Raw genomic sequence first — 1,153,433 nt, forward strand, 5'->3', positions numbered from 1 at the left:
AACTGGCTCCAGCAATTCACAATTACAAGTTCAGACTTTTCTATGCCAGCACTGGTTCCCATGGAAGTTTCTGCTCTGGAAGTTGTGATTCTCTGTATTTACCTGTTGGTCTTCCCAATTTTGGGGAAGCAATTTGCCCTGTGCCATCACTTCTCTTATAGAGCTAAGAAGAGTTGTTGATTTTTCACTGCTTTTTTTTTTTTTTTCTTGAGACAAGAATCTTGCTCTGTCACCCAGGCTGGAGTGCAATGGTGCAATCTCAGCTCTCTACAACCTCCACCTCCTAGGCTCAAGCGATTCTCATGCCTCAGCCTCCCGAGTAGCTGGGACCACAGGTGTGCACCACCATGCCTGGCTAATTTGATTTTTCAGTTTGTTCAGCTTTTTACTCATTAGGACAGAGTGGCAAGTTCCAAATTTCTTACACGTTGAACCAGAAACAGTTTTGTTAGTTTTTAAGGATTCACTTTAAGTCTTTTCCTCCAGGGAGCCTTCCCCAACTTTCAGGTCTGCATTAGGGACCCCTATGATGTGCTCCTGTAGATGCTTTTTGTTTCCCATAGCTTTTATACTTACATATTGTGATTGTCAATTCACTTGTCAGATTCCCCTTTTAGACTGTTGGTTCTGTGTGGAAAGAATGGTTTGCCTTACTCATTCCTGTATTCTCGGCACCATCCATCAATGCCTGACATATAATAGGTATTGAATAAATATGTGTTGGGTGAATAAATGAATGAATGGAACAGCTTATTCTCTATAATTACAAATAAATTAGAAGCAGCTGTTAAATATAATTCATTCATTCAATCAATCAGTATTTACTAAGGGCCTATCATGTGCCAGGCACTAGGTTAAGAAACTGATGATGAAAAAGCCACAGAAATATGGAAACATGTTTGTAACACAATCTAATGAAAAAAAAAAAAACCCAGAATACATGTATGTACACCATAATTTAAGCTCTTTAAAATATGTAGGAGGCAGGCTGGTATTGCACAGTGGTTTTAAGATTTTCTATTTTTAGTTAAAGTCTCTTTCTTCAAATGAAATCTTAGAAGGCCAATGTATAAAAGATAAAAAGCAAGATTTTCTGCTTGATGCAGGGGCAGAGGCCAGAGCCTACCTACCCTTTTCCTAGTCTGCTCTCCTGTCTGTCCTCTGTGCTACTGCCACCTTCCCAAGCCAGAAGGAAGCCACTGTGGCACCTTCACAGAGGATTATTTGAAAATCCCCAAAATAGACTTCTGGTTAAACATTGCAGTTTAAAAACCTGTGTTTTTCTTTTATCTCTTTCAAAATGCTACTAAAATGACAGCAAAGAAGCCAAAAAGGCCCAAGTCCACAAGACAGAAAGAATAGGTGAAAAGTCCATGTCATCTCATTTTTGGAGATGGACATGGACAGGGGATGAAACTGCAATATCAGCAGATGGGGAGCTTAAGAAGGAAGCTAGTTCATGGCACAGCACCCCGAAAGGCCCCAGAATTGGAGGCACCAGATTCTTCTGAAAGAAAAGGTAAGAGGCGGAGCTGAAAACAGAAGGTTTATGGAAAGTCTTTGGAGAAAGTAGTCAGACCTCTGGATTCCTTCCTCATCTCTCAGCAGCCTCTCTCCTGTCCTGGCAGAAACCAGGTTTACTCTCTTGGGAAACTCAACCACAAGAGGATCTGGGGACACAGACCAGCGAAGGATGGTAGAGATGCCTCACTGAACTAGGAGAATTAAATGATTGGCTTAGGATTGGGAACGCGACCTGAACTGGATCAGTTGAGGCCATCCTTGGCATTTTTAAATTCTGAAGCTGGAAGTGTGGGAGGATAGTGTGTGTATCCTGCAGGTGTTGAGGTCCTTGTTCTAGTCCTTGAGATTCCTGGCTCCGACTGTTTCCTGTAACTCTTTAATTCTATGAAATACCCAGTATTCTTCTATTTTATTCTGCTCAGGCTGCATTAACAAAGTATTACAGACTGGGTGGCTAAAAATGGGAATTTAATTCCTTGTGACTTTGGAGACTAGAAATCTGAGATCCAGGTGTCATGGGGGTTGGTTTCACTCTGGAAACTCTCTTCTTGCTTGCACGTAGGCCTCCTCTCTGCGCCTTCACTTGGCCTTGCCTCTGTGTGTGTCTTTGTCCTAATCTCACTTTCTTACAGGGACGCCAATTAGATTAGATTGGGATCCATCCGAATGACCTCAATTTACCCTGATTAGCTCTTTAAAGGCCCTATGCCAAATATGGTTATATTTGGAGGTTCTGGGAGTTAGGACTTCAACACATGAATTGTGGGGGGACAAAATTCAACCCATAAGGCCTTCTACTATTGCCAGCAAATAAATAGTTTTTGAGATAACTTAAGAGATTTTAAATTTAGTTTCTGGTGCTTGCACTCAAAGAGTTCTGACTTATACTATTCACTTGCCTCTTGGATATTGCCTTTTGTCCATTATAGTTGTCATTAACTGTTATTTGAATCTGCATTACCATTCACCTTTTCCTATGTTTCTGTTCCTTAAGATGGGAGGTAGATCATAGTTTGCATAGCCCATGGAGTCAGATGACCAAAGTAGTAAAGTTCTGTTTGCTGGCTGCCTGATCTTGGTGAAGTTCTCTGTGCCTCAATTTCCTTATCTGTAAACTGGGGATGGTGATAACAACAGATATTCACAGAGTTGTTGTGAAGATTAAATGTCTTAATGAATGTAAAGCACTTACACCAACCTGGCTTATGGCAAGTGTTACGTAAGTTCATGCTATCATTTATTCATTCAGTAGTCTCTATAGGGAATAGCCATGTGCCATGGACGTGGTAGATACTTAGTAAATATTCATTCTCTCTTGTTAATGTATGTGTTATAGTAAGTGATTCTCAAAGTTATCTTCAAATTCTTATTACTCTGTATATTGTTATCTGCCAGTGTAATGATATCTAAAGCATATATCTTAAATACTTTAAACAATCTGATACAACAAACAAAGACAGAGTCATTTTCTTCTACATTGGAAGCTGTGCTGTGTAGGATGAGAGACTGTGGCGGAAGTAGGGATTGCAGGCTTCTGGTCCTGGCTATACCCTCACACTGTGAGACTCTGAACAAGTCTATACTCTCTGGGCTCTGCCTCCTTTATTTATACACCAAGACTGGACTATGTAAGCTTTAGGCTCTTTAGTGTTTTATATCACTTATCTTTGAAAGACCATCTTAGGTGAGCTGCTCAGAGTCTTTAAAAGCTACATTTCCCCCTCCTTTCTTACTTTAAATATAATGGTAATTAAAATGTTTTGGAATTATATATTAGATGCATTTCTGGGCATCAGTTACAAGAATGAGAAAGAAATTATTAACAGTTGGCAAAGATTAGTATCAGTTATAGTATCTTGCTATAAGTTGAGAATTTTATTTTCTAATGAGTAACCTCTCCTCCCCCATACAAAAAACTAGTGTGCTAATAAAAGAATTAAAAAATGGGATTTTATTTGATTGGATTTTAACTTCTTGGCCATTTTTAATATTTTTGGAGTAGCCTTTTGAGTCCTGACCTTCTAAGTCAATTTGTTAGTCTGCAACTGTATTGTCTCTGGCACGGCTGGGAAGTGGTTGGGGGCGGGGGGTAGGTGGGTGCAAGAAAAGTAAAATATATGATGTTCACTCTCGACAAGCCTATTTTGTGCTGTGAACACCCACACTTGCACACAATACTCAAACATATTAACACATGTGCATGCACTCTCCAATATGTGCAAAGTAACATCACATTCCTTCTTTCATTCAACAAAAATGTGTTGATTGCTCACTCTGTTCCTGGGGATCTGTGTGAACCAAGACAAAGTTGACACTGTAGTTAGATACATCTCTCTGAATAAAAGAGTAAGTTTAAGGTAGAGTGAGGGTTAATTCTCTGTTTATAAGCCTCATGGGTGAATTCACACTGAGCAGCAGGGGGCAGTGTTCTCAGACAGGGCAGCTCTCCTGAGGATCTGCAAGGAAGCAGGGTGTGCCTTGTGTGACTGGTGTTATCGAGCAGATCATTTTTTAACACCCCACTACTCCATACAGCATTATTTTTGGTAATAACAATGAAATGAATAAAAAGAAAAATGGACTGAAAAGAAACATGGTGAGATTTTTATTTTATTGAACTTCGTATATGTAATCATTCCAATAAAAATGAAAAATAAAATAATAAAATACATTTTATAGTATCAAAAAAGGGGAAAGTAGTGGACTAATACTTTTAATTACATTAATGTTTTTCAAACAAAAAAGAAAATACACATACCTACATACTAGACTGCCATAAAAATGAATAACATTACAGTGCAATAGTAATTACCTAAGAAAAAGAACAATAAAAAAGACATCAATTTCAATTTTTAAAGATATTATTCAAAGGTGTGAAATATTGCACGTGTGAAATAAACTTGCAGTTGCCAAAAAAAAATTACACCTTGTGGTTTACGCTGCATTATTATTTTAAATTTTAATTATAAATAAAAACTCCAAGTGAGTTTTCATGAGAGCACTAAATTGAATGAGAGAGAATTGAGGTAGCCCAAGTTCTGTCACAATCGCTCTACTGCCATTGCTTATTCCAGATCTAGTGTTTAAATGCAGAAGCAGATAGCCCCACATGGGTTGGAGCATGAAGTGTATCCAAAGCAAGCACAAATATGAATGATTCTGAACCATCTGGAACTTAACTCTCAAACAAGAGTGTGTAGATAAGTCCATTTATGTCAAATCTTCTCTGAGTTAACTCCCACATAGGAGTTATTACTAAAGGAGAAAATGTGTTTCTTAAGAGATAAGCAATAACGTTGCTGATTTTATTTATTACAAAATTGAATAATAACCACAGAAATTTTTTAGACTGCAGACCAACAAAAGATTTAGCGGGAAGGGGGAGAGCATTTGACCATTGTGTAGTATTGCCAATGTGTGAATATAGTAAAAGCAAATCAGCTTTTAGTCCATTTAATTATTGTTTTAAAATTCTCTATAGAAAATGTGTCTCCTTATTGCCTGAGGCTACTTCTATTACTACTGTTGGTTTACCAATGCCATCGGCAATTGGAAACAATGATATAGGGACTGGACTGTAAATTAAAGCCATATGTATTTAACACTAGTGGGCCCAGCTCTACGTGGGAACCTCATGAAGCCCCAGTTGACATTCCAGATCTTGAAGCAGAGTGAAGAGTCTGTTCAAAGCTGCCTTGCATAGGTTCTGAAATGGCTGCATAAGCTGATTAATAGATAGCCAGTCATTTTATAAAATAAGAGGTAGGGTGTGCATGTTTATGTGAGGGTGTGTGCATGTGTACACGTAGGGTAAAGTCAAGAAAGGTGGTGAAAAGCACTAAGAATAACCATAAGATGAATTTGTGCCCTCTCCTGGAAACAATGGGAAATTTTGGGTTTAAAAGTAACGTGGATTTAAATAGCCTCTCCAAGTTTAAAATACCTCAAAGCATTTAATTCTTCCTTTTAGTTTCCCTGTGAGTTTGCTGAGATGTCTATTACTAGTTCAACAATGAGGCAATTGTGATAGGGATACTCAATGGTACTTTACCCCAGGATGAATGTATGGACCAATAGATGAGTTCTAGACATATTTATAAGAAAAGAAAAGAACCAAACTTAGTGACAAACAACCATTTAAAGCTACTATTTAGAAGTGTTCACTTATAGAGACTGTACTTACAGATATTCACCAAAGAAAAATCTGCGTGTGCACCAGGAGACATGTTATGAAAATGTTCTGACAGTTTGAGGTTATTGATCCTCAGCTATGGTTTTCTGCTCAATGCTACTAATGACCCTCCAAAAAGATCACCTTCTTTTGAGTGCAGAGAGGTGGTTTTGGTCTTTGTTGTGGAGAAGCTCTTGGAACTCTCTCACTGCAGAAACCATGCTGTTGTCGTGTTCCTTCTGCTTAGCCAGCTGGGCCTACTGCCCGCTGCTCCAGGTGTCCAGGTCTTCCATGGCACAGCTCAGGATCACACTACCTCATGCCTCACACCGCCGGCCTCTTCCCTCCTACCCTGGGCCCTCCTTGTCACCAGGTGCAAGACACAACAGGACCACTGGGGGCACACTGGCTTGATAGGGCCTCGAGACGCCAGGCTGCAGGCAGAAAGGAAATGTCCCTGGCTTGTGCATGCTCACTGACTCACCTTGTGTTTTGAGACTCATTCAAGAGGACAGGAAACAATGCTAGAAGCTAAGACCCAGTGAAACAAAAAAAAATTTTGTTTTTGTTTTTGTTTTTTGAGACGGAATCTCACTCTGTCACCTAGGCTGGAGCGCAGAGGCAGGATCTTGGCTCACTGCAACCTCTGCCTCCCAGGTTCAGTTTCTTGTGCCTCAGCATCCCAAGTAGCTGGGATTACAGGCGCCACCCTCACGCCCAGCTAATTTTTGTATTTTTAGTAGAGATGGAGTTTCGCTGTGTTGGCCAGGCTGGTCTCCAACTCCTGGCCTCAAGTGATCTGCCCACCTTGGCCTCCCAAAGTGCTGGGATTACAGGCGTCGGCCACCGCGCCCAGCCCCAGTGAAGCAAATTTTAACTACTGAGAGGCAGATGATAGGCAATAACCCACGGATAAATTCTTGCTCTTCTTCTCTCCCAAAGGATTCTTCTGAGAAATGTTTCCATGTGGGCCTCTCTGGAAACTTCCAGGTGACAGAGCAACCAATAGTGCTTTCTATGAAGCAAGGCCAGCTCAATAAAAAGACATCTTCTCTTTACTTTCCTGCCTTCCTGTCCCATTGGCCTGCCCCCGTTCACTCCTGCTCCCTTGGGTTTGCATCCCTCTAGTGAAGCTTTAGAATGTAAATTTTGCCTCAGACTATAACTTCTAGGAAAACTAGACTCAGACAAAGAATGTTTACTGCAGTAAAATTGTCACAATGCTCATTGTTTTATGATCACAAAATAAGTAATTAAACTATCAGAACAAAGAAAAAGAAGAAAAAATAGACAAAAAAGTACTTTCAAAACTGGAAACTAGAATTAAAGCAAACACAGACTCAGTGCAAAGAATAGATTTCACTTCCATTCTTTCTCTGCTGCTCATTTGCTAGCTGTCTCATACACATTATATTTTAAATGTACAATATTGTGAAAAAGTTGAGCTCCTTAAGAAATGCTTAAATATATGGATGCCAATGGTTAGTCTACAAAAGAAAAAGTAATATTCAGAAGAGTAGTGGTTTTTTCAGATATAACTTTAATATATTTCATTATATAAAATTGGCTTGAGTTTCAGAAGGTCGGCTAAGACTTCTGGAGTCAGGCTGACCTGGGATGAAAAGCCCAGCTCTAGCCATCACATAGAAGTTACCAAGTCTCTTTAAGCTTCAGTTTTTCTCCTCTTTTAATAAAGATGGGATAGTACATAAGTCATAGGGTTATTATAGGTTTTAAATGAGATAGTATCTGATCCCCAGTGCTCAATAAACATTATTATTATGACCCATAATAGTGCCAGTGAGGAAAACTAATTCTTTGTGAGCAATAATTGGTGTTGAGCAAAGCTGTATTAATGCTAGTTATCTTGGGAAAGATGAATTCTAGTTGGAACTTTTGCAATAGAAAACAGGATGTGATTTTTTCATCATTTTAAGAATGTGGGGTGTGTGTGTGTGTGTGTGTGTGTGTGTGTGTGTGAACTCATTCAACCCATTTTATGGAGCACCTACCTTGGGCCCAACAATTTTTCTAGGCACAAGGTTAGATGGAAGTCAAGGTAGAGTAGGTCCCTGTCCTCAAAGATTTTCTGTTCATGGAAAACAGCTTATTATTGTTTTTTGTTTTCTTTTGCAAAAGGAGCAGTTCAGCACTTGTCAGGGAGATAAGAGGTCAACACTGCAGGATGGAGTGAAAACCTAAGGTTTGTATTTTTGATACACAAAGTGCTCTTTTGGAGGAAACAAAAAAATGTCGAGTTTCTAGCAAGGTATGGAAACAGGACAGAAGGAGACCAGAGTCGAAGCACCAGAGGGCATAGATGTGGAAAGTGGTCCTAGTTAGGAGCTGTTGCCCAGGAAATGTTGAGGGCACAAGCTGTAAGCAGGACCACAGTGAAGACAGCTAGTGTCAAAAGCCCTGCCAAACCAGTCCTTCACAAGGGCTGTCCAGCCTTCAGCATGGGGGACTCAGCATGGCAGGCCTGTATCTAGTAAAATTTCTGTCTTCCCAGTGGTGACAATCGGCTCCTTCCGCACCTGTAACAGCAAATTTGCTTCTGCCACTGTCTGATTGCCTGGTGCTCACACTTCACTTCCCTGTCAAGCCAGGTCATCATAAGATCAGAGAGGACTGCACTTCTCCCTAGCAATTACCAGTTCTGTGAAACTGATTACTCCAAACTGTATGTACAGACTTAGCAATGAGGAAAGGCTTTGCCAGATCATCTTTTAAAACTAAACGTCAACTTCGACGTGCTCGCTGTGCTCCAACCACACCTGTCTTTTTCCTTGTTCCTCAATGGTGTCATGTTTCTGTTACAGGGTCTTAGCATATGCTATTCCTTCTGCCTGGAGTGCGCATCCCCCAACCATCACATGACTGGCCACACTGCTCAGACTTTAGCCTAGATGTCACCTCTTCAGAGAATCCTTCTCTGACCACCCTATTTAATGTTGATCACTCCACCTGCAGCCCAAACACCAGCTAATAAATTCCCTCCTACTCCTCCATCGTTTCTTTAATTTTTATGCCTCATGTGAAAAGTATCAAGTCAATCACATACTTCAGTTCATGGTATAATATTATTACATTTCTTTCATGGATATTTTCCCCATTCATCCCTGGTTTCCATTTCCATTACCTCTCCTTTCACATATTCATTCACTATAAGGCATTACGTATATATCCTTGTCTAAAAATGTAATATTGTCAAATGTAAGTTATTATTTGGTATATTATATGTTTCACAAATAGTATTGTGCAATAGACCTTGCTCTAGTTATTATGTTTTGTATTCACCAGTGTGTTCTAAAGACCCATCTGTATCTGTTATATATGTATGTACACTTGGTTCATTGCTTCTAACTGATCCTTGGTATCCTGTAGTGTGCATTCATCCCTGCTCTGGATACAGTCAGCTCCCAAATTCCATAAACAACTCCTCTGTAAGTAACCTCCTTTTGACGGGAGGTAGAATTGCTCAGGGTCCAGATGCTCCCATTGTTATCTGTTCCTCACCCTGGCCCGGCTGTGACACTGCCCTGATATTATCCCATCACCTCCGTGTAGCAGATATTTTGTCTTAAGGTGGTGCCAGGCCAGGCGATTATCTGCCAAGGACAGTGGTTGGAGAGAGGAAACAGCCTGCAGCTCTGCCTGCACCATGTCCTAACAATGACTTTCTCTGCTCAGCCTATGGTTTACCTACAGCAGGTCACAGCCACCCTTTCTCTCTGCCCAGGGGTTTCTTATGGTTTTTACCTAGATTTACATCGACTTGCAGATCAGTACATTCCTCTCTTGCTTCTGAGGCAACATCAGGGTTGGAATTTGTGGAGGTCCTTATAGTCTTCATAATGCTAATCACTACCTGAAATTATCATCTTTTTAATTGGTTTACTTGCTTATTGTCTGTCTCCCTCACTGTAAGACTGTAAATGCCACATGAGCAAGGACCTTATCTGAACACCTTCCTAGGTTTGGGGATATCCCACCACATGCATTCCACTGAGGGGCAGAGATGCCTTCCACTGTAGAAACAGCTAGGACCATATAGTCACAGCCCCAGCCAGCTTCACAGCTAAGGCACAGGCATTCCTTCTCTATTTGGCCATCAGACCGACCTGTGAATCCCAAGCTGGAGAAATGAAGTCACCAAGGCAGTGGAGAATTCACTGGTGGGGGCAGCTGTAGTGGCAGCAGTAGTGCCTATGGCAACAGTTTCAGGAGTAGCAGTTGGTATCCTGCCTTCAAAGAGAGAATGTAGGACCACCAGCAGCACCGCCTTTACCAGACTGGTACTAGGACCTAATTTTGGAAGTGGTTCTTCCTATTGAGCCTTTGGGCTACCTAATATCCTTTCAACAAATTTGTCATTTCCTAAATCAGTCAGAATCAACTTTTAGTGCGTAAACTGAGAACCCTCAGTAGAACTATTAGCCACAATGTCCCCTTTTATTATCTAAGTCCATTTGAGCTGAGCTTTCTGTAACTTGAAGACAGAAGCTCCCTAACTCAGGGGTCCTCAGCTCCCAGGCCACACAGCGGGAGGTGAGCAGTGGGCTGGCAAGCAGGGGAGGCTTCATCTGTATTTATAGCCACTCCCCATCGCTCACATCACCGCCTGAGCTCTGCTTCCTTCAGATCAGCGGTGGCGTTACATTCTCATAGGAGTGGGAACCCTATTGTGAACTGTGAATGTGAAGGATCTAGGTTGTGTGCTCCTTATGATAATCAATGCCTGATGATCTGTCACTGTCTCCCATCACCCACAGACGGGACCGTCTAGTTGCAGGAAAACAAGTTCAGGGTTCCCACTGATTCTACATTATGGTGAGTTGTATAACTATTTCATTATATATTACGATGTAATAATAATAGGAATAAAGTGCACAATAAATGTGATGTGCTTGAATCATCCCCAAACCATCCCCCACCCTTATCCTGTCCATGGAAAAATTGTCTTCTATGAAACCAGTCCCTGGTGCCAAAAAGGTTGGGACAACTGCCCTAACTGATGTAAGAGTATGGGCAATAAGTGTTTTCAGTGCACTGAGTGATTAAAGATTGTTGGGGCAGGGTGTGTGCACAGTTGAACTTAGCTCAGTGCATCCACTGGCAAGGAGGTGGTAGCAGGAAATAGGCAGGTGGTGACTTCAGTAACAGAGAGGACTGTAGGGCTGACCTAAGCTTAGTAGCCTGGCTTCTCCGGGAGCTGAGGGTGAGCATCATGCCCGCTCCATCTCCCTCTTTGTTGTGGATAAGGCAGGTAGGAAGAATGACAGATTGCCTTACCCTTTCTAATTGTTGTGTGCTCTCCATACCCCACCCAATCCTACTTCAATATTGTCACCTAAGGATTCACAAACCCACCCTTGTGCGAGTCCAGCCGTCTGTGTTCTAGACTGTCAAGGACCATATCTGATTCTGAGATGCTCAGGAAGGTGTGCTCCCCATTGGCCCTTGTCCAGACTAGTTCACTTGCTGAGTATCCCCAGGGCACAGGGACAATCATTTGGGGTTGTGGCTTTGTTCATAGGGTCATCAAGACAGCGAGGATATGAGGCAGAATCACCACACAAGGTAAGAGTACATTTAGAAATTCTCTTGAATAAATAATACTGGCTTTATCACTATGCTTATTTCTGCGTTTCTACTTGCTCTTAGATTTTGGCTTGGTAATTTCTTACTATCTTGTTAGCTCTTTGATGCCTCTAGTTTTGTTTTTATTTTTGATATTGTTGTTTTCTTTTCTTTTTTTCTTTTTTTTTGAGATGGAGTCTTGCTCTGTCACCCAGGCTGGAGGGCAGTGTCACAATCTCAGCTCACTGCAGCCTCCGCCTCCCGGGTTCAAGTGATTCTCTTGCCTCAGCCTCCCGAGTAGCTGGGATTACAGGTGCCCACAACCATGTCAGGCTACTTTTTGTATTTTTAGTAGAGACAGGGTTTCATCACGTTGGCCAGGCTGGTCTCAAACTCCTGACCTCAGGTGATCCACCTGCCTTGGCCTCTCAAAGTGCTGTGTTTATAGGCGTGAGCCACTGCATCCAGCTGTTGTTTTTTTTTTCTGATTTAGCCCCTTTTTTCGTTATTTGCAGTGGGAGAATGGTCCAAAATATCTTGGTTGCCATATTGTCAGAAATGGAAATCTTCTATTGATTTTCAAATTTCATCATTCTTATTTTTCATTCTTATTTAATTCTTCATTTAATTGGTTCTTTAAATCTCTTTGACATTTTAAGATAATTTCTCATTTCCTGCCTATATTTTCAAGGTTGTTTGATATTTCTCTAAAATTGTTAAACATAGTATTTTGTATTTTGTATATGATATGTCCAATATCGAAAACACCCATCCTGCCACTACAAGAAAAGTTTTGCCCAAGAATGAACCAACGTAGAGAAAAACAGAGCTAAGACAACCAAGGCTAACTGCTGATTTAAGTCCCTAGATCCAGCTATTCTTGAAGCCTTCTCAGTTACATAAACCAATAATACTTAAATACTTTTTTTACTTAAACTATTTTGTGTTTCCATTACTTACAACCAAAATAGTCCTGATTAATACATAGAATAACGTGAATTTTTATTTTTATTCTGATTTTTATTCTGACTTTATAAAAAAGAACTTTTACAATTATACATTATGCTTGGATAAATGCATGTGTAAATATTTGTTTGGGGTGGAGGATGTACACTGAAATTGAGAGGTGACAGCGTGCTGGCAGTCCTCACAGCCCTCGCTCGCTCTCGGCGCCTCCTCTGCCCGGGCTACCACTTTGGCGGCACTTGAGGAGCCCTTCAGCCCACCGCTGCACTGTGGGAGCCCCTTTCTGGGCTGGCCAAGGCCGGAGCCCAGTCCCTCAGCTTGCAGGGAGGTGTGGAGGGAGAGGCGCGAGCGGGAACAGGGGTTGTGTGCGGCGCTTGCGGGCCAGCTGGAGGTCTGGGTGGGCGTGAGCTTGGCGGGCCCGCACTCGGAGCAGCCGGCCGGCCCTGCCGGCCCCCGGCAATGAGGGACTTAGCACCCGGGCCAGCGGCTGCGGAGTGTGTACTGGGTCCCCCAGCAGTGCCAGCCCACCGGCGCTGCGCTCGATTTGTCGCCGGGCCTTAGCTGCCTTCCCTCGGGGCAGGCCTGGGGACTACAGCCCGCCATGCCTGAGCCTTCCCCCGCCTCCGTGGGTTCCTGTGCAGTCCGAGCCTCAGCGACGAGTGCCGCCCCCTGGTCCACTGGCACCCAGTCCCATCGACCACCCAAGGGCTGAGGAGTGTGAGCGCACTGCGCGGGACTGACAGGCAGCTCCACCTGCACCCCCGGTGCGGGATCCGCTAGGTGAAGCCAGCTGGGCTCCTAAGTCTGGTGAGGACGTGGAGAGTCTTTATATCCAGCTCAGGGATTGTAAACACACCAATTGGCACTCTGTATCTAGCTCAAGGTTTGTAAACACACCAATCAGCACCCTGTGTTTAACTCAAGGTTTGTGAGTGCACCAATTGACACTCTGTACTACCTGCTCTGGTGGGGCCTTGGAGAACCTTTATGTCTAGCTCAGGGATTGTAAGCACACCAATCGGCACTCTATCTAGCTCAAGGTTTGTAAACACACCAATCAGCACCCTGTGTTTAGCTCAAGGTTTGTGAGTGCACCAATTGACACTCTGTATCTAGCTGCTCTGGTGGGGCCTTGGAGAACCTTTATGTCTAGCTCAGGGATTGTAAATACACCAATCGGCACTCTGTATCTAGCTCAAGGTTTGTAAACACACCAATCAGCACCCTGTGTTTAGCTCAAGGTTTGTGAATGCACCAATGGACACTGTATCTAGCTGCTCTGGTGGGGCCTTGGAGAACCTGTGTGTGGAAACTCTGTATCTAACTAATCTGATGGGGATGTGGAGAACCTTTGTGTCTAGCTCAGGGATTGTAAACGCACCAATCAGTGCCCTGTCAAAACAGGCCACTCGGCTCTACCAATCAGCAGGATGTGGGTGGGGCCAGATAAGAGAATAAAAGCAGGCTGCCCGAGCCAGCATCGGCAACCCGCTGGGGTCCCGTTCCACACTGTGGAAGCCTTGTTGTTTGCTCTTTGCAATAAATCTTGCTACTGCTCACTTTTCGGGTCCATGCTGCTTTTATGAGGTGTAACACTCACCACGAAGATCTGCAGCTGCACTCCTGAACCCAGCGAGACCACGAGCCCACCGGGAGGAACGAACAACTCCAAACGCGCTGTCTTAAGAGTTGTAACACTCACGGTGAAGGTCTGCAGCTTCACTCCTGAGCCAGCGAGACTACAAACCCACCAGAAGAAAGAAACTCCGAACACATCCGAACATCAGAAGGAACAAACTCCAGACGCGCCACCTTAAGAGCTGTAACGCTCACCGCGAGGGTCCGCGGCTTCATTGTTGAAGTCAGTGAGACCAAGAACCCACCAATTCCGGACACAAAATGTTAACATTAGGTTTCTGCGGAGGATGAGTTGGAAGGGATGAAGGAGACATTAATATATTTTTCTGGCAGGGCACGGTGGCTCACGCCTGTAATCCCAGCATTTTGGAAGGTGGAGGCGGGTGGATCACCTGAAGTCGGGAGTTCGAGACCAGCCTGACTAACACGGAGAAACTCTGTCTCTATTAAAACATACAAAAATTAGCTGGGTGTGGTGGCAGGCTCCTGTAATCCCAGCTACTTGGGAGGCTGAGGCAGGAGAATCGCCTGAACCTGGGAGGCGGTGGTTGCAGTGAGCTGAGATCGCGCCATTGCACTCCAGCCTGGGCAACAAGAGTGAAACTCCGTCTCAAAAAAAAAGAAAAAAAAATTTTTCTTTGTCACCTATGCAATGTTTGACCGGCAAGTGCTTGTATCTTTTGTAATTGTTTAAATCCCTCAAAATTTTAAATGAGTATTGCGTATATTTTGTGTTTTTCCAAATATAAGATTTTATAAAGAACAGAATGATGTTAAGCGACCCAGGGGCAGTGGGGGGGAGCGTAAGTTTGAAACTAGAAAAAATTTTGAACAAAATAATCATGATTGTTAGCTGATGAAAAACTAGAAAACATTTTCTGAGTAAATTCTTGATTTCAGAAATTAATTTATATTGCTCTTAATATCTTACCCTTGAATATAAATGATTAATGCCCTTTAAAATGTCCTTTTTTCTAGCTAGCCTGATGTACATATGACATTAATCCAATAGACTTAGGTATAAGATACAGGGGGTTTTCCTGAATGATTCAAGTATATCCCCATTCATATTAAGAAAACAAAGTACTGGCCGAGCGTGATGGCTCACGCCTGTAATCCCAGCACTTTGGGAGGCCGAGGCCAGCAGATCACCTGAGGTCAGGATCACCAAGGACCAGCCTGTCCAATATGGTGAAACCCTGTCTCTACTAAAAATACAAACCTAGCCGAGCATGGTGGTGGGCGCCTGTAATGCCAGCTACTTGGGAGGCCTAGGCAGGAGAATCGCTTGAACCCAGGAGGCAGAGGTTGCAGTGAGCCGAGACTGTGCCATTGCACTCCAGCCTGGGCAAAAAGAGCAAAACTCCAAGTGTCTGAACTGCCTAAATGATCTCATAATTTCATGAAAACATAATTTAGATACATACGTGTACAATATTTACATTTGCATTATTTAGTAAGATGGGCTTTTTTCCCCTGCTGGAGGCTGGGGAATGAGATTAATGGGAACACTGGTGACAGAGTGCAGGGGAAAACACACACTGCCAACTCTTGCCTTGGAGTGGCATTTCTCAGTCTTAACCTCACAGTATATTCCAAACCCGTAAAAGGTCATTTGCCTTCTCTCACAAGCCTTTAATTCACTTGAGAGATGGGCTTAGACAAAGATAAAGCCCCTGTGAATTGGTAGCCTGGCTTTGGGAAAAGACTTACACAGTAACTAAGGTGTTGGATAAACAGATGCTAACAATTTACTTACAGATCTCATAACTATGATTATTGTATTGATCATTTATTCATAGCACATAATAGCTGCCTTGAATTTCCTGTTAACAGAAAAAGGATCAGTTTCAACATAATTAAAAGTTGGAAATTATTTCCTTAAATTTGGGTATATCAGATTATTAGATTGTTTTGTTTTTGTAAATCCATGTTTATAGGTAGAAATGGTCATGTCTTTGTGTAATTTATAGAAAAAATGTATTTTAGCAGAATAGCATTTTTAACGTACCGTGTATTAAATATTATCCATTAAATCCTTCAAAATGAAAATTTTGACAAATGATAGTGAGTTAAAGAAGTAAACAGCACACCCTGAAAAGGCATGGTAATATGTAAATAATTTTTATCTTATAACATCCATTCCATAAGAGAGCATAATTAATTTTATTGATTTACAGTACAGTCAACGTTCTTGTAATGTAAAATTTAGCAGGTAGCTTAGACATTACATTTTAAACTCAGAATCATCATCAATCTTTTATTTAGACCTGATAAGCTTCTGGGGTTGCTCCAACAGTGGAATCTTAATATGGTTCTCTCACATAGAATAATTCACCTTCGGAATATTATGTCCTCTTTTCCAAATATGTAAACAAATGTATTACTTATTGTAGTGGAAATAACATACAACTACATTTTTTTCCACTTTGCATTGCAGTAAGGATTGTGTTACTTTGACTAACAGATTATACTTTTTTCTCAGCTTTATTAACTCCAGCCAAGTCCTTAATTTTCATGAATAGAACTGAAAATGCTGTTCTTTTAATCTTCTGAGTTGAATTCTGGGTCATGCAAAGATTAAGTGAAGTGACTCCAAACCTAAAATCCTATAATTATGGAATGTCTGTTTAGATTGGTGCTTGGTCTTCTTTTTCCCTCTTCTAGATTGGGAAGAGAGCTTTCTGAACTGCAAATTAGGAAGGCCTTGGCTTGTTTGTCTGTGGTAAAGCAAACAGATTTGAAGAGGCCATCTATTTAGCTACCATTTGTTTTGTTTAATCTGAGATTAGGCCTAGGTTTACAAAAGAAATCTACTAAATTTAGAGTAAACAGAATTATTTAAGGCAGCATTGCTTGATGGTATTTTCTTCTTATAGCCTCTTCTGAGTGGTTTGTGATTAAGGGATAAAAAAGTGACTATTTTAAGCTCTGAAAAATGTGAGGACACAGTTTTGGAGGAAATAGAAGGTACATTGATCAAATAATTTACTAGGGAACTTCAAAATGGTAGTGTATGATCTTTAAATGATTTTTAAAAAAACTTGTAATAATTCCTCTGAAGATCTACTGGCTGTTTTTAACCACTGACCATCACCTAAGGGAAGACCATGTGACTCGTTACTATAATGGCCTGCATAAAAAACAAAAACAAAATAAAAAACCCTCAGGGAAGAGAAGACTTATAACTATGACCTCATTTCTAACTGGACTGTGGTGGAAAGGAAACTAGTCATAGCTGAAACTAGGGGCCAGGAGGGCTGCTTGCCTGTCCTGGCAACCTGTAGTTGGCAAAACTTTAACTCTACATATAAAGAGACCATTTTTTACAGCGAGTTTGGGGTAAATTGTGTAAAGTCTCAAAGGGACCTAATACAGGACATTTCCTAGATTCCGAATTTGACACTTTAAGGAAGACTGCGATAGGTAATGTGACCTTCCACCTTACAGATAGTATTATTCATTAATGAAGGGTATTTAGTTTTGTTTCTATAACTCCAATAAATTTAAGAAATGTCTTGGTGGTCCCTGAAAGTGGAAAAACATATTTATGATGCCATATTTTCCTTCCTGCTGCTTTGTCTGCTTGGAGAGCCTGCCCGGAGCAACCAGGTAAGTTGAAAGGAGTAAGGACTTGGGGCCAGGCAGCCAGAGAGACGTGTGTTCACATTTCAGCATTCACATTCATGAATTCAGTAGTTCAGTAGTTCACTAGTTCAGTCAGAGGCTGGATGAGTGTGAGCGTCAAACTTATGCTCCCTGTTTCCCCAGATGTTAAGTGGAATCAATAATGATTACATTGAGGAGATGTGAAGATAATGAAGTAACATATGCAGAGTGCCTAGTTCATAGTAGATGCTTCAAAATGATGCTTTCCTTCCTCTTTCCCTTCTATCTGCCATCCTTCAGATGGACTCAACGACTCTCTTACCGTCCAGCTCTCAAGTCCCTTCTCTTGTGAAAATGGAAAAGTTGAACTACAGTTGAGATATTATTCCCAGGTGTTCTTTGGAACACAGGGGATTTCTCCAAAAGACACAGAACAAATTGCCTCCAAACAGCCAAGATTCCAGCAGAAGCTGGAGTAGCAGACTACTTGGATCTTCAAAGTACCTGGCCCTGAGTCAATTAAGGAAGATCATTTCTTCTCTTTTGTACAATCCTATGATGAGAGCTGCAGAGTGAACTGACTAAGAGCTTCTGCCTTCATCATTGACCTCCCAATCCTAATAATATGTTCACTGGCCAAACTTCCTAGTCGATTTGTCTTTTGGATATAATGTTCCTCCTACTGTTTGCCTGATTGAGAAATCTGCTACAGAACATGACCAGTTAGCATTCCCACCAACCCCAGTGCTACACTGACTGTCTTTCGATGGACTTTGCTCCTGGCTGCCTCTCTGAGGTCCCAGACCTTCAGAGTGACTTTCACAGCTCTGCCTAACTTTCTGTCATACTTCTATCAAGAGAGACAGCTAAATCAATATTTTTAATGTGCTTTGCTGCCAGAATTTGATGATCTGTCACAGTTCTTGCCCAATACACCCCATCATTATTGTTAAAATGTTTTTAGCTTTGTTTGTAGAATTGCTTTAACTGGTTTCATCTCTGGGAGCTACACTTCGAAATATAACTTTAGCAACATTTTACTATACTTTTTCACAACCCAGAGCAGTACTATTTCATGCTTAGTGGTTAATCTAATTCCATAAATCTTTTGCAACTATCCTCTATTCTTTTTCTTGTTATTTTTACCTGGGAAGGTTTTTACTGATAATCATCCTATCCTGAGTCATCCCACAAACCAATCTGTCTCACTAATCATTGCTTCTAACCTACAGACCAAGCATAACTTCTGCTAAATGATCTTTGATAAGATGCTATGACTCTATAAAGTCTTTGATATTCATGTCTAAATTTAATCACTTGTAGATTTTCATAGAATCAATCTTTTACTTGTACAATTGGGAGTATTTATAAGTTGTTTATCTTAAACAGTTCTTCTATCATGCTTTTCACGTTAAATAAAGCAACCCCCTTCAAATCAATTTTCTGTCATTTCTACGATGTTATTATTTCATGGTATGGGTCAGGGGTCTACAAACTTTTTCTGTTAAGACCTAGATAGTAAATATTTTAAGCTTTTCAGGCCATACAATCTCTATTGCAACTACTCAGCTCTGCCATTGTAGCACTAAAGCAGCTATAGACAATACATAAATGAGTGAGCATGGCTGTGAGCCAATATAACTTTATTTATGAATGCTGAAATTTGAATGTCAAGTAATTTTCATGTGTCATAAAGTATTACTCTTCTTTTTTTTTAACCACTTAAAAATGTAAAAACTATTCTTAGCGTGTGGGCTGTACAAAAGCCGGCAGAGGGCCAGATTTGCCTGGGAGTTACAGTCTTCTGACTACAGTATACTTTATGGCCAGGAGCAGATTCAGGTTTTGTGGGGACTGAGCTCTTTACAATTAGGGGGCCCTCTTTAAGAAAAGGAATGCAAGGCTGGGCGCAATGGCTCACGCCTGTAATCCCAGCACTTTGGGAGGCCAAGGTGGGCGGATCACAAGGTCAGGAGATCGAGACCATCCTGGCAAAACAGGGTGAAACCCCGTCTCTAGTAAAAATACAAAAAAATTAGCTGGGCGTGGTGGAGGGTGCCTGTAGTCCCAGCTCCTCGGGAGGCTGAGGCAGGAGAATGGCGTGAATCCGGGAGGCTGAGCTCGCAGTGAGCCGAGATCGTGCCACTGCACTCCAGCCTGGGTGACAGAGCGAGACTCTATCTCAAAAAAAAAAAAAAAAAAAAAAAAAAGAAAAGAAAAGGAATACAAAATTACAAATATAAAATTAGATACAGTGCTTTGGAAGAGATCCATGCAAGTGAAAGGCCCTGAAAATTGAGCCTCTTTGGCATCCTGGTGAATCTACTTCTAGTAACACTTGGACAATTTTGCTGCAAGGGTTCCCTGAACTGGCTGATCATTGGAGTAACCAAGAGAGCTTTTCTAACTACAGGTTCCAAAGCCCTAACAGGTTGCCTGAATTAGAATCTCTGAGGACAGAGCCTGGCAATCAGCTGTCTTATAAAGCTCCCCAGGTAATTGTACTGTGAACCCAGTCTTGGCAACCACTATTTTAGTAACCATTTTATAACATCAAACAAATTCATTTGAACTGGTATCACAAACACACTTATTGCCTTAGTTGTGTTGTTTACCCAGAAATAGGTATTAACTATTGTTATTGACCCATAGCCCAAATGTTTATTTATCAAGAATACCCTATTGTTCAATGACCTCAACACAGAATATATAGATACCTTATGCTAGGCCATCTATCCCCTTGCTTTTTAATAAGAGTCAACACATATATAATAAGTTGGCTCTTTACCATTTGGGCTCATTTTAATATTTTTATGTATTAAATTTTATTTTAAAAACTATTGGTAATTTTTTAAAATCTTAGATCTTTGAGTTAGCATACAATTCAGACAATCCATAAAGTAAGTAAATGGCTGTTGAAGAACATCTGACACTTATGAAACCACAGTTGGGAGAGTCAAGTTTATAAACTTAGACATAAAGGTAGCAGTTGAGTCACTTGTTATTGCCTGATTAATCATCAAATGTATAGAAGACTCTTTTCATATCCCTGTATTATGCGACCTTTGTACTGTTCAAATTTAATATTATTCCCACAATACTGAGATATCTTCTTGGTCAAAATTGAGTAGTTCTGTCTATAGAGTAGGTAGCATCTATTTTTGGCAAGATAAATATGAAACAATGTTACTTTTAGTAAACAAATGCCTTGTCATTGCCAGCAATAAAGCTCTAGTGTCAACCGAAAGTTTCATTTGAAGGGTTGAGGAAAACCTATCCCAACTTTTTCAAATTACCTTTTTTAATAAGGACTTGAGAATTTCATATCCCAGAAAACATGCAAATATCAATTCTTCTAATTTTGTTCACTTATCGGAAGGCAAAACTACTTACTTTCCTGACTCAGAAGCACAAACAGAAAGCAAACCATACTTCCTGATACATTGATTTTAACTGTTACTGGGGCAGTATTGACATAAATAGAAAATGAAGCCGCTTTTTCCATTGTTTGGAGGTTTCATTTTTAGAAACTAGGACAATATTACATCAAACTTGTTTCCTCCAACAAGGACTCCCACATCTAGTAATGTATTCATTTGTTCATTCATTAGTTCATGCAAATATTAAATAAGTGCCTATAATGTGCCACATACTGTGCTGGGTGCTGAGGATCTAACTCTGCAGCCTGAGAACTTAGAGTCTAATGAGGAGAGGGAAACAATAAGCAATAGAATTTCACGTGGTGATATATGGTGTGTAGAAAGTAAAACAGGGTGAAGCCAGGTGAATGTACATGTATGTGGGCATGAAGCGGGCAGGGGCAACAGCAGCTATTTTTTTCTTCTTTCTGTTTTAGAGATAGGGGTCTCACTATATCCCCAGCCTGGTCTCAAATTCTTGGGCTCAAGGCCTCTAGTAGCTGGGACTACAGGAAGGAGCCACAGCTCCTGGAGAAGGGGAACCTACTTTAGATAAGTGGTCAAAGGTGGTGGTGACATTTGAGTTGAGATCCAAATGGTGGAAAGGAGCTGGGCATTCATATGAAATGGGAGAGTTCTCTGATCCACCTGCAGGATGTGCAGCAGGGTTGTGGCTCGCCTGTTTGGTTACTGCCACTGCTCAAACCCCTGACAGGAATGGCAGCATGCAGACAGGCAGGTGCAGGAGCCAGGGGAAGTGCTTTGGGCTCTGGCCCTGTGGTAGCGTCTAGGGGTGGGTGCCTGTGCTCCCGGTGTTACAATGCTCTTTCAGCCTTGCTGTCCGTGGACAGCTTAAGTGTTAACCAGCTCAATGGACCCTCTGCCTTTTTGCAAGGGCAAAAGGCCGGGGTGACAGCTTTCTATATCCCGAGCTCTTGCCCAGCAACCCGGAAGAATCTGGTCACACACAGGCTTGAAGGATGAATGTAGGGTTTTATTGAGTGGTGGAGGTGGCTCTCAGTAGGATGGATGGAGAGGTGGAAGGGGGATGGAGTGGGAAGACGATTGTCTCCTGGAGTTTGGCCATTCAGCAGTCGAACTCCTCTCTGACCACTCCCAGCTGAGCTCTTGGCATTCAGATGTTCCTCCTCTTCTTTTTCTCTGCCATGCCATTCGTCTGCTCGTCTCCCCATCTCCTTGTTGGCTGGTCTGCTTCTGGAGCCCGGGGTTTGGGGTTTCTATGGGTACAGGACTGGGGAGCATCGTGGGCCAAAAGGTAACTTTTGGTGCACAAAAACAGAAATGCCTGTTCCTACTTAGGGCTGAGAGTCTCCAGGCTTAAGGGTAGGGCCTTTGCTGGGGAACCATTCTCTTCTACCCCGTATTTCCCTGTCTCTTGTCCGTATCACAGAGATCTTAGGGAAGAGATATTTAGAGCTGTGCTGTGTAGCACAGGGGAGACTGAAGCTCTTGAAATGTGGCTAATGTCACATGTTGAAGTGATATTTTGGATATAGTTGCTTAAAGAAAACATTACTAAAATCAATTAAACACCTAACAATCGGCAGTATCTTCGCTGGATTCATTACCAACATTTCTAGCACTCAATCTAAGTATAAGCACTACAACCCTGTCACTATCTCACGCTTGAAACAAATTGACATGGTTAACACCTATAATTCCACTAATTCAATTCATCCAATTGTTTTTACACTTTTAATGTGGCTTTAGAAAATTAAAGAAATACATACATGGTTTACATTGTATTTCTATTGGACATCACTGGTCTAGAGAGAAAATCTTAATCCAGTTCTTGCACACAGGTCCCTCGGATCCTCATGGGTTGGGTGTGTTATGAGTTTCACCTAGGCCGGGCACAGTGGTTCTTGTCTGTAATCCTAGCACTTTGGGAGGCTGAGGTGGGAGAATTCTCTGAGACCAGGAGTTCAAGACCAGCCTGGGTAACAAAGTGAGATCCCCGTTTCTACAAAAATTAAAGAGTTTGAGCTAATAAAACACTAGCTACAATGTACTGAACAGTTATGATGTGCCAGGTGTGGGGCAAAATTGCTTTACATCCATTCATTGTATCCTCATACTGTTACTGGAAAGGGGTCCAGATCCAGACCCCAAGAGAGGGTTCTTGAATCTCATACAAGAAAGAATTCAGGGTAAGTCCATACAGTAAAGTGAAAGCAAGTTTATTAAGAAAGTAGAGGAATAAAAGAATGGCTACTCCATCGGCAGAGCAGCCCTTAGGGCTGCTGGTTGCCCATTTTTATGGTTATTTATTGATTTTATGCTAAACGGTGGGGGGACCGTTATTCTGCCTCCCTTTTTTAGACCATATAGGGTAACTTCCTGACTTTGCCATGGCATTTGTAAACTGTCATGGCACTGGTGGGAGTGCAGCAGTGAGGACGACCAGAGGTCACTCCCATTGCCACCTTGGTTTTGGTGGGTTTTAACTGGCTTGTTTGTCAACCAGTTTTATCAGCAAAGTCTTTATGACCTGTATCCTGTGCTGACCTCCCGTCTCATCCTGTGACTTAGAATGGCTAACCTCCCGGGAATGCAGCCCGGTAGGTGTCAGCCTTATTTCGCCCAGCCTCCTCTATTCAAGATGGAGTTGCTCTGGTTCAAACGCCTCTGACAATACCACTATGAAGTAAGAAATACTTCCCGCTCTATTTTACAGATGAGGAAATGGAGGATGAGAGGCAGAGTAGGTTGCCTAAGGTGATACGAGGATGAAATAACGGCGCAAGAAGTCGAACCCAGTCCAGATCTGCCCATGCAAGACACAAGAAGCCGCAGGAGGAGGAAGGGGCAGGCGGGAACTTAGAGCACCTTGGCGTGCCCAGCCCGGCGCCTATTCCCTCTCCTCTGCGCCGCTGGAGGCCTCGAGTTCGTGTCCTCTCGACGCCTGCCTGGCTGCCCCCTCCGAGGCCGCAGCGCCCTGCCATGCCGGCCTCCCGGCGCTCTCCCTGAGACTCAAGCCGACTCCCAGGCCGACCCCGCCGCCTGCGCCTCCTGCCCGCGACCGAGGAGCTCAGGTACTGCCCCAGGGGATGCTGCCTCGCCCGACAGACGCCCCGACCCCTGCCACGCCTCCTGCGCCTGGAAAGCACGACATCCCGCGGGCTGCATATGTGAGCCTGCATCGGCCTGCGGGAGTCCAGCCCGAGCCATTTTCCTGCCTGTCCCCACTCCTGACAGCCCGTGCCCAGTTCCCCTCAGCTCTCTCATGGTTCTCCAAGGGTCCTTTCTGGGAACCCTTACAGCTTGGAGATCGTCTCACGGTGACCAGGGTGTTTCTGAGTTGTGTGTGTGTGTGTGTGTATGACCACTGGAATGTCAGAATCCCCCATCCCCACCTTGGAGGTCCCGCTTTTTCTTCCCTGCTGTTAAGGAACTTCAGACTGCCCCTCCACAAGGTTGCCTGCCTGGGCAGTCATCCAACTCCGTGTCCACCGCAAGGACAGTGGGGACAGTGCACCAAGACACAAGGACCAGGCTGGACCCTAAGATGCTCCGAACACCTGGGCAGCTGTTCCAGATACACCGTCCCATTTTTCAGGATGGCACTTGTTTCCTGTTAGAGATTTCTTACGGGAGATTGTGAATAATCACCAGTGCTTTTAGTGGCAGCCAAGTGACACTGAAGCTTGGCAGATGTCTGTCAAAACCAGTTACGGGACTGGACAGCGAGGACCAGGAGAAAAAGGTTTATTTTTTTAAAAAGGTACTCTGGTATTCGTATGACAAGACCCATTTTTTCATGCCCAAGAACAAGGGGAGAACCTCATCTTCGCCATACTTGAGTCTGACTCAGTGTGGCTGTGACTCATCCTTCTAGGACAGCTCCCCTGCCACAATAGCGCAAATGATGGCCTGGGAACTAAAATGACTTTGTCAAACTGTTGAATGGAGAGAAGGTGGTAGAGTCACCACCTGATGCCAAGAACACCCCCACCCCCGAGCTTTTCCTTTTTTTTTTTGAGACCGAGTTTCGCTCTTGTTGCCCAGGCTGGAGTGCAATGGCGCCATCTCAGCTCACTGCAACCTCCACCTCCCAGGTTCAAGTGATTCTCCTGCCTCAGCCTCCTGAGTAGCTGAGATTACAGGCATACGCCACCATGCCCGGCTAATTTTTTTGTATTTTTAGTAGAGACGGGGTTTCTCCATGTTGGTCAGGCAGGTCTTGAACTCCTGACATCAGGTGGTCCGCCTGCCTCGGCCTCCCAAAGTGCTGGGATTACAGGCGTGAGCCACCGCGCCCGGCCAGCTTTTCCTTTTAAGCTGTTCTCTTTAAGCTCATTGTAGCCGGGTTTCATGGCGAGGCACCACGATTTATACCACTGGCCCTGGATCCCCTTACGTGTTTATGTGACAAATTGGCACCCGTATATTAACAAGCTTTACATTTGGCAAGACGTAGGTAACACCAGAAATCAAAGTGAGGGGCTTCTGGCAGGATTTCACATCTGCTAGCTTTTATATTTGATGCTTTCTCTAGGAGCTTGGCAAAAAGAAAACACCAAAATCAAAAGTAAAAAAATCAAATCAAAACAAAAAATCAAACCAAAATAAAGATAACAACAGGTGAGAACTGGGACATGATCTTCTTATAGTTGGCTTATTACACGTGTCTGTAGAATTATTTATTTCCTTAAACCTATTTCCTTTTGTACTTTATGACATTTCTGTGTAACTAAAGTAAGAATCTGAGAGAACTCTAAACTGATATTTATAGATCCTACCCTCAAAACAGATAGATAGTGAGGTAGGGATGAACTGATGCAGTCAACCACTGCATTAATAAGAGCTGGAGTAAAAACTAGGCCATTAGCTTCACTCAGGTCATCCTGAAGAAGTAAAGTAACTCTTAGAGAATTACATTTTGTACTAATAAATGTCCACTTCTGCCTACCTTTCAGTTTTCCACATATATTTTTACAACTGCAAAGGATCAAGATAGAGAGAATGGACATTATGGGAGCAGGCAGGATGTGAAACCTCTTATTAATCCTATGGCTTAAAATTTATTTATAAATTGCAAAGTTAATCAGTTTCCTTAAATCTTCCATTTCTTTTAGGAATTTTTTCAGCTCTTAAGAAAAAAGTTTTTGGAGGTCAGAAACTGATAGTGGACTTCTGAGAAACGGAAGACAGAAAGAAATTATAAGTAATTCAAAAGTCTTGTCTCTATGTGGAATATCATTTCCTTTCAAACTGCAGAGTTTGAGTGGGTGTTTGTTAATATCCTTCTGTTCCCCTCTCCCTTTCTTCTTTTTATATTCCCATTAAGTGTAGGTTACACCTTTTGTAATTGCCCCCATGGTTCTTGAATATTCTCTTCTGATTTTTTTTCTAGTCTTTTTTTCTTTGTTTTTCAGTTTTAGAAGTTTCTAGTGACATAGCCTCAAGCTCACTGACTCTTTACTCAGCAGGGTCTAGCCTAGTAATGAGCCCATCAAAGCATTCTTCATGTCTGTCACAATGTTCTTGATTTCTAGCATTTATGCTTGATTCTTTCTCAGAACTTTCATCTCTTTGTACATTATCTGTTGCTTCTTGCATATTGTTTATTTTTCCATTAGAACTTTTAGCATAATTATTTTAAATTCCCAACCTGATAATTCCAACATCCCTGTCATATCTGAGCCTGTTCTCATGCTTGCTCTGTTTCTTCAAACTGTGTTTTTTGCCTTTTGGTAAGCCTTGTAATTTTTTGTTGGAAACTAGTCATGATGTATAGGGAACAAAAGAACTTGGTACTGGTTCTTGCAGAAATTTCTTCTTGTGGGTTCCTGCTCTGTTAAATTGTGATTCTCTGTGTCTACCTGTTTGTCTCTCCAATTTTTGGGGGCAGCAGTTTGCTCTCTGACTTCATGTCTCTGACGGACCCAAGAAGAGTTGTTGATTTTTCAGTTCAGCTTTTTACTTGTTAAGATGGAGTGACAACTTCCAATCTCCTTACATCCCATACTGGAAACTCTAAGTCCTCAGTCAATATTCTTTCATTACAGGAAATGGGAACCTTCCGATGAACTTAAGGTGGGAAAAAGGAACAAAAAATAAAGAAATAATGTATTGAAAGGCTATGGGGTAGCTCAGAGAATTATATGAAGACCTGTGCAGGCAAGTCATGGAGAATAAAGAATTGAGAGAAACTCTGGGCTTGCAGGGCTACCTTGGATTGCAGTCCCACCAAGCTTCAGTAGGAGGGATTATTCCTCAAAGGAAATTCAGGGCACTGCTAGCAGAAGCAGAGGGATGCATTACAGGGATAAATACCTTTGTCCAGGGAAAGAGGAAACCAAGCAGCGCTGAGATCCTGACTCACTCTGGCCATTCCCCACTGGAATGGAGGACCACAGTTAATTTTTTAGATCAAAGACTTACAGGATTCTCACCCAGTGTTAGAATTCTGAATATTCTGTAGTGAACTTTTGGTTATTAGGGGTTGAATTTATATATGAACATTATATAGATGACATTGATACGTGAGAATACCACTTACTGTTCATAGGATTTATTTTATTTTAGTTATTTTTATTTTTTAATTTTTTATAAAGATGGGGTCTTGCTATGTTGTGCAGGCTGGTGTCAAACTCCTAGCCTCAAGTGACCCGCCTGCTTGGCCTCCCAAAGTGCTGGGATTACAGGCATGAACTACTGAACCCAGCCTGGATTTATTTGAGACTTTTTCACTTGACATATATTCTAAGTATCCATATTGTGTCTCCCTTTACCCATTTTAAGTAAACATTATGGAAAAAAATTCCTAGGTAATTATTTTCCTAGTGTTTCTTTTTTTGCTTTGAAATAGAATCAAACTCTCTGAAGTAGCTGTCTGATTCAGAACCTGCTTTGTTTTGCCAAGGAAAATTAAAGATAAAAAATTCAAGGCCCAGTAGACTACTTGCCAATGATTGATTTGGGGAATAAAGAGTATTCCTGATCACCATCCTTTTCTGCTTACCTGATATATCAGTTTGGGGTCAATTGCAGACAACAGAATCTACTCAAGCTAGTTGGTGCTAAAGGGGATTTATTAGTACGCATTGGTTGGCTTACAAACTCACTAGAAGAATTACAGGAGTAGACTCAAGGTTTTCTGAACAAGAATTAGAATGTCTCTAAATTGAGCAGGAAAGCTGACAGAAAGTGGCAGAACCAGGAAGCCACTGACCAAAGTCCTTCAACTATACCGGTATACATGCTCTGTGTTCACTCTTTGAGAAAATTGATGTCAGGCATGAAAGTCAGCAGAGGAGATTGTAAAAGAGTAGTACAAAAGTCACAGAGGCCAAAGGAAGAGTGTTTCAAAGAGAACAGGATGGGAAACGGGTTCTGAGAAATGTCTATCCATCAACAAGGAGGCCGATGGAAATCTTAGAAGAATCATTCTAGTGAGCTTAATGAAGCCAGAATGCAGTGGGTAAAGGAGTGAGTGGGAGGTACAAAAACAAAGGCGATGTGCACCACTCTTTCAAAAAAGCCTGGCTGTGAAAAAGAAGAGGGGGGGTGTTGTTAGAGTGTGACATAGTGGGGAGAGGGTGACTTTCTCATTTTAGAAGGTGGGAGAGACTAGTAGTACATTTTTAAATTCTTGTAGGAGGAATCCTATTGAGTAGAAGTAGTTGATGAACATACAGGAGAACAATGTGTAATGGATAGAGTGTGGTTCTTGAAAAGGTGGAAAGTGGTAAGATCAGAGTTGAGGAGAGGGTGGGAGTGGTAGGGTCAGATATTTGAAATATCTGCAATAAAGAATGGGAGAGAGCAGTTCAGGCATCACATTGGGGTCACTGGGTAGCTTTGAGTCCTAATACAGCATATCTGTACTTAAAAAATGAAGTATCACAAATATCTAATAGGTAGATTCTAAAATGTGGGACTGGCTCAGTCATGGTGGGATGGGAGCTGTGCAAATCCTGTTATATATGGCTGAGAAGTTAGCAAATTTTATGGATCTGTTAAGATACTTCTGATTACAAGGCATAAATATAACTTAAACTCAATTGTAAAATGAAGGAAATGTATTGGCTCACATGGAAAAGTCCAAAGGTGTGTGGGCCTCAAGCACAGTTTGATCAAGGCTTCCTTTGTGAGTTACTTTGGCCCCACTCTATGTTTTGGCTTTCTTCTTATCTTGTCTTCCCTCAGGATTACACTGTGACTGCTAGTAGCAGCCAGGGCTGAGGACTCCAGGAAAAAACAAGAAGAGTGGGGAGGGACAGGAAAAATTACCTGCCTTCTGCTGCTTTTTGTTCCAATCCAATCTTCCACGATTTGTCCCCTTGGCAGGACCTAACAAAAAGCCAGAGGGCAAGAGAGCTGAGAATCAGCTCCAATACAGAGCAGATGAAGGGAAGTATGGGAACGTGAATCTAAAAGCAAACAAGCAGATATTTGGCACAGGCTCAAGAGATACTAGACAGCCCAAATGGAGTGGCCCTCTTAGGAGTGGCTCTGGAGCAAGGTAGACAGAGATCCTCCCAGCACACAGAACCTGAAGAACTCATTCCACTACCAGCTTGTGGAGGCCTTGTCCATCCTAGGCCACAGGAGGTGATGGCTGCCGTATACTGGTGGCACAGTACGCCATTAGAAATGGTATGCTATTCGGGGTGGGAGTTTGCCTCTCAGCTAGCCAATTCTCCACCTTTCTACAGTGAGTTGGGGGTGGCTGAATGTCTTGTTTAGCCACACCCTGACCTGAATGAAGGGAATTCCCTTCATTCACATGGAGAACCTGAGTGCTGGAAGTTTGCTGCTGTTCTAAGTGAAGGCAGCTTTGGGTTGTCTTTGGGAAAAGGGACAACAGCGCTTCAATGGTACAAATAAAAGTCGTATTACATTAAAGAAAGCATATATAAAAAAGGAGAGTCTGTGCTAGCCAGCTAGGGGCTGGGCTGTGGTTGCTATTGTTTTAGGCTGTTAGCATGGTTCTCTTCCCTCCTTCTCCACATGCTCCGGAGCTTTAACAGGGACCCCACACTGGTAAGACACTTGGCTTGGAAAGCACTTTACACAGTGCACATGGCTCAAACCGCCGGTCTCCCATGATCTTTGTCCACACACTCCTCAGGAGTGGGGATTATAGTGGAATGCCTGTGGACCAGACAGCCAATGGGTTGGATGAAGTAGACAGCTGTTGTTTTTGTCTGTCCATCATCCCTTCCTGTGGGAACTAACCTCTACCCTCCATGTGGTTCTAGAAAGGGCTCAAATCACAGGCACCCATACCTTGTCTCTAGAGGAGTCCATGTGACCTCAGGTAGGCCAATCTGATACTCTTTTCCAGGAATTTGAATTGGGGACAGACACAACAAGGCCAGGAGAAAGCTGACCATGGCTCATCTGGTGGCAGAGCCCTGGAGAGGCAGGAGTTTCTTACCAGAATCTCCAGCACTGCCCTGCTCCCTTCCTTCCTGAGGCCTGGGTGGTCAGCTATGTGCACTCCCCAGTGTTCCTCCTATAAACCTTTTCTTCCTTCATGAGAGTTTTCTGTTCCTGATAACCAAAAACCTCTGAAACAATAATCAACATGACTTAAAGACTTAGCCATCACCACAAAGTTTAAGAGTTGAAGTTGGATCTCCCTTGCTGGGATTATTTAGGACAGAGATACTGTAAGTTCACACACATCACCAAGGTTCTGGGACAAGATGTGTTGCACAGAAGCCCATGGACCCTATATGCTTTTGAAAAACAGAAAGGTAGAAGAAAACATTTCATAACCTGGGTTATATAAGTATTTTCTTAGAAGATATGGCTTCAAACTAACACATGAATTTTCTTTTTAATTTATCTAATATTATAAAAATGTAATATACTAAGGGTGCTTCTTCAGGATAAACTTGTACTCTTGCCTTCTGTCTGCTGAATTTTATGAAAAGGGTAATGTTTTTTCTTATCTTGTTTATTGGTGTTATGAATATTTTGCTGTTAATTTAGGAATACCCTGTTGCTGAAAGATAACTGTTGGACATGCACAGATGTGTATGATCCTAAACACTGTGCTTACAAATAATTTATTCTTATTTCATACATTTGTTTTTCAGCAAAAATGCATAGTTACATTATTTACACAGAATTTCATATTCAAGACTGTAGGGAACAAATGTCTCAGGAAACCAAAATCATAGCAAATCATACAACAGAAATGTGTCACTTTTTTTTTTCAGCTACATGCATAGAACTGGCCAAAGTGATACCTATTTCTATAGACTATTTTATCACATAATGGAGAATTAAGATTAAGTAATGCTTTTCTGTTAGAATACATTATTGATCTGAAACCACATGTTAGTCCATGCCTGGAAGCTCACATATCCTGAGAATGCCTCTCTTGCTAGCTAAATACAGTTCTTTAGGATGTAGGTAAGGACCGGAGTAAGGGTAGCCTAAAAAGAATGAATCTGGCAAGCAATGGGAAAAATTTCTTTATGCGCGCATCATTTTTACTCCCTTCTTTCTCTATCATCACCCTTAAATGAACTTAAAAACAAAAACAAAAAACAGACACATGAAGGTCTCTATTTGATCACTGTTAACTCTTCCCTCTGCCTCTGACCTGAGGAAAAAATGAGTATGGCCCTTCAAGTATAATGCCCTTTACTGCAAAAGGGGACCTGCTTGTTGTACCTTCTTGCAAATCCAAGAACAGTCACCGTATTTAAAACCTTAGTTTGGAAATGGGTGAACCTCATAAGGCAGATGGTTGGAGAAGGCCTAAATACACATGGAATCCTTTTAGAAATCTTTTCTCTTCAAGCTGGGTATGTGGAAAGTGAAGTTTCAAGGGTAGTGAAAAGGGCCTGGGAGACGGCTGAAATGAAGAGAGTTCAGAGCGACCACATGGTCTATACAAATTTAAAAAAAAAAACCAAAAAAAAAAACAACCAGCCACAGAATCCTCCCCCAGCCCTGAAACACAGAAAGCCTTTTCCTGGTCCATATAGTGATGGCATGGGGATTATTCTTCTTTCTACTCTGAAGAAACAAGGGACAGAGTTCCAAGGCTGTACATTTTATTGGCTATGTTATTCCCCATGCTTATAAACTCATCAAAGTGAAAGGTGCCTCACCTCTTTATTGCCTTGGTACTCAGCTGATTGGCTAGAATAATTTTGTTCATAGCCTCCAAAAAGAAAACCAGCCTGTTTGAAAAGTAGACCTTCTGTGCTAGGTTTTGCTGGAAGAGGGAATTTAATAAAGTTTCTAACCAGAATTTTTAAAAAGACTTTTAAATTTAGCCATGAGACACACCTAAAACCTATCTCATGTGTTTTCTTCTTTTTTAAAAAATGATTTGTATCCTTCTTTAAACTATACATTATTTACATTTTTAAAGACCTACTAGGTCTTTATCATTTGGGTAAGAGCTCAAGGTGATTAAACTCCCCGGATAAAGATGAGTCTTTCCAAAAAGCTCTGGTTCTCACCTATGTGCTAAGGCCTGTTTTTTACAAACAAATATCTATTAGAAACTTTACAAATATAAAATTAAAATACTTTTTAAAAAAATTTTCCCATGAATTTTATTTTTTGCATCCAGCATATTAAAAACAGATTATGCTTTCCAACTAGAGATGGAACTAAGAAGAAATGAAATTGTGTCTCCATGCTTTATCTAGAAACAAGAGTTTATTTACACAGTGTCCTTCTTCAATATCATGGTGCTGGGAGAAGCAGGGCCATCTTTACAGCATGGCCAAATGACCACCTGAAGACCCCCCATTCTGCCTTGAGTGCTTATTGCGTATTTTGGGTGGAGGTATAAGGCAGGAGGGAAAGGTGGCCTGTCACTTTTACACATTGGAGAATAATTTTGCACATTCAAGACATTTTCCTTGAGAAATGCCATGTTTGGAATAGCTTTCCAGAGACTGATTGAGAACAAAAGCATTAAAGCAAGTGCATTACATTTAGAAGCACAATACGTTGGGAAACATTCTCAAAAGCTCAAAGAACAGGCTGTTTTTCCATTGAGCTAAATAGTAAATAAGTGTGCATACTGTTGCATATAGGTATATGTTCAGAGCTTTCAAAAGTCACATCCTGCCACAATTAACAGCTAAATGAGCATTCTTGGCCCCTGGCCTATAAATAAACACTCTAATTCTGCAACTTGCTCATAGATTCTTAAGAAGCCATTCTAGAACAAAAATGCCTACAAACTGGTTAGAAATCTGCAAACCAGAAGTGCAATACAGTTATCCTTTTTTAAATGACAACAACAGAAATCTGTATTAGCTTTTGGAAGAGTGACTAAGAAGAACTGACATCCATTTTCACAATTAAGAAATAATTATTCACAATATTGAAGAAGCCAAATCTTCAATAAGAAAACATGGGGCCTCTCACAAAAGAATACAGTAGTGCTCAGCTTCAACCACTGAATGCTTCCTTTTTCAGTTTGTCTAGGCTTGTTCGCTTTGTGTCAGGTGATATATGTCAGAGAATATTGGCAATCCTTCAGGAAAATGATTCAAAAGGTGATGTACAATTGGCTGGTGCTATCCCGTAATGCCTTTTTGCCTCTGTCCTAATTTTATGGAAACAAATTAAGGGCTTTAAGCCAGGAGATAAATGTACCACTCAAAATATACCTGGATACTCGTGCTCAGGTCAAATGCTACAAGATGTGGTTAAGCTGACAAACAGAATTCCTTGCCTGTCTACTCGAACACTAACACCCTGGGAGTTCACATGCTTTTCTAAGGACAAAATTTAAAACTCAGGCTAACTGCACAGTTGAACTTGCTGCCCCATTCTGACTGTTTGACTCTAAGCCTCTTTGTTCTCCCCTTCCCATGTGTTCTTCCTATCTTTTTTACATCTGACACTTTTTAATGATTTCCTCCAGATTAATGTTTTCTAAGACATCTTTCATAAGTTACAACACAAAGATCCTAAAAGGCTAGAGAGCACTAGTTAATCTCAGTTAATTTTGGAGATCTAACCATTTACCTTCTTATGTATGTGATTGGTTGGTTTGTTTGTTTTATTACACTATAAAATTCAGACACTTAAAGACATCTCAATTTAGGCACTTTGGATGATCCACTTTTCATAATAGTATGAATACTATCAATCTTCCAATAGTTATCGTTATTAGTGTTTTCATAATATTAGTGATAAGTTTTTCAATTCTGTACATATGCCGACTATCCCCTCACCTGGATTGTACATTACATTTTCAAGTTATTTTTAACAATAGGCCGAGGAGCACACAGAAAAAGAAAAAAGAAAGAAATTGATTGCTGAGGAAGTCAGCATGTGAACAGAAATAAGATTCTATGGATTGCACCTATGCTAGCAGAAACAGAGACCCGAACTCAGGGACTTACAGCGTTCTACCTACAGCCAAGGTCAGACTTTGGTTCCTGGCCAGAGAGACTTTCTGGGGCTTCTCTCTTCCACCAGAAGACAAAAGGGTAATGGCTGTAATAATACGGACGGGTCCTTGCCCAATGTCTTACACACAGCAGGTGCTCAAAGATCACGAAAGGTATGATATGAGTGCATGAATGAACAGCTCAAAGAATGCTGACAGAGTGAAGTCAGCAGTGGTAAACTTCAACTGTTGAAGAACAAGATGGTAACAATGATTTTAAGTGGCTGATAATATTTTGTTTGAGATATTTTGATCTAATTTCAAAGACAGCCATATCTTACTTTGCTCAATTTTAAAGTTAGTCAATAAGGGACTGTATCTATATCTCTTTTTCCAATTAGTGTCTGTGTGCTTGGCCAGGCATCATAGCCATGCAAACTAGTAAACACAGTTGAGCAGACAATGGTCTCCGCATTCTAATGCCAGTTTGAAAACTTAATCCTGTCACCTTGCACCAACCTTAAAGCCTTGAAATGGAGATAACTCCCACCATACCTGTCTCCTATTATAGCTTTGTGCAAATTAAGTAATTAAAGTTATGAAGAGATTTAAAGATAAAAATTCCCGTTTATTATTGCTGTTAGTCCTCGGAGTTGGCACCAAATCAGGAAAAAATGATATAAATCACCTCTGTCCCAAAATTTTGCATTCTTAGAAATGATTCCTATGAAGTATCACTATAAATTAGGCTAAATTGTTTTTTGACTGCAAGCACTTACAAGCTGGATTTATGAATGGAAACATATGAAGGCCACTCTGTCCAGCTATGTAGCCCCATACTTTCTCCCTGGGCTATTTATAGAAAGTGTATGGCTAGTGGAAAAGTTCACATTTATTTTTACAAGCCAGTCATGACATGACTGAGGAACTCATTTCCTCTCTCTGGGAAGGTCATCCTCTTCACCTGAGCTGCAAGAACGGCAGGGAAGAAAGGAACCCCATTAGCCAACTAAGTCAGTCTGAGTCAGCCCCAGAGACCAACCCACGGGGTGACAGGCACCGAAGTCAAACACCTTCACTTTCCAGGCATGACTCTATGGCGCTGCTCCTTGAGATGTCATCCAGATCATGACTAACAAGTAAAAATGAAACATATTACATAATATGCTTCAAAATTCTACTGCCAAAATAGGTTGCACATAGATAATGGACTGAATTCTTATTTATAATTTGTCCTACATTTCAAACAGCTGAACACAATAAAGTAAAACTGAATTTTAATGTGGCAAAATGGAAAGTGTGAAAAATATTTTAAAATATATATTGTTCTGATTGCCACATTACCTTGAAATATGTAATAAATCTGGATAGTTCCATGCAAATGGGGAGATTCAAAGTAAATATTTGCTTCTAAAACATCAAGAAATTTAATAAATTTAGCAAATGAACTGTATAGTTTAACAAATCATCCCTGGCTTTAACTAGTGTATATGGTACCTATTTGCAAACATGAAGTGAAGCCAAACAAGTTTTCAACTAGAATGTCCTCTTGTCATTATTATATGTGGTCTACAAAATCTAAGACAGAATGGGAAAGAACAGTGGACGAAGGAAAAGGCAAAGGGAAGAGGAAAGTGAATCCTCATTCTCTCTGGGACATACTGGGTGCTGAAACCTGCGTGGCAAAAAGTGTGTCATCTCACTGTACTCATGCAGCATAATCACCTGAAAAATGATATGGGTATAATTTTATCCTTAAGTGGCCTCTCCTTAAGGTCAAAGACACAGGACAAGAAGAGAATTCTGTCTGTGGACCTGGAAGAACAACAAAAAATTAAAATGACAAATTTGGTGTTTTAGTCATTGTACTCAAACTCATTACTCCTTGCTAGAAGTCTTCCTCCTGAAAGTTCCTTCTGAAATTGAGGTCCCATTTTACAAAGAAACTACATAATACGCTTCACCCTGTTTCTCTAGCTTCTAAACCAATGTTCTTTGGGGCTCTAGAAGAAACAACGACATGCAAATAAATTTGCATGTGGAAATATCCTGATTTCCACAGTTGTCCTTGAATGCATGTACTGAATTAAGTTACAGCTGAGGAATAACATCTGTGGTAAGCACAAATTAGCCTCTGTAACCTAACAGGAATCTCCTTGCACTTCACAAATGATGAGACACTGACACTCGTCAACAACTGTGCAAAGTGTATTTACAATCTCAATAAGAGATTCTAAATAAAATATAGACATACATAAATTTAACTTCTATGTGCAAAGTAACACATACAAGGATACCGGTTCCTCCAGGGAATTGTGCTGAGCTTCTCTGTTTACACAGAAGTGATTAAAAGCATAAACAAAACCAGCAATTGTTTTAGAAGCGCCAGCCTACCAGTGCTGAGGTAAGTGTTCATCTACCTCATGTGTGTGATCTGTTATATCATAAAATCAAGATGCACCTGTGGGACATGATCATCCTGCCCAAGACCTTCAACCAGGCGGTGGAGATCAAGCCCAAGATGATCCACCACTACCTGGGCAAGCTCTCCATCACCTACATGCCAGTGAAGTACAGCTGGCTGGGTATGAGGGCCACCCACTCCTCCATGCTGAGCCAGTAAAGGCACACATGTCTCCAAACAAAACAAAACAAAAAAACTCCCATTCAATGACTTATTTGGCTTCTAACAAAATGACCTACCGGGAAGTGTGATAAGTATTTAAACAAGTCATCTCAGTGGTTTGTGTTAATCTAGAGTGGCCATCTCAATTACAGGTTAGCATTTGTAAGAAATGTCTAAATAACATTGGCTAATCTGTTTGTTAGAAAGGATCTCAGGGACATGTTCACGAATGTTTCAAGGATTTAGGGTGACTGCCAATCATTTCCATAGTCTGGAACCAAATCAAACTTCAGCGTTTATCTAGGCAAGTGTAATCTTATCTAACTCAAAATTTTCAGTGACAACTCAATAATGTGCTCCTGCCTTTCATAATAAAACTGCCTCGTTTATTCTTGGATATTATATTTTTAATTTTAAGCAAGGATGGATGGCATCAGTCTAGAACTTCTTCCATGGCTGCATTAGGAACACATCTACATTAGAGGGTTGGCTCTTTGTCCTTGTTGGGAACCCAAATGCTCTACATGCTCCTGTAAGCTATTCCCAATCCCACCAAAAATTTGAAACCAACACCATCTTCTGCCCTCCTGGATGGACCATGAAACCTTGATTTGCAGTCAGGTAAGAAAAGCTTATTCTTACTACTCTCCCCGTGTAAGAAACTGTGTTTGAGGACCAGTCATTTGGACTTTGCTTCAAAAGGCACATTTATTCCAGTGGCAATTTAAATAAGTAGAGAAGGAAAGAAAAAGATTAAAATCAAAACAAACTAACAAAAACCAGGATGGGTTTTGTGGAATACATTAAAGTAAACAAAAATCTGGGGTCTATACAAACCACTCGAGCTCCTCACCAATAGTTTAACCAGAGTCCCTAAGGTAGAATTCACAGTTGTATCATGACACAGGCCTTCAGAAAACACTGTTTAAGAAAGTAGTTGAGAACACTCAGAACAGCTTCCCCTGATGTCCAGTTCAAGTGTATGCAATGCAGAAGGCTGTGAAATTCAAAACTATGTGACAAAGAAAATTCAGTGCGTATCACAGGCTTTGATAAATTATGAAAAATCAATGTATATATTACTATTTAAATAACATCTGAAAAACATTTTGAAATAATTAACTTGTGTTCACATTCCATGCATTTTCTAGCAGGTTAAGCCCTGGGTTTGCGTCTTTGTGCCTGTTTCCTACAAAGCTCCATTCTTTTGACAAATCCAAGCATTCCTCAGACTGAAACAGAAGTTCCCAAGGATTCTATTTACCCTCTTTACTGTGTACCTGACCTCATAGGGGCTACTCCTTATTACCAATGGCACAGATGATTGGAAAAGCAAACTCTTTGGGGCTTTATTTGGGATTTTACTCACTGCCTTTGAGAAATCCCTGGATGTCAAAGACATCACCTGAATTTTTTCCAGGGGCAAGAACAAGTGACTATCTCCCTCCCGCTTGACCACCCCTGCCAACCTCCCTACTTCAAAGCCTCCGGTGGGTTGGGATCCCTTTGTAGCAGTGAACTTTTTCCCTATGGTTTTGCAGCACCTTCCTTGAGCAAATAAGAAAACACAACGAAATCTGAAAACAAACCAACAATAGCAACAACAGAAACTCCAAACAGATGGGCGAACCAGTAGTCTCCTCCAAGGCGGAGGCTCACTTTTTACTGCAGAATTCGGCGCTGTTTAGAAACTTCCTGATGACCAGCCCCAGGCAGACCACCAGCAGCAGCATGTAGCCCACAGTACCCGAGAAAGTGGGTGCGGCAGGCGGCGCCTGGAGGAACTGGCGCAGGCCCTCTTCTACGTAGTACACCTGGTCGTAGATGCTGAGGAAGGTGAAGATGTGGAAGAGCTGGTGGCTGTGGCCGATGATGTCGAAAAGACCCGGCTGGATGCGCTCGGGGATCTTGCTCACGTTGAAGAAGGCGGCCACCACCAGCCAGAAGTAGCGGCGGTAGAAGTGCACAAAGAGTGTGGGGTTCTCCCCACGCAGGTCGAAGAGCCAGCTCTCGAGCATAATGGGGCAGGCCATGCTGAGCGGCATGACGAAGACGAAGGTGCGCAGCGCGAACGGGTAGGTACACCAGTCGGTACGGCTCTTGCAGCAGGCCACAGTGCAAGCCACCGCCAGCACGAAGGCCACGGGCAGCACCAGGGCGCGGTAGGCGGCGATAAGGCACGTGCAGTCCACGTGCCAGCCCAGGCGCTGCTGCAAATACGGAGTCATGACTCTGGCATCCAGCAAGCTGAGGCCTGGCAACAGGTAGTAGTAGTAAGCCACCGTGCTGCCGAAGCCGTAGTAGCTGATGGACGCGTAGTCCAGGTAGAAGAAGGCGGCGCGCAGGCGCAGCGACAGGCAGCTAAACACGTGCGCCGTGCAGCTCATGGCGAAGGTCAGCAGCACTCCCGACGCGTAGCACCACAGCGGTAGCAGCCACGGGTGGTGGAAGGGCACGTCGCCGCCGCTCAGGAAGAACAGACGGCAGAACTTGCTCAGGAACAGCAGCAGCGGGATGAAATGCGTCCAGAAGTTGAGCGTCTCGTTGGTAGGCTTCAGCACCGAGGCTAGGCACTCCTGGGCCGTGCACGGCAGACGCCGGTAGCCCGACAGGATGAAGCACTCCACGAAGTCATCGGGCACCTCGTCCCAGCGCAGCAGCGGCTTGGCAGACGCTGGGGGGTCCCGGGAGGCGGCAGAGTGGGAGTTCCGGACGGCCCCCGAAGCTCCCGGGGCCAGGGCCGGAGGGCCTTTTGTGCCTGCGCCCCGGGGCTGCAGGCGCCGCGGCATGGTGCCCGGGGCTCGGCTAGGGCGCGCGCAGGCGACCTCTGGCGCCGGCTCCCGGGCGCTGGGCAGCCCCCGCCGGCCGCCGTCGGAGCCTTTGTGCCCACGCCGGGGGCGTCGCTGCAGGTTTAGGAGAAGACCCGTACCTCCGAGCAGCCGCTCCTAAAAATTAAATAAATCAATAAGAGAATCAATTAATAGGCAGCGCTGCGACCGCCAGGAGCGCGGAGCGCGCGAGGCTCAGCGGCTTCCTCGCCAAGCCCCTGCTACCGGCGCGCGGCCGCCCGCGCTGCGGCAGCGGCGGCGGCGGCGGCGCGGCTGACTGCAGCGGCAGCGCGGCGGCGGTGGTGACTGGGCATCGCGCGGTGCGGGTGCCTCCGCCGCCGCCCCCGGAGCGGGAGGCGGGGATGTGCGAGCCGAGGCGCGGAGGGAGGGACGGGCGCACCGAGGAAGGGCGGGGGCCTCCCAGGCTAGGGTTTCGCGGCCGCTTCGGGGGATAGAGTTGTCCCCTGTCTCGAGTTCCGTACCATCCCCCTCCTCGGGCCGCCGCAGCCCGGGCTGCCCCGTTAATGATTGATGCGGGGGCCGCAGGCTGGTCGGCAACGCGGCGGCGCGCGCGCCGAGGACCAGAGTCGGCCCTGGGGTTCGAAACCCGACAGCCACGCGGGCGTTCTGGAGGACACTGGGGAGCCGCGTTCGCGGGGGGCGGGGAGCTGCGGCTGCGTGGGGAGGGGAGGGCGCCGGAGCCGGGCAGGGCGGAGAGATGCGCCAGCGGTAATCTCCGGAGGTGGCCGGGGAGGGGGGTACTCCGGAAGTCGGGGGGCTTTAAGCCCGCGTCCGGATCGGGGCCGTGTCATTGTCAGCTACCTGGGGATGCGCCTCTCGCTCCCTCTCTTGTCTTTGCGTGTGTGTGTGTGTCGGCCTGTCTACGCACTACACGAAGCCTTAGTTGGTCTTCTTTCGTCTAGTGGACGCACCTAGGTGCTTCACCATTCTCCCGTTTCCCTCGCCCTTGTCCTGTCCGAAAGAACCGTCCGCAAGCTGCCCTGTGGTCGCGCTCACCAGCCCTTCGAGCCGCAGCTAACCCATCTTCTTGTTCTTGTGTCTTTAACTAGGACTTCTATTTGGAACTGAGTCCGACAGCTCAGGACTGGCTGCTCAGACTCCACAATTTAATGAAAAATCTGAGATGATGACTCAGAAAACCTCTAACGATCTGAGGAATATATTAAGGGATTCCAAAGTCAAAGGCTGATCATGGAGGGCATTGATGAGGGGAGACTTCAGGTAGGAGGTGCATTCTAGCAGGAACTGAAGAGAATGAAGTCCAGTTGGTAGAAACGGAGGGGGTGGCTTGGATAAGTCTTATGTGTAATTAATCAGAAATACCTGGCAGGCTAAGTTGGGTGGCCAGAGACTAGAAGAAAGGAACACCGGAAGAATGAAAACGGTTGTGATGCACTGCAGTGTGAAAATATGCCCTTGAGACTTAAAGAAAGGGGCTTAAGGCCGGGCGCGGTGGCTCACGCCTGTACTCCCAGCACACAGATCACGAGGTCAAGAGATTGAGACCATCCTGGCCCACACGGTGAAACTCCGTCTCTACTAAAAATACAAAAAATTATCTGGGAGTAGTGGCGCACGCCTGTAGTCCCAGCTACTCGGGAGGCTGAGGCAGGAGAATCGCTTGAACCCAGGAGGCGGAGATTGCAGTGAGCCGAGATCGCGCCACTGTACTCCAGCCTGGCGACAGAGCAAGACTCCGTCTCAAAAAAAAAAAGAAAGAAAAGAAAGGCTACTTTCATCACTACTGCACATCCTCTAAGTAGGTTAAGGAAGATTTACTTAGCAGAGCCTCAAGATGGATTTAAGTTATGGATAAGAATTATTTATAACTAGGATATCATTCAGTATTATAAGTGTCTGCAGTTACTTAAGGATGCTAGAAACAGTCTCTAGAAGTTTCAGCCTTCTCTCTGAAGTATATTTTCCAGTAGTAACTGATTTAGCAAACTCTTACACAATTAGATCAAAGGTGCACTTCAGTCTTCTGCCTTTCTGCACTGCCACACATTCCTGTCTAGTGTTTTTTTGTTTTTTTTTTTTTTAGGTGTGGATTTTTAAGAAGTGAGATTTTGTTGTAGTTATTTAGCTAGTGTCTTATTTTAGTGTTTTCTGGTTTTCCACTGTTTGTAGCTTGTTTTAAATTGAAATCTAATTTCCTTTTATATCTGGACTGAGGACCCATGGCTATTTGTAAAATGGATTAAATTTAGGCGTTTAAATCAAGTGTAGGAATGATAAACTTGAATCCAGGGCAGGCCGAACATTTTTTTTTTTCATATTCCCTTGTTACTCCACAAACAACCAGAGCTGTCACGTGTAAAAAATGTTGATCCTATAATAATTCTTATATTTACCACACTCTTAGTTGCATAATCAGCTCGCTTACATAATCTAGAAAAATATAATAGTTCACTTCAAGAAAAACAATGGAATTGACTGTAAATGGGTATGCAAAAACTTGAGTTAGATAAAACATTTATCTTTATGACAAAGAATGGTGAGATTGACTCTAATAAAATATGTTCTTTTAAAAAATCAGTATTTTGTAAAGTAAAAAAAAAAAATGTATCATGTTAAGTCTTTCAAAAAGTCTTTGGGATATCTGCCTTTGTCCTTTCTCATACATCCCCTACCCTGCTTGAGGCACAAAACCAGTTGAGGCCATGGAGTGAGTGGTGTTCATGAAAGTTCACTGGTGCAGAGCCCAGACAGCTGTCCTTGCTATACCTTGACAAAGCTCTGTAAAAAGGAACTAAGGAAACAGCAAAACTGACCTAACTTATAAAGTAAAACAGCAATATGGCTTTTCCTTAATTGCTACCAATCTATAGAATTAATTTCTCTTACTTTTTAAATTGAGATATAAAAATGTGGCCCCCAAATCCTGCACAGGCTGAGTTTTGTAGTTTGTTTTAACTCCAGCAAACTGTCTCGTCAGTGGGAACCATGCTCACATCCTCTGGACTTGGCTAAACAGAAGCAATGAGCAGGGTGCCATTCCCTGAAGGTGCATTGGGAGATAAGGCATATCTAAGGTAACCAGGACTGACTGCAAAGTTTTTGACAGACAAGAATCACCAAGTTACACTGGAAAGCCACTGCTGGCATTTAGAGGCAAATGCCAGCTAGTTCTATCAATTGAAATTAAATCAAGACCACAAATGTGGTGTTGGTAGTTCAGTGGAGGCTCTGTACATCCAGGTGTTGAGGGGTCCTGGCTGCAAAATGCAGTCATGTGTCATGTGTTGGAACTGTAGCAAAAGGGATGAATGCTCTTTTCAGTCTGGTTTGCTTTGGTAATGTTCTTATAGACCAAGTACACGTTTTTGTTTCTTTCTACAGGAATAACATTAAGTATATGTAAAAATGCCACTGCAAACTTGATGTTGTTTAGTAAGGGCAATTAGCTATCTGTAAAACCAGCAGAAAAATATGCTGTGTTATTGGCTAATAATATACCTATTTTTAGAGGAAATATTTTTTCTAGTCTAATTTTTAGCCAAAAAACAACCAACTAAAGAAAGAAATAAAAAGAAAAGAAGAAAGGAAAGGAGAGAAAGAAAAGGAAGGAAGGAGAGAGAGAAGGAAGGAAGGAGAGAGAGAAAGGAAAGAAAAAAGGAAGGGAAGGAAGGAAGGAAGAAACAAAAGCACAGCATTATGGACCTAGCGCTTAATTGTACCCAAGACTCTGTATTAAGAGAACTCTGTAGGGTTCAGTCCCTCTCCTCAGAATATATAGTTTAGGCTGGGCACGATGGCTCACGCCTGTAATCCCAGCACTTTGGGAGGCCAAGGCAGGTGGATCACTTGAGGTCAGCAGTATGGGATCAGCCTGGCCAACATGGCGAAACCCTGTCTCCACTAAAAATACAAAAATTAGCCGGGCATGGTGATGCATACCTGTAGTCCCAGCTATTTGGGAGGCTAAGGCAGGAGAATCACTTGAACGTTGGAGGCAGGGGCTGCAGTGAGCTGTGATTGTGCCACTGCACTTCAGCCTGGGCAACAGAGCAAGACTCTGTCTCAAAAAAAAAAAAAAAAATATATATATATAGTTTAAACAAAGTGCTTCCCTTTTCCCCAAATGGAAAACAGCCATGATCTGACAGGTCAGATATAGTCACTACCAAGTCATAGAATCTGAGCTTCCTGATTGTGGAAAATCTTATGGCATCAGGTGTAACTGTAGCAACCTCTAGTGACAAGTGCAATCAGAAAGCCAGGTAGAGGGCTGGGAGAGAGCAGTGGGAGACTAAGTTATCTGGCACTGTTCCTGCCTGCTACTGACTGGGTGACAGGCATGTCTCTCTGTTTTTTTTGTTTTTTGTTTTTTGAGGTGGAGTCTTGCCCTGTCACCCAGGCTGGAGTGCAGTGGTATGATCTTGGCTCACTGCAACCTCTGCCCCCTGGGTTCAAGCAATTCTCCTACCTCAGCCTTGCTAGTAGGTGTGATTACAGCTGCATGCCACCATGCCCGGCTAATTTTTTTATTTTTAGTAGAGATGGGGTTTTACCATGTTGGCCAGGATGGTCTCGAACTCCTGACCTCAAGTGATCCGCCCACCTTGGCCTCCCAAAGTGCTGGGATTACAGGCGTGAGCCACCGTGCCCAGCTGACAGTCATCTGTTTTGAAGAAAAGCTAAAGGAAACTTGAGGATGCTTTTTGTTTTGTGGGGCGGGGGGCTTGGTTTTTTTGGTCTTCTAAGGCTTTATGGAGGGAGTGACAATGCGACACTCCCCTCCCTCAGCAAATTTAACTATTTTCTTCCTGGGGCCTCTAGAGTGGTTTCATGAGACTAATGAAGGGGAAGAATAAAATATTACTTCTGCTTAAATAGATGTCATCCTTTTCCATGCGCACGCTCTGTGAGGGTTTTATGATGCACTAATATGTAGTCTATAAAGATAATGTATAAATAATATGTTGGGACACGAGGGTGAACCAAAACACTTCACCTGATAAGAATGTGCGACCCAAACTGCTGATCTACTCTCGATAGTCCATTGCTCTTTGTCCAGCCTGCTTCCATCCCCTCTCCCAGATCCAAGATGGATGCCCCTTCCTGCCATTCAGATGGCTGGAAAGGGTGTTTGGGGTCACCATCTGTAAGCCAACAGTCCCCAACCTCTGACCAGACCTGCCCAAGTGCCCAGGCGTTCAGCCCCTTCCACAGCTTCCTTGACCTAGGATGGTGGTCTCTGCTCTGGAGCTGTTTTTCCCAGGTCTGCCCTTCCTGTTTCCTGATTGGAGCCTATATTGTTTTCCTACAAAGGTCTTGTATTAACTTACTATATTGAACGTAATTCAGAGTTACCTTTTGGGGAGGAGACTTGTTTTATCACAGGCTGTTGCTTGCTTTTGATAGAGCCTTTTGGATAGCTTCCATTTAACTTGAGAAACACGTATACAAGTGTGTGAGTTAGATTACTGAGTTCCTTCTCCCCATTATTTATCAACAGTTCTCCTTGAAACAAGATATTTGCACATAGTAAGCACTTAACACATTGTGGCTGGGAAGTCTTTTCAGTACTGTAAGCTTTTAAAAGGTTAGAACTTAGAGTCCTAGAATCTTAGAGTAGGACTGCCACTTAATTGTTAAAGTCATCTAGTCCAACTCTCTTCCCATTCGTGATAATTGTTTTGGTTTATTGATAATGTACCGTATTCAGGTATTGTGATAGGCGTTTTATATATACTTAAGTCTTAGAACATTCTTTGAAAGGTGAATGCACTAATCCCACTTTCAGGCAAAAAACACAGAGGCTTCAAGAAATTAAGCAGCTTGGGTGGCAGAACTGTAGTCAAACTTTATTCATTCCAAACCCCTTACTCTTTTCTTCATAGGATGCTGCCTCCTGAGAAGCTGTTGTGTGTAGCCAGCCTTGACCATCTCAAGTAAAGAGACTTACTGTCTTACACAGCCTTTCCTTCTATCTTAAGATGTTTTCATTGTTGTTAGAAAACTTTGTAAATAATTAAATGAACATAACTGATAAGAAAAACACCCTATTGCATCTTGGCCCAAAGCTCAGCCATAAGTGTTATTGAGTTGAACCAATAATATCTGGTTAGAAAGTCCCCAGAAATAATGATGCCAAATTAGGCATGTGTACCGTATATGTGGAATGTGACGGCTGGACATTGATTAGGCACATTTATTAAAAGAACATCTTCCTCCAAACAAATAACAGCTGTGAATCCCCAGGGGGTTGCCATACCCTAGATCACTGCAAAGAGGCAAATAGAAGATTCTGTGATTTCCTAGATGATCTTTGCACTTAGCACAATGATATTGATTATAGTAATTGATTAATACACAAAGGAAAACATTCTGCTATGATATCATTGCCTACTTAACATCAAGGAGAAGGCATCTCAGTCACTGTGCTCTGTTTGGCTCTTAGTTAAACTCACTTGCTGCTCGTTCCCTTTAGTTTTTTAATATAATGATTTTCCTTTTCATTGAGATTCAATATCTGTTGAAAATATTTATGAACTTGATTATCTAGGTGCCAATCACTAAACCAATTGAAGGGTATCATATCCTATATATATAGATTTTTAAAGAGTATGTTTCAGTAACCTTACATCATATGCCCCTTTCATGTGAAAACCACTAGACTTTGGGTTGCTGATGAGTCTCCTCAGTGCACTTGTCATTTCTACCCAGTTAACAAGGAACATTTTTTTCTAGGAACATATTTACTCTCATGGGCACCCACTGGCGTGGCATGAGTCCTTTGTACCTTGTGTTCTGAGAATTCCATGGTCTAAATGCATTAATGTTGTTTCATTCTTGGTCCCTGCCTTGCTCCTCCAACCTCCTTCCCTCTCCGCACCAATCTCAACTCTAGACGCCCCATTCTCATACACGCTTAACTTCCTGTCTGGAGGTAGTACTGGGTAGGAATTAGTGAGTAAATCTGTAGTGAGCATTCAGGAGACAGTCTCCAGGTTTTGTTTTGTTTTGTTTTGTTTTGTTTTAGATGGAATCTCACTTTGTCACTCAGGCTGGAATGCAGTGGCTCACTGCAACCTCCGCCTCCCATGCCGAAGCAATTCTCCTGCCTCAGCCTTCCCAGTAGCTGGGGATCACAGGCACCCACCATAAGCAACCCAGCTTTTTATTTAACAAGCAGTAGTAAACACCAATTGTGTCCAAAGCTGATACTAGAAGCTCAGGGCGTGGAAGAGCAGAGAAGTGAATTGGAGCGTAACAAAGTTAAGTCAGACTCGCACCTGTTCTCAGCTGCAGGGAAATGGATCCACAATGTTTAAATGCAACCATTTTGTGATTTTTTTTATTTGGTGCAGGCAGCCATTTTGAAACTAGGAACATTTTAATGCTGCACTAAACACCATTAAGCTTATGATGTTTTTATTTTTAGGTAATGTGCTAGACAGACACTTGCACCCCATCCCTGACCTTAGCCCCACCAGGGGTCAGGGCTGGGGTGAGGGTAAAGCACCCTCTGGCAAGCAAACCATGTAGAACTAAGAGTCACAAGTCAACCACACTTGTTCATCTCTTGGAGAACCATCAGTCCTGGATAATTCGTTTGTCTGTCCCTTGGCTTGCCTCTCACATTCTCTGATTTCTCCTTTACGGCAACAACGCCTACGCTCACTTACTTGTAATTAACACATAGGTTTGGCTGCTGGAGAATGGAATGGCCACTCTTGCATTTTGGAGGCTTCCTGATTATACCAACCTTGTTTAATGGGGTGTATGTGGGGAGGGAAGGAGAATGGGAATGGAACAACTCTGTGGGCTACAATTCCATTCCATATTCCCAGCTCCAGAGTGCAATGGAAATCTTCACTTAACATTTCTAACAGGCGCCTCAGCAGTGTACATACCTTATATCTATTGTCTTCAAACTCTTTTATAATAACCACTTAGAGGGACACAAGCTGACCCAGGTCTGATAGATGTAAACACAACACCACACAATACTTTGTTTCCTCAAATTATCAAAACAATTTTCGGGCTGGGTGTGGTGACCCACGCCTGTAATCCCAACACTTTGGGAGGCTGAAGTGGGAACACAGCAAGCCTGGGCAACATAGTTGTAGATGACCCCATCTCCAGAAAAAAATGTAAAAGCCAGGTGTGGTGGCACACATCTGTAGTCCCAGCTGTACAGGAGGCTGAGGTGGGAGAATCACTGGAGCCTGGAGGTCAAGGCTGCAGCAAGTCATGATTGCTCCAGAGGCTGCAGTGAGCCACGACTGCGTCACTACACTCCAGCCTGAGCGATGGAGTGAGACCCTGTCTCACAAAAAGAAAAAAAATTCAAATATCAAGCAATTGAACAATTACTTTCAGAGTAATTGTCAGCAATAGATTTATAAAGCATTTTAAACAATTCATAAAGTAGAAAATGAAAGTCTCTTATAAAGAAAGGGATTAGGAATGGAGAAGGGGCGAGGAAAATCTGTTTTACTTGCAATTTTTTGGTCATTTAAAAAATGTCTGTGTTTTTACACACATGCTGGGCTCTTTTGACTTGGCTGCACAGAATGCCTGCCTCAGGAGAGACTAGCATGGGTACAAATACTGTAAAGGAAGGGATACAAAAGGAAGGAGGAGAAAATTTATGTATGAGACAGGCATGGAAATAGCCAGTCGTAAGTTTCCAAATTGGAATGTTGTCGTCATTAGGGCTGATGTGGTTTTGAAATTCTACTTCAGCCTCATAGTTGATGGCAGAGAACTGTCCTAATGGGGGATGGAGGGAGAGCCCAGCGAAGGAGCTGCCTTTGAATTCTGTCCTGTATGACTGAAAGTGGTTAGTTCAGATAAGAAAAGGCTTTTTAAAGACTGAGATTGCTAATTACCACTCTCCCTTATTCTATCCTCTCTCCTCTCCACCAGCCTTCCTGCTGCTCCTCTTACTCCCAAGCATGTGCCACTAGGAGAGGCTTCCTGTGGCCGTGCACAGGCTGTCCCCTGTACAGCGGCCCAGCTGAGGGGGCAGAGTGAGGCTGATAGGCAAACCACGCTCTGCTGGCCATGCTTTAAGCCCAGGCCTGGGCTGTCTGCTCAGAAGAAGGGGCGCCTTTTCTTGATTCAGTGGTGGGCTGACAGCTGCCCCAGGGCCCTTGCACTTGCTGTTTCTCTCTGCCTGCTTCTGCCTCGGAGGCTTTCCTTCCTCCCAGATCTTCCCCTTCATTCAGTTCTCTGCTCAGTCTCTACACCTCTCAGAAAGCTTTGCTGCTCACTATGTCCTAAACTGACAGCCCCCTCACCTTGCCTCACTCTCTGCCTCCACACCCTGCTCAGTTTTCTTCTTATTTTCATGATCTGAGTTTGTGTAATATGTGCTGTAATATACAGCTACTCATTTCTTTCTTTCCTTTGGAAATATATGTTCTATGAGGGCAAGGCCTTTGCTTGCTGCTCCATCTTCAGCATCTAGCAGAGTGCCTGGCACATAGTAGGCACTTAGTAAACATCTGTGGAATTATTAAAAGATCCCCCTTACTGCAAGCTTTCTAAGCCCAGAGTTAGGCTCAGCTCACACTATGTGTATTGACCCTGCTGGCAGAATCTTCTCTAATTAACTGACCTCCACAACCCAGAAATGCTAAACCAAAAATAGAAAACACAAAAGCTGTTGGCTGTGAACCTCGGTGACTAGGGCAGTGGTTTCTGCACTTCAGAATCAATCACTTAGGTGGGGACCTTACAAACAAAACAAAAATGATGTGTGCTGCATCCCCCATCCCCACTCCTCTGAGTCTCTGGAATGAGGCATGTTGATTTGCTGGACTAGTAATTTATCCAGAAAGAAACAACATATAACATGGGCTATTATGATAGAAAAGAGTTTCAGTGCTTTGATTTGAATTTTAAAGGTCAATTCTAACAAAGTAGTTTGTATCAAAAAGAATTCCTCAAATCTCTTCTATTAATAGCATCAGTTAGCACCCCTGCAGCTCAGCAGAGTCTGTTTAGGATTCTGTCTCACCATGTTTTCACCTTAACTGAAATAGAAGCAAATGTCAGTGCAGATATAGGGCCATACAGGTATCAAACATTTACACTCTTTGCCTGTGGCCTGAACTTTTGGAACTTAACAGATCCTTCTCCTGAAAGCCTTCTTTTAAAATGCTTAGAGTTTTGGGGAAAAAAAAGCCATAACAGCTTTTAAGACCACTGCACACTAATTTTCGACCCACTGGTGAGAGTGCAGTTGCAGAGAGAAACTCTAGTTTACACAGGCCCATGCCTACTCCTGGCACTAACGCTTGGGATGGCCCGTCTCACTGGCACACACATAGTCCCATGGCTGGCCCTGTTTGGGAAGAAGAACAGAGAGAACAGCCAAGCCTCGGGGCTGCGCCAGGTTTGTTGCAGGCCTTCTCCACATGCCCTCCCTTGAACCTGGCAGCTCCTGTAGGTGCCAAGTGACCTGACAGTCTCCCAGGGAGTGTGGAGTCTAGCCCAGTGCTGGCTGCAGACACTTAGGAAGGAAAAGAGCTCTGGGAAATGTGGGTACATGAGAGGTGGAGGAAGACTGGAGTTCAGCATCAATAACCAATGGGTGGAAGTTGAACTTCAAATGGCATCCCGCTTGATTGAGGATGGATTTCATTTTACCTAATGTGCTCAATAAGACCCTTAGGAAAGGATAGTCTTGTATTTTTAAGAGAGGTGGTTAGATATCTGTGTATGATGACACAGGAAGGTTGACCTAGTGGTAGTTCCTGCGGAAAGAACAATTTATGCCTTATTGCCTCACCTTTTCAGGGGGCTCTTATTGCAAATGTAATGCTTCCTCTCATTTGCATTCAGTGTATTTTCTTTTGGTGCAAAAACTATGTCTGGATGTATTTCATCCTTTCATCCCTTTCCACAAATTCAGAGCTCCCCTAACCCTGTCCCAGGAGGACCTCCTTACTGCTAATCCTGTGCCCGTGGTGACAGCCAGTAACATTCCCACGCTTTCTGCACATCATGTGGAAAAGTACGTTACAGAGCTTGAAATTGCTACCTGAGAGCTGTATACATCAGAAAGGATTTTCTTTCCATGTGTGTAAGGAGTCCTGTGCTTGTTTCTTCATGTGACAGCTGGGGAAGAATTGACTATGGTGGCCACCCTTGATACTTTCTCCTCTTCACCCCTTGAATGGATAATTGCCCAGAATTGTGCCATACGGGGATCTGTGACAGCCTAGCAGTGGTCCCTGGGGTGAAATGGGAAAGGAGGGCCTTTGGGGGCCCTTTTGCCCATTTCCTCAGCCCAGAGAATTGAAGAGTCTTGCTCAAGGTCAGACAGCTAGGCTTCTGACTCCCAGCCCAGTGATTTCGCTGAGGCTTCACAGGGTGCACAGTGAGAGGTGGTTGAAAGAGCCCCAGCTTTGAGTCAGATGGGCCTGGGCTTGAAGTCTAACTTTGTCATACACCAGCTGTGTGACCTTGGGCAAGTTGTTTAACCTCGCTGATCTGTAAAGAGAAACCGTACTGCTTTCCTGCAAGGTTGTTGTGAAGATTGATGTATAGAAAGTGCCGGACAGGCTGGGCGTGGTGGCTCATGCCCGTAATCCCAGCACTTTGGGAGGCCAAGGTGGGCGGATGACTTGACACCAGGAGTTTGGGACCAGCTTGTCCAACATGGTGAAACCCAGTCTCTGCTAAAAATACAAAAATTAACCAGGTGGTGGCACTTGCCTGTAGTCCCAGCTATTTGGGAGTCTGAGGCACGAGAACCGCTTGAACCCGGGAGGTGGAAGTTGCAGTGAGCCGAGATGACGCCACTGCACTGCAGCCTGGGCAACAGGGTGACATTGTCTCAAAAGGTCTCAAAAAGAAAGAAAAAAGTGCCAAAGAATAGGTGTCAATAAAAGCCATTTCTATGCTGCCTTTACTCAATGATATCCAGCCAGGATATAATAAAACACTGGCTTTAACAGGGTACAACTTTCAATGGTGTTTATTTTTTAATAGGGATCCTTGAAAACGAAAAGCCATTGAGATTTAAAAGGATGAATTTTAGTAATGGGGTGGATACCTGGGTATAATCCAGTTACAGCTCCACCTGAAGGTGTGTGGCAGAACACAAAAGAGACACCTTGGTAGTGTTGCAGGCAAGGAGTCAGCCTCAGGTGTGGAGGGTGGCCATATCTAATGGGAAACACGGAGTGCATAGCAACCAGAAACCCAAAGTTGAGATGCATGCTTGGTCGCAATAAATGACATCAGGGTGGTCTATGAGGAGGTGATGGGGCCTCAGAACCTGATCTCATATTCAGGACTTGGAGTAGCTGTAGCAGAGGACAGACGGACAAATTCCAACATGAAGTCCACTGCTTCCGCGCTGCCCTTTTAAGTCTAGCAATAATACCTTTTATATATTGAAATGTCAGTTGCCGTTTCTTATTTTCATAAGAGGGTGTTTTTTTTTTTTTTAATTATTTTTTACCAGGCACAGTGACTCATGCCTGTAATCCCAGTACTTTGGGAGGCCGAGGCAGGCGGATCACTTGAGGTGAGGAGTTCCAGACCAACCTGGCCAACTTGGTGAAATCTCATCTCTGTTAAAAATAGAAAAATTAGCCAGGTGTGGTGGCGTGCACCTGTAATCCTAGCTACTTAGGAGGCTGAGGCACGAGAGTCGCTTGATAGCAGGAGGTGGAGCTTGCAGTGAGCTGAGATCGTGCCACTGCACTCCAGACTGGGTGACAGAGGGAGACTCTGTCTCAAAAAAAAAAAAAAAAGAATTTTTAGGGGAAAAAAGCTAATAAACTCTAAGCCCATTGACAATATTCTAAATTCTGTTCCAATTATTCTTAACATACCTACAGATGTTTCATGTAATTGTAATCCATGTGTGAATTCCATCTTATGTTCTGTTTTAAATATAGATATTTCCATGAAATACCATTGTATACATCCTTTACATTTTTAATACCTTTAGGATGTTTACTACAGATCACATTATAGTTCTCCATTGGAAGTATTTGGGATGCTAAGAATTTATCATGATGACAAGTTACATTATTATGAAAATATCTTTGGATTTTTTTTTCTTTCAGGTTGTTTCCTTGACATAAATTCTCCCAAATAGAATTATGAGATCAAATATATGGACAGTTTGGTGGCTCCTGTTATAATTAACAAATTTCTTTTTGGAAAAAAAAAAGACTGAGATGTTTTTCCTTACTGCACTGTCAACTCAAAGCCAGAGTAGGTCTCGTACTCCCTATTCCAGAGAGATTCATCAGATATGCATGGGCCTCTGCCCTGGACCCTGAATACACTATCTGTGTGCATCAAGGTTATAGCAAGGCCTGCCTTGAGGCAGAGGCAAGCATCCGTGCTAGGCAAGCTGACTCATGCTGGCCTCAGCCCAAGGCTGACCTCAGCCCCAGAGAGAAGGCAGAGAGGAAATGCTCCTTCTCTTTCTGCTTGGAAAACGTGTGCCCTGTATAGTAGTAGAGGGGAGCGGATGTAGAATTGGACTGGAAAAGGAATTTTCTTTGTGTAGCGTTAGCAATTACTGAATATACTGTTAGTTTTTTTATGAGAAAAGACTATTTGTTCAGACGTACACATAATCAGATTTAGAGATAACCAATTGTGCTCTATTTTGTCATTCCAAAGGAAATCAAATGAGTCAGTCACAATTTTTGTGCAGCACTAACCTCATCCCACTAGTTTATAAGTTCCATGAGGGCAGGGACCTGTCCTGGTTGCACTACCATTCTATCCCCAGCACCTGGTACAGTGCCTGGTGTGTGTGCAATACATATTTGTTAAATTAATAAATGAATGAATGCATTCCTAGAAACAGGAAACTTCAATAAATGAAACAACCTAGTTCTTTCTCTCCAGGGGACTTTCAATCCAAGCTATACATACAGCTGTTTAAAACATAGTTAACAGTGACAACCCAACTTTTGACAATAAAGTGAACATCAGCCACCTGAGTAAAACTAAGCCCATGAATTCTCTTTTGAAATTAAACTTAATCAATATTTTCTGGGAAATTACAGGATTGTTTCTTGAATTCACCTGGTGCACTTGTCCCAGCTGAAGGAATGGAGACCTGATGAGTCAGTGATGAATCCAGGGCTCTATCTCCAAATGGTCATCCATGAATTAATCATTAGACAGCAGGCAGTGCTCCACCCATGTTAACTTTCCATTTTCAAGATTATGTTTCACATAACAATGAAAATAATTTTTCTTCTAAAAATTCTCTTAAAATATGAAACTGTCGTATGAATAGGATATATTTCTATTTCTAACTGGTTGTTGTTAGTGGGTAGAAAAGCTGTTTTTTGATATGTATCATATATCTAGCCATTTTTTCAAATTTTTTCATTTTTTTTGGTTGACTCTCTTGGGTTTTCTAATTAGACTCTCATTTTTTTTTTAACACACTGCTGGATTTAATTTGCTAATATTTTATTTAAAATTGTTTACTTCTATCTTTTTAAAATTTAATTTATTTGAATTATAGAAAGTAGAGATGGAGTTTTGCTATGTTGCCCAGGCTGGTCTTGAACTCCTGGGCTCAAGCATTCCTCCCACTTCAGCCTCCCAAAGTGCTGGGATTAAAGGCATGAGCCACGGCACCCGGCCTACTTTGATCTTTATAAGTAAGATAGTTTTATAATTTTTGTATTGTATATTTTGTGGTAGGTTTTGGTATTAAGGACATGGCAAAATCATACAGTGAACTAAAGAGCTTTCTTTTTCCGTGGTCTGGAATGGTTTGAGAAGCATAGGAATGATCATATAGTGCTTATCAAGAATTGTAGTGTTCTATAACATTAGGAAATACATCAACACAATCTAGAATATTACCAAGTGATAATGTGATTATGGCAATAGATGAAAAATAAAACAAAATAAGTAGATTTTCAAATAAAAATTCCAAGTATAAAAACAGAAGAAAACTACTGAAACCTATTAAAGACTATGAATTACAATCAGCAACATCATATGATGGAATGAAAAATTAAAATCAAGGATTAAAATCCCCCATTAAAATCAAGGACAAAGCTGGAATATCCACAGTCACCACTATTACTCAATATTTTCTGAAGGCTTTAATGTAATAAGACTTCCTTTCCATAAATTTAACAACTGGTGTAATTATTGGAAAAAAGGATAAACTTTTTGCATTATACCTGGAAAATGTAAAAGACTTCACTAAAAGCATGAGAACAATTAGAGATTTTAACTCAATTGCTGAATACAAGATAAATATGCCCAAATTTTTAGTTTTCTTTTATATTAGCAATTGTCTAAATAGATATGGTGGGAAATAACCCATTCACAATAGTGACAAAATTATGAAATAACTTAGAACAAATTCAATGATAAAGGTACAAGAATTGTATTAAAAGAAATGTTAATATTTTATTAAAGAACCTAAATAAATAGAACATTACACCATACTCACGGAAAGAGAGATTTAATACATACATAATAATTCTTAACAAATTAACAAACACATTTAACAAAATCCAAGTCAAGACATGCAGATATATTTTCTTTGGACCTGGACAAATGATTTAAGTGTTTGTATGGAATAAAAATATGCAAAGGTTTATTGGATAAATTTAGAAGAGTAGTGAGGGAGCTCCTGCCTTACTGGAGAGAGAATAACACTTACTATAAAGCTACTAAAATCAAAACAATATAATTGCAACTCAACTGCAATAGAATCCAGAGACAGACTGATTATATTTGAGAACTTGTATCATTGATGTAGTTTGGATATTCATTCCCATATTTGATCCCAATATTGGAGATGAGGCCTACTGGGAGATGTTTTGGGTCACAGGGGCAGATCCCTCATGAATGGTTTGGTGTTGTCTTCACAGTAATGAGTGAGTTCTTGCTCTGTTCGTTCCTGTAAGAAATGATTGTTAGAAAGAAGCTGGCACCTACCCCCTTCTCTCTTGCTTTCTGTCTCACCATGTGATATCTGCACATATTGGTTCCCCTTCCCTTGCCACCATGAGCAAAAGCTTCCTGAAGCCCTTGCCAGAAGTAGATGCTGGTGCCATGCTTCTTGTATAGCCTGCAGAACTGTGAGCCAAATAAATCTCTTTTCTTTATGGATTACCAAGCCTCAGGTATTCCTTTATAGCAACACACATGGACTAAGACAGTCATGAAGTTTGTGTTTCAATCAAGTGGAAAAGGATGTTTATTAAATGCTGTTGACATAATTAGCTGTTTGTATGAATAGTTAGAAGAGTAAGGTCCAGAGTGAGATTGCTTGGGCTCCCATCTGAGTTTTGTATCTTAGTAGCTTGAGAGTAGATGTATAATCTCAGTTTGGTGGAGACTTAGTCCACAGCAAGTGGACTAACAAACAGGCTTTCCTCAGCATTGCTGGTGAGAGTGTGACCTGCCACAATCCTTGGGAAAGCTAAATCAGTGGGTAAATCAATAAAATTAAACTTGCACCTTCCTTTTGACCCAGCAGTTCCACTTTTGAAAATCCAGAAATAAAAAATACCAACAATTAAAGGGTGGATGCATAAAGAAATTTGTTGCAATGTTTTTTGTTGTTGTTGCACCTTTTTTTTTTTTGTAGACCACATGCTCAGGAAAAAAAACCCACAAAATAATCTGAAGGGTTATTTATTTATTTATTTTTTGAGACATAATTTCATTCTTGTTGCCCAGGCTGGAGTGCAATGGCACGATCTCAGCTCACTGGAACCTCTGCCTCCCGGGTTCAAGTGATTCTCCTGCCTCAGCCTCCCGAGTAGCTGGGATTACAGGCACCCGCCACCATGCCTGGCTAATTTTTGTATTGAAAGATTCTTAAATAAGGAAATGGATGAACAAGTTATGGAATATTATACAACTCTACTAAAGAATAAATTACGCATATATGTGTTGACCTCGAGTGACAAAAACCAGTTCCAGAATAATGACATAACCGTTAACATTTATTGAGCAATTACACCATGCTAAGCCATTTAGATGTGATGTCCTTGTAAAACACTGTTGCAAGGGTTCTCTCTCAGCCTTCTCTGCATCCTCCTCCTGGGTATATCCTGGGCTTTGGCTTTTTCTGCTTTGTTTTATCTGTCTTCCAGAAATGTACTGTCCATTGGTTGCCTTCTCTTCTGTTCTCTTTGATGTTTTAAATTTATCCACCCCTACCACTTTTAAAAATATCAGAAATATCTACACAGTGATGGTGTCTGGAACAGCAGGGGGCAAATGTGTATGTTTGGTTCACTCTCTTGAGCCAGAAGGCTTTAATTTCATGTTGTTAAATAAGAAACAGGGAAAAAAAAAACAGCCCTACATATGCATGCATTGATTTATATAGATTTGTATGAGGAAAGAGGAAGATACCAGAGGTAAACATGAGAGTTAACATTTGATTTGACACATAGGAAACCATTGTCCTAGAGTGGAAAGCCCTGATGATTTTGTAAATGACATTGTTTCACTTACAATTGTGGATAAAACCTGAATCAACAGGCACTCTGTCTTTTGTCATCATACTACTTTGTCAGTTTTGAATTATATACTCACAAAGAAGGCAGGGTCCCATAACTGCTAAAAACAAGTTATCTTAATTAAGGCATTCAAGCCAGATGAAGTCTTTTAACATCCCAATAGCTCAGACTAAATCATATTGTTTTAGGACTTGTCAGCTAGGGCTGCCATAACAAAGTACCATATGACTGGGTGGCTTAAACAACTGGCATTTATTTTCTCACAGTTCTAGGGCAGAGAAGTCCCAGGTCAAGGTCTGGTAGGGTTGGTTTCCAAGGAGGGTTCTCTCCCTGGCTTGCAGACAGCTACCTTTTCACATGGCAGAGAGAAGGAGCTCTGGGGTCTCTTCCTCATCTTATAAGGGCACCAGCTCTACTGCATCAGAGCCCTACTCATATGACCTCATTTAACCTTTATCACTTCCTCTCAAGCTCTGTTTTCAAATACAGCCACATGGGGATTAGAGCTTCATCACAGGAATTTTGTGGGGGACATCATTCAGTCCATAACAACTATTCCTCAGATTTTTATTTTAAATTTAAAAAAGATCTATCGAAAAAAGCCTGTAAGAAAAGGAAAAAGAAGTTACATTTATGTACACCTTGGTGAAATATACTGAGAGCATAAGGAGATTTTAAAACTCCCTTAGTCCTCTAAACATGTATATGTTTGTAAAGTTATTTTTGTTGCTTTTCTGCTAGCCAGTGGAATAAGCTCATTAAAAGTCAGTGGAGCAGCATGTCCCGTTATCAGCACACTAAACCACAGGATTAACGAATATTCTAGCAAAAGCAATCACATTTATTAATGTCCCCATGGAGCTGTGGTCTGAAACAAAAAACTTAACCATAATAATTTGGTATCCATTAATCAAATAAATTAATTCTTCCATCTACTGTTCCTAGTCTACTTCAAATTTCCCGATAATAAAAGGGGGGAAAAGGGAAAAGAAATAATTTTATTTTTAAAAAGAATAATATTGGGAAAAGAATAAACCCAAAGGAGTGTAAACAATTAATTTGCATTAGTTGGCAACTCATGATTCTGGCAAAACCACATGCAAAGAGCTAATGAGCCCGTTGACTCCATTGATAACCACATTCTGTAGTTGGAGGAGGTAGTAGGAATTTAGAATCAAAATGATTGCCTGGAATGGCCGACAGGGGTACATGAAGACAGATGGTAAATAAAGGGGAAGGTTTTTTCCATTCATTCACCCAATATAATTATCTCCTTTTTACCAGTGCTAGGTGCTTTTCAAAAATGATCTCATTTAATCCTCTCACTAACCCTTACAGATGAAGAAATCGGATGAGAGGGAGAGGAGAGGAGGGAGGGCTGGGTTGGGGGGAAGGGAGAAAAAGAGAGAGGGACACACACACACACACACACACACACACACACACACACACACACGGAAAAAGAGAGGGAGACACACACACACACACACACACACACACACACACACACACACACACACACACACACACACACACACACACACACACACACACACACACACACGGAGAGAGAGAGAGACTGACCTGACCAAAGGAACACAGCTTGCAAGTCGGGGAACAAAGTTAGAAATGCAGAACAATCTGACTTTGAAGCCTCTATTCTCTATTCCCTGTCACACTGTAGGTGGACTGTTGTTTATACCTGCAATTACTTGCTTAATCTCTGTATCCCTTCTTAGAGAGTAAGAGGGCAGAGGCTGTGTCTGTCTTGTTGATTCTTGTGTCCATCACTGCACTCTGCAGACTCCTCTCAGTGGTCTCTGTTGGGAGCAGGACACTTCCTGTTACATTTACTTCCCATTTGGTGCAATCTGCTAAGGATTTATTCGTTTCACCTCAGCCAGGCCGCTGATGCCTGTTCTCAGATTGCCTGGTCTCCTGCCTTCACCCCTTCACCTTAAACCATCTTCCGTGCAGCAGCCAGTGGTCTTCTAAAATGTAAATCAGATAATTCTGACCTTAGAATAAACTGCAAAACCTTACCATGGCCTCCATGCCCTATTCCAACCCCTGCCCCCACATCTGCCCGGAAGACTCTGACCTCCCCATCACTACTCCCTGGCTCCAGCCACAAAGGCTCCCTCACACGTCTCTCTCTGAGCTCTGTTCCACCTGAGGGCCTTTCCACCAGCTGCTTCCTTTGCTCTCTTCATTTTCTTTAATTATTCAAGAGAAATACATGCACAAGGAAGCACATATAAGCATATGTAGCATTGCTTGTAATAAAACAGTTGAAAACAACCTTATGTCTTGCATCAGCAGGAGGGGCCTATACACTATGGGGTGTATTCTCTGTACTTAAGAATATTATGCAGCAGTTAAAAAGACCAAGATAGGCCAGGCACTGTGGCTCACGTCTGTAATCCCAGCACCTTGAGAAGCCGAGGCAGGAGGATCACTTGAGGCCAGAAGTGTGAGACCAGCCTGGGCAACATAGTAAGACACATCCCTATGAAAAAACTTAAAAATTAGCTGAGTGTGGTGGCATGCGCCTGTAGTCCAGCTACTGGAGATGCTGAGATGAGGATTGCTTGAGCTCAGGACTTTGAGTCTGCAGTGAGCTGTGATTACACTACTGCACTCCAGCCTGGGTGACAGAGCGAGACTCCATCTCTAAAACAAACAAAAAAGACCAAGATATGCACTGATGGAGTATAAATCGGCACAGCTCCTGTGGAAGGCAGTTTGGCAAAATCTATCAAAATTAGCTATTCAAATACCCTTTGACTGTGCAGTTTCCCTTTGGGGACTTTATGCTGCAGACATATTTACACACATGGAAAGTAACGTAGGTACCAGGGTCTTTATTATAGCACTGATTGTAATAGTAAACATTGAAAACAAACCAATACTCCATTGACAGGGCTCTGGTTAAATTATAGTATAGCCATCCAGGGGAATACCATGCCTCTGTAAAAAGGACAAAGATGCTCTAATAGATGTTCTGAAAGATGTGGAAAGGCACTTCAAGCTTCAGAACAGTGCCATAAAATATGCATAAACTGTGTGCCGAATGGGGAAAAATAACCTATATTCATATTTGATGGAAATGCATGAAGAATAATTATTTGTCATAAGAAACAAACAACGGTGGTTACCTAGGAAACTAGTATGAGAACTGTGTAGACAAGGGACAGGAATAGGGAGGGAAACTTTTCATTGCACATCTTTTTATTCTTTTTTGGGTTTTAACCATATAAATGTATTACCCGTTCCCCCCATATGCATATAACGAGGAAGAGGTGGGTCTGCATATACTGACATGAAAAGGTCTGCAAGAGATATTGCTCAGAAAAACAAGCAAGTAGCAGAACAGTGTGCACATGCTCATCCATGTCTAGAAAAACAAGGCGGGTGGCCTCAGGAGAAGGGCTTGAGAGGGGGGCCTGAAATGGTGGGGGGGTGGGATGGCCAAGAGGGACTTTCCCTTTAGCTGCATGGTTCATTTTTTTTTCCCAAGAAGAATGTAGTGTGCGCTACTCGTTAATTACTTATAAATAAAGGAATAAAAAAGCTTTCTGGGATTGGTATTGTCTGGCGATGACCAGATCAAGGGTCAGGTTCTGGGAGTTGGTGACCGAAATGGAATGAAAGTGAGGTTGGAGTTCAGGAGGTACAAGAAATGTTCAGACAGGCTGTTAACTAGATGTACACAGATGTTCAAAAGCTGGGATGTGGGGTGCTGGGAGCTGGGGTAAGACACTGAGGGGTAGCTCTGAAGGCTACAAGGAATGAGGGGGAGCCTCTAGAATTCTTTATCAACGGAGGCAGCTCCATGACTTCTAGAAGGGATGGCTGGAGGTTCTAGAGCTGATCTGCATGGCAGGAGAGAGGACTTTTAACTGATAGTGCAAGAGAAATAGTTCAGACCTGGACTGTCCAATGTAGTGGCCACTGGCCACGTGTGGCTATTGAGTATTTGAAATGTGGCTAGTGCAACTGAGGAACTTAATTTTTAATTAAATTTAATTTAAATAGCTACATGTTTAGTTATGTTTCTCATAGTCTCAGATCTAGACTGAAGTGCCTGAGGAACTTGGGACTGGTAATACGGGGTGTGGAAGAATAAGTGGTCTCCACTAGAAATGCCAAAAGATTGTAGAGTGACTTAGGAGAGTGCCAGGATCCTATTCACGAGGAAAAGTGCTCCTGGGACAGACTGAATGTATGAGGGCAGAAGATATTTATGTGGAGACAAGGATCTGACATTTCCATCCTTGCAGAAAGTTCAGTTAGACAGTGCAGGTCTAGCCACATGCTGCTGCTGAGCCCTTGAAATGTGGCCAGTCTGAACTGAGATGTGCTGTGAGTGTAAATAAATACACACTGGATTACAAAGACTTGATATAAAAAGAGTGTAAAGTATCTCAATAATTTTTAATACTGATTACAAGTTGAAATGTTTTAGATATAGTGTATCTATATATTTTATTTATATTACAACTGTTTCTACTTTTTAAAATATAGCTACTAGAAACTTAAAATTACGTGTGGCTCATGTCATATTCCTTTTGGACAGAGCTGATCTAAAAAAGTTCAGGGAAAAGGTCGAGAGGGGCACCAGGTCAAAGAAGGGCTGAGGATTATGAGGATAAAAGGCATTTTGGAAATAATGGCCTCACATTGGTACATTTTGGTCCCAGGTGGTATTTGGCCTTATCTCAGCTTGATGGGGAGAACTGTCATGGGCTCTGCCAAGGGACTGGGGTTCCAGCCCAGAAAGTGGTAGTACGGGCCTGGTCAGGTAGAGGGGTGGAGGAGTGATGCAGAGGGCCTTGTTAGGAGGATAGTTCAGGACTTTCCCAGGTTCTCTTTTCTCTCATTAAAATGTACTTCTCCCTCTGGTCTTAACTTGGCTAATAATACCTTAACATTTTACCCCTTTTTATAGTAAAGTTTGGCCTGATTAAGACAAGCCCTTCTCTTAAACACATGAAAAGGTGCTCTACTCACTTATAATAAGAGAAACACAAAGCAAAATATAAGGACATACCATTCTTCACCTAGCAGATTGGCCAAGATAAAAAAAAAAAAAAAAATCAGGTTCAAACGATGTGGGGCAAGGTATGGAAAGACAAGGGGTTGGGAATTTGATTGGCACAACCTTTATGGAAGACAAATTGGCAGTGTCTGTGACAACTTTGTGCATATCCTCTGACTAAATTCCAGTATTTATCCTACAGAAATACACATCGCAAAATGATATATGTAAAAGGACGTCCACTGCAGTAGTGTTTACAAAAGTAAGAGACTGGAGTCAACTTAAATGTCAATTTATAGAGATTGATTAAATAAATTATGGGTATCATTTCAATCAAATTATAAAATAATGTAACTTTGATAGCAGACAACTGGTAACAATAATAAGACAGGTCTCTATGTCAGATGTAGAAGGATCTCTAAATTATTGATAAGTTTAGAAAAAGAAAGTAACAACCATGTATGTAGCATACTGCCATTTCTGTGGGGGCGAAAAACTCAATATATTTGCTGACGTATATATTCACAAATGTATCGATTTTTTTTGGAAGGATGTATAAGAAATCAGCAACAGTGGTAACTTCCAAGGAGGGCAAATGCATTGTAGGGAGAAGGCCGACTCTATCTCTCACTGTATACTATTTTGTACCTTTTTAATTTTATGATATAAATATATTACCCACCAAATAAAATGAAACAAGACATTTTAAAACTTTTTATGTATGAATTTCCCCTTATGACAACTCCATAAAGTGTCTTTGCCTGCACTTCACGATACAGCTCTTCCTGCTGCTGCAACTGTTTTTGCTTCCTAGAGACTCGGAATTACTCTCTTTCCACTTAGTAACTGAAAAAAAAATTGTATTCATTTATTTGATTGTCAAGTACAGTATCGGGATTTACCAGTTTTTAGGTTTCAAGAATTATTTTTTTCCCTCTACTTTGTCTTTTTCTTCATACTTAAATGTTTATCATTAAGTTCATGAAAGTTTTTTTCTAAAATATTTACATTTAAAAAGCAGATTTCGGCTGGGCATGGTGGCTCACGCCTGTATTCCAGCACTTTGGGAGGCCTAGGCGGGTGGATCACATGAGGTCTGGAGTTCGAGACCAGCCTGGCCAACATGGTGAAATCCCATCTCTACTAGAAACACAAAAAAGTAGGTGGGCGTGGTGGTGGGCGCCTGTAATCCCAGCTACTTGGGAGGCTGAGGCAGGCAGGAGAATCACTTGAACCCAGGGCAGGGGGAGCTGGGGGGAGGCGGAGGTTGCAGTGAGCCAACATCGTGCCATTGCACTCCAGCCTGAGCAATAAGAGCAAAACTCTGTCTCAAAAGAAAAAAAAAAGCACATTTCTCTTATTCTTTGACGGTCTCTTGTAATATACATTTCAGTTACACGAAATTGAAAGACAACCAAATGCAATGTGCCCTCTAGTGGTTAAAGAAAATGATATACAATCCACCTCTCCTGAGCCAAATACACAGATCAAATGTAATTTTTCAAAGCCTACATTCAGTTATGTGGATAACTTTATTGGTTATTTCAATGTGGCTTTTGTCCTCATATGAAAACATGGCATATCAAAAAAATTGTTCATCTTATAAAATAATCATTTTTCTCTATTTGCAAAAACAAAAAAGTATTGACCTATTTGCCTGTTTGTTGAATAAACAATATATTAAAATAGACCAAAGAATGGGGAGTGAAAAGTAAATTTCCTCCCATCCCTGACCCTCAGAAGCTAAAGATGGCTTCCCTAGTGGCAAGCACAGTTGCCAGTTTTTAAATAAATATATTGTGTATATGCATAAACAAATACACGTTTTATTGGTTATCTACTGCTACGTAGCAGATTACCCAGAACTTAGTGGCTCAAAACAACAAACATTTATTATCTCACATTTTCTGTGGGTGAGGAATGCAGCAGCTTAGCTAGGCCCCCAGCGCTGGGGATTTCCCAAGGATGTAGTCAAGCTGTCAGCTGGTGCTGCAGTCAGCTCATGTCTCAGCTCGGGAGGATCTGCTGTCAGGCTCTCTCAAGGGGTTCTTGGCAGGATTTAGTTCCTCACACGTTGTTGGGCTGAGGGCCTCATTTCTTCACTGGCTTTTGGCCTGAGGCTTCCCTCAGTTTCTTGTTACACGGTCCTCTCCATAGGACACCTCGCAGCATGACAGTTGCTTCATCGAGTGAATAAGAGAGAAGAGCCAGAAAAGGCAAGCAAGACTAGAAGCCAAAGTTTCTTGGTAACCTAATTTCGGAAGTGATATCCTATCACATTTGCTGTGTTCTGTTTGTTAGAAGCAAATTCTTGGGTTGAACCATATTTAAGGGGAGAGGATTAAATAAGGGCACGGGCACCAGGAATAGGAGATCACTGGGGGCCATCTTAGAAGCTGCCTGCCACACGGTTGTATATGATATATCTATAGATGCCTTAAAAAAAAAACTTAAGGTTCTGTGCCTTGCTTTTGTCATGTGATAGTGTATCTTGGAGCAATTTCTAAGTCAGTACAGAAAGATCTCCCTCATTCTTCTAACAGTGGCATAGCATTTCAGCCCCCACCTCTACAGAGAGCATTCTTCAGGCATGCCATACCAAACCTTCTTAAGAGTCCCATATTGAGAAAATTTTTGCAATCTACTCATCTGACAAAGGGCTAATATCCAGAATCTACAATGAACTCAAACAAATTTACAAGAAAAAAACAACCCCATCAAAAAGTGGCCAAAGGATATGAACAGACACTTCTCAAAGAAGACATTTATGCAGCCAAAAGACACATGAAAAAATGCTCATCATCACTGGCCATCAGAGAAATGCAAATCAAAACCACAATGAGATACCATCTCACACCAGTTAGAATGGCGATCATTAAAAAGTCAGGAAACAACAGGTGCTGGAGAGGATGTGGAGAAATAAGAACACTTTTACACTGTTGGTGGGACTGTAAACTAGTTCAACCATTGTGGAAGTCAGTGTGGCGATTCCTCAGGGATCTAGAACTAGAAATACCATTTGACCCAGCCATTCCATTACTGGGTATATACCCAAAGGATTATAAAATATGCTGCTATAAAGACACATGCATACGTATGTTTATTGTGGCACTATTCACAATAGCAAAGACTTGGAACCAAGCCAAATGTCCAACAATGATAGACTGGATTAAGAAAATGTGGCTCATATACACCATGGAATACTATGCAGCCATAAAAAATGATGAGTTCATGTCCTTTGTAGGGACGTGGTTGAAGCTGGAAACCATCATTCTCAGCAAACTGTCGCAAGGACAAAAAAACAAACACCGCATGTTCTCACTCATAGGTGGGAATTGAACAATGAGAACACATGGACACAGGAAGGGGAACATCACACACTGGCGCCTGTTGTGGGGTGGGAAGAGGGGGGAGGGGTTAGCATTAGGAGATATACCTAATGTTAAATGAAGAGTTAATGGTGCAGCACACCAACATGGCACATGTATACATATGTAACAAACCTGCACGTTGTGCACATGTACCCTAAAAACTTAAAGTATAATAAAAAATAGAATAAAATAAAAAGAAAGAAAAAAAGTGATTGCCGTTTTGCCATTACTTTCAATGGGAAAACCGCAATCACTTCTGCACCAGGGTAATGTCCCTTTATCACGACAGTTTTGAAATAAGCTGAGAATAATTTTGATTTTATTTTTACAAAAAGACAAGTAGAGCCTTGCGGATGCTTGATGACAATAATCTTTGAATATTAGTAATGTCAATATTAGTTGACATTAATAACGTGTTCAATGCCACATTTTTGAGTACATTTTCATTGGTTTCTAAGAAGAAACAGGTTACAGATTTAATGATCTTTGTACATGAAAGGGAAAAATTTATTGCTTGTTAGAATTATAATAATTTTAATTTAAAAAGTCCCATATTGATGGATATTAAGGGCATTTTTGGTCTTTTGCTTCACACCTTCTTTACCTATGTGAGAGTGCATCTAGAAGGTAAACTTCCTACAAGTAGAATTGCTGGGTTAAAGGGTATGAGCACTTCACATTTTGACAGCTATGGCCAAATAGACATTCAAGGGAGGTTGTACCAATTTATTTTCCACCTATGAAGTATAAGAATTGTCTGCTTACTCACAGTTTCTTTTTTAATTTATTTTTTATTTTTTATTTTTTTTTAGACTGAGTTTTGCTCTTGTCGCCCAAAATGGAGTGCAATGGCACGATCTTGGCTCACTGCAACCCCTGCCTCCTGGGTTCAAGCGATTCTCCTGCCTCAGCCTCCCAAGTACCTGGGACTATAGGCATGTGCCACCACGCCCGGCTAATTTTTGTATTTTTAGTAGAGACGGGGTTTCACCATGTTGGTCAGGCTGATCTTGAACTCCTGACCTAGTGATCCACCCGCCTCAGCCTCCCAAAGTGCTGGGATTACAGGCGTGAGCCACTGCGCCCGGCCCACCCACAGCCTCTTGAAGCATTTTACCACAAGTTTTAATGAAAAAGGAAAAGATAAATCACAGGAGAAAAACTAAAATTCAAAGTTCAGTAAACTGGACAAATTGGAGTAATTAATTCTTAGTAACCAGAAATGGAACAAGGTTCTGATATCTGCATAATTTTGAACTGGATTTATCAGGGTATTTTCCTAGTTTAATATACAAATGAGAGGAGGGACCCTTTAGTTTAGGCCCAAGTTTGCCTGGTGATCTTTTGTGGCTCCTGTCCCTACAATCTTAGATAATGTTTCCCCCTCTGAGAGTTGTGTGGCTTTCTTAACAGCATTCAATAGATAGCATATCAAATGCCAACTTCATCTGGAGGATATGGCACTAATAGATAGTGATATGGTTTGGCTTTGTGTCCCCACCCAAATCTCATCTTGAATTGTACCCAGAGGGACCTGGTGGGAGGTGACTGGGTTATGGGGAAGCTTTTCCCCATGCTGTTCTCATGATGGTGTGGGAGTTCTCACAAGAGCTGATGACTTTAAAAGTGTTTGGAAATTCCCCCTTTGCAGCATTAATCTCTCGCCTGGCGCCATGTAAGTTGTGCCTGCTTCCCCTTTTGCCATGATTGTAAGTTTCCTGAGGCCTCCCCAGCCATGTGGAACTATGATTCAATTAAACCTCTTTCCTTTATAAATTACCCAGTGTCATGGAAGTTATTTATAGCAGTGTGAAAACAGACTAAACCAGATAGCAAAGCAAGTTTACACTGATTAATTACTTACTTTTGAAACTTTACAACTGTGGCCACTTTTGACTTTTTTTTTTTAATAAAGATCATTTATAATTCTAACCACTTAGAAATAAGAAAATTAACTATGAGGTCAAAGAAGAAATTACATGTGCAATCACAGATTATTTATAAAACAAAACTAATGAGAACACTAGACATGACAGACGAAGACTTTAAAATCGTTATTATAAATACGTTAAGCAAAGACTTTAAAATCGTTATTATAAATATGTTAAGTAAATTAGGGGAAATGATGAACCAAATGGGTGAAAATATGGAGAAATCAACATAAAAATGTAATCTCTTTTTAAAGTTTATATAAACTTATGGGATACACCTGCAATTTGGTTACATGCATAGATTGTGTAGTGGTCTAGTCAGGGCTCTTAGGGTGGGTATCCATCACCCGAGTTACGTGTATCGTACCCGTTAAGTAATTTCTCATCCATCCCCTCATCCTTCCGAGTCTTTTTTGTCTCTCATTCCACTCTGTACATCCGTGTGCACGTGTTTTAGCACCCACTTAGGGATGCTCTCTCAACATTTTAGTGGGAGGCTTCTTGTAGCACAAAACGGTGCCTAAGGACATATTTCCTGGAGGACGTTTTGACCCTTGTCACATCACTCCACATCAGCTGCCACTGACTTTTTTTTTTAACTGATGTTTCTCAGTCATTAGAAAAACAGAGAATGTTGGGGGTAAAAAGAAGTCTTATAAGTCACACATAGCTTAAATGCTGCAGCTTTTCCCCAAATTCTGGAATCCTTTCTAAATCAGTCAGCATCTGTCTATGTGTCTTCACACACAAATACTCATTTCATTAAGGTAGATTGTTCTCTTGTTAAACAAGGAAAAAGCTTTAGAGTTTAAACAATTATTTTGTACATTGGGTTGAAATAAAAATCTGTTGCTTTGTGCCTCTTTCCAAAGCTTTCTTCTCTGCTTAAGTGGTCACAAGGAAAAAGTCTTTGTTCCTTGTCAACAGCTCCCATAGCTTCCTCAGGTCTGCTCTTCTCCAGGAGGATTCTTTTTTCTTTTTTTTCGAGACAGGGTCTTGCTCTGTTGCCCAGGATGGAGTGCAGTGCTGTGATCATAGCTCACTGCAGCCTCAGACTCCTGGGCTTAAGTAATCCATGAGGACGATTTTAATTGGCATCATTCCTTTTTCCCAAAAAATAATTTTAAGATGTACCACGGCTGGGCGCGGTGGCTCACGCCTGTAATCCCAGCACTTTGGGAGGCCGAGGTGGGCGGATCACGAGGTCAGGAGATCGAGACCATCCTGGCTAACACGGTGAAACCCCATCTCTACTAAAGATACAAAAAATTAGCCGGGCGTGGTGTCGAGCTCCTGTAGTCCCAGCTACTCGGGAGGCTGAGGCAGGAAAATGGCGTGAACCCAGGAGGCGGAGCTTGCAGTGAGCCAAGATCGCACCGCTGCACTCCAGCCTGGGCGACAAAGCGAGACTGGACAGGACAGGACAGGACAGGACAGGACAGGACAGGACCACCACAACCCTAATTCCTCTCCTCTGAAGATATTGAAATGGGAAAAGTTTCCTTGTCCCCCTTGCAAGGCGTGTGACGGGGGAGTGGCTCGCTTCTTCAGTGCCCCGCTGCTCACATCTCTAGGGGAGCATACAGACGGGCAGGTTGCGGGGCTCTGACCCCATGGTAGCGTCTAGGGGTGGATATTTACAGCTCCTGAAGCTCCAATGTGCTACCGTGTGCTTTTTTAGTTTTGCCGCCTATAGGCGGCTTGTGTTAACCAGTTCAATTAGCCCCTCTACCTTGTTGCAAGGACAGAGGGCTTTCTGTATCCTGGGTTCTTGTCTTGGTGTACCAAAATAATCAGATCACACCTGGGCTTAGAGAATGAGTGCAAGGTTTTATTGAGTGGAGGTAACTCTCAGCAGAAGGGGGAAGTTATAAGGGGGATGGAGTGGGAAGGTTTTCCCCTGGAGTCAGGCTGCTCTGTGGCCTGGGCTCTCCTCCGACTGCCCCAGCCAAACTCCAAGCCATTCTGCTTCTACCAGTTGGTGGCATGCCAGTTCCAGTGGATGTGTTCCTCTCAAAGTCCAGCTGCCCGTGTGTTCCTCCACTGATGTGCTTCTCTCGACGTCCAGCCGCCTGTATGTCTTCCTGCTAGGGTCTTGGGGGTTTTTATAAGCACAGGATGGGGGCATGGTGGGGCCAAGGTGGTCTTGGGAAATGGAACATTTGGACAGGAAAACTAAAATGCCTGTCCTCACCTGGGTCCATGGGCACAGGCCCGGGGGTGGAGCCCTCACCAGGGACCTGCCCTTCCCTTCCCAGCACTTCCCTGCCCCCCTTCCATATCAATATTCCTGCTCTAAGATTTAAAAAGATGTCAAGCATGAAGACTCCTTTAAGGGCAGTCTTTCTGCTGATCCCCACATGATAGTAGGTGTATTTTTAGGACAACTGATTCAGAGCATGCATAATGACAAGAGCTGCTTTAAGTTCAAAAATGTTTTGACAACATTCATAGGACTATGTATTCACAATAGCCAAAGCTAGAAGCAACTCAAGTGCCCGTGGACAGATGAATGGATAAACACTGTGGTATGGACATATAATGGAATATTACTCAGACTTAAAAAGGAAGGAAATTCTGACACATGCTACAACATGGATGAACTTTGAAGACGTTATGCTGAGTGAAATAAGCTAATCACAAAGGGACAGATACTGTATGAATCCATTTATATAACGTACCTAGACTAGTCAAGTTCATAGAGACAGAAAGTAGAATGGAGGTTGCCAGGGACCAAGGGGAGAGAGGAAAGGGAAGTTACTGTACAGAGTTTGGATTTGGAAGGAGAAAAAGTTCTGGAGATCGGTGGTAGCAATGGTTGCACAACAATGTGAACGTACTTAAAGCCACTGAACTGTACACTTACAACTGCTAAAATGGTGAATTTTAAGTTATGTGTATTTATCACAATGAGAAATTATAATAGCCTATCAATCACAGCAGCATCTCCAAACATTTGAAAAGTAGTTGTATATGTATCTGAAATCTATTATTCATACAATCGACAGTTTTGCCCCACCTTCGAAATCTTCACTCATTCCACAGCGAGCCTCTGAGGGCCATTTGGACTTTCTTTGGGCACACTTGATTAGACCAAGAATGAGCAGTTAGCTCCAGTTGGACTATTCAGAACCTTGTCCTAAGAATGTGGAATTTGATTTTAGAAACTTGTTGTTAGTCTCTGTGTAGGGGTAAAGGTGAGGTAATATGGTTGGGAGCTATAGGGCAGTCATCTTTTTCCATGTTCATTTTTTATTCAACAAATATTTATTTTTTGTCTACTCCTGTGCTAGGCATTGTGTAGGGTGCTGGGATTCAGTGGCATCCCTGCCCTCCTGAAACAGAGCAAGCCTGACTGTAGGGAGATGATCTCTAAAGTTATTTCTCATATTTTTGTTAGACCTGATATTTTGCATACTGTTTTCTAGTAAATGAACAGCACAGTATGGCATGATTTTTAAAAATTACCTTTAACTTCCTCTCTATTTTTTAGCACGTTTTTCAGCACCAGGACAAGCGTCATTGCTCAAGGAGAGCTTGGTTGACAACAACAGGAAATTAGAAGGAGTCTGAATTGTAACAAATGTGGCAAGAGCACCAAGATCACTCTGTGTGTGTTCACAGAAAATGTACCAAAGGTGGGTGTTTTGTTTACCAGTGGCAGCAGCGCCACCACGTGGCAAAATAGTAAATGATGTTTGTAATTTCTATGCCTGCCTGCATAGAAATTACTCAATTCTTGAAGGAAAAAAAAAAAAAAAGCAAAAATTGGGCATGAAAGGGGATCTGTATTATTTCACAATTGATACTTGAGGGGAGACTTTTAAGTCTGTTTCAAATTAGCATAATTGGAATCTTCTTAAAGTGAGGCAACACTGTGCTAAGGTCTTCATCCTGCCCTCTCAGAAGTTAACCCCAGAGGTGAAATCTTGAGAGCTGGACAGACACTCCCAGTGGTTCTACAGTATCCTTCATCAGGTCTTTCCTGACTTCTCCCAAACCAATCTTCTCCTGTGCTTCCATAAAACTGTTTCTGGTGCTGATTTCATTCCTTAACAAATATTCATTGAGTACCTGCATGGTGCTTACTCTGTTCTAGGTATTGCAGATGCAGCAGTGAACAAATCAAACTAAAATTTCAGCCTGTACTTCTTAGCATCTTATTGTGATATATCTGGGAGTCTTTTATGCCCTGCAAGCCCTTTGACAAGAGGGACCCGTCTTATCCCATCCTCATTAGGAACCACACCTTCTACCCATTGAATTCCCAAGTAACAATTTCAGAACTCAATGGATTAAAGATGACTATATTTATTAGGACCATTCCTAAGTCAGTTCTCTGGTGAGATCAAAGCTGTGTCCTTTCAGCCAAGGACAAAATACAGAAACAGAAAGTTCATTATAGATCCTATGGTAAACTGAATAATGGCCCTCCAAAGATGTCCACACCCTAATCCCCAGGAGCTGCAAATATATTGCCTAACATGGCAAAGGGACTTTGCAGCTGTGATTAAGGCTCTTGAGATGGGAGATTATCCTGGATTGTCATAGTAGAGCCAATGTAATCAAAGGGTCCTTATAAGAGGGAGGGAGCAGAGTTGGAGAAGAGATAAGGGTGGAGGCAAGTGTCAGAGAGAAGATGCTGATGGAGGAGAGGGCCACAGACCAAGGAATGCAGGTGAATTCTAGAAGCTGGGAAGGGGAAAGAAAAGGATTATTCTTTAGAGACTCCAAAATAAGCACAGGCCTGGTGGTACATTTTATATTTCTGACCCCCAGAGCTATAAGATAATACATCTGTGTTGCTATAAGCCACTAACTTTGTGGCAATTTGCTACAGCAGCAATAGGAAACTATACAGATTTCTACCTGTCCTCCTCCTAATCTGCGTTCCACACTGCTCATTTTCACTGGTGTGCAGAGTGGGACATTTCTACTTTGTTCCCTTATTTTCCCAAGTCAGGGAGATGTCCTGGTTTGTGTTGACACAAGCCTCTAACAATGGTTCTCTAACAGGGCTGTGTGACTGTTGGCATTCTTTGGTGTATCCTCACAGTCCCTGAGTTTTCTTAGGAGAGTTTTAAATTCTATTCAGTTCCACAGTTAGCTAAAAAAAAATTAATGTATAATTCAATGTACAACCCAAAAAGTTATCCTCATCCTCATAAGAATACTAAAAGCATCTCATTAGAGTCAGAAACGAGACAAGCATGTTCGGCCGGGTGCAGTGGCTCATGCCTGTAATCCCAGCACTTTGGGAGGCCAAGGCGGGCGGATCACGAGGTCAGAAGATTGAGATCATCCTGGCTAACACGGTGAAACCCCGTTTCTACTAAAAATACAAAAAATTAGCTGGGCGTGGTGGCGGGCGCCTGTAGTCCCAGCTACTTGGAAGGCTGAGGCAAGAGAATGGCGTGAACCCGGGAGGCGGAGCTGGCAGTGAGCTGAGATCGCGCCACCGCACTCCAGCCTGGGCAACAGAGAGAGACTCCATCTCAATAAAAAAAAAAAAAAAGACAAGCATGTTCATCAGCACCACTCTTAACATTATTCTGGGGGTACTGGCTAATGTAATTATACAAGAAAAAAGTATAAAAATGGGAAAGGAGGAGGCAAACTGGTAATTATTTGCAAATATGATTGTATACCTGAAAGTTCAAGGGAATAAACTGAAAACCTATGTAAATAATAAAAGAATTCAGTAAACACATTACACAACATTAATATATCAATAAACAGTTTATTTAGGACATACATAAATACAAAAACTTACTATATTCACAGTAACAACAGAAAAGACAAAATACCTAACAATTAAAGTAACAGGAAATAATGCAAAGTTAATGTGAAGGAAATGGAACAAAACTTGAAAAAGAAGAAAGGTATGCAATGTTGTTTTGGTAGAATCTTATCACTATAGCAATGTCAAAATAAAGCCTTATGTATTTTAAGACCACTGTTACTAACAACTTTTGTTATTAACAGATGAAATTGATAAGGGAAAGTCTTCTTTCATTTTCTTTTCATAACTTCATTCTCCACCCCGCCTTTAATATTACCTGGCCTTGTCTCATGAGTTTCAGTAAATATGGGGATATGTACGCTTCGCACTGGCCAAAGCCAGGTCACAAGTTAAGTGAGGCCTTATCTTTGGTGGTCCAAGTCAAGCCCACCTTTGGGTTGCCTGGCCATGGCAAGAGAGAGCTCCCCAGATTTGCCGTGTGCTGCTTCTCATGACCTGCCACAGGCAGCTTGAGTCCTCCTTTATCACACACACACACACACACGCACACACTCAGGAACGCTCATTTCCATTTCCACAGTACGCCATCTGGACTCTCCTAGATTTTATTAACCTTGTTGATAAAATAATTCCTACACAGTAAAGGTTTCCTTCTCACTAGGATCATAGTTAAAATGGCAATTTCTATTATCTTCAAGATGGCGCCTGTGTATTCTTGGGCTATATACTTTTTGACATCATTTTTTAAAAAATGCCACTGCTAATTATTATTATTATTATTTTTTGTAGAGACGGAGTCTCGCTTTGTTGCCCAGGCTGGAGTGCAGTGGCGCGATCTCAGCTCACTGCAACCTCTGCCTCCTGGGTTCAAGCAATTCTCCTGCCTCAGCCTCCTGAGTAGCTGGGACTACAGGTGCACGCCACCACGCCCAGCTAATTTCTTTTCTATTTTAGTAGAGAAGGGGTTTCACCATGTTGCCCACGCTGGTCTCGAATTCCTGAGCTCAGGCAATCCGCCTGCCTTGGCCTCCCAAAGTGCTAGGATTACAGGCGTGAGCCACTACGCCTGGCTGCCACTGCTAATTATTATTGTCAAAGGAATCTGTATATAATAAGTGAGTCAGGTAATTTTTTTTTGTGCGTGTGTGTAAGGGGGAGCAGCTGCTGTTGCTACTAAAACCTTAATTCATAACACTTATGTTGTGGGGTGGGTGTGGGGCAGGCAGTCAAGTTCATCAGAAGGAATTTTCCATTCCACACTGACCACACCTCCGTAAAGGCTGTTTCCTAATTATTCCTAGAAGCAGCTAGGATCTGTCTTAGCAGAAGACACTACGTCTGATTTTTAGTTGTCTCTCCTTTTATCTTCTTTCTTCAGAGCCTAGCACATGCTAGAAACTCAATAAATGCCAAAGAAGCAAATGGAATGTTCCTTTTACCAACCTATATCCTGAAACCCAGAGAGCAGGGAAAAGCTGTTTAAAAACTGTCTAGAATGAAAATGCCACCAAGTAGGAGCAGTCCATTGGCACAATACAGGGGGCTGTAGCTTTGGGCAATCATTTTTTAAGGTCTTTATCTTTCAGCATGCACAGGTTCCACAGCTGTTTGTATTGTTAAATACTCGCTCCACTCCACTTTTTTCCTCCTTGAAGAAATCAAAACATTTTTGGTGGAGAGGTCTAAAAATTATTGTGAGCCCTAGGCACTGTCTCCTGTACCTTACTAAGTCAGTTCTGGTTTGTGCCTGGGGGAACTGGTTGGTAATGTTTTGATCATCACCCCAGGTAAGAATTACACTGTACATCAGAAGTAGAAAACTGAAATGCCTGCAAGCAGGCTGGGTATGGGGAATTTGTCCACCGTGTATGATGAGTGGGTGGCTAAACTGGTGTGCATAGCCCCCTTCCCTAGAAGTCGCTGCAGGCCACTTCACCTAGGGTGGCACTAGGGATTGTCCCCTAGTGTTGCCAGACTTCCCCATTTTTCAAGAAAGGCTAGAAACCCTGAGTTTTATGTTTTAAAACTCTGTTTTAAAATGCTAGCTCAAATTTCAAAGAAAAATTCTCCCTGAATGAACCAAACAAAACATCTCAGTATTGTATATGGCACTACTTTGTAATTTCTCTTGAACGTATGTGCTGCAGGGAGAAGCCTTAAAAACAAATGGCAGGTGTGGGCACCAGAGAATCAACACATCAGGAAGAGAAAAATGGCATGGTTTTAGTGTAATTGTAAAAAGGTAATACTAGTTGCAGTAAATTGCATGATTCATACTGTTTATGTGTAGTCCCTTAGCACTAATCTAATTATTCAGATTCCATAAAATTCCATTTGGATTATTTTCATGCTATTTCACTTTCCTGAATTTGTAATTTGAGTAATAGGGCCAGAATTTCATGCGTCAAGAACTCTTACTCATAATTGTCATGTTCAATTTTTTTTTTTTTTTTTCCTGATACAGGGTCACTCTGTTGTCCAGACTGGAGTGCAATGGCAAGATTCCCAGTGCTCTGGTGGTCCTCCCACCTCAGCCTCCTATCTGGGACTACAGATGCATGCCACCACATCTGGCTGATTTTTAAATATTTTTTTGTAGAAATAAGGTTTTGCCATGTTGCCCAGGCTGGTTTCGAACTCATGGGCTCAAGCCATCTGCCTGCCTTGATCTGCCCGCATTGGCCTCCCAAAGTGCTAGGATTACAGGCCTGAGCCACTGTACCTGGCAATGATTTTGAATTTTTAAAAGCGTACTTAACCCTTAATAAAGGCCCGTATTATTTCTAGTCACATCACATTTGTCTGACTTGCTTTGGGGCTTACAATATAAAAAAGAAGAGAGGAAAGAAGTCTGCATTCTTTTGTTTTTGACTCTTTAGGAGTATTTAGTAAAAATTATTTTAAAAATAAGTAGGACTTTGGGGATTTGACTGAAAAGCTGCACATATTCACTTTCTAGTGACAAAATCAGCCTGTGGCATTGTTAGAACACCACAAGGCATACCCAGTCCCACTTCTCCTCTTCATTTCAGCTGATGATTTCACTTTCTAATCCTATACTGTAAACAGTTAAGATCTAGCCCGGGCGCGGTGGCTCACGCCTGTAATCCCAGCACTTTGGGAGGCGAAGGTGGGTGGATCACGAGGTCAGGAGATCGAGACCATCCTGATTAACATGGTGAAACCCCGTCTCTACTGAAAATACAAAAAATTACCCGGGCGTGGTGGCAGGCGCCTATAGTCCCAGCTACTTGGGAGGCTGTGGCAGGAGAATGGTGTGAACCCAGGAGGCGGAACTTGCAGTGAGCCCAGATCGCGCCACTGCACTCCAGCCTAGGTGACAGAGTGAGACATCTCAAAACAAACAAACAAACAAACAAAACAAAAAACCCTGTTAAGATCTAGCGTGCTGAGCTCTTCAAAGTGGTAAAGTATAGGTTCCTTGGAAACAGAAGGGTCTCTGATTTAGGATTGGTGGGGAGGGAGGACTGTAAGCCTTCCTGGAGGAAGGGACATCTTCACCCAGAGTAGAATTGGATTAGACTTCAATGAGAGGGCAGGGCAAGGTTGAGGGAAGAGGCCCAGAACTGAAAAAGTATGACAGAATCCAGCAGTAGAAGTAAATTTAATTGGGTTGGAGGGTGCAAGTCATTCTAATTTCATGTGCAGCACTTGTCACTTTCAGATCATTTCTTGTTTACTGTCTGTTCTTCTACCCTCATACCCTCACACAGAATAGGAGGCCTGGCCTGCTGATTCCTTGGTGGCTGGCATATATGTCTGTTAATCTTTCCTGAGGCCCAGCCGCATGTCAGATCCTGTTCTAAGTGCTTCCCTCGCTCCCCACCTCCGCCACTCAACAAAATTCTACTTCTTCAGAGCTGGTTCAAATGCTTTCTTCTCTATGACCACCCCCCTGCCCCGCCCCGTCTCTTTTCCTCACTCCTGCTCTCAGAATTAATTACTTCATTCAGAGGTCCCTCAGCTATTGATCCTTCCTTGCAGCATCAATTTAATTATGCATAGTGTTAGTTTCCGGTTTCCTTGTCTCCTCCATTTCTCATTAAGTTTTAAATCATATGAAGACAGTGCATGTTTATCCGTCTCTGTAAGCCCTACAACACTTTGGGCAGGCTTTTACACACAAAACGGGGCTCAAAAATATTTTGAATAAATGAATTAGGGAGAGGTCCACAAACGCCCTCCACTCCCACCCCAGTCCTCAGAGCAGTACTTTAAAATAAAAATCTGACCATTTCAACCTTGTTAAAGGCCGATCTTCATTCTGAGAACAGAATTCTAACTCCTAAGCACGACGGTGACCTCAAGGGCTCTGTGTGAACCTGCACCAGCACCCCTGTCCAACCACGTCCCTCCCCACACCTGGTCTAATAAAACGACTGCTTTAGGTGACCTGCACGATCGGCTGTACTGATTCATGCCACAGGCTTTTACCTCAACTACTCCCTCTGTCTGGAATGTCCTTTCTTTCCTTGCCTGGCCTGATTCAGGCATGGCCTTCTCAAGCAAGCTTTCCGTCTTTGAATCTAGGCCTTGATTAAGAACTTTCAAAAAAAGTACTAAGTACAGAAAAGTTTAATATGGTGCTCCCCCATTTATGTGATTAAAAATGAAAACGATAGTAAAGCGTAAAATGTAATCTTTAAAATGTCACACAACTTTACATGCACGCTAGATTTAGAATACCGGCTGTATTTACGATTTTCTCTTATTGACTGCCTCCACGCGCACCCACTCTGCAGACGCCCTAAAGAGTGTCTATCGGATCACCCTCAGGTTGGGTCAAACGCTCCTCTTCTCGGCTTTTCGGGAGCAACCCTATCTCAACATTCACCATCTTAAGATGAGCAGACTGCAAGTTTGCCTCTCCCACCAGCATGGGAGCTGCCGAAGCGGCGAGAACAGCGTTTCCGTCCATCGAGCGCCAAGTCACCAGTCAGCTCCAGTCCTATTTTGAATTGAAGTAAAAGCTCCTCCCTAGATGGCCAGTGCACGTCTTTAAAAAGCGGCTCCTTTCCCACAAAGGAAATACGACTGGTTCGCATCTATGAAGGGTTGGCGTTGGGATAAGAGAGTTAAATATCAGCGGGCCCTGGACAAGGAGATTCTCTGAATTCCCGGACCCAATAACGCGACCAACCACCGTGACTCCCAGGAAAACTAGCGGGGTGAGCACTGCTGAGGAAATTACTGACACCGGAAGTCACGTGAGCGGCTGCCCCTAAGGTCGCTATCTCGACAGTCGACTTTTCAGCCTTGCAGGCACCTCTGGCGGGCTTCACTGAGATCCGCTCTTTCGGTGCTCGACTCGCCCGTGCTGCTGCCGCCGCCGAAGGAGGGGCAAAGCTCAAGATGGCGGACAAAACGCCAGGCGGATCTCAGAAGGCCAGTTCAAAGGTAATTTCTGACAAAATTTCGTAAGTCAGCGGATCTACCACTGTCGTCTGGGGCCCACAGACGCTTCTGGCCTGTGAGAGGCGATTGGGATTGGGGTCTGCGTTCTAGTCGCGACGGTAGGCCCGGGCTCCGCCGCACCGTGGTGCGCAGGTTGAGAGGCCTGGTATCTCCCCATAGTCCCAGCCGGGATTCAGCTCGAGACTGGCGTGCCCAGGGGGTGGAGGCGTGAATGCTTCGGCCCGCGCTTGGCATTGGAGTGAAATCAGGAATTCAGATTGAGGTCCGAAGCCGTGAAAACGCTCTCCTGTATCTCAGCTTCCTGCGCCGTGAGGCCGCCAGACAGCGCCTGGGAGAGAGGCGGGAATCGCTTCCCGGTGCTTAAGTGTCTGCTGCTTTTTTCTCGGTTTTGGATCTCACTAACTTCCGGCCTCCCTCAGTTTCCCTCCAAGGAATGAATAACCTCTAGGGTCGCCAGCTGTGAGGGGAGGACCACTAGGGCAAAGACGCGGAGTGGGAAATGCAGAGGCGGGAGCAGCTCTCCTTTGCAGTGCTGCATAGCCAAGGTTAATGTACGCTCTACACGTGGTCTTTACCTTAAGGGGAAGTAAAAAGCACTTTTGAGGGTAGAGGACTCGCGGTCTCATTCTTCATGTTGAAGAAACAGTGAAAAGAGAAGCTCCGTAGACTTGTAAGCTACATACGATTAGTAAATTGCATTTGTGTTTACAGGGAACCCTGGGCACGTATTGTGAAACCAGTGAGCTGTGGTAGTAGTTAAGCATTAGTACGGTTGGGTTCTTAGTTGCCATCTTGGGCGGGACATTTAATCGTTTTTTGCTTTGGGTTTCTGGTCTCGAATATACTAAAAGTAATTGGTACTGCCACGAGGTAGTTAAACTTTCCGATGCTCATGCAAGAAGGTGTATAACACTTTCAGGTGCTAGGGACTGTTACATCTTAAAGAGTGTGTGACTATAAATCGGCTGTTAAATTTACAGTAGGAGAGAAGCTTTCGTTTACAGTTCTGAGAAACATCACAACTCGTTTTCTACTTGCTTTCTCTAATCCGACTATTGATGCTATTTGGTGAATGATGTACACCAAAATAATTAGTTCATAATTAATAATGGTCCTAACAGACATCCTTTAGTTACATAGAAACTTTGATAAGGGGCCAGTTTCGGTTGCTTTACAAGGTATTGTGTCAGTTTTTTTTTTCCCTCCTCAGTACATTTTCTAGTCTCCCTCTCTTTGGGGGCGAGCTCTACCAACTCTTCTCAACAGATTTCTGACAAGAACGTACCGTTAGGGAGCTATTACTAAAGCTAGCTACGTTCATAACAAGTCGTGCGTAAGCCTCACAATTTTTGTTTCTTCTCAAAGTAATATTTTAAGTATTTCCTACTTGAGATCTTGGATACATTGAAAACATTTCAATGTCTGTTCAGGCTTCCTTCTAAAATAGTGCTTCTCATGATTGTTAATGTATGGCTGTTCTCTATATATAAATTACTGGATTATCCAGTAATCTTTTCTGTTTATATTGCCTTAGATTATAATCTCTTGATGCTGTTAACAGATTTGTTACTGGTGTCTGTGAAAGGAATCAGAATATCTTAACTAATTTGGAGGCTGCATAATGTAGTGGGAAGATTATGAATTTTGTTAACAAGAGATTTGGGTTCAAATCCTGAGTTGGTAATTAATTATATTTACGATAATATTAAGGCAGATTGCTTAAACTCTGGAGCCTCAATTCCCTCATTTGTAATGTAGATATAATTCTTTTATTACAAGGTTGATATAAGGATCAAATGAGATAATGTCTATAAAGTACATAATAAATCTTAGTTTCTTTCCCCTCTCCTTTTTTGTTTTTAGAAGAAATAAAAAGTTCTTAGCTTTCAAAATGTCAGGATAAATTTTAATCCTGTGATTTGGAATCCAAGTCATCAGCTATCATAATGACTGCCCAGATAGCTGCTTTTTATTTCTTTTATTTCTTTCTTTCTTTTCTTTTTTTTTTTTTTTTGTTGTTGTTGTGAGAGAGTCTCGCTCTGTCGCCGAGGCTGGAGTGCTGGAGTGCTGGAGTGCAGTGGCACAATCTCGGTTCATTGCAACCTCTGCCTCCCGGGTTCAAGTGATTCTCCTGCCTCAGCCTCCCGAGTAGCTGGGACTACAGGCGCCCACCAGTACGCCCGGCTAATTTTTTGTATTTTAGTAGAGACGGGGTTTCACCATGTTGGCCAGGATGGTCTCGGTCTCTTGACCTCGTGATCCACCCGCCTCAGCCTCCCAAAGTGATGGGATTACAGGCGTGAGCCACCGTGCCCCGCCCTGCTTCCCTGCTTTTTATTTCTAACACATAATTTATTAGAGAAATCGTAAGATCGTTTTGGCTAATACTACAGTATTTGGAATTTCTAGCCTTTGATATCTGGTTTGATTTCCTTTCCTCTGGAAAGAACAGATGAGTGGCTTACATTTTACAATACAAATAGAGTGAACAAATACTTCTGTTTCATGGTTCGTCGTTTTCTTTGGTAGTTACATTCCCATTAATATGGATAGGGATGCTTATTATATTTCTAGACGTTGGGAAAATGTTAATTATAAAATGTACAATATGGCAAAATTATTAACATTTCTTAATTATAAAAAGATTAAATTAGATAACACCTCTACAGGTCTTCTAGTTGGTTTCTTTTCTTTTTTTTTTGAGAGGGAGTCTTGCCTTGTCGCCCAGGCTGGAGTGCAGTGGTGCAATCTCAGCTCACTGCAACCTCTGCCTCCTGGGTTCAAGCAATTCTTCTGCCTCAGCCTCCCGAGTAGCTGGGACTACAGGCGCCTGGACAATTTTTGTATTTTTAGTAGAGATGGAGTTTCATCTGTTGGCCAGGCTGGTCTGAAACTCTTGACCTTGTGATCCCCCCGCCTCGGCCTCCCAAAGTGCAGGGATTACAGGCGTGAGCCACCGTGCCTGGCTTCTAGTTTTAAAATGATACTTTATGTATGCGTACTTGAATGACTTACCTTTATTCATAATTGTCCCTAATGAAGAGACCCCTTTGCACTTTAATTTTCTGTGTAATTTTGTTGTGCTTTGCATTTTAGAGCCTGGCAGATGTAGACATTTAACAAATGTTCTAGAAATGAGCTACAATTTTCCTGTGCATTTGTTTGTTTATCACTAGTCTAAAATATTGCTTGGTTGGGGAGGGGTGTTGATGTTATGTGTAGTAGCTTTCATTTTGAGAGGAGAGAGAGCGAGCCTGTAATTGTTTACTTATAAAATTGTTAAGCATATTTCCTTAGAATTTAATGTATAAAAAATTACTATTTTTGACTGTCAGTTGTTTGCTTACTCAGCAAAATTAGGATATGAAGAAAACGTAGTATTTTCTTTCCTGCTGCAATCTCCTGTGCTGGTAATATTGCTAATGTAATGGAATTGTGTGCCCTGCTATTTCACTCTGTGACTATGGCTTTTTTTTTTTTTTTTGGCCATATTGCCAAAAATTGAGTTAGGTGAATGGATAAAACAGAAAATACTACAGGCTTCCTTGGACATCCAGTGCTGAATCGCTTTGGGAACTGTTTTGATTGACTGCCTTTGCTGATTAACAAAAAGTATCACTTTTAAGAAATAAGTAAAATGAGGACCTGTTCAAGGCTTATGAACCTTAGGTATTTATTACTGCCAGTTTTCGTTTCTTGTGGTACCTGAAAGTTTATGAAAAAAGTCCAAACAAAATACAAACCTTGAAAATTAGGCTTTTAAACAGTTTGCCAATTTTAAACTGAATCTTTATTATGGTTTATGGATGTAACCTTGTCTTAAAATGTAAGGTAGTTTTTTTTGGTAGAAGGTTTTGTTTTGGTCTGGAAGGTAGAACTGAACTTCCTTCCATTTTCTCGATTGATACTTTTTTCGAAACTTGAACCTGCAGCACTGGTGCTAGAATATGCCTGTTGGTATGGTTTTAAAAATAATTCCTATCTTTCTGGATTGAATTGTTTTCTGAAAGTCCAGTTTTTATTTTCACTTTTTGTTTTTTATTTCTGAAGCTTTGTTTTCCTTGGAAAGTAAACCTAAGAAAGATACCCATTTGCCTTACTGGGTATCATTGAGAGAAGAGCTCATTTAGTATGCAAGTTGGAGGTATCTACCCCTCTACCCTCCACCCTTTTTTACAAGGAGCCATCATTTTTGGAATAAAAAGAAAAACTTGCTACAAGATATTAAAATCAAAAATAGTAATATTACAAACTATTTGCCTCATTCTAGTATAGGTAGTTTTAACATTTTATTGCACATCAGCTGTGAGCTGGATATTTTGCTGAAATAACGTTTTTGAAAGCAAGATACATTTGTCAGTAGCACTTGAGGCTAACGGTAATGTTAGACATCTATTCCTTAAGTTTTTTCACAAGGCCCTTCCTCAGTTTAGATAAACTATAGGTTATTCAGAGTGTACTTACAACTTTTCATATAGTATTGGTAGTGTTTTGAATAATTTAAAAAATCATCTTAGGTTTGTTATTTAACTTTATTTATATAGTGCTTGTATTAATGATTTTGTGAATTTTTTTTAAAGATGGATACCTTGATTTGGCTTGGGTAGTGTGGTATTAAGCTAGGTAGCTGTTGTTAATGAGTGGACAGCATAATATGTTGATAGTGTGGAGTGTAATTTTGTTTGGTGGTAGATACTTGTTCTGACAAGTCAAGTATATTGAGACTCTGTCGCTTGCCAGATCTTGTGCTTGATGTTGAGTTAGAAAATGTTAAATAAGAATGTACCCATTTTTAGCGGCCAGGCACAGTGCCTCCCGCCTGTAATCCCAGCACTTTGGGAGGCCAAGGCGGGTGGATCACCTGAGGTCTTGAGTTCAAGACCAGCCTGACCAACATGGAGAAACCCCATCTCTGCTGAAAATACAAAATTAGCTGGGCATGGTGGCACATGCTACTCGGGAGGCTGAGGCAGGAGAATCGCTTGAACCTGGGAGGCGGAGGTTGCAGAGAGCCGAAATCACGCCATTGCACTCCAGCCTGGGCAAAAAGAGTGAAACTCCGTCTCAAAAAAAAGAATGTACCCATTTTTGAGGAGCATGCTGTGTAGTAGAAGAGAGTCAGCACAGTACGATTAAGGTGTTGTTATGCTTCGTATAGGAGAGATGGTTAAACTTGTGGAGATGAAAGTTGCTTCTCTTAGAGGGTGAGAGGAGAAACGTGGGAGATAAGGAGACAGATGCAAGAATGGAGAGCTCACTAGGCGGAATGGTAGTGTTGGAGGAATGTTGCTGCGGATAGCTTGCTAATTTGGAAACTCAGATGTGGGGCTTTCACTTGAAGTAAAATTGGAGCAGCCAGAAGAAAATTAGTTTTGTTCTCAGCCAGCAAGCTATAGGGCAATAGGTAGTGTAGTTGGCTTCACTTTTATCCCTTTAGCAGCCATCAGAATGATCTTTTTTCCTTTTGGATTTTCTTGCTGTCCCTCCCCACATTTGTACTGTCTGCTTCTCTGCCCTAAAATAAATTTCTCTTGTGTATCCTACTTTATTGTGTCAAACTTCCCTTAGTCTGCCTTTTCACTTCTTCCTTTTGTGTTTTTTTCTTTTCTTTTCTTTTTTTTTTTCTCCCAGAGACGGGTTCTTGCTATGTTGCCCAGGCTGGTCTTGAACTCCTGGCCTCGAGCAGTCGTCCCACCTCAGCCTCCCTAGTAGCTGAGATTACAGGCATGAGCCACTCCCTCCAGCAGCTTTTGGGTCCTTTCAAGAGATTTTTTTTTTTTTTTTGAGACGGAGTCTCGCTCTGTCGCCCAGGCCTACAGTAGCGCCATCTCGGCTCACTGCAAGCTCCGCCTCCCGGGTTCACACCATTCTCCTGCCTCAGCCTCCCGAGTAGCGGGGACTACAGGTGCCCGCCACCACGCCCGGCCAATTTTTTGTATTTTTAGTAGAGACAGGGTTTCGCTGTGTTAGCCAGGATGGTCTTGATCCTTGATCTCCTGACTTCGTGATCCGCCTGCCTTGGCCTCCCAAAGTGCTGAGATTACAGGCGTGAGCCACCGTGCCCGGCCGACCTCAAGAGATCTTTAGGCATCATTGGTTTGTGTTCTTCAGTTAAAAATAAGCCAAACTCAAGACAAATAATACAGTTCAGTTCCACGTTAGGAAGAGGGAGAAGCTCAGCTTCTGAAGTACTGCTATATTTACTGTTTACCTTGACTGTTGTCTTTAGAAGTTGATTATTTTAAAAATTGTGTTAACTACTGTTTAAACTGTTCGTAAGCCTTAAAAAGTTCCGTGCTGAATGCTATGTAGCTGTAGGTATGTATCAGTGGAAAATGTCTGGTTTGCAGTAAATGTGATTAGTGACATCTTAAGCTAACTGAAATCAGCTGGTGCATTGTGCTACACCGGTGCATTGTGCTACACCGGTGCATTGTGCTACACCATGCTGTTACTGCTCTGTTTGCAAATTTATCAAATTGTGTAATTTTGAAAGCTGACAAAATTGTTACTTTTGAACTGATTATTTTTGTATTAGAGATTAATTTGGTGAATGGTTATGCAAGTGAGATCCTTGAAGATTATAGAGCTTCATCTTTCGATGACTTGGAGTCAGGGAAGAGTTAACTATATGGAAATAGGCAGAATGTCTAGGTTCTTGTATCTTTTGTTTTTAAATCCTAGAAATGATGATTTGGATGTGGTGGCATCAAAGACTAAAGAAAGGGTAGTGCTTTCTTAGTTATTCTTTTGGATGCTTATTCTTTCTGGGTGAACTTTAGAATTGTTTTGGCAATTCTCTTGCCCCCTTGCAAATATTTCCCTTTGGAATTTAGAGCTGTTGAATGAAATTGTATTAAATATGTAAAGAAATTTAGGTGTCATTGACATTATCTTAATATTGAATTTTCCCATCCAGTAATATGAATCTTTTGAAAAGGTGGCTTGAGTAACTGGATTTTTCCCGAAGTTTTTGTTTTCTTCACAAGGGTTATATACATTTCTTAAATTGGTTTCTAGATGTTTTTATATTTTTTGTTGCTTTTATGATTAGGATGTTTTTGTTGCTTAGCAAGTTAATACTGGTGTATTGGAAGACAGTTGACTTTTTTTTGTTATTGTTTGTTTTTGACATGGAGTCTCTGTCGCCTAGGCTGTAGTGCAGTGGCGCGATCTCAGCTCACTGCAAGCTCTGCCTCCCGGGTTTACACCATTCTCCTGCCTCAGCGAGTGGCTGGGACTACAGGCGCCCGGCTAATTTTTGTATTTTTAGTAGAGACGGGGTTTCACCAGGTTTGGCCAGGATGGTCTCCATCTCTTGATCCACCCGCCTCGACCTCCCAAAGTGCTCGGATTACAAGCATGAGCCACTGCACCTGGCCCAGGCAGTTGATTTTTTTCAGTCCCTTCAGCCTCTTGCCTGAACTTGTTTTTCTTTTGTAAGAGTAGTTATTTATTCTTTTGGATTTTTAAATTTCTAGATATTTGTAAATTGATGCATTTCAAGGTATGTTTCAGAGTGTGTTTCATAGTTAATAAATACTAAAAATTTTCTTCTTTTATATCACCTTGACATTTAAGAAAGATTAGCTGCTAGAAGAAAATGAAGGTGGACACAAAAGTTGGGGACAGAAAAACCATGGACAGAAAGAGTGAGATGGGGCCGGGTGCGGTCGCTCATGTCTGTAATCCTAGCACTTTCAGAGGCTGAGGCGGGCAGATCACCTGAGGTCGGGAGTTCAAGACCAGCCTGGCCAACGTGGTAAAACTCCGTCTCTACTAAAAATACAAAAATTAGCCAGGCATGGTGGTGCGTGCCTGTACTCCCAGCTACCCAGGAGGCTGAGGGAGGAGAATTACTGGAACCCGGGAGGGAGAGGCTGCAGTGAGCTGAGGTCGCGCCACTGTACTCCAGCCTGGGAGACAGAGTGAGACTCTGTCTCAAGAAAAAAAAAAAAAAGAACGAAAGAAAGAATGAGATGGGAGGGGTCCCAGTGCTTGGTTGTCCTGTTGTCCTGGGCTGATTTTTGCCTATGCTAATGCGCAATACAGTGGCGTTCAGAGGAGTAAATTGATTCAGTGTAAAAATCTTACCAGCTGTTCTTAGCCTTATGTTTGGACAATGTAAATAAAATAATACTGTATGGATCTTTGCTCTTTTTTAAATAACATGAATCTTCAGTTTTCTCTTAAACTAATATTTTACCTTGTACTTTATATGACATCTGGACTGGGAGTTGGGGTCAGGTGAGATATTTGTGGTCTCAATATTCTTGATTTCATTTGAACACTTAACACTTAAATATATAAATAAAAACAAGTAAAATTTCACTACCATACACCCACAAAAATAAAAACAGCTCAGTGACAGTTATATTTTGGATCCCCAAGTAAAAATTCTTGGAGAATCTTTCTTTCAGAAAGATAGCATACATTATTCAGTTAATAGCCCTACAACTTGTCATCTTTGTCTTTACATGTGTAGTGACAACAAGTTATTGCATACCATGTATAATCTGATAGGTAGATCACTTAAGAAAAGTTGAAGTTAAGAACAGTTGACGTCACTGGAAGATATATGAACTCTTTCTCATGCCACCAGGCAGCCTGTGACATGCTATAGAATCGTCTCCCTTAAAACGAGTTGTAAATGGTGACTTTTTGGGGATTTGATAATATTTTCTTGAACTTTCTGCAGAATTTGTACCTTTTAATAGACAGCAAGGATTTATATGTGGATTTCTTTATGTGGCTTTGGGTGGTTAGAGAAAAGAAGAGAGTTCTCGTGCTGTGGACCAAGAAGTTGCTGGGCAGTGCTGTGGCAGTAAACGGTGCATCTATGATTAGGAAGAGCTTTTGCATAAAACTTCTGTGTAAAAATGGTGGTTAGGTTTCCAGTGTATACTATAAAGAAGTAATTGTGCCTCATATATATCCCACTAGTGTTTATTATATTTTTGGAAATATGCAGGCTGAATTTTAAAGAAATGACTTACACATTTACTTTGTATCACAATCTTTTCATAAGTCAGAGACTGCCTTTGCTCAGTTTTATTAGCTGAGGAGAAATTGCCAGAAGTTAGGAAACTCTAAGTTTGTATAACAGGAGAGACATGTTTTGTTAGTATAAGACATTTTTAAATTATTGACTTTTATTTTTGATACTTGTAGACGAGATCATCAGATGTTCATTCATCTGGATCTTCGGATGCACATGTGAGTAGAAGGCAATCTTTGTCTTTTTTCCTTTAAAATTTAATTTCTCCTCATATGTATCCCTGTATCGATGATTTTACTTGACAAATAAATACGATTATATTGTATGTGCTTTTTTTTTTTACTCTTTTTTTCTAGGCGCCTTCCTTTTTTTTTTTTAATGTTCTACTTGCATAACTTAGCCTTCTCAAGCAATGTTAGAAACCTAGTATGTGTATTTCCTTATGATTTTTATTGTGTAAAAATCTGTACATACATAGGTATCTATACTTATACTTTGACTATGGAATTGCATTATACACATGCCTTTCTCACTGCACAAAACATATGTTGGAAATCCCTGCAGGTAAACTGTTACAGCTCTAATCTGTTCTTTCTTAAGGCATCATAATGTTCTGTGGTGGGGAGGTGCAGTTGTTTGTTATTTCTTTGTTGATGGGCATATATTTTTTGTTTAAAGCTTTCGAGTAACATTTTGGATAGATAATACTACAATAAGTATTTTTCTTATATACGTTATTACAGCAGTGTTCAAAGTGTAGTGTGAAGACCCCTGGGAATCACTGAGAATCTCTGAGAAGGGTCTGTGAATTCAAAACTATTTTGTAATACTGAGGCATTATTTATGCCTTTTTCACCATTTTGGCATTTGCACTAATGCAAATACAGCTGGAGGTGCAAAAGCATTCAGTGGGAAACTGTTGGCACTTCAGCACAGATCAAGGCAGTGACACCAGAATATACTTGTAGTCATTCTTCTCCACCAGGCACAATAATTTCACTTAAGAAACCAGCATAATTAGAAATAATTTTTACTGCTTGATGAAGCAGTAAAAGTTACTACTATTTTACTACTTCATCAAGCACTAAAAATTATTACTATTGTCTTCATCTTTTGTATAGTTCGTCTTAATATGCTGTGTGATAAAATAAGAAGTACGTACAACAATTATGCTTACCAAAATGTGATGTTTGTTTGAGTTGAGAAATGAAACTAGCTGCTTTTTTCATGAAACACCAGTTTTACTTGGGAGTGACTGACAGGCAAACTATGGTGAATCAGACTTGGGGATTTTGGCAGACATTTTCTTGAAAATGAAGGTAATGAACCTGTTACTTCAAGGAAAACAACTGTTACCAATATAAAATTCAAGCTTGTGAGTTAGAGTTATTGAAAACTTTCCCTGTCCTTAAGAACTTTTTTGATGAAATCAATGGTGATATTAAGGGATGTGATATTTTGATAATGTACAATGAAATTTGTCAATATCTGGCATGGCTTATTCCTAGTTTTCAGTGCTGTATATGTATGTATGTGTGGTTTGTTTTTTTCTCTTGTTTTACTTTTCCTGAAGATGGATGCATCTGGACCCTCAGATAGTGATATGCCAAGTCGGACACGACCTAAGAGCCCAAGAAAACATAATTATAGGAATGAAAGTGCCCGTGAAAGCCTTTGTGATTCTCCTCATCAGAATCTCTCAAGAGTGAGTATAGATAAGATAAGGTAAAGATAAGAAAGGATAGTTAATGATTTTAATCTGTCTTTGATTGAATTTAGTGGTCGAATATTTGGTTTTGTATGTGTTTCATCTTATTCTATTTGAAAATAGCATTCTTTTTGTATTTGGGATAACAGTAAACTCGTTTATGTAGGGACATCTTTTTAGCTCAAGTGTGAGATATTTCATTTTAGAGTTTTAAATTTTATTCGAAAAACAAAGTAATGTTTGGATTTAAAATGGCTAATTGTCAAGTTTATCTTTCCCCACTTAAACATTTATTGAACCAAGTGCGAAATACCAGTTACTGGAAATGCACAGATTATTGAAACACTATTCTTGTTCCCAGAGAGCTTATAGTCTCACTCTGAAAGCAAACAGGAGCAGGTGCTATTCACTCTAATATTAGAGTGCAGTGCCCGGGGTAATACAGGAACACAGAGAAGGAGCTTCTTCACTTTTAGATCTGTAAAGTGCTCTCAGGCTCTTTTAGACTTTTATTCTATGTCAAGTAATATTTTCTTGTGGTTAAATTTGTAACATAACACAGTCATCACCAGCCAGTATTAACCACTGATAACAAATTATTTTTCTTGTTTAATATTTCTAGGCATAAATATATTTTTACTTTGCCTAGATTTATAAGAACCCGTTTTAAAATATCCTGTTTTTAGTTACAAATTTTTTTTCATTTCTGCAAGAATTCTGTAAACAAACTTTTAAATGATTGCTTATATTGTTTATTTGAATAAATACTCCATAGTTTCCTTAGCCACATCTCTCTTGGGTATCTGAATTTAGCTCTTAGGGTATAAATAAAATTTGAGCATGGTAATTTTTCATTGGGTTTCATTTAATTCATATATAATTTTGCCACTTGTTTAAACTTTTGAAGTTGAAACCAAAGAGACTGAATGATGGCAAAACGATTTTCTTTCTATTTTGAGAAAATATATTTTGAATCCTCTCCTGAAACCCAATATTGACTTTTAGGTTATAAACTGCTTTATTTTTCTCAAAGGGATTTTAATATAAATTTAAAATAGCAGCAGTGTTACTCTTCTATTCTGCATCTCCCAAAGGCAAGCCTATTTAATGACTAGGGAATTTAAAGTCTTAATTTTGTAATTGGTTAGCTTCTCATTTTAGTAGGAGAGAGAGAAACCTTCAGATTTCAGTATTTTAGGTTGTATTTAATAAACATTTCCTACCTTTTAAGTTTATAAATCAAATGAGTAACTGATTGAACGAAAAGGTCTACAGACAATATATTCAGGCTATAATTTCAGAAGGAAGTTACTTCTAAGTTACATAAATGAAGACTTCATTAAAATAGTGTTTTCTTATATTTAAAATTGATATAGTTTTACTTGAGCTGAAACTTTAAATATTGTAGGTGATATTTTAATCCCAGCAAATAATGAAATTATGTTCATAAATATCAGTATTATTGATGAAGAATGAGGTAATGTACCAAATTATAAAAAATAAGTGATTTATAATATGTAACATAAGGGTGGTAGATGGTAAATTCCTGCCCTGGGACCATGGAAATGTTTGCCTCCCTTTGCCTACTTGAGGATCTGTCTTCTGTCATTGCAACTTTTCCCCAGAAACATCTGTACTTTCCCCCTCAAATGCTTTTATTCTTGTTCTAAGCGTTAGTGTCTGTCTCTTCTGTTTTTACCTTTTTTTAACATGACTTTTGCATGTTTTTGACCTTGAGCTAGTGAATGAAGACATTCTTTGATGAATACTTAACATCAGAGTCAAGTAAGATAGGCACCTGATGTGTAGAGTAGCCCCAGCTTTTCTTTACAATGAAATTTTAAAAAAGGGACTTAGTTATCAGTTGATGTGTATTAAAGTTTTAGATAGCATTAAGAATGTATATGTAAAGGTATGCTTTTTATTTCTTAGCCTCTTCTGGAAAACAAACTTAAAGCATTCAGTATTGGAAAAATGAGTACAGCTAAGCGAACTTTAAGTAAAAAGGAACAGGAAGAATTAAAGAAAAAGGTAATGTTGAAAATGTATTTTGAATTATCCTTGGAAACGAATGTGTCTGAGGGGTTAGTAAGTGTATTAGAGGAATGTTTCCTGAAGGTTCTTAACCTCTAGGATATTCTCAGCTCCGCCTCAGTCAAATCTGTAATACAACATATATTCCTAGGAGTCGAGCTTCTATCCTTGTTCCCTCACCCTATTTCTTTTTTCTTTGTTGTAGTTTTGGCTATTTTCTAATCTATTCTTTTTGTATAAGTAAAGTGTGTGTGTGTGTGTGTGTGTGTGTGTATACACATTGTACCCATTCCCCTTAGATTAATGATAGCATGCTTTATACAGTACACTTTTTTCCAACTTGCTTTTTTAACTTAACATTGTATCTCAGAAATTACCTCAAGTATATAGAAATACTCCTTATTCTTTTGCTATGGCTGTGTAGATATGCAATCATTTATTCAACTAAAATTCTATCGAGGGCATTTATGTTTTGTTCTCTTACCATTACAAGTAATGCTGTTACGGATAATGTTATGCATATGTTTGGTTTTTTTGCTAGTGTTATTTTTGGGTTATATTCTTATAGGTGAGATTTGGGATATATTCTTATAAGTGAGATTACTGGGTTGAATGATAAATGCATAAATGTAGTTTTTCTATATTTGTCATTGTCAAATTGCTCTCTGTAGGGGCAGTGACATGTTGCACTCCTGTCAGTAGTGTATGAATGAATGTTTCCCCATAGCACTGCCAGTAGAGGACTTTTGCCAATCTCCTACATGAAAAATGGTATCTCAGTGTAGTTTTACATTTGGATTTCTCTCATGAGTAAAGTTTAACAGTTTTGCTTGTGTTTGTTTCTGTGAACTGTCTGCTCATATCTAAACCATTTTTTTCTATAAGTTATATTAACACTTTGTTATACAAGGTACAATTTTTTTTCTCACTTTGTTAATTGTCTTTTTATTTTGCTGCTGGTGTTTTTCTCCATGCAGAAACTATTGTTGTACAATCAGATTTATCAGTCTTTCCCTATGATTTCTGGTTTTTCAGTTTTTTCCATTACCAGCTTATTAAGGAATTTCCTCATGTTTTCCTCTACTACTGAATGGTTTCTTTTTTAAGAATATTAAATCAGATTATTTTGTAGTTTATTCTGGTATGTGGTGTCAAGAATAGATTCATTTTTGTCTTTTTTCAAATAATTATTCAGTTATCTTAGTATCATTTATTGAAAAGTTTATCTATTTCCCGTTGATTTGAGATGCTCCTTTTATTGAATACTAAATTTCCACATGCTATTCGATTTTATTCTGTATTTTCTGTTATGTTCCATTGGCCTTTCTTCTGTTCATACATGTTTTGGGGACATTTAGAATAATTGAAAATATCAAGATTCTTCTGAGCTTTCCTTAATGCCACTTGTCAGTATATATTGCTGCGTAAGCTTCTAATACTCATGTTTTTGGTGATTTGAAAAATATTTATATTCACTGAATTAAATCATCATGCCTTGGAAACTTGGTAAACATTACTAGCAAAATACGTTTTCATATAGTCAGTTGTCATACAATTTGATGCTTGAGTTATCTCTAGACAAATTTACTAATTAATCTATACTTGGGCTCTTTTCTAGTTCTGCAAGTTGCCGGTAGAGGAGCAAAGCCTCTCTTGGTTTCATTAATTAATATTTAATATCTACTAAAGATTAGATGTTATTACTTGTTAGGACTGCTTAACCTGGGAAGGGAGGGTTTTCGTCCATATTATTCCTTGATGAATTTAGCCCTGTGTACATTGACAGTTTTTGTATTGTGTAATATTAATATTTTCATGTGTATTTAGGAGGATGAAAAGGCAGCTGCTGAGATTTATGAGGAGTTTCTTGCTGCTTTTGAAGGAAGTGATGGTAATAAAGTGAAAACATTTGTGCGAGGAGGTGTTGTTAATGCAGCTAAAGGTAAGTTTATGAAGTGTAACTGCTAATAAAGCATAACTGTATTACAGTTTTTGAGCAAGCCCCATCTTGGTTGAATGACTGCAGGTAGATAATTATGGAAGAAAGTTTGGTTGCTTTTGAATTTTACATTTTCTATCAGCACCCTCTAGTGGTTATATTAATTAGCAAAATAAATGGCCAAGTGTCAATGAGATGCTGAAGACAGATAGCTTTTAAACATATTTAGTCCCTTTCAGGTTTTAAGACAGCAGAGCACTTGTCACAAATTTTAATATGTGTCATAGTTTTGCTATGAAATGATTAAATTAGCATTATTGAGGTGATATTTGAATTTAATTTCATATTTGTTAATAGTGATGCATCTTAATACCAAAAGCATTTTACTAATTTTTACTTGTTTTTAAATAAAAAAGTAAAGAAAAATACTGCTAAATTAGTTTTGAAACTTAATATTTTAAATTTCAGAAGAACATGAAACAGATGAAAAAAGAGGTAAAATCTATAAGCCATCTTCAAGATTTGCAGATCAAAAAAATCCTCCAAATCAGTCTTCCAATGAAAGACCACCATCTCTTCTTGTGATAGAAACCAAAAAACCTGTAAGTCATACTTAAGTAATTGACCATTTATGTTCAGAGATGACACTGCCAGTGATACTTCCACTGTAAGCAAGACTTTGGCTTTTTTTCATTTTTGGTGGGGGCAGGGGTGGTAGATGTTAAGTTTTGATGCTTTCTAACCCAGTAATTTACTTAGATGAGAGATAATGAATTGGGACACATAGGTGATATTCTTTTTATGCTTTTTGAGCAGTGAACATTTGCTATTTATGCTCATAATATATTGCAAGTCAAAAATTGACTATATTGCAAGTCAAAAATGGACTATATTTGACTTGCAATGGGGTTGTCTTTTTAAGCATTTCTGAACTGAGGTATTTAAATTATTAGTATGTGTAGTGTATATTTCCCAGAACATTTTTGGAACATTTTGGGAATTACTGTCAGAATTAGTGACACAAAATATTCTCAGTGTTAGAAAAAAATTTTTTTTCTTTGAGGGTTTAGTTTTTATGGGAGATGGTAGACAGATGTGGGTCATGTCATTTGGAACCAAATGTGGTGAATAAATACGATTGCATTGAATAGTAAGCCTGGTTTTTTTTGTGTGGCTTAAAAAATATCTCTAAAAGCAATGAAAAAAAAACCCCAGCTTTATTGAGATATAATTCACATACAATACAATAAAATTTACCTTTTTTTTTTTTTTTTTTTTTTTTGGAGACAGTCTCTCTGTCGCCCAGGCTAGAGTGCAGTAGTGTGATTACGGCTCCTGCAGCCTCAACCTCATAGGCTCAGGTGGTCCTCCCACCTCAGCCTCCTGAGTAGCTGGGACTACAGGCAATGTAGTCCCATGCCCAGCTAATTTTTTGATATTTTTTTGTGAAAATGGGGTTTTGCCATTTTGCCCAGGCTGGTCTCAAACTCCTGGACTCAAGCGATTTGCCCACTTTGGCCTCCCAAAGTGCTGGGATTACAGACACCTGGCTAAAATTTATCCTTTTAAAGTATACAGTTGACTAGGTGCAGTGGCTTATGCCTGTAATCCTAGCACTTTGGGAAGCTGAGGCTGGAGGATTGCTTGAGCCCAGGAGTTTGAGACCAGCCTGGGCAACATAGCAAGACTCCCATCTTTACCAAAAAAAAAAAAAAAAATTATTTAAATAAAGTGTACAATTGAGTGGTTTTAAGTATGTTGAAAGTTGTGCAACAATCACCACTCTAATTTCAGAATATTTTTATCACCCTAAAAAGGAATCCCTACCCGTTATCAGTCACTCCCATTTTTTTTTTTTTTTCTATTAACTTCAGTCCCTGACAACCTACTAATCTACTTTCTGTCTCTTGATTTGTCTATTCTGGACATTTTTTATGGATGGTATTATATAACGTGGTCTTTTGTATCTGGCTTCATTACTTAGCATAATGCTTCAAGGTGCATCTTTGTTGTGGCATGAATCAGTACTTCATTCCTTTTTGTGGTTGAATAATACTCCATGTTATGGACATACCATATATTGTTTATCCATGCATTACTTAGTAGATGGACATTTGGATTGTTTCCACTTTTCTGCTGTTAGAAATAATGCTGCTGTAAACATTCATGTGTGGGCTTTTTTTGTGTGAACTTATGTTTTCAGTTCTCTTGGATACATGTATATACACACACCGAGAAGTGGAATTGCTGGGTCACATGGTAACTATGTTTAGCCTTTTGAGAAACTGCCAGTTTTTCCAAAGTGGTTGTATCACTTTACAGTCCCACCAGTAATGTATGAGGGTTCCAGTTTTCTCACATCGTACACTAACACTTTGAGAGCAGCCTGACCAACATGGAGAAACCCCGTCTCTACTAAAAATACAAAATTAGCCGGGCATGGTGGTGCATGCCTGTAATCCCAGCTACTCGGGAGGCTGAGGCAGGAGAATCACTTGAACTCGCGAGGCAGAGGTTGTGGTGAGCCAAGATCACGGCATTGCACTCCAGCCTGGGCAACAAGAGCGAAACTCCATCTCAAAAACAAACAAAACTGTTTTGTTTGAAAAGTTTATTTTAGTCATTTTAGTGTGTGTGAAGTTGTACTTCATTGTGGTTTTGATTTGCATGTACTTGATTATATTGAGCATCTTTTCATGTGTTTATTATTGTCCATTTATAGGTTTCTTTTGGAGAAATGTCTGTTCAGATACTTGGCCCACTTTTTAATTGGGTTATTTGTATTTTTGTTGTTGAATTGTAAGAGTATTTTACATCTTCTTGAGTCAAGGTTCTTATCAGCTATATGATTTGGAAATGTTTTCTGTTCTCTGGGTTGTCTTTGCATTTTCTTGATGGAAGCATGGAGGTTTTAAACTTTAATGGAGTCCAATTTATCAGTTTTTTTTCTTTTGTTTACGCTTTTGGTGTCATATCTAAGAAACCATCACTAATTCAAGATTATGAAGATTCATTCCTGTGGTTTTTCTCCCAAAAGTTTTATAGTTTTAGCTCTTACATTTATGTCCATGAACCATTTTGAGTTAATTTTTGTACATTTAGTATATGGTGTACAGTAGAAGTCCAACTTCATTTTTCTGTATGTAGATATTCAGTTGTCCAAGCACCATTTGTTGAAAAGATTATTCTTGCCTGTTAAATTATGTTGGCACTTCTAAAAGAAGGATTCCAAAAGTAGATTAAGAAGCAGTTTTAAAAGAGGATTCCAAAGATGTTACTTACTGTTCCAGTAACTCATGTCCTCCAGAGGTGATTTTTGAAGAATGCATATTTTTGGCAGTTACTTTCCATGGCAGTTCAGTTACTTCATGTTCATTAATTTCCCTGACTACTAGTTGTCATTTTAATTGTTTAATTGTATTAATAATTTGATTGTTATTTTGAAGGAAGGGGAAGGGAGGTTCAATTATAAGAAAAGCATTCTTTCTTTTTAATTTAAATAATTAGAACATATAATTTGTACTGAAATGATGTAAAAAGGCTCTTATTATTGAATCATTAGTTTTGCTTATCCTTTTGTTTGAAGTATAACTTGTCATATCCTTTATAGCCACTTAAAAAAGGAGAGAAAGAAAAGAAAAAAAGCAATTTGGAACTCTTCAAAGAAGAATTAAAGCAGTAAGTTTTATAGTGTGGAGAATAACTATCATAGGTGTATTGAGCTGATACATAAACAGATGCAAGTATAAGGAATATACTGTACCAGTTAGTTATTACTAACCAGTTTGCTATGAGATTGTTTTAGATATTATAATATTTGGTGGGCTATCTTTGAAAATAAATTAGCAGTTAGTCCAGCACCTGGGTTGCTTGCATTATGAAGATTCAGTTCAATTGATTTATTTAATGTCCAGAGTCCTGTTTGCAGTGGAAACAGTATACTCACTGGGATGGGAGTGAGGGGCAGTTAGACTTAGCAAGAAACAAATTCAGTGGTTTTAGTGTTTAATTTCCTCCTCACCTTTAAAGTAGGCTTTGTGTCCCATTGGTAGTATGATATATCAGAAATTTGCTCGTGGTTGTATTATAGCTGAGGGACCCTCTAATCTCGGTTATCAGTACCAGTATTTAATTACAGATATTTCTAGTTATTTGATGATAGTAATTTGATAAGCGCTATTCTGAAATGTGAATGAACAGATTTTGGCTCATTATAAGTGATTGTAAATATTTTCAACAGAATTCAAGAGGAACGTGATGAGAGACATAAAACAAAAGGCAGATTAAGTCGATTTGAACCTCCTCAGTCAGATTCTGATGGTCAGCGTCGTTCTAGTAAGTGGCATTTATTTTAATGTGTATGCTTGTGATTAATTACAGTAGTTGCCACCTTATCCATGGGGGGTTACATTCCAAGGCTCACCAGTGGATGTCTGAAACCGTGGATATATACTATCCTTTTCCTTACACATTCATAGCTGTGGTAAACATTAATTTGTAAATTAGGCACAGTAAGAGAGTAACAACAATAAGTAATAGAACAATTATAACAATATACTGAAATAAAAGTTATGTGCAATCCCAACACTTTGGGAGGCCGAGGTGAGCGGATTACCTAAGGTCAGGAGTTTGAGACCAGCCTGGCCAACATGGTGAAACCCTGTCTGTACTAAAAATACAAAATGAGCCGGGCATGGTGGTGCATGCCTGTAATCCCAGCTACTCAGGAGGCTGAGGCAGAAGGATTGCTTGAACCTGGGAGGCGGAGGTTGCAGTGAGCCAAGATCGTGCCATTGCACTCCAGCCTAGGCAACAGAGCAAGAGTCTGTCTCAAAAAACAAACAAACAAACAAAAATAACAGAGTTATGTGAATGTGGTCTCTCTTTTTGTCTCTCAGAAATACCTTACTGTAACAAACTGGGGGAAACAAAGGTGAGGGTAAGGGGGGACTACTGTATTATAAAAACTAATAATTGTTTTCTTTTCTCCCCTTTAAGTGGACGCGCCTTCAAGAAGAAATAGATCATCTGGTGGTAATACAGTTTTTTGCTCTTCTAATCGATAAATTTTCCAAACTTTATATTTTGCAGGTTATAATTCTTTTTTTCTTTCTGCCCTAGTTCTTGATGATTACGCACCTGGCTCACATGATGTAGGAGATCCAAGCACTACTAATTTATACCTTGGAAACATTAATCCACAGGTAATATTAAGTAAGATGAATGTTGATTGATATGCTTTATGCTTTTGGAAGAAAGCTACTTTGTTAGTCAAAAAAAAATCAAGATTCTGAAGCTGACAAATCTGATGGAATTGGATAGTCTTTAGAGTTGTCTTACTGGTATGGCCCAGGTTGTCTTGCCACATATTCTTGTTTCCTCTCTCAGTAACTAGATTGAACTCTGGATTTGAAATGTTTTACTAGGTGCTGATTTTATTATTAAATCAGGGTGTGACCATTGATGAATAATATTATTTTGAGACTATCCACTTCTGATGCATACTTGTTTCCTTGTGGAGTCCCTTTTTCTTCTCATAGTAGTAAACTACTCTTTGTGGTTTGTCTTTTATATTTTAATTTTTTTCCTGCATTGGTGCTGTTAATTATGGGGAATGTAGTAACGGTAGTATATAATATGCTATTATTAAAAATTATATTTTGCATATTTACTGTTACCTGTTTTCTCTGCATTTGATTACATGAGTAGTTGATTGTTAGAACAGATGATTAGATACTTTTTTTCTTCATTGTCAATACATATTTCCTCTTTAATTTAAGTGTACTAACCATGCCTGCTTGAAAAATGTTACTAAATGCCTAAACAAAACATCACTATAAAACATCTTACTTAGATCCAGGACCTTAAAACAAAGGAAGATAGGGAGTAAAAATGATTTTGATTTCTCCATCCACTGAACTTCCCCACCCTGGCATCTTAAATAAACCAGAATATTTATAGTATGAAATGATTTAAGAATGCCCACGCGGGATTTTACTTGTGTAGAGTTCCTGGTACTTAAATGGAAAGTTGAAGCGTGTCGCTATATTGCTTTTTATTTTGTAAAAACTACTTTGTTTTCTGAAAATAATTTTTTCTTTTCTCTTTTTTGCATAATAAAAATCTTTTACCCTTTTTAATAGATGAATGAAGAAATGCTGTGCCAAGAATTTGGAAGATTTGGACCGTTAGCCAGTGTGAAAATCATGTGGCCTAGAACTGATGAAGAAAGAGCCAGAGAGAGAAATTGCGGCTTTGTGGCCTTTATGAATAGAAGAGATGCTGAAAGAGCTTTAAAAAATTTGAATGGTAAGAACATTTTTATTATCCATTTATACAATTCAGATATTTCTTTGGTTTGGAAAAGTATTTATAAAAACTAGGAAGGATTGGACCTGAAATGGAGAGGTTAAAATGAAAATTATTTCAACTCACCAGAAAGATTTTATTTGGAAACTTCTGAGAGTTAACAAAATGACCTTTCATTTCTTTCTTGTAGGAAAAATGATTATGTCTTTTGAAATGAAGTTAGGTTGGGGTAAAGCTGTACCTATTCCTCCACATCCAATATACATTCCGCCTTCTATGATGGAACATACGCTTCCCCCACCTCCATCCGGACTGCCTTTTAATGCACAGCCTAGAGAGCGGTTAAAAAACCCTAATGCTCCTATGTTACCGCCACCTAAAAACAAAGAGGATTTTGAGAAGGTAATTTAAAAAATGGACATAAGGCCGCATCTAATTTGTAAATACTAAAGCTGTGGTAGTATTTCTTTTCAACAATTTTATAGAAAATGTGTGTGTAATTCTGTTTGGCAACTTTTAAAGAAATAAGTAGATGTGTTCCCTGCCTTAGCCCATGGAAACCCTATATTTGAAATACTAGGTCATATTTTTATTTGTGGCTACCATTCCTTTTTTGACCACTTGTTAAGTTTTTTTTCCTTTGTCCAGTGTTGTATCCAGATTTGCTTAAGTGTAGTAACTAAATTTACTTTGTTCTGAGAAAGTGATACTTTGTATTTGGTTAAGTGACGTTTCAATTAGAAAGACTTCCTAAGTAGTTATTGTTTGGATGGCAGCTAGGTCTGAGGTATTAGAATATTTGAGAAGATTTATGTGGTTTTTAAAAAATAGTTAATCTAGTAAAAGCAAAGGGTGAGTATTTTCTTTTTAGTAAACAAAACCAACTTAATTTCAAGTTATAAGAATTTGTTGGTTCTATGATGAATTAATTACACTTAAAATGACAGGGCTGGTTTTAAAGGCTTGGGAACAAAGTAGTGAACTGTATGGTCAGAGGCAAACAGTTAATTATTTCACAAATTAAAATCTTTATCTGATAATTCTCAGTGTAGTACCTATTTCAGTGCATTGATGTGCATTCTGGCAGGAATGTTCTGATTCTTTGCATTTGGTGAACATTTATTGTTCACTGAACACATCCATTTGCATTTATGTAATTGCTTAGTGTATAATGACTTCAAATGCAGTGATTGCCTGCAAAACTTGTGATTAGATATGTAGTATTTTCAATGCATATGTATATTTTTGCTTGTTACTTGTTAACAATACTCACATATTCTATGTTTATTATCTGATGTGACTTCATATACAGACTCTGTCGCAAGCCATAGTCAAAGTGGTTATCCCAACAGAAAGGTACATGTTTTTCTTTATTATTACTGATCTAAATATAGACAATATCCCCTTCTGAATTTAAAAAGAAATGGTGTTGAGGAAAAGGTAGTATCTTGACTGAGCAATGGTTCCTTCCCAGTACTTTTTGGGGGGGATGTGTGAAATTTAACTAACTTTTGTATACTTTGCAATTTTATGTCAATATCTTTTTTTGTTTTTATTGTTGTCACTGTAGGGAATGTTTATAGTTTGACTAGTTAGAATGTATTTATTAGCTCTGATTTGGAGTCAGACAATAGACCATTGTCATGGGAAAATAGATGTTTTAAATGTATCGTAAATTTCAGATAACATTACAGTTTGACCCAATCGGTTGTTATTTTTTTCTGTTTTCTGAATTATCTGCATTTAATATATAATCTTGGTTTGAGTTCTCCTTACTGAAGGCATAGCTTTGTTTTTTGTTTTTTCAATTGATTTTAAGAAGAAATTCCTATTATTGTCATGAACACTGGACATACTAGAAACTTTCTTTTCATGATAACAAAGGTATTTGGAATTCTTTTATTTTCCTTTCTTCCTTTTTTTCTCTTTCAACACACTATTAAAGCAGAAGAATTCATGCTGTAGGTATGCTCTTGCTCAGTCAAGCTAAGCCTTTTCCCAAACACAGGAACACAACACTGGTTGAATAATAAATGAACACAAAAGAATACCAAATTCTCTTTGACATTGGCCTTGGTGAGCAACACCAGCTGAACTGTCTGCGGCAGCGGGGGACCAGGAAAACATCATGGGATGGATTGGGAAAGTATACAGTTTTTGACCAGACATTGGTACGATCGACTCCAATAAATGTGGTTTTATTATAACTGAGAGACAATTTTTTGTTTTTGTTTTTTTTTTGGTTATTGTTGCCCAGAATAAGATAATTACATTTTAAAATTAAATAATGCACTTTAAATATATCATCTTTTTGTACTACACTGTTTTATTCTAATAGAAAAGTCACCATTTTTAAAATAAACACAATCCTTAAGGAAGAAGAATGTGATTACAGTTCTTTAGTAATCTCGACATCAAGTTAATAACAATTAATTGTCAGATTTTGATTTTAAACATGAAACATTTTAAAAATACGTATAAACTTTTAATTTTCTAAAAATAGATTTATCAGTTACAAGCCTATTTAAAACTATAGTGGGTTTTTCACCACTGATAAAAGCATTCACAGGATAGTATTTTTGTAGCATTCAAAAAAAGCACATATCTAGTGGTAGCTTTACATGTATGTGGCTCAGCTTATTTCTAAACAAAATTTTGAGTGTGCGTTTTGCCGAAAGTCTTCACTCACCGTTAGGATGAATCCTTTGTTTTTAAACTTGCTAAACAATTTTCCTCTATCTTAAATGCTAAAGTCAAGTTGCTTTTGACTTAATTCACACAAGTTTCTGGATGTATAACATTTGTCCACCTAGTAATTAGTCTTATACATAAAATTTCCCTTAGCTTTAATTTGGCTCCTATCAGTGGGGAGTTTTGGAATTGAATCATAACTTTACATTATCTCCCTTCCTTCAAAATAATGTCATTAACCATATGAATGCTGAAGAACTGCATATTTGCAGAGCAATTACTTCTGTGAAAGAGAAATAATTTTTAAATCGAAAATTAAACAATGTTTTTAGTTTTTTGTTTTGACAATTTGAGGTTGAATTAGTAGTTTTAAATGCATGATTTCCCCTTTGTAAAGATTTAAACTGTGATACAATTTTTTTTTACTTCCTTTAGGCTTAAATTTTTTTCACTATGGAGAGATTTCATTTTAAGTAGGTTTGTTTGAAAGCTATGAGAAAATAATTATAGTCACCATGAGATAGATTATTTTATTGTTCATGTACTCTGAAATAGGGCATTATAGAGCCACAAAAGTCTGTCTTGTTCTATAACTATATATTTATTTACATTCTAGCAGTTATATGAACGTAATTTGAGCTGGGAATGCTAAAGGTGTAATTTAGTGTGTGCCTTGTACCAAGAGCCAATATCCTTTTGCTTTTCCCGATTGTTATTTGCCGACTGTGTATGCTGGGGGACTGGTGAAATGAGAAATCAAAAGCAGCTTATAAATAAGCTGAGTCATTTTTGCCCGACACCATAATCACTGTCCAAAATTGTGTTTGGAGTCTAATAAAATATCACATGATTTTAGGACCCAGCTTCAGATAAAGACTTCCTGTGAGTTCAGTCAGTAAAATGACTATACTAAAAAATTACTCACATATGTTTATTTTTGGTAAAATATTGGAAAATAATTGTTACAGAAAATGGGAACGGCATCTCACCGTGTACCCCATTTTGCAATATTTTGGAAAGAGTAGTACTCCATTCACTTAAGGCTTTGGCAACATAATTTCTTCATTGATTGATAGTGTACAGGCATATCAATCTCTTGTTTTGGAGGGAAGAAAGATATATACAGGCAGAATTATCTATTTCATGAATTGTGAACTAGTTTGAAGTGTGGTCCAAAGGGATGTTGCCTCATTAAAGGTCAGATTTAATAAAAACTCCATCTGGTATGTGTACCAGAAAAACACAGGAGTTGGATGGATTTTTTATTAAATCAGGCCTTAAACTTGTTAAATAGTTTTCATTTTTATAAATTATAGTCATGGTTATAACATTTCAGTAGCACCATAAAAGTGCTTGGTTTAGGAATTTTTTTTTTAAACTGAGATAGTGTGTAAATTTCTAGATGGCTGTAATAACATGCAGGCTTTAAGTTACTGATTTTATATATCAATATTTGCAGCTTTCCAATTAGTTGTGATTTATAATTTAATGTTTTACTTTTGGAAAATAAGTGACATTTAGAAAATTAAATATTACTATGAGGCTGTATTGTGGTTTCCTACCCTCCCTCACCTTTCCATCCCCTCCCACTTCCCTACTCCCGCTGCCCCACACCCTCTTAATGCACAAGGCATTAACATATGCTCCAGGTTACTTTTTTGGTATTAAATTCGGTGTTAGTCAGCAGAATAATCATTTTCTGCACAATTATAGTAACTTAGGTCAAGTGTAGTTTTATATAGTGGTAGGTCTGAATCCATTTTCTTTAACTGTGTTGTTGTTGTAGGAATTTGCTCGCCCTGATACATCGAATGATAGAGTTTGTTGTACGTGAAGGGCCAATGTTTGAAGCTATGATTATGAACAGAGAAATCAACAATCCTATGTTCAGGTGTGCATTTTTTAAAAATTGTGAAATATATGTAACATAAAATTTCCCATTTTAACTATTTTTAAGTATACAGTTCAGTGTCATTAAGTACATTCACATTGTTGTGCAACCATCACCACCATCCATCTCCAGAACTTTTTTCATCTTCCAAAATGGAAATTCTTTACCTGTGTAGCGGTAACTCCTCAGTCTTCTAGCCTGTTAGCCCTGGCAACTGCCATTCTATTTTCTGTCTCTTAGTAATTTCATTACTCAAGGTAAACTCACATGAGTATAATCATACAATATTTGTCCTTTTGTGACTGGCTTATTTCATTTAGCATAATGTCCTCAGGATTCATCTGTATTATAGCATGTATCGGGATTTCCTTTTTTAAGGCCAAATAATGTTCCATTATATGTATTTACTATATTTTATCTTCAGGCATGCAGTTTAAAACTACTTTTAATTTATTAGAATTAAAAATATTTCCAAGAATAAAGTTGTAAAAGTATGGGATTAGTTCTGCAATGGGATGGGAAGGCAGTTTTAGTAATCAGTAGAATGTATTGAGGCCAATTTTCCATCAGATTTTGATTTGGTTAATTAAATAGTATTGTTTTTAGCATTCTCTAGGAGGAAAATACATTTCATTATGCTTTTCAATGAAGGAATCATAAGTGAGATACAGTTGAACAAATGAGTTTTAAAATAAATTGCTTATCCTCTGAATCGTTGTGGTACTCTTAGACACTAGTTTAACACTTAAGTAGTGTAAAATCACTGCTTTTAATTATATATTGGGAAAATCTCTCCATTGCCAGACACAGTATCTGCCATGTAAGTGTTCAATGAAAATGATCATAAGACGCATGATGCATGCCTTCTGAGTATTAATGTCAGTCACTAAGGCAGTCTAGGGCTGCAGTAAGGGAATGGGGATAGGTAGTGGGTGGTAGTAGGTGAGATTCTCTTTAGGGATCTTTGTTTTTGTTTTATTTAGAACTAAATAGTCAAATAGTAGTTCTCATTTATTTATATTTAATTGAAGATAGCTCTTTGTTAAAGAATATGATGTTTAATGTTTGTTTGTTTTGTTTAGGTTCTTATTTGAAAACCAGACACCAGCCCATGTTTACTATAGGTGGAAGCTTTATTCTATTCTGCAGGCAAGTAGAATCAATTACTTTGTTAATTTTGACTCTGAGTAATTAGACCTTTATAATAACTCTAAATGTTTGTTAGGGAGATTCTCCAACTAAATGGCGGACGGAAGATTTTCGTATGTTCAAAAATGGATCTTTTTGGAGGCCACCACCATTAAATCCGTACTTGCATGGAATGTCAGAAGAGCAAGAAACAGAAGCTTTTGTAGAGGAACCTAGTAAAAAGGGAGCACTTAAGGAAGAGTAAGATATTTTTCCTTTCTATTATATATTCAGAAAAGTAACTGTAATGGTTGCTTTAATTAATGGTCTTATTAAGATGTTAACCCTAAAATAAATTGTTTTCACTTGTGAATGTTTAAAATAGTAACATCTTTCATCATGTGCTTTATAATTTTAAACATCTTAACAAGTATAGGTGTGTGTCCTCTTGTCCTTGACTTTTCCCCGGTAAAATTAGTGATGATCTCTTAAACATGATTGACTTCTTTCTTTAGCATTGGAGTACTTCAGATTCTTACAGAAATTATTGGGGGATCCCTAGAATTCTTGCTTCTCTGAATGCAACATAAAGAAGAAAAACTATTGTGTGGCTAGTGGGATCAGATTGTGGCTATGCAAAGCCTCTTCATGATAACTTTCACACTTGATTTGCAGTGTGTGGTGAGCTGTGAGATGGCCACCATGGAAGGATGTGTTGTTATTAGTCTCACTTAACAATTGTACAGTGCAGCTAGCTGGTTTCAGAAGCAAAAACATACTTATTAAATGTTAAGAGGACATCCTGTATACCTCATGGGAAAACATTGGCTAAAAGCATTTTTAGAATATAGAATTAAATACAGACATACCTAGTTTTATTGTGCTTTGACTTACTGTGCTCTGCAGATACAGTGTGTTTTATAAATTGAAGGTTTGTGGCAACCCTAAGTCAAACAAATCTGTTGTCATTATTTTTCGAACAGCATGTGCTTACTTCATGTCTCTGTCACATTTTCATAATTCTCACAATAGCTCAAACTTTTTCATTATTATTATATCTGTTATGGGGATCAGTGTTCTTTGTTTTGGGGCACCACAAACTATGGTCATATAAGAAGATGAACTTATCAAAAAAGGTGTGTTCTGACTGTTCAGTGACTAGCTGTTTTCCCATCTTTCCCTCCCTTTAGGCCTCCCTATTTCCTGAGACACAACACTATTGAAATTAGGCCAATTAATAATCCCACAATGGCCTCTTGAGTATTCAGGTGAAAGGAAGAGTCTCACTTCTCTCACATTAAATCAAAAGCTAGACTGATTAAGCTTAGTTAGGAAGGCATGTCAAAAGATGAGGTTGGCTGAAAGCTAGGCCTCTTGCACCAAACAGTGAGCCAAGTTATCAATGCAAAGGAAGAGTTTTTAAAGGAAATTAAAAGTGCCACTCCAGTGAACACATGAATGATGAGGAAGCAAAACAGCCTTATTACTGATAGAAAGTTTTGGTGGTGTGGATAGAAGATCAGACCAGCCATAGCATTCCCTTATGCCAAAGCCTAATCCTGAGCAAGGCCCACTCTCTTCAATTCTGTGGAAACAGAGGTGAGGATGCTCCAGAAGAAAAATTTGGAGCTAGCAGTGATTGGTTTATGAGGTTTAAGGAAAGAAGCCATCTTCATAATATAAAAGTTCAACGTGAAGCAGCAAGTGCTGATGTAGATGCTGTAGCAAATTATCCAGAAGATCTGAGGGCACTGATGAAGGTGGCTACAGTAAATCACATTTTCAGTGTAGACAAAGCAGCCTTTTATTGTGAGAAAATGTAATTTAGCACTTTTATAGCTAGAGAGGGGAAGTCACTGCCTGAGTTAAAAGCTTCAAAGGACAGGCTGACTCTCTTATTAGGGGTTAATGCAGCTGGTGACTTAAAGTTGAAGCCAGTGCTCATTTACCATTCCAAAAATTCTAGGACCGTTAAGAAATATGCTAAATCAACTCTGCCTGTGCTCTATAAATGGAACAACAAAGCCTGGATGACAGCATATCTGTTTACAGCATGGTTTACTGAATATTTTAAGCCCACTATTGAGACCTGCTCAATAAAATAATTTTTTTCAAAATATTACTGCTCATTGACAATGTACCTGATCACTGAAGATCTCTGATGGAGATGTGCAAAGAGATTAAGTTGTTTTCGTGCCTATTAACACATTATCCATTCTGTATCCCATTGATCAAGGAGTAATTTTGACCTTTTAGTCTTATTATTTAAGAAATATATTTCATAAGGCTGTAGCTGCCATAGGTAGTGATTCCTCCAATGGGTCTGGGAAAAAGTCAGAAACCTTTTGGAAAGCATTTATCATTCCAAATGCCATTAAGAACATTTGTCGGCCAGGTGTGGTGGCTCACACCTGTAATCCCAGCACTATGGGAGGCTGAGGCAGGAGGATAGCATGAGGCCAGGAGTTCAAGACCAGCATGAGCAATATAGTGAGACCCCATCTCTATTAAAAAGAAATTTTAAAAATCTTAAAAATCCGTTTCAGTTTTTTTGCCTATAAAATAAAATCAACATTAACAGGAGCTTGGAAGAAGTTAGTCCCTCATGGATGACTTTGAGGGATTTAAGACTTCAGTAGAGGAAGTAACTCCAGATATGGTAGAAATAGCAAGGGAACTAGAATTAGAAGTAGAGCTCAAAGATGGGACTGAATTGCTGTGATCTCATGATAAAACTTTAATAAATGAGGAGTTGCTTCTTAGGGATGAGCAAATTAAGTGGTTTCTTGAGACGGAATCTATTTCTGATGAAGCTGTGAACATTGTTGAAATGAAAGGATCTAGAATATATATAAACTTAGTTGATAAAGTAGTGCAGGGTTTGAGAGGATTGACTACAGTTTGGAAAGACATTCTCCTCTGGGTAAAATGTTAACAAATAACAACTCATGCTGCAGAGAAATCCCCTGTGATGAGAAATGTCAGTTGATGCGGTAAACTTCATTGTTGTTTAAGAAATTGCTGCAGCCACCCCAACCTTCAGCTACCACCACCCTGATCAGTTAGCAGCCATCAACATTGAGGCAAAACCTTCCACCTGCAAAAATACTATGACGCACTGAGAGTTCAGATGATTGTTAGCATTTTTAACAAAGTATTTTTAAAGTAATGTATACATTATTTTTTTAGACATACTGCTATTGCATACTTAATAGACTACAATATGGCATAAACATAACTTTTACATGCTCTGGGAAGTCAAAAAACTTATGTGATTGGCTATATTGCGATATTTGCTTTATTGCAGTAGTCTGTAACCGAATCCACAGTCTCTTTGAGATATGCCTGTATGTACTTCACTGCAGTCTATAAATCTTAATACTTGTTGCATTGTCTGTGAGAGCATTTGGCAATGGAGTGTGATACTGTTTGAGTATATTTGCTTCTGAAGATGTATGTTCATAATCACTGTAATCTAGGATCTGCAAACTCAGCTCATAGGCTAAATATGACTGCCTCCTGTTTTCGAAAATAAAGTTTTATTGGAATACAGTCAATTCCCTTCCCTACATGTTGTCTGGCTGCTTTGGTGCTATGCCAGCAGGGGGATAGAGATCATATGGCCTGCAAAGCCTAAAATATAATCTTTTTTTTTCCCCCCGGAGATGGAGTGTTGCTCTGTCACCCAGGCTGGCATGCAGTGGCACGATCTTGGCTCACTGCAACCTCTGCCTCCCAGGTTCAAGCAATTCTTCTGCCTCAGCCTCCCGAGTAGCTGGGAGTACAGGTGCCTGCCACTGCACTCGGCTAATTTTTATATTTTTAATACAGACAGGGTTTCACCATGTTGGCCAGGATGGTCTCGATCTCTTGACCTCGTGATCCGCCCACCTTGGCCTCCCAGAGTGCTAGGATTACAGGCATGAGCCACCGCACCCAGCCAGTCTTTTCCTTTACAGAAAAAATTAGCCTGTCATAATCCCAGGCAGAAGTGTTAAAGTAATAGACTTCCTTCAAAGAAGGGGAGTAAAGAACATGAAAGTTCTTCAGTATCATGGGATGGTAAGACTGGGGTGCTCTTAAAGACTTTTGAAGAAATGCCTATGATTTTAAATTTACTTAATTTGTAAGCTGAAAACATAATTGGAATCTTATTCTGCAGAGTATTCTTATATAAATTCTTCAAAAAATTGTAACAATTTTGGGGGACACAACACAAATCAGACTGAATATATTACAGTCTTCAGAATTATTTTATGTGAGTAGGTTTTAAAGAAAATAGTTTGTGAGCAAAAGCTACAATGGCATTTGAAATTGCATCCAAATATTTATAAGTTAAAACAATTTATGTCCAGACAGAGGGATAAATTGGAAGAAATCTTGCGGGGATTAACTCCAAGGAAAAATGATATTGGAGATGCAATGGTTTTCTGTCTTAATAATGCTGAAGCTGCTGAAGAAATAGTGGATTGCATTACTGAGTCGTTGTCCATCTTAAAGACACCCCTTCCTAAAAAGGTATGGGAATGAATTTTAAGAAGAGGGGAGATAGTTGACGTCTTTTGGGATTAGAATTGGTTTCCTTTTTTGCACAAAGCACTTGACTGATGAAAGTTTTCCCATGTAGTCTTATGTTATTTCTGCTTGAAAATTTAGGTTCATTAACATTCAAGTTAACAAACAAGTTGAAACGTAAATGCATCAACAAATTTCATCTCTGCCAAAGTCATAGTTGTGGTGATACTGAGCTTCATATAACTCTTCTAATTAGTAGCCATAATTAAATTATAGCTAAACATTAGCCTTATATTAACCTATTTTGTGTTATCTTTTGATATTATAGATTGCCAGATTGTATTTGGTTTCTGATGTTTTGTACAACTCTTCAGCCAAAGTTGCTAATGCTTCATATTATAGAAAATTGTAAGTATAATGATATAACTGATATTCCTGAAATAAAGTATTTAAGGGTAAGGAGTTCAGAAAAGAGGATTGTTTTGTTAACATCCTCCAAGAATAAGAAGTACAGTCAGCCCTCCATGTCTGTGGGTCCCTTATCCATGAATTCAGCCAACCACGAATTGAAAATATTTGAGAAGAAAAATTGTATCTGTACCGAACCTGTACAGACTTTTTTCCTTGTCATTTTCCAAACATAGTATGAAAACTCTACATAGCATTTACATTGTATTAGGTATTGTAAGTAACCTAGAGATGATTTAACAGATGGGAGGATGAGGATAGGTTACAGGTGAATATTATGCCATTTTCAATCAGGAACTTGAGCATCTGTGGATTTTGGTGTCCATGGGAGGTCTTGGAACCAGTCCCCCCATGGATACTGAGGGAAGACTAATTTGAATTTCTTAATGGTTTGTAGAATTTTTTTAAAAATTGGCTTACACTTAAGCTAAATTACCAATTTTTTGGAAAGATTTTATATCACTTTCTTAGTTATTGACAGTAGAACAAATAGGTATTAAAGAGAACTTTATTTTTATTGCATATCTAGCTATTCATATAATAAATAGAAACAGTATATATACTGGCAAACATAAGAGACCAAAGACATACTATTAACTATAGAATCTGCATTCTTTTCTGATCCTCAGCGTATTGATTTTAGTTCATTGTTAATGTTTCCTAAGGCAAAAGGAAGTTATGTTGCTGTATTATAATTAATGTATAACTCAGCTGGGCACAGTGGCTCACGCCTGTAATCTCAGCACTTTGGAAGGCCAAGAAGGGCTGATTACCCGAGGTCAGAAGTTCGAGACCACCCTGGCCAATGTGGTGAAATCCTATTTCTAGTAAAAATACAAAGATTAGCTGGGCGTGGTGGTGTGCCCCTGTAATCCGAGCTACTTGGGAAGCTGAGGCAGGAGAATTGCTTGAACCTGGGAGGCGGAGGTTGCAGTGAGCCGAATGGCACTATTGTCCTCTAGCTTGGGTGACAAGCAAAACTCCGTCTCAAAAAAAAAAAAAAGTATAACTTTTCCTCTGTTCCCCAGAGCTATCTTTCTGTGTTTATTTTATGAATTAGGCAAAGGGAAGCTTTTCCCTAGGAAGTTGCTCTGAAAAGAAATTTAGAGAGCTGGATCCTACTCTTAGGTCTGCTATTAGTTTTTTTTTTGCCTTGGACGAGTCACTTTTCTAAGTTTTCTGTTTTATAAAATAAAGAAATTGGACGAGATGGTTTAGCATATCCTAGATATAATGTTTCTTGCTTATAAAGGGAACTAGTAGGGACTGTTGGGGAGTTTGTAGGAGAAAAATTCAGAGTAATAAGAGTTAAAGCAATTCAGTTACGGTTTTAGAGTTTAAACACCTAGTTTTTGACTTTTAATAATTTCTTGATTTGTAAGTATTTTAAGTTCAGGAGGGGTTTTCATTGGCTGGCATGCTGAAGGGGAAAGGAATTTTGAACAGATTTTATTTTAAAGAATGTGTTATTTGAATTTCAGTTTTGAGACAAAGTTATGTCAGATATTTTCAGACCTCAATGCCACCTATCGTACAATTCAAGGCCATTTACAGTCTGAAAACTTTAAGGTACGTTTATTGTTTTACTGTTTTTGCCCTAGTGTTTTAAATGGGTGGAGGGAGGGCATTGAAGGGCTAGAAAAGTACATAAGACAAGTATGAGACATAAATTTAAAACTTAGATGTTACAGAAGTTACTGTTTTAAAATTCTGTCGTTTTTGTTTTTATCAAAAAAATCAAAAATTTAAAAGATACTATTTTGTCAGGTGTTTAATTTTAGTTTTAAGTATTGTTTAAAGATTATAAATGTTAGTCTTTTTTCATAAAACATCCAGAAGAATCACTTGTTTTGTAAGGGTATATACTATTTGTCTGGATTAAAGACATACATTTTAATCATGTTTAGAAAGTCTATTCTGTTACCAATTTTTTTTATAACCTTTTAAGCTCTAGACCAGTGTTAAGAAAAGCCAAGTGGAGTACTTCACTTACAATTGAATAAGTAAATATACTTTCATGGGAAGAAGACTTTTTTAAGAAAAATTTTTAGTTTGGGAAGATGCCCAGTGACCCCACCATTTAGTTCATTCAGACAACTCCCATTTTAAAAGTTTTTGACCTTAAATTTTGACCATAAGTTAGAATTTAAAGAAAAGTTTCAGGAAGATACAGAGTAAAGTATTAGCCAGAATTAGGAAGTACTTTATTGGACCATAAGGGATTCAGGTCAAAACTTGGCTACTTTGGTTTCCAGTTTTCAGAAGTTTCTATGTAAGTGTTTCTGGAATGTGGCTCATGGGTAGTACTAATGGTATGGGAGCTGACCTTAGGTGGTAAAGAGCAAATAGTTACTGTTTATTTTTCATTATATTTATTTTTAGGGGTTTTTTTCCTTTTAATTAGAAGGTGACATTGATTTTTTTCTTTAAAAAAATATGGTAATGATATATAGTTATTTTCTTTAAAAAATGTCAGTTTAAAGGCAAATTTAGCAAATCTTAATGATCATTCTCATGAACTGAAATTTGAGACATATAGCCCAAAATAAAAGTTTGTTGTCTGTTTCCTATTTCTTTAGCAACGGGTAATGACTTGCTTCAGAGCATGGGAAGATTGGGCAATTTATCCAGAACCATTTTTGATCAAACTACAAAATATTTTCTTAGGACTTGTAAATATTATTGAAGAAAAGGAAACAGAGGTAGGCAGTCTGTATTTGTCTGGTTGTTTTTAAAATTCGTTTCTGGGGTGGAGGTTTCTTGGAGTTGTGCTGTGTTACATATGTGAGGTACATTTCTTTGTGAAAAATATCTATTGCTTACCATTAAGTAGTGGATTTTTATTGCTGGAACCCAGGAGTCAAAATTACATATAACAGGAATTCTCTCTCTTGTGTCCTTATGTGAAAATTGGTGAGTAGTTTTTTTATTTAATGATATAAGAGTTATGATATATTGTTAATAGAAAAAACAAGTTAATAGAGCAATATGTATAGCATGACTTTATTTTGTTAAAGATAGCTATATAAGTAAAATATGTGCATGAAAAGATGCATCACATGGTAGCAGATATACATCACCATTCTGTTTTTTTTTTTTTTTAACCTCCTAAATAATTACTGAATCCTTAATGTTTAATTCTGCCATGCTAGTCAAGCTATTATGTTTTCACTTTCACTCCTGCAGGATCTTCCTAATTGGCCTTACTGTTGCAACCCACATGGTCCTTGTTTCAGTTTCTTAAATGTGTGTTTCCACCTACCATTGGCCTTTGTACATGTCCTTCCCTCTTTCTGGGACTTATCTTCAGCTGAGATCCTTCAGATCTCAGCTCAAACATAACCTTAGAGAGCCTTCTCTGACCTCTTTTAGTGAAACTTAGTATGCTAATAGTATGATATGCCCTTTTGCTGTAGCAGTTACCATAGTTACAGATAAATATATATTGTTGTGATGATCTGATTTCCTGGTTCCCCCCACCCCCAAAAAAAAACAACAACAAAAACCTTTACCAGGCTTTATAACGGGGACCAAACTTGTTTTTGCTCATCATTGCCTCACATGGTACCCAGCACCAGTGAGCACTTGGTAAATATTAGATAAATGCACAACTAACTGCTTCTTTAGCAAACTGGATGATAGAATATGTTCTTACATTGTACCTCGGATTATGGGTATCCAGGTATGTTGGCTTGTACTGGATTACAAATTAATCTTATGAGCAATGTGACTTCAGTAAGCAAAGGAAAATGTTATAATAGTACACATTTCCATAGGATGTTCCAGATGACCTTGATGGTGCCCCCATCGAGGAAGAGCTTGATGGTGCACCTCTGGAAGATGTAGATGGAATTCCTATTGATGCTACTCCCATCGATGATCTTGATGGAGTCCCTATAAAAAGTCTTGATGATGATCTTGATGGAGTGCCTTGTAAGTTCAAATTTCAAACTGATTAAATCTAGCTAATACGTTTGGTGACCAAAACTCTAATTTCCATACATGCTGATATGGAAAAAGGTTATAGTTTCTCATGAACATATCAAGTTATTAACTTTTCTATTTCTGATGTTTTCAAAATTCATATACCCAGTAATACCTTTATTTGTATGCTATGTATATAAAAGGCCAAGAAGAAGCATTTTTTTCTGGTCACATTTCTTTGCTGGGACAATCAGCCTCCTATAATAGTAGCAAGTTTCTCTTTTTGTCTTGTCAGGAAATTATAGGCAAAATCTTGTGCTCAATTATGCATAATCCTAGGTACCTGGTTTTATCAGTTTTTATTAGTTTTTCTAACTTACAACTTCAGTTTTCCTAGCTGCCTAAAATCATGTTGAAAATAGGAACTGTAGACAGCTCTTTGGTACATTTGAATTATATGTTTAAATATTGAATAATGTATGCAGTTTTATATTTTAGAGATTAGGTAAAGGTATTAAAGATTTGTTTTACTTCTCAACTTCTTCACTTGCTTAATATATTACTAACCTGTATTTTCTGAATTGATACATATATACTGTTAAGTATGTATATACTGTTAAAAATATTGCCCTCAGATGCAGAGAATTGGTTTAGTCATAGTCCTTGTTCTTAGTATTACTGTTTGTCCATCTGTGTCCTTATTTTACTTTGCTTGTGAATAATATGGTGAATACCCATGAACGTAATACTTCGGGTCATCTGCTAGTCGTCAGGGTTAATGACTTATCTTTCCCTAATAGTGGATGCAACTGAAGACTCAAAGAAGAATGAGCCTATATTTAAAGTTGCCCCATCAAAATGGGAAGCTGTGGATGAATCTGAATTGGAAGCACAGGGTGAGTAAAAGTAAAATAAATATTTTTTAAATTAAGTACTTGTACGTTAATTATTGGTGTGCTTGTATATATGTTTTCCTTTTATGTTTTATAACACGTTTTAACCTTAATACTCAATGTTATCATGTTTTGTGTCTAATGTACACTTTTATTATGATTGGTGTTGCTGTTACAATTTTCTTAGGTCCTTCAGTTTGGAAGCTTTGAGAGTAATGAGATATCCCTGAAAACCTTTCAGGTTAAGGCATTTTAGTAGCAAATGTAGATGGGAAGCTGTACCTACGTAGAAATCTACATAGAGGTCAGTTTCATAGAAACCAAGCTTTGACCCTCCCATAATGCTAGACTGATTAGATGCCATTTAGACCTGTCTTTCACACTTACTTAGACCTGTATCCTAGTGCTAATAATCTGTAATTGTTGCTATTTGTAGGTTCTAATGAAATAAATCTTAATATTCAACACAGAAATAAGGATGACATTATTCGTCACTTCATGAATTTGAATTATATAGTAGGTGTGAGGAAAGAGATTTGGCATATAGAAATAGCTATTTAGAGAATTGATAAACAAAGATTAAGAAAACTTCTGTAATATAAACTTTTCAATTCTGAAGCTTGAGCTTCCACTGTACTACTGAAAAAATGCTAGTTTACCTCATGGAATTACATCCTCCTTTTCCTTCCATTCAGCTGTTACAACTTCTAAATGGGAATTATTTGACCAGCATGAAGAATCAGAAGAAGAAGAAAATCAAAAGTAAGAATCTAAGTTTTGAATATACTGTTTCTTGTTCATATACACTCCCCTTTTCATTAAGAGATATAGTTGAAATAATAGTGAAGTGGAAAACTTCACTCTTAAAAAAATTTGGGAGAGGATCATTTTTAGTTCTCCATTGGTTTTCCAGTGAATAAAGAGCTTTTGTTTTCTGGTCTTGATGGATCTGGTTTCATTTTGCTTTTGAGCTTTCTACGCCAGGTTATATTCTCACTTTGTAGTTACTAATTGGTCAACTGCATTTTTTTCAAACCTTTGCCATCAAATATTGTTTTGGGCTCCACAAAAAGTGGTTTTTAAAATGTGAATAGGAAAGGTTATACTCCTTTTGGATTGTACATTCTAAGGAAAAGATTGCATTATGGCCATTGTGTTATTTAAATATAAACCTTTCAGAAGAACTAAGAATGAATACAAAGGAAAAAAATCTTTTCTTTTGAAATATAGGGAAATAATAATTTTGATTTTGCTGTTTGATAATCACCCCAAAATTGTTTTCGTATTTGACACTGTGTGATTGTAGGAATCTCTGCTCTCAGATTCTCCTGCAAGTCTGTATTGGTAGTTTTTAGGAAGTGCTTGACACTTTTTAAAATCATTGCAAAGGGAGTTTATTTTTATTTATTTTTATTTATTTATTTTTTTTAATGAGTAGGAAGAGATGGTATCACAAACACAAAGCACAGGTTACTGTCTTTAAAAATTTTGCGTTCTTCTATTGTTCTCCAATGGAAGTGGGAACAAAGAGAAAACCCCTGTGTGTCCTTGCACAATATGGGCATTTGTGTGGATTTAATAAATGGGCATTTGGATTGTTGGGAAAATGTGATCAATCAGCAGGCTATAGAAACACAGTTAGATACGGTGGTGAAAACTTGTCTACAATGATGTTTTTCCAGAAATGTTGGTGTGATTAGAACAAGTCAGCAGTGATGATGACAAAATATTTACATAATGTAGATGTGGCTTGCTAATGGAAATACCTATCTGAGGCTGTTTAGGAATACACGAATTGAGAACAGTTTAGTTCAGTTTGCTTTAAAACAGTGGTTTTCTGAACCCTTTTTATGTTCGTGATCCTATGATTAGTAACATCTTACCATTTTAGAATCACTGCTTTAAAAGTAGTATATGTACTCATAGAATAATTATTTAATTTAGGGAGAAGGAAGGGTAGAAAAGCCATTGAACTGAAAAAAGTATTGTTCTATTAGTTTTATTTCTAAAGGTATTAGTTTTTTTGGCATAAAACTGATATTTGTGTTAATGTTTGGAATATGAGTACATTTTAGCATTGATGTTGGAATACTCATTCATTGATGGAAGCCTGGATCACTAGAAGTATAATTTTAGATTTTTCATTTTTCTTAGGAATTTCAGGTAAATCATGATAATGTAAAAATAACGAAGTACAAAGCAAGGAAAAAAAGCTTTTGCGTAGCTTGTGATCCTTGAAATTTTCTCATGCCTCACTACTACTCTCTAGTGGCTGAATCCTAAATGCCTTTTTACTTAAGGCTGATGTTGTAACTAGTAATAATTATATTTTGTGGCAATATTGTGATTCGTGGCAGAAATGTGATTTTTAAAGCATGTTTTGGAGAAAAGTTACAAAAAGCAACTTCATTTGTATTGAATACTGTGTGGATTTAGAATCTTGAATTTGCATGTCTTTTTAAAAAAAGAACAAGAGGAAGAAACTGTGATAAGATTTGAACCTCGAATTGTGGCTAAAAGCTAAGGCCAAAACCAGTTTAGAAAAACTGCTTAAGCCTTGAAAAAATTATAATAGCAATTTAAAGTATTTACATATTTTAAATCATGAATAGAGCTCATTTAAAAAGTCTTAAGTAATATGGTTAAATGTTTAATGTTCAGCCATCTAGACCCTTTCTATGTGTATAAAAACATGCATAACTATTAAACATAAATGATGTATATACGATTCTGTGACACGTTTTTCATTCAATGTCATTGGTATTATGCCATTTTAATCTGTTTACCTGTTCTGTATTCATCTATGATTGAAAGCAAACATTTTGGTAAACATACAAGGATATTTACCAAAGAATATTTGAAATTGCAAAAAAAAAATCAGAAAAAATTTTACAGGCTAGATTTGGTTAAGTAATCAATATCTGCTGTATTATTGTTTCATAGTAACTGTGACTCAGTTTAACAGTCACATCCTTATTGAGCCTTCTAGAATAATTCTTCAGTAAACATCCCTGTTTACATAGACACACATACACTTCAATCTAAAAGCATCTGAAACACTTGTATAATTTTGCATACCATAAAACAGGAAATTCTTGTGTTTTAAAAAATTTAACTAAGAACTGTATTTAGGAAATTTATGACAAATTAATGAGAAATATTAAGTAAAACTTTTTTTTCAAGAAGAGTATTTTTAAACTGTTGGTTTGGACTTTTTTTTTCCTTAGCTAATATTGTATTGAGTTGTACCTGTATGGTGATATTAATGATTTGTGTGGTTCTGAAGATGAAGTTAGTAAAATATTTTAGTAATGTCTAGAAAGGACCTTTGGTTGAGAAATTTAAAATCTAGTATCAGAGTTTTCTCAGTACCATATCTTTTCTGATTCTGAATTGACAGCCTTTCTTTTTATCTGCGTGGTGTAAATTTTTCTCTCATACAATGAAGGTCTTATTACATAAGACTTTAATTAAATTTTATTTGGAAAGAATTTGATTATAACTGTTTTTACATTATTAAGAACAATTCTACATGTATATTAAAAGGAATCTTTCTGCTCATCGTAGAATGTCCTTAGTACCCAAATACCAACATAGAAGGGCTTGCGAGGTTCAAGTATTAAAGGCAAAACAGCGTTTGTTCTAGGTTATGCCAGTAATGTTATCACAGTCAACATTGTTTGTAAGGAATTTTGTTTGTATATATATAAACATTCTGAGTTTGTTTGTATATGGGTATCTTGTTTTGCCCAGATTTATTTGCCAATAATATACACACACACACAACCCAGTCCCAGAATGTAAAGTATTATTTTTTTTTTTTAAACCATTCGTTCTTTGTGCTTCAAGAACATTTGGTTAATCCTGTACTAGCATTGATGACCAGCTTTACACATAGTTGCCTGTTTGTGTTTCCACTAGACTGCTTCTGGAAGGACAGGAGAATTTTTCTTCTGTGTATCCTAAGTGACTTACTCATGATAGTCTCTCAGGTTTTTATTTTCTTGTCTGACCCGGAACCAGTGCAACTTTCAGAATCAGCTAAAATGTGAATACCAGTATTTGCTAATATATAAAATGCATACATTGCTTTATTATTAAGGTTATGTGCTAATCAGATAAGGTCTTTACCAGCTGTATTGATTATTTCATAGTAACTCTGTGACTCAAGCTCATGTATTTTCTAGATTGATTATAGGCTCTGCTGAAGTTACTAAAGGCACACATACAGCTTTTTTTATTTTTTTTTAAATTTTCATTTTAAAAGTTTTTGGGGTACAGGTGGTTTTGGGTTACATGGATATATTATTTAGTGGTGATTACTGAGATTTTGGTGCACCTATCACCTGAACAATGTACACTGTACCCAATATATAGTCTTTTATCCCTCATCCCCCTCCCATCCTTCCATGTCCCAGAAGTCCATTGTATTATTCTTATGCCTTTACATCCTTATAGCTTAACTTTCACTTATAAATGAGAACATAGAATATTTGTGAATATTGTTGCTCACAATATGAGTGAAATAACTCAGGAATGGAAAACATAAAGCTTCTTGAAATCACTGTGAACTGTGAAGTATGCAGAAACTTGATTATTCATTTCATTTAACTGCTGCAAGGAAAGTTTGTTGCAAATGGAAGGCACACAGATAACAACATAAGCAGAATTTATTAAAGTATGCTTATGTTGAAGCTCACACATATTCTGTGGAGGAAAGAAGTGTTTTATAAAATTGTCTATAAAATATTGATCAAATATTTTGCAAAAGATGCTTGAGGTATGAATTGTCCTATTATGTTTTAGCTATGTTATCTAAGCTCTAAGACAATGAAAAATAAAATAGGTGGACTGTAAAATATGGTACTCTCTTGCTGCCTTGACATACAATGTATTCTGCTTGTTTCTAAAGTCAAGAAGAAGAAAGTGAAGATGAAGAAGATACTCAAAGTTCCAAATCTGAAGAGCATCATTTGTACTCTAATCCAATCAAAGAAGAAATGACTGAGTCTAAATTCTCTAAGTACTCTGAAATGAGTGAGGAAAAACGAGCCAAACTTCGTGAAATTGAGGTTGGTGTTGCAGTGAAACTTAAATTACACTTTATTGGCTTTTCACTTTCTCCACCAAACTAAGTTGCCTCTTTGCTTTGTACCTTAGTATGTACTGTTCCCTCTCTCTGCTTAGAACTCTTCATACCAGGTGACTTTTCTTCAGGCCTCTTAGTTCAACCATCTATTCACTCACAGTAGCCTTTTCTTACCCTTTTGGACTTACTTGCTTCTTCCTATTTATTTCTGTGTGATTTTGTATGTATTATGGGGTATGTATGTGAATGTGTATTTTGTTTGTTTGCTTACTTGCTTGCTTGCTTATTTAATGTCTGTCTTCCCCATTAGGCTGCACTTTCCATGAAGGGAAAATACCATGTCTGTTTTCTCTTCATCATTGTATCTCTAATACATGGCACATAGGAGATCCTCTGAAGAAATGGATTCTAATGTATAGATTATATGTATATACATATGTAATACATTATGTGTTATGTACTGTAAGAAATCATTTTTTTTTTTTTTTTTTGAGACGGAGTCTCGCACTGTCACCCAGGCTGGAGTGCGGTGGCGCGATCTCGGCTCACTGCAAGCTCTGCCTCCTGGGTTCACACCATTCGCCTGCCTCAGCCTCCGGAGTAGCCACCATGCCTGGCTCATTTTTTTGTATTTTTTTTTTAGTAGAGACAGGGATTCACCGTGTTAGCCAGGGTGGTCTTGATCTCCTGACCTAATGATCCACCCACCTCGGCCTCCCAAAGTGCTGGGATTACAGGCGTCAGCCACCACACCTGGCGAGAAATCCATTTCATTTTGAGTGTTCATAGTATGTAACTAGCAAAAAGTAAAATGTTTTCTGGCATATTCTGTTATGTTTACATTTTATTAGGCTCATTTTTAATATCTGTACCATATGAAGGAGAATAGACATTGAGTGGGTCTTAATACTAAAAGATGGGGAAATGTATAGAAGAGCCCAGACTATCTCAGGCAGACATTTCCCTCCCTTTCCCTTTTCCCCTCTCCCCTCTCCTTTTTTTTTTTTTTTTTTTTCCTTTTGAGACAGGGTTTCTTTCTGTTGACCAGGCTGGAGTGCAGTTGTGTGACCATAGCTCACTGCAACATCAAACTACCAGGCTCAAGAGATTCTCCCATGTCAGCCTCTGGAGTAGCTGGGACTACAGATGTGCACCACCAAGCCTGACTAATTTTTTTTTTTTTGAATAGAGATGAGGTCTCACCTGTTGTCCAGGCTGGTCTCACCCTCTCCTTTTTAAATGCCTTTTGTTTTGTCCAAGGCTATTCAGACATCTCAGAGAAGGGCTTTGTAATGCCTTCAAGGGGATGAAATATTCCCAGTAAATGCTAGCAGTAGTTTAGCAATCAGTCTCAAACCTCTAAAGAGTGTATGAGAGTGAATTTTCATACTGTATGCATTCATTGAACAGTATTTTTGAATGCCTACTGTAGGTCAGTACTGTCTCCCTTACTAACTTATGATACCTATCACATTAGTTACCTCATTGTCACTTCTCCACATAGTCACTGTTGGGCTGATACAAGTTCTTGCCCACCTCTTTGTCAGACATCACCAAACTGAAAGTAAACAGACAGCATTTTGTTTTAACCTTATGTAGAGTCAGCGTGGTGTCATTTTTAAGTAGAGATGAAGGATTTTCAGAGTTGATTAGTTGATTTATTTTTTCCTGGGATGTATTCATATACATTTTAAATATGATTTTTAGGGGAATAAGATGTGTGTCAGTGAACACACTCACCTGTGCACCTTTTCAACCTACACATGCTCCTCTTTTACTTCTCTCACCTTATAAGAAGCTCTGCCTTGGCCAGGCGCGGTGGCTCATGCCTGTAATCCCAGCACTTTGGGAGACTGAGGCAGGTGAATCACGAGGTCAGGAGATCGAGACTATCCTGGCTAACACGGTGAAACCCTGTCTCTACTAAAAATACAAAAAAAAATTTGCCGGGCGTGGTGGCGGGCACCCGTAGTCCCAGCTACTGGAGAGGCTGAGGCAGGAGAATGGTGTGGACCCGGGAGGCGGAGCTTGCAGTGAGCCGAGATCACGCCACTGCACTGCAGCCTGGGTGACAGACTGAGACTCCGTCAAAAAAAAAAAAAAAAAAAAAAAAAAAAAGCTCTGCCTTTCTGACCTGATGAAAACTGCTGGAGTAGAAACAGACTTGAGTTAAATAAAAATATATTTTCTTGATAATACAAGCTATTCCCTCATATAAATGCCCCAACTGTTTAGAATATTCTATTTCCTTATTAACTTAAAGAGAGGAAAGCATGTAACTTAGCTTGTTAACTTAGGTGGTTTTTACAAACCTTATTCTTTCCACCTTGTATATGTATATATGCGATACACATGCATACACATTGCACACATATATGCATACATTTCCATACCTCATGTGCTCTTTTGTAATCTGGCCTGTCCTTTATGTATTCAGTGATTATTTCTCCTGCTTTCATAGTGACTGCCTCTCACAACTTAGTTGTCTTTCTGGGATTTGGACCATGAACTAAGTCCTGATTTTAAAATGTGTATCTTGGCTTCATCTTAGAATTATCTAATCTTCTGTATTTCCTCTGAGAGATTTAGTCATATGGAATAAAGTTCCACAGCAGGTGGCAAACTTGGACTAGAACTCGGAGCTCATGAGCTTTATCCCAGGGCTTTTCACAACTAGCTGTCTTCTCTGCCCCTAAATTTGGATATCCATTTTGAGATTTAGAATCCAGTGAGTACTAACCCTTTTATTGGAGAACCATTAAATAAAGAATAAAGTTCTAAATTAGTGTCTCCAATTAGTTCTATTATATTCTATAGTATATATACTGTAATTTTGCATCCCCACGTGTGTCCTAATAAAGATACCTATAGCTGAACATTTTTTAGCATGGAATAAATAAAAACCAAATGATTCGTGTTATAAAATACTAACATCCTTTGTAAAAACACAAAAATCTTGTAGCTATATGATGCTGTGGTGGCCAGAAGCCAGTTCTTAATCTTTCAGATACCACTGAGAGCAGTGCCTAGGCTGGAGTTACCTTTTCTTATTCTACTGTTGTCCCCATTTCTACCAACAAGGTTGGAAGAGTAGAATAGTGGGTGGGGAACCAAGTGGAGGGTCTTCTGTCTTGTTGGAAGAGAGGGATCACTTTCTGTCCTGGTCCCTGAGGAAAGAGTGAACAGTTGAGTTGGAAGGTGATACCTGTCTGTTGCCTGAAGGCAATAAGGGATGGATGGTTAACAAGCCATTGCATGGGCCACTTCCTTTTGTGTTGAGACCCTTGATCATCTGTTTTCTGTGTGTCTTGGACTTGTGCTTGAGCATCAGTTAGACTATATCAGCAGGAACTATAAGTAGGGATTGTATAGTGATTTTTAAAATGATTATCTTAGGAATCCCTTCTCTCCCCTAAGTAACATTTGGGTCTGTTGTTTGACTCTTTCTAACCCAAACTGATTTACTACAAATATATTCTGTGGAAGAGTCATCTTGGTCACGAGAGGCTTCACACAGTGATGAACTTAGCTATTTATGTTGCCCACCCCACCCCCTTGCTTTCTCAGCCTTACATCTTATCTTTTTAAATGCAGTCATGATTAAAACACACGAAAAATGTAGACTTTTAGAGAGCTTTGAAAGAAGAGAAGGAGAGAATATCAAAGCTCTGATTATAAAAGACCCTGATTATAGAAGTAAAAATATGTCTGAAATCCCACACTTTGGGAGGCCGAGGTGGGCGGATTACTTGAAGTCAGGAGTTTGAGACCAGCCTGGCCAACATGGTGAAACCCTGTCAGTACTAAAAATACAAAAATTAGGCATGGAGGCTGAGGCAGGAGAATCGCTTGAACCTGGGAGACTGGGAGGCAGAGGTTGCAGTGCGCCAAGGTTGCAGTGTGCCTGGGTGACAGCGTGAGACACCGTCTCAAAAAATAATTAATTAAAAAAAAAGTGAAAATAGATGGAAAAAGGACAAAATTGGAGAATGCATAAGAAACATTCATGAAGTCAAAAATAGTGAAAATGCCACTTGGGGCCGGGCATGGCGGCTCACGCCTGTAATCCCAGCACTTTGGGAGGCCAAGCTGATGCATCACCTGAGGTCAGCAGTTCGAGACCAACCTGGCCAACATGGCGAAACCCTGTCTCTGCTACAAAAAAAAAAAAAAAAAAAAAAAGATTCAAAAATTAGGCTTGGTGGCGTGCGCCTGTAATCCCAGCTACTTGGGAAGCTGAGGCAGGAGAATTGCTTGAACCTGGGAGGTGGAGGTTGCAGTGAGCCGAGATTGTGCCACTACACTCTCCAGTCTGGGCGACAGAGTAAGACTCCATCTCAAAAAAAAAAAAAAGAAAGAAAGAAAATACCACTTGGAATGGGGAGAAATGGTAAAGACTAATTTATAATAAAGGGGGGTAAAAAGCAAATGAAGTCTTGTTTTTGAAGTATAAATAAAATGCTATAGCAGCATTTAGTCCGTTTAAAGGATATATCAATGTCTGAATAAAATAGGATAAAATGTTAGCATTTACAGTAATTTCATGGGACAAGAATGCTTCCTCTTTCTCTTTGAGTGGAACAATATTGAGCAGATTGGCAGCCCAGTGGTATCATCCAAGATCCATGTGCTTTCTACCACTTGGAGGATCTTCCAGGTCCTCATACTTTTCACCTTATTTGTCCTCCCGTAGAATTCAAGAAGAAGGTATTTTCACCCTTGTAAATTTTTTGGATAATTTAAGCTCCTTTAAGCCTTAGGGTAGTTTTTATTTTAACCACTTTGTGAAATTTTTATTTTTAAATTCAAAATAAATCATGAATTTATTCTTTTTACTATTTTTATGTAGTACAAAATTTTAAGATACTTATATCTCCAGAATAAAAAGTAAAATTAAGCTCACTTATTGCAGGTTTTTCCTCTCCCTGTAACTGATTTTACTAGTTTTTTCAGATCTTTATCCATTGCCAATATATAAGTATATGTATTTGTTTGTGTGGAGGTGTATTAGCCAGAAATCTCTGGGTAAACATGTAGGTGGTCTGTTTTTACAAACAATGCTGCAATGAATATCTTGTAAAATACCTTTGTGCACTTATATAGGTAATAAGAGATGGAAGTTTTTCTGGTCTGGTTTTTTTTTTTTTTTTTTTATTTTAGACGGAGATTTGCTCTTGTTGCCCAGGCACGGAGTGCAATGGTGCCATCTTGGCTCACCGCAACCTCCGCCCACCGGGTTCAAGCGATCCTCCTACCTCAGCCTCCTGAGTAGTTGGGATTATAGGCATGTGCCACCATGCCTGGCTAATTTTGTATTTTTAGTAGAGATGGGGTTTCTCCACGTTGGTCAGGCTGGTCTCGATCTCCTGACCTCAGGTGATCCGCCCACCTCAGCCTCCCAAAGTGCTGGGACTACAGGCATGAGCCACTGCGCCCGGCCTGGTCTGTTTTAATCAGTATTTGCTCTTACTGTCTTATAAAGTACCCTCCAAATATGATTTAACCTTTTCTTTGTGTTTTGATGTCTGGTGATTGCACTGTGAGTGAAACCTTCAGACTGTGTGCAGCTTTGTGTGTTTGGTCTTATGTGAGCTGAACCAGAATGCCACAGCCTTCCCACCTCCCATCCCTGCCTCTTTTTTAAAGATGTTTATCTGCATGCTGACTGTCATATGCTGGCAGTGTGCGTGTCTTTAGCAACCTTGCTTTTCTAATTTGGGGAACCAGATACCAAATTTGTTATAATTGTGTTGAGAGAATAAGTGAGTTCTTACAGCCATGAAGCATGGTTCACAGTTTTTGAGTCCTCTCATGCCCAGAGAGGGCTCCCATCTGGTCAGCTGATTTTTACCTAGTTGGACTTGTCTGACAAGTGGCCTTCAGGTGAGGTTATATTTTGACTGAGTACTAATTAGTTACTACTTTGCTATAGAAAAGAAGCAAAACAGTGCTTGAGAATCTAGAATGATGAAAATCCTTATTTTTAAAATGTTTTTTTTTTCACAGCTCAAAGTTATGAAGTTTCAGGATGAATTGGAATCTGGGAAAAGACCTAAAAAACCAGGCCAGAGTTTTCAGGAGCAAGTAGAACACTACAGAGATAAACTTCTTCAACGAGTAAGGAATAAGTATACCCAATAATACACATGTTTTGAAGTTATTTATTTGACTTCCTAGAATACTGGTATACCTAAAGATGATTTCAAATTATATCCTTTGTATAAATTTTGAATACTAGTGGCAATCAGAAACATTTGAAATTTGATATTTTAAAAGTATTTTGATTGGAAAGGAGCTTAAAGGCAGCAGCACAGTATTTTATTCTGAGTATTACCTGTGGACAAGAAGATTAATTCTGCTAAGAGCATGCTTTCAAAACTGGAAAACCCTTCAGGACAAGTCACATTTTGTGACAGTGAGACACCAACAACCCTGAGAGGTGGTACAGAAAGAAAAAGATGGAGGCAGGGTTTGGGAAATTCTGGTGTTGAGAAGTTTATTTCATTTCTTATGGTTTCCAAGGAGGGACAGCAAGTGGTAGAATACCTCATTGATGAGCTCTGAGTGTTTGAGGGACTTTATATTCTCGTGCATCACAAAATTTATAGGCATGTGCAGAGAATTTTAGAACCAGAAACCCCAGGAATTTTGTTGAGACTGTCGTTGCAAAAAGAAAAGAAAAAGAAAAAGAAAAACCAATAATAATGAGATTATATAGAAAGTGAAGTAGGAAAGAGCCATAAAAAGGGAACTTACAATCACTATAAAGCTGTTAATGTACAAAACTGGTGTTGGGGAACAGTCTGGTAAAGCACCTGTGGTGCTGCTCAGACCTGTGGAATGCTAGTTTTGCTCTCTGCTGTGTACTCCTAGGCAAGTCACTGCAGCCTGCTTTTTCTCTGAAACTGGGTTGATATTCCCAATTTTGTAAGATTATGAGTTAGATAATAGCTAATATTATTACTGTTACTCTTCATTATAAGTATTTTAGCTATACGGTTCCTATAAAATAGGCATCTCAATCAGGAAATCATTTTCATTTTCATTATCAATCAAGAAAATGCATGCTACAGATCACCAGAGGGAGTCAGTCTGCTCAGCACCACTGTTTAAAAGTTGCACTCTATATATTTGGAAAAAAGATAAATGAGATTTTGTAAAAGATGCTACTTATGGCTGGGCGCAGTTGCTCACGCCTGTAATCCCAGCACTTTGGGAGGCCGAGGTGGGCAAATCACCTGAGGTCAGGAGTTTGAGACCAGCCTGACCAGCATGGATAAACCCCGTCTCTACTAAAAATACAAAATTATCTGGGTGTGGTGGCACATGCCTGTAATCCTAGCTACTCAGGAGGCTGAGGCAGGAGAATCACTTGAACCCGGGAGGTGGAGGTTGCGGTGAGCTGAGATCGTGCTATTATACTCTAGCCTGGGCAACAAGAGTGAAAAACTCTGTCTGAAAAAAAAATAATAATAAGATGCTACTTACCTATACCCCATAGGAGATTACACCATGAGATGCTCACTGTTACGATGGTAGCAAGCACAAAATACATAATATTTGTGTTACCACTTTAGTCTCCTTTGCACTCTAGGATTATAATTGGAGAGAAGGAATGTGGTCCTTGCCTGATTCTGTAAATAGTTGTATTAGACCACAGCCATGCACATTGACTTAGGTATTTTGTAGGGTGGCTTTCACTCTGCTGTGGCAGAGTTGAGTAGTTGTGACAGAGACTGTATGTGGCCCACAAAGCAGAGAGCATTTACTGTCTGGCTCTGTACAAAAAGTGTTGCCAACATCTGGTATAGGTTCTTTTCACCTTTTAAAAATCAGAAGAATCAGCTGTCACATAGCTTGCTTGATGCATATGAATCATAGAGAAATTAAATTCCTTTTAGTGAAGAACTAAGTCAGTTGTGTGGATTTATGGTCTGTAGCCACTCCTTTAATTATATACCAAAATCAGAATTTCAAATGAGAAGTGGCAGTTGTGGCATCTGGGGATAAGCAAATATGTTGTTTTTTTGTTTTGTTTTTTGGTTTTTTTTTTTTGGTTGATTGTAGAGTCATGTATGTAGTCAGTTTGTATTTAGGATTTAAAATTTGCAGTGTAATTGGTACTTGTTTCCCACTAATAAAATTTCGATGGAAGATTATTGTGAATAACCATTTTCTTTTTCCAGCCTTTTTTCTTTGGTAAGAGCTCTTTTTGATTAAATCAACTTGTTTATAGTTAGAGGGATCACTTTTACTGACTATTTTATTGTAACTTATGATGGAAAGGGCAGTACATTGTTAGCTTTTTCTGATTTGAATTTTTCGGCAGGTGGGACAGTGGGGGAAGAGCTCTGACTCTAGAGCTTGGTCTCAAATTCTGACCTGACTCTCCTGTGTGACCACGCACATGGTACTTAATCTTTCTGAGTCTCAATTTTCATCTCTAGAATGAGGATAATAGTAATTTTCTTAGGGATGCTTTAAATGATTACATGAAATGGTCTGTGGAAAGTTGTTTAGTATGTTGTTTGGCCTGTGGTAAGCACTCAGTAAATGTTTAGCTGCTGTTGCTAGGATTAGTTTTATTCAGTATAAGCAAACGAAATGACTAGTTTCCCTGAAGAGGTAGATTTTTTTTTTTTTTAATAGTATTGTACCTTAAGTAGTAATTTAAAAAATTATTTCCTGTAAGAGAAAATATTCTTCTATAAATGAAATTAACCCACATTGATATTTTTAAACAACTTAATATTTTCTATAAAAAATAACAGGAGAAAGAGAAAGAGTTAGAAAGAGAACGAGAAAGAGACAAGAAAGATAAAGAAAAATTGGAATCTCGCTCCAAAGACAAGAAGGAAAAAGATGAGTGTACTCCGACAAGGAAGGAAAGGTATAACATTTCTCATATTTAATGCATATACTGGTTTCAGGATTTGCAGTGGTGTTTTATAATATTTTCATCATTGATGCCAGCAAACTGGAAGTGTTTGTTCATGATAAACTTTTTTGGGTCCTGCTTGCAGAAGGCAGAAATAGCGGAGAAATGGGGCATTTAGTTGGCACTTGACTTAGTTAACCGGGTCTTCATCCCTTCACATGGTTTATATGGTATCCTTAGCCTTAGTTCAGTGCAAGAATTCAATTACAGTATTAGATATCAAACCTGAGGTTTAAGTAACAAAACAACTTGCTAGATCTTCCTTGTTGCATCCAATTTTAGCATTTTTTCTAGTATCTGTGCTGAGGCTGCTACTTGTAAACTTGAGTCTTAGTCTTATCTTGAAAGGATATTGTATACATAGGCCATAGCTCACTTTAAGTCTTCATTCTAATCAAAAGCATTTCTCTTTCAGTTTTTATGTCTTACTCTCACGGTTCTTAAATCTCTGATTGAGTAAAGAAAATTGTTTCCCTTAACTGAACTGAGGTTTTCCTAATAAAAAGACCAAGCCATTGCAAATAAAAGTCTAGCTTAGTCACTCTACAGACAGTTACAAATAACAGGTTATGCCAATTGGTTAAAAGTCTGTCACTTTTTTGTCTTTTATTACTATTTTGACATAATTTTAGATTTATAGGAAAGTTGCAAGAATAGTATAATTGATAGTTACCCTTCACCCACATTACCCAAATGTTAAAGTATTTCTACTTTTGCTTTATTCTTCCTCTTCTGTCCCACCTCCAACCATTTAAGAATAATTTGCCAACATGATGCCCAATTCTCTTAACCACATTCATTTAACCACAATAAAAATATCAGTTTAGAAAATTAACATTTTTAAAAACTGATATTTAATCCAGAGACCTTAATTAGATTTTGCCGGTTGTTTCAATAACCTCTTATTGCAAAGAGAAAATCCAATTTAGTTGAATTCAGTTGTTGTCTCTTGACAACCTATCTTTAACACTTACTTGTTCTTGTTACAAAAGACTTTGAGTATTGTTAAAAGTAACATTACATGGTTAGAATAAAAGAGTAAGCTGGTAGCAATTAATAGCTAATTTAGTAAAGGAAAATGAATACCTGATCCTTTGCTCATTTATGGAATGTTTTGGGGGCTTTGTTCCATAGGAAGAGGCGACACAGTACATCCCCCAGCCCATCTCGCAGTAGCAGTGGTAGACGAGTGAAATCCCCATCACCAAAATCGGAGCGATCAGAGCGTTCAGAAAGATCTCATAAAGAGAGCTCACGGTCCAGGTCATCTCACAAAGATTCTCCTAGAGATGTTAGCAAAAAAGCCAAAAGGTAAATGCAAGTCATTTTTGCTAATATTTCAGATACCAGTTTCCTTGTCATTTCATCAGCTTTTGAAAATAATTTGGTTGGCATACATTTTTTTTTAAAGGATTTTAGAAAACCAAAGAGATACACTTTCATTTTTGGTTATTCCTCCTAACCTCCTCATCCCAATCTCTTTGATGACTGAAGTGAAGGCTTCCAACAAGTGAGGACCAGCTAAGAATTTTAAACATCATATCTAATGTTTTCTGTGGAATAGGGTTAGCTGCTTTACTTTTCGTTCTGTTCTTTAGTTTCTATAGAATATTATTTGATTTTTGTCAAAGCTGAAAGAAACACACATTTTTCCCCCATAGCAATATTATTAGCAAGTTCTTGGGTAGAAATTTTTGGAAATACGTATCATAAATACCATTTTTTCAGTATGTATTTTAGTATTTTGTGTACTTTTTTTTTCCTTTAGTTCCAGAAAAATGGTTCAGAAATGTTTTGTTTATCTGGTGATACACAGAGGAATTTTTCTGAGAGCTAAAACTGCTTTGTATGCTAATACTTTATTATTGTAACTATTTTTAGTAAAATCTTTACAGAATAGATACGTTTCTCCTTTTCTAAATGGCACCTGTATATATATATGTATGTGTTATATATGTATGTATATGTACATGTATCTTTATTGGTTTGAGTACTCCTTCATGAACAGCACTTACAAAATTATGTCTTAAATGATGCCCTTGAATGATACTGCAGTAGTTGTTTGCTTCAGGATGATAAACTTCAAAGCTGCTGTGTTTTTTAAATTTTGTGAATGATCTTACGTGCAACTTTGAACTTTATCTTGTAGATTAAAGGTTCAAATTTGGGGGTTATCAGTCACTTGGGGAGCTTGTTAAAAATGCAGATTCTTAGTTCCATCCTTCAGAGATTTTGATTCAGTAGAGCAGTGATAAGGCACAGAAATCCGTCTTTACAAACAAGCGCTCTACTGATGATCATTGATGCAGTGCATAGTAAGTACAAAATAATCCGTGTGTGTGTGTGTACAATAGAGTTTAAATTTTAGAAGTTCGTAGTCTTATTGCAGTGATTTTTCCTGTGCTCTGTTAAAGATCATTTTCGATAGTTTAAGGATAAACAGTTTTGATCACATGAGTACTTTATCAACTGGGATTTTTTTGTTTGTTTCCTTAGATCACCATCTGGTTCAAGGACACCTAAAAGGTCTAGGCGATCACGGTCTAGATCCCCTAAAAAATCAGGAAAGAAGTCCAGATCCCAGTCCAGATCTCCACACAGGTCTCATAAAAAGTCAAAGAAAAACAAACACTGACATAAATTTTTAAGATGCTGTCACTTATTGGAAATGCGATTTGTTTTGTGCCTGAATGGTCTGTTTTTTAAAAAAACAAAAAATCAAATGAAAGAGCATTCCTGGGGTTTTTTGTTTGTTTGTTTGTGTATGCATGTGTAAACTCATGAGCAACTGCATCTGTAGATCTGTCATTGTTTTATATTGTGTAAATTACTTTCATTGTGGCTATTTCTCAAGATGAAATTTTTATTGTTCTAAAGGATTTCATCAGAAATGTGTATAATGGATCTGCTGACAGTAGTAGTATTTTGTTTTAGGATGTTGTGACTTAGCAAAAATAATACAGATGTCTTCCCCCCTTTTGTAGCTTTGACAATTTGAATTAGATTTCAAATAAAATCTGAACAGAAAACTATAATGTTGTTTTTTTGCCCCACTGGTGATATTAAGTCCCTTAAAGTCCTACTGAGTTTCACACTACTGTTGTGTTTCTTATACCTGATGCACTTTATAAGCCCCAGTGTTCAAGTAGCTTAAGTTTTATATTTACTAAGATGACTCTCCAAATTAAGGGACCTGAGACTCCTATTTGGTGGTTTGCTAACCATTTTCTTTGATAAGTTTCTCTTGGGTAATACTAATACCCAGATATCAAAGACTAGGTAGATATGGCATGGCGTTTTGTTAGTGGAATGCCTGGATAAAACATTTTTTCACAGAAGCAATATGATTTCCATACATCCAACCCATGTTCTGAGCAACTACTTACTTTTAGGGGGAAATTAAATATCTTTTCATTTCCTCTTCTATTATGAAAGAAGTTTATTTGTAAAACAAATTTTCTAACAAGGTTTGGCCATAGAATTCTCTTGTATGATCGTTGACCTTTTATAATCTTCTGTAGGCTATCTTTCAAACACTGGCATCAGAATATTTTTTATAAGTTTGTGTTTAAACAGCTTAGTTGGTCCCCCCGCCCCCCCCAAGAGACTTGGGTTTAGTTATAGCTTTAAGTAAAATTTAAAAATAAAATGTTTTTCAGGAAACTTCGTATCTAATGGTTTGTAAATTCAAGGTGCAAAAAGTTGATTTAAACCATCTGCAGAGTTGAACTCTATTATGAAAATAAATTTGCTACGGTATGAGGAAGAAATAAAACTTGTGTACTGTTGGTGGTCATAATACTGCTATAAATATAATAAAGGGTTATGTAGAATTGAACTGACACTATTATTTGTGAATCTTGATTTCAGTTTTTTATGTAGGCACTTCATACAGTGGTTTGATGGGTTTTTTTTTCCTGCCTAAAAGAGAAGGTAGAAAACTATCCTAACAATGGATTATTTTGATTTAGCTTGCTTTTTAAAAAAATCTTTTCAACTTGTTTTACTTAATCTTGCCTAGTCACAAAATAAGATGTGCTGTACCCGTGGTTTGGAGAGTAGCTATATTAGCTGAGCAGTGAGATATACTATTTGCAAACGGTGCACACCTACAGTAGCTTTGGAAATGAGCCAATCACTGTTTTACTTAATGGTTCTTCTCAGCATGCAAATATTGCTTGAAAGTTATTTCCTTATTCACTGTTTTGTTAGTCCATGTTGTTAGGAGACATTAATTCCTAAAAATTTATTCAGAATAATTAAAAGTGAACATTTGGTGCTGATACTCAAAAACCTACAAATGTAGCCATTTAAAAAGTAACATGTTTTTCTCCCCTGCTCATTGCCTGGGAGAATGGAATTTTATATAACTACCTTCGTTTGCAAAAATAACGGTAGTGTCGAGTTGGTGGTGATTTTGGCATTCCATCTTACACTGGTTTCTAGTATAGGCTTAGAAATAATTGGTCAGGTAATAATCTTTCCAGTCAAGTTGCAAGGGATGCTTATTTCTCTTTAAAAAAAGACATCCTGCAGGATTGAGTAGAAAATTTTAGGCCAGTTTTGGGTGCTTATTTGTAATATTTTTCCTACTGCATTGGAGTTTAGCAGTTCTTTTTTTCTGGATCCAGATACAAGTGTCATGGTTTATCTTACAGTGGGTGAAACTGACTTTCTTTTGGTTGGGTGGATGAGGATTTCTTAGGCCTGATAGGATATACTGTGAAGTTTGTTAATGTACATACTAGATTGTATTGAATTTTTTTTCTTGAATTGCAAATAGTATTATTAGATAGGTTATTTCCAGTTTTACTTCATGACAGATTACCTAGAGTAAACCTACTTAATACTCCCATGGATTCTATGAAAGTTTAATGGGATCAGAAATTGGTGACTTATAAGGGGGAAGATATTCTACCATATTTTTATAATAGCTTATTATTCATGTTTCTTGTCTGAAGGACACTCAAGTTACAGAGCAAAATTTCTGTAGGTTGACTAGAATGTTCATAAGCATGGTCTTCCAGTTGCAGGAAAGATCATCTTCTATCTGTGGACACTTACTGTCCTTTGCCACAGCTACATGCCAGAGTTGTTTTCCACAGTTCTTATAAAGGGCATGACTTAGGCTCTTTACCGTCCAACTTAATGTTTATACACAGGGATTGTTTACTAGGTGAATGACATTTAACTCCCCTCTCTTCTGTAGGTGAGAGAAAATAAGTAAGTCTTGATCTGTTTCTTACCAAAGAGAGACAGACCTATGATGGAAAATGATCATGTCTCTGAATTTTTTCTTTAACATTATAGTTCCTTATTACAGATAGTAAGCATATGGGAATTTCTGAGCTATAACATGTTGAGAAGTTAGAAATTAAAACTAACACGACAAAAGGCCCTGAATCAAAAGATGCTTTTATTTGGCTCAGAATGTTTTTGGCTTTTCTGCTAAAGGTGGCAGAAATTACTCTACACAGACCTGATTTTTCTTTATTGCAGACCATTCTTGTGGGTTTACCCTGAGACTTTTATCCCAATTAGTGAATCTTGGAGGGAATACTTGCTTATTTATGACTTATGTATTTCCCCCCAAACTTTAATATTCTTGAGCACTTGAAAATACTTCTGAGAAATTTTAACCGTGATTAAATTTAGGTTTATTAGAAATATTCTGTACACATTTGCCTCCATGGTGGCATAAGTTCTGAAAAATTATATGACCGTGACAATAGTTTATCATCATCATTATTGTTATTCAAAATAAGGGTAAATAAATCTCTGTATTGCCAAAGTGACTTAAACTGTTCTGATGACCACATAGTGTGATTTCTTTAGCAGAGAAAGTTGGTTTTAAAAATAAGTAGTACCACTTTTCTAAGACTGTACAGTTTAAAAATAAGGTTTTTTTGTTTGTTTTCCTCTTCTATTGAGTTTTAGTGAAAAGCCTAATTACAGAAAATTGTGCAGATACTAGTGAAGATACTAGTATAAGTTTAAAGGAACATGTGACTGTAAAATCTCACATTTACAAAGTGCTTGATCTCTTCATATTTCGCACGCATGTTTTAGAATAGATTTTAGGGAGTGTTTAATTCATTATCCTTTTGACTTTTAAAATTTTTGTTACCAACTTCCTAGGACTTAGATAATATATAAATAAGTACAAATCCCAGGGGAAGTGTTGTGATGATAGACTAAAAGGTGGGAATGTGCTGCTGTTCCGTGAGCCTTGTTCCATTGTTGAAAATTTGATGCCTCAGTGTTTATTCAGTACCACCTCATGGAGCTTCAATGTAAATGGATTATATGTATAATTGGTAATTTGTATAGTTTTGTAGATTGTAGATTAAATGCACTCATCATGTCACATGTAATTGTGCTTGGAGTATTTGTGTTTTATTCTTTTACTTCAACGGGTTCTTGTCTGTTACATCTCTGGTGATTTGAAATATCAGGAAAGACAGTTTGTCAGAAATGAGAATAATATAGTTGAAATCGGTTGGGCTAAAATATTCTACAGCAAGACAATTTCTTTTGGGTGAACTGATTCTATAATTTACTTACTTTTAATGTAAGGATTAGGTTTATTGTTGAGCTGCTTTCCAGATCAGACTGTCACTTTATAGTTTTTCTACATAAAGATTATATAGTTGCAAACAAAGGTTGTGAAATTTCCCTTTTGTTGTTTTTGACTTTTAATTAATAAAAGTACATTGTTTTCATAGCAAACTTAGACTGTCCATGTAATTTTCTCCATATTGTTTTTCCGATGCAAGCCCAGTTAATAATTAGTTTTTCAGCAGCTTTCTCTCAAGTGAAATAAGTGATGTGACATGTTTATCAGTTATGGCTAAAATGTTACATTTTACATGTTTAAACTATAATCATATGTTTTCATGCTAGATGGTTCTCTTGGTTAGGAAAGTTCATTTCCTTATTGGTTCCCTTTTTTAAAAGTTATTTTATTCTGTTTAATTGAGGAAAATTTTAAACATTCTACAAAAGCAAAATAGTACAGTGAACCTTACATACCATCAACATGCAGATAACCACTTACATGTATCTCTAAATACTTTGTTTTTAAAACATACCTTCGGTGTCATTGTCACATTAACAAATCATTGGGTCCTTTTAAAAAATGGCATTTAGTTATTTTAACTGTGAGAAGATGCTCATAACAAAATTTACCTCTTAACAAAGTGGTGTTAGGTATACTCATATGATTATGCAATTTCCAGAACTTTTTTTGTCTTGCAAAATTGAAACTCTGTACCCATTAAACAACTAATTTCCCTCTTCCTCCCCTGTCTCTCAGTATCATCATTCTACTTTCTGTTTCTGAATTTGACTACTCTAGATACAACATATAAGTGAAATCATACAGTATTTGTCTTTTTTTGTGACTGTTTTATTTCACTTAGCATAATATCCTTGAGGTTCATCCATATTATAGCATGTATATTGTTTCGTTTACAAAGCCCACTTTTTCTTTAAGTTTCCATATTATGGAATTTGAAAATGATTTAGCCCAAATGGTTCATTAGTATTTTCTATTTTGAGTAAAAACTTCAAAAGAGAACATGTAATACCAAGTGTATATGCCAACTGCTCCACTTTATTTTTTAACCATTTTCACTACTTTTTGTGCTCTCTGTTCTCTTTAATGGTTACATATGATGTACTTTGATATCAACACTTCATAGCATGGGGTAAAAAATATACTTTTGAAGCAAACTGATTTTGAAATTTTAGTGGATTAGTACTATTGATGACCATACTTGAATGCTTTTTTAGTTTTATTTATTGCCTGATGAAAAGAAAACTTAAAATTTTGACATGTAGTAAACTCGCTGATTATTCATTTTGCCACAGAGAAAGGAAAAATAGCTTTTTTGATTTTTTTCAAGTTATTTTCTCTCATCCTTAGGAAACATAGTGTGTCAAACTGTTTTAGAATAAATAACTTACTTTTGATTTTCAAACGAGATGTGGCATGGCACAATGGCAAAGGAAGAGGAAAGGCCTGGGCCGTGGAGTCATATTTGGATTTGTGTATCAGCCATTTCCTTTTATCACCTAGAAGGAGGGGATATTAACCTTGAATGGTTATTGAAAGGATGAAATCACATGTACATAACTGGCACAGGGTTGTCATACAGTGGGCACTTAAATAAATATTCATTAATCCTGAGAACTAATGGTGGGAACGTCTTATAACTAAAACAAGATAAAGAATAGCACTATAATTCCATAGCACTGATACCTTTACAAGATTTCCTTATACTTGATTTGTATGTATTCAGTTAACAGATTTTATAAATAAAGTTGGTGATATGTTGGCATATTTATTGCATATGGAATACCACTTCCTAATCTGCTTTCCCAGTGTTTTAGATGACATTTAATTCTTGATCTCTTATGAGAAAAACTATTAAATGGATTTTAAAATATACTTTTTATTAGTTGTCATTTATTATTGTGAATCCCCCTAACCAAAGTTCCTGGAAGGAGGAATCCCATAAAGGAAAATCTAAATGTGAACAGCTGAAATAGGGGATATGTGGAAAAAGCCTGGAGAATAATATAAAGTGTGATGAAGCACTGGATTCTTTGTCAAAGTTCAAAGTAAAAGAAAAACCTGTACAATTATCAGAGCAGAGCAGCAGTATGCAGTTTTCACAAAATGGGTGGACAGAAAACAATCCTGTAAGAGAATTAAGAAGAGGGCTAGTATTGCGAGTACAATTGAACTCCTGTGTTTTGTGTATATTTGCAAGTTACAGTTTGTATTTTCAGATTATTCAAGAATAAGAAATGTACCCTAAAATTACTTTTAGAATAGAGTTCAAACCATACGGAATTTGGAAAGGAAATTACAGTTTAAATTCAATTCAGAAATTAACTGCTTTGTAGTAATGTCCTCAGGACACGTCAAGTTCTTTGGAGTTCTCACAACTGCACAAACGTAAATCTGGAAGAGCACAACTTTGATTAGAAATACTATTTCGTCCTCCAAATAGCTGAAACATTTGTCTTTGGAAAGAATAAGCACCTTGCTATATAGTTTGGCTACCTAGGCCTCTAAATATTCTTATTACATGAGGGTGGTATTAGATGATTGATATGGTTTCGATGTTTATTCCCTCCAAATCTCATGTTAAAATGTAATATTCCCAGTGTTGGAGGTGGGGCCTGGTGGGAGGTGTTTGGATCATTGAGGCAGATCCCTCATGATTGGCTTGGTGTGGTAGTTCACATGAGGTCTGGGGGGAGCGTGGCACCTCCCCCGTCTCTCTTGTTCCTGCTGTTCCCATACAGTATGCCTGTTCTCCCTTTACCTTCCACCGTAACTGTAAGCTTCCTGAGGCCCTCACCAGAAGCAGATGTCAGCACCATGCTTCCCATACAGCATGCAAAACCGTGAACCAAAATAAACCTCATTCTTCATAATTTGCTTAGCCTTGGGTATTTCTTTAGAGCAACGCAAAATGACCTAATAAAATTGTTTTTGTTTCAGCGTATTTTGTTTTATTGCACTGTGCAATAGCTACTGGATGTGAGGGGTTTATTAAAAACATTTAGAAAAATGCTTTTCAGATGGCTTTTGGCCGTGCTAACATTTTAATAAAGGATCTGTCATATCCTTCTAGAAACGTAAGCAGTCTCTCTCACAGGATGTAGAAAGGTATCAAAAGCCAAAAAACATTCTAAGTAGCTATTTTATATTTTCTAATCACAATAACATTTAGCTAACATGAACTTAAACTGTAAATTTCAAAGTTACATATTATGTATAGCTTAGATATTTCACAGGATGCTTATCCTCAACTTCAGATACATCCTATCTGAAGAACGTGTTCTCCCCAGAAAAATATGTAGCATGTCTAATTCTGTGCCAAATACTATATATGTGTAAGTTCCACAAAGCAAAAATATCAAGTATTTCTCAAGAGACATTTACATCTAAAAATACTGTTTTAATTCTGAATTGATTGCCCTGAAGGCATGTGTAATTTGGCTTAAATATTAGGTAGGTTAGAGAAAGTCTTTAAGCAGGGAATGATCTTTGTACTTCTTTGTTTTCATGACTGACATGACCTGGAACTTGTAAAAACTCAGAATATTCTTTACTTGCATGTATTTTGTGATAAAAGTATTATTTATCTTGTCTATATTATATAATAAAACCATGACTAATTATGAAGAGAGAACAGTTTGGTGTTAAAGAATTACTGTCCACTGTATGTTTCAGAGCCTATAATGCCATTCATAAGTTGCAGAACTCAACTGTCTAGATCAGTTTAGTGTATTTCTAGAATAGTTTATCTTAAAATATTCTTCATGATGAACAATCAGTGTATATACTGATATTGTCCTCCCAGTGAGTGATTCTCTTCAAGTGCCATAGTGAAATTCACAATATTAGCTACACAGATCACCACTTCGTAGCTTTCTTTGTATCTCATATGTCCATATATAACTTAGATTATAGGGAAAAAGCCTTCAAGCTATTTTAGTGCCCAAGTGTACTCATACCTACCCTTCTTTATTCGACACTTGGGCCCTTTGTCAAGTGTCCTTGCATAGCACCCACTTGATGTATCCTTGCATAGCACCCACTGGGCATCCAAGGACCCTTGAGGGCCTTGCAAAGCTTATGACTTATGACTGTATGGAAGATGGTTTACCTCTGGCGAGACAGACCCTTTTGATGAAAATAGAGGAGGATGTAATAAACTTTTGAAGAAAATAGAGGACTTGCCCTGGCCTACTTGCTTCTTCTGATTGCCTTGCAATGCATTTATTCTCCACTTTCTCTGCAACCTTTAGTTCTTTCCTTGCAGAAAGTGTTGGAGACAAGGTAAACGTGATCAGCTGCCTGGTCTTGTGTAAGGTGGTATTTTCTCTCTGTTAAATTTGTACAGATTCTTATGTTTGACTGAAACACTGCCCAATGCAAAAAGAAAGACTGGGGCAAAGAGATGAAATATTAGATATAATTACTTTCATAATCTTATATGTAAATAAATCTAGTTGCCAAACCTCAGGATCTTTGAGTTCCTCGGTTATTTTTTGTGGAATATGATTTCCGTAGATTAATTTTGGACCTTGATCATCTTTAATGAATCTAGATGAGCTCATACAGAGCTTGAAAAGACAAAGTTCACAAAAGCAGAGTGCCTCTTTGAAAACCTGGCTTTTTGTGTTGCGTGGCCCAGCCGGACTTGCCCGACCATAGAACAAAATACCTGGACTCCAGAGATCCAAAGACTCCCTTCAGCCTTCAACCATTGGAAGGCAATCACTTCCCAGCTGTGTGGTCTCAGTCAGGATGTTTAACCAAGGCCTTTTGAGCCCATTTCCTCATTTGCAGCATGAGTGTGCCATCTACTTTACAGGATTCTTCAACAAGTTGAGCATCTACTATGCACCAGGCACTGGGGAAATACAGTGATGAATAGAACAGACAAGGTCCTTACTATCTTGGGACTTACATACAAATGGGAGGAATCAGACAAAAATTTGAACAAGATAATTTCAGATGGTAAAATGTACTGAAAAACAGGGTGGTAGGATAGAAAGTGAGGGAGGGGTACCTTTCTTAGATAGGATGGTCAAGGAGAAACACTGGTGGTGAGGTTGAGTAAGAAGGTAGAGCTGGCTGTGTGAAGATAGGGCACCAAGTGTTCCAGGCCGAAGGTGCTGGAAGTTAGCATGTTTAGAGGGAGACCATGTTGGCGTGTTGAGAAATGGAAAGCAGTCAGTGGAGTTCAAGTGCAGTGAGGAAAGGACGGTGTGCTATGAGATGAGGTTAGGTAGGGCTTGACAGGTTTAAGCAAGGGAGTGAGTGACTTGATGTAGTTTCAAAAGACACTTCAGCTGCTGTGCAGAGACAGAATGGGAGAAGGACAAGAGAAACAGGGAAATGAGTTAGGAGGTTCTTGGCTGTGAAGATTCAATGGGATTATATAACTACAGTATCTAGCATGCCCCAAGCACATAGCAGCTCTCTAATAAATAATTTAACTCCTCATTTCCTTGGATCTTGTGATTCCTTTCCCTGCAACAGGTTGTATTCACCCTAAGATTAGCTTCACTTCAGTGCTGTTATACAGAAATCAAACCAGTAGATGATCAGGACATAGCACTCCTGTTGCTCTTAGGCTGGTATAGGAGGAAATTATAAATTGTGTTGACTACAGAAGCATTAAAGAATGCTTCTGTAGTCACTGGCACAACTACCTACTGCACTGTAGAGTGTTAATAGATGTTACTTGGAAAAAGGAGTTGTGTGATAAACTAAATTGGGAAATCCTGGGCTAAATTGGCTTTTTTATAGCAGTACTTCTCAGAACCTTGAGTATGTACTGTGTATCCCCAGGCGGGAGACATTACGTATTTTCCAAACGTAACTGAACTCAGAGGTCTAAGGTTCCACAAACATTCTTTCGAAAACACTTTAGAACTGGGATTGGGCAACTTTGTTTTTCAGAGCCTGATGATGTAATTAATGGGTTGGTTAGGTGTGTCAGGGTCTTTTGGTACAAACAACAGAGACCATCTGTAGCTAAATCAGGAAAAAAAGTTCAGTGGAAGCCTATGGAGACTCAGAGAATTGACAGTGCATCTGGAAAGCCAGATGTAGGAATCAGCAGGACAGGAGACAGTGGCAGGACAAGGAAGCCAGAATCACAGATGGGGGCAGTCTGGCCAGGCTTCAACCTTCAGCCTCTCTACCCATCTGCTGGAGGTTCCAGTTCTAGGAAGGGGGCACTTGATGGACCTAGCCTTTCATGTTATAAACTTTTACAAAATGTAACTTTAATGACTACAAATGATCATTTACTGTAGGTTACTTTGCCAAGACCCTGTTGTTAGAAGTTGGTTTGTTTCCATTTTTTTCTTTTCTAAGTAATGCCGTGATGAACATCACTATGCATAACATTTTTGTTTTCATTCATTTAAAAATTATTGGAATTGTTGGGTCAAAGAATATAAACATTTCAAAGCTCATGTGATGCATGTTGCCAACTTGCCTTCCAAAAATGTACTATTTTTGACTTCTTCTAATGTTGGGGAATGGGTGCTTTGCTGCACCTTTGCCAGCACTGGGAATTTATGACATGACATTTTAAAAAGTAATTCAAATTGGATGCAATTACTTGCTCCCAGCTGGGAAGATTTCTGGGATCTATAAAACAGGGAAATTTTGGCAGGCTATAAAGATGACTGAAGTAACTGGTCGAGTCATCTGAAGAAATCTGTGGGTCTAAAGCAATCCCACCTGCCTCTTATGCCATACTGTGTGGCAGCCTTGTCCCTAGATCACAGATTGCTTTTGACCACTGAGATAGAAGGCCAAAGACTCCCAGTATGAATCTATTGTAACTGAGTTTTTTTAAATAAGTCTCTATGCTATTTTTAGAAAAGAAATTGTATAATATAAACTTAAATGTAAGTCTTTGGGTATCTTCAGCTGTTTTCAGTTTTTATGTGTAATTTTGCCAGGTTAGTGTTTGTTTGCTGAGCATGTGGTCGTGGGGAAACTTCTCCTCCCCTGTGACTCTTGAGCTGGAATGCTGTGGGATCCTCCTGCACTGGAAGTTAATCCGAAACTGGACCTTAATGTTCTTGTCCTCTAAATCTTATCTTGTGAATCATACTTCTCCTAAGCTTCCCACTCCCATCATCATGGGTGATGAGACACCACCTCCTATCTTCTGGGCCAAGGAGGAGCCAGGGCTTTTGATGTGGGTTTGCCCCTTTCCCAACAAGGGTCAGGTTAGGAGTGAACCTCCCTTAAGCCTCTACTCCATCACCAAAGGTCAAGAAGAGAGACCTTCACTAATTAAAAACTGGTCATGAGAAAACCACAGACACCTAGCCCTCCCTCCTCTCCTTTCCCTTCTCACAGCTTCTCAGAACCTCTCCTATATCATTTCCTACATTCGACCAAGAATAACCCAGTCCTTCATCGACCAGGGCATGCCAGTTATCACGAGAAGCCCAGACTCACAGGTTACCCCTCACCTCTGACATTCTCATGTCCTGTTCTTAGCAAAATTCTTCATATCTTCATCCTCCTTTCTGAATGTTCCTATTACCTTCTGGTGTGATATCTGAAGTTTGGAGGACAACTGGGGAAGGTTTGTGACCTCCATGTATAATCTCGTTTGGAAGTTTTAAGTTTGAGTTCCCATGTGCAGGTGCAGCTAAAAGGCTCCCTCCCTTTCCGTAGTAGACATTGAGGTCTTCATGGATCAGGTAACCCCATGCGCCTACGATTTCAAGGGTGATGAAAGATCCTAGACAACTTCCAGGGCATTTTCTGGACAAAAGCGTTTAAACTGGGTCAAAGCATCATGTTACCCAACAGGAATACATTCAGGAACCAATGCATTTGCATTCAAAAGGCAGCCTCTTATCTCGAGAATGACCCTGGATCAGAGTCAGGCAACTTGGCTTCTTGCATGAACTGGCTGTATGAGCTTGGGCAATTTACTGTCCTTTGTACCTCAGTTTCCTTCAGTCAAATCACTGTTTCCCAGACACCAGTCCACCGACCAGCTACATCAGAATCTTATGGGGTGCTCTCAGAACTCAGACTGCCAGTCCCTACCTCTGAGATTTTGGTTCAGCAGGTCAGGGCCTAGGACCTGATGTATATATATATTTTCTTTTAATTATAGAAAATTCAAACATATACAAAAGTAGAAAGACTAGTATAACATGACATTCACAGCCACTTTAATTTGTACTAAAATTCCATACATAATTTTAATTGTACATATTTTTGTATGTTTCTGTATAAGACATGGACTTTAGTGGCTACTTAATATCATGAAAAATCCTGGGTGTTCTGAAATCCGCAATTGTCTTACAAGGTTTTTTTTGTGTGTTTTTGTTTTTGTTTTTGTTTCAGTTTGCTTGAAGTCTTTCAAATGAAGTTCATGTATTATGATTGGTTAATATATCTCTTAAGTGACTTTTAAGCTATTGATGTCCTTCAGTTTCATTTTTTCCCCTTTAAACTTGTTACAGAGACTTGGTGGTTTGTCCACGAGACTTTCCCACAGTCTGGATTCTGCTGAACACCACACCTACCGCCCGCCTCCCCAAGTTTATTTTCTGTAGATCAGTAATTTAATCAGAGGTTTGATCAGATTTAGTTCAAAAATTTTGGCATGTCTACTTCATATATGATACGCACTTCTTTCAGGGCCACATAATGTCTGTTTGTGTCTGTTTGTGACATTTGCAGTCATTGATCATCATTGCCCGAGTTCTCCAATTCATTAGGGTCACAACTGGTGATTCCTAAATTTATCATTTCTTTTTCACTTATAACTTGAGATAATATAGAGAAACTTCCTCACCTACTATTGACTTACTCCACAGTACAGTTCATATAAGAAAGGCAGCCTCAATGCTTGATTTTTTCCTTTTTTTTCCAGTTTTCAATGTCACTTTCATGCTGGGACATTATTACCATTCTCTAAAGTGACCACTAAAGTTTTCTTATTATTTTTAGTATTATTATAACCTCATGGATTTTAATGTATTTGATGTGCTTTATCCATCACAATTCTTTTTTTTTTTTGAGACGGAGTTTCTCTTTTGTTTCCCGGGCTGGAAGGCAGTGGTGCAATCTTGGCTCACTGCAACCTCTGCCTCCCGGGTTCAAGTGATTCTGCTGCCTCAGGCTCTCGAATAGTTGGGATTACAGGCATGTGCCACCAAGCCCGGCTAATTTTGTATTTTTAGTAGAGACGGGTTTTCTCCGTGTCAGTCAGGCTGCTCTTGAACTCCCAACCTCAGTTGATCCACCCGCCTTGGCCTTCCAAAGTACTGGGATTACAGGTGTGAGCCACCGCATCTGGCAATCCATCACAACTTTTATCCTTAGAATTCCCCTCTTTGGCCAATGAGAGCCTCTTCAAGTTGGCTCCTGAAGTCCCTTTGACACATGACATTACTCTTTCATAGCTTGTTTTCTGAAATGACAAATTCTCCAGCCTCATCTTGTACATTTTTTACTCCACACCTACAACAACCATTTCTCCAAGGAGCTTTCGGGAAATCATATTATTTAAAGACTCTTCAGGTAATTCTGATGTGCAGCCACATTTGGGAACTGCTAGGCAGCTGAGGTTCCTTCCAACTCCAAAACACTGTTTTGTTTTTTCCTCTTGCTAATTAAAGTAGCAAACATATATTTGAAATGATTGTTAAACACTAATATGAAATAAAAAAATACTTCAATGACATATTCTTTTCCTTTGTGCATTGTGCTTTAAATGTGTACAATGTTTTAAATGCAATTTGACCAAATGTATTATGCTTTAAATATTTTTATACATTTTGACCCAGAAATTCTACTTTTAGAAATCTGGTCTAAGGAAATTTTTTTTTTTTTTTTTTTTGAGGCGGGGTCTCACACTCTTGCCCAGGCTGGAGTGCAGTGGCACACACAGTTCACTGCAGCCTCGACCTCCCCTGGCTGAGATGATTCTCCCACCTCAGCATCCCGAGTAATTGGAACTACAGACACATACCATCACGCCCGGCTAATTTTTGTATTTGTTTTGTTTGTTTGTAGAGACAGGGTCTCCCTATGTTGCCCAGGCTGGTCTTGAACTACTGGGCTCAAGCAATCCTCCCACCTCAGCCTCCCAAAGTGCTAGGATTATAGGCGTGAGCCACCACACCTGGCAGAAAACAATTTTTAAAATACAGAAAAAGAGACAGGCATCAGAGCTTATTTGCAAATTGTAAAACATTAGACATAGCTCTAACATCCAAAAATCGGGAGCAGTTTGTAAGACCGCTAAGAATTTACTGGAAGGAATATTATGAGGCCATTAAATGATGCCTGGGAGGACTATGCAGCCGTTGCAAAATTGTATTTATGATATGTTAAAATATGCATACGAATAAAGTTTAAGATGGAATATATCAAAATGATAGTAGTAGGTTAGTAGACTTTACAGATAGATTACTCCCTACACTCTGTCCTCTTCCACAATTTTTGCAAAAATTACTTAAAACCTGCATTTTAAGATTCTGTAAGTCTAATATTACATGATTAACTGACTTACAGTTCTTTGTCATTTAGAAAGAACAGGGCTTAGGAAAGGAGGGGGCACAGAGTATAAGTCACAGCCCAAAGTTTGGGGCAATACCTGGGGAGTATTGGGACTGAAGGAGGAAGCACTGGGCTGAGAAAGGCCAGTGGGCATGACAGCGGACACGACTCTGCCTTCCCTGCAGTTTTGCCTGAGCGTGTGTCTTTGTTATGCTCATCGACTCATCAGCTACGAGCAGGGCTTGGAATCTCTGAAAGTTCCTTAGTCTCTCTCTTGGACATCCCAGGCATTTCCCCACTGGGGAGTACTGTGGATTCGTTTTCACACCAAGAAAATCAACAAATGCAGCTTGCTGGGGATGACTGTCCAGCCTGGCATGCTAAGGAATTTGGTAACCAAGGGAATCAATAACAATTTGTTTGGGCTTGTACTTTTAATGATCTAGACTTTGAACAAGCTCCTTTGGATTGTATTTATTGGTATATGAGGCAACTTTTCTCAAATCCTTTCTCACATCTGGAAGCCTTTCCCTGGCTTTCTCTCTCTTGACAGGAGGTGGTGCCTGAGGTGAAGCTGAGTGGGAGGAAGGAGAGAAGCCCTGGCCGGGACTGCTAGCACCCATCCAAGCCCCTTTGACCCCCATCTGCTGGCGTCTACTCCACTTATCACCCTAGCATTTCACCCTCACGGGAGAGATGATGCTTGAGGGGTAAGGACAGAGAGGCAGACAGCAGCCACATTACAGAGGACTTGGAATGCAGGCTGAGAATTTTGGACTTTCTTCTGTAAGAGCCACAGGAGCTTTTAAGCAAAGGAGTGATGTGGTCTGGCATATAATTTAGGAGAACCACTCTGGTGCACACTGGGGAAGACGTTGGCGTGAGGAGAAACCAGCGTGAAGGCCGCCAAAGCTAGGCCGGGTAAAAGGCCGTAGGTAGTAATATGGTAGAACGGTAGTAATATCCCAGCATGAAAGTGACAGAGCTGGCTGCAGCAGAAAGGATGGGATTGATTCATCCATGGAGGAAAAGGCTGCTGTTAGTTACCAAATTCTGTTGTCTTTTCCTCCTTGGCATGTGGCTGGACCACTTGTCCTATACCTGCTGTAACAACCACAAACTTAATGGCTTGAAACAACATACATTTGTTTTCTTATAGTTCTGGAGGTCAGAAGTCTGAAAGTGCTGGCAGTGCTGCTTTCTCATGGGGGCTTCAGGAGAGAATCCTTTTCTTTGCCGTTTCCACCTTCAAGAGACCACTTGTATTCCCTGGATTGTAGCTCCTTCTGCTTTCAAGGACAGTCACTCCAACCTGTTTCTATCTTCATGTTTCCTTGTTTTTGATTTGTTTTGTTTGGCCCTCTTTGCCCACCTGTATAACCCAGTATCACCTCATATTAAGACTGTCACGCGCGTTCGTGTGAAGAGGTCACCAAACAGGCTTTGTGTGAGCAATAAAGCTTTTTAATCACCTGGGTGCAGGCAGGCGGAGTCCGAAAAGAGTCAGCGAAGGGAGATAGGGGTGGGGCCGTTTTACAGGATTTGGGCGGGTAGTGGAAAATTACAGTCAAAGGGAGTTGTTCTCTTGAGGGCAGGGGCGAGGGTCACAGGTGCTCAATGGGGGAGGTTCTGAGCCAGGAGAAGGAATTTCACAAGGTTAGTCACTCAGTTAAGGTGGGGCAGAAACAAATCACAATGGTGGAATGTCATCAGTTAAGGCAGGAACCGGCCATTTTCACTTCTTTTGTGATTCTTCACTTGCTTCAGGCCATCTGGATGTATACGTGCAGGTCACAGGGGATATGATGGTTTAGCTTGGGCTCAGAGGTCTGACAAAGACTCTGACCTTAATCACTCCTGCAAAGTCTCTTTGGTACTTAAGGCAACATGCTCACAGGTTCACATAGGGATGAGGACATGGACATTTTTGAGAGCCCTTATTTTGTCTACTACACCACTGTTCCCAGTCTGGCCAGAGGAATGGGACCTCTTTTTCAGGACTGGCCCACAAAACCTCCCTTGTCCTCCGTGGTCTTTCCTTTTCTCTGTGCTGAGGACCCAGAGGGGAAGCAGAGCCAAAAAAAAATGGAGGCACCTGGGGCCCTGGATGACCAAGCAGAAGGCTAGTCATTCATAACTGGACATTTTCACTTTACAGTTTATACACTCTAAATTTTTAACATTCTTATTATCTCTTATATTATTAAGTATGTGTAGAATTTAAAAATACCGCTGAGGAACATACACACTGGGCCTAGTTCAGTGGAGAATAAGCCTCTGTGTTAAGCCGCTGTTTAGTCAAGATAAAGATAGGCTTGGAGTCTCCGTTGGAACCCTTTGCCTTTGAGGTGTCGGGTGGGCATCCCAGTCCATATCCAAAGTCCAAATGTGAAAGTAAGAATACATCTGTTACCTCAGAGTGAAAAAATTAATAAGGCAATAGATCTAAAAGAAATTTCATAAATGTTTCTCCTTTCTATTTTTAAATTAAGTTTTCATAGGAGCCGATTTCTGGGGAGAACAACATATTTTAGATGCAACAAATTCATCTGCAGTCAGGCTTAGATCAGGTACCCAAGAGGCTTCGCGGCAGTGGGGGTGGAAAATGGCAGGGATGAGACCATGATGGTGTAAGTGGGGAAGGGCTGGAGGAACAGGGCAGGGGTTTAGGGCAGCCCTCACTGGTGGTCCATGTTTCTGGAGGAAAACAGCTTTGGTTAAGGTCTGAAGTATTTTTCAATTCTACACATACTCAGAAATAATATGAGGTAATAAGAATGTTTAAAATGTAGAGTGCATAAACTGTAAAGTGACAATTCCCAGTGGCGATGGCTAACAATTTTTTGTTTAAGTCTCCTGAATTGTTTTTCTATTCATGTACTCAATACACACATGCCCACCCGCCTCAACGTTTTCAACTTGCCTTTGATACTTACGAGATCTTGGGTATACTTCCTGATCATTACCTATAAATCTGCCTGATTCTTTAATTACTATTGAGAGACATTTAAGCTGTTGTTATTTTTATTTTTTCTTATTACAAGCACCATAAGAGTGAATAGGCTTTGAGCACTGGGAGAGCACCTCGGGGAATCTATCCACTGACGAATAAATCTCTTGGAGTGAAATTGCTGCATCAAAGAGTAGGAACATTTTACAATTTTAACAGCTATTTAACAATTCCTCTAAAACTATCATACCAATGCCCCTTTCTTGAGGGGCAGAAGCTGTAGAGTCAAGGAAGGGCTTGGAGCAGAGGGAGGATGGATTCTTGTTTGAAAACCTGAGGGAGACAGGAGGCTGGGGTCCAGAAAGAATCAGAACTCACTGCTCTGAATTGCCGGGGCCCAGGGGCCAAGCCCTGGGGAGAAGGGCCATGCTTGATCTAATGCTCCACTGTCACTGTATTGAAATTCTTAATTTTTTAAAGAGAGGCCCCACGTTTTCATTTTACACTGGGTCTCACAAATTACCTCGCTGATCTCCGCTGGAGGAAAACCGGGGCGGGGCTAGTGAGTACTTGTCCTTGTGGTGAGGGAGGAGCTGCATGGACCGCAGTTGGCCTGAAGTCTTGGGAGAGTTGGACTCCTAAGGAGGAGGCGCTCAGTGCACCCAGCTGGGGTCTGAGGGCCATAGACTCAAGGAGCAGCTGGACTGGGGGCCAATAGGAACCTTTGTATATTGGCTCCCTTAGAGTATCCTAAAACAGTGCCCCAGTGGTTCTAGAGCGTGGTCCCCAAACCAGCGGCATCAGCATCCCCAGAAACTGGTTAGAAATGCAGATTCTCAGCCAGGCACAGTGGCTCACGCCTGTAATCCCAGCACTTTGGGAGGCCGAGGTGGGCGGATCATGAGGTCAGGAGATCGAGACCATCCTGGCTAACATGGTATGAAACCCCATCTCTACTAAAGATACAAAAAATTAGCCGGGCGTGGTGGCGGGCACCTGTAGTCCCAGCTACTTAGGAGGCTGAGGCAGGAGAATGGCTTGAACCGGGAGGCGGAGCTTGCAGTGAGCCGAGATCGGGCCACTGCACTCCAGCCTGGGCAACAGAGCGAGACTTCATCTAAAAAAAAAAAAAAAAAAGAAATGCAGATTCTCAGGCCCATAGACCTACAGAACCAGACATTCTGGCAGGGCCCAGCAATCTGAGTTTCAACAAGCAAGCCCTCTGGATGATTTTGACAGGTGCTCAAGCTTCAGAGCCACTGTCTAAACCAACCCTGAATCCAAGAGAGACCTCTCAGGGTTGGTTTCTAGAAGAGCAACAGTCTTCTGGCCTCTCAAGGCAGAAGTGAGCCCTATGAGAAGACACTAAGGAGTCTGACTTTTCTCTTGCCCAGACCAAGGCTTCTGAAGGAAAAACTTTGGACCATTACAAGCCTCCTGAGAATGTTAACTTGCTTTTTCTCCCCCTCCATCATGAATGTAATCTACAGGGCTAATAAAATGTCACATAGGCCTCATTTCTGTGGGTCCCCTGGTGGATACAAGATATAGTCTATAATAAGTTCTCCCCACATAGGGGGATAAAGAAAAGCCATGGAAAGACGAATATTCTAAAAGACTTTTTAATGATGTGAATTCTGCTTTCAAGAACCTAAAAGCCGCCGTGTTAGCTAATAGCTTTATGATCATATTTTAGACTCCTGGAAGTTAGACACATCTAAGGTAAATATCTTTGTCAGGAAAGGGGCCTCGTGGGATGAACAGAATATGAGAATATTAGAATTCTAAAGGGCAGCTAGAGATGGTAATAAAGTTGTGTCTCATCTAGGAATAATTTTGAAAAATGCTAACACAAATTGTAGAAACTCTCTGAAGAGTTAGTTCTTCGTGCTTTGGCCCAGTGGAATGAGTTATGAATGCACTGTATAGAATAGAAATTACAGAGCCACACTGGGTGTGGGGGCTGAGCCAAGGTCTGCACCATCCCCCACCACTTCCCCACTAGCTAGGCAGAGCAGATGCCATTTGAACTTGCTGTGGCTGAAGCTCAGGGGGTTGCACACATCTATTTATTTATTTTTGTTTATTTTTTATTTATTTATTTTTTAATTGAGATGGAGTCTCGCTCTGTCACCCAGGCTGGAGTGCAGTGGCGCGATCTTGGCTCACTGCAACCTCTGCCGCCTGGGTTCAAGTGATTCTTGTGCCTCAGCCTCCCAAATAGGTTGGACTACAGGCGCGTGCCACCATGCCCAGCTATTTTTTTTTTTTTTTGTATTTTTAGTAGAGACAAGGTTTTGCCATGTTGGCCAGTCTAGTCTCAAACTCCTGACCACCCGCCTTGGCCTCCCAAAGTGCTGGGATTACAGGCGTGAGCTACCACGCCCAGCCACACACATTTAGAAACTGTGCAAACGAAGTGTCCATCTCTGGTTGAGTGGAGGCCTTTCACTGTGCCCTGGGTTAAGGGCATGGCAGGCTGAGGGCAAACCTGGGGTGCCCAACTTCCCCACCCTGGGAGCTGGGGCACCACAGGCCCCTTACAGTCCTGAAGGGGAGCCATTTCTCACTGGACATTTCTGCGCTGTGGGGATTGGTAGGAGCTGGACCTTCCTCACTGCCTGTCTTCTTTCCTTGGAATTCTACAAGCACTTTGTGAGCTCATCTGAACCAAGGCCCTCCCTCCAGGTGTGTGGGAGGATGGACAAACTTAGCCCACAGAGTTGGAGAACAGTCTTCCTTTCCCTGCTCTCTGTTCCCCGTAAGAGGTGCCTGGTTTGTGGAGACAGAGGTCTGGAGATCTCTCTTACGTGTGCCCAGATTCTTATATTCTCTCAGCAGCACTTTCCTCTAAAAGGAATCTCTGGGTTTGCTATAGGCTGGCTGGCTGCAGCCACACCTGTGCCTGTTGGAAACATGTGCAGGCAGGTGGGTGACAGATTGATTCACAGAATTTTCTCTAAGCTGCAGGTGTGAAAAGAAGATGAATTCAGGGTATCATAACTGATGAAAAGCCTGCATGGATAGAATCGACTTTCCAAGTCATTGACACCAGCAGGAAAACATTAACTGGTCAGAGCAGATTGTTGGGTCAAATGCCCCAGAGCCCCTGGGGGCTCTTTTCCTTCTCCTTGGTGTCAGCCCATTGGCAATCTCTTGTTCATCTTCTCCAACACATTTGCGGTGAGACGGGACATGATACTGTTGGACAGATTTGCACATGAAAGTATGTGATATTCTCTAAAGTTTGTGGGCATCTTCTCGACCTTGTAAGATTAAAAAGAAAGTCTTTTTTTTTTTTAAGACAGAGTCTCAATCTGCCACGCAGGCTGGAGTACAGTGGTGCAATCATGGCTCACTGCAGTCTTGTCCTCCTGGGCTCAAGCGATCTCCCTCCTCAGCCTCCCAAGTAACTGGGACTGCAGGTGTGTGTCATGATGCCTGGCTAATTGGAAAAGTTTTTTTTTTTTTTGGTAGAAATAGAGTCTCAGTATGTTGCCCAGCCTTAAAAAGAGAGTCATAATAAATTAGCCAGGCGTGGTGGCGGGTGCCTGTAGTCCCAGCTACTCGGGAGGCTGAGGCAGGAGAATGGCGTGAACCTGGGAGGCGCAGCTTGCAGTGAGCCAAGATCACGCCACTGCACTCCAGTCTGGGTGACAGAGCAAGACTCCATCTCAAAAAAAAAAAAAAAAGAAAAGAGTCATAATGAAAGAATATTCTCCAGATACAGTGCACTTATTTCTTTTTAAAATTTTCCCTCTTACATGATCTTTTCTTTCAAGAAAGGGCCTCTGATGTTGGGTTTCCCTGTGTCTGCTGCTTTTCCTCCTTCTGAGATCATTCTTTGTGACGTGATCACCATGTCCCTCACCTCTACCTCAAGATGCTGTGATTGGAGGTTGCAGGTGGTGAGAAGGAAACAACTTGCACGGATGAATTCTTGAGACCTGGGCCCTGTATTTATCTCAGTGGCTTCAATACAGGGCAGGGAAGCTCACAGAAGTTGTGACACACAGGTGTAATTATGGCTAAGTGGAATGCTTTTCAAAGCTTCAGATGGCATTGTTGGGTTTGTGAATAAACTCTTTTCTGCTCCCAGGTGGCTCCCGTTAGCAGAGAAATTCAAGCAGGCTGTCGTGTAGGCTGAATTCCCACCTACTGCATGGAGAAACTGGAACATGGACATGGAACAGCATTTCTGCATGGAATCTTTTTTTTTCTTCTCTGGCTTTGAAATTTGCATTTCTTTTAGTAAAATAAGCTGGTTCAGAAACATGTACACACCCTTGTTTTGTCCATGTCACTTAACAATTCCAAAGGATTTTGCATTTTTACAGGTTTTATTTTTTTTTTTCCAAGAATTCAGTGAAATAGAGCTAGTGTTAGCAGCTCCATATTTTAGTTGGGAAACTGAGGCACATTCTAGGCCTGGCATCTTATCTAAGCACAGTCTCTCTCCACTGTGTGAATCACAGTTTAGTGCTGTCCAAATCAGGGTTCTTCGTTGCATGCAACAGAAACTGACTCATGCTGACTGAGAGAAAGAGAATTGCCGGGCAGATCTGGGAATTGCTAGGAAGGCAGGCGAGCCAGGCTTGGAGAATGGTGGAAGCAGAGGCACTGCAGCACGGACACTCAGCTGCCACTGCTGCCACTCTCAGATCAGATTCTCGTCTGCTCCTGTCCCTGCATGGCTGACTAGCCAGATGGAGGGCACAGGCTGGGCCTGGGTGCAGAGGAGTCCAGGAATGCAGTGTTGGCTCCTCTTTGGCATCTCCAGTGGGATGTGGACTCTGCTCTCCTATTGGGGAAATTTCCAAATATGGGAAACTGATTTGGTTACTGATGTATGCTCAAATCTTTTGCCCATTTCTTTCTAGGGTTGATAACTTATTAACAAAAATTTTTTTTCTAAAAAATCCTTCTGTAACATCTATCTTTAGGAATTTCTGGGAAACAAAAGCAAAAGGAGTGGAGAGCTAGCTTATCCCCAAGCCATAAATTTAACATTATATACATTTCTCAGACTAAAATATTTATGGTCAGCTGTATGTTACACAGGGTTATTTGGAAAATTTTGGTGTGTAGAATTAATAAGGAGCCCTAGGATGCCTTGATCTCTCATTTTCTAGCTGTCAGGCACAATCCCAGAGGTGAAGGAAAAATAATTAAACAATGGAAGAAAAAAAATCTCATTTGCTATGTTTTGATTTTCAGAAAAGATAATGTTCTAAAAGCCATAACCTCAGGAAACTAAGAAACAGTTTCTTATTTTGAATCAATTATTTTCATCTGTTAGTTTTTCTGTAATTATAATACAAACATTTAACTGAGAGTGCATTGATCTGGTAGAGTTTCGTACCACTTGCTTTAAATTGCACAGTCCCGTTCTTCCTACCACATCAGTTAAAATGTATTGAACATTCATTGCAACCTATCATTAAGGAGATGTATAAAGACCCAATCTTGAAGTGTTTAGCAATTAGGTAAAGTGGGTTGGTTCCCCATGAGAGTGCTGCATTTAGCTACCACGTTTCACAGAGGAGCAGGGCTGTTTAACTTCCCTGCCTATAAAGAAGACAGGCAAGGACCTCACCACTTGATTTCTGGCTTGATAATCTAGTCAAGATATTTCACACTTTCCTAATGTTCACATGTTGGATTTCCCTGCTGCCTGGGCCCACCACCATTCTATATTCTGTTTTCTTCCTTACCCATTCCCTATCCAAACTCCACACCTACCTGACAGCCACTGGGCAGTGGCCTCTGTCAGCACATTTTATGAGAAAGGGGAAGCAGCTATCTAGTCCTTAGAGCCTCAGAAGACCAGTGTTAGCCAAATGCGAAACAAGGGAAAACTTGGAAAGCTTGCAGATCAAGACAACAAAATCCAAAGATGCCTAGGGGGAGTCCAGGCTTCTGGCTGGAGTAGAATTTGCTAAAGTTAGAACAATTCTATGGTCCACTCTTGAGTAAATGCCTCCATTAGTTCAGTGATAGGCTTTCTTGTGGAAATCATGTAGACTTGCATCTGCGAACCCAGTGACCAGTGTTGTGTGAAGAATTGGTTTCTGTGATCATTAAGATCTGTTTGTTAAGATGTGAGTTTGTGGAACTGTTGTATTGAAAGAGTAGGAATCCTGAGGACTCATAAAAACAAACAAACAAACAAAAAACTCCACACATTTTCACTTTGGGAGGCTGAGGCTGGAGGATCACTTGAGCTTAGGAGTTTGATATCAGCCTGGGCAACCTAGTACGACCCCTTGTCCACAAAAAAATTTAAAAAATTAGCCGGGCATGGTGGTATGTGCCTCTAGTTCCAGCTACTTGGGAGGCTGAGGAAGAAGGATCACTTGAGCCCAGGAGGTCAAGACTGCAGTGAGCCAAGATCGTGCCACTGCACTCCAACCTGGGTGACAGAGTAAGACCCTGTCTCAAAATAAAAACAAAAAACCCCATATATTTTCTTCTCTTGACCCTCAACCCTCTACAAGTGCTCTCTTTTCCCACTTCTCCCCATAGAAGGAGGGACAGGAAAACATTCACATCTCAACACTAGCATTCCTCAACCTCAGCTCTTTAATACCCTCAAGGTGGTATTGGGCTGACTGAGATTCCTGATCTCTTCTTTTGCAAGTCTTGTGTGAGGGATCTATACCAACCTGTGAAATGTGGGAGTGCTTGACACCTATTGACTCCAATGGAGCTTTGACCAAAACTGACCCATTTCATCCTGTTGGGTCTGTGCATGCAAATTGTCATCTTCACCACCATCATCATCATCACTACATTGCCCAACTTGTTTTGTATCATATTTAATCAAAATTCCAAAAGCAGAAAACATTGCATAAGAGAAAGTGGGTAGAGTTTCGGAAGTAGTGATGCAAAAAATAAAAAACAAGTATGGATATATAAAATTGGAATAAGGCTAAAAACTACACACTTAACATCAGTGGGCCAAAATTTGGTTCTGAGCTTTTGAGTCAAACCAGGAGGAGTACAACTGGTCTTAGAATGTGAGCCAGAAGGAATATTTTTGGAGTTCAGGTAATCAGTAGATTGTGATGATGACAGCATTTCTCATGTATTTAAATTGAATTTGCTTTTAAAAGCTAGACAATTATAATGCTATTAATTTCCTCTATTGCTCACCCTTCCGTCTAAAAAGCTCCAACATTAAATAAATGAACATAAAAATCCCCCCAAAAAAACCAAATCTGCCCAAGACACAAAATTATTTCCACCTTACATGTGAAGTTGTGAACTATTCTACCCATGAACGTTGTTACAGAGGCCATTTTCAGAAAGAGGAAACAAGAGTCCTCTCGTGGTGAACAGCAGTTTTTTAATGGTGCAGTATCCATTCCATAATCGCACCCAAGGGGTGGGCACGGGATCCAAGCAGGCTGATGGGAATTCCCTTGCTGGAATTTGAATCGTAGAGTGATGCAGAGACAGAAAACGCCCAGCTGTCATTCATCCAGTTCCTGCACCTCGGTGAGCTGGAGTCCAGTCTCTGAGGACCCCCCACCCCTGGCCAGACCTACTGACCCTGTCCTTCGTGAGCTTGGACCTTCTTCCTTCTTCCCTCTCCTGTGAGACTACCAGCCTCCCCCTGCCCTCCTCAGTCTCCTATAACATATTTTTTTACTTACGATAATCAGAGACTCAGTTCCTGTTTCTTGCAACCCAAGTATTCTGACTGGTGTGCTTTCAATACGGTTTCAGAGTGAAATACAGTCAGTGGGATGGTTTTAGGTGGCACACAAGGAACATTTGCATTTTTCAGTTATGTAATTATTTTAATGCACATTGCGAAAAACTATAAACAGCACATCAAACCCACAATGTCATGGGTATTATTGCTTAGAATGACTTCAATACATTTATTTAAGTCGAAAAGTGAGTCATTTAAAAGCAAAACGCTACGTGATAGTACAGGTGTCCCTGGCTATGGGGGAGAAACAGTCTCAAATGTGCTGTGCAAATAGCTTGCAGAGGCCATGAGGATGTCACATTTTTGTAAGAGAGTGAGCGCTAGATCTGAGTTTTGAGGAGTTCCCTCTACCATCGTGGGACACGGTGAGAGATGAGTGATTGGGGAGGTCAGAGCTGGGGGGGAACCTCCTGCCATGGCCCAGAGAGAGGGACCAGGCATGGACTGGAGAGAAACAGATGGCTGCCCTGAGCCCCACAGATGACCCTTCATCGTCCTCCTCCTTGGCTGGCGGGCATAAAGCAGATCAACCAAGGTCCAGGGGAGGAGGCGCGCTTCCAGAGCCCTCCTGGGGTTTCTTTTCTTTCTCCCTTTTCCCTTCTTCCTTCCCCATTTCCTTCCCTTATCATTGAGTGTCCCCTAACCACCCCCCTTCCCCCACCTCAGGCCTGTCTGGCTTCGCTGGCTGAGCGGCCCTTGTGGTGGTTATGGCAGGTGTGAGGCTTTAGAGGCCACCCTGCCCTCAACAAGGGGATGGCTGTGGGGCATCATCCCAATTCTGCAGCCTCTCTTCTGAAGCTCAGGCCATCAGGAGGGAGCCCTCAGGCTTCTCTCTGATGTTTCTTCCATTTGTCAACCTTTCAGCTCCTCAGCTCAGGTCACAGACAAGGTGGAGGAGCCCCCAGCACGTTTAGGCAGGCTCTTTCCCTGCCACCCCTCACCACCCCCCACCATACACTAACCTGGAGGTCTCCTGGGTACTTTGCCAAGTCAGGGAATGGGAAGGGTCTGACCTTGTGGCTTCAAGCTAGAACTCTCCCCCACCTACTCGACTCTGGTCCCTGAGCCAGCTGCCCATCCTTCCAGGGCACAATGGATGCAAACCCCACAATACCCAGTGGCTTCTTTAGCACAGACATTGTTCTGTCTATATCAAGACCCCAGAACCATGTCCGTGCTAAAGAAGCCACTGGTTTTATTGTGGGGCTTTATCTTTTTTTTTTGAGACCGAGTCTTGCTCTGTCACCCAGGCTGGAGTACAGTGGCATGATCTTGGCTCACTGCAACCTCTGCCTCCCAGGTTCAAGTGATTCTCCTGCCTCAGCCTCCTGAGTAGCTGGGATTACAGGCACCCATCACCATGCCCAGCTAATTTTTTGTATTTGTAGTAGAGATGGGGTTTTACCATTTGGTCAGGCTGGTCTGGAACTCCTGACCTCAAGTGATCTGCCCACCTCGGCCTCCCAAAGTGTTGGAATTACAAGCGTGAGCCACCGCGCCCGGCCTGTGGGGCTCTATCTTAATTCTGCCTTTAAGGACCTAATAAATCACTTTACCTCTAGTTCCTGAGCTATACAATTAGTGGGCTGTGTTATCTGAGCTCTGTGTCACTTATTTATGGCTGCTAACAAACCACCCCACATCTTAGTGGCTTAAAGCAACACTGGTTTATGATTTCACAATCCTGTGGGTTGACTGGGCTGTCGTTAGCGGGTCTCAACAGGTGGGTCAGCCAGGGCTGGGCTCATCTGGGACACCTGGGACTTTCTCACCTGGGTCTTTCATCCTGGGCTTCTTCCTGTCATGGTGGCCACAGGTGTTCCGAGGGGATGAGGTTGGACCTGCAAGGCCTGTGAAGGTGTAGGCTCTGAGGCTGCACAACTTCACTTCCACTGCATTCTCTTGGTCAAAGCAGCAGACAAGGCCGCTCGGACACAAAGAGTGGAGAGGTGAGCTACACCCTTTGATAGCCATCGGAGTGGCTGTAAACCCTCGCCCTGCCCCATGGGGTTCCAGTGGGTGTTGATGAGGTGCCTTTCATGGAATCTTTTTTTTTTATTTGAGATAGAGCCTCGCTCTGTCGCCCAGGCTGGAGTGCAGTGGCACGATGTCTGCTCACTGCAAGCTCCGCCTTCCGGGTTCTCTCCCTTCTGCCTCAGCCTCCCGAGTAGCTGGGACTACAGGCGCCCACCTCCATGCCCGGCTAATGTTTTTTGTATTTTTAGTAGAGACGGGGTTTCACTGTGTTAGCCAGGATGGTCTCCATCTCCTGGCCTCGTGATCCGCCCGCCTCGGCCTCTCAAAGTGCTGGAATTACAGGCATGAGCCACCGCGCTCGGCCCATGGAATCTTTTTTTATCCCAGCTGACTGCCTAATGCTTAAGTGTCCGACCATGACCAGGTGTCCCACACACAGAAAACGTGTTTATCCTGGCAGACGCCTTTGTTGCTCTTGTCCCATCTGTGTCCAGTTCATTCCTACCAAGACAGCCACTCTCTAGGAGAGCCCCGACCAGGAAAGAAGTTAGGTTCAGGTGCATCTGACAGGGGAGACACAGAGGAGGCCTCTCAACAAAACACGTGAGTTAACAGAAGCAGAGCATTCCACAGCCCAGAGAAGAGGGAGGCGCACCTCTCAGGACCGATAGGAAGTGGGGAGCCATCTGGGACATGGGAAGCCCACGGCGGGCGGGGAGCGAAAGAGTGCGGGTGACCTGCGAGCCTGTGTCTTTTTTTGGGGTCCAGGGCATTACCCAGGTGGGAGTTCCAATTGGTGGGTTCAGAGCAGGCAGGCTCTGGACTCCCTGGTGGGTTCAGAGCAGGCAGGCTCTGGACTCCCTGGAGTCCTGCTGTGCCTAGAGGAGGCCACTGGGGCGTATCTCCGCAGTGCATGTGTTGTGTCTGGTCAGTGGAGCCAGTCAAGTAGGTTGTATCTAGTTGTCCCACGGGGAGGCAGTCACCAGGAGGGGGGTTGTATGAGCCAGATATCTGAACTGACCACATTGAGGAAATGGGAGGAGGCAGAGAACTGGAAACTGTAGAAGGTGACTAAGCCCTGCTTCTGGTATGGGAAATTGCTTAAAGCTATATTCAAAATGGACGCTGAAGCAACACAAAATTATAGAATTCACTCAAATAGCAAGACAACTCATTTCTTTTTTTGAGACAGGGTCTTGTTCTGTTGCCCAGGCTGGAGTGCAGTGATACAGTTCACTGCAGCCTTGACCTCCTGGGCTCAAACAATCCTCCTACCTCTGCCTCATGAGTAGCTGGGACCACAGGCATGCGCCACCACTCCTGGATAATTTTTAAAAAGCTTTTTGTAGAGAGAGTCTCTCTGTGTTGTCCAGGCTGGTCTCAAACTCCTGGCCTCAAGCAATCCTCCTGCCTCAGCCTCCCAAAGTATTGGGATTACAGGTGTGAGCCACTGCACCTGGCCAAGACAACTCATTTTTTTCCTGCTCCATGAAGATGCCAGGGTTATAGTAGAGATACCAGGAGAGACACAGTTTCCAATGATTTCATCAAAAGAAACATGAAACGGGCCTTGGGGACATTCAGTGTTGTTAAGATCCTAGAAGCCACAGGGGTTTAGAATTTTCTTAGAGCTTCTCTCTGCTCTCCAGTCTCTCATTCAATCCCAATCATCATCATCATTAATGAGAATCAATATTATCATCATCACTGAGCACCTGAAGAGCTTACCACTCAGAAAAGAGAAAGAGGATAAAGCACTGCACATGTTTTTCCTTAGTAGCGGCATGAACTATCAGGGGCAACAGTCATTGTTTTGGAGACTTATGCTTGTAGTCGAACTGTGCTAATTGTGTATATATTTTAGAGTTCTCACACAGCTACTCTTTTTTTTTCTCTTAAGAAAAAAAAAAGAAATATCTGAGACTTTATTTTGACCTTTCACATCCAGCTGAAGAAGGTACTTTAAAGATAAGTGGGTTTTGCAATCTGGTGAAGGCCATGAATCTATTCAATTCAGTGAGTTCCTATCAACTGCATCTGAAAAGCATTGGTGAAGACCACAATACTAAAAATCAATTTTTTTAATTTTAAAAAATTCCATAAGAAACATGTACTTATGGTAAAATGATAAGTTTCAAACATATAAAAACATGAAAAATGGAAATTAAAAATCTCTGCTCTCAACTATTATAGCAGGGCCTCCAGAGGCAGCCACTGATCATAGATTTTGTCCTGAATTTTTCTGGTGCTTGCTGTCCTAAATCGAGGTAACATGCTTGTACCTCTACTTCATGATTTATCAACTTTAAGTGGAACCCTTTTACTTTTCTCTATCAAGAAAGATGTTAGCTCACTTCATACTACTGCTCTGTTGCCTGTTATTTTGCCTAATTCTTCTGGGGACTGTCAGCCAGGGGAATTCCTGTAGATTACCAACCCACTCTTCCTTTCATCTCTTCTGTCTCTCTTTTTGACCTCTTCTCCACCCCTCAGTTTATGGTTGGTATATTTACAATGCCATGGTTTACCACAACTGCATTCTGTTTATGTAATTATAACCAAGGCAGTCATCTTGTCTTTAGGTTAATTCTAAAAGCTGAAAACCTATTAACAGTATTTGCAATGATGTCATTATGTAGGTATTGGCCACTGTGGAGCCAACTATGATTTGAACCTTGTAGTAGAGATGTAATCCTTTTTTTAAAAAATTTTTTTGCTTGTTAAAGAGAAATTTTTCAAGCATGACAGCCTAATGCATTTTGCCTTAAATTCTCCCGGTTTCCTTCACTTCTATGAGATCATATTCAATGGCCACTCTTTGATTTACATAATATATAATATATTTTATTTCATTTAATTTTGCTTGCTTAGTTCTTTCATATGGAGGATGTAGGTGATAAATCCTTTGGTACTCGTTTGCCTGGAAATGTCTCTATTTTACTCTAATATTTGCCAGGGCATAAAATTTTAGGTAGAAAATGACTTTTCATTGGACGATTAAATACATCACATGATTGTCTTCCAGAGCCCAGTGCTGCTTTAAAAAAACCGGATTTTTGTTCCAGTTTGATAATCTGATTTTTTTTTTTTTCTGGAAGCTTTTAAGATTTTCTTTTTATCCTTGGAGTCAGGAAATGTTAACAGGATGTATCTAGATGAGGGTATTTCTGTTTTTTTTAAAATCTTGTTTGGAACTTGATGAACCCTTTCAATCTGAAAACTCTTATCTTTCTTCACATGAAAGTTCAGTGGCAACTTCTTTTATTTATTTATTTATTTATTTTTTGAGACAGAGTTTCGCTCTTGTTTCCCAGGCTGGAGTGCAATGTCACGATCTCAGCTCACCACAACCTCTGCCTCCCGGGTTGAAGCGATTCTCCTGCCTCAGCCTCCGGAGTTGCTGGGATTACAGGCATGTGCCACCACTCCCGGCTAATGTTGTATTTTTAGTAGAGATGGTGTTTCTCCACATTGGTTAGGCTGGTCTCAAACTCCCAACCTCAGGTGATCTGCCCGCCTTGGCCTCCCAAAGTGCTGGGATTACAGGCATGAGCCACCGCGCCCGGCTGCAACTTCTTTTATTATCATTTTGATTATTTCTTCTCTTCAGATATAATTGTACACTTTTACTAGAATTACTATTAGATAGATGTAAAACTTTCTGAATATATTTTCCATGACTCCAATTTTCTGCCATATGTTTTCTTTATTTTTCTTAGAGACTGGGATCTTGCTATGTTGCCCAGGCTGTACTCGAACTCCTGGACTCAAGCAATTTTCCCACCTCAGCTTCTGGAGTGGCTGGGACAATAGGTACATACCACCATGCTCGACATATTTTTTTCTCTCTTTCTCCCTTCCCCTCTCCCTTCCCTCTTTCTTTCTCTTTTCCCTCCCCTTCCCTCCCCTCCCCTCCCCTTTCCTTCTTTATATTTGGGAGACTTTAACTCTGGCTTTAAAATGAACAACTAGGTCTTCAGTCCTTTCCATTATTCCCTTTTTAAAAAATTACTTTTGTGGTCCTATTTTCAAATTGCTATGCTCTCTTTTCTTTTTTCTGATTGATCATTTTCCACACACCTAGTAGCTGACATGAATTTGCCTTTCGGATGTGGAGGTCTGAGTTTTCCTGAAATTGGAGGCTTGTGCTTTTGTGTGAGCGGATGGGGCATGTGGAAGGCCAGCCTTCTGGTATATTGACAAGCCAGGCAGGTGGCCAGGAGCCCCCCTTGCCAGCAGCAAGCCTCACTCCACTATGGAGAGCTTCAGTGTTGCCAGCTGCCATCTGCTTGTCCCAAATGCCTTCTCTGCATTCCGATGATTTGCTCCAGAGCAGTCCTGTGTACCTGGCAGAACAAATCTCCACCCTACACTTCACTCTGCTGTCTGGCACTGCCTTTTTCTCTTCTCCTTTATCCTGGGTCTCACCATTTTTGGGGAGTCCTCAAAGTTTCATGTCTGCTGTTGCTGCTGCCTCTCCTCATGGCTGGGAAAGGAGATAAGTTCACAGGCATCCTTGGTCCTCCATAAGGAGCCAGAAGGCTGGTAAGTTTTTATCTTGTGTTGTTCAAAATTCTGCTATAAAATCCCCCCTCATGAAACACTTTCCCACAAAGAGCCTATCAAGTTTATCTGTGTGCTGTATCTCTAAGGTAGCGAATACGCCTTGGCGTCTGGATGCCCAATTAGCGGGAAGAAGATGCAACTCCTGCACATTCTTTGGTTAATTAGAACTGCTATGAAATCATTCATTTGATGACCATCCTAATGAATCTAATAAAAGCCTCTTCTGAAGCCGTCTATTCTTTGTACCTTAAGTACTGTACCTTGCTCAGCTACGTTGGCACCAGAGCTAACAGACTCATTATCTTCCAAAGTCTGATGTCTGTTTTCAGGCTCCACTGGTTTCATTAGATACAAAATAAAATCACTACCTATTAAAATTGCATTAAAGCACTAACTTAAACTGACAAAAGCTTAGAAACATTGAGCCTGAGCTGTTGTTTGGCCTTCTGGATGTGGGAAATTCCTGCCTTTTGCAGACTGAGTGGATCAGGCCAGCCCAGACTTTATGGCCTAAATTTTCTGTTTCCCTGGGCTTAAATGGGAGCTAGCAGTGCCAGCTGCCAATGAAATGACTTGGTTTCTCATCAAGCAGTGATTCAACTATGTTTTAATGGTTCAGTGATTATTCTCTGATTTTCAGAATCAAATGAGGTGAATGAAAAGATGGGAAGAGAGACAGTTTTTACACGGCCACTGTAGCTTCTTCAGAAAAGATCACAAAAGGAGAAATTGATGGTTTGGGGCTACCGATAAACAGGCTGGTAGAGGGGTTATGCTTCTAGCATCACATGGAATCAGTGTTACTTTCTGCACAGATTTAAAAAACAAAAAACTTGGTGGTGGTTCACACCCGTAGTCCCAGCACTTTGGGAGACTGAGGCAGGAGGATCGCTTGAGGCCAGGAGTTCAAGACCAGTGTAGGCAACAGAGTGAGACCTCATTTCTACAAAAAATTTAAAAAATTACTTGGGTTTGGTGGGTGCACACCTGTGGTCCCATCTATTCAGGAGGCGAAGGTGGGAGGATCGCTTGAGCCCAGGAGTTTGAGGCTACAGTGAAGCATGATTGCACCACCACACCCCAGCCTGGGTGACAGAGTGAAACCCTACCCCCACCAAAAATAATAAAAAACAAAAAACAAACAAATGAACAGAACAATTTTGGTTCTTGTAAAAAAAAAATAGGAAGAGAAGGTTAAGTATCCATAGTTTTCCAAAACCAGTATGTAACCCCACTGTATGCAGGGGCATGAGGCACAGTGGGTGTCTATGGCATGCTTTGGAAGTATGCAGCTGGCAGCTGCAGAGGGAGAAAGGCATTGGCTGAGAAGAGAACTGTGTTCCTGGCCCAGGTCTTGTGACCTTCAGCTAGTCATTCTATGGACTTTAGGTTCCTTATCTATAAAATGGGCCTGTTGTACTATATGATTACTCTTATCAGCCAACTCAGAGAGTGTGTGTGTGCACGCATGGTCATGCCTGTGTGAGTGTGTGTATGTTTGTGGTTTTTAAAAGCTTACCTCCAAACAAAATTGCCCCTCCTCAAATTGAGTATCACTGTTCTAAGCCATTCTTCCTGATACAAGCTAGTAAATGTTCCCTTCAGATCTCACATTAGGAATTTTGTTCTGATTACCTTAAAGACTCTTTGTAGCTCCAGCAGCCTCTCAATCTGTGCTTAGGAGGATGAAATGGTCTGTGCTCACAGGCTTTGGAAGATAGAAAACTGCCTCTCTTCCTCCCTTCTCCCTACGCTTCCTCATCCCCTGATCTCCACTGGAATCTATCAGCTGAATTCTGAGTTTGTGTCCCCGAGGCAGGAATCTGGGAGGTGATAGGACACTGTCCCTCACAGCAGCTTTCTGTGAGCCATAGCATTCTAGAGAAGTCATGCAGTTGAAGAATATAATTCAAAAATAGGTAAACTGATAGCAAAGCCACTGGTTATTGACCACTCGTTGTGTGTCAGGCACTGTGCTAATTCCTTACATATACATTTCTTAAACCCTTATGATAACCTAGTAAACATAATGATCCCATATTATAGATGAGAACACAGACTCCGACAGGCTAAGTAATTTTCCCAAGGCCTCAGAGCTCCTAAGTGGCTGAGCCAGGATTGAAGGCAGAGCTCCTTGCCATCTGGCTGAAGAGGCATTGTGGAGCAGACTGTTTTTCAAAATATAGGTTATAATCCATTAATACACCATGAAAATAATTCAGGGCTTAAGAATAGCATTAAAAATAGAGTAGAATGGAAAATATCAGAGTGCATCTTACACAATATGTAAATATTGTTTTGTGAAATTTTGTTGTGTGTGTATGTACAGTGTTGTGACATAAAATCAACTTCTTACTGTGGGTGGTCATAAACATTTTCTTTTATAATAGAGTTTGCGAAACTCCAGTCTGGAGAAGTTAATTAATGAGATGGAATGAAAAGGGCAAGGTGTGGGGTGTTTGGGTATTTCCCCTGCAGAAATTGACCTTTTTTTTTTTTAGTTTTGTAGTTTTGTCATTTCGAATACCCTTTTTACATCTTTCAGTCTCTTTTCCTTATGGTTCCTTCTTGTTCTGAAATTCTATGACCCTTTGAGAAGCACAGGCAATTAATTTGTGTTTTGGCAGGGTAGAGAATGACAGAGTCACTGGGCACTGGGAAGCTTTGCAGGGTACTTTTCCCTGAGCGGAGAGGAGGAGGCTGGTTTCTCTGTGCAGAGGGAGATAATACTCTATGTTTTGCTCCTTTCACTCAACAGTGTAATAGCAAAATTTATTCATGTATTTTTTTATACTCTAGTTCAGGGGTTCCCAGCCTCTGGGCTGCAAACTGGTACTGGTCTGAGGCCTGTTAGGAACTGGGCTGCACAGCAGGAGGTGAGCAGTGGGTGAGCGAGCAGTACTGCCTGAGCTCTGCCTCCTGTCAGGTCAGCGGCAGCATTAGATTCTCATAGGAATGCCAACCCTATTGTGAGCTGTGCATTCGAGGGTTCTAGGTTGCACACTCCTTATGAGAATCTAATGCCTGATGATCTGAGATGGGACAGTTTCATCTTGAAACCAACCTTGTCCTCATCTGTGGAAAAATTGTCTTCCATGAAACCAGTCCCTGGTGCCAAAAAGGTTGGAGACTGCTGCTCTAGTTCATTCTTTTTCATTTTATATTCCATCATTTGACTATACAATGTATTTATTTTTGCTCTTTGGGTTTTATAAACAATGTAGTTTTGAAGGTTCTTTCCTAAGCCTTCTGGTGCACATGTCCACAGATTCTCTAATGAATACGCCCAGTGAATAAGGAATAGTGAATGACCCAGAATTGCTTGGTTTTAGGGTATCAAAATTCTCAAGTTTGCTAGGAAATGCCAAAACCATTTTTTCCAAAGTAGCAATAATTTATGATTTTCACCAGCAGCGTATAAGAGTTCTTATTCTCACTAACAGTTGGCACTGCCAGATTTTTTACATTTTTGGCGGTGATGTGTAGTAGCTCTTTGTGGTTTTTGTTTTCATTTTTACTTTTTGGGGGATGAAGTTTTGCTCTTATCGCTCAGGCTGGAGTACAGTGGTGTGATCTCAGCTCACTGCAAGCTCCGCCTCCTGGGTTCAAGCAATTCTCCTGCTTCAGCCTCCTGAGTAGCTGGGATTATAGGCATCCGCCACCACACCCAGCTAATTTTTGTAGTTTTAGTAGAGATGGGGGTTTCACCATGTTGGCCAGGCTGGTCTCGAACTCCTGAACTCAGGTGATCCACTCACCTTGGCCTCCCAAAGTGCTGGGATTACAGGCGTGAGCCACTGCGTCTGGCCCTCTTTGTTGTTTTAAATTGTACCTCCCTGATTACTAATATGATGGAGAAACTTTTCATGTGTATTGGCAGTTTCATCTTCTTCCTTTGTGAAGAGCTTATTCAAATCTTTTACATATTTTCCTATTAGGTTACCTGCCTTTTTCTTATTGATCTGTGGAATTCTTTGTGTAAGGTGGGTCCATTGTTACTTACATGTGTTGCAGTGTCTTCTCTCATTTCATAGTTTATCTTTCCACTAGTTCTTTTTTTTTTTTTTTAGAGATGGAGTCTCACTATGTTGGCCAGGCTGGTCTTGAACTCTGTCCTACTTAGGCTGTCTCTGTCCTACCCTTTTGCAGTGCCCACTTTGCCACAACTTAGGGTCCACATATATTATGGCAGCAGTGGCCTATTTGGAGCAGTTGCTGCAAAGACGCTGGCTGCAGCAGTGGAGGCACAGCCAGGGCTGCATGCTTAGCAGAGCCAACAGGAGCCCTGCTCTCTTTCAAGTTGGTGGGGCAGGAACTCTGTATTCCTAGGTGCAACTGTAGCCACCCAGCTGTGGCTGCAGACTCAGGCATCCCTGTGCTCTTGGGGGCCTGGGAAGACCCCTGGTGCTTCTGCAGGCTTGGAAGTACCTGCTCCCACTGCCTGGCCTCTCCCCACTCCTGGCGCCTGCTCCAGTTTCGGAGCAAAGCTGTGGCTGAGCCTGGGTGCTGTCATGACCCGGCTGGGTGTGCAGGTGCTTGGGGTGGCACTGACATGCCAGCCTCCTGCTACCTCGGCCCCTTCTGGACTTTGGGTGCTGACGATCATGGAAGGGAGGCTGAGGTGGGGCTAAGGGCAGCCTGGCATGGGCCTGCAGGTGCCCCTCAGCATGAACGGCCTGGGTGCTCTGCATGGTGGCCGGAAGCAGACACGCTCCTGGGTGGAAAGGGGCAGGTCCCCAGTGAAACCCCACCTTCAAGCCAGGGATGGCCTGAAGTCTGGGGGCCAGGCTGCCAGTTCCGTGGACTGGAGTGAGAATGTATGGTGTTTTTTCTGGGCCTGCCCATGGCCACCCATGGACCAATCAGCACATACTTCCTCCCCTCTGAAGCCTGTAACAACCCTGGACTCAGCCAGGCTCGAGCAGATGACAGGACAACCTGCCTGTAGAGAAGAGATACCCACTGTGGGTCTCCTTTCCACTGAGGGCTGCAGAGACAATGGGATGACCTGTCTGCAGATAGGAGCTGCCTATTCTGGGTCTCCCCTCTTCTGAGGGCTGCAGAGCTATTGGGATGTCCTGCCTGCAGATAGGAGCTACCCACTTTGAGTATCTTGAGAGCTCTACTGTTGCTCAATAAAACACCTCTTCGCCTTGCTCACCCTCCAGTTTTCTGTGTATCTCATTCTTCCTGGACAAGGGACAAGAGCTTGGGACCCACCAAATGGCGGGCCTGAAAGAGCTACAACACAAGCAGGGATGAAACACCCCCCCCTGCTTGCCCTATTGTGGGCAACAAGAAAAAGAGAAGATAGGAGAGAAGTGCTGCAGCCCTTTGGGGAGCCCAGACCTAGAGCTCCCCAAGCTAGGGGTGTGACACCCTCTTTGGAGCTCTGTGGTTCCTGGTGTCTCCAAGCTTCTGGGCACCACCACGTTACCCAGTGCCCACAGTGGAAGCTGCTTGCAGTATGCCTGGTCCAGCTGTAGCCCTGCAGGGAGCCGGTACCCATGCCAGTGCTTGGAGCTGCCCACCCCGCCACAGCTGGCAGGCCAGGCTGTGTGCAGTAGCCAGACTGCATACTTGCTCACTCACACACCCATTGCTGCCCTGTGCCTGGCTTGCCCTTGGCAGATGTGGGCTCTGGGCTGGTAGTGCAAGCTGAGCACAGCCCACCAGGCTAAGTGGGTGGAATGAGCCAAGTGGGCCCAAGGAAAACTCAGACAAAGGCGCCACTGGCCACAGAGGTTTCCTGCTGGCAAAGTGACACCCCAAGGATCCTGAGACATATACATGAGTCTGTGATAGAGCTGCCTGGTTTATTCTAGTCCATGGTCAATTTTTTTGTTTCTGCACTAAAGTCATATTTTCTTAATTATGAGAGCTTTATACTAAGTCTTGATATCTAAAAAGTAAGTTCTACTTTTTTTCTTTTGAGATTCTCTTGGCTTTTCTTTGTCCTTCATGTTATATATCCATTAACTTTTATAGTCAATGGTGTGTTGATCTAAATAGGCAAGTTTTTCATTAGTGGAAGCAGAACATTCTTAGTAAAAAACTTTTAAAGATTTTGGTTGTCATAACAAATGGCCCTCTGGCATAGGTGATACCAATGTGCACTCCATAAGCAAGTTGTAATAATATTTGAAATGGAAAATGACTATATCAGACTATAGATGTGTTTTGTGATTTAATTTGGGGAAAAATATCTACTTCATGCCTCTAGTATTTCTCAAAAAACATGTTGAATATGAGTCTTATTAGGTTTTGCCTGTTTGGTGAGTAAAAATGCCAAGCCTCATGAGAAGCAGAACGTATTTTCTCTTTTATTGTAACTGCATGTACAATACCTGCTATGGACTGAATCGTGTCCCCTCCAAATTTATATGTTGAAGTGCTAACCTCCAATGTGGTAGTATTTGGAGATAGGGCCTCTGGGAGGTAATTAGTGTTAGCTAAGATCATGAGGGTGGGCCCCCATGATGGAATTAATGGCTTTATAAGGAGGGAGGCAGGGAGAGAGAGATAGATGGATCGATTGACTGACAGAGACTGATCAATTTATCAATCAAGAGAGATCTCTTTACCACCTGAGGACAGAGAAGGTGGCTGCCTACAAGCTGCAGAAAGGACTCTTATCAGGAGCTGAATCAGTGAGCAGCCTGATCTTCTTGGACTTCACAGCCTTCAGAACTGTGAGAAATAAGTGCCTGTTGTTGAAGCCACCTAGCTCATGGTATTTTGTTAGAGCAGCTCAAGCAGACTAATATAGTACCCATGTGACTCTGAATTTAGAAAATAATTGATTATAAGTTATTCTGAAAAGAAGGTCTATATACACTTAAAAGCAAAGCAAAGTAAGAGTTTTTAAAAGTCTTAACAAAAGCAAACTCTATGCATATGTAGTTTATATAAGCATTTCAAAAGAATTCTCGGTTTTGGGTGCATAGAGATTGCTATCATATTTTGCAATGCTCATGAGCCAGGAATGGAAATATTTAACCTTAAGTTAATAAGAAAATAACATGAAAAAGTTGTTTAGTGAGCTGGAGTCAGAGCTCCAGGTTGAGTGAAACTGCTTTAGGTTTCATAGCTGTAACCACAAACCTTCAGGTACAGAGAAGCTAGTGACTGCAGGATTAATATTAGACATACAACCCTAAACCAAAACCCAAACTGAAAAGCCAACTAGTAGCTCCAATAAACAGTGTGGTTCATGACCTAGTGTAAACCAAAAGGATGATTTGGCATGCAAGATGGGAAGTGTAATAAACAAACAAAAAATCCACTTCAGCCTCCATAAATGACCAAACTGACCGCAATCAAATCACATACAAATCAGGTGCTGTCTACTTGAATTGTGTAATTGGAACGCAGCACATGGGAGAAGGAAATCATAGGGTAGAATTTGTGTTGTGCTAGGGAGACACTGAACTGAACCGCTAGAGGTTAATGGAGCAGTTAAACTAAGAAAAGGTACAAAATTGATTTTACAGCCAGGATGTTTGTACATTCCTTCATTCATTCCCTCAACAAATATTTGTTCAGAGCACTCCATATGCAAAGCACTCATACTAAGTCCTGAAGTGGTTTTAAAGATGTACATGATGGTACTAGAAAATGTTCACATTGATTTGTTATGCAGCAATACGTCTACCTTTGAATCAGAATAGCTCCCATAATGCACTACCCTTGTCTTTGAGAAACTTTAAATATCTGGGGCAGAGTTCTTAAAGACTAAGAACCCTACTACTTACTCATGAGGTAATTTTTAGGAGAATGAGAAAATGATTTTCAATTTTAGTTTGGGGCATTCTGTCTTTAATGCTTTCTAAAAGCTAATCTCCCCCTCCTTTAAAAAAAATAAGGAACATGTCTAAGCCTTTTATAGGCCATAATCAAACTATAATTTTATAACTTTTTTGTTTTATTTTTTGGTTACTTTTCATTTCTGGAACATGTTAATGGTTTCAACTTACTGTGGTGGTATATAATTTTTATTTAAAATAAACATAAATTAGGTCTTGAACAGTGAGTCAGATGAAAGAAAATATTAAACAATAGGACAAGTGGAATCTGCTTATGGTGAAGGAGAATAAAAGTGGTAGAGCAACGAATGAGGTTTAGGAACCCATACGAAAGGAAATAAGATAAGCACATGCATCTCTATAATATCAGCTAACTCAGCGGTTCAAACATGAGCTCCGGAAGGAGTTCTGGGCATTAGCTTTTGCTTTTTCCTGTAGTAATTCTGTAAGTCTCCCTGGAAGAGGCTTTCTTTGGATGGAGATTGGCATGGGACCAATGGACTTTCCAAATCGGGGAAAAGACCATGAAAGGCTGAGTCGAGGTGTGTGCTGCTGCCACGGACGGTGATTCCTCAACTTAAGTGTGCACCAGAATCAGCTGGAGGGTGTTTCCAAAAGGCTGTCAGTATCCAGCCTTAGACATAGTGATTTATGGGAGGAGGGGAGTGTTTAAATTTCACTTTAAGAAGGTCTTTAGACCACTTGAAAGAGACTGTGACTCTGGAGAATAAACACAGAACTCGAGGGCAGAAAGAAGCTCCTGATTGTGGACTCAGCATTCCTTTTGCTGTCATTGGCTTGCAGTACCATTGGACTAGGTCAGTTTATGTATCTCAGTTGTTTATGTATGTTATTTGGAATGTTTATGTATCTCTAATGTTGCCCATGAGGCTTACCTGCTTATTTGCTACCAACCAGGTGGCATTTCTGTGGGAGAAATGGGGAGGAGAATGATTGGATGTGGGAGGATAGAGAGGAGATCTTCTTTTCTTAGCTTTCTGTTCTCTGAGCAGTGTTTAGGCATTCAGTAGTCCTTGGGAGACACTGAAATAAAGTTGCTAAAATTCTGCTGGACCTAGTTATTTATGGGCAAAATTAGTACCACATGTTCAGTTTTCTTAAAATTTCCATCCTTCTCTTGTGGGAGATATAAGGACTAGTATCTGCAAGTTGCTTTGAAAGTAAACCATGCAAGCTGATGACATTATCCACCTTCCTTTGACAGCAAGAATCAGTGATGTGGGAGGTCTTGTAGGTAAATCAAGACTTTGAATCAGGAGGAACCATGGGATTAGACTAAATGTGAGCCCAAATAAACACAGTGCATATTCAGCACTTTGCCATAAATAACCAGATGGATAATATTCTATTGGGGGATTGCAGTGTGGGTTATTTAAAAGGATGTAAAAGATCGCTGACCCAGGCTGGGACCATGGGAAAGCTGTGGGTACATCTGCAACTATTGAGCACATATTTCTAAGGGTTTCCAGTACAACATAAGTAAACAATTGCCTTCTTGAGTGAAATGGGAGCTTCATAAGGGCCGTAAACACCAAACTGATGGTCATGATGGCTGGCCAAATCCAGCTGTTTAAGAAACAATGCCATTCAGCCAAAACATAACAACTGCCACCACCTTTCTTAGGTTCCTCTCCAACACAGCACTCTATGCAGAAGGGCCACATTTGAGAAATGGATACCCAAGAGCCGTGATCTGGTGACACCAGCAAAAATGCTCCAAATATGTAAAGATGTTGTGGCTTCCACATTATTGTGGACAGAGCTAAACAAGCCAGAGATCCAAAAGCTTCCAGAGCAGTGCCATGCATGTTAACTGAGAAGAATTAATTTTCACCAGCAGGAGAGCGCTTCCTTCTGTCATCAGTGACTACTATCCCTGCTTCGTTGGTGCTGCCATTCTGCCAAGCACAACACCACATGTCATGATGTCGTACATCAAATTTGCATTCTTCAGGCACAGAGTCCAGGCAGTGGCAATGGCTATATACATTTGCGCGGCTCACTATAATGAGTATACAATGATGAACTATAATGACAGGTCAAAATCACACCAGTCTCCTTGTTCTAGGCAGATGAGATACTGAGGATAAAAGAAACAAAATATCCATCATTAAAATAATGATGGGAAAAAAATCTGGGTGCACCCAGGTGCTTGTCATAAAAATCAAAACAGTATCTCACTACAATAAATTCCTGATTTCTTATGTTGCATAAAAATTTCATCAAGCCAATTAGATCCTGAAATAAATGACAAATGGAACATTGGCTGGAGATTAAGAAAACAACATTTTCATAGAAAGGCTAGGGGTTTAGGTTATTTGTTGAATTGGAATTTGACCTGTGGCATTACAATGCAGATTGTCTCCAAAAACTGTAAGTGGGGCATGGATTTGCAGAAGAGACTTTTCTGCATAATAAGTTGTGTTCTAACAATAAAATTGTGCATAAAAATTGACAGCTAACAAGGCAAAGCAAAGAAACAGTGCACGAAATCAACAAAACATTTTGTGCTCTAGAAATGGATGTGGCAGAAACTGTACTTGAGCTGAAAGGTTGTTCCTTTGAAGTAAGTAGAACTACATGTAATGTTATGACTGAGAAAAGAGAAACCTATAGAATGATGAAGATATATCGTCTGAAAACTAATGAGATGTTATATTTTGAACCAAAATTGCATCTAACTTTTCAGCATGTAATTAGGCAAGATCTGAGCCAAAGTGTAAAGAGTTGACATAAAATTTTGCGAATACGGCTGGGTGCGGTGGCTTACGCCTGTAATCCCAGCACTTTGGGAGACTGAGGCAGGCGAATCACCTGAGGTCAGGAGTTCAAGACCAGCCTGGCCAACATGGTGAAACCTCGTCTCTACTAAAAATACAAAAATGAGTTGGGCGTGGTGGTGCGTACCTCTAGTCCCAGGTACTCGGGAGGCTGAGGCAGGAGAATCACTTGAACCTGGGAGGCGGAGGTTGCAGTGAGCCGGGATCCCATCACTGCAGTCCAGCTTGGGTGACAGAGCAAGACTCTGTCTCCAAAAAAACAAACAAACAAAAAACGTTGGGAATTCAGAATTCAGCAACTGTGATAGAAGATGAAAGGGGGGAAGAGACTAATAATAGAACTGAGAAGATGAGGAATGAAACCAACTAGATTGAGAGCTACTTTCTTTATTCAGTGTTTTCCTCTGTTGGGTTTTTAATCCTGTGATGCCAAATGATATCTGTATGAAATTGTACATTCCACTTCACTCACCAGTACACCATAGAAATTACACACATAGGCAGAGAGATCACCTGTGGAAAATTCCATGTCTCTGCATAAGAGTTTATAAGTTACAAGGATAAGAGATAACATTGCCTAGAAGAGAATTTGCTTCTGTGTGTGGCAATGTGCACTGTGAGACTCATGATGTGCCCAGAGCACTTGTCTTTCTTCATAGAGAACCAGTGTCACAATGTGTTGCTACCGTAATGAAGTGTGGCTATAATTTCTTTTTCTTTCTGGCTAATGCAAGCAAAGCAGCTATTTCTGCTGCTTTTGGTACATGTGGGGGTTTAAGGTGGTGGGCTAATTTTGGGGAATTTTTAAGCATTATTTTACTTATTTTTACAGGCCCTCATACAGTTGTACAGGTTATATCTGGCAACAAATCACCAGTGTTGCAGTGAATGCCACTGAAATCCATCCTGCATCTGCCCTCTGGCTGTGTACCCTGGTGAGGAGCTGCATAGGAGAGGAGGGAGACACATCTCTCTCCCTTTTAAAGTATTATGAAGTAATTTATTATTTTATATTATTATAATGTCATTATTATTATTATTATTAAGATTGAATTTCACTCTGTTGCCCAGGCTGGAGTGCAGTGTTGTGATCTTGGGTCACTGCAACCTCCGCCTCCCAGGTCCAAGCGATTCTTCCACCTCAGCCCCCTGAGTAGCTGGGACTATAGGTGCCTGCCATCACACCTGGCTAATTTTTTGTATTTTTGGTAGAGACAGGGTTTCACCATGTTGGCCAGGCTGGTCTCAAACTCTTGACCTCAAGTGATCCACCTGACTTGGCCTCCCCAAGTGTTGAGATTACAGGTGTGAGCCACCGTGCCCAGTCCATTCTTTTTTAATTTGAAGTTTTATTTTAGATTCAGGGGGTACATGTAGGTTTGTTACATGGATGCATTGTGTGATGCTGAGCTTTGGGGTATGAATGATCCCATCACCCAGGTAGTGAGCATAGTAACCAATAGGTAGTTTTTCAACTCTTTTCTCCCTCTTTCTCTCCCCTCATAGTAGTCCCTAGTATCTACTGTTGCCATCTTTATGTCTATATGTGCCCAGTATTTAGCTTCCACTTGTGAGAGCATCAGTATTTGGTTTTCTCTTCTTACATTAATTCACTTAAGATAATGGCTTCCAGCTGCTTCCATATTGCTGGAAAAGACATGATTGTGTTATTTTTATGGCTGTGTAGTGTTCCATGGTGTACATGCACCACATTTTCTTTAATCAATCCACTGTTGATAGGTTCCTAGGTTGATTCCTTGTCTTTGCTTAGTGCTTTCATGAAACATATGAGTGCATGTGTCTTTTTGGTAGAATGGTTTATTTTCCTTAGGATATATACCAAGTGATAGGATTGCTGGGTCACATGGTAGTTCTGTTTTAAGTTGCTCGAGAAAGCTCCAAACTGCTTTCCAGAGTGGCTGAACTAATTTACACTCTCACTGAGAGTGGCAGGAGGCAGCCAAATGCTTAGGCAGAGAGGATTGGGTCTCTGGTGAAACCCCACCTCCAAGCCAAAGGCATTTTAAAGCCTGAAAGCCAAGCTACAGGTTAAATCCTTGGACCAGATTGAGAACTTGTCTTCTTATTTGGCGTACTTTCTTCTAGTTGATCTTCACCCTTAACCTATTTTACATATACCTAGCCTTTCCTAATTGGTGTTCTACACAATCATGCCCAAATTTGAGTGGTGCCTTCACTTTAACCATTCTTTTTGCATACTCAAAACCAATCAGCACATACTTCCCACTCTGAGTCCATAAAAAGCCCCAGACCCAGCCACACTGGGGACTTTCCTGCCTTTGTGTAGGGGGCCCACCCCTACATCCCCTCTCTGCTGAAAGCTGTTTCATCACTTAATAAAATTCTCTGCTGCTGGCATTTTGGGAGGCTGAGGTGGGCAGATCATGAGGTCAGGAGTTAAAGACCAGCCTGGCCAACATGGTGAAACTCCCTCTCTACTAAAAAAAAATACAAAAAATTAGCTGGGCATCATGGCAGTTGCCTGTAATCCCAGCTACTTGGGAGGCTGAGGCAGGAGAATTGCTTGAACCCGGGAGGCAGAGGTTGCAGTGAACTGAGATTGTGCCACTGCACTCCAGCCTCAGCAACAGTGTGAGACTCCATCTCAAAAATAAATAAATAAATAAATAAATAAATAAATAAAAATAAATAAAATTCTCTGCTCTCCTCACCCTTCAATGTGGAGCATATTCTCATTCTTCTTGGGTGTGGTGCAAGAGCTTGGGAATCACTGAACGTGGGTACAAGCTATAACACAGGTGAGCTGAGGCATGCCAGAGTGGCCAAACAGGGCCCAGATGGGAGGTCCCTGGCTTGCAAAGTGGCCAAGAAGAAAAATCCTACATTATTTTGGGGGCTTGTCTGGGATACCTGAAGAGCGAGTAAATGTGGACCTAGACTCTTCACTTTTTTCTGAGGCTTCTTGTCCTCAGACTTTTTTTCTGAAGGCAGATGAAATGCTGAACCTCTGGTGAGCCCATTAAGAATGAATGGCCTGGCTACAGAGGACAAGGTGCTGGAGAGGACCCCAACCCCCCAGCCCATTGCTCTCGGGGATTTGGGAATGTTGGCCTCATTCCAATCTAGCAGTCTTTTCTGTGGTATTTGTCTTCTGGGGGTTGTCACAGTGCCTATTTCTTCTTTTAAAATGTTAAGGGTGTTGCATATTGCAGAGATATTACTAGGTAGAATGAGCATTTGGCCCAGCCATCAGATATGCAATTCAGAACAATGTGGTTTCTGCCTGGCAAGGAGGGTACAGTGATTAAGAGTTTTTCCCCTGCTGAAGGAACCCAGTTTCATAGATCAAGAGGCTTTTTTCCCCAGGCACCTTCCCCCCTGCACTTAAGCTTTTTTTTTTTCTTTTCTCCACCATGTTAGGAGTTCACATAGCCCTGCAAATACAGGGAGCTTTTCTGTGTGAGAGGTTTTTTCCCTTTTGAAAGGTGTCTTACTAGGCCAGGACCCAGTTCATGGGACTCCCTAACTTAATGAGTCTATGCATCCTCCTGAGACACCTTTTTGTCCCAAACTCAATTCCAAGCTTCAGGTTGAAGCCCTAGAAAGAAAAGCTGGATCTGAGGGATCCAGAGGCAGACAACAACAGAAGTCAAGGGGAACAGCACAGGTGAGCATGACTAATTCCTGCTGATTAGGTGCCCCCCTCCATTTCATGGATAGAGGTCATGCTAGTATCCATGGCATAAATGAGGTCTGGGAAACTCAAAGGTTACCGACAGCATGGGGTACAGGTAGTGTGTGGGTGAGTGTGGATAATTCCTACCACCTGGGCCTCCTGTTAACATGGGTGAAAGCTGCATTGGCACCCATGGGCGGCACCCTGCTGAGGTCACTAGGACTTGGGATATAAGGATGGAAGAAAGAAGGGGAATGTCTTTTCTTTCTAACCCTCACATACCCTGGTATTTGCTGGCAAGAGAAAGGAACTAAGGGACAGTTTTCCCCCCCGCCTTTTCAAATGGCTAAGCAATCATCTTCAGTCTGTATTTCTCTCAAATGCCCCCTGAATCACTGGGACTCCTTTGCAAAAAAGAACTTTTATTTTTTTTCCTTTTCTTCCTCTGTCCTCTCTTTGTGGATAGGTAATCGTGTCCCTGTACCACAGGACACTCCCCTCGGATGCCTTCCCCAAACAGGGAAAAGCTAATTTCCCCAAACTTTAAACTGCTTGGCTTAAAATTGAACTTGGGGGAAGGGAACCCAGAAACCTGACATGCCAGCAAAGAGTAAAGGTTTTTTTAACCAGTCGGACTTCTGACCTTTCTCTCCCTGTGCAAACTGGTAAAGGAATGGTAAAGATCACTGTAAAGTTTTGAAAAAAACTAGAAGAGGTCTCCATCTTGTTTTATATCCTTGGGAGCTTGACCTTGTAACCATGTGGCAGTACTTTCTTTTGGTCTCTGCCATTTTACAATGGGAATGAGTACTTTCTAGTTAATATCTCCCCTCCAAGAACAACTTCTAACTTCCTTTCTTAAATCTTCCTTTGTCTGAGCTACCTTTAAAGATTTCAGATTTTGTGAAAACTGCTTACCACCTATTTGAAAATACCTTGTATGCTCACAGTTAAGTCATAACCTTAGTTGAGGCTTGTTGGTTTCACCTGTGAGGTTACTTTTGGTAAAATTCAAAAGCCAGAAATATTGGCCACTTGGCTAAAGTTGGGTAACAAAGGATTTAAAAGTATTTTCTTAAAGAATGTTATGGTTAAAAACCAGCATAACTAAAAGTAGATATCCAAGCTATAGGTATATTTAAAATACCTTTTTAAATACATTTTTTAATACATTTAAAAAAATACATTTTTTTTTTCTTTTATTGGATCTTGTGTTGCTGGAAAATGTTTTTTCTCCTCTCTTGACTGAATTATTTTTCTCCATTTTGTCTTGCCACTCAATGCACACATAAGAGGCCCTAAGGTAACTTCTGAGAGCATGGGACTCCTTGGGAAAAACAGAGAAGGTGCCATGGACTCTGTTTAGGAAAAAAGACCTCTGTTTTCCTCATGAAACCCCAGGAATTAAAAGCAGATATATCCCTCTCAAAATCTGTTTTTGTCATCCAGCTATGCCTGTTTATTAGGCCCTAGAAACTGCATGTTTTTCTAGCCCTGTTTGTTTAAGAGCTCCACCCTGAAGCCAGTAATCCAATTAGGAGATTGGTAAATGAAAAATCCTACAACTACTGGATCTTCTTCTGTCTGCCTGTGTAATTATATATGTGTTGTATGTGTGATGTTTATAAAAAAGAGCTCTAACTGATCGGCCTAAAGAAAAATAAGCACTTAGATCAATTTTTTTTGAAGAAACAAAAGCTGTAATGCCTTTTAGTTAATGTGACTTTCATATCTGATAAATAAAAACAGCTTTAAAGATAATTGGTAAAATACAAATGTCTTCAAAATGTAAATATATGGTGTAGATTATGCAGGTCAGACATGAGGTTTGCTAAATGTTTGAAGGTTATAAACAGCTTCTTTGGCTTTTGAAAATTTGTTCAACTTGCCTGCTTTACAGTTTGGTAAGGCCTGGGGACATATGACGTTAACTATGCCCCTAACTATGCTGGGAAGTGTCAGACCTTAGCTGCACCTAGCACATAATTAAAATAACTTACCAGGTTTTACATTAAAATTAAAAATTAATAAGAGTTACCATTATAACATGTAACTGAGACTACTGAAAATAGATTTACATGCAAGGTGTGTAAGAAAAGTAAAACATGTTTTTAGTAAAAATTATAAGAAGGCATGAAAATGTAAATTTTTGTGTAGTTTAAAGGGTTAAAAGATTGTTTTAAATTAAATAAGATAAAGCTAAAGGCTTAACCAAGTTGTGGAAGGTTTGTAAAAATTAATCTTGTAAGAGAAACTCTGTGCCTGAACATATTGACTAAATTCAAGAGGATATTATATGGTTTTTCCATAAATTGAGCATTGAAATAAAAGCACAACAAGATTTTCTTAAGGAACTAATCTGCTCTTTAACAAAAATTTATAAAGGGTTATAAAAGGTCTATAAGAATCTCACCTCGTGACCAAACTAGTTAAGATTGGATAGAGTTATTTATAAGGTTTCATTAAAAAATTGTGGTTGACATTAATAGTAGACTAATGCAAGGGTGAAATTAGATTTTCTCTCTTTTGAACAAGATTTTCATGTAATAGTAAAGGATAATGAAAGGTTTTTGCCTTTTAAAAAATTCTTGAGTCATCATTTTGGCTAAATGACTTGTGGTAACCTGGAATTTTATTTCAAACTATCAAGTGTTTTGAACATTTAGCATGTTTGATAGGCCTCCCAAAATCAAATTTCAGCTTCAAAATTGTGTTTTCTAAATCCTTACTTTTGGATGCTACAGAGGGCCCCTGGAGCATCCAAAAGAGAGGTAAACAGGATTATTTGACATATTTATTTGGGATTGCCAAAATAAAAATAACGTTTAACCTTCAGTTTATATTTCAGTGAATAATATTAATATATGTCCCAAAATTGTATAGGATTTCTAAAATTCTAATATCTGAGTATATGTTATCAATCAAGATTAAGGTTATATTATTGCAAACCACAGAAATAAGCAAATTCCTTTGTCAATCATATTTTTGACTGTGACTACCCAAAGACATTTTGTCATTCACAGACAATTGTTGCTTTGCTTTGATCCTCTTCAAACTATGGTTTATAATCAGCTATAGGACTTTGACAGGTGATCTCAAATGCAGGTTTCTGATAGCTTTGGATATTGTAACATTGGAATAGAGGAAAACATACAGGACTCATGAAGAGCTGAAATGTTCATGAATATCAAGCCAACAAGAGGTAACCGAATGGACTGAATTAACATAAAACTGAAGTAATCTTTTTAAACTTTTTTGCTTAAAACATTGCTGATCTTTGTTTTGTTTTTCAGAGCCAAGGAAACTTTTCTTTTGAGCTACCTACAGCTTTTAACAATTGAGTAAGTTATACTCCTGTGAACAAAATTTAAGGCATATTTGTTTCTCTCTGCCTGGTTTCTCTAGAATTTGGAAACTGTGAATATTCTTAACTTATGGCAACATAGCTATTTGCATCAGTGCAATCAATAAGAATCCATTTTGTTTTGCAGCAGGATGCAACTGGAGAAACTGGTTGTTTTTACCAAGGCTTGGACTGGAAAGGGCATGCTTCCCTTAAAAAAATCAAGCTTGACTTGCAGAGCCAATAAAAGCCCATTGGGAAAACCGGCCTCATACCTTGTCTACCTAGTCCCTATACAGGGTTCCTAACCTGTGGTGAGTAAAGAATGTCACTTCCTAACAGGCCCAGGAGCCCCATGTCATCTTGGAACCTCAAGAAGAGAGGAATTTAGGCTGGGTGCAGTGGCTCATGCTTGTAATCTCAGCAGTTTGGGAGGCTGAGGTGGGTGGATCACTTGAGGCCAGGAGTTTGAGACCAGCCTGGCCCAAATGGTGAAGTCCCATCTCTACTAAAAATACAAAAAAATTAGCTGGGCATGGTGGCACTTGCCTGTAGTCCCAGCTACTCAGGAGACTGAGGCAGGAGAATCGCTTGAACCCAGGAGGCGGAGAGTGCGGTGAGCCGAGATTGTACCACTACACTCCAGCCTGGGTAACAGAGTGAAACTCCATCTCAAAAAAAAAAAAGAGGAATTTACCCAACTCATAGGAATTTGAGGGTACAAACCCATGGCTGGGCTCAGCTTTAAAAGGTCTTATCTGAGATTCCTGAACAGAGTTCCATCAAAGCCATTTTTTTTTTTTTTTTTGAGACAGAGTCTTGCTCTGTCACCCAAGTTGGAGTGCAGTGGTGTGATCTTGGCTCACTACAACCTCTGCCTCCCGGGTTCAAGTGATTTTCCTGCCTCAGCCTCCCAAGTAGCTGGGATTACAGGTGCCCACCACCATGCCTAGCTAATTTTTTTTGTATTTTTAGTAGAGACGGGGTTTCACTATGTTGATCAGGCTGGTCTTGAACTCCTGACCTCAGGTGATCCACCCACCTCGGCCTCCCAAAGTGCTGGGATTACAGGCGTGAGCCACCGTGCCTGGCCCCATCAAAGCCAATTTTAAAAGCCTATGTGAAAAATAATTATTCTTGCTGCACTTGATGCAAATAATCAGGCCAAGTATAAGACTAAAGCTTATTTTGCGAACAATTCAGTCCTATCATTTTTTTTTTTAACTAAAATGACAACTGGAGAGGGAAAAATTATTTTTTAAAAGTTATCATATACTTGTTATTAAATTCTAGTCTTATTAGTTAAATTTTTGCCTACATTTTAGTCTAACTCTGCTTATTTCTGTGAACCAACCAGTGATCTCTGGCTGCAGCTCAGAAGAAACAGAAGGGAGGGGTAATATAAAAATCTGGATCAGCATTCTAGTTCTGGGCAATTATCCTGCAAATCCTGTCAGGTGATAGGTGTAAATAGGGTGTGGTACAAGAGCTCAGGAATGGCCCAATGCAGGCACAAGCTATAACACAGGTGAGCTGGGGCATGCCAGTGTGGCCAAGTGGGGCCTGGGAGGGGTATTGGTGGCCGGAGGTCCCTGGCTTGCAAAGTGACTGAGAGGAAAAAATCCTACATCACTGCCAATAAGCGTTCCCTTTTCTCTGAAGCCTTGCCAGCATCTGTTATTTTTTGCCTTTTTAATAATAGCCATTCTGGACCTGTCTCTCTAATTTTCACAAGTGCACTGCATGGGCTAGCAGTTGCTCCAGAAGAAGCCTTTACTATGCACCTGATAACCTCATGCAACAGAAAAGGCAGGGGGGCTCAGTTCACCCACCTGGACAACACTGAGTTATTTATTGTGGAGGTTTACTCAACATTAAATACTATAGTGGCTGCTACCATGCTTCCCGAACTTGAATGTGGACCAATCACTCAGAGGTCTTGTTAAAATGCAGATTCTGACACAGGAGGTCTAGGCCCTGAGATTCCTCAGTTCTAGCAAGCTCTCAGGTGACTCCAATTCAGCTGATCCACTGACCACACTTTGGATAGCAAGGCCAAGTGGATGTCAAGACCAATGAAACTCACACGTGAACTGGCTGCGAAGGGCCTCTTCCTCTCTGCTTATCACTGAAATCTCCTCTCCATCTTTCTTCCCTTACAAACCTCAACCAGAACCCTCCCTGCCTCGCAAAAGGACCTCACCAAACCAAGTCCCCAATGTCCTTATCAAGAAAGGGGTAAAGAAAGTGATACAGCATCCTGTTTGTAGATCCTGAATTCTCCTTTTAACTGGCTTTATCTCCTCCCCAGGAAAAAGAGGCTCTTAACCCTGGGCTTTCCCTGGGGGTTGGGGCAGAATTATTATTTCCTAACCAGTCAGTGCCGTGCCATGACATGGTCTTTATTTCTGAGCTCTCTCCAGGTTTGCCTAGCCATTCTATGAGACAGCTATTAGCTCTGTATTACAGATGGGGAAAACTGAGGCCTGAAGAAATTACATATTTTTTCCAAGAACATAGACCCAGAAAGTAAACCTGTAGGGAATTAAATCTAGGGGTGATTCCAAATTCTCTACCAGAGCTGATCTTGTTTCTAAATTTCAAGGAACTTAATTTTTTTCTGCCAATAAAGAGGTTTTCCAATTGGCAACCTTTTAAATCAGATTCTGCAGTACCTGATGTAGAAGTGACATTGAAGGCATGGGGGTATTACAGTAGACATTGCTTTATTTGTTTAAACAGAATTCTATTACTGAAGAGCCATATGAATGTCTCTTGGAGTTTCTACTAATGTGACATTTTCTCTGCTTCCTCATGACAGTTGACTTTGGTGACTGGTTACTTATTTTATTTTTTTTGAGATGGAGTCTTGCTCTATCACCCAGGCTGGAGTGTAGTGGCATGATCTCGGTTCACTGCAACCTCCGCCTCCCGGGTTCAAGTGATTCTCCTGCCTCAGCCTCCCAAGTAACTGGGAATTACAGGCACCTGCCACCACACCCATCTAATTTTTGTATTTTCAGCAGAGACGGGGTTTCACCATGTTGGCCAGGCTTGTCTCAAACTCCTGATCTCAGGTGATCTGCCCGCCTCGGCCTCCCGAAGTGCTGGGATTACAGATGTGAGCTACCGTGCCCGGGCTGGTTACTTATTTTTAAAGCATTTCTGATCATCTACTAAAACCTCAGTGTCAAAGCTTTTCCAGGATTTCAAATGTTGTATTTCAGAATACAGCAAGGCTCATCTCTCCTGAGCCATTAGGACCAGGTGGTACTTTCACCAGGTGCCTCTAAGCACCCAGTCATCAGGGGCAGGCCCCCATGGAGAGAACAGGCTTGTTCTAGGGAGGAATTCCCAGAAGCTGGAGCTCCAGACAGAGGTGAGGGGCAGTGGTCAAAGCAAGGCACACTGGACCTAGCTGACTTCAGTCCTATCTGGTGGGTTCATAACTCATGAATCATGGGAAACTGAGGGGAGAGCCCAAGGGAAAATTGAAATAATTTTCAAAATGCTTCAAGACCACTTTCTAATTGAGGGTAGCAAAAGATGCAGCTTCTCCTGTTGGGAAGGTTTGGCAGGGAGCTGTGGAAAGAGGTGACAGAAACTAAGTCTCTTGTTTCTCTGCAGGAGTTTCTCCAAGAAGCCTCTTCCTAGAAGCTCGTCATCCCTACTTTGGCGTGAAAATAGCTTTGCAAAACCTGCTCAGATGAGTCAGCAGGCCAGACCTCCAGAGTGGTGGATGTAGTCCACACAAAATTGCCTTTAGTGAACTGAACATTGATGTTATACCATTTGATTGCATTGATTTGGTTTATAAGAACAAGCACATCCCTAGCTGACTCTACAGTAGTTTTTATTGTAGAGGTATATGGAAGGACATAGTCTACTTTCTATAACACATAATTCTTTTATAAGGGGCCAGAGTAAGTCAGTCAATAAATATGCATTGAGCACTTATATGCCAGACACTGTGCTATTCCCTTTATTGGGAATAAAGCAGTGAATAAAGAAATCACATGAGTGAAGCTCACATTATTGAAGGAAGATAAGATTTTTTTCTTGAGTCCCTGTGTCAGGCAAAGTTGTGATTCTCTTAAGCGATTTTACAATTTTCCTTTTTTTTTTTTTTTTTAATACAGGGTCTCACTCTGTCACCCAGGCTGGAGACCAGTGGTGAGATTTGGCTCACTGCAACTTCTGCCTCCCACCTCAAGTGGTTCAAGCGATTCTCCCACTTCAGCCTCCCAACTAGCTGGGGTTACAGGCATTACCACCACGCCTGGCTAACTTTTGTATATTTTGGTAGAGACAGGGTTTCACCATGTTGGCCAGGCTGGTCTCGAATTCCTGACCTCAAGTGATCTGCCTGCCTTAGCCTCCCAAAATGTTGGGATTACAGATGTTAGCCACCACGCCTAGCTAATTTTCCTTTTTTACTATGATTACTGGGAAACTCAAAGCTGTTTTGTTGTTGTTGTTTGCCTCTAGCAAATGCAAAACCTTATGGAATGAATTGTTACACAGACCATACCCCTGGATTTATGTTATTTTCCTTTTAATCATTTTTTTTGTTTTTTTCTTTGTGAACTACCTCACAAACCTACTATCTTTAAAAAAAAAAAAAAAAAAGATAGAGGGGGCTATAACTAAATAATAGTAAAAGAACCCAGAAAGTCTTTGGGACAGAAATCAAGAGATAGTGATAATGATAATTAGATGTGTTTTTGGAAGTAAATCCAATGAGAAGAGTACACTCGTTATTGTAAAGGCAATCCTGGCTGTCAGGGATCACAAGGGAGCAGCCCAGCCAGTGATGGTGACAATCAAGCCCAAGGAAAGATGTGAATGATGAGGGCACTGATGTTGATGTGGGGCAGAGACCAAGTTCCTTAGGATGACTGGCTCTCTAGAAACCAGAATTTAAAAGTGGGGATTCAAAGAGAAAGCCCTGTTGTAAGGACAGATGGAGAAGAAGGCACAGGGACAAAAGCATGAATGAAACCAAATCTGTAATTAGGCAGTGAGCCAGCCTGTCAATTAGAGTTTTTTTTTTTTTGTTTTTTTTTTGAGACAGAGTCTTGCTCTGTCACCCAGGCTGGTGTACAGTGGCACAATCTTGGCTTACTGCAACTTCTGCCTCCCAGGTTCAAGCGATTCTCCTGCCTCAGGCTCCCAAGTAACTGGGATTACAGGTGCATGCCACCACATCTGGCTAATTTTTTGTATTTTTAGCAAAGAAGGGGTTTCACTGTGTTGGCCAGGCTGGTCTTGAACTCCTGACCTCAAGTGATCCACCTGCCTTGGCCTCTCAAAGTGCTGAGATTACAGGCGTGAGCCACTGCACCCAGCCAGAAATTTTTGATTGTAAATAACAGAAATGGATGGTGAGTAACATAAGCAGGAGGCGAAAGGGATTTGGGGAAGCATTTGGGGTAGCTCACAGACTCTAAAGAAAGAACAAACAATAGCCTTAAAAAGGGTAGGGTCCCTTCTGAGAGATAATGAGCTATTGCTTTAGGGCTCCGCTGTTGGCCCAAGAGAGCAGCAACCATTTTCCTTCTTATGAATCTTTCTGCTAAAGATTCAGATTGCTTGGCACATCGTGGGAACTCAATACATATAGGATGACTGAATGAGTGACTGAGTGAATGAATGCAACTTTCATGGAGAGAACATCTAATTGGTTGAGCTTGGGTCATGTACCTGCCCCTTGGGAGGAGGGGAGGAGTACTTTGACTGAAGGTCCCACCAAATGCACGTACAATGGGGTGCGTTGGTTCAGACACTGTTACCACAGAAAAGAAGAATGGATGTGGGTCAGGCAGAACCCAATAGGATGCCTACCACAGGGAACAGAGCAATGGCTGGTGGTAGAGAAGTCAGTGGTTATAGCTGTGGTGGCGGCATCTCCTGGTCCAGCTAGCTAGCTCCTGTCCTCTAATATCTGGAAGGAAAAAACTGCAAGAAGAAGCCACAGGCTTTGTTACCAATCTTCCAGGCTGGGGTGAGACCCGGGAAGTAGACAGCTGGGCTAGGTCTCAAAGGTGAAGATGCAGAAAGACTGAGGAACTCCAAGTGGAGTCTGGGGAGGAGAGAGTGGTGCTCAAAGACAACACCAGAGTGACACATTTAGAAATTAGCTACGTATGTTCTTAGAGAAGCAAACCTGTGTGTCCTTCTCCCATAACATCCATTTTGTGCTTCTTCTTTTTCTTATTCCCCGTTCCTGCCCCCTGCCACCACCTCCTCCTTTTTTTTGAGACAGGGTCTTGCTGTATCACTCAGGCTGGAGTGCGTTGGCACCTACATGGCTCACTTCAGCCTTGAACTCATGGGCTGAAGTGAGCCTCCCACCTCAGCCTTCGAGTACCTAGGACTACAGGCCTGTGCCACTATGCCCAGCTAATTTTTAAATATTTTTTTGTAGATATGGGGGTAAGGGGTAGTGGGAGGGTTTTGGGGGGGTGGGTCTCTCTATGTTGCCCAGGCTGGTCTCAAACTCCTGGGCTCAAGTGATCCTCCTGCCTTGGTCTCCCGAAGTGCTGGGATTACAGGAGTGGGCCACTGTGCCCAATCTGTGCTTCTTAACAAATTGCTTTTTAAAGTCTATGTTAGGGAAACCCCTTCAGGTTTTGTAAACCAGGCATACCCCAGTCAGGCAGACAGCATAATCGCATTCACTGGGCTAGACCTCATCCCCACTCAGGGCTTCTGCACTTGCAGTATCGTCTGCATGCAACTCTCATCCCTCAGTTTTCATCTGGCTGCATCCTCATTCTTTGCAAGGTTCACCTCCCCTTTGCAAACCTCACTTTCCCAATTTAAAAATAGCTGCTTCCAGTCACTCTCCATCACATTAATATTTTATTTCTTCTATAGTACTTACCATTCTCTAAAATAATCTTATTTGTTTAAATGTGTGTGCACTGAATATCTCCCACTCTAGAGTGTAAACGTCGTGAAGGTAGGGTCTAGGCCTGTCTGCTTCACTTTTGCATCTCACATAGCTAGACCAGCACCTGGTACATTACAGGTGCTTAAATATTTATTGTCATCCTTATATTTCTGGGATAAACCCAAATTGGTTCTAGTTTATTGTCCTTTTTTCCCCACTTGAGTGGATTTGTTTTGCTTATATTTTATTTGAGTTTTATGTATATATTAATCAGAGAACGGTACCAATTTCTTCTCTGAAATCCCTCTGTAGTTATTATTCCCTTTGAATGAGTTGGGGGAAATATTCCCTCTTGTTCTCTTCTCTGATAAAGACTGAAACAATCTAGTTCTTGAAAGTTTGGTGGAACCCTCCTTTAAATCCCTCTGGTAATACTGTTGTTTTAATTTATAAGTACTGTTTTTCTTCTTTTTCTTTCTTTTCCTTCCTTTTCTTTTTTTTTGGGACAGAGTCTCATTCTGTTGCCCAGGCTGGAGTGCAGTGGTGCGATCTTGGCTCACTGCAACCTCTGCCTCCTGGGTTCAAGCAATTCTCCTGCCTCAGCCTCCTGAGTAGCTGCGACTACAGGTGCGCACCACCACACCAGGCTAATTTTTGTATTTTTAGCGGAGACAGGGTTTCAGCCTGGTCTCAAACTCCTGACCTCGGGTGATCTGCCCAACTTGGCCTCCCAAAGTGCTGAGATTACAGGTGTGAGCCACCATGCCCAATCTCTTTTTCTTTTTTTGAGACTGGGTCTCACTCTGTTGCCCAGGTTGGAGTGCAGTGACACCATTATGGCTCACTGCAGCCTTCACCTCCTGGGGTCTGGTGATTCTCCCATCTCAGTCTCCTGAGTTGCTGGGACTACAGGCATGCACTGCCACACTCGGCTAATTTTTTTGTAGTTTTTGTAGAGATGGGGTTTTGCCATGTTGGTCCCAAGCTCCTAGGCTCAAGTGATATGCCCACCTCAGCCTCCCAAAGTGTTGGGATTACAGGCGTGAGCCACCGTGCTCGGCCATAAGTAGTCTTATTTCTTTTTGACATTGTTAAGCAAGGTTTTTTTTCTTCCTGTTAGAACTTTATCATTTCATCTAAGTTTCTAAACTAAGTAGAGTGGTTACTCTTGGAGGTTTTTGGGCTGTGTAATGGGTTCATGCATATTCATTATATTAAAACATACGACATTTAAAAGGGCCACTCTTGGACTAACAATGGCAGCATATCTTAAATTAAGGATTATGAATAGCGTGAATCTATAATCTCAAGTTCTACTGAAAATGCATATTTGTTCAAAATATGAGGGAGTGAATCTATCTTGGTGTCCAGGGGCAAACATTTTCCAAAGGTAAATCTTCTAGGATTCACACAGATAGGCCCAAATGGGAACTGTTCAGGTAACCTAGACTTGCATCTTTCCCCAGTTCAGACACCGGAAGAAGGTCCTTGAAGATCTCTGTCATTTTCCACAGTCTGGGTACTGGGCCTACAGCACCCCAGAAGTTTAGGCCAGGATTAATCCTGGACATATGGCCAGGATTAAGCAAAAGCCACAGCAAGTTTCTTTCACTCGCATCGGTGTGAAGAGACCACCAAACAGGCTTTGTGTGAGCAATAAAGCTTTTTAATCACCTGGGTGCAGGCGGGCTGAGTCCGAAAAGAGAGTCAGTGAAGGGAGATAGGCGTGGGGCCGTTTTATAGCATTTGGGTAGGTAAAGGAAAATTACAGTCAAAGGGGGTTGTTCTCTGGTGGGCAGGGGTGGGGGTGGGGGGGTCACAAGGCGCTCAGTGGGGGAGCTTTTTGAGCCAGGATGAGCCAGGAGAAGGAATTTCACAAGGTAATGTCATGAGTTAAGGCAAGGATCTGCCATTTTCACTTCTTTTGTAGTGGAATGTCATCAGTTAAGGCAAGGACCAGCCATCTGGATGTGTACATGCAGGTCACAGGGGATATGATGGCTTAGCTTTGGCTCAGAGGCCTGACAGTTTCCAATAGAACATAACAGGCAGCAGAGAAGACAGAGACTGAAGGAGCATCCTGGGGGAGACGGAATTGTGACAAACTAAACCAGTGAGCCAAAATTAAGGCTAGCCCTGTGGCATGACTGGCTCTTGTGCAAGTGACATTATTATGTGACGTATTATATGTCTGGGTCATTACTATGCTAAAATAAGTAGATTAAAATGAATGGAATTTCCAAACAAATGCGGGAAGGAAGGCATTATGAAGTTTTCAGATGTCATTAGCTATAACAAAGTTCAGAATTAATCATGACACCATGCAAAATGGGAAAATATTTGCAAGCAAGGAGAGGGTGGAGATGTCAGAACCCGTAAATTCACGCCAGCTGAGCACTCACTGTGGGGGCACTTGGCAAATGGATTTACTATTTTGCCAACACCAGTAAAGTGTTACAAAATTGCAAACAAAATTATTTCTATGCAAACAATTGTTTTTAAAAAGGGTCCCTACATCGACTAATGCAATTCAGTTTTTTTCTGGGTAAGCACAAAGCCAGAAACTAAATGAAAAATATTAGAAATTATTTTTTTTGGAATCATGTTGAACATTAAAATTGAGATTTACTTTCCTCCCCAATTCCCTCTCTCTCCCATCAGTCTTTTCATGCACCAATGTCATTTTAGTTTTCGTGGGAAAAGAGGTGCTGAAAAAGGGGCAGGGGCATTTGAGAGAGCAGGTGAAGGGAGGATGGGGGATCCAGAAAAGGAAAAGATGGGGAGTCGCTCAATTAAACTCTGCTACCTTCATCTGTTAACAGGGATTCTTGCCTGTCTCGACCCACTTCCAGAGGCAATGCCATATTATTTGAGAAAGCTGGATATAAAATTTGAGCTCTACTGTCCCTGTCCCAGTCCCCCTCCCCAGGAGAAAAAATAAGCTGAACTGTACTCGTGACATTATGGGTTTTTCTGGAAAACAAAGATAAATCAAGTTCTTTGAACATTTTTCTCCCCTGAAACTAAGTCCGTAAAAAGAGAGTTAAAAACCCATGGAAAGCGAGTTAAGTCACTTTTCAACTCTTTGTACTCAGGGGATTCTGTAAGACTCACGGAAGAATAATGGCGCGAACAGCAATATTTTAATGTTAGAACGGTCCTCTGAAAAGTCTGCCCGAAATGCTACAAAGATAATTGTGCAGTAACTTCTAAAAACTCTATTGGGACAGGAGGCAACAAAACTCCTCCAGATCGGCGAGCGCTCTGTTTATCCGAGGGCGCTGAGCCTCAGGCCCCACAGATTCCCTTTCCGGCACTTGGAGGCCTGAACTCAGGTATAACCTTCCGCGTGCGCGCTCTGATACTCAACCACCGTTCAGTCTTTGGAGTCTGTTACAACTGTCCCCATTCTACAGATGAAGTTGAGGCTACAGCTTAGTGTTCTTGGGGAGGGAGGGAGGGAGTTGGGGAGAGAGAGAGACGCTTTTCCTCATAACCTTAAACAAAAGTACTTAAACCTAAAGCAAATGAAAAATGATTTTCTTTCAACAACGGTGTTTCCTTTGGGGTCAAGTTCTTTGATCTCATCTATAAAACCAAGAAGCGAGACAAGTATTTTTCTGTAAATTAGAACGGGGCCTTCCCCTCCCCCATCACCCCAATTCCAGAGGACGTCAATCACAGTGGACGCAGCAACGCGAGCGGAAATGCGGAGAGCATCGGCGTGGGGCACAATGAAACAAGAGCAGCCCCGGCCAGAGGTTCAGTAAAGCGGAAAGACGGCCCCGCCCGCACACCCCTCCGGAAAACTGAAGCGTCTCCTCTGACCCCCAAGGTCAGAAAGATTTATTACTTCCTTCGAGAGGGAGCAGCCACAGACCCGCCAGAGAGGGCGGGCAGGGTGTCGGAAGCCAGAGAACGGCGCTCCGCGTCCTCCCACCGCTCCAGGGCGCGGAGGTGTCCTCAGTGTCCGGAAAGGTTGGCAGTGTCGGCCCCGAGGGAAGCGTGGACCGGACGGCCGACAGGGGATTTCTGCCCAAACTTTATCACCAACTCTTCCTGAGAGCAAAAACATGAGGCCGAGTCCGGCAGAATCCAACTCTCTGGCAGCTCTCGGCACCGACGAGCTCCAAATCCCGCGTTCGCATCCCGGCGCTTTGCGCGCAGAGAGCTAAGCCTTCGGACCCGTGGACTGCAGCCCCCGCGCGTCACGGTAAAGCGGGTCGCATCTCCAGCCCCCGAGGCAGCGACGGTGGGAGCCGGCTCGGCGTTGGGGGCGGGGGCGGGGCCGGCGAAGGGGGAGGGCTGCGCGGCGGAGGGGAGGAGCCGCGGCGACAGACGGCGGCGCGCACCAACCGGGCGCCGGCTGGCAGGAGCCGCGCAGAGGCTGGCCCGAGCGCGTTGCGGGCGCCCGGCGTAAGGGGAGTCGGGTAGCAGCATCCTCCCGGGCGCCGCTTTCGCGCGGCGGCGGCGGCGGCGGCGGCAGCGGCGGCGGGGTCTTTCTTTGCTTAGATACCTCGTTGGCCAGAAGCGCTGGTACCGGGGGCGGGGCGGGGCGGGCAGTGCTGCACACCTGGGTTTCCTTGCCTAGAGCTGTGTGTTCAGGGTCCTTTGGGCCAGTCGGAGGCTGCGGAGCGGCGGGGGTTGCCTGCGCTGTCCGCCCGGGCATCCTCCCGGTGATGGAAGCAGCCGCCGCCGCCGCTGCGGGGTCGCGCTGTGCCCCATCCACCGCTGCCAGAGAGGTGGGAAAATTCGCCGCACGGAGGCCGAAAGCGAGAGGGGCTGCGCCGCTATGCCGGGAGCTGTGTCCCATATAAGCCGCCCCCAGCCATCGCCCCCAGCCGGCTTCGTTCCCCTGAGCGAGGCAGGAAGCTGCGGTCCGGAGAGAGCGAAGGAGACGTCGCTGGAGCCGGGAGGCGCCAGGTTCGGCGGAGCGCGGAGCGGGGCTCTGGGCCGCGTGAAAGTTTTTCTTCCCGAGCTGCAGGGCGCCTGCTGTCCGGAAACTGCCCGGGGATAAGTCGGCCAACTCACCCGACCCCTCGAAGGTGCGGGGAACCCCAGCGGAAGCGAGAGGGAGCGAAATCGAGGAACGAGTGACAGCCGGACAGTCCGCCGGGCGGTGATCCGGGGCCACTCCCGGGCGCGCCCTCGGCTCCAGGTGAGCGGAGGAACCCGGCAGAACCAAGGGTGGGCGTTACTTAGGAGGAGGAGGCTGGGAGGGAGATTGGGGCGCATCCGCTCACCTCGCTTCCCCTCGCAGGTCGTTCCCGGAGCCGCTGCCATGGGAGAGCCAGCCTTGGGCGCTGGGGACCAGCCGCCGCGCCCGCCTCGGAGTCGCGGCCCGAGTCCCGGCGCCAGCAGCCAGCCCGCTGCGTCCCCTTCCCGGGCTGCAGGGCTGCCTCCGCCGCGCCGCCGGCCCGGATTGTGCCTGTGATGAGCCGCAGCCCGCCGCGAGCTCTGCCTCCGGGCGCGCTCCCTCGGCTGCTCCAGGCTGCGCCTGCAGCCGCGCCGCGTGCCCTGCTCCCGCAGTGGCCCCGGCGCCCAGGACGCCGCTGGCCCGCGTCCCCTCTCGGAATGAAGGTGTTCCGTAGGAAGGCGCTGGTGTTGTGCGCGGGCTATGCACTGCTGCTGGTGCTCACTATGCTCAACCTCCTGGATTACAAGTGGCACAAGGAGCCGCTGCAGCAGTGCAACTCTGACGGGCCGCTGGGTGCGGCAGCGGGGGCAGCCGGAGGCCCCTGGGGGCGCCCAGGGCCGCCTCCGGCCGGGCCGCCCCGTGCTCGTGCCCGTTTGGACCTCCGCACTCCTTACCGCCCTCCCGCTGCCGCCGTCGGGGCGGCTCCTGCAGCCGCGGCAGGGATGGTGGGGGTTGCGGCCCCTCCAGGCAATGGCACTCGGGGCACCGGGGGCGTCGGGGACAAGCGGCAGCTGGTGTACGTGTTCACCACGTGGCGCTCTGGCTCGTCGTTCTTCGGCGAGCTATTCAACCAGAATCCCGAGGTGTTCTTTCTCTACGAGCCAGTGTGGCATGTATGGCAAAAACTGTATCCAGGGGACGCCGTTTCCCTGCAGGGGGCAGCGCGGGACATGCTGAGCGCTCTTTACCGCTGCGACCTCTCTGTCTTCCAGTTGTATAGCCCCGCGGGCAGCGGGGGGCGCAACCTCACCACGCTGGGCATCTTCGGCGCAGCCACCAACAAGGTGGTGTGCTCGTCACCACTCTGCCCCGCCTACCGCAAGGAGGTCGTGGGGTTGGTGGATGACCGCGTGTGCAAGAAGTGCCCGCCACAGCGCCTGGCGCGTTTCGAGGAGGAGTGCCGCAAGTACCGCACACTAGTCATAAAGGGTGTGCGCGTCTTCGACGTGGCGGTGTTGGCGCCACTGCTTCGAGACCCGGCCCTGGACCTCAAGGTCATCCACTTGGTGCGTGATCCCCGAGCGGTGGCGAGTTCACGGATCCGCTCGCGCCACGGTCTTATCCGTGAGAGCCTACAGGTGGTGCGCAGCCGAGACCCGCGAGCTCACCGCATGCCTTTCTTGGAGGCCGCGGGCCACAAGCTTGGCGCCAAGAAGGAGGGCATGGGTGGCCCTGCAGACTACCACGCTCTGGGCGCTATGGAGGTCATCTGCAATAGTATGGCTAAGACGCTGCAGACAGCCCTGCAGCCCCCTGACTGGCTGCAGGGCCACTACCTGGTGGTGCGGTACGAGGACCTGGTGGGAGACCCCGTCAAGACACTACGGAGAGTGTACGATTTTGTGGGACTGTTGGTGAGCCCCGAAATGGAGCAGTTTGCCCTGAACATGACCAGTGGCTCGGGCTCCTCCTCCAAGCCTTTCGTAGTATCTGCACGCAATGCCACGCAGGCCGCCAATGCCTGGCGGACCGCCCTCACCTTCCAGCAGATCAAACAGGTGGAGGAGTTTTGCTACCAGCCCATGGCCGTCCTGGGCTATGAGCGGGTCAACAGCCCTGAGGAGGTCAAAGATCTCAGCAAGACCCTGCTTCGGAAGCCCCGTCTCTGAAAGGGGTTCCCAGGAGACCTGATTCCCTGTGGTGATACCTATAAAGAGGATCGTAGTGTGTTTAAATAAACACGGTCCAGACTCAAACGGAGGAAGCCCACATATTCTATTATAGATATATAAATAATCACACACACACTTGCTGTCAATGTGTTGAGTCAGTGCATTTCAAGGAATAGCCACAAAATACACACACACCCCTCAGAAAAGGCAAGACTTGAACGTTCTGACCAGGTGCCCCTCTTCTTCTCTCCTTTGCCTTCTCTTGTCCTCTTTCTCCTATTTCTTACCCCGTCCTCCACCTGCCTTCCATTTTGAAGTGGGATGTTAATGAAATCAAGTTCCAGTAACCCAAATCTTGTTTACAAAATTTTCGTGGTATCTGTGAACATGTAAGAGTAATTTGGATGTGGGGGTGGGGGTGGAGAAAGGGGAAGTGGTCCAGAAACAAAAAGCCCCATTGGGCATGATAAGCCGAGGAGGCATTCTTCTAAACTAGACTTTTGTGTAAAAAGCAAAGGTTACATGTGAGTATTAATAAAGAAGATAATAAATAATATTCTTTTTTATATTTGCCTCCATTACTTTGGATTCACCTGTGTTACTTGTCCTCAGCTTCAGATAGAATCTCCTTCCCTTCCCTCGTTTCCATTTTTCCAGTCTCTTTCCTGAAAGGCAGCTAAACTGGGTGGGAGCAATTTTTGCCTCCTTGGTAATAACCTGGGGGATGTTTTCTCACATGTAAATCTCAGCCTGTTAGGTGTCCAGGAATGAAACACATCTTTGAATTCTAAAGGCAGAAACCAAACAGGGCAGTGGAAGAAAAAGCACACTACTTCAACTTTGAACACAGGAAGAAGCAACTCCTTCAGGACTTGAAGGCATTTGGTTTTTCATTCCTCTTCAGTTAAAATGGGGAACCTTGAAGCAGAGACCAATGTTTTGGTCCTGAGGTTGGTTCAGAAAAAGGATTTTTAAAAAAAGTGTGTAATTTTTAAAAGTTCTGATGATTAGAACACAGACCTCAGGAAAGTAGCGTGAACATATTGCTGGCGATGGTAGCAGCTTCTTTGGTTTAGCAAAGTGACAGAAGTATCTGTTTGGAGTGTTTTTCTGACCCTGACACGGTATGTGGAGGTGGATGAAAGCAGCGAAGTTTCATCTGAGAACCGTAAGGGTTTTCCCTTTTCTTCCTTGCTTCCCATTTAAATTAGTGCAGGAGAGAATATTAATTTATAATGCTTTACTTGGGATGCCTGTGGAATATGTTGCTTTTCTTTATCATGTTTCCTAAAAGCAAATTTGCAAAGAAAGTAACATGCTGCAGACAGTATAAGGCTTCAGCCAAGAGCTTCTTTTAGATATGATAATGAATTGTGGTAAAGAGGAAATGAAAATGAACTAGTGTGTAGGATTTTGAAATTTGGTATTTTCCAAGGAGAAAACCGTTACATTTTCCTGTAGTAGTTATGATGTTGTGTCCTGAACCCATTTGGTACTGAAACATTCTGCGGAATGTTATACTATGAGAAGAAATTATGAAGCCCAAATGGGAACAAGAGACAGTGTAGTTGTATATTACAGTAAATACAGTACAAGCTCACTATCATCATGTTTTATTTTACTATGATTTTTTATGGGATCTCTGAAAGCCAACATGTATAGGTTAAATGCTGAGAATTTTATTTTAGGGAAAAGATGATAAAAATAATCTGTACGTGGGGAATATTTTAACACATGATGGTTCTTAAGTATAATTACCATTGCAATATGAAATCTAGCTACACTGGTAAGAATTCCAAGGTAAAGAAGCATAAAGGTTTAAAAAGGGGTGTATTTAGAACTGGATTTTATAACACAATCCAGAATGCTTATTTCTTAATTTACTAAAATAGTTTTTAGTATTGTGTTTCTGAAGCCAGATTACAGCTATAATACATTGATCATGTTTTCCATATTTTTGTGATAGTGCCTATGCTGAATTAGCTTCACCAGCAGTAGAATATTTGTAATAGATTTAAGAATAAAGTTAAGTGAACAAAATAAATATTAATGTTGGATGGCTATAGATGAAACAGATTTAACAGGAAATTAAGAGAGCAGCATTAAAAAGCAACCACTCTGAATAAAATAACCATTTATAAACAAATTTTGTGTGGCATTAGAATCAGCTCTTACAATCGCAGTGAAATTCATGCCTAGTTGTTGAGTGAAGGATTTTCAAGCAGTTGAATTCATTCTTCTTTCAGCTTATCTAAGGACTTGGACTGTGTTAAAGTAGAATTATGATGTTTTGGATCTTGTATTTAAAACAATATTAGATGCTAGATAGAGCCTTTGCAGCTGGCAGAGCATTTGTGGCCTCTGCTCAGATGAAATTTTAAGCTAAACACCAACAGATCCTCTGCTTGCTCTGTTTGAACAGGGTTTCCGTTCGTAATCTTGTTTTGTAGCAGCTGCATTCTCTCCACTCTGCCACTCCTGTGCTCTGTAGTTTGAAAAGGTGAATTGTTGCTCCTGGAGATTTGTACCTAGCTGCCTTCTAGGAAAGTGAGACAGGTGTTGTTCCCACTAAGGGCTGAGCTAGTCATATCAGTGACATTCAGCTTCCAAAGGTTCAAGAAGGAGAGAGAAGCATTTTTGGCATTAACAAGCTTCTGTCAACCCCTAGTGCAAGCAGACCTGTGCTATGACAAATTGCAACAGAGCCTGTGACCATTCTTGAGGCAGCAAATATGAAAGAGATCCTTTCACATTTCCCAAGCTGGCAATATGTCCGTCAGCAAGAGAAAATATTCTTTAGAGCAGGTTGTCAGGGTGATGTTCATTTTCAAATTCTGCTCAATGATAGCACTCCTTACCCCTTGACTTTGGAATGCCTTTGTTAATGAGGAAGCTGTATTTATAAAACAAAGTTTACACAGTGTGTTTAGTCAACAAATTTGAGTTTGGAACAAGGCAGAGGCACAGGCTGGGGGCTTAAATTTCAAGGAGCTCAGAGCCACTCAAAGACCTCATTCAGACTGACAGTGGATACCTTGCAGGCAGGGGCCAGAGCAAATCTATACCCTTCAGTGTCCACCACATAGTACATGATAAATATTTATTAAATAAGTGAATGAAATATGCAACTATCAAATTTTGAAAATACTTGGAGAGAGTGGAAGAATGTATTACCTGTGTGGAGAAAATGCCAGCCTGTTCAGTAAAGTTTGCTGAAGGAAATAAGCCATAGGCTCTATCTAGATGTGGGGAGTGAGCAATAGGAATATCTTCAAGATTTCCAGGGCAACTGTTTATAGACAATTTCCCAGTGATGAATTAGAGAAAAAATGCAGAATTTCTAAATTTGGAGAGGTAAATGTTTCGAAGTAAGGAATTTGATTGTTACTGTTTTCCCAGTTGCATGAACACCATAAGGGCGGGGATCAGAACAAACCTGCAGAGCAAATGTTGTCCAGGGGTCTAAGGGAGGGCTAAAAAGCTGTTTATTTTTGCAGAAGTCATGTGGCACTTATTGTTTTGAGTGCTGTGAATGTGTAGTTTGATGGACTGTGATGGAGCAAATGTTGTCCAGGGGTCTAAGGGAGGGCTAAAAAGCGTTTTTTTTTTTTTTTTTTTTTTTTTGCAGAAGACATGTGGCACTTATTGTTTTGAGTGCTGTGAATGTGTAGTTTGATGGACTGTGATGTGTTAGGTTGGTGCAAGCGTGATTGTGGTTTTTGTCATTGAAAGTAATGGTAAAAACTGCAATTACATTTGCACCCACCTAATAGATTTTCTGCAGGTGTAGGGATGGTTACTTTCAGGAAGTTTGTCCTATTGTGGGTGCTGAACGAGACAATGGCTGCCTGTTCCCATACATTCCCTGCTTGGCCACAGCCAGTTCTGTCCAGGATTTCTGTTGCACACAGTGCAGTTGCAGCTGGATTATGTGATTGGTTTGAAATTAATGTGAATTTGGGGGAGGCTATTAAATTAATATTCCCTAGGTCTTGAAACCCAGACTCTAGAGATGACTCTAGGAAGAGCAAGAGGGAAATGAAAAGTGTGTCTCATCATGTAGGCATGGTAAATAAGGACAAGGTGTCACTTTACCATCCTCCCCCCAACTTTCTTTCTGCCCTACACACAACACACATGCACACACACATACAACTGAGTTTTTGCATCGTCTTGAAGAGATCTGAATGAGAGAATGTTCCAATCCCAGCTAACAGATATGTGGTGAGGCACACTTTTGATGTCAGGCTTCTGGAGAGTGAGTGGTTGGCCAATTGTTATATTAGAAAGCCTGACAGTTCTGCGTCAGGATCCAATGGGGATAGGTAGAAAATGACAATCACAATTTGAGGAATGACTTGAGGTGTGTGATGGGATGTCCTGAGGTAAATGCACAGTTTATAGACCCCTTTTGTCCTTCACCTTGAGGAAACCCTTTTCAAATCTGTCACAGCTAAGAAAACAATTCATTCAGATACTTTCCCTGCTTTCTGGACATTCAGTTGCTACTTTTGCAGTTCAAGTATGAGCCACTGAGCTGCTCAGGTACAGGCTTTGGTACAAGTATTTAATAATTGAAATTACAGGGCTTGGCTTTTGTTACATCTGATGCAATTCTGCACATCCTTAATCAAATTATGCTAAGAAAATGTTAAACTTTGCATAACACGTTAAGTTTATAGAATTGGAAACTGTATTAACCAGTGTTTGGGGTAGGGGGTTCTGGTATTGTTTCTAAATGAAGGAGCTTTGAAGGAGCAGGAGCCTGTCTGTACACATGGTAACAGGATGATAAAGGATGGCCAAGGATAAACCTTAACTTTTGGTCAAACCAGTTATCTGTAATCAAATGTCAAAAGTATTTTTGGGCTGCTTAAACTTTTAGGTTGGTAATAGTCACCCTACCAAGTGAATGGCAATGAAAATGATCACTGGGGCTAAAAGCTGTACTCAGAACCAGTCTGTAATGGCTCCCACCCCAGGTGTAAAGACAGGGCTTGGTAGAAATTCACCTTGAAGCAGTTAGTGTTCTAGACAGGATCAACTACATAATTTGCAGGGCTCAGTGCAAAATGAAAATGCAATGCTGTTGTTGAAAAAACAATTAAGCCTTTCAAGATGGCAGCAGCAGAGAATGAAACCAAGTTTGGGGTCCTTCTGAGTGGGGGGCCATGTGTAACTGTGCAGGTTGTATATCCCTGAAGCTGGTCCTGTTTCCAGATGCAGAGGATGAAATGCCTGGCTATAGGAGACAGCAAATAATGGTGTCCTACAAGTTCTCGGAAAATGAGTGCAAAGGTATGAGTTATTGTGGGTAACTATAATGAAAGCAAAGACAAGCCAGTGCACTTTGCATGATGGAATTCCAAAGAGGTCAGTGCATACATGACAAACAATCCTTGATGATTGCAGCAAGAGATTGACAATGCCCCCTCAATCACTGGTTGGGCTTGAGAACACTCAGAACTGATCTGGCTGGAGGCTGAGAGAGCATGTGTTGTTCCTGGGATTCCTCTCACAAGAACAGATCAGATGTCTTGCATGAGGATGAAGAACATGGTGTCCTTGTCCTCTGGCTGTTCCCTTCCTTCTGTAACTTTTGTAGGGCTCTCCCTTGATTTGCGTAGTATATAATAGAGAAATTTCGTCTGTGCATGGAAAAGCAAAAGGTCAAGTCACAATAAGCTCAAGGAGTAAATGTACAAGATGTGCTAAACAAACTGATATACCTCTTTATTATGTTAAGTATAGTCAGCTAAGATTTTTTTATTATAGGCTTGATATGTCCCATTTTCCTCTGAATAACTTCTTCACACTCTCTACTGCACCCCCTGCCTCCCATTTCTTCTCCACTTTGTGACTCTCATTATTAAGACCCTGGATCTTTTTGAAACTTTTATTCATCAGCCCTGCTCCAAGATGCAGAAATGCCTTTCTGTCCTCTTATTCCCCCGACTGCCTCCTGCATAGATCTGTCAGTGTGTGCTGCTACAGATTGGAATTGTTTGTTTATAGGCCCATTTCCTCTCATGTCCTGGACTTCATATGTATGGGGCAGACAGGAGCTGAAAAAGCAAGGCAAATTAATATAGACAAAAAGGAATACCAAATAATGCCCATGGAAGGCCTCAAATGTTTTTCCACATTAATGTTTGAAAGAGAAACAAACAAATTGAAGGCCCCAAACGAAAGGTAACAACTGAATTACAGTACAACACATTTTTTGAGTTGAGTAGGAAAACGTATTACTGTAATGTTGGCTGAGGCTGTATTTATTTTTGACATGTAGAGGTCATGGCCAGTATGATCATCTTTTAACCACTTCAGGAACTGAAAAATTTTTAAGAAACAATGTAGAAGTCTAAATATTACATTTCCATTTTCAGATGTCCCAGTTGCTCTGGCAAGCTCCCAGTCTTTCTATGAATGAACTAGCTCCTGGGAGGAATTAAAATCTTTCATTTCTCATATTGGTGCTCAGTATTTTTACATGAAGGATGGTGTTACATTATTCCTCTCTAAAGGAAAATAGGAATGAAAACACATCTTCTTTCTGAGATAATAACATTCATATCAATTGTTTTTAGTCCTGTTATTTAACCAGACCTACTTGCTGGTGAGACCAGTATTCTCCCAAGGATGTGAGTTCTGAGTTCACATTATTTAGGTTAAATCTTTACTTCACATAGTTTCTCATTTATATTTTCACATTTCCCAAGTGACTTCATGTGCTGTGCTCTTTATAACTTTCTATCACCATTTTCATTTCACTTTCAAATGCCCTAAATAGCAAGAATGATGATGTGCCAGGCACTGTGCAAAGCATTTTATAAGTGTGATTCCATTGGATTCTCATCACGATTCTATGAAATAGGTATCATTATGATCCCCGTTTTATAGAAGGGAATATAGAAGGTTCAGATGGGTAATTTTCCTAAGGTCACACAGCTAGTGCATGGCAAAGTCTCTTTCTTTTTGCTTGGTACATCAGAGACTACCCTGTTTCCATTTAAGGGATACCAACAAAATAGCAAACCCTTTTTGTCCCAGTCAGTGCTTTCTGAGAAACTTGTCCTATGGCATTATGCCTTCAGACAAGGAGCAGGTGTTATCGGTATCTTTAGAGATGCATTTTTGTGCAGCAGAAAAAAAAAATTGTTAGTTTAAGTGCCTTTGGCCAAAATTCCTCTTAGAATGACTTTTGTTTAGCAAAACACTGTCCTAGGCTGTTTTAGTGATGGAAACAAGCTCTGTAAAGAACCCAAACAGGAAATTTGGGGGTTGTGGGAAAGAGCTTGAAAGAAGAGGGGAAGAGGTAAAGGGTGGAATAACAGGGAACAAACAAGACAGGATACTGGAGCCCAAGAGGGGAGATCACAGTGGCTCTCCCCAGAAGAGAAGTGAATGGCCAATGACTGGAAGAGCCAGGGCCCACGGTGGAATTGTTTGCTCAACTGTGCTGCCGTATAGTCACCTTGGTTGCCCCAAACCTCCAGTAAAGGTTTCCACATGCCTAGCCTTTAGTGAGTGGTGCTTTGAAAGTTGAAGGGATCAAGGTAGTGACAAATGGGATGACGTGGGGCAAAAACATGCCAGTTCCTACAAGGAGGTGAAAGGTAGGCGAATGCAAATTCACAGAAAGGAAATCTGGAGGTAGAGTTGGTCCATGGAAGTGTTGGTTTACCCCAAGAGGTGTCTGGGAGGGAGAAAAGTTTCTTCCCAACTGTGAGATGATGATTCTAGGCAATCTTGTTTAAATTTTACAGGACAAGGTGGCCTCATCAAAGCTTAAGGAGCAGGGTGTGTCCAGGAGGCTAATATATGGCTTGCAACTCTAAAGGCTACACAGGCAGGACTCAGTGAACAGGTGGAGATGTAGCAAAGTTAGGACATGTTGGCATGCCATAAAAGCTGTATGATAGTGTCAGCTCAGTCATTTACAAGTGTGGAAACTGAGGTGCAGAAAGGCTGAATGATGTACTCAGTGTCCCATTCCTAGTTAGAGAAAGAGCACAAACTAGAAATTACAGCCTCTGATTCCCAGTCCGGAGCTCTTTGACATGCTCTCACCCTGAGACTTTTTATTTCCTTGGTTCCTACCAGTCTTTTGGTCATTCCAGTATTTATCAATGTCTTTACAGAATGTCTGGGGATCAGAGAAGAAGTGCCCTTTGGGATTCTCCTCAAACTTTAGTAGAAGATGAGGTTGAAACTAAAGCAGACAGCTGAATAGGGTGGTCTGAGAGTGTTAGTTCAGGTTTTTTGGTGCAAAACGGACTCAACTAGATTAAGAAAATCAGGAAATTAGCTGGAAAAGATGGCAAAGCCCACACATTTGGAAGAACAGTTGAAGAACCAGGTGGGATACTCTGGTTTCCTCCCTCCCTCCCCAATCCCTCCATCCCTGCCTTCCCTCTTCCTTCCATGTTTCTTTCCCCTTCCTCCTTCCCTCTCTTTGTTTGTTGTATTTCACACATTTAGAATTCAAAGTCCTGGAAGAGACAGTTGGATCAGCTGAGGGCTGGGTCAGGTGTTCGTGCCTTGGCACCTGAGCAAGCTACCTTGACTGATAGTCCCACCAATCTGCACACAATGTGGGCAAGTGATTTTTCACAAGAAAATCAGGCTGCAATTATCAAAAGTAGGGGAAGCGCATGCCAGGTGGTCTTAACCAATAAATGTCTTCTGTATTCATTAATATACTTTATTATTATTCTTCTGCTACCTTGACTAATTGGGGATTATTTTCTTTACAGTCCACTACATACAAGCTTTTTCACTCTGCATTCCTGTGTTAAAATGTGGGCAGAGATGTGCCTCAGTAGTTAATTGGGCCACCATGCTTGTTGGATATAAATAAGACCATTCACTTACTTAGTCTTAAGTAATGCAGATAAATGGGACACCAGATGGAATTCATGTAGTGAAATTCATGCAGATACTGTATTTTATGATATGCCTTCTTTCAGGGTTTAATGATCCTGCCGCCTTATACTTTTATAATGCTTCATGAGTTTACCAAGTAGAGCAGATATTGCTGATTTCCCACCCACTGCCCATTCTCCCCTTCTTTCTTATTCGTAGAACCTTGATTTTGTTCAGGGAGGCAATATGCTCAGCTAAAAATATTTCCCAGTTTCCCTTGTAGGTAGGAATGATCATGTGACAGCCAATGAGATGTAAATGGAAGTCTGCTGGGGATATCTGGGTAAGTTTTATATATCTGATATAGGCAGAGCTTTTTCTTGCCCGTTTTGTCCTTTTTCTTTACTTTTTATTTTCTGGCTGGTCTGCAGATTGAGTATGGAAGTGGGGCCTCTACCTTGTGACTGAGAGGGAGCCAGGGGGTAAAAGCTGCTTGCAGAAAGAGGAGCCAGGGATATTGATGACATCATGAAGCCACTTCATCAGCGTGGACCACTGGTCTCCAGAATATCTATGATGTGGGAACAATAAACACTTACTTGTTTAAGCTGTTGCTGCCGACTTTGTTACTCACAGCCAAGTACAGTCCTAATGGATACAGCAAATATTCTCATTAATATTTTATTAGATCATTTGAAACTTATGATTACTGGGCAGAAATAGGATTATGATCTTTCTCTTATAGAAGAAGCTGAAACTCAGAAGCTAAGTGACTTGCTCAAGGTCACAAAATATGGTACGTATCAGATTTGATGCCCTATTTAGTGCTCTTTCTACTCAGCCAGTGGTTCTCAGCTGGGTGTGGGACGGTCCCTGCAATCTGGTTGGGGGAAAGATTGGGAGACAGCCTTTGAAATTTTTTTTTTCAATGACTAGGGAATGGGACTGGCATTTAGTGGGCTGGAAGCAATAATGCTGAATGTTCTGCCTTGCTGAGGACAGTCCCACATAATGAATTGTCCTGCTCCAAATGTTAATAGTGGTCCCCTTGAGAAATACCGAGCTAAATTAAGCCAAAGAAAATTACACACTGACTCAGAACTGAGAATAAGGCTGTCTCATAATGATACTCAATAAATGTTAATAAATGATATCACCAAGGTTGTCATCAGAATCATCATTGCTATTTTGGACATTTGTGGCTATAATGAATTTAAAGGTTGCATGATTTTTTTTTCTAGCTACATTCTGCTGCTTTTATTCAGGTGTGGAGAAGATGGATAATTGGATGATGGGTAATGCATGGAGAAAAAGTAGGAGAAATATTGAACTGGAACTCTATGAGATCAGATAGTTGAAATATATATATGGTTATGGTATGATAGAATGCAGAAATGTAGTGGGTAAGAATTCTTGAAACCTACATTTCTGGGGTGGTGAGGTTGTCACTGATCAAGAACAAGAGTAGCTGTGTTGAATCAGAGCACGAAGATGATAAGAAGCTGAAAGGCCAGGATGTCAAATGGGTTCCTAAAATGGATATTGAAATCATGAGTAATGGTAGAAAGGGTCATGGTGGAGAGGAAGTCATTGATCTGGGCACTCAAATCTTGCAGTTGTGCTTGCTTTTGAAGATGGCACTGTCCTCTCCTACAACTCATTTGGTCTTTTCTTGTTCCAGTGCGTAAACCAGCTCATTATTCCATCTGTTTGTTCAATGCCTGTGGAAGCTTCTATTCTAGCCCACACCAATGTCTCCTTTCTCTTTGCACAAATTAGCACTCAGCTGCACAGTCTTTTATATTGGCCTCAAATTATTAGATGTGTGTCAGTCTGGTCAATATGGCAATTTAATCACCTTGGGAGCAATTAAACCACAGTTTTCACTTCTTATCTCCTGCACAGGAAGTAGTGAATGAACTATTTCTGAAGTGACTGATTTGCACCATGGTGGAGGTAGGGGTGGAGGAGGGTTGACTTAAAAGCCCCCAAGAAACCAATAAGCAGTCCTTTCCAGACTGGCACTGTGTGCACTTTGCCATTTTGCCCTGTATCTGGGGACACACACACACACACACACACACACACACACACGCACATTGATAGTGTTTATCAGGTACCGGTGTCTTTCTCCATGCCCTCATTGCCCCCTGCTCATGCTTCTAAAACACCTCTTAGCACTGACTGTGGGACAGTGGCTGCCCAGCATCCAAACCCTGATTTTCTTTTGGAAATCTGTCTCCTGCTTCTTTGGTGCATGTAGTTCTGTTGGAGCTAACTCCACACACAACTCTAGCATTTGCCATGCTGACTTTCCCAAGACTAAAATGATTGGCTAAGGACGGAGCACATGACCCAATTAGAGCCAATGAGATATCTTGATATTTTTGCTAAGATTTCGGGATTAGGCAGGCATTCTTACTTAAAGAGGAGAAGACATAAGGACTGGTATCCATGGTGCCTCTAGAAGACAGTCAAATTGTGGGAAGCAGAGCCAAAAGATACGGAGAGAGAAACCACAGACTGGTGGACAAACGGAAGCTAGGTTCTGGTGAAGTCATTTTAGCCCTGCTAAAATGGGTCTGAAGTCAGCCTTACCCTTGGTTTGCAATTAGAGGAGCCAGTTACGTTTCCTTTTTGTTTGAGCCACTGTAGATTGGATGTTTTCTTCTTTATAGTGCAAAGAATCTCAACAAGTGCAGAATTTACCCAGTGTGTTATAAGCTGTTTCTCCTATTACAGGACAAGCTCCTGTAAGGCAGGGCTCTTGTCTTATCTGTGTGCTTCCAGCAGAAGGCACAGTGTCTAGCACGCGGGATGCCTCCAAACCGTGTTTATTTCACTGTGTATGGAATGGTCTCACTTTACAGCATTGCTCTTCAAAGTGGGGTCCTTGGACCAGCAGTATCAGCCCCTCTCTAGACTGCCAGATCATAATCTGCATTTATTTATTTATTTATTTTTAGAGATGGGGTCTCACTCTGTCACCTAGGCCGGAGTTCAGTGGCACGATCATAGCTCACTATAGCCTCGAACCCCTGGGCTCAAGCGATCCTCCCATCTACATTTTAATAAGATCCTCAGGTGATTCCTGTGCTTTTGGGAAGGATTGCTCTAGAGACTTATAGTCAACTGCATTTTGCAAACATCTGGCCTGGAGTGGTTGTGCTGGCATAAAGAGTACCGCCTCAGTTCAGTAATTCGGGCTGCATTTCAAGACTCTACCAGTAGGTATCTTGTCCACAGGATTCCATAAATGTACGGATAAGATGCTCAGAAAGCCAGGTGTGGCATCTGCAGTAGTCCAGTCCCACAGAGTGAGGGGGGCGAAAGACCCCCACAGCTTCACCAGGGTTGCCTGGATCCCTTGATGGCACCATGTCCTGGCAGCCTGCCAAAGGACTGAGCATTTGTTTACTTATGAATATGTTAACAACCCACTAGATTCTTCGTTGTGGGAGCCTGGAGAAGGCTAAATGAAACCTGAATTCTGTCACAGTCTAGGGAATAATACATGTTAAAATGAATTCTGGGCTTCCATCCTGCAGCATTTTAGCCATGTGGCTAGGTCCAGAATTCGATTCTTAGAGTCTTTTCAAGTATATGATATTAGGAGGGATGAAGGCAAACAAGCGTTGTATAAATCACATAAAAAGACTAATATTTCCATTTCTGAGCTTGTGTTTGGGTGATGAGAAAGTTTGGTTTGTCAGACACCCTACAAATTACATTATGTATAAATGACAATGTAAATCTATTCATTTCTTTTCTGATTTCCGCTTATCCCCTTTAGTAAGAATATATTTCTTACCCTAAGAGTTTTACACCCAGCTATAACACATTAATTTTGAGTGAATTTAGAAAAACAGGGTCTCATCTAAGGAACATACATGCATGTTTCCATACATACGCATATTGACATAAATGATTTGCACAACTTTTAATAATGTGAGACAGAAAGAATGAGTCACTTCTTTCTGTAACTTAAGAATTTGCTTAAGAATGCATGTTAGGAAGCTTCAAGCTGGGGGCAGGAGAGGAACACATTCATATCCCTTGTAGCTGTGGTTTGCTCTCCTGGAAGTGGGAGTGATGACTAATAGCATTGTCTCTATGGGGAGGTGGTCCTGGCATTGCCATTGGCAGTTGCCCTTCCAGGCTTTTCAAACCATCTGCAATAACTTCTGTCTTCTGGTCATTACTTCTTCCAGTCCCCATTCTACAGACTGTGGGTCAGTTCTCTAAGTTACAGTAATGTTATGATTCCCCTTCTCCCTGCCAAAGTATCAGAGGACTTCCAGGAGGTCTTAATTGCTTATAGATGGTTACCTCACCACTCTGATGAAAATATTCTGGTTGTGGTAACTTGCATTTTAATATCCAACATATTACTCTTTCTTTGTTTCTTTGTGGCAGGTTAAGTACTTCATTTATATAATTTTTGACAGCCAGCATGGTCTATAACTCCAGTAAATGGCAGAGAACAGAGCTACCACATACTAAACAGAACACATTGTGAAACACACTAGACTTGGGGTATCCTGGAGGAGCACACATTGGGCAAGAGTAATCTCTACAGTTAGCCACCCTGGCTCTCACCACTGAGTGTGGGGAAAAATCCACAGAGCATGGCAATAGATGGTTAGCTATCCATTATATCTAGCTCTCTAGATACACACACACTCATGTGTGCACAAACGTGCATGTGTGTGTGTATTTGTAAGGAGGCTGTCTCATAGACAAATAGCATTTTAACATATCAGAGCTGTGCAAGGTGAGGCTAAACAGGGGTCGAGTGCACTTAATGGTCAGTCGGTGCAGATGAATGCGTTTTGCTCAGGGAGAAGTACCAACCCTTTTAGATTAGCTAAGATGATGGTTTGTTCACTTTTTTTTTTTTTTTTGAGATGGAGTCTCGCTCTTGTCACCCAGGCTGAAGTGCAATGAAGCAATCTCGGCTCACTGCATCCTCCACCTCCTAGGTTCAAGCGATTCTCCTGCCTCAGCCTCCCGAGTAGCTGAGATTACAGGTGCCTGCCACCAGGGCTGGCTAATTTTGTATTTTTAGTAGAGACGGGGTTTCACCATGTTGGCCAGGCTGGTCTCGAACTCCCAACCTCAAGTGAACCGCCTCCCTCGGCCTCCCAAAGTGCTGGGATTACAGGCATGAGCCACTGTGTCCAGTGGTTTGTTCACTTTTAAAAAGCAACTTTATATTGGCAATGAATGAGTAGCAAATATTTCCTTCCTTTGACATCCAGAGGATGATTGTTTGCAATCTTGATGTAGTGCCCTGTTCTAGCCACTGTGCTGTGCATATATTTAGTCCTCACAGTGACCCTCTAACATAGCCACTACTCATATCCTTGTCTACAGATGATGCACAGAGAGGAGTAAACTGCTTAAGGTCACACAGCTAGTAATTGGTATAGCCAGTCCATTTCATCCCAGAGCCCATGCTCTTACTGTTCACCTTTAAATTTCCCTGTTAAAGAGGTTAGGCCAGGCACAGTGGTTTATACCTGTAATCCCAGCATTTTGGGAGGCCAAGGCGGGAGGATCACTGGAGGTCAGGAGTTTAAGACCAGCCTGGCCAACTAAGTGAGCCCTCATCTCTACCAAAAAAAAAAAAAAAAAGGAGGCCGAGGTGGGAGGATCACTTAGGCCTAGGAATTTGCTGCTGCAGTGAGCTTGATCACTACTGCACTCCAGCCTGGGTGGCAGAGTGAGACCCTGAATCTATAAAGAAAAAAGAAAAAGAGTTTACAGTTGTTCTTATTTTAGATTGAGATGGCTACATTGCCTGCTGTCAAGTTAAAAACCTACAATAGGTCTGGTTATTTGCCAAGAAGAAAACATCAGAAAACTCCTTCTCACATGTGGATAATTACTGAAGAATCTTTGTTTTCCTTTTTTTTTCAGTTTTTTTCAAGGGTACTTCAAGTTATCTAACCCAAATACCCAATTAGGATATAATTTTTTATTTGAATAATTATCATGTATCATCTATATTCTGAAACCAGTGAGCAATGTTAATAGATATGTCCTATCTAGGGGCATGGGGAAAGCAACTATTTCCATTTTGGTGCAATTTAGAATTAGCTGACATGGAATGATTAGGAAGACTATGTGCTTATTTTCTTAATCAGAAGTACAGCCATGGGACCTCAGTGACCCCATTGTTAATAAAGATGCACACTTAACACTTAGTCAAACATGGATATCATTTTTTAGAGATCAGGTCCTCAAGGCATTATGAAGACATACTGTGATGTTCAGAGTAGGTTGGGGAAAATTCCCTCAAAAAACTCCAAGCCTGTCATCTTCCACAGTATTATGTACTTAAAAATAAAGACTTTGCTTGTGTGTTTGTGTGACAACTATTACTATTTCATGTGATAACTCTGTGCTCACTGTCAAAGGAGACAGCCACAGAGCACAGAGGTTGTGCATCTCCCAGAAAGTACACTGAGTCTCACTGGCCTGTTGAACAGCCAGTAAGAGACAAGAAGTGAGGGAGGTGTCGATGGATAGAGGTGTTACCAGCTGGTGACATCGCGGTCTAGTATGGGCCAAGGAACAAGAACGATCTGTGGGCTTTTTAATGTCCTTATGAAAGAGTTCTTGGGTGCCCCTTAACTTTTCCTAAGTATTCAGAGAAAACACTGTATCTTTTTCTTTTCTTTCTTTCTTTCTTTTTTTTTTTTTTGAGACACAGTCTGACTCTGTTGCTAGGCTGGAGTGCGGTGGCATGATCTCAGCTCACTGCAACCTCCGCCTCCCTGGTTCAAGCAATTCTCCTGCCTCAGGCTCCCGAGTAGCTGGGATTACAGGCATGCACCACCATGCCCAGCTAATTTTGTGTTTTTAGTAGAGACGGGGTTTCTCCATATTGGTCAGGCTGGTTTCGAACTCCTGACCTCAGGTGATCTCCTACCTCAGCCTCCCGAAGTGTTGGGATTACAGGTGTGAGCCGCTGCGCCCGGCTCAATGGCCTCTCTTCCAGATGGTGCTCTCTGATGAGAAGACACTGTCATGATGTACCAACTACTCACTCTGAACCCTGTTTTGTAACCTTTATGTAGTTGGCAAGAAAATTAAATGAGAGGAAACTCCTGACGTTGCCCAACACCTAGAATGCCTGGTGTTCTAATATTGAAAGAACTCTACCTTCCCCTCACAAACAAGAGCGAACCCTCAATCCCCAAACTTTTGTTTAAAATTCTGTTTTGGAAGTGAAGAAAATAGCATTAAGCAAAGAAACGAGGGTAAAACAGAAATTCTAAGCCCAGTAATAGAGCTAGGATTAGATTTCGGATTAGATTGCCTTTAATAGAGCAACTTAGCACATGATTACTTCTCTTTATTCTTCCATATGGGCTTGATATTTTTCTCTCTCTGCCCCTTTGTGGAACTTTGGGTAAGGAAAACAACCTAAAACCATATCCTTCACTCTCCTTACTCAAATAAACGAAAACAAACCTCAAATCCACAAACATAAATTTAAGACTTTGATTTGGAACTAAAGGAAATGGTATTAAGCAAAAAAAAAAAAAAAAGTGTTTTGGTTGAAATGCTCTTTCTCCTTGGCTCACACAGTTTTGCCTAAGGCTCACGGGGCACCAAAAGATAAATTAATCTGGAAAAAAAAATCAAAGGCTTTTAACATTAAATGGGCTTTTCATGTTCATAAGCCATCTGTGCTGTGACTTCAACCGGCAGAGTCCTGATGCTGCCACACCAACTCTCTTTGCTCAGGAAGTGCATAGGTGCCGTCCTGAGTCCAGAGACAGCTCCTGGTCTGGCTGATTTCCTTGCGGGAGGTGTCAGTGATGGGTCTCTGTTGTGCTCCAGCTCAGCCAGGCAGAAACATAAGTCAAGAGCAGGAAAAGCATTCCCAGGCCCACCACATCTGAGGTCCTTTCTCTCATAAGCAGTGGGTCTGATTTCACAGGTACCTTCTCTATTACCTGCCTGGGTCTGGCGTAGAGTGTTCATGTTTATGCTGAGAATATTCTTCCATTGGGCAAAGCTTCAGTAGCTTGGAAATTCAAATATAGATTCTCAAAAGTATGTACTTGATAATTCAGCAGAAATTTAAAGAGCTGTAATGTGCAAGGGACACAGACATAGTCTCTGCCCTTTTGGAATGTATGTTGCAGTAGGAGAGATAGACTAACAGTTCGGGGACAGTGTGACAAATGCCACTGTAAGACAAGTTCAAGGAGGGAGAAGGAGCTAATCCCTACTGGGTGGTGGGGGAGGGATACTCAAAGAGGCTTCACAGAGAAAGTAACATCTCTCCTGCGGCCTGAAGGTGAAACCAGAATTCTCTTAAGTGGTGGGGTTGGGGCCCAGGTAGGGTACCAGACAGAAGGAGCAGTGAGTGCAAAGACCTGGGAGAAGTCCAGTAGGGCTGGCATATAGAATGTGAGTGATCAAGCTGGAGAGATTGGCAGGATTCCTGGTGCCTTCTGAATCACGTTCTCCCCTTCATCTATAGTCACAGGACCAGCAAGTTTTAGAGAGGCATGCGACTGCCCAGAATAAAGACTATACTTCCCAGCCTCCCTTGAAACTGGATGTGGTCCATGTCCAAGTTCTGGCTAGTGAGAAGAAAACAGCAGTTATGTGTATAGTCTCAGGGCTGTGTCCTTAAAGGGCGTGTCCTTCCTCCTTGTCTTTTCCGCTTCCTGCTGACCGGAATGTGGATGAGGTCAGGAGCCTCTGGGAATGGCCCCACCCCAAGACAGGAGCTGGGTCCTGATACTGGAGGCATCTTACAGTCATGGACTACTCACGTTCAGATGGTTCTGTGAGAGAAGAATAAACTGCCTTATTTAAGTTACTGGTAATTTGGATCTCTGTTATAACAGCTAGATCTCTGTCCTAAATAATTCACGAGGTCAGCTGGGGCCAGATATTTTTTCCTTCCATTTGAATAGTGTGCTTGTTGAGTGCCCACTCTGTGAAGGCATTGTGTGAGGGGCTGGGGTTACAGTGGTGACCGCGCTAGACAGAGTGCCTCTGGTGAAGCTCTCTAAGCAAAAAAAAAAAAAAAGGTGATGATGAAGAAGATGACGATTAGAGTAGCCAACGTTTGTCAAAAGTTTTCTCTGTGCCAGAAAAGTACCTTACACATGATTTCAGGTAATCCTCACAATAGCCTTATGACTTAACTGCTATTATTTGCCCTGGTTTAGAAATGAAGAATGAAGAGGTTAAGTAACTTGTCCAAAGCCCCAAGGCTGTTCTCTATTTTGAGACCAGTTGCAAATAGGGTGGAGTTGAAGCATCTGTGGGTGATATAGTTTGGCTCTGTATCCCCACCCAAAGCTCACCTCCAAATATAATCCCCAGGTATGGAGGACGGACCTGGAGAGAGGTGATTGGATCATGGGGTTGGTTTCCTCCATGCTGTTCTCATGATAAGTGAGTCAGTTCTCACGAGATCTGATGGCTTTAAAAATGGCAGTGTTCCCTGCTCTAACTCTCTCTTCCCTGTCACCAGGGAATAAAGACATACCTTGCTTCACCTTTGCCTTCAGCCATGATTGTAAGTTTCCCGAGGCGTCCCTAGCCATGCGGAACTGTGAGTCCATTAAACCTCTTTTGTTTATCAATTATCCAGTCTCAGGTGGTAGTCTTTATAGCACTGTGAAAACTGACTAGTGATCAAAGGTATGGAGTAAGGTTGTCAGGTTAGTGCAGGCACTAGGTTTTATCTGAACCCTTGAACTCTCAAGTCACTGCTGTCCCCTATTTGTGGCTGACTTCTTAGCTCTATGATGGACCATACAGTCTGATCTCTCCACAGCTGGTTCTAATAACATCCTGCCCCTAACCGCCAACTCCAGGCATAACCTCAGCCAGAACCACTAAAAACATTTTCTTTATTTTTTAATGCTTGATTTTAAAATAATTTCAGACTTACAAAAAGTTGTAAGAATAGTAAAAACAATTCTCATATACCTTTCAACCAAGATCCTCCAAATGTTAACATTTCATACAACTACAGTAAAACTATAAAAAAAAATTGATGTAATACTATTGTATAATCTGGAGATCTTATTCACATTTCTCCAATTGTCCCTCTAGTATCTTTTTTCTGGTCCAGGTTTCAATTCAGGATAACGTGTCACATTTATTTGTTATGTCTCTTTAGTTTCTTTTAATACGTGACAACCTGCTCCTCAGTCTTTGCCTTTCATGACCTTGACACTTTTGAGAGTACTGGCCAATTATTTTGTGGAATATCCCTTAATTAGAGTTTGTCTAATGCTTCATAATTATTAAATTCAGGTTATGCATTTTGACAAGAACATCACAGAAGTGATGTTGTGTCCTTCTTTGTGCAACATATGAGGAGGCACATGAGATTGATTTATTCTATAACTGGCAATATTAACTCTGATAACTTGGTTAAGGTGGTGTCTCACAAGGTTCTCCACTGGAAAGTTACTATTTTCCCCTTTGTAATTAAATAAGTATTTTATGGGGAGATACTTTGAGACCATGTAAATATCTTGTTTTTCATACTTGTACCCATTAGTTTTAGCATCCACTGATAGTTCTTGCCTGGAACAATTATTACTGTGGTATTTGTCAAATGATAATTTTCTATTTCCATCATTTCTTCTATACTTATTAATTAAAATTCTACTGCAAGGATTAGTTTTCCTTTCTCTCTCATTTATTTGTTTATTCAATTATTTATATAAATATGGATTAATGTATTTTATTTTATTCTATCCTATCTAATATAATCACCAATTGCTATGATTATTTCTTTTATTGTTGAAATTGTCCTGAGAGACAGGACTAGCTGGATTTCCTAGGCGGACTAAGAATTCCTAAGCCTAGCTGGAGAAGGTGACCGCACCCACCTTTAAACGCGGGGCTTGTAACTCAGCTCACACCCAACCAATTAGGTAGTAAAGAGGGCTCACTAAAATACCAATTAGGCTAAAAGCAGGAGGTAAAGAAATAGTCAAATTATCTATCACCTGAGAGCATAGGGGGAGGGACAGTGATCGGGATATAAACCCAAGGCATTCAAGCTGGCAGTGGCAACCCTCTTTGGGTCCCCTCCCGTTGTATGGGAGCTCTGTTTTCACTCTATTAAATCTTGCAACTGCACACTCTCCTGGTCTGTGTTTGTTCCGGCTGAAGCTGAGCTTTTGCTCGCCATCCACCACTGCTGAACGCCGCCCTTGCAGATCTGCTGCTGACTTCCACCCCTCCGGATCCGGCAAGGTGCCCGCTGTGCTCCTGATCCAGTGAGGTGCCCATTGTGGCTCCCGATCAGGCTAGAGGCTCGCCATTGTTCCTGCATGGCTAAGTGCCCGGGTTCGTCCTAATCGAGCTGAACACTAGTTGCTAGGCTCCACGGTTCTCTTCCGTGACTCACGGCTTCTAATAGAGCTATTAACACTCACTCTGTGGCCCAAGGTTCCATTTCTTGGAATCTGTGAGGCCAAGAACCCCAGGTCAGAGAACAAAAGGCTTGCCGCCATCTTGGGAGCTGCCCGCCGCATCTTGGGAGCTCTAAGAACAAAGACCCACCCATAACAGTCCCAGATTTGGCCAGTTGGTTCCTGTGCATTTTGACATGCCTCATCATTTTTCGAGCATTTCTTATTTTTAGAAGCATAATATGGTCCAAGGTTATCTTTTACTTTCCTTTCTTTGTCTTGAAATCAGCCATTATTCCAAGGAGCCAAATTCCTTTTTATTGGAGAAGGGTATTTAGAAATTAACATCTGGATGCTGTATCTGGTCATTCAACCAGAACAATTATTTCAATACAAGAGGGTTTTGTTAGGTGTTGCTGTTTTACATTTTTCATTCTTTCTTCTCAGTTATCTCTTTAGTATCAACTTATTTTTATGGCCTGTAAAGTATCAAGGCATAAACTACTATTCTAATAGAAATTTCAGTATATATATATTTTTTTGCTTACCGTGTTTTAGCAAACATTTATTAAATATTTACTGTTCTAACAATTCATCTATTTACTTGTGAGTACCAACATTTATTGCTGCCACTGCTGAAAAGAGAACAGATTATGGATAATATAACTCTGATTATATACTTGTATGTTTTGGTGTGAATGTATCTATTCAGTTCCTTATCAACTGGTTAGCTTAGTCCATTTTCTTAAGCCACTGGGCAGTTTAGTGGAGCAAAAATCAGCTTGGCTAGCTGTTTGGCATTGTTAGAGCTTAACTAACTATACTTTTTCATTTTTTAAACCATGGTGCTGTTGTGTACATACAGTTTTAGTTAAAAATTCAACTTCCTAGTTGGTAATACATCTGCCAAGATGGTTGAATCATATCAAATCTCAGCAGAGCTGATATGCTGAAACATCCATTTCCCTGAGGGATATCATGGAGTTATATGCATAGTCAACAGGTAATTTATGAACTCTAAGGCCAAATCTTCCAGTGCAAAAGCTAATCTGTTCCATTTTGGTGAAGGGTGTCTCTATTTCATTTTCTATGGATTCCTCATCAAAATCACTCTATACATCAAACAGAAGTACAGTGAGAAACCCTTGGAACATGATTCAATCATGTTGATTTAGTCAACAACTTCCCCAGGGGTAATGCAGTTAGAGTAATCGTATAAATCAAAACATCTAATTCTTCTTATCTAGAATGTCAAAGACTTTTCTACATTGTGTTTGATGTAGTTGGTGCAAATGATAAAGAAGGCAAAATGCAAGATTTCAAGAGAGATGTTAGGAGGAATTCTATATATTTTCATAACAATGCATTTTCTTTGGCGTTGCTGTTGCCTCCAGCTAGTTCCTCAAAAGGTGAGCAGTTTCTGAAATGATCAAACTTGGGTTGTTATAATAAAAGTAGTTACTGTTCAAGAGATACATCTGAATTGGATGTATACCAGACTTTACAATGGCACTGTCCTTCCAAAGGGAAGGACATCTACAACAGGCTTGGAAAAGACACACAGATATCTCTATTACTTCTTGTGCATTTTGAATGACTCTTTCAACAGAACCATGCTTCTTATGTAGTTCTGTCCTTATAATTGAAAAAAATAAGACCCATTCAAGTCTTCTTCTCTAGCCTCTCAAGACATAACATGATACCATTTGGAAGCCAGTTGGGAGCATCATGTCTTCACCCAAGCCCCTCATGTAGAAGTCAACTTCCCTCATCCCAGCCCATGGAGACTCATCTTCTTATTGGCTCCTGCTGCCCAAACTGGTAGTCCTCAGCTCCAATTTCCCTTTGTAGATTAAGGTACTGTTGCCAGCATAAGAGGTATGGGGCAGGGGAAAACTTGTGACTGACCCAGATCAGCCTACTTGGCAATAGGGTGTGTGATTCCTCAGTATTTCTTAAAAACAAATGACCTGATGTTTGCCAGACACCTTCTCAGAACTCCTTACTGCCCCCCTCCCCACATGTGCTTCTACTTTGATTCTATGTGTGGTTGCTGCTTGTAATTGTCCTGGAGAGTTCAAAAGGGGGTTCTGTAGATCAGTTCTTGCACCTAGAAACCAGCACTTATATTTCCCTCCTCTCTTGGGATTCTGTGTCCATATGATCCCCTAGCAGGACGTCCATTTCTTCAGTAAGGTGGCCATTTTCTGTAGGAGAAACATGCCCATGTTCTGCCCTGAAGTACTAGACCATCTGTTGGGGAAATGCTGCCATGAGAAGATCTGATGTGCCATGGACCTACTTTAGTGGTGAAGGAAAGGAATATGGCACAGGCTCACCTCAGGGCCTTTGCAAGCCCTCTGCCTAGAATGCTTTTTACTGAGATCTCTGCATGGCTGTTTCCCTTTTGCCACACATGTCTCTGCTTAAACATCCTCTCCTCTGAGAGCCTTCTCTGACTACATGGGTCCTCTCTTTTCCAACCCCAGTTTTATTTTCTTCACTGTACTTACCATTATCTGATATTTTGTTGGCTCATTTGTTTACTTGACACATGTGGCTAGAATGGGAGCCCCTTTAGAGCAGGGACCTTGCCCGTTTTGGTCACTAGCATTCCCAGGCTCAGTATAGGAATAACAAATCTGTCTTAGAACAAGTCTGCAATGCCTGTGTCAATTAATATCAACTTTACCTAGAAGAAACAAGTCTAGGCTGGGTGAAGTGGCTCATGCCTATAATCCCGGCACTTGGGGAGGCCAAAAGGGAAGAATTGCTTGAGGCCAGGAGTTTGAGACCAACCTGGGCAACATAATGAGACCCCTATCCCCCCCACAAAAAAAAAAAAAATTAGCCAGGCATGGTGGCATGTGCCTGGAGGTGTGTGCCTATAATCCCAGTTACCCTGGAGGCTGAGGTGAGAGGATTGCTTAAGCCCAGGAGGTGGCAGCTGCAGTGAGCCATGATGGTACCACTTTACTCCAGCCTGGGTTACACAGTGAGACCCTGTCTCAAAAAACAAACAACAAAAAAATCCCTAGGTGCTTCTTTATTGGCATGCCGTGGTTTCATATATGTCTCCAAATTGTAAATCTGTCCATTCTTATAGCTGTTTGTCTTCTGGAATCTCATTATCATGATCACCTTCTCTAGAGGTTAGAAAAGATGGATTTTGGTGGCAAGTGAAGAGTCATTTGCCTCTTGTAAGTAATTCTATAATGCAGGAGTGCAGATAGGGTTTGCCTTACTACGAAATTCCAGGGCTGGCTGCTGCTTCTGAGGGGACAAGGGGAGTCTGTGCTACTCGGCTGCCTCATCATTCAAGCTGGACTGAGGCCTGCCGTCTGACATCTCTCTCTCCCCACCCTAATTAATATCATGAAAGGGCCATGTTTATGCAAAACCACATGCCAAGAGGCCTTTTGCTCCTAATTTGAACTATTAAAATGCCATTAAGAATTGCACAGTATTGTTTTCCTTCATTATTTCTTGTTGAAGAACAACCATGTGGAAAGGAATGCATTTTGTTTCCATGCAAGTGGGGCTCGTTTTTCAGGATGGTTTACAGTGCCCATTGGTAGAATTTATAGACCCCAACTCAACCCCCTTACCCAGAGATGGAGTTAGCAGATACAATTTCTGACAGCAAAAATAAGTACAATCAATACAAACATACCAAGGCATTTATTTTAGACATTTGGCTGAATAAATCATCATGGCCACCATGCCGGAGATTTCAATCACCTTCATTTCAACCATGGAACATTTTGGAGCCTGTGATATTTCTATTCTATTTGCTTGTTCCTTTTCAATAAAGCATCAGCATTTACTGTACTGTGGCAAGTACCTCATCAGAGGTTACATCTGCTGCCCGGATGCAAGGCTGGTTATCCAAAGACTCGTTCATATGTCACGGGAAACTTTTCATGAACATAGAGTCTACCCACAAGGCTTGTTATTTTTGAAATTTTGGGCCAATTTACATTTTTTGGAGATTAAAACACACACAGTTTGATCTCAGCTTTGACCTTTTAAATTGCTACAAGTTAATCTTTGACTAAAAGCATGGAGAGCGGGAATAATTATATTTTGTGAAAGAAGCAGGTTATGTGCACAGAGGGTGACCGCAGTTATGGTAATGTGTCTCTTAGACAACGTTTTGATGCTAGAAATGGCATAAACAAAGAAAAACAGTATTTTCATGCATTTTTATTGAAAAACTGTACTTAGATTCTGGATGGCTGCTTTGCAAACAAGCTGCTCCTGGGTATTTTCCTTGGCCTGGCCTTCCTCCGTGTGAGTGATGGTGTTCCTCAGCAAATACTGCCCAGGGCTGCTGTGGCAGGCAAGGATGCATCCCAGCTCTCGCTCTCCGCATGATTCATTTAGGGAGCCAGTGTGGTTCGTTAGATCTGAAGTCAGAGTCCCTTTAGGCAATGTCTTGCTGACCTTTGAAGAAAGAGCAATTTTTGGCTTCTCTGCCCTGTTAACTCCCCACAGCTGGGTGGAAGTTGCTCCTCTGGGACCCTCCAGCTGGAAGGGACAGAAATAATGGCTGAGCTTGCTCAGTGCCACCACTGTGCTCAAGGTTTTGTTTCCATCACTCCTCAGGCCCTGATGCCCACTCCTGAGGCATGACCAGTTACCCTCATTTTATTGTTAGGGGAACTGAAGGTATTCACTTGGTAGGTGGCAGAGGTGGGAGTTGGTCCCAGGTCTGTCTGACCCAGAGCCCACGGCAGGTTCTGCCATTGTGACGGCAGCCTGTCCTCTAAGGGACCCAGAATGTCCTTTAATCCCACCATCTGTTCGATTGAGGAAATGAGCAGAAATTCTGGAAATCTCTAAGCCCCTTATGTCCAGGGGAATAAATTCTACAAAGAGAGTCTGATGTTTTCTCCCTGGAGATAAGAACCACCAAGGTATCACATAATGAAATCTCATGAGTTGTGACTATGAAGTAAATCAGCTTTTTTTTTTTTTTTAAAACACATGTTGCTGTGGCATCCCCCAAAGTCACACCTGAGCTGATCGGCTTATTCCAATGGTGCTGCCAATGCCCACCATGTGTCTTCTCTTATTCCTTCCTTCATGTCCTGTGCTGGACCATGGAGCTTCTCTTAGAAATGGAGGAAAGAGCACAGGCTTGGTGTCATAAGATGATGGCTCAAACATGGGCTCCACAGATGACTAAATAAATGACCTCAGGCAATTTACTTAAACTCTGAGTCGTCACTTCCTCTAAATTGGAGATAATTATACTCTTGTCATCGTCTCCAATGATGGCCCAGTCTTAATCCTTTGAGGGTGGGTTTGATGTTTTGGAAGAGAGCTAAAAACCCTTTGCAGAAAAGAGCTGTTGGATGAGGTGAGAGGACTGTCTGCGAGAAGTTGGGCTGATAAGATGTGACCACTGAGTCACGATGTTCCTTTCCTCTTGAGATTTGCGAAGTGACTCTGTAATCTCAGTACTTTGGGAGGCCAAGGTGGGAGGACTGCTTGAGGCCAGGCATTTGAGAGCAGCCTGGGCAACATAGCGAGACCTAATCTCTACAAAAAAATAAAAAAGTTAATTAGGCATGGTGGTGTGTGCCTGTAATTCCAGCTACTTGGGAGGCTGAGGTGGGAGGATTGTTTGACCCTGAGAGGCTGGGACTGCAGTGAGCCATGTTTGCACCACTGCACTCCAGCCTGGGTGACACAGTGGGACCCTGTCTCCAAACAAACACACAAGGTCAGGCACAGTGGCTCATACCTGTAATCCCAGCACTTTGGGAGGCTGAGGTAGGTGGATCACTTTGAGGTCAGGAATTCGAGACTAGCCTGGCCAACATGGTGAAACCCTGTCTCTACTGAAAATACAAAAATTAGCCAGGTATGGTGGTGGGCGCCTGTAATCCCAGCTACTCGGGAGGCTGAGGATTTTATTTTCTTTAAGTCCATGGTTGAACGTTTATTGCCTCTTAAGTTTTCTTTTCTTTATGAGGACCTCAGCACTGGATAGGTACTTAATTTATCTACGATATGGTGAAACTTGGTGAATGGGAACACTGACTCCCACTTACTCCTTGTGGTACAACCTTAGACAGTTCATAAAAATTCTTGATGCTTTTTTCTCATTTCAAAAATGGGAAAAATGTTACCTTCCTTGCAGGGTAAATGATTAAAAATAATGCATGGAAAGCATTCAGCACACTGCTGGCATGAAGTAGGTACTCAATGAACAGTAACTAATGGGACCTGGCAAAATTAGATCTGTTGTTATTGAAATTCCTTGAGCAAAAAAGGTAATCATTTTTCATAGTTGGCTTTAAAATGTATGTTATTTCCAACAAACTATAACTTTTGCAAGAAATTAAGGACTTTAATGCATTTTAGAATCTTTATCAGTGCCTGTTTTGTGCCCAATTATTGAAGCTTTGAAGGAGATCTGAGGTCAGGACAAGTGGTAGGAAAGTGAGGTCAGAGAAAGGAGAAAAAGATTAATAGGTAAACAGAACTGCAGAACTGGAGAACTATAGTAAGTTCCTATGTTAATGTGTCAGGAAGAGTAGACTGCTACAATTCAACCCATTATGTTGTGGAAACTTCCACAATATGGATGCAGAATAACACAGTGGCTAACATCACAGCTCTGGAGCCACTGTCTGAATTTGAACCCCAGCTCTGTGATTTACTGTGCAATCTTAACCTTTTTAAGCCTCAATGTTTTCATGTGAAAAATAGGATGACAGCATTTGACTTATATGATTGCTGTAAGGTTTAAATGAATTAAAATGTCAAAGCATTTTAAATCATGCCTAGTAATAACTCAACAAATGTTTGCTTAAAAAATCATTGAACTGACATTCATTTAGCATCTTCTGTATGCCAGGCACTGCTCTGGGCACAGGAGAGTACTGGCAGAGCACCTGCTGTCATCGAGATTTTAGACACGTAAGAAATACATGTATAGAAGCACCATGAAGGAAAATAAAGAAGGACAAGGAAGCATCGAATGTGTTAGGGAAGGTGGCCAGGGATGGCCTTCTGAGAAAGTGACATTTAACTTGATGTATGATAAATGCTGGGTGATCTTAGAGCCTATATCAACAGTTGGAGGTGGAGAAAGACTAACTTTAATAGCATTTCAGACCTGTGATACAGTCCTGTGGCCAGGAACTCCAAGAGTTATTGTGTTGTTCCATAACCATTCCTTTGAATGGAACTGGAAATTGGGTAATTATGGGATCAAATAATCACAAGTGGTAGGCTATGGGCAGCTGAGGAGAAAACTTAAATTAGCTGCACATCCCACATTTTAAGGAGCGTTATTTGCCTGTTCTCCGCACCAAATAATTCCAACTCTGCTTAGATCCATTTTATAGATTTGAAAAACTGAACTACTGACAAATCTAACCCACATACAAACGTATGAGCATTATACATTTGTATAATACATTAACATAAAGTGCCTGTGTTCTTCACACAGCTGTCCTGTAGATAACAACACTTGCACTGAATGGCAGGCTCGTTGTTTTGGCTGCTGCTTGTAGTTGTGTGTGGTATGGTCAGCTCAGCTGTTGTGGTGGTCTTGCCAGTTGTCTCTCCAATATATATTTTCACTTTAGTAATAGAATGGTGATTTTGTTAAGGATTGGCAGTATGTCCAGCTAAAAGGGTACACCTCTCAGACTCCTTCATAGCTAAGAGTAGCCATGCGACAACATTCTGATCACTGAGTTGTAAGTAGAATGCTTCTAAGGGATTTTTGGAAAATTATTTGCATTCTGAATACAAATGTTATGCCTTTCAATTTCTTTCTTTTCTTCTTGCCTGGATGTAGATGTGATGACTGAAGGTGCAGCAGCTATTTTGGAAACATGAAGCAGTAAGCATGAGGATGGAGGCCTAAAATACAAGGCTTGTGGTGCAGAAAGAAGAGCAGAGCTGGAGCCCTGCTGTCAGTGTTGTCTCCGAGCTGTTGCTAAGACTGCTGAACCCCAGACTGCTGCTTGCATAAGACCAATACATATACATTCTTATCTATTTAAGGCCCTAGAAGTCAGGTTTTCTGTTATTTGTAGCAGAATACATTTCTAACTGATACAAATAGTTTCTGTAACAATGGGTTAGTGAATGCATATACATTTCTCCTTTTTGAAATGGGCACTAGATTTTATGTGAAAACAGAGGATGTATGAGCAGATAATGAAAATAATATACAGTCTAGTTCTCTGTAGAATTGGCCTTTCTAGCTACAGCTTTGTCTTAAATTATGGCATCTAGTCTCCTATATCTTTTGTTTCTTAAAAAGTTTAAACTGAAGCAATCTATTGTGAGGAAGCAGCAGATGGGCCACTTGTGTCTCTAGATCTGGCTGGGCTTAGTTCTGCTTTTACTTGGCCTGATTTCTTGTCCTGCCTTTTTTTCTTTCTTGGTCACACCCTTCAGTTTCTTCCTGGCTCTATTCGTCATACAAATCAAATACTGCTCTCTCTGTAACTGTAAGTTCAGAGCAGTTCTTGCTCCATCATTTTGGCCAAAAGTGACTTGACTTAAAGCTGTCAAAATGACCAGAGAGAGACCATCCGCAGTACTATTTGCTTGTTCTTGGCCCTTTAGAAAAAAGTTCTTGATCAATGCATCCCAAGGTAATTGTTGTTTCTCACACCATCTCCCCTGGCTTCAGTCCTCAGTTTACTGGAGGAAGAAAAGGGGCAGGGTTTTAGGCAGTTGGAACCAGGAGTTGGATGCTCCCCTGTGCATCCCTCGGTGTAGCTTGGCAAGAGCAATGGAAACAGCACACGCACATCCTTTAGCCATCAGTGAACAAGAACTCTATGTCTGCCAAGATGTGATGGAGCCTTCAGGCTCCTCTTTGCTGTGTCCACATCTGCTAGAGATTTCCCAGAGAAAAGAAATTTGGATATTTCTTCACCCAAAGTGGTGATGGTCTTATGGAGAGAGCATGGGTGAAATGGAGAAGTGAATATGGTAGTCATGAACTGCTCTTGCACCTGGGAAATAATCTCCCTCTGAGTTCTTCCTTTTCTAATAAACATAAAACCACATTGTAAATCAAGAAGTGCCAGTACTGCATACCTGCAAATACCAAAAGTGGTAAAAATGTTAAAATGAAATGGACCTTTCTGAAGCCCTGCCGCCGTCCTGTGTGCTCTGGCAACCACTGCCTGCTGCAGGAGAGATCACCAGCTAAACTCCTTGTTGTGAAAAAGAGATCTTTTTTCCCCTAGTCTCCAGTTTCCTTTTCCTCACCGCTTTGTCCTTGTGTTATTTATGGGACAAGGCCCAGGAGTGAGTTGCTGAGGTACTTTTCTGCATATGCTTCATAAGTTTTATGAACCTCCATTGAATTTGCTTTTTTGTCTCCCCAGTCTAGGCTGAATAACTTCTTTCTGGAATAGAACCCATCAGCCAGCTGAAGGCAGTGAATATGAAACCCCAGTCCTCCAGCCAGCCAGCCTAGAGCCTTCTCAGTCATTGATTTACTTCATTTCCTGACACGAGGGGGCACCTGAAATTGGGCACCCTGCTTCAGCTGAGGCAAGTGGAAGAGGGCATCTGTTGTCTCCTCTGCTTCTCAGCTCATAAATGCTACTGCTCACTCCCTCTTCAGAAGTCAGGCGGCCTCTTCTCTGGGGAGCATCCCTCCCTTACACACTTTGCAAAGTGCTAAGCTAACTCGAAGCGCTCAAAAATCAGAAGCAAATCCATTTGCTAAACCCAGGCAAACGGAAAGGCAGGTTGGGGCTCTTGTTTACGAATCAGGCAAAATATGGAGTTGAACTACTCAAGTGTGGTTGCCGTTTGTCACTGAGCACTCTTCTTATTTAATGGAAATGTTACATTGTTGGGAGAGTTTTAGAGAGAGGTAGGTCCCAGAGACCCTTGATAAAACCAAAGAGAGGGACAGATACATCTTATTCTTTACTCTTTATTTGCTTGGAAAATAAGATGCTTACGTTAAGATTTGGAATTTTCAGGGAGTCATGCAAGGGTGCAGGGTCTGCTGGAGGTTAGTTGCAGAAGGCAAAGCCGTGTGGCATTGGCTCTGCTGGTGATGACCTCATAACACCCTGCGTGGGAACTTGGCTGTGCTCATGGCGGCCCAGCTTCCCATTCTCTGCCTGTTTTCAAAGCCCAGATCTTCAGTCTTGCAAACAATTTCAAAAGTGTGCACATCCTTTCAGTGTACCCCCTTTGGCACAGCCTGCAACCTTATCTGGCACACCAAAAAAAAAATTAAATACCCTCCTCCCTCCTGCCTCAGTCCTCTAGAGCAAAATCATGAGAAACTGGCCTGTTGTTCCATTTCAGCCATCATCTTACCTGAGATGGACACTGGTTCATTTCTCATGTGATAGGAATGTCACTACTCCTCCAGCCCCATCATGATCTGAATTCAGTGCTGGTTTGTTTTCTTTAATGCATTTGAGGGAGGAGTTTGAAGGAAGTGACCAGTTACTGATGTTTTTACCACACAAGTAATACATGAATGCATGCTTCTCATGAAAGATTCCAACAAGGCAGGAATATTCAGGGGAAAACATTATAGACTCCTCCACTGCAGGCCCCCATCACTCTTGCTTTACTCCAAGGGGCAAGCACTGTGAACACTGCTTTGCATTTGTGTAGTCCGTACATGTTTAAAACACATAAATGGGAATACTATGAATTTTGCTTTGTGACTTGTTTTTTCAATGAACAATTTGGGATAACTTTCCATAAAGGTTCAATATAGTCTTCTAAAGACTGCATAATATTTTTATAGTATATTTTATTTAATCTCTTCCATTTGAGAGTTCTTAATTTTTCATTAGTAGAAAAAATATTCCCATGAACACCTTGTATATTTATGTTCATATGTCAATTTTTTTTCTAGAATACATTTTTCTAAAAATTGAGTTTTTTCTAAGATGCAATTACTGAATCAAATATAATACATGTTTACAGTTTTGATAGATGTCATCCAACAGCTTTCCAAAAAGTCTTCACCAATTTACAATCCCTCTAACAGAATGGCCTAGAGCTCAGTCCTGCAGCCCTTTCAATGACTTTATAGGCATTTAACATTTCTGCTTAAAATTGGCAAAGTGGTTTTGGTTTCCTGCAACAGAACTCTGCTCAAGATACCGTGCTATGATCTCATGATTCCTTTGCTTAAAACACTTCTGTGACTACCAAACACAGATCAAACTAAAGCATTATATGCTTACCTTGAGCTCCATCTTTACTTAAGGATCCATCACAGCTGCTCTTGCCTCTGCCATCAAGAATGACTCAGCCGCCTGCTGGGTATGAGGGCTCACGCCTGTAATCCCAGCACTTTGGGAAGTTGAGGCAGGTGGATCATTTGAGCTAGGAGTTCAAGACCAGCCTGGGCAACATGGCGAAACCCTGTCTCTACAAAAATACAAAAATTAGCCAGGCATGGTGGCACATGCTTACAGTCCCAGCGAATTAGGAGGCTGAGGTAGGAGGATTGCTTGAGCCTGGGAGGTCGAGGTTGCAGTGAGCTATGATGGTGCTGCAGCACTCCAGCCTGGGTGATGGAGCGAGACCTGGTTTAAAAAAAAAGAAAAAAGAATCCCTCAGCCTGCCTTTCAGGTTTTCCAGAATTTGGCTCCATTCTCCGTTAGTCAGTATGGTTCCCCTGGTTCCTCACATCTATTCCATGCTCCAAATGAGTGTGTCTCCCACTGATCTGCTGTATCTGCAATGTGGAACTATCTGGTACCCACCCAGATATACTTGTATCTTCAGGTCTCTGCCTTTTCCTGTCCTAGGCTCAATTGCCTCTCTCAGCCCCAACCTTTTCCTTTTTCTCTTTTTTCCTTTTTTTTTTTGAGATGGGGTCTTGCTCTGTTGCCCAGGCTGGAGTACAGTGGCGTGATCTCGGCTCACTGTAGCCTCTGCATCCTGGGTTCAAGTGATTCTCCTGCCTCAGCCTCCTGAGTAGCTGGGATTACAGGTGTCCACCACCAGGCCTGGCTAATTTTTTGTATTTTTTAGTAGAGACGGGGTTTCACCATGTTGGCTAGGCTGGTCTCGAATGCCTGACCTCAGGCGATCCACCCACCTCGGCCTCCCAAAGTGTTGGGATTACAGGTGTGAGCCACTGCACCCGACCACCCCCAACATTTTCTTATCTGTGCACGCCAAGCTCAGTACAGTCCCACTCCTTTGAAGGCTGCCCCGGGAATGCCAGCTCACATTTCTCCACTTTTGTGTGTGCTGTGCTCTGCTGCACACTGTCCCACTCGCTACTGGATCTTAGCACTTGCCTGTAATAGAATGTAAAGCTATTATTTGATAATTATTTAACATATGTGTACATTTTGTCCTAATTTAGAATGTAAGGCCTTTACGTGAAAGGTACCATATCTCGTTTTCCCTTTGTAGTCTTAAATGTTTAAAACAAGAGAAAAGAAAGGATATTTATTGAATACTTGCCATGGATTAAGTGCTTTTTTAACCATGACCTTATTTAATATTCACAACAATCCTAGAAAGATATTTTCGTATTTCAGAGATATTAAACAACTTTCCCCTGAGAAATCCCCAAAACTGAAATTGAGAATTGACTCAGTCCAGTGTCATAGTGCTTCTTAAATGTGATGTCTGGCCGGTTGCCCTCTAGGACTTTATATACCAGAGTGGCAGAGGTGGTGGACACTTACTATGGGTAATTAACTAATGAAAAGTGAAAGTATGCCTTCTTTTCCTAGAAAGGAATTTCAGGACTCCCAATGTATTTACTCTGTATGCTTTTATTTTCCTTCAGATATTAAAAAAACTTATTTTGAGATCATTTTTGATTTACAGAGGAGTTGCAAAAATAGTGCGGAGTTCCCATATACTCTTTACCAAGCTTCCTCTAGCATTAAAATCTTATATAACTACCATATAATTATGAAAACTAAGAGACGAACACTGGTATAATACTATTAACTAAACTATAGGCTATATTAGAATTTTCCCAGTATTTTTTTTTTTTTACTAAGTGTCTATTTCTATTTCAAAATCCAATGCATCATACTCAGTCACTCTCACCACTTCTATTTAGCACAGTACTAGAAGTCCTAGAGCAATTAGGCAAGCTGGAACAACTAGGCAAGAAAAAGAAATGAAAGGCATTCAAATTGGAAAGGAAGAAGTAAAATTATCTCTGTTCACAGATGACATAAACTTACAGGTAGAAAATTCTAAAGATTGCACAAATAAACTGTTAAGTAATAAATGAATTGTGCAAACTTGCAGGTTACAAAATCACCACACCAAGAAAACAGCTGCATTTTTATAGATTAGCAATGAATGATCTGAAAGGACCGTTTACATTAACATCAAAGAGAATAAAATAGTAGGAATACACTTAACCAAGAGGATAAAAGATTTGAACACTAAAAACTACAAAACATTGTTGAAAGAAATCAAAGAAGATGTAAATAAATGGAAAGATATCCCATGTTAATTAATTGGAAGACTTAATATTGTTAAGATGCCCATACTACCCAAAGTGATCTATGGATTCAAAACAATCCCTATCAAAATCTCAATGGCACTTTCTTTACAGAAATAAAAAAATTCCAAAATTTATATAGAACCACAAAAGACCATGAGTAGCCAAGTCAATCTTGAAAAAGAACAATAAAGCTGGAGGTATCAGCTTTTGGAAATATTTCCTGATATTTTAAAATCAGGAAATACTCCTTATGCCACACACAAAATTTTGAAATCATGAAATACTTCTTACACCCTGCACAAAAATTAACTCAAAATGGATCAAAGACTTAAACATAAGAGCTAAAACTATACAACTCTTAGAAGAAAACACACAAGAAAAGCTTAGTGACTGGATTTAGCAATGATTTCTTGGATATTATGCCATAAAATAGATAAATTGGACTTCATCAAAATTAATATTTTGTGCATCAAAGGATACTATCGAGAAGGTAAAGGCAACCCACAAAATGGGAGAAAACTTTTGTAAATCATATACTGGTAAGAGATTAATATCCAGGATATTTAAAGAACTCCAAAAACTTAGTAAAAACCACCACAACAAAGCAATTCAATTAAACATGAGCAAATGACTTGATATTGATATTTCTTCAAGGGAGACATACAAATGGCCAAGAAGTACATGAAAAAAGACTCAACATCAGAAATCATTAGGGAAATGCAAATTGAAACCTCAATGAGGTACCACATCACGCCTCTTAGGATGGCTATTATCCTCAAAACAGAAAACAAGTGTTGGTGAGGATATGGAGAAATTAGAACCCTTGTGTATTGCCCTAGGGAGTGTAAAGTGGTGCAGTCACTGTGGAAGACAATATGGCAGTCCCTAAAAAAAGTGAAATGTAAAACTACCATATGATCCAGTAATTCCACTTTTATGTATATACCCCAAAGAATCAAAAGCAGAGACTTGGTCAGACATTTGTACTGTAAAGTCCATAGCAACATTATTCACAATAGCCAAAAGGTGGTGGAAGAAGCTCAAATGCCTATTAATGGATGAATGCATTAAAAAAAATGTGGCATATGCATACAATGGAATATTATACAACCTTAAAGAATGAAGTTTTTATGCATGCTGCAACATGGATGAACCTTGAAAACATTATGCAAAGTGAAATAAGCCAGACACAAAAGGATAAATGTTATGTGATCCCACTTATATAAAGTATCTGGAATAGTCAAGTTCATAGAGGAATGAAAGTATACTGGTGGTTACTAGGAGCTGGATGGAGGGGACAATGGGGAGTTATTGTTCAAAGGGCATGAACATTTCAGTTCGGAAGGATAGAAAAATTCTGGAGGTAGATGGTGATGGTTGCATAACGATGTGAATGTACTTAATATCACTAAATTGTACACCTAAAAAGGATTAAGATGGTAAGTTTTATGTTATGTATATTTTACCAGAATAAAATAAAATAGCCATAAGTTCACACTGCTACCTCTGGCTCCATTCCAGCCCCACAGGGTTTATTCTAGCCATCTCCCTTTCTTTATTGATAACTTCTTTCTCTAACAGAAAGAAACTTGGTTTTCATTATCTTTAATATATTTACTTATAGTGTTCAACAGTAGCACACATACAAAGTAGTTTCAGAATTGCTAACTTAGCACGCTTGTGAGAAACAAATTTACCAACTGGAGTACAATATTTATGTACATTCTTTTTGCCTTTAGCCTTATAGTGTCCAGTCAAGATACTGTTTTGCAAAGCGACTTAGCTCAGATCCTTTCTTCCTCACCTTCTTCAATGCAGTCATGTCATTCATTTGTAATTCAGTTAAGTTCATTTGTCACGGTGCTTACTGGACAGCCAATGAGATTATGCATTTGGAGTGCCTAATGCACTACCTGGCATGGAGCAGGGCCTTAAGAAATACGAGCTGAACCTGAATTTGTGGCACTGATTAGTGCTGTCCATCAGCCTCATTACTTTGGCTCCATGAAATGTCAAAAGAGCTTTGACCAGGTTTCAAGTATCTGTGACTCAGAACTAAGGTAACTGGCCCAAGGATCAAGTCAGAAGTGCTGCCCTCATTAGCATCATGTTCTAGACAGCTGAGCCACTTATCACAGGACAACAAATCTGGGGGTTTACATGGTGAATAACAGTGAAAGATGTGAATCACGCAAGGGACAGAAGATTTCAGGGGTGTAGAACTGTGCAGAAACCCAATGCAATCAGAGCTGATTCCCTCATGTCCTTGTCTCCTGAAAGAGCCTGCAGTTCTCCACACATTAGCTCTTCCACATTAGTCACCTCTTGATTTCTGTAGTGGATTCTGATGCAGTTCACTAGTGCCAAATGATGCATCTCCCTGGTCACTTGAGATTCAGTTAGGATTTTTTTTGGTTGCAGACAACAGGAACCAATCCTAGCTAACCTAAGAGAAAAAGAAATGTGCTGCAGGCTATGAGGTAGCTCACAGAATTGAAGGAGCAGCTGTTGGATCTTGTCTCAGGACAACAGTGACTGGGCAAACCCCAGGAAGCACAGTAACAGGAACCAGCCATCACTGTGTCCAGGGCATGGCTGCTAGGATGAGTCAAGTCCAGAAACTTCTTTATGTGTCTCTCCCCTCAAGATTCAATTCTTGAGGGTGTCCCTTGGCCATAGCCTGGGTCACATGCTCATCTTTGGTGGGAAGGCAGAACACCTTGAATAGAGAATCCCCAGTGGGAGCAGGTGGTAAACCCCAAACAGCAGATGTTCACTACACTCTATGAGGTACTCATCTTCCTCCCATTTAATGTGAGAAATAAGTTAATTTATCAATAAAACAACAAAGCAATAGACTCCCCTTTTCCATGTTTCCTACAAGTATTCCAATCCTCACTGCCAGGGCTGTTATGAGCAGGTGGGGTTGGCTTTGCCGTTGTCTGAGGGGTGCTCTGGGCCATCCTTCAGGGCAGTACAAAACCTATGGTCAGGACAGGTCCCTCAGACATCTATCCCACCTCTTTTCAGCCAGCCCTTTGCTATAGGGCTTGGGTGTTGGTTTGAAGCACTAGGATTTTCCCAATTTCACATTTTATGAAAACCTCAAATAACATCCAACTGGAAATTAGGATGGGTATGAGAGTCAGTTTAATCCAATACCAAGCTTAAGAGCATGAGCTTTGTAAGTAGAATGACTGGAGTTCAAATCCTGATGTGACCACACACCAGCTGTATGTTCTTTGATGTTATTTAACTTCTTTAGGGCTCAGTTGCCTAATCTGTAAAATATGGAGAGGGTCTAGCAGAGTCAGAGGCAGGAGCAATGGGTTTAGATACTTGGATTGATTCTCTGGTGCACACTCATTAGCTATATGATCGTGGGCAAGCTACTTAGTGTCTTTTCATCTTTTCCTTGTCAGTAAAATGGGATAATGGTAGTACCTTCTTCCAAGATTTGATCTGAGAACTAAATGAAATAATGTGCATAAGTTGCCAGTGTTGTTATTAACACTGAGTTTTCTGGAGGATTACATGAGCTCCTGTATGTGAGGTGCTTGTCGTAAGTCCTTCCTTGCTAGGGCAAGACCTTAGTAAATGGTGGCCACTGATATTGTGTGGCTTCATAGCTGTTTGTGAATTTCCTGTTTTTCCTTACATTGGTAAGGACAAACAAAATTACACTGGTCTGGGTAATTGAGTTGCTGTGCATGTACATATATATTTTAAGCAAATTGTTTCATATCAGGTAGGAGATTCCCCATTGCTGTTGTTTTCTTCAGATAATTCTAAAAGATTACAAAGACCTGAGGAGACTTTTAGAAAAATGTTTATAGACTGATTTGATTTGACAATCAAACTGCTTCTTGAGTTTCTGAAACGGTGAGACTTGTCCTTCCCTGCAAGACTCTTTTCGTTTTTACAAGGTAGAGCTGAGAATGTATTCTCATAATTTAGATGAAGGAAAAAACAGGCAGCCCTTTTTTGAAAAAGTCCGAGTTATTTGTCCCTGGTTTCCCAACAGATTTGCTGAATTCTCCACTTAACTTTGCTTGTGGAAACAGAAATTCTTGACTGTGTCCTGATACTAGGGGTCACCCACAGATCCCACGAACAGGATTTGGAAGCTCACCTTCTCATTGGCTGTGGAATCAGGAGGGTTTCTCTTCATAGAACCTGGATTTCATACCTATGTCACACACTCTGCCATTTGGCTTTTTAATTCCTTCTGAGTTGCCGGATGCTGCTGTCCGTCCTCACCCCTGTGTTTCTCTATAGGATACCTAACCTCTCCCCGGGGGACTTCAGTCTCTCACAACCGCCCCATGATTTCCTGCTGATGGTGTCCTTGGGAGGGAAACTGCTCTAAAGGGACAAGCTGTTTTGCAGAATTACTTTAACTTCTCAGTCACTGTGTTACCCCCTCGGTGGGCCCCAGGCCTGTGGCTTTCCGGGCTCCCAGACATTCCTGTCCTCCAAGGGCTCTGCTTCTCAGCTGCATTTCCTGGGGTCCTTTGAGCTTCCAGTGTGGACCTCCCCGCCCACAGCTCAGCTCTATAAACTTACATCTTCTGGGGAGATTTGCTTTTTAATTATTCAGAACGACATCTTCAGGACTCCTTAGAAGCTGCCTTGTCTAACAGTGCTTCATGATTCACTCCTCAGTTTCTTTTGTAATTCCTGTGTGTCCAGTAGCTCATACACATTTCGTATTTATGACAAAGCTATGGTTTTCTGGCAAATTTAGTTTACAAAGCAGCTCACACACAGTCTCCACTGACCCTCATAAGACAGGTGTGAAGCAGGCTGAGCAGAGCTGTGGCTTAGGTGAGGGTTCAGATTCCAAATATAGTATATAAGGTGAAAATGGCACATGTCCAGAATTACCTTGGAAAATACTGAAATCATCTCTAAAATGTAACATCCTTGGTTAGGGTATAAAACTCTGTGTGGTCATATGTATATATAATTGTGTGTATATATATATATATTTTTTTTTTTTTTTTTTGAGACAGAGTTTCGCTCTTGTCACCCAGGCTGGAGTGCAATGGCGTGATATTGGCTCACTGCACCCTCTACCTCTTGGATTCAAATGATTCTCCTGCCTCAGCTTCCCAAGTAGCTGGGATTACAGGTGCCCACCACCATCCCCAGCTAATTTTTGTATTTTTAGTAGAGATGGGGTTTCACCATATTGATCAGGCTGATCTCGATCTCCTAAATTCAAGTGATCCACCTGCCTTGGCCTCCCAAAGTGTTGGGATTACAGGTGTGAGCCACTGCACCCAGCCATATATTGTTAAATATAGCAGAGAATCAAAGTACTTATGTACTTTGATTATACCATTTTAATTGTTAAAATTATTATTATTATTGCTTAACCCACGTAGTTGGAATTGTCTAAGAAGGGCATGATGTGCGTCTCCTAGGTAACAACCCCTTTTTGAAGGAGGAACCTGGAGTGTGGATGGCTTAAGGGACCAGTGCACAGCTCTGCAATGTGGAGTGGAGCCTTGAACTCATGCCTTCTGACTCTGATCCTGGTGTTCTTTTTTTCTTCTCTTGCTGCCTCACTGTAGCTGAAGGGGATTTAACTATTATTTTCAAACATTCCTTTTACTCAACGATTCATTGTCCATTTCCTTACTTTCCAAGTTTTACATAGGGAAATTCTCCCACTAAAATGCCGCCGATTTTTCAAAAGAAGTCCAGTGTTAGACTTCGGTCCTGAATGCCTCTAAATAGTAAACTGTCTATGAGCTTCAGGAAATGTTGTGTTGGTGAAAACCCATCTCTACTAAAAATACAAAATATTAGTCAGGTGGCATGTGCCTGTAGTCCCAGCTACTCGGGAGGTTGAAGCCGGAGAATCGCTTGAACCTGGGAGGTGGAGGTTGCAGTGAGTAGAGATCGCGCCACTGCATTCCAGCCTGGGCTCCATCTCAAAAAAAAAGAAAAAAAAAGAAAGAAAAGTAAATGTTGTGTTGTGGGGGAAAAGTCATTGTATTTGTCAAAATATAACTTTAGTTTCGCTTATGAACTATTTGGCAGTTTGAAAGCTTCTTGAAATTCATTCCCTTGGGTTTCAAAAATCCACCATTGTTCTGCTAATCTGTAGTATCACCTGGCTACCCAAACAGCTGGGGGCATAAACCCATCTGAACACTTGGGGACTGGGGCAATGAAGGGACTGTCCTCTTGTCTTTGGAAATCCTTTGCTGCGTCTCTGCCTGAGAGAGCAGCAACTGTGTTCATTTCTGGGTGAACTGAGTCTGGATCTGGTGAGACTTAACCTAAAAGTTAAAGTACCTTGAACAGGGTAGGAGGGGCACAAGACTCACTGTTCAAATGAACACTCACTTTCCCATTCAGAAAAAGAATATATTGAGCACCTACTATGTACTCAGCACTGTGCTTGGTGATAAGGGAAGACATAAATTTAAAACCTGGCTTTGCTAACTTCAAAACAATATTGTTGAAAAGAGGAGAAAAAGTTTTGGGAGTTGACATAGGAATCAATTAGAAAATGATGCAAGTCGCTATAATGACCACCATCACTGTAGCTAAATGCAAAGTCTGAGTGGAACTGGAATTTAGAAAAATGAGATAGAGGAAGATGAGATATGTTAGGGAAGTCCTCCTGGGTCTTTGAAGGCTGAAGGCTATATAGTATAATGTCTAACAGTAAGACTTGAGTATGAATCACATGCCTCATTTTAGAAGTTGTGTGACATTTGTAAGTCACTTCATCTTTCTGAGCTTCAGTTTTTCAGTATCTAAAACAGGGAAAAGACACTACAGGGTTGCTGTAAAGATTAAGTAGGAAAGCATGGATTGATGGAGGTGCCAAGTTAGTTCAATGGGAGAAAATATGGTCTTTTCAACAAATGGTGCTGTGCATTTTATTGTGTGTAAATTATTCCTAAATAAAAAAAGACAGCATGGGAAAGTACACAGTACATGGTACCTCCTCATTAATGGTGGCTGTGTAATACAGGCATGAACAACAACACTAGGCATTTTAGTTTTGACCTCCTACCCCATTAAGCCAGTGGCTCCGTCAACCATCTCTTTTGCCTGTCAGGGTCCTATGGGACTCACACAGGACTCTTGCCAGATACCGTGATGTTCTTATTCTCTTACCTCCAATGATGCACTTTGCCCAGACAGTCTTTCTAGATAATTGTTCAGGAATCAAATCTTTCTCTCTCATATAGATATATATGCAGATAATATGGATGTTCCTACCTTCCTTCCTTCCTTCCTTCCTTCTCTCCCTCCCTTTTTCCTGTTTATCTATCATCTTTATCCTATCTCATTCCAAAGCCAGTTTAATGTGGCTTATAAAAATATGCCAGCCTTTAGACAAATTAGTATAGGAAGCAAATATAAAACCAAAACCACAAAGAAGGAGACACCAGTTGGTCCTGAACCCTTGCTATAGGCAGGCAATGGATTTGGCTCTGAGCTTCCGAGCCATAGCAACAAAAAAAGGAAATATGATTAGTTGCTAAACAGACCACAGAGCAGATTCGCTTTATCCCAAAGCAGCATCTTGAACTGGTATCTGTTATTCAGAGCTCCAGGTTTCCAGTTTGTTTGCCTGAGTGGTGGATTAGTGTAAGGAGAGAAGAAACCGTAGGTTTTTTTGTTTGGCTCAGTTTTCCTGGCAGGGACACACTAAGAGTTTCCTTCTGGAAGTGAATGGTGCTGGGGTTCTCCCTCCAGCAGAGACAGGATTATTTGTATTCTGAGCCTCTGTTGTCATCCGCTGTGTGGATTAGCTACCTCACTGCACAGTTCATCCTCATGCTGTTTTTCTGAGATCTCAGTTTTGATGTTGACACCTTTCCTTGAGTTATATTCTGGCAAGATAAGCTTGTCACTGAATGGCCGATCCCAGCAGAGGTCTTTTTCATTCTTCTTGGCTGTTTTTCTTTGATTATGGTAGACGTACTTATTCCCTTCCTCTTCTCAGAATTATTTTAGACTTTGAAACCTCCTCTTAGGGTTTTAACTGGTGCTATCAAGCACATAGATGGAGGCACATTTTAGATCGAGAGCCCTTTCCTAGTGACCCTTTTAAGAGTCAGCTTCCTAAGTGTAGGCGGTTGCTGGTCTTAAAATATATTATAGATCCATCTTCTGCTTGCCTTAAAGAGTCACTTCCCTTAAGAGTCTGCCATTTGGTAGCTGGAAATGAGATTTTCAGAGAGTTCAGTGGAATTAAATCTTGACTTCCAAGAAGGGGCAGCTCGTAGTATTAAGTATGCTGAGGATCAAGCCTGGGTTTTGGGGGAAATGGATTCCGGACTAACTTCTGGATGTTAGGCAGTAAGAGAAACTTTCTGGCCCTGGTTTCCTTATAGTGCAATGGAGGAAGTAATTTCAGAAGATTGATGTGAAGGCCAAACAAGATGTAACACTTGACAGTCCTTTGAAAATCCCAGGGTTTTAAATTATAAGTATGTAAGGGAGAAGACAAGAGAGAAATATTTTCTAAATTTGAGCACCAGCGTTGAATTTATAGTAAAAATGCAAAACATTTACTCGAGACCTATGTGAAGTAAGTGTGTGTGTGTGCGCGCGCGTGTGTGTGTGTGTGTGAAGATTTTTGGGGCCAGAATTGTTCCTTTAATCTTTCTTTCTCTAAATACTGAACTTCTTCCTTTTGACACTGATATCAGGGCATTTCAAACATGTCTCTTTTCTTGCCTCCCTTGAGTAATATGTTTCACATAATGAGAGTTTCATAACTCCTGTTTTCCTCTTTGCGTTGGCTACCAGCAAACTCAGAGCTGTATCTATTGCTTACTCTAAAAAACCATGATACCCAAGATGCTTGAAACATTTCCTTTTTGCATCTTCTTTTTCCTGTCCTTCTGATTTTTTTGTTGTTGGTTTTGCATTTGAATGGCCTTATTGAATATATCTCTTGTTATAAGTTGTTGCAGATCTTTTTTGGAAATATAAATACTTTATATAAATTAAGTTGGAAGTGTAAATAATGTCAACACATAATAGCACATTATAAACACTGTCCTGTGGGCAAAATGAGTTCTAATTCAACATCGCTCGTCTTGTTTCAGTGGCTGAGAAGAGCTCTCTTGAATTCTAAGGCAGCTGTAGCAATCAATGGCTCCCACTGAAGGAACTGGGTGCCAGGTGTGAGGCAGCAGGCACTTGAAAATTCTCTAGATTTGTAGAGAAGGACAAATTTGGGCCAGTTCCTTACTAGCAGCTCAGAATGGTCTCCTCAAGCAGATTTCCTTGTCTCCTTTTGTAAACATGTGTATAGTAAATGCTTGGCACTGAGACAAGTACTTCTAAAACTTCATAATGCATGTAAATCACCTGGGGATCTTGTTAAAATGCAGATTCTGATTCATTATTTCTGGAGTGGGGCCTGAGAATCTGCATTTCTAACAAGTTCCCAGGTGATGCTCTTGCTGCTGGTCTGTGGCCCATGCTTTGAGTAGCAAGGACCTAGAAGTCACTCAGCTCAATCTGTTGAATGGAAGAATCTGACTTGTTCATGAGTCATACTTCCCAGTTTCAGAAGTGGTCATGTCAGTGGATCTGCCTTCTCTTAAAAATCTTAATTCTTCATAGTTCCTAATTTCTAACTATCTTCCAAGCATTTTCTGCTAAAAATTTATTATCTCTTCTACCTCGCAATGAGCTTCCTCCTTTCTTTCTTTTTCTCCGGATCCACACCATATTCTGAAGTCCATTCCCAAAGAGGATATGCTGTGAGCTGTAGTAGCACTAGATAGGAGTCCAATCTCTCTAGTCTTAGAGATCGACTGGCTTGTACTTTCTCATAGACCTGGGGGGGTCTCACAAGGCCTTGCACCTATTGGGTGCTTCCTAGATGTTTATTGACTGATTGGTAGACCTGTGATTCTAAATGTTTTAGATATAGTCATGTACTGCAAAACAATATTTCAGTCAACAATGGACCATATATATAACGGTTCTCATAAGATTATAATGGAGCTGAAAAATTCTATTGCCTAGTGATGTTGTGGCCATCCTAGGGCCACAGTGCAATGCATTACTCACATGTTTGCGGTGATGCTTGTGTAAACAAACCTACTGTACTACTAGTCCTATAAAAGTATAGCCTATACAATTACGTCCAGTACATAATGCCTGACAATGATAATCAACAACTATATTACTGGTTTCTGTACTTACTATGCTATACTTGTAATCATTGTTTTAGAGTGTAGTTTTACTTATAAAAGAAAGGTTAACTGTAAAACAGCCTCAGGTCGGTCCTTCATGAGGAATTTCGGAAGGCATTATTATCACAGGAGATGACAGCTCCATGCATGTTATTGCCTGTGAAGACCTTCCAGTGGGACAAGATGTGGAGGTGGAAGGCAGTGATATAGAAGATCCTGACCCTCTGTAGGCCTAGGATCATGTGTATGTTTGTCTTAGTTTTTAACAAACAAGTTTAAAAAGTAAAAAAAAAAAAAAAAATTTGAAGTAGAAAAAAACCTATAGAATCAGGATATAAAGAAAGAAAGAAAACAGCTGTACAATGTGTTTGTGTTTTAAGCTAAGTGTTATTACAAAAGAGTAAACAAGTTAAAAAAATGGAAAAGTTTATAAAACAAAAAATTTACAGTAAGCTAAGGTTAACTTATTATTGAAGAAGGAAAAATATTTTGTATAAATTTCATGTAGCCCAAGTGTATAGTGTTTCTAAAGTCTACAGTAGTGTACAGCCATGTCCTAGGTCTTCACATTCACTCACCACTCCTTCACTGATCCACTCAGAGCAACTTTCAGCCCTGTAAGCTCCACTCTGCCCTACACAGGTGTGTACACCATTTTTAATCTTTTACACTGTATTTTTACTGTGTCTTTTCTATGTTTAGATATTGTTAGATACACAAATAGCATTGTGTTACAGTTGCCTACAGTATTCAGCACAGTAACATGCTGTGCAGATTTGTAGCTCAGGAGCAATAGGCTATATGGTATAGCCTAGGTGTGCAGTAGGCTCTACCATCTAGGCTTGTATAAGTACACTCTATGATGTTTGCCCAGTGATGAAATAGCTTAATGCTGCATTTCTCAGAATATATCCCCATCATTAAGCAACACATGACTGTAATTGAGAGGAGTCCAGGAAATTGGCAAAAATTGGTGGCCCTCCATCAACCTCCCTGGCTTGCAGAAGCACAGGTTAATGTATATTGCAGCTGCCCCAATCTTCTAATAATTTGCTGTGAAGATTAAGACCCTAATCTTCAAGAGACCAAGAGGTGAAGATGGGTATTTGTGTTCAAGCACTAGTGAATTTGAGGCCAACTTTCAGACAATGCCCATAATGCTGGTCATCACACATGGGGCCATGGAGACCAAAGGTATTCACAACCCAAGGACCGTGGCTGGAAAATGCTACAAAGTGTGCTGTGGGGTTGCACGTGTGAAGCCACTGGTACCACCCCCATGCCACATGCTCTTTGCTGTTGCCTTTTCCCACTGTCTTGTTCTCCATCGTTTTCCTTCCTGCCTCAGTCAGAGAAGTGAATCAGGGATGTCAGGTGCAATGAGCCAGATTTCTTCCCTGCCCACATGATACGAGATTTAGTAATACACAGTATTGCTTAATACTGACATCCTAGAACTTATATATCCCTATAAATGGACCTCTCTTCCATTATTCCAGTTAGTCACACTGGCATATGATTATAATTGCCTGAGCAAAGGAAGGGCTCCATATATGTAGCAAAGCATCGCTTGTGAGGTGTGTCAAAAGAAACTTGTTATTAGTCATGCTTCAAACATCCAAGTTTGTGAATAATATATTTTAAAACATAAATTAGAGCAGATTCAGATTTCTGTATAATAATTTCATTCTCTTTGACTTGCATTTGACATGATTTTATGAATGAAAGGGAGAGAAATGGTTTATTATAAGTAGTGGGTGGTAATCTGTGTATATAACAGATGTTGAATGACACTTTTGCTATCTTGAAATATTCAGTTAAAGCCACAAAGCCAATAATGATTGGATAAGAAGCTCCTAGGGAATTGCTGCTTGATAGGTCCCTGTAACATCTAAGAGGTGACCAAACTAGCCCTGTGATCTTTAGCTCAACAAATACCTCCAACTTGTGCAAAGAGAAGATAAAGATTCAAGGGGCATGATCAAGGAAATGAATCATACACTCTGGGGGAGAAGGCTTTGGTTCTTCCTCCTAAGCCTAGGGTGGGAGCTTCCCGAGGCCACCAAACGGGGTCGTAAGAGCACCAGTCAGGAAGCTTGTGTGCCCACTTTGCACCATTATCCTTTTCCCTGCTGTAACCTGGAGGAGGGACGGCTGAAGGTGGAGATGCTGTAAAGGGGCAGTGGAAGTGCAGACCACTCTCCATCTCCATGCGGGTCAGGGCAAGGCTGGGTGGGATGGGTTGGGTGTTGAGGGTGAGGAGGCTGAGTATTGAATCCCATGGGATGGATCCATGGGGTGGATATTTTGATTGAGACTGGACTGGGCCTGAGAGTGAGTCTTGATGACGAGAATGAAGCTTGTTTGTTGAACTGACAGTGATTGGAATGTTTTGGGATTTGTGAAGTTGTGGTCCAGGGGCAGAGAAGGGAAATGTGACAGGGCAGGTCTGAAGGCAGTGACTGGGAGAAAATAATGAACCCTGATTGATTCAGACCATCTGATAAGCTGGTTGTCCTCATGACCCTGGGTGCACCGTGGAGTACATTCTGTCGGGGCCCCTCATCTGTGCTGGGTGTCTTAGAGGAAAATGGGCTGAGAACCTTTGGGCTATACCTTCTTCACGTCCCCTCAATGAGCCTCAAGAAATGCCATCTTGGTGTTCAAGGAGTGGTCTGAGGAGTGGTTGGAAGCCCCTGTCCCTAGAAATGTCCCTTATTCTCTCATTTGACACCTCTCTCACTGGATTAGCAGAGACATTTTGCTTTTAGGAAGTTTTCATTTGAAATATAAATATTTCCATTTATATTGAAATAGTCACTGAGGCTGTATCAGTCAGTGACTTTGCAGGGTTGTTTGATGGGATTTAGTCTATACCCCTGCTCAGAAACATTGCTGGCTCCCCGGTACCTATGTAATCCACTCTGCACCATCTAGCCTGGCAGGCAGGGCCTTCTGGGAACTGGCCCCACTGTCTTCTCACTGGTCTCCTCCTAATTTCTCCACCCTGCCCTAGACATCAATGTATCCAGCTCTTCTGGAGTCCATGTGCTCTCTGGAGCGTGCAGCTCACTCTCCCCATCTATTGCCATCATGCCTTTCTCCCCAGTGCCACCTTAGAAGAGTCTACTCACTGGGCTGGGTTCTGAGGCCATCTCCTACCATCTTCTGAGGCTATCTTCCTTGAGCCTCCTAACTGATTTTTTTTCTCCCTTAATATCCTTAATGCAGAAACCAGCCCCTGTCTTGATAAGATGACATTACATATCAGGAGTTGGAAAAAGAGAGGCGGAATTTAGCAATAAGACAGCTCAGGAAGGTTTTACTGGACAAACTCTGGGACTTCTTTCAAATATATGTTATCAACAACCCCTTCCCCTATTTTTTATTTTTAGGTCTAACGTTCACCTTTCCCTCTCATATTGAGTCTCATGAGATCTTCCCTGAGAGTTGTGAGGGCGCCCCTGCTGCTGACCCACGAGGTCCTCCCTCACAAGGCTTGTGTGTTCAGGAACTGGCTGATGAAAGCTTGCCTCCTTCTTCCTGCCCCGCAGACCTTCATAAACCACAAGGCTTTAAAAAAAATTCTGACACCTGTAGGTTTAAGCTTTACACCATCCTGTAGCTTTGTCCGTGTACAATTCTAGCATACTGCCAGCCTTAGAATTTTCAGTCGGGTCCCCCTATAGATTGTATACTTCTTGGCAGTTCCTTCCCTTTTTCATTGGGTTCACAGATTCTACTCCATGCAGGGTAATTTGTGCTTTGTAGGTGCTTAATAAACGTGGTGAGTGACAACCCATGATATCTGAACTTACAGAGAAAACATTCCAGAGGGAGATAAATGAGGATGAAAGGAGGCTGTTGGCAGAGGTGAGGAACTAAGGGCTCTGCAGACCAGCTTCCATGATGCCGCCATTTGGCCTGAGATTGGCCTGGAATCAGCTGCACTATCCCTCTTCACATAAGGCTATAGACTTTGGGGAAAGAGAATCTTTCTCTGTGCTTTACCTCTGTACATGTTCAGGCAGCTGTGTATGTGTCTGTGCGTGTGTAATATTGGAACAGGCAGCACAGATGAGGGCTTGGCAGAGAGAGAAACTGTAGCTTTGACCTCTTACTACAAAGTGTGATGAAGAAGCCTTGAATTTTCAAAGGATTCAACTGTGTCAAATACCAGGTCTGTGGTATAACATTCTTCCTTGGCTGGGTGGCAAAATGTAACATAAATGCTACACCCAGAGCAAAGGGGTAAAAAAGACACACTAGTGTTTCCAGGGTTAAATTCTCCCTCCACAGAGCCTTCCAGATTCACAGAGTCCACTCAAGTCTCTCCTTTGTAGAAGATCCTACAGCATTTAATACTGGATGCTGCTCAGTTTAGCCCTCGATGATAGTGTCTTGCTATTTTTGGTTAGTTTCTTTAAAAATATAACTTCTGTCTTCCATTTACTTAAATCTCTTCCACGGCTTCTTTGCTTCTTGTTACATGAAGCAGTGCTGAACACAGAGGAGGAACTCGGTAACTGTTAATTGTTTTGCTCTCTAATTAGGCCCACGATAGAGTAGATACTATTGGGTGCTGGTTTTTAGGGGTGTAGGAAAGGAATCTGGGGAGTCATCTTCAAAGATCAAATGCACAAATCTTAACAGAAGCTGCCTCTCTCTAGTGGCCTCAGGGACTTGAAGCAAGATCAACTGACTTAAAGAAATAAACCACAAGTAGTTAAGAAACACAAAAGTTCAAATTGCATCCGGTGTAACTCTGTGAGAAAATTTCTCCAGCAGAAGGAAGTCTGTTATTCTTGACCTGAACTTTAGTATTCTGCAATAATGTGGGGCTGCAAAAATGCTCCTAATCTCTGACAAAGTTAGGTTCTTATCCATATATCATAAGTGAAATGAGAGGAATTGACTGATAACAGAGAAAAAATTTCCCCACTTGGCACATACAGACAGTGTATGTATATGTGTATATATATATAGATATTTAAATCAAAGTAATTGGTTAATGTAATGGAAATTTAATCTCAGTTTTAAGTGGTGTTTCTTCTTTATCTGATGTGCATTATTTTAAAAACACAGCAGAGACATAGCCTTTAACCACCTCCCCCACGCCTCTGACATTATTCATAGTGAAGTTTTCAACTAGCAGACTTGGAAAGTGCTTTTTAACTACAGCTCATATCATTAGTGTTTCTGCTGTATAAGCAGAAAAAATTGGGATGCAACTTAAGCAAAAGGCTTCAGGACAACATAAAATACAAAGGGTAATAGATCTGTTTCTCAAACAGTTTTCCTGTGTAATGCGCATCCTAATGATTTTTTTTAATTAAAATGTTTTCACAGGTCTCAGAATGAGTAATCTGAGACTATTTTGTTGGGATAATCTGTATTTCCTGAGATGTGTTAACTTCAGGGTCACTGGTCTTTATTCAGTTCTTGCTCTGCCAGGCCACAGGCTGCCTCATTCTCTCCTTTGCCCTCACAGCTTGGTGTCAGCTCCTAATTTTGCATCTGGGCTCTAAACTGGACTTTCCAGCTTCCTGATGGACATTTCAGAAATGTTCTATTGATGTTTCTAACGCAACAAGCCTCATGATATTATCCTTGTGTTAACATCATTGTGACATCCTCCACACACCCAAGTCAACTTGGACTTATTTTTCTGTCTCCTACAAGCAATGGCTGCTAAATCCTGTTGATTCTGGCTTTGAAATGTCTAGAGAATACCCTCTCATGTATTCACTTCTATTTTTGTTGCCCTAGTTCAGGCCGTACTCTCTCTTGCTTGCCTGGACCATGACAAGTAGCTGTCTAGTTGGTCTCATGGGCTGCTATCGATTTCCTCTCAAGAGTACCCTTGAAGTTGCCCCAGAGTGCTCTTCCTAAAGAGTGACTTGGTGATGTCCCTTTCCTACTGAAAACACTTTTGGTGAGTCCCAACTGCCTACCGAATCTGTTTCCAACCTTACTCTTCAGCCTCATTTTCTGCAACTCCCTGTCATCTCCCCACACTGAACCCCAAGAGACAACACACGATTGCTCGATGAGATGAATTTCATTCCTTTGTGCTGTTGCTTGGGTTGTTTCATGCCTAGAAACTTTAGCAAGACAACATGCAAATATTCTGCAGCTTCTCTGTGCCACCTCACACCTGCCTGCTCCAAGTGTCATTCTTCCTTTGCAGTTAAAAAAAAAAATCCCTTTTGGCAGGCTTTATGCAGAATTTGTTTACATTTCTGTCTCTCTTACACATGAAACTTGAACTGCTAGACAACAGAGATAATGCAATTTATATCTTTGTTTCTTTAAAGACTCAAGTTGGTGATAGATGCTTATTAAGTGCCCAATGAATTCTTGTTGAATAAATCAATTGTTGCCTTCTTTGTGAATCTTTATCCAATTCTCTGAAGCAAACATTATTTTGTATTTAAGTTTTCTCTCTTTGTATTTGGTTTCCAGCAGATTTCCATGATGTGTGTTGGCATGTTTTTCTTTCTGTTTATCTTCATGGGGATTGAAGGGCTTCTTGAATCTGTGGCTTGATGTTTGCTTGTCAGCTTTGAAAAATTCTTGGTCATTATCACATATTGCTTTGCCTTCTGTCTTTCCCTCCTCTTTTGGACTCTAATTCCATATATGTTAAATTTTTCTACTAGGTGCCATAGGTCTCCTATATTTTTTTCTATCTTTTTTCTCTGTGCTTCATTCTGAGTAATTTCCATTGTTTTATCTTCCAAATTGCTAGTCCCTTTTCCAGCTGTGTCTAATCTTCTGTTAAATCTATTTATTGAGTTCTTACTTTATAATATCAGTTTAGATTTTGCATTTGATTTCTTTTTTGTAGATTCTAATTTTCTGGTTACTTTTTTTTCAATCTATCTATTTTTATCAACTTATCAATCATAGGCATTTTAAGGTATTATATAACTCCTTGGATTTCTAGAGAGTCTATTTCTATAATCTTTAAAAAAATTTCTTGGTCATATCTCTTGATATGTTTGTTAACATTTTATCGAATGCCAAATGTATATAAAAATAGCAGAGATTATGAATGATACTTTCTTTTTCCAGGGAAAATTTAAAAACTATTCCAGCACTGTAACACTGCTGATAGTCCTGCCCAGTTTCTTATAGTCTCAGAAGCCACTATATGCCTCTCTATAGGTGCTTCTTATGAATCAGTAAATGCCTCAAGGGGAAAAATGTTTGCCCACATGGTTGGGTTCATTTCTCTGCTTCCTTTCTCTCCTGGATCTTGACCCTTTAAGTCCTGATTGTCTTGCTGGCCCTGGACTCCTAGCCCTGTTAGGTGGTGAAAGCTCTGTTCTGCTGGTTTTTTTTTTTGTTGTTTGTTTGTTTTTGCTTCTTAGCAGCTGCTTTCTACTTGGCTTCTCAGTCCTTCCACACATGCTGCATATGAATCAGAAAATGCTCTGAAGAGAAAAGTAGTGATTTGGGCTCACCTCAGTGAGTTTCTCTTTACTCTGGACTCCTGGCCCTGAAAATCCTGGATTCCTTGAGTTTCCAATGTCTTCAAAACAGGTTGTTTTTGTTTTTGTTTGTTTGTTTTCCATTTTATCACACCTTTGTGGTTTGTTCACTGGGATGGTTGCACTGCCATAAAGTAGTTTGCCATGGCTAGATGTGGGAGTCTGTGTGTTCTTCTATTATGATACTTTGTTCTACTATAAATTTCCAGGTGTGTTTCTTTCTTTCATTTGTGAGTTCTGTGAGAGCAAGGACAGTAATTTATTTCATTTATCTCTTGTAAAATGCCAACTCATTCATTAATTCACTCAACATAGGTTTTGAGCACCTACTATGTTGCCAAGTGCTGAGGACAGAGCAGTGAAGAAGATAGACAAAGTCTCAGCTGTCATAGGGCGCATGTCCCAGCATGGGACAGGGCACACAAATAAACAAATAGCAAGAATATCAAATAGTAAAAGGTGTTGTGTACAGGATTAAATTCAAATGCTGAGGGAGAAGGTGGGTGGCTACTTAAGGCCTTCTCTAAATGGGTAACCATTAAGTTGAGGTCTGAATGACAAGAAAAAGTCAGCCATGAGGAGATCTAGGGAATTTCCAGGCAGAGAGAGGAGCAAAGGTGAGGGACCAGGGAGTTTCCTAAAGTGGATTAAATTTGTGGGATTCTAAATTAAAAATTTTAACATAAGCTTCTTTTTTTTAACCTCTGAGACTATACATATATGTAGGCAAATATCCTATTTTTGTTTAAAAATGAGAATAATTAGGATTTACAGAAAATTGTTGTATTTTTATCAGAGCTCTGTTATCAGTTAAGGTCTTAGCAAAAACCAATCCAATTCACATAGTTCAAGAGACCGCAAAGAAGAGGCTCCTTAAGGGGTGTAGACAGGATTAAGAGAACGAGCAGGGTTGCTGAGGCACCCAGAGACTAGCAACAGTGGGAGTCATTACCACCCCAGGCCTAAAGGGATGAAGAACATTGCAAAGTGTTTTACTCCAGTCTAGTGGGAGCTGAAGTCAGGGAGGGATGTAGTTGCTACCAGAAAACATGCTGCAGGGCAGGATGGGAGCAGGAAGGCAACATCTTCTCTTCTCTTTCCTCCTGCCTCACCTTGAGGGGTCTTTCTTGGCCAAACCCAACGAAGGGCCAGCTGGCAGTGGAGCCAGGTTGATGTGGTCCAGTGGAGGCAGTCTCCAAGGCTGCACAGAGGGGCAAGAATGGGCCTGGGGAGAGGCACAAACCAACCACACCCTCAGGTGCATTTTTGAGATGACAAGCAAGAATGAATTTGGAAAGTTTATAGGCTTCTTTTGTAGCTTCAGCCTTACTAGGACTTACATGTTATAAAGTGCCTTTCCTACATCGAGAATAGGGGGTCTGAAGGGTTTTCAGTCATTCATTATGTCTTTAAGGACAGAAATTTTTTTTGAGGAAACTTGCAATTAGCTTGGGAGACTATGAGGACATGAGAATATATGGAATTTTGAAGGAAAGTTTTAAGGCAGAGTCTGGCATTTGTGCTAGTAGGAGGAAGAGACCCAGCGAGAGACTGGGGACAAAGCTTTAAGTCAGAGAGAGGTCAGAGAAGAAGGTGCCTGCAGTGGAACATGAAATCCTCAGCTTAAATTCACCGATACCCAAAAAGAGTCCTTTAAATCTGGCCATACACTGAAAATCTGTCTGCTAACAAAGGGTTCATGATATCCAAGCAAATACGGTATATGACCCAGAAATAGCTATTTTTTCAATTCAGCAATTTAAAATAGCAAAATCTTGAAATTTTATTGCCCAGGATATACAAAAGTACTCATACACACTTGTCTGCATACCCACCTACACAAAATGTCAATGTGTCCCTAGGCCTGGAGACCATGTGTGATTAGGCTAAGTTATGTTTAGTTCCTATCTAATATTTTCCCCTAAAATATTCCAAACTGAACAATCTCTCATTTCTACATTTGAATATTGTATAACTTGCCAGTGAATATTTTTTTTGTTACTTTTAAATTTCCATTGTTTCTTTTTCACATGGAAAATAGGACAGTTCTTAGATGGGGAAAGGCAACAGGATAAATCTGTGGTTCAAAGGATATAAGCACTATTTTATTACTGAAAACTTGAAATGACTTATTATGTGTCATGTTATTCTTCTCAAAAGCCTCGTTAGTATTTACCATTTTAAGAACTTTATACATTTTTAACTCATTAAGTCTCACAGAAACAATGTGAAGCAGGTACTAATGTTATTATTGTCATTATAGGCATGGAAAGCTGAGAGCTGTGGCACAGGGAGGTGAAATAACCAGCACAAAACCATACAGTTGACAAGCAAGGAAGCCAGGATTCAAATCCAGGAAGTCTGGCTCCAGAGTCTGTGGGCTAAACCACTATGCCTAGCACTCAATGGAGACTTGAGTTTATGATAATCTCGCTGCTGTAGGGTTCAGATTTGCATATTATGAAATGAAATGTTTATAAATGTTCCAACCAACGTTTTCTTTTTTATTTTTTTCTTCTTCAACTTTTATTTTAAACTCAGGGGTACATGTGTAGGATGTACAGGTTTGTTACATACGTAAATGTGTGCCATGGTGGTTTGCTGCACAGATCATCCCATCACCTAGATATTAAGCCTAGAATCCATTAGCTATTCTTCCTGATGCTCTCTCTCCCCCACCCCCTCCCCTGACAGGCCCTGGTGTGTGTTGTTCCCCTCCCCATGTGTCCATGTGTTCTCATCATTGTGCTCCCACTTATAAGTGAGAACATGCAGTGTTTGGTTTGGCTTTCTGTTCCTGTGTTAGTTTGCTAAGGATAATGGCCTCCAACTCCATCCATGTCCCTGCAAAGGACATGATCTCATTCTTTTTTATGGCTGCATAGTATTCCATGGTGTATATATACCACATTTTCTTTATCCAATCTATCATTGATGAGCATTTAGGTTGAGTCCACGTCTTTGCTATTGTGAATAGTGCTGCAATGAGCATACACATGCATGTATCTTTATAAAAGAATGATTTATATTCCTTTGGGTATATGCCCAGTAATGGGATTGCTGGGTCAAATGGTATTTCTGCCTTTAGGTCTTTGAGGAATTGCCACACTGTCTTTGACAGTGGTGGAACTAATTTACATTTCTACCAACAGTGTGAAAACACTTCTTTTTCTCTGCAACCTCCCCAGCATCTGTTGTTTTTTGACTTTTTAATAATAGTAATTCTGACTGGTGTGAGATGGTATGTGATTGTGGTTTTGATTTGCATTTCTCTAATGATCAGTGATGCTGAGCTTTTTTTCACATTTGTTGGCTGCATGTATGTCTTTTTTTTTTGAGACGAAGTCTAGCTCTGTCACCCAGGCTGGAGTGCAGTGGTGTTATCTCGGCTCACTGCAACCACTGCCTCCTGGGTTCAAGCAATTCTCTGCCTCAGCCTCCCGAGTAGCTGGGATCACAGGCACCCACCACCATGCCTGGCTGACTTTTGTATTTTTAGTAGAGACAGGGTTTCACCATCTTGGCCAGGCTGGTCTTGAACTCCTGACCTCAGGTAATCTGCCTGCCTCGGCCTCCCAAAGTGCTGGGATTACAGACTTGAGCCACCATGCCCGGCGTATGTCTTCTTTTGAGAAGTGTCTGTTCGTGTCTTTTGCTCATTTTTTAATGGGGTTGTTTGTTTCTTATAAATTTATTTAAGTTCCGTGTGGACTCTGGATATTAGACCTTTGTCAGATGGATATATTGCAAAATTTTCTCTCATTCTGTAGGTTGCCTGTTCACTCTGATAATAGTTTCTTTTGCTGTGCAGAAGCTCCTTAGCTTAATTAGACCCCATGTGTCAATTTCTGCTTTTGTTGCAACTGCTTTTGGCAATGCATTTGTCATGAAATCTTTGCCCCTCTCTATGTCCTGAATGGTATTGCCTAGGTTTTCTTCTAGAGTTTTTGTGGTTTTGAGTTTTACATTTAAGTCTTTAATCCATCTTGAGTTAATTTTTATATATGGTGTAAGGAAGTAGTCCAGTTTCAATTTTCTGCATATGACTAGCCAACACTCCCAGCACCATTTCTTAAATAGGGAGTCTTTCCCCATTGCTTGTTTTTGTTAAGTTTGTAGAAGATCAGATGGTTGTAGGTGTGCAGTCTTATTTCTGGATTCTCTGTTCTGTTCCATTGGTCTATGTGTCTGTTCTTGTACCAGTGTCATGCTGTTCTTGTTATTGTAGCCTTGTAGTGTAGTTTGAAGTCAGGTGGCATGATGCCTCCAGGTTTCTTCTTTTTGCTTAGGATTTTCTTGGCTATTTGGGCTCTTTTTTGATTCCATATGAATTTGAAAATAGTTTTTTTCTAATTCTGTGAAGAATGTCAGTGGTAGTTTAATGGGAATAGCACTGAATCTGTAAATTACTTTGGGCAGTATGGCCATTTTCACATATTGATTCTACTTATCCATGAGCATGGAAGGTTTTTCCATCTGTGTCCTCTCTGATTTCTTTGAGCAGTGGTTTGTAATTCTCCTTAAAGATGTCCTTAACTTCCCTTGTTAGCTGTATTCCTAGGTATTTTATTCTTTTTGTAGCAATTGTGAATGTGTTTATTCATGATTTGGCTCTGTGTTTTCCTATTGTTGGTGTAAAATGCTAGCAATTTTTGCACATTGATTTTATATCCTGAGACATTGCTGAAGTTGCTTATCAGCTTAAGAAACTTTTGGGCTGAGATGATGGGATTTTCTAGATATAGGATCATGTCATCTGCAAACAAAGATAATGTGACTTCCTCTTTTGCGATTTGAATACACTTTATTTATTTCTCTTGCCTGATTGCCCTGGCCAGAACTTCCAATACTATACTGAATAGGAGTGGTGAGGGAGGGCATCCTTGTCTTGTGCTGGTTTACAAGGGGAATGCTTCCAGCTTTTGCCCATTCAGTATGATGTTGGCTGTGGGTTTTTCATACATAGTTCTTATTATTTTGAGGTATGTTCCTTTAATACCTAGTTTATTGAGAGTTTTTAGTATGAAGGGTTGTTGGATTTTATCTAAGGCCTTTTCTGCATCTATTGAGATAATCATGTGGTTTTCTTTTTAGTTCTCCAACTAACATTTTCAAAAGTGCCCATGGTGCAAGTCTTCAGTTTCAAAATATTGGTGAATATTGTGAAGAGTATCATAAGAGAATCTATTACTCTTTCTTTGGGTCAATAAAAGGGAAAGATCTAACCTAGCCTTTCTGAAAATATGTTCCCTGAAAAACTGGCCCTGCAGGATATTCCCTCTAAAAAAAGGTTTCCATCATCAAATAACTTTGGAGAATATCACATGCTATATCCATATATTTGAGAGTCATAACACATATTTAAAGCACCAAGGCTAGGTGCAGTGGCTAACACCTGTAATCCTAGCAGTTTGGGAGGTTGAGGTGGGAGGATTGCTTGAGCCCAGGAGTTCGAGACCAGTCTAGGTAACATGGCCAAACCTCGTCTCTACAAAAAATGTACACACACACACACACACACACACACACACACACACACAAATTAACCAGGCCTGCTGGTGTGTGCCTGTAGTCCTAGTTACTGAGAAGACTAAGATGGCAGGATCACTTGAGCCTGGGGAGCCCAAGGCTTCAGTGAGCCACGATCACTGGATTTTACCACTGCACTCCAGCCTGGGTAACAGAGTAAGATCTTGTTTCAAAAAAAAAAGAAGTACAGAAAAGTACTTAAGTGAAGACACATATTTAGCTTTTTTTCAACCTAGAAGTTAAGTTGATAAACTCTAAAAATAATTCCAAATAATTATTTTTCACAAAGCACTTGTTAACATCCTATAGACAAATGTTGTACAATTTTGACCTGGTTCTTTAAAGTGAAATCATAGGCTCTGAGATTTCTAGAAGGCAAGTGGAAAGTGCTGAAAACAAAAACAAAAACAAAAAACAACTAACAAGGCAAACAAGGCTATAGACTGTCATCTTTCTGTCTATGGTGTCTAAATTCACCTTTTAAGCTTTACCGTAATCTACTCAATGCATACTTCACACCATTGAATTCTGTTGCCTTGTTGGATTTCCTTCCGATCTTAGGGAACTTGCAAAGTGAGTTTAGAAATACGGTGTTGAGCCTTACTTGCTCTCACGGTGTGTGCTGTGGATGTCTCCTCATATAGCTCTGCTTTGTTTGACATTTTAGAGTGATTTCTGAATGCTCAAAAAGGGCAGATTCTAAATCCAGATCTGGTAAGAAATGCTGTTACTTATCTGAGAAGAACAGCCATGGGGTGTACACACATACGTGAAAAGGAGATCTTTCGAAAACACAGAAATACGTGAGGGAAGGAGTGAGGGAGGGGGAGAAAGAGAGAGAGAGAGAGGGAGAGAGGGAAACAAAGGGAGACAGAAAGAGACAGAGAGGGAGAGACAGAATGAGAGAGAGATAGAGACAGAAAGAGAGAGAGACAGAAAGACGGGAGAAGACAGAGAGGAGTTCAAGGTTGATGTGGGGGTTTATTATTTATTGAAAGCTTTGTAGTCATCGTCATCACTCCATGTGCTAATTTATCTATATCTGGGCTGGGGTTCCCAACCACATTCTATGAATATGGTTAAGCACATTGCATTTCTTCTTCCCCATCATACCACTCTCTCTCAGTACCAGTCAGGTTTGGTTGATTGTATTTCTGGACAACTGGTTCTGGCTCTGGTATTGGGACTCTGGCTCTGTTCTCTCTTCCCACCTCTTCCAAGGTGGCCCTCTGCCCTCTTCACTCCCAGTCTTTTGGTCCCTGCTGGACAAGTTAACAGTCCCAAGAGCAACAAGAGAGAACAACTTTGGCTTCTCACAGCCAGTTATTGCTCATGTTTCTCTCTCCCTCAGCTGGGCTCCCAAGGCCCAGGTCTAACAGAAACCACTGTTGCATGGACCCTCAGTGCTGTGCTTCAATTTTTCCATTAGACTTGGCCTGCTCTGTTGGGGAGGAAATTGCTCTCTGGAAGTAAAGTTGTGACCTGTGCAAAATGAATTCACTCTTCCACGGCACCAGAGGACCATTTAGTAAATTACTTTCATTGCACAGAATACTACCCTGGTGTCCTGGAAGATGGAATTGGTGTCACACGGGTGAGCTATTTTTTCCCCGAGAAAAAGTGTTCTTATACAAAGGGCTCTGGCGTGTCGGCAGAGCCCAAGTCCTGTGAGTGGGTAGACTGAGGGAGGTGTGGCTGAGGGTCTGCTGGGACAGGGCAAGCCTGCCTGAGATATGCTGCTTGTAATGGGGTTGTGTTTTGTCCCTGAAGGTTCTAGAAAGGGATCAGGAGGGTTCTGTGGATACTCTAAAACTGAATTCCTGATCACAGTTTGCTACAATTGCTATCATTAACATCAATTAACAACAACAACAACAACAACAACTGTTTATTTAGCTCCTATCATGTTCTGGCACAATGGAAGGTAGTTCACACATATCATGTCACTTAATTTAGCAACAACAGAATGAGACAGTTTTTTTTTTAATGTCACCATTTTATCAATGAAGAAATGTGACTTTAGAGAGTTCAAGTTCCATGTTTAAGGTAATACACACAGGCCACTGCTATGGATTGAATCTTTGTGTACCCCCAAAGTGATGATATTAGGAGGTAGAGCTTTTGGGAGATAAGTAGGTCATGAAGGCAGAGCCTTGATGAATGGGATTGGTGCCTTCACAAGAAGAGATGTAGAGCTTGCTTGCTCTCTCCCTGCTCTCCACCAGGTGAAGGCACAAAAAGAAGATGGCCATCTTCAAACAGGGAAGAGGGCCTTCACCAGATGCCAGATCTACTGGGCCTTGATCTTGGACTTTTGGTCTCTGGAACTGTGGGAAATAAATACCCAGCATAAGGCATTGTGTTATAGCAGTCTGAATGAATGATGACAGACATGATGGAATGAGCATTCAAATTTATTCATTATTCAACAAATACTTATGTTCTAGATATAGTTCTAGATGCTGGGGAGAGCAGAAAATAAACCCTTTAAAAAAGGAGTGCAGTGTATCAGGTGATGGGAAGTGTAATAGAGAAAAATAAAGCAAGGTAAGGAGGTAGAAAGCATCTGTGTGGATGACACTTCTATTTTATGTGGAACAGGCAAGGGAAATCCTCTCTAACAGGTGATATTTAAGTATAGAGATAAAGGGAGTACATAGGAAGTGTATACATATTCCAGAGACAAGGAAACAGTAGGTACCAGAGCCCTGTGGTAGGAGGGTGCTTGTCATGGTCAGGGACATCAGGAGATGAGTGTAACTGGAGCAGAGAGGATGAAAGAAAAGGGATAGGAGATGAGGAGATAGGTGGCCAGCTCATGCAAGGACTTATAGGGTATTGTGAGGACTTTGATACTTACTCTGAGTGATATTGAAACCTCTGGAAAGTTCTAGCAGAGGCCTGGTATTGATTTACCTTACATTGTAAAAAGCTGATGTGTTGAGTATAGATGGTTAGGATGCAGGGCAGGAGCTATTGCATTGTAATAGCTATTGTAACAGTCCAAGCAAGAGGCAGTGCTGAATGAGACCAGGGTGGTGGCACTCAATGTGAGGAGAAGTGTAAGAAGGCAGAGGCTACAGGATTTGCTGATGAATGGGAAAGGAGAGGAGTTGAGAGTGATGCCAAGGTGTTTGGCCTGGGAAACTGGAGGATGCCACTGTCATGTATTGAGTGAGGTAGGAAAGACTGCAGAGGAACAGGTTTTGGTGGAGAGAACCTGGGAATGGCAGATAAAGAGTTCAGTTGGACAAATTAAGTTGGAGATGCCTGCTAGACACCCAGGTGGCAAGACTGAGTAGGCAGGTGTATGTATGAGCCTGGAGTTCAGAGAAGAGGTCTGAGCTGGAGATAACAAATTCAAGATCTGCAATGTATTTTAAACCACGAGCCAGATGAGATCACAAGGGAGTGAGTAGAAATAGAGAAGAGAAGAGGTCCAAGGTGAGAGCTCCAAGCTAGGGACATGAGAGGGACATGAATACACAAGCCAAGGGGAGAAGAACCAAGGAAGGGTAGTGTCCTGGCAACCAAGGGCAAAGGTATATTGAGGAGGAGGGTGGGATCTTCTGTGTTTAATGTTGTTAATAGGTCCAGTCAGATGAGGACTGGGAACTGACCATGGGATTTATTCATTGAACAACCAGTAAATACACTCAATGCAGAAAATATGGGGTAAGTGTTGGATCAATATGCTTGAGTAGGCAGGAAAGGAGGAGACAATCATGTGTCCCAGAGGAGAAGGTGATCTTGGAAATCTGGATGGCTCATCCACTGCAGCAGAAGGAAGGCAGAAAATATGGGTTTGGAGTGGGTATTGATTGGGAGTTATGAGTACGTGGAAATTCTGTGATTGATCCTACTTCCTTAAGGAAATTGTAAGCCAGGTCATCAACAGAGAAGGAGGATAGGGAGGAGGTGCTGGAAGTTGGGAGAGAGAAAAGAGAGGAGAAACACAGGAGAGTGGGAGAGTGAGTGGCCCCAGGAAAAACAGCAGGGATGGCCTGGCCCCAAGGCCTGTACATAATGGTCTTGACTTTAAAGTGAGACCCACAGCACGGTTGTGTGTTTTTCTCCAGCCACTACCAGGACAAATAGTGGATGGTATGGCTGATGGCATGCCATTCAAAGCTGGGGGTTTTTAGGAAGAAGGGAGATGGCAATGAAGAGCAACCTCCAGGCCCCATGATATGAAAATTGTGTGAGAGAAAAAAGCCATCAGTTGTGAGGGCTGGAAGGGAAAATGTGTCCTCAGAAGACAGCCAGTTCTGGTTGGAGTAGGGAGGTGACAGGAAGGCTCAGAAAAGATATTGAGATTCAGAACTTTGTTAATGTGCAGTGAGTCACAGAGGACACAGTGGGAGAGTTCCAGGAGCTGGGGAGGAGTGGGAGAGAGAATCAGATTAGGGGATGCCTGGAAAGCGAGCTGGGTTGTAAGGAGTGACCTGGAGTCATGTGTCTTATGGATACAGACAGGGATGAGAGGTATGAGGGATTAATCCAGATGGTCTCTAAGGCAGCTAACAATGTTAAGACTGACAGTGTTGGGGGTGGTAGGGGATGGAAAGGTGTGTGGGATCTTTCCTGAAATACTCAGAGCTCTGGGGCCCCCACTTGTTTCCTGTTAGTGAAGGTGGGGACATATGAAGCTGTTGACTTCCTTTTTCATTCCTGCAAATGGAAGAGATGAACTAGGAGCCAGAGTTTGTGCTTTGCGCTAGGAACACAAGCTGGATCAGTGGGCTCCTGCCGTATTCCATGATGAGACTAGACTGTCGTATGTGGGTGACCTGGACAGGATAAATCATACCATCTGGGCCAGGCAGACTGGCTCATGTCTGTAATCCTGGCACTTTGGGAGGCCAAGGCGGGAGGATTGCTTGAGCCCAAGGGTTTGAGACAAGCCTGGGCAACATAGTGAGACCCATTTCTACCAAAAAATTTTAAAAAATTAGCTGAGAATGTGGGTATATGCCTGTAGTCCCAGCTACTCAGGAGGCTGAGGTGGGAGGACTGCTTGAGCCTGGGAGGTGGAGGCTGCAGTGAGCTATGGTTGTGCTACTGCACTCTGCCCTGGGTGACAGAGTGAGAGAAGCACCACCCCCCTCAAAAAATATAATCTCATCTGGGCACTGTCTCTCTGCATTTGTTGACTCTGCTTTCTTCTAAGTTGTCTGCATTTTCAGGCAGATTCTCTCCATACCATGATGAAGATGGACCTAGAAATACCAGCCTTACATCCATTCATATAACCACCTCTTAAGAAAGAAACCTTTTCCCAGTGAGTCTCTAGCAAGATACCTTGAGCTCCTCTCTCTGGCATGGCTTGGTTCATTGCTGACTCAATCACTCTGGTCAAGATGTGGGGCTGCAATTTTCCAGGTAGATCCTCATTCTTGGAATTAGTTTATAAGAATGAGAGTGTAGGGGGGTGGGTCCCCAAAGGAAAAAATTAAAAGGTCTTGTACCAGATTTATTTGGAAGAAATCTGAGTGAAGAGATGGAGGACATGAGGACAGTGTTTTCAGCCTCCCTCTGTTATCCTGAGTAATTCTACATTGGCCCAGTCTTGCATATATGTTCAGCCAAACAAAAGCCCTGCAGTTAGTCAGGCCCACCCATGGGATATGGGCACCTGGTTGAGCCCATAGCCAGCTATGTTATCTTTGCTATGGGCTATGTGTACTAAGAGGAAGTAAAGCCTTTTTATTCCTATAAAACACTGTGTGCTGGTCAAGCCATGTACCTGGGAGGCTGCATTAGCCAGAAATAAGTGTCTTTTCTTGATTTGCATTAAAGCAATGTAAAGGCTAGTAATGGTCCTTTTTCTTACTATGGAAGATGTCGACACCTGGTACCCTTTAATTGCTCAGGGCCAGGTGACCCAGCTTCTATACCCCTGGAAGAGAATACTCACCCTTTGGGTTTCCATAAATGGATCACTGTTGAATGCTCCAATTCTTCACCTTTACAGATAGAGATAGATAGGAAAAATACCCCTTTACCACCACCACCTCCCAGGTACCTTTTGAAGCTTACCCAGGGAAGTGAGTTGTCCAGCAGAATAGCCCTGAAGTGGCTCCTGCCCATCCTCCCTACCCACATACCATGTTTCATCACAAGAATGGACACAGCTCGTCCCAGATCCTCCCACATTTCCCCTTGGGAGACTTTCTAGACCAACCCCATGTGGGTCATTAAGATTTTTTCCTTAATCCTTAATCCCCACTAGATAACCCAACACTGCACATTCCCTTATCCTCACACTGCTCTGCACATCCTAAAGTCTGACCTTCTTCCATTCCTTTTCATCTGTCCAAACCCCTCCACTATATTCTTAGGAGCTCATGGTCTGTCACCCGCAGATGCGAAATCTCATCTCTTTCCCTGAATGTCCCCTTTACCTTCTCACTCCAACTGCAACCTTGCTCTCCCCAAGGACACTGCCTCCCTGCAACCCTTTCAGGTAGACACCTTTGATTTTATATCTCATGGACCTTAAAGCATGGAAAAAGGGTAAGTCTCTTCCTTACTGTCCTTTGCTGCTTCTAATTAATCATTTCTCTTACTTTCAACTTCAAAGACCTCAGCCCCTTTGAAGCACATCATCAGATGTTACCACCTGCTACCCCACCTGGCTGTCATTCACTGACCTTAGTCCTTGGTGCCTCCGGCACTTGCTTGCTGCCTTTATCTCTACTGCCAATGATAATGAGAGTTGGCATTAGCCAAGTGCTTTCTCTTCTCCTGAAACTCTTCTAAGCACTCTGAAAGCATTATTTTATTTAATTCCTACAATGCCATGAGATATTTGCTATCATCCTCATTTTATAGATGTGTAAACTGAGGTGTAGGGGGATAATTTGCCTAACAGCACACACCATTAGTGACAGGGTCAGGGTTGGAAACAGTCTGACCCCACGGCATGTATACTGAAACACTACATTAAGCTGCTTCCTTGTCGGTGTTCCTGGCAACATTAACATCTATGCAGTTGACACCCTGGCCTCTCTGTCCCTTGACCTCCTGGTTTCTCTGCCCTATTACAGCCACCCAACCCTGTGGTCATACCCATGATCTTTTCATCAGTTACAACAGCACCATCTCAAAATACCAACTTCATGTTTTCTCCTCCTTGGTGTCACCTCCTGTCTTTATAATTCTTCAATTGTAGTCCTCCCACTTCAGAAATTTCCCAGCCTTATTGAAAATCTCAAATCCAACAATTCCATTGACCCTGCCACTATTTCACTTATATCAACAGCCCTGGAACTCTTCATTTCCTTTTAGTGGATGATGGCATCCGAGCGGCGGGAATATTTCCCGATCCAGTTATACATTGCTATGTAGCAAATCACCCTGAGGGTGATTCAAAACAACAATGGTTTTATTTGCTCACAACTCTATGGGTCAGAAATTTGAGCAAGGCTTGGCTGGATGGTTCTTTTTTCTCTGCATGGCATCGGCTGTGGTGTTTTATGAGGTTGTAGTCAGATGGTGACTGAGGTTGAAGCATCCAAGATGGTTTCACTTACTTGTCTGGAACCTTTGTGGTGATGGCTGGGATATGTCTCTCTCTGTTGTTCTCTTCCTACAGGGCTGCCTCCAGGTGCCTAGCCGGGGCTTCTTTACATGGCACCTGGGCCGCAAGAGTGAGTATTCTAATTAGCAAAGGTAGAAGCTGCAGACTGCTTAAGGTCCTTCTCCAGAAGTTACCCAGCATCACTTCTGCTGCATTCTATTTGTCAAAACAAGATGCATGGTGAGCCCAGGTCTGAAGAGAGGTGAAATATACTCCACCCAAAGACTGTACTGCAGAAAAGCATGTGGAATGATGAGGATTGTTGTGCAGCCATCTTTGGAAACCTAATTTAATAGTGACACAGCACTATGATTTCTCCTTGCAAGCACCATATCTCCCTTATCCTCTCCCCTTTCCTACTTACATGGCAATATTCCCGACCTGGTCAATCCCAAATATCAGTAGGCTCCATGTCTGCAATGGAGAAGCTGAATATTTCCGGAGAAAAATCACACAACTTCCTTAAGTATTCTGACTTTTACATTATTACCAAATAGTCTCTGAAGACTGCTAGACAATCTTATCAGTTTCCTGGATGTTCACTTTCCATTTTACATCTTGTCTCCCTCCTTAAATCCTGAATAGCACTCCACTCCTCTAGCCTACAGTAGTTAACTAGGTAACTAACCCACTCCTCTAGTTAAGCCTACACTGGGGTTAACTTTGTCTCACTATTTATAGAGAAATAGATACAATCAGATTAGAAGTACCTCATTTTTGTACCATTATGTCCATCAATTTACATGACTGCATTTGCAAACTTTGCCTTGTTCTGCTGAAGTGGAAAAATAATTTCTGATACCATCCAAGGCAAACCCTCCCACTTGAACATGGTATCCTCCATCTTTTCTCATCTCATCAAAAATTTCATTCCTACAAATATCTCTTTTCTCTCCAATATCATCAGTTTGTCTCTATGTAATGGATCATTCTCATTGGCATACAAACAGGCTTAATATCACCACCTTAAACGAAACAAATGAGTCAAAATAAAACCCCTCTTTGACTCCGTGTCCCCCCTCAGCTACCAGGCCATTTCTCTGCTTCTCTTCATACAACTCCTCCAAAGAATTATCTATACTTCCTGATTCTAATTCCTTACCTCCTGTTCCCTTTTCAAGGCTTTCCAGTTGAGCTTCTGTCCCCACCACTGTGGAAACTGCTCTTATCCTACTGAAGCCTATGGTCAGCTCTGTGTGTTCACGTTACTTGACCTTTCAGCAGTATCCAACAAAGCTGACCTTCTTGAAGCATATTCTCTTGTATTCAGTGGCACAGCAACTGGCCTGGTTGACTTCCTACCTCATCAGCCACTCCATCATAGTCTTTGCTGATTTCCCATCCTCTTCTGGGTCTTTGAATGTTGCAGTCTCCCTGGTTTCTCTCTGGGCATGTCTTCTTGTTGATGCACTCTCATCTTGGTGATCACATCTAATCCCATGGCCTTAAATGAAATCCTTCCTCTGATGATTCCTAAATTATATCTCTAGTTAGAGCTTTTCTCCTGAATCCCAGACTTGCATATTCTGCTGCTTATTTCATGTCTCCTTTTGAATGTCTAACAGGCATTTTAAATTCAACATGGCTAAAACAGAACAATGGGTTTTAGCTCCTACTTGTACCCTAAATTGCTGCCTCTCACCTTTTCATTTGAGCAGAGGGCCCCACCATTCATGTAGTATCCTTCAAAAATCTAGCAGCCACAGTTGATTCCTTGCTGTTCTCAACACTCTGCATCTGTCCATCCATTCTCAAGTCATTTTTTTCTACCTCCAAATATATTCTAAATTTGACTGTTTTTCCATCTCCACTGCTATTGCCCTAGTCCAAACCACCACAATACCTGGCTGTCCACCCTACTTTCTCTTTCACTGGTTACAACTTACTCTGTTACTAATTGGGAAAGACATTAGAAGGTGGTTAAAATCACAGCATGTGGCATAAGACTGCCTGATTCAAATGACAAACTTATTAAAGTGAGAGTCAACTTATTGAAGTGACTATCACACCATAGCACTCTCTTACTTAAAACCCTTTAATTACTTTGCATTGCAATTGAACAAAATAAAATTATTAATCATGGCTTTAAAGACCCAATAACATCTGGCTCCCTGCCAAACTTTCTGGATTCCACTATTGCCTCCCCCTTACCCACTCCATTTCAGCCAACTGGCTTTCTTTTGAGCAAGTTGGAGTTTAAACACTCCAAGTTCCTTCTGGTCTCACGACTTTGAATGTGACACTTTTGCAAAGTTTTGAGTGGCTACTTTCTCTTCATTCACATCTCAGTTCAAATGTCACCTCCTCCCAGAGTCCTCTTTTGGTCACTCTGGATAAACTGAATTCCACATGCCCCCTTTTGTAGACAACTCTATATAACATTACCCAGTATTCTTCATAGCAATTACTATCTGAAATTAGTTTACTCAATGATATAGTTTGGCTGTGTCCCCACCCAAATCTCATCTTGAATTGTAGCTTCCATAATTCCCACATGTTGTGGGAGGGACCTGGTGGGAGATAATTGAATCTTGGGGTTGTTTTCCCCCATGCTGTTCTCATGGTAGTGAATAAGTCTCACAAGATCTGATGGTTTTATAAGGGGAGCCCCCTTTCGCTTGGCTCTCATTTCTCTCTTTGCCTACCACCATGTAAGATGTGCCTTTCACCTTCTGCCATGATTGTGAGGCCTCCCCAGCCATGTGGAACTGTGAGCCCATTAAACCTCCTTTTCTTTATAAATTACCCAGTTTTGGGTATGTCTTTATCAGCAGTGTGAAAATAGACGAATACATTCATCAAATTGTTTCCATGTTTACTGTTAGTCTCACTGACCAGAATGTTACCTTTTTGAAACTAATGACTGAATTTTGTTAATTCTCAGAACCTCGACAAGGCTGGGCACATAGTAGGTACTCCATAAATATTTATTGAGTGACTGAACTAGTGCCTTTGATTTTTTGAATACTGTAAGTTTCAATTCAAGAGCATGAGAAAAATCTCAAATAGCATCAAGGCATAAAATAAAAAGTAAAATTATACTTTTGTCTGCTTTCAGGACCTCCTTTACCAGGTCCTACTTCCTAGAACTAAGTTGGCTTTTGAAGTTATAGAATTTAGCACTTTACATTACCCCTCTCTTCTCCTGACATTAAAAATCTTATGTTATTGTTTAAAATGTCTTCTTTGGGTTACTTTTATAATCATAAACAGCATGCTTAAACCACTACTTCTTGGATACCTATTATGTAAGAAGAGAACATGTATGCCTCCTACACTTCTTTCTACTCTTCTCTGGCCCCTCCTCCTCAGCTTTGATCATTACTTTTACATGATCAAGGTTTATTACATTTATATTCCAATCTGTAACTATAATTAAGTCTTCTGTGCTTTGATGATAGGTTAGTTTCTTAAAATTGAATACCATTAAATAGCAATTGGAAATTATGATTATGTAAATATTATTCAGTGGAGAACCAAGTAGTTTGATTAAACTTGTAGAGAAGGAAAAATAATCCTAAATCACCAAACCCGTGGCACTGAAAGGCAAAAACTTCAATCTTCAAGGTCAAATGGATTTTCTGTTTTCAGCTTCATATTCCTTCTTCGTTTGCTCAAAATCATACAGCATTTTAATTTGCTTTGACTTGACATACAACATTTCTTGACAGCTTTGTTTTATTTTTCAAAATCTTGAATTGTCTCTCTTTTCTTGTTGGTACAAAAAATGCAATAATAAAAACCAACCTTTATAGAGAAGTTACTGAGAACCAGACACTAAATATTTTACATGCATTATTTCATTTAATAGCCACAATGACTTTATGAATTATAAATTATTATTATTATTTTTGAGGCAAAGTCTCGCTTTGTTGACCAGGCTAGCATGGAGTGGCACGATCTTGGCTCATTGCAACCTCCTGAGTTCAAGCGATTCTCCTGCCTCAGCCTCCCAAGTAGCTGGTTCTACAGGCATGTGCCACCATGCTCGGCTAATTGTTTTTTTTTTTTTGTATTTTTAGTAGAGACGGGGTTTCACCATGTTGGTCAGGCTGGTCTTGAACTCCTCCCTCGAGTTCCAAAGGTGGATCGAGTTGATCTGCCTGCCTCAGCCTTCCAAAGTACTGGGATTGCAGGCGTGAGCCATGGCACCTGACCCCAGGTATAAATTATTTTATACACATTTTTCGAATAAGGAAACTGAGCCACAGAAAATTTAAGTAATTGCCCAAGGTCACATATGTAGTTTGTGATTTGATTCAGGCAGTATGATTCTGGAGGCTGAGATTTTCACCACACTGGGATATCTTTACTTGATTAGTAAGCTTATCAAGCATCTTAGTTATACTATTATTGAAGTAAATATACAATTATTACTTCAATAATAGTATAGTAAGTATACTATTATTGAAGACCTTTTTAAGGGAGGCTTCTGACTTCCTGTTTAAATTTGTACTTCCGGTTTTGATACTGATGCATGGCTGTCATTGTGAGATTTTATTTTATTACACTTCTAGTTGGGCCCATGTCTTTCTCTTTCTTCCATTTTATTTAACTTTTAACTGACATCAAATGACAAATAAGTTTTTCAGAAAGGGTAACTGGGAAGTAAAATTTCCAAGTGCTTGCATGTTTAAAAAGTCATTGTATTGTCCTCACACCTGATAGATAGTATGGCTAGCTATAGAATTCAGGTTGAAAATGAATGTCTATCAGAACTCAACCAGCATTGCTTCATCTTCTAACATCCAGTATGATTGATGAAAAGTCTGATGCCAGTTCTTTTGCATATATATATGCACACATATATATTAATACACACACAAGCACACACGCATACACATATATATGCAAAAGAGGTATGTATCTTGTTAATTCCCAGAGCCTAGACAAGGCAGGGCACATAGTAGGTACTCCATAAATATTTATTGAGTATATATATATATATATACACACACACATATATATATGGCAAATATATATACCCCTCTGGAAGTTTTACTTCTTCTGTTTATTGTTGATATTTCAAAATCTCATGAGAATATATTTAGGTGTAGGCCTTTGTGTTCAGTAATTGCAGCATCCAAGACGGGCTTGCTGCTGCTTTAGGAGTTTTTTTTTTTTTTCCTATGGGTGTTTTATTTCCTTTCTTCCAACTCCTTTTTTTTCTCATCTTTTGGAACTCCTGTTGGGTTGGTATTAGAATTCCTGGATTGAGTTAGAGCTATGATACAGTTCGGATATTTGTCCCCACCCAAATCTCATGTTGAATTGTAATTCCCCAATGTTGGAGGTGGGGCCTGATGGGAGGTGTTTGGGTCATGGAGGCGGATCCCTTGTGGCTAGGTGCTGTCGTCCCAGTAGTGAGTAAGTTCTCACAAGATCTGGTTGTTTAAAGTATGTGACACCTCTCCCACTTTCTCTTGTTCCTGCTTTCACGATGTGACATGCCTGCTTCCACTTTGCCTTCAGCCATGAGTAAAAGCTCCTGAGGCTTCCCCAGAAGCTGAGCAAAGGCAGACACCATTTGTTATAGTCTGCAGATTTGTGAGCCAATTAAATCTGTTTTCTTTATAAATTATGCAGTCTCAGGTATTTCTTTATAGCAATGCAATAATGGCCTTACACAATCTATCATATCATTTAAGTTTTTCTCTTCCTTTAAAAAAATTTCTTCTTCTTGTTTTTTTTATTTTTAATCTGTAATCTTTCTTTGACTTTGTCTTCTAGCTCTTATATAGTTTTTTTTTATTTTTAATTTTTGTGCGTACATAGATGATATATTTATGGTGACATACTTATTTATATATGTTTGTGGGTACATAGGTGATATATTTATGGGGTACATGTGATATTTTGACATAGACATACAATGTGTAATAATCACATCAGGGTATATGGGGTATCTAGCATGTCAATAATTTATCCCTTCTTTGTGTTACAACAATCCAATTATATTCTTTTAGTTATTCTAAAATGTATAATGAATTATTGTTGGCTGTAGTCACCCTGTTGTGCTATCAAATACTAGATCTTATTCATTCTATCTAACTATATTTTTGTACCCATGGTTTTTATTTTGACAGTTATTTTTTAATTTGCAAAACATTGTATTTGTTCTCTGTCCTGTATTGAAGTGTTTGGTTCTGTTTTGATGGTTGTAGTTTCTTTTCAGTCTGTACATGCATCCTTGGTAATCAGTCATTCTTTTTGCCTTAGAGATTCACTTACAAGCTGTTGATTTCCCTTAAATGTTTGTTAAGCCTTGGCGGCTTGTTCCTTTTTTTAAAAAAAGGATTAGATTGATTAATATGGACCACTAAGGCAGTTTTAAAGTTTTCTTCTGTAGCTGAGTTGATCCATTTTCACAGCAAATCTCAGCATACTTCCCTTCTTAAAAAATGCCAAAATAGGATGGACGTTATTATGCAGAACCACTACTTATGTGAAAAAGTCAGTATTCTCAAGACGCTGTGGTTTCAGCATTTTTGCCCCCTCCAAAATTCATGCTGAAATTTAATCCTAAATGCAACAGTATGAAGTAGTTGTGACCTTTAATAGGTGATTAGGCCACAAGGGCTCCCCTCTGGTGAAGGGGAGTCGGTGCCTTTACAAAAGGGCTTGATGGAGGGAGTTTGTCCCTTTCTGCCCTTCTGCTTTCTGCCATGTGAGGACACAGCATTCCTCCCCTCTGGAGACCACAGCATTCAAGACACCATTTTGGAAGCAGAGACAGGATCCTCAGTTAAACATCAAATTTGCCTCTTTGCTCTTGGACTTCCCACCCTCCAGAGCTGGGAGAAATATATTTGTTCTTTATAAATTCCTCAGTCTGAGTCTCAATTTATAAATTACCCAGTTTTTATAGCAGCACAAGCAGAGTAAGACTTACAAGGGAAATATTCAACATTTTTATAGGACAGAGCTCTGGCTTTATGTGGAGGCCAATCGCGTGGCTGACATGTTCACTAATAAACGTGTAAGTGAGAGATGTAGGAACTCTGGTTTGGCTGTTTTGTATTCTGCCCTTTAATTAATCACTCTGATTACAGCCCCCAGATACATTTTTGCTCCCTGAACCTTTCACTCTGAGCTTGGAGATTCTCTGCATCTCCTCCAGGAAAAATGGTTCCAACTTCTGCTTGAGCCTTATTTTCTTTGCACTCTGAGATTCAGTTTTCTATGCACCATTAGCTTATTCCCTAATAGAGTCACATCTACTTTTGGCTTATATGATTTCATTAAATTCTCTGGGCTATATGTATTTGGGGGCCAGTTTCACATTTTATCTTAGTGAATTAGAATAAAGTGAGTATCATGGGAAGACTTTAGGGAAAAGACATCATGGAAAGTCAACATATGGCTTGAGGAGAAGATGTGAAGGGGAGTCTGTCTTATAGATGATAGTTCTCCCATGGGTTAGTGAGGCTGATTGTAAAGATTGTATACATGAAGTACCCTAGAGCAAGTTTGTCCAACCTGCGGCCCATGGGGGCTTTGAATGCAGCCCATCACAAATTCATAAACTTTCTTAAAACATTATGAGATTTTTTTTGCAATTTTTTTTAGCTCATCAGCTATAATTAGTGTTACTGTATTTTATGTGTGGCCCCAGACAATTGTTCGTCTTAAAATATGGCCCAGGAAAGCCAAAAGATTGGACAGCCCTGCCCTAGAGGTTTTTTAATGGTGATAAATTTTATTTTATTTTCCCCCACAAACACCAGCAACATGAACTATCCCCGCCAGCTGCTGAGTATCTCATAGAGTTATTCCCCAGCCATCACCATTACCAGTCCAGCAGACCTCCAGGACTCACAGCGTAGAACAATTGTTTGTATCTATATTGACTAGAGAAGGGGCCGGGCATGCTATTCTGGGACCAGCTCTGGTGTCTTTCTAACTTGGTATTCTGTGTTTATTTTATAGTAACACAGTTTTTCTCCTGTAAATATTAGTTTATTGTGAAAATTTGAAAAATTCAGAAGAGCTAAAATATTAAATATCATTCAATATTTCTCCACTCAGAAAAAGGTTAATATTTCACTGCATCTTTCTGATTTTTTGAGAAGAAATAGGTAGCATACAATATATAGTTTTTATTTGACTAAAAACTTTATAGCTCATGTCTTTAAATATTCTTCAAAAACATGATCCTTTATGGTTACATGATATTTATCACATGGCTATTTATAGTTTATTTAACTGTTCTCTACTTTTGATGTTTGAATTATTCCTGAAGTTTTTCTATTATGAATAATACTATGAGGAATTTCTTATTCACAAAGCTTTTTTGGTACATTTATTAGTTCATTGAATTAATTCTTAAAATGGCAGATATAGGCTAAAGTGTTTCAATACATTTTGAAGCTTTTGATACATAATGGCAAATTGCCCATCTGTTGAGAGTGTATTACTGGATACCCTTTTTGTTAGTGTGTAAGAATCCCCCTTTGCCTGAACTAGCATCTGAACTTTATTATCTTAAAAGAAAAGGGCCGGGAAAAAAGATTTTCCATTAGCATGATAGGAGGAAATATTTTTCAATGTTTCCCCATGCATTTTTTTAATTCTTAGTGAGATTAAACATCTATCTACTTCATTTGCATTTCTTCTTTGGTGATTTTTCCCTGTTCAGATCTTTTGCCCATTTTTTCTGTTAGCGTGCTTCTCCTTTACTAATTTATTTGTAAGGCTTTTACAGATGAATAATATTGACTCTTCTGTTTTATATATACAAAATAGCTACAGATATACATGTATTAATAAGTATAAACAATGTTCAAGTCTATGATTTTGTTTAGAATTTTAGAAAATTGATCAGTTTAACATTTTTTTGCCTAAATACTTTGTATTATGGATTTATTTGCTTTGGCATTTTTGACAGTTAAATCTTTAAAACATCTGTAATTTACCTTTGTGCAAGTGTGGTGCAGAGATTTAACTTTATTATCTTAACAAATGGCCAGTTGTACCAACATCATCCACTGAATTATATTTTATTTACCCACCAAACTGAAATGTTATTTTTGAAATATAACTGAGCATTAAGATCTGCCTCAGTGATATCAGTATTTTCTAACCTATGCACCTGCTTCCTCCTAAAGCAGTACTATACTCTAATTAATGTATTTTTATAATTTATTTATAAAAATTATTAATTTATAATGTATTTTTATAATTTATTCTTATATGTGGTAGACTTGCCTTTTCCAAAAACTTGAAAGCAATTAGTGACTGCTTATTCTTTTGCATAAACTTCAGAATAATTTAACTGTACTCTTTCCTATCCCTAATCTATGGAACCTACTGAATTAAGCCTGTAAATTTATTTGAAGAAAACTAACATGTTTATACTGCTCAGGCTTCTCCGTCCAACATGGTCTATCTTTTCATTTATTCAGATAGTTAACTTGTTTTTATATAATTAGCAAAATATTTGCAATGTAATATGTTAAATAAAGCCATAGAATAATACAGCAATGTGGTTTGGCCCAAGCAGTCCTGGACTAGAAATCAGAAAACCTGAATTTTTGCCCCAGCTTTACAAACACCAACTGGCTGTGTGAACTTGGACAGGAAGTATTGTTGGGCTTTTGTGTTTTCACCTGTAATATGAGGAAGGCTTGATTAAGTTCTCTAAGATTTCTTCCAGCAACAACAGTCTGTGATTCTATGAATCATGATGCAAAATTTGTATAGCATGTGTCCCCCAAAGGAGGAGTAATGTTACCATAGTTCACTGCACCAATGTCACAAGCATCTGCAGAAACTTGATTGGACATATTTACTCCTTAGATGAAATTCACCAAGAAACAGAACTGTGTATATGATGGACATAATTGCATTTCTTATATTCAGCTTTCAGTGCTGTAATAAAAACAAATTTAAAACCACTCAGCAATGCCATTGTTGCAGTTCCAAAGCTAGGGTGAGATATGAGCTCTCAATGGGGAGGAGGTGGGTCTCATGTAGGAGGCATGAGCTGTTACCATTTTGCAAAGCTCCAGGGAAGCAAAATAAAAGAAACACAATGGCTTTGAAGGTCTCTGCCAAACTCTTCTTAAGAGCAGTAGAATTAGGAGGAAAATGTAGCCTCTAAGAACATAACCAAGAATTTAACACTCCCCCTTGGAGCCTACAAAACAAAAATATAATCATCTTCATCTCATGATTAAAAAAGAAAACAGGAAGCACAGTGGCTTTGCTCGATCTCTTTAATTGGATTATAAAGCTGAGATGGAAATTCTTTTGCAGTGAAGTGGCCAAAACGTTATGGCCAGGACAGAATAACTCAAAGCAGAGCTTCAGGTCCACCCAGGACTTTTCATTCCTGGAAAAATTGGGTTTAATTTCTACATCGTAAATGGTTTTAACCTGCAAAACTTTTCCTACTGCTTTTTTGAAACAATTCAATTTCACGAACAATGGAGGCTTGAACTCAGCTTGGTTGTGGCCATTAATAGCTCTCATTTGGATAAATATTTTTGGAAGCTCTTTTTTTCTCTTATAAAAAATGAACTGGTGATGCATAAGCAAATACTCAAAGAAGGGTTTAATATATTGATATATTAAACACAGATAGAAACACAGGACACACTGATGGAATGTATTAATGGACGTAAGCCATAAAAATGTTTTCAATTTCTTTTGGTGTTAAGATATGGCATAAGAAACTAGTCAATTTCTGGAGTCTCTTGAGGCAATTTGCATATAGAATGTTTATTGCAGGATGGCAGATGTGACTTTGAATAAGTGGAGCCAGTTCTGAATTTTGCCTCCCATCTCTGTCCAGGCTACTGGCATCTGGAGGATGTGGCTATGCTGCATTAAGAAAAATGATTCACGCGATTGAGAAACAGTATTAGGTCTTCCTCACGGAATTTATATAATTTTAATTTAAGTTGTAGCAAATTGATGTACAGTGCTGAAGGTTTCTGTGAGATGAGCCCCCTTGAGGAACTCTTTCAAAATCAAGAGAAATATTTGGTTTTCTTCCAGCCCCAGAAACCTTTGATTTTTTTTTTTTTAAAGATGGTATAACATAAATTCACTCTGTTTGTGTACATTGAGATCTTTTCCCATTTTATTGTGAAAGATAGCTTACTGTGAAGCCTCATTTACAGCCAGATTCTAGGAAAGCATTTAATTATATGCCAAGGGATGAAGTGAGGGTTTATGTGGGTAAAAGAGTGACGAAGATCCTATGAAAAGCGATAAGGATTGAAAGAGGTTCATTTGCAAAATTATAAAACCAAACAGATAATTTTCTTTGACTTCATTCCTACCTAAGAAAGATGTAGTGTGAACCAAACTTCCTGTAAACAGAACAATTGTTCTCTCTAGGGATCCTGGGAAAGGGGAGGAGGAGTAGAGAGAGCTCCACAGGTTACAGTTCATTTCGGACTTTTCATTGTAAATGCAATGGTGGCAGTGGACAAGGTGCACTTTCTCTTCCAGCTGCTTTCGCGGCTATGCCCTAATGCTGCACGTGCCCACCAGCCTCTGCTGTGCTGGTCACTTTTCCAGCCACCCTCCATGGGTTCCTAGTGTTTCTCAAGAGCAAATGTTACCTCCTCAGGGAGGCCTTCCATGACCTGGTCATGTAAATGAGATGTACCAGTTGTATACGCTTATGACATTTTGTGGGTGTTTCCTTTTCACCCCCCCCACTGTCTGTAAATGCGCATTTATTTGTGTGCTTAATTGGCTTCTCTGGCCAGGCTCTACATCCCAGTCAGGGTTCACTGATGCCTTTCCAGCACCTGAAACTGGCCTGCCATAGAGAAGGTGCCAGTAAATCCTTGGGGACAAATGAGTAAGCTTCGTGGTTTTCCAAGGAAGACTGGTTCTATCTCCCTGCCTTGTCCAGGCAGAATTCGCCACCAGCTTAATTCCCATCTGTCTCCTTTTGACTTTCTCTTTTCCTTTCTCTGCCTTTCTTTTCTTTCCCATGTTCATTTGTAACAACTTTATTGGTTTCCTTGTTTTTTCTCCCATGTTGCTCTAGAAGAAAACAGATGGGTAGAGGATTTCAGATGAATACTGAATATCACATCCCCATTGATGAGATCATTTCAGAATTTTCTAAAATTATTCTTCACGGTCACATGGCCAGGGAGAAAAATATGCCTGGGTTTTTGAGAGTCGGGATGCTGCTGCCTGGCTTAAATCATTATTAAAGAGACAAAGGCTCACCAGGATAAAACTGCTGGAAAGTTTTCTCTAGCAGTAGAGTACATTCAATAAATAGTCCTCACCTGGAGGAACGTGGGGTGAGAGCTCCTTCTTTTGTGTGTGTGTATAATTATTTGTCACTTTATCTAAATGTCATATCTGGGAGAGATTATCTTTCTTTAGACATTTACAATAGCATCTACTATGGGACTGCCAACAGATTGCTTGGCCTGGGAAAGACTTTTTAACAGTGCAATGTTAATAGCATGAGATTTTCCCCTCTTCCCTTTATAAAAATGTGGGCAAATGTGTCAGAAGGGCAATGCCATGCCTTGAGCGTAAGAAAGGCATTCCAGGTATTATTGCCTGTTTGCTGTGTTTGATTATCTCCATCCTTACTCTCTGGAAAATGAAGTGCATGTGGATTTGGCTCTTCCAGATAAGCAATCTGATCATTGTCAGGGTTAAGCTCATCAGTTGGCTACAACTCATTAGAAGCTGAGTTGTTGGATTCACAGAGCAAGCAAACACAGTCATAGTACCTGGAAACTAAATATCCTCTCTTCCCAGTGATGTCCATAGCTGTTTGGCTGTAGGTCAACTCTCTCCCCACCTATATCTCAGCTCGAGAAAGGCTGCCCTGGTGGAAAGCTGCAGCAAGTCTCAGCATCTCAGTGCAGGCAGGGAGGTCTGTCAGTAACCTAGCAACGTGACAACAACGGCATCCTCGTGCTGTTCAGCTTTCAAATAATGAAATGAGAGTCGCAACATTTTGCATTTAAACAGCACAGTTTCCAAGGATCTTAATGTCAGTTGTGAGTAGAGGAAAGAAATCACAAGAACCTGCTCCTCCAGGGCTGGCCGACTCCATTATACAGACAGGTAAGCAGAAGCAAACAGGGCACAGAGGGCCATACAACGTGAGCAGAATTAGTGAGGAGGTATACAGAAAGAACTTCTAACTGCTAGAAAAAACTAAAGGAAAAGAGCTGTAAGCTAGCCCATTTTTTCTCATTAAACTTTACAACTCTAGAGAGCAGAGATTGTGTTCTTCATCTATTTTGAAAAGTATTAACCTTACTGATTGTTAAATTATAGATGAATTCAGTGGGTAGGTGGTCTATCTTACAGCCTAGCTACTGAACAGGGAATTAGCTATAGGAGTCTGCAAGACATTACTAATTTTCTAAGTGTGTGATTATTCCGTGATCATTTTCTGAAAATGTAACTAATTTCTGATCCAAAGGTAGATACTGTTGTTTGTCTACTCCTTTGATAACAGTGGTGGTTTTAAGAAATGATCACAAATTTTTTGATACTCTTTCCATGGAGGCATAGGGTCTTTATACTCTCTCCTGGAGTGTGGGTAGGCTTAGGACTGATTCATCCAATAGCTTAGGACTGACTCATCTAATAGAAGTGATGCTATATAGCTTCCTAGGCTGAATTATAAAAGAGGATCCATCTTCTTCCTTGTTCAGTGGAACACTCATATTTGGAGCATAGGGAAGCCATATAAAAAGTCTGATTATCATGAGGCTACCTTGCTGTTTGGAAGTCCAAGCCACACAGTGAGGGCATGTGTGGGTGCTCCAGTTAACCATCCCAGCTGAGCTCAGCCTTTGAGTAATTCCCACTCAGGTACCAGACATGTGAGTGAAAGAGCCTCCAATTATTCTGCACCCCACTAGCCATTTTAATCTCCTGATCTGAAGCCCCAGATGTCATAAAACAGATGCCAGCCACCCTGCTATGGCCTTGCCAAATGATCTATGAGCATAATTAAATTGTTGTTGTTTTATGCCACTTAATTTAAGGAATTTTCTTAAGCAACAATAACAACTGGGACACCAACAGAACCCCAATTTTTCACTCTTCTCTGCATGCTTATGTCCTGGATAAGGGGCTGTGGCCCTTTCTCAAATCCTGAGGGCGAAAGTTTATTTGTCTAAGGCAATATGGTCATTTTATTTGCTAAAGCAGTATGGTCATTTCATTTCTTTTATAATGTGTTTATATTGGGTATCAACAGGTGATGCAATTCTGGCCAATAAGATGAGTGGAGAAATTGACTGGGGCTGCTTTGGGAAAATTCCCCTTAGTCTCAATAAGATTTGCAAGATGGGATAGATTTCAGTGCTACCTTTGAATGTTATTGTTTGCACATAATGTTTATACCTGTGGTACCCATCTTAGGGCTGTCAGGGGAGCCACCAGGCTAGGGGACAGGTTAAAGAGAAGAATGGAGAAGCTATGTCCTTGATGATGTTCAACACTAAGGATGCTCAATCTTGGAACTACCTCCACCTTTGAACTTCTTGCTACATAATATAATATTCTAATTGTTTAATCCTTTTTGCAGACGGTTTAAAGAGATTCAGCCAAAGCTTCATAACTGATCATAGAGGTTTCAGAGCATAGGTTCTGGTCCCAGAGATCTAGGTTTAAATTTTGGTTCTGCCACTTATTAGCTATGAAATTTTGAGTTGTTCTGTCTCTATTTCTTCACCTACAAAATTAGGATAAGACTGTTTTCACTGTGAAATTCTTATAAAGATAAAATAATTTATTTAGTAAGTACTTACTCAGTGCCTGCTATGTACCAGGCATCATTCTTGGCACTGGGGGAAATATCTTTGAGTGAGACAAGCTTCCAACCCTCCTGGTGCCTAGATTTGTGTAAGGGAGACATAAAAAATGAGTAAGTGAACAAGAGAATCTTAGATAGTGCCAAGTGCTATAAAGATTAAGCGAAGTGAGGTATGCAAAATGCTTAGCATGGGCCTGGCACACAGCAAGCAAGCAGTAATGTAACTTAGTTGGGGCTGCTATAACAAAATGCCATAGACTGAGTAGCTTAAACAAAAAAATGCATTTATTTCCCATGGTTCTGGAGGCTGGGAAGTCCAAAATCAAGGCACTGGCAGATTTGGTGTTTGTTGAGGGTCTGCTTCCTGGTTTATAGATAGCTATTTTCTTGTTGTGCCCTCACATAGTGGAAAGACAGTGAGAGAGCTCTCTGGGGTCTCTTACAGAGACACTAATCCCATCCATTAGGTCTCTATCCTCATGATCTAATCACCTCACAAAGGTCCCATCTCCTAATACTATCACATAGGAGGTTAGGATTTCAACATACAAACTTTGAGGGGACACAGATATTCAGCCCATACATTCTGCCCCTAGCTCCCCAAATTCATGTTCTTCTTGCATGCAAAATACATTCATTCCATTGCAACAGTTCCAAAAATCTTAACTCATTCCAGAGACAACACTAAAGTCTAAAGTCCAAAGTCTCATCTAAATATTGTTTAAATCAGATATAGGTGAGACTCAAAGTACAATTCATCCTGAGGCAAAATTCCTCTCCAGCTTCAAACCTGTGAAACCAGACCAATTATGTGCTTCCCAAATACAATGATAGGACCAATGTAGGCTATTCCATTCTGAAAGGGAGAAATAGGACAGAACAAAGTGGTCATAGGTCCTACGTAACCTGACAGGGAAAACAACATGAAACCTTAGAGTTTGAGAATAATCCTCTCTGGCCCCATGTTCTACCCTCTGGACCCATAGGGTGGTGGTCCTGCCTCCGTGGGTATCCCTCGTTGGGGTTGGGAGGGCGATCACAGGCCCCTGGCTCTCCAGGGCTTGGGTCTCAAGATATAAAGGGGTCTATTATTTTTATTGTTAAAGTTAATACTATTCAAGTCATCATTATGGAAAGCGAGTGACAAAGAAGGCATGAGTGAAGTTTGATTTTGGCCTAAGGGTTGTAGAAAAATGAAGCATGTTCCCCCTGTTTCCACCCATTAGGATTAAGTAGTTGAGGCCTGTCCTCCGCAATGCACTGGTCTGAAATTTTACTGCTTAGGATCATGGAACTGGCTCTTTCTTTGGTTCTGTTCCACCTCAAATAAGCTGGGGAGAGGTGTGTGGCTATCACTGGGTGTGGCAGAGCCAAAGAAGGAGCTAATTCATGATTCTAAGCATGTGAGGCCTTGGCTTGTTATGAGACTATTTGAGCCTTTGCAGCAGCAGTAGTTCTAAATATTCTAAATACCTAGAAATTGGAAAATAATGACAAAAATAACTCAGGGTGAATTTTTTTTTATTATACTTTAAGTTTTAGGGTACATGTACACAATGTGCAGGTTAGTTACATATGTATACATGTGCCATGCTGGTGTGCTGCACCCATTAACTCGTCATTTAGCATTAGGTATATCTCTTAATGCTATCCCTCCCCGCTCCCCCCACTCCACAACAGTCCCCAGAGTGTGATGTTCCCCTTCCTGTGTCCATGTGTTCTCATTGTTCAATTCCCATCTATGAGTGAGAACATGCAGTGTTTGGTTTTTTGTCCTTGCGATAGTTTACTGAGAATGACGGTTTCCAATTTCATCCATGTCCCTACAAAGGACATGAACTCATCATTTTTTATGGCTGCATAGTATTCCATGGTGTATTTGTGCCACATTTTCTTAATCCAGTCTATCATTGTTGGACATTTGGGTTGGTTCCAAGTCTTTACTATTGTGAATAGTGCCGCAATAAACATACGTGTGCATGTGTCTTTATAGCAGCATGATTTATAGTCCTTTGGGTATATACCCAGTAATGGGATGGCTGGGTCAAATGGTATTTCTAGTTCTAGATCCCTGAGGAATCGCCACACTGACTTCCACAATGGTTGAACTAGTTTACAGTTCCACCAACAGTGTAAAAGTGTTCCTATTTCTCCACATCCTCTCCGGCACCTGTTGTTTCCTGACTTTTTAATGATTGCCATTCTGACTGGTGCGAGATGGTATCTCATTGTGGTTTTGATTTGCATTTCTCTGATGGCCAGTGATGATGAGCATTTTTTCATGTGTCTTTTGGCAGCATAAATGTCTTCTTTTGAGAAGTGTCTGTTCATATCCTTTGCCCACTTTTTGATGGGGTTGTTTGTTTTTTTCTTGTAAATTTGTTTGAGTTCATTGTAGATTCTGGATATTAGCCCTTTGTCAGATGAGTAGGTTGCGAAAATTTTCTTCCATTTTGTAGGTTGCCAGTTCACTCTGAAGGTAGTTTCTTTTGCTGTGCAGAAGCTCTTGAGTTTAATTAGATCCCATTTGTGAATTTTGGCTTTTGTTGCCATTGCTTTTGGTGTTTTAGACATGAAGTCCTTGCCCATGCCTATGTACTGAATGGTATTGCCTAGGTTTTCTTCTAGGGTTTTTATGGTTTTAGGTCTAACGTTTAAGTCTTTAATCCATCTTGAATTAATTTTTGTATAAGGTGTAAGGAAGGGATCCAGTTTCAGCTTTCTACATATGGCTAGCCAGTTTTCCCAGCACCATTTATTAAATAGGGAATCCTTTCTCCATTGCTTGTTTTTCTCAGGTTTGTCAAAGATCAGATAGTTGTAGATATGCGGCATTATTCTGAGGGCTCTGTTCTGTTCCATTGATCTATATCTCTGTTTTGGTACCAGTACCATGCTGTTTTGGTTACTGTAGCCTTGTAGTATAGTTTGAAGTCAGGTAGCGTGATGCCTCCAGCTTTGTTCTTTTGGCTTAGGATTGACTTGGCAATGCGGGCTCTTTTTTGGTTCCATATGAACTTTAAAGTAGTTTTTTCCAATTCTGTGAAGAAAGTCATTGGTAGCTTGATGGGGATGGCATTGAATCTATAAATTACCTTGGGCAGTATGGCCATTTTCATGACATTGATTCTTCCTACCCATGAGCATGGAATGTTCTTCCATTTGTTTGTATCCTCTTTTATTTCATTGAGCAGTGGTTTGTAGTTCTCCTTGAAGAGGTCCTTCACATCCCTTGTAAGTTGGATTCCTAAGTATTTTATTCTCTTTGAAGCAATTGTGAATGGGAGTTCACTCATGATTTGGCTCTCTGCTTGTCTGTTATTGGCGTATAAGAATGCTTGTGATTTTTGTCCATTGATTTTGTATCCTGAGACTTTGCTGAAGTTGCTTATCAGCTTAAGGAGATTTTGGGCTGAGACAGTGGGGTTTTCTAGATATACAATCATGTCGTCTGCAAACAGGGACAATTTGACTTCCTCTTTTCCTAATTGAATACCTTTTATTTCCTTCTCCTGCCTGATTGACCTGGCCAGAACTTCCAACACTATGTTGAATAGGAGTGGTGAGAGAGGGCATCCCTGTCTTGTGCCAGTTTTCAAAGGGAATGCTTCCAGTTTTTGCCCATTCAGTATGATATTGGCTGTGGGTTTGTCATAGATAGCTCTTATTATTTTGAGATACATCCCATCAATACCTAATTTATTGAGAGTTTTTAGCATGAAGGGTTGTTGAATTTTGTCAAAGGCCTTTTCTGCATCTATTGAGATAATCATGTGGTTTTTGTCTTTGGTTCTGTTTATATGCTGGATTACATTTATTGATTTGCGTATATTGAAACAGCCTTGCATCCCAGGGATGAAGCCCACTTGATCATAGTGGATAAGCTTTTTGATGTGCTGCTGGATTCGGTTTGCCAGTATTTTATTGAGGATTTTTGCATTAATGTTCATCAAGGATATTGGTCTAAAATTCTCTTTTTGGTTGTGTCTCTGCTCGGCTTTGGTATCAGGATGATGCTGGCCTCATAAAATGAGTTAGGGAGGATTCCCTCTTTTTCTATTGATTGGAATAGTTTCAGAAGGAATGGTACCAGTTCCTCCTTGTACCTCTGGTAGAATTCGGCTGTGACTCCATCTGGTCCTGGACTCTTTTTGGTTGGTAAGCTATTGATTATTGCCACAATTTCAGCTCCTGTTATTGGTCTATTCAGAGATTCAACTTCTTCCTGGTTTAGTCTTGGGAGGGTGTATGTGTCGAGGAATTTATCCATTTCTTCTAGATTTTCTAGTTTATTTTCATAGAGGTGTATGTAATATTCTCTGATGGTAGTTTGTATTTCTGTGGGATCGGTGGTGATATCCCCTTTATCATTTTTTATTGCGTCTATTTGATTCTTCTCTCTTTTTTTCTTTATTAATCTTGCTAGCGGTCTATCAATTTTGTTGATCCTTTCAAAAAACCAGCTCCTGGATTCATTAATTTTTTGAAGGGTTTTTTTTGGTCTCTATTTCCTTCAATTCTGCTCTGATTTTAGTTATTTCTTGCCTTCTGCTAGCTTTTGAATGTGTTTGCTCTTGTTTTTCTAGTTCTTTTAATTGTGATGTTAGGGTGCCAATTTTGGATCTTTCCTGCTTTCTCTTGTGGGCATTTAGTGCTATAAATTTCCCTCTACACACTGCTTTGAATGTGTCCCAGAGATTCTGGTATGTTGTGTCTTTGTTCTCATTGGTTTCAAAGAACATCTTTATTTCTGCCTTCATTTTGGTATGTACCCAGTAGTCATTCAGGAGCAGGTTGTTCAGTTTCCACGTAGTTGAGCAGTTTTGAGTGAGTTTCTTAATCCTGAGTTCTAGTTTGATTGCACTGTGGTCTGAGAGACAGTTTGTTATAATTTCTGTTCTTTTACATTTGCTGAGGAGTGCTTTACTTCCAACTATGTGGTCAGTTTTGGAATAGTGTGGTGTGGTGCTGAATAAAATGTATATTCTGTTGATTTGGGGTGGAGAGTTCTGTAGATGTCTATTAGGTCCGCTTGGTGCAGAGCTGAGTTCAATTCCTAGGTACCCTTGTTAACTTTCTGTCTCGTTGATCTGTCTAATGTTGACAGTGGGGTGTTAAAGTCTCCCATTATTATTGTGTGGGAGTCTAAGTCTCTTTGTAGGTCACTCAGGACTTGGTTTATGAATCTGGGTGCTCCTGTATTGGGTGCATATATATTTAGGATAGTTATCTCTTCTTGTTGAATTGATCCCTTTACCATTATGTAATGACCTTCTTTGTCTCTTTTGATCTTTGTTGGTTTAAAGTCTGTTTTATTAGAGACTATGATTGCAACCCCTGCCTTTTTTTGTTCTCCATTTGCTTGGTAGATCTTCCTGCATCCTTTTATTTTGAGCCTATGTGTTTCTCTGCACGTGAGATGGGTTTCCTGAATACAGCACACTGATGGGTCTTGACTCTTTATCCAGTTTGCCAGTCTGTGTCTTTTAATTGGAGCATTTAGTCCATTTACATTTAAAGTTAATATTGTTATGGGTGAATTTGATCCTGTCATTATGATGTTAGCTGGTTATTTTGCTCGTTAGTTGATGCAGTTTCTTCCTAGTCTCGATGATCTTTACATTTTGGCATGATTTTGCAGTGGCTGGTACCGGTTGTGCCTTTCCATGTTTAGTGCTTCCTTCAGGAGCTCTTTTACACCAAAAACCCATCTGTACATTACCATCATCAAAGACCAAAAGTAGATAAAACCACAAAGATGGGGAAAAAACAGAGCAGAAATACTGGAAACTCTAAAAAGCAGAGCGCCTCTCCTCCTCCAAAAGAATGCAGTTCCTCACCAGCAACGGAACAAAGCTGGATGGAGAATGACTTTGACGAGTTGAGAGAAGAAGGCTTCAGATGATCAAACTACTCCGAGCTACAGGAGGAAATTCAAACCAAAGGCAAAGATGTTGAAAACTTTGAAAAAACTTTAGATGAATGTATAACTAGAATGACCAATCAGAGAAGTGCTTAAAGGAGCTGATGGAGCTGAAAGCCAAGGCTCGAGAACTATGTGAAGAATGCAGAAGCCTCAGGAGCCGAGGCGATCAACTGGAAGAAAGGGTATCAGCGATGGAAGATGAAATGAATGAAATGAAGCGAGAAGGGAAGTTTAGAGAAAAAAGAATAAAAAGAAATGAACAAAGCCTCCAAGAAATATGGGGCTGTGTGAAAAGACCAAATCTGCATCTGATTGGTGTACCTGAAAGTGACGGGGAGAATGGAACCAAGTTGGAAAACACTCTGCAGGATATTATCCAGGAGAACTTCCCCAATCTAGCAAGGCAGGCCAACATTCAGATTCAGGAAATACAGAGAACACCACAAAGATACTCCTCGAGAAGAGCAACTCCAAGACACATAATTGTCAGATTCACCAAAGTTGAAATGAAGGAAGAAATGTTAAGGGTAGCCAGAGAGAAAGGTCGGGTTACTCACAAAGGGAAGCCCATCAGACTAACAGCGGATCTCTCGGCAGAAACTCTACAAGCCAGAAGAGAGTGGGGGCCAATATTCAACATTCTTAAAGAAAAGAATTTTCAACCCAGAATTTTATATCCAGCCAAACTAAGTTTCATAAGTGAAGGAGAAATAAAATCCTTTACAGACAAGCAAATGCTGAGAGATTTTGTCACCATCAGTGTGAATTTTTGTAGGAAGGTATGAGGAAGGCGTTTATAAAGTATCTTTAAATTGTAGTGATGTCCAGGACAGGTTAATGTTTGAAATGCCTTGACCCCCAGCTAAAAGTGGTAGAGAAAATTCTTTTGTCAAACGGTCCACTTCTAATCTTCATCACTGACAGAGCCTGGACCACCTTTTTTCCTTTTTTTTTTTTTTTTTTTTGCACTGTCTTATTTATTTCTCTAGTAATGTCTCCAACAACGCTTTTCAGGTTTACTTTTTTTCCCCTGATATTCTCAGCTTGTGAGTGATAAATAGTGCTTAAGAACAATTTTGATATCCACATGCTTCCAGCTGAGAGACTTAGTTGAGGGGTTTCTTTGCCTGTGTGTTTTGAAGCATTGCCTATGCCGTGGTGCTGGTTATGCTGAAGAATAGCTCCTTCTCGCATTTCAATTCTCTGAACTGGGTTGGAATTCAGTCTGGCTGGCTTGCTGGGCAGCCCTTTAGACTGGGCTGAGGTCTTCAGGCTGCTTCAAGCCCATGGACTAAAAAAACCAACAACAACAACCCCCTCCCCGCAAAAAACAAGTAATGTCTGCCCGGCCCTGGCTGCTGGGCTCTTGAGAACTGCAGCTGTGTGGCCAGTCTGTCATGAGTGATAGGATATGGCTACTGAACTGTGCAAAGTCTCATCTCCAAAACTGCACACACAACCATTTTTTTTGGTGTGTGCTCTTGATTCTGCTCACTGGGGCATTTCCTTGGAGCTCAAGATGTGCATTTTTTAAAAAGGGGATTGCCTTTTCCAAGGGCTTTTTGCAGCTTTGCAAAGAAAACCTGCTGAGTCACCAGGGGTGGCCAAATACTGTGGTCAGAGCTGACATTTGATGGTGATTTGATGGAGGAGGCCAACTAAAATTCAATTGTTAAGGCCTTTGAGAAGGAGTGAGTGGGTTCTTCCTAAAGAGGAGTAGGTAAGTAGTTGCCTTCTGGGACCCTATCTTTCAACCCATCTTTATCACTTCCCTCTTTTGGTTATCAAGAAAATAAATGGGCTCATGAATCAGAGAGATTTAACCTGAATTTGCCATTTATACTGTTTGACCTTGGACAAGTTACTTAACCTCTCTGAGTCTGCTGTTTTTCTTTTTTTTGAAAAATAGAAATGAAATAATACTTAACTCATGAGGTTGTTGGAGGATTCGATGAGCTCACTGCATGGCACAGTGCTCAATAAATGCCTCATTTTAGTTGTCTTCTTTGAAAATGCAAGTGTCACATTAAGGATTCCCCTAATACAATGAGTACTCCCTGTCTTAGTCTGTATGGGTTGCTATAACAAAGTACTATAGACTGGGTGACTTACACACAACTGAAACTTTTATCACACAGTTCTGGAGGCCGGAAAACTGAGATTGGGGTACCAGCATGGTCAGGTTCTGGTGAGGGTCCCTTTACAGGTTGCAGACTGCTGACTTCTTGCTGTGTCCTCACATGGTGGAAGGAGCAAGAGGTCTCTTTGGGGCCTTTTTTTATAAGGGCACTAATCCCATTCATGAGAGCTCCATCTTGATGACCTAATCACCTTTTAAAGGCCCATCCTCCTAATACTATCACCCTGGAGGCTGGGATTTCAACATGTACATTTTGGGGAGACATGTAACACTCTTTTGTCATCTACTGATAATTAAGACAAGGATTGACAGGAGTTGGGTAGAATTCCTAATTAGGTAGAATTAGGGTCCAAGGGGAGAAACAGGATCTTGCAGGGTGATAATACCAAACTGGTAATGGTACCAAAACACTGATTTTCTCATCTTACACCTTTCCCTGGGGTCAGGCCCTCTAGAGGAAACTACTATATATATTTAAATAAATATATATATTTAAGAGTTCTAAGGTACATACTTTTTTTCAGTTTAAAATCTCTGAATTTATGGCATTCATAATTAAAATATTTAAATGGTATGTGAAATAATGCATCTTATAATTGATAGCATCTTAGTTTTCATAAATATGTAATACTTTTAATAAACAACAATAGTTTCGGGAATCTGGGGCCTTCATTGGGATTCCTTAGACCTGCACTATCTAGCCACTGGCCACACATGTGTTATGAGCACTTGAAACGTGGCTACTTCAAATTGTGATGTGCTGCAGTGCAATATGCTCACCAGCTTCTGAAGACTTTAGTATGGGAAGAGTAATGTTAGTCTATCTCATTAATATTTCTTTCATTAATTACATGTTGAAATGATAATATTTTGGATATATTGGATTAAATAAACTATATTATTAAAATTTATTTTACGTGGCTTTTAAAAAATTTTTACTTTTTTAGGGTGGCTTCTATTAATGCTTCACGTGCAGCTCACGTTACATTTCTCTTGAATGGTGCAGCCTTTGAACACAGATGCCAAAGATTATCTGCAGTCACTGCGTAGGAACTGGAAGGACTCCCACCCCAAATTTGGTTTAGATGTCAAGGCTGATATACTGCACACATATCAATAGTGTAAAAAAAGGTTAGTTTCTTATATAATGAGGCTTTCTGGAGAGAGCAGGATAGATCCCAAGCAGGTCCCAAATGGCTTGAGAGCAAGGAAAGAAGACTAGCTTGGGTTTTTATGGTGATTAGGGGATGGGGCCAGGGTGAGGGTTCTGACATCTAGCAGGTGCTTGCATTGCTTGAAACTCCAAGGGAGCACCTGGGCTTTCTTATCAGATTTCTCAGATGGGGTACAGAAGGGGAAGAGGGAGGGGGAGGCTTAAAAGCTGTCAGTTTTGAGGGCTGATAATAAGTAAGTCTTATTATATTATCTAACCCTGTGCCTTCATTTTACCCATGAGGACTCAGAAACAGAGAGGGGATGTGACTTGCCCAAGGTCACACAGCTAGCTAGTGCAGTGCTGGTGCTGGAATCCAGGCCTCTGGAGACCAGAGATTTACCCTCTCCTCCACAGCACTGCATGGAAAGCCACTGGGAAGACAAGAAGATTGTTTCTCCAGGGGCTGCTTGCCATATTTTGTGAATCTGTTGAGAAGGAGAAAGTGCCGAAGGATGATGGTCAGGCATAGAGCAGCCACCAGGGTCTCTCTCTTGCTAGGCAGTCTTGGGTCAACTTCGCTGATATGGCTGACAACGTGGCTCAAGAAAGTGACTTGAAACTTAAATACTAACTCAACATAAAATGAAAAGGAAGTTAAGAGTCTGAAAAAAACGAAAACCAAAAACAAAAACAAACTTGTGAGAACAGAGTGGGCATTGTGCACTCACTTCTTTTGACATTAAAGTGGCTTTGACTCGAGCCAGGAAGCTCACACACCTACATCTTGCTTGAGGATTAAGACTTCCAAGAGAGGTTATTAGTCCAGGGACAGAGGTCCCTCATTGCAGGAGCAGAGCTTAAATGCTTTACAAAGAAAAGGAAATAAACTCATTGGAATTTGTTTTGATCCTTCCAGGAGAGTTGTTTTGAGAGTACAGTGTGCATTTTGGAAGCCCTGACTGCTTGAAAACACACTTGAGAAGGAATCGGTTTTAAAACCCGAATCTTTGCCTGGCTCTTGGCTTCTCTCAAGTGTTGGTAGGTTAGTGTTTTCTGTTTATTGTACCACACAAAAATAAATCTGGATTTGTTTTGTTTTTCTGATTTTTTTCTACCCTGGAAGTAAAACAGATTTCTCAGTGAAAGTGACTTCGGATAAAGTCTCAAATAATTAATTGCTGGTTCCAGCTGACAGTCGCTGGAACACTGGAACACACTCTCTCCGCTGCCTTCCAGGAAGAACAAGGATGGAAAGAGTTGACTGAGAACAAGATACAGCTTCCTTTACCATGGCCCACCGAGAGAATTTCATAAATACCTGCACGTAGGTTCACAATTGTCTCGTGAATGGAACACAATGGACTTAGAAAAGTAAAATCCATGGACAATACCCAATTATATAGATTTAGTTTTGAACTGTCTTTTATTTGGTACTGTCTTTTGAATCTGGGGGATTTTATGGTTAAAATAATACCAACATATATCAAGTACAGATTCCATGCCAAGCCTGTGTAAGGGAGTTTCACATTGGTGATACTATCTCTATTGATTCTCTTACTTACTATCTGAGATGGGGGCGGCGGTTGTGTTTGGAGGGGAGCACTCACTACTACCTAGCTGTGTCAGTTTTAGCATTGCTGTAAAGGATTACCTGAGGCTGGGTAATTTATGAAGAAAAGAGGTTTAATTGGCTCACAGTTCTGCAGGCTGTACAGGGAGCATGGTGCTGCCATCTGCTTCTGGGGAGGACCTCAGGAAGCTTCCACTCATGTCAGAAGGAGAAAGGAGCAGGCACATCACCTGGCAAGACCAGGTGCAAGAGGTTGGGGGGAGAGTGCAACACTCTTTATTTAATTAAATTAATTAATTAATTAATTTTTATTTTTTGAGATGGACTCTCGCTCTGTCGCCCAGGCTGGAGTGCAGTGGTGCGATCTCGGCTCACTGCAAGCTCTGCCTCCTGGGTTCACGCCATTCTCCTGCCTCAGCCTCCCGAGTAGCTGGGACTACAGGTGCCCGCCATCACGCCTGGCTAATTTTTTGTATTTTTAGTAGAGACGGGGTTTCACCATGTTAGCCAGGATGGTCTTGATCTTCTGATCTCCTGGTCTGCCCGCCTCAGCCTCCCAAAGTGCTGGGATTACAGGTGTGAGCCACTGCACCTGGCCGCCACACTCTTTAATCAACTAGAACTTGCTTGAACCCAGAGCAAGATCTCACTCGTTACCTTGGGGACGGTGCTAACCTATTCCTGAGGGATCTGCCCCATGATCCAATGCCTCTCACTAGGTGCCACCTCCAACATTGAAATTTGGACAGGACAAACATCCAAACTATATCATTAGCTTTCCTTTGATGCTCAATTTATTAACTTTTTGGATTTAATGAAACAATAAGCATTTCTTTAATTATTAAATAACTAATATTCCTCTAAATAAACACACTACTTAACAACTGATCTGCCAAAACTTAGGAGTTTGAGATGTTTTTCCCCAAACATTTAAACGTAGATTAGCAATTTATTAAATTAAACCCCTTTCAACAGTTAATTTTCACAAGTCCGATGTATCCCATTCTGTCAAACACTCTAAACACCCTTAAGAAAGAGATAAAACATGCAGTGATTGAAGATCTTATTCTTACGCTTACACCATGGACTTAAATGTTTTATTATTTTTATCCTACTTGTGTCCTTAATTTCACTTTTATTCTCATACCTTCTCAGAGTAGCAGTAATTTTACCCAACTAACTTAGACGGGAGATTTAGGGATGCACCAGCTGATTCTTTGTCTGGACAGAGGAGCTTTTGGTTTTTAAGTTCAAAATGGTTTAAACTATAGCCCTGGTTAGTGGCCCTAGCTGGATCCACTTTTTAAAAAATTTGTTTCTTTTAGTAGTCATGAGATTTTAGGTTTTTGAGGCTTTTAGGTTTTTGATACTCGACTTTCTCACTGTCCTGAATTGTCGTTATGTTGGCTGGGTCTTTAAGTATTATTGGAAACACAGTTATACTTCCTAGTATCTCATTATTATTAATAAGTCCACTTAGAGGATTAAGCTTGCGTAGTAAATTATCTAGGCTATACAGTGGATGCTACATGTGCCTTTCAGCTCTGATCCTCAGGACTGAGGCACTTATTCCCTCAGTGGCCAGGCCCATTGCCTGCTAACCACTCATAGCACAGTCGTTTCCTGAAATTGTCCTAGGATAAAGAGAGCTGCCTTGCCCCAGTGACAAGTTGAAGTGGGGGTACAAATGCCGATCCCCTGGCTTCAGTATGGGACATCTCTGAAGAGCCATTTCAGTTTCAGAGTTCTCTATGGGATCAGCTCAGGGGTCTATTCCCACTGCATCAACGTTCAGCTTTCCTCTCTGCTCCATCACTGGCTTACAGGAGCTGTTCCCAAGAGGACACACAAGGAAACCTCTATCTCAGAGTTTGCTTTGAGGGAACGCGCCTATGAAAGTTGGTGCCAGGTATAATTTTAAGAAGCAAAATCCAAACTAGGATTTTGAAGCTGGACCACTGACTGCATCTGCATGGGAGACTCCAAGCAAGACCTACAGAAGACTGATTTAGTTAAGTCCCTATTAAACTGTAGAATTATGCCAAATAACAAAATACCTGCTGTTTTAAGCCATCACATTTTGGAGTGATTTGTTATTCAGTGTCAGATAACTTAAACAGTTATAAGTAAAAAACAACACAGCATTCTGGGGAGAATGGCAGACATTATTATAACTGATAAAGATCTTAATCATCTCAAAGGGCAGAACATTGAGTGGTACATATGATTGTAAACTTTTATGGAAGGAGAAGTGGTTCAAGGTGATACTATGAATGCACTAACAGGCAGTGGTAAATGGCTTGGCTTTTTAGTCAGAGGTCTGAAAGAAGAAATATTGGAAGAATGGGGATAAAGAGGTCCAGGAAAGAGGCACATAAATGGACCTATCGGAATGGTCACAAAGTGTGAGCATCTCTGTAATGCATGTTGATGCCAGCCAGAGGGTATCCCATGGAAGAAGCACTAAACAACCAAGAAGACAGAATGACGTGGTCAGTTGTCATTGGCCATCCTTTTTACTATTTACCTTAGGGCTGATACAATGCTGTTACAGTGAGTATATCCACAAGGATGGAGTGGCTGTGGTCACTGAAATAGAGGCTTACATATGGGCCCAATGACAGGTATTCCCACTTACCATGGCTGATCTAGCTACTGTCACTACTGAATGTGCTACCCTCCTGCAACAGAGACCAACACTAAGTTCCAATATTGCCCCATCCCTTGACGGCAAGTTGCCTACATTGGGCTCCTTCCACTGTAGAAGAGGTGGAAGTAATTAATTTTAAGCAGAATCTACACATATTCCAGGTACAGGCTTGCCTTTCCCACAGGACTCAGCCAGCATCACTATCCAAACAAAACTGAGTGTTTTGTTCACTCAAATGGGATCTGACATAACAATTCACTGGACTGAGGAGCTGGCTTTATAGCAAAGAGAGTATGAGAGTGGGCACATGACCATAGGACCTACTAGTCCCATTATGTACTGCATCCTCCAGAAGCTTTTAGCCTGATAGAACATCAAAATAGCCTTTTGATGGTACTGCTGAGGTGCTAGCTTAGAGCAGATACCCTAAAAGGATAGGGTGACATCCTCAAGGATAGAGTATATGCCCTAAATCAACAGTCATTATATGATGCTATTTCCCTAATAGGTAGAGTACATGAGTCTGAGAAGTCAAGGGTACATATAGTGGTGGTACAGTTTACTGTCACTTTCCGTGGCCCATTTGAGGAATTTTTGCTTCCATCTCTACTCTAGGTCTACAGTTCCTGAATTTATCCACTAGGCAACACTGTATAAGTCTCATTAAACTTTAAACTATGAGTGGCACCTAGTCGCTTTGGAATCCTTATACCAGGAGACCAGCAAGTAAGGAAAAAGAGTCACTATTTTTGCAGAGTTAATTTACCATAATAACCAGGAGGAAGGACTAGTGTTTCACAATGGGGCAGGAAAGAATACGTTTGGCATCCAAGAAATTGAGTTGGGTGACTCTTGTCTGGCTAATTTTGAGGGTAAGTGGTCAGGTGCAGCTTGATGGCCTAAAAAGAGCATGGTAACCAGGAATTTAGATCTGTCAGGAACAGGGAACTCAAGATTGGCAGCGTTGCTAGCTGATGGTGTGGGACATCTAGAATAGGAAGCTGAGGTATCAGTTGAAAGGTTGAGTATCAGTTACTGCCAAGGTAACAGCCCTCCCAGTTTGCCCCAGACTGTCCTGGTTTTATGACTGAAAATCTTGCATCCCAGGAAACCTCTATGTTCTAGTTGCAGACTGGAGACCAGCTGCAGTGGTGGGACCTGTTAAGTTCGCCCCACTAACCTTTCCCTTGAAAACTTTCCCAGGAAAAGAGACCAACTGGAATCCTGGAGGAGTTGCTTCTAAATGGGATAGACTTACAAATATGAAGGGAGTGGATTTGAATGGTACAAGGAGTGGAGCGTAGGGAACGCTGTAGTGCACCCAGATCCTTCCTTCCCTATCAAGGAACTCATTCCCCAGAAAAGTTGCCTGCTTATGGCTCATAGATAAGTCCCTCTTCAAGAATTTCCCTCAGTCAAAGGGAAGCTGCCTTGCCCAAGGTCATGATCCAGGATAAAGCCTGATTTAGTAACTGGTCAATGCAGGGGTAGGAAAGCCTGGCCTATTGCTTCACCTTGGGCCACTTGGAGGGCCATCCCAACTTTATGATTCCCCACGGGATTGCCTATGGCCTTTCTTGCAATTGTATTTCATTTCAACTTCTTTCTCTGTCCTGTTTCTTTCACTGTCTTATGGGAATTGTTCCCAAGAACACTCCACAGTAAACCTCCTGCCTGCCATCTCCATCTCAGAGTTCATTTCCTGGGAAAGCTAGTCTGCAACATGCCATTTCATCATCTTGTTGCACCTGGCTGAACCCTTTGCAATGGGTCACTGTATGTAACCACCATAGTTAACAGATGTGATATATAACAGAGACTCCCCGTGTCTCTGGTTATGATGCACGGCCACTAATTTTTCCATAATTTTTTGGCTTACCGACAACTTTTTTTATGTTCACTATTTCCTGCCAACCCACATTAAGGAAAAAATGCATATATAGTTGCCTTATAATCTCCGGAACACATTAAAAACACTCAAAACAATACTTTGGTTTTATACTTGTAATAAATCAATACAGATTAAGCATAATTTATTATGTTCACATTTCTTTTCCATTACAATTGCCATTTTGAATAATTTATATTAACATTTTTGTTTTGAGTGTTATTGAGAATTCATGGCCTTTCATGTACACACAAAAACTTATTTGATTTAGCTATAAAGTGTGATATCAATCTGAGCTCAAATTATCACAAGTTCACCAGTCAGAGTCTCTTCACACAGGTACCATTTACTTTTAATACTGACCGTAACACTCTTTAAAGCTTCCTTACTTATTCCAGACTCATCTGAATTTTCCTTTTCACAAGATATGGAATCTTCTACCCTCAAAGGATCCTGATTCTTCTTATAGACCAAGATTTGAGTGCTAGGGGTAATATCTGAGTTGCTGATTGGCAGGATGCAGTTGCTGCTATTGGACCACTTTCAGAAATGACAACATCGGAGAAGATAAATTTGTGATCTCAAATTGATGTTACCAATTTGAGACTTCATGTTGTTTTACCTTCTTTACTCATGGTTCCATTGATCACTAAGACTTTCTATCATATTTACAGCCTTATTTAATTTTTATGACAATTCTCTGAGGTAGGCATTGTTATCTCATTTACAGATGAGGAAAACGAGGCCTATAAGTTTAAGTGACTTGTCTAAGGCCAGAGGAACAAGTGGCTGAGCAGAATTGAATCCTAGCTTTTCCAAGTCATACTTTCTTGTAGAACTATACTTTTATTCACAGGGCTGAAGTCCCAGAAGCCAGGTTTCCACTTCCAGACCCTGCCTCTCTGGCCAGAGTTGATTGAACCAAGAGTGGATACCTGACCCAAGCTGGACCAACTAGATTTTTTTCTTCCAAAAACTCGGAATTAAGAATATGACCTAGTCAGCCTGGGCTGGTCTTTTGAAGAGAGAGGATGGAGTCTTGGGAGTTGATATTGTTACCTTCTGCTCATACGTGTATAGAGACGCATCTAGGCTGGCCTGCAGAAAGAAAACGAGAAGCAGATTGCCAGATAGATCTCCTCTTTTTGGCTTCCATCCTTCCCTTATTCCACCTTCCTTTTGGCTCCTGAGATACTCCTATATCTTCCTAAACTTCTTTTTTTTTTTTTTTTTTTTCCCCATATTGAAGTCAATTTGAGTTACTTTTCATTACTTACAACCAATGAGACTTAACCAAGACAGAGGTCCTCTTGTCTGGTCATGTTTCTGGTGCTCAAGTGTTGCTGCACAACCTTTTCTCCCCCTCTCCCTCCTCCCTTCCTTCATCATTTCTCCCTTCTTTCCTTCCCCTTTCCTCTTTTAATTTTTTTTCTTCCAAGACTGCATTATAATTATGCATTCAGATTACAGAGAATCCCTGTTCTAACCCAAAGCCATTTTCCTGCCAGGAATCCCAGAGCTACAAACTCTCAGCTTCAGAGGGAAAGTGAAACTGAAGAGTTTATCTCCCAGAATATAGCTTATAATCTGTTGTCTGAAGAAAATAAGCAAAGTCATTGTTCTTCCCTAAAGGCAGCCTCCTCTTAGTTAAGTAAGTATGTCTAGTTCTATTTATGTGAGCGTCTGCAGCTCCTTTCACTGAGAAGGAAATAACAAGCACCTAGAAGACAAGAGAAAACAAGACAGGATTGTGGCCTTTTACATGTGTTTTGTCATCCTTCTTCAAGAGTCTTTAATATAGAAGAAGAGAGATTTGACAGTCCCTCCACCTGTTAGTGAAGAAGAGTTAAAATGCAGTAGGTTTGTTTAAATGTATTTGATAAATTCCCACTCAATATCAATATTCTTACTTGCTGTGGCAAAGGGAAAACAAACAAAAAAAACCGGGAAATAACCCAGATTTTTGGAAATAGGTGAATGGCTGGGCAAACTATGATACAGCTGCACTTTAGAAAGCCGAGCAGTTATTAAAAAGAATGATTTACAGCAACATGTATTATAGGAGGTGCTCTATCTGGGGCAAAGCCTGCTAGTTACACCTCACCTCCTAGCTCCTCATTAGTCCACCCCTTTCAATGATTTTTCACTGGGCACATAGCTGCTAGGAAAAAAAGATTATACTTCCCAGTTTCCCTTGCAGCCAGGTATAGCCATGTGATCAGTTAATGAGATATGAGGGAAAGTGAGATGAGCAACTTCTCTGCTGTTTTTAAAAGGAGGTGGAGAGTGGGGTGGGATGCCCTTTCTTCCCCCTTTCCTCCTCCGTCTTATTTCCTGGAACCTGGCTGTGATGGAAAACTAACTTAGGCCATGTGGATGAGGGGTACTGCTTGGAGAAGGTGAACAATAAAACAGAAAGAGCTTGGATTCTTCAAATATGGCAGAGAGTTCCAGAAAGTCCCTGGACTTCTGTTAAGTCAGGCAGAAATAGACTCCTTTTTTAGAAAAAAAATTAATTTTAATTCTAATTTTATTTTTAGAAAAAATTTCTGTGTTGTTCATTTGAATCTCTGTTACCTGGAACCAAAGCCAGAGTCTAATTAATACCTTATCTAAGTAGAAATAGTAATTTAGTTGTACAGTAATGTGTGTAGTATAGTATCTTTAAAAATATCTGTGAAACAAACAATCCACCTTGTACATATGCATATGTGCCCATAAACATTGAAATGATCATGAAAATGGTGGGAAAGTATATGGCCAAGTTTCTAACTTGGATGCCCTTAGGGGTGGGGAGGGAGGAGGGTGTTCCCGTTTTTCTTTAACATTTTTCTTGTTGTTGTTTCACTTGTTATAATAATAAAATCTCTTTTTAATTTACAGAAAAACATTATTTCAAGTCTTCTTGAAATAGGAGCAGCTAACATGCAATTGCTTATTTAAACCATGCAGTTGAAGGCTTTTGAGGCAGAGAAGCCCAGCATGTTCTGCTGTGGTAGGGAGCTGCATCTGTCCTAGAGCTTCCTATCTGTGGGGTCATTCTCTCAAACTTGCTTCTAGATAGAGGTCTTGCTGGCTCTTTTATGTGGTTGGGTAAGTGCTATTGGGGGAAGACTGATTATTTTGCATTTAAAAAGAAGAACTATTGTGTTTTTCACAAAATTGTCTCTAGATTTGCTTCCACTGTGGAGTGATTATGGGAAGAGGTGGAGAGAATGAGTGAGGGGAATAATTAAGCTGCGGGAAGGCATCTGTCTAGTGATTCCCAGCCAGCTGGCCACATGGCCCAAACTCAAGGTGAGAAGCTCAGGGTGTGTCACACAGCCCTGCATTTACTGCCCATGATAAATACAACAACATCACCCACAGGGTGCAGAGACAGTTACATATTTGTTGATATGGCCTCGGTTGGAAATGAAAATTTGGAAATCATAGGCATCTTCCAGGTCAGTAAGCAGCAATAAAAGCTTTCAAATGCCTTTTCTAAGTTTTGTTAGAATTGTATGTGTGTTTGTGTGTGTGTGTGTGTGTGTGTGTGTGAGTGTAGAGAGAGAGAGAAAGAGTATATTTCAGACTTTTAAAGTGTCAGACTCAGTTCATCTCTCCTAGATCCCAGAAAGGCCCAGAAAGGAAAGGCCTGGGTGCATTAATGGAGATTCTCTACAGATGCAAATTTCCCCCACAAAAGACAGTTTTGCAAGACCACTTCAGTCTGCTGGCAGCCGTTTCAAAATATGTCAAAGAAATATATTTTGGGGTAAAGTATTTTGATTTCTTTCAGTTCCCACTTTGAACTTAAAATAAGTTTCACATATTAAATGCCAACCTGATAGCTTTGGAGAAATTTGGGTTAGAGGTCATTAGATAGAGACAAAGGAATGGAAACACAAATTGAGATAAACAAAAAAAGAGCAGGTTTTTTTTTTGTTTTGTTTTGTTTTGAGACGGAGTCTTGCTCTGTTGCCCAGGCTGGAGTGCAGTGGCATGATCTTGGCTCACTGCAACCTCCACCTCCCAGTTCAAGCGATTCTCCTGCCTCAGCCTCCCAAGTAGCTGGGATTACAGGCACCTGTCACCACACCCAGCTAATTTTTGTATTTTTAGTAGAGACGGGGTTTCACCATGTTGGCCAGGCTGGTCTCGAACTCCTGACCTCAGGTGATCCACCTGCCTTGGCCTCCCAAAGTGCTGGGATCTACAGGCGTGAGCCACTACACTTGGCCAAAAGACCAAATTTTAATATATCATCCCACATCTTCTTTAGCTGGTCTCTTAGTCCTGAGAATAGATCACTTCAGTTAAACAGTTGAGTCCCATTCCAGGAGGTGGCATTGAGCAGATGAGCGAGGCCTCTATACATGATGCTGGCAAACAGATCTTTAATAAGAGACATTTCTATAGAAACAAATGTTAATGTCTGGAGAAATCTACAGACTAGTTTTTCTAGAGTCTCTGAAGCATCTTCAGATTACAGTGGCAATCTAACAGATTCTTTTTGGATTGTAGTTTGGAATTAGGCATTCAAGTGAACTTTCTGAGAAGTCCATATATTATTAGGCAAGAAAGTTGTTTGTATATAAGTTGCTGTTATTTCTCCTGAAGTTCAAGTTGTCTAGCTTCAGTCTGAGGGTCTTTAAGAAAGCATAGTTTTAATTTCTAGTGATTCTAAAGGACTATATTTTGACAATGGTTAAAACTGCATTATAGGAGCATAGGAGCTAATTAATTTTCCTCCCACTTTATCAAGGAAAGGGAAACCAATGGCTTCCTTTGGCATTTCGTTCCTTCATAAACTAGGAAAAAAAAAAACCCTTGGTTTCTCTTTTCTTCATAAAGTAGAAAAAAAGACAGTAAGAGTGAAGGGTGTGGCTCTAACACATTTGGAGAGGTATCTCTTTTAGGACAAACAGAAGGCTATCAAAAAAGTATTAAATGAATTTGAACTGGCATCCTTAATTTTACATTGGTAGAGGTTGTCTGCCATAATAAAAAGAATATGCATTTTAGGATCAGGTAGATCTGGGTCCAAATAGTTAATTTCCAAGTTACATTAGTGTAATAGGATGTAGAAATAAAACTTTTTTTTTTGCTATTAGTTTCAGCTAGACCCTCTAGACCATGAAATAACTTACATTACAAAGTGAGGTATAAGACTGCCATGCAGGGCTTGAAAAAGGAGGTGTTTAAAACCACTTTTGGATTTCTTATCCTCTTCAGCCATCAAGGTTATAAAAGGGTTAAATAGAGATTAGAAGAAGATTTTTGTTGGGAAAGTTGAAGCATTTTTCTTTTAACTCCAGCCTAGGGAGAAGGTCTTCAATGGGGCAACCAGTGGGCTTGACATGTGGCCCAGTGGACAGGCACCTGAGTCATGTTTGAGACATCAGAAAGGCAGGAGACTATTGTTGCTTTGCTTCTCTGAGAGAGGAGTGAAAAGATATTGCTGCAAAGGGGATGACTTCACTCCCCAAGTTGACTGGGCAGAGAATATACATTTCCTTTTTTTGTTCATGAAAGAAAATGTTCTACTGATATGCTTCCTTTTGACCAGATGTTGCACAGGTGTGTGAGAAAACTGATGAGGGGTTCTCTTAAATAGCAACCAAGAACACTGCCTGGAAGGGCAAGTTGAACCCAGCAGAGAGTGCTGCTGTGTACTGCTGGACTCAGTCTCACGGGAGAAACCCAGTACAGTGGGGGGCGGGGTGTCTCTGAAGAACCCAAAAAATGCCCCTCAAAACAAAGAATCAGTTGTATGTAGCTATTAATCCTAGAAAGCACTGACATCAATCACACTAATGTGGCCTTTGGGGTTTACTACTAAAAGAGACTCATAGGACCCCAAATGACAATACCTATGGATCTATATTCTATTATAGGAAAAGGATAAAATATAGCATCATCATTAAAGCAAGGATGTACATCTCGGGCAAAGGCTACCTCCCAGCAAGGGGTCTGGATACACCAAGGGCAAGCTCCAATCGTCTTCCCTCTGTCAGGCCACGGCAGGCTGCACTTGCTCTCTCAGATCAGGAACTACTGATGTGTTCATGGAATACCTAGTAACCAGGGAGCCCAAAGTGGAGTTTCAGCTGGGGTTTCTTATACCCTGCTGATGATATAGGTATATTTTTGCTATGCAAGCAATGGCAGAGGCTTTGGGGCAGGGGGCGGTACAGTCTTACCAAGACTAGGTCCAAATAATCAATCTTACTGCTGTCAATAAATAATGCTGACAAGCTGATAAAAAGCACCCAAAAGCTCCTTGGACATGTGGTTATAAAGTGACATTATTAATCAGTTGTTGACCAGAATTGTGCCATGCTGGTAAAATTCTTCTGAGTAAAACAGCTCAGGTTTACTCCACACCTGCTGGGGTTAACCTTCATAACATACTAACTCATGACGGTATCTGTCTAGTAAGAACATTTCTTCCCTTTACTTCTTGCTGCTCTCTAAGCCAAAATGGGGTGGAAGTAGCCTAGAGAACAGAGAAGGAGACTAGAAACTCCAAATGGAGAAAGAGAAAAAGAGTTGACCATGTCTATTTTTTTTTTCTCAAAGCATATCTGACTTGGGGGGCAGGAAGATTTAATTCTAAATGAAGTTAAATCTTGTGACTATTGCATAGGGCTAGAAATAAAACTTTTTTTTTTTTAACTAAACTGGAACTGATTTTATTATCACAAGTAGTTGGAAACTTTTAAAATTGATGAATGACCATAAAACCACAAGACTTGCCTTAAATTTCATCTAGAGGGCAGGGGAAAAATTACCTTGACAAAATGGGTTTGAATGGGTAGGAGGAGAAAATGATCAAGTCATTTGTTGATTATATCACATGAGTTTTATTCTTTTAATATATTGTTTATAAGATATATTGAAGATAAAATTGGAGCAGTGTTAAGGAATGTTCAAGCAAAATTAGAGATGTTAAAAACAAGTAAGTAAATAGATAAATAAAACTTCCCCCTTCCTACTCCCAAACCTAACTATAAACAAGCATTGGAATCTTTTTGCTTTCTTAATAAAGCAAAATGTTTATATACATCATTTGGTCTTAGGGTGAAGGATAAGGGATTAAGGTACAAGTTTCATGAGCTTAAGAGCTGATTAGCGGGATTAAGAGATATCTTGCACAGCTGAGAAGATTGCAGGGTTGAGCTGTGAAAGACGTTCTTCTAGGCCATTAAGGCAGGCAACCAGAAGCAAAATGTCAACTACTTTTTTTCCAGCTCCCTTACAGTTAGTTTGGGACTATGTGACTGGGTTCTGGCCATCAGATGCAGGCAGAAGTGGTGTGAGTCACAGACCTTGGTTTTTAAAAGCCTGCTGGGTGGACCCTCCAGATTCCTCTTTATCTGCCACTGAGACCTTTAAAGGTCATGCTTTTAGATGGAGTAGCTACAAGACAGAGGAAGTTCTGATCTGTATAGGGCTTTGCAAGAGCACGTTGAGCCACAGAAATGTTGGGTTAAACACAGGTTAAACTATCCCAACTATTTCATGGGAAAAGAACAATGAAGAAAAGGAGAAGGAACATGACACAGTTTTCACAAACAAAAGTCGAAAGGTAGAATCAATATTTCTTTTAGATCAATAGTTGATGGAGAGAAAAGGAAATAGGGAAAGAGAGGAGAAAAGACATTAAATAACTCTACTTTGTGGTTGTATTAAAAATCTTTTAAGGAAGAAAAACATACATATGCATATATATATGCATAGAATTTTCACAAGCGGAATATGTCATATAACCAGCACATGAGTCAAAAAGCTATAGCCTTACCAGGATCTCAGAAGCTCCCTTCATGACCCCTTTCAGTCACAGCCCCACAGAAACACCCACCATCCTGACCTCCAACCGCTATGGCTGCAGGTTGACCTTTGCTTGACCATGTGGTTAAAAAAGAATATCACTCTCCAGCTCCACTAAAGTTTCTGTATTACCCAGAAACCAAGCTTCTTGAAATTTCTTACTTTTTCTTGTTTTTTTTTATTACTAGTAGAGAAACAAGTAAAGACAATGAGGAATTAAATGAAACAATGATCACACTGATTTTGATTCTTAGTAAATTCTCTTTTAGTTTGTTTTAATTTTATTTTCTTTGAATAAATCTTATACATTTTTGTGTGTCCATAAGAATTTATAAAATTAGTTATACATATTTCCACAAAAGACGTCTTATTACATTTAAAGTTAGAGATTTTATGAGGCAAGTTGTATGGTCATAATCCGATACAATTATAAACAAACAAATACTGGAAAGTAACCAAAATAGCACTACCTGGAGAATAAAAATAAATAGATAATACTTGGTCCAGTCGGAAATAAAAATGGAATTTACAATCTATTTAAAAGCAGTAAAAATAATACTTTATACAAAAACTTTAATGATCACTGCAAAAGCTAGTCTCATAAAAAATTTATAGCCTTAAATATCTTTACTATTATAGAAGAAAGACTACAACTAAACATATTCCCTATCTTAAAAATAGCAAAAATATAAAGTAAACCAAGAAGTGAGGATTACCATATCCCATCAATTCAAGGTCTGCTTTATTTTTTATTCTGACATCTCTGAAATCAGGATGTGTCCTCAATTTCTGTTGGCCACGTAGCAGTGTGACCTTGTTGTTATTGCCTATGCTTGTAAGAACCTGGCTGTCTTTCCTGGTGACGTGATTGAAATTCCTTGGCATGTCAGTCAAAAAACCATTTAAGCACTGTTTGGGGAGGGAGTATGAGTACTGGTTGATGTCTGCAATATTTTGAATGACACTTCCAGAAGGAGATAACTAGCACTGAAACTTATAGAGTATCAACAGTTTAGAATAAATCTTGGATGCAACAGCAGAACACTTTTAAGAAATACTACATCACCAGCACAGAGGACAATATTATGTTCAAAATATGAACACTGAAGATTGAATCCACAATGATTTAAAAAAGCTGGACTCTCAAGGAGAAGACATTTTAGAAATACCTTAAGCAAAATTATTTTTTCCTTTTATGGAGGCACAAAAGACATGATTAAAATTCATGCCTAAATACATCTAAAAGAGCTCTTCTAATAAACACAAATAAACATTTTAAATGATAAGAAGGCCTTATGTTCTAGATTATGTGAAAGCACTTTGTCTTTCTAAGTGATATCCAAAATAATGATGAAATGTGATAATATAGCCAAAAGCCACAGTTAAAGAAATAGAATACTAAAAGAGTGGGATGCATTAATAAATGTGAAAACTAGTTTTTTGAAAAAGTTAGGCTCTTCGTGAGCCTAGTTAAGAAAAAAGTGTGAGAGCAAAAACAGACAAGACTAGGAGCAAGAAGACAGAGCTACAGATAAGGCAAATATTAAAACTGTAAGAGCATATGACATGCCGCTCATTGGCAGTCTATTTGAAAATCAAGAACGTGGACTGGCACACTTTTTCTGTTGGTGGGTCAGGTGGTAAATATATTAACATTTGTGAGCCAAGACGTAAAATCAAAGCCATTACGTGGGCATTTAAATAACCATTTAAAATGTAATCATTAAACAATGTATAAATCATTCTTAGTTCAGTGGCTGTAGAAAAACAGGTGGTAGGCCTAGGCTTGGCCCATGGGCTACTGTTTGCTAACTTGATCCAGAGAAAAACAATGATTTCCAGATAATTACCATTTCCAAAAATAACTCAAGAAGAGGTAGAAAATTTGAACAGAACAATTACTGTGGAAGAAATCAGAAAGGCACTTAAAGATTGCCTAGTAAAAACACACCGGGATCAGATGATTTTACAGCTGAATAATATCTAATCTTTAAAGAAAAAATAATGCCAGTGTTACTCCAGATCACAGAAAACGATTAAAGATCATAGAAAAAAGATGAAAATCTCCCAAACTTATTTAATGAAGCCTTTGAATTAACATTATATCAAAACGAGTTGTTGCAAAAACAGTACACAAAATATATAGACCAATGTTGCTTACGGATAAAGCTAAAAAAAGTAAAAAGGAAATATTAGCAAAAAGAATACAGCAAAGTATCAAATGGATGGTACATTATAACTAAGAAGGGAAGGCAAGAGTGATTGGATATCAATAATTGATCATATCAACAAATTGAGAAAAACCATATGACCAGAGCAATCAGTGCTGAAAGGCATTTGATCAACAAAAACAACAATAAGAACAGTCCATAGCAGTTATTTATACCAAGAAACTCTAAATGGCAATAAAGAAAAAGACTTTTTGAAAACAAAATAGAAAATACCATTCTAAGTACTGAAATGCTAAAAGCCAGTCAATTAAATTCAGAAATGAGACAGTGGTGCCAACTATTATCTTTATTATTCAATATTGTTTTGGAGGTCCTGGTGAATATACTAAGGCAAAATGAAATAATACACACAAGCATGGCAGAAAAAGAGCTAAACTGATCATATGATTTTACACCTAGAAAAATAAACTCTAGTTCTAAATGTTTCTAGAACAATTAAGAGAATTTGAGAATGTTGGATACAAGCTTTTCTTTATTCTAGAAATAAGAACCTAGAAATAGAAAAGGGAAAACATTTCACTTACAATGCCAACAAAGATGGCATTTTAAAATACGGATAAGAAAGTTCAAAACCTATGTGACATAAATGATAATATAAAAATGGAAGACTATAAATTAACATCTGAATAAATGGAAAAACTTATGTTCTTAGATGCGAGGAGTTAATACTATACAAAATCAATTATGTCAATATTAATATAGAAACGCCATGGGGGGTGGGTAATTGATGATGATGATCTTAAACTTCATATTAAGGAATTTTTCATCATGGAAGAAAAATGCCTGTGAACAGCCAGTAAAAGTGCAGAAGGAAGCATGATGTAGAGGCACCTGCTTTACTAAGTATTAAAACACTAAGAGCCACCGTAATAAATCGATATGATATAGGCACAGGGATAGCTCTATAGATTAGAACACAGATGGACAATTCAGAAACAGATCCCCAACTGTTATATTATAGTAATAAAACAGCACCAGACTGCCCATGACAAGAGTTCTCTGAGATATTCAGCCTTCTGCTTGAATAAAGGGAACCTGAATATCCAAAATCCTGATTTTACCTGGGATATTAATGGTTTCCTTATTTTTTTAACCCCCAAAATATCTATAATATAACTTTATTACAGATCTCAAACTTCTATGAAAATTCTCTATACTAAAATGTGCTGTTTCAATTCAGTAGAGGAAGAATGGTTTATTTAATAAATCATGTGAGTGCAACAGACTATTCATCTGGAGGAAAATTCAAAGTGATTCATGTCTAGTATCATTTATAAAAATAAATTCCAAATAGATGAAAGGAATGAGACTTGTAGGGTCTGTTTAACCTGGTGGACGTCATATCTTGAAAGTCAGCTTTGACTCCCATGTCTCAAGTTATCCTGTCCCAAATCCTCACAGGCAGAAAGAAGGGAAGCTGGCAGGGCAACAAGTGTGGCCAGTCAGAACTGCTTTGCTGTGAAGAGCTTGGAAGTGAAGGGCTTCAACATGAAGGAGACAAGGAGACTGGATATTGAGTAGGCGACTGGCGGTGTCTGCTAAAGAAAGCCAGTTGCGGAGAGAGAGAAAGAAAGTCTCTATTGGTATATTTTGGGGGATTGGCTGGGATCAATTGCTGTTACTACGAGACAGCATGGCTTACACTTGCTTTGATTTGCTTTGGCTCCTAGCCAGCCCTTTACTGTGGTACCTGCAGCTGTCCCTGGAAGGACAGGAACACAAACTTCTATCTTAGGGACAGTGGGGAAAAAAGTCCAAATATATTGTCTAGGAATCTCCCCAACTTTCTAAGTACGGCTCTTTGGCAGGAAAGAAAAAAACATAATTACAGCTGCCTCTTCATACTTATGTATTTTCAAAAAAGAGATGAAAGCTAGAAAACGAAGCAGAAAGGCCAACTGCTTCCTTCACCTACTCTTAAGAGACCTTAGCCCTGTTATCAGAGACAGGTGCTGGGGTTCGGACTCATTTCCCAGCAGCCTGTGGAGGAGGACCCTCAGGGAGGGAGTGCTGGGAAGGGAGAAGCTGAGGCCGGGGATGGCCTGAGATACGTCCAATTCCCTGTGCTTCTGTTGTCTGGCCGTGTGGGACAGTCAGGCCCAGGAGTCACCTGAGAGAAGCCGCGGACGTGTGGAGGATGGCTGTGCGGCAGGGCCCAGGAGGCCTGTTCACTGCCCCTCGGGCCTGGTGCTGGCTGGGGCTGCTGGGAGAAGAGCTGGCCTGAGCTGCGGCCCCCCCGAGGGAGGAAGTGGCACTTTTCCAAGCTGGCTAGGGAGTTGGGGGACATTGAGCTCCCACCGCAAAGCATCAAGCATCGCTGCAGCCATGATACCCATCGGAAGGAGTAAAAGGTGCTGGGGGGAAGAGGCAGCCATAAGAACACCCTGCCTTAGAATCTAGATAACCCTGCCCCCGGAGAGAGAGACGTTTATTTAAAGGCGAGGTGAGTGAGGACAAAGACAGAGCATTATCTAGACCTTTCAAGGCCGCTCTTTGGAGTTCTCTGACAGCCAGCTCTGAGTGGGGCTGTGTCCCTGGGTTGTGACAGAGGCATGGCACTAACAGCACAGTCCCATCTCTCTGGCTCTTGCCAACCACTCCCGTTGGCTGAGCTTCCCCAGCATGACATCCTCAGGGTGGCTGCCCCTCAGGAAGAGTGCCTGAAAGAAGAAGTGTGGCTTTGGGGTCAGACAGCCCTGGGCTTGAATCCTAACTGGCTCATTCATTCACGAGCTACCTGACCTTGGGCAGGTGGCAAAGCACTTGAGGCTTAGTTTCCTTGTTGTTGATATAGAAATGACAAGCCCTCAGAAAGCTGTCAGAAAGATTACACAAAATAATGAAATGGGCCAGGTGTGGTGGCTCAGGCCTGTGATCCCAGCACTTTGTGAGACGGAGGCAGGCAAATCGCCTGAGGTCAGGAGTTTGAGATCAACCTGTCCAATATGGCAAAACTCTGTCTCTACTAAAAATACAAAAATTAGCCAGGTGTTGTGGTGCATGCTTGTAATCCCAGCTACTTGGGAGGCTGAGGTGGGAGGATCGCCTGAGCCTGGTAAGTGGAGCCTGCCGTGACTTGAGATCGCACCACTGCATTCCAGTCTGGGTGACAGAGTGAGACTCCATCTCAAAAAAAAAAAAAAGAAAATAAAGAAAAGAAAAGATAATGAAATAGCCCTGGGCACAGAATTTGGCACAAAGTAGGCCTTGCATCCATGTGAATTTTCTTCATTCTCTGAGGAAGCAAGCGCAGCTCCCAGGAGCCCATGTGGTCCACTTCCCTTCAGTCAGGCTCACCTGGCCCAACCTCAGGCCGGTGGGTGAGTATGGCTTGTTGAGCTCTCTTTTAATTTACTCTTTCATTACACTGGTGTCTGCTACTTTAACTGTTTTACTGTTTATTCCTTTTCCCAGAATAGTGCCTGGCACATAGTAGGTGCTCAATCAGTATTGCTGAATGAATGAATTCATTAGTTTCTTTTATCCTTAGACTACTTTGAGTAAAACCCTAAAAAAATCCATAATTTTCACCTGAACAGTTACTGTCACCTGGACAGTCATCCCCTTTTTTCAGTTCAAAGTTTTTCACAAAGAACTGCCACATTCTAAAGCCAGTGCCAGGCTTCAGAACTCACATCACCTTATATATGTATTATCACCTTATATATGTATTAATACACATATAAAGACTGCATCAAAAAGAAATATACTTAGATGTAAAATAAGACAAAAATTCTGTATTCTTTAGAAATGACTGGCTACTGGAAATTTACTTAATTGGCCACTTGTTAGTATTTCTTGGCAATCATTACAACTTGCTCTGGAGTTTTGGCAAGGTGAGCAAATCTAACTTTAAAATGGTTTTTAGATGTAATGAAATTTGTATAAAAACTAAACTGAACAACTAATGAGGTTAAAATAATATATTTTGACAAGAAACATTTATTAATTTATATTTTCCTAGTTTATTTTCACATTTGGGAGCCAGTGGTTTTATATTGTGGCCTCAGACATTTTCGTAGGTCCCTGAAGAACTCACATGACGTGGGCATTGCACCTAGAGTGCTTTGATGGATAGAATAGTCTCATAGAATTGTAGATGCAGTATGTTCATAATTTATTCTTACATAGAGTGGTTCTAGGTGTTAAGGACATCTGAGGACACTCTTCTAGCTCTGGCCTCTTCTCCACTGAGTCCTGATTCTCTTTTTATGTCCTACCCCCACCTACCATTTTTTAGTTTTCACCCTCTATATTGAAACTGTCTAATACATCAAAGGTGCAGTTCTCAGTTAATCAGACATACCCATTTGCATTACTAAGTCATTCATTTTTGTATTCCCTTAAGAAGGCAGGTTAGTGAATGTGAGCCGAAGGTCAGAAACAGTGGATGAATTCTTTGCGTCACTCAAGGGCATCTTCCCTTTCCAGGTAACCTGGCTGTCCCACGTGGCCTCTGGTAAAGGTGCTTTTGTCTGGAAATCCCCTGGGTGTCTCTCCTCCTCACTTGGCACTGGCTTCTCATCTCTCCAGTTCAGAGAGCAGATGGCAGAATGAGATTGGAAAGGAGTGGTCGAAGGGCAGATATTTGAGACCTGTTTACTAACTTCCTTAGTAGATTTTTGCTACTCAGACTATGGTCTGAGGCTAAAGAACCCCTGTACCACCTGGAAGCTTGTTAGAAAAGCAGAATCTCAGGCCTCGCCCCAGAGCTGCCAAGTTGAAAGCTGCATTTTAACAAGATTTCCAGGTGGATTTGTATGCAGATTAAGGTTGGAGAAGCCCCTTACTAGTTAACATCACCTGGCTATACCTTAGGCACCTCAAACGTCTACTGATATGAATCTGACCCAATCATCTGCCCCCACAGCTTGTCCCCCCTCCTCAGTTTCCTCTCTTCTTCTGAATATCTGGGGTGCCTTAAACATAATTCTATCATAGAATTTGTTTATTGTATGTTATGTTACACTTTTACTGCTTTCTCCCGATTAGATTATAACCTTCTTGAAGACAGGAATTATCTCTATTAATTTTCTGCCACCAGTGGCTTGCACTGAGCCTGAAATAAGTTTTTGCTTCTCTAGACCTCAGTTTTCCTAAGTATAGGGGCTGGGCTTCATCTCAAAGACTCCTTCCAATCTTAAATTCTGTGATTCTATAGAGCGCCTGAAAAAAATCAGAACTTTAAGGTTAAGAAGCACCTTGGAAGTCACCCAACTCAACACCTTCCTCCACCCCTGTCTTGCCCCACAGGACCCTCATTAAAGTGTAAGGCCTTTTGGCAACATCCACATCAAATGATTGTCCAACTTAAGCTTGGACATCCTAGTGATAGAGAATTTAGTACCTTTGTAACCGATATATTCAATTTTCAGAAGGCTCTACATTTTTAGAAATGTGTTCCTGTATTTGTGAGGCTACATTGTCAAACTGAAAGGGAATGGATATTGAAATAGAATAAAATTCCACAAGAGCCACTTACCAAGTGTGAGTTGAGTGGGGCAGAGACTAAGGTGACCCCAGGGCTTTTGCCCCTGGTGTTCATGCCTTTGTATTATATAATCCTTTTCCTTTGAGTTTAGATTAAGTCCTATGACTTCCTTCTAACCCATAGAATATGGCAAAGGTAATGGATTGTTAATCCACTACCTTGTGATTACATTATATTACGTGGCAAAGATGATGCCATTCCCATAATTATGTTACATTATATAAGTCTCCATGTCCCTGCTGTATTGTCTTGTTATCTCCAGTGGTGGCTTTAAAGAAGCAAGCTGTCATAACTTCTATAGCCACAGGGAATAAATTCCACCATCAGCCTGAGAGAGCTTGGAAATAGTCCTTTCCCCAGGCAAGCCTCCAGATGAAAACCATCTCTGACTGACACCTTGATTACAGCTTTGCAGAGGGCCCACTTAAGCCATTTCTGGCCTTTTGACCCACAGAAACTGTGTAATCATATATGTGTGTTGTTTTAAGCTGCTAAATTTGTGTAATTTGTTACACAGCAGAGAAAATGAATACACTGCATAATTTTAGGCATGGTTCTTAACTTCACTGACTTTCTGTAAACCAGAGATGATAATATCTACTACCTAGAGTTGCTGTAAGGATTGGAGACAATTTGGTGGCTGATAGTAGAAAATAAATGGCAACTTTTCTGCTTGTTGTTATTGTTATTTTCTCCTTGCATCTCCTGAGCCTCAGAGCCAATGTCATGAAGGAGTTGTCTCCATAAGCCATCTCTACTTTCTTGCCACTCAATCACTGGTCAGCCTTCTCCCCTCTAGTCTTGTCTGTACCACTACATTGAAACAGCTCTTGTCAAGGATACCAGCAACCTCTAGTTTATATATTCAATGCTACTTTACTCTGTCATCAATTTACTTATCTTTCAAATGATTTTGCTGTAGCTGACAGACCACTCCTTGAAACATCTGGTGACTTCCATGATAGCATGCACTTATGGTTTTTCGCTTTGCTGTTCTTTCTTTCTTCTTTTTCTTCTCTTTTTATTAACTGTCTTTGGCTAAAATCCCACCTCTACCCAGTCTCTCGGTTCCACAGGACTTGGTGTTAAACCATCTTTTTCTTACATATTCTTGCCTTATATGAATTCATCCATTTTTAAAATCCATGTGTTTAAATAGCATCCATAAGTTAATGGATCCCAAGTTTGTAGGTTCTTTTCAGTACACTCTTCTGAGCTCTAGACTCATATATCTAACTGCCATCTGGACTCCTCCATTTGGCTATTTCACAAGCATCTTAAATTAACATATCTAAAATGGAATACTCCATTCTCCACACTCCCAGACCTTTTCATTCAGCCTTCTTCTTCATCTTGATAAATGGTACCACCTTCTCCCAACTTGTTTCAACCAGAGATTAGGGAATCACCCTTGATTTCTTGCTTTCACTCATCCTCCCTGCCCTTGTCGGCAAGTCCTATATTATAACTAAAAAATATGTCATGAAAGTGTCCTTTTTTCTCCATCTCTACTGCCACCACTGCAGTTCCTGGAACAGTGGACATCCCCCAAAGAACTAATTTTCAGACCACAGCCAGTGAACTTTTAAAAATTTAATTTGAATTATATTATTCGACTTTTTAGAAACTTTTAATGGCATGGCTTTCCTTTGTATTTAAAATAAAATTCAAATTTTTAGATGGCTTAAAGCTCTCTACTATGTGGGCCCCCTCACCATTTTCCTGTTCTTTCTTTTCCTCCATGTCCTCATTCAGCCATGCACTCTGGCTGCTTTAGTGTGGCCCAAATGTCAAATGTCAAATTTCCACCCCAGTCCTGTTTAATGTGTCCTTCCGCATACACAATAGTTCATTGTTTGATTGCCAGTATATAGAACAATATTTTTAGGATCTTATAAATTTCATTGAACCTCAATACCTATTATTGCAAACACATACTTAACTGAGTTGAAAGGATGACAATATAAACAGCGGTGACCACATTTGCCACTCAGAGGCAATGACAACCATACCATAATTTCCTTGATTCTAAGGCCAGTTTCTTTCTACCTCAGGGCCTTTTAACCTGCTGTTACGTCCTCTGAAATGTCCTTCTCCCTGTTCTCTGAATAGCATCTTTTCATTGTTTAGGTCTAGGTTGAAATATAACTGTCTCAGAAATGTCATTTATTTTTCTTTTCTTTTCTTTTTTTTTTTTTTTTTTTTGAGACGGAGTCTCACTCTTGTCACCCAGGCTGGAGTGCAGTGGTGTGATTTTGGCTCACTGCAACCTCCGCCTCCTGGGTTCAAGCAATTCTCCTGCCTCAGCCTCCCGAGCAACTGGGATTACAGGTGCCCGCCACCACGCCTAGCTAATTTTTGTATTTTTAGTAGAGATGGGGTTTCACCATGTTGCCAGACTGGTCTCAAACTCCTGACCTCAGGTGATCTGCCCACCTTGGCCTCCCAAAGTGCTGGGATTACAGGTGTGAGCCACCGTGCCCGGCCTAGAAATGTCATTTCTTATTGTGTGATTTACTTTAGAATTCCTTCCCTCTTCTCTCTTACAGCACCTTATTTTATTTCCTGTACACATTACAGTTTGTAAGAATTTATTTGCTTGTTTGCTTGTCTTCCATCTGCCCCACCAGATTATGGGTTTCATGAGGGCAGGTTCTGACTGTTAGGTCAGTAAAACTTTGTTGATAGAATGTATGAATTACTAGGTTGGTGCAAAAGTAATTGTGGTTTTTGCCATTACTCTAATACAAGACTGTATTCTAGTTTTACACGTTGGAGCCATTCAGAAACAATGTCATCCCTCTTATACAGGCTGCTCCTTCAATTCCTGGAAGAGACTCTGCTCCCCTATCCCAAACAAAAGTTCTTTTTCCCGTGAGATAAAATATTTTCAACCCTCTCTTTCTCACATGATTTTGATATTACTTTATCATTCTGGCAATTTATTCAACGAATGTATTCAATAAAATTACAAATATCAGATTGTTCTTTTGGAAAGGTTCCAGTTGTATTTTGTCAATGTTTTTCTTAATATGTGACTCCCTCATCCCTCAAGAAATGTGAGGTCCATAGAGTTGAACAAACTCTAGTAGATGTTGACTGTCCAGCTCAGTTCAGAGTTGACCATGCTTTCATATTCTTTACTTTAACGTCCATATTTTATTCATTCATCCCAAGTGGGAGTTTCACAAAGTCTAGATGAGAAGGTGGCTTCATAGCAGTAGTGGGGACATGGGACTGTATCAATTATGGGTCTTTGGGTGCAAGCAACACAAAACTCAATTACTAACAATGGGCTGAACAATAAAGATGCTTAGTGTCTCCCATAACCAGAAGCTAAGGCTTTAGGCTTGGTTAAAAAGTGGCTGAGTGATGTCATCAAGGACCCAGGACCCCCCTCTTTTCCTTCTCTGCCATCTTTAGTGTGTGACTTGGTTCTTCAGGTAGCCTCCCTCATAGTTTCAAGTTGGCTAAAGTAGCTCCAGGCATCACCAAGCCCAGAGTCTGTAGAAAAGAGGTTTCTTCTCATGCATGTTTTTTTTCTTTTTTTAAAGATCCCAGAAATCTTCCCCACCCTCTCACTCTCATCCCTTCTCATCTCATTGCTCAGAACTAGGTTACAGGCCCACTTCTAAAAAACCAGTGGGAAAGAGAAGAGATTGAGATCACCATGATGGGATCAATTTATGAAGATCCTCTGAGAAAGGCCAAGTCTCTTCTGAAGCACAAGACCCCTAAGCCTTGAATCAATTCAAAGTTCTGTTAGCAAGAAAGACAGGGTAGGGGATGGCAACCAACCACATCTGCTACAGGGTGGTGATGCCTTTTGGTGCTCGGAAGCTAGCTCTATCTCAAAGTTAGCAAGTGGCTACTATCTCATGAAATGAGAGCCACCCTTTTACAAATTCTCAAGCACTTTAAAGGGAGTTATGTGTTTTCCTGGGTGTGAAAGTTGTGGTCGTACTACATTTCGTGAAACCTAAGAAACTATCTAGATGTACTACTAGTTTATGAACCTCTAAGATTAAAAAGTTATTTTAAATTCTGACATAATATCTTAACAGTAGTTGCATGACTCTTGAGTCTGTAACACTGGCCCCTTACTCCTTGGAAATTTCTTTCCTCTCTTGTGAGAGACCTGGCAATTACTCTTACCTTCCGTTGCATTGCTTGGTGTGGAGCATATGTAACTGCTTCATTTTTTGTGGATTTTTTGTTTTATTAGGTGTTATGAAAACATTTGTTGTTGCTTTGTGAGAAAGTATGAAATTGCGTTTGTTCCTATAACAACAACAATTTGCCTCACAAATGTAAAATTTACATCCCAGCCCTGTTCGTCTTTCTGCATACACAATAGCTCATTGTTTGAATGCCAACATGTAGGATAACATTTTGAGGAACTTTTAAACATCACTGAACCCCAACACCCATTTTGCAACCACATATTTAACTCAGTTGAAACTATGACAATATGAACAGCAGTGACCAAGTTTGCCACTCAGAGGCAATGACAACCATACCATGATTGCCTTGATTCTGAGGCATATTGTGATTTTAAAGATGTTAAAATGTGGGCAGAGAAGCTTGTTGTAGAATTGATAAAATATGGTACATCTGACAAGCTTGCGAGTCTGTGGCTTAATGAAAACTATTGATGGCTCCATGTCCCTCATTAACGCCTGAGAGAGCATGAGCACTGCAGCATGTGGAAAATGCAGAAGGCAGGTCACTCGTGGCATGAGTGGTTCTAATTAGATCAGCGAGATGTGGAGCAAGGCTCTTTGCTGAGCTGGTTGTTCAACATGAGTGGTCACCACCAGTGCTTATAATTTTCTTATTGCTAATTGGACACATGCTTGTGTCTCTGTCACTTTCTGCATTTGTTTTCAGCTTCACTACACTCTTCATCAAGGCAATAATATTGTGCTAGAAAGGAAGGAGTATGTGTTCATATGTATGTGTGTGGGAGAGTGAGAGAGAGAAAATGAGACACACATATACACAGAGAATGAGAAAATGAGACCCACACAAACAGAGAGAAATATTGGTCAGTCTTGTGTTTAGTGAAGAGAAGAAAAACACTCACCTTAAAAAAAATAAAAAAAAAACAATTCCTGAGCTGATTGGCTCCATGAGCTGATTGGCTCCAGTCAGCCATGTGAAATGAAGGAGGAAAACACAAATCCTTTGTGGGATTCTGTGGAAGGCTGCATCAGCACGGTTGCCCTCAAGGACCCCCTTTCTGAGATGAGGTCAGGCTCCTGCCGAGCCTGTGTCTGAACACTGCAAGCTGTGGAAAACAAAACCAGGCCCAAGCCCAGACCTCCCTGCTGAGATACAGATTTCCAGGGAAAAAAAAAAAAAAAAAAAAAAGAAAAGGAAAAAACATGTGAGAACCATCTTGTCTGATGTCAAGGAATTGAAAAGGCACTTTCTTTTTTGATGATTCGCTGAAGAAAATAAGCCCTTTTGGCAAAGTTCCACCCTGCCTTTAAAGTTTATTGTTCTTTGGCATCTTGGTCCCTGGACCACCCATTCTGCATGAGTCTTTCCTATGTGGCATGAAGTAGACTAAAATATCATCTTGCACTTGTCACATCTAGAAAGGAAGAATTGTACTGACTGACATCTGTTCTCCACGTTGTCCTTTCCCCCCGCCCCACAACACAGGCAGGCTGTGGCCAAGGCAGTTTCTGATGTGATCTTAGTGAACCATGTCTTTTTTCTTGTTTCTCCTAGCCCTCAAATCATTAAGTTTGTTATTTTAAAGTTTGATTTTTAAAATTATACCACTTTTCTTGGCAAAGAGCAGAGAAAAAGAAAAATTCTTTTTTGCAAGTAGTATGTGGTATTGAACCACCACACATTAGTTAAGATTTTGTACTCTGCTGAGTGATAAAATGAAGTTTAAAACCTGGCTCCTTCACTTTAGGCCAGTTAATGCATCACTTTGGTCTAGTTTGTTAAGTTCTATAAATCTCAGTTTTACTTATCTGAAAAATGGGGATAATAATGGAGGAACCCTACTCCAACCTTTTTTTGAGGATTAAATGAGGATCACTCATGCACAGCCATGCACTGCCTGGCACCTGAAAAATGTTTAATAAATGCTAGCCAGCACTGGCACATTGAAATGTTTGCTGGGCTTTAAGTTCCTTATTAGTCTTTAGACATTTCATCACTGTCAACCCATATATTCCCAGAAAGAGGATTCTGGCCTTGACTATGTTTCCATCCCATAAACATGCCTTCCATGGGCAGTTGCATCTACCTCCAGCCCGTAGATGCTTCTCTTCCCAGCCCCAGATTGACAAATTCACTTGCTGATGAAACCCAGCTTACAACTAATACTAAAATGGAACTCACTGATCTTGCCCCAGATGCGCTTTTCCTCTGAGGTTTCTCTATTTCCATCACTTACCAGTCATTTAAGGCAGAACTTGGGCCTTGCCCAGTCCCGCTTCCATTGAGTCTCCATGTGCCGTGTCCCTCTGAGTGTCCCCTGCCCCTCTGCTCTACCCTCCTCACTCCTGTCTTGGAGACCCTCGATTTCCTTGATTACAGTTTTGCTGTAGTGAACATTTTTTTTTGTTTTTCGAGACGGAGTCTCGCTCTGTCGCCCAGGCTGGACTGCAGTGGTGCGATCTCGGCTCACTGCAAGCTCCGCCTCCTGGGTTCACGCCATTCTCCTGCCCCAGCCTCCCCAGTAGCTGGGACTACAGGCACCTGCCACCATGCCCGGCTAATTTTTTGTATTTTTAGTAGAGACGGGGTTTCACCATGATAGCCAGGATGGTCTCGATCTCCAGACCTCAGGATCCGCCCGCCTCGGCCTCCCAAAGTGCTGGGATTACAGGCGTGAGCCACCACGCCCGGCCTGTAATGAACATTTTTAACTGGCCTCTCATTTCCATTTTCTCCATCTTCCAATCCATCCCTCACTCCGTGGCTCTATTCATCACACGATGCTTCAAACCTCCAGTGGCTCCACATTACCTTCAGGGTAAAATCTGAACTCTGTAATAGGCCTGCAAAACCCTTCCTGATTTGGTCCGCCCCTTTAGCTTCGCCCATCTCTCATTTTAAATTCTTCATACTGCAGCCATATTGGAATGCTTGGAAGCTCTTCCCAATCAAAGGACATCCCTTAATATTGTATAAATGCTCCCTTTAGAATGCACTTTCCCAGTTTTTGGGGGGATGGTATTCGTTTCTTCAGTGTTCGGCTCAGTTGATACTTGTGTACAGCCTTTCCTGACCCTCACATCTGTGTTAGGTTTCCCTCTCATTGCATTCTAGGCATTCCTTAATCACAACTCTTACCATACTCCTGGAATGAAGGGAATTTGTTGTTTTTTTTAAGCTGTGTATCCATCATACTTTTCTTCAGTCTGGCACACAATAGAAAAGAAATATTTGTTTCCTGAAAGAGTGAACGGAAGAAGGAAGGAAAGAGGGCATAAGATGTTAATCATTGTTTTGATGGGACTAAGTCTAAGAGTTAGATTGTCTTCTAAGGTACAATGTCTATACATTGATACTTGACACAGGGGTCTTTAAATTATGAAATGAATTGCCTTTGCTCCGTCTCCGTTACCTGCACATGAAGAGCACCCCAGTTGCTCATTATACTCCTGAGAATCAAAATAACATTGCTCACTAGGGCTAGGTCCTTAGGCCTAGAAGGAATTAACCAGCTTGCTTCCCAGGTTCTGTCCTTCTGATAATGGAGCTCACATAAAGAGTTTAAGTCCACTGGGTGCAGTGGCTCACGCCTGTAATCCCAGCACTTTGGGAGGCTGAGGCAGGCGGATCACTTGAGGTCAGGAGTTCAAGACCAACCTGGTCAACATGGTGAAACCCTCTCTCTACTAAAAATACAAAAAAAAAAAAAAAAAAAAATTAGCCAGGCGTGATGGCAGGCGCCTGTAATCTCACCTACTTGGGAGGCTGAGGCAGAAGAATCACTTGAACCCTGGAGGCGGAGGTTGCCGTGAACCGAGATTGTGCTACTGCACTCCAGCCTGGGCAACAAGAGTGAAACTCCATCTCACAGAAAAAAAAAAAAAAAAAGAGTTTAAGTCCACCTTCTCAGCTACTTGTCTTAGGAGTACTGAAGACTCTGAAAGAATAAATGCCAAGATGCATTGGTATGTCAACCTTGACTCTAGTCTTTCTCACTGTATATTATTGTTTAGTTTTTTTTTTTTTTTTTTTTTCCGAGACAGAGTCTTACTCTGTCACCAGGCTGGAGTGCAATGGTGTGATCTCGGCTCACTGCAACCTCCGCCTCCTGGGTTAAAGCGATTCTCCTGCCTCAGCCTCCCGAGTAGCTGGCGCTACAGGGACATGCCACCACGCCCAGCTAATTTTTGTATTTTTAGTAGAGACAGGGTTTCACCACGTTGGCCAGGATGCTGTCGACCTCTTGACCTTGTGATCCACCCGCCTCGGCCTCCCAAAGTGCTGGGATTACAGGTGTGAGCCACTGCACCTGGCCTATTGTTTAGTTTTTATGTGCTAGTTTTCATTGTCAAGTGGCTTTGCAATGGTTAATACCATCTCCTCCACTTCAGTTTTATTATTATTTCCTGTTTCTCTGTAACAAAAAAAGAAATTTTGACAACACACAAATACATCTGTAGATCTGGGTGCTCTTTGAAAACTTGTGGGTTTTTACACTTTTTAACAGATTAAGACTTCTGAATCTTCAATTTACCCCGAACATAATTCAGTTCTGAGTATCTCTGGATTAGCTTACTTTTCAAAGTATTTATCTTCAGTGCACTGAGGGAGCCTTATATTCTCTACCTAGTTTGTTGCATTTCCAGAATTTTTGTACCTTGTTTCTTTAAGTAACAGAATTAAAGCAATGGGGAGGGAGGTAAAGGTAGCATTTATTAGGAGGACTTGCCCCTCTCTTCCATTAACTTCTGCTGACTGCTTTTTCATTCAGTTATTATAGGCCAAAAGTTAGTTTTAGATAATGGTGAATGCCTCTTGTTTCTTTAAAGGATCTCTTAAGTACTACGAAGGCCATGCTCATTCCTTAAGTTAGTAAACTTGGCAAGGGAGGGTACTAGATGTATCCAAGGGCATATAGCAAATGAGCATCCAAGTCTGAGAAGAGTGAACATGTTGACATGTTGTCACTGCAAGATTTTGCTGATTGTACCCAGATGGTCTGATCTTTTATACTTTTTGTGACAAACTTCCTCTATCGGTCATTGTCCTTCTTTATGACTGGACAGAGTTGGTTTTTTTTTTTTTTTTTTTTTTTTCTCATGAGCACAGAAATTTGACCTCCTTTAAAGCTGACTCAAGATCCTTTAATTCATAAACTTGTACTCCTTACATACTCAAGACACGGTAAATGGGACTCACAGCTCCTCAGACTTTTTTCTCAGGTGACACCGGCCTGAAGATGAATCATAAATGCCGACTTGGACTCAATGTCCCGAGATCCCCAACATCTTCTCCTAGTAGTTCTCAACTCCTCTGCACACTTGAAAGAAAATTCTGGAACTTAGGCCCAAAATCCAAAGATGTGTGTTTAATTGGTTTGGGGCGAAGCCCAGGCCTGGTTATTTTAGAAAACTTCCTTGAATGATTTTCATGTGTGGCCAGGGTTAAGCATATTTTTGGCTATCTTGCCAATTTGGTGCAAAACCACTTCATCCTGAAAAGCAGGCTATGTAGAGCCATGGCCAAACAGGTCAGAACTTTGCTCTATTTTTAATTTAAGCCACATTTATTTTACACTGCAGATGCCAAAGCAGAATCCTTGGCTTATCCTTGGGAATTACAGATTGATGATATAACTCCTCTGTAAGGAGACAGACAACGCAAACAGAATCACTCAAAAGTCTTCTAAAGCAAGGGATTGTTCAAATTGGGTGGAATTTGAACAGAACAAGCTGGCATGCCTTGGGAGTGAGTAAAATTATGTTTCTTGAACCTGTCAGAAGTCCTTGAAATAAAGCAGTAGATAAAAGGAACTAATGGTTATAATTTATTTAGTCTTTCCTGAGGCCCTTGGTTGTTCAAAAGAAGGGGACTCAGTAACCATGGAAGTAGCTGGAGAGCTACTAGGGATTAAGGGCTGATTAGGAGATGGGATGCCTTGAGTCAGGAACAAGTGACCATTTTCAATGTGGTCAGGTTCAGTGGGGGCCCACACAATAAACTGATCAACAAACTGATTTTTAAGATTCTTTTCTTGTTTTTATTATCCATTTTCAGAGCATCCTTTGAGAAACAAGGTGACTCAAGCACGGAGGTTATCAGCTCTCTGATCTCCTTCTGCCCACCTGTCTCAGCTCATATCCTTCATTTCACCCCTGCTTGTCCATGACAGAGCAGCAAGGTCAAATGTCTGTTCGTCTGGCTTAACCCAGACCTTGATTCACATTCTGAGAATGTAAGCTCTTCTAAAGTGCTCTTTATAGCACGCTGTTCTTTATAAAAAAAACCATGGACATTGTAGGAACTGTTTTGAAAGGCTGATGGGTTGTGGTAATCCACTTAATAACAGGCAGACAAAGCAAGAACTGTAACCTGAAGAGCTGCTTAGAAATTACATGTCTCTCCTCCCACCTCCAGGGCCTGCTACATTGGCCTGGAGACCTCATGTTGCCAGGCTGACCCAGGCCCCATGTATCTTAGGTCTTCTGGAAGATTTTGCTTCCCCAGCATCTGCTTCTACTTCTTTTAATCCTAGCACTGTTTTGGCAAACTCCTCATCCCCCAACTCTCAATCCATGGAATTCAAGTGGGAGCTGATACTACTTCCTCTTCCCCTCAACATATATATCTGAGCTCCAAGGGTGTGCATGTTCCTTGGCCTGGCTAAAGCATGCTACATTCCTTTGGCTAAGTGACTGGTCTAGGGATGGTTACCTGTTTCAAAATGGTTCAGTGAATTTTGGCCTACAGATCTTGTTGGAACTATTGAGAAAGAGGCTCTCTCTGTGCTAAGCTGGTGATCAGCGACCACCCTGAGGGAGACTGCTTCTTGACAAAGAGAAAGAGAACAGAGGAAAGCAAAGTAAAGAGATGGAGCAAGACAATTCTTGACATCTTTTAAATACCTGGATCCAGTCATATTTACCAGATATGCTTACCGGATTTTTCTGTTATATGAGTCAACAAATCTCTCACTCCACCTTTTTCTTGTTAAGCTTGATAAAGCTGTGTTTCTGTCACTCATAGGATCTTTCAATAAGAGGCCCTTAGTAGATACCTTCTTGTACACCTTAGTGTCCTGTCCCATTGGAAACAGTTTTCCCTGTCTCCTTAGGGGCAGGCTAAGGGCAGGGGTACACGTTGAGATACTCTGAAAAATGAGTCTATGCCTCTGAACCAGCAGGAGAGGGATAGGGTGGGGTGGAGGGTTGTCTCAGGTGAAAGGTTGATTTTGACAGCAGTTTCCTGGAGCTGATGGTTCTCCCTTTTTGATAACCTCAACAGAGTAATTGTGAGCATGCAGGGAAAGAGGGGATTGGGAATGAATCCTTACGAGCATCTTCTAAGTGTCAGATACTGTGTCAGGTGCTTAACATAAGGTATCTCACTCAGTTCTTACAACAATCTTGTGTATATCATTGTCCCATTTTCACAGGTCAGAAAAACATATCAATAACAATAGCTACTATTCACTGAATGCTATGCTCCAACATTATTTATAATTCTACTTTATCCATTACAGTAATAATAATCTGCAAGATATACTATAGATATATTTTAAAATATAGATTATTATCTATATTTTATAGGTGATGAAACTAATGTTCAGAAGAGTTAAGTAAGTTGTTCATGGCCACGTGACCAAAGAGGACAAGTCTGTATTCAAAGAGACCTCATTTGGAAGCCAAGCTTGATGTGAAACAGATTTTGACTTACAGTCTTGTGACAGGTGTGGCTGGAGAGATATTCAGGCTAATGAGGGCCTCTCAGCATGCCTGAATTCGGAACGGGAGGCACAGTCAACGGGACTGTCATGTGTGGCACTGACCCTCAGTGCCACCTTGGACCTCGGTATGGTGACCACCAGCTTTAGTTAGGACCTTTGGTCAGGTTACTTGCCAAATAAGATCTAAAGGAATTCCCTACCCAGAGCTCTATAAAAACAACAAGAAGAAATAATTAAGAACACCGTGGAGAACACAGCTTTCATTTCAGTTTATATATTGTAAAATAAAGCCACAAAGATCCTAAACATGCTAGGTGCTCTTTATATTTGAGAATCTGGTGTCAATTACTCATTAAAATGTCAAGTTGGCTGGTATTGGGAGGTGTCTGTTGGGCCCTATTAGTATTCTCTCCTTACATGGTGCCAGTCCTGGGAATTGTGTTGGTCCATGTGAATGTCCTGTGGTGACCTGAGTGCCACACTAACCCAGGCCAGCCCACTTCACATGTGTTATCTTCTTCCTGAGGCAGGGTTGGTATCTAAATTACAAAGACTTCTCTTGTCTTTGAGAATGCAGCCACTCAGAGCTCAGCCTTTAAGGATTAGCAATTGTATTTCAGTTGTGCAATTTACTCCTGTTCCCACCCATGGCTGTGACACTTGTGGTGGGCTGAATAATGGCTCCCAAAGATGGCCACATCTAAATCCCTGGAGCCTGTGAATATGTTACCTTACACACTGAAAGGCACTTTGCAAGTGTGATTAAGGCTATTGAGGTGGGACTATTAGGCTGAGCATCCAGGTGGGTCCAATGTAACCACAGAGTCCGTATAGAGCAGGGATCAGGTGATCCCAGTTAGTAGCAGGAAACGTGATGACGGACGCAAGAGGTTGGAATGAAGCGAGGAAAATGTTCTGCGCCAAGGAATGCTGCTAGCCTCCAGAAGCAGATAAAGGCAAGGAAACAGACTCTTCCCTCAGATCCTCCGGAAGGAACCAGCTTGCCTACACCTGGGCTTTAGGTCAGTGAGACTGATTTTGGACTTCTGACTCCTAGCACTGTAAGGTAATAAACTTGTGTTGTTTAAGTACATAGCACACAAGGTAATAAACTTGTGTTGTTTAAGTACACAACACAAGTTTATTACCTTATAGTAATTTGTTACAGTAGCCATAGGAAACTAAAACAATGCTTCAGACCAAAGCTTAGGTGCTGGAGGAATTTTTTTCCTCCAGCAAACGCCTTCTGCAACCACCTGCCGCAGTGTTTTAATTACACATTTGTGAAGACATACAACTGACTTCCCTTGTTTCAGGTGGATGGGCCTCATGCTTCCCTCTGGCTCTAAGGAGGGAAATAATAACTTTTGGTTTGTGTGCATCCTCAGAAATCCTTCCCTTTTCTTACAAGGCCTTTACTCTCCTTTTGCTGCTTGAGTTGTGCTAGTCACCACTTCCCCGACCACAGCAGGTGCAGCTAAAAACTGTCCGCTTGCTTGTTCGCTGGGTTTTACTGTGATAGAAGGGTTCTCGTCAGTTGACGAATTCAACGTTAACCATTTAATTCACACTTACATGTTGCAATGTGAAGATATCCGTAGAAGGATAGCCAATGGGTCACTGAGTGTCTTGAAGGGGGGACAAATTTATCAGAGGGCTGCCTCAGCCAGACAGGAGGGTGACTTGACTTGGAATGTGACTTGGGTATTGGAGCCAATTAAACTCAGAAGAGACTGATTATGCTGCATTTTATGTCTGCAATTGGACATATTTAATGCAAGTGACTAACATGAATACTTGCCGTTTGGGAGCCTTCTTCCCTTTAGTAGGGGAAGAAGAATTATTGGAAGGTTGCTTAGTAGCTATGAAGTCAGGGCAAAGGGAAGTACTAATATAGAAGACAGTCTTAGAGATATTTAACTCAGGACAGCTGTTTTCAGATGGAGGCACTCTTTTTTAAAAAATGAAATGTTCAGTGAAGACCTGTATGTGGGAGTTATCAAGGGAGAGCTGCTCTGGGTGCTGCAGGGGTGGGAGTTCCAGAACAGCCACAGGGTTCCTCCTCCTCACATGCAGTGGCTTCTGAGTGGCCTGATGGTTCAGTCCTGCACCATGGCGGAATAGACGTCGTTGGTGTTATGGAGCTGGACAGGCCCTGTCGACTGTGGGCTCTTTGGGCTTCCCTCTTTGTGCTCCAGGCTACCCGCTCCCCTTGGTGTTCCACAGTCTGTTCTTAAACTGGGTACAGTGAAATTGATTCAGATTTATTTTGTTAAATTACAATCACATTTGAGTTTTGTTTCTCTGAAATTACACCCTGGCCCCCTTGATTGGAGTTTTCAACATTCCCAATCTTTTCAGTCACACGTTTACAATCTTTTGGTTTATTTCCACAGATGGCTGAACTCATGCATTATGCATGGGTGTTGCTGGTGGTGTCTCAGAGGGAAAATTCATTTCTGAGTGTTTTCTGGGTACCACAGTCACTGCCATGTTTTATGCACATGTGTGGTGATGGTCCCCATTGGGGGCGACGCCTACTCTCCTAACAGGAAAACCACCCATCAGCCTAGCAAGAATGGGGGGCCGGGGCGGGGGGGAACAGAGAAAACATGTTTCATGTTTCACATTTTCCTCAAATTCCTGAATGAGGAGGGATTCTAAATGTTGAAATTAGATAGTGTCAGCATCAAACTCAGCTTCAAAACTTCAGAAACTCAAGTTGTGATTCTCTTTGTGGCAGTGCAAAATCCTCACATTTCTCACAAAGCTACATGAGAAGTACAATCTGAACGTTCTGGTACAATGAGTACCAGCGTCTATCTTCCATGCTTGCACTAACTCAGTTCTGCTTAACTTCATACCCATGTTCTTTACTCCAATCAGTTGCTATTTCAGCTATAGTTGGTTGTGACTTCTTTCTTGTAATTGTGTTTAATGGAAAATGATGTTGAAGCAGTAATTTTCTTTTTGCCAAGTGTCCCTCAGGGGCTGCCCATGTATTACAGCTTCTGGTCTCCCTCTTTGCTCCTTCTTCCTTTGGCCCATGACCAGCTCTTCCCATACCTGGTTCAGAATTCCTATGAATGGTGGAAGAGAAACCACCTGTGTCCCAGAGGAGGAACAGTTAGGCTGGTACATACCTATTTGTGTGTGTGTGTGTGTGTGTGTGCGTGTGTGCACACGTGCGTGCATACTTTGGTTACATACCATATGGTTTAAACTGTTGTCCTGTCTCCCAGGGAATCAGTATTTGTTCAGAGACCATCAGACCTACCCCTCTCCCCACAGAGAGCTCTCTGCAATCTTATGCAACTGTGCTACCTGCCTTCAGCACTTGAACTTGACCTGCTAATGCTGCCCTCCAGAATATCAGCCCAGCATGGGAGATGCGTCAATGGGCTAATTACATACCATAGAGGAAAGTTTACCCCGCAGAGCAGGAACTCTTTTGAGGTTAAAGCCACCATAAGTGCTTGTGAAATGCTGACGCCTGGAGAGAAAGAGCTAGTAATTCCCCTGTCATTTCCAGGCCACCAGAGAAAGCCAAATCTAGCTGGTGTTGGAGAAGCTGTCATTGTAACAAGTGTGATGACTAGAGGTCATCTTAATTGAGCTGCTAAATGGAGTTGTGTGTATTTTTTTTCCTTTTTAATGTAGAAGGGTCATTGTTTTTATGGCTGTACTTGTTTCATCTTTCTTATACATGGCTTGGCTTATTGGCACAGCTGAGTGTTGTGGACTGAAAATTATTAGGAGTATTTTTTTACCTTCAAGTGGAAAGCTGCCTGTACTTCTTCCTAGGCTATCTGTTAAAGGTACTTAGTATAATGTGACTTGTGGTAGGTGAGAGAATGAATTGGATTTGCTTGTAGCTTCTTGGCATGTGTTTCTCAATGTTAGCGCTATATGAGCTACCTACCAGGAATTTGGTATACTTGTGGACCACTATTATCAAGGAAAAAAGGATTCACTACTACTTCATCGTAAAATTGAAACTGCATTTAAAATGCAAACCATAATAGTGTTGTGCCAGTAAGAAACATGATACAGTTGATGATCTTTCACCGATATGTCCATGCCCTGTTTGGTGGAGAGTGAGAACCACAGATGAGTTTTTCTATCTGGTCCATTGCTATTCCTAGTTTATACTTCTCCTAAATTTGAAAATCTTAACTCGTAATTATATCTTTGGTAATGAAGGGACATGGAGGATGGCCCTGTCAGATTGTTCTGAGTATCTGAAAAGTGCATGACCTCCAAATTCCAGAGGACTTTCTATAGTCTTGGTGCCCACCAGCCCTGACTATCCTACTGTAGAAATCTGGATGTTTCAACAAGGAAGGTAAGGTAATGGTGAATGGATCCCTCATTTATTCTTTGGTTGTATTTATAACTTTTCTTCCAGTTCTATCATAACATTTAGATGTGGCTTTGAAATATGCTCATTAATAAACCATATATTTCTCTCTCTCAGAAGACAAGAAAATAGTTTTAGAGAATAGCCACTTCCAGGGATGGAGTTGTCTGCAATTTGTTTTTTAAAACTCAATATGTCTTATCCCTGACGTTAAAAATATGGTATCTCAGCTCTTGAAGTGATAGGTTCAGGACACCGAATGTAAACTGTTGTATGTAATGTGAGTAATGCAGTCGAAATAACTAGCTTTTAAAAAAATGATCTCTTGGCATCCAGTGTCATGAAGTAAAAAGTTATATCTTGTCACCCGCTTAAACTGTGAGCCCCTTTCCCCTTGACATTTAGATCATTTTGGTGAGTCAATGCCCAGAAGATCTTCACATGGCATGCTGAAAAACTCTACACTCAGGGGCCATGATTTTGTGTGATAAGCAACTTTAATGTTAAATCAAGATCATGGCTTAAGATGCCATCTACAAGCCAATGATTCCCATGAAAAGAAAATTTCAGTTGTAGCCTTCTGCTCCCAAGGAGGCTGAGAGGTGGAGCAGGGAGGAGGAGCACTCATCCCCATTGAGATGGCCTTAGGGGACCCAGCCTAGATCACAGAACTCCAAGTGACACACAGACACATGAGCTAAATAAATTCTTACTGTTCGTGTTGCTGAGATTTTGTAATTGTTACGTAGTTGACCCAGATACCTTATTTCTATTACTAACTCTGGAGTGGGTTTTCATGCAGCAGCCGGAATGAGCCTTTTAGTCATATTTTGTCAGTTACTTATTGCCCCCCGTGATTGGCTGAAATTGGTTCTCATTTCACTATGAATAAAAGCAAGGACTTTACCAGAACCTACCTGAACTGCCCCTTCCCCCTACTGGCTTCCACTCTGACCTCATCCTTCACAGCTCTCCCCACTGCATGCTCTGCTCTGGCCATGCTCTTTCCTTGCTGTCCTTGAATGTTCCAGACAAGTCCAGACACATCTCCATGGTTCACTCTCTCATCTTTAAGTCTTTGCTCAAATGCCATCTTCTCATAGAGGTCTAAACTGATTGTCCTATTTCAAATGCCAACCTCCATACCACTTCCCATCCTATATTTTCTTACACTGCTCTATCCCCCCCCCCAGCCCCACTGTGGTGCTATCACTTGGTAATATACCATATAACTTACTTTATTAGTCTGTTTCCACACTGCTATAAAGAACTACTGGAGACTGGGTAATTTATGAAGAACAGAGGTTTAGTTAACTCATGGTTCTGCAGGCTTAACAGGAAGCATGGCTGGGGGGGCTGCAGGAAACTGACAATCACGGTGGAAGGCGAAGGCAAAGCAAGTGTGTCTTGCCATGGCGGCAGGAATGGCAGCGGGTAGGGTGGGATGGGACCCCTGCCCCTTCACACTTTTAAACTATCAGATTTCCTGAGAACTCACTATCATGAAACCAGCATGGGGAAAACTGCCCCCATGATTCAGTCACCTCCCACCAGGTCCTTCCCTTGACACACGGGGATTACAATTCAAGATGAAATTTGGGTGGGAACACAGAGCAAAACCATATCACTTAGCTACATCGTTGTTAAAGTCTGTCATCTTTTGCTAGAATGTAAGCTTTATGTGTGCAGGAACAGTGCCTTATTAAATATACCTCTTGACCTTTATTTAGTCAATAAATATTGGTGACCACTGAGGTTCTCTCTGACTAAAGCAGGGTGTGGAAACACATTTTCATTTGCCCAGCAAAGACCTTCCTGGCCACCCTAATAGTATCTTGTCAGGATGATCCCAACACATCTTTCCTGGTCTGTCTCATCAGCACAGAACAATCATCTTCAAAATGGAAAGACTTTTCTTCATGCCTGTAATCCCAGCACTTTGGGAGGCCAAGGTGGGCAGATCACCAAAGGTCAGGAGTTCAAGACCAGCCTGGCCAATATGGTGAAACCCCATCTCTACTAAAAATACAAAAATTAGCCAGGTATGGTGGTCTGTAGTCCCAGCTACTTGGGAGGCTGAGGCAGAAGAAGGTTGCAGGGAGGTGGAGGTTGCAGAGAGCTGAGATCTTGCCACTTTACTCCAGCCGGGGCAACAGAGTGAGACTCTGTCTGAAAAACAAAACAAAACAAAGCCTTTTCTGTAGCAAGGTAATATGGTTTGGCTGTGTCCCCACCCAAATCTTAACAGGAATTGTATCTCCCAGAATTCCCACGTGCTGTTGGAAGGACTCAGGGGGAGGTAATTGAATCACAGGGACCGGTCTTTCCCATGCTATTCTTGTGGTAGTGAATAAGTCTTATGAAATCTGATGGGTTTATCAGGGGTTTCTGCTTTTGCTTCTTTCTCATTTTCTCTTGCTGCTGCCATGTAAGAAGTGCCTTTTGCCTCCCACCATGATTCTGAGGCATCCCCAGCCATGTGGATCTGTGAGTCCAATTAAACCTCTTTTTTCTTCCCAGTCTCGGGTATGTCTTTATCAGCAGCATGGAAATGGACTAATACACAAGGGCTTTCAGTAACAAAGGACAAAATGTTATTGTGCATTTTTACTTCACTTATTTATCTCACATAAGCTAAGAGCTGATTTATACTCGGTGGTTTTGTCCACCTGAAAAGTGAAATACTAACTTGCAAACAAACATGATCCAAAAGGCTTTTCAGCTTGAAAATTGTGTCCTGGAGTTCACTTTTGTTTCCCCCCTCTAAGCATAATCTTTTAACTGGTTCAATAGACTTTTTGGCAAAATTCTGGCTTGGCCCATTTTTGCTGTTATACAACTTTGAATAATGCTCCTATGGCTTAGGGCTCTTCAACTGTGGGCCAAATTTGTCAATTAATATTGGAAAGTATATTAGTTCATTCTCACACTGCTATAAAGAATGCCTGAGATTTGGTAATTTATAAAGAAAAGAGGTTTAATTGGCTCCTGGTTCTGCAGGCCGTACAGGAGATATGATGGATTCTGAGGAGACCTCAGGAAACTTTAAATCATGGTGGAAGGTGAAGGGGAAGCGGGCATTTCTCACATGGCAAGAGTAGGAGGGAGAAAGAGAGGGGGGAGGTGTCACATGCTTTTAAACAACCAGATCTCATGAGAACTGTCATGAGAACAGCACCAAAGGGGGAAAACTGCCTCCATGATCCAATCACCTCACACTAGGTTCTGCCTCCAACATTGAGGATTATAATACAATTCAACATGAGATTTGGGTGGGGACATAGTATTATGTTGTACTTGCTCTAGAAAAATTCTAGAGTCTTACCAGAGTAGGTAAGAGAAGATTCCCTCTGTGCTGTAAAGATGAAGGCAAAGCTTTACTAACCTCATGCCCACTTCTGGCAAGTTTCATAACAGAGGGTGTCCTGTAGGGGAGAGGGGTGTACTGACAATCATGGAGTTCCAGATACTTCACTTTTGTAGTTGCTTATGTGCAGTTGACCTCCTTGTACATTCCCCTGCCTGGCCACCAGAATGACAGCCTATGCTCTCACTGGAGTCTTGCTTACTATACTCATCTAACATTCTAAATTGTAGTATTTACACTACTGTTGCCATCTCTACTTTTATGTGCTAGTGAACTACATTTGAGTCATGGACCCATTTTTATTATCGTCAGTACTAACAACCAAAATGCATATTTGACAAATGTAAACAATGATGTCGAAATAAGGTGAAAGTATATTGATCAAGATGAGCTCTGCCCTGTTAACTGAAAGATTAGCTGGAACAAACTGACGAACACCATCCTGATAATACATGGACAAATTTTAAAAATAGAAGGACTGACTGGGCAAGGTAATCCCAGCTCTTTGCAGGGTCAGGCAAAGAGGATTGCTTGAGACCAGGAGTTCAAGACCAGCCTGGGTAACATAGCGAGACCCCCATCTCTAAAAAAAAAAAAAAAAAAAAATTTAAGGTTGCTGGGCATGATAGTGTGTACCTGTAGTCCCAGCTACTTGGGAGGCTGAGGTGGGAGGATCGCTTGAGCCCAGGAGTTTGGGGCTTCAGTGAGCTCTGATCATTTCACTGCACTCCAGCCTGGGTGACAGAGTGAGACTTCCTTCTCCTAAAATACATATAAAATAGAGGTTTCTGTGAAAATCACAGTTAATACTACATTTCAAATGAATGACATGACTAGATGAAATAGTTCTGTTGCTTTATCTCTGAGACTGTCAAATTGCCTGTAGACCCTTGACAGTTAACCAAGCCTGATAAATACTGCTCCGGCCTTGGGGTACTGGAAGCGTAGTCCAGGGACCAGCAGATCAGCATCACCTGGGAGCTGGCTACAAATGCATACCCTCCAGTCTCACCCAGGGGTTCTGAATCTGTATTTTAACAGGATCCTCGGGGCATTCAAGACTCAAAGATTGAGAAGTGCTGCTTTAGACATCCTTTTCTGATTATGATGGATAACAGGAGGGCTGACTTACTCTCTTAATAAAGAAAAGCAGCAGGTCTTTAAGGATGGCAGTAAACACCAACTTAATTGGCAAATCCTAATTGAATCAATAATCATCTCTTCATTTCTAGCTGGTGCAGACTATGGGGTGGGGCCGGGAGACCGAAGGGGGTTCCTGGTCAAGATTTCACCAGAAAAAGGGTGCCCTTTGGAGACCCATAGCCAAGGATAACTGAGCCAGGATTGAGCCAAATTCTGATGCCGTCCTCATCTTTGGATCTGGTGTTAATGAAAAGGAGACAATTGAAAGTAATGTGGTAGATGACGTTGCATGGTCACGGGGGCTTGAAGGGAGCAGTTTTTTTTTCTTCTTTTGTTCAGGCAGCAGCTGTGGCTCCCTAAAATGATATCCCAAATACGTTGCATGCCAGGGATTTAGAACTTGATGATTCACAGGTTTTGTGAGTTGGTGCTTTTATAGCCAGATAGTGGTGTCGGCAATGCATGTAGTTACAGCCTGAGGGTTCAGAACCAGAATATACACGATAGCAGCATCTTCATCACTTTGTAGCTACTTTTTAGCCGATATGCTCCTTATTGTCCCAGCAAACATGACAAGACCTCTGCAGTCACAGCTTGCTCATGCTCTTCCTTTTTCCTACCAGTCCTACCTAGCTTTTGAAATCTTTATAGCCTATCCCAACTACTGGTTCCTCTAGGAAGCCTTTGATTTTCTGTAACAGATATGTCTCTCTCCTGAAAAGTCTCTCTAATTTAGTGGCTGTCAAACTGGCTGCACATTTTAAAATCACCTGGGAAGCTTAAAAAAAAAAAAAAAAATTTAGGCCACAGCCCAAGCCAGTTAAGTCAGTCTCTGAGTGTGGGGCCTAGGCATGAGTAGTTTCTAAAGTGCTCCAGGTGAGTCCAATGTACAACTGATGCAGGATTTTTTGCTCCTTAGTTCAGCTAAATCTGGGGTCTTGTCTCACGACCAGAAAAATTAGGCACACAGACACATTGAAGGGTGAGGAGGGCAGAATTTATTAAGGGAAAAGGACGCTCTCAGCAAAGAGAGGAGTTCTCCAAGCAGATTTCCCCCTCACAATTGAATACCAGGGCTCCCACTTGTGAGCTGAAGAGGCCAGGCTCCTCCCTTGCCTAAGGTGCAAATTCCTGGTGGCTCCACACCATCCTTCCAGTGTGCATGTGGGCCCTTAGTCTGAGCCACTCCACATTGATTTATTTCCCTTACTGCGCATGTGTTAAGGGATGGAGTTTTTCACCATGGGCATGTTTAGGTAAGCCCCCTGTGAACAATGACCTGGGCAGGTGGGAGGTTCTCCAGGGACCCTCCCCTATCTTCCTAGGCATTTGGCTATCTTCTGCCTCTATCACAACCAGGGTGGTGAACCAGTACCATAATCCTTTTCCTTTTGAGCTTCCTTGTAACCCTAATTTGCTATGATTTACATAATTTTTACTTGATCCCTATGCCCACACTGAACTCCCAGAAGTCAGGAGTAGATCTTTCTCCCCTGAGTCCCCTGCAGCCTCTAGCACATTGCTGAGTGCGCTTGTACACTGCTTCTCCTTCCTATCATTCACCCCACTGTGGGACCCTCATCAGGGGCTGTGTGGTTCTTGCTGCTCCCATCACCTCCATTTCTGGATTCAGGGATTAGGGGTAGGCAAAGTCAGATGTGGGTATGCTGGAGAGCCTAATGCTTCTAGGAAATTTATTAAGCAAAGTATTTTACTTTGCTAGAAAAAGTGTGCTTAATGGTATGCATAGCTACAGACTTCTTTTTGTCTGTCCAGGAACTTTTTGTTGGAATTATCTACTGCTACATAACAAACTACCCCCAAATTTAGTGGCTTAAGACAATGGTAAACATTTATTTCATGTAGTTTCCGTGGCTCAGGGATCTGGGGGCTACTTAACTGGGTGACCCTGGCTCAGGGTCTTTCATAAAGATGCAGTTACAAGATCAAATAGGGCTATAGTCATCTAAAGGCCAGACTGGGTGGAGGACTCACTTCCAAGGTGTCTCACTCACATGGCTGACAAGTTGCTGCTAGCTGTTGGTGAAAGGCCTCAATTTCCTGCCACATGAACTCCACGTGACTACTTGAATGGTTTCTCCCAGAGTGAAGATCCAAGAAAGCAAGGCGGAAGCTGAAATGTGTTTTATAATCATGAACCATTATCTCCATGTATCCTGTTAGCTACACAGGTTAACGTGGGAGGGAGCAACACAAAGGACTTGATGTTTGCTCACTGCAGGAGCCACGGATGAAAGGGTTCTGCTTGATCCTCCACAGGATGGGCATGTGCTGTAGGCTGGCAGGCCAAGTAACTGCCTCTGGGTGAATATGACTGGTACAGAGGAGGGCAAGTGACCCAAGCTGGCCAATCACTGTAGTCCTAGGATTTTGCTAGGGCAATAGGGAGAAAGCTACCCCATGGTCTCATAGTTTGGGGATTATTAACTCTAAGAATAATGAAAGCTCGGAGCTGCTCGTGGACATCTTTGCCATTGCATTGAACATTTTGAGAATGAAGCCAAAATGGAGAACAGAGAGAGGCACAGCATCTTAATGACCTGGTTAGGGTCTATAAAGACCCAATTCAGCTGTACCAAAGCTAACTTCCTAAACTTGTAACTTATGCAAGCAAAGAATTTCTTCAGTTAGACTGATTTTGATTTCTGCCTCTTAGTATTAAATGAGTCTTGGCTAACCCAGTCCTGGAGGTCTGGGGCCTCCTTGCTCACTCTATGCCACTGTCCTCTCTTCTGTGTGTGGCCATTCTTCAGACTCTGGTCTGACCACTGTAAACTCCATAAACCTAGGGTACATCTACCTAGTTCCCTGCCCCAATGCTGGGGCATTAAGGGTTCTTAGTGCATATTGACAGACTTGTGGTAAATTTTGTTGCAGCCTCGTATGGTGGGGAAAAAATTGTGGTCTTTGGAGCTATACAGTCCTGGGTATAAAACCTCCTCTGTCATTAATCAGCTGTGATCTTAGGCCAAGTGCTTAATGTTTCTCCCAGGTTGTGTACATAAAGAAGGGCTTATAATCTGATGTTCCCAGGGTGGTTGTGAGGATGAAATGAGATCATATGTGGAAAAGTGAGGCCCATATCAAAGGCTCAACTAATATTTTTTTCTCTTATCATTTTTCATTTCCCTTTCTAGAGATAGCTGAATGCTACCTAGCCAGGACTTAATTCAATTCTGCTTAATCAGCATATTCTGAACACTTGCTGTCTGCTAGATGACTAGATAATGGGGTGTCAGGAAGAGTGACTTGATGATTTTGCTTAACTGAGCACTGCCTGTAGACCAAGCATGGGATTGATGAGTTTCACAGTATGACTCTGTATTGCTTTTGCCCACATTACGAAGTAGGGGGCATTTGAATCTTGTTCCTTATGTTACGATCTTGTTGAGGTGCTCTTCTCCCACTGACCAGTTCCCAGTGGGGAGTGGGGCATGCAGGAGGATGCAGCTAGGCAAAGACACTGGCCACTGTAGTGTTGCCTTCAGATAGTCCAGTCCCTCCTTTACCTATAGGCTTGCTTATTGGAGCTCCCCTTTCTTCCCCACTCATTGCTAAAACTAATCAATCTGTGTGATGAGGTGGGACATCATGTCTGCAAATTAATGTACTTTCTGGACTCTGTTATTGCTCCTCTGTCCCATCTTCATTTATCCCATTAATGATGCCAGCATCAGCAATTCCTAACCTTGATTATCAGCAGTACATTTTAAGGGTTTAATAAATGTTTGTTGAACAGAATGAATGACAGGTTGATGACAATATTTGAGAGGCATCTGGAAACTTCCAAATTAAATAGGCAAACATCTTCCTTGAACTGCCTGTACACCTAGCCTAACAGCTGCCCTGCCATGAATAATGAATGTACCTGAATGCTTCAAATGCTTCAAGTACTCCAAGATTTTGATTCAGGGCCATCCTTATGAACATCAGTTCTCCTTGAAAGTGCTATTGATAGAGAAGGGGCAGGAGACTGGATCAAACTATAAGTAAATAAATATACAGCATGGAATGTGGTTTTAAGAAACAAATTCCTGGAATGTTCCTTTCAAAAACACTTGAATCCATCAAATCTACTTGTTTTATTTTTGTGAACATTCTTTTTACAGTCTTCACCCTGCCCTAACTGAAGGGTGGGAGAGGGAGAGATTTATTGCAAGGAATTGGTGGCTTATGTGATTGTGAGGACTAATGAGGCAAGTTTGGTATCTGTAGGGCACGCCATCAGAAAGGGCAGGCTGGAACTCTCTGGCATGAGCTGAAGCTGCTGTCCAGAGATGGAATTTCTCTTTCTTCCCAGAAATGTCCATTCTGTTCTCACAGCCTTTTAACTGATTGAATCAGGTCTATCCAGATTATCTGGCATAATCTTAAAGCGAACTATTTATGAACATTAATCTTATCTACAAAGTATACCTCCACAGCAACACCCAGATGAGTGTTTGGTTGAATAGCTGGGGACTATATCTTAGCCAAATTGACATATAAAAATGGCCACGATAGGCCACTCTTGTCAACTTGGCATGCATATACGTCTCATTAAATCACATTTAATCTCCAAATAAAGACAATAACAAAGTCATACTTCCTCTTAATGCTACAAGTATCCTGCGTGCAACTGAAAACACATTAACCTTTTCTCCAAAAGAGAATCAAAATTCTTGCATAATTTTCATTTTCTTTGGATTTTCTATAACTTATTACTGTGATATAACTATTAATATATCTTACGTTAGATGATGGCATAAGAGAGGGAAGAAAACAAAAATATTTGCATAACATTTATATTCGTAAAAAATAAGAAATAACTGTTAAAGTCCTCATTTCTGCAACTGGTCATGTTGCTGTAGCTGGTGTTTATAATTACCTTTTTCCACTCCCTATTCCATATTCTATTTGCACTTAGCTAGTTGTGGTTCTTGGGCTCACAGACAAACCCAAAACTTCTATCTAGCCAGCAACTTCCAGATAATGGGGAACAGAAGACCAGTGAATTCTTGAGCATGAGCCTGTTTTTGTACTTCATTTGCTGTGAAGTGAGTTCCTTGATCAGAAGCAATGCTGTGTGGAATACCATGATGGTGGATAAGACATTCCGTAAGTCCGTGGATGGTAGTTTTGGCAGAAGCATTGCTTTCAAGGGAAGGCAAATCAATATCCAAGCAAGTAACTGTTCCAATAAGAACACAGTGCTGCTGGGTGCTGTGGCTCACGCCTGTAATCCCAGCACCTTGGGAGGCTGAGGCAGGCAGATCACGAGGTCAGAAGATCGAGACCATCCTGGCTAACATGGTGAAACCTCGTCTCTACTAAAAATACAAAAAAATTAGCTGGGCGTGGTGGCACTTGCCTGTTGTCCCAGCTACTCGGGAGGCTGAGGCAGGAGAATTGCTTGAAGCCAGGAGGCCAAGGTTGTAGTGAGCCGAGATCGCGCCGCTGCACTCCAGCCTGGGCGACAGAGCGATACTCCATCTCAAAAACAAACAAACAAAACAGTGCTGTCCTTTCCATGATAAAAAGTGGTCTGGTATAATCAGCCCACATCAGATCACCTGGGTGAATGATGCCATATTAGGGATTTGGTGTTGGTCTCTGCTACTGGCGAAATGGGCACTCAGCAGTGGTTGTGGCCAGGTTGGCCTTGGTGAGTGAAAGTCCATGTTGCTGAGCCCATGCAGAACCTCCATCCCTCTACCACCATGGCTATTTTGTTCATGAGATCACTGGGCAAGCCAGTGGCTGGGGAAAGAGACTGAATGGTATACACAGAAGGGGTCACTCTTTTTGCTTGACTATTAAAATCCACCTCTGCCAAGGTCATTATTTCATGAGCATTCACATGGGACACAAATATCTTTACAATCTTTGTACATTCAGAGAGGTCTATTCACATACCTTTTTCTCAGACTTCCTTGTCTCCATTTTCCAGTCATGATCTTTAACTCTTGACCAGCCAAAGCACTGGCCACAGCCTATAAATTAGTATAGACTCTTACGTCTGTTTCTCCTTCCAAACAAAATGAACAACCAGGTGCACTGTGCACTGGGATTCCTCTTGAGTGCTGTCCTTTAGGAATGTTCCAGAAAGACTGTAGTGCTGTGGTTTTCCACTTTTGGGTGGTACCCGCATATGCAGAACTATTTGTAGGTCAGATTTGAGTTTTCTTTTCCTCAGGCAACTGCTCCTGTGGAACTCCCCGTGAGGCTATATGTGCAGGCTGGGAGAGAAAAGGTAAAAAATAATAGCAGAAAGACTATGGACATTTGGGCTACTTCCTCATGTAAATTATACATGCTTTCATGTAAATTACACATGCCTGTAAGAGCCTGATCTCTTATATATACCATTTCCATTTAATTATGGAGTACTGCTGTATAGGCTCATCTTTATGTCTTGGTGGGTCAGATAACATCCTGTTCATTACGGGCAGTTCAGATCACATGGCAACTTTGTGATCCATGGTTAAGTATTCATTCTCTACTAAGGCCAAGTAGCAGGCCATGAGTTGCTTCTCAAAAGGGGAATAGTTATCTGTAAAGGCTGGTAGCACTTTGCTCCCACATTCTAAGGCTCTGTACTATGATTTATCTAAAGTGACTGAGTGCTGGGTGCAATGGCTCATGCCTGTAATCCCAGCACTTTGGGAGGCCGAGGCGGGTGGATCACTTGAGGTCAGGAGTTTGGGACCAGCCTGGCCAACATGATGAAACCCCATCTCTACTAAAAATACAAAAATTACAAAAATTAGCCAGGTGTGGTGGCAGATGCCTGTAATCCCAGCTACTCTGGAGGCTGAGGCAGGAGATTCGCCTAGACCTCGGAGGCTGAGGTGGCAGTGAGCCAAGATTATGCCATTTCACTCCAGCCTGGGTGGCAGAGTGAGACTATCTCAAAAAAAAAAAAAAAAAAAAAAAGGTGCCCTACCACAGACTTTCAACAGCATCTCAATTTCTACTCCACTTTCAAGTACCATCAGATCTGCTGGATCATGTCCAAATGTTAGAGCAGTTTGCACTGCACCCTGGATCTGTTGCAGAGCCTTCTTTTGTTCTGGGCCCCACTCAAAACTAGAAAGATTTCAGGTCACTTTGTGTATTGGTTTTCTAGGACAGTCACAAAAAATTACCATGAACTAGGTAGCTTAAAACAATAGAAACTTAATCTCTCGTCTTAGAGGCCATAGTCTGAAATGAAGGTGTTTGCAGGTTGCTTCCTTCTGGAGGCTTTGAGGGAAAATCTGTTCCATGCCCCTCTTGTAGCTTCTGGTGGGTTGTAGCAATCTTTGGTGTTCATGGGCTTATAGCTGCATTATTCCAACTCTTCTTTAATTGTCACATGGCCTTCTTTCCTGTGTGTGTGTGTGTGTGTGTGTGTGTGTGTGTGTGTGTGTGTGTGTCTTTCTGTCTCCTTGTAAGGATACCAGTAGTTTAATTTAGGGTCCATTCTAATCCATTACAACCTCATCTTATCTTGATTCCATCTTCAAAAGCTTTAATTACAAGTAATATCACATTCATAGGTACCATATTTTTTTGGGGGGGTGGGGGGACACAACCCACAACCTTGGTAAATGAGTGGGAGTAGCAAATGAAGAATATGTTGCCTCAAATTTAAAGCCACTATGCATCATGCCTTTTCTGGTTATAGGAGGGCAGATGCCCCAGCTTATTCTTCACCTTAGAGGGGACATCTCAACATGCCCATACCACTGGTAATTTCACTGGGGTTGAAGGCCCCTTCATTTTTGTCAGAATTGTTTCCCAACCTCTGACATGCAAATAAATATCTTCTGGTATGTCTAGAGTAATTGCTGCTACTTCTCGTGAGGTCCAAGTAACATCAATGTAATGGACCAGGCATGATGGTTTGAAGGGAAAAGTGATCAGGGTCCCTAAGGACTAAATTATGACCTAGGGCTGGAAAGTTGATATATACCTCTGAAGCAGGGGAGTGAAAGTGTATTGCTGGTTTTGCTAGCTGAAAGCAAACTGTTTGGGTGGTTTTTACTAACAGGTATCGAGGAAAAATGCATTTGCCAGATTAATAGCTGCATGCCAGGTACCAGAGGATACGATGATAATTTGCTCAAGCTGGCCATTGCAGCTGGGAAGTAGTGTTACAGGTAGAGGCATGAGTGGGACAGGAGAGGGCTCTCCCCGTACCCACTAGAAATGTTGGGTGATGATGTGACATTTATCACATCGCCTCTCTAAAAATGATAATTCTGCAGCCAGGGAGAGACGATCTCCTGATGGTCCACACCTGTTAACATTAAAAGTGTTAATTGAATGCAGGCTCCAGGGAGAAACAACTCCTGGGCATGTGTGTTAAGAGACAAAAATGAGTAAAGTATGATCTTCCAGGGGCTTGCTCCACCTGAAAAAGGAAGAAAGCCTCAGATGGGCATGCGTCTAACTCCCTAAACACATTGCACGTGCTCACTTCCCAAGGGTAAGGAGGGCTCTGCACACGCAGGCTGCCCACCCTAAGGGAAGAATCATGGGAAAGACGTGAGCTTATAAAAGTCCTAGGATCAGGATTAAACGGGGCACTTGACCTTCTTCTTTAACCTTCACATGCCCACTTGTAACTTCCTTTTTCTCCCGTTCTAAGACCTTTTTAAATAAATGTCTATTCCTGCTCTGGAACTTGCCTTGGTCTCTTTTTCTGCGGTATGGCCCTCTGTTAAATTCATTCTTTTGAGGAGGCAAGGACTGAAGTTTTTACAGCCCCTTATAGATAGGTCACTGGTAACTTGGGGTTACTCAGATCTTTTCCACTGGTGACAGTAGGGCAGGTGTGCAAGGCCACAGGCACAACAACAGCAGAAATAAACATTTCTGATTTCCTCCAATCTGTTCTCTCAATTCCTGTTTAGTGAGTGAAATCATCAATCATCATCTAGACCTTAAACTTGGGGTAATTCTGGGCCCTTCCATCTTCCTTAACTTCCATATTCAATCAGTTACCAACTTTGTAGATTTAATTCTGAAACTTATCTAGAACCTGTCTTCTCCATCCTACCTGATACTGCCTTAGTTGCATCTCTTGTCACCTCTTTCTTGGGATATTGCACTGCCGCTGGTCTTACTAGCACCCCTTCTCCTGACAACCCATGTAGTTATATCTTCCTTGCCTAAAAGATTTCAGTAGCTCTCCATTCTTACAGGATTGTGGCCCAGACTCGTGTGGCTTATAGATCCTCTAAGATGTCAGGCTGCTTCCTTCAACTGGAAGGCCTTCACTGTACTCTAGTGATCCAGCTCCACCTCCTGCCCCACAGACCAGCACCAATCATGTCTCCTTATCTTTCAGAAACTCCTGTCTTTCAAGACTTCACTCAAATGTGACTACTTTGAAGTGTTTCTTGACCATGCCTCCTCCTCCTTTCCCCTCTCCCATCTTGAAGGCAGGACAGCCCTCAGAATAGACATCTTCTTTCATGGGTCCTCCTTATTTAGACAGAATTCAGCAACAGTGTCCATATTAATCATTTACATTTTTCATAACTTTAAATTTATTTTAATAAGCAGAGAACACATGCATATAGTATTGTTGTAGAAAATTAAAGTAATACAGATAAACCAAAAAGCATTCCTGATCTAGTTTTCCTAATCCTACACTGTTTGCTAATTAGACTATTATTCCAGGCTGTTTTTTCACTAACACATCTTGGAAATATTGCCATGTAAGTGCATGCATATAGACCCATTTCTGTACACAGTATAATTGCCGCAGAGTATTCCCTAGTATTGGTGCTCTGTCATTTACTTAACTCTTCTTCTATTAATGAATATTTTTTTTCCTCCTAGTTATTTAAGCTGACAGGAGTTTCATCTCATTTCCGTCTGGTGTGTCATAATTCTCCTCCTTCTCTCCTAGTGTTTTGCAGTAACAAACAGTGCCACAATGAATATTGTTTTGTACACCTTCTTACGTATAAATGCCAAGGACTTATTTTCTGGAGATACCTAAAAGTAGAAATTCCGGATAGAAGATGTACATATTTAATTCTACATATTCTTGGCACATTTTTGTACTTGGTAGTTTTTTCTCTTCTCATACGTTGGTAAGAGTTCTTTGTATATTCTGAGGAATAATCCTCAGTCTGGTATACAACACAAAGTGTGTATAAATATTTTTCTCCAATCTTGCTTTAAAATTTGGTTTATTGTGTCTTTTGTCCTGTTTCATATTTTTATGTAGTGAATTTATTGTTTACGGTTTGCATCTGTCTTAGGAAGACTGTCCATATGCCAAGATTTACACATTTTTTGTTTGTTTAGCTGTTTATATTACTTAGAATTTAGTTTTGTATATGTTAGAGATTATTAACTACTTTTCTTTATTTTTCTAAATTGATAGTCAGTTGGCCCATTAATTCCTACCCCAAATTGAAATGCCATTTTTATTAACTAAGTTTCTAAATATAGAAATTCATGGGTCTGTTTCTGTACCTTGTATTAGGTTTTTCTTGATCTTGTTTCTTATTTCTTGGTCAATACTACACTGTTCTAGTTATTAGAGCTTTATCATATATTTTGCTATCTAATAAGAAATCGTTCTTTTTTTAGCTGTCTTCTACTAGATGTTTGATGGATGGGACTGAGTCATTTGTCTGAATTTCAAGACTTTTTATATAGTTCGCATCTGTGTATGTTAGATGATATAAATAAATAAACAACCCAGAAGCTATTGGTGCTGCCCTTTGTATTTTCAGGATCTCCAAAAGTTTATGATAAAAATAACAGCTTTTCAGGTTTTTACTCCTTTGATAGCTTAGTACTTGGAATGAGTTATTTCATAGGAATCTTATTTATTCAGAACCAAATTAAATAATGCATATGTGATGTACAAAGCTCAAAAGGTACAAAAGAGAAAAGTCAGGTCCCCTAGTTCTTAAAAGGCAATGATATTACCAGTTCCTTATTTAACCTGCTAGAATGGTCGCGCATTATTCATCCCGTTCTGCAACTTGGTGTTTTCATTTAACAATAACATCTTGGAAATCATTCCATATCAGCACATATGCTGTTTTATAAAATGGCTGTGCTATCATTTACTTAACCTGATGGCAATTCATTTGTTTTAGTAGAATACCTTTCATATGTATACTTTCTGGCACATCTAGAATAAAAGTTCTGCACATGAAATTGTTGGGTCAAAGGGTATTTAAAATTTCAGCTTTGATTTATATTAAATTGTCCTCTAAAAAATTCCTTGAAAGGTCATGAATGAAGACCGTGATGTCACTTGCTACCAGGCTTCAGACTTGCTCAGACATGCCCAAGTACCACAGGGAACACCATAGAGGCCGTAGCTGGGAGCCCGGTAGAGGAAGTGAGTAGTGGAAGTATGTGTGCATACACCCATGAATGTGTGTATGATGTACATGATAGGAAGTTCAGGGAAGACCTGTAAGTCAGTGAATTAGAGTCCTGCTTAAAGCTCTAGTAATGAGTAGAAGCATTAGTGGTTTGCATAAGGCTCTTTTGCCTTTATTATTCATTAAAACTGGCAGTAAATAATAGGTTTGAATTTCACAGTCCTGATGCTAATCAAAGCACAGAGCATTTCTTAACATCATAAATTATTACCCTTACAATAGGAGCATAAAGGGAATTTGGTTTTATTAATTGCTAACTGGGACACTAGCCTCTGTTTGGCTCTTGGACTGATATAGAGGGAAGAGGGCTGGTAATCACATCACGAAACTGGAACCAGTGTTACAGGTTGGGTGGGGCACAGTTTACTCAATCTTATATCGTACCTACCTGAAGTCAGCTGGGATACCTGAACCAGCCCAGATTAAATAGGCAGTCATTGTCCACATTAGCAACAGCTCATGATGTTCAGAGGGAAAGAGATTTTTGTTTCTAAGTAGGAAGAGGGCTTTGCCTGTGGGTCAGGAGGCTATTTTTGCTACACCATCTTAGCAAGTTGGTGCTAGTTTTAGATTGTGTACCCTCCCCTCCCCACTTGATCTCATTTCCATCTGGTATGTCATATTTCTCTTCCTTCTCTCCACTCCTGCCCCCTACTAAGGTTTGCCTTTTTTGGGTGGATCTTTTCTTTCCTTGGTGTCTTTCTCCACACAAAGAGAAAGAAAACGCCAAGTTTGCCTCCCGTCCTTTTAGCATGATAGGGACAGAAAAAAAGATGAACATTTTATCTTTTTGCCTTTCTTTTCTTTCTCCTCTAGTATCTCCTTCCCCTATTTTTGTAGCTTTTGTGAACCCTGGTCATCCCTAGTGGGAAAGGCGGCATCTGTGCCCCTCTGCTTGACTCAGGTTTCCCTTCTCTGGGACGCCTCCCCAGCCCATCCCTGCTCTCTTCATTCCTTCAGTGACTTGTCTTGCTAGCCTGTTAGCTGTTTCTGGCCCACAGGATCCCTGCATCTCCCATACATTAGCTTTCAGTGCCCGCTTCAGCTGGCACTCTGCGTACAAGAGCTTAGAACCACCAAGCCACCTGGAAAGAGAAAATGACTTTAAATAAAGCATTAGCCAAACACAATCATACTTTATAACAAAAATTTATTAGGATTAAGTCAAATTAGAAAACTTCATGTTCCACCACTTGTCATATTTACCTGAAATGACAAAGTTTTACTTAGCTTGAGTATAAAACAACTTGTGCCCCAGAGATTCCATTTGGAAAGCAAAATTTGATGCACATAGCAGTGTGCCTGATACCACCACAGTGAATATTTAAGGCCTAACAGTGGTCAGCAAAGCATACATTACTTTTAAGCTTTGGGTCCAAGCAAGATGTCATTCCCTACCTCCTTCAAAAGCAGACTCATCATAGCCTGGGCACCTAGGCCTGGGACCTATTTTTTGGAGTCTAATATGAACATCTGGATTTCAAGAGGGGCTATGCTTGAGGTATCTTCATGGCTTAAAAGGCACAGGTCATGCAGCTGAATTAAAAGCTGTCGTGTTGGTCTCTGGAATGTAGGCCATGAGCCACGCCTTGTAAGGGGGAGTCCTGAGGCCCTGTCCTTGGCTCCTCAGTGAAACCCACACATCATTGGCTCTGTTCCTCTCGCCCTGCTCCTGCACTGCTCACCAGCTGTGAATGCTGGAATTGGAGGACAGGTTGGGGCTCCTGCACAGTCTGCTACCAGGTAGAGAGCAACACGGGCTGCAGAATCCTACCTTCCAGCATATGGGGGGGACCTGCTGCACAGCCAAGAAGTGACTCACATGCAGGCAAGGATGGGAAGGCTTGTTCTTCAGGCACAATGTGGTATGGGGAGAAGAAACCTGGTTTTCTTGGAATGGTCCTACCAAGCTTGAAAGTGGTGCTGCATTTAGTGCAGGGCACACCCAGTCATAGGCAACCCCTTTGAGCGATGGGAGAAGTAGCATAAGAAGGATGCCAACAAGAACAATAGGTTCTTCAACTCAGCGTGGGCTCTGGGAAACCATCAGCAGTGGGTACAGAACACTTCTCTGGGCTCTGCCCTGGGGTCACTGAGAGCAAATAGGAGTCAAGTCCTCAAAATAAGAAACTTATCACTTACTAAATAGCTGTACATTCCCTTCAGCTTAGGAGCAAAATGTTTACTCTCAGAAGCTTTCTTTTCTTATTTTTAAACTCTCCCTAATGGAGGGAATAAAATCCAGAATAGAAGTGAAGGGCCTGGAGAGCTGCATACACAGCAGAAACGCCCTGAAGACCCAGCACAGCTGTCCCATCCTCCAGCAGCTAGACTCCTGATACCCCCATCCCCACCCCAGTCAATCCAGTAATCAAAATGGCTGCTGTCAAAAAACTAAATTCATTTGCATAATAGAGAGGGATAATAAAATCTCATTTCTTCAGGCACCAGAGGATCCATGTGACAAGGCTTTGATTCTCTCCAATTTATGCTCTTAATACGTTTTCCAGCCTCTCCCCTATACTGCCTCATCAGCTTGGCTTGTATTCCTCAGTGAGCCTTGCATTACTTGTGATTACATCTGTACTCTTCATGCCAATTAAATCAACTGGGATTGACCCAAAGTTTGCTCAAGCTTGAGTTCGTAGCCTCCCAGGCCGAGGTCTCCCTCATAAATGTTTTCCTTGCCTGGTGTCTGGGGTGAAGCTTTCTGGTCCAGACCTAGCCTTGCAGGAGGACTGCAGGGTGAGGAGGCTTGCTCCTGGTAATTTATGGCTAGTTCATCGTGGTTTACAATGCATTCCACATCATCCTCTTTTAGCTGTTCCTGGTTGGGAAAAGAGAGAGAGGTGTCACTTCATGATGAAGGCAGAAAACAATAGCAGTACTACAATTTTTTTTTTTTTTAAACAGAATGCATGTTTTTCTTTCTGTAACTGCCCTGTCTGGCCTTGGCTGATGTTTCTGCTGCAGGCATGGTACAGCCTTTCCCTGAGTCAGCATTGAATATCTGATGCTGTACAGCCATAAGGGGTCTCTAAGCCTGAGGTAAGAGGTGTTAAAGTGCATGCTACTTACATTCCTCTTTGAGTTAAGGATGTTTCCACCACTGGTATTAACTAGGGTTGACAGGAATTAGGAGTTAGCATAATCCTATGATCTCAGAATAGGGGAAGATTCTCGTGTTGGTTTTGTAACATTCCTGCCTATCCAAAAATCCTTGAAACACAGTTATTGCCACTTTTTTTTTTTTGAGACAGAGTCTCACTCTGTAATCCAGGCTGGAGTGCAGTGTTGTGATCTCAGCTTACTTCAACCTCTGGTCTCTGGGGTTCAAGTGATTCCCCTGCTTCAGCCTCGCGAGTAGCTGGGATTACAGGCATGTGCCACCACCACATCTGGCTAATTTTTGTATTTTTAGTAGAGACGGGGTTTTGCCATGTTGGCCAGGCTGGTCTTGAACTCCTGACTGCAAGTGATCCATCCACTTTGGTCTCCTAAAGTGCTGGGATTACAGGCGTCAGCCACCACGCCTGGCGTCCTGTTACATTTTACCTTAAAAGTGTGTCTTCTCAGCATATTTCTTGGGATGAGTATCACAAGTCTAGAAATGGCTGGAAGTCATCATAGTGGATAATGCCAGAAGCTAACTGGATCTGGCTAATAATAATTTTTCCCATACAGAGGTTCCCTTGAAAGAATTAAGATCCCAACTCTTCTTCCATTGGCTTTGGGAAGGCCATACTAAACTACTTGTAGAATGGGTCCTTGCAGGGGGATTTTTAGGGCAGTGGTTTCCAACTTTCGCCTGTCACAGGATCACATGGAGGGCTTGTTAAAATACAGATCATTGTTCAAGCTTAGGGTTTCTGAGGTGGGGCCTGAGAGTGTGCATTTCTAGCAAGTTCCCAAGTGAGGCTGCTGGTTTGGAGACTACTGTTTGAGAACCACTGCCTTAGGCTTCTGTGCCCTGAACACACCTGAGATGAGTTTTTGTCTGTGTACAGGGCTAGCCAGCTGGACACTTCTAAGGGCACTTGCAACCCTAAGACTGCGCTCTTCTCCAATTCCCTGACTTTTGATTTGTTAGTAATGATTCTAAGTGCCTCTCAGCATTTTTCATTCCACTCCCTTGAGCCGTAAAGCACAGGCCTAATATTCAAAACCTCAAAACACAGCAGTTTGTGAGGATGCTTCTTTTATATTTTCTAAGGTCATTTTATGGTTAAAAATATTGGTAACTATAAAAAAGAATAAGCCAACATCAGCAACAATTGACAAGAGAAATGATTCTTAGTGCAGTGAATTTTTAAAAAATGCTTCCTCCTCAGGTCGGGCTTGGTGGCTCACACCTGTAATCCCAGCACTTTGGGAGGCCGAGGCAGGTGGATCACGAGGTCAGGAGATTGAGACCATCCTGGGTAACGTGGTGAAACCCCATCTCTACTAAAAATACAAAAAATTAGCCTGGCGTGGTGGCGGGCGCCTGTAGTCCCAGATACTCGGGAGGCTGAGCCAGGAGAATGGCGTGAACCCGGGAGGCGGAGCTTGCAGTGAGCCGAGATCACACCACTGCACTCCAGCCTGGGCAACAGAGCAAGACTCCGTCTCAAAAAAAAAAAAAAAGGAAACCAAAACAAAAGCTTCCTCCTCAATCCTGCAAGTAGCAGGCTTTTTGAGGTTCCCGGGCTCATCGATATTCACCAAGTCTGTCCCACAAGGGATATTCCTTCACCCTAGAGGCCTGAGATTTACTTACCCCATAGGCTTGAGGACTGGTAAGCAGCTTGGAAATTGGACCACACCATTCAGGTAATGTTGTAGTCAGTGGAGGACCAGAGTGGGTTAAAATTGGTTTCAGATATCTGGGAGGCCTGTTAAGGAATACTTGTCAAAAGGAGTTAGGATTTAGGAATCTTACACAGTACAAACCTTTGTATGCTGAGACAGCTATGTTTGCCTTTAAATCCCCTACTCCCTCACTTACGAAGAAATTTGCCCTGCAAAAATTGCTGTTTATAATCTTTGTTACACATACTTTTCCAGCCTTCCTGATAGCCTTTAATCATGAAGAAATGGTGAATGGCCCATGCTGCATCAGAAGTGTAAATGTGCTCTTCCCATCCTATCCCCAACTCAATGTCTCATTTGCTTAGAGAATGCATTCTTAAGAATTACCTTAAATGATAACATAAAAGATTATATTTTATTTATTTATTTATTTACTATTATTATACTTTAGGTATATCTCCCAATGCTATCCCTCCCCCCTCCCCCCACCCCACAACAGTCCCCAGAGTGTGATGTTCCCCTTCCTGTGTCCATGTGTTCTCATTGTTCAATTCCCACCTATGAGTGAGAATATGCGGTGTTTGGTTTTTTGTTCTTGCGATAGTTTACTGAGAACGATGATTTCCAATTTCATCCATGTCCCTACAAAGGACATGAACTCATCATTTTTTATGGCTGCATAGTATTCCACGGTGTATTTGTGCCACATTTTCTTAATCCAGTCTATCATTGTTGGACATTTGGGTTGGTTCCAAGTCTTTGCTATTGTGAATAATGCTGCAATAAACATACGTGTGCATGTGTCTTTATAGCAGCATGATTTACAGTCCTTTGGGTATATACCCAGTAATGGGATGGCTGGGTCAAATGGTATTTCTAGTTCTAGATCCCTGAGGAATCGCCACACTGACTTCCACAATGGTTGAACTAGTTTACAGTCCCACCAACAGTGTAAAAGTGTTCCTATTTCTCCACATCCTCTCCAGCACCTGTTGTTTCCTGATTTTTTAATGATTGCCATTCTAACTGGTGTGAGATGTATCTCATTGTGGTTTTGATTTGCATTTCTCTGATGGCCAGTGATGGTGAGCATTTTTTCATGTGTTTTTTGGCTGCATAAATGTCTTCTTTTGAGAAGTGTCTGTTCATGTCCTTTGCCCACTTTTTGATGGGGTTGTTTGTTTTTTTCTTGTAAATTTGTTTGAGTTCATTGTAGATTCTGGATATTAGCCCTTTGTCATATGTAGGTTGTGAAAATTTTCTCCCATTTGGTAGGTTGCCTGTTCACTCTGATGGTAGTTTCTTTTGCTGTGCAGAAGCTCTTGAGTTTAATTAGATCCCATTTGTCAATTTTGGCTTTTGTTGCCATTGCTTTTGGTGTTTTAGACATGAAGTCCTTGCCCATGCCTATGTCCTGAATGGTAATGCTTAGGTTTTCTTCTAGGGTTTTTATGGTTTTAGGTCTAACGTTTAAGTCTTTAATCCATCTTGAATTGATTTTTGTATAAGGTGTAAGGAAGGGATCCAGTTTCAGCTTTGTACATATGGCTAGCCAGTTTTCCCAGCACCATTTATTAAATAGGGAATCCTTTTCCCATCCTTGTTTTTGTCAGGTTTGTCAAAGATCAGATAGTTGTAGATATGTGGCATTATTTCTGAGGGCTCTGTTCTGTTCCATTGGTCTATATCTCTGTTTTGGTACCAGTACCATGCTGTTTTGGTTACTGTAGCCTTGTAGTATAGTTTGAAGTCAGGTAGTGTGATGCCTCCAGCTTTGTTCTTTTGGCTTAGGATTGACTTGGCGATGCGGGCTCTTTTTTGGTTCCATATGAACTTTAAAATAGTTTTTTCCAATTCTGTGAAGAAAGTCATTGGTAGCTTGATGGGGATGGCATTGAATCTGTAAATTACCTTGGGCAGTATGGCCATTTTCACAATATTGATTCTTCCTACCCATGAGCATGGAATGTTCTTCCATTTGTTTGTATCCTCTTTTATTTCCTTGAGCAGTGGTTTGTAGTTCTCCTTGAAGAGGTCCTTCACATCCCTTGTAAGTTGGATTCCTAGGTATTTTATTCTCTTTGAAGCAATTGTGAATGGGAGTTCACTCATGATTTGGCTCTCTGTTTGTCTGTTGTTGGTGTATAAGAATGCTTGTGATTTTTGTACATTGATTTTGTATCCTGAGACTTTGCTGAAGTTGCTTATCAGCTTAAGGAGATTTTGGGCTGAGACAATGGGGTTTTCTAGATATACCATCATGTCGTCTGCAAACAGGGACAATTTGACTTCCTTTTTTCCTAATTGAATACCCATTATTTCCTTCTCCTGCCTAATTGCCCTGGCCAGAACTTCCAACACTATGTTGAATAGGAGTGGTGAGAGAGGGCATCCCTGTCTTGTGCCAGTTTTCAAAGGGAATGCTTCCAGTTTTTGTCCATTCAGTATGATATTGGCTGTGGGTTTGTCATAGATAGCTCTTATTGAGATACATCCCATCAATACCTAATTTATTGAGAGTTTTTAGCATGAAGGTTGTTGAATTTTGTCAAAGGCCTTTTCTGCATCTATTGAGAAAATCATGTGGTTTTTGTCTTTGGTTCTGTTTGTATGCTGGATTACATTTATTGATTTGTGTATATTGAACCAGCCTTGCATCCCAGGGATGAAGCCCACTTGATCATGGTGGATAAGCTTTTTGATGTGCTGCTGGATTTGGTTTGCCAGTATTTTATTGAGGATTTTTGCATCAATGTTCATCAAGGATATTGGTCTAAAATTCTCTTTTTTGGTTGTGTCTCTCCCTGGCTTTGGTATCAGGATGATGCTGGCCTCATAAAATGAGTTAGGGAGGATTCCCTCTTTTTCTATTGATTGGAATAGTTTCAGAAGGAATGGTACCAGTTCCTCCTTGCACCTCTGGCAGAATTCAGCTGTGAATCCATCTGGTCCTGGACTCTTTTTGGTTGGTAAGCTATTGATTATTGCCACAATTTCAGCTCCTGTTATTGGTCTATTCAGAGATTCAACTTCTTCCTGGTTTAGTCTTGGGAGAGTGTATGTGTCGAGGAATTTATCCATTTCTTCTAGATTTTCTAGTTTATTTGCATAGAGGTGTTTGTAATATTCTCTGATGGTAGTTTGTATTTCTGTGGGATCGGTGGTGATATCCCCTTTATCATTTTTTATTGCATCTATTTGATTCTTCTCTCTTTTTTTCTTTATTAGTCTTGCTAGCGGTCTATCAATTTTGTTGATCCTTTCAAAAAACCAGCTCCTGGATTCATTAATTTTTTGAAGGGTTTTTTGTGTCTCTATTTCCTTCAGTTCTGCTCTGATTTTAGTTATTTCTTGCCTTCTGCTTGCTTTTGAATGTGTTTGCTCTTGCTTTTCTAGTTCTTTTAATTGTGATGTTAGGGTGTCAATTTTGGATCTTTCCTGCTTTCTCTTGTGGGCATTTAGTGCTATAAATTTCCCTCTACACACTGCTTTGAATGCATCCCAGAGATTCTGGTATGTTGTGTCTTGGTTCTCGTTGGTTTCAAAGAACATCTTTATTTCTGCCTTCATTTCGTTATGTACCCAGTAGTCATTCAGGAGCAGGTTGTTCAGTTTCCATGTAGTTGAGCAGTTTTGAGTGAGATTCTTAATCCTGAGTTCTAGCTTGATTGCACTGTGATCTGAGAGATAGTTTGTTATAATTTCTGTTCTTTTACATTTGCTAAGGAGAGCTTTACTTCCAACTATGTGGTCAATTTTGGAGTAGGTGTGGTGTGGTGCTGAAAAAAAATGTATATTCTGTTGATTTGGGGTGGAGAGTTCTGTAGATGTCTATTAGGTCTGCTTGGTGCAGAGCTGAGTTCAATTCCTGGGTATCCTTGTTGACTTTCCGTCTCGTTGATCTGTCTAATGTTGACAGTGGGGTGTTAAAGTCTCCCATTATTAATGTGTGGGAGTCTAAGTCTCTGTGTAGGTCATTCAGGACTTGCTTTATGAATCTGGGTGCTCCTGTATTGGGTGCATATGTATTTAGGATAGTTAGCTCTTCTTGTTGAATTGATCCCTTTACCATTATGTAATGGCCTTCTTTGTCTCTTTGATCTTTGTTGGTTTACAGTCTATTTTATCAGAGACTAGGATTGCAACCCCTGCCTTTTTTTGCTTTCCATTTGCTTGGTAGATCTTCCTCCATCCTTTTATTTTGAGCCTATCTGCACGTGAGATGGGTTTCCTGAATACAGCACACTGATGGGTCTTGACTCTTTATCCAATTTGCCAGTCTGTGTCTTTTAATTGGAGCATTTAGTCCATTCACATTTAAAGTTAATATTGTTATGTGTGAATTTGATCCTGTCATTATGATGTCAGCTGGTTATTTTGCTCGTTAGTTGATGCAGTCTCTTCCTAGTCTTGATAGTCTTTACATTTTGGCATGATTTTGCAGTGGCTGGTACTGGTTGTGCCTTTCCATGTTTAGTGCTTCCTTCAGGAGCTCTTTTAGGGCAGGCCTGGTGGTGACAAAATCTCTCAGCATTTGCTTGTCTGTAAAGGATTTTATTTCTCCTTCACTTATGAAACTTAGTTTGGCTGGATATGAAATTCTGGGTTGAAAATTCTTTTCTTTAAGAATGTTGAATATTGGCCCCCACTCTCTTCTGGCTTGTAGAGTTTCTGCCGAGAGATCTGCTGTTAGTCTGATGGGCTTCCCTTTGGGGGTAACCCGACCTTTCTCTCTGGCTGCCCTTAACATTTTTTCCTTCATTTCAACTTTGGTGAATCTGACAATTATGTGTCTTGGAGTTGCTATTCTCAAGGAGTATCTTTGTGGCGTTCTCTGTATTTCCTGAATCTGAATGTTGGCCTGCCTTGCTAGATTGGGGAAGTTCTCCTGGATAATATCCTGCAGAGTGTTTTCCAACTTGGTTCCATTCTCCCCGTCACTTTCAGGTACACCAATCAGACGTAGATTTGGTATTTTCACATAGTCCCATATTTCTTGGAGGCTTTGCTCGTTTCTTTTTATTCTTTTTTCTCTAAACTTCCCTTCTCGCTTCATTTCATTCATTTCATCTTCCATCACTGATACCCTTTCTTCCATTTGATCGCATCAGCTTCTGAGGCTTCTGCATTCTTCACGTAGTTCTCGAGCCTTGGTTTTCAGCTCCATCAGCTCCTTTAAGCACTTCTCTGTATTGGTTATTCTAGTTATACATTCTTCTAAATTTTTTTCAAAGTTTTCAACTTTGACTTTGGTTTGAATATCCTCCCGTAGCTTGGAGTAATTTGATCGTCTGAAGCCTTCTTCTCTCAGCTCGTCAAAGTCATTCTCCGTCCAGCTTTGTTCCATTGCTGGTGAGGAACTGCGTTCCTTTGGAGGAGGAGAGGTGCTCTGCTTTTTAGAGTTTCCAGTTTTTCTGCTCTGTTTTTTCCCCATCTTTGTGGTTTTATCTACTTTTGGTCTTTGATGATGGTGATGTACAGATGGGTTTTTGGTGTGGACGTCCTTTCTGTTTGTTAGTTTTCCTTCTAACAGACAGGACCCTCAGCTGCAGGTCTGTTGGAGTACCCGGCCTTGTGAGGTGTCAGTCTGCCCCTGCTGGGGGGTGCCTCCCAGTTAGGCCGCTCAGGGGTCAGGGGTCAGGGACCCACTTGAGGAGGCAGTCTGCCTGTTCTCAGATCTCTAGCTGCGTGCTGGGAGAACCACTTCTCTCTTCAAAGCTGTCAGACAGGGACATTTAAGTCTGCAGAGGTTACTGCTGTCTTTTTGTTTGTCTGTGCCCTGCCCCCAGAGGTGGAGCCTACAGAGGCAGGCAGGCCTCCTTGACCTGTGGTGGGCTCCACTCAGTTCAGCCACTCAGTGGGCTTCCCGGCTGCTTTGTTTACCTAAGCAAGCCTGGGCAATGGCGGGCGCCCCTCCCCCAGTCTCGCTGCTGCCTTGCAGTTTGATCTCAGAGTACTGTGCTAGCAATCAGCGAGACTCCATGGGCGTAGGACCCTCCGAGCCAGGTGCGGGATATAATCTCCTGGTGCGCCATTTTTTAAGCCTGTTGGAAAAGCGCAGTATTCGGGTGGGAGTGACCCGATTTTCCAGGTGCCATCTGTCACCCCTTTCTTTGACCAGGAAAGGGAACTGCCTGACCCCTTGCGCTTCCCGAGTGAGGCAATGCCTCACCCTTCTTCGGCTCGTGCACGGTGCGCGCACCCACTGACCTGCGCCCACTGTCTGGCACTCCCTAGTGAGATGAACCCGGTACCTCAGATGGAAATGCAGAAATCACCCGTCTTCTGCATCGCTCACGCTGGGAGCTGTAGACCGGAGCTGTTCCTATTCAGCCATCTTGGCTCCTCCGTCCCAAGATTGTATTTTCTTAAAACTGTACACACACATAGCTTAAACTGCCAGTAAGTTTTACAAAGATGCAAGAGGTATTTTATAAAATGTTCAGTTATTTTAGAGCTAGGTAGTAAACATAGATTGTTTTCTAAAATACTTACTTTTTCACTATTCAACAGTCACTTTATATTTCATACATCAATGGATTTCTATATAAAATTATGTAAATAAGTTGGTGCTCGGTTTATTCTATTGTCTAGCCCTTGTCTTTCTCATCTCTTCATTCCAAAGTGCTCTAACAAGTTAAGAGAAAAACTTGTTCATCTAGAGCCATTGTTTCCCTCCAATCTATCAATAATGAAATCCCCAGAGCGGCCTCAGGTTGCCTTATTTTAGTTTTTTGCTCAAAGGAAAGCAGTGGAATTATTTCACCATTCCATCAGAAATGACTTTTAAGCTTTATATTACTTCCTCTGCTGGAGAATATTTCATTTCATCAACTTTCCAAAAAGCTATAGTAAATAGGGAAAGGGAAAAAATGGAGAGGAGTTATCATTGGTTGGACCATGAAGATCCGCAGCTGTGCTCAGGCACTCAGGGCATGAGATGATCTTGGAGATGGCTCTAGTGGAATCCATCCATAGCTGGATAATTCACATGCCATTCTCATGATGCCCTGAGCATGTGGGCATAGAGGGAAGATACAGCCCAGTGGAGGCCAAAGAATCTGGTACTTCTGGCTTGATGCATTTGTCACCAAAGCAGGCCATGCACCTGAATGAAGCCTTGTTAAGATGCGAGGAGAGTGACTGGGAAGATGTTAGGAGGGCCTGCAATTCCAATTGCAAAGAGAAAAGTTGATCCCTCCTTTCAGATGGGCAGCTGTTGTGCCCAGCTAGGCGAAGATATTAAAGTTCAGAGCCTGGTATTTGGTGTAATATCTTGTAAATATATCTACAAATCTGAAAAGCTCTAGATGTTCTTTTAATTTTCATTAGTGTTATTTCTTTCATTTTACGTATGAAGGAATTGAGGTCTAGAGATATAATTTTAAATAATCCAAAGGCTCCCTCTGCTATTTGAATCCTCCAATATCACCCCTAGAAGACAATTCTCTGGGGAGGGTCATGGTTTGCAACCAGCTGGGTTTTCTGGAGAGCAAAGCACAAGATCTTGCCCCTGCTGGGGAGGTGGAGGCTCAGGCTGGGGTATGTGATCTTTCTAGGGTTTATAGTAGGTATGGGTCAATAAAAATGTCTTTATGGAGGCGAGGTGGACAAGATTTATGTACAACAGGAGTACAAATTAAAAAAAAATCCAGCCAATTTCATTTCCAGGTGGAAACATGGAAAAGTGACAGTAAGTAAGCAACATTTTTAGTGATGTCATGTTAAAAGAAAAAAAAAAAAAGTTTGTCAAGGCTCTGAGCTTGAAAGAGGCCTGAGCAACTTCTCCTGAGGGGCTCAGCATACTGAAAAAGCCAAAATAATGTTACAAAAGTAAAATATATGTTTAGGATTGTGTAATGAACACCCTTAAAAAATCTTGATGAGGTTATCTCTTTAAATCTATGCATAGTAGTGCTCCTTTATTATGGTTTCACTTTTTATGGTTTTAGTTACCCATGGTCAACCACAGTCCAAAATAATTAAATGGAAAATCCAGAAATAATTCACAAGTTTTAAATTGTGTGCCATTCTGAGTTGAGTGATATCTCACGCTGTCCATTCCATCCCACATGGGACATGAATCATCCTTCTGTGCAGCGTACACATACTGTCTACACTACTTGCCCGCTAGATACTTAGTAGCCATTGTGGTTATCAGATCGAAAAAGCATAGTGTATACAGAGTTGAGCATATGTGAGGTTTCAGGCATCCATGGGGGTTTGGGAACATATCCCCAGCAGATAAGGGGGTACTACTATATAATGCTATTGGAGTAAATGCTTAAAGGCTAAATGTGTAGCTTTTAGTGAGTATGAGGACTAAACCGAACAGTATCACTTGGCTCCCTCTGTGCAGGCTCCAGGATTTTGACTCAGACCCAGGCATAAATGCCAGCCCTGTCACTTTACTGACCATATGGCCTAGTTACTTATCCTCTGAGCCTCAGGCTTTGTTGTGAATATTGACTGAAAGAGCATATGTAGAAATGGTTTTAAACCTCGATATGCTATAAAAATGCTACTTACTTAAAAAACTGTCTGAGTAATGTTTTCTGGAGAAACTGGTGTCTCATTGTTCGATAATGACGGGAAAACGATACCGAAGGTAGAGATAAGAGCTTTGTGCTCCAGTCATTTGGTGTAGCACCCAGATTCATGGACTACTAAGTGGATGGAAAATTTAAAGTGGTTCTATCCCCCTAAACAGCTATTTTTGTTAAAATTTATTGTACAGGGGGCTAGCGTGAGGTGGTGAGTGAGAGGTGGGTAGAATTAGTTGATGTAAGACTCTCCTGGGAATTACGTGGCATTATTTTGCGTGAACTGGTATCCCAGTAGCTGTGAGTCAACTGAGGCATACTCTCTGTGACTGTGAATGGGATACACAGAGCCCAGTCTGCAGCCATAGCAAATGTGGAGCAGAGTCTGTTCTCCAGCATCTTGGTTTGCCCAGTGCTTGCTATATAGTATGTGCACAATGGATGTTTGGATTTAGAATATAGGAAAATATTCAGGGGTGTATGAGAGATGGAAGTAGATTCAGAGGAATGGTGCCAGGGAAGAATGAAGGGGCAGGTTACAGCCAACAAATGAGTTTTCTGAGTGCTAGAAACCTAAGAAAGGGGAAATCAAAGTTGGACTACTTGGGCCTGAGTTATCAGGCAGAGGGGACCTTAGGAAGAGTGGTAGTGGCATAAAATAAGGTGATTTAGAAAACTGTTTTCTTTCACTCACTCATTCATTTGTTCCATCATAGACTCACAGGTTTTCGTTTCATGTGCCAAGCTAGTGAAGAACAGAGACAAGGCACCCATACAAGGAAAGGAAACATTATGTTACAGAATGGAAAATTCCCTTTTCTCCAAACTGTGGTCTCCTGAAGGCAGTCCCCTTCACCTGGATACAGTGTGGCACTTCTTAGATACTTACGAAATAGTTGAATTAATGAAGGCAACAGGCTCAGAGAAGGTAAATAAATGGTTTGATGGAAACTGCTGATTAGTTTACAGCAGAGCTAGGCCTGAATTCAGGGACTCTTCTACCACACTGAGGTATCCTTCTTCTGTTATGAAGACACTGAGTAACGGGACTTGCCTAATTGGATAATCAATTTGGAATTGGGGACTTCCTGAGTTCTTCATTGCTGAACAATGTCTGGAAAGTGGCTGGATCTCCAGGGTTACCTGAATTATTAAAAGGTAAGAAAACTCTATCTATTAAAAAAACCCAACTGCAGATTTTGCAAAATGTGTTATTTTTCTCATCAGCTTCCAGAATGGGGAGGGAGGTTCCCCATTGGGTATTTTTAATATGACTAGTTTTGCTTCTCTAATAAGCTAGAAATGCATTGAGACAAAAAATGTTCAGCTCTGGGGGAAAAATCAATGACTTTTCTCATCTTTAAAGGGCATAAGTTTGAGAATAGAAGTATGGTTCAGGAGATGTAAGTAAAAGCTGGAACTCTACCCAGAATTTAACTTGCGTGAAATAGGAAAGACAGTTAGCAAGTGCATTTTCTCCTTTGGTCTGGGCTAACGGCAGGTCCAGAGCTAAATTTGGTGTTTAACTGAATAACATCCAAAATACCTGGTGACATTGATTGATCTTTTGTTGTTGTTTACTTTAAATCATCATGTTTTGTCCATTGTATGTTGCTAAAACCAATGGGCGCACAGCTTGCATGTGCTTGCTGTATGGCTTGTATGATGTGGCTTTGCATAGGTTGGTGAGAAGAAAAACCCCAAAGATCCAGCTCCACAAACGAGCACCTGCTCCTTTGAAGGACTAAGCTCCATTGCACCTATGTGGACTGAATGTCTGCATCTCCCCACACTCTAACATAGCTAGGGTTGTGTTGAAGCCCTAGCCTCCAGTGTGATATTTGGAGATGGGGCCTTTGGGAGCTAATCAGGGTGGGGCTCTTATGATGGAATTAATACCCTTATAAGAAGAGATGCCCGGGAGTTTGTTCTCTCTCTCCCTCTTCCCACCTTCCACAAAGAAGAGGTCATGTGAGACCATAGCAAGAAGGCAGCTATCTGCAAGCTAGGGAGACAGCCCTCACCAAGACCTGACCACTCTATTCTTCCAGCCTCCAAAACTGAGAAAATTTCTATTGTTTTTCACCCAATCTATGGTATTTCATTATAGCAGCCCAAGTAGACTAAGACATCACTTATCTTGGGCCCTTTTTAAAAATCTTTACTTTTAGAACCCTGTGGAGCTGTGTTCTATTTTTCTCCGAACTTGCCTCATCATGAAAATCATCCAGAACATTTGTTAAAAATTCAGATTTTAAAGACCTCTCTTGGAGATTCTGATTCAGCAGATCTGGGAAGTAAACTAAGACACTGAATTTTTAGCAATCATCCCAGGTGACTGATCAAGTGAATTTGGAACACAGTGGTCTCTCTGGAATATTGCCCTCCCACATGAGATTCAAATCTTAAATAGTAGACAATGTTCTTTTTGTCTCCCTATGTCCGTAAGCCATCATTTTTAGGGTGAGGACAGGTATAAGGTAAGCCACAATCCCATTTGTCTCTGAACCCAGACCTATATAATGGTCTCTGCCAGTTGTTGCATCTTGTCTGAGGGCTGGGATAGATACTTGACTCAAAAAAATGAATACTCAATGTTATACTTGGGAGTGGACTAACAAATGATCATATCTCAGCTTGTGGAAGAAGACTTTTTGCCTACTGGGAGCATTTGCAAATGTTTATAGACTTGATCAATGGTCTTGTTATAAGGATAAAATGCTTGTCAGCACACAGCTGTGTGAAGAAGGAAAGCACATTTATCTCCATATAGGATTTTCAGGAATACTCTACCCTACACCCTTTCATTTATATAGCATTTCCATATGTCTTATTTTCTCTTTACACTTGTAAGTGGGTACTATAGTCCCATTTTACAGATCAAGAAATGTGTAAACAGATGGCTTTTCTATTCCCTTCTATTCTTACTACGATCTGGACACTAAAGATTGCTATATACTGTGGGGTGCTGGCAAATGGTTTAACAATTGACTCTCTGTTGGGGAAGAAAGGCTGGATTTGTAGCATTTCCCAATTTCCATGGTGTATAAATACTCTCACCATGGCTGATTTCAAGCTACTGACACAAAGTTACTGATCATGGAGTAGAAAAAAGTGTACAGACTGTTGGTGTGAACTTGCTTCACCATGCCACTGGTTATAGATCTCATGAGTTCTTATGGATATTTCCAATTCAAGTATTTCTGTTTTTCAAGGACACAAAGAATAAAATAAGAATATTCCACAATGATTCATTGGCTTTCTCCTAGATCACAGACACAGCAATCTCAGAATAATACTGATAATGCCACCATAATAATTATCTAAAACATTAAAATATTTTTGCCATATCCTTGCATTCTGACCTCCCATTTACAAAACTCCTGCAGTATAACTATAGATAGTTGTCATATATTTATATTGTCTGGACATATAGCCATACAGACTATTGTTTCCCTCTTAACTATCATTTAGTCCTAGCTAAATGATCAGGTGACTGCTGATCTTATGCCTACCTCAAGGCCTTTTGTCAATTTCTCTCTAGTCATCTTGATTGTCTGAAGCTTGTTCTTCAGTAGAGTTCTCAGCAAGCGTTCATGGGAACAATATACTGAGGTCTTATATGTTGATAATAGTTCGTGCCTATTTTGAAAGTCATTTTGCTGGAAATCAAAGCGTTGGCTTATACTTGGAGCACAATAAATATATTTTATTTCTTTTGACATGCAAAGTTGTTCCTGAAAAGTTTAATGAACTTGTGGAAACTTTCTTTCTACCACAAATCACATGCTTCCCCCTGCCCCCCAAGATGGCCAAAGGACTTTTTCTTTAAATTCATTAATTTTATTAAAACTTATCTAATATTGGTTGTTCTAGGTTGATGTCTCAGGTACATTGTGTGCTCTTTCAATGTATAGTTCCAAGGGTGTTATTTCAAGATCGTTTTTAAGAGCATTCTATTTCCTTGCTTTGCGTTTCTTCTTTAGGGACTCCTGTTCTCTAGATGTTCAATTTCTTAATCTTCAATATGTGTCACTTTCTCTTGAATTATTTTTATTTTTTTTTTCTTCCCCTTCACCTGGTATTTCACTTAAGATATTATCAATTGTGTTTATTCACTTTTGTATTCCTTCTAATTTAGACTTGATTTATTAAATGATTTTTTCTATTTCTAGAGTTTGTTTTTCTAATTCTTTCATGTCTTGTATCATTTTCTTAGTCTCTTAACTTGTTTGATGTAATATGTTATAATTTGGATCTATTTTATGAGCATGTCTTTCTGGCATGTTTTCATTGTTTGTAGGAACATTATTCTATTCCACACCCTCATTTTTCTTATAATAGCTCTGTTATAGGAACTGACCTCTATTCGTTTCTGTTGTTCACTTTTATGTGAAATTCATTTTCCTAAGAGAATGAGGCAGGATTGAGAAAACTTTCTAAGCTTCAGAGTTCTCTCTTCGGTTGTTTTTTCACAGTGTGAAGTATGGCGGTTTGCATGATGAGCTTTCCTGCTGTTTCCCTCCCCAGCTGATCTAGACCTAGTCTGTCTCTCCCTTGTCTCTACTGACCCTATCCTGCTCAATTCTAATTCCTCCAGGCAGTTTCTCCTCAGTATAGGGCCCTGTCCTAGGAGGGAGCCCATGTGGATCCATTTTGAAAGCTCTCAGGGGCCTTGACGACTCCAGCCCCTGTCTACCTTACTGAGACCATCTAGTTACTACTGTTAGAGAATGTGATAGCCCCAACTCCAGTTCTAAGGATGTTTTCAAAAACATTCCAACTATACTTTTCAGGGAATACCGTTGACTAATTAGAGGTTCTCTTGTGTTCAGGTCCATCCGACGCCACTCCATTGCTCCCTTTTTCCTGCTGCATATACTTGTGGTATTGATGGTTTGTCTCTGCCCACTTGTAATTTTAGATTTGCTATAAATATGTCTCTGGGTTTTTGGTTTTGTTATTTAATTGTTCTGCCTGTTTCTATGTAGGGATTTGGAGGGATTGAAATACTGTGCTTGTGATGTCAGTGCCATCTTCTAGGAACTGCATTTTATCTGATCTTCTATCTTTGTTGATTAGTAAAGTGTCTAGCATATTACCAAGGAATAGGAGAAACATGATCTAGTTAGATTCTGATATTGTTTTCTGTAGGGGCTGCTTAAGCTGACTAGGAACTGTCCACGAGTCAAACAATGTAGCTTAGAATTATCAAAATGAACTTCCTATATCACAACCAGGTGAGTCAGATGATATACTGAAACCATGGTTCTTAACCTTCCCTGGCTGTGGACTTTTGTTTAAAAAAAAAAAAACCTCCAAAAAACTGCCTACATGCATATTATTTGCATACAATTTCAAATAACATTTCAGAGAGTTTTCAGATGCCTTGAAACCCATCCATAACCCCCTAGAGAACTGAGTTAGGAAACTCTGGTCTGGTCAGGGATGATTAAGTATTAAAAGGCTGATAAAGTGGTATGCTTACTATCTTAGTTGTATTGGGAGTTAGTTGGTTTTAGCAATGATATCTATAGCATCTACCTATCAAATGTTAAGATAACTCTATTTGGCTCCTCAGAGCCAGCCAGACAATCAAGGGACAGAGAAAGGGCAGTGGAGTTGGTTGGAAAAGTTAAAGGAAAGAAAGTGGTTCTAGGATACCAAAGCAACCAGCTTAAGTAGGGCAAATGGACACAAGATAAACAAGGGCCCATATTGGAATCATAAGGCTGGAGGAAACCTGAGAGTTCATCTGATCTATATCCTTGGATCTTAATACACAAGAAAGTTGAAACCCAGTGTTTGCCTAAGTGTAGTCGCCTGACCATCTGCATCAGAATTTCCTCTTGTGCTTGTTAAAATACCATTCCTGGGGCCTTGAAGCTAATATCCTTGGGTAGGACCTAGTAATCTGCATTTCAACAATGCTCTGAAAACCACTGGAGCAGAATGGTATCTGGTCTCTTGAAAGGCTCTGAGTTTGGAAGTGTCGCATCTATGAACTGCATAGTGCCATGGTAACAATATAAATTTTACCACTATTAGGTCTTTAAAACTTTTCCCTTTGGACACACAGATCAACAGATTTCCAGGGATCTTTGCCACCTACCAGATACAGATAAAATCTATTTGTGCCATATGGATAGTGCTACATTTGGCTCAAGTAGTTTTGAAAGAAAACATTTCTGGAGAAGAACGCTGCTGCCACTTGCATAGAGTGAGCCTTGGCTTTTAGTGGCTTTCTGGTTAGAGGAAGTGCCACCAGACCTAGATGCCCTCTGTTAGCTCGTGGTGATTTTGACAACAGGCCTTTGAAGGTCACTTTGCTGACAATTTGTTGGAGAAATGGACTCTGAGAAGTAACTGTGCTCCTCCGTTCCAAGTCTTCTCTCTGGTTTGGGGAAAAATTTCAACTTGATTTCTGCCCCCAACACTGACTGGATGTGGTCCTATAAGCACTAGAGTTTTAGCTAGTTACCCCAGAACTCACACTTAAGATGAGGGTGGCAGCTCATCCCATACTCCCTGGGACTGGGTCCCCCGCTTGGCTCCCAAAATGGAGTGTGTGCCTGAGAATGATGGTATCCAGCTTCATCCATGTCCGTGCAAAGGACATGAACTCATGGGCAAGGATCCCAGGGGGGTGCATAATCATCTCCTGCCTCTGAAAAGATAGGAACCATTATGTCTGCACCAGCAACTGCAGTGTAGGCCCCACAGGTTCGGATTCTCAGAGCACTAAGTCAAAGAGGAAACTACCTTCAGTGCTTACAAGGGGAGGAAGACGGCGAACACAAAACGCAAAGGGCTGGGGGTCTAGCTGCTGTGACTGCTGCTCAGTTTGAGCCAAAGTCTTCAAAGCTTTATGCCTAGATTTTTCTCATTACTAAGGAGATGCTAGATGCCGTGTTAGATCTGGTTTGGTAATTATTTGGAGATTGTAATTATTTTGTGTATTAGTTTCATAGGGCTGCCATAACAAAGTACACAAACTGAGTGGCTTAAAACTGCAAATTTGTTTTCTCAGTTCTAGAGGCTAAATCCAATATTTCTGAAGGCTCTGAGGCCAGCAATCCTTGGTGTTCCCTGGCTTGTAGATGCATCACTCCAATCTCTACTTCTGTCTTCACAGGGTGTTCTATGTCTTGACATGATCACCTTCTTACAAGCAAACCAGTGATGTCAGCTTAGGGGTCCACCCTATTCCAGCACGACCTTGTCTTAATTACATCTATAAGTGAACCTATTTGCAAATAAGGTTGCATTTGAGGTACTGGGGGTTAGGACTTCAACATGCTTTTGTTGGAAGAAACAGTTCAGCTCAGAACACCTTGCTACTTCTAAGTGATCCCAAGTTTTCTGTATTTTTTTTTTTTTATCGTAGCAGTTAAAAGACAAGCTGAGTTTGAAGCATAGCTCTGTATTTATTATCTACAAGTAGGCAAACTTCCTGAGCTCTTTGACCACATAAAATGGAACTAACTAACAGGAGTGGCCTCATACAGGAGAAGATATACTTTCTAGCACAGTTCTGGGCACATAATAAGCATTCTATAAACGTTAGCTAACATTTTTTCACTGTGTCCCTTGAGTTACAGGTTTCAGAGATATATATCAACCATCCCAAGTCAATTTACTAACATAACACCTTCCACATGCCCTGCAGAGTTCATAACATTTCTTCTTCTGGCTTCTGGAGCCCTAGGAAAAATATTGCCAAGTTTTTCCCTGAAGGTTTGCTTCTCTTCTTGGAGCAGTGTCCCACATAGAGGTACCAGGGAGGCACTGCTCATTGTTTCATGACTGATGTCACAGTTTCACAGCAGAATTTCAACTGAGAACTTACACAATTAGGGTCCTGCCATAGGAATGACCCATGTTTCCACACAAGTGAGGTGTTTACTTAGAAGGTGGGTGTCTTCATGTTGGGCATCAGACTTTTAATTTTTTTTAATTACACTTTAAGTTCTGGGATTCATGTGCAGAACGTGCAGGTTACGTAGGTATACACGTGCCATGATGGTTTGCTGCATCCATCAACCCATTACCTACATTAGGTATTTCTCCTAATGCTATCCCTCCCCTAAATCCCCCACCACTCAACGGGCCCCAGTGTGTGATATTCCCCTCCCTGGGTCCATGTGTTCTCATTGTTCAGCTCCCACTTATGAGTGAGAACATGTGGTGTTTGGTTTTCTGTTCCTATGTTGGTTCGCTGAGAATGATGCTATTCAGCTTCATCCATGTCCCTGCAAAGGACATGAACTCATCCTTTTTTATGGCTGCATAGTATTTCATGGTATATATGGGGCATTAGATTTTTAATGTCACCTTAGAGCAGCCTTTGTTTTTATTTAAGAAAAAAAACAGGGTCTTGCTCTGTCACTAGGCTGGAGTCCAGTGACAATCATGGCTCACGGCAGCCTCAACCTCCTGGGCTCAAGCAATCCTCCCCGCTCAGCCTGTCGAGTAGCTGGGACTACAGGCATGTGCCATGATACCCAGTGAATTTTTAATTTTTTTTGTAGGGACAGGCTTTTGTCATGTTGCCCAGGCTGGTCTTAAACTCCTGTGCTCAAGCAATTCTCCCGCCTCGGCCTCCCAAGGTGCTGGGATTATAGGCATGAGTCACCAGGCCCTGCCTAGAACTTCCCTTTCTTATGTTTGTTTCTCCGGTCCCTGGGTGTTCTTGAGGCCACCTTCTAACTTTCCCAAACTCTATGGACTCCTGGCCATTTAGCAAATTCATTAGAATGCATGCCCTGCAGCTCTTTTAGGGAACAAAATGAATACACACACACTTCCCACCCCAGCAATGTTGACTGTAACCCACTGAGTTTGTTATAGGAATCCAGGTATGTAACACTGGGTTATTTTTGAGCTATGGAATGAAGACTGTTCAGGAGACTTCAGAAACTTATTTTCTTTGAGCAGACACAAGGAGAGCCCTTTATTTTTATAGGGTCACATGTCACAAATCTCTTCTCTTTCTAGACATACTTTTTTCCTCAGATGTAGTCCCTTTCAAGCCTCTTTTAAACATCTGGCCTCTACCTAGAACTACATTTTTTTTTTTTTTTTGAGGTGGAGTTTCACTTGATTTTGCCCAGGCTGGAGAGTGCAGTGGTGCCATCTTGGCTCATCGCAACCTCTGCCCCCAGGTTCAAGCGATTCTCCTGCCTCAGCCTCCCCAGTAGCTAGAATTACAGGCACCCGCTGCCATGCCTGGCTAATTTTTGTATTTTTTTAGTACACACAGGGTTTCGCTATGTTGGCCAGGCTGATCTCGAACTCCTGATCTCAGGTGACCTGCCTGCCTTGGCCTCCCAAAGTGCTAGAATTACAGGCGTGAGCTACTGCGCCTAGCCAGAAATACATTTCACAATTGCTACTTAGTACATGCCTCAACATTTTCTCAACCACATACATATAACTCTAAAATATTTCTGTGATGCACTTAGATATATTCTGTTCCATTCCATTTGTCTTCTACTCTGTTTATACTGGACATTGCTAGCTAGTACCTGCTAATATCCAGCTCTCTTCTTTCAGGTGCCTGAAGTAGGTGCGCCTCTAGGACTAATTCTGGCCAATGTGCTATGGTTATAAAGGGATAGCATCACTTCTACACTGAAACACAGGAAGCCAGCAGGCTGACCCTCTCCCTGTTACAGTGACCCAGGGAGGCCTCCGGTGAAGGTGGTAAAGCCACTGATCAGAGCTGTTTGGATCACTGAGTTGCTATATGGAGGACATTTGCCCTAGAGAATCACCACATCCTTAGCAGCCTTTGAGAGAAAATAAAACTTTGCTTGATGAGCCACTAAGAGTTTAGAAATGTTTACCACAGTGTAGTCTAACCTATTCTAATACAGTATTCTGAGTTACCTAAATGATTCCATGACCCATTATGGGTAGTCACATACAGTTTGAAAATCATTCTCCCACAGAACTGGCCACATCTGTAGCTCCAAATGGAGATAGGGAGCACCACAGAAGATGGAGAGCACACACTAGCACTGCCTTCCCTCAGGGTCCCAACTCTTTGGGATGAGTTGACTTGAGGACTACACAGTGTGTGACTACAGAGAGTTAGATTGCAAATGCTTTGGCAGGGGAGGCACCAGGGACTAGTCCAAAACTGAGTGGTGGACTTTAGATCAAGATTCAGGCCTCATGGATCCTGTGTTTTGTCAATAGGCCTATGTGCCTTGAGAATCCAGACTACAAGTGCATCCTACTTTTTATTAAAAGAAACTGCAGTACAAAGGCATGATTGCTACTACTTTGCTCAAGTGGTTGAGATCAGAGGCCTCCATCGTGGTTACGTCCTTGGCTAGATATTAGAACTGCACTGTCCTCCACTGATCCTGCCCCACTTACCTTTCCTATCTTATTCCCCACACCGTTTCACAAACTTTAGTTTCTGATAAAGGGGAATCAGGCTCAATGTCACTTATGTTTCACTATCTCTCTGGGCCCTTGCAAATGCTGTTCCCTCCATTTGGACAGCTTTTCCTTTCACCTCAGCACTTGGAAATCCTAAATCCATTCAGTATAGCTCTACTGTCATTGCCTGTGAAGTCCCATTGATCTTTTAGTTACCACTCTCTTAGGACTTGTCACTCTCTCTTACATTCTAATTATTCAAGTACAGTTCTCTTCCTATTGCACTTTGAACCAGAGTTGCTTCTCTTACCTTTATTCATGGTGGGGTTCCACATCAGCAATAACCACAACACATACCCCCAAACCCACAACCCACTCAGAAAAATAAGATTTACTAAGGTTGACCTGGAAGGCCTTTCTAGACTATTGAGTTTCCAATACCCACCAAATACTTTACAGACTTTTATCTTTGCATGTTTTGTTTCTATTACCAGAAATGTCCTTCTTCACTTTGTCTTTCTGGGAAGCCCCATTTATGCTTGAAGCCTGTTGCATAGATTGCTACTTACCTACTCAATATCCAGTCTGCCTCTCCTCCTTACGATATAAGCCTGAATCTATGGAAGTGTTCTATTTCCTCAGAATGGGTGGCCAATGAAATAGAAGTTCTTGAGTGGAATTCTAGAGAAGCCTCCAGAGCATCAATTTTGCCCTTTCTGCCTTCCTGTCTGGAACTGTAATGGACTCTCTGGAGCTCCAGCAGCCATTTTGGGCCCAAGAAGCAAACTTGAGGATAGAAGCCGTATAAAAAGATAAAGAAGAAAGATAGGACTGTGGTGGCATCATGGAGCTCCGTTAACCATACATAGATTGTCTAATACCAGACTTCTTTTAGTGAGATTAAACACCACTATTTTCATTAATCCATGGTTATTTGGATTTTTCTGCTACACATAGACATAATCCTAATGGATACTGGATCCATGACCCAATTCAAATAGTACCTCTTCTTTGTCACTATTCCTGTACCCCAAACACAGGATTTCTTCACTGGAGTTTCCACAGACCTTTCTGTTTCCATTGATTATATCAGAATTAATTTGACTATCTCCTCTCTTGTTAGACTGTGAGCTCCTTGAGGGAGGGGCAAGTCTCTCCTCTTTGTTTCCACAAATGCTTAATGCCCAGTAGGCAGAAATGAGTCTCCTCAATGTTTGTTGAATTGAGACTTGAAAGGGATTTAGGGCTTTATGTTAACATACAAATTCTTCTGGGAAAGGTATTATCTGGAACCTCCACCGTATTTTGGACTTAGTTGGTAGTAATATAGTCAGGAAATGGCACAAGACGGTGGCCTTAGGGACAGGGTGTAGGAGGTGGGTGGGCACTGAGCTGGACACTGGAAGGAAAGGTGGGAAAAACAGCAGCCATGGATCTCAGCCTGTCTGGATTTCCCTAGGGCAGTTCTTGTTTGCCCTTATACTTTCCTGTATATACAATCTCACTCCCCCTGGAAAGCCCTAGAGGAGACTGCCTGCACTAGAAATGCTTTACATTGCCCTCCGGCCTCACTGAGAGGCAAAGCTGCTCTCCTGAGACTGGGTATCACAGATAACTGGCTCCTCAGGCATATCTGTGAGTCTCTCCTGCAAGCCCCAACCCTGTCCCCTTGGTCCTCCCAAACCACTTTGGAAGGGTGCGTCACTCTTGAGTTGCAAGATTAAATGAATGTGTGTTTGGATAAGATGCTTTCAGGCCCAAGATCAAAGCCTTCACTGGCTGAGGTCTAGACCCCTTTCAGCGTGAGTATAAAGCCTCCCTTTGGGGTGAATTATGGGTGCAAACGGAAAGTCCTGCCCATATCCACCGTATCAACACATCTTCTCAGGAGTAGAGCTCAGATGGCTCCTTGAAAACTGGCATGCTGAGAAAATGGAAAGATGTACTTTCTATTAAAACCACTCAAGTTTTATTGGCACGAACAAGTATGATCCTTTGGTTAAATAAAACCACTAGAGAGCAAATTAAACCATGACTCATGATATGATAATTCTCTCCTTGTAAAAATAATGTTTTGGTAGTTTGTTGTGTGTCCACTTTAATAAATAGTTCCAGGACCTTTTTTTTTTAATTTGGTAAGGCACAGATCTGGATTTAAGCCAAACCCATGGCAGGAACTGTCCTGCTTGCCTTGCCACAGAAAAGCAAGAGAAAGCATTGAGTCGTTATACTATTTCACCCTCCTAAATCAAACCTTCCATTTACTACAATTATTTACCATTGCTTTGTAATGTGAACAGACAGCTGAGTGGAGCTGGAAGTCTATTCATTCTTTAAAGTGACATAAAGTGGCACTTGGAGTCCCAAATGATAATTGTTCTTTTCTCCTTGTTAATATCCAACTGCTGTTAGGAGTTCTGTGAAAGAAGATTCATTTAATGCCAGCTCCAGAAATTTCTGTGGGATTTGGCCCTTTCTATTTTTGTTTTTTTTTGAAACCCAATTTGAAATCACCCTCAGGAATTGGGAAGGCTGAATTGATTGTGACCTTCAGCCAGAATTCGTCTCTAAATATTTTAGCAGGATGGAGAATTTTCCCTCATTTATATCCTACTACTACCGTAGTGGCCATGGGTGGGAAGTATTCTAAAATATAATACCAGTTTCTAAAATATCATTTCTTTGTAGACATTTCTAACTCAACCTGAGTCTTAGGAAACTAGAATTTGGAAAGGCAACTGGATCTTATGAGATTTCCACTCCAACCTAATAGTACCTCAGTGGCTAGACATTCTCCTAATCATTTAAATACTTTTTCGAAAAACTTTTAGTCTTATGGGAACCAGCCTGCAATGCTGGGAGGGTCCCTGCTATTCAGCCATGTGTTCAGGGGCTTCCCCTACCCCACAATGAAGTCGTTGTTTATGGGTAATCTTCCAAGCCCAGCAATACTTATGACAAAATGATACAGACAGCTCTATATGAAGTTTCAAATACCTTTGATATTCCTATTGATATATCACAAATGGGGCTAGGGAAGGTAAATATGTGCTGATATCAATGGTTCTTTCCATACTATGGATGAGGTCCTGCTGTTCTTGTCCCCAAAGTCTATTCAACTCTCTGATGTTCTGGCTTAGAACTATACTATATATTTTTAAATCTAGGATACATGTGCAGAACGTCAGGTTTGTCACATAGGTACACACATGCCATGGTGGTTTGCTGCACCCATCACCCTGTCTTTTACATTAGGTATCTCTCCTAATGCTATCCCTCTCCTAGCCCCCCACACCCCAACAGGCCCTGGTGTGTGATGTTCCCCGCCCTGTGTCCATGTGTTCTCATTAGAACTACACTATTAGTGGTGTCTAGCATTTGTATTGGAAGCTCTGTGCTAAGTACTTTACATGAAAAATCTCCTTTAATCCTAGGAGATAGTTTTATCATTATTTTATGGGTCTGGAAACTGAGGCACGGGGAGGCAAAGGAGCCAGCCATGGCTACATAAGTATGAAGTGGTGAAGCCAGGATGTGAACATAGGCTGCAGCACTGTAGTCTAACATGCCCCCTCTTTAACTCTGGAGTTCAGTGCAGCGTGATCCCTTCCCTAGGCTTGAAAAGAGTTTACAGAGGCTCCTCTGAGAAAAGACCCCCACTTTTCTGCATTCTCTGAGGATGCTTCAGCAGTATCATACTTGAGGCTGTCAACCCAGTTGACAATAACTTGGGAGCTCAGTGGCATGATTCACGGGGCTCAGATTGGTTGGGAGCAGAACTAGCTGCAATTTGTTAGTGAAGATTTTCTATGGCGGGGAGGGGTTATTAGAGACTTCCATTTGCGACGGTGGCATGTTAATATTTTTGCCACAAGTGTCCAGGTTGTTTTAAGGAAAAAGAAGAGAAGAGGACCATGGAACAGGAGCTGAGATCTCTTTCTCCCCGCTTTCTATTAAAGTTTTGAGGAGGTTCTATTCACGAGCTGGGGTGTTTTGAGCATTTTAGTAATTAGAATACAGTTGAGGAAGTATGGGATGTGGTTTATAAACCAGAGCCTAGGAAAGGCTGGAATATCAGGGTTAGTAATATGCCCAGAGCTGAAAGATTCTCTTCTCTTTCAACCAAAAAAAGGGAGGTCATGGAAAAGGTGATGGTTTTAGAGGCTGGGAAATTTTCATATTCCATATATCATCTGCTGACTGAATGCTAGTTATTTTCCCCTAATTGGGCTTCCTTTTTCTGTTGCTGATTTTAAGAGTGCTTTCAAAGGAGGGTATATGTGTGCTCTGGAGGCAGTAGTGGTAGGAAGGGGTGGGGGTCTCAATAAACCTTCCCAGGACCTACTTGAGAGCTTTGGTAAAGCCTTGGGCCGGTGCACACAGACCTGATGGGCATACAGGCTGTGACCTTCCTGCAGATTTGGAGAAGGCCAAGCCAAGCATTTCAGAGCTCCTTCTATTGGCTTTGCAGGGTCACAGGAGCCTGATGCCATTCAGAGCTCTTGGAATAAATCTGACATTTTGAAAGGAGTCCAAGGCATTCTCAGTACAGGCAGAGGCCAGGGTCTCCCAGATCATTCTTGTTTACTGCCTGGTGACATTCCTTCCAAATCCCAACGTGCCTTTCAGCTGGGGCCTCACAGAATGTTCTTGCTCAGACTAAAGTTGCCATTGTTTTGTGCTGTGGGGCTATGTTCTTTTCTATTGATTCTTCCCAGTTTAGGGATGTGGCTCTAGATCTAAGCGGAGCTGGAAAGCAATCACACCAGATTTCAATGCCCGCAGATAACCATCAGAATGCCATCTTCTGGTGCTTTCCCCAGGAAGCAAATAAATCAGATTAACAACAAACTTTTTAGCATAATACTTCCTAGTGTCTGACAGACTGTGAAACTGGTACCAGTGCAGGTCACCTTTGGGTCATGAAAGCCCATGTCATTAGGAATCTTAAAGCAAGATGAGGCTCCACTAGTTCTGGACCTCAGGAGGTGTGCGTCAGCAAAACTCTCCATGTCTCAGACCCTTCTCTGTCTCGGTACCTTGGTTACCATTATCCCTACCTACCTCTTCCTCAGTAATTCAGAACTCAAAGGTTGGATTATCTGAGACACTTTCCCTCCTCCTTCCTTCTGGTCCCACTTGTGTGTGTGGAGCAGGGTGCAGAATAACTGCTGGCAAGTGGGGAAGGCCCAAGAATGCTCAGCAAGACAGCTCAAGATCTGCACTGACTGGGAGGAGGTAGCAAAAGCTGATAACATTTCCTATTTTGTAGTTTGACCTTTGGCTTGGCAAGTTCACATCCTGGGTAAAGGTTTTGCTTTGCCAGTTTAGAAACTCACTAATAAAGCAAACTGATTTATTTGATGACTCGAAATAGTCTATTATGGGGTAGACATCAAAAAGTGCTATGGACAAGAAGGGGAAAAAAAAACACCCAAATTCCTTTACCCCATCTTTATACTCTGGAAGTTGCCATTCCACTGCTTGCCTTCGCTAGCTTCTCTTGTGATTCTGTCTCATTTGTATGATTCACAGGTTACTGAAGCTGAAAGAACCTGGAGCAGATCGTCCATTGTTCTGAGTTATTCTAGCAAATTCTGTTTCTTTGCCCACACAATGAAGGAGCTGACTATATAACTGTTCCCTTAGGGTTTGGAATAATTCCCAGTGCTGCTGTTCATGAAGTCCAGTACAATTGCTTTCCCATTTTCTGCTCAGCACCTTGTCCTTCAGTGCTAATGGAATAACAGTGAGTTCATAGAATTGTTACACCTACAGACCTTCTCACTGTAATTAGGAACGGCCTGGGTGAAGAGGAGCATTCACATGAAGTGAACTGCAAAGGGGATTTTAGAGATTAAAAAATTTCCCAGAGATAAGCAATTTGATTTTTCAAGAAGGGCTCAAATTACACCAACTGCTTACTTTCAGTATAACTAGGATGGTATTCTCCAGTAGATTCTTGTCTGTAGAAGAAAAAAAAGTCTTCCTGGAAAAAAAATTTAGGCTTTTGATCAATTTGTTTTTATTCAGAAAAGCTGAAGTGGAATTAATTTTAAATGTGGAGAACTGGTCATTGCTTCTACTGCTGACAATACCACAATAGGAAAAAATGGAACATTTCCTTCTGAACGGAATTGTAGTGAATTGAGAACTAAAGAGCTTATGGAAAATAGCCTTCAAATGATTATTTTTGTTTGCTTAAATGCTTGATTATGATGATTGTAATTTCAGCTATACATAGAGTATGGGAAAAAAAAAGCTAAGCCTGGGCTCCAGTTATTAAAAAAAAAAAACAAAAACCAAAGAACATATCACATTATAAAATCCAAATGCCCACAGGTTTCTTGGGACTGCTAAGTATAAATACACAGCTCAGGTTCTACTTGTTTGCATTTTTGGGCCCAAGAGTTCTTTTAGGATCTCTTTAAAAGACCGCCCTTGGCCCTGGGTCACTTTAACAACTTAGAAAGGAAACCTGAATTTTCTTGCTTTGTATACAAAGGCTGGTCCTCTGAATTACAAAAGGAAGACTTTAGGGGGCAAATAATACATCTTCAGCTGGCTCAGGTTCTAGACATTGGGCTCATTCTGGTCACTGACCCAGCTGGTTGTAGGTGCGATGATTTCATGATTGCTATAGAGAGCAGATGCCTCCTCCTACAGCACCATCTACCAAGCAGAGCCCTATTGGCAGTGATGGTCCACAAAGACATTTTTCTTCTTTGCTTGGAAAGAGTAGGATCATTACAGAAATGTGGTCACTTTAATTTCTCAGACCATGATCAAGATGAATAATATTAATAAAACTTGAGGCCAAGGACATACAGCTAAAAATGGTCAGATAGAAGACTAGAGGACTTCAAATGACATTGGAAGATCCAAGGACTATCAAAGCAAGTTAAAGCTCTAATACCCTCTTACCTAAGACAAAACAGATCCCATTGCCCCCCGCTTCCAGCCTGTAAAATGACCCCGGTATGTCTGGTGCACAGGGAAGCAGTGGCAAGTGAACAGACATGGCTGGTGGTTGACTTAGGGAGCTGGTGAATGACTGAGAGCATCCACTGACAGACTTTAAACCCATTTTAGCCTGAGGCAGGACTGAGACCACCTGATGACAGCTGAGCTGTCAGTGGTAGGGATGACGGGAGGCCAAGGGCTCTGTAATTAGCGTGGGTGGGAGGGATGCTTACAGGGCCCTTGTCTACACCAGCTCTGTTGTGGGGCTAAACAGAGGAGCTTAGCATTGGAGGCTCAATTCACTGCCTCCCAAACAACAGCAGCCAGTGATTCATCGTGCCAGTAACAAGGCTGCTCCGGTACAGTTTGACTTGGCTTTTTGTTTCATTTAGTTTCAAGAATGTTTCTGAACCATTATTTTTTTAAATGTCCCTTTGTCTTTACCCTTCCAGCCCTGAAGCTCTGGCAAAGACTAAGGACTCTCAGAGATGCAGCAAGAGCACTTTATATTTGTCCTGTCCAAAATGAAGCTCACTGTATCGCTTTCTCCCAGATCTGTTTCTCCCTCTCATGCCCACTGTCTCATTGAAAATGTCATCATCCACTTTCATGCTCAAGCATGGGCGCTAACTCCAACTCTTTCCTCTCCCTTCCGCACAACAGTCAATCCATCCATCAACAAGTTTTGTCTACTCCATCTGCCAAAGACCTCCCCCATCCATCTACCCATCTGTCCATCCATCCATTCATCCATCTACTCCCTTTATCCCACAGCTGCTGCCAGCACCCCTCCCTTAGGTGGCTGCAACCACCTTCTCACTGGTCCAGGGGCTCTGCTGATGGGGCCAGCTCCCTGCTCCACCTCCCCTCCCATTCATAGCCAGAGAGGTTCTTCTGCAGTGCTGACCAGATCATGGGACTCCCTGCTTACAACACCATCAAAAGCTTCCTGTGGCCCTTAGAAGGAGTGTAAACTCCTTACCCTGAGACATGTCTCCTTCATAACTGCATGTGTTGACTCCTCTCTCTGCTCATCATTTGTACTTGCTACTTCTTCCATCTGAGTGTGGACTTCACCACTGTCCCTAGCTATCTTGTCCTCAGTAATTCAGAACTCAAGGGTCAGATGCTCTGAGAAACCTTCCCTGACCCTCCCTCCTCTGGTCTTCTACAGCCTGCACCCATTATAACTCAGGGGGAGGAGGGAAACCATGTAATCTATTGTCAAAACTAGGACAGAGTTAAAGGGGGCATCTGTACATACTGTACATAAATAATAGGCATAAAATGGGATGGTCCAAGGCAAACCAGGATGTGTGGTCACTCCCTAATCATGGCATTTGTCACACCTGCCAGGCCTCCCCTACCTCACTTGGCAGACTGCAAGTTCCTTGATGACAGGGCATGCCCGGTTTTTAATATAGTTGCTTCCATAGTTTATGTTCAATATATATTTGCTAAATAAGTGAGCACAAGGATGAATGTGGCTGAAACAACAGGAATCTGGTCACGCATTCCCAGACTCGAGTCTGATGGGAAGCTATGTGTCTGTAAATGCTGCCTGCAGGCCTCCGTGTCTCACAGAGCTAGGCCTTTTCTATTTTCTCTCTGATACGCTGTCAGCCATCACACATAGCATAGAAAAGGGATACATCAGATTGCCTTGCTAACACGCCCCAAATTCTGAATTCCAAAGCACATCTGGCTGAAATAAAGCAGAAGAGTGGGTCCCAAAGTGTGCTCCATGGCAGACAACTACATTAATAGATGTTAAATGGGTTCTGGGCCCAAATAAGTTATGAAAATTAAGCATCTTTCATTATTGCTGAGACCTTTCTAAACACTGTGAAATAAACACTGTTCCTTAAATTTAGATCCAGCACCTATTCCCTGTATCTCCCAGACTTCATGTACTATGGAACCTACTTTGAGCATCAGTAAAATCATTTTGCCCGGACACCTCTATGTAGTCTTTCAAAGGTAGGGCCGTGCTTTATCTCTTCCCAGTGCCTAGCAAAAGGACCTGACACACAGTTGATGCTCAAAAATGTTTGTTGCATATGGCCTGGAATGATGTACGTTTAACTGAGGGTGGAAGTGCTTGGGATTGGGTGAAGCCACGCAACTCTGCCAGGCCAGCACTGCAGATGGCTTAGGAATAGGGAGGATTCTGACTGCCCAAAATGACATGGAGAATAGGGAAGTTGATAAAGCTCATCCTTCACATGCCGTCACCCTCCCTTTGAGCAGCACCCTCCTTGTCATCATCCCCTGTTCTGTCCCCACCTTCCCAGTGTCCACTCCTAGCTGATTTGGCTGTCAGTTTCTGCTCGTCAAAGTGCTAAGCTGATGAGACTTAGCCTCATCTAGCCACATTTCCCTTAGATGGTCCTGCTGACTAAAACCTTTCTGGCCTCCAAGGAGAAGAGCTCAGGTGGTGGAAGGCCAGGAGGCAGAGTTTATTCTGCCCAAGATACCCTCACATCATCTCTCACTCTACCCACTTGTGAGGCTGGCCTTAATCATACGCCAAAGCCATGTGTTCTCTCTCTCCACCCGAAGGGGGACAGTCAGGGGGCCTCTCAGGTCAGCACTCAGAAAGGAGCAGGAAAAGGCTATTGGGCTGAAGACATCAGGAAAGGACAAACACGACTTAAAATACCTAGTAATGGAGGGGAAAAAGATAACAATCAGAACTTAAATCCAGCTCCCATGGACCAGGTTTAAAAAGTCTGTCTTGAAAGATTTTTTGCAGCATCACTTTACTTTTAGTTTTTCTGTCTGAGGTGCCATTCCTTTTTCCAAATTGATTACATGTTACAGAATGACAAAATTCCATAAAGGTACAAGTGGAATCTCCTCCTTTTCCAATGTCCCTTTTCTGTTTTAAAAAGAGGAGCAAAGTCAGGAAATGCCACAGTGAAATTTTGCAGCTGAGCCAATACAAGTTTTAAATAAGTCCAGCTGGAGGGGCTCTCGCCCTACACCTCTGCTGTAAGCCAGTGGGGATAGGCCCGAGAGGAATCCCCCTTATAGCCCTGTGCTCCGAAAAAGAAGAGCCATTCTCTGGGCTTGTCCTGGTCTAACCTGCTACTCCAGCTGGATGAGTGGCCATGAGCCAGGAGCTTTAGAACCAGCAGAAGCCTCTCCATTGAGCTTGTGGGATGAGGACACAGAGCCAGAGGCCTTATATTTGGCATAGAAGCCCCTCACTGGGTGCTGACATGGTGCTTGGCTACCATGGGACAAATAATGATAATGTGTGTAGCCTCATGTTACTTCAGGTCAGGTTTGACCTCCAAGCAATTCCAGTTCCAGTCAGATTTGGCATGAAATGAATTATGAAACACTTTTGGTTTTCAGGACTGTTCGGATTTCTGAACTACAGATAACAGCTTGTGGACTTACACTACTATTTCCATTGGACAGATGAATAAATTGAGTATCAGAAGAGTTAGGGAATTTGCCTTGGTTCATACAGCTGAAATCTGAACCCAAATCGGCCTAGTTTCAGAGCCCATGTTTTTTTCACGATGTCCTATATCCTGTTACCTCTTGACCACACTGAGGTCCTCTACTCTCCTGAGTAGAGGCTGAGCAGCCCCTGTAGCTGGAGGTTGTCCTAGAGCTATAAAACGAGGTGTGTGGATTAGACAATCCCTTCCTATGATAATAGGAAGGTCCCTCATAATAATATGAGGTCCCTTCCCAACCTCATTTCCATAATGCAATGCAAACATGTATTATACTCTCTAAGATGGGCTCACAGCTGTGTGGACACGTAGGAAGAGAGAGATGACCCTTTAAGGATCTCTTGCAAAATGTAGGACCCTGGTGCCTTTTGGACCAAGTGGCATATATGATCCCTGATCCCTCTGCACCTTGATGACACTGTTCTGGCTGTAGCATAGGTGGTCTTAACTGAGACACATGCCTGGGGCTGGTTAATGCTGCCGCTGCTGGGGGAAATAAGAAAGACACTAATTACACTAAGGCTCTTATTTCTCTTTTACTGGGGCGTTGGGGCAGGGCAGTAAGGAGAGAGGGTTGTCCTTTAAATTAGAGCATGTGTAGGTATAAATCTCTCTCCCATCTATCTTTATTTTGGAGTGTGTTTAAGGTTACGCATTATATGCATTCCTCTCCCTATATACCTCTATGCTTATATCAATTCATACATAAAATATACAGCTGCTCAGCTGAAATGTATCACTTGTCTGCAAGATTCCTCCTGCAGGTTAATATCTCCTGCCAGGGGAGCTGCCCCGGTTTTCAGTGACTTTCAATGACCTACTTGTATGCATTGGTTCAGGCAGGGCTTAATAAGTGGCCTGGCAGATATGTGCGTCTGCATGTATTCTTCATTCTTACTTTATTTTAGTATTATATGGCTTTCTTCGGCCAAAAATCAATATTGTATACATAAAGTTAGCTTTGCAATCATACCTTTTCCTATGAAACCTGATATGAACAGAAATTTTTGGAAATGGCTGGGCAGGAGAGACTAATTCATACTGTTTATCATTCCATGGCTGTTTTGATATTGTCATAATTGGTATTTTCCCTATAATTGCCCTCAGTATTGCCAGTACTTATAGGAGAGAGAACTTTCAAAATGAAATACACCTGAGGACTGGGTATTATTGTGGAAGTTCACTTTCTGTTGAATACGATCTGAGATTGAGTTTGGAGACTGAATTTTAGCATGTTACTGTCAATCACAGCTTATCTGGGTCTTATTTGGCCTGGAATTGGAAATTCTTGAATAATGTGACACTCAAGCATTGGGTAGTCTCAGAACCAAAAGCTGGTTTAATCACTATGATCAAATTTTAAAATAAGAATTCTACAGTATTTACTAATACTGAAGAATCCCATCTTTTAGCAAAAGTCAATGTTTTGAATGTCTCTGTAACCCTTGCAGAAAGTATTCATTGTTAAAACCAAGCATTGAATTAGGAACCAGCGTTAAAAAGATAAATCTCATACACATCTATAAAAACAAATAGAACAAATACAATGAGATAATAAAAAATAAATTCATGTAAAATGTTGTAGAATATACTGAGCCCTAAGTCAAGCACTTGGTGCACTGAGAATAATTCTTTTTCTTATAAATTACAAAAAATTGGATAAAAAAATCAATGGACTATTATTTAGGTTCCATTTAATCTAGGTGCTTTAATAATGTCTTTCTGGCCAAATACAGTATTGATTTTTTATTGTTGTGGGATTCACTTAACCTCAAATAAAACTAAACAAAACTAAACCCAAATCGCCTACTGTTTCTTGCAATTATTGTTTACAGCACGAAAGCACACACTGAATTTAGGCAACTGAGGGAGGAAGGAGGAGCGATTTAGGAGCCTTGGTTTCTGTCTGCTTTCAACTGACAACAACACCTTTAGTAGGGCAAGGCTAAAGTCCTTACAGTGCATTTTCAAATCTTGACAAGGCAAGGCAAGGCACTCAATACGTATGCAACAAGGCAGCACAGAAATCTATTAAAAGAGCCTACTTCAGACAAAATGAGAAGTTCCAGTTTCTATTTTACATTAACTTGGTGAGGAAATCAACTGGATCCTAAATTAGCTATCCAAATAATGCAAGAAAATACATTTATAGACAAAGGAGGGCCTGGAAGGGTAGAGGGTAGGCAGTGGCAACCGCTAGGGGTTTGAGCCAGCTCCCTCTGATAGGCCTTGTGTATGATAACTTCTAATAATTGCCCCTTTTATGTCTTACTTTCACTGAAATTCCCAAGTCAGTGTTGCCATTTTGCAGATGAAAGAACTGAGTGGTTAAGTTACTTGCTTAAGGTCACACAGCTCAGGACTGGGATTCCAACCTTGATGTGTCAAAATGCAGGTTCTTTCTACACATAGCCCAGGCAATAAATAGGATTATGTGTAAAATAACATTATCATGAGGATTAATATTTATAATTTCAATTAATGTTTATGACATAAAATTTTTATCTGCAAAATGAAAAGCCTGATCAGAAGATCATTGAGTGTCCTAAATGATCTTATTTAATGATTTGGCATTAGTGATTTAGAAAAAGCTGCTGCTACCTCTGGCATGCCCATGAGCTGAATCTGGTTTGCAGATTAGTTTTGTTTTTCCTGCCTGATGTTTAAGACTGTTTTGACCAAAAGTTAAAATAAACAGGGGAGTTTATGTAAAAATCTGACTTCCAGTTTTTCCTGACGGATCAACTGAGACTGCACTCTTAAAAGGTAAGAGTCAGTTCTGAGTAGCAACAGTTCACTTTAGATGTCTGCAGTTCTCCCCTTTGCCATGGTTCCCATCAATCCTTACTACACTCTGTTACTTGTTTCTTTTCTCTTTCTCAAAGTTATTTGCACGCCTTCCTTGCCCTGTAGGCATTTTGAGGTGGCTTTCCTGATGCGGACAGCAGTAAAAGCTACTAGAAGAGACTTGCATTCAAGAACCTGCCCTTCCAGTAATCAGGTCTATGATCTTGGGCTAGCTCATTAACCACTCTGAACCTGATTCCTCTTTTGTTATTAATACATGGGAACAATGAATGGTGTGGAGATGATTAAATAGTCCATGAGGTTATACTCAGTAGATGTTAACTGACTCTAAGACATTCTTAGAAAAACATTTCTTAAAGAAAGGTTGCCCCTATCGCGAACCCACAGAGGATGTCATTAACTGACAATGAACCTTCAACCTCTCATATCCATTTTCATAGCTAACCTTTATCATCACCTACACCCTCTTGTAGGTCATTTCTCCCTTCTTTCCTTCCCTCTCTTTCACTTGGCTGAGTGACTTTTAATTGTGCTTTCAGACCATTTCCAATATACCTGTAATTACGTGGCAACATCTTTACATAATACACAAGTGAGCAGAAGTATGCAAAGTCTCCTGCTCTCCCCTTAACAGCCTTTCACACAGCTGCTCATGGCACCCCTCCCTTTCAGAAATGAGGCCCCCATACTTTCTGGTATTGTGGATCTTTCCTGCTTCCTTTTCTTATCACTCCTGTTTAAAGTGCCTGCAATAGTTAATAATGCGGCATTGCCCATCAGAGCTGGATAACTTTTTTCTTGAATTAATTATTTTGGTAAGAATTCTTAACAGGAGGCCTACCCTCTTCACAAATCTTAAGTGCCTAATAATAGTATTGTTAACTGTAGACACAACGATGAATGATGAGTAGATTTCCTAGATACTATTCATCTTGTATAACTGAAGCTATACCAATTAAACAGCAACTTCCCATTTCTCCCTCCCCAGCCTCTGGAAACCACTATTCTCTCTTTTTCTGTGAGTTTAATTATTTTGGATACCTCATGTAAGTGGAACCATGCAGTATTTTTCCTTTTGTGAGTGGCTTATTTGACTTAGTGTAATGTCCTCCAGGTTCATTCTTGTTGCCCCATATGGGAAGATTTTCTTTTTTTTTAAGGCTGAATAATATTGCATTGTATGTATATGCCACATTTTCTTTATCCATTCATCCACTGATGGACACAGGTCAATTTTATGCTTTGGCTATTGTGAATAATGCTGCAATGAACGTGGGATGCAAATATCTTTTGGAGATTCTGCTTTCAATTCTTTTGGGTATATACCCAGAAGTGGGATTGCTAGATCATATAGTAGTTCTGTTTTCCATAGCATCCGCACCATTTTACATTCTCACCAACACTGTACAAGGGTTACAATTTTTCCACATTCTTACCAACACTGGTTATCTTTCTCTCTTTTTTATAATAGCCATCCTAACTGCTGTGAGGTGATATCTTATTGTGGTTTTGATATGACTTTCCCTGATTATTAGTGATGTTGAACATTTTTTTATATACCTATTGGTTATCTGTACGTCTTCTTTGAGAAATATCAAGTCCTTTGCCCATTTTTAAATTGGGTGTTTTTTGGCTATTGAGTTGTAGGAGTTCCTTATATATTTTGTATATCAGCCCTTTATCAGATACATAGTTTGCAAATATTTTCTTCCATTCTACAGGTTGTCTTTTCCCTCTGATTGTTTCCTTTAAGTGCAGAAGCCTTTGACTGTGATATAGTCCCACTTGTCTATTTTTACTTTTGTTGCTTTTACTTTTGGTGTCATATCTAAGAAAGCACTCTCTAAACAAATGTCATGAAAATATCTCCCTATGTTTTTTCCTAGGAGTTTTACAGTTTCAGGTCTTACATTTAAATCTTTATTTTGAGTTGATTTTTGTGTGTGTGTGGTGTAGGGATCTGACTTCATTGCTTCACATGTGGATATCAAGCTTTCCCAGTGCCATTCATTAAAGAGTGTCTTCTTTCCCCATTGTGGGTTTTGGCACAATTGTCAGAGATTAGTTGACTGTATATACATGGTTTTCTTGTGTGAAAACATATAGGCCAACAGAGCAGAAGCTCTCTATTTTGGTCCATTTGTTTGTCTATTTTTATGCCAGCATCACACTGTCTTAATTGCTCTAGCTTTGTAGTATAATTTGAAATCAGGAAGTGTGATGTCTCCAGTTTTTTTCTTTTTCCTCCAGATAGCTTTGGCTATTCTTGGTCTTTTGTGGTTCCATATGAATTTTGGGATTTCCTTTTCTGTTTTTGTAAAAAATGCCATTGGAATTTTACTTTCCCAGTATGGACATATTAGCAATATTAAGTCTTCTAATTCATGAACACAACATGTGTTTCCACTTGTGTCTTTTAATTTCTTTCATCAACGTTTTATATAGTTTTCAATGTATAAATCTTTCACCTACTTGTTTAAGTTTATGCCTAAGTATTTTTTGATGCCATTATAAATGAAATTGTCTTAATTTTCTTTTTGTCTAGTTTGTTGTATAGAAACACAACTGATTTTTATATCCTGTAACTTTATTGAATTCCTTCTTGACTTTAAGAGTCAGCCATGATTGTGATGTATGTGTCTGGAAAAGGCAGTGGGAATAGACCTTGGAATCCTAGTAGTGACAAGTAAATGGTAACCGTTGGGTTGGATGCAGGTTTTCAAGGAATCTCAGGCCTGACTTAAGCTCAAACACGAGGAAAAAAAATCACCCATGGAAGCCCTTACAGAAAAACTGAGTTGCATTTTGTCAATGCAAAGAATGGCTTTTTTCTTGCATGAATGAGAAAGGCTAAGACAAGATTTTTACTTTCCGTGTTGAGTTCTATATTAGGTTTAGCCATTTGGAACTAGTGGAAGGGCTTCCCCCCATGTTGATGTTCAGGTTAGCCACTGTGTGTCCATTCTGTGGATGAAGATGGTGATTGGGAATTGGGTGTTTAGAGGTTGTACTGGGGCAAACAGACAGGGAAGGAAGCCCATGTAGATCTGCAACCTAGCCCATGTAGAACCTCAACCAGGTGTCCATCTCTGCCTATGATTGAGTGAGCCAGTGACCGTTTTTGTTCTCCTTGTTGGATCATAGTCCAGAGCCTTGATGCATTTAGTGGCATGAACACAAGCTCTTACTGGGGAGGATGTGGCTCACTAGTACTGTCTTCATTTCCCAAGTCTGAGGTGTGGCAAATACACTCCCTAGTCTTCTAAAAACCAAAGCTCAAGGCTGCTCAGTAGGGCATTGGCAATGCTAGACCTGCTGCCTTGAAACAGATGCTGCTGGTTAAGAATAGATTTCTAAGTGTTTCAGGATGCTCAAGTATAGCTGAACTATTTCACTTTTCATGGCTGGTCTATTCTTATACTTTGAGAGCAGCTTCCACAGTGAAGTGAGAACACAGAACATAACAGCACAGGACCTTTCCCAAAGACAAAGAAGATTATTGAGTTAGGCGTCCCTGGGGCTTTGAGTAGGCAGATCTCTTATGAAAGCTTGCTCTGGGATTTCTGGAATCCACTCATTCTAGATAGTATGTGTCTTAAACTTTTTACCATTTCTGCTGGAGGGGAAAGAATGTAGGTGTACAGGCTATGGAACAAATCCTGAGGCCACCATTGACACTCTGTGATCTTATTCAAGTCACTTCATCTTCCTGGGTCTTAGTTTCCTCACTTCTCAGAGATCATTGTATTAAATGCAGTGATGGGTGAACAAGGTATGTACGCCTGTATTATTGTATGCTTGGTTCCTGGCATACAGTGGGTGCTCAAGAAATGTCAGTTCTCCTTTCTCTTTCTGATGCTCACATTTTTACTGCCCAAGCAGAAAGTGGGTTGAAAATGTGGAAAGAGCATTTAAAATTTTATCTGTTAGCCATCATTTACTTTCTTCTTCCCAGAACATTACAGCTCTTTCCTAAAGGGTAAAAAAAAAGGCCCTAAGAAGATTAAAACCAGCATGTAAATTTCAGCTTATTTCAAAGCTAAGCCCCTTAAGAAACCTTTATTTGCAGAGCAGCTCTGTACAGGAGCTCTGAGCAAGCGCAGGGCCATCTGGGGCTACTTGCTTTAACGGACTGGTTCTCAAACTGGCAACCATCAGATTCACTTGGAGGGCTTGTTAAAAAGCTTGTTGGGGGGACCTACACTTTTTTTTTTTTTTTTTTTTTTTTTAAGACGGAGTCTTGCTCTGTCGACCAGATTGGAGTGCAGTGGCGTTATCTCGGCTCACTGCAACCTCCGCCTCCTGGGTTCATGCCATTCTCCTGCCTCAGCCTCCCCAGTAGCTGGGATTACAGGTGCCTGCCACCTCATCTGGCTAATTTTTTGTATTTTTAGTAGAGACAGGGTTTCACCGTGTTAGCCAGGATGGTCTCGATCTCCTGACCTCTTGATCCGCCTGCCTCGGCCTCCCAAAGTGCTGGGATTACAGGCGTGAGCCACCACACCCAGCCACACATTTTTATTTGTTACAAGTTTCCAGATGATACAAAGCTCCTGGTTATGGGCCCATACTTTGGAACCACTGCTTAGTGGGAGGAGGCATGCAGGCAGTTGGGACCCCTGGGTTCTGAGCCTTATCCTGGCTTTAAAGAGCTAGATGACCTCAGGTAGGTCACTTAAACTTTAGAAGACACAGTTTCTCTTTTGTCCAACAATTGGCAAAATGTGTGATTTGGAAAAAGCAAAATTTAGAGCAGAGATCGCTAATCTTTTCTCTATAGTGGCTGGCCATCCCAGACTCTATTTGAGGGCTGAGGGGAACAAATGTCTTGGCATTTGTCGCCCATTTGGAATGTTTGGCACACAGGTTGAGAAAGTCTGACTGAGTGGTTAAAAGCATGTGCTTTTAAGTCCTGGAAGCGTTAGTGTAAGTCCTCACTTTGCCTCTCCCGGTGGTATTTTAGCTGTTTTACCTAGGTCTGAGCCTCAGTTTGGTCATCTGTGAAAAGGACAGAGTATTTGCACCTATATCACAGGGTTGTGGTGACTATCAAGAGATAATGCATGTAGAGCACTTGACATGCATATTAATTCTTATTAGCTGTTTTTATTTCTACTTCTAAAATTCTGTAATTTGCCCTCCTGCCCATTCTGCACCTCACTGGAAGAAGGAGATAAACCTCTTCAGTGTTTGGAAATGTATCAACTTTTTTAGGGGGAGTGAGGAGTGCTTTAAAAGAGGGCTTCTCAATGTTTAAAATGCATTCAGATGCCTGGGGATGTTGTTATAATAAAATGCAGATTCTGATTCAGTAGGCCTGGGGTGGGGCCTGAGATTCTGCATTTCTAAACAGCTCTCAGGTGATGCCTATGCTCCTGATCCACAGAGCTATGCTTTGAGTAAGGCTATGCTTTGAGCAATGGCTCTTAAACTCTATTGTACATCAGAATCTTTGGAGGGAACTTTTAAAAGCCCAGGCCATACCCAAAACTAAATCACAATCTCTGGGGTGGCATACAAACATTAGAGTTGAAGCTTCCCAGATGATTCCAATGTGTACAGTTTGAGTACCATAGTACTGATTCTCAAAGTTGGCTGCATATTGAAGTTTTTATTTTATTATTATTATACTTTAAGTTTTAGGGTACATGTGCACATATTGAAGTTTTAAAAAATAATGATGCTTTCATCTCACTGCTAGAGTCTGATTTGGTACAGGGTGAGGCCTGAGCATCAGGTTTTTAAAAAGTTTCTCAGCAGCCAAGTTGGAGTACCACTCTTTAAAGCACTCTTTAGTAAAACACGGGGAAAAGTTGAATTGATTTGTGTTCCAGAAGCTGGAAGTAATTAATTTCCCTTCAAATAGGTCCCCTTTTCCCTAGGAGATTTGTACTGAAATATGGTCAAAATAAGAACCTTTTAAACCTTTATTTTAAAGGCAAAAACCTGTTTAACATCTGCATTCAGGAAGCTGTGTTGTCCAGTAGCTCAGGAATAGGCCCAGGAGAAACAGCATTCAGCCCCTTATCCTCTCCACTACCACCTTCACTGTAACCTTGGGAAATCTTTTCATGTTTATGTTTCCGTATTTTCTCATTTGCAAAACTTGGCTAATCCTACAGAATGGCCACAGGATGTGTGTATGGTCAGATGCAGCTTTAAAATCACTCCTGCTTCCCATCTCCCAAATTGTTCTGATTTGCTTACTAAACTTTGACATTTGTGCAAAATGCATACTTTGTAAGTCTTAGAAGACTATAGTTTAAATATTACCAATTTCCATCTCTCTCCCTCTTTTAATAGTACCAACTGCTTCCTCTTCTATTCACACAAAGTTTAGGCTTAATGCACCCCACAGCTGCAGAGAAATCAGCAAAAGGGCGGAAATGATTTTTTAAAAGCCGTGGCACGAAGATTGGCCTTGCAGGATTAGCCTTTTTCTTGGCCCTGTAGTGGAAAAGTCCATCTATACTTGAGGGTGGAGGTCATGCGGACAAAAAGCGTTCAGTAGGCAAGAGTGGAATGGAATAGCTGGGCATTAGGGCCATCCTCTGCAGAAGATGAGACAGAGGCATTCTCCAGCAGCAGTCCTTAAACTTTGGTGTGTATCAGAATCACCTGGGGATCTAGTGGAGCCCACAGAGACTCAGGTCTTTGAAGTAGCATAGGGCACAGTCCCTGTGTTTTTGCAAGTTTCCCTAGTGATTCCGACACTGACCGAAGTGTGAGAACCACTGTCCTAGAGTGTTCTGCCTTCCCTTGGTGTTTTTCAGTTAGTGTCTTCCCAACCACATTTCTAAACCCACCCAAAGCTAAAAGCTTTCTTTTTCTGGTATGCAAAATACTAGTTGTATATGTTAATTTTTAAGCCACTCTTAATGTCAGTGGAGGTGTTTTTTATAAAACCAGGAGGGGCCAACCCTCGCAGAACTGCAGAGTGGAAATAAAAGAGGTTCAGAATCCTCATTATCTCACCTTGCTCTCCGTCACCCTAGGAAGAGTGAGAGGGCTGGGGAGAGAGGTGTTGCTAGCTGCTGGCTTCGTATATCTTTACCTGGCACCTCTGCTAGGGGCTTTAAGACAGTGTTGTCCCACCTTTGTCACAGCGGGCCAGGAACCTTTTGCAACTCTGGATTGTGATGCAGAGGATGAGGAGCACGTTGCCTTGAGCATTAAAGCTATGGTAGGTGGGGGATGCTGGAGGCGTCAGCCCGCATTTCCTCTGGATGATTGCCCTAGTATATACAGGCAATAGGCTTATACATCTTTTCTTCACTAGCACTCAGCATACTGCCCAGAATACAGTAGGTGCTTAATGAATGCTTGTCTAAAAAGATGGAAAATCGGGTAGCAGAGAAGAACCAAAAGATGCCAGAAAATAGAAAGAAAAAAACATTGAAGGTGAAAATGAAGTGTTTGTATTAATAAATATTAAGAGCAATGAATTAAAGGGCTGAAAAAGCCCAAGAAAGGAGATGCAGGAAAGGCTGGGAGTCCTGAGTGAGGTTTGTGTGGAGTGGGAAGGAGGAGAGGGCCCCTGAAACAGCCAGATAAGAAGTGAAAAATAGCAGGAGGGAAGGAAATAAGAGCAGTGATGGAGGGCAAGAGGAAAGCAGTAAAGAGCCAGGAAGATGGAGACAGGGAGAGCTGGCAGAAAGGACAGATCCTCCAACCAGCCAGCAGGTTTGGTCTTATTCCTTACTGGGAACAGACAGAATGACTGCATTTGACGAGGAGTGACTCAGGCTCAAGACAGGCAGAACTGGAGGATAAAGCCAGACGGGTACAAGTGAAGTGGGTCACTGTCAAGAATCATCACGTTTTCTGGAATTCAATGTTTTCAAATTGCATAATCCTCCTTGTTCTCAATTATCCTCCACAAGAGTGTGGAGTCCCTCCCACGTTACAAGTCCATCTCAGTTAAGCCCCAGACATGCACTTCTAATACCACGGAGGACTTCTTGGCAGGCTTCCCTGCCCGCCCTCTCCACATCCTGCCCTTCCCCTGAAGAGGGACAACTGGCTCTCCAGGCATTTCCCTTCCGGACTTCCAGTGTGACACACACATTCTGGCTGCTTTCCTGTCCCCAAAGACTCTTACTCCTCCAGGGCCACTGCCAGCCTAGTCACAGCCTTTGTACAAATTAGAGAGGCCCACCTGGATCATGGGCAGATGAGAACAAGGCACAGAGTCTGAGACTCAAAGAAGTAGCTGTGTGTTTGTGTTGGGGCTGGGGAGGGGTGTGTAGAGGAGTGTTGAGGGAAAGTTTCAAATGGAAAGTAATATCTGAGCTGAGTTTCCAAAGAGGAACAAATGTTTTTCCTGTTCCAGGTGGGGTTTTTTCTTTTCCTTTTTTTTTTTTTTTGAGGGAAGGAGGCAAGGCCTCCTAGGGGGCTGGAACAGCATATGCAAAGGAGCAGAGGTGTGAAACAGCATGATATCCAACATTGCTGGTGTGTTCTTGCATGAGAGGCAGCAAGAGGAGGACTAAGTGATGAGAATGAGGTTAGACTAGGTAGGAAGGGCCAGGTGTCTGGTTTTAAGCAAGGGAAAGACACAGTGAGACTTGCATTTGAGGATGATTACTTTGGAAAGATATTATTTGCTTTTTACATATGAGCATACTAAACCTCAGAGAGGTATTTATAAGTGACCTGCTTCATGTGACACAGTTAATAGCGGAACTAGAACTTGACTCCACCTTGTGCTAAACCAGGGTCTCCTTACCTACACTTCAGGTCTGGATGACCTCTGAGATTTCCCTTGCAGAACTTGCCAGGCCCATTTGACTCCTCCCAAAAGCCAAAAAAGACTTAGATTCAGGCCAGCAGAGACACTGCCCTTGGTCCCCTAAAAAAGATGACTTAAAACATCTGTTTTCTCCATTTCTTAACAGAGGAACTTTATTCATTCCAAATTAGTCTTTAGAATGCAAAACCAAAATACTCCACTGGACATTTACTGGCATGGATTTCCAGAAAACATATTTATACTGAATGGGGGAAAGAGGATGAAGAGGTCTTTTAGACCTTTGTGGGAAGATGGCAACTAGAGTCACTTCTTAGTCACCCACTGGAATGGTGGATAAGTCAAATTGTATCCATTGTTTTGGGTCTCTTCCTGTCACATAACTTCATAATAGGTCTGCTTATGATAAAAATGGAATTATTTCAGTATTTCTCCTTTTTCTGCCTCTCATACATAGGTGAGATTTCTCCTAGATAGATGGCCTCAGGGAGAAGAGAGGTCAAAAGAGCCATTAAAATCCAAACTCTGGTTGTCTGAGCCATCCAAGAAACACCCACCTTAATGGCTGTGCCTAGGCGCATATGTTTGACTCCAGAAGAAACAAACACTCTGGTTAGACATGGGATGTATTCCCCTGTTAAGACAAGGAACTGAAAGAGGAATTCAAAGCCTCTTGATAAGTTTGAGCTTTACAAGAGAGGCACTTTGGAATAAGAGGGGATGTTATTGCCTTGTTCAGACATGGCTTCATCTTGGCAGCATTCAGGCCTTGGGTTAAGAACTTGGTTTCGAGTTGACAGACTTGATAAAAGTCCAGCCATGGCTGGCACATAAACGAGACACCCAAGATCTATCTTCAGAAAAGCCAATACATTTCTATTATCACTGCTGATAAGGCTGATTCTCTTTGAAGTTTAATAATGACTCTTCCAAAAATGTTCCCTCAGACATTCAAAATCCATCTTGTATTAGTTTTTCTAAAGGCTGGTTTAACACCCTCCCATTCCTATTACGACTTAAGTCCAGTGGTATTAAATGCTTCAGTCTTGACACATGGCTCTGTTTACACCTGCAAGCCCAGGTGACGAGCACCACCACCCTTAGGGCTCAGCACCCCCATACACTTTTCTGCAGACTAGCTCCTCCTGCTGGTGTTTATAACTCAGGGTCAACAATTAATTTGGGTCTATGAATAATAACTCTGGAGAGTACTTTTATATTCTGATATCTGATCCTGAACCAGATATCAACATTATTATTAATTTCTGGGATTGAGAAAATGATTCCCTTCCATCTACTAAGGGAGTGATAAGGCAAAATCACAACTTCTATATCAATATCTGTTTGCTCAAGAATCTTAAATGCCAACTGATATGGGGCATTTGGGTAGGCTGAGAAAGGGAGGGTTGAGGGCAACTCTTCGAGAAGCTGTATTAAGCATTTCTTCGTTATGTTCTAGCAGGTGACTCGTGTTCCCTCCTCTTAACCCCCTCACTGAATCGCAGTCACTTGGTTAGACAGCTGCTGCTGATGGGAATGGACATGCTGAGTGCTAAGCCCTTGATGTTCATTACCTCATTCATTCATTCTTGACAGTGATAGAAGGTAGATGATACCGTTTCATAGCTGAGGAACAGGCACAGAGAAGGAAATGTCCCAGAGTCACACAGTTCATAAGTGGTGGCAACTAGGACTTGAGGATTTGAACTAAGTCTCTTTGACCTTAAAGTCTCAAAGGCAATATTGTTGCTTTGGTAAAAATTCACAACCACTGGGGTTTCAACGTCCTTATACAGGGACGCTGAGGTGGAAGTGAGTTGACAGGAAGAGAGAGTCTAGAGAAGAGGCTGCCTATGAAAATACAAATACTATCATGTCGAACGGTCTCAAGGAAGTCTTTTGGCAGATTTGACAGATCTGTTTAATGAAGATCAATTCTATTTAAAGCCCCTCATCAAAACTAACTGCCCATCACCTCATTAAAAAAGAAATGACTGAAGATAACAAGGAGTGTGTCTTTGGCCAGAAGTGGGCTGGCTGGAAACACGGCTTGAGTTACAGAACTGTCTCCTCAGCTTCTTTCCTGGCTTGTCTCAATTTCTCAGCTGTCAAGTGATGGAAAAGAACGCTTGCTATTCATCAAATTTATATTTATTTGCCAATGGACAAAACGGTCTAACAATTTCCTTGTGGGATATTCTAATTGACAGTTTAAGCAGATTATGAACATTTGATTTTTTTCCCCCTTGTATGACCTGAAAAATCATAAAAATGGAATTTCTTTAAAAAAAACCCTCTAAAATGTGAGACTGACAAATATGAACATTATTCTCCTTATTGCTCTAATCTAGCCTTTCTTCCTGGACTGGTACAATGCTAATGCACCATCAGGGAGGCAGTGGGGAACACAATGGGGTCACTGGACAGGAAAGCAGAGGTTGGTTGGCAGAAGGTTGAGGCCTCCCCAGAGGACCTGGCCCTTTCTGCCCTTATTCTCAAATCCACACACCTTCCTGCCACCACAGGCTTGCCTCATAGAAAGCACTGAAAGCCAGGGTAGATGCCTGTACTGTGAACCTGTCTGCTTTCAGTTTTCCACCTACTGTCTTAACCAAAGGTAACATTTGAATGTATCCTCTAGAACTGCTGGGAAAATTAAATGAGATAATGCATGCAAAGTGTTAAGTACTGTGCCTGGCATGTAGTAAGCACTTGAGTTTATTCTTATATCTTTAAAAACATGTCTTGCCTGTAAGCTCCATGAAGGCTAGGAAAATGTTCTTTTTGATGAATCACCAGGGCCTGGCACAGTGATAGGTACATGACACAAGCTCAATAAATGCCTGTTAAACAAATACATAAAACCTGATCCAGGTCAGCAGCACCTTCTGCTTGGAATCCTGCCATCACCTGTTCTCCCCACTTGCCCTCTTGTCCCTCAACACATTCTCCACATTTCAGTCAGAGTGATGGTTCTAAAAAATAAATATGCCTATGGCTTCCTTAGCAGAAAATGCAACTCTAGAATATGGCAAACTCACTCCTACACTCTCTGGTATTTTCTCTTCTCAGCCCCGTCTTTCCCTGTTCTAGGCTTTTCTCAAACATGCTTTTCTCTTCTTTCTTTCCTCCTGGCCTGTACACATGCTATTTCCTTACTGTAGTTTGTATATGCATCCTTCAGGTCTCAGTGAAAATCTCACTTTCTCAGGGAGGTCCTCCCCATTCTCCGTCCAAGACACATTGCTCTGTTTTTCTCTCTGTGTCCTTCTCTATGAAACTTATGGTGCCATAGTTTGTCTGTTCTTTCTAGTAGAGGGTCAGCTCAGTGATTGCCTGGTTTAGGCTCTGCAGAGAAGATGATGTACAACTCATCCCAATACTGTATTCGGTGCCTCTATGTTGGCAGATTGACATTAACTATGGGGGCAATGTTTATACCATGGAAACTGGCATATGCTACAAAGCAGTTTTTACTTTTTCTCCAAATAGCTGGTTGTTAAACACCTACCAGCACACCATTGGTTAATCCCATGAGAGCAGGAGGTATCTCTAATCTGTCCCACAGTGACTGGCTTATAATAGACCTCTGTAAATATTTATGGATTTAAACAGAAATTGACATGGCCATACTGAATTCTGCACATATGATCTCTTGACAATGATCTTAATGCAGTTCTTATTTTTCAAATGAGTACATTTAGGCTCGCAAAGTGTAGTAACTTGCCTAGGTCACAGAGTAAGCTGTAGATGCCTTGAGCCTGCACGCTGGGTCTTTGCCTCTGCCTATTGCCTTCTGCTGTTGTCTGTCTGCACCCACATTGTCTCTAGCCTGGCTTGGGTCTCTGAACAGGCCCTGCAGCCTCTCTGTTCCCAGGCTGACTGGTCCCTCTGGCCTCTGTTTCCTGGTCCTCAGCCTTGCAATGATAGCCAGTTGGCTGCTCACCCACTTTCTGCCTGGATCAAGGTCTCCCGCCTGACCTCTGGGTGAGCCCTGCCTTTAAGGACCTACATGCAACCCACTAGGCACAGGACATGGAAAATAGATAAGAATGAGAAGCCTCCAGCCCCCTGCCTGTGACTCAGCAGTAGGCTAACCAAATCAACCCAGTTTGCTAGGAACTTTCCTGACTTTACCACTGAAAGGGGATTCCCAGGATTCTCTACAATCCTGGAAAAACCTGGATGGTTGATCACTCTGCTTTGCCATGTGACCCATGAGTACACAGGCATGAGGCCATCAGAAGAAGGGAAATCCCAAAGGGGTTTTGAAACCACAGCATCCACTTAACCACTATGGTAGCTGAGCAGTGTGTCTGCCTCCACCTTTACCCTGACCACTGATTCTGTTTCTGTATCTCCATTTTGGTGAGTGGCTGGGACCAAGAATGAGCAATTTAACTTTTCTAGGCCTCTGTTGACACGTATATAAAATGGAGATGAGAATCAGCTACATAATTTGTAGGGGTCAGTGAAAAATGAAAATGGGGACCCCTTGTTTAAAAATTAAGGATTTCAGCCAGGCGTGGTGGCTCACGCCTGTAATCCTAGCACTTTGGGAGGCTGAGGTGGGCGGATCACAAGGTCAGGAGATCAAGACCATCCTGGCCAGCATGGTGAAACCCCGTCTCTACTAAAAATACAAAAAATTAGCTGGGCATGGTGGCGGGCACCTGTAGTCCCAGCTACTTGGGAGGCTGAGGCAGGAGAATGGCATGAACACGGGAGGTGGAGCTTGCAGTGAGCCGGGATCGTGCCACTGCACTCCAGCCTGGGCAACAGAGCGAGACTCTGTCTCAAAAAAAAAAAAAAATTAAGGATTTCAAGATGGTGGCCACAGAGCATTAAACAAAGCATGGGGCCCTTCTGAATGGGGGTCTCTATGTAACTGCTCAAGACTCATGACTGTGAAGCTTGCCCTGGTGATAATAATACCCATAATTGAGTTCTGGGGATTAAATGGCCAAATCATCAATAGCACTGAGCACAGTGCCTGGCCCAGGGTAAACGTTCAGTATACTGGTGGTGGTGATTATTTCTGAGGTTTGGCCTGGCTTCCCCTGGCTTGCTTGGCCTCTTCCAGAAAGACACCTGAATTTTTACCTTGACACCGAAGTGTATCTGGTGATCTTTTGTAAGTGACTTCAGCTTCTCTTAGGCTCAGTTCCGCTCCCTCCCCCCCCCCCCAATAAAACATGGAGATTGCAGGAAATCTCTAAAGAGCTTACCAGCTCTAAATCTATTTTGGCCAACTCCGTGACATTTATACACATGAGCAAGGTCTTAATGTTCTTTTCAAAGCAGCTTCTTCCTCCCTAGGCTTGCTAAGATTCTATTTGGACCTCAAGTTCCATTCATATCAAAGAATCTCTACTTCCAACCCTGAATACACAAATCAAGGATTCTTAGATTATTTCTAAAGTTCCTCTAATTCAAAGGTAAACCCTCTTTACACATGAGCAGTCTGAGGCTTGGGAAGGTGGAATGACTTGCCTAGGGCCATATAATGGGATAGGCAGATAGTAGGAATCAAAGCCAGGTCCTCCACAGTATTAAATTATTTCTTTCCTGGCTAAGGAAACACCACAGGGTACCTTTATGATTTTGCTTTGCAATTATTCTTTGAGTAATTTCTCATAAAAATAAACAGAAAAGCAAAAAAAAAAAGTTACTTTTCATTTGGGGTCACCAGATGATTTTTTCCAAGTATGTCTCCATTTTTCTCAAACCCTGGACACCTGAGTCAGGCTTGGTTTCATGATTTCTCAGTAGTTTTTATTTAGCAAGGATAAGGGTTTCCTCTCTTCCTAGTTGAGTGTAGGATTTCCAGACCCTTTCTTCTCATGTTTCTGTACTCTAGGGTGAATTTGCAGATGTTCCTTTAAAGGGGCATTTTCTTAACCTTTTGTTTCCCTGTATCTCAAGTGGTCTTGTGGGGATATCTAGTCATTCCCTTAAAAGAAAAGGTTGGAAAGAAGGAAGAAATGTTCTCAGCCATTTCCTGGGTCTGGTCCACGTGAATTCCCACTAGGCCTCTCCATGGGGCATCTGGTTATGTGCCTGGTGGTTGGAAATTTTGAGCTTTTCCCAGGGGTGAGAGTTAGAGGGAAAAAAAAGTCTCTGTCCCTTGAAATCCTGTTGCTTCCTAAAATCGTGCCCACCCTCGTCTATGTTGCTGTTTTCACTCATGGAGCTCTGACTAGGCAATGGATCTGGCTCACTTTTTAAGTGATTTATTTTTTAATGTAAGTTTGCACTTTTCACATGAACTGGCTCAGGACCAGCCAAAACATGTGTTGCTTACTTGGGAGTAAGACTGTGATTTTATAATTTTTAGGCTTGCTCTTAGTTTAAGCCAGCCTTCCCCTGCTGCAGTGCTGCTGAACTGACAGAGGCTTCAGAGTCAACTGGAAAGGACTTTTTGGTGCTCCCCTCATCATTCATTGGCATCTAGAGCAACATGCCATTTTCTCCATTTTCAAGCAGCTTAGAAAGGAAGACTAAAGGCTCACATTTGAAAGGACTACGATTTTCCAACCAGTTTGAGCCTGCCTGCAAGTGAGGTTTGTAAACTAAGAACAGTTTCCAGTGCACACTTTCTTCCTTCTCCATAAGCCTGGGTAATAATCTCCTTTCTAGAAGAAAGTCACGTAAATCTGGGGCTGCTATGAATTTTCAACTGGTGTCAGACCAACATGAGAGCTAAAATGCTCGAAGCGAAATGCAGGGGTGGTGTGGCCTTTACAAAACAAAACCAGAAAGTCTTAGATTCTAAATTTGGGCTTTTTTTTTTTATTTTGATATAAGTTTGTACCAATTTTAGAAATGGAGACTTTCTGCTTCCTGCCCATTTGCCTACACAAGAGAGGCACTCTACTCGTAGAACTTTTGAGCAATCATTGAATAGGGTGTGTAGGTAGATGGAGCATACACTAGAGGGACTAAGAAAATATCCTGTGTGTGCAGAGAGGGCAGTGATGAGAACTGTGGTAACCAGAAAAGATGATGTTTATGGGGCCTCTCCCATGCTCATGAGATTATATTAACACTAATAAGCATAGGTGGTCATAATTTTTGTCAACAGAGAATCAGAAGGAAAATTTAAGTTCTAGAAAGATATTCTGGGTCTAAAATCATTCAGAGCTAAGAGTCAAACTGGATTGTTTATTTGGGAGGATGTCTGAAGTCCTCAGGCCTCTCATTTTGGAGATCAGGAAGTGGATGCCCAGAAAGGTCAAGTTACCCAAGGTTGCAAAAGGGAAGAACTCTGTAAACAACTTGATTTCCAGGGAACCTTTCCCATCCACTTCAACCAAGACTAAAACTGGCTTCTCAGCCCACACAGTCAATGGGAGATGGTGGTCTTTTCTTTAAAAGCAAGTCCATTGTGTATCAGTCGGCCCTTGCTCAATGGCTCTTGACTTGTCTACCACAACCAGGCCTCCTCTTAGCTGCCCAGCATCTTTCTATTGGGTAAGAGTGTTTATACTTTAGCAATAAAGAAAGGATTTGTATAAGATTTCACAGTTGGCCAGACTTCTCATACACATCATTCTCATGTGTCCCTAACATCTGTTTTGTGAGGTATGTGGTTCCCATTTTAACAGATAAGGAAATTAAAAGCATAGGAAGGAATGACTTAAGCACATACAATTAAGTGGCAGATGTGGGGCTTGAACCCAGAATTCTTATTTCAATTCAAAATTCTTTTTGCAATATGATAATGCAAGTTGTCCAGGTCATGAGAAATTCTTCTCTAGGAGCCAGGTAAAAGCAGATTTCCTTCCTGGGCAGGTTGGGTGCTTCTACTCTAAGTAACTACACTTTTTATCTTGCAGAACAAAACAGCAGTAATGGGGAGAATTAGGACCAGGTACAGTTGTATTAGAAGCAGGTGATATGTCAGGTCTCATTACATAAAATAACAGTATTGTGAAAAAGTCTGTCCTCTCTGTAAGAGCATGTTTTCTCAAGATGCACGTCTAATTATGCTGACAAGGGCAGGGAGAAGAACTATGTTCTGAATGTTCTTTTGTCTCTATGTGTGATTCTCACATACTTTGCTCTCATGTGTACTGAAATCAACCTAAGCATTATGAGAATGAAAAGTGAGGACTGTTATTCCATATTTTAGTTTCTCTGAGAACTTCCTAAGGTGCAGCCTTAGAAAATATTTTGAAAATCCATTACACTTCCCTATCCAATGGGGAAAAGATTAAATGGGTTAGATTTTTGTGAGATAGAAACATTCTATTTGTCTATTAGGCAGAGAAACAAAGCATTAAGCTCAGATTTTTATGGAGAACAAAACCTGGATGCTGAGAATTTTGTCTGTTACATCTTTTTTAGGTTACAGGGATTCAAAACACTGCAGGAAAATAATCAGTTGCCCTCTCACACTGTCAGAGGATATGGCATAACCTACTTCTGTCATTTACTGAACAAGAACTGGTGTGTGAGGTGGATGGTTAAAAATGTATTGCCACAAGGCTCAATCCAATAGCAAGTCAAAAGGAGTGGGAATAAACTTTGGTGGAAAAACAAGTGGTTTTTAAATGGTTGACCCTCAATTGCAATGTCACAAAAGCACCTCTACCAAAGGTCTGGCCTTGCTATTAATGCAAGCATGAGAACTTATATGGAAAGAGCTTGATCTGCTCAAACATTAATCCTTGACTATCTCTGAACCTGTCCCAGAGGAGAGAAGGAGGGTGAGTGGCTTGATGACATACGCCAGAGCAGTGGGCATGGCCCTTCCAAGTGGGACACTGGCTTACCAGGCCAGAGGGTGAGATGGGATCCAGTGAAGCCATCTGTTCCATCATCCTGCTTTTCTTTCTAGTAGCTGAAAACTTACCCTGGTTTACACAGCTGACAGAGAAGTAATTTTCTACACCTTCCTTCAGGCAACTCTCTCCTAGGGTAGCATCCCCAGCCTTCTCATTTTCAAAGCTGAGTCCCTCATGTCACAGTGTCTGGCCACCACCTTTTCATCCTTCAGTACAGCTGATTACTATTTTCTAATCATGTCAGTCATTTGAAGACTGAAGTCATCCCCAGGTTTTGTCTCTTACACCTCTGACCATTGCTTAGGCCAAGATGGCATCCCAGCTCTAACCCTCGCTTTATGTCGCCAATGTAAATTCCCCAATCTTCCATCCCCAAGAACATGCTCTTCTTTAGATAGACACTTTCTCTCCTTTCAAATATCCTCCTTCAGGTCACTCTTTGGGCAAGAAAGCTAACTAATTCCTCTTAGGAGACCTCGAAGCTATAATATTACATAAGAACAGAACATAGGCTGAGGAAGTTAAAAAAAAACTCAACAAAAATACCTATAATTAATTTATCTTTACTGTGGAAAACAACTACCATGCCAGGGACTCCCACTCATACCATCAAATTAACCCTCATGGAGTCCTTCAAGGTAGGTTTGGCTGTGGCCACTTCCGTGGTTGAGAATGTAGAGCCTGAGTCTGCTGTGGGTGGAGGAACTGCAGTTCAGTGTCTTGCAGATTCTAAAGCTGTGCTCAGACACACAGACACTCACAGAAGGCAGGGACCCAGTGATGGGGAAGAGTTGCATGCTGCAGATTAAATCATGTCCCTGCCTTATTTTACTTTATTTTTTATCCTTCTATAGCCATAGGAACATAGCTTTACAAGTAATTCACAAAACACACCCAGGACCAGCCAGTTTTGGGATTGGTAGAGTCATCTAAGTTATAGCCCTGCTCCTTCCTGGCAGCCACAATGGCCAGAAACATTACCTTACCCTACCCAATTACCTTACCCTACCAATTACATTACCTTACCCTACCCTACCCTTACCCTACCCAATCCCATCACCTCCTCACAGCCTTTTTGGTCATAAGATTTCTTTATGATCCCTTGCCAGAATATCAACAGTTCTATTTGCTCCCTGAATCCTCCCTAAATATTGCAAGTTTTATTCCCATTTTGCATATAGAAATACCATGTCCCGAGAGCAGTGGATGACTGAAAGTTCACAATGTTTTGACCTCTTGGCTTTGGAAAACACTCAGGTCTCCCTGCTTCCACCATTCTGGCTAGAGGCCAGGCAGCATCTTCCTCTCTGCCTAGATGCTGCTGGGGAATGGCCCTGGTTGGGGTGACAGCTTTGCAAATGGGCCTGCCACTCATGGAAAGCACACAGCAGGGAGGCTGATGGGGAGTATATTCCACCTCAATTTCACAATGGGCAGAACTCATTTCTAGGAAGTGATCAGGACAGGCGCAGGCATGGCTGACCATGCCCCCCATAGCTGCCTCTCTGTGGGACTGCGGATGTGAGGGCATGGGCCGGGTGGAGAGGGAGTTCAGCAACCCTCCTCTGGGTTCCCACTGTGCCTGTGCCCACCTCCATCCTACTTAACTCTCTGTATTGTGATTTTAAGCCTCTGTCTCCCCCATTGGACTGTGGGATCCATGAGAATAGGTTCTACATTTTCTCTTTTCCATCTCTAGCAGATGGCAGTTTGCTAGCACATTACTAACTGTTCAGTAAATGTGTATTGGATCAGTGGAAGGAAAAACATTAATACCTTATGTGGATCACGTTCCTTGCTGCTAGGATCACAAACTGCTGTATCTCATCAAATGTCAGGGTCCTGTGTTCCTTCCTGCTCACAGTCCTCCCTCCACACTGTGCTGACCCTTCTCCCTCTGACCTGTCCCACAGAGGGGGGTAAGGAAGCTGGCAGACAGAGCCATACCGAGTAGGTTTAAGGGAGGGACGAGGATGGTTCGAATTATAGTTTTCTAGGGCTTGAAAGGGGATTGTGTGAGTGACACAGAACAGCTGTTTCCACTTAAAATTGATTAGCAAGTATCGCTACAAATGAACTCAGAATTTAAAACAAAGCTCCATGGAAACGAATCATTCTAAATCATTCTAAACTGGCTGAAGTAAAAAGTTTCTCCAGCTGATGACTAAAAAGTTCTCCTTTGGCCCTGCTTCTCCCCACTGGCCAGCCCTCTTCGAGGTTACACAGCAGAGATGGAATGAATCCCAATTCTTCCCTGCTGGCTGCTTGTCACGAATTTTAACTGGCCCCAAGCAAATGCCCTGGCGCTGTCTGAAAAGCTGGAGGTAAAAATATCACATGAGACAGAGGCAGCTGGGTTAGCCTGGCTCTGCTTTGGGGCAAGAGCCACACTCTTGGTGATTAACCTCAGAGCCGCCCTTGAGCCTCTTAGAATTAGCCCATCACTGCACTCAATAGTGAGTAACTGATGGGCTGGTGGACAGTGCTATTTCCATTAGCCCTGCAACACCTGGGAAGTTAAACATAAAATACTGTTTGGTTTTTGAAATGTTCTCATTAGAGAGTTGAGTCTAATTCACAGAAACAAATAACCCTAAGGTGTGATAGTCAAGGAAATTACAGAATCCTTAATGGCATACAATTGGGCAGTCTTAGAATGTCTGATACAGGAGGTAAACCAAACAAAGAATATCAGTTTTTGAGGATAAATTTAAAGTGCCTCAGCTATAAGCCCCAGTAAAGACAAGTTGTAGTATATCTTCTGGTCATCTAACTAATGGAAGTCACATTTTATTCCCATTATACTGGACACACATTAGCAAGCTCTGATCTCTCTAAAATTAGATCTTTGCAGAGATAGAGTTGGCTCATCCTGACAGGGCTGATGGGTGGTGAGGGCCTCTAACAGCAACATGTTCCATCTGGGCAGATATTGTTCAGCTGAGCTTTATAAAGTGTTCTTTGTGCTTCAAGAGGTGATGTACTACTATGTGGCATGACCAAACAAAACTCAGTGGCCTACTTATTTTTCCACTTCTGCTTCCGACACAGAATAAGTTCATAGCTGGTCCTAGCCAACCATCCCTACCCTCCCAACAAGAACTGGAAGATGCCATTTAGTCACTTTCCTACATTTAAAAACATGTGTCAAGATCATGGCTCAGGAACCATAGATAATCAAGACCCAGGGGGTTGTATGTTCTTTGGTCAAAGAGATTGAATGATACTCACTCAGAGGCTGTACCAATTTTAGGTTTTTACATTATCTTCTTTAATTGGAAGAACTCCCACTTGGGCAGAGTTAAAATAAACCCAATGTTTAATGCTTCCCTGGGGTAAAGCTAAAATGTGTATTAATTGTGGAATGGTGGCACGAACACAATCCCATGGCCCTATGCTGTGAAGAGCAGAGAAAGAAACATGGCCTGATTTGGAGACAAAGGTCTCCAAATGTCAGATGGGAAGGATCTTTAGCTGGTGAAAAGAGGAAGCAGAGCGGGGAGATGGTGACACCCAAGTCCTCTTGCCCAAAGTTACATCTATAAGGTTCTGTGATAATGTGTCTGGGTTTCTGAGTAGACAAGTTGTATTATACTTGGCTGACGCAGCCAGAATTGATGGACTTTAGGGATGGGGAGTTGGAGGGCTTGGAGCTTAAGATACGCAGAAGAAACGGCCCAGGCAGAAACATTTCCCACATCTTTAGCCATTAGAAACCACCTGTCACTCATGAGATAAATTTGGCCACATGGGCAAAGGGGGTTGCTGGTTTTCCTTCATTTTTGTTATGAATCCATCCAACATTTAAAATATGTCAAGGAGTTTGCCATCAGTGAAGACACAAATGTAATTATGGCATAGTCTCTGCCCTCAAACTTGCTCCTATTTTGGGGAAGACCGAAATTAAACAGGCAGCTTTGATTTCTTGTGCTCAGTGCGCTGAGAGGGACTGGATGGGAAGCTCTGGGAGCATATAGGATTGGCAGATATTACAAACTTGGTGGCAAGAGGATCTCTGCTATATTGTGGTGCTTCCCAGAAGAGTTGGTTACAACCAGCAAATGATATTCTATGCAGTGAATTGCCTTGGGGATATACCTTTAGGATGGCACTGACAATGATGTATCACAATGATGTTAAGAAGATACCTTCTTGACCCCATATCAGGCACATAAATATGAAGTAATGCACCCTGGGCATTGGATAAACTCTGACCTTCTGACATGGTCCAAAAATACAACTCTGGGGAAAACTAGGCCTGCTAGGAATCAGTAGGATATAATCAGGGAATGAGAAGGAAAAACATATTGACAATATTAAGAGCAAATTCATACTGAGCACTTAAGACGTTTTACCAGGGTTACTGCATTTGATTCTGTCAAAAAGCCACCGAGGAAGGAGCTATTATTTCCATTTCGTAGATGAGTAACTGAGGCTCAGAGAGGTCAAGTAGCTTGCACATTATCACAGATACTATGTGGTGGGCGCAGGAGTCAATCTTAATTCTGATCCTTGGGTTGCAGTGAGGATTAAATAAGTTAATACTCCCAAAGTGCTAGGAACAGGGCCTGAAATACAGTCAGCACTCAGTAATTGTTAACGATGATTACTAACACAGATAAATCTCTGTCACAGACCTCCTCCGAGAGAAAAACAAATGATCTCCCCACCAAGAACCAATCTAATGTCAACCCCTCAGTGATTAAAAACACTAATTATCTGTCTGAAAAGGAGGAAAAAAATGAGCCAAGAACTTGCCAGCTCCCTCTGTCCAACTAGCCATCAGGTCCACCGAGAAATGAGAACATGGTCACTGTGGCCAGGGCAGCCCTCCTCAGAGACAAGCTCCTGCCCGAGGAGCTACTGCTCCTGCACAACAGGACAACAGCCCTCCCAGGAGCCCACAGCAAAGGAGAACTCCTGCCTCATTGCCCCTCACTTTCCTCTCAGGTTGGACGTCTCAGTGTTACTGAGATTAAAATACTTTCCTCAGTCAAAATCCTCCTGATTCCCACAGCAGCAGGAGGGTGTGAGATCTTTATGCGGGCTGAAAGATGAGATTTGGTGAATTACACTTTCCATCCTTTTTTTTCTCCCCCAGAAGATGTAGATCCTCTGGCTACAGGGATAAGCAGACACCTATTTTCTTTCTTTTAAAGAAAGCAGTGTCTACAAATTTCCTTAGTATTTCTCAGGTTTGAAATGTTCTATGTTCCATTTTCTTTTTTTTTTTTTTTTTTTTTTTGAGACAGAGTCTCGCTCTGTCACCCAGGCTGGAGTGCAGTGGAGTGATCTCGGCTCACTGCAAGCTCTGCCTCCCAGGTTCACGCTATTCTCCTGCTTCAGCCTCCCAAGTAGCTGAGTCTACAGGCACCTGCCACCACGCCTGGCTAATTTTTTGTATTTTTAGTAGAGACGGGGTTTCACCGTGTTAGCCAGGATGGTCTCGGTCTCCTGACCTCATGATCCGCCCACCTCGGCCTCCCAAAGTGCTGGGATTACAGGCGTGAGCCATCGTGCCCGGCCTCATTTTCTTCCTTCTCTCCCCATCCCAATCTCTTTAGAGGCCTTTGCATCCCAATGGGATTCTAGTAGATTGTTATAACCACCAGTGGTGGGGCTGGATGTTGATGTAGTCTTTTTATTTTTACTATTTCTCAAGCTACTTTCAAGAACTACACCTCAGGTTGTTTCATCATTGACTAATAAATGTTCTTAAATACATTTTACCCTTCTCTCAGTAAATCAAGGCTAGAATATTTCGACAGGAAAATGAGAAATAAACAACTGAAAACGATATTAGGAAGAAGCTGTCATTCCTGCAATCTTTAAAATAAAATAGATAAGCAAGTATTTTTGTGTTATTTCTTTGAAGAACTCAAAGTAACATTCAATTAACCCTGTGAAATAAATATGAGAGAAATATTAGGTGCATTTTTCTCATGAGAAAAACAGAGAAGAAAAGTGATTTGCTTGTTCACAACACACAATGTAGTTAAGCAGAGCTTGTAACTACATACAGACCTCACAATTAGCCAGGAAATGTAATAGCTAACCATCGGGAAGCATGAAGTGGCCCAAATAAGACAAAGCAACCCATCTGTCACAAATGGCTGCTATTTGTGGGGTATGAACTTGCCGGAGTCCTCACCAGTTCTCCCTGACATGGAGTGGGGTCTCAGTGGCCATTCCTAGTCCTTTACTCAACCTGCGATACCCAGTTCTGCTACCTGCCTGAAGGTATAAGACCCCCTGTCTACACAAATGTAGATGTTGCCTGAATCCTGGAGACTTGTTGCATGGGACAGAGGCGAGGCAAAGAGGGTTAGTGATGAGAGATGTTAAAATTAACTGAAGATCTCTTGGGAGAGATGGGCTTGAGCTTGGCCACACAAGATGTGTCGTCAAGGTGGAGAGGAAAGTAAAAAGGCGTCAGAGAAGGCCACTAGCTCTAGGTCTTTGGGCAAGTTTCTTATCTTGACCTTGATTTCTTATAACAAATAACTTTGACTTATAATAAATGACTGTCAAACTAAAAACAAACCACCTACTATCTAAAGATAACAGAAATTGCCACAAACTTGGCTTCTTGAAGTGGCAGCTAATACAATAAATATGGGAGCTCATTCATTGCAGATCCAATCAATAACTGGGTGCTAGTCTAATAACCAGGTCCCTGGTACCTGACTCGACAAAGTCCTTCAAAGCAGTTTGAGAATGAAAGCCAAAAAGAGACTATGGTCCTCAAGGTGCACCCCGAACAGCCAGGACACAGGCTTCCTGAGTTCTCTCCTGGGGAGTCCTATAAATGTCCTTTTTGACCTTGGCAAACCACTTTGGCTGCTGCCTCATGTTTTCTATCTGCAAACAGTAGCTAATGAGTGAAACCTTCCCACGGGGTGTGGGGTGGATTAATTAGTGAATGTCTGTCATTTGCTTTGAAGACCAGAGCTCTACCTAATGTAAAATGAGAAGTCAATTCCCTGAGAAAAAGAGGCTGCCTCACAGGACAGTGGCTGCTCTCCATCTGAAGGGATAAGATCTTCCCCGCGTTTTCATCTGTCAGAAGAAAGGGTTTTGTTTAATTAGCAGGCAATGTTTTTCTGGAACCAGCCTCTGAATTAGCAAAGAGGCTGCAACTCCTAGTGTATTATTATCATTTGTCTTTTCCGCTGCTGACATTTGCAGTCTGTTGCAAGTCACAAATTCCTAAAGGATAGACGTACTGCGGGGAAAGCTAAGTGGGGAAGGTGACAAGCCACTAAGGATGTCTGCTGAAATTGAAATTTAAAACCTCGCAAGAAACATCTGCAAGCTTATCTGGGCAAAATGGTAGCAGAGAAAGTCGAGGTCTGGCGGGACTAGGGGTAAATGCCTTCCCATTTTGTGTTTCTATTTTCCTGTCTCTGAAATAGGGATGACAGTCTTCGGCTTTTTGTTCCCTTGGAATGTTATATGGGCTGGTGCTGTCACCTGTGTCCACTGCTTCAAGATTTTTGCCACAGCTTGCCCTATAAACATGAATTGTTTTTCCATAGGAGATAGATCCCACTTAGTTCCCTGCCACCTGGATGGTGTCTTTGGAGTGGCAGAGATGACAGTTTTTAACCACTGTCTAAAGTTATTTTGCTTGTTTGCTTATTGATAGGCTGCCACTCTCTACTGCACCAATGGTTCCACGAGGGCAGGCCCTTCATCCATCTTACTATCATATCCTCAGTGCCTGGAACTGGCCTGGTGCATAGTAGTTGCTCAATGAATACTGTTTGAGTGAATTACTGCCTGTCCTCTGCACACTACTGTTCCAATGACATCAGATTCCTGTTTAGAAGAGGAGGAAGTTTCCATATCCAAAGCATTGTGGGTTGAATTATGTGTTAGTCTTCTTGTGTTGCTATAAAGAAATATCTGAGGCTGGGTGATTTATAAAGAAAAGAGGTTTAGTTGGCTCATGGTTCTGCAGGCTGTCCAGGAGGCATGGCATTGCCAGCTTCTGGTGAGGCCTCAGGGAACTTTAACTCATGGCAGAAGGTGAAGTGGGAACAGGCACAGCACACGGTGGAGGGTAAGGTGCCACACTCTTTTAAATAACCAGATCGCATATGAACTACCAGAGGCAGAACTCGAACTTGCTTATCACCAAGGGGATGGCACTAAGCCATTCATGAGGGATCTGCCCCCATGATCAAATCCCCTCCCATCAGGCCCCACTTCCAACATTGGGAATCGCATTTCAACATGATTTTGGAGGGAAAAACAATCATATGCCCCCAAAAGATATGTTCAAGCCTTAACCCCGATACCTGTAAATGTGACCTTATTTGGAAGGAAGATCTTTTGCAGATATAATTAAGATGATATGAGGTCATAGCATGGGTCCCTAACTCCAATATAACTGGGGCCTCTAAAAGAAGAGAGAAATTTGTACATAGAGACACAGACACACAGAGGAGAATGCCATGTGAAGACAAAGGAAGGGATTGGAGTGGTCATCCATAAGCTGAGGGATACTAAGGATTGCCAGCAATCGTCACGGGCTAGAAGAGGCAAGGAAAGATTCTTCCCTAGAGCTATTGGAGGGAGCATGGACCTGCTGACACCATCATTTCAAACATCTAGCCTTTAGAACTGTCAGAGAATACATTTCTGTTGTTTTAAGCCACCCAGTTTGTGGTACTTTGTTATATCAACCCTAGGAAACTAATGCCTGAAGGTTTTCACAGTCTAACAAGAAACCCTTTGGGGAATGAAACAGGAAGTCCTGCTCACCGTTGCTTAGAAGCTCCGTTTACTATGACCTCCACTGCAGAGCAAGGCAGTGTGTTTTTAATCACAGCAGATTTGTCATAGTGGTAACAGATTGTGGATAGGAAGGGAGGGAAACAGGTAGAATTATTGAAGCTTTCCCTTTGTGCCAAGGAACCTCCTGACCCTTGCTGGTCTGTCTGGTCTTCAAGTATGGCCACCTGAGGTCCTTCCCACATTTCTCCCAGGGTTAGCTTTACTTGGCATGTTCACCCCCATGAATACTACCAGCTCTTCATTGGCTGCCTTTCGTTTTGAGGCTTTGTGTTCTACTTTGTGTGGTCTGTATTCTGTTTCTCGTGAAACCACTGCAGCCTGAGTGACAGTTATGTTTTAAGGTATTTTTTCTCATACTTAATGGTTATATTATCAGTAAGGTCCAAATAGTCAGCTGAAATGGCACATCCATTGCTCTGAATTATACTTCCTTTTCTAACTAAGGAATATTTAAGAATTCAATTCACATATAGAGGGAATATCAATGGTTCTTGGTTCTGATTTTTAGCTCCTTAAGGAAGACTCTATTCACTCCAGAGTAGTGATTCTCAAACTTGTTTAGGCTATAGACAAGTTTGGGAGTCTGAGGATGTTATAGAGTCTCTTCCCAGATAAGTGAACATCCACACAACATCTGGATGAGACCTTGTGTCCCAAGTTAGGAACCCTTGTTCCACCCTAACTGGATCATCTTTTCCTTCATCCCAGCTTGGCAAAAAGGGAAGCCACCTGGCCCTTCCAATGACTTCTCAGGAGAAGGGCTAGTTGTTGGAAGACAGTGGAGTCCCGACCTTTTGGTTGCTCTCATCTCTTTTTTCTTTTTTTAGATAATTCACCAGTGTGATTATTAATCTTATGTATTAACTTGACAGGGACATGAGGTACCCAGATATTTGGTCAAATATTTTTCTGGGTGTGTCTGTGAGGGTGTTTCTGGATGAGATTAACATTTAAATCAGTAGACTGAGCAAAGCAGATGACCATAATGTGGGTAGACCTCACCAGTTGAAGGCCAGACTAGAACAAAGAGACTGAGTAAGAGAGTCTTCAATCTCTCTGGCTTAGAATTGAGGCATCAGTCTTCTGCCTTTGGACTGGAACTCATACTATTGGCTCACCTGGTTCTCAGAACTTTAGATTCAGACTGAATAACACCATTGGCTCTCCTGGATCTTCAGCTTACCAAGTGTGGATCTTGGGACTTCTCAGTCTCCACAACTACTGCATGAGCCCATGCCTTATAATAAATGTATGTATGTATCTATCTAATCTCATTGGTTCTGTTTCTCTGGAGAAATTTGACTAATACAACCAGGGGAAGAGGCAACAGGATCTACACCTCGTTTTTCCTTTGAACTAGTTCTTCCTCAGTGGTTCTTGGTATTTTTTTGTGTATGTGTCCAAACCAGAAACTCCTAGGAATATTTCTGGTGTATTAACTAGTATAACATAGGATGCTTACAGATCTTAAGAAAAAGTCTACCAGACTAGGGAGTCTGACATGGTCTTCACACAACTGTAATCATAAGAGGTGGTTTTGTTTTACTTATGGCCAACTGATCTTTGATAAAGCCAATAAGAACTAACATTGGGGAAAAGACACCAAAGGACACGAATAGACATTTCTCCAAAAAAAAAACAAAACAAAAAAACAAATGGCCAGTAGGTGTATGAAGAAATGCTCACCATCACTAATCATCAGAGAAATGCAAATCAAAACTACAATGAGATATCTTATTCCAGGCAGAGTGGCTGTTATTAAATAGACAAAAATAACAAATGTTGGTGAGGATGTGGAGAAACGGGAACTCTTATATACCGTTGATGGGAATGTAAACTAGAACAGCCACTGTGGAAATTGCATAACAATTTCTGAAAAAACTGAAAATAGAATTACCATTGGATCCAGCAATCCCACTACTGGGAATCTACCCAAAGTAGAAGAAATCAATATATTAGAAGAATACCTGTTTATTGCAGCACTATTGACAATAGCAGAGATACAGAATCAACCTAAGTGTTCATCAGTGAATGAATGGATAAAATAAATGTGGTGTATATATACACAATGGAATACAATTCAGCCATAAGAAGAATAAAACCATGTCATTTGCAGCAACATGGATATAACTGGGGGTCATCACCGTAAGTGTAATAAGCCAGCCACAGAAAGACAGATACTGCATGTTCTTACTCATATATTGGAGCTTAAAAGATTGATTACATGGAGGTAGAGAGTGTAAAAGACAGATAACAGATACTGGGAAGGGTGAGTGTGGGGAGGGGGAAGATGAAGAGAAGTGACTTAAAGGGTACAAAGATACAGTGAGATAGAAGGAATAAATTCAATGTTTGATAGCAGAGTAGGGTGACTATACTTAACAAAAATATATCGTACTCAAGTGATGAACACCTAAACATATTGACTTGATCGGTACACATTATATACATGTAACAAAATTTTAAATGTACTCTATATTTGCACAAATAAAACCTAAAAAAAGATAAGTTATGTTTGCTTTTTTCCCTCAACATACAGCTCCATTTATAATACATATGCACCCTGAGGATACTGATATTTAAAAAATGGATTCTTGAAACTGGCTTATGTTAGTCTTTGGTTTGTCAGTTTAAGAAAAAGGTTACCTAATTTTCCAATTATTTAGTTGGTCGTATATACTTTGTCCCAATGTATACATTTTCTTTTCCACTATATTTGTCAGTCTGCTCTTGGTGGTAGAGGTGACAATCCAGGTGGAAGTTATGTCCCCCTGAGAAGAGGCAGCTGCTTTTCGCTATTATCAGAATCACCACTCTCCTTTACTTGACCTAAAGTACCTGCTCTATTGGGAGGGGGTAGAGGGAGGGGCAGAACGGCACCAGCCTTCCTTGAACAAGAGCCGCTGAATTAGTGGGAGCAAGGTGGGGTCATTGCACTGCTCCCTAGGCAGTGGGTGAGCCTTGTCTAAGTCCAGAAACCTCTCCCTCTCCATTCCCACAGCACATCCTGGATCCTGAAGCTCCAACCACAAGCCTGGTGGGGAACCACTCTTGTGTCACACCAATCTGGTTTTCAGTTGCAGCCAGGGACCTTCCTCTTACTAGTGTGTGACCTAGGACAAGTTCCTTAATCTCTGGAAGCAGCGTGTGCCTAGGGCTGAGTGAGGATGACAGTAAATGGAAAGCACTCGAAGGCAGTGCCAACGAACTGTGGATGCTTAGTAAATAGTAGCTGCTGGCTGGGTGCAGTGGCTCATGCCTGTAATCCCAGCACTTTGGGAGGCTGAGGTGGGCAGATCGTTTGAGCCCAGGAATTTGAGATCAGCCTGGGCAACATGGCGAAACCCCATATCTACAAAAAATACAAAAATTTAGGTGAGTATGGTGGCATGCACCTGTGGTTCCAGCTACTTGGGAGGCTGAGGCAGGAAGATCACCTGAGCCCAGGAAGACAAGGTTGCAGTGAGCCATGATTGCACCACTATACTCCAGCCTGGGCGATAGAGGAAACCCTATTTTTTAAAAAAAACAGTAGCTTATTTCCTAGCAATCTGCACTAAAACTCTCATGGCAGCCTCTTAAAGGGCCTCCTTTCTCTTCTGCCTCTCCCACCTTGTACACTAATGTCAGCTTAATCTTTTAAAAATAATGTCAGTTTCCTGAACAAACATTTTCCATGGAAAAATATTTAATAATGTCCCAAATCCTTTACTCTGGCTGGTAAGATTGTGGATGCCTAATATTTTCTTCTTTGTTTCTATCTCTTCTTATTAACCAGAAAAAAAAAACAAAACTTCCACACTTTTCCTTTTTCCATAGTAGTGAGAACAGTTCTGAGATCACTTTCTGGTGGCCCTCCTTGAATTTGCCTTTATTGGCTGTGTAACCATGTCACTTACCCTCCCTCAATCCCAGATTCTCCACACCTGTAAAATACAGTTCATACAAGGACTGAATGAGAAAATGCATGTGAAACACCCAACACAGTCCTTAAGCAATGGAAGCTTGGGTACTGAGAAGTGCCTGTAATACTGGCCTTGTTAAGTATTTGTTAATAGCTCAGTGGAACATAATCAACTACTTCTCTCTCATTTCCTAACCCTCTATAACCTAAAACCTTACCCTTGGCCTCAGTTCAGACAGAGTTCACTGTCAGATTGGGTTTTACTTTGGTAGGGTCGGCCTGGCTGTCCTCGTGTTTTCATCTGTCTCTGACTGCATGCTTCCAAGGCCATGGCACTGTCTTCCATACCACATGGGCAAATCCAGGAGTAAAGGCTTCCTAAATTTTGTTAAGGGTGAGAGTGCTGTGCATAGGAGAAACTGACAGCCAGAGACACTCTTGGAAGGCCGTGGCCAGTTCCACAGGACATGTCCACTTGGGCTGTATGGGGTTTTCAAACCTTTGGACCTCATGCTGGTCAGTACTATGAGCAACAGCCTCAAAAGGGATAGCTGTGGACTATCTATTGGTGCCTTGTCAGTTACTGTTTAAAGCAAGTCCTGCAGACCTGGTCTCTGCCTCTAGGATCAGCTCAGGGCAAACAGAGGAGTGGATCAGATATCACTTGTGCATCTTCTGGAATGTACAGACGTGCCCTCAATAAAGAGTTAGGCATCATAATATGTCCTGGTTCAGTATATTGTTTGCATCTGTTTTTTAATGGTTGAAACTCTAATATCACTTGGTATTGGTTTTCTATTCATGCATGCAAGTGCTCTGCGAAAACTTTATGTATTCATTTGTATGTGAATATTTGTAAAAACTCAATAAAAAGTTATTAGCAATAATGTAAAGAAAAAGTATAAAAATCTTGGATGTGCAGTAAAAGGAGATTTTGACTATTTTCAGACCCACACTAGATCTCAAGGCATCAGGATTCCTTGAGGCATCAAGGTCACCATTGTCTCTTGCCTAATACAACAGCCTGCTAAGTGGTCTCCCAGACACTACACTTGCTTTCCTGCAATTCTCCACACAGCAACCAGAGTGATCTGTAAAATAGTCAAATTAGGTCACATTATTCCCTTCCTTAAAACTCTTTGATGGACACTTAGTTCACTTAGAATAAAATCTCCCCTTAGCCTTGCCTGCCAGCCCTGCGTGATCTGTCTGCCTCATTGCTTTCTTCAGCCTTCCTTCCTCCCTCCTGTCTCCCTCTCACCATTCTTCAGCCACACTGGCCTTCTTTCTGTTTCCTTCAATGCACTCAGTTCCCCTCTATAACGTGCCCCCTCCCCCCGGGCCTTTGCATGTGCTGGTCCTTCTGCATGGGATGGTCTTCTCTCAGCTGCTCATGAGGGTGGCTCCTTCTCATTTTCACTTTTAGAAAGCCCTTCCCCAACTACCTTCTCTAATGTAATTCCCCACTCCATGGCTATTCTCCATTGTGGCAAATAATGATCATACTGTGTAATTATTCTACTTGCTTAATTTGAGTTTTGTTGTCTCCCCCCAGTACATTGTTAGATTGTAAACTGCACGGTAACAAGGGCTGTACCTTCTATCCCCAGCATCTAGTACAGTGCCTGGCACTTAGTAGGCACTAAATAAATATTTGTCAAATCAATGAAGTGTTATATCTTTGTGTACTTAAAATTAGTGGTCACTGGAGTCTATCAGGGGACCACTTTCTCTTGCCTTGTGCATGTATCTTCTCCTCAGTGGTAATGATCTCCTTTTATCTGTCAGTAGATGGAGTATATACACTCAAAGATAAGCCTTCTTAGGATAATTCCAGTTGAAATAGCTCATAAATGGTCCCTGCAAGTATTCTGAGAGTACAGCCAGGAGACGGAAACATAGTCCTCTAGAGTTTCAACTAGAACTAACTTGTAGAACCTCTTTCAAACAGGAAAGAAAGAGGAAGGAAGTCTAAATTCTCCAAAAATGGCAAATGATAAAGCCAAGTGAAGGCTACACTTCCTCTCTTAAAAAATCACTACCTCCCACAATTAGAGAAAAAAAAAATCTGATAAAAGTAGACTTGTGGAGGTGGAACAGAGTTGGAGTGAATGAATGGTAAAGGAACTTTCCTCTTAAATATGGGAAAGAAGAAAAGGAAAATAAACGTAGACACTGGACCAGATAGTCCAAAAAGGAATCCGTTAGCACATACCATATGGAACAATATGAGTTTTAATTCAAGAGGAAAAGGAGACAGATTTTGGCAGTGTTACTTTTCCAGCTCCTTTTACTACCAGCAGATTGATTCCATTTCTTGTGCCCTGAGGCTTTTCCTGTTTCCTGTCATTTGAACTTAGAAGCATTTTCCTCTACCCACTCCTACTCTTAGCCCTCTCCCCCCTTCCCTATTTTTTGTTCTTCCACAAACATCTTCCATCTATGGCCACCTACTGGAGATACAGAAATATCTCCTAAGATTGTTCTTATTCTACATGCTTGGGGGTAATATTCTAAATGTAACAGGATTAACAGACATTCTGACTTCAAAATCTTGACGAATGCATTCTCATACTGTTCAGCAATGTGGTACTAGGTGCAGATTTTCCAGGCTAAGGGAAAAAATCATGAGATCATTTTTATGAAGGGCAGTACAAATTCTTTCAAATTCATTGAGCACTAACTAGTCTAATTCCTCTTTTATGTTCCACTAGAAGTTGCAAACTTAGATTTTCTAAACAGCTTGCAACCCATGTCAACAGGGCATTTTTCTATATGGACATTTTTTTCTGTATGCACAAGTACTATCTATTTTCTCTGCTTACATTTGTTTGATAAAGAATAGATCTCTATAAATCAGAATCTGAGTTTTCTTTAAATGAACAATTACATATGATACTATAATGGTAGATACATGTCATTATAAATTTGTCAAAACCCATGGAATGCATAACACAACCTCAATGCAAACTATGGACTTTGGTTAATAATGTGTCAATATTGATGTTAATAACAGAGGAAACTATGTGTGGGATGTATGGAGTATATGGCAACTCTACTTTCTGCTCAATTTTTCTGTAAATGTAAAACTGCTCCAAAATGTAAGGTCTATTAATTTTTAAAAATATGAAAGTTTATGATGCCTTGGTTTTCAGATATTTGATGATATCAAAGATTGTTTTACTGAACTACTGTGAATAGCCTGAAAACACAGCAACAGTGAACCATAAAGAGGCATGTAAACTTCCACTATCTTAATGAGATGCTGATGTAACACTGAAGCCTGTTTTAGACATGAAGTCCTTGCCCATGCCTATGTCCTGAATGGTAATGCCTAGGTTTTCTTCTAGGGTTTTTATGGTTTTAGGTCTAATGTTTTAGTCTTTAATCCATCTTGAATTAATTTTTGTATAAGGTGTAAGGAAGGGATCCAGTTTCAGGACTATAAATCATGCTGCTGTAAAGACACATGCACACGTATGTTTATTGCGACACTATTCACAATAGCAAAGACTTGGAACCAACCCAAATGTCCAACAACGATAGACTGGATTAAGAAAGTGTGGCACGTATACACCATGGAATACTATGCAACCATAAAAAATGATGAGTTCATGTCCTTTGTAGGGACATGGATGAAATTGGAAATCATCATTCTCAGTAAACTATCGCAAGACCAAAAAACCAAACACCGCATCTTCTTACTCATAGGTGGGAATTGAACAATGAGAACACATGGACACAAGAAGGGGAACATCACACTCTGGGGACTGTTGTGGGCTGGGGGGAGGGGGGAGGGATAGCTTTAGGAGATATACCTAATGCTAAATGACGAGTTAATGGGTGGATTACATACATACCAGCATGGCACATGTATATATATGTAACTAACCTGCACATTGTGCACATGTACCCTAAAACTTAAAGTATAATAATAATAAAAACAACAACAACAACAACAACACTGAAGCCCGGATAACCCTAACTGTGTTTGACACATTCCCTTCTCCATCTTCCCAATTCAAAACCCTACATGGTATTCAAAGCCCAGTGCAATGCCATCCCCTTTATCAGAACCTCCAACCCTCCACCTGGAAGTAATTTCTGTTACTCCTACACCCTGGTGGTAATTTGCTTGAACTTTTCCAGCCTTCACATGTTGTACACAGGCCTCTCTTGTTTTACCACAAGATGTCTTTAGCTGCTAGAAGATGTTTGGATTATTCTCCTTGATTAGCTTGATCATTCCCCCTAATATTTGCTTTGTTATGGACCCCAGGGGTTGTATGTTGGTAACAATGCCTGGATCATTCCTCTCTAATAACACTGTTCTTGCCTATCTGCAAGTCTGAATGTTTTGTGATGTTTCATATTCTGCTGTCAGTTTTGCTTGACCACATCTGACCCATTTAGGGATCTTGCCAGAGTCCTGAACATATAACTTATTGCCTACTTGTGCCCTGAACTTTCCACTCGAGTTGACCTTTGCAAGCAGTACTTGCTCTAAAAGGATATCAAAGTCAAATGACCAACTTTTAACAATCTAACTACATAAGAACAGGGAGATGTTTCCCAGCCTTAGCGCAGCCATAACCCAAACAACACATTGCTCCATAATGCTCACAATAAATCCTGTATATTGCATAAAGGATGTTTCCCATTAAGGGCAACCTTATAGCTCTGGCAATGTTTTTTGTCCGTTGAAGGTGAAGGTGTGTACGTGTTTGGGGTAGAGGTGGCGGTAGGGGAGTTAGTTGATGGGTGAGTAAAGAAAACAGATGAGATTCTGAGACCAGGGGCTGACCAGAGTACTTAGTAGAACAACATGGCCAAAATGAAAAAATAAAGTTGTAGAACCTGTACAGGAAATTCTCCTTTGCATTGGCAGCATCAGATCCCTGTTGACATGAAATTTCAAATAATTGGTTAGCAAAACAATTTTGATTTCCCATTGAGTTCTTGGGGAGGGGGTGTAAATAACATTGGTGAAGCTGGGCTCCCCGACTCTGTCATCCTCCCATATGGCAGGTGTGCAGGCCACCTTGGCCTCCTGCACGTGCTGCTCCTCATGGGCAGCTGCAGTCCGCCCATCGTCCCTGGGGCTGATGGAGACGTGCTCGCCTCTCTGGTAGAGGGAGCTTCACTTCTGTTCCATTCATCTCCCTAGCTGCTCAGCAGTTCCTCCTTTTGGAGGCTGCTGTTCTTCTCCTCTTCCGGGTCTGGGGCATCCCAGCGGCAGGACCTGGGAGCCCAGGCCCCCAGGCCACGTGAGCCTCATGCTCCGGTGCACAGCAGCCCCGCTCCTCCTGCCCAGCCATCAGCGCTCACTTTCCTCCCAGCTTTTGTTCCGCACCTTTCCTCCCTACAGGTTCTGGCACTGCGCCTTGCTGCTGACTTGTATTTTTTTCTCCATGATACAGGAGGGAGGGTAATTAGGAGGAAATCCTGAGAATCTTCAAAATACTGGAAAAAAAAAAAAAAGAAAATGCTGGCAGTGCTATTCATGGAAAGTGGAATTTGGCCTGGCTGTGACCTCCCCCATGCCTGGCTTAGACTCCCTGGTGGAGAAGACAGATGGTGAGGTGAGGAAAGCTGTGTGACCTGATCACTGACGGCCAAAGCAATCGGCAGGAGCAGTGAAGAGCAGATCATTTTAAAGCAAACATGGACTTTAGGGCAGGAGAGTAGAAGGATAAATCTTTATATATTGGAAGCCAAGGCATTTCTGAATGGAATGAGCTTAGCAGTTTTATTTTAAATTCAGCTCCAAGAGGTAGACAGTGGACTTGCCCAGCATCAAATCTCACATTCAACACTGGGGACAGCTAGCTCAGAATCTGAAAGGGACAGTCATGGTCCCTTCCTAAGGAAATCTTCCCAGCAGTTAACTAATCCGATCTGAATTGTGGAATAAATGGTGCTTTGAAATATGTTTCTCATTAATCTTCATTTAAATGTAGACAGCTAAGCGGTTTGGATGTTATTTTGAGAGTGTCTCTTTAACCAAAAATTTATTATTAATGGCAAATATTTTAGGGCATGGTTAGCTGAATTTTCCTGGGTGTCAGACACATACTGTTTCCTGAAAATCATAAAATATCCTCCTTCTGTTCCTAACAGAAGTGACATATCCTATTGTCTTGTTTCCACAATGCTTAACTGTGTTATAACAAATGTCAATAGTGAATTAACTATCCCTTTGAATGTTTCAAATGTGACTTTTAATTAAGCATATTAACCTGATATATCACCATTTGAGCAGCAACTGAAATAAGATTACATGAATTTTAAACTTTTGGATGCCCGCAGAACATGAAAAGCACTTTATGAGGCTTGCATTAATGCATATTTCATTATAATGTAATTCTATATTATATATTCCATTTATGCATAGAGCCAAAATAGTTTCCGCTCTGTAGTGACACTGATTTAAATGAGTAAATCACAAGGAATCGAGAAATCTTAACTCTTTGTGAATCTCAGCATTATCATGCATATAAAGAAAGTCTTTGTGGGCAGAATCTTACCTTTAGTTAATAGAATACAGCATTTTTTATTCAAGTGGGATGGGGTAAGAGAGGATGGATGAACTATTTCTTCTGTATTACATTAACTAATTAGAGACAATCCTGAGCATTCCCTGAGCATTTTTCATTTACTCCACATATAGCAGCTGATCAGTTTTGCCACACAGAGCAGTCAATAAGGCTGAACTACACATGAGAGGGTTATGAGGGGCTGGTGGGCTGCCTTACCCACATGGGTAAGGAGAACATGTGCAATATTAATGCATAAAGAAACTCTGGGAGCTAGATGCATGCTACTCTGCAGGGCTGCTTTAAAGTATCCTGTGTAATATTACTAATAGACCTTTTACAATTTTTATAGCTTCCCGAGTTATTTTTGAGTCAGTGCTAGCATTCAATTATTTCCTGTTGAATAGGGAACAAAACAGGCCTAAAGACTGAAAGGAAAAGCTGCTGTGGGGAACGGTCTCTCCAGATGGAAGTTTTCTGGCAGATTGTGATTTGTGACTCAGAATGAGCCCAGATTACTGTGCCATATGGGTGGCAGCAGTGCCTGTAGACACTATTCAGTTACTCAGTAGGCTCCTCCTGAACTCCTACTATGCATTGGTTACTCGCTGGGCACTGGGAAACAAAGATGAGTAAGCAATAGTATCTGCCACCAAGGAGTCCATTCATTTATTCATTCATTCATTTAACCAACATTTACTGAGCATCAGTGATGTGCATTGTATATTAGGGGAGTTGAGCATGTAAACATAGAGTAAATTACCATATGGTGTGACAAAATCAGTTATAGAAAAAAATGCTATGCAGCTTAGAGGTGGAGAGAGAGAGAAATTATATTTGGGACAGTCAGGAATCCTCACAGAAAATGTGACATTCAACATGAATCTTGAAGTAGGATTAGGAAATTATTGAGAAGAAAGAAGGACAAGGTCATTCCAGACAAAGAGAACAGCATGAGCAAAGTCATGGAGTTAAGGTTTCATGCTTGGGAGGAAAAATAAGAAAATAAGAAATAGATTGTAGATATAGTTTTTGGCTCATAGGGAGGAAATGCAACTAGAGAAATAACTTATGCGGGATCTTTTATGTCATGTTAGAATTTGGCATTATTCTGAATGTTGGGAATGGAAAATTCCAGGGCTCCCTCCTGTCTATCCTCATGGCAGATATCCCTAATCTGGCATGAATGGTATTCTTTCCTGCTGAGCTCAGGCCGACCCTTTGAATCTTTCTCTATGTAGGGTTCTAAAAAACTTCAACCAACTTACTGGAATTGGTACAAAGAAGAAGTATATTCACCATCTTGGTTACAGGCAAAGGAAGCAAAGGTTTTTAAATAGGGAAATGACAAGTGTGTGCTGTCATTCTCCATCCTGATTTGATTATTGGGAAGACCATTTGAACCAGTGCACTGGAGAATGAATTAGAGTGGAGAGAATCTTGAATCAGGAAAACCAATAGGAAACTGTTTAATAGTTCAAGTCATTAGTTCTCAACTTGATGGCCCACTAAAACATTTGAGATGCTTGTTACAAATGTCAATACCTAGGTTCCACCCTTGACCAATTAATCCAGAATTTAAAACAAAACAAAAGCCAAGTGGTTCATTTGTGCCCAAGGGTTGAGATCCACTTGTCTGCAAATCCGATCATGAAAACATTTATTTATTAGACAGAAGAGGTTTTATCTCTTTTAATGTATACTTGGAGAGGCGAGTGGATGACTTCAGGAAGATGGGAAATGATTTGCTTCCATTGGGCCTTTACTCATATAGTACTACTCATAATGGTTGCTTTCTTGATTGTCATCTATATCTCTGCTGACTTATCTATAGATATTTAATCCACCATATCAATCATCTGCATATGTATTTTTTATCCCCAATTTACAGATAAGGTAACAAAGTGTCAGAGACTTAAAGTAACTTGCTTAATGTCATAAGGTAATTGATGCCAACTACAACTGCCAATACATCTACTGTAGTTTTTTAAGGGGAAGTCTGATGAGAATGTGAACGTTTCTCTCTGGTTCAAAACAAGGTCATCCTTACCCATCAGGAACTGTGCATTTCATGTTCTGATTGGCTCAAATCCTCACTGTATGCACATTGCACAATTGTCCTGCCTAAGTGTGCTTTCATGCTTGTGATTTCTGTGAACAAACGGTACCAAGAACCACCAAATCAGAGACATGTAGGCTCACTTTAAATATCCTTTTAAAAACATCCATACAAATTGGATTTCTTTCCCTAATTGTTATTTAGCAAGCAAATAATGCTCCATGGCTGCCTAATTATTTGGATTGTTTCAGAACTAGTAAGTAGAAAACTAGTACTAGCAATAGTATTCACAGTAAACACTAGGTTCTTACTTTGTCTGAAACTTCTATTCTAGAGTCTCTCTATACAACCAAGGCAGCTCTCATAGCCAGCACCCATGCTATGCATTTAATTCAACAATGTGGGTCTCATTTATAAGCCAGCAGGCTGCTTCCTGACCTGGGGGATAGACCACGAAGGTTTGGCATTAGGAGGGGCATGCTACTGCAACGAGGTGAGCCGCATGGCTGGCCTAGCAACAAAGAATGCCAAGAACAGAATGCACAAGAGTGAAGAATTCCTAATTTTGAATCCAGTGCTTTCAACTACCAGATTGTATTAATTCCTAGAAATGAAACAAAGAGGTGCTTTATTTACTGTATTTATTATGGTTTACTCTTTTGGCAAAATCTTATGCATTATGTTAGCTTCTTCTCTTTTACTTATCATTGGAAGGAGACTCTAGAACCTTGTCTTTCCAGCTGTTTTTTGTGGAGCTGCAGGATTTCTTAGCAGATGAGGGAAACTTCAGTGGATGTCATGGGGAAGTGAAGGTGAAGTTGCACTCAGCTCTACAATTTCCATCCCAACTTCGACTAGAATAGTTTTGCTTTTATTAATTTTGTATTTGAAAAAATAATCTGCTAAAATTGGTACAAAGAGCACTGCACTAGACATAAGAAATCTCTGGGTAAAACATTTGTATATGCCAATCAATTGGACTTCTTGTTGTTTTTAATAATTTGAAAATCCAAAATCCAATTTTTGATCCTGTACATGTCTGGAAAAAGTGGCAGGAACATAGCTGAAAAGAGTTGTTATAAAGCCCATGAACTTGTCTCTTAGGAGATGTCTGGATCCGCCTATAGGTGCTCAGTCCTGGCCAGTGGAATTAAAATGGGTTTTAAAGATAAGGTTTCTGATTTTACAATCCTGGTCATTAGATTTCAAGAAAGAGCATATATTAGCAGACGGCTGCTGGAAGCGGACATGCTGAAAAGTGATAGATACCACAAGGGAAGATGTGAGTTAAGACTTAGTCACCCACTGCACTGGAGGGACTATCTCATAGTGAGTAGGAGTGTGGACTCTGAAGTCTGACGGATTTTGGTACATGACCCAATTTGGACCCTTACTTGCTTTGTGATTTTGAGCCTCAGTGTTCTCTTCTGTAAAACGGGCTTAGTAGCAACCCTTACCTCATAATGTTATTGTGTGTATTAAATGAAATCATTCATGTAAGGTATGTATCAGTTTCTGGAAGACAATAAAGGCTCATTAATAATATTCTGATTATAAAGTGACCTGAGTCATTTTTTTTTAGAAGCCAAAAATTGTTGAGGAAAACAGAGTATTATAACTATATATATTAGCTAACTCATAATGATAGCCCCAACTCATAAAGATATGCCAAGCTATGCCTAATGAGAAGACTATGTAATGCATTTCAGAAAACTTTCCAAATAAAATCATGTTTAAAGTAACAAATTTTAAGAAACAAGGCAAGATGCTCATTTTGCCATTGCTATTCAACATAGTACTGGAAGTCCTAGCCAGAGATAATAGGCATGAAAAAAAAATAGCACCCATATTGGAAAGGAAGAAGTACAATGATCTCTGTTCACAGATGACATAATCTTATATATGGAAAACCCTAAAGATTCCACAAAAAATCTGTTAGAGCTAATAAATGAATTCAGAAAAGTTGCAGGATTCAAGATCAACACAAAAAATCAGCTGTGTTTCTATACCCTAACAATGAACACTCTTAAAAGGAAATTAAGAAAACATTCCCATTTACAATAACATCATACAGAATAAAATACTTAGAAATAAACATAACCAAGGAGGAGACTTGTACATTGAAAAGTACAAAACACTGATGAAAGAAGTTAAAGCAGGTGCAAATAAATGGACATTCCATGTTTGTGGCTCAGAAGACTCAATATTGTTAAAATGTTTATACTGCCCAAAATGATGTATAGATTCAATAACATTCTGGTCAAAATCCCAATGGCATTTTTTACAGAAATAGAAAAAGATTCTAAAATTCATGTGAATCTCAAGGAACCCTGACTATCAAAACATTCTTGAAAAAGAAGAACAAAGCTAAAGGTTTCATAATTCTTGATTTCAAAACATATTACAAGGCTATAGTTTTCAAAACTATGTGGTACTGGCATAAAAACAGACATTTAGACCAATGGAACAAAATAGAGCACCTAGAAATAAGCTCTTGTATGAGCAAATGATCTTTGATGAGTCAGGATCACACAATGGGGAAAGGATAGTCTCTTCAACAAATGGTGTTGGAAAACTGAATATCCATATGCAAAAGAACTAATTTGGACCTTTGTCTTATGCCATATAGAAAAATCAACTCAAAAATGAATCCAGGACCTAAGTATAAGATCTAAAACTATAAAGCTTTTGGAAGAAAACATAGAGGAAAGCCTTTATGATATTGGACTCAAATGATTTCTTGGATATAGCACCAAAAGCACAGACAATAAATGCAAAAATAGACAAATGGTACTACATCTTCTACATAAATTTAAAAACTTACGCACATCAAATGAAACAGACAACAAAAAAGGCAACCAATGGAATGGAAGAAAATATTTGCAAACCACTGATAATGGAGTAATATTCAGACTATGTTAAAACTTCTACAATTCAACAATAACAAAATAACCTTATTGAAAAATGGGCAAAGGGCTTGAATAGACATTTCTTCAAAGAAGATATACAAGTTAACAAGTATATGAAAAGATGCTCAATATCTCTAATCATTAGGAGACTACATAATGAGATATCACCTCATATCCATTAGGATGGCTACTATCATAAAAACAGAAAATAAGTGTTGATGAGGACAAGGAGAAATTGGAATCTTTGTGCACTGTTGGTGAGAATGTAAAATGGTGCAGCTGCTATGGAAAACAGTACGTATGTTCCTCAAAAAATTAAAAATAGAACCACCATATGATTTAGCAATCCCACTTCTGGGTATATATCCAAAAGAATTGAAAGCAGGAGCTGCAAGAGATATTTGCACACCGGTGTTCACTGCAGCATTATTCACAATAGCCAAGAGGTGGAAGTAGCCCATATGCTCATCAATGAGTAAATGGATAAAGAAAATGTGGTATGTATAATACATAAAATAGGATATTCTTCAGCTTTAAAAAGGACAGAAATCCTGTCACATGCTACAACATAGATGAAGCTTAAGGACATTATGCTAAATGAAATCAGCCAGTCTCAAAAAGACAAATACTGCATAATAACCACTTATATGAGCTATTTAAGGCAGTTGAATTAACTGAAACGGAAAGCAGGATGGTGGTTGCCAGGGGTTGGGTTAGGGTAGGGGGAAATGGAGAATTGTTCAATGGGTATAGAGTTTCAGTTTTGCAGGATAAAAAATTTCTAGAGATCGGTTGTACAACAATGTGAATATAGTTGACACTATTGAACTGTATACTTAAAAATGCGAAGGTGGTAATTTTTATGTGCTTTTTACTACATTAATATTTAAAATTTTTTTTTAAAATACAGAAAATCTTAAAGTATTAGCTTCAGTTATCTGGAAAATTGACACAAGGAGCTCATTGTTATGGCAGGGTCCATGGTTTGCTACACAGTTCCTTTTATTTATAAAACTCCAAATTATTCCAAATTGGATGACTAAACTATAGCTACCCTATATATTTTAAAGGAAACTATTTATGGATAGTATGGGAGAGAATATTATAATTTTATGAATAAATACTTGAGTCCCTACCATAAGCAAGGAGCTATTAAATTGCTTGCTCAATACCAAGTATATAACTGGCTTTTCTCTCCCTTGAGTTGAATTTTCAGCCTCAGAGAGATCAGAAGCTTCCCTCCTTCCACCCCCCACCCTCATTCAGAACTGGCCACTGTGGATTTTCCGAGGCATTTATAGCCTTCTCTAAATTGTATTTTGTCATGTGTACTCTACCTGTATGTCACCTGATAGGAAACATCAGCTGAAATCAGTGACGAAACTGCCTACTTCCAAAGAGTTAAGGATAACTCCTTCACTCCTCTTGCTTGTTCCTTGACTGGATCTGATCATTCACATGTCCCCTGATGCAATCAGGCTCTACTTGAATCTGGCAGAGCAGCTCCTTCACAGGACTGTGGACTTTCCCAGAGCTTTCCTGATGACCTGCTGTAGCAGAATCCCCTGGGACGCTGGGGAAACATACGGCTCCCTTGGCCCTAACCCCAGGCTGCCAGAATCCCAATCTTTAGTGCCAATGAAGTGAACTCTAAACAAGTGCCCCAGGGGATTCTGAACTGCTTCCACCCTTGGAAACCTCCACTTTAGAAGCAGCTTGGCAAACCTTGATGAAGGTTCTCGGGGGATCTAAAGACAGGGAAGGGGATTCTGTAGCCTATGGTGACTTTGGCCTTGTACCCAGATCCCTTTCTTCCTAGACTTGTGTCCTTTGTTGATGGAAGAGCATCCGCCTGGGTTCTTCTTGTCAGAGCTGGAGTGGCACCAGTCATGGTCCCACGATGGAAAGTAACATGCTTTTAGCTATTCTGTCCTTGAGGAAAAAGATAAAAGAAGAAAGGAGGGATCCCTGAATGCTAATTAAGTGACTTTTGTGTATAAGAGATGCACGTGCATGTCTCTTTAAATTAAAAGCCCTATTAAAACATATACTCACATATCTCTGGAGAGATACAGAATGTGTACTTCTTATACCAGGCTGAAAAACTGGCTCTGTTATCATAGTGGTCTCAGGGAGTTTCAAGAAACAAAAGAGCTCTCATCGTGATTGCAATGTCAAAGTGTTATGGCCATCAACCCAGTTGTGCCTAAATACATTTTAAGAGGATTCATTATAAGTAAAAATAAACTGTGTTTTCTGTAATATTTCAGCTTGCAAAAGGAATGTGACAAAGAGAAGGACATTGTAAATATTTTTGGCCTTATTTGGTCTTGGTATTTCTCCATGTCAGACTGAAAATCCTGACAAGCAGACAGAGCAATGTTATATTTAACAAACACCTTGGTGAAACCCATGGAGAGAAAGAGGGAGGGAGAAAAGCAGTAAGCGAGAGAGCTAGACAGCTCGGTTTAATCATTTATTTCCGATTAAATCATTCCCAACCAAAATTGTATGTACAGATCTTGGGACATAAATACATATACTTAAAAGGCATTCTTTAAAAATAATGCTACACCTGAATGCACCCCAATGGCCTTACAGGTGCTTGTTTTCACTCACAGCAACCACTGGGTAGAGGAAAAGAATCAGAATGGTCCAGGGCAAATCAATCATCTTTATGTTAAAAACAACTGAAAGCAGCCGGGGGATTACATATCCAGGCTTCAAAAGTATTACCAGAGTTATGAATGTGAGAATGGTGCCTGACACGTTCTCCCATTTTAAATATTAGAAAATGGAAATATGAAAAAGTTACTTGCCCAAGTCACTCAGTTTTTAAGTGAAAGAGCTGGGGGTTTGAACCCATGTGTTTTGAATCCATGTTCCTCAACGTCACACCACCTTTAACTTATTACATAAAAGAATACTATGTGAACTGAAAAATTCTTCACTTCTGTTCTCTGATAAGCATTCCTGGCTTATTTATTAGTAAATTACAGCAAAAGAGTGGTTGAGAAAGCTGGGACCCTTCAGATGCCATAATTTAAATCTTATTGCTGGCTCCTACACAAGGCACTGTGTCAGCTGACAGCTTGAGGGATGGAATTTTGGTTTCTCTGTGCCACCACCTGCCACCAGTGGTGGCAATCAACATCAATAATTATTTGTGAGTCTCCTGGAATTCTGCTTTGCTCTATCTCACAATATTCTCATTAGAGCTTCCTCCTGGTGTGGAGGTTCATCGCGTGGCCCCTTGGACAGGGCCCCTGAGCCTCCCTCCCTGCTAGTATGTATTGTCTGTCATCTTTTTCTTTCATAATTAATTGCAATTTGCACAGCTGCATATGAGGTGAGTGGCTGGAGGGAAGAAATGCAGCTTCCGGCTCTCTTGCTTACCTACCCAGCTCAAGCCTTGGTTGAGGATTTTCTCTGCTTGAATCCCAGGCTGCTCATTTCTCATGCAGTAGATAGCATTCCTTTTCCCTGCTATCTTCTTTATGTTACATTCCCCCCTTCTACACTGGCATACTATGTTGTTCCTTAACATAAATACTCTTCAGATTCTTTTCCCTGATGTTCTTAAGGCTTCCCATCACATTGTGTTGCCACGTCATTTAAAAATGTTGCAGTAGCTGGTGAACAATAGTTAATAACTAAAAGAGCAGACTGTTGAGAGCTGTACTCTGGAATACTCAATAATTACATCTACTCTGATAGTTTCTTTTCCTGTTCCAAAGCTGAGCTTGGTTGTATTCAGTTCTGATCATTAGGTTCATGTTAACAACTGTTGCTCAATTCACTGTTTTTCAAAATAATTATTAGTACAACTCTGGGAGTGACAACTGCTTCTGTAAAAGGATGCTGCTGCCTGAATGATGGGGTGTGCTACATACAATTATGGCTTCCAAAAGGTATTAACTGACATAAAAAAATCAACCAAGTCAAAGACTAATGCATAGGAGAGATCTCAAAAGCACTAAGAACACAACATGAGAACTTTTTGCATCGTGACATTGTAAACACAATAATAAGTGACTTGGAATCACGGTTGATTAAACTAATGTTAGAAGCCCTCAGTACTATTATACCATGCTTCATCTCCTGAGCACCCTGTGCTTTGTTGTCAGCCAACAAACTATAATTTCATGCCTGACTGGCCTAATACAGTCTTAGGTTCCAGATTCTGTGCACAACCTCACCAGACCACAGAAGTTAAAGGAAAAGCAAATAAATAAATAAAACAGTAGGTGGAGATCAAGAGACAATGCTCAACACCAACCTTAAATAAGGCAAGTCTCTCACAGGAATACTTTGGGATTTTACTATCATATAACTGAAGGACTGTTTTGATTACCTGCTGATTCAACATTAACTAGACATTTATTAGAGCACCTGCTTTGTGCCAGGCACAGTGGTAGGCCTGGAGGCTATAGTGGGAAAAATAAAACAGGTACTAATGAGTAGTTGGAATTTCTTAATGGAAAACAAGATGATTCTCCATTGCAACCACTCTATAGCTAGTGGAGGCTTTGAAGAGACTCTTAGAGAGGTTTCAGTTCAGATCTTTCCTGGGGCTCAATTTTGTACCGTCTTCAAGATTTCTCTTGGAAAAGGGCATTAACTCCTCACCCTATCTTAGATGCAATCATATTGAATTTTTGCCCTTACCATATTCATCAGTTTACATTTCTGAATATACTCATAAAAGGTCTCCTGGTCAGGTCTTATCTCCACTCAGTAAAGATTCTCTTAACATCCAGAAATCTATCTCCAGGCACCCTTTTGTGTGCTCTTTCTAGAATGACAATGTAAATGAGTTGGTACCAGAAATGTGAAAAAGATTGGAAATTTATTGAAATTTGCTAGTCATTAGTGCAAAAGGCTTTATTCACTTCCACATATTTTCTGCAGTTAGGATTACCTGAACTTTATCACTTTTGCTGGTAGCAGAATAATTAAGCTGAATTGGACACTTAATTCTAAGAAAGTTCTAAAGAAATCCTTAAAATTTTTAAGACTGTCCCTCTCACTATCCTTTAGGCTGAAAGTCTGTCCAAATGTCTTTTGGCACTTATATGGAATATAATAAATTCTTTTCTCTGGATGTATCTCAGGATAGCATTAATTTGGTGTGATCGGGAGGTGAATTTCTTTAGGATCTTTTTCACTGTTCATGTGCTGCTTTTGCAGTTCCTTTGGAGTAGTGGGGGCTTAAGGGGGCTTAGCTTTCATAAACTTTTGGTCTTGAGAATATATACCTGAGATGGGGTCAGTTTGGGAGCCTCCAATGCCTGTCAATTTGGGAACTCCAGAGTAGGATTTTATAAAAATAATCATCCATTCATAACTGTATTGAGTTACAAGGGAGGGCAGGAGAGTCATCCCAGGTCATAGTTGTACAATGTAAATTTAGACCAAGGGATGAAACGTGTTGGAGAACATCCTGCAATAATCATTATTGGGTATCTGTGAATTTAACACACTTTTCAGAAGGGGACAAGTTGCTTGCCATGGTAGGAAAAGCTGTGCCAAATATTTGAGGAGAAATGTGGAGAGGAATAACATTAGCTTCAGATACCAAATTGCAAATTAAACTTCCCGAGGATTTCCTGAACCCTGTTCAAATAAATTAAAATTTTGTTTACCAAAATGACTCCAATATGCAAATACAGAACACAGTGTTATATAGGTGCTAGGGATTGAAATTTTTTACAATCATATAATTTATTATAATACTTAATATTATGATAAGACCATTAATTTATCATATTTTCCCTGTAGTGTTTACTCACATGGACAGGGATAGATCCAGATTTCATGAAATCTGAAGGTTACCTAATTTTGGAGGCTAGTCTTAATAAAAAGAATGCACACTTTTGAATATCAACACTGGTCCCTTACAAAGGACCCATGCAGTTGAAGAGCCCTGAAAGCTGAGTTTCATTGATTCCGGGTGAAACTACCTCTGGATGTGGAGCTGTGTTATGGGAATACCGCATCACAGGCAGGACCGAGCTCTGCTGCCACCTCAGTAGGAGGCAAAGGTGGAAACGTGGAAACTATGGTTGTAAGGTTCATACTTTCCTGACCATCATAGAAGCTGCTTGTTGGGTCCCTTAGGAAGGGATCTCTCAATGAAACAAACACTAGAGCTTCTTATTTTTTTTGAGACAGTGTCTAACTCTGTCACCGAGGCTGGAGTGCAGTGGCACCATCTTGGCTCACTACAACCTCTGCTTCCTGGATTCAAGTGATTCTCCTACCTCAGCTTCCTAAGTAGCTAGGATTACAAGGCATGTGCTACCATACCCAGCTAATTTTTGTATTTTTAGTAGAGACAGGGTTTCGCCATATTGGCCAGGCTGGTCTTGAACTGCTGACCCCAAGTGATCCATCCTTATGACCAGCAGACCCTGATCTAAGAAGCTAGATGATTCCTCATGAGGTCACTTGTAAACCTTACTGCTGATGTATTTCGGTTTATTATTGGACTATCTTAGATTTTAAACACCCCACCCAATGCCACCATCTATGTAGCAACTAGAGCAGGACTCACAAATAAAATAACCTTCAAGGCCAAACAGCTTCCAATAGCCAGATTTGTCAAGATTAACTTAAGGTTTTAAAATCAGGCAATGCTTGTAGACACAAACCCCTGTGGGCACCATAAAATATCACCTTATTTCAAAAGACTGATAAAACTGAAAATGATCTGAAAAATTCCTATTGAGTGATCTATTTAATCACTCAGGTGGGGTATGGTGTATCTGGTGCATGTTCAACCTCAGGTGCATGTGCATGCAAATATACATGCGCCACCGCTTTTAAACATGTATCTCTCTTTGAAAAGATCATTCCTTCTTTCTTATCCGTATGTGAACAAATTGTCAAAACAACCTCAAATGCTAGATGATATAATCCTCAAATGCTAGTAATATAAAAATGACTGTAATAATACAAGTGATATCATTGCTATCCATAGCACCACACTTTTACTGTTTCTCAAATCTACAACTATCCTATTTTCTAGTGTTTATTTCTTTATTCACTGAAATGACTGATACGGGCAGTTTAGACACCCAGAGGAGGAGATAATGGTTTTGATTGTGCTAGATGGTTTGACTCTGCCGAGTGTATCCTATAGAGTTAATACCAATAGAGGTCATGGATATTTTTTTCCCCACTTCTTTTCCTCTTTATTGTTAAGGAGACTATTTGTGTGTGAGTGTATGACAGGAAATGTTTTGATTTTTTTGTAGTGGCAAGAACAGGAGGGCATTCTTTTAAACATCTTTTCTTTTTCTAGGCAAAGTGTGGGAATGGAGGATGAGAGATAGTCAATTTTCAGAATAAGATGTTCTCCCAAGATGTAAAGAGGGGAAAAAAAGTAATTTTCAACAGCTAGGCAAGAACTGCCACAAGCAGTAGTTGAAAAAAATCAATGGCATGGTTTCATAATGTAGTCTTGGATTCAGCAAGAAAATACTACAGAGAGAAAACTGCAGGAGTCCCTATTTTGTCCCCTCAAAATGAATTAAATGGTCTAGTGGAAGCTAAAGGACTCTGAAGGTGGTGAGTCTACCACTGATTCTTCAGATGGTGTCAAAGATGATTCCTGGTTAGGTATAAAAAGCAGCACTTTTGTCTGCTATTCATACAGTAAAAATGACAGAGAATATACACCTAGAATATTTACCTAGTACTGCTGCCTTGGAAACATGGTTCTAGGTCTCATGAGTTTCCCAACAAGGAGTCTTTGTGCTCTTGAGACCTCAACAATGTACTGAGCTGACTACCTCAGCAATATTCTATCTAAACTAACACCCGGGTATAGTGATCAATGGTCTAACCAGCTTGCAAGTTATGGCTGAAATAGTGGTTTACCTATCAAATCCTTGTAACTCCCAGAATAATTATGATTCCATCTTTTGGGCTGGCAATTATTTAAATAAAAGATTATTTACAAAGGAAACAGCAGGGAGAAGAATCATGTAAATTAGATTCATTAAGTGGACAGATTCACTTACAGTTCATTTTGGAATAATTTATGCCAATTTTCTCTGATGTCATCTGTTGTTCAGGTTAACAATTAGCTCATTATTAACTGACAAAGGTTACTTTGTATATTGGCAGAGGAAGGCATATTATTTGGGAAAGCTTCTATGACTACTGAGCTTTCATATGGGTGCAAGAGTTTATTTGCAAAAATCCAGCTTTTATTTTCTCAAACAATTCAATATCCTGATGCATTTATCTCTGTATTCTCAGGAGGCTTTGCAGAGGAATATATTTCTCTTTGCTAGTGTATAAGCAGTCAAGACTAAAAGAGAATAGGGCAAAATATTCATTCCAACTCTGTATTACTCTCTGCTTTGAACTAAAGATAATATTTTCTAATATATTAAGAGACACCTCTTCTACAGGCCAAGTTACAGATCTCTTAAAAATCCAATATGATGATGCCCATTTGCAACATTTTATGATGAGAAAATTAACTTTAAAACTCTTTTATAACTCTACCAAATGTAAGAAATATATGTCCCTAAGAAGGTAAAGCATTAGTCCATTTGGACCTTTTGAAATTCTTTGCTGTTTCTTGCAGTCTTTTATCTGTCTCAGCTCTGTGTAGTTTAGTGACTCTGACCTTGAGGAGGTAACAGAAATGGTGCCTACTATTAATGTGGTTTTTCTTTTAAAAAACAAAATGTTTCCTGGCATGTAATTGTTTTTTTCAAAAAAGACTTGACCCTGTGCAGTATTTTACACTTACATCATTTCCCCATTTATAATTCTTTCTTGTTTTAGTGTGTTGGAGGGAAAAAAAAAGTGTTATGTAGTTCTTTAAAAACATTCAACCAAATAATAATAACCAATCGTAACATTCTGAAGTATTTATTGTGAATGTAAACTCTGAGAGCAGTAAAACCGGTAAAAGATGATTTCCATAATAACTGGATGAGGGAGAACCCAGGAAAAATCTTGAGCTTTTTGCTTGCATAACAGAATGAAGGAAATGCTAAACATGGATTAGGTTTGGAAGAGAATTCCTGAGTTTGGTTTTGGATATAATGACTGTGTCTTTGAGTCATACAAGAGGAAATATCAAATAAGTTCCATCTATATGACTGAAGTATAAATTTGAGTATAAATTCGTTTTTGTTTCCCTGTTATTGTAATCCAAGTATATAGGTGGAATCACCTAGCAATAGAAGACAGAAAAAAGAAGGGGGCCTTGGATAGAAACTTTATTAATTCCAGCATTTAATGGAAAAGAAAGATGAACCTGAAAATGGCCAGAAAAGTAGGGGGAAATTCAGAGTATTGAGTTAGGGGAGATAAGGGGAAGAGTATTACAAGGAGGAAGCAATCAACAGTATCATATATGTTGCTAAAAAGACACATCAGAGGAGAACTGAAAAATATCCATCTGGTTTAGCAATATGGTGGTCGTTGCTGACCCAAGAAGCTGCTTTAGTAAAGTTGTTGAGATGGAAACCAGATAAGTGGGTTGAGGAATGAGTAGAAGGAGAGCAAATGGGCTGGGTGCAGTTGAGGGTAAAAATGATGAGAGAGGTAAAGCAGGATAGTTGGGTAGTATGGGTCTATCTGAAGTTGTTGATCAATAATAAATAAGGGAACCAGTCTCTGCAGGTGTGTAAATCTCTCCAACAGGGCTCATCTATGCAGATATAGTGTCCCCAAAAGCAACATGTTGGCTTTATCTCTGCTTAGAGTTTTTTCCAGATGGGTATAACAAAAAGATAATGGAATCCAGACTGTTTGCAAGGGTGATATGGAAATAATGGAGAATGGATTCCAATCTGAACAAGTAGGAAGGTGGAGAAAGGACAGACATTAGTGAACTGGAGTCCCTATCAGGTCAAAGAAGGATCTCATTTATTCATATGCCACCCTAATACAGCTTGTCTATAGAAGGAGGAAAATAAATGTCCTTTTTAAAGCTACTAAATGCAAAGTTTTTTTTTTTTTTTTTAATTAAGCTAAAGGGAAAAGAGACCTAGGTCCAGTTTTAACAATCCCCTCTTCCCTAGACTTCGTAGGAGGGCCCAAGCACAGACAAACCCAGCCTTATATATATATTCTTACCTGAATATAGATCTCTCCCAATATGCCAGTTGAAACTTTCTCAGCATAAAAAACCTATGGAAAAAATACTTTTGCCTTTTCACTTGGCTAAAAGAAGATTATTCTATAAAAAGAACTATAGTCCAGATGATTAAACAATGGAGGGAGAGGATGAAAACCAAAACTTTACTCAAATGGAAATCTCCTTAAATTTTCCCATTATTCTTAATGAAATAAAGGCTGAGCTAACTGCTAGAGAAAACTGATTCTTGATGTTGCAGAAAATAAATAAACTTAAAAATAATCATTCTAAAGTCATTTCTTTTTCTGTAGTATGTGTATTTTCTGTTCTATTTTAATATTATCTTATTTTTATAAAATCTTCGGTTAGGCCAGGTGCAGTGGCTCATGCCTGTAATCCCAGCACTTTGGGAGGCTGAGGCGGGGGGATCACTTGAGGTCAGGAGTTCGAGACCAGCTTGGCCAACATGGTGAAACCCCATCTCTACTCAAAATACAAAAAAATAGCTAGCTGGGCGTAGTGGTGGGCACCTGTAATCCCAGCTACTCGGGAGGGTGAGGCACAAGAATCATTTGAACCTGGGAGGCAGAGGTTGCAGTGAGCCGAGAGAGTGCCATTGCACTCCAGCCTGGGCAACAAGAGTGAAACTCTGTCTCAAAAAAACAAAAACCAAAAATTTGGTTAAAATTAAAAGGGAAAGAAATAAAATACTAACTATATAGAAAATGAGAGAAGAAATAGTGAGGAAGAACTTTATATTCAAACTCTACAAAATTTTTCAGATGACTTGTCAATTTTCTTTATCAAATAATAAATATGCTCAAGAACAAGTCTAACTTTTCTCTATTTTTCAGACAGAAAAAGAGAAGCAGATGAAAGGAAATAGAATTTTCTATTTTGTCCTCACCACCTAAGCCTCAAATAAAAAGCATCTAACAATTCAACGATCTTAACTTGGACCTGGTAGGAGACATACACTGAAGCAGTGGCTAGAACTCCAAAATATACCAATCTGTGAGGCTATGAGATGACAGGTCAAATTTTTCTCAGAAGAAACATCCTAGCTATATTTCATCGTTGAATGTGGCCATGTATTGGCCCAGTAATCTTCACAAGCATCACAACCAATTACTTAGGGCTTTAATAAAGAAGGGACCTTATGTAGAGTTTAATCACATGGCAGTTGTGGGAAAGAAGCAGAAATAGTTTTGTTTGTTTGCATTAACAAATAGATGATGAGAAAGATAAAAGGGGAAATCAAGAAGATAACCCAAAGGAAACAGATAAATGGAGGAATAAAAATGAAATTCTATCTTCCCCCAAACAGAATCTGCCATAAGAAAATGCAGGCGTTTTTGGCTAAACCAGAAATTAGATGGGAACTACATCTCTTTAAGGTCCAGAGTTATAAAGCACAGGGTAAGGAAAGGGCAGCCGGAGAGGGGAATCCTGTGCCCTGGGTATTAGTCCTAGCTTTGCTGATCCTCAGTTTCCTTACCTGTAAGGAGAGAGAAATGCTTCTTGCCCTTTGCTATAACAAAAAGACCACCAATGTTGTCCCCTGCCCAGACTCATCCACAGTTGTTATGATAGACTTGGGACATCTATCTTTTCAACCCTCTCTTCCAAATACTTGATATGTATTTTACAGATCTGTGAGTGAGCAGCTATTTCTAATTCTGTTTTGAAAGGATTATTCCAAAACCAAGATGATGAAGGGGATGCCGTTAGAAAAATATATTTGTAAGGTGACAATCAATTTAAATTATCTCATAAAAAGATGAGTTCATGGCATATCATAAGTGAGGTAAGATTGCTTCCTTGTTTCTATCAGAAATAGGGTAAAACCAGCTCAGTCGAAAGCTGGATAAGAAGTTAAGCAGCTATTTTTTTTTTTTTTAAGAGGGAATCTCACTCTGTCGCCAGGCTGGAGTGCAGTGGTACGATCTCCCGCTCACTGCAACCTCCACCTCCCAGGTTCAAGCGATTCTCCTGCTTCAGCCTCCCGGGTAGCTGGGACTACAGGCCCAGCTAATTTTTGTATTTTTAGTAAAGACAGGGTTTCACCATGTTGGCCAGGATGGTCTCAATCTCGACCTTGTGATCCACCCGCCTCAGCCTCCCAAAGTGCTAGGATTACAGGCGTGAGCCACTGAGCCCGGCCCGAAGTTAAGCTGCTATTGATGGCAGTCTGTTGGACTTTATTCCATTTATTTCTTTCATTTTCATGTAAGTTTTCTGTGATTGAATCACAGGAAGTTAATATGCCAATTATTTACTTCCTGGGAGTCTAGGAAAGCACCTTTATTTACTATATGCCATCAAACAGAGCTATTACATTTTGTTGAATTTGTAAGGATAAAAACCATGACAAGTGCACCATATTTCTAGAAAATAGATTCCAAGTGTATAACAGAGGGCTAGGCATCTCTTTATTTCATATAAAACCATGAGTGAATATATACTCCTTTTTTTTATAAAAGTGTCTTTTGTTTGGCCAATAAAAAGCCAAATTCTTACAGAATACTTTGTTACAAGCACTTCCATTGTGCAATATAGTTTTGGTTGGAAAGGCTAAAATTGAACTCTACTTCCCAAGCCTATTAAAAAACATGGAGAATACCATATGAGAATCACGAGTTGTCAAGGTCTTAGGAGTTCATGAAATTGTGTCTAGAACGCTTTGGGTACAGGGCAGTTGCTGTTGTGGTTAAAAAACAAGGAGGGGCATTTCTTTTGCTTTACAAACGAAACTGAAGCTTAGAGAGATTGGTTCAAGCTCATGCAGCCTGCAAAGCCTGGGCTCAAAATCAGAACTTCTGACTCCTAATCTTGCTGCTTTGTGACTGCTGGGATTCCCAAGAATCCCCTGATCTTGGGGCAGGAGGAAGCCAGCTGCCCCCGGAGGAGGAAGCCAGCTGCCCCCAGTCTCTGCTGACTACAGCCATGGGGACCTATTCTCTCCTCAGTCTCCAACTCTCTGCCCCCAGCTACTGGCAGATGGGAGTAACACACATGTAGCAGTCCCATCTTTGCCTGTTTATTCTTTGTGAGGGACACTTAGCATTTTCAGACCATCACTGAGCTGGAACAAAGTAATTTCACCTGAAGAGCCTGTAGCTGGGCTTAAAGGTGCTTACCTGAAAGGAGAGAGGTGGTGATAATCTTCTTGCTCCTAAAGAGGTGGGTCCTGCCAGGTCAGCCCTGGAAGCTCTTTTCTTTGGACAGAACCAGGACGAGCCTCATCCCACAGAACTAGGGAAAAGCTTCAGCATGTGGTTGTGAAGGAGGGTGGGGCCCATCACCTCATGTCCTTTAATAATAATGACAAGAGCAGCCCTTTATCAAGGACCTAGTTTTTCTAGGCCCTATGCTATGTATGTTAAGTATAATAGTGTGAATCTCACAAACATCCTGCAAGATAGATATTATTATCATTGTCATTGTCCCCATTTTACAGATTATGAAATCAAAGTTCAGAGAGTTCAAGTAATTTTCCCAGTGTCACACAGCTAGTAGGTGACAAAGATCTGAACCTAGCTATTTGACTCATGCTCTGTGCTGTTCCAAGCGAGTGAGTCTGAACTTGATTGGTAGGATGTGGTATATCAATGTTGTATTCATAACATAAGTTAACCTGGGGGTTAAGTGAAGTCTACAGACAGAAGACAAGTTGATGAGACTGAATTAGCACAAAATACTAAAATAAGTATTCTGCCTATTTTTGAGTGGGATATTAATTGTAGAACATCCCCCTATGAGAGAGCCACTCAGAGAAAAATAAGTTCACTCAGAGGTTTAGAGAACTCCATCTGCAAGGCAAGGCTGGGCAAGTGGCTTGTTTATCTTAAAGAACTGGCTCAGTACGTAAATGGAGCAGGTTCATATAAATATGATTCTACCTGGAGATAGGGAATCAACCACACACATTGTCTCCCCACAAGAGTAGTCTTTTTGCCTTCCTTGTTTCTTTGACTGGCATAAGCAGACTTATAGTCATGAGGGCTGGAACCCCACAGTCACCTGGCGCTCCTACTTCCTCACAACTGGCACCTGCCTGGCCCTTTCTCTCTGCAGTCCTGGTACCCCCAATAATGTGGCATCAGATTCTACGGATTTGAGGCCAGAGTTTTCTGGCATCTATACTTTTCCTTTCTACTCCCATTGCAACTACCATAATTGAGGCCCCTGTGACTTCTCCCTAATCACTGCTGTTAGATCTTTCTAAAACAAGACTATGTCACTCTTATGTCTACAAATCATCTGATTCCTCATTATTTACTGAGTCAAATCCAGACACCTTCACCTGATACTCAAAATCTTTTCAGATTTCCCTGAACACATCTTGTTAGTCTCTCCTCCCTGGCCAATCTTATATGTGCCGAGCTACAATCCTCACTTAACCCCAAGCACACACAATAGTTTTCCACATTTACACACCTTTACTTGTGACCTTTGCTTTGTCTAGAAAAAGAAAACATGTATGTTGTGTTTGTTTGGTACTTTCTAGTGTTCAAAGTGGTTTCATTCACCTTTTTCCATTTGAAATTTACAGTTACTCTGTGGGGCAGATATGATTATACTCATCTTACAGATTAGAAAATAGTGGCTCAGGGCAGGCCTGGAACCTAGAGTTCCATAGCTGAGGGGCGGAGGGATGACTAGCGGCCAGATCTTCAAACTCATTGCTCTGTCCACGGCTCCATGTTGCTCCTCTCTCCCCATAATCTGGCCTTTACTCCAGCTCCCTCCAGTTGCTACTAGTCAAATTCCATCTTTTTCTCAAAGTTCAGCTCGAATCTACCAACAACTGTTAACTTTTCCAAAATAAACCCAGAATTGAGGGCTCTCTCTCTTTTGTGTTCTCACAGCTCCTTGCTCAACTTGCTGGGCACTTAAAGCAATTAGGGGAAAGGCCTGAGAGTTCCTACACAAGAATTTTATACCAGCAGTGATCAAGGTTTTAAAACCTTTCTGATTATGACCCCATTAAGGCATACATGTTATATCACAACCCAGTGTGCATGCACACACCCCTGAAACAAGTTTTATGAAATAAAATTTACTTCTAATTCCTCAATGCACTGTGATATTTTCTCTAGTCTATTTATTAAGAAGTGCTGGTTAGGAACCCACTAAATTGCTTGTGAGAACCACTAATGAGTTATGATCAGCAGTTTGAAAAACCCTGATTTAAATATTATTATGTCCCTTCTAAATGACCGAGACAACATTTTCAAAGGTTTGCAAAAGACTGAGCTAGCAAGGAAGATAGGTACGTTCATCAGGGATTTAATCTGTAGTTCCCAACGGGAACACAAACAGTTCTTACAAAGGCTAGGCTGGGAAGGAAGGGCCTCAGCTGGAGAGCATCAACTTCTGTTTGTTGGAAGGTCAAGGAGAGGGATTCTTGGTGAATAGTTGATGGTGGAGGGGAGTACCCATTCCACAGTGGGATAGCTTCCAAAGAGTGGGATTTGTAGAAGCCAAAGATTGAGGTGAGGAAGAATTCTCAATAAGGCATATCTGTGGACTGAGAAGAGACTTATGTGCTCATCATAACCTTGAATATAGCAGGAAATCAGCTAGAATTTAAAAATAATAAAAATGTAATAAAATTCTTTGTTTATATCTGCAAAATGAGTCTGAAGGCCTTCAGGCCTATAAACCTGTCACTGAATTTAGTATCATTTTAACTTTATGAAGCACTTGATGTTTGCAAAGTGCTTGTACAATTACCAATTACCATAATGTTCATCTTCTGAATATTTCAGATCAGAGAAGGCCTGAGGACTTTAGACTAAGAAAAGGGGGAAAAAAAGGAAAAAAAGTTGGCCAATCCAGTTAAATACCAGGCTTCTGAGCTTGTACTGCTAGAGTTGTTTACCATGTGGGGCACCTGCCTAGGGGTACTCTGGGGACTTCTCTTCCTTCAGCACCCAGAGCCTGCAGTGCACACAGCCCGCCTTGGTCAGCCACCCCTCATGACTGACACCTACTTGCTGCTCTTGGGCATTCCAGGCATAATTCTGTGTCTACATGAACCAGGGGAAGGAACGGCAAAGGGCTTCGCACCTGTAACCCAAGGGCTAGTCCATAGCGAGGGATGTGGGAAGAGGTGTTTGCAGTTGCTGGGAAGGGGCGGTGAGGAAATAAAGCTGCTACAGTCTTTCCTGTTTGAGGTATTAAACACATGTTAAAGGATTAAGGAAAGATTTGCTTAGCAGCCTGCATGAGCTAGAAATCAGTTCTGGCCATGTTTATAGGCGACAGGTCAGTGAAACCTAATACACTGGTAGATTTCAAGGAATTCCAAGGAAATGGCTTCAAGGGATGTCAAAGGCAATGGTTTCAGGATGTGTCTGTTTCCTTTGGAAAAAGGTTAGCTCTCTGATGCTTCTTCCCCTACATTTAAAAGGCCACAGTGCCAGTCACTACTGGTGAGAGGCTGCTCCAGGAAGCTGAGAGTGGCTCGGGGGCTGGTGGCATTCTAGTTTATCGGTTTAAGAACAAAAACAACTTTTTGTTTGAAAACGAATTGCAATTCAGATATTTTTGTTAGATTAGTTAAAACCTTTTGTTAGATTAGTTGAAATTCTCCAGTTTCTGACTATGGACAGGAAACTGAAATACTAGAAGACAAGCTTAGAGACTGATCTGGCTTTTTAGCTAAAAAACATTCTAGTAGACTCTGGCCCTAACAATTACACCACAGGATAATTTTCAGTAGTGGAAATTTAAGAATCAATATCTTAATGAAATGATACTTTTATATATTAACTCATTTTTATTGGGAACACACACTGAATGCTCTAAAATAGTTTCCAAAGTAGAACGAAACATTTTGTCTACATTTTTATCCACACAGAAAACTGGTGGGTATTTTGCGGGGCAACTGTCCTGGATCATGGATTATTTTCAGTTTATTCATCTCCCTGTCAGAACAGCTTCCATACAGCCACCAGTTCTCTGCGTTATAACAAACAGGACTCTGTGGCTCCGTGCTTAAAGTGCTGCATTGGTTTCCTGCTGTCAATAAATAAAATCCATTTTCTTAACCGGGACACATGCGGTCCTACACAATCTGTGCACATGATAATTCCCTGGTTTCACTTCCCACTAGTTGCCCTGAACTTTTCACCATTTTCTGAACAGTCTGCACCCTGTTCAGGCTTTTGGCTGAGCTGTTACCTTGCCACAAAGTCCTTCACACTCTCAGCCCTGCTCCTTACAGATTCTTACTCTTTTATCACCCACTTCCAAAGTCACTTCAGTGTGGCTTCCTGGCTTCTCCAAAGCTGTTTAGTTGGCTATACCCCTCTCTCTGGCTTCCATAGCACTTGCTGTGTTCTGAATGTTTGTGTACCCCCAAATTCACACATTGAAGCCTGACTCCCCAGGTGATCACATTAAGAGGTGGAGCCTTTGGGAGGTGATTAGGTAATGAGAGTTCTGCCCTCATAAATGGGATTAGTGCCCTTATCAAAGAGGCCTAAGAGAGCTTGTTTACTTTCTTCCACCACATGAGGATAGAGCAAGAAAGTGAATTCTGTGATCAGGAAACGGGTCCTCACCAGACATGGACATTGCTGGGACCTTCACCTTGGACTTCCCAGCTTCCAGAACTGTGAGAAATGAAATTCTATTGTTTATAAGCTACCAGTCTAATGTATTTTGTTATAGCAGCCTGAACAAACTAAAAAAACACTTTTTTGCTCAGAACTTTGTGATAGCTCTCAGCATTGGTGGCTGGTGGCACTAATCTACCTCATTAGGATGCTGGCATCTTAAGGGCAATCACCATTTCTTTCTTTATCTCTGTGGCTTAGGAGAAGGCAGAAGACTTTTTTCCCCCTAGGAAGAAGTATTAAAATTCAATTTAGTTAAAATAATTGAATAAAATATAATAGAATAATTATTTTTCTGGAGGAAGAAATATGAAAACCAAACCCAAGCCTCACAGCAGTAAGATCTGTGACAGAAAGGAAACTTTAAAGGATACTTTAGCCTGTACCACATCACTCTACCTTTAGCCATCTGAGTAACCAAAAAAGTATAAAATATTAACAAGAGAATTCTGATTACACTAGGCATTGGGAATAAGGGTTTCACGCTTGACTTCAAAGGCTTATTCACTGTCCCTCGAGACCACCTCTTTTCTCTCTCCTGTAATTCTGTACTTTTCTGGTGGGTTATTCAGGCTCTCTCGCATCTACTCATGCCACACTCATCACAGGACCTTCCCCATGTTACTCCCTATTCTTGGAAAGCTCTTCCTCCCTTCTCATTGTTTAATTTCATGTTAGGAAATCCCCATTCCTCCATGGACCGTTTCTCACATGACTGGAAGAATAGCATTTATTTCTTCAACAAGCTTTTCCTCTATTAACCACCAGCATAATAATCTCTTTGCCTGCTCTTTCTCATGAGTTGGTTTGACATACATTGAGAATCATCACCATCTACCTTGTGAAGTGAACCTTAATTAGGGAAGAGACATGTCTGCCCAACCCTCTGTGTGATGTCTATCATAGCTTTACATGCAGACAAACGCTGGATAACTGCAGTCTGCGAGCTAGACCCAGGACTGTGTCTCACTGGCAGGTGGTAATATGTGAAGCTGGCAGCCATGGCCCATGCTGATAATGTGTCTCTGGTAGCTCATGAGCTTGTTGGCAGCCTGCAAATATCTTGGCTCCTACAGTTGAAAAGGAGTGACCAAGTAACGATTAAAGAACATTTAAACATTATACTCTTTTTTCATGGGAAAGAAATATTAAAACTAAATTCAATACTGGCAGCATTAAGGTAATACATATGTTTTTGTAAGTCCTATCATCTTTCGTTTCTCCTTTTTTCCTAATAAAATGATTCAGTACTGACCTAGAAATCTTCAGTATAACATCACACTGCTAATAACAAAACACCATGGCTTCACCTGAAAGGTGCAATTGAAAGATTTCCTTTATCACAGTAAGGTACAAGAGGAATAATTATCATCAAAGGCTTGTATTGCTTTCATTGTGGAAGAGAAAAATTGCTGCACTTCTCTATCAAGTCAAAATTGCTATCTGTAGTATAATTTCCAGAAAAATAACTGAGATGATGGACTATAAGTTAGAAAAGTCATAAATGAAACAACTGCATGTGCAGAACAGAGGACACAAAAGAAGAGCTTAACACCCAGCTCCATCAATTTACTCAAAATCAAAGAAGAAGAATTATGTCTGATTTATAGCCCAAGTGAAACCTTTCCTTTATGGAAACTAAAGACTTTGAAATGGTATTAAAATACAGCTGTTGCAACAAAAAATTATTACAAGTATATAAAATAATGGAAATTTTAGTCACTCAGATAATAAATGACAATATTATACACATTACATGATGCCTGTCTTTAAGACATGTGGCTATCTGTAGGTAGAAATAATAATAATACATGTAATGAGCACTGTTCTAAGTGTTTTGTGTTAATTCATTTAATTATCAAAACAAAGCTATGAGGTAGGGACTTCCGTTATCCCCATTTTTCAGATGAGTGATGGAGACACAGAATGGTTAAATAACTTTCCTAAAATTACATAACTCTTAAGTAGATAGGCTATAATAGCAAATCAATAACTTCTGGCCACAGACCAAGACTTTCTTCCATTTGATAAAAACCAATAGTGGAATGTCTGTGTGTTTCTTTACACCGTAAGTGTGTTCCTGAAAAGATCTCCATATGTCAGAAATTTAAAAACAGAACCATATTGGAATGATAGCTCTGTGGGAATTTCTTTACAGGTGCATCGTGAGTGCCCAGGATGGTGCCTGGCATGTGGTAGACTTGATAAACGTGATAAGTGAGTGAATAAATGGATGAGGAAAGTCTAATATGGTGCTTTGCACTGAGAAAATAATAAATGTATTGAATTTGATTTAAAGGAATTTATTTTATCCATTCTACAAGGGGAGGAGTGACCTTCTGATTTCTTATTTGTGTAAATCTAGATCTTCATATCATTTGTTTAAAGTGAAGTTGAAATATGAAAGCATTTTCATTTAATAGAAATATTATTAAAACTTTTCCAGGGAAAAAAGCAAAACAAAGCAGAGATGCCAAAGCTTATGTAGAATCCCAGGATCATTGTACAAAAATCAGTTACCATCTTGGGATCCACAATATTTTATAATCACAGTGGGGAATCCATTGTGTTTAGGTAACAATTCATAAAGTCATACGTGTAGTCACTTGTCAGGTCTCCAGAAGGGTTTTATACCAACTACAGAATATTGCAATGTATTTAGGTCATAGGGTCTTGAGAAAACTGCACTATTTAACTGTTTTAAATGTGTTGGTTCTGAGAGGCCAGTGAATCAGTTGCCATCAGTAGGAAGCTGTTTTAATAACTAGCCAACTTTACTGATGGATTCAGCCAAAACAGAGGATAGTATGTATCATTCCTATTATGTGGAAGAAGAAATTATGGAAGATCCAAGTTGTTACCTGCACAAAAGACTGCACGTGTTTCCAGATACTGTTAAAATTCCCCTGTGTTGATTCCTCCCCAAAAGTCATAAGAACACAGGAGTCCAGGAAGAAGCTGATGTTTTCTCCCAGGATTTTTTAAGAGATAGGATCTCACTTTGTTGCCCAAGCTGCAGGGCAGTGGCAAAATCATAGCTCTTTGCAGCCTTGAACTCCGGGGCTGAAGTGATCCTCCTGCTTCAGACTTCCTAGTAGGTAGGACTACAGGTACATGCTACCATGCTGAGTTAATTTTTCTTTTGTAGAGATGGGGTCTTGCTATGTTGCCCAGGGTGGTCTCAAACTCTTGGGCTCAATCGATACTCCTGCTTCCAACCCCTAAGGTGTTGGGATTACAGGGTTGAGCCACTGAACCCAGCCTCTTTCAGGAAGCTTTAATTCCACTTCACTTAGGTGCTAAGTCAAAGACTTTCTATGAGATTTTTCTACAGCAGCACCTGTAAGGATATGGATGACCAAAAGCCAACCTAAATACCCCAAAATAATAATAGTATTCTAGGTGTTATTAACCAGGGGATGGGAGTGATGGCTGCATTGCAGCCAATGCGAGCTGGGCTCCTCCCTACAGCCAGCTTCCCAAGAGCAGCAGTTATAATGCCATGTGCATATTCATGTGCAGATGCCATCAGAGAATGTGTTTAGGAAGAGCCTTTAGGAAGCTGATTGCTTATGTTTACTTCAAATATTTTGAAATTTTGTTGCTTTCTGAAACTACTTGTGGAGTTATCTTTACATTTTGCAAGTGAGAGCTACCAATGATTTTAATTTATGGCTCTCCTGAAGAGTTCATCCCCCCATGAAATTCTGATGATGCCAATGTCTTCCTTTCCTATGCTAGGGACAACCTGTGATTTCAAAGGACTGCGACCATGAGGTACAAAGCAAGACTTGGTGAGGGTCAACCATGCCTACCCTCAGTACCTAGTATATTGCCTCCACATAGTGGGCAATCAAGAAATTATCCATTGAACAAAAGATTACTTACATCCTTTGCTATCTCTCCTGCTTGCTACTGAAAGTAAAACACACCTCTCCTTCAGACAGGTGAGGCTTTTGCTGAACCACCAAAGAAGCTATCAGACTAAAACAACCAATTATACACTAGGAACACTTATGAAAATGGCATAATTCATGGGTGTTTCAGCCAGTCAGGATGGGAAAAAACTGCAGTACAGGATCATCATTTAAAATGGAAATTGCCGTTCACAATATTCATACCTATGACTTAAAATAAGCATGACTGTGTGGGATATAAAAAATTCTGTCAAGTTTTAGGAGGGGAAGGTTTTTCTTTTCTTTTCTTTTTTTTTTAGTTAAGACTAAAATGCCATTACATTTAAATCTATTAAATACGTGGTTTCCAAGTATCATTTTGAATGCCCCTGACATTTATATTTACATTTCCTGAAGTGGATTCTCAGTCTGCCTTAGCCTGTACAAGATGGGGTCTGGTACCTGCCACTTTCCTTGCCAGACTCTTTAGAATGGGAAATGCAAGCATTTTCAGCATCCACATATCCTGCTGTGGGCTTTTCATTTTGTTGGCAATATCTCAGTGCACTCTTCATTCCAACCAGTTATGGGAAGGAAATCTCCATCCACGTGGCTTTATGTAATTCTGTTACTGTGTCAACTTGCCAATCCATTGTTCTTTGCACTTTCTTTACACTTATAAAATGTTGGCAACCACATAATAAGTCCTTATTTTCAGTTGATGTTGACATATAGGAAGTGCTAAAAATGATGTTAGGTTGCCCTTTTTATTTTGGAAAGGTCATTCTTATCCTGTGTCATTCACATTTGTGGGGCTAATTTATACACATGTTTAAGGGGAGAGATGGTAAATGAGAGAATGGAAAGAGACTCTAGAAAGGAGACAGTCAAGCAACATCATTAGTCACCTATGAATAAGGCAACATGAGATTCTCATACCAGCTGTAACACTGCGAATCCGTGCAAATAATTTTATCTGATGTCTTAAAATATGAATAAGGGGGCATCAATTTCTTCTTACTTCCTCATTATGAGAGATTGCTAAGTGAGGATGATAGGTGGCTTTACAATTTTGAGTTTGTTACTAATAAAATCAACATGATTGGTGAGATAAGACATATGTATTCAACGTCACTCAGACAGAGAATGGCTTCTAAGGCAGTCAGGCTTGAATGTGCCAGATCGTTGTACTAATAAAACCTAACAAAGGATGGACCAACCACAGGAAGGAGGTCGGCTCAAGCAATAGGGATTTAAGTCTTCCTGTCTAGGGAGTGAGACACTCAGGCTGGGTGTCTACACAGGGTAGCCTGGATGAAAACATTAATATTATCCACTCTGTCTTGCTCTGCTTTCAGACTCACTTAGCAGCCTTCTGATAATTAATTGGATTTTTCTGCTACATCAATGCCTGAAATGAAGGTGCCCTGGATAGAAAATATTGCTTGCTTGCTTAATTGATTCATTCATTCCTTCAACAAATATTTATTGAGTGTCCACTCCCTGCCAGGCATTGTTCTATGCCCTGAGGACATACCAGGGAATGAAAACAGACCCAATTTCTGTCTATGGAAGGCACATATCCTGGTTGGAGGCAACTATTAAAACAAAGTCCATTCTGTGTTGGGTGGTGGTGAAGTGTTATGGTAAAAAAAAAAAATAAAGCAGGAAGGAGTGAGAGAGTTAGCTCCTTTTAGACATTTAGATACAGAGCCAGGGAGGTCTCACCGACGAGTTGAATGAAAGAGGTAAAGGAAGGAAGCAAGCAAATGCCTGAGAGAAGAGCCAGTGCAAGGGCCTGGGTGCAGAAGGGTGCTTGGTGTGCCTGAGGAAGGACAGGGTAGCTGGAGCAGAGTGAGTCGGCGGGAAAGAGTAGGATAGGAGGGGAGCTACGGACCAGACTGTGACTTGAGCCTTCTTATGGCTGAAGAGTATCTCCCCCTGCCCATACCTCCCACTCCACGTTGGGGATATGGCAATTTAGGAATTTGGTGTCTGGTTTGTACTTCTGCCTCCTTTGAGCTTGGCTACAGTGAGTCCATCTCCTAACAGACTGAACCACTCTTGGAGTCTCTGAATATTTAACTTTCTGCCCCTGAAGAGTTGAGGATCTGATTCAGAAGCTGGGGATTCCTTCATGGTGGTGCTCTCTGTGTGACCAACAAAAACCTGTAACCTTGTTATCGCACCGATATAGTACCAATAAATGTTCAAGATGTGAGCTCTGGACTGTATCATGTAAGGAGTCCTAATTATTCATTGTTTTAATGGTGACTTTATGAACATACTGAGACATGAGGATTTACAGGTAGAGTAAGAGATATCATAGACATAGAATTGTTAATAACCAAGTTTGTTTAGGTGTCTTGATGGACTTTAGGGTGAGACTAATCTGGGCTTGAATCATGAAATTGACACTTACTAGCTATGGAAACAAAGTTATTTAAGTTATGTGGGAATTTGTTTCCTCCACATCAAAGAGGGTGGTTGTAAGAATTAAATAAAACAAAAATAGTAGTTAAATGAAGAGAATTAAATGAAATAACATTCCTCCCTGCTCAGTAACATTAGTTCCATTTCTCACCTCTGCATTTCTCAATTTCTTCTTTGTACTCCATAATTTGGAATTGCTGCCCACGTTGAATCATAATGAACCTTAATTAATCATCAGTTTTGGCATCATAGGCTTCTTTCCAACAGGGGAGCCCCTGTTGCAGCAGAGGCCAACCCAATCACTAGTACACTTGTGTTGTTATATCTCTAGACCCTCCCAGCCTCCTACAGAGCTGGGGAGGTGGAATGAAGTAATAAATGTAAAGCACTGAACACAGTGCTTGACATTATTCATCCTCATTGAATGTTAAGTTTTATAATTTTTATTCTGTAGTTTTTGGAAAACTTTTAGGGGAAGGTATGTATGTACCACTTATGCTATGAAAAAGAAAAAACAAAACTATGTGAGTGGCTGGTTTTATTGATAACAGTGGTAAATTAAGAGGGGTTTTCTACCTTTGAGTCTGAATATTAGGCATTAATTGAATATAAATTCGGTGATGTGATTGTTAGTTTTATGGGTCAACCTGGCTAGACTACTCAGTTATTCATTTAAACCCTAACTTAGGTGTCATTGTTGACACCTAAGGTATTTTGTAGATGTGGTTAATATCTGCGATTGACACTAAGTAAAGGAGTTTATCCTCAATACGGTGTGTGGGTCTCATGCAATCAGTTGCATGGACTTAACGGCAAAACTTAGGCTTTTCTGAGGAAGAAAGAATTCTGCCTAAGGACTGCAGTATTAGCTCTTGCCTGAATTTCCAGACAGAGAGCCTGCTCTGCAAATTTTGGACTTGCCAGCCCCCACAACTGTATAAACCAATTCCCTGAAATAAATATATATGTACATGATATGTAAAGTACTTCTGCTGATTCTATTTATTTGGAGAACCCTGACTGATATAGGTGTGTATGAAGTTCTATATTCTTCTTTTCCTTTTGTCTAATTATTTGTGATACCTCATTTGCATGATGCAATTTTACTGAAATGAAACTTTAACAGCTCCAAACTACATAGCCAATTTCTTTCAGCCTCGTGACAATTTCTTTTTGGTCCAGGCCAGCAACCTGATCTCAGGATGAGGGGCCAATCTCTACATTGGTGGTGGCTGGCATAGCCTAACTTATGAAGTTCACAGGACACATTGCCTGGGTTCTGGGTGGACAATAGAATGAACATAAATGCCAAATGGATAATTTGCTGTAAAATAACAGATATATTAAGAGGCCACATAGTTGAAACTGTTTGCTTGCTACTCTCTAGGTATAAATTCAGAGCATAGCTAAGATACAAAAACTTCATTGTCTAAGTGAATATATATTTGTGTAGTGATGGCAGCATAGCAATTTCTAGAATGAATGTGCAGGAGGATAAATTACCATGAGAAGAGATATGACTGAGAGTGTAAATCTGCTTTTATTTTTGCTAGTCTGTCTATAATCATATGGAAATAAACCCCTGATGAAAGTGAGACAAAAACTATGACATCATCTGAATTTAGTGTCACTGCCTTAAGCTAAAAATTTTGATGGACTCCAACTTTTCTTTTCTTGTCTTCAAGTTTTTTTTTCACTTTATTTCTTTTCTTCATTGTAAAGCTTTCCTCATAGCATTGTCAGAATTTGAACAAAAGCATCTTTTATCTCATTTCTGATTTACCATGTTCTTTCTGTACATCTCATTGTGTTTACTCTTTAGTCAAATTTTTATAATTTTGAACAAACTGGGTTATCAGATACTTATAAGCAATGGCAGAGGCAAATTCGGCTTCCAAAGAGAGATCAACCAGGAGCAAAAACCAGCAATATCTTTCTAAGAACTAGTTTCCCTTAGAGAGACCAGAAAGTCTTCAGGTAGTTACTGAGATACCAGAACCTTTAAGAAATAATTAATGGCCAAGATGGACTTCTCTCAAGATTGTGGTAACCTACATTTGTCCGCAAAACTGAAGACTGAGCAAGAAAGGATATCTGGCCATAGATAACAGAGCTATGAAAAAACAAAACTCTAACCTCAAAAACCCTCTATCTTCCACATCACCATTTCATAATTCTTGGAATGCTCTACTTTTGCAAAATTGCTTTTTAATTCTCACATTGTTTTACTTTTGCTCATCTCTGCAATCTTCAATTGGTTTCTCTTCACTTCTTTCTTAATTTTTGCTGTCTATTTTCCAGTCATTCCTCTAATTTGCTTTCCTTTCCTTCCTGCATTTCTCTTGCCTCCTCTCCCCTGTCCATTTTTGCCTCTTTTTCTTCCCTATTCTATTCTATTGAATTTCCTTTCCCTATTCTTAATTCTTCCTCCTCTCCCACTGATCTGTTGTGGCTTTAATCATTTTTGCTTAGGCACTTAAAATCATCCAGTGACTGACATTTTCTCACTGAAAGGAGAGGGATTTGTGACTGGAAAACTAGCTACAAAGACCCAACACATTCAATTTACAGTGCCGTTCTTTCCTTACTTCCTTGGAGCTTTTGCCTGGGATTAGAGACAGACGGCTTACTGCAGCTCACAATGGCAAAACACTTCAGACCTGACTTAGCCCCATGAATCACATGGCAAGGTATATCTGAGCTACTATGTTTACAGTGATTGCTAGATTTTTAAAATTGCCCTTCACTGGAAAAAGCTTATTCAAGTCTGCCTGGAAAACAAAGCAGTGCTATTTTATGATGAACTCTGTCATGAACTGGACTCATCTCCTTGGCCCATTTATTTTTGTTCCCTGTCCCCACCCCTTCATTTTTTACAGCATGAAACAAAAACACACAAATGGGTTCCTAGGAGAAGGGTGCAGGAGCTTTGGCTGGGTTACCCTGGCCAGAGGCTGCTGAGACTGTTCATACAATGCCCTCAATCAAGCAGGCCTATTTGACCAGAAGTAAGAGCTTTACAAAGGGAAGAACAGCAAAAAAAGCTTCTTCAGGACTATATGATTTTATCAACTGGCATTATTGTCAGGAAAACCTTAGATAAATTTGACTCTGACAAGTTTCACTTTAGCTCTCTGAAACACTTAAGTATGGACTACCCTGCTTTTTATTTTATAAAATCATTCCTTTTTATAAGTTTGGTTGTGAATTCACTTTACCTTTTGGTGTTTCTTGAAGAACAGGAGTGCACACTTCAATGATTAAGAGCTTAAAAGTAATTCTCTGCCTGCAGCAGGATCTGTGAGATCGTTATTATCAAAGGATACTTGTGGTCGAAGCCATACCACATTCTGAAGAGCCGAGCACTCTCTGCTTTCGTCATGTTTTTATCCAAGTTATTTGCTTCCTGGGGAGAAACAATAGAAAAAGGCATTGGGTAAATAGTCAAAAAGATTTTAATATAAAAATACATGTCAAACCAAATTAAACTTAACTACATTAAAAAAAAACCTTTCTAAGTATAGGCATTTTCATCTAAATGGTGAAGCAGTTGCCAGGCAAGTTAGCTCATACATCTTGCTATGTGGATGAGACCCTTTTGGAGTATTTCAACATTTACTTTTCTTAATAATCCCGACTTTATTAAATAGCTAAGAAATGCTATTTTGACATCAATAAAAATGACATTTCTGTCATAGTGCTGTTGTGGGAATTTTACAGTTTACTTCTGTGAAATTTGGATGATATTTATTTATGGATTACCAAAAGGTCAAGGCTAAAGTGAGGATAATAGTCTAATAAGTGTTATGCTACATTTTATTCGTTTTGTTTGATAGATTATTACCAAAGGCTATTGGTTGATTTTTGACATATTTCTGCCTGGATTATGAACAGTTTTGAAATAGATATTCCTGATGAGAAGATTGCAACAATCGAATGTGCTTGTCTATCTCTTTTTTTCTTTCTCACAAGGGCCATAAAGGGTGAGAGGATGATAAAGAATTAAAGGCAAAAGAGGAAGAGAAAGTGTTTGATGGGTGTTTTTGTGAGAGAAGAGGATGAAATGTGAAAAAAAAAAAAAGGAAAGAAAGTGAATTTCTTTTTGTGAGCTTTAGAGACGGATAATAAAATGTAAGGAGGGTATCCAGTGGCATTTTTACTGTATTCCATTTTGTGTGTTAAGAGAATTTCAATCAGTTATAATTATCCTCATCATTAAAAGCATTTATATATCTTAATGTGGGCTTTGTTGCTATGTCCGGACCCCTAGTTTTCATGCCCAAATTGTGTCATGAGTTGCAGTCCAGTAGTAATATGAATAGTCTTCTGAGGATATAATGACCCACGGAAGACAATGGAAGTCGACTGGACGCTCCACAGCCAGCCCTTAGATGAGCTCATATTGATTTGCTTTTACTTTTTTTTTGTCCTTTTCTAGCCAGTGCCATCATTGGTTAATGATAAATAGCTGGACACAAAAGGCTGTGTTCTACCCATGAAACATATGTGTACCAGTAGATGCTGCTGTTCTACCCCCGACAAATGAAATGGAACTACAAGAAAGCAAAGTATGCTTCACTTTTAGTCAGCCATTTATCCTTTGTTTAAAATGGCTGAAGCAGAGACTCACAATGAAATTAAAACCCAAACTTTTCATTGTCTTTTTCACTGATTGTCTTAAGATCTCTGATTTTTCAAGCCTTGCATTTTTCCAAACAGTGTCCCCTAGAGTATCACTGTTCACTTGATGTTGATGGAAATTCTGTGCTAATCATTCAGGAAAGGATGGGGTCTACAGTGTTAAATAGGTTTCTTAAATGGAGGACTTCTCATTCATTGCAGCACTATTCACAATAGCAAAGACATAGAATTAACCTAAATTCCATCAATGGTAAACAGGATAAAGAAAATGTGGTACATATATACCCTGGAATAACATGGACTCATAAAAAGGAATGAGATTATGTCTTTTGCAGGAACATGGATGGAGCTGGAGGCTATTATCCTTATTAAACTAATGCAGGAAGAGAAAACCAAATACCACATGTTCTTACTTATAAGTGGAAGCTAAATGATGAGAACACATGGACACAAGGTGGAAACAATACACACTGGGGCCTACCTGAGGGTGGAAGGAGGGAGAGGTCAGAAAAAATAACTATTGGTACTAGACTTAGTATCTGGGAAATGAAACTGTATCACAACCCCTGTGACACAAGTTTACCTATATAACAAACCTGCACGTGTATACTTGAACCTAAAATAAAAGTTAAAAAAGAAAGGAAAATGTAGAACTTCTCAGTCTTTCATTTATAAATGAGCATTGCAAATCTTCAACAGAAAGTGTGTCTCAAAGTTACTTGGCTGTGGAATCCATTCCCATTCCCAGTCCCTACTGTGGGACACTGATGATCTTTTCCTGGACATTAGAGTTCCACAGGTCTCTGTTTTCTGATAGGGCTGGAGTGCCATGCCTTGTTATCTATAGTCAGAATTTACGCATATTTCCTCAAGAAAGGAAACCAGGGTGTCTGGTTCAATTTCTATCCTTCCCTATACCTTTCTCAAAGCATTTCTACCCCAGCAAAGGTATCAGATTTGCCAAATCAGTGTTGTACACAATGTTTCCTTCGTCATCCTCAAACATCTGCAAATTGTTTCTGAGCCACTGTTTCTCAACAGCATATTGGGGTTCATCTGGCAAAGCAAAACTGCTCATGTTGAGCTAAACTAGTTATGAAAAGCTTGGGGCCAAGGGTGGGGAATTTCCTTTTTTCCCCACCGTTTCCTTGAAGAATAAGGATACATAGATTTTTATCCATCAACAATCATAGGTAATTTTTGATAGTGGATAATATCTACTGATGACTAGAAAGTCATTTAAAAAGCTGATAAAAAGGAATGAGAGCAAATTCCCATTTTTTGTTTGTTTTTAATGTAAGGGTGGGCAGTGTTGTGGTGAGCTATACTGGCAATCAGGGGCTGGGATTCTGGCACCCAGTCTGCAGCACTGCAGCTGAATGATGTTCCCAATAATGATGGTCCCAAGCTATTCAATGCCCATTAACTCCCAGGCAGAATGCTAGTCACATTGTCCAGTCATTAATTTTTTCAGTCATTATTTTTTCAATTCTCTATCCAGGTAGGTTGCATTGTACCTATTTTGCACATAGGGATTTTAGGGAGTCCTAGAGAAGGAAAGAAGTGAGTGCAAAGTCACACAACTAGAAGGTAACAATTGGAATTTTAGTCTAGGACTGCCGAACTCCAAAGAGAATGTTTTTCTGCAAGTGTCTAATTCAGCCTTTAATTCAAAAGCACAGACATTCTATTAATAGACTATGTAACTTCGTTGGGCTGCAGTTTCCTTGTCTGTAAAATGAATTGAGGAAATTGGACTGGCTGATCTCTTAGGTCCTAATCATATGGAAAAGACTTTTTATTAATGACGACGGTAATAGCTATACTTTTGAACATTTACTATATGCCAGACACTATTCTAAGTACTTTTCATATATTAACACTTCAGATTCTTATAATTATTTGATGAAGTGTGGTCTCTTATTATTCCTATTTTACAGATGAGGGAACTGATGTAACTGGGATACAGATAGGTTTTCAAGAATACTGAGGCCCCTAAGCAGGCAAGATTCCTCTTATCTAGATGGGGCCCCAGGATACAAGTGGAGAGCAAACTAGTGCAAAAGGGGAAGTCAGAGCAATGGAATGCTCCTCCTGCAGGCTGAGATACAGCAGGTATACATACCCCAAAACATAATGAAAATTTAGGGCTCCCCTCAGCTGGGTGAACTGCCAATGGCTTTGAAAATGTCCCCATAGAAACTTAACTTTAGTGTTAGGAATTTCTTTAGACTTCTAGATACTGGTTTCAAGGGTTTCCCAAGGTCTTAGAAATCCTCTCTTTTTCTCCTTTTCCTCTCCTTTTTATTTCCTGAGGGGAATATATCAGAACTCATACGCACTTCTGAAAGAGCTTATACTGTATTTTTGGCAAACCCTCCAGGGATATTTATGGTTAGCTGATGGGAGCAACATACATTAGGTAGTATTTTGGAAAAATATTAACGCATGCAATCTCTTTCTTAAAAACTTCATTTTATGTGGGTGACTGGAGATGTCATTCATTTCAATACTTTGCGAGGAATAAACTTGGATCTAATTAGAATAAAACATCTGTGAAATATGTTTTCCCAGGTGGGGAAAATACCACTGATGACCCAGCATTGACATTTATACTGATCCTAGATAAAATGTTCAGAATATGTCTTAAATATCTTTTGGCCCAGTTCTGGATCCATTCGTTTATTTCTCTGAAGTTATTGATGACTTAATAACTTGGTTATGAAAGGCCATCAATAAATGAGTAGAAATAAATGAATTAGTCTAGTGTGTGCTCTGCTTGTGCACTGAGGATTGAAGATAAATGTGCTAAGGGAAGGCCGGCCTTTGAAATCACCCCAGAACAGGGAAGGTATCTGATGAGGCAGCACAGAGAGCCAGCCCACAGGAGGGTCCAGATGGGCAGCGGACAGCAGGTAGCATCAATCTATCTGGATTCTTCTGAAGCAGAGATCAGGTCACACCTCAAGGACAATAGATGTCGGCAGTCATCACAAGTCGAATCTGGAACTTGATGGTATTTTTCTTATCATTAGCAATATTTTTTCTCTTTCGAGGATCTTTATTCCAGAGGAGATGTGGTGTGCATGTTAGAACAAGCATAGGTTCCAGAAACTGACGACCAAGATTTGAGTTTAGTTACAATATTTTAGTAATAATACTATTACTATAACGCCAACTCTGAGCCTCATGTTTCACAGCTATAAATGGGAACTGGTGAGTCAAGCATGTTGAATCTCAACTTTTATTTAACTAGATACTCTAAGCAGCAGAATGTTTGATACATGGGGATTTTCTGGCTCTTTTATTAACCTCTTTTTTTTCTGGGAAAATTTTAAAAATGGGTTATTTGATATCTTTTTTTCCTTAAATAAGGCAACAGACCAGAGGTTGGGAAGTAACAGAATAGCAGGCAGTGGGTAGTTTTCTTTTAGGTGTTCCCCTGATATTTAACACCCTCTAGAGAGGGAGCAACAGAAAAATTATGATGGTACTCTGTTTTGTGCTTATTTGAACCCCTGAGAGAAAACAAAAGGGTCTGGCAAGAAATCTGTGAAAAACAGACACCAAAGCAAGAAGGGATTGTTTATTGTATTAACTTTGATGAAAAAGAACTAGGCAAATGTAAATACATTCCTCTGTCAATATTCAAATAGGAGGACTTTGATAAGTGAACTGGATGAACTCTGCTTTGGGATAATCATATGGGATTTCTCCTCATTTCAGGGGGATTCAGTGGATTAAGTGAGAGAGGGAGGATTTTCCTTTCTGTTTCTCAAGATTTCATATTTCAATATTAATGTCAGTGGAAGTTGCACCAACTGATAACAAAGACAAATAATTATCATAATAAATCTGCAGAGCTCTTTATGGGCTCCAAGGCACTTTTTAAGGTAGTACATGTGAATAGAATTTGTTATCAATACGTTTGCCCTACTGTCTCCTTCCAAATTGGAGTATATTTGTGTAACAATTTCAAATGCGTTGCCTTGATTTTCTAATTACCAAGGAGAGGATCAGATTCCATGCTTCTAAAGAGAAAGAATTCTGGGTTCTGAAGAGGGAACACAGTATATAATCAAGGGGCAAATAGAAATATTTTTTTCAAATTTACATTTTAAAAGGTGAATCATTAATTCTTAGCATCTGCATAGAAAGCACTTTATAAAAATATTCTCACCTTCCCAATGCCCAGTTAAATTCATAAATGTTACCAGGAAGATAGAGTCAGAAAATACATGCCTAGAGAGAAAAAAGCTGAGACAACTAGCCACAGATGGATAAAACTGTTAAGATGACACAGAGATCTCACAGGTAGACTACCAGATGGGCTTGGCTCATGCTTTAGCTACAAAGAAAGGGCTTGGTCCAGGTAACTTTGTCTGTATAGTAGATCCAAGTTAATCCAGAGGTAAATAAATTCTTTGGTTCAGGAAAATATAATATGATATTGTGGTGGTCTTAAAGTGTATATCTATGCATTCTTTGATATTTTTTCCTTTCAAACATGGAACTTACCTAGAGGTAGAAAGTAGAATTGTGGTTACCAGAGGCTGGGAAGGGTAGTTGGGAGGGGAGGATAGAGAGAGGTTAACAGGTACAAAATTACAGCTAGATAGGAAGAATAAGTTCTAGTGTTCTGCAGCACTGTGGGGTGAATATAGTTAACAATAATTCATTGCATAATTTCAAATAGCTAGAAGAGAGGATTTTAAATGTTCCTAATACAAAGAAATGAGAAATATTTGAGGTAATGGCTATGCTAATTACCTTGACTTGATCATTACACATTGTATACATGTATCAAATTATCATTCTGTACCCTGTAAGTATGTACAATTATTACATGCCAATTAAAAATTTTAAAATTAAAAAAAAAATCTCTTTGAAGGGAAAAAAATATGGGGCCCAATTTCTCTTCCTGTTGGGTGTGGGTCATACTTAATGGCTCATTTTTAATAAACAGAATATAGCAGAAATGATGGTGTGTCATATCCAAGAGTAGGTCATAAAAAGGCATTGTGGCTTTCTTTTTTGCTGTCTCTCTTGGACCACGTGCTCTGAGAAAAGTTGGCTGCCCTGTTGTGAGGACGCTCAAGAAGCTCTGTGGAGAGATCCATGTGGAAAGGAATTAAATATGCCTGCCAATGGCCAGTAAGGAACAGAGGCCTTCTGCCAACATGGAAGCGAATCCTCTAGACCCAGTGCAGCCTTCAGATGATTCTAACTTTAGCTGACGACTGCAACCTCATGAAAGACCTTGCATCAGAAACACTCAGTTAAGTTGCTTTCCAATTCCTGATTCATAGAAACTTTGAGATAATAAATGTGGGTTGTTTTAAGCCACTATATTTTAGGATAATTTTTTATGCAGCAATAGAAAATTAATACAATGATATACTGGAATAATAAATTCCAGATGTGAAAGGTATTGAAATAACGATTTGGAAAGAGATAATAAAATGTTGAGGCCTACATTTGCATAGCTCTTTACAGTTTATGAAGTGTTTTCCTAAAAGTAACATTTGTGGTATAGAAGACATATGTTCCCTCTTAAAAGTATATCAAAAACTATCCTGGGTCCAATATACCCATCTTACAGATTGAAGATTAAATACAAAGACAAAAAAATGGTGGACCAACTTAGAGAGAGGAGGAAGTTCACAGCATCTCACTGTACTTGCTTCATTGTATTCTTAACTAATGCCTGACACATATCATAATTCAGTTGGTGTGATAACTCTTTTATATACATGTACACAAGCATATGCATGCGTGCGCACATACACACACACACCCTAACAAATAATTTTCCTGGAACAAGAAGATCCTGGTTCATGCTAATAACAAAACCCAGAACCACTACTGCCATAGTAAAGATAAGAGTCTCACGTGTAGATTTGTGATTCCATTATTTAGTATTTTGTATGTGTCTAAAAACAAAGGAAAACAATGTGTCTCCCTACAAAACCACTTCACATCACTTTCACAATGGCTAGCCATGACAGAATAACTGGATCATAAACATACGATAGGATTCAGGCATTGGATAATTGGCAGCAAAGGACTGTGATCCTTGAAAGAAGGGAAGAAATGAGGTGAGCCCTCTACTCTCCTTGACTTGCTGCCTCTAAGTCATTCCCTTGAAGGTAAGGAGATAAAGTTCAAGCAGAGAACAGCAGTCTCACTGAGTTGAAGAGCTAGAGATGGGAGTTAGGGTACCGCTGGAGTGGCTGTGTACAGAGAGGAGGAAACCACCCAGAGAGGACACCCAGAAGTCTGTGGAGATGTTTCCCTTATGTCCTTGGTTGAACACTAACCTGTACATGCACAGGCTGAGGTTCACAAAGGCTTGCAGGGAGAAACTCTCGTGAAATTGAGAAATAAATGGAGAGATTAAGATCACATAGTGCTAGGAAACACTGCAGTTTGGTCCAGCTAAAGCCAGAAGTCAGCATTCTATTGAGACTTCAGAAAAAAGCATGCTTTATGAGTAAGGACAATGTTCTAGAATAATGACCATGCCCTAAAACCGAGGATGAAATGAAAATGTATCAAGGAAGGCAAGCATAGAACTAAGGCTTACAAGATTTTAATGGCTTGACTGAATAAAATTCAGCAACCTTTATAGAATACTCCACACTCCATTCAATGTAATATTCATAATGCCTAGCATATCATAACAACTGCTAGACATGGGAGGAAGCAGGAAAGCATGACCTGCAGCCAGAAGAAAGGTAACCTATAGAAACAGAACTTGAAATGACTCAGATGCTGGAATTAACAGGCAATGGCATTAAAATACTCTAAAAAATATGCTAGGGAATTTAAAGACAGACAATGAAAACACAAGTGAAGATTTCAGAAGGATGTAAAATGTATTAAAAGAACAAAATGGAGACTCTAGAATCAAGCAAGAGAAGGAAATAAAGGGCATCCAAATTGGAAAAGAAGAAGTCCAGCTGTAACTGTTCACTGAAGATATGATTGTACACCTAGAAAACCCTAAAGACCTCTCCAAAAGACAACTGGATTTGATAAAGTAATTCAGTAAAGTCTCAGGTTACAAAATCAATATACACAAATCAGTAGCACTGCTGTATACCAACCGTGACCAAGCTGAGAATCAAATGAAGAACTCAATCCCTGTTACAACAGCTTCAAAGAGAGATAAAATACCTAGGAATATACTTAACCAAGGAGGTGAAAGATCTCTATGAGTAGAACTACAAAAACACTGCTGAAAGAAATCATAGATCCAAATAAATGGAAACATATCACATGGTTATGGATTAGAAGAATCAATATCATGAAAGTGACCATACTGCCTAAAGCAGTCTACAGATCCAATGCAGTTCCTATCAAAATAACTATCATTTTTCACAGAATTAGAAAAAACAATTCTAAAATTCATATGGAACAAAAAGAGCCTGAATAGCAAAAGCAATCCTAAGCAAAAAGAACAAATCTGGAGGCATCACATTACTGGACTTCCAATTATACTACCAAGGCTATAGTTAGCAAAACAGCACGGTACTGGTATAAAAGTAGATACATAGACCAATGGAATGGTCTAAATGGTGCTAGGAAAATTGGATAGCCACATGTAGAAGAATGAAAGTGAACCTCTCTCTCACCTTATTAAAAAAACTGAAGATGGATTAAAGACATAAATCTAAGACCTGAAACCATAAAAATTCTAGAAGATAACCTAGGAAAAACTCTTCTGGACACTGACCTAGGCAAAGAATTCATGACTAAGACCCTAAAAGCAAATGCAACTAAAACAAAAATAAATGGGACCTAATTAACCTAAAAAACTTATGTGTAGCAAAATAAATTATCAATAGAGCAAACTACAGAATGGGATAAAATATTTGCAAACTATGCATCTGACAAGAAACTAGTATCCAGAATCTATAAGGAACTCAAACGGATCAAGAAAAATAACAATCCCATCAAAAGGTGGACAAATGACATGAATAAACGTTTCTCAAAAGAAGAAATACAAATGGCAAAAAAATATGGAAAAATGTTCAACAATACTATTCATCAGGGAAACGCAAATTAAAGCCACAATGAGAAGCTACTTTACTCCTGCAAGAATGGCCATTATTAAAAAGTCAAAAAACCATAGTTGTTGGCATGAATGTGATGAAAAGGGAATGCTTATACACTACTGATGGGAATGTAAATTAATACAATCTCTATGGAAAACAGTATGGAGGTTTCTTAAAGAACTAAAAGTAGATTTACCATTTAATCCAGCAATTCCACTACTGGGTATCTACCCAAAGGAAAATAAGTCAATATATCAAAAAGACACCTGCACACATATATTTATTGCAATACAATTCACAACTGTAAAGATATGGCACCAACCTAAGTACCCATTGGCCAATGAGTGGCTAAAGCAAATGTGGTATATATATATATCACTGAACATTTCTCAGCCATAAAAAAGAATGAAATAATGTCTTTTGCAGCAACTCAGATGGAGAGACCATTATTCTAAGTGAAATAACTCAGGAATGGTAAACCAAATAACTTTTGTTCTTACCTATAAATGTAAGCTAAGCTATGGGTATGTAAAGGCACACAGAGTGACATAATGAAATTGAGAGACTTAGAAGAGGGAGGTTGAGAAGAGCTAAGGATTAAAAAACTACACATTGGGTACCATGTATACCACTCCAGTGATGGGTGCACTAAAATCTCAGACTTCACCACTATATAATTCATCCATGTAACCAAAAACCATTGTATTCCCAAAGCCACTGAAATAGTAAAAAAAAAAAAAAAAAAAAAAAAAAAAGCCATTAAAAATTCCTAGAACCAAGAAGTACAATATTTGGAATTAAAAATTTACTAGATCAGCTTAAGGGCAGATTGGATACTAAGAAGAAAGTGTCAGTGAACTTGAAAAGAGATCAATAAAAATTACGCAATTTGTAGAACATAGAGAAACAAGATTAAAACAGACTAATACCCAAGTGATATGAGAAAAAAATATTAAGTAGCCTAATGTATATAAGATTGGAGGGATACAAAGAGGGCAGTAGGAACATGGAGAACAAAAATTTTTCGAAAAGCAATAGTTGAATATTTCCCGAATTTGATGAAAAATATCAACCAAGAGTTCTAAGAAATTCAGTGAACCCAAATTAGGATAAATTCTGAGAAAACTAGGCATATAAGAATCAAACTTCTAAAAACTAGAGATAGAGAGAAAAATCTTAAAAGCAACCAGGGAAAGACAGAGCATATTATGTTCCAGGAAATTAAAAAAAATTCAACTGACTTTTATCAGAAAAAATGGAGGCCAGAGGCCGGGCGTGGTGGCTCACACCTGTAATCCCAGCACTTTGGGAGGCCAAGGCGGGCGGATCACGAGGTCAGGAGATCGAGACCATCCTGGCTAACACGGTGAAACCCCGTCTCTACTAAAAATACAAACAATTAGCCGGGCGTGGTGGCGGGTGCCTGTAGTCCCAGCTACTCGGGAGGCTGCGGCAGGAGAATGGCGTGAACCCGGGAGGCGGAGCTTGCAGTGAGCTCAGATAGCACCACTGCACTCCAGCCTGGGAGACAGCGAGAATCCGTCTCAAAAAAAAAAAAAAAAAAAAGGAGGCCAGAACACAACAGAATGTGATTTTCAAAGCGTTGACTTTCAAAGAAGACAACCATCAAACCAGAATTCTATATCCGGTGAAAAGCATATTAAGCACTATTTGACAGATAAAGAAACAGGAAAATTCCTAATTATAATTGGAGGTTTTATGTTAAATTTTAAAGTTATTTTTTAAAACAATTTTTTGTGGGTACATAGTAGGTATATATATTTATGGGGTACATGATATGTTTTGATACAGGCATACAATGTGAAATAAGCACATTATGGAGAATGGGGTATCCATCTTCTTACATTTATCCTTTGAATTGCACACAATCCAGTTACATTCTTTAAATTATTTTAAAATATACAATTAAGTTATTATTGACTATAGTCACTTTATTTTGCTATCAAATAGTAGGTCTTATTCATCTTTTCTATTTTTTGTACGCATTAACCATCCCTACCTTTCCCACTCCCCCAAACACCTACTACTCTTTCCAGACACTTCTAACCATCCTTCTACTCTCTAGATCCATAAGTTCAATTGTTCAATTGGGGGTTTCATCAGTAACTGATAAAATAAGTAGACAAAAAAACAAGTTGACATAACTTACACTTACTGAGCTATGCCAACTGGATTCTGCAGTTGTTTGGTATAGTATTGAAACAGTTGCAAGAATACATATTCAAGTATACATGGAATATTCGCCAAGATATATCAATTGGAACCATAAAATAAGTATCATACATTTCAAAAGTCTGAAATTGTACAGATTACTATAAGGTCCAAACTGTTTACATTGGCCCATGTGACTTAAATGGCAGACTAATTGCTTTAGAGGTGCCATTTTTTCATCCCTGTATCTATGGCCTTTTCCATGTAAATCTGCATTCTTTTGACCAAATAGGAGTCATTTATTCATATACCTGTTTTTTAGGATGACCTCGTAATTTTCTCTGGTCAACAGAATGTAGCAGCAGTGCCAATGTATCACTTCTGATGCTCGGCCTCAAGAAACCTTGCCTGTTTTTGCTTACATTCTTGCCCACTGTCATGGCCAGGAGAAAGACATACTCAGGGTAGCCCACTGGTCCCAGATGAGATGAGAATCATGTGGTGCACAGCTGAGGCACTTAAGTCATCCCTATTAAGGTTATCCTAGATCAGCTGACAGCTCTCCAACTCCAGACACATGAGCAAGCCTAGCTAAGATCAGCAGTTATCTAGCAAATTGTAGCTGACCCTAGATACATGAACAAGTCCACTGTAGAACAACTGAACTCCACAGACTTGTGAGATAAGTATTTATTGTTCATGCCTCTGAGATTTTGCTTGTTATGCAGCATTATGTGGCAATAGATAACTGATCCTGCCTATTTCTCTGACTCATAGCTTATAGTACTCTTGGTGGCTCACTGTAGCTCTACTTGCACCTTTGCTATTTCTTGAACAGGTAGGCATGTTCCTGCCTCAGGGCCTTTGTCTTGTCTAGTATGTTCTTCCTTTAGACATCTGCATGAATAAGAGCTAAAGACTGGTGGGCAACTCAACCCTTGCTGGGAGGAAGTAACAAGCAGAGAATGATGCAGGTTGGCCCTCTCCTCTTGGGAGACAGTAGTGCCTGCTGCACTGTGAGTGAAGGATGACACACTTTGCAGTAGGAAAAGACCTCCTAGACAATGGACCCATACTCACAGCTTACTGGGTTTGGGTGAAGGGAAAGATTCCAAGGATGAGGAATATACTCTAGCCTCTTGAAATGAGAATATGCTTGATACTCTCGATAGGGTTGGGAAATGAGGCTGGCCAGGAGTTAACAGGGAAAGGATTACTCAAATGTTAACTGACAGGCTATTCTTACTGGGAAGAAAGAACACGTTTATAGATTGGATGTGGTGCAATGGTGAGAATGAAACAGCTTTGGCCTTTAGTTCTGGTTCAGCGCATCACTGGTTTGTTGTCTTGGGAAAATTAATTCTTTGAACTCCAATGTCATCATTTGTAAAATGGGAGTGATATAGGTATCTTGATTGGTCAAGGTAAAGATTAAATGTGATTATGTATATATACACATAGGTACATAATCACTTAATATATAAAAATGCTCATTAAAGTATAGCTGCCACCTTCCACTTCTTCTTCCTTGTTATCGTTCCTACTTTCTAGAACATGTGCTTGCCGGAACTACCGCTAAGATAAAAATATAGAATTTAGTCCTATGCAGTAAAAAGTTAGTAGGGAGAGGACATAATTTTGAGTCTAAAAGCCATAAGTAAGTATAGCCAAAATAAATTCAATGTTGGCCAAGGGAAAACCCAAGATATTTTCTCTGAAATGTTTATTTTATTTTTCTCAAAATGCCATTAGTTACAATGACATTGGAATGATATAACATTACAAAAACTCTCACCTGGGTCACATCAAATTTTGAGACTCATATTCTATTTCTGAAATATTTGTAGAAGTGTAGTGTGAAATTTACATTCTATGAGACCAACTCCAACAGTATAGGAGCAGTAAATGCAGAAAGTATGGAAAAATGTTGATAATTGTTAAGTTTGGGGGATGGGTATGTTAAGATTCATTATTCTCTTATCTTTGTGTTTATTAGGAACATTTGAAAATATTCACAAAGAAAAATTTTATTTAATGACCATGATGACCCCACTATCTGCTAAATTAATCTCTTCCCTTCTTGAACCTACTTATATTTCCAACTCTTGCAACTCCGGATGGCCCTGAATAAGAACTATCAATTGCGCAGAAGAACAAATACTTTTATTATTCACCCATGACCTCTTCCAGGCTTCAAAGGTATTCCAGGTTACGGTTTTCTGGGAGTTAGCAAACAAGTCTTCATTCGCTTTACACCTTTCAGATTTTTACAGATACTTTGTTGTGTCCCTTCTTAGTTCTAGTCTTTCTGATGGAAAAATCCTAATCCTTTTAATCCCTGTTGCTCTGGCAGCAGGTCCCTCTGTCAGTTATTGAAGTTGCCCTTCTTCAGACCTTTCTCAGCTCTGCTGACTTTCATGTGCTGCAGTGACCAGAACTGATCCACCCAGGTTACACACAAGAATAAAGGACAACCAAAACCAGAATTTCAATGAAGGGACTTTCAGAAACAAAAGAAAATTGGAAGGTAACATCCAGAAACCATAAAGTAACAAGCATAGTGTTAGAAAATGAAATTGTATGAAAAAAGATGAAAATTATCCTCATCACAACAGCTGGCAGAGTGGAATGGGGAGAATTTTTTTTTTAATGGGCTAATTCTATTACTTCCAAGCTCCAAACCAAACCATCAAGGGTGTCTATCACATTAGAAAAAAACTCAAACCTAACACCATGGCCAATGGTCTGGCCCCTGCCGCTGTCTGTTTCTCCCACTTTTTCTCCATCCTCTCCCACCTTGCTTACTCAGCTCCAGCCGTGCTGGCCTTCCTGCTGCTTTTGTGCACACCATAACCCACTGCGACTCCAATGCCTCCATACTTGCTGTAGCCTCTGCAAGACCACCTCTCCTCAACCCCTTCTCACATGGATTGTTTCCTCCACATGTCATCTGGCCTCTGATCAAATGCCACTTCTACCCTGACCAAGTAGCCTCCTCCCCTGTTCTCTATCCTCTGACCTGCTTTACTGTGATCATGCTTTGAATGTATAGAATGTAGTTTACCTTTTTCTTATCAGTGTCCCCCATTAGAGTATATACTCTGGGAGGAAGACAGCTTTGAATTGGTAACTCCTGAATCCTCACCTCTAGGTTAGTGCCATAGGAGTGGGTACCAAGAATTACTTGTATGAATAAATGAATGAATACATGCATGCATACAAGTTAAGAGTGGAAGCTCTGGAACCAAACTGTTCAGGTTCAAATTCCACCTCTCCCTTCTGTGTGTTCTTGGGCAAGTTTTGTCTCTGTGTACAATTTCCCTATTTGTAAAATGCAGATAATTATAGTACCCACTCAGGGTTATCTTGGAAATTAAGTGAGCAAATGCATATAAGGTGTTTAGAGCAGTGTTAAGAATAATAGCTAGTGCCCAACGAACATGGGAATGAGTACAATCAAATGGCAAAAGGGAAAAAGAGAAGCAATACTGGCAGCCTTTCTTGAGTAGCAGGAGTTTTCTATTAAAAGACTGAAGGCAAGTGTGGTGCTCCAGTGACTCTCACCTACTCTGAAAAGGTGTGCTTTCAAGTACAAGGAATCAATCACAAGGGAAACTTCCTGTTGTGTGGGAGGCTACCTAAGGGTTTTGTTTTTCACGTTTAAGAGGCATAAAATTCACAACTGCAATATCTTCCAGTTCTCAAATTAGCACGTTTGCATGAAGTATGCATCCAGAGTGTAATATCTGCATATGGAACATGCTCTCTAAAGCTTTTGTGCCTGGTACAAATAATTGTGTAACACCATTCACATTCTAAAGGTATTGTATGGCAAAAAGGAAAGTTGTGACATTACTAGTTAGCCACAGCTACAAGTTCACATTCCCAAAAGTTATTTTACTTTCCACAACAGAGAACAAAGAAAAAATTTAAAAACATATTAATAGATATAATTTTAAATTTATACAATTATATAGTTTATTCTTGATTTTGAGAGTGTATAATCAGTAACAGCTATAACTACCTGCAAAATTTTTAGCTTTTGGTAAGTAAGAAGGGTTTTTGTGTATGTGTTAAGGCTGCCCATTACAAAGATTAACCTATTTGTTAATGCAAACCCAGTTTAATAAATGCAAATCAAGGGGAAACATACAATCCTCCTAAGAATTGGGGTTATGTTATATAATCCAACAGAGCAAGAGATGTTGATAATAAGACAGGTGTTGTCGGGCAAAATGAGAGCAGAGAGGTTCTTGACAGTTTGAGAAGTACCAAAAAACAGTCCAGGTTCAGCGGCAGCTGTGCGGACACTACAGCTTGTTACCTCCCATCAGAGCCCACTGTTTCCTTTACTTGATACTGAAGATAAGAATTATCCCAATGTGTGGAGAAAACCTCTTTCTGAAACGTAAGTTCTTTGGTAATCAAACATTATCATGAATAAGGACTCTTACAGTATACTTCTTAAAAATAAAATCATTTGTAGGTAGCAGCAGTTCAGGAGGAGCCATGTCAATGATAATGCTACTTACTTAACATTTAGATAGTGCTTTATGTGTCCTCTACAGGAGGCCCCAAGTGAGAAATGTCTTTAAAAACATAGTGATGTTTCATATCACTTGAGGAGAGGGTATTATTTTTCCTTCTAATGATGTGAATTTAATATATTACCAATTATTATTTCTTTATTTCCCTTTTGGCCATCAAAAAGCTTACTTATGGTTTGACTACAGTAAGTCTATAAGGCCTTATGATCTGCTTATCCATGATTCTTTTTACCCCTCTGGTTTTGACTATCTGGCTCTTATTAATATTTTTTACTGATTTTTAAAATTCTATAAAAATATTTTACTATTATATGTGGTGGTTTAAGCTGCCTCCAATCATTCATAAAATGAGATGGGTTTAGCTTAATTAAGTTGGGTCATTTTCATAAACCCAATTTCCCTTGATTATCATAAATAACATCCTGGAGAGGCAGACGTTATTATCATTTACATTTTATAGAGAGGGAAACTGAGACCCAAAGGTGTAAACACCTTGCCCAAGACCCAAATATCACAGAGTTTTCACTGTTCTATGTTATGCTATCCTATTTCTCTAATAAAAAAGTGACTTTAATTGCTATAATATCTTCAGGTAAGAGTTATTACTGATTTAACAATGATGAACTTTGTTTTAAAGTGTCACATGAATGAGATAAAATAAAATACATTTAAATTGGAAAGGATTTAGGCTAGCAGGAAATTTTTACCAATAACAACGGTATATGTGATTGTAGAATATTAGGCAGTTAGAAGAAGACAGAGAATTTTATTTGATGAATTTTATAATTGTGTCTTTTCTTCTTTCTTTTAAAAAAAGGTATACAAGAAGGACAAAATTTAGATAAAAGTTTTGCTTGAAGGTAGGAGAATGAATTATTTGACCTACACAAGATGAAAATGCTTTTTAAAAATCAGCCACCACCAGACATTACTGACTATTCATTATATCCCACCAGAGTAAGGAGATGGGCTTTGATCTCCTTTCTAAGGTTACCAGGCTGGCTCTAATCCCAGTGCTTTGGGCACCCCTGCTGTGCTCCATCCTGCAGTTAGGTGTGTTTCCTGGACAATGGAGTCTGTGGAAACTGCCTGGCCTTGGAACACATGTGACAAAAAACCTCAAAGTACATGAGAGCCAGGATCATCACCAACTTAATTTCCCAGCCTTTTCCACAGAGCACAGGTTCCTTTCTTTTTCGCATCTGTGTGTGCCAGGAAAGCAGCGTCTTGCCCAGGAAAACTCACCAGTTGTGCCTCATTGATGGCATTATTGGAAAAACAAGCATGAAATAAAAGAGAGAGGGATTCCCTTAGAATACAAATACGCTCATAACACAATTCATTAAGCAATATCACTTATTTATGATATTCTCCTATTATATCTATGTCTGCCTACTTCTAATTTCAGCAAAAAGGTGTAAAATTTCCCTATATTTGCTTATTTGTGACAAGTACTGAGTGTAAAATGACTAGTGCAAAACTGACAATGATAGATTCTACTTTGACGTTAGGTTCAAATTCAGTTTGGAGAATGCATTTCCCCTACTTGAGGTGATATGGTTTTGCTGTGTTCCACCCAAACCTCATCTTGAATTCTAATTCCCACAATTCCCATGTGTTGTGGGAGGAACCTGGTGGGAGGTAGTTGAATTATGGGCATGGGTCTTTCCCATGCTGTTCTTGTGAGAGTGAATGGGTCTCACTAGATCTGATGCTTTTAAAAACAGTTTCCCTGCACAAGCTCTCTCTTTGACTGCCACCATCCACGTAAGAAGTGACTTGCTCTTCCTTGCCTTCTGCCCTGATTGTGAGGCCTCCCCAGCCATGTGGAACTGTAAGTCCATTAAACCTTTTTCCTGTATAAATTACCCAGTCTTGGGTATGTCTTCATCAGCATTGTGAAAACGAACTAATATATGAGGGAAGAGCTCATTGTTCTAAACAATTACCCCAAAGGATTTTCAGGTCTCTGTAGATAATTGTTGCTCAATTAAGTCAAGGATGGATCACCTAGACAGTTTTTTGGGCCTCAGACCCGATACATGAGAAGCTATCCAGGAGAAATAAGTCAATTTGTTGTTTGTGCAACATGCATTGGACATACTTTGTGTAAATTTCACTGAGTCAGCTAGCTAGCAAGTTGCTGGGTAGGGATTTGAACTATGAAGTACCTCATTCCAAGAGCCATCATGGTATTGCTTGTACTTTGTAAAGTTTCCAGGCTTCCTGCTGCCATAGAGAGGCTTGCAAGTACATGCTAGTTCTAAGCATTCATATGCTAGAAGTTAACACCCTGAATTCCCTTGTATTTTATTGTAATCTCATTTGTTTTATCAGCAGAGGAAGCTCCGTTTAGAAATAGCTCCTTGGTCACATGCTGGACAAACATGGAACAGCCTATGGAACAGAACAATCATATCTCTATATAATGTGCATTGGTTTCTTTGACTTGCCTGGTGTTGTGAGGAGGGGTCTTCCTTCAGATTTTCATCCAGGTCCACGCCAACTCTGTTAAAGAAAACCAAAAACTGGTCAATCCCCTGCTGCAGAAGGAATGAGACAGTCTTGTGTGTCAGATGACCTAACCCAAACACAATGTGAATCTGAGAAAAGATTTGGCAGAAAACTATCCTACCTCTTCTTGAATCAAAAGAACCTCAGATTTATACCAAAATAAGAACTTGAACAGCTGGGACTCAGGATGCTGGAGAAATTAAGCATCAACAGCAGCTCTTCACTACTGTCTTTCCTGGCAAGGTAAGCATCCCTAAGAACCTAGGACAGCAACCATCAGGAAAAAGACCTCCATAGCCCCAAAAACACACACTCTGGAAAGAAGGCAACCTGGTACCTCTGCAACCACCCATTGACCAAAATGCCCTGGGAATTTGTGTGCCCAGCCTGGAGCAGGGTTTCTTGAGGCAGAGTAAACGGAAGATTTTTCTAGAGACTCCCCATAGGGAGGATTCAGACTGTGGAGCCTGAGGCATATACAATTTGGGGGCTCTCTCTTTAAGGAAAATAATGCGAAAATATAAACACAAAATTGGGAGTGAAAGTGACTCTTCAGAAGGATAAGTTACAAAAAAATTACATATGTTTTTAAAGCTGGCAAATGCAATAGGCCTCTCAAAGCCCAGGAAAAATACAAAACATTTTAATTAATTAGCTGTCTGACACTCTGCTAAAATAACTTTCTTCTGGAATTTTTGCCTACTGACTTTGCTACTCTCTTTATATGATAATGATTTTGTATTAGAGAATAAACAGATAAGGCAGTCTTTCCTCTAGCAAGACTGATCAAAATTGTTGATAGTTGGAAGGCATTAAAGCACTCTTTCTCACACACAGACACGCTTGCTATGTTTCTCACTGCTACAGGGTAATGCCCTGCAAATGCAAGATTTCTGATAAATTTTATTTTATGCAATTCCCATGAGCAATGCACAGTGTACTTATCAGTGTACATGCTTTGTCATTGAATATATTCCTGAATTTCCATTTTGATGAGTCATCAATGAAAACTGCATTTTATACATCTCGTGATTAGAAGAATTTTCAACAGAGTCCCCAGTCTGGCTCAATCCATCTCAAACCTTGTTTTTCCTCCACTACCCACAGACTTCTGATGCCAGGCACCATAGGACACATTTATATTTAATTCAGCCTTGTGCAATATTCCTGTAAGCCATTCCTACTCCAGGGTGGACAGCAGTGTCTTAGCCATGCATAGAAGTGACTGCAGCCCACACAAATGTATCGCATTCAATCTAAACTAAATGCACTCTCAATTCAGCTTCCCCTTAGTTGGATCCCCCAAATGCCCACAGCTATTCCAATACCATTTGATCAGAGGAGAAGTATGAGGAAAAGGAAGCTGTAGTGGAAAGAAACAGCAGTTGAACCCAACTGTGTTGAAACTATATATTTTTTTGCAAATCTTACAAAAATATAAGACCATGGGAACACAGTACTGGGGATCTTCCCACGGCCTTGGAGGGCCAGACCAAGTGAGGGGCCTTGAAACTCAAACTTTCTCTGTTTCCAGAGAGTGTCCCTCTGTCTGCTTCAGCTGGACTGGGTGGGAGTGCTGGGGAGAGGTCTGGCCCAAGCTGCACCAGAGCCCTTCCTGTGAATCCACATTTGCTAGACATTTAGGGACTTTTCTTCAACTCTTGTTCCTCATAAACACCTCCCTAATCATCTTCCAGTCCTGCTGTTGGGGTGGGGGAAGCAAGGCCATGTGAGAAGCCTCCAGTCAAGCAAATGTGTAACTCCTTATAAAGAGAACAGTAACGGTAAAGTCCCACCTGTTTAAAATACCTCTGATTCTTCACAGGTAAGTGTCTTCTGGACATGAATAGCCCCATCTCTCTAACCAAGGGGACAAATTAATAGCTATTTATTTTGTGCTGAATTTTTTGCCTTTAGGTCACTGGGAAGAGCCTCTGGAGGGGAGGAATCTTTGATTCATGGGGTAGAAAAACTAGCTATTTGATTTATGTCATCTGAGAAGGAACAAGAAGGGGAAGGGGAGGAGAGAGGGAAAGGATGTCAGTGAGGAGAAAGGAGAGGGGAAGGGATGAGGGGAGAACAGCAGTGTAGAGAGGGGTGGGGGTGGCCTGCCCCTGGTAGTGGGACCCAGGTGTGGAGGCTCCCAGCCCCTTTCTCTCATGGGGCCAGGCCACTCTCACAGCTCTGTGGTGGATCAGAGCCCTCCAGCAGGTGCTGGCTGCTCCCTAGAGGCTTCATCGCTGGATAAGCCCAGATCTCAGGGAGGAAGCTGCTGGGCACCCAGGTTGACCGTGAACTGAACTGAGGATCATGGGGCTCCCACCACTGTATCTGCTTAGGGCCTTTTTCTAGGTCTTTGTCTAGAAACCCGGAGAGGACAGAAATAGAATTTTATAAGAAGCCCAACATTTAACGTTTGAGGCAGCACTGAGGCCTTTCACTAAAGTGGAAGCTTTTCTTTGCAGCAGCAATCAGAGCAGACATTCCCGCACAGCTAGATGGTGCAGAGGAAGTGGATGAAATTCTTTCATTTGATGGGGACTCAGTGGAAGGCATCTCAGAGACCTGACTGGGAAGAAGACTGCACCTCCTCCCACATCTCATTTCAGGGCAGGTCCAGAGCAGGACAAATGCCACAAGTGGCTTGAGGAAAGAGAACCTCCATGAAAGGTGCTTCCCTCCTGGGGAAGCCAGGGTGAACATGGTCCTTGCCCACACAGGGCATATGATTTGGGAGGTTCAATGAGGATAATATAAAAAATGTACCACAGCTTAAGCGCCATGAAGGAAACAATGCCTTCTTTCGCTTGTGATATTAGCTACTTTTGATGAAAATCTGGCTAATATATGTTTCTTGGCTACCTGCCTCCTTAAATAGGGTGTAAGGGGGACATTCTAATCTTAACTGGAGGACTCGGCATTGCAACTGGTCCCATAAAGTCTGACACTTGCTGCATTATAATGATTTCCGAGATGTGTATGAACCTTTTTATGATCACGTTAAATGGTCCCTGACTACTGTCTTTTTTTTTTTTTTTAATTATTGTATCTGCCAGTTAGATTGCCTTTATTTTTCCTGGCTGTGACAATATGTTGACATATTGTCCCTATGACCCCCACCCCTTTAATTTACTGTAGGACTAACCCTGATAGTCAAATTTATTTTTATTTTCATTTTCTATCTATCTATCGAATTCAAATATTATAGAAGGGCTTACAATCACACACAATTGTTCTTATAATACCTTTGCACCCCCTCAGACCAACTCCCATTGCCTTGGAGGGCAATTTTCTGCCTTTTCTCCATTGTGATATATAAGCTGACATAGACATGCATGGCACCTTCACACAGCATCCCAAGGGGTATGCAAACATGCCAACTACATCTGTATCTCTTACTCTCCTCTTCAAGAAAGCAAGTCAGAATATGGAACTGACATTATTTTAGGGCTAACAACGTATCCACTCACTTTAAACAAATTTTTACAGCTCTTTTTAATGCATGAGCATCCACTTTTGTGCACAAAAGATCATTTATACGTAACGAGTTTTTGAGAGATTAGAAAGAAGACATAATATCGTCCCAGTTTGTGGTGTTACATGTATATAGCAGTCCCCCAGGTGAGATCACAGTATGAAGTCCAACCTCCTTAGGTGACATCCAAGGGTCTTTAGCACCTCTCCCTCAATGTTAAGCTAGCCACCCTTTCTGCTCATCTGATCTGGACAGTGTCCTGGGTCCGGTAACTGGACTTGTCCTTGTTTCTGAGCCCCGGTACCAAATACAGTCCCTGAGCTCTGGCCATACAATAATCTGCCAATTTCTCTCCCATGGACTGGACCCCCTCTCTCCAAACTCCAGGCTGGTATTTTGGGCCATGCTGGCCACCACTGAACTTGTACAATACCCTGCCTTCTTTCCTGAACTTCAAGCACTGTCCTCACTTCTGTCTGATCACCACCTTGGCCCATCTACCACGATGCCCTTCCTAGGTCTCAGATCTCCCATCACTAGAAGTTACTGAGACTTGGAGTGAAGTAGCTGTACTCCTCCAACTCTGCTGTCTGCTCCCAAACAGAATTCCTTCTGGGCACCGGAGATCACTTTGCTCTGTCTTTGGTGACCCTGGCTCACCCTTTGCTCACCTGTCTGTTTATACCCAGCCATGCAGGGCAAGCTCTACAGTATACATCAGCCCTAGCTGGAATCTGATGATGACTTCATGATTACCCTGTAGTTGTTCAAGGGTCAGTGAAACCCAGCTGTCAAGAAAGTTGTTTGGAGCCAGACTACCTGGGTTGAAAAATGTGGCTCTGCCTCTCACTTGCTCTGTGACCTGTGTCACTCACTCTGTCTCCATCTTGGTTTCCTCACCAGTACAATGGAGATAATTAGAGAACTCATTTCACAGGGTTGTGGTGAGGATTAAATAGGAAAATAGCTTAGGACCTGTTATATAGTAAGTTTTTAAGAATGTTAGCAGCTATTTTTGATATTATTATTTTTCAGTACTGATCAGTGGGGCCAGAGCTCAGTTACTTATTACTTTCAGAGACAAGCCCTCCTAGTCCTTGTTTCTGCACTGGGCAACCTTTGAATATATAGCAACAACCACAGTTGAGCCACAAGGAGCAGCCAGTGTACAGCAACGATTTCTGGTCTCATAGCAAAACATTGTTTCTGTTTAAAGAGGGCCAAGCTTCCCGGGTTTTGATTTTTTTAAAATTTATTTCTTTTGTTTTTGAGACACAGTCTCATTCTGTCACCCAGGCTGGAGTATAGCGATATGTTCTTGGTTCACTGCAACCTCCACCTCCTGGGTTCAAGTGATTCTTTTGCCTTAGCCTCCCGAGTAGCTGGGATTACAGGTGTATGCCACCACACCCAGCTAATTTTTGTATTTTCAGTAGAGATGGGGTTTTGCCATGTTGCCCAGGCTGGTCTCAAACTCCTGGGCTCAAGTGATCCATCCACCTTGGCTTCCCAAAGTGCTGGGATTACAGGTGTGAGCCACTGTGCCTCGCCTGGTTTGGAATTATTTGTAATTTATTGGTAGACTAGTTAGGGTAATAAGGCAACAAAGAAGGAAAAGAAGGTGTCTGAAGAGCAAGGAGAAAAAAGGAAGAGGGAAGAGCTGAGCAGAAAGCAAGCAAAGAAAAGGAAGGTGAAAAGGAAAGAAAAATACATTTTTATAAAGAATAGGTGCCCGTGGTGGATAAATAACTGTAAAGGTGCATGCAACCTTAGAAAAGGTAAGCTGAGGATGGAGGGAAAATATAGAAAATATAGAGAAATAAATATAGAAAAAAATAGGGAAATTAAGAACCAGCAAAGAATTAGAAAGCAACTAAAAAAGCCTGGTTAAAATTTTATATGATGTTTTGCATTCCTGATGCACCTTTTAATTTTAAGCAAGTTGAATGCTGCCTCTATGGTATTCAAATGGAAATGAAGGCAAGCTTTGCACATATTCCCAGCTGTGCCCTCATACATCTCACTCCGGATTCCTCATTTATAATGAGCATCAAGCTCCCTTTTCTGAGCAAAACACATCTCTTGTGTACCATAATGCACCCTCCCTTCCTATTGCACTTCCATTCTTTGGTGAGTTTTATTAGACATATTAAAATCTCAGGATGCTCTTATACCCAACCACAGTTAAAAAAAAAAAATGCCCCAAAGTTGGGTTTTTCTCAGAGGGAAAGCAAGGTAACTAACAAAAGGCTCACTTTTCCCACGAAAGCTAACAAATTCCATTCTGATTCTTACCACTTAGCACCTCCGAAAAGCCACTGAAATACTACTAGGGCTTAGTTTCATTGTGTGAATTCCAATAGTCTTAGGTGCAGTTTTGATTCTTTTGAGCTCCCTGGTGACAGGGGCTGGGTGGTGGGGAAGATACATTATTTCCTCTAAGACCTGCTTTTGATGGCAAAGTGTAAAAAATGACATTTTCAGTAAGGGAAGAGTGGCTGGATATTGAGCACATAAATACAGCTTGACAATGGAGGAGTCTGAAAGATACCCACTGAGGTTTGGGGACTATTGTGTAGCCATGAGAATATCACTTGGGGGCCAACATCTGCTACTGCACCCTGTATTATTGGACTAAATAATCCTGGAGCTTGTGTAAGACCAACATTAATACAATTAATAATTCAAATATTTTAATTTTGTTTTGGGAAACAAGAAAATAAACTAAAGTAAGTGAAAAAACTCAGTTCATTTTGTTATTTAAGTGTGGCACAGTAGTTAAGAATTTGGATCCTGGAATCAGGTTGCATGGATTCAAATTTCACTTCCATTATTTGCTACTTGTATAATTTTGAGACAAATTAGTTAACCTTTGCAAATCTCAGTTTTCCCAACTATAAGTGGGGATAAGCATGTATCTATTTCATTAAGGATGAAATGAGTTAATAAAATATATAAAATATTGGCTGCCATCTAGGAAGCACTCATGAAATATTAGTTGATGCTCTCCTTGTTAGTGCTGTTATTATTAGAGAAATGTATGTACCCTACATTGAGTCATAGACACAATATAGGTTAAAGACAAGGGTGGCTTTTCCATAAATGACAGATGCTAGGATATAAAGGTCAATGATAGGATTCCTGCCATCAATGACCCAAGATCTAATGGGAAAAACAGATTGGAAGCAAAGAACCACAGTATGGTGTGATAAGCATTGTACATTAATTATTTGAACACACCAACAAAGAGCCCAATCAAGATGAGCTATGGAGCAATTAGGTACGTTTCACAGAGGAGATGGACACTGAAAAGTGAGAATGAGTTTAATGGTAAGAGAAAAGGTTAGGGGAGGGGACTCCAGGCACGGCATGGGCAAAGGCATAGTGGAACAAAGTAGGTTGGAACATCATGAATAGTTTTGTGTGGCTAGACTGTGAGGGTCATGAACACAGAGGTGGACAGAGTTGCTTTGGATGACACTAGAAAGTAAATTAAGGCCAAATTATGAAGAATCTTGAGTGCTATGCTTATGTTTTTGTTTCTCTGTAGGCAGTAGGGGGTGAAATAATTACATTTATGTTTTAGAAAGATCACTGGAGGTATACATTGTGATATTAAACTGGTGGTTGTCTTCAGGTTGGGATAGAAAAGAAAAAAAAAGAAACTGGAGGCATGGAGGTCATTTAGTAGTCTACTGCAATGGTCCAACCAAGAGTTCATTAGGGTCTAACTAAGTTAGCAGTGGTGGAAAAGAAGAGAGAGATTTCAGAGACGTATACATGAAGGGGTGGTGAGGGCCATTGTGCATGACAGGCTCACTGTGGGAAGAAGTGGAAAGTATTGAGGTGTTTGAGTTTCTACTCTGGACACTTGAATGGTTCACCCTACCATTAGCCATATTAAAGAAGGAGAAGCATGTGCATGGGAATTTCCCCCAAGGGACATCCTGTTAAAAGATAAAACCGAAACTCAGGGTCAGTAAGATCAGATCTGAGCACTTCTATTGTGACTGAAGCAAAGTCAGCTCTCTACATTGTTATTAACTTAAGAAAAATAGCAACCCCCTCAGAGTTTTGTCTAGTTGCTTGTTTGAAGTGGAGATTCTGACCAAAAGGTAAAGTCTAAGAATAAGGAAGGGATAATGAGTTCTTCAAGGTTAAGATCAATGGACTGGGAATATTCATGGAAGCTGGAGAAGGGTGTGGCATGTCAAGTACATAAAGACAGTTTGGACATCTTATTTAAGGGGTTAGAGGGAGAAGAAGGAAGAAAGGGGGGTTCTATAATTTGGGGACATGAAGTATGTGATATGATTGTGAGCCCCTCCATAGGAGATGAAGATGCAGAGCTGGGATGCTGCTGAGAGCAGTGGTGCCCCTCTGGGTTTCCACCACTGCATGGACACACTGTCATTGACTGGTACTCATATGCTTTGCTAGGTCCATTTTTCTACTCCTGGGACTTGTCTCATTACCAAATTGAAAACAGCTGGGTCAAGGATTCATGCAACATTCCTGTCCTGGTATTCCAAGGTTGCCCATATGCCATTTACTTTTCTCCTAGAGATTATGGAGATGGAATGGATTTCATGAAACTCTATCAGGCTGATCAGACTAAAGAAGGGTGCGGTCTATCTTTAACTCTTGACTGAAAGTTGACTGAAAGTACTAGGTACAGCTAAGAAGAGGCACAGAGCATGAACATTAGGAGTTAGTCATTCTGAATGTCTGTTCCTATCACTTACTTGTGTGACTGTAGGCAGGAAACTGTACCTCAGTTTCCTTTTCCACAAAACGGAGATAGGAATGGTAAATATGTCATAGGCTGTTGTGGGATAATACATGTAAGGGGTGAATTGTTCCAAGATGGCCGAATAAGAACAGCTCCAGTCTACAGCTCCCAGCGTGAGCAATGCAGAAGATGGGTGATTTCTGCATTTCCAACTGAGGTACCAGGTTCATCTCACTGAGGCTTGTCCGACAGTGGGTGCAGGACACTGGGTGCAGCCCACCAAGTGTGAGCCGAAGCAGGGCGAGGCATCACCTCACCTGGGAAGTGCAAGGGGTCAGGGAATTCCATTTCCTAGTCAAGGGAAGCTGTGACAGACAGCACCTGGAAAATTGGGTCACTCCCACCCTAATACTAAGCTTTTCCAATGGTCTTAGCAAACGGCACACCAGGAGATTATATCCTGTGTCTGGCTCAGAGGGTCCCACACCCACAGAGCCTCGCTCATTGCTAGCACAGCAGTTTGAGATTGAACTGCAAGGCAGCAGCAAGGCTGGGGGAGGGGTGCCCACCATTGCTGACGCTTGAGTAGGTAAACAAAGCGGCCAGGAAGCTTGAACTAGGTGGAGCCCACCGCAGCTCAAGGAGGCCTGCCTGCCTGCCTCTGTAGACTCCACCTCCGGAGGCAGGGCATAGCCAAAAAAAGGCAGCAGAATCCTCTGCAGACTTAAATGTCCCTGTCTGACAGCTTTGAAGAGAGTAGTGGTTCTCCCAGCATGGAGTTTGAGATCTGAGAACAGACAGATTGCCTCCTCAAGTGGGTCTCTGACCCCTGAGTAGCCTAACTGGGAGGCACCCCCCCCAAGTAGGGGCAGACTGACACTTCACATGGCTGGGTACCCCTCTGAGATGAAGCTTCCAGAGGAACGATCAGGCAGCACCTTTTGCTGTTCAGCAATATTTGCTGTTCTGCAGCCTCCGCTGCTGATACCCAGGCAAACAGAGTCTGCAGTGGACCTCCAGCAAACTCCAACAGACTTGCAGCTGAGGGTCCTGACTGTTAGAAGGAAAACTAAAAAACAGAAAGGACATCCACACCAAAACCCCATCTGTACATCACCATCATCAAAGACCAAAGGTAGATAAAACAGCAAAGACGGGGAAAAAACAGAGCAGAAAAGCTGAAAATTCTAAAAATCAGAGCGCCTCTCCCCCTCCAAAGGAACGCAGCTCTCGCCAGCAATGGAACAAAGCTGGATGGAAAATGACTTTGACGAGTTGAGAGAAGGCTTCAAATGATCAAACTTCTCTGAGCTAAAGGAGGAAGTTCAAACCTATGACAAAGAAGGTAAAAACTTTGAAAAAAGATTAGACGAATGGCTAACTAGAATAACCAGTGTAGAGAAGTCCTTAAATGACCTGATGGAGCTGAAAACCATGGCACGAGAACTATGGGATGAATGCACAAGCTTCAGTAGCCGATTTGATCAACTGGAAGAAAAGGTATCAGTGATTGAAGATCAGATGAATGAAATGAAGTGAGAAGTTTAGAGAAAAAAGAGTAAAAAGAAACAAACAAAGCCTCCAAGAAATATGGGACTATGTGAAAAGACCAAATCTATGTCTAATTGGTGTATCTGAAAGTGACGGGGAGAATGGAACCAAGTTGGAAACCACTCTGCAGGATATTATCCAGGAGAACTTCCCCAACCTAGCAAGGCAGGCCAACATTCAAATTCAAGAAATACAGAGAATGCCGCAAAGATACTCCTCCAGAAGAGCAATTCCAAGATACATAATTGTTAGATTCACCAAAGTTGAAATGAAGGAAAAAATGTTAAGGGCAGCCAGAGAGAAAGGTCGGGTTACCCAAAAAGGGAAGCCCATCAGACTAACAGCTGATCTCTCGGCAGAAACTCTACAAGCCAGAAAAGAGTGGCGGCCAATATTCAACATTCTTAAAGAAAAGAATTTTCAACCCAGAATTTCATATCCAGCCAAACTAAGCTTCATAAGTGAAGGAGAAATAAAATCCTTTACAGACAAGCAAATGATGAGAGATTTTGTCACCACCAGGCCTGCCCTACAAGAGCTCCTGAAGGAGGCACTAAACATGGAAAGGAACAACCAGTACCAGCCACTGCAAAAACATGCCAAATTGTAAAGACCATCGAGGCTAGGAAGAAACTGCATCAACTAACGAGCAAAATAACCAGCTAACATCATAATGACAGGATCAAATTCACACATAACAATATTAACTTTAAATGTAAATGGGCTAAACGCTCCAATTTAAAGACACAGACTGGCAAATTGCATAAAGACTCAAGACCAATCAGTGTGCTGTATTCAGGAGACCCATCTCACATGCAGAGACACACACAGGCTCAAAGGGATGGAAGAAGATCTACCAAGCAAACGGAAAACAAAGGCAGGGGTTGCAATCCTAGTCTCTGATAAAACAGACTTTAAACCAACAAAGATCAAAAGAGACAAAGAAGGCCACTACATAACGGTAAAGGGATCAACTCAACAAGAAGAGCTAACTATCCTAAATATACATACACCCAATACAGGAACACCCAGATTCATAAAGCAAGTCCTTAGAGACCTACAAAGAGACTTAGACTCCCACACAATAATAATGGGAGACTTTAACACCCCACTGTCAACATTAGACAGATCGAGACAGAAAGTTAACAAGGACATCCAGGAATTGAACTCAGCTCTGCACCAAGCAGACCTAATAGACATCTACAGAACTCTCCACCCCAAAATCAACAGAATATACATTCTTCTCAGCACCACACCACACCTATTCCAAAATTGACCACTTAGTTGGAAGTAAAGCACTCCTCAGCAAATGTAAAAGAACAGAAATGATAACAAACTGTCTCTCAGACCACAGTGCAATCAAACTAGAACTCAGGATTAAGAAACTCACTCAAAACTACTCAACTACATGGAAACTGAATAACCTGCTCCTGAATGACTACTGGGTACATAACGAAATGAAGGCAGAAATAAAGATGTTCTTTGAAACCAACCAGAACAAAGACACAACATACTGGAATCTCTGGGACACATTCAAAGCAGTGTGTAGAGGGAAATTTATAGCACTAAATGCCTACAAGAAAAAGCAGGAAAGATCTAAAATTGACACCCTAACATCACAATTAAAAGAACTAGAAAACCAAGAGCAAACACATTCAAAAGCTAGCAGAAGGCAAGAAATAACTAAGATCAGAGCAGAAATGAAGGAAATAGAGACATAAAAAACCCTTCAAAAAAATCAACAAATACAGGAGCTGGTTTTTTGAAAAGATCAACAAAATTGATAGACCACTAGCAAGACTAATAAAGAAGAAAAAAGAGAAGAATCAAATAGATGCAATAAAAAATGATAAAGGGGATATCACCACCGATCCCACAGAAATACAAACTACCATCAGAGAATACTATAAACACCTCTATGCAAATAAACTAGAAAATCTAGAAGAAATGGATAAATTCCTCGACACATACACCCTCCCAAGACTAAACCAGGAGGAAGTTGAATCTCTGAATAGACCAATAACAGGCTCTGAAATTGAGGCAATAATTAATAGCTTACCAACCAAAAAAAGTCCAGGACCAGATGGATTTCCAGCCGAATTCTACCAGAGGTACAAGGAGGAGCTGGTACCATTCCTTCTGAAACTATTCCAGTCAATAGAAAAAAGAGGGAATCCTCCCTAACTCATTTTATGAGGCCAGCATCATCCTGATACCAAAGCCTGGCAGAGACACAACAAAAAAAGAGAATTTTAGACCAATATCCCTGATGAACATCAATGCAAAAATCCTCAATAAAATACTGGCAGACTGAATCCAGCAGCACATCAAAAAGCTTATCCACCATGATCAAGTGGGCTTCATCCCTGGGATGCAAGGCTGGTTCAACATATGAAAATCAATAAATGTAATCCAGCATATAAACAGAACCAATGACAAAAACCATATGATTATCCCAATAGATGCAGAAAAGGCCTTTGACAAAATTCAACAACTCTTCATGCTAAAAACTTTCAATAAATTAGGTATTGATGGGACGTATCTCAAAATAATAAGAGCTATCTATGACAAACCCACAGCCAATATCATACTGAATGGGCAAAAACTGGAAGCATTCCCTTTGAAAACTGACACAAGACAGGGATGCCCTTTCTCACCACTCTTATTCAACATAGTGTTGGAAGTTCTGGTCAGGGCAATTAGGCAGGAGGAGGAAATAAAGGGTATTCAGTTAGGAAAAGAGGAAGTCAAATTGTCCCTGTTTGTAGATGACGTGATGGTATATCTAGAAAACCCCACTGTCTCAGCCCAAAATCTCCTTAAGCTGATAAGCAACTTCAGCAAAGTCTCAGGATATAAAATCAATGTGCAAAAATCACAAGCATTCTTATACACCAATAACAGACAAACAGAGAGCCAAATCATGAGTGAACTCCCATTCACAATTGCTTCAAAGAGAATAAAATACCAGGAATCCAACTTACAAGGGATGTGAAGGACCTCTTCAAGGAGAACTACAAACCACTGCTCAATGAAATAAAAGAGGATACAAACAAATGGGAGAACATTCCATGCTCATGGATAGGAAGAATCAATATCGTGAAAATGGCCATAGTGACCAAGGTAATTTATAGATTCAATGCCATCCCCATCAAGCTACCAATGAGTTTCTTCACAGAATTGGAAAAAACTACTTTAAAGTTCATACGGAACCAAAAAAGAGCCCGCATTGCCAAGTCAATCCTAAGCCAAAAGAACAAAGCTGGAGGCATCATGCTACCTGACTTCAAACTATACTACAAGGCTACAGTAACCAAAACAGCATGGTACTGGTACCAAAACAGAGATATAGATCAATGGAACAGAACAGAGCCCTCAGAAATAAACCACACATCGACAGCCATCTGATCTTTGACAAACCTGACAAAAACAAGGAATGGGGAAAGGATTCCCTATTTAATAAATGGTGCTGGGAAAACTGGCTGGCCATACATAGAAAGCTGAAACTGGATCCCTTCCTTACACCTTATACAAAAATTAATTCAAGATGGATTAAAGACTTACATGTTAGACATAAAACCATAAAAACCCTAGAAGAAAACCTAGGCAATACCATTCAGGACATAGGCATGGGCAAGGACTTCATGTCTAAAACACCAAAAGCAATGGCAACAAAAGCCAACATTGACAAATGGGATCTAATTAAATTAAAGAGCTTCTGCACAGCAAAAGAAACTACATCAGAGTGAACAGGCAATCTACAGAATGGGAGAAAATTTTTGCAATCTACTCATCTGACAAAGGGCTAATATCCAGAATCTACAAAGAACTCCAACAAATTTACAAGAAAAAAACAAACAACCCCATCAACAAGTGGGCAAAGGATATGAACAGACACTTCTCAAAAGAACACATTTATGCAGCCAACAGACATATGAAAAAATGCTCATCATCACTGGCTATCAGAGAAATGCAAATCAAAACCACAATGAGATACCATCTCACACCAGTTAGAATGGCAAACATTAAAAAGTCAGGAAACAACAAGTGCTGGAGAGGATGTGGAGAAATAGGAACACTTTTACACTGTTGGTGGGACTGTAAAGTAGTTCAACCATTGTGGAAGTCAGTGTGGCGATTCCTCAGGGATCTAGAACTAGAAATACCATTTGACTCAGCCATCCCATTACTGGGTATATACCCAAAGGAGTATAAATCATGCTGCTCTAAAGACACATGCACACGTATGTTTATTACGGCACTATTCACAATAGGAAAGACTTGGAACCAACCCAAATGTCCAACAATGATAGACTGGATTAAGAAAATGTGGCACATATACACCATGGAATACTATGCAGCCATAAAAAATGATGAGTTCATGTCCTTCGTAGGGACATGGATGAAGCTGGAAACCATTCTCAGCAAACTATCGCAAGGACAAAAAACCAAACACTGCATGTTCTCACTCATAGGTGGGAATTGAACAATGAGAACACATGGACACAGGAAGGGGAACATCATACACCGGGGCCTGTCGTGGGGTGGGGGGCTGGGGGAGGATAACATTAGCAGATATACCTAATGCAAATGACGAGTTAATGGGTGCAGCACACGAACATGGCACATGTATACATATGTAACAAACCTGCACGTTGTGTACATGTACACTAGACTTTGAAGTATAATAATAAAATTCATCTAAGGGGCTTGGCACAGGATCTAGCCCCTAGAAAATGCTTAGAAGCAGTAGCTGTTGTTCCTGTTGTGGTAGTGGTATGAATAGATATTGTTGTCTTTGCTACTTAGGCCTCCTGAATAAAAGATTTAACTGTGAAGATTTCCACAAAACAGTTCTGTTTTACCTTACCTCACCTGTGATTTTTCTTGTGATTTCTGATTCCAGTGGAGGCTTATTTATGATGGAGGTTTTGGACTTCAGAGTGGGGAGGTTCTGGCTGCAGAGATAAAATGTGTGGCCAGTGTTTACATGTATCTGACAATTTAGATATACATTTTGGAGTGTATAAGTATGCTGAAAACATTATGTTCTTTGAAAAATAAACATGAATAAGCAAGTACATGTTCCAGACACAAATGCAGATCTACATCCTGTACTTTATGTTTGGCACAACTTCCCTTGAGTTTGAAGTACTTAGTTCTGCCAAGATGTAAGCTAATTTCAGGCTACAGATAAGAGTCCATTAGAAACTAGATTGAAAATGAATACATAGACTAATTTCTTTTGACCTAAGCTGCAAGCATACTGACACACCCTTTGGTAGGAAGACAGATGTAATAGCTTATCAAGGCATCTGGCCTTTCTTCCCTAAGGCTTCACTCTGGGTTCCCTGCCTGGGCAATTAGGGATTTATCAGAGTCAAATGCACATCCCCAGAAAAGCTATCCTTTCAAGTGGATTCGCTTTTTAAAATTCTAGTGTTACCGGGTGGGGAGTCTTCTCAATGTCAGACTGAACAAGTTATATGGGAAAAAAGAGGGGCATTTTATTACGGGATATGAAGTAGTTGTAAGAGCTTTATATGTTGGTATGAAACCATAAATGGTTGAAAAACAAATCCCAGACTGTCAGGGGTCTGAGTGAGAAGTGGAAAACCTAAAACCTGAAAACCATTGTGGTTATTTCACAGTTAAATAAACAGAATGATATAATGCCAGAAGTGCATCTCCTTCCCTCACTTTTCACTGTCCCAAGCTATGAGGAACTCTAGGCAGAATTGTGGCCTAATCCCAGCTTGCCATTAAAGACCATGCTTGGTGTGCACCATGGGTCAGCAGTGAGATCTCAGGGTGAGTCTCCACATTGCTGCTCTTTGATGTGCTCAGGCTTCACTGGGAAACCTGGAAGGTAAGGAGCCTTAATGGGAATGCATTCTCTTGATGCAAGGAGCATATTCTCCCCATGAACATCATTTACAAAATCACAAGTATACTTTGACAATAAGGGGGGAATTCATGGAACATATATTTAATATATTTAAAGAACTGTAAAACTCCTCTATGCAACAATCCAGAAGAACATTTAACCCAGCCAAAGCAAATATTTTTGTGGAGTGATATCTTGGAAAGAATCCTTAGAAGGCAACAACAAAGTTTTGCAAAATTGATGGATATGTACCTACGACACAACTCATTCAAAACATAAAATTCTAATGGTTAATTCTGAACTGCCCCCCCGACCCCCTTACCACCACATTGGCTTTGATTATTAATAGGGAAAGATGGTTTATAAGATGTTTTGAGAAGGCTTCCTCCCAAGTCATGATTTTCGCTAACCGCCAATGCCTAGACTTCCTTAGCACAGGATAAAGCTCTTCAGTCCTCGTTGAGGATTAGGCCTTACAAGGCAAGGACTTGGGAGAGGTAATATTTGAGCTTGTATTCATACAAGATACAAGTGAATCAGACTTATTCCTGAGAGCAGAAAGAGATGGGAACAAAAGCCTAGGGCCAACAAAGGTATCTCCACCATGAAGCATGGAAGGCAGGCAGCAGGTGAAAAGGGTGTTGGAGACACAACATTATCATACTAACAGCTAATATGTAGAATCTACACTAGGTAATATTCATGTACTATATAAAACATATAGAGTTTGGGAAGAGGATCTGAAGTTATTGTAACACCATGTATTTTAGTAATTAAAAGCAAAAGAGATTTATAACCCTTTTCTTTATATTAACCATTAAAAAGCACTTGCAATTGGTTACTTTAATAATTTTGCACGAGTAAATCTGTTGCTTCAGGCTATCTATCACCAACATCCTGCAGACAGTACAGAATTATTAACCATGTGCACTGAAAACACGAAAAAATAGCCAAAGAAGATTGTTTCACCAACACTAATATATCACTAAAATTAAAATTAAAACAGCTTTGGGATATATAACAGTTGCCAAAACTATTGTTTAAGCCCACAATTGGAAGCAGATTTGATCTACAATCTCTACAAATAACTGAAATCTTATTTTCACTTGGAGCAGTTAACACTCTGTAAGACCATATTATATTATAGACCCTATAAAGACCAGATGCTATTAATAATAAATTCACAGATTTGTTGTATACACACACACACATATATATGTACATGCACGTATATATCTATATTTCACTTCTATTTTTACTTTTTAAGTGAAAAAACTTCTTCCCTAGTCTCAGAAGAGAATCAAGTCAAAAATACGTCTTAATAATGCATTATCTTGTTTTTTGCTAAAAATGAATAAATATCTTAATTTTAAAAGGAAAGCTGACAGAAAGACAATGGGTAAGCTAGGAAGCTGGTACTGCATGACACATAAAAAGAGTAGAAAATTTTAGTTTCTTGCTGAGATGGATTAAAGTAAATCACTAGAAAAATAATGTTTTTCTCTGGTCAAATCTGGTATTAACCATTGGGCTGAAGTGCATGCTTGTGTGCATGACTATGTTAAAAAGAAATTAAATATTTAAAATTTTAAAAGGGGAAGAATTCATGGTTAACACTAGAATTATATTGAAAACTACACCTTGATTTTGGAATCAGTGGTTTAAAATCAGGAAAGTGAATGAAAATTGGCAACAATACTATTGGGAAGAAGTTGTCTTAGAGCAGAAGAGAAAGGCAAAGAGGAAAAGAGTAGCAAGAATATGTTGTAAAACAGGTTCTGAAATTATTATGAAGACTACGGAAAGTGCACAGCATGGAAACAGAATTAGCATCAATTTGGCAGAAAATAAAATAATTAAAGTTAATTGGATGCTTGTGGCTACCGTAACATTCAGGCTGTTTTGGCCTATCATTCTAGGAGATCATGATGACAGCTTAAACAACTGTTGTATATGAACTGATATTTTTCCTGACACCACACTATCCACATCCTAAAAGCAGGAGAGGTAGACTATTTCATTCATTCTCTCCTTCACTCACTAACTCACGCACTCATTCATTCGTGAAATACCAGTTGAAAATATATCAAGACCATTAGTATATGCTAGATATTGTGGTAGACATGAAAAATTTGTTACACTCATATATATCTTCAAAGTACGTACAGTGAGTTTCATCAAACCTAGATGTAGTTAATGATAAGGCATACTATTACTTTACGTACATCTAAGAAGAAAAACGCTGTTAATTATATTTGTGACACCATTGATTATGAGACACATCTTGACTTCAAAAATGCTAAAGTGTGAAAAAACGTGCAGCTAGAATAAATGGATACCCACACAAAATAATAAAAATCCAGGGTTCAATAATAATGTCAAGCTATTACACATACTAGCCTCTGGATATTTCATGTATGGCTAGTATGTTATTTGCTGTCATTGGGGAAAAATTCAAAAGAGTATTTTGAAATCTTTCAAACAAAATGTTCTTTTTATGCTTACAAATTAAAAGATAATTCATGCTCTACTACTCAGCCGTAAAAAAGGAAGGAATTAATGGCATCCACAGGAACGTGGATGGAACTGGAAACTATTATTTCCAGGAAATAATAGTTTGGAATGGAAAACCAAACATTGTATGTTCTCACTCATAAGTGGGAACTAAGCTATGAGGACAAAAAACATATGAATGATACATTGGACATTGGGGATTCAAGGGAAAGGCTGGGAGGTGGGTGAGGGATAAAAGACTACAAATTGGGTCCAGTATATACTACTCAGGTGATGGGTGCACCAAAATCTCACAAATCACCACAAAAGAACTTACTCAAGTAAGCAAATACCACCTGTTTCCCAAAAACCTACGGAAATAAACAATTAAAAAAACTTTTGACTGAATTAATGCCAAAAGAAAAAAAAACATAATTCATTCCCTTTTAAAATTCTGTGTCAAGCAACTTTTAGTCACTGGGTGGAATCAGAGCCAGGAGTAGAGTTAGGCAAGGGAGACATCCTGTCTCTCAGGATCATGCAAGTGCTGAGCATTTGTATGAGCCCGAGAGTGAGTGCTTCCTTAGATTTTGCATCCTGGGTACCTTGTTTGCCTCACCCAGTCCTGATCCTGGGTGAAGTAACAACTTTGCAATTGTTTTTAATATTTTACCCTTGGATCTTCTGGACTGCTGACTTTTTCATTTTTCCCTCTACATCTACTCTACCCCCTTTTCTCTACATTATCCTGGGCTCTGGAATGCAGACCAATGTCGATGGCATCAATTGGGTCATCGTGCTCTTTGGTCTTCAATTGGTTTAGCCAATAGGAAGCACTGGCAGGATATTGGAAGGAGAGAGGAGAGTGAGACAGGGTATCTATTTCTTCCTTCCTGCCAGGTCACCAGGCTTGTCTGTGTTCTTCTATCAAAGCCTCAGCTCCTTAATCCCTCTCTATCTACCCTACCCAGCCACCCTCTCTGGGTTCTGGTAAATATTCCCATTTGGGTATAGGGTGGTAACTGCTCTCCATTGATTCCAGTCCTGGGGTACTGCACTATTCCTTGTTTTCTAAAACCAGCTCATGTAATAGTTCCTTGCTAAGTTCCTTTAATTTACTCAGCTTGAATGTGCCATTGTTTTTCCTACCTGGCAACAGACTAGTGTAGAAAGCTATTCATATTAGTAAGCATGCAGCAGTAAAAAGGTTTCACTTAAACTGGAAACTACGTTTTCAGGGACTTGAAATTTCTTAAGAAATCCATAAATATAAGAAACAAATCTTAAACATAGCTTTGTTTCCAGCCTTAATGTTAGAATTGTGTCTTTAAATATTTCTCTTAGGTACCTGAATATTCACATACAACTTGACATAGACTGTTCCTATTCCTAGGCTAGATCAGGTTTTCAGAAGAAATTCACGTACAGGTTGTGGCATCTGGCAATGGCAGATGTCAGGAGTGCAGATCATATCATAAGATATAGTAGGACCTACACAGGAGGAATGAAAGTGCTCCTGAACAGAATCCACTTATGATGCCTTAAATCAAAATATGCTTTATTAAATGCTCCAACTTAAACCTATGAATTCCATACAGATGTTAAGAGTTCTCAGAAGCCTTTCTAGAAGCTGAAATTCTACCCTAGTGAGGTACATCTCACCATCTCAGATGGAGAAATCTAGATTCTACTGGCTTTCCTGATGATTACCTTGGTGAAACAGTTCATTTTCAAGGTGAAAACACCAGTCTCAGAACTGTAAGTGGAAGGAAGCTCAGATGATCGCACCCTACCATGTCATTTTAAAGATAAGAATGCTGAGACCCACAAAGATTAGCTAATTTGAGAGAAGTTACATTGGTAGTAAGCAACAGAAGAATTAAACAGTTTTTTTAAAAAATTTTAATTTGGCATGCTGCCTACCTTAATGAATAAAAAGGAAGAAATTATAAAAATTTAAAAATCCTTTGGCATGAATAGACTTTTATGAGAAGATTTAAGTGTAGAAATTATTGGAATATACTTATTGCTTGAGATGTCCATTTATAACAATGCAGAGTGAACTTGAAATATGCAAATATTATTGTTGTGTAGTAGAATGTGGCATTTCTCAAACTCTAGCAATTTACTTAGCACTTTTTTTTTTTTTTTTTGGTAGAACTGAAAGATACTTTCTTTAATGTTTTTAACTTTTCTGTCAGTTTTTGCTTCATGTATCCTGGGACCTTGTTGTTGAGTGCATCTATGTTTATAATTGTTATATACTCCAAATGAATTAACCCTTTCATTATTATAAAGTGTTCCTTTTTGTCTCTCCATATGTCATAAGTCTATTTGTCTGATATTAGTATACTACTCCAGATCTCTTGTGGTTATTGTTTGCATGGTATATCTTTTCCCATCCCCTTTCCCTTCAGGATATTTGTATCTTTGAATCTAGGTGAAATTAGTTTTTTTTTTAAATTCAGTCTGACAGTGTCTGCCTTTTGATTACATTGTTTAGTTCATTCACATTTAATGTTATTGATATAGTTGGATTTACTTCTTCCATTTTGCTGTTTGTATCATATGTTTGTTGATTTAAAAAATCATATTTTTTGTTATTTTCTTAGTGGTTGCTCTAGGGGTTACAATATACATCTCAACTTCTTAGACTCTGCTTTGGATTTATAATAACTCGATTCCAGTAAGATGTAGAACATTTGCTCCACTCTTACTTCCTGAACCAGAAATAAGATTTAACAATAACCTTTGTGCTGTCATATATGTTACATCTATATATGTTATAAACACAATTCAGTTTGTTAATTTTTTAAAAAGATGCAAGATGGCTATAAAGTAAGAGTGAAAAAAGTATATTTACAAAGTGTTTCTATTAATCTTATTTACCACTTCTGTTACTCTTTATTTCTTCCTGTGGATTTGAGTTACTGTCTCATGCCACTTCCTTATTCCACTATAGCTTCCTTTCCTTGCTCCTTATTTGTGTTATTATTGTCAAATACATATCTTTATAGCCTATAGACACAATTGAATTTTATATTGTTTTTAGTTTTAAAAAGAAAAGAGATACAATATGTAATTATGCTGTTTTTTATAGTTAACACATAGTTACGTTTGCTAGCACTTTTTTTTTTCCACGTGGATTTAAATTGTAGTCTGGTGTCATTTCCTTTCATTAAAAAAAACTTCCTTAGTAATTATTGTCAGGCAGGTATGCTAACAACAAATTCAGTCTTTATTTGGAAATGTGACTTTGTCTTCCTTTCTGAAAGATAGTTTTGCTGGATATTGGCTTCTTGTTGATAGTTTTTTCTTCAAGCACTTTATGTTATCTCACTGCTTTGTGGACTTCATTAATTCAGATAAGAAGTCAGATATTCCTATTATTGGAGTTCTCTTGTGTGTGATGAATAACTTCTCTTATTGCATCCAAGATTTTCACTTTGTCTTTCAACATTTTGAGTATAATGTATCTTGATATGGCTTTCTTTTTGTTTTCCCTACTTGTAATTCATTGAACTTCTTGAAGGTGTGGGTTGATTTTTAAAAATCATATTTGGGAGGTTTTCAGCCATTATTTCTTGGATTATTTTTTTCTGCCCTTTCTCTTCTCCTTCCAAAACTTCCATTACACACATGTTGGTGTTCCAAATGGTATCTCAGAGGTCTCTAATTATCTGCTCATTTTTTCTTCTTGTTTTATTTTGTTCTTCTGATTATATACTTTCTAATGATGTGCCATCAAGTTCACTGACTGTTTCTTTTTCTAGCTCAAATATATAGTTGAGCCCTTTTAGGAAATTTTTCATTTGTTATTATACTTTCACCTCAAGAATTTTTAATTTTTTGTATAATTTTTCTTTTTTCTTTTTTTTTGGAGACAGAGTCTCACTCTGTCACCCAGGCTAGAGCGCAGTGGCGTGATCTGAGCTCACTGCAACTTCTGCCTCCTGGGTTTGAGTGATTCTCCTGCCTCAGCCTCCCGAGTAGCTGGGATTACAGGTGCCTGCCACCACACTTGGCTAATTTTTTTGTATTTTTAGTAGAGACAGGTTCTCACCATGTTGGCTAGGCTGGTCTCAAACTCCTGACCTCAGGTGATCTGCCTGCCTCGGCCTCCCATTCGATAAATTAGCATTATCATTCTTTTACTTCTTTAAACATGGCTTTTGTTAGTTCTTTAAACATATTTCTAATAGCTGCTTTGAAGTCTTTGTTTTCGAAGTTCCACATCTGTGCCCCCTCAAAAGCAGTTTGCATTCCCCTAGCCCGCCCCACACATACTCTTTTTTTCCCTCTTTATTCCTGTACAAGGGCTGCACTGTTCTGCTTCTTTCCATGTATACATATTGTTTTGGTCAAAAACAGGACATTTTAGGTAATACACTGTAGCAACTTTGGATTCTCATTAGCCTCCTCCCCCACACCCAGGGCATGTTGATAATTCCTGGTTTTGTTAATTTATTTAATGGCTTACCTAGACAAATTGTTGGAAGTCTATTTTCCTTGCCTTGTGCAGCCTCTGATGGTTACTGCTCAGTTTTCTTTCTCCTTTGTTTTTAAGTCTTTCTAAAAGATGTCCCTGGGTCAGTGTAGCTTAATGTTCAGTTCGTGTTATTTTGGTCATAAGTTATGCTTAAGCCTCTTAAGTCAGAAAGTCTTTTCCTCTTGCTGATGGATCTTTGTGTGGCTTGGGGAATGCTTTCAAAACAGCCCCACTTTCATCCAGGCACTAGTAGCTCTCAGGGGTATCCAAGGGGGTGTAACCTAGCACCATGTATACAGCCTTTGGACCCCCAGGCATGAATGTGATCCCAGAAGGCCTTTTTTGTCTGTCTTTTTCCCTGTTTTATCTGTTGAACTTTGGCTGGTCTGCCTTTTTGTTTGTTGCTAGTTGTTTCAAGTGCTATTGGTCTCCACTTCATTGCTTGCCACTGAGATATCTATTCATTTCAAAAAACCTGAAGGCATAAGTTCCTCCCTGCTCCATTCCAAGTAAAGTCAACTCTCTTGGCAGGGCTGTGGAGCCGTAGACCTCCCATTTCACCTCTTTTGGGGTGATAATATCTACCCTACAAGCAAGCAGTTGGGGAGAGGATGGTGGGTCCCATCTTCTTGGCTGGGCCTACTTTTGTGAATACTCTACCCTCTGAGCAGAAGCTGGGAGGGGAGGTGATAGCCCCACAGTCTTCTCAGTTTTTACCTCCTGAAATGGCGCCTCTGTCTATAAGTAGAAGCTGAAAAGGTGGTGATTGGGTCCCCAATATTCTCAGCCTGCTGCATGTCGGGTAGAACCTCTATCATATAGGTGGGAAAAGGAAGCTTTTTTTTTTAAAACCGCATACACTCAGAGCATCTGCAACACATTGCTGAGGGTGGGATGGGAAACACTAATGGTCTGCCTCTCCCAGGGTGAAACCAGAGCTCTCTGACGGGGAACTGGAGGAGTTCCTGTATTCTTGGTTGTATTCACTGGGAATAGTGTTTTCATAACATTGAAAGAGCAGTGGAGGGAGAAGAGCATATTCTGGCACAAATGTCACAAACTTGACATTCTAACTAAAATCAAATCGATTTTCTTGAACAAATGCTTCTGGATTCTCTACATACCTTTAGATCAATTTCTAGAGACTTCAAACGTTTTATTTTATAATTTTCACTGGTTTAAATGCCCTTTTTGTTGAGGAGAATGTCTGCCAAGCTCCCCACAGAGGCATTCTGGAAGTCTTGCTTAATTGATGTTTTACAAGCTTAGTTTTATTTTAAAAGCAATAATGTCTATGAAATCATGGTTTGATATGCTAGCTAATGTGTTAATACCTCTTAACCCTCAGTGTACTATAGGATCCATTGGGCCTATTTTAGTTTTGGGGTTTCTCTTTTGAGTAGTTCTACTTGTAAGTAAGTATTGATATTTTATGACTTTTTAGATTATTTCCCATAAATCTTTCAAAACACATAGAGAAAGCTTACTTATTTAAAACAGAGAATAATACTCATTTTGTTTTGTAATTCACATAGATCCATTGGACCATTTTTGAAATCTAAGATACATTACAGGATCACTAAGATTTTATTTTTCCTGTATCTTTTTTTTTTGAGATGGAGTCTCACTCTTGTCGCCCAAGCTGGAGAGCAATGGCGCAATCTCGACTCACTGCAACCTCCGCCTCCCAGGTTCAAGCGATTCTCCTGTCCCAGCCTCCCGAGTAGCTGGGATTACAGGTGCTCACCTTTGTATTTTTAGTAGAGACGGGGTTTCACCATGTTGGTCAAGTTGGTCTTGAACTCCTGACCTCAGGTTTTTCCTGTATCTTAAAAAGTATGCTATTTCTTCATTCTAGGAATTATTTAATCATTACTCATTATTCCCAATGATGCTAAAAAAGACCAAATTAGGCTGGGCATGGTGGCTCACGCCTGTAATCCCAGCACTTTGGGAGGCCAAGGCTGGGAGATCACCTAAGGTCAGGAGTTCGAGACCAGCCTGGCCAACATGGCAAAACCTTGTCTCTACTAAAAACACAAAAGTTAGCCAGGCATGGTGGCACATGCCTTTAACCCCAGCTACTTGGGAGGCTGAGGCAGGAGAATTGCTTGAACCTGGGAGGTAGAGGTTGCAGTGAGCCAAGGTCGTGCCACTGCACTCCAGCCTGGGCAACAGAGTGAAACTCCATCTCGAGAAAAAAAAAAAAAAAAGAAAAGAAAACATACCAAATTAATATGAAAATAAAAAGATTAATGGTACTACCTAGATATAATAGTGAAATGAACCATCTTTATTATCCTTCAGTTTTATTATGTTGCCTAAAGTATCACATCAACTGTCAAAAGGATAAAACAGAAAATACTCTCTTCGTAGTCTACTTTTAGCTTTCACAGAACACAATTGAGAATTCAGATCTCATTTCTCATTTCTTACCTATATGGCAAAAATAACAACATTTACAAAAATCCATTTCAAAATTATTAGACATATGAGGAGACAAATGCAAAGATACAGCAGGACTCTATACTGTAAGGATGATAGTCAAATTGATTGGCAAAATCTTAGGCTATGATACTGCAGCTGACAATATCCTAGGTGATTTTTTTTGAACTCAAGAATCTATACATCTGTAATACAATTCTAAGAAAAAAAAAGGAGGAAATATGCCATTCTTATCCAGTTATTGAACAAAAACTTTATGTAACATTTTGTAATATCCCACGTTTTTAAAAGAACATATCCATTATCCTTTTATTTTTATGATGTTTTGTGCACTTGTCTATCTTGAACCAGGGCCTATGGGTTCTCTTAATTTCAGAGAATTGCAAGTTGAGGCTGACAAGGATCTTTAGAATCAGAGTCAGGGCCTAAAAATCCTAGAGCTCATTTCAAAGTCCATTCTAGTTCATGACTCAAGTTCCTCCCATGGAAAAGTGTTGGTCAGGATAGGGAAGGAGTTTAAATAATGTCATGATCAAAATTAACTAAAGAAATGTGCTTCTGAAATTTTAATATGCATACTCATCACCTGAGGATCTTGTTAGGATAAAGACTTTGAATCAGTAGGTATATTAGCAGCTTGAGCTACTGTAACAAATTACCATAGACTGGAAATGGATGGTTGAAACAGAAATTTGTTTCTCGTAGTTCTGAGGATTGGGAAGCCCAGGATCAAGATGCTGGCCAATTAAGTTCCTGGGCAGGGGTGGGGGGGGTGGAGCCAAGATGGCCGAATAGGAACAGCTCTAGTCTACAGCTCCCAGTGTGAGCGACGCAGAAGACGGGTGATTTCTGCATTTCCAACTGACTGAGGTACCGGGTTCATCTCACTGGGGAGTGCTGGACAGTGGGTGCAGGACAGTGGGTGCAGCGCACTGTGCGTGAGCTGAAGCAGGGCAAGACATCGCCTCACCCGGGAAACACAAGAGGTCAGAGAATTCCCTTTCCTAGTCAAAGAAAGGGGTGACAGACGGCATCTGGAAAATCGGGTCACACCCACCCTAATACTGCCCTTTTCCAACAGCTTAACACATGGCACACCAGGAGATTATATCCCGCACCTGGCTTGGAGGGTCCTACGCCCACGGAGCCTCGCTCATTGCTAGCATAGTAGTCTGAGATCAAACTGCAAGGCGGCAGTGAGGCTGGGGGAGGGGCACCCACCATTGCCCAGGCATGAGTAGGTTAACAAAGTGGCAGGGAAGCTTGAACTGGGTGGAGCCCAACACAGCTCAATGAGGCCTGCCTGCCTCTGTAGGATCCACCTCTGGGGGCAGGGCATAGACAAACAAAAGACAGCAATAACCTCTGCAGACTTAAATGTCCCTGTCTGACAGCTTTGAAGAGAGTAGTAGTTCTCCCAGCACGCAGCTGGAGATCTGAGAACGGGCAGACTGCCTCCTCAGGTGGGTTCCTGACCCCTGAGTAGCCTAACTGGGAGGCACCCCCCTGTAGGGGCAGACTGACACCTCACACGGCTGGGTACTCCTCTGAGACAAAACTTCCAGGGGAATGATCAGGCAGCAGCATTTGTGCTTCACCAATATCCGCTGTTCTGCAGCCACCGTTGCTGATACCCAGGAAAACAGGGTGTGGAGTGGACCTCCAGCAAACTCTAACAGACCTGCAGCTGAGGGTCCTGACTGTTAGAAGGAAAACTAACAAACAGAAAGGACATCCACACCAAAAACCCATCTGTACGTCACCATCATCAAAGACCAAAGGTAGATAAAACCACAAAGATGGGGAAAAAACAGAGCAGAAAAACTGGAAACTCTAAAAATCAGAGCGCCTCTTCTCCTCCAAAGGAACGCAGCTCCTCACCAGCAATGGAACAAAGCTGGACAGAGAATGACTTTGATGAATTGAGAGAAGAAGGCTTCAGACGATCAAACTACTCCAAGCTAAAGGAGGAAGTTTGAACCCATGGCAAAAAAGTTAAAAACCTTGAAAAAAAATAGACGAATGGCTAACTAGAATAACCAATGCAGAGAAGTCCGTAAACGACCTGCTGGAGCTGAAAACCAAGGCACAAGAACTACATGACGAATGCACAAGTCTCAGTAGCCGATTCGAACAACTGGAAGAAAGGGTATCAGTGACGAAAGATCAAATGAATGAAATGAAGCAAGAAGTTTAGAGAAAAAAGAGTAAAAAGAAATGAACAAAGCCTCCAAGAAATATGGGACTATGTGAAAAGATCAAATCTACGTCTGATTGGTGTACCTGAAAGTGACGGGGAGAAAGGAACCAAGTTGGAAAACACTCTGCAGGATATTATCCAGGACAACTTCCCCAATCTAGCAAGGCAGGCCAACATTCAGATTCAGGAAATACAGAGAACGCCACAAAAGTACTCCTTGAGAAGAGCAACTCTAAGACACATAATTGTCAGATTCACCAAAGTTGAAATGAAGGAAGAAATGTTAAGGGCAGCCAGAGAGAAAGGTCGGGTTACCCACAAAGGGAAGCCCATCAGACTAACAGCGGATCTCTCCGCAGAAACGCTACAAGCCAGAAAAGAGTGGGGGCCAATATTCAACATTCTTAAAGAAAAGAATTTTCAACCCAGAATTTCACATCCAGCCAAACTAAGCTTCATTAGTGAAGGAGAAATAAAATCCTTTACAGACACGCAAATGCTGAGAGATTTTGTCACTACCAGGCCTGCCTTACAAGAGCTCCTGAAGGAAGCACTAAACATGGAAAGGAACAACCAGTACCAGCCACTGCAAAAACATGCCAAATTGTAAAGACCATCGAGGCTAGGAAGAAACTGCATCAACTAACGAGCAAAATAACCAGCTAACATCATAATGACAGGATCAAATTCACACATAACAATATTAACCTTAAATGTAAATGGGCTAAATGCTCCAATTAAAAGGCACAGACTGGCAAATTGGATAAAGAGTCAAGACGCATCAATGTGCTGTATTCAGAAAATGCATCTCACGTGCAGAGACACACATAGGCTCAAAATAAAGGGATGGAGGAAGATCTACCAAGCAAATGGAAAACAAAAAAAGGCAGGGGTTGCAATCCTAGTCTCTGATAAAACAGACTTTAAACCAACAAAGATCAAAAGAGACAAAGGAGGCCATTACATAATGGTAAAGGGATCAATTCAACAAGAAGAACTAACTATCCTAAATATATATGCACCCAATGCAGGAGCACCCAGATACATAAAGCAAGTCCTTAGTGACCTATAAAGAGACTTAGACTCCCACACAATAATAATGGGACACTTTAACACCCCACTGTCAACATTAGAGAGATCGAGACAGAAAGTTAACAAAGATAGCCAGGAATTGAACTCAGCTCTGCACCAAGCAGACCTAATAGACATCTACAGAACTCTCCACCCCAAATCAACAGAATATACATTCTTCTCAGCACCACACCACACCTATTCCAAAATTGACCACATAGTTGGAAGTAAAGCATTCCTCAGCAAATGTAAAAAAACAGAAATTATAACAAACTGTCTCTCAGACCACAGTGCAATCAAACTAGAACTCAGGATTAAGAAACTCACTCAAAACTGCTCAACTACATGGAAACTGAATAACCTGCTCCTGAATGACTACTGGGTACATAACAAAATGAAGGCAGAAATAAAGATGTTCTTTGAAACCAAAGAGAACAAAGACGCAACATACCAGAATCTCTGGGACATATTCAAAGCAGTGTATAGAGGGAAATTTATAGCACTAAATGCCCACAAGAGAAAGAAGGAAAGATCTAAAATTGACACCCTAACATCACAATTAAAAGAACTAGAGAAGCAAGAGCAAACATACTCAAAAGCTAGCAGAAGGCAATAAATAAGATCAGAGCAGAACTGAAGGAGATAGTGACACAAAAAACCCTTCAAAAAATCAATGAATCCAGGAGCTCGTTTTTTGAAAAGATAACAAAATTGATAGACTGCTAGCAAGACTAATAAAGAAGAAAAGAGAAGAATCAAATAGACACAATAAAAAATGATAAAGGGGATATCACCACCGATCCCATGGAAATACAAACTACCATCAGACAATACTATAAACACTTCTGTGCAAATAAACTAGAAAATCTAGAAGAAATGGATAAATTCCTGGACACATACACTCTCCCAAGACTAAACCAGGAAGAAGTTGAATCTCTGAATGGACCAATAACAGGCTCTGAAATTGAGGCAATAATTAATAGCTTACCAACCAAAAAAAGTCCAGGACCAGATGGATTCCCAGCCGAATTCTACCAGAGGTACTTGGAGGAGCTGGTACCATTCCTTCTGAAACTATTCCAATCAATAGAAAAAGAGGGAATCCTCCCTAACTCATTTTATGAGGCCAGCATCATCCTGATACCAAAGCCTGGCAGAGACACAACAAAAAAAAGAGAATTTTAGACCAATATCCCTGATGAACATCAATGCAAAAATCCTCAATAAAATACTGGCAAAACAAATCCAGCAACATATCAAAAAGCTTATCCACCATGATCAAGCGGGCTTCATCCCTGAGATGCAAGGCTGGTTCAACATATGAAAATCAATAAACGTAATCCAGCATATAAACAGAACCAAAGACAAAAACCACATGATTATCTTGACAGATGCAGAAAAGGCCTTTGACAAAATTCAACAGCTCTTCATGCTAAAAACTCTCAATAAATTCGATATTGATGGGACGCATCTGAAAATAATAAGAGCTATCTATGACAAACCCATAGCCAGTATCATACTGAATGGACAAAAACTGGAAGCATTCCCTTTGAAAAATGGCACAAGACAGGGATGCCCTCTCTCACCACTCCTATTCAACATAGTGTTGGAAGTTCTGGCCAGGTCAATCAGGCAGGAGACGGAAATAAAGGGTATTCAATTAGGAAAAGAGGAAGTCAAATTGTCCCTGTTTGCAGATGACATGATTGTATATCTAGAAAACCCCATTGTCTCAGCCCAAAATCTCCTTAAGCTGATAAGCAATTTCAGCAAAATCTCAGAATACAAAATCAATGTGCAAAAATCACAAGCATTCTTATACACCAATAACAGACAAACAGAGAGCCAAATCATGAGTGAACTCCCATTTACAATTGCTTCAAAGAGAATAAAATACCTGGGAATCCAACTTACAAGGGATGTGAAGGACCTCTTCAAGGAGAACTACAAACCAGTGGTCAATGAAATAAAAAAGGATACAAACAAATGGAAGAACATTTCATGCTCATGGGTAGGAAGAATCAATATTGTGAAAATGACCATACTGTCCAAGGTAATTTATAGATTCAATGCCATCCCCATCAAGCTACCAATGAGTTTCTTCACAGAATTGGAAAAAACTACTTTAAAATTGATATGGAACCAAAAGAGAGCCCACATTGCCAAGTCAATCCTAAGCCAAAAGAACAAAGCTGGAGGCATCATGCTACCTGACTTCAAACTATACTACAAGGCTGCAGTAACCAAAACAGCATGGTACTGGTACCAAAAGTGAGATATAGACCAATGGAACAGAACAGAGCCCTCAGAAATAATGCCACATATCTACAACTATCTGATCTTTGACAAACCTGACAAAAACAAGGATGGGGAAAGGATTCCCTATTTAATAAATGGTGCTGGGAAAACTGGCTGGCCATACATAGAAAGCTGAAACTGGATCCCTTCCTTACACCTTATACAAAAATTAATTCAAGATGGATTAAAGACTTAAACGTTAGACCTAAAACCATAAAATCCCTAGAAGAAAACCTAGGCAATACCTTTCAGGACATAGGCATGGGCAAGGACTTCATGTCTAAAACACCAAAAGCTATGGCAACTAAAGCGAAAATTGACAAGTGGGATCTAATTAAACTAAAGAGCTTCTGCACAGCAAAAGAAACTACATCAGAGTGAATAGGCAACCTACAGAATGGGAGAAAATTTTTGCAATCTACTCATCTGACAAAGGGCTAATATCCAGAATCTACAAAGAGCTCAAACAAATTTACAAGAAAAAAAACAAACAACCCCATCAAAAAGTGGGCAAAGGATATGAACAGACACTTCTCAAAAGACGACTTTTATAAAGCCAAAAAACACATGAAAAAATGCTCGTCATCACTGGCCATCAGAGAAATGCAAATCAAAACCACAATGAGATACCATCTCACACCAGTTAGAATGGCAATCATTAAAAAGTTAGGAAACAACAGGTGCTGGAGGGGATGTGGAGAAATAGGAACACTTTTACACTGTTGGTGGATCTGTAAACTAGTTCAACCATTGTGGAAGTCAGTGTGGCGATTCCTCAGGGATCTAGAACTAGAAATACCATTTGACCCAGCCATCCCATTACTGGGTATGCACCCAAAGGATTATAAATCATGCTGCTATAAAGACACATGCACACATATGTTTATTGCGGCACTATTCACAATAGTAAAGACTTGGAACCAACCCAAATGTCCAACAATGATAGACTGGATTAAGAAAATGTGGCACATATACACTATGGAATACTATGCGGCCATAAAAAATGATGAGTTCATGTCCTGTAGGAGATATACCTAATGCTAAATGATGAGTTAATGGGTGCAGCATACCAACATGGCACATGTATACATATGTAACAAACTTGCACGTTGTGCACATGTACGCTAAAACTTAAAGTATAATAATAAAAGAAAAAAAAAAGTTCCTAGGGAGGGCTTTTCTTGTGGGTTGCAGATGGTGGCCTTCTCATTGTGTGCTCACCTGACTTTTTTTCTTTGAGCACACATGCTCAGAGAGACAGCACTCTCTTATAAGGACACTAATTCTATCAGATCGGAGCCCAGTGTTTATGCTTTCATTTAATCGAATTACCTGTTTATAAGCCCTATCTTTACAGTTACATTGGGCATTAGAATCTGGCTGGGGGATGTGATTCAGTCCATAGTAGTAGGTACTGTTGGGGTCTGAGATTCATTCTGCATTTCTAACAAACTCTTAGGTGATGTGGATGCTGGTGGTCTTTGGACCACATTTTGCGTATTGGGGCTCTGAAGCCAAAGGCCCCAGGTTCTGCTATAGGACAGAGTGAGGGTATTCAATGATGATGAGCAGGACAACTCACAGCTAGCAATGTTCATAAGGCCTGTTCAGAAATAATGCTGCTATTAGCACTATATAATATTTATATGTAAGATGTCACCAAAGAAAGCATGAAGACGTGAAGAGAATCCCACAATGGTAGCCAATTATTCAAGAAATAACCCCAGGTGAAACCGCCTCGAGCAGGGTGTCTTTCAGATACCTGAACCTTTTCTAAACTATGCGAAATTTTCCAGATTAAATGTTCCACCCCTCCAAATCTGAAAGTCTATTTCCAAAATCCCCTTCTTTGGCACATTATTAAAAGTATGTCTTCAGCTAATGCAAAGAGACAAAAACACGAGTATCATAACAAGAGAGTAATGTTAGTACACAGAAGGAAAATAAAACCTCACCTAAATTTCCAAATTGGTACTTTTATTCACTCTAAAGAGGTATGTGCAGCTTAAAAAAAAAAAATCAAGAATCGGGCCATTTTGCCATCATTTTATCTGGACTGCCAATGAGCATCACTAGCCAGGAAACATGGGAACTGACTTTACAAAAGATCTGCATAAAAATAAAAGGAAAAGGAAAAGACAAAAGAACCCCTGCCGGGACCGCATTTTGACAATTTCTTGCAAGAGAGGCTAGTTAATTCTGGGCTCAGAAATACCAGTTTTCTCTAGTGATTATGTCAGTGGTTCTCAGAACTGCTTTGGATATCTGCACCTTTCTTTTCCTGGAGCATGAATTGGGCTTGTTTGGATGTGAGATCAGGCCATAGTGCCCATATTCAGTTACCATCACTGGTATTAACTCAAAATAAAGCTCTGGAGGCTTCAATTGTAAATAGTGTAATATCCTTTTATTTATTCTGATTGAAATATGGCAGGCATGAAAATAGTTATCTGATCTTCCATGGCTTGAACATGAGACAATCCTTTTTGGGATAATACACAGACATTTTCAGGCACAGGTGACACAGCAAGAAGGAGTAACTTGAGGTCTCCATATTGTAAGCACCTCTGAGAGTCTAGAATGAATGATGGCTTAGCCGCTCAGTCCTTTGTTTCCACAGCCTTAAATAGTACACTAGAAAAGCTTAAAATCTGCTGCCAGTATTCAATGTTTCCATTTCATTCTGCTTAAACCTTACCAAGGGCTAAGTTAACAAGGCACAAATCAGTGGTAGAGGATTAAGCAAATATACTTTGCCTGAAGCTATCCTTCTGCATCAAAGAGAAAGTCAAGATGGTCTAAGTAGAAGCACAGGATAGAAGTGATTCTTTCCAGCATTTTCTCTGCCTGGCTCTGTTTTCGAAGTGAATATTATTATTGAGCTGCTGCTTTTCCTAGAAGCTATGCAGGAAGATTAACTTGGATAGAAGCAATAACGTTTGTTAGCAGATTTGTTTAAAAGAGTTATCTTAATATTAAGAGATCTTGACCAGCAATTCTTTTGATTCCCAAAATCGAAATTTCTTGGTGATGTGTTGCTGGGGTTCTGGGCTGCAGGAACAGCAGGAGAAGGAGGACAATGAAAACTTAAATTGAGCTGAAGTGCTACAGTTGAATTTAATAGTCATTGAACAGCAACTGAGATTGTGTTTAACTACTTCAGGGACACGTCTCTTGAGAAGTTCATTTGTTTCCTAAGTAGGGCATTTGAGTTGAATAATAAAGCCCATTTGAAAAAAGGCGGACTTTGTTTGTCTCTTTCTACCCCTAACTCCCTGTCCCAATATCCTAGGATAGCCCCTCTGAATTGTAGTAGAGGAGAGGGTTGAAGAGGATAGAGCCTTCTCTCTCACTTCAGGGCCTGCACTGGACTTCTCCATGATCAGCCTAAATTAAACAGTTTTTTACTTATTTGTTGCCTTGAGATGCTAAATGCAGCCCTGTACTGGTGACACAAAAATCTGGGGTAAGCAGGGCTATAATAGATTTATAGTGAGTATGGCACCTCTTACAGCCCCCTGCCTGCTTCAGGCATCTCTAACTCCCTGTATTCAAAATTCAACTTGTCTGACCTCTCAAACTTGGTCTTTCTTCTCCATTCTCTTATGTGTTAATAATATCACCTTCCACCTCATTACCCAAGCCCAAATTCTTACTCATCTTCGACTTCTCTTACTTCCTATTTTCTACTTCCAGATGTCAGGATCATTTCACTTCCAAAACAGCTTCTGAATCCAGCTCTTCATTTTGATCCTGCTGCTTCTGTATCTCAGGACTTTATTATATTGCTGCAGAATTATTTCTACCCTTTATCATAGGGCATTGCTGCCAGAATTGTCTTCTTTTGCACTTTGCTATTCTTCTTCTAATTCCTTAAGTGGGATACATAAATTTTGTTTATTATCAGTCTTTTTTTACTTTCATTTTAATTTTTCTAATATACTAAAAGTATTTAACACTAATATACTAAAAGTATATACACTTTGGTATGAATGTTTTCTTTTTTCTTACTGACTACATAACGTTAAATTTTAGTGAGGATTTGCCTATTATTCAAGAGATAATTGAAAATAATGTTTCTTAATTTGCAAGTAATTAAACCTTTTTTGGTAAACATTTGTTGTTGATGACTTACAATACAACTGGATTATAATTAGAGAATAGGGCCTGTAATCTCACTCTTTTGTCTTTCCAGCTGAATAATACTTTGGCTGGATGTAGAATTTTAGAATTATGTTTTTAACAATCCTTATAAATTTATTAAGAATTTCTTTATGTCTACAGGTGTCATTTCAGTGTTCTCTACATTCTAGCGTTTTAGATAATAAGTAAGTAACCTGTTCTATCAGAAGGTCTGTAAGATTTTTTTTCCGTCTTTGAAGTGTGGGAATTTCACCAAAGTATGTCTAAGGTTTGTTTGTTTTTCCTCTTAATTCATCCTCCAAGGCTCAGTGGGCCTTTTAATCTGAAGGACCAAATATTTCTTTAGCTTGGGTCCTACATTCAATTTTTCCTTCTGCTTTTGGCTTACCACTTTCCTTCCACCTGCTACTTCATATCTTCTGCATTCCCATGGTTAATGTGGTAGATCCTCTGAATTTGTTCTCCAAGTCTCTTTTATTTTTCCATGATTTCTACTTTTAAGGGCTAGTTCTGTGTCTTGAGGTATTTAACTTGATCTTCCAGAACACGAACTCTATTCTCAGCAGTGAGCATTCATTTTTTCAATTTGTCGACTGAATTTAAAAAATTCAGAAATATCATTCTTAGTTCTAGGAAGCCCTTCCTGTGCTCTAATTACTTTGTTCTAATTACTTTTATTAATGTCTTTTCTCTTTCCATTAGTTCTGCTATAAATAAAGCTGCCATCCCTGGTTGCTCAGCCAGGTCTCTCTTCCCCTGGTTACAAGAGTCCTCTTAAGTTGGTTGCAATTTTTAATTGGTTTTTTCATTGCCTATTCATTTTTATGTGCTCCCTCAATACCTGTACAGGTCTGCCTGTTGGGGTATTCTATCAGACAGGGCAGGGGTACAGAGGCAGGAGGTATGCCAGTAACTATTCTTGTGGGCCAGTGAACAACAAGCAGGCAAACTGTTGCCCTTCTGCTAAGGCACTGATTGAATCCTTCCAAACTGGGACCGATACTGCCTATCAGGGAAGTCCCATTTCAGTCCAGGAGGGCCAGTAGTCAGTATGACTTGGTAACCTCATCAAATTTCACACCCTGTAGTCAGGAGAGACATAGTCCCCTACTAAGGGGACAGACAGATGAGCTCCTTCAGGGAACCACAAAATCTAAGACCTTCTCTTTGAAGAAGGGTGAGACTCCTCCTCTGCTGCTGGCTGCCAGGTGTTGCAAGACAATGGAACCAGAAGTCCTGAACTTGCTCTCCCTGACAGGTCCTCTGGACTCTCTAACCTCACTTTTGTTGACCCCATTGAAGGAAGTGAAAAGGAGAGGCGGCAAGGGCTGTGCTTTGTCTCTGGCAGCCATCTTCTCAGAATCCATGTTATCTCCTAAAGTGCAGGCGTGATGACCCCAACACCCTCAGTGGCCCTGCACCTTCTACAGCACAGCATCCGAACACTAATGCTTTTGAGCTATGCCCTCCCCCTGGCTGGAGTTATCAGACCAGGCTCCTTCTCCTGTGTTTGCCATCATGCTAAGCTCCTCACTTTCCCCAGACCCACACTGCAGATCCCTCAGACTCTCTCTGTAGACAGTCCCCCACATCTGGAAGTCCCATCACTTTCCCTGTCTCTGACTTTTGGAATTCTTTTCACTCTCTAATCCAGGTGCCACTTTTTACAGGAAGCATCAGTTGGAATTTATTCCTCCCTCTTTAGCGCCATCAGAGTTCTTGTTTGTTCCTTAGTGGCAGCACATAATCAGTCTTTTCTTAGATTTTCTGTGCACCCATCTCCCTCTTCCACCCCAAACTCTAAATAACGTGAAGGCAGGTTCCAGGTCTGGATCTTTCTTCTCTCTTCCCACGGTGTCTTACATGAAATGGGTGCCCAGGCTTTGTAGCAGGAATTGACAATGGCAAGCAGTTACACTGGAAATCAGTAGACCAATTCTGATTTTTTCTTACTCTAGGTGGGAGAAAGGGCCAGGAAGCTGTGGCTGAAGTTTTAAACAGAAGAACTGATCCTGAGCATCTGGGGATGTGTGGGCTTTCCCTTACAGAAAAGGCCTCTGAATCCTAAAGGAGGAACTTCCAATTATTTTCCCCCACCTCATGGTGATGTTATTGAACAGAGAGCAACAGTGTGTGGAATAACAGGGACTGTGGTCCTCTGTAGCTGCTGAATTTCATGGAGTGCCTCCTTCTCAATTGCCTGGGAGTGTGAAGGCAGTAAAGCAGAAGATGGCTGACCTAGGAAAGACCCAGCCCAGAGGTGTGTGCTTTTACAAAGACTCGTCACAATGGACCAAGGAAGATGAACTGTGAGGGGGAAATGCCTCTGACACTTCAGGAAGTTTGAAAAGATGCATTATGCTGAGAGGTACAGTCCTGGGGGATGCTCAAGAGTTGGGGGTTGCCGTTTCAAAGGAGGCTCATTATACTAAAACAAGACTCACCCACTCATTCCCGATTAGATTCGCACCTCAGAGAGATACGCTGGAAACGGTGGGGCAGTGGGAGCCACTGCACAAGAGCAGACCTGTGGGAGAAGGGGAGGCAGCTAGGGGAAAGAGGAACCACAGCTTTAAATAACCCTAGAGAACTCTTCACCTGTCACCAGACCTCTATGTGACTCAGGAATGAGCAAAGGAGAGGCTGCTAGCTCTGTCCTTGACCTCGTCTCAACCATGGCTCTCCCTGTGAGCCCCTTGAAGTAGTTGTTCTCCTGTACCATTTTCTTGCTCTTGCTCTGGAAGCCATATTGCAGGCACCAAAATATAGAGATCAGTATTATTAACTGTGTATGTGTGTGTACGTGTGTGCACATGCATGCACATGCATGTGTGTTATAGTAAAGGTGTGTTAGCATGCTCTAAGCAGCCTTCCCTGGGTGAAAATATACTGGCTCTTTCTGGTGAGGAGCCTGTGGCCCCCTTTAAAAATCCCATTAAACACACTGTCACCTCAAATAGACCATTTAAAGGCAAAGGCCAGTGCCTTGCCCAGGGCTAGATACATAGCAGGCTCTTGAAAAATGTGCTGAAAGTGAAATAGTCAGTGTTTGGTGGAAAGGCAGGAATTCAGTCTGATTTTTTCTTTTCAGCTTTCACATGAGTTATCAATTGCATTTCAATTCCTCTTTCCCTTTTCACAATTCCTGTCACATGTGTATGTGTGTAGGTGCACATGCATTTGTGTGTATATTTGTACATGTGTGCATCTGTATAGAAGTCTGTGTGTATGTATCTTATGAGTGTATGTCTATCTGTCAATATGTGTATATGTCTGCATATCTATATGTGTGTATCTGTATGTTTTCGTTGTGTGTGGTTCTGTATGTATGTGTATACAAGCAAATCTTGTTTTATTAAGTTTTGTTTTCTCGTACCTTGCAGATATTGCATTTTTAACAAACTGCAAGTTTGTGGCAACTGTATGTTGAGCAAATCTACTGGCACAATATTTCCAGTAGAATGTGCTGTTTTCAGGTCTCTGTGTTACACTTTGATGCTTTTAGTGATATTTCAAACATTTCATCATTATCATATCTGTTATGGTGATCTGTGTCCAGTGATCTTTGATGTTACTGTTTTGTAATTGTTCTGGGACACCATAGACATTGCCCATGAAAGATAACAAACTTAATGGATAAATGATAAATGTGTGTGTGTTCTGACTGCTCCACTTGCTGGCTGTTTCCCTATCTCTCTCTACCCTCAGGCCAGCCTATTCCCTGAGACAGCAGTATTGAAATTAAACCAATTAACATCACTACCATGGCCTCTAAGTGTTTAAGTGAAAGGAAGAGTCACATGTCTCTCACTTTAAATCAAAAGCTAGAAATGATTAAGCTTAGCGAGGAAGGCATATTGAAAGCCAAGGTAGGCTGAGAGCTAGTCCTCTTACACCAAACAGCCAAATTGTGAATGCAAACGAAAAGTTCTTGAAGGAAGTTAAAGGTGCTACTCCAGGAAACATATTGATGGCAAGAAAGTGAAACAGCCTTATTACTGAAAGGAAGGAAGTTTAAGCTGTCTGGATAGAAGATGAAAACAGCCACACCATTCCTTTGAGCCAAAGCCCAACCCAGAGGAGGGCCCTAACTCTCTTCAATTCTGTGAAGATTGAGAGGGGTGAGGAAACTGCAGAAGAAAAGTTTGAAGCTAGCAGAAGCTGGTTCATAAGGTTTAAGGAAAGGAACTATCTCTTTAATATAAAAGTTAAAGGTAAAGCAGCAAGTTATCCAGAAGATCTAGTTAAAATCATTGATGAAGGTGGCTACACTAAATAACAGATTGTCAATGTAGACAAAATGGTCTTACGCTGGAAAAAGATGCCACATAGGACTTTCATAGCTAGAGAAGAGAAGCCAAAGCCTGGCTTAAAAGCTTTAAAGGACAGGCTGACTCTCTTGTGAGGGGCTAATGCAGACAGTGTCTTTAAGTTGATGCTGATGGTCATTTGCCATTCTGAAAATCCTAGGGCCATTAAGAGTTATGCTAAATTGACTCTGCCTATGCTATATAAATGGAACAACAAAGCCTGATGATGCCACATCTGTTTACAGCATGATTTACTGAACATTTTAAGCCCACTATTGAGACCTACTGCTCAGAAAAAGATTCCTTTCAAAACATTGTTACTCATTGACAATGCACCTAGTCGCCTAAGAGCTCTGATAGGGATGTAAAAGGAGATTGATGATGTTTTTGTGGCTAATACAACATCAGCCAATGAATTAACGAATAATTTCAACTTTCAAGTCTTATTATATAAGAAATATATTTCATAAGGCTATAGCTGCCATAGGTAGTGATTCCTCTATCACTATCTGGGCAAAGCAAATTGAAGATTCCTCTGTCTCTATTTGGGCAAAGCAAATTGAAGATTCCTCTGTCTCTATTTGGGCAAAGCAAATTGAAGACCTGGAAAGAATGCAGCATTCTGGATGCCATTAAGAACATTCATGATTCATGGAAGGAGGTCAAAACATCAACATTAATAGGCGTTTGGAAGGAGTTGACTCCAACCCTCATGGATGACTCCTGGAGGGGATTGGGGGGGTGGGGCTCAAGGGTTCAGTGCAGGAAGTAACACAGATGTGGTAGAAATAACAAGAGAACTAGAATTAGAAATGGAGCCTGAAGATGTGACCAAATTGCTGCAATCCCATGAGAAAACTTGAATAGATTAGGAATTGCTCATTTTGGATGAGAAAAAATGTTTTGCTGAGATGGAATCTACTCCTGGTGAAGATGCCATGAACATGGTTGAAATAACAAAAAAGGGTTTAGTATATTATGCAAACTTGATTGATAAAGCAGTGGCAGGGTTTGAGAGGGCTCCAATTTGGAAAGAAGTTCTATATGGATAAAATTCTATCAGGCAGCACTGCACGCTACAGAGAAATGTTTTGTGAAAGGGAGAGTCAATTGATATGGCAAACCTCATGATTGTCTTATTTATAGATATTGCCACAGCCTCCCTAGCCTTCAGCAACCACCACCTCGATTAGTCAGCAGCCATCAACATTGAAGCAAGACCTTCCACCAGCAAAAAGATTACTACTACTTACTGAAGGATTAGATGATTAGCATTTTTTAGCAACAAAGTTTTTTTTTAAGGTCTAGATATATATATTTTTAGACATACTGCTATTGCATACCAAATAAAACACAGCATTGTGTAAACCTAACTTTCATATGCACTGGGAAAATAAAAATGTTGTGTGACTGGGTTTATTGTGATATTCACTTTATTACAGTGGTTTGGAACTGAACCCACAATATCTCTGAGGTATGCTTGTACATCTGTATGTATATTTGTATATGTGCACACATTACATGTCTATATCTGTATATATATGTGTATGTGTACATATGTGTGTATATGTCTACACACATTCACACGTATATACATATCAGATATCCACTATGAGTGGGAAATCAAATCATTTCATCATAGGGGCTAGACTGAAAAGAGTCTAAATGCCATCTTGCTTGAGTTTATTCCCCGAGTCTTGCAGCATTGCTGGAGGAGGATGGGGAAAAGATAAAGAAGAGGTAGTTATTTTGGTGGGATGGGGTATAGGAGAACATATTGGTATACTGACGTTTGCCAATTAGTCTAAAGGGAGATACTGATGGTATAGGAGAGAAGGAAGGGATAGCTAAGGAAAGGGAGTGAGAAGGGAGAGAATCCATTGCTCAGGGGAGGAGTCTGCCTTCGACAGGAGAATGGGCGAGTCTTCTACTGGGTTAGGAAGCTCTTTCCAAGTTGGGTGACACTGCTTCACTGCTCTCAGGACAGAAACTGTACTGGCAGACTTTGAAATGCCCCTCCTATGGACTGAAATTTGCCTTCCCCCCAAAGTTTACGTGTTGAATTCCCAACCCCCAACATGCCTGTATTTTGGGATAGAACTTTTAGGACACAGTTAGGGTTAAATTAGTTCATAATGGTAGGGTCCTAATTTGGTAGGACTGGCGTCCTTATAAGAGAGAGGGAGGGGAAGAGAGGGAAAGGGAGAATGGAGCGGGGGGAGAGGGAGGGAGGAGGGGGGGAGAGGGAGGGAGGAGGGGGAGAAAGGGATGGATGGAGGGAGGGAGAAAGGGATGGATGGAGGGAGGGAGAAAGGGATGGATGGAGGAAGGGAGAAAGGGATAGATGGAGAGAGAGAGGGAGAGATCAGCCCCTGTCTCTCCACATGGAAGCACCAAGAAAAGGCCATGTGAGGACAGTGAGAAGGTAGCTGTCAGCAAGCCAGGAGGAGAGCCCACACCAGGAACAGACTGCACCAGCACTTTGATATTGGTCATCTCTGACTCCAGAACTGTAAGTGTGTCTGTTGTTTAAGGCACCTTGGTCTACGGTATTTTGTTCTGGAAGTCCGAGAAGACTAAGGCATTCTTCAATAACTCCCCCAATATGGCCATGGAACTATGGAAGAGCATCCTTCAAGGCCTACAGAGCCTCTAAGGAGTATCAGGATTCTGTAGTTCTTGCTTTCCAGTTCAAAAAGCCTCATTCCATGCACTTCCTGTGATCTGCTGCCATCCCATTCTACTTGGGTACTCAATCCCTCCATGTAGTGCATGTAGAAAGCAGACCTAGCAAGAGAGTCTGTTCTGAGCACCAAAAAGTTGGCATACAAATCTATGTCAAAAGTTGGCATACAAATCTCTGGACCAGATGCCCAGATTATCACTTACTAGTTTTGTGACTAGTGAGTGATAATCTGGGCATCTGGTCCAGAGATTGAATTCTTAACTCCATACAGCCTTACCATGAAGACTAGGTAGCAGATGTGGGAGGAAGAAATAAGGAATCATAACCTTAAAGCAGATTAAACTCTCTGTGCCTTAGTTGTCTTATTTGTAAGGTGGGGACAGTAATATTATCTTTTTAGGCTTGTTGTAAAGAATAAGAAAGTTAATGTATATGTGGTAAACAGCTCTTTTTTGCTGCCCCTCTCCCTCAAGTTCAACGCAGGTGATCCGAGGCAGTTTCTGGAGCAGAAGCAAGGACATCTGAGGTCTAAACATGAGCTTTTAAAAGAAATTACTTCTTGATTGTAACAGGAGAAGGAGATGAGAACAAGTGAAGCTGGGTGGCAGGTTTGATGGTGGAAGGTGAGGGGGGTTATGCCTGTTGGTTTCTGTATTCTTAAGTCAGTGTGAAACAAAGTCCTCAGCTGATGAAGAGCATGGAGAAGTGGCTGTGGTTGGTTTGTAAAGGATGCAGAAGGAATAAATTATATGTCTAAGGGAGGGGAAAAATGAACCTTCTAGAGAAACCTAGTAAGCTTGCTGAGCAATATTGAGTGCCAATTTCAGTCTTGAGATCATGAATTTAAAGTGAAAACAGAGGCTTGATTGTGTGAATTTCTTCCAACATCCAGCAGCCCAGGTGCTGGCAGGGAGAAGGCATGGAGTTGCTTTCTGATTGATTGTCCTCATTTGCAGGGAAGTGTGCCCACTGTATACTGAAGTCTGCTTTTATACACAATGATTGTGCCAATTTTTCATAATGCATTATGTTAATAATGAAGGGAAATATACTAGAGTTCTCACCTTGCTGCAGCTTCATTTTCATTTTCTTGTCCCTTTCCCTTGATACTACATGTGTAAATTATCAGTTTATGGTAATTTAATTTGTGGAATGCTTTGGACCAAGAACCCATTTTCTTAGTTTATGTGACTTTGGTTACTATATTTTCTTTTCATTACCCTATTAGGGTCTTAATCTCTGCCAAAGCAACAAAAGCACAAGATGGTAAAGAACGCTGATACTTACAAAGCACTTACTATGTGCCAGGCACCGCTCTAAGCACCTCACATAGAGAAACTCACTTATTTCTCACAACAATCCCATTTTGCAGGGAGGGCACAGACAGCTTAAGTAACTTGCAAGGGGTCACACAGAGAGTATCAGAGCTAGAATTCAACCCAGGCAGCCTTGCCCTAAAGTTATGCTCAGTACCTCTATGTTTCTCTAAGTCACTCTTGAAAATAAGGTAAAACATTTGTGTTTCTTTAAAATATTAACTTCCTAGAAAAATTTGTAATAGGCCCCATCTACCTCTAACTGTGCTATCTCCTTCTGTTTGTATCAGTTTACGTTTATCTCCCTCTTCCCCACGTCACTAAGGATAAAAATTACCAGTACCATCCATCCAGCCAGCTAGCCAGCATGTATTTATGAAGGCCTACCCTGTGTTAGAGTGGGTGAGATGAAGTTGACCAAAACACTCTCCTTATATCCCCAGAACTCACAGTCTAACTGGGGATCCAGATAAATGAACAGGCAAGTCACAACAAAGGATGCAGGTAAACCCCCACAGGCACAAGGCCCTATGAAAAACAAGATACAAAAAGGGAAAGAACAGGTTGATGATGCTGAATTTATTTCAGCCTCTGTGGGAGTCCTTTTAGTCTCTGAGCAGATGCCAACTCATCAGATTGTGTTGGAGAAATACTGTGGCAACAAGATGCCAAGGACTGTGGTCATTTTGTTCTTGCATTTCCCGAACACAGGGAGTATGGAATGCTGGGAACTAAAAGTGATATTCTGAGGTCACTTTTAGCAATTTTGTCTCTTTGTCTAAATGGGCCATGGCCAGAGTTCCATGAATAAACTGGACAGGGTCATGTCCTAGGTGTGTTTCTGGCCATGACGGGTAATGTGACAGTGGGCTGAATAGAAAGAAGGCAGATTTCTGGAGTCCCTTGCACATTGGGTCCAATCTGCACCCAGACATTTACTGGCTGTGTGGCCTTGGAGAAGACATTTAAGCTTTCTAAATGGCAGTGTTCTAATTTATGAAATGAAGCAAGTAATATCTTTCTTTAGGGATGTAGTAAGGATTAACAATGAGTTTGTAAAGTTCTTAGTACAATAGGCATCCAATCAAGTGAAGCCATCAATATTTATTATTACACTTAAGCATGACAGTTAAAACTCTATGGCAAAATTTTCTTAAAAAGATCCTTTCTTGCCAGAGCAGTCATCTACCATCCTAGTTCTACCTCATCTTGGGAATATCAGAAAGGGTGAAAATGCCATCAATATGCAACTTATACACAATTGCTATCTTTTGAAGATTATCACTGGGCTGTACTTAAGAAGTGACATGATCATTTTAACTTGTGTTAGGCTGTTAACCTATACAATTACAGTTTATTATTACTATTATTATTATGTAATATTCTGGTGAGAAGAAAGGTGAGGGAAATCAATATTTGATTGTTTCTATCTACAAGGCATTGTGCCAAGTGGTTTTACATATATTTAAATATCATAGTTGCCCTGGGAGCTTGGTGGTAGCATTATTCACATCTTAAAGATCAAGAAACAAAGCTCAAATCAGGCAAGAGAAAGAAATAAAGGGCAGCTGAATACAAAAAGAAAAAGTCAAATTATCTCTCTTTACTGAGGATATGATTCTATCATCAGCAAAGAAAATCCTTAAGACTCTGCCAAAAGGCTCCTAGACCTGATAAACAATTTTGGTAAAATTTCAGAATACAAAATCAATGTACAAAAATTAATACATTTCTATACACCAATAATGTCTAAGCTAAGAGCCAAATCTAGAACGCAATCCCATTTACAACAGCTAGACATAGATTAAAATACCTAGGAATACATCTAACCAAGGAAGTGAGGTGAGAGATCTCTACAAGAACTACAAAACACTACTGAAAGAAATCAGAGATGGCACAAATGGAAAAATATTCCCTGCTAATGGATTGGGAGAATATTAAAATGGCCGAAGCAATCTACAGATTCAATGCTATTCCTATCAGACTACCAATGTCATTTTTCATAGAATTAGGAAAAACTATTTTAAAATTCATATGGAACCAAAAAAGAGCCCAAATAGCTAAAGCAATCCTAGGCAAAAAGAACAAAGTTGAAGACATCACTTATCTTACATCAAACTCTAAGGCTACAGTAAGCAAAACAGCATGGTACTGGTACAAAAGCAGACACATAGACCAAGGGAACAGAACAGAGAACTCAGAAATAAAGCCACACACTTACAACTAAAGTCAACAAAAATAAATAACGGGGAAAGGACCCTCTATTTAATAAATGATGCTGGGATAACTGACTAGCTACATGCAAAAGAATGAAAGTAGATCATACTTTTCACTACAAAAATTAATCTAAGATGAATTAAAAAATTAAGTGTAAAACTTCAAACTATAAAAACCCTAGAAAGAAACCCAGGAAATACCATTCTGGACATTGGCCTTGGCAAAGAATTTATGACGAAGCCCTTAAAACCAAGTGCAACAAAAACAAAAATTGACAAGCAGAACTTAAACTAAAGAGCTTTTGCACAGCAAACGAAACTATCAACATGGTAAACAGACCACCCTCAGAATAGGAGAAGATATTTGCAAACTATACATTCAACAAAGGTCTAATACAAGAATCTATAGGGAACTTAAACAACCAAACAAGCAAAAAATGAATAGTCCCACTAAAAAGTGGACAAAAGACATGAACAGAAACTTTTCAAGAGAAGACACTCAAGTGGACAATAAACATATGAAAAAATGCTGAACATCACTAATCAGAAAACGCAAATCAAAACCACAATGTGATATTATCTCATGCCAGTCAGAATGGCTATGATTAAAAAGACAAACAAAAACAAAAACAAAACAGATGCTGGCAAGGGTGCAGAGAAAAGGGAACTCATACACTGTGGATGGGAATGTAAATTAGTTCAGTCACTGTGGACAGCAGTTTGGAGATTTCTCAAAGAACTTAAGACAGAACTACCAAATGGTTAACCCAGCAATCCTGTTACTAGGTATATATCCAAAGGAAAATAAATTGTTCTACCAAAAAGACACATTCACTTTTATGTTCATCGCAGCACTATTCACAAGAGCAAAGACATGGAATCAACCCAGGTGCCCATTAATGGTGGATTGGATAAATAAAATGTGGTACATATACACTATAGAATATTATGCAGCCATAAAAAACGAAATTGCATCTTTTGCAGCAACATGGATGCAGCTGGAGGCCATCATCCTTAGTGAGTTAACATAGGAACAGAAAACCAAATACCACATGTTCTTGCTTATAAGTGGGAGCTAAACACTGGATACAGATAGACATAAAGATGGGAACAATAGACACTGGAAACTACTAGAGGAAGGAGGGAGGAGGGAAGAAAGGGCTTAAAAGCTACCTATTGGGTCCTATGCTCATAACCTGGATGATGGGATAATTCATACCCCAAACTTCACCTATACTCATGTAACAGACCTGCATGTGTAACCCTGAATCTAAAATAAAAGTTGACATTATTTAAAAAAAGGAAACAAGGCTCAGAGCAGTTGTGTCACTGTTCAAGGTCATATAGCCAGTGAGTATCAGAGCCAGTGTGGCCCTGGCCCTGTGCTCTGTCCCTATACAGCCTTCTGAAACAGGTATTATTGTTAGAGCTATTTACAGATGAAAAATGGCAAATCCAGAGTAGTTCAAGACTTGTTTAAGGTCATAGACATATTGGAGAGGAGATCCATGACCCAGTCCCTGCAGTCATCAACTTTTTCCTTGAGCCTCCTAGTGGCAGGCAATATAGTAGAATGGTTAAGAACACAGGCTATTAGGTTTTTCACTGCCAGAGAAGGGAGTTAAAAATATGGAAAGGAAAAGACTAGAATGAACCCTGTGGTACTGAACTGGAATCGAAGGTATTAGAACACACACACAAATATACATGTAGAAATGAACACATATGTAAATCTCTACTTACCCCCACACACGTGTACACACACCCACATGTACACATACACATATGTACACACACACGCACATGTGTACACACAGAGTTCCTAATTCTTTTCACCAAAAGGGTCATCCATGAAGCAGCAGTGAGCACACCTAGCACCAGATCTTGGCTTCTAAACACAATTCTTCATGTAAAGGAACCAGGGATCCTCAACAAAATGGTTGACTCCAAGGTCTGGAGCAAGTAAGGTACAAGATGAGCCCAAAACATCTTATTGCACCAATTAACAATAAAAAGGCTTTAAAATGATGAGAACATGTTAAGGGCAGAGCAGATGGATTAAAGGGGCTCCTAGTGGCCAAATTAAAGACAATTTGAACATCAAAATAAATAATGGTAGTTACAAATGAAAGTCCATTGAATAAAATGGAAAAGCATGAGTCCATGCTGATACAAATGAATAAATGAATGACTTGAAAGTTGATGAGGACTGAGATATTTATATAGCTTCAAAGTTCCTTTCTACAAAATACTTATTAATTATGGGGGGTAGAAAGAGTAACTTTACAGCAGAGAAACCTGGTTGACACCATCTTAATTAAGTGATCAAAATGCAGGTCACTAGTAACAGGACATGTCCAAATCACGTGCCAACTGATGGCATGTGACAAGAAGAATGCAGCACTGCTTCTGTTTTTCCTGTCAGCAATGTACAGTCTGAATGTAATCATGAGGAAGTATCAGAAACACCCAGAATAAGGGATGTCTACAAAGTATCTGACCTGTAATCCTTAAAAATATCAAGGTCATGAAAGTTAATGAAAGATTTAGGAACTGTTCCAGATTAAAGGGGACTAAAGGGACACAAGTAAATGTAACACATGATTCTGAACTTCAGCCTTTTGATTTAAAGGGCTGAGTGAACATGTAAAACCTGAATGATTCTGGTGGTTGCATTGTGGTTATGTAGGATTCTGGTTTGTTATAATTAGATGTTAGTGTATTTGAAAGTGATGAAGGATCAAGTGAACAACTTACTGTGAAAAATTCAAGAAAAAAGGACATTATACTTGAAACCTTTTTTTTTTTTTTTTTTTTTTTGAGACAGAGTCTCACTCTGTCACCCAGGCTGGAGTGCAGTGGCGCGATCTCAGCTCACTGCAAGCTCTGCCTCCCGGGTTCACGCCATTCTCCTGCCTCAGCCTCCTGAGTAGCTGGGGAGTAGCTGGGACTACAGGTGCCCGCCACCACGCCCGGCTAATTTTTTGTGTTTTTAGTAGAGACGGGGTTTCACTGTGTTAGCCAGGATGGTCTCAATCTCCTAACCTCGTGATCCACTTTCCTCGGCCTCCCAAAGTGCTGGGTGATCCATCTGCCTCGGCCTCCCAAAGTGTTGGGATTACAGGCGTGAGCCACTGCGCCTGGCCTGAAACCTTTTAAAGTTTGATATTTTTCACAATAAAAAGTCATCTTCCTAAGAATCAAAAATCTCAAAACAAAAGCAAGAAAGAATACAGATGCTGCAAACAGGGAGAGGAGTGAAGTGGTTAAAAACACAGGCGCTGGGTTTTAATTTTAGCTTTGCCACTTACTAGCTATATGAACCTAGGCCTACGTTATCTGTATCTCAATTTCCTGGTCTGTAAAATAGAGATGACAATAATAGCACCAACCTAGGGTCCTTGTGAATTTAATGAATTGGCAACCACACAGTACTTAATAGCATGAGTTCTATAATCAGTGCTGAATACTGTTTGTTGTTTTTATTAGATGAAGGCAAAATATGATTCTATGTGATCCATTTTCCCCTCAGGGCATTTGCCAGGGAGAACAGTCTGTCGTGCCCCTTCTGACTTGTTTGGAAGAGTATACTTCAGCTAAAAACACTTGTCATGTGGTCAATCCAATTATTCAGGTAGAGGGTTATATATATCCATTTAATAAATGGAGGAAGTTTAAAATTAACAGATATGTTTATAATCTTTTGGTGTACACTTAGTTTTGATGTGGGGACCAATAAGGCTTAGCTTTTTTTTTTTTTTTTAACTATAATCGTCATATCAGGACAAAATATTGTATTTGGAATAACCTGGGCATCAGGATGAAGAAAAAGTGATCACATTGACAAGATGTCTGTTAAGCTTTAAAAATATATATGTATGGTTTATTATAAAGAATTAAAGTATATCCACACCAAGAATGGCTGTCAGTTAAAAATGAACATTTTTAAATGGCAATTAAAACAATGTACTGGCTGGAATGGAAATAAAGACAGCACTTTGATGTTGACTCTTTAAATTTATTCCTTTTCTGCTCTTTGGGTACTTAATGTCAAACAAAAAATGAAATATAAGGGGCTGTTTGAGTTTGAGAATGGGTAGTGAGGCTAATATTTTGCAAGTCCTTTTTGATGCACATTTTTCTGGTCCATCTCCACTAATCAAATTCAGTTTCAAGAACTCAGAGTTCTTTTCCAGTTAGCTTCGGTTGACATGAGAACAGATAGCCTCTGACAAGGCCTTTTTACTCTCTCATTTGACAGTCTTAAAATGTTACTTTAAAACATTTTAGAAGGTTCACAATGACTGTTGCTAACATGACAAGATATGCTCCACCTACCCCATAGAAAAGGGTGAAAAACTCCATCTGGAACTGAACTCTGACCTTGACCCAGGGATCCATCCTTCTTGACTATGCACCTGCTCCACACTAAAGAGCCACAATGGCTTTTTTTTTTTTTTTCCTAAAAAGACAGAATTTTTGATGTACCTTCAAGATTCCATTTATATCAGTGACATAATGGTGTCAGCTCTTTGAAGGAAGAAAGAAGAACAGGCAGAAACTAGTATTATATCGTTAAGTGCCCAAGAATCAATTACATCCTTGCTGAGACAAGAGGCAATTTTCCCATTTAAACTTCACAGATGTACGGACTGGCAAATTATTGTTGGGTTGTTGCTTCTTTTATTATAATTAACAATTAAAAAACCCATGTTATAATGTAATTAGCTGTTTACTGGCTCTTACTGGCACAGGTTGTAAAAGAGACTTTACTTTCAAGGATATGAACTACTAAAAAAGTATTTTAATCAACCCGTTTATATTCAGTCACTAGTATAGAACTATTTTGGCCCCTCACAATTAAACCACTGGAAATTTCCAGGCTCATTTGGATTTATAAGAAACACCTTATGGAAACCTATTGTTTCCTTTCTTAAAACACCCAGCTCAGAGTTTATTGATTCTCCATTTCTGGAAAATGTAGTAGCAATTTTTCTAGCCTTTTTGTCCTCCCTTTTGTTCTTGTTCATCCCTAAATAATTAAAAAATATCAATTTAGGCTCATATTCTTAATGTTTTTCAAATATACCTGCATGCAGCATGCAAAAAAAACATTTTTGCTCAGGGTCAAGTAGGCATTGTTTGATCACCCAATGCCATGTTGGAAAAAGGAACTAGAAATGGGAATTATTTAGGTTAATAGACAACTGTTCATAATTATGAGAGCTAACATTTACTATGCACCAGGCACTGTTTTAAGTACTATACTTGCTGTTCACATATTAACTCATTTAATCCTCACAAGGACCCTCTGAGATCATTTCTGTTATAATCAACAGTTTACAACAGAGGAAATGGAGCTGCCCAGAGGCTGAGTAACTAGGCCATGGCTATATAACTTGTAAGTGGCAGAGCTGGGATTCAGACCTGGGCGGCTGACCCCAGAGCCCACACTTACAGCCGCTACAGTCTACTGGTATCTACAAGGCATTATTGTGACTGTTAAAGCAAGGCCCAATCAATGTTTGTTTTTAAAAAACAACTCATGAAAACAAAGTAAAAGTTTAAAAAGCAACCTCTTTGTATGCTGACTATCAGCACTGATGGGATTACTGAGGAGTGTTTCACTTGCTTATTCTGTGCCAGGCTAAAGCATGACATAGGTTAAAATGCCCAGAATATATCCATGGAAATGATGGCAAAACTTATGCTTGTGTAAAGCATTCATGCACATAACAGATCACTGAAGTTGCCCATATTGCCTTATGTGGTCTCAGACTCTAAATCTACGAAATGATACCACTATATTTTTGCCACATAATTAAAACCATATAGATATAAATATTTGAGCTACTTTCCACATATTTAAAAACTATTCTGAAATCATCTTCCTGTTGCATCAGGGCATCTCATGTAGAGAAGCAAGGGATCTCTAATAATTAGCAAGTAACCTACTTCTTACTTGTATCCTACCCTTTTACAAAGTAGGACTTGAGGCAACTCACAAGAAAAGATTTTGAACAAGGACAAGCATTATATGCAATTTTTAAAAAAATCATGGGATGTGGGGCATATAGAAAATGGTGGTTTCAGAAAACTTAAGACTGGACATAGATACTACAACTGAGCTGGCATTTCATCCTTAAATGGCCACAAGGCAATGGCGTGATGTTGGTGAAATGTGCCTTAGGTTCTGATAGTTCATCTTTTATCCTTGTTCCCTACCAGGCTGCTAGCACTTAATGCTGATATTTTTCTCAGTCATGTCTGCTGGGGTTGCTTCCCTCAGGGTCTCTTACTTGGCTGTCAGCTTATCTTTCAGAAACCACAACTTGGTATCTGCTCAAGAAACTACCCCTTCCCCATGCAGAAGAATAAAACTGGACTCCTGTCTCTATCCATATATACAAATCAACTCGAAATGAACTAAAGACTTAAATGCAGGACCCAGATTATGAAATTACTAGAGCAAAACATAGGAGAAATGCTTCATGAAATTGAGCTGGGCAAGGATTTTTAAAAATAAGAAAGCACAGACAACAAAACTAAAATTAGACAAATAGGATTACATCAAGCCCAAAAGCTTCTGCACAATGAAGGAAACAAAGTGAAGAGACAACCTAGAGACTGGGAGGAAGTATTTGCAAACTATACATCTGACAAGGGGTTAATATCCACAGTACGCGGGGAATTCAGAACACTCAATAGCAAAAAATAATCTGATTAAAAATGGATAAAAGACCTGAATAGACATTCTGAATAGACATTTTTCAGAAGAAAATATACAAATATTCAACAGACATATGAAAAAATACTGAACATGCCTAATCAGAGAAATGCAAATCAAAACCATGATGAGATATCACCTCACCCCAGTTAGAATGCTGTTATGAAAAAGACCTCCCCACCCCAGAAAAAATGCTGGCAAGGATGTAGAGTAAAAGGAATTCCTTATACATTGTTGGTAGAAATGTAAATTAGTACAGCCATTATGGAAAATAGTGTGAAGGTATCTCAAAACACTTAAAAGTACTATATGATCCAGCAACCCCATTAGTGGGTGTGTACCAAATGAAATGAAATCAATGTCGAAGAGACATCTGCACACCCATGTTTTCAGTGTACTTCACAATAGTCAAGGTATGAAATCAACCTAAATGCCCATCTACAGATGAATGGACAAAGATACACACACACACATACACACACACACAAATATTAACCATAAAACAGAATGAAATCCTGTTATTAGTGGCAACACGGATGAACCTGGAGGACATTACATTAAGGTAAAGAAGCCAGACACTATGTGATCTCACTCACATGTGGAGTCCAAACAGTTGATTTCCTACAGGTAGAGAGTAGTGTCCACTAGAGGCTGCAGAGGGGTGGGGATGGGCATCAGGAGAGGCTGGTCAATAGGTACAAATGTTAGAGTGAGGAAGTTTTGGTGCTCTATTACACAGTAGGGTGACTACAGCATGTAAAGGTGAAGTGTACATTTCATGATAACTAGAAGATTTTCAGTGTCATCACCACAATGATAAATGGTGAAAGTGATATGGTAATTATCCTGATTTTATCATGATACTATGTATACATGCGTTGAAATATCACATTGTGCCCCATAAATATGCATAATTATGTATCAATTATAAATTAAAAAGAAATTACCCCTCCCAGGAGAGCTTAGAGTAGATGAGAGCACTTGAAAAGGTATTACAAATATTTATTGTTAGTCTAAATGGGACATTTAACAGAGGAATTTCTTTAGCAACTGAATCAAATGGTAAATCAGGCAGCTATGGTAGGCTGTGAGGATGTTTGGATGAGGTACGGGGTAAGAGTCCAACTTGAGATGTCATAATATGACTGTGTGAAAGCAGCTTTTGCCTGACAATAGGAAGAGAAAAGGAGGGGAGAAGGTAGAACAGATAAAAGGCAGAGCCCGACGGAGTCTATTTGTAAGGAGAAGAGTGGAAGGAGAAGTCCATCCCTGCTACCTTTCTAGCCACAGTTCAGGCAGTTCATTTTTACATACACTTAGTGAACCAGACATGTCTCTGCTTTCAGCAAGCCCACAGTCTAGTGGATGATACCAAGAGGCAGCTTCTCTCCATCACTCTGCACATCAGATACCTGCTTGCAGAGGTCTGAGAAGAGGGGAGTGCACACCCAGATGGAAATCACCCCTCCACAGGGAGAGGCTGAGCGTGTGTGGAGTCCCAGTCCTCAGAGCATGTGTAGGATGAGGCTTCTGCATCAATGCCACGCATGACAGCAGCTAAGCGCTAGTAACACCAGAAGTCAGTACACAGTCAATTTGTGTTCTCTCACTTGGCCATATAGACCAGCAAAGCAAGGAGGGCCTTAGAGGTCATATCTTTCAAATTTGTTACTTTACAGATGAAGAAACTGAAGCCCAAAAGATGTACTGATTCACTGGATCATGAATGGCAGAGCTAGAAACTGAAACCAGCCACTCTGGTGCCCTGTCCATTCCAAGTTTAGGCTCAAGCCACAGCGGCTTGACAGCCATTAGAATAAGAACGCATCTAGGGGAGAGCGCATTTTCAGTCTTATCAGTTGTTTACACTTCAAAGTTAATGACTTCATCAGAACCTTTTGGACAACAGATTTGGAAAGAGGGTGAAGAGAGATGGGCACCTGGGATCAAGGAAAACAAGTTGTGACCACCAAAATCAAGCTTTCCTGACTCCCGGTGGGGCTCATTAATGCACAGCCACAAGTTCTGCCCCCATCCCCCAGCCTGTGTGTCTTAATGCTTTATCACTTGGGAGGGGAGGATAGAAACCTCTTTTGACAAAGCAGAAGTGACTGCCAGAGTCTCAAGGAAATTCTGAGGGTTACATACAATCACACACACATTTCTCTTATGGAGAGGCAGATTCCACGGCTGGCATAGGGCCTGATCCCTACTGTTGAATCAGTGATGTTCACAGGCAGGCAGGAAAGGCAGGACTTGGAGGCCCTAGCTAGTCTACCTGGGGCCCTGTGGAAGGGGCAGGGCAGTGATAGCCATAGTGGGGAGTGGGTGCTTCAGTAGCTGTTCTTTTGCTGAGCCCAGCTCTGAGAGGGGGAAGCCAACGAAGCTGCATGTGGCCCTCTGGGGGAAGCATCATCTTCACTCACATTGGATAGATTAAGAATTTGTGTTGGCACTGTTGGTTAGCTGACATGCCACATCCACCACCCTTTCTGCTGAGCCACCTTCCAGGTGGGCATGGTCATGTGACCCCGTTGGGCTAGGCAGACTCAAGCTGAAGTCTGTTGGGTAGGGTTTCTAGATTTGCTTTCCTGATTTAAAAAAGGGAGAGCTAGATTCATCTGACATGCTTCTGTCTTCCTTTTTCCTTCCCACAACATGGATACACAGCAGCACTCTTTAGAACCAGCACAAGCCATTACAACAAGGATGACAAAAAGAGCCTCATCACTGATTTTATCCACTAGTTTTGGACTGCTTCCTCTAGGTTTCTTAATACATGAGAAAAATAAGAACCTATTTGTTTAGGCCACATAGTTGGGCATTTTCTTGGCTTTATAACAGGCATCAGTCCTGGTGGTACTCAAGGCCTTTCGCAATCTGGTGCCCCTAAATCTTTCCCATCTCACCTCCTGCCATCTGCCTCCCTTCTCTAAATCCCTTTCCTTCAATTCACAAGTCACAGCCCTGGGAAGCCTTCCCTGGAAGAACTAGTTGCACGCAGTGCTTTGAGCTCCAGCTTCGTTTATGCCACTATAGCACATAGAACCAGGAGTTATTTGTTGATTTTCCCAGATTCCTGCAGTCATCTCTTAATTCAATTCTCAGCCCCTACCTTTGCCTCCCTGTAGAATACAGTGTATTCTCAAGACAGCAGAAGAGTTCCTTCAAATCGCCAGTTAGGTCACAGCCCTTGTTGCAAAATCCTCCAGTAGCTGCCCCCACTCTTTTTTTTTTTTTTTTTTTGCGATGGAGTCTTGCTCTGTCACCCAGGCTGGAGTACAGTGGCGCAATCTTGGCTCACTGCAAGCTCCGCCTCCCAGGTTCAGGCCATTCTCCTGCCTCAGCCTCCTGAGTGGCTGGACTGCAGGCACCCGCCACCATGCCCGGCTAATTTTTTGTATTTTTAATAGAGATAAGCTTTCACCATGTTAGCCAGGATGGTCTTGATCTCCCGACCTCGTGACCCAATTCTTAAAGTGAAAGGCCAAGTCCTTACAATGGCTTATAAGGCCCTGTATGATCTTCCCACCCCTCTCACTTCTCTAAACTCAGCCCCTCCTACTCTCCTACATGCTCACCCTTCAGCCACACTGGCCCACTTGATGTTCCTCCAATTTGCCAGGTACATCTCACCTTAAAGTCTTTGCATAAGCTATTGCCACTGCTAAAGTGCTCTTCCTCCTCCCAGTCTTTACTCAAGAGATAACTTCTCAGTGAGGCCTACCTGGACTACCTAATTCAAATCACAGCCCAATCCCATCCCTATAACCCAGCCTCCATTCTCTCTTCCTCTGCTCTATTTTTTTTCTGTACCACTTATCACCTGATATACTATATAATTTGCCCATTTGTTAAGCTAATTTCTCATGGTTTATTTTCTCTTGCCAGAATGAAAACACCCTGAGCACAGGCATTTTTGTTTATTTCAAATGCTCAGAACAGTGCTTGGCACATATGTATTTGTTAAGTGTGTGAATAAATTGATTTGTATAAGACTACTACACACCGAGTAATTACTATGTGCTAAACTCTCTCAGCTCCTGATGATGTAGTGGGAACAGGCCCTGGAAAGGTTCTCAGTGCAGTGAAGTGTTTGCCCATTCCAGTTACCTCAATTAGACTAGGCTCATTAATAGGCACAGGGCAAGTATTATCAAATACAGGAAGAATGAGAACTGCAACATTGATTTCTGAAAAACTATCTCATTACAATCACATTCCTACTTCATGCAGAAAAGGAAAACTGGAACAGTTCCAGGTTTTGGAGAGCTTTACCGAGAAAAGGTTGTTAAAACAAGCAGGCTGCCCTGGAATCAGTATTTGAAGGGCTCGCTGGCCCTTCATGGTGGCCACCTGGCTGATCTTGCCCACATTATTTTTTTGAGACGGAGTCTCACTCTGTTGCCAGGCTGGAGTGCAGTGGTGTGATCTTGGCTCACTGCAACCTCCACCTCCCAGGTTCAAGTGATTCTCCTGCCTCAGACTCCCAAGTAGCTCGGACTACAGGTATACACCCCCGACACCCGGCTAATTTTTGAATTTTTAGTAGAGATAGGGTTTCACCTTGTTAGCTAGGATGGTCTCAATCTCCTGACCTCATGATCCCCCCACCTTGGCCTTCCAAAGTGCTGGGATTACAGGCATGAGCTACTGCGCCCGGCCTCTGGCCCGCATTTTATTCCAACTGAAGGCATTTCTTACCTTTGGACTCAAAATATGCTCTGATTAGACCAGCAGCACCTATCAGCCCTGGTGGTGTTTCAAAGAACTTTCCTTCATTTGAACTTAACAATGAAAGGGAGGTTAGCCTTAACAATGAAAGGTTATTTAGATATATCTTTTTGGCCAACCAACCCTTTTATGCAAATCTAACTGCACTTGATGACAGAAATCAATCTTGATAAGTTTGCTCTTGACTTCATGGAAGGGTGGACAGTTCATGTAACAAAGTTTTCTTTAGTTTCCTGACGTGTTTCAGGGCAACAAGACATCCTATTGACTTCGAAGCTTTTTAAAAGAGATGGTTGCTGGGTCCTTTTGGGAGAGTTTATCCCATAAACGGAATGAAGATTTATTTTTATTCAAAAAATTGTGAATATTTTTTGTGTTTTGACTCTGCTTATCTCTTCAATGGAAAAGTACTTTGTAACTGATAAGCATTTCAGCAGATCAAGGAGATTCATTACCCTGGAAGTTTTTCATTTTCAGATAGAAATGAGTAGAAATTATCCAATTTCTCTTTTTATAACAACGTCCAATACATTTAGTGTTCAATTTCACACTGTCCCTTGATTTATAGGGTTTGCCAGATTAATCGAGATCAGATGATATTATAAAAGGTGGGGGGGGGTGGGGGGGGGTGTTCTGTTAACCCTTTAAGCCCAGGAGGCAGGCATACAGAACACCACAGGAAATACACTGACTCTGAAACATACTCCAGAAAGCAATTAACTTATGTTCTATTTACTTGGGGTTCCATCTTGTCCTACCCAGCTCCAAATCTTGAGGAAATATGCAGATTCCTGACAGCAGCAGTGTCTTTCAGAAAGGAGTCTCAGAAAACTATTAGAACCAACTGGAAAGTAAGCTGGAAGGTGCATATGAAACCTTTAGAATTCTGATGGTTTTGAAGTATAGATAACCTATATCTATACCTTTGCATGCCAGGTTTTCATAGAGGATGACTTGTCTTTCACGGTCTACCTCTAGGGGGCGCTGTGCTTTGGATGAAACTTTCCTGGCTCTGTCACCTACCTCTTAACTTCATCTCTCCGGGTCTCAGTGTCCTTATCTTTAAAATGGACACAATAAGATGAAAAGTAAAGTATATGGCACATAGTAGCACTGTATAATAATACCCCCCAAACACTAAATTTCCCTTAATTTAGGCAATGTTTACAGCTCATTTCAAGTCCTAGCATCTTTCTCAAGGTGGCTGTGGAACTAAAGTGTGCAATGGTATGCAGACATGTGAATACAGTTCTGTCTGCAAATATATTGAAAATCATTCAGTGACAGAAACTAGGTGTTAAATTGTGTTCCTTTGGTTTCCTATATAATGTAACTGCTTCATAGATATTTAGTGATGAATAACTTAAAAAAGAGGGGCAGAAGGAAAAAAAAGAAACCTCATGGGTTATCCTTTTTGCTTATTTGATAATTTCCTGTTTAGATTTAATTATGCTGGCAACTCCTGCAGTTCCTCTGGGCTGAAGAAGTCCTCATGGAAGAGCAACCTGTAATTTTCCTTTCCAGCGTTCGATTGCAAATTCTAAGCACCATAGCCCCTTCATGCCAGCTTCAGCCAGTCTGAGGGCACAGGCTGGAAAAAAAGAATCCTTTCCACTCCTTATTTCTCCAGAATCTGCCTATGCTGCCTCTGAAACACCTCCTCCCCATCCCCCCCATCTCACAGCTACTGCCCTAGGTCACCTTATCTCACCTGGATTCAGTCCCATAAATGCCTCTTTCCACCCTGGTCCATGCTAACCTCTGCTGCTGGATCAGTTTGATTCAGGTATAGCTACCCTGACTGCGGAACTAAATCCCTCAGCCTAGTCCCCATCGTCCTCCATGACCTCTCTATAGTCAGCTCTCTCGACCTCACCTCCTTCTTTTCATGTCTCCCTGACTTTATCCTAACCAAGCTCATGTGGTCCACCCCTCGAGCCCCTTCTGACCTCCCTGCCGCCGCTCATTTTAACCTATTCCCTGGTTGCCCAAATTGACCTTGTCTGCAGCCCAGGCCCTGATTTCTCTCAGGCAGGGCTCCCACGCCCCGCCGTCATCAAGCTTTTCCATCCGTCAGCTGGGGGAAAATGGCTTCTGCTGGCATCCCTTGACCTTATCAAGACCTCTTTTAAAGTATTTATCCTTCTCAATTTTGTCTTATATTTTATAAAATATTATCTAATATTTTATATTATAAAAAGTTGTATTTTCAGATGCCTTTTCTCTTCTACCTGACTATACTGTAAGCATCTTGTGGCCAGAACTCATGACTGGTTTGTCTTTGAATTTTAAAGAAGTTTCTTTTGCACTATAAACCCAATTCACCTGATTCTCTGAATTGGAGGAAAGGCATCAGTCGACAGTGAGAGCCCTTGGGTCCAATGGCCTTGTGTTTCTTAGTGAAGTAGGTAACAAAGTCAAAATTTTCAAGTAAACAAGCTTCAAATACTTAAGAAAAGTAATTTAGTTCTTCAAAACTATTAAAATGTGGCTTATATATTTTCACTTCCAGTTATAGTTCTATGGCAAACTTTACTATTCAAAAAATTAGACTCATTACAGAAAATTGGGAAATGCAGAAAAGTGGGAGCAAGGAAAAATGTCTTCACCTTGAATCCAACACATTTCCTGACACGTTAGACTTTCACTACGTTATCTCGAAGGTATGAATCAACGAGATCAAATTTTTTGGGTGATATGGGGCCTTGGAATGAGAGGAATGTAGGCTGGGGTGTGTTTCAGAAGCAGCAGTTCAGTAGCAGGATTTGTGGGGTGATAGGAAGCCCACTGAGACCTGTCCCCAAAGCCCCCTAGCTTAGTGCCACACAGCCTGAAACAGTACATAAGTGTCCTTCTCTCCACTCTGCTCTGCCAACTCAGTAATACACCTGGAGCGTTAACATAGTTACACACAAAACAGGATTGCTACCCTCCCTGCAGGGGCTGGCTGGGCCAGTGACAGAACTAGGAGAAACCATGTAGAAAGGAAAATTACAGACACAACAATCCTTTACCCAGCTTTTCTCTCTAACCAGTCCCATGGGCCCAACCCATGTTTCTCCACCCTTCCTCATCCTCAGAGCAGGCCTTTCCTTCCACCCTTCTGCTCTTCTCTTGCTCCGAGTTCCATCAAATCAGCCCTCACAGTACCTGTCCGGACACCAGGGCTGGGGGTGCCCACTGGCACAGGGAGAAGTGGGTTCGAACCTCCATGAGACTTCCACATGTGACCTCGTCTTGCAAGCACTGGGCAGTGGTCCAGTCCTACTGCTGGCAGGGTCACCACATGGCCTCCTTCCCACAGGCAGGCCCCCTCTCCTGCCCTAACAGGCTAATGAGCCAGACCGTTGACGGTGAAAATTTATGATGAGAGCACTTAGTGTTAGCACTAGGAGGCCCTGTTGCTCATCACTGCTCACAAAACATTTTGAGGCCTTCAGCTGGAAAGTGCTATAATTGCAAAACAGCCTCAGCCAGATCTTGTTCAGTCCATCAGAAACTGATAGGTGAGTTATTGTTCTGTTCTAATGAGTCCCTTCCAATTCAGTCAGATGATTTGTGAAAATCAGATCAGAGGCAAAGTCTTGCCTTCTTCCTGGTACAGATGGAAGAAGAAACTGAAAGTGAGGCTGTCCTGGATTTTGGTGTAATACAGCAAAATAAAACATTGCCTTGTTACGGACTGTAATTTGTGACTAATTAGGTATAAATGCATTCTGGCTGGCCAGCTACAATCTAGAGGTCAGCTGGTGTGTTTCCTAATGGACCAGCAAGAGAGAAGGCAAATGCTCATCACAGGGAAATAAGCATCCTCAGCTGGGATGAGTCGGCTGTATCTTTGTCAGCACCGCCACTCTGCCTGGGTGGGGTCTTCCTGAAGCCCTCCTTCTCTGAGTTAACTCTTACTTTTCTTTGATGTGTCCACTCAGAAGTCACTTTCTTCTCAAGGCCTTCCCTCACTCCCTGGATTATGTATAACCAGGCATTGAGCTAGATTTCCCTGTTACATCTCAAACCATTGTGCACCATTCATGTAAAGCTCTTATTGGAGTATTAACATCTCACATTTTTGTGAAGAGTTGATTCAACCTATTTCCCCCACCAGACATGGCCCTTCATGTCAGCAGGACTAGGTCTACTTGAGTTCCCCACTATTGTCCCAGCCACAGTGGCTGCCACATAGCAGGAGCTCCATACATTTTGAATGAATGAATCACAGACAGCACTGGAAGAGACACTGAAACTTCCAGAAGTGACACGATTGGCCCAAAGATACAGTGCTCCTATGGCAAATTGTATTTTCTTGATTCCTAGTCCCACATTCCTTCCTCTGTTCGTTTGCAAGCCCTCTCCCCTCAGAATGAAGGTTGCTCCCAGAACAGCCCTGGTCCTTGGCCAGACAAGCTCAGATCTCACAACAGTCGTCAGTGGACACAGGATGGCTGGAGGAAGTGGCGCCCAGCAAGGGCCCTGTCACACCCAGCTCCCTCAGACTATTACTGCATCCTGCTTCCTTTGAGGCACGATACTGTATTGCACTAAAGATCTAAGACTTTAGCTCAGAAAACAGCTGATATCTACTAGAAGAACGTTAGAGGCCCGAGGCTGCTCAACAGGCAGGAAAGTAGGTCAACTTAAATTCTATACGCAGGGGGAGAGCTACAGTTAAATGACGGGAGACATGTTATGATCCTACCGTTAGGGTCTTGGGAAAGAATAATTCCCCACCCCCAGTCACTAAACTGGCAGTAGAAACAATTAAAGACCTTAGTTACCCAGGAACATCTATTTTGTTCAGAGAGGAAAAATAGCGCTTATGAGTGTTCATGAAATGATTTCAATCAAGAGCAAGACTATAAACTTAACAGCATGAATGGTATAGAAAGATAGAGCCAGGTGCACCAGGAAACACATTGTCTTTAAGTTAAATGGCTAGGCTCTCTCATACGGTCACTAGAAAATTATAGAGGGGAGTTGTTAGCTTGGCATTTCCTTTTTCAATAGTAAATCAATGAATCCTTCATTTTTACTAAATTGTTTTCCTGCCCTCCAGGGAAAATATGACACAAGCATAATGCAGATGCGGAAAGGAAAGGCCAGGCTGGGACAAAACATTTAATTAAATCCCCTTTTATAAAACAACTTTCCTTCAGCTTGAAAAATGGATGAAACAAAATGTGCTTATAGAGGCAAAACAATTAACCAGGTCCATAACAGTTTATAACTAGCATGGATCAATCACTGGTGGTAGTTCATCCTATTGCCTGTCGTGTGTGTCAGAGCGGTTGGTAGGGGAGGTGGTGGGGAGCTCAGCCTCAAAATGGGGGCCCCAACTCTCCACTCCCCTCACAGAGCAGCAGAGGCTTATGTGGGAGTTGGCAGTGCCCAGAGTTCTGTGTTTAAGGAACAGTGTGGAGACAGTTTCCATCAAGGATCTCCCTGACGTGTGTGTGTGTGTTGTGTGTGTGTGTGTATGTGTGTGTTTGTGTGTGTGTGGTGGAAGCTGGAAAAGGAGTGTAGGGGAAGCCTTCTCCCCCTTCCAGCCTGAGAAATCTAGTCCAGTCATTCCCAAACCTGTGCCTGAGATTCACCATCATCCGGGGAGGTTTTTAAAAACACAGATGCCCTATCCCATCCCAGACAGTGGAATCAGAGTGTCCCAGGGCAGATCAGAATATTCTACTTTGCAAAGCTCTCAGTCTGGAAAGACTCACAGGGTGTGGGGCTCTCTGCTCCATCCAGTGCCTGCTTTGGCAGCAAAGGAAACCAAGTTTGGGGATTGCTCAAGCCACATGGTTCTTGAGTGGGGAGTGGACCCAAGTTACCAGCGACTGGCCCAGGGGACCTCAGCTGCCTATGCTGCCTCCAGAGCCACACCCCACCAACTCCAGGAATGTCAGTGCCCAAGAGGACTCAAGGTCTTCGTGGATCCGAGAGCCTAGGGCTTTTGCTGCAATAATATGCTGCTTCCTGTGTTCTTACTAAGGTCTGCTCATTTGCTGATTTGGTCATTTATTCATTTCTTTAATTCTTCAGCATTAAACTTGTGTGCTTGTCTACTTCATGCCCAGCTGCAGGTGATGAGGTTATAAAGATAAATGAGCAGTGTCTGTACCCTGGAGAATCATACAGCTTACCAAGAGTGACAGCCTATAATATATGACAATTCTAGGCACTAATTGCATTCTAGGCACCATTCTGGGCCTTTTACCTGGGTTAACTCAGTTAATCCTCCTCAGTGACCATGTGCAGTAGGTGCTATTGCTCTCATTTTGAAGATGATGAAGCAGATGTGCAGAAAGGTGAAGTAACTTGCCTGAAGTCACACAGCTAAGAAGGGGAGGACCCAGGATTAGCACTCTGGTGGTTAGACTGCCTCTGAGCCGATCTTAGCCTTGAGCCTATGCTGCCTCTGGCTCAGCTCACTGTACTTTCAGAGTTCAGTGGGGCACAGGGAGCAAGGGCTCAGTTCTCAGAGGGATGAGGAAAGGACCTTGGAGGAGAAGTCACCACACTGAGCACAAGGTTGAAGGCAGGGTAAGAAGAAGAAGTGGGACAAGAAGAGCATCCTGAGCCATGGGGGCTTTGGGAGCAAAGACCTGGAGGCACCTCGCTGTGGGTTACCTGTCACATCTGGCTTGAGAGGTCACAGAGCCTTCACACATGTGACTTATCCCTTTAGTTAGGGGCCAGACTCCTAGGACTATGTCATTCTTCCCTGTATCCCCCCAACTCCCCTCATTCTCCAGAGCACCCAACGAATGAAAAGAGAGATGCAAAGAACGCAAGGACCTGGGCTCTGAGAGGAGGCTGGAGTAGCCTCTTAAGGGCTCTGGCAGGTGGCAAGGAGGTGTTCAGTGGAATGTGTGGCCATGAGGATAAAACAGAAGTTAGTCACGTCAGAGGCGGAGATGGCCCTTCTAAAGCTCAGGCACCAACCTCTGGGCCTTAAAATCAAGCCCTCAGCAGTTTTACTGCTTCAGGAGTTCAGAGACTGCCCTGGTGCTGAATTCAGCCTGCCTCTGACATTGTTGGTTTTCCAGAGCAGCAGAATTAACCAACGCATACTACATTGTTTTCATGCTTACTTAAGCCGCATTCAAACTGTGCTTACAGCAGGAAAGGGACAGTTAAGAAGGAGTGAATGGTGCAGAAAACACGAGGAACATATGCTGATGGTGGCTGAGAATTTATGTGACTTTTGTTTGCCCCTCTCTTCTGCAGGGAGACCCACCTAGGGATTTTACAAGTGCTGAAAACACAGCAATTTATAATGTTTCCTGTGGGAATTCAACAAAGTCCTTTAAGGCATTTGAATGGTATCTTTAATCTCCACTGTGCTAATGCTGCTTGAGTTCTGGGAGGTTTCCCTTTTGCTTATCATTGGCAGAGTAAGGGGAAACGCCCTATTCACTGGGTGCTCTGGAGAATGAGAAGAGTGGGGGATACAGGGAAGACTAACGTGGTTCAAGGAGTTTGGCCCCTAACTAGGGGGACAAGTCATATACGTGAAGGCTCCGTGACTTCACAAGGCAGAGAAGAGATACAGGTCATCCACAGTGAGGTGCCTCCAGGTCTTTGCTCTCAAAGCCCGCATGGCTCACAATGCTTTTCATGTTCCACAGGGTATCCCACCGGGTAAATGAAGCTGTATATGAAACGAGCTGTAGGAACCTGTCTGTGTTAGCCAAAGGCCACAGCAAGCCTTTGCTTACCAATGCAGGTCTTTACTGAATGTAGCGATACTCTCTTTGATGTAAAATTCCAAAATGATAAACAGCTGGGTGGTAGAAAGCCACTTGAAGAGTATACACCCCAAAGGAGCTTTGCTGGTAAAACTGAAGCTGTTTAAATATATTCATGGACAAGAGGCTTTAAAGCAAGCCTGGCATAACTTTGGGGCATTGTTATTCTACAGAGCTTGGTCTAGAACTACAGATTTAAAGATGCTGTTCTTGAGAATTCTATTTACTGACTTGAGGCCAACTTTATTTTGTGACATCAGGAAGTTTGTCCATTTTCTGTGCTGTGCCCTTTCAGACAGGCTTACTCTCCTCCAGGATCTTACTGTGCTGACATATTCTTGTTAATCCAGTTTTTTTCTTTTATCATTCTCACCTTTCCATCCTTCCTCCCTTTCATCAAAACTTACCCATTCTAAGTTGCATTTTCTCAGGGCCCTACTTTTTGTTTGCCAAAGTGGTAAACAGTAGCTGAGAATCTCATGAGTATTCATGAGTAAATGGAATGAGCTAGAATTCCTCTTGACTCTTTCCTCAACTCCTTCCTCCACTTTGTGGTAGAATATCTGCTTAACAGATATTCTAGGTACTCTTTGGAACTTTAAAGGTCATTTCAGGCATGTGAAAAAGGGTGTGGAGCTATGCCAGGGAGGGTGGGAAGTGTACTTATGAATAATGTGGGATCCTCACAGAAAACCTCAGATAAACACTTTTAACACAAACTAATATTCCTACTGCATCAGATACCTTAGCATGTAATTATAGTCACTTTCTTACTATTTTAGTAAGATTTTAGGTGTTATGGCCGTGAGGTAAGAACCAGATGCCGGATACAGTTCATTTTAGCTACCCCCAAGTGTTATGGGCCCGGAGCGAGGAGAGTAGCACTCTTGTGCGGGATATTGATTTCACGGAGGATGGTGAGTAAAGGACCACTAACTGAGGGGGGGCATCCGTGGGGGCGAGAAGGGATTTAGTAGGAATGTGCTACATAAAGTGAATGATGTTATGTACTATGTACTTTAAGGCTTTTTGGGTCTGTTGGTATGCGGTGGGAGGTGCAGTTGATGTGAAGAGAGGTGGAGAATGTGTTTGAGGGGTGGGGGATTGGGGTGCTTGCTTGTAAGCGTGTGGGTAAGGACTGGATGTGGGTTTGGCTTGGTATGTACTATGGACGTTCAAGTAATTATAGTGCTAGATAATATTCATGTTGGCTAGCAGAGACATTGGTCTCCCTACTTTTATCAAGAACCCAAGAGTTAGTCAAAGGCATCTTGGCAGTTAAACATATGCATCCTTCAAGCATTTAGGACAACCTAAGACTATGATTGCTAATTTCACATGAGCCAGTATCTACACTTTTTTTTTCCCAGAAGAAAACCTTGTTATCTTTCAATGCAGCGTTACATTGAAGTGATCAATGTGTTCTCTGGATGGGCTGTGGTTTCTGTTTTCTATGCCAGCCTCCTTGTGGGCCCTTCTCTCAGAGTTCCCCATCTCCGCCCTGTACTATCAATTTGGCCATATGTAAAGTGTCCTTTAAAATACCCTCTAGGCAGTGTGTCATTTACTCATCCATCCACCCATCCATCCATCCATCCATCCATCCATCCATCCATCCATCCATCTATCCACTCATCCATCCATCTCTACTTATCCATCCATCCAGCCACCTACCCACTTAACCACCCATCCCCTAATTACCCATCCATCCTTCTACCAACCTGACCACTCATCCCCTTATTACCCATTGATCCTTCCACCCACCCATCAGCCCAACCACCCATCCCCTAACTACCCATCCATCCACCCACCCACTCATCAATCCAACCATTCTGGGTGGTTTGGCCTTACTGAAATAGGAGAGGGAGACAGGTTGCTGAGGAAGGTGACTGCACAGTGGAGCTCCACCCTTTAAGATCAATGTAGAGCAAAATGAGTATAAAGTAACAATTTTATACAAACAAGACGGGCTTCCTACAAAACAGTTTCTGAAAGGACTCATATACTGTTACAGAGCAGCATCTCAGTGGAGATATGCCCTCATGTCAATAAAACAGACAATATATTTTCAGCTCCGAAGTTCAGAATGCTTACCAAGCTCTCACATGTTTAAAAACTGGACAATTATAGCATTGTTGGCTTTTGTAAATTGCTTGCTACCTATGTAAATTCTAACTTTAAACTCACATGGGCTGGGCACGGTGGCTCATGCCTGTAATCCCAGCACTTTGGGAGGCTGAGGCGGGTAGATCACCTGAGGTAGGAGTTCAAGACCAGCCTGGCCAACACGGGGAAACCACGTCTCTACTAAAAATATAAAAATTAGCCGGGTGTGGTAGTGGGTGCCTGTAATCCCAGCTACTTGGGAGGCTGAGGGAGGGAGAATTGCTTGAACCCGCAAGGCAGAGGTTGCAGTGAGCTGAGATTGTGCTACTGCACTCCAGCCTGGGTGACAGAGTGAAATTCCATCTCAATAAGTAAATAAATAAACTCACATGTTGCAAGTAAGCGTTATTAGCACTAGAAAGTGAAATGGGACCACTGAGTTCAGTTAGTAGAGACTAACAAAGGCTTGCTTAGGCATAAAACAAGATGGGAGAGGACATGATGTTGTGTAAGAAAACTGCCAGCCCATGGGGCCCAGGGGGGTGGGAGCTAGGGATGAATGACAAAGATTTTCCTACTAAGTTGGAAGAATGTTCTCTGAGGTTATGGTCCTTTGATTGTTTCTAGTACTTAAGCATAATCAACTGCCATTTGAGCTGTGTAAAGTATGACTAACGACTCCATTTACAGCCTCTGGGAAAGAGGATTCAAAAGAGGCTTTTGAATCCTCTGTAGCCTGCTCTGGCTAAAGAGACACATTAAGGTATGGTATAAAACAAGCCACCCCTGTAGGGGAACAGATTAGGGCTTTGGGGGGTGGGGGCTGGGGGCCAGAATATTACATTTGAGATACAAAATTACATTGAGAGGCAAGGTTTAAAATCATTTATCTCATCACGTTTTCCATTTGTGACTTCTTAAAGCCACGACAAAGGCCCTCCCACTCCTCGCCCATGTGCCTGCTATACTGATAAGGTGAATAGTTATTTTTTTTTTTAAAGGTTTTCAGCATAATAGTGTTTTAAGACGTAATCTAATTTGCTGCTCCTTTAATTGCTGTTTTGTAATGTTTTATCTATTTTAATTACTGTTTTAATGTGCTGTTTGTACCCTGAGGTGCTTCTGTGAAGGGTACCATTTTAAGAAATGAAGAACTAGATACACAAATAAATCCACAGGTAAGGGATCATATTAGTCTACCCTGTGTTTAAATGAGCATTTTTAATTTGCCTGGTATTGAGTGTTGACTAGCAATAGTCTCTTTTTCATGTGTAAGGACAGAGGTATGATGTCTAAGGTCCAACACAAAGCATACATAGAGCTGGGAATAAAAGGCAATATTCTCAAGGGCGGTCCTAATTCCCAATAACTAGAATTTATGCTATCATGTTTAAGTTTGATCTTATGTTCCCAACAATTCTTTAAAAGTAGCAATAGCTCTAATGAAGGCAAAAGTATATATTTTCCACTTAACTCTAATAGCAATTGAATTGTAGTTTTCTTGGCCAGAAAACAAATTCAATAGACCCAGTTCTTAACCTGAGTCATGTTACCCTTAGTCACATACACGACACGATTGCATTCCTTGGCTTACTAAAGCAGGAAATGGACCAGTGGCTTGGGGTTTCCTGACTGGATAAGTAGGTGGTGTAATGACTTAACATCCCTTCACTCCCCCATGGCCACGCCCAGATTTTTATTTCCGTATTTAAGCACAAGCAAGGTCAAAACAATAGATGAAATTTAATAAAACAGTAGTAGTGACGCCTAAATGTTTTTACTGACTTCCTAAAAATGCTTTGGAATCAGCTTCAACTGCATTTATAAATGAAGAAGGAAATGAAGCTCAACACCCCAGCTATGAAATTGTTTGGTCCTAAATTGGCCAGATGCCTAGATTTCCTTTACGTAAACAGGGTCAAATATGAGGCCAGCCAATTGTAAACTAAGATTCTAGCCTCCTATATTCTCATAGTCGAAGATGTCAATGAAGTTGCCAGGTTTCCACAAAGTTGAAATGCAACCTCTTACTATCATGAAGCCCAGGCAGATGCAACCAGCCCAGGTAATGGCATAGCAGCCTAGGCCACTTGGAACAAATGTGGTTCGTGGAGTGCAAAAGAAATAACTTTATCATGCCTCACCTTTCCCTAACACACACATACACATTTATTTTTTCAGACTCTGGAGCAGGGTCCTTGACTTTTTATTAGTCTCAGATAGTTTATTTTTAAGTCCTCAGGTTACTTCTAATCACATAAATAGTCTCAGCTTAGTAATATGTAATAATAACTATCCCTAAATTTCAGCTGGAGTGAGTCTTCCTCCCCCATCAGCTTGGGCCTGCCACCCGGGGTGAAGGGGCAATCTTCTTATTTTCCTTCTCTTCCTTACCCCATTCCTAGTTGCTAGCTTGACTTCTCCAAGGTAAGGGGACAGTGGAAAAGGAAGAGGTAAATGGGAAAGAAAGGTTTCATTCGATTGGCATGACTGTGGCATATTTCCCTTTGGCTGTGGTGGATGTTGGAAGCTGGCCCATGTGGGCATTTGTGAGGTCTCTTCAGGGGCCTATCTACCCCTGGGCCCTCTGATCTGCAGTTTCCTGATATGGACTGTGTGTCCATCTACCACTGCCTTGGCCCCTGAACATCTAACTCCATAGCCCCGGTTTTCTTCTGCTGTGATCTTCTCACCCCTGCAGGTAACATTCTAGGTCAGAATCTAAGCCACCTCCACAGAGGCTCTCTCCATTACATCACACACGTCAATCAATAGGAAACACACTCTTTAGATACATTCTTGGTGGGAATGTAGGAACTTCTCAAGCTGTGGCTCACTCTGCTGTTGTAGACCACTTCAGCTAGTTTTTGACACTTTAGATTTCTCAGATGTGAGTCAGTTAGTGAGTATATCACTGGGTTCCCCAGTCCTTTGAGGACATGCATGGAACTTGTCAATGGTCTCACTGAAGCCATATCTCATGGGCTTAAGATGAGGACAAACAACTTATTATCCCTTTCTCATAGGAGATGTGATTCACAGGTTTACTTTGACCAATGGAATGTGAGTAGACATGATACAGGCCATGTCTCAGCAGAAGCTCTTGGAAACTTTGGGAGTTTCAACCCTTTGGCTCCTTTCCTCTTCTACAAGAGAATAGTGTGCTACAGATGGGACTGCTCCTTTAGCCTGGGTCTAAGAATGAGAAAACAGATGGCACAGAGCTCCAAACAGAGTCAAGACGAACTGAGCTGCAGATGAGCCCAGCAGAGTCAAGCAGATCTGTAGCTGACACCATACCTTTATGGAATTTGAACAAAACACTGATCTTTATGGTTGTAAACCATTGTGATATTAGGACTAGTTCCTGCAGCAAAAACTGGCATATACACTAGCCAATAGGTGGCCAGGGAGGTATGAGATTAATTAGGTGGAGTGTGTCTTAGAATCCAAGTGAAGAAAGTGTTTCAAGTAAGATCAATTATGTTAAAAGTTTTTGATTGTACAATAAAATGCAAAGTGAAGCTTGACCATTGGACTTAGCAATGCTGAGGGGAGTATCAAGACTAACAAGAACAGCTTTGGTAGAATGATGGGGCTACAGACTGCTCAGAGTAAGTTTAAGAAAGAGTGAGAAGAAAGGATTGGTAGACACTGTGAATTACAGCTCTTTTGAAGGATTTTGCTGTAAAGGACAGCAGAGAATGGGGCTGTAGCTGGAGAGAAATGTTTTATTTTTAAAAATAAAAGTAATTAATCTGGGTTTTTAAATTATCCAGTGAAAAGGACAAAATAATGATGTGAGGGAAACAAGAGACAAATATTGGAGTAATGTCTTCCAATAAGTAGAGAGGATATGATTAACAGGCAAGTAGAAGGGTGGGCCCTAACTGGAGTGAGGCCAGTTTGTCGGTTGTAATACGGTGGAAAGTGGAGTTTAAGGGCACTGATGCAGGAGGTAGATACACTGGGGACCTCGTGGAAGTTATCTTCTGATTGTTTCTATTCTCTTATGAATTGGAAAGATGATCTGCTTAAAGAGAAGGCTGGGGAAGGGTGATGGGGGCTTGAGGAGAGAAAGTTGGAACCTGTTGCCCAGCAGACTGGGAAGGTGAATGGGTTAGGGCACTTCGGGATGATTGATGAGCAGCTCCTAAAGGCCCTGAATGCCTACTGGGTGCCAGGCACTGTGCTAACAGCTGAGAGACAGAGGGAAGAGGTCCAGACCTCACTTTTACCCTCAGGAGTCTCACAGTCTGAGGTGGAAAGTTGTCATTCAGATCCATTAGTGAACCATGAGTTACTTCTGGGAATGGGGTGGGAGTACAAAGCAGGAAAGTACCTTGGCTGGGCCAGGAGGCTGCTGATGGGTGAAAAGTTCTCAGAAGAGATGAGTGACTTTTAATGTGAGGCATGGAAGAAGAAATAGGTGGTGTGGCACATTTGGGGGAAATTAAAGTGCTTCAATATGGCTGAGATATAAGGTAGGTGTGTATGTGTATGTGTGTGTGTGCATGCACACATATGTGCACACAATCATATGTGTATGTACTCACATGCATGTTTAGAAGAGGGTTATATGTGTGACAAAGTGATTCCCAGAGACACATGTGTTGAAAGCCATGATCAATATTCTGCCTTCCTGTTTCCCTGTGACATGCACCACGTACTTGAAACTACCACCTTATCCCCCTCTAAGCCTCATCTATTGCAAATATACCTGGAGGAAGCCGAAGTTATAAAGTTGTTATTTATTTTTACAGCATGCATTGGGAGCTATGAGACACACTGCATAACCCAATGAGAAATTAATTATGAAGACAAAAACACAGGCCAGATTTCCATTTCACCCTGGTGCCCTACTGGGTTACGCAGACTGAGAATTTGGCTCAGTGACTGAAAAAATTCCTAGCCAAATGTTTGTGTTGAGAACTGGAAGCAAAAATATTAAGTAAAACACAAAACATCAAAAACAATACTATTATATCATTAATTTTACAAAATACATTTACTCCTATAGTCTTGTGTTTCTTTTGTTGCCAGTAGAATAATTTTCTCTCTGAAAACCATTGCCTTAAAGTTAACCTTGAAAAAGTAAAACAGGGCAAGTTGTTTTTTGCAAATGACTTGTATCACTATTTGAAATGGTTTCCAGTTAGTATTCCCTAATGGTGTTCCTGCTAACTTCCTACTAAAATCCTTCTCAAGGCCCAGAAAAGGCAAACAATTCCGATACTACTGAAAACCCTATGCAATGGACAAGCTTGTGTAGACTATCACAGGAGTTTTCAATACTCATAATGCTGACAATGGTTATTTTGAGAAAAGCAACCAGGAGAACAGAGCATTCTTGTCTGTCTAAAGATGGCAGAAACATACTTTGTTCATAGCCCCACTGTCTACCCCAATTTAAAGAACACGTGCTTGTATCAACCAAAAAACCTATGACAACACATCATAGGGCAGGAATGAAAGGTGAATTAGGGATGTAGTGTCAGCTACACAAAGGCAGGGATTTCTATGTTCTATTTCTGTCTTTTGTTCTATGCTTTATTCATTGGCTGGCACACAGTAGAAGCTTAATTAATATTTGCTGAATAAATGTGAATGAATGAAGGAAAGAATGGGGGATGGAAGATGGCATTTTCAAAGACATATTGCATTCTGTAGGACAAAGTGTCCCATTAGTAAAATGGTAGCCATGGGTGGAGATCCCAGGAGTAGAATGTGCTCCATTGGCCAGACAGCCTGGAAACTAAGTGGTAAGGACAGCAGAAAATTCTGTGCAAATAGGGCATAGCTTGAAAGATGAATGTTTGCTAGATCCTGGGCCCTGGGTAATAAATGTTGCAAATTGACCTCTAGCCATGGCTCCAAGAAAAGAATGTGATGAACAACCAGATGGGCATTGAGGGGAGCCGGGCATAATCCACACACCTGTCCATTGGCAAATACTGAGTCTGGAAAGATTTCTCTATAGTCAAGTACTAGCAAAGACAAGAAAATTAACAGAAAGCTTATCAAGATGTTTTACTGAATGAGGAAAAAGGAACATCTTCCTGCAGACCCAGAAAAAATGAGCTTCTGGAATCAGGACAAAGTTTTAGAAAACTGTTAGGCATCCTCAAAAGCATGCAATTATCCTGGACTAATAAGAAACCAATTGGAAAACCACCAAGGAAAGAATAGATTACATTGCTGGTGTTTAAGTTAACTCAACCTTACTGGAAAGCAATTTAGCAAAATGTATTTTGAACTTTAAAACATATTCTACCCTTTGACTTTCTAATTCCATTTTTAAGAATCTATCCTAAGAAACAAATTAGAGATGTAATAATTTTACACGAATAAAATAATCACAGTATCATTTATAATAGTCTAAGATTATTCTAGTATAATATGCTTTAATACAAATGTAAATAATTTTGAATTAAAATTTATTTTATATATAATTATAATATATATTATATGTAACATAATATATAAATTACATATAATTTATATATTCTATATTATAAAATATGATATATAATGTATTATATATTATATACATATTTATTATATAATATATATTATATTATATACATATTTATTATATAATATATATTATATTATATACATATTTATTATATAATATATATTATATTATATACATATTTATTATATAATATATATTATATAATATAATATAATATATAATTATATAATATAATATAGTATATAATTATATAATATAATATAATATAATATATAACATATTATATAATATAAATATAATATATAACTATATTATATAATATAAATATATAAATAATAATATAAATATAATATATAAATTACATATAATTTATATATTATAATATAAAAATATTCTAGTCTAATATGCTTTCATACAAATTTAAATAAATAATTTTAATATTATTTTGTTATTCAGTTCTTGAAAACATAAACTCAAAAGATAGCTAATAAGATTAGAAAGTGGTCATGCTATTTTTAAGTCAAAAAATAGAATATCTGAATTTTATAAAGCCAATAAAAAATGACTTTAGAAAAACATACTCAAGAGTTAATAATAATTATTCCTGTGCGAAAGGACTTCAGGTGAATTTTATTTTTTAAAATAATTTTCTAGTTTTCTCATTTTAGTTAACAAGCATGTATTAATTATTTTACACTCATAAAAATTAAACACTGCTCAAATGCCTCCTATCGGTTAATGAAAAGTAAAGATTACTGTTTGAAACATACACATGCCATCCTCCTTGCCTTTGAGAATCCCACTGAAATGACAAAAGTGCTATACAAAATTGAATAGACCCATGGTGACAGTGAATTAAAAAAGGGTAGGCTTATTCTGATGGCTAGGTCAGAATAAACTGCAGCCCACACGGACACAGGCTGCAGTGGAGGCAGCATAGCCAGAGGGGTAGGTGAAGAAATCCACAGCAGGTTGTGATGGCCATCACATGGGCTCAGCAAACCCACTCCCAGCACTGCAGCTGAGCTCTCTCAACAAAGAGAATGGTTTACCTTAGGGGGACTCATGTGTGGGTGCTATGCCGGAGAAGAAGAGAGAAAGGAGGCCTGAGGGGACATGAAGTGACCCCTAATGTTCAAATTGCATCCTGTAGACAATCAAAGAAAAGCAGACAGTGCCACCAAGAAGAAAACTGTTGGAGATGCTTTTGAATCATCTCCAAACACGGGGCAGCTTCATTACTGGCCAACTACAATCTCTACTGCAAATCTAGCACTGGGAAGAGTGTTATTAAAAAAAAAAAAAAAAAAAAAAAGAGGAAAAGAAGAGCTAATTTTCATCCAAACATTCCTGTAGTGTTTTTGCAAAACAGCTAGCTGTACTGAGTACAATGAAATCTGCATTAAAGCACATTTTGCCTCTAATGGGCAATTCCCTGTCTTGAGCAGTTTCTTCCAAGTGACCCTTTTTGGTAGAATCCAGCACTTATTTTTAAAAACTTTAGTTAAAATCTCATATTTTGGTTACACAATTAATCTTCAGGGTAGATGCAAAATGGGTGTTTTATTGCAACTCTTTGGATTTTACACAGTCATTTTTTAAAACAGTTTCATTAATGTTTAAAATGCATACTACTAAGTAAAAGACTGTAATATATTAAAACATAAGGCTTTATGTTTTAAAGGAGAAGTTAAGCATCCCAGGGAGTTAAATAATGTAATCAAAACACTGAAATCTGTTTCAAAGCAATACTAGTTCACCGATAACCAAAAAAAAAGGAGAAAAGGGGAAGTTTCCCCTGCTTAATGCTTATAAAAAGAACTTTTCTATATTGCTTTCACACTACATTATAGGTTTCCACATTACCAGGACTAGAGAATGAAAGAAGGGTATGAACATATATGGAGGATATGACCATTTTAAGTTTTACTTTTGGGATAAGACATATCAGACTAACGCAAAGGCAAATTTGAGTATTTCCTCTCATAACATGATATGCTTGGCAAACATATACATACAACTAGTAATATATATGATTAATAATATAGAAATGTAAGGCCTTGATTACAAAAAATTATACTGGGAAATTTAATGTACTTCTTTCAGAATCTGACACATCTAGTAAAAATACAGGTAAAGATACAGACAATTTGAATAACGTAATCAAGAAACTCAATTTAATAAAAAACTGAATCATCCTAAATGTAATAGTTGAATCGGATGATGATTATTGATGGATGCTAAAAACAGTGGGTAAAAGATTGTTAGAAACAGGATATTTATACTGTCCTTAAGTATCCTCCCACAGATTAAAAACTAATTACAAAGGTAAAAATATACCTTTGCAACTGAGGTTAACACTGTCACCACATGAACAAACTTAGCATTACCAATGGTGGAACAACCTGACCTCATGTGCCCATTAGCACACAACAGTATCGATGAATATTCTTGCCAAAAATATTCAACCTGAATTTCAAGCCTTGACCTAATTTCTAGTTTACAGGAAATATAGCACCGAAAAGAATACATTAATTGTTGCTGTGAGAAAAAAAGCAAGTCCAGGGTGTGGAATAGTGTATGAAACAACTGACCTGGTTTCTTCTGAAAAAACAAAAAAGAAGGAAAAACTGATTAAAAAGACTGAAAAAAAAAAAAAGACCAAATGCAATACATTATCTTGATTGGATCCTGAATTTTAAAATATCCTATAAGTTTTTGAATAACTGGAAAAATTTAAATATGTACTGATAATACTGTCAATTGTTAAAAAAGTTTCTAGGTACAATAATGGTACTTTGGTTATCTAAGAGAATGTCCTTATTTCTAGGTGCAACGATGGTACTTTGGTTCTCTAAGAGAATGTCCTTATTTCTAGGTGCAATAGCGGTACTTTGGTTATCTAAGAGAATGTCCTTATTTCTAGGTGCAATAATGGTACTTTGGTTATCTAAGAGAATGTCCTTATTTCTAGGTGCAATAACGGTACTTTGGTTATCTAAGAGAATGTCCTTATTTCTAGGTGCAATAATGGTACTTTGGTTATCTAAGAGAATGTCCTTATTTCTAGGTGCAATAACGGTACTTTGGTTATCTAAGAGAATGTCCTTATTCTTAGAAGATGCATGCTTTAATATTTAGATAAAAAGCATGTGATGACTATTTTCACATTCAAATGGTTCAGTGAAAAATAAAGCAACAAATTAAAAACCATTCACATATAACTATATTTAATATATATGCATATTATGTATATATATGGAAAGGCAAGAATGCAAAATGAGCAATTTATTAATAATGGGTGAAACTAGGTTAAGGGCATATAGATATTTATTTTACTATTAGGTTGAACCATATGAAATTGGCCAATACTTGACCATTTTTTAGCTACAAATGACAATTTTACCTTGAATACACAAATTAACATAGGAGACACTAGAAAGGTGACAGAAGACATACCATTAAAAATGACTGAAGGAACCGGAGGGCTTCACAGTTGACTTTGATATAGGTTTTGAAGACTAGATTATTTCTATATTATGTTATTTCAGAATATGAAAAAATGGAAAAGCCTTTAGTTCACGTTATGAATATAGAATATCCCTAATAATACCTAAACCCAGTAAAGATAGCTCCCTCCCCACAAAGGGAAAAAGAAAACTATAAGACTAATTCCAATTATTATTACACATACAAAATTTTAGGGAAAAATAGTTATCTTGAGAATGTAAGGATAATTCAGTATCAGGACGTCTATTAACATATTTCATCATACTAATAAATTAAAAGAAGAAAAAAACTGTATGATTATCTCAACATATTCTGAAAGTGCTCTCTCTATATAAATAATTCACTGACATTTCTAATCAAAGCTATAAGTTAAAATAGGATTATTTTATGAGTGCTGAGCACTGCTCAAAGGACATTAACATGTATCTTTTCCCATTTAATCTTTATACATATAATCTCCAGAGATAGATGCTGTTATTACCCCCATTCTACTTTCTACAGTAAATGCCTAGGAGAGAGAATGCTGGGTGCTATGGTTTGAATGTTTTTTGTCCCCTCCAAATTTCACATTGAAATTTAATTCCCAATGCAACAGTATTAGGAGTTGCAGCCTTTGGAAAGTGAATGAGATTGGGTGCTCATATGAAAGGGTTTGAAGGAGGAAGTTTGTTCCTCTTGCTCTTCCACCTTCTGCCATGTGAGGACACAGTGTGTTTGTCCCCTCCAGAGAAGGCAGCATCAAGGTGCCATCCTGGAAGCAGAGAGCCACCCTCACCAGACAACTAAACCTGCTAGCACCTTTATCTTGGACTTTCCAGCTTCTAGAACTGGGAGAAAATACATTTCTGTTCTTCATAGGTTTTCCAGTCTTAGGTATTCTGTTATAGCAGCACAAAACAAACTAAGACACTGGGTCATATAGTAATTGTATTTTTACCTTTATAATACACTGCTAAGGTGATTTACAGATTGGCTGTATTATTTTAGATTCCTCCCAGCAATGTGTTCTCTCTAAGTGTGTAGCTTTGTATTTTCATTCTCTGAATAGTGTTTTGGCAAAGTAAAGTATTTTCATGAGTTTTTCTTTTATGGATGATGTTCTTCATATAATATCTAAGAATCCTTTGCCTAATGCAAAGTCATAAATATTTTCTCTTATGTTTTTTCTAGAAGTTTTATAGTTTTATATTTTGATCTATGATCCATTTTGAGTCAATTTCTTTGTAAGTTCTGAGGTTTAAGTCAAGGTTCATTTTTTGGCCTATGGATATTGTATTAGGTTTCTATTGCTGTGTAACAAACTACCAAACCTTAGCAGCATAAAACAACACCTATTAGCTCCCAGTTCTGTAGGTCTGATCTCTGGCATAATGTGACTGGATTTTCTGATTAGGATATCACAAGGCTGAAATGAAGGTACTGGCTAGGCTAGGTTCTCGTCTGGAGGCTCTGGAGGAAAATCTTTCTAATCTTATTCTTCTTGTGGGCAGAATTCATTTCCTTGAGGTGTAAACTATGGCTCCCTTTTCCTTTCTGGCTGTCAGCCAGGAATTATTCCCAGCTCCCAGAAGCTTCCAAAATTCCTTGCCATGTAGCCACTTCCATCTTTAAGCCATGATGGTGCATCAAATCCTCCTGAATGTATGAGTTCCTCTTCAAAGACTGGCCAGAGAAAACTTTCTTCTTATAAAGAGGTTCATGTGATTAAGTCAGCCTCACAAGATAATCTTCCTATTTCAAAGTCTACTGTGCCATATTAAAATAATCCATCATATTTGCAGTTCCAAGGATTATGCAAGGCATGTATATCAGGGTGGGGAGGGGCAGAAAATGCTGGGAGTCATCTTAGAATTCTACCTACCACAGACAGACACTTACTCTAATACCATTTGCTGAAAATACTATCCCTATGCCATTGAATTGTTTGTTAACCTTTACAAAAATCAATAAGCCATAGTTGTGTAGGTCTACTTACGGACTTTTTCTTCTGTTTAGTTAATTTATATGTCTATCCCTTTGCCAATATCACATTTTTTGGTTACAGAAACGTTAAAGTGAGTCTTAAAATCAAGCAATCTGAGTTTTCCAACTTTATTCTTTTTGAAAATTGTTTCAGCTATTCTAGTTACTTTGCATTTCTTTCTAAATTTAAAAATCAGTTTGCCTGTATCTACAAAATGTCCTGCTGCGATTTTGATTAGAATTGTATGAAATCTCTGGATCAATTTACAGAAAATTGATGTCTTAACTATATTTAGTCTTCTAATTCATAAACACAGCATGCCTCTCCATTAATTTAGTGCCTTCTCGGTTTCTGTTATTGGTATTATTTTGTTTTCAACATACAGATACTGCATATGGTTTGTTAGGTTTATTCCCAAGTATTTACATTTTTGGAACTATTAGAAGTGGTATTGACTTTATTAGTTTCTGTTTCCAATTGCTCATTTGGAATTAGATATGCACTTGATTTTTGAGTACTGACCATGTATCCTACAACCTAAAATCACTTATTTCTAGAAGTTTTTTTTTTTTTGTAGGTTTCTTTGTTCTATATAAACAATTATAAAGGCTGAAAATTGGGCACTTTTATTTTTCTCTTTCTACACTGTATGTATCTTATTTATTTTTCTTGTTTTATTGCACTGGCTAAGATTACCAGGACAATATTGAATTAGAGTTTCTTCCTAAAATTAGGAATATTTGTCTCATTCTTAATGTTAGGGAGAAAGCATTTGGCCTTTCACTATTAAATATGATGTTAGGTGTAAGTTTTTTCAGATGTCTCTTATTAGTTTAAGGAAGTTTTCTGTTATTCCTGGTTTGCTAAGTTTTTTTTTTAAAATCATGAATAAAAATTAATTTTTATTAAATGCTTTTTCTGCATCTATTGATATGATCATGTTTTTCTTTTATCTGCTAATATACATTTCAGTGATTGATATTTACCTACTAAACCAGACTTGCATTCCTGGGATCAGTCCCACTTAGTTGTAATGTGTAGCCTTTTCAAGTATTGCTGGACTTGATATTCTAGTATTCTGTGCAAGATTTTTGCATCTATGTTTATAAAAGAGATTGGACTATAGTTTTACTTTATTGTGATGATGTTTTACTTTTGTATTAGGGTAATTCTGGCCTCTTAAAATGAGTTGGAAGATATTGTTCTGCTTCTGTTTCTTGGAAAAGATTGTTTAGAATTAGTGTTGTATCTTCTTTCAAAGAATTTGCCAGTGAAACCATCTGGGCTTGTAGTTTATTTTTTGGAAGGTTTTAAACTCTAAATTCTATTTTTTTTTTTTTTGAGATGGAGTCTCACTCTGTCACCCAGGCTGGAGTACAGTGGCACGATATCGGCTCACTGCAACCTCTGCCTCCTGGGTTCAAGTGATTCTCCTGCCTCAGCCTCCCGAGTAGCTGAGATTACAGGCACCCACCACCACGCCTGACTAATTTTTGTATTTTTAGTAGAGACGGAATTTCACCATCTTGGCCAGGCTGGTCTTGAACTCCTGACCTCGTGATCCACCCACCTTGGCCTCCCAAAGTGCTGGGATTACCGGCGTGAGCCACTGCGCCTGGCCAATTCTATATCTTTAATAGATACAGGATGATTCAGTTTGTATATTTCTTCTTGAATGGGTTTTGGTAGTTTGTCAAGAATTGTTACATTTAATCTATTTTGTTGAACATATGTGCAGAGAAAATTGTTTGTAGTATTCCCTTATCATCATTTTAATGGCTGTGAAATCTGTCATGATATTCTCCTTTCTTGCTCTGTTGCCAAGGCTGGAGTGCAGTGGTGTGATCATGGCTCACTGCAGCCTATCTTCCAGGCTCAAATGATCCTCTTGCCTCAGCCTCCTGAGTAGCTGGGACTATAGGCACGTACCACCATGCCTGGCTAATTTTATTTTTTGCACAGATGGGGGTCTCCCTATGTTGCTCCGACTACTCTCAATCTCCTGGGCTCAAGCAATTCTCCTGCCTTGGCCTCCCCCAAAATGCTGGGATAACAGACATAAGCCACCTGGCCTGGCCCCTCCTTTCATTTCTAATATTGATGATATGAGTCTTTTTCTTTTTGTCAGTGTCACTAGAAGTATATCAATTTTATTGCTCTTTTCAAAGAACCAGGTTTTGGTCATTGATTTTTCTCTGTTGTTTCTCTATTACCAAGTCTATTGATTTCTGCTCAAATTTCTTTTTATCTTTCCCCTTTCTTGTTTTGGGTTTAGTTCACTCTCTCAATGTTCTAATCCTGGAAGATTAGATTGTTCATTTGAAAACTTTCTTCTCTTCTAATATAGGTGTTCAGTGCCATACATTTATTTCTGAGTGCTGCTTTAGCTGTATTCTACAAATTTTGAGATTATATTTTCATTTACTTCAAAATATTTTCTAATTTCTCTTGAGATTTTATCTTTGACTCATGGATTAGTTAGAATTGCATTAATTTTCAATTATTTGGAGATTTTTCAGTTATTTTTATATTTATTTCTCATTCAATTCCATTATGATCAGAGAACAAACACTGTATGTTATCATTTCTCTTAAATTAGAAAAGGTTTTATGACCTATGCTATTGCCTATTTTGCTGTAATTGTAAGCACTCGAAAAGAATGTGTATTATGCTGCTGTTGGGTAGAGTGTTCTATAAATGTCAATTAAATGCAGCTGGTTGTTAGAATAGTTCTTCTGTACCCTTGCAGATTTTCTATCTACTTGTTACATTAGTTACTCAGGGACAAGTACTGACGTTTGCAACTATAAGTGTTAATTTGTCTCTCTTCCCTTTCAGATTTATCAGTTTTTGCTTTATGTATTTTAAAGCTATATTCTTAGGTGCATACACATTTTATATAGTTCTGTCTTCTTGGAAAATAAACTCTTTTATCATTATGTAATTCCCTCTTTAATCCCTGGAAAATTTTCTTGCTCTCAAGACCATTTGATTTAATATAGCCACTCCAGCTTCATTTTGATTGGTGTTTGCATGGTACATCTTTTTTCATTCTTTTACACTTAACCTATCTATATCATTATATTCAAAGTATGTTTCTTATAGATAGCATATAGCTGAGTCTTCTTTTTAATATGCCTTGACAATCTCTTTTAACTGATGTCTTTAGGCAATTTAGATTTAATGTAATTATTGTTATATTTGTATTTAGATCTACCATTTTATTACCTGTTTCCAGTTTGTTTTCTCTATTTTTCTCCTCTGTTTTCCTCTCCTGCCTTCCTTGAAGTTATTTGAATTGATTTGTTTTCCATTTTAATTTGCCTATTGAACTTTTGACTATATCTCATTGTGTATGTGTTTTAGTGGTTGATCTAGAAATTACAGTATGAGTATATAATTTTTTACAATATATTTTGAATTAATAGTTTACCACTTCAAGTGGAATGTAGAAAACTTACCACTTACAGGTCCCTATACTCACTTTCCTTTTTGAGAACCCCATAAGACAATGTTAAAATTTTTCCTTCAATAACCATATATATATTTAAAACCTTAAGAAAATATATTAAACAGGTATTTACTATTTCTATTGCTCCTCCTTCATTCCTGCTGTTCCAAGATTCCCTCCAATACCATTTTCCTTCTATATGAATACATTCCTTTGGCATTCTTTTTTTAAAGAGCAGATCTGCTGGTGAAAAATGTCATACTTTTGTTCAGATTAGATAATTTCTTATAATCTTCAAGTTCACGGAATCTTTCATCTGCCATCCTTTATTTTGTTTTTAAGCTAATTAAGTGAATATTTTGTTTTGGTCATTGCATTTTCCATTCTAAATTTTTTATTTATTTATGTATCTTCTATTTCTCTACAGTTTTCTTTTTCATTTTTCCATTTGTTTCCATTGTGTATGCTCTTACTTCTTGGGGCATGGTTACAGTAGCTGCTTTAAAGTCTTGGTTCATTAATTCCAATATATGTGTTCATACTGGGTTAGTATCTTGTGAAATATTAAGATTTTTCCTGGATCTTGTGACACATTAAGATTTTTCTGGGTATTCATATGCTAAAAAAAATTCTAGAAATTTGGATACTATGCTAGATAACTCTGGATCTGGAATGTTAAGTGACACAGGATTTTCCTGGGGAGAATGTTGAGATTTTGTTTTACCAGGCAATCAAACCAGATTTGGTCCAGAACGAAAGTTCTTATCTGCCTTCTGTTGCCAGTTGTTCCAATGTCAGTTAAGTTTGAAAGTCTTTGCAGTTGCCTTTAGATTTTTCCTGCATATGTGACATCCAGTGTCCAGTTGGGGAGCTGGGTAATGTTCTGACTTATAGTTCATTTCTCATTGTCTTTGGTGTGTGCTGTTTAGGCTCAGACACATGCCTATACAGCCTGATTTTGGGCTCTAAAATTTATAGACAACTTTATAGGGTCGCTTTCTCAAACTCCCTTCTCTCTACAATCTTCTCTACATTTTCTAGCTTCCCAAAGCCCCTTTTCCTGGTCCTCTGGCTAAAAACTCAGAGTTTTAATTTTCCCACAGTGCTGCATATTTTCTATGATTTTCCCATAATATTGCACCTGTTTGCAAGGCTAATCGGTGAGAGGATTAAGAGAAAAAAAAATACAATGGGAATTCTACCCCATGATCTTAGGACCAAAGTTCTTCTGGTTGATATTTTAGGTGCCTTTTTAACTGTTGCTGCCATCGTCACCTGCCACCTTATGATTGCTGGGATTGGGGAAAAGAGAATGAAGAAAACAACAACAAATCCAAGGCATATGTCCACTCTTCTGACCCACAAATGTCCCCTTTCCTTCATCTTGTTCCAGAAACAAAGAATTTCTCTTGTAGCTCTCTCTCTCTTTCTTATTTTATAATTCTGGTGTTAAATTGTCTTTGAGTCCAGGCCAAGAGGTTCCAGAGAGGAAACAAAATGAAAACTCACCACCAGTTCAATAGTACTCTGAATTCTGGTTTATTCCCTGAATATGCCCGCTACCACTTACTTTTTAGAATCCTTGTATAACTGCTACTTGCATTTTGTTCAGTGTTTTTAGCTGCATTCAGAAGGAGAGAAAGTGGGTGGAGTAAGTGTGCTTACTCCATTTTGATCAGAACTGGTACCCTTCTCCACAGCCTTTGAATAACAAGTTCCATCTACTGCATTCAAAATCACTTTTTTTTTTTTTCAAACGTTGGCTGTTACCTAAAGTACAAATACATCTATTACTTAAAGTAAGGACACCATATTGGATAATGCTTTATGATAATAGGCTAATAAATCTTCTTTAATAGACCAGAATGTCCATTGTTTGGTAAACTTAGTAAATGAGAGAAGCTTATTGATGTTGATATTCTCAAGAGCACCTTCAGAGAAGACGACTAAGAACATGGCTTGTGGAGGATAGCTGGCAGTTGTGGAGTTAAAGACTGTTATCTCTGGCCCTGAGACAATTTGGCACGCAGAAATAAAGCGTATTAAAGAACGCAGATGGCACTGAAAGCAAATTTAGGAAATGCTAATTCATAACAATTGTTAAAAACCTAGAATATTTTTAGGTTAAAAACAAGTTACTACAGTTATCCAATATCTCTAATGTAACAAGTCAAACTGATTGATTTAAGCAATAAATATTTAGATTTATGAAATGTATTGTAGAAGAACATAAATAAAATAGAACATACTTTTAAAAGGCAGTATCAGGTATGGAATATGTAGTATAAATCTACATTCAAATGAGTAAACTGGTTTTCCATGTTTCATGAGAGAGCATATTTCTCAGGTCTGTGGATTGATATAAATTGATACAAAGTATACAAATTTGCACAAAATCACTACAAAATATAATACAATCAATACAGCTTGATGAAATATTACAAATTAAATATCTAAGAAGTTCCCAAGCAAAGATTATTATGTTAAGAAGGAGATAGAAGCATGTTTTAGAAATAATCTTTTTGAGCTATTGGATAATATAATCCTTTTTGTGAGCATTTTTCTTTAAGACGTTTATCATTTTAAATGCAGAAATAGGAGTTGCCTGTAAAATTGGTGAGTCTAATTACTATGGAAAATGGACTAAACCTTCCAGAGACTATTTCTATTTCCCATGTATACCATGCTTTCATAAATATAATTAATTAATAATAGTTTATATGTGTATGTGTGTCAGGGGGACAATAAAATAGTATTTGGGTAAGAAAAGGCTCATAGGTATCTTCTGGGTACTGTTATAGCAATATTTGTTGAGCACTTATTGTGTGCCCTAAATTCTGTACACACAGAATACTTAATCCTTATAATGTTCGAAAGTGGTAGATATCATTATTCCAATTTTACAAATTAAGAAATTTGAGGCATAAAGACATTAAATTTATTGCTCAAAATCCTACAGCTTTAAGAGAGGGAGGCACAGTTAGCACCTGCTCAGTCTAACTCCAGAGTATATGTGTGTATTGATAGACTACATTAACATAACAATGAAGCAAACTGTTAAACCCACATGAAACTTTGAATGCTAGAAAGGAAACCAAACAGAACACAATCAATATTAAGATAACTTAATTATATATATTCCTCCATTGTATTAAATTAACATTTCCTCACCTCAGTAATAAAGGAAGTCTGTATGTAAGCAGATATATTTAACTCTGCTATTATTTAAGACTTAAAAATATTACTAAGGACAGTTCTCTTTTTATCTTTGTATACATATTTGTGATGGCTGTTATCTTAAAACTTTGTAGCCAATGGGTATAAACAATAAATAAATCATTTGAGGATGGCTTTTGGTCATAAACCAAAAATTGAATTTAAATATTTAACTAAAATATTGATTGTGGGCTGGTGTGGTGGCTCATGCCTGTAATGCCAGCACTTTGGAAGGCTGGGGTTGGAGGATTGCTTGAGCTCAGGAGTTTGAGATCAGCTTGGGCAATGTAATGAGACCTCATCTCTGCTAAAAATAATTTTAAAAAGATTAGCTGGGCATGGTGGTGCACACCTGTAGTCTCAGCTAATTGAGAGGCTGAGGCAGGAGGATCGCTTGAGCCCAGGAGATCAAGGCTGTGGGGAGCTATGATTGAGCCACTGCACTCCACCCTGGGTGACAGAGCAAGACACTCTTAAAAAAAAAAAATTAATAGTAGAAGCATTGCACTATCTAAAAGTTACTCACTCTGCAATAGACGTAAGTCAATGTATGCAAACAAATTTTTTTATTGATTTGGGGAAGAGGCTGACGGCAGGATAGTTTGGGATCCTGAATAGGGTTGCGAGATGAGCGTGAGGGTAACAAATTCCTATAAGTCCTGTAATTCTAAATTCCTGTAATTGAGGAAGACAATCTTCTCCACTTGGCTACTTTGGACTAACCTCATTTTATTTACCCGTAACTGTCCCAGGTCAAAAAGAAAACCTGCACTGAAGAATTTCTGTGTTGTATGAGCCAGTCAGCCCAATCACTTGCGATGCATGAAGATTTCCTGTGTTTGTTTTTAACAGGCATGTCTTGGTTTAAAAAGTACATCTCTTTCTTCAAATAATTTGTTAATCAGGGTAGATTGCAGGCATTGAGAATAAGCTCATTTATTCAGGGTGCCAGAAGAATGCACTAGTTGGGTGTGCAGGCCCTAGGCTTAGGCTCCCCAGATTGGAGCCTGGTTCTGCAGCCCGGCGGTGGTGTAACCGTGGGCCACGGTGGCAGCTGTCAACCACCCTAGGAAGCGGCTACTATCATCATCCCCATTTTATAGATTAGAAGCTGAGTCACAAGGAGGTTATATACTTTGCATTTTATTATCTGATATCTGGCACAGAGTAAGCACTCAATATAAGTCAGTTATTATTGTTAGAGTGTTTAGAGGTCAAAATTTGGAAGCTGTAAAGGTTATCTTGTCGAGGGCACTTTTCTAATGTCAGCTGGGAGACAAGTTCTGTGTTAGTCTGGCATTCAAGGCCTTCCACACTGTGATTCAGATATTGTGAAGAGATGGGTCCTACATTCTCATTTGGGGAGTGCAGGAAAGGTTTGCACTGTGGTATGGGCTCCATTCTCATGAGCTATTTGCTGAAAGTTTCTTGGCTCCATGTGGTGCTCTACCCTAAGCCAAGAATGGGGTTACCACCTCGAAGCTTATTATCTGGTGCCGCTGCCAGAGAGCTCTGCCCTGTGGTCTTTAATGTTTGTTTGTAAGCATGTACAACCATTTGGTCGATAATCTTGTTTACTGGCTTTTGTAGGGCAGAGCCTAACACCTTTGGTCTTTTTTGTTTCCTGGCTAACAGCAGAGCTAGTCCTTGGAGACTCCTGTTGGGTTTTCCTCACCGCCAGTATTAATGTAGTCCACCGCCAGTATTAATGTAGTCCACAGAAAAGACTCTGGAGGAGTCTTTTCCTTTTCTCCAGAATTTTAAAAAGCAAAGGTTTGATTTATTTTCAATGCTGCATTACAAACATTTTATGATTATTTTTAAAAAGAAAAATACAACATCTCCAGGACAAGAAATTTGAATGGTGCTTATGACAAGACTCAATCAATGGAAAATTTGTTTCATATATAAAGATCATTATTTGTTTCTCTAAACATAGGATCATTACCGTTTTAAAGTCAGTTCCATCAAAGTGCAATTCATATTAATACTATCAATTTTTGCCTTATATAAAACATTTTCTTTGCATCCTACTGTGGTAGTTTGCGGCTGGATGGCAAATTTTATGGGGATTAAAAAAAAACTAATTCAAGTACATATCACATAATTTCAGAGAAAAAAATGTAGACTCAAGAAGGGAAGGCCACGTAAAGTAGATAAACAAATCACATTCCATTTGAGGGTGTTTGGGTTCATTCAATATCACATTTGTCTTCGCGTCTCTTGGGTTTCTCCATTTATGTCATTTTATTAAAGCTCCAATTTACTTACTTCGTGGTGTTTTTGGAGAAGAGTCTGACAAGAAAGTTGGTTAACGAGATGTAGCTCTGTAAACAAGCAAAGCCTTGCTAAATAGAGTCTAAATGATGGGTGACTATGAGTTTAAAGCCATAATGGAATTGAGAATTTCTTTGACAACATTATAAACCACGGTAGGAAAGTGGAGCATATGATGGTATCACTGCAAGTTAGTGTGTATTTGTACACACACAGTGACATAGTTTTATTCTTTAATGTTTATTCTATTATATCCTATTTCCTGCCCACTGATCGGTGCACAGTGACTCTTCCTCTTTAAGTGAGCCCCTCCTCCCTTTAGTATAGGTGCTAAGGAATCTACACTGCAGGCTCAGGTGTGCCTGGCCCTTGGCAACCGCAGCCACATCTGACAGTATCAATATTAGCTCCATCTCTACTAGGGGTAGGAAGTCTAAACCAGTGGTTCTCAAAATGTGGCCCTGGGACCAGCAACAGAGGCATTTCCTGGATGTGGTAGAAATACAAACTCTCAGGCCTTGACCAAGACCTACTGGATGAGAAACTTGGGGTGGGGCTTAGCAATCTGGGTTTTAATGAGCCCTCTAGGTGGTTCTGATGTTCATTCAAGTTTGAGAGCCATTGGTCTTAACTTTTTCTGCCCTGTATCTATCTGTCTGGGTTTACTTCCTGGGTGCCCACAAATCTATGAACTTCAGTTTTTCCCCTTTAGTTTTCTCATGAATGGGTCTCTGGTCTCTCTGGGTTTCTGTCCTGATGTCAGATTTATACTCTAGTTCCCAGCTGAGATCATCACCTTGCTCACTAGACTGGAACCCTGTCAGCTCAATTCCCTAAACACATCACAGTCCTGCCTTTACCCATCTCCCTCCTGACTGGTGGCCAAGTCTGGCACTGAATTGGTTGAGCCATTTGGAGCCAGTTCCTGCTGGGGCATTGCCATGACCTGGCTGCCTCATGCTGTGCCCCCTGGCAGACTGCCATAACACTGGCCAGGCTGACTACCAGGCACTTCACCCCTGGACACCATGGTTCACACCAGTATCTTTCCTTTCTTACTAGGCCTTGTCCTATAACCTGGATAACTGTCCTAACCTGTTTAAAGCCCCACTATAATACTCCCCTCTGTCTGTTGAACCAGATATTAAGGGGCTGCATAAGTTATGACACCTATTTGAAGTCAGTGGATGCTTTTGGAAAACACTTTAAGAGAGTTAGGTAAATACTTTAGGATAAAACATGTTACTGATTTGGGAACAACTTCTTTTGGGGTAAAAAAAGAAATAGTAGAAAACAAATTATATTTTATTGCTTTAAGGAAATTCTGACATCACTACTTTATGTTCTGAATATTTGAACTCACCTAATAGTGTATTCAGTACTTGTATTTTGTGGGGACCAGCATCCTCTAACTTGGTTTCCAGCATCCTCTAACTTGGTTTCCAAGCCCTAATTTTTCCATGCAAGGATCTACCCTATTGAATTTTGTTTTCCAGAAACCTAAACACACCACTGTCTTACTAACAGTTCACAGGAGACTCAGTGCTATAGAGTTTAATGCAATCTGTGTACTCATCCATGGGAGCCTACAGGTAACCACCACTGTGAAAGAAATTGCAAGTCACATTTATGTGCTTAGGAAGTAATTCAAGAAGCATTTCAAAACACTCGCTATTCACCTTTAGTCAAAGCCTTTTTATGTGTTTAGCAATATTCACAGTACTTCAGGAAGTCCTTTTTTTCCTTGAATTTGGTTCAATGCATAACCAGTTGGCCTGGTTTGAGCATAAGCTTTCTTATACTAAACTTGTGAGACCTGCAGTAAATGGTTAATGAAAGTGTTTACATTTGTGGTTGTATTCATTTAACTTTTCATGAATTATGTATTCAATCCTACTATGTGCCAGGCACTATACTAGGTGCTGTAATAACAGACTCTTGACTGTAAGAATCTTCTTGGAAGTCCTTTTCTAGTCAGATGGATCTTTACATGTTGAATGCAGTAGGTATAAATCTGTCTTATAGATAATGGGTAGGAATCAGGAAGGGACTGCATGATCATCAAAATGTATAGATTTGAGAAATAAAATGTGATTTGCCTAAAGCACTATTGTTACTTTCTGGGATATGAAAATGAGGACCCAGCTCACAAGAACATTAAACAAAGACAGCCACACTTTAAAATAGATTTACCCCTTTTCACAATTGACACCAGCTACCCGTTTTTGTCAAATTGTCTGCTCCTTCCATACTTCAGGTTTATAGCAATCATCTTCCAGAACTGCTTACTGGAGGGCCACTGACTGAAGCCTTTATCCCCTTTTCCTGTATGAAAGTGTCTAACTTGTGTCTATAGCATCCCTCTGGCTAAGCATATGGCTCACTAAGCAAGTATGTTTAAGCATTTCCTATGTCCCTGTTTCTGTTGTAAGTGCTGTGAGGAATTAAAAAACAATAAATTCACTTTATCCTTTGTATTATAGATTTTTCTGTATCAATCCTACTGGATTGTATCTTGAGGACAAGACCTGTGTCTTATTTTTGTAAACTCCATAGTATACTGCATTGTACTGAATACAGATTGTTGAATGGAAGAATTGATAGATGAATAAATAAATTTCTAGGGACAGACTATAAACAGACATCATCCTAGGATTTGGAAGCCTCCTGGAAAAGTCAATGCGGTTGGTACTATGTCATATTGTTTCACCTTATGAGTGAAGGTCAACTTGACTGCTGGGAAAGTTAGGGTAGGACCTGCCACTGTACTATTGACTAAGTCAGCAATACCGGAAATTGAACAGCGCAGCCATGCCTCATAATGATTTCCTTTGCTAGACGGTGTCACTCACCTGATCTGAAGCCAAGTCAGCATGGGGGTTGTTCCTCCTCCAAATACCCAGACAGTGAAGAACACGAGGAGCAGCGTGGTGGTAAACATCATTTGTTTGGGCTGAGATTCTGTGTTCCGAATAGCTAAGGCAAATGCGATCGCTCCTCGCAAACCTTGCAGGAAAAGCCAAAGGAGAAAATAAACACCTTGCAGGTGTCTTTTTCATTTCAATGGATTCATCTTTACAATTTGCTGACACAATTTTTAAAATCTTTTTATTTTGAGATAATTATAGATTCATAAAGAGTTGTAAGAAATAATACAGAAAGACACTGTGTACTATTTCTTCAGTTTCCCCTCAATGATATCATGCAAAACTATAGCTCAATATCTCAATCAGAATATTGACATTGATCCAGTCAAGACAAAGAACATTTGTGGCTGGGTGCAGTGGCTCACACTTGTAATCTCAGCACTTTGGGAAGTTGAAGTGGGAAAATCACATGAAGTCAGGCATTCGAGACCAGCCTGGGCAACAAAGCAAGACCCTGTCTCTGCAAGTTTTTTTTTTTTTTTAATTAGCCAGGCATGGTGGCATGTGTCTTTAGTCCCAGCTACTCGAAAGGATCACTTAAGCCCACAAGTTCAAGGCTGCAATGAGCTAGGATTATGCCATCAGTCTGGGTGACAGAGTAAGACCCTGGCTCTAAAGAGAGAGAGAGAGATAGAGAGAGAGAGAGAGAGAAACATTTCCATCACCACAAGGATCCTTCACATTGCCCTTTTATAACCACACCTACTTCCCTCCCACATACTCATTCCTTAATTCCTGACAACCAGTAATCTATTCTCTGTTAGGATGATTTTTGTCATTTCAAGACAGTTATATAAATGGAACCATGCAGTATATAGTCTCTTGGAATTGCCTTTTTTTAACCCAGCATAATTTGCTGGATAATTATTCAGGTTGCTGAATTATTGATAGTTGTTCTTTTTATTACTAAGTAATATTCCACAGTCTGGATGTTCTACAGTTTATTTAACCACACATCTATTGAAGGGTATCTGAGTTGTTTTCAGTTTTTGGTTATTACAAGAAAGGATGCTAAAATTCACATACAGATTATTGTGTGAACATAAGTTTTCATTTCTGTGAGATATATGCCCAGGAGTACAATCACTAGGTAGTACAGTATTTGCATGTTTAGGTTTTTAATAAATTACTCAATTGTTTTCCAGAGTGGCTGTAACATTTTACATTCCTACCAGCAACATATAAGTCACCCAATTTTTCTGCCTCCTTGGCAGATTTGGTGTTGTCACTATTGTTCATTTTAGTCATTCTGATAAGTATGTGGTGATAGTTTATTGTGGTTTTAATTTGCATTTTCCTAACAGCAAAATGGTGTTGAGTATTTTAAAATGTATTTGTTTGTTATCTATATACCCTCTTGGATGAAATGGCCCTTCATGTCTTTTTCTTATTTTTAAAAATTGGATTGTTGAATTTTTTATTGTTGAGTTTTGAGAGTTCTTAACAATTCTACATAATAGTCCTTTGTTGGATGTATGGTTTGCAAATTGACAATCCCACTCTGTAGCTTGTCTTTTCATCCTCTTAAAAGAGTCTTTTGCAGAGAAAAGTTCTGAATTTTGATGAGGTCTAATTTGTTGATTTTGCTTTTTATAAATTGTGCTTTTGGAGTCATGTCTAAAAACTCTTTGCCTAGCCTTAGATCCCAAAGGGTTTTCCCTATTTTTTTCTGAAAGTGTTATAGTTTTACATTTAGGTCCATGATCACTTTGAATTTCTGTATAAGGTAAGAGGTTTAGGTTGAGGTTCATTTTTTCACCTGTGGATATTTAACTTCTTCATTGACTTGCTTTTGGAACTCCATCAAAAGCCAGCTGGGTATATTTGTGTGGGTCTATTTCTCAGTTCTCTACTTTGTTCCATTGATCTATGTGTCTGTCCTTCTTCTAATAGCACACTGTTGTAATTATTGTAGCTATATAATAAGCCTTAACATTGGGTAGAGTGATTCTGCCCACCTTATTTTTCGTTTTCACAATTGTTTTAGCTATTCTAGTTATTTTGCATTTCCATAAAATTTTAGAATAATATTGGCTGTATATACAAAAGAAACTTTCTGGGAACAATTACTTTTTAAAAATCAAATGTGTCAGACAACAAAGAAAACTAAGCTTATGGACCACTGAAAATTAAATAATTAAATGACATTTAAAATTACTCCAGAATGATTACATAGTTTTACAAAATCTATAATCTAAACTAGTATATTAAAACCTGTTTTTACTTATTTTACTTTTTGTTTTGTAATAATAGGCTAACTGCATTTTATGAATCCATATTAAATATATTTGCAAGAGGTATTAAAGATGAAGGGCTGGGCATGGTGGTTCACACCTGTAATCCCAGCACTTTGGGAGGCCGAGGTGGGTGGATCATGAGGTCAGGAGTTTGAGACCAGCCTGGCCAACATGGTAAAACCCCATCTCTACTAAAAATACAAAAATTAGCTGGGCGTAGTGGCACACACCTATAGTACCAACTACTTGGGAGGTTGAAGCAGGAGAATTGCTTGAACCTGGGAGGTGGAGGTTGCAGTGAGCCGAGATCGTGCCATTGCACTGCAGCCTGCATGACAGAGTGAGACTTCATCTCAAACAAACAAACAAACAAACAAAAAACAAATACTAGAACTTGAAATCGAAATGTGATGACACTAATAAAAATAGAAATATAGACTTGGAAGAAGAGTAAATAAAAGCACAACTAGTAAAGGAAAGGAGCTAAAATGAAAGGTCTCTCTTGGGTAACACACGACATGCAAGACATTTATAGTCCCTGTTATATTGTGCAATAGGACAAATAAAGATTTATAATGACAGCTAGTATAAGCCAAAGAGGTAGTGATTTGGTTATTTTTGTTGAAAGGTTTGAATCATACATATACAATCTCGATGATCCACTTTTTATAATATTTATTACAGCATCTAGGTTTCTAAATTTCTGAATCTGTATTCGTACATTAAAGGAATTTTAAAAAGTAGACACAGGGCAGAATGAGAAAAACTATAACCATCCTGGTTTTTGTTTCTAGGTTCTCAACTTAGAATATAATGCTCCTTTCTTATCTCCATGCTGAGACTATTCAAGAGACAAGTGGCATAACACAAGATCCACAGGATTCGACTAGAAAGACTTAATACGTTTTGCCTGAAACAAGGAAATCTCCGAAAGAGAGAAGAACATGCACTCTGATTATAAAATACCTTCAAGGAACAAAATGTAATGGAGGAAGGAAATTATTCTAAATCTCCATGTAGACATGGAAATGGCCTATAGATAAGGAAGATAACATTTGAAGTAGATATTAATAAAAAAGTTCTTACATGTCAGAAATTCTGAACACTCTTGAGATGGTTGTACTCAAGAAGAAAAGTCCCCACCAGAAGTATTTGTGTGTTCACACCCAGCTGGGGATAAGAGTGCGGATATTAATAACCCTTAAAACTGGTGACTATTTTAATAGTGTTCTCAACAGGAAATACAAATGGGATCATTAAGGAATGAGAACTCAAGGAAACAGTCGTACAATAGACTTCTGTATCTGAGGAGAGAATTTATAGGTCATGGTAAAGCTCCTAGCAGTGTTTAATCACAGTACAAGATTGGAGCTAGAAAGTGAACTTTCCGGCTGGGGGAGGGGGTGGCTCACACCTGTAATCTCAGCACTTTGGGAGGATGAGGCGGGTGGTGGATTACCTGAGGTCAGGAGTTCGAGACCAGCCTGGCCAACACAGTAAAACCCTGCCTCTACTAAAAATACAAAAAATTAGCTGGGTGTGATGGTGGATGCCTGTAATCCCAGCCACTATGGAGGCTGAGGCAGGAGAATCGCTTGAATCTGGGAGGCAGAGGTTTCAGTGAGCTGGGATTGCGCCATTGTACTCCAGCCTGGGCAACAAGAGCGAAATTCTGGCTCAAAAAAAAAAAAAAAAAAGAAAAAGAAAGTGAACTTTCAAATTTCTCGTTTCCTCAAGCTCATAGTGATAGAAATGTCCATAAAGCAGCACCATGGCAAAGTATGTAATGTTAGAAATATTAGACAATGAGTTGCTAAGTATTAATAGTTCTTATTGATATAAATATTTTTTAACTTTGTGTCTTTGTGACAAAGACGAGAAACTAGAATAAAAATTAAAACTTGCAATAACATGCCTACTATCAACTATTTCATGCTGGATATTAAGGGCAAGGAGGTAAGCAATCATTAATCTTACTAAGAATGTTTAATAATGTATTGTTATTATGTTAAACTAGGGTAACTAGGCTCTTAAATCTAAATTATCTATACATGAGCAATTCTTGGTTTAAAAATATACTCAAATATATGTTATGCTGAGTTCTGAAAAAATCTGTACCTATATATAGAACACTCCATATTTACAGGAGATGCAATGTAGAGATTTCAGAAACAAATGGAAAAGTACAGCCACTATCTCGTGGCAGGTTGAGAAACACTGTTAATTGGGGCCAAACCCCAAGATGTTGAAAAGAGGATGCCTTCTCAATGTTATAACCACCTAAAAAAACATAGATACAGGGTGTTTTTAGAGATGGGATCATCTGTCCATAGCCCTGGTAACATGTGGCACACACACCACTGAGGCACTGGAAGCACGGGGCTGAGAATGGTGAGGCTTCCGGGTGGACAAAGTGAAGCTAATATAGAACTCCAGACGAGGTGGACTATTGTCTATGTCCTACTCATCCTTTATGACTCTGAAGTTGCTTATCACACATTTGGAGCCTAGATAAATGTGAAACCAATGCTTCATTCATTGGTTCATTTAATGTGTATGTATTGATTACCTCCTATGTGGAGGCTCTGGGCATACTGATCCTATCTTCTTAACGCTATGGTTTTGGGCAATAGAGGATTTTAGGATTGAAATAGATTATTAGGGTACCAGCAAAATACTAAAAATGAAAAATGAATATTGACTTAGGATTTTCTTTTTAGCCAAACATTATTTCCTAAAACACAAACCATTTCTCTTAAAAACTCAAGAAATCTAGAACTTGTCAAAACTTGTGTTTTGTATTGTTTTATGGATACTCTGAGTTTGAGTCTTTGGGTTTTATCTTTCTTTTTCTCTTTGTTTTGGCCAACTAATCAAAATAATTTTATACTTTTGAGGGTTGACAGAATATACCATTTCATTTTAGATGGGTTTACTTTGCAGAGATTTTGACATATTTCATATGCCCAGTTGGAAATTTAGCATCACCTTGGGGAATAAAGGAATTACCTGCAATTAAATGCGGTTTCATTTAAAATTGGCCTCTAAGGGATTCTTATGTTAATTATGTTGATGTTCTATTCATAACAATAGAAAACTATTGAACCAAGGAAAGCTTTCTAGCAAGCACTCCTGCTGCAGAAAATGTGCAGCTTCCTGTTTATCTTCAAAGGGCAAAAGTGAAGCTTTTAATCAATTACAAATTTGCAAATGTGTTCTGAATAGGTGAAGGTCAGACATAACTAAACTTAAATCACAGGAATATAAATATCTCTTAGGGCATCTTGATTTAAGGTGCAAAGCAATAAACTAAAAGCATTTCCTGAGCACTCACTATATGCTAAGCTTTATCCCAGACACAGTACAAGAATGACAGAGTTTGGCTGCTCTGTTCCAGTGTTCATGGTCCTACAAACATGACTCTTTTAAAAGGTAAACTGTAAGAAGGTGTATTAGAGATGCAAAAGAGGATACTCTGAAAGTATAGTTTGATGAGGAAAAAGATTGCTATACCTCATGAGGGCCCAAATCGTGACCATCGTCATGAACTGATGTGCAGCATTTAAGGCACTGAAATAAATGGTGAGGCAAAAGAGACCTTTGCGTACATAATTTTCTACGCCCAAATCTTTTTTTCTCATCTAAATTTTCTCAGTTCTTTCTCCTATAACCCTTACCAAAACTTCACTGAATTCCAAGTGGTCTTCAGAGCTCAAATGAGACACTGTTTTCTCCACAAAGCCTCCTCTGACATCTGGGTCTGGGTTAGGCTGGGTTATATTCCTAACACAGTCCATGTTTGCCCTATCAGAGCCCTTATTACTGTACCTTGCAATTGGCCAGTTCTGTTGAGCTGTGACATCTAAAGCAATACTAAGCACACAGTAGGCACTCAATAAAGATTTGTCCAACAAATCAATGAATGGATGAATTTTCTGATTCTTCAATAATGTCAGGTTACATACGGAAAAGTGATTGATACCGCCTAGATTAATGTAATGGTTTTGGAATAGTTTCTACAAGTTCAGTTTCTGCCTTTTTATTATTTATTGAGATCCTTTAAAACCTTATTTTGAGAGTCAAGAGTTCTGGTATCTGCCCTCAGGCCTGCCCCACAGGCCGCATGCCCATAAGCAGGTTACCTCATCTAGATTTCTGTTACCTCATCTCCAAATAGAGGTTTACAACTAGACTTGTGTTTTCACTAGAAGTGCACATCAGAATCACGTGGAACTTAAAAATATATGTAGTCACTCACGCCAGCATCCCGACTAGAGATTCTGATGCAGCAGAGGACGAGGTATAAGACAGCCCAGCTCCTCTCATTTCCCAATGCACCACCTTGGCCCAAGACCCATCTCACAACCTGCCTGTGCCCCGAACCATTCTCTGGTTTTGGCCTCAAGCATCTATTCTCTTCTTCTTCCAGTCCATCTTGTTGATGTTCCTTAGAACAGCTTCCTCAAAACCTAGCTTTATGAGGTCACAATTCAACTCAGCAAGCATAACCCAGTAGCTTCCCACAGCCCAGAGATACCTTTCACTCAGGACCCCACCCTACTTTTCCTGTTTACTTCCTCTTCTCCATTGAGAACTTCCATAAGCAAGGCAGGTTTCTCTCCTCCCATAAATGACTGTTATCCTCACCTCTGTGCCATGGCCTCACCATTAATTCCTTGCTTCAGCGCTGGATTTCTGCCTTTCCTTTGTGCTTCTCCAAACTTCACCCATTTGAATGATCTTTCTTCCCTCATCCCACTCCTATGAAGTTTTCCTGGAATACTTTAGTCCACTTTGTTCTCTCTTTCTTAGAAATCTAATGAAACATACTGCCCATGCCACTTGCATTATTAAATCATAGTCTGAAATGAATCAGTACTTTAATGTGGTCTTTTTCTCCAACTCCCAATTTTTTAGAAGTTTGGAGTTATATCTTCCTTACATAGTTCTTATGTCTTTCATAATACCCAGAACACAAAACTCTGTGAATGCTTTCAAATTGAACTACTGTAGTGGTTTCAGGTCCTCTAGATATGGGATGGTGATATTAATATATTCATTCACTGATTAATTCATTCAGGCTCCAGGTGATAGTGGCAAACAAGACCTTAATTTAAAGGTGCTTCTAGATTAATTATGTCAGGTGGTACGAAGAAAACCAAAGTAGGGTAAGGGGATAGAGAGTATTTATATGTGAGGGGAGGGATGTTAGCATGGTTAGGAAAGCCTCTCTGGTTAGGTGACATTTGAGCAGAGAACCTAATAGAGGGAGAAGCCATCTGGGTATCTGGAGGAAAATCATTCTAGGCTTTGGGAATAGTAGGTGCAAAATCCTGAGGCAGGCCTATGCCTGGTGTGCTTAAGCTGTGGCAAGGAGGCTGGTGTGATGGGAGCAGGATAAACAGGGTGGAGCTGGGAGGCAGTGGAAGGAGATAATGCCAGAGAGGTGACATAGCCAAATCATACTGGGCTTTTGAATAGCAAGGCTTTTGAATTTTATTTTGAGATAGTAAACTTTAGGAAGGTTTTAATGCAAGATAGTGATAGGATCTGTTCTATGCTTAAAAACTCTGACTCTGATAGGAAAACAGGCTGCTGATAGGAGGCCAGTGAGGAGGCTGCCTTGTTAGTCCAGGCAAGAAGTGAATGCAGATCAGACCACTGATGATAGCATGGCAGGTGCTGAATGTATGTCAAAGGTTGATATTTGTTGATGGGTCAGATGAGGGGTATGAGAGGAGAACTCAGCCCTGGAAGAATTGGGAAAGCCCAGGGAAAGAGCATGTTTGGGTGTATAAGGGCGATCAAGGGTTGTGTTCCCACTTTATTACGTCTGAGCTGCCTATTAGTCTTCCAAGCAGAGAGGCTGAGTGAGTGATTAGATATGAGTGCGGAGTTCAGCGGAAAGGTTAGGATCTTTTACTGAAGAGAGTGGAAAGATATGAGGATAGCTGGAAGCTTGTAAAATGTAGGAAGATGAAGTTTATTTTGAAACAGGTTTGTTCTTGCCTTGAGACCTTTGTACTTGCAGCTTCTCCCACCTGCAGTGCTCCCCTGAGTCATCCCTTGGCTGTGCCCATCATCTCAGTCCTCAGAAAGGCTGCCCTGACCATCAGACCTAAGTGCTCTCACCTTCACCCAGGTTTCTTGTTTTTTTTTTTTGAGACAGTCTTGCTCTGTTGCCCAGGCTGGAGTGCAGTGGCACGATCTCAGCTCACTGTAACCTCCGCCTCCTGGGTTCAAGTGATTCCCTTGCCTCAGCCTCCTGAGTAGCTGGGACTACAGGCACACACTATCACGCCTGGCTCATTTTTGTGTGTGTGTGTGTTTTAGTAGAGACAGGGTTTCACCATGTTGGTCAGGATGGTTTCGATCTCCTGACTTCGTGATCTACCCGCCTCGGCCTCCCAAAGTGCTGGGATTACAGGCGTGAGCCACTGAGCCTGGCCGTTTGTTTTTCACTGCACTGATCACCATCAGAAATGACCTTGTTTATATTCTGGTCTTTAAGATCTGTCTCTCTATGCTGGAAAGTACGCTTGGTAAGAGCTGACCTCTGGTTTGCTGCCTCTGCTGTGGCATTTCCAGAGCTAGACGGTGCCTCTCATAGGGTAGGTGCTCTGCAAGCATTGGATGAATGCATAAGTGAATGGATAAGAGGAGGTCATTTTTGTGTTTAAAAGTACAATTAGAGGCCGGGCGCAGTGGCTCACGCCTGTAATCCCAGCACTTTGGGAGGCCAAGGCGGGTGGATCACAATGTCAGGAGATCGAGACCATCCTGGCTAACACAGTGAAACCCTGTTTCTACTACAAATACAAAAAATTAGCTGGGTGTGGTGGCAGACACCTGTAGTCCCAGGTACTCGGGAGGCTGAGGCAGGAGAATGGCGTGAACCTGGGAGGCAGAGCTTGCAGTGAGCCGAGGTTGCGCCACTGCACTCCAGCCTGGGTGACAGAGCGAGACTCCATCTCAAAAAAAAAAAAAAAAAAGTACAATTGGAACCCAAAAGAAAATGAGCAGTAGATGGACAGGGATGCAGAACTGTCCCTGATAAATGGATCTATCCTTTAAAAGAAAAGTCCTTTAGATGCATTATTTTGCTGCCTGTCTTTCCATTTGGGACATAATCCATTGCAATTCCTTTTTTTCCCCTTTCACTTCAAATACTCTGAAGAAGTTGATTTAAAAGATTTAATACAGTCTTCTTATTAATCTGTTAAATCAGACCCTGGTTTGGGTCTAGAATTGAATTACATTTCATTTTTACCCCTACTGGAATCCTGTGACTTTGCAAAGGGTACCTACTTTAAGCAAAAATGCCAGTCTGATTTCAAAATGTTCCAGGATAATGCAATCTTGCTACGTGGTTCCATTTTCAGTTCAACATCATTTTATCACATGGAAGTGAAGCCAACAGATTGTTTTCAGTGGGATAATTTTCTGCATTCAAAAATAAATTGAGTTCTTCTGGAAACTAAGCCTGTGTTAGACAAGTAGAGCTTTCCCTCATCTCTCTTCCTGAATTTGAATCATTTAAACTTAAGGCTACTAAGAAGAAATGTGATATAACTTCTGTGTATTTTTATGTAAAGAGAAGTTTGTTTTTAGAAGCTCTGGGTAGCCAGAAAGGGTAGTTGTAAATAGGATTAGCTCTGTCACAACTCTGAAGTCAACAAGCATAGATGCCTCTGGCTTTGGAAGTTTGTTTTTACGTGGGTAAGATGGATGTAATAGTAAACTGCGGAATAATCAGAATAATCCTCATTACTAGCTGAAATCTTCAACAGAGAGTTACAAGAGAAAGGCTAACATAGATCAGAAGAAAGTCAACATTCTGGGAGTAGTACCCAACTTACTTATGGGCAGCTTGTGTTCCAAAGATCAATTTATCAATTTTCTGTTTAGGTCAGTGTTTTCTTTTAACTGGAGTGATTTTGATTCCTAGGGAATATATGGCACTGTCTGGAGATAGTTCTCATTGTCCACAAAGTAGGAGGGAGGAGTGGGGAGGCAAAGGTGCTACTATTATCCAGTTGGTAGAAGCCAGGGATGCTGTTAAACATTCTGCAGTGTTCAAGACAGTCTCCACAACAAAGAATTATCTGCCCCAAATGTCCATAGTTGCTGGGGTTGAGGAAACCTAGCATAGGTTTCCAATTTGGATCTGGAATTGCTTTTTCCCATGTGACATTATAAATAATGAAAATATTCCTACTGCAGAGGGCTATTTTGGCAAATATGGCTATCTATCCACCAAAATCTATTCTTATATAGTCTATGACGTACTGTTATAACTGCATAAACTATATTTTCTATAGCAGCTCTTGCAGCTAGGTACAGCCACGTGACTGGTTCTGACCAGTAAAATGAGAGCAGAAACGGTGTGAGTCACTTCTGGTCCAAGGCTTTTAAGCAGCAGCTTCTTATCCTCGGCTTTCTTTCGCCTTTCACCAGCTGCATATAAATCATGAAGTGGTTCATAAACATTAGCTATATCAAAATCACCTGAAGGGCTTCTTCAACAGCCCCCTCCGCCCCCTCCCACCACCCAGATTTCAGGGCTCTATTCTGAGAGTGTCTGACTCAGGAGGTTCGTGGTAGGTCTGAGAAGCTGCATTTCTGACAAGCTGCCAGGTGATGCCAAGACTGCTGCTCCATGGACCACACTTCTAGAATCCTTGTCTTAGGGAGTTCTGAAGTCGTAAGATGGAAGCAGCCTTGTTATATTTGAATCACCGTCTGTAGGAGAGGCATCCCCCCAACCCCACCCAGTTCCATGTTAACATCAACCCTGGCTTGTGACATGAGCCAGAAAGCAATGGCTACTGTGATTAAACTGTTGAATTTTGGGAGTCTGTGTGTCACAGAAGCTTACATTATCCTATGGTTCTGCATCTTCCTATGCTATGTGTCTCTGTAGAATTACAGAATATTTTTCAACAGCTGAGGAAGTAGATGCTGGGAGAGCACTTATCCTAGGTTATCCCTATTGACTCACCTGTGACAAAGCTCAAAAATCATAGAGCAAGAATGTGAGTTCTAAGGACAGTTGAAGAAAATCTCCTTCGGCTTCCCTAGGCAAAGGGTCAATCCCAGGCAATCTGTTCAGCGGGTGTTCAGCCTCTTGCCCACTCCCTAACTTTCTGTGTCTTTCTCTTGCTTTATCTCTGCCCCTTTCTCCAGCATCACTGGCACTTGGGGCCTTCATCTGGCTCCAAGTTCTCCCCAAGCTACCCTAATCTAAAGTAATGTTTTTGACTCTCCAGTGGAAACTTCCATCTCCTTGGGCAGCCAGAATGAGCTTCATGCCAGGAAGAAGGCAATTGGAAGAAATCTGTTAAGGAAGGATAGCTCACAATCCTTCCTGAGAGGAGTGCATTTTAAATACTTGTTAACACACATGCTTTCACTTCGACTTGTGGCATTTAAAACAGCTTCAAGAAAGTACAGTGAAATGTTTCAGCCACTGTAGGAAAGGTGGTGCGAGTGACCAGGTTTCTCTAAAAGGAGGGGAAGCCTGTGAATGACAGGCAGGGCACACACTTGCCCTGGGGTCTCCTCCTTCCCTCACATGGAACCCCCGGTCCTTGAAGGTGCTTCTGGAGCAGTCTTCCAGGCAGAGTCAGCAGGATGCTGGGAGGTGGGGCTGGGATCCTGCCCTGCTCACAGAGGCTTGGTCAGTCTGGGAAGGACTTGGCTGACAAAGCAGCATTTGAACCTCTCCAATATATCAGAACTAATGAGGAAAATTGTTAAATTCCTTAATGACCCTATGGATGGATACTTAGCACAAGGCATTTTAAAGTGTAACTGCTTCTTGCTCATTTGCACATATAATTTATTTGAGTCAATCTTACTGACTTCTTTTGAACTCTATCCACAAAACCTGAGGGCAGAATTAGAGGGATTTGTGCCTGGCACAGAGAGACTAATTTTTTGAACATGGTTTGCTTGTGTTAATAGTTTTCTAAGGTTTTGTCTACCCAATGCCAACATCAGCAAGCAATTAATAAATAAATTCAGGCAGAATACAGGGAAAATAATGTAGTCCATTTGTTTGCCTCTGTGGACATGTTAATTTGGTTAAAACTATCAGATATTTGTGATATCTGTGACACTTTGGATATCCTAAAAATCTAAATGTACACAGAAGGCTCCTGAACACAGGGAGAGGTGACACACATTCTGGACTGTCTTCTTTTATTACTCAGTTCTCTCAGAGGCTGGCATGTTCCTGTTGTCTGCACCACCTCAATACATAGGACGGTCTGATTATCCACAAGATCTCGCTAGTTTTTCACACTCAATAAATGTCTAAGTAGATTGTGACAATTTATATGTGTGAACTTGTTGGGGGTGGGGGAACAATATATTTTACTCACAGTAACTGGTATTTTGAGTCACAACATTTTTTATTTTTTATCTTTATTTTTAGAGACAGGGTCTCACTCTTGCCCAGGCTGGAGTGCAGTGTGTGATCATAGTTCACTGCAGCCTCCCACTCCTGGGCTCAAGTGGTCTTCCCAACCTCAGCCTCCTGAGTAGCTGGGAGCACAGGTGAGCACCACCTCCCTGCCTAATTAAAAAAAATTTTTTTTTTGGAGAGATGGGGTCTTGTTATGTTGCCCAGGCTGGTCTCAAACTCCTGGCCTCAAGCAATCCTCCCGCTTTAGCCTCCTGAAGTGCTGGGATTATAGGTGTGAGCCAACATGCCAGGCTTGAGTTACATGTTTTGTTTCATGTATTGATGCCAGGAGTAAGTCACTGCTGGAACTAAAAGTAAAATATCAATGATTGTCCTTAAATGGAGGGAGGAGAGCAGGAGCCATGGGCCTTTGTCTTCTACAGGGATGTCACTAGCCCTTAGCTTTTACCTCAGGCTGTCCTCAGCAGTGATTTGACAGTCCAACCTTCTTTGGAATAAAACTCTCAGTCTCTGAAAGAATGTTTTCATGACACCAGGTGTGAGATTGAGTCCTATCTCCATGAAAGCACTAAAGGCTGTCTTGTCATCTCTGGTGGTTAAAGAAAGTAAAAGAAACTCCCATTGTGAGTATCTCCTAGGTGGCAGTCCCTGTGCCAGGCATATTTTAAATATAGATTCTAGTTTGGTTTTCAACATTGACCATTTAAGGTAAGTATTAATATCCCCATTTTACAGCCTAGGGCACTGAGATTTGAACGGGATTAATCACACAGTTCCAGGTGGATGAGCCAGCTTCAAAGCCTGAATTCACTATACTTCATCAAAACAGTAGTTCCCATCTAAAAAATATTGTGGTGTGCCAAATAGCAAAACCTAACTGAATGGTTAAAGATGCAAGAGCAGGTAATTTTTATTGTAAATTTATTCTGGAGCGAAGTGAAGAATGATAATGCTTGGACTTAATAACGGGAGAAAACAAGTGTATGGGGCAGGCCACAGTTCTAAGCTATTTCTCAGATATTCTGAATTGATCATAATCACATAACCTTTTCTCAGCATTGGAGACTGTGAGGACTTAATGGGATCTGCAATTCATATGGGTCTACTATACTTGTCTGCTTCGTCACAGCAATGCTGCTTGTGGTTATTCATTATCCAAGATGACTTTTCCTTGTGATTGCTTGACACAGTTGTTAAAACATTTTTTTTGTGGCTCATTTCCTGCATAAGCTGGTTAACCCTATCCCATCTGGAGATCTCAGAAGACCTACTCCCATTGCTTTGCTCACTAATGCCTGCCCCAAGCTGCATGGGGCACCACCTGGGAGAGATGGGGCTTGATGGAAGTTCATCTTCTTAAATGGAGAAAGTCCTGACCTCTGCCCCATTAGCTTATTAGTGGCCTTGTACTGGTGAGGAAGAGGCAGTGGCATAATTAAAGACACAAATATGCCTAGGGTAGGAAGGAGATGTAGCATGGGAAGTAAGAGAACACCGGACTCTAGGCAAAGGGGCTGCAAAGAGGTAAGCTTGGACAAAGGATTCCTGAGAGCACGATGGTGTCAAATGGGCTAAATCAAGGGAGGGAAGGAAAGAAAAGTCCAGCTTTTAGAGGAGCCCAGACTCTCAGCTAACTCTTGTAGATATATTTAAAGAAATCTTTTTTCCTAAGCTGAAGTTGAGTTTAGCCTGATTCTTGACTGAGTGAACTGTAATACTTTAGTTGGGTATATCATTCATTCACCTATTTATATACCAAATATTTGTAGAAGCCTACTCACCTTCAAGTAGCGTGCTGGGTGCTTAGGTGTAGAGATAAGCATTTTGGATTCACTAAGCTTCCAGTCTAGAGGGAGTACAGGCAGGCAAACTAAAAATCATGGTACAGCATGATGACTACTAGGGGAGGAGAAGTATTGGGTGCTATGGAAACAGATGAGAATGATACAAACCCAGACCAGAGAAGTTACAAAGGCTTCTTATCAGAAGGGATGTCTAAACTGAGATCCAAAGAATAAAACAAATAAAGTAAGTGAGGGTGGGTGGATGTGGAAAGGGTTCCAGGCATAAGGACAGCCTGAGCGAACAGGGAGGAAGACCTTAGCATGCTGAAGGAACCACAAGAAATTCAATAACTAGATAAGCAGCATTATGCTGATCAGATGGCAAATGGAAGAACAAGAGGCAAGGCTGGCATCTAGGAGGGTCTAAAGCCAAACAGCATGAGATGGGAGAAATGTATTGAAGAGAGAGGTTCAGAAGAAAAACCATGAATTGAGATTATGTTCTGAAACATGCTTCTCAAACTTTCACGTGCACATGAATTACCTGGGGATCTGTTAGAATGCAGATTTGGATCCAGGGCTTCTACTAAGCTTCTAAGGGATGCCAAAGCTGCTGGCCTAAGGACCACACTTTTGGATATCAAGGACCAAGAAAGCATGGAAGTGTCCCCTTTACATGGGGACTGGTAATTACTGTGGGATGGTCCTGCTAGCTTAATGGAGTTCCATTAGCCTGGAAGTCATAGACATAGATTCTTATTTCTAGGCACTGCTGAAACAACGACCTTGGTTCTTCACTTGAGTTCCATTTATGTTTCCTTTCTGGCTGTCATTGATGTCTGCTGGATAAGGTCACTTTGGGATCAAAGTGTCAAATTGGATTCTCACCATGGCTTGATCAGTTGGTCACCCAAAAGACACTGGGAAAGGTGGTCTACACCTTGGCAGGGGCTTTTAAAACCTGTGCTTCTATAGAACACTGGGGTTCCATGAGCTGCAGAACAGTGCTCCACAAAACTTGAGTAGCAATGGCAGCCTTTTCACAATTGAGAGGGGAAAAAAATACATGTTCTTGAAAAAATTTTCTTAAAGTTTGTCTTCCATGCCTTTTTCTTAATCCTTTGATGTCAGCAGCTATTTGAATGTGAATGAATGCTAGTGCACAACAAAATGAGTCAGGAACATTAATAGCACAGCCTGGCAACAGTTGGTGCTGTTGTTTCATGGTTATGTGAGCTCATGGATGAAGCTTTGTATAAATCCATGTACTGTGGTGACATTTTACTGGTTAAAACTTTTCATAGTTGTTGTGATAGGACATATTGGGGTTTCAATGCCTTCTCAAAAGTGCAGCAGAAGTCAATGAATTTGAGAAACAGTGTTTGCTGACATATCATCTGGCTCCTACAACCTTCCCAGGTGCTTTCCTAAACTCCCTCCCTGTTAGATAAGCTCAGCAGCTCTGCACCCTGGTTTTTTAGCTCAGTAGTTCACAGTACCCAAGTCACAGTGGTTTCAGGAAGGCTGCCAGGGCTAAGTTGGGCTTGGCATTTCCCCTCCTTCCAGCAACTCCTGGTTATTATTTAGTTTTAAATTAAATAAAAATTGCAGCACATAGATTTGAATTAAAACAAGTGGACTGATCTTTGTAATATGCACCACATCAATAGGAAAGCTAATTTGTGCAAAGCACATCTCCTCCTTTAATTTAAACAACAGAGTGCTGCCTTTTTGGTTTCAAGTGAACTGAGAGCTGAGGTGGGGCTGTTCACTCGTGGCATTAACTAGGGCTATGCTCAAGAGCAACAGCAACAGTTTCAGGGGAGCTTAGCATTCCTCTTAAGCCCTTTGTGCTGAGTGTCGCATGATATAGCAGAGCAGTTATGGCCTCCTGGCCTTGAATTTAAAGAAGGTCTTAAAAATGTCTCAGGGTAAGCTCCCCTAATCTTAACTGCATTGGAGATACCAAGATCAGAATTTGCATTATTAAATACTTCTCAAGACAGAGGAGACAGATTCCTGACCTTGACACCCATGTGGCATTTTCATGTTCCAAGGCGTCATGTGTGTAGACGATTAGTCTACAGAAAATAAATCAGGTGAGATTCATGCTAGGTGAGAAATTCAGTGTGGACCCTGACAGTCACTTCATTCAGTTTCATTGGTTTTAGAGGTAATAGGTGGAGGTGGGGGTGGAGTGTGGCAGTTGGGTCATCCATGAACAATGTGAGCTTTACTCAAAAACATTACTGAACTGGATCCATCTACACAGCTTCAAGCTCTTGCTTCAATGCTCACTAAAGGCCTTTCTCACCACCATGAGATGAGTCAGAAGTAGCTAAATCTTTCTTAAACTGTCACCTCCAGGTGCATCCTGATTTGGAGGCAGGTCTGCCTCAGGTTTTGTGGGGCCTGAAGCTTATAAATTTTGAGGCCTTTTTTAAAGAAAAATAATACAAAATATCTTACTTATGCAAACTTTATATGCTCATCAGAACACACTGGTAGGGCTCCTCTCAGGATCTTGGACAGGGCAATGTGAAAGGGATCCTAAAGCTTAAGTTTATTAACTTCACAGAGAATCCACTTCTGCTTGGAAAGCTTCTCTGCCCAGTGCCACAAAGGAATTAAGAAGTTGAGGGTAAAGATAATGGACAAGCATTTATCATATGGGTAGATGTCACTGACCAAGACAGAAATTTTAGATTCTTATTTGGTCTTTGAACCCCTGAGGTGTGCTGCCTTACTGAATCAAACTTGAGCCAAGCCCAGCTTTCTCTTAAGGGCAGGGCCCTCATCTTTGTCTTGTTCACACAAATACCTACCCAAGAAAGTGCATCAAGAAATGTCTGCTGAATGAATGACTATCTGGATGACTGTGAATGAGGAAATATAGAAATAAATTCACACTCCTTTTTTAGACCGAGTGTCATTGTTTACCTTCTCCAAAGAACTCTTTGCAAAATGTTTTGAGCTATGTGAAGAAAGGCTTCATCTAAACTTATTCATGAAGCAGGCCAACTAGATTGTGTCAGAGGGCTACTAAAGTCATTCTCTCATTGGATGAAAAAATACTCTAGTCATAATTAAGAAACATTAAACTATATTTATAATCAAATATTCTTTAAGGGGATTGGCTTTTTTCTTCTGGTTGAGTGGGTTTTGCTCTCACACACCCAGAAAAGGCTAGACAGTGTGTTGTTTGATCTATTTTGTTAACCTTCTCCTCTGGCTTATGTTACCTTAAGTTGACCTTTCAAGTGCTTTGTCTTCTGGAAAATATATTTAAAACTTTAGGACCTAAGTAATGTATAGCTATCAGAAGTCATGCAGAAAATCAAAGCTGAGTCTGGAGCATTCTCTTTTGAAGGAAAATACCACCCTGCGTGTAATGACCTCACCTGATACGTCACCTGATACCTGATGGGGGTCAATGGGTGCAGTGTAGATCCTGAGCCTAGGGCTGGGAGCAGGTGTCGTCCACATATTGTCTTTGTTGTGAACTGGATGGGGGTCAGGTTTGCATGAGGGACACGTTAGTCATGCTGGGGTTGGCCTGGATTAGAAATGACCTGATTTAGATTTAACTTTTGTTCTCATAACTTTGAAGGTAAATCTGAGGTTGTGTCATGTAGATGAGAAGTTTCTAAGCTCAAAGTCGAGATGCCTGGGTTCAACTCAGGGTTAAGAGATTGTGAGCAAGATACACAAACTCCCCATGTCTCATTGTTATTATTTTTTAATCTGTAAAAAGAGACCAATAATGGGATGCTGGGAACATGGCAGAGTAGGAAGTACCAGAAATTTGTTTCCCTACCTAGACAACTATTATACTGGCAGAATTTATATGATGTAACTGTTTTGGAATTCTGGAGTATATTGAAGGATTGCAACTTCTAGGAGAAGGCTTGGGAAGTAATTGTGGTTAATTTTGGTCAATTATAGTTCTTAGCACAGTAGCAAGTGTTCCAACCTTCACCCTTCAGCTCTGTGGCAGGCAGCTGTGCCAAGTGTTCCTGGAGCAGCTTGCAAACAGTTTGCAGAAGTCAGGGTGAGCAAAAAGGACTCTGTTCTCCAAATATCAAAAATCTGTGTTCTGATCACTAATGCTGGTTCTGATCAAAGAGATGCAGACATAATCACCGCCATTGTTGTTGCACCTTCCTTTATTGGGAAGCTCCTTCCCTTGGCTGAAGTGACTGTCAGGAGATTTAAAGGGCCAGCACCCTTTTAATTCTTTCACCTTTGATTTTCTTTTTCTCCTTTTGGAGGCCTGACATTAAAGATTAGGTCATTAAAAAATAACTACATATACAGAGAAATTAGGAAATGACTTTGCAAGCCCAAGGAAAGGCATGGGCTTAGAAAGGACCTGAGGAGACCTTATGTTTATATCCCAGGCTGATTCCCAGAACAGAGACAGTCTACAACAACAAAATCAACAACAATAAACAAACAAACAAACAAACACCCAAATCCAGCAAACCCTGGGAAAGGGGAAATTTGCTTTCCAGAGTTACCATAATATTAGACTCAAATGTCAAGTTTTTAACAAAAAATCACAAGGTGTACAGAGAAACAGGAAAGTATGGCCATTCAAAGTAAAAAAAATAACAGAAACTATCCCTGAAAAAGACCTGATGACAGATATACTAGACAAAGACTTTCAAGCAGACTTCAAAACAACTATCTTAAAGATGCTTGAAGAGCTAAAAAGAATATGTTGAGAAAGTTAAAAAAAAGATATATGAACAAAAAGGAAATATCGATAAAGAGATAGACATGAATATAAACACCCAAGAAGCTTCATGAACTCCAAGTAGATGAACTCAAAGAGATGTGGACTGAAACACTTTCAAACTTTTTAAAGAATGTTGAAAGTACCAAGAGAGAAGGGACTCACACACATAAGGGATCCTTAACAAGATTATCAGCAGATTTCTCCTCAGAAACTTTGGAGGTCAGAAGGCAGTAGGCTGATATAGTCAAAGCACTAAAAGAAGAAAAGAAAAAACAAAAACAGAAACCACTTGTCAACCAAGATTTCTATATGTGGCAAAACTGTCCTTCAAAAGTGAGGGAGAAATTAAGGCATTCCCAAGTAAACAAAAGTTGGGAAGGTTTCATTATCATTGAACCTATCCTTCAAGAAATCCCTCAAGAGAGTCCTGTAGGGTGAAATGAAATAATACTAAGTAGTAACTTGAGCCATATGAAGAAACAGAGAACTCAGTAAAGGTAAATCCATGGACAATTAAAAAGCTAGTATTACTGCATGGTTTGTAACTTCACTTTTTATTTTCTATGTGATTTAAGAGATGAATACATTAAAAAATTATCAGTATAAGAGCTGATATTATTATAACTTTGGTTTATAACTCCACAGTTTGTTTTCTACATAATTTAAGAGACTAATGCATATTAAAGAATTATTAGTTTGTATTTTTGGGAACACAATGTATAAAGATATAATTCTGTAACATCAACAGCCAAAAGGGGTGGGGACAGAGTTGTAAAGGAGGCAGAGTTATTGTATGTTTTTCATGTTAAGCTGGGGTAAATTTAAATTAGAATGTTATAGCTTTAGGATCTTAAGTGTAATCTCCATGGTAACCACAAAGAAAATAGCTATAGAATATATACAAAAGAAAGTGAGAAAGGAATTTAAACATTTCACTGCAAAGAATCAACTAAACACAAAAGGCGGTAGTGCAGTAAATGAGGGACAAGAATGCTGTAAGGTATATAGAAAATATATTTCAAAATGACAGAACCTCTTTCTTACCAGTAATTACTTTAAATGTAAATGTATTAAACACTCTAATCAAAAGACAAGTTTGGCAGAATGGATGAAAACACATGATCCAGCTATATGCTGTCTAAGGAGACTGATTTTAGGTCCAATGACACAAACAGATGAGAGGAAAGGGCTAGAAAAAGATATTCCATGCAAATACTGACCAAAAAACAGAAGGGAGTAGCTATGCTAATATCAGACAAAATAGATTTTAAGTTAAAAACATTTACAGAAGACAAAGATTAATAAAAGTTTCAGTACTGCAAGAAGATATAACAATTATAAACAATTATAAACATTTACATACCTAATGACAGACCACCATAATATATGAAGGAAAAACTGACAAAATTTAATGGAGAAATAGACAATTCTACAATAATAGTTGGAGACTTAAATATACCACTCTCAATAATGAACATAATAGCCAGACAGAATATAAGTAAGGGAATAGAAAACAGTATCATAAACCAACTAGATCTAACAGACATATACAGAACAATCTACCCAACGACAACAACATACACAGTCGTCTCAAGTGCCCATGAGACATTTCCCAGGATAGATCATACATTAGGCTACACATTAAGACTTCCTAATAGATTTAAAAAGATAGGACAACAGTGGAAGTTAGAAATCAATAACAGATGTAAAACTGGAAAATTCATGCATATATGGAAATTAAATAACATACTTTTAAATAATCAATGGATCAAGAATAAAATCAGAAGAAAAATTAGAAAATACTAAGAGGTGAATGAAAAGAAAACACAACATATCAAACTTATAAGACATAGTGAAAACAGTGCTAAGAATTACTTTAAACACTTACATTAAAAAACAAGAACAATCTCAAATCAAGAACCCAACAACCTAACTTCACAACTTAAATAAACAAGAAAAAGAAAAACAAATTAAATCCAGAGCTAGAGGAAAGGAAATAATAAAGATTAGAGATAAATAAAATAGAGAATAGAAAAATAATAGAAAAAATAAATGAAACAAAAAATGGTTCTTTGGAAAGATCAATAAAATTGACAAACCTTTAGATGGACTAAGAAAAAAGAGAGAAGACTCAAGTTACTAAAATTAGAAATAATAGTGGTGATTTTACTACCAATTCTAGAGAAATAACAAGAATTAGAGAATAACGAGAATAAGAGAGCACTATGAACAATTTTATGCTAACAAATTGAATAATCTATATGAAATGGATACCTTCCTAGAAATACAAAGCTTACCAAGATTAAAGCATGAAGAAATGAAAAATCTGAATTAGACCTACAACTAGTAAGAAGATTCAATCAGTAATCAAAAATCTCCTCAAAAAGAAAAGCTCCGGACTTCATGGTTTCACAGGTGATTGCTGCCAAACATTTAAAGAGAAACTAATACCAATCCTTCACAAACTTTTCCAAAAACCTGAAGAGGAGGAAGCAATTCTTATCTCATTCCATAAAGCCAGCATTACTCTGATATCAAAGTCAGAGAAAGACATAATAAGAAAACCACAGACTGCTATTCCTTATGAACATAAATGCAAAATTCTCAACAAAATACTAGCAAATTGAATTCAGTAGCATATTAAAAGAACTATACACCATGACCAAGTGAGATTTGTTCCTGGAATGCAATGTTGTGTACAACACGCAAAAATCAGTGAGTGTAATACACCACATTAACAGCATGAAGGAGAAAAGTACATGATCATCTCAATTGGTGCAGAAACATCATTTGATAAAATTTAACATTTCATGATAAAAAAAAACAACCAACTAGGAATAGAAGGAAACTATCTTAACATAATAAAAGCTGTATATAAAATAAAAGCAAATATCATACTCAATGGTGAAAGACTAAAGTCTTTTACTCTAAAGTCAGGAATAAGACAAAAATGCCCACTTTGACCACTTCTATTTAACATTATACTAGAAATTCTAGCCAGAGCAATTAATCATGAGAAAGAAATTAAGGTATTCAAACTGAAAAAGAAGGAAAATTATCTCTGTTTACAGATAATATAATTTTATATGTAGAATTTCCTAAAGATTTCACAAAAAACCTGTTAAAGCTAATAAATGAATTAAGCAAAGTAGCAAGACATAAAGTCAACATGAAAAATCAATTGCATTTTTATACCCTCACAGTGAACAATCTAAAATTAAAATTATGAAAATAATTCCATTCACAATAGCATCAAAAATAATAAAATACTTAGGAATTAACTTAACCAAGGAGGTGAAAGACTTGTACAGTGAAGACTACGAAACATTACTGAAATAAATTAAAGAAGAACTAAATAAAGGGAAACATCCTATGCTTATGGATTAGGAGACTTAATATTGTTAAGATGTTAATACAACCCAAAGTAATCTGCAAATTCAATGCAGTCCCTATCAAAATCCCAATGACATTTTAAAAGAAATAGTAAAACCTATCCTCAAATTAATACAGATATTTAAGAGGCCCCAAATAACCAAAACAATCTTGAAAAAGTACAAAGCAGAAAGACCCATATTTCCAAATTTCAAAACTTACAATAAAGCTACAGTAATCAAAGCAATGTCATATATAAAAATTAACTCAAATGGATAAAAAACTTAAATGTAAGGCCTAAAACTATAAAACTCTTAGAAAAAGAATAAGACAAAAATGTCACAACATTAGATTTGGCAATAATTTCTTAGCTAGGACTCTAAAAGCACAGGCAACAAAAGAAAAAATAGACAAATTAAATTTCTTGAAAATTTTTAAAAATATTGTGCATCAAAATACAATGTAAATAGAGTAAAAAAGGCAGCTCATGGAATGGAAGAAGATATTTGCAAATGATATGCCTGATAAAGGATCAGTATTCAGGAAATAGAAAACTCCTATAACTCAATGACAAAAGACCCCATTTAAAAAATAGCTTAAGACTTGAATAGAAGTTTCTCCAAAGAAAATACACAAATGGCTAGTAAGCTCATGAAAAAATGCTTAGCATCACTATTAATGAAGGAAATGCAAATCAAAAGAGCAATGAGCTATTACTTCATATCCATTAGGATGACTACCATAAGAAAAAGAAACAGAAAATAATTTTTGGCCAGAATGTAGAGAAATAAGAACATTTGGGCACTTGGTAGCAATATAAAATGGTAAAGTTACATTAAAACACAGTATGGCAGCTTCTCAAAACATTCAAAATAGAATTACTATATGATCCAGCAATTCTACTTCTGGGTAGATATTGAAAAGAATTCACAGACAGGTTTTGAAGAGGTGTCTGTGTGCCCATGTTTACGGCAGCATTGTTCACAATAGCTAACATGTGAAAGGAACCCAAGTGTCCATTGATAGATGAATAGATAAGTAAAATGTGATATATACATGCAATGAGTATTATTCAGCCTTTTTAAAAGGAAGGAAATTTTATAATATGCTATAATATGGATGAACCTTGAGGATGTCATGCTAAGTGAAATAAACCAATCACAAAAAGACAAATACTATATGATTCCACTTATATGAGGCTCCTACAGTGGTCAAAATCAAAGAGACAGAAAGAATGGTGGCTGCCAAGAATTGGGAGGAGGGGGAATGAACTGTTCAATGGCTACAGAGTTTCAGTTTTACAAGATGAAAAGAATTATGGAGGTGGACAGTGGTGATGGTTGCACATTTTGAATGTATTTAATAACACTGAACTGTATTCTTAAAATGGTTATGATGGGAAATTTTATGTTACGTGTATTTTACCACAATAAAAAAATGAAAAAAAACAGAGAACAATAATGGCTATCCTATCTTGCTGTGGCTATGAGTCTCAAAACAGTGCCAATGAAAGGGCTCAGGAAGGTGTAAAGTGACTTTTGAGTGTGGTATCAATTATTCCTTTACATAAATATGTAACATTACTATCTCCTCATTTGAAAGCTAAGAAGACAGCTTTTTAGTGAAAAATCCAATGTTCTTTCCACCATGTAAAAAAGTACTATCAATATTAACTTTTAATAAAAATGACATTAGAAATATAAAGAAGAAACTCAATCTCTTTGTTGTTCAGATTCATTTCAATGTGAAAAGTGTACGAAAAAAACTCCAGTCACATACATAAAATAAGTGCACCTCGGCCCAAGATGATTGTGCCCTTGAGTTCAAGCTGCTAAGCTCTAACTAACAGTGCCAATGCCAGCAGATGATATGGATGCTCAATATGGAAGACACTGGGTGGCATTCTCTGGACATCAGAGTCATATGTAGGTAGGTGTCCTGAAAATTTCGCATGCTGTCTTTTTAATGATGGGAACTGGCTGATTGGCATTCTCATGAATTAAACGAATAATTTCAACCCCATTAATATGATAGGGTTATTGTTTTTCTTCCAGAGGGTAAGGATGCTTTAGAATAGGGCCAGATAGTAATATTTTAGGTTTTATGAACTATATGATTATATATAGTTCACAACTCTGCCACTGTAGTGCAAAAACAGCCATAGACAGTAAGTAAACAAATGGGTTGGGATGAGTTCCAACTTAATAATATTAATAAAATAGCCATGGACCAGTTTTGATTCAAGAGCCATAGTTTGCTGACTCCTGGTTTTGGAATATCATGGAAATAAATTCTGGACCTCCTCACATCCCCTGGCTGTACACATCATATTATTGGCCTCTACCAGGTTTTAACGCAGCTCCAATCCTACCGTTAAACAAACTTAGAAGGTAAAGCCTGGAGAAACCATCAAGCCAGGTGGCCATTTGGGCAGACACTTCACAACCTAACATGATTATCTAAGGCCTTACATTTTTCTCAAAGCATTGTTTGTCAAATAAAGCAATGTTTAAAATGTAATATTGAAGCTTTGAAAATAAGCTGCTATTCTCCAGAGTAAAGTTACTGATGTTTTGATGGGAAAGAAGGAAAAGTGCTTTCCAATTTCCAGAAATGTTTTGAAAAAATGCAACCCAATGCTGGCTTCCCATTTATGAGTGCTCAAGTTTACCTTTTGCTTTCTCATAATAAAAGTCAACTCATTGCCAAAGTTTATTACTGTTCTAAGTCAAAAATCACCTACCACTCAGCCGGGCGCGGTGGCTCAAGCCTGTAATCCCAGCGCTTTGGGAGGCCGAGGAGGGTGGATCACAAGGTCAGGAGATCGAGACCATCCTGGCTAACACGGTGAAACCCCCGTCTCTACTAAAAATACAAAAAATTAGCCGGGCGTGGTGGTGGGTGCCTGTAGTCCCAGCTACTCAGGAGGCTGAGGCAGGAGAATGACATGAACCCGGGAGGCAGAGCTTGTAGTGAGCCGAGATCACGCCACTGCCCTCCAGCCTGGGCGACAGAGCGAGACTCCGTCTCAAAAAAAAAAAAAAAAAAAAAAAAAAAAAAAATCACCTACCACTCCAACTTCTCACCTTCCTTATGACTCTCTCTCTCTTACCCTAACATGTCTGGAAATGTAAGGAAGTACGGTCAGAGGCCTTCAGTAGGGCAAATTTAATTTTGTATCTCCGTTTGTCTGTATTTGAATCAATGACTCACTCTCAGCATGGGAGCTGCTCCTTTTACTGTATGGACCAGGCTGGAATGGCACTGAAGGCAAAACAAGCCTTTTACTGCTTTCAGAAATGTCGATTTTGAGACACTTGGTTGGGTTTAGGTGGAATCTCACAGACCTGGGTTCAAGAATACTTTCGTTCTTGACCAAGTTTCATAACCTTTTTGAGATCCTGAACCTCAGTTTCTTCATCTACAAAATGTGTTAATATTTGCTTCACAGGATTAATTAAAAAATAGTGAGTGGCAAATAGCAAGTGCTAATAAATGTTCATTTCTCTCACTTTTTCTATATGCTCCTATGTACCCTACATTCTATTTGTTCATGCTGATAGCAGGTTTTATTGTAAACTCTCATGTATCCCCCAATAACTGCCACTGAGTACATTGTAAGTGTACAGCTACATAGGAATCACATAAGGATCTCTGCAAAAGGTCTTTGAACAGGGAAAGACTGAAGGTAGGAAAACTAACTGACTAAAGATAAACCATAATCTCCAGAGTTTTTCAAGGTCAGAAAATTCATTTGGTTTATTTTCTTTTGGAAAGGAGCCTTGAGGTATGGTTTAAGCAATTAGAACACAAATGTCTTGAGAACAGAGACCTTGTCAGTTTCATCAATCAGTGCCCAGAACTCATCTCAGGCACCTGGTGAGTGCTCAGTTATTATGCCTTTTCTCAACTAACAACTGAGCCTACTTAGGTCTGATTTGCTTTTGTATTAACCGTGAGGAGTTTCTGGAGCTTTGCATAAGGAAGGAGCAGGGATTTTATGGAGAAGGAACACTGGATAAGGGGCATTGGATAAGAGTGGCACCATTTACACACTATTTACCCTGAGCATGCAATTTATGAAATTATAATTCAAATTCCCCAGTATGAAAAATTGATCTGAAATGGGCCAGAGGAAAGTCCAATGTCCATTCTAGGCCAGTTTCTGACCAGATATACCTTGAAGCCATACCAACAAGATTCCCTCTAACTTCATTTCCCACTTGGAAAGAGAAATCCTGCTGTTGCTCAGCACTTACGGAGAATCAGCATAGTGTTAGGTACAATGGGGTAAAGAGAAGTTGTTTCCCCAAAAGGGTTCTAAATTTTCTCATGGTTTTTCATGTTCTGTAAAAGTGTGAGAAAACCAGCAGCACTAACACATAAGATAGTTCACATACCTGAAAACATCATCATGTGCTGAAAGTTCCAGGGGATCTTCTGTTTTCGGCCTAGATTCAGGAGGAAGGAGAGGGGATATATGTTGCAGGCTCTGGCAACAAAAATTGCTAGCTGTAGATAAGCACAGGGAAACATTGAGGAAAGTGTTGCTGCAATGATGGTTTGAATCCTTGAGCTTAAATATTATGTCCTCAAGCTTCTCTACATGATGACCCCAAAACCAGAAATAAACATGTCAATTCACATTTGTCCAACTTGCTTCCAAAATTTATATTTCAAAGTCAAGTTCTTCCCAGAAATAATAGAGAACTCTGCCTTTCTTTGATACTTGCTTTAAAATTGTTAGCCCAATACCAATTCAATCACTGTAAATTTTCTAATCACATTTATATTGCTGATGACTGACTATCCTCAATTCTGCTGTAAAATGTGAGGCAGAGACCATTCAGATGCTGTGGCATTATCTTCCCAAATGGCACTTTAGAAAGGATAAATGTGCTTCTGTTCATGTTTACCATCTTCCTTCTTATCAGTTTATATTTCCTATATCTAGCAAGGAAGATATTTGCATATCTTTTTCTTTGGTGAATTAATTTTGAGAGGAATTACCTGTCTAATTACATAATACAACTGTTGCTTTATGTGGCAATTTACTAAAATAAAAGTTTATAAGTAAAAGTCTTTGAAAATATTGGTGCTCTTCATCTTTCCCTTTTTGTTGTCTTTGACTCCTTCCCCGATGGGCTATTCTAGTTTGTCCTCAATGGGACAGAGTTATTTGGCAAGAGGTAACTTCCTTTTAAAATCCAGGTTTTGGATGAAATTTTAGGGTTCAGCTGAATGCTCAATGAAAAGAGACTAAGAAGCAAATGCAGATGTTTAATTGGAACACAGTTTATAGAGAGGGATTGCCTCTGCTGGCTGTTCGGATTATCTGTGATCCAAGGTGGCATCTGCCCATCTTCCAAGTGGGAAGAAGGACAACAGTTGCTGACTGTCTTTGGGGACATTCCTAATGGCTCAACATCCTTTCAGATAGATATCCATTCCCACTGGAAATACCTCCTGTCCCAGGCCTAGAGCTAGGAAAACCCCCTGCATTAAAAGTGAGGTCTAGATTTTATCTGTCTTCATAGGAAAGGAAGGGTGCTATCTTATTCAGATGAACCTATATTTGAACAATGCTTATGATGTTGAAAGCACATGCATCATGCTAATTTCATTTGATCATCTATCCTATTTTTGAAGTCCTTATTGGAAAAGAGATTTTACCATCTTGCAATGAAAACATTTCCAAAGCTGAATAATCCTGGATGCTTCCTGATATACTCTAATGCAGATTAAGTCTGTTTCTCTATAAAGAATACACAGACATAATTTTTATGTAAATGATTCATAATTATAGTTAAACATATTTTGAATGCTTGAAAAATATATTTTCCTTTAATTTCCCCCTTTATTTCCACAGTTCTTTCCAAAGTTCTTATCTTAAACCATAATTATTTAATGGAGGTCCTAATTTCTTAGGATGTTTTCCTCCCCTAACTAGAAATCACATATCCACCTTGTGTCTAAGCCTCGTAGTGGACTTTAGGAAACTGCTTTAATGATTTAACAGAATAATCCATAAAAGTAAGTCATTTGTTATCTTCTCTAATCACCCCATGTTCTGTATTTCAAAGGATACAAAGGCTCCAAGTATAAAAAGAGCATTAAAGATGTGATTCTGGAACGTGAACAGTGCCAGGCCCATGTAACAGAAGATGACATTCTCCGCCAAAAAGTTCATAAATTCAAACAACTGAAACAAAACATAAAACAAAAAACCATTAATTATAACTCAGGTTTGAGTGCACTTACTCTCTTGTAACTGTATTTGACAACTGACTGGGTCTCCTTTATCTGGAAGGCTACCCCTTTGGCCTTGTGCTTAGCCTCTAAAGGAGGATGGAGGCCCTGGCTCTTGACCCAGGGACAGATGCCACAGCCACATCAGCATCCCATTCTTTCCAACTGTAAGGCTGCCAGAGACACCCCCGGGTAATATTAACCAGCATGATCCTTCCATGGAACAATTCCTACTAAGATGACAAAATAGTCCCTGTAAAAGAAACTGAAGCTAAGTGATTTGCTGAAGGTATACTGTAGTAAATGACACAAAGATTGTTTAACCTCTGTGCACATTACCCAGTAGATCCACTTGACTTCCCAGGTACTGAACAACTGTTTTTTTTTTAAGCTTAAACTAAATTACCCTTTTCAGGCAGGCAGGAGGGACAAAGTTGGAAAACTTGGAAACCTGAAATAAGGATGAATGTCAATTATATTTTAACATTAGAGTGATTGGTATATTTCAAATCCAGACAATGGGACTCATTAAATTGACTGATGTAGGTATATCCATTAAATGTCTATAATTTCTAGCTGCTAAAAAGAAAATGATTAATCCCAGGGATCGGTTTATGCAGCAAGAACACAATAGATACATCAAATTCAGTCAGAAGAATAGAGTAATAACATGCTATGATGAGGGATGTTCTCAAGAGTTATTCTTAGACCATTAACTAAACAATTTAAGTTGAACATGAAAAACGTTCTCCAACTTTCAGATTAAAAGTAAAAGGGAAATGTGTCCAGGGGCTACAACAAAGGCAGATTTGGAAGACTTTATTTTATGTTCCAGACTTCTCATTTGGAAGTTTCTGAGACTCGATTCCTGGACCTACGTAAATAACCATGTTAGGTAAATATCTCTGGAGGCATTTCTCTTGAATTTTTAAGGACTCATTATTTTTTCATGTAATGTGTTTACAGCCCCACAAATAATGCCTAATACTGTTCACTGACAATTGACAGAAAGAAAAGTAGAATCTTGTCAGAAACATTATTTAAAACCAGTAATAGAAAGAAAGGATTAAAAAAGAAACAGCCCTTTGGTACAAGACAGTTTTCTCTGCAGGGGCAGCCATCATCAATTATCCTGAGTGCTTGCTTTACATTCCAGGCTGGCTCATGGAAACAAACACTGTCACCAAAATAACCAGAGAAAATTTGAAAACAACAGGAAAAATGTAGGGGACAGGGAATATTTTTCTGCCTCATTATATCTTTACTTTTTCAAAAAGTGAGATTTGGCTATTGTCTTAATCTCCTCAGGCTGGTGAAATGAATTACCATATACTGAATGGCTTAAACAACAGAAGTTTATTTCTCATAGTTCTGGAGACTGGGAAATCCAAAATCAAGGTGCCAGCTGATTTGGTGCTGATGAGAGTCCTCTTCCTGTTTTGCCAAAGGCCATCTACTTGCTATGTCCTCACACCGAGGAGAGAGAGATCATCACTTTTGTGTTTCTTCTTATAAGGGCACTAATCCAATTTCTAAGGGTTCTATTATCACGATCTAACTCCGTCACAAGGGCCTCACCTCCAAATATCATCACAATGGGGATTAGAGCTTCAACATATGAATTTTTAGAGAACAAAAACATTCTGTCCTTAGTAGCTATTTAGTTTTTTAACATCAATAAACAAATGTCAAGGTTAAATTCGTAGTGCCTCTCTTTCTTTTATCCCCATCCCAACTGTATTTTACCTAATATTTTGCCACCTGGACTCTATTCAGCCTGTCTTTAATGGCCTTACCCCAATTTCCCTCTGGGGGCCCACTTCATTCCCTACTCTCAGCCCATGTGTTCATGCCTCCCTAGCTCAAATATGGAGCATATAATTTAGGACTAAACCACTCAAATCGGTGCATTTCTTTAGGCAGCATGTTTGGCTCAGAAATGAGTGTGACATGTTTGGGCCCAAGAAAATTCCGTTTGAATTCAACAAATTTAATGCAGGGAATGCTAAGACAAAGGCCCCCACCTTTTCACAGGATGAGAAATCAGAAAGATGCTGGCCAGGAAGCTGTTGGCAGCCATTTTGGGATAACAGAGGAAATGGCTGCCTGAAAGAGAAGCCAGTTCCTGATAACAGTATTTAATCTTCTGTATTCAATCTCTCCCAAAACAAAATTTACTCTTGGATTTTGGCATTGAAGAGATCACGAAATCACTTTTTGATTTGAAATAGGGTTCTATCATTACTCTTTTACAGTCCTGTTTTAGTTAAATGAACAAAACAAAACACTTTTTCACTCTAAACAGATTATAAACAAAAGGGCGTGGGGTCAAATTTTTGTCTCTTTTCAGATAATAAGAAAGTCTGTTACCTTTGTCCCTCTCACCTCCACCATCCAATTTTAATCTATTCATCATCTTAATGAAAGAGGAGAAGTATATAGGAAAAGTCATTTTGTTTTGATTTTTTCTATTTGTTATTGAGATGTGATGGGAATCTTTGCTCTACATTTTACATGGAGGCCCATAATTTTAAATATTTGTTTTAGTGATTTGCTTCCTTTGAATAACCTAGGATTTTAACTTGATTTACTCACTCAACTTATTGAAATCTAACATTTCCCAGCATTACAAGTAACTGTGTACATACACATAGTACAAAAGTTTTGTTTTGCATTAAGGTCCGTTTTTGAACCTGCTCTTTGTTCTTGTTATCTATTCTGCTGTCAATACTACACTTTTTAAAATCAATGTGGATCCATAATACATTATAATATTTCATAGTCTAGACTGTCCTCACACCCTACATTATTCAGAATTTTCCAGGTTATTTTTGCATGTTTAAAGAAGTGTTGCAGCCTGGCCAACATGGTGAAACTCCGTCTCTACTAAAAATACAAAAATTAGCCAGGGATGGTGGTGTGTGCCTGTGGTTCCAGCTACTTGTGAGGCTGAGTCAGGAGAATAACTTGAACCCGGGAGGTGGATGCTGCAGTGAGCCAAGATCACACCACTGCACTCCAGCCTGGGCAATAGAGTGAGACTCTGTCTCAAAAAAATAAATAAATAAGAAAGAATGAAAGAGAGAAGGAAAGAAAAAAAAGAAACGTTTTTCTTGAGTTTAATCACCCAGGAAAGTGCATATATCATATGTTTATAATTTAAGATTAAAAAAAAAATATTAACACCATCCCAGAATCACTCTTCTCTCTCACAATATCTCTTTCCATGGTTTAACTACTATTAGCACCTCTACCACCACAAATTTGCTTTTCTTGTCTTTCAGTTTTATATGAATGGAATTGGACAATACATACCCTTGCATTTGTCATCTTTGACTCAGCAATATGTTTGTGAGATTCTTCATATTGTATTTAGTTCACTTAAAAATTATATTAATGTATTACAATGTACTTATTCATGCTACTATTAATAGACACTTGGGTATTTTCTAGTTTGGGGCTATGATAAATTTTGCTGCTAAAAATACATGTTTGCCTTTCTGTAGAATTGTTGGGACATAGTGCCATGCAGTTTCCCAAAGCGGTGGTATCACTTTGCACTCCAGTCAGCAATTCTAGTAGCTTTACATCTTGCCAACACATTTTACTGATGTTTTCTGAAATGACACTTTTGCCTCTTGATATTGCCACTTGAACTTAGGAATCAACTTTTCAATTTCCACAAAACTTACCTATTGGCATTTTAGTTGGAATAGTATTAATTTATAGACAAATTTGGATAAAATGCACTTCTTTTTAATATTGAAGTTTGGATCCATCATATATCCTTATAATTATTTTGGCTTTCTTAAATTTTTATATAAAGATTTTTCACATCTTTGTTTAGATTTATTCCTAGATATTTGATGTTTCTTGTTATTATTGCAAATAGTACCTTTTTCAAAGTTCCTTTTCTAATGTTCATTGCTAGATTCACATATACAATTGATTTTTAAAATTGACCTAGTATTCAGGGCCTTATTAAATTTAGTTAATAATTCTCACAGTTTATTGGTAGTTTCTTTTTGATGTCCACAGTCATGTTGCTTTCAAATAAGGATAGGTTTTCTTTCCTTTCCAGTCATCATACATTTTGCATCTTTTTGTTTGTTTCATTACACTTCTTATGACCTCCAGCACAGTACAAAATACAAGTGAGATATGGGCATCTTTGTTTTTTATCCAATCTCAAAATGAACATTTTCAGTATTTCCCTATCAAATTTATAGAAATTCTGAACAGATTAAAGAAGTTCCCTTTTGTTCTTAAGTGTTGGTTTTTATAAAATGTTTTTCCTTTACTTATTAAGATGATCATGTGGGATCTAATTAAACTAAAGAGTTTCTGCACAGCAAAAGAAACTACCATCAGAGTGAACAGGCAACCTACAAAATGGGAAAAAATTTTCGCAACCTACTCATCTGACAAAGGGCTAATATCCAGAATCTACAATGAACTCAAACAAATTTACAAGAAAAAAACAAACAACCCCATCAAAAAGTGGGCAAAGGATATGAACAGACACTTCTCAAAAGAACACATTTATGCAGCCAAAAGACACATGAAAAAATGCTCATCATCACTGGCCATCAGAGAAATGCAAATCAAAACCACAATGAGATACCATCTCACACCAGTTAGAATGGCGATCATTAAAAAGTCAGGAAACAACAGGTGCTGGAGAGGATGTGGAGAAATAGGAACACTTTTACACTGTTGGTGGGACCGTAAACTAGTTCAACCATTGTGGAAGTCAGTGTGGCGATTCCTCAGGGATCTAGAACTAGAAATACCATTTGACCCAGCAATCCCATTACTGGGTATATACCCAAAGGATTATAAATCATGCTGCTATAAAGACACATGCACGCGTATGTTTATTGTGGCACTATTCACAATAGCAAAGACTTGGAACCAACCCAAATGTCCAACAACGATAGACTGGATTAAGAAAATGTGGCACATATACACCATGGAATACTATGCAACCATAAAAAATGATGAGTTCATGTCCTTTGTAGGGACATGGATAAAACTGGAAATCATCATTCTCAGTAAACTATCGCAAGGACAAAAAACCAAACACCGCATGTTCTCACTCATAGATGGGAATTGAACAATGAGAACACATGGACACAGGAAGGGGAACATCACACTCTGGGGACTGTTGTGGGGTGGGGGGAGGGGGGAGGGATAGCATTAGGAGATATATCTAATGCTAAATGGCAAGTTAATGGGTGCAGCACACCAGCATGGCACATGTATACATATGTAACTAGCCTGCACATTGTGCACATGTACCCTAAAACTTAAAGTATAATAATAATAATAAAAAAAGATGATCATATGATATTTGTTTTTTCACTTTTAAAATGTTGTTAATTACATTAATTGATTTTTGAATGCTAAAACAGTCTTGCATTCCTGCAATAAACCTTACTTGGTCATTATATATTAACCTTTTTTATATACCACTGGATTTAATTTGCTAAGATTGTGTTTAGGATTTTTGTGTCCGTATATTTTATACAGTTTTACCAGGTTGTATTGTTAAAGTTACTCAGGTATCACAAAACAGATTCCTGTTCTCTTCCTTAAATGCTTAGGAAAATTCTGGGCTTGGATTTTTCTTTGTAGGAAGATTTTTAATTACAGATACAAATATTTTAATAAACATGGGTTTAGTCAAATGTTCTATTTACTTTTGGATCAGTTTTAGAAAGTTATGTTTTTCAAAGAATTTGTCATTCCATCTACATTTTTGTATTTATTGGCATACAGTTGTTCTTAATATCCTCAATATTTGTGTCTGTATTTATATCTTTCCCCATGTTATTAGGAAATTGTGTTACTTTTTTTATTCTTGATGAATCTTGTAAGGTAAGTTATTAATTTTATGAGTGTTTTCAAGAAGCAACTTTGGCTTTGTCGATTTTTCTGTATGGCACCCTCCCTTCCCATTTTATTAATTTCTCTCTTTATTATTTCCTGCCTTCAACATAGCTTAGTTTAACCTGTTTTTATTTGGTATCTTGATCCTTCAAGTCCTGGATGTCATGGCTGCTCATGTCAGACACCTGCTTTTTTGTGTATGACACAGCTTTTCTGGTTGCTTTCTGGAAGAGAGCTGTCCTGACATCTGCAGTCTTTCCTAGCTAGCTCTTCTTGTATGTATATTTTTCCACGTGAAAACCAATTTTTGTCAGTCCCTCCTACCTCCCAACAATTTTATGGTATTTTATTTTATGGTATTTATAATGTTATAGTATATATAAGGTACCATAAATATCATAAATTTATAAAATACCATCAATACTACAATTTTATGGTATTTATAAAATATCATAAATGCAATAAAATTTGCATTTTATTGTACCACAATAAAAATATATACAATTTAGAACAAAATAAGAGTTTTATAATATTTGGGAAAAAAGATAGATTGTTTGGAAAGATTTACAGTGAAAGTTGACCACTTTGGGTAAAAATAACCAGAAACCAAAGATGGATTCTAGCTCACTCCTTATACTCAAATTACAGAAAAATAATCAATTTAAAGGAGAAAACAAAACCTACTTATGAATTATTCAATAAGTCATCAGTAATTTTGTACAAAATTTTTCAATCAGGAAATTTTATAAGAATTGTTTGTATTAGTAAAAACCTGGAAACAAATATCCATAATATAAGAAATAGTTAAATAAATTATAGTATAATACATTCATGTAACAGCCTATATTTTAGGGAGTTCTATATGAACTAGTATAAAAAGATATCTAAGATCTATTGTCAAATAATAAACAATTAAAGAAATAAAGGATAAATCTAGCTGAATATTAACATGTACATATCCACGTAACTTTCACTCACTTTATGGGCATTTGCATAATTTTAATTATAATGAGGATAATTTTAATTATGCAGATGCCCATAGAGTGAAAGTTATATAAAATTTCTTAGATAAAATTCCTGACATGAGTCGTCCTCTGAAGAAGGGTATACGTTAATTTTTCTTTTTAAGCATACTAAAAATCTGCCTTCAGAAAGAATGAAGCAATTTGCATCTCTACAAATGGTGCAGAGGGTGCCCTTTTCCCCATATTCTTGCCAAAGTAGTTTTTATCAGTTTTTAAAAACCTTTGACAATATGATAGAATCACTTATTTTAAATTGTAGATGGTTGTTGGCATTTAAAAAAGGCTTCTTTCATAGCAATGCAACAGTACTGATTAGCACTCCTTTGTCTATTTATATCATGTAACAACATTTCTTTGAATGAACAGTCTTCATAATAATTTCCTTCTTGGGGCATTTAATGAGAATCTGTGGGCAAATTCAATTTTGTTTCATATACCAAAATCTCCTGAAGACATGTTTCAAAGGGAGAATCTATACAGCCAGGCCAGCTGACAGAACCAATTTGACCGTTAGGACTTTATTGCCTGAGTCTGGCCCGAAGGAGTAGGCGGTCACTGAGAGAATAAACTTATTGGTCAATTTTGGATAAAATTTTAAAAAATGAAAAAAATCTTCCACCCCAAAGCCAATAATAATAATCACAATAACAACACATTTCAAACTAGTCAATTCAGTGTTCAATATAAATAACGTCAAATCTACTTCCTCCCCACTCAGGGTCAGTAAAAAATAACTTGACTCAACTTTTTATTTATCCGGTACAGTAAACATTTATTTTGTTTCCATTACTTCACAGTTTGTGAGCATTTGGAGAGGACCCAAATTAAAAGTAATCTTTGCTTAGCGGGGCTTTTGTTCAAGGGGCAGGGAGGAAGCAAGTTAATAGTGCAAACAAGACTGGGGAAGTATTTAAACTGTGTAAGAGGACAATCTGTGTTTAAAAACTCTGAAAGTTCATGGTAACCATTCATATGTTAATTAAGCGACTTAATCTAGTTAGCAAACCATGTTCTCTGAAGACTTATTGGATACTATGCTTTTTATTGAGTTACTGTATTTACTAGAAAGTAAAAAAAAAGTCATATCTATTTTATAAAATATGTTTATCACTAATTCTGATTGACCTTTTTCTTCTATCCACACAAAAAAATGTAATTTTACCATATTATTATGGTTCATAGGGAAATATTACAGCAGTTCAATATACCTGGCTAATACTAATTAAATTCACATGAATTCCTCAACATAGCTTTTATGAGGCTCGACATAATCTACTGACTTTCATCTACTTGTCCATGAAATGCACTGAAATTCATTGAAACCGAGATGTTAAATAACCTCAAAACTGCAATGAAAATTAAATGAAATGGTTATTTTCTTTAGAATTTTATCTCAGAATTAATCTTGGCTTATATTTTCATTTTACTTGTAAAATTTGTCTTTATTCCTAACTGGGAGCTTTCTATACAGAATATCTCAGATTTCATTTTTATATGCTATTAAGTATATCTATAGCTATTTTGAACAAAGCTGGCATATAGGTGAATAATTTTTATTCCTGCATTGGGGAATTTGCAAATAAACATTACAATAAATGTTATTAAAATGATAAACTTTTGCTTCTAGGATTTAATTTAATTAATATATTGGGCTGAGTATGGGGACTCTATTGATGGTGCAGGACAAAGTGGGGCTTTCTAGGCCCCTCCCATTCTTCAGGGGGTGTGGCATGGAAACTGTGTCTAGAAGGGGAGATTCTCAGTGTGGTTGGGGGGTACTAAGTGGGGCAGGGACTGCACAGCAGCTGAGGGCCTCTCTTTTACTCTCATGCTGTCACTGGGGCTGGTGGTCTAGGAGGCCATGTGGACCATAAGGCCTACCACCCTGTTGCTGTAGCCAAATTCATGGTCATATCAGGAAATGAGCTTAACAAAGTGGTCATTGAGAGCAATGCCAGTCCCAGCATCAAAAGTGGAAGAATGAGTGTCACTGTTAAAGTCAGAGGAGAAAACCTGGTGCTCAGGATGCCCAGAATGCCCTTGAGGGGGCCCTCCAAAGCCTGCTTCACCACCTTCATGATGTCATCATATTTGGCACAGGTCTCTCCAGATGGCAGGTCAGGTCTGTGACTGATGTTGGCAGTGGGAACATTGAAGGATATGCCAATGAGCTTCCTGGTTCAGCTCAGGGATGACCTTGCCCATGCCTTGGCAGTGCCAGGAGATGCAGGGATGGTGTTCTGGAGAGTCCTGCAGCCATCACACCATGATCTCCCAGAGTGGCCACCCACAGTCTTCCAGGTGGCATTGATGGCATGGACATGGTCATGAGTCCTTCTATGATGCTAAAGTTGTCATGGATGGCCTTGGCTGGGAGGCTAAGCAGTTGGTGACACAGGAAGCATTGCTGATGACTGTGAAGTTGTTTTTGCACTTCTCATGATTTACGTCCATCATGAACATGAGGACATCAGAGGAGGGGGGAGAGATGATGACTCTTGTGGCTTCCTCGTCTAAGTGAGCCCCAGCCTTCTCCATGGTAATTAATACACTGGTGAACTCCACAACACAATCAGTGCCAGCATCGCCCCATTTGATTGGGGTAGGATCTCGCTCCTGGAAGATGGTTATGGGATTTCTACTGAAGACAAGCTTCCCGTTCTCAGCCTTGATGGTACTGTGGAACTTACTGCCAAGGCATGGGTGGAATCATACTGAAACATGTAGGCCATGTAGTTGAGGACAGTGAGGGGGTTGTTGATGGCAGCAATATCCTCTTTGCTAGAGTTAAAAGCAGTACCGGTGACCAGGTGCCCAATACAGCCAAATCCATTTACTCCGGCCTTCACCTTCACCATGGTGTCTCAGGGATGTGGTTGGGGCTGCACGAGAAGATGTGGCTGTCTATTGAATGGGAGGGGAAAAGAGCTGCTCCTCAGATTTTAATTTTCACTCAGTTCCAAGTACTCAGGAAATCTGTTTAAGGTGAACCCAATAATTCTCATGAGCTGTAGAGGTGGCACAGGAGATGAATTATAATAATGACCTTTACCACCAGAACATAAGGATTCTGAAGGCTTTTTTGCCTATTAAGGCCATGGTTCCCAAATGAGGCTTCCTCTACAAAGTTGAAGATTTACAGTTACATACAGGTAAAGTACAATCTTTGGAGATCCTTCTATATCTAAAGCATTATAGTAATATCAATATTACTACTTCTAAAATAGTAACAATGCTAATGAAATTCCTATTTTTTTAGGACCTAAATTGTACTAAGAAATGTATTAAAAGCTTTTACATACTTTAACAATTTTTAAAAACCTTTATGTTATAAAGTCAACAAAACTCAAGAATTGGCAATAATATTCCCATTTTACCATTGGGAAAACTACATTCAAAGGCATTAATGCACTTGCATTAACACGATAAAGGGAAGAGGTCAGTTGTCCTGAGTTTTGTCCAAGGCTCACACCATTTGTGCCAGACTAGGCAGCCTCCCCATTGTATAAGATTCAGGCTCCGGAGTGGCAAGATGTTTGAATATTTGTAACACTTTCAAGTTTGCAAAGCATATTTTCATACATACATCTTGTTTGATCATCGGAACAAGTCAGTGGTTGGCAGGGAAGATAACAATGACTCTGCCCATATTTTTCCCAGGTTAAAAAAAAAACTTAAAAGGTAAATTTCTTTGTACCCAGTTAGTGGAAGCAACAGTGTGTGGCTCGAGGCGGGGGATACTTATCCTCTCCCAAATATCTATCACCACTCACCCATCCAAGCCAACCCCTCCTACACTCATTCTCTCTCCCTGCCCCCAAAAAGCAAAACCAAAGCTCTTGCCATGTATTTGAAGTTTTAAGACAAATCCCTTTCCACATAACCCTCTTTTCAACCCAATTTCTTCTTCAGAGAAATTCTGTTTTGCCCTGTGCCCTACAGTAACATGATAATGATTATATATAGCTTTATATATGCATATAAGTTATACATATAGATTATGTGTATGCCTAGAGTAAGACAAATGTCATCCAGTTTGGCAGGCTGGGCCCCAAATCCGACATCATTTTCTTCAGGTTGTTTAGGACTATCCAGTCCCTGTAGTAGAGGAGGTACACCACTTACGTGTTCAGAGAGCTGCTCTTTATCATATATTTCTTTGTTTGAGAACTTTGGGGTTCCCTATGCACTCCTACTTGGTACCCAGCCCTCTCCTGTCTCTTATATTTCATTGTCTTCTTTTAAACTTAATCTTTCTTTTTAAAAACATGAGAATTTCAAAAGCACAGCCTATACAAACACAACAAAACACATTTTAGGAAGATGAATAGGCATCATTAAGTAAGTAAAGTTAATATAGGACATAAATGTAGTTACAGCTACAAGGAATTGAGCTTCATTAAACTGAATAAATACTGAATAAATATTGTAGCTAGATTTCCTTGAAACCCTCAAGCTTATAACTTAAGGGGAAGGCCATTTTCTCTGAATTTGCTTAATTACTTTAGCCAGTAAATACTGATAATAGTATTCATATTTCTGGAAGTTTTCCACTTTGGACTCTTCCCTTTGAAAAAAATTTTGCTATTAAAGTCATTACAGGATTTTGTAAGGTTGCATTTAAGTTAATATACCATTAAGTTAAGAGTAGCTTTTCATGTTGGCACCTTCACAGAGTACTTATCATGATACTGCTCAGAGATATTGGTCATGAAATAGATTGGCCTTAGATCCATTTTGATGAATTTAAACACAGGTACACATATGCACACAGAATTTAAACCATGAGACTTCAAGAGTAGAATTACTTTGTAATGTATATAGTCCAAACATCCATCCAATGCTTGATTGCTCCTATATGCTTGTTGAGGGGCTGCTCAACCTGGAACTGAACATTGCCAAAGGCAGAAACCTTACTACTTCCTAAGGAAGTGAATGGCATTTTTGGACCTATGTAAGTGTTAGAAATCCTTCCTTATGTTCAGCTAAAATTTGGCTATTACTTTCAACCACTTCTCCTATTTCTTTGGTTCACAGAAAAATGAGTCACATAGGGTATCATTTTATTTTATATTGCTTGGCTCTAACAGCAGAGAGGGGATTTTTATCAGAATAGTTGCAGCAGTAGGCAATTCCACAGTTTAGGCAGCAACTGCCACTTTTCATTCAACAGTCTTATTAGTTTTCAAAGTAAACATTTTGCTGCTGTGAGTTTGTGGCTGACATATGAGGTCTTGAGTCTAGAATATCTGCAAAGGCTGGGGGACTCTTTTGGAGAACACTTATTTGAATGTAATGCTGGTTACATTCAAATAAGTGTCCTCCAAAAGATTTTCTCAGTAAATCTAATAGTACTGGTCCTTTGAAAAAACAAAAGTTGTAGAATAACACAATTAGTTTCTCTGTGGTTTTGCCAATAAGTACTAACTAAAGAAAATTGCCTAGTTGAAACAATATATTTTCTGTGCAGAAATTAAAATTGTGTCTTTAAAAAATCCCTTAATGAATAAGCCAAGAAAAACATTGATATTAATATTAAGTACTGGTATGGAAAATTCACACATTATCACATTTTTCAAAGGTTAACAGTCCCTTTTCTTTAACTTTTTTTATTTAGCTATTCCTGACCTCCTTCCTTATTCATCTTGTGCATATTATCTTAAGATTTTATTTTTTTAGAGCAATTTTAGGTTCATAGCAAAATTGAGAGGAAGGTACGGAGATACCCCATATACCTCCTATCCTGACACATGTACAGCCTCTCTCATTATTATTATCATTATTATTATTATTATTTTATTTTTATTTTTTGAGACGGAGTCTCACTCTGTCGCCCAGGCTGGAGTGCAGTGGTGCGATCTCGGCTCACTGCAAGCTCTGCCTCCTGGGTTCATGCCATTCTCCTGCTTCAGCCTCCCGAGTAGCTGGGACTACAGGCGCCCGCCACCGCACCCAGCTAATTTTTTGTATTTTTTAGCAGAAACAGGGTTTCATCATGTTAGCCAGGATGGTCTCAATCTCCTGACCTCGTGATCCGCCTGCCTCAGCCTCCCAAAGTGCTGGGATTACAGGCGTGAGCCACTGCCCCTGGCCCAGCCTCTCTCATTATTAATATCCCTCATTAGAGTTGTGCATTTGTTACAATTAATGAATCTATGTTGAAGCACATTATTAGCCAAAGCCCATAGTTTACTTAAATGTTTTTACTCTAGGTGTTAAACATTACTTGTGTATCTTTTTGTCTTTGTAATTAGCCTATGCTAAACTCTTAGGTGGGAGTATGAATACATGTCTTAGTTCTGGCTTCTATAATAAATATACCATAGACTGAGTGGCTTAAACAACAAACACCCATTTATCACAGTTCTGGAGGTTAGGTAGTCCAACATTAAGGTGGCTGCAGATCTGGTGTTGAGAGCCCATTTCCTAGTTTGCAGATGGCTCTTTGGTTGTATCTTCATATGCTGGAGAGCAGAGAGAATGAGCAAGCAAGCTCTCGTGTCTCTTCTAATAATGGCATGAATCCCACTAGTGAGGGCTCCACCCTCATGACCTAATTACCTGCCAAAGGCCCCAACTCCAAATACTATTAAATTGGGGGTTAGGTTTCAACACGGGGGATACAAACATGCAGTCATAGCAACACATGAAAAAAGGAAAGATTTCTAATTATGTTTTTTAAAGTGTCTGAATTGAATACCAAAATCCTAGCCATTGCCAGTCAGATGAGTAACAACTGTTTAAGACATGACTGAGGATATGCCACGCCATCCACTATGAGAACCATGTGCTCTTTCTAAATTAACATTTACCACTGGCAACAAACAGAATATTAAGTCCCAGATATCTAGAGATGTGTTTGATTTCTTCATGCCAACCCAATTCCTTGATAAAAGTATTGCAAACTAAAATACGTAGGATTGAGAACATTATTCAGTGATGTTTCATGATCAGCCATTACACAGTGGAATGCATTAGAGCATCAGGACAAACACAAAACACTAGAATCAAACCAGTATTCATTCAAGCAGGCTTTGTCACCGCCAGTGCTGCACCTGTCTGAAATAACACTTAGTTTCATAACCAGCTCAAAGATTTCAAGAGCTTACTTGTTTTATGTTATGTTATTCTCAATAAACATTTTCATTATGTTAGTGTATATTGAGATTCCTTTGAAAAACTTTCTGAATTCGGTAGTTTTATATATTCTACTGTAATGGTACAACAGTAATCAGAACTTCTCAGAAAAATTTCTTTTACCACATTTCCCCCATCTCCAATTTATGAGGAAAAAGAATAAGAGGACTAATTAAACTGATTTACTATTTAACCTGACCAAACTCATTGCTCAACTTTTCCTTTTGCTTTTGGGTCATCTTTTGGGTAAGATACAAAAGTAAATATTTTACAGCTTAGAAGGTGAAGAGGCACAGATGCTTTTCTTGTGTATTTCAGTAAGATTTTTAATGTAATAAATGGAGGACATAGCACTCAACTTTATACTATGTGTAAACAGTGATATTAAAACTCTTAATTTTTGTTCTACAGGTGGTTATAAATTTACTTGATTTAACTAACAGAAAATAAAAAGCTACAACAAACAGTTAAAAATCATTGTCATTAGGCAGATGACTTTGAATTCAATTTCCGATCTATGGCAGAGTGGACTATGGAAAGGCATGCAATAGAAAGCTTGAAGCTTAGAGTAGAACATTTATTCTTTGGGACATGATAAGAAATTGGAGAGTGTAAAAGAGGCTTTATAAATCAGAGAAATCAATGAAAATGAAAGACAAAAAATATATGACATTTGGATAATGTCATTCAATTGGAGAATAGACTCAGATAATTTTTATAAAGGCATGGTTATAAATAAATCAATAGCTGATGAAAATTATGTTTGCTTGACTTGTTCCTTTGTAATGGATAGTTAAAATATAGTGACTGTAGATTGTCAGTGTTTATTAAACTCTAGAAAATTCTTATTTTACACCGATTAAATTTTTTGAGCTTTCTTTTGATGAGATTTATAAAGCTCCCCTCTGTAAAGCCTCTGTGTTGAAGCTACTGCACACCCTTGACAATATAGGCAAAATGCCAAAAATTATAAATTATTACAGTGTAAGAGTGTATTTCTTTTTGTATCCAAGGAATAAAGTTATATTTCATATAAAGACCATGCATGCATGCATAAAACAGCTCTGAATGAGAACTTTAGCTCTGACTTATTTCTGTGGTTTGGGGTCAATTTTGTTTTTGTTCCAATCTGTTTAGTTCCTTCAAAGTTACCCTACAAAGATCCCTGAGAAAGTGCTCTTGTATATGTGTATTTATGATGATTTTCAAAAATTAGTTTATCTGCAAAAAAATTATATACATATATATGGAGAAAGACTGTACTAGAGATATGTGCTAGAAGCTCTTAGTCTCCACTCTCTAGATTAATCCTCTATTTGTTCTGTAAAACATACTGTCTAATGTCCTCTACACACTAAATGCTGACGCTTAGTAAGTTGCTCTCCAGTGTGCCCAGGTAACTTCTGCTTCCACCACATGAATTTTATGCTTAACAAGAACCATGCTTGTTCCAAAATTTGTTTATGCCTACTTTAAATTGATATTTGTAATTGCATAATTTGTATAGATTAAATGTGAATATGAAAGAAAGTTGATGTTTTTCAAAAAACTAAGTTAAATATGCAGAAAGACTTGATGGAATTAAGTTGCTTAGAAAATATTACTAAATTAGTAGTGAGCAGGACAATTGTAAAATGTTGCAAAAATGTATATCCAAATACAGATGGATTCTTATATTTGCCAATGTCTTTAATCTCAAAACTAAAGCAACCGAAAAACTAGAAATTCTGGTTGATATATTTGTGGTGTACTTTGTGAAAGAAAGGCAACTAAGAACTGTAATATTCAAAGAAAAAACATTGTCTTTATTAAAAGATTGGAAATTAATATAAAATTTATAAGTGAAAATTAAATACCTGAGATATTTGTGTCATTTTATAGAATGATTCTTTGCTTTAGATGACTTTTCCATTAATTGGCTGGTTCCAATCCTGTGTTGGATAAAAGCACCTAGGCTCTGAGTGTCTATTATTTCTCTACTTCAATTTTTGAAAAATATTGAAAAAATTTCAAATTTAATTTTTTCATCCGATTCTTATTACATCTTCTTGTACCTGCTTCATATTACTATCATTCTCCTTTATCTCTTTAAGGATACTAATTATGCCCATTTTAAATTCTTGGTCCATATGTTCCAGTAATTTTGCTTCATGTTTATGTTCTATGTTCAGCTTTTGGTCTGCTTTCTACTGGTTGTATGCATTGAGCATCTTGCTGTTTTGGCCTGTGAGTCACATTTTCCTGGGGTCAAACTTGTTAGGTAAGGTGTATGTGGAAAGGCCCATATACACACTGGAATATCCCCTCAGTAATTTTCAGAAGGAAAAGGGTAAGCTCCAGGGTGGAGAAAAGCTTTAACACAACCAAAGTTTTGACCATCAATGTCTGCCTGTTCACTTCTCCAAGAAATTCCTCTCAGGAATTTGACTTTAAATCTTTAGAATGAAGCAACACTGAAAAGACACGTTTTCTTCAGATCCTCCATCTTCCATTAGCCCAGAGAATTTGGGGGTGCAGAAGATCGAGAAAAGAATGCCCATGGGCAATTCTCGCACTTTCATCAAGTTGTTTAGCCCCAGACACCACAATGGATGCCTTGGGCTGGTGGAGTGGGGGTGGGTGGATGATCACCCCAAAACAATGAGGTAAAGAGGGGAAGGCAGAAGTTAAAATCTTTGCCTGAACCTCTCTCCCTACTTCTGTTTCTGGCTACTGTCCAAGCTATGGCCATCCTTTCCCTTGCCCCCACAACCTTTAAGACAACCTTGGCCTTTCCAGGTGTTCTCCTAGTTAATTATTACTTCTTCAGCTCCCAGCTTCCTCTCAATTATGCAGTCCCTCCAGGTTTAATTGGGGAGGAAGGAGCCAGCAGCTGAAGCTATTTGCTATCTCGTCAGCACTGATTTTTGTATTCTTTTTTGAAGTTGGAATTGCTGATTGAGAATGATAAATGGTATTGAGGTGTTCTCTACAGGGAAATATGCTCAGTTTAATTTGAGTCAAATTACAGCCCGTGTTAGGAGTACTAAGCCAAGGCTCAGTGGCCTACAAGGCAGACCACTTGTGCAGTATTAACTCTACAATGTATTATCCCAGCAATACTGGAGGACCTGGTCCAGGCATAACTGGGGGTATGATGTAGTCTGTGGCCTAAGCCCTCAGCCTCTCTGTGAAGTGGCACACCCTCCTTTCCTTGGATGAAGAAATCATTCATTTCAGATTTCTTGGGACTGACCTATTTTCAGACACTTTGCTCTTTTATCTGCATCTATACATAATTGTGTCTTTCCACCATTTGTTCTATATTTGGTCTAGAAAATAATAGTCATTCTACCCAAAGACATATCATTTCTTATACGCCTTATACTTCAGATGCTGAATACCCTGGAATTTCACCTTCTGGTAAATCAAACTGAATACTCCAAAAAAGGGTAAAGTCACAAAACAGGCAATTTCTCAAACAACATGTATGGATAGCCCAAAAACTTGTCTGTAAGCTGAGCAAGAGCACCAACCATATTTGTTGTGTTTGTCACTGAACCTCAACTCACAGCAGAGAACTTAGCATATCATAATGCTCCATAAATATCTGCTGAATGAATAAAATTAATAAAAGGCAACTCTCAGGAATTGCTTGGTGGCACTGAAAGTTTGTATAATCATCCTGAACAGAGATTAGGAATATGTAATAAAACTTTATAGGATCTAAAACCTTGAACTGAGCAATGACACTTACTAGAATTTATCCTAAGGAAATAATGTAACAAGTAGACATAGATTTACATTTAGGATGTTAACTACTTAAAATGAAAAGGGTGGAAAACCACCAAAACATTTATCAAAAAGAGAATACTTAAACTACAGGCATACTAGAGGAGATACTGTGGGTTTGGTTCCAGACCACTGCAATAAAGCAAATACAGCAATAAAATGAGTCATACACACTTTTTGGTTTCACAGTGTATATAAAAGTTATGTTTACACTATACTGTAGTCTATTAAGTGTACAATAACATTATGTCTAAAAAACAATGTACATGGCTGGGCGCGGTGGCTCATGCCTGTAATCCCAGCACTTTGGGAGGCCAAGGCGGGTGGATCACGAGGTCAGGAGTTCAAGACCAGCCTGGCCAAGATGGTGAAACCCTGTCTCTATTAAAAATACAAAAATTAGCTGGTCGTGGTGGTGGGCACCTGTAATCCCAGCTACTAGGAAGACTGAGGCAGAGAATTGCTTGAACCCAGGAGGCAAAGGTTGTGGTGAGCCAAGATCGTGCCACTGTACTCCAGCCTGGGTGACAGAGCAAGACTCTGTCTCAAAAAACAAACAAACAAAACAAACAAAAGAAATGTACATGTCTTCATTAAAAATGCTTTATTACTAAAAAATGCTAACAATCACCTGAGTCTTCAGCGAATCATAATCTTTTTCCTAGTGGTGGGTCTTACCTAGATGTTAATGGCTCCTGACTGATAGGGCTGGTGGTTGCTGAAGGCTGGAGTGGCTTTGGCAACTTCTAAAAATAAGGCAACAATGAAGTTTGCTAAATTGAATGACTCTCCTTTCGTGAAAGATTTTTCTGTAGCATGTGATGCTATTTGATAGAATTTTACCCACAATAGAACTTCTTTCCAAATTAGAGTCAATCCTCTCAAACTCTACGGCTGCTTTATCAACCAAGTTTATGTGATATTCTAAATCTTTTGTTGTCATTTCAGCAATGTTCACAGCATCTTCACGATGGATTTCCTTGAAAATCCATCTCAAGAAGCCACTTTCGTTGCTCATCCGTAAGAAACAACTCCTCATCTGTTCAGTTTTATCATGAGATTGCAGCAATTCAGGCTGTTTTTAATTCTAGTTCTCTTGCTATTCCTACCACATGTGAAGTTACTTCCCCCACTGAAGTCTTGTATCCCTCAAAATCATCCATGAGGGTTGGAATCAACTTCTTCCAAACCCCTGTTAATGTTGATATTTTGACCTCCTTTCATAAATCATAAATGTTCTTAATAGCATTTAGAATGGTGAATCCTACCCGGAAGGTTTTAGATATACTTGCCCAGATCCATCAGAGGAATCACTTTCCATGGCAGCTATAGCCTTGCAAAATGTATTTCTTAAATAAGAAAGTCAAAATTACTCCTTGATCCATAGGCTGCAGAATGGATATTTGTTAGCAGTCATGAAAACAACATTCACCTCTTTGCACATACCTATCAGAGCTCTTGGGTGACCAGGTGCATTGTCAATGAGCAGCAATTTTTTTTAGCTTATTTTTTATTTATTATACTTTAAGTTCTAGGGTACATGTGCACAACGTGCAGCTTTGTTACATATGTATACATGCGCCATGTTGGTGTGCTGCACCCATTAACTCGTCATTTACTTTAGATATATCTCCTAATGCTATCCCTCCCCCCATCCCCACTCCACTACAGGCCCCGGTGTGTGATGTTCCCCTTCCTGTGTCCAAGTGTTCTCATTGTTCAATTCCTACCTATGAGTGAGAACATGTGGTGTTTGGTTTTTTGTCCTTGCGATAGTTTGCTGAGAATGATGGTTTCCAGCTTCATCCATGTCCCTACAAAGGACATGAACTCATCCTTAAAAAGAGCAGCAATATTTTGAAAGGAACCTTTTTTTTTTTTTTTTTTTCTGAGCAGTAGATCTCAATGATGGTTTCTTCAAAGAAACCATGCTGTACACAGATGTGCTGTCATCCAGGCTTTTTTGGTCCATATAAGAGCACAGGCAGAGTAGATTTAGCATAATTCTTAAGGGCTCTAGGATTTTCAGAATAGCAAATGAGTATTGTCTTCAACTTAAGTAATCAGCTACATTAATCCCTAACAAGAAGGTCAGCGTGTCTTTTGAAACTTTCAAACCAGGCATTGATTTCTCTCCAGCTATGAAAGTCCTCCATGGCATTTTTGTTCAATAGAGGCTGTTTTATTTACACTGGAAATCTGTTGTTTAGTGTAGCCACCTTCATCAATTAGCTAGATCTTCTGGATAACTTGCTACAGCTTCTACATCAGCACTTGCTGCTTCACCTTGCACTTTTATGTTATGGAGACAGCTTCTTTCTTCAAACCTCATGAACCAACCTTGCTAGCTTCAATCCTTTTCTCCACAGCTTCCTTGCCTCTTAGCCTTCACAGAATTGAAGGGAGGGTCTTGCTCTACATTAGGCTTTTGGCTTAAGGGAATGTTGTAGCTGGTTTTATCCTCTATCCAGACCACTAAAACTTTTTCTATATCAGCAGTAAGACTGTTTTGCTTTTTTTGTTATCGTTTGTGTGTTCACTGGAGTATCATTTTAAATTTATTTAAAAAACTTTTCCTTTGCATCAATAAATTGGCTGTTTGGTGCAAGAGGCCTAGCTTTCGGCCTGTCCTGCCTTTTGACATGCCTTCCTCACTAAGCTTAATCATTTCTAGCCTTTGATTTCAACCCAGACATGTGCAACTCTTCCTTTCACTTAAACACTTAGAGGCTATTTTAAGGTGATTGGTTAGCCTAATTTCAGTGTTGTTGTGAATAGGGAGGCCAGAGAGGAGCAAGAGAGATGGGGGAATGACCAGTTGGTGGAGCAATCAAAACACAGACAACTATTAAGTTTGCCATCTTATATGAACATGGTTCATAAAGCCCCTAAATAATTACAATAGTGACATCAAAGGTCGTGGATAACAGCTCATCATAACACATATAATGAAAAAGCTTAAGATAGTGTGAGAATTACCAAAAGGTGACACAGAGACATAAAATGAGCACGTGCTGCTGGAAAGATGAGTGAGAGGCTTGCTCCAAGCAGAGTTGCCACAAAATTTCAATTTGTAAAAATTGCAGTATCTGTAAAGCACAATAAAGAGAAGCACAATAAAATGAAGTATGACTGTCTACAAAAGGTATTACACTTCTGAAGGCTCATCAGCATATACGATGTTTTCTACAGTTTTTTTCCCACTAGATACTGTATCACATAGAGGAAGTTCTTCCCTTTTATACCTTGCCAAACATTTTTAAATTAATATGTCTTGAATGTTTTCTATTAAATGCGTTTTCTGTATCTGCTGAGGGATTATTTTCTCTTCATTTGTTAATGTAGTAAACTATACTCACAGTTTTCTAATATTATTCTTATATTCCTGGGATAAATGCAGGTTAGTCATATGTATTTTTTTACATTGATGAATTTGGCTTGTTGATTGTTCACAACCTTTACATCTCTGTTTATGAGATTGGCATATATTTTTCATTTTTGTTACTGACATAAACTGATTTTCATTTCTGGAGTATTATCCTAGCCTCATGAAATGATTTGAGGTGCATTTCTCTTTTGTCTTTTCTCTTTCACAGTTTGTCTAAAATTGGAGTGATCTATTCCTTGAAAGTTAGGTAGAACTCACCTAGGAAAAATTCTGGGCCTTGTGTTTTTGGGTGAACAGATTTTTAGCTACTGACTCAATTTCTTGAATGATTGCAGGGCTATTTAGGGTTTTTTTCTTCCTTCAGATAGTTTAGTCAGTTATACATTTCTAGGAAATTGTCCATTTAAGTTTTCTGATGTATTTGCATAAATTGTACACGACATGTTCTTACTTTTTAATCTCCACAGCACCTCCAGTCATGCTCTTCTCTTATAGCATTGCTTATTTTTGCTTTCTCTCTCTCTGACTTATCAAAATTGTGTATTTTATGTCTTTTCAATGAAACAACTTTTGACTTGGTTAATCCTCTTTATTTCAGTTTTGCTATCTATTTCTTTTTATTTCAGCTTTTATCTTTATTTTTTGCTAAATTCTGCATTCTTTGGATTTGTTCTGTATGTTCTTTTTCTAACCTCTCACACTGGTACCTTAACTCATTAAATTTAAGTCTCTTGTGCCTTTTAACATAAACATTAAAGGATATAAATGCCTTAATTTCAATTAAATGCTGCATTTAATTAGCTGCATCTGGAAAATTCGGGTATGCAGCTTTTGTCGTATTTATTTTATAAAATTAATTACAATCAAGCAAATACATAAATCTGCTTTTAAAAATTGGAGCATTACTGATGATAGAGTCTCTTTTGATTACCATTTGCTTCCTGCCTCTCCTACCCTATGTAAAATATTTTTATTGAGAGAGGTATATTTATTAAAGTAATAGTGTATTTTCATGTGTTTTAAAATAAGTATCATTCTGAAAATATGCTGAGGAGTAAATTTGCTGGTCATAGGTTTGTACATGATTACTTTTAATAGATACTACAAAATTGTCCTTTAAATGAGTATATAATTTTTCATTTTCTTGGGTAGTGTGTTAGAATATCTGCTTTCCTAAAACCTTACCAATTCCTAATCTGATCAACTTAAAATTTATTTCAGTCCTATGAATATTATCTTATAATCATTTTAATTTGTAGTCCCTGATTAATAGTGAGTTTGAGCAATTTCTGTTTATTGAGTAATTGAAATTCTTGTTTAATAAATAGCCTGCCAATTTCTTTAACTATTTTTTTTTTCCTTCAGCAAGGGCTTTATTTATCAGAAGGGCATTACGCTTGACCTCCAAATTTAGCTGACAATTTACTGATGAGATTCATAACCTTTGGGTTGCTCTGGTATTTTGACATATTTGCTGGGTTCTGAGCCACATCCTGGAAGGCCACCATAACTTCTGGATCCTGCATGGCTGCAAGAACCTCTGGATCACTAAGAATTTCATTGAGTCCAGGCATTCCAGCCATTCCAGGCATTCCTCCAGGAAAATTACCAGGCATTCCCCCAGGAAAGCCACCTGGAAAAGAGCCATACTGAGCTCCTGACTGTCGTCTGGCTTCTTCCTCCCTCTGGGCTCTCTCATGCTCTTCTTGAGCCTTCTTAACTCGTTCTAGTCTTTCTTTGATCGCTCGCTCTTTACGTTTTCACTCATACTTTCTCCAATATTCTTCAATTTTCTGTGCCCTAGGTTGAACTTCTTTCAGCATTGCACTAGCATCTTCATCATAATCCAATTTACAGGCAAGGGCAAGATCATGGGCTGCTTCTTCCCAGTGGCCTAGAAGTCTGTGTGCTTTCCCCCACCACTTGTAAGGCTGAGCTGAATCAGGATTTATTTCAATGGCTCGGTCACAGTCTTGGATGGCAGCACTTGGTTTCTGTAATTTGACGAAGACACTGGCCCTCATGGCATACAAAATGGCCAAGCGAGGATTCGGCTTGATGGCATCTGTGAATAAGTCAATGGCTTTCTGGAGTTCACCATCATTTAGGGCTTCAATAGCAGCCACTTCTTTATCATTTGCCTGATCCATCATCTCCTCCATTATCTCTGCATTTTCATCTCCCGTTTCTTAAGGAGCATCAGTGTCTGGTTCAATCACACCTTCTTTATCAATTTCTAGATCACTTTCTTCACTTGATGGTTCGTCTGCCTTTAAGTCTTCCTCCACCTTCTTAATATCAGGTTTTTCTTCCTTGGTATTTTCTTCTGATTTCGCTTTCTGAGTAGCAGGTGGTACTTTACCTCCCATGCTCTCTACCCACTCCCTCAGGAAGCGCATTTCCTCGGTGTGCAGAACGCTCGGATCCTGCTCACACATTTTCACAAAGGCCCGAAGCTTGTTCACTTTGTGAGGGTCCATGGTAGGGAGGTGGTGGGCGAAGCTGGGGGGCTGCAGCCCGGTTCCAGGCCCAGGCGCTGGCTTGGCGTGACCACACAGAAGGGGCTCTTTAACTATTTTCTTTAGATTTTTGTGTAATATTATTTGTTATCTATTGAATACATATTATGGAATGTTTATAACTGTGAAATATAAAAAAAATACAACAAATATCTATATGCTCCTCATACAGTCAAAGAGAAATAACATGACCTCTATATTTCAGAATTGCTCTTTACTCCTCTGGGATTCTATCCCATCGTGTCCACTGCTGCAGTAATTACTATCCTAAATTTTGTGTCCCTGATTACCTTGCTTTTCACTATACTTTTATTGCATATCTTAGTAGCACAGAACAATGTATTATTTGGTTTTTTGTTTTTCAAATTTACATAAGTGAAATAACGCTGCATATATTGCTCAAAATTTAGTTCTTGAGATTCACCCACATGGTTTGGCTATAGTTATGATTAACTCATTTTCCTTGCTATATGGTATAAATAAGTGGAAATGTGTTTCCACATATCTATTCTATTGTTGATGGACATTTTGATTGTGTCCAGTTCTTTGCTATAACAAACAGTGGAACAGTGGAACTTTGACTATTCTTGTACTTGTCTCCTGATGTGCATAGGAAGCACTTAACTAGATGGTATTTACTAGGGGTGGAATTCCTGTGTCACAACAACACTTCTACCTGTAGTACGTAAACAAATGTTCCAGTTGCTCCACATCCTTGCCCAAACTTGACATTTGTTGATTTATTTATTCATCCAACAAAAAGCAACTGAGGACCTACTGTGTGCCAGCTACTGTTGTAGGTGCTGGAGGTGCAGTAGTGAACAAAACTGACAAGAAAACCTGCCTTTTTGGAACATAAATTATGAGGAAGAGCCAATAAACAAGTCAAATAACTTAAAGATCTAGTATACTAGATAGTTACAAGAGCTAAGGTAGAAAAAGAAAGCATAAAGGGAGATAAAATGTTGAGGTAGGTGTTGAAATTTTAGGTAGTGTACAACAAAAGTATCACTGAAAGGAGGCTTATTTGGCTTTTTCTTTCCCTAAAATAATAAAACAGTGAGAGAGCAAGCCAGGTGGACATTTGGAAGAGGGACACTCTAGTTACAGTGAAGAGCAAGATAAAGACCCTGAGAAACATCAAGGAACCTAGAAAGGTTGGAGCAAGAAGTAGAATGGAAGAAGAGGAGATCAGTGTGGGAATCAGGAACCAGGTGACCTAGGAACCTACAAGACTTAATGATGATTCTGGCTTTTAGTTTGGAAGAAGAGAAGGCACTAGAGGGTTTTGAGGAATAAAGTGACATGATCTGATAATGCTTTAACAACATCATTCTAGCTACTCTATTAAGATAGGGCAAGAGAGGGTCAGGGCTGAAGTAGAAAGGCTTGTTAGAAGGTTATTGTCATAGTCCAAGTGGAAGATGTTAGTGGCCTGGACCAGCGTGGGGGCAATGGGGCTAGTTAGAAGAGACACAACTCTGTATATATTTTGAAAGTAGAGAGAGGTGAGAGGATTTTTTGAAGGACCAAAGTTGAGATGTAAGAGAAATAAATCAAATAAGACATCTGCATTTTTGGCCTGAACAAATGGAAGAATAGAATTGCTCCTAATGAGGAAGTTAATGCTTGAATAGGCTTTTGGGTGAGTGAATAGGGAGGAAAGGGGGAGCCAATTTTGGATGTGTGAAGTTTAAGATGCATAACAGATATAGAAGGCAAATGGATATGCAAGACTACAGATTAGGAGAGGACTCCAGGCTGGAGATGTATATTTGGAAACTATCAGTAAATAAGTGGTATTTAAATTCATGAGTCTAAATCAGATCATCTAGAAAATGAGTATAGATAGAAAACAGAAGTCGTCTCAGGGCTTCCCATAGTCATAATTGCTAATATAGTGCTATGGACTGATGTTTGTGTCTCCCTCAAATTCATATGTTGAAGCACTCACTAATCCCTACTGTGATGGTATTCATTTGTGGGAGGAAGTAATTAAGTTTGAATGAGATCATGAGACAAAGCCCTTATTATGAGATTAGTGTCCTAATAAGAATAGACTTGAGAGAGAGACCTCTCCTCTGTCCATCATGTGAGGATATAGCAACAAGGTAGCCACCTGCAAACCAGGAAGTGAGTCCTCACCAGATATAAATCTACCAGCACTTGGATCTTGGATTTAGAGTATAGAAATGTAAGACGTAACTGTTGTTTAAACTACCCAGTGGTATTCTGTTATAGCAGCCCAAACTGGTAAAGATAGTTAACAAATAGATCGTATAACATGCCAGGTCCTGTTATAATACTTTACACACAAACACATAACTCATTTAATTATCACAATAATTCCATTAGGTAGGAAGAATCATTAGCCTCACTTTATAGATGAGAAAACAAAAGCCCAAAGAAGTGCAGTGACTTTCCCAAAAGCACAAAACTAGTATGTGGATCACGGATCTGAACCCAGCTAGTCTGACTCCAGTCTGTGCTCTTAACCTTGTACTATATAGTTCATTTTTCCTGATCTAGTAGTTGTGGTTTAATTTGAACTCCCCACAGGACCACTGATGTTGAATATTTTATGATATACTGATGGACGTTAAGATTTCCTTTCCTGTGAAACACCTGCTCATTTATTTTGCTGATTTTTAAATTAATGGGTAGCTTATCTCCTATCGAACTGAAGTAATTCTTTATTCTGGACACTGATCCTTTGATAGTTATATGTCAAATGGCAAATTTTTCTCCTGTTTGTGACTAGAATTTATATCGTTTTAAGTTCTTTAATTCTTTAAATTAAAATAACTTTGATGAACAAAAGTTCTTTATTTTAAGGTAGTCAAATTGACCAGTCTTTTATAATGTTTTGTGCTTTAGAATTCTTTCCAAACTGAAATGATAGAGACTCTCTTCTAAACATTTTATGAGTTTTGTTTCTCATATTTAAATCTTTAATCAAATCTAGGTAAATAAATGAAAATGAATCTAATGCTTATAGAGTCAAGATAGTAGCTACCCTTTTTCAGGGAGAAGGAAGGGGTCACTAAAAGGGGCATGAAGGGGGCTTCTGAGGTGGCTGGTAATGTTATACTTTGTGATTTGGATGCTGGTTACACAGTTGAGTTCAGTTTGTAAGAATTCAATAAGTTCCATACATATATGCACTTTTCTTCACGTGTAATTCAATAACAAGTTTAAAAAGTAAAATCTGACAGTCTTTCCCTTTTGATGCATGAGTTTAATTCATTTACAATTTTGTTTACTATTGATATATTTGAATTTATTTCTACCACATGCTTTCAAATTACTCTGCCTTTTTCTGCACTTTTATATTTCTTGCTGTTTCCATTTCCTGCCTTATTTTGTATTGATTAATTTTTTTCTTTTTTATGTCTCCTCTGTGTAGAAAGTTATATATTCTATTATGATACATGTATTTTCCTTGGGTGGATTACTCTTAATACCCCTTATAAGTACTCAAATTCTTTCAATCTGTTTGCTCTTTATTTTAATAATTCGTTTCTTGTGTTTTTGTTTTCATCTTTCATTTCTTTAAGTATATATATACAAATTTTATAATCTTTAGTTATTATATTATATAAAAATCTTGAGGTCTAATTTTGTTGTTTGCCACTCTGCTGTCTCTCAATGATTTGTTTCCTTGCAGATTTTAGATTTTTGGATTGTGAACTCGTGTTGGTGGGGCTTTAGTGAAGGTGACATCTTTGTGCTCTTGGCTGAGACTGTGGTCTTCCAAATATGCTTTTTGACTTTGTTTTAGCCAGTTGTTCCAAGAGTACTTCCAACCTAAGATTATGTTTTAAATTGATTTTTCAGTTTGTGTCTCTCGACCTCATAGCAATATAAACTTAAACCACAAACCTCATAGTCAAACTTGAGGTTTAAATTTCTTAGGAATACATCTTTCTCCATCTAAAACACACCAATACTTTCTGAGATATTGTAGATACAGTTGCTCACATTTAAGAACTATTTACCAACAAATATATCCCAAAAATCAAACTTGAAAAGAGTTTAAAACCATTATTTGTATCCCTTTAATTCAATCCCTATTTATTTCTAAATATTAGTTGACTAACTTGTGCCAAGATACACAATTCTTGTCTTCAAGGATTTATGGTCTTTTTGCACAGAAATGGCCAAAATCTAATATGGCCACCACAACTTCTCCTTCCTATACTCATGATAGGCATTTAGTTGGTCCCAGCTCTTTTTCCATTGATTCTAGAAACTGTCACAGACTGCACCTTCACAACATACTATCACTTTATATGAGTTGTCACTTGGCATCCCCTATCATCTCATCTTCCCTGATCTAGGAGCAAGATCTGTAGCATTTATATTCCCACCAAATATAAATAAACCAGCTTCCAAGATCACAAAATACTGGGCATTTTCAGGGTGGCAGGAAAACAGCCAGACCTACTAAAGGCTTCCCTTTGCACCTTAACATCAGCCCTTGTATCAACCTATACTAAGACGCAACCTTGCCACCTCATGCCATTATAATCAGTACACTAGAAAAGTATAAAAATATAAAAACTGTAAAAGGAAATATGCTAAAAATTCCAATAAAACACACCCTAAATCATTACCCTGAAAAAGAGAGAAAGGTTAATAGAAAGAAGAGACAGAGTCTGCTAAGTATCTCATTAGGCCCACTGCCTGCTTCTCATTACATGCACCTTCTGATTCTCATTAGGCCTTCATGATTTTATTTGGGTCCCAGGTCATTGCTTATTTTCATATGGGGACTACATAACAAGGTCTCTTCCAGTCCCAGAATCCCATGGGGAGAAAAAGAGAAAATGTCAATAATTAACAAGCTGTCAGGGAGAGAGAGCTTTAGCACTTCCAGAATCATATAAAAATTCCTAGTCCATTTGTCTTGGGAGTGACTAACAAAAGGCAGCATTGAACTTTTTTGAATGAATTATTATTATTATTATTATTTTTACAAAACAATGCTTAGGTTTGCTTTCAAAGTGTATGATTTTATAAGGCAGGAAAAAATCAACTTGTACATTGAAATGAAAAATCTGTATAGAAATAGCTTTTTGTCTTTTATAAAACTCCAAAACCCTGAAGAAATTCATATTTTTGTTAATTTCAGAAAAAAATCAATAAGTAAAAACAATTATATAATTAGTTTTATCAAAACTCCAAGCTAATCATAGTAATCACTCCTCCTCATAACTTGTACCTGTTAAGATCTCTTATATTTAGTGTTAAGTCATATAAAGAAAGTGTTGAGGTGGGAAGGCACAGCATGAATCCCAGCTCTTCGGTTGCATGCTGTGTGAACTTGTGAACTTGAAGTCCCAAAGTCATTTTATGTAAAATTGGAGAATTTAATACCTACTGTGCAAACTTGTTATATATTTCCCTTTCTGGCAAACATGAAAGGATCAATGAAGGGTAATCATTATCATTATATTTTTCCACAATCCTCTTAATGTCCAGCCCATAGGGATTCCCAATTATTAATTGTTGGAAGACAATAAATCATGACAACATTGTGAATATTCTCTATACCTAAGGTAAGTAGGTGATAAAAATGTAATAAAATATTGATGGTACATACATTTTTTTTAATTCCTCCATATAAGCTATATAAAAAGAAGAAAGAGTTGAATATAAATGTCTCTTCCACCTAAGTCAAACAATGATATCTAATGGTACTGTTATTTTCTGACATGCTGAAAGAACAGGATTCTTGGGTCCTTTCTGAATGTAGACTTTAATGCCTTAGTAGGTCAGATAGAAGACAGAAAGGAAGACCAGAATGTAGAGGGAAGATCAAGAAAGGGTTGGGTGTTTCAGAGAAACCAAGTGAAGAGAGGGGTTTTGAAGAATGCTGCTGTTATCTACAATGAAAAATGCTACACTGAAGATAAAAAAAAAAAAAAAACCTAAAAAAACTAAGAGAGATCTAAGAGCCTGAAGATACAAATACAAGAGGTGGGGAATGGAGAGGATGACCCAACTCACTGAGATCCAAGACCCTGCTGAGATAGAAGAGGAAAGGGATAGGGGCTGAACTGAGATGGGAGATCAAGATTAATAGACTTCTTATCCAACTGATGGCCTCAGTTGTCTCTGTCAAGCTGAGGGCAAGATGGTCAGTGAATATGACCAGGGAGAGATGAGAATAGAGAATATGCAGAAAAAGAAACAGATCAGCTTTAATAAACAGAGAAGATCTGCCATGACTACATTTTCTTTTTTATAGGTCAAGGGCCATTTGAAAATGTTTGACATTACTAAAATCAGCTTATGCATATTTTTTTGAAATGAGGCCCTATAATTTAATCTACACTAAATCATTCGGACTTTCCAGAGCCCCTAACATTATGACTAATTTGTTTAGTTAGATTTCTTAAGAGTCCACATCTCTATCAAGATGAAGCTATTATTTGAATATGGTTTGTCCCCACTAAAACTTATGTTGAGACTTGGTTTCCAGTGAGACAGTGTTGAAAGGTAGTGACTTTACGAAGTGATTAAAATGGATTAATGTCTGTTTTTCAAGACTGAATTAGTTCTCATGAGAATAGGTTGTAATAAAGTGAGGCTGCTTCTCCTGTTTTGCCTCTTTGTACATGTCTATTTCTCCTTCTGTTTTTCTGCCATGTTATGATGCCATAGCACGAAGCCTGCATCAGAAGCTAGCCAAAGATGACTGCCTGATCTTGGCCCTCCCAGCCTCTAGAATCATGAGCTAAAAAAGTCTTTCCCTTATAAATTATTCAGTCTCAAGTATTCTGTTATTGCAATGAAAAATGGACTAGGACAAAGAAAAAACATATTGAATGCTATATAGATGTCAAAAGAAATAGCGAGCCTAGGCAAAATATGGGTTACCTATGTAAAAAATGCTAACCAAAGGAGGATGAAGTTAATTTAAGAACTAGTTCTTATCTTTTTTAGACTTATGTTAAATGTTATTTCTCCTTTTTTATAAATTATCATTTAAATTAATACAGATCAACTATGAAAAGACCTCATTGTGAACAGTGAGGACAAAGCTTCTGTAAGCATTGATTATATGCCAAATGATATCCCTGTGTGAGGTAGATACTATTTGATCCATTTTGTAGATGAAGCCTCTGTGACTTAGGAAAGTTAAGTGACATATTCAAGATCACACAGCAACTAAGTGGCAAGTGCAGACTCTAATCTGGCTCTGTCAGCCTAGTAACTGATACTTTCTCTAGAAAGTGGAGGTAGCATATGAGTCTCATCTTCCCAATCATCCCACAAGCTGCCCTTTGCTCCATGTGTCTCCTGGGGAAGTATTTCATCATTTACTCTGGAAATAGCATTCAAATGTCATCACAACCTTGCAGCATATTTCTGAGTCTGTGAGTACCAAGGAACATGTTGTCCCTTTCAAACATGCCCCTTCACTTAGATAATGTCAGTGAGTTTTTGTGGAATCTGATTTAAATGTATGCATAAACAGGAAAGAATGAAATAATCAAAATCCACAGGCTGTGAGAGAAGAAAAGTAAATGATATCTAGTCACATTTATTTGACCAATAATGACAAAAGAAAAAAGAGAAATTAAAATTAATGGGGAAATTATTAGTTATAACTGTCAAGCAGACAGTGCAGGATACAAAATTGTACATATACAGTTTATTCTTGATAAATGAAAATAGCTACAAAAGACTGGAAGGAAAAAAAAGTCAAAATATTAGCAGTTACAGTGGTTGCCTTTAGGCAACAGAATTTTCCTTGAGTCTTATTATTCTGTTTTACATTTATCAATATATTATGCAATAATGCCATTTTTATAAACAAAAAGATATAACTAAATCAAAGCCATCACTGAAAGCTTTTGGCCAGTGGCTGTGATGTCTGGGTCTTTTAAATCCATAGGGGAAGCTAAACCCTCAAACCACAGTCACATCTTCTTGTTTGGGGAAGATAGTGGGCAAAGCAGATGCCTAGAAGCACCAAAAGGAAGTCTTGAGGGTTTGTTTTCTCCTTCCAAAGAAGGGAGCCATCTGCATCTCTGCACATGGAAGTTTCAATTCATGTGTGTCACAGCCATGAGGACATGAATGGCTGCCCAGGAATGCTTAGGGGCAGGCTGCTCTGTGGGCATTTGGTAATACAAGAAAAGAGGTGGTAATAGCCCAGCAATTCCAGCTATTTTTAATGCAACTCCAAGCTAATATACTTACTTCCTACATTTTAGCATCTATGCCAGGTTTAAAGAAACAGACCTGCCCATAATTTAAGAGAAGAAAGGCCGCCTCCTGCCCCCCACATTGTCCCTCCCATCGTCCTTCACAGTGCTGCTGCATCCTGCCTCCTCACAGCAGAGTTCACCTCGAGCAACCAATTCCATTTTAAGGAGACAGAGAACAATTTATTCAGCTTCAATTTGCTGAGAGGAAAAACCTCCTATTCTCTAATATTAATTCTTGAAGCCGATTCAAAAACAATTTTCGTTCCTTGCCAGGGTTTGAGGCTTTGAAAGATATTAATGTAGACAGTCTTTGAAATACTAGGAGTTTGCAGTCATTGTGAGGATCCTGAAGTTAGCAAGCATAAAAGGAAGTCTTAGGGCAAAGTGTATGTTATTCTGTGCGTTGAAATATATATCAAGCTTCTTGTGGGGTAAGGGGCTTGGGCACCCCTGGGGAACTATGGACTATATATAGATAAGTGTGACATTCGTTTAAAGCAGATCTGCCCTGTAAGAAGGATTAGGGTTACTGGAGAGCTCTTTTCTTATTTTAAAGTAAGTTTTTTACATCTGTAGTTCTGAAACACCCTCTATGCAATTTTAGACATATACGACTTGTCTAATCCACAAGCCTATAGAGAATAGTGATGAGATGATAGCACATTTCGGTGCCTGCATTTCTCTCTCAAAGATTCAATATTTTCATTTTAGCTTTTTATTTTTACCATTTTTCACAGATAGCAGGTAATGTATCTCCACTGGTCTTCTTCAAGCTTTACGGTAAGATTTATAAACTTTAGCATTTTAACTGAACACACTAGTCATATTGAAGCACACTAGGCTCTAATACGGTTAAAGTGTTTTATTGACATGTGACAAAACTTGACAACTTGTGTTTTTTATTATTAGAATTTTCTAATGGTTCAGGAGAGTAAAAATTAGATAACAGTAGCACAAGGCTGAAGGAACGTCATTAGGTTGAGTTTGTTTTATCACTTAATTGACTAGTTGTCTTTGTGCCACACAGTACGTGCTTAGTGGCATTGTGTCAAAATTTGTCAGGTCTCATATAAGGAAGATATTCCTATAGATTCCCTGCTCCAGTCCATCTTATATTTTATCTTTCTAAAACACAGATGTGCTCATGCCATTGCTTGTAAATCTTGGTTGGCTCCTTCCTGTCTACCGAATAAAAGCCAAACTGCTTAGCACCATATTCAAGACTCAAGACTCTTCAAGACTTAGCAATAGGTCCACATCCCTCCCAATGTTTAACCCTTCTTCCCTCAGTGCCTCAGCAGTGGGGCACAACCAAAGGGTTATGAGGACCACAGAGAAGACTGCTTTGCAGGAAGCAGTGGTCCAGGTAGAGGTAAGGGGCAGGATTAGTAGGACAGAGCATGGCACTTGATGTCAAGAACTGGGTAGTGTGCACTTGGAACAAGGTAAGAGGCATTGTCACCAGGCTAGGCTGGATCGTGGTACAGCCAAGGCTAATTGGCTGTAACTGAAAGTAGATCTTTGGAGAGTAGGAGTTGGAGGAGAAGGAAGAACACTCAAAGCCAGAGAGAAATGGAGAAAATCATTTCCATGTCTTTTCCTCCAGGAACCACTTCCATAGGCAGGCTTTGCAGGAATGACAGTTACTCAATGAAGAGAAAAGTGGATATCCCTCTTTTAGACTTATTTTGGGCTCAGATTCCTGTGTTCAGCTCTTTGCTCCACCACTGTAGGCTCTGTGACCTCAGTCAGGTTACTTCACTTTTCTGTGCCTCCTTTTAGCGGCCAGCAAAATGGAGGTAAGAATTATTGTCGGAATTAAGAATTATTAGAAGAATTCAGAATTATTGGAAAGATTAAACCAATTAACTCAGTTGTCTGTACATGATAGGCCCTCAATAAATCTTACCTAGTATTATGATGAGTTTAGAAATTTTTTCCTTTACACATTTAGGAAATAAGAAAGTACAGAAAGCAGAATTTGACTGCAGTGTGATAAGTGGGTGATCAACAAATCTAAGTTTGCTGTGATCTTTTCCCGTTTTAGCACTGAAAGTCCTATATCCTGGTAGTGGTTGGTCACCCTATAACCCTATGAACAACTCTGTGAGGGTGGGAACTCTTTGCAAACAGAACATCAAGCTGCTTAGCACCATAAAAACAGCTGAATCACACAAAATTACCTTTTCTATAAGGTCTAAACTATCAAATAGCAGCAATTTCATATGGTCTGATCAAGTAAAAAGTCCTAGAGAAGGCAAAGGAGAATAAGCCACCTTCTATACATTAACTTATGCCTGGGTATTTTTGTCCTTCTAGCTCAAAAGTGAAAAAAAAAAAGTATGACAAATATGTCTTAAGCACTTACTTTGTGCCAGGCATCAGACTATCTGATAGGTCAGGAGCTTATTATCTTTACTTTGATTGATCTTCATGACTTATAAGAGAACCAACAATATGAAACAGTGGAAATGTGAAGCCATCAAGAGCATTAACTCTAAAGAGAAGGAAATAAGTCTGAAGGAGAACATGTGTATCTTATAGATGAGAGGGACAGTGCTGGTACCATGTGGGAGGAGACAGATCTGCAGATGAGGAGGGTGTTACCCTGTGCCAACAACAGCGGGGTGAGCTAAGGTGCTTGAGGGTAGAGATGCAGTCAAGCCTCTCGAGCAAAAAATGCAGCAGCTAATTTCAGAGTGGGAAATGGCCCTCTGGGAGGAAGTCAACATCTTATGATCAGAACCGCAATACTGAGATAGCTAAGAAAACACAAATTCAACTTTTAAAATGTTTTTATAAACACACAGGAGAGAGAAAAAGTCCAAGTTCACTTTGGCTTTTGGAAAAGACCCGAGGATTTCTTAATTCATCTGAAGCATTTTGGCCTGAGTTCTATTAAAACATTTTTAATTCTTTGATATGTAATCCTCTCTAGGGGTGTGGATAAAACAAGGCATTATGAAGTTTTGTTTAGGGAATGTCATCCCATGAAAGTATTTGCCAGTGGATTTTGGAAGGATTCAACACTGTTTTGTTGGATGGTTTTATATACCAGGTGAACTGAACACATGAGAGCAGGGATTTTCACTCAAGAAAACTTGAGAAGAACTGTAACAAAGGGAAGAGAATAGAGGTAATAGTTTTCAATTCCAAGGACTCAGTAACCCATCAATGATTACTGGCTTCTAGGGAGAGAGTTAGATACCAGAGTATTTTGTTAAATGTTTTATATTTATATAAATGTATATAGTACTCATTCATATTTTATAAAGTCATTGATATGTACACCGAAAAGAGAAGAATTGAAAAATGGAAGACTAGGAAGATTGGACACTGTATCTGATGCTGTATTTCCAGTAAATTTAGCAAATAAAAAGTCTATCAAAGGAGTGCCCTATTTTGTTTCTGAATTTCAGATGAGCAGAACAGAAGCCACTCCTATGACTCTAGGAGGGAAGAATGAGAATGAGGAAACTGGGGTTGTGCTTGCCTGGAGTCTAACCCGTGCACCACCTGTTATTAGAACCCTGGGAAAGCAGCCTACCATCCAGTTTTAGGTTTGGCTTGTTGAAGCCTGCATTTATTGAGTTTGTAGCATGCACTGCACTGAGGGAAGGGAAGGGATACCTGCCTTTGAGTTTAGAGAGCTGTGGCTAACAAGTGGCTATAAGCAAATGAATTATCATGCGTAATAAAATATTCAACTGATAATTACTAAGTTAGTAATAGAGTTCGGCTGTGTCCCCACACAAATCTCATCTTGTATTGAAGCTCCCATGATTCCCACATATTGTGGGAGGGACCCGGTGAGAGATAATTGAATCATGGGGGCTGTTTCCCCCATACTGTTCTCCTGGTAGTGAATAAGTCTCATGAGAGCTGATGGTTTTATAAAGGGAAAGCCCTTTTGCTTGGCTCTCATTTTCTCTCCTGCTTGCCACAGTGTAAGACTTGCCTTTTGCCTTCTGCCATGATTGTGAGGCCTCCCTAGCCACGTGGAGCTGTGAGTCCATTAAACCTCTTTTCCTTTATTATAAATTACCCAGTGTTGGGTATGTCTTTATCAGCAGTGTGAAAACACACTAATACAGTTACTAAGGAAAAACCTTGACCAAATGGAAAAGTGTGCACGCTTTATCTCAAGTCCATCAGAAATCTGAAAAACAAAACAAAACAAAACAAAACAAAAACACTATTCAAATAGTTTTTGCAACATGAAGAAAAAGGAGACAAAATCAGACAACTGATAAGGGTTGGATCTGGCTTCTCACTGTTCTGTCAAGATGGGAGTTTCTGATTTTAACCAGTGTCATATTGGTGGCTACTATAACTGAATTCATGGAAAAATTGCCATAATGTGATTCAGGATTTGCCTCTGTCAACTTATCTCCTTTTAGCATTTTATGTTTTATTTCATAGAATAAAATAATCCCATTATAGATAAGAAGCTTGAACTGCGAGATATAATTATGAGTCCTAATTCCAGCACTCAGAAAAAACACAACAAAATAACTGAAACAAAACCTAACATGCATATAGTGCTCATTATGAGCCACAAACACTCTGTAAAAACTAATGCATGAAAACTAATTTAATCTTTACAACACTATTCATTCAACAACAGCTATTTGGTGAGTACTTTTATAGATTCTGGTGCCATGAAGTAGAAGCTATCATTATCCCCATTTATGAGTGAATTCGATACATCAACTCATGCCTCCACTTGAGCATTTTGGCCTTACTTAGCTCTTGAGATTTCAGATGCTCCCCTGGCAAGGAAAGCAAACCACATCCCCAAATTTCCTTTATCCTGGTCTTCATTTATAAGCCTCTAGAGACCCTGGTGAATACAGTTGACTTTTATTTATTTGAGTTCATCTCAAAACAGTGGTAGGGCATCTTTTCATGTCTTTGGAGATACGGATTCACATGAGGGAGAGAAGAAGCTAAAACCATGAGCCATCACAGAGTACATCTTCCTGCTGGAAGCAGCATTAAATCAAATAAGACATAATGTATAGGAAGTTTGTCTTAAAAACCTTTAGGAAGAAGGCAGTTTACACAAATCTTCACTGAGTTCCTTCTCATTTCCTCTTTCTTGTTGTATAATACAATATGTGGGTGTAAATTAAGAGAAACATTAGGAAAAATAAGACCAAATAATCTAGGTAATTGTTATTTCACATGTATGCATCTCATTTTAATGAAAGAGAACAATATCATGGCCCATGACATAGTAAGTTTAAAAAGCTAAAAACAAAAAAATAAGGTAAAAAGTAAACGGAAATAAACTTACATGTAGGGACGGTTCTCAAAGTATGACTTATTGACCTCTGGGACTCCCTGAGACTCTTACAGGTAGTTCATGAAGTTAACATGATTTTCAGACTGTTACTAAGACATCCTTTGATTTGTTCATTCTCATTCTATACTGAGGATACAATGGAGGTTTCCAGAGGCTACATAATGCGTGATAATCACAATGGATTGAATGCAGAAGCAAATCTGAGAATCCAGCTGCCTTCCATTAAACCAGAAATAAAAGAAATTTGCAAAAATAGAAAGTGTGATTTATGTTAACATGCAATGTATTTATCATTATTTTAAAATAAATTACTAAATATTTCTAAAATCTTCATTTTAAGTGTCTAATATGATAAACATTGATACATGTAATCAGTGGTATGCTGCCAAATGTTTAACAACTGGCTCTCTGGGGAGACAGGGAGAGCCCTGATTTGTAGTGCAAGCTGATTCCATGATGTAAATATTCCCACGATGGCAGATTCCAAGCTACCACTGAACCTGGAGTAGAGAGCTGGTTCCAGCTGGCTCCAGCACACTACTGGATATAATTCATACAAACAAAAACTCTTTGGGGCCTCAATAGTTTCTAGAAGTGTAAAGAGGGCCTGTTATCAAAAAGCTTGACAACCAGCAATTATAGTATAATCACTTTTTTTGTTTAAAAATATCAATGGATATACACTTCTAAAAAGATATACACCAATCGCTAATACAGCAGTTACTGCTTGAGTGGGGAAACTTAAATTTTACTTTACAAGCTTTTGTACCACTTGAATTTTTATAAAAATCATGAAACTCGAATATAAAAAGGAAAAAAAACCCTCATTTTAAGGTTCAGAACTTGCTCAGAGACCTCTGGTCCTCAGTTTTCAAATGGTAAAATGTAGCTGACATGGGCTAGTTTGAGTAATGGGATTCCTTCCAGCCCTATAACTCTATGATTTAATGATATTTCCACTCATTCTGGTTCATATCTCACTTAGATAATCACTTTAGGGATGCTAGGGCCCTTCAGTCCCTCAAATGACCCAGGATCTCTCCTGTGATGAGGCCTCTGCCTGCAATGCTCTCATTCTTGCCAACGCCTTTTGCCTGTTCACACCTAATTATTCTTTAGGTCTCAGCTGAAGAGTCTCTTGTCAAGGACTTCTCTGTTGGGGTCCTTTGTTATGTAGCCCCAGAGAACCATGTTACTCCCCTCAGAGAACTTAATCCCATGTTGTGTGGGCCCCAAGGGGAGCAAGGCCCATGGAGGTTTTCACTAACTGCCCATGTGGGCCCAGGCCTGTACAGAGAACACTGCAACTCATTTATTCACCCACAAATAAAAAGTGATGACCTACATGTGCTGGGCACATTTCTAGACACTGCAATATAGCTGTGAACAAACCAGACCAAGTCCCTGCTCTCATGGGGCTGACATTCCCTGGCTCACAGCGATCTGGGGCCTTGCTCCACGACATACCACAAATGCATGAGCAGACTCAGGCTGAGAACCCAGGTCTTCCACATCTAGTGCTTGTCCCCCCACTTGCCTTAATTCCCAGATGCTGAGGTTCTATGAAGACTGACCTCAAGACACACAGGATAATTCAATATTTGTATCCTTTGACTTCTGGTAGGCATTGGGCCAGGTATTAATAATTCCAAAAGTCATAGATCCAAAGCAGAAGAGGCTTCAAAAAAGATGAAGACACAAAAATTTGGAAAAATGCAGTAAGTGAGGCCACACAGATGAAGTAGTCAGACACATGAGCATACCATATGCGAAACACAGCAAAGCTGACCTTTGTTGTGTTACTGATGCATAACCATAAAAAAACCCTACATCTTTAGATATCACATATCAGAATCATTTGGAGGTAAGGGTATTTTTAAAAATGTGTCTGAGAAAGAGAGAGAAAGAATTTAAATAGGCCATTGTTGCAAATGCCTCTGTCAGGGAAAGGTCTTTGTAGTTAAAGTGAAATGGCATTTCTTTGTTAATGAGGTGAACATTTATGAAGAGCTCTATGCTCATTTTTCAGAAAATAATAATGTAGGTATCTCCTACGATGCAATATATTTCTAGGTTTAGTCCACCTAACCTGCTGTCTAAAATATAATGCAATTTCCAACATAAGCATCCATGAATAAATTGAGTCATATCTTGCAAGTTGGAATAATTTACAAAGCTATGGCAAATGCTTTTATTAAAGATTTCATATGGTAAAAAGAGGGTATAATAATAACCTTGCCCAGATTTCACTTAACAAACAGTTTATGGGAAGAAAGCCCACACTTTATACATGGAAAATTAATCCAGTTATTAGATGATACTTTGAAACTCAAGACCAGTTTATAGTAATTATAGTAATTAAAAGATAATAATGTTTTATGAATCAGGCAAATCTGGAAGTCAAAGGAATATAAAAAAGGATGTTTTGGTGCTTTCTGAAATTTGAAAATAAATTTGAAAATGATTTTAAATAATGTGTAACTTCTATCCAGCAAAGCTACAAATCAAATCAATTCTCTGTTCACCTAGGTCAAAGTTAAAAAAAGTGTGACCATGAAGTTTGATGGCCTGTACAATGTGAATATTTTATACTGGTTTCCTCAAAATGGCTGCCCAGAAGTCTGACATTCATTCCTGTGCTAATTGCTCTCTCCTGGAGCTCACTGCATTAGATGCCTCACCCAGAGCTCTGGAACTGCTACTCTCCAGGGTCAGGCAATGATGCTGCTTGGATACAGATGGTGGGAGTTTTTTAGCAGGCAGACCACTGGCTGATGTTAAGCTTCAGGGCATTTTGATACACAAGGTTTGGGTTTACTCCCAGGAAGTGTCAGAAGGGCAGAGCTGGGGTCCTGGCACCTACCTGAGCCCCATGTGCTGACCAACATGGCAGATTTAATAATTCCTTAATGACCCAAGTGGGTGCTAGGCTTGACATCTGGAAACTCTGGTCAACCAGGTGGGATGCTGAATAGCGGGATCAAAAAGATGTATTTGGATAAATACATTCAGTTTGGCTTGAGATTTTCTTTAAATTGCAACACTTATTGAAGTCACTGGGAAACTATACACCTAACATTTTGCTTTAGAAAAAACCTTAAAAACAGTCACTTTTTTGTACTCTGTGGCATAAGCTGAAGCTTTTGATGCAATTTAAAATCAAGCATTTTTTTTTCCCAAATAGAATTCCAAGGTTGAGGCCTTAAAAAAGTGATAGAAAAAGTAACTTTGATCACATGAACCATATACATGTTTGGGTGGACAACAGAAATTAAACCATTCTTCTTTTAAAAGGAGATCTGATAGCTAATTCCTATATGTTACCACTTAAATCATAATCCTTGATTAAAGAAAACATTCAGGAAAGAATAACTTAAAAGCACTGAGAAGGCATGTTCAAGTTGAAGTAAAATTAAGCTACTGAAGAATAGACAGACTGGAGCAAGTCTTAAAGACAGGTTAAAACATTTTAGATTTCTTTCTTGAAAGTTGGAATATTTTCTATATCACAAAATCCACCAGTATGTAATGTTTCTGAACAGAAAGATACATGTTAAAAGCTAAAAATGAGTCAGGTCATATCTTTTTGCTTTCTGACAAAGATATCAGAGCAGTATATTTTAATGTCCAGTTGAACATTATCAGTAAATTTACATTCTTTATTTTTTGTTTGTTTAACTTTGGAAAACATTGTGTAACTTGCTTAAAATTAAGTAGTAAAATGAGCTTTTGGAAATAGGATTTTCTTTATCTATTACCAACTTGTTTAATATGTTCCTTATGGTGATAAGAGATTTTAGAATACTTTTGACTTAAGATACAAAGGTGCTTTTCATTGGGGGAGGGATTTGGTGAGTAGAATAAGGTATTCTAAGATGGTTAGTAGAATAAGGTATTCTAAGATGAATGCTCCTGAGAATGTTAAATATTCTACAATTCATAACCAAATATATATAATAATATTTTCACATAGATTATAACTTTAAATACACATTGGATTCTTCTTTACATATTTACTCCATTATATATAAAATGTTCCACCCACACATAGTCCTGAAAATTATCAAAGTGTACCTTAGCCATAGTTTCTAAGAAATAGACAAGATGAGTTTTCTCCTAATTCACACATGGTAGAGAATGCTAATTAGAAACACAGCTGATGAGATTTCATTACAGTCTCTTAAACCTCCAGAGAATTGACACTGAGAAGATACTACTCATCGGGGTGCCAAATAATTGTAGGTGGGGAAAAAGTGAAGAAATTTTACTCTTTTCTAGAATTATCTATGGCATAATAGAATAGATAGCAAAGGTTCCTATAGATTCCATACCTAGTAATTTTCCAGATGTTTCATGAAATGCATCATATATAAATTACTATATGAAACGGAAACTGGAAAGTGAGAGGTAAGCTGGAAGTTACTTTTGACTCAATAGAGATGAAAGAAAAGTAGCTGGGTGAGGTGGGTAAAGAACTGGACTTGGAATCAGTTCCAGACCCATTTTCCCACCCATGTTTACTTGTGTAGACCCATGTAAATTACTTATTCTCTCTGCATCCCAGCTTCCTCCTCAGTAAAATAGTTGCCAATAATAGCCCACTGGTTATTGTGAGGGTCAAAGGTACTAATTTTCACTAACTGGCACCTATTAGTCCATAAATATTAACCAAATTTGTATTTTACTAAGTTAAAAATCAAAGAAGTGAAAGAAGATTCCCATTTTTTAATGTAGCCTAACAGTTTTACATGCTGCGATTACTACAATGAATCTGTGCATCTTAAAGTGAAACCTCCATTTGTGAGCTTCAGGCAGGCAAGCAAGTCACTGTAGAAGGGAGCTTGACAATTGTTCTTTTTGGTTTTGACTGTGGGACTGCCTTCCCATATCTAAGAACTGTGGGAATACTTATTTGGGTAATGTCTTAGAAACACCCTGCCTGTGAATATAAATGTACTTATACAAATAGCCAAATCTTGATAGTTCTAAGTCTCCACCTACTCACACAGAATATAAAATCCCTTGCAGAGTTTTCTTTTCTCTTAAATATTTACAGGACTCCCCAAAGGGATCTTCATGAGTGACATTACTGTGCCCTAGGTCACTGGTTCTCAAGCACTGCTGCATATTAGAACCATCTGGGAAGCTGGAAACAATCCTGCTGCCCACGCTGCACCTCCTGCCAATTACATCAGAATCTCTGGGGGAGCCACTGGCCAGCAAGATTTTTTAAACTCTCTAGAGTCCCAAGTCCCAAGCCTATCAGCCTGTGGTTTCCCCTTGAACTCACTTGGACAGTTTGGCTCTGATCTGCTGAATCCAAAACCACACCTGCGAAATGACAGCATCTGGTGTCCAGCATCTGTTGTCTTTCTAGATGCTCAACTCTGGCCACTCTTTAGAATCACTTAGGTAGTGTTTAAAATACTGCAGCTGAGGTCCCACTCCAGACTAAATAAATTAGAAATCCTGGGCATGGAGCCTGGGTATCTGGGATTTGTAAAAAATTCTAACATGCACCCAGGATTGAGCATTACTGCTCTGGGAGTTTCCAAGAGGAGGGAGCTGGGTGACATGTGTTGTCAGAGCCCAGAGCTGACCATCCCTCAGCTGCCTGCACCAACCTGCCCTTGCTGGGTTCCAACTGCAGCCTGTGCTCCCTCCCCACTGCTGCCCACTCTGCTGCCACCTGCCACCTGCAATTTCAGGACTGCCTCACTCCTTAGGGTATCTGCTATGTTTTCTGCCTCTGGCAGCTTAAGCTCCATATTTGACTGTCTGTCTTGGCTACTTATTTCTCTTCAATTAGCAGGAAGGTACTTCATTTTTATGTGTTCAGTTCTTTCAGAGATGGTCCCTTAGAGTTGAGCATCCACTCAAATTCTTTCAAGTTTACATCTCAGTATTCTGGGGATGGGGTGGGCTCCAGCGGGGCCACTTGTATTCCTAGGGAAACAATTTGCTCCCCCTGAAATTTTACCATTTAGTGCTCCCTTTCTCAGAGTGCAAGCATGCCAGCAGGCAGGCGGGTTGGGAGGGCCAAGTTCATTCTCACAGTGTCCTACAAGAGGATACTGGCCCTCAGGCTACATCAAACTCCTTTCCATTTATAGGAATTTTCCTCTTAAAGGTTTAGTTATCCTTTCCTGTGTCTGACTTGTTTCATTAGCCCCTGTTCACATATATATCACTACATGTCTAAATCCCAATTATGGATGAAATTCAAATTCCTTCTTTTGGGTTGCCTAGGCCTTAGGTCCATGAACATTCTGGAACCTATAATAAAGTGTTTTCTACCTAGAACATAGGGAATATCCTTAAAGAGTGATGTTGCCTTATTCTACATGCCAGTATATCCAAGTCCTACAAACAGCCCAGAAATTACATGAAACATTTGGCAGGGTCAAATGAGGAAAAACATGTTCCCTTAAAATCAGACTATTTTTTTCCCTGGAAGGTTAGATTGTCTCAAACTCTTTTAGTCTCTAGTATGCTTGGATGAAGCAAAAGATCCCTATAGACCTCAACTTGGTACTATAAAAGCAAGCCAAAACCCAAACAATAAATCAGTACAAAGGGGAAGAATAGTAGTGTTTTCCCTAGGGGATACTGCAAATTATTAATTTATGCCAGAAATGAATATAGGCAGTGTCGTAATAATGGATCACTATGACACCAGCCTGCAGACCACCATTTAAGAACACCTGAATAAGGACATAAAAAGTTAAAACATAATTTCTTTTGTGGCCCTAGGGAAGACCTCGGCACTACTCACAGAACTTCACATTAACCATCCAGAAACCTGCTGTGTCAGAATTCAGAATACTGAAACTCTGCCAGGACTCACTCCAAGTGCTAGCTCTGATCTCTGTGTGCCTGTCTGTTTCTAGTTGGCCAAGAGATCTTCTATCCCGGCTCTATGTTATAGGCCCCCATACTATCCTCAGAGCAACATCTTCAGAAAGAGAAAGCAAGTCAAGGGCTGGGGTATGAAGCAATTGTCCTGGAAACCCCAAATCACACTTTCTCCAGATGTGAGTCTCAATGATCATGTTTTCACAGATCTCTAGGGGAAAAGAACTGTGTGAATTGATATACTTACAATGACTAAGGCAAGGTTAGACATTCTTTCCCAACAGAAGCATTCCTTTATTTTTCAACAGGGATCTTTTCCCTTCTTGTTTGTTCTCAAAAATTTAATTTGAACAAAGCAAGGCACAGCACAAACAGGGAAAAGAAACCTGTTTTAAAGCAGAGATTTTTTTTTAACAGTTAGAACCAGTGGAAAAATACAACAGTAATAGTTTGTTACCTAGGTGTTCACTGTTGAGGCAGGTCCATCATAACAGTTATTTATTCTCCCTTAAGAAGAGATTGGTCACAGCTGATTCCAATCAAGTTCTTTTTCAATGTAACCCAGAGCAATTGTATTAAGTGACTCTCCTAAAACCAAACTCTTGTTCTCACTTATTAGATTTCCCTCTCGGGTACTTTATTCAGAGTTATATATCATATCTCCACTGATAGGATTCTTTGGATTTTTGAGCTGTGCCTCCAGAAGCAATTCAATTTCTTTTCTGAAGGAATTGCACAAAGACTTAACGTTTTATTAAATACATTTGCTGCATCTTTCAAGATCATTAAGGAAATGGCATCCTTAAATTTGGCAACATTCTGTAACAAACACATGCTCAGGCACACATATTCAGCCTTGATGTTTTCTGCATTGCATCAATAAAATTTAATTAAAATAAGTAGAAAAATTACAGTAATTTCCATTTATCATTCTAAAATGCCATTATGAGACTGAAGCCCTTCATACTTACACCTATCAAACAGGATGATAAAACTGTAATGGGCTATTAAAGGGGGTTATGCCATTGCCATCCTTAGAAATTTTAAGGTAATAATGGGCAACCATCTGTCTTGAGTGTCATCAAAGCAGGTACCAGGCCAGCTGATCTCCTAAATTCCATTCAGATAAAATTTTCCATTATGCATTGAATCAGATCCATACATAGAAGGACATGAAATGTATATGTTGGTATCCAAGCTTTGATGATGGTAGTTTTTGTTTTCTAAAAGTGAAAACTTAAGAGAGAGAGAGAGTGAGAGTGACAGCGTGCAAGCGAGCACTATCTTTTTAAGGAGTTGGGGCTCTACGTAGTGAGAAAGAATACAAAACCATGATTTGGGGGAAAATATAATAAAGAAAATTAATATTTAGAAAAGGCTAAATGAGGTAAGTATACTTTCTTAGGGCTTGGTGGGGATGAGAAAGAAAAATTAAGGGAAGATTTTGGAAACTTGTTAGTAAGACATTTAAAGGTAAATTAGTATGTGCCACCAAGACATTGCCTACTGGGTAGAGATAGTCTTGGGAGGTGACTCTGATACAGAGCCTTTTATGACGGTGATGAAGAAGCAGAATAAAACAACATTAACATTATTCAAGTACTCTTAGTTATGTAGAATGCTGATGAATCCTGAATAAAGCAAGCCAGCAGAGGCAAAACGGAATAATATATCTGTCATAAGGTAAATAGGTGAACAGGATAGATGATGAGACAGCACCAACACTTTGGTGAAAAAAGAAAAGACTATTCTTGGCTCTACCTATTAAGGCCCTCTCAGGGTTGTAGTAAAGCAGGGAAATAAAAAATGGAGGAGAGTGGTGATCTGCAGGAACGGAGTTCCCTTCATCATCCTTTATTAAGGGGACAGGGAAGAAAAACAGAAAGCCCAAGGAGAGGAAGAAGAATGGATTAGTGATAAAAGGAGAAAACAGTAGAATACATAAATAAATTGAAAATGATCAGGATCATATGTAAAGTTTCATAAATTTAATAAAAGGGGAAAATACATGCGTGTACTTTTCTATAAGAAAAGGTCTATAATCAAATATATACAAAGGACATTAAAAACAACGAGTTGTGATGCACTACTCTATTCTTTGTGTGGCCTTAACTTCTCTAAGACTATGAAATCTGATTAATAATAGTATTCACCTTGTAGGTTTTATGTGAATATTCATAAGGATAACTTATATGAAACATATATGTTCAGTGCCTGACACATTATAGTGTTCAACAATTGTTGATACTAAAATTTTTAAAAACCTGGATAGGATAGATAGTTTACTAAGAAAATGGATATGGCCAAAACTGAATGAAGAAGCAGAAAACCTAAATATTCAACCATATACAAAATTAAAAGCCCTATCAAACCCTATCAAACAATTACTTCCAAAAATGGCATTGGGTCTCCTGGTACTTTAAAATGTCCACAAATTATTTGACACCCCTTCCCCCACCACCACTTCAAAATGTAAATGAATTAATCCCCTCCCATCGCACATGGTCCAATTTTAGGGAATCGATTCTAACAAATAGAATATGGCAGAAATTACAATAAATAACTTTAGAGACTAGTTAATCAGAACCATTGCTTCTGTCTTTTTGCTCTCTCTGGTTTCACTTGCTCTGGGCAAAGTAAGCTTTCATATCACGAGGACACCCAAGCAGACCTATGGAGGACACGGGTGGAAGAACTGAGGTCTTCTGCCAACAACCATGTAAATGAGGCTCTTGGAGAGAATTCTCCAGCCCCAGCCAAGTCTTGAGACAAGGAAGCCCTGACCAACAATTTGTCAGCAACCTCACGAGACCCTGAGCCAAAGCCACCCAGCAAAGCTGATACTCCTGGATTCCAGGACTTCACAAACTATACGAAATAATAATACAAGTTTATTGTTTAAAGCTGCTAAATTTGGGAGTAATTTGTTACACAGCAATATATAACAAATATACCATATGTTTTTAGAGGCAGGTGCTGTGTATTTTTAATTTACAGTGCATATCCCTTGAGCAATGACCCATGTACAGGTTGACCCTGGGTTGGAAAACTGGCCCAAGCCCTTGAAGTCATTGAATTTCCCTGGGTTTCAGTTTCCTCTAATAAAATTCTGGGTTCAAAAGTTTATCTTTATAGTTTCCCTTAGCTCTGAACTTCTTTGATTTCATGACTTAAAATTTCCAACTGCAATTATATGCTATGATAAACAGATGTGTGGGTGAGAGATTAGGACAGATTTAATTGAGAAGTTATAGTCCAACTACAGCTTTGTCAGATAAAAAAATTCACATAAAACATTTTCAAGGAGAAGCACGGATGTCTTACTTATCTTTATTTCTCCCTGGGTCCCAGTACCCAGGACATAGAAGGTGCCCACTATTGAAGGTGCCAAATATTTATCTGTGGCTCCTACTATAATACATGTTGGTTGTGGAGTAAAATCTTCTCAAGTAGGGAAATAATTCTTTCTGGGCACTGAAAGTACAATGTGTTCTTCCCATGGTGTGGGAGCTCCACTATCATTAGCATTTAAAAGGAAACGCGTATTAGCTGAACTACTAAATGTCCTTTATACCATATAATGAATTTCATTGAAAAGAATCACCAGCTTAGCTAAGGAGAAATTTAAACACTTTGCCATCATTTATAAATTCAACCCTTCTAGGACGGTATTTTTAAAGATATTTTGAATGAAGGAGAGAAGAAAAGTGGTAGAAATCTTGACAAAAGAAATGTAATTAGAGTAATAAAAAAAGGCAATTCTATGCTTTATGAAGATATCTTTGATCTTCTCAGAAGCCAGGGAGGCAGGGGCATTGTTGCCCATGACATTCTCTCTCCACTGTGCCTTGGAACAGGTAACTGGGATGGAACGTGACTGCTTTTGTTAAAAGAAATAGAAAAAAATGCACAGAACCAAATCAAAAACCCACTGTAATGCAAATCAATAAGGCATGGACACACTGCAGGAAACACGCAAGCAATGGAATTGTACTTCATCTTTCTTTCAATATCTCAAGATTACTCTAGACATTTGCCTTATGCATGCAACTCATTAAATTTAAATTAATGCATCATATCAGAATTAAATAAAACCATTAATTAGCATATATTCTCTATTTTTTATCTTGGAATGTTAATGGTCATAATTCATTCACTCATTAATTTATTTATTAATTCAGAAAGAATTTATCTAGCTCCTAAGTTCAAGGCAAAATCAGACGGTAAATTTCCATAAACTTTTCATATAAACCACAATATCCTAAGAGGTTAAACAGGACAAAAATATGTCTGGAGTCACAGAAGGTTAAGATAAATTTAGATGTTATCTATGTACACAGTTTACTAAAAAGAAGTGTGGTGAGTGTTAAGATTGATGTCGTGGAAGTCACTTACCATGTTTTCTCATAACTAACCCTTAAAACCACTAATAGAGACAAAAATACTATGAATTGTCCAGTTTTTCCTCAATGATGCTATCACGGTTATCTTTGTAAGGCAGAAATCTGATTATTATCATTATCTCTATGCCTAAAAGTCTTAACCAAGTATTACCCTTATAGGATAGAGTTCTTCCAAGGGGAGCACACTGAGACACTAAAAGATTCATCTAGTTTTACTTCTCCATTTTCTTTCTCAGCTGTCTTCCACACACTTTCCTTCAGTGCCCCTGAACCTATACCAGCAGCCCACCCCTACCTACTTCTCTGAGGCAACCTGGGACCTAGTCACAGTGTGTTACATCTTTGTTTCTGGGACTTGTCAAGCTTTTTTTTGTTTTTTTCAATTTTTATTTTAGATTGAAGGACTACACGTGTACTTTTGTTACATGGTGTATTGCATGATGCTGAAGTTAGGGGTAGTCCTGTCACACAGGTAGTGAGCATAGTACACAATAGTTGTATTGTCAACCCTTACTCTTTCCCTCCCTGCCTTCTAGTAGCTCTTAGTGTCTACTGTTGCCATCTTTACGTCCATGAGTGCCCAGTGTTTATCTCCCACTTACAAATGAGAACATGTGGTATTTGGTTTTCTGTTCCTGTGTTAATTTGCTTAGGTTAATGGCCTCCAGCTGTATCCATGTTGCTGCAAAGGACATGATTTCATTCTTCATTATGGATGTGTAGTATTCTGTGGTGTATACGTACCACATTTTCTTTATCCAATCCACTGTTGATGGGCACCTAGATTGATTCCATGTCTTTCTTATTATGAATAGTGCTGCAGAACATATGAATGCATGGTTTTTCATAGACTAATTAATTTTCCTTTGGATATATACCCAGTAATGAAATTGCTAGGTCAAATGGTAGTCCTGTTTTAAGTTCTTTGAAAAATCTCTAAACTGCTTTCCATGGTGGCTGAACTAATTTACATTCCCATCAGCAGTGTATGAGTTCTCTTTTCTCTACAGCCTCACTAGCATCTGCTTTTTTAAAAGAACAGCCATTCTGACTGGTATGAGATAATATCTCATTATGGTTTTGATTTGCACTTCTCTGATAATTAGTGATGTTGAGAATTTTCTCATATGTTTCTTGACCACTTGTATGTTTTCTTTTGAGAAGTGTCTGTTCATGTCCTTTGGTCCTTTGTCCAATTTTCTTTTTCTTTTTTTTTTTTTTGAGACGGAGTCTCGCTCTGTCGCCCAGGCTGGAGTGCAGTGGTGCGATTTTGGTTCACCGCAAGCTCTGCCTCCCGGATTCACGCCATTCTGTCTCAGCCTCCCAAGTAGCTGGGACTATAGGCGCCCGCCACCACGATCGGCTAATTTTTTGTATTTTTAGTGGAGAAGGGGTTTCACCGTGTTAGCCAGGATGGTCTCGATCTCCTGACCTCGTGATCTGCCCGCCTCAGCCTCCCGAAGAGCCCTTTGCCCAATTTTTATGGGGTTGTTTTTTTGCTCATTTAGTTGTTTAAGTTTCTTATAGGTTCTAGTATTAGATCTTTGTCTAACGCACAGTGTGTGAATATTTTCTCCCATTATGTAGGTTGTCTGTTTACTTTGTTGATAGTTTCTTTTGCTGTGCAGAAGCTCTTCAGCTTAATTAGGTCCCACTTGTCAGTTTTTTTGTTGCAATTGCTTTTGAGGACTTAGTCACAAATCCTTTCCCAAAACTGATGTCCAGAATAATATTTTCTAGGTTTTCTTGTAGGGATTTTATAGTTTAAGGTCCTACATTTAAATCTTTAAGCCATCTTAAGTTAGTTTTTGTATATGATGAAAGGTAGGGGTCCAGTTTCATTCTTCCGCATGTGGCAAGTCAGCTCTCCCAGCACCATTTATTGAACAGGGATTCACTTCCCCATTGCTTTTTTTTGTTGCCTGTGTCAAAGACCAGATGGGTGTAGGTGTGTAGCTTTATTTCCGGGTTCTCTATTCTGTTTTATTGCCCTATGTGTCCATTTTTGTACTGGTACAATACTGTTTTGGTTACTGTAGCCTTATAGTATAGTTTCAATTTGGGTAACTTCATGCCTCCAGCTTTGTTCTTTTTGTTTAGGATTGCTTTCAAGCTCTTTCTTAGTTTTATATTTTTGCATACTCTATTCTTTTTTATTTTATCCTCCATGAAATCTGCGTGACAATATCCTAATTAACTCTACACCCAAACTCCAAAATACCCAACCCAAAAACCAGCTTCTCATGAAAACCTTGCCTCCAGTAAGCAATTCAGTTCTCTGGTTTCCATGACATGTTGTGCATCCCTCTATGTTAATATCTGCCACATGTGGTTGTTTGTGCATGTGAGTGCATACATGCATATGCATATGTATGTTTGTGTGCACGTGTATGTCTTCTGCTATATTAGGACCTCCAAAGGACAAGAACCATGTGGTATTTGCCCTTGTCTCCCTGGCTTCCAGCATGGTGCCGGCCATGCAACTACTATAGTTCTTAGAACACAGTTAGTCCATATTTGAATTAAAAAGCTGTGAGGTTCTTCAGTCATATCCTGAGATGCTGAGTTGTAGCAATATAAGGTTTCTACTCTCTACCCTAAGGATGCAGGCAGTCTTAGGAAAAGCCATCACAACCACTCACCTAGGAGCTGAGAGTTTTTCTGGGAAGAATCATTCAGCCCTCAGTATGAAACTTTTTACTCCAATATGAACCAGGGACTTTGGTTTTTGATTGCCTCATCCTTGGATTTGCTTTGACAGCTTATTGAAATGGTGTACCCAGTGATTTGGCCTCAAGTTAAATGGCAAACTCTAATTCCTCCTCTCATCTGTATGCATTGCAGTCTTTAATCAAGTGACCCCTACTTAATTGTAGTCTAAGAGAAAGAACCAGACACATACGTTATGCTCCATGTCAAGTAAAAGAATATTAGATCTAGAGCATGATCCTTAAAACCCAGTCATTTAGTTCAATCATTCATTTTACAGATGGAAAACGTAAAGCTCATGTGTGTTAAATTAATTATCTGAGGCCCTACCATGAGTACTAGAGGATGGGGGCAAGACCCAGTTTTCTAGACTTACAGCCAAGTGTTCTTTCCACTATATCTTGCTGCTCCCATATTCCAGATCCTTTATTTGAATTTTCAGAGTCATGCACAGAACATATAATTTGGCTCCCATTGTCTTCTTTTATTGGAAATTTAAATTTGGATTTGCATTGCTGCTTTTCCATTCAATGGCGATAAACACTATAAATATCATCTGGGGGGAATGGAAATAAAATAAGCATCTGGAAAGAATGTGCTATAATGAAGACGTCATTGTTTGCCCATAAATGCTAGACAAAGAATCTGGCTTTTCAAAAGCAAATACATGAAAACATCTATGTCCATCCCAACTTGTATTTGTATAAAAAATAAAAATGTACTGAAATAGGTAGATTTTCAAAAAGAGCAGAATCAAATACTATATAAAAATAAATGACTAATTATCTGAATTGGCTGAAAGTATAATAAATATGGCCAATCGTTCATTTGTTTTTCCTTCCACCCATTCAAGGTTTACTGAATAAATGACGCCCCACAATTGGTACTATCCCATCTACTAACCAAATGATATTTAGTGAGGCAAAATAGTTTGAACCACAAAGTAAAACATCTGAGTTTGAAATCTGCTACTTATAAGCCTAGAAAAAACTCTAATACATCACTTTTTTCTTTACTGTTTCATCTCCTCAACATAAACAAGCACTGTTATTTCTCCTACCTTAAAAATAAAAAGATTTTCTTTGGTCCTACTTCTTCCTCCAGCGATCACCTCATTTCTCTGCTGCCCTTCAGCAAAACTCCATTGAAGGACTTGTTGATACAGGAGGTTTCCAATTTCTTTCCTCTTATTCTACCTTGAACCCATTCTATTCAGGTTTTCTGCCAACATTGTTCTTATCATTGTCATCAATGATGTCCATTTTCTTCATCTTACTTGAAATTTCAGCAGCATTTGGTATAATTCATTATGCTCTTTGAGACACTCTTCTTTTGACTTCTAGGACGCCATACTTTCCTTTTCTTTTCCCTAATGTCTATTACCTTTCAGGCTCATTTGCTGATTTTGGATTTCTTAACATTGGAGTACCTTAGATTGGTCTTTGGACCTCTTCTCTATCACTGTCTTAGAGATTTCATCCACTCTCATGTTCTCAGTATCATCTCCATATGATATGCAATTATCATCTCTATATGTTAGTCATATGCTGATGACTCTCAAAATTGTATTTTTCTCCTAGACCTCTCTTCTGAACTCCAAAATTCTATGTCCAACTGGCTACACAACAGCTCCACTTTGACTAATACACATCCCAAACTTAACAAGTCAACCCTGGGCTCATAATTTCCCCCCAAACCTGTTACTCTTACAGTCTTCCCTAGCTAATACTGGATACTTCTACTCTTTTAAAACGTACGTACATGCCTGTACTTAAAGGTCTCAAGTGTTTTCCCACCTCATTTGGGCTCTCCATGACCTGTCTCTCCTCACTGCTCTGCTATTTCTCTCATACTCTTCCTTGCTCACTCCATACCAGCCACATTGGTTCTCCTGCCCCAGGGGCCCTCTGTATCTGTCATTCCCAATTTCTCTACAGCTCTGTCCCAAATGTCCACATGGCTCCCTCTTTCACTTTTTTCAAATATCACCTTGCTGAGGCCTTTTCTGGACACCCAGTCTAATATTACAACCCTGCCTTCCCATCATATACTCCTAGCTACCCTTCCCTGCTTTATTATTGGCCTTATGTCTTACCATGAGTACACTATATACTTTGCTTATTTATTTTGACTACTATGAAGCTCCTCAACTAGAAATTCTTTTTTTGTTCACTGTTGTATCCCTGGTACCTTGAGCAATGGCTGGCATAAAGTAGGCTCTCAAAAAAAATTTGTTCAATGCATGAATGGAATCAGCGATAATAAGAGTTACCTCTTAGGTAGAAAGGTAAGTAGAAAGTAAATGAGATAAGTAGTTTGTACATGTTAATGCACAGTAAATGGTAATTATTTACATTCATTTCATATACCCATGTGTATCTGTTGGAAATAATTTTTGGTGCCAACCATGTGAAGGGAAGGAGAAATTCTAATTAAAAGGGATGCTATGGAAGTACATGGTTTTGCAAGTTAGTCTCAGGCAAGGTAAATACAGCCGATGGGAACACCCTGGAGTTTGGCCCAGATAGCAAGCTCCCAGACCTGCCTGGGGGCGGCGGGGGTGGTGAGGGAATGTGAGAGGAAAGGGGTAGTAGGAGGAAGGCTGGAAATCATCTGAGTGGGTTCATGGGGTCTGTACGTAGTCTTCTGGATGAGACCTCCAGGCTACACTGTACGTAGCCCTGGGTGAGACCTCCAGGCTACACTGCTGTGTGCTGATGTCCATCTTGAGTATCCCTAGCACTGCTCAGCTCCCAGGGTAAGAGACAGGGCTTACAGTATCTGTCTGTCTCTAGGACTTGATGTGCACACCCTAAAGCAACAAAGAACTCCAAGTCCAGGGAAATGAATTGCTGCATACGTTCATGTACTCTTTAATAGGATGCTTTGGTATTCAAAATACAAATCCTTATGTTGGGTAACAGCGTCACAGTGCCTCTATCATACTGCTTTTTGCCTAACACATAGTGATGTTACATGTGTTTTCATAGGTTGAAGCAAAAATGAAGTTCCTACATCTACAGGGTCATTATCATGGACAAAACATACCTTAAAATGAAAAAATACAACTTTAAAAAGGCACTCTAATTCTTCAAGCTATAAAGAATGCATAATTCTCTAAAGCCTTTGTATCCATATATAGCTATTTGATTAACTGGTATAGACACAGTTGAATAGAACTATTTTGTAAATCATGTCATCTTTGAATTTTATAACTCAAAGTTGATTTACATGGATTTCCGTGAGTTTACTAATTGGCTTCCTACACTCTCATTAAACAGTCCTGGCAACAGAGGCAAAGCAGCTGTGTAACTGCTACCTTCCCATTGACAGTGTGAACACAACATGGGGATATGTAGAGCAAGATACTGTAACCACGTAACATCATATAATACTTCCCAAACCTTTCCCAGTTTCAGAGAGGACACAGTGGCAACCTCTTTAGTACATGCCTCAGCATTTCTCTACAACTTGTAATTTGTTTCCCATGAGAATTTGAACTCTGCTTGTTACACTAGTGCAGAACCTGTAGTGTGGCTAAGAGCCTCTGATTGCACTCTTTCAAAGTGGGGACCTCAGACTCTGTTTACTAGAGTATGGGATATGCATGTGTATATGCATGCATAGATATGCAAGTATGTATAAATATGTACATATGCTGTGTATGTACATATTATAAGAAAAAAATAAGCAGAAAATGACAGATCCTGATAGAAAAGAAGTGAAGAAAGGGATGAAAATGAAGTGGAAGGGAATTAGCATTTATTAAGCTTCTGCTATGATCCAGGCACCCCCAAAAAAGGCAGTATGGGGAACCAAGATGGGGATATGCAGTTACCTAGATGTTAAGGAAAGAACTTGTAACATTCTCCTTCCTTAAAAAAGAATGCTGTAAAAATGAGTGCTGGCAACCTGTCAGGGAGGGCTTGTCAAGCCATTCAGAGGGAGAAAAGAAGGGCACTGATTTTGGCTTTGTCTCCCCTAGATGCTGGTCTGCTGTCTTGCCATGAGATGAGTTATCTTTGAAGTTCTGCTGAGCAGTCTAGATAGAATGACTTAAAAGTGCAAGTCCCTAAACAGGGTTCAGCTTCCCAGAATACAAATATGCTCAGAGAACCAAAAGAGGTTAGGAAAAAAACAGCCCAAGACATTTCCCTTTAAGCCCTAGAGAAAGCTAGTAGTATTCAAAATTAAAAGGATTTTGAAAGACTATATGTTGGAGGTTTCTGGATATTGATATCAGTTTTTGTTTTGGGGGCTTTTTTCTTTTGTTTCACTCAGGGGGCCTCAAGATTTCTTTAATTGCATCTTGTGATTCCTCTGAGGCATTTGAGGTGATAGGCAGAGGGGAAGGGTGACCTCGCAGAGTCCCTGGGCAGGTAGAGGTAGAGTCAAGCTTGGGATGTGACAAAGAGGGATGAAGGTGATAGCTCATTCTGGAGAGCTTCAAAGTAAGCTTTCAGGAAATCCTGTTTAGGAATTTCTGGTCAATTACAGGTTTTGCTTTGGTTGCTTTTGCTTTCTCTACTCCCACTGCCCTAATATCACATCAGATGTCCTCAGCATCACCATGTTTATTAAAAGAGACCTCTCTACCTCCACTTGCATGTTGGGCTAGATTGCATCATTCAGTCCAATTCTCCATTATTGCCTATGTCCACATTCTTTGCCATACAACTTTGCAGTGCTCTCCCACTGTGGTCAGGGATTGGCTTGGCCTCTGGACTCTGGACTATGCCATATAATTTTCCTTGGCCAATGAGATATTTAGGAGATATGATACAGCACAGTATGGAAACGGACCTTCTTCAACACTGGGGCTTTCTTTTCTATCAGGAGAAGAATGACAAACATGTGGCACTAGCAAAGCCCACCAGTCAAGCCTACTTTAGAATAGAGCCCCCAACAAACCAACAGACATATACATAAGCTCAGCTGGTACAAGCAGATGCACCCAGTCCAACCCCGATCAAAATGGCTGAAGCTTGCAGGTGTGTGATCAATAAATGATTATTGTTGGATGACACTAGGGTTATGTGGTTGTTACACAGCAAAAGCTAACTGATACAAGTGCTGTTTGGTCCATGTTCCTCGTGTCTGCCAGAGTCATATTCCTAAAATGGAACTACAATGATCTTAAAATCATTTTGCCTAGGACCCTTCAATGACTTCTTGTTATGGGCTGAACTGTGTTCCTCCAAAATTCGTATGTTGAAGTCCTAAACCCCAGTAGTTCAAAGTGTGACTTTATTTGGAAACGGAGTCATTGAAAATGTAATCAGCTAAGATGAGGTCATACTAGAGTATGGTAGCCCCTAACTCAATATGACCCGTGTCCTTATAAAAAGAGGAAATTTGGTGGTAGACATGCACGCAGGGAGAATGCTATGTGAACATGAAGGCAGAGATTGGGATGGATGTGTCTAGAAGCCAAAGGACACTAAAGAGTCAAGAAATCTTCCAGAGGCTAAGAGAGAGAGAGATAGAACAGATTCTCCTCCACAGCCCTCAAAAGGAGCTATCCTGCCAATACCTTAATCTCAGACTCTGGCCTCCAGAACTCCAAGACAATACATTCCCGTTATGTCAGCCACTCCCCGTTACCTATAGGTTATAGTCTAAAGTCCTTCACAAGATACATAAGTCATTTCATGAGTTGGTCTCTGCTCTCACTGTATCCCACTTGCTTCAGCCTTGCCCCATTCACAAGCCATGCTGAACTATTTACAGAGCTTCCACTGGCTGCTCAAGAGATATTGTTCATGCTGATCCCTTGACCTCAAATGCCCTTGTGGCTACCTTCTACCCTCTAGTAGACCCCAGATCTTTACTTAGTTAACTTCTATTTATATTTCAAGCTCCAGGTTGGGCATCATCTCTGGAAACTTTCTCCTGACTTTCTCAATCCTAACTGTAGGGTGATGTCCTACTAAAGCTCCTTATGCACACTATAGAGGTATTTCTATGACAACACTTATAAAATTGTGGCAAGTTGTTTGTTACACATCTGTGTCCTCATAAACAGTCTTGACAATGAACCTCTTGAAGGCAGGGCCATAAAGTATCTGTTCTTGTATTCCTAGTAGCTAGCATGGTGCTTGGCACAGAGTGGCTGTGCAGCAAATGTCTGTGGAAAGAATCTGTGTGTGTTTATGTGGAAATATCCAAACAGATGTGTTCTTGGCATAAGGGAGATATATTCTGCTTGTGTGACAACTGGCAGTTGAGTTTGCTTGGCATTAAAAGCACCCAATTAAAGACCAAACTTCACTTCCTTCTTTTTCTTCATTTCCTTCTTTCTCTATAACTACCCAATCTCACATGCTTTATAATGCTTTTAGAGGTAAGTGACTGTGAATTATTACCAACTGTATGCCTTTCATCTTTAAGACTGGCAGTCTAAGTTCAACATCTCTCAGGAGGGAGATACTATTATAACTATATTTTTGCTTACCAAGAGAATTGTTAATGGTTATCCTGGAGGGAAAAAAATCTATAAATATCCAACTCGTAATGAAGACTTAAGCTTACATTCTTCCTTTACTAATGAAACTCTTTCTGACTATACTGCCAGAATCGCTACATAACCATTTCACTGAGAAAAGAGACCAAGTCTGTAGTAAATTTTTTCTTTTACCTGTTTAGTTCTTATTTTGGAATCCGAAGACAGATTGTTGTAGGTATAATGTGCTTGTGTGACTCCACAGAACAGAACAGCAACTATGCCTGAAATTAAAAAAACAGATCAGTCAAAACTAATTTTCTTTTCCATCCAAGTCAAAGGTTAGGGCTATTCCAGTTGGAAAATAGACTTGGTGTCAGTAGAGTTAAAACTGCTAGTAGTTACCATGATAATGAAACCTAGGTAAATCTTGCACTTGCTTTAAACAGGGTTTAAACAGGGTCCTGAAGGATTAAACCTAAAGAAAAACATTAAGAAGTGGATTCTAAATAAACATGAGAAATAGATTCTTCCTGGAGACAAACGAGTCCCTGTTCATGAGCTAGAAAAGTTATATTTGAAAACATGAACAAAAGACTCCATAGTAAACCCTGGGTTTTTCATGGCCAGTGCCAACTACTTTGCTGGATTTTATACTAAACACTGGCATATTTTCTGAAAGATATTTGCTTTCCGCTGTATACTTTGGGTAGCCTGAAGAGGTTCCTGTCATACCATAATTTAGTATTAAAAGTCATGAGTGACAAACCTAAGACATCCACAAGGGTTTTGCTGCCCTTGCCAACGCTCCTACTTGCCAAGCAAGAGAGAGGAGACCTTGTTTGCTCCTGTGCCTCTTTGGAAAGGCTGGGTGCTCTGTCCTGCTGCCGAACACACCCAAGGCATTCACTCCTTGAAAGTAAACTGGTCTGTTCTTGTGTGATTCCTACCAACAGTGGACCTTCAGTTGCTTCTTGGCATCTGCAGGGTTTATTTCTTAAACCACATATCAGCTTTAAATGTGACATGAAGTCACACATACACTAGATGCTTTCTGGAGACAGAGGAATAGCGACCATGAGACCGACATGCTATCTGTCCCTAGGCTCTGTTATTCTCTGTGTTATTGTCCCTGGGCTGCAGTGGGGAAGCAGTGGGAGCTTGCACTGTACTTTGGATTAAAGATTAGCTCAATTATGGGAAATTGGGCATAGAGGAGGGCTTTGGGAAAAATGCAAGATATAAGTATTCCTCGACTCAGACCAAGGGGATTGAATTGAATTTTAAGCAGCAAAATCTTTCCAACTAAAAACACTCATAAATTAAATGCTGATGATTCTTAAGAGTATAGAGATATGTGAACTGAATACTGACATTTCAAATGAATCTGCAACAAAGAATTTTAAAGAACTGAGCTTTTAAAAAGATATGTAGACTATATGCTTCTACTTACATGTTGGTTATTTTTCAGGTCAGCATTGGATAAAACATTGCTAACACATATTTACATAAATGTGTAAAGTCTACATGACTTATTGCCTTTTAACATTATGCTTCAAAATTTTAGATAAAAGAATAAAACAAGTAGGAAATTTTACCATGAAATATCTGTTCAGTAGGCAATTCACCAGATTTTTGGTAACTTCTCAGTTTCTTAGCATCTCTTCAGAAATTCTAAGGCAAAAATGCTTATAAAATATTTTACTCTTCACAGAATTTCTGTTTTAAAAAGCAACATATACCAGGGAAACTTTTAGTATGCTGAAGCACTAAGTACTTCACAGCACAAGGAGGATTGCCCTGTATACTGTTTCGGCGTAAATCATTTCTCTTTATTTAAAAATGTGACCTATGTCTGTCTAGTGTGTAGTCTATTGGGGGTTTTCTGGGTGAGGTTTTGCTGACCTGTTCACTGTTGTGGAACTGTTTTGACTAGATATTGATCTGTAGAGAAGTAGTGAATAAAAGGGCAGGTGTGTCTGTGTATGGATAGCAAATAAATTCATTGTAAGAACAAGAATAGGTAACAAAGAAGTGTTACAAAGGATAAGGAAGTGACTAAGATTGTCTGAATACCTACTGTGGGCCAAGAACAGTGCTTGTTTAATTTATATCTTCTTATTTACTGACCGAGTTACTATCTCACAACAGGCTCACAATGATTAATAGCTTCTGCCACTGCCGCCTTCTTTTTAGTAATAGCATCCATTCTTTATGCTGCCCAGGGGGAAACTTTGGGACCACCCTAAGTGCACCTCTCACTGCAAATCAGCAATTTTGTTTACTTGTCCTTCAAAATGCACCTTGAACCCAAACACTTCTCAACATCTCCATCCCTAGCCTCTCTTTCCAAGCCCCCATAACCTTTGGCCTGGATTACAACAATAGCTTCCTAACTGGCCTCCCTGCCTCCCATGGTAGCCCCTAGCAATAACGCTTCTTTAAAAACTAGTCAGACCGTGTCAGGCCTTTGCTCAAAACTTTGTAATGGATTCCTGTGGCTTAAAAGGTCCTGTAAGATCTGTTCCTGCCCCTTCCCCACTCCCCACAACTTGCTGACCTCTTCTCTGACCACTCCCCTCCTCCTTACCTTTCAATATCCTATCTAAATGTGTTCTGCCAGGGGCCCTTGCACTTTCTTCCAGGTCCCACTCTTTGGAAAGCTCTGCAGATATCCACATGGCTCCTTCCCTCCTTCAGATATCTGTTTAGATGTTACATGAGCAGACAGGTCTTCTCCATCCACTCTGTACAAATTGTTCAGTCTCATCATTCTCTACTTGCTTTATTTTTTCCTATATTATATATTGCTACTTGATATTTTATATATTTATGTGTTTATTTTCTGCCTTCCTGCACGATATGGTTTCGCTGTGTCCCCACCCAAATCTCATCTTGTTGTAGTTCTCATAATTCCCACATGTTGTGGGAGGGACCTGGTAGGAGATAATTGAATCATGGGGGGCAGCTTCCCTCATACTGTTCTCTTGGTAGTGAATAAGTCTCACGAGATCTGACAATTTTATAAGAGGTTTCCCCTTTCACTTGGCTCTCATATCTCTCTTGTCTGCTGCCATGTAAGATGTGCCTTTCACCTTCCACCCTGATTGTGAGGCCTCCCCAGCTACGTGGAACTTTGAGTCCATTAAACCTCTTTTTCTTTATAAATTATCCAGTCTTGAACATATCTTTATCAGCAGCATGAAAATAGACGAATACACTGTAACACAAGGCAAAGCTCATTGAAGGCAGACGGATTCCTTGATTCCTAATGATTAGAGCAGTACCAGGCACATGGTAGGCACTCCGTATTTGTTGAATAAATAAGTGAACATTCCCATTTCTATTGAACAAGTAAGACACTAAAGTAATTTACTCAAGATCACCTCTAAAGTGACACAGCTGAGATCAAATAGTCCATAGCCTCCCTGTGCATTTCTGCCTATATTGGACCATCTGTGAATGTTTTAAGGTGATCTTAAGCTGTCTAAAAAACATTTCTGATATCCCATGAACTAGCCAGAGATTTTATGAAAAAGATTACATATCTGAACTAGCTGGGCTTATCATTGGAGAATATTTTCCCTAGTGGCTGCATTGGTTATCATTTCCTTGCCTCCAGTAGAAAACTAACAGGCTATGTTGTTGCTAAATACCTTTTGAGTCTTGTGTGGATGGATATGTCATATAAACAACAAACAATGGAGAATGAGCCCACATGACCAGAGGCTTGGTGTTGTAATTAAAATAAAACAACAAAATTGATCTGACCCTTAGTATTAGCATACACAATCATAATTCCATAGCTTAGTAATTAATCAAATCACACAAATTACTGTAATTAGTATGACTCTTACAAGCCAAACACATTTTGAAAATGTCTCATCTAAATACATCTATTATCTATACAATTCTCCACCACAGAAACAAATTCAAAGTTGACTGTGTTCTACCTTATGAAAGAACATTTTAATTATCACTATGTTTTTATATACTCATGCCTGTGAGCCCTAATTGTGCTACTGTTATGTGAGGTCCTAGATAGTTCTCTTAAATTCTATGAACCTCAGATTCTTGTGTGTAAGAAAGAGGGTGAGGGGGACCCTCAAGGGACCAAGAAGTGCTTTTTGTGCCTAAGTCATCAAACTAGTGTCTCAGCTCCAAACCCACCCATCATTACTGGCTCTGTGATCCTGGCACTGGGGCGCTACAAACCATGCTTTCCTTGCCAGTGCTGTTGGATCCTGCCAGTATGAAGTGCCAGAAGGTGACTAGAATCCAGTGGAGGAGAGAAGGGCTTGCTCCTTCCTATTTACCTGCTCTTCCTTCTAGCTTCATCTCAGCAATGACACACCTCAGAGAGGGCAGCCAGGCAGTGTCCTTAGAATTCTGGATCCTAGCCCAGTGGTTCCCTCTTAGGAGCTTCTAGATTCATTTCCCTTTACTGCTTCTACTCCTAGGGTTCACATTTGCTTCCTGTAAGTATTACCTCTCTGTTACCTTTGTGCACACTTTGTACCTTTTGCGATCTCTACCAACTCTCTACCCAATTTCCTGAATTAAATTCTGTCAATAGTCAGATTGTTTTCTTTTTTTCTGAGTCAATCCTCGTTGATATTCTCTTGTGGGTATCTTCTCTTTCTAAACTTTGATGGTTCTTGGAAACCACAGTTTTCCATTTGAAAATAAAATCCAACTCATATCTTCCCTGTCATAACTGAGACAATGAGGAACACTAGGGGCAGGCAAGACCCTGTGCCAAGCCCAAGAGAACTGGGTCTCATCCTCTTTTCAATCGTACCTATGGTTGGAACTGGTATTTTTAAAAAGTGATGTGATTATATGGTTTGGCTGTGTCCCCACTCACATCTCATCTTGAATTGTGGTTCTCATAATCCCCATGTGTCAGGGGAGGAACCCAGTGGGAAGTGATTGGAGCATGGGGGTGGTTTCCCCCATGCTGTTCTCATGATAGTGAGTGAGTTCTCACTAGATCTGATGGTTTTATATGTGTCTGGCATTTCCCCTGCTTGCACTCATTCTCTCTCTTGCCAGCCTGTGAAGATGTGCCTTCCACCAGAATTGTAAGTTTCCTGAAGCCTCCTCAGCCATGCAGAACTGTGAGTCAATTAAACCTCTTCTTTATAAATTACCCAGTCTCCGGTATTTCTTCATAGCAATGTGAGAAGGGACGAATACAGTAAATTGGCACCGAGTGGGGTGGGGTGTTGCTATAAGGATATCCAAAAATGTCAACGCAACTTTGGAAGTGGGTAACAGGCAGAGGTTGGAACAGTTTGGAGGGCTCAAAAGAAGACAGGAAAATGTGGGAAAGTTCAGAACTTCCTAGAGACTTGGGGGACTCAGAAGACAGGAAGATATGGGAAAGTATGGAATTTCCTAGAGACTTGTTGAATGGCTTTGACTAAAATGCTGTAGTGATATGGACAATGAAGTCCAGGCTGAGTTGGTCTCAGATGAGGAACTTGTTGGGAACTGGAGCAATGGTGACTCTTGCTATGCTTTAGCAAAGAGATTGGTGGCATTTTTGCCCCTGCCCTAGAGATCTGTGGAAATTTGAACTTGAGAGAGATAATTTAGGGTATCTGGTGGAAGAAATTTCTAAGCAGCAAAGCATTCAAGAGAACTCAAAGCAGAAAACACTGGAAAATTTGCAGCCTGACAATGCAATAGAAAAAAATAAAACCATTTTCTGGGGAGAAATTCAAGACCACTGCAAAAATTTACATAAGTAATGAGAACCAAATGTTAATCACCAAAACAATGGGGAAAATGTCTCCAGGGCATGTCAGACACCTTTACAGCAGCCCCTCCCATCACAGGCCTGGAGGCCTAGGAGAAAAAAATGGTTTCATGGGCCTGGCCTAGGGCCCCCCTGCTATGTGCAGCCTCAGGACATGGTGCCCTGTGTCCCAACTGCTTTAGCTCCAGCTTCTACATGGTGTGGAGCCTGTGGGTATACAGAAGTTAATAATTGAGATTTGGGAACCTCTGCCTAGATTTCAGAGGATGTATGGAAATGCCTGGATGTACAGGCAGAAGTTTGCTACAGTGGTGGAGCCCTCATGGAGAACCTCTGCTAGGGTAGTATGGAAGGAAAATGTTGAATTGGAACCCACACAGTCTCCACTAGGGCACTCCCTAGTGGAGCTGTGGGAAGACGACCACTGTCCTCTAGACCCCAGAATGGTAGATCCACTGACAGCTTGCACTGTGCACCTGGAAAAGCAACAGACACTCAATACCAGCCCATGAAAGCAGCTGAGACAGGGTTGTACCCTACAAAGCCACAGGGTCAGAACTGCCTAAGGCTGTGGGAGCCCAAGTCTTACATCAGCATGACCTGGATGTGAAATGTGGAGTCAAAGGAGATCATTTTGGAATTTCAAGGTTTAATGACTGACGTAATGGATTTTAGAGTTGCATGGGGCCTGTACCTCCTTTGTTTTGGCCAATTTCTCCTATTTGGAATGCAATGCCTGTACCCTCATTGTATCTCAGAAGTAACTAACTTGCTTTTGATTTTACAAGCTCATAGGCAGAAGGGACTTGCCTTGTCTCAGATGAAACTTTGGACTTGGACTTTTGGGTTAATGCTGGAATAAGTTAAGACTTTGGGGGACTGTTGGAAGGGCATGATTGTGTTTTGAAATGTGAGAACATGAGATTTGGGAGGGGGGGCAGGGGCAGAATGTTATGGTTTGGCTGTGTCCCCACCCAAATCTAATCTTGAATTATAGTTCCCATAATCTCCATGTGTCACGGGAGGGTCCTGGTGGGAAGTAATTGGATCACAGGGACAGTTTTCCCCATGCTGTCCTCATGATAGTGAGTTCTCACTAGATCTGATGATTTTATAAGATTCAGGTATTTCCTCTTCTTGCACTCTTTCTCTCTCCTGCCGCCCTGAGAAGAGGTGCCTTCCCGTGTGATTGTAAGTTTCCTGAGGCCTCCCCAGCCATGTGGAACTGTGAGTCAATTACATCTCTTCTCTTTACAAATTACCCAGTCTTGGGTATTTCTTCATAGCAGTGTGAGGATGGATAATACACAGCCTTTATATTGGAACAAGTGGTTTGGAGAGAGAAATATGTTAGACCTAGAACTATTAATGAGGCATAGCCCAGACTTGGATTTATGTCTTCCAATTCCCAATCCCATAATCCTTCCAAAACACAAGCACTATCCTATGGTTAAGTAGCTACCTCAACGTGTAAGAAGTTCCCATCATATGTTTGAGCTGAAAGATTATCTGCCAGCATTGTTGTAGAAAGGATTCTTTTCTTAAAGTCTGGATTTCCTCCAATTCTGAAGGCCTGTCATTTTCCTACGTATTACTTCATTAATCCACCAGGATGAACCCTTCAATTCAGTCTTTTTTTTTTTTTTAAGGTCAAGGAAATAACACTGGTTCCAAATGAAACCTTTAGGCATTTTGAATAGAGGCCAATTTTCTCAATAAGTGAAGACAAGATAAACTTATAGCCTTTCAAAATTGTTTCAATTTCAAACAAGTCTTCTAAAGTAAAATTTAAAAATATATATCTTCTACTCATAAGAACTTATTTTTTTCAAATAAGCTATGAGGTTTAAAGAGAAACTCCAAAAGTCTTCTCTATGTAGAAAAGGATGTTTTTAAATCTCTAGAACACAAACCTTCAGATCAAAGGGCATTGAAAATAGTGACTTCTGATGACTTTGCCCAAGTGACAGAGGCAGTTCACCCCACAAAGGAACCCACTCCCTCTCTCCTTCTCTCTTACTGCTGTTTCTTACCACTTTGCCTTGCCTGTTCTTGTTACTCCCAGGCATTGCTTAATTTACAGCTTATATCACTGTCCTCTCCACATATCAGAAGCTACTTGACCGCACCTGGAAGTGCAACTGTGGCCCAAGAATCCACAAGGCAATGATTTCAGGACTCTGTCCAGTGTTCCATGAATATTAATGTACATCTGAATCAGCAAATCACCTGGGGAACTTGTTAAAATGCAGATTCTCCTTCAGTAGGTTTGGGGTAGAGCCCCCAATTCTGCATTTTTATACTATTAGGGGATGTCCATGATGCTGGTCCTTGGACCACACTTTGAGGAGCAAGTCTCTCCCTAACGGTCTGGGTCGAGGTATCAACTCACCCTTGCTAAGAGTTGGCTCTGAACTTGTATGTCCCCAAAAGATATTTTTCCCTTATTCTTGACCTCTTAGCATTTTGGAACAATTATAAGACATCTTCAAAGGAGTAGCACAATTTTTGTTACCCCTTGTTTTGGCTTATAAATATCTTTTGCTAACTTCAAAAAAATGTTTTAAAATTATATTTTTGTGTTTTATTCTTTGGTTTTCTTTTCCTAGCTTTCCAGAATTGACATGGTTCTGTGAAGTCATTTTAGTTTCACAGAGTAATTATTATCAAGAAAATCTGAGAGGTTTTAAAATTTTTTTACTTTACTTTATTTCCTTTTCATCCCAACAATATTGGAATATGAAAAAATTACATAAAATAAAATTGATAATATACTTTACCACCAAAAAGTTGAATAAAACTTTTTCCTTCAAAAAAAAGGAAACAAATAAATCACATCTTTTGATCACAATGTTATAAGGCTGTCATATTTTTTATCACAATGTTATAAGACTGAAAATTAACAAAAAAGCATAGGCTAAATAAATGTATCCACTGGAGACTTTCAAATGCATTTTTCTAATTAAAATTTGAGTTGAGACCAAACACAGTGGCTCACGCCTGTAATCCCAGCACTTTGGGAGGCTGAGGCAGGCTGATCACCTGAGGTCAGGAGTTCGAGACCAGCTTGGTCAAAATGGCAAAACCCTGTCTCTACTAAAAATACAAAAATTAGCCGGGCGTGGTGGTGTGCGCCTGTAATCCCAGCTACTTGGGAGGTTGAGGCAGGAGAATTGTTTGAACCCAGGAGGTGCAAGTTGCAGTGAGCTGAGATTGTGCCATTGTACTCCAGCCTGGGCAATAAGAGTGAAACTCCATCTAAAAATAAATAAGTAAATAAATTGACTTGAAGGTGAAATCAAATGTGAAATTTTAGATTATTTAGAAACAGGATAACAATAAGTTTATACCACATACCCTATCAAAACCAATGGGATAAAAACCAAATAATTATTTAGTGGAAAATTGATAGTCTTATGTGCATTTTATTAGGACAAAAAGATTGAAAATAAGTAGACCATTTACCTCAAGAAACTGGACAAGGGACATAAAAATAGACCCAACGTAAGCAGAAAAAACTTAACAAAGAAAAATGAAAAAGTAGCCAAAAAGAATATATGAAAAATAGGACTTGGCCACTAAAATAAAGAGCTGCACGATAAGAGTAGGGTCCATGCCTCTCAGCCCCTGTGGTATCTTGGGCCTCGATGCTTCCCAGGCTGCCATTCTCTGGCCATGGTTACAGGCATAACACGGGTGATGCTGGCCAATAGCTTCACCCTACTGAGACTTCATTTTCTCATCTGGCTAGTGGCTACCTGTCTCATGGTCTGTTTTTAGTATAATGCAATATGATGGATATTAAAATGCTTTACAAACTCAATACTCTTAAGTAAACATAAGGTTTTGCCATAAATATTAGGAGATGAAAGGAAGAAGACAAGAAGGAATAACTTGGAGAAACTCATTTCGGGGATAAACACAGCAACATTTCCTATTTAACAAGTGACTGGGAGACAGTACATGCTTTGCACATTCTATGCCCTTTTTCACCTTTGTTGTCTTCTCTTCACCTTTAACTCCTGCATCAAGGAAAGCGGGTGGATATGTGCTTGCTATTCCTAGTAATCTAAACTTAGACAATTCTCAGTAATGTCACAATTAAGCTACCAGACTTACATGAGTGAGTTTGGTATCTGCTATTTATTCACTCAATTGCTAGTTATCTATTGAGATCCTATACTGAGCAAAGCACTGACCATGGGTATGAGGAACACAAGAATGAATAAAGCAGGCCTAGGCCTCAAGCAGCTTGATGTCTCCTAACAGAGATAAGATATATACAAAGACATCTAAAACTGGTAGAATAGTGGGTGATAACAAAGGAATTCTCAAAGGGAGTAATTTCTTTAAGGCTAGAAAAGCTGGGACAGGGATGAGGAATGTTTTCCTGAAAGTGGCAGAGGCATTTGGGTCTTGAAAGATGAGAAAAATTTGGGAGTGCAGGTTCACGGGTAGGGACTTCAGTAAGAGCAAAGGGAGAGAGGCAGGTGATTGCGGGGCATATCTGAGAAACATGCACTTTACCAGCACACTTGGACTTTAATCCATTATAGATAGGGAATAAATACACATGAATTAATTTAAAAATTTTTTGAATACAAAACTTAATAGGAGAAACAACTAATAAACTCTATGCTTAATTGTCAAACTATTTATTATAAGCACTAAGGTATTTATCTTGCATGTTTTGTTAGGCCTAGTGTACATAAAATTAGAAATATAAAATAGCTAGTATGTCTACCCTCGGCTGGCAAAGTATTTCTTCATTTTCTTTCCCAATAAAAATAAAATCTGATCATTCTGTTTCCATCTCCGCTGGAAAAACAAGCAATCCTTAAATGCAACTCTTACTTTACATGTCCAAGATCTTAGATTTAAATTGGACATATGAGGCCCTGCAGCAATGATGAATGGACTCAACTACATACATCTGGGTCCATGTGGAGTGGGTCATGCTCAAAAATATCTGGGACCTAAAATAAATAAGGGACTCTGGAAGAAATCAGGAGGTGGCCTACAAAAAATAATGATAAGAGCATCTGACTCATGTTTGTGCACAACACTGCCTTTCAGTGTTTGTACAGTGAGATTTCAGTGGTGGGCAAGAGCCCAAAGGATTGACTGCAGGAACTCATTTACACAATTTTGGATAAGAACTAGAACAACACTTTTTGATAGTATCTAAAAGAACTGTTTTGAAAAACCACAAAGAGGCACACGGTTAAATTCAAGTTAATTGGCAAGCAAAGAAATTTAGGAAACAGCATGAGGAGATCTATGATTCTTGGGGAAAAATAAAGATTCTGCTGGCAAGTAAATTATTTCCAGAGAGATCAATTTTCAGAGAACAATTAAGTCCTTTTGTTTAACACAGTACCATTTATACTGTTCTCCATGACTTCCACTTCTGGACCCTCTCAGAAAGCATTAGTGCTACTAAATACACTATGTCTATTTACTTGTTGATATGATCAAACTTCAATGTGTGGTTGTAAATTATGTAAGAAAAAATGCGCAATGCTGGGAGTCAGAAGACATAGGATCTATCTGGTCATAGTTCAGACACTTTGCTAGTTTGATGACTGATGCAATTTAAATGCTTTGCCTCATCCATTGCTTTCTCCTCACTAAATTGAGGCAGGTAGTCTGTTTGGTGGTTTTCAAATAGGGGTATATAAGACAATCCAAGGAAGGGGGAAGAAAACGTAAGATCATCGTCATTTTAATTAGCACTTTTGTATATTCTAACGTAATATAATTACCCTCGTGGGCAAAAAAATGAAAATTAATATATAAGCATATGTTACATAATAAATCTATCTGTTGCCAATAAGGGTCAAGAAACTCTGGCAAGCATTGCTCTAGATGACCTCTAAGCACCTTCCAATTATAAATGTCTGTAATATAAATGGTTCAGTTTTTACTTTGCTTCAAGGTCTGCATACTTGGGATTGAAGAATTGCATGGGGTTTAACAGCTTCACTTGACTTCCTGTCAACTAGATTACCCAGTGTCTCCCTCTTGACCTCTATCTCCTCAAGAGCTAGCTTCCTGACCTGCTGTCTTATCGCTGACCCATAGCAGTGTCCAGCACATGTCAGGTACTCAAATACACATCTGTCAAAGGAATGAACTTCTACTTCAAAAAACGTTTATGTGCTTTGAAAAGAGAACACAAGGAGATTAATCCTAATTCTTACATACGAATAAATGTTTATATGAATTTATTCCTGGCAGGGTCCGTTGTCTTCTAATATTTAAATTTTCTTATTCAAGAGTATGTCACCTACAGCCTCTGCTTCTGATAACATTACTCCAGAATTCTTTTCTCATTAAAAGTTGATGAAGCCGTCATATACAGAAGTAGAAAATAAGTGTCTGTCACATGAAGCATGCTTTACCTTGACATTAAATGCAGACTTGAAGAGTTTCTAAGCCTACAGAATACTGCCTTTTTGGACAGGAATATTGATTATATCACCAGAACACAGAAAGAGAATGAATAAGAAAGAAAAAAAAATGTGTCTTGCACTCAGATGGTCCTCTGAGGGGTTTAAGAGGTTGATGGGTTATTTTTCCATGCCACACTTTTATTTATTTTTGATCTAGTAAAAAGAGACATTTCTGACAGGTTTTCTACAACCACTGAAAGTGAACCTGGAACTGAGAAGTCAAAGACTTAACAAAATGGAAAACTCCTTCAGGAAATATGAAAGTATCCAACTTTCCAAAGAGTACAATTACCATCTAGTTCATCATATTTGGCAACTCCATAGTTGGCAGATTAATAATACATCTGTGGAATATGAGAACATCAATATAGAAAACAGCATGAATCTATGTTCTTATTTCTGATTCCTCCAATGCTGAGTATATAGATATGCACTTAAGTGTTACTTCAAATCTATGTTGCCAGGTTTAGAAATTTTTGTTTAAAAATATCCTCTATGTAAATTCTTCATAACATAGTAATGAGTACTTATGCAAATTATCTTGAGGTCTGGAGAAGAAGGAAAGACCTATTTTGCTTAGATCCCTGGCATGGCACCTCAAGTTTTGGTGTTCACTAGGCTTACCCTCCTTACCCTGGTGTCTTTCTAGTTCCCATTTCCTTGGAGTCAGCTAACACATTTACATCAATGTCGCCTAAATCTGTGATCAGCAATCTCACCCCAGATGTCCAGGCCAGTTGCCCACTGTACTTTTCCATGTGAATATTCTACCCTTGTGTGGAATTCTGAAGGTCCTGGAATGAACTGATTATTGTGTTTCCTTTTGGCTGCATGTATTCACTCACTTGTATTCTCCATTTTGGTGAAATCAACCACTGACCCAACAGACATAAAAAACCCGGGAATTATCCTTGACGCCTTTTTCTTCTTCATCCACATGTTATTTGTGCCATCTTCTGACAATTTTCTACATGCCTGTTCAGAATATGGGTTCTTGGGAAAGAATTTTACCTTTTTCTCTATGACTCCTGGCACCATGAAGAGTTGTTAAATAATGACTGAAAACATTTACAATGAAGAAAGGAGGGGTAAATTTGTCCACTGCTTTAGCTAAGTGTGCAGGTTGTTTGAATATTGAAATGAAGAGCTATTTGGTTCAAGGAAGTGCAGGTGTGAGTTAATGAGTTATTATGCGAGAAGACATACTTTACACCTGTGTTTACTGAGATGGCATCATTGCATGTTTGCCTTTGGTTCAGTGTGCTGGTTAACTAATCCCCTTGAGAATTGTAGGCACTGTTTCTGCAGCTTGAACGCCTAATATTTTGAGCCTCAGGGTTTTTTTTTTTTTTTTTTCCCAGCTTGGAAAACACTCACTTCACCTCATTTGTTGGTGAATTGTTAGTTAAGTTGGATTCACCTGGTTCTGTCAATATGAAAGCAAACCAGTTTTAAGGTAAGAGATGTTGGCTAATAACATGTATTTGGAAGCTAAAACTGGCCAGATTTGTTTTGAGAAACAATTCAAACTAAGTCCCCTCCTGGAGATTTGTTTTATTTACTGAGCTCCAGAAATACATTTCCCATCCAGTCATGCAGTGCATCAGTGGCAAGCCAAATGGAACACATTCACCTCTGAGCTAAAAGCCTTAAGAGTTTGAAAACAATTTTTGCCCAAGTGAGAAATGATGAGATGAAAAGTAATAAGCCAACTTACTTACTCAGACAAGTGAAATCTCAACATGTCCAGTAATAGTCATTTCATTTGGAAATCTCTCCTCCTTATTTATTGCAAAATAGACTTTCTTAAGTTCCCCTTTTCCCTCACTGCTTACTCTACAAAAGCCTTTCAAGAACTGACTTGACAAATACATAGCACCTGGGTTCCAAGTGCAGCTTTTCCTATCATGGCAATGTAATTAGGCCCTTGTGATTTGAGACCAATAGGAGAACAGGCTCAGGGGAAGGGATTGAGATGATTGAACTGTTTGTGTTGTAAACACAACTTGCATGTGCTGAGCACTTCTTTCTTTCAGACATCTCGGTCAATTCCTTAATGAATAGGCCAGAGTGTTACTTGTTTTTAACTTTCTACACTTTCATTTTTTTTTGAGTCATTTACTCTCTAGAATCAGACTAGAAAGCCCAGCCCCATTACTTAATAATCAGGACTTCTTTTTCTTCATATTTCTGGATGCCTGTTTTCTTAAATGGAAGTCATTCTAAGCTGAGTAAATAGTGTTCTATACTGTTTAACTTTCTGTATGAGAAAATGAGATATGCCAGTGGCCCTCTTCCCCCTTCTCTGCCTCCAATGAACATAAAATTGCCCTAGGAATCTAAAAATGGAAGCTGCCTTTATTAGAGCAATGCCTGGAAGCAGGGAAATCATTAGACATGGTGTCATAGTTGCCATTAGAAATCTTACTCTTTGGGTGTTTAATGACAGTCTCTGAAAGTTTGCTTCTGGTGAAAACCTGACCCCCAAAGTCTCAGCTGGGAAACAGATTATAAAAATGAATTTTCAAACAACCTGTCCAGCTGTGCTTTTCAGTTATCTTTATAAACTGGAAAGCAGCTTCTATGACAGAATTCAATTCCATTAGAGATTATGCTATAAATAATACTGCTGAAGTATTTTCAATATTCATTTTAAAATAATGGCTCAGTAACCCAATGACTTTTAGAAAACAGGACTCTGCACAAGAAAAATTCTACCTGATCCAAAATTAGGTAGTCATGTATACCAGGTACCTCATGGAGAGAATTCCTTAGGGTCATGTATTTACCCAAAAGCCACATTCTGTATGTGTACAATGTCCTTCTAATACAAAGTAATAAATTCCTTTGACTTTAGCAGTAAGGAAAATAGAGATGCCAATTAATAGAATGACTTATTCCAATCCTTTAGCAAGTCAGCTGAAGATCCAGAAACCAGACACACATGCCTCGGTGGCTGATTTTGTAAGTAGGGCAGACACATCCATATATGTTCTCTTCTTTCTATGCTCTCTGGATTTGTGAGAAGTCCCTAATGTCCATTTCTCTGTACATACTCTCATCCTCTATAAAGACTTCTCACTTGCATTTTATATTCTGCCCAATCTTCCCAAATAAATGTTTTCTCAATGTACTTGTATATTTCAAGCAGCAGAGATTCAGATTTCTGGGTAATAGAAACACCAGCCTTCATTTGCATGTCTAAAAGCCACTTGTTTCCATAAAACCAAGTTCTTCTATGTGACTATTGAACATTGGCAGGTGCAGTTTCCAAGAGACCGAGATGAGGTGGCTGCAAATGTGGCCCTTGAAGTAAAAGATGTTCAAAATAAATCAAATGATCATCATCAAATTAGTAACAACTGAAAGTGAATGCAGGCGATGTGTTAATGAGCAAGCTGCTTACACTGAAGTGTTCATGATGAATCTGATAAGAAGCTGAATTGAAAAGGATAATGAACACTGCAAACTGTCTTTAAAAGCTTGATTCTTTTTGTTTGTTTATCAGTATGCACCTGGCATAAGATGGTCCCAAGTATCCTAGCCTAGAGGCTGTGCTGTCTTTGAGACTCTTTTCCCTTCTGATCTGTCACAAAGTTATACAATTTCTTTTGTTGAAATACCTCATGGACTATTCCTTCCTTTGTGCCATTTAGATTTCTTTGTTTGCAAGTAATAAAAACAGACTCTGGCTAGCATAATCAGAAAGGAATTTATTGGAAGTAAGTGTGATAGCTCTTAGAAAGGAGGCATCATGGCTGCTCCGGGGATCTGGTGGCAGGAATAAATAAATAGAGGTTCTCAATAGGGCTCTGCTATTGAGCAGGTGCCAGCAGTTATACATCCTCCTCTCTCCCTCCTAAAGTTTTACATACCAGGGGTAGAGTGTCTAGTTGACCTAACTTCAGATGTCCTAATTCTCTTTGTCAGGGGAGGGTGGGACATGTTGATTAGAAGATGTTATCCATTGGAGTCGGGGGTAGTTTCCTAAGAAACATCAGAATGCTATTACCAGTGGAAGTGAGAATGTGTGTGGGGCAGCCAGAACCAACACATGTCCACCACATTCCTCTAGACAGAGCTCTTCCTTTCATGCCTATATGTCTTAATTTTTTAACTTAATAATTGGGAAAATAAGGTTACAGATTAATGCAATTTATGAGATATCATTTACTCGATGTATGGTTCTGCTGTGAAATATTTGGACCAGTGGCTGTGTAAAATCTGTAGGAATATTATTGGGCACAGAACACTCGCTACCTTATAAAGTGATCTGTTATTCAAGTTTTGGAACTTTTTTCTTCTGTGAGTGAAAATTATTCATTCCACTGCTCAAACGATATTTATTTTGTGCCTACAATGCTTCAGACATTCTTTTGGTGCTGACAAAGCCCTCCTGAACTTGACAGTCTAACTTCTGCCCATTAATCCTAATTCTACATCAGCTCTAATTTTGTACTTTAGAGCTACAGAGAATAAATCAAATAGTGCAGTGCAATCTAGATGCACATATACAAACAATAACCAGTTAGAAACTATAAAGAAAGAAGTTCCCACTTACTGTAGCACCCCAAAATATAAAGTAGCTGCTAAAAAGATACTTAACAAGAAATTTGTAGGTCTAATGTGAAGACAACTGTAAAAATTTACTGAGAGCCATAAAATAAGACTCAAATAAATGGAGAGTCATAACATATTCCTGGGTGGGAAGACTTGATGTTATAAAAATGCCATTTTTCTTCAAATTAATCTAAAAATTTAATGTACCCCAATTATAATTCCAAAATTATTTTCTGTTTGGAACCTGTCATTTTCAAGTCCATCAGGAATAATAAATACACGGGTATAGCAAAGGAACTTTTGAATATGGGGAAGAGGAGTGAAAGATTGACCTACTAGATATTAAAATAAACCATGAAGCTGAAATAATTGACACAGTGAATATCAAACATTCGGTGGAACAATGGAAAGCCCAGAACATACAGATACACATACACATACATGTATGTGCACATACATAGACACTTTAAATAGGCAAAAGTTGATGGGTGTTAGGACAAGTGACTTATCATCTGGGAAGAAAATCAAATCGCTACTATACCCCACACCTCATATCAAAACAAATTCCAGTTGGTTTCTGACGCAAAAACAAAATCAAACAACTTTTAAAAGAAATTATACACTATCATTAAGAAACACTTGGGTTTTCTATATATTTTTTGTTTTTTCTTATTTTTTAGGCTGCTAAGTTTGTGGACATATCATCACTTGGGCTTTCTAAGGAGGCAATACAATTAACCACAAAAAACTTGAAGATGCCTACGCCAACCCCTTTCCCTTACCCAAACGAACAAAAAAGAACATAGTTAAAAGGTACAAGCACAAATTGGAGAATATTTATGGCCTATATGAGAGTCAAAAGGTTAGTTTTCTTTTATTGTTTTTTTTTTTTTGGAGACAGGGTATCTCTTTGTTGCCCAGGCTAGAATGCAGTCGTGTGATAGCTCACTGCAGTCTTGAACTCCTGGGCTCAAGCAATCCTCCTGCCTCAGCCTCCCTGGTAGCTAGGGCCACAGTGTGTGCCACCATGACCAGATAATTTTTTTTTTTTGTAGAGACAGAGTCTCACTATGTTGTCCAGTCTGGTCTGTAACTCTTGGGCCCAAGCAATCCTCCCTGCTTAGCCTCCCAAAGTGCTGGGATTATAGGAATGAGTCATTGGTCCTAGCCAATTTTCTCCATAGATAAAGAGTAACTAAACTACAATGTGACAAAGATAAGCATCTCAACAGGAAAGCAGTAACAACAACAAAAAAGTAACAAAGGGCATAAACTGGTAGCTCACCAAAGAAGAAATACAAACAGCCAATGACATGTAATTAAAAGAGCTTTTCCTTCATAAAAGTATAATAAATGTAAACCAGAAGAAAATGGAACTTGATTATCAAATGAGCAGTGATTAATAAGATTTGGGGTGGTGAAGACGTGAGTGAATGAGCTTGCTTTCAGATTGCTGGTGGGAGTGCAAGGGGATACAAATTTTCTAAAAGACAATTTGGACAAATTTCTCCAAAAATTTAAATTTTAGTCTTTTTATTAAACCAGACATTTTATTTTCAGGCAGTTATATAAATAAAAATTTATATCTCTAGCTATACAGATTATCATTGCAGTAATAATAAGAATATTAAAACCTGTAAATAATCAAAAGGTTGTTACAATAAATTATGGCAAGTTCATATGATGGAGTATTTAATGTTTTGAAAAACATTCACTATAAATTTTTTAATGCTCCATTCATGGCATTTTTGTCATTATAAATTGTTGAATGAAAAAAGCAAGTTACTTAAGAAATATATACATATACGCATGCACGAGTATATTTAGGTACACATATTTAAGTGTATATGTGTGTGTATAATTATATATATATAGTTAGCTTGACACAGCCAAATATTAACAATTGTTATTAACATGCAATAAGAATATAAGTGATTCTAAATTTATTTCCTTCTGTAAACCTGCATTTTCTAAATTTTCTACAGTGAGTATGGATTACCTTGGGTGTATGAAAAAAATAAAATATATTTAAAAACAGATGTGCTTTGTTTAAAGTAGCAGAACATTTTTTTCAAATAGAATTGTATGTGAAATTCCAATTTCTGAAACCAATAAAAGGGGTGACGTATGGGTAGGTGGCTGAGAGCCCTGCTCACTAGATGGATGTTCTTGAGGGCCCACTTTGAAAGGTCAGGGCCCGGGAAATTCTGCTGAGAAATCATTCCATGTTAATACCATCTCTAGGAGCTACATTAACGGTTGTTAGTGAACCCACACAAGGCTCCACGATTGCTGGTTACCTCCATAGTTACTCATAAACTATTTAATAGCTCTTTCCATTTTAGTTTACTATATTCATTGTTGTCTATTCATTCAGAAATCTTTTTTTTAAGTTTTCTAGATTTTTAGATTTGTATCATATTAGTTTACCTGTGCATTAGAACTAAAATGATTTTATTATTACATGGAAATAATTAGAGAATTATAATTTGATGCCACACCCTCAGGTTTTATTGAAAGTTGATATGAGAAATGACCATATGAAAAATGAACCTCCATCTTCCCTAAAATTATTATTAAATACACTGTCCATTCTGGTGTTCAAAGGCCCTTATATACAGATGCATGTGATAAATTCCCCTAAAATTTTAGTATGAAAAATAAAGTTTGCCCACTTTAATAAGCATGACTTTTAAAAAAAAATAATGCTGTATTATTCCTAACTCATCATGTTCCCCTTTTGGCTTTGACTGCCAGAAAGCTCAGAGCTATATTTATTGCCAAACCACAGCAATGAACAGCTGCCTAATTTTGCAGAAAAATTCTGTCCCAGAGCATTTGAGTGTTTACCCTCAACTAAATGGTCCTGTGATGTGCATGGCTTATGTTATGAGTTGTTACAAATCCAATTTGGAAATAGGCAAGGATTAAATAATAAACAAACAAACACATAAGTAATTTGGACTAAGCAGTCTTGGTCTTTGGCAATAGAAAATGCTCACACCTAGAATTTGGTTTGTAGCGAATGGCTGTTAGGCACTTTGCCTAAATCTAGTGTACTACTCTGGGGTGAGTCTGCCCCTGGGTACAGCCGTGGACACTTGGATCTTTCTGTTACTGAGGTTCACACCCATATTCACCCATCCCATGATACTGGCTCCTTAGAAGGTGGTCTGTATGGCAGCTCAGTAAGGATATCAGGTTGAAAGGGTGTGAAAGAGCAACGATCAAGCAAACTAGCAATTTGTTCAGTTTCCTATGGATCTTAGCCTTTAAAGTAGTTGATAGAAGAAGATCTTGCTGAAATGGACAAGGAAATAGACAATTTTTACACAAATTGACAATTCTTAGGCAATGGTGTGTGTGTGTGTGTGTGTGTGTTTATTATAACATCCAACAGTAGATTAAAAAATATTAGGTGAGTTAAGATACTTCCTTACCTTTCTAGAAGGTCAAATATCTTTTCTTATTATTAATATTACTTAGATCATTTTATAAGTTAAAGTTGAATAGAATACAGAATGTGGAAGAAAGGGAACTAATGTTTTTTGAATGACTGTGATGTAAATGATTTGCCTACATTATTTCACTGAAGGGACATGGCTATTTTTTTTTTTCTGAAATGCATAAGCTTTCCAGCTACCTCCTTAATAAAGTGGCAATGCACTAAAATAACAGGCTTTGTATTGAAATAATTTAGATACAAAGACCTGGTAGGGTGGAATCCAGTAATGTAGTCTTGATTACAGTGTCATAAGAACTGGTGGGTGGCTTTCTGTATTGGCGGCAGACACCCTTGAAGCCAACGGGAATAGCTTGGACTGTGTGGCTCTGCAGTAAGTTGGGCCAGCTGATTAAAGCAATAGGTTATCGTTACTAAAAAGATTTGCCGTGGCATTCACAGGAGAGCCAAGACCAGCCAAGGAGCAACTGAAGCAGGCAGTTGCCTGGGGCTCCAACTACTTCCTTCCTACCTACCCTTAGAGGTCTGCTTGATATTTCACAGATGGAGTTTCATTTGAGGTAGAAATGCGTGGTCCCCCAGAACCCAGGCTCTAAAATTGAATTTCCTGATTTTAAATCCCAGCTCCATCACTTACTGTTGGCTGAGTAAACTGGGCATAGTCTTTTACTTTTGAATCTTTCTATAGATTAATGAAATCATCTATGAAAGACAGCTGGCCAGCACCTGGCTCATGGTACACCCTCAATATATGTCAACTTTTATTATTATTTATTATTTAGACTTAAAGTATCACCTATTAAAATGCAAACACCGAGGGAGGTATACCTTGCTACCAGTTAGGAAGGATTCTCACCATTCGAATGTCCGTTAAGATGTAATGAGCAGAAAGGGATCCAGGATTGAAACCTGGGAGAAGCAGGGAACGTGGTTTGAGGAGAGAAACAGCATTAACATTTTGCTGGAAGCCATGGAGATTCTTCTGCATGGAAAAGCACCCAATTGTTGCAGTAACCCAACCACAAATCCTCACGATTGCATAAAGGCAACCTAATTGCTCAATCCAGATCCTAGGATCTGCAGCCCTTGAGTCTAACGAACTGACCCCTCTCTATCAACTGTTCCACCTTAGAGGACTCTCTCTATAGACTTTCTGTGGTAAGAGACATTAAACTGTACAGCCACCACATTTGCTATTTGTTTTCCTACCTGCCGTGGAACATATGTGAAGATCTCAAACACCGATGTGTATGGAGATGTGCCTACCCTAGAGAGCCTGCTTACATTGAAACCTGCTGTTAAGAGCCACTGAAAGCCACCACCCTTCTCTGCAAAGCAGTTGTGGGTATCCTTTCACACTCTGAATGAAGACTTCCATTTGAAAAGTCATCCATCACACTATAAATCAGTCTCTTCAACACGCCTCCTGTCCAGCCAGGAGAAAAGAGGAAAGCATTTAGGAGATGTTCCATTAAGCTGTTTGGTACAAAATGGATGAATTACTATTATTTTTTCTCTCCAGCGTACCCAAGAGAGGCTGATTCTGACCCAAACCATTCACATGCACTGTTTAAGAGAGACTTCGTTTCACCTCCTGCTAGGTCAGGGAGGGGCACACACCAGAGCCACACACATATTCACATATCAAGTTGGCTGTGCAGCATGAAGCACTGACCTGTTAGGCCGGCAGCCTCAGCAGACAGGAAGGCACTCCAAGAAAGCAGGAAAAACAGGCCGGTTTCCAGCATCGGGAACTCGCACAGCTTGGTAAATTTGGTCAAGTGAGGAAGACAAGTTAAGGGAAACAACAACAGCTTTTACAGCTACATCTCCTTCTTGGCTGAGAATAAAAACTGATCTGGTGATGATAGTTCTAGAGCAAAGTAAAAGAACTGATGTTCAGACCTGACTGGAAGGTCATCATTCTCACTGGGACCTACTTTGAAGGCCAGCATGAGTTCCATGCTTCACCGGGGGCTGAACATGCCTGTAAAAATTCAAACCTGTGTTCAGATTAAAAAGGTGTCTTCCTAAGACTATAAATTCAGCCCACTGTGGGCTTAGCCTCATCCCTTGGGATGCACCCCTCAGGAGAGGTGTAGCAGGCATGGAAAAACAAAGCCAAGGAGAGTGTGGGGGGATGAGATGCTGCAAGTATGTCAGTACCAAGGAGTGTTGCTCCCTGGGGAGTGCAGTCTGTGGGCAGACCACCTGGTAGAGTCTTCTCTCCTGGGGATGGAAGTAGGATCAGAAGAAGAAGTTACATTCAGTGACAGGGAAGCTGTCCATGCCCTCTTGGTATAAGTAGGATAAGGAGAAGGTATGTTATTTATAGGTTCCATTATTAATGAACCATTATTAATGGTTCATTTTGACAAGGATGACACTTGGTCAATGGTCTATAAATTGCAAATAGAACAAAGGGATAGTAGTGATTCAAGCTGGGCAGAAAATGGATCATGGAGAGATGATTAGGAGTACGTGATCGATGGGAAAGTGTTACATTGCAATTGTGTCAATATTAGGCACAAAATGCCCTGACAAATAAGGAGATGTGATCGTGTTGCATTTTTATACGGCTAGAACAAAATCTAAAGAAAATTTCACATTAAGAGATGTTTAGCAGGGGAGCAGGGAGCAAAAGTGTGACCTCTGGAACAGAACATTTTATTCTGATTCTTGACTCTGCCAGTGACTGGCTGTGTGATTTCTCAGCAGTATATTAACCTCTGTGAGCCTCATTTCTATTCTACGTGAATTGACAGTGAGAATAATACCTGATCCTACATGAGGTAAGTAAAAAGTGCTGAAGTATGTTAAACATGTTTTGTAAAGTTTTAGAAAGCACAGAGGCAGAATAATATCATGGTTGGGAGTGTAGCATTTGGAAGCCAACTCTACCTGGATTAAAATTCACAGTATTCACTTGGACACATCTCTTGACCACTGTGTGCCTCAGTTTTCCTATCTGAAAATGAGAATAATAATGCAACCTACCTCAGAGGTCTATAAACTAGTTAATATATGTTAAGTACTCAGAACAGTGCCTGGCATGTAACAACTGATATGCAACTTGTCTACTGTGGTCTAAAGTAATTTTTTTTTTTTTTGGTAAAACATCTTTTTGGGAAATAGAATCAGTAAGGACCTGGAAGAAATTCTTTATCTGCTGTAAAGAATGGGCTGCCCTGAGATCCTTTTACAATATTCCCTTTTGTTACTTAGAGGGAAGTCTTTGTTTCTAGTGAGGTTTGTTCTTCTGAATTCCCTCTTCTAGTTTGTTTTAAAGAGAATGTTCAGGGCAGGTGAGTAACAAAATAGCAATCAGCTATCTACATTCTTTTCTTCCAATCTCCTCCAGAAACTAGTTCAGCTCTGGGCCTGCAGAGCTCAGGGGCCTACAACCCGAGGAGACGGCCTCAGAATGAAATAGGTAGGCAGTTACGAAGGTGAGGAGGACAACAGTAAGCATTTTATCTCCTTCACAGCCTGTGTTTGTAGAGCCTGTTAAAGACCACCAAATACTGCACGATTGATGTCACCACTGTTATTGAGCCCCCGTTTCTTCTGTCTCTACACCCTTTCTTTCAGATCTGGTGCAATCTTATGCCAGACTTCCAATCTCCAGGAATTTTTTTCTTCTCTTATCAACCTGTTCACATATGTTACACCTTCCCCTCACATCAGGTAGAGAAGAATTCTGATTTTAGTTTCTCCACTCAGTGTAGCCTCCAGAGCCCAAAAGCCTGGGTTTGAATCCTGGCCCTGAAATGTCCTAGTTGTTTGGCCTTAGCCAAGTTGTTTAACTTTAATTGTCTGAGTTTCCTTAGCTGTAAAATTGGGATAGTAACAGTATCTACCTTCCAGGGTTCTTGTAAAACTTATCTGATAATCCATGTAAAACACTTAGGGCAATGGCTAGCACACAGTAACGTTTTCAATGAATGTTAGATGATATGATTATTACCATGCTCACTATTACTGATATGTGATCCAGAGTGAGCTACGTATCCTCCTTGAGCCTCAGTTTCCTCGGATGTAAGGTGAGGAGGATAATAACTTGTTTTACAGGGTTGATTCAAATGAGGAGATGCATAGAAAGGCTCTGGCACATGCTAGACATTCACAAAATGTTCCTATCCTTGTTGCTGTTACTCTACTCTAAACAACACCTGGCCTCCACGCAGTTCCAACTAAGAATTAAGAGGCAATAGGGAGCCGTGATGAGAGCACGTTCGGCCTCTTGATTCTCACTCTCTGGGTTTACTTGCTGGCTGCATGACCTTGGGCAACAGCTTACCCTTTCTAAGCTTCACATCCAATAAAAAATAGCATCTGGTGATAGGATCATTGTGAAGGTTAGATGAGACACTCACGGAAAACGTGTCGTAGGCGGCCTGTCATAGCGTAAGTACTGGGTAGGTAATTTTTTTTGTTGGAAACCAGCACTACCTCTTCTGACTGACTTTATTTCTGTCAATGGAGATGCCATTTTACAAGGTTCTCAGGATGAAACTTTGGAGTAGCCTTTGACTGTCTCCTTTTCTTTATTTCCAATAGCCAGCCAATCACTAAGTCTTAGAGATTTTTCCTTCTAAATATCAGTCCCCTTCCTGATGCTTCCCCCGCAGTTCATCATCACAGTTTTCCTTGATTCTAGTCTCCTTCCTCTGATTCATCCTTTGTGCCAGTTCCTCATCTACATTTTAAAAACAGGACTGTCAGTGCGTCACTCTCCTGAGCAGAAACCTTTGGCAGCTAATTGTGGACTAAAGAAAGAGGCTCAGACTCTTTGAAATACCACTTCAAGATACTCCACAAGCTGACTCCATCCCTCCTGAGTCCCCTCATCCTCCATTTCTCACTAGCTGGAGCCCTCTGGTCCTCCCAGGCATGTCTTCCAGATGCCACGTTGGTCCCACTGCCATACCTTAGTGAATGCTAGTCTTTGCCTCCTGAATCACCGACTGCTCAGCCTTTGCCCCTATTCCATCTTCCAGGCTGTGCCCAAAACCCACTCTGCTTATAAATACTGCTTTTCAAATTATTTTCTAGAATATAAGGTTGGCCAAGGGTATTATACTATTCCAGACACAATGGCCTCGTCCCAGTTTGAGTGTTTACAGTGTGATAACTTCGATGTGGCTCTGGCACTCACTTTCTATCCCAGTCTTAATGCAGAGCTCACCTTTCTAAGCCCGTCACTCACTGAGGGCCGGGTCCCTGTTTTACACATCTCCTGACTCTTCTTAGATACCCCCAGTAGAATCAAGCTTTTTAGCAGCTGTTCAGTGAATGTCTGGGCGAGACCCCATAGAAAAAGGCCCCCAATATTTTGCCTTCTCTTTGCCTGGGGCCTTCACCCCTCTGTCACACTTCTTCCTTCTCCTTCCCCTGAGGTCTTTGGCCCAGATCTTCTGTTCTACCACTCTTCTCTTCTACCTCTCTGTGGCTCCACCTAACCCTTATACTGGACATTGGCCTTCTGGCCTTCCTCCTCTACTCCGACTTACTTTTGCCCTATCTGAATGTTCTAAGTGAGCAGCCCACCAGACCAGCTTCTTTCTTTGGCTCAGATTCTCTAGAAACTCCACCTATCATCCCAACTTCCTAACAACAACAAAAAGGAATCAAATGACATGATTGCTCAGGTATGGCACACATATCATTTCAGCATTGCTTGCAGGTTCTATATAGTAGCTGTGGATGCTTATTTAGACCCACAGTGACCTCTGGCTTGAGCTACCCTATAAGCTAGTGATTGAATAAGCCTGAAAAAGAGGCAGATCATACCCAATTTATCACCCTTAATCAATTGTCTTATTCTTGACCCTTCATCTTCAGTTCTTCCTCTTGACCCTAGTAAGGCCAATCCTGATGACCCCTGTTCACTAGTTTTCCTAGGTGGTATTTATTTAAGGCTGTTGATGTCCTAGGATCAGATAGTGTCAATAGCATTAGAACCGACCTTGGGCAAGAAGAGAGCTTGGGCCCCTCTGCCACTGGTACCAACCTATGCCTCCAGGGATGACTCAGAACCAAGATGGCACCAGTGGTGCCGTATGTAACTTGGACCAGACTATCTAGCCTTTTATGGGCCTGGAGGTTGTCCATCATCAGAAGTATTCCATGGATATTGACTGTTCTTGACAGTCCCAGCTTTCCACATACAGACAAAGGATATCAGTGCTGTGATGATGGCATACGCAGACCCCATTGCAAATGAGCCAGCGAAGATTCCCAGGAAATTCCCCACAGACTGGAAGAATGCTGCGGCATCAAATGCATTTGGATTCTCCTTGGGACTGTAAATGGATATAGAACTGAAAAGAGAAGAGGGTGGAGGTTAGTTAGTGACTTTCATCTCATAGCCCAGATAGGATTTTGCACCCACTTTGGGGAGAGGTATCTTTTCCTGTAATGTTGGGTGCTGGTTGGAAGAGTTAGGGGAAAACAGATACAGAAGGGGAGAGTTGGAGAATGCAGAAATCTTTCCGCTTCTTATAGCCCCATCCCATGGGATCCATATATTGCTGCCAGTCAGTAAACATTTTTATGTTGGAAGGGTCATAAAGAACATTGTTTCTGAGCAAACTAGGCATTAAAACATGGTAGGTGTATAAGGAATCTGCTGAGAAGATAGATAACTGTGAATTATTTAGTGGCCATATGTCTTCAGTGCTGTTATATATTCACAAATGTTCCTGATAAAAAGTGCACTTTTATGGCCTGTGCACAAACGGGTGATACAAATCACCGTGTGCACAAAATATTCTGCCGTGATCTTGTCATAAACCACAAAGCATTCCTCCTCTCCAGTGTAACCCTTCAGAAACAGAGCATTGATGGTGTTTAGAACATCACAGTATTAACCCCCAGGGAGAGACAAAACCCTCATTTTCCCACCAAAACAAATGGCAACAGCTGCCCGAGGTCATCTTTTATACCCCAATTCTGGCGGCTGCCAACAGATTTATTTCCATAGAGAAAAATCAATCCACCAATAGGCAGTCTGTTCATTTAAATATTATTGAAGATGTCATATATGCTATTTTTTTTAAAACCAGGGCCTCAGATCCCAGAGTGTGAATATGAAGGATAAGGCCTGTCCTATTTTAGGAAATATGAACTCCGTATTGAGCATTAAAATGAACACATGTGCTAGATCCACTAGCTTTAGGGAGACTAATGAAATGACATTTCAGATTTTTTTTTGCAGTTTTTATTTTAATACAGGATTTTAAAAACTAATCAGGAAAAATCAAGAGTTTAGCAGTGGGTTTTGGAAGAAACTCCAAAAGTAGCAGTGTGGAGAGCAAAAGTACACTAGACACATTGACTGAGATTAGATTGGATTTTACAGAGATGTAACTGAATCTTTTATGTTGCCGATGATTAGAGCATGTTAGCTCTCTGACCTGACTTTTGGTATCCAGAGATGACTTAAGAGAGAGCAAGGGGAACCAACTCCAATTCTTCTACAGGAAGATGTGTGGCATCAAAGAAGGTAGTTTTAAATGGTCTTAGTTTTTCCCTGGATGTCTTTAAACCCCCAAAGTAGGCCAAACACTTCTGCTTTGATCCTGTAATTGGATAAGGAAGATGAATGTGGATCTTGAATGAAGCCTTGAAATGTATGCGAGAAAAGGACTGCCTTTGAAGTGTTTTTCTTTTTTGTAAAGTGTTGTGCTTTGCAGGAAAAAAGGAAAAGTAAACCCACATCTGGGTCCTTTGTATCTGCAAGTCCTGGGAAAAGTGTAAAACTCCACTGGCTGTTAGGAAACCTGGTGCCCAAGGCTGTGATGCTTGATGTGTTTGAGTTGACATTCTCCAGCATATTTCTTCCTTCCAGTGAAGAAACAATAGTGATGAGAAAGCATTCCATTTGCATTCTGCCCTTCAAACAAAGGTTTTTGCACAGTAGCACAGCTTTAGAAGTAATTCTATTAACCTGCGGTTGCCACTAGTAGATCTGACCCATAGAACAAGCACGGCTTTATCCTTCTCTCCACCTCCATAACTTCCAGAAGTGTTTCCCTGGCCTGGTGCTTCTGGAATTCTGAGCGCTCCCATCACATCATTTGGCCATACCCTGTACCGTTATTTATGTATGTTTTTCTTTAAATCATTTTTATTCAAATTCAGGAGATTTTATTAAAGAATATCTATGAAATCATAAGTTTGATGTGCTAATTATATTTCTTTTTAATATACACAAAAATTGGTAATTTAGAAAAAGAAAGTTCACCTGTATGTCACCTAAAATCATCTGAGTATGCCCACTGATCTGTAGTCTGCACTTTGGGAAATGTTCACTTCCTTCCCACTCAACAGGGTATGATCACTTTGTTCACCAAACTTTGTACCCTTCCTGTGATATTTGACTTAACTGAAGGGAAAGGCTTAATTCTCCTTGACCTATGGAGATTGTCCATTGAATTTGCTGGCCCTAAAGCTCCCCAGACATATGCACTAGGTGCCTGCCATGTGACAAGTGACATATTTAGTAAGTATAGGAAGTGGGAGGCAGGCAGGGAAGAGCATAGAGAAGGGAAGCAGGATTTGATCCAATAAACATCTTATCAAACACCTGATATATGCAAAGCATACCTCGGCAGGGAAGCCTAAGATATAAATGACAAATAGCTCTAGTCCCAGTGTTAAGTGTGATTTTGTGAGAAATACACAACATTTAATGGTACAAAAGAGAAAAGGGGTACTATTTTAGAATAAAGGAGGTGGCATTTGAGCAAGGTAGCACGTCACCAGACAGAGATGGGGAGAGAGTATTCCAGGCAGTGGAAACAGTGTAAAGAAAGGCAAGGAGGCAGGTGAGTTCAGGGCAATTGCAAGACATGGCTGCACCTATGTGGGCATGTGTGGTGGGGTAAAGATGGGTGAGGCAGCATTACTCAGAACCTTAAGTTCCATGGTGAGAATATAATAAAGCCCTCACGTTTACATAATATTTAGTCCTCTTGTGCCTACAGTATAGCTTTATTTGATCCTATAATAGCTCTGTGAAGTAAGCAAGGCATGTTTTGTTCTCTCTCCTTATCCCTTTCTCTCTCCTTCCTTCCTTCCTTCTTTCCTTCCTTCCTTCCTTCCTTTCTTCCTTCCTTCTTTCCTTCCTTCCCTCCCTCCCTTCCTTCTTTCCCTCCTTTTGTCTTTCTTTCCTTTCTCTTTCTTTCTTTGCATAAAAGACATAAACTAAAAATCAGAGAAACTAAGATCACACAGCTACTAAGTTCACAATGTAGATTTCCTGTTTCTCCCTTTAAAAAGGCGTTCATGTTGTGGGGAAACATAAACCCACATCAGGATAGTTGAGTGACAGTGTGATGCTAACTATAAGGACAACAGGAGTTCAGGTCCTAGAACATTCATTTTCATGCCCAGGATGGAACATGGGCAGCACCTTCCTGTACACAAGCATAAGAACAGAGTATGTTGACTAGGGCAATAGCACCCTCTCTCCTGGCCCACTAGCAGGTGAGACTCAGAACTTCTCAGGAAATCCTGCTTTCCTGCCTGGCTTTGCTGAGACTGGATTCGGTCTTGCTTCTCTTTGGATGCCCAGGACACAGCCTGTTGTTTTGCACATGGCAGGGTATAAAAAGGCTGATGGAATGCATGTGCAGGACAACTGGAAAGTAGAAAGGAAGAAAGAAAGAAAAGCATGAAGGAAGGAGGCTTGCAAAAGCTCATTATCTCTTGAAGCAAATCATCACCCACAAGATTTTTTAGCAGACATTGACTATGCACAGTCACATTGTGGGTACTTTTATGGGTATCAATCTAATCTTGAAACTGACACCTGTGCCTCTTAATTTGAGCCCAAGATCTGATACTTATTGACTATATGGCCTTGGGCAAGTTACTGCATATTCAGAATCAGTTACCTCATCTGTAAAATGGAGATAATAATAGTATTTATCCCCTAGAAATGTTGTGAGGATATGAGATACATTTAAAACTCTTAGATATATCTTGTGGATTATAGTCATTCCTTGAGTACTTATATGTACACTCAAAATAAATACTCAGTGAATGTTATTTATCCTCACCGTCATCATCATCATTCTGCTGAGAACTCCCACAAGTCTCACAATAACAACACAGTGGTCAGTTACAACTATGGGCAAATGGGGTGTGACTGCCCTCAGGGCACACCAAGCTCTGAGGTTGCTGGGGCTGAACTAGTCACTTTTGCATAAGAACAACAGGGTGTCCAGGAAGGAAAGTACCAGGCAGGTACCACAGAGAAATGGCCATAGGAGTGGGGCTAAAATGTTCTCAGGTATTTCATGAAGCTCTTGGCTCAGTGGATCAAGGAGGGAAGGAGTGCCCTCAGCTGTGTGGGCAAGGGTCTGCTCCAGGGGCAAGAATAGGCCAGGAGACTCAGCTTGAGTTGCATCTCTTCAAGTTTAGTGGAGGATGTTCTATAAACAAAGTCCTCTGGCTTCTAGTAAGAAATGAGGCAAAAGAAGCAGAAGCCAGGGTGGCTCGCGCCTGTAATCTCAGCATTTTGGGAGGCCAAGGTGGGTGGATTTGGATTGCTTGAGCACAGGAGTGTGAGACCAGCCCAGGCAACATGGCAAAACCCCATCTCTAAAAAAAGTACAAAAATTAGCTGGGTGTGATGGTACGTGCCTGTAGTCCCAGCTACTCAGGAGGCTGGGGTGGGAGGGTTGCTTGAGCAGAGAAGGTTGAGGCTATAGTGAGCTGTGATTGGGCCACTGCACCCTAGCCTGGGTGACAGAGCAAGACCTTGTCTCAAAATAAATAAATAAAAATATATATAAATTAAAATTTAAAAATAAATAAATTGGAAATAAGTCCAGGATATTGATTCATTCTGTTCAACAATAGATTATTCAGCAAAATTAGTTTGATGACAGTGTATTGGACCTATACTCGAAAATAAATGTGTGCAGCCTCTTTTATTCAAAAATTTTGAAATGTATGAAGTATCCTAAATTCTTTGATGAAAGCAACAGGAATAAGGATCATTTTGCTTACTGTATCATTTCACATTCACAGACATTATTCAGACTTCAGTGTTTCTCTACAACTCATCTTTTCTTCTGTATGATGCTCCTGCATGGAATGGGTCTCATAGCTTAGGTAGTGTTAAGAGCATAGAATCTGAATCTGAGTTCTGGATGTAAGTCTCAGCTTACTGCCACTTACTGCCTATGTGACCTGGAGCAAATTACTGAAACCACCTTTATCTCAGTTTCTATAAAATGATGATGACAATAATAGTACCTACCACACTGGGTTGCTATGAGAATTAAATGGATTAATGTTTATAAAGCATTTGAAATGGTGTGTCTCACCCAGTAGGAACTAGATAAGCATTTCTTAAATAAATCACCTCTCTCTCTGAGTGCTTCATTTAGTTCTAGAAGAAGCATTTCAAACAGATGTTCAATCAAAACCTCTATCCAAACAGAACTAAGATTTTACCACCTGTCTCTCACACTCTGACTGTCCCTGACCTACCATCTTTGGGTGGCAGGGATCATCTGATCATATGAATTTGTTTTGTGCAGAATGGTGTGTGGCACATAGTAAAGTGCTCAATAAATGCTAGTAATGAAGAAGAAGAGGGGGGAGAAGAAGTAAGAAAAAGAGGAGGAAGAAGAGATGTTGTGAGTGAAATGCTGCTGACAGTTAACATAAAATAATAGGTATGAAAAATATTATGTAGATGGCACCACAACAACGCCCTCCCCTCTGTGGCTCTGGCTGCCCTTCCACTGTGGCCCTACGGAGTCATCTCCCTCCTGATCATGACACTCTTCCTCAAGGTCTCCCAGTTTCCAACACCATCTTCCCCTGTTATTCTTCACCGGGACTGCTGAGATACTTTGCCGCACAGTTACCCACAGAAACTACCCAGCCACCTCAAGCTCCTGGTGGCCCTGGTACCACAGGACGCTCTCCCTGACTGGTCCTCCCAAATCCCACAGCCCACTCACCCTCCTGGGTGCCCGTGACAATTAGAATAGCCCACTTCTCCAGCCTCAGTCCAGCCTCACTCCCTTTGTTAACATGAAATCAATGTCACTTGAAAGCTTATGAAAAGAACATATGAAGTGAACATATTGTATCTCTTGCAGGATTTCTATTAATTTAGTCATTACAGAAAAAATGAGAAAATGATTACTATAGCCAAAGATATACAAAAGAACCTTCCATTTTCTCTGCCAAATATTTAATCCCTAACAAAAAAATTATAGGCACCAGTTCATTGAAAAGTTCTTGATTAGTTGGGACATACATAAATATGAAATGTTTTTTTTTTTCCAATCACTGCTTCCAGCTGTACTATATCGAATCCCCCTTTGTGCTGGGTAAGTAGTTCCATTAATGATGTCTTGGTCAAATCCCATTATTGAGTTCCTTTCAGTTATTAAAACTTAGTGCAGCCCAACTTAAAACCTAAATCTTCAAAGGTAGATTCCTGTTGTCCCTGCAGAATATTCTAGAGCAGCAGCAGGATGACTGGAAAGGAGGGAAGGCAGCATGCTCCTCCTCCTCACACCTGGTGCCAGTGCCTGCTGGTGATGGAAGCCTGGAGGAGGGCTGGGGAGCCCAACTCTCCTCTTTATGGGTGTAACTGCTTGTCAGCGGTGTGTAGGGTCCCGGCCTGGCCTCAGTTTTTTTGCTGCTTGGTCCCTCTCTTAGAGACCTCTGTTGGCATGATGGAACCTCCATTTTGCTGAGAACCCCTTCACAGCTGCCACAGGATCTTCCAGGTCTATACACTTCCAGCCTATTTCCTTGGGTTGGATCAGTAGCCACTTGGGCAGCTCAGTGCCTGTCACCCCTCAGGAGCTGAAAGGAAATTCCTTGTGGACAAAGGACAGACAGAACTCAAAGTCATCCCTCTGAGCCTCACCTGAGACAAATGCATATCTGATTGTTTCTGCCCTATAGTTTATGTAAAAATGCAGATTTCACTGAGCCAGACTAAATTGTGTATTCAGTGGAAGGCTGATCAAGGACTCAAAAGAATGCAACCTTTTGTCTCTTACCTACCTCTAACTTGGAAGCCCCACTTCCAGCTTTCCCTCTTTACAGGACTGAACCAATGTACATCTTACACATACTATACACTCATGTCTCCCTAAAATGTGTAAAAGCAAGCTATACCCTGACCACTGTGGGCACATGTCATTAGGACTTCCTGAGACTGTGTCACGGTTGTGTCCTTAACCTGGTCAAAGTAGACTTTCTAAATTGACTGAGACCTGTCACAGATATTTTGGCCTAACACCTCCAATCTCCTTAATCTGGGGTTCCCCTGAGTACCTTCCATTGGCCATAGAACACTGGGCTGGGTGGGCTTACCCCACATACTCTCCAGACACATCAAACCCAAGAGCCTTCAGGTTCTGCTCACGCTGACTCCTGCTTTCAGAAATCTCTAGGCCAGAAGAGGCGCTGGTCTCTGTGTTTTGTGTGAGCCCACACTCTGAGGGCCATGTCCAATAACTCCCTTCCCTTGCTCTGCTTTGAGAGGGCTTTGGCTCCACTGCAGGTTCTACACTGGGGGATGAGCTCACAGCCTCTGTCCTTGCAGGTGGTACCAGCCTTTCCAGGTGATTCCAGTAGACTCGCCTTCCCCTTGGCTTAGGGAAGACGAAGAACTTTCATGGGAAGGGATAACAGTATAACAGTTTACACCTCAAACACTGCACTCTCTCCAGGGATAACCCCTTTCCTTCTCCACCCCATCATACACAGATGTGAGGCAAAGGGGATGGGGTGGGGGTGGGGGAAATGAGGCTGCTTCTGATGCCAGTTAAGCCAGTTTAGGGGTGAGCATCCTAACTGCTGGGGAGACTTGCTGCTCTTTTTAGTGTGAAACCATTTAGCAACTTCTGTTTTCAGCCATGGTCCCTAACCCCAATCTGGTAAACAGGAAAAGACCCACAAGATCATCATGTGACATTTATGTGGGAGTGCTTCTAGTTTCTTTTCTCCATATCTACAGCTGCCTTGTCATTCTGCTTTTAAAGACACATTTTAAGGACCAACACAACATAAAGGGGCAACGAAAATGTGTAAAAGCTGCTCTGTTTTGTTGGGCCTGGGTGTCACAGGTAGGAAGCAAGTAGACGAAAAACAACTACAGTGCTATTTTGTGTTTAAAATTCTTTATGCCTTAAAAAAAAGAAGTGGATCCTTATCTATTATTTATCTTTTAATAACTGTACCAACCTGCCCTTTCTCAGATAAGTTGCTTAATTATGAATAAGGAATTGATTTTTATGGGGCCAAGAATTGTGTGTACACATCGGAATTCGTTCTGGCATCTGCCTGCCCATTATTCTGGTTTATGTTCTGCCAAAGGCCAATGAAGCTCTGTCAAGAGAACCTGCTGTAAAACATAATGACTTCAGAAATTGGGGGCATTCCAGGCACCCTGGGAGGTTAGAAGAGCTGCTTCTTAATAATAAGAGGTCCTGGCCAAAGTTCACTGAGCTTGAGTAAGAACCATAGGGTTTTACCTTCCCAAGAGCCAAAGACCCTGCAGAGTCAAGAGCTGTGTTAGAGGGGGAACATCAATTAACTCTTTCTGCTTCTGAGGGACCATTTAATGACTACTCCTTAAGAATCCAAATGTATACCAGAGAGTGATTTTCCAAATCCTTGATGAATATCATCTTGTCATTTTAATGTCAGGCACAAGAGAAAAAGACAAGAGGAATTCCATGGGAAGGATAAGCTAGTGTATCATGGCTTCCCCGGGAATAATGCAATCTCAGGCTGAATTAATTGATTCATTCCATCCACAAATATTTATTGAATATCTACTAAGTACAGACATTGTTCTTAGCACTGAAGGTACTGCAGGGAACAAAACACAGCTCCTGACCTCATGTTCCTTACATTTCAGTGGAGAAGATAACATAATAAATAGCTAAGCAAATACATGTGTAATTCAATGACAAGGATTGAAAAGAAAAATAAAACAGCAAGAGAGGATGGGACAGAGAGGATTGGGATGGTCAGGGAAGGCTTCTCTGACAAAGATTATTAAGTGGAGTCCTGAGTGAAATAAAGGGAGAGCTTTCTAGGCCCTGAAGCAAAGCTTGTTCAGTGGGTCCGAGAAGCTACAAGGTGGTCAGCATGGCTGGAGGGAAATGATGGGGAGGACAGTGGTGGGAGTCAGGCTGGAGCCAGGCCAGGGCCAGGGCCAGGTCTTATAGAGCCCTTCGGGACATTGTTAGGATTTTCTTCTAGGGTAAAAGAGCAGGCACTGGAGGGTTGGAGTAGAGGATAGGGGTGTGATGGAATATTCTGGGTGAAGCCTATGTTAGTCACAGTGGAGGAAGGTGGGTGGGAGACAACATGATCCCATGACACTCTTCAAAGACTGCAGCAGCCAAGCCTGTCCTCATCAGCCTGGATGCCACCACCTAAATGAGACCTGACAAATAACCGCAGACCACAGGAAAAAAAGTAGAGTGGTGAAGAAAAAGATTGAGAGAAGTATGGGAGTTCAAAGTGTAGATTAATTTAGCAGAAACAGCTGCAGTGAGCATTTGAAAGGTGGTTGTGCAGAGGAAGGACTGGACTCATTCTTTGTATTTCCAGAAGACAAGATATAGTCCAAAAGTAATGTGTCATAGGAAGTCAGATTCCCAGCTTTATATTCTATTCCAAAATTTTCTAATTCTTAGATCTGATGGAAAATGGGATGGGTACTATAAAAGGGTAGTGAATTCTCTGTAGTCGGAGATGCTTTAAACATAGAATAAAAGAGTTACTTGCCAGGGTGCTGTGGAGGAAATTCATGCCCTAGAGAGTTATAATGTGGCCTCAAGGGACCTCTCACCCTGAGGGTCATTGACTTGCTATCTATTTTCCAATTTCCTCCAGGCCTGCCAGGAAAGGTGGTAAGGTACTTGGCTTTTCTGTGCTAACCCAAATCCTGACAATGGAAATGTTTGAGCACGCAGCCAGTAAGGAGCAGTACTTCAATAGAGGATGCAGTGAGGATGCAGATGATTTAGGTGGGAGCCAGGTTGATGATGACATCAAGAACAGTTACAAATTTCAGCACAGAATAAAGCCTTTGACAGATTCCTAAGTGGCTCTGGTCCATTAAGTTCCAACTTTAAGGTGACAAAGAGGCCTCTGAGTTTAAAATTGGTTAAAAGGGAAGAAGAGTTAAAGGAGGTTTGTTATGAATTATATGTGCATTTTCTTTGAAAGGAGATCTTAAATTACTTTGCAATTTAGCTTGAAGCGTCTTGTCAGAATTGAATTAGTCTGTGGGCTTTGAGAAATTTTCTCTTATACCTAATATTGAGAGGAAAGTGAATTTGAGATAGTCCTAAAGATAAAAGCAACTTGCAAATTCACTTCTTATTTCTTTTTCTTTCTTTGTATTTCTCTTTAAAGCTGAAATAGGAATTTGAATCCCACTACTGTGAGCCTATTCATTTAGGAAAGAGAGAATAATTCTCAGGGCCTAATGGGAATTTCTACCCTTTCTCCAACTTTTCAATTTCTTTAATCCTCATTAATGAAATCTTAGCTCCAAAGAATGCTGTGATATGCGAAATTTTAGTCATAATAGATATAAAAAGATATAGAAAAGTAGGTTAATAGCCACCAAACATGGAAATCCAGCTAAAATTAAAATATAATCATAAACAGGTGCAAGCAAGACCAAATATTAATCCCCAAGGTTGAAAATAGAGAAGGAGGTCAAATTCTCCAATGGTTACTGAGCCCTCAAAATACTATTCCCTGTATTCATTTCTGCGAAGCATTTGCTATGTGTCGAGCACTATGTTAAGCATCTTTATAAGCATTATCTTCTTTAACCCTCAAAGTAAACCCCAAAGAAGGTGCTACTATTATTTCCATTATAGATAAGGAAATTATGGCTTAGATAGATTAAGTAATTTTTAAAATTTCACCTCATTTAATCCTTCCAATTATCTAACGAAAAAAGTACAACCATGCACTGCATAATGACATTTCAATCCACAACAGACTGCATATACAACAGTGGTCCCACAAGATTACAATACGGTATTTTTTTACTGTATCTTTTCTATGCTTAGATACACAAATACTTACCATTGGGTTATAACTGCTTACAATATTAGTATAATAACATACTGTACAGGTTTGTAGCCTAGGAGCAATAGGTTATACCATATAACCTAGCTGTGTAGTAGGTTATACCATCTAGATGATTTGTGTAAGTACACTCCATAATGTCTGCATGATGACAAAATAGCCTAACAAAGCATTTCTTAGAATATATCCCTGTTGTTAAGACATGCACCAGCATGGCACATGTATACATATGTAACTAACCTGCACATTGTGCACATGTACCCTAAAACTTAAAGTATAATAAAAAAAGTATAAATAAAGAACATCTATAACATAAAAAAAAAAAAGACATGCATGACTGTATTGTTCTCATTTCAGAGATAAATAGACTCCGGGAGGTTAAATCACTTGCTCAAGGTAACTTGCAGGTAAATGCAGCATCATTAGATTCAGATCTCACCAAGGGAAAGCCTGTGACTGGGGAGTGGAAATGCCTGGCTCTACCACCGGAATGTGCTCACAGAGAAATAACTCGGACATACACCCCATCTTCATAGACTGAGGCAAAGTCTACTCTTGGAAGTTGAAAATTTCAGGATTTCTAGTACTAATTTGCAGGAAAAAAATTACATTAGTTAAAATATCTATTTCAATACGAGGAGTTTTGCTGACAACCTCCTTTGCTACTTACAGGCCAAGATTTCTTACTGGAGACCTCTCCTCTATATTGAATGGGTTTTAATGTGAAACTATATCCCATATCTCCTGGCATTCATACCAACACCAGCTTAGGTTTGCCATCCTACGCAGTTTGTCCTGTTTTTCCAAGTGGTGACTACTGTTTCTTTATAGTAACTACTTATCTGTCTCAGCATCTTCATCTGGAAAATGGTGATAACAATTGTGTTTCCTTCAGAGAGTGGGGATTAAATATGTTAATATGTGTATAGTGCTTTAAATGCTACCTACAACATGGAAAGCACTCCAAAAATATTAGCTGTTATTATTGCTATTTGCATTAGCTATATCTTTCACCATTTGCTCAAAAGAAACTAAATAAAAACTAAGCTCTACTTCTAATAATATAAAGGCATTTGGGAATTCCAACTAGTGTATTAGAACATTATAAGAATCTTTTGGGGTAGAATGAACAATAGGCTTAGAGTTTGATCAAATATTGAATTCATCTTTTTCTTAATAAGGCCTATAGAGCAGAAGGCTACTGGGATAGTATCAAACAAGGGGATGCATGTAAATTGTTAAGAATCACTAAGCATGGAAGATCCATGGTTTTGCAAATCTAACAAAGCTGAAATTTTAGCAGCCTTTCAGGGAAGGGTACACCGAGGTAGATATACCACAGAAATCCTGTGGAAATCCTGTACACCTGAAGGAAAATGTGTTTGTGAACAGAGGGTGTTTAATAAAGTTGTGTAGACTTGCTGATTAGCAACAGTCAAGGAAAAAAAACCATGAAAACAATGGAGTTTGCTTTCATGGCAAGATCACCAACTCACAGCTCACCACATGCTACATAGAGATAAAGAAGAATCAGCAAAGGGGCGCTTGCTTGGATTGGAGCCTGCAGTGTTTCATAAATGCTGTGTGCTGAGGACTGTGATGAGTGGCTGAATAAAATGCTAGTTTCCTCTCTGGGTCAAAGGAGTCTTCACAGACAATGGGCTGCCTTCTTAATCTGGGTGCCTTTCATTCTCGCATTAGATAAACCCCACTCCCATTATAAACAGCTGCCTGAGACAGCCTGAGGGAGTTTCACCTAGTGACAAGCCAACTCCTGGAAAATATTTGCACTGATAGACTCATTCCCCCAGACCCTTCCCTGATCTCCCATTTATTAGCAATTAAGTGAGCATCTGGGCCCCCATCACAGCTTAATTTAATTAAGAATCTGTATCCATCTTCTTAGAGTTGCAGATAATTTCACTTCAGTTCAAGTTATCTTTGGAACGAAAGCACGTAGTTATCTTCTTAAACTAATGTATTTCACAAAGGTAGTTGCCTCATTCCCACAGATTTCAGTGTCATGTGTGAAGCATGGGAAATGCAGGCCAGCAAATCTTATCAAAGGAAGTTTCGCTTCTATGTAATATTCTTAACTTATACGTTTCTAGGCGTTGCCATGAAGTGTGTATTCTATAGAGGAGTCCTGTCTGGCATTAGCTCTTCAGGACATGGCTTTATCTGGAATAAGAATATGGACCTTAACATATATTTGAATCTCAAGCCAATACAGCTTGTAAGAACTGATGTATTCCTAACTCAAGCAATTAATAGACCTGTCTTGTCCATGCAATAAAGGTAGTTACTAAAACAGAGTCAGAGGCTAGATGTAAGGATGAACAGTTCATCTGTCAAGGCCATAGCCATGCCATGGAGGAGCACAATATATTGCTTGGTGCCAGGAACTAGGGCCCTGCGTGCTGGAGCAGCCTTGAAGTACCAAGAGGATAGGTCTTACATATCGAGTTGGACAATAGGTCAGAGGCTTGGGGAACATGTAGACTGGAAGACTACATAGGCGTTGGGAAGGAGGGAGGTCAGTGGAAACTTCAAGTCAGAAGCAGGTAAACAAGCTATCATTAGTATGTTAACAACAAGCAAGGGACTCAGGAAATCAATATTCTGGAAGCCTGGGGATGAGGTAAACTGAACATTTGTAAATGCACACATGCAATTTTCTGGAAGAAGATTCCTTAAAACTTTCATCACCTTCTCTATGTGGTCCATGACCCCCCAAAAGGTTAAAAGCCACTGAAGTAGGGATCTGCAAATACTGATGGTAGAACAATGAGGGAGTGTTCAAAAGCTGAGGCAAATGGCAACTGGCAGAAAGTGAGACAAGAGGAGGAAGTGAATAATCAGTGCAAGGCACATGAAACAAGAGGACCTTGGTGGCTGGGCGCAGTGGCTCATGCCTGTAATCCCAGCACTTTGCAGGGTGGAAGTGGGAGGATCACTTAAGCTCAGATGTTCAATGCTGCAGTGAGCCAAGACTGGTCACTGCACTCTAGCCTGGGTGACAGAGCAAGACCCTGTCTCAAAAAAAAAAAAAAAAAAAAAAAAAGTGCCTTGGTAATGGAAGAAAACCTGTGCCCTGGACCATGACCTTTTGCACTCTTCCAGCTTGGCTGGGATCAAATGTGGCTGCTCCAGGCTAGCAGACAACATATGTGAGAACACAATTAAATTAATGATAGATCAGAAAGAGTGGCTGTTCCTGACACCTAAGTATATGTAGATAGAAAAGTGAGGTTTCGAGAGTTGTGTTTACATGGGAGTGACTGACAGAGTTGGGAAGTGTAGTGGGTAACACCATGAAGCATACATTAAATTATGGCCTGGATCAGCTCTACTTTCTATTCATGATGTAAACGATGTTAACTGTACTGATTCAATACATCAAAGGTCATGTGGCCCAGACTCACCATCCCTGCCACCACTACCAGGGCTCAGCTCTCTCCAGGTCAACCAGAATGTGTGAAACACTGCAGGTCCCGGGACTTGGTTAAGTTTACCCATGGCTAGATCTTCAAAAGATCCACTGTCTGCATATACATGTCATTAAAGCAAACAGGAGAAACAGGCCTATGCTCCCCGGAACATGGGGGAGAAGTGTTCCTTGAGGGAAAATTTATGAAATAAGTAACACCTTGGTAATAGTAATGAAAAAAAAAATTGGAATGCATATGCTTTTGTCTAAAATGGGTTAAAACTAGAGAACTGTGCATATGGTTCATAAGGAAGAAAGGACATAGGTAAGGTATGGGCCAGAAGGAGGAATTGGTACAAGGTGTCCAAAGGTAGGGCTCCTTCTTGGAGCACAGGTGGCAGAGAGTGAGGACTGCTTTTTGATGCTTTCCCTCTACTCCTTTTATAGCAAGTCTCTCATTTTCTCTCTCTGTAGTTTTTATTGATCAGGTTTTCTTTTGTATTACCATTCTCACCATCTGACGGATAAGCTACCAGCTAGTGGGTACTGTTGTACTATACTTCCCAGGTGGAACCAACGGTATATACAAAAGGTAGAATTTAATAATTATACCCCAGTGTCTCCTCTGGATTAAGTGTATTCATTAAACTTTTATTCAAACCTATTATCACCTTCTTGGAAAATCCAATTAAAAAATACTTTAGGGCCATTGTTAGGAAACATGCAAATAGAAACAGGTGATCCAGTGATAGGAGAGGAGAATGTCATTTACATAAATAAAATAAAGGACTGTGGCACCTTTCAGATCTATTGTGCCTGTGTGAAAGGAAAAGAGAAAGAGGGAGAGGGGCTGTAAAATTTATAGTGAGAAATAGCAAAATCCTTGTTTTTATTCATGAAAAGCCTACCTTATCACTTAATGCTAATGAATGTCATTAAAAGGATGTTGATGTATAATTAGAGATTATAGCACCTTGACTTCATGTGAAATGTGATGGTGAAGACCCAGGTAACCTCAACCATGGGAAAAGTAGGATAATCCCCACAAACCTAATGCCAGAATGTGGGGACTATAATAAAACGGAGTCTTAGAGAACCAGATAAGTACCCCTGCCATCGTCTGCCTTGGATTTGCCTGACAATCCTTGGCTATGCCACCAGCCAGTCTGTGTTGGTGGCAATGGAGGGGAAGGAGGGTATTGGTTCTGTTAAATTATTTACATTAAAATGTTCAGCCCTTAAAATTCTGGATTTTAAAATAAGAGCTTAATTGGTAAGTTCCCAAAATGAGGAGAGAGAAAAAAATAATTTCTGGCTTTGCAAACCATAATACAGTACGCTAGTAAGATATAAAAAGGTAATTTGTTAGTAAATTGAGTGATCACCATGTGCAATCCCAGCTTAATTTTAGAGTCTTAAATACTGAATTTGGAAAGCATATATATCTATTTCAGCAAAATGTTCGATGTTGAAATTCTCTTGGACTTTGTGCTTTCTACATTGCAATGTTAATAGCTGCCGTTTATTGAGGGCCTCTTGCAAGCCAGAACTGTGATATGTATCTTATTTACATTATTTGTAATCCTCACAATAACCTCATAGCAGAGATAATATTATTTACATATCACTAGAGGAAATTGAGGAGTGTTAACGAGGTGGCCAAAGTCACGTGGTGAGAAAGTGGTAGGACTGGCATTAGAATCCTGGTTGATCTGGTTCCAAAGCTCTTCTGCATTTTGATGCTCCCACCCAGAGAACCGTATGTTGGGAAGTTTGTGCATCAACGAAAGGTTTGTTGTATGTGGTGGCCCCAAAGGGTAAGTTCCTATCTTGGGTCCTAGGTAGTCCCCACTGGTAAGGTCTCTAAAGTATCTAGTTTAACTTGTATCTGCACATTTTCTTGGCTCTTTATTTAATATCAAACCAGAAAAAGAAAATGTGGCCCCAAGGGGTATTCTGAGAAAGAAGAGCCTTTGAAACAGAAATGGAAAAGGATTCGCTTCCCTCCAGACTTTCCCCTATGCACAACAAAATGTTTATGTTTGAAAGGTGGAATGTTTGGCTTGTTATCTGGGAGGAAGTAGTATATCTGTCCTTGGCCACTACTAAATTGTACAGATAATTAAAACATTCTTTTTCTATCAGAACAGAATGTATTGCCAAATGGAGATTCCTTTGGGGGCAAAATGATGGAAACCTATACCACCAAAGCAGACTGGAGTACATCTAGACAGGATGTCACTAAGAAATGGAACCTGGAAGACTTCTTTTTGAACGCATGATTTCTGCTTCAAAAAACACAAGGATATGGGGCAGTGGTTTCTTGTGACTAAGCTCATCAGCAGAGGCTCCGAGTGGAGCTAGTGGATTTGGCCCTCTTTGCTGAGCTGTTGGGGAGATCCTCCCACAAAACCATATTCCTTTTGGCTTCAGAGTTCAGCAAAATTGAGTACATTTTTTAAATGAAAAATTAATTATACTAAGATGTATTTCACTTCAGATGGTGATGATCCGTTTTCTACCAACAATCCTTATCAAGCATCTGCTGAGGCTACCTTATCCAGGGAAATGCATTGACTTCTTATGAAGAGAATGGTATCTCCCTTCTTTATTGCTGCATTACTTTCAACATTCCCTTTCCTGAATCAGGATTTAAACCAATACATCCTTCAATCTTGCTTAATTTAGTGAAAATAAGATTGTTAGAGTTGTATTCCTCTTGAGTCTCTCAATTAAGATCAGATACAATGCTATGAATAAACTGATTAGGGTGATGTAGGTGAAGTATAGAAATGAGGAAGTGAGAGCAAGAGAGAGCACTGGACAGAAACTACAAGACTGGCAGAAGCTTGTACTGACTGAAAAATTGGCCATCATTGGCAGGACAAAGGATATATGGGAATAAATGTGGGCAATAAAACAGCAATGAAGATTTCTCTGGAAAGACTCCTTCAAGTGGTGTTCTAATCCCCGATCTGGCATTGTTGGGTGTACAGTTGCTTGGTTAGTTTAAATGAGGAACAGGCTTGGCAGCAGAAAGGAGGGAGATGGGACATGCTCCTTGTTGCGCAATAGATTCTAATATGCTGCCTTGTCCTATTAAAAAAAATAAAATAATCCCTAGTGGCTGGGCTTTGAGGGGGGAATGTTTTTATGTTTCAGTCATTTTTCTAGATCAGGATGAGATGGAGGGTTTTTGCAATATGTCCTATAGCCTAGGGCAAAAACTTTCTCCATGGGCTTCTCTACGTCGTCTGAGTGATGAGAGGGAAACAAACCAGGGTACGACATAGTTTAGTAAAGCCTGGATCACATGTAAATTTGGTGGTAAAATACATACTCTAAAGCTTTAGGGCCCATAGCTAAAGAAAAAAAATTTGGAATAACTTTTTAAAAGAGATTTGAAACTTGTGAGAGATAAAGCAGATAATATAAATCCTAATCTCTTCTCAACGTGTGTGTATGTGCGCGTGCACAAACACACACACACTCATACACAGAGAGACACACACACCTGGGTCATTTCATCAGGTATCAGAGTTCTTTGGAAGTGAGTGAAGGATTTTGGTTTTGATGGATGTTCTTGCTATACTCAAGGCTTTTTTTATCTGTAGCCTTAGAGACCATAGCTTTTGGAAGTTTTATTATTTCCATAAGTTAATATTGATATCATTTTTCGGTTTCCTCATAGATCCTGTCAAATTGTCTGACTGTTTTTATTAAGGATATGGTCTATGGGATCATTAAAATGATGTGACATCATGCTTACAGAATATTTTAAAAACTCATTAAAAACTCAAAATGCAGGGTTTCTCCCTACAATGTATGAAGTCTTTTTTTTTTTTTAAGAGAGGGTCTTACTGTGTCACCCAAGCTGGAGTACAGTGGCATGAACATGGCTCACTATAGCCTCGACCTCCTGGGCTCAAGTAATCCTTCTGCCTAATCCTCCCATGTAGTTGGGACCACAGGTGTGCATTACCACACCTGGATAAGTTTTATTTTTTGTAGAGATTGAGGTCTCACTTTGTTGCCCAGGCTGGTCTTGAACCCCTGGGCTCAAGCAGTCCTCCTGCCTTGGTCTCCCAAAGTGCTGGGATTACAGGTATGAGCCACCACACACCCAGACCTTGTATGAGGTCTTAAACATATGTCACAGTAAATCTTTTTTTTATTTTCTATGTTCCTCTTCACTCACCTTCTTCATGTTCAGTAAAAAGAAAGTGCCAGAACATGTAGCATGAGCCATTGTAAGACACATGGATGTGCTTTGGTTAAGGAATAGGCCGAGGCGGATAGCCAGGCGAGTATGAGTCAGCAAGTTTGGTGCTCAGGCACACACCTCCACTTACTATATAACCTGTTCGTGTAAGTTCATGCTTGGCTTGGAGCCACTATTGTCTGTAAAAGGTATAACTGTCCTGTTGACGCCGTGCACGGGGCTTAGCTCTTGGGGGGCTCGGCTTGGCTCAACACAGCTTGACATGGTGGGCACGCTGGCGCCCAGAGAAAGAGAGAGCCAAAGCTGTCCTTCTTGCAGACAGACAGGAGGGGGCCAAAACACAGGTCAGGCTTGCTTGTGCTCAAAGAGAGAAAGAGTTAAGATGTTGACCCCGAAGGCAAGGGAGAACTGTCCTCGCAACCGTGTGTGGGGGTGGCCAATTCAAGCAGCCGAGACAGAGCGGACAGTGTAAGAAAAGCTGCTCATGAGAGAGGTAGTTTAAGAAAGCTGTTGATGAGAGCTGCTGCTGAATAAAACCATATTCACCTGCCTATGGCCCCCCGAGTGTGCTTTCTGCTCATCCACCCACTCCCCTCGGACCTCAGCATGGTCTGGACCTGGACCCCAGGATCTGACAGCCATGAAAGATGCTGTTAATCTCAGAATAGAGTTAAGAGGAAATTAAAGCTTACTTTCAAACTATTTTATACTTACTGGCAGGTAGGAGCCAAGTGGTTCCTATAGTCTCAAATGTAGAGATTTACCAAAGCGGTAAGGAAGGTATGGTGCTAAAAGGTGCAGAAAACTGGCTTCAATTAACATTCTAATCATCACTGTCAACGCCATTATGCAACTCTGTTTAGAGTGGCATATTCGGCACTGTGGGGTTAAACATATGCAGTGGGCACTGCCTTCCCTAGAATCACAGTATCAAGAGCTGTTGCCAACAGCTCAATTCAGGGCCTGCAGATAAAAGGTTCTGTACCCACTTACCAATTCCCTGAGCTCACCAGTCCCTGGTAAATTTCTTTTGAACACATTCTCAACTTTTATCTTTTTTTTTCTTTAAATGAAAATGTTAGTGGGTAAAATCCAGTATAAGGGACACATTATTCTGAGAGCATAGCTTTCCCTACCGATACCAGCGTCATTTCCACTGCTCTGTAATAAGTGGCTGCAGCTGTTGCCATGGTGATTTTCATTTTTAAAAACTGTATCCATACAAAGACAGGCAACGCAGCTGTTTCCATGAAGCATCATGAAATAAGCTCAGATGTAGTGGCACTCCTGCCTTTTTCCAGAATTAAGGAGATGTGTCTAAAAGTCCAGGTAGAGCCAGAGGATGGGGCTGTAGCTGTGCCTTGAGAGGAGCCTCCTGCTTTCACTTGAAGCTCAGGACACTAATGGAGGGTAAATTAGTGGAGCTAGTGAGCGTTCAATTTCTACTCAGTTTTCTCAGGCAGATTCTTTGTACCAGTTAATCACTATTTACACTGTGATTATAACTTCCTCCAATAGCCTCCTTTGAAGAAGACACCCTCTTCCTCTAAATCCGCACATGCTACCCTGGAACATTACAAGAACAAGCACTGCTGATGGGGCTCAGTACTTGTTTTTCTGCAGTCCCATGGCCTCCTACCTACATGTTATTAAAATGCTGCAAGCAAGCAAGTCAACACAAGTTTTTAAAATCATTCTCCACTTTCCAGTTAGAGGAAGCGTGCTGCCTGCTGCTGCCCTTGTCCTTTAATATGGAGGGAGTTTGGTTTTCTCTGTGTGTGGTCTGGCAGGCACCAATAAGGACAAAAAGATACCTGTCAAGCTCACCATTTCCTGAACAATGGTATTATCTTTCTCAGGGAACAGGAATCTTTTGTTTGTTTCTATTTTTGTTTTGAGGCCATTGATTTGCTAGCCAAGCCAGATGCTGAAAATTATGTAAGTAGAACCCACAGGTGGCCTCAATCCCTCATTCTAAACAAGATTCAAATGAGTTACCCCCTCACTGACCTGGAGAGCTATTTCTTCTGTCACATAGGTGCAGTGCACAAGATGGGACTGTGGCAGAAGAATAGCTAAGTGAAGAAAGCCTACCGTGTGCCTCATGGGGAAAGGATTTTAAAAGAAATTATATTTCCTGTCAATAGTCCCCCATCTCATATAACTATTTAACTCTTAAAAAACATAATTATGTTTCTGAATTTCTTTATATTTTGCCAATCAGTTACAGCTATTTTGCTGTTACTAAGAGCATTGAATTATAAACAATATAAACTGCCAAATGCCCAGGAATCTAATAATAAAAGGACTTTTCCTGGAAAGCATAAGTAGTTCTTTTATTCTATAAGGAGAGCCTTTGTTTGCAAAGAAGTACGGCTGTGCTTAACATCTGAGTAGTCAGCAATCTTTGTGGTGGTGGTTGCTGTTAATTGTAGTTGAGATGTGACCTACAAATAATCCACAGAAGCCGTGGGGCTTTATGAGCACAACAATTGCCTGTGTTTGATTCTACCTTGCCAGGGATACTCTCCAAGATCCTGCAAAATATTATTTCTCTCCTTTGCACTATTGAGATGCAAATGGTATACTGGCTGACCACCGACAAGCTTTATGAGCAATAAGGAATCCAAATTCCTTCAAGGCATCCTTAAATATTAAAATGTCATACATAAACAAAATATGTAATGAACTTCAAATAATTACAAAAAACAAAAATCTTATGGGTCCCTCAAGACCTGTAAGAAATCAAAGGGTCTCAGAATATTTCATCTGTCTTATCATCGAAGTAAGATATCAATGCCTCTTTCCATTTAAGAAAAATCCCAGAAACCAAATCAAAACAAAAAATTATGGAGAATGCACTTGTCCAACATAAAGCAACGAAGCAGTCACTGTCCCAATTATTGTTCTCTGGTGTTTTACCTACCAGCCTGGTTCTGCTTCCAGATGTTTTGCTACCTTTTTTTTTTAATTTTTAAAAACTTTTTAAAATTATACTTTCAGTTCTGGGATATATGTGCAGAATGTGCAGGTTTTTTACATAGGCATACATGTGCCATGGTGGTTTGCTGCACCCATCAACCCGTCATCTACATTAGGTATTTCTCCAAATGCTATTCCTCCCCTAGCCTCCAACCCCTCAACAGGCCCTGGTGTATGATGTTCCCCTCCCTGTATCCATGTGTTCTCATTGTTCAACTCCCACCTATGAGTGAGAACATGTGGTGTTTGGTTTTCTGTTCCTGTGTTAGTTTATTGAGAATGATGGTTTCCCATCAACGATAGACTAGATAAAGAAAATGTGGCACATATACACCATGGAATACTATACAGCCATAAGAAAGGATGTTTTGCTATCTTAAAGAGAAGCAAGAACTGCAAGAAATTCCCCTGGATGGACTAGAATTCTATAAGTGCGTGAAAAATAAAACAAGTAGAACTCATTAATTTATCAGATTTCAATATTAACACATTGGTAAGTTGAGCTTTAAAGCTAATAACTCTACTATTTCTAAATATCAATGATCTGCAGAGATTGGTGACATTCTTGTTCCCTACATAGAATTGAGATCACCCTCCCAAAACGCAATAAATCAGAAAGGTTGATCAGCATGAAAATGTCCACGTTGGTCAGCAACCATGGCTAAGGAAAGAATTAGGAAATTATTTCATAGCTATCATGAGGAGCTAAGATAATGAAATATAGGAGATATAGACTGTTAAATTAACCATAAGGCTGAAACATTTTCTCCACAAATGTTTTCAACTACTTCAAATCCTCTTTTTCACTGTGCCCAAGGCTAAGTGAGAGGAGACCCACTGGGTTGCCTCTTTCACTCCTGGCAGGGCTTGCTGGAGATCAGAAGAATAATGCAGGGAGGAAGTTCTGTGTGATTTATTTCAACTGAGCATAACAAAGTGGTGAATGCGGATGTAAGTGGAAATGCTGCAAGTGTATTTGTGTAAGCACACATTTCATTTCTCTTAGACATGGGAAGTTGAGGGGAGAAACAGTCTCAATAATGACAGTGGGGGGTTATTTTTCAAAATGTCTTGTCTTTGATGTAATTCTGATACTAATGTTTCTATTGAGATTCATGTTTATTCATTCAATGAATATTTACTGAGTACCTCCTGAGGGCCCGGCCCTATTGTAGGTGCTGGAGATATGCAAGTGAATATGACATGGAAGGACTCAGGGAGATAGGCAATAAATATACAAATTAACAATCAATCTTTTGAGATGGGAAATCATTTGTAACCCTCCCCACCCCCAAATTTAAAATAATTCAGAATTTAGAATTACAAAGGGACTTCAACAACATCTCATCTGCATTTCTTCATATTCTCATGAAATAAATATTGTGGTAAGCTTCCTTTTGTACATTTTGGAATTGAAATTCAGTCAAGTTAAGTGACTTGGCGAAATCCATTTCAACAGTCAATGGGGGAGCCAGCGTTTCTATTCTGCAGAACCTCTGCTCTTTCACTGTATCACACACCACCTCCACAGATTGTTTTAAACATTTGTGCATCTATGTGCAGTTTCAAAATCTGGTATTAAACCGCTTTCCAAATTCATGTATTTAACCCTCCCACCTCTGGTGCCAACTCAGCACTGCAAATTTCAAATAAATCATTTCTTTCAAATTAAGTTTACTATAAAGAATCTATTGGAAGGTAATTTGATAAGTGGCTACATCAGATGAAATGTGAACATGACTTTGCATGATCACTGCCCCTTCTATAGACTTTTCTGGAGGAAACACCTTCACTGGTCTCGAGACCCTCTCACTTTGCTACATGGCATTGTGCCATGCCCCCCACTGCTCCAACATCCCCCCTCTACCCTCGCTGTTCCTGCAGTACCCCTCGCTGCCATCATCACTGCACTCACACTCCCCTGGCTCAGACTTGCTCTGCAGTTCCTGGAGAAATCCTACTTTGTTGCCTTTCCAGCCTATATACAGCAGTATTCCCATGTCCTTTTTTGTTTAAATTCTTAGCCAATGTCTTTCTTCAAGTTTTAAAAACTAATTGTTCTTACAGGTTTTATTTGTCCTTAATATTATCATATAAGAAATTAACTTTGGTGTTGTGTCATTTATTGTCACAAATCAGCCAAGAGTTAGGGGAGAGCAGGGCTGTTTGACCACATTGTTTTGGCATGTCCAGGGCTTGTTCACTATGGGACCAGCAGCACGTAGCCCAGTCTGGAGCAAAGAGCCTCCTTCCTGTGCATGCTCCTGACATCAGCTAAGGTTCTGGCTCAGGCCCAAGAACTAGGTCAACACATTTCAAGATCTCAACGTGAGATCTGGGTGAATGTCCACCTCTTAAGATGTTCTCCCCAGTGAGGAAGACCAGCTGAAATAGGTCAATTGCTTAAAACATTCACTAGCTGCCTTTAGAAGGACTTAGTTAATTTTAACAATTCTTTTACCCTCTAGACATTTTTAATGCTTAAATATCTTAATTTAACTGTTTAATAATAGTTATTGTACTTACTTTAATAAATATTTCATTTATTTTTAATGTTTTAATAATTTATTTTAAAAGACTAGGAAATATAGACACAAATGGGGCAATTCTATAGTCTAAAATGATAGAGGTTAACACTGGTTTTCCTGGTTGAATATGGTATCTGATGCTTAGCTCTGTATTATTGGGTAAGTTGCTAAAGCTACCTGTACAATAGGGATAATGATAGTACTGGACTTCCCCAAAGAAACCCCTTTAACCTTAGAAAATGGTTCCCTTCATTCAGTTTCAACTCTGTCCCTGAGGGCCATTTGAGATGCAGCCCTCCTAAAAATATAGCATTTGAAATGGCACTCCCAAGATTTGTGGATAAGAATGCTGATGACCACATGTGAGCATAATGGTGTTTTAAAGCCAAGATTTCCTCTTCCATAGTCTATGTACAGAAATCTGCAGCCTCAAGCTCTTGAATTCTTGAGCACATTCAAGTTTCTTTTAAGGAAACTGTTGACTTTATCAATGTAGAGATGGGAAAGAAATATGCAAACTAGGCCTGCACCTTTTCATACCATTTGGTCCAGGTACATTTTTCTCCTGGGATTGGAATTATATACATTTCTCACTGATCAATAACATAAATATTGACTTTCACCCATAGAAGTCATCGCTGAATGGTCTTCATCCAATACTTACAAGTGCTCACATCTGAGATTCTAGAAGGACCATCTAAAGTATGTGAGATCCAAGCATGCTTCCAGGTTACTGTGGTAGGCAGCCTTCAAGATGGCCCTCAATGATCCCTGACACTTGGTATTCACGCCCTCTATATTCCTCTGTCACATTGTACTAGGGTGGTCTGTGTGACCAACAGAATTGGCCGGAAGTGACAGTATGTCAGTTCTGAGATTAGATTGAATCCATTTTGGTTGCTCTTTCATTATCTCACAATATTTCTCTTGAATTATTCTCTCTGGGGAAAGCAAACTCTTGTGCAGCCCTGTAGAGAAGTCTGTGGCAAGAAACTGAAGTTCTCAGCCAACAGCCATATGAGCAAGCTTGGAAGTGGATCCTTTGGTCCTGGTCAAGTCTTCAGAGGCTATAATCCTGGCCAACAGCTTGTCTGCAACTTCATGAGAGACCATAACTAGAACCAGTAAGCCTAAAGTGATCCTTAGAAACTGTGAGATCATAAATATTTGCTATATTAGGCAGCAAAGTTTTGATGTAATTTGTTACACAGAAACAGACAACTGTTACTTAGGCTCTACCTTTGTTTCATAGCAGATCACCAGAAACAACCTGATGTGAATATTTTAGCAGTGGCTTTATTCAGTTAGGGGTCACTGCTTTACTTTTTGCTTTTACAGAGGGGTGACTTTTAGAAGGTGCATTTGAAGAATTCTTCTGCGTCTTTTGTAAGACTATAATCAAGAACATTGTCTATGACGTCACTTCATGCTTTATTTCTCACAGAATTCGATAACAGAAAAAAACACATTGTTGATGACTTGTGTATTTTCTTTAACTGACCTGCAGAATCATAAAAACTGACGTGCTTTCCTTTTCACTGTGTTGCCAGGATGCTCTGAATAAAATTTAATTCTAAATTAAGGTCTATTTTGTGCCAGATACACATTTTTTTTTTAAGAAAGCGATACAGTTTTTTACTTTTAGTTATCCTTTTTGAAATAAATATTCCTTAGCCCCGTAAGCCCACTCAAGTTCTTTATGGGAGTAATTAATTCAAGGTATTGTGAATTTGTTGATTCCCTGTTACATGCCAAGCAAAGTGCGAAGCTCTGGAAACACGAAGATGAATAAGACAAGAAGTAAGGTTTTCTCTTATGGAGCTCAAAACTTAGTGATGAAGAGCTATGTGGAGAACCAACCATAAAACTAGGTGACAGACACAGTCTTCATAGAGTAAACGTAGCAAGCTGGGAGTGCTAGTGAGAGATGACTCCTGAGTTGGGATGGCAACCAGAACTGGGCCTGACGAAGAAAGAGAGGCTGGCATTAAGGCTCAGAGAAAATAATAGTTGTCTGGGATGTGGTGAAGATGTTTAGTACGGCTGAAGTGGGGTGGAGTGAATGTGGAAGTATATAAAGTGCAAATCAAACACAATTAATATGCCTCTGAGTATGTGAGAACACAGTCTACATGGAAGAGATTGCAACACAGTAAAAGCTACTTTTTCCACATTAGGTACTAGCTAAATTATAAATAGCTAACCTACCAGAGAATAATAAAGCCATTTAATAACAGTTTACAGTACTCCCACTCAGCTGTGATATTGTTGAATTCTTGCAAAACAAGAAAGAAGCAATACTTTAGAACTGGAAACACGTCCAATTCTTATTCATTGCCCACAGATTCTGGCAAGTTTTCAATGAGGGCCCCTCCAGTTGAAACAAGTTAGAGACTGAATTCTGGAGGCTCTGCTTCTACGGGAACCATTAAGCTTCACAAAGGGACAAATGCACCAACATGAAGCAGAAGTGAAAGCCCCTTTTCTGCTTGTCTAAACCACATGGAGCCCATTATGTTCATATTTACTACAAGTCGTCTCTATATTTTCTTTACAGGACTTTAGATTGTTTCCCCAAATAATAAATATACTTCCTTTGGAGCACGTCAAAAGAGCAGGGTCAGCATCCTGATCTCAGTGTATTAAAGAAGTGTCTGAGTGCTCAAACATTCAGCAGCTAACCAGATGCATCAGCCCTTTACACATTTGGTAGGATTCTAATGGTGACTTCTTTGATGGCACACCATGACTTGTTCTAATCTTTAGAACAGAAGTCGCCAACTGAGGCGCCTGCAAGGCCACACCTATAATGTAAAGGAATGACCTGTCTGTGGAACCTAGGAGAATGATGGGAACCCCAACACACCAAGCCAGCAGCTATTCACACACACTGGCACAGGGCTGTAGTGTTGGAACATCAACTTTCTGGTTATTTTTGCTTGTTTGTTTAAGAGAAACTGAAAATCTAAACCATTATGTAAAATTTGCCAATTTTTAAATGTTGGCATCGCATATAAAAGATTTAAGCTGTGTGTGGACTAAACAAAGTACATCTGCAGATGAGATCTGGCCTGTGGACCACACATTTGTAACTTAAGCTTTAGACAATCATATTAGCAGATATTATCTCTGGCACATACTGAAGGAATTGTACAGAAACCACTTTTAAGGCCTCAAATTTGTTTTCGGTGACCTTATGACATCACTCAGTGCTGACAGGAGTATAGAACCATGTTAAGCAAGTTACGCATCCTCAGAAAGCCATTAAAAGACAGTTCCAGATACAAGTACAAATAAGCTGATAGAGAAATCTCTCCTGCATTTGTGTATATAAATTATAACAATGTTTTAGACACATATCTGAACTCAAATCCCCACAGGTAAGAAACAAAGGGAAAACCCACATTGAGAACGATAAGCTCTGCTCCATGCTATTTATAAAGAAAACCGTCACAAAAGATGTGTGTGTGCTGCTTTAACTGACCTGAAGAATCATATAAATTAATATCCTTCTCATTTCATTCTAACATTGTCTCACAAAAATATTTTAAAAATATAAATAGGCTGGGCACGGTGGCTCACGTCTGTAATCCTAGCACTCTGGGAGGCTGAGGTGGGTGGACCACCTGAGGTCAGGAGTTCGATACCAGCCTGGCCAACATGGCAAAACCCCTTCTCTACTAAAAATACAAAAATTAGCCAGGCATGGTGGCAGGTGCCTATAACCCCAGCTACTCGGGAGGCTGAGGCAGGAGAATTGCTAGAACCTGGGGGAGCGAGGCGGAGGTTGCAGTGAGCTGAGGTGCTGCCACTTCACTTCAGACTGGGCAAAAGAGTGAATCTCTCTCTCTCTCTCTCTCTCTCTCTCTCTCTCTCTATGTATATATATATATGTAACCACTATGAAGGGAAGGCAGATAATTTAAAAACATTAAAAAGAAGAGCTAGTAGTGTAAAAAAATAGAAACAGAACAGCCTGAAAGATTTTCTAAAACAACTGCATTTAAATAATTTAAAAAATCATTAAATTAAATATTAAAATACAATGAAAGAATAAGACTCTAGACAATTTGAAAAAGGAAGAATCAAAATCTAGAGTGTAAGCCATAGGCAATAAAATTGAAAACTCAGTTGGCACAGCTCAACCGAGAATTAGAACAGGATCTGAGGGAATCATCCAGAACACAGGTTAAAAAACAAAAAGATAGAAAGGTAAAATGTAAAAGAATGTTAATGGGCATGCAGAATAAGTTAAAAAATAGTCCAACATATATCTGTTGCAGAAGAAAGAAGGTAGGTGAGAGAGGAACTATTCTAAGACATTTTTTTGTAGAACTGAAGAAACATATCAAATTCTGAGTGGAATAAGTAAAATAAACACTCAGATTTGCTGTAGTAAAACTGTACAATACAATACATAGAGAGAAAGTAAAATATCAACCAGAGAGAAAAGACAGATTAGCTAAAAAAAGAATAACAATTACAGAGCATATTTTTAATCAATATCAAAAACAAAATAAATACAAAACAATATAAAATATAACTGCCTAATATCAACAAAGTTCTGAGGCAAAATATTTGTCAATTTTGAATTCTATATCCAGATAAACTGTGTTTCAAAAGTGAGGACAAAATAGATTTTTAAGTAAAAGACTAATAATCACTGCTAAATTACTACTACCGAGATAATTTACTAATCATATACTTTTAGTAAGAGAATCAATAAAGGAAAAGCTTCAGAAAGAATAAAACTAAACACAGAGGAAGGAGTAGGTGCATGAAGCATTGTTAAGCAAACAAACTGTTAAACATGTAGAGAAGCCAACGTAACCACTAATTGTAAAATAATAATGATTACTGAATGGTTAAAAATAAGGTGGAACTAAAACACAAGCAAATTGATAGCATAAATAATGGAAGGGATGAAAATAATTAAAGCATTTTAATTTAAACATAGTGTCCAGGATGATGCTAGGAATATTTGTTTATTTCAGACCTTGTTAATTATGTATTCTATGTTAATTATGTATGCTAAAATTTAAGGATAATGACTAAAATAATGGAAGAAACTAGAATGAGTCACTCCACAGTAATAGAACAACAATAACAAAATGGACATAGAGAATTCAATAATCAATCCAAACAAAATCAGGGAAGAGGAAAACAAGAACCCTAGAAAAAGCATTTACATTGAAAACACAAAATAAGGTATGAGATATATTTATATATACATATATAACAGGTGTATATTTAATATATATAAATGTTTGGCACGTGATTTATATGTGTTTTAAATGTGTTATGTTTTATAGCACAAATATATTTAACTTATATATGTATAATTTTCACAGGAGTACAAAGAGGTATATTCATATACAGAAGGATATTCACATGGCATTTTTGGAATACTGAAAAAATGACAACACCTCAAAGGTCTAGTAATAGAAAATGTGCAAATAAAGTGTAATATATAATGAAATATTAAACAACAGTTAACATGAATGAATTGTGTCTAGGATTACCAATATGGATAAATTGTAAAAGACATAATGGTGAAGAATGGCAAAAGCAAGTTGTAAAAGGATAACAGAGCAGACTCTTGACTGGCTACCTGAAAGTCATCAGTAGCCTCCTTTTTTGTTTTTCTGGTGATATTCTCTACTGAAGGTGCTGAAAAGTTAAAAGAATCAGCAACTTGCCCTTTCTTGCAGCAAGGGGTACATCAGTTCTAGCAAATAATATGCAGTGAACATCTCTAGGTGTTTTCCCCTTCCCAAAGAGAAAGATAAAACTTAAAAAGAACAAGGCTTTTGGCTGTTGGTCTTCCCTCTTTGTCCTCCCTGGAATGTGAATTTCTGAGGTTTAGTTTGCTAGCTTGCAAGCACACACCAGGATAGTGAAGCAGGATGGATAGATGACATCAGCGGGCCAAGGACCACCACGGTGGGCTTTCCCTAGACTTCTTGTTATGAAGACAAACAACATTCTTAGTTCTTTAATATCCTGTAGAAGGATTTTTTTCTGGTACTAGTAGCTAAATGCAATGTAATTGAAACACATAAGTACAGTATAATATCATTTATGTAAAATTTTAAAAATATAGAAACCTGTTATATATTGCTTATGGGTACAGACAGACATAATGCATATGAAAAACTGGTCAGGAAGGACCCACATTGAGGTTAAGATGTGGTTACCTGTGCAGAGAAGGGTGTTAGGGGAAGGGAAAGAATAGGGAGGAACAGGACTATGGCTGTTGCTATATTTTATTCTTTTAAAAAGAGTCCTGAGGTAATATCAATGCTAAAAAAGAATCTGAGTGATGAGTGCTAGTTTTTTTCTGTATATAGCTGAATTATTTTAAAACTTTTATCTAGAACAAAATAAATTTGAAATTACGTAAACTCCTTCGCTGTCTATGATGCGACATGGTTCGTTGTGGGTGGTGCTCTGTAATTCCCTTATCTGATCCATTTTCTCACTCCAGTGAGTGAAAGCAGGGTTGAAGATGAGTCTATTCTCCATCAGACTATGCTATGTATAGATCCACTGCAACCCTAGCAAATGACCTAAGAGAACAGATTCCTGGGAAGCTTTCATGTTGTGTCAGGGTAAGCAAATAAAAGTTCTGGACAGAGTGTTCCAAAAACATTAGATGACTGCATCTAAAGAATGCAAGCAAGATGCAAGCAAAAAAACATGGTGATTGGCACTTGGAGTTGGTGAAGACAAAGATATGGAATAATGACAAGCTTGAAGAAATCCCAGCTCATGGGTGAATTTTCTATAGAATAGGATAGCCTAGAATCAATACTTTTTCAATTACATTTAAAAATTGTTTACACAATCTAGTATTTGGGCAACAAGCTAGGAATGTTGTAGCTATTGATTTTAAATAAAATTTTATCAATCAAAGATGTACCTTCTCAAGGGGAATTTCTTTTTTTAATTCAGAGAACAGAGAGAGTATAAAGCGAAAAGTGAAAGACTTTTCCTCCCTCTCTGACACCCAAGTCCCACTTCCAGAGCTAAATACTGTTACTATTCCTTACAGTTCTAGAGATTTTGTGCATAGATTAGCAAAGTTACACCCTTTCTATTTTTTAGCAATATGAGATAATACTAAACATATTATTCAGTAAGTTGGTTTTTAACTTAATTTATATATTAGATATCTTTCCACATCGGCTCACATAGATGCATCTGCCTCTCTTCAACATTTATAAATGTTGTATGCAGTTAATGCATTTATTAGACCAGTTCTGTACTGATGGACATTTAGGTTGCTTTTAATTTTTTGTTTTATAAATAATGTTACAATGAATATTTTTGAATAACTCATGTTTTCCCTACAGATATGAAAAGCTATTTGATTATATTCAAAATTCCCACAGGTATTTGTTTACATTTTTCTTATGACTCTATTCTTTCATAAATCTGCCATCCCTTTCCTTCACAAGCACCAAAGTTTGATGGCTGAGCTTCATAACACATTTTCGTATCTGATAGAGTTCACTCCTTAGCGTTACTTAGGACTTTCGGAATTTTCCTTTATTTATTTATTTTTTATTTGTTTGAGAAAAGGTCTCTCTCTGTCACCCAGCCTGGAGTGCAGTGAGGCAATCATGGCTCACTGCAGCCTTGATCTCTCAGGCTCAAGCAATCCTCCCATCTCAGCCTCCCCATTAGCTGGGACTACAAGCATGCCACCATACCCAGTTAATTTTTTAATTTGCAGTAGAGATGGGGTTTCGCCATGTTGCCCAGGCTGGTCTTGAACTCCTGGGCTCAAGCAATCTTTTTGCCTTCGCCTCTCAAAGTGCTGGGATTACAGGCACGGGCCACTATGCTCAGCCCACATTTCCATTCTTGAATGCTTATTTTTCCGGGTGAACTTTAGCATCATTTCATCAAGTTTAAAATATCCAATCTGTTTCTCTGAGCAGCCAGCCATTATCGCAAACCCCACCTTGTAGGCTTTCCTTTCTTGAAAATTAAACCGAAAAGGTTCTGGACTAAGGACAACAGGCATGGAGGGAGCAGGAGTGGGATGCAGCCCTGACTACAGGTTGGTGAGGTGAAATCCATAGAATGAACTGTGAGAACCCCAGACCCCTTTCCACACAGGGCTCCCAGAATGTTGGCATTCAACTTATACCTCCTATGAGAGAAATTATCAGGAGAAACAGACTGGTTCACAGATAATGAGATTTAGAGGTGCCTTCAAATAAAGGCCAGATTTCTTAGTTATCCTACAGTGAGGCTCACCAGTTGATGAGCTTAGAACTTGCCCCTCCTCCAGTCCCTCTTTCTTTTTCACCTCACTCTTAAATTCGGTTACTCAGTCTGGCCTTTCTACAGAAGTGAGGAAAAACAGAATCAAAAGGACCGAAAAAAAAAAAAAAACTGCAGAAAGCAAGCACAATTTAAGGTGCTGAAAAAAATCTTCCAAAAACTATTATCAATATTTTCAGAGGCAAGAGAAGATATTGCATTCATGTAAGGGCAAAGGAGGCTAGAAAAAAAATTCAGAAAAACAAAAACCCTTTAGAAATAAAAATACAAGGATTGAAATGAAAATTTCAAAATTGGAACATAAAGTTGGGGAAATCTTCCACAAAATATTTATATTGATAGAATATAGATAAAAAGATGTTTGAGTGAGTGATATAAAGAATTGAAAAGCAGAAGAGAAAAGATGAGGAGATCACATCAGTTGGTCCAATATTTTTACTAAATAGGTTCCATAAGAAAGAGAAGACAGAAAAGATGAAATTAACAAAGGAATGGCATGAGAAAATTTTCCACATTACAAGATATGAATTTCTAAATTGAAGGGCCCAAACATGAAACATGATGAGTAGAAACGAGCATTATACCAGGCACGTTATTGTGATATTTCAATATAAAATAAAGATAAGAGTCTATATGATTTCTTGAGAGACAAAAGATAAATCACAAATGCAGCGATAAAAATCATACAGCAGTAGATTTCTGAAAACAGCACTGAAAACTAGAAGACAATAAAATATGTCTTAATTACAGCCTGGGAGCCTGAATAAAAATAATAGGTAGACTCAGAGTGGATCTTGGATGGAAGGTCGAGAAATCAAGTATAATAAGGTTATACAAAGTAACTGGAGATTAAAGGAAAGAACCCCCTTCTTTTTTGAGACAGGGTCTCACTCTGTCACTCAAGTTGGAGTGCAGTGATCCAATCATGGCTCACTGCAGTCCTGACCTCCTGGGTCTAAGTAATCCTCCTGTCTCAGCCTCCTGAATAGCTAGGACTACAGGAACACACCACCATACCTGGCTAATTAAGAAAAAAAAATTTAGAGATAGGATCTCACTATGTTGCCCAGGCTGGTCTCAAATTCCTGGGTTCAAATGTCTCAAGCCAAAGTGTTGGGATTACAGACATGAGCCACCATGCCTGGCCTAGGAAACTCTGAAGTTAAAGCCTTGGGTCAGTCATCAATGTCGGAAACACCTTAAAGGATAGATTGTGAGTACTAGACTTAGCCAAGACAGCATCTTAGCTTGCCCCTATAGAGGGTGGGTCTCTACAGAGAGGCATTGACCCTATTCACCTGCACAGACAGTGATTGCCATTGTCAGTGTCAAGTTTGAAGAGAAATAGATGTCACTACAGCAGCATAGCAGTTAAACTTTGCATTTTCAACTTTTTCTTTCAAAGTCTCAAACCCTGAACCAACATGAACTTTCATGAGTGTAACCCATTTAAATGGAATATTGTCTGGGAGGAAGAACCAAACTCCATGCAATCCTATTGTCCTTAGACAGTCTCTCTCTCACTCGTGGGATAACCCTAAGTGAATAAGAGCTGGTATGACTTGAGCTCACATTGATCTTCAGGGTGGAACCCCGGTGCTCCAACATGTTTCCAAGAGGCGTCTGGGTATTCAGATGCCAGACCACCAACATGGATGCCTGATCGAAAGCAGAGGTAAATAATTGCTTCTCTGAAGTGATTTCAAGTTTCTCCAACAGAACTATGTGTATTTTCATTTCATAGTATCTCTTTATTTATAGCAAAACGGACCAAAATGCCTGCAACTAGTCTGAGCTGATTTGAAATGACAGGTATGGGAATTCCCAGTTGAATTCACACCAAGCTACATTTTCATACATCCCTAAGGGCAAATTTTGTGACATCTCTCACCAGAATGTTCCAGCCTGCCAGATAGAGGTGAATACTGTGATTTCAACTTGAATATTACACATAAACAAAAAGAATTATCTCAATAGCAACTTGCTTAAAGAAGCGTCTTATAAACCTGAAGCACTTTAAGAACGCTAAATTGGACTGATAACGGATTTTTTTCCCTAATGTAGAAAGATATATATATATATATATATATATATATATATATATATATATATATATATATAAAACCACAGCAGGGGCTGAAATATGTGACAAACAATTTGGAAACAGTTGTGCTGATTGCAATAGCCTCCCAATAACATACTGCTTGTATTTTCTTCTCAGTTTGATTCTTTGACTCCAGGAAGTACTGGAAAGATACAAAACATTTTTCTATGGCAAACTGCTTTTAATATGATCAATTACCTTTCCATCTTTATGCTGGGCTATGGTTTAAATTGCATGATTAATCTTTAACTCAAAGAGGTCTGAGGTATGCTCTGTTTTTCTCCCTTTCTTTCTTTTCAAAAAGCATCTTAGAATTAAACAAAAATGTGAAAAAGGAATTTCAAATATCAATAGCAAGTGGTTTAATTTTTAGCAACTATAGATGTTAGCTTACTGAAAAGAAAATTAAGACTGTTGTGAAACAGTCTGTAACTTTTATATGTTTAAGGCTCTGGCATCCAGAATCTCCAGAATATGTTGAAACTTCCCAAATTTTGCAATCCAGTTTTATGACCACAAAATCTTCCAGAAAGATATGTTAAGTGCTTACCAGGTAGTATTAAGTAGTAGTAAGTCTGGTATTTCTTACATTTTAAAAATCATCTGGAATTTGTTTTCATGTAAGGTCTGATGGTAGAATTATAACTTTCTTTTGTTTTTTAACAATTGGACAGCTAAATGGCTCAACTTCATCTCCTTCCTCTCTTCTCACTGAATTATAATGCCACTTTTAAACATGGAGTCCATGTGCAAAAGTGTCCACAGACATGCCTCTCTTTTTTTTTTTTCTGAATGTTCTATTCTATTCGTTTGACCTCTCCATTCCTATCCCCATACCACATTGCAATAATTATAATTTTTTATTCCATTATTCTTTCTACTGCTAAATTGCTTTAGACTTTATTGTAACTCATTTATTCTTTCATATGAAATTAAAATAATTTTGTCCATTCTAGAAAAAAATAGCTCTATTATTTTTATGGGAATTGAATTACATTTTAAAATTAATTTTGGGCAAATTAGCACTTTTAATATTGAGCTTTCCTATCCGACAACATAGTGTATCTCTCTTCTATTCAAATTTTATAATTTCCTTCCTACAGATTCTTTATGTTACCTCTGCTGTGTTTTTAGTTGTCCCTCAGCTCCACAGCACAAACACATCACCTGAATGAACTTTAGTCCTTCCTTAGTTTCCTCTGGGAGACTTCACCAAGGCAGGCAATAAGGGTACCATCTCTGAGGGTTAAGACTGGTATTTCTAGTATTTCCTAGGCTCAATTTCATGTTCCTGCTTCTGGTTAGCTCTCTACACAAGGCTTTGTACTCATTTTTGGTATGCCTGTATCAATTTTTGATCCTTTTTCTCCCTCTCACTCCTGCTATGCATCATTTGGCAAGCTGTATATTTAGTCCTTTGATCAGTGCCTTGATTTGATCAGGCCTGCAACCATTTCTGCCTCTCTTTCATACTGAGCCACAAAGCATATTCAAGGATATGTCCAGCTTGGGGGAAAATAGGCTGTACAGAGCTCTCTTCAGATTCCAGGCACTTTAATTCATAGTTCTCCAACAGACAATAGAGTACATCTTACTGACTGCCTAACAAAAAGAGGAGAAATTGCTCTCTGAATGTGCTGTAATTGGATCATGTCTTTACTCTCATGGTATTCAACAGGGATCCAAGATGATATAAGGTTTTTTATCTCTCTATTAGTGTGAGAGAGATATAAACCACAGTTAGGAAATCAGAAACTTTCCACTCCCATGATGGGGAATAGAACGAACAATTCAGATTCCACATTTATGGTAACCTTTTATGTATCAGGTGGAGTACTTGGTGTTTTCTGAGATACTATCTGACTAAGCTTTTCAAAAGATAGCCATGAGCCCAGAAATTGGAAATTTAAGAAAAGGTTATGAAAGCTTAAGTCCATGTATTGAAATTATGACAGGCGATAACTGTCATGTTCAGAGTTCTTCAGAGTCCTTCAGAGCGCACTGGTCCTCTTGCAAGTAAGAAGAGACGGGGTCCTCAGAATAGGCCCTTATGGACACTGGGGGTGGGACAGGGAGACAGCATGGCTTCTCCAGGGGTGTGCTACCCACAATGATGCCTGCTTGGTGCTGCTGGCAGCAGCCCATGAACAACATACACAAGTCAGCCAACTTGCCTCAGAGTCTCGTTACTAAACCTAGCAGACCCAGAGGCCTGTGAATTTAGAATGATAATCCCAAGTGCACTGGCCACACCACAGCCACTGACAGTCACCACCAGGCCTATGGTTAAGAAAGCAGATGAAACATTATTATTGGCTCAATGCAAGTTTCATGAGCCTTACAACAAAGCCTATCCTTCCAAGAATAGTTCAAACTCACTTTATGAATGAATCACCTGGTAACTGACCCAGATTGAATACAGGTATAAGAACAGAAATCTTCCAAACTCTAAGAATGGTCTACAGATGGAGACCCTCTCCATCAGGCAGCAATCATTTGGCCCGGATGGTATCTTGCTCATGCCCTTATACCACTTGCTCCTCCTCTCTGTCTTGTAAGAGCGCTGGTGGAACAAACTGCTTGAACATCAGACTGTGTCTAAGACTCATCACTGGAATTGGATGGAAGAGGAAAAGCATCCCCCTGCAACCTGGTTAATTAGGACCACTCAAGAGGCCTGAACGTCACAATAACTCAGAGCCAATAATAATAGTAAAATAAATGTAGCAAGTATCATTTGATGCGTTTTGTTATTAAGTATTATAAAGAAATTTATCATCATTGACTTTCAAAACAACTGCATGAGGTATATATGATTATCCTCATTTTATAGATGAGGAAAATAGGTGCTCAGGGAGATTAGGCACCTTCTCTAAGGCTGCGCAGTGTAAATAACAAGGAAAAATTGAGTCTTCATCTGAAATTTATAACTTTAAATTTCTTTTTCTTTTCTTTTTTTTTTTTTTTTGTGACAGAGTCTCGCTCTGTTGCCCAGGCTAGAGTGCAGTGGCACAATCTCGGCTCACTGCAAGCTCTGCCTCCCGGGTTCATGCCATTCTCCTGCCTCAGCCTCCCAAGTAGCTGGGACTACAGGCGCCTGCGACCACGCCCAGCTAATTTTCTTTGGTATTTTTCATAGAGACGGGGTTTCACTGTGTTAGTCAGGATGGTCTCGATCTCCTGACCTCGTGATCTGCCTGCCTCGGCCTCCCAAAGTGCTGGGATTATAGGCGTGAGCCACTGCCCCCGGCCTAAATTTCATATTCTTTACAGTACAATATTCTGCTTTCATTCACTTTTACCATCTGCACAATTCTAAGAAGTTTAGAGAAGGTTGGTTACCTAATTTTATAATGTAAAACATTAGAAACAGTGAATTAGAAAGAGTTGGGAGACTACTAGAAGTACAAAAACTTATGACTGAAATTGAAGGAGGAGAAAACTTTTTGAAAACATCCCCAAACACCAAAAACACCCTCAGAAAACTCCTCAAAACAAATAACTTGGGGACAGTAAATGAAGAGGCAAATAGTTCCATAGGTCCCTCAATAATCTTTGAGGTTATCACTGGATTATGGCATTAAAAAGGGTTAACCTATATACAGTCTATGCTGCTTAAAATGTCGAGAAAATTTCCCAGAGAATTTTGGGAATAGAAGGGACGCTTAGGGATCATGATGCAGAGCTGACTTATGGACATAAATAATCGAGGTCTAGAAAGTGACAGAGTTGATTCAGCCAAGTGCTGGTCATTGGCAGAGCCCAGCACAGACCTTACTTTCCCTAAATCCTGGCCTAGGAGGCTAACAACTCCTCCTGGCTTCTCCCAAGGATGTTTAGTGCCACCTTAGAAACCTCTCATAAATATGGATAAAGAATAGATCTCCTTGTTTGACATTGTTAAATTAGGTGTCTAAATTTTACATGTATCTTTTATCAATTGCTCATTTTTGCTCAATAAATTACTAGATAAGTGCCTGCCTGAGAGATGATCATGCTCCAGTCAGAGAAACCAAGGAATAAAACAAAAGAGAAAGCACAGTGTGATAAGAAGAATGCTCAGGATGAAATGGGAGCCAAGAGGGCACCTAACACAGCTGGGCTTTAGAAAGAGTCAGGCATGTTTTCCAAGACAGGTGCTTTGCATTCAGTCTTGATGACGGACGCCTAGGGAACGAGCCAGGTGAATGAAGGAGGAAATGCCATTTCGGATAAAGGGATAGAATCTATCATCACGTGGAGTCTCTAGAGAAGTATCAGATATCTTACTTTGATTAGGCAAGAGTCAGCAAACTATAGTCAGCCTAATCCATTCTGTTTTTATAAATAAAGTTTTATTGGAACACCAGCCATGCCCATTTATTGACCTAGTGCATATGGCTGCTTTTGCACTACAACTAGTGTCAAGTAATTGCCATCAAGACCCTATGGCCCACAAAGCCTAAAATATTTACCATCTAGCCATTTACATGAAAACATTGACTGAACCCTGGATTAGAATAGATGGAGGCAGGGGACAGATTGCACCCTGGTGGCCGGTGGGTTTCATCTGATTGCTATGCTTTATTTAGTCTGCTCATTGTCTTTTCATTTATTAGTTTAAAAGAAAATATGTTTAACATTTTAAAATTAGGAGAATTCACATAGAAAATCCAGATTTTTAACTTCATTCGAAATATCGGATCTGTCCATTTTGGACCTACCTTTCAGCATGGCAAGAATTAGAGCTAAAAAGCAGCAGTTGCCTTAAGGTGGGGAATGGGCTCTGCATTTTCCCATTGTCCTTCCCACTCTCTCCTAGCCTACTTCACTTATCTATCTACCTTAGCCCTGTAGGAATCTGAGTTTACAAATTCTTGAAGAGGCTGGAGATAAAGGTAGTAGTGATTCAATGAAGGGCTAGGAATTATTTGTTAAGAACTTTCAACTTGATCCTGAGATGCCAGGCAGCCACTGGCCTCTGCCCTAACAAGACTGGTCTTTTAGAGAACAAGACTGATAGCAACATAAAGAATGGACTAAAGGAGAGAGAGTCCAGAGGCAATGGGATCACTTAAGAGGCTTTTGAATAAGTCCAGAAAGGATTGAGGGAGACCATAAAGTGGTATCAGAGTGAGGGTAAAGAGAAAATGGATCCTAGGAATATTTGCATGGCAGCCAAGAACACAGCTGAGACTGAGATACAAGTAGGAGATCTCGGAGTGCTGGAAACGTGGGAGGAAAAGCACTAATATAGACCATTTCCTGAGCCCTCTTAGGGAATTCTCAACAGAGTCCTAAAGCCAATAATGCATAAGGCCTACTTTATGTGGCCAACTGATTGAACTTGTGTCAAGAGAGTTTTATATTAAATACATTGGGAGCTTCGGAGATCAGAAGTTGAAGGAGTATAGAGAGGGTCTTTGGAAGAGAGTGTAAAGAAAAGTATTCAATGCCAATGGTCAGAGCCTTCCATAATAGGAGTAGAATATCAGGGTAGCTGAAGGGAGAAGGGGCTTTGTCAGGAGTCTCAGGGCCCAATGTTCATTCCAGATTTGGAAAGTCTGGTAACTGTAGAAAACCACAGACACCCCACAGGGGCTCAAAGACAGTACAAAGTTCATTTGCCATTTCCCACTCTTTCCTAATTCTGTCTAGAGGACAAAAGGTGGTTCCTGATGGTGAGAGAGAGGCGGCCTTAGGACCAACCTGGCATGATGACAGGAGAATGACTTCCTTGGATACACTTAGCCTCCTTGGATACACTATAGGGGAGACATTTCTTGCCTGATGAAAAGATCCTGATGAGCCTTCAAAGGTATTCTCATCTAACAGTAAGAAGTATCACCTTACAAAATTGAAATGCCACTTTCATCTGTGAACACAGAAATAATATCAAAATAGATATTTATTTGAAGAAGAAATAAAGCAAGCAGATAGAATTTCCTATCTACTTGGCCTAGTGAAAGACTCAGAGGGTTTAGACCATTCTTCTGAAGAGAGAATTGGCAGTTTCCATGGAGCATCACATCAAAGGGACTGCAGAACCATGAAACCCTGCATTTTGAAAATTGGGATAGCTTCCCCAATCAAGCTCATCATAACAGTGAAAATAATTTTACAGAAGAGAAAGAATTGTTCTTTAGCAACCTACACACCTCTGTCTAACTCATTCAGAAGAGCTGCTGAGGTAATTTTCTAAGCCCTGTATTTTATTGATGTTGTAGAGAGATGTTGAAGAATGTCCACAAGGAGTAACTGAAAGACAAGAGGAAAGTCAAGGAGGTTAAAAAGAAAACACAGAAGATGCTGTCACTATAAAGATTATATAGTTTCTCAAGCAAAATCCCAGACAGTGTTCAGTTTTTGAGAGAACTTGTCATAAATGCTCTAAGCAGAGTAATTTTGTTTGTGTAAGGGGGAATAAAGAAAGAAAAAGCATTTCCAAACACTAACTAATACTTAGAAAAAAGGAAGCTTACTCAAAGCAAACTGGAACCATTATGCTTGTCTGTTGAAAATGGGATTTTCAAATTTGCAAAAATTTACATTGTATACATAATGCAGACACATTTTCCATGCATAGCAGTCAAATATTAAAATCTTTACAGAAGCTTTTATTTTGTGTAATGCATGTATACAATGTTTTGCACTGCCCTAGATAAAAATTCATCTCACGGTGTCATGCTGTGTCAATCCCGAGGAAAGGCAAATAAATCCTCATTTTACCAGGACAATAGCTGTGGGTAAGAGGATAAACTAGCTCTCATTAATCTCCACTCTTTTCCAGCTGAATCCAGAGGACCACCCACATGGACAGCAGTTTAAGAAAGGACCGAGTTGAAGCACTTCTAAGCATGCCCTTTTCTTTCTCGGTATCTCAGCAACTTCTGGTCCCACCAACAGAAGAGGCCAAGTAATAAATACCATTTTCATCATGTTTTACAGTTTACAAAGAGCCCATCTCATTGTGTTTTCACAAAGTTGCACCTGTATTTTGTTGAAGGTCAAATAGGGTAAGAAACTTGTCCAGGAACATTAGGAAGTGGCAGAGGTGGAGCTTCAACGTGGGTGTCTTTGGGTCACCTAATACCCTCCCACTAAACCCCTTATCACAGCCGTATCTTAGCCACAGAAGAGAAGTGAGAGGCTGAGAGAATCCTTCTTCTTCTGGTAGCCCCTGCCTCCATGAGTCATGCTATAGTCCTTTTGTTCATTTGCAGGGAGATTCCTACTTTTACAAGACTTTTTTGATCTATTTCATTTGACATGTAATCCATTTATCTCACTTCAAAATATACCATATATGTGATCCATCCTAAATTCCTCCACTTTCTAGCTGAGGGGTTTTGGCAAGTAGTTTAACCTCCCTGAACCTCAGTTTTCTCACCTATTAATAGGATAAGAAGTAAGTATAGCATAGTTGTCGGGATGATTAAATGAGCTGTGATATGTAAATCACTTATCAGTACTAATACATAGTAAACACTCAATAAATGTTAAAATTTAAAAATCAGCAGGGGGCTGGGCTGTGTTGAGTGAGAGGAGTAGTGCACCTGTACAGAGCCCCGTGGTGGTGAACTCAGACAAGCGCCCAGAGGTCGTGGACAAGCACCGGGGAGCCCAAGTGGGTATGGGCATCCAGAACAACTCCTTAGGCAGACTCAACAAGAACTCAGATGGCACCTGAGTTGCTCTAGGTGATAACCAGCCTTTGAAAAAGGAGAAACAAGGGGGTAGAGCCAAGATGGCCGAATAGGAACAGCTCCAGTCTACAGCTCCCAGCGTGAGCAATGCAGAAGATGGGTGATTTCTGCATTTCCAACTGAGGTAACGGGTTCATCTCACTGGGGAGTGTCGGAAAGTGGGTGCAGGACAGTGGGTGCAGCGCACCGAGTATGATCCGAAGCAGGGCGAGGCATTGCCTCACCCGGGAAGTACAAAGGGTCAAGGAATTCCCTTTCCTAGTCGAAGAAAGGGGTGACAGACGGCATCTGGAAAATCGGGTCACTCCCACCCTAATACTGCGGTTTTCCAATGGTCTTAGCAAACGGCACACCAGGAGATTATATCCTGTGCCTGGCTCAGAGGGTCCTACGCCCACAGAGCCTCCCTCATTGCTAGCACAGCAGTCTGAGATCAAACCGCAAGGCGACAGCGAGGCTGGGGGAGGGGGCCCGCCATTGCCCAGGCTTGAGTAGGTAAACAAAGCAGCCAGGAAGCTCGAACTGGGTGGAGCCCACCGCAGCTCAAGGAGGCCTGCCTGCCTCTGTAGACTCCACCTCTGGGGGCAGGGCATTGCCAAACAAAAGGCAGCAGCATCCTCTGCAGACTTAAGTGTCCCTGTCTGACAGCTTTGAAGAGAGTAGTGGTTCTCCCAGCATGCAGCTGGAGATCTGAGAATGGACAGACTGCCTCCTCAAGTGGGTCCTCAGTAAAATACTGGCAAACCAAATCCAGCAGCACATCAAAAAGCTTATCCACCATGATCAAGTGGGCTTCATCCCTGAGATGCAAGGCTGGTTCAACATATGCAAATCGATAAACATAATCCAGCATATAAACAGAACCAACGACAAAACCATATGATTATCTCAATAGATGCAGAAAAGGCCTTTGACAAAATTCAACAACGCTTCATGCTAAAAACTCTCAATAAATTAGGTATTGATGGGACATATCTCAAAATAATAAGAGCTATCTATGACAAACCCACAGCCAATATCATACTGAATGGGCAAAAACTGGAAGCATTCCCTTTGAAAACTGGCACAAGACAGGGATGCCCTCTCTCACCACTCCTATTCAACATAGTGTTGGAAGTTCTGGCCGGGGCAATTAGGCAGGAGAAGGAAATAAAGGGTATTCAATTAGGAAAAGAGGAAGTCAAATTGTCCCTGTTTGCAGACGACATGATTGTATATCTAGAAAACCCCACTGTCTCAGCCCAAAATCTCCTTAAGCAAACTATCGCAAGGACAAAAAACCAAACACCGCATGTTCTTACTCATAGGTGGGAATTGAACAATGAGAACACATGGACACAGGAAGGGGAACATCACACACGGGGGCCTGTTTGGGGGGTGGGGGGGGGAGGGATAGCATTTGGAGATATACCTTATGTTCAATGATGAGTTACTGGGTGCAGCACACCAACATGGCACATGTATACATATGTAGCTAACCTGGACATTGTGCATATGTACCCTAAAACTTAATATCATAAAAAAAAAAAAGAAAAAGGAGAAACAAAAAAGGAAAAGCTACTATCCCATGACAGATAGACAACTGGGCAGCAAGAGGGTTGAATTTTGGGAGATTGCAGTAGCTCTTTTTTTTTTTTTTTTTGAGACAGAGTCTCGCTCTGTTACCAGGCTGGAGTGCAGTGGCGTGATCTCGGCTCACCACAACCTCTGCCTCCTGGGTTCAAACGATTCTCCTGCCTCAGTCCCCTGAGTAGCTGGGACTACAGGCGTGCACCACCATGCCTGGCTAATTTTTGTATTTTTAGTAGAGACGGGGTTTCACTATGTTGACCAGGCTGGTCTCGAACTCCTGACCTTGTGATCTGCTCACCTTGGCATCCCAAAGTGCTAGGATTACAAGCGTGAGCCACCACGCCTGGCTGACTGCACTAGCTTTTCAAGGCTGTAAGGAGATTTGGGATTTCTTGAAGGCTATTGCACGTGTTTTTGAGAGAAGTTATTGTGAACTTGCACAAGCAGTCATTGATAGTGCAAATGTAACATTATACATGGTGCACTTACAGAGTACTATGATGAACTGGGGAATAGATATCAGCTTCCAATCTATTGCTTGGCAGCAGCGATCACCACAACAGAGGAAAAGAACATAGAGACTCTGAACATTCCTCAGCCACCACCCAATTCTAGTTATGAATGTCAGCTCTTTTTGTGTCTTCCCACAGGCAAAGCCCTCAAACTTTTGGTGTGCAGCACAGACACAGTATGCCACATGCAGAGGCAGTGACTTGCAGCAGAAGGAGTGGAACTATGTCGTCAGCGGTGGTTCTTTTCTGGCAGACCTCTCACTAACAAAATGAAATAGGAAGAGCCAAAGATCCCAACAGACTGTGCTGTACAGGTTAGAGTGAGGCAACCTTTTCAAAACCCAACACCAGTTGAGAACTGAATTGGTCCCATTGGCTGATCCCCAGGCCCCTCCCACTCCTTTTCATTGTTGCTGTCATTTCCTACTGGATGGTGTGAAATTTATTTGCCCTGCTCTGAATTCCCTATGAATGGATTTAGTTCTGAGGAATTACAAGTGAAAAATTTCATCTGTGAATGAGACCAACACAAATAATTAATAAAATACAAAGAGCTAAAACAAATAGTTGGAAGCTGGTAATGAATGAGCTTGGGTGGAGGTGAACATTTACTTCTCCAATTAAACTGTGAGCTGCCAGGAGGGCAGGCCATTATTTACTTATCTGTATGTATTGTATTTCATTGATCTAATTTAATGTATTATGTATTTTACCCTTCTAAACACCATTAGGAAAATACGGCTTTCTCACTGTAATTGCTGGGAAGGAGCATGCTTTTTTTAGAATGTGAGCAACTGAGGAGCAGAAGCTGTTTTCCTAAGGGACAGCTAGATGGAGGATGGAGGGATGGAGGGATAAAAGGAGAGAAAGTGTACAGATGCACCTCCACTTACGATGGGGTTACATCCCAATAATCTTATGGTATGTTGAAAATATCGTTAAGTTGAAGATGCATTTAATATATACCTAGCCAATGGAACATCATGGCTTAGCCTAGCCTACCTTAAATGTGCTCAGGTCACTTACATTCTCCTACACTTGGGCAAAATCGTCTACCATAAAGCCTATAATAGAATGTTGAGTATCTCATATCATGTATTGAATACTGTTCCAAAAGTGAAAAACAGAATGGTTGTATGGGTGCTCTTAGTATGTTTCCTACTGAATGAGTGTCGCTAAACACTCTAGTATTTAGAGTTGACAATACTGTAAAGTTGAAAAATCATTACATCAAAGCATTGTACATTGGAGACCATCTGTATTATAAACACTCTATCATATTTAATGTTAGTAAGATGAACTATAAAGACATATTTGAGTCATTTAAATGACTATGTCTGATTATTTCTGTTAGAATAATCATTTTTTGAACTGCAAAATAATTTTATGGCATAAACTTTGGTGGTATCAGAGTTACATAACATAAAATTAGAAGACATTTTGTCAACAGTCTCATTTTATAGATGCTGTGAATCAGGCCCAAAGAATGTATTTAAATATGTATTTAAAATATTATAGTCAATACTATTTTATTTCCTCCCAGATTAATATATTCAAAACTTCTTCTTGAGCAAAAATAATAATAACGTAGTTCAGTTAAGTATATATTTTTTCCAAAAAATTAAATCAACCATCAGCAGAGGAGCTACACTATTGACATTTAACTAGTTAGTCTTTTTGGGGTAAATTATGACCATCTCCCTGTTTTCCTCTGTAACATCTGCATGTAGAGAAGTTACTTTTATGGTGACATCATCAAGAGATAAGGTAATATCTTAAAAATGTAACTGACTGTAATCAGTAACCACACGGGGGAACCACTAAATAAACAAATGGTCTGTCCACCCAAATAATTTATCAATTAATAGACAATCATAAGCTTGACAGCTTGTCTGAGGTCCAAACTACTGACTCAACAAGTACATACTGAGTATCTACTAGTGCAGACAACTGTGCTGAATGATGAGATAGGTTGGTGAGGAAAACAGACATTGTCCCTGCTGGCATGGAGTTTAAAATATATTAGGGAATAATAGACAATAAATGAGTAAACAAAATATAATTACAAATTATGATAAGTGCTATGATCGGGGCATAGTATTTAGAGTTGACAATATTAAATACTAAAACTTTATTCATTATTGATCTGAAATTCAAATTTAACTGGGTGTCCTACATCTTTATTTGCTAAATCTGGTAGCCCTACCAATATATGTGCGTGTGCGTGTGTGTGTGTGTGTGTGTGTGTGTGTGTAGTCGGGGGCAAGGGAGAGAGATCTACTAGCTATAATAGTTGGGCAAAATTCATGCCCAAACACTCCATTTAAATTGACATTTGACAGATGAGAAAGAGCTGTCCAGGAAAGGAAGGGGGTGGAATGGTGGGATGTTTTAGGTGGCACTGGGGGTAGAGAATTCCAGACAAAAAGACTAGCATGTTCAAAGTCCCTGAGATGTTCATTCGCTCAACAAGTGTTTATTAAGAGTCTATTATGAGCCAGGCATTAGGCACTGGGGATTCAGTGGTGGCCAGAACAGAAGCACTCTTTGTCTTCTTAGAGCTGTAAATCTGAAGGACCAATTGAGGATGTCAAGACACAGCAGCAGAGAAATCATTTTTGGCAAGGAGATGAAAGATAATCCAATTATATTATTTTTACTTCCTTAGTGGCTAATATGAGGCTCAATGAAAAAACAAAAACATGTATTTCTTGTTAATTCAACAACCATTTATCCTCAACTTGGCCTGGGAGAAAAAGAGAAAAAAAAACCTGACAGACAACCTTTTGTTATTCTTTATAATAATTATCTTTGGGTTATTCGTCAAGGAGATGCTTCAAACTCAATGAGAAGTGAAGTGAACTGAAATACAGAGATTTCACGTTTATTTAAGTACCTCCTTAAGCCAAGCCATTTAAGTAGGGAAAAAAGGCAAAACCCAGAGAAACAACAGCAGAAAATAACCACTTGTCTGATTGATTGTGTCTCAAGAACTGCAGAGCTCCTCTAGCAATGTAACCACCTTCTAGGAAGGTGCAGGATAACCACAAATACCTTCCGTTTTAGTGAATTGTCTTTTTGCTCTGAACATGCCAGTCTATTTGGGATGAAGAAGTGAGTCTTGTGGATAAGAGCATAAAGCCTTTTCTTTGATCACAGAAGCTAAGGTAGATTCTTTCTGCCTTGACTATTATCGGTGAGATTTTTCAGGTAAGATCAATTTTGTTAATGATAATGCAGTTCATGGGGAAAAATAATCAGAGTTTAACTCTCAGGCCCTGGATTGAGTTTACTAAGTGAAAATTTGAGGGGGAAAATGGAATTCTGATTTATAGCTCCTTTTTGAATTTGATCATTTGAAAAAATTTTAAAAATAAATTCATATTCCAATGTATTTTCTGAATATTATAGACTTTGCTTACAGTATATTTCTTTGGAAATGCTGTTACCTAAGATTATTTATCAGTTAATAGCTTAAAACAAAATCTGGTAGGATGATTAAAATATAATTCAGAGACTAGTTATGTCAAACTAACCTTAAATACACAAGAAATCTATTTTTCCAGCTCGTTGCTATATTTTGGGAATCTTGATAATTTATTTAGTATACTTGCTATACCTCTCAGATTCATATCAATTGCAAATTTGACAAGCCTGCAATCTGTCCCATGATTTCAGTCACTGATAAAAATATTAAACAGGATAAGTCCTTAAATAGAGCTCTCTGCAAAGCTACTAGAAATGCTGGATTTTATTGCTAAATAAATCGATACCCAATTACTTAATTTTGCCTACATCTAACTCTAAATCCTTCAAATTAGTCCACAAGTTACTGATGAGAGGCCAAGTACCTTGCATAAATCCAAACAAAACTTAGTAGGGATTAAAAATAATCCCTGCATTTGGGTCAAAAATTCTAATGCACTTTTGAAAATATAGAAGTAAACTTGTTCACAGGAGAGCAACCACAATGATGAAGGGAATCAGAACTACATCTTATACAGAACTGAAGTAGGAACTTGCAGAGGAGACAACATTTAATTCTTTTTGATAGTTTTACTTTTTCTATTATTTAAATGGCTTTCATATCAAGGAGAGGGTACTCTTGTTCAATATTACAGGTGACAAATTCAAATTTCCACCGGGGTTGGGCAGGCAATGCGAGTGAGAAAAGTCTCACTCTTTCACATTTCCTTCCTTGATAGAGACATGAGCACAAAATATATTGCCTTTCCTCTTATCTCTTTCATAAAAAGCCACTGTTCAAACTCAATACCACACAGCAAATGGTCCCTAGGCTCAGTTTGGAGGTGTTGTGTCTGGGTTAAGGAGAGGGATAGCCGCTTCTTAATGCCAGCTTAATTGTCAGAGGAGATGTATCTACACTCTCCCAATATTCCTACATCCTCCAGTTTTTTCAAAAGAAACTAGAAATCTGGATTTTTATGCTAGTTCTCTTGATTTTTTAAAATTTGGACAATAAATTTTTTTCTAAAAAACACTTCACCAGTCAATACTGGGCAGGTGTAACAACACATCGGCTGCTCGTGACTCTATGATTCCCACAGGCTGGACCAGAACCAACGACTTGAAGATATAGCGAAGCAGGCAAGAGATGAGTGGAAGGAAGAACTTACTGCTCCTCAACTGCTGCCTTCTCTTGAGATCATCAGATCTAAGCAGAACAACCTCATGTGATCATATTGGATATCATTTATATCTGTGACTGGATTACAGACCTTTAACTCCTTGTCTCACTTTGAGAGTCAATGGTTTCAAATAAAGCATTCTCTGGGGATTCAGGGGAGAAAAATCAGTGGCTGGCAAGTTCTTGAGAGTGTTTGCCTGAAAGGTAGAATATGATCTCAGCTTTGCAAAGTGATTGCCATTTGGAGGCAGATGACTTAGAGGGAATTTCTTGACAAAACAGCAGGCACAAAAGAGTAAAGGTGGAAAGGAGAGTGGCCTGGGATGGGGGTCACAATGAAAAGATTCTAATGGAATGGAGAGTTTATAGCAATTGAGCCTGGGGGTCACAACTGGCCATATCCAATTACGTTTGGCCATCACATTGTTTAAAATAAAAATTGAACCTGAGGCACTTTTTGAGGGCATGTACCCTCCACTTACCTACTGACCCCATCACTTCTTGTCTTGTATCCAGGACCACCACACAGTAACATTACCCAACTGATCCCCAAAATTCTTAGATCTTCCACCCCAACAATAAATTTTGATTTTATGGAAATTTATTTTCCTGAAACAAGTTTATGTACATATAAATTGAATACCTCTTGAACATTATTACATGGTTAGTAATTTGGAACTTAAAGAAAAAATAATAGAAATGATAAATTTGAGGTTTGGGTTGCAGCTAGAGGAAAGTTTCATTTATATTTTTGGAAGTCCACAAGTTAAGTGATAAATCTGATAATTGTCTGATTTGATAATCTGTTCCTATGGTTTGGGAGATGGACGTAACTGTTCCACAAACTTGGACACAATTCTGAGCAGGGATATTAGGGCTCTGTCAGGTCTGATTAGGCCTATCCTATTCCAAGTCACCAAACTAATCAGTTAAACAACTGGTTGCTTGGCCAAAGATTTCACTTTTCAGTCAATTGTCCTGGCATCAGAGACACATGCATTCCTAGAGTTTTACTCTCATCATTTAAAGTCAAGTTTTGCTGTTACACAAATACCTTATGCCTTTTACAAACATCCCTTCATTGGATTCTTACTATGTTCCTATCCATTCATTCATTAATAGATAGAGACCTACTAACAATAAATGGCCAACTATTATGCTAGTTATAGGTGATCAGGATACAGCGTAAATACAACTTACAACATCTATTAGGTGAGCAGGGAGATAATTTCATTCCAATTTAAAATGCATTTATTTCTTAAATCATTTTTATTACAGAAGTAAAATAGTAATGTATTTTCTGCCTTAAAGATTAAGGCAATGCAAAAGTATATAGAGTAAAAAACCCTTTTACTTACATTTATATACATTGCTATACAGATATAATTTTTATATAAATACTATTATATGCTATACGTTTTCAGAAACTTCATTTTTTAACTTAAAATGTCTTAGAGGTTTTTTCAGGCCATAGATTTTTTAAGGCTCCAAAGTGTGCCATTGTTTGTATGTAGCACAATATATTTAATCTTTCTTATAAATAGACATTTTGACTATTTACATTTTTTGTTATTACAATGATACAATGCATAAATATCTTTGTTGATGTAAGCAAATATTTTGTAAGGTAGATTGCTAGAAGTACCTTCACTGAGCACATTTAAAATTTTGGCTGATACTGGCAAAAATATTCTTGAAAACATTGAACATATCTATAGCTATACACACAAGATCTATAAAATACTATCTATTTCGTTATTGTTTCTAGGATTTGAATTTTATTTAGGAAGAGTATTAATATTCTAAAATTCTAAAACATGCTTCCAATGTTTTTGTAGTTTCTCTTAACATTTAGCTCTGTAATCCTTCTAGTTTCATTTTAGGAATGATGTGAATTAGGCATTTAACTTTTCTCCCAAAGGAATAGCCCATTGCCCCACACTATTTATTAAAACACCCAATCTGTTGCCTTTATATTGGAAGAACAATTTGGCCTGGGTTTCACATTCTTTCCCTCAGAAGTGAAAATGTGCTGCCTTTCCATCTTCTGAAATTGAATGTCACTGTGGTCAAGTTGAAGGCCAATGTGATTATTTCTGCTCTTGTAAGTGACTTGAATTTTCTGCCTATGTGCTCCCATAATCCTTTCTTTAAGCTTGAAATTCAGTAACTTTTTCAGATTATCTTATGCTGTTGATGATTCCAAATGAAACTTTCCTGGAATCTAGTGGGTCCTTTATGTCTATCTATTTATTACATTGTTTCAGGAGAATATTGTTTTATACCATGTTCTTATGATATTTTTCCAAGTGTTTTCTTCTTCAAAACCATCCAACTATCTGTCATTCATTTCTGTCATATTCTCTGGAGTCATTATATCTTTGTTCTTTTCTACTTTGTTTTGTGTTATTTCCCCAAATGCGTCTTCTAAGTATTTAACAATATTTTCAGTGAAGTTCATTGTATTTTTGTGGCTTCTAGAGTGTCTTTTGTCTCTTTAGTGATTTTATTTATCTCTCCAACTTTTTCCCTGAGTATTGCCAGCACACTTTTAATCTCCCTTAATTATTTTATATCTCTTCTATAAAATTTTGAAACTTTGCTCTGAACATTTTTGTTTGCTTGATACTTAGGAGCATTTGCTTGATGTTTATTGCTTTACACGCATGTATGCACACACACACATATAGAAAGAGACAGACAGAGAGATCCATATTTTCTACAAGTCCTTCAGAATAATGGAGAACTCTTTGTCTACAATTTTTCTGAAATACTTTGATATATTTGTTTGGGGATTGTGGGCTCTTCTTTGGCTTAAATTCCCTCCATTATTTATAAAAAATTACTTTGCAGTTTTAATGAATATGTACTACTCCCTCCTTTTTGATTATAACTCATCTTTTTAAAAGCCTGACTATTATTTAAATAATAATACAGGGAAAGGGGTGAAATAGGGTAGAGAAAGCTGAGGCTCACTGCGGTTTTAATTTGGGTTTTGTCCTGGTTATCTATTGTTGCAGAGCAAACCACCCCACAACTGAGTGGCTTAAAATAACAGTCAGTTATTTTGTTCACATTTCTGCAAATTGGGCAGGGTGCAGTGGGTCCAGCTCATTTCTGCTCCACGTGGTATCAGCTGGGGCAGCTTGAATGGGGTTGCAGGATCCACTTCAAAGATGGATCGCCCACATGTCTGGCAAGTCTTGCTGGCTGTCGCCCCCTCTCCAGGTGGAACTCTCCACAGACTGATTTGGCTTCCTCACAGCAAGGTGGCTGGGTTCCAAGAGTAAGTTCTCTAAGTGAGAGGAGGTGGAAGCTGCTAGTTACTAAAGGCCTGGACCTGGAAACTGGGACAGCATCCCTTCTGTATTCTTTACCCTGAAGGTGGGGCATAGACCCATTTCTGGATAGGAGTGTCAATGAATTTGGGGGCTATGTTTTAAAACTGCCACAGGCTGTCTCAAGCATCTATCACCAAATCTGTTATTTCCTTGCTATTGGGAATACATCTTTTTGTAGTTTATGGCATTCAAATTGAGGTGGCATAGAGAAAAACCCCCAAAGTTGTGGATGAATTATGTTTTAATTTGAAAACTTCTCCTTTTCTTCCATACAAATATCCTCCAGCAGAGTCCTTGGCTAGGAAACCAGAATGTGTCAGCATGATTTCTATTTGGCTGCTGTTTTGAGGGGTCAGACTATTTCCCCTATTTTCCCCTGACCCATCTACCTGATCTTAACTGTGCTCTAAACAACAAAATATTGGATGCTCCTTTCAGTAGTATGATGTTCTATCAGGTCCGAGAGAAACAGACTTGGCTCAGCATCTTACCGTCTCTTGTTTAAGATTTCACATTATTCAGCAGCAATATTTCATACTTAAATATTTCATAGTTTATAGTTTGGAGTTGTGAATACTTCCCTGTTTCAAAGGCTATTTTTTTTCTCTCTATTTTTCAGTGTTTTTCTTAGTTTTAGTTTGTTTTCAGGGAGTCTAGTAGAATAAAACTATTTTATCCTGCTGTCTTAAGCAGAAGTTCCACATGATCTGTAGAATTGGCTTAAAAATATATGTTGTGATTTTAGAAGTGAGTTTACACTGAAGATACAGTTTACTTGTGGGAGAATTGGCTTTTGAATCTTGTCATCCTATCTCATAGTAGGTCTCCTTATTGTTTGTGGTGTCTTTTTGGTCCTTTACTAAAGTTAAAATTTTTCTTCTCAGACATCTTGTACATTTATTATTTAATGTTATTCTAATTATGTTAGATTTTTAAGATGCTATTATGAATAAAACTATTTTCCATTACATGTTATCATTAATTGTTGCTGAAGTCCTGGAAAGCTATTGATTTTTGTCTGTCAATCATCTCTCTAGCCAGATTTCTGATTTCTCTAATATTTTGCCATTTAAGTCTCTTATATTTTCTAAGTAGACAATTATATCAACTCATCTATTAAGTATTTTATTTTGATTTTCCCAGTTTTAAATTTTTTAATATTTTTATAGATTTAGGGGGTACAAGTGCAGATTTATTACATGTGTATATTGCATAGTTGCGAAGCCTGGGCTTTTAGTGTATCCATCACCCAAATGGTGAACATTGTACCTAATAGGTAATTTTTCAGCCTCATCACCTTCCACCCTTCCACCTTTTGGAGTCTCTAATGTTTATTATTCCACTCTTTATGTCCACGTGTACCCATTATTTAGCTCCTGTTTATAAGTGAGAATAGACAGAAGTGCGAAGCACTGGGGAATGAGATAATCTCCTGAGACCTCTACTTCCCCATCTCTGCAGGAGACGGTGAGCCTGACAACATGCAGAGTACACCACTACTAAAACCTACAAACAAGCAGCATTTGAGCAAGCCACTACACTAAGGCTATCTATAACCAAGGAATTCATACGGAGCCTTAGCCCCCACCCCAAGATCACAAATTAGCAAAGCCAAATGACCCTACCCAACATACGCAACAGTCACACCTTCAAGGGGAAAAATAAAGTCCCATTAAAATGAATGTAAATTCAAAAATAAGAAGTGACAGTTTCTCCAGACAAGAAGGAAACAACCAATTCCAGCACCATGAAAAAACAGTGTTGTAACACCCCTCAAGGATCACACTAGCTTTCTAGTGATGGATCTTAACCAAAATGAAAATTCTAAAATGACAGATAAAGAATTCAAAATATGGATCATAAGGGAGTTCAATGAGATCCAGGGGAAAGTTGAAAACCAATACAAAGAAATCTGAAAAACAATTCAAGATATGAATGTAAAATTTACTACAGAGATAGATATTTAAAGAAAGCACAAAACTCTGGAAACGAAAAATTTACAGAAGGAATTACAAAATACAGTTGAAAGCTTTAACAATAGATTAGACGAAGCAGAAAAATTTTAAAGCTTGAATACATATCTTTTAAATTAACCTAGTCAGACAAAAATAAAGCTAAAAGAATGTAAAAACTGAACAAAGGCTTTGAGAAATATGGATTTTCCTATTTTGAATTTCTATGATTTATATTTCAAATTTCAGCTTATCCCTATTTTGTAGATATAATAGCCATTTATATACACCTTAGTAAGTATATATGTTTTGGGCTTTAGTTTTCTATAATGTTGTTTCCCCTTAAAGTTGATCTTATTTGTTTTCATAATCTATAGCTTTAGTGTAACTCACATCTAAAATCTCAACAGGTTTTTATTTTTTAAAGGTGAGAATAGGTATGTATACTAAAGCTGTCATCTTGATGAAATGAGAAAACCAACTTAAAGAGGTTGACTGACTTGCTCGTTGGTATAAAATTAGTAAATAATAAAGTCAGAATCCAGACTGCCAACCCAAACTTTACTTCTCCATGGAGAAGCAAAACACACACTTTCCACATCTGAGGTTATGTTCTAAGATTAAAGTTTTTCCAGAAAATTTTTATTAGAATTACTAATGAAAAGAAAGTCAACTGCATACATGTGTATATTTTTCTACTTTTCCTAACTTTTTCTTATAAGTATGCTAATGAAAAGGCTAAAAGTGAACAGCTATAAGAACAATAAACAATGTCTGAAAATTTAAATAGTCAACTGTTACATAAGTAAGAATTAACTCTGCCAAGAAGATTTTCTGAGCTCCATAAAAAGCAAAGTAGGCGGGTGAGAATGGGAATGGGGGGTAAAAATGAAAAAGGATAAACCTCAAAACATATTAGGGTAAGACTTTAATTAATGGCCCAAAATATAGCATGCTCACCTTAATGTCATTAGATCAAATTTGACCATTTAACTGCCATTCTGAAAATAAGCCATTTGGCACAGACTTTAGAATTTGACTTTCATATATCCAATTTGAATTAATTGCCTTTAGAAAAAACAGATGAAACTACATTATGATTCTGATACTGCAGGATAATGCCAGGAAGAGGGGAGTCTAAATTCTATGTGAGTTATTTCATCTAATAATTTAGTGGGTATTCGCTCTAACTTTTGAAATGAGAAACTCTTGCTGTTAATCCATGAAGAACATCTAAATGGTGAAAGAATTTCCTTCTTTTTCCTTCAGTACTCCCTGCCATTCTGGCAATGGGAAAAGTGATATATTTGAGGACCCCTGGGGCAGGAAAATTGATAAGAGCTCCTGACTTCTTTCCCATAAACAACCAATATTTTAAAGCTATTAACAAGGGAGCTAGGCATTCAAAGACAGTTCATTTATCTTCCAATAGCTGGCAAGGGTGTCAGGCCCTGCAGTCAGGCACAGAAAAATGGGCCCTGAGTTCACCCTCTATTGCTGAACAGCTGCTCTTTCCCAAGGTTTTAATCAGATTCCCTAAGCATCCCATGCCCCAGTAAGGCAGAGCCTACATAAAACTGGCAATAAGCCTGTAATGTAAATTCATTACAAAGCTCAAGTAATATGAACAGATTATATTCTCCAGGCCAAGAGAGAGCTTTTAATTTAGACCAAAATTCTTATTGCATATTGACTTGGCCCCTTGTTCTCTGAAAAGTTTTTTCTTAGAAAAAATTCAGACTTGGTTACCTGAAATAAAAGACATTTTCTTGGTTGTTCAGAATGAGAAGTCAGGTTTAAGTGTATTAGAAAGAAAATATGTCTTCAGATGAAAAATTCTTAATTCAGAGCCCCAAAACTATTTATAGAGTTTTGTCTTTTTGTTTAGCTGCACCTACCCTCCACCCCGTGAAGTGAGAGCCATAGCTTCCTTTAACTCTTGACTTCTGACCCAAAAGCTTAGTATGCAGTATTTTAGATTATGTTATTAGAAGCGAGTGTGGCAACTTTTGGAAATCTTTCCTTGCATGAGGCAGAAGTCAAGATTGGTTCTTCTCATAGACAGCCTGATGCCTAGCTATCAATTACTATCTGTTAGTAGGCACTAGCGTGGGCATTCATGCCACTGGTTACAACAGAGGGAATGAGAGGGAATCACTATCAACTCCTGACCAGATATTAAAGGACATTAGATAGAGACAAATGACACTGATGCATCATGACCAAAGTATACTGCATCAATTAGAAAAAGGATTGGGTAATCATAAAAGAATCATAGAATCAAACACTGCTAGTTTTCTTCCCAGCTTTGTGTAGTATTGAGAGGGCCAAATTTTATCATCTTACTAAAAGTGAGCAGTTTTTAATTATCCTGAATGTTGGTATGGATTTAGGAGGTCATTACCAAGCACTTCAAAATTTCAAAGACCCATTGCATAAACAACAGCTTTCGTGTGAAGGATGAGGATAAACATTTGACACCGTTCATCTGTCCCTATGTTTACCATACAACCCTCTGATATTATTTGCTTTCATATGCAGGCCTGCCTATGGGAAAGGCTGCTTTTATCATATGGTGTTTGGGGTACTTGAAATCCTGATGACAGTAATTTTCTGTGGTGAATTAATAAAGTGGATGCTGATTATAATTCATCTTCTTAAGTACCTTGACGATAGAAAGAAAATGAACTGATCATACCAGCATGGATATTCTGGTCCCAGGGTCGGTAATTCCTTTCTTTTTTCTTTTTTTTTTTTGAGATGGAGTCTCACTCTGTCACCCAGGCTGGAGTGCAATGGCGCAATCTTGGCTCACTGCAAGCTCCACCTCCTGGGTTCAAGCCATTCTCCTGCCTTAGCCTCCCAATTAGCTGGGACTACAGGCGCCGGCCACCACGCCTGGCTAATTTTTTTGTATTTTTAGTAGAGACACAGTTTCACCATGTTAGCCAGGACAGTCTCGATCTCCTGACCTTGTGATCTGCCTGCCTTGGCCTCCCAAAGTGCTGGGATTACAGGCGTGAGCCACTGTACCCGGCCCTGTAATTTCTTAGTTTATTATGTTAGCACCTTGGTTCCACTTCTGCCTCATGTGTACTGTATTTAGTGCAAGTCATTCTCTTAGTACATGGCTGGCTATATTGGGCCCAGACTAGAAACCATCACTGGGCACTCCAAACTAGAGAGATAACATTTCAAACAAGAGGACAAAATGAATGAGGAGCTACTATGACTGAGTGATGATATATAGCAGAAGACAGAATTACCTCCTTCAACTTTCTCTCAAAACTGGTTTTAGGCCGGGCATGGTGGCTCACGCCTGTAATCCCAGCACTTTGGGAGGCCAAGACAGGACAATTGTTTGAGTCTAGGAATTCCAGACCAGCCTAGGCAACATGGTGAAACTCCGTCTTTACAAAAAATACAAAAATTAGCCTGGTGTGGTCTGTGGTCCCAGCTACTCAGGAGGCTGAGGTGGGAGGATCCCTTGAACCTGGGAGGTGGAGGTTGCAGTGAGCCACTGCATTACAGCCTGGGCAACAGAGTGAGACCTTGTCTCAAAAACAAAACAAAACAAAACAAAACAAAAAAAACTGATTTGTTGCCTAGAAAAATCATCTCAAAGTCATCTGTGCACATAAAGAAAGATTTTTAGAGCATCTCCATTACACAGCATAACAACAGCTGATATGGCAGAACATGTCCCTTGTGTACCACCCACAGAGGTAACTTCTCCCCAGAAACTGGAGAGAACTGAACAGGTGGATTCCTAGGGTGGGTTGTAAATCTGACAATAAGAGAACATGAAGACATCAGAACAGAGTAAGAAAAACTAGGAAGACAAAGTGAAAGATGAAGGAGAGCCTCTAGAGAGAACAAGACATGTCCACAATTGGAAACACCAAAGCTACAAAGAAGAGAGCCTAAAATTCTGGAGAGAAAAATGGAAGGGCCCCGAGGAAGATACTTTACCAGTTTCCTAATAAATAGGTATTCTTTGCACAGTCTGAAATTGTTAAGGGCTACCTACAGTCTCATAGCAGATCTAAATTGATTTCAGCATTTCCTTACCAAATTAAAAAGGATTTTCTGTTGTCAGAGTCTTTTTTTTTTTTTTTTTTTTTTGAGACAGAGTCTCGCTCTGTTGCCCAGGCTGGAGTGCAGTGGCATGATCTCGGCTCACTGCAAGCTCCACCTCCTGGGTTCACGCCGTTCTCCTGCCTCAGCCTCCTGAGTAGCTGGGACTACAGGCGCCTGCCACCACGCCTGGCTAATTTTTTGCATTTTTAGTCGAGACGGGGTTTCACCGTGTTAGCCAGGATGGTCTCGATCTCCTGACCTCGTGATCCGCCCACCTCGGCCTCCCAAAGTGCTGGGATTACAGGCGTGAGCCACCGCGTCCGGCCTGTTGTCACAGTCTTTTGCATCATTTTGAGAAGCATTCTGGTGAAGGTAGCTATTGGAGTGAAAATTGCATTGCTGTAATAAACAGGTTCATGATGAATAAACAAGTCTTTTGCTGTGTCTCCACTTTTCCCCCACTTTCGCTATACACATTATTTCTCCCTCTATGACCATTCAGTGTCTCCCATCTTTGAATATTGTAGTGGACTATGAGTAATTGTTTCTAACTTATTTTGCCCACCACTCCCATTAACTATCATCACTATTATTGTCATAGTCATTCCTTATTAGATTTATGAATGTTTCTACCAATTTCTCTGCTCAATTCTCCTTGCTTCTCCCTTATTCTGAGTTTAGTTTCCTATTTCTGCTTAATAATATTCTTCAGAAGTTCTATCATTGATGAGTGATGAAGTACCTGAAAATGTATTTAATCTTATTCTTAAATGACATTTTAGTTGAATTTAGAGTCTGGGCTGTCAATACATTTCCTGCAATACTTTGAACCTATTATTCCTCTATCCTCTAGGAGCTAAGCAGCTATTGTTGCCAATGAGAAAACTATTGCCATCCAAATTGTAAGTGAGTGTAAGTAATCCTTATTGGAAATAAACCATCTCTCCTCTCAGGTTGCTTTTAAAATTTCTTCTTTCTCTTTGATGATCTCACATTTCACAACAATAATCAATCAAATATTTTCTTTGTCTTGCTTCCTCAAATATCTTATAAAGCTTTTCCCCTCCTCTAGGTGGAGGCTCAACCACTTGAGGTCTGGAGTTGCCTGATTCACGAATCTCTGTTGCTCAAATAGACTCTTTAAAATTAAAAACACAACAAAATAAACCTAAAACCTGCAATGTATTTGAATGTGAATTAGTGTTAATTTATCCAGCTCTAGACATAATGTGATGTTTCAATTTATCTCTTTAATTTTGGAAAATTATCAACCATTATTCCTTCAAAATATTGCCACAATTCAATTCTCTTTAGTTTCTCCTTTTGAAATTTTTATTGATGAATTCTGGATTTTTAAAAAGTGCTATCCTCCATATCTCTTAACTAGCCTTTCATATTTTTTATCTGTACTACATGCTGGGCCATTTGTCAACTTTATATTCTGTTTCATCCGTGGGTTTAATATGACATTTATGTCATTCCCTTTAGTTTTTAATGTCAATATTTGCACTTTTCATTTTGAAAAGTTCTTTTTTTCCTATTATACCATTCTTTTCTAATTTTTCCCCACTCCACTGTTTACCTCTTTAGTCTCTTTAGTGTGCTCATTCGATAATATTTCTCATATTTTGGTAATTTTTTGTTTAGTTCCTTAGGGTGCTTGTTCTTCTGATTTACTTTTGTTTTGCTTATCTCCTTTCTTTCCTTCCTTTGCTCAACATGGTGGAGTTATTCTTTTTGCGGCCTGTACATTTTTTATTGTGAGCTCATTTTCAGAAAAGATTGTGTTTTTTAAGTGGGATTTCTATGTACCTGGGATGTGAAAGTATCACCTCAGGGCAGTTTCATGTATTTGGAAATAGGAAGAGGGGATATGGCTGGGGCAGTTGTTTCAATAGTCCTGAAAACTTTCCATGTTAATTTATTGGCTTACATTTCCTGTATCACAACTGCCCACGCTAGGGATTTTGATTTCTCAAATTCCAGATAGATGGCAAGTTTCGTCGCTATTTCTTAAAGTTGCTCTACACAGTCTATGTGACTGAAGGAACACTTTGAAATTGCAGGCCCTATTCAAAGAGCTTTACTCAAGTTGTATTACCATGAGTGAACCTTTAGACAGGGTTCTGATTTCCACATGGAAATGGGATTCCAGCTCCAAAACCTCTGGGCAGTATATGCTATATAAAATCACATGGCCACTGACAGTGGCAGCTTCCCACTCTTGCTGTGATTTTTCTCTTGTTTCTCACACTTGGAGAATTTCCTTTTCTCTCCTTCAAAATCAACCCTACATTTAGTAATGTTTGCTTTTTAAAATAAAGCCTTTCTTTGAGTTTTTAGTTCATAGGATCTATCATTTTAATCCACCATGTTCTGAACATTTTAGGATCATGAAATACGATTGTTATTATTCTTACTTGTTCTCCAACCACTTTCTTCCAATAATGGATTCCATGTCACTGGTCACAGGGATGGGAATGTGACTCAGATCTGACCAGTTACCTTGTTTAATTCCCTTTGAGTATTATGTGATTGGCTTACGGGTGATCTTCTGATACGAGCAGAGGCAAACAGAGTCTTTGTGACTGATATGCAAATATTGGGAGAATGAAATGTTATTTTGAGCTAAAAAAAAAAAAAAAAGTAAGCCTGGAGATGCCATTAGTCACCTTCTCCTGCTTTCTAGAGTAAGCCATCTATCTGCACCATGAAAGAATGAGGCTAGCACTCAGAGGCAATCGGGGCCAAGAGAGAAAAAGAATGGATAGACAGCCATGTTTGAAGCCTTAAGCCTGGCATGTCCAGAGTCAGCTCAATCCCTGTTAAACAGGCCAATGGACAAATTTTGCTGAAGCTAATTTGAATTGGGTTTCTGTCACTTTCATCACCTGCATCTGACTTATACTCCAATAAGTGAAAGTACATTGGAACTGAGATAAGAAACCATCAACATGGATTTCTTTTATTTATTTTTGGTAGGCCAATTTGTCACTCATGACTTGACACAAGCAAAGCAAGTTCTAAGTTACGGGGTTGAGTTCTGGAGACGCTGCCAGTGAATGTCAGATCTCATCCGTGAGACAAAAGACAGTCACAGAATATAATCAAGGTCAAGTCCCAGTAATCTGAACAGGGACATTAAGAGGTAGGGTAGGGGAGATGCCAGAGTCAGGAACCAGGGAACAGGAATGAGAGAAAAACAAACAAGACAGCAGCAGCAGGCAGGGGTGTGGGCAGCACACTGAGCACACGACTTAAAGCTGGAATTCAGCTGAGCACTGCTTCCCAGCCTCTGTTTAAAGATGCCATTCCTGCCATGTGATGCCACCTGGTGTCTGAAAAATGAAGTCAGCATGAAACTGACTCCCAGGACAAGGAGTCCTTAAGCAAAAACGGCCATAACTTTTTTTTTTTAATTATGTATCACCCCAGTATCTAGACAGGCATCAAAATAAATGAGTTTCCTGCTGACTATCAGTTTTCAAGGCAAATATCAAAGTGAATTACCTTCAGAAAGATGTGTCAAGATATAAGAAACTTGTTCTTAAGTTAAGCACATTCATGAGAAATACACCTCTGGTTGTGATAACAGTTTCAGTTAACTCTGATCAAAAGGGGACAGCTTCTTGTCACCTCTGTGTTTACAACTATGGGTCAAATTGGAGGAGCACTAATGAGGGTTTCTAACAAGGCTTTTCAAATAGTTGGAAGAAGCAGAATGAACATTAAATATCTATCTCTGGAAGAGGTTTTAATGGTTAGTATTATAAAACGTCTCCCCATCTGCTTCTGAAGGGGTCTATGAACTCATTCATTCAGTAGTTATTGGAGAACCTACCAAAGAATTGCCTATGTGTTGTGAGGGATGGAGAAAATTTGCCTTTAAGGAACTCGAAATCTACTTCAAGATGACGTTACCAAGAGAAAAAATGGAATTATTTTAGGAATATATTTTTATAACCAAACCCTATACATGTAAGCTATTTTCTGAGATGGTTTCTAGGGTGAGGTTTTGTTACGCATATTAAATCCCTTTATAGATATTGTTTGCCTACTTCAGTGAGGAGTTATTGAGGGCCAAGATGAGTGGCTATGCCCATCCAGTCTATGTCACCAACACTTGGCATAATGTCTGGCACATACCAGATCCTCAGTATGTTTCTCTTGAATGGTTGGATGATAGTTCAAGGTTCCCCTCAGTTCCATGGTTGCTTGAGTCTCATAGCCATCCAATTACCTTCCATATTAAATTTCCCTTAAGATACATGGGCGGTAAGAGATGTAGTCTTTCAAAATGCCACTCAAAGTGCCAAGCATTCACTGGTATCACACTTTAAATGACATTATCTAGCAAGAACTTCTCTGCAGCGTAACAGTCTCATTTAAAAAGACAAAATTGGTGCTCCATTTCTTCATCTTTTTAAATAATTGACCACATCGAATTTCTTTATAAGCATTTACTTAACAGGGAATAAAGACATCTAGTATGTATTTATTGTCATCCAAGAGTCAGCTGTTTAATGAGATACTTATTTTATCTCTAAGAAAACCTGGAGGCATTTGCACACTGTGGAATTATTTTACAAGTAGGTTTCAGTACAACAATCGCAGTATTTCTGTTTTGCAGATAAATGGCCCAAAACATCCAACATCCTCTTTCTCTTCTATCATGGGTAGAAAAAGAATTTCAGACTTCTACCTCTGTGCAATCTGCACTTAAATGAACATTGCCAATTATTAAGTATGTTAATGGGGATTTTTGGGACCAGAGTCTATCATAAGTAGTTTGCTCTATTTTGGTAAATCTATGCAAGCCAAAAGAAAAAAATAAAAATCACTTGTGATTCCACATAACACTTCTGACTCCATGTAATTTATATATAAATAATACAAATGTTATATGTTATTTATATATACAGGTATAATAAAAATATATAAAATTTAATAATATATAATTATATTCATATATAATACATACAATTTATGTTAGTACATATAATATATAATTTTAGATGCATTTGCACATAAAATTTGGCTGTGAATTTTTAACCAAGCTAGATCTTATTATATATTAAATTTTCTTATTTAATAGTTATTAAATATTATACATTAAATTTCCTATTTACTTAAAAATGCATTGTGAATATCTTTTCCCATCAATATATTTTTTCTTTATCATTTTTTAAATGACTTCATAGGGTTCCATGATATTAATATATTATAATTCACTCAACCAACTAGTAACCATTGTGCACAACTTCTTGCTCAAATCAATGCACTCATCTCCATGGACAGACTATTGCACATGCCCATAATTACTTCTTAGAATAAATTTCTAGAAACAAAATTGCTGGATCAAATGATTCACAAATTCTAATGGCTCAGTAAATACTGCCTTTGTAAAAGTTTTATCATTTTCCTTTTTCACCAATCATATAGGAGGGTTCTCAATTCCCAAACCCTGACTTACTCCAAGTATGATTATTCTTTTTTGAGTCCTGAAGATTTAAATATTTGCCAGGTAAAAATAATACTCCATTGTTGGTTTAATTTGTTTTACTTCATTATTAGTGAAGCTGATCTTATTTAGTATAGCTGTTGTCCATTTATGTTTCTTCTTTTGTTTATTAGGTATTTATATCATTTGTCCATTTTTCTGTTATGCTTACCTTTTATTATTGGTCTTTGATGATAGGAGTAACAGCAACAGCTAACATTTAATGTGTATTGAGCATGACGCACGACGCCCTGATTTAGGTGTTTTATGTTTAATCCCATCCTGTGAGGTAAGTGCTATTACTGTCTTTATTTTACAAATGAGGCTGCCAAGGCGCAGGGGGATTGAGTAACTTGCCCAAGGTAACGTAAATAATGAATTAGGTATAGTGATGAGATTAACAATTCATCATGTATATTACAAAGACTTTTAACTGATCAACACGTGTGTTGAAAATGCTTCCCTTGGTTTATCATTCATCATTTAATTTTTTTGTAGTGGGTTTTTGCCTGCTAGGATTGCTTGACTCTATTGCCATCAAAAAAATGGGCTTTTATTTTATAGTTTCTGCTTTTGATATCTTGATCACCTGAAGAAGAATATATAAGTAAATATAATTCAAACACATTAAAAACATTCAGACAGCATGGAAGAGTATAAAATAAAGAGTTAAATTATTTTTCAACCTTTGCCTATATCGTGATCCTACACAGCAAACGTATCTGATTTTAACCATTTATGTCTTTATTTTTTCTGATTGTTATTCTATGACTCTTAACAATATGCATACATTTTCATTTCTTGACTTAGCAACTCCATATAGCATCTGTTCGTTTCCTAGTATGACAGACGCAGAATTTTAGTTAGCTTCTCCCTTCCTTTTTTTCTCCTTTTTTCTGCTTAACTTCCACAAGAAATACCAGTTTTGGTTGTGAGCACCTTTATAACTTTAAGTAGCATATTAATACTTCAACCTCTATTTTTTGATTTATCAACTTTAGACAGTATGTCTTAACTAAGTGATTCATTCCTAATAGAGGAAATCACGTGTAAAAATGGTTATTCTCTAAGTTTCCTGGATCATAAAATGCCATATTTATGAAGAAATGTTCACTAGAAGCAGATTTATCTTTAGTAATTTTAATAAAACCAGAGAGATCTCTGTAAGTAGAATGAAAGATATTGATATAAATAAGGGTAGAAATTATATTTATATTTATATAGTGTAGGCTATGTAGATTACAGGGCCTTTACAACCGTATTACTTTATTTATTACTCAGAGTAATTTTGTAACGTATATAGAACAACTATTCTCACATTTTCTAGATCAAGAAATTAGCATAGGGAGTTTATGGCCATACAAAATCACTGCAGTGGTCATCTAGGTCAGCAGTCCCCAGACTTTTCGGCACCAGGGAACGGTTTCGTGGAAGACAATTTTTCCACCGACTGGGGGAGGGGATGGCTTCGGGATGAAAGGCATTCCTCAGGCATTAGACGCTCATAAGGAGTGCGCAGCCTCGATCCCTCACATGCGCAGTTCACAATAGGGTTTGCCCTCCTAGGAGAATCTAATGCCGCCGCTGATCTGACAGAGGCGGAGCTCAGGCGGTACTGCTCACTGGCCCACTGCTCACCTCCTGCTGTGTGGCCCAGTTCCTAATAGGCCACAGACCAGTGCCGGTCCACAGCCTGGGGGTTGAGGACCCCGATCTAGGTTTTGTTTTGTTGTGTTTCTATCCAGCATCAACTTTTCCTTTATCATGGCAGTATTACCTGAACAATAATTCCACCTTGCTCCAGTCTCAGCTCATGTGCTTCCAATGAAGCTGATTATATACCCTTGAACTCACGGAGCAGGTGACTTAGACCCGAGCCAATAAATGCTGTACCTTTTACTGGCCATAGTGATTATTCTAAGATAAACTGCATCAGAATCTGTGAAAGTTACTAAAATTTAGTCTGGGAATGTTGGAACAAAAATTCTTGGTCAAATCTCCTGAAGAAAAGAGACAGCCCTGGGAAATGCTGGCAGCCATCTTGTAACCAGAAGAGGGCGCTAACCATGAAGTTGAGCGAAGAAAGATTCCTGTTCATTTCATTGGATACTTGACTAAGCCATTTCTATTACTGGTGTCCAGTTACATCAGCTAATACAGATTCCCTTTTTGTTGACCTCAGTTTGGGTTGGTTTCCTGTCAACTGTAGTAATTGCACAGTTAATTAGTGGCAATCTTGACACCAGATCTTCTGACTTTTAACCTAGGCTTCTTTCTACTCTACCATGCTGCCTCTGAAATTAAGATTTTTGTTCAGGATTCAAAAACACACACTCCTTGAGATCTCTTCCATATATCTTTTGCCTTCCTTCAATAGCCTATTAAATAACATTTAGAAATGCAAATCTATTATGTGGAATTCATTTGTGAGGCAGTATGCATACATGTTTGAGCATGACATTCCCTTTATGCTTGAAATAATAGTACGGGTTACGGACAAGCTAACTTCAAAACTTTCATGTTAAATAAAGTTATTGCATTTTAGCACAAACAATTCTGGATCATTTTAAATCACAAAAGCATGATATAGCACCCACCACCTGCTGCTACGTACCAGAGTTGTGGCCATGAAATTTAATTATGTTAGGTATCTGAAATTCAGAGCACGTTTAACCTAAGAAACAGTATTATAATTAATCAAAGCCTTCTTATATTAGCAAAGAAAAGCTGCTTTAATCTAAAATGTGGCTAAATATTAGAGCACAGTATTGCTACAATACTATTAAAGGTGTAAAAACACTAAAACTGAAAAAGATGGTTCTTAAGCAAGGAGGTTTGCTGGCAGAAGATGGGAAGGTAAATAAAAGTATGTGGCTATTTCAGAGGGGCTCTGGGCACTTGGCCAAGGGCTATAGTCATCAATAATTGGGTTTCACATCAAAATGGAAAACTTTTTTTCCCATGACACAAGAATAACTCTATCACTGTTCTTAAACTTCAAAACCATGCAAAGATGGAACTAAGAGAGGGAAAACACAAAAGAGATTTTCATTTGTTCTTCTAAGACACACTTCAAGTACATAGAGTCTGCTTTCAAAAAGTTACTATCTAGAAAGGCAAATATATATGTAAATCCAATGCTGTGCAGGGGTGAAGCAGAAGCTCAGCCCATGGGCTGGTGGTTCCCAAAGAAGGAGACTGAAGGAAGAGTTGAAAGACTTGATTAGGCAGAACCAGAAGCTGAAGAGGGCAACCCAGGAGGAGTGAGCTTTGTTCAAAGGCATTGAGATACCACTCAGAGAGTTGTGTCAGGGTGCTATACCTGGTTCAGTGTGAAGAGAAAGAAAAACGGAGAGACAATGTTTGAACTTTTAGACTGAAAGTCACAGAAAACCTTTAAATGATATGAAAATATGGCTTTCCTAAGGGAACCAGAAAATGGTTGGCAGAGAGTGTGTGGAGATAAGGCATTGCAAGGAGAGGAAATACATGTGTGTAAACAGATGTACAAAGAGAATAGTATGTGTGCTATAAATTAAGTTTAAGAAGCAAATAAGCAAGTGAGAATAAGTGAAGAGAATGGCACATGGAAATGTGCAAAAAGGAGGAAATGGTGAGCAGCAGACAGCACTGGTAGACAGCCTGGGCCAGGACACGGCAGTGCTATAGACCACTCAGCAGAGCTCAGGGAAAGAAAGAGCTGGTATTCGAATATGTAAGCTTTGGAAGTCAAATGTTTTTACTTAGGATTACCCTTTGTTTTACATTGGAGCTCACTGGGATCACTGTACGATACCGGAATTGCTGAAGCTGAGGAGCACAAGATTTCTGCTAGAATGGCAATGTCTCATTCCTAAAAAGGAAGAGCTCTTGCCATGGTGTGAAACACATCTTCTTTTATTATGACATTATGAAGACATGGGTAGAGAGGTAGGAGAGGCACCTGCAATACCAACCATGTATTGACCTGAGGAGATACTACATGGACTATTTCAAATGCTCCCAGGTTGGTGCTCAACAGCATCAACATTTATTCTTAGAGTCTGCATTTTTAATGGAAAACTACTGTGAATGGTAGTCCTGAAAGCAGAAAGGCCAAACCTTCCCTGGTTGTGTCGGCATGATTCTTTCCCAAGCTCATTTGCACGTTAGCGGTTTTGCTTTGCTTGGCCTTTTCCAACTTGGCAGCTCAGGAAGTAAAAATGAGGAACTCAGCAGATTTTTAAAGAGTTTTACTCCAAATGTTCTTTTAATGCTAGTATTTCTTGGACAGGGATTTCTGATGTCCTAATTAATTGTTCTTGGTGTTTCTTTAAAAGCATCCTTTAGCATTTGTGAATCTGCCCATGGCTTTTGCTCTTAATTTGCACTCACTGATATTTTCCTTTAAAGCAGGAAAGACACTTCTCTATGGCCAGGTGAAATATAAGTATATTTGGAGACACACTTGAAAATTGTTGAATTCACTAGCAACTTTGGGGCAGCAGCCTTAAGAAATGTCAACTGGCAAAAAAAAAGAAAAAAAAGAGTAGTGCTGCTCTGTCATTTCTTACTCCCCTCTGTGAGATCTGACTTTAACAATCTTTTGTTACTTCACAATACATTTTCAACTGCATTCGAAGTAATTAACACCCAGAATAGAATCTTTTTGTCACATTGAATTATCAGATATCGACTTTCCTTTGGGATATCTGACAGTTGCCCAAAATGTTGGTCTTAATCTAAAACCAAGAAGAGACCTCTGACATAGTGAAAGCCACTGAAGTGGCATTTATTAAATATAAATGGTAAGTGTCTAAAGGGGAGGTAAGGAAAGAGCACTGGCTCTCATCCCCCCACCCTAAAATCCTTCCAGTGCAAAGGGAAATTGCACTGGTACTGAGCTGAAGCTCCATCAGTTTCATCCGTCATGTGATGTTTTAAAGATGTATGCATTCCTATACAGCATTACCTTTGCATTGAGAAATAAAGAGTATTCTGACCCTTAGGTTCTGGCTCCAATCTGCCAATCTGCCCATAAATACAAGGGTTTCTATTAGTCTATTATCTGGAAAGTGACTTATATAAGGCAAAAAATTAAATGATATTGATTTGAAATGAAAAAAGCTCGTTTATATGCATTTTAGGAACCTTAAGTGAATCAACTAAATATATGCACTGAGAAAAATAAGTTACCCTATAGGTAGTATCTTGTAATAAGCTGGAAACATAAAACCCATTAATAGTATTAGAAATTAGATGCCTAATGAATTGTGCCCATTATGGAGATTTTCTGTGATAACAATTCCTTGAAAAAAGCTAGAGACTGCCTGTATCTCTGTGACATAAAAGAAAAGATATAAGTGAAAGCATATTTCACATGGTTAAAGAAACATAGGCCAAGTTCTGGTACTTACTATGTAAGGACTATGGCCACTGCATCATTCAACACACTCTCTCCAAACAAGAGTGTGTACAGGTCAAGGTCGACGTGCAGTTCATGGAAAATGGCCAGCACTGTCACTAGGAAGACACACACAAACATGCAGGTTAGCTGGGATGCAGGCATGGAGTTTTCCTTGGCTATGGTCACCACTCAAAAACATTAATTAAATGCGCATCTTCTCAAATCCAATGACTATACTAACACCAGAACTTTATTCAAAAAATATCTGATGCTTAGAGGCTTCTTTTGGCTCCCTTCTGCTCAAAGATAAAATTTGAGCTCCAAAGTACAAGTCCCCTACAATCTGCACCTCGCTTACCCTCTAGCCTCATCTCCCTCTGCCCCCTTTGCTGCCTTTCTCATGTCACACTGAACTTGCCATAATTTCCCAAACACACTGTGTAGTTTCTTAACTACCTTTGCATTTTGATTCCTTCTACTATGGCAGCAATTCCCTCCTCATCCACTTGCTACCATCCTCCTATTCCTTAAATACACACACACACACACACACACACTTCTTGCTACCAAGGACTCATTCTTTTTCGTTCTTTAAGAACCTTTCAAGTGTCCCCCTCCCAACCCTTCAACTGCCTCAGCAGAGACCTGGCTCACTCCTTTCTGGATCCCAGCATTTGGATCAAATCACTGAACTTACCACAGAAAGGACTGGGAGCTCCCTGGAAATGGGGTTCATCTTTGGACACGTGGTATTAGACCATACTCAGTAACTGCTTGATGCATGAATGACTAAATGAATGAGTGAATGAATAAATGAATAAATGTTGTTGCAATGGCCTACTCCTGTGAAGGGAGACACGGTTCCACCTGGGTCTCATTCTGTCCTGAGATCACACTCACCCATGAAGATGGACTTAATGTTCTTAAGAACAGGACAAGAGGATTTGTTTCTGGTTGCCTGCTGCATGGCCTACTACTATATGCCATGTCCTTGTATCAAGACTCTGTGAGTATATTAGGCCAGTCAATAATCACACGCTGATTATCTGTGTTCATCAAAACTATTCAATATCTTGATATTTAAAACAGTTAAGCAGAGTGTGAACAGCAATCATTAGGAAAATGATCCATTGAATTAATTGCCAAGGGGGAAAGAGGGAGGTTGAAAACAATACTGATGGCCAATGTCTAAGGCAAAGTGGGTATTTTTAATTCTGTTTTTCCTTTCCTATTTCATGGGTGGTGAGGTTAGTAACTGTGCTGTACAAAACAGTGCTACGAGGGAATAAAAGCAAGACAGTCAAGTTGAATTTGAAGGTTTTATAAGTAGGATTAAGAAGTTTGGAGCTTGTTCTTTCATAATAGAGAGTCATGAAGGGTTTTAATAAGAGAGATGACACAATCTGAACTTTGGAAATAAAGCTCAGGCAGAAGGGCAGAGGGCAGAATGGACACATGGCTGGAGGCTTTCCCAATAATTTCAGTAAGAGATGAGTTGTACCAGGACAGGAAGAGGCCCGGATTCATGCTCCCAAACTCTTACATGTTCACTGTCCTGGGTTCTAATAGACCAATGACCACTGTGCTTTGTACTTCACAAATATACCTCACTAGTTTTCATCTTCTCTGTGTACCACAAGCCCTTAGTACAGTGATGCGACATAGTAAGCCTTTAATGAGTGAACGAATAAAAGAGAACATCAAGGAAGATACAGCAGAGGTGACAGCACCCCAGAGATATTTGAGATGGAAAATTGGTGCGTGTTGGTGCTTGAGAGGCAGCAAGGAATGACTCTGGATTTTGATCTATTGTACAACATGTGACTATATTTAATAGCAATGTATTGTACACTTGAAAATTGCTGAGAGAGCAGATTTTAAGTGTTTTCAGTACAATGACAAAAGCATATGAGGTAATACATATATTAATTAGCCTGATTTAGCTATTCTGCAAGATATGCATATTTCAAAAAATTATGCTGTATACCATAATATATACAGTTCTTGTCAATTAAAAAGTTTTTTTTTAAAGAAGCTACTGCAAAATCCAAAAAAAGAAAGAAAATGCCATATGAATTGACATGACAATTGGCCAGATCCCATTTTATCAGGCATAGAATCAATTTTATTATTCTAGCTGAATAGGTCCTATTAATCATGATAGGTAAAATGGCAGAGATCTGCTTTTTACTAGCATGTAGCTGTTAACATTTGCCACAACTTTCAGACGTTGCAGGTGGTGGGAGGGAACAAGCAAACACTTCTGCTAAGTAATCTCTTTCTCCTTTTTGGATAGAGTTAAGACACTGCATCTACCCAAAACAAAAAAGTTACAATGGGGTTTGGCTAGCAACATTTTCCTTTTGCTAGTATCTTGTGGAATAAAAGTAACATTTTTTTTAACTAGAACATTCTATCATGGCCTATTGTTAACTTTAGTCTCTGTAGCTGTTCATTTGTATCAGCAAGCTCTGAAGATGACTTGCAGCCCATCTCCACTTCCATGGAGGTTTCCTAGGCCCAGGAAAAGGAATGTAAGGCCCTTACCCCACCACCCCACTTATGGAGCCTCTCTGCCCTATGGGGAAGACTCTACATCTGTCTAACGAAATCTTTGAGCTTTTAAGAGGAAAGGCTTTTAATTGAATATCCAGTTTTGTTCATAACTGCTCTGACATTCCCACAATTCCTTTTGAACAAAGAACTGAACTCCGTTTCATAAACGATGTCCCACACAAAAGAGAAAACTGTTACTTTGCACATTCTTGTCTACCCTGTGAAGAAATGGAATAGTTTTGAAATAAAGCTAGGCAGTGTGTCCTACAAGAGGGAGTATTTTGCTGGGAACACAAATGAGTCGAATAGGTGAGTCAGGAAATTAGCCACCCACTCTGCTGCTGAGCTTGGAGCTTTTAAAAAACTCATTTAATTAGCTCCCTGGCAGGGCTCAATCTTACACGCAATGTCCAAGACTCTCTGCAGCACCTCCCCAGGAGAGAATCTTTGGGACAGCTGTAGACATGCACATACCAGCTCTGCTCACACCTTGCAAGGCTGGTAAGGATAACCTAGGTCCAAGGCAGGACTAAAAGTCAATGCCCATGTAAATGAGAGTTCTTGGGACCACAAGAGGAAAACACTCTGGACATCGTGTAGATAGGAAGGGGAAAAGATGCAATCCGATTTCTTAAACCTCTGATTTTATCAGACAGTTTGGTCATTTTGTCTTTATCTTACTTTAGTTCCACTCATCTTTTAGTGGCAGATTTTCATGCTTCACTTGTGGCTTGGAGTTCCTTCTCCTCTACATACCCTCTTTTACCTGATGTTGTAGCTAGAGAAAAAGTCACTTTGTCTTTCAAATTGATAATAAAAGATATAAGCACATACGATCTTATGCTCAAGTAAATGAACATGCACATGTACACACACACACACACACCCCCCTACCTCTAGGTAAGCATAGTAGAGGAATGTGATAACTGAGAAATGCCACTGAATCCTTGGAGATCTCTGAGAAAATAATTTCAGCCATCACATGGTAAGGGTCTTTGAGGGGAATGAGTGAGGAGCCAGTGGTGTGGACTGCACTCTGAGAAGCTTTTGATAAAGGATGAAGAGAGAAAAAGCCATAACCTATGAGGTCTAAGTGAGGCTTTCTCTTAGACATCTAATTTATAGGTTGACAAGAAAAGCCAGAGGAGAGAGAGGCTGAAGACAGAGAAAAAGGATGAGAAAACTGCTGGAGCAAGGTCTGGAGAAGGCAGAACAAAACTGAAGGGCAGAAGGGGAATGTGTCTTTTCAGGAAAGTAAGATCATCTGCTGAGAGTCAGGAGAGAAACACGTGAGTTAGAGGCTACAGGAAGGTTGAAAATGTGCAGAATATCTTGGAGGCAGGTAATGCAAGTTTCGTGAAACACTGTTAGGGTCAAACATAGGATAATTCTCAATCTGTAAGAGAAAAACTGTAACACTAAAATGATATAATATTCTGATTTTTTCATCATACCAAGGGTCTTTTCCCCTACAACTCTATTATAGCATCAAAACTAATCCTTTTTCATCTCAAAGATGATAACCATACCTAGTGATAAAAATACAGATCATGACTACATGACTCCATGAGTATCTCAATGTGTTTACTCTTAGATGTTTGACAATTTTTTTTAAACTGCTGTCTTTTCAACTGACCACTTTCTCGATGCCCTTTCAGAACTTCCAAGTCTTTAGGGTGATTTAGTGACAGCCCCTTCCCTAAAATCTCCATTAGCAGCTCTATGACCCCTATTTTCTAAATGTTTTACAAGGAATTTAAATTTCAAATGATATTTTAATGTGGCAGCTCTCAGCAACCTAGCACAAGATCTGCCTAGGTCGAAGGACAACAACATACAATAGTTCCTGCCCCTGTCCTCCTAAGTTGTCATTCAGCCTTGTCAAAATGCTGGCTCTCCCTTGGAGAGTGCTCTCTATGGTTTTCTGTGCAAATCAGTATGTATGACACTTGTCCATGAAACATAGAGAATCAAAAACATCTGAAGATTTTGCAGCTGAATCGGTGTCAGGCCTGATAGGTGTAGAACCTTGGTATTCTCATAAATGAGGTAGCATTTTTCCATTTCCAAAAAATGATTATTGTGAAAATGTATTTTCTTTTTCTAAGAAGGAGGATGGAGGAGGAAATTCTCCTGTAACTTTTCCCAGTTTCCTGAAAAATTGTATGCGGTGAGATCTGAAGGAGAGGCTTTCAAAAAAGTTGTGGTATCTGGGTACAGGCTGAAATATGGGAATTATTTTGAGAATTATTAAATTCTTAGCAAAGACTCAGCAGCAAAATTGATGCACGGATTGATTTTGCCAGTCAAGCTCTGCCAGTCATAATCCTAGAATACAAGTGAAAAGACTAACCCTTCTGAGTTACATGAGAGAAACAATGCCAGATCTACAAGGCTAATGACTAGTCATTCAATTTATTTAGGTCATTCTAAATTTTAAGTTACACAAAACATCATGAGGAATTTAGCCCTAAAACTTTGCAATTTTATTTTAACCGTCAATATGCTATATCATTTTGGTACTGAGGTAATAGTGGAGAATATATGATATGCATGCACACACTTGTAGCCTTCCTCAAACAGGGTTCCTTGGGGAAAACAAGCTCTTATGCCCCAGAGCAATGGCTTCAAAGTGTGGCCCAGGGACCCCTGGAGGTTCCTGGGAACTATCCAGGAAGATCCTCAAGGTCAAAACAATTTTCACAATAACGTGAATATGTTACTTGCATTTTGTATTCTAATTCTTTCATTAGTGTACAGTGGAATTTTCCAGAGGCTACATGATGCAACAGATTGAATGCAGAAGCAAGATATGAGAATCCAGCTGTCTTCATTTGCACTACATGTTAAAGAGCTTTGCAGAAATGTGAAACAATGCCAGTCTTCTAATTTTTTTGTTTTGGAAAATAAACTTTTGGTAAAAATATGTTATTTATATTAACATGTAAATGTTTTATGATTGTTATTTTAAATAAATTAATAAAAACATGTTTTAGAATTTGTTTTAATTTCTAATATGGTAAATTTTTTTATTTATTCATTTTATTTTTTGAGACTGAGTCTCGCTCGGTTGCCCAGGCTGGAGTGCAGTGGCACAATCTCAGCTCACTGCAACCTCTGCCTCCCGGGTTCAAGTGATTCTCCTGCTTCAGCCTCCTGAATAGCTGGGACTACAGGTGCCTGCCACCAGGCCTGGATAATTTTTGAATTTTTAGTAGAGATGGAGTTTCACCATCTTGGCCAGACTGGTCTTGAACTCCTGACCTCAAAGGATCTGCCTGCCTTGGCCTCCCAAAGTGCTGGGATTACAGCATGAGCCACTGTGCCTGGCCTCTAATATGGTAAATATTGATAGATACACCTCACATAAGCAAAAACTCTTTGGGGTCTTTCCTAATTGCAAAAGGTTTTGATACCAAAAATCTTGAGAACCACTGCCCTAAGGCATTTGTTATATGTAATGAATTAACTTATTTCCTCTCTGTTGAGAATGATACTAGCTAAGCACATCCTTGAGAGAAATGAGAAAATATTCCCTCAAATCATCTTCAGTAGAGCTTAATTCTCTTGTTGAGAAGGGCTCCTGAGATCTTAGTATCTTTTGCCGTGCAATAACCAGCTGATTCTTTTGGTATACATGTAGGGGATTTCTAATAACTTTTAAATGAGGAAAATTATTCTTTTTACATTAACTCCACTGTCACATTTCTAGAACCATATTTCTGTTGCTGATATTTATATTTGTTTAAGCCTTTTTTTTTGAAATGTAAGTGCTTTGTGAGCAGAGATTTATTATGGATGTATAATAAAAACACTGACAATCCCACCTCCATCCCTTTGACTTCAAACACGGCTGAGTGGTGTTTGAGAATAATCAATTGCCTTTTTTTTTATTAAAAACCAGAAATACAATCCCTAGCAGTCACTGAGAGTAGAAAAAGGTAACCAGAAGGTCATCCAGTTTGGCATTAAGAAAACTAGGATATATTAAGACTGGAAAGGGAGAAACTGGAAAATCAATCCAGGTGGGGAATGTTTTCCATGTCTTGTATCTGGGAACTTATGGACTGAAATCTGCTGGCACTTTACCTAGTGCTTTAAAATCTTCCCCAAGGGTACCTACATCAGAGATATTCTAAATTTAACATTAGCAAAGAACATAAACATTTAACAAAGATTCAATTTTCTCACCAATGAGGTTTAATGAGCCATGGTGCAGTTTAATGGGGAATCTGTGCAACATGCCCAGTATCTGAGTGACGATGACTCACCCCTTCATACAAGCATTTTCCAATTAGGATTATCACTTCAGCATTTTTCCTTTTTAAAAATGAAAATGGTGGGCAAGGGTTTATCTACAAATCATGAAAAAACATTTAAAAAGCCCTGTGGAGTAAAAAAGCAGCAGCCATAGTTAGGAAGGGTCACCAAAAAAAATCAAACACCAAAAAAAATCAACACTTAGAGGTAAAAATATCACTGTGACCCATGAAATGTAAGAACTGTGAGGAAAGAGACATGTTTAAAAGACAACTGTGTTAGTCATGATCATGGTACACACAAAATAAGAGGGCTTTCCAAACAAATTTTTCTCTTGCTACAAAAAGATAGGAAACAAGCAGATATCTTGTACCATCACTTCCCAACCAGTGGATCAGGACACAAAGGGACATTACAGAACTGTTTCAAAGTGGAAGATGAACATTCCTGCTCCTTAAATAGATTAGAAAGTTGCCAAGGGTAAACAAGAGTAATATTGAGAAGAGTCAACACTGGGCCTGTGTGAGATACAGGGAAGAAAAAAAGACCGAAAGAGAGGGGTCATATCATAAATCCCCTATCCCTGTCATCACCCTGTGTGGTAAGCTGAAGAATGCACTCATCCTTGGAGCATATGAATATGTTGCCTTGCATGCCAAAAGGAGCTTTGCAGGTGTAATTCAGGTTATTGATAAAGTTTGGGTGTATCCCCACCCAAATCTCATCTTCAATTTTAGCTCCCATAATTCCCACATGTCAAAGAAGGGACCCTGTGGGAGGTAATTGAATCATGAGGAGCTGGTCTTTCCTGTGCTGTTCTTGTGACAGTGAGTAAGTCTCACGAGCTCTGAGGGATTCATAAAGGGAAGTTCCGGTACACAAGTTCTCTTTTGCCTGCCACCGTGTAAGACGTAACTTTGCTCTTCATTTGCTTTCCACCATGATTGTGAGGCCTTCCCAGCCATGTGGAGCTGTGAGTCTATTAAACCTCTTTCCTTTGTACATTAGCTGGCCTTGGGTATATCTTTATCAGCAGCGTGAGAACAGACTAATACAGTTATGGATCTGAAAATAGGCAGATCATTTTAGATTATGTGGGCAGGTCCAACCTAATCACTGGAGCTCTTAAAAGCAGAAAAATTTATTAGGCTATAGTCAGAGAGATGTAGCTGAAGAGACATGAAACAAAGGGAAAGTTGGGAAGATCCCAAGTGTGAGAAGGATCCAACACACTGTTCTTGGCTCTGAGATGTGGGGGATCACTTGCAAGAGCCAGAGAGAGAGAAACCTCTTGGAGCCAAGCGTGACCTCAACTTTCAGCCCCAAGGAAACAGAGACCTTGGTCTTCTAATGGGAAGAAACTGCATTCTTTCAACAACCTGAACCTAGAGCTTCCTGCTGAGAGTCCTACCAGTCAGTAGGTTGATTTTCGCCTTGTGAGACTCTGATCTAAGAACCCAATTGAGCCAACCTGGACTTCTGACCTACGGAACTGTGAGGCAATACATTTGTGCTGTCTTAATCAGCTAAGTTTGTGGTAATTTCTCATAGCAGTTCTAGCAAACAAATACACTCTGCTCCCCTCTTACAATAAGAATGACAAAACAGTGGGCAGACCAAGCTCCCAGACATTTGGTTTTTCAATATATGAGTTAATGAGTGGAGATGTGGCTAGAATGTCCTCTTAGCTATAGCACAGCTCTCCCTCCCCTTACCCTACCACTGACAGGAAAGAAGTAAGCCACTTAAACAAATCCATGTTTTAGATTATGCTTAGCAAGGAAAAACCTGGACCAATGACAAGGCTGTAGATTTTCAAATATGTGTGCCTATGAGGTCCTCTGTTGCTGACGTAATTTTCCATGTGTGTCCCTCTTGGTGCCATTGTCACACACCACAGATCACTCATTTACTCAGAATGCACCATTTTGTACCTCATCAAATCACTTTATTTGCCAGTTTTTACCCTATCTGGGCTACACTGTTGAGTGCAATCACTATGAAGAATTGGTGATGAGATGGGAATGGTGAAGTCCAAACTAGGATGGAAGGTTAACAAACCGGGCAAGCCAAGTCTGAGGGGAGCAAGCCAAAAGTCATAAAGCAGTTCTCACCATAGAAGCAAACAATGGCCATTTTAATTTTCTTCTTCAGCTTTTTTGTATTTTCTAAAATTTCTACAATAAATGTGCACATTTTTAGAATTAGAAAAGACAGCAACCTACTTATGAAACTGGTAAAACTTAACAACAACATAAAGCATGGAACTCAGAGTCTCTTCCCCAAGGCCCTGGATGCTGTCTGTGAGGACCCAGCCTTCCTCAGGATTTCTCCCTGGGTTTCCACACTGCTCGACCCCACTGTGGCACCTGGCACTGTGAATCCTTCCTGTCTCTCCAAGTGCTCTCCTCCTTTGTTTTGAGGAGACTAGCCCCTTGTGATTTTCCTTCAACACCTCCAGATTTTCTTCACTCTCCTTTGTAAACCCATCCCTTTAATACAGGTGTTGCCCAGGAAAACATCTCCAGTCCCCTTCTCACTCCATAAACTCGACTTGAGTAATTTCATCAACATCTGGTGATGTCAATCTCTAGTCCATACCTTCCTCTATTTTTAGTAGAGACAGGGTTTCCTTATGTTGGCCAGGCTGGTCTCGAACTCCTGACCTCAAATGATCCACCCACCTCAGCCTCCCAAAGTGCTGGGATTACAGGTGTAAGCCACTGTGCCCGGCCTCCTCTTTCTCAGCTATAGACTCCCATAGCCAACCACTGCCAAGACAACTCCTGTTGGAGTTGTTCTACCTGAAAAACTACTTATCAAGCACCTGCTGTGTGCCTGGCACTGGGCATGGATGTCTTACAGATTCCCTACCCACTAACTAGCCTCAGCAACTCTGCTGCTCTTGTACTTGAATTACAATCTCAAGGAGTGGAACCATCACTGACCCACAAACCTTATGTTTGTATTTTTTAGTGGTGTGATTTATCTTAGTTACAATTGAAAAATCTCCAGCTTTAGAGAATATAATATTAAGAGGCAAGCCACATTTTGTAGTTCAGTGTTTTACAAGGTCAGGCAAGGAGAGAAAAAGAAACCAGTTTCAGAAATGTTCTATTGTACTAGATACTGCAGCATAAACTAGCTCTGTCATTTCTGAAATTTTAGCCCTACAGTAATCCTTTCTGGACTGAAAAATAATATACAAACGAAGAAGTTCAGTTGCAGATAAAATACTTATATGAAAGTAGCATTTTGAGATTGTTTCAAGATGGCCGAATAGGAACAGCTCCAGTCTCCAGCTCCCAGTGAGAGTGATGCAGAAGACAGGTGATTTCTGCATTTCCAACTGAGGTACTGGGTTCATCTCACTGGGACTTGTTGGACAGTGGGTGCAGCCCATGGAGTGTGAGCTGAAGCAGGGCGGGGCATGGCCTCACCCGGGAAGCACAAGAGGTCAGGGAATTCCCTTTCCTAGTCAAGGGAAGCCATGAGAGATGGTACCTGGAAACTTGGGACACTCGTGCCCTAATACTGTGCTTTTCCAAAGGTCTTAGCAAATGGTACTCCAGGAGATTATATCCTGTGCCTGGCTCGGTAGGTCCCACGCCCACGGAGCCTTGCTCACTGCTAGCACAGCAGTCTGAGATCAAATTGCGAGGTGGCAGCCAGGCTGGGGGAGGGGCGTCTGCCATTGCTGAGGCTTGACTAGGTAAACAAAGCAGCCGGGAAGCTCGAACTGGGTGGAGCCCACCACAGCTGAAGGAGGCCTGCATGCCTCTGTAGACTCCACCTCTGGGGGCAGCGCATAGCTGAACAAAAGGCAGCAGAAACTTCCACAGACTTAAACGTCCCTGTCTGACAGCTTTGAAGACAGCAGTGGTTCTCCCAGCACAGAGTTTGAGATCTGAGAACTGAAAGACTGCCTCCTCAAGTGGGTCCCTGACCCCCGAGTAGCCTAACTGGGAGACACCTCCCAGTAGGGGCTGACTGACACCTCATACAGCCAGGTGCCCCTCTGAGACGAAGCTTCCAGAGGAAGGATCAGGTAGCAACTTTGGCTGTTCTGCAATATTTGCTGTTCTGCAGCCTCCTCTGGTGATACCCAGGCAAACAGGGTCTGGAGTGGACCTCCAGCAAACACCAACAGACCTGCAGCTGAGGGTCCTGACTGTTAGAAGGAAAACTAACAGACAGAAAGGAATAGCATCAACACCAACAAAAAGGACATCCACACAAAAACCCCATTTGTAGGTCACCATCATCAAAGACCAAAGGTAGATAAAACCACAAAGATGGGGAGAAACCAGAGCAGAAAAGCTGAAATTTCTTAAAATCAGAGCACTTCTTCTCCTCCAAAGGATTGCAGCTTCTCGCCAACAACGGAACAAAGCTGGATGGAGAATGATTTTGACAGTTGATAGAAGTAGGCTTCAGAAGATCGGTAATAACATATTTCTCTGAGCTAAAGGAGGATGTTTGAACCCATCGCGAAGAAGTTAAAAACCTTGAAAAAAGATTAGACAAATGGCTAACTAGAATAACCAGTGTAGAGAAGACCTTAAATGACCTGATGGAGCTGAAAACCATGGCCTGAGAACTACGTGACACATGCACAAGTTTCAGTAGCCGATTCGATCAAGTGGAAGAAAGGGTATCAGTGATTGAAGATCAAATGAATGAAATGAAGTGAGAAGAGAAGTTTAGAGAAAAAAGAGTAAAAAGAAATGAACAAAGCCTCCAAGAAATACAGGAAACTCATATGGGATTATGTGAAAAGACCAAATCTACGTTTGACTGGTGTACCTGAAAGTGATGGGGAGAATGGAACCAACTTGGAAAACAATCTTCAGGATATTATCCAGGAGAACTTCCCCAACCTAGCAAGGCAGGCCAACATTCAAATTCAGGAAATACAGAGAACGCCACAAAGATACTCCTTGAGAAGACCAACCCCGAGATGCATAATTGTCAGATTCACCAAGGTTGAAATGAAAGAAAAAATATTAAGGGCAGCCAGAGAGAAAGCTCAGGTTACCCACAAAGGGAAGCCCATCAGACTAACAGCGGATCTCTCGGCAGAAACTCTACAAGCCAGAATAGAGTGGGGGCCAATATTCAACTGTCTTAAAGAAAAGAATTTTCAACCCAGAATCTCATATCCAGCCACACCAAGCTTCATAAGTGAAGGAGAAATAAAATCCTTTTCAGACAAGCAAATGCTGAGAGATTTTGTCACCACCAAGCCTGCCTTACAAGAGCTCCTGAAGGAAGCACTAAACATGGAAAGGAACAACTGGTACAAGCCACTGCAAAAACATGCCAAATTATAAAGACCATCGATGCTAGGAAGAAACTGCATCCACTAATGGGCAAAATAACCAGCTAACATCATACTGACAGGATCAAATTCACACATAACAATATTAACCTTAAATGTAAATGGGCTAAATGCTCCAATTAAAAGACACAGACTGGCAAACTGGATAAAGAGTCAAGACCCATCAGTGTGCTGTATTCAGGAGACCCATCTCATGTGCAGAGACACACATAGGCTCAAAATAAAAGGATGGAGGAAGATCTACCTCCTCCATACCCTCCATACCTCAAATGGAAAATAAAACAAGACAAAAAGCAGGGGTTGCAATCCTAGTCTCTGATAAAACAGACTTTAAACCAACAAAGATCAAAAGAGACAAAGAAGGCCATTATGTAATGGTAAAGGGATCAATTCAAGAAGAAGAGCTAACTAACCTAAATATATATGCACCCAATAGAGGAGCACCCAGCTTCATAAAGCAAGTCCTTAGAGACCTACAAAGAGACTTAGACTCCCACACAATAATAATGGGAGACTTTAACACCCCACTGTCAACATTAGACAGATCAACAAGACAGAAAGTTAACAAGGATATCAAGGACTTGAAATCAGCTCTGCACCAAGTGGACCTAATAGACATCTACAGAAATCTCCACCCGAAATCAACAGAATATACATTCTTCTCAGCACCACATCACACTTATTCCAAAATTGACCACATAGTTGGAAGTAAAGCACTCCTCAGCAAATGTAAAAGAACAGAAATTATAACAAACTGTTTCTTAGACCATAGTGCAATCAAATTAGAACTCAGCATTAAGAAACTTACTCAAAACCACTCAACTACATGGAAACTAAACAACCTGCTCCTGAATGACTAGTGGGTACATAACGAAATGAAGGCAGAAATAAAGATGTTCTTTGAAACCAATGAGAACAAAGACGCAACATACCAGAATCTCTGGGACATATTTAAAGCAGTGTGTAGAGGGAAATTTATAGCACTAAATGCCCACAAGAGAAAGCAGGAAAGATCTAAAATTGACACCCTAACATCACAATTAAAAGAACTAGAGAAGCAAGAGCAAACATACTCAAAAGCTAGCAGAAGGCAATAAATAAGATCAGAGCAGAACTGAAGGAGATAGAGACACAAAAAACCCTTCAAAAAATCAATGAATCCAGGAGCTCGTTTTCTGAAAAGATAACAAAATTGATAGACCGCTAGCAAGACTAATAAAGAAGAAAAGAGAAGAATCAAATAGACGCAATAAAAAATGATAAAGGGGATATCACCACTGATCCCATGGAAATACAAACTACCATCAGACAATACTATAAACACTTCTGTGCAAATAAACTAGAAAATCTAGAAGAAATGGATAAATTCCTGGACACATACACTCTCCCAAGACTAAACCAGGAAGAAGTTGAATCCATGAATAGACCAATAACAGGCTCTAAAATTGAGACAATAATTAATAGCCTACCAACCAAAAAAGTCCAGGACCAGATGGATTCACAGACGAATTCTACCAGAGGTATAAAGAGGAGCTGGCACCATTCCTTCTGAAACTATTCCAATCAATAGAAAAAGAGGGAATCCTTCCTAACTCATTTTATGAGGCCAGCATCATCCTGATATCAAAGCCTGGCAGAGATACAACAACAACAAAAAGAGACTTTTAGACCAATATCCCTGATGAACATTGATGCAAAAATCCTCAATAAAATGCTGTCAAATCGAATCCAACAGCACATCAAAAAGCATATCCACCACAATCAAGTTGACTTCATCCCTGGGATGCAGGGCTGGTCCAACATATACAAATCAATAAATGTAACCCATCATATAAACAGAACCAAAGACAAAAACCACATGAGTATCTCAATAGATGCAGAAAAGGCCTTAGACAAAATTCAACAGCGCTTCATGCTAAAAACTCTCAAGAAACTAGGTATTGATGGGATGTATCTCAAAATAGTAAGAGCTATTTATGACAAACCCACAGCCAATATCACACTGAATGGGCAAAAACTGGAAGCATTCCCTTTGAAAACTGGCACAAGACAGGGATGCCCTCTCTCACCACTCCTATTTAACATAGTGTTGGAAGTTCTGGCCAAGGCAGTCAGGCAGGAGAAAGAAATAAAGGGTATTCAATTAGGAAAAGACGAAGTCAAATTGTCCCTGTTTGCAGATGACACAGTTGTATATCTAGAAAACCCCATCAGCTTATCTCCTTAAGCTGATAAGCGACTTCAGCAAAGTCTCAGGATACAAAATCAATGTGCAAAAATCACAAGCATTCTTATACACCAATAACAGACAGAGAGCCAAATCATGAGTGAACTCCCATTCACAATTGCTTCAAAGAGAATAAAATACCTAGGAATCCAACTTACAAGGGATGTGAAGGACCTCTTCAGGGAGAACTATGAACCACTGCTCAATGAAATAAAAGAGGACACAAACAAATGGAAGAACATTCCATGCTCATGGATAGGAAGAATCACTATCATGAAAATGGCCATAATGCCCAAGGCAATTTATAGATTTAATGCCATTCGCATCAAGCTACCAATGACTTTCTTCATAGAATTGGAAAAAACTACTTTAAAGTTCATATGGATCCAAAAAAGAGCCCACATTGCCAAGTTAATCCTAAGCCAAAAGAACAAAGCTGGGGACATCATGCTACCTGACTTCAAACTATACTACAAGGCTACAGTAACCAAAACAGCATGGTACTGGTACCAAAACAGAGATATAGACCAATGGAACAGAACAGAGCCCTCAGAAATAATACCATACATCTACAACCATCTGATCTTTGACAAACCCGACCAAAAAAAGAAATGGGGAAAGGATTCCCTATTTAATAAATGGTGTTGGGAAAACTGGCTAGCCATATGTAGAAAGCTGAAACTGGATCCCTTCCTTACACCTTATACAAAAATTAATTCAAGATGGATTAAAGACTTAAATGTTAGACTTAAAACCATAAAAACCCTAGAAGAAAACCTAGGCAATACCATTCAGGACATAGGCATGGGCAAGGGCTTCATGATTAAAACACCAAAAGCAATGGCAACAAAAGCCAAAATAGACAAATGGGATCTAATTAAACTAAAGAGCTTCTGCACAGCAAAAGAAACTACCATCAGAGTGAACAGGCAACCTACAAAATGGGAGAAAATTTTTACAATCTACCCATCTGACAAAGGGCTAATATCCAGAATCTACAAAGAACTTAAACAAATTTACAAGAAAAAATCAAACAACCCCATCAAAAAGTGGGGAATGGTATGAACAGACACTTCTCAAAAGAAGACATTTATGCGGTCAAAAGACACAGGAAAAAATGCTCATCATCACTGGCCATCAGAGAAATGTATATCAAAACCACAATGAGATAACATCTCATGCCAGTTAGTATGGCAATCATTAAAAAGTCAGCAAACAACAGATGCCGGAGAGGATGTGGAGAAATAGGAACACTCTTACAATGTTGGTGGGAGTGTAAACTAGTTCAACCATTGTGGCAGACAATGTGGCGATTCCTCAAGGATCTAGAACCAGAAATACCATTTGACCCAGAAATCCCATTGCTGGGTATATACCCAAAGGATTATAAATCATGCTGCTATAAAGACACATGCACATGTATGTTTATTGCGGCACTATTCACAATTGCAGACTTGGAACCAACCCAAATGTCCATCAATGATAGACTGGATTAAGGAAATGTGGCACATATACACCATGGAATTCTATGGAGCCATTAAAAAGGATGAGTTCATGTCCTTTGTAGGGACATGGATGAAGCCAGAAACCATCATTCTCAGCAAACTATCACAAGGACAGAAAATCAAACACCTCATACTCTCATTCATAGGTGGGAACTGAACAATGAGGACACTTGGACACAGGAAGGGGAACATCACACCCTGAGGCCTGTCCTGGGGTGGGGGGGGGAGGGGGAGGGATAGTATTAGGAGATATACCTAATGTAAATGATGAGTTAATGGGTGCAGCACACCAACATGGCACATGTATACATATGTAACAATCCTGCACGTTGTGCACATGTACCCTGGAACTTAAAGTATAATAACAAAAAAAGTAAAAATAAAAAAAGAAAGTAGCATTTTAAAAAACGACCTCCCAATAAATAGCCTATAAACACTTTGACTTCCTTTTTTGAATAGAACTTTTTGGCTAAAAAGTTGATTATCACTGGTATTAGTTTGTTCATCTGTGCATTTGTCAATGCTTTTGATAGTTTCTGGCAAGCAATAGGCAATTAATTCTGTTTATTGAATAAATGAATTAACAAGTGAATGAATCTCTGAAGGTCACCCACCATGTGGTTAGCTCCTCAAGGATCAGAACAGCTCCTTTTCTCTGGTATTCTGCCCTCGTAATCAGGCACTTCTTTGCCCACTCACTGACCTGACAGAACTTGTTTCAAAAAGCTATCTCCACTTCAGTGCAAAATAATAAATTGAACGACACAATTCCTTGTCTGTAGCACCCAGATAAAAGGTCAATTCCCGTCCTTTCTTGGCTGCTTTTCAAGAAATCCTGCCCAAGAGGCACCTGTGAGACTTTGTGGAACAAGAGGACCAAATCCCAGTCTGAGACTAGTGGCTGCTCCCCCATCCTAGGTACGTTTCTCTTAAGAAAGCACTCCCTTTTAGGGTTGTACAACTGCTGATCCTGCATTTACATACTCCTGAGAGTGAGTGCCTTCTTAAATTTTACTCCCTAGTTGCCTCACTCTTCCATGGTTTTGACCTCATCAACTTGGCTGAGTCCTAAAAAGAAGCAGACAGCAAGGAAATACTCTCTAAGAATTACTGAATCCAATTTGTCTCAATGTACAATGTCTTCTTTAACACATAAATGGAATGTGTGGGCTAGATACTGACTTTCCAAACTTCCATCCTATACGTCTTTGAGCATTACTGAGAATAAACTGCTTTCATTTAAACAGAGACATTCTGTTCCCCAAAGCAGTGAGCCAGAGAGGTCTGTCAACCACAGCTGTTCCCCAGCTGTCCATGGAGCTGTTGAATTGCTTCAAATGGATTTCAGTATGTTCTTGAAATTTCATCTTCAGAACACCTGGAGCCTTGCTTGATCCACTTTCAACATCCTGAAGCATTTATATAGTTGGTTGTTATCTATTATTGTGTCCAATTCTGTTCTGTGGAGGTGACTTTCCATAACTAGCTTCCAACTTCTGAAGCAAGACCTTGCTATTCACAACTCTGTATTAAAGTAGAAAACAGTGGTTGGAAACTTGACTCTGATGTCAAACCAACCTGTGTTCAGATCAGACCCCAGCTGTTATGCAAATGAACTTGGTGATCTTGAGCCGGCTACTTAACCTCATTAAGCTTCAAGTAAGCTTCCTTGGTAAAATGGGGATAAAATAATCCCTTCTTCAGGTTTTTGGAGAATAATTAATTGGAGTTATTTATGCAAAATGTTTGGCATATTGTAAGTGCTTAATCAGTGGTGGTTACTGTATTGTTATTGTTCATGTCATCAAAACCATTAGTGGGTCAGTCCAGTATAAAATGGAATGACAGTTTCTACTTGTTTGTTTTTCCTTTAACACTTAAAAATAACTTCAAATGAGAAAAAGTAGATATTATCAAGCAGAGAAATGTTAAAAACTCTTCTCTATCTCTCTTCCTTTCTCACAAATTACTCCCTTGAACTTCTGTATTTGGAAAGAACAGTTCCTATTCTGTGTCCATTCACTTTGTCTTTCTGAGTCTTAGGGTCTTCATCTAAAAATGAGGATGTTGAGCAAGATTGTCTTTAAGGGCCTTCCACATCTAAATTTCTGTGGGTCTCGCTCCAGACTCCAAACTGTAGTCTCCAGATGTGGAATGTGTATATTTTCCAAATCATGCGGATGGAGCCCTGATGCAGTGCTGGGATCAGGGGTGTGCTTTGCAGGGTTACAGAGCAGCATGTGCAATGGGCAGAACAGTGTCAAGAAAAGTGATCATGAGTTTAACACTTCTCTGCATGTGTGAGGGGAGGGCTGTCATAATTTCAAATGCATATGCCCTTGTTTTGACTGTGACTCTAAAGGTTACCAAGACAGGACACTCCGAAGGGTATCTGAGCCCAGGGAGACCTTACTAATGTTCTGCAGGTCACGTCGTCTGTGGCCCTGGAGAGAAACATGGCTCATGTTTCTTCCAGCTGACCTGTTATCTTCTTCAGCCAGGCAAAATATTGGCTTGAGGTACAGGAGACCTTAAGCTTTCTCAGAGCCTTCTCCCCACCAGGTGGTACTCTGTGTTTACAAAGCCACCTGGATTACCTCTGTCTTGTCTTTTAAACTACTTCCAGTTGTCGTATCTACCTCCCTCTTTAGACTGGGAGCATGCTGAGAGCAGAACCTGTGTCTGGTTTATTATCCCTTCCCTCAGTAGCTCCTACAGTGCCTATGACATAGCAGGCAATGAATAAATGTTTGTTAAACAAAATCAATTATAAAGTGGAAACTTGACTCTTGACTCTTGGATTTCATTTTCTTCCAAAGCTTGATTGGCACATCACTGTTCTATTTTGAGAAACAGCAATGGTGTGGGACAAAGAATATTGGACCTGATTTGTCTCCCATCTCTGCCACTTATGAGCCTTGTAAATGTAAATAAACCACTTAAGTTTTTAGAACCTCTGTTGCTTGGAATGGAGATAATTGATTGGCTGTGGTGATGATCAAATTAGATGATATATTTGTACACACTTAGTTAATGGCTGTTATCACTAGATAACATACTCTCTAGTAGATGTATTCAGATGGAGCTTTTAATTTGCTGCCGATCTGTGGCTTTGGGTTGATTCTACATATTGATTCAAGTACAGCCATTGCTTCAATAATTTTATTTTTAAGCTGGCTGCAAGTTAGCAAAAGTCAGTTTTATTTTCAGATAGATGTTAATGTTTAGTATCTAGCAAAAACAGTCTAGAAATCTAAGGAAACAGAATTCCTAGCTTCCATACCTATATTTCATTAACTTGCTGTGAAACCTTGAGATAATCTTAAAATTTGCTGCACCTCAATTATTTCACCTAAGAAATGGGTCTTCTCTATCCAAGAACACAATGTGAAAATAACTGAAATACTGTCTGTAGAAGCTCTTTGAGTTCTTTGAAAGACTCACACAATATAAATCAAAGCTGTTATTTTTATTTCTGAGTAAATTTGCTCAATAATATAATTGAGGTTTATATGATGGAGTTTTACAGACATAGGTTTATGTAGAGGGTTTTAAACTGATGCTATTCCATTGTGCTTAACATTGAACTGTAAAGACAGAAAATACAGCCAAGTACTGTTAAATGACACTGTGTGCAGGTTTGAAACGCAGATTGCATAGTAAAAATGGCTGATGTGTTTGTGCTCTCTAGAAGCCTGCTGGCTTCAGTGGGAGGTACTCTGGTCTAATATCCTCTGACTCCCTCTGAGGTGTAATTTCTCCCCCCTTGGAATTCAGTGAAAACGCATGAATATCCCTCACTGCTTCTGTTCTCTCACAGCAATACCAATGCAATCTTTCTCTACCAAATATTAGATGCTAAAAGTAGAGTCATCCAACTTTCTTTATAGGTGACAGAGCAAATAATTCAGGAACATTAACTTTATACTATATGCGAGCATTTTTTGCTGTTTATAATATGGCATAAAACCATCTTGAGCTCTTCCTATGCTGCTTAGCAGATATTAAATGAATGTTGTCTTTGTTCTCTAAGCCAGCCCTGGTACTGAAGGAACTACTTTGTCAATTACATCTTAAATTTTTTTTTGTCTGTGAATAGAAAATTATTCCGTTTTCTCTTGAATTCTTGTGCAGAATATTGATAACACCAGTGATGAAAAACCACAAGTGTAATATGGTCTAAAACTAAATGCAGAGGCAGAGAGGGCCAGAAGGTGAAAAAGAACAATATCCATGATTTTAAAAAGATGTGATCCAAACAAAAGAAATAAATGAAGAACACAATTAAATATTGAAATACAACAGTGATTAGAGAGCATGATCAGAGAAACCGAAGGAAAACAAAACAAAAATAAAAACTTTTCTGATTATGCCAATGTGAGTAATTTTTCTCCTGTGTTAAAAAAATTAAATATTTAAACCTGGAGTTCCACGACGAAGGAAAAATATGAGAGACAGCCCAATTAAGTCACCCTTACTGAAGAGACTTTTCTCCAAAAATAACAGTCCTGCTTTTAATTATAGGTTCTTGGGTCTGTTAATCAGCCATCTTCCTCAAGGCTAAGCTTGGTGCAAATAACAGAGAAGGATTCAGCAAAATGCCCTGTTTAATTAAAATGAATTTAATTAAAAATATTTTTATACACATGACCAATCACCATTATTTATGCAGATGTTCCCACATAAGTCTTTGAAAAGGCATTTCTCCCCCCAACCTTTAAAAAATATGCTGTGCTTCTACAACAACTACTGTGAAATGAAAAGCACTATGACTCGTAGTTAATACCTATTTTTATCAAAACAGCAGTGCAGCTCACACATCACCCGAGCAGCCGTAACCATAGTAACCCCAAATAGAAAGGGGCTTCAGATTATCAACACGATCAAAAGTAAGATAGTTCATGTACCTCTGGAATAGTTACACTACAGCAAACTTTAAAGGATAAAGGTGGCTTTTATTCCTACTACTTAAATGTTAAATGAAAATAATGACTTGCAAGTACAGTGTATAGAAATGCCTTTCATTTTGGAAGACTCTTATTTCCTCAAAGTGTTAATAATAGAAAAGATGAAAACTCAATGCTACACATTTCTCCAGTGCTTCTATCTGATTATGCCGAGGGGACAGTAATCATCATTTTGCCAAGTCGGAGAATTCATACAGGGAAAACCCCACCCACATGAGCCCTGCAGGATGAGAAGCTGGACGAGGAGGCATATTCTGTGTCCGTGCACTCAGTGAGAGGATGGCTGTGGTTAGTGATGACTGTCGACACGAATTACCTGCAATAAGGTATAGATGGTGACTTAGGGTGTAGACTGGCAGTCAAATCACAAAGAAAATGCACATTTAATTAGAGAAGGAGTGGAACTGGTTTGAAATAGCAGTGAAATACCAATCCAAATACAAATCTGTATTTGGCTTTATAATTTATGGTTGGGGTAGGATGGAGTAGGGAAGGGTGGGAGGGCAGGGCATAAAAGGCCTGCAAGACCATACTTATTAATTATATTGTTAATTATATTAATAATATTGATTATTCTATCAGAGGAACTATGATCTAGATAATCCAAAACAGAGACTAGTAGAAAAGCCTTTCTGACAACATTTCCTAATGTTCGATATGTCTAGGGGGGCAGCGTCTGGAAACATGGAGAAAATATTCTAAATTTTAAATATTGAAGTGTACAGTAGCTACTACAGAAAGCAGAAATTCCACATGAGGATAAATATAATTTTATTCAGTTTTTCTTTTTAATCTCTTTACATTTGAGATTTACCATGGAAGTGGATGGACAAGTAATGAAAACAGAAGAAAACAAATTCTTTCATTATGGTTATATAGGAAGAAAATGGTATCTGGAAATTTTATGTTCAGTAATAAATAAGAATGTCATGATAGTGTTATCTAAAAATCCAATAAAGTGCCTGAGAAGAATTCACTGTTAATAAAAATTTATTTTAAAACACTTAGCAATTTACGAATAATTTTCTATACAGCACTTCATTTGATCTGACAAAAATTCTTTGAAGAAATGGAAGGTAGTTTCTGTTTTGTTTTGTTTTGATAGTCTCTATTTTAAGGAAGTGGAAAGTGAGGTTCCGATAAGTTACAGCATTAAACTGCGATACTCCATTCACCCATGACACTAATCTTGCCTTAATGAACAGACACTTTTGATATCCAGGACGCTCTGACCACCAATCCCAACCTCATTTTTAGGAAATTTTTCTACCCTTATTACGTGCTTATTTTATTTTTAGTGGAAGGCTCCTCTTGGGATTAGTTTATGAGACATCCCTAACTGTGATCCTTTTATGCAGGCAATTTCCCAGGGCCTCTCTTAGATGCTTTCACCCACAAACACAGGAGCAGTGCCAGCGCCCTGGTTCACCCTTCCCCTTGAAACCAGTGCGCCCCAGAATTAGAGCGACACCTAGCCGTGATTTTAGGTAGTACATGCTAAGAAAGCTGATTTGGGCAAGGGAGACAAAACAAGAGACGTCAGGGCTGGTGGCATCTCAAGAGGATACTACTTACTCCCAGAGGTAGAAATCTCAGAGGTTTTCTAACAGCACTTTCTACTGGGAACTAGGACTCCTGCAGTTCACATTCTCTGAGGAGGAACTGTATGATAAGGGAAGTTTATTATAATTATAATAAAATGTAAGATGTGCACCCTTGAAATTACATACAGGTTCTACCAGTGCAATAAATGATATCTATTTCAGATTAAAAATATCAGTTCCAAGCCTCCTTCATCTCAATAATTCTTGACATCTACTCAGAAAAGCAAATATTTCATTCAGTTTTTATATTCATCAGGGCTGTGGACTAGTGCTACTAGCATCAATGGGACACTTGTCAGAAATGGGGTGTTGGACTTGACCCTGGACCTATGGAATCAGAATTTCAGGAGGCAGAACCCCCTAATTAGTACTTTCAGACTCTCCAAGTGAGTTTTACGTTCACTCACATTGGAGAACCTACTAATATAGAGCAAGAAGTAATCTTAAAAATCATCTAATTCCTCCAGGAATATATTAGGCAAATAAGGCCTAGAAAGCTTAAGCGGCCACCTTGAATTTTCCCTGCACATCAGGAATATGCCCTGTGCATAGTAACAGGGATTGAACTAGACCTGAGGTCTCCTAACTCCCAATAATAAAAATAGCATAGTGCTATGACACTTGTCAAGTGCAGGCTGGTTGGGCAAAACATTAGCTAAACAGAGACTTTGACTTTGTATCTATATTCCTCCTGGCTTATAATTTCAGTAAACGAATTATCATCCATGCATTTAATTTAGGCACCAGACAGGATAATGCCACAGTAAATTTTCTAAATTCAATTAACATGAGCCAGTAGTAGTCTCCTTATGAAAGCCAACAACGAGGGCTCAGGGCTTCATCAAGCACTTGGGATTCTTAGCACACTTTAGCTGCTGGAGCAAGCAGAGATGTGTGACTTACATGTAATATGAGAAGTCATTGATTTTCATTTTTTTTCACTTCACGGCAGACACAATATCATATTGAGTTTGAAGATTTTCCTTTAAGATTTTCTCATTATACTTCAGAGTGATTTACTAATATGATATAAAAATGATTGGTCATTTTCTCATTTTTGTGAAATTTTGAAGTTTTCAAGTGTACAGATGTGTTTCCACATAAATCCATAAATATGATCATAACATGCATACTCTTTGTTTAGTCGTTTGCTTTAATAGTCTTTTTTCTTTTCCTTTTTGGTATGTCTCTCTTTTTTCCACCTCTTCCTCTCTTAAACTCATATCTCCTCTCTCCCCAAGTAACCCAATTTTACAACACAGTACAGAGGTCCTCAATGTTTTTGGCACCAGGGACAGGTTTCTTGTGGGGGATGGGGAGGAGGGTGAGGTGGGGATGGTTTCGGAATGAAACTGTTTCACTTCAGCTCATCAGGCATTAGATTCTCATGAGGAGCACACAACCTAGATCCCTCGCATGCGCAGTTCACAATAGGGTTCACACTTCTATGACAATCTAATGCTGCCGCTGATCTGACAGGAGGTAAAGCCCAGGTGGTAATGATGGCTGGCCTGCCACTCACCTCCTGCTGTGCAGCTTGGTTCTTAACAAGCCACAGACCTGTACCTGTCTGTGGCCCGGGGGGCTGGGGACACCTGACCTAGTATATGTCCTACCAATTTCTCTTTATACTAAAATTCTCATTATAACAATTACACACACACTTGTAACAATGTTAAATTAGATGTTTAGAAAGAGAAATAAAGCAAAAACGAAAAAACAAACAAAAACACATGTTATGTAGTGAGATGTATAATCTTAAATGCAGCTGGGTGTGGTGGCTCATGCCTGTAATCTCAGCAATTTGGGAGGCTGAGGAGGGTGGATCATGAGGTCAGGAGAGTGACACCATCCTGCTCAACATGGTGAAACCTTGTCCCTACTAAAAATACAAAAATTAGCTGGGCGTGGCGGCGTGTCTGTAGTTCCAGCTACTTGGGAGGCTGAGGCAGGAGAATCGCTTGAACCCAGGAGGCGGAAGTTGCAGTGAGCCGAGATCACGCCACTGCACTCCAGCCTGGGGACAGAGCGAGACTCCTTCTCAAACAAACAAACAAACAAACAAAACATAACAAAAAAAACCAGCACGTGTCTGAAAACCAGTTACATGACTCCATTGAACCTCTCTGCCATTTAAGAATGTGAAAGATCTTAGACTAGAGGTTAAGATCTGTGAAGGGAGTTCTTTTACTACTTGTGAGTTTTAAATCTCAACTCCCACATGGGGAAGGTTGTTTGCACATCTCAAGCCTGTGAAAAGAGACTTCTCCTAGACCATCAGACAGCTTAAGATGACACACATGGAGTTTGGGGACACAGTGGATTACTGTTTGACTCTCGCTTTGCATTATTACATGGGACTGCATATATTCATTACTGAGTTGAGTCTGTGATTACAACTCACAAATCAAATGTTTTTATCCAGCAAGTCAGAAAGTAGTAGTCCCACACAATACTTTCAAGGGGAGACTGGAAGAAAAAAAAGCAGTTTCTGTGGCTATACCTCACAAGTCCCACTTTTCAATATAAAAGTTACACACAGATACGCATGGGGGTTATCTACACATAAATTTATAGGGGTGACCACTGCTTTTAAAAATGTGAATCATATTTATATATATATTTTTGCATTTTACTTTAATAGTCAACAATGCCTGCTGGAAAACTCTCAAGTTAACTGGAAGGGCACTAATTTATTTTTTTAATAGATATACAATATTGTGTAGATGTCCTACAACCTATCATCTTAAAAATGTTGCAGTACACATTCTTGTTCATATATCCTTAAGAACTGGTGGTTTTACTTGTGTGAGATAGCCTCCCAGGAGTCAGATTGCTGGGTCAAAAGGGGCTGTATATTTTAAGGTATAATAGCTTTGCCAAATTGCTTTCCAAAAGTCTGTTAATGATTTAAATGTTCTCTAGAAATGTGTAAAAGTCCACTCTTTCCTGCATCCCTGCCAGCAATGACTGTTACTTGGTATTATAATTGTTGCCAAACTGCTAGGGGTAAAATGATATGCTGTTACTTTAATTTACATTTCCATGACTTCTTGGAAGTTTGAATAACTTTTCACATTTGTGGCAGAAGTGGATTTCTGTGTCTATGAATTGCCTCTTCAGAGTCTTTCTTTTTTTTTTTTTGAGGCAGAGTCTCGCTCTGTCGCCCAGGCTGGAGTGCAGTGGCACAATCTTGGCTCACTGCAAGCTCCGCCCCCGGGGTTCATGTCATTCTCATGTCTCAGCCTCCCGAGTACCTGGGACTACAGGCACGCACCACCACGCCTGGCTAATTTTTTGTATTTTTAGTAGAGACGGGGTTTCACCATGTTAGCCAGGATGGTCTGGATCTCCTGACCTCGTGATCGGCCCGCCTCAGCCTCCCTAAGTGCTAGGATTACAGGCGTGAGCCACCACGCCCGGCCTGCCTCTTCATAGTCTTTGTCAGTGTTTCTGTTACTTATTTCCAGATTGTCATTTTAAAGTGTTCTTTGTGTATTAAAAATAGTAATATTCTGTCCTCTGTATTTTAATAATTTTTCCCCAGTGTGTTGCCTATCTATTGACTGTTTATGGTGTCTTTTCCACTTAAATGTATTTTCTTTTTATATATTCAAATGTATCTATATTTATGGATTCTGGTTTTCCATTCTTTGTTAAGAAGAGTCTCTATATCCTTAATTTATAGATACAGATTTACAGATTTTCTTGCAGTAGTTTTTTAAAATTTCATTATTTACATTTTAATTCTTCTAAATATATTTTTGTAAATGGTTATATGTGTTCAATTTTATAATCTAAATGGATAGCCAGTGAATTGTGCTAGTACCATTTGTTAAATAAACCATCATTTCCCCATTGAATTGAAAGACCACCTCTGTTAGATTATAATTTTTCACTGAAATCTGTGTCTGGATCATCTATTATTTTTTACTGGTCTTGTGCTTCCTAGGCCAATACCACACTGATTTGATTATAATGGCATTGTAGTATATTCTTACATCTGATTAGGTAGGTTACCTCATGGTTTTATTCCACTTTATAAGCTTTAAGATAATTTTATCCAGTTTCAATGTTTAAAGTGGTAAGTTTTCATTGAAATTGCCTTAAATTTTTGTATGAATTTTAAGGAAAGTAGAATTTTTATGAAAGCTTTCTTCTCATCACCAAGATGGTGAACTATAATAGCATCAGCTACTGCCTTCCTCCACAAAGTCAATGATGAAGAAAGTATATAGAGAAAAGTGGAATTGAAACTAACAACAACAAAAGCCATGAGAAATCCCTGGGGAGAAGGAGCACTGTTTTGGATTGATGTATGTGGGAAAGAGGTGAGGGGGGTGGGAAGAGTGCAGCAAATCTGGCAATGGGCGGCTACACACAGCAGTAAAAAAAAGCAAATTAGGAAAACAAACAAACAAACAAACAAACATTTGGCTTACTTGCATTTCCATGGAGTAATCATTGCTTAGCTCCTTGCCACACAAAGCATGCACAACTGGCTAAACACTGGGGCAGGTGTTCATGGGGGAAATGTCAGGATCAGTGCAAAAGGTTTTGTGAGGTAAGGAGTTGATAAGAACAGGTAGAGACTGAGCAGCCTTAGGCATTCTCTTTCCCTACAAATCCTAGGCTAATGGATTATCAATGTTGTTTCTCCCTTAGGGCCTAAACCCCAACCTGAGAAGTTGGCTAGGCAGGGTTTCTCAACCTTGGCACTATTGATATTTTAGACCAGACAATTACCTGCAGTTGGGGGCTGTCTACTGTGTTTTCAAAGTTTAGCAGCATCCCTGCCCTCTACCTGTCCAATGCCAGTAGTGTATTCCCCCAGCTGTAACAAGCAAAAAATGTCTCCACAGTTAATGTGTTCTGAGGCTTAACATCACTACACTGGGTTAGTGGGATGACAGCAAATGAAAATGATAACTGTAGTTTTGAGGCCCTTCTCCAATATGTATTGCCAATTCAATAGTTGATACTCCTAAAGGAACATGAGCAAAAGTGAAAAATAACTAGACACCTGAGGGTTATAACAACTTAGAGAAAATCAACAAACAAAAAACAGAAGTATCAGAACAGATATATAAAACATTTTCAATAAGTATGCTAAATACACTTAAAGAGACAGAAGAAAATTAAATAAAAGGAAATATCAGGTATGAAAAACATAGCAGTTAGAAAAAAAATTATAATAGATGGAATAAATAGGATAATGGATACAACTGAAGAAATAATTTAGATAATGGGAAACCTGATTGAGGAACTCCTCCAGCAGGAAGCAAGAAAGATTGAAGAGATAAAAATACAATTTTAAAATGTTAAGAGACATGAGAGATAAAAATAGAGGTGCAACATATAGATAATACGAGTACCACTAGATTAAAATAAAAATGAAGAGAAATAAATATTTGAAAGAATAAAAAAGAAAATAACTTTGAATCTATACTTTTATGTCTAAACAAATTGCTATTGAATATGAGGGTATAATGAAAATTTTTCAGATATACAAGGCTTTGGAAAGAATGTCACACATAAACTGACATTGAAAACATTTTTGAATGATGTATTCGAATAGAATGAAAAATTTAGAAACCGCTGGAAGGTTTATGAAAAGTAACAGGGATTATATAGTTTGCTAAAGTTTTTCATTGTTTAAAAAGTACTCCATGAAAAAAAATCTAGGAGGAAGAAAAAGATAAAGTATGTCCATAATTAAATCTTCCCATTCTAGAGCATGTTATGACTTTTCATTTGTTCATATCTTGTTTTACATTTTATATCCCTTAAAATATTATACCTTTATTCTTTATTAAAATTAGTATCAAATAGTTGTAAGTTTTATAGATATTGAATTTTATTTCTAGAAACTTGCTGCTAAATTTTTTAAACGCTATTGGATTTTGTATATTTATCTTATACTCGGGCACCTCACAAAATTTTGTTTTTAATTCTAATAGTTTTTTAGAATAGAGTAACATCAACAAAAATGGCAGCTTTATTTCCTAATTTCTACTTTTATGTGATGTTTTATTTTCTTTCATTTTCTTACTGAATTTGCTAGAACTTCTATGCCAGTATCTTCCATTTTTTCCTTTACACATTCTCTGTTTTGGGACACTGACCACGTGAACTCCATCAATAGGTTGCCACGCCCTCTAGCTTCTGATTGGATTTGGCCAATGAGAAGCCCCAGAAGAGATCAGAGGAGGGGCAGAAAGGAGACTTAGGTACTTATTCCCTGACATTTTCCCTCTGAAATGCTACCTTGAACTAAAAGTGTCCCTGAACAGAAGGTTATTGCTCTCCACCAGGTGGCATATTCCACAAGCTTTCTCCCACTGAATTCTAATGACCACCCTCTCCTCTTATTGCTTTGAACCTAAGAGTGATAACTCTTTGGCTACTCCCAAGCTCCAGATGCCTGCACTATTCTTTGTAGTTCTTCTACAAATACACTTTGCAACAAGTCCTCTATAAATAAAACCTTCTTGAATTATCCAATTTCAAGTTTTCATTTAGAATAATGTTTGGTATTAGATTTTGGTAAATACTTTGAATTATATTTAAATAGTTTTTTCCTTTTTACTTAGGATTTTTATTAGTAATGCTGCTGCATATTATTAAATGTCTTTTCCTCACTGATATTATATATTTTATTCTCTTATAATGTATTGATGTAATAGATTATGTTAAGGGGTTTCATGATATTGTACCACTCTCACTTTCATGGTATATTCTGCCTAACTAGCATTATTATTCTTTTGATGGATTTATTTATCTGACAAGTATTTACTGATAGTCTCCTCTGAGAGAGCTTATATTCTAGGTGTTGGGAATATATTAGTGAACAGAATTTCTGACCATGTGCTGAGTTCTTTTTATAAGATTTCTTATAAGGTTGTTCAAAGTATATTCTGACTATTTCAGGAATTTATTTCCTGGGTGTGTGCTCTGTTTATTCTGACCAGTCTTCCTCTCTCAGGCTGCTGAAAAGTCTTGATGTGTTTTTATCTTTCTTCGTCAGCTTTTTGGAGTTTAAGACTGTTTGTTGGACTACCTTCTGTGATAGCAGTCCTGTGAGTGGCAGAAGATAGGCCAGTGATGGAGAAGCAGGTGGGCTACCCTTCAGGTACCTGGAGGAGACAGGTACCTTACCCAGTAAACAAAGAATCAAATTCACTCATGCAGGCTAATGTCAACTACTACCACCTTCCTACCACCAACATCCACATATTTCCACAACCCAAACCACTTTTCAGGATTCATAGCTTTCCAGTCTTCATCTAAAGACTTCTTTGAAACTGGTATCTAGAGGCTCATGCTACTCATGGTAGAGAAAGCTCACTATCTGTTATTTCTGTAGGGTTTGCATAAAGCTCCAGGCTTCACCAGCACTCAGTTGCATATAGGAACCAACAGCTCTTTGCCTTAGGAAAATCAGATAAATTACAGTAATAAAGGGCAAGAAAGCCAAGTTAAGGTCACTACTTGCCCAGAATCCACTGTTGACCTTCATGAATTTTTTAGAAGTGATTGTATCTCAACAAAGCTGTTACTTTAAAAAGTGATAAAGCCAAAGTAAAAACCTGAAAAAAAAAAGTGATTGTAATGTTAAGTTTTGAAATGACTGTCCTAGGGCCAAGTCACTCACCTCTAAACCTTAGTTTCTCTTTTATAAAACAAGGGTGGTAAATTAAAAGAAGTAGCTCTTTCCACAAAAGTATCCTACAATTTTATTATTTTAAGTCATTCATTTTATATCTAAAAGCATTGTGCATACATTGTCTGGATCAATGAAAGCAGCTATAAAAATTTGTATAAGTTGAGAAATTTTAACTCAACTATATATTTTATAATATTTAAAATTATATTAGTTTGTCATTTTTGTTGTAACAAATTATCACAAACTTAGTGGCTTAAAATAATGCAAATTTATTATCTTATATTTCTGTATATTAGAAGTTCAACACATGTCTCAGTTATATCAAATTATGGTAGCAGAGCTGCATTTCTTTCTGTAGGCACAAGAGGATAATCAGTTTCTTTGCCCTTTCCAACTTCCAGAGGCCACCCAAATTTCTTCCAGAGGCCACCCCTTCCTCCATCTTCAAAGTCAGCAACATTATATCTTTCTGCCCTTTTCTTTGATAGTCACATCTTCCTCTGATTGCAGCCAGGAAAAGTTCTACAACTTTTAGAGACCCATGTGATTAAACTGGGCGCATTCAGATAATCCAGGGTAATCTCCACATTTCAAGGTCCTTAATTTAATCAGTCTTGTAAATCCCTTTTTGCTATTTAAGGTAATAGATTCACAGGTTCTGAAGATTAAGGTATGGGCATCTTTAGAGGGCCATTATTTTGCCTACCATGAAATTTACTATTAATGTTTTAGGTGTGATGATGGAATTGTGGTTATGTTTAAAATTATATGTTTAAAATGGTAGTTTATTTATGGGTGCATTATTTGACCAAGGGTCTAGATAAGATCTGTACATTCCATTTAAATGATATAAGTAGTAGCTTAAACTAAAAGTCATTGTGTGACTTCTAATATGATGCAACGTGATCGATCAAGCATCACCTATTGAACATTCTTGCCATAACTGAGGAATTTGAATCTAAGTAATCAGGACTCTCTGAAGCTAACTTTCACTTACAGAAATACGAGGATACAGGAACAATTAAATGATACTATGGGAAGTGACAAATCCAGAATGTGGTACATCTTGTAGAACTGACCCAATTTTCTCAATAATAGCATTTTTAAAAAACGTAGGAAGGAGCACTGCTGTAGATTAAAGGAGAATGCAGAGAAGAGACAACTAAATATCACTTGTGAAACCTGTTTGGGTTATCAAAGGCAAAGGGCAAAAATCAGGAAAATTTCAGTGTAGATTGGTTATTAGATGATATCAATGGATTATGGAACAATTTTCAGGTTGGACAGTGCCTTCACGACATGTAAGAACCATGTCCTTAATCTTAGAGATGCGTACCAAAGTACATAGGAGTAAAATGACAATGTCTGAGATTTGCTTTTAAAAATTATGACCTCTCATCTATAAGAATAGATGTCAAAGTATATTTGTGTTTTATTCAAAGCAAAATTACCACATTACATATGTTACACTCCCAACTTTAACCAAGCAACTCACAAATGAATATAGTGGGTCACGGGAGAACTAACCAGGTAGGAAGAATCATGGAAATTCATTATTATCATGAAAACAAGCAAAAATGTACATATCTCACTGTATTATACTGATGGAAAAATAGCAGCCCCATCTTAGTGCAGCATAAAAATAATGATGACAACACAACAATAAAAATAAGACATACTATTTAATCCTTACCAAGAACCTTTAAAATAAACCTTATAGTCCCATTTTATATTTGGAGTAACTGAGGCCAAGTGAATCAGATAAAATGAAGATTTAAACATGACTGTCCCACACCATGAACAGTGTTCTTAATATTCAATGACTGCTCTATTTATTTGATAGGTATTTATTATGTACTGTGCAGAACTCAATGGGCCTTTTATATTGTGAAGCATCTGTGATGATCTAGTCATTAAATATTATCTAGTGTTGATGATGATACAGATAAAGAAATAGATCCTATTAAGCACTTGTGTATTTTGCCTTGTTTGATGAGAGAACTGAACTAATAATTTACATCAAATAGATTTTTAAAATCTAAACTTGATGAAAAAAATTATGGACTGTATTTTCCAGCTGGCTATGCAGGTTGTCTCCATTTACTCATTTTAGATAAGTATTTACTTTTCATATTGAGTCTACCCAATTTAGGAACATTAAATGTGTCAACATACTTTGAAACCATGCTAACGTAATATAAATACCAAGTTTCTTGAACCTGTGACATGTTACATAAGAGAAAACAGTAATGGGCGTTTCAAAAACAATGCTGAGATTGTCAGGCTTTAAGAACTTATTTATATTCTTACAAAAAGAATACAATTGAGACATTTGGGCAGGAGTTTATTTAATCCACTGTCTCCAAGTCAGAGGCTACAGTATTCATGGTTTAAATGGCACATATACGATATTTGAATCATACAGATATTTACTGTCTTTTATTTCTGAAGCTTGGGTGTAAAGTAGTTTATAGGTTATTATGCATCAAAGCAGAAAAATGAGACTGGAAGGAGAGATTTTAGAAAGAAAATCTCAGACATATTAATTCAATCTCATAAAAATAAATTGCCTATATTTTACCAAATGGCATAATCTATGCAGTGCATTGTATCTGTACTTAATATTGTATTTGTACTTTATACTCAATTTTAAATTATTACAGTATTTCTATTAAGGGTCATGGTTTTGGTTTCCAACAGTTTCATTTCCATATATCTTTATAGCAGTGCTGTCCAATAAAAATATAACTCAAGCCACATATGTAATTTTAAATATTCTAGTAGTCTTCTTAAAAAAGTAAAAAGAAAACAAGTAAAATTAATTTTATAGGATATTTTATTTAACTCAATATTAAGTGAATATTATTTCAACATGTAATTAATACTGTATAAAATTATTAATGAGATCTCATTAATAAAACTATTAATGAGATCTCATTAATAAACTATTAATGAGATGTCTTGGAAATCTAGGGTGTATTTATACTTGCAGCCCATATCAATTTGGACTAGTCACTTTTCTAGGGTTCAGTAGCAACATGTATCTCGCAAGTATCATGTTGGATACAGCAACTCTAGAATGTGCCCTCTCTAATGTTACCTAAATCAAGACACCCTGGATTAATTCTCTAGGAGGAAAATTGGACAAGTCTCTGAATTAATAATTATTTTCTAGTTTTGAATACTGGATTAATACTTCTGAAGTTCAAAATAGTGCAGCTGTATTTGAGTCTCAATGCAGCTGCATCGTGTAAAATGAAGACACTCTAATCCAAATAGGAAACAGGGAAATTGATGAAGCGAGAAAATGCACAGAACACATGTACTTGAATGAGTGGCTTCCTGAAGACCTTGGAGGAAATGTCAGTTCCGTAAATACCAGGATGAGTTTCTGGCATCTTCTGGGTGATTATTTAATACTTGATGCAATGTGCTGAGTTCTTCCTTTTCCTAAAAGAAGCTACTATTTTGAACATCTTCCAACTTAGAAAAAACACATGATTATAACTGCTTTTTGCAAGTCTACAAACCATAGCTTGGCATGCTCTGGAAAATGTTCAGCCACTGACCACCAGATAAACAGAAGAAAGAAATATTTGCTACATGGTTGGACAAGAGGAAAGGCACATATCTTTGTTTTAGTTAAATATATCTTCTTTGGTGGACAGAAACTGATATTGCCACTCAGCTATGTACTAGAAGTCCAGCTATGTGCTAGAAATGCAGCTATGTGCTGGAAGTCCATCCTCATCTTGGGAGACTGCCCTTCCAGGGGCTATGAGACACCTCATCCCCGAGGATGACCTGGGATACTCAACTTCTTCACATTTCATAATTGAAAAGAGATGCCCTTCCACACTCCACACTTTGCCCTAGCAGTTTCTTCCTCAAGTTGCATTAATTCACTGATTTAACAAGTATTTATTAAAAACTCGCTATTCTAGATATCAGAACTGTAAGACTGAAAAGAGGAAAAAATCCAGAAAAATAGAAAAAAAATCTCCCACACAGGAGACAAAGAAGTAAATAAATAGGTAAATAAAGAACTAAATAAATTGATCAATAGTGATTAGTAATTAGTGATGTGGAGGAAAGTAAGGCATGGACAGGGGATAGAAAGCTCTGTGATTAGGGGTGTCTGGGCAAGGGGGTGCAGTATTTGATAGGGTGAGCAAGAAAGGCTCTCACTGAGGTGACGGTTGAGCATAGACCTGAAGAAGGTGGGGAGGGAGCCACAAGTGAAAATACACCAAAGCAGCCACAAAACTGGTATGTTCAAAGCGCGTGGGTATGCTTGTATCTCCACATATCTTTAGACACCTTAAGGACTCCCCTCTTTATCTCACCTACCCTATATGAAAGGACATTTCCGACTTGTTAATCAAAATTGTTATCTTGGATAGTCAAATTTACCAAACGAGACCCCAAGACAGCAATGAAAAAGACAAGAGGATAGTATGAGGCTGGACAGCTCCTTGACAAGCTTTGGCTAATTGCAAAATGAGAACTGTTAAACACATCATCTATTTCCAGCTGTTTGGGCTTTTGTTCTCTTGAGTTTTGTTTATCTTTCCTCTCCCATTCCCCATCCTCGTGGTCTCTGTTTTTTGCACACACCAGAAAAAGAGCTGGCTCATTCATCGAGCCCTCTGTGTATTTCTTTCTTTCCCTGTCCTGCCATTTTCCATACACTGTCTCTTTGGTTGTTCTGCCTTTCACTATCCACTTGTTAAGTGCTGATGATGACCTTTCTATCATCAGCAAGATCTTCATCAGTAAGGAAAGGAGGAGATAAAATGAATCAAATTATAATCAAATAATCCCAAATGGAGCTAAATCGAAAATTGTCTGAGAATCTGAAACGTGCAGAAGAATTAGATTTAAGACTAAATGTGTATCCATAAAAGATGAATATGAAGGAAATAATAACACCTAGCTAATATTTAGCTAAGGTTAAATGGGAAAGAATTAATTTTTAAACGGCCAAGAAATGTCAGACCTGGAGAGCATAGGTTTCCTCTCGTAAATTAGTGAGTCACAATAATTTAGGCAATAAATGAATAATTGTGGGGTAAGATTAACTAGGTGTTTTAAGGTTGTTGAAGATCTTAAATTGCACCAATTTAGCAGAGAGTGGGTTTGGCATGTTTTAATATAACAATTAGTTCCCAGTAAAAGAAGAGAATTTAAGGGTTCCTATTCATGTGTGGGTTTCTACCTTATGAGATATCTTTAGCATTTGTTGATTTGAGGTTGTAACCTCAGAATATAGTTAGCAGGCTTTGGGTTGACTTTTATTTTCCCTAAAATAAAAGATTGTTTTAAAATAAAAACCAGTCTCACAGGAATAAAAATCATGGAATGTTAGATCTGGAAGGATATTAGACCTTTAGTTAAAACTTTTTATTTTACAGATGAAGAGTCAGTTTTGTCTGTTAAAAAAAAAAAGAAGTTGGAAGCGATGGGAAATACTATCTTCTACTTCCAATAATGTATAAAATCTAGAGAGGCTAAGTGGCTGCCCAAAGTTGCACAGCTGGTCCATGCCAAACTTGGAAAGTAGACTTGGGCCCCAGGATGCTCTTTATGGTTATGAGCCAATATTGTATTTCAAAAACTTCAGTCCACTCAAGTGTTTGATACAATGCAGATAAGTAACCACCTTACCAAGTTGGATCCCTCCCTCCCTCTCTTCCTTCCCTCCTCCCTCTCTCCCTTCCTCTCTTTTTTCCCTCTTTGCCTCCTTCCTTCCTTCCTTCCTTCCTCCTTCCCTCCCTCCCTCCTTTCTTCTTTCTTTCTTTTCCTTTCTCTCTCTCTCTCTTTCTTTCTTTCTCTCTTTCTTTTGAGATGGGGTTTTACTATGTTGTTCAGGCTGATCTAGAACTCTTGGCCTCAAGCAATCCTCCTGCCTCGGCCTTCCAGAGTGTTGGAATTACAGGCATGAGCCATTGTGCCCAGTCTGGATTTTTTTTCCATTTTAATTGGTTTTCCTGTGTTATCTAAACATAATTTCAGGGGCATCACCTGCCACGGAAGGAGCAGCACTTGACTACAACTCAATTGTGTTTAGAGCTAGCTGAGTCACTCAGTAGAAGGCAACAAACTCAGCCTTCAGTGTTGGGACCAGGGAATGCTGGTTGCAGTGCTTCTGAACTTGAAGATTTGTGCAAAGGTGATGCAAAGTGAGGCCTGATCCCGAAAGCCAGAATATCTACGTATGGCAGAAGAGAACAACCTTAACTAGCTAGACAGGCTGAAAATATATAGTCTTGAGTCCATGCTTCCAGTGGCTGCCAAGGGACTTCTGCATTTCCCTTGGGCTGTGTGAGGGTGAAATCTTCTAGTAATGACATAGTGACCAGGCCATTCCTAACCCTGGGGATAGAGTAGTCTATCCCTGTATACCACTCTGGGGCTCTGATCTTCAATCTACACCATGGGTTCCAAACCTAAGACTCAGTTTCATTTCTCGTTCTATCAATCAACCTCTCATACCATAAGCAAAATAAAACATGACAAACCAGGAAAACTGTTTGTAACTTATATGACAGAGAAAAGATTAATATTCCTAACATATTAAGGGCATCTAAACATTGAAATGTAAAAGTCTAATGACTCTACTGGAAAAGGGTATCTTATAAATAGAAAAAAAATATATATAATTTTTATTATAAATTACATGAATCTTACTCATAATAAAATACAAAAATACAAACATACAATCTTACTCATAATAAAAGAAGTACTAAGCCATGCTATAGGGATATATAAATCCTCACCTTTCATATGGATAAACCCCGCAAGTTTTTATTGTCTACTGCATTGACAAGACTGTGAAGAACAGGTATTGTCATACGTTGCTGGTATGAATGCAAACTCATACAAATTTTATGGAGGGGAGTTTGGCATCTAGGAAAATTACAAATACATTTACCATTATCTCTTTGCAGAAATGTCTCCCAAAGAAACACTGTCAAAATGTGAAAAGCTATTAATTTCAACACCATACATAATTGCAGAAGAAAGAACCCAAATTTCTATCAATAGAAGACTGATTGAATAAAATATGGGGTACTCTTCGACTACTAAAGATAATTAGAAAGATGATTATTATTATTTATTTTGAGACAGGGTCTTGCTCTGTCACTCAGGCTGGAGTGTAGTGACATGATCACAGTTCACTGCAGCCTCAACCTTCTGGGCTCAAGTGATCCTCCCACCTCAGCCGCCCAGGTAGCTATAGCTGGAACTACTGGTGTGCACCACCACGCTAGGCTATTTTTTTATTTTTTATTTTTGGAGAGACAGGGTTTCCCTATGTTGTCCAGGCTGGTCTTGAACTTCTGGGCTCAAGTGATCCTCTCACCTTGGCCTCCCATAGGGTTGGGATTATAGATGTGGGTCACTGTTCCCAGCTGAGAAAGATTCTTATATGTTGTTATAAGGAGATCTCCAAAATACTGTTAATTAAATAAAAGTAAGGTGAAGAACCATGTGCATAGCAGCATATAGTGGAATGTGTGCATGTTTGTGTATTTGCTTAAATTTAAAAATAGAAGGGTAAACCGAAAACCAACCAAAATCACTGGAAATTTAGGGTAAAGGAGACAGGGAGGGAAGCTAGATTTCTCTTATTTTGTTCTGTGATTTTCTTTTTAGAATCCTATATATAATCTAATTTTAAAAATTAAAAACAAAATAAAACAAAGGAACATTATTATATATTGACTTGTGGCTCAACCACACAGAGAAATTATTTCAAGTGATTTTAAAAAGGGAATAATTTTTAACTGTACATCACTAGTGGGATATATCCAAAGGTTAAAAATAACCACAACAAAATCTTAAGCAGTTTTTTAGTTATGATATTTTTAGTAACAATATATATTATACTTTTGAGAATATATGTTTTAAGCAAGTAAGAAATTATATTAATGTGTGGGAAGAAAGAGTAGGCAGAAAATAAAAACGAAAATAAAAATTCAAGGCAGTTAAGTTCATATAATACTAAATTTTAACTGAAAATATTATGAATTTGTGATATAATTTCTCCTTGTAAAAAGAGGTCTAAAAACAATTACCAATCCAGCAGCAATGCAATCCCTTAGTGCCCAGATTATGGTCTCTAACTAAATTTCCCTCTTAGAAAAAGCCAAGGCCTTTTGGAAAGAAAGGTAATTCCTAGGTAGGGTGCAGGAAATACACAAGATAAGGTTGAAACATCTAGTCTTACTCAAAAGCAAGAAACCTATCGAAAACTGTTGTCATTCTAATAAAAGGATACAGCAGAAAGTTGAAGAGGCTCACACTTGTCAAAAATGGCACCTTTTGATCATGAAAAAAATATAATGACAACAGTAGATTGAAACATATCATCTGTGTAAAAATCCATGTGCTCATAATGATATGTTTTTCAAAGGTCATCTCATTGGTCACATATGCAGGATGCTACACAACACATTATTTTGAAAATTAGTAAATAAAGAGAAAAAATGGATCATTTGCCCAGCTTTTGTTGCTTAAATTATACCATTGGGTACTGAAATAATCGAACTGGAAAACTACTTCATTAAGGAGAGTACCACCAGCTAATAAATGCAAAAGGTAGGATTAGATTAGCATACCACTAGTTTGTAACCCCTAATAAATACTGGCTTAAGCAAAAACCATCAATGGGTACTAAAGCCACCGGATAAAATGGGCAACTCTAAAATGTAAAGCTTCACAAACTTTAATGTGTATTTGAATCTCTTGAGGATATTGTTAAATTCTAGCATCTGATACTAGGTCTGTGGCTGAGCCTGAGATTTTACATTTATAACAAGTCACTATGTGGTGCCAATCCTGCTGGCCTGAGAAGTGATCCTTCCACCTCAGCCTCCCAAGTAGCTATAGCTGGAACTACTGATGTGCGCCATTACACCAGGCTATTTTTAAAATTTTTTAATTTTTTGTTGAGAGACAGGGTTTCCCCATGTTTTCCAGGCTGGTCTTGACCTCCCTGGCTTAAGTGATCCTCCCAACTTGGCCTCCCATAGGGTTGGGTTTATAGGCGTGAGCCACCGCTCCCAGCTGAGAAAGATTCTTATATGTTCCTAAGAAAGAGAAAGGTAGACTCACATTCGAGAGCTGGCCTGATACCCTTAGCTAGGCCTTGGCATTCTTCTGTTGAACAAAAACAACTTAACAGAATGACATCAGGCAAGGCTACTCTGTGACCATCATGGATCCAGACAAAAACAGTACTATTATGTAATTGTTGATGAACATTGTCCAGACCACAAAACTAAACAAACATCCCCCTATCCTGGCTATTATGAGTGACCACTGCTTCTTTACCAATCGTAGCTTTAGGCTCAACTGAGTCCTTCCTCCTTCTAAATAAGACTTAACTAAGATGCCCAGTCTTGGAGTTATTCCCACTTCGTAACAGCATCGAATCCAGACCAAAGCCCTGATGCCTTAAACCCTCACTAAAATAACCAAACATAAACCGAAGTCCTATAATAAGTCCTTTCTAATACCCACTGAGACATAACATGATTCCCCATGGTATTCACTTTCATTGCAACGAGTAATAAAAGCATCTTGTTCAACTACAGGTTGTGTTCTGGTAGCAATCCAATAATATGATGGATCAGGCTGACAGCTGAGTCACCAATCACTACTTGCCTCTGGAGGTGATGAAATAGAAGGGTCCCGGCACCACCTTTAAAATAATCATACCAAAAAAGTTGAACCTGAATCTGATTAAACCTCTGACTCTAACCATCAGTTTATAAGAAATACAGGGCACTGAGGAATATTTTAAGGAGCTATATTCGATTCGACAACAAGACAAATTACCTTTTTTTTTAAACAAATAAATGACAAGAAAATTAAAACATAAAACGGAAACTTCTAGATAAAAAGAGGCCCAATAATCATATCAATCCATTGTAATATGCTGCCCTTGTTTGGATCTCGATTTGCACAAACTGCTATACAAACGAATAATGACAATAAGACAATTAGGAATATTAAAACAATGAGTAGATCTTGGACAATATTAAAGAATGATTGTTAATATTTTCAGGTCTTACAATGGCAATGCTCATTTTTCAAAACATTTACAAAGAAAATAATATGATTGCTAGAATTTGCTTTAACATAATCCAGTCATGATGAGAGAGTGCGTGTGGAAGGGGTATAAATAAGATGATTGCCCATATTTGATAATTGCTGAAGGGCATATGCCAATTCTTTTTACTATTCTCCTACGTTTGATATGCTTGAAAAGTACCATAGTAAACATTTTTTAAAAATATCTTTGAACCATTTAATTTAATACATCATTTTCAAAAAAAGAGAAGATATATTGACTGGAGAGAAATTCAGGATGATAACTCAAAATGGCTACATGTTCTAGAGCAGGGGTGTCCAATCTTTTGGGTTCCCTGCACCACATTGGAAGAAGAATAATTTTCTTGGGCCACACATAAAATACACTAACACTAACGATACCTGATGAGCAAATAAAAAGGTCTGTGAATAAATCTCATTATGTTTTAAGAAAGTTTATGAATTTGTGTTGGCCAGCATTCAAAGCCATCTTGGGCTGCATGCAGCCCATGGACTGCTGGTTGGACAAGCTTATTCTAGAGAAATAAACTGTAATGACTTTAGAGATCTCTCCCACTACTGAAATTACTTTCTAACCAATTTCTTTAGCACTATCAAAATATTCCCCTTTTCTTTTCTTTTGTAATTACTAACAGATATGTCAACTGCAGGTGAAGAAAAATAGAAATTATTATTATGCAGACTCAGGTGATGGTCTTGGGGAGAATCATTCAATTTAAATGTTTGATTCTTAAAAGAAGAAAATGTATTATTTGAGCAATTACCTGGATCTGTAGCAGACATCAGTGAACCAAAAAATAAACAGTCAGTGAAATGAAAGTCTCCATTTTTCAACTGGCCAGCATGTATCATAGCCTTCACAAAACCATACATAATTAACCTGTTGAAGAGAAAAATATGACCTTCAAACATCAAGATGAACCCTGTGTAAACCCATGCTATCATAAGCCACATGCTAATGTTTTTCCTCAATACGTGTCATGCACAAATTGCCACCACCCTGCCAAATGACAGCCGTGCTAGCTCTCTGTACACTGGAATCTCTTGGCTATGAAAGACAATTTTACCAAATATCACAATTTATTCACTTGGTAAAAGGTAACACAACAGTTTATAGTATATTCCAATGAAAGCAAGGTAAATCTCAAAGATATAAAAAATAACCTGTCAAATGTGGCACAGCAAATCATATCCAAAAACACAGCAGCTGTGCTGACATCTGTAAATGGATTGCTTTTCAGTTTTCCTTGTTTTGTCGCTGGGGGTGTCTGAAAAGGGTTCAAATTTCAAGTCCATCACTGTGATGAGGAGGATATTGGCCAATCACAGGGCACTCAGTCAACCAGTCACTTTATAATAGATAAGTCTCTGCTGCTAGTGGTGTCAGGACACTTCCACACTGGATAGAGAATCACTGTTAGGTTAGAGCATGTATAACTCCAGCTCACTGTTTAAAATGAATACTGAAATAGTTGCATTGTGATCTTTCAAGGAAAGATTATGTAACCTTACTGTGCCCACACCATGGCATGCAAATTGTCTGTTTTGGTCATCATTTGCCAACCTATAGCTTTTAATTGGTATTTAATTATTTAACTGACTGATTGATTTTGCTAAGATCCTAGTAGAGGAAATAGAGAGGTGGGTGAACTGAATCACAGTGTAATTTAAGAACTTTAAGAGTCTTTAGAAACTATAGACCATCAAACCAGTAGATGGATGTTTAAACACTCACGTGAACTTAAAGTTAGTTCTCAGGTTTTGGGCATAGCTAAAAAGGCTAAAAGTCAGATATTTAAAAATGTCAATAAGAATGCAGATATTTCAAATTATGTTTAAAAAGTATCACTATGAGAGAATATTTCAGACCTACCGGCATTTAAATCCAGGCTCTACTATCTACTATCTATATGATTTTAAGTTATTACTAAAACTTTCTGAATCTGAATATCCATGAGGTAGGGATAACAGCAATAGCCCACAGAATTGTTTTAAGGATTAACTGAGGTAATACATATTTGGTGTCTGGCACATAGCAAATTCTCAATGAGGTCACTGAGGCTAAAAATAATGATCAAAATAGTAGGTAACGTTTACTTACCATTTTTACTTCTACACATGCTTTAACTCATTAAATGCCCACATCAATGGTAATATTTTTTGTATTTTTAGCAAGAAAACTGAATATAGTGTGATTAAGTAATTTGCTTAAGGTGACACAGCTATTAAGTTGTGAATCCCAGATGTGAATTGAGAAGGTCTGGCTCTAAAGACTTGGCTTTTAACCATCACACTGTATTGCTTAGATCAACAGTTCTATATTTTACATGATATGTTATCTCATGTAATACACCCTCAACCATCCCATGAGTTAGTTGCTCTAGGTAGTCCAAAAGACAGCAATGAAGTATCCCTAAGAACTCAGAAATAATTCTACCCTCTGAATTGAACTATTAAGCCAATCCATAATGGTTTAGAGCACAGGGGCCCAACATTGCTTTGCAAAGCATGGATTCTAGAAGGGGAGGCTGAATCTTAACCAGGCTGAAGGTATTAAATATCTGAGAAAGACTGTCAGTGGGACACAGCATGGGAGCTGGGAAAAGGCAAGTCTAAGAGGCCTCTTTCATGGCAGCTCATCCACACTTATCCAGAGGACAGCACACTGCCGGTTACCAGGTGCACAGTCTCTTGACAAGTATAGGGTAGCTTCATTCAGCTTATTTATTCATTCAAAAGATACTTCTTTTATTATTATTATTATTATACTTTAAGTTCTGTGATACATGTGCAGAATGTGCAGGTTTGTTACATAAGTATATACATGCCATGGTGGTTTGCTGCACCCATCAACCTGTCATCTACATTAGGTATTTCTCCTAATGCTGTCCCTTCCCTAGTCCCCCAACCCACAACAGGCCCCGGTGTGTGATGTTCCCCTCCCTGTGTCCATGTGTTCTCATTGTTCACCTCCCACTTATGAGTGAGGACATGCAGTGTTTGGTTTTCTGTTCCTGTGTTAGTTTGCTGAGAATGATGGTTTCCAGCTTCATCCATGTCCCTGCAAAGGACATGAATTCATCCTTTTCATGGCTGCATAGTATTCCATGGTGTATATGTGCCACATTTTCTTTATCCAGTCTATCATTGGTGGGCATTTGGGTTGGTTCCAAGTCTTTGCTATCATGAATAATGCTGTAATAAACATATGTATGCATGTGTCTTTATAGCAGAATGATTTACAATCCTTTGTAAATCCCAGTAATGGGATTGCTGGGTCAAATGGTATTTCTGGTTCTAGATCCTTGAGGAATCGCCACACTGTCTTCCACAGTGGTTGAACTAATTTACACTCCCACCAACAGTGTAAAAGCAGCTGTTGTTTCCTGACTTTTTAATGATTGCCATTCTAACTGGCGTGAGATGGTATCTCGTTGTGGTTTTGATTTGCATTTCTCTAATGACCAGTGATGATGAGCTTTTTTTCTTATATTTGTTGGCTGCATAAATGTCTTCTTTTGAGAAGTGCCTGTTCATATCCTTCACACACTATTTGATGGGGTTGTTTATTTCTTGTAAATTTGTTTAAGTTCTTTGTAGATTCTGGATATTAGCCCTTTGTCAGATGGATAGATTGCAAAAATTTTCTCCCATTCTGTGGGTTGCCTGTTCACCTGATGATGGTTTCTTTTGCTGTTCAGAAGCTCTTTAATTTAATTAGATCCCATTTGTCAATTTTGGCTTTTGTTGCCATTGCTTTTGCTGTTTTAGTTATGAAGTCTTTGCCCATGCCTATGCCCTGAATGGTATTGCCTAGGTTTTCTTGTAGAGTTTTTATGGTTTTAGGTCTTATGTTTAAGTCTTTAATCCATCTTGAGTTAACTTTTGTATAAGGTGCTTCTTATTGATCCCCTACTATGTGTCAGGCTCCATGCTAAAGGCATAAATTATATCAGTGAACAAACAAAGATCCCTACCCTCATGGGGCACACAGTTTAGCAGGATAGACAGCAATAAGACACAATCAGAAATTCAAATTATAACTGTTATCTACATTACTTTCTGATCAACACTGGGACATTCTGGACAGTCATGGCATTAGCAGAAAAATGCTCCTCAGTATTCATCCCTTCAGGCTCTTCTGGCATTAGCCCAACTTCACCTTGGCCCTTTGTCACTTGAACTACAGTTCAAATATTGAATATCAATTGGTTCTGGAGTCAATATAAACTTTGTGATCTGTCACCATATTTCTGAATTCTATACCCATTAGTTAATTTTGCACGTTAGGAATCTGAGGCTCAGAGTTAAAATGACTTGTTCCATATTGTACAGAAGCCATCAAATTGGATATTATAAAAAATATATGTATATATACTACCTAGGTATGGCAGGGTTACATGGAAACTAGAAGCCTCATATACTATTGCTGGAAATGAAATTAAAGTTTTTATGGAAACCAATTTGGCAATTTATTCTAAAAGCATTAATTTTAGAAAATATTCTATAGCTTATTAAATGGTTTCCTATAAATTTAAACCAAGAAATTAATAAAATATGTACCAAAAGATGTGAATTTAGATCAAGATTCCTGTTATTTATAATAATAAAAAATTCAACACAATCTTCTACACGTCAAATGAATGAATAACATAATACATATGATGACGGACTAATATGCAACTATTAAAACTGTATATAATAATATACATTAGACAGAAAAATAAATTGATAACATAAATTATAAAGTGATATATAAAATAAATTATACTGGGCATGGAAAAGTAAATTATTAAAACAAGTTAATGATTGTATCTAATTTTATAAAATTGAGTATACTTAGGCATACATATAAACAGAAAAAGTTAGACGCATACAGCCCCATGTTATTGTTAATAGTGGTTATATAATAGAATTAAATGACTCTTCCTTTTTGCTTTTCTGCATTTTTACAGTTCTTTTTAAATAATAGCCATAATAAAAACAAAGAACAATGTACATCAGTGAGTACTATTATGGACACAATAGTTATTCATTGTGTTACTTAATCCTCACAATTCTATGAGCTATGTTCTATAATTATTCCTTTTACAAATGAGAAAATTAAGACTCAGAGAGGTTAACTAACTTACCTAAGATCACAGAATTAGCTTGTGACAAACCAGAGTTTGAATCCAGGCAGTTGGACACCAAAGCCTACATACTTAACCACCAACTCTATAAGGCTTTTGAAATCAGGAGAAACACGCATGTGTGTGAGTACACACAAGTACACACACACACACACACACCCCACATACAGTTTGCTTTTTCAAAAAAGAAAGAAAATTACTTATTTACTCCAAATCAACTCCTTGACTTAAAATAACTATAATTTCAGTCACTTCCTTGAGATAATACAAAAAATAAAAATAAAAAGCCCAGTTCAGTTCAAGCTCGTATGGTAATTGTTATTATTACTAATATAGCAATGGCCATTATCACTGCTAATTATAATAAGCCAACAATTACTATGCACCTACAATGTGCCAGGCACTCTTATAAATGGTAGCTATTGTTATTGTTGGCACATTATTATTAATAAAAACCAATTAGTTATAAATACATTAACTGGGAAGCTAAAAAATGAAGCCACCCATTACCAGTCACCATATCCTCACAGGGTGGTATACTCTTTCTGTCATCACTTCATAGAAGGCATGATGGCTCAGGACAGGATAGATGCAATTTGATGGGCGAGGGAATCTGGTGAAGTCTAGTGCATACAATGCCCTGAAGATGGCAAATCTGAGTCAGATGTCCTTTTGTGGACACTCTGAGGTTAGTGACAGCCTGGGTTACAGGGGTGGACAGAAGCAGAAACTGTCTCATAAAAAGTAAAATCATTAATAACAATGATTTCAACAAATATCCAATTAGTAATATCCTTTGAAAAACAGAGTGCTGGTGCTATAGTGCATATAAAGACAGAAATCCATGACCTGCTCTCAAAGAGTAGAGACTCACAGGATGGCAGTCATAAATTTTACTCTAATAGAAGGCATTGCATAAAAGGGGAATTGGGAAAATGCTTAACATACTCATTTCATTTAGAGTTATGACGCACACACTGATTTTAAATTTCATGAGCTAGTTTCACACTATTAAAGCCTTACACTTAAAGCTATGTTATAAAAATGTTTCAATACAAAAAGTTCCAGAAGTGTTAATTGTTTGGATGATTTAAAAATATAGTACCTTAATCTCAGTATTCTTTAAAAAGGAGTCCTCCTCCTCCTCCCTCTTCTTTTTTAAAAATAGCCTTCACTAAATTATGAATAGATCACCCGAAAAGACAGTTTTTTGAATTGTTAGGGATAAGCAAAGGAAGTTGTCAGTTTGGAGACAAAGCTGTGTGGACTAGTCCCATTAACTGTCAGAAAAGCCACGTCCGTGACTGAAAAACCATGTGAAATAGGCCACTATGTACAGCTTGCTCTGCAGTGGGAAAACCCAGGATCTACATGTGCTGGAATCAACATGAAAGTTATGATCTGCATCTAAATTTCTGAATTCTATACCCAAATGTCCTTTAGGAAAATATCATGCCCTACTTATTTGTTCAGATTTTATGGATAGTTTCAATCTCACATTTTCTTTTTTCTGAAGCATGTGTTCAAGGGCAATCCCTCTCAGAACTCATAAACTGTGCTAGGCTGGAGAGGACTGGGAAGTTCCCCTAGTGAAATTCATTCATTCATGTATTCATTAATTTACACATTGACTCATTCATTCAACAAATAATTAATAATATACATAATTCCTATTCTAAAAGACTTTTTATTTTGAGATAGAGGTAGAGCAAGACAGTAGAACAGAAGGCTCCAGTGATTGTACACCCCACAAATATAACAATTTAACAACTATCTACACAAAAACAAGCAACTTAATAAGAACCAAATAGCAGGTGAACACTCACAGTACCTGGTTTTGACTTCATATAGCTAAAAGAGGTACTGAGGAGGGTAGGAGACAGTTCTGAAATGCCAATGCCACTCCTCCTCCATCTCCTGGGAGCAGCATTGTAGCATGGATAAAGAGAATCTGTGCATCTGGGACAGGAAGAGTGCAGCAATTGTAAAACATTGCACTGAACTTAGCGGTGCCCTGTCACAGCAGAAAGCCAAACTGAGCTGAACTCAGTTGATGCCTGTCCACAGAGGAAGTATAAAACCAGCCTTAGCCAGAGAGGAATTGCCTATCCCAGCGAATAGAACTCGAGTTCTGCCAAGCCTCCCCACTGCAGGCTAAATTCCTCTGGGGCCCTAAATAAACTTGAAAGTCCTAGGCCACAAGGACTCAAACTCGTAGGTGATTCTGAAGCTCAGTGCTGAACTGGGCTCAGAGCCAGTGGACTGGGGGCATGCGACCTACTGAAACACCAGTCAGGGTGGCTAATGCAGTGCTTGTGTGACCCCTTCTTCAACCGTAGTCTGCACAGCTCATGGATCCAAAAGAGATCCCTTCCTTCTGCTTGAGGAGAGGAGAGAGAAGAGTAAGGAGGACTTTGTCTTGTATCTTGGATATCAGCACAGCCACAGTAGGATAAGGCACCAGTCAGAGTTGTGAGGCCCCTTTCCCAGGCCCTAGCTCCCAGATAACATTTCTAGACACAACCTGGGCCAGAAGGGAACCCACTGCCTTAAAGGGAAGGGCACAGTAATGGCAGGACCCATCATCTGCTGACCAAAGAGCCCTTGGGCCCTAAATAACCAGCAGCAATACCCATGTAGCATGTTATGGGCCTTGGGTGAGACTATGAGACTTGCTGATTTCAGGTAAAACTCAGCACATTCCCAGCCTGTGGTGGCTATGGGGAGAGACTCCTTCCTGAGAAAAGTAGAGGGAAAAGTAAGAGGTATTTTGACTTGCATCTTAGGTACCTCCTCAGCAACAGCAGGACAGAGCACCAACCAGACTCTTGGGCTCTTGGACAGCATAGGTGGACCTGCCCTGGGCCAGAGGGGAGGCCACTGCTCCAAAGAGTGAGTCCTAGGCCAGGTAGCATTAACCACAAGCTGACTGAAGAGAGCTTGGGCCTTAAGGGAACATTGGCAGTACTTCCTGTGGGCCTATGGTGGTGACCATGGGGTGAGGTCCCTCTGCCTGTGGAAAGGGGAGGGAAGAGTGGAAATGACTACATCTCACAGTTTGAGTACCAGCTTAGTCATAGTAAAACAGAACATCAGGTAGACTTTTAAGGATTTTGACTCTAGTACCTGGCTCCCACACAGCACCTCTGGACACATCTAGGGCTTGGGGGAACTTGCCACCTTGAATGAAAGGATACAAGACTGGCTGGCTTTTCCATCTGCTGATGGTGGAGCCCAAGGGCCTTGAGCACACATAGGCAGCAGCCAGGGAGTGGTTACAGCGGGCCTTAGGCAAGACCCAGTGCTGTGCTGGCTTCAGGTCTGACTTAGCACAGTTCCATTGGTGGTGGCCACAGGGGTACTTGTTTCCCTTCAACCCAAGGTCCAGGCAGCTCAGAACAGAGCAAGGCTCCATTTGTTTGGGAGAAAGTAATGGAAGAGAACAAGAGTCACTGCCTGGTAATCTAGAGATTTCTTCCCGATCTTACCTAAGGCCTTCAAGGCAGTACCTCTTTGAGTCTGCAAGAACCACAATGTTACTGGGCTTGTGGTGTCCCCTGATGCAGATATGGCTTAGATAATAACACCCAAGTCTTTTAGAATACCCGGAAAGTCTTTCCAAGAAATATGGGTACTATCAAGCCCAGGCTGCAAAGACTACAATAAATACCCAACTGTTAAATGCCCAGACAAAGACAAACATCCACAAGCATCAAGACCACCATGGAAAATATAACCTCACCAAGTGAACTAAGTAAGGCACCAGGGAACAATCTTAAAGCAACAGAGATATATGACTCTTTGGACAGAGAATTCAAAATAGCTGTCTTGAGGAAACTCAAAGAAATTCAAGATAACACAGAGAAGGAATTCAGAATTCTATCAGATAAATTTAATGAAGAGATTGAAGTAATTAAAAAGAATGAAATAGAAATTCTGGAGTTGAAAAATGCTATTGACACATGAAAGAATGCACTGGAGTCTTTCAATAGCAGAATTGAGCAAGCAGAAGAAAGAATTAGTGAGTTCAAAGACAGGATATTTGAAAATACACAGACGAGGCAAAAGAAAAAAGAATAGAAAACAATGAAGCATGCCTACAGGATCTAGGAAATAGCCTCAAAAGGGCAAACTTAAGAGTTATTGGCCCTAAAGAGGAAGTAGTGAAAGAGATAGAGGTAGAATATTTATTTAAAAGGCTAATACAGAACTTGCAAAACCTGGAGAAAGATATCAATATCCAAGTACAAGAATGTTACAGAACACCAAGGAGATGTAACCAAAAGAAAACTACCTCAAGGCATTTCATAATCAAACTCCCAAAAGTCAAGGATAAAGAAAGGACCCTAAAAGCAGCAAGACAAAAGAAACAAATAACATACAATAGGGCTCCAATATGTCTGGCAGCAGACTTTTCAGTGGAAATCTTACAAGCCAGGAGAGAGTGGCATGACATATTTAAAGTGCTAAAGGAAAGAAACTTTTACCCTAGAATAGTATATCTGGTGAAAATATCCTTCAAACATGCAGGAGAAATAAAGACTTTCCCAGACAAACGAAAGCTGAAAAATTTCATCAACACCAGACCTGTTCTACAAGAAATGCTAAAGAGAGTTCTTTAATCTTAAAGAAAAAGAAGTTAATGAGCAATTAATAATCTGAAGGTACAAAACTCACTGGTAATAGTAAGTATACAGAAAAACACAGACTATTATAACACTGTATCTGTGGTATATAAACTATTCTGATCTTAATTAGAAAGGATAAATGATGAACCAATCAAAAATGATAACTACAACTCCTCAAGACATGGACAGTACCATAATATATACATTGAAACATCAAAAAGTTAAAAAGCAGGAGGACAAAGTTAAAGTGTAGAGTTTTTATAAGCTCTCTTTTTGCTCGTTTGCTTATGCAAACAGTGTTGTTATCAGCTTAAAATAATGAGTTACAAGATAGTATTTGCAAGCCTAATGAAAACTGCAAATCAAAAAAAAATAAACACATAAAAAATAAAAAGCAAGAAATTAAAACATACCACCAGAGAACATCACCTTCATTAAGAGGAAGACAGGAAGAAAGGAAGAGAAGACTGGAAAACAACAGGAAAACAAATAACAAAATGGCAGAAGTCCCTACTTATCAAGAATAACATTGAATATAAGTGAACTAAAGTCTCCAAAAAAAGACATAGAGTGGCTGAATGGATGAAAAAAAAAAACAAAACAAGACCCAGTGGTCTGTTGCCTGTAATAAACATGCTTCACCTATAAAAGTACACATAGACTGAAAATAAAGGTATGGAAAAAGATATTCCATGTCAATGGAAACCAAAAAGTAGCAAAAGTAGCTACACTTATTTCAGATAAACTAGATTTCAGGACTAAAATTATAAGAGACAAAGGAGGTCATCATATAATGATAAAGGAGTAAATTTAGCAAGAGAATATAATGATTGTAAATATATTTACACCCAACACTGAAGTACCCAGATATATAAAGCAAAAAATTTTTGAGCTAAAGAGTGAGATAGACCCCAATACAATAATAGCTGGAGACTTCAACATCTCACTTTCAGTCTTGGACAGATCTTCTAAACAGAAAACCAACAAAGAAACATCAGACTTACTCTACACTACAGACCAAATGGACCTAATAGATATAGAACATTTCATCCAATGGCTAAAGAATACACATTATTTTGCTCAGCACATGGATCATTCTCAAGGATAGGACATATGTTAGATAATCTTAAATATCTAAATATTTTAGATAAATTTATTTTAGGTAAATAAATCTTAAAACATTAAAAAATTAAAATAATATGAAGCATCTTCTCTGACCACAATGGAATAAAACAAAAAAATAATAACAAGGAGAATTTTGGAAACTATACAAACACATGAAAATTAAGCAATATGCTCCTGAATGACAGTGGGTCAATGAAGAAATTAAGAAGGAAATAGAAAAATTTCTTGAAACAAATGATAATAGAAACACAACATACCAAAATCTATGGAATACAGCAAAAGCAGTACTAAGCAGGAATTTTATAGCTAAAAGTGCCTACATCAAGGAAGAAAAAAACTTCAAATAAACAACCTAATGATGCATCTTAACGAACCAGAAAAGAAAGAGCAAACCAAACCCAAAGTTAGTGGAAGAAATGAAATAATAAAGATCAGAGCAGAAATAAATGAATTTGAAGACAACAATACAAATGATATATAAAACAAAAAGTCAGTTGTTTCATTTTGCCCAAGAATGGGCAAATCTTTAGTCAGACTAAGAAAAAAAGAGAGTGAAGACTCAAATTAAAATTAGAGATGAAAAAGGAGACATTACAACTGATACCACTGGATCATTTTAAAGGACCATTAGTCACTACCCTGAGCAACTATATGACAATAAATTGGAAAATCTAGAAGAAATAGATAAATTCCTACAGTCATACAACCTACGAAATTTGAACCTTGAAGAAATCCAACAGATTTGGATTGGTCCTAAACAGACCAGTAACAAGTAACAAGATTGAAGTTGTAATAAAATGTCTCCCAGTAAAGAAAAGCCCAGGGAACCCAGTGGCTTTACTGCTTCTATCAAAAATTTAAAGAACTAATGCCAACTCTGCTCAAACTATTCTGAAAAATAGAGGAGGAGGAGGGAATACTTTCACATTTATATTATGAGGCCAGTATTATCCTCATAACAAAACCAGACAACGACACATCAAAAAAAAGAAAACTGCAGACCAATATCCCGATAAATATTGATGCAAAAATCTTCAGTAAAATACTAGCAAACTGAATTCAATAATGCATTAAAAAGATCTTTCATCATGATGAAGTGGAATGCAAGGATGTCTCAACATATGCAAATAAATTAATGTGATACATATTAACAGAATAAAGGACAAAAGCCATATGATCATTTCAATTGATGGCAAAAAAGCATTTGATACAGCTTAACATCCCTTCATGAGAAAAACTCAAAAAACTACAAAACCAGCAATTTCACTTCTAGGAATATATACAAATGAAAGCAAATCAGTATATTGAAGTATATCTACACTCCTATATTTATTGCCACGCTACTCACAATAGCCAAGATTTGGAAGCAACCTAAATGTCCATCAACAGACAAGTGGATTAAAAAAAAAATGTGGCTGGGTGTGGTGGCTCATGCCTGTCATCCCAGCATTTTGGGAGGCCAAGGTGGGCAGATCACCTGAGGTCAGGAGTTCGAGACCAGCCTGACCAACATGGAGAAACCCCGTTTCTACTAAAAATACAAAATAAGCTGGATGTTGTGGCACATGCCTGTAATCCCAGCGACTCCAGAGGCTGAGGCAGGAGAATTGCTTGAACCTGGGAGACGGAGCTTGCAGTCAGCTGAGATGGCCCCATTGCACTCCAGCCTGGGCAACAAGAGTGAAACTCCATCTCAAATATATACATATATTATGATACATATACACAATGGAGGTCTATTCAGCCATATAGAAGAATGAGATCCTGTCATTTGCAACAACCTGAATGGAGCTGGAAGTCATTATGTTAAGTGAAAGAAGCCAGGCACAGAGAGACAAATTTCACATGTTACCACTCACTTGTGGGAGCTAAAAATTAAAATAATTGAACTCACAGAAATAGAGAGTAGGAAGATTGTTACCAGAGGCTGGAAAGGGTAATGGGGGTGTGGAGGAGGGGAAGTGTGGATGGTTAATGGGTACAAAAAAAAAGTTAGAAAGAATGAATAAGATCTCATATTTGTTAACATAACAGGGTGACTACAGTGAAAAATAATTTAATTATACATTTTTAAATAACCGAAAGGGTATAATTGGATTGTTTGTAACACAAAGAATAAATGTTTGAGGTGATGGATACTCTATTTACCCTGATGTGATTATTATGCATTCATGCCTGTATCAGTGAATCACATGTAACCCATAAATATATACAGTATGTATTTCCAAAAATTAGAAATAAAAAATAAATTTTAAAAAGAGCTTGTATTTTATTGGAGAAGTCAGCTAAAAGGTCTTTTATGATTTGTCATTTTATTCATATTGTGGTTAAGTGTTATGGAAAGAAGTACAGAAGTCACACATGCACACTTCTACCAGCTGGGGAATATTGAAGGACGACTTCGTTTTACAGAAGTGATCACAAATTCAGTTTTAGAAATGTTGAGATGAAGGAGCTGATGTAACACTGTTGGGTATACAGATTTGAATCTCAGTGAAGGGTTTTCTTAGGAGATAGATTTGAGAGCAGACACCGTGTGGTGTGTTATTGCAACCTTGGGTGTGAATAAAAGTCCAGAAAGCTCATAGAATGAAAGAGGGCCCATGATTGATGGCTGGGGAACTCTGGCATTTGGAGGGCATAGAGGAGAATAAGGCAGCAGAGGATCCCAAGAATGAGTCAACAGAGACATGAGTGGGAATCTACTAGAATGTCATAGAAGTCAAGGGAAGAAAGTGTTTCAAGAAGGGCATAGTGAATAGAGCTGTATGTTGCTAAGACAGCATTTTATTAATATTTAAGGCATTAGATGTATGGGTGCTAAAGCAAGATTACAATGGGTCGAAGAGTCCATGGAAAATAAGGAAACTGATATAAGCAACATACCCAACCCTTCTGAGAAGTCTGGCTATAAGGGGAGCCAGGTCTTTCTCTAGACAGAACAATAGCATTGAGGTGAGACTTGAGTTGGTTGCAAAGGAGTGAGGAGAAGCTACGAAGAAGCTCACATCTCATGGGGCTTACAAACAGGAGTTACAAAATGATAGTTCTGCTTTATCAAGATTAGTGGCAGGAGGTGGTGAGTGCGAATTGGGGTGGTGGAAGGATGCGGGCCTTAGAGGCTGTGTAGGACCATGTGGCTCCTACAGGTGTCAAATAAATGACTCTCCTTTTTCATCACTGTTTCTTATATTGTGTGTATATATATATATATATATATACACACACACACACACACATATATATACACTTATACCTAGTAAAGTATATATTTACCTGACTTTAATTATATATATATATTAAAAGTATATGTATACTTCACTATATAATTAAAGAATATATATACTTTACTATATACCTAGTATATACTGTATCAGCGAATCACATGTAACCCATAAATATATATAGTATGTAACTCCAAAAATTAAAAATAAAAAATAAATTTTAAAAAGAGCTTGTATTTTATTGGAGAAGTCAGTTAAAAGGTCTTTTATGATTTGTCATTTTATTCATATTGTGGTTAAGTGCTATGGAAAGAAGTACAGAAGGCACGCATGCACACTTCTACCAGCTGGGGAACATTGAAGGATGTCTTTGTTTTACAGAAGTGATCACAAATTCAGATTTAGAAATGTTGAGATGAAGGAGCTAGGTGTATAGTAAAGGTATACTTTACTAGGTCCATGAAGAATGCAAAGGTGAATCAGACACATGGTTTCTGTTTTCCGGAAGGAAGGAGAAGTCATCTACATAAGCACAGCACATAGTGGAAAGTGCTAAGTGTCCTATGAGAGGTCAGATCATATCCACAGAAAAATAACTCTCTTTTACTTGCAGACTTGGGAAAGGCTTCGAGAGGAACACAGCATGTTTACTGAATTTTAAAAATACAGCCAGGTAAGAAGAATTCCCACAATGTTTCATCTATACTTGGGATGGCCATATTCTGAATTTTTCCCCTGGACTGCAGAATCTTTCCTACTGAAGGTGGTTTCTTTAAATAGCACAAAATCCAACAGACAAAATATGAATAAATAAAAAAGAAACCCTTGTCTAGTAATCCAGGGAACCATCGCCATCTGCTACCCATTACAGAGATAGGGGAGCAGGGGAATGCCTGTCCTGATTGAGCTGTAGCTCTACTTGTGGATTTGCCTTAGGGCCCAGTATGGGCTATTCTTCCCTAAGGAATGTAAGAGGCTCCTGGAGCCCAGTTGTAGATAAAGCAGGTGCTCAGATCTCACAATAATACTTCATCCATTTGGCCCACTCTACTTAGGCTTTGTTCTTTCTGTTTAATTAGAAGGTTGTGGGGAAAAGAGGATGACGCAGTCAATTTGATGGCTTATGGCATGTTAAAGGAAAACAGGGAGCCAAGTGAAGCCCCATTCAGCTCTGCTGTGGTGACAGGTGAGTCCCCGTCCAAATCCTGTATCAGATATCTTGAACAAGGATCCATGAAGACTGAGGATTGCCTGGCCTTAATCCTCTCTCCTCTGTAAGGGGTGGAGGGAGACAGGCTTTAGAGCAAGCTTGTCTAACCCACAGCCCACAGGCTGCATACAGCCCAGGATAGCTTTGAATGTGGTCCAACACAAATTCATAAACTTTCTTTAAACATTATGAGATTTTTCTTAGACTTATTTTTAGTTCATCAGCTATTGTTAGTGTTAGTGTATTTTATGTATGGCTCAACATAATTCTTCTTAGAGTGTGTCCCAGGGAAGCCAAAAGATCGGATACCTCTGCATAGAAGGGGAAAGCTGCCTCCAATTTTCGGTCCCCAGTCTGAAAGAGGAGGCTGGTTAGTGAATGGGGTGGGGGCAGCAGGAAGATGGAGAGCAATGCGGGGAAGGTTCATTGTTAGGAGCATAAGTGAGTGTGTTAAGGTTGGGAAATTCTGTGCCAGGACATTTGACCATCCCAAAATTTTGTTTGCAAGGGCCATCGCTCAAACAACTAGAACCCCACAGTTCTCCTTTTCCCTGGCCTCTATTGTCTTCTTAGCTGTCTTCTGTTCTGTAGTTCTCAGGAATTATCGGTCATTGGAAGGGACTTCCAGTATTGAGAATTTAAGAAGACTATGGTATGAATAAAAATATATAGGGAGGGATAGAAGGAACAAACAACTTTTGAGTACCTATTCTGTGTCAAACACCCCATTAGTACATTTTATATATTTTAAAATCTACACACACACACCGCCCCCCCAGCTGGGAAGCCATCATGATTCCTATTTTATTAACAAGTAAACCCAGCAAGTGATAGAAATTAGATTTAAACAAATGTTTTTCTTCTATTTGTTACTATTTAATGCTAAGTAGAAAATTGAAGACAGCTTTGCCTTTGTTTCCCAAATATAAAGTCAATTACTATGTTCATTTTTCCTGGTAAAATGTCTCTGACAGAATATCACAATGAGACAAGATCTTCAGGCATTAGGGATAATCTATTAGATATTCCCTTTGGACATTTAACTTGGCTGTAAGAGGATATGGAAAACATCGTGTCTTTCACATTTCCCCTGCAAGCCAGTTCAACATCTGGCTTCATGTGGGTCTAGAAGTGGCCACCAGGTTGTTTTAAGAACAGAAAAGACTGCAGACAGAAGGTTGTGATGAAATAAACTGTGCTTTAATCATGGCTGTGGTCCCAGGGTCCAGGACCCTGAGGCATTTAGAACAAAGTTAAGTGAGTGCATTTCCCCCACATTCTGCTGCCCACCTGCCTCAAACTTGTCACCTTCCTGGGCATTCCTAGAAGCCCTCACTCACCCTTGCATGTTTGGGTCAGTTTCTGCTGCCATAGCAACCCACACAGCTGCCTGCAGGGGATCAAGCCTCCCTTCTGTGAAGTTCTTCAAGGTTCTTGGAGGAAATAAGATATAAATTCCAAGCATGAGTATGGAACGGGCATAAATCACAATGTTGACATGCAGTGGGAGGTAGAGTTCTACTCAAAGATGAACTAAACATAGGCAAGAACTTGACTAGGCATCTTGATTGTGTGTCTATCATATCCACTATCTGGGAGCATGCCAGCCCATTCAGTCTGAAAGGGGATCCTTGCCACAGAGCACCACTTGGGGCACTCTCTGACTTACCTAAAGGACACCCAGGGGAGAAGAATGAGAGAAGCAATGAAGGCAGTGCAAGACTTGGTCATATTCACTAAAGCCACCATGTACCTCAAATGACAACCTCCTTTGAAGAACTGGCCAGCCTGCACCACCATCCTGGGATGTGTGAACATTAGAATGCTATTAGTTTGCTCCTCACCTTTCCTTCCTCTCTGGGTATCCCACCTTCTTCCATCAGAAAACTATGTTTAATACTCACTGGATATAAGCATTCCTTTCTCACTGCCATTCTTCTCTCAACCTGAATCCCTAGTCTCCATTCACTGACCAGTTTGTAAAGCTCTCTCCTTTATTTCATCTAGGTCCTAAATTCCACTTACACATCAATAAAACCTTAGAAGATGATTCTCAGAATATTCTTATGTGACTAATTTGGACAGACAACACATTTGGGCTATTCTGCCTTCTGTATTTTCTGTTCCCATCTCCATTCCATGTACCCATTACCCATTACCCAGTCCTGCTAGGTGCTAAGGGGTTCAGAAGATGTGGCTTCTGTCCTCCAGGACTCACAGCTTGGGAGGAGAGATAACAAGCATGTGCAAATAACTGACTACTAAGTGAAAAAACGACAAGTTCAGTAAGCAAGCTAAAGCTAAAGTGATAAAAGGTTCAGAGGAGGGAAGGAGAACCATGGTCTGGGGAAGACCTTGAAGGTGAGTCTATCCTGAAGAGCAGATAGGATCAGACATGAGTTATAGTAGGAGGAGGAGGAACAGTGGGAGTCACTACTGGAAAAAGTAACATGGACCACGAAACACAAGTGAGTAGTAATTTGCAGGTGTGGGCAGCAAAAGTTGGGTAATTTATTGATAAATTCTTTTACTATGTATTGCTATATTGTATAATTTAGTGATCTGAAATTCTGCTGCATGTTAGAATCACATAGGGAGTTCAAAATCATGATGCCAAGGCTGCACCCCAGACCAAGTAAATCAGAATCTCTGTAAGTTGGACCCAGGCATCAGTATTTTAAAAAGCTCCTCCATTGTTACAAATGCAGTCAGGGGCGAGAATAAATGGTCTAAATCAATACCTCTGGGGACTCTAAAGTCCAGACTAAGCACCTGGGGATCAGGAGGTCTGGGGTGGGGCCTGAGATTCTCCATTTCTAATAAGGTTCCAGGTGGTATCATTGTCGCTGGTCCCAAGCCACACTTCGAGTATGAAACTCGAAATGAGGGTGCTGTTTAAGCAAAACAGCTCAGCCATTAGTGTACCCTGATGGTAATTTCCTTAAGGGGCAGCACTTTGAATTCACAAATGGAGCTGCCGAGATGCAATTAATACAGGTCCACAGATAGATAAGCACTCAATACCCACTGCTTGGTGACTTGGCCTCCCTGATGATTTGTGGATAAGAGACAATGATTATTGAATAGCATTATTACCGAACAGCATGTGAGGATTCAAGGCGTTGTTACCTCCTGACTTCAATTTGAAGCTCCTCATAGTAGGAAATGAAAAAAGGAGTGGGAGAGGGGGAGTGAAAGAATGTGTCATCCACTGAAATTAACAGACCTCCATTATTCCTTTGATCTGTAGCTCCACAAAGACTTGTTTTTTAGGGACAGAGACCCAACCTTCCCCGACAGTAGAGAAAGAGACAGATGATTGTTTTGGTGTCATCACAGGTGATGCTCAGCACTGTAATGTCCCACCTAATTTTAAAAAGTGGTAAAGCAAATCTTCAAGTTTCATATCAAATATTTAAAAATCCCAGCAGAAATTGCATATTCATTAAAGAAAAACAACAAGTTTCTTTGCTTTGGGATGAATTGTATCAACTCAGAAGCTCTAACTGGCAGCACAAACATGGAGGGGTGTGTGTGCATGTGTATAAACACAAACATATACATTTATATACACACATACATGTACATATAATCTTTCATTAATAACAAGTAAGGAAGCTTTCAAAAGTATCTCAAAGTATAAAATTTAGCCAGGCAAAAGCAGCAAGAGGGGATCCTGCTACGCTGTGCACGCACACGCAGCCATCAGCCATGATTTTTCACCTTTAAAACACATGCACCGTTGTGTTTTCTCATCCTTCCTGGAAGGTGAATAAAATTGATACCCATTATTCTCCTTCCACAGGCCAAGTAACCAGCACAAGGGGTTTAGAGGCTTATCCACAACCCCACAACCCATGTGCTGCCATTTCTCCTCAAATATGAAGCTGCAACATTGTTTGGAATCAGTTGTTTAGGTCTGGGGAGAAGCCACTTAGAAATTATGCAGTCCAGAATCCCTTATTCTAAAACTATAGAAACCAAGATCCAACCAGGTTAATGGCTTGGTCACACTGAACCTGGTTTGTAGCAGAACAAAGGCTGGAAACTTAGTTTTCTCCTAAAGAGAGTTTACCAGGGCTGGAAATTTTTTTGCAGATTCTCTGCTGTCTGAGATTTTAGCAAAGGGAATAAAACTTGTGATTTGAATATAACTTGTCTAATCTATCACTCCAGAAAATTTTCCATCCCTTTTCATATCCCCTCAGGTATATTTATGTTCTTCAGCTGTAGCATTTGGAAACAGAAAGCCCACTGCTGGTTGCAATAGAACGTAAATAACAAGAAAATGCAACTCTCTGGATTTTCCCCAATCAGATCAATTTTCCAACAAGTAACAAGCTCATAAATAATGTAGATGCTTTAAACATATTTAACTCAAATTAGGATGTTACACTATTTACTCTTTGATTGATGGTTTTAAAATGTTATTATTAGTGACAAGATAGAATGAACAATTTATCTGTGAGTGATAAAAATCAAACATCAATTCCTTACCCTGATTCTTGGTTTTCAACCATATAAATATATTTTTGAAACCTTTTAAATCTAGAACGGAGAGCTTCAACTAGTCTGTTTTGTTTATGATGCATGTAATACAACTTGTTACTTGAAATTTCTTTGCAGTTGTAAAGTGAACTTTTGTAATATTTTGAATCACTTTTTAGAGCACACAGACTTTTCATAGGCTTCTTTTATGATAATAGGTTTTATTCACCAATCAAATATAGGAGAAACCACCAAAATGCTTTAAAGAACAATAGAAGGTTTACTCTTTTAAAAAAAATTTAAAAGAATTCTTTTCTTAGAGACAGGGTCTTACTCTGTCACCTAGGCTGGAGTGCAGTGGTGCTCGCAGCCTCCCACTCCTGGGCTAAAGGTATCCTCCTGTCTCAGCCTCCTGAGTAGCTAGGACTATAGGTGAGTGTCACCACACCTGGCTAATAAAAAAAAAAAAATTTTTTTTTTTTTTTTTTTTTTTAATGAAGAGGACTCAGCATCTTGCCCAGGTTGGTCTTGAATTCCTAGGGTCAATTGATCCTTCCCACTATGGCCTCCTGGCCTCCCAAAGTGCTGGGATTACAGGCATGAGCCACCGCTCCAGGCCGAAACATTTACTCTTATAATTATTTCCTTATAGATCCTGAGCTTTGAGATCACTACTCCTGTTTCTCACCACTCCAGCAATAGAAGTATCTGTTAAGGAAGGTAATTTGATTTGCTAAGGCTTGTTATTCACAAGTGTCTCTGACATAATACTAACTGACAGAACTCCAGGGCTAGAGCTACATGGGGCTAGTTCTAAACAATCTATGGAAATATTTCTGACAATCACCTAGTCATCTGCTCTATACAATACCAGACAATTGTTATAACTTACTCTTCATCTATGGCCTTGCAACCTACCCACTAACTCCTATCACCTCAATATATGGACTGGCTTTACGCTGTTAGCACTGAACTGAAATGTACACCGTTCTGCAAGTCCCCATTTGATTTGAGTTAAGCAGGCTTTGAATTCAGTTGTAAGGCAGAACTTGGCCTTTATTTACAGATGGTTTCATGAGCCATCTGCAAATGAGGGTCAAGAATAATAAATGGCCCAATAGTTGATGATTTGATTTCTTAACAACTCTATTTCTCTGGGGAAAAAAGCACCTGCTATTATCAAGCTTGATTTGATCTTTGAGGATGCAGCACAGAAAGAATAGGTGCCTCTTCCTTTGTGAAACTGAGGTTCAGAGGAAGAGGAAAGAATTAAGTTTATTAAGCCATATAATAGACTGTTAATTGAGTGACTAATATATGCCCAGCACCTTGGCCAGTTGCCTGGCATAGAGTGAAAAAAGGTAACGGGCAATCTACCGGGGGTAACAGAGAAGCAAACAAGCTATTACAATCCAGTGTAGAAGGCCATTTTCTAGCTCTTTGACCCTAGGCAAGTTAGCTGTTTCTTCTTTTCCTCCATTTTTTTGTCCATAAAATGGGCATAATGTCCTCCTTTGGTATTGTTACCAGATAATCACTACTGAATGACTCAATGGATTCTTTAGTTCTTCCAGCTATTATTTTCTTTGGGAAACACAAAAGATGACTTAGCATTAACCATCTCCCTCAAAGAATCAGTGAATTGAGAAAGGCTTCAATGTGGAAGCTGTCAAGAAAAGCCTTTAGTAAGTTGTTTTCAACAAAGAAACATATGTGTTTTTTAAAAATCTAATTGCACTACAGAAAATTGCCAAGACCTTGTTGGGAAGAGATTACTCCTTTAAATGGTTCTTTGTATTGGATCTCGGGACTTTATGCATGGTTTTGTTTCCGGTGTGTATCAAAGTGACCACTTCCTGACACCATCCACCACCACATTTAATCTCAGATAGCCCTGAAGAAAGTAGGGGAAGAACCCAAACAGAAGATGGTAAAGGCAAGCTTTCCAGGAAGTCACAAATAGCTTAACAGGTTTAATCCTTCACATCAGAAAAATATTCAAACAACACAAAATCCCCAAGACTCAGTGAAGTGACAAGAGAAGATGAAAAGAGAAGGCAGATCTATTGCAAAAGGAGTGGTAGGATGGAGGGAAGAGAACTGTATCAATGGAAGCTTATTATGCAGACCTTGGGACATACTAAATCCAATGTACTCAACATTGGCTGGATCTCAGCTAACACAGTTTCTTGTTCAAAACACCCTGTTTGGAAAATGCCTCCTAAGATACTGGAGGTTAGAAACATGTTAGGTGGGCAAGAGTTGTAGAGCTGTGTTTGCTGGCTGGGAGAAACCCAAGAAGGAACATGGTATCCAGAGTTTAGAACTGGAGGGTGGTCATAAGGAAGAAAGAAAAAGGATTTAATCTATGTTGCTCTAGAAAGGCACGGGGAAAAAAAGAGGTGGATATTACAAAGAGTCAAAGCAGCTTATTGAAAAATTGTCCAAAGAATGCAGTAGAAATGGATGATTGTGAGAAGTAGTGAGCCTCCTTCCCTGAAGAAATGTAAACATTACTTAAGTATTCTGTAAAAAGGATATTGATTTGTTCTATAAAACAGAAAACAGACAAAATAAACAAACAAAAAACAGATACAGGTGTACTTGGGGGAGCAAATTGGGGAAATAAAACTAGATAACTTTTAAGGTGATTTCAAACTAAAACTTTATGGTTTTATAAAAAGCTGAAGGAAGAAATAAAAGCAGAGACTGTGAGAGTAAGATGGGAAAATGTATAATTAACAATATTTTCTAGCATTTAGTCAGTTATCAAAGCACAAATTTTAAAAAGGTTGACAGCACTCAAAATCTGGCACTGGATACTGATTTTGTTAACCAGCACTATTTTTCCAAACTTGACAGTGGCTTCTTCACAAATTCTCGGTTTGGGATTAGAATGACAACAGATGAAGTTATTCTTGTCTGTGTCGAAAAACTCAACCTTCCCAGGACATAGAAGATGGCATTTGCAAAACTCATTTAACTCCTCCGAATTGGGACACAACTCATTTTGCTTTCCCAGATGACCCTACAGAAAGTCTAGCAGCCTCTCTATCACATTTAACACGAAGGATCCTTTTCTGGCTTTGAGGAAGACGTGCAGGTACCTCAAACTCACCACCTGTAAGTCTGAACAAAGGCTCTTATCCAGAACCCTGGCATTATTCCAGTGTCTCTTTTCTTCGTGAAGGCACCAATTCCCACCCAGAAAACTGAAGTCATTCTGGACATAACCCTACCTCCTCACCTTATGTGATCTGGTGTTAAACTGCCATTTTACATTTTGAATTGGTTTCAAATTCAGGCATTATCGAGTACAGTCTAATACATCTCTTCTGGATATTTCTCTAGCTGTTGAAACAGTCTCCCTGTATCTCACTTCCCACCAATGTGTAGCCAGAATGGTTATTTTAAAACACAAATCTGACCATATATCGCCATGCTCAAAACCCTTTTATGACTTTCCAGTACTAGTACATCAAATGCCAAAATACTTAACATGGTTATGCCCTCCAAGATCCATTCTCCACCCTTTCCACCAAACCATGTGCCCCAAGAGGCTGATCTATATGGGCTTCATCAGTGGACAAACTTGCTCTCTGGCTTTTAGTTAGATTTGATTAATGGAGGTGAAGGGGCACTGGCAAGAGATCAGAGTGGGGAAGAAGAGTCAGGTTGGGGTATGATATGGTTCGGCTGTGTCTCCACCCAAATCTCATCTTGAATTCCCACGTGTTGTGGGAGGGACCTGGTGGGAGGTAATTGAATCATGGGGGCAGGTCTTTCCTATGTGGTTCTTAGGATAGTGAATAAGTCTCATGAGATTTGTTGGTTTTAAAAACGTGAGTCTCCCTGCACAAGCTCTCTTTTTGCCTGCTGTCATCCATGTAAGACGTGACTTGCTCCTCCTTGCCTTCCACCATGATTGTGAGGCCTCTCCAGCCAAGTGGAACTGCAAGTCCATTAAACCTCTTTCTTTTTTGTAAATTGCCCAGTCTCAGGTATGTCTTTATCAGCAGTGTGAAAATGGACTAATATAGGTTATTTATTCTTTTTCTTTCAGTTCCCTCTCTTTAGGGTCTGTATGGGTTCCCTTTATCCTTTGCTCAAAGGCCACTTCTCCAATCAGGTGGTCCTGTCCACACAGTTCTCTTTCCAGGTTTCTAATAATGACTTCATCTCTTTTGACTTCAGATGTTAATGGTATTTCACTGTTACTAGCCCTGGGAAACTGAACAACTTCTTACATTTTTTTCTTTACCCTACCCACATAGTCTTCAAGCATCACTCTCTTAAGGAAACCATTCTGGACTCTCCTGAAAGAATATAATCTCCTTATTAAAAGCTTTTATAATGCTTATACTTCTTCATAGCACTCAGCATAGGATAAATGATTAATTATGTAATTGATTGTCTTGTGTCTGTCTTTCCTGCTAGGATGAGGGCAGGGAACATCTCTGTCTTAGCCATCTCCAGATCCCTGGATCATGGACACATAGGTGCTGAGAAGCTACTTGTCAAATGAAAGCTATGATAAGAGTGGGGAGAGGAAGAATTAGGGAGGAAGGCCAAGGCAGGAATGAGACAGCCCTGGTCAGAGTAACAAGAAACATTGCAAGCCAAGGGCTCCCACACTGCAAGGCCAAGTGAGGGCAGCATCGAGCGTCCTCTCACTGTCATAGAAAACCTGGGGAGGTATGAAACCAAAACACTGTTTTGTAGGTCACATTGTCCAAAGAGGTATGATTTGCCAAAGAGAACATCTTCAATTAAATGCACTTTCAAAATGTGAGGTCTATACCCAAAAGAGTAAATTGTTTTCTGTCTTACTACACACCAAGCCACCATCGTCCATAGCAACTTGACTGTATTTCACATAAGTGTTACTTTGAGCCATTTTCAAAAGAGAAATGGTGCTTTTTCTTTGAGACTCAAATGTCATTTTTTTGAGACAGAATCTTACTCTGTTGCCCAGGTTGGAGTGCACTGGCACCACCATGGCTTACTGTAGCCTTGACCTCCTGGGCTCAAGCGATCCTCCTGCCTCAGCCTCCTGAGTAGCTAAGACTACAGGTGTGTGCCACCATGCCCAGCTCATTTTTTATTATTTGTAGAGATGGGGTCTCCCTATGTTGTCCAAGCTGGTCTCAGACTCCTGGGCTCAAGCAATTCTCCCACCTCAGCCTCCCAAAATGTTGGGATTACAAGCATGAGCCACTGTACCTGGCCTTTTTTTTAATGTCAGTATTTTTTTTTAAAGGAAAATCACATACTTAGTTTCTTATTAAGTTTTATCAGTTAATTATCAGTTCACATCAAAGAAGAGATGAGTTAGAGTGTCTTATCTCAGACTCTTGTCAAGTGGAGAAGAGTGGCCAACATTGGTCAGGGAGATTAGGCAGGATTCAGGCAAGTTTCTCCTTTCAGGAGGTTGTGAGAACCAAGAGGAAGAAGGACACTCAGAAAAAGCACCCTAGGGAAGTAGTAGGTCAAAGTTAGGAAATCAGTCCAGAATAGGGTTGCCAGTTCAAAAGATGAGGGACAAAGTATTGACACAAAAACAAAACAAATCAATCCTCAGATAAATAAACAACCAAGATGATGACCACAGGGGAGATGCTGAGTGAGCGAATGTGCAGCAGGCAGAGGGAAAGGAAAAAGAGACAATTCCCAAGGGAGAATGTAGGACGGTACCAATGCCGTTTATGTGGCTCTTTTGCTGTTGGCTTGCACAACCGAGAGGTCTATGGGAGGCAACAGCAATGTGTTCACTGACCACAACTCGTGAGACCAGGCATGGGCAAAGGAGGAAGGGCAAGAAGAGGAGGAATGGAGAGGGAGGGCAGCAAATGAATCACAGCCTTCAGCTGCTTCAGAATCAGTAGCTCCTAGAGTTTAAAAAGGCTTCCCTGAGAGCCTCCCAGGGTGGGTATGCCATGGCAGAACCCCCTCTGGGATAGCAGGGATGTCCTTACACTAAACATAACCTCATACAGATCAGTGCTTTTCCAACCATGATGTGCTTATCAATCATTTAGGTATCTGGTTAATATGCAGACTATTATTCAGTAGATCTGTTGGGGAGGCAGGTGCTGAGATTATGAATTCTAATACAGTCCCAGTGATACCATGTTGCTGGTCACTGGACTAGATGTTTTGTGTCAAGGTTGTAAACTAAGGTCAAGGTCATTTCCTAATGCATGGCTCTGAGTATGGCTTCTCTCTTTAATTCCTCAGCTACGATAGAAGTTGAAAATTGGTTGTTGAGTGGCAGTGAGTGTTTATGAAATTGTTAGAATTAGTGGCTGACAATAAACAAATTATACATAAAAATTCATGCTATGAGCTTCTCTTGGAAAATAAGAAGATCTGGCAATGTTGGGCCATTGTTTTCTCATGGAAACAATGGAAACAATCCATTGGAGCTTAGTGGTGGCTGCCTGGCTGCCTCCTTTTGATGGGGACACTTTCTACACTTGCCAGGCTGAGCTACCCTTATATCTAAGTGGTTTCAATCTTTTACATCACTGGCCTAGTCCCTTTTTGCATTTGTGTTTGTGAATTCTGATATACTAGTTTGAACCAAGATGCACCCTGTTTGTTGGAAGGGTGTTTTTCCTTCCAGTAAAGTCTTTTTAGTAGTCAATGCAATTCTTCATTTCAGAAGCAGCTATATCACTGGGATTGAGGATAGAAACAAGGCCATACACACAAAAAATCACATTTTCTGTTGCAAATGGCCTTGTCCATTTGCACATAAGGAAAGGAAAAATGAATTGTTATACAGAGGCAAGGTTAGTAGATGTGCACTTCACAATGTGGATGCAATATTCTCAGTGGCAAAAATTAATCAGCTGATCATGTTCAACAACAACTGAAGAATCCAGATGGTTATAGAAAGTTCAAGCCACACAAGTTAAAATCAAATAGGTAATGTGGAGTTAAACAGGAAAAAAAAAGATAGTGCATCCCACCTAAGCCATTTCATAGGAATTGGCACATTCATCAGTCTCTGACTTGAAAACATTAAGAACAAAAGGAAACATTCAGAGAGAACAACATAAAGCTGAAATAACCCCTTTTTCCTCTTTGCAATCTTTGGATGTGCAAACTCACCTACTGGTTTGTTTACTTAAATTTTTCTATTCCTCTTACATATTTCTCTCCCCCACACACAGGATTTTGAGAAGAAACTCAGGGGAAAATGTTTTCTTTGTATACTTGTTTCATGCTTTTTTTGAAACAGTATCCATAACACCAACAGCATCCTCACAGAAAGAACATTTCTGCCTTTGTTATAGAATGAAGAGGTTTGAATTAAAGGCACAGACACCAATGTGTCAGCGAGATTGGATAAGGTTCATCCGTGTCCCAGCCATTCCAGCAGCTCTCACCTGGAGCTGAAACCCTCATGGAGTGAAATGCCTGGGTTCCACCACCTTCCTGGCCCCTTCCCACGTAACAGCTGAACAGGCAGGTTCTGCTATTGCCCTTTAAGCCCTTCATAGCACCTCCCACAGGCTTTTCCGGCTCAGTTCTACAGCTGCTCACCTGGATCAGCCCACGCAGGCAGTATCTCGTGTATTGAACATTCCCTCTTTTTTCTTCTTACATCAAAAATTATCAGTCATGAATTCCATTCCTTTAGGGCTTTGATTTCTGAGTTTCAAGGTGACAATTGAATATATGGTAAAGAGCATTTGACTTGAAATCAGAAACTCGAGTTCAGCTCTAAGCATTGCTATTTAGTAGCTACTTAATCTAGGACGACTTAGCCCCTCAGTTGTCAGTCTCTTCCTCTACACAATGGAAACAATACCAACCTAGAGGGCTATTATGCTTACTTCACAGTAGGTAGCTCAATAAATGGTTGTTTAATCTTAAACGGATAAATGGAACATTAACTTCTTAATGTGTTCTATAAATTTGTATTTGGTTCTTATAGGACACAACACACACTTACTGAGAAGCTTTATCTGTGGGCATTTATGTTCCATGGAAGATAAAGGGGTCAGATTTTCCTTGTGCGGACAGATCTTTGAAGTTAGTTGAGTGACTTGCCATCTTATAGTCTACAAACTTTGTGGTAGGGCTCGCAGCTTCCTCAACACACCTCCATTTCTACCAGGAAACATGTGGGATGCAGCAGCCCAGGGCACCAAATGCACAGGCAAGAGGCCTGATGATGAAATCAATTGTGTATTTAAACCCTGATTTTACTTGGGAAAATGTCCCCTTTTCCTGTGTCTTTAATAAAAATCCATGATGAAAGGCCCCAAGTAGGGCCTTTCAGGGATGGGAGAAATTCATTAAAAGAGTTCTGGATCCTCAGCATTTAGTTGCCTTTGCCCCAATTAATTGAGACACTATTTTATTTGAGGATCTGCTTATTTTCCCTAACAGGGAGATGGTGAGATTCTTTACAATGATGTGGCCCAGGGCAGGTATCATATGTTATTCTTCTTCATATCTTCAACGCCTAGGTCAGTGCCAGGCATGTAACAGGTGCCAAACAATTTCTTTTTAAGAACATTTATAATAAATGAAAAAGAAGCCATACTGCTATAGTAGTACTGAACTATCCCCAATTCTGATCCTGCATAAACTTTCCAATCTAAATATTACCCTTCATCCTTCATTCATCAACCCATATGCAGATCAAACAGATAATACCTTTTGCAGGCCTTTCAGAAGAGGCCTGCAATCAGAGAAATCAATCAGAGAGTCAGAGACCTTCATACAGTGAGACCCCTTATAGCTTCCTCCTGGAAAACTGCTCCCACGATTGCTCCCACTATTGAGTAAATGCCCAATCATTATTCAATTTATATAATAAATTTACTTTTTCTCTCATATTTTGCTGTAATTCCTAACCCTAATAGTTGAAATTTTAAAAAGGCTTCCAGATGAATATTCTAAACTAAGCCCCATTGATTTTTGTAAAGATTCCGATACCACATACATAATATATATTATATATGAGATATTACATCTCTTATATCTTATATAGAATATAAAGTAAATATATGTAGAGTTATTATATAAGATGCATATATGTACATGTGTACATGTATGTGTCTATATGTATTTTATATATATATATTTTTCACACTTGGGTTCTTTACTGGAATTGTGAGGCACACATTCCAAGATTTCTGTCCATATAACCATACACATGGCAAGTAATTTGAAAAAGCAAAACAGATTTCTACCTGGGTTCAGGGTTGTTCTCTTCTATTCTTTTCCTGCCAATCAAAGTCAGAACTAGGACTATGAGGCTGGGGCCACCTGAGGAGAATACAGTTGGCTGCCAATGCCTCTGGCCTCACTTGCTGAAGAAAGAACAAATGAGCAGGTGCAGAGTTTCATTTTGTCATTCCACCCAGGTGTACCGAGGTGTCAGGAAACCAAGCTTTCCCCCAATATAAGCCTCCTTGAAATGTCTCCTAGGCCTGTGGTGTCCTGACACACCCTTTATAATTGCAAAGAGCCAGTATGCCCCTCCCCCTCTCCACCTCCTGTTATTTCCAGCAATCTCTCTCAGCTGCCTCCTAACCTCCTCAGCTACCTGTCCTTAAGGAGTGCCTGTCGTCTTCAGCTGAAACAATGGACGGAGTGCTGGAAAGTGCCTGTCTTATGTTCTCACATTCAAATCGTTTTTCTGGGTCCAGTTTAGGATGGTGAAGGAATAGCAATGAAATATTGGCTGTCTAGGGATGGGAATAACCAATTTACTATTTTAAAGCTATTGCCCATGCGTAGTTCAATCCTGAAGTATTTTCCTTAAGCCTTATCATGGTTAAAAGAACAAAGTCCAAGGCCTGCCATCCCAATACTTTGGGAGGCCAAGGTGAGAGGACCACTTGAGCCCTGGAGTTCGAGACCAGCCTAGGCAATATAGTGAGACCTTGTCTCTATAGAAAATAGAAAAAATTAGCCAAGTGTGGTAGTACATTAGTAAATGCCTGTAGTCCCAGCTGCTTGGGAGGCAGAAGTGGGAAGATCCCTCAAGTTTAGGAGGTCAAGGCTGCAGTGAGGCGTGGGCAACAGTGAGCCACTTCCCACACCCCGCCAAAAAGGTCCACATTACCAGGTATAATCTTTGTACCCTAAAGAAGTCCCCTCTTTAAGTGCCTCTTTAAAATCCCCCTGACATCTCCTAACTGCAGCCCCAGGCCAGGTCCTCACAGCATGTGGAAGACATGCACACGAACCAAGCCAGAAACCCCTCATGTGGGCAGACAGGAGGAGTTCAACTGGGACTTCCATTTCTTCATCTCTTTTATGCCATGGAATAAACACTTCAAAGTGCTGAGTTTTCCAGTCTGTGCTACTCTGAAAACTCAGTGGTGCCTGCGCAGGTGCAGGTGTAGGTAGGCAGTCTCTGGAGAGGTGGTCATCAAGAGTAAAGAGAAAGATCTGGAGGTAAGCCCTGATCGTCCTCTCCTGGGCACTCAGGATGGTGGTGTATTATTGTGGTGAGACCATAGAGGTGGGAAACCTCCCCATCAGCTCCCTCCCCAGAACTTCCTTGAAGCAGCCACAGCTTTACAGAGTCCCTCACACGAGCCTCTGGCAGAAGTGACGGGTAGATTCAGGAATGCCTTGGTTACAAGGCTCAGCAGTGGTGGAGAGGGAGGAAGGAGAAAAATAGCCACATGGTAACAACTCAGAGCAAGAAGAGAAAGTGGAGAGCCCTTGCTGAGTGACTTTAATACACTTGGAGTCCAGTGGACATCAGACAGAGGTAAATGAGGAAAAGCCTAGCGAACACATTATTTTTTTAAACAGAAGGTGTTTACATTTCAGCAATCTGACTAGGCAGCATCTAAAACAAAAACATTATTTTAAAGATGGCTTTCAAGAAAAATTTTTAAAATGAACACAACTTTTAAAAAGTGAACAAAGGGTAGCAGTATCTGTTAAATTTCACAGAATTTGATGGATGGGGGAGAAGTGTATCAAACTGCAATTTTGTCAGGTTCAAAACTGGGTAACACTCCCCATTCTTCTTAATCCATTAGTTTTTTTGCAGGTTAAAATAAGTCATCATTGGCTGGGTGCGGTGGCTCACGCCTGTAATCCCAGCACTTTGGGAGGCCGAGGCGGGCGGATCACGAGGTCAGGAGATCGAGACCATCCTGGCTAATGCAGTGAAACTCCGTTTCTACTAAAAATACAAAAAAGTAGCCGGGCGTGGTGGCGGGCGCCTGTAGTCCCAGCTACTTGGGAGGCTGAGGCAGGAGAATGGCGTGAACCCGGGAGGCGGAGCTTGCAGTAAACCGAGGTCGCACCACTGCATTCCAGCCTGGGCGACAGAGCGAGACTCCATCTCAAAAAAAAAAAAAAAAAAAAGTCATCATTATCAATAGAAATTGATGGCGCACCCTAAAGGGAAGTCACTGTACCAAAGCCTGGTTTCTCAGAGGCTCACAAAAGCTGTGGAATTCACGTTTGACTTCCCTCCTTTTCTACTGAGTCAAAAATCGTCTGGCCTTAATTTTCTTTTCTTGTTGTTTCCCCTTCTGTGTGTCTGGCGACATTTTCTTTTCACTTACCAATTCCTCCCAAATTTTCTTTTCATTCTTAGACAATTTTGTCTTTTAGGGCCACTAATTGGACTCTGTGCTACATTTTCCAAGACCATTTTCTATTTATTTACCTGTTCTTTCTACATAAAACTCAATTATTTCTGATAATTCCTATTTTAATATTTGTTGAGTACAAACAGGGCTCAGGACACCAATAACTTGGCTGTCTCCTAAGTCTCTATTTTATTTAAAAATGAGTTCCTGTGTGGCCCTTATCCCATATCACCTGTTGTAGCTTTCACCAATGCTACCTATTTTTTTCTGTACAACTTTCAAATTATCATTTTTCCCCTCAGTTTCCTGACTACAGTTTGATGATTACTCTCCACTTCACTCCTCCCTAGTCAACCCAACAGGCTGATTTAGTTCTGGTACCCTTACAGATAAATAAACCCAACAACACATAAATCTGCTCTAAGTTTCAGCATCTGCCTTCTTTAGGTGATAAAAATAATATGTCTCCCTGGGTATGTGATTGATGGAACAAAGATTGCTTTTAGAAATCAACAAACCAATAAGCAGAAAAAAAAAATGAAACAAGAAACAAAGGCCTGCATTTCTGAAAAGCAAGGTCAAGACAAAAATTTGATAAGACTTCTGCACACAGAGTTAGACACCTTAGAGGCCAGGTGTCCTGGGTGGAGGGACTCAAACCTGCCATTGCCTCACGTTTAAGTTCACTAAGAGGCCAGGATGGTAACGGATAGCACCTCTAAACCTGCTATACACATCCCCGGGGAGCGGGGACAGAAGATGATTTTCACATTTTTCATGTTAATCCAAAGGATGACAGAGTTTTTAACCAGAAGGCAAGACTAATGGGTTGTTTGTCCTATTGAAAATGTGTATTTTCAATAACATTTTCAGCACCGTCAGAGCACTGATGTTATACTGGACTCAACTCGCAGGAGCATATTCCCTGAATATGTGACATTTCTAAACTATATACCTTTTATAATACAAAGAACTTGAAGGAGCGTGGTCAGGGGACCAGTTTTCCGGATCACCCTAGTCCTCTGACATCTTAGCACTGCATTCACCCCTCCAGGTGTGTTCTGTGGTCCAGCAGCATCCTGGTCACCTGGGAGTGTGTTGAAAATGCAGAATCCCAGGTCAGAGTACCAACCAGAATCTGCAGATTAACAAGATTCCCAGGTGATTCGAATTTGAGAATTTAAGTTTAAGTCGAAGTTTGAGATGCTTTGCCTATTGAAGGAAAATAAACACCCCTGATGGTCAGAGGTACTAGAACAACATTTAAATAATAGCTCAATTATTTAGTTGGTTTCTGGAGATGGAAGTTCTTTCCTTGTCAGAATTGAAGCCCACTGCAGAGATTGTTTTTCTCATGTTGATATAGTTTGGCTCTGTGTCCTCACCCAAATCTCATGTTGAATTTTAATTCCCAGTGTTGGGGGAGGTGATTGGATTATGGAGGCAGATTTCTCCCATGCTGTTCTCATGATAGTGAGTGAGTTCTCACTAGATCTGATGGTTTAAAAGAGTGTGGCACTCCCTCATTCACACTGTCTCTCTCCCCTGCCACCATGTCAAGAAAGTCCCTGCTTCCCCTTTGCCTTCCACCGTGATTGAAAGTTTCCTAAGACCTCTCAGTCATGCTTCCTGTTAAGCCTGTGGAACTGTGAGTCAATTAAACTTCTTTTCTTCATAAATTACCCAGTCTCAGGTAGTTCTTTATAGCAGTGTGAGAATGGACTAACACACATGTCTTCATTGCCCATCTTATTCCCTGTTTGAGTGTGTCTGGAAATTTAACTTCGTGGAAAGCTCTCTTTGGGTAAAGGTGACCGGCCAACATGGGAAATGATGGACAGTTGAGGACAGCCTCATGTAGTTATTTCCTGGCTGGAAAACATCAATTAACATATTTCTCAAAACTGAAACAAAAAGTAGCTCCTTCAAATTATTTCAAATTATGTAAATAGACTGAAACAAAACTACAATGATTGCTTCTGATGAGAAGAGTCTAATGTGTTAAATACGAAAACAATTTACTTTTATGAAAATGGATTTGGTGAGAGAAGTCTGACATTTTACCTACCACAGAATATTTAGAGACTTCCTCATGAATGGCACTCCTAGGGACTAGAGCAGTCACCCCTCACATATAACATCAAAGGTGGGATGCCAGGAGAGCCTTTCAGTGTCAGGTGGCTCAAAATCCTCATGATATAGCCATGAAAACCAGGACACAGAGTCAGAAACAGAGTTTACGCAAGAGACTAGGCTTCACATGGCTTGGTCCAAGCCTCCTTCCTGCTCCTGCCCCCAGCCCCCCCACTGCCTGGGCCCCTACATACATCCTCCAGACTTGAGTATATCACTATTTTTCTGTTGAATTTCTTGAGTGTTCATTTTTTTCCTCTTAATATTATTTAAAGGCTTTGAAGACAGGAGAGGTGTCTTTTTCTTTATTCTAGCCTGGTGATTGGCACATAGTTAGAAACACAGTTCAGATCAATGGCTGCTGATGGCCAGGGGAAGGGAAACTAACTGCAAATGGGCGCCAAGGAAATTCTGGGCATAACAGGAAGGCTCTATATTTTGATTGACGTGGTGTTTAAATGAGATATAAGTTTGTTGGAGCACCTCTAACTGTACACTTAAAATGGGTATCTTCTGTTGTATGCAAGTTATACCTCAATAAAGTTTGTCTTAAAAGGTAAAAAAAAATAAGGAATACCACCACATATTACTTTTTTTGTCTCATAATACATCATTAGAATTGTATTGTCCCTGAGTATTCTGAACACAGTATGTGACACATCCCTTCAAGGGATAAGCTACTTGTCCATGAATAAGCTATAATATAAGTATTTTTAGAGTAAGAGGTTACCAGAGGTGAATGTACATTTTGTGGCCAGAGTTCTAAAATGTATTGACCCAGTTAATTAAATAACATCTTCACTGCCTGAAAAAAAAAAAAAAACTGTCTCTTTTCTAAAATGCCTGAGGGAAGAAATTATATTCTGGGAGGATACGGTTGATTGGAAATACAGTGACCAAGAGAGTAGTTATCTTTCCTTAATTCTCAAGCAATCCATCATTGCAAAAGCAGCAGCATAAAGTTTAAAGGACTCATTCCAGTGCCTCTATGACTAAACTTACTGTAACTGTTTTTTAATAATCACTGGAGGATTGAGATGAATCATAGAAAATTTTGAACAGAAGAGATCCCCACCTCCACAAAAAGTCATTAGTAAACTGAAAAAAAAATTAGCTGTAAGAAAAGGAGCCACTTCCCTAATGATAGGACACAATGATAAAAGCCTAAGTAGCATGACAAAAAGAGAACAAACTTATAATTAACACCATCTGGCACATAGCAGGTATTTAATAATAAATATTCATTGAATGATATCTAGAGATTAAAAAACAGTTTCTCTGAGTACCCTGAGATGAGACAACCATTGAAAACCAAATCTTTTTATTTCTAATCAAAGTAGTGCAAATAGAAGATGAGCTCTGCCAGCCATAAAATTTTGGCAGGATAAAGGCAGGAGCCTTTATCCAAATGTAAATGGTGAATGAAGAAAATCTTATAAAACACTTTCTGTAAGAATACTACTTGGAGCATCAATATAATCCATTCCAATGACCTGGTGCACTGTCCCCTTTGAATTACAAGCATTTCTGCTTCAACATATCCCTAGGCATGCTGCATTAGCCTATGAGGACCAAAATTTCTCTGACTACTCTTTAGGACCAACACTAGTTTCTTTTACTATGATTAGATTACTCTTTAGTGAATCATATTTTATTCACTACCAAGGGAAAAGGCTCCTGCTTTTATCCTGCCAAAGTTTTATGGCTGGTAGAGCTCATTTTCTATAACAAAGTAAATCTTGGCTTCAAATTTGGATAGTAAAGAAAAAAGACAGCTGAGAAAATAAGACAAATTATTTTACTGAGTGCTTTCCCCTCATAGATGAAGAAAATGCTTTTGACAATGACCCCGCTATACTTGGGCTATTACTTTTGCTCACCACTGTAGAGTCTGCTACTACTGCATTATTTGTTTCTGTCAACTTAATCATTTAGCTAACATTAATGTGTTTGACAAATATTTATTGACGTCTATTTTGTGCCAGACACTATACAGAGTAGCTACTATGGCCCCATGCCTATTAAGTCACAGTTATGGCTAGGCTTCCCCTCGTTGCCTGCACAGATTTTTATTTCTTCTCTATGTTCTTCTCCTTCGAATATTGTCCCTGATAGCTGTTTTTGGGTGCTAGTTGTTAGTGGGTGGTGGTGTTATTAAACTATTAACAGATGATAACCACATTTCTAAGGACAGCAACTATTCTGGGTGAGGCACTCGAGGCTGAGTGTGAACAAAACAGACAACATGCTGCCCTTTTTGGGAGTTTATAGACCAAGAGAGGAGGCAGTCATGACTTGTGGTGAGGACACTAGAGAAAACGACCTCAGTGGTGGAGAAAAAACTGGAGTGAGATGGAGGGAATGGGAGGAGGAATCTAGGAGCGCATCACTGAAGCTGCAATGGGAAGGATGAGAAGGAGGAAGTAATGTGAAGATCTAGGAGAGGAGCATTCCATGCAGGAGAGTGGATGGACACAGGCCTTGAGGCTAGAAGGAAGATGACGTCTTCTGGGATCTGAAAGGAAGTGGAATAAAGTGGGCAAGGGGTGAGAGGGATGGATGCGCATGGAGAGGAAGGCAGTGCCTTGCCAGTGGTGGTAAGGTATTTGGATTTTTTCTGAAATGCAAGAGAAGGCATGGAATTTCAAGCAGCATGGGAAGATGTGTGGCCTGTTTTTTTCAGAAGGTTGCTGTGGCTGCTGAGTGGAAGCACAGAGGCCATGAAGGAGACCATTGCCGTATTCCAAGAGAAGAATGACAGTGTCTTGGCTTCGGGGAGGAAGGCAGCAGTGAGGACGTTAAGGGGAACAGATTAGAAATATATTTGAAGGAAGAAATCTCCTGGAGTCCTGACTCATTGAATTAGGGGGTGGAGGAGATGGAAACAACAAGTATGACTCTCAAGCTCTGGCAACAAGATGGATGGTGGTCCCAGTAACTGATATGGTGGAGATACATTAGAGGGGAGTGGGTGATGAGGAAAACGTCCATTGGTTATGTTAGGATTGACAATGTCTGTGCCTGTCCTTATAATCTAAAGGTTGTCGAGCTGCCCCCTGCTTCAGCTCATCTTCTGCCCCTCCCTGCCTCATAATTAAAATAAGGGCTTTGCCAACACCCAGTTATCCTACCAACAGGCAGTTCCACCCTTGTGCCTTATTCCCTCTGCTTAGAACACCCATTCTTCATCACCTGGCCAACTCCTTCTCATTTTTTAAAACTTAACTTATGCATCAACTCCCTAAGGAAGCCTTCTTTGCCCCGCAGCCTGAGTTAAATACCAGCCCATTGAGCTTCCAAACTTCTATATGACTGTATTGGCCCTGGAATCTGATAGACATGAGATTGAATCCAGACTCTTCTACATTTCAGCCATGAAGTCTTGGAAAAATTACTTGACCTCTCTACACTTCAGTGCCTCATCTGTAAAATGGGCATAATAGTATCTACTGCATTGGCTGATGTAAGGAATAGATGACATAAACTAGGTGGTATGCCAGCACAGATCACGGCTCTATATAAGCTAGCCCTCCTATTCCTGTCCACATGTCTGTCTCCTCCACTGGGCCAGGCGTCCATGATAGCAGGGACAGTGCCTTGTCTTTTTGTATCTGTGGATCCTAACACAGTTCTGGGCATACAGGAGACAAAGCAAATACATAACAAATGAAATCCAGACTCCTTGGGATGGCACAAAATACCTTTACTCTCCCAGGAGCCCTCTCTGTCCTTCAGCACCCCAGGCTCCTGTACACTCACTCCTCTGCCCCAACTCACCTTACTGTGACTTCTTACCCCCTAGAAGATTCTCACCTTAGATGTCTTCTGGGTTTCCTTATTGTCATTGTGTCTGCTACTTAAGGCCTTTCCCAGCCTGGCAACCTTTACTGTTACTCGTCTTTCAAAATAAACAAAAATATAACCTACTCTTTGTTCCTGCACACTCTCTCCCTTACTGTATCCCTCAAGGATTTAACTTGGGTAAATATGTTTTATTATAATACTTCCTACTGTATGATAGTTACTTGTTATGTGTGTGCTTTCCCTTGTAGCCTGTGAGCTAAAAAGTACAGAGCCTGATATCCATCTCTATAACTTGTTCTTCAAACCATATCACACAAATAGCAGGTAGCTGTTTAAATAAATGCTTGAGGAATTGAAGTGCACATGTCAAGGCCAAGTGAGGTAGAAGTAAATACTTATCTGATTCTGACAATCAGAACCAGAGAGGAGGTCCTGAGGATGTCAGGGAGTGTGCCCACTTGTTGGGCCGCTTTGAAAGATGGTATTTTGGGGACTTTGGCACGACTGTGAAACTCAAGAGCAAGGATTAGTCTTACAACTCATCTCCCGCTCTTCCTCAAACCCACCTTCTCCTCCTTAAAGGATCTAAACAAAGTTAACTCATCTCTTTTTCTGGTTCACCATTCTCTGGTTTTCCCCTATGATGCAGACAGTACATTTCTACAAGGCCTGCCTCTCTGCATGAATTTATATCTGGGGATGAAGCAGTTGGGATTTCTTTACTCTCCTCTTTGCTTCCGTAATTCCTACTGCCTAGAACATCCTTTCTTTTGGTCAAGTTCTGATCATTCTCTGCATGACCTGTATGACCTAACTCTGACCTGGAGATAAGAATTCATCACTTCTCACTCTTCGTTGCCAAGATATCTTACATATTCCTGTGTTAAATGACTTTTTGTATCTTATTATCATCTGTTAACAAGGCATGAATGCTATAAAAGCAGGGCTTATTTCCAATTTATCTTCATAAATTTCAGTGCCTATTGAAATGCCTGGAACATATTGCAAACACTTAGTAAGCAATAGATAAATGGATGGATTGATGATGGATGGATGGGTGGACAGGCAGAATATAAAGCCTTACACCCACACCACTACTAAGTTTTCTAAGAAGTCAGCATGACTTAAAAAAAAAAAAAAAAGGAAAAGAAAAAGGTTTATCGCTAAAGAGGCCATAGGCTACAATTGACAAAAAATCTCGGCTCATATTGCTTATTTTTCAGCTCTGCTTTTTTCATTAGATCAACAGACTGATGCCTTTGTGGTCACAAGATGGCTGCAGCATCTTGTTCCAGTCATTACACAGAGACACAAGAGCCTCCAGAGACTAAAGGACTATCCCCTCTAGAAGAGAGAAAACCTTTCCCAGAAGCCCTCAAGAGACATCCCCCAAGTCTCATTGGCCAGAACTGGAGTACATGCCTAATCACAATCACTCTCTGGCAAGGGGCCAGGTCTCACCAATAGGGATTTAATATTAAATTAAAGAAGAACCATGTGTGTAACAGGTGAATACCTAAACAACATAGGGGTTCTGTTAGCAGCAGGGAGGAAGAAAGGTTGCTGAGCAGGCCTCTGATCCCCAAGTCTAAGTTCCCAAACAGTTCTCTTAATTCCATATACACACCTAACTAAGGTTGAGTTTGAACTCTACTGCTCCTTCCTAGGCCTCTGTAGGGCCTGTAAAGGGATGGGGATAGTGCTTCTGCTTAGCTATCAGCCCTCACTTCATTTCCTCTGTCTCTCAATTCTCCAGCTCCACAGCTGCTCTCACCACCTTCTCACCAGCAGGCTCAGCCTTCTTATGTGTCCTCAGTCATACTTCTGAGCCAGGAAGTGCTTGGCTGTGTCCATCCCTTTCTAATATCAAGTATTCTTACTGTCAATATGATATTGAATGTAGTGCCCCGTGACAAACATGATTCTCTTAAGATGTGACAAAGTGACTCTTGCTACATTCCTGACCCAGGATATGTCCTGAAGGTCATTGCTTGTCCTTTTTAATGTCTAAGGTGCAGTCACCCCTCTGTATCCATTGCTCTTTTCTTAACAAGTCCTATTATGTCTTTTTCCTAGGTTATCTTTAAGCCAAATCATTCCTTTCTGAGTGGTAATATATCCCCATGATCTGTTTGCCTCTATCACTCTCCAACTGTCAACGGATGTGAGACATCAGTTGAAATTGTGCTCCAGTGACTCTTTAAGCACTTTACTTGCCTGCCATCTGTTCAGCTACTGCAATATATCCAGGAACTGCCTTGATGTCTTAGTCTGGTTCGGTCTCAGCACATGAACTGCCCAACTGAGTTTATTTACATGGCTTCTGTTCCTGAGGATTGGATCTGCTCCAGGAACCCTGTGTTGGTTAGTGACTAGGAGCTGTCACTTGATGTTTATTGGAGCATGTGTCACTGATTCAGAGGATGAACTCGATGACAACAGAAGGCCCAGCTCTCACACCTCAACAGGTAAGCACACTGTGCCATGAATTTTAAATATTTTGCATTGTCTGAAATTTGGTGCCAGCTTATGAGTCTTTGTCAAAAATCTACAAATTCCTTAGTTTAGATTCCCAAGTCCTATTTAGTATTTATTCTGAAATGATCTTACTTTGGGTTTAATCTATGATCTAATCATGGGTAAAGTAGACAGTCTACCAAGAAAAGTGGAGCAGCTCTTCATTACCCTTTCCCCACATGTCAGAGATACCTCAAATATCATTAGCAACCTGTTTCTCACAAATGAAAATGTGTGTTTGTGGCCTTAACCTCAAAGAAAGAGCTTTCTACAATGTTGCCTTCAGTTGCACGTGTGACTGTCTCAATGAGACCCATGAGAATCTCAAGTGTGGATTTGAGGACAACCTCTGACCACCTTGACTTTAACTTCTCATTACAAAGCTATTGCTTAAACGTTTAATGTGCAATTTTACAATAGACAAATCCACCCTTCAGTAGAGTCCATCTAAATACTTTATTAACCTCCTTCCCAGCCACACCTCCTGGGAATCCAAGGCACTGTGGAGTTATCTTTTATAAAGGAGATTTTCTTTCTTGCAGAAAGTAATGGTGACCAGTTTGTGAACTCCAGAGAAAGAAAACTTGGATCAGAGAAATGAAAGTGGTAAAATATAGCATGATTTTCATTAGGGCAAATTCAGTCACAACATAAGGCTGTCTTACTTTGAATATGCCAAGTGACTCTAACCAGTATACTGAGTGGTGCAACTAAGGCCAAAAAGTCATCAAAACCATCAATGACCTAAGCATCATTAGGTAATAAACATATTTTGTCTTTTTGTCTACATGAACTGGCTGTTTGCATTTTTCCCAAGTAATTTCTTTCATGAACTATTATTACTTCTGTTTAGTTTCATCTCAGGTCAGTTTGGGCTTCAAAATTCTCAGATTTTGCACTTTAAAATGGACAAAGTTTAGAGAAAAAATGGCTTTTGAATCTTTTCTCAAAGCCTAGGTTTTGAGTATCAAAGCAAAGGCCATAAAGGACCAGGTCACAATGCATAGATACAGAAGAATAAGACTTCAGCCAAGCCAAGTTTTCAAGTCCTCTCACCCTCAGGCTCAAGTCCAGATCAGAGGCAGTTTTCCAGGATAGAAGGGAAGAAGAAATGGGGGTAGGAGGAGGGTGAAGAGAAGATTTTACATATTGGTGTGTCCCTGGGCTGGGGGCTGGGTGTGCAGATGGGAAGATAAAGGCCATTCCTTACATAGACTTGGAGCAATTTGAGAGCACAGGACTAATGAATTGTTTTCTTTCTTTTTTTTTTTCTTTTTTTCTTTGTTTTTTTGACACGGAGTCTCGCTCTGTTGCCCAGGCTGGAGTGCAGTAGCGCAATCTCGGCTCACTGCAAACTCCGCCTTCCGGGTTCATGCCATTCTCCTGCCTCAGCCTCCTGAGTAGCTGGGACTATAGGCACCCACCACTGCGCCAGGCTAATGTTTTGTATTTTTAGTAGAGACGGGTTTCACCATGTTAGCCAGGATGGTCTCGATCTCCTGACCTCATGATCCACCTGCCTCGGCCTCCCAAATTGCTGGGATTAGAGGCATGAGCCACCGTGCCCGGCCAACTAATGAATTGTTTTCTAGGTGGACCCCAGCAAGGCAGCCCACCTCATTGAGGTCATAGGTGGGGCCTACCTTGGGAGAATTAGAGTAGAAAGAGAGGTGTGAGGTGCCCACAGAGATGAGCCTGAGGCAACTTTTCCCATACACCCTGGTGTGACTCCTTGTAGTGAGTCAGGCAAGACAGCCAGCAGACCCAAGAGGGCTTGCTGTATACAAACCATGAGAACATGGTGGTCATCTGCTTGGATCAAGGATGAGAAAGTATCCAGGATGTAGATTTAGCCTTGAACTGTAGACAGAGGACAATGAGAGAACACATGCCCCCACTTTCCACCAATACTGCCACACCTGGAATGTAGACTATCCCCAAGAAAAGCGAGAGAGAAACACTTCGAACTGATAGAAGATAACTCAAATTTACTAAGAAAACCTTGAGACTGAGAACAGTGGCTAATACCTATAATCCCAGCACTTTGGGACGCCAAGGTAGGAGGATTGCTTGAGGCCAGGAGTTCAAGACCAGCCTGGGAAACATAGCAAGACCCTGTGTCTACAAAAAATAGAAAAATAAGTTGGGTGTGGTGGTGCACACCTGTAGTCCCAGCTTCTCAGGAGGCTGAGATGGAAGGATCGCCTGAATTCAGGCATTTGAGGTTATAGTGAGCTATGATTGCACCACTGCACTCCAGCCTGGGCAACAGAGTGAGACCTGTCTCTAAAGAAAATAATAATAAAAGAAAAAAAAAAGAAAACCTTGAATTGAAACTAAGAAAGATTTTTGGTTTTGCCCCCAGGCATAATGGTGATTTGAGTTGAAAAATAAAGTTACATGGCTTATACACCTGAGTTTGTTGACTGATTTATGTGTGTGCATGTGCGTGTGTGTGTGTGTTTATAAAATTTATAGAAAAAAAAAGAAATACATGAAAATCCCTATAAAAATCTGGGTGGGGAGGTGATAGGTAAGTAGACTTTTGGCCGGGCACGATGGCTCACGCCTGTAATCCCAGCAGTTTGGGAGGCCGAGGTGGGCGGATCACGAGATCAGGAGATCGAGACCATCCTGGCCAACATAGTGAAACCCTGTCTCTACTAAAATACAAAAAATTAGCTGGGCGTTGTGGCAAGCACCTGTATTCCCAGCTACTGGGGAGGCTGAGGCAGGGGAATCACTTGAACCTGGGAGGCGGAGGTTGCAATGAGCCAAGACCGCGCCACTGCACTCCAGCCTGGCAACAGAGCAAGACTCCGTCTCAAAAAAAAAAAAAAAAAAGATAAGTAGACTCTTCTACAGAGAGATTCATCAATGTGTTCAAGGTCACAGAGGTGACAGAGCTGGGAGGTGAACTAAGGTCAAATAACATGACCATGCTGTTTATTCTAACTACTCTTCCTCTCTAGATGGCTAAAGAAAATCCCAGGTAAGTATCTTGTGGCTAAGGCATAATAAAGCAATCAGACTGTAAATTGTGTTGTCACCTGCACTTTGATTGAGATACATTGATTCAATCTGGCCACAGCCCAGTTGAATCCATTTAAGAAATGAGACTAATTAGCATACTCAGATTCAAACACTTGCCGACTCCTCTGGGACACAGAATGCAATCCCTGACAAAATCAGCATTAATACATGAGACAGCCACACTTCCTGTCCTCTTGGTAAAATAAAAATGAAAATAAATTCTCTTCTTTTTCTCTATTCCCAAAAGAGAAAGCAATCGTTGAGAATCAGCTGCCTAAATGAAAATCTTGCTAAAGGTTAAAGCTTCTGCAATCAATAATGTGAAGCAGCAAAGTGAACGATTGACCCCTAAAATCCTAAAATAAAAGGGAGTCCTGCCCTTTGGGGAACTCTAGGAATTACTCAATAAGTAATATTTTGTTCAACCCCAGAATCCTAGATTTAAAAATCTATACTATTAGTAAAATTAGATTTGCATTAACACTTCAATGAGCCTGGGAAAAGTAATGTTGGAGATGAAGTCTTTTTTCATGGTCTGCCCAACAAAGCCCGGGGCAACGAGTTCTGTGAGTCAATGTCCAGCACAGTACCTGGCATACATGAGCTCAGGAACTGCTGAATGAATGAATGAATAAATGAATGAAGCAATGAGCCAGATAAAAGCTAGAAGGAAAATAGGATTCTGTAAACTCATTCAAACCATAGGCTTCCTTTTGATTTCATGGTCACCAAATAAGTCTTTGAATGACTAATTTGATTTCTCGGGTATAATAATTCAGTGACTGGATAAATTGAGTGGATGCCTCACAAATACTGCCAACAGTATAATGTTAGTGTGTAAGATTATGGGCTTTAGAGTAATAGAGACATGATTTCAAGTCCTTCCTCTGCTATTTGCTACCATGTGACATTAAGCAAGCTACTTAGCCTCTCTAAGCGTTAATTTCTTCAATGGTAATTGTAACTGGGCCATTTTCAGATTTTTCTTCAGCTTATCTGTTCTTTCCCACGTGCTGTCATTTCCCTATTTGAAAATAATGATCATGAAATATCAAACAGTTATGAGTTATGCAAACAACTTCCCATGTTATATATAATGGAAAATGCTCTTATAGAAATCCATACCCTTATATATGTTCCTTATATATGTTGTGTTCCTTTTTTGGAACCTTCCATTTGGCTCACTGAACTTCTAATAATTCTTTAAAACCTATGTGTCTCTCTTTCTGGAAAGTTTGCTCTGTTCCTAACTCTCTACTTCCTCCTGACACTAAATTTAGTCTCCCCTTGCCCCACATTCTTCTTTGTACCTGCTTGTAATAATTCTTCACCTACTTCCTCCTGTTTATTTGTTTCTCTTCTAGAATGTGAATTTTCTAAAAGTAAGAACCATGTCCTCTTTGCCTTTATACACTAGCATTGTGTCAAGTGTTCGATTATTCATTAAACAAACATTTATTAAGCATCTGCTACATAGCAGGCACTATTTTAGGCATTTGGATTCACAGATAAACAAGATAAAATCCTGACCTCCTAGAACTTATGCTCTAGTGAAAGCATGTGTTTAGTAAATGTTGAACAGGTACAGAGCACACACTCAGTAGAGGGCTCTGTGGAAGTAACTACCCCTCCTTTCATTGTTTACCTAAATTTCTGGGGTATTTTTTTAAACAATAGTGAGAAGATTGAAGATGGAGAAATCTCTTTTCTATTTGTTCTTAGTTCTCATAGTGTTCAAAGTAAATGACTATGGTAGGTAATATCACAAAAGACGAATATATCACAGTTCTGTGCTTCTGCATACGAAGGCGAGGGTAGTTAATTGGTTCATAATCAGTTCCTGAGCAAAGGGCTAACATGATAATGGGCCAGTAATGAGACGACTCTTCTGAGCTAGGCTGTCAGCTAATCACATCTGGTTTGTAAAGTATTAATCAGCTCTGAGTCAGTGGGTAGTGAACATTAAGAATGCGGCTACTTCCTAAATAAATTATTTCCCACTTACTCTGACAATCATAACTGGTGTATTTGAAAGAATTATTTTAATACACTAAGTAGAGCAAAGCTCTAATAATATTCTTTGATTAAAATACCAAGTTACAATATTTTATATTATTAAAGATTTATAGTACTAATAACTCAGTAGACTTCATGCCACATTGATAATGTCAAAGCAGTCACATGTTAAGATTTGTTCTGCAAGGAGCATGCTTTCTAGATCTCTTTCATCACGAAAACAACATTTTCTGCTCCAGTATTTTAATTAGTCCTTTCACTGGAATTTTCTCTTTTGGCTCACTGAAAAATTAGCTCCTTTAATTGTTCTATTACTCATTATGTTCCAGGTACATTTAGTGTGCTTCCTGTTAGTCATTTGCCTTTTCCATTTTTTACTATGATGTTCTCACAGGAATTGGAAGCATTTTTATTTTTGGAAGACAGCAGGTAGAATAATTAAGATTGAATCATAGAGATAAAGGCTTGATTCAGAATTCACTCAATATCTAAAATAAGAACCCATGTAATGAGAGTTCAAAAAAAAACCGACAAAAAACCCACAAAACTCTCATGAATGGCAAAGCTGGAGAAGACTGTCCTGATAACACGTGTTCATCTTGAGTTTCAAATATGTCCAGAATAAAGCTCGATGTACTTGGTTTGTATAGAAAACATATTTTCCTTATTAGCTTATTAGTTAATATTACAGTTTCTTCTAATATGCTATCCTATACTAATGTTTTATATGCAGCTACAGAAAACATGACTTTCTAGCATTTCTGTTGGTGGTTTACTTAATTTTCTTTTAAATAAGAATTGTGTTACGGTAGAAAATTCAAAAGTATGAGAAAACTATGAAGCAAGACAGAATACCCAGTCTCAGTCACCACTGCCCGAGATTTTACCATCAGCAGCAGCAGCAACAGCAGCAGCAGCAGCAAGAATGTATACCCTTACTAAATATGTAAGACTTGTCCACATGCTCTGTTAATATTTTACATGCGTTCTCTCATTTAATCCCTATTAAAAACCCTATGAGAATGTATGATGAATTTTTAATTTTTTACATATTAACATTTTATTCCATGCTTTTTTGTGCTTTTCCCTTTATTACAGGGGTTGGAAGACCAAAAACTACATTTCCTAGACTCTGTTACCACTTACGTGCTGCATTCAATTTATATTTTGCCATCTAGTGAGATGCTCTATCACTAGACTTGGGAGACAGGAAGAAGTCAGAAGTCATTCTTCCTTCTGCGGTAGCAGACATGTGGGCCTTAACAGAAATTACTCTTACAGTGGCCTCTGAATTCCCTTCCAGCCACATGCCACAGGGCTTAGGGCAGTACTGGATAGTAACAAGATTTCCTACAGTCGTTTGCCTCTGGATGGGATCTTTAATTCCCTCACTCTCTGGGACACTGATATAAAATCTAGTGGCCACACCTTGACTTCTCCCTCTAGCCCTTACAACAGTTTTGTAACCTCCTAAATATTATTACATCCTTTTCTGTTTGTGATACCTAGAGGGGATATGTTTCCCTGGTGAAACCCTTATTGTTACAGTTAAATAATAATAATATTCCTGGGCTGTTTTTACGCTAGCAACCAATCCTCCAATTCTCTGAATACCAACCAGGTATCCAACAATTAAATTCAATTCTGGTACTATCTACCTGGAGTTAGTGTCACATCCCACAAGGTAAAGGACCCAGTCCCACAAGACTGCCTCCATTATAGATGCCAGTTGCAAGACCCAGGCCACTTGTAGTTCTGACCCACTGTCTAGAAATTGGAAGTCCCCAAGACCCACTTTTTGGATCAAACATTTTCTGGAATAGCTCACAGAATTTAGGAAAGTGTGTTACTTACAATGACTTGTTTATTATAAAAGATGCAGCTCAGGACCAGCCAAATGAAAGAGATGCACCGGAGAAGGTATGTGCAGGTGTGGAGCTTTCATACCCCCTCTGGATACACCACCTTCCTAGTACATTGATGTGTTCTTCAGACTGAAGCTCTCTGAACCCCATCTTTTAGGAGTTTTTATGGAGTCTCCAAGCCATAGGCTTGATTGGGTAAATCACTGGCCATTGGTAAATGAACTCAATCTCCAGCCTCTCTCTCTCCCCTCTCCTAGGGTTGAGTGGTATAAGGTAAGTGGTAAAGCTGAAAGTTCCAACCCTCTAATCAGGCCTTTGTCTTTCTGATGACCAGTCCCCACCCTGCAGCTCTCTTGGGGCCCAGTGAGTCACCTCATTACTGTAAATGCAAGTATAGATGAAAGGGGATTGTTATGAATAATAATGAGTTTGTCATCACTCCTGTCACTCAGAAATGATTTTGTCATCACTCCTATCACTCAGAAAATGCCAAGGGTTTTAAGAGTTCTGTGCCAGACACCAGGGAAAAGACCAAGTATATATTTCCCATTAACCCGTAACTTCCATATCATAGTGAAGGACACAAAGGGATAAAAAAACTTAGTTAAGATCACCTGGCTAGAAAGTGTTAGCACTGAGGTTTGTGTTACACATGCTAAAAATCTGAGATACTTTTCTATGAAAGAAAAGAATTACAACAAAGATGATATTGATAATTGTCACTTATTTACAAAGTTAATACATTCTTACTAGTCTTACTTTATTTTATGATCAATAACCACAATAAAAATAAGGAAGTCCAAGGTCTAAATTTCATTTCATTTCTCCAACAATTTTATTTGAGGCTTTTGCCTTCAGGCAATGATATTTTCTATAATATCTGTCCTTTTGCTTCCCTTAAGCCACTGCCTGAACAACTAGACCAATGGTTCTCAGTGTACTCTCTATACCCACAGCTTCAGTATCTCCTGGGAATTTGTTAGAAATGAAAACTCTCAGGCCCCACCCCAGACCTACTGAATTTGAAGTTACTTACTGTAAGTAAGCCCCAACAATTTATGCCTAAATAAACCCTTCAAGTTTGTTTGCTTGTTTTTATCACTGTCCACATCCATGTTGAGATATTTTGGTCCTATCCATGCTCTATCCAAGCTACTAGTTCTCAGTCGGGTTTCCATATGGTGAGCCAGAGCAAGAGCACTGCCATCAGGACTGTGTTACTAAAGATGCTGACAAAGTCCAACTTCTACTAAGAGATCCTGGATATCTCTAGATTATGCCATTTGAACAAGTTGCCAACTTGGTGAGAAGTAGCAAAGTTATGGATTAACTGTTGCTTCATGTAGCATAAAACTGTATGAGACTAAAGGAGGGAGAGAAGCATTGCTACTTTAGACAAAAAATTGAGAGAGAGAGATATATATATAGCCAAATTATTGTTTTGAAATGCCAAGAATGTCATAGGTTAGGGATCTGAAGCTGAAGTAGGACTTCCAATGAGCAATGCATTAGGTAGCATGTAAATGGACCCTGTGCATAAATTAATTCTGGATTTCCCAAATTACAGCCATTCCACTGTTACTGTCAATTTTCATTAATATGGCTCAGTTTTAAAATTAAACATAGTGATATTTGTCCTAATTAATAATGTTCTTGAAATCATAGTTTCAGTAGGCTAGTTATATGTTTCTTCTAGTAAAATTAAAATATATGCATATTTAATAAAATAAGTCCATTAAAAACATCTTCCACACAATTAGTGATATGCTTTGATAAACACAAGATTAATTTATTTAATAAATGATCATACCTCCCCATTGGGAAATTCCAGGAAAGAATGCAGACTGACAAGAGAATCTAACTGTATTATAAATGTATAAAACACCTCATTAAAGGGGATAGGAGAAGAGCTGACCTAAAAGATTTTGGAAATGCAGTCTGCAAGACTAAAGCCAAAGGGAACTACACATTAAGTACTGTACTGTAGTTGATAAAGTAGTTTTCCACAGAGATACAGTTAAAAATTCTGATACTACTATTCATGTGTATTGGAGTTAAACAATTAAGTAAATGGCTTCTCACGTAGTTTTCCACAGAGATACAGTTAAAAATTCTGATACTACTATTCATGTGTATTGGAGTTAAACAATTAAGTAAATGGCTTCTCACGGTTGCAGTGAAAATTTACAGATCAGCAAGGGGAGGAGGCTAGAATGTAGATTAGATTAGAGTTGGAGACATCAGCAAGAACTCACGTTTAACTTAACATAGGTATAGATGCTTACATATAGAATGATTTATAGATATGTATATATATGCACATTATTATACACACATATATTTCTTTCCTCTGTCATCTGAGAGGGTCTAAAAGAAACCACCCAAGATCCTGGTTTCTAATCTCATTCTCCAGTAAAAGGAATTAAGCCTCTTTGGAGAAATGGCTGTTCCTAACACTGGGTAGGAAATATATAGCATAAGCCTGGAGCATTTTGTAGTGTCAGAAAGTAAGAAAGTGACTCTCCCCCCAAAAAATCACCCCATTATGTCAAAGGGGCACAGAAACCAATAGAAGGAACTACCAACGGCCAAAGCTAAAATAGCTAAAATACCTGGAGCAACAAAATAAATAATATTGGATTATTAATCAAAATATAAAACAAACATCCATAAGTCCACACTGATATAAATAAAGAATTGTATAAATTAATAAATGAATAGTAAGAGACACATCTCTTTATGCAGAAGATGTTTCTTAAATGCAGATACTCCAGAAGGTTATGTAGGGGAACATAACTTGTCACTTTGTAAGTGTGGGTTATGCATAATGACTTCCTTACAAAGAGTACACTATGGAAAGAGGGAAAAATTGTAACTTTACAGTGGAGAAACCTGACAAACACTACCTTAGCCAAGCGATCAAGGTCAACATCAATAGTCATAAATTATGCTGACAGTATGTAGTCTTTGATATGATGTGATAAAAATGGCACTTTACCTCTGTGATCTTCCCCCTAACCCATTGAAACCACCTTTGCAAAATTATGACTGAGATAGTGAAAGAGATCTAACTTAATTGACTCCATCTTTCTTCTAACCTCCAAGCTGCCCTTGTTCATTCCTGGGTGTAGGCTGAGTTAACTTTGGGAGAAACTTAGCTTATAGTTTATAGTTTAAACAAAGATGGTAATGGCCCTTTCTCAAAGCAGACCTCCTTCTTGCCTGGAGACTAGATTGCCTTTGTAGGACTAACATTAGCCACAAGATTAGAAATTATGGTTTAGAAGTCAAGCAGCTAGAGGCTACAAGATTCTGACCCTCCTTAAACTGCTCTTAAGATAGTGCTTGAGATATTTTGCAGACCCTGCACTTGATGGATCAGCTGGCACCACCCAGATCAATAAACTGGCTCATCTGATCTTGGGGCCCTACCCAGGAACTGACTCAGCTCAAGAAGACCCAACTCCCTAGGATTTCACCTCTGACCAATCAGCACACCTGGCTCACTGGCTTCCCCCAACCCACCAAGTTATCCTTAAAAAACTCTGTTCCCCCAGTGCTCAGGGAGACTGATTTGAGTAATAATAAAACTCCAGTCTCCTGCACAGCCGGCTCTGCGTGAATTACTCTTTCTCTACTGCAATTCCCCTGTCTTGATGAATTGGCTCTGTCTAGGCAGTAGGCAAGGTGAACCTCTTGGGTGGTTACACCATAACCCCAGTCTAATCATGAAAAAATATCATACGTATTTCAGTAGAGGGCCAATTTACAATATATCTGACCAGTAGTCCTAAAAATTATCAAAGTTATCAAAAACAGAAAACGTCTGAGAAGCTGTCACAGCTAAGAGGAGTCTAAGGAGAAATGACAGCTAAATATAAGGTAGTGTTCTGAATGGGATCCTGGGACAGAAAAAGAACACTAGGTAAAAACTAGGAAAGTCAAATAAACTATCAATTAATAATATACCAAAATTTAGTTTATAACTAAGTACAATATTGGTTCATTAGTTATAACAAATGTACAAAATTGATGTAAGATGTTAATAATCAGTGAAGCTGTGGGGTGTGGGAGGGTGCAATGGGGGGTTTGTTTGTAATGGAACCTCTTTGTACTATGTGCTCAATTTTTCCATAAATCTAAAACTGTTCTAAAACATAAAATATATTATTTAAAAATTAAAATAAATGCATTACACCTCTCCAAGGAAGCCTGCTGCCTTGTTCCTAGAAGGTCCTCTTCACATCATTTCAATAGGACTGCTGTGGAGGGCTGTGCCAGTTTATGCCAGTTTAGGAAAGTGACAAGGTGCTGAAATTTAGACACTACTCCACTTCCAGAACCCATGACCCAACAGGCTCCACCAGTAGGAAAGGGACTTCAGTATTAGTTGGGGTTTTCCACAGAGACAGACCAATAGGAAGGAAGGATGGATGGATAGATGGATAGATGGATGGATAGATAGATAGATAGATAGATAGATAGATAGATGAGAGGGAATTTATTAGGGGAACTGGCTCTGTCTGCAAGCTGGAGACCCTGGAATGCCCATATCACAGCTCTGTCCAAGTCCAAAAGCCTCAGAAATGGAAGCCAATAGGCAAAGGATAAAGGCCTTAGAACCCAGCAGGCCACTGGTGTAAGTCCTGGAGTCCAAAGGCCTAACAGCCTGGAGTTTTGATGTCCAAAGGTGGGGGAAGAGTGTCCCAACTTCAGGAGAGAGAGGAAATTGGGTTTCTGCTTTGTTTTGGTTTTTGGTTTTTGGTTCTATCTGGGCCTCTAACTGATTGAATTGTGCCTGCCCACAATGAGAGTGGTAGTCTTCCCCACTCAGTCCACTAACTCACATGCAAATCTCCTCTGGAAACACCCTCACAGACATGCCCTAGAAATAATGCTTTATCTGTTCTCTAGGTATTCCTTAATCCAGTTAAGTTGACACCTAAAATGAATGATACAGAACCTTCATGTGATTGCTATGTGCTGGTTGTGCACTAGTTTCTCATGGCATGCCTAATTATTTCAAGAATGAAGGCATGAGAGTGAGGAGAAGGCTATTTTTTTCTGCTGCACAATGCTTTGGATATGAATGCAAGGGAGAGATTCAGCTTAATAACTCCTGACACTTTTAAGCCCCTAGAGGCAGAAATTTGGAGCAAATGACCAAAATTCTGCTTTTATGATTCTATGGATGCAGGTGACGAGCAGCTAATAGGATTAATAGTATTAATACTAGCTAACAACAATTGAATATTTACTATGTCCCAGATACTGATAACATAGAATTCAAAGTAATTTTTAGCCTTGAACAGTCCAGAATTTTTAGTGCCCCCCAACTTTAAAGAATTTTAAAGCAAAAAAAAAAATTCTTGATTTTGCTTTAAAGCCTAACTATGTGCCAGTTGCATCTCTTGCTTCTGGTGTCCTCAGACTTCCACTTTGCTGGTGGAAACCGCTGATACCCCTGTGCTCTTTAGAACCCTGGGCAGATGGCCACTTCATACCCCTGTCAAAGACATCCCTCATGGTGCCTCTTGATTGGGAGACTGACTCTGTAAGAGGCTCTTAATTTTGGGACTCCAGGCTGTGTTAATTGGAGATGACAGTCACCCACACATCGTTGTTTCCCCTGCAGGTGTCCTTAACTCAAAACCACTTCAGGGCTGAAAACAGGATAATAAAATATCTCTCACCTCACGGCTCCATCACTACTCAGCAGCCTGCCTAAGCCCTGCTTGTGATTTTCTCATCAGGGGAAAAGCCTCCTGATTCCTTTTCTCTCTACCTTACGTAGATACTAACTAGAACTTACCATTCTATGCTCTAACGGTTTTAACAGGCTTCAAAAATATCCACTGGTCTAGTAGCTTTTTTAGTTAAAATAATTAAGTGAAAAACAGCTTTAAATGTTTCCTGAATTAGGCAAATGAATAATGATTAAGTCTAATTAAGTGGAGAATCAGAGGAAAGAGGTATGAGCCAGGGATAGCTCTTTATACCAGGTATTTACCAAGCCAACATCCAGAAGTTTTTAATGAGGCAGGCATGAGATGATATTTATCTGAAGTGTGCCCACTAAGAGGACCTGCCTTGGATACGGTAGACAGCCCGGAATGCAGAGGTAGGCATTCATTTTTAAATCAGTCCAAGTCTAATGGCCAATTAAGGCCCATTTGTTCAACTTCACCATCCTCTTTTGTTGTTTACTGCTTCAACTTTGAATGCCAGAAGCTTTTTAAAAAGAGCTTGACCTTTACACAAAGGAGCTTTTTCAATTTAACCTCTAATTTAATATGACTGACATATGAAATATACTAGTTTGATGTTCAGGCAATAACTCAAAGAAGAGAGAGATGAGACTTCCAGACAAAACACAGCATAGAAACTGATAAATGAAAAATACTCATCTCTGAGTATTTTTTAAAAACCAAGATGTTTTTATAATAAGCTTCTCTGACTGCAAAGCACTTGCAGATATTTTTATTGATGAAGTACAGCAGAAGGCTCCAGAGAAAGAAGGAAGAGACATGTTTGAATAACTAGTTTAAATTGTCACCACAATTTTATCTCTTGGGCTGTACTCATTTTAAAGCAACACTATTTTTTAAGGTTCATTTTTACTCCTATGTCATAATTCTAGCTCAGCCTAGGAGTCTGGAAAGAACAGAACACTAAAATCATCCTTCATGAAAACTACAGCTGTGCACTGTGACCTTTATGGGATTAAACTCTTAAGCCTACTTAAAGTCTCAGGGTGCCAGTGATGCCAATGCCTAGAACATTAGGGCCACTGTGTATTTTTTGGGAATTCTTTTCATCAAGGTGCCAACCTTGAGCCATATAGGTTTTGAATTTTCTTATCATTCCAGGTGCCAAAGTTTACATCTATTGTGTGACAGGCACTTGGAATAAAATGTTGTAGAAGATTAACAAGGTCCTGCCTCAAAGAAATTGCATTTCAATGGAGGATGAAAGAAAATAAAAAGAAAAGATCACTTTGGAAATTGATAATTGCTGTGAATAAAAACATTGACTGGGAAAGTCTTTTGATAGGGTGGTCTGATGAGTTCCTTCTACAAGGGGGATACTGGAGCAGCAACCTGGATGAAAAGAAAGAGCCAGGTTAGAACAAGGAAAACGACAGGAGTAAAGGCCCTGAGGCAGGAATGAGCTCTGAGTTTCCGGGAAGAAAAAGAAGGCCAGTGTGGCTGGAAAATGGCGAGCATAGGCCAAAGTCAAAAGGTAGGCAGGGTGTAGGTCATGTGCAGCCCAGTAGACCATGGCTAATAGACAGAATCTTATTTCCAATGTAGAGGAAAACAATTGGAGGCAGAGAAGACATGCATGGATCTGGGGACAACAGTGTCAGCTGGGGGACCAGTGTGGAGGCTATTACAGAGGTTCAGGCAAAAGATAATGGCAGCTTAAACTAGAGTTGGGGAAGTTGGGGAGGAAAGGCCGGCAGTTCATTTATTCAAATACTTATTGAGTGTCCCCTGAGTGTCAGATACTTTCCTAGGTTCTCTTTTTTTCTCCATTTGAAACTTTATCCTGAACATTTCAATCATAACCCTCACACAGCACTTAATACACTGTATTTTCGTTTTCTTAATTGTTTGTTTCTATGTCTCTCTCACATGTTAAATTATGAGCTCTCTGAGAACATGTAAGGGATATAATTTATCTATTTCCAAAACCTAGCCTGGTGTCTGGCATCTAGCGGTCTCTCAATAAATGTGTTTTAGAGTTTAATTGAAAAGCTGAATTGAATTCAAGACTTCTATCTCACATTCTCAGGAAAAAAGCTTGTCATCAGGACCTGCCAATTTGAGTACATTTACCTTTTTTTTAAAGTGCTCAAATAATTTCTTTTCAGGGTGGTGTGGTTTGCTGCCTGCCTATCAAAGATAAAAATAGCATTGATTAATATAAACAAAATTAGAAAAATATTTGGCTAAAATGTCTTGCTTTCTGTCATTTGCTATCAGCTTTCCTCCTAAAACATAGAAAAAGGTGACAAAATAAAAACTTTTTTTCATCACTGATAGTATTCTTTATAATGTCCAAGATGAAGATATTTCTCTCTTCATATTAAACCAGGTAATGAGTTTAATTGCTTTTTCCTTCAAACGTAACATATTTTTAAGCCTTTTTTCCCCCTCAAATGCCATCATTTAAATCATCAGACAATGACAATGCTGTGGTATGCTGAACAATGGGCCCACAAAGATATCAGGTCCTAATCCCTGGAACCCATAAATGTTACCTTATATAAAATGAGGGACTGTGCAGGCCGGGCACGGTGGCTCACACCTGCAATCCCAGCACTTTGGGAGGCCAAGGCGGGCGGATCATGAGGTCAGGAGTTCGAGACCAGCCTGGCCAACATGGTGAAACCCCATCTCTACTAAAAATACAAAAACCACCTGGGTGTGGTGGCAGGTGCCTGTAATCCCAGCTACTTGGGAGGCTGAGGCAGGAGAATCACTTGCAACTGGAAGGTGGGGGTTGCAGTGAGCTGAGGTTGCACCACTGCACTCCAGCCTGGGCAACAAGAGTGAAACTCAGTCTCAAAAAAAAAAAAAAGAAAAAAAGAGGGACTTTGCAGATGTGATTAGGTGAAAAATCTTGAGATAAGGAGATGATCCTGAATTATTCAGGTGGACCCTAAATGCAATCACATCTATCCTTATGATGTACAGGCAGAGAGAGACTTGAATACACCCACAGAGTGGGGGATATGAAGGTGAAGCAAAGAGGGATTTAAGGACGTTGGCTTTGAAGACTAGAGTAATGCAGTCATAACATGAGGAATGCCAGCAGCTGCCAGAAGCTGGAAGAAGAAAACAAGAACAAGTTTTCTCCAACAGCCTCTGGGAAAAAAGAAGCCCTGCTGATAACTTGGTTTGGTGATACTGACTTTGGCCTCCAGAACTGGAAAATCATATATTTCGATTGTTTTAAGCTTCCATATTTGTGGTAATTTGTTACAGCAGCTATAAGAAATGAATACAATCATGCTGTATACATTATAGACTTCCTCAGGAACTTTGTCCAGTGGTCCTTTCCCCTCAGGGTAGGGAGCGCTCCCATCTAGGCCACACTCCAGGCACCTGAGACACTGAAATCTGCCCTGACAGTCCCAAGACTGCTCCTGTGTCTCCATGGACCCCTTTCCTAAGTCTGCAATTGAGCCAGAGTAGATTAGCAGCTAGAGATCAGGGCATCTCAATCCCACTGCCTCTAAGTTAGTTGACACTGAACTTAGTTTCAAGAATTCCAAATTGAACCAGCCTTCTCGATCATTATGAACGCATATTTGTCAAGACAGATGTATAGAACATGTTTCTTTAGCTGTCTGGTGACTTGCCTTAGAACTTTAGATATTCAGGCCCATGATATGCGGGCTCTGTTTGTGCTCTTATCCGGGGCCCCACAAATATAAGGGCCTTGTGACTAGGTCTGGGCTCAGCCAAGCTGGCAAAACTGATGCCATCACCAAAGACACTCAGATTGCAACCCAGTAAATCTGTCAGCCTGCCACAACTGTCCTCATTAGGAAGCTTCAAGCCCAATGTCTGGACCTCAACTGGCTGCCCTCTGGATTTGGAAACTGGGTTTCCAACTATTAATATTTGGTTTTCTTTTTCTTTTCATGAAAATTCCCCTCACTAAATGTCTGGCTGCTGCTCTGACCATCCAGCAAATATCCTCTACTACCAAATGGTTCAGCTGACCCTTCACGAACAAAAGGTAACTGAATGAGAAAATGGACTTACAATATTCAAAGGAAAGAAGAATGTCATCTCTTCTTTCTTTGAACAGAGGAGGGACTGGCAAAGAGTCTTTTTGACCAAGCTTTTTAACTGAACTTCAAGTCTTTTTTTTTCTAGACCTTAATTTTGCTTCATGAATAATACTAATGAAGGTGCAAATATAGACTAGTGAAGAAAATTTAAAGCATGTTAGAAACATTATAAACACATGGTTTATATATTTGCATAATATTTTAAATTATTATTTATAAATGCTGCTCACATCTCTTTGCCTTACTTGGAGCATTGCTATTGTGTTGTTAAGAACAAAAATAGCTATAGGATCATTCTTTACCATACATGATCTAGATGTTTTCTTTCTCTACTCCTGTTTTCCTCCCTTTAGAAAAATGTATCCATGGTTAACATTAAGAAGAAAATTAGCTGTAAAATCAAAAACACAACAATAATCTAAGAGTCACAATCCACTGGAAAAGGCCGCAGCATCGAATAGCTAAGCTAAAAATTCCGTGTCTGGATACTTGGTTGAAATTCCCTCGCTCCCACTCAGCAAAGCATCCCCAGATGCCAAAGATTATGCATGCCACTTTATGAGGACTAACGCTGAATGCTTTTTAAATTCGAAATTAAAAAGCAAGTCATTCATAAACTTTAGTACTCCCTCAGTACCACATCGTTTGTGTCATATGTTAACGCTAGAGTTGCGGAGAATGGTTACTTGGGATAAAAGATTTCATCTTTAGTTGATTTCCAGGCCGAAGTGGTTCAATAGTTGATCTGCTTCTTACAATTCTCAGAGAATTTAAATTGCCCTTGAAATTCTCTTAATTGGTCCATGAGGTACAGCTATCCTGGTTTCAAGAGTATATTCCTATATGGAAATCTTTGTACACACTGAAGTTTGAGAACTGCGGGCTAGACTAAAATCAGGAACAAAAGGAAAGTCTATATGCAGATGCTCAGGCATTTAAATCACTGTGCCTTTCGGATATGATTAAGCTCTACCAGTGAGTAGGGGGAGAAATCTAAATTATGCAGGCTCTCCTGCAGATACAACTCCATTTTTTGTTATAAGATTAAGCCTCCATGATCCTTATTTGCAAATAGGTTTATCATTGTAAAAATAAAAGCTCCTGGCAGACACAGAGAAAGAGACAGAGAGAAAGAGCTCTAAAGTCAGCTTCCTGGTTAAATGCATAATGCCATATTGTCTTGATACAGCAGTTAAAAGTGGCCCTAAATTCCCTTGGAAGAGGAAGACAATCCACCAAAAGGGCCTTACAATTCTAACTTCAGTTATAATCATTTATTTTGAACTTTGTTCTAACTTTCAGTGGAGGCTTTAATGACTTCAGTAAATGACAATGTGCTTGAATTTTCACTGGCATTTTCTACTGTCACAAGCTTTAAGTTTCTTCAGAGCCCCAATTCTCTTGCATTGTATTTTTTAATACCTGTAATCAAGGCCTTAGCCCAGGTCCTAAGCAAAGCTAACAAATAATTATCTTTCACAATAGAGCTAAAAACAGGAACCTAATTAATTAAAGCACTAATTGAACTTCCCATTACTGATACATTTGTTCCTGCTCTGACATAAACATTAATCAAATTCACTGAATAATTCAGCTCTCCATTTCCCTCACCTGTGTAGACAAATCTGCCTGCTGTCCTGTAATGGTGAAAGATGAAAATGTTTTATGATGTCATTTGGTAATATCCTTGTTGAGTACTAATAACTGATAATATTGTATAGTCAAATGGGAAGAGGGTACAGAGTAAAAACAAAATGCTGTTAAATATATATCTATATATACACATACATATGTAATTATATATCTTATATATTTATAACAAATATTTGTCTCTTCTTTTTAGAAACAAACCCATGGAGGAAAGAACCTTTTGAAAAAATTTTAAAGAATTTCGCAAGAACTTCTGCATTTTAATCAAGTGGGTTATTTAGATTGCAACTGTATGGGGCAGTAGATTTCCTTTAATTATGTGATTAGATAAATATTTATATATTTTTTCTCTGTTGAAATCCAAGCTTCCTGTTGAGTCTAAATGCTGGCTCTCCCCTCTCCAGCTGGCAGAACCAGTTTTCAGGGCTGCTGGAGAAGATGCACATCAGATGCTGCTTCAAGGAGATAGGAAGTCATTGTTCATGGGCAGTTCTGTTTTGGAAGCCAGGCTAACTGGGACCACAGTTTGATATTGCAGGGCGAGTCAAGAGTGCAGCTCTTGCTGCTGTCTAAACAGGCTCATGCTGTGTGGAGAAAAGGTTGCAGACTCTCTGAAGGCATCACTTTCTCTAAGTATCTCACCTTAAAACCACTAGGAGGAGGTTACCTGCAGATCCACCTGATTGTTGGTGGTGGATTATATGATGCCTAGCCTTCATCTCCCTTTGAAGATATAGGATTTATTCCCCCCACTGCGGCAAAGAAGGCCCTTAGCTGTGAGCTCCCTATGGGGATTTCCTTGGTTGAAGGAAGCCATCTTTCCTGGAGGGCATGCTGCCTTCCAGAGACATCCGATGCTATAAACATATGAAGTCCTGGTCTCCTGTGCCAGTTTAGACAGCTCTGAAGGGCCATCCTGACTCCAGAGTCCCCACTCCTTGGGGTCAGCTGGGGCTTTGGTGAGGGGCTGCATTGTAGTTCAACTTCCTCTGCACCCTCCTACCTCCCACTGCTTCCTTCCACAGGTCTGATCCCAAAAGCACTCCCTAATCTGTGCACAAGAACCTCTGCTTCAGAGTTGGCTTCCAAGGGAGCCTATCTGTGAGAGGGATGACAGGAAGTAAATAGTATGACACTACTCAAGATTGGGCAGACATGGCATCAACAGGCAAATGCTGAAAGGAAGTGAAAGAAAGCAGCTGGGGGTACAGGGAGAAGTAGACCACAGCGAAGACTCAAATGAAATAGGCAATGTTTGCCTTTCTACTCAGCACTGAGTTGAGTGGAGTGTGATTCTGGGCCAGGGCCTGGGGCATCCTCAGTGAGGCTGACTGTAAGAAAACCTGTTCAGGCCAACATGGCAGCTGGGGAGAGGGAAGAACCAGAGCTGGGAGGAGAGGACTACTGTGATCGCCTTTCAGACACACATCAAACTCTTCAGAAACAGGTTCAGAGTTACTTCAAAGTAGACTTACTTCAAAGTGATGTTGAGAGATTTTAAAATAAACCACAGAGTTCTCAGAAATCTCCTCAGCTGCAGCAGCAGAGGGCGCACCACCCCATCCTTATGTGGAAAGAAAATGAGATTCCAGAGATCTCTGTCATTAGCAGAGAGAACAGCAGTCCACCTTTATCACTGGTGATATGGAAACAAACTATTCACAGGCTTCTAGCAACATCTGGCCCCCATTCCGCCTGTTTTGAATTCTCTTTTTTATCGATTAGCCACAGGCAGCCTAGTAAGTCTCCAGATGAGACCGTAAGTTTTAGGCACTGTTGCCTGATAAAGCTGAGACGATTTAACACAGGAGATGCTCACTGTGCTTTCCCGACCAGTGAACAAAGAAAAAGCATAGCGGCCTCCATAGATCTGCCCATCTCAAGGGAGGTAAGGGTGAACATTGCAAGAAAGAAAGAAGGTAGGAGCAGGAGTATGGCGACAACTTAATGAGTGTAGTTGCAATACTTGGCGTGCTTTTGTCCCCAAAAGCCAGCACAAGCCTGGCTGCCTGCACAGAGCCCCAACTCTTGAAAGGGTACCAGGAGAGCTATGTGAAAAGGTTTCTTTTTTTTTTTTTTTTTTAAGTTATCTGTTAGATGCTCTGAAAAGGGCTTTTTGTGCTGAGCTTAAGGCAGCTCAGTTTAGCAGTAGGTAGAACATTGTTAAAATGGATAAAAATGGGAGATAAGCTTTGCTCCCATAATCTGCTTCCAACGGATATGGAAAAGAAAAGAAGTGGCTCCTTAGAGACATATTGTTGCACTTATTGGGCTCAAAGGCCGTCCTCTGGAATTAATATTTACCTCCAATTACAGTTTCCTGGTGTAAGGAGTCCCTACTGATGATCCTGTTCTGAAAAGCTTTGATTTATTGAATGAGTAGACAAATCCACTCACTTAGGTACTCCATCCCAGAAAGCAGCCAATGAAAAGATTAAAATCAGAGCAGGAGGAATGTTTTATTTACACTTCTTTGAAGTTCAGACCTTCACTCCTTCTCTCTCCCCACTCCCTTGGATCAGAATGGCTCCAAGAAGTTCTGCTCTGCTTTTAGAAAGCTCACATCTGCCTCCAGGCTATAGCTCTGCCTTATTGTATTTTATGACCTTTGGACAGCTTTTCTGCCTCCTTGAAATTGGGATTTGGCCCGCATGAAAAAAAAAGTGTCATTGTATCACTTTGCTCACACTAAGTGCATACAAGTTGGTGAATAGAGGACTAGCTGGACTTTGCAGAGACACCAAACATTGATTAAAAGCTCTGCTTTCTTTTCCCCATCCCCTATTTTTGCAAGGCATACAGAGCTCCAGTCCCTTCTCTGGATGGATGAAAGAACAAGGTGGAATTTTATCTCAAGAGAGGAAAAGAGAGGAAGCCAACAGAGGTCTTTCCCCTTGCCTAATGCTGCACAAGCATTTTGTTCTTTCCTGGGATCCTTTAGGACACTCTGGCTACAGTAATTGAATTTCAGCGTGGTAGTTATCTAGAGGGTGCTGCAGGGATGAATGCTGTGCTGTGCTGTAGCAGGCTAGGGTCTGATTACCCCTCACTGTAGATGGACGTGGCTGAGTGACTGAGCATGGAGGGGATTTAGTCCTCTGGAGCTTTAAGCCATGGCCAGCCCTAGCCTTTCTGGGATCACATGCATTACCAGTGCTTCCCAGAGGGATGTGTAATGCTAATAGATGTAAGAGAATGTCTTCAAATTAATGTTCTAATACTTTATATAAGAAGGGGAAGAAAAAGGGGATAAAGAAAAAAACATTTTTAATAAAGAGAGAAAAAGTTCATCGCATTTAACTCACCAGAGTGCCTGCCCACAGGTGACAGACCAACAATATGTGTAATTTTTCCCTACAATCAAGCATGTCTGGACATCTCAGGATTTCTCTTTCTCCTTCTAGAAGCCAGGAGAAGGGCTTGAGGCCCAGCCATCTCTAGAGTTTTGGATCGGCCTTTCAGAGATCACCATCTAGGAGACTCTCCAGACAAAGGTATGGCGAAGAGACAACCAGCTGGTGCGATTAACCACCTGATTCCACAGCAGGGGAGAAGTGAGATAAGAGGGAATGGAAAATATAGCAAAACATAACCACGGCAATGATAAAATAAGGAAAAGTGTTCTTGCAGCCATTCTCTGTTTCAGTAAAAGTCCCAATATGGTAACCCCAGGGCCAGGATATGATGCCTTGGGACTTTTATTCTGCTTTTATCCCTCTGAACAGGAGTCAGGTCTATGGCTGGGAAGCTCCTGTCAGTGAATATTTTCTATTCTTTCTTTGTTATGGTTTTCCGTTTCAAGCTCCCAAACAAGATTATTTTGCCAGGAGAGTGTTTTCTTGTGTGTGAAAGGTTTCAGAGATTGTTTGTTATGAAAAGCATCTGCAGACAATAATTGGGGAATGTGTTAAACCTGCCATCAATTTGCTTTATTGATGTGAGGGCCTAGGTGGGTCCCAGCGCAGAATAGACTTTTCCCCATGTGAGCGAGCTACTGAAAAGGCTGTGTTGCTGAAAAGGGCAAGTCCAACAGAGGCAGACGCTCAAGAGGAAAGGACAAGGGGAAAGCAGAGGGGTGGAAACTGAGCCAGAAGTCCTGAGACAAAGCCCATGATGATAAAAACAAAAGCTTCTGGAGATGTTCAAAAGGAAAACTGGTTATCACAGAAACTCCTCCAAAACCGATCTTTTCAGGCATTAAGCCACTTTCTCCATGTATGGTGAGGAGAAATGAGAAAGTATGTATATCAAAAGAACCTCATTTGGGTGGCAGGATTCCCATCTGTTTAGTTTTAATAAAAGTCTCCCCCTGTCACCTAACATAGCATTTATTTCTGCCATAGAGAAATCCAACCTTGCTTGACTTGGTTTATGGCACCCAGACAAATGGTAATTATCAGCCTGTAATTCCCTTGAGGGGAGCTGATGTTTCAATAAATTGTAAGAGCTGAGCTTGAGTGGTTTATGGCACCATCAAAACCTTGATATGGACATATAATCTTATAACCACAACTTGCTAGGAAATAGGTGTTTGCACAATAGGTGATTTAGGAATCTCCAGCACCTCTCAGAGAGCAGGAGGCCTGCCAGGATGGTCCCCAGCAGCCCCTAAGCCACCTCTCAATGAAACCAAAGACACTTTGTCTCTCAAAAGTTTGCCAAGGTTTCTCCAAGTTGAACATATTTGGATCTACACTGGTACACACATCTACAAGACTTGGTGATCCCCCAAAATAGTTATGTGACCATAGGTATTTTCTCAAATGCTTAACATGTTCACAGGCATCTCAGAGCAAGGAGGAGTTTCACACATCACATCCAAGGACACAGAGAAAGAGGGGGTGCCTAAATCTACATGCAACCTTGATCACTGTCATTTAATATTAAAATTTATAAGATCTCCTGTTTTCAAAATGTGTTAGAGCCGTATTAGAAGCAAGAGGGCACAAGACATTCCACAGATATTTATTGTGAGGCTCCATCGTGGCCACATAGAATTGTCCAGTTAAACAGTCAGGTGAAAGATAGAAATATGGCAGGATTGCTAAAAAGCACTGAAAACGAATATTATTTCTTTATTTATAACGTTACCCTCTGACTTCCAAAAGGATTTTGAAGTCACTTGGAATACAATGCCATGATATATATAAATGCCAAACATATTGTATTATAAAATATATTCTATTTTATATAGATGTACAAATGCGTGTGTGTGTGTGTGTGTGTGTGTGTGATTTTTCAAATGTGTCAGAGGAAAAGTGGGAGAGAATTATGTTGGCAATCAAAAAGTAAGTTAAAGCAACTTGGCTCTAAATTTCTCCTTAAACTTCTTGGAAAAAGAAAAGAAGATAAACACTACATAATTCTTGGGGAAACGGAGGTTCCACTAAGAAATCTGCTCAGTGTCACGCCTTAGGCAATGCAGTGGTGGCTCCAAGGACCAAGTCTCTAAAATACAGTGCCAGGTAAATTGCCATTTCTCACCAGTCAGGTCTTCCACCTGTCTGTACCCACACGATGTCAAACAAATCACTTTCATCACAGACTGTCTCATACAGAGAAAATATCTAGGGGCCTTTTTGTGCCTGTGGTCACAAAACATGAAGGTCACAATCCCATAACTAGACTTCAGGTTTCAAAAAAGAAAAGCTGTTCTTCACAATGGTGGTAGTAACCAGGCTTTATAAATCCTTGAAATAAACCAATTACTGCTTTTGACTGACCAGGCAAAGGCTTTAGCATGAAAGGAGGGTTACCTACCAGCATCATTTCCACACACTACCTAAATCTAGTGCCATGTTTTTAGTGTCCTTTCTAAAAAACATCTATGCCCAAAGTTGCTTCACAAACTTTGGCATCAACAGCCATTTCCCTTATAATCTTTGTCCTATGTACATGAAACATCTGAATATCAATGTCCAAAGATTTTCTAAAGTACTTATTTTCAAAAGTATTTATTGGTCTTCCACATCTGTGCATAACAGAATCCAGGGCACTCTGGAGAGAATGTTGTTTTGTTGGATAGATAATCTATTTTTATAGGAATAAATGCAGACTGGCTGAAAGTATTAATAGGAATAGTCACATTATAAAACTTCATACAATAAAATATGTTTAGACTTCAATATCAGCTCAAGAGATCTATCTCACCAAATGTATATGCTTCTTTTAATTTGACAATAAGAAGTACACAATCCATCCTTTGGTTTATCCAAAGAAGCACAGAGCTGAATCGAACGTCTAACTGAATTGACAAATTAATCCTGGTGGTTCTACTCCTGTTAATTGATCTCTTAAATGCTTCCATTTTTATTTTTAATTGTGCTGTTACTGTAAACTGCCTCAAAACCTTTTAGAAAAGGCATAAATCATGTATAAACAAATGTATAAAATACAAATACTTTCTACAGGGGCTTAGATAAATTGTAAGAGGAACCAATAAATTCATATCAGAGTACAAGAGAAATTGGAGACTGAAAGTTCTTTGCAGTGTCCCAGGAACTGCCCCTTGTAAACTATGGCAGAGATGATCCATAAAGCCAAACAATTCACAAATCAAACCAATACCAGGGGGAATTCATGGTTTGCTTTTCATTTCAATAATGTAGATTTGTGACACCTAAATCAAAGTCATCAGGCAGATTCAAATGTCTTCAAGTTCCAAGTGGGTAACATAAATAAGTGATATGATTAATAACAACAGGCAAGTGGGAGCTAGGCATTATGGAGAAATAGAAAATGTGCCTCCCCACTATTTAAATTCAAATTTTTTAAAACATGCTTCAGGCCAAACAAGACACGTCTCCTGGCCACAGTCAATGGCTCAATGGCCATTTTGTGACTCCTGATCTAAATAATCAGTCTATTTCACTCCACAAAATTTTTGCAACAGTGCAACTATTGGCATTTGGAATACAACAAATTTTTTTACTGGGCAGGACTTTCTTGCTCATTGCAAGTCAATGGACACCTGGCTTTCCCAGGTACCAAAAACTATAATATGCTTCAGAAAACTAAAAATGTCTCCTCTTCCAACATCTCAAACATGTGCCTGCCCCACCTACTTATCCAGGGTAAGAACTAGTGTGTCTAATTTCTTGGCTAACTCATTCTATCTCTTGACATTTTCATGTTTCACCTCGTATTTTTGCTTCTTCATAATAAAGGTATAATATGATTTTTAGGATTTAAGGATAGTATATTACATGACCCTTTCCTTTGTCTTACACTGGATTAGAAAGGGGGGTAGTATGAAGAGGTTGGCAGGATATGTGAAGACAACGAGATAAGGAGGAGGAGGAAAGATCAAAGGCAAGTCAATGCAGTCACTAGGTAAAGGAAACAGCCGGAAAAGTATGTGGGGAGGGAGGCTGAACCCGTCATCTTTGTTATTGCTACTACCATACAGTTTTCCAAAGTTGTTCTCTTTCATCCTCTTCTATCAACTTGGAACTTTCCTAGAATGCCCAATTTGAGAAACTCTATATTTTGTATCTTTGGCCTCTAAATAAAGGTAAAATCCTGTCTTAATGACTATCATTTATAACACTCAGTTCTACATAATGAGGCCACTGCCAACTCATGGTCGATAGCCCACACTAACCCAAGGTTGTTGGTATGGATATAATTAGCTCCCTTAAATGAAAATCTTATGTAGAACAGATGTATTCTAAAGTCCTTGTGCATTTACTAGCCAACCTAGTTAATATGCCTATTATATAGTGTTACACTCAGAAATAGAAATTACTTTAGAATGATCACATGTTATAATATTCTTAGTAAATCTGGCATCAATTCTCCAAATCGGGCTTGTTTTCTTTTTTTGCATGGAGAGTTCTTGCTACCTATAGGACTTAATGGCTGTAGACATTCCCCCTGATGGGGCAGTGGCCCTCACATTTTTAAGGAAGGTAGGAAGGTCTCAGAGATTTGAAGACTTGAAGCTGTTTAGAGATAAAGTTGTTAACAGAGAAGAGAAAACGAGCCAAGGTGTGGGTAGTGGTGTGGGAATATGAGTGTCAGACAATTTCAAAATAGAGGATAGTTAGAGATAGGTAAAGCCGAGCAACAGACTCAGACTGGGGGAAAGTCAGGAAGTGTAAATGATTCTAAGTGTAATGGTTTTGGCAGAAGAGCCAAGACTAGCAGGGCTGAGGCGAACGTGAGGGAGAAAGAGTCCTCTGAACCTTCCTCTAAGTCTTAGTATAAAGTGGACGTTTGAATGTAATGTCTACACTTAATGACAAAAACGGGAGGATTGCAAAATGAGAGGTTACTAACAAGTTTCTACAGCCTCAGAAATTGACTCAAGGTAACTGGATATTTTCTTTTAAAATATCTGTACCTTTTAATAATGACAGTATCAAAACCAATATTTATTAGTTATGTTCTTGGCACTGTGCTGTCAACTTTACATGGATTCGTTGTTTTCATCTTCTCAACAATGCTATGAACACCCTCATTTTACAGTGAAGAAACTAAGGAAGTGAGGGTTAAATAACTTGTCTGAAGTCTTGTGAGTACTAAGGGAGACAGAAAGGATTTACGTGACATTATCTGATCCCATTAGGCTCCCCAGCCTCCTTCCCCATCTAACACTGCTGTTTCCTGGATGACAGACCTCTTGAGAGCTACCATGACATCTCCAAGTGTGGGCTTCAGAAGCCCTGTGTGTCCTGTCCCCTCCCCAGATCAGAGTTGTTCAAATCAAGATGGGCACATGGCCCCAAGTCAGTCCACTCAGATTTGCCTCCTCAAGAATTTAGGATTAGTATAGAAATAACCAGTCAGTTAGTCTGATTGGTCTTATTTATTTATTTTTTCTTTTTTGCTGAGAAACTGTCCATGCAGGCACTATGCAATATCTACCTTATTCTCTTCAGGTCTATTGAAAGGCAGAAGGAGAGAAACAAGTGGAAGGACATAGAAAAGCGATAGAAAGTGAGCCCTCTCTAAATTCTTGATGGGTGTCCAGACCCTTTGAGTCCTGTCTGAGGTCCAGCTCTTTTCCTGCCAGCAGATGCAATGAGACCTTCTCTATCCTCATAAGAAACACCCCCTTTTTTTCAAGCTGCCCTGGGTTGGTTTCCATCACTTACAACGAGAGTAATAACTAAAATACCATATAGACCTCCAATATATGGTTTCTATCTCCCCATATTTATTTTACTATCCTAAGCACTTGTCTCTTTCAACAGCATTTTCTGTTATCTTGCAGTTGAGGGACCCTTTCTTAAATCCCACTGAGATTTAGGCTTAGAATAAAAACAATACTATACGCACCAGCAGACCTCCATCATCTGTTAGAAAGACTGGAAACAAAATAACCCAACCAAGCCCACTGGAAGTTGGATCTCCGCACCCAAATCTCACACAGTTTATTGTGAATATTCATAAGCACTTTCACATAGGAACTGAACAAATGAATAAACTTAGAGCCATACCTTCCTTTGAAATTCCCCAAATAGTTTACTGTCTTGAGTTTGAGAGTGTTATAAATACAGAGAATATAGTAAACATTGGCTTTATGGAAATGGTTAAAAAAATAACCGTAAATAGCTCTTATTATTTTGAGATATGTCCCATCGATACCTAATTTATTGAGAGTTTTTAGCATGAAAGGCTGTTGAATTTTGTCAAAGGCCTTTGAATGGGCAAAAACTGGAAGAATTCCCTTTGAAAACTGGCACAAGACAGGGATGCTCTCTCTCACAACTCCTATTTAACATAGTGTTGGAAATTCTGGCCAGGGCAATTAGGCAGGAGAAGGAAATAAAGGGTATTCAATTAGGAAAAGAGGAAGTCAAATTGTCCCCGTTTGCAGATGACATGATTGTATATCTAGAAAACCCCATCGTCTCAGCCCAAAATCTCCTTAAGCTGATAAGCAACTTCAGCAAAGTCTCAGGATACAAAATCAATGTACAAAAATCACAAGCATTCTTATACACCAATAACAGACAAACAGAGAGCCAAATCATGAGTGAACTCCCATTCACAATTGCTTCAAAGAGAATAAAATACCTAGGAATCCAACTTACAAGGGATGTGAAGGACCTCTTCAAGGAGAACTACAAACCACTGCTTAACAAAATAAAAGAGGACACAAACAAATGGAAGAACATTCCATGCCCATGAATAGGAATCACCAATATCGTGAAAATGGCCATACTGCCCAAGGTAATTTATAGATTCAATGCCATCCCCATCAAGCTACCAATGACTTTCTTCATAGAATTGGAAAAAACTACTTTAAAGTTCGTATGGAACCAAAAAGGAGCCCGCATTGCCAAGACAATCCTAAGCCAAAAGAACAAAGCTGGAGGCATCACGCTACCTCACTTCAAACTATACTACAAGGCTACAGTAACCAAAACAGCATGGTACTGGTCCCAAAACAGAGACATAGATCAATGGAACAGAACAGAGCCCTCAGAAATAATACCACACATCTACAACCATCTGATCTTTGACAAACCTGACAAAAATAAGAAATGGGGAAAGGATTGCCTATTTAATAAATGGTGCTGGGAAAACTGGCTAGCCATATGTAGAAAGCTGAAACTGGATCCCTTCCTTACACCTTATACAAAAATCAATTCAAGATGGATTAAAGACTTAAATGTTAGACCTAAAACCATAAAAACCCTAGAAGAAAACCTAGGCAATACCATTCAGGACACAGGCATAGGCAAGGACTTCATGTCTAAAACACCAAAAGCCATGGCAACAAAAGCCAAAATTGACAAATGGGATCTAATTAAACTCAAGAGCTTCTGCACAGCAAAAGAAACTACCATCAGAGTGAACAGGCAACCTACAGAATGGGAGAAAATTTTTGCAATCTACTCATCTGGCAAAGGGCTAATATCCAAAATCTACAAAGAACTCAAACAAATTTACAAGAAAAAAACAACCCCATCAAAAACTGGGCGAAGGATTTGAACAGACACTTCTCAAAAGAAGACATTTATGCAGCCAACAGACATGAAAAAATGCTTATCATCACTGGCCATCAGAGAAATGCAAATCAAAACCACAATGAGATACCATCTCATACCAGTTAGAATGGCGATCATTAAAAAGTCAGGAAACAACAGGTGCTGGAGAGGATGTGGAGAAATAGGAACACTTTTACGCTGTTGGTGGGAGTGTAAACTAGTTCAACCATTGTAGAAGACAGTGTGGTGATTCCTCAAGGATCTGGAACTAGAAATACCATTTGACCCAGCTATCCCATTGCTGGGTATATACCCAAAGGATTATAAATCATGCTGCTATAAAGACACATGCACACGTATGTTCATTGCAGCGCTATTCACAATAGCAAAGATGTGGAACCAACCCAAATGTCCATCAATGATAGACTGGACTAAGAAAATGTGGCACATATACACCATGGAATACTATGCAGCCATAAAGAAGGATGAGTTCATGTCCTTTGTAGGGACATGAATGAAGCTGGAAACCATCATTCTCAGCAAACTATCGCAAGGACAAAAAACCAAACACCGCATGTTCTCACTCATAGGTGGGAATTGAACAATGAGAACACTTGGACACAGGAAGGGGAACATCACCCACTGGGGCCTGTCATGGGGTTGGGGGAGGGGGGAGGGATAGCATTAGGAGATATACCTAATGTAAATGAGGAGTTAATGGGTGCAGCACACCAACATGGCACATGTATACATATGTAACAAACCTGCACGTTGTGTACATGTACCCTAGAACTTAAAGTATAAAATAATAATAATAATAACCACCACCATCATACCTAATATCTAAATACATCTTTTCTTCGTAGAATGGTATTTGGGTTATTTTGATGGCCTACCAATTTCATTACAATAGAATTCAACTGGAATCCTTAACAAATAATTAAAATAGCCCCTAATTTAAGATTAACTTCTATATTCCCAAATAAATCTTTGTAATGGGTTGCTTTAGTAGTGTGGTGATCACCAAAGCAATTTCCCCAAGTGAACTATGTCTTTATGAGGGAGATAGAGGCAATAAAACTACCTAGAATTATTTTCTGAAGTTTATCTGAGCTTGCCAGAGCAATTGGTAGACCTGTGTATGAACACAGCACAAGGAGATTGTCTTCTCCACCCTCCTCAATTTTCAGACGAATATACTGAGGCCTGAAGAACAAGAGTCCCACAATATATGGCCAGTGTGGCATTGTCCTCTGATTCTGCTGGTCTCCCTGATGTAAATCCCTTTACATCCTACCACTTTGAGAAGGCTGTGTGGCTGACTTTTACAGGTTTCATAACCTTAGAAGTTAAGCTTTTCGTGGAAGAACTCATATCAACTCAGACAAACAGTGGGAAGCAATCAGCAGAATGCCACGCATTGGGAGGGGACCTTCTGGTCCAGGCTCTGCCATTCACTCAGGTGGGGCCTTTGGGCTCCATTTGTAAAAAAGAGGAGGTGATGGAACTATTGGCCATAAGGTTTTCATGACATCCTGGAGAGTCCTTATATGTCTATAGAAGAGCTAGCTAGACCCACTGCTTAGGCTTTTGGTGGCAGCTTCTAGTGGCTCTCTTACTCAGTGTGCAGCACTGGAAATGCATATGTTCTTCTTATGACCAAAGGAGTTCATGACCCTCTTCCTTCAGAACCCAGGTAACATGCATGAGAGTCAACCCACAATGGCGTTCAAATATCTGTCAGTAATTATAGCAAGAGCCATTTAGTTCACAGCCTTAGAAATTTACATCCCTCTACTTTTTTCATCTTGACTTTATGTTATTTACTAGACTAGGAACAAAGGAATTTTGAGTTGACAGAATCCAATCATCTGAGTTAAGGTAAATGTCGTTATAAACAAATCAGTTCAAATAATTGATGTGTTATTTTGTCACTGTGATTTTAAAGAAAAGCACAAGCCCCTTCCAGTTCTCTTTGATAATAAAATACAATCATGGATTTGTACACTCTTGGTTTCTGGTATCAATTCAGCCTCCTGTGATAGGTGTTACTAAAAACCTTTGAAGAACTTGTTTGTACATGCCAGATTTTCTTTAATATACCAACCAGTAAGTAATTCTACTCTGCAGTCTTTCAAAAAAAGCTATGAAAAATGAAGAAAAAGCAAAATAAAATGTTTGATTTTTTTTTTTTTTCAGATTTCTTTTTGTCATAAACCATGGAATATGGCTCAGGATCTCCATCTAGTGGAATCTTTAAGGTGAGAATTCTGTTGTAAAATCTCTTAGCACTGGAAAGTTGGGGATGGGGCCATTAAATAAGACAATTTTTTTTCTACACACTTGCATTTATTGAGAGTCTAATATGATAAGTGTGTGTTGCTTCTTTTTAACTAGGAGAGTCCATATTTCCTGGGTTACCATTAATAGGTCAGTCTCTACTAAGGTCTCCAAACCATGAAAGACCATCATACGTCATTTTGTTTACAGGGATACCTGGGTTCTTCCTTCCTCTCTTTCCCAAGCTTATATTATAGAATTTCACTTCTTTTTTAAAAAATCCACTCTGACAGGGAAAGGAAAGGGAAAGGAAAAACCTCAGGAAAAGCCATTTTTCTTCTAGTTGTTAATTCTCATCAACAGTCTGATGGAGAAAGTTGTTGATGGTATATAACATACAATGTGAGCTCTCTCAGGTATGTTAAAGAGTCATAATAAGTCATGCCCTCTATGTCATGCCCCCACCCATCTGCTTCTCAGGGTGAACACACCCTATTTCTGTGCAGCAGACTGGAGAAATTTCAATGATAGCATATCACTTTCCAGATAGAACACTTCTAATTCTTTCTGTCCTTGGAATGTAATATATGCAATGCAAGTTACATTCCCACAAGCAGTGCTAACTGCTGCCCTCAGAGTAACTTCTGGAAAACTATTAGATGCACAGTCACCACCTCATATGGCCACCCCAGTGATCTAGAAAGGCTAAGAATTCCTTCCCTGAATTTTCTATCTTTTCTTCATTATGTCTGGGTTTGTTTGTTGGTTTTGAGGCAGGGTCTTGCTCTGTTGCCCAGGCTACAGTGCAGTGGTGTGATAATGGCTCATTGCAGCTTTAAACTCAAGTCAAGTGATTCTCCTATTCAGCCTCCCAAATAACTGGGACTACATGCATGCGCTACCATACCCAACTATTTTATTTATTTATTTATTTATCTTTTGTAAAGATTGGGTCTCACTATGTAGACCAGACTGGTTTCTAACTCCTGGCCTCAAGAGATCCTCCCACGGTGGCCTTCCAAAGTGCTGGGATTACAGGTGTGAGCCACCAGGCCTGGCCATGTCTGGTATTTTGTTTCATGTGTGTGAGTCCATCACCAGTTAAACCAGGAAACATTTTTCTTTATTCTTTCCTTCTTTTCTTCCTTCTTCTTTCTTTCTTTCTCTTTCTTTCTTTCTCTTTCTTTCTTTCTTTCTCTTTCTTTCTCTCTTTCTCTTTTTCTTTTTATCTTTTTCTTTCTTTCTTTCTCTTTCTCTCTTTCCCTCTTTTTCTTTCTTTCTCTCTTTCTTTCTTTCTCTCTCTCTTTCTTTCTTTCCTCCCTCCCTCCCACCCTTCCTCCCTTTCTCTCTCTCTTTCTTTCTTGACAGGGTTTCCCTACGTTGCCCAGGCTGGTCTTGAACTCCTGGGCTCAAGGGATTTTCCTGCCTTGGCCTCCCAAAGTGCTAGGGTTACAGGCATGAGCCATTGCACCTGGCCAAGATTCCTATTTTCTAACTTCTTGGATTCAGATCGTATGAGTGTCACACTGTCGATATGCTACTAGAAAAGATGGGGACCATTTCGAGTTCAGTAGGGATCTCTTGTTATATTTATGCTGCTCAATAGGCTGTTTATTCATTCACTGTATGTGGTAAATTAATATTTATTAAATTGAATTAAATAACACATAATTTATATACTAGTTGTTCTTTATTGCAAAAGAAAGCATCAATTGTCAGATGGTGCTAAAGACTGCTCTCTGTGACAAATATAAATTCATGATTGTTGATATAAGTGACCAATATAAATCTACGCCTCAAAATCACCTGGGCCCTGTACAGTCAAATTCAATATTACTTTCATGTCATAATTAAGTTTTTATTCAGGATATATGGTGAAATGATTGCATTAACAGCCCCACCTCCTCACCCTTCCATCCTTTTGCCATGTACCTTTGCAGTGTCCTCTCTGACTGTAGCCTCAGGCATGTAGCCTGCTTTGGCCAATAGGATGTTAGCAGACTTGGCTTAAGCAGAAGCCTAAAAAAGCCTTGTAAATTTTTGCTGTTTCTGTCACATCTCAGCCAAAACCATGAAAACACATCTGTCCAGGCAAACCTGCTAGAAGATGAGAGGCATGTGGCCCAGTCACTTATGTCATACCAGGCAAATATTAGGCACATGAATGAGACCAACTGATACAAGAAGAATCACCCAGCAGAGCAAAGCCTAAAGCCCTGACCTGCAGACTCTTGAGCTGTTATTGTCTTAAGCTACTGAGTTCTGTGGCGGTTTGTCAAGAAGCATTATTGAGGCAATAGATACCTGATAGATGATGCATGCTAAGTTTTGGAATAGCATAGAAGTTCTGTTGGACAACAGTGAGCTGTAAACAAAGACGAACTACAATTTAGAATATAGGATAGATGGGAGTCAGAGAAAACAAAGGTGAGAAAGTGCCTCATACTGAGGATAAGTTGATATATGAAGAAAGAAAATTTAAAAGGATGTAAAGTCAGACAACAAGGCCAGAATAAATATAAACATACTTAGCTAATATGTATGAAAGGAAGAAAGTCCTGATGTTGGAGGATGGCTACCACATAAGATCTGCTGTCATCACACATTTAAATATAGTGGGGGTGATTGCTTTAAACATTAAGGAATTGCAAATGTGACTGTTTCTACAACTGGGTCTGTTTTCTTAGCTGTAGGTGAAGGGTAGACAGGAAAAGTTTTTTTGTTTTTGAGACACAGTCTCGCTGTGTCACCCAGGCTGGAGAGCAGTGGCCTGATCTTGGGTCACTGCAACCTCTGTCTCCCAGGTTCAAGCGATTCTCTTGCCTCAGCCTTCTGAATAGTTGGGACTACAGGCGCCACCATCTTGCCTGGCTAATTTTTAAAAAATATTTTTAGTAGAGACGGGGTTTCCCTATGTTAGCCAGGCTGGTCTAGAACTCCTGACCTCAGGTAATCTGCCTGCCTTGGCCTCCCAAAGTGCTGGGATTACAGACGTGAGCCACCATGCCCAGCCTTAGACTGCAAGAGTTCTAAAGCTTTTTCCACATGTCCCGTAATTCTATCATTTCAGTATACTAGTTTATTGTTTTGCAAATTTATTCTTAAAAAGTATGGTAATCATGGCCACAATTGCTGTAAGCAATGGGAAAGCAGTATCTGTATCTATGATCTGAGTGTGCTTGAGCTAGAATTCATGAGAATTCTGCTAATATTATGGTTACGGTGTTTATAACACGTTTCACTCAGGAGGTATGCTTCTTGCCTGGACCTCTCAATATTTCTGCAGAGGACAGAGTGAAACAACTGAGGTTGGACTAGAGTAACATGTCCAACTTCCTGCATGTTATTCATGCCAGGGTGTCTTTGGGCAGGACCGGGTAACAAGAGCTTAGAAGATGAATTTCCATACTGAGTAAATTTATTTACCCCTTCCCTATCATATACACAGATGAGATGGCGCTGCCTTTCAGGTGATTTGGTTTGTGAAACAGTAAGTGTGTGTGTGTGTGTGTGTTTACAGAAAATTAACTTCAAGGGCCACATTAACTGTTTGTTTGTTTGGAGGGAGGATAGTTCCATGGACAAATGTCTTGTTAACCTCAACTAGAAAGCTCTCTCTGGCCAGTGACTCATCTCATTCTTATATACCTGTAGCATCACACCTATTGAAAAGAACACTGTAGACTCCTTGGTTTCTATTATTTTGTGGTAAGGAACTTTAAGTACAGTCTTGTTTCAATGGAGGTACAACAGTTCAGAATTTCTTCAATAGCAAGTGTGTTTGTCTATCCTTTACAACACGATTTTTTTAAAGTTCAATACATGTTTAAAAATTGCCTATTTCTTTGAAGAAATGGCTATTTAGATGCCTAATTTCCAACCATCTTTATCACTTCACGCATTTCTATGCTCTTTTTCCATCTTATAACCTAATGATTATAAAGAGGAAGTTTAATGATTTAGAATTAACTATACAGGTAGTAATTATGTCTCTCACTTCCTCAGAAGTTTTTTAATAATCAAAATATATTTTCTTGAAGAGAGCTGGTGTAAATGCTAATGTTTGCTCTGTTTGTTGTAAATTTTGGACAAGGCAATTAAAGGTAAATAGATGACAGCTATTGAGATGCTTTCCATAACTACTCCCTTTGCACTTCCAGCTAGACTTTTCCATCTTTCTCACCACTTTCTTTTCCTTCTTATTCTTCACACTACCTCCTCTCCTCACTGTCACACAAGGCTCACTGACTGACTGCCGGACACCCAGGGTACACACATCAAGGGCTCCTCACTCTCATTTATTCTCAGCGAGGGGGAAAATCAGAGAAACATTTCTCCCTAAAAATAATGATGATTCCTGTGATAATAAGTAATCAAAAGAATACCACTTGTTAAGGGGGCACTGCATATCTGGCATTATTCTAAGAGTGTCATGTATATTAATTTATTTAATCTTCACAACAACCTACCCTGTATTTTATGCCCAATTTATAGATGTTGAGAAAGATTGTTCTATTTTGTTTAAGGGATGAAAGTTTCATCTCTTGGTATGAGATGTACCACATTTCCCTGTGCATGTGCTGTAGTGATAGAGTACTTCTTACAAGGCATTGGAACTAGAGGGGATATATCTCATATAACATAGGAGGAACCTGTTTAAGATATCAAAGAATTATTTTAGAGAAAATAACTCCTAATTATGCATACAATAAGACACATAGATTATGTATAATATGGCTAGAGATGTACAGTGCTACATGCATAATAGGTACCTAACAGGTGTTGAACAAATGACATGGCATATTAGTGTTCTGTGCATGTGTCTTCATTCAGCAAAATGTGGAGCCCATGAAGGGAAACGGGATTTCTTGGGAAAGTTTCCAATGCTGACATCCTAATGCTATTTAATTTAAAACAAGATTAGACTCCTGCCACTGTGCAACAGTGAGTATAAATGTTTGTATTTTACCACTTTGACAAAATGTTTTATATTGACATATGAAGAGCAAAAATACAATCAGATCTTTTAGTCTGTCATAAAAGGTTAAGCATGGCATAGTGTTTAAAAGCTTGTTTCTACTCAGGTTGCCCCACTTGCATTTGCTATCTTTGTGACTTTGGCCGAGTTATCTACCTTTTCTGTGCCTTAGTTTCCTCACTTGCTTGGGGAGAAGAAACAACATGATAGCATTATCAGGACTAAAGGAGATAAACATATGTAAAATACTTGGCAAGTGATACATAGTATTATAGATAGTAAATATTATTACTGCTCATAATTAAAAATGAAATAAGGAGCTGCCAAAGTAGATGCAAATAAAATTGTATTTTGTAATCTTAAAAATACAAAAAGGGTTTCTCTAACCCTCACTACAATCTAAACTTACCTGGGACCCTGCTCTGGGAAAGCAGTATCTGTATTATATGTTTCCTATACCTAGAAATCTAACTTCTCTTTATTCCCCTTGATGGATTCATGTAATCTCTACCCATGTTAACATTAGCCAAAACAAGCCCATATTGAATTCAATCGCATAACCAGTCCAGTCTATTTAATGTTTTATTCTTCTGTCGCTAAAGTATTCCTCTGAAACAAAAGCAAAGCCAGAGGTAAACACAAGAAAACTTGAGAACTGTTTCTTTTCCACACTGTGATAAATGCTCTCTTTTGCTATTTTCTAAGAGTAGCCCTGTGACCCCCAAATCTCCAGGAAGCTATGCTAACTTGTAATTCCATGTGAGCTAAAGAATAAAAAGTCCATACAAAAATACAAGAATATAGCAGCAAGTTATGCCCAATACTGACCTGAAATATTAATATCCCAGGAAAAGGTCAATAAAGTACAGCAATTTGTATTAGATAAAGAAGAGCATATGCTCTGGCTGCTATTCAAAACCTTTTCTCCTCAGTGTGACTCAAGGGTGGATGATGTTCACATGCAGAATACACTCCCTTTAGTGCAGAGGTAAAATAGGCCAAGGGGTGTGTGGAATCCCTAGGGAGCTAACTGCAACTGTGGTTACTTTTTCTCTTATTCAAGAGATGTGTATCTGAATGCAATGAGTGCTTATAAATAGCCTGAAATTTATTCTAACTATATTAAAAATATGACTAATTCTCTCTTGTTGATACTTTATCATTCATAATAAATTGCTTATACCATTTCATATTTCTTGAATAGGAGGACTCAGCCTCATAAATATATGAATTCTCCACAAGTTAATCTAGAATGTAATGCAATCCCAATGAAAACATCTAGTTCTAGATGATCTGGGTGAAAGATTGAACAGGTAAATCCTAACTGAATACTGAAAATAAACAAGCAAGAATAGGCAGAAAAATTCTTGGAAAAAAGGAAGAGAAAATAGCAATATTCCTATCGATATTAAAACATATTTTACAGGCATAATAATTAAGATAGTAAGGTGCTAGTGCTTAAAAAAGAAAGACAATCAATAAAATAGAATATAACTTTCACTAATGGACCAAAATAAATGTGTGAAGATGATATACAGCAGAGATGGTATTTCAAACCAGTGGGTAAGGGATGGATTATTCAACAAGTATTCCTAAAAGAATATCTGGGTAACAATCTCGTGTTGGGAGGAGTCTGGGGGAGGGTAAGGTTAGAGCCTTACATCACAACTATCCTACCAGAAATTGGAGACAGACCAAATAATCCAAACATAAACAGACAGATAAGTACTTGAGGAAAACAAGAGGAAAATGTTTAATTTTGATTCAGACTGGGAGAAGCCTTTCTGAGAAAGATCTAAACTCTGCAAAACAAAGGCTTGATAATGTCAGTTATATGAAAGAAAATATCCCTGAAAAAAACTCTCCATAAACAAATGACAAACCAGGAAATGTATTTGCAACTCTCATCACAAAGGACTAATCTCATTGATGTAAGAAGTGTTCCTGCAACCTAATAGGTAAAACACAAAAAGACAAAAGATATGGAGAAGTCCATGCACCAAAAGGAAATACAAATAGCTCCTAAACAAGTTTAAAGAAACCTGGATGACGGGTTGATAGGTGCAGCAAACCACCATGGCACGGTATACCTATGCAACAAATACGCACATTCTGCACGTGTATCCCGGAACTTAAAGTAAAATAAAAAAAAAAAAAAAAAGATGCCCAGCCTTACAGTAAGAGAAATGTAAGTAAAAACTACAATGAGAGATTATTTTCTACCTATCCAAATGACAAAGGTGAGATTAAAAGGTTTGTAGGAGGGAAAATGCCTCCCCTGTAGTGTTCTACTTGGAGCCTTGATTCAGAGCACACAGTAATACGAAGAAGCAAGGGGGCTTCCTAATGGGCCTGAATTGTAGGCTGATGAGACCATCTGCAGGGAACAGGGAGGAGAGTGTTCTCTAAATAGAACCGATGTTCACTGAGTGCCAACTCTTTAAGATGCAGTTATTCATTGTGATATTTATTTTCTTTTTGTGACATTTTGGGCAAGATCATGATTCAACTGTGTATAGTGTATGATGTTAACCAAAGAAGGAAGGTGATGGAGTGATTAGATTAGATGAAGCCTGCCTTTCCAGATTAATAATATCTTGTTAGTCACACACACCCACACATAGACACACACTCTGAAGTCACAGAGAGAAGGTGCCGTGGGAGAAAGGTTGAATCTCAAGCTCAAGTGCAGCTAAAGATACTGAATGGGGATTTATTCTCTACATTTAACTGTCCTCTTACAGCCTAACTTGTCATTTAAACTGCAGGAAACACCTTAATTATATCTGGGAATTTTACTGGAATTTGGAGTAGACTTGGTTAATAAGACATTATTTCCTCCCTGCTCCTGGTGTTGTCCCTTGTCACCTTTCTTGCTGGGAAAGGAATGGAGCCTGCCCAGGCTCTTTTCTCCTCTTGTCATTACCTGGAGGCAGGAAGCAGAGGACTTCACCTCCTTGTCTCATTTACCAGGGGGTGGAGAAGGGACCACATCTCATTCTTGACGGGATGGAGAAGAAGAAGAAGTCCCCTTTCCAGGCCTCCTCCAGGTTGAGCAGGAGGACAGAGGAGGAAATGCTCACGACGGTCAGAGGGTCTGTTGAGCTGCGGCTGGGCAGATGAGTGCAAGACAGCCTCAGAGCATCCCCAGAATGTGTGTGTGTGTGCGCGTGTGTACACATGCACATTTGTGTGTGCATTGGACAGTGGGAGAGGGGTGAGCAGAATGCTTCCCACTGCCTGAGAGTGGCACAGACATGCCCCAGCCTGCTGGCATCCCTGGTGCTACTTTGCTGCCAGGACAAGCAAGGGTGTAGAAGTGAAGTGTGTGGACACATGCTTGAAATCCAGACTATATCACCTCTGTGAATCAGCATATCCAACTAACAACCAAGACCAGAGGGCTCTGTCTGTGACACCTTTGCGCTCCAAGGCCTCCAGGAATTGGACACAGTCCCAGGGAAAGAGATTTAGTTTCAGTTACCCAGCATAGTAAAGCATCAAAACAGAAAATAATTTTAGTTACAGAAAAAAGTAAGAAAAAAATTTATTCTAGTACACTCAGGCTTGAGGATTAAAATGTATTCAAGTACAGATATTTGGGAAGGAAGGTTCTAGTTAGAAGTGCCTCAAATTCCAGGTTAAATCATGTGTAATTCATCATGGAAGCCCAGAGACTCCACGGATGTTTCTGAGCATTTTCTCTGCCTAGATGAAGCAAAAGCTGGTCCAGGAAGGAACTGTAGCCACTACCATAGCACTTAAACGCTATCAGATAAATACCGCAGATGCCTTTTCACCTTAAAGAAGAGACATGGCAGCTATTGTGAGGTGGTGATTAATAAGCTGAGTGGTTGCCCCAAGTCCGGTTTGTGAAAAACAGGTCACAGAGCTGTGATTGGAAACGTTATAGACGCTACTGCCCAGAAGTCCCACCTGGATGATGCCAATTTCAGAAGCGTTATATCAGCTCTCCATTTCCATCTGCAGATTTCAGAGAACACTGACAACTTTAGAAACATGGAAATTGGGTTGATTTTAACTATGTTAAGGATGAAACTTTAAGTTGCCATGGTTGGACACAGGGGAAAAGAAATAACCAAAATCATTGCTGAACTGAATGAGATGCAAAATTCTATACAAAAGATCATTGTTGGAAATCATGGTGGAGTTGATAGTTTTGTTCAGCCTTTAAAACATTTTTTTTGATGTATGCATTGTTCAAATTACTGGACCCATTAGATCAATAATTGTATTTTGCTAGAGGTTGTATATTAATCTTCATTGTAACTAGTGGTGTGGTGCTAAATGTTTAATAAGTGGCTTTTTGGGAGGAAAAGCCCTGATTTGTAGCATTTGTAAATGTCCATGGAGTAAGTACTCACAAAATAGCCAATTTCAAGCTAGCAATGAGGTCTCTGGATGTGGAGTTGGGAAGAGATGCTCAGTAGCACATTCTTATGTTGCATTTCCACCATATAGCTACAATACATGTGCACAACCTCAAGAGCATGATTAATAATAAAATGTAGAAAAAAATTGGGAAGCTATGAGTTTTTAGTATTTATTAACTTTGTTTTTAATATAATTTATATATTGGTATGTTTATGTGATCTAATTTTTACTTTTTCTTTTTTTTTTTTGAAATGGAGTTTTGCTCTTGTTGCCCAGGCTGGAGTACAATGGCGTGATCTTGGCTCACTGCAACTTCTGCCTCCTGGGTTCAAGCAATTCTCCTGCCTCAGCCTCCCAAGTAGCTGAGATTAAAGGCATGCTCCACGACGCTCAGCTAATTTTGTATGCTTAGTAGAGAGGGGGTTTCACCATGTTGGTCAGGCTGGTCTCGAACTCCTGACTTCAGGTGATCTGCCCACCTCAGCCTCCCAAAGCTCTGGGATTATAGGCATAAGCCACCACACCTGGCCCTAATTTTTAATAATGGTTGTGTTTGATGGCTTGTTCACAAAGTTCCTGAAACATTAACCATTAGGTCTCATGAGTGGTACAAGCCATTTCCAGTGTGAGGATCATTGTATCCCTGTCTCTAGCATGGTGATTGCCACCCAGTAGGGGTTTTACAAATGTTGGTGAATTAATTAGTTCATTAGTTAATGAGTGACTATTACAGCCTAAAAGTTTTTCAAATGCAAATGCAATAACAGACGTGTTTATTTAACATCAAATAAGGGGATAATTTAAAACAAAAAGCCAAAAATGCATATAAGGCAAAATTCTATTTTATTGCCCTCAACAAATAATCAGTGAACTAGTAAACATCTATTTATGTACTTATGCTACTATGTAGCATCCATATAATTGAACAGTTGTATTTTAAACTCAGCAAGATATAATAACTATGGGCCAACCACGTCACCTTTCGGGACTTGACTCAACTAAAAGGGATCTCTGGGAAAGGTGTGTGGGAGGCGCCTTTACTGGGCCCAGTGATATGTTATATTTTTGAAGTTGAGTCAGGGCTTTCCAGGAGTTTGATTTATTATTATGCTACCTAACTTCATACAGGCACTGAGCACTGTTTAGGGACACAGGTTGAAGCCAGACGGCTTGGGTTCAAATCCCAGCTCTTCCCATTTGCCATGTGACCTTTGGGATGGCACTTACTCCTTCTGGGCTTCAGTCTCCTCATAGGTAAATTGAAGGCAACACCACTGCCCATTTCTAAGGGTGTGTGTGAGGACTGACTGTATTCGTATATGCAGAGTGCTTAGAGCATAAGACAGAGTAGCCCGTAAGGGTTAGCTCTTACGTTATTATGTGTGTCGTATACTATATCTTATAACAAGGATAAAAGTAAGATGATGTTGGAGAATCAAAAGTTGAACTCTATAATTGTAATATTTTCTAATTCTAAAAAGTTTTATATTATACATATAGTCATTGGCCTATTTGGAACCTTTCAAATTGACCTGGCAGTATCTCTACAAGCCCACACCAAGGCTGGGTGAAAATGCCCCAGTGCGCTCCCCTGCCCCTTTGGGACCCTGTCTGCTTCACCTCAACTGCTCAGTTGCCTCCTCCATTCATTTTCTCCTCAGCTTTTCTGGCTTCTCTAATCCCACAGTAGTGCTCCACCACGAACCTTTGTCTTCACCTGGCACAGGAATAGGTAGCCTGGAGTTGGATTTCCCAATCCCACTGCTGATTTTTGTAACGGACTCCAGGTCTCAAGCCTAACACTAGAGAGAACCGTACCTCCTGAGATCAGTTAGATTAGAACCCCCTCTCTAAGGGGATCAAAAACCACATACTTAAAGCCTGAATATGCAAGTATCAGTAAACCATGGATAGAATTTTAGCCCTGGGAAAACCTTAAATTAACAGAAAATGAAGAGGAAAAGGATTAGACTGAAATCAGAATTGATGAGATTAAATGAACCAATGCTTATATAGTGTTTGGCACTTAGTAGGTATTCAGTAATTAATACCTTACCTGGGACACTAGAGAACTGAATAATAAATAGTTTACTTCTTTCAAGCCTCATTACTCATTTATTATCTCCAGGAAAAATTAAGAGGTTACATTAGTTAATACCTAAGTCAACTCTGTCTGGAGAAATTGTCATGTACTTTCCCTTAGATTGAAGTTTGATTATACATAAAGCCATAAAGCCCTGACATGAGAAACAACAGTCTTACTGAGTCAGTTTAACTGTTAAAATTGTGATTTATAAATTTTCCCACCAGAGGGCACAATATCAAAGCCAATGGCTGCTGAGCTGCAGCTGGTGTACCGTTTACCATTTACTGGGTATAATTGTTTCATTCTGTTGATTTTGGAATGGAACTTTAGCTTCCTAGGTGGTGACAGTTGCCCCCTCCTGTTTAACATCCATTTTAATATAATCCACACTTCATTCTTCACAGGTTTAGGGTGTGCTTGACTCTGAAATCCGCAAATAATTTTACCAAAATGGCTTTTCACATCTGCTTATTGGAACAGACCTTTTTTTAAAGTTCCAACTTTTCTTTCCAATAGGCAAAGAGATTATTAACTTTGAAACAATCTTGAAATTTAAACTTACAATAACACACCGTGGTGCCTTTAAGCACCGTTAAAATCTAGCTTCAACTCTACGTGGGTGTTAGTGGTTAAAAAGCACTGGGATAATTTTATCAATTTGTTCTGTGCTATGAATCTGGCTTATATGCAAATCCTTGGGACATTGAAGAAATGTATGTGTTCTTACCTTTATCATGTTCTAAATAAAACATATCACCCTCAAAATTTAAAAGTATATTCTTTATATCTAAAATACCACAATTTTCTGGCCTAATTTATGATTGTTTTCTACTTTCTCCAAATATGTGTTTATTTAAAATATTGGCAGTTTGGTAAGATTTTAATACATATAATAACAAACTATGTACTATTCCTACTCTGAGAAAGGAATAGATAGAAAGGTCATTATTAACAGTACTCTCAATCTTTGGGCCAACGACAGAATTTTTCCTTCATCTATTCAAACCAAATCTTATTAAGGGCATTTACCCCTAGTACTGTGACGTTCTTGTTAGTGATTTAATGGACTGATACAGTGGAGTTATAGACTAGTGAGAAAATATTAAATCTAAAGAGCAAAGCAGGTTATGAAAACAAACTCTAATGCACTATAAAATCAACTCTTTCATTCTAAGAAATATAATTTGTGATATTCTTTCCTCCTTTTTTTGAAAGTTGAGAGAGTGGGCAATATGCCATTCAAAATAAAAGCTATTTTTATAACTGTATAGAGAAGGATTTTTATAAATTGTCTAATTGGAGAAAATAACTAAAATTGAAATTAATAAAATGAAAAAGACAAATATGATTAGATATTAATTTAAAAATCAAGGAAACTATAGGGCAGGTTATTTTACTAGAACAGAATCTTTTCAACCATAAGTAACGTTCTAAAGCAATATTTTATTTCCCCTTTGACATGAATGTATTTCACATATAATCATGGTTGGAATATTGCTTTGATGGAGGAGAATGTATTCCTACATATATTTATTTTTAAAAGACTGTAAATTGTGAACACTTCCTATCACAACAATTTCGTGAACTCAATTAGGGGAATGGTATAATATATTCTCAGTATAAAAATTATCTTTTGTGGAGCCAAATAATTTACATTTGGGAGCTGAGTATCTATCTGACGAAAGATATGTTAATTTGGATCTTAGGGAGAACAAATAGGGTCACTAAAGGGCATTTTGTGGCCTCTTCTCTGACCCCATTCTCTCTCAGAAATACCAGCCTGGTGTTGGAGTACCCATCACAGAGATTATGAATGAAACCCTGTTTTACTGGCTCTTCCTGAAAAATAGCCATTTTTATTTAAAACTGGACAATCAGAGTTACTCGCAGATCAGCTGCCTCAAACAAACTTAGTCCACATGGAAAGCTCAAGACAGGAGGAATGGAGGTAACCCAAATTCTAAGTATCAAACTCTCTCTTCTGCCTGACTCCAGTAAAATAAAATTTTGATCAAAGTTTATCTGAGTCAGAATCTTTTTTTTATGAAAAACTCTCTTCTAGAGAAAAAAATGCCATCCCTTAAAAATGTTTAAGTAGTTTTCTGATTAACTTGCATAGAATTAAGATTTGTTCTGAGAAACTATTTATCTAGTGAACTATTTATCTACCTAGTGATCTATCTAGTGAACTTCAAACTTTTTAAAGCCATAACCTAAAAATGATTTTCTAACTATTCTCTTTTTCTAAATGAAATGCACGTACCATGAGGAAATCTTTAAATTGGCCTCCCTCAGCACTGTTTCTCAAACTCTCTGTGGTGAAGGGGCATTAATTAATTAATTAATTAGTATTATTGTTTCCAAACTATTGTCACTGATACTTTTTTTTTTTTTTTTTTGAGGCAGAGTCTCGCTCTGTCACCCAGGCTGGAGCTCAGTGGCATGATCTCCACTCACTGCAACCTCAGCCTCCCGGGTTCAAGCAATTCTCCTGTCTTAGCCTCCTGAGTACCTGGGATTACAGGCACATGCCACCACACCTGGCTAATTTTTGTATTTTTAGTAGAGACGGGGTTTCACCATGTTGGTCAGGCTGGTCTCGAACTTCTGACCTCGTGATCCACCCGCCTTGGCCTCCCAAACTGCTGGGATTACAGGCATAAGCCACCACGCCCGGCCCGTCACTGATACTTTTATAAAATGCAAAAAAAAAAAAAGAGATGCTGAATCAATGGCATTTTTTCATTACAGGATATAAATCCAAATATTTTATTATTAAATTTAACAGACACAGAATGATTTCAATCACTGTGAATGTTTTTAAATGCTTATTCTCAGGTTTTGTACTTATTCCTCCCAATTTGGGAGCACCGAGCTCACAGACCAGCACTGGTCTACAGACAACACTATCAGTAAGATTGTACTAATGGCCTTTTTCCCTTTATAGCAAGACTGTAACAAAACTTTGATGTATGCTCCTAACTAAATTGTCTGAAGTGTATTAACACTACTCAAAATATGCTTCAACTATCTAAATAGCTATTAACTACTCAAGGTTTAACTGAAGTCCCATTTATTTTTTGGAATTTTAAAACAAATATCTCACAGCAATTTCTCTATGGTGAATACTGCAATTCTTTAATACAGGGGCAATGAAAGCAAAGATGGTTTTCAGAACTGTGTATCAATGCCTAACTAAGTACATCCCTTGTAATCTCATACAACTAGAAGGCAAGGAGGAAGAAAAAAAAGGATGGTTAGAAATCATCTGGAAACCATGTAAGAAAATATCTTTATAAGTAGCTGTATTTTCCTAATCAGATATATAGAAAATTAGTTAAATTTAGAAGGAAAAAGAGAAAAACCTTTGCGGAGATTTATGTACCTTTTTTTTTCAACAGGAAAACCAATTTCCTTACAAAAAGTTATTCATTGGAAGTAACCAAGCTAAACTGCACATCAATAGAAGTAATAGATCAGTTGAGTCTAAGAAAAGATTAGAGACCCAGCTCCTGAAAAGTACAATTTGGGCTGCAATTGAGTGAGCTAATGCTGGTTGACTTGCATGCTCTGTGTATGTAATTTTCTCTAGAGATTACCCACATTCAATTCTCCAAACTTCTGTGAACAGAGTGCTATTACCAAAGTTAGATTCTTTCAATGACATGAAGTTATACCTCTAGTGTCCTAAACAATTTCACTGGATTTATAATAATTTCTGGATCTTGCTCCGGGATGTCTTATGGAGAAGCTTTGTATCCCAGCTGGATTAATGGGCAACTGAAATAATCTATGTTTAAAAATTCATATATTATACTGTTATTATTTATCACATCTATCATAAGTCTCAAACTTTACTATTGTTTTGAATGATTAATAGGACAGTCAGTTTCAAGGGAGGGTAGGCCTCTTAACCAAGTATGAAAAGCATTTGCAGAGATCTAAGAATTAGAATAAATGATATTCTTTTCCATTTGACAAACATTAACTAATAGTATTTGAAAAAGTAATTTAACTTCTTTAATCCTCAGTTTTTTTGGGTTTTTTTGTTTGTTTGTTTTTTGAGATGGAGTTTCGTTTTGTTGCCCAGGCTGGCGTGAAGTGGCACAATCTCAGCTCACTGCAACCTCCTCCTCTTGGGTTCAAGCAATCCTCCTGCCTCAGCCTCTGGAGTAGCTGGGATTACAGGCGCCCGCCACCATGCCCGGCCAATTTTTGTATTTTTAGTAGAGTCGGGGTTTCACCATGTTGGCCAGGCTGCTCTTGAACTCCTGACCTCAGGTGATCCATCCACTTCAGCCTCCCAAAGTGCTGGGATTACAACTGTGAGCCACCACACTCAGCCTAATCCTCAGTTTTAAAATGCATAAAGTATGATAATTCCTGCCCCTGCCTATCTCACATAGTTGTGAAATGCAAATATGGTGAGCTATGTGAAAACACATTGTGAAGAGGGCAAAGAGCTATGAAACTAGTATATTTTGCCCATATTTCTAACATTAGAGTAGACATCCTATGTATGCAGTAAGGTCTTGAAGTGAAATTATTTTCTAAAGCATGTGCCATCCACAATAAACACTTACATTCTTGTAAATGACTCTCCATTTACTTTGTAGTTTTAGAGGATAATGTTTACCTTTTCCTACACTCTCGATTTCTCTGTGCTGGGATAATGCTGTAATTGTATTTAACCCTGTGGAGTTCAGTGGATAACCTGTAAAATAATCAGGTTATTGATTTCTGTGGAAGCCTTAAGTTTGTAATCTAGAATAGATACCTTTTTGCTGCAAATTAAAAGTAACACCTTCACAATCATGTAAGCAATTTATCTACATATGTTGGAAGACATAGATTTGCCTGGGTAGGGAAGAGCCCAGTGAAGGGATGCCAAATTACAAAAAATCAATAGGAAAAACCAGACACATAAGTAGACCTGAAACAAATAGCATGTAAGACCAGATAGAACCAATTAGTAAAAGGTGATGACATGGTGGTTAGTATTTGGAGGGAAGAAGACATGGGCACATTACATGCAACCAAAAAAATAATGAAGATATTATGGATATTATGATCATAACCATGGAGAAAATTAGCTTCAGAAATAGAATTATTGAATCACAGTCAATTGGGGACTGATGATACAAAAGGATCACTCATGAAAAGTTTTTATGCAACCATTGCTTTGTTTATAGTGTAGTTTGGACACCGAAAGAGGAAAAACAAACCTCAAGAGGGCTAATATCCATTCTGCAAAATGGAAGATATAAGGCTAAACATGGGGAGTTAAGAAAGCATTGTCCTCATAACACATATTCTAAGGGATTGAAAAGGGAGCCACCATATGATGCTAATCAGAGGGAAAGTTTCCCAATGGCCATCTAGTGTCTGCCTTCTACCGTGCTGGGGATGACTGGTCAACCAAGATGCTGCCACGAAAACTGGCCAAGTGGACAGAGTCCTAGATTCAGAGCGGGACTGAGAATCTTCAATTTTCATCCAGTGTTGGAGCAATAGGGTCATAGGAAATATCTGGTATATACTATTTGCTGTCAAAGAAAGAAATTGTATACAAAATTTATAATATAAATATTCTTTTTAAAATTAACATACTTTATATTTTTTAGTTGTTTTAGGCTTACAGAAAAATTAAGCAGAAAGTACTCGAAATACGTCCCCTGTCTGAAATTAAGAAGAAAGTATTGAAAATATGTCCCCATATACTCTCTCACCCCATTTCCTCTATTATTAACATCTTGCATTAATTAGTGTGGTACATGTGTTACAATTTATAAGCCAATATTGGTACATTATTACTAATTAAAGGCCATAGTTTACATTAGGATTCACTATTTGCATTGTATATTCTATGTGGACACTTGCTTAAGAATGGTAAGTTTCTAATGCAAATTAACAAAATATTCCATAAGAGTCTATTCTAGTAATAAAAATACCTATAAAAATGCCTTGCTAACCTTTTTAATATTCTAATGAAAAGTTGGGAATTGTTTCAATAAAAGTAAATTGGGGAAATTTAAATCTTTAAATGAGGAGTTAGGGGAGTAAATGAACTCAACGCATGTAAAGGGCACAGTAGTGGCTGGCACAAAGTAAATGCACAATAAATGCAGGCAATTGTTATCATTGTAGTCAATATTTCTCATATGTTGTAGAACTTATTTGAGGAGGTAATATGGTATCCATGACAAGCTGAAGAAAAGATTGAGTAAGCTACTTCACAAACTGCTGCAACAGAGGTTCCAAGAAAAATCCAGTAAAATGAGAACAAATTCATATAGGTGCTGAAATCACGCTTACATTTTTAGAGGAAACACATACAACCCCAGGGCAAATAGTCAAGAATTAGATGAAAATAAAGACCATAGGAACCTATACAATCTAGCGGCAATGACCTTCAAGATTACAATTGTTCATCAATGTTAAGGCAATGATGTCATCATTCATGTTCATGATTCTGTTGATAATGTAGCTTGCCTTTTGGAAACTTTCTTTACAGCTACCTCTCATGGAGTAGGAATGAGTAAGTAAGGGTGAAATAGAGCAATAAAGCATCACAGAGCTGTAGTTAAGATTGACTTCTATTCCTTTTATTGGGGCCATTTCATGTTAATGACATTAGAGTGTAATTGCTAAATCAGGTTGAACACCTCCCACACTGGAAGCGCTAAAATCCTTAGACCAGAACGCTGGACATTTCTCACTGTGATGGCTCTAAGTGCCTAACTGTATTCTACCAATTATCTTCTTTATGATTCACATACAACATTTGACCCAGATATGTGCACAGACACAGCCATATAAATCTTGTGGATGTGAATTATACAATTAATTGATTTGGTTTAGTTTCATTGACACCTGGATAATATGGATTAAATGCTGGTTAAAATTATCTTCATTCCTATAGTCTGTCTGTACTAAATCCTAAGTAAGGTATTAAATCTCTCTACTAGGTTGGGAGTGCAGGATAGCAAATTTTAGCATGCCTAGGAATTACCTAAGGCTCTTGTTAATATGCAGATAAAGATTCAGGAGCTCTGGAGTGAGGCTTGAAACTCTGCATTTCTAACAGGCTCCTGGTGCCACTGATGCTGTTGGTCCAAGGGCGCAATTTAAATTGCAAGAGTAAGTTTAGCTTACAAGTTCTGGAGTCAGTCACATTTTGGAAAAGTTGCCTAAGCAATTTGAGCCTCAGCCTTCTCACTTACAAAAAGGGCACAAATAAGAATTATCTCTCTCTACTATTTACTGTGAAGATTGAGATAATGAACGCTGAATGGTCAGTTTAAGGCCAAGCACACCAAAAAAATGCATCTAAAGAGCTAGCTCTTGTTGTCACTTTTGCTATTTCTACTATCTCTTCGTCAGTGAAAGGATACGCATTTTACAAATCTTTTTATGAATTCATCAATTCATTTGGCAATTAAAAGTTATTGATTAAAAGCAAAGAAATGATAACTAAGAGGCTAAGCCTAGTAGGGAACATACAAAAGGTTGGAAAGAAATAGTACCTGAGGCTGAAATTGTGATATATTTGACAATCAAAGCCAGAATGAACTTATGGCTGAAGCTAGAAAATTGATAGTTGCCCATGATGGCCTTAATTGCTCTAAATCTGATCCAAAGCCATATTCTGTCAGTTCCGTCATTCAAACAGCTCTCAGATCCAACCGAGTAGCATCCAGGTTCAAACTTTCATAACCTCCTAACTTATCTTGCTTCCTGCCTTGGCTACCTTATATCCATTTTCATCGTCTGGTCAGAATGACCGTTAAAAGCGCATATCCTCTGTTTAGCATTCTACAACCTACAGGGTAGGATGCAGGCTAGAGGATGCTAAACAGAGGATATGTGCTTTTGAAAGTCCAAACTGCAGAACACAGGTCTCAAGTACTGAGCTGTCACTGCCCTCCATTCCATCTTTATCTCCTACCCTCCTACCCATACTCTGGCCTCCTGAAACAACAGGTGACACTGAGGCTCTACCTTACTGCTGCCCTCCCCCGTGCCTTCCCTCTGCCTGGATTCCTTCTCTCATATCTTTGCCTGGTTCCCTCTTTTTGAAATAAACTTAAGGTCTCAGATGAGGAGTCATTTCTCCAGAGGTGTCTCCTGGCCCCCTAAGTGTGGTCTCGCAGTCCTACCCTGGCACAGCACTTACTGACTTACCACTTGATCAATAGGACAATAGGTAAAGTATGGAATATTCACATATTTGTATATTATCAACCTAAAGTGGATGAACTACAGCTAAAACTATAACATGGATGAATCTTATAAAAATCATAAATGGAGAAAAATGAAAATGGCTTAGCAACACAGAATATAACACTTTTCATAAAGCTCTAAAGCACATCAAAAAACTGTAATAAAATTCAGAATAAGATTTACCTCTGGGGGTAGAAAGGAAAAGAGAATAGAGAGGAGCAAACAATCATGTTTGACAGTTTTGGTAATATTGTAGTTTATAGTTTGCCGAAAGATTCATGAATTTTCATTTTTAAATTACTCTCCAAGGCCCAGGAAAGGTGTAATAAAGGCCATATGGCATAGCTTCTTAAACTTACCTCTCTTCAACTGTTTCAGAAAAGTAAGATGCCAATATCAAGCTTTCACCATCCCCAAAGCTCCATCCTTTCCCAAAGCACCAGCACCAGCTAGACACAGATAGATGCAAACCAGACTTCACACAACTGCCATTGATAAGAAAAATGCAGCCACGGAAGAGATTCCCTCAGCAGAGATGCTGCTGCAATTACAGCTAATATGGCCACACCTCCACATTCTCCGCATCACTAGTGGTAAAAAGATCAACTGAAGTGATCAACTTAAATAAAACTTTCCCGTAATTCCCCATTCCAGCTGAGCAGGGGTCAAATTTCCATGAATACTCTTTGCTTTGGTACCATAAAAACTTAGTGAGTCATGCTCTCTATCTCCCTTTCTTTTAGGTTTATGTATTTTCCCACACAAATTTTATACCCAAACAAAGAACATTATAAAATAGTTCTAAATATACCACTTAAGTCAAAACGGGAGGAATTCACTATATGCTGGTTCTGGAATGTCAGTATGTCTAATGGAAGAGGCCAGTGAGTTAGCCCTTCTATGGTCGACTTGATACTCTGGCATGTTTCATTTTTGTAGCCAGAGGTTTCACATCAGGTTCCGAGTCTTATTTTCTTTTCTTTCTTAAAAATTTTTAATTTTTTTTTTTTTTTTTTTTAGAGAATGGGGGTTTTACCATGTTGCCCTGGCTGGTCTCTAACTCCTGGGCTCAAGTGATCCACCTGCCTCAGCCTCCCGAAGTGCTGGGATTATAGGCGTGAATCACCATGCCCAGTCCTGAGTCATATTTTCTAATGCAAGTTCTTACCTTGATACCTCTGAAGATAATTTATAGTCCTTTCTTATGGTAGATTATTTGCAAAGATGGCTACTGGGATGGAATAAATGCTTGTGTCACCCCAAAATTATTATACGGAAATCCTAACACCCAAGCTGATTGTGTTAGGAGGTAGGGCCTTTGGGAAGTAATTAGGTTATAAGCCCTCATGAATGAGATTAGTGCCCTTATAAAAAGGATCCAGAGAGCTCTCTCATCTTCTTTCCACCATGTAAAATACACTAGAAGTTGTTCATCTGCAATCGTGAAGAGGGCCCTCACCAGAACCTTATCATACCAGCACCCTGATCTAGGACTTCTAGACTCCAGAGCTGTGAGAAATAAATATCTATTGTTTATAAGACACCAGTCTATGGTACTTTGTTACAGCAGCCTGAATTAAGACAGCTACAATAATCCTTCCCCTCCCTGTATGCCTACCCTTTTGCAATGGGACATTCCCAGCAAGTGCAACGTGCACTTCCCAGCAAGAGGTGGAGCCTATTTCCCTATGTATTGGATCTCAGCTGCCCTTGTGATAACTTGACCAATACAAGGCAGTGAGAGCAATGTTGTCTGGCTTCTGAGGCTGTCAAGAGGCCTTGCATTTCTGTCCCCACTCTCTTGGAATGCTGACTTGTGAGCACCATATGAAGAAGCCACTGGGGAATGAGAAGCTACATGGATTAAAGATGAACAACCCCACCTGTGACCCCCAGAACAATCAGCCAACAGTCAAAATCAATCACCAGACAGGTGAGTGGGCCCATCTTAGACCATCCATCCCAGTCAAGGAACTGGATGACTGTGCTCACACGGGTGACCTCAGATGAGAACCACAGAACTGCCCACCTGAGCCCAACCTAAATTGTTAAGCCACAGGATTGTGAGCTAATAAAACAACTGTTGTCTTAAGCCCATTAAGTTTTGGGGTAGTTTGTGACATAGAAATAGGTAACTGATATACTCCCCTGATTTTTTTTTTACCTTTTATCTGAATGGAGTTGATGTGTGTGAGTGTGCGTGTGTGTGTGTAGAAGCGGAGTCACATTTACTGTAACTTGGTTGGAGCAAAATCCATCAGATTTTGGTCAAATCAAGAAAAAAATGATTATGTCTGAGGGTACTGAAGAATAAAGGTGAGCTGAGTAATTCTAAGACTTGAATTTTTCATTTAAAAGGAATCCCATATTTGGAATCCTTAGGATAGGTTGTTTAATAATAAGACTTCTCAGATAAATTCTCCTTCAGAATAGAGTCCTCTTCAATTATTCTTACATGTTTTTCTTATGTTATTAGGCATTTTTCTTTTCTACCACAACAATCTTACATATCATTTTTCAACATTTCCTATTTGGAGTTAGTATTTGTTCCCCTTTTTTATTCCCTCAGGACTTACTTCATTTTCTCTCCCCTGTGCTGTTATACTTATTGCCACATCTTCAAGGTTGTGATAGGCAGCTAGATTGGTGAATGATGCACGGGCTCACACAGCTCTGATGGCTTCACCTCTTTCACCTCTAAACTACATCTCTGATGATCTCCACAGTCCTCTCCATTCTACCTTTTGTTTCTTTTTCCCAAAACTTCACTCTCCTCTCTGCTGCCAGAAATACAGCCCGTGCATGCTGTGATATGCATATGAGAAACCACACTGCTATGCAGCTTGGGTTGTACTTGACAGATTAGAGATTATTTTTTCTTATTTGGCTGTGTCAGGGCAGCAGTATATTTATTTTTCTCTTTGACACCAGTGACAGCTATAACTGTGCCCACTCAGAATCCAGAGAGTAAATGAAGGCACAGAGGAAGCATGGGGCCTTCCAGCCTAACTCAACACAGCCTCCCTAAGCTCTGCTGTTTTGCAGCTGGCTGAAAACGGAATCACAGAGAGCAGCAGCCCAGACGTAGGCTCCAGGGGCAGTGAAGAAGACATGGTTTGGAGAGAAGGGAAGGGAGAGGGGAGAAACAAGAGAGAAGGTGAAGACAGCTGGGAAAAGAGAATGAAAATATAGTGGCTCTGCAGCTGATAAGAACTGACCAGGAATACTGGCAACATCACTCTTGGCACTTTTTCCTCTCTGCGGCTGCCTGCCAACCCGAGTTGTTCTTATTAAAACACACAGACAAAAACAACAGAAGAATCAGAGTTTCCCAGAAATGGAAGTAAGCAACATAATCAGAGTTTTATAAATCTACTAAATAGCTCCTTTCACTTGTTGTCTCTCTTATTTTCTTTTTAATATAATTGATACATGCAAGAGAATATATAGACGATATACACAGTTACAAATTGTAATAATGTTTTGAATACCTAGAAACATACCCCAACCCATAAGCCAGAACATTATCAATCACTTATCTTTATTTGTTTCTTTTCATTCCATTCTTTTGCCTCTCCCCCAGAAATAATCATACCATTGAATTTTGTTTTAATTCCCCTACTTACTACATACATGCATATATACCTTCACACCTCCAAACATGCTTGCATGCTTAAACAAAATTGTTTTTTCTTGGTCATCTGTGAACATTTTGAAAAGATACCATATTACATGTGATATTACAGGACTTGATTTGTTTATTTTACATTGTTTTTGAAATTTATCCATGGCATCATAGATGACTTTATTTCACTGTTTTTCACTGCTGTGTAATATGTTATGTGAATTTATTTGCCTATTCTGTTAATAGAATCTGAGTGTTTCCAAGTTTTTGCTATTGTGAAGTGTTGCTACAAATATCCTTATACATGTCTCCTAGTGCTCATATGTAAGTGGGTCCGTAAGAAAAATACTTAGAAATAGTTATAAGGTATACAAATACAAATGAATTATATAAGAATATATTTATAAATGTAAATATATATACTCATAAATATATACATTGGAGTAAATTTATATGAAATGATAAAGAACTACAGTAATAACAGACAAGGTACTCCTGAAGAAGAAGATCCTCTCTGTCTTATCCTACAAGATATACAGACTTATTATGAAGTTAAAATAATTGAAAGTATGGTATTGGTGCAGGGATAGATTATAAACCAATAAAATTAAATTAAAAGTCTAGAAATAGACACCACAATATATTATAGAAGAGGTGTTGTAGATCCTGAGAAATGGCAGGGCTACACAATAAGTGGTATTAGTGTAATTAGTTATCTATTGGAGGAAAAATAATTAATTGGATGTTAACTTTGTATTGTATACAAAAATCAGTTCCAGGAAATCAATTCACTGTAAAGGGCACAACTTTAAAACACCTTAGAAGAGAATATCTTTCTGACTTTGAGGTAGGGGAGGACTTATTAACAAAATACAAAAATTCCAACCACACAGGAAAATATTTATAAATTTGACAGCATTAAAATCAAGAACTTCTATTCACTAAAAGACATCATGTATGGACTGGGCATGGTGGCTCACGCCTGTAATCCCAGCACTTTGGGAGGCCGATGTGGGTGGATCACCTGAGGTCAGGAGTTCGAGACCAGCCTGGCTAACATGGTGAAACCCCATCTCTACTAAAAGTACGAAATTAGCTGAGTGTGGTGGTGCATGCCTGTAAATCCCAGCTACTTGGGAAGCTGAGGCAAGAGAATTGCTTGAACCTGGGAGGTGGAGGTTGCAGTGAGGTGAGATCATGCCATTGCACTGCAGCCTGGACGACAGAGTGAGACTCCGTCAAAAAAAAAAAAAAAAAGACATCATCTCTGATGATGTATACTTCATACATGCATAAGCATGTATGAAGTAAAACTATAAGAGACAAACTAAGAAAAAATATTTGCAAAATAAATGAGTATAGATTGTTATGAAGAACATATAAAGAACTCTGGCAAATTAGTGAAAATATGACAAAACAACTCAATAGAAAAATGGACAAAAAGCTTGAAAAGGTATCATATAAAAATGTAAACAACTTTATTAACAACCGAGGAAATACAAAAGAAGAAAATAAAATGTTATTTCATGCTTACTAGATTGGCAAAAATTAAGAGGAAAAATCGATACCAGTACTTTGGAAAACAATTTGGCATATTTTGAAAAAATAAATTCATTTCTTGACCCTAAATCTCAGCACATCCACTATTAGGTATATATACAAGATGGCCACCAAGTCTGGGAACACAGATAGGTACATAATAAGTAGTTTATTGTTATTACCTCACAGTACATGGTAAAATCATAGCATACATATCTCCATACTTTATGGCCACCGTGCGTGCATCCTAGAGAAGCCTTTAGTTCCAGCTAAACAAGGAGATATGTAAAATTCTCACTGTCCTGACTTTCTCTTTGCCCAGGCTCTTGAAAAACATGCTAGTTCTGTGTTTTGTGGATTGCAGCTTCCTAGAGAATCTGATGAAATGGGATCAATGCAGACTGTTTCCCATGAAAAATTCTCTGCTTCCCTGAAATCCTTCTATGTACCATCTCAGGGTCACTCTTCCCTGGGTTAGAAACCGTGTTCTAAATCATTCTCTTTCCAGGGTTAGAGCTTAAGGAAGGCACTGAGGTACAGATTGGCCTCCATCTATGAAGGACACATCCTCAGGTTTGGGTTCTAGACTAGTAAACGTGTCCTGTCATTCAGGTTTAGAAGTCAGCATTTTGGGGCTACTGAGACTCACCATATCTATCCTAGTTAAGAACAGGTTCCAGAACCTGTTCCAAGGGCACTTAGGTCTCAAGGTCCCCAGTTGAGTAGGCACAGTGGCACACAAGAGGGCAGAGGGAGAGCATCCACACAGCCCCCTCACTCCTATGCCTCATGGACAGATGGGGAGAGGTGTCAGGCACAGTCCTATGCTGTGTATATTCAAGAAGCCCAATAAGAAATCAATACTTCTCAAGAATGTTTATATGAATAATGTAAACAACCTCATAATATTTATAAATTCATGTTTTCCTGAGTGAGTTACCGAGTCCAGCATTCTATCTGATATGGTTTGGCTGTGTCCCTACCCAAAACCTCATGTTGAATAGTAATCAGAATTATAATCCCCATATGTTGGGGGAGGGACCTTGTGGGAGGTGATTGGATCATGGGGGTGGTACCCCATGCTGTTCTTATGATAGTGAGTGAGTTCTCATGAGATCTGATAGTTTTATAAGGGGCTCTTCCCTGCTTCGCTCTCATTCTCTCTCTTGCCGCCCTGTGAGGAGGTGCCTTCTGCCATGATTGTAAGTTTCCTGAGGCCTCCCCAGCCATGCGGAACTGTGAGTCAATTAAACCTCTTTTCTTTATAAATTACCCAGTCTCAGGTATTTCTTCACTGCAACATGAGAATGGACTAATACATTAAGCAAGTAAAACGGATTCATACCATCCCTCCAACCACCTTCAGTAAGAAAAGACAGGTTTGATTTCCTGTTTGCAATTATATTCACAGCCAATTCTGAAATATTTAGATTTTTCATGATTTCTAGCCATAATGATAAATGTAAGAATCTGAAATTATTGAGGTCTTAGTTTGTCAGACAGATATAATTACCGATACATACTGCCCATTTCATGCAATACTGCAGGACACATGAAGTGTCATTTTAAGAGGAGGAGAAGGACAAGGAGATTCTAAGAGCATGTGTTCTAGAGTCAGACTGGCTCTGAGTTTTACTACCACTTACCGTATAATCTTGGACAAGTCTCAACTACAGCATTTTCATATGTAAAATGATGATAATAACAGTATTTACCTCATAGGGGTAGTATAAGATAAAATGAATAATACATGTAAAAAGCATAAGTCAGTGTCTGGCACGTGGAAAGAAAGTTTTTAAATGAGGTATTCTTAAAATTAATTCTCCATTCCTAACCATTTAATGTCCCTTTCTTTAAGTATTTTTGAGACTGTGAAATTTGTTTTAATTCCTCATTAACAGAGAAACTAAGAGAATATAATTTTTGTTGCTCTTAAAAAGAAGCATTTCATAGGTACCAATGAGTTCTTAGAACAAAATGTATGTGCTGACAGTGAGCTTCAGCTAGGTTGCCATTGTGATATATTGGCTTGGTGTATAGGGTGGAGACATAGAGTCAAAGATCAAAGAATAGTTCCCCAAGATGGAGGACATGAATACAGAAATATTTCAAATACATGGACTTTTCTTTTTAGAAGGAGATGGATGTAAGATACTACTTCTCAAGTGATAAAATGGGAGAGGGTACTAGAGAAGGTAGGTGAATTCTTTCCGAGCAATCCATCATTGAAATAAAAAAAGGTTTCTTCAACTTTTTTGCCAGAAGGAATATTGTTAAACTTTCCCATGCAATATGAAAAATGGTTTACGTCTAATTTCTGAAATGATATAAAACTAATAAAATTTAAAGACCTTGTTCATGCAAATAAACCCAATGATCTCCATTCCCGTAAAGCATCTGAGTCCAGCTAAAACCAATATTGCTTAGCTACAGAAGGTCACAGCCTACTAGCAGAGTTTCATTCATGTTCCACAATCTCTCTCCATGGCCTTCATGTTCTCATACATTTTGGATGCTTGACTTCATGGCCTTTTGTCAGCTGACTCTCTAGCATTTTCATTCCCACATTCTCTGGCACTGCTATATGAAACCACCTCTCCGTCCTGGAACCTTGCACAACGTTCCTGGCACCCATCATAACTAATGCACTTAATGGCATGGAAAATCTGACTTCTTTATCCTTCTCCACTAAATGTCTGCCCAGGATCCACTTCCTCTATGAAATTATTCTCAAAGAGTTTGATCTAACTTCTATTCTGAATCCCTCCCCCTGCCTATTTCATGCAAGTCTGAGTATATCTGCATAAACTCAGGCCATCCCTTAAAAATGTGAATTCTTTTTGGATGGACTTCCCAAATAAAAATCTCCCATGTCTATGAGAACTCCTACTGGGATAATGAAGAAATGTGGTATGTTGATGAATATTGATTGATTTATACAATTTCATTTTTTTGGTGCTAATATTCAACAAACAGATGTAAAGCACGTTTTTGGCATTAAGAATTTGACTCTGGAGTCAAACAATTTAGTTACTAATCCCAGCTCTATTACTTACCACTGTGTTACTCTTTTTAAACCTCAGTTGTTTCATCTGTTAAATGAGGGTGATAAATAGTATCTACTTAATAGGATTATTTTGAGGATTAAATGGATAATCCATGCAAAGTACTTTTAAAAAGGCCATGATACGTATCAAGCACGCCATAAATTGTTGTTGTTCTTGTCACCATTTATTTATAAGAAAAATACAGCCAGTCATTTTCTATAGTTTGATTGTATCTCATATAATGGAAATTACCAAGTTATGAAAGTGTCAGTTTGATCTGAATTTAAGTATGTGCCCTCTTCTTCAGAAGTTCTGAAATTATATATCAAGACTGGCAGCATAAAAGTAAATTCTTGTTTCTTATTATATGCCTCCCAAAACAATTGGACTTGCCAATACTCTTCCCTCATTTTTGCCCATAAGACAAGTGTAAAGTCACCCATTACCTCCTAGGGGTCAAATCCAGTGGTACCACAATTTCTATCCCATTTGACCTCTCCTGTGTTAGGTTCTGTGGACCCTCCCTTTTCCTCTTCCTTTGACTTCCAGAACACATGCCCTGTTGGTTTTCTTCCTGTTTTGGGGGTCCAATACTCCTTGGTGCCTTGTGAGTTTCTCTTCTCTTTCTTCAAAATAGTGATGTTCCCTAGATCTCTTTCCTTCTCACTTCACTTACTTGCCCTGGGTGATGCCATATTCTCCCAAGATTTCACCAAGCTGATGACTCCACCTTTACCTTTTCTGCCACTGCCTGAGTCCAGGCCCTTATCATTTCCAACCTGGCCCACGTAAATTACCTCTTAAATGGTACCCACTTTAAAATTTCTCCTTCACACAGCTACAAAAATGACCTTCCTAAAGTATGAATCTGACTTTTCATCTTCAAGCTAAAACATTTCAATGATTTCCCTTACCTCACTAGATAAGATTCTAAAATGTTTAGGCTATCTTTCCCTTCTGTACCTTAATGACCCACAATAAGAAAGTAACCACAAATTTTTGTTCCTCAGATTATACCCAGTTCAAACTAAGAACACCATTCTAAAATTTTTCCTAGGACTACTCTTTTATTCAAATGACTTTCCATTATAAGTTGTTGGACAACCAACAATTTAAAATCTTGTCTTAAAATAAATCAAAATAGGTTCTCAACCCTAGTAAATGAAAATCACTGGATCTCTTAAATTGAAATATTTTAGATAAAGGCAATTATATACAACACACACACACACACACACACACAGTATATATTGGTGCTTTCTAAAAAAATGATATTGAAAGATCTAAGAAAGAATTTAGATTTTTCATGATAGTGAAAGCATATAATATAAATAAATGCACTTAAATACACTTAAAACCAGTTGTACCAAAGAAATGAGGTAACAATAAAAACTTACTATTCTATAATTTGGCAGCATTGTCCAAGAGTTTAGAATTTGGATCCATTATAAATTTCAAGACCCCATATTACAGAACAACTAAACTAAATCTTTACTATTAACCAAGGAACATTTGTTGTGAGTCCACATGTCTCAGAACCCTCTCTCAATGTGTAGAAACAATGTATAGGGATGTTTAGGAATTCAAGAGAAATTGCTAAAGGAAGAGAGGGTGAAGACCTGCTGGATCAGAAGCAGAAGTTCTGAGTTCTGTTTTGACAATGGCCCTGATTCTCAGAGATGGTAAGATTGAGCCAACTATTTATTCAAGATGTCTCATCTTCAGAACGAGAGGCTGTAGTTACATAGATCTCTCAGGCCCCTGCAAAGTTTATAAATGTGAATATTTAGCTATTGCATACTCACAGAACAGAAAAGCCCTCCTAGAACATGCTTTAAGAAGGATCAAGTACCCTGTGTCTCTCAGGTCACTCACAGTTTAAAGACCATTTAAGTGTCCAAACTTAATGGGGCTCCCTAATCTTTAGGCTTGCAAACCTCCCTTTTCAGGTGCTAAAATCTTTAATTTTCTCACTGCCTTAAACCATTCTGAATATTTTAATATAACATAGCCTGACTTGTTCTAGGCTCAACTCAAAAGAAATTTAGCAGTGCATTCAACACAAAATCCCTCTGCTTACAGACACAAGTAAAGACACCGCCTGACACTTCCTTGGCCTCAATTGACACACACTAGAAACTCCATAAGAGAAGGGGTGGAGGTATGAACCATGTGTATTTTTAGCATCAGTTTCTTGTGCTGGGTTATAACAGCTGTAGACAGTAAAAATCAATGGTAGAGTTGACTGTATCAGGCAATTGAAGACATCTGCATCATCACAGTCACAGTACCTGAACATTTTTTTTTTTCTGCAGTGGAGCTTTAATGTATTGGACGGGATTTTCAGAGGCTGGATTGCCTTCACCATTTGGGACCACATTTTGCTTTATGAGTTGCAAGCCAGAGTGTATAAAGTGTGACTTAGGGCTCAGTAGCATAATCAAGAAAATACAATGAAAAAAAGAGTCTGCATTCTACAGGGTATTAACTGAAAAGCTATCTCAGTATTAAGCAACTCTGTTGATATTTGGACACATCTGTTTCAGACTGCTGTCTTGTAAACTTTCCTTTAGAAAGAAAACTCTTGGCATATAGTTACTTTTGCACTCCTGCCAAATACAGGTAAGGTCCCTCAATAGAAGACAAAAAAGAATGCAGTGAGCATATCTGCATTATTCATACTAAAAGAGGAATGCAATGCGCTTCACATAACTCAAGGCAAGTGATCCACATTCCCTAAGTCAGAAGGCCAGAACTCACAGAGAAAGTCCAGCAATCCTCTAGTTTGCTTTGATTTGAAGCCTTGTGTTTGTCAGAAGCTGTGGAATTAAGTCAGAAAAAATGTACAAATATGTGATATACTAAAAAAAAGACAATTTTCACAGCCAGCAAGAATCCCGGAAGTGTTAGATCCCTCACACAGATCACAGACCCCATAGCCACCTGCAACTTGAGCTCCGAATGTCACTTACCCTATGACGATGCAGGAGATGGCAGTTCCCAAGAAGGCATATGTTAAAATAGATCCTAAGTTTTGAAAAAAGTGTCTCTGGGGAGGAAAAAAGATATTTAATAGAGTACATCAGAATTTTTTCTTAGTGCAACAGAAAATAAAAATAAATGTATGCAGTTCACAGACCCCTCACTGTTTAGGCAAATTTTGGTTTTGGAGCCTCATTCCTGGCCTTATTGTGCTAATAGGGACTTAACTGATTATCATTGCAAAGGACTGGAGGGAAAAGTCAAGAAGCAGAAAAAAAAAAAAAAACCCCACGAAGATGAGTAGGTAGGGATGAGAGAGACAACTCCCAGAACTGGCTGGACCTGAGAGGGAAGCAAGGAACTGGGCAATGTCTATGCCGGAATCGGGGCAATAATGGAAGACACAGTTTTCATGAAGTTTTGTTGTAAATGCAACTCCTTTAGCTTAAAACAACAACAACAACAACAACAACAGCAACAAAACTATTCTAAGAGATTTAAGTTGCCTTTTGATTTTACTGAATGTCTGACTTCTCTTTTCTGTCTTCTGAATGTGATGAAAATAAACTTTAAAAATCTACAATAGCCTGGTGGGTGGCTCACGCCTGTAATTCCAGCAATTTGGGAGGCTGAAGGAAGGAAGATTGTTCGAGCACAGGAGGTCAAAACTGCTGTGAGCCATAATTGTGCCGTTGTACTGCAGCCTGGGCAAAAGAGGGAGACCGTGTCTCCAAAACTAAGCAAAACAAATCCCCCAAACCTACAGCAATTCACTTTATTTTAATGAGTCAGCCATAAAATGATGCTTAGTATTGGGACTGGCAATGAGGAAGGGTGACCTGAACAAATCCAGCCTTCTAAATTTTTTCAACTGCTTGCTTAGGGAAAAACCCCATTCCATTTTTTTGAGTGGGATCTGAGGAGCCAGACCTGACAGCAAGAGGGAGCCTGGAGTACACACAAGAAAATCAGGTCTGTGGTGAACAAGCTGCCTGGCTGCTGAAGATGACTGCTCAAGAGGAGGAAAGCCCCAGGAATCTCCTAGAGTGGGAGCCGAGCAGCAGAAGAGCAGCCACATTACCTCTGCATCTCAAAAACCATGTAGGCTGGAGCCTCACTCTGTGGCTCAGGGGATGCCAGTACTTAAACCATTATGTGAATTACTAATGTACAAAATGTGCATAGTCAGGCTGTGCTCAAGTACTGTTAGACAAGTGCATAGAAACTGCAAAACTGGACTTTCCTGTCTATGAGCATCAACAGTATTCTTGAATTTTCACTTTAAAGGATAAACTCAATGTTAATTAATAACCAAAGTCTTTGGTTACAATCATCCAGAATAATGCTGTCCAATAGAAATATAATGCAAGCCACATATTTAAAAATTTTTAAATTTTCTAGCAGCTGCATTAAAATGTTTTTAAAAGATGAAATATGTTTTGATAATGTGTTGTTTAATCCAATCTATCCAAAATACTAACATTTCTACATGAAATCAATATAAAACATTATGGAAATATTTACATTCTTTTAATAAATACAAAATCTTTAAAATCCAGTGTGTATTTTACACTTAAAGAACATCTCGATTCAGACAAGTCACATTTCAAGAGCTCAATAGTTACATGTAGCTAATGGCCTGTATTCAACAGAATAGGTTTAGAAGAAGTCTAGAATTCTAAGCATCTCAGGTTTGAATCTGCATCACAAATCTAAGATAATGATACTCTTACCAAATAGAGAAGCCCATAAAAATAACACTTTCTCATTAGTGCTGGTAAAATTCTCTACTTAATGATAAAAGAAGAAAATGATCACTATGTATTTACCTTCTTTAGACTGTATCCTGCATGAAATATAATTGGTGGCAGCAAAACATTGAAGAAGATTTCTGGATCAAATGTCATCTGCCAGAAAGGAAAAAAAGTATAGTTAGAATGATCCTCCTTTGGGTCATTAAAAAACATATTTCAAAAAACAGTTGTAATTGCTTTTGCTAAGCCTGTGTGAGGCATATTAACTATTAACTTGGCAGAGATGAAGGTAGGAGAAAATGAAAATTTGGAAATTCATAAATACAGTATAACTGTAGCTTCTAAATGTATAATCTACATACTTCCACACTATAGCTAACAACAACAACAACAACAAAAACTCAGTGAAATCTCTCTGAGAAAAATGTCTTTTTATATATATATAAAATATATATGTAAATAAAATATATATAAAATATATATATGTATATAGGCTTCTGACAAAGATTTATTTAAAGCTTTCCCCAAATAAAATATTTTTCGAAATTGGTTCTTCGCTTTCCCTATTTTGTCCCATTCCGAAATTTAAAACATTTTCCAGACTCCATGGAAGAACACACTTGAACTTGAAAATTGATTTTTCTAGTATTTGTTTATTGGGTTTTACTTAAATGTTAAAATAAACTTGGCCATAAAGCAAGTATGACTTGGTATGAAGTGCAGTGAAATTGTCAGGCCTCTGAGCCCAAGCTAAGCCATCATATCCCCTGAGACCTGCATGTATTAAGTCCAGATGGCCCAAAGCAAGTGAAGGATCACAAAAGAAGTGAAAATGGCCGGTTCCTGTCTTAACTGATGACATTAAACCACAAAAGAAGTGAAAATGGCCTGTTCCTGCCTTAACTGATGACATTCCACCACAAAAGAAGTGAAAATGGCCTGTTCCTGCCTTAACTGATGACATTACCTTGTGAAATTCCTTCTCCTGGCTCATCCTGGCTCAAAAGCTCCCCCACTGAACACCTCACGTCCCCTGCCCCTGCCCACCAGAGAACAACCCCCTTTGACTGTAATTTTCCATTACCTACCCAAATCCTATAAAACGGCCCCAACCATATCTCCCTTCGCTGACTCTCTTTTGGGACTCAGCCCACCTGCACCCAGGTGATTAAAAAGCTTTATTGCTCACACAAAGCCTGTTTGGTGGTCTCTTCACACAGAAGCATGTGAAATTTGGTGCCGTGACTCGGATCAGGGGACCACCCTTGGGAGATCAATCCCCTGTCCTCCTGCTCTTTGCTCTGTGAGAAAGATCCACCTACGATCTCTGGTCCTCAGACTAACCAGCCCAAGGAACATCTCACCAATTTTAAACTGGGTAAGCGGCCTCTCTTTACTCTCTTCTCCAACCTCTCACTATCCGTCAACCTCTTTCGCCTTTCAATCTTGGTGCCACACTTCAATCTCTCCCATCTCTTAATTTCAGTTCCTTTCCTTTTCTGGTAGAGACAAAAGAGACACATTTTATCCATGGACCCCAAAACTCCGGCACCAGTCACGGACTCGGGAAGACAGTCTTCCCTTGGTGTTTAATCACTGTGGAGATGCCTGCCTGTTTATTCACCCATATTCCATTGGTGTCTGATCACCACAGGGACACGTGCCTTGGTCATTCACCCACATTCCATTGGTGGCAAGTCAATTGTGGGGATGCCTGCTTTGGCTTCCCAGGGCTGCTCCCCACACCCTTCTCCATGTCTCTACCCTTCTCTTTAAATTTGCGTCCTTCACTATAGGCAAGCTTCCACCCTCCATTCCTCCTTCTTCTCCCTTAGCCTGTGTTCTCAAGAACTTAAAACCTCTTCAACTCTCACCTGACCTAAAATCTAAGCATCTTATTTTCTTCTGAAACACCACTTGACCCCAATACAAACTTGACAGTGGTTCCAAACAGCCAGAAAACGGCACTTTCAATTTTTCCATCCTACAAGATCTAGATAATTCTTGTCGTAAAATGGGCAAATGGTCTGAGGTGCCTAACATCCAGGCACTCTTGTACACGTCAGTCCCTCCCTAGTCTCTGTTCCCATGCAACTCATCCCAAATCTTGCTTCTTTCCCTCCCGCCTGTCCCCTCAGTCCCAACCCCAAGTGTCGCTGAGTCTTTCCAATCTTCCTTTTCTACAGACCCATCTGACCTCTCCCCTTCTCCCCAGGCTGCTCCTTGCCAGGCCGAGCCAGGTCTCAATTCTTCCTCAGCCTCCGCTCCTCCACCCTATAATCCTTTTATCACCTCCCCTCCTCACACCTGGTCCGGCTCACGTTTTTGTTCCATGACTAGTCCTCACCCACCTGCCCAGCAATTTCCTCTTAAAAAGGTGGCTGGAGCTAAAGGCATAGTCAAGGTTAATGCTCCTTTTTCTTTATCCGACCTCTCCCAAATCAGTTAGCATTTAGGCTCTTTTTCCTCAAATATAAAAACCCAGCCCAGTCCATGGCCCATTTGGCAACAATCCTTAGACGTTTTACTGCCCTAGACCCATAGGGGCCAGAAGGCCATCTTATTCTCAATATGTATTTTATTACCCAATCCTCTCCCAACATTAAATAAAGCTTCAAAAATTAAATTCCAGCCCTCACACCCCACAACAGGACTTAATTAACCTCGCCTTCAAGGTGTACAATAATAGAGTAGAGGCAGCCAAGTAGCAATGTATTTCTGAGTTGCAATTCCTTGCCTCCACTATGAGAGAAACCCCAGCCACATCTCCAGCACACAAGAACTCCAAATGCCTGAACCGCAGCTGCCAGGGGTTCTTCCAGAACCTCCTCCCCTAGGAGCTTGCTACAAGTGCTGGAAATCTGGCCACTGGGCCAAGGAATGCCCACAGACCACGATTCCTCCTAAGCCATGTCCATCTGTGCGGGACCCCATTGAAAACTGGACTGTTCAACTCACCTGGCAGCCACTCCCAGAGCCACTGGAACTCTTGCCCAAGGCTCTCTGACTGACTCCTTCCCAGATCTTCTCAGCTTAGTGGCTGAAGACTGATGCTGCCTTATCACCTCAGAAGCCCCCTAGACCATCATGGACACCGAGCTTCAGGTAACTCTCACAGTGGAGGGTAAGTCTGTACCCTTTTTAATCAATACAGAGGCTACCTACTCCACATTACCTTCTTTTCAAGGGCCTGTTTCCTTTGCTTCTGTAACTGTTGTGGGTATTGATGGCCAGGCTTCTAAACCTCTTAAAACTCCCAACTCTGGTGCCAACTTAGACAATACTCTTTTAAGCACTCCTTTTTAGTTATCCCCACCTGCCCAGCTCCCTTATTAGGTCGAGACATTTTAACTAAATTATCTGCTTCCCTGACTATTCCTGGGCTACAGCCACACCTCATTGCCTCCTTTTCCCCAGTTCAAAGCCTCCTTCGCATCCTCCCCTTGTATCTTCCTACCTTAATCCACAGGTATGGGACACCTCTACTCCCTCCTTGGTGACCAGTCTTGCACCCCTTATCATCCCATTAAAACCTAATCACCCTTACCCTGCTCAATGCCAATATCCCATCCCACAGCACGCTTTAAAAGGAGTAAAGCCTGTTATCACTTGCCTGTTACAGCATGGTCTTTTAAAGCCTACAAATTCTCCTTATAATTCCCCCATTTTACCTGTCCAAAAACCGGACAAGTCTTACAAGTTAGTTCAGGTTCTGCGCCTTATGAACCCAATTATTTTACTTATCCACCCCATGGTGCCAAACCCATATACTCTTTTGTCCTCAATACTTTCCTCCACAACTCACTGTTCCATTCTTGATCTTAAAGATGCTTTTTTCACTATTCCCCTGCACCACTCATCCCAGCCTCTCTTTGCTTTTACTTGGACTGACACTGACACCCATCAGTCCCAGCAGCTTACCTGGGCTGTGCTGCCACAAGGCTGCAGGGACAGCCCTCATTACTTCAGCCAAGCTCTTTCTCATGATTTACTTTCTTTCCACCCCTCCACTTCTCACCTTATTCAATATATTGATGACCTACTTTGTAGCCCCTCCTTTGAATCTTCCTAACAAGACACCCTCCTGCTCCTTCAACATTTATTCTCCAAAGGATATTGGGTATCCCTCTCCAAAGCTCAAATTTCTTCTCCATCCGTTACCTACCTTGGCATAATTCTTCATAAAAACACATGTGCTCTCCCTGCTGATTGTGTCCAACCGATCTCTCAAACCCCAACACCTTCTACAAAACAACAACTCCTTTCCTTCCTAGGCATGGTTGGATACTTTCACCTTTGGATACCTGGTTTTGCCATCCTAACAAACCCATTATATAAACTCACAAAAGGAAACCTAGCTGACCCCATAGACCCTAAATCCTTTCCCCACTCCTCTTTCCATTCCTTGAAGACAGCTTTAGAGACTGCTCCCAAACTAGCTCTCCCTGACTCATCCCAACCCTTTTCTTTACACACAGCTGAAATGCAGGGCTGTGCAGTTGGAATTCTTACACAAGTACCAGGACTGCGCCCTGTAGACTTTTTGTCCAAACAACTTGACCTTACAGTTTTAGACTGGCCATGATGTCTCCATGCAGTGGCTGCCACCACCCTAATACTTTTAGAGGCCCTCAAAATCACAAACTATGCTCAACTCACTCTCTACAGCTCTCGTAACTTCCAAAATCTATTTTCTTCCTCACACTTGATGCTTATACTTTCTGCTCCCCAGCTCCTTCAGTTATACTCACTCTTTGTTGAGACTCCCACAATTATCATTGTTCCTGGCCCAGACTTCAATCCGGCCTCCCACATTATTCCAGATACCACACCTGACCCCCATGACTGTATCTCTCTGATCCACCTGACATTCACCCCATTTCCCCATATTTCCTTCTTTCCTGTTCCTCACCCTGATCACATTTGGTTTATTGATGGCAGCTCCACCAGGCCTAATTGCCACTCACCAGCAAAGGCAGGCTATGCTATATATCTTCCACATCTATCATTGAGGCTACCGCTCTGCTCTACTCCACTACTTCTCAGCAAGCCAAACTCATTGCCTTAACTCGGGCCCTCACTCTTGCAAAGGGACTACATGTCAATATTTATACTGACTCTAAATATGCCTTCCATATCCTGCACCACCATGCTGTTATATAGGCTGAAAGAGGTTTCCTCACTACACAAGGGTCATACATCATTAATGTCTTTTTAATAAAAACTCTTCTCAAGGCCACTTTACTTCCAAAGGAAGCTGGAGTCATTCACTGCAAAGGCCATCAAAAGGCGTCAGGTCCCATTGCTCTAGGCAACACTTATGCTGATAAGGTAGCTAAAGAAGCAGCTAGTGTTCCAACTTCTGTCCCTCACGGCCAGTTTTTCTCCTTCTCATCAGTCACTTCCACCTACTCCCCCACTGAAACTTCCACCTATCAATCTCTTTCCATGCAAGGCAAATGGTTCTTGGGCCAAGGAAAATATCTCCTTCTAGCCTCACAGGCCCATTCTATCCTGTCGTCATTTCATAACCTCTTCCATGTAGGTTACAAGCCGCTAGCCCACCTCTTAAAACCTCTCATTTCCTTTCCATCGTGGAAATCTATCCTCAAGGAGATCACTTCTCAGTGTTTCATCCGCTATTCTACTACCGCTCATGGATTGTTCAGGCCCCCTCCCTTCCCTACACATCAAGCTCGGGGATTTGCCCCTGCCCAGGACTGGCAAATCGACTTTACTCACATGCCTTGAGTCAGGAAACTAAAATACCTCTTGGTCTGGGTAGACACTTTCACTGGATGGGTAGAGGCATTTCCCACAGGGTCTGAGAAGGCCACCGCAGTCATTTCTTCCCTTCTGTCAGACATAATTCCTCGATTTGGCCTTCCCACCTCTATACAGTCTGATAACAGACCAGCCCTTACTAGTTAAATTACCCAAGCAGTTTCTCAGGCTCTTGGTATTCAGTGGAAACTTCATATCCCTTACCATCCTCAATCTTCAAGAAAGGTAGAATGGACTAATAGTCTTTTAAAGACACACCTCACCAAGCTCAGCCTCCAACTTAAAAAGGACTGGACAGTACTTATACCTCTTGCCCTTCTCAGAATTTGAGTCTGTCCTTGAGTTGCTACAGGGTACAGTCCATTTGAACTTTTATATGGATGCACTTTCTTACTCAGCCCCAACCTTGTCCCAGACACCAGCCCGCTAGGTGACTATCCTCCAGTCCTCCAGCAGGCTAGACAGGAAATTCACCAGGCTACTAATCTTCGATTGCCTACTCCAGATTCTCAGTCATATGAAGACACCCTAGCTGGACGATCAGTTCTTGTTAAGAATCTGACCCCTCAAACTCTACAACCTCGATGGACTGGACCCTACTTAGTCATCTATAGTACCCCAACTGCCGTCTGCCTGCAGGATCCTCCCCACTGGGTACACCATTCCAGAATAAAGCTGTGTCCATCAGACAGACAGCCTAATTCCCCCTCTTCCTCCTGGAAGTCACAAGTACTCTCCCCTACTTCCCTTAAACTCACTTGCATTTCTGAAGAACAGTAACAACCCTTATGAGCCTAATACATCCCTTCATTCTATTAGGTCTGTTCGTCCTTACCCTACTTTTTGCAACAGGGCTTTATGCAGTCACCCCCACTACTTGGACAGAGCCCCCAAAACTAGTCATCCCTACTATCTTCTGTCAAGTTTTATTCATCATTCTCTACTACTTATAAATGCCCTACTCTTGTTTACACTGCCGGTTTACACTGTTTCTCCAAGCCATCACAGCTGATATCTCCTGGTGCTATCCCCAAACTGCCACTCTTAACTCCCTCTTAGAGTGGATAGAGGATATTTGCTGGCAGGGGACCCTCCAATACTTTCACCCTGATGAAGTTCTATTCTTTACTTTTATACTCACTGTTATTCTCATTCCCATCCTTATGCCACCCTCTATCTCTCCCCAGCTATCTCCACCACACTATCAACCTTACTCACTCTCTCCTAGCCATTTCTAATCCCTCCTTAGCGAACAATTGCTGGCTTTGCATTTCCCTTTCTTCCAGTGCCTACACAGCTGTCCCCGCCTTACAGACAGACTGGGCAACATCTCCTGCCTGCCTACACCCTGAACTTCCTTTAACAGCCCTCACCTTTACCCTCCTGAAGAACTCATTTACTTTCTAGACAGGTTCAGCAAGACCTCCCCAGACATTTCACATCAGCAAGCTGCCGCCCTCCTCCACACTTACTTAAAAAACCTTTCTCCTTATATTAACTCTACTCCCCCCTTATTTGGACCCCTCACAACACAAACTACTATTCCTGTGGCTGCTCCTTTATGTATCTCTCAGCAAAGACCCACTGGAATTCCCCTGGGTAACCTTTCACCTTCCTGATGTTCCTTCACTCTTCATCTCCAAAGCCCAACTACACACATCACTGAAACGATTGGAGCCTTCCAGCTCCGTATTACAGATAAACCCTCTATCAATACTGGCAAACTTAAAAACATTAGCAGTAATTATTGCTTAGGAAGACACTTACCCTGTATTTCACTCCATCCTTGGCTACCTTCCCCTTGCTCGTCAGACTCTCCTCCCGGCCCTCTTCTTGTTTACTTACCCCCAGCCCCGTAAGTAACAGTGAAAGGTTACTCGTAGACACTCAACGTTTTCTCCTACACCATGAAAATCGAACCTCCCCCTCTACGCAGTTACCCCATCAGTCCCCATTACAACCTCTGATGGCTGCCGCCCTAGCTTGTACCTGCCCTAGGAGTCTGGGTACAAGACACCCCTTTCAGCATTCCTCCTCATCTTTTTACTTTGCATCTCCAGTTTTGCCTTGCACAAGGTCTCTTCTTCCTCTGTGGATCCTCTACCTATGTGTGTCTACCTGCTAATTGAACAGGCACATGCTCACTAGTTTTCCTTACTCCCAAAATTCAATTTGCAAATGGGACCAAAGAGCTCCCTGTTCCCCTCATGACATCGACACGACAAAAAACAGTTATTTCACTAATTCCCTTGCTTGTTGGTTTAGGACTTTCTGCCTCCACTATTGCTCTCGGTACTGGAATAGCAGGCATTTCAACCTCTGTCACGACCTTCTGTAGCCTGTCTAGTGACTTCTCTGCTAGCATCACAGACATATCACAAACTATCAGTCCTCCAGGTCCAAGTTGACTCTTCAGCTGCAGTTGTCCTCGAAAACCGCTGAGGCCTTGACTTACTGCTGAAAAAGGAGGACTTTGTATATTTTTAAATGAAGAGTGTTGTTTTTACCTAAATCAATCTGGCCTGGTGTATGACAACATAAAAAAACTCAAGGATAGAGCCCAAAAACTTGCCAACCAAGCAAGTAATTACGCTGAATCCCTTTGGGCACTCTCTAATTGGGTGTCCTGGGTCCTCCCAATTCTTAGTCCTTTAATACCTATTTTTCTCCTTTTATTTGGACCTTGTATCTTCCATTTAGTTTCTCAATTCATCCAAAAGGGTATCCAGGCCATCACCAATCATTCTATACGACAAATCCTCCTTCTAACAACCCCACAATATCACCCCTTACCACAAAATCCTCCTTCAACTTGACCTCTTTCACTCTAGGTTCCCACACTGCCCCTAATCCCACTGGAAGCAGCCCTGAGAAACATCGCCCATTATCTCTCCATGCCACACCCCAAAAAAATTTTTGCTGCCCCAACACTTCAATACTATTTTATGTTATTTTTCTTATTAATATAAGAAGGCAGGAATGTCAGGCCTCTGAGCCCAAGCTAAGCCATCTTATCCCCTGTGACCTTCACTTACACGTCCAGATGGCCTGAAGCAAGTGAAGAATCACAAAAGAAGTGAAAATGGCCGGTTCCTGCCTTAACTGATGACATTCCACCACAAAAGAGGTGAAAATGGCCTGTTCCTGCCTTAACTGATGACATTACCTTGTGAAATTCCTTCTCCTGGCTCATCCTGGCTCAAAAGCTCCCCCACTGAGCACCTTGTGTCCCCTGCCCCTGCGTGCCAGAGAACAACGCCCTTTGACTAATTTTCCATTACCTACCCAAATCCTGTAAAACGGCCCCACCCCATCTCCCTTCACTAACTCTCTTTTCAGACTCAGCCCACCTGCACCCAAGTGATTAAAAAGCTTTATTGCTCACACAAAGCCTGTTTGGTGGTCTCTTCACAGAGACGCGAGTGAAAGAAATGATGTAGAAATTCTTGAATCCAATATCTATCTGCTTTTTGCTAGGTAATCTGAAAATAAAAACTCACTGATCTCTAACACTTTCCTGGACTTATTATCTTATTTCCCTACTTCTCTTTATCCTTTATTCTTTTCCCTCCCTCTTCCCACATCCCCTACCCCCTGTCCCCCACCCACACACACAGGCATTCATTATTTTACCACTAAGGGCTTCTCACCATTAGACTCCTCATCAAAATCAAATGTATGGGTTTCACAACTCTAATTTACAATTTTCTTCCCCTTTTATGCCTGAATTCTTACTCATCTCTCAAGCTGCCTCTCAAAAGTTACTTCTGTGTGTTATCTGCCTGATTTGCCATTCCAAACCGGCCACTCTCTGTTCTGTGCTTTTTAGCACTTTGGCCCCTCTTTTGTGGCATCTGTGTTTCATTGCATACTTTGATGATTATTGGTTTATATTTGACTGTTTCTCCTATTAAATTGGGATCGTATCAAGGATCACAGTGATGCCTTAGTCTGCATTGCCCTCTCCTCTGCCAGTGCCTAGCAAATTGCTCAATATATATTTGCTTAACTGGAAAAAAAAAACTTACTTTTGAGAGTCAAATGTATTAAAATGGAATGAATTACACCCGCATCACAGGTGAGGATTTTTTAATTAAAAATTTTAAAAAGCCAAAAGACAAACTTTGCATATTTTTACTCATTTCTGTAGCTAAAAATTGAAACAACTGAACTCATGGAGAGAAAGAGTAAGTAGATGATGGTTATCAGAGGCTGGGAACGGTATTATGTCGTGGTGGTGGAGGCAAGTGGGGATTGTGAATGGGCACAAAACATAGTTATATAGAATGAATAAGATCTAGTATTTGAGAGCACAACAAGGTATGTATAGTCAACAATAACTTACTGTACATTTAAAAATAACTAAAAGTATGATTGGAATGTGTATAGCACAAAGAAATAATAAATGCTTGAGGAGATGGATACCTTCACCACTAAAATTTTTAAAAGCCTCTCTTGGCTTCATGTTTTACTCTGGGCCTGTTTGAGCATTGTCAGAGCCTCCCTTCACCCTTCCTCATACTGGCTCTCCAAGGAAGTGAAATTTGAGCTGAGATCCAAAGGCAGAAATGTGACCGAAACAGGAGATGAGTGGAGGAAACAGGATCCCAGCCAGAGCATAACACGCACAGAGATCTGAGGCAGAAAACAGTTGTGTGTAGGCTGGGTGCAGTGGCTCATGCCTGTAATCCCAGCACTTTGGGAGGCTAAGGAGCGTGGATCACTTGAGGTCAGAAGTTCAAGACCAGCCTGGCCAACATGGTGAAACATTGGTTTTAAATATAGGATGAGCAGATCATCATTTTCAGCTTCTGAGTTGATTGTTGCAGTCCAAAAAGATTTTTTACTCAGGTTTCTGAATGAGCCAGTATATCAAAAGAAATGGTGGAGTGGGCAAAGGCCATAGCATGGGGCCTCACTGACCTCTGGCTTTTAATATATGAAAACTGAGGCACTAAGGAGAAAAACAAACCATTTTATTTCATGATCTATGTTCCTTCTGTTATATAAATTACTTGGAGTAGTGTTTAAGGGCATGGACACTCAGAGCCAAGCTTCCTGGGTTCAAATCCGTCTCTACTAAAAATACAAAAATTAGCTGGGTGTGGTGGCTCATGCCTGTAATCCCAGCTACTTGGGAGGCTGAGGCAGGAGAATCACTTGATCCTGGGAGGCAGAGGTTGCAGTAAGCCGAGATGGCGCCATTGCACTCCAGCCTGGGCAACAGAATGAGACTCTGTCTTTAAAAAAGAAAAAAGAAAAGAAAAGAGCTGTGTGTGTTCAGAAACCCAAAGGCCAGAGGGGCTGGGTGGAGTGGGCAAAGGCCATAGCATGCGGAGATGGGGCTGAAGAAGACCCAGGTGGAATTGGGCAGTGCTGGGAGGCGATCCCAAATGGAGAAGGTGCCGGTAGAGGGCTGGGAGGGGATGAGAGACCATCTCAATGCTTTAAAAAAGTCACTTGGGTGGTTTCTGCAGAATCCCGGTGAGAGAGGATGGTGGCCTGGAGTTGGGAAGAGAAGGCAGTACCCAAGTATACTGGGGAGGCAGAATGAGCAGTCAACAAGTTAGGTGTTGAGGGTAACAGGAAAGGGAGAAATCGCTTCTAGGTTTTTTGCTTAGGTAGTAAGAAAGCCTAAGGTCAAATGCCCGCTAAATCGTAGCTGCTCATTAAACGTTGGTTTCCTCTCACTAGCACATATTCCACATGTCTAGAAAAATTGTATTACTTACATTTATGAATCAGACATGATTAAACTCCAGCCATTTCTTTTGTTTTACTGGCTTATTCAGAAACCTGAGTAAAAAAACTTTTTGGACTGCAACAATCAACTCAGAAGCTGAAAACGATGATCTGCTCATCCTATATTTAAAACCAATATATTACATTAATTTATTTTCAGAAAATCAATCTAATTCTACTAGATTTTGTATTTTATAATTGATTCTGGGCCCTTAGTACATTTGACTTTTGGCGTACAAAGCTTTTAATTATCTTTTGAAGAGAAGCACCAATGTTTTGATTCTGTTTTTACCTCACTGACCTCTGGCTTTTAATATATGAAAACTGAGGCACTAAGGAGAAAAACAAATCATTTCATTTCATGATCTAAGTTCCTTCTGTTATATAAACTATTTGGAGTAGTGTTTAAGGGCATGGACACTCAGAGCCAAGCTTCCTGGGTTCACATCCTAAGCTCCTTGACTTGGACAGCTATTTAACCTCTCTGTCCTTCAGTTTTCTCATCTTTACAATGGACATAATAGTGTGGTACCTAATTCTAAGATGGTTATAAAAATTAAATGAATTAATATTTGTAAAGCCCTCGAAGCATTGCCTGACATCTAGTAAGCACATTTTATTTATTACAAAAGAAAATAAAATATTTGAACGAATATTTTCAAATCATAGCATTTGAAGAAACTGCCTATTGTCAGAAACTCCTAAAGGTTACACAACTGTGCAAAATTTGAAGAAAGATCTTAATTTTTCATTTAAGTTTGTTCCCTTTCTAAGAGTATCAGGAACACCATTATTGATCTATTTTTATGAGGCTTCTTTGAGAATATATCAATGCATATTTGAAAGTTTTTAGCATAGAGATGTATTTCTGAATGCATGAGGAATGAAGCAGTGCAGCTGTGATCATCTGGAAGAGAGAAACACAGTGGTACAACCTCCTGGACAGAAAATCCCTTGCCTCAGCAGTTTTTCTGCAAAAATCGGGTTAATCACTCAACCAGAACATTTCAATAATGAAAATGCCCCATTCCCTGCATGCAGGTTAACTAATATGCTATTGAATTATATTTTCTGGAGCAGCCAGATGAAACTGGCAGGCTGAGAATGGCATGCAGCGTGCGAGGATTTATTTGTGTATACAAAACAGATTTGTGTTCTTTTCAGACTTGCTGTAAGCTTACGAACTGCTAAATCAGAGTTCTGGGAGTAACTCCAAACCCAGACAATTTCTCAGAAATGGCTGGATCTGCTGCTGTACTAACCTCCAGATGGGAATTCCACATGTCATTCTCCCCAGACTTTGTGTTCAAATCGTGGCCTTGGAGGTGGGGCTGTTTTTAAGGCCCAAACAGTTAAAAAGAAATTATTGTAACATGAAGAGAAAAAATCCAAGTGAGGGATGGGTGACAAGAGCAGAAAGCTAAAAATGTTCCAGCTTAAGCCTTTCATTAGTCTTTTAAGATACAAATCTTACAGACAAGCACTGCCTAATAGAACTTTTTGTGATGGTGGAAATGTTATTTCCTTGTACTATACAATATGGTGGCCACTAGCCACATGAGCCATTGAGCACTTGAACAGTAGCTAGTGCAACTGAGGGACTGAATTTTTAATTTTAACACTGGTGGCTAGTGGCAAATGGAGAGTACATTTACAGATGGTTACTAGAATTTAAAATTTATACTATTTCCTTTTTAGGTGTTCTATCATACTACAAAAGGTGTGACTAATTTGGAGCAACAGACCTCCAACTCTGAGATGGAAACATTATGTATGTCTTATGAAAACAGTGAGATTTTTAAATATTAAAGTTCAATTCTTAAAGATAAAATGGGAGAGAGAAAAATATCAATATGTTCACGAGGATGCAGCAAATTTTAAATGTTATCTCATATGTACACCAGTATTTGGCTAGCAATGGCCCAGACATATATTTACAGAGATAATCAACTTGAACACTTCCCAGAGTGGAAAGGATATGTACCAAGTTAATTTCCAAGTTCATCAGAAGGTTATAGATATAAAATTCTGTGTGGGTCTGAGTATTAAGGAATCCATTGACTCAATATGACTTATCTGGGAAGAAATATCAGTGTTCCACTGAACTACTAAATAAATAATCACTAAAACGACCATCCTAGTGAGGGATTGTGATTTATGTAGTATATTCCTTCCAAAGAGGTCTTTTAAAAACATTGTTTCATCAGTTCTGACAACATTCTCAAGTGGTAGCTGGCAAATGCAGTTATCCCCATTTTCCAGAGACAGGAGAATAAATTAATGGCTTACCCAGCGTCAATCAATAAGACAGGACTATCACTGGGAATTGGATATATATGCATGGGCAAACAAAATGTGTGCTTTCCAAGGAAACACGAGGCTAACATAACCATTTTAAGCAAGATTTAGGAGTGTTTCAGAGAAGTTGGAACTAAGAAGTAGGCTTTTGCTATTTTGCAATTGCTGATTTTTTTTAAGTGGTTAACAATAATGTGTTAATCATCTTCAATGCTTTAGTCATTAAAAATTTAACAACCCTCTTTTTGCTGCGAAGCACTTGAAGATATATTATAGAGAGACTGACTCCATGAAGGTTATAGTCCAAGAAAGGGAAGACGCTGTATAATTGCATCTAAGGCGCTGGGATGAGCTGTAATTCAGAGTTTTCTATGACAGGGACACCATTCTGGGCTTGCTGATCCCCCAGGAAATTTTGATGTTGAAGCAGCATATGAGTTGGATTTTGAAGAATGGGTAAGAGTCTATTTGTGGGGCATTGAGATGCAGAATCATGCTCTCCTGCCTGCCCCGGGGGCAGTGGACCAGAGTTCCCCAAACCACAGAGAACACCGGTAGCTTCCTGGGGTTTCAGTTACAGTTGGTAGCAAGGAATTTAAAATATTAAAATAAATGCAGATATATGAAAAAGTGAAACTAAAAATCTGTATCCATTTTTAATACAAATAGGAGACTTCAAAGGAAACCTCATGGCTCAGGCAGCTTTGGGTCACACTTACGGACAGCTCAAGTGTGTGCATTTCTTTTCCTCTGCCTTAAGTTATGCTTTGGTTTGAGAAGCACCAGAGTGAGAGAAAAAAGAATACTCTCAGAATACCTAATGAAAATATACCGCCTACTAGTTAGATGACCTTGGTCTATTTACTTAACCTCTCTGAGCCTCAGTTTCCTTATTTGTACTATGGGCATGAAAATGCCTGCTTCCTAGAGTTGCTTCTGAGGATTATATGTAATAATGAATTTAAAGGGTTCTGCTTGGTACCCAGCCCTATTTTTCAAGAAGTGTTTACTGGCCTGGCGCAGTGGCTCACACCTATAATCCCAGTACTTTGGGAGGCCGATGTGGGTGGATCATTTGAGGCCAGGAGTTCGAGACCAGCCTGGCCAACATGGCAAAAAAATGGCCTCCGGTTAAAAAAAACAAAAAAACAAAAAAATTAGCCAGGCACAGTGGCACATGCCTGTAATCCCAGCTACTCTGGAGTCTAAGACACGAGAATCGCATGAACCCCAGAGGCAGAGGTTGCAGTGAGCCAGGATTGCATCACCGCACTCCAGGCTGGGCGACAGAGAGAGATCTTGTCTAAAAAAAAAAGAAAAGAAAGAAAAAAAGTAAAGAAGTGTTCACTAGATCTGAATCTAAATGAAATAAAATATTGAAGCAATGGTTTGAGAATATGAGGCACAAGGAACACTTGGGGAACAAAATAGACAACGTTGGGTTCCTAAGGAATAGAGGGGAAGGTAAAGTCCAACAGGAGGATACAACCAAGATTGTGGGCCTCTCTCAGATCCACTGGATTTAAACTATATTTACTCAAACCTGTTGAACTACTTTACACAAGCAGAATTAAATAATAAAATGGCTACTGGGAGTATACTTTGTATTACTCCTAAGAAGGGTAACTTGGTAATAGCTATCAAAATGTTAACTGTTGATACCATTTGATTCAGCAACACCTCACCTGAGAATTTATCCTGCAGATATGCTTGCACATGTGTGGAATAATACAATTACAAGAGTATTTATTGCAGATGAAATAATGGAAAAAACAAAGCATTGAGGATGATTGGACCATGGACTAGTTAAATAAATTATGATATAATTCATAAAATGCACCTGTTAAAAAAGCTGAGGAAACTGCTCGCCTGTGAAATAATGTGGCTGTGCTCAAAAATGTATTGTCAAGTCAAAAGAGCAAGGTGCAGAATGGCATGTCTGGCATGCATAACAGAAAGCACTATGGCCTCACAACACCCATTTCCTTTTTGTCCTGGTCAGACATGTAGACTACATTTCCTTGTAGTCAGGTGGGACCATATGACTGAGTTCAGGCCAACTGAATATGGACGGAAATAATATTTATCACTTCCTAGTCCCTAAAAATCCCCCAGATTTTCCATGCTTTCTTTCCTTCCTTCCTTTTTCAGCTCATGTAGAGCATTCGGCAGCAGTTATGAATCCCTAGAGACTAACAGAGAGACTAGATTAAAGGAAGTCAGAGCCATTAATTGCTCCAGGAGAGGAACACAGTGCCCCATCATTGACCCAAAAAGCCACACTGGATTGAGACATACACAAGAAATAAACATTTACTACATTAAGCTGCTGAGATTTGATGGTATTTTATTAAAGCATTTGGCATATCTTGTGATTTGTGTTTTTTTTTCAGAGAAGGACATGAAATATTTACCTGTGTATAGAAAGAGTAACTATTGGTTGCTTTGGGGAAGACTGGGGAGAACCTGGTGGCAGGAAGAAGGGCGTTTGGCATAAGAATTTTCTGTGTACTGAGTAACTGAGTAAGGGGCTAGGGGTGACCTTCTTGGTGCTAGTTTCATATCTATAAATACAGAGGTGACCACTGCTTAGAGCAGTACATGCCAGAATTTTCCCCATTATGATACAAACAGAAAATGATAATATTGGGTCAATGAGGCTAAATTGGAAGGAAATTAGGGTTCTGATGAAGGTGCTCACGGCTGAAGAGGACAAGTCTGGGGCTCTGCTTATCCTCGGTCCAAGGCTGAAAAGATCCATATCTCATGACACACCTGTGATCCATCAGCACACCAGCCGGGGAGTACTGGAAAGGCTTTAACCCCCCAATCCTGATCTCAACTTCAATTCACCCCCTTTTAGGGAATAGAGAGTGACTAGTCTAATTGGTGAATTGGAGAAGAGGAATTAAGTGTGTGCCTCTCAGGCCACTCCTCTGTTCACATTGGAATTAGCCTGCCTGATGAGTGAATCCCCACTCTCTTCCTCCCGCTCCCAAGCTTTGTAAGAGCAGATCCCAGCATGGAGGCCAATTCTGTCCAGCTGGGTCTCTCTGGGTGTGTAAGTCTTTCTAATTCTGGTGTAAAGGTGAGCAAGGCAGCCCCCAGACCAAGCCCCATTATTTTGCATAGTTTTTGCTCTCCATCTTTCTGATTCCTGTATCTATTTATCCACTGGCTACAACATGAGGTAGGCAAAAGAGACAATGAGTTAACCCTTCAAGATTCTCATATACTCTTTTGCACCTTTTGAACATCAGGCCATGTGAATGTATTACCTAGTCAAAAATATATACATTTTTAAAGAAGAAGTCTGTGCAGATTAGTTTGCAGAGACCTCAAGATTGTCCTGGATGAAGGGAAACCATTGCCAGGATGCAGTTACCAGAATGAGCGCAACGTAATGATAGTGGGAATGAAGGTGGCTGTGATAGAATGGAAAGAAAGAAACAAGACCAGGAGACATCCATTTACTCAACATGTGTTTTCTTAAAATAAGCCAGACATATGGCAGGGAAGACTAGCAGGGTTTGTGGGTAAAATAGAGGTAAAAATAGAAATCTCCATAAGGAACCTATGTTTCTGCACCTGGGTGAGTGACTGAGAGAATATGGCTGAGGAGGAGCTGACTCAGCAGGAGTAAGAGGGGTCAGAAAGGCTGAGGGCTCATGGAGGCTTCTGCTCACTAAGTTGGACGTGCCTGTATGCCACTTGGAAATATGTGCCTGGTGGCAAAGTCAGGGCCAAGCAGAAATGATCCAGAATCATCAGTATGGAAAAAATGAGTTGATGAGCATAGATGGGGTATCTGGGAAGTGAGTGCCATAAAAAAGAGCCAAGGATCAACGACAGAATGCTGAGAGGGGATGCAGTGGCCCCACCAGGGAGAGAGACAACAATCAGAGAGAGGAGGAGAATGAAACCCAGGGCTGCAGAAAGCCAGAGAGAGGTGGAGGATGAGAAAGAGCTGCCACTCCCTCATGCAGGGCTGCCAGGTTTAGCAATACAAACACAGGACGCTGAGTGAAATTGAAACTTCGGATAAACATCAAACACTTTTTCAGAATAATTTCATAATATTGCATTTAAAACATAATTTTCCCCAGTCATTGGCTATGTATCTGAAATTCAATAAACAGAAAGAGGTGTAAGAAGGCAAACCCCAAAGTGGACCCGTTTTTGCACCTGGCTGAGAGAATGGTTGGGCAGGAGCCGACTCCGCCTTCCCTACTCCACCTTCCTTAAACTCTGCTGAAAAAAGGAGTCTAAGGACCAAGGGGAAATCCTTTGGGTTTCATAAGTAGGAAGTGGTTTTTGATCATTTCTGACTGACTTACACCAAGAAGTGGGTATAGGAGGTTAAGGAAAAAATGAGTGATGGCAAGGTTGGAACAGTGGGCTCTGGGCCTTTCACAGGGCAGGCTGAGCAGTGGCTTTTTCAGGAACCTGATAAATGGCTCTTGGATGAACAGGAGGAACAAGGGAGAGGAGAAATAAAAGGACAAAGGCCGCAAAAGGGAAGGAAGGAGGCAGGAGAGGACATCAGGAAACAGAGTGGTAAGGGCCAAAATAATTAAGATGTGCTAAGTTAAGAAAATTAAAGAAGTGATAAGAGCTGCAAAATTAATAAATTAATGCTTTTAAAATGGGGAGAAATTTTACTCAAGGCATTCAAATCTGTGGACTGTCCAAATTAGGGGATGGTTTTCATAATTTAAAAAAAAAAAGCACTCTTCCATTTCTCCAGTTGTTTACTGAAGAGGCCTCGTACGTGGCAGGCACTTGTCAAAGAAATGGGTCAGACTAACAGCTAGTGCCATTGACAGCTAGGCCATTAAAGGGAGAAGCTGCCTTAGAGGCCACCTAGTTGGGGAGAAATGTGGCAGTAATGGAAAGTGGGGACAATTGCCCCCTCCATTCCCGTCTTAGCAGTTTTGACTTCACCTGTTTGACACACTATGAAGCCCTTTTTTTGTCAGATTTTCTTTGAATGAAGGACTTTTTGCTATTAAAAAAAAAAAAAAAGGTTTAAAACCCTGACCTAATATCCGCCAGGTGCAGTGGCTCACACCTGTAATCCCAGCTCTTTGGGAGGCTGAGGTGGATGGATCATGAGGTCAAGAGATGGAGACCATCCTGGCCAACATGGTGAAATCCTGTCTCTACTAAAAATACAAAAAAATTAGCTGGGCATGGTGGTGCACATCTGTAGTCCCAGCTATTCAGGAGGCTGAGACAGGAGAATCGCTTGAACCTGGGAGGTGGAGGTTACAGTGAGCCGAGATCGTGCCACTGCACTCCAGCCTAGTGACAGAGGAAGATTCCATCTCAAAAAAAAAAAAACAAAAACAAAAAACCTGATCTAATATAATCCTCCAAAGAGATCGAGAGACATGTGCAAGGTCCCATTTGTTCAGAGGCAGCACCAAACTTGGAAATTCTAAACCAGAGATGTTTTTCTCTTATTTTATGTATGTGCTTAACTTCACCTCAAACAAGTTTTAAATGATATGCTAGAGTTGAAGTTCCTACTCTTCTCACCCAGCCCCGGAAATAATCAATGCCCTGAAGTCAGTGCCCTTTCCTTCCATTACTGTATTTATATATTTCATATGTGTGTAGTCATAAACCATAATTAGTATTGCTTGTATATTTTTACTTTATTATATTTGAGACAGGGTCTTGCTTTGTTGCCCAGGCTGGAGTACAGTGGTGTGATCGTAGCTCACTGTAACCTTGAACTTGTGGGCTCAAGTGATCTTTCCATCTAATCCTCGCAAGTAGCTAGGACCCCAGGTGCATACCACCACAACCACCTAATTTTAAAATACTTTTGTATATTTGTGTGTTTTAAAATTGTATCATAAATACCCTTTTAGATTTATTGAATATAAAAGGCATCCTCTTGCCTTTTACATTCAACATAGTTTTTGAGATTTATGTATATTAATATACAAGTGAATCTCATCCATTCACTTAAACTGCTGTGTAATGTTCTATGGGAATGAATATATCATGATTTGATTTTTTTCCCTTCTCTTGTTACCATTACTAAAAATGCTGCAATGTATATTCTTGTACTTAAGTCTGTGTATACATGTGAGAGTTTCTCCAGAAGTGAAAAATACCTAGAAGTGGGCCTGCTGGGGTATGGGGTATATAAACCTTCAACTTTAGTAGGTATCACCAAATTAGAGGGGCTACCCAATTTACACTCCCATAGTAAAGTATAAGACTATTTCCCCAGATTTTAACCAATACTTAGTATTGACAAATTTCTAATTTTTGGCAATCTGGTAGGTATGAAATGATATCACATGATCATTAACTTAAAATTTTTCATTACTAATTAAAAGAACATACACTCCTCATTTATTGGCCTTTGTGGTATCTCTTTAGTGAATTTTCTGATCTTTTTTACTCAGTATTTGTTTTTCTTATTGATTAGTTCTTAATGTAATCTGGTTACTATTCTGCTTTGGTTATTTAGATTTCAAATACATTCTTCTATTCTCATGATCTCCTTAAGCTTTTAAACTTTGTCTTTTAACTTTGTTGATGGTGTCTTTTTCATGCAAAAGTTTATTTTAATGTAGTAAAATTTATTCCATTTTTACATTATTATTTGTGCTTTTGGTGATATCTTTAAAAAATATTTTCCTATCCTGATGTCATAAATATATTTTCTCCTAAAGTTGTATAGTTTGATTTTTAGTTAAGTCTCTAATCCATCTCGGATTTATTTGTGATAAGATGTGAGATAGGGATCTAATTCTTTTTCTTCCATATTGATAGCCAATTGTCCTAGGAAAATTCATAGGTATTTGGTAATTAATCCTTTTCCCGTTTATTTCAGTTGGCTCTTCTGCCATTTTCCAGTGCTTTTTCAAAGACCCAGAAGACATTTACTCTAATAAATATTTTATATCTGTTATCTGATAGCTGTTTAATGTTTAATAGCCTATTTAATGTTTCAAAATACAGGAAAAGCTTTATACAGTTAGGTATTCACTGAAGCATTATTTATATTAGTGAAAATTTAGAAACAACTAAAAAATCAAGCACATTTCCATCCATTACAGTTAATTTTTAAAAGTCTGACAGAAGGTTTAGGTTATGATAATAAGTAAGTAAAGCAAGTTACAAAGCTTTAGAGGCCATCTGATTTAAGCTACACAGAAAAAAATATGTAAACGACTGAATGGAAATTTACCAAAATTTATAGTGGTTGCATAATATTGTGGGATTATTTTAATTATTTCAGATAAAATACTTTCTTGTCATTCTAAATGAATATCTTGTAAAGTTACCATTTACGAAGTTATTCTACAAATGTAATGGAATCAGTAATGAAAATCACATATATTTTTAAAATTATCTTTTAAAGATCAAGAGATAATAAAAGCTGAAAATGGAAGATAAGAAAAAGTTAAGAACTGGGAACTCAGATTTGTTATGATTTTTTTTTTTTTTTGAGACAGAGTCTTGCTCTGTTGCCCAGGCTAGAGTTCAATGGCTCAATCTCAGCAGACTGCAACCTCCACCTCCCGGGATCAAATTATTCTCTTACCTCAGCCTCCTGAGTAGCTGGAATTACAGGGATGCACCACCACGCCCAGCTGATTTTTGTATTTTTAGTAGAGACTGGGTTTCACCATGTTGGCCAGACTCGTCATGAACTCCTGACCTCAAGTGATCCACCCGCCCCAGCCTCCCAGACTGCTGGGATTACAGGTGTGAGCCACTGCATGCCCGGCCATGATTTTTAAGTGTGGTAAAATATCTGAAAAGGACTAGTACAGAATCAGGCAGGTGAGTAATAAGCCCTCATTGAATGTCCAAACTTATTGAGTTATTTTCACTCTTTTCAAAAATTGCTGGAAGTCGGCGGCAAATCCCTCCAACTAGAAAACCTAGTATTATGAATGTTAACGGTTAAAAACTGGAGGATCGGCCAGGCGTGGTGGCTCATGCCTGTCATCCCAGCATTTTGGGAGGCCGAGGTGGGTGGATCACCTGAGGTTGGGAGTTCAAGACCAGCCTGACCGACATAGAGAAACTCCATCTCTACTAAAAATACAAAAGATTAGCTGGGCGTGGTTGCGCATGCCTGTAATCCCAGCTACTCAGGAGGCTCAGGTAGGGAATCGCTTGAACCCAGGAGGTGGAGGTTGCAGTGAGCCAAGATCACACCATTGCACTCCAGCCTGGGCAACAAGAGTGAAACTCTGTCTCAAAAAAAAAAAAAAAAAAAAAAAAAAAAAAAGGAGGATCACTGAAATATATACATTTTCACTGAAATTCATAGAAGCAAAACTAAATTACAGAGAAACAGTGAAGGGAAAACAATGTAGAGAAAAATAACAAGTTATCATTGAGAATTTGTGAGACTAGAATACCACAAAGCTATAATTACTTTTCAAGTCATTAAAATGCTAGAAGTTAGAAATGTCCCATTGTGAACATTATACATACAAAAATGACAGATATAAACGCTGTTATTTCATTGGAGGTAGGTAGTGCCTATGACTCCAGGCAAAATTAAGTGGTGAATTAAGACCAAAACATCTACAGAATTCTAAACATTTAACTTGGCAGCATGGAGTTGTAGAAAGGACATTGAACTTAGAGTCAGAAGCCCTGGTCCTAATTCTAGTTCTGCTGTAAATCAAACTTGACCAAGTCACTTAAGCTTCCAGAACTTTGGTTCCTCCTCTGTAGCGTGGGTCATATTTGTTTGTCTTATGGAATAATGGTGAGATTGAATGGACAATGCAACAGGAGAAGCCTTTGTAAATAAAAAAAAAATTCCATAGAAAAGAAAATACACTGTCATTATTATAATTTGGGTGGGGCTGAAGTTTGGGATTTGACTTCCTCACATATAACCTGGTACGTTTACTATTTGCCAATTAATCATAATAGTAAGTCATTAAAAAAAAACTTTCCATAAGGCTGTTACAGTTTTAAAGTTTCCTTCATACAGTGTCTCATTTATTTCTTTACAATACCCTTTGTGTTAAGTATTTATGCACACCTCATTTTTACAGAGGTGGAACCAAGGCTCAGATTAAGGCCTTAGCTATTTACAAGGCATGTTACTTGCCTTAAGTTACCTACCTTGTAAATAGCCAAGGCCTTGGCTCAAATCATAACTTCTAATTGCAAGTCCATTGCTTTGTTCATAACAACAATAGCAAGTAACGGTTAATATACTTTGAGCGCTTACTATGAGCCAGACACTATTCTAAGTGCTTCACATGAATTTTCTCATTTGCAATTCATAATAGCCCTACAAAGTAGTTAGGAATTTGAAGCATAGGACGGTTAATTATCTTATCTAAGATCATACAGCTGGTAAGTGGCATTTGATCCAAGTTATATGGCTCTAGAAATTGGCCTTTTAACTTCAATACTATCTCCTACTCATAAGTGGGTTCAGGTCACCCACTCAACTGCTGAATTTGTTCTCATTGAATGCAAATACATCAAGGACAACTAAGTTTTCTAGATCATTGCCATGGCAACAAATCACCAATGGCTAGAAACTCTCCTATGTTTTGCATAAGATTCTTGATGCACAAACTCACCTTTGCTATCTTTGTGACTTTTTGCTAAGGTCAATATCGTACATCCTGGGTTTCCTACCCCTGGACCTAGATGCCCAAACTCCAGGCCTTCTCATTTTCTGCACACTTGGATTGGCTGCTGCTGGTCCCTTGTGGGCCTGCCATTTATGTGGGGGTTGCCCTACTACCCCTTACTAGCTGTGGTATTGACATAATCATGTGACTTCAGTCTAAGACTGACATGATACCAGCAGGAGAAGAGAAAATAACAGGTGCAAGTGAGAAAAGCCTGGTCCTGCGTCTCACCAAGAGCTACTCATTCCTTAGGAGTCAGGAGCCCTGCATCCAAAACAATTAAAACTTTGCACATCAACAATGATTTCTTTCTTTTTTCCAATCTAGAATAGATCTTAATATTGGCTATTTTTTTAATTACAGGCAAAAGAAACTGCTTTCTATCACTTCAGAATATACAGGAGCATCTCAACCCTAGTTTCTTTCTTTGCCTTACTTTTTTTTTTTTTTTTGAGTTTGCATTACCTTTTTCAGACCTTAGCTTTGACGTGTGTATGCAGCTTCCCCCATCACATGACCTCACCAGGGAGCAACTGGCCTGGGGAAGCTGGACTGGGAAGGGCTGAGTCAGCAAGGACCACAGTCACAGCAGGCACCCTTGAGGGGACTGGGGTGAGCAGGAAGCTGTGTGTGCTGAAATCAGCAGAAAGCATGATTTAAAATTAAATTGGTGCATATTTTTAAATGCATTTAAGCACCATTTTAAACGGTACAATAAAAAACAACACCAAACTTTCTCCATCATGCCCTCCTCAGACTTCTTACTCCAAGGGGAAATCCATGCCCATTAAGGGCAGATGTTATGGAAGGAGAAAAGGAAGTAGACTAATATTTATAACTTGCCTAATTTTAAACGTAACTTTTCTCTTTAGTTCTGAAAGTAACTCTCTAAAGTAGATATCAGTAATCCCTGCTTTACTGATAAGAAAAAATATGCTCAGAGAAATTAACTTACGAAAGGTAAATCTCATCTCAGAGATGAGATTCAACTAGGTCTAACCATAGGACCTTATGCACTTCACCATGTGATCTTAGAGGCAGTCAGAGTTTGAGCTGAAAATGTGATGCTCTAACAGTAAAATTTCAAGACAATTGTCAGGTAGGAAAGGACTTTTTGGGGATGTGAAAAATGAAGTGTTTAGATATTTCCAATTCTCCTAAAAATGAAATTAGGTAAGCCTGTATTTAGTGATGGGCTTGTAAACCATCTTTCTGGAGAAAAACAAAAACAAAACCTCACAAGCCCTGATTTGTACCTTTTGCCAATTTCTGTGGTATAAATACTCATATCATAGCCCATTTCAAGTTTTCAACAGGCTCACAAAGTTGTTGAATATTTAATAATCAGTTCTCAAAAGCTGGGACAAGCCTGCTCCAGCACTCCACTGCAGTCATTTTACTCCAACTATGTGTTAACTCATCATCTAGGTACTGTTCTCGGGTGTAAAATCTAGATAAAGCTTCCCAGCCTATGGGGGGTCAATGTGCCTGGCACTGTGCTGTGCCACTCTGACTCCCTTTCGATGAAGGCTGTGTTGCCCTTGCTGCAGGGAGCGCTGTCAGTCCCTTCAGGGATTGCCAGGACTGCAGAGAAGCACCTCACCCAACGTCATGCACTTTCCAGAGTGACCCACATCAAAGAACAGAGCAATTTGGTGTTTTAGACGCCTAGCCTTCTGAATCCAACTGAGAATGACTCTGAGGGCTCATTCTAGCTCCACAGCTTCCCAAGGAGGCAGCCACAATTGTTGGGCCTGCATCTCAGCTTCATTTCTCTCTCTACCCACTCAGGCTTCCTTCCTCTTCTACTGAAAGGTGTCAATCTCAAGGGCACTTGATAAACGTCCTGCTCGCTACACACTACCTTAGGGTCCACCGCTTTTCTGGGAACCCATTATATGACAGTTAGAAAGAAAGATGACCACTTGAATTTGAAGGACATTCTTGCTCCACACACCCCAACCTGGGGCAGAACTCGATAAATCAGAGCCCACTTAGCCCTGTGATCAGAAATGGATGTGAAGGGAGCAGCTGGGAGACTCCTTAACTCCAGGCAAGCTTAAAAGGCAACAAGAGACAACCAGCTGAATGTGCAGCTTCGTTAGGTCCTGTCCCCTCCCGTGCCCTGCTGTCTGTGGAGACTACCTCAGGCTGTATCTGCTACTAAACAGGAGCTTCCTAATGACCTCAGGAGAGAACGGGGAAATGCAGCTGAGTGGAACTTTAAATAACTACTCGCTGGAGACCAGCAATGATAAATGTGCACTCTTGCCACAGTTTAATATTTTAGAAGGAACAAAGCAATGGGGAAAAGAATTGAAAGATCCATTGTAAATATTATTTACTCAGACTTAAAGTAAAATGGGAAATCTCTTTTTTTCCCTTCCACTCTCTCTCTGTTTTCTGTTCTTTGCTCAGCCTCCTTTTTTCTCCCTCTCTCCCTGCCTTGAATCTCTCTCTGCCTCCTTCCATCCCTACGCAATTATTTGGAGAGCAATTAAGACAGGACAGAGTAGCAGTGAAAAGGAGCTACTGACAAGCAGAGAATGATAGACACGTGGTTACATCATCCATTCATTTATCAAGATCCACAGAGAATTCACCATTTGCCAGGAATCATGGAATAAATGTCACCACAAAACAGACCTAGTCTCTGCCCTCCTGGAGCCCACAGTCTAGTGAGACTGTAGGCAAGTGACATTGAGAAGACAGACATGAATCAAAACATTATAGAAGTAAATATTAACTTACAACTCAGGTAAAATGCAGTGGGGGAATGTCAGGTGGAGCTATGAGACTGCAGATCTATGAGACAAAAGACCTGGATACTATAGTAGAGTAGCATGGGGACATTTGGGGTGAAGATGAGTGTTCTCCCAGAGCTAATCAGCCCCTAAGAACATCCTCATGTCAGGCCAACAGCCCATGTACATACTGGTGCTGCAAGACTCAGAATACAGAATTTAAGATTTCAGAAAAGACACAAAGGATAAATGCTTGAGGGGATGGCTATCCCGTTCTCCATTATGTGATTATTTTACATTACATGCCTGTATCAAAACATCTTATGTAACCCATAAATAAATATACTGACTATGTACCCACAAAAATAAAAAATAAAAATAAATTAAATTAAAAATTAAACATTAAAGATTTCAGAAAAGAGTGGAATTTTCAAAGGTAGATGTTATCAAAAATATTTAATAGTTACAATAAAAATAAAATTTTAATAAAATATAAGATATTATATTGGTCTCTAAGATGAGGTGTCCATATCCTAGAGAATGGAAAGGATGATTTTGGTGTGCCAAGGACATACTGGAACTTCTGTTTATATTTCATTTTATCTCATCCTTTTAAAAAATTCTAGTTTGATATCTGCTTTATAATGTATAGAGTATATTGATACAGTAGTACATCCAATTTGTAAACAAAAAGGTATATGGGTATATTCTCAAAGGCATTTTACTGGTGGGGTGCATAATCAAAAGTTTGGAAGTTAGTATTTGCGTGGTGCATTCTGAAGGCAAGCTTTCAAAAGTGGCCATGGTACCTCATGGCACTTCATGCCCCTAGGAGCAGAGTGTCCCTGTGTTTCTAGATTTCCGATCCCTATTACAAGATGATCTCTCTCTTCTTCTCTGCCCTTCTCTACTATAAAAAATATTTTGTTCTAAAACTTTTTATATATACAAAGTGATCTTAGAATATTCATGAATAAAATGGCTAAGAGCTGGCAGGAAAAAAAAAAGACAAAAAACTGCCTTCCAGAAAGCAGCAGGCACTTACTGTTACTTAGTTTTGTCCTCTGCTTTGAAATTCCCTTCTTCCAGATTTCTGCATGGCATAGTCCCCACTTCATTAGGACTCAGCTCCGATTCACCTCAGTGAGGCCTTCTCTGCAGGACATATTTAAAGACCCTTCACTCCGAACCTTCTAATTTTGCTAACTTCTCTTCATAGCACTTGCCTCCACTTGGCTCTGGATTACAAATGCTTGTGCTGAACTTCCTTTGTCTATCCTCCTCCAGGAAGTTAAACCCCATGAGCACAAGGACTTTGTTTTGTTCACTGCCATACTTGCAGCACCTAAAACCAATGCCTGGCAAATGGCAAGTGCTCAATAAATAAATGTTTTTTGAATGACTAAAGGAATGAAGAAAATCTGTGTTGTTCAATGACTAAATCAAAACCAAGTGGAATATTTAGAGTCTTTAAATACATTTCTGAGGTCATCTCACAGGCCAACTTTTTGCCAAAAAAGTTGAATGAAAGTGGAAGAAAACAGCTAAAGCAAATAAATTTTTAGTTTCTTTAGTAACAGCAGATCTCTTAAATAAGGTTTAGGATGAAAGGAGTTACATCCACCCAAACAGCCTCATCCTATTTACTGCCAAACATGACATTCTCTGGAACCATCTCATGTGGTAAGAGCCAAGACTTGTCATGATAGAGAAACACAAATCATGAAGCCCTATTCTCTGTTGAAAGGAAGGATAATTGATAGTATCCTACAAATGCTTCTCCAAACCCCCAATGCTGATTTATCATCATGAAGCTTGCTTTCTCTCAGTGTGCCTAGAAAAGTTTTTCAAAAAATTTCTTTTCAGTCCTTTGTTTACCCTCCCCAAGAGCGTCCAAGTGTTAACAGTACATATTTATCTCATGGCCCAATGACTCTCTCTGCTCAAGCAATTCCTGTTACGGGAAGAGGTTTGCCCTTGGCCTTATTGAAGCTCAAGTAAGGGAAAAGACTAGAAATGCAAATGTAGTTTACAAATAAATACATGAGAATTAAAACTCTGAATGATGAAAAATCAAAATCACCATTAGGAAAAGTTGGATGGTGAGAAAAAAAAGAACTTTGATTTTTCAAAAACAAAATTACTTTTAAAAGTCTTATGGTTAGCTGTTTCTATAAGGGCTTCCTTAAAATATCTCTAAAATATGTGGTATTATCAACACAATTGAAATGAGCTCTGATGACCTATTTGCAGCTTGGCAATTCTCTTTATTGAAAGAATAGAAAGGACAGATTGCTCAGCAATGTAACTCACTTCAAAATAACTTCCTTTACCAAGCGATAGTGTCTACTTGTCACACAGGAAGTGAAGACTTGGCAAAATTTTCGCTGGGTGGTTTCCTTTGACTTTTTACATTACAGTCAACTTATTTATGAGTGATAGGAAGTGTAAATTTAACTGTGTTGACAACTTTTTGATAATTTACTGTATCTGCAAGACCTTTCCAGCCAAATGGCCCACTGACCCTTCCAACTGAGTATTATAAACACCTAACATGCTAAATCAATGATGAATAAATTAATGATGAGATAGATTGATTGATTCATTCATCAGTTTAAAACCATATTTGTGGCCAGGCACTGTGGCTCACCCCTATAATCCCAGCATTTTGGGAGGCTGAGGCAGGCAGATCACTGGAGGTCAGGAGTTTGAGACCAGCCTGGACAACATGGTGAAACCCCATCTCTACTAAGAATACGAAAAGTAGCTGGGCGTGGTGGCACATGTCCCAGCTACTTGGGAGGCTAGGGCATGAGAATTGCTTGAACCTAGGAGGCAGAGGTTGCAGTGAGCTGGGATTGTACCACTGTACTGCAGCCTAGGTGACAGAGCAAGACTCTGTCTTGAAAAAAAAAACAAAAAAACACCATATTTGTGATTTGTGATTTTCTCCTACAAATCAACTCCTTCTTCTAACTTTTAACTTCCACATTTTTTGCCTCACCACCCTTCTGTGAACCCACATGACCAGGGTAGCAGAGGAAGCTGTTTTTCCTCTTCTTCTGACTAGTTGGGCCAAGCCCTTCACAGCCTTCCTTCCTCGTTTTTCTTGCATCTACCTCTTGGTTACCATCCAAGTCTAGGCTTCATCTGTCTCTTTGCTTTCACTCTCTACCCTGTACACAGCAGGCACGCTATCCTTTTGCTTTTGTCAACATTACACTGTTCCTCTGACTACAAATAGAGAGGGCATTACTCAGCCTGGCATTCAGGGGCTTCCAAATCAAGGTCTGCCTTCATTTTCAGCCCTAGGTGTCACTGGTCTTCCACACTTCAACAAATTGGAAATGCTTTTTCTTTCCTGGAATATTGTCTACCCCTTTTCCCACATCCATATCATGCTTTTCCTTCTGCATGGAATGCCTCCCCTCTGTACCCCCAACACCACACATACCCCTATCACCAGAGTCAATCAACTACCCTTCTTTGAAATCTTTCCTATTACTCCTAATAAGAGACCAGACTGTCCTGTTCTGGGTGCCTGTAGTTCTTGTCCCACTTTTTTGATACCTGCCTTTAGTGTTACTCATTCATTTATTCATATGCTACGTTTTTCTCTGATTTACTACTAAACTCCTTGGGACCACATCTTATTTCAGAATTGAAATTGATAGGACTCAGTTCATTTGTGTTGAAAGAATAAATGAATGAAAGTATGAGAGAGAAAGTTATTTTATCATCTTCTCTTCAAAAGCAGGTTTTGAACTTCCTATTGACATAAAATGCAGAAATATTTGGTAGACATTTTGGTATTCCTAAATATTACATAACAAATTAATGTTTGCAAAGCTATCATGTAATAGGATATAGACCCTAAAGGGTTACAACCAGTTGCAGGTATCTTGTATACACAGAACAATGTGACAAATGGTGGTAGAAACATTGGCTGAATTGATACAGAGCAACATGGTCTAGTTTTATCCTCTTAGAAGGTTGTTTTGAGTTCATCATCCGCTCATAACATATAGAAGAATACTGTTTTCACCAGTCTTTAAGTGAAAATATTTTTTTTCTTTTCTACACTTTTATCTGTGTTGAGCATGAACAAAACAAGTTTGGCATATGGTGTTTCCTGAAATTTTTATATGTTTAAACATGGCATAAAATCACAGTACGTTGTGGTTTATATAAATGCCAACAGCTCTCATATTTTCCAGTTTTATACCTTCTTATTGGAAGGAACTCACAGAGCCATCAAACCAGCTCTGTCTCTAAGCACGTCAATGCCTAACCATCCCAGAAATACACGTGCTCTTATAAAATCTTCTAAGAGGCCATTACACAGCACAAGAATTCATTCCAACCTCTCCAAATCCTGAAGTCAGAAATTTCGTCCAAGACACTAAACTATATTTTTCTAAGAGTAAAACCCATTTTCAAATCATGTAACTTTTAGAAACAAAGGCCAAATACTCCCTTTAAAATATATCACAAAGGAAATGGACCCAGTGGGGCCACACTAATGGCTTCTGTGACTCTGCTGAGCCGGACTTCTTCCTCAACTCTGACCTCCCTGCACTCTTTCCAGCACTGGTCATCTCCTTCTGCCTGTCTAACTGTGAAACACTCTAGGTCTCAGCCCCAGGTGCCCTGCCCTTCTCTGTCCATGTGGCCTCTCAGACAGCCTGTCCAGTAGTGTGGGGTATAATAATTTACTCAGGTCTCAGAATTAAGTGCTATAGTCCAAGTTCTATCTCTTCTTTAACCAGTAGTGAGACCCTGAACTCACCATGTATTTTCTCTGGACATTAATGTATTATCCATATATGCGCAGCTAAGATTAAAGAATGTCTCAGGTGTCTACAATATAGCTAAGTTTAAAGAATGTCTCAGGTGCATTAAGCATCCAGGACACTACAATTCTACCAACTCTAAGAATGGTAATTTCTAAATACTGTGTATTTCTCTAGCCATATGTGCTCTGCCAAGATCTCAGACTCATCAATTATTCATTATTTCATTCACTGTTTAGCAGCTATTAGGCATGGGGCACCAGGATAGGCTTTGGGGATACATTGGTCAGTAAAAAAGGTATGGTCCCTGCCTTTGTGAAGTTTACAGTCTAGTGGACAATAAGCAATGTAACAATGCTAATAAACAAAAAGCAAGCAAATACATGTATAATTTCAGATGGTGTCAAGTACTATGAAATAAGAGAGAAAGAGACAGGCACGCACTTCCCCCAACACACACACACACACACACACACACACACACACACACACACACACACAAAGAAAGAGAGAGAGAAGAGAAGGGAGGGAGGATATAGTGTGGGAAAATGGTAGGGGCAAGCCCTCTCTGAAAAGATGGTATTTCAAGCCAAAACTCTAGTAATGTGAAGGAGGCTGATATTCAAAGGGTAGACGTGAGGCCATTTTAGGTGAAAGGAATGACAGGTACAGAGGTCCTGAAGCAAAAAAGTTCTTGTTGTGTTGAGTGAACAAAATAAAAGGGGCTGGTAGATCTGCAGCAGTGGATTTGAAGTAAAGAAGAACAAAAGCAGCATCTCTCTCCTCACATTTCACCTGAACTCGAAGTAGGACTTAAATCCCTAATTCATTTGCCCATTTGCATCACCTTGGTGATCTTCTAAAAATTCCAAAACTCTTGATACGCCCTAAAGCAGTCAAATCACAAACCCAGAGGCAGAACACAGTCATCAGCATGTTTTGAAGCTTCCCAATGATTCCAAAGTGCAGACAGTTTGGGAACCACTGACTTAAATTGATTTTAGTGCTTAATTTCTTGTTTTGCCCATCTATAAAATGATGAGGTTCAATTTAATGAGGTTGGGTCTCTTTCTTGCTCTAAATTAGGTGATATGTATATGCAGATCCAGGGCATTGGCACCCACCCCTTCCTCAAGTCGTCTTTCCTCCCCAAACTTTTACCCTGCGAACTTCATATTCTTTTATCCAGACTTAAAATCCTGGAAACTTAGACTCTTCACACTATTCCTACAAATCAAGCAAGCTCTGTTGATCCAAAGCATCCAGGCTTTTCATGAAGCCCTCTTCAATTCTTGCCTGGATACTCACTTACTCCTGTCTCACCTTCCAATCCACCCTGCCCTGACGGCCTTTCTGAGTTCAATCCCTGCTGCCTACCCAAAGCCCTTCTCAAGTACCATCTCCCCAAGAAGCCTATGTAACAAGCTCAAGTATCTATGACAACTAATCTGTAAAGTTTCACAGTCCTCATAGTTCATATGACAGAATTTAGGACTGAATTATATACAAGTATCCATTATACATTGGTCTTATCTCCCCAAATGAATGTTAAATAAATTAATAAAAGAAATACACATTTTACTAATTCCTGGCATATATTAAGCATTCAAACATTATCTAATAGTAGCAATGGTAGCGTTATTTTTGGAGGTAGTAGAAGTGGCAATGACATTGGCAGCGGTATTGCAGTGGCAATAGTACTAGTAGTAGTACTGGTAGTAACAATGGTACAATGTAAAGGCCCCACGTTAGCCAGGCACTTTATACACATCATCTCATTTGAACATCAAAACAATCCTGCAGAATAGGTTTTAAGCTCCTCACTTCACAAATAAGAAAGTTGGGGATTAGGAAGCTTAAGAAACTCACAGAAGGGGGATGGAAGATCTATCTAATCCTAATTTTGTTTAACCATTACTCAATGTTACCTCCTTAGAAGCCTCCCAAAGGAGAATCCTCAGTAAGGAAGACAGGCTACGGGTTGTTCAGTTTTGCAGATTAACTAGTGTCCCCCAGCATTGCCACATAAGCAACAAATGTGTATTGTGACATACTCCAGGTATTTATAAACCAAATCTTTTCCCCTTAAAGCCATGTAATATAGTAAGTATGCTAGTAGATGCCCCTTTCTATACCAGCAATGAGAGGAGGACTTAGGTTGCTGAGTCACCTGTTCCCATCTCCAGATGCTATGATTGACAAGTTCATCTAGAAACTACTTGAGCCACTCAAGGTCAAGTAAACATTTTATGTACCAAACTTGCAGAGCTCATAATCCACTCACTGAAAACACCAAGAGGGCTCCAGCAACTTAGACGTTTTCTCCATCTCTTGCCTTAATTTTTCAAAAGCAAACATTTGGCTGTGGATGCTGATGGAGGAATAAATATGTCAATAATTCAATAACAGCATTTCTGATCAGGCATTTATTGGCAATCCTGTTCAAGAATATAATTGCTACAGCAACAAGGATAATTATGAGCATTTGGTGGGAGGAGAGGTGTCAACCTATTTGAAGAAATAGTGCTGTATAGAAATGCAGATAAAAATGTGTAGGAGAGTGAAGAGAGAAATAATTTATGTCCAGGTACTAACCAAAGGTAAAACTCAAGAATGTATTTTAATTTAAATCCTATGTTGCTAACAAGTTTAAAAAATATTTATTTTAAAAGAGATAATTTATTATTATTATATAAACAAAAAGAAACACATGGAAGAGATAATCCAAAACAGATAATCCAAAAGCAGTGGCAGATCTAGAAGTTGCTCCTCTTTATTTCAGAAATGCATTATCTAATTTGCTTTTTTTGTGCTTCAATTTACTTTCCCAAGTCTGATTTAGGCTAATATTATAATTAGTTTGACTTTCCTGAGTCCTCACCAAGTGCTAGGAGGAAGTTAATCTAAAAATGTGCTAGTGGAAGATAATATGAAAACAATTATTATAAATTAGTCATCTTGACTGAGGAAAAATGGCAGACCAAGTACCTCCTCTTCTGCCCCAAACCTCTTAAAACGGGAAAAAAAAAAGGTGTGTTTTAACATAAAAACTAAGTACATATGGGATAAAAGTGAAACAATGGACTTCCATAATGTCAGAAAATTCTCAGCTCTGACCTGAAAAAAAATCTCAAATAAGTGATGTGAGATCCTGGTTCTTAGTACACACTTGTTAAACAGGAATTCATGTATTCCAAAGACTGATCCAGGGTGTACAAGGTGCCACAAAAGATAACCTCACCTGATTTCTGACCCAGATTCCTGAGAGCAGAAGAAAGTTTTCCTTCCAGTAACTGAAGCAGTTCACAAATTTGCAATTATGAAACTATTTTTAAAAGATGAGTCATTTCACAATTTTTTTTCTGCCTAAAATTCCCTAACCAAACTGATAGAGTCACGATTTCTTGAGACTGACTGCATGTCAGTGTATTTATACATAGCCAAGTGGCCAGTGTTTTGTGTTGGTAGCCAAAAGCCAGTCATCCTAGGTTTCAAGGTTTGCAAGTGAAAATGTTTTTATTCCATTCCATTTTCCCTTTGGCTTAAGAAAGATTTGAACCGCACATTCAGCTGGCATTATATACAAAGGTGCTTAAAGCACATGTGTGAAAACTTGAATCAAGTATCAGGAAAGGCAGAGTTGATAAATGTTTTTTTCTTTTAAACAAATATAACTGTGGCTTGCAGAAAAACAAAAAAGAAAACCTTTCTTTCCTAACTTCTAGGAAAAAAAAATACAGACAACTCAGTTTGTAATAAGGGTATAACTCAGGGTTTGACTCCTTAGTCAATTAACGTCTCCAACAGAGTGGTGTTAAAATAGGCATATATGTGTGTGTGAATGCATTATATATAAAGTATAAAGGCTCAAAAATGATGCAATTATTTATACCATAAAACAAATATATAATACCAGACAGGATCCTTACCTTTTCAAGTATAGCATTGCCTTGATGAGGATTGATGTTGTGCTGACTTATTTCTCTTTTGTATTTATATTCATAAACTTGGTCAGTGATATTAACCAGCAGAGTTGATGGACTGAAAGTTAGTTTTACACAGTCATAGACAGTTCCACTTTCAATATCAGTTGGTGCTGTAGCATATCGTAAAATTAGTCCCATTATGAGGCCTAAAAAAAAAAAGAATAAATAATGGTACTGGAGGAAGGCAATCTAAAATGCCACTATTGGAAATCTATATGATTTGGAACCTTCAGAAGTGACAGGAGAAAGTGTTGGGTTATTGCCTGGTTTAGAAAAGTGTTCACTTTTGCATGGATACCAGTTCAACATAATAGTGTTAAAATATTTGTAGTGAGCACCATTGCTTGAATACTCAGCAAATCTTCCCATTTTTTTTCTTCCTAGTGGACCTACCAATTTTGAAGAGAAAAGATACCTAACTCCTTCTATCCATCCAAATACTTCAAGAAAACCTTTGCTCTGTGATAGACACTGAGCCATCTAATCAGGAGATGGAATTCCCCTGGGAGTGTTTCTGGTACACAGATTAGCACAAATCTCAGTTATCCCCATCAGATTTTATTATGTCACACCCCATGGTTGGGGTGAGAGGTGTTCTTGTTCTCTCTCTCAGGACATGACCAAGGCAATATAGTTCTTTTTTTTTTTTTTCTGGCAGGTATCTGTGACCATAAGTAGATCCAGTCCAAGAATGCAGCCAATATACTGAGGAGGGTAGGACTAAGATACTAGCAGAAGACAGAACCTAGGTGTTGAAGGACATCACAGAGCCACTAGATCAACCAGCCTGCCCTAGAGCTACCCTAACTCTAAACTTCTTGCTGTGTGATATAATACATTCTCTAATTTTTCCATTTTGAATCAAGTTTCTGGTTACTGGTAGCCAAATGCATTCTAATGATACCACATTCCTTTTCATAAACAATTCAACCTGAGTGATAATCCTTGACTTTTTAAGTTTTTAAACTCTGTTAAGATGCTCATGGCAATCTGATAACTGTGGGCTTTTTAAATGTGGATTTATTAACAAGCAACAAAGAAACATCAGAAGCCTAAACTCTGTCAATTTAAAATTAGGACTGAGGTATGTGTTTTGGGATAAATGATCCAGAGTTCACTCTTTAAAATATCTAATTTTGGAGATTTTACCTTTCTTATGAATCTGGTCATCTAATAACCTTTTATTTCTTTAGTAAAACATTTTTGGGGTGCATATTGTGTACCAGACATTTATAGATATAAAATTAGAATACAGGCCCAGTCTTACAGGAGCTCATTTGTATAAGTGAAGATTCATGAGCAAACAATTATAATAAAACGTGACATGTGCTATGACCACTGGGAAGCACTCTGTGATACAATGAATATAGACGGGGTATTCCAAAGCCCTTTGAATTACGCAAAGCTTGAGATGAATCTTAAAAGGTCACATAGATTTGTCCAGATGAGCTGAATCGGAATGAGTTGGGATCCAGTTTGCACATATGGGTAGCAGCACATAAGAGCAGAGACAGCTGGGATGCTCTCCCTGTGTGTAGATCAGGATCTATGCTCTCCCTGTGTGTAGAGTTGCTATTGGCAAGTGGCTGCTCAGCCAGGGGCTATGCTTCCTGATTGTCTTGCATCTGGCTGGTTCTTACCAGTGGAAGAATGTTGGGATACTGTGTAAGAAATCACTAGTGATAACCTTACTAACACAATGCAAATATGCAGAAAGATATAAGAAATCTGGTGCATTTAGGGAGTCACTAGTGGTGTAAAAAGAGAATAAATAGAGAGAAAGAGAGACAGAGAGAGACTCTAGACCTAGACCATAGGCAGAGCCAGGTCAGAAAGAGGCTCCTCTCTCACGCTGAGAGGTTTTGATTTTTAACCCAATGGTAATGTAGAACTATTGAAAGATTTGAGGCAGGGGAGTAAAACAATCAGACTTGCATGTAAGAACCATCACTTTGGCAACAATATTGAGAACTAATCAGAGTGACAGATGAGAATGCAAGCAGATTTCTTTCAAGAATATTTCTATTTTATTATTCCTGCTTCAGTGTTTGGCTGACTCCTCTAGAGTAATTAGAAAAATTGTATCCAAATCTCTGGGTGCAAGAGAAAATAAGTGATAGATATGTAACCCTCACTGAGTGCTTGATCCACCACAGCACAGTAGGCAACCTTCCATGCTCAGTGTTAAATGACGACAATAAAACTTAGGAGCAAGAAGGGAACATAGATCATCTACACTCTACATGGCTTAGGGTGCTTGCATAAGAACATCATTTTTTCAACACACATTGCTTAGAAAGGATTTAATTCCTAAAAGTTATTCATCAAGTACCATGAATGATACCATTACTACTCTTTCTACTTCTACAAAGAAGGGAAGCACAAGAACTATCTGCATGGGGCCTAAATGGAAAGAATCCATATTAATGTCATTTGAAATTCCTAGTGGGTGAGCCACTTTTTTCTTTTTTTTACAAAATGCTTTCAATGGAACAACAAGAAATAAACAGAAGTGTCCACTATTACTTCCCAAGCAGAGAAAGCAAGTCTTTGTCATAATAGTGATGACCTGGTGCCTAGTGTGGTTAAATTCATACAAGACCTCCAAACCTTAATGGCCCTGACTATCCCTCTGCACTAGCTCTGGCCTCATCTTTTGAGAAGAAGCACAATGAAGTGAATGGAGGAAGCTGCTTGCTGCCATTGTGGCAGAGGTGACCAGATGTAATATCCATGAAAATGTACCTCTCAGATAGATCTCCCACTCTGAGGAGGCAATTGACCAGTGGTCTCAGCTTCTCTGCTCTGGAATCCATCACCACTTTCACACTGAGGTCAGGCTCCCAGCTGATGAGTGAACACAGAAGGGATACTAAGGAAGGGAGATGGGGACTCCTCTGAAGGGCAACCATGGCTCAGGGACCCAGCATTAATCTTGCCAAACTTTTCCTAGAATTGCACCACAGCCTAAAGATTTCCTGCCCAGCTTTCCTTCCTTCCCTCTCTTCACAGGATTGGGCCTGCATCAAAACCTGACAACTGTCCTGGCATCCTCATGCTCACTCCCCACATTCTCTAAAGGAATGAAAATCTTTTGTACAATGAATCTCTTTCCAGCATCTGCTTCTTGGAGGACCCAAATTAACACACTCACCAAAAGGCTTCAGCCCTCCTTTTCCCCAAACCCCAAGGGTTGAGAAGAACCAACATCTTGCCAGATGGTAAGAGCCAGTGTGAAAAATCTCAGCCTCCTAGCACATCTGGTTAAAAAACCCATGCACTCATTTGTGTACCCTTGCTGCAGCAGCAGCAGCTGGAAAATCCTTATTTGTCAGAGGCTACTTACCCATAGAGCCTCATAATGCTTTTTATAGTGAAACATCTACTCAATGTTTTAGCCATATGCTGACAGAAATATGGAGTGTTGAATTAATGTACACTGACACAATATTGTATATGAGTAGGTGACAGATAAAGTAGGACTGCTAGTAGAAAGAAAATATTAATGAGAGTGGGTTGTTTTTATACCACACAAAGATACAAGATTAAGAAAGCAGAAATCATTTGTTCACAGAAGAAGGAAAGAGGAGACTGGCTGCCACGGCTTATGAACAGCACAAAAGCACCACTCTTGTTGGTAAACCATGAAACCAGGCCTCTTCTTGCTGGAGGAGAAAAGAAGCCAGCCTGTCCCTGCAAAGGGATACCCACCCAGTCCATGTGCAAACAGCCCTGGCCCCAGGTTGCAGTTCCTGCATACACAACACTTCTCTGAGATCTGTCCCCTGGCCAGTTGGTAGCATCTCCTTCTCTAGGAAGGAACTCTAGTCTCGATGTATCCCTCTGCTTCTTCAAGTCTGGGCATCTGGGTATCTAGGGTGACAGCAGAGTGTACCTGCACTTTAGTGAACCCTGACTTCTCTCCACAGCCTACAAGTCCCACAGAAAGCATGGACAATGGACTTCATTCCTAAAGCACTCACTATCCTAAAATGTCCCTTTTAAGTCCCACCTGTAGGCACCAGAACCCTGATAAAGTCTGTGCTCATTGAACGCCTTCATCTTTGCATTCTGACAGCATTTATTGTTTGAACCACACACTTTAGAGACCAGTTTTATAAAGACATATTATTCAGTGCTTCTTTACAGATCTTGGCTTTTCTCCTCAACTAGACAATGAGACTGTTTAGGGCAGAGGCTCTGTGCTGTTCTTTAGGGCAGAGGCTCTGTGCTATTCTTTATCTCTTTTCCTCTAGAAAAGCCAAGCACTTTGGGCAGAATTGTAGCCCAACTTTCTCCAAGTCCACAAGCTCCCTGGATTCAAGAAGAAAAGGATCCTCCGAGTTTATGTAGTCAGTCAGTTACCAACATTTTAAAGTGTCACAAATAAGGAACATCACACCAAATGCTGTGATGTCCCTGTCCTTGCAGAGTGTTCAACATAACTCTTATATAGCACATGCATGGCATACAGTTGATAGCATGATGTTTGTGAGAGAAGAAAGAAGAGAGGGGACAGAAGGAAGGAGGAAACAGCCTCAGGATTACTCAAACCAAGGAACATTAGAAAGATGAGCCTTACCTTCCTGAACTGATTCTCATTTTATTATCCACATTGAAAATAAGAGAAAACTCCAGTCCCTTACTCTATTACTCCCTTATTGCATGTTCATGCCACAGACACCTAAGGCATTGCTCTAGGACTTGTAGGAGTTATTATAAAGATAAATAAAATATGGTTTTGCCCTTAAAATATTAAAATGTCTTAATCTACCAGCCCCTTCCCTTCTGCCAAATCCTGCCATCCTAATTTCCAGTAAGAATAAAGTATAACGAGTATTTACTAAATTTTTTATATGAAGTCTGCATTTCATAACCAATTTCCCTTGCATCCTATTGACGGTCATTCCACATGATGCTGAAGCATTTTCTTAAAGTGGCTTTTCTTACAGAAATAAAAAATAGGGACTTACTTTTTTAAAAAGCTTAAATAAAGCAGATTTCAGAATGTTTTTTAAAACACAAAAGTGTTTTAAAGGAGATTTTAATCTCTTTGGCTGTGTTTAACACTATAATTGTGTCCAGACACCATCACACAGAGTTCCCCACTGCTTGGCACAACTCTAGCCAGATCGCTTTAGACTCCATTCCTATAGAAGTAGAGCTTCCCCAGAGTTGCACAATGCAGCAGGCACAGCTATATACATATGCCTAATTAGACTGTTACAAAGGTCTATATTTAAGCGCTACATGATGTTGGAAGAATTTAGGAGGCTAAAGCAAATGCAGTTAACACATGAAGATTGTAGGAGAACTGAGTTTTGCAGTTCTTTCACTCTCACTGCATTGAGTGGCTACCAAGAATAATCTAGATTAATGAGGCATCGCCAATTCTCTAAAATAAGAAGATATAGCCTCAAATCATGTAATATTATATAATATCATATTTCAGCCTGGTAAGTGTATCAGGTCCTATTGATTGCCAGCCCAATATCTATCCTTGTTTACCCCACAAAGCCCTGGTTTATTTGCTGTCCACCCCTCCACACATAGCCATATGCTCATGGGAAGTTGAACTCACTCCAGCTCCGGGGATGTTCTCACTCTCCCTGCTGATCTGGTTCTGGAATGGGTATGTGACCCTATTCCTGCCAATAAGAAGTGAAGGGAATTTGCTAGGGAGCTTCTTAGAAAGGTTTTCACATACTACAGAAGAGATGAGCTCTCTTCTTTTCCAGTATATTAATGGGCCCAGTTAGGACGCCAGGCACTGGCATAGCCACTTCACTGCCAGCCTGATGTTGAAGTCAGCACTGAAGGTAGCAGAAGAGAAAAGGAAAGAACCTTGGTTTTTGACAACAAAAGTAGGTGCTGAATCAAATAGGGTTGAAGACTACTATTCTCTGGACTTCCAGTTATGGGAGATAATAAATGTCTTTATTGCTTAATTCTGTTTCTGTCAGGGTTTCTGTTACTTGCAACTGAATACATCTTAACAGATAGAAAAGCCATTGGTTTTCTTGTCACAAAGCAATGTACAAAGTTTTAAGGGACCCTAAAGAAAAGATCAACTAACCCCACCCCCTACAGTATTGGAAAAACTTAATAGAAGAGGTTCTCAAGGATGTGTAAGAGTTCACCAAGTAGAGAAGACGACATGTTGTTTTAGGGAGAGGTATACAGAAATCAAGGAGCCCAGCGTCAATGACGCACATCAAGCAGTTTGGGATGGGCACTTAGGGCAGTGCAGGCAAAGGGCTTTGGCACAGCAGAGGACTGGAGAGTGTTCAGGAGGGAGAGGGGGTTGGCAAGGTGGTTGGCAAGGTGGTCTTGAGGAAGAACCGAGCGAGTTCCTTGTTGGGAGGCAGATTTGCTCTGTTTTAGAGCAGAGGAAACAGCATTGGAGATAATTATTTGAAGACAGAAAAGAGAATTGAGGGACAGAGAGGACATGGAGAGGAAGTTAACATCATATTTAGTCTATATTTACATAACGGACAATTTAGAACATCTGAGTGGAAGAATTCCAAGATGAAAGGAATAACGCTCAAGGAAGAATGTTCTTTACCATCATTAGAACTTTGTATAATGCAAGACTTTAAGGCAGGGAATCTGTGACATTATTATTTCAGTCACTCAGATTAAAAAATTATGAACTAGGGATTCAAATGTGAGCATAAAGAAGAAGGAAATAGTCTGAAAAATAATTTAAGGACACCAAATCAGTGAACAACATTTAACTGTACGATAGTATTCACAAAGATCAGATTTTAACTGCATCTACAAAATTTTTAACTTTTTATTTGATATTTATCCCTTCCTATTTTATAAAAGTCTCTTTTAGAAAACGAATTTAGAGAGATAATATGGGTTTGAACTTCAAATATCTAAATGCATTTCCTAATGTTTTCCTTTTCAGCAATTTAGTTTTGCTCTGAGATTAGTCAGGGGTGGAACAAAAAGTAAAAACGTATAATGTAGTAACAACATATAATGCCTTCTGTTTTTGGTGGGGGAGTTTGTTCTTTCTCTGTTCTCCCACCAACTTTTTAAATTAAAAAAACTAAGGAAACTATAGGTCTTGCTAAAAAGTCACAATTTATTGCTCTGTACTAGCTCACCATCAACTTGTTTTGGTGAAGATTCCCAGAATGATTTCAGAACAGGTCTGGGACACCTGCCAATTAAGAGAACCCCATTAAATTCCAAAGTGGAAAGTAGTCCATGAAGCTAATTAACCTTGTGATGACTTGTTCAAAGTTTCCCTCTTCTCACAGGACAGAGTCATATGAAAACTGCCAGAAAGTCCCAACCATCAGATCCTCCATCAGAGTGGGGTGTCTAATGTCCACAATCCATCCTTGGTTCCCAACAGACAACACACACACACACACACACATCACAAGCGCACACATGCACACACATATAAGACATATGTAAACATACATGCACATACATAGACACAAAACACATGCAAGCACATACAAACACACACATACACATATACACAATGTACACACTTCACAAAACTCTGGGATTTCTAACAGTATAATAGATAACTTTTCTTTAGAAACTATCTCAGCCATCAGCTTATATATAGCTAACATCCTTCCTTGCAATCATCTTAGGAAGTTGACAGAAGAAACATAGAAATAGAGATGTCTAACTAGATGTATACTGAATAAACAGATGGTTTCTTACTTTGTAATGTTTATACAACACAATTTATTTTTTTCTCAAACCAGAGGTGGAGACATTACAAAGTGTTATAGACGGTGAAAAAAGGACTCTTTAGTAAAGGGAGATGGTCTTCCAACCCTCCCCCTTTCACCATAGGAGAGTAATGGGATAAGAAAGAAATAAGAGAAAACAGAGGAAATGAAACTAGGCACTATATTTCAAGTTTATTTTCCTAGCAAAGTAGTTCTCAAACTTCAGTGCATCAGAACCTCCTGGAAAGTTTGTTAAAACACAGTTTGCTGGGCCCCACCCACCCCAGAGTTTCTGATTCCCTAGGTCTGGGCTGTGAACTACGTATTTGCATTTCTAACAAGTTCTCCGGTGCTGCTGATGGTGCTGGTCAGGAAACACACTGAGAAGCATTGTCCTATAAGACAGTAGTTCCTACCAACATGAGTCCTCACAGTCTCGAAATTCCATCAAAACCCATACCATCTTGGGCTCATGCACACAGATTTCAGAGCTTGGAAAACCCAGAAGCATAGTTAATGGTTCTACCTTCAGTATCTTCCAAAAATTAAATTCAGTTTAACTAACATATGATGAAAGCCTATTTTGTATGATTCATATAAATTCACAGTCCCTCCTCAAACTATTTATAGTACCTGTCCCACCCATTGTTTCAACCATAGACATTTAAAAGCAGAAAGACCATGAACTTGCAACGTGACTATCCCTCAAGCTGGGACAATGTTTCCAGGTAGGCTTGGAATATTTCAACTCCAGCTACTTAATATGGGTGTATTTTCATAGTATTGCTCCCATTCTGTTTCCCACAGTGGGCTTTTTGCTATAGACAGTGGAACATTTCTGAGGCTTCAAGGTACAGGAGAAACTTAACTACTTTTACCCTCAATCATTCCCTACCCTGACTTCATGGGACAGTTGCATATCAAGAGCAGACTTGGACAAGAGAACAACTGCAGCAAGAATTTGAGAGTGCTGGCTTTCAAAAGAGTGTTCTTGCCAATTATTCTGGGCAGAGTTGGTTAAGTCATAAGTTTTCCGAGTTTCTGTTTCCTTATATGCGAACTAAAGATGATCTTGCCTGTTTAGCATGGTTGTTGTGAGGATTAGTGATAATGTATATAGTTACATATCTCAATCTCTACCTCTATTCTGTAAACTTCCTAAGGTACCATCATCTGGCACAGAGCAAACAGTTAATTAAAAAACAGCAATTAAAAACAGCAATTACTCTAGGACTACATAAGCGATAGAGGTGAAAGAACAGATGTTATATAACCCTGAATTTGAGTACAGCCCTGTTGATTATCAGCAAGTTACTTTCTCTCTCTCAGTATTGGTTACCTCATCTGTAATATGAAAATGATAACATGCCCCCTACACACACACACACACAAACACACCCACGTTTAAGATAGCAGATGACCACATGAAGCCAAACTGCTAAGGTTTGAGACCTAGCCCTGGCATTTAGTAGATGTGCAACTTTGGTCAAGTTACTTAATGTTTTAGTACCTCAGTTTTCCTACCTAAAAAATGGTTGTTGTAAGGATTAAATGCGTTAATATATGTAAAGTACTTTTAACAGCATAGTTTATATCAGGAATGCTATTTGTGTTAGCTTTTTTTATTTTTGTATATCAACTTTTTGACATAATAGATGTTTAACAAACATCTATTTTAGATGTTTAGTAAACATCAGCTCTCCATATCCTCACTTCGTTAACTACATAACATTAATTCAATTTAGACTGTATATGATATCTACATAAATAATTTGAATCATAAATCTATTTTCTTGATATGCACATTCATTAGCCTTTCAAACACTGAGGGGGGAATCCTTCGAGGCACCACAGTAGTTTGCAGTAAAGTTTCATCTATAGTTTCTTTGAGATTCAGAATATAGTTTATTCATTTATTTAGTTTATTTATTCAAAATATAGAGGCTCTCTTCTTTTTTTTTTCTTTTTTGATACGGAGTCTTCCTCTGTCACCTAGGTTGGAGTGCAATGGTGCAATCTCGGCTCACTGCAACCTCCGCATCCCGAGTTCAAGCAATTCTCCTGCCTCAGCCTCCCGAGTAGCTCGGATTACAGGCATCCGCCACTATACCCGGCTAATTTTTGTATTTTTTAGTAAAGATAGAGTTTCACCATGTTGGTCAGGCTGCTCTCGAATTCCTGACCTCAGGTGATCCACTCGCCTTGGCCTCTCAAAGTGCTGGGATTACAGGAATGAGCCATCATGCCTGGCCCGGCTATTTTTCTTAAAATCAACTTTTAAAAATATACAGAGTGCAGGCCGGGTGCGGTGGCTCACGCCTGGAATCCCAGCACTTTGGGAGGCCGAAGTGGGAGGATCACGAGGTCAGGAGATCGAGACCATCCTGGCTAACACGGTGAAACCCCATCTCTACTAGAAACACAAAAAAATTAGCCGGGCGTGGTGGCGGGCACCTGTAGTTCCAGCTACTCGGGAGGCTGAGGCAGGAGAATGGCGTTAACCCGGGAGGCGGAGCTGGCAGTGAGCCAAGATCACGCCACTGTACTCTAGCCTGGGCGACAGAGCGAGACTCCATCTCAAAAAAAAAAAAAAAAAAGAACATACAGAGTGCAGTATGCCTTTCATTATTTTACCTGTCTCTGGCAAACGTATTAACACATGGAAAACATTGCACAACTCTCTGAAGTTCCTTAAAAATAAGTTTTTTACACCAAAAGGGAGAAGAAGTTTCATATGCTGGGCTCCTAACCCTGATTACCTTTCCTGCAGATCCCTTCAAATTAAACCAGAGCTACTCTTGTTTTCATAAAAAATGCTTCGGCAAACTATGGAATACGCAGCCAGTCCTCACTATTGACTTGTTCTCCTCACCTTTCTGACAGGAATGCAACAGAATTTACTGAGCACTCCTTGCAAAATCAGAGCAGAAGCAGGAAGTACTAACGGTGCTGAAATAACACTAACTAAAATCTTGTCTGAGAGAACAGACTGAATATCATTATAGGCTGCCATGTCCTGGAAGGAAAGCTTCTGGTTTGGGCTGGAGTGGCTGAAAGATGCCTGATGGTTGAACGCAGTCTTGGCCTGAATTTTGAAGGACTTTTGCAGCTGGAAGGGAGACATGTGACATCTGTTCCTTTCTTCCCCATTTTATAGATGAGAAAAATAAGGCCAGATGTAACATCACTTGCCCAAAATAATGCACCTAGCTACTGAAAAAAAAAATCATCATGATTAAGAAACTTAAATCTCCAGGGGAGCACATCAATATTTTCTCTATAAAACATGCCACAGTGGAATAAGTAGAGCCTTGGAAGGACCTTCAGCCAGTGGGAAGGGGGTGAAGTAGTAGGAAGCATCTCCCACAGGCCTGGCAGTCGGGGAGGCTGGGCTGTCCTGGAGGAGGGTAAAATGGATCAGGAGGGTGTAGCCAACATGTCCAACAACCCAATTTAATCCTGAGGAACCTGCAGGGAGTGCTAGGAAGAAATTAATGCCTGCAGAAGATTTTTCAGGAAAGGTAATTTTTCAAACCTTGATGATTCACTATGTAATTGTATTTTCTTTTAATCTTGAAAAACTTGCTGTTGAGTGAATTAAATCGGTCCTATTTAACTGTTAAGCACATTCCTAAAGAATCAGAAAACCCTTTAATACGATATAGTTTAATGAATTCAAAATGTAAACTTTGTGCCTTGAAATTTGTTATGTGCCCACTAAACAGTGGCCACAATTTTTACATGAATTCAGAGACTAACTTCTATGGAAAGGCCAGAAAGTCAAAGGCAGAATTCTAAGAGGTTTAAATTGCTCTGTCCCTAAGCTCAGAGCCCAGCCCTCAAATGCACAGGATTATAAATGTCCTGTAAAGTATGGCAGCCCCCAGTGATATATAATGGAATTCTTAATGCTGTCAGGGAGCAAGGAGCAAATTTCATTTATGAGCACTGCACAGGGGATACAGGCCCTAAGTGAGTGGTACTAAGTGCACCAGCTGCTGTCAATCAATATTTTAACCGCTAATTGTCATTTATGCTTCCAGTCCAATTTAAATGAATATCATTATGGCTTATATTTTAAACCAGTTATGGATTCTAATCCTTCAATTTTGAAATGAGAACCATCGAATATCATAATAGATTACCCATTACTGTTCCTGGTGAAGCAAAAATATGGTTATAAAGCTGCCACTAATTTTTATAAGCTTCCTATGACCATTAATAACAAGAAAAAACGATTTTTTATATAATGGATTATTTATACTATTTGGAGTATCATATGAATCTCTGATTGACATAGAGTCTAGCCAAATGCCACACAAGTTTTCTTGGTCTCTACAAGTGTTCATATGATATTTTAAGGTCAACAACTTGAAAATTATTTCTAACAATAAATATAAAAGAACATTAAACATTCTGCTTGATCACTTTTCTCTGCATTTTTTAAACTGCTTATTTTCTAAGCCCCTGTTCTCTAGAATTTTTAAATTGGACTCTCAGGTACACTGATAAAATAGACTCAACATCTATTGAGTCTTCTAAAGAACATTTGACACATGTCAAAGGAATACTGGCAGAAAAGCACATGGGAGAATAGGCTGAAGTATGATAGGAAATTTGATGCTGGGGAAAAACATTTATCATTCTTGATATAGGACAAGTAATACATTATACAAATAGTGAGAGCAAGAACAGTACTCGGTGGAGTAGGGGAGTTGCTAGCCAAATTCATTGATAAGCATTAGGTGCAGGTCCACTAAATCTTACAATATATTTCATTACAACCATATGTGTCTGTAGCATGGAGATGACTGTTACAGTCTACTCTCAAATGTTCACTTCCTTAAGAATAAGAAATTTTAAAAGTTCAACTTTCTTTCTTTCTTTCTTTGAGACACAGTCTCACTCTGTCACCTAGGCTCGAGTGAAGGCTGGAGTGAAGTGGCACAATCATAGCTCAAAAAGCTTAAGTTTTAAACATAGTTTTGTTTCTTTTCTTCCCCATTAGTTATCACCATGCCCCCATGCTCTTGCAAAAGCTATGAATTTAATCCTTTAATGGAAAAGGGGATTGTACAATGTGGGATGCTGAAAATTCACTCTTTTAGACCTCCTGGAAAAGAGAATCTGGCTAATCCTGAAAGCTTAACCTTATGAGGATGCATCTAGATCCCACAGACACATCCTTTCTCCAGGAAAATTATTGCAATAATTTACTTATTTTTAAATATCTTAGCATCTCTTAGTAAAGAGATGGAGGTTGAATCCCACCTCAACAGCTAACTAATTACATGACTTTTATCTCTCTGAGTCCTCATTTGTTTGTCTGCAAAATGAGAATGCTGGATTTATGATCTTTAAGGCTCCTTCCCCATCTATGATTCCAAGTTCATTTATAGCTGTTGGACAATTAATTCACTTGGCATCTCCTTTCCCCGATCATTAAAAAGTGTTTACTAGAGTATCCCATCGTGTTCCTCTGGTGTAGTTTCAGACTATTTTATTACATTACTGATAGAAAGTTCCTAATAAGCATTTAAGATATAACATTTAGGACATCCCTGAAGAAGAAATGTGACAAGTCATGAATGCCACCCATATGGAGTACTTTCAGAAAACACAGGGAGAGTTCTTTCAGGTGAGCGTGAACCTTAGGAAGACATGCAGATGAGTGAAAGCACATGGACCAGCCATTAGTGGCTATTCAGTTTTGGAAAGTCCCTTCACTTCTCTGGGATTCAGCTTCTGCCTCTCTAAAATAAAGGGGATAGAGAAGATAACCTCTAAAATTCTCTGACATCCTAACAATTATGATTCTATGCCAAGAAAAAGTTAAACATCACTAAAATATGTCTTTTCATTGATTTATATAGTTCAAGAGAACTGAAAGATACTCAAAATTTCTAGTAATAGAATACGTATATATGCATATCTTCATAATTTTTATAATCCTTTTATGTTGCACTGGTTCAGAATTTGCTTTCAATAACTTTTACATTAAAAAACTCATGAAAGAAGAATAGGAATCAGAGAACCCAACTTAATTCCACTCATAAACTTTAAGCCTTATCTGCCTTAAGAACAGCAATTTAGAGAAATGTTACCTCAATAGCAGTGGTCAATGAACTATTATTTTATGATTTCAAGCACAATTTAAAAATATTTCAGAGAGTTTTTCAGGACTAAAGGTAATCTGGAATTTTTCAGGTTCAAAAGTAAGAGTTACTGTATGCATTGTGAATGCAAAATATAACTGAATTTTAGTAGGTTATCAAAACTTTTACAAAAACAATATCCCCACCGTTGAACTTGGTAAATAAGTCATAGTTCAATCAAATTCAGGGATGTGAAGAAATCTTTCCCTCTAATAAAGGTTGGCAATCTATTAAATCTGGGTAGTTTTGCTAAAGCACATATGTCCCTTTAATATGATATCAAGAATTACATTGTTTCTGGCTTCTCAGATTCTATTCCATATCCTTGCAGATTACTTATTAGTCAAGAGAAAAATTCTGTTCATGATGGAGACAGGCAAATGACAGGAACCTAGGGCTTCACATCTGATGGCATCACTTCCTTTTTGTTTGGCTATTTCTCTCCCACCTGATTGTGATTTTTTTTTCTCTTAAATGAGAGTTTTCTTGTGTCCGTTAAGACCTTCAATACTGGATGGGAATGGTGGCTCATGCCCGTAATGCCAGCATTTTCGGAGGCCAAGGTCAGAGGATCTCTTTAGGTCAGGAGTTGGAGACCAGCCTGGGCAACATAGTGAGACCCTGTCTCCACTAAATTTTAAAAAATAAATAAAACAATACAGCAAAAAAAATTTTTTTTTTTTGCATTTGGGTTATGTTTTTTTTCTTTTTTTATTATACTTTAAGTTTTAGGGTACATGTGCACAACGTGCAGGTTAGTTACATATGTATACATGTGCCATGTTGGTGTGCTGCACCCATTAACTCGTCATTTAACATTAGGTATATCTCCTAATGCTATCCCTCCCCTCTCCCAGCAAAAAATTTTTAAAAGACCTTCAATACCAAGAAATTTAACTCTGTGCTCTGAATGGATCAGCATATCAGCTTCCTGAGCCTGAAATTTCTGCCTTATAGCTCAAGTATCTCACAGTGGGATCCACTTAAAGCTTAGGATTCCTTATGTTCTCAAATCACAACTATACACTGTTAATATCAGGACATCACAGGATTAGCATATACAATGTGCATTGATCTGTACCCTGAATCTCAGGCTTAGGAAAGGGTTTCGGGATTTCCAAAATGAGGGAACTCCAAATATAAAAGTATGTTGTTTGCTATAAATTATAGCAATGCCTTGCCTGTTGCCATTGTGTTCAAACTTCCTATCCATTATCAGGCTGAGATAAGATCAGTGAAGTAAACTATTTCATCAGTAACACCAGTAAAGACTAGTGTCTTTCATTTTACTTTAAAAGATGAGAGTACAGACAGATAATCTCTGTCAGACTTTATTAAACTTTCTGAAAGGAATAATACAGTAAGTTGCCCAGAAAGAGCAATACTGTAGGTGTTAAATATTTTTCCACACCTTGGCCTCCAATAAATAAATAAGTGATACATAACAAATAACACTAGCAATGATCATTATAAATTAGAACATCTGAAATCAGGCTAAGAAGTAAAAAGTACCGCATAAAGAAACTCGTTTATTTATAACTTTTTATTCTAAGAAAATAAAACATTGTTCATATAAATAAAAAGGACTTGGACACAATATTCTCTTAAGAGGGGTGGGGTTAGTTTCTGCAAGTCTTCTTCTTGAAATTAGTTGATATAAGAGGAATTACTCCAGGCATTTTGAAGTGATGTTTTTTCTAGAACTTTGTAATGTTCATCGGTGCAGACAGTGAGAGAAGGCTGCTCTTTGTTACTGCAGAGCCATCACTTCCCAACATCATTACAAAAACAAACAGCTCGCCCTCAACTCCCCACATGACAATGGACCCTCATCTGTCAACAGACTTGCATTATGTGCCGTGTGAGAACATGACTATGACATTTGCTCTCGTGACATGGCAAATTTCGGCGGCTTGTCTGTAAAGAGATTAGCATTCGTTACGCTGCAGCACCTTTCATCAAACTAATGACATTTCAATCAGCACATTTTCTCCAGTTTCGGTACTTTGCTATCTGAGCACAAGTCTCTAATTACGCTCAAGCAACAAGTTTCATATCAATCTCACAATTTATGCACTCACCATACACCATTGCTCCTCCAGTTTCATGCAAGAAGCGGAATCGATGATTTTTAAATAACCAGATTGTCAAAATGGTAAGGATGAGCAAAAAATTGAAGACAAGCAGCTCCACCGCTCCCTGATGTTGAAACTGATACTCATCCTTTTCTGACATAACCCTTGACTGTCTCTCCATTCTCCAGTCTTCTTGGGATTCCTTAGATAAAAACCTGGATAAGGGCTATTTTGTCAAGATTTGCCTAAGACAGTCTGACTGCCTGAGAATATCAGAAGAAACACTGCCACTTTAGTTGCTACTTCACAAGCATTCTGCCCTGGCTTAGTATTCAGATGGCTTCTAGTTACAACTTCCTGTTTCTCTCTTAAAGCAGCCCTGTCTCTTTTCAAACTCCAGAGTGTGTGGTTTCATCACTGACTCTTAATGTCTTTAAATGATTCATCTCATGAAAATATCTTTCATACTAGAGAAATCTGCAAGCAGTGATTCTAAGATCTTGAATCATGGGCTTATTGTTCCAAACAAGTCTTCTTAAGCTGCATAAATATGAACTGTAGATTAATAATAATAAAAGGTAGCCTTACACTAGCAACGTTTTCTAAGTTCAAAAAGCCAATTCCTGACTCACTCAACTTCACCTAAATGCAAGATCTTTCCTCTCTAACCAAAACCTGCCAAAGTGATGGGGATTGATAGCACAGTTATCAATCAGCCTCTGTGCTCTAAATGGATCAGCATATTAGCCTCCTGAAAAGATATTACACTGCTTAGCCTGAAACTTCCGCCTCATAGCTCAAGTATCTCACAATGGGATTCACTTAAGGCATAGGGTTTCTTATGCTCTCAAATCACGACTATACATTGTTTAAGAAAACCTAAAGTGATTTCACAGGATTTTTTTTTTTTTTTATAATTGAGAAGCAAGAAAGGATTTAGTATGTGACTCTGTTTGGCCTTATATAATTGATAGTTGCAGAGCAGCATTTAAACTCTAAATCAATTTTTTTTCTTTTAACAAGAGAAAACAATGAAAGCAAAAGACAAATAAAATTCCACCCCCATCTCTACAACTGTACTGTTTGGATATGTTGAAACAAAAAAGAAAAAAAACAAAACACATAACTTTGAAAGAGAAATTCACGCAGCCATCCTCAACAATGCTGCATGCATGGATTTTTCTTCGTAGGGTTCCTGGTCTAGGCATCCAGGTCCCACAGAAATCTGCAATAGATCACAACCTCCTCTGTCCTGTGGCAAAACAATGTTGCTCACTGAGAAATGGTTCTGCCACCAGAAATGAAAGCTCTGTATTCACAGGATTCTGACCATAAGAGTGATGATTCTTCAGATCATCTTCCATGTGGCAGGTTGCTTCTGTCTGATTTCATATTTTTCTACTTTAAAATGGTTCAAGATAATACCATGGGTTCTGCAGCTTTTTTTTCCTTTTCTTTCTTTTTTCTTAGCAAATGTTATGATCTGCTTGCTTTTAACACTTGATCCTATAACACATTTGGGTATATCCTGGGGTTAAGTGATTTTTTTTTTCATTTTTTACCATATCATTGTAATTTAGGAGTATTAATCACCTATGATCCCCATTTTGACAGAATTAATACTCAATTTATACAATATGATTTCTTATTGAGTAGGCTGAGCCCAAATGCGTCCTGAAACAATTTTTGTCACTAAAAGCTAAAGGTCAAGCATGTAATATTATTGGGAGCTAACTACCTCCTCAACAAACAGTTTCACCATGAGAGTAAGTCTATCAACCCCTTAATACAAAACTCTGCTGTTTCAGCATCTTTGCTTTGTGCAACTTTTGAAGCTTATTTCCTCTCTGAGTTTAACTTAGCAGAGGGTATTTATGTGTGCTGCAGATGTTCTTCTAACACGCTACCCTTTTTGGCAGGAATATCTGTGATGACTAATATTCATACTGTTTTGAAACCTGTCAGCTAATGCTTGCAAGCATTTCATGGAGCTTTGCTAGCAGGTTCTACTTTTATAATTTTGCAACTCCACAGGTTCAGTCGAGTTGTCAGATATACAAGATAACACAAATTCAAAACCTAGAAACTTCCTGTCCTTTTGTTTTTTGTCATTATTGAATTACTTTGGTTTTCTTTTATCACAATTATTCCATCTGAGTAGAATAAACATTCTCTGGTTGACCCATGACATCCAGTTTCACTCTTTTACCCAATGAAACAAATTGACAAAAGATTAATGGCTCATAGAATGTTTTGATTGGCTTATACATCTTTTTAAAAAGTTTTAGGTTTGATGTCAACACATTTAAATCAGTATATTTAACATTTAAAAAATCACATGGCTTCTTGCAAGAAAAACTTGTAAGATCTGGCACACTGAGCCCTTCTTACGTGGCCACAATCTGTTGGGACTGAGTGGTTGCCTGCTGTATTTGCAACCAGCTTGCCACAAGTCCATTCATCCTTCTTTTTTCATTCATGGTCCCCGTGTGGCCCCTGCAGACGTTTGAATGTATGACCCCTGCTTTATTCCAGGAATGGAGTACATTCACTATTCCATTGTTCATTCTTGATGCTGCTTCACACTGGGGGAAAAAGCTTGAAGAAAAGGGGGCTCAGGAAACGTCTCCAATTCCTCCATCCAGAAAAGGAATTCAATTCTTCCTATTTTGTGTTTTCTTTTTAGAATATCATTTTTTATTTTGCTGTACCAACATAAGTGAGAAAATAAAATGGAAACATGTAACAATAGACAGTCTACTACGGACCAGAAAATATGCCAAGGAATTTAACTTAGTCTAATTTAATATGCAGAAAATACTCACCCTTCTCCTGGTGAGTAATTTAAGGCTCAGGGAGATTTGGCAACATAGCCAAGGTCACACAGCCAGTAGGAGTTAAATTACATGTGGGGTGTATTGGCCTTTAGATGGCTTTTCAGCCAGGGTGAGCAACTCATCCTAGCTTATCAGGGACTTTCCTAGTTTACTACTGGAAGTTGTGTGTCCCAGGAAACCCCCTCACTCACAGACAAACAAGCGAAGTTGGTCACTCTAACAGCCAAAGTTCCTCAAATTCTCATATCCTGTACTGTCAGTAATCACTATTTTTCATGAGATTCCTGAAGGAGATATTCACACAACAAAGAATATCCGTTAAAAATTACACGCTGTTTTATGACCTGGTAACCAGAATCATTAGTTTCAGGTTCTCAGACGAAATTGGGATGGACTCAAAACTTAGGCACAAGGACCAAAGAGGAATTCTTGACTGTCCCTAAATCTCAATATTAATACCTGCTGGCCACTGCAAGATGCGACATGCAAGTGAGAAGCAGCAAAGAGAAAGAACAGGATGGCCCAGCCTGTTGCAGTCAGTGTGCCCTGTCTCAGCTTGCCCATCCGGCCACAATGAAAGAAAGAACTGAAGAGTGGAACCTCCCAGGCCAGTGTAACTTTGCATGGTGTGGTAATCCCACCCACTAGTGAATGGACCCAATCAGCTTTATAGAATCTAACCAATCACTTGAGAGCTCCTCGTTCTTGTAAGAGGTCACTGAAGATTGTGGGGTCAGAGTGTTGAAAAGCTAAGTTTGCTTTGGGTAGGGAGACATACTGAGAAGTCCCCTCTTCAGCTCCCTGGAGCTCCACAATGCTCAGTCTTAGTTCTCTCTCAGCCCCTAGGGTTAACAGAGAATGCTTAAGACAACACAGGCCCTGGGTTATAGGCAAATTCCACTGTCTCATTCATGTGGCCTTTCCCTTGCTATTTATCCCTCTCTGAGACCAGTGAAATGGAAGTTTCATGTTTTGCCCCACCCTACTCCAAGCTTCTGAAATGGGCCAGGACAGGACTGTAATTAAGTTTGCTTGAAAGCCACACGATATCCTCATCGAAAAATTCATCCCCTATCCTATTTTCAAGCTCACCATAGACCTATCTTAGCTGTCCCCACCTGAAAAAAGTCACATGTTAGCATAAATTGCCCCTAAATTTGAATAATATGGACCTCTCCCATTAGTATATTTCCATAGAGAAATGAAAGTTCAAAAATTTCACGGGTAATTAAATCCCATAGTAAACACTTGGACAATATTAAGCCCACCCCAAATTCACTGTTCAATGCTTGGTTTCTTTTCTTCAGTCTTTACAAAGTCTGGTCTGCGGGATCCAGGGCCATGAACCCAGGATGTGACCCCAACTCCATGTTCTTTCCACTGCTCTTCATTATAGTGGGAAGGTGAGATTAAAAATCACTGAAAACGAGTTAAATTAGAGAATTTGTATCATTTTATTAAACAATGCAAGTGTAGAAATGTGTGTGGCATGGATAGGGGATCCTTTCCTTCTACCCGACAAGTGCATTCTAGCCATTCTCTGAGGAGGGAAAAATGGGTGCAGACCTCAGTGTTTTCCTCTGTGAACTGTTACCTGTGTGTTGATTCTTGATGCTCAGAAGCCCATCACTCAGTGATGACCAGAGAAAAGGGGAATCTTCTTCCACCTGCACTAGATGCTATTTGGCTGGCCTTAGCCCACCAAATGCATACTGGATGTTATTTAGGTATTTTTTTCATTGAAGAGTCCCAAAACTGTATACAGCCAGGTTGAGGCAAATCTGACACGATGCCTGTGATCCAGTCTTGTCATACCTATGTCATCAAAGGGGGGACCATCTTACAGCTGAAGCCTGGGGAATGAGGAGGGTCCCAGATGCAAATCCCTTGATTCCCAACTCAGCCCCTCTTCACCCTGTTTCCTGCAACCCCCAGCTTTTGTCCTCAGCTTTCTGTCCACAGCACATCATCTCTTTTCTTTTAGAAAGGACACCTCTTCAATAGAAATAATAAACTTCAGTCTATAGGTCCCCTCTTCTGTCTTGCACATCTTGGAGGGCCCATCATGAGAAAAAAAATTCACTCACTGGCTTCTTGTTTTGTTCAGTCTCTGCTGGTTCTGCATAAGGCAGAGGTAATGCAGGCTCTTCACAGTGGCTGGAACCTACTCCTAACCCAAGATAAAGACTTCAGGGGTGAAAAGAAGTGTGAGCTCTGGAGCCAAGGCCAAGAAGGAAAAGATGGAGACATGCTACTCCATGCCGCAACATGTTTTAGCACAAAATTTCTGAAATAAGGGTTGAGAAAACTCATTTTTTTGATCTCCCATTAAGTGTCCACTTGATAAATTTGCGTTCTTCTTAGGATAGAACTGCTACTCTGTATCTTACCAAGTAATAATTCTGACCTCACTAGCTAAAAGACACTATGTGTTAAATTATAAAATTAAAAAAAAATTATAAAATTTTTGTAAAAACTAACAAAGAAAGGCATCATGCCCCTCACCTCTCCCTGATCTCTACATTTTTCTCTAAAGAGAAAAAGAGACTTAGGAGAGAAGACAAAGCTCCAGACTAGGAGAAGTTGAATATGCTTGGAAATATTTTCTGAAATGAAGTATGTCAAAATCAAGCAGATTTGGACAGTTTCACCTCTTAGTTTTTCCCATATCAATTCAAAATCTAGCCTTTGAGGCAGCCTTTGTTAGAGGGTGTCTCTACGTGAGTTCCCTCAAAGCAGACCTTGAGACAAGGACTTGCAGGTAGTTTATTTAGGAGAGGATCCAAGGAATCCCAAGTGAAGAAGTTTGCACAAAGACTAGAAAATACCATTTTTCAAAAATAAAATTTTAATTTGCATTGAAGCCTCGTTCATTCTTCATTTCATTCAATTCTGTATATGGTTTGTGCACTTTGAAACTTTAATAATTTATAGCTATGCTCAAAGCAATCCTTAAGTAGCACCTAAGATGAATTTTATTTATGCTTAAGCCAACTAAATTACATAATAAATTCTATGACAAACACTGTGGTTCTCTTAGATAAGAAGGTAAATCATGTTCCATGGCCGGCAGAGTTAAAACTACATGTCACCTGTGCAGAGAAAATTCAATTTACTTTGAAACACGATTTTCTGATGGTAATACTATATCTAAAGTATAAGTTTTAAGTTAAAAGTTTAAAACTACTCTGAGACTCTTTGAAGACTGTAACTTGGTGTATCACACACAAGCACATACACTGTGCCTCACCCTACCACCCAAGGTCTTCCTACAAATGAATTTTAAATCAACAACAGGTGGTTACATATTCATTTAAATCCAGACCAACAGGTTTTAATGGATGTCACAGGACAATGTGATTTTATTTCTATAAAAATGTCCTGCATTACTGTGGGGAAAAAAAACAAATTCACAAAGCAAGATAGAGCATACAATGACAATTTTTTGGTTACGTCATATGTAGTTTCAAGAATGTTTCTTTGTTGGCTATGCTAAATATGAATTTACAAATAATGACACTTCTACTGTCCGGTCAGAAGCTCCAGTATCTAAGTAACTGACTTTCGTTTCTAAACTCTAGGTGTGGAAAATAACTGTTTCTCAGAATATAATCAGAACCCATAAATCCCAATTAAACCTGTAACAGAAACATTGTGTTCTAGCAGCTGTTGGACAGGCTCTTCCAGATTCCCAGGTTCCTCAACAAAATCACTAAAAAGACAATGAATTATGAATAGTTGCTTATCCTTTGAATCCTTGCTAAAAGGGTAATTTTAAAAGTTTTTCAGCAGGGTATTTGGGCTTCAAAATTGAGGGACTATAAATAACATACAGTTTTTAAATGTTAAAGGAATATTCTTTCTGTATAAAAATAAAACAAAAAAAGTCTTCCTAGCTTCTTACTTAAGCCATGTCCTTTATGACACTATATAATCTTGAGAATTGTTGAAATGGGAAAAAGCAGAACCAATTAATTATCAGCAATTTAAGATTCAAACAGTATTGGATTCCACCAAAATCTACTCTTAAAACTAGATTTATTTCTAATTGAAAAACAAAATTGTTCTGTTAGAGATTCAACAGCCAAAACCTCAGGCCTCTCCTTTCCACCATGACAACCAGAGAATACACACAAAATAGACAGCTGACAAGAACAGGGTACACCAAGAATGTCAGGCTTTTGGTGAACTTTGTTTGATAATGCGGCTTAGACCAGAGGCTTCCCACATCTCACTTCAAATCTGCAGGAAAGCCGAGGACAGCATACTCTGAGACACACTTGCTGGGGTAAAATCTATCTGCAAGTAAAATCTGCAAGTAAAATCTATCTGCAAGTAAAATCTACTTCCAAGTACTCAACCTCTCTAAAGAAGGGTTGCCTGTTGCAGAGACAGCAGCCAGAAAGAGAAACTTAGGGCTACACCCACCACCCCTCAAGCTTCTGGGCTCATTTTGACTGATCAGAGAAAGAGAGAAAAGGCTCAACCTTCTCTGCACCTGAGCACAGGAAACTTACCTCTAGTAAGGCGTGGCCCAGCCAATGCGGTGCTTGGATCACCCACTGACCATCCGTATTCCAAGGGATTAAGAGTGGGATATGCTTTCTATGACTCTTCCAAGAGGTCAGAAGTGGAGGTAGAGGTTTCCTCCTTCGTGGACCACTGTGGAAATGTAGGGATAGAAGCAGAAGGGCTCCCTGTTTTTTAGTGTTTTTGTGGGGGAGGAGGTTTTGTTTTGTTTTATTTGCTGTTGTCCCAGGATTATTGAAAAGATTACAGCATTGCAGACAGACTCAAACAACTCCCCAAGGCATTTTGAAATTTATCTCAACTGTAGGCCGAGTGACCTGCAGGTTGGACAGATTGACAAAGTCCAAAAGCTTCAGCATTTCCTTAGTGTCAGGATCTACTTCAATGGTCTCCTGATCCAGGGCTGAGATCTCGGGAACATAATTGTCTCTCTTTTCTCTCTCCTCCTCCTGCAGCTTGATGGAGATACCTCTCACTGGGCCCTTCTGAATCCGCTTCATCAGATGCACGACATAGCCTACTGTCTTGTTGCGGAGCTTCTTGCTGAGGATAATGGCGATCTCCTCACACACACGTTTGTTCATGTGGAAGTTGTTGCCCAGGCGCGTGTAGTACTTTTCTGTGATGACCTGGGTGGCCTACTTTGTGATTTTGGTACAAATGTGGCCATGTGAGTGAAGGGCTCCCTGTTAACTCTCCCCAGGTCTTTTTTCTTTAAACCTGTTGGAGCAGGGCTGGTCCACTCGGGAGAGCAAGCCTGCATTGGGTCTGAGCAGGTCTGCTCCTGCGTTCATGTGAATGCGTGTTTTGTATCCTCCTAGGGCTAGTGTGCAGAGTGGCCTGACTGTTGCACTTGAAGGCTGTAAGGAGAATAGGAACTCAGTGAAATTGCCTTAACTTCACCCTACACCAAAGGATTAACATTTCCTCCTATACAATTTTTTTTTAATTGTGTTGACGACAAGTTGTGTTTAACCAGGTCAGCAAAAATTATGCCATTTTAAAAAATACTCAAAAAATACATTGTAGATACACTATTCAAACACCTGAATTTGAATGTTATTTGATTATTAAATTGTGAGAAAAAGCCCTGAAGTTTGAAATCAAATTCCCCTTCCTTCTGTAAGCTAAATTTGAACTTTTTCTGACTTTGCTTTCTAATTTTGTTGGATTGGGCTCAGTCTCGTGGTGCCAGATTTTCTTCACCAGCTGTGATGTTTGGGGCCATCTTTGGAGCACTAGAATGTCTATAGACTCTTCAGCAACGACAAAGCTGAACGAACCCAACTACAGATTACTCATGCTGAGCCAAAAAACAGGAAGCACGAGCAAATCCCATGCTCCTAGAGCAGCTGTCCTAAACCAAATTGTCTGTCCCTAGTTTTGTAAATAGTACAATTTGGGGAAAGGCAGGAACATGAAGAAATGCAGAGTTATAGATATAATATTTGTTGTTTCAGGCTAACCAATATAGACATCAACTGGGCATTTGGTCCAGAGGTCATTATGAGAGAATTTAAACCCACAAGAGAGAAATTGCCCATTTATTGTAACATTGAGCTCCCTGCGCCAATGGGGAAATCACTTGTATACACTGTCTTGCCATTAGAGAGTGGCACTTAAAATACTTTCTTCTAAAATTTTGAAATGTGCCAGCTTGATACTGCTGGTCCTCCAGTTTTATGCAAGGCTTTGTCAGTCCCCTCTGTGTTCATCTAGTGTGTTTAAAGCCTTTTCATTATTTATTGGTGAAATGATATGACATCTGGACCTTTAACATATACCTTCATAAAATCTTATGAGATAAAGTTAAAACGGAAGTAACGACGATTTTATGGTTGCTGGGGCTACATGATGGGAACGTATGGTATTTTTCTCTCTACTTTTGTGAGTGGTTGAAATTTTTCATAATACAATTTTTTTATGTATTCTTATTTCCCTCTTGATTGTCACATTTGGGGGATCCAGTTCCTCCCTGGGCTTGAATGCTGCCTAGTAATGTATTTTCCATTCCCTCTTTAAGCACATTCATGATATGTGTTCTGTGAAATCCCACCCTCTTTACCTTCTCTATTGCTCCATATTGAGTAGAATTCCAAGAGGGTTTTAGCCTTGCACTGCAGCAGCTTTGGTCCTGGAGTTCCTTTCATCTGGGAACTCTGTTTTATGGATAAAGTTCTCTCTCATTACCCTAGTGGCCTCATTTGGAGGATTACCCTCAGTAAAGCCCTATCTAAAGCCAAGGTGGATATTTCTAAGTAGGAATCATTATGCTCTTTTTTTGTTTATCTTTTTTATTTCACTGTTTTCTCTACCCATATATTTTTCTATATTATCATTTACATAATTCAAACTTTTTTTATTTCAATAGTTTATGAGATACAGGTGCTTTTTGGTTACATGGATAAGTTCTTTAGTGGTGATTTCTGAGATTTTAGAGAACCCGCCACTCGAGCAGTGTACACTGCACCCAGTGTGTAGACTTTTATCCCTCATTCCCATCCCAACCTTCCCCTCTGGGGTCCCCAAAGTCCATTATATCATCTTTATGCCTTTATGTCCTCATAGCTTAGCTCCCACTTACAAGTGAGAATATATACTATTTGGTTTTCCATTCCTGAGTTACTTCACTTACAATAATGGCCTCCAGCTCCATCTGAGTTGCTGCAAAAGACATTACTTCATTTTGCTTTATGGCTGAGAAGTATTCCATGGTGTATATGTATTACATTTTCTCTATCCATTTGTTGGTTGATGGGCACTTAGTTTGGTTCCATATCTTTGCAATTGAGAATTGTGCTGCTATAAACATGCATGTGCATGTATCTTTTTTGTACGGTGACTTCTTTTCCATTGGGTAGACACCCAGTAGTGGGATTGCTGGATCGAATGGTAGAGCTACTTTTAATTCTTTAAGGAAACTTCACACTGTTTTCGATAGTGGTTGTACTAATTTACACTAATACAATGTAAATTATACCAGCAGTATAAAAGTGTTCCCTTTCCACCACAACCATACCAACATCTATTGTTTTTTGACTTTTTAATAATGGCCATTGTTGTAGGAATCAGGTGGTATCTCATTGTGATTTTAATTTACATTTCCCTGAGGGTTAGTACTGTTGAGCATTTTTTCATATATTTGTTAGCTGTTTGTATATCTTCTTTTGAGAAATGTCTGTTTATATCCTTTGCTCACTTCTTGATGGGATTATTTGTTTTATTCCTTGCTAATTTGTTTGAGTTCTTTGTAGATTCTGGGTACTAGTCCTTTTTTGGATGCCTAGTTTGCAAATATTTTCTCTCACACTGTGGGCTGTCTGTTTGCTCTGTCGATTATTTCTTTTGCTGTGTAGAAGCTTGTTAGTTTAATTAGGTCACATTTATTTATTTTTGTTTTTGTTGCATTTGCTTTTGGGGTTTTAGTCATAAATTGTTTGCCTAAGCCAATGTCCAGAAAAGTTTTTCCAATGTTTCCAGAATTTGTATGATTTCAGGTCTTAGATTTGTCTTTGATCTAGCTTGAGTTGATTTTTGCATAAGATGAAAGATGGGGATCCAGTTTCATCCTTCCATATGTGGCTTGCCAGTTTTCTCAGCACCATTCATTGAATAGGATGTCCTCTTCCGAATTTATGTTTGTGTGTGCTTTGTCAAAGATCAGTTGGCTGTATATTTTTGGCTTTATTTCTGGGTTCTGTATTCTGTTCTATTGGTCTATGTGACTATTTTTATGCTAGTACCATGGTGTTTTAGTAACTATAGCCTTGTAGTATAGCTTGAAGACGGGTAATGTGATGCTTCCAGATTTGTTCTTTTTGCTTAGTATAGCTTTGGCTATGTGGCTCTTTTTTGGTTCCATGTGAATTTTAGGATTATTTTTTCTAGGTCTGTGAAGAATGATGACAAAAACAAAAATAAATAAATGTCACAGTATATTGATAGGAATTGCATTGAATCTGTAGATCACCTTAGGAAATACGATCATTTTCACCATATTGATTCTTCCCATCTATGAGTATGGGATGTGTTTCCATTTGTTTGTGTCATCTACGATTTCTTTCAGCAGCGTTTTATGGTTTTCCTTGTAGAGATCTTTCACTTGCTCGATTAAGTATATTCCTAAATATTTTATTTTTTTGCAGCCATTGTAAAAGGGATTGAGTTCTTGATTTGATTCTCAGCTTGGTCATTGTTGGTGTATGGCAGTGCTACTGATTTGTGTGCACTGATTTTGTACCCTGAAACTTTATCAAATTCGTTTATCAGATCTAGGAGCCTTTTGGGTGAGTCTTTAGGGTTTTCTAGGTATATGGTCATATCATCAGTGAACAGTGACAGTTTGACTTCCTCTTTTCCAATTTGGATGCCCTTTATTTTCTCTTGTCTGATTGTTCTGGCTATGACTCTCAGTACTGTGTTGAATAGAAGTGGTAAAAGTGGACATCCTTGTCTTATTCCAGTTCTCAGGGGGAATGCTTTCAACGTTCCCCTTTCAGTATGATATTGGCTGTGGATTTGTCGTATATGGCTTTTATTATTACTTTGAGGTAAGTCTCTTCTATGCCTATTTTTCTTAGGGTTTTTATCATAAAGCAATGCTGAATTTTATCAAGTGCTTTTTCTGTGTCTATTGAGATAATCATATGGTTTTTGTTTTCAATTCTGTTTATGTGATGTATGACACTTAATGATTTGTTTATGTTAAACCATCCCTGCATTCCTGGGATGAAACCCACTTGATCATGGTGTATTATCATTTTGATGTGCTGCTGGATGTGGTTAACTAGTATTCTGTTTAGGATTTTTGCATCTATGTTATCAGTGATATTGGTCTATAGTTTTGTTTTCTTTTTCTTTTGAGACAGAGTCTTGCTCTGTTACCCAGGCTGGAGTGCAGTGGTGTGATCTTGGCTCACTGCAATTTTTGCCTCCTGGGTTCAAGCGATTCTCCTGGCTCAGCCTCCCAATTAGCTGGGTGACAGGCACCCACCACCACACCCAGCTAATTTTTATATTTTTAGTAGAGACAGGGTTTCACCATGTTGTCCAGGCTGGTCTTGAACTTCTGACCTCAGTTGATCCACCTGCCCCAGCCTCCAAAAGTGCTGAGATTATAGGCATGAGTCACCGCATCTGGCTGGTCTGTAGTTTTCTTTTGTTTTTTGTTATGTCATTTATTGGTTTTGGTGATACTGGCTTCATAGAATAATTTAGGGAGAATATGCTCGTTCTCTATTTTCTGGAATAGTTTCAGTAGGACTGATACCAATTCTTCATTGAATGTCTGGTAGAAATCAGCTGTGAATCCATCTGGTCCTGAACATTTTTGTTGACAATTTTTTAAATTACTGATTTAGTCTTGCTGCTTGTTATTGGTCTGTTCAGGGTTTCTATTTCTTTCTGAAAATCTAGGAGAGTTGTATATTTCCAGGAATTTATCCATTTCATTTAGATTTTCTATTTGTGTGCATAAAGGTGTTTATAGCAGCCTTGAATTATTATATTGTTTGTATTTCTGTGGTATTGGTTGTAACATCTTCAGTTTCATTTCTAATTGAGCTTGTTTGGACCTTCCATTATGCTTTCTTCATGTGCTTTTCCCTAAAACTTTTCCTTTTCCTGACTTTTGAATTTCCAAGCCTTGAAAACCTTTTTCTCACATCATCAGCAGTAGAACTATTCTCTCAGCTACATGTTTTCCTGTGGCAATGGAATATGCCCTAATGTTCCATTTCCTTCTGCTCTTCCACAGATTCCGCAGGATCAGCAGAGCCTTACTTTCTTCCTCCCCCTCCTGTGTAGCAATGATTGCTGGACCACAATTCCTTTCCTCTTTTTTCTTTAGAACCAGGCAGTTTTCCTGGAGTCTCCCATATGAAATCATTGAGTTCTGAGTCAGTCAATTGCATTAATTGTTCAAATACATCCAGTCACCATCACCAACCCAAGTTGGAAAATTCTATCTATAAGCTACCCTCCATCAGCCCAACAGCTAATCCTGGCCTGGAATTGATCTCCTTTGCACCTACTGTGCTACCCTGTACTGTGCTTCATCTTCCCTAAACCTTTGCACAGAGTCCTAACTCTATGTGTTTCCTGGAAATCTTCCCCCAAACCATGGCCATAGAAGTTTTGCCACCTAAAATGACTGTGTCACCTTCAAACTCATCTAAGGATGTTTAATGTATTCTCTGCTAATCTTCTCAGCCCTTCTATAACAAATGTCCAATGTTTCTGAAATCACCCCATGCAGCTCTTCCAAGAAGTTTTCCAACTGCACTCTTATTCTTGCAACTCTAAGAGGACACATCTCAGAATGCTAGAAAACAAATGACAAAGTTTCCTCAACAAATAAATTAGAAAAAGAAAAGGGGGAGCTGGAGGCAGTTAATAAATAAAAAGAAGTTTAAGGGACATATCAACCAATTCAATGTGGGAGCTTTCTTTCTGATCTTGATTCAAACAAACCATATATGTATATGGTATTTATAAACAATGCTGAAATTACAGTTGGGTGGTGAGCACACTAAAAGCTCAGACTCTGCCACTGCATAATAGATGAATATAAGAAATCTGCACTTGTACCCCCAAATCTACAAAAATTAAAAAGAGAATATGTTATTTTTAAAATGGTGAAATTAGAAAACTAGCTAGATATATAATATAAAGAGATATTATTAATATTTTAGATGTAAAATGATATTGTGGTTAAACTTTTATTTCTTTGAGATAATATGGATGAAATCATATAATACCTAGGATTAATTGTAAAATACTCCAGCAGGTGCTGGGATTTGGAGGAGGAGGGGGGAGGTACACAGGAAATGAGAATAGCCATATGTTGATAACTGCTGGAGTGGAGAGATGAGCACTTGGAGAGTCATGATATTATTCTCTCTTCTTTTGTGCATGTTTGGAAATTTCCATGATAAAAAAGTTTTTGAAAAATAAGAAGAATAAAAGACAAACACCCCCTCTCAATAGTTTCCTCTCTCTCTGGGCTCTCACTGGAAGAATTAACCTAGTGAGCTCTCATGATCTTGCCTCCTTTATTTGATTTTCATAAGCCTCCCTGCCCTAACACTCCTTAAAAAGATAACAGCTAAAATATTTCTCATTTTTTAGTCGCATCTTTTTTTTTAATTCAATCTGTCTCTAGAGGAGAAAGCTGTTTATCCACCCCATCTTATTTCTTGATGTGTATACTTTTATTTTGCTTCCATTTTTTTCTCATTGCTGTTTTGATTGCAAGACCAAATCATTTTTTCAGAGTTTTCTTTCCCCGATATGTCACTATGCAAACTCAATTCCCTTTGCAGGTCTGGCTGAGAAGCACTGTATGGGGAGAAAGACACTATGGAAGTAATAATTATTCTTTTCACAAAACCCTAAAAAAGCTTTACGTAATGAAGTCCATCTGTTTTGAGGTGGCACTTAACTGGAGCCTTTCTGCGCTCTGATGTACCAGCTGTGGCTATGTTACAAGCCACCATGAGCCGCCCCAGCCCAAGCTGGCCTATATCAAGATCCTCATTCTCCCTGGGTTGCCCTTTGCTGCCCAAGTGTCCATCTTATGATTTTCCAGCCTGCATTTTAGAGATCTAGCTGCTCTAAAATTCTCTCCTACTTCTTTCCAAGATGTTGACTGATGAAGTAAACACTCAAAGGACAGATAGCCAACTGTATCAATGGCTCAGTGGGGCTTCTGCTAAAGAATGGAGAATGCCGCTTAGACACAAAGTTTTTTAGATCCAGAATCTGCACATTCACAGTGGGTGTATATCCAAGCCTGCATATAAGACTCTGAGTCCACTCACCCAGCTGGTTACACAGACTTACTGTACTCTGTCTTCAGCAGGGACTTCTGACTATGGAAGAACATTGTCCAGGTGGATTTACTTCATGATGACAAAAGTGGAGACAAGCCTGTTTGCACCTAAAAGCTCAGGGAGTCAAAGAAAAAGAAAAAGATGGCACCTTCCACTGTTATAAGCATAGTCCTCTAGTGTACACCATGGCCCAAAAGTAGCACACTCTGTTCAAAGGGGATGGGAGAGAGGCACAAGCTTCCTAGCCAGGACTATTCCAAGAGGACAGAAGTGTTGGTGAATGTGTCCTTCTCTCTGGGCCAAGCTGGGATCATGTGAAGAAGAGAAAACATTTTTCTCTACAACTCTTAAGTTGGAAGTTTCAAAATTGGAGATACTACATTGAAAAGTTTAGAACTTCAACCACGTCATCTTATTATAGAAAGTTATAAATTTTGGAAGTTTTTCCTTCAAAACACCATGTAACTCTTTGATTTTACTATTGATATAGTAGATCACTTTGTATATTAATGCTTCTAATAATTTTTTCTGAACTCTAAAAACTTTATCCTTGAAATACAGTTTTATATTTAAACATATCTGCAATAATAGCATTTACACATAGTAGAAACACTATTGTTTTTCAAATATTGTTCTTCTCAAAGTGAGGTCTCTGGATCAGCAGCATCAGTCTCACCTGGAAACCTGTTAAAATGCAGATTCTTTCACCCCAGACCCACTGTATCAGAAGCTCTAGTGGTGTAGAGACTAGAAATCTGTGTTTAACAAGTCCTCTGGATGATCCTGATGCTCATTAAAGTTTGAGGACTGCTTGCCTAAGAGATGACTTGATAGATGTCTCAATCGATACAGCAATAAATGACTCATGTCATAAAGTAAATGGAGCCAATACACAAACAAAAAAGTATTAAAGGCTGGTTTAAAAATAAATAGTGTTAAAAGATAAACTTCAGTACATTAAACTTTTAAATAATTTATTTGAGCTGATGGGAAATCATCAATCGGGCAGCACCAAACAGAGTGGTTTAGGCTCCACCAAAGGGGTGTAAGGTGAAAGCTTTTTTTCTTTTTTCTTTTTTTTTTTTTGTTTTTGAGATGGAGTCTCACTCTGTCACCCAGGTTGGAGAGCAGTGGTGCGATCTTGGCTCACTGCAACTTCTGCCTCCTGGGTTCAAGTGATTCTCCTGTCTCAGCCTCCAGAGTAGTTGGGATTACAGGCACATGCCATCATGCCTGGCTAATTTTTTGTATTTTTAGTAGAGATGGTGTTTCACCATGTTAGCCAGGATGGTGTCGATCTTCTGACCTCATGATCCGCCCACCTCAGCCTCCCAAAGTGCTGGGATTACAGGTGTGAGCCACCACACCCGGCCCAGGTGAAAGCTTTTATAAGGTGTTCCCATAAGGAAGACAATGAAAATATTTGGTTAATGTGCAAAATCCCTAGTTAGAGGTTAGTTGGCAGTTTCTGATTGGTTAAGTTTAAGTTTCATTTTATTGTTTACATTGAGTTCCTTTCAGGTTGTTTATGTAGGAACCCAAGGCACTGAAGTTGTCTCAGCCTAATGGATTCCCAATTTTTTTTTAACAATAGTAAAATAACTGGTACATAATGTCACATGTAAATAACTACTATACATACCAAAACCTCAAGATGGCAGTTAATTAACTCGGTGATCAATGAATCAGATTCCAATGTGTTCTTCTTTAAGAAAGAGTTGTGTGCAGCCAGTGCCATATTTTTTCTGTTTTCTTTCTTTTCCTTTCCTTTTTTTTTTTTTTTTTTTCTGTGCAGAAAGACGGTAAACATCCTGCTCATTCTTACAGGCATTGCATCACTTCTATTCCCAAGGGTTCAGCATCAACCTGTCTCTGCAGTATCCGACAAGACTGGCCTCTTCTCTCCTCCTTCATAGTTTATCTGATTTCTCCCTCCCCTTCATATCCTCCTCTAAGGGCATCACTGTTTTGAAATAATATTGATTGTGGTTCTGCCCACAGTGCCACTAAAAGCTTTGACACAACAGACACAAAGATGATTAATTATTATCCAGACATTTAGAATAACAAATAGCATTTTTAATCCTCTATCTTTTCTTTTCTCCTATCTCTTTTATTCTCAGAAGCTCCTCTAAGATACATTTTTTTCTTCCTTCCTGTATCCAGTTCTAGCACAGCAATCTGATCCCAGGTCCCTACTGAAGTCTCTTGAATCCTATGCTTATCCCATTCGCGTCTTTCTTCCCTGCATTTTATCTTATTTTCTTCCTGATTTTATTTTCTGCTTCCCTTCTCCTAGATTTTTTTCTCACTCCTCTGTACACTCCATCAGATCCTTTTCTTTTCCCTGATGCTTTCTCTTCTTCACCCTTCTTTCAACTTATTTCCTGTTTCAACTCAGTTTCAGTCAACAGAGGCTGAGTGGATCTGCAGTTGAGTCACCTGGAAAGCAGATGGACACACTAAGGAGGCCTTGGGACATGGAGGACACTTGGCACCCTGAGGGTGAAAGGCCCAATCTTTCGCTGGCTACTCCTGGCAATACAATATTTAGAAGCCAGGATTGGTCTGACATTTATGTTCTGTGCATGTTTCTTTAGGGGTTTGCCCAGTTTGACTCTGCCAGTTTCAAGCTCTCGGTTTCTCTGGCCTCATTTTCCTCCTGCTTCACCCCTACAGCCCTCATGGAATATCTGCTATATGAAACAGGCAAGATTGTAACCCCTGTTGCAATTGTAACCTTCACTCCCTTGTTCTTAGCAGTATAACACTAGAACAGAAGAGATAATAAATAAAATGGGCATATGCAACAACTTTTAAATCCCCAGGTGACAGAGGTTTAAACATCTCACAAAATTCTCATTCTCCCAAGGTGTGCACTATTCACATATACTCGCTGGCTCCAGCTAGAAATCCAGAGGGCATGTCAGAATTCTACTTTTCTAGTTTTCTGGAAAGCACATTTCTGGGCAGCTGTCTGCTCCTTATGACAAATAAGAATTTCTCAAAAATTTCTTCCCCCTTTACGGTGGATTTCTGTTCAGGAACATGCTTGTTTTTTGCTAAGCACCACCCTCTTTAGCTCTCAAATTCAGCTGTGCCCCCTTTGATGTCCAGTGACCATTGTTGCCCTTAATATCAGACCAGACCCAAGCATGCTCTTGGTTATTTCTTAAGGATCTTCCCATAGTATTTTACAAAATGTACTTGAAATAGGCCCTGCCAGGCACTTGCTAACAAGTCAAGAGAAAAGAGCTAAGCAATAATCATTTAAATCCCAGCAGAAGCTGATGGAGCAGTACTATCCTGAAAGTCAAATCCCCTTTACTGCCACTCCAATCAGGTTAGATGTTCAGACGGCTTTTATAGTATTTGTCTCATGTGCCATCACTTAGTTGTGCCCAATGTTTTATGGCTTTTTCAGACCTTAATAATGACTAACATTGTTGGTGTCGCACTCTTTCATTCAATTTGCCCAACCACCCAATTTAGTGGGCATTATTATCGTGCCCATTTACTACATAAGGAAACTAAATGTAGAGAGAGGAGGTAATTGGTTAAGGAACCATGGGTAGGAAGTAGCAGAGCTGGCATAGGAAATCTTTATATTGGCCTTCTCTGGATTTGAAAATAAAAATAGTAATAATATAGTCTAATTAAGAGATTTTTGTATTTCTGTTTCAGCTGCTTTTTCTTTTTTCTCTCATTGATTTCATATCATGTAAATCTTATTCAGAATTTAGATAAAAGGCTTGGAAATATATAAATTTTTTAAAAATAACATCATTAATTAAAGGCCAAATTTCTGTTTCATCAAGTACAACATGTTCAAAATTAAGAGAACATTTTCTTGGGTTGAAGGTGAAGGAAGATTCTGAGCACCACACTTCTAAATAAAGTTTTGGTTATAAATAAATCTTTCCTTCCTTTTTAAAGGGTGATCATGAAACCTACTTCCTGTTTAGGTAGGTAGATATTTCCCTCTTTCTCACTCTCTCTCTCTTTTTTTTTTTTTTTGAGATGCAGTCTTGCACTGTCTCCCAGTTTGGAGTGCAGTGACGCGATCTCGGCTCACTGCAAACTCCACCTCCCGAGTTCAAGTGATTCTTCTTCCTCAGCCTCCCGAGTAGCTGGGATTACAGACATGCCCAAGCACGCCTGGCTAATTTTTGTATTTTTAGTAGAGATGGGGTTTCACCATGTTGGCCAGGCTGGTCTTGAACTCCCAACCTCGTGATCCTCCTGCCTCAGCCTCCCAAAGTGCTGGGATTACAGGCATGAGCTATTGTGCCTAGCCTGATATTTCTCTTTACTTTTGCTTCTGTTTCAGAGCTACTCTTTTACTGCTTATTACCAGATACATCAGTAAAATAAGAGTTAATCTGACATGATTTATTTTATGCCAGGATTGGGTGAGATTCTTGGTGTACAAATAGACAAGTTCACTAATGATAGAATATATTCTTTCCTTGTCCACTTCTAATGTTGGGCATAAAGGCATTTTGTTCACATAAGGAATCCTATATGGTTAGCTTGACTTTATTTTGAATATACATGTAAGGTAAAATTTTTAAAAATTCTTAGAGCCTCTGTGGGCTGTGTCATGCCCTGCATATCAAATTTACATGAGAAAGCCAATTACACACTGGACTGTTCAATTTTTTGATTTTTAGTTCTGAGTCTGCCACAGGCATATGGTGTCTCAAAGAGAGTCTTTGAAAAACCTTGTTTTCACTTCTTCCTTTGTAAAATGAGATTTTACATTCTTCTAGGGAAATTCTGAGGATTAAGTGTCAAATGATGGCAAGGCACTTTGAAAGTACTAAATGGGGTTATTAATAGTTTAAGAAAGAAGCAAGCCTTCATCTGAGTTGTTGAAAGGAATATGTAGCATATTTATTTCAATCATTTATCATTTCATTGAGACTTCCTCTACCTTAAGCTTGATCTACTGGGAAAAACATCTGATTCCTTTTAAAACAGAACTTTAAAACGAGTTCTGTTTTTATAGTATTCAAAGTACTTTCATACCAGTTATCTTGTTGGGTTCCTACAAAAATTCCGGGAGATATAAATAACATATTTTGTGGGAATAAGGTTGCAAGAAATAGAATACCTTACAAACAGTTGCTTAAACAAACAGGGGTTTATTATTCTCACTTAAGGAAGAGTCCGGGGCAGAGTCTCAGGGTGTCATCAAAGATCCAGTCTCCTCTTGTATCTCTTCCCTCTGCTTTTTTTTTTTTGAGACGGAGTGTCGCTGTCTCCCAGGCTGGAGTGCAGTGGTGCGATCTCGGCTCACTGCAAGCTCCGCCTCCCAGGTTCACGCCATTCTCCTGCCTCAACCTCTTTGAGTAGCTGGGATTACAGGCGCCCGCCACCACGCCCGGCTAATTTTTTGTATTTTTAGTAGAGACGGGGTTTCACCGTGTTAGCCAGGATGGTCTCAATCTCCCGACCTCGTGATCCGCCTGCCTTGGCGGGGGATCCCAAAGTGCTGGGATTACAGGCGTGAGCCACCGCGCCCGGCTTCTCTTCCCTCTGCTTTCTTTAGTGAATGGGCTTGTTATCTCATGTTATCAAAATGTCTGCTAGAGCTCCAGATATCATAGTTATTTTCAAGATAGGAGGAATGGAAGGAGAGAAACTCCACTAACCATGTCTATTCCTTTACAAGGAAAACAAAACTTTTTCCAGAAGTTACCTCAAGCAGAGTTCCTCTAGAACTGGATCATATGACCAAGGCAAAAGAAGTGAGGGCAGTGAGTGTATGGCTTTCTAGGCTCTGTGGAGGAAGGTGGCAAGAAAAAACATGGTTGTGAACAGCTTTGGAGAAGCCCAGTGCTAGTGCTGATGAAGGATGAGAGGCATTAAAAAGTCAGTTTTTCAAGGTGCACAGCAGAGGACATTAAAACAGACCTGAATCTCTCTGATCAAGCAGAAATATCAAACAGTAACTCATAAAATCTACTGATATTTTTAAGGAGTGACCATACTGAGGGCTAGTCTCGGTGCTCTTACCAGATGACTCCATTGCACACCCCCATAACAATGCTACAGCAGAAGAGTGGCTTTCCCCCTTACAGACATAAGCCCTGTTTGCTGTTGTTTTTAAGGAAACATTCTTTATCAGCATTCTAACACCTCAGCCTGCTCCTTCCATTCTTATTCTACTGCACTATATAAAGAGCAGCTCTGGAAGTTCACACTGAATAAATTGGAAAAACGAGTCACTTGACAAAGGACTGCCATGAGGAAGACAACTTTTGTGACTCCCTGTTTGAATCAGACAGAATTTGGGTGCCAAAAAAAATTAAAAGGAGCTGAAAGGATGGAATTCAGGGAATTGGGTGCTTATGCAATTGCTGGAGGGGCTGGATGTGTGGAGTCCAGAAATGATTCCCAGTCACCATCAGAGAACAGGTCTGCCAAGGAAGCTGCTACCTTTGACACATTCAGACATGTAGGATTTCAGGAGATACAGTTTTGGTTGGTGGACATCAAAACGACTATTAATGCTTGTGATCCAGGGATCAGGGAGCTGCAGCCACTGCCTTCACACCCCATCACAGCTGCCTCTTCAACACACACAAAATTAGTGAGCTGGGCTTCTGCTCCAGAAAAACCCAAAGTCCTGACAATCATGTTTGCCAGTAGGAAGAGTCAAAACAACAGGAAAATGGCCCCACCACACATCTACCTTAAATACTCTGTATACATGCATCTGATTGGAAAACCAACTGTGTATTTGGAACACTAGCTTCATGGGAGTTTGGGAAAGCTAGGTTTTAGTTCACCAGCTTTTGCAGGATTCTAGGCACACTTGCAGGAGGTTGGAAATGATGCTGAGTGCATCTACAATTTACATAACATTTCTGTCTCTTTCAAATATGGGCAGAAACAGGAACCAAAGTGTTAGCAACAGAAAGGAGTTTTCCATTAGCATATAGCTTTTGGCAGACTTGCTTGCAATGTCTGAATTTACCTTGGCTATAAATTCTAGGGACAAAAGCTAAATTTAGAATAAATCTCACAGGATATCAGATCTGGTGTTTGGTATACAAAAATAACAGTCGTTGTTCTCTGAAGACTTCTTGTATGCCAGAAACTAATATTAGCGTTTTGAATGTAATTTATTAAAACTCACAATAACCCTATATGACAGGAACTGTTATTAGAGCCAATGTTCAGATGAGGAAATTGAGGCACAGAAATATAATTTGCTCAACATCATGAAGATACCAGTGGTGGAGCCACATTTAACAGTCTGGCTCCAAAGTCCAGGCTCCTAACACTTATAATATATTGCTGCTCCACAAAATCAGTTCAAACATAAAGCCACTGGACGAATTTGCCCTTCACAATTTTTCTTTCAATTTACTATTAATGTCCTTGGTAGTGTCATAATTAATGGACCTTGATGACTTTTATAGGAATAATCTGATATGATACTGTTATAAAAATTTTGTTCAACTAATTCTATTTGACACTAATTTCTAAATATTCAGATTAAAAAATAAAATTAAAGCTGCATTTTGCTTGACAATCTCCTTGAGATTTAAATTTACACCAAAAGCAATTTATTATTTTGGTAAAAGTTCCTTCAAAGTTAAAAGTGGAGACTACTCGTTTTATAATTTCCCCTTCCCACAAAATAGCACTAATTCTCAGGAGGAGCTCCTGGGGGCCAAGGGAGAAGGATTGGAAAGAAACTGATGGAGGGAGAGCAAGTCCTGCAAATGACAAACTGCAGATTCTAGCTGGGCCCAGCTGCATCCCTGCCTCTACTTTATTTCAGGAAGGCATCCCAGGGATCTTCTCAAAACATCCAAAATTTTTACTTTGGTCTAGTTATTTATCACTGTATAAGAACAACCATCATAAAACACAGTGGCCTAAAACAACATATCATTTATTTTGTTTATAAATCTGCAGTTTGGGCAGAGCTAGGAAAGAACGGGTCATTTCTGCTCTGGTCAGCACCAGCTGGGTGGCCTGAAAGTTATGTGTGTGAAGGCTGGTTCATTTCCAAGTCTGGTGTTTGATGCTAGCTGTCAGCTGGGACCTAAGATGGGGTGGTGCAGGAGCACCTACCCCAAATCTTTCAGTGGGGCTGCATGGCTTCCTCACAACCTGGTAGCTGAGTTCCAAGGACAAGCAGCTTGAGGGCAGGTAAGAGGAAGACAATTGGGGCAGCTATGTTACTTGTAATGACTTTACCCTTGAAATTCAAATAGTCACTTCCACATGGTCCCAAGCCTAGCCAGATTCAAGGAGAGTGTCAGCGTCACCTTGTAAGAAGAGCATGTGGGATGTGATATATTGATATAGTTATCTTTGGAAAATTTGATCTGCCATACTCTGTTTAAGGAGATACAAATTGTGTTTCCTAAAAATAAAAACGTCTGCTCCTTACAAACAAGAGTGTTTTTAAGTTTTTAAATGGATAATACATTTGTAGTTCAAAATTCAAACATATACATAAGTGTGTGCATATGTGTGTGTGTGTGTGTGTGTGTGTAGAAAGATAGAAATATAATGGAAAGTTTCACTCCCTCCTTACCCCCAGTTCTTTAGTTCCCCTCTGTGAGGGTGGCATATACTATCAGTTTCTTGCGTGTCCTTCCAGAGGTACTTTTTGCTTCAATAAGCAAATACTGTGCATATACATAGACCTCTCCTCTACCCATTCTATGTAAATGGCATCCTTCCCTTTGGTATTTTTTTTTCATTTACAATTAGAAATCATTATATCTATCTATCATCTATCCATCTCTTCAGTCTTTTTAAGGCTGCTATGTATTCCAATGTGGGGATGTACCATAATTTAGTAACTTATCAATAAACATTTAAGGCTGTTTCCAATAAAGTGCTATTAAAAACAATACTCCAGTAAATAATGTTCCACATCTGCCACTTGGCATGTGTGTGAATATATTTATAGGATAAATTTCCTGGAAGAGTAATTTATAGGTCAACAACTATATGCATGGGCAATTTTGTTCAATTTTTCCAAATCTCGGCATTAATTTTGATAGTGTCTGTTTTGCAACATGTTCCCTAGCACAATGGGTTATCAGACTTTTTGATCTTTGTCAGTGTGCTGGGTGAAAAAAAATGGTTTACCGAGGTAATGTGCATTTCTCTTATGAATGGTGCTGAGCATCTGTGTTGAGACCTTTATATTTCCTATTCTTACAACTGTCTGCTCATATTCTTTGCCCTTTAAAGAGTTATTTGACTAGCAAGGACTTCATTTTTTATCATTATTAACAATATCATTATTATTTTGCTTTTTTGCAATGAACTGGTTCTGGACCACTATCAGACATCTGCAACCACTGCTCTATGCATCTCTCAGTGCGGAAGTCAGAAGGAAGGACAGAGAAAAGACCTACAATGGGAATGACTTTACAACAATGGACATCAGAGTAGAAGAAATATCTTTAAGAGAGTTTTTTTAAAAAAACATATTTCATGATTCAATTGTTAAAATGCTTAAAATGCCTCTGAGTGAGCCATTCACTCAGAGTGGCATAGGGAAAGTGGTTCTTTATTTTTAGTAACTTCAATAAAGGAGATATCAAATACATGCCATATATTCAAAGGAGAAAGAAGACCATTAAATGCTAACTTAGATGAACTTTTGTAGGGACCAAATAATTTAATTTTAATTAAATTATTACATTTAAATGGGGCTTAGCAGGTGTTCTCCCTGTGTGCGGAGATGAGAGATTATAATAAATAAAGACACAAGACAAAGAGATAAAGAGAAAACAGCTGGGCGCGGGGGACCACTAACACCAAGACATGGAGACTGGTAGTGGCCCCGAATGGCTGGGTGCGCTGATATTTATTGTATACAAGACAAGGGGGGCAGGGTAAGGAGGGTGAATCTTCTAAGTGATTGATAAGGTGAAGTAAGTCACGTGATCATAGGACAGGGGGCCCTTCCCTTTTAGGTAGCCGAAGCAGAGAGAGAAGGCAGCATACGTCAGCATTTTATGTACTTATAAGAAAGATTAAAGACTTTAAGACTTTCACTATTTTTTTTTTACCATTATCTACTACGAACTTCAAAGAGGAACCAGGAGTACGGGAGGAACATGAAAGTGGACAAGGAGCATGACCACTGAAGCACAGCACCACAGGGAGGGGTGTAGGCCTCCAGATGACTGCGGGCAGGACTGGATAATATCCAGTCTTCCACAAGAAGTTGGTGGAGCAGAGTGTTTCCTGACTCCTCCAAGGAAAGGAGACTCCCTTTTGTGGTCTGCTAAGTAATGGGTGTCTTCCCAGACACTGGCATTACCGCTTGACCAAGGAGCCCTCAAGCGGCTCTTATGTGGGCATGACAGAGGGCTCACGCCTTGCCTTCTAGGTCACTTCTCACAGCCCCAAACTGGGTGCCAGATGTAGAGACCAGCCCTACGGGGCTTAGCAGGTGTTCTCCCCATGTGTGGAGACAAGAGATTGTAATAAATAAAGACACAATACAAAGAGATAAAGAGAAAACAATCGGTAGTGGCCCTGAACAGCTGGGCGCACTGATATTTATTGCATACAAGACAAGGGGGGCAGGGTAAGGAGGGTGAATCTTCTAAGTGATTGATAAGGTGAAGTAAGTCATGTGATCATAGGACAGGGGCCCTTCCCTTTTAGGTAGCTGAAACGGAGAGAGAAGGCAGCATACGTCAGCATTTTCTTTTATATACTTATAAGAAAGGTTAAAGACTTTAAGGATTTCACTATTTTTTTTTTAACCATTATCTACTACGAACTTCAAAGAGGAACCAGGAGTACGGGAGAAACATGAAAGTGGACAAGGAGCATGACCATTGAAGCACAGCACCACAGGGAGGGGTGTAGGCCTCCAGATGACTGCGGGCAGGCCTGGATAAATCCAGTCTTCCATAAGAAGCTGGTGGAGTAGCGTGTTCCCTGACTCCTCCAAGGAAAGGAGACTCCCTTTCACAGTCTGCTAAGTAATGGGTGTCTTCCCAGACACTGGCATTACCGCTTGACCAAGGAGCCCTCAAGCTGCCCTTATGCGGGCATGATAGAGGGCTCACCTCTTGCCTTCTAGGTCACTTCTCACAATGTCCCTTCAGTACCTGACCCTATACCCGCTGGTTATTCCTAGGTTATATTAGTAATGCAACAAAGAGTAATATTAAAAGTTAATGATTAATAGTGTTTATAATAATGACTGATAATTGTCCATGATCATCTCTATATCTAATTTGCATTATGACTATTTTTATTTTAACTATTTTCTTTATTATATCGAAACAGTTTGTGCCTTCAGTCTTTTGCATCAGCACCTAGGTAATCTTTCGCCCACAAATTTCCAAACTCTAGAACCTTGTATCTAGGAAAAATGAGATTTCTTGAGGGGTTGTTCCTCCCCTTAGTTGAGCCTTTCCAGGTAAGGCAGAAATGGATTGTGGATTGTCTGTTGATACAGAGGCATGGATTTTCTGTTGACTCAACTTTTAGACAAAATTGTTTTGATTAAAATTATAGGGGTAACAATACCTGACTGAAAAATTATGCTTCTGCTTATTTTTTTCTATTGTAAACACCATCTGTGGGTTTTTGTTTGTTTGCTTGTTCATTTTTATTCACCTTAGAATGTTCCCAAGCTAAAAATATGTTACTTAACTATAGAATAGGGCCAGGCACAGTGGCTCATGCCTGCAATCCCAACACTTTGGGAGGCTGAGGGGGCGGATCACTTGAGTCCAGGAGTTCAAGACCAGCCTGGCCAACATGATGAAACACCGTCTCTACTAAAAATGTACAGAAATTAGGTAGGCTGGGCACAGTGATTCATGCCTGTAATCCCAGCATTTTGGGAGACCGAAGTGGGTGGATCACCTGAGGTCAGGAGTTCGAGACCAGCCTGGCAAACATATAGTGAAACCCCGTCTCTACTAAAAATACAAAAAATTAATCAGGCATGGTGGCAGCACCTGTAGTCCCAGCTACTCAGGAGGCTGAGGCAGGAGAATCGCTTGAACCCGGGAGGCAGAGGTTGCAGTGAGCCTAGATCATGCCACTGAACTCCAGCCTGGGCAACAGAACGAGATTCCGTCTCAACAACAACAACAACAAAAATTACCTGGGCATGGTGGCATGAGCCTGTAGTTCCAGCTGCTCAGGAGGCTGAGGCACAAGAATCATTTGAACCCAGGAGGCGGAGGCTGCAGTGAGCCGAGGTTGAGCCACTGCACTCCAGCCTGGGTGACAGAGCAGGATTCTGTCTCAAAATAATAATAATCATTATTATAGAATGAGATTCTCTGGGTTTCTAATCATCTGCTAAATATCTAGTTTGGCATGGGGGTCTCATCCAGCTGCAGTTTGGGGGATGCCTTGTGGCAATGAACCTGAACATTGGAGGAAAAGGGGAAGGTTACTGTCAACTAAGACCAAAGAGCTGGTAAGGTTCATGTTACCAGGCTGTGATACAACTGCTTTGGATGTGGCCAACTTTGGATTTTCCTGATACTGCGGACAGTGGGACAGACTAGGAAGTGGACTCCATGGCAAACACAAAGAGAAAAAAAAGAGCATTTTTCCCATTATCTCAAGCCTTTCCTGTTGACCTTATAAATAGCCCAAGTAACTGACTGAATTCCCTCCTCCTTCCTTGCTCTGCCATGTTCTGAGGAAGTGCTTACAAGGCAGAGATACCCAAATAAACCTCAAACTGGGTTGTCTATATTTGCTTGTGTTTGTGTTTTATAATCTTGCTGCTCCAATTGCCTAGGGGTGTTGGAGGGTAGGAGAAACCCAACCTTCCTGTATAGGTCTTAGTCTGCAAATAGAAATAGTAGCATAGAGTTTTTACAGAGTTCATAATGTGAGTCTGAACCCTTTGATATAAAAAGAAAGTGTTGATTATTTCTCTGTACATGAGGAAAACATTTTTTGGATCTAGATACACAGACAAAATGAAAGATAGCAAGTAAGACTCATTATTATCTCTATATAGCCTCCTGACTCCCACAGATAAATTAAACTGCAAGTATTTTTCTGCATGCCATATATCACAACATTCTTTTGGGGTAATGAGAACATTCCTATTAGAAATAATAGGTTCATTTCTGGGGAAAATACTGATGCTGTCACTGGCCCTCTATGGACTCCCTTCCTGGGTTCTTCCTTCCACACTCACTTGTAACAACCAAGCTAACTGTAGCTACGATGTCAGCTTTCGATACTTAAGCCTTTACTTCCACCAGTGTGGAGTTTATGTAAGGACACTTTGAAACTCAAGACCCTTCCAAATGCCAACTTTGAACATGAAAACTTAGGCACCCATAGTTCTGGAGCGTGTATTGGCAGGGCCTGGGAGAGGAAAGCCCTGAGAAAGGAAGGGGTGCTACCAGATGGGGACGGCTCCCTGCCAGCACCAATCAGTCAGGGTTAAAGAGTGTAAGGATCAGGAAAATGTGATGAAATACCACCAGTGTTCTTTCTGTATAATTCAGGTGGCTTTTCTTCTTATTCAGCTATATACCGTAAAGACCAATCCAGGAAAGCAAAAAATTGGTAACATCTGAAGTTAAGAAGACTTGTTTGGACTTTTCCCCAAGTTCCTAGCAAGACATTTTTTCTCCTTATAACTAACTTGTGTTGTCAAATATTTTCTTGATTATCCCAAAACTGTGTTTTTACATATTAAAGTCCAAAGCTTGAAGATCAAACGGAGAAGGACAGAGCTCTTTCAGGGGATAGAGGAACAGAACTGAAAGAGCCTCCTGAAAGTCTTAGGGAGGGAAATATAACAAAATACCATAAACTGGGTGGCTTCAACAACAGAAATGTATTTCTCACTGTTCTAGAGGCTGGGACTCCCAAGATCAAGGTGACAAGAGATTTGGTGTCTGGTGAGGGCATGCTTCCTGGTGCATAGTCACCTTTGCTATATGTCCTCATGTGGCCTTTCCATGGTGTGTGCTCACGGAAAGCGGTCTCCTCCTCCTCCTCCCCGTCCTCCCCCTCTTCCCCTCCCCCTCCTCCCCCTCCCCCTCCTCCTCTTCCTCCCCCTCTTCCTCCTCCTCCATCTTGAGGGCCTCAGCCTTATGACCTAATATAAACCTAATTACCTCCCAAAGACCCCACCTCCAAGTATTATGACATTGGGGCTAGAACTGTAACATATGAACTTGGGGGGAAGGCAAACATTCAGCTCATGGCAAGAAGGCTCTGGAAAGTTTGGGTCATTGTGACAAGTTCCCTTGTTTCCCTGTAAGAAGCCTGGGAAAACTGCAAGCCTCTCATTCCTGCTATCAACCCAGCCTGGGAAAGGCAAAATAGCCATGGGTGGGGAGCCTAGGTACAGGTAGATGAGAACACACTCACAGGGTCTGATCACTCCAGTAGCCTGTGGAGAAGCTGCCAAGAGTTCCCGGACCCTTGAGGAAGAGATCCAGAGGAGACTGGGGCTCAAATGAGAAGGCTTGGGGGTCTTGACAACTAGGGGCAGTAGCAAGATCCATGGACATTCTGGCCTTGAAACTTACAGGCTGTGGACAAGATACTTGGACTTTCTAAGTCTCCATTTTCTTATCTATACTTACCTCACAGAGCTGGCATGAGAATTACATGAGCTAGGACACCTCAGGGTGTTAGAACGATGCTCTTGCACATAGCATGTGCTCAATGAAAGCTAGTTGTTATAAACATCAATGCAAATACTGCCCCAAACGCCAAGTGAGAGGAGGCTCACTCCCATGGTTCACAGAGCAGGACCCAAGTGACCAAGGGGCCAAGAGACACTGTGGCTGATGTGGCAAGTGGCAAAATGAAGTGACATAGGTAACCAGGGCCAGCAAGAACCAAATGGCACTTTTCCGGAGCCAACTTGTAAATGATGTTCACCTGATTTATGTCAATCAGAGAAAGAAGAGATGGAAAAACCAAAAGTAACGCAAAGGAATTACCCCAACATACTATTTTAAGCTACACCAGATAGAGACACCTTTAGTTGACAAATCAAGCATTTTCTGTCAAGTGGCATGAGAAAAGGTAGTGTGAAATGGGACCCATCATGGTAAATAAAGAAAGTTCCTTTTTACACACATCTGAGTCACAGAAATGAACTTAAATCTTGCTAAATGGATATCTGGCCTTGCTTCGTAAGGCAGTGAATTGAATTTTATGCATGTTTGATTCCTGTTCATCCATCTGTTGGTCCACATCTGTCAGTGGAAGTGCTAATGACCATGAGCACTCATTGAGCGGAAGTTTCCCTGTCAACTACAATGAGTTTTAAGATAAATTATATATACTTTTCTGATTCTAAAGACAATAAAATGTGATATTTAAATAAAATATAAAGATGAAAATTTGAATCACCACTTATCCTACCAACTAGAAGTTTAACCACAGTTAACATTGTAAGGATTTACTGTTTTTCTTTATGCATACATTTTATAAATTATAATCATATTATATCTAAGATATTGCATTTTCCCTTTCTACTTAGCATTGTATCATGCACATTTTTCTAGGACTTAAAGTAAAAATTGGTTTGAACTCATTGTTTTAATTTTTAATTTTTTAAATTGACATATAACAATTGTACATATTTACAGGGTACATAGTGATGCTTCAATACATATAATGTACAGTGAACAGATCAGGGCGATTAGCATATTCATCATCTCAAACATTTATCATTTCTTTGTCTTGGGAACATTCAATATCCTCCATCTATGTAAAACTATATAATATTGTTAAATATAGTCAACTGACAGTTGTATAGAACAGTAGAACTTACTCTTCCTACCCAGCTGTAATTTTATAACCATTAACAAATCTCTTCCTATCCTCCCCCTTCTCCTTCCCCTTGTCAGCCTTTAGTATCCTCTGTTCTACTATTTTTTTTTTTTTTTTTTTTTTGAGACAGAGTCTCGCTCTGTTGCCCAGGCTGGAGTGCAGTGGCACGATCTCAGCTCACTGCAAGCTCCACCTCCCAGGTTCACGCCATTCTTCTGCCTCAGCCTCCCAAGTAGCTGAGACTACAGGCACCTGCCACCACGCCTGGATGATTTTTTGCATTTTTAGTAGAGACGGGGTTTCACTGTGTTAGCCAGGATGGTCTCGATCTCCTGACTTCGTGACCTGCCCGCCTCGGCCTCCCAAAGTGTTGGGATTACAGGCATGAGTCCTCTGTTCTACTCTTTACTGGAACTGTATGTTAAATGGAATAAGCCAGGAAAAGAAAGTTAAACACAACATTGTTCTCATCTGAATGTGGAAGATAAAAAAGTTGATCACATGGAAATCATTTTAATGCCTGTTTAATATTCCATTATGTGAGTAAATCAAAATTTATTAAACTTTTCCTCTATTAAAATGTAAAATTTGAACTCCTGACTTCGTGATCCACCCGCCTCGGGCAATCCCAGCTATTCAGGAGGCTGAGGCAGAGAACTGCTTGAACCCAAGAGGAGGAGATTGCAGTGAGCCGAGATCATACCACTGCACTCCAGCCCGGGTGACAGAGTGAGACTCCATCTCAAAGAAAAAAAACCTAAAATTTATTACACTATTTCCCTAAGTGTTAGACATTTAGATTGTTTTCAGTTTTTTATTATGATTAATAATGCTGTAATAAACACCTTTTAGTTATATCAATAGGCAGGTCATATTCTGGATTTCCAGAATTGAAAATACTAAGTTTTAAAAAGATATGAACTTCATATATTTTACACTCTTAATTTCAAATTATTTCCCAAAAATGTTGACTAAATTTATACTTCTTCAAGAGTGTGAGAATGTCCTTATCAACTAGCCACTGATAAATATTATCCTTTCTTTAAAAAAAAAAACTCTCAGCTGGGCGTGGTGGCTCACACCTGTAATCCCAGCACTTTGGGAGGCCAACGTGGGCGGGTCACCTGAGGTCAGGAGTTTGAGACCAGCCTGACCAGTATGGTGAAACCCCGTCTCTACTAAAAATACAAAAATAGCCGGGCATGGTGGTGGGCGCCTGTATTCCCAGCTACACAGGAGGCTGAGGCAGGAGAATCATTTGAACCCAGGAGATGGAGGTTGCAGTGAGCCGAGATCGTGCCACTGCACTCCAGCCTGAGCAACAGAGTGAGAATCCACCTCAAAAAACAAAAAAAACAAAAAAAACAAAAAAAACAGTCATCCATCCACTAATTCATTTATTCAACAAAAACTTAACACATGCCTACTCTGTGCTAGGCACTGTTCTAAGTGTGGGGTTATAACCAAAAACAGAGCCCTTGCCCTCACAAAGGAACAGGATACAAGTAAAGTCAGAAATACCACTGGCACCAGATGGGATGAGGCTTTCTGTGCCAGGGTGTGTAGGGACTTCAATTTTACTCTAAATGTAACAAAAATCCATAAAGAAAGCCCAAATAGAGCAATGGCATGATCTTGTTTATATTTTTAAAGGATTATTCTAACTGTTGGGTGGTGAGTAGAACATAGGAAGGCATAAGAGGTGTCCATTATTCTAAATCCTTATGCTTCCAGGACAGAAAGTTGGTAAGTGTGGCTTGGACAGGAGAGGTGGAGGGGCAGACAGTGAGATGTGGATTCTAGATTATTATCTGTCACAGTGTTTTCTGAGACCTGAAAAAGCTGTGATTTTTTTTAAAGGTGGCAGGTACTCCTACATCCAAAGAGGGGTGCCTCAGCAGCACCAGAGAAGGAGTAACAGACACCTCCGTGTGGCACATAGAAAAAGGCCTAAAAATATTGACTACAAAAAAGCCAAGGGACAGTGCGTTTCTCTGAAGAGAGCTGTTGTGGTGGGCCCCACACTACACTGAAGGGAGGATTCGGGGGCTCTTCCTCCTCACCTCCAGCCCAGCTGAGGGCTTCCAGAAGGCCACTGTGGGAGCATGGTGTATGTTTTCATGGGCTACTGTGCACCATGTCTGACTCAAGCCACCCCTCAGTAGTCTGTGGGGACAGAGTGGCTGAAGTGACCCATGGCAAGAGAGGGCTGCAATCAGGAAATGACAATGAGTCAGAGTGCTTATTTCTTAGGGGCCAGATATGGACAGGAGTAGTGGTGAGGAGGTCAGACTTGTGTTGTTTAAAAGAGACCTTCTATAGTGACCAGCCATCCTGGTTGCCCCGGACTCTCCCAGTTTTAATCTGAAAGGCTCACATCCTGGGAAACTCTTCAGTCTCAGACAAACCAGGGTGGTTCGCCATCCTATACCTTGTGGGAGAAGCTTAGCAAAAAGAGGCAGAGCAACCCTTAGGAGAAAGAGGCTGAGGCAAGAGGCAAGAACTAGCCCATGGAAAAGCTCTGCCCCTCAAGGGATCTGCAATAGAAGGGGCCTGGTAGGGAAATCTTAGGGTACCCCTACCCCCAATGAACCCCTGCATAATAGCTAGCTTTAAACATCTGTGACAGCCAGGGGAGCCAAAGCCAAGATACATCAGTGCCTGTCAGTTACGTCTTTCTGCCCCTTACGACTCCTACTTTTATGACTAAACAAAATAAATAAATGTGACTGAAGGGACTTTTATTATCCAGAAATGGCGAAACGTTGGGACCTACCTTCAAGGACAGTACCCAAGTACACAAAAGAAAGGAGCCAACATGGCAGGTTTGCAGAGATGGCCATGAGAAGGCATGGAAAGGACTGACTCCCCTGCCTCTTTCGATGCCACAGTCACAATATGATGCAGGGAATATGAGGGTCTCGCTGGATTCTTCCCCAGGAGCCAGTTTTCATGGGTCCATTTGCCACGTTTTAACCCTTCTTTTCTAAGTTTGCATATTAAGTTCTGTTTAGGGCTACCCTTCATTCTCTGTTGATTCCTCTGGAAAGATTCCATTTTCGTTATTGGAGTTTTCTACTGTGTGGTTACATGTTTACTCTTCAAGATACCCTTTAGAAAAATTTCAAAAATTCTCAAGGCTAAGTCCATTAGGGTTTCAATTGAGATAATATTAAAATACATTAATCTGAGGAGGCTCAACATTTTAAAAAGTCTTTCCAGACTGTCTGGGTTGGAATGATAGCTTTGCCACTTGCAAGCAATGTGGCCACAGGCAAGCTATGTAACTTTAAGGCTCAGTTTCCTCATTTATAAAATGAGGTGAATAGCCATACTTATTTCAGAGGGTTGTGGTGAGGATTAAAATAAGTTAATAAATGTAAAACACTTGGAGAGTGTCTAGCATGTCATAAATGCTATGCATTTTTTCTTGTTATTGGCCAGAGACATGTTATATATTTATGTATGGTTGCTTTACACAGGATCGGTTTATCTCAGGCAGAACTATGCTTCTCAGATTTTCCTCCTCTGTATGGTTCTGGTTAGGGTTGGTCACAAGAGAAATTTATGCAAGATTTGGAGAGTGGAAATGAAGCAGTGGCTGGATTCACAGCTACTCTAGTTCATGCAGAATCTCCTCCTTCAGCTTCTCCAAATCTAGGGTGGGTTCATGTGGTGCATTCCCCATGGTGAAGGGTGCCAGTTTATCCTGCATCTCATCCGTGTCATTGAGGATGGAGGTGATGAAACATGCAGGTTCCATTTTGTCCCTATTCTCCCCAACTTAAGACCATCTTTCTTTTCAATTTGCCAGCTCCACTGACATGACACCAGCACCAGATGCAGAAACAACAAGCATTGACTTCTCTACTGGTTTCCACAATTGGATAAATCTCTTACTCCACAGCACTCAATGGTTCTCCTTCACTGACAGAACCCTGACTGATATTATATGTCTCTCCATTTATTCCATTTTTAAAATACTTCTTAGTAAGATGTTACAGTTTTTATCATGTATGCTCTGCACATTTCTTGATAGGATAATTAGCTATTTTATGTCTTTTGTAGACATTGGAAATTGTATTATTTGTATCAGGTCTTCTAATAGGTAAACTTAGAAAAATTATTTACTTTGATATATTTTATCTTGTATCTGACCACTGTAGCAAACTCTCTTATCAATTCTGGAAGTTTTTCAGGTGCTCTTTACACCACTTAGGAAAGGAAAATTACTGGAAGTGCAATGCTGCAGCCCTTCCCTTTACTTAGGCATGTCTCAGCCTGCCCCATAACAAGCCATTTTTGTTCCCCTTCCATTCTTCCTCCCTTTCCACCATGGCAGTTCTGGATGCCAGGAAGTGTTTCTCTCTTCTTGGTTCTTCAGCAAAAACTTCAAGCTTTTCTCAGTTGTCTTTTGAAAGATGGTGTTTGTGAAACTCATCCATACTAATCTACTGCTGAGAAATAAAAAGAAAACAACTCTTCTCCAGACTCCCAATTTCTTCCTGCTTTACCATAGCCTTCAGGATGGGTTATCCAGCTCAGCCCACATGATAGTAAAACTCTTAATGTTTCACTTCAACCAGTGATGATCGGATCAAATTGCAGACTGGAAATGTAAATAACCCAGAATCTGAATGAACTCATCTCTGGTGAAATTTCAGCCCCGCAGAAAACTGGGTCTGGCTTCACTCTGAAAATCTAGCACAGAGTCAACAGAAGCTAAGGAAACTGAAAGAGAGGGCCAAGATTAAGTAAGCAAATCATAAACACTTAGAAAAGGAATAATTTTCCCCAGTCCATGAGACTATTAAAAATTCACTTCTTAATAACCAGAACCTAACATCATTGCTTACATATAAAGGACGATTTTTCATCCACAGTTCTTAGCTGAATCACTGGTATTTAACACACAACACAAATTATACTTTAAAATGCTGTAAGTAAAAAAAATATATAATTTTGCTTAATGAAAATACCATGCTTGCTCTAAAATAGACAGAAGAAAAAAAGCTTTCCGTTCACTAGGATCTTGGGCCAAATCTGATATTGTATGGGCTATAGGCTAAGAATGTTTTTATATTTCTAAATCTTTGAAAAAAATCAAATGAAAAATAATATTTTGTGACTTATGAAAATAAAGTGAAATTCAAATTTTAGTGTCGATAAATAAAATTTTGTTAGAACACAGCCACCTTTTTTATTTATATTGTCTATGTCTGGTTTCACAACACCAGTTGAGTAATTGCAACAGAGAGCATCCTAAAATACTTAATCATCAGCTGGGGATGGTGTTGCACACCTGTAATCCCAGCTACTCAAGAGGCTGAGGCAGGAGGATCACTTGAGCCCAGGAGTTGGAGTCCAGCATGGGCAACATAGCAAGTCCTTGTCTCTAAGATAAAAAAAATAAATAAAATACTACTTGGACCATTGCAAAAAACAGTTCGCTAACCTCTGGGTAAATCAGAGTGTTTCAGCCTTGGTACTATCAATATTTTGGACCACTCACTACTCCTCCCCTTACAAAATGTGTCTCCAGACACTGCCAAATATCTCCTGGGGAGCACAAGTCCTCCTAATTGAGACTATGAGGACAATTCAGGTTGCTACAGGGTGAGAAAGAAGAGGGGAACAGAAGAGGGGAGAGAGGGGAGGGGAGGAAAAGGAGGATATGGGTCCTGGGCCTTATTTCTTTAGGTTCCAGATAGCTCTACGCTGAAAGAGGATTCACCCTGGGAAGAAGCTTTTTTTCCTCAGTGTTTTCTCTGGTTTAATCTGTTGAAACTTTCCTGACCTCAGCGTTCCTGACTTTATGCTTGATTTGATCCTAAAGACCAGCTTCCCAGCTGTCTCTAGGATTCCCAGCTCGAATTTAGTCTGGGATGCAGATATGTCCGGTGTTTCTGGAAGTTGTAGGTGGGCTCAGTAGCAGTGGGTTAGCCTGAGCTTCCTGAGGGAGAACTTACTCTGAGAGAAATAGGTGCCAAACCCATGAGCTCAGCCCAGGAACATCTGAAAGGAGAGAAGGCTATGAGTACAGTGAGCTGTCTGCCATGTACATTTGTCTCTAGACCCAGTCCCAATGGGGCTGGGACTCATGCCACTAAAATAAACCTGGAAGAGCTATTGATCTAAAACACCATAAGACAGCAAGCATTTTTTCTATTTAAAAAAAATGTTAAACATTGAACAGTGTTTAATTTTCTGTTTTGATTTCCAGAAAGTTAAAGATACAACTCTCATACAAATATAGTGAGCGTGTGTCACATATTTATCTGATTTAGTGATGAAGGAAGCAACAGAATGAGAAGCTAGTTCAAAACAGAATATGAAAAACTAATACAGCTGATCCTTATTATTTATAGATTTTGTGCTTCAGAAGTTACTCCATGTTTGTATCTTCTTGCTAAAATATATTTGTAAACCCAAAATCAAGACTCACAGCACTTTCCCAGTCACAAGCAGGGTTCCTGCAGACCTGTATAGGTCATGTGCAGAGCAGCAAAATGTTTGGGTCACCCAACACACAAGTTCCCAGCTGGATGAATAAGATAATGAGCATTGACTCTATATACATTCAGAGAAAACAAGAATGATGGAATAAAATTGCAAAGCTAGATTTTTTAAAAGTTGGTCAATGATTATTAGGACAATAAAACTTCTGTACTAGACAGAACTTTTTAGCTGCTTATCAATCTTCCGTAAGTTTGCATCCCACTTTGCAGAGTCTAAGGCATAATCAATGTAAAGTCAAACAAAGTTAAAATCACATAGAGCATCGAGTGACTCTTAATCAAGCTTGGTAGACAATTGTAGTACAGGGCTTCTCAATTTTGGTAGTATTGACATTTGGGGCCAGTAACTCGGTTGTGGGGGGCTGTCCTGTATGTCATATGATATTCTGCAGCAACCCTGTCCTCTATCCACTAGTTGTCAGTAGCACCTCCTCTCCCAATTGTAACAATTAAATGTGTCTCCAAATACAGCCAAATGACCTCTGCAAGATAAAATTGCCCCTCTTTGAGAACCACTAGTCTAGTGTGATTTTAAAAGAAGTTTTTGATGATTTTTCTTGATTTACACAGGTCTGTTCTGGCTGTTATAACAAAATACCATAAACAAGATCACACATAAAAAAACAAATTTATTTCTCACAGTTCTGGAGGCTGGGAAGTCCAAGATCAAGGTGTCAGCAGATTTGGTATCACTGAGGGCTCATTTCCTGATTCATAGATGGCACCTTCTAGCTGTGTCCTCACAGGGAAGAAACATTAAGGCAGCTTTCTGGAGTCCCTTTTATATAGAATGGAGCACTAATCCCATTCTTGAGAACATTATCCTCATAATCAATCACTTCTGAAAGGTCCCAACTCCTAATACCATCACATTGGTGATGAGTTTTCAACATATGAATCTGGCGAAGGGGACACAAACATTCAAAGGATGGCACTCTGAAAAAGGGAAAGAAAGGTATGCTTTTCCCACATTTGCAAGCACATAGGTTTGAAACCTTCTGCACATGTATCATAATTTGTAGTTATATATATGTATATGTGTATACATATGTCTGTGTGTATATATACACACTTCACTTGTTTATTTTATGTCTTATCCACAGTGGGAGAACAAAGCACAGTGCCAGGAACACAGAAGGCGCTCAATAATCATTTCCAGTAGGAAGTCATAAAGCTTGACAGCTTCAGAATCGCAGCCTAAGGTGAAGTATGGGGACTGGGGAGGTCAGCTGCCTGATGACAGACTGTCCTGCTGAAGCTGACTTATTGCTGTCCACAGGTGACATCTCCCTGTCATCTGCCAGAAGGACTGGGGGGCTGCAATTTATAAGGGATGAGACCCTGAATGAGAAGGAAAGGAGAGATCCAGTTGGAGCCCTGTCTCCATTTGTACACATGGGCTGCTAAGGTCTGGGGAATTAGATGATACTGACAGCAGCCAGTGAGGAATTGTCCCAAGGGTGGCTCAGTGAAGATAGCCTAGCCATTAAGGAACAAGAAGGTGGAGGCAGAACAGGCACAATTCCTAACTCCTCCACTGATTAGCTGAACCTCTCTGAGCCTCAGTTTCTCTACCTATAAAATGGGGATAACAATAGTATGAACCTCATAGCACTATTGCGGTGATTAAATGAGAAACATATGTACAACTCCTAGCACAGTGTCTAAGAACACCCTACATTTTAACCAAAAAAGGCAGAACCAGAAACCACAATGAATAGAGGCTGACTGTTCAGCTGACTTGGAAGTCCCTCGAGTACACTGTCTTCCTTTTCTGCTGCTAAGAGTTTGGGGGTCCAGTGGTACATTTACAGCAGCCAAATCTGCTACTTTCACTAGTTTATGTTGAAATGTGAAGCAATACCAGTACCCAATATGCAGTTATATTCAGAAATTTGATTATTTTAATAGTTACTAAAAATGTATTGAACCCAATCTAAGAAAGTAGATACACAATAATACAATGTTGCCTTTTTGAAGAGGTCCTACATGTTGTATTTCTTTTATGTCATACCTAATACAGCCATACAGTGTGTGTCCTAAAAGAGTTCATACATGTGCAGAAACTGAGGAGTTGCGGTCTCCACATAGGTAACATAAAGCTTAGCCCAAGACTAATCTTCTCTGGTCCTATATCAAATAGTCATGTGGTCTGTATACAGCAGAATATAAATTGATGATCCAACATGAAAACCGTACTTTTATAATGGAGACATTTTCCACTTTCATTCACAGTGGTTACTCCCACTGTCAATACCTGATAAGTATTTAAGCCTTATTTATATCATCTTTTTCCATTGCCAGCTCCTCTAAATATAATGACCATCTCCTTCCATGTTCTGTGAAAAAAGACAAGAAAACACACTTGGCTACACTTAGAGTTTCAGTCAATAAAGAGCCAACCAAAGCCAAAATGAAGTGTAATTTTGAAAGGCACAGGCAAAAGCATTATATGCCACACTCCAGATATTTTGATTTCCCTGACACATACTTTCCAAAAAACACTTTATTTGGGTATGTGCATGGAAACTGGAAAGATTTCTTTGTTTATGATGTTTGGATAGAAAATATTTCTGATTGGGGGGAGGGGAGAGGGATAGCATTAGGAGATATACCTAATGCTAAATGACGAGTTAATGGGTGCAGCACACCAACATGGCACATGTATACATATGTAATTAACCTGCACATTGTGCACATGTACCCTAAAACTTAAAGTATAATAAGAAGAAAAAAAAAGAAAATATTTCTGATTTAGAACATTTGTTTTGAAAATATTTTCATACGTCCCTTTGTTTGGGAGATTTAGGGAACAGTAATAATTTTTGCAAAAGATTTCTATATGTTGCTTAAATGTCAAAGTGGCAAAGTGCTAATGCAGCAGAGTGTAGTCCTGAGATTCAGAGCAAACGGAGCTCTGCTGAAGCAGAGTGCAGACCATCTCCGTGGTAACCTCAGGACATCTGTGCATGCTGGGTTCAGATGGGAAGAGCGTCAGCGTCATGAGCACAGTTTCTGGAAACAGTTCCTTCTGCCCCAGTGTTCTTCCAGATCTAAATAATGTGGCTACAAAAATGACCTTTGAAGGTACTTTAAAATAATTTACAGGTATACAGAAGGGTTAATGTCTGGCTAGCAATGTGTGAAGCACATAGAAAGTTTACCCTACAGACTTAGGTGTGCAAGAATGTCATGTTTATTTAAAGCAAATTCAATTTTAGTTTATGTCTTGATTTGTCAGAGTTGTTGGGAAATTCAATCTCAGGATTATTAGGCTTTCCTATCAGGTCCGGGGTGGTTCTGGCAATCTTATAGAGAGAAGAATGGTTCAAAGGTGTAAGAAGATTCAGGAGTTCGATCCCTCTGTGTTACTTACATGCATTAGCAAAAGCTATATGGTTGCTGAAAGTCAGGGGTGCTGCTCCTGCTTGGGCCAAGGTATGAGATTCTGATGACATTCATTTTCTGATATCTCCCAGGACACCCAAGAGGCCTCAGGTCCTCATAGATCTCTGCCCATTTCTCCTCTGGGGAGATCAGTTTGCTTTCTTAGGCTGCTTCTGAAGTACCCTCAGAACACTCTCGCCCTGACGAGCCATTATCACAGTGGTTTCCTTAAGAGTGATCCTGAGCCCAGCAGCAGCAGCACCTGGGAGCTTTTTAGAAATGTAAATCATCAGGCACTACCCCTGACCGACTAAATCAGAATCTCTAAGTGCCCAGCAATAAATGTTTTAACAAACCCTCTAGATGATTCTAATGCAAAGCTAAATTTTGAGAAAAACTGACCCATCACAATCCTGTCAATTAACTCAGAGTTTTGAAGACGAAAGTATTAGGCAACTTCTGTTTTCAGCCTTCAATATATCACTCTCAGCCCTACTCAAGGCAAGGGAAAGAAGAGGCCTGGCTGTATTCAGAAAATAGACACTAAAGATAAAACATAAGCATGTTTCATTCTTTCTGACTTTTCTATAACAGGAAAACAAAAACACACATTAATATCTCAATAAATATTTTAATAAATTATCCTACCACATAAGGGTTAACTTATGTGGTAATAGGTAATAGGTAATAGGTAAATCTATTACCAATAATAGATTTCTGAAATAGCAAGTTCCAAGCATGAGATGTGGTAGCAGTGTGCTGGCTTGGGATTAGGGGTTAGGAATGGGACCAGGAAAGCAGGATAAAAGGTGAAAGAAAGGTGCTACATCAAGTATAGGAAAGAAAGATGAGGTTTCCCTGGACCAGCGTGAGCTGGACATCCTAACTTCTGTCTCCAAAAGTGAGGTTTCAGAATGGTTTTGAAGTGGTGATTGTAAAAATGTGCTGACCTACTCTGTTGAACCAACCAAAATGTGAAGCATACGGAGCCCTGATTGCCCTGAGACGCTGTGACAGAGCACTAGTTGTCTGTGGGTTTTCCCTCTTCCCTTTTCTCCAAGAAAGTACAGTTTTACCTGGTCATGTGGCCGCTTAGCTAGAGACTACTATTTCGTAGGCCCCTTTGCATCTAGATGTAACAAGTGGGGTGTGAACAGAAGTCGTGTGTATGCCACTTCCAGGCCTCAACTTTAAAACACTGCACATGCAGCCTTCTTTGCACTTTTCCTCCTATGAGCTGGAAGAGTGAGGTGCTTGTGACCCACCTTTGACCATACAAATGAGAGCCACAACCTAGAGTTAAAGCAAGAGAAAGGGAACCTGGGTCTCTGAATGGCATGTGAGGCAGAGGAGCCCACCAACCTGTCCTGGACCATTAGGTGAGAGACATAATCTTCCTTAATCTACTGATTTGTTGAGTTCTTTGTTACAGTAACATGTTTTCACGTAACCAATACAAAAACCAAGGGCCCACATGGGGAATCAAAGCCACGCTTATAATTCACTGAAGCCCAAATAGCACCAAAGCCCCACAGCACCTGGCACTCAGGAGGTGCTCCATAAATATTAAATAGTTACTAAATGAATGAGTATGGCGCCACTAGGAACTGTTGAGGCAAGAGACACCCCACTGTTTCATAAAATAATCTGCCTGAAACTACATCGGGTAGCGAGTTACAGTTTACCATGAGAAGAGCAAGCAGCTCACTGATAGTAACAATGGGTTAAAATCAAATGGGAATTTTTGTGTGTACAGTGTAGAAATGATTGTTAATTACAGAGCAGTCATTTTAGTGCTTTGTGGATGGTAATCACAGTCACCATCATTTTCTAAAACAAAAGACTTACACATGCACAGACATATGCAGACAGGTAAATTCTTTTTTTAACAAATTTGATGAGACATCATGATTGCTATGTTGTACATTGTCCATAAGAAACTGAAAGCCCATTGCTATAATATGCAGAATGAATACAAAGTAGCTTTTTACTTTATCTGTAAAAGGCATTTTTTTTTTTTTTTTGCTACGTATGGCATGACTCCAACTCCATTTGCTAAACATTTTTGAGGGCCTACTATGTGAGAGGTATTGTATTAAATACAATAAGGAATTCAAAGATACCAACAAAAAATATGAATAAAGATGTAGGAGGGAGAGGGTGTTACAAAACACAGATGTTTAGATTTCCAAGAAATGGCTATTAATTGTATTTGTACAGTCCTGGCTCTGTTGAAACTCTCTGTGGTGTCTCTGTTTAATGCCTATTGCATATGTTGTTCTGAGGTTTAAATGAAATAACATACATAAAGCACATGGTACATTGAGTAACCCCCAGCAAATGCTAGCTTCTTTGTTCATACTCTGTAATGAACAAAACAGCAAAACACGTTTTTCCCAGTGTTTTAAAATTTTGAAATAATTTTCAAACGTTTTCACTGATGATTTATTCTGGAGCCATAAAAATTTTTTTTTGCCTGTCACAAGCCCCTATATATACATAAATGTTCTCACACACACCCTCATCCAAAGCAAGCAAAGAGTATTATTGCATTTTGCAAGCCAAAGGATAATGGGCTATGAAAGCGATCAATTCTACTCTAGTTACTTAAGCTGAAAGCTGGTTTATTGGAAAGAAGACCAGTAGCTTACAGAGTCCATGGAGAACTAAAAAATAAACACTCATTTCCATTTTCTCCTAGCTATGGAGGCAATTGTTACAATGTCACTGCTGGCATTGTCACCCTGGAATACCAGATGTGTGCTTAAAAATCTTCATTGGTTTCCTTGACTATGTGTTAGTGCCAGACCCTGTTTCTGTACCAACTCAGAGCCGCTGAACCCTCATACCTTCAGGCTTGTGCCACGTGCCTGGCTTTCTAGGCAGGCAGTTCAAGAGAGATGGCTCATGGTGTGAAAAGCTCCACTGCAAACATTATCATATCTTTTATTTTATCAATCTCCTACTTCACAGGTGAAGTAGGAGATCAGGCCCCCCTAGGATGGGGTTGGGTTTTGCATGGTCAATGTCTTGTCACTATGGCTTCTTTATCAAAAAGCCAAAGCAGCTTGAGGGCTAGCCAACCTGTTTATAGCTACACAGAGCCTTGCCCAGAAGCTGCCCCTAAGACAGGTTCCATGCTCCTGATAGGGAAATGTCTCACATAACTAAGCCAGCAAATTGTGTCTTCTTGAGAGCTGTGGGTAGCCTAATGGTGCATCACTTTGTATTTTCCTTCTCCCCTTTCCTTCCCTTTTCTTCCCTCTGTCTCACTTTCCTTTTCCCTCTCACTTTTGCTTCCTTGGAATTGCACCTCCTCAATAAAAACATGGCATCTATGCTTTTTTGCCCAGGCTTTGTTTCCTAGGGAACCTGTGCTAAGTTAGTGTCACACCCCTAAATTTTAAACTTCTGGGCTTGAGCAGTCAGTTGGCTGATACTGGGCTACATCCCACATCCTTGCTGCTAGGGAACTGGGAAAAGGAACATCTGCCTCACTTATGATGCTATGATGAGAGGCGGAGTCCTGCCTCTCATCTATTTGGATTAACCCCAAGTAAAAACAGTGTTTGGATTTTGAACAGGCACAATGGTGACAAATGTTCCCTCTGAACCCACTTGGCCTTAGCAGCTCTCTTCCTGCTCCTGGGTTTCTCTGGGTGGAGTGTCGCCCTCTATGCCTTGTCACCCCAGGGTATTTCCTCCACTTCCATCTCCTAACCCTGCCAAGTCAGTCTTCATCTGTTGTAGACCCTTTGTTCTGGTGTGCTTGTTTTTCCCATGTTTCCCTTTAGACCACATGTTCCATATTGCCCCATTCTTCCTAGCATCCCCATCCCAGAATGCAAAATTTAATTCTCTTTTGCATTTCACAGTCCACAGGCCAACCAGCCAACTCTTACACTTAGCCCTTGCACTGGTCCCTTGTGTGGTTTAGCATTCCAGTTCTTTGCTTCCTGCAAAGTAAGAGGGGATAGTTTCAGATATAAACAGAAAATGCTGGATATTTTGCATCTTTTAAGTAGAGAAAGATTAAGTCAGAACCAGCAGGAATCCAATTCTTTAGATTTGAACAAAGTGACTAGACATCTCGGCCTTTCTTTTGTAAAGAAGTATCTGGGAAAGGTCTTGGACTGGCTTCAAAGGGGATTTTCCTGTAATTGTAGATGCCCTGAACTATAGCTATAGCAGACTATTTTGCAGCCTAGTCTGGGGAAAATGTACACATTATGCAATTGTTTAAAGATATCATTCATTCAGGTAAACAGAAGTGATAATGTTCTTGGTCAGCCCTCACCTGCCATGATTAGCAGGTTCACTCTCAAATAGTACTCAGGATCTTCAGGACATGTTAATGTTTTGCATTTTGTCTCTCTCATTAACACAGATGCTGTGTCTGGTTATGCAGATTCTGTAATGCACAAGCGCACCACATATAAGGGGCATCATTTCCATTATAGACATCATAGATTTATTGTAACAGTTTTCTGGCAGATGGGAGTTAAGGGTTTTGTTTTAACAAATTAATATACCAAATCCATTTCCTGGCAGAGGCAAGTAAAGAGTTACCTTTGAAGAAGAATGGACACGTTTCCTAGTTCTTATAAGGATGTTGTAAGAAGTAGAAAGAGCTCTTTCTGTTACTCCTTCAGCCCAGATGAGTGGACATCATGAGATGCCCTGACTGCTCCTAAGCTGCTTTGTCCTGAGAGTAGACAATGTCATTCACATATTTCCCCAAAGCTCAACTGAAACCAGCCAGAGTGCTTAATGCAACTGAAGGCTTGGAGCTTACAGAGGGGAATAAAAATATAGGAAAGGAAAAAGCAAATATCTTTATATTTCAATTCTCTTTCCTTCCCTTGGTCAGGTCTGCTGCCCATTTGTCTCTTTAGCCCCCAGGGGGATGACATGTTTTAGAGATCAGCTTACTGCCTGTACCCGTAAGTGTCTTTGACCATGTCACAAGGGAGGGGAACATTATATCCTTATCCCAACCTATCTCTAGCGTGATGCCCCTTGAATGCCATGATAATCTCTGCAAAAATGCCACTCTGACAAAAATGAAGAGACTCTACTGCACTTGCTAATGTAGCTCAGCTTAGCTTTTTTGTGTCCTGGCTTGGACATTCTGAAATTTAATTTGTCTTTACCTTTGCTTAACAAAAGGGCCATTAGTATATTTTCACAAAATCAAATTTAGGCTACTTCTTAGCTAAAACAACAAATAATTGTCTACATCTCTAGCAGTCACTCCTTCAGAATCACTGGGGTTCAGTCCTTGAAGCCTCTTACTACACATTTAACCAGTACTTAAGGAGCTCCTTTTAGGGCCAGACCCTGAGCTAAGAACTAAGAATATCAGTCAGAAGCAGGTGTGGCCCAGATTACCTTCCAGCTTGGAGAAAGTGGCAGGTAAATAAATAGGTTCAAGAAATTGGCAAAGGGGTGACCATACAAGTATGTACAGGTTATAGTTGTAGCATGAGGAAATGGTTCTTTTCAATGGGTTGGAAGCAAAGGATTATAAAAGCTTCAAAAATGAGGAAGTTACAAGCAGTTGTCATGGTAAATAACAGGCAAGGGGTATTCCTGTTAGAAGAGCATATGCAGATGTTGTCAGAAAACCCTAAGCAGCTAGGAATGTCTGAGTATAGAAAGGTAGGGAAGTGTCTACCAAGAGATAGAACGAAAACCCTAAGATGTTTCCAGATGAGAAAGGGCCTTTTATGTTGTACCAAGAAGTTTTGACCTCAAAAGAACTGAGATGAAATATTTGAATAATAAGAGAGCTATGATTTTATCCCTGCTATTTGAAGAATTGATAAGGTCAAGGCACCAATTCCTAGACTGTCATGGTGGTCCAGGTAAAAAATTACAACTTCACGGAGCAGCCCCAGAGCATTTCAGAAGCTGAAATAAATGGATACGGAACATGTTAAGAATTGGGGATCAACAGAATTTGATGACTGGTGGTCCAAGTGAAGCAGAGGGAGACGTGAATATGGTAGCATCCTAGGTTTGTGGGGAGCGGAGGTCTTTTTTGTAGTATTTTTCTGAGAGAGGAAACACAGACAAGCTATGCATGGAGTGGGGTTTGTGGGGAGCTTTAGATAAAATTAGAGCAGTTCAGGTTCTAAAAGTTTTATCATTTCCATGTCTTATGCACCTGAATCCCTCTGGGTATACCACATTTTCTGCCTAAGGAACCCTCAGCAAAACCTTCACAAGGGCTTGGGAGTTGGGACAGGGAATTGTTCCAGCCTTTACCTTTCCACTTCAGGCAGGACAACACCCCATGCATTTATTGCTCCAATTCCAGATTCTCTTGCTTGTTGTCTTCATTGGCCCACCTCACCACAAGGGACTGACTGAAAATCCAGTTTCCATCCTTTACATCCACACACTCCCAATATATCACCAGGAAAATCCCAGTAAAGAGTGAATATGCAGTACTGAACTCTGGAATAAATCAAGTCACATAGTAGAGAAAGTGTAAGTGATATGGATCCATCTGACTATGAACCTCTGGTTTTCACTTTGGGATCAATTACCACCTCCGCAGACATGTCAAGACAGGCAGATAACAGTTAGAACCTATTGTTACTCAAGCTTGCGGATCAAAAGAAAATAAGCGGAGAAAAACATATCAAAGAAAACCCCAAAACCTCCCCTGATGTAGAAATTTTCTTGTGGAGAGGTTACAAATTTCCTTTGTCGGCCGGGCGCGGTGGCTCACTCCTGTAATCCCAGCACTTTGGGAGGCCGAGGCGGGCGGATCACGAGGTCAGGAGATTGAGACCATCCTGGCTAACACAGTGAAACCTCATCTCTACTAAAGAGACAAAAATTAGCTGGGCGCGGTGGCGGGCGCCTATAGTCCCAGCTACTCTGGAGGCTGAGGCAGGAGAATGGCGTGAACCCGCGAGGCGGAGCTTGCAGTGAGCCGAGATCGTGCCACTGCACTCCTGCCTGGGCCAGAGAGCGAGACTCCATCTCAAAAAAAAAAAAAAATAAATAAATAAATCCTTTGTCTTGGGGTAAAATGTATTCTGAAATTTTGTCTTACAGCTTGCAGAGTCATCGCTATTTCTCTTTTTCGTTTTTTTTTTTTTTTAACTTTTAAGTTCAGGTGTACCTGTGCATTTCTTTAACAATACAGTTCATCTGAGTTGGCTTAGACATTCTAATTTTAAAAAAAAAAGTTCCAGCAGGGGTCTCTCTTTGCACATGGTACAAAAAATTCTTAACAGTCACAGTGCAATATTTTTTATTTTGCTTATCCATCTTACAATGTAAATGAATGTGACTGCAAAATATGTCAAACTCTTTTCTTATATTATTAGAAAATCACTGAAAAGACATTAAGTTTCATATTATGATCTGGGAGGTGATTAAACAGGTGTGTTCCCTATGTGATAATTCAACAAGTAGCAAATTTATAATTTAGATACTTTTATGTTTACACATTATACTTTTAAAAAGCTTGTTTTTAAGGGTACAATTCCTAATTTTACTCGTAATCATGTTTCTTTGATTTTTTATTTCACTTCTCATGTATCTAGAACATTTGGAATTTTGGCCGTTTATGTATTTCATTGAATTTTATATATATTTTACAAATGATGCTTGGTGTGTATGTTTGTACAGAAATAGAAAAAAAAATTAAAAGCATAGCTGCAATATTTTTTAAAAACCCATATTTTAAACTGAGGATTATCCAGTAAAAAGGTTTGTATTGGTCCTTGAATCATGAACTCTCAGAAAACAGGCAGTCATTGTTGGCACCCAACTTATGGGATGGATCCCAAAGGTCAGATAGATGATGGTTCTGTGATGTGATCTGTGACTTGGTCTGTACTTCTGATGAAGGCATGTCAGCAGGGCCTCTGGCTGAATACTTGGGCCTTCCTAAAGAGGTTTCCTCATCCCAGCTATCAACCAGTGGACTTAGTCTTAGCTGAAGAAACAATGACCACAAACCACCCCTTGCCATTTTAGCAAATCACACCCAAAATACAGTGAAAGAAATGCCTGTCATTTTTTAAAAAAAATCCTGTTATAGGCTGGGTGCAGTGGCTCACGCCTGTAATCCCAGCGCTTTGGGAAGCCGAGGCAGGCGGATCATGAGGTCAGGAGATCGAGACCATCCTAGCTAACACGGTGAAACCCTATCTCTATTAAAAATACAAAAAAAAAAAACCAATAAAAAAATGGGCCGGGCATGGTGGCGGCCGCCTGTAGTCCCAGCTACTCGGGAGGCTGAGGCAAGAGAATGGCGTAAACCTGAGAGGTGGAGCTAGCAGTCAGCCAAGATCGCACCACTGCACTCCAGCCTGGGTGACAGAGCAAGACTCCGTCTAAAAAAAAAAAAAAATTCCTGTTATAATTTGTGGGACCAGATTTCTGCAAAGCACCCAGACTGCTGGTTTTATTCCTACATTTTAATCTCAAACTTGTGTTATTTTTCTCTTGACTATTTATGACTGCACCTATAATTTCTATTTTCATTCCTTTTTTAATGTCTTACTTATGAAAATCATTTCTTAATTCTACAAATGAAGTATTGACATTTTAGTGGCATCTTTTAATAAAAAATATTTTTTCCCTTCCCAAAAAGTTAATTTTGGGCCATAAAAAACTTCAGTCCTGTCTAACTGATAATAAAATATAGAAAATATCAAGTGAAGATGTTTTATTCCAAATGACATTGCCACTTACTTTTTAATAGTATTAGAGTAATTCCCTTAATTGTTTCATGGAAAAAAATCCATTAAGATCCTTTAATGAAGAAAACATATATTTGTAATGCACCAAATGGCAACGTGCCCTTGTCTGAAGCAATTACACTGTCCAGTAAAGGAAGACTCACATTCAAATGTGGTACCTTTGAACACCAAATATTACAAGAATTCCTAGTCAGCAGGATGCTATGCCAAAAGCACTCCACAAATGGTTTTCCCCTTTCTTACTATCTCGTGGCCTCATTCTAAAGATCTCTTCAATACTTCTATTAGCATACTAGAGAGTTTCAACATAGACTTTAACATTCCATGCTTATCTGACCCTGGGCTATTAAAATTGCTAAACATTATGAATCTTCTCATTTGAACATGGCTTTGACTATTTTATGTTTCCGCGTTTCTTCCTGCCTTGCTCTTTCTTAATGCGAGCCACGTCTCTGCCCTCTGTTTTGCTTATTGTTTCCCTTCTCTCTTGTTTGTTCAGCTTCTGTACAATCATTTCTCTTTGCTCTGGCCCTTGATCTAGCCTCATGTTCATTTCAGCCTCCGCCTTTTTTCCTTTTCAAACGTCTTTGATTCCAGTTGACAGTTTAAGATTTTTTTTTTCTTTTACTTTCCAGAGGCTCCTGTTGCCATAGTGATACTTGATTACGAAGGCCATGACTGCTTCCATTGACACTCTGGTTGCTATAACAATGCCAGTTAGCCGAGAATTCTGTGGAAACTTGTGAGAAGGATGCTAGTTCACACCTTTTTGTGGGACAGCTTGCCAGGAAATGTTTCTTATTTGATGGTTGTTCCTAGTACTAAAACTTAAGTCCGTAAACTTAAAGGCAGCTCATTCTTCGGTAACTAAAAAACAGAGACACCAATATTTACTCTTCACACCATGTAAAATTCCTCTTCTTCCCTGACTTTGCTTGCCCTCTATTCCTAATCTATTAATTTTTTTGTATTAAAAATATGTTTGCTATGGGCTGAATTGTGTCCTCCCGAAATTCGTATGTTTAAGCCTTAATCCTCAAGGTAACTGTTTTTGAAGATAGGGCTTTTAGGAAGTAACTAAGGTTAGATGAAGCTATTAGGGTAGGGTCCTAATCTGATAGGCTTGGTGGCCTTATAAGAAGAGGATACATGTTTTCAGTTACAAGTGAGAGCTAAACACTGAGTACACATAGACACAAAGAAGGGAGCAATACACATCTAGGCCTACCTGAGAGTAGAGGGCAGGAGGATGGAAAAACTACCTATTGGGTACTATGCTTATTACCTGGGTGACAAGATAATGTGTACACCAACCCCCCATAGCACACGATTTATTTGTAGAACCAATTTGCACATGTACCCCTGAAACTAAAATAAAAATGAAACAAAAAAGAGGGCACTGCAAGAAAGCAGCCGCCTACAAGCCAGGAAGAAAACCCTAACTAGGAACCAAATCAGACGGCATCTTGGTCTCGGACTTCCCAGCCTTCAAAAGTATGAGGAAATACATTTCTGTTGTTTAAGCCACCTATTCTATGGTATTTACGACAGCACAAAATGACTAATATGATACCCTAATATTATTTAACATTAATAGCTCCTAAGTGCTCTTGATTTTAGAGACATCAATTTCTGGGAATATACCCAAGTAAGAGAATCGCAGAATATTGCAATGTGCATTATCAGTCTTTTGTCTTTGAATACTAGATAAACCAGGCGATAAAAATGGACACATTTGGCCAGGCACGGTGGCTCATGCCTGTAATCTCAGCACTTTGGGAGGTCGAGGCGGGAGTATCACCTGAGGTCGGGAGTTCAAGACCAGCCTGACCAACATGGAGAAACCCCATCTCGACTAAAATACAAAATTAGCCAGGCTTGGTGGCATATGCCTGTAATCCCAGCTAACCGGGAGGCTGAGGCAGGAGAATTGCTTGAACACAGGAGGCGGAGGTTGTGGTGAGCAGAGACCGCCCCAACACAGTCCATCCTAGGCAACAAGAGCAAAACTCCGTTTCAAAAAACAAAACAAAACTAAAAAAAAAAAAAAAACCACACCAATGGACACATTTATTGCATTTTTGTGATCCTTTTTGTTGTTATTACAGCTTTTTTAGTCTCAAAAATATGAAGAAATATGTAACTATTTCCATCTTTATAGATACTATAACTCACCCAAGAAAATCTGTACAAAATGTCTCTTTTGTTGCAATTGTCTTACCTCCCTAGATTGTTAAGTTAGACAGCTTGCAATCATTCACACTGCTCCTCCCATTTGTGCCACTCACATGAAGAAAGGGAGCAGCCACAGCACCAAAGCTTGCTCAGGACTAACATATAAAGACCTTTTTAGTGACACATGTTCTATTATACAAAGTGCCAGATGAAGGTCAGTAACTGACCATGCACAACCAGAAAGGAGGAATACAAACTTGACATGTTTCAAAGTGTGTTAAAGTAAAAGATATAAAAACACAGAAGTTTGCTAATGATGTATTATTGGATCAATTTATTCATTGGCTCCTACATTTGCCTCCACCAAAGGTGTCAATCAAGATAACATTAATTTATTGGAGCAGATGTGAGGCACCACAATATTTTTTTAAAAAGTGTCAATATTCTATATTCTCAGGGCATACTTTTCCAGAAAATTAAAGAGGTAGATACTCTGGAATTGTTTCATGATTCCTAGAGAATTTCAAGCAAAATGATGTTGCCTGTAGAATGATATGAAAAGTAGTTTGTGGTTATTATAATTGTTCTAATTGTGCTACAAAACTAGTTTCTTTTTCTTATCATAGAACAAGAGCCCCTCTGTTATTATTGTTAATAACAATAACAACTTCCTATTACGTACCAGGCACTATATTAAGTAATTGATACCTATTATCTTCCTCCCCCACCCCCCACTGAGAGGGAGTCTTGCTCTGTCACCCAGGCTGGAATGCAGTGGTGCGATCTCAGCTCACTGCAACCTCCACCTTCTGGGTTCAAGCGGTTCTCCCACCTCACCTCCTGAGTAGCTGGGCTTATGAGCGTGCAGCACCACACCCGGCTAATTTTTGTATTTTTAGTAGAGACGTGGTTTCACCATGTTGGCCAGGCTAGTCTCGAACTCCTGACCTCACATGATCTGCCCGCCTCAGCCTCCCAAAGTGCTGGGATTACAGGTGTGAGCCACCACACCTGGCCAGATACCTATTATCTTTAATTCTCACTATAGACTTGAAAGCTAAGAAACTAGTAGATGGGGAAACTGAAGTTTTGAGAAGTGAGGTAACTTGCCTAACTTGCTCACATTTTGAATATTTCCCTTCAGGCTCAGGAAAGTAAACTGACATCACAGCCCCAAAACATGATCAGTCAAAGCAGCATACCAGGAACCCTAAGGTTGGCCCTATATTCGGTTGCATACATTCTGGAATCACGATAACTAAATCCAATTAACTGAACAATTGTTACAAATTAACATGATCTTTAATTTGGCTTGTTGGTTTATTTCTTATACTATCTAGGCATCAACCCGCAAGCACTTTTCTTCACCATCATCCCCCACTTAATGAACCAGGTAGAATGTAGCTGAAGAATGCAAATAAGATTCATGAAACATTAAGTGAGTTTTAGATTAGGTTTAATTATTCAAGGAAACTTCAAACTGGAAATGTAGAAACTTTGATCTCTAAACTGCTGCGGCTTTGAGTGACTGAATTGCTGAAAGTGTGTTTGTATGTGTGTGTGTGTATAGAGAAAAAATAGCAAATGAGCAAGAATAGGAGCAGAGTGAGTCAAGAGGAATCAGATCTGTTGCTGTATTTTGTAATTTCATTAGTCATTTTATGAGTAACAGATTAGAAATTATTGCAATATATAACCACAACCAATTTTAGGACATCTGTGTATTACTAATTGACATATAATATAAATAAATTGCCCTTCTGAGTGTTGTGACTTTGCATACACTTTGGTTCCTGGGAGTCCCAAGGTATAAATGATTCTGTCTAATACTTGGGTTTCTCAGACCAAACCTTTCATGTTTCTTAAGGGGGAAAAAACCCTCATCAATAAAATATTCTTCAAAGAACTGTCTTCTCTTTGAACATGCTCATGTCATACTGAGTTTCTCCATAGAAATAAGAGGATTCTCAAATTTCTAAGAGATGCTCTCACTGAAAGGATGCTAGAGATTGGAATTTTAGAGATAATAGAGAGAAGGGCCAGACTAACCCAGTGGGAAATGAAGCAATGGCTTGTAGATTATTGGGCTATTCATCACCTGATCATTGTTCCCTCTGCTCTAGCTACTTTCATGAACTAACCTCAGAAAGCAAGAAACAGAGGGTGTCTTCCTGGTGCTTAAGTCTTGGGTCATCCAGAGTGCATCCCTCAGGTTACTGTTTAGAATACAAGAGCACTTGTAATAAGAAGCAATAACCCTCCTTGAATTATCCCTAGAAATTAGCGAATTGGGAAGTGCTATGGGTACGGTGTGGTAAGTAAAGGAATAGATGAAGAATCAAGAAACCTGCTTTCTTATCCCAGCTTTCTCATTCTAGGAACAATTTTGAGCCAACTAGTTATTATTTCTGGGCTTTAGTTCCTTCTAAAAATGTAGGGGTGTTTCAGGTAAAGCTTTGACAGTGTCTCCATCACTAATATTATGGCTAATAAACTGATAAATGAACAGTCTACATTTCTGCTCCTCAGACAAGGATGATGTACAGTTGTCCCCTGGGGACATGAAACTATAAAGCACTCAAGGGAGGAATGGCAACTGACTGTGTAAATGAGCTTCTGGTTCCTTGACTACAGGATCCTGATGCTTTAGACTGTTAAAGATCTTTCTTAATAACTTATTTACACCCCCTTGTTGCAAAAAGTATTTGAGGTGACTTAGATAACTAGCAAATTAAAATAATTTGAAGTAATTGGACTAAAAGGAAAATGAGCTTAGTCCAAGACCAGCACTTCAAATATAAAGAGGTGGAAAATTGGATTCTAATCTTCCTGTAGGTGAATTATAAAGAATAGTGAACTACAAAATTCACTGTATTTCTAAGTATTGTGTGTGGTAATGCTGGCTGTAGTATAAGTGGAGATGAGGTACTTTGCTTAGGACAGTTATTCCTAGAATTGAAGTAAGAGATTGTATTAGTTCATTCCCACATTGCTATAAATAAATACAGGAGACTAGGTAATTTATTTTAAAAAGAGTTTTAATTGGCTCATGGTTCTGCAGGCTGTGCAGGAAGCATAGTGGTATCTGCTTCTGGGGAAGCCTCAGAAAGCTTCCAATCATGACGGAAGGCATAGGGTGAACAGGCATCTCACGTGGTTGGAGAAGGAGCAAGGGAGTGAGAGGGGAAGTGCTACACTTTTACATGAACAGATATCATAAGAGCGCACTATCATGAGGACAATACCAAGAGGGATGATGCTAAACCATTCATGAGAAATCCACCCCCATGATCTAATCACCTCACACCAGACCCCACCTCCAACACTGGGAATTACAATTCAACATGAGATTTGAATGGGGACACATATCCAAACTGTATCAGAGATGTTTCTCATGGTTTCTTACAAAGGAGAGATATATGATATGTCATAGTGGTTTTCAATTGGGATATGAATAGAAGTCCTTGTTAATATACAGAATTATATGTTAGCATATAGAATCATAATCTTAAATGACAGTCTCAGGCTTATGATTCAGTAGCTTTGCATGCGTGCATTTGACAAGAGCCTCAGATTCTTTTTTTTTTTTTTTTTTTTGAGACAGAGTCTCACTCTGTCGCCCATGCTTGAGTGCAATGGCGTGATCTCCGCTCACTGCAAACTCTGCCTCCCAGGTTCAAGTGATTCTCATGCTTCAGCTTCCCAAGTAGCTGGGACTACAGGAGCATGCCACCATGCCCGGCTAATTTTTGTATTTTTAAGAGAGACGGGGTTTTGCCATGTTGGCCAGGCTGGTCTCAAACTCCTGGCCTCAAGTGATCTACCTACCTTGGCCTCCCAAAGTGTTGGGATTACAGGCATGAGCCACCATGCCTGGCCAAGAACTTCAGATGCTTTTGATGTAGTCAAGTCCATGGACATGCTTTGGAGAAACCACTCCTCTAATAAAGATGATGTTAACTTTCAAGGGATATTTTTCAATGCATTCTTCAATAGAAGCAGATGACATAATGGCAAAAAAACAGTTAAATTAAATAAACTTTATGTGGTCAAAAAAGAATATACAGTCTGGGTACACAGCTCTCTCAGGTTCATGTTTGATTCTATGTTAAAATATAAAACATCAAGAAGGATTAAAATATAGGTCACTCCTTATTGTGAGTTTAAAGGTACTCCCTTTATAATGAAAGGAGGCTGGTAGCAAACAATTGCATTGTTAGACAGAGTTTGTTGAACATCATGTGCAAAACTGTCTTTTATTTTGGTTCAGGTTGATTAATCCAAACCCTGCATACTTCACAGAGGAATTGAGATTTAGGATTGGCTTCTTGACTCTCATTTGTCTGCAGTTCCTTAAAAACTTGAAGGCAGATTTTTAAATTGTCAAAGTATCTCCATGGCCGCCCCTCTGAGGTTGGAATTTGGCAAGCAAACTCTTTGTTTTTGATTCTTTCTCTTGGTCCTCCCCCTTCCTGCCATCCCTTGGTCATTTGGTCATTTTCACTGTCAGTTTGCCTCAATTACCTCTTTTTTTTGTGGCAACTTTATTGAGGTATAATTTACATGCCATAAAGTCCACCTGTTTAAAGTATACAATACTTTTTTTTTTTGGAGACGGAGTCTTGCTCTGTCTCCCAGGCTGGGGTGCAGTGGCGTGATCTTGGCTCACTGCAACCTGACAGGGGTCTCACCATGTTGCCCAGGCTGGTCTCAAACTCCTAAGCTCAGGCCATCTGCCCACCTCAGCCTCCCAAAGTTCTAGGATTACAGGCATGAACCACCACACCCTGCCTAAAACATACATTTCTATGGCTTTTAGTATATTCAGACTTGTGCAACCACTGCTACAATAAATTTTAGAACATTTTCATCACTTCAACTCCTCCTAAAACCTATATACTTCTCAGCTGTCACAATTGGTTAACTGCCCCTTCCCTCCAATCCCAGGACACCACTAGTTTATTTTCTGCCTCTGCAAGTCTGCATATTCTTGACATTGCATATAAATGGGATCATAAAATGTGGACTTCACTTTCTTTTGTGGAGTCTCCCTTCTTCTAACTCTTGTTCAGCCTCTGGTGCTAGTTGGTCTTTTAAAAATTTATTTATTTGTATATATTCATAGGGTACGAGTGCAATTTTGCTACATTGATATATTGCATTGTGATGAAATCACGACCTTCAGCACATCCATCATTGGAGCAACAGACATTGCAGCACTAGGCAGCTAGTTGATCTTAAATTAGAAAGAGCACTAGGAATGGACAAAGTTTCCAATCTTATTTTAGGAGATACCTGAAAGTTAATTACATTCTCTGTTTAGAAATTTTATTTTTCCTTCTTTTCGCATTTCTTTTAGTCTGTTTTATTAAAAGGCCTTATCGTTATCACCTCAGGAAGTGACTGGGTTCAGGGAAGGTAATGGAGGCACAGGAGGAAAAAATAAAACCTCTGCATCACAGGGATGATGATGATGATGATTAATGAATAAATTGTATTCTTTAGAGAAGCTTTAGGTTTAGAGGAAAATTGAGCAGAAGGTATGGAGATTTCCCTTATAGCCCCTGTTCCCACACGTGTGCAACCTTCCCTACTACCCACATCCTGCTCCACAGTGGTGGTGCGATTTATACAATTGATGAACTTAATTTAACACATCATTATCACCCAAAATCCATAGTTGAAATTTCAGTTCATTCTTGATATTGTACATTCTGTGGGTTTTGGCAAATGTACAGTGGCATGTATCGACCATTGTAGCATAATAAGGTAGCATACAGAATAGATTCATTGCCCTTTCTCACAGCAGAAGTTTTTAATTTTAATGAAGTCCAGCTCAATTATTTCTTTCATGAATCATGCCTTTGGTGTCTTATATAAAAAACCATTGCCATACTCAAGGTTAGTTGGGTTTTCTTGTGTTATTTTCCAAAAGTTTTATAGTTTTGTGTTTTACATTTATGTCTATGAACCATTTTGAGGTTTTTTTTGGTAAAGAATATAAATTCTGTGTCTAGAGTCACTTTTCTTTTTTTGCATGTGAATATCCAGTTGTTCCATCATAATTTTAAAAAAGACTATTTTTGGTCCATTGTACTGCTTTCACTCTTTGCCAAAGATCAGTTGGTGATACTTATATGGGTCTATTTCTGGGCTTTCTGTTCCATTTGATCTGTTCTATTGATCTAGCTGTCTATTCTTTCACGAATACCATATTATCTTGCTTACTGTAGCTTTATAGTAAGTCTTGAAGTTGGATAGTGTCAGTCCTCTGACTTTGTTTTTTGCCTTCAATATTAAGTTGGCTTTCTGGGTTTTTGTTTTTTGCCCCTCCATATAAACTTTAGAATCAGTTTGTTAATATCTACAAAATAACTTACCAGAATTTTGATGGGATTAAATTGAACATATAGATCAAGTCGAAAAGAATTGATATCTTGGGAATATTACATCTTTCTATCCATGAACATAGAGTATCTCTCCACTTATTTAATTCTTCTTTAATATCTTTCATCAGAGGTTTAGAGTTTTTCATATATAATTATGCAATTATAAATAAGTATAACATGCAACTTATAATTTACAAATAATTAATATAATTATAAAATAATATATATTTAATTATTCTGTTGGATTATACCTAAGTATAAATTTTTGGGTGCTAATGTAAATGATACTGTGTATTTAGTTTCAAATTCCACTTGTATTTTTTGCCCATAAATAGAAAAGCAATTGACTTTAATATGTTAACTTTTATCCTGCAACCTTGCTATAATTGCTTATTAGTTCCAAGAGTTTTTTACAGATTCCTTCAGATTTCCCATAGAGATGATCATGTAATCTACAAACAAAATGGTTGTTTCTCCCTTCCCAATCTGAATACTTTTTACTTCCTTTTCTTGTATTACTGAATTAGCTAATACTTCCAGTATGATGTTGAAAACAAAAAACAAAAAACAAAAACAAAAAAAATCCAAAACAAACAAACAAAAACTTTGTTTTGTTTCTGATCTTACAGAAAAGCTTCAAGTTTCTCATCCTTACATATGATGTTAGCAGTAGTTCTTCAGTTTTTTCGTAGTTTTTAGTTTTTTTTTCCCTTTTTTTCTGTAAATGTTCTTTATCAAGTTGAGGGATTCCCCTTTAACCTAATTTGCTGAAACTTTTTGTCATAAATGGGTGTGGATTTTGATAGATGCCTTTTCTGCATCTATTTATATTGTCAAATGGTTCTTCTTCTTTAGTCTGTTAATGTGATGAATTAAATTAATTGATTTGTCAATGTTGAAACAGCCTTGCATACCTAGGGAAAAATAAATCCCACTTGGCTGTTATGTATAATGTTTTATATCCATTCTTGGTCAATGTACTAGTCAATGTACTAATATTTTGTTGGGGATTTTTGCATTTATGTTCCAGAGAGATATTAGTCTTTAGTTTTCATTTCTTATAATACCTTTGGTTTTGGTAGTAGGTTAATGCTGCCCCAGAGAATGAATTAGAAAGTATTTCCTATGTTTTTCTGTTCTGAAGGAGACTGTAGAGAATTTGGTGCAATTTTAAAAAGTATTTCCTTTGTTACTCTGTTCTGAAGGAGATTGTAGAGAAATTGGTGTAACTTTTTCTTAAATTTTTGGTAGAAATCACTGGTGAAATCATCTGGACCAAATTTTTTTCAGTTTTGGAAGGTTATTAATTATTGATTTAATGTCTTTAATAGATATAGAGCTATTCAGATTATCTATTTCTGCTTGTGTGAGTTTTCACAATTGCGTCTTTCAAGGAATTGGTCCATTTAATCTAGGCTATCAAATTTGTAGGCATAGAGTTGTTCATAATATTCCTTCATTATCCTTTTAGTGTCTGTGAGGTCTGTAGTGATATCTCCTATTTATAATATTTGTAATTTGTCTCATCTCTTTTTTTTTTTCAGTTAGCCTGGCTAGAGGCTTATGAATTTTACTTATCTTTTCAAGAAACTATCTTTTGTTTTGTTGATGTTCCTAATTGATATCCTCTTTTCAATTTTATTCATTTCTGCTCTAATTTTTATTACTTCTTCTCTGCTTACCTTGAATTGAATTTGCTCTTCTTTTTCTGGTTCCCTAAGGTAGAAGCCAAGACTATGGATTTTAAATTTTCCTTCTTTTCTAACATATACATTTAATGATAAACATTTCCCTGCAAGCACTACTTTCATTGTATATCTCAAATTTTGATGCGTCGTGTTTTCATTTTATTTCAAAATATTTTAAAAATTTCTCCTGAGATTTGACCAATGTGTTATTTAGAAGTGTGTAGCTTAACCTCCGAGTACTTTTCTATTTTTCAGCTATTACTCTGTTATTGATTTCTAGTTTAATGTCACTGTAGGCTGAGAGCAAATATTGTATCATTTGATTAATATCTACCATTTTTTATTTTTTCTATTAGTTTCTCTTATTTTTTACTTTGTCTTTCAGACTTTTTCTGCCTTTTGTGGGTTTTATTAGGCATATTATATGATTCCATTTTTTTCTTTTTTTACATGTCAATTATATCCTTTTTAAAGTAGTTGCCCTAGAGTTTGTAATAAAAATGTACAAATAAACCAAATTCACTTTCAAATAATATTATAACATTTCACCAATAGTGCAAATAACTTGTAATTACAAAATATTCCTAATTCTTCTCTCTTGTCTCCTCTTTGTTGCTATTCATTTGACTTACACATAAGCATACAAAATTGAATACATTGTTGCTATTTTTTGCTATTATTTTGAAAAAACTTGTTAGTTCAATCAAGAATAAAAACAATGAATGTATTGCATTCATTTTACCTTCACTTGTTCATTCTCCAGTGCTCTTCCTTTCTTAATATAGATTTGAGTTTCTGACCTATATTATTTTCCTCCTCTCTGAAGAACTTACTTTAACATTTCTTGCAAGGCAGGTCTATTAGCAACAAATTGTCTCAATTTCTGTTTGTCTGAGTCTTTATTTTCTCTTCACTTTTGAAGAAAAATTCTGCAGCTACAGAATTTTTGGTTGATGGTTTTCTTCTCTCAATGCTTTTAAATATTTCACTTTCAGACAGATGATTTATTCTACATTCCTTTTGCTTATGTAGTTTCTGGGGAGAAGTCTAATGTAATTCTTATCTTCTTTCCTCTATAGGTAAGGTTTCTCCCCCTCTGGCTTCTTTCAAGATTTTTTTTTTTTTTTTGGAGGTGTGGAGCAAGATAGCAGAATAGAAGCCTACACTGTTCATCCCCACTGCTGGAACACCAAATGTAACAACTATCTGCACACAGAAAAGCACTGTCACAAGACCCAAATCAGGTGAGCAATCACAGTACCCACTTTTAACATTTTTATTATTATTTATTTATTTATTTATTTATTTATTTTTGAGATGGAGTCTCACTCTGTCACCCAAGCTGGAGTGCAATGGCATGATCTCGGTTTACTGCAACCTCCGCCTCCCAGGTTCAAGCGATTCTCCTGCCTCAGCCTCCTGAGTAGCTGGGATTACAGGCATGTGCCACCATGCCTGACTAATTTTTGTATGTTAAGTAGAGATGGGGTTTCACCATGTTGGTCAGGCTGGTCTCAAACTCCCGACCTCGTGATCTGCCTTCTCAGCCTCCCAAACCTTTTAATTTTCTATTGTGGAAAGAGACATCAAGGAGGGCAGGAGACAGTCTTGAATTGCCAATGCAAGGAGGACTTTATCTTGCATCTTGGATACTAACTCAACCACAGTAGGATAGGGTATTGGGCAGAGTCATGATCCCCTGATTCCAGGTCCTAGCTCCTGGATATATTTTACACACACCCTGGGCCAAAAGGGAACCTGCTGTTTTGAAGGGAAGGACCTAGTCCTGGCAGGAGTCATCACTTGCTGACGAAAGAGCCCTTGGGCATTGAATAGCCATCAGCAGTACCCAGGGAGTATGCCATGGGCCTTGGTCTCTGAGACATGCTGGCTTCAGGAGAAACCCAGTACATTCTCACCTGTGGTGGCTATGATGAAAGACTCCTTTTGTTTGAGAAAAGCGGAAAGAAAAGTAAAGGGAACTTTGTCCTGCATCCTAGGTACCAACTAGGCCACAGTGGAGTAGAGCTACACACAGGCTCTCGGGGTTGCCAAGTCCAGGCCCAGGCTTTGGGACAGTATTTCTGGACATGCCATGGGAAGAGGGGAGCACATAGCACTAAAGGGTGAGAACCAGGCTTAGCAACATTCACCACAAGCCACATGAATATTGGCAGTGGCCTGGCAGAACTTCCTGTCGACGGGTGTTGGTGGCCACAGGGAAAGGCTTTTCTACCTGTGGTAAGGGAAGGGAAGAGTGGGAAGGTCTTTATATGGTGATTTGAGTGCCAGATAAGCTGCTGTAGAATAGAACATTAGGTAAATTGCTAAGGTTTTTTCACTCCAACCCTGCCACCCAGGCAGCATCTCTGGACATGCCCAGGGCCTGGGGGAATTCACCACCCTAAAGGGAAGGGCTTTGGAAAAGGGTCAGTGCTGTGCTAACCCAGCAAGCTCCCAGTGGTGGTGGCCACAAGAGTGTCTGCATCACCATACCCTCAGTTCCAGGTGGCTCAGCACAGAGAGAGGTACTCCATATGATTAGGAGAAAGAACAAGAGTCTCTGCCTGGCAATCCAAAGAATTCTTCCAGATTTTATCCAAGACCATGAAGGCAGCACCTCTATGCATCTGCAAAAGCCACAGCATTATTAGGCTTGGAGCCCAAGTCCCTTTGTATACCTGGAAAGCCTTCCAAAGAAGGACAGGCACAAACAAGCCCAGACTGTGAAGACTGCAATAAAGTAACCCTTTGATGCCCAGACACTGAAGAACATTTACAAACATGAACACCATTCAGGAAAACATGAAATCACCAAATGAACTAAATAAGTCACTGGGGACCAATCCTGAAGAAACAAGGATATATGACCTTTCAGACAGATGATTCAAAATAGCTCTGTGGAAGAAACTCAAAGAAATTCAAAATAACAGAGAAGGAATTCATAAATTGATCAGATAAATTTAACAAAAATATTGAAATAATTAAAAAGAATTAAGCAGAAATTCTAGAGTTGAAAATGTAATTGAAGTGCTAAAGAATGCAACAGAGTCTCTTAGGAGCAGAAATGATTAAGCCAAAGAATTACTGAGCTCAAAGACAGGCTATCTGAAAATACATCATTAGAGGAGACAAAATAAAAAATAATATAAAACAATAACTCACACCTACAAGATCTAGAAAATAGCCTCAAAAGCACAAATCTAAGAGTTATTGGCCTTAAAGAGGAGGTAAAGAAAGAGATAGGGGTGGAAAGTTTATTCAAAGGGATAATAACTTCCCAAACCTAGAGAAAGATATCAACATTCAAGTACAGAGAGGTTATAGAACACCAAGCAGATTTAACCCAAAGAAGACTACCTTTAGGTATTCAATAATCAAACTCCTAAAGGTTAAGGATAAAGAAAGGACCCTGAAAGCAGCAAGAGAAAAGAAACAAATAACATAAAATGGAACTCCCATACATCTGGCAACAGACTTCTCATTGGAAACATTACAGACTAGGAGAGTGACATGACATATTTAAATTGCTGAAAGAAAAAACTGTTACCCTAGGACAGTATATCTGGTAAAAATATTCTTTAAGTATGAAGGAGAAATAAAGACTTTCCTATACAAACAAAAGCTGAGGGATTTCATCAACCCCAGACCTGTCTTATAAGAAATCCTAAAGGAAGTACTTCAATCTGAAAGAAAAGGACTCTAATGAGCAAGAATAAATCATCTAAAGATACGAAACTCATTGGTAATAGTATGCATGCAGCAAAACACAAATTAGTATAACACTGTAATTGTGGTGTATAAACATCTCTTGACTTCAGTAGAAATACTAAGAGATGAACCCATCAATAACAATTACAACAACTTTCTAAAACATAAATAGTACAATAAGACAAAGAAAAACAACAAAAAGATAAAAATCAGTGGAAGAACTTAAAGTGTAGAGTTTTTATTAATTTTCTTTTTGCATATTTGTTTACATAATCAGTGGTAAGTTGTCATCAGTTTAAAATAATGAGTAATAAGATTGTATATGCAAGCCTCATGGTAATCTAAAACTGAAAAACATTAATGGATACACAAAAAATAAAAAGCAAAAAATTAAAGCACACTACCAAAGAAAATTGCCTTCACTAAAACGAAGACAGGAAGAAAGGAAAGACTGCAAAATAGCAAGAAAACAGATAACAAAATAAAAGGAGCAGGCCCCTACTTATCCATAATAACGTTGAATGTAAATGGACTAAACTCTTCAATCAAAAGATGTAGAATGGCTGAATAGACGAAAAACAAAACCCAAGGATCTCTTGCCTACAAGAAATACCCTTCACCATATAAAGATATACAGATAATGAAAATAAAGAGATGGAAAAAGATATTCCATGCCAATGAAAACCAAAAAAGAACAGGAATAGCTCTACTTCTACCAGAAAATAATAGATTTCAAGAAAAACTGTAAGAAGAGACAAAGGACAAAGAAGGTCATCGATAAAGGGCTCAATTCAGCAAGAGGATATAATGATTGTAAATATATATGCACCCAACACCAGAGTACCCAGATATATAAAGCAAATATTGTTAGAACTAAAGAGGAAGATATGCTCCAATATAATAATAGCTGGAGACTTCAGCAGCCCACTTTTAGCATGGGATAGATTTCCCAGATAGAAAATCAACAAAGAAATGTAGGACTTAATCTGCACTATAAACCAAGTGGACCTAATAAATATTTACAGAACATTTTATCCAATGACTGAAGAATATACATTTGTCTCCTCAGCACATGAATCATTCTCAAAAATAGACCATATGTTAGGTCACAAAACAAGTCTTAAAACACTCAGAAGTTGAAATCATATCAAATATCTTCTCTGACCAAAATGGGACAAAACTAGAAATCAATAATAAGAGGAATTTTGGAAAATATACAAACATATGAAAATAATATGCTCCTTAATGACCAGTGGGCCAATGAAGAAATTAATAAAAAATTGAAGAAATTCTTGAAATAAATGATAATGGAGACACAACATACTCAACTCTACGGGGTACAGCAAAAGTAGTAATAGATGGAAATTTATAGCTATAAGTGACTACATCAAAAAAGTAAAGCTTCAAATAAATAACCTAATGATGCATTTCAATGGTCTAGAAAAGAAAGAGCAAACTCAACCCAAAATTAGAAGAAAAGAAATAATAAAGATTAGAGCAGAAACAAATGAATTTGAAATGAAAAAACAATATAAAAGATCAATGAAACAAAAAGTTGGTTTTTGAAATGATAAAGAAAATTGACAAACCTTTAACTAGATTAAGAAAAAAAGAGAGAAGGCCCAAATAAATAAAATCAGAGATGAAAAAGGAGACTTTATAACTGATACTACAGAAATTCATAGAATCATTACTGGCTACTATGAGCAACTGTATGTCAATAAATTGGAAAATCCAGAAGAAATGGATAAAATCCTGGATGCATACAACCTACCAAAACTGGACTATGAAGAAATTCAAAACCTGAATAGACCAATAACAAATAATGAGATTGAAGCTGTAATAAAAAGTCTTCCAGCAAAGAAAAGCCAAGGACCCAGTGGCTTTACTGTTGAATTCTATCAAAAACTTAAAGAACTAATACCAACATATTCAAACTATTCTGAAAAATAGAGGAGGAGGGAATACTTCCAAACCCATTCTCTGAGGCCAGTATTACCTTGGTACTAAAACCAAAGATGCATCAAAGAAAGAAAATTACAGGCCAATATCTCTAATGTATATTGTGGCAAAAATCTTCAACAAAACACTAGCAAACCAAATTCAGAAATACATTAAAAAGATATTTCATCATGACCAAGTGGGATTTATCCCAAGGATGAAAGGTTGATTCAACATATGCAAATCAGTCAATGTGATACATCGTGTCAACAGAATGAAGGACAAAAACCGTATGATTATTTCAATTGATTTCAAGAAAACATTTAATAAAGTTTAATATCTCTTCATAATAAAATCCTCAAAAAACTGTGTATAGAATAAACCTATCTCAACAGAATAAAAGCCATATATGACAGACACACAGCTAGTATCATACTGAATGGAAAAACTGAAAGCCTATCCTCTAGATCTGGAGTATGGCAAGGATGACCACTTTTACCACTGTTGTTCAACATAGCACTGGAAGTCCTAGCAAGAGTAAGCAGACAAGAGGAAACAAGGAAGTCAAATTATGCTTGTTTTCAGATGATATAATCTTATGTTTGAAAAAACCTAAAGACTCCACACAAAAAAAGATTAGAACTGATAAACAAATTCAGTAAAGTTACAGGATACAAAATCAACATACAAAAATCAGCAGAATTTTACGTGATAACAGTGCACAATCTGAAAATAATCCCATTTACAATAGCCACACATAAAATTAAATACGTAGGAATCAACTTAGCCAAAGAAGTGAAAGATCTCTACAGTGAAAACTATGAAACACTAAAGAAATGGAGGAGGCCACTAAAAAATGGAAAAATATTCCATGTTCGTGGATTAGAAGAGTCAATATTGCTAAAATGCCCATACCACCCAAGGCAACCTACAGATTCAATGCAACCCCTATCAAAATACCCATGACATCTTCAGAGAATTTTTTTAATCCTAAAATTTATACAGAGTCACAAAAAAACCAGAATAGCCAAAGCTATCTTGAGCAAAAAGAACAAAACTGGAAGAATCTTATTATCTGACTCAAATTATGCTACAGAACTATAGTAACCAAAATAGCATGGTGCTGGCATAAAGAAAGATACATAGGCCAATGGAACAGAGTAGAGAATCCAGAAGAAAAATTCACACACCTACAGTGAATTCATTTTCAACAAAGGTGTCAAGGACATACACTGGGGGAAAAGACAGTCTCTTCGATAACTGGGGCTGGGAAAACTGGATATCCATATGTAGGAGAATGAAACTAGAATACTATCTCTCACCTTATACAAAAATCAAACCGAAATGGATTAAAGATTTAAATCTGAGACCTCATACTATGAAACTATTACAAGAAAGCACTGGGAAAACTCTCCAGGACGTTGGTCTGGGCAAAAATTTCTTGAGTGATACCCCACGAGCACAGGCAACAAAAGCAAAATTTGACAGATGGCATCACAGCAAGTTAAAAAGCTTCTGCTTAGCAAAGGAAACAATCAACAAAGTAAACTCATCAAACTACTCATCTGACAAGGAATTAATAAACAGAATATATAAAGAGCTCAAACAACTGTACAGGAAAAAATCTAATAATTGGATTTAAAAATGGGCAAAAGATTTAAATAGATATTTCTCAAAAGAAGACATACAAATGGCAAACAGGCATATCAAAAGGTCCTCAATATCATTGATCATCAGAGAAATGAACACCAAAACTAAAATGAGATATCATTTCACCCTCATTAAAATATCTTTTATCTAAAAGACAGGCAATAACAAATGCTGGTGAGTATGTGAAGAAAATGGAATACTGTTGGTGGGAATGTAAATTATAAACCACTATAAAGAAAAGTTAGGTGGTTCCTCAGAAAAATGAAAAATAGAGCTACCATATGTTCCAGCAATCCCACTGCTGGGTATATACCCAAAATAAAGGAAATCAGTATGTCAAAAGAGATATTTGCACTCCCGTGTTTATTGCAGCACTGTTCACAATAGCTAAGATTTGGAAGTAACCTAAGTGTCCATCAACAGATGAATGGATAAAGAAAATGTGGTATATACACAATGGAATACTATTCAGCCATAAAAAGAATGAGATCCTGTCATTTGCAACAACATGGACAAATCTGGAGGTCATTATGTCAAGTGGAATAAGTCAGGCACAGAAAACAAACATCACATGTTCTCACTTATTTGTGGGATCTAAAAATCAAAACAGTAAAACATATGGAGTTAGAGAGTAGAAGAATGGTTACCAGAGGCTGGGAAGAATAGTGGAGGAAGGGGGCTGGAAAGATGCTGGGATGGTTAATGTGTTTAAAAGTTAAAAAGAATAGACTTAGTATTTAATAGCATGAGAGGGTGACTATGTCAATAATAATTTAGTTGTATATTCTATTTTACTTTTTGAGACAGGGTCTTGCTCTGTTGCCCAGGCTAGGGTGCAGTGACATGATCACAGCTGCCATTTCAAGCTCCCAGTCTCAAGCCATCCTCCTACCTAAGTCTCCCAATTAGATGGGACCACAGGCATGTGCCACCATGCCCATCTAATTTTTGTATTTTTTTGTAGAGATGTGGTCTTGCTATGTGGCCCAGCCTGGTCTTGAACTCCTGGGCTCAAATGATCTGCCTGACTCAGCCTCCCAAAGTTCTGAGATTACAGGTGTGATACACCACACCTAGCCTAACTGTACATTTAAAAAAGCAACTAAAAGTCTTGAGGGGATGGATACCCAATTTTCCATGATGTGATTATTAGGCATTGCATGCCTGTAACAAAATATCTCAAGTACCTTGTAAGTATACACACCTACTATGTACCCACAAAATTTTAAGAAATATTAAAAATTTTTTGGCTTTGATTTTCTGAAATTTGTATAAGACTAACAAATGCATTTTTGTTTTTGTTCCTTTTTCATTTGCATTTATCTTATTTGGTGTTATCTGCGCTTCCTGGATCTGTAGTTTGTTGTCTGACATTAATTTGAGGAAATTCTCAGTAATTATTTCATCTCCTTCTTGTATTCCCATTACACATATGCTACATCTTTTGTAGTTGTTCCACCGTTCTTGGATATTCTGTTCTGGTTGTTTTTTTTTTTTTTCCCCAGTCTTTTTTCTCCATGAATATTCTGTTTTGGGTTCTTTTTTCAGTCTTTTTTTTTTCCCCAATTTTTGAGTGTCTATTGTTGTATCCTCAAGTTCTGAATAGTTTTTCCTTAGCCATGCCCAGTTAACTAATGTAATCATGAAAATAATTAATTTCTATTAATGCTTTTTCTGTTGCTCTCAAGCATTTTCTAATTCTTAGAATTTTCATCTAATTACATTATTCATCTGTTCTTGTATGATGTCTACCTCTTCCATCAAAGCCCTTAGTATGCTAATCATAGTTTAAAAAATATATGGATGAATAATTCTAACATTCCTGTCAGATCTGACTGTGGTTTTGATGCTCGTTTAGTCTCTCCGAAGTGTGTACTTTTGCCTTTTAGTATGCTTTATAAATTTTCGTTGAAAGGTAGACATGATATACTAGGTAAAAGGAATGGGCATAAACAGGCCTTTAGTGATGTAGAGGTGGGACATTTGTTGGAGGGGAAGTGCTCTATTGTCCTACCATTAGGTCTCATTCTTTTGGTGAGCCTGTCTCTGGACCATCCAGTACTTCTCGTTTTTTTCCCACCTTAGAGGGAACAGGAGTTTCATCTTTCCCTTCGCTTCCCTCAGGTTATGCTCTGATAAAACCTCAGCAAGTGTGGCTCTGGTAACATTAGTTCTCCTAAGGGCAGGTCTTGTTAAGAACAGACTGTTCTGGCATATCTCAAAATTGTTACTTTTCCCTTCTTGCCAAACCATGAGGATACTTTTCTTCAATATTTACTGTGAGAACCTGATGGAGCTCCTAGAAGTAAAACTCACAGAAATGTGGGGCCCCTGAAGTTTTTCTCTGTCAGACTTGTCCACACCAAGCTTCCAGTAATGTATCAATTACAGCTTAAGTTTTTCTACACCAGCACTGGTTCCTGTGGCGATTTCTGCTCAGGTGTTTCTGCTCTGGTGTGTTGTGATTCTCTACATCTGCTTCTCTCTCTCCCCGATTCTGAGAGCAGCAATTTGCCCTGTGACCTCACTTCTCTGATTGGTCTAAGAAGAGTTGCTGATTTTTTCAGTTTGTTTAGGTTTTAGTTGTTGTCAGGACAAAGTAGCAACTTTTAAGTTCTTTACACGTTGGACTAGAAGTTGGAAGTCCCTGCTGAAATTTCTTAGAAATACATTTTTAATAAGGGCTGAGCCACAAAATTAAAGGTTATATGGCCAAAGTCGTACTTCATTGGCAGTATCTGTACTACTAAATACTTATTTATTCAACATGTATCTATTGAGTCCCCACTGAGTTGTGTACTGAGGGCTCTGCAATTGCTGGAGTTACTGGGCATATGGCAGAGAACCAAATACGATCATCAAACTCAAGGAGTTAGAGGGAGGCAAAATAGAAGAAAACATGTAATTTCTATTTGAAAAAGAGCAAGTCATTCCAAACCTGATCTGATCAAGAATATATCTAGAATAATGTAACTCATGACATTCTTCTGAGGACTGATTAATGCTTAAATAATTTCCTTATAAATTTTAATTGATAAAAATTTGTTCTGGGAAATTAAGTGATTTGCCACCCAGATGACTGTCCATTAAGAGCCCGGTGATCTTTAAACAAATATTCTTTTCTTTTTGTATCTGCTTCAACAATAATTATCTAACCATTCTTGGTAACAATACAATTTCTTACCAAGAAAGAATCTTTAAGTTGCCCTCCTCTATCACAGACCTTGTTTTCCTGGAAGCAAAGTTATAATGAAATTTTGACATATGCTCATAACAAAATTGGCTGAAAGCCCTTTTTTAACATTGCAATGGAAATTACTGAGTTGTGATAAAAGTTAGTAAAATGATATGGGGAGTACTTGAGTTTCAGAGGTATGGTGGGTAGGTGTGGAGGTGGGGAAGTATTCCTCTAGAAGTGACATCTAAGCTGAGTAGAATGAGTAGAAGAAAGGGCAGTGAGGGATGAGGTGGGAGGAGTCTGAGGAAATAGGGAGTAGCAAAGAAAAACGACCTACAAGAGGAAAGGCAATACCTGTGTAGTAGGCTTGTGGCGAACTTGCCCATGTCCCCTGGAGCCTGAAATCTTCCTTGTTCTCCAGCAGTGCACTTCCACCTGCCTGCATCTGCCTCTCTACTGGAGGGCTTTCCCCAGGTGGCAGAGGCCACTTTCCTTCTCCTGTGAAATGCTGGTAAAATGCATGAGAGAAATGACACCCTAAGAATAGCCCTCAATCCATGCCTGGTATAGATGATTTGTAAATGCCCAGGTCCTTTTCCCCACAAGTGGGAAAATGCTGAGTGAGTTTTATGTTTCCTACTGTTTCCTCACAGGATTTAGGGCCAGCCACCCACTGTGAGTTCTGACTTCCTTTTCCTGTGTCGCATCACCCCTTCCTACCAGTGTTTTCCGTGCTTCCCAAATAAAGTACTTGCACTCCAGTCCTTCACAGGGTCTGCTCTGGGGAGCCCAGGCTGAGCAGCCTATTGGGGGGATTGCAAGTATCTAAGTAACAGAGTGAACCTGTAATATGCAAAGAGGCAAAAAGTAAGGTTGGGCCAGAATATGCAGGGCCCTGATTTGCCAGATTTAGCACATAAAAATACAGAATGCCCAGTTAATTTATTTTCAGATAAAAAAAATAAATTTTTAATATATGTGTCCCATGTAATACTTGGGATATACTTATACTAAAAAAATTCCTTATTTATCTACAATTTAAATTTAACTGCATGTCCTGTATTTTGTTTGTGTCAAATAAAACACAGGACATGCATTTTATTTTTATTTTTATTTCTAGAACTTTTTTTTAATTTCTAGCTCTTATTTTATAAGACCTAGAAAGAATATGGGGCTTTATCTGTAGGACAGTTTGGCTCCAGGATAGAACATAGATTTGAGCAAGGTAGAGAGACCCATGAGGAGGTGTTACTATTGCCCAGAGGCAAGGCCTGGGCCTGGGGCAGGCAGGAGGATGGGAGAAGTGGATGGAAGGGATAAAGGCATTTAGAAAGCTATCTGCAGCTCTCAGACTAGCTGCCAAGGCAACAGAACTATCTCATTGGATAGAACGGTAGGAGGCTGCCAGAAATGAGTTCAAGATGTCCTGAAAATGCAAGATGGTTTAAAGACACCAAATCTAGCAGTGAAGTTCGTCCCTTCCCCATCTCCACAATGCGCTCACGGCCATGGAGTGAAGCACACTTTCTTAGGCCCAAACATCTAGCACCCTGAATCAGGCTGCAGGACTGGCTTTGAATCTGAATACTCCTCCTGAGCTGCTCTGGTGTCTTGTGTTACAATGAACTCAGCTCAGCCCTGTCCCCACATGGGCCCCTCACCAAAGCCTCTGAAAGGGCAGACATGGTGTTTGATGAATTACCAGCTGTGCATGGCAAGGGGCACTAGGAAAAGCAAATTCTCCTGTAGTTCACTTTTTGTCTTCCTTTTTTTTTCCCCTGAGATGGACTTTGCCCTATTAGTCTCCATCTATGATATGTTAGAGTTCTTTAGAGGGACAAAATGGAATATGTATATATATATACACATGTACACACACACACACACACACACACTCACATATATACATGAGTTTATTAAGTATTAACTCATACAATCACAAGGTCCCATAATAGGGCATCTGCAGGCTGAGGAGCAAGGAGAACCAGCCTGAGTTCCAAAACTGAAGAACGTGGAATCTGATGTTTGAAGTATCCAGCATGGGAGGAAGATGTAGGCTGGGAGGCTAGGCCAGTCTAACCTTTTCACATTTTTCTGTCTGCTTTATATTTGCTGGCAATTGATTAGACAGTACCCATCCAGATTAAGGGTGAGTCTGCCTTCCCCAGCCCACTGACTCAAATGTTAATCTCCTTTGGCAACACTCTCACAGATACACCCAGGATTAATACTTTGCATCCTTCAATCTAATCAAGTTGACACTCAGTATTAACCATCACAAACCTATCCCTTGTCAACTTGAATCCATACACATCTTCTGAGATCATACATAATCTTCAAATAAAGACAACTATAATGTCATAATTATGCCTAACATAAAACAACTATCCTTTGTACAACCAGAAACGTACCAATCCCCAACCCAAATACTATTACATAAAGTTAACAATACTTAAATGCTGATATGAAGTCAATAAATCTTGTTGTCACATGATAAAGGAAAAAGGAAATAAAATGAAGATATTTTATTAGTGCAAGTATATACATGCACAAACATGTTTTTAACAAAAGAAAGAGGAAATACTCATGACAATTGCGGTTCCCGTTCCTGCAGCTAGTCACGTGGTTGTAGCTGGTATTGATGACTACCTTCTTCTACTACCCATTCTGTATTTCCTTTGCCTTCAGCAAGCACCTCAGCAGGTCATGTTTTTTTTCCTGGTGGAATGATCCAAACCTTCATTCCTGAAGGGTCTGGGCTATGTGTAGTCCTGCCTGGATTGGGCTGTTGTAGTTTCCCATTTACTTTAATCACAGGGCATGGTAATACTAAGAGATATCCTAATGGATCTCCTGTATTCCATGCATACTTTTCCTTACCTCTGTTGTGAAGTAGTGGACTGATTTCATCTTGATAGTCTGGGTCAATCACCCCAGCCAACACTAACTCCCTTTTTAGCCTGTTAACTTAAAGGTAAGAGAAAGCTAAAGTGTCCAGGTGGCAATCTTAACTTCCAGCTTAATGGAATCATTGTTGTGTCTCCTGGTGGCAGCGTTCCTCCCTCTAGAACTAAGACTTCTAGGCCAGCAGAACATAATGTCATGGGAACAGGAAGCAAAAATTTTACTAGTGGATCACTTCCACTTCCACCTCTTGATTCTTGGACCTGTGAATTCTGGCTACGGGAGAAAGAGTACCATATATTGGATGCTGATTCAGAGCATACACGGCCTTCTGGAGAACTTTGCCCCAGCCCTGCAAAGTATTGTCACTTAGTTGGCACTGTAATTGTGACTTCAAAAGGCTATTCCACCATTCTATCAATCCAGCTGCTTCAGGATGATGGGGAACATGGTAAGACCAGTGAATTACATGAGCATGAGCTTACTGCCACACTTCTTTAGCTGCAAAGTGAGGGCCTTGGTCAGAGGCAATGTTGTATGGAATACTGTGATGGTGGATAAGGCATTCATGAGTCCACAGATGGTACTCTTGGCAGAATCATTGCCTGCAGGATAGGCAAACCCATATCTGAAGTAAGTGTCTATTCTAGTGGGGACAACCCTCTGCCCTTTCTATGATGGAAGAGGTCCAATATAATCAACCTACCACCAGGTAGCTGGCTGATCACCCCAGGGAATGGTGCCATATCGAGGGCTCAGTGTTGATCTCTGCTTCTGGCAAATTGGGCACTGAGAAGTGGCTGTAGCTAGGTCAGGCTTGGTGAGTGGAAGTCCATGTTGCTGAGCCCATGCGTATCCTCCATCCCTGCTACCATGGCCACTTTGCTCAGGGGCCCATTGGGTGATGACGGGGGTGGCTGGGGAAAGAGGCTGAGTGGTGTCCACAGAATGGGTCATCCTATCCACTTGATTATTAAAATCCTCCTCTGCTGAGGTCACCTGTTGGTGCACCCTCACATGGGATACAAATATCTTCACAGTTTTTGACCACTCAGAGAGGTCCATCCACATACCTCTTCCCCAAATTTCTTTGTCCCCAATTTTCCAATCATGCTTCTTCCAAGTCCCTGACCATCTGGCCAAACCATTGGCTATAGCCCATGAGTCAGTACATAATCACACATCTGGCCATTTCTCCTACCATGCAAAGTGCACAACCACATGCACTGCTCAAAGTTCTGCCCACTGGGAAGATTTCCCTTCACTGCTGTCCTTCAGGAATGTCCTAGAAAGAGGCTGTAGTGCTGCAGCTGTCCATTTTCGGGTGGTGCCTGCATATCATGCAGAACCATCTGTGAACCAGGCCCTAGTCCTATGTTCCTCTGTTGACTGATCATAGGGAACTCTCCATGAGGCCATTGGTGCAGGCTGAGGGAGAGAAGGCAGGATAGCAGGAGTGGAGACATGGGCATTTGAACCACTTCCTCATGTAAGTTACTTGTGCCTGTAGGACCTGCTCGAGCCTGATCATGTATATACCACTTCCACTTGATGATGGAATGCTGCTGAGCATGACCCACTTTATGGCTAGATGGGTCAGAAAGCACCTAGTTCATGATAGGCAGTTCAGGTCGCATGGTGACTTGATGACCCATATTCAAACATTCAGTTTCCACCAAAGCCCAGTAACAGGCCAAGATCTGTCTCTCAAAAGGAGAGTAGTTATCTGCAGAAGATGGCAGAGCCTTGCTCCAAAATCCTAGAGGCTTCTGCTATGATTCACCTATGAGGGCCTGCCAAAGGCTCCAAACAGGATCCCTATTTGCCACTCACACCTGAAGCATCACTGGATTTGCTGGATCATATGGCCCAAGTGGCAGAGCAGCTTGCACAGCAGCCTGGACCTGTTGCAGAGCCTTCTATTGTTCTGGACCCCACTCAAAACTGGCAGCCTTTCGGGTCAGTTGATAAATGGGCTGGAATAACACACCCAAATGAGGAATGTGTTGCCTCCAATATCCAAATAGGCCCACTAGGTGTTATGCCTCTTTCTTGGTTATAGGAGGGGCCAAATGCAGCAACTTATCTTTCACCTCAGAAGGAATATCTCTACAGGCCCCACATCACTGGACCCCTAGAAACTTTACTGAGGTAGAAAGTCCCCGAATTTTAGTTGTATTTATTTCCCATCCTCTGGCACACAAATGTCTCACCAATAAGTCCAGTGTATTTGCTACTTCTTGCTCACTGGATCTAATCAGCATAATGTCATCAATGTAATGGACCAGTGTAATATCCTGCAGAAGTGAAAAGTGATCAAGGTCTCTCTGAATAAGATCATGACACAAAAAGAGGTGATATACCCCTGAGGTAGGACAGTAAAGGTATATTGCTGGCCTTGCCAGTTGAAGGCACATTGACTGTGCTTATGGACAGGAATGGAGAAAAAGGCATTTGCTAAGTCAATGGCTGCATACCAGCTACCAGGAGATGTGGTAATTTACCCAAGCAATGAAACCATATCTGGTACAGCAGCTGCAATTGGAGTCACCACTTGGTTAAGCTTATGATAAATCCACTATCATTCTCCAAGATCCATCTGTTTTTGCACAGGCCAAATGGCAGAGTTGAATGGGGATGTGGTGTGAATCACCACCCCTGAGTCTTTCAAGTCCTTAATGGTGGTGCTAATCTCCGCAATCCCTTATGGATGCAATATTGTATTTGACATACTATTTTTCTAGGTAGAGGCAGCCCCAATGGCTTCCATTTGGCCTCTCCCACCATAGTAGTCCTAACTCTACCAGTCAGCCAATGTGGGGCTTCTTCCAGCTGCTAAATATGTCTATGTCAATTACGCATTCTGGCACTGGGGATATGACCATAGGATGTGTCCAGGTACCTGCTGGACCCACTGTAAGTTGGACCTGAGCCAAATTCCTCAGAGCGATATCACCAAAAATCCATTCTCATCGTGGAGATGAAATAGAAAGCATGTTTGGTATCACACGGCCTTCTCTCTGTGAAGAGCTCTTCAGTTTCATTTCAACTTTCATGAAAGAAATTCTATACCTGTGGGAATCCACTTCAAAAACAACAGACTAAAAAAGAAAGAAGAAAAATGAAATCCATTATACAAATGGCAGCTTCTCTCTTCTGTTTTGCTCTCTTTCTTCAATTTGTAAAATTCATGCCAAAGACCATTAGGGAACATAATTTGAATTGCTTCATTCCAAATTTAAAATGTTGAGAGAAAAAAAAAAGAGAAAAACTGCAGCAAAATGGAAACAAGCCTTCTTTCATTTTCTAACACATGAAATTGACTCTCACTTTCATTTCTGAAGTTGTATTAAGCTTTTTCCTCAAATTAAATTATAAATACTTGTATCTGACGCTAAAAAGGAACATGCATGAGTGGTTATCTAGAAGTCCCATGTTCCTGCTCACATTCACATACACACACAGGCACAGTAGTGTGTTTGGCTGTGAAAGCCATGCTTTGGACGACACGTCCAGCACCGCTGCAGTGGTCAAGTGGGCATCCCAGGGTCTATGAGTCTACTCTGTGCCAAGTATCATTTTGGTTATTTACATATAGTAAATAACCAACTTTCAAATGTGGGAGGACAGAACAATGGTACAGACCTCTGGCCACAGAAGCTTTGGGATCTACTACCTGTAGTTAAGTGCTTCTTTCTGTGACTGTTTCCCAAACCAATGTTGCATACCAAGTATGAGTACCTAGGAGTACTGTTCTTCTCACCCTTGCTCTTATTGAATATATAAAAATCGGACTGACCTAAAATGTTAATGCTGAAACTCTGAGGTGGCCCTCACTGACAGCCAGCAGCCTTTGTGTGTTGGTATTGGTAAGTTGGCCAGAACTGGCATCTATAGTCATAATTCCTATAATCATATACTCCATACACTCAATATTTTCCTCAAGCAATTCATTATATTTCAGCTGCCTGTGGGCTCTGCACACTGATAAGATGTCAAATATCACCAGAAAACTTATGAATATTATAATGAACAGCCAGAAGTCATCTGAACCAGTCTCACCTGATGAGGAAAGTTCTATAGTTACATCTCTAAAGAGTGTCAACCAGCCCTTCTTCAATGCTATAGTGTCAGGAATTTTGCTGCTTTGTGAAAGAACCTACTACGTTGTTACATGGCTCTGAACAAGGATGTTTCTATTTGTTTCTTTTGTTTTCTAAACTGAGCTAAAATCTGTCCTATAACATCTAGGTTCTCCTCTTGTTCCACCATCCTGGATAGAATCCAATAAGTGAGTCTGCTGATGAAAACTTGTGCAGAGCAAGTAGTTCTCAAAGTGTGCTTCTCAGATGGTACACCACCTCTCCCTAAAGTCATCTCTCTCCTCTCTCTGGATACAGCATCCCCATCTGCTCTTCACATTGAGATCCTATGTGAGATTTCATTTTCAGAATGGGCTCTTGTGTTCCATTCAAAGAGACCCCTGCCTAATCCCATAAGGCACATAGAGACTGTCCCACCCTGGGCAACCTGTGGACACATGCTGTGAGTGCTCACTCTTCAGGAAGCCTGATGTGGTAAGCTTAACCTGGTCTATTCCCACAAGCTAACTTACATAAATTAAATCAAGAGAGAGAGAACAAAAGTGTAAGATGCTTTATAGCTTGCTATTTGTTGGGTAACTGACTTTCCATGCGTGTGATTTTATAAATCTGGCAGAGAGTAAAGGAAGCTGGCCTGTCATTGCCCAAGATGAGAACAGGAAAGTAGGACATGAAGTCCTCATTTTCAGTTATCCATTTTGCTTATAAAAAGACAGCTCACCTCAAGGGGAAAGAAAAAGTGACCAGGTTGTGTTGCAGAGTCTGACCATGGATGACTCTCTTTGAGTATCTCCTTCCTAAGATGGGTTTTTGTTCATTCTTGAAATTCATAAAGTAAGGTCTCACCTGTCAGGGCTGAGAAACCAGTACAGGTAATATCTGTTACCTCAGCTTTTGTTGAGTAGAAAATGAAGCAACTTTATTCAGAAACTTGACTAATAACTATCTCTTGGCATTTTGAATGTTTTATTCACTACTGTATAAAAAGAATCTATTCATTTAGTTGAGGCCTGGAAGAAAACAAAGTCTTCTATTCTGCTAATATATTCTAGAAGAAGGAGAAGAAGAAAAAGCATGAGAAGAGGAGAAGTAGGGGGAAGAAGAGAAGGAAAAAGATGGAGAAAGCAGACAGGGAAGGGGAGGGACAGGGGATTGAAAAAGAAGGGAAAATTTCCAGTTCTTTGGATCTGATGGCTAAACCACTTCAGTTGCCTATTAGGGGTGAGTGGTCTGTTTGACTGTAGCCCTGCTTAGATAATGAGCAAATAACAATATTAGTCATATCTACCCTTCGTGTCTCATGATGTCTGCTACATTCTGGGGCTTCACTACCCTTGGGATGGGTCCCTCTAGGCTTTGTAGCCTTCCACTATGGGATTTCTTAGAGGGTCTCGGTGAGGAAGTAAGCCAGGGCCTGATCTCTATGTGTCCTCAGCCAGACCTCAAAGCTGGATCTCACTTCTTTTTCTTGAACCTTTAGCTAAACTCAATCTCTTGGCACCACTTGGCTCAGAATCTAATATAGTGCCCCCTAGTATTATTAAGAACTACACTAATCAGCCTGGCTCCTCTTGGGCCAGAACTCCCTGCATCTCCCTGGTATAATAAAAATAAATGCTGCTCCTCTGTGCCTAGGTTCAGATTTGCTGACATGACTGCCAGCCCTTCTAAGCCAGGAGTTCAAGACACACAGTGGTTATGCATTAAATATGTCCCTCCCAAATTCATAGGTTGAATTCCTAACCCCTATGTGACAGTGACTGTATTTGGAGATAAGTCCTTTATAAAACTAAGGTTAAATAAAGTGATACATAAGGATCTATCCTGATCCAGTAGAGTTAGTTTCCTTAAAAGATGAGACAGAAAAACTTTCTTGCTCTCTCCCCATGACGTGAGGACACGGTAAGAAGGCGACCATCTGCAGGCCAGAAAGAATTCTTACTAGAGACTGAAGCTGCCAAATCCTGATCTTTGACTTTCCAGCTTCCAGGACTATGAGAAAATAATTTTCTGTCATTTAAGCTATGTAATCTATAGTATTTTGTTATGGCAGCCCAAACAGGGTAAGACAATAGATGAGTAAAAAATGTGCTTGTCTCGCAGTTTTCCAAGAAACATATAAAAATAACGTTGGCTTCCAAGTGTCTATCAACGGACACTTTATAAACAGGTTTTACACCCATTATTAAATTAGATACTAACTGCAGATCCAAGTGGTACATTAAGGTATTAATTTTACAAAGGGAAAAAGATGGAAGGTGATTTGCACAGTATCATCCTTGGAGTCAAAGACTGAGCTTGTACCCAGATCATGTTCTTTGCATTAACACTAAGCTGCTCTCACAAGTCAACCTTCACATTGTGATGTCTTCTGCAAATCTGATAAGGTTTCAATGTCTTCACACAAAAATCTAACAAAGTGTTTAAAGGGGGAATTTTTAGTCATGCTTTCTAACCTAAAGGTGACAGATGGGTTCCATCTTGTAGTGACTGCTTGGCATTGGCTGCCAATCCTTTGTATTGACAAAGATTCTGAGGCCATGCAACAAACAGTACCTAGATCAACTAACAATGTCTGCCTATAAGCCCAGGAAGTAGAGTGTGCAGCTTGAGAACTTCGGATTACTGATGCTACTCCAACCCTCAGGATGAAATGGGATGTTTGTGGGTGAACAAACGAACCTTCCATTGTGAGAAATAAAAATATTATAAATAAGGTTGGTCAAGGACAATTTTTTTTTCTCTTAGAATTATTATTTAATTCTCTCTGGTAGCATCTCTGACTTTTCATTCTTCTCTGTTGTGAAAAGTTAGGACCTCAAAACCAAATTCCAGAAGAAATTCCTCCCATGAAGCTTTATATAGAAGATAATGAGTGTTTGAGGGAACAAAGACTTTAAGATTTTTACTGTAAATGCAGCAGCAGATTTCATGAAGGACTGATAAGGGGAAAAGCTGGTTCTCGAGAACATTCCCAGCAACTGTTTCATAACTGGTAGAACAATTGCACATGTAATCAGAGAGTATACAACTTTGATTACAGTGGATTATACCAAGATACATAATAATTCTACTTTGATTATATGTCAGCAGTTAGGCCTCAAAGGCTTTTTTTAGAAAATAATGACTACAAGTTTTACAGGAATAGATCCACGATAACAAGAGACATAAGGAACACGGTAAAAACCCTTTGTGACTGAGGAAGTGGTATCCTGCCCCTCTCCACTCCTCCATTTTAAATGGAGACAAATTCTTTGCAGAGGACAGTAAACCACAAAGCACATTCAGCTTTGAATTTGAATTCTTATCATTCAGTCTTGCATAAACTAGACTCATGCTTTCAAAACAGATATATCCCTAAAATTATTTAAGATGCAAAGTAGCTTAAATAAGACTGGCTTATTTGGCAATAGTTACTGGCAGACACAACTTCACGTAACTGCTTTTCTTACCTAAAGCTTATAAAATGCCACTTTCATTTACCAAAAATGATGAAGGCTTTCTTATTATGGAAACCATATATATATATATAGATAGATATAGATATAGATAGATATATATAGATAGATAGATATAGATATATAGATATATATAGATATATAGATAGATATAGATATATAGATATATATAGCTATATAGATAGATATAGATAGATAGATATAGATAGATATATATAGATAGATATAGATACATATAGATATATAGATATAGATATATAGATAGACATGTGACATCATTTTATGATACAATTAGAATGTTTTAATTTCTCATGCTTTTTTTTAAAGTTATGATTCTAGAAGTTAATGCTTTTTCCATTAAATTTTAAAGGCAATTTTCCTAAAGATCTTGCCTGAGCTGCCTTCTACCTGGGTGCTGTGATCCGCATGTCCTCTACGCCTAATATTTATGTTCCTGAGAAAGGCTCCCTGGTAAAGTAAATAATGCAGTTGAATTTCTATTATGGCTCTCTTAAAATGAAGGTAATAACTATAAAATTGTGCACAAAGAAATTTAGCAAGCTTGTGGCTCTAGCATAAGCATGGAGATTTCATGTAAAAATGAAGTAAGGAAGATTCAAACCAATTGTTATCTCAGTGACAGGTTCCTCTTCACTAAAAACATGATGCTTTACCCTTATTTCATAAAATACTTATTTCGAAATAAACAATTGGTTACTCAAATATTCCTTATTTGAAAATAGGACTCAAAAAAGATAAGACAGAATTAATCTGAATTATAAAATTACACAAATGCCTCAAATTAATTTTTTAAAAGTCATAGAATTGGACACAAAATACTCCATTGTACTTATAGCAGATGTCAAGTTTTTGATGCAAGTTATCAGATTGAGAATAATACTATCTTGACTTTATAAGAAACTTTAGTACTCCCAACTCCCACCTGCTTGTGGCCCAAGAGCCCAAAAGCTGAAGAACACGGAGTCTGATGTTTGAGATTGGAAAGAACCCAGCGTGGGAGAAAGACGAAAGCCAGAAGACTCAGCAAATCTGCTCTTTCCAACTTCTGCCTGCTTTATTCTATTGCACCGGCAGCTGATTAGATGGTACCCACCCAGATTGAGGGTGGGTCTGCGTCTCCCAGTCATGGACTCAAATGTTAATCTCCTTTGGCAACACACTCACAGACACACCCAGGAACAATACTTTGCATCCTTCAATCCAATCAAGTTGACACTCAATATTAACCATCACACACATCAAGTTAATTTCTAACTAGTTCCAAGTATAGCATTTTTAATCCAATCAGTCTGCTTTTACTGAAATTTTATCCAATGCCAAGATGAAAACTTGTTATTTATGTTCTCCATGATGTAACCACTTATTGCTTTTTCAAGTGACCTTTAAGTTTTATTTTCAGTGACATTCAACACTTGCAATTGAATGGTTGTGGTTGGAGAATAATGACTATGGCTGGGTTAAATTTATTCGCCTCCTTTTTTGTAACCAATTCTCTTGGGTAACCTTTATAAACAACAGAAACTAACATTGATTGCGGCTGTTTCAGGAATCTGTCCCAAATCTTCCCCAAACAGTTTTTCTGTTGTTCAACGTGAAACTATTAAAAGAATGTCCTATAACATGAGACTTTAAGATTGCTATTTTTTTGAGGAATAAATAATTCTTTTATTATTATTATTATACTTTAAGTCTTAGGGTACATGTGCACAACGTGCAGGTTTGTTACATATGTATACATGTGCCATGTTGGTGTGCTGCACCCATTAACTCATCATTTAGCATTAGCTATATCTCCTAATGCTATCCCTCACCCCTCCCCCCACCCCACAACTGTCCCCAGAGTGTGATGTTCCCCTTCCTGTGTCCATGTGTTCTCATTGTTCAATTCCCACCTATGAGTAAGAACATGTGGTGTTTGGTTTTTTGTCCTTGTGATAGTTTACGGAGAATGATGGTTTCCAGTTTCATCCATGTCCCTACAAAGGACATGAACTCATCATTTTTTATGGCTGCATAGTATTCCATGGTGTATATGTGCCACATTTTCTTAATCCAGTCTACTCTCATTGTTGGACATTTGGCTTGGTTCCAAGTCTTTGCTATTGTGAAAAGTGCTGCAATAAACATACGTGTGCATGTGTCTTTATAGCAGCATGATTTATAATCCTTTGCGTATATACCCAGTAATGGGATGGCTGGGTCAAATGGTATTTCTAGTTCTAGATCCCTGAGGAATCGCCACACTGACTTCCACAAAGGTTGAACTAGTTTACAATCCCACCAACAGCGTAAAAGTGTTCCTATTTCTCCACATCCTCTCCAGCACCTGTTGTTTCCTGACTTTTTAATGATCGCCATTCTAACTGGTGTGAGATGGTATCTCATTGTGGTTTTGATTTGCATTTCTCTGATGGCCAGTGATGATGAGCATTTTTTCATGTTTTTTGGCTGCATAAATGTCTTCTTTTGAGAAGTGTCTGTTCATATCCTTTGACCACTTTTTGTTGGGGTTGTTTTTTCTTGTAAATTTGTTTGAGTTCATTGTAGATTCTGGATACTAGCCCTTTGTCAGATGAGCAGGTTGCGAAAATTTTCTCCCATTCTGTAGGTTGCCTGTTCACTCTGATGGTGGTTTCTTTTGCTGTGCAGAAGCTCTTTAGTTTAATTAGATCCCATTTGTCAATTTTAGCTTTTGTTGCCATTGCTTTTGGTGTTTTAGAAATGAAGTCCTTGCCCATGCCCATGTCCTGAATGGTATTGCCTAGGTTTTCTTCTAGGGTTTTTATGGTTTTAGGTGTAACATGTAAGTCTTTAATCCTGAATGACTACTGAGTACCTAACAAAATGAAGGCAGAAATAAAGATATTCTTTGAAACCAACGAGAACAAAGACACAACATACCAGAATCTCTGGGACACATTCAAAGCAGTGTGTAGAGGGAAATTTATAGCACTAAATGCCCACAAGAGAAAGCAGGAAAGATCTAAAAGTGACACCCTAAATCACAATTAAAAGAACTAGAGAAGCAAGAGCAAACACATTTAAACGCTAGCAGAAGGCAAGATATAACTAAGATCAGAGCAGAACTGAAGGAAATAGAGACACAAAAAACCCTTCAAAAAATCAATGAATCCAGGAGCTGGTTTTTTGAAAAGATCAACAAAATTGATAGACCACTAGCAAGACTAATAAAGAAGAAAAGAGAAGAATCAAAGAGATGCAATAAAAAATGACAAAGGGGCTATCACCACCAATCCCACAGAAATACAAACTACCATCAGAGAATACTATAAACACCTCTACACAAATGAACTAGAAAATCTAGAAGAAATGGATAAATTCCTCGACACATACACTCTCCCAAGACCAAACCAGGAAGAAGTTGAATCTCCGAATAGATCAATAACAAGCTCTGAAATTGAGGCAATAATTAATAGCTTACCAACCAAAAAAAGTCCAGGACCAGATGGATTCACTTCCGAATTCTATCAGAGGTACAAGGAGGAACTGGTACCATTCCTTCTGAAACTATTCCAATCAATAGAAAAAGAGGGAATCCTCCCTAACTCATTTTATGAGGCCAGCATCATCCTGATACCAAAGCCGGGCAGAGACACAACCAAAAAAGAGAATTTTAGACCAATATCCTTGATGAACATTGATGCAAAGATCCTTAATAAAATACTGGCAAACCGAATCGAGCAGCACATCAAAAAGCTTATCCACCATGATCAAGTGGGCTTCATCCCTGGGATGCAAGGCTGGTTCAATATACGCAAATCAATAAATGTAATCCAGCATATAAACAGAACCAAACACAAAAACCACATGATTATCTCAATAGATGCAGAAAAGGCCTTTGACAAAATTCAACAACGCTTCATGCTAAAAACTCTCAATAAATTAGGTATTGATGGGACGTATCTCAAAATAATAAGAGCTATCTATGACAAACCCACAGCCAATATCATACTGAATGGGCAAAAACTGGAGGCATTCCCTTTGAAAACTGGCACAAGATAGGGATGCCCTCTCTCACCACTTCTATTCAACATAGTGTTGGAAGTTCTGGCCAGGGCAATTAGGCAGGAGAAGGAAATAAAGGGTATTCAATTAGGAAAAGAGGAAGTCAAATTGTCCCTGTTTGCAGACAACATGATTGTATATCTAGAAAACCCCATCATCTCAGCCCAAAATCTCCTTAAGCTGATAAGCAACTTCATTACCAAACATTTTCAGATATCCCTTGGAATTCTTTTCAAAGCCTTTCCCTTTCTACCTGTGATAGAGTAATTTACTATCAAACAAGGGTTTAAATAATCATTTTCTCTCAATATGTTATTCTTTAAATAATTTGTGCCTATGCTAAAATAAACACCCATTTCATACTTACTTTTTAAAACAAAAATGATACATCATTTCCAAGACTTTCTAAGACTGTTTTTGTTCCTACAGCTATGCTAAGGTAGAGGATTTTATTCTCCAGAATCTCAGGGGGACTGTTTACTAAGAGAACACTCAGAAACAACTGCTTTTCTCAGAGGGAGTGTAGGTCAGAATTCGGGTAGATTTTTAAAGTGGTAGAACCTGAGCTAAAGACTATGAAATGCAAGGGGTGTGGATGAGAGGATCACTTGCAAAAAGATGGGAGTGAGGAGAGAAACTGACTTTAAAACAGCTGTTTCAAGTGTGAAAACTTGGAGCACTGCTGTATGTTGATGTTGTATGATGCAGTCTGAGATTACTGTGCCACCCCTTTAGGAAATCGCAAAGCAAATTTCCACCTTGTTCTTCAAGTCTTTTGTGGTTTATTTGGTTGTTATTTTGTACAGAGGTAGATGTTTGACTTTGTGTTTTGCGTAAAAATTCTTTTTGGGTTAAGAGAGAACATAGAAGTAGCTAGCTAGGTTCTTGAATTGGAGGCTGGCTGGAGCTCACTGAACTGCCAAATCCTGGCTTTTGGTCAACATTTTAATATTGAAAAATGCTTTCAATATTAAACTTTTTTATATTGAAACCTTTTAATGTTGAAAAATGAGGACTTTGCTTCTGTCTTCATACAGGAGTGATAAGATCTGAGCAACTTTCTTGGTTCCTAAAGTGAATCTCAGCTAGAAGACACCGGAATGTTAACAAGAACTCTGCCTCATGGTTTGGAATGCCTACATTTCTACTATGGTGATGTTCTCAGCCTGAATCCAATCATCATCAGAAGCCACTTGATTAGTTCACCTGAAGAACCATTATCAAGGGAATCAGAAAGGACCTGAGCTCGTTTAATTAGTACATGTGCCCATGTAAGCAACCAAATCAGGAGGAGGCCTTTGTTGGGATGGAATCCTATCAAGCAGAGACACTAACTTAAACTTCCCAGTAAGAATGGTCTGATTAAAACAAAAACCAAAACCAAAAAACCCTTAAAAGTCCATTGGTTAAACTCCCTGCATCTGTAGATATACCAGAAGTCATCTGAAATGAAATACTCTGAAGTCCACCTACTACATAGGTGCTCTTTGACTGAGCAGCACTCACGTTATTGGCATAATCTTTCCTTGGCCATGATGATTCAATCAGGCTTGGCATTGCCAAGATGATTCTCTATCCAGTGACTTCACATACCTATGGGATTATACTCTCTGCTTTGATCTTCAAGTTTATCAGCAAACAATCTTATATCGTTCGTTTCCTACACCTCGCTGAGACCCAAACTGCAGGTTTCTGAGAAAATACTACAATTCCTTCCAAAATAACAGGGCTATAATTTCTGTATGAGAAGCTATGCAGTTACTCATTCCTTTTCAAAAAGAATTCCTCCTAAATTTTTATTTCTCCTTATTTCTTAATTTTAATTTTAGAAACCTAGGTAAACTTAGAGATATACAGTCTTGTAAAAAAAAGTAAAATGACATTTATTCTTGAAAGCTGAGGTTCTGAACATTAGTAGTAAAAGATATGTCTTCGTAAGTCTTCCTGTAACACCTCCTTTTGCTCCCTTTCAACATTTTTAGATTTGATAGTAAATTTTTTCCTAACCTCCTCTTCATTAAGTCCAAATGGAATTCAAGCATATCAACTATGTACTTATGTCGTTTATTTTTTGTTTTTATTTTTGTTTTTGTTCTACACTAAAGCTAAAAAAAAGGGGAATGCATTTCAGAAGGCTCTGTACTTCCTGAGATAATCCAGTATTACAGCAAACACTAAGTTTACATGTCTAAACAAACAAACAAACAACAAAAAAAAAACCAAACCGGTGTAGGAAACATCGACTCTATTTGTGAATTGGGTCTATTTCTATAGCATTCAAAAATGTAAATAATGCATGGAGTCCTCTATCCATTCTTATTAATTATTCATTCACATGTATATACTGAGAATCTCTATTCTATGTCTAGCACCATATTACACACCAGCTACACAAGAGAGAACAAGCTTATAGAGTTAAATGGTTACAAATCTACAAACTTTTTTTTTTTTTTTTTTTACATTTAACATTAGTTTACTAAGAGTTGCATGACGATAAACAAGACATGTGATATGGAGAATTATATTGTACTCAGAATGTGATTTGACTAAATATTGTTTTCATTTTTAGTTATATATTATTTTAATATTATTGGGCTTCTTATATTTACTATTAATTAGATTACAATTTGACACTTTTATCACTTCCTGATCAACGCTAGAATCTTACTGTTTTCAATTTTAGTCAGTACTGAAGGATTTACTAACATTTATGAGACCTGAGCACTGAGATAAACATTGTTGGAGAAATGAGTCACAGTCATTACCCTCAAGGAACTTATTATATTTTTGGGATGATAACATACTTAAACAGCTAGACACCAAGATGTAAGCTGTGGCCAATTAAATATGCCAAGTTAAACACTCACATTTAGCTTTTTTGATAAAACTACAGATCTTTACCAAAAAACATTAAAAAATAGGAAGACACATGCTTATCATAGATAAGAAAATGTCACTTCTCCCAAAATTGCTGTTATGACTTCAAAGCAATTCCTATCAAAATTCCAACAGGCTTTGTTGCTGCTGTTTTAATTTTTTTCAACTTTATTGAGGTATAATTGACAAATACGAATTGTACACATTTTTTTTTTCTTTTTTGAGACAGAGTCTCACTCTGTCACCAGGCTGGAGTGCAGTGGTGCGATGTTGACTCACTGCAACCTCCACCTCTCAGTTTCAAGCGATTCTCCTGCCTTAGCCTCCCAAGTAGCTGGGACTACAGGTGCGCACCACCACGCCCAGATAATTTTTGTATTTTTAGTAGATATGGGGTTTCACCATGTTGGCCAGGATGGTCTCGATCTCTTGACCTCATGATCCGCCCGCCTCAGCCTCCCAAAGTGCTGGGATTACAGGCGTGAGCCACCGTGCCCAGCCAGGAATTATATACATTTAAGATACACACTTGCTGCTGTGATATATTGTGAAATGAGCACCATAATCAAGCTGATTAACAAATTTATGATCCTCATATAATAACTATTTTTCTTTCTTTCTTCCTTCCTTTCTCTCCCTCTCTTTTTTCTCTCTCCCTTTTTCTTCCCTTTTCAGTGAGAGGCCTTATGATCTACTCTCTAGCTAATTTCATGTATACAATACAGTATTGTTCACTGTAGTCACCATGCTGTATATTAGCTATCCAGAACCCATTCATCTTGCACAACCAAAACTTTGTACCCTTTGAGCAACATCTCCCTATGTTCCCCTACACAACCACTATGGAGGACAGTTTGCAGGTTCCTTAAGAAACTAAAAATTGAGCTGCCACGTGATATTCCACATTTTCCTTATTCATTCATCTATCAGTGGGCATTTAGGTTGCTTCCATATCTTGGCAATTATGAATAATGCTGCAATGAACATAGAAATGCAGCTATCTCTTTGAAATACTGAGTGGGAGAAAATTTTTGCCATCTGTCCATCTGACAAAGGTATAATATCCAGAATCTACAAGGAACTTAAACAAATGTACAAGAAAAAACCAACCCACCCCATTTAAAAGTAGGCAAAGGACATAAACAGACTCTTCTGAAAAGACATTCATGCGGCCAACAAACATATAAAAAAAAGCTCAACATCACTAATCATTAGAGAAATGCAAATCAAAACCACAATGAGTTACCATCTCATGCCAGTCAGAACAGCCATTATTAAAAAGTCAAGAAACAAGAGTTGCTGGTGAGGTTGTAGAGAAATAGGAATGCTTTTACACTGTTGGTGGGAATGTAAATTAGCACAACCATTGTGAAAGACAGTGTGGCAATTCTTCAAAGATCTGGAACCCGAAATACCATTTGAACCAGCAATCTCATTACTGGGTATACATGCAAAGGAATATAAATCGTTCTGTTACAAAGATACATGCATGCATATGTTCACTGCAGCACTATTCACAATAGCAAAGACATGGAATCAACCCAAATGCCCATCAAGGATATGGTACATATACACCATGGAATACTATGCAGCCATAAAAAGGAACAAGATCATGTCCTTTGCAGGGACATGGATGGAGCTGGAAGCTGTTATCCTCACCAAAGTAACAGAAAACCAAACAGCTCATGTTCTCACTTATAAGTGGGAGCTGAACAATGAGAACAGATGGACAGAGGGAGAAGAACCACACACACTGGGGCCTGTCAGGGGATGGGGATAGGGAAGGGAGAGCATTCGAAAAAATAGCTAATGCATGCTGAGCTTAATACCTAGGTGATGGGTTGGTAGGTGCAACAAACCACTATGGCACACTTTTACCTATGTAACAAACTTGTACATCCTGTACATGTACCCCAGAACTTAAAATAGAAATAAAAATTTTAAAAAAAGAAATACTGATTTCATTTCCTTTGGGTACATACCCAAAAGTGGGATTGCTGGATTATATGGAAATGAAAAAAATTAATAAATATGTGGGAGCTAAACCACATAATCTTGAAGGACCTTTGGGTCGAGGAGGATATCAAAAGGATTTTTAAAAAAATCTCAAGAAAAATGAGAAAACAAAAATACCATATACCAAAACTAATGCATTGCAGCAAAAGCAGCACCAAGAAGGATGCTTATAACCATAAATACTTACATTAAAAAAGAAGGAAGATCTCAAATAAGCAACCCAACTTACAAGGTTCAGTTCTTTGTACCTCAAGTAACTGAAAAGTCTAAAATTATCAGAAAAAAAGAAACAGAAAATAGAGCGGAAATAAAAAAACAGAAAATAAGAAAAAAATCAACAAAATTAGGAGTTTTTTTAATCAACAAATCTTTAGCTAGAGAGAAGACTCAAATAAAATCAGAAATGAAAGAGGAGACATTACAATGAATGCCTCAGAAATTAAACGGATCATAAAGGACTATTATGAACACTTATATGGAAACAAATTAGATAACCTAGAATAAATGGATAATTTCCTAGAAACACAAAACCTACCATCACTCAGTCAAGAAGAAATAGAAAGCCTGAACAGACTGCTAACAAATATGGAGATTGAATCAGTAATAAAAATTTCCCAAAGAAAATCCCAGAACCAGACATCTTTATGGGTGAATTCCATCAAACATTTCAAAAAGAATTAATCCAATCCTTTTTAAACTCCAAAACTCCTCCAAAAAATAGGAGGGATATTTCCAAACTCATTTTATGAAGTTAGCATTACCCTGATACCAAAGTCAGATAAAGTTACCATAAGAAAAAGAAAAACCCTACAGGTTAATATCCCTATGAACATAGATACAAAAAACTTAAATAAAATACTAGCAAAATTAATTTGACAGCACACTAAAAGGATTATACACCATGACCAAGTATAATTTATCCCTGGGATGCAAGGATGGTTTAATATATTCAAATCAATGTGGTACATTAAGAGAATAAAAGATAAAAACCAGGTGAACATATTAATAGATACAGAAAAAACATTTGACAAAATTTAATACCCATTCATGATTAAAATGCAACAAAGCAGGTATAGAAGAAACTAACTTTAACATAGTAAAGGTCATATATGAAATAATTGCAGCTACCATCATAATCAATGGGGGAAAACTAAAGGTTTTCCTCTAAGATCTGGTACAGGGCAAAGATGCCCACTCTAGCCGCTTCTATTCAACATAGCACTGAGAGTCCTAGCCAGAACAAATTAGAGATGAAAAAGAAATAAAAGTCATCCAAATAAAGAAGGAAGTAAAATTATCTGTTTGCAGATGATATGATCATATGTGCAGAAAACCTTAAAGACTCAACAATACATCAAAATATTAGAACAAATGAATTCATTGAAGTTTTAGGATACAAAAATCAAAATACAAAAATCAGTGGTATTTGTATATACTAACATCGAGCCATCTGAAAACAAAATTAAGAAAACAATCCCATTTACAACAGCAACAAAACGAATGAAATATTTAGAAGTGAAAGACGTGTATACTGAAGACTAAAACATTGATGCAGGAAACTGAAGATGACACAGATAAATGAAAAAACATCCTGTGTTCATAGATTAGAAGAATTAAGCTGGGAGTGATGGCTTGTGCCTGTAATCCCAGCTATTCAGGAGGCTAAAGCAGCAAGATGCTTGAGGCCAGGAGTTCTGGGTAAGCCTGGGCAACATAGCAAGATCCCATCTCAATAACACTAAATTAAAAAATTAGCTGGTCATTGTGGCATGTGCCTTTATTTCCAGCTGCTACGAAGGCTGAGGTAGAAACATCATGTGAGCCCAGGAATTCAAGACTGTAATCTAAAAACAAGAAATGAAAAAAGGATTAATATTATAAAAATGTCCATACTACCCAAAGTGATCCACAGATTGAATGCAATACCTATCAAAGTCCCAGTGGCATTCTTTATAGTAAGAAAAAAAATTAAAGTTCATATGGAACTACAAAATACCTCAAAGAGCCAAGGCCATTTTAAGCAAGAACAAGGCTAGAAATATCACACTTTCTGATTTCAAAATACATTACAAAGCTACAAAACAGTATACTGGCTTAAAAACAGACATATAGTCCAATGGAATAGAATAGAGCTCAGAAATAAATCCATATATTTACAGTGAACTGATCTTTGATAAAGATGCCAAGAAATGCATAATCAAGGAAAGGATAGTTTCTTCAATAAATGGCATTGGGAAATCTAGATATCCACATGTAAAAGAATGACATTGGACCCTTATCTCCTATCATATACAAAAATCAACTCAAAATGTATTAAAGTCTGTAAGACCTGAAACTGCCAAACTAGAAGAAAAGATAGGGGAAAATCTTCTTGGCACTGCTCTTGACAAGTTTTTGGTTATGTTACCAAAAGCACAAGCAACAAAAGCAAAAATAGACCAGTGGGATTGCACCAAACTGAAAATCTTTTGTAGAGCAAAGGAAGCAATGAAGTGAAAAGTCAAGCCACAGAATGAAGGAACGTATTTGCAAACCATGTATCTGATAAAGGGTTAATATCCAAAATATGCAAGGGACTCAACTAAATAGCAAAAGAACAAATAATCCAATTAAAAAATGGACAAAGGATTGGAGTAAACATTTCTAAGAAGACATACAAATGACCAACAGATATTTTGAAAGGAGCTAAACATTGCTAATCATCAGGAATATGCACAACTAAAACCACCATTAGATATCACATTATATTTTGTAGAATTACTATCATCAAAAATACAAAAATTTTTTGATTAGAATGTGGGGAAAAGGGAATGCTTGTACACTGTTGATAGGAATGTAAATTGGTACAGCCATTATGAAAAATACTATAAAGTTTCCTCAAAGTTTAAAATAGATCTACAGAGTTTTTAAATTGTGCAATGCTATTAGGAAATTCAATTGTGCACCAGCATACCCATTAAATATAACTTATTTACAAATTACATACATGTTTCTATACTAATATCTTACATATTATGGGAATTCATAAAAATAGCCATTTTAAATGAGTGAACTTTAAAAAAATTAACGAGAAACATATGTTCTAATATTTTCTTCCCGCATCATACTAAATCCATTTGCATAGCAACTAAGGTGTGTGCACAGTACTTCGAAGGCTACTAAACCTGTTCACCAATGTTTAATGCATTTGACCTTAATATTTAAATAATGAATTTGTAAAGTGAAAGCATGCTTATTGAGCTATTTCACAGATGAATAAATATTTTTCAAAATGCATTGTGAATTTAATAAATACATGTCCATGTAGGAAAACAACTTAAGAAATATGTTTTTCCTCAAACTTCTTCAATCTCCCTGAAACAAAATTATGTTATGATTTTAGATAGGTAATTGAAATAATATATGGCATGAAATAAGCATCCACGTTTGGTATTTTAATGGAGAATATAAATATTTTATCTAATAGCTCTAGTTCTTTACTTTCATACTAATCAATATGAATTAAACTTGATGACATGCCAATATGCATAGACTACAGTCATTAAATAGTGTCTACAGTTAATAAAATATTGACTAATTGTGATTATTTACTAATTTTTTCTTTAAAAGTAATGAATGTCTTATTGTTTATTGTTATAATTCATCTTATTGCTACAATAATTCTTTTAAAAACTTTTGAACAAAAAGGGCAACAGCAACAGGCCCAGTTGCTGAAGATGTGTTGTATATAAAAAATGTCCTATCATTTTAAAATATTTTATTTTAAAACATAGATATCTGTAAATAAATGTATATGTGTGTATATCTGTAAACCATAGGGTTTGCAAAAGGAAGCAAGTGATTCTACACAGGAAATTCTTGTAGTAGGTGCTCAAATCTTCAAGATTAAGGATGAGAAGAAAATATTTGAGGTCAAAAGGGAGAAAACAGCTTAAGATACCTCACTAATTATTCCCCACAGCCTTCAAAAGCCTTACTTTAGATCTAATGCAGAATAAGAATATATTAAATGGAAAAAGGAAAAAATCGCCTCAAGTAAAAATTATTAGCTAGAACATTTTAAAAAGTAGGGATGCCTGGGCCGGGCGCGGTGGCTCATGCCTGTGGTCCCAGCACTTTGGGAGGCCGAGACGGGCGGATCATAAGGTCAGGAGATCGAGACCGTCCTGGCTAGCGCGGGGAAACCCCGTCTCTACTAAAAATGCAGAGAAATTAGCCGGGCGTGGTGGTGGGCACCTGTGGTCCCAGCTGTTCGGAAGGCTGAGGCAGGGGAATGGCGTGAACGAGGGAGGCGGAGCTTGCAGTGAGTCGAGATCGTACCACTGCACTCCAGCCTGGGTGACAGAGCGAAACTCCGTCTCAAGAAAAGTAGGCATGCCTGTATTTAAGATATCTTGACAAAAGTACTGAACTTCACATCCTTTTGAATGGAGAAAAATGATATGAAGAGTTGGGTCACTGATATTTATCTTATGAATATGGTCCCAATCAGAAGGGATGAACATTTTGGTCGATTTCTTTTCCATATAGAATGTGGCTGAATAGATGGTGCTAAATGGCCAAATTGCGGTAATTTTTGACTGGAGAGAATTTTGTCATTACCAACCCAGGATTTTCTTTTCTCAACCTTTTCCTGCTGGACAGTTTTTTTTTTTTTTTTTCCTACTCCCCTCCTCCATATCTTTGTACTTTTCGTTTTATACCATCACAACCTTCTCAGAGAAGGACCTGCTCAGTTCATTCACAATGAGGCATAAATGGCTACTAAAGATGATTGTGCTTTGTTTTAGGAGAAATTGCATTGAAGATGAAGAAATAAATCTCTAAAGGTAAAATTTCAATTATCAATCCATATCTGAGGGAGATATTTTGGCAAGTCTTTCTCAGCTACCACATTTCCTTATCCCTGATATCTTGCCATGTATGAAGTTAACTATTTGGCAGAGGGTAAGAGTGATCCATGAGTAGGTTTTATGAAAGCACTTTGGGAAGTGTAAATCACCATAAAATTGTAATTTGGGGAAACAATTATTACTGGGCTACTACACTTTTTTCACCAAATGCCTTTGCTTATAATTTTTATCTAATAGCACACTTATTTTGGTTTTATGTAATCTCATAACATCTCTATAGTTCCGGAAGGAAATTTTTAAACTTGCAAGTGCTATTTCAAAGCCAAGGTGTTCAGTGTTATTGGTTTAAAGACACTGAGAAGTTATAATAGTTGAATTACACTAAATACAATTCTCACGAATATCTGTGACAACTTCTACTCAATCAGCTACTGCTCTCTTCCAACAATCAATCTCCTTTTTCTAGCAATTGCCTCTCTTCCATCAGTTCATTCCCTAGTTCTTCCAGAAGGTTTACTGTTTCTACATGAGTCTGCCTTCCTGACCACAGCTCCAGGCAGGGCCAATAATACCTCTCTGAGATATTTTAAATCTTCAGCCTGGCTGTCACTGAGGTGTACAAATCAGTACTTTGTCGGGGTTATATTTTCTATGAGGACAGAAATAAGGACAGAGAAGGAGCTGTGGTGACATTTATTTAGCAGCTTTTGAGTTGTTCCTGTGGCCTCACTGTGATTTTGTTTTCCTGAGGCTTGGGGATTGGACACTTCAGTATCCAAGCAGTAGTACCATTTATTAATAAACTTAATTTGAACTGGATTTCTGTCAACTGAAGTGCTTCTCATAGAACAGTTCCAGGATCAAGCACACCAAAATCATCAAATTTTTAAATATGCAGATTTGAGACCTAGTTAATAAGAATCGCTGGAATTCTGTAGATTAATCTAATTATGACTATTAAACATTTAATAACTGAGAGGAGTGACAGACCAAAAATATAGGGCTTACAAAGAAGAGCCAGGATAGGAGCAGGCTTAGCAACAATGTTTACTTTTAATATATTTGAGTCTAAAATATCCTTGCCATCTAGCCAGCATTTGGGTATACGTTTTCCCAGGGAAGGGAAAGGGGAGTTGGTGGGAAGAGAATGTTAAGGTTAAGGAATGAGTGGTTCGTAACTGTACCTACTTTGTTTTCTTTCTGGCAACACAGTTGAACTCTATAAATATTTGGAAAAAACATAGGTAGCAAATAGTTTTTTTTCCCCAAGTAAAATGGTAATATAAATTCCTCAGATTTTGACTAAAAGATTTGATTATTATAATTTTACATTGAAATTAGATAACTAAGTGAGCCACTTACATATAGATGATCCAATGAATGTAATAAATATTGACCAAGTTTTGGTTGCTTGAAGTACTTTTCTGTAAAAGCCATTTCCTATTTCTGTACCCTTGTTCAAACAAATAAAAGTAATTATTAATTGGGAAACATTTTTAGTTTTGAGTGTACTCAGAAAGTCAATGATTCATCATATTCAATAAAAGGCCATTTTGGAGTCTGTGCTTTGAAGTAAAACAGGAGACTTAATGAAAATCAGATAATCTGGTTAGAGAAAATAGTAAGACAACAGAGAAAATTATTGTACACCTCCTCCAAGCCCCTTACAATGGCTTAAATTTGCCATACAAAATTTGAGTGAAATAACTCTATATGATTGCAAGGAATCCTTAAGGCAACACCTAAGGATTAAAAAAAATGCTTAAGGGGGAAAAATGCTTGACTTTTTGTGTTTCTACAGTGCCTCACTGCATACAAATGTTACTATGGATATTGCTTCTTATATCAATATCTCAGAACTTTTGATGTTGGATGTAACAGAAAACTAAACTGTGTCACAGTTACTGCTGTCCTCCTAAATCTACTTTCTCCTTCTTCCTTAGTAAACAAGTTTTAGCTGGGCATGAAGTTAGACTATATTTTCTTTGCGTATGGACAAAAACTTGTATTGAAATTCTACAGGAACATCACATTCCATACAATTAACTAGTTTATAAGGATAATTACTTTCCCTGGAAATTAATGATTTCTTAAGGTAAATTTAAAAAAAATGAAAAGTTAGAGGAATTCTGTAACTCCACTTCATTTTGCTGCAGTTTTTTTGGCACTAAAACTATATCTTTTTAGTCCAACTATAACAAAATCCTATATCTCAGAATTTATAATTTTGTGGCTATGTTTATGTCACTGATTTTCACACAACTGTTTCAATATATAGAAAGTTTGAGAATATAATAGTAGAAGGGAAAAGTAATACATGGTATAATCTTTATAATCTTTATAACATATAATATTATATATAATATAACCTTATCTTTATAAGTTCTGGTATAAATTCAGTGTTGGGAGTCAACTCAAAACATTTTGTTGTATTTTTCACTTTTTTTTTTTACTCTCCATCAGCACCCGCTGCTCAAAACACAGAGAATATTTAAGATGTCAACCCCTTCACATACAATTATTGAGTGTCTATAAATTCCTAGGCACTGAGGCAATTAAAATAAAAGTACCAGCCTTTTCCCCAGAGACTTTGCAATCTAAATGAGGAGACTAGACCCCTTATTTTTTAAAAATGTAAAACACTTAAACATTATTTTATTATAAAATTATCTAATGAAAAAATAAGAGAATACATAATATATATTATATAGAAAATATATGGATACTATATATGCGATAATCACATATAGTGGTATGCTGGTAAATGTTTAACAACTGATGCTCTAGGAAAAAGAAAAGTCTTGTATCTTTTGCCAATTTCTGTAATGTAAATACTTTTATCATGGCGCAACATCAAGGTACTAATGTGAAATCAACTGGCTTACAAAATTCCTTAAATTTTAAAAATCTGCTCTCATGATCTAGTACACGCCAGTTCCAGAACACCACCACTCAAATGTCTAGTGAGATTAGAAATTATTTCTATAGAATTTGCAGAATAATTCACTTTATTAAGCATCTACTAAAAGCAAGTACTGTGTTCAACATTAGAAACAAAAAGATGATTAATTATCGTCTGCCTTCAGATTTTATAGTGTAGTAGGAATGCGATTGGAAAAGTAAATCACTAACTTTAAACACTACCATTAAGTGTTACAATAAGGGAAACACAAAGGAGGTAGCAGGTCACTAAGTAATGGATTCAAAAAGCTTCCCAGTGGTGATACTCGAGTTTGATGTTGGACACGGGTAGGAAGTACTTATTGTCAAGCAGTATTGGGGACCTGACTTTAGCAGACCTAACACTTAAGGTTAGGCAAAGGCTGTGTTTACAGACATTTTGGGGAATGTCTTATTTTATTGTTTCCTTATAAATCTTTTCAAAGACAAGCATTTAAAGTAATAAGTATCCATATTCAAATCAATTGATAAATGCGAAAAAATTGAGTGAAATAGTGACTTTTTTGCTAGTGATCAAAATCTAACATCTTAATACCTTATGCCAGCATGTATTAGTCTGTTGTCATGCTGCTAATAAAGACATATCTGAGACTGGGTAATTTATAAAGAAAAGAGGTTTAGCTGACTCACAGTTCCACATGGCTGGGGAGTCCTCAAAATCAAGGCAGAAGGCAAATGAGGAGCAAAGTCACATCTTACATGGTGGCAGGCAAGAGGGCTTGTGCAGTGGAACTCCCATTTATAAAACCATCAGATCTCATGAGACTTATACACTACCATGAGAACAGTATGGGGGAAATGGCCCCCATGATTCAATTATCTCCACCTGGCCCCATCCTTGACACATGGGGATTATTACAATTCAAGGTGAGATCTGGGTAGGGACACAGCCAAACCATATCACAGCATATACCAAAATAACTTCCATGGAATGTTAATATCACATTCAAATCAAGATTTCTTGGGTAAGTAAACTTGAAAATATTTAGTGAGGAAAGTCAATAGGCTACTGCAATTCTTCCCAGGGCATTTAATCTGCTCCTGTGCATTGTGATCTTTTCAGAGCAGGCTATATGTCCAAGATCTTCTACAGAGACTCATAGAATTAGTGTTCTAAGAAGCAAACTTCAGGAAGAAGTCCAAATGGCTCATTAACATAATTTTAAAATACATTTTTTTCAAAAGCAGTCTTTGTAGACACATAGCTAGTCAAACCAGTAACATCTGTAATTGCCTTTAAGAAAACATGAAACAAAATCACTACACCTGAGTTCCATTTTATAATTTCTCAATTATATCATGGGTAACGTAACACCTGAGAATCCAGAGAAATTTTAAAATTTCTCTAGAATACTAAAGTATTATCAAACATGAGCAGACATTATACCACTTATTTTTGAAGTTATAATGCTCTTTGGTAAGGGAATAAAACAAAATTGTGCCCCAAATCTTGGTTCACTGACAGCATCAAGGTTGACTTTAAGGATAATTATCTCCATGGTAAGAGTCTCCAGAATGGCTCTTCTGCCTTCACTTTCTGCAGAACAGCTTTAGGTACCACCTTTATAAATTCTTTCCTTACTTTTTAAGGCATTTCTTGGAGGTTCCTAAAAACAAGAAAGTTCTACCCTGAGGATTAGTTAACACTTAGTAGACTTAGCAGATGTTTTCCAAATGAGAATCAGCAGACAACTTGTCCTGGAGAAATAGAGAAGCAATAAGCTTTAGTTTGGAAGAGAGGAGAAAGATTTGTGCACAGTACAAGATTCCCTTAGGAGACAGCAGTCCAGTTTTGGCAAGCAGTGAAGAATCTGTGTCTGGATAAGGCATCCTCAAATTTGAAGTTTCTCTATCCTCCTGGGTTCTCATCTCCTACTGATGCCAACCAAAACTCAAGGATGATACAGTCTGTTAAGGTCAGCCTTCCAGGAGACAGTGGGGAGTAAAAAAGGAAGAGTAGGGAGGAAGGAGCAAATGAAGCATAAGCAGCATATCTTCCAAGTCAATTAGATTGTGATTGATGCCACCATTCTGAAATTTTCTCTCCCTTATAGATTATGGCAAATGTTTACTTATTACCCAAAATAAAGTGTGTCTGGTATCTTAAGTATTTTATACTGGGCCAAACAAATGCAGCTCATGACTGGCTGCTTGCTTTTGTAAATGAAGTTTTATTGGCATCCAGCCACACCTGCCTACTCTACAAAGGCAAAGTTAAGTAATTTCAAGAATGACCATGTGTCCTACAAAGTCTAAAATATTTGCTATCTTGTCTTTGACAGAAAATGATTGCTAACCCCTGGTTTAGACAGACTTTCATTTTTGTTCCATTCTAATTTACCAGAATGTTTTCAAAGTGACTTAAAGTTTATATTTTTTGAACTGGATTTGCTTTGTGAAACGATTCAGATTACTTTACACTAAAAATCAAATTATTGTTAAGTTTGTAATAGTGAGGTTAGCACATGCAGCTGAAAAGTGGCAAAATAAAATGTTTGTTTTGAAAATATTTTGTTTTAAGACCACAAACATCTGGATGTTTCCCCAGACATACAGAACACCACCTGATTAAATCATTGATATTTAGGCAGGTGCATTTTATAAACACTTTACCTAAAAACAAAGCCGTAGAGGTAAAAATAATAATTTCATGTATCATCTTTGTAAAAAATATTTCTAATTTAAAATGTAAGCTTTCTTGCACTTTTAAAGTGCACCAAGAGGTACAAACAAGTATACAACTCTGTCAGAGATTTTGGAAAATTTAAAGAATTCGATATTATCTTTTTTCTTTTCTTTCTTTGGTGACACAATCTTTGCATTTTAATTATGTGAATGATAGAAGAAATGGTTGTGATGTTTTACACAAGGTCTCAAAACTCAGAATGAACAATGTATTTTTCATTTATTATATAGTAGAGTATCAACCAAGTGGTATGAGGAGTGTTCTGAGTACTTAAGTTGAAATAAAACATATTTCTTGGTCTTTCAATGTCAGTTCTCTTAATGTCAGAATGGTGTTTGGTTCAATATATCATTAGAACCAAATAGATTATCTTGAAAGGATCTGGGACTTTGGACCCAATTGGAGGCTTGACTGTTGGTCCAACTACTTCCTAGCTTGTCTGAACCTAAATTTCCACTGAATAAAATGGAGATAATATTGGATAATACTTTTCTTGGAGACGTGGTATGTATAGTGCCTGAAAAAGAATAATGAAATAATAGCTCTTATTTATCGACTATGTGCCAGACACTAAGCTCAGTGTCATATACTTTACTGTTATTATATCTAATTCACAGATGAGTTAGTTGAAGTGTTAACTTCCAGTTCACAAAAAGCAGCTACTGATCATCTAGTGCCTACTACATGCTGGGGTAGGGGAAATTGTATATATTTTCTCACATAGTGTGCAGTGCCAGGAGGTAGATGTTATTATCATCTCCAGTTTACAAATGAGAAAATTAAGATTTAAAGAGGTTAAATAGTTTGCCAACATTACACAGCTAGTAAGAGGCAGAACTAGGATCAGAATCCAGGAAGATAAATTCCCAGGGCCTTTGCCTTTAACTTTTACTATACTGCCTCAGCAAGGCGTAGGTATTATTATTATTGCTATTGCCATAGGTATCAGTTAAATAAAAATCAATGCACTAAAAACCACAGTGAAGTATATGTTTGAAATTTGACAAACTTATTTAGGGAACCAAATAATTTTAAGTATAATCTCTTGAATTGAGAGCATCCAACTTGGTACTGAATTGCAAAGTAAATATGAAGACAACTTCTAAAAGTCAAAATATAACTAAACACTCCAGCCCTGGATCCACTTCCCTAAGCCTTCGAGGAACAAAATTTGAAATTTTTTATTCCAAAGTTATGTTTGCATTCACATCAAACATCTTAAATAGTATGTGCTGCTGGGAACTGACAAACCCCAAAGCTATTACGGGCCTTGTCAATTTTCAAGCGCTGAAAAAGTAAGGTGTAGTAATGTTTATGAAAGAACATGATGCCAGATGTACTTAATGTCAGAAAAATCAGTTTGAGTTCCTGTGTTCTTGTAACCTCACTGCAGATTGTCAGCCCAAGTGATATGCAGAAAATATATAGCTTGCCTGACTGCCTTTACCCAAATAGTCGATATTATGGAATAGATGGATTAGAATTTCTATTTGAGTAGACATTTTTTCTCTTCTGATTTTTTGTTCATTTGCATGGCTTCTAAAATTTCTGCAAACAAATTACATATAACAGGGAAACTGCTGAAGAACTTTGGTTTTTATTACATTTGGACAAGTTTTGAAGAAAATGTCTTCTAACAATAAAATACAGTGTTCAAATAAAATCAAATACTTGTTGACCCATTCTAAGCAAGCCACTTTGCAAATTCTGCAGGAAGCATAAGACTAGTCCATACCTTGCAACCTGGAAAGAAAATGCTAGAAGTGCAAATAGTTAAGGACTAGTCTTTCTTTTTTGTTTTGCATTCTCATGATTCCATTCTTTCTATACTCATAATGTACCATAATTGACCCTTTGTGTCACTCACTCATTGGAGAATTTCTGAACATGTGAGCATGCCACCTTGTGGTGGATAGATATTTACCAGGCATTTGCAAAGGATTGATTGGAACTTTTTGGGTCCTTTAAGAAAAAAGCAGTATCCTGAGGCTTCTGATTGCATTATTAATTATTCAACTGATTTGTTCCAATAGTTTTATTTTGTCAGCATTACAGTCAGGTCTTATTCATTATTACCATGAGAATGTTTTAGTAGGTCAGTATAATGAGCCTAAAATAACTAAGGTAAAGTTCTATAGTCTGAGGGATTCCTGTCTTTCTTACATTGCCTAGGAGCATAATGAGAATTGAAGATATAGTATCAGTAATGCAGTTCCTGATTCAGAAGTCATGTTGAGAGTGGATTTCATAGGTCTTAAAAACACTGAATTTTCCTTCTTTTTTTTTTTTTTTTGCCATTCTAGGGTATTAGATTTGACAATTCAAAATCAGATTCTGAAGAATTTAAATTCCAAATTAATCTGGAAAATTTATAATGCACAAGAACTCATTTTTATGATTACTACATTAAAAGCTTTAAAAGGCAAGATTAAATTTATTCCTAAGCATAGACTGTTTTTATAGTAGCTTTGTATTGTTGAAGATAGAAGAGATTAAATTAATACTTCTACAATACACCTCAGTATATTGTTTAAAATTTATAATAACATGCTGATTTTTGGAAGAGAACCTTAACTGTTCCCTCATCAGTATGTGGAGTTGCCAGATAAAATACAGAATGTCCAGTCAAATTTTAATTACAGACAAATAGTATCGTTTTTAGTATAAGTATGTCCCATGAAATATTTGAGATATATGTTACTAAAGAGAGTTCCTTGTTTATTTAAATTCCAGATTTACCTGGGAGTCTTGTATTTTTATTTGCTAAATCTGGCAACCGCTTCAGTAGGCTAATGTCTTTGAATGGTTTTTCAAGTAGTGCTCATGAGGTCAACTGGCCATCAACACTTTTTACATTCATTCACTCACTCATTAATTCATTTAACAGGTATTTGAATACCTTCCATACTGGTGTTAGCATCAGGAATAGTTTTCCACAAACCCCATACCTCATAGAACACATCCGTGATTCTCAATCTTGTAATCTCAGTATTCTCAATCTATTGTAATCAGTTGGGAAACTTAAAAAAAAAAAAGTTAATCGTGTCCCAATTGGATCTCTCAAATATTCTGAATTACTTGTCCTCGAGTTTTGCCTACTCATCAGAATTTTATAACCTCCCCAGGTGATTCTAATGTGTGGCCACATTTGCAAGCCACTTGCTGTAGATAAAGACAAATTAGGTTTTCTTAGGCCTTATCTTTGCAATGCCTGCACCTGCCACCAGATGTGCCAATTAATGCTTGTTTCACTGAGCAGATCGACTCTTTTCAGAGAAGCAAATTGGCTTACAATTTTAGCTGATTGAAATTTTTCCAAAGCGAAATAACTCTTTATTAAGCTAGCATTACACATTTTAAAATTAAACCATTTTGCTTCAATTTTAGAACTACAAATTATTTAAATAAATGCATTCATCCATTTACTCAAAAATGTTTATTTCTATCTAAGCACTGGGCACTGTACCAGGCACTGGGGATGGAGCCATGAAAAAGACAAAGCTCCTATTCCTGTAGGAGGGACAATTCATATGAAAACAGAAAATAAATACTTGAAAGGAAGAAAATGAATAAAGGGGTAAAAAGGAATTGAGTAGTGGAGAGCATTGCATTTTAAATAAAGCAATCAGAAAAAAGCTTCATAGAGGACATTTGACAGATACATGAATGAGGTGAAGAACTGAATCATGCAAACATCTCTGGAGACAGGTAAAAGAAATAGCAAGTGGAAAAGCCTTGAGACTTGAGCCAGCTTGGTGTGTTCCTAGTAAGAGTTGGAAGGATAGTATGGCTAGGCCAGTGTTGGGGGACAGCAGTATAAGATGAAGCCAGAATGGTATGTAGGCCCTTAGGCCAAGGTAAGGACATTGAGCCATATTCCAGATGTGATGGGAAACCATTCAAAAGTTTTGGGCTGTGGAGTAACAGGTATGTTCTAATTTACATAATAAATATATCACTCTGGCTTCCATCTAGAGACTGGGTGATAGGTAATGGTTGGGTAAAAGCAGGCAGGCATTTAGGAGACAGCTTCAATAGGTCGGGTGAGAGATAACACTAACTTGGATTAGGGTGGTAGCAGTCAAGGTTTCAACAAGTGTCTGGACTTAGAATAGACTTTGAAAGTGTCCAGCAGTACTTGCTGATAGGCTGAATGCGGATGTGAAGGAAAGAAGAAATAAGAATGTTTTAATTTTATCCATCTTCCAAGATGGAGATAACAAGCTGACACATGAGTTCTAGTAGGGCTATGTTAAATTAAAGGTGCCTAATGATCATCCTAGCGGGCAGGACCATTTGGCAGATACGTACATCTGGAGTTCAGAGAAGCAGTCAGGGCTGCAGAAATAAATTTAGATCATCAGCTATACTGAGAGGAGTGGTTTTTTTTCCCCTCAAGTTTAACATATTGGACTGTTTTTAAACAAAGTGGGGCAGTCACTTCCTTTCACAGTGAATTACCTTCTCTAGGAGTTATACCTGTGACCTCTAAATTATACTAGCACTTGATAATGTAATTACAATTATTTACTACAGAAAATGTACATAAGAGAAAACTTGCCCCCTACAAATTTTAAAATGTTCTTGGCAGGCATATGCAAAGCAACCATGAAAAGTATATTGGATGATGCATGAGGTCTTTTTAGACTATAACGAGAAAGATCTTCTTATGACAAAGAAATGATCATTTTCAGCTATAACTGTGTTTTCTCTTAAAATGGTTTTATCCTGTATTTTAATTTTCAAACAACCCAAAAGTAGTGAGTAAATTATGAATAAAAATTAATTTTTATGCTATTGTATTTTAAAAATTAGTTAATAAAGGTAGCATTATTTTTGATAGCTTCAACGGAGAATTTTACTACATCAAGTACATTCTATTATAATAGTCACAAGAGGATATTCAGTTTGTAAAATTGTTGAAAAGCTGAGTTATAGTAGAAAAAACCAGAACTTTAATTTTCAAATTTGCCACTAAACTGTTGTGTGATTGAAGACAAATTGTTTAACTGCCCTGAACCTCAACTTCCTTATTTGTAAAAAGGCAATCTATCTCAAAAGTCTCCTGTGATGATAAGCGAAATACTCTTGTAAAGGTATTTTATAAACAACAAAATTATATATGAAAGAAAGATACAATAAATCAAGGAATACTATCCCCATTCTTTTCTATTAGTAAATGTCATGTATCTAGTACTCAAGAACTCATGGCAAATGGCAATGATGCTACCCTCACTAGGATACATTTGTGGAAAAGTATTTTAAACTAAAGAGCATGAAGTCTAAAAGTCTTATCTGTTTTCTTTTTTGTACTTGTTTCTCTGACGATGTTAGTTTATTATTTATTTTTGAGCTGTTAATGTGGTTCATTTTATCCTTTTCCCTCTCTCATGGAGACATAACATATGTATTTGAGGTGGACAGACTAAATCTATTGTAATCAGTTGGGAAACTAAAAAATAGTTTTAAGTTTTTTTTTCCACTGACTGATGGGAGAAATAAAATAACTGTAAAGACATCCAACAAGGCACAAATAAACTGCAACTCAAGTCTCCTTTAAATTCAAGTGTTAACAACCAAGTTATATATTTATATTGTAACTATGATATATTTATGGCTGACAAGTTTTTTTATGAGAGTTAATTTTAAATAGTCAGCAAAACTCTATTGTTGGTCAACATTCAGAATATGGAAACAGTTGCATTAAACAGCAATAGCATTAATTCCTATTTCTACCCCTTGTTTCCTGGAACTGTGAATCCTGGCTATGGAAGAAAAAGACACCATATATTGGACACTGATTTAGATATAAACACCCTCCTAGAGAACAGGGGAGTGGCACCAGTTACTTCTAGTGATACACTAGCAGAATTTTTGCTTCCCTTTCTGCAGTAGACCATTTGTGTTGCTGTAGCAGAATACCACTGACTGGGTAATTTACAAAGAATAGATATTTATATCTCACAGTTCTGGAAGCTGAGAAGTGCAAGATCAGTGAACGGGCAGGTTCAGGTGTCTGGTGAGGGCTGCTTTCTGTTTTCATGATGACACCATGTTGCTGCGTTTTCTGAAGGGGAGGAACACTGTGTTCAGACATAGCAGAAGGTGGAAGAGCAAGAGGGACAAACTCCCTTCTTCAAGCTCTTTCATACAGGCACCTAATCCTATTTATGAGGGAGGAGCCCTCATGGCCCAATTACCTCTTAAAGACCCCACCACCTAATACTATCACTTGGCAATGCCTGAATCTTGGAAGGGACACATTGAAAGCATAGCACTTCTGCACCTTATGCTTTGCTGGTCCAGAGTTTTGAGTTTCAAAGGGAGGAATGCTTCTAACAGGAAACACAAGGAGAGAACCACGTGAAGACACAGACAACTGGAGTGATGCATCTACAAGCCAAAGCATGCCAAAGATTGCTGACAAATCACCAAAAGCTAGGAAGAGGTAAAAGAGGATTTCCCAACAAGTTTCAGAAAGAGAGTGGACGCCTGCCAACACCTTGGTTTTAGGTGTCTCCAAAACTCTGAGAAAATAGATTTCCGGGTAATTTTTTAAAGGCACCTAGTTTGTGACATTTTATTAAGCCAGCCTAGGAAATTAATGTAGCTACTATTTCAATAAACTCCCCAGATGTAAACAAGGCATAGTATTTGTTTAGGAAGATTTACTGTTTGGGGGGATTTGTTGGATATGGGGCTATGTCTCCTGTCTTCCAGAAGCAGTTAGGACGGGCAGAAAGGTAAATATGAATCAGATAGTACAATCTTTAAGTAAAAAAATGTTTATGCTCTCCACAATAAAGCACATTTTTTCCACTTTAAGAGAACAATAGGGTGATTCTAGATACAGAATTATACAGACACATAAATTTGGAGAATATGAGCCAGTGTTACAAGTGTAACAAGGGATGCTTTAACATCCAATAAAGTATTTTCAAACTTTACCAGAGCCACAGGCCTAAAAGACAAAGGAGGTCATTATGTTACCCAAACTCCTAAAACAATATTTGATTTGGGTCAAGGTAGTACAGGCACTCCAGACAGATGGGGGAGGAGGCAGGGAGAATTTTAAATAATCCCATAAGGAAACTCTTAAAGAAGTATAACATCCATCATTTTGTCAACAGTGATTTGGTTAAGCCTGAGATTTTAGAGCAGTTCAATAGAATTTTGAAATCTAAAATGTGGTGTTATTTAACTGCTTAGAGCACATTTTAATACATTGATATAATTCAGCACTTTATCACTAGTTACAACAACCAATCTGAAAAAAATATATAAATGCCACAGCCACACATTCTTCAGATGTTTAAGAGAAAAACCAGAAAACCCCATTTTACTTAAAAAAAAAAACTATGTCAAAAGTGGTTTCAAGAAACAACAAGCGAGATATATTTAGTAACAGAAAGTGGTAACAAGGAGTTAGCAACCAGTTTATAATTAAAATACCATGAAGATGCAAAGATTAGCTGTGTTTTTATCCAGAAGAACAAGAAACAATAACCCTTTGTCAAGAGCCAGTACACAGTATTGAAAAAGAAATTGTCCAAAGTGACAAGATTGGAATGAGATTATCATCAAATGATTGGGCTGCCTTAAAAATATTAATAGTTGGAAGGCGTTGATGATTCAGGATTACTACATGGTAGAAGGTAGGTGAATGAAAATGTTTTCTATTTGAACTACCCAGCAATACTTCAGTATTACCTTTTACCTGAAGTTTAAGGATATATAAGTGGGATTTGACAATACTCACGCCTCAGAAACTAGAAAATTACCCCTGAAGAAGCTACCTTCTGGTATAAAAGGCTATGCCCTCTAGAGGAATAAATATATGCTATCACCTAGATATATTCATATTTAGAAAATAACAAATTAGTTCAAGCTATCTCCTATGGTCTCTCAGAAATTTTTGTATACTGATTTTAGCTTGTCAAGAAAGTGGAAGATCTCATGAAACATTTTATTGCCAGAACTGGAAGTGGGTATATCACTTCCACCACATTACTTTGGCCAGAATCCAGTAACAAGAACATATTCTTATTGTAATTTTGGGAGCTAGTGTTGCTGTTTGCTACTGTTTGGTGATTTTTTTTTCTTTTAGGATTTTATAAATTATAATTTTTTTTCTAGGGTTGTAGAAATTTTTTTTCTACAGGGCTTTTACTTCTTTTATTTTACATCTGTATCTCCTCTCTTCCACACTGAGAATCCTGGTTCTCAAGGTCACAGAAAATGATAGATTTAGAATACAATTATTCATTTGCTTTATCCCATTTTATAATACAACAGTCTTAAAATAACACTATTAATAGCATAACTACTAATTATGATTACTGAATGTTAAACAAAAATAGTTTTGCATATGTTTTAGCTATTCTTCAGCACTTCTCCAGTTAAAAAATATTCTCTACTCTTTCAGATCAGTTATTACATACTATAATCTCTCCTTTTAGCTTTTATTTCTTCTTACTTCTAAAAGTAACTGTATTTTTAACGCTCTTTTCCAGTCCTTGGATTGCTCTGTCAAGTCATTTCAGATGTCTAAGTCTTGCTGTCTGGCAGATTCTCTAGGAAGTGCTCATGGGAAAAATGGTTTCTGAGTTCATGCTCTACAGTTTGACTCTGCCATTTATACTTGAGATTAGTTTTGCTTGATATAAAATCCTTGGCTCAAATTTTCTTTTGTTGAGTATCTTAAGAAAATTAAGACTATTTGATAATACTGATGTCCTTGTATAACATGTGCTATTTTCCTCTGGATTCCTAAAGAATTATTTTTTCTTTAAAGTCTAGTAATTTTTCTAGGATCTGTATTGGTTCTGTTTTTTTCTGGATTGTTATTCTCAGAGAAGAGTGTGATCTTTTAATGTGCATTTCACAATGGTATTTTCAGCAAGTTTTAAATAATTGTTTTACTCCCTAGATTTTTTTGGGGGGAGGGTGGGGACTCCTATATAGGTACATCGTATCTTCTTACCTTCAAACTTTGTCATTCTCTCTCAAATCCTTTTTGCTTCTTCGTCTTGTGTTTGGTTTTTAAAAATCCCCCCTTTTATTATTCCTTATAAGGAATTATTTGTTGTGTTTGGGGAACATACATGTGTGCACATATGTTTTGTTTTATATTTTTTCAGGTTTATTCATTAATTCTTTCTTTTTGAGCTGTAATCAGCTCATTTCTAAAATTTTTGTAATTCTGATTTATGTTGTTTTTAACGTCTCATATTGTTTTCTTAACATCATTTAGTTCATTTTAAAATGATCTGCATATGTTGAGTATGTCTTTCCAGATTGGTTTCATTGTCTACAGGATTATTTTGTTTTTATGGCCATCTTTCCTTGTAGTTACTTGCATGGTATTTCACTTCAGTAGTTTTTCTGTGTTCATTTTTATGTGCATTTAAAAGAACCACATAGCATTTTTAGAGTTCGAAAATACTTATCTGAAATGAAAAATACACTGAACGGTATTAACAGCAGAATAGATGCTACAGAAGAAAAGACTGGTGAATGTGAAGACACAGCAATACAATCTATCCAAAATGAAACATAAAAATAGATTGAGAAAAAACATCAACAGTGTTAGTGGCTTGTGGGAAAATTTCAAAAAAGGCTATGTTATGTGTAATTGGAATCACAGGAAAAGATGGGGGAAAATATTTAAAGAAATATTGGGTAAAAAGTGTCCAAATTTGACAAAAGTAGAAACCTACATATTCAAGCAGCTCAATACCTCCCAAATAAAAGTATGAAGAAAACCACACCAAAGCACATAATAATCATATTGCTGAAAACCACTAATAAAGAAAAAAATTTTAATGCAGCAAAAAAAGGCACATAACATACAGAGGAATAAAGCTAGGAATGACAGCAGACTTCTCAGAAACTATGCAGGGCAGAAGACAATGAAACAAAATTTTTTTTGAAAAAAGTCAACCGACAATTTTACATCTAGAGAAAATATCTTTCAAAACTCGAGGTGATATACTTTATCAGACTAAAAACTTGAGAAATAGCATCATTAATAGACTGCAGTACCAGAAATTGTAAAGGAAGAAATGCAAAAGAAAAATGGCACAAGATGGACATTTGAATGAGGAGCATGGGAAACAGATGCATCATTGATTTAAAAAGGGAGATTAGAAGAATTGCTGTTTCAACCTGTATCTGTATCGTGTCTAATGATGCCAAAAAAAAAAAGTAAAATTCAGACATAAGAGAGTCCTCTGACTCATGGAAGGAAGTAATCTACTCAAATAAACTGGGTATAATGTAAATAAGAAATAAAAAATATGAGAAAAGCTATATTTTTCTTGCCTCTATAGATGTTAATAAATTATCTTATTGTGTCTCATGTAACAAAACCTTTTCAGATAAGTTATACTTTCATTTTGAGATCATAGTTTTATGAAAAAGAAATTGAATATTTAAACAGAGATAAGCTTCTTAAAGCCAAAAATTATTATGGCATTTGAAATTACAAGTGAAAAAGCTACTGAAACATTTTACAGGATGAATTATTGTATATAGCATTGGCTAGAGTGCAACAAAACACTAAGCCATACAAAATACTAAGCCATACACAGATTACATTGTTGAATACCTGTTGGATGAAAAATCACTAAAAGTAATCATAAGAGCTCCATTTTCCAAACATAGTAACTTTCTGAATGAAAGATTTAATTACAAAAATGAAGACTGGATTGATGTCTACAGAATTGTAATTGTTTCTAAAAATGGACAGGTCTACAGATTTTGCTGGACTTGCTCTTTTGCTTGTATTTGTCTAATATCAGTACCAAGTAATCATCAAAGATCTTTTATTTGAATATTTGGCATTAAATGCAAGTTGCACTAAAATATTAAAATGTTAAAAAAATATTTTGAACACCATAGTTTATTTCAGAACTCCTGTGTTGACATTTGCATCAATGGTTCAAAAACAATAGTGAGTAAAACTGCTAGCATGAATCAAGTCATTGTATTTTTCCTTGAACATACATTTAAAAATGAAAAACAGTTCAATTTTAAAATGCCTTTTAAAAGCTTACTAAGATATACTGGTCATGCACAGTGGCTAATGCCTGCAATCCCAACACTTTGGGAGGCTGAGGGGGAGGATTCCTTGAGGCCAGGAGTTCAAGACCAGCCTTGGCAACATAGCAAGACCCTGTCTCTAAAAAAAATTTTTTAAAAAAAGAAAGAAAAAAAAGAAATAGCCTGGCATGGTGTTCCATGCCTACAATTCCAGCTACTGAGGAGACTGAGGAGGAAGAATCACTTGAGCTCAGGAGTTTGAGGCTGCAGTTAGCCATGACTGTAGCATTGTACTCAAGCTTAGGTGACAGAATGAGACACAGAAAAATAAATACTCATTTTATTGAGTGTACATTCTTTTAACATTTTGTGTGAATGGGAAATATGAATAATACTGAAGTACAATATCTTTAGGAAAAGCATTTGTGTAATTCTTTGAGTTGCAATCTCAAATAGGGGCTTTTTTCATAGTTTTAGTTGGAACAATAAGTATGATTATTTATCCTGAGTATTTAAAAAAATTTTCTTGAGCAGAAATGAAGTATATTACTGTAAGGAAAATAATGAAAATAACTTGATGATAGTGTTAAAAAATCAAACCACAGCGAACTCTTCTCTTTAGAGATCTAGATTTGCCAGACCTGAAATTTACACCCTGTGTGTGTATGTGTGTAGAGGGGAGGATGGTGGTGGTGGTGGTTCATATTTAAGAAAAAGAATACAAAATAAATACAAAATTAGGTTTAAAGTGAGTATTTATTTAGAATGAGAAAACATCAGTGAGGTAATTCAGATACCTTTCTTCTGAGGTCTCCTTAGGCAATTTAACCAGGCATGTTTACACAGAAATGTTTCTGACTGAAACCTGGCTTCCACTCTGTACCTAGGACTCATTACTATTCCCAGAAACTCCCTGCACTTACAGGGAGTGAGGGGACCTGAAACTTAAATTTTATCAGGTGCAGAGTAAATCACTCCAACTGTTTCCATTAGAATATGTTTCTCATGATATTATCTGATAGATATAAATTTAACTAATGAAGTTTTTAAAACCTGTGAACTGCTTAATTTTTACAAACTGAAAACACCTGCGTAACCAATATAATGCTCAAGAAGCAGAACTTGAATGGGATCCCAGAAACTCTTTTTGCACCCTCCACTCACTACATGCCTCCTGTATTGCCAAAGATAACTGCTATCCTTATTTCAAATTACCGATTTTGTACTTTATATAAATGGAATCATAAGGTATTCTATTGTGTCTGACTTTTTCTTAACATGTTGAGATTCATCCATATTTCATAGTGGTAGATCATTTTCATTGTATTGTATTCCACTGTGTGGAATTTTAGTGTCTTTATTAATAAATATTAATGAACATTTGAATAGTCTTCAGTTTTTTGCTATTATGAATAGTGTTCTATGAACATTCTAATTTATGTCTGCTGGTAAATGAATGCATGCATTTTCTTGTGGATAAACACTTAGAAGTGGAATTGCTGAGCCACGGGGTATGAATATGTTCATCTTTAGTAGATACTGCCAAACAGTTGTCCAAAGTGGTTGTACCAATTCAGACTCCCACCAGCAGTGTATGAGAGGTGTGATTGCTCCACATCTCTGCCTACTCTGTTACTGTCCATCTATTTCATTTTAGCCATTTTGCTAGGTATACTGTAGTATTAAATTATGGTTTTAATTTACATTAGGCTGATAACTAAAGAGGTTGAGACTTGGATATCTTCTTTTTTGAAGTGCCTTTAAAAATCTTTCACCTGTTGTTTACCTCCTGGATCCTCTAATTGGGCTTCTTATTAGTTTGTATTAGTGTTTTATATAGTCTGAATAGATACCAGTCCTTTGTCAAATATATGTATTGGAAATACTTTCTTTCACTCTGTGAGTTGTCTAATCATTCTTTTAATGAATAAAGGTTAATACAGGCCAGTTGCTCATTTTAAAAATCTTTATGGTTAGAGTATTTTGTCTTTGCCCACATATAGTAAAGAATTGAGCTTGTCCAAAGAAAGCTATGGCCCTTACCCCTGGCAGGTAATTTGTAAGCCCTTGGAATGTCCTGCTTCATGAGAGTATCTTTGTTTACTTGGATGCCTTGGGCCATGCCAGTTGTTAGTTCATTCTTGCACTGCTATAAAGAAATAACTGAGACTCTGTAATTTATAAAGATGAGAGATTTAATTGGCTTACGGTTCTGCAGGCTTTACAAGAAGCATGATGCTGACATCTGCTCAGCTTCTGGTGAAGCCTCAGGGAGATTTCAATCATGGTAGAAGGAGAAGAGGGAACAGAACTATCACATGGGAATGCAGGAGCAAGCAAGCGAGAGTGGGGGTGGGGAGTGCCACACACTTTTAAATGACCAGATCTTGCGAGAACTATCGCAAAGACAGCACCTAGCCATGAAGGATCTGCCCCCTTGACTAAACACCTCCCATCAGGCTCACCTCCAGCACTGAGGATTACAATTCAACATGAGATTTGGGTAGGGACAAATACTCAAACTGCATCACCAGTTTATGCTAACATTGTTATTTACGGTTGGGACCTTGGGTCATGTGGTATCACATTGACCTCTGGAGAGGCTGGCAACTCCAAGGTCAGCAATGTGAGAAGTGAGCCATAATTACGCCATTGATACCCTCCCCACTCCCACCTCCCGTCCTCTAAAAACAATGGACACCAAGGCTTGAGCTTCCCTGGTTCCACTGCCACAAGGTTCCATTACACCTTTGCTATAAGTAAGCACTGTCCACACAACTCCACTGGGAGAAGACAACTGGAAGCTCTGTCTGGTCTCTCCTGGACCCTGCCCTATGTGCTTCCTTCTATTTAATCTATAAGCTTTTGATATAGCAAACTATGAGTATAATAACTTTGCTGAGTTCTGTTTGTCTAGTGAATTACTAAACCTGAGGGGGGTTTTGGGGAACTGCTGCCTATTGAAGGTCATGCAAATGTCCTCTTGTTTTAAAGCTTTGTTTTTATGCACATTTGGTTATGCCATCACTCTAGAATCACTCTTTGTGCACAGTGTGGTATGTGAATTACTGGTCAAGATACATTTTTTCCCTATGTGACATTCACTTCACCTCGCATCATTCACTGAAAAGACCACCTTTTCTCACTGCATTGATGTCACTTTTGCCATAAGTCAGCTGATCTGTATGTTTTTATATTATTTTCTATTCTGTTCCATTAGTTCATCTTACTGTTTTGAACAAATATGTCTCAATTACTAATTCTTTATAATGGTACTTCAAATCCATCGAATCCTCCAGCTTTGCTCTCCTTCAAAATTGGCTTGGCTATTTGTGGCCTTTTGTATATCTATGTGAATTTTAAGCTTGTCTTTTTTTTTTTTTTTTTTAAGACCACATCATGCTTTGTCACCCAGGCTGGAGTGCATGGCGCAATTCTGGCTCACTGCAATCTCTGCCTCCCAGGCTCAAGCAATCATTCCACATCAGCCTCCTGAGTAGCTGGGACTACAGGCAGGTGCCACCACCCCTTGCTATTTTTTTTTTTTTTCTAGAGACTGCGTCTCACTATGTTGCCCAAGCTGGTCTTGAACTCCTGAGCTCAAGTGATCTGCCCACCTTGGCCTCCCAAAGTGCTGGGATTACAGGTGTGAGCCATTGTGCCCAGCCAGCTTGTCAATATATGTATTTTAATCTGCTGGAATTTTGATGAGGGTTATATTGAATTATAAATTAACATTTTCACATCTGATATCTTTGCAGTTTTAAATCCAGTAATCCTTGAACACAGTATATACTTTCATTTATTTAGATATTTAATTTCATTCAATATTGATTTGTAGTTTTCAGTGTAGAGATGTTGTACATCCTTCCTTCAATTTATTCCTAGGTATTTGAAGGTTTAAAAATGCTGCTATTATAATTTATATAACATTTGTATGGAAAACCCAAAAGAAACTACTGCAATAGTTAATGGTGATGACTATTAGCAATTTTCCTAAATGCAAAGACAATATTAAAAAAGCTATTTTATTTCTACATGCCAACAACAAATAGAAAAATTATAAAAAACATAGGCTAATGTTTTATTTGAAAAATATTTTTCTTTTAATACATGACTTAGAAGGATTTGTGGAATCTGAAAGTAATTTTTTCTCTGAGGTAGGGTCTTGCTCTGTCACCTAGAGTACGGTGGTAGGAACATGGCTCACTTGCAGCCTCGACCTCCTGAGCTCAAGTGATCCTCCCACCTCAACCTCCCAAGTTGCTGGGACTACTGGTGTGCGCCATCATGCCTGGCTGGTGTGTGTGTGTGTGTGTGTGTTGAGACAGGGTTTCATCACGTTGCCCATGCTGGTGTGTGTGTGTGTGTGTGTGTGTGTGTGTGTTTGTTGAGACAGGGTTTCATCACGTTGCCCATGCTGGTCTTAAACTCCTGGGCTCAAGTGATCTGCCTGCCTTGGCCTCCCAAAGAGCTGGGATTATAGGCATCAGGCACCATGACTGGAGGAAAGTAATTTTTAAAATAATTATTTTCTTAGAATTTTCCCTGAAATGTCCTTTGCAATCTATTTCTAGTGTTATGTGGAAAAACAATGTAAAAATGCAATTCATTGGTAGTCATTTTGGTAGGATGATACATTCCAAAAAAATGGATAGACATACACGTTAACTATCGAATGATGTAATGATTTTTATAGAGTTTAACGTTCCTTTTAGAACTCCAATAACTTTATTTATTTAACCTGCATACTGATGACTGCAATTAGGGGTCACTTTATCTTAGAATAATTAAATATATTATGACATCCCAGTTTAACCCATTAAATTGTTACTTTCAGTTTGCCAACAAGTTCTTATGGTCTGGTTATCTTATGATTAAATCAGCACAAAATATATTTCACTTATTTATACTTATTCAAGTTTTATTTTCTAAGTAGCAGGCAAATCTTCAAGGAAACCTAATTATAACAAAACAGTATGTCATATTTCTATTTCATTTGATGTAATTTACATTTTAATTCCTGATTTTTCAAAAAATAATTAGAACTTTACCATTTCCCAAATATAAAAGAAAAATGTCCTGGATATCAATCTACAGAAAGGCATGAAGCTGCAAAGGACAGAGGAGACGGAGATGATGTGTCAAATCAGATAGACCAGTGTATCAGTTATAGTTCAAAGATGGAGACTCTCTTGGGTGAACCCATAATTCTACTAGCCATATTCTTTGATTAGACTACACTGGATAATAAGACATCTCTATAGTTAGTTCCCCAAAATTAGATATCTTAATTATTTGCCTATAGAGTTTTATAAGTCCTTTTGTAAGAAGGAAACAAAATGGACATTTCTGGACTATATCATTTTGAACATTAAATACACATTATATTTGATACCCAAGTGTAACACTTACCTGGCCTCTCTCTCCCAGCTGTGGCTGACCTTTAAAACTGGCACGGCCATTAGATTGAAGACTATAGCAGGTCTTTTACCTATACAAGTGGTTTCCACAAAAGGAGCCTGGTAAAGAAAACTGAGTCAGAAACAAGGCAGCACTTTTGTTATCCAGAAGAATGCTTTTGCTCTGAACAGGCAGCTGCTGTTCTCCAAGATCTCTGGCATGCTTGCCCAGAGACAAGAGCTGTGTAGCCGCCATCATCCATAGAGGTGGCAGGAACACCATTTGCACAAGTCAGAATGAGGAAAGGTAGGAGACTTAGGATGTGAGGCTTGAGATAAAAACAGTTGACAAAGAAGCAGCAAAATTATCCTAGTATACACAGCCTATTCTCCTGAGGGGAGTCATATAAGTGCAAATATAACATCTATAGCTACAGGAATTTTTTGTTTGTGCTCTTTTAATATTTATTTCATCTATTTGTCACAAACATGTAATGAATGTTGGTATGCATATATCTGCCTCCTCCACTGGACTCTGAGAACCCACACACCCAGAATCTTGTACATGGTTGGAACTAAATAAACCACACTTTTAGAATGTGTGCCAATCTTTAAAATAGACTATTGTAATGTTAATTTATACCTACATACATGACTTAACTTTTCAAAAGATCTTAACAAGTGGGTACATAAGTCCCCTCTCAGTGATGTGTTAATTTTTTAAATATTTGTAAATATTGTGTTCTGTGCTGAAACAAACTGGAAAAAAATAAGTTTTAAAAATGTACTGAGCAAAAGGAAAATGTGCCTCTCTCTATTAACCTAGCCAATGTGGAAAACTCTATAACACTGCATAATATTTTGAATTAATATAAATCATGAATTATAATGTTACAGTTGCATTTGGGCTAATTTGCATTATTCTGACAAGGTCAGAAAATTATATGATTCAATTATTTCAAGCAAAATCATGGTTTTAGTGTGTATGTTTGACAATTCTATTTTTACAACCAATGAAGCCAACTGTTTGATACAGAATCTGTCCTAGAAAATACCTATGTAGAGAGTTATGGATTTAAAATACAATAAGATGTTTTAAAAATTCGATTAAAACGCTAAACGGCTTAAAAAAAAAAAACCCTTCAACAAAACTGGTCCTTAAGGTACATCTCCTAACACACATAAATCAGGTAATTGAAACATAAATGGACACTGAAGAATACGGACACGTGAACTGTATTTGCATCTTCCTCATCCTTTTTGTCTCAGTCTCCCCCATCTCAGTACGTGGTGCTAGGATCTGAATGGTTGTGTCAGTTGCATCCCCACTCCCTTGTGCCATAATTTGTATGTTGAGGCCTAATCCTCAATGTGATGGTATCTGGAGGTGGGTCCTTTGAGAGGTGACTTGTATTCTTATAAAAGAGACCCCAGAGTGATTCCCTTGTCCCTTCTGCCATGCGAAGACACAGCAGAAACATTTATGAATGAGGAAAACACCCAACACAAAATTTGCAAGCACCATGATCATGGACTTGCCCCCAAAACTGTGAGAAAGAAATTTCTGTTGTTTATAAGCCACTAGTCTAAGATATTTTTGTTCCAGCAGCCCCAAAGGGCTTAGACAAATGGTAATTCTGACAATAGTTTAAGACAAAAACCATGCCATGATACCTGATGCTTGCCTTTCTCTCACATTAAAATCTTGAGTAACCTTTGTTAGCTCTATGTTCACAATATATCCAGAACGTGCTAGTTTTTAGTTTTTTTTTTTTTTTTTTTTTTTTTTTTACCAGCTAATACTCATCATTTCTAGTTTGGATTATTACAATAATACCTAATCTGAAAGTGTTTATTCCTTCAATTGTTCATCCACCTACTACTGGAACAAACCACTTAAACCAGACACTGTTCTGGGTTCTTTAGTACACAGGAAATTGTCTTTTTGGACTTTACAAAACGAATACCTCTTATCCATCCTGAATCTTACTATAGTGCACTGTCCCAGGACATGACTGCCAGAGCACTAAATATAGTCAATATGAGAAAATAATTCTAATACCCAAGTAAAAAAATCATTTTCCAGGATGGGCTTCCAATGCTTTGCTTCTAAATCCAACTAACTTGGAAAACCTAATTGGTATGTCATTAAGAATATTCTGATGATAGATCACTATCGGTAAATGATTCTAGTACAAAGGAATAAAAAGAAACGAATGAAATTGCTATATAAACATTCTTTTTATTTTTCAACATAAATGAAGATGTTTTGGCCCTTAGATATCTAAAAGCGAAGAAGAGAGAAAACTGATGTTAGACTTTGTCTGATTCTAGCACTAAATAATATTTGTTCATGGAAACCTAATTTTAAAAAAATGCCCAAGCTAATTAAGAAATACATTTCAATAAAATGTTACTTTTTATATTTATTCAAATTGGGATATTTGTTATTTTGATCAGCTGAACACTAATAATAATTGTAATGATACAAAAAATTCCTATGTTAACATTTAGAAGATTATGATCGCAGGATATGCACAAAATTTAAATACAGTTGTCTGTTGGTATATACCTGGGATTGGTTCCAGGACCCCCAGTATACCAAAATCCTCTCATACACAAGTTCTGCAGCTAGTCCTGCAGAACCTGCTTACAGTAAAAGTCAGCTGTCCTTGGGTTTCATATACAGCAAATACTATATTTTTGATCCTCATTCGGTTGAAAAAAATCTGTGTATAAGTACAATTCAAACCTGTGTTGTTCAAGGGACAACGGTATACACATATTTTTTGCTGCACGAAAGGATAACCAATAAGGCTTATGCCTAAAACCGTACTATATAGAATTCTTGTCAGTCAGGGTTTCTCAACAGCACACTATTGAGATGTTGAGTGGGTTAATTTCTTGTTGTTGGGGGTTGTCTTTTGCAATGTAGGATATTTTGCAGCATCCTTGGCATGTTCCCACTAGACAACAGTAGTACCCCACTCCCTAGTTTATGAAATCAAAAATGTCTCCAGACATTGCCAACTGGCCCCTGGGAGGCAACAGTCCCTTGCTGAGAACCACTGCAGTAGAGAATAGAATAGTAATACAATGTAAAACTTTGACTATCAAAATGGATGTTAGTATCAAACTACTATGGTATTTAATTCCATCTGATAACATTTAAAACAGTGATAGTTACTGTAAAATGACATTTTACAATGCACTGGACACTACATTATTTGCCATTACTTAAAATAATGGTCAAGAACTTTAAATGATCCACTGGTTGAAAGCATCCTGTAGTTTATAGGAAAGGTGAGTAATGCACATTAACCTTCACTTAAGAGTTTTTTTTTTGGAAAAGGAGTTTCGCTCTGTCGCCAAGGCTGGAGTGCAGTGGCGCCATCTCGGCTCACTGCAGCCTCCGCTTCCTGGGTTCAAGCAATTCTCCGGCCTCAGCCTCCCGAGTAGAGGGGACTACAGGTGTGCGCCGCCATGCTTGGCTAATTTTTGTATTTTTAGTAGAGACAGGGTTTCACCATGTTGGCCAGGATGGTCTTGATTTCCTGACCTCGTGATCCGCCTGCCTCGGCCTCCCAAAGTGCTGGGATTACGGGGGTGAGCCACCGCGCCTGGCCCCAATTAAGAGATCTTTTGCAAACCCTAATATGGCACTTTAGAACACTATATGTTTATCTTGTATATTTCTAAGACTTTTTTCCTTTTGATGAACGTATTAAGTTCTTGAAAACTATCTTTCTTGATAAACGTCTAGAAAATCTAACTGAAAAGATCAGAGCTTTTAAACAAATGTCAACTACTTAGATGCAGAGCAAACATTTTTCAAAATTCAAATTGTGTAGACTAGTAACCGTGTTTTATTTCCATGTTTCAAATGACGCCTATACAATTCCAAGCATCTGGAGGCTTAGAATAGTTTAAGAACTCCAAAGACCTATTCGATACAAAGAAGCAGTACAGGTATCTCCTTAATCCTGTTACTAGTTACCTAAATAGTTTCACTATGCCCCGGTTCTCTCAGCTTAATCAGTTTAATAGCAACTTATGTAGTACTTTTATTGTTTTAAACCAATCTACATAGATTGTCTACTATTAATCGAACAAATTTATGAGGCATATAGAAAAGATGTCAGAAAGAAGAAATCTGTAGTTAAGTAATAACTTGCTTTGTTTACAATTCAGCAGCAGAAGCAGCCTCACAGCTGAACTACAGCACAGGTCTCCAGAACCATCACACCAAACTCCTTTTCCTAAGAAAGTCTCACTTGAGCTTTTAACTCTACATTATATGGAGTTTGGGGATATTTGAAAGCAAGTTAAATAAAATTCCCACCAAAGGTGGCATAAGGCACTAGGTAGAAGTAGCCAAACTTAAGTACAGTAAGTCAATTTCTAGAAAGCTTTGAATATTATTTCAATTTGTCCGTATTCAATGCAAATCATTACAAAATCACGTCTATTTTGAATTTATTAAATTTCTCAAAGATTTTTTTTTCAAAATCTGAGTTCTTATAAGAATTTGTAACAAATACCTGTTACAATCAAACAATACTGAAAGTATTGTTACTTTTGATAACCTGGTATAGATGTTTCTTATTAACCCGCTGTAAAGAGTTGATCTACACATGCCAGTTACCATGGTCTTCTAAAAGCACTGTTCAAGCCCTAAAATTAACTCATCAAGACTCAGATGTTTAATAACGTGTCAGGAACCACCTGTCCCTCAGACTAAAAATCACTTCTCATTTTAACTACTCTAGCACTAAAAGTGAAAAGCATAATAATGTATCTACTAGCGCTACTGCTAAACAGTCCGGGTCCCCTGAAACTTAACCCTAAACACAGTGCTTTCGTGCGGCATCTGCGCCTTACTTTTGCAGTCTGGGGTGACTGAGTCAACGTGACCGTGCGGAGCACCAAGCAGCCCCGGGTCCCCATGGCTACCGCCAGGGCAACGCTTCGCGGCCCGCTCCTCAGGGACCCTCACGGGCGGCGCCGGGAAATCAGCCTTGCGGAGAGGAACCGCAGGGCTCCGGGGCCGGGCTGGGGCAGCCGGCGGGCAGCAGAGGCAAGCCTGGCAAACTCTTCCCGGCTTCTTCGCGGTGCTTGGGGCAGACGTCTTGGCGACACCAGGCCGCGTCGGTTCCCCTTCATCCTATTTTCCCTTTAACACGGTGGCTTGAGAACTTTTTTTTGTGCCCACTCAAGAAAATTTTAAATGATTTTATAGATACAATCCCAAATATGAAGCTCCAACAAACCCGCCACTACTCGAGCCTTTCTCACCGTCTTCCTCACAGGCCCCACCCCCTACCGCGAGGAGCACGAGCTGAGGGGAACACAAGCCCCCGTTGGGCACTCTCCGGCCTCGCCCCGCCCCCAGGCGCGCACCCAACCCATATAAGGCGAGGGGAGGCAATCGCGCCAGCTCTGCCTCCGCCTCTCGCACCGTCCAGAGGGAAGGGTTTGCAATAGACTTCCTCAGTTCATTTCTTCTTATTCCCTCCTCCCTTAAAGGGCCGTTTCCACCATGGTAAAAGGAACGCACCAGTAAACCACAATAATCATAAAAGATGGCTGTAATTAAGAGTCTTTCTGAAACCAGAAACCGCGAGTTCATGCCCCCACCTCAAGAGCCCGAGCTTCCCCCTCTCTGAACCGCCCCCACACCCGCTCCCGCGAACTCCCGCTTACGCTTTCCGGGCGGCGCGCGACGCGCTCGCTCCGCCCCTCTGGCCCCGCCCCCCGGCCCCTCTTCTTGCTCTCAGGAGAGCCAACGCGCACAAGCAAGGGTGTGCGGCTCTGAGACGTGCGTTGCTGCTTCTGGGTGTGAGACATCCTAGCTCCTCTTCCCCTTCCGTGAGTCCCTCCTTTCCTCGCAGACCCCACTCGTCGTGGCTGGCTGCCGCCGCAGCTCTCGTGCCAAGCCGGCAGTGCGCGTGCGCGCGGGCACGGGCGCGCGACCGTCGGGCCCCCGCGCTCCCTCCCCTTCCCGCTCCTCTATAACTTGGCTGGCGTGGAGGAGGCGCCGCCGGAGTCGGAAGGCGGGGAGCTAGGAGGAGGGAGCTCGAGAGTTGTGGGGACTAGTGACTGGGAGAAGTCGCAGCCCGCTCAGGCCCGCGCCTTCCCGCTCGCCGTCTTCCTCTCACACACCTACTCAGCCCCAGCCCGCGCGCTAGCTCCTTCTCTCGCCCGGGGTTCCTGCCGGTAGCTCTCCGGGTCTTGGCGCGGCGGGGGCGCCCCGGGGGTGCCCTCGCCCTCCCGTTGCGGGCGGGCGGGCGGTATGTGGCGCCTGGTGCCCCCGAAGCTGGGCCGACTGTCCCGCTCGCTGAAGCTGGCGGCGCTAGGCAGCCTGTTGGTGCTGATGGTGCTGCACTCGCCGTCGCTGCTCGCCTCTTGGCAGCGCAACGAGCTGGCCGACCGGCGCTTCCTGCAGCTCAATAAGTGCCCGGCGTGCTTCGGCACGAGCTGGTGCCGCCGCTTCCTCAACGGGCAGGTGGTATTCGAGGCGTGGGGCCGCTTGCGCCTGCTGGACTTCCTCAACGTGAAGAACGTGTACTTCGCGCAGTACGGCGAGCCCCGCGAGGGCGGCCGCCGCCGAGTCGTGCTCAAGCGCCTCGGCTCGCAGCGCGAGCTGGCGCAGCTCGACCAGAGCATCTGCAAGCGGGCCACCGGCCGGCCCCGCTGCGACCTGCTGCAGGCCATGCCCCGGACCGAGTTCGCGCGCCTCAACGGCGACGTGCGTCTCCTCACGCCCGAGGCGGTGGAAGGCTGGTCGGACCTGGTGCACTGCCCCTCGCAGCGCCTTCTCGACCGCCTGGTGCGCCGCTACGCGGAGACCAAGGACTCGGGCAGCTTCCTGCTCCGCAACCTCAAGGACTCGGAACGCATGCAGCTGCTGCTGACCCTGGCCTTCAACCCTGAGCCGCTGGTGCTACAGGTAGGCGCGGAGCCAGAGCGGGGGGCGTCCTGGGAGGGGCCGCGCGTAGGAACCGGAGTCGGGAGAAGTGGCTCCGCCAGCGCTTGCCGCGAGTTCGGACTCGGCCGGGCTGGGCCAGGCTGCAGGCGTGGGAAGGGACGTCTCCGGGGGAGCCCCGGGGCTGTGCAGGGAGGCCGAGGGCGACCCGACTGATGGAGAGTCTGCTCTTGTCATCTAGATTCGGGCGCATTTCGGATTTGATTGCGGATCTTTCAACGCCAGAGGGAGTGCGTCTCTTAACACTCCCCAAAATGTCTCTACCGCGAGTTTCCTTCCGCTTTCTACCCTGCCTTTCTGCTTTTATCTGCTGGGGCTTGCAGGTCCGCGGCGCAGACTGTTCACGAGCCCTTGGACCTTTCCTGGTTCTTCTGAAGTGTTTTACACCGCGTTCGGTCTTCCTTTTCTGGCGCTGGTGGCTGGCCTAACTTCGGTCTCATAGTCTTTGTTTTCGCTCATTTACCTGGCAGTCATTTGGACAGCTAATTCGAGGACAAGTTGGGGAGGATGAAGTCGGAGAACGGGACAGTGGTCTGGGTGGGTTTAATCTGTGAGCCGAGCTTTGGGTGGGATTAGAATCACAAACAGGAAAAGTAAGGTAGCGTTGGACTTGGGGCTGGGAGGGCTTAAGGCCAGACAGACGTTTTCATCCTGATCCTGTGACCTGCCCTATTCATCTGGTAATCTAGTTGAAGGGAGATGAAATACTAGGCCAGGGCGAGTATCAGGGAAGGAGATTCTTGCCTTTCGCCAAGTGCGTTATTTTCTCTCGTCTGACTGTTTTGAAAAGTAATGAGCCTTTTAGGGGAATAGGATGAAATCTTTACTGGTGACATCAAAAAGAGAACAAAAAACAAAAACACTGTTTACTTTCGGAGTATTTACTTGTTTCTGCACATTCCCACCCAGCTTCAGTGCGGTGTCCTTGAACAGTGATTACAACTGTGGGGTTGTGGTTTCTCCTCCTGTCTGCAGGAAGAGTTACCGTGCTCCTTTCCATGACAAGAGAAAAAAAAATGACTTAAAGTTCACAAGTAATTTTGGTATACTTCACATTTTTTCTGGGTTGCTAAGAATGTCACTGAGGGCGGGAGGTACAGGGTTTTTTTTTTTTTAATTTTTCTAAAATGCATGAATAGGAAAGTGCAGATTTCTTTATATTATTTTCTTTTCTCAAGCTCTACACTGTCCATTTTAGTTAAAAGAAACCAGCTTCGTTTGATTAGTTGATTAGTTTGATTAGTTTGATTAGTTCAGCCAAATAATGTAACACAAATATTTTGCCTCAGATGAAACTTTAGTATGGGTCTTAGTAAATTTTAGGACATCAGAGGCTATGTGTATTGGGTTAATTTTAAAGTCAGAGTGTGTTTTAAATACTGCTCTATCTCCTGACTGAATGGATGCATAAAACTGGTTAAACTTTCCTTGAAGAAACTTTCTTTATTCGGTAGTTCCCAAACTAGTCAGTCTCTAAAGGTTTAGCCTATATTTTATGATGTACATACACTTGAACTGAAGTTTCTCATTAAGCTATCTTTAAAAGAAAAAAAGCCTTGTTTATATTAGCAAGGTTGGTTCTTGGAGATCGTGTTAGCAGTTTGCTGAAGTAGATACCCGGACAAATTCTCTGAGATCCAGAAATTTAGCAAAGAGCTGTCTTAGTAATATACATTTACTGTACTTAAAATGCTGGCGTCCCTACCGAAAGATTTTTTTATTAGGTAATTTTGAATAGTGATGTATTAGTAACAACTAATAGTAGAATTGATATTTTAAGAACATTATGTGGCCAGTTCTTTTTAAATGTAGTCATAGCATTGAATTTGAGAAACTTTGGCATCTGATTTACACTAAGGTAAATTTGTGCTTTGTGCAGGAAGGTTTTATAGTTTTTTAAGTTTGAACTTCTCATGGCATTCTCAGTTTACTTTGTAGTTGAGATAGTCAAGTGTGCTTGTATCTTGTTTTCTGTTTAACTTTTCCCTCAAACTTTTTATCTGTTCTCATCTTTAGTGATGAAACAGCCTTTTTTGAAAAAGCACAATTATTTTCTTATATATGACACATAATGACACAATTGCTCTGAGTGGGTAAACACATGGGCCATAGGATAAGAATTTGTTTTTAGTATGTGATGAAACGTGTCTCCACGTTTTAGAGTGAGATTTGTAAATTACATTTTTAGTTTACACAACCCAGTTCCCAGGAATAGTACTAATACTAATATATGTATTATAATTATAGCTAATTACGTACTGTGTAATATAATTTTGGGGTGTTTAGTACCAGCCAGTCATACAGGCATGTTATTTTTTTAAAACCTGATTAACAAGCAAGTAGAGGAAGAAGATATTTTTAAATAAGAGTTTTCAGAGAGCTGCTGCTTTCTTTGTAGAATCACTTGATCTTTGGTAAAAGCTAGTGAATTTACAAGTCTGGACAATATACTTGAGGATTGATGATTGTATAAAACCACCAAAATGAAAGGTATCTCAACATTCTGTGATCAAGTTACAAAAGTTGCTGTACAGTAAGTCAAACCATGATGTTCATTACCTTTGTTAGCTAGGAAACTACATTTTTAGTATTTATACAGGTTTTTAGAAAACTTTATAGCTGTTTACAGTAATACTGGGATATTAATTGATACTTATAGAAAAACTCAGATTTGGCTGTTTATTGCTTCATGTATGAAAAAATATATTTTTAAGAGTACAAGTGTTTTAACAGCTTGGAGAGGAACTCACTTTTTTCCTCCAGGAGAGGGAGCTACTTGTCGAATTTTTGGACAGCTGGTGACAAACTAGATTTTTCTTATGTTGTCCAAAAATTAACAACTTTAGGGGAAAAAAAGTCTTTGAACCGACTTCATCAAAGTATTCTTAACAAAACTTCCAGTATCGTAAGCATGCTTCAAAATAAGCATGTAAAAATTTCTTTTGATAAGGTGCTTAAGAACTGAAAAATACTTATGAATTTAATCCATTAAACTCACCTCTTCTGATTTGAAAAAACAGTAAAAAATTGAAGTTGCTATTATGTCTTGAAAGGAGAGGTGAAAGATATTAAGTGTCTGTAAGGTGTTTACACACATACCTTATCTATGTAAGGCTGTAAAGATTTGTGATATAAATTTCCCCATATGAAATGGCATGAGAGTATGGCTTTCTTCCTATTGTTGGATAGTTTCACTAGTTTACAACAGTTTACCCATAGATTTATTATCTTCTAAAAACTGTTTATAAACATCAAGCAACAAGATAATGCTAGTAGTACCTTTATCTTCTACTCTGATACCCTTTTCTCGTCTTCACATTTTACTTCACTAAGATGTGTGTATTTTAGTGCCAGGTATACTGTAATCCTATAGAAAAAAAATGGAGGAGAGGAACTATGTTGATTTTTATATTGTGTAAATAGGAATCTTGAAGTATTCAAAAATTGAGTTGTTGAAGTAATTGGCAAGATGACGAGTTATTGTTGATAAATTTTCTATCAGTATTTGTATTTAACCTATTGAATTTACAGAAAGGGAGTGTGTGTGTGCGTGTCTGTGTGTGTGAGAGAGAGAGAAATGCTGTCTGGATTTCTTGAAGTTCAGACAGAATCTCTGACTTTATAACCTGGAAGTAGTGAAGATGGTCTTGTTTGTAGGAAATGGAGAAAGCTCTTTGTTGTTTAGGGGGATGAGCTGGGAATGTTACTGTTAGTAGAACTTCATTTGCCTTAAATTTTCTGAATCATGGTTTTAATAGGATTTACTTTATTTTTATAGTATATGACTATCATTAAGCTATGGCTTTTAAGCTTGCTTTTCTATTCTTGTAAATGATATAATACATGCAAAGCACTTCACGTAGTATCTGGTAAATTGTAAGCATTCAATAAATGTTAGATATTGAACAAAGTAAAGGTAACTTTAACTGCCTGGTGCATTTGATCAGCTGTTTTGAAGCTCATTTGGGGTATGGATCACCTTAAAAATAATGGTGATTTTGAATATCAACCATAGTTTAGTTATACTGATTTTTGTCCATTATTACTTTGATATAATTTTTTGTAGAAAACTTTCAGTGAATGTTTTTGCTTTAAAAGTAATTTATATAGGGAACAACATATTTTTTAAGTCCACTGGTGAAAATGTAGTTTTTGAAGTAAACAAATAAAAGATTATTTAGCTAACGGTACTTTAGAAAAGTTGATAGATTTTTACTGTTGGACTCACTTCCTTCTTTATAAAATGAAGCTGTTGGATTAGATCCTTTTCAGCTCCAACATTCTGGGGCTTTCAAACTCTTGAGAAATTTGTTTTTGTTGTTGTTGTTGTTGTTTTCTTTTGAACTTTAACGAGTGGGTTTAATTAAGCTCTTCTGAAAGGGGATTGGGAGTTGGATGCTCTCTTTCAAGCCTTTCTTCCTACCCCCAAATTTTTACACACATGAAATCAAATTAAAACAAAGCAAAAACCAAAACCTTCCTTTAAGGGGAAATATGTGGAATTAAGGGTAGCCAAGGATCTTGTGAGGCAATAGTGTGCAAAAGGATGTTCCAGACTTTGTTTCAGGAGTTTCTTTTCGAACAACAGCTTAAGGAACCACCTACTTCTCCTTTACTGGCTGTTTCTTTAGTAACCGTCTTCCTAGATTTCGGCTTCAGAACACGTTAGAGATGGTTCTTAGTAGAGCAGTTTTTAATCTAATAAATTTTGTAAGTTTTTGAACTTTTTTTGGCTTTTCATCTGAGAGTCCATTGACACTTTTTATTGCTCTTCAAGATAATCAAACAAAAATAATAAAACAATTCTGGGTACCTCAAGTCCAAAAAGGGGGTGGGGACTTTTATTTTAGAAAGACCCTAGAAACAGACAATCGCCCTTAAGAAAGCATCACTTCAGAATCAGTAGAGCAAAGTCATTTGACATCCTGGACTAGTTTCTGGACATATCCGTATCTTTTGACCATAATGAATTTTATCCTTTATATACTTTTGTCTAGTCTTTGAACTATTCTTTATATTTCCATTGCATAGGTTAGCACATATTTCACACATGTTGGGAAATAGAAAGCTTGTTTTTATAGGTCTTCTGGACATGGGTGTCCAGCTTCTTAGGGGATTGTCAGACTGGTTTTTATTCTGTTTTTTTTGGTTTGTGGTCTCTGGCTTACTTCCTATTTTTCTGTCATTGCTGCTGACTCTTCACAGAATGCTATTTTTTTCTTTCTTCAGCTTTCACTCATTACTTATATGTTGAATTATGGCCTTATAATTTAAATCCTGCATTTTTCTAATACATTTGATGAACTTTAGTAAATGGTTGTAACATGACTGAAAATTATTAGTGTAAGGTGAGGTTAGTATAAGGTGATAGGAAGTTGTCTGTGAAATTTTTGAGAGCTCTTTGAATTTATAACCAGAAGAACTGAATTTGTCTGTTCATTTTACAATCTGTTACAAGGCATTTGGATTGAAAGGATGGAAAGATGGCCCTAGGAAACAAGTAGCTTACTATGTAGGAGGTAGGTACACAAATAACTAATTATTATACAATCCATGTAATGTAATAAGCCATGTACAAAAGGTATGTGTGTGTGTGTGTGTGTGTGTATATATATATATATATATATATATACTGTCACATGACTCAGGGAGGGACATCTCATTGTATATTGATAAGAATGGTACCACGGAAAGTTTCAGAGATTTTGCCAATTAGATGGGGGTGGAGAGTGGGAGGAAGGGTGGAGGGGACAGTATTGATAGAGCATCCAGTTCACATTCTGTATTACCACAAAGTTGTTGGATGGTATTGAGTAAGTCACTTAATGTTTCAGATTCTAAGTTTTTTTAAATCAGTAAAATGGGGTTGTTAATACTTTCCTAACAGGATTGTTTTAAAGATTAAAGAAGAAAGGATTATTCAAGTAGTATCTGTTAATGTTTTCAGTTGTAAAGCTTTTTACAGTGTATTATTTCTTTGAAAATCAGCTTATTCCATTTTTAGACAGCTATAGTAGTTAAAAGTTCTTTAGTACATTATGCTGATGTCTGTCTTAGAAATGTAAAAATCCTACTTTTCTTATTGCAGACATTCAAATGTCACCATCCTTACATATACGTAAATCATATGTACCTATTCAGGCTATAGTTTTTTAAACATAGTAGTTTAAAAGGGGATTAGGGATTTGTCTCATATAAAGTATAATGAATAGAATGAATATGGTAGGAAAGAGGGTTTAGATAAGGATTAAGAAGTAAAAAGCAAATAGTTTCTTTTTTTCTCTGTAAATCATTATTGTAGTTTAGTAATTCTATTTAGTACATTGGTAAATGGTAGTACAAAAAAACAGGTTAAGTCTGGACCTTAGAGACAGAATCTTAAAAGATTTATAATCTGAAGTAAGTATGATGCTTCGGTGTCTTCTTCGTATTTTTTCTTTCTAATGCTTTTTTGGGGTTTAACTCTGAAATGAAAAGATCTGACAGTAATTATGTGGAATTGGTCAATAGTGCCAGGAACTGATCTGTATACCACCCCTGGGACACAGTAAGGGTCAGTTGAGACTAGTAAACTTAAACATATTTAAAACTTGTGAACAAGGGAAGTGTTTTTTGTTTTGTTTTGTTTTGTGGTTTTTTTTTTTTTTTGGTGGGCAAAGCATTTCTTAAGCAATTTATTCTAAAAGATAATTTATTTCTATTAAATTTAGTTTTTTTAAAATGTGTTTTGACATCAGTTTCCAATTTTAGATACAGCTGTTGGACTTGATATTCAGTAAAATAACACAACCTTACTATTTTCAAGGCATTGCTTAATATTGTTGGAATTTGAGGTGGGTGGAAAATGGCATTCAGAAAATTATTTCATGAAATAAATGGGACATATGCTAGGACTTAAAAATCTTGAAATTGTTAAGCTTCTACAGTATTTGCAATGGATTTTGGCTGCTATTTAGCAGTATAAATTAAGAAGCTAAGATCTTAGAGAAATTTTAGCAAAAATTCAGTAACCGTTAAATCATCCCAGTAATTTTACTATATCTCCCCTCCAGACAGTTCACCAAACTGTGAACACATTAGTCTGTCACCAGTACAGTTGACTAATCTTTATGAACAGCTGTTATAACATGCGTTACTACAATGGGATTTTATTCAAATTTGGGCTTTAAAAAATAATTTTAAAACTTAAGTTAGCCTTTCTTTCTTTCTTTTCTTTCTTTTGTGTCTGTCTGTCTGTCTTTATTTTGACAGAGTCTCACTCTGTCACCCAGGCTGGAGTGCAGTGGCGTGATCTCAGTTCACTGTAACCTCCGCCTCCCGGGTTCAAGCAATTCTCCTGCCTCAGCCTCCCGAGTAGGTGGGATTACAGGTGCTCACCACCATGCCTGGCGAATTTTTGTATTTTTAGTAGAGACGAGTTTCACCATGTTGGCCAGGCTGGTCTCAGACTCCTGACCTCAGGTGATCTGCCCACTTTGGCCTCCCCAAGTGCTGGGATATAGGCGTGAAGCCGCTGCGCCTGGACCCTTTAAGCATTTTCTATGCTTTTGATGGCATATACTTTCTAAGAGTGTTTTCAAGCTTAAACTTTTTTTTTTTGTAGAAATGCCAGTTATGTAGAAAATTGATACTCACCTTTTAGATTGCATGTTTTATTAATAGTTTTTTTGAAGTTAGTTTGTTTATACTAAGAACTTTCAACTTTAACAAAAATCAGTCTTGCATGGTAACACATCTCTTGGTCTGTATTTATTTTCTCTCTTAAGGCAAACTGCAAAGCTATGTTCCTTTTAATGGAATATTATGAGGTAATGAAGTATTATAAAATATTTTATATTGTATAAAAGGAATTTTGATCTTTTGAATTTAGTATACAATATTTTTGGTCATGTAGGAGAAAAAAGAGTACAAGCACTTTTAAGTAGACTCTATTTTAATCTATTAGTCTCATGTCATTTATTTTTTGTAAGTAAATAAACAAAACCAAAATGTATTCTTTTATGTATCTTTACTCATATATTCCATGTCCACCCTTTTCATGACTGTATTATGGCATGATAGAATGAAATGGCCTTATTAACCTGGCAGGACGATGGATATTGATCAAAGGGTTATCGTGATATTTTAAAGACTTGTTTTTTAGAATAAGGTAAATATACCATAGCATACTGTTTGATTTCAGTATGTAAGATAATCCTGAACATTAAGATTTTGACATGTATTTGTTTTTGCATGACATACATATAGACCATACTATAAAGACTGAGTTGAAGATTTCTGTTTGATTCTGTAAGTCCCAACATGATCTGGTCCTTGCTTCACTCTCCAGATTCCATTACTGCAAGTCATTTCCCCATTCATTTCACTGCAGCTGCTTTGGTCTTTTATTCATTTCTGAGAAGATACTTTCAGGCTTTTCATGTGCCTGAACTGCTCCATCTCCAGTCTGCTTAATATTAAACTCATCCTTTAGGTCTCAGCCTAGGTGGAGATCACTTAGGTTAAATAATCAATGTTAACATTATTTTTCCAGCATAATGTTGGTTTCTGGAATGCTCCTGTGTAATATATGAACCGTTACCTTTATAAAATCTGAAAAATTCTTAAACAGATCATAAATAAGCAAAAACAAAAACAGAAAGAAAAACAAAACAAAAAATAAAACCCCCAAAAACCACCCCAAACTAATAAAGTTTAACTTCAACAAAAGGATATTGGCTTGAGGGGGTTGTGTTAATCTATCTTTTGAATTCATTTTGACTCTTGTAAAGATAATTATAGCTTGGCCTAAATTTGCTTCTTACTACTTGTGTGACTTTAGGTAAATTGTGTAACACTGTACTTAATAAGATTGAACTGGATTTACAATTGAGGTACAGTTAAACTCTAAATTTCTTGGATTTTACAGTTCCTTTATTGATCACATAAAATATTTGATTTTGATCTAGGTAGATTATAGGTTATTTCAGCATTTGGAATTTCTTTTGTGCTTATCAGTAAGAAATAAAAAGCAAGTTAAAATACTGTGTTTATGTGTGTACACATTTCCAATTTTTAAGTTTCTTGCATTTTTAGTGCTTGTGGATGCTGTCTACATTTCTTATAGCATCAGTCCTTTTAAGAGTTTAGTGGCTAGTCTATATATTTCATTATGAATTAGAAATTACTAGAGGTCAGTAAAGATGTTTCTCTAATTTAGTGGTTCTTCACTCTATTTGGAAGGGGGTTCATTATTTGTAGATGCCGTTTTAGTAGGTGTTTAGTAGGTGCCTGAAGATAAGCATATCTTTTGATGAATGTCTGGAATTGTTACTTAAAAATTTTAAATAGAGAAAGCCCATCAGACTAACAGCAGATCTCTGCAGAAACCCTGTAAGCCAGAGGAGAGTGGGGACCAATATTCAACATTCTTAAAGGAAAGAATTTTCAACCCAGAATTTCATATCCAGCCAAATTAAGCTTCATAAGCGAAGCAGAAATAAAATCCTTTCCAGACAAGCAAATGCTGAGAGATTTTGTCACCACCAGGCCTGCCTTACAAGAGCTCCTGAAGGAAACACTCAATATGGAAAGGAAAAACCAGTACAAGCCATTGCAAAAACATACCAATTGTAAAGATGATTGACACTGTGAAGAAACAGCATCAACTAATGAGCAAAATAACCAGCTAGCATCATAATGACAGGATCAAATTCACACATAACAATATTAACCTTAAATGTAAATTGGCTGAATGTCCCAATTAAAAGACACAGACTGGCAAATTGGATAGTTAGAACCCCCCAGTGTGCTGTATTCAGGAGACCCATCTCACGTGCAAAGACACACACGAAACATTTACCAAGCAAATGGAAAGCAAAAAAAAAAAAAAAAAAAAAAAGCAGGGGTTGCAATCCTAGTCTCTGATAAAACAGACTTTAAACCAACAAAGATCATAAAAGACAAGGGCATTACATTACATAATGGTGAACGGATCAATGCAACAAGAAGAGCTAATTATATATACATGCTCCCAGGATCAGAAACACCCAGTTTCATAAAGTAAGTTCTTAGAGACCTACAAAGAGACTTAGACTCCCACACAATAATAGTGGGAGACTTTAACACCCCACTGTCAATATTAGACAAACGAGACAGAAAATTAGCAAAGATATTCAGGACTTGAACTCAGCTCTGGACCAAGTGGACCTAATAGACATCTACAGAACTCTCCACCCCAAATCAACAGAATACACATTCTTCTCACCATCATATTGCACTTATTCTAAAATAGTAAAACACTTCTCAGCAAATGCAAAAGAAAATCATAACAAACAGTCTCTCAGGCCACAGTGCAATCAAATTAGAATTCAGGATTAAGAAACTCACTCAAAACTGCACAACTACATGGAAACTGAACAACCTGCTCCAGAATGACTACTGGGTAAATAATAAAATTAAGGCAGTAGTAAATAAGTTATTTGAAACCAATGAGAACAAAGATACAACATACCAGAATCTATGGGACACAGCTAAAGCAGTGTTCAGAGGGAAATTTATAGTGTTAAATGCCCACAGGAGAAAATGAGAAAGGTGTAAAATCGACATCCTAACATCACAATTAAAAGAACTAGAGAAGCAACAACAAATTCTAAAGCTAGCAGAAGACAAGAAATAACTAAAATCAGAGCAGAACTGAAGGAGGTAGAGACACGAAAAACCCTTAAAAAAATCAATGAATCCAGGAGCTGATTTTTTGAAAGGATTAAAAAAAACAGACCACTAGCAATACAAACTACCATCAGAGAATACTATAAACACCTCTACACAAATAAACTAGAAAATCTAGAAGAAATGGATAAATACCTGGACACATACACCCTCCCAAGACGAAATCAGAAAGAAGCCAAATCCCTGAATAGACCAATAACAAGTTCCAAAATTGAGGCAGTAATTAATAGCTTACCAACCAAAAAAAGTCCAGGACCACACGGATTCACAGCTGAATTCTACCAGAGGTACAAAGAAGACCTGGTACAATTTCTTCTAAAACTATTCCAAACAATAGGAAAAGAGGGACTCCTCTCTAACTCATTTTATGAGGTCAGCATCATCCTGCTACCAAAACCTGGCAGAGAGACACACACAAAAAATTTCAGGCCAATATTCCTGATGAACAACAATGCGAAAATCCTCAATAAAATACGGGCAAACTGAATCCAGCAGCACATCAAAAAGCTTATATCCACCACGATCAAGTGGGCTTCAACCCTAGGTTGCAAGGCTGGTTCAACATACGCAAATCAATAAACGTAATCCATCACATAAACAGAGCCAATGACAAAAATCATATGATTATCTCAATAGATGCAGAAAAGGCATTTGATAAAATTCAACACCCCTTCATGCTAAAAACTCAATACATTAGGTATTGATGGAAGGTGTCTCAAAATAATAAGAGCTGTTTATGACAAACCCACAGCCAGTGTCATACCGAATGGGCAAAAGCTGGAAGCATTCCCTTTGAAAACTGGCACAAGACAAGGATGCCCTCTCTCACCATTCCTATTCAACATAGTGTTGGAAGTTCTGGCCAGGGCGATCAGGCAAGAGAAAGAAAAAGGGTATTCAAATAGGAAGAAAGGAAGTCAAATTGTCTCTGTTTGCAGATGACATGATTGTATATTTAGAAAACCCCATCGTCTCAACCCAAAATCTCCTTAAACTGATAAGCAACTTCAGCAAAGTCTCAGGATACAAAAATCAATGTGCAAAAATCACAGGCATTCCTATACACCAATAATAGACAAACAGAGCCAAATCATGAGTGAACTCCCATTCACAATACCTAGGAGTACAACTTACAAGGGATGTGAAGGACCCCTTACAAGGGATGTGAAGGACCTCTTGAAGGAGAACTAACCACTGGTCAGGGAAATCAGAGGTGACACAAACAAATGGAAAAACATTCCATGCTTGTGGATAGGAAAAATCAATATTGTAAAAATGGCCACACTGCCCAAAGTAATTTATAGATTCAATGCTATGCCCATCAAGCTACCTTTGACTTTTTTCACAGAATTAGAAAAAAACTACTTTAAATTTCATGTGGAACCAAAAAAGAGCCCGTATAGCCAAGATAATGCTGAGTAAAAAGAACAAAGCTGGATGCATCATGCTACCTGACTTCAAATTATACTATGAGGCTACAGTAACTAAAACAGCATGGTACTGGTACCAAAACAGATATATAGACCAATGGAACAGAACAGAGGCCTCAGAAATAACGTCACACATCTACAACCATCTGATCTTTGACAAACCTGACAAAAATAAGCAATGGGTAAAGGATTCGTTATTTAATCAATGGTGTTGGGAAAACTGGCTAGCCATATGCAGAAAACTGAAACTGGACCCCTTCCTTACACCTTATAAAGAAAATTAACTCAAGATGGATTAAAGACTTAAACATAAGGCCTAAAACCGTAAAAACCCTAGAAGAAAACCTAGGTAATACCATTGAGGACATAGGCATGGGCAAAGATTTTATGACTAAAACACCAAAAGCAATGGCAACAAACGCCAAAATTGACAAATGGGATCTAATTAAACTAAAGAGCTTCTGCACAGCAAAAGAAACTATCATCAGAGTGAACAGGCAACATACAGAATGGGAGAAAATTTTTGCAATCTATCCATCTGACAAAGGGCTAATATCCAGAGTCTACAAGGAACTTAAACAAATTTACAAGAATAAAACAACCCCATCAAAAAGTGGATGAAGGGTATGAACAGACCCTTCTCAAAAGAAGACATTTATGGTCGGGTGTGGTGGCTCATGCCTGTAATCCCAGCACTTTGGGAGGCTGAGGTGGGCAGATCATGAGGTCAAGAGATCAAGACCATCCTGGCTGAAATGGTGAAACCCTGTCTCTACTAAAAATACAAAAATGAGCTGGGCGTGGTGGCACACGCACTACAAAGACTTGGAACCAACCCAAATGCCCATGAATGATAGACTGGATAAAGAAAATGTGGCACATATACGCCATGGAATACTATGAAGCCATAAAAAAGGATGCGTTCATGTCCTTTGCAGGGAAAGGGATGAAGCCGGAAGCCATCATTCTCAACAGATTAACGCAGGAACAGAAAACCAAGCACCGCATGTTCTGACTCATAAGTGGGAGTTGAACAATGAGAACACATGGACACAGGGAGGGGAACATCACCCATCAGGGCCTGTCGGGGGGATGGGGGGTTGGGGGAAGGATAGCATTAGAAGAAATACCTAATATAGATTACAAGTTGATGGGTGCAGCAAACCATCATGGCACGTGTATACCTATATAACAAACCTGAGTGTTCTGCACATGTATCCCAGAACTTAAAGTATAATAATAAAAAAAGTGTAAATACTTTGGTAAACAATTCCTTACTAGGTAGTGTTGAATGTACAAAGTACGTATCTTTTTTTCTTTGATCCTTAGATTGCCCTGATGAATATGGTGATACAAATATTCCAGTTTTACAGAGGAAAAAACCAAAGCTCAGAGAAGTTGCTGCTTTGCCATCGTTATAGCTAGTAAGATGTAGGGTTGGAAGGGACTTCAAAATCTAGCATTGTAATGTAAGGTTCATCATTCTACTTATATAGTATATTGGCTTTTAAATATAGACATTTTATGAAATATTGTATTCCTATAAAGAGTATAAAGTATCCAAATTTTCCAGTCTTTACTATAATATCGATTATAGACATTATATATCACCTTCTCTTAAGGCGAACTTTGTGGTTTTGTTTCTGAAATCTTGGCTTTAAGATACTGTCAGTGCATACAATATTGTTATTAGTATTATTTGAGTTGTATGCTATCCAAGAAGTAGGTTGTGGTTTTGTTACCAAATTTAAAAAAGATGCATAGACATGATTTATATTACATTTCAAATTCAAAACAAATTTTGCTTTGAAAATTAAAAGTGAAAGCATTTAATATTTTTTTAGCTCTTATTGGTTAACCATGCTGCTTTTCTAAACACATCTTTAGTTATTACCAGCTTAATTTAAAAAAAAATACAATTATGGAAAAGTGAATATGTAATTGTTTTGGGCCTTTGTACAACCTTTAACTAATATTTACTTTTAAAAATTTTACGTATTACGCTTTATGACATACATTCAATCCTGATTAAAAGCCTTGCAAAATTAAGTGACATGCCTCCAGTCCAGTTAGGATTGATATCATTCAAAATTTAAGTGTTTCTTTTTTCAGTTGCAAAGTATTTGTACATTTTTTTCAGTTGTAAATAATTTATTAAAATCACATTTTATTTTATTACTTTAAACTATATGCTTGTGCTAGACAATTTGAAAAATCTGATTTTTAAATTTTGTTTTAAATAGAAAAATGTAGACCTTAGCAGTAAACTTTCTATCCTACCTAATGTGTTTTATGCACTGTGGGAGTTTGGTAAACAGGAATAAGTTATTTTCTTACTACTTGATATATTTAACAAATCCAAGTTCTAACATATATAAATTTTGTCTCAAATTCTCCTTGACCATGGTAATTTGCTTCTAAGCCAGAATTGCATTAAATGCAAATTACAAATATTTTGGCTTTCCTTGAGGATTTTCTTTGGACTATAGTGTGTTCGATAGAATTATATTATAGGTAATGAAATCTGACTTTTGAGTAGACAATGAAAAGTTCTTGTCATCTGAGAAAATGGTGTGAATTCATTTATTAAAGTTCTTCCAAAAGATTAGGTAGCAAACTATATGAAAGAACTATAGTGCTCTTCTTAAAATGAGGCATAACAGAATTTCAGTTAACATTGTCAGAAAGCACTCTATGAATATAAAGTTGCTCAATGTGACATTTATTCATATATGTTACCCTCTTCTATGGGGTACTTGGGTAATGAAGTGTAGTTTTGACTGCCATTTGTCAGTTGGAAAGGTTCCAAAAACAAGGAAGCATTCGTACATGTGCAGATGTTGGCCCGGTTCTTCTTTTCTCCTGTTGTCAAAGACCATTTTATTTTCACAAAGATATGTTTGTATCTGTTCTACAATATGGCATGTGAGTAATATACCAGTAGTGCATGGAGGAGTTTTTTGTTTTACTTTTTGCATGACACAACTATGTAATCTTACATATTTCTTATTTTAGTGCTTTTGTGTTTATGTCAGGGTCTTTATACACGAATGTTTCTGGGAAATAGTTAAGTCTTTTGTAATTGTCTAACGAAAATTTCAAGATCACGGAGGTATTTTAAATTAGGGGCATAGCTGAGAATGGTGTTTGGTTCCTCAACAGTTTTTGTACTGCACATTGGACACGAGTGATTTCTTTTTCTGATTCGCAAAATAAATTTTAAAATTCTCAGGCAAGGCACAACATTAGAAATGTGTTTACCTCTAATTTCTAAAGAACCAGTAGGTATGATCTAACTAAAAAATGGAATCAATTAAATTACTATAATTAATGATTCATATATAAGTTTTTCATTTACATAATTAGGATTTCATCACAAAGCTGCAATATTAAAATTTAAGAGAAAAAGATTATATTACAAAGAACAAGTGCAGCTATTGTACATTGTTATAGTTGAAAGGGAGCAATTGAAATTGGGTAATTATGGATGAAATATAATTCTTAATTTGTTTTTTGTTTTAAAGTTGATAAAAATTTTAATGCAAGAATATTATTGAGTTGTGACAGTTTTATAAAGCTCAAGGCAAAATTAATATTGCCTGTTTTTCTAAGAGATACAAGAATAGGAGCCTAATTTTGTGGTCACTTAATGTATGTAGATTGTTCAGTTTCTAGCAATAGAGTATTGACACAGGCATGCCTTGGAGATATTGAGAGTTCAGTTCCAGACCACCTCAATAAAGAAAACATCATGATAAAGTGAGTCACATGAATTTCTTGGTTTCCCAGTGCATACAGAAGTTCTGTTTACATTGTACTGTAGTCTACTAAGTATGTAAGCATTAAGTCTAAAAAATATATACATACCTTAGTTAAAAATACTTTTTGGCTAAAGAATGTTAATGATCATCTGAGCCAAATCTTCGGTGAATTGTAGTCTTTTTTGCTGGTGGAGGGTCTTGCCTCAGTGTTGATGGCTGCTGACTGATCAGGGTGGCTATGACAGTTATTTCTTAAAATAAAATGACAGTATAGTTTGCTGCATCAATCGACTCTTCTTTCATGAAGGATTTTTCTGTAGCTTGCCATGTTTTTCATAGCATTTTACCCACTGTAGAATTTCTTTCAAAATTGGAGTCAGTACTCTCAAACTCTACTGCTGTTTGTCAACTAAGTTTATGTCATATTCTAAGGCCTTTGTTGTCATTTCACCAATATTCACAGCATCTTCACCAGGAGTAGATTCCATCTCAAGAAACCACTTTCTTTGCTCATCCATAGGAATCAACTCGTCTTCTGTTCAAGTTTGATCATGAGATTTCAGTAGTTTGGTGTCCACATCTTCAGACTCCACTTTCTAATTGTGGTTCTCTTGCTGTTTTCACTCTATCTGTATTTACTTCCTCCACTACAGTCTCGAGCCCCTCAAAGTTATCCATGGGGTTTGGAATCAACTACTTTTGGAAGTAGTTATGTTAATGTTGATATTTTGACCTCCTCCCATGAATCACAGATATACTTAATCGCATCTAGAATGGCAAATTATTTTCAGAAGATTTTCAATTTACTTTTCCCAGATCCATTAGAGGAATTACTATGTATGGCAGCAATAGCCTTACAAAATGTATTTCTTAAATAATAAGACATGAAAGTTGAGATTACTGCTTGATCTGTGGGCTGCAGAATGGACGTTGTGTTAGCAGGCATGAAAACAACATGAATCTCCTTGCACATCCCCATCAGAGCTTTTGAGTAGCTAGGTGCATTGTCAATGAGCAATCATGTTTCAAAAGGAATCTTTTTTTTCTAAGCAGTAGATCTCAATGGTGGGATTAAAATATTTAGTAAAGGATGCTGTAAACCATTGTGCATTCATGCAGGCTTTCTTGTTCCATAGATAGAGCACAGGCAAATCAATTTAGCATCATTCTTAAGGGTTCTGGGATTTTTGGAATGATAAACAATCATTGGCTTCAATTTAAAGTCACCAGCTGCATTAACCCCTAACAAGAGAGTCTGCCTTTGCTTTGAAGCTTTAAAGCCAGGCATTGACTTCTCCGCTCTAGTTGTGAAAGTCCTAGGGAGCAGTTTCTTCCAATAGAAGGCTGTTTCATCTACATTGAAGATCTGTTGATTAGTCACTTTCATTAATTATCTTAGGTAGATCTTCTGGATAATTTGCTATGGTTTCTATATCAGCACTTGCTGCTTCTCCTTGCACTTTTATATTACGGTGATGAATTCGTTCCTTAAACTGCATTAACCAACCTCTGCTAGCTTCAAACTTTTTTTCTGAACTCTCAGCCTTCATAGAATTGAGGAGAGTTGGGTTCTTGTTCTGGATTAGGTACTGGCTTAAGGGAATGTTGTGACTGATTTGATCTTTCTAAAACATTCTCCCTATTAGCAATAAGGCTGTTTTGCTTTCTTAACATTTGTATGTTCACTGGCGTAGCACTTCTGATTTCTTTTGATAATATTTCTCTTGCATTCACAGCTTGGCTGTTTGGGTTAAGAAGCCTAGCTTTCTGCCTATCTCAGTTTTAGATGTGCCTTCCTCAGTATGCCTACCTATTGTTCCTAGCTTTTGATTTCAAATGAGATACCTGTAACTCTTTTCATTTGCACGCTTAGAGGTCATAGTAGGATTAATAGGCTTAATTTCAGTATTGTTGTGTCTCAGGGAACAGGGAGGCCCAGGGAGAGGCCTCCCTGTTCCCTGGGGATGGCTAGTTGGTGGAGCAGTCAGAACACACACATTTATTGATTCCTTTTTTTCTCTAATGTTTATTTTCTAGTTACATATTTTAGCAGTGGAAAGTATCTTAGATAAAGCCTGTTATTTTACTTAAAGTGAAAATGAGTGTTCATGGTCATGGAACACGTTTCTTTTGATTTAGGATGATAATCCTCCCAGTAGTTTTAAAAGCCATTAGAAAACCTTGCTAAGATAAGAACAATTTTGAGGCTAGGCCAAGGAGAACAGAAAATATGGCTGGGAAAGGGAAACAAGATGAACTTGGACCAGATGTGCTCAGAGTGGAGGTTGCATATTAATAGGATATCAGTTTGTCCCTTCCCAACCTTTGGATGTAGGGTAAAAGACACCTCTCAAGAATCTTTCCCTGAATTCCACCCCACCTGCTTCCTGACTAGGTAAGACTCCTACTAAATGATCCCCTGGGACCTGCACCACTGCTTAGTAACTAACACTTTTCATATTCATAATTATTTGGTGTCTGCATGCTCTTCTAAAGTAAAAGCCCATGGCTAAATGGAGACTGTTGGGTTCACCCTTAATTGCCACCGTAACACAGTGCCTGATGCCTGGTATATAACTGCTGGTTAATAGGCTGCAGTGCTATCAGTTTAAATAAAAGGATTGGTTGATTACATTTACACAAGTGAAGAAGATAAGGGAAAGCATAAATACTTTTAGATTTTGTAATAAAGACAGTATCTTCCCTCTTATTGATCAATTTGGTTCGTAGATTTTGATAAGCAAGACTTATCCTATTTTAGCTTTATAATGTAAAGTTCTCCATTTAAATTTTTTTCGGGTCCATAGTATTGGTATGAGTTAGGAAAAAATGAAGTTAATCTCTAATAAACTGTTGAATGTAATAAGAAAATCCAAAGTAATTCCTAGTAGTAATCTCTACTGAAAGGATCTGAGGATAGACCTAGGATATATTCATCAGAATCTCTTGTAATATTAAGATAATTCTTTTGTAGAGTTTTCCATCTGATGAAGGTTGGCCATTTGCAAAGTATCTTGGAGCTTGTGGAAGAATGGTGGCTGTAAATTATGTTGGAGAAGAACTGTGGAGTTACTTTAATGCGCCATGGGAAAAACGAGTTGACCTCGCTTGGCAATTAATGGAAATAGCAGAACAGCTTACAAACAATGACTTTGAATTTGCACTCTACCTCCTGGATGTCAGCTTTGACAATTTTGCAGTTGGTCCTAGAGATGGGAAGGTAATCATTGTGGATGCTGAAAATGTTTTGGTTGCTGACAAAAGGTTAATTAGACAAAGTAAGTATATACTTTTTAGATTTTTTTCTACTCATTTTTTCCTATGTCAAAATAATGTTTATACTTGTATGAAATGAGCCTTGAATTTCCTCCTTAGATGGCAACTTTAAGCGTCTTTCTTTGCTTTATGTAACCACTGTTAATAAACAAATACAGATACTCTGACTTACTGGGGGTTACATCTTGATAAACCCGGTGTAAGTTGAAAATATTGTTATTTGAAATATATCTAACCCACGGGACATCATAGCTTAGTCTTGCCTACCTTTGACATACTCAGAACACTTACATTAGCCTAAAGTTGAGGGAAATTGTGTAAAACAAAGCCTATTTATAATAAACTGTTGAATATAATTATATTCATGTAATATATTGAATTCTGTACTGAAAGTGAAAAACAGAATGGTTGTATGAGTTCTTGAAATATGGTTTGTACTTTATTTTTAACCATTTTGATGATTCCTGGCACTGCAGCTCTGAGTTTGGTTTGACATTCTGATTATTACATCTCACCCAAAACTTTGCTCTCCATTTATTTTTGAGTTCTTCACGGGATAGATGGGTAGTGTCTGAAGTGTTTTGAAAATTAAATGCCATAGAAGTTTTAAAGCATCAAGAACAAAGCCTGTAGGTCTAGAACCAATTCAGTTAGCAAAACCAAAGGGTTGTTGCTCCATGGTGAGGGTTTTATATTTTTTAATCCCCTCTTTCCCCCTGATAAAAGTAATATGAGTATCTTTTGACAAACAAAGGCTGAAAATTTACGGCACCTGGGGAAAAGTTTATGTGACAGCCATATATTACGTTGACATTTACTTTTTGCATGATCTTGGCATGATCCTATTAAATACTTGATTTTTCCCACTCCCTTTTTCAGATTTTATACTTACCAGACTACTTTCTGATTATTTCTTGACTTGCCATGCAGATCCTTCTACAGGAAGTGAACACCCTGCTGGAGTGTTCTACTCTCTATTTACCTCTTCCTACATCTGTGAATATTGTAGCAGCGTATACTATGCTTTCTTTCTTAAAGTGTGCACAAGCAGGTGGTTTTTAGTATATTCATAGAGTTGTGCAATTTTCCTAAGCTTAAAAAAATTATTTCAGTGTTTGTAACAATAATTTTTTATAATTCATTTTATGCAGACATTCCTGGAATAATTATTACTAATTCCCGACCTTAGATGAATCCAACCATATAGCTTCTGTATTCTTGCATTTCATACAGTGAGCATTGCTCTAGTGCTGCTTTAACTGTGGTCATTTCTTTTCAAATGTCTCATGGGTCCTCTAAATAGCCACTTTGCAAAAGTCTCTGTCTATTCATTTACTCTCTTTGCTTTCCACTTTCTAGTAAATGACCTTTATTTTATTTCTTCACAGGGAAATTGAGATTTTGCTGTGGCAACTCCCTCAGTGTCCTTTATCGTCTAAACCTCATTAAAACAGCAACAGATAGATTCTTGTTTGAGAACTTGTTACATCAGTTATCTTCTTCAGTGTCCCACCTCCTTCCTTTAATATCCAACTTCTCTTGCCTCCCTATAAAAAGTATATATAAGACTCTCTTCTGCTTCTCCTTGCTTGTCCACTGTTTTTAAAAGTATTTATTGCCTTTCTGCTTCCTCAGCCTCTATTCATTCCTTAGTCCATTAAAACCTGACGTAGACCTCTGTCTTGCCATTAGCAACCACCTAATTAGCAAATTTGTGAAGTGATTGTGACTAGTATCAACTTCTCGAAGTTGTTTCCTCCTTTGGAATAGTAACCTTCTTTCTTTTGGAATAGTAACCTTTAAAAAACATTAACTTACTACTCCTTTGCTTAAATAGTTTTAATGACTTCCCATTGTTCTTGAAGTAAAATCCAAACACCTTAAAACCAGGGCATAATCTGTGATCTGTGTGACTTGGCCCTCTTCTGATTCTTTTTTTTTTCTTTTTTGAGACAGGGTCTCTGTCACCCAGGCTGGAGTGCAGTGGTGTGATCACGGCCCACTGCAGCCTCGACCTCCCTGGCTCAAGTGATCCTCCTGCTTCAGCCTCCCAAGTAGCTGGGACTACAGGCACATACCACCATGCCTGGCTAATTTTTTAATTTTTTGTAGAGGTGGGATCTCGCTATGTTGCCTAGACTGGTCTCAAACTTGTGGGCTCAAGCAGTCCTCCCACCTTGGCCTCTCAAAGTGCTGGGATTACAGATGTGAGCCACCCCACCCAGCCTGTGTATATATGTATTTTTCGAGTGCTTCATTTTTAATACCCCTCTGTCTGTTGCCCTTGGTGCTTCTGCTACAATGGCCTTTTGTTTTCCTGAATGAATCGGCCCGCTTCTGGGCATTCCCATATGCAGTTTCCTCTTCCAAAAATGTCTCTTCCTTCTTCCCTATACAGCTAGCTATTTGTTTTTCAAGCCTTGGCTCTTTCAAGTACATGTGTGCTTATGTGTTCTCAATATGCCTATTATCCCTATTACCTCAAAATCATAAGTTTCAAGTCTAGTTCTAGTTGTACATATGACATGCCCACCTAATACCTTATAGCTTCTTTATATTTATTTTGTTTATATATAAAATATTGACACTATTATGGCAATTGTACATACCTTGTCATCCAATTAGAACCTTAAACTTGACCCATATACTTATTTATTTTTGCCTGAAATGTTTCTCCAATCTAGCTTTTCATTCTGGGCCATCTATAGTTGCTCTCATGATCTTAATCCTTCCAATCTTCAGCCCAGAGTTATCTTTCTATAAAATAAATTATGGTCGTGATTACACAAGTTACAACCTATTTCTCTAGCGTCACCTGTATCTCCTTGCCAACTACATTTCTCACACTCTAGCCACAGTAAACTTACTGCTTCGTGAACCAAATGGACCAATCCCTTACGTCCATGCCTTTGCATATACTGTGTCCTGAACCTAGAATGCTATTTTTTCCTAGTTTCTTTTCAGATTTGTTTTCTTTTAAGACCTAAATCAGATGTTCTCCTTTTTGCAGCCTTCTTCAGCCCCAGGGACAAGTGCTAATTTAATTCCCCACTATTCCTGTAGCATTGTGTCATATTTCTTTATGGCACTTTCTGGGTATGATGGAAAGTCACTAGACTAAACCTGTAAGTGGTAGGGACCTTTCTGAATCTTTCTGCCTAGCGTTGGTGTGCTCCCAGTGAATGTTTGTATGAATTTATATATTTAAATGTTTATGGTTGTAATGTACTTTTACCTAAAAGTGTAGAACAAATACTATTAATTAGTGAAATATTCTATTTTTGGAAGCAATGAAAACTATTTAAAAAATTTTTTTCTACTTCTGCTTTTCCTCCTTTCACAGATAAACCTGAAAATTGGGATGTATGGTATGAAAGCAAGTTTGATGACTGTGATAAGGAGGCTTGCTTATCATTTTCAAAAGAAATTCTTTGTGCTCGTGCCACTGTGGACCACAATTACTATGCTGTTTGTCAGAACCTCTTATCCAGACATGCCACCTGGCGTGGCACTTCTGGAGGACTCCTTCATGATCCACCAAGTGAAATTGCCAAAGATGGCCGGCTCGAGGCCTTGCTGGATGAGTGTGCCAACCCAAAGAAGCGCTATGGCAGATTCCAGGCTGCAAAAGAACTGCGTGAATACCTAGCACAATTAAGTAACAACGTGAGGTAGTCTATGGTGAACTTTTCTTTTTTTCTCCATTTAAACAGCACTGGCTAAAACTAAACCACCAAAAAACGATCTGAAAAAATGAAATTTGGAAGTGTTACATTCAGAGGATGATAAACTTGCACTGATAGATCTTAATGTTAACGTCCATCAAAATAAGACATTACTTCAAAAATCACATGATGCTTCTGCAAATAAGTATGTTCTTATACTTTGGAGGCTTGAGCTGTCATCAGCTGCTCCCCACTACCCCGGAATGCTTGAGTGGATTAATGAATATTGTTAAGCTGTTGGAAATGAGTCTGATAGTACATTGGCTTGTGTATCAAAGGGTACTTGGTACTTAGTTTGCATTTACTATCATGATTTTGTGAATCTCTTGCATTTACTTTGAATGTCAAGTCAGATTGGCCTGTTTTATAGGCCGCTTTTTCCTTCTGATGTGTAGGGTTTTTTCCCATTTTTGTTTTTTTTTTTTTAAATTAAATTTTGAAAATTCAGGTTACTGTAGGTGTTCATTTAAATTTTTACTAGTTCTCATTCAGTGCTATTTGGTACATATTTACTGTTAGGGCAGGATTCCCAGGTTTACTGTGTTTTTTTTTTTTTAAAGAAAGCTAAATATTACATTATGTAAATACTTCTTTTCACCAACTTCTGTAGTTTCACCATTGCATGGTGTCATTTCAGGTTATTTAACAGTTATATCCCTCTGTGCCAATAATTACAAGTGTACACTAAACATGAAGTTTGGCATATGTTGCAAAATGTCATTTTATCTTTTCTAAAGGCTTTAAGAAGAATATACTAGAATCTATATATTGATGTTAATTTTGATTCAGAAAAAAATACAACCCAGTATCTAAAAAGTGTTAACTAGTCCAAGATAGTAATGCATATGCCAAAGAAATATTACACCTAATCTCATGTTTAGAATTTAAAATAGAATTGGTCACCTACTTATTCTTACCACCCTACTTCCAGTATTTTAGCTCTGTCATTATTAAATTCAGATCTTCCTGATTGTTCTTTCTGTTGAAAGTTAAACTACTGCTTTCAAGTAATTTAAAGTTATCCTACCTTTTATTCATGGGTAGTTTTGCAAAATTAACATGGTAGCCATTGTTTGAATTTAATCGGGCATCATAACCTTTTATTTATTGAGGAACTAATCATTATTACTGTAAAGCAGACAAGTTAGCCAGTCAGCCCACTTTGGTCTTCTTTACCTAATGGTTAAACATCAAAACATCAAATTTAATTATTTGCATAGAAATGTGTGGGCTCTTTAAAAAATGTTACAGTATATAAGTTGACTGTCACTAACAGGTAATATTTTTCTGTTTGAAGTTGTTACTTTTGTTTACAGCAAAGTTTGATGTAGTGTGCAGTAGTGAGCTCTAGACTGATCTTTTTCTAAATCAGAAAGTGATTAAAGTATGCACAACCAAAGCCAGGTTTTTCTTTTTCATTTATTCAGCAACTATTTATTAAGCATCAACTCTGTGCCAGGCACGTTACTAGCTGCTACATACTGTCTGAACATGACATACGGTTAAGTAACTTTACAATTATTATCAAATACTTCAATGTAGATATTTCTTAAGTTGAAATATCATTAACTAGGATAATGCTTTCATGTTATTTTATTGTCTTGTGATAGAAATTCAACTTGTACCATCTAAAACTAGGTTGCTATAAAAATGGGAGGATGAAGTCAATAAAGTTAATCCCAGTTTAAAAACTGGAAGGAAAAGGTAAGAGCTCTCCATTATAAAATAGTTGCATTTGGTTAATTTTTACACATTAGTGCATTGCATATATCAACTGGCCCTCAATGAAGCATTTAAGTGCTTGGAATTTTACTAAACTGACTTTTTTGCAACTTTGGGAGATTTTTGAGGGGAGTATTTAAAATTGCCAAACACTCACCTCTTACTCAAAACTTCAAATAAAATACACATTTTCAAAAGGGAGCACCTTTTATATTTGATAAGTTTTCATTATAAACCTTACAATACCAGTCACAAAGAGGTTGTCTGTCTATGGTTTAGCAAACATTTGCTTTTCTTTTTGGAAGTGTGATTGCAATTGCAGAACAGAAAGTGAGAAAACACTGCCAGCAGTGATTGCTACTTGAGGTAGTTTTTTATAACTACCATTTCCCCTCCATGAAATTATGTGAAATTTATTTTATCTTTGGGAAAAGTTGAGAAGATAGTAAAAGAATTAGGAATTTAAAATTACAGGGAAAAATATGTAAGTGAAAAGCAATAAATATTTTGTTCACTTTGCTATCAAGATGTTCACTATCAGATATTTATTATATGGCAGCAATTTATATTTTTAATCATTGCCCATTAATAGACGCAGTAAAATATTTTTGAATCAGACATTTGGGGTTTGTATGTGCATTAAAATTGTCTTTTGTACTGTAAGTTACTGTTAATTTGAATATTTTATCGAACTGTCTCCCTGTGCCTTTATAATATAAAGTTGTTTCTACAACTTTTAATGATCTTAATAAAGAATACTTTAAGAATCACACTTTTCAGACTATTTCTTAACTTCAGATATCCACATTTTTCTTGAGTGGAAAGTGAGTTTGAGTAGATAAGTTACTAGTTTCCTCTTGCATGCACTTTAATTAGAATTTTGAGGGAACTATCTGATTGGGTGTGTACCAGGCTTTAAGGTTATGTGTGTTTTCTTTTTCTGTAGTAGTGAGTTTTTAAAAAACTTTTACCACTAAAATGGAATTAAAAAAAAAAAATTCATTATGGAAATTTTCAAATGTATGCAAGAGAATAACGTAATGAACAATAACATAACTATCATTACACTAACTTCAAAAGTTAACAACATGTGGCCAAACTAGTTTCATCTCTAAACTGCTTGCTTCCAGCTTATTTTGAAGCAAATCTGAGATGTATCATTAGATTTATATTAGGCATTTTCTCCTAGTAAAACACAATACTTTTTTTTTTTTTTTTTTTTTTTTTTTGAAACTGAGTCTCGCTCTGTCACCCAGGATGGAGTACAGTGGCACGATCTCGGCTTAATGCAGCCTCTGCCTCCTGGGGTCAAGCGATTCTTGTGCCTCAGCCTCCCAAGTAGCTGGGATTACAGGCGTGCCCACCACCACGCCCGGCTAATTTGTATATTTTTTGTAGACATGGGGTTTCTCCATGTTGGCCAGGCTGGTCTCAAACTCCGTACCTCAAGTGATCCGCCTGCCTAGGCCTCTCAAAGTGCTGGGATTACAGGCGTGAGCCACTGCGCCTGGCCTCACAATACTATTTTTACATCTAAAAAATTACAGTAAAAACTCAGTATCACCAAAGCAGGAAAACTTAAACACCATTGTTTTTCTCAGAAACTCTGGATCCAACTACAGGGATTCTGAACCACTGGCTGTATAGATGGAGCAATTTCATGATCAGTAAGACTAATAACTGAAATTGATTCTAACATGTTGTTATAAATATGTAAACCTATGCATTCAAAATGCTATTAAAACCAGCAACCAAAAGCAACAAACTGCCTTGGTAACCTTCGAAAGGATATTGAAAAAATCATTCTGAAAACTGCTAAATTGGAGAAAAAGAAACATTTATTCTGCCTTACCTCAGGATGATCAAATTATGAAGGGAAAATTTTGTTGACTACGTAGAATTATTTCAATTAACAAATGCAGAAGTGTTAGAATATCGCTGTTTTTCAATTCCTGTTAATTTGACAAATCTAAGCTATGATCATCAATGGCTTCAGAGGCTATTAGTTGAAAAACTGATGAAAAACTTTGTAAGGATAGATGAGAATGGCAACACCTGAACCCGCTGGTCTATCTTACAGTAATGTGCCTTCTGATAAGACTCAGCAGGTACCCAGCACCACCTATGAAGTGTTTGGCCAAAACACAAAAACCCTGAATCAAATCAAGCTCCTACACCTATCTGTAAATGGAGAGTGAACAGCACAAAGAAACACATTAGAGAATACCGTGGGGGTGCAGCCAACAAAATTCTGAACGGGCGATTCTACAGGATAAATAACTCGGTTTTCTTTAACAAGTTGTAGGGAAAAGGAGGAGGGACCATTAAAAGATTTAAGAAACACAAAAATGCAAGTGTTACCTTTGTATGCTGATTTGAATAAATCAACTTTTTGAAAAAGTTGAAATTTGAGTAACTGAACAATAAGGTGAATGTCTTGGGTAAGCTCATCCATTTTAATTTTGCATCTTGTCATGTAAACCACAAAGTAGCTTTATATTAAGTCATAGTTTACTAATTTATATTGTTAACTGTAAGTTTAAATTTTGGATAAGAATATTTAGTAGGGTTCCTTTTTTTTCCCCCCCAAAGATTATTTGCCTCTTGTCACAAAAATAGGTAGTGGTAGAGTTGGTGTTCAGTGTTCTGATTGATTTTTTGATTGACTTCAATTTTTCTACTGCCCAAGTTCTTCACCTTGAAGTCCCAGAAGTATATAGATGAAGGCAAAATCATATAATTGTAAAGAAAAAAATCATTTCTTCAATTATTATAAAGTAGGGGAAGGGAAGATTTGGGAAGGCAAGGAGAGGTAGAAGAATCTCAGGTGACATACAAGATAAAAAGGGTTAGAGGAGGGGTGAAGAGGGTAGAAAATGAGAGAACTAACATCTCATGAAAGAAAGGGTAAGATCTTGTTCCCTTTGACCGCAAAACTTGAGGCTTCTCACATATGTATACAAATGATTTAGATTACTCTTCTCAACATGGATCTACTAATGTATTCTATCTCTAAGGATCTACCTCGGCCTTTTCTTTCCCCTTATCTATGAATATTGTTGAAACTGCAGGCCATGCCTTGTACCCTAAGTTCTAAGAGTATAGACTTATAAAAAAACAAAACAAAAACTACCTCTTAAGGTGACAGATGATTAAAAATATGCTTGACAGTTATTCAGTCAGGCTTGTTATTTTGTTAATTTTAGCCTTTTCTATCTGTATATCAGATGTCTACGTAACTTAGTATATTGAGAGAGGTCACCTATAGGCTATTAGATGAAGATAGGAGTAGCAGATGCAGTGCTCTTTTAGTATTTCATTTTAATCCTGGAACAAAACCAATGGTGCTCCAGTATCATTAACTGAACTAATTTATTTATTTATTTTTTGTACTTGAAGTCATTGATTACTGGTTTTAGTTTCTTGTCATATGTCTTCATTTTTTTTTAAAGCTACTCTAACTATACTCAACAGTATCCTAAGGACTCCATGTAAATTGTTTTTCCATTTTTTGAAGAATCACTTAGTAATATTTTTGGGTGGGGAGGAGTGGTAAGGAAAACATACCCACTCTCATTTATTTTCTGAGACTTACCTTAAAAGGTGTGTTTTCAGTAGTGTCATCAGCAATTCGGAAAGGCAACTTTTTAGAGTTGCTTTTTAAAACAATGCCTATATATTTATAGTAATACCATGGATTGAGTTTCTTTGATCTTTTTTCTCATTGGGACACTATGTATATTTCTGTGGTTCTTTAATATTATGACTTCCTGACAAATTGGTTTCAAATATTTGGGGAAGGAGAATTGGATTACAGGCAGGTTTTGGTCATACAAACCTAAATAGATTGGTGTACTTTTTGTGAGATGTAATGCAGTTTTGAGGATATTTCTCTATCTCCCTCTAGCAGTATTTTTTAAAGTCATTGCTGTCGTCAAAACCATAAATAGAAATCTTAAACAGTTGGCACTCATTTGTTTTCAAGGGAGAGGATATTTCTCTGATGCCATTTAATAAAAGGCAGTTAAAAAGAGGAAACAGACATCTTTGAACTACTTAAAATGAATACTTAGATGTTTCTGAGAGGGAGAGTTTGAATCTCTTCTTTGACACTTGCCACTTGTGGCCCTAGACAAATCATTTAACATCTGTGAGACAGTTGTCCACACATAGAATTTCCTCTTTGACCCTACTACAGGGTCACTGGACAGATGGGGTAATGTATAGGAAAGCACTTTGTAAGCTGTGAAGTGCTATACAAGAATAGTTTAATAATAAATAAACATTGATGGTTTGCCCAGAGAGAAAGAAGGGACTTCATTCAAGGATTAAATAATTTGTTTCTTGCTAGCTGGCAGGGCACAGCCACCAGTGACTTTTACCTCTTTATAATTCAAGACTGTAAACTAGTTTTAGCAGGGGAGAGGCATTCAGCAGATACTTTTAGAAAACTTCCTGTGATTTAGATGAATTTGCCAAAGATATGATTTGGTGTGAAGATTTTAAGTTTCCAATTCTTAGCATTTCATAGGATAAGCATTTATAATTAGCTGGGGGAAAAATCATGCATTTTGAGGGGAGGAGGACTGTTCAAGACTATTAGTATTGTCAAATTATTCTTGAAATTAACTATCTTTTGTTGAAATATCAAAAGGAAAAATGTTACCATAAGTAACAATATTTATGGTATTATAAATTTATATACATATTAAGTATATATAAATTCATATTGTTATACTTAAGTATATAGTTACATTAAATAAGTTATACTATATGAAACCAGTAAGTCTAACTTAAATGTTAACATCCTCAAAAGAAAAAACACAATAGAAACTAACATGGCAAAATGTGCAAGCTCATTAAAAATCAAATAATGGGTCACTCCATTTCTACCCTCATCATTGGAAGGAAACAGTACCAGTAAAAATGGTAGAGAATCAGATTGAGTTTTCCTCCTTGGCTTAGCAGCACATGTGACTTCGGCAAGGAGGTGGTGGAGGGACCAGGGGTGCTATAAGGCAAAGAGAGAAATCCTAGGGTGGATCCAGACACTTCTTTGCCCTTTTGGATGCCTATACTAAACAAAACTCCAAAAGAAACAGGCTGGAGTTGGCCTGTGGGTCATAATTTGCCAACCTACATTCTAAATTATTGCATAGTATTTGTGCATAAAAATATGACATACTTCATTTAATCATTTCTCTGGTTTATGTCCAACTTTTCACTATTAAGCATTCTGTTATGAATATCATTATGCAAATAACCCTGCACATGTATGAGTACTTCTGCAAGAAGTGAGAGGTCAAGTACATGTATGAGTACATGTATGAGTACTGCAAGAAGTGCAGGTCAAAATGTGCATTTTTTTCAGATTTTTATTTTGAGTTCAGGAGTACGCGTGCAGGTTTGTTATATAGGTAAACTTGTGTCACAGGGTTTTTTTGCACAGATTATTTTGTGACCCAGATACTAAATGTATACCCAATAGTTATTTTTTCTGTTCCTCTTTCACCCTTCTCCCTCAGGTAGGCCCCAGTGTCTCTTGTTCCCCCCTTTGTGTCCATGTGTTCTCATAATTTAGCTCCCACTTTTAAGTGACAACATGCAGTATTTGGTTTTCTGTTCCTGCGTTAGTTTGCTAAGGATAATGGCCTCCAGCTCCATCCATGTTACTGCAAAGGACGTGATTTCATTCTTTTTTATGACTGCATAGTATTACATGTGTGTACCACATTTTCTTTATCCAGTCTACCATTGATGGACATTTAGGTTGATTCCATGTCATGCCTATTTTGAATAGTGCTGCAGTGAACATACACATGCATGTGTCTTTATGATAAAATGGTTTGTATTCCTGCAGGTGTATATCCAGTAATGGGATCGCTGAGTTGAACAGTAGTTTTGTTTTCAGCTCTTTCAGGAACTGCCACACTGCTTTCCACAATGGTTGAACTAGTGAGCAGTAGTTCTGTTTTCAGCTCTTTGAGGAATTGCCACACTGCTTTCCACAATGGTTGAACCAGTGTACACTCTCACCAACAGTGTTTAAGCATTCCCTTTGCTTTGCAACCTCACCAGCATCTGTTATTTTTTGACTTTTTAGTAATAGGCATTCTGACTGGTGTGAAATGGTATCTCCTTGTGGTTTTTATTTGTATTTCTCCAATGATAAGTGATATTGAGCTTTTTTTAATATGCTTGTTGGCTGCATGTATTTCTTCTTTTGAAAAGTGTTCATGTCCTTTGCCTGCTTTTTAATTTTTTTTATTTTCTTGTAAATTTAAGTTCTGTATAGATGCTGGATATTAGACTTTTGTCAGATGCATAGTTTGCAAAAGTGTTCTCACATTCTGTAGGTTGCTGTTTTTACTCTGTTGATAGTTTCTTTTGCTGTGCAGAAACCATTTCATTTAATTAGATCCCATTTGTCAATTTTTGCTTTAGTTGCCATTAGGCCTGCATATTTAACCATGTAAGTTACTTCCAAATTCTCCTCCAAAGATCTTTGCCAACTTAGACTCCCAAAACAGTGTATGAGAATGGGCTTCTTATAGGCTGTGCCAATACTGGCTATTGTTGATTTATTTTTATAAATATTACCAGTATTACCTGTAAAACAGGTAACTTTGCAACTGCTTAGTTTGCAACTGCTTAATTTGTTAATGAGATTCGAAAGAACTAATAACATCCCCTTACTTTCCTGCTTGATTTAGAATAAGAAACAGATGTAGGAATTAAGAAGCTAGGGAATATCATCTATATTGTTGTTAAAGCTGTTAGTGTGGTTTATATCCAAGGTAATGATAGTTTTCTTAATACTGTGTCCCAGAATTAATCCTCTCCACTTTTGTCAGAGTGGGGAAACCACAGACCTTCTGCCATTGGCAGTCTCCCCTTGAGAAATATACATGAAGAAGCAGAGAATTTGTGATTCATGAGACAGTCATCCTAAAAGGGAAGCGAAAGTGACTGACTGCACATGCCCAGCCCAGTTCCTTTTCTCAAATTCACCTATTAGATGAGTCATTGGTGAAGGGGAAAATACAGATTGGGAGTCCTACTTGTAGGAAGTCCTTCCACTCGGAAACTTGGGAAGTAGAAAGTCATTATCTTCCCCTAATCTTAGCTCCAAACTTCATGAGGCTCACCATCTCTCCCATGAGTTTGATGGCCATGTAATTTTTTTGTGAACTACTTGTTTTATCTTTTGCCCATCCTAAAAGCAGTTGTGGTGAGTTCTTATCACTTAGAATTTTTATTTTATACTTACTAAAAAAGCTAATTTAAACTTTGTGTTTATTTAAAAGGGAAAATATAAGCAAAAACAAAATGGTTAAAGTATTTGCAAAACATTCTATGTTGAGTTCATCTACTCTCTTGACTCACTTTTAGGTTTTCTGTCTCATGTAATGATGTTGCCATTATGGCAAAAACAGCAATTACTTTTGCACCAACCTAATACAATGAAGGGGCATCAATTACGTTCACAATGTTGTGTAACCATCACCACTATCTATTTCCAATATGTTTTATCATCCCAAACAGAAACTCTGTACCCAGTAAGCAATAATTCCCCATTTTTCCTTTTTCTAGCCCCTGATAATTTCTAATCTACTTTCTGTCTCTATAAATTTGCCTAGTCTAGATATTTCATGTGAGTGAACTCATACAACACTTTTCCTTTTGTGCCTGGCTTCTCTTGTTTAGCATAATGTACCATATTTTGTTTATCTACTTATCTGTTAATAGATACTTGGTTTGTTTCTACCTTTAGACTATTGTGAACAATGCCACAGTGAATCCTGGTGTATAGGTTATCTGTTTGAGTCCCTGTTTTCAATTCCCTGGGAGTGGAATTGCTAGGTTGTATGATAATAATACATTTAACTTTTTGAGGAACCCCTCAACTGTCACACATCTTTTATCTCTAACATATGATTAACACTGTGGGGATGAGTAGGAATTTGTCCACCCTTGTTTCTGTGCTAGTAAGGAAGTGGCACTGACTATGAGCGAATTGGGAGTGACCCATCTCTTCAACAGTATACATGCAGGTTTGTCTTACAGTTGCAAGAGCTGCCAGAGGTTCTTCAATTACATCTTTAGAAACAAAGACAACTGTTGTAAGTAAATGTAAGGAGTGGGCCTATGCCCAGAGATACTGAACAATTCATTTTTTAAAGGTTTGAAATGGTAGGTGGGAAAGCATTAAATGACTACTTGAGGAAGGGAGAGAGATTGAGAAACCACAGGCATCATTTGGGGCTTGTAAAGGGAAGAGGCTAGTATGAGGAGGTGGAGAGAGAAGGAACAATTACTTTAGATGTATAAGTATCCATATACCCATATAACAAACCTGCACATTTACCATCAAATCTAAAATAAAAGTTGAAATTATAAAAAAATAAAGAATACCACTCCTCACAAGCACACTGTAAGTGACAGACATTGTGATACATAATTTAAAGCAAGATAGGTATGCTATTTTCACTTTACATATAAAGAAACTATGGACCTAGAGATTAAGTGACTTGTCCAAGGCTGCAGAGCCAGTAAGCTGCCAAGATGGTATTTGAATTTAGGGTTCTCTGGTTCTTCATGCACCCAAGCCCTTTTTACAATGCCACACAAACCCTACAAGTTCCAGTAATGGAATTTGTTTTTGACCACCACTCTCTGTGTGCAGTTGTTCTGGGAAGAGTGAGTCCTCTCTTTTCCCTTTCAGGTTTGCAATGGGACTGGCCATTGCTCTGCTGTGAGACTGCCCAGAGTGTGTTACTCCTTTAGTGTGTCCGGTGTCTGGTTAGTGAAGCACAAAGCTTCATTCCCAAGCTCAGACTGAGCCCTTGCATTGCTGTTATTTTGCTTTCTTCTAACCTTCTCTGTCTACTTTCGGCATGCTTCAATGTATGAAGTATATCTGCTGAGCTTGGAAGCTCTCCCTCATCAAAAAAACTGCAACTCTGCTTCACAAGGAGGCCCTGTGTTTTCACTGGAAGAAAAAAAAAAAAAAAGGTGGCATACAGGGGTGCCTTCCCAAAGTGCCAATATACCCCACCCCTACCCTCTCAACAGATTCCCCATTTCCCTTCTTATTTTTCATTTTAAAGAAATTTTGTCTCCTAGTAGCCATATCAAGGGGACTTCTGTCTCTGGGTTGCAACTATAACTACAGGGGTCTGCAGATCTGTTACTGTTTCTCTTTTCCCTGCTACTCTGGGAGTTACATTTGCACAGTGCAAACACCCTATTACTTATTTATTGATAAATTGATTGTCATAACATTCTACAATACACTGCTCCCTCATAATGATTTCTCCTTAAGAACCTGCATTTATTTTCTACTATCCCAAATTTACTCTCTGTTCTTCCCTCAAGACTTTTAGAAGTCAGGAGCACCAGGGTGAGGAGCAGTAGCAAGGAGCCCGGACTGAGTGCACACTCACGGGGCTTTAGGACACAGAGAGAGTGTCTCAGAGGATGCTAACTCAACAACCAGGCTGAGGTGCTGGGTAATAGTCCACAGAATTAGAAAACTTAAACATCGGTCTAAGGGATTGATTGAAAAAAAAAAAAGGATGGTCCCTTCATGCAGTAAAATACTATGTTACTGTTTGCCACTTAAAATGATAATGCAGATACATATTTATTCACTTAGAAACAGGAGTGTATACAGGTTTTATGGGGCCTGAAGTTTACATAATTTAGAAACTAAGAAAAAAATAGATTCAGATACTTGGAAAAAGCCTATGCCAGTGTGGGGCTTTGAAGATTAAGCTTCATAAATATGCTTCATGAAGAAAGTAGTTTCCTGAACAGCATGTAAAATTTTGTTCTTAGTTTTTTTTGTTCAAGATCGCAGTGGCGCGATCTTGGCTCACTGCAACCTCTGCCCTCTCCAGGATCAATGAGTTTCCTGCCTCAGCCTCCCAAGTAGCTGGGATTACAGGCACGTGCCACCACGCCTAGCTAATTTTTGTATTTTTAGTAGAGATGGGGTTTCGCCATGTGGGGCAGGCTGGTCTCAAACTCCTGACCTCAGGTGATCTTCCCACTTTGGCCTCCCAAAGTGCTAGGATTACAGGCGTGAGCCACCACACCTGTTCCCTGTTCTTAGTTTTAAATGCATACGTAAATAAAATGTGTGTATGTATTTATATCAGAAGAGCCTAATTGGCTATGTAGAGGACTGTCAGCCAAGGTTGTTTGTTGTATGTTTAATTTTGGTGTATTTATTTTCATTTTGTCTCTCTGCAGTGTAGTGATTATACATATGTATTATGTTTATGTGTCTGTTTGCATTTTGAATGTGCTTACCAACCTAACTACAGTGTTTATGTACATTTAGTCTTTAGTCTTACAGTTTCCAGTCAGAATAGTACTTTCCAAGGTGACTGACATCAGCACCTTTTCTTTAAATGCCAGTTGATATTATTGGGAGCTGGCACTCCAGATATGACTGAGGAAACATACACTAGAGACATAATAGTTGATTGTAAAGATAGAAGGCCCAATAATTCCTCCCATCTTATGTTATACACAGGTTCCTTTGCAATGTGACTGTTCTCCTCGCATCAAGAGGTAGATTCAGTTTTCTCACCCCTTGAATCTGAGACTGGATTTGTTGCTTGCTTGGGCAGATGGAATGTGCCAGAATGGTGAGACTTGTGGACCTAAGCCTCCAGAAGCCTGGCAGTTTTTGCTCTTGCCTGCTTGGCACACTGCTGCTCCTGAGAAGGAGCCTGAGGACACTCCCTGGAGACATGTGGCTCAGCCAACAGGCAACATCTACTGCCAGATATGTCTGTGAGGCCATCATAGACCATCCTGTGTTAGCTGAACCACCTAATACCTGCAGCCACGTGACTGACCCCAGGCAAAACCCACAGAACTGCCCAGCTGAGGCAGCCTAAATTGCTAACCCACTGAACTGTGAGCATATAAAATGGTGGTTGATTTATGCTTCTATCTCTGTCTTTAAGGTTTGGTGTAGCAGTATATAAATGATCCTGGCACTAACCCAGCCTGGGCATTTTTTCACGTTCAAGGAGGTTCTTATAACTTACCCCACACAAGTTTTTAGAATATTTCCAATAAGGCTATAGATCAGCTAACTTAAAACTGTTGCAGGTCACATGATAAACAATGCTACTATTTATACAAATATGAAGTCAAACAATTTTGAAAATTTCATTTTGAATGTATTTCAAGTATGAATTTCAAGGAGATTTATATTTGAAAGTATTGTTTAATTTTACCCATTTTATTTTGTTGAGACATTTAAATCTTACATGATTTTCATAAAGATTCCTGATGCTGGATCTTTAGAATATTGGAAGATAGCCAGAGGTTCCATTTGTAAGTAAGTGGCTAGATAGAACTTCCATCTCGTAGCATTTCCTCAACCATCATGACCCCTGTTCGGCTTCTTTGCAAATTTAATTTTAATTTTTTGATTCAGCTTTAAAATTGGAAACTTTCTGGCTGGGTGTGGTGGCTCACCCCAAGTGCTGTAATTGCAGCACTTTGGGAGGCTGAAGTGAGCAGATGACTTGAGCCCAGAGTTCCAGATCAGCCTGGGCAACATGGTGAAACCCCATCTCTACAGGAAATATAAAAATTAGCTGGGCATGGTGGCACACACCTTTAGTCCCAGCACCTCCTCGGAGTCTGAGGTGGGAGGGATTATCTGAGCCCAGGAGGTCCAGGCTGCAGTGAGCTCTGATGGTTCCACTGCATTCCATCCTGGGCGACAGAGCATGACACTGTCTCTAAAAAATTAATTGAATAAAAAGGAAACTTTCTACACTTTCTGATTACCCTCATCTGTGTGTGTGTGTGTGTATATATATATACACATATATATATGTGTGTATATATATATACACATATATATGTATATATGTATATACACATATATATGTGTATATATGTATATATGTGTGTATATATGTGTATATATGTATATATATATATACATATATATATGTGTGTGTACATATTTTGCTTTCTCTTGTCTCAATTTGTATCTGGATTATTATGTACTTTTTTTTGCACGTTTTCACTTGATGCTTTTGCTCTTTTTCTCCAATATCAGCCTGGTCAGCTGAGACCCGCTATGTCAGGTGAGCTAGGACAGTGCTGACACAGAACTTCTAAGAAAGGCATCCCCTTCTGTCTAGTCTTGGGGATTATCTTTTGGTACTAAAATCACATTCTCTGACACATAGACTGCCCCTGTGTGTGAAGGACCACCAAAATCCAGGCAATACCTGGATTAAGAACAATACTCAAACCCATGGCAAGGCAGCCATAGAAAGAAATGGGTATGTTACTCTTTAGTGGAGATAATTCAATAACATTGAGGGATTACAGCAGAAACCTTTAAAAATACATAACTAATTCTGCTCTTTTCAAAGTTAGAACTGGAAAATGATGTGAGAAGTTTAGTCCAATAGTTTTTGAAATTATTATGGGCAGAGGGAAATTTATATGCAAACAAAAACTACTATGAATTCCCAATAGATATGGCAGATAAGTATGGACCTACTCTGACTGATTGGTAGCCATCACTTTGTGCACCACTAGGGCGGGCCCCAAAATAGGCACTTTCTCAGAACTCTATTACTCTGAAAGACACAGTTTAAAAAAAATTCACTGAATCTGGTTCTTCATTTGGTACCTAAGAAAGCAGATCAGGAATGGTGAAGGTCAGTTTACTCAGGCAATTGCGGCAGTTGATGGTAGTACCTGGCCTTGAACCTTGGTATCCTGCTTCAGTTCAGGGCTTCTTTCACATACATCCTATTTCTCATTCAATCTCCTCTCACTCAGTAATATTTCATAATTTAAATCTTATTACCAATATTTGAGGATCTCTTCATTTTACCCATTTTGTTTTGTTAAGATTTATTTAAAATGGATATGCTTTTCATATCTATCATAGTAGGATGATGGATATTAAAAAGGTATAGTAAAGAAAAGAAGTGGGTGAGGAAGTACTTAAAACTGTAAATATTGAATTTATCTTTTTTTTTTTTTTTTTGAGTTGGAGTCTCACTCTGTTGCTCAGGCTGGAGTGCAGTGGCATGATCTCAGCTCACTAAAACCTCTGCCTCCCAGGTTCAAGCGATTTTCCTGCCTCAGTTTCCCAAGTAGCTGGGACTACAGGTGCCCACCACCATACCTAGCTATTTTTTTGTATTTTTAGTAGAGATGAGGGTTTGCCATGTTGCCTAGGCTGGCCTCGAACTCCTGGCCTCAAGTAATCCACCTGCCTCAGCCTCCCAAATTGCTGGGATTACAGGCATGAGCCACCGTGCCTGGCCAGATTTATCTCATTTTTAGTGGTAGCCACAATAAAAAATCTAAGTTAGAAGGTATTAAATTTCTCACTTGATTCTCTTTCTTTTCTTGGGATGCATACTTTTCTCAAGTACAGATATTTCAGTGAGAAATGATTTGTCCATTCTTAACTGGATTCATAAAGCTAAGCTCTGAATTAGAAGTATGCTGTTACATTTTGAAAATTTAGATGAATCTTGGCAATCATGGGGAACATTGTTAAGCTCTGTAGATCTTCAGCAATGCTTTAGTTCCAAAAAGCTATCCAGGCTGTCAAAAACATATCTAGGTAATTTGGTCCCTGAAGAAAAAGTAATTCGTGTCATGTCTTTGGAAGAAGAAAGCCTTTCCTTTGCTGTTAAGTAAACAGTTTGTTGTTTGATCCCACTTAAAATTCCCAGAAATTCTTTAAAGTATTTTTACCAAACTAATACTGTGTGGGTTAAGAAGCATTTACTTGCTGCCTTTTTTGGTGTGTTGTATGGGAATAGAAAACTATGAATTCAAGCAGTCAATTTTTTTTATATTCTTCACATATGATTTTAATAAAAATTCTAAATCTGGGGTTTGCCAACAGCTAAAAGTAATGGTCATATCTGTTTCATGTTTCTATTTAAAATACTCTTAAGTCACCTATTAGGAAATAACTCATCTTGATGAGATTACCTTGAGTTTACAGGTCCCCTCATTATATTCAGTGCTACTTGCAAAAAATTTTATGTCTGCAGATTTTTTAGCTTTGTTCAAATTTTTGGCAAGATTTCTTTTCTGTGTGTGATTTTTGTTTTTTCTTGACAAGTTTCTGACAACTTGATGTTTAAAAAAATTATATATCTGTGATGTGATCGTCAATACTTGCCTTCACCATTTTATTTTTTGACACTAAAAAGTTAGCTTGTACCAGGCCTTGAGCTAAACAAAATGTATTCTCATACGTGTTGCCACATTTTGAGAGGCTGATCTCTCTTTGTAAGGCATTTCTACTTGTGGATGAATGTACCTAGAGTTACATATGTGAGATACAGAGAAAAGGAGTTGTGGCCACAGGAACTCATCCTTCATCTACTTACCACCTGTCTTCAACAAGACCAAGAAGAAGGGTTCAGCCTGTGACCAAATAAGAGACTGTTGAAAAATCATTCTTAAAAGAGGAAAAAGCATAATCTGAAAAAAATGTGAGACATAGTCATTAATTTTTTTGTCTGTTTACATTTCAAGTCCTCAGGAAACCAACTTCACTTTTACCACTATAAAGTGATTTGTGCTGTCTTATCATAGCTAACCATTAGTCCATTAGTTAACGATAAATTTTAGGTGGAATTTCCTAATTGTTGAGCTCTTTTCTGAAGAGTATAGGAGTGTATTTCATAACACTTCAAATGCCTCATATACTTGTTCCCTTGCATTGGCACTAGTATCAAGTGATTATATAGATTGCATTGTCCAATATGGAAGCCATTAGCCACATGAGGCTAATTAAAATTACTTAAAATTAAATAAATAAAAAATTCAGTGCTTCAGTTACTCGAGCCACATTTTAAATGCTCAGTAGCCACAGTGGCTTGTGGCTACTGTATTGAATAGTGCAGATGTAGAACATATGTCCATGTTATTTTCCTGACATGGTTGAGTAATTAAGTAAAATATATTTTAGAAGAAAGCAGTTTTGTACTATTAAGTATAATACATTTAGATCTTAGCTTGGAAACTGTTTCCCTTGAAAAATATTTAATACAAAGGGCCTGACAGATATGGGTATCTTTAAACAAAACTTTAGGTGAGCTAATCTTTCATAAACGTTGCCTTTCCTTTTCTTTGATTTGCTATTGAAAATATTTTTCCATCTAAAACGTATTTTAATCACATTATTAAAAGTTTGAAGAAATGCTTGGATTTCCCCTTTTCTCCTCTGAGCAGCCGCCTTATAAATAATTGTGCATCTCTGGTCAGTAGTGAGATTGGTTGAATGAAAGAGAATGTTTAGGACATTTCTGTGATTTCTATTGAGAAAAAAACATTTGTGTGCTTTTCTCTGCAAAATGCAAGGATTTTGTCAAATCTTCGATAAAAATCTCTACTGTAATTTCCATATGTACTCTATGGCCTTAAAAGAACTCCTTCTCATCTTTGCTTTATACAGTAATGTTCCATATTTAAGTACCATCTGTACCCACCTTTTAGCTCCTTTGCTGCCACTCCAAAGCTGAGTCATCATCAATAATCTTGTCGTCTTTGAGGCTAGGTCAAGCCTGGAGGATAGTATAAGAAAGATGACCAGGCTTCAGGAAGAAGTGAAGCCAGGAGTTGGAAAGCATCAGTTTCTTTCTCTCCATTTCTTGTTTCAACTTCTTGCAAGTGTACGTTTAACACAGAGCTAACTCCTGGCTGGGAAGACCCCCGAAGGCAATTTCTACATAGACTTAAAGGATAAAGCTAATGGAGTTCATAGAGTGTTGGTTACTAGCAGAAGGTTGGGCCTGGGGTGGGGACCTCTTCTAATAAGAAACCTTAGGCTTTGTACTCAATACAGCAGGTCAGAAAGTCAGTGTCCATGAAATCTGATGTCTAGGAGGCCAGAGGCTTCAGGAAGGAATTGGAGGAGTATAGGACCTTACTTTGACCTTACTTCTCTTTTAATTGGGAGAAGATTTTTACTTGGGCTCCTTGTATGGCTTGTATTCAATGTCAGCTCAACTGTCACATACTCAGAGAGGCCTTTTATGACGTATTTAAAGCAATCCCCATATCACATATAAAGCACTCTTTCATAATTACTCTGTTTTGTCTCCTTTACAAGCATTTATTTTTCTGGAATTATCTGGTTTGTTTGCTTATTATTTGCTCTCACTTTCCTCTGCCTTTCATGATGTCAGAGGTCTTTTCCAACTTGTTTTTTTTTGTCTCTAATAGCTAGCACAATGCCTAGCAAATTTCAGGAACACAATAAATATCTGGATGACTAGGAGCACAGATTACTATTGTAGAATTGGACCTAAGATCAGTAAGTAATTCCAGGACTTAGGAAATTGCATGGCGCCTTGATGTTCTAGAACTGAGTGAAAATTTTTCTAGTTCTATCATAGGGAGAATCTCCCCTGCCATGTTTCTGGGGCCTAAAAGTACTTAATTATTACATCTGTGTTTCAGTGAAGTTGGGAAATCAAGACTTAGCCAGTTTATGATCAAATCTCGGTATAGAACAGGGGAGTATGTGCTCAGAGTATAGAGGGCCCTTGGGCACATCTATGCTCTATAAAGAAGGGCTCAGCTGTCTCTGACAGATTATTGTTTCACATCTATTGACTGCCTCCCAGATTCAAGGGAAGACAAATGGGACTATTGGTTAAGGAAGAAGTGGCTGCAGCTATTATACTGGGTTTCTAATAGGGATTTTTTTTTTGTCATTGTTGGTTATGGTAGTTAATGAAGCAGAAATTTAAGTCATCTCTCTATATTTGAAGGATCTGAATTAGATTCTATGAACAGGCAGTATATCTGCCTTTAAGCCTGAGTGTTGGTATTAGGACATAATTTTTTTCTCATAAAGTTTATCAACATTTCTGATGTCATGAAAGTCAAACAAGGTAATATATAGTTTTCTTTTTTTTTCTTCCTTTTGGGCTGTCTTTCTGAGGAATTAACTTTATAAAAAGATAGAAATGAATCTTCATTTAAACAGGAGATGTTTCTTCACGAAGAAAGTCAGATGAAGTTTGGAGGAAGTCAGAGAAGCTGGTTAGTTGTGAGCATTAACATTTTTACTAGAACTTCAAAGCAAATGATACATTCTGGTAACACTGCATTGGAAATGCACTGCAACCTGTAGTCCCAGCTACTCAGGAGGCTGAGGTGGCAGAATCACCTGAACTCAGCAGGTGGAGGTTGCAGTGAGCCAAGATCGTGCCACTACACTCCAGCAGGGGTGACAGAGTGAGACTCCATCTCAAAGCCACTACACTCCAGCAGGGGTGACAGAGTGAGACTCCGTCTCAACAAAAAAAAAAAAAAAAAAAAAGAAAAAGAAAAAGAAATGCGTCAGTCTACATAACCTGAAAGTCATTTTTTTTTTCTGGAATAGTCATTTCTTTGTTTTGCTGTAAGAATAAACTTGTTTTTACAAAGCCAGAATGCATTGCTCTCTAAAGATCAAGTTTTAGCCATCTTAGACTAAACAAATGAGCTTAACTTTAAGAACTTGTGGCTTTCACCACAACTTCTTCTCCCTGTACTTATGAGTTCATTATTTATACTCTATTCTGGGGAAAATTAAGTAATGCAAGTAAGGACTGCTTATTCTAGAATATATTAGGAAAGGGGAGATTTTAGCATGTGTTCCTCCTAAGTCCTCTTAGAAGAATTTGCACTTTAGGATCATGCACACTTCCCAGGGCTGGTGTGAAAACACACTCAACACGTTCAGGTCTTCACAGAGATATGTCAGGTACTAATCTCAGCTCTACACCCTCAGTTCCAAACTTCTATTGAAACTGTGCTGGGTGAATCTCACTGACCTTTCAGAAAAGCCCAATGCCTATACAGAGAAGTAGGATTAAGTATCCTAGACCCCTTTTCCTAATAATACATTTCACTAAGGTTGAGGTATTCTGCTAGTTGGTTGATGATGGGGACTAATGAGGCAAGACAGTTCATCGGTGGTGATTGCTAGAATGCCAGATCCAACTGAAGGGAGAGAGGAATAGGCAGAGCTGGGTTTCTTCTCTCCTGACTATACAATTTCTACATTTGGTTTCCTTCAAGATCTTTTCACCAGCTTTCCACTTCCAGCTAAGATAGAATAATAGAGATTGAACTTACCCTCTTGTCAAAAACAAACAAGAAAACAAAGCAAAATATATGAAACAATGGTTTTTAAGGCACTGGACAACAGACAATGACACAACTGTGCTGAAAAAGAAAGCTTAAGAATATTTATAGGAATACAAAAATATACAGACCCCCAAAATATAAAATTCACAATATTTGGCATCCAATCAACAACTAGCAGTCATTCCAAGAAAGAAGAAGATATGAGTCATAATGAGAAAAAATAATCAATGGAAACTGACCCAAAATTGGGTCAAGATAAGATCATCAAAACAGTTATTATAACTATATTCCATATCTTCAAAAAACTAAGTAGAGTATCTTTAAAAGAATCAAATCAGACTTCAGGAGAGGAGAGCCATAATGGCTAAAATATTAAAATATAATAAATAGGATAAATAACAGATTAGACATTACAGAGAAAAAAGATCAGTATACTTGAAGACATATAATAAAATTCACCCAAAGTGAAGGATAGAGAAAAATAAAAAAGAGCATAAGTGAAGTTGGGACAACTTCATGCAGCTTTATATGCATGTAATTAGAGTCTCTAAAGGGAGGGTAGAAAAATATCTAAATAAATAATGGCTAAAAATTTTCCGTATTTGTTGACATTTTAAACCCACAGATACAGTAAACCCAATGAATTCCATACACAAGAAACCTGGAGAAAAGTACACCAAGGCTCATCATAATTAAATTACCTAAGAGGAGTGATAAAAGGAATACTTTAAAAGCAACCAAAGGAAAAAGAAAAAAATGCCATAGATGAATAAAAATAAATGGGCAACAGATTTATTAATGTAACAGATTTATTTATGTAAGAATCAATGCAAAATATGTATGTCTGTTCCAGTATGGAGGGTTTTGCTGGCTTTGCTTCCTGCTTTGCCTTCTTTGACACTACTCCAAAGAGGATGTTGGAGCACCTCATTACCGCCTCACAAAGCAGGATGTCCAGGCTCCCTACTTAACTTTTGCTGGCATGGCAAAGTTTTTTTGTTTGTTTGTTTTTGTTTTTGTTTTTGTTTCCGTGGTATTTGGGTGGAGCATAGTAATAGTTGTCTAAAGTGTTCTGTCTTGCCAGGTTCCTCCCCTCCTGATCCTTTGGGTGAAGAAGGCAGGCTTTTTGTTTGTTTGAACCCATTGGTGTTTCCGGATCACTGGTTCTTCAAACTCCAAGTTTGTGATATATAGAAAAAAAGAAAACCTTTAGAACTCACCAATTTGTCGTTCTTTGGGTCCTGAGTTCCCTAGGCAGTCTGCCTTCTCTTCACCTTTCAGGGTCTTTTATATTTGCTTTATATAAAATGCACAGGGTTTTTAGCTGTATGTCACTGGACAGACATGAAAGATACATTTACTTCATTTTCTAGAAGCAAAAGTCTTGACAACTCATTGTTAACAAAATTGTAAACTTAAATCAGTGAAGAAAAAATAGTCTTTTCAAAAATGTTGCTGGAACATTTGGGAATCCACATGCAAAAAAATAAACTCGATCCATAGCTCACATTACATAATAAAATTTTATCTGGAAATGTATTGTAGATTAAAGTGTAAAACCTAAAACTATAAATTTTTAGCAGAATACATAAGAGAAAATATATATGGCCTAGGCTATTTAAAGTTTTTAGATATAATATCGAAAGCACAATCCAGGAAAGAACAGACTGATAAATTGTACTTCTTAAAACTTTTTCTTTTCAAAAGTTACTGTCATGAGGAAAAAAAAAAAAGACAAGTCACAGAAATAGACAAAATGTTTGTACAGCACATATATGGTAAAGGACTTTTATCCAAAACATGTAAAAAATGCTCAAAACTCTATAAGAGAACAAGCAACTGAAAAAAAAAAAGGGCAAAAGATTGGAAAAGATGATTCACAAAGGAAACATACAAATGAAAAATAAGCACATAAAAAGGTACTTGTCATCATTATTCGTTGGGAAAATAAGAATTAAATTGCAATGAATACTACTATGTATATATGAGACTGGTTAAAATTAAAAAGACTGACCACAGCAATTGTTGATGAGAAACTGGAACTCTCATATACCTTATGTTCACAATATAAAATTGTACAATCACTTTGGCAAACAGTGATAATTTTTGATAAAGTTAAATATGTTGTATGATTCAACTCTTCCATGTCTATGTATGTACTTAAGAGAAATAAGGCATATGTGAATACAAACACGTGTACACAAATGCTTATAGCAACTTTATTTGTAACAGTCAAAAACTGAAAACTACTCAAATATCCACTAACAACTTAATTGATAAATTGTGGTGTATCCATACAACGGAATAGTATTCTGCTATGAAAGGAATAAACTAAAACATGCAACAAAATGGGTAAATCTTAAAATAATTTCATCGTTGCAGAATCCAGCAAAAGAAAAAAAATACTGTTGATACTGTTGTGGGTTGAATTGTGTTTCCCAAAAAAAGATGCTGAAGTTCTGATCCCATTACGAGTGAATATGACCTTACTTTGTAATAGCATCTTTGCAGTTTTATTAATAATTAAGTTAAAACTATGTCATGATAGGTTAGAATGGGCCTAAGTCTAATGACTATTATCTTTATAAGGAAGAGGGAGATTTGAAGATACAGAGGAGATAGAAGGGAAAAGGCTGTGTGAAGACAGAGTCAGTAATTAGAGTTAGGCTGCCATAAGGCAAGGAATGCCAAGGATTACTGGCAACCACCAGAAGCCAGAAGAGGCAAGGAAGGATAGATACTTCCCTAGAGCCTTTAGAGGTAGCAGAGTCCTGCTGACACCTTTCCTTCAGACTTCTAGCCTCCAGAAGAGTGAGAGAGTACATTTCTGTTGTTTCAATTCACCCAACTTGTGGTACTTTTAAAACCCGAGCCCCAGGAAACCATTGCAAGTACCTACCATATTATTCCACTTACAGACAATTTTTAGACAATGACTGAAAGCAGATTAGTGGTTGCCTGGGGGCAGGGGTGAGGAGAGGAAGGTAAGGAGCAGAAAGAGAGATTTCAAAAGTGCATGAAGAAACATGATGTTCATGGATATATTTATTATATCTTGCTTGTGATGATGGTTTCATAGGTGTATACACATCAAAACTTAACAAACTTTATACTTCAGATAGGTGCAGTTTACTGTATGCTGATTGTACTGTGATTTAAAAGAAAAAGATCTCATTGCTGTGATTTTCAGGACTGGCTTTTTCTTTTTCTGACTGTCTTATCGAAGTTAGTCATGAATTCTCATAGATGGCACAGTATATATAAGGGGTTGTAAAGTAATGTCATGTAAGCTAGATTTGGCATGAAGTCCTATTGGCTGGCCCTATTGTATTTTAAAAATCAGGGGCCAGGTGTGGTGGCTTATGCCTGGGGCTTTGGGAGGCCCAGGTGAGAGGATCACGAGGCCAAGAATTTGAGGCTGCACTGAGCTATGATTGTGCCACTGCACTACATCCTAGGTTACAGAGCAAGAACTTGTATGTAAATAAATAAATAAATAAATAAAATCAGGAGATTACACATAAAATTTTATTATTCTTGATGCTTTAAAAAAAGTAATTAACCACACTGAGTCCTCCTTCCTGTATGGCAACAATTGGCTGTTGCTGGGTAGCAGTTGCCACTTTAGATTGTGCATGCATTTCCCAGTTTTCCTCAGTCCCTGCCTGTTACCTGCCTCTCCTTATAGACATTTGAGTTACATGACTGCTTTCTGCTCTAAGTTCGTAAGGAGAAAGAAACTGATTTTCACTTACCAGGCTGCTTCAGTCACTGTACAGTTTGTATTACACATTGTTATTTAGAGTAGTGTCAGTTTTCTTTACTTCTTTCTTGCCCTTCCTTCAGACCCAACTTTCAAAACAGGTACCCTTGTGTCAGCTTGCATAGCTACACACGGTCATCAGTGACTTTGAAATGATCAGTTATAAGGGCTTGATTAAATACTTCTTTTTCCATAGGCGATTCTTATCTCTATATCCATCATAATAAAAGAACAATCTAAAATAACAAGCTCTATAAATAAAAATTCATATAAATGTTAAGCATAATTCATCTAATTTAAATTAAACTCCTAAAATTGCACTGAAAATGGAATTTATTGTATGTCTCTTTGTTTAAAAATTACTGTCTTGACTCATATTGGACATTAAGCCCTCAATGGAATTTATGATTTGGAATTAATGGTAATGCTCTCTAGTGCTGCAGTTATCATATCCTTCGCCTTCCCACAGAAGCACAGGACCTAAAGCCTGTGAGGATAAGTTTCTTGCATTTGCTTTGCAGTCTTTTTTTTTCTTTATATGTTCACTCTAAAATATGTGCCAAGAACGGACAATATAAGAATATGTAATTCTTGGAAAATAATTCCCCTTTGTCATTTTAATTTGGCATTGAGACTTTCATTTCTATCAGCTGGAAAAAGTGAAAACTAATCTTTATTAATAATGTTCTTCAAATTGCATTTTTGTAATGTTTCACCAGTTTCACTTGTTTCAAGCTATCCATATTAATCTTTGTAAAACTTTTATATAAATTCTCTAATAAAATATTATTAACTGCAAATTTCTATTTCTAAAACATTTTACTTTTTATTTAGAAAATTTGTTATGTCCCTGGGAAACTCCATTCAGAAGAAAAAGCTACAGTAAATCTTTGTAATCGCTGTTGTAGTTCTAAGGGATTTGTTGGGGGTTTAAAATGACTGAAAATCGTAGTGGCTTTGAAAGCTTAGATTCACATAAAAACCTGCACATGGATGTTTTCAGCAATTTTATTCATAATTGTCCAACCTTGGAAGAAACAAAGATGTCCTTCAGTAGGAGAATGAATACGTAAATGGTGGTACATCCAGACAATGGAATATTACTCAGTGCTAAAAGGAAATGAGCTATTATCCCACGAGAAGAGAAGGAAACTTAAATGCATACTACTGAGTGAAATAAGCGTATCTGAAAAGGCTACATGTTATGATTCCAACTGTATAGCATTCTGGGAAAGGTAAAACTATGGACACAGTAAAAATATCAGTGGTTGCCAGCGGCTAAGAGGATGGGAAAGATGAACAGGCAGAGCACAGAGGATGTTTAGGGAAGTAAAAATACTCTATGATACTACAATAGTGGATGCATGTCATTTGCCATTTGTCCAAACCCACAGAATGTACAACACCAAGAGTGAACCCTAATGTAAACTGTGGCCTTTGGGTTATAATGATGTCAATGTAGGTTCATCGATTTTAACAAATGTACCATTGTGTTGTGGGATGTTAATAGCTTCGGAGGCTGTGCATGTGTAGAGACGGGGTATATAGGAACTTTGTAGTTTCTGCTCAATTTCACTGTGAATCTAAAATTGATCTAAAGATAAAGTTTATTAATTAAAAATTGCTGGTAAGCACTTGGGATTTAGAAACTATTTGACATATTGAAATTAACATGGCTTTTGGAATAAGACATTATTTGAATCTTGACTCCACTAATTTTTAGTCTAACAACTATGAAATTTAAATTTGCTGGGCCTCAGTTTTCTCATGAATAAATGAGTAATAGTCATCTTGCAGGATTGTTATGAGGAATAAACTGAGATAACTTCCAATAAACTCAACAAATGGCAGCAGTTATTACTTATAATACATTTCAAGTCTGGGGTCAGGAGAGTGATCCTCCATATCAGTGGGAGAAGAAGGAGATATGCCCATTGCAGTCTGACCCCCAGGGGTTGGAGCCTTATGGAGTGAATAGATAAAACTACACACTTTTCAGAAGCAGTGTACAGCAGACAGGTAAAAGATTAAAGCTGGCTAGTGTCAAGTATACTGTTTTAAATTTTTTACTCTAGCAGTGAAAACGTGAGATCACCTTAGATAAATTGATGCTATTTAAAGAAATGCCACACATAGCCCAACCCCTGAAAAAGCACTGGAAATTATGCATGGAAAGCCTTTATTTCTTAATGAATTTTCCCTTCAAATATTAGAAAGTTTACTAATATTTCCAAAACTAGAGGAAAGAAAAATACATACATGAAAAAAGTTACTGGAGGTCCCAGTATATTAGACCCTGATCACTAATCTTATTGAGAAATTAAACTTGCAAGTAGGCATATAAATGGAAAGCATGACAGGGAAAATATTCTGAGAAATATAAAAAGAGAAAAACGAAGGCAATCGTGGGAGTAGGTAACCATAAGAACTGTCAGATAGCTTCTTTTCCATTTTCTCCTTTACTCCACACCAAAGTTTCCCACTTAAAAACCAAAAATAATATCAAGTGGCAGAGCTTGTTAGTCTGCCATAGTATCCATTCTTTCCTTTCCTCTTTGTAACAGGCCCCTCCCTCCCCCACTGCATCTCCTTTTTTGTTATTATATTCTTTCCCCATCCTAGCCCATGGACTTCAGGAAAAAAGACCTTTCTCCCCATTCTAGGCATTGATATCACAGACCTAAGATAATTCCTGTTTGGGCCAATGAGACATGAGAAAAGGTTTGCTAAGGGCTTCTGAGAAAGATATTTTCATGCTCTGAAGAAAGACCCATTGAAGGAGACACTCTTTGTTCATCTAGTCACCATGGAGTTGCAGATGAAAAGCTCAGAACTGCCACAGTTACTTTTCCACCATAGGAAAGTTAATCTATGAACAAAATTAATACACAGTGGAGGACTTAGTGGAGGGACTTACAGAAAAACTGGACTAGAGTTATTGGCTTGTTCAAAGCCTACATTATGCCCTCCTCTGGATTTCTAGATATGTGAGCCAATACAGATTCTCCTCTGAGTCAGCTGAAATGAGTTTATTATTTGCAGCTGAAAGCTAATATCAGCCAACTAATGAACCATTAAAAAATGGTTATTTCTGACATGTTGGCTTTTATTGACATTGTGTACAAAAATGTTAACAAAGATATGGGAAGACCTTTACGATCATGGCACAGGATAAAAGAAAATCAGGAATTTGATACCCTGGGAAAAAAGTTCTAAAGAGGCAGCTGACTTGCCATGTGAAGCTAACACTGGATGATTAAGTCCTTACACTAATGTCCTTTTAATTTACTTTTTATTTGTACAGTTTTGTGAATTGTTATGTTGCCTTGTACCCATCTGGGTTAGAGACATAGCAGAAACACCATAAATAACTATGTAAGAGAGCTGGAATAGACTCAGTGGAACTTAATCATATCATGGATAATGGAAGCTGAGTAATATTGACAATTATAGCAAAGTTGATGGCAGATAATTTGGTATAAATGGGTTTACTGCAATGTCGAATCTAAATGCAATAGCATTTTAAGACCAGACTTATTAACAGGTATTTTTAAAAGGATGGAATGTGTTATGAAATTGTGGAGATAGAATCACACTGATATTTTCTGTGATGTGAAAACAACCTGTCTTGATTTTTCAATATACAAGTAATTTCCAACATACAGGAGACAGCACACATTCCCTAATTATCCTGAATTGACTTTAGCCTGCTTTGAATTTTACTTGTCAATCTTCTTAATGGGAATAGGATTAGAATGTCATTGATGTAGAATCAATGTAATACGTCATTCATGATGAAATAAGTATATATCTGTTGAATAAATAAAAGAATAAATTAATGAAGATTGTATTCACCCCTGTTTCAATGATTACTTAAGCTACTGGCCTATTTAAGGAGCATCTAGATAGTTAAGATGGTGGATTCTACAAACCACTCATGAAACTCTTCACATTTCTTTATTTCCGACTTCACTCTGCACTTTATTTCTGAGTTCATCTTTCCAGGTACCTATAGAACATTTTCATATGCATGCCCCACAATCAGCACAAATGTAAATATCCCAAATTAAACCTACTTGTTATTGTGATCTTCTTCCCATCTCTTCACTCCACTTTTCAGATGGTGGTAGAACTTTCTCGCAGTCACCAAGGCATACATTCTTCATCATCATTGACTTTTTCACCTTTACCATGTGTCTTAGCCATGGAGTCCTACTTGTTCTTCTTTACAGTGCTCCTCCTTCCTAGTCTCATGGCTATAGCTATCAGCTCACTCATTGTTGTAGACATGTAACCCTTTTTTCAGATTCTATTTACCCCCAATTTAAACCACCCTACATACTTTCCCATGCTTTAATCTTTCTAAAACATTGTTTTCACTATCGCTTTCTTTGGCTTGAGGACTCACAGTAATTGGATATTGCTTGAAGTTTGAAATCCAATTGTATTAGACTATTATTCAAGTCTTTTATCATTGGTCTAATATTACCTACAAAAGTTGACTTTTAAATATTATCAGAATAAATTTTCTGCTATGAAACTAGATTGGTTTCTGGCATTTACAGACATATTCCCAGTGCCACACCTTTGCTTATGTTGTCTCTGCCAGAGATGCTCATTTTCAAACCTTATACAATTCAATCCTTTCCATTGTTCTTTTATCTTTACCCAAACTCTTAACCCAGATACCCATGCCATGCTTTCTTTCAGGTCCAGCTAAGTCTTATCTTTGTGTATATTTCTGACTATCTCAGTTCATAATTATTCCTCTCTAAAGGAGCATACTCCTAAGCCTAAATTGTTTGGTGATATCTCAAGTTGTTTGAAGTTATAAAATTAGATGTCGATATTATGCAGCTTTAACAGGAATGAGCCTTTGGTCCCATCGCTGGCTGGACTCAGGCAGTGGGGAGCCCTGAAGGCATGATTCCAGTTGTAATATAGCTTAGTGGTTGTCTACTAACTGTGATTTTCCTCTTTGTGGCTTCCCCAGTAGGGATTTCTCTAATGGAAAATGGTAATTAAATATTGCCTTAAAAATCCTTTATTATGCTTAAGTGCATTGTAGTTGTATAATCTACTCTGTGGTTGGAAAATCCTTTAAGACAATTTAATAATATTTAAAAAAAATAGTACTATGTGGGCTCTATTATAACCTGTAAAAAAACAGAATACAAATTCATATATAATAATTTTGAGTATGTAAAAACATATGTACTCAAAAAAAGACTAGAATATCAATATTAGCAGTGGTCATTTTGGGTGGTAATAGTATTAGTGACTTGCTATCATATAAAATACATTTTAGTGCTTCTCAAATTGTCTGCAATAAACAAGAATTACTTTTATAGTCAGAATAAAAAGTAAATTTAATTTTTGAATACATATTTTAAGTTATCTCCCCATTTTTAGCCCATGGCTAGGGCCATAACTAGGTAGAAGGCTTTATCTTATTATGCAAGCATGTTGGGTCCGTCTTTCTTTGACCTCACACTTCAAAAAGAGGTTCTCCCACAGCCTTGTATCCCAAGATGACTACCCCTGGCTACATAAGAACATAGCCTATGACTTTCAAACTATTGCTTTTCTTCTTTCTTTTTCTTGTTTCTTTTTTTTCTAGATAGAGAGTCTTGCTCTGTCACTAGGCTGGAATGCAGTTGTGCAGTCATAGCTCACCACAGCCTTGAACTCCTGGGTAGCTGTAGGACTACCGGCATCAGCCACCATGCCCAGCTATATTAGTCCATTCTCATGCTGCTAATAAAGACATACCTGAGACTGAGAAGAAAAGGAGGTTTAATTAGACTTACAGTTCCATGTGGCTGGGGATACCTCAGAATCATGGTGGGAGGCAAAAGGCACTTCTTACATGGTGGTGGCAAGAGAAAAATGAGGAAGAAGAAAAAATGGAAACCCCCAATAAACCTGTCAGATCTTGTGAGACTTATTCACTATCATGCGAATAGCATGAGAAAGACTGGCCCCATGATTCAATTACCTCCCGCTGCATCCCTCCCACAACACATAGGAATTCCAGAAGATACAATCGAAGTTGAGATTTGGGTGGGGACACAGCCAAACCATGTCATTCCACCCCTGGCCCCTCCAAATCAAATGTCCTCACATTTCAAAACCAATTATGTCTTTTCAACAGTCCCCCGAAGTCTTAACTCATGTCAGCATTAACCCAAAAGTCCACGGTCCAAAGTCTCATCTGAGCCAAGGCAAGCCCCTTCCACCTATGAGCCTGTAAAATCAAAAGCAAGTTAGTTACTTTCCAGATACAATGGGGGTACAGGTATTAGGTAAATACAGCCATTCAAAATGGCAGAAATTGGCCAAAACGAAGGGGTAACAGGGCCCAAGCAAGTCTAAAATCCAGTGGGTCAGTCAAACTTTAAAGCTCCAAAATGATCTCCTTTGACTCCAGGTCTCACATCCAGGTCATGCTGATGCAAAAGGTGGGTTTCCATGGTCTTGGGCAGCTCTGCCCTTGTGGCTTTAGAGGGTACAGTCTCCCACCTGGCTGCTATCATGGACTGGCATTGAGTGTCTGTACCTTTTCCAGGCTGTCAGTGCAAGCAGTCAGTAGATCTACCATTCTGGGGTCTGGAGGATGGTGGCTTTTTTCTCACAGTTCCACTTGGCAGTGCCCCAGAAGAGACTCTGCGTGCAGGTTCCAACCCCACATTTCCCTTCCTCACTGCCCTAGCAGAGGTTCCCCATGAGTGCTCTGCTCCTGCAGCAAACTTTCGCCTGGACATCCAGGAGTTTCCATACATCCTTTGAAATCTAGGTGGAGGTTCCCAAACCCCAATTCTTGACTTCTGTGCACCCGCAGGCTCAACACCACGTGGAAGCTGCCAAGGTTTGGGGCTTACACCCTCTGAAATCATGGGCCAAACTTTACCTTGGTCCCTTTTAGCAATGGCTGGAGCAGCCTGGATGCAGGCACCAAGTCCCTGTGCTGCACACAGCATGGGTGCCCTGGGCCTGGCCCATGAAACCATTTTTTCCTCCTAGGCTTCCAGGTCTGTGATGGGAAGGGCCACTATGAAGACCTATGACATGCCCTGGAGGCATTTTCCCCATTGTCTTGGGGATTAACATTGGGGTTCTTGTTACTTATGCAAATTTTTGCAGCAAGCTTGAATTTCTCCTAAAAAAATGGATTTTTCTTTTCTACTGCATTGTTAGGCTGCAAATTTTCTGAACTTTTATGCTCTATTTCCCTTTTAAAATGGAATGCTTTTAACAGCACCGAAGTCGACTTTGGAATGCTTTGCTGCTGAGAAATTTCTTCAGCCAGGTACCCTAAATCATCTCTCTTGAGTTCAAAAAGTTCCACAGATCTCTAAGGTAGGGGCAAAATGCTGCCAGTCTCTTTGCTAAAACATAACAAGAGTCACCTTTGCTCCAGTTCCCAGCAAGTTCCTCATCTTCATCTGTGACCACCTTGGCCTGGACCTTATTGTTAATATCACTATTAGGATTTTTATAACACCAATTCAACAAGTCTCTAGGAGGTTCCAAAGTTTCCCACATCTTCCTGTAGCCCTTTAAACTCTTCTAACCTCTGCCTGATACCCAGTTCCAAAGTTGCTTCCGCATTTTTGGGTATCTTTTCAGCAATACTACAACCTATTGGTAACAATATACTGTATTAATCCATTTTCACACTGCTGATAAAGACATACTTGAGCCTGGGAAGAAAAAGAGGTTTAATTGGACTTACAGTTCTACATGACTGGGGAGGCCTCAGAATTATGGTGGGAGGCAAAAAAACACTTCTTACATGGTGGCAGCAAGAGAAAAATGGGGAAGAAGCAAAAGCAGAAACCCCTGATAAACCCATCAGATCTCATGAGACTTATTCACTATTACGAGAATAGCACAGGAAAGATTGGCCCCATGATTCAATTACCTCCCCCTAGGACCTACCTCCCCCTAGGTCCCTCCCACAACACATGGGCATTCTGGGAGATAAAATTGAAGTTGAGATTTGGGTGGGGACACAGCCAAACCTCAGTCTAATTTTTTTTTAATTGTTTTTTTTACATTTGCTGAGGAGTGCTTTACTTCCAACTATGTGGTCAATTTTGGAATAAGTGCGATGTGGTGCTGAGAAGAATGTATGTTCTGTAGATTTGGGGTGGAGAGTTCTGTAGATGTTTATTAGGTCTGCTTGGTGCAGAGCTGAGTTCAATTCCTGGATATCCTTTTTAACTTTCTGTCTCATTGATCTGTCTAATGTTGACAGTGGGGTGTTAAAGTCTCCCATTATTATTGATTGTGTGGGAGTCTAAGTCTCTTTGTAGGTCTCTAAGGACTTGCTTTATGAATCTGGGTGCTCCTGTATTGGGTGCATGTATATTTAGGATAGTTAGCTCTTCTTGTTGAATTGATCCCTTTACCATTATGTAATGGCCTGCTTTGTCTCTTTTGATCTTTGTTGGTTTAAAGTCTGTTTTATCAAAGACTAGGATTGCAACTCCTGCCTTTTTTTGTTTCCCATTTGCTTGGTAGATCTTCCTCCATCCCTTTATTTTGAGCCTATGTGTGTCTCTGCACGTGAGATGGGTTTCCTGAATACAGCACACTGATGGGTCTTGACTCTTTATGCAGTTTGCCAGTTTGTGTCTTTTAATTGGAGCATTTAGCCCATTTACATTTAAGGTTAATATTGTTATGTGTGAATTTGATCCTGTCATTATAATGTAGCTGGTTATTTTGCTCATTAGTTGATGCAGTTTCTTCCTAACATCGATGGTCTTTACAATTTGCCATGTTTTTGCAGTGGTTGGTACTGGTTGTTCCTTTCCATGTTTAGTGCTTCCTTCAGGAGCTCTTATAGGGCAGGCCTGGTCATGACAAAATCTCTCAGCATTTGCTTGTCTGTAAAGGATTTTATTTCTCCTTCACTTTTGAAGCTTAATTTGGCTGGATATGAAATTCTGGGTTGAAAATTCTTTTCTTTAAGAATGTTGGGCTGGGCGTGGTGGCTCATGCCTGTAATCCCAGCACTTTGGGAGGCCGAGGCAGGTGGATCATGAGGTCAGGAGATTGAGACCATCCTGGCTAACATGGTGAAACCCTGTCTCTACTAAAAAATACAAAAAATTAGCCAGGCATGGTGGCACGCACCTGTAGTCCCAGCTACTCGGGAGGCTGAGGCAGGAGAATGGCGTGAATCCAGGAGGCGGAGCTTGCAGTGAGCCGAGATCACGCCGCTGCACTCCAGCCTGGGCGACAGAGCGAGACTCCATCTCAAAAAAAAAAAAAACAAAAACAAACAAACAAACAAAAAAAGAATGTTGAATATTGGCCCCCACTCTCTTCTGGCTTGTAGAGTTTCTGCTGAGAGATCCGCTATTAGTCTGATGGGCTTCCCTTTGAGGGTAACCCGACCTTTCTCTCTGGCTGCCCTTAACATTTTTTCCTTCATTTGAACTTTGGTGAATCTGACAATTATGTGTCTTGGAGTTGCTCTTCTCGAGGAGTATCTTTGTGGCATTCTCTGTTTTTCCTGAATTTGAATGTTGGCCTGCCTTGCTAGGTTGGGGAAGTTCTCCTGGATAATATCCTGCAGAGTGTTTTCCAACTTGGTTCTATTCTCCCCGTCATTTTAAGGAACACCAATCAGACGTAGATTTGGTCTTTTCACATAGTCCCATATCTCTTGGAGGCTTTGTTCATTTCTTTTTACTCTTTTTTCTCTAAATTTCGGTTCTCGCTTCATTTCATTCATTTGATCTTCCATCACTGATACCGTTTCTTCCACGTTGATCGAATCGGCTACTGAAGCTTGTGCATTCGTCACGTAGTTCTCATGCCATGGTTTTCAGCTCCATCGGGTCGTTTAAGGACTTCTCTACACTGGTTATTCTAGTTAGCCATTTGTCTGATCTTTTTTCAAGGTTTTTAGCTTCTTTATGATGGGTTCAAACTTCCTCCTTTAGCTCGGAGAAGTTTGATTGTCTGAAGGCTTCTTCTCTCAACTCGTCAAAGTCATTCTCCATCCAGCTTTGTTCCATTGCTGGCAAGGAGCTGTGTTCCTTTTGAGGGGGAGAGGTTCTCTGATTTTTATAATTTTCAGCTTTTCTGCTCTGTTTTTTCCCCATCTTTGTGGTTTTATCTACCTTTGGTCATTGATATGGGGTTTTGGTGTGGATGTCCTTTCTGTTTGTTAGTTTTCCTTCTAACAGTCAGGACCCTCAGCTGCAGGTCTGTTGGAGTTTGCTGGAGGTCCACTCCAGGCCCTGTTTGCCTGGGTATCAGCAGCAGAGGCTGCAGAACAGCAAATATTGCTGAACAGCAAATGTTGCTGCCTGATCGTTGCTCTGGAAGCTTCATCTCAGAGGGGTACCCAGCAGTGTGAGGTGTCAGTATGCCCTTACTGGGGGGTGCCTCCCAGTTAGGCTACTCGGGGGTCAGGGACCCACTTGAGGAAGCAGTCTGTCCATTCTCAGATCTCAAACTCTGTGCTGGGAGAACCACTACTCTCTTCAAAACTGTCAGACAGGGACATTTAAGTCTGCAGAGGTTTCTGCTGCCTTTTGTTCAGCTATGCCCTGCCCCCAGAGGTGGAGTCTACGGAGGAAGGCAGGCCTCCTTGAGCTGCGGTGGGCTCCACCCAGTTCGAGCTTCCCTGCCGCTTTGTTTACCTACTCAAGCCTCAGCAATTGTGGGCACCTCTCCCCCAGCCTCACTGCTGCCTTGCAGTTCGATATCAGACTGCTGTGCTAGCAATGAGCAAGGCTCCGTAGGCGTGGGACCCTCTGAGCCAGGCGCGGGATATAATCTCCTGGTGTGCCGTTTGCTAAGACCATTGGAAAAGGGCAGTATTAGGGTGGGAGTGACCTGATTTTCCAGGTGCCGTCTGTCACAGCTTCCCTTGGCTAGGAAAGGGAATTCCCTGACCCCTTGTGCTTCCTGGGTGAGGCTATGTATAGAAAGCTGAAACTGGATCCCTTCCTTACACCTTATACAAAAATTAATTCAAGATGGATTAAAGACTTAAATGTTAGACCTAAAACCATAAAAATCCTAGAAAAAAACCTAGGCAATACCATTCAGGCATAGGCATGGGCAAGGACTTCATGTCTAAAACACCAAAAGCAATGGCAACAAAAGCCAAAATTGACAAATGGGATCTTATTAAACTAAAGAGCTTTTGCACAGCAAAAGAAACTATCATCAGAGTGAACAGGCAGCCTACAGAATGGGAGAAAATTTTTGCAAGCTACTCATCTGACAAAGGGCTAATATCCAGAATCTACAAAGAACTCAAACAAATTTACAAGAATAAAACAACCCCATGAAAAAGTGGGCGAAGGATATGAACAGACACTTCTCAAAAGAAGACATTTATGCAGCCAAAAGACACACGAAAAAATGCTCATCATCACTGGCCATCAGAGAAATGCAAATCAAAACCACAATGAGATACCATCTCACACCAGTTAGAATGGCAATCATTAAAAACTCAGGAACCAATAGGTGCTGGAGAGGATGTGGAGGAATAGGAACACTTTTACACTGTTGAAAGGGGACTATACCTAATGTAAATGACGAGTTAATGGGTGCAGCACACCAACATGGCACATGTATACATACATAACAAACCTGCACGTTGTGTACATGTAGCCTAGAACTTAAAGTATTAAAAAAAATTGTTTTTTTTTTAGAAACAGGATCTTGCAATATTGCTGTTCTTTATCTTGAGTTCTTAGGTAACCCAGCAATCTCACTTCTAAGAATCTACCTCAAAGATTCACAGGTAAAAAGTTAAAAGACATGTACATGCTATTTATTGCAAGATTATATGCAGTAAATGACTAGGAAAAAATGGCAATGTCCATCAGTTGGGACAGATTGACAGAACTATATTATATTCATACAAAAAATCCTGTTCAATTGTTTAAGGAAAGGAGGAATACCTGTGTGTACTTCTATGTAGCAATCTTTGGGATATATTGTTCAGTTAAAATAAAAACATAATGCAGACAAAGCCATGCTTAATATCAGCTATTTATACAAGAAAGCAGCGTGAAAATAAACTTTCCTCATTCATTCATTCAACAAATATACATTTATTTGTATCACTAATGACATAGTACATGTATTTTACACCAATGACATTCTTATCAGATTCCCATTAGGAAGATTTATAAGTGAAGTTCAAAGACTTGGTGTTCTTTGATTTTTCTTTCTTTCCTTGCCAGCCCTTTTATAAGTTGAATCCATAGGCAAAAATTCTGTCAATCCTATATGCGAAATACATTCCAAATCCTGTGACTTCTCACCATCTTCTCAACTATCCTCCCACCTGTTATCTCTCATCTAAGTGTAGCAAAACCTGTTTTCCACTTCTTATGTCCACTCTTGCATCATGAAAGCCTATTCTCCATAGAAGAGTCAACATGGTCATTTTAATCCAACTTCTTAAAATCTCCAATGGTTACATAACCTATTTAGAATAAAATCTAAACTCCTGACTATGGCCTATGAGACTTTCTCTGAGTCCTCTTATTCTATCACTTATATCTTTATTAACTAATATTAGGCTACAAAATCTGGTCCTGCAATCTGGCAAGCTGTCTTGCTCAGAAACTTTGCTGTTCCCTCTGCTTAGAATTCTCTCCTCTTAGATCTTCACTGGATTGATTCCTTATCATTCCCATATTGCTTAAATGTCCTTTCCTCAGCAGGGCTTCTCTAACCACCTTATATTAAATATCCTTGATCTTATTTCAGTTCTGCTCAGTCCCTTTTCTGTTTTTCTTTTCCAGAGTGATTTTTCCGTCTCTGAAGTTATACTAAATTACTAAATTATATTTGTCTCCCTAACTAGAAGGTATGCTTCTGGAGAGCCGACAGGGTCTTTCTCTTGCTGATCACCAAACTCCTGGTCCCTAGCATGTGATAGGAACTCAGTAAATATTTGCTGAGAGAATGAATGTATCTTTATAAAATGAGACTGAGTAACTTACAGATGCTAAATGGGGAAATGGGAAAGGGGAAATAGAGTGAAAGTGAGAAGTGGTACTGCCAAGTAAATTTTCACAGCTGAGAGTAATAGTGAACATCATTGTGTTGTTTTACATCACCACCATCTGGATTTGCCAGAAACATTGCTCTCTGGAGCCCATGTCATTTTTCCCATGTTTCCGGAGTGCTCCCAGGGTGTGTGTGTGTGTGTGTGTGTGTGCATGTGCGTGCATGAGCATGTGTGTGTAGGCAGGCTTCTCCAATAGAGATGAAGAATAATGGACTGACAGTTTTTAGTACTGCTGCTTCCCTTTCCACCAGTAAGATGTTAGTGGCTAAACCCAGTGCTCCATTCATTAACACCACAGAGGCTCAGCAACAGGAGATGGGCAGAGTGGTGTTGGGTCCAGTTTTGGGCCCAACAGCAGGGTCTGAGAGCTGGTTGAATGGCCTGCGTGACTTGTAACTCATTCCATGCTTCATTGTTCCATGTCAACAATGGTCCAGGCAGTATGCCCTCAGGTACTACTGAGTGTTCCCCAACTTCTTAACAATTTTTTTTTTTTTTTGACAGAGTCTCACTCTGTACCCAGGCTGGAGTGCAGTGGTGTGATCTCGGCTCACTGCAACCTCCATTTCCTGGGTTAAAGTGATTCTTGTGCCTCAGTCTCTCCTGAGTAGCTTGTACCACCACACCTCGCTAATTTTTGTGTTTTACGTAGAGACAAGGTTTCTCCAAGTTGCCCAGGCTGGTCTCGAACTCTTGGCTTCAAGTGCTCTACCTGCATCAGCCTCCCAAATTGCTGGGATTACAGTCGTATTTTACCATGCCCAGACTTTATCAACTTTTATTCCTCTTATTCTGATATTATGTCCATGAGGAAATTGTGGAAATGTATATCTATCTATCTATCTATCTATCTATCTATCTATCTATCTATCCATCCATCCATCTATCTAGATATGTATCTATCTACCTATCTATCTATCTATTATTCCTATATCTATCTATCTATGTCTATCTACCTAATCTATCTAATAGGTCGATGATATAGGCATAAGGCCTATCTAGACAGATAGATAGATGATAGATAGATAGATAGATAGATAGATAGATAGATAGAGGGATTAGGCACGTATTTGGGACTTTAATAAAATAAGCACTCTGAATCTTAAAGATTATGGTGTTTAGACGCAAACTCTGAATATCAGTGTGATCACTTCATTCTTTCTAGCTGAGTGGTTGTATCACATGCAAGATCAAGATGCTGTGACCTGAACGGTTTTCTTCTCTGCTGCATTGGAGAATTTCCACTCCCCTGCTGCTCACCTCACTCCTTTCCTTTCTCCACACCTGTTGTAGCTTATGTCAACAGGAGTACTTAAATGCAACTAGTTATAAGTCTCAGTTTTATTTGAGAGACTGTTCACATTTGATATAACAAAATACAAAATGTTTTGATATGTTACATAAAAGTCACCATGACTAGGCCCAAATGAAAATTTCATATACAAATTTTGCAATAGTAATAATTATTATTATATTTTCAATCACAATTACCCTGAAAATAACTCTCAATATTTTTATGTAAATAATGAGCTCAAAAAAATCAAGGAAGTCATGCATTTGAAATCCCAAACACATTTGATCAGATCATATTTGCTTTAAAACGTTTTTTAAAATAAAATTCATATAGTATTTTTATCTCGATTTCAGTGGAGTGGAAAAAAATATACTCCTAAGTGTTCTACAAAAGTTATTGAATTAAGGCCCAGATACCTGCTCTTTTGAAAACAATTAAAAAATAGGAATAAATGGAAGATCAAAAGTTATTCATTAGGATTTATCAAACAGGAAGACAATGAAATGCAATAAATATTATTTTGCTTTGAATAACTAAAGTTTAAAAAGGATGTAACAGAAACAACTTTAAAAAAATTAGTAACTTGTTTTGTTTATATTATTAAAATTTAAAACATATAAAAAGTAGAGGGAATACTACAAAAAACTCCTGTATATCTACCAGTTAGATTTATAGTTATTAAAACTTTTGCCATATTTGCTTCATCTATTTTTTCTGAAGTTTTAAAAAATAAGTTATGGAAATCATGACATTTTATCTCTAAATTCTTCAGAGACCATCTCTTTAAAAATAAGGAAAGTTTTCCAAATAACTATAATTCTATTATCAGAATTAAAAATATAATAATAAAAGAGGATACAAACAAATGGAAGAACATTCCATTCTCATGGGTAGGAAGAATCAATATTGTGAAAATGGCCATACTACCCAAGGTAATTTATAGATTCAATGCCATCCCCATCAAGCTACCAATGACTTTCTTCACAGAATTGGAAAAAACTACTTTAAAGTTGATATGGAACCAAAAAAGAGCCCGCATCGCCAAGTCAATCCTAAGCCAAAAGAACAAATCTGGAGGGATCATGCTACATGACTTCAAACTATACTACAAGGCTACAGTAATCAAAACAGCATGGTACTGGTACCGAAACAGAGACTTAGATCAATGGAACAGAACAGAGCCCTCAGAAATAATGCCGCATATCTACAACTATCTGATCTTTGACAAACCTGAGAAAAACAAGCAATGGGGAAAGGATTCCCTATTTAATAAATGGTGCTGGGAAAACTGGCTAGCCATATGTAGAAAGCTGAAACTGGATCCCTTCCTTACACCTTATACAAAAATTAATTCAAGATGGATTAAAGACTTAAACGTTAGAGCTAAAACCATAAAAACCCTAGAAGAAAACCTAGGCATTACCATTCAGGACATAGGCATGGGCGAGGACTTCATGTCTAAAACACCAAAAGCAATGGCAACAAAAGCCAAAATTGACAAATGGGATCTAATTAAACTAAAGAGCTTCTGCACAGCAAAAGAAACTACCATCAGAGTGAACAGGCAGCCTACAAAATGGGAGAAAATTTTTGCAACCTACTCATCTGACAAAGGGCTAATATCCAGAATCTACAATGAATTCCAACTAATTTACAAGAAAAAAACAAACAACCCCATCAACAAGTGGGCAAAGGATATGAACAGACACTTCTCAAAAGAAGACATTTATGCAGCCAAAAGACACATGAAAAAATGCTCACCATCACTGGCCATCAGAGAAATGCAAATCAAAACCACAATGAGATACCATCTCACACCAGTTAGAATGGCAATCATTAAAAAGTCAGGAAACAACAGGTGCTGGAGAGGATGTGGAGAAATAGGAACACTTTTACACTGTTGGTGGGACTGTCAACTAGTTCAACCATTGTAGAAGTCAGTGTGGCGATTCCTCAGGGATCTAGAACTAGAAATACCATTTGACCCAGCCATCCCATTACTGGGTATATACCCAAAGGACTATAAATCATGCTGCTATAAAGACACATGCACATGTATGTTTATTGCGGCACTTTTCACAATAGCAAAGACTTGGAACCAAGCCAAATGTCCAACAATGATAGTAGACTGGATTAAGAAAATGTGGCACATATACACCATGGAATACTATGCACCCATAAAAAATGATGAGTTCATGTCCTTTGTAGGGACATGGATGAAATTGGAAATCATTATTCTCAGTAAACTACCGCAAGGACAAAAAACCAAACACCGCATGTTCTCACTCATAGATGGGAATTGAACAATGAGAATACATGGACACAGGAAGGGGAACATCACACTTTGGGGACTGTTGTGGGGTGGGGGGAGTGGGGAGGGATAGCATTAGGAGATATACCTAATGCTAAATGATGAGTTAATGGGTGCAGCACACCAGCATGGCACATGTATACATCTGTAACTAACCTGCACATTGTGCACATGTACCCTAAAACTTAAAGTATAATAAAAAAAAAGAAAAAAAAGTGCCACAACCACCACTAAAAAAAATATATATATATATAATAATAATTGCCTTATTCTCTCTACTGAGCTCATAGTCAAATTTTCTATGTTATTCAAAAATCTCTTCTACAACTATAGTTATTAGAATCAGGATCCTCATGAGGGACACACATTGCATTTATTTGTAATGTCTCCTGTATGTTTTAATTTAGAACACTGCCTTTTCCTCCCTTCCTCTTTTTTCAATCTTAATGATATTAACTTGCTAATGTGACTGGGCCAATTGTGTTGTTGAACAGCCTGCTTTTTGAATTTGTTTGTTTCCTGGCGGTGCTGTTTTAACTTGTTCTATCATATTTTTCTATAAACCAGAAGCTCAGTCTTTAAGAGTGATTATATTCAGGTTGAATATTTGTGGGGTTAATGCTTTATGAGTAATGTGACCCACTTTGTGTGGCATCCTATTCCGAGATGCATGATGTATGGCTCTCTCCTCACTGTTATGTCAAGACTGACCCCTGATTCAGGGTGGTCCCAGCCAGATGCTTCTCAAAGCCACATTCTTCCCCTCCAATCAACAGTCTCTACAGCGATGCTGTGGCACCACTCATTAGCTAGATTTTAAGAATGATTACTTTTTTGAAAATAGACATCTTTATATAAGCTCATATTTAAATATACTTAATTTTGAAAATCCCCTAGAGTATGTGAAAAAAGTCCTTGATTTTGTAATACGGCCATCTAACATCAACTTTCTTTAGAGAGTAATAGAAACACTGTCTTAGACTAATGACTTTAACAAATTAATTTTTCCTGAAGTATAAGCTCAAAATTCTTTTAAAACTTTCTTTGGTGTTCCACTAAATACAAATACTGACATGTTTCATTCATGCTGCAAAAACTATGATAGCTTTTGCTGTGTAGGCACTCAGGGGTCCTTACACTGTATCTTTTCTGGGGCTCTCAGGACATGGAACACAAGTGTGCTTTGTGTGCTTTGCTGCGCTTCTCAAACTGTGCCTTCTGCCAGTCAAAACTGACCGCTCCTGCTGTGCCAGGCTCTCGCGTCACTTCCTGGGCTTTTGCCAATCCCTAAACCTGGCAATAGGACTTGTGTTACAAACTTTGTGTTGTTACACTTCCTGCTCACTTTTAAATCCTGGGCAAATGCATTGCTCTTTAATGTTTCTTTGGGAGGGTACTTAAACATTTCTTTTGAATTCTGGACTCTGGGCACGTGGACTTTCTGATGTATTTTTATAAAAGCTGATATAATTTATGCAATTTAAATAAATATTTAAATAAGTGATTTTAATCAAAATTGTGCATTTGCCGTGTTTGTCATTGGGCATCATTTGCCTATTTAATGGAATATACACTAGATTCGTTGGTAGTTTAGCAACATTTCAGAATGGAATCTAGACTGTGGCTCTTGAATTTCATAACACTTTTAGTGACATTATTCTTGGAAATTGTTATATACTTAGAGTAAGCAAGAGAGTAGATCGATCACTTAGTATTTAATTTAGTAGATATAAATCTCAGGATACTTCGTCCTTGTGTTATTTTTGTATTAGGGAAAAATATGCTGTTTTAAAGAGAGATTATTGAAAAAATGCAAGAGTTAGAAATACTAAAAAGGTGGACAAAGGAGTAGGTAGAAATAGAAACTGATTTATTTTTCACAGTTATGAGTAATCTGCTTTCATTTTTAGTTGCCGCCTTTGACTAGAAAAGATGATATAGTGTATGTTCTCCAAACTGTTATGTAAAGTTTTATTTTTTTCCACGAGTTCTTAAGCTAGAAGCCAAAACAATGTTTTTCTGGGCCTAAGTGCATTGCTTGATCTTCCAAAGCCTATTTCATGGTCTGCTAGATTCTAATGGAGGTGGTTGGTAATGAGATAATATTTATTTATATAGAAAATAAATTTACAACAGAGTGCAAAAAGCATGTAAGCAAGCAGTACCAGCTTTTAAAAATTCATAGTGAAACCATATGAATGTTTCTAGTTTCTCCAAGAGAACACTTTCTCCACACACACTATAAATTCTTCAGGCACATACCTATAAACCTATGTATGTTCCAAACTCATAGGGACATGAGTACTTCAGGGTTTCCTGGTGGGTGTTTCCTGCCATCTAATTAAAGCTGTAGCATTCTTCTTATCCCCAGATCTATTCATCAGCTCGCTGCCTTCCTTGAAATAAAGAGGAAATGTTCAATTTTTCTTTGCTTAAAGTAAGTCCTATGTACCAGTTAAGTGATTTATACATTTCACCATCTAAGAACAGTAAAAGAAACTTCTATAGTGTTTTTCGGTGACCTTGATAACTGATGTCTTAGCATTTCTGACTGACAATGTGCAGCAGGCTTCTTGCTCAAAGCTCTGCAGTAACTTATTGCTGCATTGCAGATTACAGTTTTAATTCCTTTAAAAAATCAGCATTCTGGAGTCCTTGATAATGTTTGGGCTATAGAATCCAAAGCCACAGTCTGCTGCATCTAGGAAGAATCATTCATATAGATAGAACTTAATGTGATTCATAAATATGCTTTATGCCAGAAAACATATAGTGTGTTACCTTGATTAGTGAAAACTCTTGGAATTAATCTCGTTTATAATGAAGTTGGCAGTGTTAAAACTGTGGGAAGCAAAGCTTCGTATGTGGCTAGGCTTGACAAGTGTCTCTACACAGCTTCTACTTGTTCTGCTTAAATAGACAGGGCTGCAATTAGCAAAATTGTAAGGCTTTCAAAATCTACCTCATCTCTTTTTGCCTTATCCACCTTAGGCTAGTGCCTCCCTATTCTCTTTTACTAGAAGAGATTCTAGTAACTCTTAGTTGACTACTGGGAGAGAGAATACTCTTTGGTGAGCAGGTCAGAAAGCAATAATCTGTGCCCCGCATTTGCTGTGTTTGGGCAGCAAAATTGTTTTGTTTGCTCACACCTTGTTTTTTTGTTTGCTCATATCTTGTTTTTTTGTTTGCGTGCTTTAATAAAGTAGTTACCAACATTTGAAAAAAAAGGTTTTTACATAAGAATTGAGATCAACATCTGTTTTGAAATATATGAAGCTCTTGCAATATTTGTAATGATCCAGACTTTTCCTTGGCCATGCTCAGCTGAAGCTGGGTAATGTTCTGTCCCCTGCAGACAAGGCATGTCCTCTACAGTTACACATCTCTTCCTTTCTTCCCTCCTCAGGGGCTTCACTCATTTTTGTCGCTGGCTAGCCCCTGTGAGCATTTGAGGTTTTGACTGTCGAGTGAGATTTTGGCTCTTTGAGTGTGTTTAATAAATGTCTTACTCTGAATAGCACTATGTCTTACAAACTTAAGTTTTATATCTGTTCATTTCAATTGTGAAGGGAAAGATTTGGTTTTCTCTTAAAATAATATCAGACCTTGGGAAGGAAGTGTGGAGGAGAAGCTCTCAAGGCCGGGAAAGTGAAATTGAGTTACTGCTATTAAAAATGAGAAGGGAGAGATGATGCATCAATTTTTTCCCCAGCATATTCCTCCAACACACCCTCCATACCTCTGTGTCCCCGATGGCAACTATAGGAGTGGCTGGAGCTACATCAAACTGTGTCCATCATTTGAGTGTCTTACTGAAACCTATGCTGCCCTGCCCTTCAACAGGTCAGCTGGTGAGCCTTCTCCAACCAACCACTATTCAAACCTTCCACCTTGACTGTAGAGTTAATATTGTATTTCTTTGCTAATATCCTTTAGTGTGGTTTCTCCTCATTTACTTCTATGCTAAATCTTAAGAGGCCTATTTTATGTTTTCCAGCAGATTTGATGCTATTTCCTTTAGTATTTTGTTGTATTTTCATGCCATATGTCATACTTCTTTTACTCTCCTACATGGAGTTCTGAGGCTAACACCTCAATCTTTTGTATTTTTTCTGTCTTGCTTATGAAATGCCTGATGGATAAGTGTGTCACATTCTCTTCATTAATAGAGGTATTACGGCAAGTGAGTATTAATGTCCCACTGGAAATAAGCCTGCAGGAATGCTCGTATTTTCAACAGGCTTTATTTGTTGAATTTCTCCCTAGTGCATTCTTTCAGAGTAAAGTAAGAAAAATGCATTTCTTATGCCTGACATTTGGGTCTTATTGTTTTTACTCACAGTTGTATACGCTGCTACCTAAGGCTGCTTTGTAACATTTCTTGTACTAGAAACCTGTTCGTCATAAAGTTCTTTCTGGGCACCTCCATTTGGCCTCAAGTTGGGCCTGCTGGCTGAACAATGGATGTAGACAGGGACCAACCCTGGTGCATTTCTTCAGCTCTAATCAAGGTAGAATCCTCTATGGTGTTTTTCATTTTACCCCATCTGGGGCTTGTGGTAATGGGATTTTACTATCAAATATTTCTTGGGGGTGTTGGTGGTATAAAAATAATGTCCAGAGAGGGAGAATATTTCTTTTTCATGTGATCTTAGAGACAAAGGCTTAGTTATTGAAGTATGTCCAGACGAGCATCCAGATACATTCAGTGACTGGAATGTAAACTAAGAGATCAGGGAAGAGTGAACCACCAGAGAGAGGGCGTTGGATGAGGGACAGAGGAATAGTATGAGCTTTAAGCAAAAATCTTGGTGGAAGTTCAAGGGGGTGTTCTTTTAATGAATCCACTTTTCTTTCTTATTTTACCTACTTCCTAAGTGTGTAAGCATTTCCAAGCACTCTATCTACAACAGCACCTTTAGTGGAGAACTGATCCAGCCAGAGTATTTGGCCCCAAGGGTTCTGAGGGGTCCACTTGAATAAAATTTTCGATGTATGGATTGCAGCCATTAAATATATAAGTACCTTTAGAAGTCGTTATGACACTAATACAAATGCAACAAAGTAAAATTTAATTTTTTGACTGAATTTCCTTAAACTGTGGATACAGTATTATATTCTTGGTACAGTATTATTATATCTAACAAAGAAATTAACTTCTGAAATCAGCATGAAGGCAGCATTTCAGTCAAAATTGCCTTTCAACATCCTTTAAATGTCCACAAAATAAAGTATATATAGCTTTGTATGTCTAGTACTGTACACTAATTCTTATGCATACCAAGTTTGAAACTCTCTGAGTCAGATTACATGAAAAAATAAAAGGAACTTCTATATGGAAATATCTGAACCTTAAAACTACTCAGGTTTTGCACTAAATCTAAAGTTCCTATAAGTGAATTAGAGATAGGGGAGATTTTAAACAGTTCCTATTTGCCTGCAGACTTACTCCATTCTGCCTTAACGTCACATACCCGTAATAGATCATATTTTAAAAGATTTGCCATAGTCGTGACGATTAAGTGAAATAATATGTGTACAAGCAATTGAACTTCTTTTCCACTTTGGGTATCTGGTGCCTCATCTAGCCCTAACCGACTCCTCTTTAAGATTATATTTAGGGTTACATTTCAGGCTTCCAGCACATATCTAGTTCTGGCCCCACATTTCAACTACTGATTAGATATTTACTTGGTAGTTCCCTGACTGCCCCTCAAATCCCCACATTGGCCACCTCTTCCTGTCCTCTCCCACCTCCCCTTTTGAGCTTCACCATGTTTAACCACGATGTCACTGAATGATGATGCTACCCTCTCAGACTCACACATGGTACATCTTCTAGAAAGGAAGGAGAGGGGGTTCCTCTGACCTCTTCCTCTCTCATCTCTTCAGGCACTTGATTAGTCACTAGACTGGATATTACCTGCTTAAACTGGTCTTCCTGCGTCCAAGATCTTCTCACTTTAGCCCACTGTTCTGTTGCCAGAGCCCAGGTAATCCTTTGCCCGGAAGCCTTTAATTGCCCTAACCATCTGCAGCATAGAGATCTCAGCATGGCATCCAAGGTCTCCTTTGATATACTAGTGTAATATATTAATACTAGTATTAATATTTATAATCATATCACTAATATTAACATTAATAATTATACTAATACTAGTATATATTATATTGTATATATTGTATTATATTTATATTACTACTAATGATTATATTATATACTAGTATTAACATATTAATCTCATTATTTACACTCATGCACTACCTAACAACGTTTTGGTCATCAAAAGACTGCATATACTATGGTGGTCCCATAAGATTATAATACTGTATTTTTACTGTACCTTTTCTATATTTAGATACACAAATACTTATCATTGTGTTACAACTGCCTACAGTATTCAGCACAGTAGCATGCTGTACAGGTTTGTAGCCTAAGCGCAATGAGCTATACCATACAGCCTAGGTGTATAGTAGGTTATACCATCTAGGTTTGTGTAAGTACAGTTTATCATGTTTGCCTGAAAATGGCATTGCCTACGAATGCATTTTTTCAGAATATATCCCTGTTGTCAAGCAACACATGACTGTATATAAAACTATATTTAAAATATATGTATGTAATCTCACAAAAATTATGTGTTTGTTTATATGTATGTGGAGGGGGGAGAGAGAGAAAGAGAGAGAGGACTGACATATGTTGTTTATGTTTTTATGTTTTGCACTGCTCAGCACAGTGTCTTAAGCATAATTGATGCTCAATAAATGTTTTTAAAGTTATAGATCTCTGGAAATGCATCTTCTCAAAAGAATTAACTTGACACCTTAAACATAAGGAAGAAGGAAAAAATGTTTTTGGCAGAAAATTTAGAATTTGACTTACGGAAATGTGGTAGTTTAAAGTAAATCAGGAATAAAATATAAATTTCAAAGCAGTTGAAACAATACCATGTTCAATGCTAGAGTCAAGAAATGAGGAAGAACCAGGAATGAAAATATTTGTGCCTGTCAGGGTCTGATTGTCTCAGTAACTCTCAACATACACGTATTTTAGTTCAAGGAAATCCATCAATTTGTGCAATGTAATTTAAGCACTGTAATCTCATCTGTCATCACAGGCATAATGAATATTTGTTCAAAATGAAAGAAAAAAACATGATTACAGTATCATATATATCCAGTGTGGGAAAGAATAGAAAATATAATCTAGATAAACAAAAAAGTTTCAAAAAGTTTTCTCAGAATTATACCACCCACATATAGTCACTACTATGTTGGCATTTTGTTTCCAGTCATTTTCACATACCACATACACACACACACACACATTTGGAGGAAGAAGTCTGATGCCAAAATTCTCCCACTTATGTAATATCAAGGTTCAGAAAATGCAAGTGCTCAGGCTCTGCATTGATATTAAAAAGTTTTTATGATGAAAATTTCAAAATATATGCAAGAGCAATCAGAATCGTTTTAGGAATCCCTTACCCATCTTCAACAGCTATCACCTCGTGGCCAATCTTCTTTCATTTGTGTCCTCACCCATTCTTTCACCTCGTGTGTTATTTTGAGACAAATCTTAGTATGTGTTTCCAAAAGATAAGAATTATTTTCTTAAAAATATAACCAAACACATTACCAAAAAAATTAATAATATTCCTTCTTGTCATCAAAATCCAGTCAGTGTTTACATTTCCAAGTGTCTCATAAATCACAATTTTTAATGTTTATTTAAAATTTTATTTGAATTTACTTAAATTATTTGAATCAGGTCCACACATGATGATTAATATGATATTAAGCCTCTTTTAATCTATGGGTTTCATAATTTTTACTTTTTTTCTTTATTAATATTTGTTGAAGAAACCACGTAATCTGTTCTGTACTTTCCCACAGCAAATTCTTTATTAATTTTGATTTAGATAAAGCCTCAGGAATTACAGCTACCTCTGACTTAACATGAGAAGAAAACACGTCAGAAATTATGGACAGATATATAGTTAGCCAGGAATGTACAGTGTCTGAAGAATAGCTTTTTGTATTGAAATTTCTTTGGCGTTAAAATCATACACATATGATTGTAAAATTTTCAACACAAATACATGAGCTTTTTTGGAAATTGATTTCTAAGAGGGTCTATCCTTTGGATGGGTAACATGTACGAATATATCAAATCTCTAGAAGTGCTTGCTAAGTAAATTATTCAATGCCATGGGCTTAAATAATATCCAGGGTTTAAATGTCGTATTTTTTGTGACAAGCTTGTAGAAAAACCAAATAAAACAGTAAAAAACATGCAAAATAAAATAAATAAGTTGCTATTTGAAAAGTATAATTGCTCTGAAACTCTCAAAGGCATTACACATTGTGGTCTTGTTCATTTGTTTTTTTCAAGAAACAGGGATGTGCTCATGCTGATTCAAGTTATCTGGGTTTGTTGTTAAGATACATGGGAAAGAGCAGAGGAATAGAGGGCTCTCTGTACAGTCCAGGAAGACCTGGAACAGCCATGTGGTCAGGACTCGTTGGGGGAACAGCAGTTGTCCTGCAATTAACTAACAGTACTCCTGCTGACCCAGTATCCACTCTAGAAGCTGTACCCTTTGGAGCCAGCATCCTGACTCTGGAGGGGCTCCACATGAGAGTGACCCACTGAGCATCGTCTCTGCTTCTATTGTTTTTGCCTTGACCGGTGGACTTCTCTTCACTCTCGTTTTGTCATGGTTTTGATGCCCTGTGTCTTCTCCTACCTTATGACTTCTACAGGATCATAGCTCCTTCTTACTGCTCTTATTCTGAGTATCTCTCCACTTCTGATTATGCTACCTACTCTTGTCTCCCTGTGCACTTTGCACTCAAACACCCCCTTCAGAGACTCTGTTTCAGTTATTTTCCACTGTTTTCCTTCTTACAGAACATGGGAATCAGGTATGCTTTTTTCAGTGTCTACTTTCTGAGTAAATCTATTTCCATACTCCCTAGCTTAACTAGTGGTGTCAATTATCCAAACCACAAACCTGTGAGTCATCCTTTTTCTCATCTCAACTAACCTGATGGCCACTGACTCCTATTGATTCTACATCATGAAGAGTTCCTAAATCCACCTTCCTGATGTCCTTGGCTACTCCCTCATTATCTTCCACTAGAATTATTGTATAACACTCCCCAACAAGTTTTTCAGTCTCTAATTTCTTCTTTTACTCTAACCTTGACACTGCAACCAGAGTGATATTCTAAAACTATAATTTTTTGTTATTTGGCTTGCTTTTAAACTTAAAAACATACACATATACACACAACAACAACAGCTCCTATTTGGCTGTGGGATAAAATATAAACTCCTTAAAATGCCTGACAAGGTCCTTCACGAGTCATCTACATGCACCTCTTGGGCCTCATTCCTTACCAGCCTCTTCCCCTGAGTGCTGTTCTCCAGCCACTAAGAATTATCATCAGTTCCACAAACAAATTATTGCCTTTCATTCATCTCTGCCCTTTCTCATGCTGTTCTTCCTCCTTGAAATATCGACACCTTCTGCCACCCTTCTCCACCTATTAGAATTCTACTGCCCTTCAAGGCAAAAGTAAAGGTCATCTCATCAGTGATTCCTCAGGATGATGGAGCTGTTCACCTGCAGTGTTTCCACAATATTTTATATGCCCATATCAGCCCACGAATGACAGTGTTCCATTGTTATTTACTCCTACGACTGTTTCCACTGCCGCTGTGGAACCTCTTTTAGGATGTGGTCTTTGGCTTGTCATGGTCTCTCCTGATGAGTGCAGGGCCTGGCACTTAGTAGGCATTCACTAACATTCGTGTTTGCTGTGTAATAATAACTATGAAATTATGCTTTGTTGTTGCTGCAGTGTTTAAAACTCACGTTTCTGTTAAGGATGCAAGACTGTTGAGATATCATTTCCGAAAAATTACCTTGCTGAAATATGCATAAAATGAGATTGCTGCTAGTGGCAATTCTAGCTGAAGAGGAAATCCATCGGTACTAAATTTCGCTAAACATCTGACCAGCAGGTACCACTAGAACTGCTGCCTGGGAACAAGGGTTTCATTTTATTTTTTATGAGTGAAAAGTTACTGCTTTCTGATTAAGAAGAAGAAGGTAAAATACGCCACAGGAATTTTATCATCTGAGAAGCATTACTCTGTTCTCTGCCCATTTTTTTCTTTTTCTCCCTTGTGGAACAGATAAATGAGATGCTCTAGGGGAACTTGAACCTGTGGGAAATGATTCAGCGGCAGGTCTTGAACAAGGAAAATCACAAAAATTATTCTTTGACCTTAACACTCATGACCAACAATTACAAGATCTTTCGAAAATTTTGGTGCTAAATTGTTGTGAAGTTTAATTCCAGAATCTTTCCTCTTTGCCTCTGTGTCATATGCCTCTCAAGTGATTGTTTCATTATTATTAGCTGAAGGGGAGCTGGTTTAAAATCTTGCAATTTAAGAAAAGGTTTAAACTTTAAAAAGAGCTTCTTTGTTTCCATGAAAAATGACACTTTGGAGTCCTCAAGTAGTTGATGTCAACCCTCATGTGACTTTGCTTATTTAGCTGCTACAATCTCAAAGACAAACAATAAACAGAAACTGCAACAATAATTCACTTTATTTTCATTAGAGACAGCTTCTTGTAGTAGTTGTGGAGCCATAGTGCTAGATTTGAATTTTAGATCTGCAACTCAACTATCTGTATGACCTTGGACAAGCCATGTGACCTCTCCATGGCTCAGTTTCTCATCTGTAAAATAGGAATTATAATGATAGATATTTCATAGGGAGTTGCGGATTAAATGAATTGTTATTTACTAATTGCTAAGAACAGTGTCTGGAACATAGTAAGTGCTGTGTTCGTAAAATAAACAAATATTACTAAAGGAGTAGAGAGTGCATGTAAATGTCATCTGTTCCATGAACTTTGGTAGAATAAAAAAAGGTTGAGAAGTGTAGTCTTATTAGTTTTTAACTTTTTGCAGCACTATCATATATATTTTCTTGTTTGATCTTGTCACAATACTCTGAGGAAAGAGAATGAGAGTTAAAAGTGTTAAAATCAGAATGACTTGTGCAAGGTACTACAGATAATTATAGCACTGAGAGAAGTCACACTAGGGTCTCTTGGCTCTCCAAGGGCATATGCATTTTAAAAAATTATACTACATGATTAGAAATCAACCCATGGTGAGTTTAAAAATATTGTATTGATAAAATGACAAAACTTAGCCTGCTTATTTTTAAAATGCATACAAAGGTAGTTAAAGAAGCATTTTGTCCAACTTTATTGTGCAAAGTGCAAAGTCGAGTTCTGATTATTGATTAATTTTGACCTAGTCTACAAGAATATTAATATTTAACATAGTGAAATAACCTGGTGCTATGACTAGAACTGTTCGGCAATTGTTAGGTTCTTTCAATAAATATCAAGAGCTTTTTGTTATTCACACTCTTTGTACCAGGGGTGTGTCACAATGAAAGGAAGATCTATCCCAAATTCTACCAAGTGAACCATTACTTATTAACAAAGAGATACTATGGAACCTATTAGGTCTGAGGGAAATGCTCCACACTCTGTCTTCAAACACTTGTTCAATGGGATACTAGGTTTTATTCCTAGACCCTTCCATGGATACAAGTATAGATTACATTTGGAATCTATTAGCTTTTGGAAACATGGCTTTTATTATTTATTTAAAATCTTCAAGCAGGAGGAAAGAAAAAAGGAAGCATATATCAGAAGTCAGACACCTTAATTCTTAGGACATCAGTTTCAAAGTGGTTCAAATAAATGTTTTGAAAATGGGAATATTAACAATAAATTAGACCAAATATGATTTTTTAAAAATTAAAATGTATATTCAAAACCCAGGGAGACATCATAAAGTAAATATAGATGTCAAAATAACTGTAGATATACTTTGAAAACAATTGGAGTTGTTATTATTTGGAAGAACAAAGAGCAATATGACTTTGAAGGGCTCATGAAGTGTGTTACATAGAGTAAAAGTTAAGGACTTTAAAAAATTTAATTGAGATTTTAAATTTTAGAACATATATTGCAAGTTTATTTTGATTATAGGGGGACTAATCTTATCATCATATTCTTTCCTCTTTGGATATAAAAACATACATATTTATACTGTTACATTATTTAGCCTTACCTCTGCCTTTTAAAGTACTATCATTGTTCACTCTAAGAGACACTGGAGAAGATGGACATGATGAAAAGTGAGTAAGAAGGATCTTTTTGGTAGGCAGCAGCAAACTACAACTGCAAGTGAGGGCAAGATGGAATGAATCCTGTAGCCACTGTTAGCCCAATAGTTTTTCCAATTTATGCCAGCATCCTGAAGTTATTTGTCCTGTGCCTCCATGCAGTTCTTCCAGGCTTACATGTTGTGGTGTGTACTGTTGTACACTACATGTATGCTCTTTTTAAAATGTACTGAATCCCATTTGCAGTTATTATGCCAATTATTCTGTAACTTCAAGAGAGTGGTGAAACTTCTGGCCCTGAAATTGCATTATTTTTATAGCCGAATTCTTTTTATTAATTGTAGGAGTCTGCAGTTTCCACCTAAATCAATCTCCTTCTCACTCCTGAGAAATGTAGTCTGGGGATCTGACGAAGTCTTGCATTCTTCTCTATTCTTCGGATCATACCATTCCTTTAAAATATTTATTATTTTAATTACCTTTTTTTATATTTTATGTGGCTTTGTCTGACTCCAGCTCATGCCTTATGGAATCTTGCTAATGATATTTCCCTTGAATCAGAAAACAACTTCTAATTGATGTATTTACATTTACTTATTTGTATATTCATCATAATAAATGATTCAATAATATCAACTTGATTTAATACAAAATGAAATAGAAATACATTTTTTCTCTTCTTCCTTCTTAGGTTATTTTATGTTAGCTGTTTCTTTTCCATTGACGTATTTACATTTACTTATTTGTATATTCACCATAATAAATGATTCAATAATATCAACTTGATTTAATACAAAACGAAATACAAATACATTTTTCTCTTCTTCCTTCTTAGGTTATTTTATGTTAGTTTTTTCTTTTCCATGTATAATTATGGATTTACGGCTTTTCAGGTTTGATGTATGGCAGTCAACGTCAGCCAATTTTGTCTTTTTGATGCTCAGTGATCACAACTTTGGCCAATGGAAGCCCCATTTAGATTGACTTTGTTGTAATTTTGACATAATCTCGTAAACCTTGAAAGCTTTCTAGTTTTTTGGCACAATAAGATCATCTTCATTCACTTTATACCTTCTTGCCTCAAATACAGCATCAGTCATGTGTCTAAGAAGCCTGGAAAAAATTTACTGGAGGCCAGAACCTGGTACAAAGGTGTTTTGTGAGGGTGGCATTACTTCTGGGATATTCAGTCTACAAAGCTAAAAAACAAGTTTTTTCTTTGTTTTGTTTTGTTAAGATTCTCTGTAAAGACATGAGATAATCTTGTTTCATAGGCATATTTCTTATGGGAAATTTCTAATCTCAATCTATCAGTTCAAATTTTGATTCTTGATTTTAAAATACTACCTTCTTTATTTTCTCCTATATGATATATAGTATATGATATATCTTATGGGGCTCCAGGTTCCTAACAAAGTCAATATAAATAGTTATTTACTTCACTAAACGTGTAATAATAATTATTAATATTTACTAATAACACCATAATGCCAAGATAAAAATACATTAATACAAACAATAAAACTACTAGAATGAAGTCCAAACATTTCTAAGTATTTCCTTTTGTTTATAAACTGCATTACTCTAAGGACTTGCAATCAGATTACTTTGTTCTAGAAAGTATATAGTCTTTGTGTGGCTACATAATTACTTAGTGATGGATAGTTTGGTTCAGTTATTTTCATTAGCTTTCAGTTTGAGGGCTTTGGCATTCTTACAACTAATTATATAAATTCTAAGAGTAGAAGCTGTTAGCTACTAGTCTTTTCTTGGTGGCTATCATCAACTACTAGGAGAGAGAAGAAATTGCTCTGCCATGTGATAAAATAAAATGCAAATAGTTTGGTCTTCAAAATTTTGTACATTATAATAATACCAGTATCTTTAATAAAAACATAATCATGACTGCATATACATTATATCTTAATATATAAGTATTACTGACTTTTTAGTAATATCAGTATCTCTGTATTTTATGCATTCAATTAAATAGATTTTAAACTCTGCTAAATAATATCTGTACCTTCCAAGCTTTTAAATTTATTTTGTTTCCTTTTCTGAGCTAAATTAAAAGAAAATTTTCTTATGTATATCCCCTCAAGAGCTCAACAACTCATGGCTTAAATTGATATACCAAGTTTACAGTATAGAAATCCAGATCTCACAATTAGGATCATATTAATTCAGTACAAGTCAATCTTTAATTTTGCACCTGGGATCTCAAGGCAATACCTCATATATTACAATTCATGTAATTATCAAAGAACAAAAGATGGATATATAGGTACTTAGATTTGGCTAGAATTCTGGGTCAAAAACAAACCTACTGTGTATATATTATTGATATCTTTAGTTTAATGAAAGGTCTAATGTACAAAGCCATTTTTTCAGAAGCTTTTTGATAAACACAAGTAGATACCTTATTACCTTAGGACTAATGAATTCACATTCTAAAATCTCAGAATATTATAAAACATATCAAAGGCATATCAAAATAAAATGCAATTGGTTTAAAAATAACTGGAAAATGTGGAAGATTTTATACTTGAGAAATTCAGGTGGAAACATTTCTATGGATTAATGTAATTTTTAGATTATCTGGGACCTGTTAGAATGATATTTGTAAAGGACACCCACGTTTACAATTATAACATATTTCAATTGCAATTAATTTCAAAGGAAAGGAAATATCATCTTTTACATGATATTGACACAAAGCATTAATTGGCTCTTTAGTTTTGGTACAGAACTTCAAATTCTTGTCTGGAAACAAATATGCTGTGCCTGAGACTTCCAATTTCATATCCTGTACTAATTACATTTGTAACTATAGAGTATAATGTAAAATTATATTCTTTAAAATTAATGTAAATCAATAGAAATTTTATTCTTACTATACAATATTTTTAAATCATTGTTTGAAATTTAACGATGTCCAAATATAATACTCAAATTGTTAACATAATTCTTGCATAAATATGTAGTGAGTCAAAGATTTATTTAACTCATCAGTGAGGGAGCCACCAGGATGACAAAGCTGGGGTCAAGGGAAGATTCAGAAAAGAATGCTGAAATAAGAGCACGAAATTAGGTGAAAAACAGGAAAACAAAGTCTTAACCTTTAGGTTTATATTTACTGCAGAGCAGAAATTATTTACATCCCTACCAAACAAAAATCATTTGCAACTTATCAATTGTCTACAAGTTAATAACTAGCTTTACAAAGTCTGGACTTTAATCAATAGTAAATAGTCAACAGAGGTACATTCCTCAAGTCAGCTGACTTTTTAATTTTTATTTCATTTTAATTTAATTGAATTAATTTTTTGAGACAAGGTCTCACTCTGTCACCCACGCTAGAGTACAGTGGCTGATTACGGCTCACCACAGCCTTGACCTCCCCGGCTGAAGTGATCCTCCCACCTCAGGGTCCAGAGTAGCTGGTACTACAGGCATGTACCACGACACCCAGCTAATTTAATTTTTTTTTCTAGAGACGAAGTTTCGCCATGTTGCCCAGACTGGTCTTGAACTCCTGGACTCAAATGATCCACCCACCTCGGCCTCCCAAAGTGCTGGTATAACACGTGTGAGCCACTGTGCCAGACCTGATGACTTTTTAGACTATGTTCCAGTATGACAACGAAAGAACACACAGCCATCCTTTTTCTTTATTTCTATTTCTATGTATTGGATATTTTTTTTTTTTTTTTGACAGAGTCTCACTCTGTCGCCCAGGCTGGAATGCATTGGCGTGATCTCGGCTCACTGCAACCTCCGTCTCCCGGGTTCAAGTGATTCTTCTGCCTCAGCCTCTCGAGCAGCTGGGATTACAGGCACCCAACACCACACCCGGCTAATTTTTGTATTTTTAGTGAGACAAAGTTTCACCATGTTGGCTAGGCTGGTCTTGAACTCCTGACCTCAGGTGACCCACCTACCTTGGCCTCCCATAGTGTTGGGATTACGGGCGTGAGCCATCATGCCCGGCTTGATAAATTTTTCCTAACAAAGGCGTTTAACTAAAACAAACACAAACCCCCTCCTAATTGCAATAAATGTTTTGGAAATAAAATAAGATAAAATTGAATATTTTATTAAAGAAGAAAGAGGTAATTAGGTTGTCTCCTTTCCCAGTTTTCTAGAACTGAAGTTTTTTGCTGTTTGTAGATGTTAAACTGACACTATTTCTTCCTCCCTCCTCCTTTTTACTCACTTTCAGAGCCTGACTTCAGGCTCTAATCTATAATCCATCCCTTAACTGTAGCTGGGCTTTATCAGACCAAAGATAGTAACTGTTTTTTTAGATTTATTTTTTATTTATTTATTTTTTTGAGCTTAAGACTGTGCTAGGAAACAAATGAGAATTATTTTATATACTTTTTAGTTTCATACACAGACTTTCAGTGTCTTTGTGGTTAAAAAAATCAACTGTTAGGGTCAAACAAAATATTCTATAAGATTCAACACATTTAATACTTTTTAACTATATACATTTTTAAAATAGAAATTTTGTAAGGTAATGAATTTGGAGTGCCACTTTCCAGACAATTCATAAAAGTCTTAAGAAATTCTCAACATCATCTATAATTCAACAGGTTTATAATATGTTTATAATTGTTCAAGTAGGTTATTTTATTTTTTAGGATAATACAGTCTTTCTTCAATATAAAAGAGATGTTACCTTACAACTGAAAGCAGTGCTGTTCACAACTATACCTGTTTGGATTTAAGCATTTACTCACTGTTTTCTGCTATACTAATCATTTTTTCTATTCCACTGTCCTTTGTAATTTAGGCTTACTTGAAGAGAGAATTTATTCTGATTTACTTCCAATTATTTAAAAGTGAAGGAATGGACAGCAGATCATTTTAATTTCTGAAAAACAGACTTTTCCTGGGGATCAGTCTTTGTTCCATTTACTGTAAGTGAGGTGGCCAGTCTTGGCTATTATTTCTAAGGGAGTGACCCCCTTAGGATTTAGAAACTTCAATAGTTATGTTTTGAATATTTGAATATTTAATCTTATATTGAGGTGATTTCACAGAACCTTTCTTGGCATCCCTGAGGAGGGAAATCTGGAAGTTTGTAGGGACTCACCACAAGGGTGGTTATAAGTCTAGAAACAAAGCACAAAGGTTACTGAGGTAGCTGGGCAGTGATTTATTAACGCCAGGTTTCACAGGAGTCCATGTTCCCTAACAGTCTGGTGAAGGGACCTGAGCCTCCTCCAAGATAGGAGGATTAGGACTTTTGCCCCTGGGGACTTTTTAGATACTTTTGCAAGTTTGTCTCTAAATTCTCTCTCTTTTTCTTTGTCTATCTATTTCTGTCTCTGTTTCTCTGTCTCACTCTATACTTAGTGAGGCTTGCAGCCTCTCCCGGTCATCTGAGTGGGAGTCAATTACGAGTTGGCTTTCTTTTGTATGCATTTTCCCATAGATACCAGGCTCCATTTGGCCATAATGGAATTTTTCTATTAAGAAAAAAAACTTCTCTTAGCTGATTCAGGTCGTGATGGTTCTAAAAGCCATCAAGAGAATACCTTGGCTCATCCCTGGTACAGCAAATTAATGCCGAATGGGGTCCATTTGATTGAAAGTAACTGCACATGGCAAGAACACACTATCTTCTTGATTGTTGGACATGGGAAAATCTGTAAAAGGTGGATCTTGAGTAAGGATAAAAATAGGCTGCTTAGAAAAAAATTATTTATGAAACTTCACAGAAATTATGTCAAGTGGTGGAGACAGATAACAGAGAACAAGCAAGTCAGAAGAACAAGCAAACACAGAAGATGGCCTTGGTATGATTCTACCTAAAATATGAAAGCATGTGAACTGAAAACTGTTCAGGGGAGATTTTCTGGAAAGTAAGACATTATGCTTTTTTCCACCTGTAGATGGTCTATGTCTTGTAGCCTACTCTTGTTTTTCAGGACCTGCTCTCTTTCAGATTATGCCAAGACTACACCAATGTGTGGTGGGCAAAGACGAAGCATGGCATTTGTCACTTTGGGGGAGGAAGTGATGGGACTGACCACCACCAGCCAAAGTCCAGTGACCATGACAAAATTGTTTTTAACACACAACCTTGAAATCAATGGAAATGTTCATTTCACAAATTTAGGAGACCACAGTGAAAAAGTCAAATACACATTTGAAAGGAGACTTAAATAAACATTTGAAAAACAAGGGCATCACAGCAAACATTTGAAATATAAGGACGTCAAATATTCCTTTAGAAGAACAAAGGAGAGTATGACATTGAAGGAGTCATTTCATGAAGTTTATTCAAGGCAGTAAACACCTGAAGGTTATTTTTGTTGTTGGAATGTTTAACTGTTAGAATACAGGACATAATCAAGTTCTGTGGGTATCAGCAAATTCAGTGACCTCTCTGAGACTCGATTTTTTCATGTGTAATATATAGCTCTGAGTTTCTAATAGAATCGAGAGAGACTGCATTAGCTTCTATGTGTATGAAGCTTACTTAGCACAGTGCCTGACACACAATAGAGATCAATAAACGACTCTTTAAAGGTTCCCTCTGATGTGGACACAAACGGTGTTTTGCACCCTGGTGAACCAGCCTACACTCTAGTGGGGTCAGAGGACAGGGTCATCTGGGAAGTGGGGAGGACTCAGAGTCCAGTGGAGCAGTAGGCGTAGAGTGTTTGGCTTGCTGACTTTTTACTACCTAGTTCATTCAAGGGTGGCGGAGTCTGTATAATAATTTTAGTCCAGGTCAACCATCATTGAGCAACATTTTTTCACCAATGAAAGTTATTTTCTAAACCTCTCCTGTGTTGATTAGCAAATATTCTGGTGCAGATGTCAAGAATGGCATTTGAAGTGCTTATTAGGTATCTCTGAAGTGTAGATTTCTGATTGGGTCTTTCAACCACTAATAAGCCACCACTGAAATAAAAATTTAAATGAATTTACATTTACATATCATACTGTTTATATTTAAAGTAAATTACCACACAAATAATTTGACCTCTTAGTACATATTGAGTGAAATTTAGGCTCAAAATAAATTCTGATCCCGGGATTACTTGTGAGATTCCTCTGTCACACCAGACTCTTTATAACATTCCAGTATTATAAAATATTATACAGGGCTTGTATAATATTTTTATCATTTTTTCTTTTTACCAAGATTGATTGGAAAAGCTGCATTGATTTAACTTAGGCATCAGGGTGGTATTCATAAAGTAAAATATTATTACAGAAGATAGTTTCTGTGATAGGAAATCAATCATGTGAGCCCTACAAAGAATTTTAAATCTCATTATATCAAAGTTACAATTTTTCATATTTGTGCAGAGAATTCTCTTAAAGGGGACTGCTAAGGACAGATTGAAGAAAATAGTGGCTTGATGCATATTATTTTTCTTGAGAAAGGAGAATTTGAGACTTAAGAATGCAGTGTTGAAAATATACAAGCATAAATTCACAGAATCTGCCTTCCTCACTTAAAACACTTTATGAAGGTGAAACATAAATGAATGAAAACTTTTAAAGAAATTGCAGTGAAAAAATAATGATGCAAAAGTAGATAATCTTAAACCTAAGAAAATTTTAATGTTATTTTAAAATAATTTTAGATTTACAGAAAAATTACAAAGTTAGAAGAGTTCTAATATACCCACACTCAGTTTAGCCCATTATTATCTTACACTATCATGATATATTTTTATGATAATAAACCAATTTTAATATGTTATTTTAATAAAAGCCCATACCTGATTCAGAATTGGTTTTAGCCAAGTGTCCTTTTTCTGTTCCAGGAAACCACATTACATTTAGTTGTCATGTTTCTCTAGGCTTCTCTTGGATGTGACTGTCTCATGACTTTCCTTGCTATGGATGACCTTGACAATTTTGAGGAGTACAGGTCAGGTTTTTTGTAGTGTGATCCTTGATTGGAATTTGTTTGATGTTTTTCTCATGACTAGATTTGGGGTTATGTGTTTTTGAAAGGAAGAGTACAGAGATAAATTGCCTTTTTCATCATAGCATATCAAGGACACATGCTATTAACATGTCATCACTGTTGATGTTGACCTTGATCACCTGGCTGAGGTAGTAGTGTTTTTCAGGTTTCTCTACTTTTTCCCACCAATTTTCCATACTGTATTCTTTGGAATAAAGTCATTATACACAGCCTACACATTTAAGAAATGGGGAGGAATTCTTAAACTTTAAAAACTGTAAAAGTAATGCAGAAAACCAGGAAAATGTGCATACAGAAAAAAAAATGCCTGTATATACTATTTAGTAACTTAACTTTTTTTCACCTATGAATATATTGTAAAACTATTTTCATGCCAATAAATATGTTTCTACAACACAATGGCAACAGCTGCAGATATTCCATGCTGCTTGCTAATGCACTACCACACATTCAGCTGTCCATTGTTGACCATATTAATACAGAATCTCAGAACACTAAAGCCCAAGGACACAGGTGTGCAGTCTTCACAACCAAAGGCTTAGTGCAGAAGAACTTGGGAGAAGGTTGTTTGTTATCATTGCTTTTTTTGAGTCTCTGTTGTGCTATGATGCAGGGAAGGTCATTATTTCCTAATCATATTCTCTACTTTTATGGGAAAAAATACAAGACAGCAAGGTAATATTTAATTTAGTATCTTTCAAGATGTGTCAGAGATGCAGGACAGACATAGGCTGATTCCCAATATTGTCAGAAAAATTATTTGAAACTGGGAAATAGGTCAAAGAGATTGCAGGGTGTTCTTTCAGTGCCGTGCTGGGCTTCTACTGACTGGGATATGTACAATAGGACAAAAGTAAACTTGCAGATTTTTGCCAAGTAGAGACGCAAATAATTTCTGCCCAGTGGAACAGATAACCATAGTTTATGGCCTTGTTGGGCCTTAGCCAGTTTAAATCTAACCCAGTAATCTTATTCTAACATTTCTTTGTTAAATTGCCTACCTTTTCAGATGCTCTTTGGGCCAGTTTTGGCATTTACCACTTTTCTCATTAAATCATGAGTTAATAAAATCTTTAACATGTATTCATTCTATATTTGCTTGAGAGCCATAATTTGGCTTTTGGAAAATTATATTTTAACAATAGTATATAATGAAAGTTGTTTATACTTGTATTTCAGCACAACTTTAAGATCTTGAAATGTACTTTGTTTTTGATGTTTTAGCAGAATATTATTTGCTCTTAATAGAATTTTCTGTATAATCTAATAGCACAGTATTATATAACAATTTCTAGTTTAATGAATGCTTATTAATTGAAAAAACTGTCAACCTGATTATATAAGAATTTTTTCATTCACTACATATTTATGAAAATATTAGTTTAGTGTAATTACAAAATGGAATAGGAATAAACCTCAAATATTGAAGTTTTAAAGTAAATCTTGACATCATTGTTGGACCTGATTTCTATACTGAGGTTTGGCTTTACTCAGGGCTTGAGAAACTGTGGCCCGTGAGTCGAATCTGGCCTGTCATCTGTTTTAGTTAATAAAGTTTTATTGGCTCACAGCCATGTTCATTTTTTAAATGTATCGTCTGTGGTTGCTTTTCTGCTACAAATGCAGAGTTGAACAGTTATGGCCATTGAGTAATTATGGCCAGTTGAGTAGAAGCCATATGGCCCACAAGGCCTAAAATATTTACTATCTGCCTTTTAACAGAAAAAAGTGTGTTGACTTTGGCTTTACCTATAAAAGGGTATGGCTTTTTATATAATGGGGTAATATTCTACTTTACTAACAAATAGAAGACATTGGCCGAGAGTGGTGGCTCACGCCTGTAATCCCAGTACTTTGGGAGGCCGAGGCAGGTGGATTACTTGAGGCCAGGAGTTCAAGACCAGCCTGGTCAACATGGCAAAACCCCATCTCTACTAAAAATACAAAAATTAGCTGGGCATGGTGGTGCATGCCTGTAGTCCCAGCTACTCGGGAGGCTGAGGCAGGAGAAGTGCTTGAACCCAGAAGGTAGAGTTTGCAGTGAGCCAAGATCACGCCACTGTACTCCAGCCTGGTGACAGAGCAAGACTCTGCCTAAAAAAAAAAATAAATAAGAGAAGACATTAAGCAGAAAAATACCCTATAATAATAATAGCTATTTTTGTGTTTTGTAACAGAAATAGTTTTAAAACTTAACCTACCTTTAATATTTTACTGATCAACATATTTATATTTATTAAATAAATAAACTTTGAACTTTTCATTCATCAGCTACTCTAATGTAAATAAGCTTTCTAAAATATTTGTATTATAATGTTGACAACTGGTTCTGAGTCATAAGATATTTTAATAGTTCAGTCTGGCAACTAATTGCTTGCCTTGGGCATTATAATGGCTCTTGCTGAGTGAGGAGTAAAGAATGCTTCTGTCATTTTATTCTCAGCCCACTTTCTGGTGAAGTGATGTATGGCAATAAATATTTGGTAATATTTTTAAAGCTGCATATTGGTAAGTGTTTTTTGGAACAGAAAAGACCAGATTTCACGTTAGTGCAAAAATAGAAGAGAAATGTAAGTTTTCAAATATTGCATAAAAACATTATTTTCATGAGTTGGCCGTTTTCAGAAAGGAAAACCTTAGGCATTATGTTATTTAAGGAAGGAAATTTTTGAAAATGCCATGTCTGTAAAATCCAGCTAATACTGACGGGAGCTTGATTAGTTTCCAAACTCACTAAGCCAACCTCTGTCTACAATTCTTTGTTCTAATTTTTTAAACATTCATAAGTGATTCTGTTGGCTCTTGTCCTTTAATCTATTGAAATGCTCCCATTCTCTGTTCTGGGCTGTGTGCTTTCTCAACAGATGCTCACCGAGAGTTTCTTTGGGGCCAAAGGGTTGAGTGGCATTTATAGATTGAGTAGCATTTATAGATAAAGTAAACAAAAGGATAATAAGGAAATGATCTTGCCATACTCATCTTTCTATCTGACCATAACCCTGAACATGACAAAAACCTAACACACACTTATTGAGGATGATGGAGGGCACCTGCAAGGTAACTCATGCTCAGGAGAAGTGGCTCCATGACTCCAGGATTATGTTTCCTAGCTGCTGAGCAATCTCTGAGTGCAGGCTTCCAGGGCTCTCCACCCAGAGCTGTCTCTCCAGCTTCCAAGGTCACCAATATAATTCGAACTTGCATTAGCTTCTCTATTCTTCCTTTTTTCACACCTCACAGAGGATGCTGGTGGGAGACCATGACACCATCCTGGGATTCCAGCTCTAAATCTGTGATTTAGGGAGTTAGTTGGGTATATATAACTTGCAGTGCATGCCTGCTGTGTGATGTTCCATAACGAATCATTTCCAGCCTGATCCTTTCAAGCCAGAGGCTTGGAGTTGTCTGGGGATCATCCTGATAACTCAAAGTCTCATAGGTGACTAGGGTTTTGTGAGACTGAATATGCCAGCTTTTAAGACTGGTCAGTTTTAGGCTGGTGTGGTGGCTCAAGCCTGTAATTCCAGCACTTTGGGAGCCCGAGGCAGGCAGATCACTTGAGATCAGGAGTTCGAGACCAGCCTGGCCAACATGGTGAAACCCTGTCTCTAATAAAAACACAAAAATTAGTTGGGCATGGTGGCAGGTGCCTGTAATTCCAGCTACTAAGGAGGCTGAGGCACGAGAATCTCTTGAACCCAGGAGGCGGAGGTTGCAGTGAGCTGAGATCACACCAGTGCACTCTAGCCTGGGCAGCAGAGTGAGACTCTGTCAGAAAAAAAAAAAAAGGACTGGTCAGCTTTAGACTCACAACTCAGTTACAGGAGCACCTTTGCTCTATCCTGCCCATTATATGCTGTTTAATATGGAGGTTTCAAATTTAAAAATTTAAGCCTGAGATTTTTAATCTCTATTTTTACTTGTACTGATGGAAAAGAAAATGATGAGTTCTAAAACATGAAATGCTAGGAAACACTACTTCATGTGCCTTTAGATGTTCAGGAGTGGAGACACTGGTTCTGTGGTTGTCAATACATTGCTCTGCTAACCCTGGGATGTGGCTGAGTTCATCCAGTTAGTGTTGCAAAATCAGAATCTATTTTTGTTTTGCCTAATTGGGAAAATAAGGCAATGCTTTTCTAAGTAATCTAAGTTAAAAAAATCATTAAGATAATTAAGGTAATCTTTGTTTAAAGAAGAAACGTTTGGAGCTATAATCAGAATCCTGCTAGTGGGTTAAGAAGAAAATTCTAGACAAACATTCTCCTTTTCTCTGATTCCCATTCTGGTAACTATCTTAGTTTTCATTGCTGATGATATGGATCACTTTTTTTTTTTTTTTTTTTTTTTTTTTTTTTACCAAACCTGTTCTTTCTGTTTCTACTGAAGTTTAGCCTCTGAAAGAGATTAGGTACCCTCATTCAGCTTATCAAGCATGAAACCTTCAGCTGTGCTTCCTCACATTTCCCTGGAACAAATGCATCCATATTTGGGGGCTGGCGGTTCATCCAGGTTGGTACAGCAACAGTTGATCAGGCAATCTTTGAAAATGTCAACTTCAGAATCTCTTCTCGTTCTCATCCATGGACATGTATGTTAATGGAGGTTAAAATAACGACCATAAAGAGAATCTTAACGTTATGTTGTAAATGATACTTGAACTTGACAATAACAAAACCTAAATTACACAAGAAGCAAAAATGGAATGACAGGTAATTTTCTAAAGTCAATGATATAGGCCAGCCCTAAATTGAAAGTTATTCTGATAAGGGGAGCTTGGCAGGCTTGCAGACACTGTGTTTGAGTTTTGTTTCTGTCAGAGAACTCTCTGAAAGGTGCCAGGTTTAATGGAATTTAGATAAAGACATTCTCATTTCAGCTGAAAGTTGAACATTCCTTTGTGTCTGATTCCTACCTGTAATATTGTCGAGTCTGATAGAATTTCAGAAGCACTTCAACATTTTTAACAGTCCCAGTTTCTGAGTAAGCTGTCACAGCATCTCAACCTGGGGGTTAGGAGAAAATGAGGAGAATCATAGTCACTGAAGGGAGGTAAACTTGAGAGGTGCCAAATAATGGAAATTTCTAGTATAATAACATTCAAGAGCAAAAGTGAATCAGCAGACACAAGTAAATTAGGGAGCTTTAATGTATAAGGATTTAAAGAGCCCAGAGAAAGCCCCCACCCTTGTTTCAGAATTGTTTTCTCACTGCCCTTAAATCAATTAGAGATTCATAAAATGAAGCATGGCTCAAAAAGCAGCTATTAATGCTTCATGTGAGTCAGTGGTCTAGCTTTCTTCTGCAGTGCTGCAGCCTACATGGCATCCTATATGAGTAGGTTCCTATATACATCCAAAAGATAAATAGATAATGAAGTACTAATGTAGACTGTACATGAGAGGGAGGTTTGAGCAGTTTACTGCAGTGGGTAGAATAGGAGTAGTAATTGGGTGGGTGCTTTGGAGAAAAGGAAAACTGAAAAAGTTTCAAGGGGAAGAGTTTAAAATGCACATGATCTGGATCCTAAATATTTGAAGAGTGGTCTTTCTGGGCCAGCAATATCAATAGTACCTGGGAGCATGTTAGAAATGTGAGACTCAGACCTGCTGAATCAGAATTGGCATTTCACAGTATCCCCATGTAATTCATACGCAATCTAAAGTTGAGAGGCACCGGTCTTGTGTGCTTCTTTTGCCAAGGGCCTGTTCAAGCAAAATAAAGTTCTCTGATCTCTCAAGGTCACTGATAGATGCTCAGGATGCCCTCTTGACCACGCAGATTCATGGCCCAAATGGAAAATCAGATTCACTTTTCAGCAACTTCATTTCTCTTAGCAGCTATTTTAGCAGAGAGAAAGGAAATTAAATCTTGTCTATTGCTATGGATAAGGGTGTCTTTGAACTGCTAAAAAGAAGCATACTTGTTAGGAACCAAATCATGTCCTATGTGAGAGTTAAATAATGGTTATGAAGAGGCAGGAATTTGCAATACTAGGAAATTTAGAGGTAGAAGTCACAGCTGAGGTCTTTATCATTATAAAGCCTTACGAAGGTTATTGACTACACTAGGACAATTTTGATAGTTTTTAGGTTTTAGATGAGATTAGGAGAATTTTGTATCAGGAATAATTTTTTAAATATGAAGGAGATACTAGTTTTAAAAGATCATTTTCAATACCAAGACACAGAATTAGAGCCAGCTTAAGTGCAATATGAAAAGTAAACTTTGTAAACAGTTTTGGGATGACAGATTCTGATGAGAGAAGTCAGACTATTCTTGATATGGCTGCAGGAGAGCCAGATAAGAAGACAAAGCAGATGTTTATTGTGACTAGATAAAGAAGAGAGAGGAGCCAATAAGCTTTAAGAAAATGCCTGTATCAATCAGATTCATGTCAGAGTTTTGGAGCTGATATTTTCTCTCTCTCTCTCTGTCTCTCTCTCTCTTTCTTCCTTCCTTCCTTTCTTTCTTTCTTTCCTTTCTTTCTTTCTTTCTGTCTTCCTTCCTTCCTTCCTTCCTTCCTTCCTTTCTTCCTTCCTTTCTCTCTTTCTTTCTTTCTTGACAGAGTCTCTCTCTGTTACCCAGGCTGGAGTACAGTGGCGCACTCTTGGCTCACTGCAGCCTCTGCCTCCCAGGTTCAAGTAATTCTCCTGCCTCAGCTTCCTGAGTAGCTGGGACTACACGCATGCGCTACCATGCCCGGCTAATTTTTGTATATTTAGTAGAGATGGGGTTTCATCATGTTGGCCAGGCTGGTGTTGAACTCCTGACCTCGTGATCCACCCGCCTCGGCCTCCCAAAGTGCCGGGATTACAGGCGTGAGCCACCGCGCCCGGCTAGGAGCTGATATTTTCTATCAGGTTCCCTGCTAGATGTTAGTGATAATAATATGACCTTATCCTGCTCTCCAGTTATTCAAGTGAAGACAATTAACCATAGTACAAGCCAGCCTGTGGTAAGTACCCTAATGAAGAAGCATGATTTTTTATTTTTAACATCCTGAACCTCCCAAGAAAATTTTGCTCTTTATCAAAGGAAACAAAAGAGTGAAAACGGACAGGGAGAATAGAGGTAGTTGAGGAGTGGAGGTGGGGGCTGTTTTGGCCTTGTGGTACTTGAGATATGTAATTTGGAAACTGGCAATGCACCTGTCAGTATTTGGCCCTCTTTTGAGGCCTACAAGAACTCTCTGGTTTGCTACCCAATGCCTGTAAACAATTTAGCTTGCAAAAAACACCAGCTGTACTATTAAAATTCCTCTTTAGCTTTGATTCCTTGTTGTGTCTTGGTTGCCAACACTTGGTGGTGGTTTAGTAATATGATTCTTAAATGTTTAAATGTGGCGCATACTGTTCAATTTTAACATGATTGATGAAAATAAAAGTTAACAACTCTCCCCCTGTATAGTAGTTAGTTGATTAATTGATTGAGCCCTATTAAACTAAATTACCAATAGAAGTAGGTGTTTGAAAGCTAGAGTGGCCTCTGGCAACTATAAGAAATAAACTTTGCGACCTCATCCCTATTACTTGGGATGCTTAAGAAGCCTCTGAGTCCTCAAAGCCTCCCGAGTTCAGGTATTAGCATGAAAAATCCCTGATTATTGTTTCCTTTACATCTAGACTTTCTCATGCTATAATCCACTGTAGTTTTCTCAATCCGGCTCTCTCCTTCATCTCCTTCTAATAACCTAGTGTTTGTGTTTCATTCGTTAGTTTCAGATTAATTATTTTCTGATTTTATAAACTAAGATACTATGATAACTGCTATTATTGTTTTTTTCTTCCCCATAGCATAATTATGTTTAAATGGCATCATTTTAGGAGCATCTATGGTGGGAATTTCAGGCACACTGAGAGGCCTTCAGCAAGTTACTTTATATGTAGGGATTTCTTATTTCAGAATTAGCAAAACTGTGGCTGGATAGGGGCCACAAGCAGTTTTTGTTTGTTTTAACTCTGTTTATTGAAACCATTAGGTGCTAATATGTAAATCTGAAAATTACCTCTTAAAATCCAAATTTTTGGTTTCTCTTGATGAGTTAGAAGCTCTGGTTTTACTTGGTCCACATTCTCTCTCAGAGTGAGTTGACTGGTGCTGTGTGGCAGCTACCTTTTTTGGATGGGTCATATCCTTGTACTGTGTAGTGCAGTGGTGTTTTTCTCATATTCTTAACTTTCCTGACACTGGTGGGTATTTACATTTGGAAATTCTGGTCTAGTCACTCTGTGTTTGGGCTTTGCCCAGATTTAGGGAGCAAGAAAAACCAAAGAGCAAATTAAATATTTTGCCTCTTTGATGTCAAACGACAATTTTAAATATCTATCAGCTCCTCAATAATAATTTTAAAAAAGTCTCTTGGATTTCATAAGTTGGCGAAGTTTTTGAAAGCCACACATAAGTCCTTGCATTACGATGGCTAAAATTAACCATGATATAGAAACTAAGTGGGTTGTCTGCTGAGAATTATCATTACTTTGTAGATATATTTTAGAGGCCTATTGGAAACTAAATCCATAGTAATAAAAGAAGATGCTGAGTAAATTATCTTTAAAAAGCTTCTGCTAACAATCCACTCTAATAAAAACTCCTGGAAATCTAAAAGTTGGAAGTGGCATTTAGCAATATTAAAATCTGTCAAAATGAAATGCATATATCCACTTTCTCTTAAAAATGAGGCAGAAAGTCTCGTATAACTAAAAAATGATAGGCTTTGAAAAAATTAATGGAATCAGTAGGATTAGTAAGCAAGATATTGTAACATGTTACAAACTTAGCTGTGCTAATTTATGCTTTCCATTAGAGGTGTAAATATACTTTTGTGTCATTTCATAAAGATGAGTTTCCTTCTTAGCCTTGATGATTAAGGTGATTACAAAACAAACTTACAACTGTGAATTGCTTCAAGTTCTTGTTTTGTTGTGGAATTGCTTTTGAAGCAACTAAAGCAGATTAAAAGAAAGTATTGTGATAACTAGTGCTAGAGAAAGTTTGAGGGTATATGACTGGATGTAGAAGAGAAAACTGCTTTTGAATATGCTCAGAATGTGTGGTGTTTGTTAATCTTCACTGATAATTATAATTCTTAATCCCAGAAACAAATTGATTTCTCATTTTAACACATCTTCGTATGCCTGCAATAACTTTTGGCACCAGGTTTTCAATGTTTCTTCAATCCAAGCAGGCATTTTTTGAGGAGTGTGTGTGTGTGTACTGGGGGTAGTGATAGGGGTGGTGTTGGGGAATGGTGGTAGTTCATTGAAGATTTGTATTTTCTATAACTGTTTTATTATTCTGTACTTTTTTTTGGCAAGTAGACATTGTATTTTATGGCAAACTTCCCTATCATGGTTCTGAAGCATAGCAACACTGTTAGAGCAGTTTTGTATTTTTTATTTGTTTGTTTGTTTAAGGCAGAGTGGCTTGTCCTAGGCTAGAAACTCAATGACCCATTTGAAATCTACTCTATTGCTCTTTTTGTTTTTTAGCTGGAAGCTATCAGCTAGGTCTATAAGCCTTCTTCTTGAAGTGTTATTTTTGATAGACAATGGATTTGAACATTGGGTTTTGAATCCAGGAGTCTAGGTCAATTTTTGTTCTTTTCTTTCTGAGGTTGTTTATTAGTTTCATTTAGACCACTTTAGAAAGAAAGAAACACAGAAATTTAACTTTTGAGAGTGAGTTTTGCTGTTTTTGTTTTTTTTTTCATCCAGCTAGCTGTTTCAGCAGCAGAATCAGCTAAAGAAATGGATATGCAGGTGTCTTGACTTTAGAAGAAGAGAGGCTGTCCAATCACCCTTTAACCCTGTAATTCTTGCTAAGGGATTCAGAGACAATGGAGAGAGGCAGGCTTTCCTGAGCATAGAATTTGGTACTTGTAAGAAGCCTTGATGATCATTTATTTTACAGTATTTCTCCCAAATTGTCACATGGGTTATTCATTCTTCCCTATCTCTTCCTCATAACTTAAGTTTATTTTATGTAAAAACTTTTGGATTAATATTTTCCATATTTTTTATTAAAAATATCTTGGGCTCATCAAATACATAATTTGAAAATTATATTTGAATTGTGAACATGGATTTTAGTGTCAGTAAAAACTCTAGGGAACTCAGAGGTGCATGGGTAGCCTATTATTAAAATATACATCAGGAGGCTGAGGTGAGAGGATTGCTTGAGCACAGGCATTCCAGGCTACAGTGAGCTATGATCGCACAGATGCTTTCCAGCCTGGGCGACAGAGCAAGATTCTGTCTTGAAAAGAAGAGAAGAGAAGAGAAAACAAAAGAGAAGTATTTAATGTATAGTTTCTTCTCTATTAGGGCAATAATACACAGTCATAGTAGAAATATTGAGAAAAGTTTAAAAAAACAAGTAAATAGAAATTATTCATAAGTTTACACAGGAATAAATACAGTTTCCTCAAATATATTGTGTGTGCTATATTTGTATTTTTTTTCAAAATTTGAAGTCACTATGTTTTTATATCCTGCTTTTTAAAAATTACACATTTTTTTCATGAAACATTTCCTGTCTACTTATACATTCTCAAAAAACATTTTGCATGGCTGAATAGCATTTTACTTAAGAAGAAACACAAATTAACCACCCAGTTTTGAATCATTTAGATTGTTTCCATTGTTTTCCTATTACAAATAATTATGTGCCATCTTTTCTCCTTAATGTTTCCTGTGCCTTTCTCATTATTTTCTTGGAATAAATTTCTAGAAGTTCAGTGACTAAAACTGTTTTTACTCATGTACCAATGACCTCCAGCTTGGAAAATTCCAAGGACATTTTCATTCTTATATTCTCCGACTTCTTAGATGCGTTAGACTACCACAATGTTTTTAAATCCACAATTCGGCAATTTCAACAGCAACATCCTTTTTTCGCCTCTATTCTCTGTTACAAGCCTATCTTATATATGACCATGGCTTAAAATATAAACTCGATTGACGTTCACTAATTTCTGTTTCCCACACAGATTTCTTTTCTGACCTGTTTTCTGACATCTTCAGTTTGGATGTCTTACAGGCATATCACACCCAATGTCTTCAGATCCAATCTTCTTTCTTATTCTCTTCCAGCCTGTTCCTCCTCTGAGGTTTGTCCCCATCAATGGATGATACCACCATCTATCCAGTTGCCCAGGTGGTCAGCTGCTCATGCTAGGAAGCTGTTCTTGATTTGCTATCAAGAACTCACATCAAGTTCTAGTACTTCTGTATTCAAAATAGATTTCAAGTTTGTCTCCTTCTTCCAGTTCATTATCTTATACCATTACTATTTTAATTATGTCAAAGGCAGAAATTGAACAAAGGAGGAGATTGATTTTAATCAGGCCATTGAAATAAAATAAATCGTTCTAATCTCAGCTAGTAATTTATGAGAAAAAGAATGAGAAATTGGAGGGGCTACAGGGAAGTGTCTGTGATTGACCTTGTCACAAATATGGGAGGGAGTCATCTACTAATCTTACGAGAGTCGTGAACAAAAGTAGTAGGGATTTATGTCTAACTCAGATGGGGAAGGGTAGTTCTTTGTAGTAAACCATTTCCTGGAACACAAAAGTTTGAGGAGATTTTGTCACCATTTTCCTGGAACACAAGGCCGAGGCCAAATTCAATATTATCAATAGCCTTCTAGTTGATCTTCCTGAAACTTCCTTTGCCCCAAATAATTAATTTTCCATGCAATGTCAAAGGGATCATTTTAAACAGGACCAAGTTATTCTCCTGTTTAAAACTCAATGACTTCTTTATTCCAAGACATAGATTTCTTAACATGCTCTACCATAACCTTACTATTTTTTTGCCACAATCCTTTACTGTATACCTTGAATTGCCAAACTTTACACTTCCCATTCTTCCAGATATCCTCATCCATTTTTCTTTCACTCTGGAGTCTCTCTCTTGCCCCTTCTCCTCCACTTTATCTGGCTACTTGTCCTCATCCTTCAGTAGTCAGTTTAGATGGCATTTCTCTGAACCCATCTTCACTACCCTATTATTAGATTAGAGCTTCTCATTATTTTTTTCTCATAGCAACCTACACATTTTCACTATAGTGCTTAAAACCACAAGTGATTGTATAGCTATTTGTAAAACAATTTAATGCTTATTTTTCATAGCAAATTGTAAGCTTTTTGATGTGTGGGATATTGTATATCTTCCTGTCTCCCCAGTCTGTAGCAGAGTATCTGTTTTTTATTGATACTCACCAAATTTATCTTAAATAAGTGAAATAATTGATACTGCCAAATGACTCTTCAGCAATGGTGTAATAACTTAAACTCCCATTTGCCATTTAAAGTTATGCCAGTCTTCCTGCAACCTTCACCAAGTTGGTAGGAGAAAAATGGTTTTATTTAAATTTTCCATTTAAATTATATTGAAAATTTACCTTTTAAAGATATGCTTATTGACTATTTTATTCTTTTGTGAACTGTCATATCAAATTTTTGATTGGAATGTTTACCTTATATTAATTTTGAGTTATTCATATGTTAAGAGTATTAATCTTTTTTTAATATGTAATGAAGACTCTCTCCTTTGACTAACTTGAGTCAGGATCTTCTGAGTCCTCTTTCTGACTTTGCCCCAACCTTAGAGTCTGTCCACAGTCTAGCTGCTTTGTCCACTTAGTCCAGTTTAAGCAAAAATTCTGCTGAGTCAGTTTAGCAAATATCCTCCATCCTTGATATCTTATGAAATTTCTTATCCCTCCACCCTCAATATCTTATCCCCTGGTCTGCCTTTAGCAATAACTCTGTTCGGTTGGTTTAGCCAGACTCCTTCCTACCCTCGATGTTTCCTCTTAGTAATTTCCATCTACTGACTTCTACCCTTCTCCTTGTCTATAAAACTCCACTTGTCCTTGCTATATTTGGAGTTGACTTTGATCTCTGTCTCCTGCCACAAAGCCCCATTGTAGTAGGGAGGGCTATGCTTAGAGTATGCCCTACTGTTCTTTAACAAGTATCAAGAATAATTTCTTCTTTAACAGGTTATAGTTATAGACATTTCCCCATTTTGTCATCTACCTTTAAATTTTGCTAATAATAGCATTCTGATATACATAAAGTTTTAATATTTATTACATTCCATCAATAGTTTATTTTATATTTTTACCTTTGCTTTTATGCATACAAAGTTTTCATCTTCATATAAGTTTACTCATCTATTTCTTTCTACCTGGTTTAAATTTAAAAATATATATATTTAAGTATAGGTATATATATTTTTTCTTCATTCTTTTTATCATGTAGATTTTATTTTGGTCAATGGTATGAGATAGGTTTATAATTTTTCTCATATATATTTTTCTCATATATATTTGAGAATAAAGGGATATTTTATTTCTTGAATTAATATTAAATACGAAGAACACAAAATGCTTAAATGTTTTTCTTTAATGAGTTTAAGAATATCTTTAATTTGTTCTTAAGTATTACTCTTCCTTTAATCATCCAAGTTGTTACACATAGCTGTCTTTGACCACGGGTGGAGTGTGTGTTTGTGTGTATGTGTCAGTGTGGTAGGGGGCAGCATTATACTGTGGCTTGCTCTTTCTGACCTAGGGCCCCTGTTATATACTATCAGCCATTGCTGATGTGATAGGAATCCACATTGCCACCTTTTTCACATGCTGTACATTCATAATTGACTGGAGTTGGAAGAAAACATCATCTTTATTTTGAGTAATGCTTCATGATATTCAAAACACTTTTATGGCACTTTTTAATTCAAACCTCAAATAATTTCTTGAGGTTGGTAGAGCAGGTGTTATTAAACCCATTTTGTAGATAAAGAAACAGACAAGAGAGTTCATTTTGCTTGCTCCAATTAGCACAGCTTGTAGAGGGTGAGTCTGACAGTAGAATCTGGCCTTTTAAAATTCTCAGTACAATATTGTTTTAGTAAATGGGAGTAATTAAGATAGAACTTTGTAATAATGACCTGCTTTGTTTTTGTTGTTGTTGCTCTGTATTGTGAAATGAGATTGCTTATATTTCAAGTCCTGTTGGTTTTGTGTATGGAAACATTTACTTTTTTTTTTAATTGTTTCTGCATTTATTCAAACATTAGGAATTGATTCAGGGCTTATTAAGTTCCAAGTACACAGATCCCACTTTCAAAGATTTTTACAAACTTGAAAGAGAAAATATATAAATAAACAATTATCATATAGAGAAGAAAGTGACAGTTACTATAAGAAATCTGAAGATGAAGAAATGAATAAAGAGTTCAGACAGGATCAAATACACGTTTTCCAATCTTGCAAACATGGATGTTACAGAATGTAGTTGAAGGAAAGGGAGAGAGATAAGTCCCTTGCCTTCCAATGGCTTTGCCGAAGTTACTACCCCTTCCCTAGAAATTTCTGCATAAATCACCCTTTAATCTGCGTGTAATTTAAAATGAGTATCAATATGACTGCAAAATTTCCCTAAGATTCTGATCTCTGCCTATGGGGTAGCCCCATTCTACAGGAGCAGTCAGAGAGCTGTAACACTGCCAGAGCTGTAACATTGCTGCTTTAATAAAGCCATTTTCTTCTACCTCTGGCTTGCCCTTGAATTCTTTCCTGGGCAAAGCCAAGAACTCTGTGGGCTAAGCCCCACTTTGGGGCTCACCTGTCCTGCATCACCTTCTGTGGTAGGCAGTTGTGGAGAACGCATTTAAAGATGGTGGAAACATTTACTTTTTAAAAAATATATACTAACTTCAGATTGGGAACACTAATCAAATTCATAGCAATGCATAGAAGATTACTCTGATTACTCCAAAATAGACTCCATATTTTCCAAATTTATTTTGTTTCTCAGCAAAATAAATTATCTAAAAATCAAATGTCTTTCAACATTTACTGAGAGCGACCTGGACTCACCAATCTTGGCTCAAAATTTATTATAGTTAGAAGTTAAAGCTGGAGGCTTTGGCTGCGAGCTCTGTACTTAAAATTAGAATATAGTCTTCTAAAAATTGAAATTAGTCTTCTCAGAGGAAGGAAAATGATTCCATATTTCTAATCATGCTATTATTTCTTACACTGTAATGCCTTTTTACGTCAAACTTCTTGAATAGTAATCTTCATTTTTTTAATAGCTGGTGGGTATTTGAATCTGGAGTTCTATTTGAACGATTGTTCTGGGTGTTGGCAAGAGTTATAAATAATTGTATTTTATTCTTGACTGGCTTCTGGTTGAGAAATCGAATGGCACAAATGTTGAAAGACTAGCTTGCTGTAGACATAATGGAGCAAGCAAAATGAAATCTCCAAAGGATAAAACTGTAATGTTTTTTACGTTTTATCTTTTAGGTACAGGCCAATGCCACGTCTGACTTTTTTGCCATGGGCAAAAAGGAACGAGGGTGAGGGGATGGGGTTTTATAAAAAAAAGACCAAAAATGAAATTAAAAAACCCCCACAACTCCAAAATAAGTGGGAGTAGGTGGGAGGGAACTGAAATCTCAGGCACAGATATCATACTGTCCTTAAATTTTCTCTTTTGAGAATTTACATTTTATTTAAATATCCTTTCAATGTAATGAGTGTTGGGTGTGCATGTATTCTTGTTTTTAAAAGGGTAGTTTCTTATAGTTTAGTACAGTTTGCAGGGGTCAGATGTCAAACCTGGTTTTAATAACAGGACTTATAAAAACATTTACATTGAACTGCAAAGGGATGGTTTGAATAATCTAGGAAATTAACACTATATATGAATCTTTCTAGGTTTTTTTTTAAATTATAGCAATTTTATTTTTATTTTCATTCCCATAGCAACACACTAAAAGAGTCTATAGAAAGTCTTTGGAACTAGAAAATAATCTTTTTTAAAAAAATTTACTTCAAAGAGTTTAGCTCTTTCTATAGGTAACTTTAAAAAATAAAATTCTCGCTCATTATTAAAATGTTTATTGCAGAAATTCTGGAAAATTTAGAAAAATATAATGAAGTAAACAGAAAATAACCTGCAATTCTATTACTAAAAGTTCAACATTCATTTCTCTGTTATTATCTCTTTAGTTTTTTTCTCTTTTTATATATAAGTGTAGTTAAAAATATTTCAGACAGCCTTAAAATTCTGATTTTCCTTTTCTTCCTCTTAATATTATGCAAAGTTTCTTTTTATATTAATAGTCAATATTCCCCTACAATATAAAAAGTGTACAGAACCACGGCCAAGCCATTAATAGGTTATACAAAACCACAGAACCTTGGAAAACAACTGTAGCCAAGAAGTGTTCAATTTCAGTTGGTCTATGGATCATTATATGTATAGGTGCCCAAAAATATTTGCTCAACGAATGTTGAATTTCAATGTAAAATAATAAAATATGCTAATGAGAAAAAAGCATAATTTTTTCCTCTTTTTCCCCATTCATTATTTTGGGTCCTC

General features: G+C 39.4%; 5 protein-coding genes, 1 long non-coding RNA gene and 2 pseudogenes across 11 annotated transcripts; 5 read left to right on the forward strand and 3 right to left on the reverse strand.

Moving 5' to 3' along the window:
• Positions 1-25,540: 25,540 nt before the first annotated feature.
• Positions 25,541-40,357, reverse strand: PAQR9 (progestin and adipoQ receptor family member 9). The gene is made up of 4 exons (XM_054483338.1): positions 40,201-40,357; positions 38,550-39,835; positions 29,170-29,229; positions 25,541-26,964 (listed from the first exon to the last, which is right to left on the reverse strand). The coding sequence occupies exons 1-4, from the start codon at positions 40,201-40,203 to the stop codon at positions 26,937-26,939; spliced, it is 1,377 nt and encodes a 458-aa protein (XP_054339313.1). The 5' UTR covers positions 40,204-40,357; the 3' UTR covers positions 25,541-26,936.
• Positions 40,358-75,718: 35,361 nt separating this feature from the next.
• U2SURP (U2 snRNP associated SURP domain containing) lies at positions 75,719-133,078 on the forward strand. 6 transcript variants are annotated; one of them, XM_054480300.2, is made up of 28 exons: positions 75,719-78,693; positions 87,883-87,927; positions 89,283-89,414; positions 91,350-91,448; positions 93,279-93,393; positions 93,859-93,992; positions 97,001-97,068; positions 97,631-97,725; positions 98,389-98,424; positions 98,512-98,594; positions 99,534-99,699; positions 99,890-100,101; positions 101,012-101,055; positions 104,177-104,281; positions 105,364-105,430; positions 105,507-105,670; positions 109,765-109,927; positions 110,253-110,332; positions 111,874-111,961; positions 112,972-113,094; positions 114,169-114,325; positions 115,117-115,212; positions 115,905-115,971; positions 120,122-120,281; positions 126,305-126,415; positions 129,070-129,188; positions 130,371-130,547; positions 131,733-133,078. In XM_054480300.2, exons 1-28 carry the CDS (start codon positions 78,649-78,651, stop codon positions 131,869-131,871), a joined length of 3,090 nt encoding a protein of 1,029 aa, XP_054336275.1. In that variant the 5' UTR covers positions 75,719-78,648; the 3' UTR covers positions 131,872-133,078. The 6 variants fall into 6 exon arrangements, with proteins under 6 accessions (XP_054336275.1, XP_054336276.1, XP_054336277.1 ...); XM_054480301.2 differs by having other exon boundaries at positions 98,389-98,421; XM_063662295.1 differs by having other exon boundaries at positions 78,544-78,693; positions 93,862-93,992.
• A 25,648-nt stretch (positions 133,079-158,726) lies between these two features.
• LOC129033732 (uncharacterized) lies at positions 158,727-181,425 on the forward strand. Its single transcript, XR_008501661.1, has 3 exons — positions 158,727-158,941; positions 181,093-181,140; positions 181,291-181,425. It is a non-coding gene; the product is annotated as an uncharacterized LOC129033732 (long non-coding RNA).
• Positions 181,426-193,470: 12,045 nt separating this feature from the next.
• On the forward strand, positions 193,471-195,632 carry CHST2 (carbohydrate sulfotransferase 2). The gene has a single exon (XM_054482682.2). It carries the CDS (start codon positions 193,471-193,473, stop codon positions 195,061-195,063), a length of 1,593 nt encoding a protein of 530 aa, XP_054338657.1. The 3' UTR covers positions 195,064-195,632.
• Positions 195,633-338,560: 142,928 nt separating this feature from the next.
• SLC9A9 (solute carrier family 9 member A9) lies at positions 338,561-930,320 on the reverse strand. The gene is made up of 16 exons (XM_054481518.2): positions 929,922-930,320; positions 913,917-914,119; positions 879,058-879,135; positions 877,219-877,295; positions 775,680-775,795; positions 734,678-734,783; positions 665,500-665,638; positions 660,991-661,096; positions 639,269-639,357; positions 581,242-581,355; positions 579,554-579,665; positions 552,516-552,669; positions 462,084-462,138; positions 443,537-443,616; positions 342,187-342,292; positions 338,561-340,254 (listed from the first exon to the last, which is right to left on the reverse strand). Exons 1-16 carry the CDS (start codon positions 930,094-930,096, stop codon positions 340,027-340,029), a joined length of 1,938 nt encoding a protein of 645 aa, XP_054337493.1. The 5' UTR covers positions 930,097-930,320; the 3' UTR covers positions 338,561-340,026.
• LOC129033265 (hsc70-interacting protein-like) lies at positions 603,970-605,095 on the reverse strand (annotated as a pseudogene).
• On the forward strand, positions 709,235-710,122 carry LOC129033266 (ubiquitin domain-containing protein 2-like; annotated as a pseudogene).
• A 121,881-nt stretch (positions 930,321-1,052,201) lies between the features above and the next one.
• Positions 1,052,202-1,079,003, forward strand: DIPK2A (divergent protein kinase domain 2A). Its single transcript, XM_054482275.2, has 3 exons — positions 1,052,202-1,053,571; positions 1,072,483-1,072,786; positions 1,076,128-1,079,003. Exons 1-3 carry the CDS (start codon positions 1,052,915-1,052,917, stop codon positions 1,076,457-1,076,459), a joined length of 1,293 nt encoding a protein of 430 aa, XP_054338250.1. The 5' UTR covers positions 1,052,202-1,052,914; the 3' UTR covers positions 1,076,460-1,079,003.
• Positions 1,079,004-1,153,433: the final 74,430 nt, after the last annotated feature.

Source organism: Pongo pygmaeus, chromosome 2 (assembly GCF_028885625.2).
Source record: "Pongo pygmaeus isolate AG05252 chromosome 2, NHGRI_mPonPyg2-v2.0_pri, whole genome shotgun sequence".
Lineage (NCBI taxonomy): Eukaryota > Metazoa > Chordata > Mammalia > Primates > Hominidae > Pongo > Pongo pygmaeus.

Excerpts from the sequence above, each read along its gene's own strand:
- PAQR9 (XM_054483338.1), bottom strand. Across the intron at positions 29,230-38,549 it reads GCCGAATTCTGCAGTAAAAA|GTCCTGCCAAGGGGACAAAT; the intron begins GTGAGCCTCCGC and ends GCTTTTTGTTAG. Across the intron at positions 26,965-29,169 it reads CAAAAAGCAGCAGAAGGCAG|TTCATCGGAAGGTTCCCATT; the intron begins GTAATTTTTCCT and ends TCCCACCTTAAG.
- U2SURP (XM_054480300.2), top strand. The coding sequence starts at position 78,649 with ATGGCGGACAAAACGCCAGGCGGATCTCAGAAGGCCAGTTCAAAG. Across the intron at positions 115,213-115,904 it reads ATCTGAATTGGAAGCACAGG|CTGTTACAACTTCTAAATGG; the intron begins GTGAGTAAAAGT and ends CCTTCCATTCAG. Across the intron at positions 120,282-126,304 it reads CCAAACTTCGTGAAATTGAG|CTCAAAGTTATGAAGTTTCA; the intron begins GTTGGTGTTGCA and ends TTTTTTTCACAG.
- CHST2 (XM_054482682.2), top strand. The coding sequence starts at position 193,471 with ATGAGCCGCAGCCCGCCGCGAGCTCTGCCTCCGGGCGCGCTCCCTCGG.
- SLC9A9 (XM_054481518.2), bottom strand. The coding sequence starts at position 930,096 with ATGGAGAGACAGTCAAGGGTTATGTCAGAAAAGGATGAGTATCAGTTT. Across the intron at positions 581,356-639,268 it reads CCAAAATAAGAACTAAACAG|TTGTTTGAATTTATGAACTT; the intron begins GTAAAAGAAAAA and ends GTTTTGTTTCAG. Across the intron at positions 552,670-579,553 it reads GCACATGATGATGTTTTCAG|GTTTGCGAGGAGCGATCGCA; the intron begins GTATGTGAACTA and ends TTTTCCTGCAAG.
- DIPK2A (XM_054482275.2), top strand. The coding sequence starts at position 1,052,915 with ATGTGGCGCCTGGTGCCCCCGAAGCTGGGCCGACTGTCCCGCTCGCTG. Across the intron at positions 1,053,572-1,072,482 it reads CTGAGCCGCTGGTGCTACAG|AGTTTTCCATCTGATGAAGG; the intron begins GTAGGCGCGGAG and ends ATTCTTTTGTAG. Across the intron at positions 1,072,787-1,076,127 it reads CAAAAGGTTAATTAGACAAA|ATAAACCTGAAAATTGGGAT; the intron begins GTAAGTATATAC and ends CTCCTTTCACAG.